Consider the following 1153433-nt stretch of genomic DNA (forward strand, 5'->3'; position numbering starts at 1 on the left):
GAGCGTGCGGGGACTCCAGTAACCAGGAGTCCCTGCGAGACCACGGATACAGCATCCGGTCCGCTCTCCCCGCTGGCCCGCCCCCTGCCCTTCACACTCACCTATATTATCTGACTAGACTCCCGCAGCGCGGGACGCAGCTCGGGGCGAAGACCGGGCTAAGAGCGGGCCGTTTGAGGCCGTTCGAGGACTGAGTGGACTGGACTGGCCCCTCCTCTTTCGCCATTTTTTCACGCTCCCTTCATTAAGTATACATCCGTTAAACAGTTCTTATTATTATTCCACTCTGGCTGTTTGATAGGCGATTATCCCTTGTCCCAAAAGTCATGAGTACCAGGGTAACACGGAGTAAGGCCTCCAAGGTTGGCTCGCAAATCAGTGGCCCCATGGATCACTTTATTACCCGTACTAATATAGCTATCGATCACGAAATATCCAAACTTCAAACTCGGGTCTCTTTAGAATTGGTAGTCGCCAGAAGACTGTCCCAAGTTATAGCACTCTCTAAAAGATCCTCCCTAGGCCACATAGCTGCTTCGGTTACCCCGGAGCGCCCTACCATCCCCCAATGTGTAGTTACACAGGCTGATGTCCCTCGGACTTCGTTTTGCTCCATCCCCGTCTCACTGGTAGAGCACCACTCTAACGCAGACGAAGCAAATCTAGTGGTTGCTTCCTGCGTTCATAATCCAATTCCTAACCCCCAGGCATCCCCGACCATCATTAGTGGCAAACTACCCAAAAGAAAGCGCCGTTCACGTTCTGCCTATTCCCGCAAAAAGGCGAAAATTGCGGTCCCACAACATTTATCCTTGACAAGAGTACTGCCACCTATCGCAAAATTAGAGCAAAACCCAAGGTCGCAGCCCCCAAGTGAGGGAGGGACTGTGGAGTTAGATGCCACTTCCTCTATCACCATCCAAAAGGTTGAGGGCTCACAGGCTGAAGGGCTGGGTAAGAATGAAAGGGAATTTATAGATCTGGTCTGGGAAACCTTAAAAAAACTCCTTTCCCCTCTTGACCTCAGACTCTCAAGAATAGAAAATAATTTGCTCGAGATGGAAAAGAGCATTATTGCCCTGGCCACTCTCGGCTTGAGAAGTCTTGAAAATCAGGGCTATCCTGTAGCAGACCCAATTCCACTAACCCCTACCACCCAAGCCCAGAATGCCCCGCCCTCAGTCCCAGCCACTATACGGCCGATTCCTAAGCCGAGGACTGTGGCCGTGGACCAAATTTCCACTACCACCAAACCTAAGGCTCCCCAACGGGCTCTCAAGCCTCAAACAGGGAAGCCTAAACCTGGTGCGTACCCTAAACCCATCCCGAGCGAAGTACAGGACCCCCCCATAAAGGACAACTTTAGAGGGGGGTACATTGATCTTCCCCCAGAAGCCAAAGACTATGTGGTAGTATTAACGGGTGTCCCCCAGATTGGCGCAGGCCAATACGAGAATCATTGGTCGCTTGAAAACAAGATAATGTATTGGCTTAATGTAAACAGACCTATCCCTAACGGCCGGAGAAGTAGAGTCCGGATGGTTCGAAGAACTCCCTGGGTGGGCCCATCAAAGAAAACCAGTCCTGGGGACTGTATAGTGGTGACCTTTGAGGATCCACATACGGCACAGTTCATCTGCTCCTGGCCTGGTAGTGAAGGGTCCCCGGTTATACCCAGGCCTCTGTCCTTTTTTTATCCACCGCGCCCCCGACATACCCTGGCGGACGATTGGACTTTGGTCCAGCATCAACCATGGAAGAGCCACTCTAATACCCACAACCATACTCTTCCACACTGGAATGGCCTCCCAATTTCAAATAGATATGGTGGCCTGGAAGAGGTAGATTGACTCTCTAGCCAGCATGCCCAATATCAACTGGGAAAACCACTATCACTACTTACGCCAAGGCTAACCGAACACTTACCCTCTGACCCCTTAGTAGGTTCAGTAGGGTTTGCAAACAGTTTAGCTATTGAGGAAGGGATGATGGTTCCAAACACTTCAGACCCTCGAGGTTTGGAAGACCAGCCGGATCCACCCAGCATGACTCCTCGACCACTAACCCAAATGGTCCCAGCAGAGAGGAAGCCGACTTATACTACCACGGATCCCAATCATCAGCAGTCTGAACTTCGTGTAATGATCTCTAGAGGGGCTGTGTCTAATTCTCCCTTACCTACTTTTCCACCTTTTCACCTTACTCCAGGTGCGCCGTTGATTAAGATCTTAAGCTGGAATGTGGCTGGGCTTGCCCGCAACTTTGATAGTCCTGAATGGATTGCCTTCCTAGAACCCTACAGCATCTGCCTCCTACAGGAAACCTGGTGCCAAGATCCCAGATACAGAGTAGGTTTCTCAACCTACTTTGTTCCAGCCGTTCAACAACTTGGCTCTAAAGGTCGCCCGTCCGGCGGTCTTTTGATTTGGGTCAGCATCGCTCTAAGGTTAAGTGTTACCCAAAGGTCCACTAAATCTCCTGACCTTCAATGGATAACAATACATCGTAAAGGAGGGAGGAATCTAGAAGTTTTTAACATTTATTTGAGGGGTTCTAGTGGTGGGACATTACGTTTAACCTCAACAGGCCTAAGCAGCGATTTAGCTTGCTGTAACATTGACTCCTATGTCCTTCTTGCTGGCGATTTTAACTGCTGCTTTGAGCCATTGGCCAGGGAAGATATTCTGGATACCTTTGAAGAGGACTCAAGGAGAGGTATCCCTATCCTAACCCTTGACCCGATTCCCAAATGGACACAAAGCGCGATAGACATTAACGCCCTTTGCCTTGAACACAATCTGAGACCAGCCAATGGTCGCTCTAAATCGGACCTTATGGGAGCTCATACATACAACAGGACGGGGCGATCTTCCAGAATCGATTTCATTATGCTTAATTACAATCTTTGGTCCTTCCATCAAGACATGGAGGTCATTGTGTCTTGTGACAGTGATCATAACCCACTCTCCCTATCCATTACTCTTCCTTGGCAGGATGGGACCCAAAACACTTCAGGCCATAAGTGGAAAACATCACATGAAATCGTTCCCTCAAACTGCGGGAGGCGCCTGAAGTGGGTAAGAGTCTCGGCGGACGAAGCAAGGATGGCACAAGCCGGGTCCATCCTGTTAGAGGTGGATTCTAGGCTTGATGCCTTAAGCCCCACTAGCAAAAAGACCTTACCACTATTTACAGAGACCATAGCGGCTTTGAGTGACTTGTTTATTATTTCCCAATCCAGTACCAGGGTGGGTTTGAAAGGTGTCTCCAGGGCCAGAGACAAGTGGTACTCCTCTAAATGTCGAGCAGCGAAGGGGGCACTTGTCTCTGCAGTAAAGAACCAAGAACCAATCAGAATAAGAGCTGCGAGGAAACTTTACAAAAAAGCTGTGGCAGAAGCAAAAGAGGCTCATGATCTAAACTTCTGGCGGGAGCTAGCGGAAGCAAGCACAAGGAAAAATGCCAAGGAGTTTTGGGATCTGCTAAGAGCCAGGGACAAGCCTATTGATCAGCAGCTAACCTGTAATATCCCCGGTGATGTATGGTTGGAACACTTCTCAAAGCTGTACTCTGCTCCACTGGGGGCATCTCACCATATTCTGGCTCCTTTACCTTGCCCCACAGCTGATCTTACAAGTAGCGATGGCTTATTTTCTAGACAGGAGGTAGAAAGGGCAATTAAGGGCATTGTACCCAATAAGGCTGCAGGCCCTGATGGGATTCCGGGCGACTTGCTAAAGTCCTATCCAGCATGGTGGAGCAGATTGATTGCTTCTCTCCTAAATGAGGTCCTGTTGGGAGGCTCTTTCCCCGATTCTTGGAGGGGTGCGGAAGTGGTCCCTATTTTTAAGAAAGGTTCCAGGGACGATCCGGCAAACTATCGCCCCATTAGTTTGCTGGATTCAACCCAAAAGGTCGCGGGTAAAGTAGTACTGACCAGGATTTTGCAGTGGGCAGAGGAAAACAAGATTTTGTCTGATTTTCAAGCAGGCTTTAGAACGGGGACTGGAACCATCGAGCAGACATTTCGCCTTCTAATAATTTATTGCAAAGTAGTGGTGCTGGGAGGGGGCAGTTTGTACTTGGTCTTTATAGACCTGCGTACAGCCTTCGACCTGGTCCCACAAGCATTATTGTGGAATGTCCTCAATGGGTTAGGCTTACCGCCTTATTTGCTGGCCTTACTTATAAAATTCCACGATAGCAATTTTGCCCAAATTAGATGGGGTTCCCAGGGGGAAAAAACATCTCGCATCCCGGTAAATAGGGGCGTCCGCCAGGGTTGTGTGCTTGCCCCCACTCTGTTCTCTCTTTATGTTAACGGAGTGGTGGAGCATCTCCTTCAACATCAATCGGATGCACCTTCCCTGGCGGGGAAGAAAATCCCGACGCTCCTATTTGCGGATGATACCCTTCTAATTTCTAAGTCACCAGCAGGCATCCAAAAACTGTTCTCTAGCTTCAAGACCTTTTGTGATGACAAAGGTCTGGCTATAAATATAGGTAAGACCAAGTTCCTTGTCCTTAACCCCCCCAAGAAATTTGTTGCTCCCCCCGTTCTAGACTCCGTCCCTTTGGAGAGAGTCAAGGAATTCGATTATTTGGGCATACGACTTTCCGATTCTATGAGCTGGAAGGCACACCACCAAAAGGTGTTTCTTGCTCATAAGAGGGTAGCAGGAGCCCTGCTTAAAGAACAGCGTGCCTCATCATTAAAACCTATTGGGGCACTTCTAGATATTTATAGGGCAAGGGTTGTAAGCGCAGCACTATATGGTGCAGAACTGTGGGGCACTCAGAGAGTTGACACCTTGGCCTCCCTCGATAACAACTTTCATAAAGACCTTATGAGGCTGCCCCACAGTACTCCCACAATCCCCCTTTTGCTAGATGCGGGCTCCCGCCCAATATGTGATCAAGCAAAATTACGTCCCCTTTTATTATGGTCCAGAATATGGAATGTCCCTGAACTCCGCAGTTACGCAGATGCTCTAGAAGATCTCCTGTCTCTTCCGGGCTGCTATAAGATCACCTGGCTTAGGGAAGTCAAGTGCCTCCTTTATAAACTGGGTCTAGGAGATGCTTGGGGCAACAAATCAGCTCCCTCAAAACAACTCCTAAAAAAGGCGTATTGGTCATGGGTGGATAACGAAAGAATGTGCAATCCAAATCACTGCAAATCTGTTGCCCAGTTTTTGTTAATCAAAGAGCTCCCTTTCAGGGAACCCTATTTGGATTTAATTCACAATTCAGGCGACAGATCCCTGTACATTAAATTCAGGGTGGGGGTACTCCCTCTGGGCCAGTTTACCTCGACCTGGAAGCCACCCTTACAAACTGTACCATTTTGTCCCTTTTGCGACACGAGGGTTGAGTCCGTTGCGCACCTGTTGTTTGAGTGCAAAACCTATGCAATGCCTAGAAGGTTATGGTTGAAGCCCCTATGCAGGAGCCTGGGAACGAGATCTCATCTGGAAGCCCTGCGCATACTGCGCACAGATGCAAGACCTTTTTTCGCCTGCTGTATGGCAAAATTCCTAGGCTGGGCTTGGCGTATAAGAACTGCAAAAAAGCTGTTGATCCAGTAACATGCCCTTTCTCTCTTTTTGCCCTCTCTTAAAATTATCATTGATCGCTTTTTAAAATATTCAATGTTGATTTTGTCGGTCATTGTATTGACTGTGCTAAAAATGTCTTTTAATTGATGTGATGTATTGCTTTTATGATATGTTTTTATATCGAAATAAAGCTTAACTAACTAACTATAACAGTTCGAGCGTCAGCCAAGCGGTGAGGCCACATCCAAATGAATCTGAGCAGGAATCCACTGCGACCATGATATATTTATAGTTTCTATCCCTCTGTAAGGGACCGCAGTGGTCCAGGTAAGTACACGCTAATGGTTTATCTGAAATTAGAAGGGGCGTCTGCGCCGGGCGTTTCACTGTTCATACTTTCATTTTCTGACAGATTTCACATTCCAAAACATAGTTTCTGGTCTGTTTCCTCATGCGCGGCCACCAGTATACTTTCTTTAACAATGACACTGTGGCGGAAACCCCTGCGTGTGCAGAGGCAAGCCCTTCATGTGCTGCTAAGATTAGTCCTAATCTGTGTTCAATGTTTGGAATTACTCTTTTACCCACTCCAGGGATTTGAGCAAAAGGAACATTATTTGCATCAGTTATATATGAGTACTTGAGTGGAAAGCCTTTTGGAAGTGTTTTACCACTGTCTTTTACTGAGGCAGTGACAGCTTGCATTATTTTGCTGTCTATTTTTGTTTTTGAATGAGTGATTGCAGCTACGGAAGCCGTTTGCACAGCTGCCTTCGCGGCTTCATCAGCCAATGAATTTCCTTGCAACGTGAACGCCATCACGCTGATGACTCAGTGTATGGATCATGTGAGTCTTTTGTAGTTCTTTCTGTAATAGAACTACTTGTTCCCAAATGCTTGATTGTGCCACCTTTTGCGTCTTTGAAACCGTTTTGAACCCAGTTCTGCAAGTATTCATTGTAAGACTGGACGCAGTAATACGAATCGCACACTATGAGTGTGGGGAATTCGCGATCGGTATTTTCAAGCGCCATCTTGAAAGCCTGTAGTTCAGCTCGTGAGCTGTACAATCTCCTAGTGATTGAGTTTTTGTGACCATAGGTCTGAATTTACCATTGCGCCAGTTAGCTCATTGCATTGGGGCATCTGTGTGTTTATTGCTGGCTGCAGGACCGGAGGTGGACCGCCGTCATTGGCCCTCTGTCCCCCCCCCCGCTGCCGCGTACCAAAATCCCGCGGCCGCCGAGTGGAGGACTACCACTCTCAGGGTGCCTAGCGGCAGAAGCCGCCCACGCCATTTCCCGTGCCTGGAGGCGCTTCAAATCCCGCTGACTCCCGGTGGAGCGGGTGTTAGCTCATTGCATTGGGGCATCTGTGTGTTTATTGCTGGCTGCAGGACCGGAGGTGGACCGCCGTCATTGGCGCTCTGTCTCCCCGCTGCCGCGTACCAAAATCCGGCAGCCGCCGAGTGGAGGACTACTACTCCCAGGGTGCCTAGCGGCAGAAGCCGACCACGCCATTTCCCGCACCTGGAGGCGCTTCAAATCCCGCTGACTCCCGGTGGAGCGGGTGTTAGCTCATTGCATTGGGGCATCTGTGTGTTTATTGCTGGCTGCAGGACCGAGGTGGACCGCCGTCATTGGCCCTCTGTCCCCCCGCCCGCTGCCGCGTACCAAAATCCCGCGGCCGCCGAGTGGAGGACTACCACTCTCAGGGTGCCTAGCGGCAGAAGCCGCCCACGCCATTTCCCGTGCCTGGAGGCGCTTCAAATCCCGCTGACTCCCGGTGGAGCGGGTGTTAGCTCATTGCATTGGGGCATCTGTGTGTTTATTGCTGGCTGCAGGACCGGAGGTGGACCGCCGTCATTGGCGCTCTGTCCCCCCGCTGCCGCGTACCAAAATCCGGCGGCCGCCGAGTGGAGGACTACTACTCCCAGGGTGCCTAGCGGCAGAAGCCGACCACGCCATTTCCCGCACCTGGAGGTGCTTCAAATCCCGCTGACTCCCGGTGGAGCGGGTGTTAGCTCATTGCATTGGGGCATCTGTGTGTTTATTGCTGGCTGCAGGACCGAGGTGGACCGCCGTCATTGGCCCTCTGTCCCCCCGCTGCCGCGTACCAAAATCCCGCGGCCGCCGAGTGGAGGACTACCACTCCCAGGGTGCCTAGCGGCAGAAGCCGACCACGCCATTTCCCGCACCTGGAGGCGCTTCAAATCCCGCTGACTCCCGGTGGAGCGGGTGTTAGCTCATTGCATTGGGGCATCTGTGTGTTTATTGCTGGCTGCAGGACCGAGGTGGACCGCCGTCATTGGCCCTCTGTCCCCCCCCCCGCTGCCGCGTACCAAAATCCCGCGGCCGCCGAGTGGAGGACTACCACTCTCAGGGTGCCTAGCGGCAGAAGCCGCCCACGCCATTTCCCGTGCCTGGAGGCGCTTCAAATCCCGCTGACTCCCGGTGGAGCGGGTGTTAGCTCATTGCATTGGGGCATCTGTGTGTTTATTGCTGGCTGCAGGACCGGAGGTGGACCGCCGTCATTGGCGCTCTGTCCCCCCGCTGCCGCGTACCAAAATCCGGCGGCCGCCGAGTGGAGGACTAATACTCCCAGGGTGCCTAGCGGCAGAAGCCGACCACGCCATTTCCCGCACCTGGAGGCGCTTCAAATCCCGCTGACTCCCGGTGGAGCGGGTGTTAGCTCATTGCATTGGGGCATCTGTGTGTTTATTGCTGGCTGCAGGACCGAGGTGGACCGCCGTCATTGGCCCTCTGTCCCCCCGCTGCCGCGTACCAAAATCCCGCGGCCGCCGAGTGGAGGACTACCACTCCCAGGGTGCCTAGCGGCAGAAGCCGCCCACGCCATTTCCCGCGCCTGGAGGCGCCTCAAATCCCGCTGACTCCCGGTGGAGCGGGTGTTAGCTCATTGCATTGGGGCATCTGTGTGTTTATTGCTGGCTGCAGGACCGGAGGTGGACCGCCGTCATTGGCCCTCTGTCCCCCTGCTGGCGCGTACCAAAATTCCGCGGCCGCAGAGTGGAGGACTACCACTCCCAGGGTGCCTAGCGGCAGAAGCCGCCCACGCCATTTCCCGCGCCTTGAGGCGCCTCAAATCCCGCTGACTCCCCGCGTCGCGGGAACGCGCACGGGACGCGCCGGGAGAAGCCCAGGAAAAGGGCGGGGCTGTCTGTGGCCAGACGAGACCGGTCCGGGGAACCCCCCTAATCTCTCATCTTCTGTTACATATACCCCAAGGTACTGTACTCCATCACGATATTTCTCGGACCTGTGTTGACATCCTATTGCTCCAGTGGGACCTTCATCTACCTGTAACTGATAACATCTCACATATCAATGTCTACTCGGTCAGGGAAGGAAGGTGGGGGGGGGTTATGTCAATGGCACGCTCGATCAGTTCATCACTCGGGCATACTCGGTCCTCGAAAAGGAAATTGCTATCACTGAGCGCCGCCTATCTTTAGAGGCTCTGAACCGTAAGCGTTCCTCCTTGGGGCCGCTGTCGTTGGCAGCTTCTCCTGCCAACATTGATGAGCCCCTACAAGGTGCTAACATTGGAAACATGCCGACTAGCCCAGGCAGTATTGAAGCTAACCTGGAGAGGCCAATTGCGCTAGATTCATCTAATCAGTCGGATTCTCCGACTGTATTGGTCCCGGCAGTTGCTCCTAATAGCGATCACGGGGGTATCAGTAGTCTCACGCCACCTCAGGGAATTTCAGTGCACCCAAAGATGGCGAATATGAGAATAGAACCCACTAAAAGAAAGAGAGTTGGTAGCGGGGTGAGGGGGGGATGTCACAAAACCGCAAAGAAGTTGAAACTAGAAACACAAAGCGCACAGGGAAATGTACTGGGTTCAGGGAGCCCAAAGGAATCTATTTATACACCAGAAAGCAGTGAACTACCTCTCGCTAATTTTCCGCAGTTGCCAACTATTCGCCCGAAGCCACTCTCGACTTCAGGCTCTGTAAATGACACTCCTCTTATTGCTCATATTGAGCATATTGTGAAGTCACTTATACTCCCGGTCCTCGAGAGGGTAAAAGTACTGACAGAGAGATTGGACCGCTTTGAACAAGGGACACTTGACAATTTCTTTTCCCTAAAGGCCCTAATTAAATTACACTCTAAAAATAGCCCGGACACATCAGAACAGAAGCAAGACCTATTGTTAGTTCCCGCACACACAGGCGATTCTGCACCTGTAACTTCAAAATCTCTGGGCCCTGGTGTAGAACTAACCCCCCAGTGATAGCCACCACTACTCAGCAAGGTAGAAAACCTACAAACCCATTACTGGCCAAAGGGGTTAAAGGAGCCTCTGAAAGTGCAAATATACAGAGCCGGGAAGATGATTATAGCCATAGCAAAGCAGCAAAGCAGGGTAATGATCAACTTGTATCACCCCAAAAGCCTGACACAGTGGTCACAAACGATACCAATTTTCCCCATATTAACTTGCCTCCAGAATGTTTGCCTTATGTAGCTGTATTAACTGGAGTTCCACGACTTTAGCCGGGTAAATTGGAATCTTACCAGGAACTCAAAAACAAAACTACAAATTGGTTCAACAACAATAGAGCTCTCCCAAGGCAACTTGATGGCCAGGTTCTTTATGTAAGAAGGGTTAACTGGATAGGTAACAGGACTAAGGATGTTCCCGGTGATTGCATCCTTGTTAATTTCAGGGAGGCTCGGGTCGCAAGTTTCATTTGTAACCAACAGAATGGGCATGATGGCAGTGGAATTGGTACATATGACTTGGGACACTTCCACTTGCAGCCTTCCTATTTGCGATCCAAAAACAATTGGGGAAGTGTAGAGGTAGTGATGATAGAATCACCCTCCGGTCAGGTATACAAAAACAATGGGATTCTATCAGTGAGAAAAGGTGACAGTAGTGTAAATACTTTTTGGTTTTTATATATATAGTGGGCAAACTATGAGAGCAGCTCTCCTTGCGGGTGGCAAGTGGAGAGCACTATGTGTTTTTAAAACAACCCTCACACACTAAGAATCCCTTAGTGTCATGCTTCATCATCGGGGTCTTCCCGTCCCTCTACGGGGCGGGGCGTGCTGCGACCTACGAACTACGCGGGAGCACTTAATTCGTAATGGTAGGCTATGTGTGGTGTGAAGGTACCAGGTATTTAACATAATTTGTTCTACCTCACGCTCCCCTTTTTACTGTTCCCAGCTAGGGAATCCATTAAATCAATTCTTTTCCACTAGCCAGGGAATTTTAAACCCCCCTTTTTGTATTCACTTATCTAGGTCCCTACACCATATCACCCACTACTACCTTCACACCACACATAGCCTACCATCACAAATTAAGTGCTCCCGCGTAGTTCGTAGGTCCCGGGTTGGTATAAAATAAAGTGGCTTAAAGATGTGAAGTTTTTACTTGGTGAATTGGGACTTAAAGAAGCCTGGGCAAGTAGGTCTTCCCCCCCTAAGGCAACACTTAAGAATCTTTATTGGAGTTGGGTTACAACCAGAAATAGCACTGACCCTAAGCTCGGCAGACTAACAGAAGGTTTCCTCAGATTTAAGGACGTGGCTTTCCGGGAACCCTACCTTGATATAGTCCGCAAACCTGCTGACAGGGCTCTGTATTTTAGATTTAGGGTCGGGGTGCTTCCAGTGCGTGAACTAACTGCCCGCTGGAATGGCCCATTTCAAACAACACCCTTCTGCCCAACCTGTAAATCTAGAACAGAATCCATTGCACATATTCTCTTCGCATGTCCTGCATATGCGTCGCCAAGGAAATGTTGGCTTAAACCATTATGCAGATTACTGGGTACTAGGCGCCATAACGAGGCATTGCGTATTTTGATGTCTGATACACGGTCACTATATGTATGTGGTCTTTCCAAATTTTTATCATGGGCTTGGGTTATCAGATCGAAAAGGCTTAAAGAAAATGTTTAATTTTAGATCTTAAAAAAAATGTTTAAATTCTGATTTTAACTTGTAAATTGCGATTTTACTTTTTTTGTACGGTGCTTCGATGTATTCTGTGTATCGAATCCCTATTCCCCAAGTTGTAAATGTATTTTTTCTAATGTGATGCTTTTAAATATGCTTTCTTATCGAATAAAGCCTTATACTACTACTACTACATTGCGCCAGCGACCTTTAACAATCGGGCACGCAGCACTATAAGCTTGTTTACCCCCAATCGCGGGCTGTGCTGATCCGTCTGTATAAATTATACATCCGTAGTGTTCTAGAGACAGAATCTCAATGGGCAGAGGACATTCTTGTTCATATTGTAGAAATTCTTGAGTTTTCAAGTAGGGATCAAAAACGTATTCAACGTCTGTTGCAGCAAGAGAATTAACCCATTGTATCCATCTCGGATGTAAAGCTTTTGCATTCGGAATGCTTGCTTTTGTCACTGTCTCCAAGGCAGGTACATGCGTAACGACCATTGTGCGTTTTCCCTGTGCTAGGGCTCTCTCTTTTGCTACTGCAGTTTGAACCGCTGTCAGAATTTTTTCTGTAGAAGTGAATTTCATTTCAGCTTGTGTGTACAAGTGTGATTTGTAAGCTATTGGTACCTTTTCACCTTCATTAAAGGTTAGGTATGTGAATCCGCATCTCCCTGGGATGATTCGGATTACAAGGTTGTGTAGGTTGCTGTGTGTCTGTAAATGTTTTGTTGCCAACATGTCTGTTTGCACTGAACGCAAAATTTCTGTGTGATTTTGAGTCCAATTGGTTGATTTGAAATCAGGTTTGATTAATTCGTAGAGAGGTTTAACCCTTACTGCGTAGTTTAGAATGTAAGTTCTTCCGAAATTCAGGAAACCTAGAATTGACTGTAGGTTTTTCAGCGTTTTTTGAGGTTGGAGCAGCGCACACTTTTCTAAAAAGTTGGCTGCCAGGCTTTTGCCATCACTTGAAAGTTCATATCCTAAGAATAGGACGTTGAGGTGGGCAATTTGTGATTTCTTAAGGTTGAATTTGTATCCTTCAGAAGCGAACCCAAGTATTATGGTGTTCACTCTTTTCAAGTGCACATCCAAGTCATCGTCAATTAGATAGATGTCATCGACATAAGATAATGCCTCATCATCACACGTATGTAGTAACTCTGTTACTCTGTCTGAAAATAACCCTGGACTATTCTTGAATCCCTCGGGGAGACGACAGAAGTGTTGTTGTGTTCCCATAATTGAGAAAGCAGTCAAATACCTGCTTTCAGGTGCGATAGTCTGGCAGAAGAAACCGTTTGAAATATCTAATGTGGTTTTATATTTTTTGCGCACGATGTTATTCATCAGTGCTGCACTGTGTGTATTTTGTACTGCAAAGGTTTTGCAACAAGAGTTTAAATGTCTGTAATCCAAAACTAGACAATGTGCATTGTCTGGTTTGGAGACAGGAAACAAAGGATTGTTCATGGACGAGGTGCATGTTTCAATCACCCCTTGGTATTCAAGTTGATCGAAGATCTCCCTGACCTGTTATTTAGCTTCTTGCTTAAATGGATACTGCCTCTGAGCAGTAGGTTGATTTTTTAACTGGATCTTATGGTGAGGAGAGTCCTCATCCCATCCCACATGATTTTTATATAATGCTGGAGCCTGGGCCACAGCCCATTTTCTGGCATAGGTGTATTTTTTATGAATAGGAATATGATTTGAGAAGGCTGGCATAATGATTTCTTCGCCGTGTGGGCACTCCCTGACAAATTCTGGTGGCCAGTCTTTTTCAGCTAGAAGGATGTCATAACCCTTAGAGAGCTTCTCCCAAAAGAGCGCTTTTTTTTCTTAGTTATGTCCCCCTCCATCTGGAGCGTTACTTCATATAACTTATGGGGAACACTAACCCTGGTGTGGGCAGTTTAAACTTGAATGCATTCATTCAAGTCCACTGTCTCCAGATGATCCTTCCGGATCCTGCGAGCTATAGTAACTTCTGCTGCGCTGTCCAGCATTGTCTGGGCCCACTCCCAGTTCTTGAGTTTTGTCCTCAAGATCCTCGGCATGTCTGATTTTTAGACCTGCTATCTTTTTCTTGGTGAATTGTTGTTTCTTATTTTTTGGAACGTGCTGATCGTCTTTGGACTTCATGCGTTCTTCTTTGTGTTCTGATCGTCCTCTTCTTTCGGATTTCTGCGAGGAAGTCTGAAAAATATGAGAGGAACGTGTATCAGTATCTTGATATCTATCAGGTTTCCTCAAATTATCGCTATTTCTGAGGTTATATCTCTTTTCAGAGGGCTCCCTTTGAGGAGACCTACCTCTTGATCGAGAATGCTTCTCTTTAGGAAGTGACTGTCCACTTCTTTTTAGGAGTAGTGAGATTGTTTTTGATAAAAACTTTTTCAGGATTTTCTGTCAGCTCAGGTTTTACTGGTTTCCCTCCCAAACTATCTCTACCTAGTTCTTCATAGGATTTTTCTATTATCCTGGCAAGTTCATACGGTTGCTCAGTTATATCAAGTTCTTTTAATTTTCGGCGGATTGCCACGGATGCTGCTTCACCTTTAATGTTAGCTAATAATATAGCCGAGACCTGTTTGTAATCTTTTAGTAATTTCATACCAAGATTCAAGGCAGGATCTGGTCCGTATTAATTTTGAATCTGTTTAAGGATGTCTGGTATTACCGCCATAGACGGAACACCATGTGTTTTTGTGTAGATTGAAGCAAAGACTGTACCCCAAGTGTCACAGTCCTCCACGTGTGGTGCTATCCCCGTTGGTAAACACATTGTTAGAATCCTGTGTTTCTTATGAGGTATACTATCGGGAAATACTGCCTCTATTTTAGTAATTTTTTTAGCTAACCAGAATGAAATTTGTTCCCTTTTTGCGGGCAATTTACCAATGACTGATTGTATAGTCTGAGGTGTAATTTTGTTTCTGTTCCCCTGGTGAAGGGTGGGCTGTGGAATTCTTATAGCAGGTTGGACTGTTAGAGTCCGCATGACATATTGTACCAATTGTCTATGTATTTTTATTATTTGTTTTAGCTGAGCTAACAGTTCTGGACCTGTCATTTGTTCAATGTCAGGATGTAGTGTATAGCTGGCTAGTACCGGCCATGTTGCTCCTGGTCTACCTAATGGACCGAGCCTGGTAATGTGATTTTGATGTTGTAGGGCGCCTTTAAACCAGAGCTGATGCTCTTGGTATGTTAATGGATTTTCAACGTCCTCGAAAGGAACGTATTCCGCTGGATGTTCCTCTATCTTATAGAAGTGGAGCACATGTGTTGCTGGATTTGCTTGTGGAAAGATAATCCATGAATAGAATACCTCCGTCTGCCGATATTCCTCTGCCTCTATGACAAAAATTACCCTACCACCTCTTGGTGATAGGCCATTTTCTATAAGCTTGATAGCTATGATTTTAAGTTTTCCGGGATGATTATAGCATCATCGTCTTCTTCATTAAACCCTGTAACGTCTAAACCCGGTTGGTTTGCATTCACTGCAGCTCCACCGGTTGCATTGTTGTTGCCGTTAACCGACATTGTTTAATGAAAGTTTGCAGAGCGAGTTTCAAGGAAACAAAGATAAGGTGCACAATATTTTGGAACACTGTATCCTTCAACGTTGAACAAAACCAAAAACTAATACATAGGATTTTCGTCCTACTCAGTTATGGCGGATTTTATCCTTTCACCCACTCCAGACGTCTATTGGAGTATTTTACGGGAAAAAGGGGTCTCTGTGAAAAGCACGACTGAGCTACTCTAGTATCTAGCGTTAAATTAGTGCCTTACCAAACGTTGGGCGCCATGTAGTGTAGTTCCTATATTCCCTATAGGCTCTGCGCATTGGAGTAATATAGCCTATAGAATTGACGTAGGACTTATGTCTAGTAGGTCTCTATCGAATATATTAGACTTAATTGTGAGTGCCAGCTAGCTCAGAGGTCACTAGAAACTTTCTCGAATAAACAAGAAGGGATTCGTTTCTGACAACTGCATAAACATGACAACTTTGTTTCCCAAGATAAAAAGTATCTTCAGAGTCATGGAAACAATAGATAGATATTTTACTCAGTCAATCGTGCATGCTTCGTTTCACCAGAGGTGCAGAGAAATAGAGAGACGGGCGTTTTCAATAAAAAGTATTTATTGAACAGTCTTCTTTCTCTTGCAAGTAAAGTGAACTGCTACAATCGTAATACTGGTTGCAAAGTAAACTGCGTACAGCAAGAAGAGTATTATAAAATAATACTGTAAAAGTATGGTATGGTTTCTAAGCCATAAAATACATATAATACATACATTAAATAAATAAGGACTAAAAGTACTCAACTGGTGCTTCTAAAATACGCCTATCCTGGGTGTACCTAGCCTAAGTCTAGTAAGAGGGAAGTAGTAAGTGAGGTGTAGCATAAATCTAGTATTCTTTTGCCAAGAATCTATCCAAGATTTCTCTTGGGGTCTAATCAGCTCCGTACCTTGGTTTAGAATGAAGGAGGTCTGGTATCTCTCGCTCAGGACTCGATTTCCCAACACCCCGCAAGGGGAGCTTGGAAACACTGGAGCTGGATTTCTCGGCAAGAGAAAAGACAGCGTCTCTCTCAGTGCGTCTGCTTGAGGGTCGGCTTCCTTCGGCTCTTGCTGCAGCGAGATGCGTCGGGCAAGTAGATAGTCGAACTGCTCCAAACCACCGTGTGTTTGCTAGGGCAAGTGTTGGCATAGTTATACCTTGAAGGTGCCGAGTTTGACGTAAGGTTGGACATAATAACGTCATCAAAGAGTCTCAGTTCTTTGAAAACTCCATGAGTTCTTGGACAAATCAATATTCAAGCAAGGGGAAGTCCCTGACTGCTGAAGGCGAGTTTTCCAAGAAATCGTTGTGGATTTTCGGAACTAGTGGAAGTAGCCATGTCGTATTCGGACTGCATGAGCTATGTCTAAATATGGTTATGATTTCTATGCCTATATAAGGATATGGTGATTTATACCTATATAAGGGCATGAATCGGCAAAATTACACTAGGGTCCTAAAATGCTATACGACAGAACATCAACTGCTGACGTGGTTTGTACCGTTGGCAGGCCCTAGACTCAGACATGATAGATATGCTATCGTCCTGCCCCATACTGGCCCTATTTTGGAGAGAGGTTACAATACACCTCATACACTGCACAGGAAAAACCTTCCCCTAAACTTGGGAAGTGTGCATATTGGGGCTTTACAGACATACCAAAAAACAGGTCGGTGATGAGATTTGTAGACCTGGCCCTCCTCTTAGTGAAGAGGTTTATCACTCGCAGATGAAAGGTGGCGAGTCCTCCAGTGGCCTCTGCGCATATACTTTCTGTGCTGGCATGGGCTCAAGTTGAAAGCACACTGTTGCATAGGGAAGAAAATAAAAGCCATCCGCAGATACTCCATCTCAGATCTCTGGGAGGCCCTCCTTGGGAGATTCCAGGAGGGACCTCCGGATGCCCAACATTCTCCTTGATCTTATACATTACCCACTGATCTTCACCCCCTCTTCCCTGACCCCCACTCCATAGAACAAATGACCCACCAGCCTATGAACCCCCAACACGGAGTAACTTATGATACATCATCCTTCGCTGTGAACAAGTGCATCCATTGTTTGCAGTACTCTTCCCTACCCACTGTTCTTTCATTCTCTTTTTCTTAAATTTATAGTCATATTGATAGTATCAATTTTTTCTCATAATTTGTTGAAATTCTTATTATTGTGATGTGATATCACTCCGAACAATTTATATAGGGGTAATCTTTTCTCACAAACTCAATTGTATTCATGTTATTGCTCCTCACACACAACAGTGGTTCTTGGAATTATTAACAATCATTTTTTGTAACTTTTTTTGGTTGTTGTTATATATCTTGTAATGGGATGCTGCTGTTACCGGGTAGATATGGATCGCAGGACACCTTATTCGGCTATATGAGCTCTTGAAAAGGACAGGTTTTTCCAACCCCTCCCTCATGACTTGAAACAGGACCGCCCGATCCCCAAATCCGAGGCATCGGTCTGAAGAACAAAAGGAAGGTCAAAATCGGGGGACACCAACACAGGCCCACTGGTGATAGCCCGTTTCATTTCCTTAATGGCGTCAAGTCCCTCGACTGTGATATGTATTTTCGCTTTCTTGTAGGCATCCTTTTTTAACAGGTCAGTTAGGGAGGCTGCAATCGCCGAATACCGGGGAATGAAATGCCTGTAGTATCCCAGGAGTCCCAAGAATGCCTGGATGTCTTTCTTTGTGGTGGGAATGGGGGTGTTTTTTATCACCTTAATCTTCTCTTCTTGAGGTGCGATCCATCCATTCCCGAGTAGGTAGCCTACTAAATACTTCACCCGGTGGAATCCCATGCGAGATTTCTTCGCATTGATGTGGAGGCTGGCGGCTTGCAGCTCCTGCATTATCAGACGACAGTGCTCAAGATGCTCTTCCCAAGTAGGGCTAAAGATCACTATGTCGTCCAGATAAGCTGAGGAAAATGCCTGGTGAGACCGCAGGATCCTGTTCATCAATCTCTGAAAGGTCGCAGGGGCACCTTGCAAACCAAAAGGCAGGATCGTGAACTCAAAGAGGCCTTCTGGGGTTGAGAAAGCGGTCTTCTCTTGGTCACTGTGTTTTAGGGGAATCTGCCAGTATCCCTTAGTTAGGTTTATAGTGGAAATTTACTGGGCGTTTCCTAACTTCTCAATCAGTTCATCTTCCATGGCAACGGATAAGCATCCAGTTTGGATATGGCGTTAACCCTACGGAAGTCAATGCAGAAACGCATAGACCCGTATTTTGGATATCTCCTCTGAGACAGCTGTGCGACAGGCAGCGGGATCCTGTACGGTTTCTGCTTGACTATTTCACCAGGCGTAGTATCTATATGGTGTTCGACCAAGGACGTTTTACCTGGCTCATCTGAAAACAGGGTTTTATATGAGAGAAGGAGGGATAATAGTTTGTTTTGTTTTGTTTTGGACAGGGTGTCTTTGACAACCAAGGGCTCCAGGGTACATAGGTCAGTTTTCCTGGAGTGAGTCAGCTGGATGTTCTGAGGAGGAGGTCCTAGCCATTTCTTTAGGTGATTAATGTGATAGGTTTGGAATTGGTGGGTTCCTAATTGGAGACGGTAGGTGGTTTCTCCAATGGTGCCTACCACTTTAAAGGGCCCTTTCCACTCACTCTTTACTTTGGATAATGAGGACCGCAAAATAACTAGGGCCCAGTCACCTATCTGTAGTCTCCACCACTTTTTTCCTTTGTCATAGAAATACTTCTGACGCTCCTGGGCTTTTTCCAGGTTTGCGTGAGCTAGGTCACGGAGCTTTCCTATCCTAGACTTCAGAGGCTGTGAGTATTCTAGGAGTTCTTGGGTGGTGTTTTCCTCTTTCTCCCAGGTTTCTCTCGTCATATCTAACAGAGTCCATGGCTGACGGCCGTAAAGGAGCTCAAAGGAAAAACATCCCAGGCTGCTCTAGACTTGTCCTCTTATGACAAAGAGGGCCAGGGGTAAGAGACGGTCCCAGTCCCTCCCTTCACTCGACAGCATCTTCTTCAGTGTCAACTTTAGGGATCCATTATACCGTTCCACTAAGCCATTGGTCTGGGGATGGTACAGGGAGGTCTTAATGTGTTTCACATCCAATAACCTGCAGACTTGTGCCATTAGTTTTAATACAAATAGAGTGCCCTGATCGGTTAAAATCAGGTGCGGAAAGCCCACTCGTGAGAAGTATTCCAGCAGCTTATCTGCTATGTTCTGTGTTGTGGGTCCTCTAAGAGGGAAGGCCTCTGGAAAACGGGTGCAGTAATCAACCAATACCAAGGCATACTGAAACCCTCTGGTTGAACGTGGTAGGGGCCCAATGAGATCCATGCAAACCTTCTCAAAGGGTTTCCCAATAACAGGTAGGGTTTGTAGGGGAACAGAAGGCGGACGGTAATGGTTTTTCATTTGGCAATACTTGGCACTCCTGACAATATCATTTGGTTTGGGCAAATATGCCCGGCAAGTAAAAGTGTCGAAGTATACTTTGGCATGTTTTTTCTGCACCGGAATGACCTGCTAGGAGATGGGAGTGGGCAAAGAACAACACTTTTCTCTGACCTCTCTGAGTATTAACAACTGGAAAGGCTGGTTAGGTCCTGCAACCCGGTATAGAATATCGTTGTGTATTTGAAATGTGGAATATGAGATACCAGTGGCGGTTGAGGGAGTTTGGGCTTCCTGCCAGGTGTGGGTTAAGGTGGAATCATTAGATTGAGCCCAGCAAAAACTTTTGTCCATTTGCCAGGTCTCTGGAGACAGCAGAGCCTTGGTATCACTCTGTAAGGGGTTGGCAGGGGCAGGCTCCTGGTTCTGTATGAAACCCAGAAAAAGGGAAAGGAATTCCGGGTTATCAGTACCTATTATTAATTCTTCGGGCAAGGCGTTTAAGACCCCTACAGTAACAGAGGACTGGATTCCCCCTGGACATCGTAAGGACAGCCGAGCCTTTGGGTAAGCACGGACGTCCCCATGAACACACCGTATCACTACTTGTCTACCAGGGATCAATTGGTCAGGTTTTACTAAGCTCCCCTTTATCACAGATTGTCTACACCCTGAGTCCAGAAGGGCGGTAATCCAGGAGCCATTAACAGAAACACTTCCGTAATAACTAGCCCCCATCTCTGCAGTGTACAGAAGATCTCGTGGCACGTAGCTCACATCCATTTGCTCATCAGGTTTTTTCCACGGACAGGCTCAGACGATGTGGAACCACTTGCCACAGTCAAAGTTTTGGGGGCCCCGGTAAAGGGGAGCCTCTGTCTTGTGGGGACTGACTTTTCCTGGCTTTTTAATGGGCTATATCACCCGTTTACCTTTCTCCTGATCCCAAGAGGTTATGCGAGATTGAACCGGGGAAAAGGATGTGACCATTTCTACAGCTTGTTCATCCATGAGATTGGCGTGCTGCTATAACCATCTTTGCGTGGGAAACGGGAGGGATTCCAAAAACTGCTCAAGGTATATGGCATTCATAATTTTCTCCTTGGTTCTGTCGCTGGGCTTCAGCCACTTATCAGCTGCCAATTTTAGTTTATAGAAGAGGGTGTTAGGTGTGTCCCCAGAGAGGCCCTTTTCCTTGCAGAATCTCACCCGGTATGCTTCACTGTCCAGGCCCAGGTGTTCCAGAATGGTAGCTTTTATCTCATCATATGGCGTAACACCCCCGGAGTTAGCCACTTGATAGGCTGCCTGTGCTTCACCCATTAGGAGGGGTGCCAAAAAGAACGGCTACTTCGATACTGGCCATCCAGAAGCCCTGGTAGCCCGTTCAAAATTTATAAGGAAGGCGTCTGGGTCTTCACCGGGGACGTATTTTTGTAGGGAGACCGTCGGGGCGGAGACAGAGGGCTTTGACAGCCTGAGGTGTTTCTTCGGAGACCCGAAGGAGAGTGTCCATCTTTGCCTTCATCATGCCTTCATCATGTCTTTAAAGGTGTCTCTATCTGCCTATGCGGAAGTCATTTGCCGTTCAACGGCCCACTCCAATTTCTTTTGGCTCTCTACCATATGTTGTATTAACGCCTCCATTTTCGTTAGACAATGGAGTCAGTTGCCCGCGTTCTCCACCACTTGTCGCAGGATAAGGAAGCCACAGGAGACAGTAGCTATGCGGTAAGTGCATTTTATTGGGGAATACAGCTCTTGGTGAGGATTAATGAATGTCGGTCTATGTCTGCTTCGGTAGGAATGGGCTGGCCTCCAGCCGAACGATGCTGTATCTTCCCTGCCGAGCTCCAGATAGGTTGCGTGAGAACCGGGGAAGAGAAAATAAATTAAGAAAACAGCCTTCAGAATCAGGCTCCTGAATGTTTTGAGGGGCGGGTGTGTGGGATCACTGGGCTTTAATCATAGGGTGTGCAGATAGGGGAGAGCAGCGCCAACACCGGACGAAAGTAGGGAAGGATTCTATCCCGTACCACCCCCGCTACCTCCACCTGGGTTAAGGAACTCCGCCCTCTTCCTGGACTCCCGTAACCAATCACGCACCTGTTGCAGCCACGGTCCTCCGGGAACGTGGCAGGGCGCTGAAAAAAGCAGGCCTCCTGGCTTCTCGTCCTGTTTTTTTCAACGGCGAGCTGGTACTCCGGATCCTCTCTCCGCAACTCGTCTTCACTCTCCCAATCAATGGCTCCCCGTCAGCTTCCTCTTCCCGCTGGTCAAAGACGACCTCCTCATTGGCTGTCTGGACTTTAAACGCAGCCACAGTGTCAGGAGGGACCAAGCACTCTTACCTGAGTTGAACTCCAACCTTACCTGTAAAGTGCTTGATCGGTTTTGCAGAGACGCTATGGACCAATCTCCCAGAACCCTACCTTACAACCTGGTGTTCCTTTACATACACTAGGGTGATGGATAGCAGTCAGGGAGAGAGGCCGGATCTGACGCTATTTGTGTTCTTGTAGTCGACCTGCAAACAACAAGAAATTCCTTAAAAGGTATCCTAGAATCCTGTCTTTTACTCTCTCTCCCTACCTCCTTTCACTATCTGATAAGTCTTGACGTAATCTCCTACCTGCGATCTACCAGTCTGGGCGTTAGTTGAATAATTGCTGCTTTAATATCGAAGGTGGTTGATCTGTCCGCCCCCAGACTTTTCTAGTTTGTTCTAAAAATAAACAACAACAATTTATTTGCACTTTCCTAAGACTTATTTTCCCTGCAAATAATCTAACTGTTATTTTACTCACTTCTCTTTATGTTCTTGTAGTTCTAATGACTTCTCTGTGGTAGTTTCTAGAGTTAAATTCACTTCCAAAACCTTTTCTTAAAACATTAGGTTTAACATCTTTTTTACATAACATGCATTACAATCTTAACATGAAACAGATCTCTGAAATATTAAGAGTCCGAGTTCTTTTACTCAAAAAATTGTCCAAAAATTGTTCGTAAAGCTAGCGTTGGGCGCCTTTTCTTAATTAAGGTACTTAGCTCTTCATTTCTCTGTCCAGCAGATGATTGCCTGAAGATTTCTAGGAATCGGAACTTTCAGCGTTGATGCAGGAAGTCTTCCGATGCATTCCTCCAGACGCGATGTCTCTGACGAGCATTGAGCCTTGAAGACTAAGCAACTTCCAGAATCCCGGGTGTGGCTTTTATAGACCTGCCACACCCCGGGACGTTCTGAAAGCAACGTGCCACGCCCTGAGCCGTTCTCAGCTCCGTGAGAGGAGCGCTGTTCCTTCACTGTGTTAGTCATCACACAGCGCGCGAGCAAATGCGTGTCCTTTTTAAAAGTGCGTCTTTTTTCCTGTTGCATTAAAGTCTCAGAACACGCTGCCAAAACATTCTACTGAGCACTTTTTCCCGACCCCTTTGCTCCATACAGTATTACAATAGTACAATAGTTTAATAAGTGAAATACCAACACCTCATGAATTAACATTAGCCATTTATTCCTAGATCACTGGAGTGCTGGTTGCACGGGACAGGGGTGGGTTTCTTTGAGAGGTATTTACTTCTAGCAAGGAAGAGAAACCTACGCAACATGTAAAGGGAATTGTGGAATGGTGGTTTCATGACAGTACCCTCCCCTTAGAATCCCCCCTAATACTGTCGGGACTGGCCTTGGTTTTCCTGGATATCTGTTATGGAAGGTTTTCAAGATTTTGGGAGAGTTTCGTAAATTTTCAAGAGGTTCCCAGGAACGATCTTCTGGACCGTAACCTTTCCAATCTACTAAATAGAATAACTTGCCTTTCACTCTTCTGGAATCTAGAACTGCTTTTACCTCATACTCTGGTTCACCATCAATCTCGATTTCCGGAGGATGGATCAGTTTTCGGGTTTCAGGATTACATGGCTTAAGCAGCGAGACATGAAATACTGGGTGGATTCGATATGAGCTTGGTAATTTCAATTTCATACTGACTGGATTAATGACTTTTTCTATGGTGAAAGGTCCTATGAATCGAGGGCGAAAAGCTTTATGACTTTTCAATTTTAGGTTTTTAGTGGCTAACCAAACATTATCACCTACTGAATAGTTTGTTTGCTCAGAACAATGTTTGTCAGCAAATTTCTTTTGTGTTTCTTTTGCGAGAACCAAATGTTGTTGGGAATTTTGTTGAATAGAAACCACATGATTTACATACTCTGCGACTGCTGGCGTATCTGAAACCTTTCTATCAATACCCAACACATCTTTTGGATGGAAACCATGAACACAGAAAAAAGGAGACATTCCAATTGAGGAGTGATCTGAATTGTTGTAAGCAAATTCAGCGGCCCATAGAATTTCCGACCATTCCAGATCATGGGTGGTTAGCAAACATCTTAAAAATAGCTCAATTGTCTGATTCGTTCGTTCAGTTAACCCATTAGTTTGTGGATGATAGCTTGATGACATGTGCACTTCCACGTTTAAGGATTTACCTAGATTTTGCCAAAAATGTGACACAAACTGTGAACCCCTATCCGGGAGTACCACAGAAGGTATCCCATGAAGTTTGACTATTTGCGTGACAAAAATGTGTGCTAATTCAAAAGCTGAGGGGAGTTTTTTTAAGGGAACAAAATGAGCATATCTGGAAAAGTGATCTACAACAGTGAGAATGGTGGTGAAGCCCTGAGTGGTACGAGGTAGCTCCACTATGAAATCAAGGGACACAGTATGCCAAGGCTGAGGTGGAACTGGTAAAGGCATAAGTAAACCATGTGGAGATTTATGAACAGCTTTGTTTCGACTGCAGACAGTGCATGTTTGAACATATTTTTGGATGTCAGTTAACATATTCGGCCACCAAAACCTCCTTTTAATAAGTTGGTACATCTTTGTAACCCCAGGATGGATTGATAAAATTGAATCATGATAAATCTGTAAAACTTTTTCCTGTAAAGATTCATTAGGCACAAATACTTGATCATTCATGAACAATATATTTTCTTTCCATTGCAACAAAGGGTAAAGCTTATTCCATTCTTCTTTTGTTTGTTGTTCTAGGACTTTCTTAATGTCAGACAAAACGTCAGAGTCGATAAGACCTATCTGAAAGCGTTCCTCAGAAATATTAGGATGTAGTGTTTCTTTTTTAACATTCAAATCATCACTTAACCCTATTCTAGACAATGCGTCGGCTTTGTTGTTTTCTTTTCCTGGGCGATAAGTAATGATGAAATCATAATCATTAAAAAACAGAGTCCAACGCAACTGGCGAGGGGTCAAAGCTTTAGCTGATCTGAGTGTCTGTAAATTCCTATGATCTGTGTATATAGTTACAGGATGACGAGCACCTAGCAAGTAGTGTCGCCATTCTTTGAACACAGCTTTTATGGCCAATAATTCTCGGTCAGCTATGGCATAATTCTGTTCTGGAGGGGATAATTTTCTAGAATAGTATGCAATTGGATGTAACTGTCCAGTAATAGTACTTCTTTGAGACAAAATTCCCTCTATAGCAAATTGAGAGGCATCAGCTTCTACTATAAAAGGCTGAGAGGGATCAGGATGTTTTAAAACCGGAGCTGTTACAAATTGATTTTTTAGATCCTGAAAAGCTGATTCCGTTTCTGGGGTCCATTCAAATTTAGTATTTTTACGTAACAATTTTGTGATGGGAGTTATCTTTTGTGAAAAGTCTTTAATGAATCGTCTATAAAAATTTGCAAATCCCCCAAAACTCTGGATTTGTTTCACAGAGGAGGGACTGGGCCATTCAATTATTGCCTGAACCTTTTTTGGGTCCATTTCTATTCCAGCCGGACTAAGGATGTATCCCAAAAAGTCTACTATGGTTACATGGAATAAACTCTTTTCAAGTTTTACAAATAAGGAATTTTGTAAAAGCTGCTGAAGAATGGCTCGTACTTGCTTTACATGTTCAGATTTGTCCTTTGAGTAAATGAGAATATCATCAATGTAGACGATACAGCAAATATCCAAAAAATCCCTTAGCACTTCATTTATAAAAAACTGGAATGCAGCTGGGGCATTGCAAAGTCCGAATGGCATAACCTGATATTCATATAACCCGAATTTTGTTCTGAATGCTGTCTTCCATTCATCTCCCTCTCGGACTCGCACCAGATTATATGCCCCACGCAGATCCAATTTTGTATAAATGGTGGCATCTTTGATTTGATCAAGTAAGGTTGGAATTAAAGGTAAGGGATATCGATTTTTTACAGTCACATTGTTAATGGCACGATAGTCTATGCACGTGCGCAATTCTCCCCCTTTCTTTGGAATAAAGAAAAGAGGAGAAGAGACCGGAGACTTGGAGTGCCTAATAAACCCATTAGCTAAGTATTCGTCCATATAATTGCGTAGATGTTCATTTTCTTTCTCTGTCAGAGCGTAAATTCGACTACAAGGCAATGATGCCCCTGGAACTAAATCTATCTGACAATCAAAATCTCTGTGAGGAGGTAAGGTATTGGCCTTTTTCTTGTCAAACACATCAATCAAATCCTGATACTCATCCGGTACTCCAGCAATTACCAAAACACTTTTAGAATTCTTTGGGAAGTCATAACCTTGTATTAACAGCTCAGAACCTGGGAATTGTTGAAAACATTTGGCATGACAATAATCAGATTTAAATAGTATACTCCTATTAGTCCAATCGATATAAGGATTATGTAGCACTAACCAGGGGATGCCCAGAATCAAACCAAATTGAGGAGCATCAATTATGTCAAAAGTTATGTTTTCTACATGCTTCTCAGCACAAGTCATTTTCAGGATTTCAGTATGATGTTGTATTAGACCTGAGGTAAGTTCCTTTCCGTCCACTGCTCTAACTACTTCTGGAGAGTCTTTTACTACCCGTTGTAAACCCAATTTCTGAAATAACTGAGTATCGATGAAATTGCCAGTAGCCCCAGAATCTATCAAAGCATCTATGGACCAAGACCGATCCTTATTTACTTGAGACTGAAGAAGAATACGCAAGCTGAGATGACAATGAGAGGCAGTTGGAGTCAAGGAGGCCAAGGTGATATGAGAACTCGATAGATCGACCTCTTTATCTACCGAGTTGACTAGTTTTCCGGCTGCTGCATCATTGCTACCTCTGAAGCCCTTGTTTTAGATCTTACAGGTCGTGTTGGACAATCTTTTATAAAATGTCCGGCTTTTCCACAGTACATACACTGATTTAATTTCCTGCGTTTTTCTCTCTCATCCTTAGTGAGAGGACCTCTAACTGTGCCTATCTGCATAGGATCCACCGGATCTAACTTAGCAGGGGAAGACTCTGTTCTTAGATTCCCTCTTTCTTTGAACACCATCATTTTTAAATCAGTTTTTCCTTTTTCTCCTTTTCTTTCTGAAATTCTATGGTTAAGTTTTACTACTAGATCTATAAAGTCTTCACAATCTGTAGGTGGATCCAGAATTTGAGTTATCATATCTTTTAAGTCGTCGCGTAAACCGCGATAAAATAGTGACACACGTATTTCCTCTGGCCACTCTGCTTCAATGACCAACCTATTGAAGGTAGAAATATAATGTAAAAGATCAGAAGACCCCTGCTTTAGATTTAATAGCTCATAATCAGCTGTTTGAACGAAAACATGTTTAGCAAATAATTTCTTCATGGCCCCTTTGAAACGTCTAAAATCACTTAAAATTGGATCATTTCTTTCTACATATGGTACTGACCACAAGGCAGCATCACCTCCTAGATAGGACAAGATAAAAGCGACCTTGGAAGGGTCATCGGGAAATACTGTAGGCTTTGCCACGAAATGCAACTGGCATTGGTTCAAAAATATCGTAAACTTATTACAATCTCCATAGAATCTCTCTGGAGGTGCTAAAGGTACCGCAACTGGAGTGACTACCTGAATTTGAGTATTGGGGGCAGCATTCCCACTATACAAGGTTTGCATTGCAGGCTGAAAGACTGGTGGCTTTAAATGAGATTTTTTATCAGAATTAAAGGTCCAAGTTTGAGGACTAGGTGCTTGTAGTCTATTCTGGATTGCAGTTAAGTCTCTTCTTAAGTCTGCATTTTCTGCCCTAATTTCTAATAACACTGTAGCTAAATCCTGCAAAGTGATCTGCTGAGATTCGTCCATAGCGTCTGGGCAAATCCTTTTTCGTGGGCTTAGTCTTCTGTCAGGAGGGACCAAGCACTCTTACCTGAGTTGAACTCCAACCTTACCTGTAAAGTGCTTGATCGGTTTTGCAGAGACGCTATGGACCAATCTCCCAGAACCCTACCTTACAACCTGTGGTTCCTTTACATACACTAGGGTGATGGATAGCAGTCATGGAGAGAGGCCGGATCTGACGCTATTTGTGTTCTTGTAGTCGACCTGCAAACAACAAGAAATTCCTTAAAAGGTATCCTAGAATCCTGTCTTTTACTCTCTCTCTCTACCTCCTTCCACTATCTGATAAGTCTTGACGTAATCTCCTACCTGCGATCTACCAGTCTGGGCTTCGCGTCCTGGAAGTCGTCGTCTAGGCGTTAGTTGAATAATTGCTGCTTTAATATCGAAGGTGGTTGATCTGTCCGCCCCCAGACTTTTCTAGTTTGTTCTAAAAATAAACAACAACAATTTATTTGCACTTTCCTAAGACTTATTTTCCCTGCAAATAATCTAACTGTTATTTTACTCACTTCTCTTTATGTTCTTGTAGTTCTAACGACTTCTCTGTGGTAGTTTCTAGAGTTAAATTCACTTCCAAAACCTTTTCTTAAAACATTAGGTTTAACATCTTTTTTACATAACATGCATTACAATCTTAACATGAAACAGATCTCTGAAATATTAAGAGTCTGAGTTCTTTTACTCAAAAAATTGTCCAAAAATTGTTCGTAAAGCTAGCGTTGGGCGCCTTTTCTTAATTAAGGTACTTAGCTCTTCATTTCTCTGTCCAGCAGATGATTGCCTGAAGATTTCTAGGAATCGGAACTTTCAGCGTTGATGCAGGAAGTCTTCCGATGCATTCCTCCAGACGCGATGTCTCTGACGAGCCTTGAGCCTTGAAGATTAAGCAACTTCCAGAATCCCGGGTGTGGCTTTTATAGACCTGCCACACCCCGGGACGTTCTGAAAGCAACGTGCCACGCCCTGAGCTGTTCTCAGCTCCGTGAGAGGAGCGCTGTTCCTTCACTGTGTTAGTCATCACACAGCGCGCGAGCAAATGCGTGTCCTTTTTAAAAGTGCGTCTTTTTTCCTGTTGCACTAAAGTCTCAGAACACGCTGCCAAAACATTCTACTGAGCACTTTTTCCCGACCCCTTTGCTCCATACAGTATTACAATAGTACAATAGTTTAATAAGTGAAATACCAACACCTCATGAATTAACATTAACCATTTATTCCTAGATCACTGGAGTGCTGGTTGCACGGGACAGGGGTGGGTTTCTTTGAGAGGTATTTACTTCTAGCAAGGAAGAGAAACCTACGCAACGTGTAAAGGGAATTGTGGAATGGTGGTTTCATGACACACAGTCAGTGAGGAGACCGCCCCGGGGGCGGAGCCGAGCTTTGCATCAGCTCCAGAGTTAAAGGGCCAGAAGCTCGGGGTGTAAGGCAGCTCGTAGTTGCTCAGAGCAATGTCTGCATCAGGGAGCTGTGGGGAAAACAGAGGGGAGTTCACAGGGGACAGGTGCTGATTGGGCTTCATGCTGTCAGAGGAGCCCAAACCCTGAGACTATCTCTCTAGGTACCCCTTGGATTTGTTTCTTACAGGCAAGAAAGTTAGGGAAGGGGGATGTGAGAGAGATTTCAATGTCGACCCTTGAAGACACCTATTTACAGCACATAGATCCATTCTTCTGCAAGGTAGCGCCAAAACCATCGCGGACCTGCAAAGAAAAGAAAGAGTTAAACTATTCCTCCTGGACTCTCCTGTACAGGAAGAAGGAGGGTCCAACTCACAGGAGACCCAATCAGTAACCCAGCAGTATGTAGAAAAGGACATCGTCATAACCGGAAGAGGTGAAGCTGGAGTGGAGGAATGGAGCTGGGAGGGGCCGGAGAACACCACGACGGGAAGCACAAAAGAAACGTCGAACGTAGAAGGTGGAGAACCAGAGAGAGGCATCGAAGATGGAGATGAACCGCCCGAAGACTGGAGCGTGGACTGGTGGACTCCACCATGAGATGTGCAATTGCCGCTGCAACTCAGGAGAGTTGCAGCATCAGCGGTGAGTGATCCCAAACCAGGTTAAAATGAGCTGGAATTTATTTTTAAACAGGGGAGTGTTTGAACTCTGTGGGGAGAGGGGTGGGGAGGATGCTAAAGAGCTGTTGCGTTTTTTTTCATGCTGCATTGCTCCCCATATTTGTTGTAGGAGTTCTTACTACAAGGACTTTATCCCACTGATAAAGTAACAAGTGGGGAGGGGGAGTGTTTGTTTTGGTGTGCTATGTATGCTTCCTTTCTTCTTTACACTTTATTGAGACACTGCCGTATGAACACTGGAACCGGAGTCTAGAAAGCCGGCCAAAGGGGTAAAAAAAGACAAGGTAATAGAAAAAGCCTTAGGAACAGAACAGATTCAAGCAAGCCGGGCTGAAGACGGCTGGAATGCCAGAAACCGGTCCTCGGAAGCTTGTTTGCGGTCCAGGGAAGGCATGGCTTGGCAGTTCGGGCTGGACTGTTCCCATGAGGCACAGGGTCAGACTGATTTGCATATAGCCATGTCTGAACTGGGGTGGCAGAGTGGGCTAAAGAACGGTGATGGATCAAACCCAGATCTTTTGACTGGGTGTAAGTGTTTGATTGGTTCAGATGCTCCGTCCATCACCACCCCCTTTTGTACCGCTAATATTTTTTAGATACCCTGACATATATATAAGGAGCGCTATTCCTAATTGCCTATATATATATTTTTTTTGTTTAGCGCAGGCCCCAAAGTGGTCTCAGTTCTCTTTTAGGAGACTTATGCCAAGGATTGTTTTACTTGGGACAGTGTGCATGAGAGAATAGAGAAGAGACGAGGTTTAGCCTTCCTCTAACGCTTTCGTCTCTCATTTATCAATGACACCAGAGAGTGTGTGAATTATCCTCTCTATGTTCACAGCGGGTGTGGTGAAGGATACTATCTCAGCTCTACCTCATCAAATATTACAGACCCACAAGATACTTACCGTTACCATTTTTCCTCGTTTCTAGCCTCCTGGGGACCACCGCCTGGAGAAGGGTGACCTGAAAGAGAGAAGAAAAGCAAAAGGAGCAATCAATATGTGAAATCAATTTAATCAATAACTACACAAAAATTGAGAAGCATATCAAGCCTCCTAGCTTCGATTTCCGCCCATCACTGACAGCCACTGTCCCTCTTTTTATTGCAGTTGTCTCCAGGAGATGGGGTTCCCGGGCCTAATAAAGCTCGGTGAGGGGAACCACATGCCCCCCCTCCCCTTGATAACAGAATTTGGCCCCAGGGGATGGGGTCCCTGGGCCTAGTAAGGATCAGGGAGGGGTGCTGCATGACTCCTGTCCCCTTAATAGAATTTAGCCCAGGAATGGGGTCCCCAGGGTGTAATTAGTCTTGGGGAGGTGGCCCTGCGTCCCCCTTCCTATTATTAGTGATTGGCCGAAGGGGATGGGGTCCCCTGGACCTTTTAGGGCTAGAGGAAGGGGTTGTGTACCCCCCTCCACTATTATTAGTGGTTGGCCTCAGGGGATGGGGTCACAGGGGCCCATTTGGACTCAGGAGGGTGGTCAAACCATCAATCAATCAGCAAATTTGTAGAGCGCGCTACTCACCCGCTAGGGTCTCAAGGCGCTTGGAGGGGGGGGATTCGCTACTGCTCGAACAGCCAGGTCTTGAGTTGCTTTCTGAAGGAGAGATGGTCCTGGGTCATCCGAAGGTGAGTGGGGAGGGAGTTCCATGTCTTGGCCGCCAGGTAGGAGAAGGATCTTTCTCCGGCGGTGGATTTGCAGATTCGTGGGACGGAGGCGAGGGCGAGGATGGCGGATCGGAGCTGGCGGGTGGGTGTGTAGAATGTGAGGCGGCTGTTGAGGTATTTCGGGCCCATGTCGTGGAGAGCCTTGTGAGCGTGGGTGAGGAGTCTGAAAGTGATCCTCTTGGTGACGGGGAGCCAGTGCAGGTCTTTCAGATGGGCAGAGATGTGGCTGTGGCGAGGGATGTCCAGGATGAGTCGTGCAGAAGCGTTCTGTATGCGCTGGAGTCTTTTCTGGAGTTTGGCTGTGGTTCCGGCATAGAGGGTGTTCCCGTAGTCCAGACGGCTGGTGACAAGGGCCTGGGTGACCGTCTTCCTGGTTTCGGTGGGGATCCACCGGAAGATCTTTCGGAGCATGCGCAGGGTGTTGAAGCAGGAAGACGAGACGGCGTTGACTTGCTTGGTCATCGTGAGGGAGGAGTCCAGGATGAAGCCCAGGTTGCGTGCATGGTCTGTTGGCTTGGGTGCGGTGCCCAGTGCAGGGGGCCACCAGGAGTCGTCCCAGGCGGAAGGGGATGGTCCGAGGATGAGGACTTCCGTCTTGTCTGAGTTCAGTTTCAGACGGCTGATCTTCATCCATTCCGCGACGTCTTTCATTCCTTCCTGGAGGCTGGCTTTGGCGGTGGCGGGGTCGTTGGTGAGGGAGAGGATCAGCTGGGTGTCGTCGGCGTAGGAGATGATGTTAAGGTTGTGTTGGCGTGCGATGGCAGCGAGAGGGCTCATGTAGACGTTGAAGAGGGTGAGGCTGAGTGAGGATCCTTGCGGGACGCCGCAGATGACTTTGGTGGCCGCGGATCGGAACGGGGGGGGCGGACTCTCTGGGTTATTCCGGCGAGGAACGAGATGATCCACTCCAGGGTACGGTGGCATACGGTGTCGAAGGCTGCTGAGAGGTCTAGGAGGATGAGGGCAGCAGTTTCCCCGTTGTCGAGCAGGGATCTGATGCTGTCGGTAGCTGTGATGAGAGCGGTCTCGGTGCTGTAGTTTGCTCGGAAACCGGACTGTGATGGGTCGAGGGATCCGTTGGTCTCGAGGAAGGCGGAGAGTTGTCTGTTGACGGTCTTCTCGATGACTTTGGCAAGAAAAGGGAAGGAGCGAGATGGGGCAGAAGTTCTTGAGGTCCGTGGGGTCCGCGGTGGGTTTCTTCAAGAGGGCGCTCAGCTCAGCATGTTTCCAACTCTCCGAGAGGGTGGCGGATGCGAAGGAGCTGTTGATGATGTTCCGGAGCTGGGGTGCGATGATGGAGTCGGCTTTGTTGAAGATGTGGTGTGGGCAGGGGTCAGTTGGGGAGCCGGAGTGGATGGTGTTCATCAGGTGGGTGGTGTCTTCGGTGCTGACAGGGGTCCAGGTGCAGAGGGTGGTGGTGGGGGGCGTTGGTTCGGTGGTTGGGTGCGTGGTCTGTGCGCCAAAGCTGTTGTGTATGTCGGCGATCTTGCGGTGGAAGAACGAGGCGAGTGAGTCGCAGAGGTCTTGCGAGGGTGTGATATCATTGTTGCAGGCGCTGGGGTTGGAGAGCTCTTTAACGATGCTGAAGAGTTCCTTGCTGCTGTGGGTGTTGTTGTCCAGTCGTTCTTTGAATGTTGTCCTTTTGGTGGTGCGGATCAGCTGGTGGTGTTTACGGGTGGCGTTCTTGAGGGCTGTCATGTTTTCTGTTGTCTGGTCGTGGCGCCAGGCTTTCTCGAGGGTGTGGCAGGTTTTCTTGGAGTTTTTGAGGTCGTTGGTGAACCACGAGGCTTTCCTGCTGCCGGATCTGCTGGGAGGGTTCTTCAGTGGTGCGAGGTTGTCGGCGTAGGTGGTGAGCCACTGTGTGAGGTTGCGGGCTGCTTCACTGGGGTCCGTCGTGTTGGTGGGTGGGTTCTGGCTGAGGGCGGTGGTGAGCTGGTCGGCGGTGATCTTGCTCCAGTTTTTGCGGGGGACCTTCTGCGGTTGGTGGTGGGTCGTGGTTCTCCTGAAGTTGAAGTGGACGCAGCTGTGATCTGTCCAGTGTAGTCCCCGCCCCTCAAAAAACTGTTTTTGGCACCATGGGGTGGGATCATTAGGGCCTCTTATGGTTCAGGGAGGGGGGCCACGTGCCCCTCTCCTATTATTATTCTTTGGCACCGGGCGATGGGGTCCCCATGTCCTATTTAGGCTCGGTGAGGGGGCCGACATGCACCCTCCACTAAAATAGTTGTTTTTGGCCCTGGGGGATAAGGTTCAGGGAGAGGGCCAAGCACCCCTACCCTATTGTTCATTTATGGCCTGGGAACAGGGTCCCTAGGGCCTATTGGGAGTAAAGGAGGTGGGCCTGGTGGATAAGGTCCCCACAACCTCTTAAAGCCGTGGTTCCCAAACTGCGCCGCGGCACCCCAGTGCACCGTAATGAGGAGCCAGGGGCGCCGCGACCACAATGTGGAAAAGTGAAGCCTCTTGCAGCCGCAGCCAAAATATTTTCCACCTGCAAAAACCTGGGTCATGGTTTGTCCCAAGAGCGCACTGCCGCCATACGTGCATACGTATACGCGTCGTATGTGCATTCACAGGCGTCTGAGGTAGTCTCCATTACTGGCATACGCATGCCATACGCAACTCTGGCCGTTTGAGGGTAGTTACTGCTGCTGTGTACTGCCGCCCGCCGTCTTCTGCCGCCCGCCGTCTTCTGCTGTAGGACCCTCTTCCCACATAAGGTAAGTTTAGTTAGAAGGGCCGTTGGTGTTGGGACTGGCATGGTAGGGATTCCTGTGGGGTCCGTTCTGTAACTGTGTTGCACAGCAGCCAAGAAGCCAGAGAGAAGGCCTTGGGTTGGTGTGGGAGGGCAGGTTTGATATACAAGCGAGGAGGCTGAATAAGTGGTTTAAAAGTAGATGGTTTATTATGAACAGAAGGGGTTGTGATTTGTTGAGTTGATTATCCCTTGGGTTCCTCTTCTTCTGATTCCTCTGGTGGTGAGCTGGAGGGGTGGACACAGGTAGAGGGGTGGTCTTGCTCTCTTTGTCACCACGGTGGTCTTCCCGGAGGCTCATAGGAGGATGACAAAAACAAATAAGGGAACCGTAAGTATAGGGCTCTTAATGATACTGGGTTATCTCTTCCTTCACCACACCGTTGTGCTTTAGGTTCGGGTTGTGCAAGAAGGTATAGGGGTAAGAACTGCAGAGCCCAGGTCGAGTTGTAAGAATAGGGAAAGGAGAAAGGGGCGTGCTCAGGGAAAGGTACAAGCGTGCTCGATAGATATACGTGAAGATGTTGACGCTATCAGAGGATCAGGCTATTAAAGGATTAGACTGTCAAAGAATCAGGCTATCAAAGTATTAGGCTGTCAAAGAATCAGGCTATCAAATCATTAAGTTCAGGCTATCAAAGATTCCAGCATTTACACGAACATGTAGGGCGGACCACGAGGATATTAACCAGCGTTCCTCCTGTCTAGTCCCACCCTGTACTCCCTCCCGCTTCCTCCTTGTTTAGTACCCCTGAAACGGTTGTACTCACGGGCTCCGCCGCAACTCTCCAGAGTCGCGGCCGCTCCCCAGCCTCCTCCGGACACCACCAGTCCTCGCACCAGCTCTCCTCTCCATCCTCCTGGTTTCCTGGCGTTCTCGCGTCCGATGTATCGGGTCCCGCGTCTTCTCTCCGCTCTTCGTTTCTTCCTCGTTTCTCTGCTCCTTTCGCGCCACTCCTCCCTTTTTCAGCCCTTTGAACCCCGCCGTCTTTCATTGGTTCCTCCTGAATACTTCCGGACCGCGTGGGAGGTACTTCCGGGTTACACTGATCATTACGTTCCTGTGGAGAAACAGTAGAGGAGTATGGTTGTGGAAGTCCATTGCATCGTTGCTGAGACGGAACCCATGCGTGTGTCTCTCCGCCCGGCGCTAGTCTGGTGAGTCTCTCTTCATTCCCCCGGTCCTCCTCACAGTTGGCTTATATTTTATATCTGATTTCTAACGTGCTCCGTTTTTACAGTAAACATAATGCTTGTGATACGGGTGTAAAACGAAGTTTGGGCATATACACCCGTATCACCAGCATTATTTTCACTGTAAAAACGGACCATGTTAGAAATCATACATAAAATATAAGCCAAGCCAAGGCCTTCTCTCTGCGAGAAGAAGGCCTTGACTTGGCTTGTATTTTATGTCTGATTTCTAACGTGCTGATTTTGGAAAAGGGGGGTGGTGATGGACAGAGTTTCTGAATGATGCAGAATACTCTTACCAAGTCAAGAGATCATGGTTTTACTCCATCACCATTTTTTAGCTCACTGCACCATCCCAGCTCAGAACCTGGCTATATGCAAATTAGTCTGTTCCTGTCCCAGTGCATGATGGGAACAGGGCAAACCAAACTACCAAGCCAATTCTTATACTGGGAAGGAAACAAGCTTCCGGGGACCGGTTTCTGGCATCACAGCCTTCTTCGGCCCGGCTTGCTTGAATCCTGATGGTGCAATGAGCAAGGGACTCACGTCTGAGTATACCCTCCCACACATAGTGTGGATAAAACCGATTTTGGAAAAGGGGGGTGGTGATGGACAGAGTTTCTGAATGATGCAGAATACTCTTACCAAGTCAAGAGATCATGGTTTTAATCCATCACCATTTTTTAGCTCACTGCACCATCCCAGCTCAGAACCTGGCTATATGCAAATTAGTCTGTTCCTGTCCCAGTGCATGATGGAAACAGGGCAAACCAAACTACCAAGCCAATTCTTATACTGGGAAGGAAACAAGCTTCCGGGGACCGGTTTCTGGCATCACAGCCTTCTTCGGCCCGGCTTGCTTGAATCCTGATGGTGCAATGAGCAAGGGACTCACGTCTGAGTATACCCTCCCACACATAGTGTGGATAAAACCGATTTTGGAAAAGGGGGGTGGTGATGGACAGAGTTTCTGAATGATGCAGAATACTCTTACCAAGTCAAGAGATCATGGTTTTACTCCATCACCATTTTTTAGCTCACTGCACCATCCCAGCTCAGAACCTGGCTATATGCAAATTAGTCTGTTCCTGTCCCAGTGCATGATGGGAACAGGGCAAACCAAACTACCAAGCCAATTCTTATACTGGGAAGGAAACAAGCTTCCGGGGACCGGTTTCTGGCATCACAGCCTTCTTTCTTACTAAGTCAAGAGATCTTATTTCTAACGTGCTCCATTTTTACAGTAAACATAATGCTGGTGATACGGGTGTAAAACGAAGGTTGGGCATTTACACCCGTATCATCAGCATTGGGCCTGGAGGCCCATAGGAATGAATGTCAATTACCGAATCGGTAAATACCGATTCGGTAAAATAGGCAAAGAGTCAAGGATGGCAGGGTGTCACTTTGACACCCTGTTGCACCCCTGATTAGTGCTTGTGTGCACATGTGGCACACATACATGCCCTAAGGGCATGTATGTCTGCCACATGGCACAGTGGAAAATGCATTGATTTGCATTTTCTAAGGTATTCCTTATTTACCACCAACTAATAGTTGGTGGTAAATAACGAATCCTTAAAGCACATGAGCACTGTTTAAAGTGCATCCTACATGTCATTTACCGATTCGGTAAATACCGAATCGGTAAATACCGATTCAGTATTTACCGAATCTGTAAATTGGCCCCCTACATAACAAAAGCCTATTACCTGTCGGTTTCAGGCTTTAAGAAGAAAGTGATCCTTTGCAAAAGCAGTGTAAGCAAAGGTGACTATAAATGTTTTCCTTCATTGGACCAGTTTCTGCAGGACAATGAGATGGTGTTAAAGGAGGAACTGAGGACAGTTTTTGTTCTGTATTTGTCTCAATTGAGTTTTTACCTTGCTAAATATTTTCCAGAGGATGAAGTGGAGCCAATAAAATGGGTGAGAGACCCCTTCAATGCTGAAATACCTCAGCATTTCAACAATGAGGAAGAAGAACAGCTTATTGATGTTTCAAGTGACTCAGCATTGAAATTAAGGTTCCAGTCTCAGTCACTGCTTGAGTTCTGGTGCCAAGCTGGAGATGAATATCCAATGATGAGCAAGAGAGTCCTGCATGTTTTAATCCCTTTTGCTACTTCGTACCTTTGTGAAGCTGGTTTCTCAACAGTTGCAGTGATAAAGTCTAAATATAGGGCAAAAATTTACCTTGAAAAAGAAATTTGTGTTGCGATCTCAAAAATAACTCCAAGATTTCAGGAGCTATGTAAGGAAAAACAAGCACATACATCTCACTAGGATTTTAAGGTAAATTTCGGACTCTGTTGTTTTACCTGTTCATTGAAAAGATATTTTATTATACAGAAATGTTTGAACTATTGTTATGTGGTTAAAAAAAGTTGCATGGAAACATATGTGGCTATTAATCTTGTATCGTTTCACACTTAACGAGTTTTTATTAAACAACTGTGATCTTCCTATTTTGTTACAAATATGATTATAATACCTTTGTTGCATCCCAATTAATTTGAGGAAGACAACAGGAAGTACTCCCGAGTCCCGAGGTCGGGCTTGCATCCCGTAAAAAAATGGTGGAGAGCCACGGCGAACTGCCAATTAGGTCAAGGGAGCCATGGGTCAAAAAAGTTTAAGAACCACTGTCTTAAAGGATAGTGGAGGTGTGCCACCCCGACCCCATAATTAATGAATGGCCACGGGGATGAGGTCCCTGAGCCCATTTAAGCTCGGGATGGGAACCACATGTTCCCCTCCCCGAATATAAATATGTTTGGCCCTGGGTGATGGGATTCACTGAGCATCTCAAGGCTTTTGGAGGGAGCCACATGCCCCCCTCCCCTATTAATTAGAATTTGGTCCCATGGAAGGGGTCCCCGAAGGCTCAGGGAGAGGGGCTACATACCCAATCCCCTAAATGAAGTATTTTTGGCACTACGGTATAGGGTCCCCGGGGCCTCTTAAGTCTCTGGGAGGGGGGCCATGCATTCCCCTTCCCTATATTTTGTGTATGACCATGGAGGATAGGGTCCTCAAGCCTATTTAGCCTCAGGAAATGGGCCACAAGCCACTGTCCCCTAGTATAATAATATTTGACTCCAAGTCATGGAGTCCCTGGGGCCTCTTAAGGCTTAATAATGGGGACCACGTGCCCCCTACTCTATAATTAGTCTGTGGCCCCAGGGGATGGGGTCTCTGGGGGGCATTTGGGCTCAGCGCAGGGTGTAGTGTTTCCCCTCTCTTAAAATAAATGTATGTGGCCGCCGGGGATGGGGTCCCCAGGTCCAATAGTTGCTTGGGGACGTGGGGCCTCGTGACCCCCCTCCTCCGGCAGGGAGTTAGCTGACTGCGGGGTATGGATGCGGAGCCTAGACCCAGGCAGCCCTTGAAGGGTCGTTTGCAAGGTCTAACCACACTATAGGCACTGTGGCCATTCACACGCACTGCACAGATCAGTGCTCTGCATGGCTGCCGGCAGAGGATGGTTTGCAGGGCCTGACTGCATACCAGGCCCTGTGATTAATTGCATTCAGTGCACTGCCAAATGCTGTGTCCTGCGTGGGCTTGCTTTCCTTCTAAGGGTTGGCTGCAAGGCCTGGCCAGTTGACTTTATGTATGATAATATAATATTATTTTACGTAAAAAAAATAACTAGAAATTCACTGAAAATCCCAATGGTCAAAGTGATGCTATAGTTAGGAATTGTGATTATATCTTAATTTACATGTTGAAAAAACTTTAGAAATTCAATGAAAAAACATAAGATCATAATGACGTTATAGATAGGTGATTTTTTTTTAAACCTTGGAAATTCACTGGAATTTTTTTCTTCTAAGTGACGTTATAGTTTGGTGAAAAACACAAAAATTCAACCCTTATAGTTAGCAAAGCTTACTATAACTTGCGCCTATGCCATGCACTGTTTATGACCTCACATACTGCTAGGGTGGCCAACTGGCATAGGTGCAAAATCAGGACAGTGAGTGTAAAGATTCAAGATAAAGGGTCAAAATTCAGGACAAAAACTCAGGACAAAAGCACGGGCCAAAAGATACGTTCTACAGACACATCAGAGGAGGTTGCGCAATAGTACATAAGTAAGTAAATAGACAACCAAAAGGAGTAGACATCAAAATAAGTTTATATTAGGTTGAGACAATCGTGCACTTCACTTTCTGTAGCCGCTATTGGCTACTTTGGCACCCTTTAGCCCCCTCCCCACAGCTGCATCACTGTTATTATTCTGCTGTGTTTATTTGTTATTCTGTCTTATGCTGACCTGAGAGCCACAGATCAAAGTCAGAAAGGGCCAAGAAACACTTTTATCTGACCCCGTGACACCCCCACTTAAGCAGATATAGCGGGTGCTTCACTAGGTCTTTGGCCCGTTGTCATTCTTTATGAGATAATCATCCACAGTCAGAATGACAATGGGACAGTCCACAGACTGCAACAAAATACAATTCCCTCATGGCCTAAATACTTTTTTATCTTGTGACATAGTTCATATACTTTTCAAAAAGCCCTTCAAAGCATAGCAAAAGACACTTTATTTATTTGTATTCTCAGTGATTTATTGATTTTTTGTACTGTATCAAAAAGCTTTTTTCTACTTTTTTATATATTTTTATTTTTAAATTCATTAAACTCTTTTGATTATTTCATATAAACATTAAAATAAACAACATCAAATATATATTTTTCTCAAATTGTATATACACATCAAAGAAAACACCCTTCATGCCACACACCTCTACACACTCACATACTACTCATACATACACTTGCACACACTTCACTTCTCATCAAAAACAATCTCTTTTTTCTGTAACTGAGGTGACACAGATTGTAATGTGAATTTCCACGCCAGGTCGACGCGCGTATCGGAGGACTTGTACCACCTTCCTCAGGACCGACAGAGAAAAGTTTGCTTCCTTTTTGTGTGGACACAGGGTATCCTCTAAAGATTATAGTGATGCACCAACGTGTTATCAATGGCTGCGCAACCCCTTTGTTCACTTTTCCGTTCTATTAGCAAAATAGATACAAGATACTTGTTGGACGATGCTTCCTTATCTCTTGTTTAGGACATTCACCAACACAATCTGTATTCGAGATTTCTTATTTTAGTTGGGAAACTTGGCTTTTTATTAATTTCTTCAGATTGTTTGCAATGGACTGATCTTTGTCCTTTCTATATTTTGTATTCGTTTGGAGGTGCTTTTCAGTAAACCATCTTCTTCATTTATTCATGTTTTCGAATTTAGTCCATCCGTGACACAGAGACTGAGCAAGGTCGGGGAGGGGCTGCTGCAGCCTCTAGAGTTCAAAGAGAAGTGCAAGCTGGCTCCGACTATCACAGGGAAACAGCACAGCTTGCTGCTGATGGAGCAGGGTTTTGCAAAAATGAAACCTGCTCGAATCAAGTAACCCCATAATATGTACTAACAGTAAGTAGTAAGTGTATACAACATATATATCTGCCAGAGGGACGGATCAGTCTGAGACTGATTGCGACTTGCCGACCCATGTCCTCACAACACCTGCTGACTGATCCCTATTGTGACATTGTTAGGCGCACACAATGACTGTTGAGTCGAGGTCATACCTGCACATATGTTTCTAATGTTTCGCTCTGGAGATGCTGAAACCGATATTACCACAGTCACCAGTATGGTATACCGTACTTGCTCACACCGACATGTTGATTTGTACTTGAGCTGTTTGTATTATGCCTAATTGTATTCAAATGTACACCATGTGCTCACTTTACAGCAATCCGGATGTTGCATCTTGCTTCTTTTATGTTCTGTAAAAGCTTGATAAATAAAATAAAAATAAAAATAATTAAAAAAAACAGGGAGGAGCTTGGCGGGCATCCGAGATGGCCGCTTGAGCACAGCGCTCTCCGGACCCTCGCCGCCCCCGGCATTTTATCCTGACTGAATCCTGATTTCTTGCAAGAATCCGTGTGGAGGACGTTTGGCTGATCAGCCTGGCACCTTTCAGAAATTGACAACAACGGCAGGAGATCTGGCCTTGTGGGTCCCCCTTCCTAAGTTTCGGTTTCGATTCTGTTCCGACTTGGGCCACGGGTGTGACTATCGAGTTGCGGCTGAGACCTGGAGGCGGATCGGCTGTTGGGTTTACCTGCGGACTATTTGCTGGCTTGGCGACCTCTACCCGAGTTGTGCCCCTCATTTTTGTGTACTTTTGATCCTGTGCTTTGGGTGTCGGGCCCGCCGGCCCTGGTGGCTTGTCCTGTGACGCATCTTCAAAATGGCGGGCAGAGGGGACAGAGAGACGCGCAAGACGAAAGCACCACTGCGCGGAGCCCCGGTTCAATCAAATGTCATGGACCGCTATACTCATTCTAAGGGGTCCCCCGGAGCTGCCCTGCCTGGTTCTAGTACAGCGTCCGAACGAGTTTTGGAAGAGTCGGCGGAGCCCTCCCTACAGGACATCATGGGCGCCATCTCGGGCGTGAGGGAATCCACCGGCCTACAGTACGAGGCCTTGGCCCATAAACTTGACACCGTGGCTATTGAGGTTAATCTTATTCGTGCTGATCTCGGCAAGACGAATGAGAGGGTGCAATCGTTGGACATTAAATCGTCCAGCCTCACAAAGGACGTCTCGGAGCTCCAGACAGAAATCGGCCATCTCCGTCGGGTGCACGACTTCATGACCCGACGTCTGGAGGATTTTGAAAATAGGGCACGTCGCTGCAATGTTCGCCTGGTTGGTGTACCGGAGAACCCTGAACCCCACTCGGTGGATCTCCTGGTTGAGGATCTGGTCTTGAACCATCTTGCCCCTTCCGGCCTTACGAAGTTCTTCACGGTGGAACGCGCACATCGTGTTCCAGGGGGCAAGGTTCGGCCGGGAGCCCCGCCGAGACCCATTGTAGCGAAGCTTTTTCACTATAGAGACCGGGACGCTATCCTGCAGGCCTCACGGGTGAAGGGCCCGGTGGCCTTTGAGAATGCTACGGTGAACTTTTACCCGGACTTTTCCCAACAAGTTCAGAAACAACGGATGGAGTTTCGTGGGGCCAAGAAACGTCTTCGGGATCGGGGCTTACGTTATGCTATGCTCTATCCCACCAGACTTCGGATCGAGTATAATGAGCGTACCCTTTTCTTTGATCGCCCAGATGCTGTTAATGACTGGCTAGACTCCTTGCCTGACCGTGCTCCTGAGACTGAATCCGCCGCTCACCCTGGTGGTGCCGAAGGTGGTGTGGAGATCTGACTGTTTGGCTCACATGTTTTATTTTGAATACATTTTCAGGATTGTTGACCGGCGTTCCTCTGCAGTGTGATTATTTCATCTTTCTTTTGTTACTTTTCGTTCTTGATGTTTGTCAGGGGCGGGTGGAACGGAGACCTTTCCTCCTCCGGGGTCTTTGTGTAGACTAGGGGTTATGGGGCGACAGGCACACTGCAGGTTGGGGTGGCTCTTTAGCTTTTTGCAGGGGTGCAGGGTGGGGGGTGTTTCCTTTCAGTTTGGGGGAGGGGGGCTGGGAAGTTCTTTCTTTTTTGTGTGTTGTTTTCAAGGCGAATTGCTCCTGTGTCTGTTGCTGTTTCTGGTGTCTTGCTCGTGGATGAGGGGTCTTGGCTCGGGTGGTTGGGATGGGGGGTAGAGGGTTGAAATTTGTTTCCTGGAACGTTAATGGCCTGGGAGATCGTATTAAGCGCAGTGTGGTCTTGAATTGTATACGACGTTTGTCGCCAGATATTGTTTTCATGCAGGAAACCCATTTGATTGGTAAAGTTTGTAATGCGATGAATAGATGGGGCTACCGCCTTGTGGCGCACTCGGGGTTTACCTCCGGATCTAGGGGTGTGGGTATCCTTGTTCGAACCTCCCTCCCCCTAGCGATTGACGAGGTGATTCAGGATGACCGTGGGAGGTATACTGTCTTGGTGGGTAGATATGAGGGCCGCACCCTATCTCTCTTTAATGTTTATGTTCCCCCGGGTTTACAGACTTCTACTTTCACTGATTTGGGCCGTGTTTTGTTAGATCTCCCTGAAAGTACTCTCTTCCTGGCCGGAGATTTTAATTCGGTGCTTTCCGGCCTTCACGATCGCCATCCCCCTAGGGATACTCCGCAGGCTCAGCAGTGGTTGGGTGGGTTTCTAGATACCTTTGGCCTTGTGGACTGCTGGCGGCTTTTGCACCCCACTCAGCTCCAATACACTTTCCATTCTGGGGCTCATGGCAGTCTGTCTCGGCTGGATTATTTCCTGATGCCCGCGGCCCAGTCGTCAGCGGTTCGCGAGATTTTGCATTTGCCAAGGGGTATTTCTGACCACTCGCCGCTTTGGCTTCGTTTCGAGGTTGGGGTGGAGACAGCGGGCCGAGTGGCTCCAATTAACCCATGGTATCTTTCCTCTCCTGAGACTCGTACCCTCTTGCTCAAGTCCATAGATGCATATTTCCTGGAGAACGAGGGGTCGGTCCCTTCGGCTGTGTCCCTGTGGGAAGCCTTTAAAACTGTGATTCGTGGACAGGCCCTCTCCTTGATTGTTGAAGCCAAGAAAGCCGGGAGGAGGGAGGTGGTGGACCTTGAGGGGGAGATCTCTGCTTTGGAGGATGAGTTGGAATCTGGTGTCACGCCTGAGAAGCTCCATGCCCTGGGTCTAAAACAGTTTGCATATAAATCCCTGGTCACAGACGCTGCTAAGGTGATGTTTCGTGAGCAACAAGGCAGATTGTACGATGTGGGTGATAAGGCGGGCAAACTCCTAGCGTGGTTGGACAAGAAGGAAAGAGTTAATCGTGTGGTGCCTGTGATTCAGTCTGCGAGTGGTGAGAATGTGACTGATCCGATTGCCATTGTTGATCGTTTTGCGGAATATTTCCGTGTTGTATATGCTCCCGTGTCTGAGAGGGACGTGGCTGACTCCCGCTTACTCTTGCGCGATATCACTTTGCCCTGTGTCACCGACCTGGACCGTATTGCTTTGGACTCCCCTTTTACGAATGATGAGATAGCGACTGCTATCCGTTCGCTCCGTTCGGGCAAAGCGTTGGGCCCGAACGGGTTGCCCATTGAGTTGTACAAGCTACGCCCCGATAAGATGGCGCCGTATCTTCGCGCCATGTTTCTAGAATCTCGTGAACGTAACATCCTTCCCTATGATCAGCGCCTGGCGACAATTGTCGTCATCCCTAAAGATGGTAAACCACGTGACCTCTGTTCCTCATATAGACCCATATCCCTGTTAAATGTTGAACCCAAGGTTTTGGCAAAACTTTTGGCGACTCGTCTCCTTTCGGTTCTCGGGGATTTGGTCCATCCGGATCAGTCTGGCTTTATCCCGCATCGCAACACTGCTTTGAATCTGCGACGCCTTCACGGCGTGATGGCGAGGGCGGGGCTTCTGACTGAGCCGGCCATTTTGGCGTCCCTGGATGCCTCTATGGCCTTTGATACTGTGGAGTGGCCCTATCTATGGGCGACTCTTGAGAAATTCGGATTCGGGTGCGAGTTTATTAGCTGGATTCAGTTGTTGTATGCGGAACCTCTGGCACAAGTTGTGGTAAACGGTAGAGTGTCGGCTCCCTTCTCCTTGGGCAGGGGTACCCGTCAGGGTTGCCCCCTGTCCCCGTTGTTGTTTGCGCTCGCTCTTGAACCATTGGCGGCCTGGCTCCGGTGGGAACCGTCCCTTAAAGGGATTCGCTGGGCCCCGGACTTCGAAGACCGCGTCTCGCTTTATGCGGACGACATCCTTTTGTACCTTACTTCCCCTCGCAAGTCTTTAACTGTTTTATTTGACGTTCTTGTGTCCTTTGGCGCTAACTCAGGCCTCGTCATCAATTGGACTAAATCCTGTGTGTATGTTTTGTCTGGTGTCTTGCCTCCGTTGCCGAGCAGACTTCCTCTTCAGGTGGCCAGGGATGGCTTCAAATACTTGGGGGTTTTTGTTACCTTGGACTCGTCCCTTCGTTTTGATCGTAATCTCCTTCCCCCGTTACTTAGGCTACGTTTGGACGTTGCCCGTTGGCGCAGACTTCCCCTGTCTCCCCTGGGTCGGGCGGCCCTGTTTAAGATGATGTCATTGCCGCGGTTTCTCTATGCTCTCCAGAATTATTTTGATCCTATCCCTAAGTCCTATTTTCGGGAGATTGAGAGCCTTCAGAGGCAGCTTATTTGGGATGGGCGTCCGCGCATTGCTCTCGCGAAACTTTCCATCCCGTGGTATGATGGGGGCATGGCGCTCCCCGATATTAAGAGATATTACTGGGCTTCCCATCTGTCCGCTATCAATCACGCTATGTTTTCGCCAGGTCGTAATCCGGCGTTTGAAATGGATAAACTTCAGCTTCCGGGAGGTGACTTTAACAGAGTGCTTTATTCTCGCTCCGCTGGGCGCCATCTTGTGGGACCTACATTGACTGCTTTGACGGTGTGGCGTGCCGCGAATGTGAGCTTGGGCTGGGAGGATCGCTTGACGTTGGCGACGCCGCTTTATGCTTCAGAACGTCTGGGCGGTCTTTGGTCTTCCAAGGGTTTCGACCGTTGGGACATGATTGGTATTTCCAAGGTGGGGGATGTGTACTCTAAGGGTTCTGTGCGTTCGTTTCAGGCCCTCCAGGCTGACTATGGCCTGAGTGGTCGGGAATTCTTTCGTTATTTACAGCTCAGGCACGCCCTGGCTTCGGTGTTTGCTCCTGGTGAGATTCCACCTGACTCTTCCCCCCTTGAGGACCGTATCCTTGATGGACATCTTCCTGATAGCACTATTTCCCTGATCTATAAAAAGTTGATTAACAATCGGTCCGACTTATTGGCCCGACTTCGGGAATTGTGGATGGGAGATGGGTTGGAACTTGATGATGAGGATTGGCAATCAGCCCTCTCCTCCCCGAAGGAGGTGGCTATTCCGGCTCGTCTCCGTCTGGTTCAATTGAAGATCCTTCATCGGGTGTACGTGACGGGACCGCGACTGGTGGTGATGGGCTTTTCCTCCGATGGACTGTGTAAGCGTGGGTGTGGATTGCGTGCTACTTTCCTACATATTCTCTGGGAGTGCCCGATGGTGGCTGCTTATTGGGCGGCCGTGCTTGAAGTGATGGCTGTGGTGACAGGTGTGTCCTTGTGTCCGGAACCTCGTCGATGTCTTTTGAATGTTTGGGAGCCCACGGACTATTCGGTGGCACAGACTAGATGGGCCACCCTGGGATATATGGTTGCGAAGCGAGACATTGCACAACTCTGGGGGGCCTCCAGGCCCCCTGACCTCTCGAAATGGGAGGATAACATGGATTGGTCCATGTTCCGTGAGAAAACTGTCTATGTGGCCAGGGGCAGACCCAGGGCATGGGTGAAGATGTGGGGTCACTGGAACGACTACCGTGGCGACATTTGTACTCCTCCCCTTGTGGGCACTGTTGGGCTTGCCCTGTCTCCATAGGCAAGCGTTCTTGGAACCTTTCATATAGGGGTTGTGCTGGTGTCTCCGGCCCTCCCCCTCCCCTTTTTTGTACTGACTTCTGGGTCCCTCCCCCCCCCTCCCTCCGAGCTCCTCAGTGCTTAGTGTTTTGCTACTGTACTTCTGTTGCTGTCCCCCCCCTTACATCCATTGAGCTGACCTTCGGTACTATACTTTCGCCTTTTGTGTGTGTTTGTTCTTTCATATAAATAAAATCTGTTTTTGTCCTGTAAATAGAGCTGAGTATTGCATTGTTGATTGACTTTTACCTCTGCGGGCATATATGATATGTGTCTACTCCTCTTTTAGCGGCCGGCCCGTGTGGTTGTAGGCCCATCCTTGTACTTTTTTGCTTACTCAAATAAAGGTTTTTAAAAAAAAAAAATAAAAAAAAAAATAAAGAGTAAAATTAAATAGACTAAATGAAAAAATCAAAAAAAAAAAAAAAAAAAAAAAAAAAACCAGTAAGTAGTAAGTGGACTAATGTACACCTGACACAAACACGTGGGAAATAGCTTTGCGCATGTATGCACTAATATGAAATAATATGTGAAAGAACTAAACGCATTGCAGTATGCTTTGTAGAAAACAAACTAGGCTGTATGTGCTTTTTGTGAATTGCAAGTTGCATATTGCTTTAAACAGTGAATAATGGTGTTTTACGCTCAAAGCTTATGCTAGGTAACTTTAATAAGGAATGGTGCAGGGGAGGGAGGTACACAGTGGAAACCACATTGTCAATTCTATATATATATAAAAACGAATGTATGTCTGTCTGTTTGTCCTTTATGCATTGCTACACCATTCATCCGATCGCCATGAAACTTTGGGATGTTGTTGAGTACACTCCCACGAAGGTTTCTGGCATGATTTCTTTTTAAATATCAGTCCCCCCAGGGCCCTCATAATCTTTTGAATACTGATGTACGCACCAGATGGAAAAACAACAAATCGTGTATCCACAAGCACTCGAATAAATAAATAGAATTAAAACACCATTCATCCGATCGGCATGAAACTTTGGGAAGTTGTTGAGTACACTCCCGCGAAGGTTTCTGGCATAACTTTTTTTAAATATCGGCCCCTCAGGGCCCTCCTAATCTTTCGAATACTGATGTACGCACAAGACGGAAAAACAAAAAATTGTGTATCCACAAGCACTCGAATAAATAAATAGAATTAAAACAGCGTTCATCGGATCGCCAGGAAACTTTGGGAAGTTGTTGAGTACACTCACGCGAAGGTTTCTGGCATACTTTATTTTTTTAAATCGGCCCCCCAGGGCCCTCATAATCTTGCGAATATTGATGTACGCACAAGACGGAAAAACAAAAAATCGTGTATCCACAAGCACTCAAATAAATAAATAGAATTAAAACAGCATTCATCCGATCGGCATGAAACTTTGGGAAGTTGTTGAGTACACTCCCACGAAGGTTTCTGGCATGATTTCTTTTTAAATATCAGTCCCCCCAGGGCCCTCATAATCTTTTGAATACTGATGTACGCACCAGATGGAAAAACAACAAATCGTGTATCCACAAGCACTCGAATAAATAAATAGAATTAAAACACCATTCATCCGATCGGCATGAAACTTTGGGAAGTTGTTGAGTACACTCCCACGAAGGTTTCTGGCATAATTTCTTTTTAAATATCAGTCCCCCCAGGGCCCTCATAATCTTTTGAATACTGATGTACGCACCAGATGGAAAAACAAAAAATTGTGTATCCACAAGCACTCGAATAAATAAATAGAATTAAAACAGCATTCATCGGATCGCCAGGAAACTTTGGGAAGTTGTTGAGTACACTCACGCGAAGGTTTCTGGCATACTTTATTTTTTTTAATCGGCCCCCAGGGCCCTCATAATCTTGCGAATATTGATGTACGCACAAGATGGAAAAACAAAAAATCGTGTATTCACAAGCACTCAAATAAATAAATAGAATTAAAACAGCATTCATCCGATCGCCAGGAAACTTTGGGAAGTTGTTCAGTACACCTCCGCGAAGGTTTCTGGCATATTTATTTTTAAAAACCGCCCCCCAAGGGGCCCTCATAATCTTTCGAATACTGATGTACACACCAGACGGAAAAACAAAAATTGTGTATCCACAAGCACTCGAATAAATAAATAGAATTAAAACAACACTTTGAAATGTTTTCCATGTTAAAATGAATAAGTTCCAATAAAAATGACACAATGTAAATTGAATGTTGTCATAACGAGTTTCCTTGAATTTCCTTTCTTTGGAGATCGCAGCAACGCGCGACGGGTAAGCTAGTAATTAATAAATGTTTGTTTGCATTTACTTAAGTATACAGGATAAGACTCCATCTTGAATTTGAAAACCTAACCCGAGTGGGAGGGGTGTGATGAGGAGCACAACAGAACTAACAGAAGCAAAGCAGACATGATGTGCTCAGCAGAAAGATTGACTGAAGTTGAAGGCCACAAGGATGTACATCTGCCAAGAATGAAGACGACCATGGGACCAGAGGCATGTTCTGCGGATATTGTCAATGTCTGTAAATACAAATATTAAAATTGTATCTTGTGAAAGAACTGTGAACCCCTGTTAAGGATGTGAACTGTGAGAAAGAAAACGAACAATAAAATGACAGAGATGCCAATGAAGTAACCATGGTGTGACAGAGACACCCCCGAAGCCCACCAATCATTTGCTTAGATTTTAGAAATGTTTCAGTTTATGTGGGATGAACATGTACGTTTGAGGGTATAATTGAGGTGCCTGTAGGGGTGTGGTTTACGCTTAGGCTGGCAGGAAAGAAAGAGGGGAGATGCTTTGCTGTCCGTCACTTTGCAGAGAGGCCTAGCTGTACCAGTCCTGTCCTGTTCCTGCCCTTTTAGACTTTGTTCCCTGATCCTTATTCGGGGAACCCCCATCATCACTTAGGCCAAAGGGGTTTTTTTCTACAAACCAATAGATTTGTATTCCTGTCTCTGTTTCATTTGTGCAAATCGTTGCAAATCTATTATATTCCTGAAATCTTTTGTCTCAATACCTATCCACTCCATTTGTTTACTGAAGGTATTATTTAGATGAAACTTTCGTCTCTTCATCTATCTTTCCATCAGGTATTATTCAGGTTTTGCATAATATTTTGCTGAAACTTGTGTCTCTTGAACTATCCACACCTTTATGTCACATGTCATTGAGTTAGTCTGATTGAGATGCATTTCATTTATGTTGCTAATGTGTATCTCATTCTTTGTGGTTTACATTATTTACATTCGTGACTGAATGCATTTTGAGCAAAATGCAATTTGCTAAGATAAAACTACTCAACTTTACCAAGTGTCTGGGGTTATTTAGTCAACTGTAGGGTTAGTTATGGTATGTTAATCATTATCATCAACTATTCAACTAATTTGTCCATCGACCAAGTAGAAGAAAAGTTGATTTAATAATTTGATAGGTATTTAAAGAAGGAAGGAAAAAATAGAACGGAACAAATTGACACCGGCGCATCAGGGGTTCTGGGTGAATGTGTATGGGTCATTGTAGGTGTATGTATTGAGTGTTGATCCCTGATCAGGTATTGACCACATGCTGGATCTGTTTCCTGGTAGCAGAGGATGGTTTAATTATTGATTAGTTTGATAATGATTATTGATTACATGTCATAACATGAAAAGGTAATGTCCTGTTTTATGTTGTCTGGAAGTTCAGGTACGGAGTGACCTGAGGGAATCCCGGGAATGGCATTTAGCTTGAAGTAGGCAGGAGAAGAGTGTGGTTACAAAGCCACACTGCAGAAGTACTTTGTCTGTTGTAATAATACCTAAAATCTCCAGAGGGCTGTAGGTGTTATACTAGGGAAATTTAGTATAAAAGTGAAGTAACTGAAATAGCGAATAGTCCGATTATGAAACTTTAGCCTTATCCCCAGGAGAGCAACATAGCCCATTTTCTCACCAAAAAGTCCTTTTGTGAAATCTTGGTCTTATCGCTAGAGGAGTAATAGGTCCACCTGGAACTTGTGTGAAGAGTAAAATAACGCTGGTCGTTATTAGGACTCGTAGTGAAGGGAACTCTCAGAAAAAGTGAAACTATTTCTTTATTTAGTGGAACAGACAAGGTAGCATTGTTTATGTGTCGTTACTAACAGAGAGTTGATTAAGAAAACATTGCTGTATATTTTGTGAAGAGAGAGTCAGTAGAAGGAGTAATACTGATGCCAGAGAAGGCCGCGCTGGCATTGGTCAGGCAACGGGTGTAACTCGAGCTCTGATTGGTTGATTACTTTGAGTTGCGCTAGCATAGGTTGAGACTTTGCTTACATAGCAGTGCTCTGATTGGTTGTTTGGTGTGAGTGGCGCTAGCATAGGAGGAGAACTGACCAGTAGAATACACAGGATTACAGAAAGTTTCTTTGTTTATTTTGGTGAAGTACGCCAGTGTAAAGCATTCAAAAATGAAGCTGCTAAAGAAAATAAAGAATTTTTTCAAAAAGGAGAAGCCGATTGTGAGTAGAGAGGGAATTCCAATTCCACCCCTAAAAACGCCTGCTTCATACATGATGTTGGAGCGAGTATACCATACGTGTATGTGGTTAGAGAATTGGGTTGAGTATACAAAGGACGATGGTATCATGGCATTTCCACAACATGGTACATTTAATGTAAGGATATTGCAGAATTTGAGATACCAAATGAATGCATTAGAACCAAATACTAGATTGACGCAGTATGAAGCATTAGAAGAATGAGAAGTGGAGGCGTTTGAAAGAGATAAATACAGAGGAGGTAACGGAAGGCACAGGAGTTGGAGACATGGTTATCCTTTCGAAAGTAGGGAAGAAAAATTGAAAAGATGGAGGAGAACTGTAGTAGCTGAAGGGTTTTATCCAGTTTTAGTAGCTGATGAACAGACGGGAGGAAAATGCAAAGAGAAAAGGAAGAATATAGAGACTTCGGGTTTTAGAGATGATCCCAATAATTCTGAGAATGATGATCTGTTGGAGGATATGACAACTAAAAGACCTCTAGGAGAAATAACCCTGCGTGCTCCTCAGATGGGAACCCCACTAACTCCCCAAGTTACCGAGATAGCTAAAGTAGTGAGAGAGAATGAAACAGATTTGTTGAATAAGGCAAGACTGGGGCAGGTTCAGAAAATAAATCAGTTAAACCTCAATGCGGAAGTATTGACAGTATCAGTAACAATTGGTCCCGTAGTTCCTTTATATGGGGAAAGATAGAATTTGACAAAAGTACATTCATTGACAGTTCCAAGTAGTGGAATTAGAGGTGGAATAGTGATAGCACTGAATGAGAATAGACAAATTGACCAGAATACCACGTTGTTAGACCTTCCAGTATGTGAATTGATAACAGAGACCCCTCAAAGAGGCATACAATTAATTAGAACCAAGGAGAATAGGGCAGAATGTCACTCCATTAGCAGAAGAATTCAGTAATTTGATGAAGGAAATGACAAAGCCAAAACCACAGCCCCAGAGTATTAATGTGAGTCAATTGAAAGCAGATTTGGAAGAAATTATTATTGGAACAGTAAGCCCAGATAGGTTGGGGACTTATCGAGATGATGAGTTGCTGTTTTTGTGTAAAAGTATTACTTGGAGAACAAAGAATTTACATGAGAAGATAACTGAAGCTGCTAATGAGTATGAGGTAGACATAGAAAAATCAAAAGTGTTACAGAAGTCATATAGATTGGCTTTCACTGACCTAGAGAGTCTGAATGCGTCTGGAAAAAGATTACAGATAAAGGAATTGATGAACATTTTGGAGAAATGGGGAGATGTAGATCGATGGAAAACTAGATGGGCGAAAAAGGAGGAAGCAGCTAATTAAGGAACATCTATGTTTCCGTTAAAAGAGACGGAACAGGCTGAAAGGGTGTGTCCAATGAGAGAAGTACCTGGTGGTGGATATGTTCATGTGCCATGGTCCCGACAGGACATATTGTCCTTCACAAATGATTTTCCTTGGTTGAGAGAATGGTATAAACAAGTAAAAAGGTTTGTGAAGGTCTCAAAGGTATTGTTAAAAGATCTGGAAGGACTGTTTGAGATTGTAGTTCCACCAGATTTGTGGACAGAGTGTAAGATTACTGTTGTTTGGCCAAAAGATGAATACCCTAGAGATGCTAAAACAGGTACACCATCTGATGAAGTGATGAAAATGTATGATCAGGTAATCACAGTTCTGAAAGGGAAAAATTCCCCAAAGGAAACAGACTGGGTTAAAATTGACAGAACATCCCAGGAACCCAAAGAGTCGGTACATGCCTACTATGAAAGGTTGTTACAGGTATTTAAACAATATAGTGGGTTTGAAAATACCGGAGACAAAGATATGGGACATTTCGTGTATCATTTTGTATTTGGATTGAGACCAGAAATTAGCTATATTATTCAACAGCATATGATTTGCTGGCAAAGCAAAACAATAGATGAAATTCTAAGATATGCTAAGTAGTGATGACATTGAATCAAGACACAAAAAGTTAAAAGAGAAAATGATGTGAGCACAGATGAAAGTGGCGGTGATGGAGCAAGGTGGCAAAACAACATTTTGTGTACCCCTTGTGAAGTCAATGTTCCATAACATTAACATTTACTAATGGTGTGTTGTGGTGTATTAAATCAACAATAAAATAAGATGCACATACATGAACACGAGGGTATACTAATTTTGCTTGCATGAAGCAATATAATTAACTAATTTGTGTCGTTATAGTGTTGTGAACTAATGCATAGTTTAAATATAAATAAATGCAATGTGAATGTGCTTATTGTACACGTTATTGTGTTGAAAAGTCGTCGGATATGTAAGTATGAAATGCATTTATGTGGCTTACCTGCTAGGTAATGACTAATAGGGAAACATTAGTATGGTGGGAGGGAAACAGAAAGGTTTTCAGTACCATAATTAACATGAATTTGTGTTTGTTTCTATGATAGTCCCAAATGTGGCCTTTGAGGCCTACAAAATCCAGTTACTCTGGCTAACTGAGAGCAAGTGCTGGACTGCGCATGCGTGCCCAAAACCTGCCAGCGAGAGTGAGCTGCCTGTGCTCGGATGGGAAGTTCAAGGCTACTTTGCCCTGAAGTTAGGATGATTGCCAAAACATGGATGGTCAAGTGTTCTGAACGTGGGAATAAAGCTCGACGTTGCGAGTCAAGGAAGTGACCAAGCCAAAGACTGTCCTAAACAATAAACGCATTATGATATCGCTGATTCACCGTGAATATGATGTTGTAATGGTGAGGAGATGCTCACCCACCCCACATTGTCCAATCAGAACCCGAATTGGTGGTGATAGATACCTTTTAGATAGATTAAGTTAGGAAATTAGTGTATAAAAACCCCTGATTTTACTTAGAGGGAGTCGCTCTTTCGATTTCCTCTCGAAGTGCTGTCGGATTGCAGATCGATTCCTGGATGTAAGATACTTTAACTATTTTTCTTGTTTGCTTTGCAGGATTGAAGGATAAGATGAGGGCGTTAGTTAGGGATGTTAGGAGAAAATGAATTTGGAACTATCTATCTTTTGCTAAACTTTTAACTGACTTCTAAATAAATGACTGTTTTCTGAGCTCTAAATAAAATGATCATTCTGAAATAAAGTTTAAGATTTTTACTTAATAAAGAAATAATCAATGCCTAAATGTCATACATACTAAAGTTTTGCTTTAATAAAAATGGGAAAATGGAATATTAAAAGCTGGTCTTGTGATTTTCCTACGCCTAATTTTCTTTCTAGCAGATCCATTGCCACTATGGTGGTGTGTCTGAATAAAATTCATGTTTGACTAAAACCATGGTAAAGTGTATAAAACTGTAGTTGTGAATAATAACTGATTAATTAGGGTTAGACATTCCACCAAATGTTACAGCATTACTCCATTGCGTTTCACCAAAGTCCTTGAAGCCAAGTTTAAGTGAATAGAGTAAAAGTGCAGTGTTATGGGCCCCACTGACGAATGAGTGTGTGTTCAGAGGTTTCAGGGAAATGGTAAGTGCTGATTAGAAATGATTTTTGGAGTTCCCCTGTAGCAGTTATATCTTGGTAGCAGAGTAGTGGTTGCTAAGGAAATTTGCTAGGGTTATGTATAAAATATTATATAGAATTTAATGTACAGAATTATGATTAACATCTGTTGAGTCCGTATTATGTTATATGTAGTTCAGAAAAGGCTTCCAAGTGTTGCGTGAAGCTAGTGCCTCTGTCTGCAGGCAGAGGAAGTGTGGCAAGTAAAGCCGCACAGTGCATTGGTCTGTTTCAAAAAGAGGAGTATCGTTGTATACTGCGGTGGTATTGTCGCATATCACTGTTTAGGGACATTAGGTGTGAAAGGATAAATGTATAGTGAGGACAGTCTATGAAATCTTAGCCTTCAAGCACAGGGATCATTGCGTATCCTGATTACAACTTACTGCTGGGAGAGTAGTAGGACTCAACCCGAGCTTGATAGAAGGGTAAAGGAGTGGCGTCTACTTTACTAACAATAGAGGAATTCTGTGGTGGGCTAGAGGTAAGCGCTGCCTACTGGTAATACAGAGTTCATGTGAATATGAACAGGGATTTCTGTTTGAACGTGTGTCAATGAAATTGCAATACGTGTTCTTGTGAAACTCTGGGATTGTCTCTAAGGAGGTGGAAAAGATCTCGGTATGTGCTTTCCTGGAGAAACGAGTTCGTTATTGCCTGATAGAAGGGTAAGGCAGAGGGTAGTGCTGCTTTATCGACGAGTCAAACATTCTGAGGAGATAAGCGTCGTCTTCTCCAGTTACAGAATACTTGTGTGATTGAAAAATTCTATCACTTTATTAGCAAAACAAGCAAATGGTATTGTTTTGTGTAAGTTACTAACGGATTTTGTAAAATATCTTGTAAATACGGCTTCTTGAAAAAACCCTGTAAAGGAGGGGTCAGTTAGCGCTGCAGAAGCCGGAGCGCTGGTGACGTCAAAAGTGTCGCGCTGGGATTGGTCCTCTAGACCAAGACAGAGTAGGAGCTGATTGGTGCATCACGGAAAACAGCGAGAGCTATTGGTTAAGCACTACAGTGACGTATCTTGTTCTAATTGGTGCGTTAGTGCAAACCGCGCTGTGATAGGTTGGTGTTACGGAACAGCAAACAGGGATGTGCACGATCTTTTTTAAAATAGCGAATTATCAGAAAAATGTCTTACTACTATTATGACGAAGACAAGAAGAAACCTTCATGGTTTAAAAAGTTGAAAAACATGTTTGTAAAAGACAAAGAGGTAGTTACGCGAGAGGGAAAAATACTTCCTTCCCCAAAAACACCTGCTTCTCATATGATGTCGAAATATGGTTACCATACGTGTGTTTGGTTGGAGAATTGGGTATGGTATACCAAGGATGATGGTGTGTTAGCTTTTCCAGAAGGAGGATCTTTTGATTTGGCAATTTTGAGAAATCTGAGAGACAGAATGATGAAACTTGAACTGAGACCTACACCAACTCAATTTGAAGCTTTGGTCAAATGGGAAGATGAGATGCATGAACTGGAAAGCGAGAGGTTAAGCAGGCATATCAGACCAAGAGGTAGAGGTCGAGATTTATGGGGAGAAACACATGAGAGTAGAATGCGTAGATGGAGAAATGGTAATATGTGTGATGGCATGTATCCAATCAGACTAGTGGAAGAATATGAAGGACGGAAATGTACAGAAAAGAAAAAGAACGTGGAGACAGAGAACCAGGTGAAAGTGAATCAGAGGATGCTGTATTAGAAGAAATATTAAATAGGAGACATCCACCATATCAACCAGGTTCTTTATGGACTACCCCGAATGCTCCAGTAGCAGATGAGAGATTTAATGAAACTCCAAGACAACCATCAAATTTCCGAGATTTCCCTGAGAGAGTAGAAACAAGATATGTCCCAAGTACACCGATGGGAGAAGTTAGAATTACAGGTACTCCTGTACAAAGTAATAACTCGCTTAAAACTGTGCAAAGTGCTGAAAGGCGAAATGATGTACAGCCTGATATTTCTGATATGAACGTTCTGCACATGAACTGATTCAAAACCTTACGAAAAATATGGAAGCAGTAACTGTCCCAGTAACAATAGGACCTGTGATACCAGTATTCGAAAATCAAAGAATAAAAGAGCCAAGCTTAACAATTCCATTACAACAGAGTCTGCAGAAAGTAAAAGAGAATATTTATCCTGATTTGTCAGAAATAAGGCAGAATGTAACTGTAAATCCACCAGAATTGACTTTTAATCAAAGTTTGTCATGCAGATACCCGACAGGAGCAGAATCTGACTCTGCAACCCCAGAGAGAATTGTAGACAAAATAGATTTAACGCAAACACCTATAGGACCATCAGATAAAGAATTGAGTGATTGTATTAAAACTTTAAAATTAAAGGAGCAAGAATCAAAAGTGTTGGATGTGGTCAAATTAAAAGTAGATATGGAAGAATTAATAATTGGAACTATTTGAACAGACACACTAAAAACATATCAGGATGATGAGCTCATGTTTTTATGTAAAAGCATAACATGGAAGGCCAAAACAATGTATGATCAGCTAGAAGAGGTGGCAAGTGATTGTGGAATAGAATTTTCAAAAATAAAATCATTGCAGAAGACATATCGAGTAGATTTTGCAGAAAAAGACATTGAGAACTTGAATACTGCTGGAAGATTAGCCCAAATAAAAGATTTGATTGTGCTGTTGCGAAAATGGGGTGATGTAAGTAAATGGAGGATTAAGTGGGCAAAGAAAAAAGAAGAAATCAGTGATAAATCCACATTAGCTTTTCCAATCAGGGAAAAAGAGACAGTGGCAATTGAGTTTCCCATGAGAGAGATACCTGGAGGAGGATATGTGCATGTTCCTTGGAGAAGACAAGACATATTGTCATTTACAAACGATTTTCCTAGGTTGAGAGAGAAACCAGTGGAATGGTATCGACAACTAGCTAGATTTGTAAAAGTGTCAAAAGTTTTATGGATCGATTTGGATGGACTGTTTGACAAAGTGGTGCCAGCAGACCTATGGACAGAATGCAAAATATCTGTAGATTGGCCAAGGGAAGAGTATCCCAGAGATAAAGTAACAGGAGCCCCATTACCAGATGTGATGCGAAAGTATGAACAAGTGATAGTTTGGCTGAAAAATAAAATGCCTCCAAAATAAACTGGGTGAAAATAGACAGGACCACACAAGAGCTTAAAAGAAACTGTACATTCATTTTTATGAAATACTGTTGTTAGTTTTCAAACAGTATAGTGGTTATGAGGAGCTGAATGAAAAGGACTTGAGTCACTTCATATATAGATTCGTATATGGTTTGAGACCAGAAATTTCAGACATGATTAGACACAGCATGATAGGACGGCAGTCAAGCTCAGTAGATAAAGTACTGAGACAGGCAAAATATTGCAGTGAAGAAATTGATGCTAAACAGAAAAAGCTGAAAGAAAAAGCCATGTAGGCACAAGTGAAGGTAGCAGAACAGCGAGTGACGCAAATGGAGAATAAAAATACAGGGAATCAAAGTAGCTTTAAAGGCAAACCTAAATTAGTAGGGAATATTGATGAATTGAAAAAGAAATTTCAATTGCGGCAAGTTAGGGCATTGGAAGAAAGAGTGTAAATGTCCGCCTAGACTAAACTGAGAAAATACATAATTGAATCCGCAGGTGCAGTTTGAGGTAAATCAGCAGCAACCGCAACAACAGCAGATAGCAAATCAACAAAGTCAGGTGCCACAACCGCCACTGCCATACAGGGTAAACCAGCAGAGATACAGTGCAGAGACAGGATTCAGCAGAGGTGAACTGGTAAAAAGACCGCAAAGAGTGAATGCGTGTCCTCAGTATTGGTTACAAGAGGATGATGGCAGTGAGCCGGATGAAAGATTCTGACGGTGCCTGAGAGAGGAAGAAGAGTGTGTACTTGGAGCCACTCTTGAGGTAGATCAGTCAGGTCCATTTGTGAGCGGAAAGGTAAATGATGTGGAAATAACCTTCCTAGTGGACACTGGTGCTACCCGTTCTACTGTTAGATCAGTGGAAGTTCAAAATCTTCCTCTCTCGGGAGAGACCATTGAAGTTGTAGGTGTAGCTAACAGACAGATAAAAACTCCCTTGACAAAACCAGTTGAAATAGAGATTGGAACTTTCAAAGATATGCATCGATTTGTGGTGTGTGATAGTAGTCCTGTTAATTTGTTAGGAAGGGATATATTGTGCAAGATGAACTGTGCCATATATTGTTCACCGGATGGCATAGAATTGCAAACTCCAGATGAAGATAGTTTGTATAAAATGACAATGCTCATGATTGAGGCAGAGCAGGATAAGCTATTTCCTGTTTTTGATAAAGAAATGATTCCTGTTGAATTGAAAGAGGCAGTGAAAGATGGAGTATGGGATTTTACTGGAAAAGATATAGGGTTGATGAAAGGTGTTGATCCTGTGAAAGTTACAGTAAAAGAAGGTGCAAGTTACCCAAATATACCTCAGTATAAGATGACTACAAAAGTAATTGAAGGAATAACTCCAGCAATTCACAAAATGATTGAGCCGGGAATACTGAGAAAGATAGAGAGCAGTCCTTGTAATTCACCAATTATGGGATTGGAAAAGCCTAACGGAACATTTAGAATTGTGCAAGACCTTAGAAAGGTTAATAAAATTGTTGTCCCATGTTGTCCGATTGTTCCGAATCCAGCAGTGATTTTGTACCAAATTCCTCATGATGCAGAATGGTATACTGTGATTGACCTGTGCAATGCGTTCTTTACTGTTCCATTGCATCCAGAAAGCCAACCAATTTTTGCGTTCCGTTTCCAAAATCGTATCCTAGCATGGTGTAGCATTCCGCAAGGGTACACTGAGAGTCCATCGATTTTTAATCAGCTGCTAAAGAAATTGTTCGAAAACCTGAGCATGCCTGGAGAGTCTGTGTTAGTACAGTACATTGATGATCTTTTGGTTGCATCGAAAACAAAGGATGCATGTGTAACTGATACTGTAGCATTGTTGAATCATTTGGCCGAAGAGGGACATAAAGTGTATCCATCAAAATTGCAGTTTTGTCAAAATGAAGTACAATACTTAGGTCACAAGATTGCTAAGGGAATCAGACAGGTCACAATCGAAAGAATCAAAATGATACAAGGATTGCAGCCACCTAAAACTCAAAGACAGGTGAGAATGTCCTTAGGAATGGTAGGTTATTGCAGACAGTGGATTAGTGGATTTTCATTTATTGCAAAACCATTACAGAGATTGACAAAAGCAGATATCAGAGACCCTATTGTTCTGACCAAAACAGAGATGGAAGCATTTGAACAGTTGAAAACTAAACTATGTGAAGCACCAGCTTTAGGAATGCCTGTTTATGATAAAAAATTTGAACTGTACTGTAGTGAGCGAGAAGGATGTGCGTTGTCAGTGTTGGTTCAGAGACATGGACAACTGAGAAAGCCAATTGCGTATTTCTCAGCTGTTTTGGACCCTGTTGCAAAAGCTTTGCCAGGTTGTCTGAAAGCAGTAGCAGCAACCAGTATACATCTGGAGCAAAGTGAAGGAACAGTGATGGGATTTCCTGTGAGGGTATATATGCCTCATTCTGTGGAGATTCTCCTCACTAGAGCAAAAACACAGTATATGACCAACAGCAGAATGACCCGTTATGAGATAATAATTTTGGGAGCTGAGAATGTGACCATTACCAGATGTGTGAATGTTAATCCTTCGACATTGTTACCTGATACCATTGAGGCAGAAGTGAAAGGTGAGCTTGATCACAAGTGTTTGGATGTTCTGGAATATTGTACAAAGCCCCGACCAGACATTAGAGATGAACCTTTACCTGAATCAGATTTTGTAATGTTTGTGGATGGATCATGCCTGAGAACAGAGAGTGGTGTTCTAAGTGCTGCATATGCTGTCTGTACGGTGGCAGAAGTGTTGGAAGCATCTTGTTTGAAAGGAATTCATTCTGCTCAAGTAGCGGATTGATTGCTTTGATACGAGCATGTGAATTGGGAAAAGAGGTGAAAGTAACTATAGTGACTGATAGTCAATATGGTTACGGAGTTGTGCATGATTATGGACAGCTCTGGTCCCAAAGAGGTTATTTGACCTCTGCAGCAACACCTATTCGAAATGCTGAATTTGTGAAGACACTAATAGATGTGATTCATCTTCCTGAGAAAATAGCAGTTTTAAAATGTTCAGCCCACAAGAAGAGTGAAGATTACATTACCCGTGCAAACAATTATGCAGATGCAATTGCAAAGCATTGTGCTAAAAGTCAAATTTCAATCAATCGAGAAAAGTTAAAAGAACATGTTCCGAGTCCTTTAATGCTAACCACTGTAGTTGAGACTTGGCAGGAAGTGAAACAGATACAAGAAGAGGCAGAAGCAGAGGAAAAAGATATTTGGCTAAAATCAGGATGCAGACAAAGAGAGGAAGATGAAATTTGGGTTTACAAAGATGAAAGACCAGTAATGCCCGATAGCATGATCTCAGACATGGCCCGAATGTACCATGGTCAGGCTCATATTGGTAGAGATGCTATGATTCGTCTTTTTAGACAAACTTGGTATAATCCCAAATTCAGAATGATTGCTGAAAGCCTGTGTCAAAGATGCTTAGTATGCCAGCAATTTAATCCTAACAGGAGAACCGTTGTAAGTTTGGGAACCATAGGACGGGAGGGTGGTTCATTTACAAGGGTTCCGATGGATTTTGTTGAGCTGCCTCCATGCAACAGACTTAGATTTATTCTTGTAATAATCTGTTTGTTCTCCCGCTGGGTGGAAGCTTTCCCCACGCGAAGAAACGATGGGTTGATTGTTGCTAAACTGTTTTTACGTGAGATAATACCACGTTTCGGGTTCCCGGGGACGATTGAGTCAGACCGAGGCCCTCCTTTCCAAAATGAGCTTATACAGATGATCTGTGAAGCTCTGGACATTCGCCAGAAGCTGCATTGTGCTTACAGGCCTGAGGCTTCAGGAGTAGTGGAACAGGTGAATGGAACAATTAAAAACAGAATTGCAAAAATGTGTCTGGCAACAGGACTTAAATGGCCCGATGCATTGCCACTTGTTTTAAGGACTGTCAGGACCTGAACATTGATGGGTCGCTGATCGGCATTGGCAATGACACGAAGCATTGCAAACTACAGTTCCCGGCATGCCCGGGAAGAACGTCGCGTGCTTGACGCAAGGCACGCAATTCCAGGAAGTAAAGACGGCACCTGAGATGACTGCGGGGCCGATAATTCTTGCAGAAGTCAGAGGCTGCGGTTGGTATATTCCGAACTGCCGGTAAGCGTTGTACCTGTGTACTGTGTTTAGACTCCTGAGAACCCCGTTTCGGATTGGTTTCTGGTACTTTTGGAATACGAGGTGGAGTTCGCCTCGTGCGAGTTACTTTACCCGAGGTGCTCTCTCGGCTGAGAGAGAGAGAGTAGCGGTTCCCCGTTGGGTGAAACAGGCATTCTGCTGTTTCGTTGCGGGGAACATAAAGGCACCAACAGAACTCCCTATAGGTGGAGACCCGTGCCGAATGTTCATTTAAGGATCATATGGTGACCGAGTGAGTAGGATAAGGAACGGTTGGGGCTCCAACCATACTCAATCTCCTACCTGTTGCCTGACATTTGAGAGCGGTCTAGAGAGGTCTAGATCACGAAGCATTTCAGGATTATTTACCTACAGCTGGCAAAGTTAAGAGACGATTAACCCAGGCCTGCTCTTTTATTTTCTTTATCTTCAACGCTGTACATCTTTACATCCTAGCACAGGAGTGACGAACACGGGGGAGATACAGAGGGATTTATCTAACTACAAGACGTGAACACATGTATATATAGGTATGTTGTAAATACGCTGACGGGACTGGAATTGTACTAAGGTTATGAGAGTCCCAACACCTGCCTTATGTTCTTCTATTACAGTTGGTGAATCTCTGGTCTCACCTCATTCTTCACACCTGATTTACAGCTTCAGTATTTTCCTTTACAGGTAGGGATGAGGATAGTACAGGGTTCAGTAGTGGAGTGTTGTTGTTGGTGTTATACTGTGTGTTTACTGGAGCGTATGTTCTAAGTGTATGCTCTTGTCATTTCAGATCTCCCTCCCTGCTGTCCCCTTCCTTTCCTTCCCTCGCCTGACTATCCTAGCAGTCTGTTTATCTCCTCCAGACTCTTGGGGACGTCGTGAGGGGGAAGCCATAGGTAGTTCAGCACAATCCCGAAGAAACGAGAAGGTGGAGCCTGACAGAATTATCGGCCCACGAATACATTTCCATTCTTGGTTGTGCTGAACCAAACAATGGCTACCTTAGACGACGTTATCGCTGCCTTGGCATTGGTTCAAACAGAACTAGCAGCCTCCAACAGGGAGGTTGCTGCTTCAAGAGCAGAAACCGCCCAGTTACGGGCTAGAATAGACAGGATCCAATCAAACCCTTTTGATGCGGGAGGAAGTACTACTCCAACCCCCTCTGTAGTCATAGAAATGCCCACACAAATGCCTTTGGCCCCCCCTGAGAGGTTTTATGGGGATAATAAGAAGGTGCAAGTATTTATGACCCAAGTAATGTTGCACTTTATGTGCAAACCTAAGATGTTCTCCACCAATCAGGCTCGGGTGGCTTTTTTGATTTCCTACTTAGGGGGTGAGGCAGCACAGTGGGCAGTCCCTGTGGTTAGGCGCGAGGACCCTCTGCTATATGATTGGGACGAGTTCCGGACCGAATTCGAGAAATCATTTGACCGAAGGGCTGAAACCTTTACTGCGGATTGAGAGCTGCTGGTTTTGAAACAGGGCAACGCTGACTTGGTGACATACCTTAACAGCTTTCGTCGATTAGTGGCCGAGACCGACTGGCCAGAAGCCAAACAATCCGCTCTGTTTTATCAAGGCTTGAATGATGAACTGAAGGATGTGTTGGCACACATCGATCCACAACCCGCACGTGTTCGGCTCTCATCGAGCTTACGTTACGTCTGGACCATAGGATGAAGGAGCGGAAAGGAGACCACAAAGCAAAAGACCGAGCTGTGGTGCCTTTGGATCGTTGAGGACAAGGGGAGAAATCATCCATGGCACCAGAACCTATGGAAATCGGAGCAGTAAGGGCATCCTTGACCGTGAGTGAGAGGGATCACCGACGAAAGCAGGGCCTCTGTCTTTATTGCGGCAAAAAGGGACACTACCTACGTGACTGTCCGGTAAAACTTAAGCCAGGAAAATTCAGAAACGGACAAGCCGCTGCAGGAACAGCAGACAAGGGGCCGGAAAACAACCAAGCTTGAGGGTGGACGAAGGGGAACCATCAAGCAAACACATTATCCCTTTCATAACTCCAGGTGGTGTTCAGGAGAAGAGCCATTTGTTTCCTAAAATGACTATGGTTATTGCATCTGCAGAAACAAATATTAGTGCCATGGTGGATTCCGGCACAACAGTTTGCTTCATGGACTTTGCAGAAGCTGAACGGCTGGGAGTGAGGCTTGTAACTAAGAGACATCCCGAAACAGTGTATGCAGTGGATGGAAAAGAATTGGAAGCCGGACCTATCAAATACCACACCCTTGAGTACGAACTCATCTATAATGCATACCGTAGGGAAAGCCTGTCCTTCAACATCATTAATGCACCGCAATACGGTATCATCTTGGGACTCCCCTGGCTGCAAAAACACGAACCCTTCATACATTGGTCCTCTGGAACGGTACAGTTCACATCCGCATATTGTATGGAACATTGCATTTCACTGTTTGACGGCCCCTCGAGGGCTTTGGCCTCCATACAACACATAGCCACCGCGGCCGAAAAAGAAGTGTCACTACCGTCTTGTTATCTGGCATACAAAGCGGTGTTCAGCGATACCCAGGCTGAGGCGCTCCCACCCCACAGGGAGTACGACTGCCGAATAGATCTTGTCCCGGGGGCTGTGGTCCCGAATGGAAGAATTTATGCTCTTACGATACCGGAGAACGAAATCCTGCGTACCTACCTGGATAAATACCTAGCGGTGGGATTCATACGATCCTCCAGATCTCCGGCTGCATCTCCGCTGTTTTTTATTCCGAAAGCCAACGGAGAAAAAAGGTGTTGCATAGATTACAGGGCTCTCAACACTATCACTGTGAAGAACCAGTACCCGCTGCCGCTAATCCCTGTATTGTTGGAACAGGTACGATCCGCCAGAATCTATACCAAGCTGGATCTGAGGGGTGCCTACCACCTCGTTTGCATACGCCAGGGGGATGAGTGGAAAACGGCGTTCAAAACGCGGTACGGGCTTTTTGAATATCTGGTGATGCCCTTTGGGCTCTGTAATGCCCCGGCCGCATTCCAATACTTCTTAAATGAAGTATTGAGGGAATATCTCGACCGATATGTCGTGGTTTACATCGACGACATTTTAGTCTATTCAAATACCACAGAAGAACACATAGAACACGTGAGTCTGGTGTTACAAGCCTTGATGACTAACCATCTGTACTGCAAGATCACAAAGTGTGAGTTTCACGTTACCACGGTGGAATTCTTAGGCGTGATGCTCACACCGTCTGGTCAGGTCATGGCTGAAAGGAAGGTCAAAGCTGTGATGGAGTGGCCTCGCCCGTGTAATATCAAGGATATTCAGAGCCTGTTGGGATTCGTCAACTTTTACAGGCGTTACATTCAGGGATTCTCTGCTATGGTAACACCTTTGACCAGACTCACAAGGAAGGATGTACAGTTTATATGGGATAGGGCAGCACAAAACGCTTTAGATTAGATGAAAGCCGCCTTCTCTACGGCTCCGGTCCTGATGCACGCCAATCCTGAACTTCCGTTCACAGTGGAAGCCGACGCGTCTGAAGTTGCGGTAGAAGCTGTGCTGTCCCAAAGAAAGAAAACCACCGGACTCCTGCATCCGATTGCCTTTATGTCACGGAAATTGACTCCAGCAGAAATTAACTACACGATCGCTGAGAAGGAACTACTGGCGATTCGGGATGCATTCCTGGAATGGAGACATTGGCTGCTGGGTTCGAAACACCAAGGGACGGTGTATACAGACCATCGAAATCTGCAGTTTATGCGTGCGGCACGTCATCTGACTCCTCGCCAGTTAAGGTGGATGTTTTTTTTTGAGGAATTCCGGTTCATCATTACTAGGCTTTCCTGTTTTCAGTTTCTACTTTTGGTAAATTCTGGTGGTGTTTTTTCAGTGTTTTCCAGTGATTTCAATACCTCAAAAAAACAGTGCTTCTCAGTGGTTACTCATTTTTGCACCATAAAAAACAACTGAAACTGTGTTTTACCGGTGTTTATGGAACGCTTCGCTTTTATTGTTGCTTGCTTTCTTCATTGATGCATGGTATATAGACAGTCTATGTACAGTGTATATGAGGTCCAAATACATTTTTACAAGTCGAAGATTAAGTCAGCACTTTCGGAAATTTGCCTGAAAAGGGAGACTCTGTGCAAGACACACCTCTTGAACTGCGGGGTACAGAGAGAACTTTTTGGAAATTAGAGATTTCGGGTGGTGTTGGGCGTTGTAGGCAAGGCAGGCAGTTCTCATAGTTCATTTAGAATCAATGTGTTGTCATTTGAAGAAGTGAGAGCTGGGTGACGTTCATGATTTTGGACACTCCTCACAAATCACGTAGCATGATGGCATGGCTCTGAGTAAAGCTAGGCTGGTTTTCACTGCTATCTTTTCCCCCCTCAGATTTATATAGTGCTAACTAGACCTGAAGGTATTGAAGCGCTTCACATGAGCACCTGTTGCGTTAAACAAGGGCACATTCATTTTTGTTAGGGACAGGTAGATTACGTGATTTGCCTAGAATCACAGGATGTTGAGCGTCATTGCTGAGACTCGAACCCCGTTCGCCAGATTTGAGGTCCACCGCCCTAACCATTAGACTACATCCTCTCCTGCTGTTATTTTCAAGGTTTATGGAAGAGTCTATGCTTTAAGTTTTTGAGTTTGTGAAGTTGAAATCTTGTCATTGCAGCATCACACTGATTACAAAAACATGTTTTGTAAAAGAATGATAACTGGTTTGCTATTTCAGCCGTAGGTGCCTATCAATATGATCGGTTAAATACAACCAAAGAGTGCCAACAAAGTGCAAGCAGAAAGAAGCACTACCATAAATCAAACTCCTGCTCACCTCATCTACCCCAACCCCCGCCTGCTAAACATCAGCACCACTCTCCGCTTGAAGGATGGCTGGATGCTCTGCAATAAGCCCAGAGAAAGACAATTTCATCTTTATTAGTGTGAGATTTCTCCTTAGTAATAAGCACACATCAAATAATTAGCGTGCTGTACGTAATAATGAAATTATGGAAATGCCAGACACTTATTCAAACAAGTCACCATTACCGAATTTTAAACTAGATAGACCTGTGGTTTTGGAGCCGTGGGAGAATGCCTTCCTGAACTAACAACATACTTTGAATGGTTACAAGTGAATTAGCTTAAGTAGTAAATAAAGATGGAAACGTACCCCTGTACTTGTTATGTAGACAAAAGGCTCAAAGAAAAGATGCTCTCAAAGAGAGAGTAAGCGGTCAGCTATTTGAAGGGGAGGATGTCTTGACGGATTTTACCAAGGAACAAGACCTAGTTTACAGTTTTATCGAATCTAGATGTCCTGCGTCTGTCGTTGCACCACTTACAGACACTGAACTGGTCTTGGGCAGTCAAAATATTGTCTTTTTTGTTTTGTTTTCGCAAAACAATAATTTTTAGTTTTTTTAGCAAAACAATCATTTTCATAATAAAGTTGGTGACGAATATACTATAGCTTTTGGATTTGACTGAGTGTGTTAGTGACAGTTACGCGGATGTTTTTGTGTAGGGACTTTTAATTGACTAATATTGGCTCTGTGTTCTTTACATGGAGAGGCGCCTGTGGGCAAAAGTAAATGACGGGAGAGGGAGAAAACATGTCGTCTTATTTCTTAATGAAATGTCACGGTCATTTTAGTTTAGTATGTCTATCGCAGAAAGTCTTGTCGTTTCAAAGAGGAATTATTTTCTTTTTATGGGCCTGTATATTAAATGCAACTCTTTTCAACTAGGTGAAGTTTTAAGGGTTTCTTTTTTTTGCATTTTCCACCATTTACTCTTCTTATCAAAAATAGTTGATTCTTCTTGCAAAAACGGAAAGAGGGTGTGGGTAAAGTACAGACTCAACATATACATCACATTGTTATTCTTCCTATGGCTTTAACCCTCCCTCCCACCAGAAACAAAATAAAAGTACCGGACCACATTCACAGAAATGACACCAGGGTATACTACATAACAGAAGGTGGTGCCATACAATCTGTATCCTAATATTCCACCTGCAGTTTATAGAGGACACTAGTACCCATCCATGTACATGCTGTGTGCTAAATGAAAACACTGTTAAGTTCTCAGTGTTCCTGGGCACAGGGAAACAAGTCATTTTCAAAGAGAAAGGGTGGTGGTGCACAGACTCACACATTTTGGGTTCTTAGGTCAGGCGCACTAGAGATCCCAAAAAGACTGTCAACTGCACTTCGAATGATTGAGGCATAGGAACGTATCTTTGGGCATTTGAGAAACTGACCGCTTCCAAATGCATGCATCAAGCATGGAAACTACTACTGCTGCATGGGGCGCCGCCGCCCGGGCTGCCGTCAGGGCCCGGTGCTCTCCGCCTGACTGCATTACTTCTTCCCCTGGATCCCCTCGGTGCCGCGGCGTCTGCAATGAACCCGGTGAATGCCACTGCTCTCTACATTTCCGCGAGCCGCCTGGTGCTCCATTATCAGCCCGGGGACCTGCAGCACTTTTCTGACATCAACAAACTACTTCCCTTCTTCCGCCAGTCTCTAGCCTGCTGTTTGAAGTAGTACTGGAGATGATATCAAAACCGAAGAGCTTTCTGGCATGCAAAGTGTCTGTGATGCAGTCTCAGCCAGTGACGTTTGCACAGAGGATATGGACATTTGTGCTTTTGATGATGATAGAAAATCTGGCGACTCTTTGTTGATTAGTGTGGAGGAAGTGCTCCGTAGTTTGTAAAACGTTTTAAGGGTTTCTTTTAACTTTCCAAAGAAACAAAGTTTGCTTCTCTTTGGGGTTTACCAGCAGCCAGGTCACGGGGGTTTCTGTTGCCCTGCCATTTATTTTGGCACACATGTTGAGTTTTTTGATCCGCAATTATTTACAATGCCACTCCAGAGTGTGTAGGAGACCTGCCAGGGACTTGTAAAAGAATGTTAGGGGGCCGTAAAGACAACCGTGGTGACAGCGCATTGCCACTCATGTAGGGAGGAGTCAAATGGGAATAACACCACCACTTAGAGACTGTGTCGGGAAAAAAAAGGGATTGAAGCCAGATTAGTACACGGTCACGAGGGCCAATGACTTGAAGCCCTTGCTATGGACACTGACACATCCTTACGAATGAGGGCCTTGGCACCCCTCCAGCCACCTCTTGTGGAAAGTCACTGGAGGCTGCGGACAAAGCCTCATTAACAAGTCAATGGTCTTTTAAAGACCTGTGAAGTACTCTGGTGCAGCTGGCAGATCAAAAACGTGTCTTTGTGTGTGCCCTGGAGGCTGCTCAGCCCGGGCTGACACACACAACGGGGGGAGGAGGTGGGAGGGGGGGATGGGACTGAAGCCCCCTGAGCCAAATAGGTGTCTGCTTCCAAGCTCCCTGGTGGAGGGCCGGCTGCCAGACATGACACAAAACCGCAAGCAATGAAGACTGTTTGTGTGCTCAGCCCCGCCCCCAGGGAAGCCAAACGAGGGGTGGCACTATTGACTGCACCCGAGCATCGGACACAATAGTGGATAGCTTTACCAGTCCTGACTCTGACACTCCCACATTACCAGTGGGGTAAGTAACAAACCCCCAGAGAGACCCTCGGATAAATAAGGCTGCTCCAAGACGCTACAGTAACCTAGAGGGACTCAGTCCCTGTAAGGAAACTACACGACCCTGTCTCATCTCACCCGACAGTAGCACACCCAAACAGGGTGCGAGAGGCATCACACAAAGGCAAAGAAGGGGCTCATGGAGGGAGGGGGCTGGGATTGTTTTGTTAGCAGGGGGTGACTGCAAATGACGGTAACTAAATGTTGAACCTTAAACCTTGCTAAGGCAGTAGAGCGCTAGTATCTCACTCATCTGTAGTGTGTAACATCCCATTCAGAAACTCTAGTACAATGGGTGCTAGGGAAGATTCATGCCTGGTCAGCATTTGTAAGGCTGAACACCCGCCCCCTCTTTGCCCGTTTTATAGCCTCCGAGCCAAGGCAATAGCTCTGATAGGTGCTCCGCTTTTCATTCTGAAGTATTTGGAAATGCATATGCATCACGTTATGCAGGTACCTTACAAATACTTTGGACTTTGATAAAAAAAATAAAAAAGTATTCTGGGCTTTCCTATACTAAGGTGGGTTACAATCTTTTAGAGCAGAAGGGTGTCCCAGTCCAGCAGCCCGCTGACGTAAAACACCCCAGGCTGATCTTCAAGGGTGTGCGGGGTTGGAGAGGGTTCAAATGTGCCCTGGCAGCCAATAAAGTAAACGGGCAGGAGGGGGGAGAAACAGCTAAAGATCTACCTTCGAAAATACTCAGCAAATGAACAGCAAAGTCCTTTACCATAATTTCTCACATTTAGATGCACACTCCGGGGCGGGAGAGGGTGCTGGGGGCGCAGTGGGAGAAAAAAGTGTAAGCAGTGCTGTGAGCCGTGGCGGAGATAGGGCAGCCAAAAATAAAAACAAATGTGCTGAAGACAGGTCCGATTGCATATTCAAATTTGGCTCTGGCATCCAGAGACAAATATTTGCACTGCAATAGGGGAGTTTAAGCTATTGTTATTTATAATGGCAATAGATCAAACTCTCGTAAATGAGAGACAAAGAGGTCGCCATTGTCCCGAGCTGCCATCCAACAACAAAGCCTCGTTATGCACATGGTCATATTTAAGACCTGTGAAGTAACTGGGTGCGGCCGCAGGCAGACAAACGGCAGACCACAACAGCTTCTCTCCCCCACGTTCGCCAGGCAGGGGGGCCCTTGCAAAACTATGCACGTTCGGAGCTGCTTCCTTCTCGGGCCAAAATTGCAGTTTGATCTGCAGTGCTTTGGCTCCATCAAGTGCACAAGTGGTGCAACAGCAATGAAAATCAGTGACACTCGGTTTCAACCGAGTCAGCTGATTTTCATTCGGAAGGGTACTATCGGTCAGAGTCGGTTTTAACCGAATTCCGGAAAGCCTAATCATTACATACAGACCTGGTGTTCAGAACAAGAAGGCGGACGCACTAACCAGACAAGAAAACCTGGAGATGCATACCAACAAACCTGTTAGGGCTATCATCGAGCCCTCCAAAGTCCTGTGTGTCACTAGAACAGGGGATTTTTTGTTGGGTGTGAAATCAGGAGCACAGTCTTGTGTATGGAGAACATGGCTGAGGCATCACAAGGAATGGAAAGTGAAGCAAGGCGTGTATATGAAGGGTACACAAGTGCTCGTGCCTACGAACGCTTTGAGGAGAACAGTGTTTTCTTGGTGTCATGAGTCCCCTTGTGCTGGTCACACGGGGTATGCGAAGACTCTTGAAAAGGCATTGAGACAGTTCTGGTGGCCTTCCATTCGTCCAGATCTTTGTCGATGGGTGAAGGAGTGTTCCAAGTGTGCCCGAATGAAGTCAGATCGTCAACAACCGCAGGGACTGTTACAAACTATGCCCACTCCAGAAAACCCTTGGGAGAGATTCTCAGTGGACTTCATTGTTGGCCTCCCCAAAGACCAAGGGAAAACTGCCATCATCGTAGTCATAGATTGCCTTACGAAAATGGGTCACTTCATCACATTTAACCAGGTCCCCACAGCAGGTCAGTTAGCTCACCTCCTTTTGGTTCACATAGTCAAATTGCACGGGCTTCCGAAGGTTATAGTTTCTGACAGAGGGGCCAAGTTTACAGCTCGTTTTTGGAAGACCTGGTGTACGGAGCTACAAATCACGTCATGACTCTCCACCAGTTTTCACCCACAAACAGACGGTCAGACGGAGAGGCTGAACCAGACTCTTAAGCAGTTCTTGCGTTGTTACGTGCAGGAAAACACTGATTCGTGTGTGAAATGGTTGTGGGTAGCGGAAATAGCCTATAATAGCACTCAGCACTCTTCCACGCTTCACTCCCCTTTTTTTTGTTCCTATGGGCACCATCCCAGATTTAACCCCCTATTGTTCCCGAACACCAGCAACAGATTACCCGAGGTCAAGGAAAGGTTGTTGCGTGTGCGCAAAATACTCCTTGCCACGCGCAAGAATCTTTTACAAGCTAAAGCCAGATACAAGACACAGGCAGACAAACATCGCAGGCCTTGTCCTGGGTACAAACAGGGTGACCTGGTGTGGTTGTCCACGAAACACATAAGATTTGAAAGACACAGTGTGTTCAACTGTTAGAACCGGGGTCTCTAGTTGGCAGGGGTATGCACCCTAGTCCAAGTAGGGACCACCGCTTCCGACCTGGTAGCTTGGCGCAGAGCAGCAAAGGCGTAACTTCAGAGGCAATGTGTGAAGTATTTGTGCAACACACAACGGCGATGACACAGTAAAAACACTCACAAAAGGAACACCACACCAGTTTTGTATAAGAATAAGAATTCCGTTATCTAAAAGATATGCGAGAACCAAAAGCAGGTAAATCCAGCTCCAGGCAAGATCAATAATAAAAAGGATTCCAATTTCCAAGCAAGATCAATAATCAATAAAAATGAATCCAGTTCCCAGGCCTGATCAATAATAAAAAGGATTCCAGTTTCCAAGCAAGATCAATAATCAATAAGAATGAATCCAGTTCCCAGGCCTGATCAAATCACCAAAAGCTCATGTGTCCCAAGGGCTCCTGATGGTAATGTCTTTCTCACAGTGTCCTTGAATGGCAAAAGTTCACTTGAGGTAGGTTCTTATGGTCAAAATTCACTGTGGGAAGGTTCGTAGGCTAAAGTTCCCTTGTAGCGTAATAAGTGTGCCTCTCATAGAAATGATGTTACCAGCCAAGCACAAAGCTCACACTCCAGGTACCCGGCCAACCCGCACCCGCCCCCTCACGGCAGCCTGGTTGCACTGAGGCGTTACCTGGGGTGGTGGTTGCGGGCGCGGGTGCGAGGCTCCTCTCCCCCTGGGGCCTTGGGCTCAGCAGGCGCTGCACGGGTGGGGGTCACAGCCACACAGCGCTCCTTTAGCACAGCGCTTAACAGTGCCTCCAAGTCCGGGGCCAACGACGGAGCCTCCTGCCACACAGCGCTTCGCTTCTCAGCGCTACACAGCGTGCTCCGGTCCCAGTGGCGGTGACCTCAGGGCCAGTTTCAGTCGGCTTGCGCCAGAAGCAGAGGCAATCACAGAGCCCTCGGGAGGATCACGGGGCAAGCAGTGCTGAGGGCAGGCACAGCGTTGCAGGGCAAATCTTGAGAGTGTTGTTGCTGTTCCAAAGGGCAGTCTTTAAAAAGCTGTGGTCCAAGGACAGGTAGTTTCCTTTAGCTTAAAAAGGGTGCAGTCCCAAAAAGGCCATCTTTAAAAGGTGGTTCAAAGAAAAGTAGTTCCTTTGGGATGTTGTGGAGACACTCTGGGGGTGATGTTGCAGTCTCCCATGCAGGGCAGGATCAGCAGACAGTAGGGCAGCTCAGCAGGTTGTGGGGCAGCAGTTCCTTGGAGCAGTCAGCCTCCTTCCCAGTGGCAATCCTCTTGCGCAGCAGTCCTCACTCCAGCAGGGATTCTTCCAGGTCCAGCAGTGTAACCAGAATGTGAGGCCAGGACCCTCCCTTATATATCTTTCACTCTAAGGGCTAGAAAGTGGTGGAAGTCTCTGGAAGGGTCTGGGGGCAGGGGCTTCTGGAAGAGTCCAGGGAGTTCTGGTATGTTCCCTGCCTTCCCTGACCTAGCTGTCACAGTGACGAGAGACAGGCCGTTAAGGCTACAGTGGGCAGCCCATCACAGCTCATCCCAGGGAAGAAGGTGTGAATCACCACTCCCACCTCCCAACCCAGGCAGGCTATCAGTGTGCAGAAGGGAGGGGGGAGTCTGCAGACCCTAATCTCAGTGTAGGCAGGAAAAGGTCCCCTTTATAAAAGTGGGATCTCTAGCGTAGTAATGTCCAAACCCTATATATCATTGGAAAGGGTTCCCCGCCCCGAGTCCAACAAGACCAAACATGACAGACTTATTAGGTCCCTGTCAGAAGTTATCCCATAAGGAGAGGTTCCCAATATTAGCCTATGGAGAATTAGCCTTACTGCAGTAGCAGGGGCTTGTGGCAGATATGCCAGCCTCACAATGTTTTAGGGGAGAGCACCTGCACCTCAGCACTGTTTAGCAGTGGTGAGGCGCCCAGAGTCCTAAGTCCAACAAAATGTAAGGTAAAAATGGGAGTCAACAAGGGCAAAAATGTAGGGGAGACCACCCTAAGGCTGACAGGTCTAACACGTGTCCCCCCCAGCTGAAAGTGGGGAGAACTACCCAACCTCCAGGGAGTTCTCATCACTAAGGCGGAAAAACCGAGAGAGACCGTCAGCATTGGCGTGGTCTACTCCGGGTCTGTGTTCCACCCTGAAGTCCATCCCCTGTAGAGAAATGGACCACCTCAACAATTTGGGATTCTCGCCCCTCATTTGCATGAGCCACCTGAGGGGCCGGTGGTCAGTCTGAATCAGGAAGTGGGAGCCAAACAAGTATGGCCTCAGCTGCTTCACAGCCCAGACCACTGCGAAGGCTTCTCTCTCTATCGCACTCCACCGCTGTTCTCGGGGGAGCAGCCTCCTGGAGATGAAGGCTACTGGTTGGTCCCTTCCCTCCTCATTGAGTTGCGAAAGTACTGCCCCTATGCCATGCTCTGAGGCGTCCGTTTGGACAATGAACTCTTGGGAGAAGTCAGGGGCCCTTAGCACAGGAGCTGTGCACATGGCCTGCTTTAGAGAGTCAAAGGCTTTTTGGCAAGCCTCTGTCCAGATCACTTTCCTAGGGTATTTCTTAGAGGTTAGCTCAGTCAAGGGGGCCACAATGGTGCCATAGCCCTTGACAAATCTGCGGTAGTAACCTGTGAGGCCCAGGAATGCCCTGACCTCAGTTTGTGTTTTGGGAGGCTCCCAGGCCAGGATTGTTTCTATCTTGGCCTGTAGGGGCTGCACCTTGCCCCCGCCTACCAAGTGTCCTAGGTAGACTACCGAACCCTGCCCTATCTGGCATTTGCTAGCTTTGATAGTCAGGCCTGCCTGCTGCAGAGCCTGAAGCACTTCCTGGAGGTGACCCAAATGGTCCTCCCAGCTGCTACTGAAGACAGCTATGTCGTCAAGGTAGGCAGCAGAGAAGGCCTCTAAACCGGAGAGGACCCGGTTCACCAGCCGCTGGAAGGTGGCAGGAGCGTTTTTCAGTCCAAAGGGCATCACTCTGAACTGGTAGTGGCCCTCTGGGGTGGAAAAGGCCTCTCTTTAGCTCCATCTGTTAGGGCGATCTGCCAGTACCCTGACGTGAGGTCAAAGGTACTCAGGTATCGGGCAGCCCCCAGCCTGTCAATGAGCTCATCCGCCCTCGGGATAGGATGAGCGTCAGTCTTGGTCACAGAGTTCAGTCCCCTGTAATCCACACAGAACCTGAGTTCTGGTGTGGTGCCCGGTGGGGCAGCTTTTGGTACCAGAACCACCGGACTGGACCAAGGGCTGTTGGAGGGCTCTATCACCCCCAACTCCAGCATCTTAGTGACCTCACTCTGGATGCTGGCCTTCACCTTATCTGACAGCCTGTAAGATTTGGACTTGACAGGGGGGCTGTCTCCTGTGTCCACATCATGGGTACACAGGTGGGTAATCCCAGGGATAAGGGAAAACACTGAGGCGAACTGCCCCAGGACCTGGCGACAGTCCCTCTGTTGCTCAGGAGTTAAGGATGGGGAGAGGACCACTCCCTCCACCGATCCATCCTTCTCTTTGGAAGCAAAGAGGTCCGGGAGAGGTTCACTTTCCTCTTCCTCGGCCCCATCAGTCACCATCAGTAAGGTGAGCTCAGACCTCTCATGGTGGGGTTTGAGGCGGTTGGCGTGTAGCACCCTGTGGGGCTGCCTGGGGGTCTTAAGGTCCACTAGGTAAGTGGCCTTGCCCTTCTTCTCCAATATCTCATAAGGGCCTGTCCAGCGATCCTGGAGGGCACTAAGCTCTCCAGGCTCCATGACCCACACCTTCTGTCCAGGTTTTAGCTCCACAGGGTGAGAATTCTGGTCGTACCATTCCTTCATTACCGCCTGGCTGGCCTCTAAGTTGTCCGAAGCTTGTTTCCACAACTTAGCCATTTGGCTACGGAAGGCCAGCATGTAGCTCACTACATCCTGGGGAAGCCTCCTTGGAGTCTTCTCCCACCCATCCTTCACTAAACTGAGAGGTCCTCTAACAGGGTGACCGTACAAAAGCTCAAATGGGCTGAAGCCCACTCCCTTCTGCGGTACCTCCCTGTAGGAAAACAACAAACAGGGCAAGAGGATGTCCCGCTTTTTCCTCAGGCAGACTCCTGATCATGCCCTTTAGGGTCTTGTTAAATCTCTCCACGAGACCATTGGTCTGTGGGTGGTAAGGGGTGGAGAACTTATAAGTAACCCCACACTCCTTCCACATGGCTTGCATGTAGGCAGACATAAAATTGGTACCCCTGTCGGACACCACCTCTTTGGGAAAACCCACTCTGGTAAAAATCCCCATCAGGGCCCGTGCCACTGCAGGTGCAGTGATGGTTCTCAGAGGAATAGCCTCTGGGTACCGGGTGGCGTGGTCCACCAGAACCAGGATAAACCTGTGACCAGAAGAAGTCGGTGGATCCATAGGCCCAACAATGTCGATGCCCACCCTCTCAAAGGGGGTGCTAACGACAGGTAGTGGTTCCAGGGGAGCCTTCAGCTTAGCCCCTGTTTTCCCACTGGCTTGGCAGGTCAGACAGGTCCTGCAGAAGGTATCTGAGGAAACCCTCATCTGCGGCCAATAAAAATGTGGGACAAGCCTAGCAAAAGTCTTGTCTTGGCCCAAATGTCCTGCCAAAGGGATCTCATGGGCCAGTTCCAAAAGAAAGGCCCTGTAGCACTGGGGGACCACTAAGGCCCTTGATGACCCATGCACAGGAGCCTTGGGCTCACTGTAAAGGAGCCCATCCTCCCAGTAAATATGATACTTCGCGGAGGCATTGCCTGCTGCTTGGGCTTCGGCCTGTTGCCTCATGCCCTCAAGGGTAGGACACTCCTTCTGTGCCCGGCAAAACTCCTCCCTGGTGGGCCCTCCTTCCACCTGCCACCCTGCAGGGGTAGGTAGGTCCCCCAAGGGAGCAACGTCCCCCTCCGTGGACTCCGGTGCCACCTCCTCAGGTGCCCCATCCATCTCACGGGGTGACTGCCCCGGGGCAGGCTTCCCACGCCCTCGGGCTCCTCCCCTCTTAGCAGCTGACTGGGCCTTTTTTCCAGGCTCCAGTCCTGGTTGACTCCCTTTCCGGGCAGCCATAGACCGTGTGGTAGCACAAATCCACTCCGGTAACCCCAGCATCTCCACATGCGCTTTGAGCTCTACCTCCTTCCAGGCAGTATGCTCTAGGTCATTCCCTAACAGACAGTCCACCGGCATGGCAGGGCTCACAGCAACTCTTAAAAGGCCTGAAACCCCTCCCCACTCAAATGGAACCTGTGCTATGGGATAGTGACCCCCCCGGTTGTCAGCCATCACAACTGGATGGACTGCATCGGGAAATATTTGCTCTGGGGACACCAGCTGACTCCTTACCATAGTCATGCTGGCACCTGTGTCCCTCAGGGCCTCCACCCCCGACCATTGAGGGTGACCCACTGCCTATACTTAGTAGTATTGGAGGGCACGTGGACCTTAGGAACCATCTCACTGTCTCCCAGAGACACTAGGACAAGCTCGGCCCCCTCACTCCCATCATCTAGGGACAGCTCCTCCCCAAGCGCTACACTAGCCACCCCGGAGGTTTTACCTCCAGAGGCCTGTGGTGCTCTCTTGCGACACTTGGGATCCCCCTTGTAGTGTCCAAGTTCACCACACTCATAGCACCGGACAATTCTGGGCTGCTGACTTTTGTCAGGATAAGTGGGCTTCTGGTGGCCAGATTGGGGCTGGGACCCAGACCCTTTCCCTTGTGAATTATTTTGGGGGCCTTTGGAGAAATCTTTCTTTTTATCTCCCCCCTCTTTCTTCTGGTGGGAACCCTGACCACCCCTTTGGGAGTCCCCCCCAGAACCCTTGTTGGACACCCTGGTACTGACCCAGGTGTCCGCCTCCTCCGCAAGCTTCCTAGGATTGGTCAACTTGCGGTCAACCAGGTGTTGGCGCAGCTCTGGAAAACATTTCTCTAGAAGGTGCTCTCTCAAAAACAAGTTATACAATCCTTCATAGTCATGCACATTGCTGCCCCGCACCCAGCCCTCTAAAGCTTTACTAGCGTAGTCCAGGAAATCTACCCAGTTCTGTGTGGGAAGTTTGTGGCTATTCCTAAACCTCTGCCTATACCTCTCAGGGGTAAGACCGAACCTCTTAAGCAATGCTTCTTTCATAACAGAATAGTTGGTCTGGTCTTCCTTTTCTAGGCTAAGGAGTGTGTCCCTAACTTCCGGAGGTATGTACTTGTACAGACCACCCCCCCAGTGACTCTCTGGGACCCCATGGGCTCTTAGTGACACCTCATAGGCAGCTAACCACTTATCAATATTATCCCCCACCTTAAAACTGGCCATCACATCTTTAGGCATAAAGACCCTGGACTCACGTGAAGCTTCCGTAGGTATGCTGCCACCACTCTTGATGCTGTTCGTCCCTGCTTGTAGGGCTCGAATTTCCAGTTCCTTCAGGTTGAGCTCATGGGTAAGTTTCCTCTCCTCCATGGTCCACCTTTCTTTCTCACGCTCCCTTTCCAATTTGGCGAGTTCCAATTTAAACTGTCTCTCCTCTCTCCTGTCCTCCAATTCCTCTGAGGACAGGGTCCTTACTGACACACTACTGCCTGCCCTGGAAGGTACCCTTGTACCTGGTAACAAGTTGCCATTTTCCACCAAGGGCAGTAGGTCAAGTTCTCCTGTGGCCCCTTGCTCCGCTCTCTGCCCGTCCCCTTCTCCATCTCCTTCTGGGTGGGCCGTTACCCATGCCCTCAAGGCTTTCTGAAGCTCTGTCTTCTTAGCGCCTCGCTTAAAGGGCACCCCTTTCTCCTCGCAGAATTCCTTGAGTTGTGCCACTGTGTAAACTTCCAGATTGGCCAGCTCGAATTCCATCTTGCTAGGTAGGGCCTCAGGCGTTTGTAGAGAAAACTAAATAGGACTTAGGCAAAAGGACTTTTAAAAAGAGCAGCCAGTCAGGGAGAATTTAAAAAAATTCAAAAATGCCAATTGGAGAGGGTAGACAAAAATTCAGTAGAGTCAGGTGTAGGGTTGCGGTGTACACTGCGTCGCTGCGTGGTGTTACACAAGCACAAGTCCTATCCCACAGATCGATCACCAATGTTAGAACCGGGGTCTCTAGTTGGCAGGGGTATGCACCCTAGTCCAAGTAGGGACCACCGCTTCCGACCTGGTAGCTTGGCGCAGAGCAGCAAAGGCGTAACTTCAGAGGCAATGTGTGAAGTATTTGTGCAACACACAACGGCGATGACACAGTAAAAACACTCACAAAAGGAACACCACACCAGTTTTGTATAAGAATAAGAATTCCTTTATCTAAAAGATATGCGAGAACCAAAAGCAGGTAAATCCAGCTCCAGGCAAGATCAATAATAAAAAGGATTCCAATTTCCAAGCAAGATCAATAATCAATAAAAATGAATCCAGTTCCCAGGCCTGATCAATAATAAAAAGGATTCCAGTTTCCAAGCAAGATCAATAATCAATAAGAATGAATCCAGTTCCCAGGCCTGATCAAATCACCAAAAGCTCATGTGTCCCAAGGGCTCCTGATGGTAATGTCTTTCTCACAGTGTCCTTGAATGGCAAAAGTTCACTTGAGGTAGGTTCTTATGGTCAAAATTCACTGTGGGAAGGTTCGTAGGCTAAAGTTCCCTTGTAGCGTAATAAGTGTGCCTCTCATAGAAATGATGTTACCAGCCAAGCACAAAGCTCACACTCCAGGTACCCGGCCAACCCGCACCCGCCCCCTCACGGCAGCCTGGTTGCACTGAGGCGTTACCTGGGGTGGTGGTTGCGGGCGCGGGTGCGAGGCTCCTCTCCCCCTGGGGCCTTGGGCTCAGCAGGCGCTGCACGGGTGGGGGTCACAGCCACAGGTGGAGAAGTGTGGCTCACTGGTTAGAGGAGGCAGACCTGGAAGCAGAGGTCAGCCTGGGACCAGGGTTCAATTCCCGGCTCGGTGGGGTCTTGAGTCCTAAAATGTCCATGGACTCAACAATTCTCGCTCCGGTGCCTACTCGATTCACGGGTTCACACTCTGCGACTCTAGGCAATAGCTTGCTTAATCTCCACAACGGCCCCTCGCGGCGGGATGCCTGGCTTTCACCTTGCGGATACCCTGCCGGGGTTATCTCACAGGGGAATACCAGGATGGGTTCCCTAAGCAAGCGCTTAGAAACCGCTTGGTGATTTGCGCTATATAAATTCCTGTACATTCACAGCGCTCCTTTAGCACAGCGCTTAACAGTGCCTCCAAGTCCGGGGCCAACGACGGAGCCTCCTGCCACACAGCGCTTCGCTTCTCAGCGCTACACAGCGTGCTCCGGTCCCAGTGGCGGTGACCTCAGGGCCAGTTTCAGTCGGCTTGCGCCAGAAGCAGAGGCAATCACAGAGCCCTCGGGAGGATCACGGGGCAAGCAGTGCTTAGGGCAGGCACAGCGTTGCAGGGCAAATCTTGAGAGTGTTGTTGCTGTTCCAAAGGGCAGTCTTTAAAAAGCTGTGGTCCAAGGACAGGTAGTTTCCTTTAGCTTAAAAAGGGTGGAGTCCCAAAAAGGCCATCTTTAAAAGGTGGTTCAAAGAAAAGTAGTTCCTTTGGGATGTTGTGGAGACACTCTGGGGGTGATGTTGCAGTCTCCCATGCAGGGCAGGATCAGCAGACAGTAGGGCAGCTCAGCAGGTTGTGGGGCAGCAGTTCCTTGGAGCAGTCAGCCTCCTTCCCAGTGGCAATCCTCTTGCACAGCAGTCCTCACTCCAGCAGGGATTCTTCCAGGTCCAGCAGTGTAACCAGAATGTGAGGCCAGGACCCTCCCTTATATATCTTTCACTCTAAGGGCTAGAAAGTGGTGGAAGTCTCTGGAAGGGTCTGGGGGCAGGGGCTTCTGGAAGAGTCCAGGGAGTTCTGGTATGTTCCCTGCCTTCCCTGACCTAGCTGTCACAGTGACGAGAGACAGGCCGTTAAGGCTACAGTGGGCAGCCCATCACAGCTCATCCCAGGGAAGAAGGTGTGAATCACCACTCCCACCTCCCAACCCAGGCAGGCTATCAGTGTGCAGAGGGGAGGGGGGGGAGTCTGCAGACCCTAATCTCAGTGTAGGCAGGAAAAGGTCCCCTTTATAAAAGTGGGATCTCTAGCGTAGTAATGTCCAAACCCTATATATCATTGGAAAGGGTTCCCCACCCCGAGTCCAACAAGACCAAACATGACAGACTTATTAGGTCCCTGTCAGAAGTTATCCCATAAGGAGAGGTTCCCAATATTAGCCTATGGAGAATTAGCCTTACTGCAGTAGCAGGGGCTTGTGGCAGATATGCCAGCCTCACAATGTTTTAGGGGAGAGCACCTGCACCTCAGCACTGTTTAGCAGTGGTGAGGCGCCCAGAGTCCTAAGTCCAACAAAATGTAAGGTAAAAATGGGAGTCAACAAGGGCAAAAATGTAGGGGAGACCACCCTAAGGCTGACAGGTCTAACATCAACCCTAAATTCATTGGGCCTTACAGGGTAGTGAAACACATAAATCCGGTGGCTGTGTGGCTGCGCTTGCCTGCTCAGTTTCGGATCCACCCAGTTTTCCATGTATCCCTCTTGAAACCCTCTCACTGTCCGGTTTGGCGTGCTCCTCTGCCCATCTGGGTACACCATGACAGGGAATACGAGGTTCGGGGGGTTCTTGACTCCAAGTGGGTGAGGGGGCGCTTGCTGTATCTGCTTTCCTGGAAGGGCTATGGCCCGGAGGAGAATTTGTGGGAGCCTGCCAGTGCTGTGCATGCTCCTGGTTTGGTGGCGAGCTTCCACTGTAAGTTTCCGGGCTAGCCTGCTGCCGGTCAGCGCCCCTTGTGAGGGGGGTGTACTGTCAGGACCTGAATGTTGATGGGTCGCTGATCGGCATTGGCAATGACACAAAGCATTGCAAACTACAGTTCCCGGCATGCCCGGGAAGAACGTCGCGTGCTTGACGCAAGGCACGCAATTCCAGGAAGTAAAGACGGCACCTGAGATGACGGCGGGGCCGATAATTCTTGCAGAAGTCAGAGGCTGCGGTTGGTATATTCCGAACTGCCGGTAAGCGTTGTACCTGTGTACTGTGTTTAGACTCCTGAGAACCCCGTTTCGGATTGGGTTCTGGTACGTTTGGAATACGAGGTGGAGTTTGCCTTGTGCGAGTTACTTTACCCGAGGTGCTCTCTCGGCTGAGAGAGAGAGAGTAGCGGTTCCCCGTTGGGTGAAACAGGCATTCTGCTGTTTCGTTGCGGGGAACATAAAGGCACCAACAGAACTCCCTATAGGTGGAGACCCGTGCCGAACGTTCATTTAAGGATCATATGGTGACCGAGTGAGTAGGATAAGGAACGGTTGGGGCTCCAACTATACTCAATCTCCTACCTGGTGCCTGACATTTGAGAGCGGTCTAGAGAGGTCTAGATCACGAAGCATTTCAGGATTATTTACCTACAGCTGGCAAAGTTAAGAGACGATTAACCCAGGCCTGCTCTTTTATTTTCTTTATCTTCAACGCTGTACATCTTTACATCCTAGCACAGGAGTGACGAACACGGGGGAGATACAGAGGAATTTATCTAACTACAAGACGTGAACACATGTATATATAGGTATGTTGTAAATACTCTGACGGGACTGGAATTGTACTAAGGTTATGAGAGTCCCAACACCTGCCTTTTGTTCTTCTATTACAGTTGGTGAATCTCTGGTCTCACCTCATTCTTCACACCTGATTTACAGCTTCAGTATGTTCCTTTACAGGTAGGGATGAGGATAGTACAGGGTTCAGTAGTGGAGTGTTGTTGTTGGTGTTATACTGTGTGTTTACTGGAGCGAATGTTCTAAGTGTATGCTCTTGTCATTTCAGATCTCCCTCCCTGCTGTCCCCTTCCTTTCCTTCCCCCGCCTGACTATCCTAGCAGTCTGTGTATCTCCTCCAGACTCTTGGAGACGTCGTGAGGGGGAAGCCATAGGTAATTCAGCACAATCCCGAATAAACATTTCACGGCCCCCTACGTTTCTGGATGCATCCCTGCAATTTTGAAATTCTTACTAGTACTTGTACCATTACAGTGGTGCAGCAATTCTCTCATCCTCACCGCACTAATAGAGGATTAAAAACATCTATTAAATCTGCCCTGACGAAGCTCCCATGTTTGGGGAGCAAAACGCGTTGGCTGTCCTGTGCACTTTGAAAAAACGAAAATAAAAAGAAAAAATTATTTTTGCAAAATTCTGGTCTTTTGCGATTTACTTCACGATTGGTGCTGCCTCCACACTTTTCAAATTTTCTATCTGGGATTCCAGTGGGACCGAACCACAGCAGGTCTTGGAGGTTGGACAGCACAATAAAACTGAACATTTTATGGGACTTTGGAAATTCGAGGTGCTTGCCATTTGATCCGCTGTGGAGATTCTCTCTTTTTCTATTTATTTATTTATTTATTTATTTAGCATCTTGTATTGCGCAAAACTCAACCCGAAGGCGTCAAGGCGCCTAACAAAAAGATCAAAAATGCAGGGCACAGCTACTCATAAGCTTGAACAAAAAGACGAGTTTTAAGAGCAGATCTAAAACTTTGTAAAGAGGGAAGGGACCTTAGTTCTATCGGGAGATCATTCCACCATTTGGGGGCCAGATGGGAAAAGGCCCTACCACCCCATCTGGTTTTCCGGATCCGCGGGACACGGAGAAAAAGATGATGGGAGGAGCGGAGGTGTCTGCCCGGATGATAGTAAAACAGGGCAGATCCAATCCCTGTAAGGCAATTTCTCGCCAAAGCCTTTAGACCATGCACATGGACTTAAAAACTATCCGCTCCTTGATCGGAAGCCAGTGAAGCTGCTTCCTAGCTAGCGTGGCCGAAGACCGGCTGGGAAGATCTAGGACAAATCTGGCCGCCGCATTCTGGACTACCTGCAGGCACTGCAGCTGGCTCTTATTGAGTCCAGCATACAGCGCATTGCAGTAGTCCAGGCGGGAACCCAAAAGGGCAACAGCAAGTTGCCTTCTTGCCTGCGGGGAGAGGTAGTGCCTAATTTTCCTCATTATGTGGATTATACCCCAACAGGTGGAAACAGTCCTGCTGACCTGTTGGCACATATCGAGGTTGGGATCTATAATGACCCCTAGATTTTTGGCCAAAGAAGTGGGATTAGGGCAGGCACCCAGCGAGTCTGGCCACCACTCCATGGACCAGATCTCCTCCTTTCCACCAAACACCATAACCTCGGTCTTCTCTCCGTTCAATTTCAGTGAATTGTAAATCATCCACTTACTGACAGCCTCCATGCAAGATCTAAAATTGGAGGCTGTCAGCTCGGTAGACTGAGAGAGAGACACGAGGATCTGGGTGTCATCCGCGTAGGAGACTACCTCCATCCCAAAAGATCTAATAAGTCTGGCAAGGGGGGTCACATAGATGTTAAAAAGGGTAGGGCTAAGCGCCGACCCTTGTGGGACCCCACATTGCACAGACAGGGATGGAGATAGAAATTTTCCCAGCATTACCCTCTGCTCTCTGTGATCCAGAAAGGAAGAGAGCAGATCCAAGGCTGCCCCTCGGACCCCAATCTCACCCAGTCGAGATGTAAGAACACGGGGAGAAAGGGTATTGAAGGCAGCCGTGAGGTCAAGAAGGATCAGGAGGGATGTCCGACCCCCATCCACACTCGTACGGATGGAATCGAGCACCAGGGTGAGGGCAGACTCGGTACTATGATCCCTCCTGAACCCATGCTGGGAAGGATCCAGGCAGCCAGAATTCTCCACAAAAGCAGCAAGATGCCTGTTCAGATGGGCCTCAAGCATTTTTGCGGGCGCCGGGAGCAGTGAGATGGGGCGGAAGTTCTTCAGTACCCCTGGATCGAGGGAGGGTTTCTTAAGCAGTGGTTTAACCACCACATTTTTCCACTGCTGAGGAAAGACACCCTCCCTCATTGCCCCATTCATGATGTCAAGCAGAGGGGGCAAAAGGGATCCTCTACACTGCTTCAAGATCTTTAAAGGGCATGCATCCAGCGGGGACCCTGACTTAGTTTTTTTTTTTTTTTTTTAAATTATTTTTATTGTTGCATCAGGCGGAACATGGGTGCAGGAGACAAAAACAATTCGGGGGAGCGTCAACATTCCGCTCTTCCCGATATTCTGCAACTTTTCAATGTCAGATACATAGCTTTCATCGTGACGAACTTGTTTTTCATTTTCACCCCAAACTCCCTCCCCCCCCCCTTAACTCCTGATAAAGTCAGCAACTGAGAAGCCTCTATCAAAAGCCCCTCTTCCCGCCCTCCCACTCCCCTCCCTTTTCTGAAGCATACCCCCCTTTTCCGCCACCCCCCTCGACCCCCGAGTCTCTCGCATCCTCTAAGTCTTGACACAGTATATAGGTAATTCAACGACCCAAACCCTCCAGAAACAACTATGTTGGATTCAGTGACAAACGTGCCTCCCCGGCTGTCTCCCCTGCCACCCGCCCATTCTCCCCGGACAGTCCTACTCCAGTCCATGGTAGCGCCTCCACTTAGTCCATATTTTTCGAAATTTCCGAGGGCACCCTCTAGCTTTGTAGGTCACTCTTTCCGCCGCCATATACATATCTAAGCCCCTCCTCCATTCATCCAGGTTGGGTTTCCCAGGCGCCCCCCACATTCGTGCTATGTCTCTTTTTGCTACTACCAAAGCCAGCAGCAGGAAAATGAGCAGGTATCGTGTGATGTCTACTTCCGTCGACATGCCCAAAAGCGCCAGTTTGGGATCCCTAGGAATCTCCACCTCCAATATCATACTCAGTTCCCTGAATACCTCATCCCAATATTCCTGTATCACTATGCAGCCCCAGATGATGTGGAAGAAATCGCCTGTCTGACGCTGGCATCGTATGCAAGAGGTGTCGGTCACCCTCCCCATCCGGGCAAGCCTCACTCTATCGAAGTAGGCCCTGTGAAGGATCTTAAACTGTATGAGGCGAAGCCTCGATTTACCCTGACTTAGTTTTATCAAGCAGCGTCTCCAGTTCTTGTAAGGAGAGCGGAGGGAATGAGTCCAAACAGCTGGTCGAAGTAGGCTCTACCGATACAGTGTCCGTGATCACTGAACCCGGTGCCTCAGCCGTGAGGAGTCTCTGTGACTCCAAGGAGGTGTAGATGTCCGATATTTTGGACTGAAAAAAGAGCGCTATGTCATTACAGAGCTCTTGGGATGAAATTACAGGATCGGGGACCTGGAGCGATGTAAGAGAGTCCACAATCCTGAAGAGCTCTTCTACTGCAGTTAAGTGTGCTGGACTGAAAAGGTGGGTTCATGCTAGCCACACCATTTGTGTGCCTGAACCTGAATACCCATACGACGAAGGGAAAATATTACAACTGACTCTGATTCTGAAGCTGAACCAGAAAAAACTCCAGATACTGAAGATCGACAGGAACGTCGATATCTGGAAGTATCAGAAGCCAGTTCTGCGTCTGAAGGTGAAGGTGAAAGGGAGGTTGTGGAAATACCAGATTCAGAAGATCAATCTGAAGATCGAGAATTGGTAAAGACAGACACCAGTATAGACGCAAAAGAAAGTGAAGAGAAAGCTGTTGAAAAGAAGAAAACTAGAGAGCAAGCTGAAAACTCTGAAAGCAGGAACAGAAATCCTGAGACAGGGGAAGAGGAAGTAACTCTCGATAAGGATGAGATTCCAAGTACCAGTTATGAAGGTGTTCCTAACAGAGTAACAGAAGAGAAAGCTGCGTCTGATGAAGACAAAGACATTGTGAAAATCATAATCAATGATACAGTTGAAGATACTGAAAGTGAAACTGATGACAGTGCAGATGAGACTCCATTAAGAAAAAGCCCAAGAAAAAGAGCTTGGAGAAGGAGACAATTGGCCTAAAGAAACCGGTGGATTGAGATTTAAAATAGTGATCAAAACAAAAGAACCAGAAGAGCAGGTGAATGAGATCACTAGTCAGAAGGAAACACTGGGAAAGAAAATAGAGACTATTCAAAGGCCAAAAATAGTAAGACGTCCAAACCAAAGGTATAAATCACCTGAGTGGACGTACATCGTCCTACCACCAATTGTTGAAGTTAATATCAGTCAAAAAAACCTGTACAACCCAAAGACGATTGGGAAAAGTGAGTAAAGAAGTCAACTTTAGAGAAAAGAGATAGGTGCTCAAAGTATATGATATTAAAGTAAAAAGTCTGAAGTCCTGTGAGACGGATATTGTAAATATAGAAAAGGTCGGAGTTGACATAAGGTCGAAGAAAATTTGTTAGAAAACCTTAATTATAGTATAATCTAGAGTAGGATTGACACAAGGTCGAAGAAAACTTGTTAGTGAATTGAGTGATATACAACTTGTAGGTGACATAAGGTCGAAGAAACTGTGTTAGAGAAAAATGGCAATAAGTAACCACAAGACAAAATGTTCTATTTTTAGAAAATGGTGTAGATGTTGCTCAATATGTATGGGATTGTTGATCATATTATGGGTAATTTTAGCTATTGTTATTCCTTTCCAAGATAATCTAACAAAATTAAAACCAAATGAAAGTCTAAATAAGCCAAATGAGAAAGAAAAAGTTCATGAGACTCATGTGTATAAACCAGAGTTGCATCAAGATAGGTCAAATAGTGACTGCACGAAAAATACATTTTCAAAGTTGTTACTTGAATATATTAAAACTATGAATGTTGATGACTGTTATGTTTGTGTAAAATTGCCAGCATCAGTGTCAGAAGGGGAGACCTATCACCACCTTCCTCTTCCATATGGAGTGACTTGTAGTGTAATTGCAAGTTTGTTATATCAGACTGGGAAATTGGAATATCATTATTCCAATGTAGATGAAATATTTGCAAAATTAAGAATTGATAGTACATTGAACAAAAGGAAACCTGCAAAAGAGATGGGAGAATATTTCTTAGAATTAGATGAACTGACACATGAGTATGCTTTTAATAATAATTTGACATGTAAAATGAGAGTTGAAGAGAAAGCATTTTAAAATATGTTTGAGGAAAGAAGGATTGCTTACAACCGAAATGAGAAAATGAAACATGCGAAATCTAAATACTTTACATTTGATGATTAGAATATTGAGGATAAAAATGTGAATGTAGCCATAAATATAGATGCTCCAATGTTAGGGAAATTTTGTATTAGAAGAGACAATTCAATGTATGATAATTATTTTGTGAGTGCAAGTCAATGTAAAGACACCTATAGAATTATAGGGGGTTGGGGATTTAAAGGAGGAGATGATCCTGTTTTTCCTGGAATTTATTTTATTTGTGGGAATAGAGCTTACTATAGGTTACCAGACCATTGGTATGGGACCTGTTATGTGGGTTTGGTCTTTCCTAAAAATTTTCATGTAGATAGAGGTACTCATGGAAAGCATGAGATAGGTAAAGTCTTAAGCCAAAAAAAGAGAGAGAGTGTATTAGAAATAATAGGTGATGAATTTGGAGCACTGATACCAGCAGTGTGAATTTCGTTTAATGCAAATAGAATTAGAAAATTGTCCACAATAGTTGATCGATTGTCAACAGATACAGCAGGGGGATTCCTGATGGTTAATACGGAAATGGTTGCCATGAGAGCAATGGTAATGCAAAATCGACTTGCCCTTGATATAATTTTAGCAAAAGAGGGAGGAGTCTGTGGGATTTTAAAAGTGCAACATTGTTGTACTTATATCCCAGATAAAAGTCTGAATATTGAAACGTATATTATAAATATTACAGATTTGCATAAAGAAATTGAACCACTGGAGGTTGAAGGTGTCCTTGATAAGCTAGGCAAAAGTGTCCCAGCAATTAAGCACTGGTTCTAAGAAATAGGTAGTTCAATTATAGGTAAAATACTAATTCCAATAACAATTTTAGTGATAGTGATTTTCTTGATAAGATTATGTTGCATATATAAAGGGAGAAGTGATTTTAGAAAAGCGATAAAGAGAACAAATCAAGAACAAAAAGCAAGGTAAAGAGAAAAGAATGAGATAGAAATGGAGGAAATAAGAGAAAAGATTTTCAAAGATTCAAAGGAGAAAGATACTAGAGTATAGATGGTACTAAAGTGAAGAATTCGAAACATGTTCTGCTAAATTTCCAAAATTTTGAGAGATGTATGGTGATAAAATCCCCAGATTAGGGAATTGATGAAGCAAGGTGGCAAAACAAAATTTTGTGTAACCCTTGTGAAGTCAATGTTCCATAACATTAACATTTAGTAATGGTGTGTTGTGGTGTATTAAATCAACAATAGAATAAGATGCACATAGATGAACACGAGGGTATACTAATTTTGCTTGCATGAAGCAATATAATTAACTAATTTGTGTCGTTATAGTGTTGTGAACTAATGCATAGTTTAAATATAAATAAATGCAATGTGAATGTGCTTATTGTACACGTTATTGTGTTGAAAAGTCGTCGGATATGTAAGTATGAAACGCATTTATGTGGCTCACCTGCTAGGTAATGACTAATAGGGAAACATTAGTATGGTGGGAGGAAAACAGAAAGGTTTTCAGTACCATAATTAACATTAATTTGTGTTTGTTTCTATGATAGTTCCAAAAGTGGCCTTTGAGGCCTACAAAATCCAGTTACTCTGGCTAACTGAGAGCAAGTGCTGGACTGCGCATGCGTGCCCAAAGCCTGCCAGCGAGAGTGAGCTGCCTGTGCTCGGATGGGAAGTTCAAGGCTACTTTGCCCTGAAGTTAGGATGATTGCCAAAACATGGATGGTCAAGTGTTCTGAACGTGGGAATAAAGCTCGACGTTGCGAGTCAAGGAAGTGACCAAGCCAAAGACTGTCCTAAACAATAAACGCATTATGATTTCGCTGATTCACCGTGAATATGATGTTATAATGGTAAGGAGATGCTCACCCACCCCAAAATGTCCAATCAGAACCCGAATTGGTGATGTTAGATACTTTTTAGATAGATTAAGTTAGGAAATTAGTGTATAAAATCCCCTGATTTTACTTAGAGGGAGTCGCTCTTTCGATTTCCTCTCGAAGTGCTGTCGGATTGCAGATCGATTCCTGGATGTAAGATACTTTAACTATTTTTCTTGTTTGCTTTGCAGGATTGAAGGATAAGATGAGGGCGTTAGTTAGGGATGTTAGGAGAGAATGAATTTGGAACTATCTATCTTTTGCTAAACTTTTAACTGACTTCTAAATAAATGACTGTTTTCTGAGCTCTAAATAAAATGATCGTTCTGAAATAAAGTTTAAGATTTTTACTTAATAAAGAAATAATCAATGCCTAAATGTCAGACATACTAAAGTTTTGCTTTAATAAAATTGGGAAAATGGAATATTAAAAGCTGGTCTTGTGATTTTCCTACGCCTAATCTTCTTTCTCGCAGATCCATTGCCACTATGGTGGTGTGTCTGAATAAAATTCATGTTTGAATAAAACCATGGTAAACTGTATAAAACTGTAGTTGTGAATAATAACTGATTAAATAGGGTAAGACATTCCCCCAAATGTTACAGCATTACTCCATTGCGTTTCACCAAATTCCTTGAAGCCAAGTTTAAGTGAATAGAGTAAAAGTGCAGTGTTATGGGCCCCACTGACGAATGAGTGTGTGTTCAGAGGTTTCAGGGAAATGGTAAGTGCTGATTAGAAATGATTTTTGGAGTCCGCTGTAGCAGCGGAGCAACAAGAGGCAATTAAATAGCTCTCAAAATAGTAATCAGATGGGTGGCCAAAATCAAAAGAGGCAAAATACTGGTACAGGGAAAGGAAGAGGAAGGATGAATAAAGAAGAGGCTATGAAGAAATTTCCTTTTCATGCGAGCGGATAGCTTGGCCATTGGAAGAACGGGTGTAGATCTACTAAAAAGATTAACAGGCGTAATCAAAATGTAATTCCACTAATGCAGAATGAGGTGGGTGTAAATTAAGAGCCGCAGCAGCAGATAGTTACTCAGCAGTTACAGGTGCCACAAGCTCCCATGCCAAACAATGCAAATGCTCAAGTGCAGAGAATGTAAGAAAGTGGCTCTATATATACTGGACCAAAGTAAGGTACAGTGTGTATAGAGTCCCCAGTCTCCAGAGGTATGACAGAGGTTAAAGTCAGATATGACCTTACTCTCTAAAGTGATAGCTTGGTCGAGCAGTAAGACAGTATCAGAGGACAATGTAAAGCATTTGTTGTACACACTCAGTCAGCAAAAGGTTTCACACACTCAAGAACTAAACTCTAGGCCAATTGTTTTATATCAAAAGATATAGTTGTTTTATTTTAGAACCAACAGGTATCAAAATATACTTTTCTCAATATGAGTTTTACTTTGCAAAAAGGCAATAGACTTTGTAAGTACAATAGCTACAATGGTTGCAATGAGTAACACAATTTCAAACAATTGAACATTGAGCTCAATGGGTTTTGCTGGATAAATGCAGTTGATTACTTTAGGGATTACTTTTCTAACCCCAGGACTGGATCCTAGATTCAGTCCCGGGACATGTACTGTAAACAGTTAAGTAAAAGCGTTTTAATTACAGTAGTGATTTTTAAAGAATATACATGTATTTTCAAAGTTGACACTGCGAAACTTTTCACTGAAAACCAAGCAATGTTATCTTATGGGAGGAAATTCAAGTCACAGGTAAAGTAGGTTCTCGTTACTTTTGTAATTCAGTACTGGACTCCTAAGTCCAGCACTGGGACCTCTACCTAAGACAAGTAAGTAATGACGTTTTAGTAGTTGGTACGATTTTTATGGAATATTTCTAGTTTGCAAAAGTCGACACAGAAGAAATTTCACAGAAAAACAGTCAATGGTTTCCTATGGAAGAAAATTCAGGTTACTGGTAAGTACAGTTATGATTACTTTTGTGGTTCAGTACTGGGCTGAAAGGTACAGTACTGGCTTCTTCCCTGAACACAGGTGAGTAATTCAGAATTCGTTATTCGGCAGATTTTAGATGAATATTTTAAAGTTTTAAAACTCCACACTTAGAAGAAATTTCAAGTGAAAACCAGTCAATGTTAACCTATGGAAGGAAAGTGAGTTATCAGCTTTTAGGTAAGTACTCGACTGGAAGAATTAAGGTTCTGGGCATAGACTCAGGGGTCTCCCAGGGTTGGTAAGGTACAGTTGTTACACCCTCAGCGGCACAGGGGCAGCCGGGTGCAGAGAGAGTAGGCCCAATGCAATCCAATGGAGGGTAGGGAGCCTGTGGTTGGTGGCTGCAAGCAAGAAGGCCACACGGCTGTGGGCGCTGAGCTCCTGGTCATTTACTCAGGGAAAGTGGGGAAGTTGAGTAGGGTAGTAGTTGCACTTCCAGCGGCACTCTGGCGGCTGGGTGCAGGGTGCTTTTGAGCCGTCTGGCGCTCAATGTTATCCAATGGGAAAGTTAAAAAGTGAACAAAGGCTGCAGGCTCGGGGACGGAGATTCTTCAGGTGCGACCACCACTTCGAGAGGTAAGTTGGGATCTTGGAGAAGAGATAGGTACCCCAAAGGTGGGCACAGGGGGCCGTGGGGCGCCTGGTGCAGGGGTGTCTTTTCGCATCAGGAAATCTTATCCTCAGCTGGTCGCGGTTGGAGGGGTCCCTGGTTCTGAGGCTGCTGGCGTCATCTGGCTCGTCGAGGAGGCTCAATGTACAGGTCAAAGAGGAGCGGGGAGAGTGGGCAGCCCTGTCTAGTTCCCCTTGTGATCTTGAAAGAGCTGGTCAATTTCCCATTGACTAGGAGTCTTGCAGTTGGATCTTGATACATAAGCTGTGTAGCTCGGCAGAATTTTTCTCCTAAATTAAACCTTTCTATTACCGCTGTTAAGTAAGTCCAGTTGACCCTGTCGAATGCCTTGGTGGCATCCAACGTCATTACTGCTAGTGGTAAAGAAAGAGGGGAGGCCAGATCAATTGCTCCTATAAGATCCTGGGTTAGATCAGATAAGTTTCTACCCCTTACGAAACCCTTTTGGTCCGTGTGTAGCACACTACCTGCTACAGCTCCCAGCCACTCAGCCAGAATCCTAGTAAATATTTTATCATCCGTATTGAGAAGGGAAATCGGTCTATAGGACCCACAGCTTGCCGGATTCTTTCCACTTTTCAGGATTAATGAAATGGTAGCTTGACCCCCAAGAGGTAGGGGGTGAAAAGCCCTCAGATAGTATTTTATTGAACAGTTCCGTCATGACGGGTATTATTACATCGCCAAATCAAAGGAGAGAGTGAGGACTAGGTAAGCTAGTCCGAATCCCCAGGATTATATGTCAAAATCAATAAGGACTAGCTATGTTAGGGGGAGGGAGACTCAATGAAGTACGTGTGCTGGCAAACCCATTGGTTTGTTCATGAAGCCCTCACCCATCAACCTAGTTGGTGGCATGCTTCATCATCGGGCCCACCACAGTGACACCGAGTGTGTCCCGGGTGTGCTTCGACGCCAGTGTTACTGCGGAGCTGGTATGTTCGCTGAGTGTGCAGTGTGGTGAGTGAGAAAGTGACGGTTAAAAGCTATACAGTGGGTCCCAGTACCCGAGGGTAAATAGATAAACTTTAATCACTGGGCCCCTGTTAGCAACTAAAAAGGCAGATGGACGTGTTGGAGTGCGAATTATGACCTCCTGCGTCCTGTGTGGTCTACATGTTTCAGCCAGGCCTTTTAATTTAAAACTGGCTTTCCTCAGGACCAAGTGAGTATGTGAAAAAGGTGCAGATAAATAATAAAATTACTAAATTATAGTGATTGTGTTATTTTACTAAGTGTCGCACTCCCTAAGGTGCGTTATATGTTAGAGGGGGATTCCCTCTTGCTTTACTACACATAATATATAAGACATAGACAGACGTACATGGTAGAGTCATGTTAGCATGATATGGTGCTTTTCACATCATTTGCCGACTTGTAAGGTGGGTGCTCGACATTATTACATCCCCCAAAGATCTATACAACTCCGCTGGAAGCCCATCAGGCCCAGCTGCCTTATTCCCCTTGCTGGCGGCGGTAGCCTTCCTAACCTCCTGCTCTGAAATATCCTGCTCCAAGTTGTCTCGTTGGAGGGGGGTTAGGGGAGTTAACATACATTTCCCTAGCCACTCCTGCGCAAGGGCCTTGTCCACCACATTATCTTCCTTATATAGTGCCTGAAAAAAGGCGAGAAAAGCTTCACCGATTTCTTCGTCCGTAGACGCTGAAAAAGAATTATTCTCCCTCTGAATCCGTTTTATTAGATTCCGTGTCTTATCTGACTTGACCTTCCACGCCAAAAGCTTACTGGCTTCCTCCCCATATTCAAAGTGCGCCATCGTGTCTTGGCATGGTGCAGAGTTCCTCAAGGGTACACGGAGAGTCCCTCAATCTTCAACCAGATCTTGAAAAGATATCTAGAGACGTAAGTCATGACCATGAAATTCAGTTTTGGTTCAATACATTGATGACCTACTGGTGGCATCAAAGACACAAGAAGCATGTGTTGCCCTATTGAACCATTTAGGAGAAGTAGGGCACTGTCAAGGCCTTAAATCCTGGGATTCGTACGATGCTCAAGGAGGTCTACCTCCTGAAATCCCCAAGATCTGAGTAAAACAACAGACTTAATAGGGTGATCAAGTGAGGGAAGGGAAGGATGGGATCAGCAGGTAGGGAGATCTGTAACGAGATCAAATAACTATGAGATCACAATACATTCACCAAGATGCACAAGAATACCTTTTTACAATATTTTGTCTGGCACTAATACCTGTAAAGAAAAATAACTGTTCGGATTCCTTAGACAGATGTTTCTTATAGAGTGAAGCCACTAATGATCTATGTATGGAACAATAGAATCAATACCTATTCTCAGCAATGCTCCTCAGTAAAAGCGGGATACGAAATAAGTGCCACATACCAATGGTATTGATCCAGCGGCATACCAACAACAGATACTCCAATACCATATACTCACCTGGGCCCATAAACACACACACACATTTGGGTAAACCGCTGGAGGCAAAGTTTATGTTTTCAAAATTTAAGATTAGTTACCTATTATTCCTAACTAACCTTTCACTGATCAAAAAGTTCTTTCCTCTGGTCGTGGACCATTAGTGAAACTAGTTGATGGTGAAATGACATAAATTAACCCTCTTTTATTATAATGAAATGACCACAGACTCAGGAAAGGTTTAAATCTTTATCTAAATTAATTGCATGTGAACCACTTCAAAGTACAGTACAGTCACCGTCACACATAGGAGAGAAAATTCAGTTAATTAAATCATCAACACATACTTCAAACTTGCAATGACTTATGCTCAGAAAGGGAGAGGACAGAGAGAAAAAAACATCTGTAAATTCACAAAGTTATAATTACCTAGGATGGTGTGAAGACCAACCCCCCTGGCAAAGTGCTGGTAAGGGTCCCCCGGGGTAGATCAGGTGACAAAGGCTTCAGGAGAGGAATCAGGACAGGATAGATGACCTCTCTAGAATATCGACGACTGCGTCGCACCCCTCTCTGATTCTTTCTTCCTCATCTAGATTCTTCCACGATCTTCTTTCTAATCCTAATAATTTTGGATATCAGGCTCAGAATTCAATTCTTTATCAGCATCTCTCAATGCCCCTACAGCACCTACGGCTCACAGCATCTCAGCATCGACGTCTCTCTAACTAACTAAAGGCTACCTCAGTTATACCTTACGCTCTTCATGTACCACCCACTAAAGTTTCAATATTGTAAAAATACTAATTCTGATTGGTCAGGCAAGGGGAGGAAGATCATCACACCATGCTTACATATCACTCTTTTCAGTAAGCCCTTTGTTAACAAAGCCACCCCTTAATTTTTATTCACACTTTATTTTCCCACCCGCATTCACATTTCATTTACAACAAATGTGTTTATTTGATCATTTAGTCTTATTCTTTCAGGTTCTTCACCGCCGGTTCTCAGGCTCAGGCAGGCTGTGTCCTTGTCCTCTTCTTGACCCACACGTCATCCTTCCGGGCTGACTTTCAATTGCCATGCGCAGAACCCATGTGACTCGGCTCACTTCGGACATACCCAAGAGGCCCAAATGTGCACTAGTAATAGAGTCAGAAAGACAGATATTATTTAAAAAAATAAATGGTTTCACTGTATACCACCCATCTCGACTCTAACCCCATTTCTTAATTAATACTTTCCCTGCAGTAGCATTAGTAAAATAGCAGGGTTTCGTTTCAGTTAAGCAGGTGCCATGCACGCGAGTCTTCAAGACTCCATATTAGTACCTTCTGCTCATGTGCAAGAATTTCCCTCCAAGCGACAGCTCATCATACTGCGTAGATGCAGCTGACGCATGCGCAATAAAGATTTCCGGTTTTAAAGTCATTTTAGAAATTCGTTCGAGTTATTCATGTTAGTAAACACATATGCAAGCTTCTCTAATCCTCGTTTTTATGTGGTGCGCATTAGTTTTACACAATACGTAATTAATAACATGTTAGGGAGTTAAATGAGAGGATTGCTTCTGAGCAAGTCTCTTTTCTACGAGTCCTTGCTCCATCAATCCCCTCTCTGATGGCATTTTGCCATAACAAAACGTATTTATTTATTTTAGTGTTTTATAGAGCGCAAACTTGACCCGTGAGAGTATCAGAGCGCTTTACACGGTATACAGAGGTGAACAACCAAAAAGTCTAAAGTGCAGAAATATACAAAAATATACAAAAGGTTGGTGAGGGCAAGGGTGCTGAGAACATCATAGTTAGAGTCAGTAAAACCAAAGGCCCCACGTATTCTCTGCGGGAAGAATTGGTGATCTGGGGAAGAAGCGATAGGCTTAGATTCATCAGGCACATTGTGGTGGATGAGGGTAGGCCTTAGACGAGGAATTTACCCATGAGGAAGGTTTTGGCCTCCTTCTTGAAATGTGCTAGAGAAGAGATACTTCTGATGGCGGGTGGCAAAGAGTTCCAAATTCTTGGTGCTGCCCCGGTGAACGCCCTAGTGTGGGTTCTTTTTTTCCAAAAAAATGCAGGTTGGAGTAAGAGGTTTCTAGCGGACCGGGAGTTCCTGCTTCCTCCAGATATCACTAGTTTCTGTGCCAGATACGCAGGGGAGTTTGCGTAAAAAGCTTTGTGTGTAATGCATGCCAGTTTCAACTGAATTCTGGCCTCTAGGGGGAGTCAGTTCAGCGCTTTCATATGTGGAGAGATGTGGTCGAATTTCCTGGTGCCGGTGAGTAATCTGGCGGCCGCGTTGAGGCAGGCTTTTAGAGGTGCTAAGGAGATCTTGGGTAGTCCTGTAAGGGTGGAACATCCATATTCCAGTCTAGAGATGACTAATGCTTGAACTGCCATTTTTAAGTCAGGAGCATCGATGAAAGGTTTCAGCTTCCATAGGTAGCTCAGGTGGAATCTGGCTGCTTTAGACACTGAGTTAATGTGGTCTTGCATGTTCAGGTTACAGTTAAGAATTATGCCCAGGGATTTGGCAGAGTCCATAATGGTCATCGGGCACTTTAGGGATTGGCTTTTGAAGGGGAGAATCAGAAGAAATTCAGTTTTCTTTGTGTTGAATTTGAGTTGGTTAGCGGCTAGCCATTGGACAGTCAGTTTCAGGGTCTCATTCAGGGAGAGGATATCCTCGAGCGAAGAAATATTGATGTATATTTGGGTATCGCCGCGTACATATGGTAGGAGATGTTGGCGGTACGAAGAACTTCGGTGAGTGGCTCTAAGTAAAGATTAAAGAGGGTTGGGACAGGGTTGAACCTTGGGGGACTCCAACTGTGCTCGGGGTGGGAGCTGATAGGTTGCCATTAATGGGGTATCTCTGAGATCGGTTGTGGAGGAAGGACCTGAACCAATCTAGAACCACACCATCCAGACCCATCCTGAGTTTGAGGCGTTCAAGTAGTCTTTCATGGTTGGCCGTATCAAAGGCAGAGGATAGATCTAAGAGGATTGGAAGGCAGGTTTTGCCTTGGTCTAGGGCTTGGAGGGCATTGTCCACGATGTGGAGCATAGTAGTTTCAGTGCTGTGCCCCGGTCTGAATCCAGATTGGAAGTCATCAAGTAGGTGGAAGTCGTTGATGTGCTGACTTAGTTGCTGTTGTACACACTTCTCCAATACTTTGGCTAATAGCGGGATATTGGAGATAGGTCTGAAATTGTCGGGGGAGGCTGGATCGAGTGATGTTTTTTTTTAAATAGGGAGGACTTGGCTAGCTTTCAAGGAGTCCGGAATCTAACCCTGCTAGAGAGAGGCGTTGATTGTTTCAGTGCTGTGCCCCGGTCTGAATCCAGATTGGAAGTCATCAAGTAGGTCGAAGTTGTTGATGTTCTGACTTAGTTACTGTTGTACACACTTCTCCAATACTTTGGCTAATAGCGGGATATTGGAGATAGGTCTGAAATTGTCAGGGGAGGCTGGATCCATTGATGTTTTTTTTTTTAAATAGGGAGGACTTGGCCGGCTTTCAAGGGGTCCGGAATCAAACCCTGCTGGAGAGAGGCGTTGATTATTGCAGTCCAGCAAGGAACAATGGATTCGGAGGCAGCAGCGAGGCAGTTGGAAGGTAGCGGGTCATTAAAGTGGTTATTTGGGTTAGAGCCACACCCAGGCTCTAGTAATAACCTAGAGCCTGGACGTGACTCTATCAGGGGGCCAGTTAGCAGAGAAGCCCCAGAGGGAAGGCCCCGAGGCACAGTAGTGTCAGTGCTTGTTTGTGGGCCTAATTCCCCCAGCTGCCCCGTTTGACAGAGGGCAGCTGCAACATTGCGCAATTCTTCTACAGTGGGCACAGTAAATGCCCGTGCCCCCCTTGGTGATCCTACAGCTGCCCAGCAATTAGTGGGCAGCTGCCACGTTTAGGCCCCGAACTCTTGGGCACCTTCTCTGTTGCTGCTTTGTGCAGCTTGCCCTGACTGTTGGACAAAGGGTGTTTGAGCCCCATGGAAGGCCAGTTGGCCTGGGGGACAGTCTTCATGTGTTGTGCCCTCGCTTGGGGTACACTGTTTATGCCTAACGTGATTTTGGCGTAATGTATGTATGCACCCTGTGTTAGACCTCTAAGTGTGTTTTATGGTTAGGAGGTTGTTTTACCAGGTATGGTTTATACTAGTAAGTTCATGTTCCACTGCGTGACCTATGCCTATGCTGATTAGTATTGCGTAGTGTGTTCCTACCTTTTACCAGTAGTTACTGGTTGTGCTCTACATTTATTATCTGTGCTACATTTAGAATTGGTGTTTTGTGATTGTTCTGACAGTGGCCCAATTGGCCCTGTCAAGTGTATATAATCTCCTGTAGATACTGCCCAGTGCCAGTTGGAACAGTGCATATGTGTGATTATGATCTAATGTGTTTATGGTAATACAAAGGCTATTTTTACATGTAACCTTGTGTGTAGTTCCTTTTTGTGGTGTGCCTAGTGTGTTGCTGCTGTGTGTGTGTGTGTGTTGTGCAAACGCTTTACACATTGCCTCCGGGATAAGCCTTACTGCTCGTGCCATGCTACCAAGGGGGTGAGCAGGGTTTATCTTGGCGTGTAACTCCCTTGCCCTGACTGGAGTGGTGGTCTCTGCCTGGCTTTGGCACAAGCCTTAGCCAACCAGAGATCCCATTTCTAACGGGCGAATTAACAGATCACTTCCCAGTTAATAGGGGAGTGCGGCAAGGGTGTGTTCTTGCACTTACCCTTTTCTCCCTGTTTATAAATAAGGTTATCTCGTACTACACCAATTTCCCAACTGATGCTCCAACTCTTGCCGGATCAAGGGTTTCTCTTCTAATGTTGGCAGACGACACTTTAATTCTGTCCAAAACTCAATCTGGTCTGCAACGAGCCCTTGATAGATTCATTGATTTCTGCAACAACCATGAACTTGTAGTCAGCGTTGATAAAACCAAGTTCATGGTGTTGCACAAACATAAATCTATAAAAGGCAGAGTAGTAATGAATAGTACACCATTGGAACAACCAGATACCTTTACATATTTGGGAGTAACTATGGGTAGGAGGATGAACTGGAATTCCCAGATAGATCTCTTGGTTCTAAGGCATAATCAGTTAGCAGGAGCCCTTTTAAAATATCGACTTTCATATATTAAACCGGTGGGGCCGGCACTAACGATCTATAATGGGAAAGTCAGAGCATCAATAATCTGTGGAGCAGAGCTTTGGGGATTCGAAAATTTAACCCCACTAGTCATTGCACAAAACAAGTTCCTGAGATATGTAACGGCCCTGCCCCAATCAACCCTTATTAAGCCTCTGCTGTTAGATCTAGGATGCATTTCATTTGATGAGGCTGCAGGGTTTAGACCCCAAGCCTATTGGAGGAGGCTTTGGACGACTCCAGAGCTAACATCCTATGCTAATGCTGTAATGCATATCAGAAAAGCTGATCTGTCTTCCAAGATTAACTGGTTGAAAAAGATTAAGGGCACTTTGTGTGACATGGGGCTGAGCCACCTGTGGGAAGACCCTATAAGGAATCCTTTTCCTAATAAAAAGGAGTATAAAGAACTATACTGGGACATGAGCCTACTGAAACTTTATCACGAGACCTGGTGATAGGTTATTATAACACCAAATTAGAGTGGGCACCCTTCCGTTAAGATCTTTTACGGCACAGTGGAAAACCATTCTAGACCCCTAACTGCCCTACGTGCCCAACTTTGGTAGAGTCAATAGCCCATGTACTGTTCGTGTGCCCAGCATATAAGGGTCCGCGTCACAGGTGGCTTAAGCCTAATCTTGGCACCAGACTATGTAAGTCAGCATTGTGCATTCTGATAACAAACACCCCCAAAGATATAGTTATTGCCATGGCGAAATTCCTTAGCTGGACCTGGGCACTGCGAAGAATAAATTTGGAGGCTGCTTCAGTAATCCCACCTTCTACTTAATTATGTGTATTTGGCCAAGCAGATTGCCCTCAGTTTAGAATTCTAGGAAAATTTCTTTTTATGGAATTTCTCTCAAATTATTAAATTTTATAATTTTATGGCTATGATATCAGCTGCCAGTTAACCGTTAGGAAATCTCTATAATTATGATATTAACATTTTGCATTGAATTGTTGATTTTAGGGTATGACAAGGAACTACACCTCTTTATTTTTAACTGATATTCTATTTGCTCTTATTTGCTAACTAAAATGGTGTATGTTTTCTTACTTACTTCTTGCTTTCATCGGTTTTTATGATACTTTTATCTGTACTGTGTCTTTTATGATTAAAATTATTGAATAAAGACTAACTGAACTCAAAAACAAAATAGGCCGCATGAGCATTTTGTGAATTGCACGTTGTTTATTGCTTTAAACAGTGAATAATGCTGCTTTACGCTCAAAGCTTATTGTAGGTAACTTTAATAAGGAATGGTGCAGAGGATGGGTACACAGTGAAAACTACATTGTCATATAATTAATAAATCTTCGTTTGCATTTACTTTGGTATACGGGATAAGACTCCATCTTGAATTTGAAAACCTAACTCGAGTGGGAGGGGTGTGATGAGGAGCACAACAGAACTAACAGAAGCAAAGCAGACATGCTGTGCTCAGCAGAAAGATTGACTGAAGTTGAAGGCCACAAGGATGTGCAGCTGCCAAGAATGAAGACGACCATGGGACTAGAGTCATGTTCTGCGGATATTGTCAAGGTCTGTAAAATATTAAAATTGTATGGTGAAAGAAATGTGAACACATGTTAAGGATGTGAATTGTGAGAAAGAAAACAAACAATAAAGTGACTTAGATGCCCATGAAGTCATCATGGTTTGATAGATACACCCTCAAAGCCCACCAACCATTTGCTTAGATTTTACAAATGCTTCAATTTTTATGGGATGGACATGTAAGTTTAAGGGTATAATAGAGGGCCTTTAGGGGTGTGGTTTACGCTTAGACTGGCAGGAGACAAAGAGGGGTGATGCGTCAATGTTCGTCGGTTTGCAGAGAGGCCTAGCTGTACCAGTCCAGTCATGTTCCTGTCCTTTTAGACTTTGTTCTCTGATCCTTATTCGGGAAACCCCCATCATCACTTAGGCCAAAGGGGTGATTTTCTACAAACTAATAGGTTTGTATTCCTGTCTCTGTTTCATTTGTGCAAAATGTTGCAAATGTTTTATATTACTGAAATCTTTTGTTTCTCCACCTAACCACTCCATTTGTTTATTGAAGGTATTATTTAGATGAAACTTTTGTCTCTTTTTTTTTCTCATTTAAATTTGTTTATTAAGGGCGTGGCTAGCAGCCACCGAGAATGGCCGCTGCCTAAGTGAGCTCCCGCTTCCCCGCATGACAGCGCACGGCGACGGGCACTATCGGGAGGCCCGTGCGCCATTAAGACGGTGAGCCTGACATCCCGACTGGGCTTGCTAAACATATGGGCAGACACTGACCTGCCTGAAATTGAACAGCAGCTGGTGACATTGGGATACACGTTGGTAAAAAGAGAACTGGCAAGGGGATGGGGTGGAGTGACACCGCCTTCCATATCGGTATGGCTGAAAGAACTAGATAGATGTATGATTGCAGAGAAAGAGGTGTTTATAACCAGGGGGTGCCCGAAGAAATGGGACAAAAAATTTACGAAATGGAACGTTTACAGGGGGGATACCTGTCTAAAACATTTTTTTTTAAATTGTTTATTAGGTTTTAGCATTCCAAATAACAGATTAGCATAGTACAGGCATAGTATATCATCATATATGTGTCCCAATAGGAAGATAGCGACAGATGTTCGAATTTACAAAAGCTTTTCGTACTTTGCTTAATTAACCTTCCTCAATGGTACATTCTGGGTGCTACCTTCTTGGCAGGACCAATTACCCTATTAACACATGCACAATTGCAATGTTGGGTTGAGTTTCCCGTGGTCAAGGAGGGATGTCTATATCCCCATATGAACATGTGGGCACTATAGAGTGTGATATGTGGTGAATGTGTTCCCTTTTTACGATCTCCTGCTTTGGAACTGCCGATGGGGAGCAAGAACTATGAACTGTGGGGGTGAACAGGGGAAGTTATTAGGGGATGGCGGGATTGCGTATCGCTGCGGTCCACTGTGCGTTTGGTTATAATGTGACTTTACCTCATAATTGCGTGTATTTGGAGGGTCCTCTGTGGACAGTCCCGGCTTGGTGTATGGGGTAACTAGCGTGTTCTTTACGGGGCATCCGCTTTAGAAGCCTGAGTCTAGCCTATTACTTACTTCTGCCGGTCCGATTGGGGTAAGTTGTGGCGTCTGGGGCTGAGAGGCCCCTGGTGATTCCACTTGTGCGGTTTCGTGCTTGCATTGATGCAGCATCTGCGCCCATTCCAGAGATATGAGGTGTTTGCGCATTCCTTTCATTCCCAAAAATGTTGTCTCTTCATCTATCCTTTCCATCAGATATTATTCAGGGTTTGCATAACATTTTGCTGAAACTTCTGTCTCTTGAACTGTCATCCCTGCTTGCGAAAGTCGACTGATCCGGAGCTCCGTGAGCACTCGCTGATCCAGAGTGCAGGGTTGGCGGAGGATGGTTGGCAAAAGACGCCAGACTCCTGGGACGCATGCGCGGAAAGACGCACATGCGCAGAGTGATTACCTGGGCATTTAGGTCCGCCTCACGATCCCGGATACGCTTCGCGTTTAGCTAGAGCCCTGTTACTCGTTCCGGGTCACGGTGTGGTGTCGTCCGAGGAGAGAGTGGCGTGTTCGTCGTTTCCGTTGTTTTCAGCATTTACCTTATCGTTTGTGCAGTGAGTGAGAAGCCCTGTGCTTCGTTTTTTGCTTCCTTTGTTTCTTGTGGCTTATTCTCATTATTATGAGAAAATTCTTGTTTGTTTATTCTGATTTGTATCAGATACCAAAAGCAACTCGCTTTTCCTTTTAGTGAAATTATATTGGTGTAGACTCTTAGGTGTTGCTGTATGGTTGTCCTTGTGATATTAAACAAGGTCTTAGTACCAAGTACATGCTGCTGGTGATTATATTAGTTCCTGACTACTTACGAGGTTTATTAGGTGAGCTTATAGACCTAGGTTATTAGTTCAGCCTTTTTGTTAGCCTATAGTCCTCTTATGGTTTCTTCTTCCTTTTTACAGGAACTAAATAAGAAACGCTTTACAGCTCATTTGTACCTTCTCTGCATCCAGATAGTACAGTCTACTGCTTATACCCTGCAATTTGAAAGGTATTCCATTAGGGCATCAACAATCCTTTGATAATAGCTCAGGGAAGGGACGATAATAACCTTCTGCTTTCTCTTACTATAGTTCTGGACAGAGAGAAGTAAAGTCTGAATACTGCTCCCGGAGAAGATTGCAGAGTGTGGTTTCTTTCCCTACTACCCTTGTTTTGTTCCCCTGTTTTCCCCCTCATTACCATTTGGGGGTTAGCGTTATATCCTGACCCCCGGGAGTGATAGAGGTGAAGCAGGGTGTCTAGCATCGAGACTCCACGACACTCCCGAGACAATAAGGTGCGTGCATGACGGAACGCGAAGCCTAATATATTTGTCTCACGAGTGCCATGGATCTCACCTTGCAGGACGTGGCCAATATGGTGGGGAATCTCCAGAGAGAAACTCAGGTTCTCTCAGATAGAGTAGAGGCCCTGCGAACTCAGCGAGAGGAAGGAGCTGGGTCTAGCACTAATGCTCAAGTAGTGCAGGTGGTGACGCCACATACCATACCTTTAGCACCCTCTGAGAGGTTCTATGGTGACCCTTCTAAATGTGCCGCTTTTTTGACTCAATGCCAATTGCATTTCCTCTGTACAGCTCCTTGTTTTCCTAATGATCAGGCTAAGGTAGCCTTCGTTCTTTCCTATTTGGGGGGGTCCGCGGCCAATTGGAATATCCCTTTAATTGATAAAGATGATCCTCTCTTGCTGGATTATGATGCCTTTAGACGAGAACTACGTAAGATGTTTGACAAACATACCTTTACCCATGCAGCAGATACGGAACTGTTGCATCTCAAACAAGGGTCTAAAGATCTTATCACGTATATTTCCACGTTTAATAGACTAGTGGTGGAAGCTGACTAACCTACAGAAAAACGCAGTGCTCTTTTTTACAAGGGTCTGCGTGACGAATTGAAAGATGACCTGCTTATCTATTCCAAGACCCTGAAAGACCACATTGTACATGTTCAGGCAGTATTACATGACCTACAGAAGAATTATTTGTTTTGCAAATTAGACAAGTGCTTTTTTCATCGTCATCAGGTTGCCTTCCTAGGGTATATAGTATCGGTCCATGGTCTGCGAATGGATCCCTAGAAAGTCAACGCGGTGTTACAATGGTCGCCTCCTAGAAATGTAAAGGAAGTGCAACAGTTTATCGGATTTGCCAACTTCTACAGGCGTTTCATCCACCAGTTTTCTGACGTGGTCACCCCTATCACTCGTCTATTGCGTAAGGGTACCCCTTTGTGTGGTCGGAGGACGCAGATAAGGCCTTTCAGACCTTGAAGTCAGCATTCACCCAAGCCCCCATTTTAAAACATCCTGACCCTGGTAGTCCTTTTGTGGTGGAGGTGGATGCCTCACAAGTGGCAGTGGGGGGAATCCTCTCTCAAGCCGATCAGGCTACTGGGGAGCTACATCCTGTGGCATACTATTCACATAAACTCACCCCTACAGAAGTAAACTATGCAGTGGGGGAAAGGGAACTGCTTGCTGTTAAGAAAGTCTTGGAAGAATGGCGACAATACTTATTGGGCACTCTCCACACGGTGACAGTCATAACTGACCATCGTAATTTGCACTATCTAAAGACTGCTAGAGCATTGTCTATGAGACAGTTAAGATGGACCCAGTTCTTCAATGAATACGACTTTGTTATACATTTCCGTGCTGGTAAACAGAATGGAAAGGCGGACGCTCTTTCACGCTTGGGATTTGAGCCTTACCCTCTTGAAGACGAACCTCCTTGTATTATCAGTCCCCTAAAGATCATAGGGCTACTCAATGCTGAGGATAGATTCTTACGACAGGTAAAGGACGCCCAAAAAGATCCCTCATTTCTTCCTTTGTTAGAGCAACATTCGTCACTTGTCAAATCAGGTCTACATTACGTGCAAGGCGGGTTGTTTGTTCCCACAAAACCCCTTCAGACACAGGTGTTGGGCTGGTGTCATTTCCATGGGATTGCAGGACATCCAGGTTACAAAAGAACTCTAGAACTCATCAGAAGGTATTGTTGGTGGCCTCAGCTAGCCAAAGATGTGCAGCAATATGTAAGAACTTGTCACGTCTGTGCCCAAGGAAAGACCTCACATGAAGGGCTGGTAGGGCTGTTACAACCCATTCCCACTCCTCCTGCACCATGGCATACAGTGTCCATGAACTTTATCGTTGAATTGCCATGTACCAAGAGCGGGAACACCACGCTCCTTGTTGTAGTGGATATGTTCACCATGACCGCTCATTTCATACCTTTAAAGAATCCTCCTACGTCTACAATATTGGCTAAGGTCTTTTTACTCAACATAGTAAGATTACATGGTCTGCCTTCTGTTGTGATTACAGACAGGGGAACACAATTTGTATCCAGGTTTTGGAGACAGCTATGTAACACTCTGCAGATTGAAGTACGTCTCTCATCTAGCCATCATCCCCAAACTGACGGACAACCGAAAGAGTGAACCAGAGTCTTGAACAGTTCCTCAGGTGCCAAGTCATACAAAATCAGACTGAATGGGATGATTTGGTTTGGTTGGCGAAATTGTCCTACAATAACAGCCATCATTTTTCCACTTTATTCACTCCCTTTTATGGTTCATATGGGTTCCATCCGAAGGTTCTGCCTTTCTCTCCCTTAAAACCTTGTGACACTCCAGCCGTACAAGATCTAGTCCACCATCTTCAGACTGTGCATTCTACCATACACAACAATCTCGATAAAGCCAAATCCGACTATAAAAATAGGGCAGACGTACGTAGGCATACAGAACCTGTATATCAAAAGGATGATAAAGTATGGCTTTCAACCAAATTTTTGTCCCTGAAAGGAGCTTGCAAGTTCAAACCTAAATATGTAGGCCCTTTTCCTATTGCTCAAGTTATCAACCCTGTGGCTATGAAATTAACCTTACCGCCATCCATGAAGATACATCCCGTTTTTCATGTTAAAGCCTGTTATACCTGGCACTCGCCTTCCGACAGTCCCTGTTCCCACATTGATAGATTCTAATGAGGAATATGAGGTTGGAGCCATAATTGATTCCAGACGAGTGAGACGTCGCCTCCAATATCTTATACATTGGAAGGGCTATGGTGTCGAGGAACGCTCATGGGAACCAGCACACCAAGTACATGCTCCTCGTTTGCTTAGAGCATTTCACCGGAGATACCCTCATAAGCCCAAACCTGTGGGGGGTGTTCTAGGGGGGGTGTTCTGTTATGCCTGCTTGCGAAAGTCGACCGATCCGGAGCTCCGTGAGCACTCGCTGATCCAGAGTGCGGGGTTGGTGGAGGATGGTTGGCAAAAGACGCCAGACTCCTGGGACGCATGCGCGGAAAGACGCACATGCGCAGAGTAATTACCTGGGCATTTAGGTCCGCCTCACGATCCCGGATATGCTTCGCGTTTAGCTAGAGCCCTGTTACTCGTTCCGGGTCACGGTGTGGTGTCGTCCGAGGAGAGAGTGGCGTGTTCGCCGTTTTCGTAGTTTTCAGCGTTTAACTTATCGTATGTGCAGTAAGTCAGAAGCCTTGTGCTTCGTTTTTTGCTTCCTTTGTTTCTTGTGGCTTATTCTCATTATTATGAGAAAATTCTTGTTTGTTTATTCTGATTTGTATCAGATACCAAAAGCAACTCGCTTTTCCTTTTAGTGAAGTTATATTGGTGTAGACTCTTAGGTGTTGCTGTATGGTTGTCCTTGTGATATTAAACAAGGTCTTAGTACCAAGTACATGCTGCTGGTGATTATATTAGTTCCAGATTACTTATGAGGTTTATTAGGTGAGCTTATAGACCTAGGTTATTAGTTCAGCCTTTTTGTTAGCCTATAGTCTTCTTATGATTTCTTCTTCCTTTTTACAGGAACTAAATAAGAAACGCTTTACAGCTCATTTGTACCTTCTCTGCATCCAGATAGTACAGTCTACTGCTTATACCCTGCAATTTGAAAGGTATTCCATTTGGACATCAACAATCCTTTGATAATAGCTCAGGGAAGGGACGATAATACCCTTCTGCTTTCTCTTACTATAGTTCCGGACAGAGAGAAGTAAAGTCTGAATTCTGCTCCCGGAGAAGATTGCAGAGTGTGGTTTCTTTCCCTACTACTCTTGTTTTGTTCCCCTGTTTTCCCCCTCATTACCATTTGGGGGTTAGCGTTATATCCTGACCCCCGGGGGTGATAGGGGTGAAGCAGGGTGTCTAGCATCGAGACTCCACGACACTCCCGAGACAATAAGGTGCGTGCATGACATGAACTATCCACTCCTTCATGTCACGTCATTGAGTTAGTCTGATTGAGATGAATTTCATTTATGTTGCTAATGTGTACATAGCTGCCAAGGTTTCAGATTGCCATGTGTGACGTTTTTATAATTTCAATGAAATTATGAGTGACATTTCAACGACTATGATTGACACTTTCTTGCGGGCAAAAATCATGCAATGAAGACGAGGGAAACTTCTAAATATCAGAAATTACCGCCATTTGAGCAACAAGAAATTCCAGGAAGTTCTTGAAACTGCTGCAGAGCACCAATAATGGAAGGGCACTAACCCCAGTGCTCCCTCCTGTAACCGGACTGTACTGAAAACGAATGCATAACCATGGTATTAAACAAGTCTTTCAGTAGCAGTACTTTATTAAAGTTCAGTGTACATATGCTGACACATGCACAGTTAAATACAAAAATACTTACTGGATGGAACTGATTGTCATTTGCATAAAATAAATAATATTCTTTTAAAGTCTATATGTACAGGAACGAGGGGGATGAGAGGAATGAAGCGAGTCGCATTTACCCCCCCCCCCCCCCCCCCTCCCCCCCAACAGGATGATGAGAGAGAGCAGAGAGTACTGGCAAAACATGCACCACCCCTAGTCTGAAGATAAACCCTCTCAGTTAGTACTGGTGCCCAAGAAGGATGACAAGACCGAGCAGCCCTGTGGCCTGCTGAGATTACACTGTCTGAATTTCAAATGAAATCAGATGTTGCAGATAAACCTCAGAAGGATGACGAGCCCAGAGGTGCCCTGCACCTCAAATTATCAGATATCATCTGCAGAGCGTGTGCTCCGCGCTGTGTGACAAGTTACAACTGATGAGAATACTGAGAGGGGCCTCTGAGGAATGACGCAAGTCCGCCTTACCGGCCCCCCTAACCCCGCCTAGCCCCACAGGATGATGAGAGAGAGCAGAAAGCCCTGGCAAAAGACGCAACCACCCGTAGTCTTAAGATAAACTCTCTCAGTTAGTACTGGTGCCCAATGATAACCTCAGGAGGATGGCGAGACAGAGCAGCCCTGCGGCCTGCAGATCAGCCGTGGTGCGCCCATTGGGGCGTAGGAGCGTAGCCCCACCAGCCCATGGACCCGCGGCTGCAAGTATAATTAATTGTCACTGTATAGTATTTTTAAAATACATCACATTATTTATCCGCCAGGAATCCGGGCAGCACCCGACTGAAACAGGAGTGCGCTGCACAGGGGGCTGGGCTGGGCCGGGCGGCGGGGCTGGTCTGAGTGTGTGAGTGACAGTCGAGTGACGAGTCGAGTCCACGAGACACTGCAGGCATACCTATTGCGCAAGTGCTGCCCGTGGCTGAAACGAGCCCGAGCATGCGCATGAAAGTTCCCCCATTAGTAGAATAGTGACAGGGGGGTGCTGGGGAGCCCCTGCGTTAACAAGGGCGACAGGGCGAGCAGTTAGTGTGCCCCCCAAGCCAATCCTGGCGCTGCATGCAGCGCCAGGATTGGCTGCTCACCGCACAGCAGGGCAGGGCAATCCATTATTGGATGCCGCGCGTGGGTGGCTCAGCCGCACTGCACAATGGCCAATCACTGTGTCTGACTTCATGTAGTCATGCAGTGATTGGCCATTTGCGGCACGCGGCGCTGCTGACGACGTAGGATCTGGTTCTGGACTGGGCCCTGGGACTCGCCTCGTGGTGGAGTGAGTGGTCGTGCGCGCATCACCTGCCAGCAGCCCTCTACTGTCTGCTCTTACAGTGCTTTGTGGCCTGCTCATCGTTACTGTACAAGTACTAGTAGTCGACTCGACTACTCTTCTTTTAGCGAGTATCTTGTTTTTTAGGAGGTTAAAAAAATAAATGTCATGACTCGTCGTCATTAGAGGCCGGGGCCCAGCGGGGTGCTTTTCCTGTTTGCAGGCAGAAGACGACTCTTTTGGTTTCACTTCTTTGGCATCAGGACGCTCCGATTCTTCATTTTGACGGTATGAGAGAGAGAGAGTCTCTCTCTCATACCGTCAAAATGAAGAATGAGAGAGCTTTCCAGATGAGCGAAGATTGGGGTCGGCGGAGGTATGTATACAGCTGCCTCAGTGCCAGTATTGAAGCGGCCCGCGGGTCGTTTTCAAAATGACCCGCTTCGATACTGGCATGAAGCCCTCGATGTTTTCGCCGAGGCTGGATTGTATGTCCACCGATGAGACTTGCTTGGCTTGGAAAAACTTTGTGTTCATGGATTTTCCACGGAGATCCCCCGGCCCGGCCGGATCTTAGTAAAGTGGTCGCTCAGAGACTGTAGGCATTATGTTTAATCCCATACCTCATTGCCTTCTGAGTCCCTAACCTGAAAAGTCAGGAGATCTGTGCTGGGTGGTCCCATAGAAGGCAATGGAGACCGATGTTTTAAAAATGTAAGGTGGGTTTGACCGTTTGTGGAGCGCTGCTTGTCATCCACGAGGGTATCCAGGCGCTGAAAATACCTCATATCATGTGTGACATCTTCAGCAATACTGGATTCTGAGGGCTGTAGTTTCCGATATGTGCTCAATTATCACAACAAGTAAATGCAGCAGGCTGAAAGAAGCCAGGGCTCTCTAAATGTGTCTCAGGTGGCATAAGGTTGCTTGGCAGTTATGTTTTTTCTACAGAATTAATAGGTCTGGAGGGCAGGTGGCCCAATTCGGACTAGTGGGAGGGTGAACTTTTTCCACTGGATGACACCCTCTACTGAGGGTGAATTTTATTTTATTGATTTTTGTAAAGCACTTATGTGACCAATGGAAATTCAGAACACATAAGAAACAGAAAGGGGTGGTGGGGGCTCTTGGGATGTTTGCGGAAGGCCCTGTGGTTGATATCCAGATGGGATTGTGAGTGATGGAAGAGACCTTTCCTGAAATTATTTCAGCTTTGACGGGGCTAGTGAGCGATGGTGTTGGGAAGCTAACCGGAGGTGTCTGGTTAGCCAGTGCGGCATAAAAAGTTTAGAGAGGTGGGTTGGGAAATGGGAATGAGAAATCCAGTCTTGAGTTTGTACTAGGAGTGTCTGATGGAGGTGATGGAATTGTAAGAACAAGCTCTCAAACGAATTGACCTGAATGGAAAAGTAGAATTCATAATTAAAAAATAACTCAGGTTTGTGACGGATCTCGGGTGGGGTGCAGCCAGGCCGGGGACCTAGAGAGTTGCAGTGATAGCGGTCAGACACTCAGGGGCTTCTTTGTATATGCAGTAAGTTCCGTTCTCCTAACTTCGGTCGCAATCTAACTACTGTATGTATCGACAACAACATCGGTGTGCTGTAATGTAATTTGTCTTGTAGTTCTGTAAATTAAGTATTTTTAAATTAACTTAAGATGTCTTGACTCTTTACTAGGTTCAGTTATACATGTTTTTTCTGCTAGCTGACAACCTGTATTTACAGTGCACGTTTAACTGTTGTGGCCATATATCAGAGCCTTTTCAATGTCCTAACCTGCTGCACTTGGAGAGCACCCTACGGCCCCGCGTCTAAATATACGGTCGGTAGATTTGATTAAAAAGGTGGACAGGAGCAAAAGCCACGCGGAGCCGGGACTCGAACAAATTAGTAGTTCCCACTTGTGTAAATTTAGTGCGGCTCGGATTGATTCAGGCTGCCATGGGCTGGGCACGCGCCAATGAAATATGTAATAAATCAGGAGGGGTAGGCAGGTGGGGAGAGGGTTGCCGCCGGAGCCAGGGATCGAAGAAATGCTAGCAGTCACCGAGCCATCATGTTGTCTTGATATTTCTATTGCACATGGCATCCATACGACCATACCCACTATCGAACCTTTCATTGCATCCGGTGCATCATCCTCCCAACTCGCCAAGTGGACAAGGTGGGTACACCATCCCGAAACATACTTTTGCAGCAGTCGAACTCAAGGCAGATAGACAGTGATGAGAAACAGCTTTAACTTTAAAGGAGTATGTGTATGCATTGAACCGAAGACTCAAGGTTCGAGGGGGCCACGCTTGATATGGTGGCAGTAGTGAATTGCAGAGATGGGTGCATCAACGTTAGAGATTCCCTGACTTGAGGTGTGGTTCACTTACAGTGGGGCTAACTGACAACCCACTTGAATTATGTGACTGTGCGGCCACAGCAATTTTAGCATATTTATAGATTTGCTCCATTTGCCTCATAATCCATCATCTGTTACGTAATCGGCAGAATTTGACCAAACATATATTTGTTTCTAGCTAAAACAGTTCCAAAGTTACTAAAACGCATCTCACGTGATTCCTCGCAGTGGTAGGACTTTTGCGCGGTCACCTTTCTGTTGCTTATTGCTATATTTGGGTATTGAACAGTACTACTGAGGTGCACCCAATTCCCAGACAGTGTTAAGAAGTGTAAAAAAGTACAAAAAAACGAAAGTAAATCTATTAAAAATTGTGCAGCAAACCCGCAAAACTATCCTTTTCTTCTGCATAATTTACTCAACCCTGCCGCATAATTTGCCCTCTCCTGACGAATAATTCCAGTGCCCCTGCCTATGGCTCATCTCAGTCAGAGGTGGCACAGTGGGTGAAAAGCGATGGCCTGGAATGCATCTCAGTGGGTTGCCTGTAGCTGATATTCATTCATGCATTCTTTCTACCACTTTGTTAATTGTTCTCTTTTACACCTTTTAAACTGCACAAACTCCATCTAACACTGAAACAATCTCTTAACTCCGTCTACGAGCCCGCTGGAAGCCTGCTCCAGCAGCATACATAAATTATTTGCTTCCATTTAACTCTTGTGACAGACTGCTGAGCAATGTTAAATAAATGCTTGGACTTAGGGGTTCACTTGCCTCTTTCATCTGCCTGTATCTTGCCCCCAGCATGTGCTTTTCATAACTGTACCATTGAATGTCTTGCCTGGTTTAATCTGATTTCTGGTTTTCACGTTCCTGACAATGTTGGGCCACATTAACCCGGCATGGATTTTAAGCTTTATTCTAATGTTTATTTAGGCAATAATGGTGATGTTACGAAACTGGTGCTCATGTAAAGCGCTCTGATGCCCGATGTCTCGGGTCTACTTTGCTATATAAAACAAAAAATAGAAACATCAGTTGTTGGCCTATGGCAGTCTGCCAGACTATGTTTGTGGTCCCAGTAGTGAAATAGCAGCAGGCGGCAGTGCAGAAGCTTAATGTGCCTGCTGCAAAGAACATATACCTGATGCAGATCACAAAATGCATATGATGTAAATAAGTCAGTGAGTCACTGCTTTTGTCAGAGAAATCCTTTTGTTACTTGCAGTTCCTAAGTAAAAATCCTAACATACAACAGCGAGCTATTAACTGTCATGTAAGAGCTGCAGGCAAAGTGCAAGGAAAAAATTGGAGCGTTATCTTTTTTCCCCACAGTCTTTGTTTCATTACCCTACTGTTTCAAAAATAAATTGTTATCTTTTCATTTTCAGCATCTGACAACCTGAAACAATACCGCATTTTGGGGCAATTTTTCAGCAAACAACAAGAGGACCCCAACCTCCTTTGCTGCTCTTTCACCCCGGCTACAACCCAGCAAACACCAGTGTTAAAGGTAAGGAAACTGATGCTATATATTTTTTTACATGGGAGTTAGGGCTATGTATGTGGTCACTCTCCAGGCCCTCAAGCAGTGTCTCAGTGCCTCCAGCAACCACTATGGCACAGAGAGGCAGGAGGCAGTACGGCTGTATTTTAGCAGTCATTTTGTGGAAAGGGGAGCTGTTGGAGATGTATTACGATAATGCACAAGATATATGTATTTATACTGAAATTTGATATTATTGCACTGCACCTTATACGTTGTACTTTGATTATTGACAGGTTTCTTTAATATATATATTGGTAAGGCCAGCAACACACTATCATGAATACAGTACAAGAGCTGATTGCAAGGTCATTCCAGGCACGGCCACTTGAACAAAAACTACAGATAAAGCAATTAGGACCTCATCAGCCTGAAATAAACCTACAGCAAACTACACAGGACAGAGGAAAAATGTCAAAACGTACATTCTCAAATGCCTGGTACACAAAAGCTGATTGGCTTACAGGGTGCCCTATAAAGAATTCTCTGTTCTGCTTCCCCTGCTTGCTGTTTGGTGGTGACTTTTCTTGGACACAACAAGGACTGGTGGACTTAAAGCATATATCTGAAAAAATAAAGAAGCATGCACTCACAAGAAATCATCTGGAAAACCTGACAAGACTGGGAATGTTGAGGGAAGACGCACCAATTGAGCAGCAGATAAATGATGCATATCGCAAATCCATTCAAAAACACATGAAGCTGTTGATAAGAACAGACAAAATCTATCCAAGATCATTGATTGCATTCGTTTCTGTGGTGCTTTCGAACTGGCATTGCGAGGCCATGACGAATCAGAAACTTCCTCAAAACCTGGGATCTTCCTAGGTCTAGTGCATTTAATGTCAACCATAGACAAGGATTTGGAAACACATTTAGCATGTGCTACAGTCTTTAAGGGCACCGCTAATACAATACAAAATGAACTCCTTGACTGTATGCTCGAAATTATAAGAAGCCATATTGTGCAAGAGTTGCAAAACACAGACTTTGTGGCTATTCAGGCTGATGACACCACTGATGTGGCCACTAAAACACAGTCTGTGTTAGTGTTTCGGTACCTTGACAGTGACAGAAACGTTGTGGAGAGGTTCTATGGTTTCACACATTTAAGAGACTCTAGTGCAGCAACCATCACTGAAGCTATACTGTGTCAACTGAACTTAATTTTCCCGGACCTGCCTCAAAAACTTATCGCACAAAGCTATGATGGTGCGTCCGTAATGAGTGGAAGCCTTGGTGGAGTACAGAAACAAATTCGAGATGTGTACCCTAATGATCATTTTGTGCACTGTTACGCCCACCAACTCAATCTAATTATGCAACAGGCGGTATCAAAGATCAGAGAGACACGAGTTTTCTTTCAGGATATCAGAGGCATAGCAGCATTCTTCACACGTTCCCCCAAAAGAACAGAAGCCCTTCATGAGATTGTGGACAAATTCGTACCAAGGGGATCCTCAACTCGTTGGAACTTTCACATTCGTACAGTCAACTTAATCTTTGAACATAGGGAGGGCCTTGAGAAATGTTTTGTCGCCATAGGATCCTGACAAGACTTTGATCACACAAGTCAGAATGAAGCCCATGGCTTTATTAGAACACTACAAGACAAAGAGTTTCAGTTCTTACTGTTTTTATTTCATGAAATAATGCGTGATGTTGATGCGTTATACGATCAGTTACAACGAAAAGACATAGATACTGTCTCTGTGAAAGGCGCTACATCTACATTTGTACAAAAGATAAAGAAAGTGAGAGATGGGGTTGACGATTTAGAGAGCAAACTGCCGGAGCATTCTACTTTTGCAAACCGCAGGCAAAACATCACCTCTCTGGTTCGAATTGGAAAGGAGATATGTGACATTGTAATTGTGCAGGCACAAGAACGTTTTTCATTCACAAAACATTTGGTGAGTGCCACTTTATTGCAAAGTAAAGAGTTTGCACAATATGATGAATCCTTCCCTGAGCGTGCTCTGAATCAGGCTGTGAAAGCATACCTATGCTCTAAAAAGAGCAGCTGAGAACTGAGTTAACTGTACTCTACGGAATGCCTGTGTACCGGAAGGCCACAAGCGCCTTGACTTTGCTGAGTTTAATTCATAAACTGCATATGGAAAACTCACTTACAGAGACAGTGACTTTACTAAAAATTGTGATTACGACTCCAATGACAACAGTAGAAGCTGAACGATGTTTTTCAGCCTTAAAGCGCATAAAGACATTCCTCAGGAACACCATGCTAGAGGAAAGACTCAATGCTTTGGCGATGCTCTCTGTAGAGAGCAAGCTAGTCCAAAAAATACCGGACTTCAACATGAAAGTAATTGACAAGTTTGCTACACTGAAAGACAGACGTGCTGATTTCATTTACAAAAAGTGAATGCTGCTACTTGTTTGTTGAATAAAAAAAAATACTGATTGAGGTACTCAGAAATGCATTGTTATCTCTGTTTATAAAAGTGTTGTAGTGTTTGTTCTATTTGAAGACTACACAGATTTTACTGATCAAATGGCATATTAAGCACATTTTGTTTCACCTTAACACTATCATCTGTGTGGAAAGACATGCGTGATAGTCGCATGCGTTCTAATGGTAAAGGTAAGGCGTGGTTCCCAATGCTTTGTGAAGGCTGTTTCCCAACTGCTGTGCAACTTCTTCTACTCTTAGAGCTGAGATTTCCATGAAAGTCTTACAGTCTGAATTCAGCACCTGAGCATAATAGGACGGAATGTATGAAGCTCTGTGGTTATACTGAATAAGCAGCTACCTATGTTATGCTATCTATTAATGTAATAACTGCACTTTCACAGTTGCTTTATTAACCTTCCTGCTTTCTCAAATTTGCTTGAAAATGCACGATTTTTCTTCTTTTTTTTCAGCCCACCAGCATGGGGCCAGGCACTGGTGATATGTCCTGTTGGTTCCCTGGCGATCCATTTCAAAGAAAGGTGTCACCTTTCTTTGAAATGGAGGGGCCCCCCTCCCCAGGCCTCTCAGGGATGGTATCTGGATACATAAGGGAGGGAGACGCTCCCTTCAATTGAAAGGAGACCCATTCACAGACACTGTGGCCCATTGTCCATAATTTTGGCGTCCCATAGTTTTAACTTTTAGCCCACAAGCAATTCTCACACCTATCGGACTGAAGGTGTGAAAAATTCTTGTGGGCTCAAAGTTAAAACTGTGGGGGGCGACAAAATGCTGGACAATAGGCCTCCCACAGTGTCTGTGAATGGTCTCCTTGCAAGGGGCCTCTTATCTACATTAGAGGGGCCTCGCACATTTTCTTTTAGCCCATGGCCTCGCAAATCCTAGAACCGGCCTCTGGTAACCAATTAAAGCTTGCCTAGATTAGAATACTGATCAGACTGCAGTGCTTGCGCTCCGCGGTGCTGTGTGACAATTTACAACATACACTATAGTCAGTGGCAGCAGGCTGCAGACTGGCGTCAGCGTGGCCAAAGTACTTACTTGAACTTCAGTTCCGGGCTGACTGTGTCTCTGTCTACCGTGTCCTGGTTCGGCGGCGGCGGCAACGGCGGTGAGCTGCACGGGGACCTGAGGCGGCACAGCACACTGATTGCAGTCTCCCACACTCCCCGCGCCCTGGCCGCAGCACGGTCTGCGCCCACGATCATCACGATCATGCCTATCATGATGCGCGGCAGCCATGTAGAGAGTCAAATGAGTCACTGGTTGATGCTGGCCTCGTCTCCTGCTGGTCCAACACAGCCTGGTATAATTTATGCGCAGACATCAGCGCTGCGCACCAGGACTCGACTCTAACATTCGAGTCCCCCACGCTTCTGATCAACCTCACTTCCTTCCTCCTGTGTTCAGGATGTGACGGAGGCAGAGGTCACATCCAGATAATCCCCCCACGGTGTGACAGCCAGTAGCAACCCCTGCTGAGGGCAGGCCCTGCCCTGGGTGAGTATCGGTAATTCGGCAGTGTCAGTCAGTGACTGACAGCTGCGCCGCAGGCGGGATTATGCAGCCAGGCAGCAGGGTAGATATTTATTTTCTAACATTGTAGCACTAGACTCAGCAAACTGTTTATTCAGGATTCTGAGCCTGCTGCTTGCTGGCAAGTCCGGGGAGCAATGCAGAACCGGCACACTGTGTCACAGGTGCCGGCGGCGTGCGCTAGCACAGCGTAGCCAGTTTCAGAGTGGCATTAAAAATCCTGCCTGACAATGCATTTCAGTGCAGTGATGGGGAACACCACACTGAAATGCGTTAGAGTCACACCTGATGATGTGCTGGGATATGTAATTTTTACCGTACAGATTTGTTATTGGCTGAAGTCGGTAAGGAAGTAAATGTAATCCGAACTGTTGTACCACTATGTGTCTATAAAGATATTCAATCACACTTGTTAGCACCATGCAATGTTAAACACTTGCTGGTTCCATTGTGACGTGCAATGGAACCTCCGGAAGGTATTAAGGGGACATCATCGTATGCCTCAGATTCTTTCCCTGTCAGCTGTTCACCTGACAGCCGCGCTCCTTGCCGGCTGCTTGTGGGCCTTTTGTTACTTAAATAAATACACTTTAATACTACTTAAATTTCCAGAGCTTTATTCATTACCTTTCAATACTTTAATTTGGCGACTAGGGTTTTTTCAGAAAAATTACGGAGGATTCTACAGGCCTGCAACAGTCTTCAAGGAGGAATTTACACTACAGAATCTATGTTCACAAGAGAAATCTTTCAGGTGAGTTACTACATTATTTGTTCTTCGAGACAGGCATTCCTATGCTAATTGTCAAATGCATTCTGCATTCAATTTCTTTCTGTCACCAGTTACCTTCGAAGACGTTGACAGTTGATGCTGGCAGTTTGTTTCCGTTGACTGCCTCTTCGCCTCTCAGCTGTAACGGTCAGGTGACGCATTTGCATAGGAGTATATGGATGCAATGCACGCAACGTGATGTGCGTGACTCCATTTTGTTCAAGCACTTGTAAGTATTGCATATGGAGACTGCCTGTGTGGAAACTGTTCGACACAAATCAAATACCGGAATCTCCATAATCGTAAAAAAGGAATTCAGGTATTTGAAGAACAGTTTAACCTGTTTGTTGCTTCGAACGATCTGCGCCAGTGCTGAACGTTCGAAGAAACGGGTACGGGCTCATCGGCCAACGGACGTGCGCAGCACTGGCAAGGTAGTGCTCGTGACAACCGTTGGCCGACGGCAGCACTAAAGGGGTTAATATAGCGATACTATTTTAAACCAAAATGTTGACTGCTTTTATCTTTGGCAAAGCATTCAGCAGTATTTGTGTTTTTCATAACCACCAGAGGGCACACTTTCCTAGCTAATACATTTCAATGCATTTGAGTTTTGTGTTGCCACTTGACTGAGCAATATAAAAGGTTCATAATATTAGATTCAAAATTACGTCCACTATTAAAGTAGAGAGAGACTTTGGTGCAGTTAATATGTCTCAGAACTCAAACATAAGTGCTCCAGTACCATTTTTACAAGAACCTGGCAAACCTTCAATGAAATGGAGGAACTGGTTACGCGCATTTAAAAACTATTTAGTGGCAATTGATGGGAAGAAATACGAACCAAAAAAGAAAAAAAGACATCATGTTCGGGTTACTGGGAGTTGCTGGCCAAGAGATGTTTGATAGTTTACCAGAGTATGAGGTTCCAGCTGGTCAGTTCATTCCTTTAGATGAATTTCAAGAAGCAGTTAAACGTCTTGAAAAACAGATTGATGGGGAACCCAATATTATGATAGGCATGCCAAGTTTGCTATGAGAAAACAACATGAAAACGGGAATATTGAAGAATACATCGCCTGCTTGAGGGTGCTAGCCACATAATGTGGATATAATTATATGGTTGATGTTCACAGTGTCCACACAAGGGGTGGTTGGGGTCCTCCTGATCCTCATGACTGTTATGCAACTGGCTGTTGATAATATTGTAAAGATAAGTTTTTTTTCACGACTAGGGCAATTGCAATGTGTGATTGTACCCTGTTGGACATACTGTGCAGGAGATGAAAAACTGGTGAAACTTGAGAATTAAGGTTATACAACATAAAGAATTAAATGTGTGAGTAACGGGGAGGGGGGTTCTTGTTTATAAAAATCGACTGGTTTCGAAAGTCCTAGAAGTCGCTAGCCTACAGTTATGTTGTCTCCCCAGGGCGAGACGGTGGGTATTGGGGATTGTGTGTAGGTTTACCACATAATTGCTACAATATGATACATGCTTATCCTATACATGTGCTGTCCGACCCGCGGACACCCCCATTTGCCACGCCGCAGGACCACTGGGTTGTCGGCTGAAGAGCTGTGTTATTCTTGACGTGATAAGCTGACTCTATGTTTAACGCAGCCGGCCCCAGGGTTGTAGGCTCATTGCTGTGTTATTACTAGTGTGCACAATAAACATTTTTTGAAATAAAAAAATAATAATAATTAAAAAAAAATTATATGGTTGATGTATATATTAGGGATCAATTTGTCTTCTATTGTTATGAGAAAAAGATTCAGGAAATACTTTTGTCATTAAGAAATCCAACGCTTCAAGAGGTAATTGACATTGCCAAAAGTATTGAGCATTCTTTAGAAAGCTCAAAAGAACTGTCACCTGCTCAGAATCTGAAAACAAATGTATTTTCCCTACAGGATAAAAAGAAATATGGCCAGAAAAATGAGCCAGTAAACAAAACAAGTAATAGCGCAGATTCTATTACCTTTGTCTGTTTCAGATGCGGATCAGAATTTCACAAAACTGATTTCCCGGGATGCCCAGCTATTGGTAAGAAATGTACAAAATGTTACAAGTTTGGTCATTTTGCTGGAGTTTGCAAACATTTTAGACCAGGAAATTTTCAAAAAATAAAACTGAGCAACGTTGAAGAATTTGACGAGGAGATGTGTTCGAACATTGTACTTACTGTTGATGATAAAAATAGTGATGTCAAAGGACCGATTGGAGCTGCCCACATTGTAAATGTAATGTAAATGTGCTGGACTTGTAAAGCGCACAGCTGCCCGTAAGCGTCCCGGCGCTTGCTTAGGGAACCCGTCCTGGTATTCCCCTGTGAGAAACCCCGGCAGGGTGTCCACAAGGTGAAAGCCAGGCATCCCGCCGCGAGGGGCCGTAGCATTGGTGAAGTTGAACTGAATATAATGGCAGACTCCGGGTCTCCCATCACAATTGTTTCGGACACAAAATATGAAAATAACTGGTCACATGTTGGACTTATAGCATCAGATGTCAATCCGAAAGCATATGGTGACTTTGATATAAATATGTTGGGATATTTTCAAGAGTCTTTAAATGTCAAAGGCAGGTCAATTTCTACAAACATGTACGTCGCTCAGCGAGGACGTAATATTGTGGGGTGGAAGGACTTAGCACGTTTAGGAATTATCCTCAAACCTGGTGCAGATGATCCAATAATTTTGAGTGATATCTTGGTTGCCTCTGTCCAGTCTTGTTTCCATTCTTCTTCGCAATATAGTTTAGATGCTGTTCTAGGAAAATATGAATCGTTATTCGAAGATCGCATTGGGTGCGTAAAAGGTTATGAGCATGCTACCAAGATAAAGAAAAATGCCATACCTATCAAACATAAGGTAAGACCAGTACCGTTGTCAATTAGAAAAGATTTTCAAACATTACTTGATAAATTAGTTGAGGAAGAGATCATTGAACCAACGGATTCTTCCAAATGGATTTCGGCTATTGTTATCATTAAGAAATAGAATGGCGAACTCCGCCTATGTGCCGACTTGAGATCGCTTAACAAAAATATTTTGGTGGATTTCCACCCTTTGCCTAAAATTCAAGAGATCTTAGCAGCTACCTCTGGATCCAAATATTTTTCTCTGATCGATCTCAAGTCGGCCTATCATCAAGTTAAACTCTCTGATGATTCCAAAGACTACACTACTTTTGTGACCCCGTTGGGAGCATTCAGATTTATTAGACTTCCCTTCGGATTGGCATCATCCGCCTTTGTTTTCCAAAAATTGATGGAAAATATCCTCAAGGGTGTGAAGGGTGTTGAGAAATTTCAGGACGATATTTTGATTCATGCTTCTACAGTTGATGAACACAACTACATTCTTGATACTGTTCTTAATAAGGTTAATAAGAGAGGTATGACTGTAGCTAAAAATAAGTGCACATTTCTACAACAGGAGATTGAGTATTTAGGCCTTTTTATCAGTGGAGATGGCATCAGGCCCAAACTAGATTTAGTAAAAGCTATCTCTGATGCCCCTAGACCAGAAGATAAGGATTCACTTAGGTTTTTCTTGGGCCTCAGTGAATACTACGCACGATTCATTGAGAATTACGCGGACAAAGTGGAACCGTTAAGGTGCCTACTGCATAAAGGAGTCAGATTTGATTGGTCCTCTGAACAGGATTTACCTTTTTTGGAGATTAAACGTGTCATTGTCAATGCCCCTACTCTACACCCATTTGACTCTGAAGGCACCAATATTGTTACTGTGGATGCAAGTGCCGTGGGTATAGGAGCTATATTCACACAAAAAGTTAAGAATTCCATTCATTCTGTGGCCTTCATTTCCAGGAGGTTGCATGATTCAGAGAAAGCACTACAGCATGATAGAGAGGGAGACTTTGGCCTGTGTGTGGGCAGTTGAGAAACTGAAATTGTACTTGTGGGGTAAGCAATTTGAATTGATCACTGATCACAAGCCTCTTACTTATATAGTAGACAGCTGTGGCAGAGGTAACGGTAAGGCCACTGCCAGGTTGGTTAGACTTATTGCAAGACTCCAAGAGTACAATTTTACCATAAAGCATATAGCAGGAAAAGATAATATTCGTGCAGACTTTTTGTCTAGGTTACCTGTGATGTCTTCAGAACCACAGCTGGAAGAAGACACAAAGTGTGTTGTTTCCGCAGTTGATATTGTAACAAACACTGAACAAAATTGTAATGATTCTGAGTGGTTAGAACTTGTCAGCAAGGATACTGTATTGAATAAAGTTAAAGAGTTTATTGTAGGTAAGGGCCACCAATAAGAAACTTGACCTTTGAGTTGAAAACATGTTTCCAAGTCAAAGATGAACTCAGTCTCGTGAATAATTTTCTCTTTCGGGGCGATATGTTGATTCCTCCATCCAAGTTGAGAAAAAGGTTAATTGAGATAGCACATAGAAGCCATCCTGGGTCTACCATGACAAAAAAAGATGTTAAAAATGTACTATTGGTGGCCAGGAATGGATACTGATGTAGACTTGTTTGTAGATGCTTGTGTAGTATGTTTGAACTCCGATAAACATTGGAAACCCAGGGTAAACGAGATGCAGATTGTATCCAACCCTAGCAAGTCTTGGAACAAAATTGCTATAGATTTTGCCGGTCCATTTAACTTGCTGGAAATTTATTGTATATTTTAAATTTTGATTACTGACTATTACAGCAAGTGGATTCATTTTGACTTTGTTACGACCATTGACACCAGTACAGTTATATCATATTTAGAAGGACGCTTTTCCATTGAAGGACTTCCTTGTACTTTGGTATCCGACAACGGGAAGCAATTGACATCAGACAAAATGGTTTCCTTTCTAAACAGCAATGGCATTGCTCAAGAAAAAACTCCCTTCTATTCTCCTAAATCAAATGGACAAGTCGAGAGGATCAACAGATTTTTGAAAGAAGGCATTCAACTTGCCATTGCATCCAAACTTCCTGTTAAAAATTCTTACAGGAGAAAGTAAACGTACAATTTTACTACAACTAGTGTTACCGGCCATTCTCCTTTTAGGTCTCGCAGAGGCATGGGCGGAGCAGCAAAGCTGCTGCCATGCCTAAGCGAGAGATATTGTTAGAAAAGGGTACTGTAAGGCCGCCCCTCTTTTCCATTGGGTAGCGTCAGCGTTGATGGTAAACGCTGGCTTCCCATTAGAAAAGAGGGGTGTTGGACTTGGCCCTTTTCCCCAAACATTTTTCGCTTTTTGCCCCCCTAATTTCAGGATGTCTCCCCCATGGTAAAGGTCACTGTATAGGCCATGTGAGATATGAGATGCCCTGTTTACTGTGGAAATGTGACGCCATAGTGTGTGCACTTATTTAACCCCCATTGTAAACATGCACCCTGATGAAATGCTGTATTTGAAATGGCTGCCAAGGCTATGTGTTGTGGCACCTGACTGCAGTGGGTTAGCGGTCTAGTCGTTAGGTACCCAGCCACCCCAGCCTTTGGAGGGAAAGCCTGGCACCCAGGGTGCTCTACTCCTCCCCCTGAGCCAGTTTAAACCAGTTCCTCAGAGACTTCCAGAAGCTGCTGGCACTGTCTGGGAGGTGGGGTGAGGAGGGTATAAATAAGGGGGATGTGCCACCATGTGCAGAGAGGCAGAGCTGGGACAGGAATGTGAGAGGACCTGCTGCCAGGGGGTACCACCACTTGGGCCTGTGTGATGGACCCTGCACCCACCTAGAACCCCCCTACTGTCCTCAGGGCTAGTGGAAGCCCCACTTCAGGAGTTCAGGTTGCCGTGTAGGAGGAGGGCCACGCTACAGTGGGAATGGTAAAAGCCTACCGCCCTGTTTTGATTACGTCCCCACTAACTGCTGACCTGGCCCAGTAGTGCCTGATGCTCTGTCCCCCGGGCCCCTGAAGAAGGAGGGCCCCCCTAGGTCCCTGAAGCTTCCGGGACATTGCGCCACGCAAGCGCTGCGCCCAGAAGTGCCTAGAAGGGAAGGAGCACCTTGGACCCACCCCAGGAGGTGAGGAGTGTTACCCTGGGGCTTGCTGGTGGGACTGTCTGGCCCCCTTTCGCTGTGCTGCCTGCCAAGCGCTATAATCTTGAAACTGGGTGCCTAGAAGCGCTGGGCTGCAGAAGTACTGTGTGGCCCAAGAAGGAACTGTGGAGCTGAATAGCGCTGCGGGTGCCTACCCCACGTGTTTGCGCCCTTTCGCAGAGTGGAAACACCGCGGGTGCCTACCCCGCATTTTGGCGCCTCTGTGCAGATCTAATTTAAGGCGGGAGCCTACCCCGCGCTGTGCCCGCAATCACCGCTGCAGCCCAGTACCTGTAAAGCGCTGTGGGGAAAAGAGCGCTAGCTGGGCAATTCACCGCCGCGTCCCCCCCCACTGCTTGCCGAGGCGCAAACCTGCCGACCGCTGCGAAGGTGCTGCATCGGAGCGCGCCTGAGTTCGAGTATCACCACCGCGGCCCCAACGCAAACATCCTCATCCCTGCGGCGGCCCCCGAAGCCAGGAGAGGGCCGCCGCCACATTCCGGTAGGCCGCGCGGGGCCTGAAGCCCACACCGACACCATCACGTGACGGGGGCGCCCGGCCGTGTCATCGGCCGCGTCATCGGCCGCGCCCCCCGCCCCCGCCTTTGCGGCCGGCTGCTGACAGTGAGGCTGACACGCCCCCGAAGCCCGCACTGCTATTGGCGGCCGCGGGCACACCTCCTCAAGCCGCCTGTGATTGGTCCTGGGGCCGGGAAGAGCCGGGAGGCCCGGGACCAGGAGAGAGACCCGCGCGGAGGGGGCTCAGGAGGAGCACGAGAGCCCCCATCAGCCATCTCAATCCCCGGAGGGGCGCCACACCCCCAGGAGACCCAGACACCGCCGGAGGGCGCCAAAGTGATCAGGCCCCCCCCCCCAGGGTGTCACACCAGCCGAGGAAATCACCGCAAGAGCCCGATGAGTGGGGGCCTCATTAGACTGTGTTGGGGGGGTGTGTCGGGGCACAGGGTCGGTGCCCGCCCACGGGATTAGTGTTTCACAGAGGGGAAGGCCTAGAAGGGTTCCGGAGGCCGCCTAGGCTCCTGCTGGAGCCTGTTATTGGGCCCCGTTAGCCCCTGGTAAACTGAAGCAGCCCGAAAGGAACTGAGGCTCCTGAACTGGGCGAGAACATTGCTGAGGCCCTCAGGAACTGTTGTCGAGTTAAGTGTACCCCTGCTTAGAGGAAAGGTTACTGCTAATGGGTTTGTGCAACTAGGCTGTCTGGGTATGATGCTTCTGGGGTCTGCCTATAGTGTGGTGTCCCCATGTTAATTTAGTAGATTAAGCCTGCTCAAGAGGTTGTGGCCCCTGCCAGACGCTAAGTTGAGACCCCGTGTTAAATGTGATTCAGGCCTGGTATATTTGAGGTATACCTCCTGTTGCTAAAGCTGTTGATGCCACTTATATGTGCACAGTGTTACCGGCCTAAGGAGTTATGCACAATGGGCTTTCATGCCTAGTGTTTCTTTCCCTCACATTATACTGCTAATGTTTCATGTCAAATGATAACACTTTGTTTTATTTCAGCCTTGGAAACCAATGGACTCACCTTTTTCTTGCTTGTCCCATTTTCCCTGTAACTAATCCCCCTGGTATCCATTGCCCTGGCGCCAGTTGGCGCCCTACTGTGAGTACTGTGGATTACTGTGTTTTACCTTTGCAGGTTGGATTTAATACAAAGGTTATTCTTTTTCCAACCAGAACTGGCGTCGTGTCTCTTTTGTGGTGTGCCTGGCGTGTCGTCTGTGGGTACTGCGTGGATGCTTCACACATGTCCTCAGAAGTTTGGCCTGCCCACTCTGCTCCATGCTACCCCCCGTGGAATTGGCAACCCGATTTCTAACAAGGGGTTTTGGGTGCCACCCTGTCCGCTTTTCGTACTGCCCCTTCGGACAAGGTAGCCTGTTTTGTGGCTGCCGTAAAGACTATTCTTATCTGCTTGTTTATTTAACAAGCAGATAAGAACATTCTTCACGTCAGCTGTGAAGCAGGCACCGAGCACAGAGGTGCACGGGGTCACGGGGAGGACAGGGGGATCCCGGCAGACTCTGTGTTTTGTACGGGCAGCCTCTCCTCGTTTGGGCCCCCCACCCTCCTCGGAGCACACCTCCACTCAGGGAGCCTCTCCTCGCTGCCCACCCCCTCCCAGCTCGGAGCACATGTAACTTGTTATAATCTGTATATATTTATGCCAACATGCAAGGAATGCGGATTTTCTTTCTTTACTCGGAGAGAAATTATAAATCAAACTAATACATTGTGATGCATGTGCAAAGAAAGTGAAAACTGCGGAGCTCCCGCCTTCTGTTTAAAGAGAGCAACTGTGATATACTTGGGGATTCGAATCTGAGGAGAAGGCGCCAAAGGGACACTGTTTGCAGTCTAGGTGCTCTTTGCTGCGGACAGTTGTGGTGCCCCCCCCCCCCAATTTCTTCCAGGAACATCACCGTTCGGAGGAGCCTGTAGACATTAATGAGACCCCTACAGCCCCCCCCCCCCCTGTAAAGAGAAGGCGCCGAGCAGACACTGTTTGCAGTCTGGGTACTCTTTGCTGCGGGCAGTGGTGGCGGCAGGAGGTAGTGCCCCCCACTCCAGTCGGAGGAGCCTGTGGACATTAATGGGACCCCCCCTGTGAGTAGCAGGTGATGAGGAGACACTGTTTGTAGCAGCCACAGGGCTACAGGCTGGTATACCAAGGCGGCTCGGAGGACCAACAGTGCGAGGAAGGAAGGACTGAACGGTAAAAAAAAAGGGGGGGGGGTGGTGCTGTCTCCGAACACTTCAGTTCACACAGTCGCCTTGACACCTCCCTTGTGAAACCGTTACCTGACTATAAGGGCCTGAGTGCCCAGGTGTAGCCTTGGAGAGCACTGTCTGCAGAACACAGACGGGGCAGGAGGGAGAGGGGCAGACAGGGGATGGGCAGAGAGGAGCAGTTCAAGTTCAAGTTCAAGTTCGTGCATTTGTATAGCGCACTACTCACCCAGAGGGTCTCAAGGCGCTAGGGGAAGGGGTATATTATTTGTCGAATAGCCAGGTTTTCAGTTCTTTTCTGAAGGAGATGTGGTTCTGAGTAAGGCGAAGGCGGGTGGGGAGTGAGTTCCAGGTCTTGGCAGCCAGGAAGGAGAAGGATCTGCCACCCATGGTGGATTTCCGGATGCGCGGGACTGCGGCGAGGGCTTGGTTGGACGATCTTAATTGGCGGGTGGGTTTGTAGAAGGACAGTCGAGTGTTGAGGCATTTGGGTCCTAGATTGTAGAGGGACTTGTGTGCGTGGGTGAGAAGGCGGAACGTAATTCTTTTGTTGACGGGAAGCCAGTGGAGGTCTTTTAGATGTCCGGTGATGTGATCTTGGCGCGGGATGTCTAATAGGAGTCTCGCTGATGCGTTTTGGATGCGCTGGAGTTTATTCTGTAATTTTGTTGTGATTCCGGCGTAAAGTGTGTTACCATAATCCAGCCGACTCGTGACCAGTGCATGGGTGACAGTTTTTCTTGTATCGAGGGGGATCCAGCGGAAGATCTTTTTGAGAATGCGAAGTACGTTGAAGCAGGAAGACGAGACGGCGTTGACTTGTCTGGACATCGAAAGAGAGGAGTCTAGGATGAAGCCAAGGTTACGTGCATGGTCTGTGGGTGTGGGTGCTGTGCCCAGAGCGGGAGGCCACCAAGAGTCGTCCCAGGCTGATGGGGAAGATCCTAGGATGAGCACTTCCGTTTTGTCTGAGTTGAGTTTTAGGCGGCTCTGTTTCATCCAATCGGCAACTTCTTTCATGCCTTCATGAAGATTGGGTTTGGCGGTGCTGGGGTCTTTGGTGAGGGAGAGGATCAGCTGGGTGTCGTCGGCGTAAGAGATGATGTTGAGGTTGTGTTGGCACGCGATGGAGGCGAGAGGACTCAAGTAGACGTTGAAGAGGGTGGGGCTGAGTGAGGATCCTTGAGGTACGCCGCAGATGACTTCGGTGGCCTCTGAGTAGAATGGGGGAAGTCGGACTCTGAGTTCTCCCGGCGAGGAATGAGATGATCCAGTTCAAGGCTTTTCCTTGAATGCCGATGTTGCTGAGACGTTGTATAAGGGTGCTGTGGCAGACTGTGTCGAAGGCGGCGGAGAGGTCGAGTAGAATGAGGGTCACTGTTTCTCCGTTGTCCATGAGTGTTCGGATGTCGTCGGTCGTTGCAATGAGGGCGGTTTCGGTGCTGAGAGGGGATGGGCAGAGAGGGCAGGACAGACCGAGGCAGAGAGGGAATGGGCAGAGAGGAGCAGTACAGGGAGGGCAGAGCGGAGCAGGACAGAGAGGAGCAAGGCGGAGAAGGGCAGGGAGGGTCTGGGCAGAGAGAGGCAGCGGGGGTAGAACAAAAAAGGAGCTGAACCGAGAGGGGCAGGGCAGAGAGGAGCAAAGCAGAGAGGGTCTGGGCAGAGAGAGGCAGCAGGGGTAGAACAGAAAAGGAGCAAGGCAGAGAGGAGCAAGGCAGAGAGGGCCAGGGCAGAGAGGGACCACTGGGGTGGAACAGAGAAGGGCTGGACAGGGGAGGCTTGGGTGGAGCACAGAAAAGCTGGACAGAGAGAGGAGGCTTGGGTGGAGCAGAGAATGGCTGGACAGAGAGAGGAGGCTTGGGTGGAGCAGAGAAGGGCTGGACAGAGGAGGCTTGGGTGGAGCAGAGAAGGGCTGGACAGAGAGAGGAGGCTTGGGTGGAGCAGAGAAGGGCTGGACAGAGAGAGGAGGCTTAGGTGGAGCAGAGAAGGGCTGGACAGAGAGAGGAGGCTTGGGTGGAGCAGAGAAGGGCTGGACAGAGAGAGGAGGCTTGGGTGGAGCAGAGAAGGACTGGACAGAAGAGGCTTGGGTGGAGCAGAGAATGGCTGGACAGAGAAGGCTTGGGTGGAACAGAGAAGGGCTGGACAGAGAAGGCTTGGGTGGAGCAGAGAAGGGCTGGGCAGAGAGAGGAGGCTTGGGTGGAGCAGAAAAGGGCTGGACAGAGAGGAGGCTTGGGTGGAGCAGAGAAGGGCTGGACAGAGAGAGGAGGCTTGGGTGGAGCAATGAAGGGCTGGACAGAGAGAGGATGAGTGGGTGGAGCAGAGAAGGGCTTGACAGAGAGAGGAGGCTTGGGTGGAGCAGAGAAGGGCTGGACAGAGAGAGGAAGCTTGGGTGGAGCAGAGAAGAGCTGGACAGAGGAGGCTTGGGTGGAGCAGAGAAGGGCTGGACAGAGAGAGGGGGTTTAGGTGGAGCAGAGAAGGGCTGGACAGAGAGAGGAGGCGTGGGTGGAGCAGAGAAGGGCTGGACAGAGAGAGGAGGCTTGGGTGGAGCAGAGAAGGGCTGGACAGAGGAGGCTTGGGTGGAGCAGAGAAGGGCTGGACAGAGAGAGGAGGCTTGGGTGGAGCAGAGAAGGGCTGGACAGAGAGAGGAGGCTTGGGTGGAGCAGAGAAGGGCTGGGCAGAGAGAGGAGGCTTGGGTGGAGCGGAGAAGGGCTGGACAGAGGAGGCTTGGGTGGAACAGAGAAGGGCTGGACAGAGAGAGGAGGCTTGGGTGGAGCAGAGAAGGGCTGAACAGAGAGAGGAGGCTTGGGTGGAGCAGAGAAGGGCTGGACAGAGGAGGCTAGGGTGGAGCAGCAAAGGGCTGGACAGAGAGCGGAGGCTTGGGGTGGAGCAGAGAAGGGCTGGACGGTGAGGGGCCACTGGGGTGGAGAAGAGAAGGGCTGGACAGAGAGAGGAGGCTTGGGTGGAGCAGAGAAGGGCTGGACAGAGAGAGGAGGCTTGGATGGAGCAGAGAAGGGCTAGACAGAGAGAGGAGGCTTGGGTGGAGCAGAGAAGGGCTGGACAGAGAGGGGCCGCTGGGGTGGAGCAGAGAAGGGCTGGACAGAGAGAGGAGGCTTGGGTGGAGGAGAGAAGGGCTGGACAGAGAGAGGAGGCTTGGATGGAGCAGAGAAGGGCTGGACAGAGAGAGGAGGCTTGGGTGGAGCAGAGAAGGGCTGGACACAGAGGGGCCGCTGGGGTGGAGCAGAGAAGGGTTGGACAGAGAGAGGAGGCTTGGGTGGAGCAGAGTAGGGCTGACAGAGAGAGGAGGCTTGGGTGGAGCAGAGAAGGGCTTGACAGAGGAGGCGTGGGTGGAGCAGAGAAGGGCTGGACAGAGGAGGCTTGGGTGGAGCAGAGAAGGGCTGGACAAAGAGAGGAGGCTTGGGTGGGGCAGAGAAGGGCTGAACAGAGAGAGGAGGCTTGGGTGGAGCATAGAAGGGCTGGACAGAGGAGGCTAGGGTGGAGCAGAGAAGGGCTGGACAGAGAGCGGAGGCTTGGGTGGAGCAGGGATGGGCTGGACAGTGTGGGGCCACTGGGGTGGAGCAGAGAAGGGCTGGACAGAGAGAGGAGGCTTGGGTGGAGCAGAGAAGGGCTGGACATAGAGAAGCGGCTTGGACGGAGCAGAGAAGGGCTAGACAGAGAGAGGAGGCTTGGGTGGAGCAGAGAAGGGCTGGACAGAGAGAGGAGGCTTGGGTGGAGCAGAGTAGGGCTGGACAGAGAGAGGAGGCTTGGGTGGAGCAGAGAAGAGCTTGACAGAGGAGGCTTGGGTGGAGCAGAGAAGGGCTGGACAGAGGAGGCTTGGGTGGAGCAGAGAAGGGCTGGACAGAGAGAGGAGGCTTGGGTGGAGCAGAGTAGGGCTGGACAGAGAGAGGAGGCTTGGGTGGAGCAGAGAAGAGCTTGACAGAGGAGGCTTGGGTGGAGCAGAGAAGGGCTGGACAGAGGAGGCTTGGGTGGAGCAGAGAAGGGCTGGACAGAGAGAGGAGGCTAGGGTGGAGAAGAGAAGGGCTGGACAGAGGAGGCTTGGGTGGAGCAGAGAAGGGCTGGACAGAGGAGGCTTGGGTGGAACAGAGAAGGGCTGGACAGAGGAGGAGGCTTGGGTGGAGTAGAGAAGGGCTGGACAGAGGAGGCTTGGGTGGAGCAGAGAAGGGCTGGACAGAAAGCAGGCTTGGGTGGAGCAGAGAAGAGTTGGACAGAGGAGGCTTGGGTGGAGCAGAGAAGGGCTGGACAGAGAGAGGAGGTTTGGGTGGAGCAGAGAAGGGCTGGACAGAGAGAGGAGGCTTGGGTTGAGCAGAGAAGGGCTGGACAGAGAGAGGAGGCTTGGGTGGAGCAGAGAAGGGCTGGACAGAGGGGGGCCGCTGGGGTGGAGCAGAGAAGGGCTGGACAGAGATATTGAGGCTTGGGTGGAGCAGAGAAGGGCTGGACATGTGGATGGCGGATGCTTGTTCCCTTATGAGAGGCAGGTCGTGTAAGACAAAGCTTACTCCTAATCTTGCTTGCTGTGAGAGAAATCAACCCAGTGTGGTAGAGGTTGACGACGAATCCTTGAAGGTACAGGCTAGAATTCTACAACATCAGCTCAAGTCCAAAGCCTACCATGACAAAATCCATAGAGCAGTGAGCAAAGAAATATCAAAAGGTGACTGGGTCATTGTAAAAAAACCAGATAAAGTACGAAAAGGTGAATCAAAGTACACTAACCCCTCAGAAGTAATTGAATCCACACATAGTTCTGTTCTTTTGGACATGTTTGGATGGAGAAGTAAAAGTGATGTGGTCAAACTCAAACCTGGTCAAAGAGATCTTATTGCAGATTCCATGAATACCACTTTAGAAACGGAAAATGATTATTTGTGGATGCCATTGGACTCATATGAGCAAGTTAGCAGACGAACACCTACTACTCTCTGTACCTCAGTTCCTGTGCAAGGGAAAATGTCTCTAAGTATGCATTCTCCATCACAGGGTCAATTACCAGACACAGATGTTCAGGACTCTGAGGAACAGTTAGATATTGAGAGTTCACAAGGCATCAATACCCCTATCTCTGCATCTTATGCACCCATAGAAACCGAAGGGTCTGTTCCAAATGTATTTGAGGGAACATGTACCAGTTCTGGAAGAGTTTCACGCATACCCTCCAAGTACAACGAATATGTTACGTTTTAAACTTACCTGTCAATTGTTACTGTTTGGGAAAAGGAAATGTTGTACCACTATGTGTCTATAAAGATATTCAATCACACTTGGTAGCACCACGCAATGTTAAACACATGCTGGTTCCATTGTGACGTGCAATGGAACCTCCGGAAGGTATTAAGGTGACGTCATCGTATGCCTCGGATTCTTACCCTGTCAGCTGTTCACCTGACAGCCGCGCTCCTTGCCGGCTGCTTGTGGGCCTTTTGTTACTTAAATAAATACGCCTTAATACTACTTAAATTTCCAGAGCTTTATTCATTACCCTCCAATACTTCACGAACATCCGCTCCAAACATAAGCTTTTTTTGTCTCGTCCTGTAGCCTGGCTTCCAGCGTGGGGAATTTTTTTAAATTTTATTTTTATTTAATGCGATTTTCTATAGCGCAAACATTACCCGAAGTTGTCAGAGCGCTTTACAAAAGAACCAGTTGCGATACATAAGAACTTAGGATTACATGAGTTACATAAAAGATACAAACAGGAAAAAAAATTGAAAATGTACAAGTTGTAAAGTCACACAGGGAAGAGATACAAACAGAAAAAATTGCAAATGTACAAGTTGTAAAGTCACTCAAGGAACAGATACAAATGGATAAACTAAGAATCACATAGGAATGGTAGTGAGTACAAAGGTCTACAACACAGCTTTCCAAACTGTGTGGCGCCACACGTTACTGTGTCGCGCTCCATCGGTAGGTGTGCCGCGCGATCAGCATGCTGTTTAGATCACCCCCGCGGGCCTTCCAGCAACAGGCAGAGTGGCGCTGCAGGGGCTCCAATATGAATAACAAAGCCTTATTAGCACGTTAAGTGGTCTTTTAAAGACCTGTGAAGTGCTCGGGTGCGGCTGTGTGTGTGTCCGGGAGCCGTCTGAGCCGGGGCTGACACACACGACGGAGGGGGGCTAGGGGATATTACATCCAGCTATTTGGGTGTAAACCGTGTTTTACAATGCGCATTGTGTTAAAAATGTATTTACATACCGAATGATTATAAAAATTGTTCCATTATATAAACACAGCGAATGCTGGTGCAGAAATAATTGCCATAGTACGCATTAATAGCATTTCTACCGGTCAAAATACACGGATACAGTCGGGATATAGTCAAGGAGGAAACTGTTGTTTCTTGTTTGCATAGCATGTGTTATCAATGTGCATTCTGTAACAAACATGATTACATCCAGAATGCTACAAAATAAATTACATCATTGAGTTGTATCCACTCCACGGAGGGAGGCAAAATCATAGCGAATACAAGTGCAGAAATACTTGCTATATTACCCACTATTAGCATTTCAAAATACATGAATACAGTCAGGGAGGAAAACATTGTATCTTGTCTACATATCAGAGTAAAGGTAGGTAAACCACGATGATGTTAATGCACTGTATTATGTGAATATTTGCCAAAATACCAATGCACGTGTGTGTGGCTACTCATTCATGCGCGAGACACGCTAGTTGGGCATGGCTGACTTCAGATTCATTAAGAACATTATTGATGGTGTCAAGAAGTGACATGCATTTGCATTCCCTCACATCTAGTATGCACCCCATATTTCCACACCTTGGGCCCAGAGAGGCCTTTTCCAGGATCATCCAGCAAAGTTCATCAGGGCTATGATCAGCGTTCTGGAAGTGCTCAACCAGGGCATTTGACTTTAAAATGTGTGATTCTGGGCAAATTAGTGGACCTCACTGTGCATAAAATTGTAAATATGTGTGGAATGTAACGTGATTGTAAATATATAAAACTAGCAGCCCGTCCCGACGTTGTCCGGTAATGCTAGTATGCTAATAATTCCATTGTGCATTCAAGGATCCCGGCTTGAGCGGCAGATGGGAGAAGTTGTGGTTTATAACCCCATGCCGTACTCGAGAGGATATCAGTGAAATATCCCGCGCACGTCGCGCTATTTCCCTCAGTACCGCTCATCGAAACTGGACTGAAGGGGCGGAGGAGGCAGCGCGGCTGCGAGCCGGGGGGAGCAGCACGTAGTCAGGGGCCCCTGTGGCTGTTGCTTACATTGCGCTCCGGGAGCGGCACGTACCTGTGGCTGGTGCTGCTCTGGTCTTCTTCGTCGGGAGCAGCAGAGCCGGGCAAGGAGCGGACTGAAGGGGCGGAGGAGGTAGCGCGTCTGCGAGCTGGGGGGAGCGGCACGTACCTGGGGCTGGTGCTGCTCTGGGTTTCCATGTCCCCCAAGGTGACGGAGGAGTCAGGGGCCCCTGTGGCTGTTGCGCACATTACGCCCCGGTTTAATTTACCAAAATGGCCTACCCCATCACACGCCTACTGCATTCAACGTCGTTAACGCACACGCCCACCTCAGACATGGCGCTACATCCAAGGGACTACTTTGGCAAAGAACGTACTTTGCCCTTGTAACGTATATTTTTTGCTGATATATAGCCTATGTCCATCTGCTTACCCTGCCCTTTCCAACGCTGTATTGGGTGTTTTGATTGGCGCTGTGGTTCCTGAGTTTACCCGCCTCAAAGGTTCCCAGTTCTCTCTTTATAATAGTAGTATAGATATAGATATAGATGTAATATCACAAATGTGCAAATCTCCTGTTTATGCTCTGTTACCAACCATGTGGGTTTTCTTCAGATCCATACAAACATATGTACATTATCGGGGGTGGATGTGTGTGGGGCTGTGGGGGTGTGGGTGAGTGTGTGGGGTTGTGTGTGGGGTGGTGTGTGTAGGGGTGTGTGTGTGGGTGTGTGTGGGCATGTGTGTGTAGCTGTGTGTGTGTGTGGGGATGTGTGTGTGTGGGGTTATGTGTGTGTGTGGGGTTGTGTGTGTGTGTGGGGTTGTGTGGGGTGGGTTGTGTGTGTGTGTGTGTGTGTGGAGGGGTGTGTGTGGGTGTGTGTGTGGGGTTGAGGGTGATTCGGGCTAGCTCACGTTACCGTGTCCCTGAAAGAAATTTCACAAAAAGGTGTGACACCAACATGAAAAGTTTGGAAAGCTGTGGTCTACTACATATACTAGTGGTTAGAGATATATATATATACAAATAGTAGATTTTCTCAAGATTCCATTTTACCAACATTTTACTTTGCGTGAGCAAAGACACTGTAGAGAGGGATCCCGGCAGTCTCTGTGGTCTTAAGAGAAGCGAATTCCCTCCCTCCCCATGCTACTCTACCTCCACCCCACTCTACCTCCACCCCACTCTCTCGGCTGTTCCTCCCCCTCCAGCAGCCGGTCAGAGGTGAACAGGGCACTGGAGGCGAACTGAGACCAGGCAGGTATCCGAGTAGAGAGCAGGAAGGAGCGCGGGCTTGGCTGCTAGGTTCCTAAGCACCAGTAAACATTAACCACCAGCTTAGCGCTTTGATCCCTGGAAGGAAGGCTGTCTTCGAGGCACTATCGAGAATGACCCTAGAGTGGTTCCAGGCAGCTCTTTCAATGCAGAGTCCCCCACAGACTGGGACGGGACTGCAAAGGGCACACGATGACGGGCGTATAGGACTGTTTATTGCAATTTTGCGCGTTTTCTAGAGTGGTGTACACCATCCTAAACTGAATAAATATACGAGTTTTAAAAACCACTAGGAAGTTCCTTCTTCGCCAAGGATCAGACCCCTCGTGATTTGTTTTTATACACCTAAGATGGCCGCCGCCTATACATGACTCCGCGCAATAAAAAAAATCCTTGGGTCGTCGCCTAAAGTGACGTGTGTAACGTAATGATACCATGACGCATCTTGTGTGCGCGGCAACGGTGCGGCTGCTCCGGGAGATGGCGGCCTCTGCTGTGTCTCGCGGTAGAGAGATACATTGGTAAAGAGTTCAAAGAGGTTATTCGGCGACAGATCTGAGCGATTCACGGAGGAGAAGCGAAAGTAAAAGTATAGTTTTGAGCCGTGTCTTGAAGCCACCGGGGCCAGGCAGCGGATTCCGTTAAGACCTGTACCTGGAGAGCGGCCTGCTTCCACCCAGGGCGCCTAGGTAAGCGTAATACGGGAGTGACGCTGAACCTCCTCCGCAACTGAGGCTTTCTTTATCAGGGTTCTGTTGATCAGTTAGCTACGAGTCGTCTCACCTACGCTCCTACTTAAGCGAAAACGTTAACCACATCAACAATAATCAGTGCGGTGTGTTCGCATTTCCTCAAATGTCCTATGTTGCGACTAATGAAGCTCCAGTCTCCTTTTTAAGCAGGCCATAAGCCACTGTCCAAGTTACCATTCACCCCTGTCTAATACAGTTCTGCCTTTTGGTTGTGTAGGAGTAAATGGATGTCCGACCTTTTCTTCCATTCGAAGTATTCACCTGTATAAATGAGGCGGTGGTGGTAGTTTACTATTAATTAGGGCAGATGAGGTTCTTGCAGTTTCAAAAGTTCTTATGATACATGGTCATCCTTACCCATCACTTTTTTCCAGGGCTCAAGTCCTAAGCAAGCATTTGCAATGCAGTAGGTCTCGCATTTGCGAGAGTGTAAGTTATTGGCATTGTAAATGACAATGCCTTTTATTCATCTGTTTTGAAAATGAACGCATAAATGAAAGGCATTATCATTTACAATGTCAATAGCTCAAACTCTTTTAAATGCGAGATCTATTTCATTTTAAGGAAGCCACCGCCATTTTCCTGTGCTGCTTGGAAAGTAAAAAGTGTGCATGGTTCGCTGAATGTTGCAGGAAAGCATGTCGTACGGGCAGTATGAGAAATTCAATAAAATAGTGCTTACAGACTAAATAAAACTTACTGTGTAACAGAAGTTAAAGGGCCAGTCATGATGGGAGGTTACAAATGAAGACCAGGTGGTACTAAGGAGGGACTACCAAGACTATTAACGAATTAGAAGTCAGCATTTACAAAGGACATTGATACATGCCAATGACCAATATGGGCAGGGCTTCAAATCTATACTTTAATACAGCATACCTTGCTGAGTAGTGCATATGCTGCCCAGGCTCAACCTAAGGAGAAGGGGGGGGCGGGGGAGGGGAGACTCACCAAGTTAGGCAGAAGCGTGACATCCAGCATGTGACATTGAATGCGGCTTCAAAGGAAGTGACATCAGATCTTAAGACCCCACCTATGTTTAGCTGGCCTTTCATAAGTACATTTGAGCACATTACAACATTTAACAAATTAGATTTTGCATTGGGGCTGTGCCAAAATCTTGATTCAACCCCAACACAAATTTTGCTCTTCAAAACATGCACTTTATTAGGTCTCGCGACCTATCGATGCGCGCATGCGCATCGAGCGGAGCGAGGATTCATGTCGGCAAAATCCTGTTCAAACTAAGGGCTTTCAGCCCGGCGTTTTCTTGCAGTTCACGTGAATCACGTGAGCAAACATGCACGAGCATTCACAGCCAGGGCTTCTCCTCCCCTAGCAGCACTCCTCCCACACCAGCAACTCCCCCCTCCCACACCAGCACCTCCCCTCTCTCTCCCCGCAAACACAGCCTTGCCGTAGCAGCACTCCTCCCACACCAGCACCTCCCCCCTCCCACACCAGCACCTCCCCTCTCTCTCCCCGCAAACACAGCCTTGCCGTAGACAGAACCTCACTCGGCAAGAAAAAAATCTAACTTTAGTAGCCAACACGTTTATTCGAGCGGTCCACTTTGCATGCTCCCACTAGGGTCTATGGAATCCTTGGTACGCCACTGGCCCTGGCAACAATACCTTAACAACGGTTAAAGTAACCGAGCACTGCAATGGCTGCCAACTTCCCTAAATTACACGCAGCTAGTAATGGTGGTCGAACATTCAAAAGCGCCACATCATCAACACTCATTAAATATAACAAAGTACGAGGGTCTGGCTAAGAGCGGCATTGAGATGCAGACACGGAAACGAACACGTTCTCTCATGCTGTGCTCTTCCCTCAGCGCTGCTGCTTTCAGAGCACGTGATGGTTCCCACAAAGGACTCGTGATTAAACACGACAGACGAGGACCTCAGCTTGTGCCAAACAGTTCAGAAGCAAAACACTGACTGGTAGAAAAGGCTGAGATTCGCGTGTGCCGCGAAAACGGCGCTTTTGTTTGCTATAATTGCGTAAGCGGAGGAAAATGGTTGAAACGTGCGCCCCAACGACACAAAAGTCAAGAAAAAAGAATGCCTGATTACTCTTTCAAAAGTTCTTTTTAAGCCTGCATTATAGGTATTAACAGACTTGGGTGGGCTTTCTGCGACAGGGGTGACGCAGGAGAATACTTGCCTGTCCGCATGCGTGCGTGTTGGAGAGGGAGGGGGCGTGCACTCCAAGCAAAGGCGTCGCTTCACAGACTCATCATCATGCGATTGCCTGATATAATCTAGGGCTACACAGCTGCAATAATCCAATCCACGGAGAAATGAATGAATATTGCTAGCAGACTGTCACGCTGGGGGCCAAGCGACGGTAAAGCCTCCTCACACTCAGTCTCCTTTACCACAGCGAACTCGCGCTGAATGTTTTATTGTATTGTAATTGCATTTATATTGCGCTTACTACCCCTGACGAGGCGTTAAAGCGCTTTTTTTTTCGGCGAGTAGCACGCTATGCCGGGACCCATAGAGGATTAGAGTTGAATTATTTTAGTGAAACATGCAAGTACATTTTAAGTGGTGGATAGGTTAGTCAGTTATTTGGAATGATGGCAGAAGGCTAGAGGAGGAAACAAGCATTGGCATAGCCAATAGGTCTCGCTTGTGGGACCTTATAAGTATTTAGTTACAAGGATATTGTGCTGCAAAACAAAATACTACTAAGGTCCCACAAGCGAGACCTATTGGCTATGCCAATGCTTGTTTATTTTAAAACCTGCCACCAAAAAATTGGCTACAAGGAGAAACGTGGCAGTAAATCCATCCTGTTTAATTGGTTGCAATGTCTGTGTTTAAGAATTTCGTTTGGGGTTAAGCCACATCTTTGTGTGCCAGCTAATTCTCAGGGAGTAATAATAATGGTAAAATAACTCTGGAGGATAACGTTTTTGCTGGATAGATCTGTGTTTTGCCTCGTCCTAGTTTTGAATGATAGTAGCATAAAGGGTTAATATGTCTCCGTCAAAGCATTTATGTAATACTCAAGTGACAGATTTTTTTAAATGTAAATGGGTTACTGCTTTTAAGAAAGAGATCCTTTTGTTACTTGCAGTTCATAAATTGTCATCCTTCTAATATAGCACAGTGAGGTATGAAGGAGATGTGGCTCCTGCGCCTTGTGTCCTCACTGTCTTATGCAACACATCCTTTATATTGGTGTACACATGTGATTTATTGTCAATATATAATCTGTATGTGTGATGTAAAGCGCTCTGAAACTTCATTGGGATGATGTTATACCTGCTGCTCAGCCAGTGTGAATGTGCTGTGGAATGTTGGTGTGCATGGTGATGTAATGGAATGTGAGGATGCCTGACTTTGGAGTGTCATTTGGAGTATGGGCTGAGCAGCAGGAAGGCTGCTCATGGTGGAGCTCTATCTGGTAACATCTTACTTGAATAAATATCTGCTTAGTACATGGACTACTTGAGATCCTCATTGCCACATATTTTGGCGATGATTTTTCTGTCAAGAACCTGCTTGTGCCACCTAGTTGGACTCTAACTACTAACCTTTAAGTAACTGGAAATTAAAGTGAAAGAACTCGAAGAAGCTTCTCCTGTACAGCGAGCTGGCACCCGTTAGCCCCACCAGTGACCATAACACCGGTCATCACCAACCCAAGCATGCCAGTTCCTGCTGGAAGAGGTATCTGTGTAGAGGAGTTGATGTTTTCCTCTATTCTGTGTCCCTAACAACTTTGAAGGAGTGTGGGGAAGAGTGTTCTCAGTCCTGGGGATTGTAATGTATTTCAATTTTGCTGTATCAATAACAAAAAAACTGATGGGTTTTACTTTGGAAGAATTCGGAATTTCAGCAAAGCTTGCAACCCTCATGCTGCCGTGAGAGGAGGTAATTTGCAGTGCTAACTCTTACGTTTGTGAACCAGCACTGCTCAGTTTTATACCAGCACTGCTCAAGTTCTTGAATGCGGAATGGTGAACTGTGAATTTATCTGTTGTGGCACACACATCAACTTTTGGGAGCTGCACTGTGCCGTGGACCTTGCCGTGTTGCTTACTGGCAGTTTATTTTTTCGTAATGCGGAATTTAAGTAGGTTGTGAGATTCAGTGCGTTCAGTCTTACCTGCATCATGGACTCCTGGGGTGCCTCCGTGTGACCTTCTGTGACGTCTGTTCTTCTACTGGCAAGGGACGCTCCCCAGCTTGGATGCTCTGAGAGCCTTCCGGCACAGCGTCAAGTATGCTCCGCCATCTTGGGGTCGGCTGCTGCCTCATACTACTGCGCATATTATTGGTGGATCGTGTTCGTTTTCACCCAACCGTGTGTGGTGTGGAGCATTGAGAGCCAGTCGTGAGCATTTGGAGCCGGAGGCCAGTTTTGGGTGCATGGGCAGCATAATGAGTACTCGTCGTGGGATCCTTTGGTCAGATGCTCCTCCCTTTACTTTGAAACAGAACCATTGGGTAATGTCCCGCTTTGCCTAGCTTCCTTCGGGTCTCGTCGGGCCCAGAGACATTTGCATGTGTACCTCTGTTAGCACCATGACAGAATTTGAAGAAGACTGGGCTTGTTGTAAGTTCCAAGGTTTTCTGGCAAGGAAGAGACCTTTTATCAAGTTGTTACCTTCATTTTCCCTTGGAACAATGAAAGTATGGGTACTATGCTGTGCTTTGGGTGAGAGCTCGCTCACCTCATTTACTGCATCTGCTCATTATGGTTTCCTTTCTAATGTTTTTTGCCTTATAGAAACATTTTATTTTGTAGTCTTTGATTTTGCCTGTTTAGTGCCTTACTGTATACTACATGATCTATTGTGACATTTAGTACATATTTTTTTGGTGATATGCTCAGTGTTTTTGTATTTCTTGATCTGTTCTATATGCCATAGCCGTCTGTTAGTGTTGCAGAGATATTCTACAGTGTTGGTGTGCTCTGCGTTCACCGTAATCATTCTTGGTGATACTAATGGTTGATGATAGCATGTGGAGTTATTTTGTGAGTGATTTTTTTTCTTTTACAGCCAGGAGTGGGGCTATTTTACTTGTTTGGTGTGGTTTAGATTCACACTTCCCACTCTTACTTAGGGTAAGGGTGAAGGGTTGTGGTTTTGCCAAAAATTGTTAGTGCTGGGTGGCAGTATGAAGCCATGTTTTGAACAGTGGGTGTTTTTGCTGATGTTTACTATTTTCTCTTATTATTTGATTGATGTAGAGTTGTACACTTTTACATGTTCCGTGTGGAGCTCCTTTTCACACGTACCACCCGTCGTTCAGGTGACGGGCTAAGTAAAAGTCAGATTTGCGAAGGTTGTTTGTTTTTGCTAGTGTGTGCTGTTTTTCCTTACTATTTGATTGGGTGCAGCGTTATGCGCTTTTACATGTTCCGTGTGGAGCGTTTTTCCTCACATACCACCGCAACTTCTGGTTTGGGTGAAAAGCTGAAAGGAAGCCAGATTTATGAAGTGTGAGTGTTTTGGCTGGTGATTACTGTTTTCTCTTACTTCTTGGTTGGTGTAGTTGTACACTTACATGTTCAGTGTGGAGCGTCTTTCCACACATACTACCCTAACTTTAGGTTTGGGTGTTGGGCAATTTTCATGACATATGTTTCGTGTGGAGTTGTGTTCCACACGTACCACTCTTACTATGGATAAGTGTGGAGGGCAGCGTTTATGCTGTTTGTTTGGTGTGGACTGATTTTCCACATAAAAAAAAAATATGTACTTGCTCTTGTTTGCATGGTTCCCTACCGTTCCTCGCAGTTGGTACCTCTTTCTTGTTGGCCTAGCCGGACAGCTTGTTTTTGGTATCTGGGTTTAGTTTGTGTGTTGTGATGTGGTAGGGTGTGCATTTTCTTGGTTTAGGTAAAAAAGGAGATTGTGTGTATATATTTTTTTAATTATCATTTGTTGTACACATGCATGAAATGTTTCCATCTTTTATCTGCATGCTTTGGCATCTGCACTTTGCTACAATGATTATTTGCTTGCATTTGTTCTGATGTCTTTGTGTTGCGTGTAATAGTTTTGTCATCCTTTGCTTGCATCATTTTTAATGTTATTCTTTTTAGAACTTCTTTGTCATTTGTATAAAGAGAAGATGTGTTACACCTGCTGCTCAGCCAGTGTGAATGTGCTGTGGAATGTTGGTGTGCATGGTGATGTAATGGAATGTGAGGATGCCTGAAAGTTTAGTGTCAGTGGGAGTATGGGCTGAGCAGCAGGAAGGCTGCTCCTGGTTGGGCTCTACCTGGTAACATCTTACTTGAATAAACTACCTGCTCAACACATAGACTACTTGACATCCTCATTACCATAGATGTGTAGTGCTAAAGTGCTTTAAAAGAATTAAAGCAAAATAGTGGTAATTAAATTAGTTGTGTAAATACAAGGTACACCAATATATATATATGCACGAATGCAGCTCTCTCACCAAACCAGCGCAGCAGCCGCCACAGCAATGATGGAAAAGAAAGCCACGCCACTCCAACGTCCGTTATGGGCTAAAAACGATTTATTAAGCGCTCAAGGCCACCAGATCTTACGCGTTTCGGGCGTCCGCCCTTGTTCACAGATCATTAGTCAGTAAGTTCACAATGGCTTAAGTACAAAAAGTTTTTCCCGGGCATTTTTTTCTTCACAACCACGTGATAAATTGACATAAAAGACACACTACCTAGCTTAGGCTGAGGCAGTCTTTCCTCTAAATCAGTGCCATGATGGATATATACATAAGTAGAATAACAACATGAATGCGTTTTTTAAAATCACAATCAAAATACAATTCATTTTATAATTAAAAAAATAAATATATTGTAATCTATAAAAATATATATACATTTTTATAAAAAACATGTAATTTGAGACACTGTGCAAATATCGCAATTTTAGTAGTGGTAGCAATTGGTCACTGATACATAAATGGCATGTTATGTACAAAGAGAAAATAATGTCAAATCATTAAAATCTAATGCCAGTATGTGACCCCAATGCAGTCTCAAATCTATCTGACAATAGATTTGTCCGATGTAATATCAGCATAAATGCTTAGTGTATTGATTGTGATAAATTACGTATAACATGGTCACAGGATTAAATCGTGCAATACGAAAGAGTTTAATGACTGCCTATAATCATGCCCCCTTAGTCTGTGTCAAAATAGAAGTAATGGAAAGGTTTTGGAGTGTGTGTGCCCCCCAGAAGGAAGGGAATAAAGTAAAGGGAAAATTAATTTTTTGTATAAAGACATATTTTCAACATGTGAGCCATGATGAATAAAATTGATTCAGTGAATGTGATTCTAAACAGAAACTAAGAAAGAAACAGGAAAGCTAGGCACTGGCAGACTAGCTGAAAGTAAGTGTAAATTGGCCAACAAAAGGACATTACAGAAACACATGAAGATCTTCCGTAGTGTTGAGACCATTTGGGAAACGGCTATCCAGTTCAAGAATGAACTGCGATTCCAATCTCCTGAGCATGAGATCCCTATCTCCCCCCCTGATAGGTTTGGGTACGGAGGCTATGACAAAGTATGTTAAACAGTCAAGATTATTCTGGTGGATGGCTTTGAAATGACGGGCCACAGGGTATGAGCTGTCGTTGTTCACGATGGCTCGAAGGTGTTGTAGAATTCTGACATGCACCTGTTTGCCTGTGCTGCCTACATATCTGAGGCCACAGGTGCATGTCAGAACATATACTGCAAAGTCTGTTTTGCAGTTATGTTTCCCCTTAATTTCCACAGGGTCAGGTCTGAAGGGTGTGGAGTATTTGGTGGTGTTTATCCCAAATTTACATGCTCTACAACTGGAACAACGGGTAAAGCCAGGCCTGGCCATCCAATTATCTTGTTTAGTCAGTTCAGGAAAATCCCGACTGAGTTGGGTTCTCATACTTGATCCTTTCCTATAGGTGATAATAGGTCTATCCGCTATTCTGGGGGCCAGCACCAAGTCAGTTTTTTAAGCTGGCCATCTTTGGTTCATGATAGAACGTATTTTGCGTTCCTGTCTATTGAAAGTCAGAATCAATCTGGGTGGATTGTTACTTGATTCTGTGCTTGCTACAGTGCTAGATTCTGGGCTTGATAGAAGAGATTCCCTGGGTCTACAATTGGCTTTTGCTATGGATTGCTTGAGAATCGATTCTTTGTATCCCCTTTCTCTGAATCTGTCAAGAGCTTCAGTAGCACAGAGTTGATAGTCCTCATCACTACTGCAAATTCGTTTGAGCCTTAACAGTTCTCCAAATGGGATATTATCAATGACGTGACGGGGGTGGGAGCTACTAGCATGGAGTATGCTGTTACCGGCAGTACTCTTACGATGCAGTTTGGTGCACAGCTTGGAATTTCTCACAAAAACTTTAACATCAAGGAACTCTGTCTCTAATTCATCGATGTGTGATGTGAAGTGCAAATTCTCATTATTGTTGTTGATTGATTGTATGAAATTTTCTGCATCGATCCGATCCCCCCTCCAAATAATGAAAACATCATCGATGAAACGCATCCAATGCAATACATTATTGGACATAATGTTACTGAAAGTGACATTGAGTACCCGCTCCTCCCACCAGCCAACGTGTAAACACGCATAGCTGGGGGAGAAGCAGGCGCCCATAGCCACTCCTCTCTGTTGTAAATATATTTCCTTACCAAACATAAAGAAATTATGATGCAAGCACCAATTTGTCAATTCTATTAACATCTTGTTATGATTGTAACAATTAATAGACCTGGTTCCCAAAAAATGTTCAAGTGCTCTAAGCCCATCCTGATGGTTAATGCTGGTATAGAGCGATTCTATATCGAGGGTGATTAGTAATAGATCCTCACTCCAGGGAACATCTTTGATTCTACTTAGGAAATGACCAGTGTCTTTAATATATGATGGCAGTGCTTGCACCAGATTTTGGAGGAAATAGTCAATGTATTCCCCAATGTGCTCAGCCACACTGGAGATTGCAGAAATAATAGGCCTCCCGGGGACAGGGCTCACCATTTTGTGCACTTTAGGCAATAAGTATAGTTTTGGTAATACAGGGTTTTCAACATTAAGAAAGTTAAATTCCTCTTTAGAGAGCATGTTTTCCCTCCTCCATTTAAACAACAGTTTTTTAAGGCTTTCTTTTGATTCAATATAGGATTTCATGTTGGATTTGTTATAACAAGTTCCATTATTAAGTTGTCGCAAGGCTTCGGCATGATAGTCTTTCTGTGGCCAGATGACCACGTTGCCCCCTTTGTCTGCCATGGTCACTATGATGCTCTGATCTTTGTTTAGCTTGTTAACCAGTGTAGTATAAGCTTGTTCTTGGTTACTTCTGTATCTTTTCTTGTGTTTTACTTTATGATACAGTTCTTTTAGATCCTCAATGACCATGTCATGAAATGTGTCTATTGAATCACGGGGCATAACTGGAATGAAGGTAGATTTGGGTTTGAATGGACTTAAATTCATTCCTACCTGAGATATTTGTGCTGCTTGGAGTTCGTCTTGGGTTGCCATTGCCTCAGCAGCCGGTACATCGTTCACCGCCAGTTGATGCAGTGTTAGAAAGGCTCTTGTATCTCCAGCTGGGACATCAAGAGAACTTGCTGCAGTGCCAGACTGTTTGGAAGGGTTGTTCTTATTGCCATCCTTAATGTTAAAAAATTTCATAAGCTTTAATTTTCGAATGTAAAGAAAAATATCCACACGTGTTTTCGTATAGCTGAAGTCTGATACAGGACAATAATTAAGTCCCAAACTCAAGAGTTGGTTTTCTGCCTCAGTTAATACGACGGCGGATAAGTTAATGATCGTGTTCTTTACTGTTTCTTTTTTCGCCAATATTGCTTTTTTTGTTTTTTTGGAGATTTTTTGTTTTTTGCGGCGTTCTCTTCGGCGTTTGTTGCGTCTTGTTTTGTTGCCTTGTTCTGGGGCTGCTGTTTCCGATTCCTGGGTCTCAATGTTTGCAGTCGGTCCGAGCATAAAAAATCGACCTCCTCACCAAGATTTAAGATAGCCATTTCAGTCGAATCTGATTGCTCGCTCCTGTTCTCCCATGATGAGCCACTGGTAAGAGATTCGTTGTCGCTGTTTTCCAGCGTGTTGCCCATGTCAGCTGAGGTGGAAGCCGCTGCTGGGGTTTCAGCGGAGGATACAGGTTTTTTGGATGCCTGTTGTGCCAATCTCGTTTTCTTGGCGTTTTCGTATTTCTTTGCGAATGTAAATATTCGCCCCTGGGCGTAGTCCTCCTTGTCACGGGCGAACTTGTAAATTTTACGAATTTTGATTTTTTCTTCTTGCTGTTTGAGGCGCTCATCGATCTCTTTACGTAGTTTTTCAATTAGATCATTGGGTTCAAACGTGGCAAGGAATTCATTGATGGATTCTATTTCCTTCATTATGGCATCTCTGTCAATTACAGCGTATTTAACAAGTAATTGTATTAGCTTACTGGAAGAGTCAAGGTTGATTTGGCCCCATTCCTTTAGCATCTCCGGATTGGGATTTTCATAACTTGGAGCCAGGAGGATACGAAGGCCACGGGGCACCCGCCCCTCCTCCAGATACTTGGAGAGCGATTTGTGTTCCCACCACTTGGTGAGTTCCTGCCGCATACATTTCTCCAAGCGTTTCATGGCTGCCCTGATTTTCTCTTCATCTGTATTTTCAATAGTAGTCATGGTTGGTTTGTTGGCTCCCTTTTGTTTGTTAGTAATGGTAGGGAGATTTGAATACAACATGTCTGCCGCCGCTTCCCTGCCCGCTTCCCTGTTCTTCAAAGCTTCAGCTGACATAATTACGGCGCCTTGAAATTGCGCAAAATATAGTTGATGCAGTTCAGTGTCGAACGTAGTTAGTTTCCGATCACTGACCGCCCAAGCCCAGGGACTCCTCCCCTCCGTCCGTTCGCTCACAATCACTCACCGCCGGGGTCAGTCACGCGTTGAACGACAACCATACAGGTCCGTTACCGCAGACGCTGGCGAAGTGAACTCCAGAGCCAGATCGGGGGTTGCAGCTTGAAAATTTCCTTGAAAGAAAACAGCACGTTTGGTTGAACAGCTGCAGCCAATCTTGCGGGGAGTGAAGCGGCTTCGGAAGCAACCTCCTTCCGATGTAGAATGCACGAATGCAGCTCTCTCACCAAACCAGCGCAGCAGCCGCCACAGCAATGATGGAAAAGAAAGCCACGCCACTCCAACGTCCGTTATATATATATATATATATATATATTCACTGAAAAAACCATAGGTTATAGACCATATATAGTTAGGAATTAGCATTTACAAAACCTTGAAAATTCACTGAAAAAACCATAGGTTATAGACCATATATAGTTAGGAATTAGCATTTAAAAAACCTTATTTTACTCACACAAAACCATTGAAATTCCATATATAGTTAGTTGCACTAACTATATATCGCGCATCCGCAATCCACTGCTGATGATGTCACATATTACATCATTCATGACATGGTCAGTGACATCACTGATGACATCTCAAATGACATCACTGATGACATCACTGATGACATCACTGATGACATCACTGATGACATCATCCAGTGACTGTGTGTTTCTGTAAAGTTTAAATATGTTTTACATATTGAAGAATGAGTAGATGTATAAGTGTCTGGACGAAGGATTTAGTAGGTGCATGACTGAATGTATGAGTGAGTGATTAAATGTGTCTCACTGAGTGCATGGGTTAGTGACTAAACTGTCTTAATTTGTGCATCATTATGTCTGTTGTTCTGTAAACTGCTGCATGTGTTGATCAGTAGCTATATGATTAACTATATGGGTTATTGATTGATTGTCCAAGTATTTGTATGGGAGACTGAGTGTGTGTGTGGCTGGCTGGGAGGTGTGTGACTCTCTGCAGATCAATGTGTACTTGTATCAATGATTGTATAAGAAAGTAAGTATGTGTTAGTATATGTTTGAAAATGTAAGGTGCTCTATGTTTAACTGTATAGACAAGAAAATGGAAGTGTGATTGATTCTTTACAGGACTGACTAGGTGTGTGAGTAACTCCATGGATGAGTGGCAGAGTGTGAGTGTCTGTATAGGTGTATGAGTGCATATGATAGTGTTGTAAAGATGAGTGATTGTATGTATGAATGATTGTATGGGTGAATGTGTGTGTAGACGTAGGAATCAGTGAGTGCGTATGTAGTAACTAGTATTGGTGTGTCAATGGTTTCAAAAATTATACTCTGTATTTAACACTGGGTGAAACAGAGGTTATATTAAAATGTGAGGAGATGCATTGTATTGTCACATGAATGATATCATCAGTGATGTGGTCATTGATGTCAAATGAGATGTCATCAGTGATGTCATCAGTGATGTCATTTGAGATGTCATCAGTGATGTCATCAGTGATGTCACTGACCATGTCATGAATGATGTAATATGTGACATCATCAGCAGTGGATTGCGGGTGCGCGATATATAGTTAGTGCAACTAACTATATATGGAATTTCAATGGTTTTGTGTGAGTAAAATAAGGTTTTTTAAATGCTAATTCCTAACTATATATGGTCTATAACCTATGGTTTTTTCAGTGAATTTTCAAGGTTTTGTAAATGCTAATTCCTAACTATATATGGTCTATAACCTATGGTTTTTTCAGTGAATTTCAATGGTTTTTTAATAGCAAATATCATAAGCTGTCGAATGTCAAGTACGTGGTAAGTGAAAACATTTTCGTGTTTATGCACACTGATCTGCTTTGAATGGTGCCCCCCCTCATTTCTATTAGGAGTACTCTCTCTTTGCAGATAGTGAAAGGTAGTGAACGCAGGCCTTTGCCCCCGTTGTAATACGTCGTGCCTGCTTCTCTCTCCATTTGATTGATTGTTATCCAAGCATTTACTGTTTTAGAATTGGTTCTCTTTGGTTCATTCTCTATTTACAAACAGACACAGTCGCAATACTCTGTTTAGTCTTTGCAGATAACGAAAAATCGTGTAAAAAAAAAAGAAAAGGAATCGAGCAAAATCAGTAGGCCACTAATGGGATCTCTTTTTGACCTCGCTAAAATAGAAACATTAGGAACAACCCCTCATGACAAATACAAAACTAGTGAGATGAACTGAACTCCACACAATGATGGCTGCAAAACAGCTCGGCTCCGCCACCCACCCCGCCCAAAATAACGATAAAGAGCGGCTGCCATGATTGGTTGCGGAATGGCCACGACGGAGCTACGAAATGGTGGTGCTCTCATGCTAACCCCAGCTTCAGTCTGAAACATCCAGAAACACTGTAGACTACCAATTCGATCAGTTCCGGTAGCGCCCCAATGTAACCCGGTAGAGAAGAACTAGCCCTCCCCTCTTTGACTGATGGTTCTTGTTGCCTGTCCCTTCTGTTGTCATTTAACAGAACTATTTAGCCTGCTGAAAGGGGTTGTGTTCCGACCGCTGGTTGGTGGAGACATTTTGACTATATTCTGGACCTGCGTTGTCGCGTAATGCGTCATATGACGCGCCGCGTTAGCGCATCCGGAAGTCATCCGGGGCGCGACGCGCAGCGCGTAACGTAAGCATAACAAGTCATGTGACTTGTTAATAAAACTTTTCATTGGTTCATTTTACTTTTCTTATTCTAATGATGAAAGGCTTGGTCATATGACCTAAAAATTACGCTTTTTATTACTTCCGAACATTATTTTTTCTTAAATATATGTTATAATGTTCCAGGCTAATGTACTTTCCCGGAAAATTTACAACTGTCCTGCAAGTAAAATATATTCTTTTTTCGAGAAAAAGAGCGTTTCTTCGTCCCATGACGGAGCCGTTGAGCAAAAGAGGGTCGACCTGCTGTCTTAGTCGCCGATACGCCTGAATATGAGATTCTTATCGATCACTTTATGTTGCAGGAGTAGAAAACACAACAGCCCATGACCATTTATCTTTACTGCGTTCCTGCGTATTATACCTTTTACCCTTCATGTAATTGGTCTGCTTTATTTCACTTGCCTTTTAATGATTCTAAAACAGTGACTATTATTAAAAACTTTACCAATGTATATACTACTACCATGTTTTCTTTTAAAAACCTTTATTGTGAAAATTTCATTATACAAATACGAGCCTATAACCACGTGGGCCGGCCACGGAGCAAACTGTAATCGTATATGATGAGTAGACATTTACACTGTAGAGGAACGTAACGGGCGGGCCATTAGGTTGCAAGAACTAAGGTGTCTAACAGTTGCGGAATCGGTGGACGTACATTTTATAATTAAAATACGACAGGGCCAGTTACAATAAAATTATCTAGATATACATTTGCGGGCAAGTACCATGGGTGACGTTAATTCGAACTTTCAATAGTGCAGTAATCAATAACACATCAGAACTTAATATCAATAGGGATGTCGAAATATTCAATCAATTCTCGTCCCCGCCCGCCATATGCTTCAAAACTGCATACGTATCTCGTGATTTCAAGGTTCTGCAACCAGTACACAACAAGGAGTTACGAGTCCCATTTATTCCGGCGCCATTTTGGGCGAGGACGGGCAGGTCCAGGATATAGTCAAAATGTCTCTACCAACCATCGACTATGATGATGTTCATATGCTGTATTTATTAGAGTAACACTCATCTGTCCACATGAAATTAATTTGCCACAATCTAAACATGTCATTTTAATCTTTCCAAAGTTCTAAATATTTGGGACCATTTCCCTTGCCTCTGATGCTGTCAGTGCCACTTCTTTGATGAATGTACTGGCAGGTCGGGGGTTCTCCTCCAAATCTCTCTTTTATGCAGCACTATAATTAATTGGTGCCACCTCTCCATATGACGATGCATGGTATAGTTACCATAACTATATATTTTTTCGGTTCCTCTGGAGAGTACATCGTGGCAGATGAAGCGTGTAACGTACCGGGCATTTACATTTTTTTGCATGTACAGGAAAGGAAAAAAAAAAATCGAGCGTCCGAGTTCTAAAGTGTCCCAGGGCCATTTTAGTAGACCAGGCCCAAATCCAAAGAACAAGCCGCCATTTTGAGAGTCCTGTTGCAGCCGCCTGTCGCTGTAGCATCAAGAGCAGCCGAAACTCAGCTGAATGGCAACTGAAACGGTAAAGGGGCGCCCCACTACAGCAGACGAGCCTCCACCTAGGAAGGCCCGTTCATGCCGCCTCCCCCCCCCCCCCCCTTCGGGCACCCCACGCCGTTATTCGGAGCAGTATTGTAGGATGGCCACACCAGTGCGGCAACTTGCTAGACACCACCTCGGTGCCATCCGGATCTTGGCATCTCAGCGCCTTGTGGTGTCTTCTAGTCAGAAAATATTGTTGCGCTGCCTTTGGCCCCATTCGCACATCGGTCCGCTACTGACGCCATCTCACAGGCCAACAGGGCGCCCCACGCCGACTTTTACCATTGTAGGATGGCCACACCAGTGCCACAACTTGCTAGACACCACCTCGGTGCCATCCGGATCTTGGCATCTCAGCGCCTTGTGGTGTCTTCTATTCAGAAAACATTGTTGCGCTGCCTTTGGCCCCATTCGCACATCGGTCCGCTACTGACGCCATCTCACAGGCCAACAGGGCGCCCCACGCCGACTTTTACCATTGTAGGATGGCCACACCAGTGCACCTTACTAGACACCACCTCGGTGCCATCCGGATCTTGGCGCGTTGTGCTGCCTTCGGCCTATTCGCACATCGGTCCGCTACTGACGCAAACTCACAGGCCAACCGGGCGCCCCACGCCGACTTTCAGCATTGTAGGATGGCCACACCAGTGCTGCAACTTGCTGGACACCACCTCGGTGCCATCCGGATCTTGGCGCGTTGTGTTGCCTTCGGCCTATTCGCACATCGGTCCGCTACTGACGCCGCCTCACGTGCCAACGTATTTTCTCCGCATTTTATACCCTATGCCGCATAACAGGTCATGTGACTTGTTTATAAAACTTTTCATTGGTTCATTTAACTTTTGGTTTCCTAATGATGGAAGGCTTGATCATATGACCTAAAAACAACACTTTTCATTGGATGAAAACTTTTTTTTTTTCCCCAAACGATGAAAGCCCCACCTTGTTTCTGGATGTTTCAGACTGAAGCTGGCGTCACCATGAAAGCAACACCATCTCGTGGCTCCGTCGTAGTCATTCCGCGAGCAATCATGGCAGCCGCTCCCCACCAGAAGCCTGCAGGAGTCGGGGGCCCCCAAAACTTTTGATGAATCCTCAAGGCGGAGGGGACGCTTTCGAGAATGGGGTCCAAGACCTAGCAGACAAGCGTCCGATTTCCAAGGTGTCCCAGGGCCATTTCAGTGGAACAGGCCCAAAAAGGAAACAGCCTGCCGCCATTTTGAGAATCCTGTGACAGCCGCCTATCGCTGCACCGCAAGAGTGGGCGCAACTCAGCTGAATTGCGGCTTTTGACACAGTGGACCAAAAGCGGACGGAATGGCAACTGAAACGGTAAAGGGGCGCCCCACTACAACAGACGAGACTCCACCTGGAGAGGCCCGTTCACGCCGCCTCCCCGGGGCGCCCCACGCCGTTATTCGGAGCAGCATTGTAGGATACCAAAACCAGTGCGGCAACTTACTGGACATCACCTTGGTGCCATCGTTCTGCTGCCTTGGAACTATTCGCACAACAGTTTGCTACTGATGACCCACCCCCCGCGACGCCCCACGCCGGATTCCGAAATCAGTGAAATCTGGACGTTGTGCTGCGTTGGGACTATTCGCACAGCCGACCGCTACTTCGTTGTTTTTCCCTAAAAATGTTTATATGTTATTACTGTTTTTGTTTTCTTGTATATATTTATAAGTTATTAAAGTTTTATAATCTTACTACTTTGTTGGAGTGCTATATATTTTTAATGTGACACATAATTGTAAAAACTTTGATGTACAAAGAGTCATCCCTGGAATCTTCCGCTTCAGGCTCGGTCCCCTCCCCAATCACAATACAGGATGGTTTTCAGATAATAGGAACGCGTCTGCTGTGACGGATCTCATCGAGTGTGGGCCTTGATCTACTAGAACTCCTTTGAAGAGGGGTGATTCTTTACAGCTGGGGCCATAAACTACATCTGCAGGGCTAGCTGATACCCTAGGACCGGCCTGGACAATCGGACACAGAGGAAAAGGAGTGTCAGAGGGTGCGGTAGTGAATAGGGCGAAAGGGAGGTGTCGGGCGGGCACAGGGTGTGATTCTCAGGGAAGAGCAGCGCAGATGGGGGGTGGTTTATTACCCATGCATAAGACAGAGAGCGGGGGTGACCACTGCCTGGGGGAGATGCTTGCGAGGGTGGGGAGCCATGCTAAGGATCGACAGCGTGCAGAGAGTGGGTCTGGTCAAGGCATCTAAAATGACTGCCATGCACGACAAAAGTGTGGCATTTGAAAAAAGGCAAGATGGCGCAGACAATGTTTTTCAACACTTCCTGATTTCCTTCGAATCGAACGTTAACAGACGTTGGGGCATATTACCAAAGTTAAGCGATATTTATCCCTAACGATGCTTAGCAACAAATTTTTTACCGCTAAGCATCTTCAGAAATTATCGCAGATAAACCTTGCTATTATCAAGGTTTATCGCAAATACGATAAAAAACGACCGCAATGCATTAATATTGCTGAAAACTCAGCGATATTCATGCATTACCGAGCTAATGCTCTTAGCCATGTTATCCACCTCCCATTGGATAACATGGCTAAGAACTGCTCAGGGCAGGTGGTAGCTTTTGGAGATATTCGCGCTTATCGCGAATATTTCCAAAAGTTGGTAATAGGAGATAGCGATGTTAGCGACTGTTTCCAGTCGCTAACATCTTGGCATGCCCACTTTGCATGTCATTAGTGATAAATATCACTCACATGCAAAGTGGGGCCCAAGATGGTCGCTATCTCCTACTAGCCGTCGCTAACTGGTGTTAGCAACAGCTAGGTAATACAGAGATAATTTTATCTCCGCGAAGCGGAGCGCTGTTACAGATATATATCTTTTTTTGAACGTTAATTTCTCAAAATCCACTGGAGCACATATATTGAGACCTAGCAAAGGCACATCGGGCTACCAGTCCCTAATATTTTACCAAGTTTCGTGCAAATCCATTCAGCCGTTTTATTATTATTTTTTTTTTTTGCCCCGCGGGGCCCTTTTAAAACCTCCACATCAAACCTAGGGGGTCAGCGAGGATCTACTATGCCCCCTTATGGTCATTTGCCCCTTCGCTTTGGCCTCCTCTTGTCTCTCGATCCTACCGAGAGACAAGATGGCGGCCGCTACGGACTGTTTGGAATGTTTACAGACGCCGGAGAACCAATCAGCTTCGCTTCACAAAGCTCCGTACCGCGAAAAGTCCGCGAACCGGAGCGCTGCCCGGTCCGCTGTTACAGATATATATCTTTTTTTGAACGTTAATTTCTCAAAATCCACTGAAGCACATATATTGAGACCTAGCAAAGGCACATCGGGCTACCAGTCCCTACAATTTTGCCAAGTTTCGTGCAAATCCATTCAGTCGTTCGGGCTAAAAGTGAGGCCAACCGCCCTATGGAAAACTCAATGTTAAAAACACGTTTTGGGACCCCCCTTTTTTCTCGGCCCCCCCTTGACGAACCCCCCCCCCCCCCCCCCCCCCCCCAAAATTTCAAGGGCTGCTCAGAAACAAAATGTGCCATTTTCCTGAAAATTTCAGCCAATTCCGTCCACAAACGCCAAAGTTATTAGACATAGAATTTTCAAAAATCCCATAGAGAAAAAATCCTAACTATATATACCTACTGGCGACCGCCAGTAGGTATAATATAATATATATATATATATATATATATATATATATATATATATATATATATATATATATATATTATTGTGGTACATCCCAACACCCCTTCCCTCTGCTTACATTCTTTTGTTCTTTCGGAATGTGTGCACCAGTTTAACTGGTACTGGTGGTCCTAGGGTTGAGCTACTGGAATGTCGGTAATACATTATCGGTACATTTACCTTGTGTGTACTCTTCACTTCCTTAACTGGCGACGATTGCAGACTTCGAACCAGCTGTGCAGGGGACATCCTCTCCATCTTGCCCCTGTCATCGTTTTACCACCAGGGTTACAGTCCCGATGTGAACACTTGTATGCCGTTTTGTGAGGTACTTTTGCGACCGTCAGTAAGGTGTGTTTAAACTGCGAGGGGGTGACCAACGTTATCAAATTGTTCCGGCGTATTGCATCGTTTGCCACTATTATCATATATTTCTTAAGGAACGTTAGTGGAGAGTTAATTCAAACGCCCTTCGCATCAATGCTTTGATTTGAACCTTTTGTGTACGGCAGTGTTTGTTCAATTACAGCTGCCATGGAGTTCTTCTACAGAATGTTGGTGTGATACGGCAGAATTAAACCTGGTTTTTCGCTTGGGGTGCTCCGCATCTGTTGTACATCGCAATTTCACACCCAATATCGAACAGCACAAGACACGTGTTGGCTGTGTAACACCAAGCCAGGAGATATTTTACATCTAATTTGTTCATGCAGGGAATTGCATCAAGAACGGCTACAGTTCATAAAAGCACCCCTTAAGCAGAAAGGCACCCCCACCAGGAGGCAAGCAGTGCTGGCCTGCCAAAACCCGGAGAACACACAACTGAACTGTAGACTGGTAAATACCTTATGCTGGGCGAAGGCAAAATCCCGAAAATGTAATATATTTAGCATAAGGACAAAGCTCTGGTGTTAAATGGTGGCTTGCAGATGGGAAGAGGATTTTCTTGACCACATCAAGGACAGACCGCTAGTACTTTATTGAATAAACTCAGAACAGGCACAAACAATTGAACATCCTGTACAATACGTCACTGGTCAATGAGCAAGTCCGACTGGGGCTAAAATCAGTGACTGCACTGCACTTAACCGTGCGAACTGACGACTTTCATCATCGCCAGTACTGCTAACTCTGATTTTAAACTGTACAGTATGTTTTATATCTTGGGTTTTAACTGATTTGACTTGAAGACATTTTTAATCTTATTACCTAGATCTCAAAAAGTAAGCAATGATTGATGAAATTATACTGAATATTTGTTTTATGTAATATATATATTTTTTAAGGTTGTGTTGCAATGGTTTTTGGTAACTATGCAAAAATTAAGTAAACCTGTAAACCATATCGAACATTGAGGCTAGATTGATCAACTGCCATTTCACAATCGTTTCAATTCTTTTATGGCGTTGCCTGGATATTTTACCTGTGGGGAAGGCTCCGGAACAGTAGTATACATAGTACCCATGTGCCTGAGTTGATCGCTTACCTGCGTGCAAGTCTGTCGGTTGTGCGGCTGCTTTGCTGTTCATAGCACGACATGAAGTGAAGCTGGTTCCGGGAGCAGGAGGTGCCCATCTTGCGACCACTTCTCCTTGAAGTACGAAAAGCTCACTGGAAGATTCATATTTGATTGGGTTTTGCATTTCTGCAAGCAGGGGGCTTGTTTAATTGGCACGCCTTCTCGAGGTATGAAGAACAGTAGATCCAGTGCAAGTCTGCCTAACGGTATTCGGGTGGAGGAAGAACAAACTGTACATGCCACAATAGAGCTCTGCTTTGTTTGACCTTCTTGGTGTGCTGCTGCTTGTTGTGGGCGCAGGACTCGAATAAGAGCTATTCAAACTGTTTCAGATTTTTTGCGTTGAGGGGTGATTAACTGCCTTCTTTTTCAGGAAAGGTCTCTATTGAGCATTCTTTAAGTTAGGTGAACTGTTATTACGCATGATAATTCTAATTTTAGTCAATCGTGATTAATGTTATCAGTAATATTTTGAACCTTGCATTTAGTGTTACATTTTGAGTTCCACTCACATTTAATTTTCACCATGGCAGTTGCAAATATGGCGCAACTACCACCCCTATTAGATGGAATTGGTGAGCCAAAAGTTCCACGGAAGGAGTGGGAAAAATTATTTCAGTCCTATCTAATTGCAATTCGGGTAGAAAAATGTTCCCCCTTAAGGAAGCAAAATATTCTTTTGCATAACCTGGGGGTAAATTGGAGAAGGGTGAATGAGAATTTAATCATGCCTTCACTGGAAGAGGATGATGATTTGGAGGATGTTTATACCCTGACATTCCGTAAGCTAGAAAGTAATTTTGGAAGAAAAATTATTATTGTATTGGGAAGACCTACATTATTTTGCAGAGTACAGGGGAGAGATGAAAAGGTTTACTAACTACATAGCTTGTTTAAGGGAAATGGCAGGTTTGTGTGGTTTTTAGTCCTCTTATGTGATTCTCTTATCAGAGATCAGCTGGTAAGGTGCACTAATTGTATGAAGGTACAGGAGATGCTTCTGGTGTGTAATCCTGATTTGAAGGAAGCCATTGATTTGGCTAAAAGTGGAGCACACAGCAGAGTGCATTAAAGAAATAAGGCAGAACAGTGTTCAGGATACTGTGCATGTGAGTGTTAAAGATAACAGGGAGGAGGGGGAAAAGGGTAGCCAAAAAGATAAGGGTTGTTATGGCAAGTCTAGTATAAACGAGCATTATGAACAGAAGTAGGAAAGGTGTATATGTTACCGGTGTGGTAATTTTAGTCATTTGGCAAGCAGTCCGGTTTGCCCGGCAAGGTCTAGTGTATGTAGGAAATGTAACAAAAGCGGTCATGTTGCCCGTGTCTGCAAGTATGGGGCACCTGACTAGCAGGTTCATGCTAGAGATCAATCTGTTGAACAGCCTGGAAAATGTGTCTTTCAAATTAAAACTAAGGAGTGTTTGGATTACCAAGTGTGCCAGGTCAAGTTGGATAATACCATGATGTGTTTGCAGACTCTTGTTCTCATTATACTTTTATTGACCGTGTGACATTTCAGAATGGCTTTGGTAAGAAGGAATATGTCCTAATGCTTGCTAACGCAAAACCATGCTGTTAGAACCAGGATCCTACACCCCCTATTAGGGATGTTAGATATGTGCATTTCTGTTTAGGATCGTTTGACTAGAGGCATAGTGTATATGGTTGAACGTGGGTTTAACCTGCTCTGCTGAAAACATCAAAAGGAACTCTGCATTAAATTAGACTCCAAAAGTCCTGATCCCGTGATGACAATTGGTACTATGCATGTTAAGGATGCAGTGCTAAGGAAATTCCCAGAGGTTTTCAGCGAAAACTTAAGGCATGTGAAGAGTTTCTAACATAGAATAATTTTGAAGGATAATGCTGCGCCTCTAACTCCGTTAGTCAGAAACATTACCAATTTAAAGCGTGCACCCTTGGAGAAGGAATTGAACAAACTAGTATCACAAGGAGTGATTGAACCAATTGAAAGTTTGCTTTGGCCCCTATAGTTGCTGCACATAAGACGGGTGGAAATGGCATCCGTTTATGTGTGGACCTCAGAGACTTAAACCACAATGAAAGATATTGATCATGTTCTTTATTTCCAAGATATGTTGATTTTTGGAGATTCTGTTAGTATTCACAATGATACTTTGAATGTGGTGCTTGAAACGCTGAGGGAAGCAGGACTGACCATTGAGGCAGACAAGTGCAGTTTTTGTTTTCAATCTGTGAATTACTTAGATCTCAACATTTCAAGAGATGGAATCAAACCCAAAGATCATCTACTTGTTGCTATTACGGGGGCTCCCCATCCTATGAACAAGGAGGACCATAAATCGTTTTTGGGGTTAGCAGTGTATATGGCGAAATAAGTTGAAGATTTTCCTGACCACATTGCCCCTATGAGAGCTTTTAAAAAAAAAAAAGTGGTTCACTTTGCTTGGGACGAGAGTTGCAGAAAAGCTTTTGATTCAGTTAAACTAGCCATCCTAGGAGATCCCCATATAGGGAATTTTGATACGTCAAGGAAAACCATACTTTCTATTAATTCCAGTGGAAAGGGAATGGGTGCATAGTTGGCACTGGTAGTGGATGGGAATGAGTCGTTGCTTTTGCCTCAAGGTTGTTAAAGGGTGTGAAAGTAAATGACTACACTATTGAGAAGGAAGCCCTGGCATGTTTTTGGGCTATAACCCATTTTAGATTTTTCTTATGGTGGTCTACCTTTCACACTGACCGACCATAAACGACTAATGTACCCCCCGCCCCCCCCCCCTCCCCAAAGGCTGAGAACATGCTACCCCAGGGATTGCTAAATGGATATTAGGCCTAGAGGGGCATAATTTCAAGGTTGACTTCGTGCCAGGAAGAAAATCTTGTAGCGGATTGCCTGTCTCTGCTACCTTGCAAAAGGGAGGATGAGATTGAGAGGTGATTCTGATGATTCATTGTTGCATGTAACTCTTCCAGGTATAACTGTTGAAGAGTGGAAAGAGTTCTCTGGTAAACATGCAGACATTTTGGCTTTGAAAGATAAAATCTTATATGGTTGGCCACCAAACCCAATGGTTTGCAGGAGGATGATCGTGGCTTTTGTAAAGTAAGACATGAGCTTTTCATTCATGATGACATGGTCAGGAGGGGTGACCAGCTTATACCTCCTAGGGATTTGAGGGAAAAATTGTAGATTTAGCTCATGAGGGCCATTTAGGTCAGAGTATCACCAAAGCCAAGGTGAGAGCTACGTACTGGTTCCCTGGCATGGATGAATTGGTGCATCACATGCTCTGTGAGTGACAAGACCAAAGTGGTACCGACCAAACCTTGGGACAAGCTGGGGTTGGATATTATTGGTCATCTCAACAATTTAAGTGGGAGGGAAGAATTCATGGTGGTGTTGGTGGACTACTACACTCACTGGATTGTGGTCAAACCATTGAATCTTATCACTACCCATGATTGATTTTCTCACCGACACCTTTATGATTGAAGGGATACCTAGCTCATTGGTTAGTGACCATGGTGTCCAATTTACCTCAGACAGGTTGCGTGGATTCTTAAGACTTATCCATTATTCATCTTAATACTGCTTTATATTGTCCTAAGACTAACTGCCTTGTTGAAAGGGTGAACCGAATGTTAAAGGAGTGCATCCTGGCAGTACAGGTGTCTGGTGTACCTATGGAATGTGCTATAAAAAAAATTGCTGTGGGCACATCTTACTGCACTCAATCCAGCCACTGGTGTCTATCCTTTTTCCTTGCTCAAGGGAAGAATTCCAGGACCAAATTGTTCCCCATTTGGATGGGTGGTGGTGAAACATTGTGGCTCAATCAGGAGGTTCTGGATGAGAAAATTAAATTGCATCAGGATGCTTACAAAAAAAAGATATTACCAAAAACACTGAGTGAAAGATGGGAGGTGGTGTGTTGGTGAATGGGTGGTTAAGATTCCTGTTCCTGGTAGAAGTGGATCTAGCCAATTCTCTGTGCAAATAACCCAGGAAAAACAAAACGTGGTGGTACTGGAAGATGGCAGAGTTTGGAGTGTGGATTGCTTATCCAGGTGCGATAGTCCTGACAGAATTATCAGTCTTATACATGGGGTGCCCACCACAACTAGTACATATGTGCCCACCACATCTCGTACATATGCATCTGGAAGTAGTTGCTTGGGTCGTATACCTCCGCATCAACAGCCTCCTGCATGGCATAAAGATTATGTATTTCAGTAAGAAAGGATTCCACGTTCTACATATCGAGTGCAGTGCAGGTACCTCTTCTGGTGTAGGGGATCCAAATAACTCCTGGGTTGGATGTAAACTTTTTACCATACAATGGAAATGTGTTGTAATCTTATAATGTTACGTTGACTTTTGTTTTTTCTGTCTTTCCCTTCCTGGTGTGTGTGTGTGTGTGTGTGTGTGTGTGTGTGTGTGTGTGTGTGTGTGTGTACATTATCTATCTATCTATCTATCTATCTATCTATCTATCTATCCACTCAACCAGCGCGATCCTTCCTTCTGTCGCGGAAAAGAACACAGGAGCCGTGGCTTCTATTCGTGGTGCAGTTTATTTCAAACACAATGTCCTACGCGTTTCGGAGTAAACTACTCCTTCATCACAGGCAAAATGTGTGCATTTCAGTGTAGTTAATAAAGTAAAGTAATATGTCACGTGATAAAAAACATAAACAAAATACTTCGCCTACAATCAGTTTGCATCGGGTGATTTACGTAAGTATTTTCATCACTATTGTACAATCCAAGTATTACACATGATGATGGCAAGAGCAGTGTTATAATGCAATTGTCCGTCTTTCGAAACACGGCGACCGGGAACACACAGAGGAGGGATACCATAACACCGTTCGTAATCCACGGAGGGATCAAACCGTCACTAATTTCTAGAAACTGTTGTTTTGGATCCCCTCCCGGTAGGGTCTGGTACACACACGTATCCAGCATTCCTGTGGGACGTGACCAAGCTTGATAGGAATTTTTCGTCACTGAAGATTATCAACTGCTCTATATCCGGAGCGGGAGATTTAAAGATACTAGTGTTCTCAGGGTTACTATTATACCCTCACATATCGAATCCTTCATTAGAAACATCTTTTGAATTGGACCTACGGACCGGTGGGTCTGTCCACTAGCCCTGAAGAGTCGTGTTGACTCAACTTTAACACGACGAAACACGTGTCGGCTGAATGTGGAATAAATAAACAACCCTCCTGAAGGACAAGACCTAAAGACATACGGATTCGCTGTTGCTTATTACCAAATTGTTATTTACCTTTTGAGACATTTATCTTTGTCTATACTAAATTGTGGTTGCGAGAGCTTTGCTTTGGGGATCCAAATAACTCCTGGGTTGGATGTAAACTTTTTACCATACAATGGAAATGTGTTGTAATCTTATAATGTTACGTTGACTTTTGTTTTTTCTGTCTTTCCCTTCCTGGTGTATTTGTGTGTGTGTGTGTATATGTGTGTGTGTGTGTGTGTGTACATATCTATCTATCTATCTATCTATCTATCCACTCAACCAGCGTGATCCTTCCTTCTGTCGCGGAAAAGAACACAGGAGCCGTGGCCTCTATTCATGGTGCAGTTTATTTCAAACACAATGTCCTACGCGTTTCGGAGTAAACTACTCCTTCATCACAGGCAAAATGTGTGCATTTCAGTGTAGTTAATAAAGTAAAGTAATATGTCACGTGATAAAAAACATAAACAAAATACTTCGCCTACAATCAGTTTGCATCGGGTGATTTACGTAAGTATTTTCATCACTATTGTACAATCAAAGTATTACACATGATGATGGCAAGAGCAGTGTTATAATGCAATTGTTAAACTTGAAATAAGATTAAAATTAAAACGTGGCTATGACCAAATCACAGAAACACTCCCGTTTGTGGTTTCAACGTTGCGTGTGAAAAAACAGCGCTTATTATAAGCCTTAACCCGCATTTCACACATTGTCCGCATACATTATAATTCAATGGTTGCACAAAGTTTGGAAAATAAAATAAAACTATGCAACTGCAAGAATTGAACCTCTGGTCTCAAAAGACAGCGTTCGTGTGAACGTACCCTGTCACTTTGTTTCTTGAGCTATGTCAGTAACCATGCTCTACGAGTGAAATATTCAAAGTATCATATTCACTCTTAAATGCGCTTTCAATATTGATCCACACTTGGTGATGCCCCAGTGGGCAAAGACAATCTTAATAGTTACTATTTCGACAACCATTTTCAGACAATCATGTTTTAACTCAAAATACCGCCCAAGTGGGCTAATCATATGTATGCATGGTGATAAAAGTTCATCCCAACAACTTCAAAATTGGTCAGCCAGTCTTGAAGAGGAAATTAAAATGAAGAAGTTATCAAAATTTGAAAGAGACGAAATTGACTACAAAAATGGCCAAATTCTAACTTTTGGAAAAAAGTTTGATAAATTAAGAAAGGAACAAACTACTCAATTAAATTCTAATGAAGGATTGCTACAAGGAGCAGCAGGGGCAGATGTATCTTCAGCCTCTACTAGCAGGATTTCCCAAATAACTGAACAGATTATATAATGTGATTCTGAACCAACACGTGATGTACAAGGAAATGATGCGGACCCACTAAAAGCACGTTTTTTAAGGGAGTACGAGCTACTGGCAAAAGAAAGGTCCAATACAATGGCCAGCAGCGTCAGCCCGGCAAGAGGGCGTGGAAGAGGAGGAAGAGGAGGCAAAAAGCCAAATTACTCTATGCCAACAGACAGCCCAGTGGGAACAAGAACGAGGGGCAAATTTGCGAAGAAACCATGAAGAACAAGACTGTGGTAAATCTTTCTAATTATAAACTGAATGATAATGAATTGGAGGTTCTAATGTTAGGTTTATCCTTTTGTCCGACTTCCAATTTTAACTACACAGAAACGAGAATTGATCTATTCCATTATATACGGAAATTGAAACTGAGAAAGTGGTTTTCGCATAAATCTAAAAAACATGTTGGGGAACAGGCCAGTGATGGTATAAATTTACAAATAGGTGATATTGAGACATTACATACAGTGCATGAACTGGCAGGAGTTGATGGGCTAATTGATGATTCCGTCCTCAATGCAGCTAGTAGTGATTTGACTTTAGATCTGATGGCAGCTACTTCATTTAAACCGAAATCAGTTTTGTTACCCCAGGTAAACTGTGAAGCAATTAATTGTTTTGAAAAGGGAATGATTAACGAGCTGAAGAGACTCAAATCACACAAAATGTTCACTAGAAGTAATTTGACTGAAAATCAACGCAAAGCCCTGAACGATCTGGCATCTAACCGTGAATTTGTTATCAAACAAAGTGACAAAGGGGGCAATGTTGTTATCGGGCCTCTTGATATGTACAAACAAGAAGGGCATTCACAGTTAGCAGACACCAATAGATACTGTTTAACAACCAGAACTTTGTATGACCAAGCAATGCTGGCAGTATCTACACAAATCACTAAATGGAAAGATGATTGCATATTGAGTAATGATGAATTTTCCTATTTGGCGTGTAAATATCCTAAATTGCCTGTGTTATATTTGCTCCCCAAGTTACATAAAAATGCCCAAAGGCCACCAGGGAGACCGATTGTTTCCTCATGTGGTAGAGCCCTCGAAAACACTTCTAAATATGTAGATCATTTTCTGCAGGCCTTGGTTCAATCCCTTCCATCATTTGTTTTAGACACCAGTGATTTTTTACGTAAGATCAGTGACATTGAGTGGTCTCCTAATTATTTGATGCTAGGCCTGGATGTCTGTAGTCTATACACGAGTATCCCGCAAACTTTGGGTCTGGAAGCCTGCAGACAGTTTTTCAAGAACAGACCGCTATGTTTTCTTCAACATACTGAGATGTTACTCAAGATGATTGAGTTATGCTTGAGTAACAATTTTTTCCTCTTCGACAGTAATATTTACAGGCAAATCCAGGGGACGGCGATGGGGACCTGCTTCGCCCCCAGCTTTGCAGGTATTTACCTGGGCTGGTGGGAGGAGCAGGTAGTCCATAACATCGGGCTATTCAAAGACCACGCCGTCCTCTGGTTACGCTATATAGATGACATTTTCTGTGTGTGGAGCGGCACCGAGACACAAGCAATTGAATTTGTGCAAGAATTGAATAACAATCAAATGAACCTCCAATTCACACACCAGATCAGTAAAGACACCATGGAATTTCTAGACCTCAAGTTGGAGGTAGAAACCAACACGATTGTGAGCTCGCTGTTTAGAAAAGTCACGGCGGGCAACCGCCTATTACACCCTCGTAATTTAATACACAGCATACCATTTGGTGAACTGTTACGAGCACGCAGAAACTGCAGTACAGTGGATAAATTTGAACAGGAAAAAGAAACAATGAGGGACAGATTCTTGACAAGAGGTTACAGCTCTAAAATTGTAAAAGAGGCCATTACTAGAGTAGAGGCTCTCAACCGTCATGAATTATTATTCCCCAAACCTGATGAGTCTCAGACCAAACCAAAAGAAACGATAAGATTCATTACCACCTTTAACACACATGCGTGGGAAGTGAAAAAAACGCCTCAACAAATTTTGGGAGGTTTTGAAAATGGATAATGATCTGAAGGACTGCATAGGAGAACACCCATCCTTAACTTTTCGGAAACCAAGGTCATTACGTGACCAATTATGCAGTAATATGATTCCGAACCCCACAAAAACTAATGCAGTAAAAGGCTTTTTTACGTGTAATCAATGTAAAGCCTGCAAATTCAGTAACCGTATTAAATCACTGAAATTCAACAGCAATGAAGCTCCATGGGTCATACAGAAACACCTAAATTGCAATACTGAATATGCAATCTATACTCTGAAATGCCCATGTTCTAAATACTACATTGGTAGTACCATCCACAAGGGTAAAAAGCGGGTACTTGAACATTTGAGAGCTATTGGTAAAAATAAGACCTATCCGGTAGCTCGACACTTTCACGAGCTTCACAAAAGTAATGCCAATCTTGTGAAATTTGCAGTCATTGACAGTGTGCCCTTAAATAAACGAGGGGGGAACAGACTACTTGAGCTCAGGAAATTGGAGTCCAAATTTATCATTAGATTCAACACCATGGTGCCCCATGGTTTGAATATGGACGAGGAACTGTCAGTGCACTTATACTAAATTGTAAATATAACTGTTTAAGAACATTGCTGCTAACAACCTTCTGCTAGTTGGGGCGTGGCCGAAGAGGAGACCAAGATGGCCGCCTCTTGCTGAAGCTCCGCCGGTCCGGGGAATTTAACGCCTGAGAAATGCGGTAACCCCCGATCCTGAAGGGCATCCACACCTACGATCCTGCACAACATCCTATACAGCACGACGGATGCAAATTTGGTGAAGGTGGCGGCAGCGGATCCGAGGATACGGGACCCGACCAGCGGCCGGTGGAGGCGCGGGTGGCCGCGGCGGCGCGGAGCGGAGGTAGGGCGAGCTGCACGTGGGGCGCCCGGGTGGCCGGCGGGGTCCGACCGCGGTAATATCCGCGGGCTGGGGGCTCGTTTCCGCGGCGGGTCTGTTGAGTCCCGGCTCCCTCTTGGGCGGCGCTGTGCGCCGGACTCGCTTTCGGGCCCCACAGCCTTGGAGGCGGGCTTCAGCCGGGGAGCTCTGCTGGGGCTGCGGCGGAGACGTAGACCCGGCACTGGGGGTGGGTTGCTTAGCGGTCGGCCTGCGGGGCTGCTCTGGGTGCTGCCACCGCTGTCGCTGCCCGGCCTCGTGTCTGCGGCGCTGCTGGCCACGGAGCGCTAGTGAGGGGATAGCCGACACGCCGCCTGGCCTGACGGACCGCGTGGGTGCCTGAGAAAAACTACTCCTGGTTCGCTGGCCCACAGCACACCCTCCGCCATTGCTATCTGGGACTCGATCCGAACTGAACCATATCCCGCCTCCATCGAGAGTGTACGATCCGTCGCCCACCACGACAGTACGGCCATTTTGGTAAACGCTGGTACGAGGGTCCAGACTGACTCACGAAGGCCCGGGCCGGGCGACCCTGCAACGCGGCCGCGATGGTGAAACGCGACCTGAATCAGCATAAACTGAACTTTGCGGGAGCCTCCCTTCCCATCGCTGACCCCCCGCCTGAGGCCCGAACGGAGGCGTCAGGGGGTGCAGAAGAAGAGGATGCCACTTCCCTCATGACAGCCATGATGACGGAGATGAGGGCTGGTTTTAAGGCACTAGATGGGAGATTTGACAGTCTGGAGCGCCGCATGGCAGACATGGGCACCAAGATCCAGGCACACGACCGACGACTGGACCTGGTGGAATCCAGGGTCTCTGATGTGGAAGATGGCGCGACGAAATCCCTGAAAAGACTAGAGAGGGTGGAGAGGATCCTCAAAGAAGTGGCCATCAAAAACGAAGACCTAGAGGCCCGGGGACGAAGAAACAACGTTCGTATCACGGGCATGGCGGAGACGACGCAAACTGGCCTGATGGACACGTTTGTCGAAAAGTTGCTTATTGAACTCTTTGGCCGTGACTCCTTCACCCAGGGCTTTGTGGTGGAACGTGCCCACAGATCACTAGGGCCTCGGCCCAGAACGGGTCTCCCGCCACGCCCGATCATAGCTCGCCTCATGAACGTTAGAGACCGTGACACTGTCCTCCGGGCGGCCCGAGAGCGTGGAGAGGTGCAATGGCAGGGAAACACGCTCTCCTTCTTTCCTGATTTCACCTTCACAGTGCAGGAGGCACGCAAAAAGTTTAACGGGGTGAAAGCCACACTACGGAATCTTGGCCTGCGCTACGGAATGCTCTACCCAGCTAGACTCAAAGTAGACATTGAAGGCAGGCCCCGCATTTTTGAAACACCAACGGAAGCTCAGGAATTTTGCCAACATTACAAGCGACGAGAGGAGGACCTGTCCCGGTCTGGGACATTCCCGCCGTCCTCCCCGACCGGGAATGCCTCCCAGGCCAGCAACGATCTCTTTGCCGAGACGGGCAATGGCTGACCTTTACACCTAGACATTACAGGCTGAACCCATAATCTTATTGCTTCTCAGACGCCCGAATTGGTTTGGTTACACAAACTTAGATCCTCCGATACAGTTCACTCCCCGACCGGCGTGGCGTTGCCACACCCCATGGCGGACGCCACTGTTGTCTCTATTCCTTTTCTTACTGCAGCCGAGCTATACTTCGGAAATGTACTTTGCAACCCTGTGTTTTGTTTGGCTCGCTGCATGGTTCATGGGGAACTGCCTCCATGGGTTGTTCGGAGGCTGGGTGGAGGGAGGGGGTGGGGAAAGTTTATTGGTTGGTTTGAATTCATTCTGCATTCAGATTGCGAGCACACACCACAGTCCATTGCACGTCGAAGCAAACCCTGACACACCCTGGATTGGACATATAGACATCAATACTCATGGTTAGACAACCCAGGCAGGATGATTCGTCCCAGATTACCCTGATGACATGGAATGTCAGAGGTCTAAACGACACGAGGAAGTGCAGGCAGGTCCTCCACTATCTAGGCAGGCATACAATCGACATTGCGTTTCTTCAAGAAACGCACTTGACTCCAACGGGGTCCCGGCTCCTGGCTAGGAGCTGGGGTTCGCACCGCTTTTTTTCAGACTTTAGCAGATACTCAAGGGGGGTGGCCATCTTGGTACATAAAAGACTACCCTTCATACCACACTCCACGGTAGTAGACCCGGAGGGCCGTTACTTGCTGGTGACGGGCTCGTTGTTTCATCAGACGGTTACACTGGTGAATGTGTATGGCCCCAATACTGACTCCCCTGTCTTCTTTCAGGGTTTGCAGACGAAACTGACCGCGACGGCCACTGGCCACATACTCGTCGGGGGGGATTTTAATTTGCTCCTTAACCCCGCACGTGACGGGACTTCGGCTGCTGCCGACACCAGGAAACACTCCAGACCAGTCCTGGTGGACATATGTGACGACTTCTCCCTCATAGACATTGAGGCCAGGCTACACGGGGTATCCCCGGAATATACACACCATTCCGGCTTCCATAACACTTGGACACGACTGGATTACTGGCTGCTCTCCCCCGGGGTGGCTACTTGGGTGACGTCCCACGCTACGCTGCCGCGTACACTGTCAGACCACTCCCCGGTGGCGTTACAACTAGACATCCCATGACTTGGCAGCTCTGAACGGCAATGGAGATTCCCCGGTAAGGCCCTTACTGACACGGTGTTCACTGAAACAATCCGCACTGCCATAGTTGATTACTTTGAACTAAACACGGGGTCGGTCGAAACACATGCAACCTTATGGGAGGGATTTAAGGCCACTATCAGGGGGGTTTGCATCGCCACCCATGTGGGAGTTCTGCGCTCCATCAGATCCGCCCTCACACGCATAGAAAATGATATCCGATTTGCGGAAAGTGAACAGCTCCGAAACCCCTCTGAGACACTTGAAACGCGCAGCCTTTCCCTGCTGCTGGAGTTTCGAGAAGCGGCCGACAGAGAACTACGCTTCCTAGCCACACAACACTCAGCGCGACAGTATGGGGAGGGAGACAGACCCGGGAGGCTACTGGCACACCTACTCCACCCACCAAGACAGGCGCATTACATAACGGAAATAACGACCCCGGACGGAACGCTACTGCACACCACCCCCGAAATATCCCACACCTTTTTAACCTACTACACCTCCCTCTACTCCTCATCCATTGCCACCGACCTTCATGCCCAGGGCTCTTACCTTGACGAAATTGCATTGGTCTTTCTAGAACGACACATGCAGGATTTCCTTGCACACCCGATCACAACTGACTCGGTAGTGGAAGCCATAGACGCCCTACGCGGCTCAGCTGCTCCAGGCCTCGACGGCTTCTCGGCCGATTTTTACAAAACCTACAAGGAGGAACTGGTACTGGAGCTAATAGAGGTCTATGCTGAAGCTCTAGAGACGGGTATCCTGCCCCCCACATTCCGGGAGGCGGTGATCATATTGCTCCCGAAACCTGGTAAAGACCCGACTCTTTGTGGCTCCTATAGGCCCCTTTCGCTATTGAACACAGACTATAAAATCTTGGCGAAAATAGTGGCCACACGGTTGGCTCTTTTAATGGAATTTATCATCTCCCCCGCCCAGTCGGGGTTCGTCCCACATCGATCCACCTCGCTGAATTTGCGTACCTTATTCGCGGTACTGCACCGTGTAGACCCCAGCATACCGGCAGCTGCAGTGCTCTTAGACGCTGAAAAAGCGTTTGACTCCCTAGAATGGCCCTTTTTCCTATCGATTATGAGACGGATGGGCATGCTGGAGTGTTTTGTCTCCACCGTGGCGTTGCTGTACACCAAACCCACGGCTCGTATACGCCTGAATGGCACCATCACAAAGGCATTCTCCCTGTCCAGAGGTACGAGGCAAGGGCGTCCATTGTCCCCCTTACTATTCATATTGGCGATGGACCCCTTAGTACGTCACTTCCAGGAAAACCATAGCTTCCGGGGCCTACAATTTCGCACCGGTCCTCTGCTTGCGTCATTGTATGCGGACGATCTAATCCTCTATGTCCGCACACCGGCCGACAACTTGGCACCGCTTTTAGAAGAAATTACGCGGTTTGGTACCTACTCCGGGTTGCGTATGAATTGGCGCAAATCCCTCATTTTCCCACTGACCCCCGCCACTATGCCATGGGACTGCGACTACCCGTTGGAGTGGTGTGGCGATTCAGTGAAATATTTGGGTATACACGTCCACCTTAACACCGTGGACATTATTCGCCTCAATTATGGCAGAGCACTAGATTTTTTAGAAGACAACATTGACAAATGGCTCCGGCTGCCGCTCTCTATGATGGGACGCATTGCTATAGTGAAAATGGTGGTATTGCCCCGGTTTTTGTATTTATTTAATAACATCCCGATACCTCTGACTAAAGTTTTTTTTTGCACAGCTGCGAACACTCCTACTGTGGTTGATATGGGGCAACAAAACCCCTCGAGCTGCATGGCACGTGCTGACCCTGCCCTACGAGAGGGGTGGGCTGGGAGTACCCGATTTTTTCTTGTATTTTTTTGGCAGCACAGTGTTCCTTCGCATACCCATGGTTCCACCCTGATGCGCGCATACTATTCCTGAAACCGGAGGCAGACCTGGTGTTGCCCCACCCATTGGCCACATTGCTCCCGAGGGGATTCCCACGTGACCCCCAAGATATCCAAACGGTCTCTTCCACATGCTGGGCATGGGAAAAACTCCGGAGGCTACTCAAACTGGATATACTATACTCCCCACACCTCCCCCTCCCTAACGCGCACTGGCTTCCGATCACTGGCGAAACGGTGGTACGCACTACACTCTCCAAATTCGGATTAAACACAGTAGGTGACCTATTCCCGGACGGGCATGCCTTTAGTTTGACAGAAGACCCCCGACTTCAGGACCGCACCTTTATGGACTCCCTTGTACTGTCCCGATTGCGCTCCTTATTGCGAGCTACATTTCCCACCTTCCCGCTGGCACCGGAGGAGGCCTCGCCTCTAACTACTGTCATTCAACACCCATCAGGGGCACACATGGTTACTAAACTTTACAGACTCAGCATCGCAGCCACTCCCGCAGCAGATGCGAAGGTCCGCTTGGCATGGGAAACGGATCTGGGGAAACAGATCTCAGATGTAGAATGGGCTCAGTGCTGCGCAGTAACCAAGAAAGTATCACTAAACACCCGGCACAAGCTCATTCATTTTAAGTTCCTGCGGCGTTTGTACCACACCCCTGCTCTGGCCCACAGGATAGACCCCACCCGCTCCCCTAACTGCCCGAAATGTAAAACTGCAGGTGCTGATTTTGCCCATCTCTCATGGACCTGCCCCCGACTGAGGGACTACTGGCTACAGGTGCACACCACATTTGGTAAAATACTAGGTGTCCCCTTGACCCCGACGCCCGAAATTGCTTTGCTAGGCTTCGTAACAAATTTCCCACTAGCAGTTCGGAGACTCGCAACGCTAGGCTTCTTGTTAGCTAAACGAGAGGTGGCCTTGCTTTGGTGCTCCCCAAGAAGCCCGACGGTGCAATCCTGGTTAAAGAGCTTGGCCTCCTGCAATGTTAACTGTATCGAATACTCCTCCACCATCCTGTGGTATATAAATAAATAATACCGGATCTAGGTTTTACTGGACATAGCAATAACAGATAGCTCAATAAATAAGAGTCAAGATTCGAGGTAGTAGGAGTTTGCAGGTTTAATACAGCATAAAGGACAGGAACAGGACAACCTGCACGGGAACAGGATGGCAGGGCCCTGCAGGGGGGACAGGAAATGACTGGCGTGGCCCGGCAGCTGCCGGGGCTGGATCTGGGATGAGCGCGCTAACTTTAATAACAATACACAAGCATATATACTAAAACAGTTGCAATTGCAATACATACAATAGGCGGAGCAGTGGGTGTGGTCAATAGCAGTCGCGAAAGATAAGGGTGAAAGTGGGTGTAACAGGAGGCGTATACATAGACATGTGATGTAGACGTAACAGAATATGTCATAAATGGGGCGGAAACATGGAGGGGGCTACCTAAGGAGCCGGGACCTCTAACCTAATGGTGCGCGCAAACTGACAATGACGTGTTACTAGGAGAAGCTGGGGCTATGAACTCTGTACTAGGAGCAGAGACTGAAGTCTGGAGAGTCAGGGCGACATGTACCTAAACATTATCTAGTATCTGATGTTTAGAGAACATGTTGATATAAACTAAAAGTTATCGGGGTAAAGGCTAACAGACTCTAAGACTGGTGCATGCATTATTCTACATGTAGTGCGTGATGAAGAATATTAAATGACCATAAATACAGTATTTCTCTTGCATGGAGACGTAAAGGCTAGACTGTGACGGAAACTATTGATGCGATTCAGTAGCTTAGGAATGCAGAGAAGGAGGGCTGGACTGATAACTAGAATCATAACATACTCTTGGCAGACTAGCAGGCAGAGCCAGGCCGAGCCGGGCACTGTGAGGCAGGAAGTAAGTGAAGGGTCAGGAATACAGGTGGGGGCTGTATCGCTCCTCAGCGAGGGCTCAGGAGACAGAAGCTGAATCTGGTGTCCAGGCCCTTTTGAGGCCTAGAAACGGGGACTTTACAATGAAATAACGTGCACACTGGGAAACGTGGCAACGTAACTTTATATAGGCCTGATATTCGTAGCTTTCACGAGAACTGGAAACTGGCATACTAGAGATGGACACAACTATAATTGCGTCTTTAATCGATCATGGGGAATACATATGCATATTAATCATGCACATATAACATAAGATGGGGGACACGTAGGGACATAGAACATGGCAAAATTCACTTTTCCACATTCCCTCCTTGTCACTACGTTTCCATCAGGAAACATCAATATTCATGATACCATCTATCATTTCATACAGTATCATTTGCTCGTCTCGAATTGTCTTGGAACGGGATTTAGAACGGGACTTGGGACTAGGAATACAAGAGGTAGCACAAATGCCACAAATCGCAGGGCCACATTGTATACATAGGCAGCAACTGAATATGATCGCTACTGCAATACCTAGAAAGGACAAGACTTTCCATCCCCAGGCGGAAATTATATTCCAGAACCAACCGGACCATGTCCAGGTGCCTGGATCTTGGTGTAACATATGGGCAATTTTATGGAGTCTGGTTATAGCTGAATAAACAGACGGTGCGTTATTAGGAATGAAAATGCAGCAACTAGATCCGATGACTCTACATGCCCCGCCCCTATCGGCCAGTATGACGTCAAGGACGAGACGATTCTGGAGCACGACAATTCTCATAAAGGATTGCTCTTCGGTTAAGTTACCTAGAGCAGAGGTAGTCTCAATCACTACTGCTTCAAGGGTTCTGGTTAATCTACGTATCAGTTTACTATTCACGACTGTACCTAAATAAGGGAAGACACCTTTATTGATATCTATATATTGTTCTAGAGCAGTTTCAGTATAATCGACAATCGGGAGGTTTCTCTTGTGTCTAGTATGTACTAGGTGGGAATTCCTATGATAGTCAGGTGGGGCTAGAAAAACTGGTGGCAGTAGGAATGCAATGTAACAGGTTCCCTCCCAATCGAGGGGCAGACGAACATATGCGGTCTGACCACAAACAAAATAAGAATGACGTGAAGCTTTAAAAATAGATTTCCCACTGTCACTATACTTGACGATAGTAGTACAATCACTATGGCCTACATGTACGGAACCATTCTTTCGGACACATAATTCACCTTTGACTGGTAATACTGACATAGGAGGTAAGTCTGGAGTAGTATCAGACTGAACATTCAGGACCATGAAATTCGAAGAATAATTACCTAAATTATAAACTTCATTTTCTAGATCTAACCCTGTTCTGTGGGGAAGACCTTGCTTGTCTGGAAAACATGTACTGTTAAGAAAAGACATATCTGTTGAGGATGACGTTAACGTGGACCATGCTCCACATGAACCATTATGTGAAAATGGATAAGGAAACAGTGGCAGAACTCCCTTCGGTGTCTGGAAAGGGGGGAGTCGACCACACACCCAACAATTAGTGGCATTGCTGGTCTGGTGTGAATAATGTAACATGCGGATAAAGGAATTATTACGCATAGCAAGACGATAAGAAAGTTCATGAGAAGGCAGATCACTAAACGTGTGCTCTACTGTAGCAATAGAAGACTTATTTACATGAGAAACTGGGAAATACAAATAAAAAGCATAACTGGTGCAGGTAATCATAAGGCTGAAAAACAATATGAAACTTAGAAAAACGATACATCGGATTGAGTTTTGACTAACTCTCTCACTATGGGGGTCTATTTTATACATGTCAGAAACCGGTCTAACCGTTTCACCTAGGGGAGGACTTAGACAATCAAACTGGCTGACTTATTTTACTAGACCTTAATTTTTGCTTATACTCCTGTTGCGGAGTTTTCTCTAACAGGGAGGGTTCAGTATCATTGTCTTTTGCGGGACAGTCCTTAAGAATAGTACTTTGGCAGTCCTTCAAATCCTCGGAAATGTTCTTTAAAACAGGCTTCAATCCATAAAATTTCTTCACATGTGACAAATGGACCCAGCCCTTCCTGCCTTCCAGCTTGACGGCAGTACGGGTGGCCAGGAGGACCTGTCGGGGTTCCTTCCAGCGAGGCTCCAGCGGACTTGAACGATCAAAGTTCCTGACAAGAACCATGCATCCGGGAACGATTTCATGCGGTGCCACCTCGGTATTGTCTGGAAATGCGGCGGCAACCTGTGAACGACAAGAGTGTAGGGCAGACATCAAGGAAGCTAGGTAATCTGTCAGCATATTACTTGAAACATCGGTAATACTTCGGGGTCTAGGTGTACCCCACATATTAGGGGGGCGGCCAAATACGACCTCATACGGGGACAGACCTGATCTGGAATGTGCGACCATGCGCATGTAAAACAAAGCGACTGGCAGAGCTACTAGCCAGTCTACACCTTTCTCTTTACATATTTTAGCAATGCGGATTTTCAGGGTCTGGTTATGTCTCTCTACTAGACCGGCTGCTTCAGGATGGCGTACACAATGGAACTTCCACTGGTACCCTAACAAAAGGGAAACATGTTTCATGAGTTCAGATGAGAATGGCTGGCCGTTATCAGAATATACGACTCTAGGGAGTCCATAACGGGGGAAGAACTCACGAACCAACTGCTTGGCAGTGGTCGCGGCTGTGTAATCTGGAACTGGATATGCCTCTGTCCATCTGGACAAAGCGCATACAACTACAAGGACATACTTGAAACCTCGACATCGCTCCATCTGAATATAATCCATCTGGAGGACTTCAAAAGGGTGGTCAGGGGGCTGGAATCCACCTTGTTCCACCGGGACACTTTTACCTGGATTAAACTGGCAACATATCATACAGGTACGGACTTTCTGCTTGGCTGCAGCTCGTAAATGCTTATTGAACCAAATGTTCTGGATACTGTCTAACATAGCTTTTTCTCCTAAATGTGCTGGACTATGTGCGGTATTGATAATGACTTGAACCATAGAGTCGGGGAGAAACCATGTGGCTCTGCCCTTCGTTACCCATCCCTGATCTGTCTGGACCCCTCCTTGTTCGGACCATTTCTTGATTTCATCGGGAGTAGCATGTAACTGGATATCTATGACATCTTGAGTGGGGTCCTTAACTGTCATGCATGTAGTCGGATCTGGAGTAGGTGTCTGTGTCGGATTAACTGAAATGTCTGGAGTCTGTGCTGTAAGCTTGGCTGTGCGATCTGCTAGATCGTTACCTTGAGAAATAACGTCAGTAACTTTCGTATGTGCTTTGCACTTCATGATAGCAATAGATGTCGGTAAGTGTATGGCATCTAACAGAGCTTGAATAAGGAGACCATGCTGAATCTTGGTTCCATGAGAAGTCATGAAACCTCTCTCCTGCCAGAGCACTCCAAAGTCGTGTACGACTCCGAATGCGTAGCGTGAATCTGTATAAACATTAACTTTCAGGTTCTTGGCGTGTATGCAGGCTTGTGTCAGAGCAACTAGCTCTGCTGCTTGAGCAGACAGGGTGTCAATACGGTGTGTTTCTATAACTTCAGTGTCAGTAGTCACTGCATACGCGGCTACTAGTTCTCCTGTACTTGTTCTCATACATGAACCATCCACATAAAGTGTCAGGTCGGGATCTGGTAATGGAATATCTGTCAGATCTTGTCTTGGCTTGGTCATAATACTAACTACTTCCACACAGTCGTGTGTGGCAGGATTCGAATTAACTGACGGTAACAGTGTAGCAGGATTTAGAACGTTGCAGCGTCTGATTTCTATGTGTGGCTGGAACAGTGTCAGTTCATAACCTGTTAAACGTGCAATTGTCAAGTGCTGAGTCTGTGTTCGGTTTAAAAGAACTTCCACGGAGTGTGGTACTTGTACTGTCAAGGAATGTCCTAATACTATGGAATCACTTTGTCTGATAGCTAGAGCTGTGGCTGCAACTGACTTGAGGCACGCAGGCAGAGCCTGGGCTACAGGATCTAATGTGCTCGAAAAATAAGCACAGGGCTTGTATTGACCTGCTTGATCTTGTGTGAGAACAGATAATGCTGTACCTTCGCGTTCTGTGACGAAAAGTGTAAAAGGCTTACTGTAGTTCGGTGTAGCTAGAACTGGAGCTTGGCATAAAGCTTTCTTTAACTCATTGAAACTAAGTGTATGTTCAGATGTCCAAGGGAGGACAGTCGATACGGCTGCCTCCTGTGTCGTTAACTGTATCAGTGGCTTAGCTAGAAATGCATACTGAGGAATCCATTGTCTGCAATAAGAAGTGAGGCCGATAAAAGCACGTACCTCCTTCTGGGTCTTGGGCTGAGGAAGACTCGCTATTAACTGGATACGGTCTGGTGTCAACTGCCTACCCCACTTGGACAGTAAGTGGCCCAAGTAGATCACTTGCTGGACACAGAATTGAAGCTTCGAAGGGGACACCTTGTGCCCCATCTCGGCAAGGAAATACAAGACTGTAAGTGATGCTCGCTCGCAAGCACGTTCAGAACGGGCTGTGATCAGTAGATCATCGACATACTGGAGCAGGGCAGTGTCAGTTGGCATGTGAATATTGTCTAGTTGTCTCTTAAGTGCTTGACTGTAAATGCTAGGACTTTCTGTGAAACCTTGAGGAGCTCGTGTAAACATATAGCTTCTTCCATTTAAACAAAATCCGAAAAGAAACTGGCTGTCTGGATGAATGGGGACACTGAAAAACGCGTTCTTGAGGTCTATGACTGTGAAGAATGTTGCTTCGGAATCAATGGCTGTCAATAGGGAAGAAATATCTGGAACAACTGGATACTGGGGAATTATACATTTATTGAGTTCTCGTAGGTCAATCACTAATCGATATACTGGGGGTGCATTTGGATCAGTACGTTTCATGACTGGAATGATCGGAGAATTACATACATTGGAGTTAGTTTCTACAACTACTCTTTGAGCCATGAGCTCGTCAATGATTTTGGATAAGGCTGCTACAGCCTCAGGTGGCAGTCTGTACTGTCTGATTCGTGGCAGGACTACACCTGGCTTGAGAGTCACACGATGGGGTGTGATTTGCATATAACCTACATCAGTTGGACCTTGCGCCCATAGATGCTGCGGAACATTAGACAATCTCGGATCAAAATCTCGTAATACATAGTGACCCTTGAAGTCACGTAGAAACAGGCGTATTCACTCTGGGGAGCAGCAAATAACTGCACCTAATTCTTTCAGTGTTTTAATACCTAACAGATTTTCTGGACATGACTTCGTAAGTAACAGATCAGTAGTTCGGGACAATGGACCTACTTCTAGAGTAACTGGCTTAGATATCTCGTTTACAATAGGCTTTCCTGAAAATCCAAGGGAAACCTTTCTAGAGCCTGAGAGCGGAGCCCCTGGAACTTCGGCATGACTGATAGTCGTCCTACTTGCCCCTGTATCAATCAGAAACTTTCTGTCTTTCCCTAGTACCTGACTATGAACATAGGGACCTTCTTGATCTACAGGAATCTCGATGAGAGGCAAGCCTACCTCCCTCTCTAGGCTGTTTCATGAATATGGCTGATACTCTGGATACTCAGACTGTGCATACTGGTACATCTGTTGTGTAACATGCTGTGTTGCAGCAATAGGCTGCGGTGCTGGAACTGTCTGTTGTGCATTCTGTGGCTGAGAAGTCTGTGAAACTTGTTCTTGTCTAGGCGGACGTGGTCTTTCTTTAGTTTTACCAGTGGCTATATTATGTTTCAGAACTGCACACTCGTTTATAAAATGACCTGGCTGTTTACAATAATTACAGGTCCCTTTAACGGGAACTGTAGGATGACTGGCCTGATTCGGACCCCTCTTCTGACTGTCTTGTGGAACAGATTGTGCAACTAGTACTTTCATTTTCGTGTCTTTCATACGTTTTCTCTCGTGTTCTTGCTCTTCTCTGATTCTATTCTGGTGGTACTGGAGCATCTGTAACATCTGGGACGGGGTACTAGCTTGCCACGTACTTTCGACTTTCAAAACTCGATTCTTAACTTGTGGACTTGAATTCTCGACTAATTTAGTAACAAAAAGATGAGGGTATGACTCGCTACTCGTCTTGAGGCCACTGTTTATAATAAAACATTTTTCAAATCTAGAATAAAAATCACTAGTGTCTTCGTCTTGTTTCTGTTTACAGGCTGAGATTGCATCCCAGTCTTCCTTTTTAGTGGCTAATAATCTGGGCAAAACTTGTATTAACAGTTCTGGTAATTCTTTACATTTCTCTCCAAGACCGGTACCTGGTACTCGTATCTTATCTTCAGCTTCTAGAACTGCCCAATCGATCTTTTTCTCTCCCACCTCCCAATCTTTTTCCTTGAGTTTCTCGTAGACCCCTGCGGGCAACAGGACCTTTAGCATTTTAATAATATCTGGATACGTGTATTCTCCCATACGGAGCATGTCCTTTAATTCTCGGTGGAACCCTGCTGGATCTTTGTCATGGCAGGGAATTAATTTCTTCATCTCTAAGAGTTCCATCTTTGTAATCGGGGTGTAAACAAATACTCGTTGCATTTCACCATCTGTTGTCCTGACTGGGTGTACTTCTCGTAGCGGATTCTGTCTGTCTATGTAAAACGGTTTACTTTCTGGAGGTGAGACATGAACAAAATGCGGGTTCAGAAACGTTCTATATTTGTGGCGCTGTTCTAGAATGACACTAATTAAATCGGTACCTAAACCTTTCCATCTATACTGGAGTAACTCGTTCAGGACATCGTGTAACGGACCTGGATCAGAATGTTGACCCTCATATAATGTAATGAGGTGCTGGATCATATACATACCCACCAGTAGCTGCTCGGCTGGGGGCAATTTCAGGAACATTTGTGCCACTATTTCGTCTGGAAAAGTGGTAGAATCAGTAATCCATCGGACTGCTGATCGGACTAGTTCTTGTTCATGCATAGTACTCAACTTACTATAACCGATTCGTGATTTCAGAATGTGATCGGTAGCTTGAAATACTTGTTCTAGAGAACCTTGTTCTGGTGCTGGGTGATGAAAAACTAACTTGTGTTCTAGGCGTAAATGGCGGTCTGGAAATCTAGATTTTCCTACATACGCTATTCTGGCGGGATTCTCGTCCTCTACCTCTTCAGTAGAAGAGTCATTTTCTTTCTCGCTTACTTGTGCTGCTTTACGTTGTTCGTGTAACTTTATTATTTCTTTACGAATTCTCTTGTACATACTCTCTATACTACTGATAGTTCTGTGTTTACCCTCGGCTATATTATCACTCCACCTTGTCAGGATTCTCATTTCGGCCGGATCTTTGGTCGGATAATCTTGTTCCCTTATTAAACAATTAATCAGAAACTTTAATAACATGAGCTGGATCTCAGCTTTCCTTTGAGACATGGCTTCACCAATACTTTCTGGATCATCCCCTGTACGGATGAAACGATATATTCTGTCTAGATCTTCTTTCATATCTGGTAGGGTGTCCAAATACCCGGTCACCCGTCTTACACGGATGGAATATATAACTGTACTATCATCACCTGCAACTGGATCATAGCGGCATTCAGTAAGAGCTCGTCGGATATCTGCAACAGACTTATATTTGGGCGTACGCTGTAACGCACATTCATGTAACTCGACTAACGTTACTCGTTGGTGTGGTGGCGGGGTACCAGGAGGACCTCCTCCTGCGGCCCCTAAACTGGTATCATCGACTGATACTCTTCGTGCTGGCAGAGTGGGAAATTGTAATGTGGGCTGAACCGGGGGTACCGTGGCAGGTACTCCGGTGACTGGAGGAGCAGGAATGGCATTATTTACAGGAACTGGCGGAACAGGATTTGCATATTCTGGAACCGTGTCGTCCAAATAGGACGAGATAAAAATATCAGCTGCGGTCGGTTTGTGACGTAGCTTGGTCGGAACTAATGGTGGCGGAAAATTACTGGATGCCTCCGGGGTCGCTTTTGGCAAGCCCTCGGCAAGAAGAGGATACATACCCTTAATAAGGGCATGCCTCTGTCTGTCTGACTGTTCTGTTTTAACTCGTTCACCTATCTCGATTAATTCCCTTTCTTGGGCTCGTTCTAAGGATTCTCTACTTAATTCTGACTTTCTGATTTCTTTTTCGGTTCTTTTGTGAGATTCTTTGCGCCATAACTCGATGGCATCTTTCTGTGACTGTCTGGCTTTCTTTTTCCATCTTCTACTCGCATGATGCACTCGGCATCCCATGTACCCGATACGGGCCATCTATACTTTTCTTCTAACTGTTTGGTATACTCTACCCATAAATCTAGATATAATATGGCACTTATGCCATGCTTCTGATACATAAAATGACCTGGACTGTCCCTAGGCGGGACAGGAACTGCTTCTTCTAACAGACCTTTTCTAGTTCTTAACTGACGTAGTTTAGAAAACCACGGCATGACTGGACTGTAATCTAGACACAATACAATACACAATGAACACGATAATTACTCCACATTCATACCACGACATTAAAATACATGAAGAACATTTAAAATAACAGTTCGAACAGAATACATGAATTTTCTCGAGAACAGAACTGACTAGAACAGAAACTAGATGCACTGCTGGAACAGTACGAAACTTACTGGTCTCATAAAGAGACACGTCAGGACCCGCATCCACCGAAGTGGACACTTCGTTTTGGGATCTGTGTACCACCAAACCCCACGGACCAGAGACTATTAGATTGACCCTGTCTAGATACTACCCCAGCAACGGTACTCACCGGGCAGCAAGAACGGAATGCCTCGGACTGGACTGGACTGCTTCGACGCCGGACGGACGAACTTCGGACTTCAGTTACGGGTGGGCCTCCGGATACCTCGGACCTTGGACTCTCGGCTTGGGCTCTGGTCGGGACTCGCCGCGTTCCTCCACCGCCTCGTCTGGATGCTGGACCGCCACCTCCGTCTCCTCCGTGGGCCTGAGGGATACTTGAAGCAGAAATATCTGCACGTGCACGGTATGGTTCCGTCACGGCTGCAGAGGGTCAGGGGGCCGGCGTGGCTTCACCGGCGCGTGGGGAAAGGGCAAGTCCCTATTCGGGCGCCATTATGTGGTATATAAATAAATAATACCGGATCTAGGTTTTACTGGACATAGCAATAACAGATAGCTCAATAAATAAGAGTCAAGATTCGAGGTAGTAGGAGTTTGCAGGTTTAATACAGCATAAAGGACAGGAACAGGACAACCTGCACGGGAACAGGATGGCAGGGCCCTGCAGGGGGGACAGGAAATGACTGGCGTGGCCCGGCAGCTGCCGGGGCTGGATCTGGGATGAGCGCGCTAACTTTAATAACAATACACAAGCATATATACTAAAACAGTTGCAATTGCAATACATACAATAGGCGGAGCAGTGGGTGTGGTCAATAGCAGTCGCGAAAGATAAGGGTGAAAGTGGGTGTAACAGGAGGCGTATACATAGACATGTGATGTAGACGTAACAGAATATGTCATAAATGGGGCGGAAACATGGAGGGCGCTACCTAAGGAGCCGGGACCTCTAACCTAATGGTGCGCGCAAACTGACAATGACGTGTTACTAGGAGAAGCTGGGGCTATGAACTCTGTACTAGGAGCAGAGACTGAAGTCTGGAGAGTCAGGGCGACATGTACCTAAACATTATCTAGTATCTGATGTTTAGAGAACATGTTGATATAAACTAAAAGTTATCGGGGTAAAGGCTAACAGACTCTAAGACTGGTGCATGCATTATTCTACATGTAGTGCGTGATGAAGAATATTAAATGACCATAAATACAGTATTTCTCTTGCATGGAGACGTAAAGGCTAGACTGTGACGGAAACTATTGATGCGATTCAGTAGCTTAGGAATGCAGAGAAGGAGGGCTGGACTGATAACTAGAATCATAACATACTCTTGGCAGACTAGCAGGCAGAGCCAGGCCGAGCCGGGCACTGTGAGGCAGGAAGTAAGTGAAGGGTCAGGAATACAGGTGGGGGCTGTATCGCTCCTCAGCGAGGGCTCAGGAGACAGGAGCTGAATCTGGTGTCCAGGCCCTTTTGAGGCCTAGAAACGGGGACTTTACAATGAAATAACGTGCACACTGGGAAACGTGGCAACGTAACTTTACATAGGCCTGATATCCGTAGCTTTCACGAGAACTGGAAACTGGCATACTAGAGATGGACACAACTATAATTGCGTCTTTAATCGATCATGGGGAATACATATGCATATTAATCATGCACATATAACATAAGATGGGGGACACGTAGGGACACAGAACATGGCAAAATTCACTTTTCCACAATCCCTACATCGTCTAGACCCTTGGACATATGGGGGCCGTACCTCACATACATTGCTAAGCTCACAGCAGAAAGACAAGAGCAATTGGACAATCAACTGTACCCTGAAGGATATGCTGCTTGCATGTGCCGGGTGGGACTGTTATCGAATCTGGGGCGATTTTAAGGGACGTGATCACCTGCTGACGATGACACCATTCTTTTTAGACTCTGCATTTGTTTTTTGAGCCGAGAACTGTCAGTCTGAGCGATTTGTACTGCAAGCTGGTGTGTATTATTTTCCATTGCTGATGGTTTATGTGTGATGCTTCTGAAAATGACAAAGTTAAAAAAAAAAAAAAAACCTTCTGCTAGTTGTTTTTAGAGTTTTGTGTGTTTTCTTCGTAAAACGTTTTTTGGATTATGAAGATTTTAATATAACTTTGCCTTCATTATTGTCTTAGGTGGTATCGATTTACATGCCAAAATGAATGATGATGATGATGCTGGCAATCAAGATTGCAATAGCCCACTGGGGCAATAAGACTGGCTGACCATTTTTGAAGTTGTTGGGATGAACTTTTATCACCATGCATACATATGATTAGCCCACTTGGGCGGTATTTTGAGTTAAAACATGATTGTCTGAAAATGGTTGTCGAAATAGTAACTATTAAGATTGTCTTTGCCCACTGGGGCATCACTAAGTGTGGATCAATATTGAAAGCGCATTTAAGAGTGAATATGATACTTTGAATATTTCACTCGTAGAGCATGGTTACTGACATAGCTCAAGAAACAAAGTGACAGGGTACGTTCACACGAACGCTGTCTTTTGAGACCAGAGGTTCAATTCTGGCAGTTGCATAGTTTTATTTTATTTTCCAAACTTTGTGCAACCATTGAATTATAATGTATGCGGACAATATGTGAAATGCGGGGTAAGGCTTATAATAAGCGCTGTTTTTTCACAAGCAACGTTGAAACCACAAACGGGAGTGTTTCTGTGATTTGGTCATAGCCACGTTTTATTTTAATCTTATTTCAAGTTTAACAATTGCATTATAACACTGCTCTTGCCATCATCATGTGTAATACTTGGATTGTACAATAGTGATGAAAATACTTACGTAAATCACCCGATGCAAACTGATTGTAGGTGAAGTATTTTGTTTGTTTTTTATCACGTGACATATTACTTTACTTTAATAACTACACTGAAATGCACAAGTTTTGCCCGTGATGGAGTAGTTTACTCCGAAACGCGTAGGACGTTGTGTTTGAAATAAAATGCACCACGAATAGAGGCCACGGCTCCTGTGTTGTTCTTTTCCGCGACAGAAGGAAGGATCACGCTGGTTGAGTGTGTATATGTTAAAGGGGGTGGCTACCCCTGCCGTGAGCCGGCCGATATAGGCGCTTGGGACCAGCTAAATCTTGTGTATGTATGTATATGTATATGTATATGTATATGTATATGTGTGTATGTGTATATATATATATATATATATATATATATATATATAATTACATTACAACAGTGTCCCCCAAGGAATGTCCAATTCACTCGGAAAACAAATTAAAGCCGCCACTCCAGTCACTCCAAGTTTTGGTGAGAACAACTTAATTTATTCTTAAGTTCATTACAGCTTCGTCACAGCATAAAATGTGCATACATTTATGCTGTGACGAAGCTGTAATGAATTTAAGAATAAATTAAGTTGTTCTCACCAAAACTTGGAGTGACTCGAGTGGCGGCTTTAATTTGTTTTCCGAGTGAATTGGACATTCCTTGGGGGACACTGTTGTAATATTGAGCGGCTTTGGTTCCGCCGCATGAAGCCACGCACCTGCACAAAGCCTGTAATACGGAGGGTAACTTGAACCAACCAGTGTTGAGATATATATATATATATATATATATTACCTATTGGCGGTCGCCAGTAGGTATATATAGTTAGAATTTTCAAAAAACCCATAGAGAAAAAATCCTATGTCTAATAACTTTGGCGTTTGTGGACGGAATTGGCTGAAATTTTCAGGAAAATGGCACATTTTGTTTCTGAGCAGCCCCTGAAAATTTTGGGGGGGTTCGTCAAGGGGGGGCCGAGAAAAAAGGGGGGTCCCAAAACGCGTTTTTCCCATGTTAATTTCCATAGGGCGGTTGGCCTCACTTTTAGCCCGAACGGCTGAATGGATTTGCACGAAACTTGGCAAAATTGTAGGGACTGGTAGCCCGATGTGCCTTTTGTAGGTCTCAATATATGTGCTTCAGTGGATTTTGAGAAATTAATGTTCAAAAAAAGATATATATCTGTAACAGCGGACTGGGCAGCGCTCCGCTACGCGTACTTTTCGCGCAACGGAGCTTTGTGAAGCGAAGCTGATTGGTTCTCCGGCGTCTGTCAACATCCCAAACAGTCCGTAGCGGCCGCCATCTTGTCTCTCGGTAGGATCGAGAGACAAGAGGAGGCCAAAGCGAAGGGGCAAATGACCATAAGGGGGCATAGTACATTGTCGCTCACCCCCTAGGTTTGATGTGGAGGTTTTAAAAGGGCCCCGCGGGGCAAAAAAAAATAAAAATAATAATAATCGAACAGCTGAATGGATTTGCACGAAACTTGGCAAAATTGTAGGGACTGGTAGCCCGATGTGCCTTTGCTAGATCTCAATATATGTGCTCCAGTGGATTTTGAGAAATTAACGTTAAAAAAAAGGTATATATCTGTAACAGCGCACCGCTTCGCGTACTTTTCGCGTTACGGAGCTTTGCGAAGCGAAGCTGATTGGCTCTCCGGTGTCTGTAAACATTCCAAACAGTCCGTAGCGGCCGCCATCTTGTCTCTCGGTAGGATCGAACAGCTGAATGGATTTGCACGAAACTTTGCAAAATTGTAGGGACTGGTAGCCCGATGTGCCTTTGCTAGGTCTCAATATATGTGCTTCAGTGCATTTTGAGAAATTAACGTTCAGAAACAAGATATATATCTGTAACAGCGCTCCGCTTCGCGGAGATAAAATTATATGTGTATTACCTAGCTGTTGCTAACACCAGTTAGCGACGGCTAGTAGAAGATAGCGACCATCTTGGGCCCCACTTTGCATGTGAGTGATATTTATCACTAATGACATGCAAAGTGGGCATGCCAAGATGTTAGCGACTGGAAACAGTCGCTAACATCGCTATCTCCTATTATCAACTTTTGGAAATATTCGAGATAAGGGCGAATATCTCCAAAAGCTACCACCTGCCCTGAGCAGTTCTTAGCCATGTTATCCAATGGGAGGTGGATAACATGGCTAAGAGCATTAGCTCGGTAATGCATGAATATCGCTGAGTTTTCAGCGATATTAATGCATTGCGGTCGTTTTTTATCGTATTTCCGATAAACTTTGATAATAGCAAGGTTTATCTGCGATAATTTCTGACGGTAAAAAAATCGTTGCTAAGCATCGTTAGGGATAAATATCGCTTAACTTTGGTAATATGCCCCAACGTCTGTTAACGTTCGATTCGAAGGAAATCAGGAAGTGTTGAAAAACATTGTCTGCGCCATCTTGTCTTTTTTCAAATGCCACACTTTTGTCGTGCACGGCAGCCATTTTAGATGCCTTGACCAGACCCACTCTGTGCACGCTGTCGATCCTTAGCATGGCTCCCCACCCTCGCAAGCATCTCCCCCAGGCAGTGGTCACCCCCGCTCTCTGTCTTATGCATGGGTAATAAACCTCCCCCATCTGCGCTGCTGTTCCCTGAGAATGACACCCTGTGCCCGCCCGACACCTCCCTTTCGCCCTATTCACTACCGCACCCTCTGACACTCCTTTTCCTCTGTGTCCGATTGTCCAGGCTGGTCCTAGGGTATCAGCTAGCCCTGCAGATGTAGTTTATGGCCACAGCTGTAAAGAATCACCCCTCTTCAAAGGAGTTATAGTAGATCAAGGCCCACACTCGATGAGATCCGTCACAGCAGAAGCGTTGCTATTATCTGAAAACCATCCTGTATTGTGATTGGGGAGGGGACCGAGCCTGAAGCGGAAGATTCCAGGGATGACTGTTTGTACATCAAAGTTTTTACAATTATGTGTCACATTAAAAATATATAGCACTCCGACAAAGTAGTAAGATTATAAAACTTTAATAATTTATAAATATATACAAGAAAACAAAAATAGTAATAACATATAAACATTTTTAGGGAAAAACAACGAAGTAGCGGTCGGCTGTGCGAATAGTCCCAAAGCAGCACAACGTCCAGATTTCCGGCGTGGGGCGTCGCGGGGGGTGGGTCATCAGTAGCAAACTGTTGTGCGAATAGTTCCAAGGCAGCAGAACGCGCCGAAATCTAGATGACACGAAAGTGATGTCTAGTAAGTTGCCACCCAGCAAATAACGGCATGGGGCGTCGCGGGGGGTGGGTCATCAGTAGCAAACTGTTGCGCGAATAGTTCCAAGGCAGCAGAACGATGGCACCAAGGTGATGTCCAGTAAGTTGCCGCACTGGTTTTGGTATCCTACAATGCTGCTCCGAATAACGGCGTGGAGCGCCCCGGGGGAGGCGGCGTGAACGGGCCTCTCCAGGTGGAGTGTCATCTGTTGTAGTGGGGCGCCCCTTTACCGTTTCAGTTGCCATTCCGTCCGTTTTTGGTCCACTGTGTCAAAAGCCGCAATTCAGCTGAGTTGCGCCCACTCTTGCGGTGCAGCGATAGGCGGCTGTCACAGGACTCTCAAAATGGCGGCAGGCTGTTTCCTTTTTGGGCCTGGTCCACTGAAATGGCCCTGGGACACCTTGGAAATCGGACGCTTGTCTGCTAGGTCTTGGACCCCATTCTCGAAAGCGTCCCCTCCGCCTTGAGAATTCATCAAAAGTTTTGGGGGCTCCGACTCCTGCAGGCTTCTGGTGGGGAGCGGCTGCCATGATTGCTCGCGGAATGACCACGACTGAGCTACGAGATGGTGGTGCTTTCATGCTGACGCCAGCTTCAGTCTGAAACATCCAGAAACAAGGTGGGGCTTTCATCGTTTGGGAAAAAAAAAAAGTTTTCATCCTATGAAAAGTGTTGTTTTTAGGTCACATGATCATGCCTTCCATCATTAGGAAACCAAAAGTAAAATGAACCAATGAAAAGTTTTATAAACAAGTCACATGACCTGTTATGCGGCATAGGGTGTAAAATGCGGAGAAAATACGTTGGCACGTGAGGCGGCGTCAATGTGGAGGCTTTAAAAGGGCCCCGCGGGGCAAAAAAACAAAAAAAATTTTTTGTTTTTTTTGCGTGGGTAGCGCCCGGTACGCGTACCGGGAAGCGGTCGGAGGAGCGTACTATGAGGAGAAAAGAAAGACAGGGTATAAACATTTTGGCAATTTTGTTATAAATGGAAGGTAGTTCTGAAAAGAACTGTTTTTTTATTCTTTTTCTTTTTTTTCTTTTTTTTAATGAATTTTCTGAACAATTTTTTGATTTTTTTTTTGGATTTTTGAAAACTATTTTGTGTTTTTTTTGTGCTTTGTAAGGGGGAAATAACAAAAAAGCAGGGTTAGAACATGTCTCAACAGGAGCAAAAAAAAATAAAAAGGATTCATTGTTTTCTCATCTTGTAGCATTTATGATTTTCTCCAGCTCGGTTAATCAAAGTAATACTCTTCTCTCCATAAGCAATAGTTCCTCCACAATATATACAAACTATTTTGTAGTGTGCAAAAGGAGCTTGAATATTGGGGATTATTTCTCGGCCTTCTGGTCCGGCGAATGAGCTTTGACCCCTGTTGGTGCTGGGGATGACATCTGGGGGGTTGGCAGCAAGATCCCTTACTTGTGCTTGGGAAAGATTATTAGGATGCCATCGCTCCATGTGGCGAATCATTGTATGATTGCCAAAGCTGTATTTCTTGTTGGGGTTGCCACGAGAAAGTATATTTTTGCAAATCAAACAAGACACCTGGGGTGCATTGACCTTCTTTTGTCCAGGTGGAATTTTAAAGAATTGCCATATGTAGTGGTCTTTAATATGGCTCTGCCTTGGTGTTTCTGGCAGGAACTGCCTTACTTGCTCTTCCTCCTCCTCCTCCTCTTCGTCCTCATTATCTTCCTCTCTACCAAAGTCCAGTGTTGGTGGTGGTCCTTTTGGTGGTGGTGGTGGTGGTGGTTGCTGAGAAGCACCAGCTGCAGCTATTACAGAAGCCATTGTGAAAAATAGGTCTTGCTCTCTGGAAATAGAAAGTAAGAATGAGGTAAAAAGAAGGAGGGGTTTTCATCATTTGAGAAAAAAAAATAGTTCTAAACCAATGAAAAGTGTTATTTTTAGGTCACATGACCAAGCCTAACAACATTATGAAACCAAAAGTGAAATGAACCAATGAAAAGTGTTATTAACAAGTCACATGACCTCTCACGCTTATGTTACGCGCTGCGGAACGCGCCCCGGATAGCTTCCGGGTCGCTGCGCTTCGCGCCTTGGTCCGCGCCCCGGAGCACTTCCGGGTGCGCTAACGCGGTACGTCATAAGACGCATTACGCGGTAACGCCATACGTCGCGCTTACGCGACGCGCCGCGGATCGCTTCCGGGGAGCTGCGTTTCGCGCCTCGGTCCGCGCCCAGGAGCACTTCCGGGTGCGCTAACGCGGCGCGTCATAAGACGCATTACACGACAACGTGATACGTCACGCTTCCGCGACGCGTCACGATAATGATTTCTAACGTGGCAGTTGCGCTAACGGAACGTTTACCGGTTCGCGGACCGGGTCGCGGCATCAAATTGAGCTAACGGGAAGCTTCTTACATCATTAGGAAACCAAAAGTGAAATGAACCAATGAAAAGTGTTATTACCAAGTCACATGACCTGCTGTGTTTACGTTACGCGCTTTGCAGGGCCTCCCGGTTTGCTTCCAGAAACCTGTGCTTTGCGACTCGGTAAGCGTACCAGTTCGCTAACGTAGCACGTCATATGACGTATCACACGACAACGCGAAACGTCATGCGGACGGGAGGCGTGATGATGTTGTTTTCTAACGCGGCAGTTGCGGTAAAGAAACGTTTATATGCTCGCGGTCTATTTCGCGGCATCAAGGTCCGCTAACGGGAAGCTTCCCGATTCGCGAAGCGGGAACGAAGAAAAAAAAATATTAAAAAAAAAAAGTTATTAATAAACATATAAAATATATTTTTGGATTTAAAGAAGAATACATTTTACAGGTATAGATATTAGCTTTTAAAAAACCAATGAAATTCACTGAAAAAACCATAGGTTATAGACCATATATAGTTAGGAATTAGCATTTACAAAACCTTGAAAATTCACTGAAAAAACCATAGGTTATACACCATATATAGTTAGGAATTAGCATTTAAAAAACCTTATTTTACTCACACAAAACCATTGAAATTCCATATATAGTTAGTTGCACTAACTATATATCGCGCACCCGCAATCCACTGCTGATTATGTCACATATTACATCATTCATGACATGGTCAGTGACATCACTGATGACATCACTACTGCTTGATCTGTCCCTGTGGACTGAAATATATAGGCAGTACCATAAAAGCTACGAAATTGAGGGTCTTGGAGCATATGAGGGCCATCACAACGAAAGACCCCAATTATCCTGTAGCTCGCCATTTCGAGCAGAAACACCATAGCAACAGTAATTTACTGACATATTTTATACTGGATCAGTTGGTCAGAACAGAGAGAGGGGGCAATTGGGTGAAGAAACTGAGGACCTTGGAATCAAGATTCATTATCCAGCTTCAGACCAAGGCCCCGGGTGGGATGAATAATGAGGAGGAGATGTGGACACACATCTAATCACCCCACCCTACTCTAGGTGTTGTTTTCTTGAAATTGTGGATCCTGGATGTGATGCATGTTAAACTGAGGAATGTCTACTTCTCCCCATCACACTGTGAAATGTATTTTTCTGAATGAATTTTTTATGATTTGTAGCCCATTCAGGGCAGGATAACGGTGCAGGTTACGCATGGAGAAACCTCGTGTGTGAACCTTTCCTGATTATACCGATGTATGGTTCTATATAAGCTGAGAAGGCACCTAGGGTGCATTTAATTCACTTATGTGAGACATATAATATAATGCATATCATGAGTCGAAAAGTATTCAAAGAGAATGAATGAATTTAAATTACTTTTTGAATTGACTTGTAAATAAGTGGAATCTACCATATGAATAATTTGATTGTCATAGGATGCTATAATTTGGCTGTATATATTGCTTTGCTTTACCACTATAAGATGGCCGCCGTGAAAATTCCGGCGAACCTGGTGTGCCTTCCTTTGTGTTGTTGATTAATTGACACGTGATAGATGATCACTGTGGTGGTGTTTAAATATGGTGAACTACCAAACGCGCGCTCACACTGACGAAGGCGGGAACGCCGAAACGCGTTTGTGAGCTTATTGTTTTCGCAGAGAAATCCGAATAAATTTGGCTGAACCACGAGATACTGGCTCTGTGTGCTCTCGTTAATGGTGTATCCCGAGGACTGAGGGATTCCGGTGTTCGCAATATATATATATATATATATATATTCGCTCACCCTAATAATAAAGGCTCTGCATTAATGAACCATTAGTACAAGTTTGAACAGCATTAACACATGGACACAAATATTACCTTAACTGCAGACAATGCCCTTTTCTGCTCCATAATATGTTACTGTAAACTGGCAGCCAAAATGTTTGTGCTGTAGTGGGTTGGGCCTACTTGTCCCATCGACAAAATACACATGAAAACTTGTTGCCCTTGACCCTAAACAATATGTCTCAGGCGCGGGCTATAGGAATTCCACATCTCTACAGTAACCTTTTCTTCTTCCTATGATATTCTTGATAATCGTGGTTCTGTCTGATCGGCATTGCCTGTCTTTTGGAGAGGATGTACTTATTTTCTGCATTATTTAATTTGTGAGGAATATGACTGTTGTGATGTCAGTTTATATATCAGAAAAGGGGGTGGTGATGAACAGAGTGTCTGAATTAAGCAGACCACTCTTACCCAGTCCAAAGATCAGGGCTTGATCCATCACCGTTTTTTAGCTCACTGCACCATCCCAGCTCAGAACCTGGCTACATGCAAATTAGTCTGTTCCTGTCCCAGTGCATGATGGGAACAGGGCAAACCAAACTACCAAGCCAATTCTTATACTGGGAAGGAAACAAGCTTCCGGGGACCGGTTTCTGGCATTTCAGCCGTCGTTGGCCCGGCTTGCTTGAATCCTGATGGTGCAATGAGCAAGGGACTCACATCTGAGTATACCCTTCCATGTTTATGGTGGACAAATTGATTCAGAAAAGGGGGTGGTGATGAACAGAGTGTCTGAATTAAACAGACCACTCTTACCCAGTCCAAAGATCAGGGCTTGACCCATCACCGTTTTTTAGCTCACTGCACCATCCCAGCTCAGAACCTGGCTACATGCAAATTAGTCTGTTCCTGTCCCAGTGCATGATGGGAACAGGGCAAACCAAACTACCAAGCCAATTCTTATACTGGGAAGGAAACAAGCTTCCGGGGACCGGTTTCTGGCATTTCAGCCGTCGTCGGCCCGGCTTGCTTGAATCCTGATGGTGCAATGAGCAAGGGACTCACATCTGAGTATACCCTTCCACGCTTATGGTGGACAAATTGATTCAGTCCGATCAGCAGCATCCTGGGCCTGCATATGCTCCTGGTGTCGCGGCCTGAGTCTGCACCGGCGGCGCCGTCTCCGGGGGCCCAGCTTGCAGTGCGGTGCCCGAGTGAGGACGCGCAGGGCTCGAGTGTGGGTCTCCCGGGATTGAAGACATATGCCAGGTGAGGCGAGCGTGCTTGTTTTTTTTCTTGCCTCTGTTCCCTGCTTGACATCGTTTTTGGCGTGCCTCTGTTTTTTGGCGTGCCTCTGTTCCCTGCTTGTCATCGTTTTTGGCGTGCCTCTGTTCCCTGCTTGTCATCGTTTTTGGCGTGCCTCTGTTCCCTGCTTGTCATCGTTTTTGGCGTGCCTCTGTTCCCTGCTTGTCATCGTTTTTGGCTTGCCTCTGTTCCCTGCTTGTCATCGTTTTTTGATGCGTTACTGGGCAGAGAGCTCTGTCTGTGTGTGTGTGTGTGTGTGTCTGTGGCTCTCTTTGTGTGTGTGTGTTGGGCTCTGTGTGTGTGTGTGTGTTGGGCTCTGTGTGTGTGTGTGTGTTGGGCCCTGTGTGTGTTTGTTGGGCTGTGTGTGTGTGTGTGTTGGGCCGCGTGTGTGTGTGTGTTGGGCTGTGTGTGTGTGTGTGTGTGTGTGTGTTTGGCTGTGTGTGTGTGTGTGTTTGGCTGTGTGTGTGTGTGTGTTGGGCTGTGTGTGTGTGTGTGTGTGTTGGGCTCTGTGTGTGTGTGTGTGTGTTGGGCTCTGTGTGTGTGTGTGTGTTGGGCTCTGTGTGTGTGTGTGTGTGTTGGGCTCTGTGTGTGTGGGGCTCTCTGTGTGTGTGTTGGGCTCTCTGTGTGTGTGTTGGGCTCTCTGTGTGTGTGTTGGGCTCTCTGTGTGTGTGTGTTGGGCTCTCTGTGTGTGTGTTGGGCTTTGTGTGTGTGTTGGGCTTTGTGTGTGTGTGTTGGGCTTTGTGTGTGTGTGTTGGGCTTTGTGTGTGTGTGTTGGGCTTTGTGTGTGTGTGTTGGGCTTTGTGTGTGTGTGTTGGGCTTTGTGTGTGTGTGTTGGGCTTTGTGTGTGTGTTGGGCTTTGTGTGTGTGTGTGTTGGGCTTTGTGTGTGTGTGTGTTGGGCTTTGTGTGTGTGTGTTGGGCTTTGTGTGTGTGTGTTGGGCTTTGTGTGTGTGTGTTGGGCTTTGTGTGTGTGTGTTGGGCTTTGTGTGTGTGTGTTGGGCTTTGTGTGTGTGTGTTGGGCTTTGTGTGTGTGTGTTGGGCTCTGTGTGTGTGTGTTGGGCTCTGTGTGTGTGTGTTGGGCTCTGTGTGTGTGTGTTGGGCTCTGTGTGTGTGTGTTGGGCTCTGTGTGTGTGTGTTGGGCTCTGTGTGTGTGTGTGTGTTGGGCTCTGTGTGTGTGTGTGTGTGTTGGGGCTCTGTGTGTGTGTGTGTGTGTGTGTGTTGGGCTCTGTGTGTGTGTGTTGGGCTCTGTGTGTGTGTGTTGGGCTCTGTGTGTGTGTGTTGGGCTCTGTGTGTGTGTTGGGCTCTGTGTGTGTGTGTTGGGCTCTGTGTGTGTGTGTTGGGCTCTGTGTGTGTGTGTTGGGCTCTGTGTGTGTGTGTTGGGCTCTGTGTGTGTGTGTTGGGCTCTGTGTGTGTGTGTTGGGCTCTGTGTGTGTGTGTTGGGCTCTGTGTGTGTGTGTTGGGCTCTGTGTGTGTGTGTTGGGCTCTGTGTGTGTGTGTTGGGCTCTGTGTGTGTGTGTGTGTTGGGCTCTGTGTGTGTGTGTGTGTTGGGCTCTGTGTGTGTGTGTGTGTTGGGCTCTGTGTGTGTGTTGGGCTCTGTGTGTGTGTGTGTGTTGGGCTCTGTGTGTGTGTGTTGGGCTCTGTGTGCGTGTGTGTTGGGCTCTGTGTGCGTGTGTGTTGGGCTCTGTGTGCGTGTGTGTTGGGCTCTGTGTGCGTGTGTGTTGGGCTCTGTGTGTGTGTGTTGGGCTCTGTGTGTGTGTGTTGGGCTCTGTGTGTGTGTGTTGGGCTCTGTGTGTGTGTGTTGGGCTCTGTGTGTGTGTGTTGGGCTCTGTGTGTGTGTGTGTGTGTTGGGCTCTGTGTGTGTGTGTGTGTTGGGCTCTGTGTGTGTGTTTGTGTGTTGGGCTCTGTGTGTGTGTTTGTGTGTTGGGCTCTGTGTGTGTGTTTGTGTGTTGGGCTCTGTGTGTGTGTTTGTGTGTTGGGCTCTGTGTGTGTTGGGCTCTGTGTGTGTTGGGCTCTGTGTGTGTTGGGCTCTGTGTGTGTTGGGCTCTGTGTGTGTTGGGCTCTGTGTGTGTTGGGCTCTGTGTGTGTTGGGCTCTGTGTGTGTTGGGCTCTGTGTGTGTTGGGCTCTGTGTGTGTTGGGCTCTGTGTGTGTTGGGCTCTGTGTGTGTTGGGCTCTGTGTGTGTTGGGCTCTGTGTGTGTTGGGCTCGCTGTGTGTGTGTGTGTGTTGGGCTCGCTGTGTGTGTGTGTGTGTTGGGCTCGCTGTGTGTGTGTGTGTGTTGGGCTCTGTGTGTGTGTGTTGGGCTCTGTGTGTGTGTGTTGGGCTCTGTGTGTGTGTGTTGGGCTCTGTGTGTGTGTGTTGGGCTCTGTGTGTGTGTGTTGGGCTCTGTGTGTGTGTGTTGGGCTCTGTGTGTGTGTGTTGGGCTCTGTGTGTGTGTGTGTGTTGGGCTCTGTGTGTGTGTGTGTGTTGGGCTCTGTGTGTGTGTGTTGGGCTTTGTGTGTGTGTGTGTTGGGCTTTGTGTGTGTGTGTGTTGGGCTTTGTGTGTGTGTGTTGGGCTTTGTGTGTGTGTGTTGGGCTTTGTGTGTGTGTGTTGGGCTTTGTGTGTGTGTGTTGGGCTTTGTGTGTGTGTGTTGGGCTTTGTGTGTGTGTGTTGGGCTTTGTGTGTGTGTGTTGGGCTCTGTGTGTGTGTGTTGGGCTCTGTGTGTGTGTGTTGGGCTCTGTGTGTGTGTGTTGGGCTCTGTGTGTGTGTGTTGGGCTCTGTGTGTGTGTGTTGGGCTCTGTGTGTGTGTGTGTGTTGGGCTCTGTGTGTGTGTGTGTGTGTTGGGGCTCTGTGTGTGTGTGTGTGTGTGTGTGTTGGGCTCTGTGTGTGTGTGTTGGGCTCTGTGTGTGTGTGTTGGGCTCTGTGTGTGTGTGTTGGGCTCTGTGTGTGTGTTGGGCTCTGTGTGTGTGTGTTGGGCTCTGTGTGTGTGTGTTGGGCTCTGTGTGTGTGTGTTGGGCTCTGTGTGTGTGTGTTGGGCTCTGTGTGTGTGTGTTGGGCTCTGTGTGTGTGTGTTGGGCTCTGTGTGTGTGTGTTGGGCTCTGTGTGTGTGTGTTGGGCTCTGTGTGTGTGTGTTGGGCTCTGTGTGTGTGTGTTGGGCTCTGTGTGTGTGTGTTGGGCTCTGTGTGTGTGTGTGTGTTGGGCTCTGTGTGTGTGTGTGTGTTGGGCTCTGTGTGTGTGTGTGTGTTGGGCTCTGTGTGTGTGTTGGGCTCTGTGTGTGTGTGTGTGTTGGGCTCTGTGTGTGTGTGTTGGGCTCTGTGTGCGTGTGTGTTGGGCTCTGTGTGCGTGTGTGTTGGGCTCTGTGTGCGTGTGTGTTGGGCTCTGTGTGCGTGTGTGTTGGGCTCTGTGTGTGTGTGTTGGGCTCTGTGTGTGTGTGTTGGGCTCTGTGTGTGTGTGTTGGGCTCTGTGTGTGTGTGTTGGGCTCTGTGTGTGTGTGTTGGGCTCTGTGTGTGTGTGTGTGTGTTGGGCTCTGTGTGTGTGTGTGTGTTGGGCTCTGTGTGTGTGTGTGTGTTGGGCTCTGTGTGTGTGTTTGTGTGTTGGGCTCTGTGTGTGTGTTTGTGTGTTGGGCTCTGTGTGTGTGTTTGTGTGTTGGGCTCTGTGTGTGTGTTTGTGTGTTGGGCTCTGTGTGTGTTGGGCTCTGTGTGTGTTGGGCTCTGTGTGTGTTGGGCTCTGTGTGTGTTGGGCTCTGTGTGTGTTGGGCTCTGTGTGTGTTGGGCTCTGTGTGTGTTGGGCTCTGTGTGTGTTGGGCTCTGTGTGTGTTGGGCTCTGTGTGTGTTGGGCTCTGTGTGTGTTGGGCTCGCTGTGTGTGTGTGTGTGTTGGGCTCGCTGTGTGTGTGTGTGTGTTGGGCTCGCTGTGTGTGTGTGTGTGTTGGGCTCTGTGTGTGTGTGTTGGGCTCTGTGTGTGTGTGTGTGTTGGGCTCTGTGTGTGTGTGTGTGTTGGGCTCTGTGTGTGTGTGTTGGGCTTTGTGTGTGTGTGTGTTGGGCTTTGTGTGTGTGTGTGTTGGGCTTTGTGTGTGTGTGTTGGGCTTTGTGTGTGTGTGTTGGGCTTTGTGTGTGTGTGTTGGGCTTTGTGTGTGTGTGTTGGGCTTTGTGTGTGTGTGTTGGGCTTTGTGTGTGTGTGTTGGGCTTTGTGTGTGTGTGTTGGGCTCTGTGTGTGTGTGTTGGGCTCTGTGTGTGTGTGTTGGGCTCTGTGTGTGTGTGTTGGGCTCTGTGTGTGTGTGTTGGGCTCTGTGTGTGTGTGTTGGGCTCTGTGTGTGTGTGTGTGTTGGGCTCTGTGTGTGTGTGTGTGTGTTGGGGCTCTGTGTGTGTGTGTGTGTGTGTGTGTTGGGCTCTGTGTGTGTGTGTTGGGCTCTGTGTGTGTGTGTTGGGCTCTGTGTGTGTGTGTTGGGCTCTGTGTGTGTGTGTTGGGCTCTGTGTGTGTGTGTTGGGCTCTGTGTGTGTGTGTTGGGCTCTGTGTGTGTGTGTTGGGCTCTGTGTGTGTGTGTTGGGCTCTGTGTGTGTGTGTTGGGCTCTGTGTGTGTGTGTTGGGCTCTGTGTGTGTGTGTTGGGCTCTGTGTGTGTGTGTTGGGCTCTGTGTGTGTGTGTTGGGCTCTGTGTGTGTGTGTTGGGCTCTGTGTGTGTGTGTTGGGCTCTGTGTGTGTGTGTTGGGCTCTGTGTGTGTGTGTGTGTTGGGCTCTGTGTGTGTGTGTGTGTTGGGCTCTGTGTGTGTGTGTGTGTTGGGCTCTGTGTGTGTGTTGGGCTCTGTGTGTGTGTGTGTGTTGGGCTCTGTGTGTGTGTGTTGGGCTCTGTGTGCGTGTGTGTTGGGCTCTGTGTGCGTGTGTGTTGGGCTCTGTGTGCGTGTGTGTTGGGCTCTGTGTGCGTGTGTGTTGGGCTCTGTGTGTGTGTGTTGGGCTCTGTGTGTGTGTGTTGGGCTCTGTGTGTGTGTGTTGGGCTCTGTGTGTGTGTGTTGGGCTCTGTGTGTGTGTGTTGGGCTCTGTGTGTGTGTGTGTGTGTTGGGCTCTGTGTGTGTGTGTGTGTTGGGCTCTGTGTGTGTGTTTGTGTGTTGGGCTCTGTGTGTGTGTTTGTGTGTTGGGCTCTGTGTGTGTGTTTGTGTGTTGGGCTCTGTGTGTGTGTTTGTGTGTTGGGCTCTGTGTGTGTTGGGCTCTGTGTGTGTTGGGCTCTGTGTGTGTTGGGCTCTGTGTGTGTTGGGCTCTGTGTGTGTTGGGCTCTGTGTGTGTTGGGCTCTGTGTGTGTTGGGCTCTGTGTGTGTTGGGCTCTGTGTGTGTTGGGCTCTGTGTGTGTTGGGCTCTGTGTGTGTTGGGCTCTGTGTGTGTTGGGCTCTGTGTGTGTTGGGCTCTGTGTGTGTTGGGCTCGCTGTGTGTGTGTGTGTGTTGGGCTCGCTGTGTGTGTGTGTGTGTTGGGCTCGCTGTGTGTGTGTGTTGGGCTCTGTGTGTGTGTGTTGGGCTCTGTGTGTGTGTGTTGGGCTCTGTGTGTGTGTGTTGGGCTCTGTGTGTGTGTGTTGGGCTCTGTGTGTGTGTGTTGGGCTCTGTGTGTGTGTGTTGGGCTCTGTGTGTGTGTGTGTGTGTTGGGCTCTGTGTGTGTGTGTGTGTTGGGCTCTGTGTGTGTGTGTGTGTTGGGCTCTGTGTGTGTGTGTTGGGCTCTGTGTGTGTGTGTGTGTTGGGCTCTGTGTGTGTGTGTTGGGCTCTGTGTGCGTGTGTGTTGGGCTCTGTGTGCGTGTGTGTTGGGCTCTGTGTGCGTGTGTGTTGGGCTCTGTGTGCGTGTGTGTTGGGCTCTGTGTGTGTGTGTTGGGCTCTGTGTGTGTGTGTTGGGCTCTGTGTGTGTGTGTTGGGCTCTGTGTGTGTGTGTTGGGCTCTGTGTGTGTGTGTGTGTGTGTTGGGCTCTGTGTGTGTGTGTGTGTGTTGGGCTCTGTGTGTGTGTGTGTGTGTTGGGCTCTGTGTGTGTGTGTGTGTTGGGCTCTGTGTGTGTGTTTGTGTGTTGGGCTCTGTGTGTGTGTTTGTGTGTTGGGCTCTGTGTGTGTGTTTGTGTGTTGGGCTCTGTGTGTGTGTTTGTGTGTTGGGCTCTGTGTGTGTTGGGCTCTGTGTGTGTTGGGCTCTGTGTGTGTTGGGCTCTGTGTGTGTTGGGCTCTGTGTGTGTTGGGCTCTGTGTGTGTTGGGCTCTGTGTGTGTTGGGCTCTGTGTGTGTTGGGCTCTGTGTGTGTTGGGCTCTGTGTGTGTTGGGCTCGCTGTGTGTGTGTGTGTTGGGCTCGCTGTGTGTGTGTGTGTGTTGGGCTCGCTGTGTGTGTGTGTGTGTTGGGCTCGCTGTGTGTGTGTGTGTGTGTGTGTTGGGCTCGCTGTGTGTGTGTGTGTGTGTGTGTTGGGCTCGCTGTGTGTGTGTGTGTGTGTGTTGGGCTCGCTGTGTGTGTGTGTGTGTGTGTTGGGCTCGCTGTGTGTGTGTGTGTGTTGGGCTCGGTGTGTGTGTGTGTGTGTTGGGCTCGGTGTGTGTGTGTGTGTGTGTGTTGGGCTCGGTGTGTGTGTGTGTGTGTGTGTTGGGCTCGGTGTGTGTGTGTGTGTGTGTGTTGGGCTCGGTGTGTGTGTGTGTGTGTTGGGCTCGGTGTGTGTGTGTGTGTGTGTGTGTTGGGCTCGGTGTGTGTGTGTGTGTTGGGCTCGGTGTGTGTGTGTGTGTTGGGCTCGGTGTGTGTGTTGGTGTGTGTGTGTGTTGGGCTCGGTGTGTGTGTGTGTGTGTTGGGCTCGGTGTGTGTGTGTGTGTGTGTGTGTGTGTGTGTGTTGGGCTCGGTGTGTGTGTGTGTGTGTGTGTGTGTGTGTTGGGCTCGGTGTGTGTGTGTGTGTGTGTGTTGGGCTCGGTGTGTGTGTGTGTTGGGCTCGGTGTGTGTGTGTGTGTGTGTTGGGCTCGGTGTGTGTGTGTGTGTGTGTTGGGCTCGGTGTGTGTGTTGGGCTCGGTGTGTGTGTGTGTTGGGCTCGGTGTGCGTGTGTGTGTGTTGGGCTCGCTGTGTGTTGGGCTCGGTGTGTGTGTGTTGGGCTCGGTGTGTGTGTTGGGCTCGGTGTGTGTGTTGGGCTCGGTGTGCGTGTGTGTGTGTTGGGCTCGGTGTGCGTGTGTGTGTGTTGGGCTCGGTGTGCGTGTGTGAGTTGGGCTCGGTGTGCGTGTGTGAGTTGGGCTCGGTGTGCGTGTGTGAGTTGGGCTCGGTGTGTTGGGCAATGCCAATAGCTCTAACTTTAACAATGCAAAGACCATTGCATTGTAAATGCTTGTTGTAATCTAGCTCATTGAGTTGTGAACTGGCATCAAGAAGATGCATGTAAATTGCAATGCATAGGTGTAGAACTTTATATTTTTTTCTTCTACCTTTCTCTGTTCTTAGATTGCTAATTGTGATTCTTTTGTGAAGTAATAATGACTTATTGGAAGTTCTTTAGCTCCTAAGAACTTGAGGTGACCGGCTCTGTGTCCTTGTTTCCTGGATGGTATTTGTATTAAGGTGTTTAGCTTTAGCTAGCTTCCAGCCACATGAGACTCAAACTAAATGTGTAGTGATGGCCCATTACGTGAGGCATTTGTGTTGGAACTGAAAAGAAGAGCACACCCTTTCCCCCTGCAACTGCTCTGAATGAAAGCACACAAAGGTCCTACTTATCAGTGGCCCGAAAATGCTGAGGGGCCCCGTAGGCTAGTTACAAGGACCAGCAAAGGTATGAGTGTGTTAAGAGCAGCTGAACTCTCTCAGTGAAATACCGGGGGAAACATGATGGAATTGGCACAGAAGCACAGATTCCAGCACGTTACTCACAAAAACCTTGCAATCCTTATTATTTCACCCACCTCTGGAGTGACCAGGTCCTTTAGTACTGGTAATTCTAGGGCAAGGAATTAACATGAATTCTGGGCAACTGAAAATGAGGGTCAAGGTGCAGGCACTGCTGAACGTATCCCAGTTTTGGCACATTTGGGGGAATGTCATGATATTTCACTTGGGCTGTCTCGGATCTGATTCAATAATAGTTATTACATCCAGGATTCGGCTGGATCCCCCTCGTTTGCAGCACTTGATGTGTCTCTGCTCATTGTAAAAACTTTTTTTTAAAAAACTTTTATTTATCAGCTTTTAGGTGAACATACAGCATTGCGTAGGATATTCATAATCATTTTACATGAGTTATAGTAACTTCATTTAGTGAACATCAACATAACCAAGCCATGGGATACATTGATACCTGTAAGCAGTAAAGCATCAAGGTAAACATGAGGTACTCACCACGTCAGACATTTGCATTATCGCTAGGCTAACGCACGTCAAAATGGTACATCGGCAGTCAGGCCTTATGCATATCCACCCTTCCATGACCTGTATTGCACTTCAGTTTCAGAGTCTGCGTCGCTGCATGCCAGTTCATATTCCCGGAGTGGGGCCCAAATGTCCCTGGGCTTGGACGAGGTTGGAGGTTCTTCTGCATATGTTTCTAATTGGTCCTTGCAGTACACCATGTCTTTCAACCACTTGTCCGCTTTGGGGCATCTTCTGCTGTCCCATGTAAACAGTGTGCGTCTCTTTGCTGTAAGCAGGGCCACTTGCACAAATCTGCCCGTCACCCCTTTAAGCTGAGGAGCATGTCCCAGAAGGCACAACAATCGGGTATTGGACAGTGTGGAACCAGTCATATCTTTTAGTACGGAGAGTACTGTGTCCCAGTATGCATAAACCGGCCCACAGTGCCACGCCAAATGTATGAACCCAGCTGGCTCGGTCCCGCATCTTTTACGCCCTCTTGTAGCTCTGAGCCCTATCCTCCATAATCTGTAGGGAGTATGGTATGTTTGATGTAAGAATTTTAGGTGTATAATTCGAAGATTGCTATTAGGCGTTAGTCACAGAGCAGATTTGCGCCCACTCCTCCTCCGTGAGAGGGGTGTCTACCTCACTGTTCCACTTAAGTAAACTGATGTCAGTTCTGGGCAGTGTGTCTTTTTGTACAGCTTTGTATATCTTGGAGATGAGCTTTGTTTTCGTAGGAGCTGTAATTATCAACTGTAGAGCAGCTAAAGTCTCCGGCTCTTCCGGGAAGCTAGTGTAATGATCCTTAATTGCCCGCCTCAGTCTATAGCATGTAAACTGAAACACTGGCGTGGGATTGCAAATATAGGAGAGATCCTCCCCTGTAATGTACATGCCCTCAGGGTACAAGTCAGTTAGATGCGTGATACCTGCGCCTCTAAGTGTCTGCACAGAGCCCCTATCTTGGGCCACCGATAGTGCTGCGTGTCCCTCGATGGGTAGAGCAGGAGCGTATAGGGGAAGTTTTTGTACTCGCCGGCCAATTGCCTGCCAGGCTGACTTTGTAACGTCAACCGTGTTGATCTCCCCCCTCGGAGTGTGTCTGTGCGCGTGCGGTATGATACCTCTTAACGGTGTAGGATGTGCGTCGTCCTCCTCCACCGCAACATGTGGAATGAAGTCATGCGGTTTATACCAGTAGTAGGCGTATTGAGCTTGGCAGCATAGATAGTATAAATATGTCTGGTGCCTTGAAACCCCCTCTCTCATAAGGCAGGGTCAGAGTGCGCCAGCTTGTTCTCGGCTGCTTAGCGCCCCATACCAGCCGTAAAAACTGAGTTTGGAAAGTTAGGAAAAACTGTTTTGTTAATGGAATTGGGACATTGCAAAACAGGTATAAAAATCTAGGCAGTACCACCATCTTTATTATGGCGATCCGATCTGCTAAGGACAAAGGCAATCTCAGCCAGGTGTCTACGTGTGAGACTAGTGTAGCGTAGGCCGCGCCGTAGTTTTCAGTGATGACAACCTCTGGGTCTCTGTGCACCCATATCCCTAAGTATTTGACCGGGTCCGCGGACGAGACCAGCGGGTACTCTACCACTGGAGGTGCAGTGATCACAGTGAGTGGGATGATGACGGACTTGTCCCAGTTGATGGTAAGGCCAGAGTATAAGCTAAATTTAACATACTCTCTAAGGACAGGAGACAAGTACTGATTCGGCTCACGGACATATAGGACCATATCGTCCGCATACATGGAGATCCCTACCGGCCTATTATTAAAGTTAAGTGCCGCTGCCCTGTGTATCTGCCTGATCTTACACGCCAGAGGTTCTATAACAATGGCAAATAAAAGCGGGGACAGCGGGCAGCCCTGTCATGTGCCTCACTCTTTGTCAAACGGCTCAGAGGTATCTCCTCCAATACGCACTCTCGCTGTGGGGTCGGTGTACAGTAGTGTAATCCAGTGTACAAACATTGGGGGGAACCCCAGTCTGCTTAGTATATGCAGCATATAGCACCATTCTATCGAATCAAACGCCTTCGCGGCGTCCAGCAGGACTGCCACCGCTGGTAAGTCTGGATTGAGAACGTGCTTCATAGCGAATATAGTTAGTAAATTTAGGGATGTTGATCTATCCAGAATGAATCCAGCCTGATCTGTGAGAGCCAGTAGCGGCATCAAGGGCTGTAGCTTCTTGGCTAAAATTTTCGGGAGTATCTTTGCATCTAGGTTGATAAAAGACAAAGGGCGATATGATTCGCATCTCTCAGGGGGTTTGTCTTTTTTCAATAATGTGATAATCATTGCTTGCCGCAAGGCAGGGGGTAGACGGCTTGTGTCGTACGCCTCCGCATACATAGCTAGAAGATGCAGAGCCAGGAGATCAGCATGCGCCTTTTAAAATTCTGCGGTTAGACCGTCCGGTCCAGGAGCTTTACCGTTTGGGAGTGTCTTTATAGCATCTGTCACATCCTCAACACCCAGCGGGAGACTAAGATACTTTCTGTGCGCGTCAGCCACGCGCAGGCGATGTCATCAAAATAGGACTGCAACGCCTGGACGTTCGTTTCGCCGCTAGAGGTGTAAAGCCTCGCATAAAATTGCCTGAATTGTTCCACTATATCCGCTGGGGCATAATGTTCCTGTCCACTGTCATCAACAATCCGCTCTATTGGGGGTTGAGCAGCTCTGCATTGTAGTCTACGAGCTGGTGTCCTACCCGGGCGGCCGCCCTCACCATAGCACCTGGCTACATGCCGTTTTGATATATACTTCACCTCTGTCTCAGCAAGCTTGTTGTATTCATAGTGTATGCTTGCTAACACACCTTTAGTGGGTGCAGTATCATATTGGGCCTCAAGGTCCCCAAGCTTCTCCTCTAGTGTGCGTAACCTACCACGTATGTCTCTTAATATTCCCGCTGACGTGCTTATGCATACTCCCCTTATCGTGACCTTGAAGGCCTCCCACAATATATCCTGACTATCCATCGTCCCCACATTATTCTCAAAGTACTGCACTATAGCCGTTCTAAGTGTCTCAGCATATATTGGGTCTAAAAGCGCCTCAGCCCTGAATCGCCATGTAAAAGGTTTCTGAGGGTTTGATGGAACGGTCAGTGTGAGCAGCACTGGATTATAGTGTGATAATGTCCGTGGAAGATTGCGGACGTCCGTTACCCACTCATTTGCTCCTTCACTCAGCAGCCAGTAATCTAATCTAGACCAACCATTTGTTGCCGGCGTTATGTGCGTGCCCGCTAAGAGCCCCACATGCCTATGTCTCCAAGCATCTACTAATCCAAATTCTAGCATTCCATCTTTGATGCAGTTAGCGACCTTGACCATCCTGGCTCCCTGTGGATTAGATTTATCTAGTGCGGGGTTTAAGTGTGTGTTTAAATCCCCACCCCCCCCCATATGATTGCTGTGTCAGGCCAGGTACGTAACGTTCCGAACATTTGCAAGTAATCAGCTGTATCATCTACCACTGGCCCATAAAAATTTAATATTGTTACTAACGTATTGCCCAGCTTGCCAAGTACCATCGCCCAACGTCCTTCACGATCAGTACTAGACTCCAGCACCGTGAAGACCACGCCTCGTTTGATTAAGATCAGAACCCCCCTCGCATATGAGGAGTATGAGGACGCTAGTCTATAGGACGCCCACTTTCTAGCTACTTTATCTTCTGTCGTCTTGGTCAGGTGTGTTTCCTGTAACCGTGCTATTGTGGCGTTGTCGGTCTAGCTGATCAATACCTGCCTAATTTTCTGTGGCGTGTTTAATCCTCGTACATTCCACGTAATGATCTTATAAGTGGTCCCTGTCATGGGTGTCTTGCAGGTGTGGTGTAGTACCTAGTGCCTAGTCTAGTTAGTGCATCAATCCATATCGACAATACATTGCATCACTGTGAGAATCAAGTATCCTTGGCCTATAAAAAACAAAAAACACCTACCCACCCCCCTCCCACTTCAGCATACCCCAATCGCTAAAGACATACCCCCCAATTAACTCTCAAAACATCAGCAACTGAAGTAAACATAACACCTATTGGGGATCACCCATCGGGGGTCGTGGCAGCTACATCCACTCCCATAGCTCGTAGGGAGGGCAGCCATCGATGTATCATAATGTCCACCAACCCTGCTGACCCCAGCATATACGCATCCTCACTGTACTTACTGTGTAGAGGTATTGCTATCACCTTTCTGCAGTTCCTGTCAGTATAAGACTACCTTAATCTGCACCCAGCCATACAGCACACCCTGACACATCGACAGTTCAGTAGAGCCCCCGCTTACTGTTCATTCATCAATGTCCGATGTGGGGGATGCGTTGGAACGCTGTCGTTGGTGTCGCAGTTGTCGCGCGTGTTCCATGGCCTGTTTTGGGCTTGTGAATATTTTACCATTTTCCAGTGTCCCAACTCGCAGACGTGCGGGGTATAGCATAGCATATGGGATTTGTTCCTTTTGGAGCAGCTTCTTGACATTCTGAAATTCTTTACGGGCTGCTTGAACAGTGGCTGTGAAATCCGGGTAAAATGATAACGCATTACCTTGGTACGTGATCGACCCCTTCTGCCTGGTAACGCGCAGCACTGTGTCCCGGTCCCTGAAGTTGAGTAGTCGGGCTATTACAGGCCTCGGCGGGGTCCCCGGTGGTGGTCACGCCGCTAGGGATCTGTGCGCTCGCTCAACGGCGAACAGAGGGGAGAGCTCATCTTTACCGCAGATTTCCTGAATCATTGCATCAATGTAGTCTTCAAGTCTACCCACGTTCGTGGATTCAGGCATTCCTAGGGCGCAGATATTGTTACGGCGGGACCTCGCTTCAATGTCCTCGTTCTTTGCTTGTATTACTGCCAGTAGTTTGATGATATCCGTCTTTTCTGCAACTTGTTGTAGCCCATCCTCCGCATCCGTTATTCTCTGTTCTGCCTCATCCAGGCGGGCTGTCTGTTTATCTAGTTTTGACGAGAAGTGGTCCATCCTGCCATTCAACGCTTCGATCTTGCCGTCGATGGCCTGTAGGCTGGCCTGTATAGCGGCAAGCGATTTCTCCAACGCTGTGGCGGGAGGTGTCGCCATCTCCAGCTCTGAGTCCGATGTTGTGGCCTGTCCCGGCCTGCCCCATTTCCGCAACTCGAACGTGAGTCGGGCTGGTTCTTTTCCGGCTTGCCCATGGTTAGTGTCGAGGCACGAAGTCCCGGGATGCGTTCGCTATTTTATACAGGCACTGTCCAGATTGTGTCCTTTACCTCCTTGAAGCCGTGTGCTGGTGTGCGGGAGAAATCTCAAACAGGACCCCAATCTCTCAAGCTAGATATGGCGCACTACTGCTGGGCCGCACCGTTGCCCGTTAAGCCCTCAAAATGGCGCCGTAGGAACAGCCCCAGCGGAGAGTCAAGGTTTGCGTCACTGGCCTGATAGGCCGCAGTTGTATGTGAGGACTGTGCCCAGAGCGCAGCGCGTCAGCAGCCAGACGGTTACATCCACCATAGTTGCTCCCTCTGTGCCCGTGCAATTGCCAATCTCCACAGTAATGCCCCAGTAGTCAGACACCCCAATGCAGTTCAGGCCCAGGCCCAGTCCTCAGGCCGCGCAATTCCAACTATTTTTCCCCCTTGCGGGACGCCGCTCTCCTCAGCAGTGGTGGGGGGGTTGTCCGGAGCTACTCCCTTGCGTGTCCGCAGCGCGTTGTACTAGCGTGGCCCTCAGTAATACCCGATCTCTTTTCTCCTCCGTTGGAGTGTCATTCAGTCACTGAGCGGCAAGTATGTCCATGGGGGGCCTTCCCTCGGGGTCTCGCCGGGGAAATACCAGCCTCCGAGCACGTCTTATCCTCAATCAGCCCCCAGCCGTAAGATCCAGCTGGAGCAGAGCAAGATCTCCCACGATGCCGCGCCGGGCGTGAGGACGGCGGCCGTGGGGGTCGGAAGCAGTCCCCAAGGCAGCGCCAGCAGCGGCGTGCGTCCGGGCGCGCGCTCCGCACCGGGGTCTCACGCAGGTCTCTGCCCGGGCTTCTTCAGTCGCACTCGTGTGCCGCCGCCACGCATCAAGGAGCTCCCGCCCCCACTGGTACCCTGATTGTAGGCGCGCTCGTACCTCAGCAGTCCCGCGACGAAAACCGCAGCTGATTGTCTGATGTCCAAGCGCCCTCGCACCACCAGGCGAATCACTCCGTCACCTGCGCGCCGCCATGATCGCCATGCTTCGGGCGGCCATGCGGTGTCCTGAATTCGCGACTGTGCACCAGCAAGGCGCGATACGGGCAGCAACGAGTGTCCACAGCCCTCAGTGAGTCGGGTACAGCAGGCGAAACCGCCGGATGGCAGGGTTGGGGACAGGATAATGTAGGATTTTAGTCGATGGCTGGCAGAGCTGCACTACAGTGCGGCCATCTTGCCAAGCTCTAGGCCACACCCCCCTGCTCATTGTAAAAACTGTGCTTGCATACGATAATTCCTCACTTCAAAGTATGTGAACCAGATGAACGGCTATAGAAAGAAACATTTTAAAGGGAAAGCAATAGGGACTGAATCAAAAGATTACACTTACTTCCATTACACAACACGTTGTAGAGTAGAGATCAAACAAATACAATTAGTGTAATAGAAATGGGCTATCAAGACTTTAATCACTGACTGGCACATTTCAATTGTACAACTAGGCAAACAACGTTTTTTCTAAAATAACGATAGCGGTTTCATGTACACGTTCAGGGAATCTTGGATATTTCATATGGCCTGGCTGGAGTCTAAAGAAACCAGATAAAGTCTCCATATGTAAACAATAATCAACAAGCAAATTCTTTTTGCTGGTATTATGTCGAGCCTGGTGCAGCTAATGCTCTGCTCTGCGATGCACGCTGCGTTCAGGTAGGGACTTGAAGTTCCACCCACTCTCCGCCTACATTTTCCATTGGCTTGTGCCGTTGTCCACTGTAGACTGTGGCAGTTCATTGGTCAAAAGGCTTAGTAGTACCTCCTTAGTACTGCTTTGTTTCATTTTGTAACCTCCCATAGCGACACCCCCTTAGTGTTGTTGTGCGGTAGGCTTTAATTACAGCCTCCGAGCACTATTTACTCAAATAGCTTTGTCCTGCCTGCTGTTGCAGGCAGGACACAGTCTCCCCTAAAGCTTTTTAAAAAAAATGTATAGCACACATTTGCAATGCAATAGTTTTGCAGCGTGAATCTTTCAGGATTCACTATGCTGTGCATTATTCCGCGGTCTAGTGGTTGGGTCCGGAATCGTAGTCTTTTCTTTGTTTTTTGGGGTTTTTTTGTAGCCCAGGTGGGCGTCGACATTCCACGTCATGAATGTCCGCTTAGCTGTGCCATGTAGTGAGTAAGATGAAAGGAACCGGGACCCCATGTTTGGTATAGTTTTGCACCCAGACTGTAGCATGAGTGTATCATAAGTCAGTAATTGTACACCAGGCTTGGTCATGTTAACTTCCCATCTCCACTGCCCAGGACCATAGATTGGGCCGCTACATTAAGGACCCAATAACGTCTTCGGTAGTGCTTGAGTGTCTAAGTGCCTAGAGCCCCAAGCAATCTGCTCTATGGCCGTGCAAAAGGCGGTGGTCCTCAGCCCAGCATGATGGACGAGGATTTTGCATGCCCAGGCAGGAGCTCGTTCAAGGTGCTGCCGCCATCTTGTGGTGCTAACCCAGGCTTAAATATGAGCCTTCAATGGTCAGATCTGTTCCGAAGTAGAGAAAGTCCCGAGTGAGGGAACACTCAATGAAGAGAGCAAAAGGACCTGGGAGTCGCGATGTCCTTCTTTGACATTTGGAGCCGTGTCCGGTGTACTTCAAGCTGCCAGAGTAGCTGGGGCGACTCATTGAGTGTTCCCTCACTCAGTACTTTCTCTACTTCGGACCACATCTGACCATTGACTCACTTCGCAGAATTATTTAAGATATTACTGTTTATTCTACCGATTCTTGATCTGAAGAAGCCCGTTGACCGGGCGAAATGCATTGGCTGGTTTTGTTCCTGTGCATACTTCAAATACATCATAATAAAAGAAAGATATTTGAATTTTGTCAACTTGAATATGTACATGTAATTTGTTCGTTTTATGTTGCCTCTCATCCACAAAGTGCTATAATTATTTTATGATCTACTGGCAGCAGATCATTTGAGGTGGGCAATATAGGCCAATAAGATTGTGACTCAGTCCGGTAGTGCTGTCCTCTAGAACCCAGCTGCCTATCCTCTACAAATAAAGCTTTGGCCCTATATATATTTTTGATAGCATCCAGTTGTTTGAAACCCAGTTCTTTAATAAAACTAAAAATTGCATTAATACTTTTTTCTAAAAAACAAGCTTCGATTAGCAACCATATGGTTCCACGAGACGGTTTTTGTTAAACAGTATTCCCAAATACGAAAAAGTGTCTACTTCTTCAATTTTGCGTCCATCTATATGAAAGACTTTGCCTGTTGGCCAGCCACCAACACAAAGGATTTCACTTAAACAGTCACACATGTAGTCAGATCACATGTTGAAGATAGTATCACCCATTAGTAGTACAGCTAGTATAGTAATCTAACTTTTCACTGAAAAATCCAAAGGTTACAGGGACGTTGTAGTAAGGAAATAAATTGATAAAAAAGCGTAGACATTCGCAGAAGAAACCAAAGGGTACAGGACTTTATAGTTAGGCTGAGGTTTCCCTCGTACATGATTCATCTGTTAGTGAGCTAACTTTAACTCACACCCCCGCAAAGCACTGTTTATGACCTCGCTTTACATTACTCATGACATCTTAAAAGGCATCACTGATCACATCAGTCAGGTACACTTTATTCGGCCAATATTGACCATAAAAGCACATTTTAAATGCACAGAAAGATAAATGGAAAGAAACTTCACAGTACTTACTAAAAGGGCAGGTCCAATAATTCATATACAATTGCCAATGTGAATCTTTAACAATCTAAAAATGTCAAATCGAAAGACAGAAATACCAAGTTAAAAAAAATACCTAATTAAAGTGCATTTTATACAGTACTACAAAGTTAAAGTGATGCCCAGTAAAATTACTAATTCTAAGACAGATTTTAAGACCAGTTCAGTGCATAAACATCCCATCCAGATCTTGGTTCAACACGGATATTAACCACGAAAGGAGACCACTAAGAGATACGGAAAGACTATGGAGGAGCAACCCCTCCACATAGCTACATGAACAACTCAAAGCAGCCCGAAGGAAATACAAAAAACACACCAGCAGCGAAAAACCCACCTTCTTCTGCGCGGCCCTGGACAACGCAAAAAACAGCCCCAACGACTGATCAAAATCATCAGGCAACAAACCTCCAAGCCCCCGGAATCCTCTCTAGAGGCCTCCAACTTCTTCGAAGAAAAAATAACCAAAATTGAGCTCTCACTGGACATCAACGCCAACACAGTCTGCAAAAGCTTGCCTCCAGTGACAGTAGACAGCATGCTCAAGCACCCCACGAAAACCTGGAAGTCTTTCAACCCCATCCCGGAAACCGAGATCCTCAAACTGATCTCCACCTCCAAACCTGCCGCTCATGTCCTTGACTCGATTCCCACCCAATTGACCAAAATACTGAAACACTCCATAGCCCAGTTCTGGTGCAAGATCATAAACAGCTCCCTGAGAACCGGCATCATACCTGAATGTCTCCAAGTTGGCCAAGTCATGCCACTACTAAACAAGCATTTGCAATGCAATAGGTCTCGCATTAGGAAAGTTTGAGCTAATGGTATTGTAAATGACAAAATTATTATTTATGTGTTGGTTTTTAATAATTAATACTTAAATAAAAGTTATTGTAATTTATAATGGCAATAGCTTAAAGTTTTGTAAATAACTTTTGAGAAGATTATATTCAGTGTATTTTATTGTGATGAAAATCCAAGAACAGAAGTGAAATATTAACATCTTTTTGTGACATTTGTAATAAAACTTGAAACATTGAGAGAACATTTTAGAACCAGTTGTTGTTGAATGGTTGCACAGAGTGATGCTGTGGCGTTGAGTGGTGCTGTGGCGTTGAGTGGTGCTGTGGCGTTGAGTGGTGCTGTGGCGTTGAAGGGTGCTGTGGCGTTGAGGGGTGCTGTGGCGTTGAGGGGTGCTGTGGCGTTGAGGGGTGCTGTGGCATTCAGTGGTGCTGAGTGATTCTGTGGCATTACATGCTGTTGAATTTTTGGAACTATTTTCAACTAACAAACATTACCAAAAATACAGCCTGAAGAGCGTCTTTGAAAAGAGTCGTTTAAATGTGCAGTGTTAAAAAAAAAAAAAAAGCATTTCAGATCTGGAGAGCATTTCTCGCCCATCATGCGTCTGCTGTCTGCTTGCAGCATGTTTCTAAAAAAGAATCAGCAGAGTCCGAAAGATATTCATGGGCAATGTCAAAAGTCACAGCAAGTGGAAGCAAGCCTGTATTTCAAGAGCTGTTAGATACTGTATTCTTGGCAAGACTAAGACTGAGCAGACGGTATTCATGTTCCTGGACAGGTCCTGTCAGAGCAGCTTTTAAATATGGCGCGCTCTGTTTCATGCGCGAGCGCCAGGCGGCTCAGTGATACACAGTGTAGGTTCAACATATGGAAATAGCACTAGACAGTAAACCTCTTGACATCTAATGGCATCCATTGGCAAAAGGTAACAGGCGCTTGGGTAATGTGCTTAAGAGTGTGGGATAGTGCACCGCTTTATCCAATTTGTGAAAAGTTTTCTGTGCAACCAGGGTATCGTTCCCCACCTGGAACGTGCTTAATGAACCTTGTAGCAACGATACTAGGATAGTATGGTTGTCACCCTGAGCACAAGTTTTTTGCTGAAGCTTCAGCTAGTTATTAATGATGATAAATGTTCAACAAAAAAGGTTTTCTTATGGTTAGTTCATGAGTGTTTTTATTCACACTTTTCCATTAATCAATATTCAAATATTCCCAATTCAGATTGTCCAATGCATTTCGGCAGTGATTTCTGCCTTCATCAGGGAATGGTTTCTGTAAATTCAAAATAACTTACAATCAGTATCCCAACTTGTTATACTCAAAACGTTCAAATTAAAACATTTTCTGTTACATGATGTGGCTACATAAATCCATTCTTAACTCATGCTCAATGATGTGCTTTAACAATGCGTTATAACCGAGTTACCAAGCATAGAGTTCCCAACACTGTTTCTCTGTTAAATTAATCTCCACACTTTTATCGCTATCTGTAACACCGTGTCACTGTCGGTAATTTAATGTGTAATCCCAATTACATGAGCCCTCGTGATTACTCCTATATGCTGCTCGCTAGTTGCTCTAGGCTTACTCTATGTCTGAGTTGTTGCCACAGGGCCGTTCTTACCTCTCTTAGTTTCTCGCGTACGGCATCACTCCATGTGTGGGCTCTACCAGCGTCTACTTCCGTGTTGTTACAAACGCGCTGAATCGCGCATGCGTTAATGTGTTCTGCTAGCGCGCGCTGTTGTTAAAGGAACAGTGTTCTATATTAGATAACGGTGATCTAATGTCTGTGAGATCGTTGTAGGTTCGATCCCCAGCGGGGGTGGATATTCAATCATGTGAATGGGCCTAATGCGTGTATGCAGATACTATAGTATGATAAATAATTCTAATAACACATAAATAAATGTAAATATCCAATCAACATATTTCTTCCTGTATGACTCAAAATAGATTACAAATAGCACAAACTCTGTGCGTTCATTAAGCCCTTTTGGCTTGAGGCTATTCAAGTAATAAATCCAATGGTTTTCTTGTTTTAACAGATTATTTTTGTTGGCCATTCCTTCCTTTTTCTCCACCATTTCCAACACACAGACTCTCAATTGGCTTATGTGGTGGTGTTTTTCTGTGAAATGTTCTGCCACTGACGATTTGGAAGATTTAGTCCGTATGTTGCTTTTATGTTCATTTGCTCTTACTTTCAGTTTTCTTTCCGTATGTCCCACATAAACATCTCCACAAGGACACTTAAGCATGTAAATTAGGTTCGTTGAGTCGCAAGTGGCATTCACTTTCAGATGGATAGAAAATCCTTTCCTAGGATGTGTTATAGTAGTTCCTTTTATTATATTGTGACACGTGTTACAATTGAGGCATGGTATCGTGCCTCTATATGTGGGTTTAGTTTGTGGTTCTTTGCTTGGTTTAAGGAAATCCGCTAAATTCTTAGCTCTAGTGTGAGCGAATACTGGTTCTTGGGTGAAAGCTCCTCTAAAGTCAAGTTCCATTGATAAAATTGGCCAATGTCGTTTTATGATTTTTTTTAATTGTGTGGTAAGTGTGGAGTATTTGCTGACACAAGTGATTCGTTGTTCTTGTGTTTTTTGTTTGCTCTTCAAAAGGTCTTGTCTAGGTTTTGAGTCAACTCTGATTCTAGCTTCTTGCAATATTTCTTCTGGATATTCTCTGTTTCGAAACCTCTGTGTCATACTGTCTATTTGCGATGTGCATTGCGGGGCCTCTGAAACCACTCGTTTTACCCTCAAAAATTGTGAGTAGGGGAGGTGTCTTTTTAATGCTTGCGGATGGTGGCTTCCATATTGCAATAGGTTGTTCCTATCTGTGGTCTTTCGGAACAGGTTAGTGGTGAGTATGTTCCCTCTTTTTTTGATTTCTACATCCAAATATTGGATTAGTGCTTCATCAATGTTCCAGGTAAATCCAATTCGGTCCTCTTTCGTATCAAGAATTTCCATCTGTTCATGTAGCGATTGTTTGGTGCCCCTCCAAATTACAAAAATATCGTCAATAAACCGTACATACATTGACGTGTTCTGGTGCCATGTTTGGTTCGAATAGATATGTTCCTCTTCAAATGCTGCCATGTATAGATTGGCATACGCCGGTGCGGCGCAGTTGCCCATAGATGTCCCACTACATTGCATGTACCATCTTTTGTCATGTTCAAAATAGCTGTGCATGAGCGTGAATTGCATTAATTCTAGTAGGAAAATCTGCATTTCTCTCTGATATTTGCTGTCCAATAAGGCTCTTTCTATAGCTTCCAATCCCTGTTGATGCGGGATTGACGTGTATAACGCCTTAACGTCTATGGTTGCCATCACCCATTCTTCTTCAATTTGTGCTGTAGATAATTTTGTCAAGAAATCGGTGGTGTCTTTCAAGTATGACTTGGTTTTCAATACTAGCGGCTGTAGATATTTGTCTAAAAATTTTCCCACCGGTTCGTGTAGACTGTGTTTGGTGGATACGATGGGTCTGCATGGGGGCCTTAGTAGGTTCTTGTGCACCTTGGGTACCAGATACATCGTTGGGCATTTAGGATTCTCTTGGATCAGATATTTTTTGGTCCTTTCCGTTATGATGCCTTGTTCATATGCTTTAATGATTATGGTTTGTAGTGTTTTCTTGATGATTGCTGTAGGGTTACTTTCCACCTCCATGTATGTTTGCTTGTCATTGAGATGTTCCATGACTTGTTCATCGTAAAAAGATCTGTTCATTATTACCAGCGCTCCTCCCTTATCTGCCTTTTGGCAGATTACCTTCTCATTGGTTGCTATGCTTTTGAGAGTACCGAATTCTTTTTTAGATATGTTCATTCTTGATGATTTTTTCTGTGTATTTAATTGCTGTAGATCTTTTCGACACAACTGTTCATATAAATCTATGGTTTTGTGGCTGGTTGGAGGCATATATGTACTATGTACTTTGAGTCCTCTCAGTTCGTCCGTTTCTATTGTTCTTTTTTCAACCACATTATCAAAAAAATGTCTGAGTCGTAATTTTCTCGTGAGCTTAAATAAACTCACTTCCAGTTCCAGTAAGTTCGTGTGGGCTGTGGGTACAAATGATAGACCCTTTTGTAAGGTTGCAATTTGCATTGGGTTCAATCCTACATCTGATATGTTGATCACCAAATTATCTTCATCTTTCAATGTTTTTTGTGTTTGTCTTTTTTGGAAGTTGCTGTGCGCGTTTGCGGTTGGCTCTTTTCTTTTGTTTTTTCTGAGTCCCCTCCTGGGTCTTCCATTCCTTGTCGGCCTCCCTCTAAAAAAGGAACCGCAGTTGGAGTACCAGCTTGTTCTTGTGGTTGTGATGTTGTCCTATTTTTTGGGGTCCTGTTCTCTCACTGTCCGTAGATGAAGTATCTGTGTGGGATGTGTATCCCTTCGATTGTCTTTTCCTCGCGTATACTTCTGCCCATGTGTAAACTTCTTGGAGCTTGTAATCCAAGGTATCACGTCTATATTTATGTAATTTCCGTTCATTTATTTCTTGAGTGTGTTTAGTAAGTTGCTTGTTGATATCTTCTATGGTTGTTGCCAATTCTTCCGGTGTAATCATTTTGCCAAGTGCTTCTTTGGTCGTATCCATTTCTTCCTTCAGTTCTACTAAAATTCGTGATAATTCCTCAATAATCAACAATATTAGATCCAGGCTACACTTATTAAGGATAGCAAACCACTTTTCTGTGAAAGGTTTCGAATTCTTACATCTGGAGGGTCTCGGAGATATATGTAGGCCCCGTGGTATTCGCTGTGCTTTGTGGTATTTTATCACGGTTGAAGCATGCATCCGCTGGTTGATTTCTTTGCGCGTTAGGTATAGTAAATGTTTAATTTGTTGTTCTTTGTTCTTAGTATAAGTTGGTTCCACAGCGAATACCACGACCAAAGAAGCACTTGGCAAAATGATTACACCGGAAGAATTGGCAACAACCATAGAAGATATCAACAAGCAACTTACTAAACACACTCAAGAAATAAATGAACGGAAATTACGTAAATATAGACGTGATACCTTGGATTACAAGCTCCAAGAAGTTTACACATGGGCAGAAGTATACGCGAGGAAAAGACAATCGAAGGGATACACATCCCACACAGATACTTCATCTACGGACAGTGAGAGAACAGGACCCCCAAAAAATAGGACAACATCACAACCACAAGAACAAGCTGGTACTTCAACTGCGGTTCCTTTTTTAGAGGGAGGCCGACAAGGAATGGAAGACCCAGGAGGGGACTCAGAAAAAACAAAAGAAAAGAGCCAACCGCAAACACGCACAGCAACTTCCAAAAAAGACAAACGCAAAAAACATTGAAAGATGAAGATAATTTGGTGATCAACATATCAGATGTAGAACTGAACCCAATGCAAATTGCAACCTTACAAAAGGGTCTATCATTTGTACCCACAGCCCACACGAACTTACTGGAACTGGAAGTGAGTTTATTTAAGCTCACGAGAAAATTACGACTCAGACATTTTTTTGATAATGTGGTTGAAAAAAGAACAATAGAAACAGACGAACTGAGAGGACTCAAAGTACATAGTACATATATGCCTCCAACCAGCCACAAAACCATAGATTTATATGAACAGTTGTGTCGAAAAGATCTACAGCAATTACATACACAGGAAAAATCATCAAGAATGAACATATCTAAAAAAGAATTCGGTACTCTCAAAAGCATAGCAACCAATGAGAAGGTAATCTGCCAAAAGGCAGATAAGGGAGGAGCGCTGGTAATAATGAACAGATCTTTTTACGATGAACAAGTCATGGAACATCTCAATGACAAGCAAACATACATGGAGGTGGAAAGTAACCCTACAGCAATCATCAAGAAAACACTACAAACCATAATCATTAAAGCATATGAACAAGGCATCATAACAGAAAGGACCAAAAAATATCTGATCCAAGAGAATCCTAAATGCCCAACGATGTATCTGGTACCCAAGATGCACAAGAACCTACTACGGCCCCCATGCAGACCCATCGTATCCACCAAACACAGTCTACACGAACCGGTGGGAACATTTTTAGACCAATATCTACAGCCGCTAGAATTGAAAACCAAGTCATACTTGAAAGACACCACCGATTTCTTGACAAAATTATCTACAGCACAAATTGAAGAAGAATGGGTGATGGCAACCATAGACGTTAAGGCGTTATACACGTCAATCCCGCATCAACAGGGATTGGAAGCTATAGAAAGAGCCTTATTGGACAGCAAATATCAGAGAGAAATGCAGATTTTCCTACTAGAATTAATGCAATTCACGCTCATGCACAGCTATTTTGAACATGACAAAAGATGGTACATGCAATGTAGTGGGACATCTATGGGCAACTGCGCCGCACCGGCGTATGCCAATCTATACATGGCAGCATTTGAAGAGGAACATATCTATTCGAACCAAACATGGCACCAGAACACGTCAATGTATGTACGGTTTATTGACGACATTTTTGTAATTTGGAGGGGCACCAAACAATCGCTACATGAACAGATGGAAATTCTTGATACGAAAGAGGACCGAATTGGATTTACCTGGAACATTGATGAAGCACTAATCCAATATTTGGATGTAGAAATCAAAAAAAGAGGGAACATACTCACCACTAACCTGTTCCGAAAGACCACAGATAGGAACAACCTATTGCAATATGGAAGCCACCATCCGCAAGCATTAAAAAGACACCTCCCCTACTCACAATTTTTGAGGGTAAAACGAGTGGTTTCAGAGGCCCCGCAATGCACATCGCAAATAGACAGTATGACACAGAGGTTTCGAAACAGAGAATATCCAGAAGAAATATTGCAAGAAGCTAGAATCAGAGTTGACTCAAAACCTAGACAAGACCTTTTGAAGAGCAAACAAAAAACACAAGAACAACGAATCACTTGTGTCAGCAAATACTCCACACTTACCACACAATTAAAAAAAATCATAAAACGACATTGGCCAATTTTATCAATGGAACCTGACTTTAGAGGAGCTTTCACCCAAGAACCAGTATTCGCTCACACTAGAGCTAAGAATTTAGCGGATTTCCTTAAACCAAGCAAAGAACCACAAACTAAACCCACATATAGAGGCACGATACCATGCCTCAATTGTAACACGTGTCACAATATAATAAAAGGAACTACTATAACACATCCTAGGAAAGGATTTTCTATCCATCTGAAAGTGAATGCCACTTGCAACTCAACGAACCTAATTTACATGCTTAAGTGTCCTTGTGGAGATGTTTATGTGGGACATACGGAAAGAAAACTGAAAGTAAGAGTAAATGAACATAAAAGCAACATACGCACTAAATCTTCCAAATCGTCAGTGGCAGAATATTTCACAGAAAAACAACACCACATAAGCCAATTGAGAGTCTGTGTGTTGGAAATGGTGGAGAAAAAGGAAGGAATGGCCAACAAAAATAATCTGTTAAAACAAGAAAACCATTGGATTTATTACTTGAATAGCCTCAAGCCAAAAGGGCTTAATGAACGCACAGAGTTTCTGTGCTATTTGTAATCTATTTTGAGTCATACAGGAAGAAATATGTTGATTGGATATTTACATTTATTTATGTGTTATTAGAATTATTTATCATACTATAGTATCTGCATACACGCATTAGGCCCATTCACATGATTGAATATCCACCCCCGCTGGGGATCGAACCTACAACGATCTCACAGACATTAGATCACCGTTATCTAATATAGAACACTGTTCCTTTAACAACAGCGCGCGCTAGCAGAACACATTAACGCATGCGCGATTCAGCGCGTTTGTAACAACACGGAAGTAGACGCTGGTAGAGCCCACACATGGAGTGATGCCGTACGCGAGAAACTAAGAGAGGTAAGAACGGCCCTGTGGCAACAACTCAGACATAGAGTAAGCCTAGAGCAACTAGCGAGCAGCATATATGAGTAATCACGAGGGCTCATGTAATTGGGATTACACATTAAATTACCGACAGTGACACGGTGTTACAGATAGCGATAAAAGTGTGGAGATTAATTTAACAGAGAAACAGTGTTGGGAACTCTATGCTTGGTAACTCGGTTATAACGCATTGTTAAAGCACATCATTGAGCATGAGTTAAGAATGGATTTATGTAGCCACATCATGTAACAGAAAATGTTTTAATTTGAACGTTTTGAGTATAACAAGTTGGGATACTGATTGTAAGTTATTTTGAATTTACAGAAACCATTCCCTGATGAAGGCAGAAATCACTGCCGAAATGCATTGGACAATCTGAATTGGGAATATTTGAATATTGATTAATGGAAAAGTGTGAATAAAAACACTCATGAACTAACCATAAGAAAACCTTTTTTGTTGAACATTTATCATCATTAATAACTAGCTGAAGCTTCAGCAAAAAACTTGTGCTCAGGGTGACAACCATACTATCCTAGTATCGTTGCTACAAGCTTGGGTAATGTGAACATAATATAGCGACCTTAAACTCAGACAAGTTGTGAAAATTGAAAAAAAGAACTAAGCACTGTAGGCAGTAAATGCGACAGTGTAACTGACATCAAATCTGAACCCCCTGCTGTGAACCATGCCAATTAGACTGTTCGCGAGAGAGAGAAATGAGAGCGAGCTCAACTCTGGCAGAAAAAATATCCCACTCTCGTGGTGACTGAGAGCCCGGGGCTATTAACACCTCTTAGTTTACGATTAGAGGCCAAATGGGCGCGGGAGGGGTTGAGATGTACCATAGAACCAGGTGGATTTTAAAGTGGGAGCTGTGCTGCAGCATCAAGTTTCATTAACTTTATGCTTCAGCACGGCTACCGCTTCCGTATTATCAGTACAGATGCCGCCCTTGTTTGTAATACGAAAAGATGCGCCTTCATTGTAAGTGGCCTGACAATGCGTTTCCATATGCTACACCTGCCACATCAGAAAAGATAAACCCTGCAATAACGTCTAATACATCTTTGTTCATGTCCACGATGCCTAAGTTTCCATGGCAAAAATAAAATACCTCAAGACATCGATCAATGCTTTTGTAGTGCTTGAATTTATCAGCTAGTAGCAGAGCACACATTTGTGTTTCTTCTGAGAACTGTTGTGCAGAATTCAGTGCCCAAGGTCAAGGTAAGTGCAAAACAGAAAGAGTAAATGGGTCAGTGTGTGAGAGTGTGGAAAGGAGAGGCAGAGAAGAGTGTGAAAAGAAGAGACAGAAGAGTGTGGACAGAGGGGGGGAAAGTGTGGAAAGAAGAGGCAAGCAGGGGGAGACGAAAAAGGGAGGAAGAGGAGGAAGGCAATTTGAGGGGAATGGCAACGGAGAGAAGCACGGAGTGGGAGCTTAACACTGAAACAAGGGTGAGAAGCATGGAGAGGGAGCCCTAAAGTGCAGTAGGGGAGAATAGCACAGAGCGGGAGACAGAGTACAGCAAGGGAGAGAGGAACGGAGAAGGAGCCTGAGAGTGCAGCAGGGGAGAGAAGCACGGAGAGGGAGCCTGAGAGTGCAATAGCGGAGAGAAGCACGGAGCGGGAGCCCAAGAGTGCAGCAGGGGAGAGAAACACAGAGAGGGAGCCCGAGAGTTCTGTTAGGGAGAGAGGCACGGAGAGGAAGCCCGAGAGTGCTGTTAGGGAGAGAGGCACGGAGACGGAGCACGAGAGTGCTGTTAGGGAGAGAGGGAGCCCAAGAGTGCTGTTGGGGAGAGAGGCACGGAGACGGAGCACGAGAGTGCAGCAGGGGAGAGAAGCACAGAGAGGGAGCAGAGAGTGCAGCAAGGAAGAGAAGCACGGAGAGGGAGTCCAAGAGTGTATCAGGGGCGAGAAGTACGGACAGGGAGCCCAAGAGCGAAGTAAGAGAGAGAAGCTAGAGAGGTAGTCTGAGAGTATAGAAAGGGAGAGAGTTGAGTATAGAAAGGGAGAAGATGAGTTGGGGAGAGAGGCATGAGAGGTGGAAGGTAGAGCAATGGATATAGACCTGGGAAAGGAGTAACCATGGGGGAAATGAAGATGAGAACAGGGCAAAAAAAGGAGCGGGAGGGGAAGGAAAGAGGACATGGAAAGGGGAGAGAGGAGTGGAGGCTGGGGTGAGGAGTGAGAGAGGCAGAGAGAGGGCCATGGCATTGAGGGGCACAGAGGAGATACAGAAGTGGAAGTGAGGCATATTGTGGCGGCTACAGAGGCAGAGAGATTAACCAGGAGCAATGACACATGCCGCTCAATGTAAACCAGCTGAAAGACAAGCAGTTCAGAAGTGAACAGGCAGCAGCTGTTTTCAAGCACACTCGCGTTGACATAAAATAACTTCCATGCCAACAATTGTCGTAGAACACAAAAAGTGGGAGCATTAAACAAGTACTGACGAGTAGTGGCGACGGCGAGCAGAAAATGCTAAAAGAAGTTGAGCTGGGCCACTATTGTTAAAGAGGATGCGCATCGGGCTACTTTACATAAACGAATACTAATTAATTAAAAATAGGGCAAATAAGGCATAAAGAAAGGTGCGTGGCCGATGGTTTAAACAAGCTCTGACTGCAGGCAGAAAATGCTTGACGGCCGGCGGCGATGGAGGGTAGCATTGCTGTGGCGGGTCTGAACAACAGCAGGGGTGAATAATTAGAGAACAGGGAAAACAAGCTGGGCAACAGAAAAGAAGACACGGCCTGGCGGCCGTGAAACTGAAAGCCCGGCAGGTCGGCCGTGAAAGCCTTTGATGCAGCAGGGGGTGGAGCGGGAAGAGCTACTGGCGGCACCAAGCTGGGCAACAGATGGCTGGCGATTTGATGCTGTGTACGCGCATTTTAACTCATTGCGCTTGCGCATTGAGCTAAAAGCGCACATGCACTGCATCAAATCGCCAGTCTAGTTAAACTCTGTTTAAGCCCCTATAGTCTTGCAAGCTCAATGCGCATGCGCATTGACAGGCGAGACCTAAAAACAGGCCTTAACTCCAAGGAACTGAATAACTTCAGACCCGTCTCCAATCTCTCCCTCGTCGTCCAAAATCCTTGAAAAATGCGTCTTCCAACAACTGACTCAGCACATGGAGAGCATCACCCTTCTTGATCCCCACCAATCGGGTTTCAGAAAAGGCTATAGCACCGAGACAGCAATCCTTAACATCAGACGACATCCACAAATCCCTCGATGCCGAGCAATGTTGCCTCCTCATTCTCCTGGGCCTATCAGCAGCCTTTGACACGGTTGATCACCAACTTCTCATCAAGGCTTTACAAGAAAGTGTAGGTGCTGATGAGGTGGTCCTATGCTTGTGCTCCTCCTTTTTAACAGCCACTCACAAAGGATAAAAAAAACCTTTGCCTCTGACCTACACCCTGTCAGCAGGGGCATCCCCCAAGGTTCAGTGCTCTCACCTCAACTGTTCAACATATACATGGAACCCCTCACCACCTTACTTAAATAAACCAACATCCCTTTCCACCTTTATGCAGATGACACCCAGATATATCTAGAAACCTCCTCCATAGATGACATTCACAGACTAAATGACACTCTAAAAGAAATCCAACATTGGCTGTCTCTTAACGACTTAAAACTCAACCAAGACAAAACTGAGACCCTCCTCATCTCCAACAAAGAAGAAAACCCTCAAAATTCAGAATGACTAAAAGCTTTGGATGCTCTCAACGGCATTCACACTGACCAACTCTGTAAAATCATTAGGAATCGCCCTAGACTCAAACCTCGACATGACCAAACACATCAAGAACTTCCCAAAGAGTGCCTTCATCAATCTGAAGCTACTCAACTAAGTAAAACCATTCATCCTAACCAAAGTCCTCAAACAAGCCACCTACTCACTGGTGCTATCCAGACTTGACTATTGGAATGCCACCCTCACTGGTACAACAAAATATCACCTAGCTCCCCTCAAAACTGCTCTCAACACAGCATCCAGAATGGTCATTGGAATTAGGAAATACTATCACATTTCACCAGCACTTGGAGAACTAAAATGGCTACCAGTCGAATTGCGTGCCAGCTTCAGAACTGCCTGCCTCACGCACAAAGCCCTGCACACAGGAAAACCTGAGTATCTGTCTGCTAAACTCAAGAGGGCTGGTCAGGCAAGGAACCTCAGGAGCTCTATCACCTCACTACTCATCTCTATGAAAACACGCAAACAAAAAACGGCCGCACGGTCCTGCGCCGGCAGCGCACCTGAAATATGGAACTCCATCCCAGTCTGCATCATGACTATCTCGTCCTTCACAAAATTCCCAAAATACCTGAAAGTCCTCTTCCTCAACTGCTCCCTCCTGAATGGATAGCTGCCGCCTAAACGCAAATTTCTGATCGCCGTTACTCCCAGACATTGTATCACTGAGACCTACCTCATCCTTGCTATTCGACACCTACCTGCCCCCCCCCCCCCCCCCAAAAGGGGTTCAACCCAAGACAACGTGCACTCAGTGAGGTTATCTCAGGACTCACTTACTACCTCAATGCTGCTCAGCACACTTGGACTTCCGAACCAATATGTATAATACTGCTCTACTGTATGACACTTGCACAAAAACTGTTGTAAAGCGCTCCGATACCCTTGGGTCAGGCCAGCGCTATATAAAACTCCTAAATAAATATAAAGTTTCCTTTGCCCTAAAGCTCCTGATAAAAAATGTGCAGCCCCAAAACATATCAAGGGTGAGGACAACATTTGCAAATATATCAAAGCTGGCCTCACTTGTCGCGCCTGAAAGAAAATCAGATACGAACATGTAGACAGGCGGTGAATGCTAGCTTCGAGGGGGGCGATGTCCGGTTAGCCTGCAAATTTGTTTGTTTCATGGACATAGTAAAAAAAAATTTATCTTGCCAGCCTCCCAACAAACTGGCTAGCAATCCAGGCTGCTGTTAATTTACTGGTATTTACTCACTGGGAATGATCAATTTTAGATTTACCACTAATCTGGTAAGGATTTTACACCTAATTTCATAGACATCTGAACTGAGGCGAACTTCAAGGAGGTTGGTCTCCCAGCAGCCATTGTGTGCCTAACTTAATACATATAATAATAATTTTATCTTTCGTACTGTATGTAAGTTTTATACTTCTGTATTTTATGAAATTACTGTAACTTTTATCGGAACAAGTGCTGTCTTACTTTATATGTGTTTTATTGCGCAGCTGCTTGCTAAGATTTTTATTAATCAAGCAATAAAGAGTTACTTACCTCCTGGTGACATCGTCTGGAGGCAATCTTGCGGGCAGGAAGGAGTTTAACCTTTTGTCCCAGTCTTAGCTTGGGGCAGTTCAACAACTGGAATTTTTTGTGCAAGGCGGAGATCTGCCTCATCGCTTTAGCCCATGGGGTGCTTAACAACCTGCAGCGTCTCACAGGGTTTTTGCTGCATGGCACAGCAGTGAATATAGCCTTTTACAATGCATGCGATTACAACGCGGTCATTACAGCGACCGCGTAGTTCGCAGTACCATTACAACGCAAGTCGTTACAACGACTTGCTCTAGGGGGCGCGCTGGTTTATGCCGAATATGGGCAGGATGATGCCAGATGCAATGGCCTCGCTGGGATCTCTGTGGTGTGGCTGCTTACTCCATCTGTTTGCCAACGCCCCCTCCGTCTGAGTCTTTTTTCAGGAGACCAAATGCAAGATTAAAAACTGTTAAACACTTGCAGAACATGTTTATTTTTTATTATAGGTTTATTAAACATTTTCATAATAATCGCTATTCAACATTACATTGTGTGAATTAATGAAATGTACACTAGATTGAAAATATGGGTGATTTCTTTTGAGAAAGGTGATTATAGGGTCACTATTAGGTTGAACCTAGGAATCTCATGTGCTGCTCTGCGAAGCATGCTATGTATGGTATGTGGGTTTTAATTCCGCCACTCGCTGGCGATTAGTTCATGTGTAGTTAGTTAAAGTTTGCTTTTGTTTAGTTTATGGCCTTTATTTGCCCCACAATTTTTGGTCTCTCTCCTACCCTGGTGTATTGGCCTACTACGTGTATCCTTTCTTTAACGGTTTTTACCTTCAGATCTTTAGTTACATATCTCTATGCACGATGTATTGTCACTGTTTTGACTGACCTATAGTATAGTGTTCACTTTTTGTAGATACAGTTTGTAAGAAAGTATCTCTATATATACTGGACCAAAGTAAGGTATAGTGTGAATAGAGTCCCCAGTCTCCAGAGGTATAACAGAGGCTAAAGTCAGATATGACCTTACTCTCCAAAGTGTTAGCTTGGTCGAGCAGTAAGGCAGTATCGGAGGACAGTGTAAAGCATTTGTTGTACACACTCAGTCAGCAAAAGGTTTCACACACTCAAGAACTGAACTCTAGGCCAATTGTTTTTATATCAAAAGATAGAATTGTTTTATTTTTAGAACCAACAGGTATCAAAATATACTTTCCTCAATATGAGTGTCTTTAGGTAAATACTTTGCAGAAGGCAATAGACTTTGTAAGTACAATAGCTACAATTCTAAACACAATTTAACATTGAGCTCAATGGGTTTTTCTACATAAATGCAGTTGATTACTTTTCTAACCACAGGACTGGATCCTAGATTCAGTCCTGGGACCTAAGCTGGAAACAGTTAAGTAAAAGCGTTTTGGTTACAGTTGTGATTTTTAAAGAATATAAAGGTATTTTCAAAGTTGACACAAAAACTTTTCAGTGAAAAACTAGCAATGTTATCCTATGGTAGGAAATTAAAGTCAAGGTAAAGTAGGTTCTCGTTACTTTTATAATCCAGTACTGGACTCCTAGGTTCAGCACTGAGACCTCTACCTAAGACAGGTTATTATTTACATTTTAGTAGTTGGTACGATTTTTAAGGAATATTTCTAGTTTGCAAAAATCGACAGAAGACGTTTCAGACAAAAACAGTCAATGGTTTCCTATGGAAGAAAATTCAAGTTACTGGTAAGTACAGTTAAGATTACTTTTGTGGTTCAGTACTGGGCTAAAAGGTGCAGGACTGGCTTCTCTCCTGATCCCAGGTGAGTATTTCGGAATTCGTTATTCAGCTGATTTTAGGTGAACATTTTAAAGTTTCAAAAGTCCACACTTAGAAGAAATTTCAAGTGAAAACCAGTCAATGTTAACCTATGGAAGGAAAGTGAGTTATCGCCTTTTAGGTAAGTACTCAACTGGCAGAGTTACGGTTCTGGGCATAGACTCAGGGGTCTCCCAGGGTCGGAAAGGTGCAGTTTTTACACCCTCAGCGGCACAGGGGTGGCTGGGTGCAGAGAGTAGGCCCAGTGCAATCCAATGGAGGGTAGGGGGCCTGTGGTTGGTGGCTGCAAGCAAGCAGACCACGCGGCTGTGGGAGCTGAGCTCCTGGTCACTTACTCAGGGCAAGTGGGATAGTATAGTAGGGTAGTCGTTGCACTTCCAGCGGCACTCGGGCGGGTGGGTGCAGGGTGCTTTTAAACTGTGGGGCGCTCAATGTTATCCAATGGGAAAGTTAAAAAGTGAACAAAGGCTGCAGGCTCGGGAACGGAGATTCTTCAGGTGCGACCACCACTTCGAGAGGTAAGTTGGGATCTTGGAGAAGAGGTAGGTACCCCAAAGGAAGACACAGGGGACCGTGGGGCGCCCGGGTGCAGGGGTGTCTGTTGGTGTCAGAAAATCTTACCCTCAGCTGGTCGTGGTTGGAGGGGTCCCTGGTTCTGAGTCCCTGGTTCTTAGGCTGATCCAGTGTCTTTGGGCACTGGACTTCGGGTCCCAGTCGCCGGGGGGCGTCTTCGTGGTCTTGGTTCACTCTGGCACAGGCCGGGCTCGGCGGGTGCAGAAGGGGCTGGGTTCGTGGTTCCTGGCTGGCACCAGGGGTATTGTTGTTGGAGCAGATCCTCTGCTTTTGGGAGTCCCAGCCTCTAAGATGGTCAAGGCAGCCAGGTCCTCCGGGGTTCTTGAGGTTGCTGTCCGCAGGAGACACCGGGATTGAGCAGGTTCAAGGATCAACCGGCCGGTAGGGCTGGAGCCAAGTCAGTTGTCGTCGTCCTTTTGTTAGCAGCTGCACGGCAGGTCCTTCTTGTTCTTCTTTTTCAAAACGGGGATCTTAGGAAGGAAGGTTCGGGGTGCCCCTAAATTTAGGGGCGTTACAGGTAGGGTAAAGGCAGGGACCAATAGGTCCCTGTCCTGGGGGTTGGGTACACCCCCTAGTCTGCTCCTCTCCTATGGGAGGGGGCCAGGAGCCTAGCTGTGATTGGGCAGGGCTCCCCATCTTCAAGATGGCCGGAGCCCGGGTCGTGCTTCACCTCGCCTCTCCCACCTGAGGGGTGGGGTTGGCACAGGCTGGCATATCCCCCATCCTGACGTAGGGTTTCCTGCCAGTCTTCCCACCAGAGTGGGGGTCAGAACTGGTGGGGGCCAGTTGCTGAGCACAGCAAGTGGTCTGGAGAAGCTCACAAAGGCAGTATGCCTTAGAAGCTTCCCATTGCCCATCCTTGGGGAGGAGACCTAGCACCTCGCCCAGGATGTGCCTTGTTGCAGGCCCAGGAGGGCGGAGTCTCCACCCAGGGGTCCAGCAACATGTCTGCTGTATGGCAGCCTAGGCAGCCTCTCCGACCAGACGTGGATTGTAGGTTAGGTTTCAGGGGTCATCTCTAAGATGCCCTCTGGTGCGTTTTACATTAAATTCCACACTGGCATCAGTGCTTGTTTAATGTGCTGACAAGTTTGATATCAAACTTGTCAGTCTTCAGTGAAGCCATCATGGTGCGGTGGAGTTCGTAATGACAACCTCCCAGCACCATATACTCTTAATGGCAGCACTGCACTTACAGTACCCAGGAATGGCTCTGGGCACTGTAGGGGCACAAGGCTCATGCACCTGTGCCCACACCACTGGCATAGGGCACCCAGCTAGAGGGGTGGCTGATGGTTGCCAGTGAGCTTTTGGGCATGGCAAACAGGGATGTGTGCCATGTCGACTCTTTGTTTAGTTCTGCACCTAGACACTCAGCCTGCAAAGGCAGTATGTGGCTGTCAGGGCACAGGGCCCCTAAGGGTGGCAAAATAAGTGCTGCTGCCTTCAGGGGTCTTCTCTGGTCACCATGCCTTGGGTACCTAAGGTACCATTTACATGGGGCTGACAGGTGGCCAGAGATGCCAATTGGGTTTTAGTTTCAACACAGTTTTAGGGAAGGAGCACAGGCCTTGAACACCTGGTTGGCAGGAGCCCAGGGCACACTCAGTCAAAGCACATCAGCAATTCAGCAAAAAGTGGGGGCATACCTATGCAAGAAAGATGGCACTTTCTCACACAGTTTATTTCTATATTTTATTTAAAACCACCTTCACGTGCTAATTCAAAGTCTAGTAGCTGATGACAAACATTATTTGTTAACTTCACATTTTTGTAAACATGGTCACTTTGTGTCATGTTTTCATTGCAGACTCTTGTTTATGTAATGTTCCTTTATTTTTGTGTTTATTTAAAGTGTATGCAAAACCCTTATTCCAGAGGCAAGATTTAGTTTAATTAGGAGTTGATTATATTTTTTGCTTTGTCTGTGCACTCCTATTTATCTGCAGGCTTGTCTAATTTTGCACGCCATTTCTAATAAGCTCCATTCTGTATTCCTTCTATATAATGTCACAAAAACACTGGTATTTGCGCCTATTGGGGTAGGAAATGCTCTCCTACATGGGTCGGGACATTCAAAGTCCTCTAGAAAGGGCTGCTAGCTGCTTCTCTGGTCCCATTGGTAAATCCTCATTCTAAGTCCTCTAGGCAGTGCTGCAGCTGTATTTCTGGTCACAGTGGTGATGCCTCATTCTTAGTCCTCTATGCGGGGCTGCTAGCTGGTCCTGTGGTCAAGTCGGTAATTCCTCACTGTAAGTCGTCAAGGCAGTGCTGTACCTGTGTCTCTGGTCACAGTGGTAATTCCTTATTCTAAGTCTAGACTGTGCAGCTAGCTGCATGTCTGGTCGTCAGTAATTCCTCATTCAAAGTCCTCTGGACAGTGCTGCTAGTTGCTTCTCTGGTCCCATAGGTAATTACTCATTCTATGTCCTTTAGGCAGTGCTGCAGCTGTATTTCTGTTCAGTGGTAATTCCTCATTCTTACTCCTCTAGACAGTGCTGCAGCTGGTTCCGTTATCACATCAGTAATTCCCACATTTTAAGACCTGTAGGCAGTGCTGCAGCTGCTTCTTTGCAAAAAGAACAATTGATGGAAAGAATGCAGAACGATGTCCTACATTCACACCAGTAATGAGATCTTGGCCTAAATCCATCGTTTTGTTGATCCCCATGCCATTCCAGTTTGAACCAAGCCATCTGCAAATCTGTCTTGACTCTGCGCCCAATGGGAACAGTCCAGCCCAAACTGCCAGGCCAGGTTCTCCCTGGACTGGTAACAAGCATCCTAGGACCAGTTTCGGGGTTTCACTCCTCATGAGCCAGGATAGCTTGACTCCAGTGGCATGGAGAGCACGGGACCCATGTCTGGGCATACCCGTCCCACTCTGGGTGACACATGCAAAAAGAACAATTGATGGACAGAATACAGGACAGTGTCATACATTCACCCCAGTACAGAGATCTGGGCCTAAATCAATCGTTTTTTTTCTCCCCATTCGATTCCAGTTTGAACCCAGCCATATGCAAAACAGTCTTGACCCTGCACCCGATGGGAACAGTCCAGCCCGAACTTCCAGGCCAGGTTCTTTAGTCCGGTTGTTAATTCCTCATTCAAAGTCCTCTAGACAGTGCTGCTAGTTACTTCTCTTGTCAGTCGGAAATTCCTCATTCTTTGGTGTTGTCACTATGTGTGATTCCTTGGCAAAGTCAGTAAGTTAATGCAAGTGCAGCCAGGATCTGCAAGACCAACCGCACGCTGCACATGCTAGAAGGCTGTGCGTGGTGTAGACTTTACTGCTTGCAAGTGGTTGAATATGGAACCAAAATGGCGGGGTGTTGGCTTCACATATCGTAAATAATTTTACTCTACGTTTACAAAAAAAATAAAAATGTGTAATTCAGTGAAAAAAAACGAGGTTACATTGACGTTAATTAGGTTAGTCGTCCAAAAGACCTTTGATTTTCCTTGCCATGCCTACCTGGGCCTCACTGGGACAGATACAGGATCTAGTGTCGAGGAAAGCAAACTGGTGACTAGTTTATAGCAGAATGAAGCTAGTATTAAAATTCCTGTGATGTGTGATGTAACAGGAGGACTCTCCAAAGTACCACAGGGGGAGAGCAGCAGCTGCTTCTGATGGGATGTAGGTCCATGAGTCTGGGGTTTAGGAGAATTTGTACCAAGTTGATGGCTGAAGCTGTTAAGTGGTGTGCTGTAAGTAATCTGCTCTGTCCCCTGTTGACCAGTTGACAATGTGAAAATGTTTGCTCTTCTGTTTTTACACAAAGTGATGTACATTATGATTGTAGCTGAGTGGTGCTGTCATTTTTTGTAAGGTTGTAAAACTTTAAAATGAATTAAAAAAATAAAGCATGGTAAACTGATTGCCTACAGCTTTCTGTGTGTAGTATTCCTGAATTTTCTTAAACGCCTCAATCTATTTCCCCTTTCATCTCTCCTGTTGTGTTACTCTGCAAAAAGTCTGATTTAAAGTTCGTTGGAAATGTCCTTGGATTTTGTTATTTTTTTTGATCTCTCTACTTTTTGTTTTTAGTACACCTGCATTGCAGTTGAAACAATGGCGATGGAAATTGGCTCCCCGCCTCGGTTCTTTCACATGCCTAAGTTTCAGCATCAGGCTCCACGTCAGCTCTTTTATAAGAGACCGGACTTTGCCCAACAACAGGCCATGCAACAGCTCACCTTTGATGGGAAACGAATGAGGAAGGCAGTCAATCGGAAGACTATTGATTATAACCCATCAATCATCAAGTATCTAGAGGTGAGTTCTAATGTAGGGTTTCATTTTTTGTGGTTGTAGTCGTTCTGGCTCTCAGAATGTATGTTAACTGTCTACTGTGAATCTGTTAGGTCAATACAGCCTTCCTGAATGATGTCCTGTAATTCACCTTGGCTTCTGCAAGTTATCTGGGGGCCGAAGACAAGTTCACATATTTGGGTATATTGTGTAAATGAGGGTGGGGTTGGTTAGGTGGTGAGATGACGGTAGGAGTGGAGCATCAGGTGGAGAGAGAGGATTGTCATTTATATGCGTACAAAGTTGTATATTTACGTTTGGTATATATAGGCTTTCCTGTTTTCAGTTTCTATTTTTGGTAAATTCTGGTGGGGTTTTATCAGTGATTTCAATACCTTAAAAAGTGGTTATTAGTGGTTACGAATTTCCACACCATTTTTTTTTTTTTTTTTTTGAAATAATTTTTATTGTAGACATACCTGTACAGGTCATTACACATAGAAGTATCATCATAAATGTAGCAGACTTTCAACTTGCTTCGTCAATCTGTACACAGCCTACCTGCCCACAACCCTGGGGTCTGGCGGCAATGATGTCTCTGCTCGTCCACACCTGACGTTCCATAGGAAGGAGTAATCAGTGACCGGATTACCGTGTATGCCTACTTTTATAGTCCTACCCAACTACGCGCTAATCCCCAACTCCCTTCCCCTGCGCAAAGCCCCGAACTCCCCCCCCAACCCACCCCACCCACCACCACCTGCCTGAGGTTCCATTGCGACCATTCCTGGATTGCTAGTGTCATCCCCCCTGCATACCTGCTGCGCCTAGGGCCTCAGTCCACCTCCTCCGTCCCATCCGCCCCGGGGGCCTCCCCCTCATCATCAGCCTCGCTGTCCCTAAGTGCCTGCACCATTACTTCCCACGAGGTAGCAGTGTCAGCTGCTGTTGGGCTAGGGGTCCTACGCGCAAGCTGGTACCTATGTGTGCTGTCTGCCGCGGCCCATTTCAGAAATTCCTGCCGCCACCTCCGCGGAGTTGGCCCCACTCTCGCCTTCCAGTTCTTCGTGATCTCCCTCTTGGCCACCATCAGTCCCATGTCTATAAACTTACTGGTGAGTTTATTCTTGGGGGTGTGGGGGAACCAGTGCAAGAGACATTCCGCTGGACCGTATTCTATGGATCTGTCAGTCACCTCATTCAACACCTCTCCTATGTCCTGCCAATATTCCCGCAGGGCCGGGCATGCCCACAGCATGTGCACCAGTTCGGCCCCCTCTTCCGGGCACCTAGGGCAGGCCGCTGTCTCATCTCCAAAATACCGCCTGATTCTGCCCGGGGTCATGTACGCCCTGTGCAGCACATAGTAGTGGATTAGCTGGAACCTAGCGTTCCTTGTGCTGTTGCGAGCCCTGCGGACAAGTTGCTCCCACGTTGTGTCAGGTATTCCCCTTCCTAGGTCCGCTTCCCATTTGGCTTTGAGGGATGCGAGTGGAGGGGTATTCTCTCTGAGCATCCGATTATAGAGGCACGTCACCGCCTTGATCGTGCCTGCCGCCATCATGGTGTATTGGCACGCCGCTGCCGTCCCAGGTTCCTCCAATCCCGTGCCCCAGTGAGCCTGCATCGCCCTGGTTACGGCTGCGTGCAGCAGAAATCCCCCTCTCGGGATGCCAAAGCGATCTGTCAGCTCCTGGAATGGGAGCAGTGCGCCATTTTCAAACGGGTCCCCAACCACCTGTATTCCCGCTTCCTCCCATTCCTGTAGGTGCGACCAGTCGCCGCCATGTGGTAGGGCCGTAAGCATGCCCAGGGGGATCTCGGGCGCATATGGGCGCTGGATACCCGCTCTCTTTTGGGCCCGGTTCCAGCATTGTCGGTACGTGCGCTGTTCCAGTGACAAATCCCGACTGTCCAGCCGCTGTTGGAGGGTTACATATGCTAGGACATGTCTGGGCGTCCCCCGTAAGCTTTCATCCTCTGGGCCCCGGAACACCCGCGCTACTTCCTGCGTGAAGACTTGCAGTTGGGCTGCTAGGTAATATAGCTCAAAGTCCGGTACCGCAAGCCCCCCCTCATCCTTCGGACGAGAAAGCGTGGCCAGCGCTACTCTGCACCGACCCGTTCCCCAGATGAACGCCGTAATCTGAGACTTAAGTTGTCTAAAGAAAGAGCCGGGTAGCCAGATTGGGAGCGTCCGGAAATAATACAGTAATCTCGGCAGGGCGACCATCTTAAGCAGTGATATCCGGCCCGCTACCGACAGTGGTAACGTGGTCCAAAAGGCCATACAGCCCTTCAGTCCACGTATGCAGCGCCCCAGGTTGCCCTCAAGCAAGTCTCCTGGTTTGTGGTAAACGTGGACCCCCAGATATTTTATACAGGTAGGGCTCCAGACCGCCTCGGATCGGTGCTGTGGCTGGGCAGTGCCCTCCAGGAGCGGGAACAAGCTCGTTTTGGGCCAGTTAACCCTTAGGCCCGACATCTCTCCGAAGCTCTCCAGCAGGGCTTCCGCTCTCTGCAGGTCCGCCACACCGTCGCTGAGGAACAGCAGTAGGTCATCGGCATATAGCGAGATGAAATGGTGTCCGTCTCGGGCCCGCACTCCGCGAGTATGCTGCCCTGTCCGGGCCGCAGCCGCCAGCGGCTCAATAGCCAGCGCAAATAACAGCGGCGAGAGGGAGCAGCCCTGACGTGTGCCCCGCTCCACTGGGTAGCGGAGGGATACAGTCGAACCCACCTTCACTCTTGCCATCGCCCCCGCATAAAGGACCTTCGTCCAGTGAATGTAACCGGCACCCAGCCCGAGGCGCTCCATAACAGCATACAGGTAGTCCCACTCGAGGCTATCGAAGGCCTTTTCGATGTCGACTGAGAGGACCAGCTCCGTCCCTGCCCCGCCGTCGAGCCCATCCATGATACGGACAAGCCTTCTGATATTCAGTGAGGTATTGCGCTGTGGTATAAATCCGTTCTGGTCACAGTGTACAAGCCCCGTCATATGAGGCAGGAGCCTCGCCGCTAGTATGGAGCTCAGGATTTTATAATCTGCTGTGAGCATGGAGAGTGGTCGGTAGGACGCAGGGTCAGCGCCCTCCCTGCCGGGTTTCAATAGTGGGACCACTAACGCCTCCCGCATCGACTGCGGCAGCCGGCCCGTCGCCTTGGCCTCTCCATAGACAGTCAGGAGCCGTGGTGCCAGCGCGTCCAGGTACTTGCTATAGAACTCTATAGGGAGTCCATCAATTCCCGGCGACTTGTTCCTTGCCATGCGCCGCACCGCCGCCCGTATCTCCCCCACGTCTATATCAGACCCTAAATCTTTCGCCTGGTCCGCCTCCAGCCGGTGTAGGGGCAGGTCAGCCAGGAAGGGGTCCACCAGCCCCGTCCTGTCTCCCGGGGTACTCCGGTATAGACCCTCGTAATATTGCTGAAAGCCGGTGACTATGCCCAGCTGTGTGTGTTGCACCACGCCCGCTGTGTCCCTCAGTTGGAGTATGGGAGCGCACCGTCTTGTGGGGTTCGAGAGCCATGCCAGGAGCGTGCCCGCCTTATCGCCTTCAACATGGGAGCGCAGTACATATCGCTTGTAGTCGAAGGCTCGAAGTCTCCCCACTTCAACGGCCACCGCCTCCTTGGCCGCACATAGAGCCTCCTGGAGGTCCGGGTGTCCGGGCCGCCTCTTCTCTACCTCTCTAAGCGTAGTGTCCGCCTTAGTCAAGTCGCCCAGCAGTACTTTCCGCACACCTACATAATCCTTAATACAAATACCCCTCACCACTACCTTCAAGGCGTCCCATTCCGTCGCTCTAGAGGTCGCCGTCCCTGCATTCTCTGCGAAATATAGGTCCACTCCCTCCGCCAGGGCCTCCCCGAAGAGGGGGTCCTCTAGGGTCTCCGGCCTCAGTTTCCAGAGCGGAATCCTGGGCTTCTCCGCTATCCATGCTAGCCGGATTAGGAGCGGGTTATGGTCCGAAATTGTTCTCGAGAGATACTCCGAACCGGTGACGCTCGGCAGCACCCCCCGGGAGCAGAGCATCGTGTCCAGACGGACATGCAAGTCATGGAGCCCGGAGAAAAACGAATAATCCCGGTCAGTCGGGTGTTGCCCTCTCCAAATATCTATTAGCTCCCAGCTCTCCTGCCATTCCCTCCTCCCTCTAGATAGCCTATGAACTGGGGAGTCACGCAGGGGGGGGTGGGACCTATCCAGCAAGGGGTCGGCAATGGAATTAAAGTCGCCTCCCAGCAGGACCGGGCCCGCCAAGGAGTGGGCCAGCGTCCCTGACAGTGTCGCCAGGAAAGCCAGTTGGTCCGTGTTCGGGGCGTATATACTAGCCAGCACAATATCCTTACCTTCTAGCTTCCCCTCCACCACCACGTACCTCCCGTCCTGGTCCACCCATTGGCGCGTTAGTTGGAAAGGGGTGCCCGCTCTAACCCATATAAGCACTCCCCGCGCATAGGCCGAGTAGCTGGTGTGGAAAACCTGTCCCCGCCATCTCCTCTGTAACGCCACCCCCTCTTGTCGTGCGAGATGCGTCTCCTGCAGCATTGCAATGTGTACTCCCCTCCGCACTAAATAGGCATGCACTTTGTGTCTACGCTGCATGGTGTGTAGGCCCCGGACATTCCAGGTAATACAGTTCAATCCATTCACATTAGCCATTGTCCCGGTGGTCTAGTCGTAACCCTCTCCCCAGATCCTGCCCTTCGGCGGTGGTGGTGCCCCCCCCGAACAAAACAAAACATTGCATCTGCCCTCCCCATGGTGCCCCCAGGGTCAACAATCTCAAGAAAGTAACCAGTCCCCAACTGTGGTACCCCTCCCCCCCCTCCCCCAGAACAGGCCCCAATATTGATATATCAGTCCCCATCCAAACTCCCAAACCTGATGACCCAGGTCTCAACTACACAGCCGTAGCCGTGGGTGCCTTAAGGGCTTACGGAGCGCGGCCTCGTCCAGAGGGGGGCTGCGCCGCCTCGCTCCCCGTCTCCTCCCCCGTTCCACATGGTCGTCCTGCCCCGAGCCCTGCGGTGTGCCCCGGCCCCCACTGTGTGCTCAGGCAATGGTTCCCCTCCCAGCCATTTCAAACATTACCCATGCTGCATCAACGGAAGTTCATATGTTCAGGATCTCATCCGCCGTTTGCGGTGTCACCCGCGGCCCCTCTGCGCGGTGAATCCCCGGAAGGTCCGACTCCGATCCAGAGGCCGATACGTGAGTGTCCGAGTCCATGGCCCCCCTGGATTCAGGGCCCTCCGCTCGACCAATCTTCTCGACTTCCAGTAGCGCGGCCTGCCGTTCCACCTCAGTCTGGGAGGCCGTGGGTCCCAGCTTCCCCCGCCCTCGTTTCCATAGTCTCCTCGATTTCCGCAGCCGCTTGGGCGAGCGCTCTCGTTCCTTTTCCCGCTCTTCTCGTGCCTTGGCGCCATCAGTCCCGGCCTTGTACGTCTCCCACCACTCCCAGGCTTCCGCTGACGTCGCGAAGAAGATCGCCTTGTCGTCCACTACTATTCTGAGCCTAGCTGGGAAAAGCAAGGAGTAGGCAATCCCTTCAGCCCGCAGCTCCTTCTTGATCGTGAAGAAGGAGGCCCGTTGCTTCTGCGTTTCAAAGGTGAAATCTGGGAAAAGCGTGACTGCGCTGTTCGCTATCTGGAAAGGGCCATCCTCTCGAGCTTTCCGTAGGAGCAGATCTCTGTCCTTGTGGTGCAGCAACTTGGCTATAATCGGTCTAGGTGGGAGCCCCGGCTTGGGCGGTCCCGAGGGGACCCTGTGCGCTCGCTCCAGAGTGAAGAACGGCGAGAGCCCCTCCGGCGCCACCACTGTCTTCAGCCATCCCTCCATGTAGGCAACCAAGTTCCCCGACCCCTCCGTCTCTGGCACGCCTACGATCCGCACATTGCTGCGCCGGCTTCGATTTTCCGCGTCCTCGGCTCGCCGTTCCAGGGTGCGTATGCGGTCCAGGGCGTCCGTTAGTTTAGTTTCCATCGCCTTATGAGCCGGTGCCAGGTCACTCAGCGCCACTTCGGTATCCTTGACCCTGTCTCTTAGTTTGTCGTGGTCCGCTCGAAGCAGGCCCAGCCCCGACGCCACCTGCGCAATGTCATTATGAAGCGCGTCCCTGGTGGCCGAAATGGCGTCCAAGATCCGATCCTGCAGTCTCTGCAGGTCCGTCTGCTCAGCGGGGCCCCCTTCTGCCATACTCGACGCCGCCGCCTCCTCCGCCTTGGTTCTCGGTTTCCCCATAGCCGCCGGCCTCCTCGCTCCCGCCTGCCACGTCCGCCTGTTATCCGTGCGGTCAGCCCCTGCGCGCTGTGGGGTCTTGCTGTTCAGTCACCTCCCCAGTGGGTGCGTCCACCGTGGTGTCCGAACCCCGGGTGCTGTGGGGGATCGCTCTCACTACCCTGGAGCGGCGCGTTAGGCTGGTCGCGCCCTCGGTCGTCTGGCGTTGTTAGAGATCCCTCAGTGGCCCATGGGCACCTCCGTTATGTCCCCACTCGCTCGCTCACCGGGCTCCCGCTGCGGGGGGAAGGGGGGGGGCGTCAAGGTGGGCAGCGCCGTGCCCCGTCTCCCCGGGATCCCCTCTCCAGGCGGCACTCCGCTCACCTGATGGGTTGGCTGGCAATCAGGGCCGGGCCGATGCTCCAGGTCCCGCTCTCCCCGCCAAGGAGTCTGTCTGGAAGTCGCGCCTGCAGCGGCGCGTCCGGGTGGCTCTCCCCGTCCCCACACGTCCTCGCTGCACTCCGCGGCCGCGGACCTAGGATCGCCTCCCTCTGTGCGGGGGATCGGCGCTGCCGTCTATCGCGTCTCTTCAGTGCCCGCCGGCGTTGCGACCTGCTGTGCAGCCCTCGGTGCTCCGGGGCGCCGTCGCGGCAGCCATCTTGTGTGGCGCAGGTCGCCTCTCCGCATCAGCGATCGGCGGTCTGCCTCGGCGCTGCGGGTCCGCCGGCCGCCCAAGCCTCGCCCAGCTGGCCTCCGATGATCTCTCTGCCGGCGCCGGGGCACCCACGGGCTCTCCGGCCCCTGTGTCAGGATTTTCGCGGGGAAGAGGCACGGAGCTTCGAGCTCACGCCGCCATCTCCCTCGGCGCTCAAGCCACGCCCCCCGAATTTCCACACCATGAAAAAGAACAGACACCGTGTTTGTCTGATATTTATTAAACATTTTGCTTTTATTATTGCTTGCTTTCTGCACTGATAGTGTGTAGTATATAGACAGTGTATGTGAGGTCCAAATGTTTACAAATCAAAATCCTTGTACTTCACAATACAATGCTTCTTCAGTGAGTCTTTGGTCATGCTCGCTCTTTCCTTCCCAAGTAAACTTTTATCTGTGAAAGGTCCTCTCAACATTGGCGCTTGAGACAAGCAATGTCAAAACAGCCAGGACACAATTTGCTAACTCTGGCCACCTACATAGCTTTCCATGCCAATACTGGTACACCCGAAGATTGTGATTCTCTTCGACAGGTTCTGCAACATTTGCATTGAACTGGGGGCATATGCCCTCCGAGTTATTGAAGAGATCAAAAATGAAGCAGTACTTTATACAATGCAGAGAAAATTCCTTTTTACTGAAGAGATCTTGAACTTGTGTTAGTACCACAGTGAGGCTTCATTGACTTCAAATGCCATGGCTGATGAAGGGAATTTTTTATGCATCATTTCAAGCCATTTCTGAATTAATGAAATAAATGATTTTATGTGTGAATACCCAGAGTTGTCTTAGCGCTATAGGTAGAGCATCAGAAACTAGTTCAGTACCCAAAACTCCATAGATTGTACAGCGAAATGAATTGTCCTCTTCAGTAAATAGCCAGGTCTTCAGCTGCTTTCTAAATTGCATCAGGGGTGGTTGGCAGAGCAGCTTAAAAGGTAATGAGGTCCAGCATTTTCCTGCCCCTGTGGAAAAGCCCTATCCCCACGGCATTTCATGATCTGGGAATGGTGACACTTCGTGAGGATCTAGATCTAAGATGTCTGCTTAGCCTGTACCCAGAAAAGGGATCCTGAAAGTACTTGGGGCCTGTCTGATGTAGGGCCTTGTAGACTATACACAGAGTCTTTTTCACAGGGAGCCAAGGTAGATCCAGCAGAGATTGTGCTACTGAGTTAAATTTCGGGATTCAAAGCAACAATCTTGCTGCCGTATTTTGCAATGCCTGTAATTGCTTTATCACTCATTTTTGAGCCCCGAATACAGTGCATTGCAAGAATCCAATTTTGTTATCACTGTTTTTTGCAGTTGAGTGGGAACATATGGAAAGATTTTTTTCAAAACCTTCAGTACAAAGAAACCTGAAGAGGTGATTGAATTTGTTTGCCCCGAAAAAGTTAGCTTTGAGTCAAAAATAACTCCTAGGTTTCTTACTTTCTGGACCGGAACAGGTGACGTGCCTAGGCTTGCCGGACACCATTCCAGAAGTTTATCTCTTTACCGAAGAGCATCACCTCGGTTTTTCCGATTTCAATTTCTGACACTTATTTTGCATCCATAGTCCGACTTGAGACATGCCTTTACAAACATTTCTTGCTTCTTTGTCTACGTCACATGAAATAGATACTGCTATATGAGTATCATCCGCATAGGAAGGGACAACCAAGCCAATGCTACGAATCAGGTTAACAAGAGGGCTAACTGATATTAAACAGCGTGGGACAGGGAGAGGACACTTGTGGAACACCAGAGGCTAAAGAGAAAGACATTGAATTCGCATTCTCCATCTCCACCCGCTGTTGTCTGTTACTCAAAAATTAGCTCAACAGAGCTAGGGCCTAATCTCTTAAACCTAATAGGCGGCCGATAAATCCAATAGGATCAGTGGCGCTCTCTAACCCCCTCCCCCAACCCCACTCCCTTGTCGACTGCCCTTCTAACTGCCTCTGAGGTCGCTACCAAGGCAGATTCTCCCCCCCCCCCCCCCCCCCCCAATTTGCTCTGAAGCCATACTCTGAGGAATCAAGCAGCAAGTTTGCATCCAAAAAGGCTAGCATCTACTCATTTGTTGCTTTCTCTGATATTTTTGCAGGGAAAGGTAGGCGAGATATGTGGCTATCATTTTCCACCTTTCCTGGATCCACAGTGGGTTTTTTCACCAATGGTAGGATAGATGCCTTCTTCCATAAAATTGGGAAATGCCCTGTACTCAATATTTCATTGAGTAATTTAATAAGTGGATCAGCCACTACACTTGCTACCTGCTTAATAACCTGTGGTGGTACAAAAGGGGGTGGTGATGGACGGAGCATCTGAATCAATCAAACACTCACACCCAGTCAAAAGATCTGGGTTTAATCCATCACCGTTCTTTAGCCCACTCTGCCAGCCCAGTTCAGACATGGCTATATGCAAATCAGTCTGACCCTGTGCCTCTTGGGAACAGTCCAGCCCGAACTGCCAAGCCATGTCTTCCCTGGACCGGAAACAAGCATCCTGGGACCGGTTTCGGATTCATAATCCTCATCAGCCAGGCTATCTTGAATCCAGGGGCCAAGGTTGCGAACTAGGGCTGGGCATATGTTGGTGAGTGTGTCCCTCAGATTCTCAACATTTAGATTGTTCCAGGACCGATATTTGATATTTCTAAATGTATTATTATCTGTGTTATTATGTGACGAAATCCTGACTGAGAAAAAGATGGCCTAATGGTCCGATCATACTGCGGGCAGGACCTTCTCTGCTGTTAGCTATTGAAGGTTAGTAAACCCGTCAACCGTGGGATTTGCAAGATGTGGGGATTCACTTATTAATTGATTTAAGTTAAAACTTTTAAAAATGACAGGTTATTGGTATCGGAGTTTTGCAGCGTGAATCTTTCTGGATTCACTATGCTGTGCATTATTCCGCGGTCTTGTGGTTGGGTCCGGAATCGTAGTCTTTTCTTTGTTTTTTTTTTTTTTTTTTGTAGCCCAGGTGGGCGTCGACGTCCCACCTTTTGGTGTATTTCCGGTGACGTCGGCGCGTTTCTTGCGGAAGCACCCACTCTTGGGCACCATCTTCAGATTCTTTTTTCCGCGGTTGGGTCTGGATCGTTCCAGAGAGGGCTCCAGACATTTTTTTGGGAAAGAAGAAGAAAACACGCAGTTTTTGGTCGAAAAACATTGGAAAAGACTTCAGGAGACTACATCATCGAGAAGATCGACGAAGGAGTGAAGGAAGTTCAAGAACTTCGAATTTCCATCGAGGAATGCGAGCACAGGGGGCCCCCATAACGCGTGAGATGTCCAAGACTCCTTTCAAGTTCTGCGCAAATTGCCACCACAAGTACGCGCAGAAGGACCAGCACCCGGTTTGCAACCTCTGCCTACCGGTAGACCACGAGAGCAGCGACTGCAACGCCTGCTCCGCCTTTACGCCGAAGACTCTTCCAGTTCGAGCGAGACAGAGGGTAGCCAACGCCACGATGCAGGGCAAGGGCCAACCCTTCGAGACCTGGGGCTACCTTCAGACGAAGAAGACAACCACGCTGCCGAAGACGACAGCTACACGGCCGTAGAGACCGATATTACTAAGACTCCAAAGAAGGTAGGAGACTCTACGGCCCCGAGAGACCCGTAGTCTCGAAAGATCCCCGAAAGCGCCGACGCCGAAAGCTTCGGCGTCCGCACCTAAACCCAGGCCCAGTGGATCCTCTGAGAAGGAGTCCCCGGCGCCGAGAGCTGAAGAACAGCAAAAGCCATCGAAAAACTTCTCCGAAAAGGAACGTCCGACGCCGAGGGAGAAGGACCCGAAAAGGGCTCCAGGGCCGACGCCGAAAATAAGCTCGGCGCCGAAACCTTTGACGCCGAAAATAGGTTCGGCGCCGAATTTACCGCCAAAAAGACCGGCCGAACCATTGGACGCAGATCTTGCTGCCGAAATGGAGAAGAAGAAGAGGCGTCTCGAAGCCGAGATGGAAAACATCCTGCAACGAAAGAAGGATTTCGACGCAAGGATGAAAGACTTCATAATCCCGACGAAGCCCAAGCCACAGGTGCTCGAGGAGGAAGAGGATGAAGTCGAGCAACAGTCGGAGAATGTCGAAGCATTCGACGAACCGGACGAGGCCGCCTCCGACTACTATGAGGAGGACGACGCCCGCAGGACGCTCCTGGGTTCGGCGACCTCGGAAACTCAGGAGACAGACTGGCAAGAAGTAGACACAGAGTCCTGAAGAATGCGTCGACCCGTATCCTTCGAGGCCTTCGCCGCCAGATGACATTGGGGTGTACAACACAGTCATCAGGAATGCAGGAGCCGTCTTTAAGGTGAAACTCGACGAAGAGCAGCAGAAGGCTGACTTCCTTCTCGAGACATTGCTCCCCACACAGACCAGGAGCCAGTGCCTGCCAATGCTGGAAAGTGTCATGGCACAAGGGAAAGAAGCCTTCAAAGAGCCGGCAACATGCAAGGCAGTCACCCCAAGGACTGAAAAGAAGTATAAACATTCATCCAAGGACCCACCCTATATCCAGGGCACGGTCTCAGCTGACTCAATCATTGCTGCCACAGCAAGGAAAAGGGCTAATGTGCGTACTACCTCAGGGCCACCTCCAGACAAGGAGAGCAAGAGGATGGACTTGGTAGGGAGAAGAATTGAAAGGAATGCCGCGATGCACTGGCGAATGGCCAATTCCAACGCACTACTAAACAGACATCAGTACCAGATCCTTGAGGAACTGGGCCAGTTGATCAAGAATATGCCTCAGGAATTCAGGGACGGAGCTGAAAACCTGGTCGAAGAGGGGGAAAATGTGGCAAACTCTTGCATCAAGACAGCTCTGGACGGAGCTGACACCTCCAGTAGGCTCATGATGATGGGCATCACAGAAAGAAGACAAGCCTGGCTCAGGGTGTCAGGCTTCAAACCAGAAGTACAACACAGCATCCTGAACACCCCGTTCAGCGGACAGACCTTGTTCGGGGCCCCAGTAGACGAAAAGCTCAGTCAACTAAAGAAAGACAATGAGACGGCAAGGTCCATGGGGGCATTGCAGTTCAGAGGGTCGAAAAGGGGCACCCCATCAAGAAGCCCCAACGGCAGAGGGGGGGGGGGGGGTAACCAGCCAGGAACATCGCACCAGGCCTTCCAACAATCCCACCAGGCGGAGAGCCAAACACAGCAAGGACAACAGAAGCAGTCCTGGCAATACCAGCAGAGGGGCCAGTCCTTTCGCGGGAGAGGCAATGGACGTGGCCAGAATAGGAGGGGAGGACAGCAGCCCCCGCCAAGTGACTTGGTCAGGCAACGTGTGCCCACCCAAATAAGAACTCCCAGGGTGAGGCACAAGGACAACACGCAGGGGTCAAGCGCACTAAACACCTGCGTACATGTGAGACCAGTGGGAGGAAGACTAAAGCATTACTTCCAGGAGTGGAAGGCAATAACTTCGGACAAATGGGTTCTAAACATCATGCAGTTCGGATACTGCATAGAACTGGAAAAGACACCAACAAGCAAAAAGCCAAAAAGAAGGAAACTAGCAAGGAAAGAGCTGCAGCGACTTCAAGAGGAAGCGAGAGAGCTCCTGCAAAAAAAGCCATAGAACCAGTACCTTACAGAGAAAGGAACAAGGGTGTGTATTCAACGTACTTCCTGGTGCCAAAGGTAGACGAAACAATGAGACACATACTGGACCTAAGGTTCTTAAACAAATTCATAAGAACGCAAAAATTCAAAATGACCTCCCTACAAGAGGTGCTTCCTCAATTGCAAAGAGGAGACTTCATGGTCACCATAGACCTAAAGGATGCCTACCTACACATACCAATGAACAGAAGTCACAAACATCTGCTCAGATTCGCCATAGGGGAACACCACTATCTGTTCACAACCCTAGCGTTCGGTCTAAAGTCAGTGCCAAGGGTCTTCACAAAGTGCCTAGCAACAGTCGCAGCACACCTAAGAAGGGAGGGAATACACGTATACCCTTACCTGGACGACTGGCTACTAAAAGCAAGGTCATACCAGATATGCAAGGAGCATGCAGAGAGAGTGACAGGAACACTGATGGACCCAGGATTCTCCATACACTGGGGGAAATCCTCAATGGAACCAGAACAAATAAAAATCTTCCTGGGAGCTCAGATCGACACCGTACAGATCAAGGTGTTCCCAAGCGAGAAGAGGTCAGTTGCGCTGGTGAAGGAGACTAAGCTCTACCAGAGGGGTCAAGCTCGGACAGTGAGAACAGCGAGCAAGATCCTGGGCATGATGGCATCATGCATACACCTAGTGCCAAATGTGCGGCTGCACATGAGACCCTTACAGGAGTGGTTACAAGAGCAATGGTCACAAGCAACAGGTCGTTGGGAGGTTCTAGTGGTTGTAACGCACGCAGTGCAGAAAGAAATGGCATGGTGGAACATGGAGAACTTGACATGGGGAAAGACTCTAACGCCGCCAACGCCAACGGTGACCATCACCACAGATGCATCCCAGAAGGGATGGGGAGCTCACATGAAGAGACTCAGAGTGAGGGGTCTGTGGACACCAGCAGATGCGGTCATACACATCTATTCCCTGGAGTTGAAGACAGTTTTCCTCGCTATAAAAGCCTTCCAGACAAAACTGTACAACCAGAGAGTGTTGATCCAGACGGACAACACGACAGCGATGTTCCACATCAACAAGCAGGGTGGAACACAATCGGCCACGCTTTCGAGGCTGGCGCAGGAGATATGGTCATGGGCCATCCCTCTCAACATAGACCTGCTAGCCATACATCTGCCAGGGAAGGACAACGTAAAAGCAGATTGGCTCAGCAGACAAACATCGGCAACCCACGAATGGGAGCTCAATGCACAGGAGACGAGAAGGCTGTTCGACAGGTGGGGGGACACCATCGTTGGACCTATTTGCAACACTGCAAAATGCCAAAACTTCGCATCCAGGCAGCCCGGGGAGGGGTCCCTGGGGAATGCCCTATGGATAGACTGTTCGAGGACATTTGCCTACTCTTTTCCCCCGATACCGCTGATGCACAAAGTCCTCCGCAAGTGCAGAGCGAGCAATATGACACTGATACTGGTCGCACCACAGTGGGCCAGGCAGACATGGTATTCGCAGATCATGGAGATGGCACAGAGCGCACCCCACAGATTCGGAAGGAGAAGGGACCTGCTCTCCATGCAAAACGGGCAGGTGCTACACCCAGAGCCAGAGAGCCTGAGCCTGGTAGCTTGGCTCCTGAGGACATAGAATTTGCGCATCTGAAACTACCAGAGAGCACCCTGAGGGTACTTCGGGAGGCACGAAGGCCCAGCACACGAAAGTGCTATGTATCGAAATGGAAGAGATTCACTCTATGGTGCAGGAGAGAGAAGCTGCACAATAAGATTCAAAGGGACTCAACGGTGCTAAGATACCTCACGCACCTACTAGACAAGAAACTAAGCTCATCCTCCTTGAGAGTTCACTTGGCAGCAATAGTCGCTTACACAAGAGGGGAAACGTGTACAAGTTTTTTCATCTCATAAGTGGTTTAAAGATTCCTGGTAGGAGCTAAGAGGATTGCGCCTCCAAAGAGAGTGCCACCACCTGCATGGAACCTAAACCTGGTCCTAACAGAACTGATGAAACATCCTTTCGAACCAATTCACAAAGCATCCCTAGAGAAGCTAACTATGAAAACAGCTTTCCTGGTAGCAATCACCTCGCGGCGCAGGGTAAGCGAACTACAGGCTCTAACGTTACAGGAACCCTACATCCAAATTCACAATGATAGGGTGGTAATGAGAACGGACCCACACTTCATGCCGAAGGTGGGGTCAGGGTTCCACATGAATCAATCAATACAAATACCAAGTTTCTTCCAGAAACCGACAACAAGCGCTGAACGAGCTCTTCACACCCTAGACTCCAGAAGGGCAGTCATGCACTACATTGAAAGGACGAAGGAACACAGGAAAACAAAGCAATTCTTTGTTTCCTTCTCATAGAGTTTTATGGGAAAACCAGTAACTAAAGGAACAATTGTGAGATGGATCGCACAGACAATACAATTCTGCCACAATCAGGCAGGGCAAGAACTGGCAGGAGGGACACTGGCCCACTCTACCAGGAAAAAGGGAGCTACAATAGCTTTCCTAGCCAACACACCCATTCAGGACATATGCCTGGCGGCAACATGGTCTTCAGTGCACACGTTCACAAAGCACTACTGTGTGGATATACAGATGAACAAGGAAGCACAAGTCGGACAAAAGGTGCTTCAACACATATTCAATAACCAACGCTCATCTTCCACCCAGCCGCCACAAACATGAGAAACCGCTACAAAGTCTATGCACAGCGTAGTGAATCCAGAAAGATTCACGCTGCAAAACTAAGTTTCTTACCTGTCTGTGTAGTTTTGCAGCTTGAAGATCTTTCTGGATTCACTAGCGAACCCACCCACCTCCGCCAGAAAGATGAGGCTGGAGAGGAAGGGGGTTGAAAACATGGACAATTACTTGAACAAACAAACCTTGAAGGTTAAAACGGTGAATGACTTACTAGAACATTGCCATTGCTTCGATAACCGAACAAACACGAGAAAAAAGAATCCGAAGATGACGCCCAAGAGTGGGTGCTTCTGCAGGAAGCGTGCCGACGTCACCGGAAATACACCAAAAAGTGAGATGTCGACGCCCACCTGGGCTACAAAAAAAGCCAAAGAAAAGACTACGATTCCAGACCCAACCACAAGGCCGCGGAATAATGCCCAGCATAGTGAATCCAGAAAGATCTTCAAGCTGCAAAACTACACCGACAGGTAAACTATTAGTTATTCAGCAACTCCAAATGAAAATTAAAATCACCTACTAATATAAAATTGGGATAGCTTATTGCCGATTTCCATAAATTCCTGGATTTTACAAATAAAATTAGCCCTCGGCCGGGTGGACAATAATTCAGCAACCCTTGAAAGATGAATCTATTATTCAGATTCAAAGCGAAGCCAATGCAATGTAAAAATAAATAAATCCTGAATTGCTTCTCAACATTACGTTGCTTACCAAGTGACAGGCATTCTAACATGGACCATCTTTCAATGCCAAAGTCACTAAAAGTGTCATTCAGCCTACTCTCTAGGAGATGTTTCACATCCACACCAATTACGCGGAACACTTGGTAGACCAGGGTGTTTTCAGACTCTAGTTTATTTTATGTCCACTCTAGTAGTCGTGTTTTCGTGTAAAAATGTAAGAATGCAGTACCGTGTCCTTTTTTCACATCCCTACTATTATGTGACTGAAGATCCTCATGTTTCTTGCTTTTGGTCTAATCACTATGCAAAAATACTGTAAACGGTCGCCTCAAAACAATGGAATTCACAACATCTAGGACTGAGAACCACTGGTTAAATAACACAGTTGGGATGAATCTTTCTTTGATGTGACACAAAGCACAACATGATCAATGTTGGTGTTTAAGTTCCTGTGCATAACGAAACAGTGCACTAGAATGGACTACAAAGTCAATAGCATTCTTTATTAACTCTGCAGATTGTAAATATGCTCTCAGCATACAATATAGCAAGTGGCAAGCATCTCTTACTGGGAAGCACTTCTAGCTCAAGTATAGATTTTGACAGGTCATCACACTTTTCATATACATAACTGAATCACTGCAAATACAAAAAATATCACTCTGTTGAATGCAGTAAGAACCTTTTGTAGCAGAATTCAAATTGACACTGTGTTCCATGTTTTCCAAAAGTCTGGTAGCATGTTTCCACCACTTTTTCACCACTATCCCAGATGCTTGGTGACAGCAATCCTTTCATTTATACCTATTACTGCACCTTGCTTTGAATGGAGTGTTTGGCAATTTACCTATCGATACTGACTAGCTTGAAGAAGGGGGCTTATGTATCTAAGGCTTTCACCCATTCTCTGTGGGTAAATGTGATGGGACAAATTGAGAATATTCCTATTAAGCCAGCCATTTTATCTATCAGTGAAAGAATGAAACTTAGCCAAAATATCAAATATCATTTTGATATTTCCTGATTCCTTAGTTTATAAAATAATCAAATATGACCTAAAACATGCTTCTAAATAAACCCTGCAACTTTAAACCTAAGACCACAAAACTGAAAAAAGCAAATATGACCTCACTAAAAAGGAAAACTCAAGCAGAAAATTGTTAGCCCAGCTTTTTTTGCTGCTACTTTCTATAACAAAGCTACATTGTATTGGCCCTCTTTGAAGAAATTCAAATCAAAGAAAGCTTTATTCGATTGTGAACAAACAATCATAAAAGCATAATAACATGGTTTCATTTATGAACATTCATATAAAATACATATATGCAAATATTTAAAATTCATTGAAAAAGTAAAAAAAAATTATTAAACACAACAGGCTTTTCTTGGATTAAACAACAATTTAAGAAAGAATCATACATTTCCTTAAACACAGAACTGTTTTAAATAAAATTACCACCCTGTAGGCACTAGGCACATCATCTAATTGTTGTAATGCCAAAAAGGCAGGTCGACATTGCCGGAGCCCAAACCATTTTAACACAGGGACTAAGCACATTTTCCTGGCATCAGAATAAAATCTACAAAAAAGTAGACATGGATCGTGGTTTGCTTCGAAATATTATCACATGGACACAGCTGGAGGTTTTGTGACCAGTCATTCACTTAAGGAAATGTGACTAGTCTATGAAAACCCCCCAATCTAAAGCGAACTAGTAGGAATCTATCATATTCACTCGTCACAAGGGTGAGGTAGGGTTCAATGTTAAAAGTAATTAAAATCATCCGATTGTGTAGGACAGTGGGTTTTACAATTTCAGAAGACAGTCAGGAAGTATCTAACAATGACCAACCCTTTGCTTTCAGTTCCTTCCTAGATATTTCCTGACTACTGCTAGGATTAGTAAAGTACTCTAGATGGTCAAGATCTAGTAGGAAGTTGCGCACATAGCTCAGCCATGGGATCCTCCGGGCCTCATCTAGTTTCAGAACATCCAAAATAAATTTCTCTGTTTAGTTTTGTCTCTTTTGTCCAAAGTCTGTGCCATAACATCACAAGCGCGAGCTTAATTAAATCTGAAATAAAGGTGAGGCCCAACTCCGCATGACAGATACTTGCGGAAGTGCAACTTGGGACAGACCAGATCAATTTCAGGAAAGCATTTTCTTCTCTTTGGATGGGAAGCAAATCAACTGGCCCCCATACCCCAGTCCCATAAACTGCAGCTGTGACACATTTTGCTTTATAAATCTTGATAATCTCATCAGGTGGTCTTTTTCCTAATTTCCTCGCAAGAGCTCTAAGGGCAGATGTAGTGCGCAATAATGTCAGTTTTTAGGTCTCGCGACCTATCGATGCGCGCATACGCATCGAGCGGAGCGAGAATTCAAGTGGCGAAAACATCATGAAACCACCAGCTTTTTGCTGGCGTTTTCATGCAGTTCATGTGAACCACGTGTTCAAACATGAACGCGCATCAGCCTCCCTCCATTTGCCGCACAGCACATCAAAGGGCTTCGCCCAGCGTGCGCTCTGCGGCTTCTCCTCCCCTAATTGAATCATGGCCGGCCGCCGGCCGGCCGTACTTTCAGTTTCCCGCTCTGCATTTTTTTTGTTGTTGCTCTCTCGTGTCAGCTTTTAATTGCGTTTTTGTGGGGACTGCCAAAGTGTGCATATATTTATTTTCTTACTTGCGTGTTCTTTCTCCTGTTTCCATATTCCCAGATTCTTCTTTTTCATCGCTTCCACCTTTTTCTTCTCCTCCTCCCCTTTTAGTTTCATTCTTCTTATTTCAATTTTCCATTTCCTTGCTTCTTGGTCTCCTTTTCTTAGTCTCCATGCTTCCCCATGTATTCAATATTCCACCCATCTCTTCTGATTTCTCTAGTTATTCATGTTTGTACTTTATCGTCTATAACACTCTTATTTTCCTTAACACCAGTACTCCCTTTGGTGTATTTTCTCCTTTTCCGTCTGTCTAGATATGTTGTCGTTCCCATGCCTCTTGTTCTCTAACTCTTCACTCTGGCTCGTTTGTATGTTAATCTGCGTTCTACCCTCTCACTTACTTGCTCATCCCACACTTTTATCTGGCACCCCCTCTTTACCTCACATCTGTTGCTTTTATTGTCCCCGGTTCTACTTCTCTCTGTGCCATCTTCGTTTCTCCCGCGCGCCTCCTCTTCAGTGTCCTGTCCTGCAGCTGTGTCCTGGTGACGTAACGCTTCGCCGCGCGGAGGAAGTGTCAGCACGAGACCTGTGAGCACATTGTGAAACAGCGCGGTATCCGTAAAAAAGATTTATGCCACCAAGTCCAGGCTGCCTGGGGCGGCTGCCATGGCGAAAAGTCCATAGCCGTAGATGCCTCTCAAAGGCTGTTTTGTAGAGCTTTTTATGTATTTAATTGTTATGTAGCGCGGTCTTAGCCTAAACCTCCACGGCGTGAGAGCACTTAATGTATTGGATAAATAACAAGCATTGGCATTGCCAATAGGTCTCGCTTGTGGGACCTTATAAGTATTTAGTTTTGCAGCACAATATCCTTGTTGCATAATCGGATATTGTGCTGCAAAACTAAATACTTATAAGGTCCCACAAGCGAGACCTATTGGCAATGCCAATGCTTGTTTTCGCAGACACTGCCTGAGACAAAGAAGCATTGTGGGCAAAAAGAATTCCCGGATATGAAAATGTATTGGTGACCCCCATCTTCTGTCCTGCCCCAAACATATCTTTAGTTCTTTTAATGCCAGTACCGCAACGCATAACAAAAGTCTTAGAAAGCCTAACTCATTCATAAAATAAGTAAAACTATTCAAAACCCTCTGAAGTCCCACTTGTGTGTGGGACGTCAGCACCGCATCGTCGGCATATAAAAGGGCTGGGATAGGATGCCCCGCTACATGAGGGAAGTCATGGTTATCTTTTAAAAGGGCCTCCCCGAAACAGTTTGTGTACAAGTTGAAGAGAAACGGAGCCAAGACACAACCTTGCCTGACTCCACTTCTAATCCAGAAGGGAAGCGGAGCGTTCGCCCTGCAGACCACAGTGGACGGGTGCGTTGGCATCGCTATAAAAACGCCTAAGAAAATAATCTGTGGATCAACCCCCATCACCTCTAAAAGTGACCAAAGTTTTGAATAAATCACGCAATCAAATGTGGCTGTATGGTCAACGAAGACTAAAAATAGGTTCCCCACCTTAGCCCTAGTGTTGCCCACTAAAAGAGACCAATTCAAACCCTGTTCTTCGGTCCCTACTCCGACTCGAAAGCCGTATTGCAGGTCCGATAGAATCAGGGGTGTGGAATTGAATAAAATATCCACTTGTCCATGGGGCAGGTTGCTTCATAAAATCTACTTGTCCTATAACAAAATCCACTTTTCCCTTTGGTGCCATGTAGTGTGGCGACCACGTATGGCCGCAATCTCATTATAAAAGAGCTCTGATATAGCCTCGCTGGTTATGCCAGGGTTCATACCATAGTCGTGTTTGAATACTTGCAATCCTCTCATGTTGTCATGTTTCCGCAGATCTACATACTGGGTCTGAAGGCGGTGTTATGCAAAAGTTCCAGGGTTAGAATGCCATTTTGAGTCTGAAAATCTACTAACTTGCATGTTTTAAGTTTTCAACAACTTTTCTCTAATCTTTTCCCATACTGAGAAATGTTGGAAATTTACTCCTGACGAGGGCAGACGTAAACCTTCTTCCAGAGTTGGGGAAAAAAGTGGTTGGATGGGAAGTGAACTTGTATGCACTCAGATTTTCTCATGAGCAAATCTACACATGCACATTTGCTCATGCTAAAATGCAGTTCACAAATATTTTTTAGGAGAACTATTTCTTGTCCTATTTCTGTAAATTCTTGGGATTTCACGGAAGCCGTATAGTTGCACTTAATGCAAGGGCGTATACCATTGGTGCACTTTTGAGACTTTCTTAAATAATTAGGCTCCTAATTTGGTCTAGCAGTGACAATAACCTTTTGCTTTTAATTAAAATTGTGTCTCTCCTTGTATCGGCTGGCTTCACGGAGTGTGAGAGCATTCTGCTCTTTCACAAGAAGCATATCGGCACACAGTCCTTTTATTCAGTGCCAGTAACTACTGTGGGAGAGTGTGCTTTTTGAGACTAAAAACAATATTTGCTTTTGCCAATGTTTGTTATAATGGTGAGGGCCTGGCAGCTCTCACACCAATAAGGTTTTACAAAAGCCATGAGAAAACAAGTCACATATTGACAAAATGAAAAAGCTGACCACCAATTTCAGACCTACTGGCTTTGACAATGCTTTTTTATTGTTGTTTCCCGTAATCTTATTGAAACTGGTTACACTGATTTTCCGTTACGAATATTTTTGGGAAATACTAGCATGCATCAACATGTTACTAAACGATGCTGCATAGAAATGGTACCTGAAATATTACTGTAGTTAAGCAAAAAAATTTTTTTCCTGCTTTCATTTTTTTCTGAACATTTTATATTGAAAGCCAAGAATCGTCAATCTTGCTTTTAAGCTTCTGCAAATATTTGCATCAAATCAGAGCATTCTATGAGCATTATACATAGCCTCATATTGCTAAACTTTGAAAACGTGTGTACACATTTATACTGGAACCACTGTCAGTAGTGCGGTCAGAGCTTACAACATTTACTTGCAGCGCTCACCCTAGTAATAAACGCTTCCAATTAACGAACCATCAATACAAGTTTGAACAGCATTAATAGATGGACAAAAGTAACTGCAGACAGTGCCCTTGCCTGATCCATAATGTGGTACTGCAAAACGGCAGCCAAAGGGTTTGTGCTGCGGGGTTGGGCCTACTTGTCCCAAGGACAAAATACACATGAAAACTTGTTGCCCTTAACCTCAAACAATATGACCTGGGTGTCGGGCTATAGGAATTCCACATTCCTGTAGAATGGAATTCTCCTCTGCCCAAACCTGAAGACGTTCCAATATTATTATACCCACTACTTTAGTTATGGCACCAAGTAATGAAAAAGGCCTGTAACATGCAGGGTCATGCCTGTCTCCTTTTTAGGTCTCGCACCTGGCGATACAGCGCGAAGCGCTGTCGCCAGCGAGACCTATTGTAGTCGACTATGCTTTCAAGGGTTGCAAGGGAGACCGGAGATGGGCACGCACAGGCTGCAGGCCGGCTGGACTGGATCGGTGAACGCACGTACAGTCACGCGCTGTTCATCTCCTGTCTCCCCTGTAAGCCTCATGCAGTTACTTTCCCCCCTCTCCGCCGTCGGCTCCACGGCCCGTCAACGCGCACCAAAGTGTACCTTCAAGTTGTTTTTCTGCGGCTGATTAAACATGAAAACAATGGTCTAATTATTCTAATGTTTTAAAGAGCCCTTAGTGAATAAGCTCGCTCTGCGGCTAGAAAGTAATCACAGGCACGGCAGTGCCGTCACTCACCCGCCTTGGTCGCCTCCTGGAAGCTCTTCTCGGGCAGGCAGGGGCTGCTTTTTTTCTGTTGCTTTGGCGGCCCCCTCCCAGGGCCGCGCAGCACTCCTCAAGGACAGCGACGAAGACCGTAGGCGCTGCCACTGGGCACGAGCCGCAAGACACGCTGATGTGCATGCTCACGGCGGAGACAGGCGGAGACAGTTTGTTTGCTGACTCGCTGTTTTGTCGCGCATCATGCTGCAGGAAGCCGGTCTCTGCTGGATAATGTTTCTGAAACTGTAAAAACACTGAGCTGCGCTAATGGGATTGTATCGTAAATGTCACGCTGTGGTCTCTGCATTCCTTTGGTAACGGCACCGTGGGTGGCAGTGTCGGATTCTCACTTCTGCCACCTGCTGCAGGGGACGGAGGGACCACTCTTGGCGCGTTGGGTTTGCGCAAAAGGCTGCTTTATTGAAAGAAAGCGAAGCCCAGAAACACTGCAACCCAGCCTTGAGTCGCCGGCGCCGCATGCTGTAAATAACCCTAAACAAGGTTCTAACAGTAACCTCTAACCATTTGCCCCTGACTCTCTGCTGACGCGTGGTGGCGCTGAAAGTGGCTAAACTAAAGCCAGGGTTCTGCTAGCGTGCGCTGCCTGGATGGTGGTGGGGCCTCTGACCTGTGTGCGCGGGAGGGTGGGGTGGAGGGGGCGGCTGCTCTGCTGAGTGCACACTGACAGCTCTCGCTCCCCGCAGACTCAGTAATTGACATCGGATGCTGCTCTGTTTTGCAAAACTACAGTCAGCAGAGTGCAGGCTGATTCCCGCCGCGGGGCTAACCACACGCATCATGTGACATCTTCCATCTCTTTACCAACGGTAAATCAGGGGAGCTTGAGCTTTGCTGGGTGCTACGGTTATCGTAAAACAGACCGTATCGCTGCCTCTTGAAAGAAACTCCGTACCTTTCACGCTCCCCACTGACCACTGCTGTGCTCTTCAGCGCTTAAGCTTGAATTCTAGAAAGACCAATTTAGCTATCTATTGTTTTGAATTGAGGAAGTAGAGGACTATTTAGATGGGTGAAAGTAATGTGAGTGTTCGCATACAAAAGACACAGAAGCACATTCAATTTTTCAGTCCCCTGAAACCCCAGGTCATTGACCTCTTCTGCTTCTTACTGCTGCCAATGCCCCCCTCACCCGCATCATTGGCCGTGTTCATCAAGACTCACCCCTGCCCAGTTAAAATTATCAGGACCCTGGGGCCTGCCCTCTCAGATAAAAGTTGTGTGTTAACTGGCTGCCGGTGCGGCTGGCAGTGCTGCACCTGGCGCAATTACCTCACATCCTGCCCAACACTGTGCAAGTGCCGTAAACAGTGCTCTGACGGCCCCCCACCACCTCTCCCAAAGGTGCTGTGCCACTTACTGTGTGATCTGAGGCATTGGTGAGTCTCCGTTCTACTACCGTTGAGTAGGGGCCGCTGAAGTCAGTCAGGAGAGAAGGCATTTAACATCCTGATGATTTCGTTGGCAGCTGAAGAGATGTGTGCTGGGGCCTCTCACATCCTGTTTGGGAGAATCGGCCCAGGTGCACGTGGGACAGAGAGGCCCTGGACTCCAGACGGCACAACAGGATATGTTTGTCTGTGGTGCTGCCACTTACTTACAACCACAATGTCTGAGTCCTGAACAGCACGGGCCGGGCCGAGATACGCACAGCACTCCCGTGACAGTCTAAAGGCAGGTCAGTTGCCTGGCACCATCCGGGCACAGGGTCAGGTGAGTGCACCAATAAATGAATTTATTCCCTCAAATAGCAAAATATGAAAGTGGTTCACTGCTATCAAACTGTATTGGTACTAATTCGCTTCTTAACTGTGTGACAGACGGCTTGCATCAATAAGCATGATCTGGGCCCATGTCATAGAGGTGACCAGTTGCTATGGAGACCGACCTGTGCCCGGCGAAGTTGTTTTGTGTGTTTCTGTTTTCAGTAACATAGAGCTTTATCCTGGTCCAGCAAGCACTCTGCGCTTTACTCATCTGAAGTGTTTGCTCCTCTGAAGTGTATCAGCCTAACAGCCCTGTGGTTCAAAACTTTATTTCGATTTCATATAGAAACCATAAAAGTATGCATAGACCATTTTAAAAGGGCAATAAAATTAATCAACCATAAAATCACAATACATGTTTACATAATTTTTCTTTAAACCAAATTCCATCAATATCTATTTCTAATCACCAAAGCTGGTCTAATAAAGTTTAAAACGGCATTACATATACGTGCAGTTAACAGGGATAACAAGCAATCATACGCTTCTTTATAATAACGCGTTTCAAACGATAACCCAAAATACTCAGATTCCCCCTTGTTCACCCGCTGTTATGGTGATTCGATGCTCGGGGACAAGGATAAAAGTCATGCAGGTCCCAGATACGGATGGAACCATCGCCACGTTTGGGCTGGGTAGATCGCAAGTAGGGGGCAATGTTCCTGTGTTTAAACTTAACCAAAATCAAGTCCCCTGGAACATTTTTGGGCAGAAGACCAAGCCACCCCACCCTTCTTACGCTCAGTATCCCACCGTCTAGCGCAGAAGATAATGGTCTATTGTTTTTGAGCCAAAAGATGGCTTTGTTCAGTAGGTCCTGATGCAGTTCACGTTTTCCTGGTCTGAGTGCGGGGACCCCAGAGAGAACAGTGATGTATGGGGCTGCTTCGGGGGGTAAATCAATGCGATGCTTTCTTTTTAGTGCGATCACAGGAGCTCTATGTGGGGGATGATCGAGATTAAGGATATCATTGCGACCACTTTGGATAGGTGGTATAACAGGGGAGTCACAAGTTTGCAGTATCGTCGGGGCATTGATCATAGACCTTTCCTGAGTGTTGGTGGGGGTAGGGCTTATAGGATTAACAGGGTTTCCGGTTTGTGGGTATGACGAACAATAGTTTTCTCGATCCTGCTCAGTCTGTCCCCCAAATCATTTATTTTGACTACCAGTGGAGATAGAGCAGTGTATAGCAGTCGCTCGATTTGGGCCAGTAGGGTCGATTGTAGAGGGGATCGAGTCTCAGCCTTATCCGATGGTAATGAGGCAGGGTTCGGGCCAGATACAGAGGGGCTGCAGTTGTTAGATGGAGAGAGAGTTGTATTGGGGGTTGCCTGGGGAGTACAAATTACTTGATCAGTGACTCTGGTCACTATGGGAGTGATTGGTGCATCCGGGATATAGTTTGTGCCACAGAGGGCATTCAGCTCTTCCCAGATGGACATTATAATTTGGAGATAAAATCCTGGTGGCAAAGGTAGACCACTCCAAGCGGTAGAGAAATAAGATAGAACCTGGCTTTACCTTCTCCAATGATGATGCCAAGTGTGGTGGCCCGTCCCGTCCTCCTCGTGCCTCTGAGGGCCACAGAGGGCCCGCCCTTTGCCCGGGCTTAGCCCCGGGCGCTCTCCCGCGTGCGATCCCGCGACGCGGGGGCTCGCGCTGTCCTTTAGCGCACCTCCGGGGGGCGGGACCGGAAGCACGCCTTCCAAGGCGCTAGGGGTATTGGGGGATGAAGTCCCCGATCTGCCGTCTCGTCGCGTCCAGCAGGGAGCCTGGGAGCCTGGGAAGTGCTGGAAGAGGGCAGCGCTGAGGCTGCGGAAGTCTGGAGCCCTGCCTGAATGGCCCCCACAGGTCAGTGAGCGTCTGGCCAAAGTTCCCCCAGCCCTGTGATTTTAGACACAAAGGCTCGCCTTCACTCTGATCAGCGCTCAGCCCAGTGCAGATGAATTGGGACAAAACGTTTTCTGGGTGACATGTTTTCCTTTTACAATTTTATATAGCGTCACCTCAATCCAAAGCACTAGTTACATTACATAGGCCCAGATTCACATTTTTTCCCCCAACATTAAATTAAATTGGAAAGAAACCTCGACTGTAAACAGTGACAGGCTGCAAAACTACCTGATCAGGGGGGAAAGTTAAGAGGCACAATTTAACAGAGACTTTAATTCTCCAATCTGTAGGTCAAGCAAGCACAACCAATCCCTTAAAGAACCCTTCTGGTTCTTACTAATCACACAACTCTATAGATGCAATGCTTCTGGGATTTGGTGTCTGACCTAGCAGTCCTGAGTAACAAAATCATCAAAGCAACATGCCAGCATCTACTTTTCTAGAGGCTTGACTCGAGCTCAGTGATGACAGCTGGTGCAGCAGGCACCATTTGCTTGAGGGACAGTCCGGCCCCCAAAGAGTCACATTCAAGCCTGCCTGAGGTATATCTGGCTACTAGCCATTTGAAACAGTTTAAAGTCTCAGCAATATAGTGAGTAATTCTGTATTCATTACTGTAAAAATCACGTTAGAAATGCAAAATTTGTTAGTGGCCTTCCATTACAGGGAATTTACAACATTTTCTAGGTCTTTTGTAAGTCTTCTCACTGCTCAGAAGTGGGTAGTTGCAGATATTATCTCTTTACATGGACTTTATTCCTCTGTTACATTTGTGAGAAACTGTTACTCAAGGTGTCACACATTTGGAATTACAATTTCACTCATAATTGCAATTATTCATTGTTTATGTGTGATGTTTCCAATCTTAAAACTTGTTTTATTTGTAGTAGCATCAAGGCTGTATTAAAGTAAATAATAAACGTTCCCATACAGTCCTAATGTGACCGATTGAAGAACATGTTGCATCTCCTGTTTGTGTTTTAACCCCTTCGCTGCTCATGACGAGCTCAGCTCGTCATGCAGTACACTGGTCGTGTGCTCATGACGAGCTGAGCTCGTCATGAACAATGGTAAATCTGGAGTAACAGCACAGGAGGGGAAAATCCATAGCAGCCAAGGTGTTAATGAAGACAGGGACAGCGCACAAAGGGGAGAGGTTTTGAATGCTAATGTCCTGCCTGACCTGTGAATTTAAAAACGTGGGTTCTAATCCCGACTTCGACAATGGACCGACCCATGACGATTCTGGATGAGTCATGTTATTTACCAGTGTGCCAAGATGTCGTACGGTTTTGCCTCGCCCCCTCCCGCAAGAAATGATTTTTGCAGCTCTTATGCGTTGGGTGCTTTTGCTACATGACTTGGGTTTAGCCGCATGACCATAGGTTTCACACCAGTTATAGTTAGCTGAACATTTTACTCCTACAAAACCATTGAAATTCCCACGTTATAGTTAGTTGGACTCACTATAACTCGCGCGCCCGCAATCCACTGCTGATGATGTCACATATTACATCATTCATGACATGGTCAGTGACATCACTGATGACATCTCAAATGACATCATCCAGTAAATGTGTGTTCCTGTAAATTAAAAATTAAATGTGTTTAACATATTGTAGAATGAGTGTATGTAGGAGTGTTTGGATAATGGATTTAGTAGGTGCGTGACTGACTGTATGAGTGGGAGAGTAAATGTGTCTTACTGAATGCATGGGTTAGTGACTAAACTGTTAGAATGTGTGCATCATTATGTCTGTTGTTGTGTAAGCTGCTGCATGTGTTGATCAGTAGCTATATGAGTGGCTATATGGGTTATTGATTGGTTGCCCAAGTATTTGTATGTGAGGCTGAGTGTGTGTGTTGGTGGCTGGGAGGTGTGTGACTCTGTGCATAGATGTGTGAGCAGTTGATTCACTTGGTGTATGGGTTCAAGAGTGCATGAGGAAACAGCTGTATAGGCGGTTTACTGTGTGCATGGGTGTGTTGGTGACTGAATGGATATCTCAGTGCTACATGTCCAAGTAAGTACATATGTAAAACACAGTGCATGTGAGAGTTGTCCTATATAAATGACTATATATAACAGCCTGTGATTGCTTAAGTGACTGTATCTATCAACATGTACTTGTATCAGTGATTGTAAAAAACAGTAAGTATGTGTTAGTCTATGTTTAAATAAGCAAGGTTTTGTGTGTATAACTGTAGTTGTGGAAATGGAAGTGTGATTGATTCTTTACATGACTGACTAGGTGTCAGTAACTCCATGGATGAGTGGCAGTGTGTGAGTCTCTGTATAGGTGTATGAGTGCATATGTTGGTCTTGTATTGATGAGTGACTATGCATGAAAGATTGTATGGGTGAATGAGTGGATGTGTGTGTAGACCTAGAAATCAGTGAAGTGCGTATGTGGTAAGTGGTTTTACTGTGTCAATGGTTTCAGGAATGGTAGTTTGTATTTAACACTGGGTGTATCATAGGTTAGATTAGAGTGTGAGGAGCTGTATTGTATTATCACATGGATGATGTCATCAGTGATGTCATTTGAGATATCATCAGTGATGTCATCAGTGATGTCACTGACCATGTCATGAATGATGTAATATGTGACATCATCAGCAGTGGATTGCGGGTGCGTGAAATATAGTTAGTGCAACTAACTATATAGGAGCAATTTCAATGGTTTTTAAAATGCTAATTCCTAACTATATAAGGCCTGAAACCTATGATTTTTTAAGTGAATTTGCAAGGTTTTTTAAATGCTAATTCCTAACTATATAAGGCCTGAAACCTATGATTTTTTAAGTGAATTTGCAAGGTTTTTTAAATGCTAATTCCTAACTATATAAGGCCTGAAACCTATGTTTATTTCAGTGAATTTGCAAGGTTTTTTAAATTCTAATTCCTAACTATATAAGGCCTGAAACCTATATTTTTTTTCAATAAATTTCAAAGGTTTTGTAAATGCTAATTCTATTAGCGGATAACGTTTATAAATGTTATTATCCTTCTGGGACCACCTGAGCAGCCCTCTTGTTTCTCAGGAGAAGTGAGGCACAAGAGAGCACAAAACAAGAGTGGAAAACGCGAAAAGGGGGCAGGGTAGAGACCCCCTGACCCCCTAGCCCTTCTCAGGGGTCCCAGAAGGACCACCAAGTGCAAATTTTTTTTTTAAATCGCGGGGTACGCGCACGGTACGCGTACCGTGCGTATACCTCGCGATTTTTTTGAATCTTTTTTTTTTTTTGCCCTTGGGGGTCCTTTTGGGACCCCCTGAGAAGGGCTAGAGGGTTGGGGGGTCTCTACCCTGCCCCCTTTTCGTGTTTTCCACTCTTGTTTTGGGCTCTCTTGTGCCTCAGTTCTCCTGAAAAACAAGATGGTGGCCAACACTTCCTGGTTTGGACAGTTTAGAATGTTGACAGTCGACTGCCAGCCAATCAGAAACTCGCTTGCGCACGTAAGGGTACACGCACGTACGCGTACGGTGCGCGTACGGTGAGTGCATATAGATATATAATTTGCTCAAATTCAATTTTCTCAACAACTACTGGAAGGATTTTCACCAAATATAGAAAAGACACTACTGCATACCTGTCCCTACCATTTTGCCAAGTTTGGTGTAAAAACGCGTTTTGGGACCCCCCTTTCGGCCCCCGCTTGACGAAACCCCCTGAAACTTTCAGGAAAGGAGCGGAGCTGGCCAAAATTCTTGAAAATTACACGCAGATTCCTCAATCGGCGCCAAAGTTATTCCCAATAGAATGTTGATCGCATATAGATATATAATTTGCTCAAATTCAATTTTCTCAACAACTACTGGAGGGATTTTCACCAAATATAGAAAAGGCACTACTGCATACCTGTCCCTACCGTTTTGCCAAGTTTGGTGTAATTCCGTTCAGCCGTTCGAGCTGTAGCCGTGTCAGAATGTCCCTACGAAATTAACATGGGGAAAACACGTTTTGGGACCCCCCCTTTTTTTTCTCTGCCCCCGCTTGACGAATCCCCCCCGAAACTTTCAGGGAAGGAGCAGAGCGGAGCGAGGCAAATTTAAGGAAAATTACCAACAGATCCCTCAATCGGCGCCAAAGTTATTCCCAATAGAATGTTCGGAATTTCCTATGGTAACTAGGTCCTAAATAAATATATAAATATATATATATATATATATATATATATATATATATATATATATATATATATATATATATATATATACACATACATACATATTTTTTTTTAAATGGGCACAATCGTTGATTCCACCCAAGTTGGTGGGAAGGGTGCACTGCAGCCAGACGTCCTGGGTAGAATTGTCCATCATGGGTGGGTTTCCGTTCCCCTGATATACTTTTGTAAAATGCTCTATCCACTGCTCCTCGGTTATTTCTATTTCGATAGTTGGTCCGCCCTCTCTGGAAAAGAAAGGGGCCCAAATAACTTTCCAAAAAGCCACACTATAATTAAGTACTGAGGCAGAATGTAATGCTTCCCACACCCCCTTCTTTAAAGGGGCTTTCAGATCCCTAATTGCTTGTTTGCAAGCATCTCTAGCCATCTTTACATAAGTTGTATTCCTTGGCATTATATGCAACTCCTTTTTCAAATGGGAATAAGCTTGAGTGCACCTAGAGTCAAACCATCCATTGTGAGGGCCCTTAGTACTTTTACGTTTGGTAAGAGACTCTCCAACAGCGTGGGTAACGGTCTCGAATGAAGACAAAATATCTTCTGGAGTGGCTGTCTCACTCAGACAGGTCTCTATCGCTAGTTTGCAGTTGCCCAACACAGTTTTGACCAGTGCAGTTTGGTCCACCGATGTCCAACGCAAGGAATACCCATTAGTGCTCCCCAAAACTAGGTTTCCTTGCAAATGATTATGCTATTTAGAAATTTAAATCAAGGTGGACGGTAGTGGGAACGCCAAACAAAGCAGGAAATTGTCACTAAGAGTTATCCGCTACATAAAAAGAATGGAGGGTTTACGCATGACTATTGGAAACTAAAACCTAATCAGTAATAGAAAAAAGGCCCCTGCCATTAAATGTCCAAGGCATGGAAACAGGAACTGGACACATTTCATTTGCAAAGCCCAAATCAAGGGAGAAGACTAGCTCATTAAATTCTTCCCCCAGGACCGAATGTCGAAAATGGGACACGCATGTGCCGCCATCATTTAGCGCATCACATAGTTTGTCCCCAGCATTCATACATAAAGTACAGTTAAAATCTCCAGCCAATATCAACATTAAATCTTTACTCCTACTAACGTTATTCAGCATTTTTACCATATTTTGAGTAAGCGGGAATATTATTATAAAAATTAATGACAACAATGGAGTGCGTGGGATCTAAGTCCAATGTAACTAATTGGTAATAGTTATCCTGCACAGGGTTGTCTTTTTAGTATTAACGGTGAATGTAAAAAAGCCGAAAGGGCTTGGCGTCGCCTGTATGATCCTAGTGATAAAAACAAATACAGGGAATTAACTAGGCTCTATCATCGCCATATTTTGGCTGAGAAAAAAGTCTACTTTGATAAAAGAATAGAGGATGCGGCGAATAAGAGTAAAGAAATATTCCGCATCATAAAAGACTTTATTTCCCCTACCTCGATTTTGCCTTCTCATTCCCATTCGGAAGCATGGGTTTGCCAACTCGCAATCTTTTTTGCTACAAAAATTAAAGCCATTCAAGATACTTTTTCCCCTACTAATTTAGTATCTGTATCGGAGCTCAGGCTTCCTTGTCTACCATCTTCTGTTATGAAGGGCCCCTCCTTTTCTGAGTTTCCATCCCTGTCTCTCTCTGCCTCACTTGACCTCCTTACTCAGCTCAAGTCCGGCTCTCCGCAAGATCCCTGCCCCGCAAAATGTCTTGGAAGAGTAGCTTCTGCCATAAATTCCGTGATCAACCCGGTGCTGAACATGTCCTTAAACACTGGAGTGGTCCCCCAGACCTGGAAGCATGCATTGATCCTGCCACTTGTCAAGAAGCCCAATTTGGACCCTTTGGTCCATGCGAACTATAGGCCGATTTCCCTTCTCCCGGCTTTGGCTAAGGTGGTGGAGAAGCATGTGCATATCTCCCTATCGAACTTCATTGAGAGTAATGACATTCTACACGACACTCAGTCGGGCTTTCGTGCCAATATGAGCACGGAGACCGCTCTTCTTGAAGTTACCGATGCCATTAGGGAAGTATTAGACACTGGAGGAAAGGCCATATTAGTTATGTTGGATTTGTCGGCGGCTTTCGACACCGTTCCTCACGGCGGTCTCCTTTCAAGACTCCGGGAGATCGGACTACGGGGAACGGTGTTGAATTGGTTTGAATCATTCTTGGCCGGCCGCCGGCAAACGGTCTGGGCGCCTCCTTTCTCTGCCGACATGCCGCCACTGGAGGTGGGGGTCCTTCAGGGTTCCATCTTAAGCCCCACCCTTTTCAACATCTATATGGCCCCTCTGGCGGCAGTGGCGGAGTCGTTCGGTGCCCAGATCGTATCCTACGCTGATGACACCCAGCTCCTCTTTACTTGCACAAAGGGCTCTGACTTTGACGGTATGCGGATCAGAGGCTGTCTGGGGGCGGTCTTTGACTGGTTTAAACAGCACAGTCTGAAATGTAATTCCGACAAATCGGAACTGCTTTTCTTTGGCTGCTCCCCCGATCCTAGATGGAAGGCCTGGTGGGCCCCTGACATGTATCCCCTGGCAGAAGCCTCTTCCAAGGCAAAGAACCTCAGGTTCCAGATAGATGATGGCCTCTCCTTTGGGCCTCAGATTCGCGAGCTCGCAGGGAAATGCTTTGCCATTTTGAAAATGCTAAGAAAATTCCTTCCGATTCTGTCCCTGGAGCATAGAAAGACTACTGTGCAGGCCTTGATAGGCTCACGCCTGGATTATGCGAATGTGCTCTACCTTGGACTGCCGAAATTGCTTCTTGCGCGCCTTCAGCTAGTGCAGAACTTCGCCGCAAGGGCCATTTATGGCCTTCAGCGTAGGGCGAGTGCATCGGAGCTGCTTAAAAAGCTTCACTGGCTTCCTGTCTCAAGACGGATTACTTTTAAGGCACTGACTCTTGCCTTTAAGGCGCTCCATCATGTTGGGACCAGATATATTAGGAGGCGTCTGGCCTTCTATGTACCTTCTAGAGCTTTGAGATCTGCTTCTTTGGCTATGGCTTCCGTTCCTTCCATCAGGCGGGCTAGGATTGGAGGTCGCTCTTTTCGATGCTTGGCACCTCGATGTTGGAACTCTTTGCCCGTCTCTCTAAGGAAAATCAGTAATCTACTGGTTTTTAGGAAGGAGCTGAAGTCATGGCTTTTCACTCAGTAATCTTCTTGTTTGCCCTGCATCTGCCCTGGACTTTCTTTCTCGGGTTTTTCTGTTCAAGCGCCGGGACACACCTAGGAGTAGCCGTGCGCTATAAAAGACCGGGTTTAACATAACATAACATAACATAACATATGTAAATTCAGAGACCACCCTTAGCCCTACCACTCAGACTACTAGCCGCTGGGGTATGGTAAGTCCTGAAACCATTCAAGTGAACCGCCTCCTTGACCCAGGTTTCCTGAAGGCACAGCATCTCAAACTGGCTAATAAAATCACTCCACAGATGGTTGTTTAACTTAGAGGAAATACCAGCAACGTTCCAGGAGAGAACATTGCATAAACCGGGTTTACCACTCTTGGAGCAATTAGCCGTGGCTGTCCCAGTTGAGCCCCCCACAATGCGATTGGGTGAAAGAGAAGCGTTTAACAAATCCGTGTGTTCATCTAGTATTATAATCTCCGCCTCTGGCTCTCTTTGAACCTCATTAGTATCCCAGATATGATTACAATTAGAGGAGGGGCCGACTATTCCTGATCTAGAATAACCAGGGTTTCGCAAAACACCAGACCCTTCCACTACACAGGTTGGGAGAGCCAACAGTCCTGCACCCAGTCAGTCTATATCCTCCAACGAACACAAAGCATTGAAGCGATTGGACATCAGGATCGAGAATCAGGGCTCCCCGAAACCCCTGGAGTTGCCCCCCATAAAGGTGGTACCTCGAGGTTCATGGAAATTCGGTGGTTTGTAAAAGTAACCTAGTGGTAACGTATGTATATCACGGATGTTAAAGAGCCCAGTATTTTCCTTCTCCAGAATTGTACGTACTAGGAGAGGTGACCTCAATGTTAACACAACACAGTCCCCTTGGAACGACTTGACTGAGACGCCCACCCATCCTATTCTTCAAACCATTTTAAATTCCTGGAAGAGAGAATGCTCTAAACCCGTTCTCTGACCCAATAAATGAATGGCCTTGTAAAATTGGGTTCTCTCTCTGGGCTGTGTGGAAGTGTCTGTCGTTATTTCATGGGTACTCCACTGGTATAGTAGGAAAACCACCTGTAGTTTGTCCTTTTTCTTTCTGTCTTTGAGAAAAGAGAGCACTGCCTCACCACTCCTCCTCCTCCTCCTTCGGTGTTGCTTCAAGCAGCAATTCCGGCAGATGCGGGTACTCGTTCCCTAGTATGACTTGTTCTGGTAGTCGAGGGATGAGACTGACCTTCAACTCAGACCCTGGATCCGTGGTGTGTTGTATGCGAACATGGGTAGTGGGATACGTCTTCGTATCCCCATGGACGCATTGGATGTTTACCGTACCATCAACTGTGCCAAGCTTGGTACCCAGGTCCTGGGGGCGCATCGCGCTTTGTCGGCAGCCAGTGTCAGCCAGAGCTGTCATGGGATATCCATTCACAGTCCCGCCATAACGATAAGGGGGTTGTTGTTTAGACTGGGTGAGACCACAATAATTCCTTGCGAGGCCTATCTCCATCGGTTCCTCTTTCTGAAGACAAAAGCGGGCTATGTCCCCTAGTCCCCCGCAGTTATAGCACTGTGGTCCAGGTGTAGCGCCTCTCAACATTGGAGGTCCCGGGGCTCTGAACACAGGTGGCCCTGGGATGACTGTTACGGGGTCAGGTTTTCTGACCAGCAGAGGTCGGGAAGGACAATGACCCCCACCGTTACCTGTTCTCCATGGGGTTTCTTCACGTCCCTTTTTAGGTCTCGCTACCGATGCAGCGCATGCGCTGCTCGCAAAGCGAGACTTCTTGTCACCGTGTAGCTCGCGAAGTGGAAACAGGAGAGGTACACGAGCTTACCAAAGCCATTGCAGTCAATGACTGGGACCGCGCGCCTTAGGAGACACGCGCTATGAACGCGCGTGCTTTAGGAGACACGTGCTGTGAACGCGCATGTCTCTTCTCGCGCTCTCCCACACTTTCACTTTCACAGTGCTTTTCTCCTAAGGCGTGCCATCACAGCCATTGCTGCAATTTGTTTGGTGAGCTCGTCAGCAGGGCCGCGTGCGCAGCAAGGCAATCTCGGCTTTTACGAGGACGGGCAGGCGGGGGCCTTACTGGCCGGTTAATGGGTGCTCGGGCAGACGTTTCATTCCATGGTCGTGCAAGGCCTTCTGCAGCTCCGGAGGAAGAGCCGGGAACCACTGGCATTGTTTCACCCGGATCAGCGATAAAGTAAGTTACCATGTTGAGTATGCTAATGAAACCCATGCAGCTATTTCTGTAAATTCATTTGAACTGAATCTCTTGGTGCCTTTCAATGTAATGTATGTTCCCTGTTGGATACACAAAAATTTGGGTATATCTATCATTTGTTGATATCTTCCCTGTGGTGTTATTTGATTGTCGGTGAACATTGGACATCATACTTTTCTTTCTAGTGGACTCCGTGGCCGGGAAACACTTTCAGTACACAGCCTCATGATTTGAACCATGGGATGCCACTTCATTAACCAACCATTGCAAATGCTTCTTTGTCTCTCAACGAGAGTCTATTTACTACATTTCTGCAAACTCAAAACACGGAAGACAGCGAGGACAGTACACGGTAAATGAAGAGTAAATGAGCAAGGGGGTTCCCTCTGGGTGAGGGTACGCAACATGCGGTCCCACCACAAACAAAGTGTTAAAGAGCTTCTGCAGTAACCCAACAGCATCACGTTGTTACTTACTGTGTCGCTTCTGGAGTTGAAATGCTGGACCGCGAAGGCGCCAAACACGAACCCGGAGACCCAGCGCCGGTGGTCTCCCCTTCCGTCATCCTTCAGCGGCTATGGAAGACCTGGGTGGTCTGCCTGTTTCTACGGTTACCCCCATTCGGCTATCTTTCGGGGTCCCCTGTCCGGCTGTGGAAGAGGTGCGCTGGCACTCGCAGGTCGCACCAGTCCTCCTAGGGGCGGGCAAGTCAGAGCAGCAGGGCGGCATCTAACAGACAAATGGCAGCAGAAGCGCTCACCAGGACACTTGCAATACGGAAGGCTCAGGGCTTTAAGTGGGATGAAAAAACTGGGGGGTCTCTCAAAGGGGCGTTGTCAGTGTAATTAGGGGCGTGGCTTTAAACACGCTAAAAATCTATGTTTAGCATAGTGTGCCGCCCGATTTGTATTTGACTGTTTCTGTCATTTCATCCAGATATGTGATACAAGTAACATCATACCTACAACAAGTGAGGACTATTGGCTTTGTCAATGGTTATTAATTGCATAAGATAACAAGCATTTGCAATGCAATAGGTCTCGCTTTTGCGAGAGTTTAAGCTATTGGCATTGTAAATGACAATGCCTTTCATTTATGTTTTAAAAACCAACACGTAATTAAAAGGCATTGCCATTTACAATGCCAACAGCTCAAACTCACAACTGCGAGACCTATTGCATTGCAAATGCTTGTATACTTCTTGGGCTCTACTGTATGTGTTAGCAATTTCCACTCCTGTCTCTAGTGTGAGATGCGCATGTTGTCTAACCTATTTCTGAATGGGGGGATGGAGGCTTCAGTGGTTGTTCCTAGAATGTTGGCCGCTTGATATGAGTCCGGCAGTTCTCCAGACAGCAAAGTCCCCAGGTATTGGCCCCACGTGTCTGCTGGCCATGCTGTGGCCAGGGCCATCCGTTAGAAATTATTAAAGAAGTATTCCGGGTATTCTCCATTTACATATTTTTGTAGGATCACTGATGGTAGGGTACTCTGGCCCCTTTGTTATCCCAGGGCATCTGCAAGCTTTCCTATTGTGGTGTCACGAGTCTGGCCTTGCTCTGTGATAACCTGCTGTAGCTTTCCCTGGTCTTCTTCTACTACTGTGAGGAATTTTTCCATAGCCTTCTCTAGGCTTTCTTGGTTTTCGGCCATCCATGCAATTACAGCCTCCTTGTCTCCGGCAGATCCCACTTCTGACTCCACTTGTGGGAGGGTGGGCCGGATAAACAGACGAGGAGGCTAAATATAGTGGGCCTGTTTTATTCAAAACTTTGGGGTAAATGCCTTTAGATATTGTCTTTGGGGTTTTGCGGCCGATCTTCCTGGTCTCCTCTTTCTTTGGTGGTTCCTGATCGTCTCCGGATTCTGATAGGTCTTCTGGGGGCTGGTTGGTCTTCCCAGGGAGGCGGCTTCGCGCCAACTCTCCTGAGTTGCGGCCGCTCTCCAGCCTCCTCCTATGGGGACCACCAGTCTTCATACCACGTCTTGTCTTCTTCTCTGAAATAGTCTTCCTCGTTCCGTTCTCCGACGACCTCTTCCATGTCTCCGCTCTCTTGAAACTCCTCCTTCGCTCCGGCTTGTTCGCGCCCCTTGTCTGTCTCTCCGGCCCTTTTCACTTCCTGTGCGGAACTGCTTCCAGGGTTAGTCCCTCCTATTTCAGCCTCCGATGCGTAGGAGTTGTGACCCTGTACGGGAAGAGGACACAGGGGAGGAGTTATCTTTAGGGAAGCTGCTGTTCCGTATCTTTGTTTTGACGATGTGGCTACCACGGGTAAGCCATATCTGTGATATGTACATGTTGCCCGCGATATCAGGAATGTTGTGTAGGGCACCCCCTCACAGTAACTCAATAGGTTATTTGACTGGGTAAGTGGGAGGCCAGAGGTTCCACTCCTAGGGACTAGTTGACTGGGTCTGCGCCTGCCTGTAAACATTTTCTTCGGCATCTCCTAAGCAAGGTTTGAATCCATGCAGTTTAGGAATTTAACGTGGCCCCCACCCTCCACAAAACCTGACTTTGCTTTCAGCCCCGCTGTTTGAAGACCACTGTCAAATATGTATGAAAATGTAGTACCACAAATTACTGGTTGTCTGCACTGTAATCTTATGTAGTAGTGAAATCCTACAATACTACCAGACGCTCAGCAAGGTAAATACATGACTCATTGTCTTATTTAATCTACCTGCAGTTTTCTGCACTCGTGATTATGCTATCTTTCTTCAAATCCTTGATCACAGAATGGGTGTCAAATGCCAAGTTTTTAATTTGTTCCAACCCTTCCTCTCACGTCGCTTGCACCTAGTCACGTTAGGCAACTTAACAACCAGACTTGACCTCATATCCTGCGGTGTCTCCCACAAGGCTTCACCTTATCTCCAGTTCTTTTTCATTTGAGCATTAAATCCCTATGCCTCTTATTGGAAGAATCTTGGAGGGTCGTACATCTAATTCAATGAAAGAAGCCAACATAATCGTCATACCTAAGGAAGGGAAGGACCACCCCCCTCCATTACCTGAAAATTATAGGCCAATTTCATTTATCAATGTGGATTGTAAAATCTATGCAAAGATTCTTGTCTTAAGACTGAACGGGGTACTTCCCCTCTTTTATTAACCGAAGACTTCCATCGTGAGTTAGACGTTCACTTATCCAAATTTTTATGGCAAGGGAAAAAGGCCAGGATTGGGTTGAAGAAACTTAGATTAGACAAATTTCTTGGAGGGGTCAACCTCGCAGACTTCAAATTGTACCAATCTGCATTTTTAGCTAAACAAGGCTCGTACTGGCTGATACTGCCCGTGCAAGATACACCCGTCTGGCTAGATATTGAAGAATCCATGATTAACAATCTTGCACCAGCAGCCCTTCTTACATCCAACTGCTCGAACGTCAAATGCTCAAAATCCATATTTAAACATACAGAGGCTACCTATTGAAATTAGATAAAATATTAGACTTCCGCATAAGACCCTCTAATCTGGAGTCACTATGGGACAACCATCATATCTTCGGTAAAGGAAAAAACCCTATATAATGATGCCTGGATCGCTAGAGGGATCTTTTAATCCACACATTTTTGATTTAGCATACCCCTTTACATTCAAAGATTTACAGTCTAAATATAATCTGGAATCTTTGGAGTTTTACAACTTTTTAAAAATAAAGACTGCGATATCGAAAGCTAACTTATTGCCCTCACCTCCTTCCCTTCCACAGTACGTAGAAAAGATAAGCAAGTTAGGTCACCAAGTTTCTTGGATTTACAAATTACTCCGTCCACAACAATCTACCCTCAATAAGAAACTCATTTCTTTTTGGGACTCACGCTCTTCCTCCCCGATCTCCGATGCTGACTGGACCAAAACATGGACCTCTGTCTCCAGGAATAAAATATCACCAGCCCTCTCACAGACAAAATACTGGTTACTGCATAAAGGTTATTGGACTCCAGCCCGCCTACATTTGCACAAGATACGTGAAGACCCTAGTTGCTGGAACTGTAAGGAAGAGACTGGAGACCTCGCACCTCTGTTACTATTTGGTAAATGTGTGGAACCATTTTATGTCTGGGTATTCAACTTTATCTCTAATCTCTTTTCATGCTCCCTTAAAAGGACACTCTCTACTCTGGTTGGCTTCCACTGAACGATAAGGACAGTGCCCTCCTGGACCTGCTACTGATGGCGGCGGTTAAGGTTGTCTTGAGTAATTGGAAGGATACACGGAATGTGTCTTTTTAAATGTTGGTTAAATTGGGTCTCTAATCTCACATAAACCACCTTGAATCGCGAATTTTAGAGTGGGAGATATGCCCTCCGTCTGTATAAAACGTGGAACACAGGTTGGCTATTCATTCTCCGAAGGGGTTGTACCTTAAAAAGGATGTTGTAGTATTAGTAAATGCATACCTTTATTGTCTTGTTACATAGTTTGTATTATTATTTTTTATTTCCTTATGCTTTATTTGCTTTTGGTTCATTAATTCATTATGAGGTCAATAACTTTATGATGGCTATAGAGCCCTATTAGTATCCTATCAAGGGAATGTTAGATTTTAGAATGCAATGTATAGAATACCAGTATGCCATGCCATCTTATTTTCAAATATCAATGTATTTTCTTTATTTATTAATGTTGTGTGAGTAATTTGGTAATGTGTAAAATTGTTAATGGAAACTACCAAACACAAAAAAATTACACTAATATGCGAATAACATGTAACTCCAAGACTCTACTTTTTGTGCGACACAGCCGCACTTTGAAGAGGCAATGACTGGTTACCTCCTTGAAATTAAATCTTCAAGAGACTGAATTTGTACTTGTGCTTGTTTTTTGATCATGACAACACATAGTTGTGTAGTTGTATTTTTATAGTGGATGATGAAGTAAAGGTGATGGCTAGTTATATTGATGAACATATGGGTGGATGGATGTTAGCAGAAATGAGTGCATAGGTGTTTCAGTAGCTGGATGTTTAGCTAGACAGGTATGGTGGAAAATTAGTGCTGCAATAAGAATGTTGCATGGTAGAGTGGCCGTAAGACGGGACCAAGCCAAAAAGGTTATGAGATGGTACAGAGCACCAGCAACCATTCCATTACCATGTGACAGATGACAGCAACCTTTAGTTATATGGGCACCAATGAAGCAGCTCTTTCACAGACACAAATGTTGTATGGACGGTACCTTGTGGCTCCATTGGAGTGAATAGGTGTTTTGCCCTAAATATCTTGTACGTGAAGTATTTCTTTTTGATGACTGATGTATGGGTGTATATCAATACAAACGTAGTACTTTGTAAGTTATGACTCATCCAACAGCCAGTTGCTGGATTGTGAACTAATAAACTATGAGTAAAACCTAAAAAACTGATTATTGAGAGCTGTTCTACTGCACCTCTGTGCATTGATGGTGTGCCTCATAAGTGCCATTTTTATTTTTGGGGTAATCACCATTTTTCCCCAGTCCTTCCATCGCTCAAACTATTCTTTTTTGCCCTCCTGCAATATATTGTTGAGCTATTGTAGTGTAGATGGCAAATTTGCAAATCTCTGTAGTGACCTGAGAATACTATTATTATTCCAGAACAGAGTGTGGCAGAGAGATCAGCGAGATATGCGTGCTATCCAGCCGGATGCTGGTTACTACAACGATGTAAGTATATGTGCAGTTTTGACATTTGTTTGTTATCGTTGCCACTATCTCCAGGCTTTTTGGCTTAGTTATGATGTAGTGTTCACTTTATCTTCTTTTTCTCCGTTTGCATAATGGAATAACATTTCTACATGTGCCTTCCTGTGCCTGCTTGAGGTTCAAATTCTTTAGTATTCATGTTATAGTTACATGTATCTGTTCTCAATGTTGGAGTACACAATTGCCCTAGATTTTGTGCAAATAAAACTTATCATTCTTGCAATAATTTCAGTATCGTCAGTCCTTTAGCTTCTTCAACCTTAATGGGAAATCTCTTTGAATAGTAGCAGAGGGTGGAGACCTGTAAAATTTTAACAGCTCATGCTTACACGTTAATCGGCTAGGATTCTGATTTGTTGACTCTCCTATGTTCCATCACCTTACTCCTGAGATAGCTGGTTAATCTTGGCACTATTTGTTTTGCAGCCTTGAGGAAAAACTAAGGTAGCCAGGATGATGTAGAAAGAATAGCCTAGATAAACTGACTTATAGGTACTGAAAGATTACCAGGTATTGTACATCTAGGTACTTTTAAGGTCCTAACCCTATCACATCTGTGAATGGGAAAATTCTTGACCGTGACATATAGAATATATATTTTTTTTATTACACTATCGCTTAACCAAGCTGAGCATCTGCCACCGAGTTAGTACCCAGTGCATATTTTTTTGCTGAACACTTGTGCATCCACCTTTGCAGTTCACCTTAGTGGAAATTTGTCTGGGGTGAGTATGTTGGTTTGAATGTGTTGCCCTCTCATGATGATGATAAATGGAAACAAACATGAGTGACCTTTTAAATTTGCTGTGAATGAGGCGCTGAACGAGGTATGATGGAGTATATTTTACTGTGCAGATATGATAGGGCTAATGGGCTATTTTTTAATAAAAACGATGGGCCATTATGTTGTCATTTTCTATGTTGCTATGCAAGTATACAATTAATTTCTTTTGTGGTGTATATTTGGTCCTTGTACCTTTTTGATTAGGTTTTCATGTAACCGTGATTACAACTATGTAATCGGACTAAAGAACATAAACAAAGACAAAGATTACTATATTAGTCTGCTGGTTTCGTTATTTATAAGACAAAACAGATGTGTCATTATTTGGACAAAAGAGTATTGGCCCGTGGGTCTCACACCAATATAGCACAGTGCTGCAGAAAGATTCTGAATGACTTTGGGAGCACTGTTTTACTAATCACCTCAAAGGACCATGCTGATGGCAAGTAAGGAGGTAGCCTCTATTTACACTGCTTGATTATGTAGACCACAAAAGAAGGATTACCCAAAGAAAATAAAAAGGAAAAATGGATAATTAATTCGGAAAAATTCATACTTTTCAGGCATCAGACTGATCTGGGACAAATGGTCCCCAACGTAATGGTTGGAGCGCTGACAGGTGGCATCTATTGCCTCAACTCCACCTCCGGACATGACAGCACAAGAGCATGTATCTACCATCTGGCATGACATGTTTTTCTCCACTATTCAGTCTTTCATAGAGGAACATAATTGAATCTTTCCCATCATCATGGTGGGAGTCGCACAGTTATAATTACAAGCAATTCATAGATGAGCATTAAAAAACAATAAAAACAAATGCCATCATTAACCAAATGACATTGCTTTAGAAGAACCAAAGTTCAACCAGTCAGAGAGCAGCCCATGAAGCGCTGCCTCCCGCGACCCCATACCTCAGATTTCTTGCTGCATATTGTGGGAGAGGGAGGCTCCCTGAGCTATGTTTGCTTCTTTAGTGCTCTCAGTCAAATTTTGACTTCTACAAGGACATTTAATGTCTTTGCTCTTAATTCGGGCGTAAGGTGACATATTGGCTATGATTTTACTAAATAGCTGTAAATCTTGTGGTAAACCAATATTCTTTTGAGAGTATCCCCATAAGGAATGCTTATATTGCATGTATTCGCACCACAAGCCTAATCAGTGTAAACATTGCCATAACATTTAGACCAATACCTTAAAGGATAAGGAGACCAGGATTCTTTTGCGGCTCCAAAAGTTAAACGCTTTTAAAGATTAAACATTTGGTAATGAGGGGCAGGGACCATCCTTGCCCTACAAAATAGAGATGAGGAGAGCCTTGAAATATCTTTAAAAAATTGACTGACACTGAAAAGTTGTCTTGTAACATAAAAAGCCCTATAAAAAAATCAAATCCAGTCTGAACCTTTAACTCCTTTAAAAGACACTTCTTCTGATAAGAGGCAGACGATGGGCCCATTTTCGGCGAGTAAACTGTTGACTAGCAAAACGTCACCTGAAATAATTTGGTGTACCATATGTATAGTTGATCGTAGTGTCGAAAAATGTGCGTTCAGTGGGCTGGAGTCGTTCAGGAAGATGGCAAACACACAGATTTTGTCCCAAGTGACTCCATACATTTATAGGAAAAGACAACCACAAGGACTGCTTCCTCTGAAATTCAGCGTGTCCCAGCCTTCGATACTGAAATCTCAGCAAGGAGACACCCCAAACCATTGAAAATAGGCCGATTGCGCCCCCATGAAGGTGCAGAAAAAATATCAATCTTTGCTCGGTGACTTTGGTCTTTTGAGCAGTGACTACAACATTGAAGGCCAGGTAGCACAATGAGAAGGTTCTGATGTTAAGGAAGCTACAAAAAAAGGTATCCAAAGAAGAATATAAAGTTAGTGTAAGTAAATCTTCCAAAAAGATATTGTGTCCGACCTAAAACATTGTCTACAGGACACCGAAGACACCCTAGAGTCCTAAATAGTTCTCTACTGGTTTCCAACACAAGGACGCTTGGACAGTGCCCCGTAGATGCAGTCTCCATACTGGGAGGGAGAACGAGTTCAAGCAAGATGCTGGTTCTTAACCTTGAGGTGAAAAAAAGACACCTTGCGGGCGAAAAGGACGCATTACTCCAAAAGAAGAGGGATTTCGGTGAATCCCATAAAGTTTTGAATCCCTTCGAAGCCAGCGAGGGACAATAGCTAACAGGGAGAGGCAGTGGCACAGCAACCACAAACTGTGCCTGAACCAGAGCAAAAGGGACAAAGTCTTTTTTGGGGAGGAAGTAATGTATGAATGGGATGGGTTTCAGGATATAGAGAGCAGAGGAAAAGTGGCAAGACACATTCAGCATATTTGGGCATATGGTGCTATTTTTCAAGGCCTTCACCACCATATGTGACTGTGATGTACAACGCAGTGATAAAGAGCCTACAAGTACAGCTGGTGGAAGAACAGTGAAAGGCTTATTTTCTCCTGCTAACCCTTTTCCCGTCAAAAAGGAAGAGCCAACATCTTCCTATGTGCCCAAGCTTTTTTAAGCATTGAAGGTAGAGCCAGCAACGTGCAAGCCTGTACCTCCAATGGTGAAGAAATAAAAGCAATCCTCTAACAACTCCTACAGTGAGTGCATTTCAGTGGCCTGCTGAATAATTGTGGTCACAACCAGGGAGAGGGCTGGTTTTGCACCGGATTCAGACGCGCGCCTTGGGATTGGGTCGCGCGCGTCGGAATCCGACTCTGCCATGCGCCGTATGTTTCAGTTTTGTTTTGACTTGTTTTTCTTCTCGTTTCTCCTCTTTTGCTCCTCTCCGGCGTCGCACAGCGTAAAGCGGGGAAGTCCGCACAGTCGTCGCCGCTCAGCCCATTTACGTCGCCAGTTTCTTCTCAGACCTTCATTCGGTGAGTTGTGACCGAGTCCTCGTGTTGCCCAGTGGCATCTTAAGAGATGTTGGGGGGGCTCTGGAAAGTCATATTTCAACTGTTGATGTGTGAACCAGTTTCTGGAAGTTTGACACGGATGGCGCCATCCGCAAGACAGGCGACCCCGGCAGCTACTTCGGATTTCTCTGGCCATGCACCGGCAGTTGAAGCCGCAGGACCGGCGAATGCGATTCCGCCGGCTTGATTTATTATGCTGCTAAGTTGCCTGCGTTTTTTTTGCCAAGTGGTTTTAAGGAAAGCTGATGCTGAATATTCTTCTCCGGATGTGCTGTGTGTGCCAACACTGGGCGAACCTTTCTGGTAGTTAGTGTTATTTTTTTATTTTTATTTTTTTTAACCTCTTGCCCCGTTGCAGGGCTCCCCCGGCGGGGCGAATGAGCACAGAGGTTGGCGATGCCAGCGCAAAAGGTTGTAAAAGAACTGGACCCTGATTTGAGTTATGTATTCCTTCTTTTCGAGCGGGTTGAGTGAGGGTAGCGGGAAGTCAGCTATCTGGTTCTTAAGTGCATTCCGATTAATACTTGGTTGCAGACTGTGCATCTGCGCCCCACATAGTTGTAAGCACCATATAAATGTTACAGTGCGCAGGCACGCCAGCTGCTGTAGATGGCACGGGTCCTCGCTGTACAGGTTGTTGTTGTGGGGGGTCGGACTGGGGTATGCAAAACCCTGCACAAGGCGGGGGCAGGGCGATGGCAGCCAACAGACTCCCACTGGGCGAGATATGCATGACAACAAAAGGCCGAGGGCTCCCTTCACCCCCGGGCAAGGCTGCATTGTCTTCGGACCAGGAAAGGCCCAGTCTTTCGGAAACCAAACTCCATGCAAGGCCCTTCCACAGGGATTTCATCGTGAGCTAGAGAAGCGTCTGAGAGGCTCCGAGCACGTGCCTCCCTCCCTCCCCACCGGTGAGATCTGCTCACAGTGCGTGAAAGCATCCACGGCTGAAAGTGTCTTTTCCGTGTGAGGAAGAGTTTACTATCACACCGGACCTCCAATCATGTGGAGGCTGTAGTGCAAATGTCCTAACTGTAGGAGGCAGCGTGCACAACCCCAACCAGTGCAAAGCAAAATCATGTTGAGTAGGTTCAGTAATTCTTGTCAACAACTTAACCTTAAGCGTGCAAAAACCTCCTCTCGTACTGACTGTGCAGTTGTAGTTTTCTGTCTGGTTCTGCAGCGTGAGAGCCCATCGCCTGACAGAACCGACAGGCCACTAGCTGGAGACTGTCAGCAGTTTTGGGTGGGTGTTCGTATGTAGTTATTGGTGAGCTGGCGCGCGTGCCTTGGTGACAGGAACCCACTCTGTGAAGTAACACTGACTTTGGAAGGGTGAAGGCCGCATCTTGTTTTTTATTGTTTTTGGAGACGAGTGTTGTCATTCTCACATTTTCCTTGACAGGTGCTGCCCGGCACCTTTTGTTTAATTGTTTTAGCGTAAACATTTTGACCACTGATGTGGAATGCTTAGAATGTCTATGGGACAGGTGTGACATCTCAGCAGGGAAGAAAACGGTGTCTCTGCCATTCCATTCACAAGTAGTCAACCGGGTGCCCTGCACTACGGTAAAGGACAGCATAAGATTCCATCCACAGGCGATTAATAGGCAAAGACACTGCTACAACAGAAGCATTTTGCTTCTGAAAGACGTTTGTATGAAGTTAGAACAAACCTGTTAATAGTAGTTTGTTTAATTTTCTTAGTGTTTGGAGTTCTTGCATTGTGTGCAGTTGTATATAAAAATACACTGAACAAAATAAATGTTTGTGTTGAACGAAATGTATATAAATACTGTTTAATATACATGATGTATAACTGCATATTGGTGCTATTATTGTCAGGCAAACACTTTTGTTTGGTCACTAGGACCATAAAAGCGGTATGCATAAAAGACATATTTATAAATCGACAACAACTCTAAACTTGCAAGGTTAAAACTGCGAGAATTATGAATAAAAACCACAGCACGACCCTCTCCAAGGCAGTGTACAGCAAGTTACTTACAAGCCTCCCCATACAATGTAAGTGCATACCCACCGAAATGTCCCCGGTCAGCCGTATTATTGAAGTACAAAATAAATAAGCATGGGACCAGGCAGATATGATCACAACAGTTTGCAGCAAGTCGGGAAACGTACGTACATAAATACTAAAACCAATTCTCCTGGCTGCATCCAGACTTCCCAGCCTAGGATGAGAAAGGGCTGCAGGTCCACTAAATGCTGCGTGTCCTGGGCACAAATCTGCTAAAGCGGAAGGCCTATATGTTTCCTTATCACTTCTACTGCTAACAAAATCTGCTCAAGCAAAACAAGCATTTACAATGCAATAGGTCTCGCAGTTACGCAAGTTTAAGCTATTGGCATTGTAAATGACAATGCCTTTTATTTATGTTTTTAAAAAGAAAGCAAGAATAAAAGGCATTGTTATTGGCAATGCCAATAGCTCAAACTCGCGTCAATGCGAGACCTATTGCATTGTAAATGCTTGTTTTACTACTTGTGATGTAAAGAAGCTCTTTCCTGTCTCTCCTCTTGTGTAGGCTACTATCGCTGCTAGGTGTACTCGCACGATGGATCGCACAAACGATACAATTCTGCCACAAACAGAGGGGGCACAAGCCCACTCGACCAGGAAAAAGGGAGCAACAATAGCCTTCCTGGCTAACGCACCCATTCAGGACATATGCCTGGCGGCAACATGGGCTTCAGTGCACACGTCCACTAAGCACTACTGCATGGATATACAAAAGAACAAGGAGGCACAAGTAGGACAAAAATTGCTTCAACATATATTCAAAAACCAATGCTCATCTTCCACCAAGCCGCCACAAACATAACAAACCACTACAAAGTCTATGCACAGCATAGCGAATCCAGAAAGATTCACGCTGCAAAATGAATAGTTTCTTACCTGTCAGTGTAGTTTTGCACCTTGAAGATCTTTCTGGATTCACTAGCGATCCCACCCACCTCCACCGGATAGATGAGGCAGGAGGAGGAGGAAATACAAGGACTATATACAATCAGCGGAAATTCCTTTACTTTAAGAAAGAACTTGAAAACATTGCCAAAGGATTAAAGAAGATAAAACAAAAAGCAAGAAAAACAAAATCCCAAGATGGCGCTCAAAGGTGGGAGCTTCCGCAGGAAGCGTGCCGACGTCACAGGAAGGACACCAAGACGTGGGACGTCAACGCCCACCTGGGCTACGAAAAAAGAGAGAAAAGACTACGATTCCGGACCCAACCACTAGACCACGGAATAATGCACAGCATAGTGAATCCAGAAAGATCTTCAAGTTGCAAAACTACACTACGACAGGTAAGAAACTACTTGTTTTCCCTGAGCCAGGGCTCTTTCTCATTACAGTAGTCAGAACAGCTGTGAGAATGTTTTCAGTGGGTGCAAAACCCATTTCAGCATTTGTGTAAGGCTGTGATTTGTATGCTATAAGTACTGTATCACTTTCCCTTTCATTGAAGGTGATGTAGGTGTACCCAGTTGGTCCAGCAACTATGGGGATCACCAGGTTAGTTGTGTTGACACATGTGTAAATGACTGGAAGCTAGCATGCCAGCTTGTACGGCACGTAAAATATCAGTGTGTTTCTGTGTCCAGTGTTGCACTGAAAATTCTGGTCAAATTAAGTCGTAGAATGGTTTTACCCTTTCTGCATAATTCAAAATGTAAGTTCTTCCAAAATGTAAAAACCCTAAAATGGATTGTAGTCTCTTAAGAGTTGTTGGCGGTTGAAGCAAAGCACATTTCTCCCCCAAAAAAATTCGCCAGGCGTTTGCATTCACTTAATATTTCATATCCCAAAAACAGGACACTGAGGTGGGCTATATTAGATTTTTTTTAATTCAATTTGTAGCCCAGGTAAGCAAACCCCACTATTATGATATTTACTCTAGCCAAATGATCCAATTATCTATTGTCTGTCAGCTAAATGTGTTCTACACAGGACATCGCCAACTCATCAATACTTTAAAGTAACTATTAATCTGGCGGAAAACAGCCCAGGGCTATTCTTATACCCTTGAAAGGAGCTATCGCAACAAAGCCAAAAACGTCTTGCACTGTCAATGGGCCTGTCGACATGGCAAAATAACACTATTTAGATTGATGTGCAAGGGATTCCAGAGACTGAGGGTTTGGGTCAGACCTCACCAAACAAATTGTCACCAAAGAGTCAGCTGAAGATGATGGGGCCTTTGGACCAGCTTATAGCCCCACACACCTTCAAGTTAGGCACCACAATCTGGATGTTACTATAATGGTTTCCAGAGGCTGTTGCACCAGCTGTACAGAGCAGACAGTCTAATCTACTGTGCCCTCACTTAGAGAAAATTCATTTGGGCCTTCAAACACTTTAGGAAATTCATGTATTGCTTATGATCTTGGTACATGATGACTACATAGACAGTGAAGCGGATGAAGAGCTTGATGAATGCAAGATACCATAGGATCAGTCTGAGCCAGGACAGGATGGGACTATTATCTAGCTCCATTATCTGCTTCTCTCATGCCTTCTGCTGCTAATTCTTTTCAGAAGACATGGGAGGTTTTTACAAGCTCATGGAACCAGCCTACAGGCGATTCAACCTACCTGCACAATGTAATAAACAGATTTTTTTTTGTATAATTTCAAAGAATCACTATGGAAGTCGATCAGGTCAATTCCCATTGTCCAACACATTTGGGAAGAAGGTACGAATAAATGAAAACCTGCTTCAGTGTCTACAGTCATCCTTCAACCCAATATAAAATACAGAGCTCCATGCATGTGTATAATCCACTTTAAGTATGTCCAAGTTTAACATACACCATTCAATCTATTTAAATATGGTCTTAGAGATAATGATGAATGCAAAAGGTGTGGTAACACAGGTGCAGATTTTTGGCATCTGCCTGGGAATGTGGAAGGGTGACGGCTTTCTGAGCTACGGTCATCAAAACAATGCAAGAAATGACTCCTCTCGAGCTAAACTGCTCTCCTCAGGTATGTTTACTAGGCCTGGTGCTGTTCCTGAAGGGAAATGTGGGTAAACTGGTAAGAATAGTGATGTTATTAGCAAAGCGTAGCGTGGCAATGACCTGGAAGTGTAAAGCTAACCCCTACCTCAAACAGTGGATAAAGGACATGGTGTACTGTCGCAACACTTTGGCCTTGTATGTGGAAGAGCTACCCTCTACCTCTAGGCCTAAGGATATTTGGGAACAGTTGCTGCAGTATCTACGATCACATGTGCATGACACACTAACTGACCCTGATGTATAGTTCAGATGTATAGGATTGATCTTTATATGCCAAGACACTGCACTCTAGGTACGTGATCTCGGGGGAATATGTGGAAAACTGTAAAATTATTGCCATGGGTTGTTTATGTTGTTATATAGACTGACGTGATTTGCGATGCTGTGTATGTAAGATGCATGAGTCTAAACAAAAAACTTTAACCAAGAAAAAAGAAGAAATATCGGGCTCTAGAGAGTTTTGCCTACATGTCTAATTGGAGATCTGCAACAAGATTCAGTAGTGATGCGAGCGGCCCAGAGGAGATCCAATTATCTTTGCACCCCAAGCTTTGTGCCACCAGACAAAGAGGGTTGTTGTCTGGATAACATGAGTAAGTGGTTCTCTGCTATGGGGGCAACAACCATCGGGTCGTCCTACGCTTTGGCTATTTTAGGACGATGCCACCAGTGGATGTGGTCGGAAATTACACCTTTTCTAGAATTCCTGCTGAAAGATAAGAGAAAGGAGGCTAAAGAAGTTCTGCACAAGGGTGAAAGGGCTTCAGCAGAGATAATTAACACAGCTATGGATATTGCATCAACAGCCTTTAGACAGATGACGGACGCAGTAATTTTGCTTTGACAAGGGTAGTCGAAAGCAACTTCTTTCCATCTGAAGTATGGGAAAGGTATTATACAAGAGAGAACCTCTTTGGCAAGTACAGTGATTATGCCCGGCAGTCTATAAAGACTGATAGAAATACAGCTAGCTTGTTGGTAACTACTGCTGCTTTTAGTTTTTTTTGTGGCAACCTAAGAAGTCAATTCCTACATAGAGGCTCTTACCAGTCATACCGATATGAGCCTTAGCCACAATTCCAACAGGATTTCGCCAGCAGTATATGCCACAGCATCAAGGCAGGACATCTCAAGCGCCAGCCTACGCAAGGAACCCTGCTCTTAAAAGGTTTTCAGCGTGGGAAAAGGTGACAAAACATCTACACACCAGTGGCAATTTTCAGGCACTTACTGCCTCATCCGTTCAATAACAGTATTGCGCTTTATCCAATTATCAACGAACGTTGGAAGGATATTTCCTCAGTCAAGTGGGTGTTGGATATAATTCATCAATGCCACACCCTGGCATGTGTTCAAAAGCCTTCTAGAAATTCTCCTTGGAAGAGATCTCATTAATATCTAGATCTGGTGATCAAGACAATCAGATGACTTCTTTCCAAGGGAGCGATAGGGGGAAGCTCAGTTGATGCATCACAAAGTTTTCTATTCAGATTTCTTTGTAATCAAAAAGAAATCCGGAAAATGGAGACTGGTTATGGATTGAAGACTTCTGAACAAATCCAGAAAAAATCCATTCAGAATGGTATCCTTACAAGAGATACAGCAGGTTCTACGCTCTTGGTTATTTATAGGACTTTCCTGGATGTCGTAGCTGCGAACTTCCACATTCCTGTACGTATAAAACATTGAAGTACGTAAGGTCTGATGTGCCATTACCAATTCAAAGTTCTTAATTTTGGTCTGCGGCCAGGTCCCAGAATTTTTACAATATGTATGGTGCCGGCTTTCTTGAAACAAATGGTTATCTGGTATTTTCGTACTTAGACAACTGGCTCAACAAAAACCAGTCATTCCACTTGGCAAAACAATCTTCGATGGCCTGTTTTTGACTGTGTAAGAACTTAGGTTTTAAGTTATACAGGCTCAAGTCTTCTATTATACTGTCCATATTGTTTACGTTCCTGGGAGCAATTTTGGACACAACCACTTGCAAAGCCTATCCTACAAAAGAAAGGGTCCAATGGATAATAAAACGGATGTCAACCTTGTCAAAAAGAAAGTCCGGTTCTGTCAGGATATTAAAGTTAATGTTGGGCATTATCTCTTCTTGTATTCAGTTTATTCCAAATTTCAGCTATGAATAAGGCTGCTTCAGGGGCAATTGTACGCTCAATGGGTTCAAGCTTACTGCACTTTTGAAGACCTAATCCTCCTAACTACAACCATGAAGTCCACTATGGCACAGCAGGAAAAAGAAGACCGCATTTCACCATGCCTATGATTCATTCCTACCCAGCCTAACTTTACAATGGTTACAGATGCTTCCTTAGTCGGATGTGGGCACAACTTCAACATCTAGAGATTAATGGCAAAGGGGCGTCTAGTGAAGGAAGAATGCACATCAACCTTTTGGAACTGAAAGCATTTTTTTAGGTCTTCAGTTCTTTCTACCCAGAACAAAAAAGCTCAACAGCTTTGATATGTACAGACAAAACAACTAGCATGTTTCATCCAAACAAACAAGGGGGACACAACTAAAGAATACTGTTGCTGCACGCTCAGAAAATTTGGGCATGAATTCTTCACCACATAACCCCGCAAGTAAAACGAGTCCAGTGAGTAGAGAACAAATGGGCAGATTCACTCAGTAGAACCACAAAAGAAAACCAAATCAACAGCAAGTATTGCAAATCTTCGGACAGTGAAGAACACCGAATATATTTCATAACCTTCACTGGTCTAACCCTAATGTCAAGCTGTAATTGGTCTAAAATCCTTCCTAATGGATCACAAGCGGACTCAATTCTGGGACAGGCCAATTCATAACGGGAGAAATTCCGGACCTCATCATATCAAAAGGAAATACCATCACATAGGATTCCATTAGCCCATATGATTGGTCTGACCATTAGAGCCTCTTCTTTATTAAAAGGGAGGTGTCCCCGAGGAGGGATCCACCTAAGAAAATGAAGCAATGAAAAGGGACCTTAGGAATATTAATACTGAAGAACTAGCAACCCACTGTAAATATGCCTCGTCTTACCAAGCAGACATGAGATTTTATGTACTCACTGGCTTCTATAATTGTACTGTCTCTAGTATCCTGGATTCCATAGCTCTGCTCCAACAAAAAAATGCCTCTTCCAAAATCTCCAAACGCCGCAACTTAAGGGCAGCTGAAAGATCCTGGAGATCCAAACCGCCCATGGATCATCTACTTTTCCTTAGATCGGTAAGGAGCGCTTCCAATAAAATAATCAAGAGTGCAAAGGCTAATATCTTCAGAACCCAACTTAAAAATCGCCCCAAGAAACTTTTTGAAATTGTTAAACAATCGGTCAAAGCACCCACTGCCACTGCCCTGACCCCAGTGACGGCTTTCCATCATGTGACTAACTGGCTATCTTCTTCACTGAGTGAACTAAAATGATCAGTATTGACCTGGAATTAAAGAGGGCTCATCTTCCATCCTACAGGATTGCTTCTTCTCCAGTCACCGTGACAGGCTTGATCCCCTTAGACTTAGCACTAAGAAATATGCCTCTTGGATTATCTTTACTCCCCTCAGCAAAAGACATCTACAATACTCTTATTACCAACCCATCTGACCAGTTCAGCTGCCTGTTGCCACTGCCCATCTACTAAGAAATCAGGGATGCCTTCACCCCCCTTTGGACAAAGATTGTCAGTGCTTCACGGTCACAAGGCACGAACCCCCTAGTGCTTAAAAGCAGCTCAGGTTTCCTCCATTATAAAAAAAAGAAAACACTAATGCAGACAGATCTGATCTTAACAACGTCCATCCTATCTCCAACATCCCCACCCTGGCTAACCTTCTAGAAAAATGCGTGCAATTGCATCTTTGCGCACACATTGAGAATTTCCAACTACTGGATCGACATATCCATCTGGTTTTCGGAGTGGTCACAGCACGGAATCTGCGCTCACTCACATTATGGATGACATTCTAAAAATGCTAGACGAAAACAAATTTTGCCTCCTAATATTCCTTGGCCTTTCTTCTGCGTTTGACACTGTTAATCACGACAGCCTCTTATCCATATTCGAACACAGGATGGACATTTCAGGACTGGTATTGCAATGGTTTACTTCTTCCTACACAACAGATCCCAGGTAAATCAATTCCTATAAGCCCTCTACAGTATCCATGGGGGTTCCACAATGGTCTGCCTTATCACCTATACTCCAACTTATCCTTGGAACCGTTAGCAAATGCACTAAACTCCACAAACATTCATTTTCATATGTATGTGGATTACACTCCACTTTATCTGGAAAATCACCTCCCCCCGAAGACTTCACATTCAACTCTACCTTGACAGATACTCTAAACTGGTTATCTGAGAACCATCTCTTGCTCAACACCTCCAAAACAGAGTTCCTTCTCATTTCGCCTCCTAATCGCACCCCCAAGATAGACCTCTGAGGAAACACCTCACAGCCTTCAACTGCTCTCCCCACATTATTGAATTCGCTAATTCCCTCGGAATCACCCTTGACTCGCACTTGAACATGCAGCATCATGTTAGTAATGTATGCATAGGTGCTAAACACCAGATGAGTATACTTGGGAATCTCAAACCATTCCTTCCACAAGATGACTTCAAGCAGGTGGTTTAGGTGCTTGTATTGCCGAGGTTAGACTATGGCAACGCTACGCTCTGTGGCCTTCCCAAATTTACCTTGGCCCCACTAAGGGCCTCCTTGAATGCCTCAGCCAGATTGATTACCTGTACAAAAAGAAATTATCATATATCCCCACCCCTAAAATCCCATAAATTAGTTGGCTTACGAAGCAAGAATACAGCTAAAGATTGCCTGCATGACTCTCGAAGCCCTCCATTTTGAAAAACCCTTTTATCTGGCTCAAAAACTAGAATTTTCTCGAGGGGGTAGAAGTGCAAGTTCATTGCTCTTGGAACCACAGATTTTCCACAAAAAGAGAACAAGTCACAGAGATTTCTCAGGCTCTGCCCCGAAGATCTGACACTATCCCACCGGAAGTGGGCCGAATCTCATCCATGGCTTCTTTCAACAAGCCTTGGCAAAGCCAATCGGTCTCGCCTTTGGGACCTTAGAATTGTTTAGCCATGCAACCGTTGATGTTGTTGTACCAAGGATATTGTGCTGCATAACTAAATACTTATAAGGTCCCAAAAACGAGACCTATTGGCATGCTTTTTGTTTGTGCGACTTGAAGTTGTTGCATGGGAGTGCTGTTCAACTGCTCGGAAATATTTCTGAAGTTTGTTTTTGGTTCTGGCATGCTGTGCCGTATATGAAGGATAAAGGGAGAGGCAGAGACTGGCGCTTGAGAGAGAGGTAGGGACGGTCTGTGGAAGAGAGAGGGGGGAAGAGCAGACAAGAGGCAGAGACAGGCACATTGTAAAAGTCCGAGAAACTGGGGCACAGAGAAAGGCTGAGGCAAGTTGTGGAAAAGCTAGAGATGCAGAGTCAGTGGAAAAGATAGAGACAGACATCAGAAAAGGCAAACCGGTAAAGATAGAAAGACGCCCTGGAAAACAGAGAGAGGCAGCGACTGAGGCTTGTGGAGAGACGGACCGACCGTTGAAAAAGGCAGCAACAGACAGTTCCAGTGTTTTTCCACATGTTGACTTAGGGTGCTCCGTGTGTGTAAGAACGCCTTCTTCCTGTTTCAGTGACACGGCGTCAGACTGTAATGTAAGTAAGCAGACAGGCCTCTTCATGTTGACAAAACAACACAGGGCACTCATTTCCATTCCATGCCGTCCAAAGTTATTGCCTTTCTATGTGCAACGGGGAAAAGCGCCAGACATTTCTAATCTTTCTAAAAAACCAAGGAATGTTCTAGAAGTTTGTGCTTTAAATTAATGACGCGTTTTAGCAAGACCAAGTTCACAAGGGCCCACTCTACAAAGAGCCATATATTTTATCCTGGCAGGAGTTGTGTGTTTGAGTGTATGCATATGTCCCCTTTTGTCTGCAGCAACAGGTGGCACTTTTACAACTCGTTATGCCTGAGAAGGTATGCATAAAACGTGCAGAGAAGCCCCCTTCAGCCCCTCGCCATACTGAAGACATTACAGCGCCAAGTTGCGTTGTTGCATGTTTGGCACTGACACAAACCGAATTCGCACATTAGAAGTTCCCGGGCCACACAATATATATATCCGGCTGCCGTCTCACTTCCTTCTAGTGGTTCTGCCTCCCAAGTGCTTGTGGTATTTAAAAAGTTCATTCAATTATTTCATTGAACCACGAACTTCAGCAAAAGCAAAGCGTTTGCTTTATAAATGTCACCAACCCCTGTCTGAGTGTCAGGCGGCACAGAGTGAGCTGAAAGCATGATTGATAAACAAGAGCATGGCTGTATATTGTACCGGTCATACCGAACATACATGTGCAGGGTTGAACCGAGACATCCCTGTGCTATATACACACACACTGAAATACCTCCTAAGTGATAAGCATGATTGCATATGACACACATCACACAATGCCCTGGTGTGGTAAGCGATTACTTATGGGTATTATTATACAACTCAGAAACACACACCGTAAAATACATGTGTAGAATAATCTGAAAGAGACACGTTAGTGATAGATTCCTTACCATAGAATATCCCCAGGCGTCAGACTGGATCCGGAAGTTTTTGCGTAGCAGTACCCTTGCGCGTCAGTAGGCGTCTTCTGCGGCTCCGCGTCCGGCGTCGTGGGTGCCGTGATGACGTCGTCGGAGTACTTAGACGCCGCCTCCACGTGCTGACGTCAGTTCTTCTTTTTTCCGCGCCAGCAGCGCAGATCTGGAAAAAGTGGTACCGTAGTCTTTTTTGACTAAACTTTTTGGTCTCTTTTGATCATTCTTTTTCGAAGTCTTTGACTCCGAACGGTGCCGGTAGGGATGCCAGGTTTTAAGCCCTGTGAGGATTGCGACCGACTGATGTTGGTCACCGACCCTCACCGTCGGTGTCTCCACTGTCTCGGTGTGGACCAGAACGACAAGACCTGTTCCGACTGCCGGGCCTTGACTTCGAAGGCTACGCAGGCGGCTCGAACTCCGGCAGTCGGCCCGCGCCAGGAGCGGTCCCGGTCCGGACAGAGGTCGAGGGACCGGTCGCGGGAGAGGAGCAAACGGAGCTCCGAGAGTCGACATCACTCCTCAGGGTCGAAGTCGTCCGGTAAGCACAAGAAGTCGTAATCGCTCTTCCGTCTCAGGGGTGGGGTGGGTGGACAGGAAACAAGGGTCGCCCGGTGGATTCTGGCCACGTTCCTGTCTACAGGCGAACCTGTAGCGGGCCTGGATAAAGTGCTCAAAAGAACGTCAGTTAAGGTCTCATTAAACGGCAGCAGAGGCTCGGCCGAGCATGACTGCGGTTTAAGGACCTCAGTGAGGAGGTTAGTCCTCACGGCCGCGACGGGGAGCTCAAGACCTTGGCCGCCCTCATCAACACCACACTGTAGGTTGCCCCCTCCTCCGTAGCCACGGTAGGAGGTGAGACACAGCCAGTGTCCGGCATTGTGTCCAGACCACTGGAATCCCCAAGTCCGCCTGTCCAGTCCTCCCGGGACTGACATGCACGTGTCAGAGGGTCCTCAGACCCCTCCCAATCCTCCTCATCACCCATCTCCTGGTACTCAGGGTTAATAAAGGATGGGGCCGGTTCATGGAAAGAGAAATCTCCGAACGGCGTCGAAAGCGGCGCCGGAACCGGGTCGAGGGAAGCATCGGGTACGGCGCCGCCTGAAGACCGCGCTGGGGTGACACCTGAGGGACTGGCGCCGGGGAGGTCATCAAGTCCACCGGCGACGACCCGGAACCGGATCCAGTGGGGGCCTGCGGCGCCGGGCCCGAAGGCACCGCCGGGGCCGAAGCACCAGACGGCGTCCGGGCCGAAGCCCCCGACCCGCTAGGGCCCCCAGACTGGTCCGCAAGGCCCGAAGGCGTCGCGGAGCCCGTCGGGGGAGTGAGGGACCTCATGGCCATGAGGGACCTCATGGCCATGAGGAACCGCTCGCGGCACGTTATTCTATCCGGTGTGGACTGGATACCACCGACTCTCTGGGCAGAGCGATGGCAACGACGGTGGCGATTCGTCGCCACGCCTGGTTGAGATCCGCCAACTTCTCGGCTGATGTCCAGAACACACTCATGGACATGCCGTTTGATGGCCGTCGCCTTTTTGGCGACAAGGCAGACCATGCGCTTGAGCGCTTTAAGGACTCCAGGGCTACAGCCAAGTCCTTGGGCCTCTCGGCCCGCGCCAGCAATCGGCTGCCTTTCACTCCTTTCGTGGCCACGGAAGGGGTGTACCCACACGTGCTGCCAGCCACGCTCCGCAGGGTAATACCCAACGCGGTGGCGGACGTGGAAACCGCCGTGGCCGCGGTCGGGGACAACGGCGAGGTCAGTCCACACCTTCCCCCGCAGCGTCTGCCTCAAAACCCTCCTAGTCTGTGTTTTCAGGCCCATGTGAAGCCAGTAGTGGGCAGGGATCGCCATCACCTCCTCCACTGGCGCACAGTCACGTCGGACAGGTTGGTGCCGCAAATCGTCCTAAGGGGCTACTCCCTCCCCTTCCAGACGACCCCTCCAGCCATGCCACCGCAGAACCACTGCGTATCGGGGGATCTTTTGCGGCTTCTGCAGGACGAAGTTATGGCCCTCTTGGCCAAGGGGGCCATCGAGCGCGTTCCTGGGCCAGAAGTAGGGTGTGGTTGCTACTCCCACTACTTTCTGGTACCCAAGAAGGGCAAAGGGGGCCTGCACCCTATCTTGGATCTAAGGAACGTCAACGGCTTCCTCCGGAAGGAGAAGTTTAAGATGCTGACACTGGCTCCGGTCTTAGCTGCCCTAGACCCAGGAGACTGGATGGTAGCGTTGGACTTGCGGGACGCTTATTTCCACATCCCCGTCCTGCCGGCCCACCGACGCTACCTGCGGTTCACGGTAGGCCACGAGCACTTTCAGTTTACCGTGCTCCCCTTCGGCCTTACCAGCGCCCCACGGGTGTTCACGAAAGTGATGGCGGTGGTCGCAGATTATCTGCGCAGGTTAGGTGTTTCAGTCTTCCCCTACCTCGACGACTGGTTGTTGAAAGCGGGCTCGCCCCAGACAGTAGTAAGCCACCTCCAGACTACGGCCCATCTCCTGCACCTGCTGGGGTTCTCCATCAATGTGCCGAAGTCACACCTGTGCCCCTCTCGGAAGCTCCTCTTCATCGGAGCGGTTCTCGACTCGGCGCGGTTTCGGGTCTATCCTCCCAAACAGCGGGTCTGGGATATTCAGGCTCTGATTCCACTCTTTCAGCCTTTATCCCGGGTCTCGGTCAGGTTGACGCTGCGGCTTCTGGGGCTGATGGCCTCTTGCATTCTTCTGGTGCATCACGCCAGGTGGCGGATGCGGGCTCTGCAGTGGGACCTGAAGTTTGTGGGCCCAGCATCAGGTCAACCTGTCAGACCACGTCCTGATCTCGGAGGGCACTGTGAGACCGCTACAGTGGTGGCTCACGGACCGCGATTGGGTCAGCGGCAGATCCCTCTCCCTTCCCCAACCGGAGCACGTAGTTGTGACGGGCGCGTCCCTCCAGGGCTGGGGAGGCCACATGGGAGAGGCGGAGATCAGAGGCCTCTGGTCTCCGGCGGAGTCCCGGCTCCATATCAATCTTTTGGAGCGGAGGGCGATTCGTCTAGCACTGAAGGCATTCCTCCCCTCTGTCCGGGGGAGTGTAGTGCAGGTGTTCACGGACAACACTACCACCATGTGGTACTGCAACAAACAGGGCGGGGATGGGGTCATTGACCCTTTGCCAGGAGGCGCTGCGCCTCTGGCAGTGGCTGGAACGTCTGGGCGTGACCCAGGTGGCTCAACACCTGGCAGGTTCTCTGAACGCCAGGGCGTACGAGCTCAGCCGTCGGTGCATGATGGATCACGAATGGCGTCTGAACTCGGACGTGGTGCAAGGCCTCTTTCGGCAGTGGGGAGAGCCTTGGTTAGATCTATTCGCCACCGAAGAGAACGCGCAATGTCATCTGTTATGCGCGTTGGAATTTCCAAGGCGGCACTCGCTCGGAGCCGCTTTTCGTTGCGAACTGAGTTGCGGTCTGTTGTACGCCTTTCCGCCTATACCACTTCTGCCCAGAGTGCTGAAGAAGATCAAGCGCGACCGGGCCCAAGTCATCCTTGTGGCTCCGTACTGTACACGAAGGTACTGGTATCCAGAGCTACTCAGTATGTCTGTCGATCCCCCGGTTCGTCTGCCTCTTCGGGAAGACCTTCTGTCGCAGCAGCAGGGGACGGTCCTCCAGTCTTCCCCTCCATGCTTGGAGATTGAGCGGCGACAGTTGAGGCCATTTGACTTCCCTCTTGAAGTCTGTAATGTCATTCTGGCAGCCAGGCGTCCCTCCACAAAGTCGGTATACGCCTGCAGGTGGAACAGATTTGTGGCATGGTGCACAGCAAAGGCTGTGGATCCTCTTGTTGCCCCTCTCTGAGGTTCTTCTCTTCCTTCTTTCTCTTGCCCAGCAGGGCTCTGCTCTGGGCACTATCAATGGCTACCTTTCTGCCCTTTCAGCCTTTCTGAGGCTGCTTGATTAACCTTCTTTGTTCAAGTCCTCTATTGTAAATCGATTTCTGAAGGGTATCACACACACGTTCCCTCCTGTTCAGTTTGTGATGCCTCAGTGGGACTTGAACCTTGTTCTTACATTTCTGATGTGCGCTCCCTTTGAGCCTCTTCACAACTGTCCTCTCCGTCTTCTCACTTTGAAGACTGCTTTCCTGGTTGCCATCACCTCTGCCAGGAGAGTGAGTGAGCTCCAGGCCCTTTCATGTACTCCTCCTTTCCTTTCTGTCCATCCGGACAAGGTTGTGTTGCGTACTAAGCCATCCTTCCTGCCCAAGGTTGTCACGGACTTCCACATCGGGCAGTCTATCACCTTGCCCACCTTCTTTCTGCCACCGCATCCCTCTAAAGAGGAAGAGCGGCTCCACCGTCTGGACCCAAAACGTGCGCTTTCATTCTATTTGGATCGCACACGCCAGTTCCCGGTGGATGACCAACTCTTTGTTGGTTACGTGGGTGCTAAGAAGGGGAAAGCGGTGCACAAGAGGACCATCTCTCGGTGGATCATCTTGTGTATCCAGGCATGTTACTCCTTGGCTAAAAAGGAGCCCCCTGTTGGATTGCGGTCTCATTCCACCGAGCCATGGCGACTACAACTGCCCTGGGCCGGGGAATGCCCTTGCAGGACATCTGTCAGGCAGCTACGTGGGCATCGCTGCACACGTTTGCAAGACACTACTGCCTGGACAGCCAAGTCCGGAGGGATAGCTTCTTTGGCCGTTCTGTCCTCCAGGACTTTCTGGTGTGATTGTTACGCAGACCCACCACCGGGGTTGGTATTGCTGGGGTATCTATTCTAAGGTAAGGAATCTATCTCTAACGTGTCTCTTTCAGATGCACAAGTTACTACTTGTGTAACGATATATCTGTAAGAGACATTAGTTAGTGATAGATTCCTTACCGACCCACCCATCCTCCCCGTTCTGCGAACCGATATCTAGGGTTAGGATTATCCCCTTTCAGGGCCCTAGTTTCAATGGCACCAGTGTTGGTTTTTAACATGGCTCGGCGCTTCTGGCACGGAAAAGCTGTGTCTAAGAACTGACGTCAGCACGCGGAGGTGGCGCCGACGACGCCTGACGCGGAGCCGCAGACGACACCTACCGACGCGCAAGGGTACTGCTACGCAAAAATTTCCGGATCCAGTCTGACGCCTGGGGATATTCTAAGGTAAGGAAATATCACTAACTAATGTCTCTTACAGATATATCGTTACACAAGTAGTAACTTGTGCAACAGGGGCCTAGCTCCATTTTACATCCACCAAACAGTACTGTGTAATGCTAAACGGGAGAATGGCACCATATGTAGGCAGATCAGACAGATGATTCAGGATACGTGCAGTGATAAACAAGCGCGACCGCAGGGTCGCAAAAGTGAAAGCAACATATCAACAGGGGGCACTTTTACAACTCGTTATGCCTGAGGAGGTATACATGAAACGTGCAGAGAAGCCCCCTCCATCTCCTAGCCATACTGAAGACATTACAGCACCAAGTTGCGTTGTTGCGTGTTTGGCACAAACCGAATTCGCACGTTTGAAGTTCCCGTTCCACACTAAATATATCCGGCTGCCGTCTCACTTCCTTCTAGTGGTTCTGCCTCCCAAGTGTGTGTGGTATTTAAAAAATTCATTTAACGTACTTCAGCAAAAGCAAAGTCTGCTGTATTAATGTCACCAATCCCTGTCGGAGTGTCAGGTGGCACCGAGTGAGCTGAAAGGATGATTGATAAACAAGAGCATGGCTGTATATTGCTCGAAAAAGCACGTAAGTGAAATGTAATTAGAAAAACAGATGACCCGTGCGCGCGCCGCTGCTCGCTCCCGCAAGGTGGATGCCAGCACGAGTGTTTCAAAAGGGCTGAGGGAGTCCAGCAGGTCATCTCCTAGAGCAGCGCTACACGCTGTCTAGGCTCGACCTATAAAGGAAGTAAAAATAATCCTAATGAACAAGTTCTTGCCTTAACCGGCCATGGCTCCACTGCGTACTCTCCGCCCCCTGATTGTTTACTATATTGGTTTATTCCTGTGAATCCCAGCGTTGCCTGTTATGCTCATATAAGTAGTGTTTGTTCTTCTCCTAGTACGGTATTGTCTTCTCTAATTATGATGTACTTTTGTACACCCTTGGACCTTGTTTGTGTTTGCATATTTAAGTGACGCTGGTCCTTTCCCACTATTATCTCCTTCTCATTCAAATTGTGAAGCGCTCGGATACCGGATTCGGTCATGTTCGCTCTATACAAAACTTTATAAATAAATTAAATACAAATATTTCAACCCTTCAGACAAAGAAATATTGCATGTTTGCAATCCGATTTCATCAGAGGCACTCATGGGGGGTAAGGCATTCCTGATTACTTAGAGAGGAATGATCATGTATGCCTTTGTTTTCCTATAATTCCCAGGGTCCTTCGTAAAATGAGATCAGAACCGTGCTGCCTAATACGAATAGCTCCTGCATGGCCAAGGTAGTTTTGATTCACAGAGCTTTTTCGCCTATCAGTATGTCCATATATTCTCATAAACCTGATTGAAAATCTCCTCTGAAAAACGAACAAATTATTAATCTGAAGATTCAGTCAGTTAACTTATAATCATGGCTCCTCACAGCCATGAATTCGGCTCTTTGAGCATTCCTCAAAAGTGCGAACAATTTTGGATAAATCGAGGGCAGCTACAGGGAAATCATACCAGGCAAAGTGGAACAGATTGTTACAGGTGTGAAACTGAAAACCTACATCCTCTCAGAACTAATTGGTCTGTCTTACTCCACTTGGCAGGTCTGGCTTGCAGTCTGATTAAGGTTTACCTGGCGGCAGTCTCTAGGTTTCGTAGGGTGAGGGGTCTGACAGACTGTGTAAGGAAATTATGAAGAGTCTTGTCAGGGTTTTCCCTCTGGTAAAATCATCTCCTGTAACCTGGCAACTGAACGCAGTTCTTTCTCAGCAAAAAGAAGTCGGTTTGAACCTCTCCGTAAACCGGAGATAAAATATATACAAAGAGAAAGTCCTGAGCAGTTAGTCATCAAACTTCTGGAGTGCCAAAGGTTCAAGGATTCTTTATTCTCATATGTTCTTATACCAAATCTATTCTGTAGTTCATTTGGCGTTGATACAAGAACAAGAAACCAACACGTGTTTCGTTGTATGGCGAATATGCAGATCGGCTTCCTCAAGGCTACAATATGAAATCAAAATAACCTGTATAAGAACTACTATCTTATTGTGTTGAGAACACACCATCACCTACCAGAGTGTGAGTTAATCCAGAAAGTGTACAGAAGTTTTTTTTATTTCATTTTACAGGTACATCAGCACAATGCAGTAAATTGGTGTACACAATAAGATGGGGTCAACCATCCTTATCAGCATGGTCGACCACCTACATTACCCCTGTACATCTTCGTGATTGAGTAGTGTGTGCCAGTAGTCTGATCACATAGTTCCCTGAACAATGTCCTGCATAGTGGCAGGGTAATCGAAAAGGAGGGGGTAGGAGAGAATATCCAGGAAATTAGGGGGGGGGGGGGGGGCTAGGGGGTGCTGGCCTCCAAGGAGGTTTGAAGTTGTGAGCCCACTAAATGTCATTCGATCTGTGTACAAGGGAATGGTTTCTTACATATTACATTAATTTTGATCAGGGAGTCTTGTTAGAGACCAGTGGGTGAGAACTAAGATACCTCTGCAATGGTTCGCAGATGTCCCTGGGGCAGGTCTGTGTAGGCTCAGCTCCCAGTAGTCAGTCACCTGCATAGGGGCTGCGCCGCCTGCCCCAACACATACCAAGCCACCTCTTGGCCAGAAGCAAGAGCAGAGCCGCCAACTTCCTGAGTGGTGCCGTCATAGGTCGCACATATCCCAGAAGCGCTGTCAGAGGGGTGCGCTCCAACTCATACTCAAGCATTTCATCCAGCACATGAAAAATTATCTCCCAATAGCATGCCACCTCTGGGCAGGTCCAAGCCAGATGCAGAAAAACCGCTTCCGAAGCCCAGCATCGCAAACAGCCATACAGAAGTCATGTAAATTCTGTGGAGGAACTGAGTGGATTAACCTCAATCTATAGCTCTTCCTTCATTGGGGCAACCAGTAACTCCTCCCGGCCTTTTTGCACAGCCATTACACATATTGGTGCCTCTTGCTGCATACCCGCGTACAGACGGGTGATGAGTTTACGTGGTGATGGGTTATTTAGGAAATCCTCGAGGACCTGAAAAGTGTGGGGTGCCGTCGGGAATGTGGTAGATCTCGCTCGCAACACATCGTGGATCTGGAAATATGTCATTCTGTCAAGCAGTCCGCTCATCTTCTGCTAGAACGTTACCAGGCGATGTAAAGCTTCCCTCGGGGAGTGCGTCTCCCATTGTGTGAATACGGAGATTGTCCAGTCTCCGACACACTCATGTGTCCTCCAGAAACTGCAGATCCTGGTGACGCGGCAAGGGCCCAGAGTAAGCATACATCTCGTCCCGATGTGCCCTTCGGCACAGTTCTTGCCAAGCCCATACCGTGCAGCCAACAGTTTCCACCTCCGAGCTCGGCCAAGGCTTTGATTTGTATAGCACCATTTGCAGCGATGTGGGGGATGCTTGGTCATGCTCCAGCACACTGTGTGCCATGAATTGGATGGGAAACATCCAGTGAAACCCGTCCCGGGCTTGGGCACAGTTATAATAAAGCTCCATGTCTGGGGCTCCCAATCCCTCTTGTTCGATGGGCTGTGTTAAGGTCTCCCATGATACTCTGAGTTGTTTACCCACACAAGCGAGCGATATCAAGTTGAAACCCAATCGTCGCTTGAATGCCGCAGTGAGAGGGACTGGGAGATTAATGAATACATACAGAAATGTAGGGAGAACCATCATTTTAGCTATTGCCAAATGTCCTGCAAGGGACAGCGGTAGGGAGATCCATCACCCCACCCAGCACTCAAGTAAGTCCATGAGTCTCCTATAGTTGCATTGCCATCATTCTTCAATATTTCGGCTGAGCCAGTTCCCTAGATATTTCACTGGATTCTCGGCCTTTCCCAGAGGTATTACGACTGAAACAGTTCAGTGGCTGCCGTTAGCGGGAAGATAGTCTCTTTCTCCCAATTGATGGTTACCCCTGAGAGGCCACCAAATCGTATAATTTCCCTGATCAGGGGTTCTAATTTTTCCGCTGGGCGCTTGACGTAAAGAGTCACGTCATCAGCAAACAGACACCAGAGCCATCCTGGGTACAAATGCCAGGCCTTGTTGTGCATGTTTCAACTGGGCAGCCAGCGGCTCCATGGCGAAAGCGTAAAGTAGCGGGTAAAGGGGCGTGGGGACTATGCCATCTATTCGGAGCCGTGCTGTAAGAGGAGGAATACAGGAGGGCAATCAGTTTCAGAAATGTAGAGCTGATTCCCCATCAAGTTAGTAGGGTGAACGTATACGGCCACTCCAAGGTATCAAATGCCTAGGTGGCATCAATGAATACTGCCACCACTGGGATTGAGGGGTCTATTTCTTGCATAGTTGCATAGCTGAAAAAAAGGTGCGCAAGTTCTGTGACATGGCTCTACCAGGGACAAAGCCTCACTGGTCGGGTCTCAGCAGGAGTGGGAGCAGCCACGTCGCAATGAGTTTAGCCAGGATTTTAATATCCAGGTTGATCATTGACCAACAGTCTGTAGGAGTTGCATATTAATGGGTCTATGGCTTCCGAATTGTGACAATAAGCGCCTCCCGGAGCATAGGGAGAAGGACCCTTCGCTGAAGGGATTAATCATACATGTTAATGGGATGTGGTGCCAGTAGTGGTGCAAATTCTTTGTAAGAAGAGGCCGTCAAATCCCGGAGCCATGTCCCGTGGTAAAACACGGATGGTCTCCCTCTTCATACTGCCTGGCTCGAGTATCTTTTCCTAGATAATAAGTCTCTCTCAAGGCCGCTTCCTCAAACTCTGCAACCTTTTCCTTAATCGTTCCTAAAATCTAATGTTCGAGACATGTGAGCTGTAGATTTTGTTATTTTTCTTCGAAGAAGTCTTTCCAGTTAAGAGGTAGGTGTCTTTTCCTTACGATGATAGTGCGCATGGGCATCAACTCCATTGTTTTTTTTTTCTTAGCCATCTGGTTCGAAAGTGAAGTGCTGCGCTTCGGTTAAAAACCATACTTCGGGTTCCCCTCGGTGCGCAATCCACTCTACCCTCGACGGTATTGCTTTTGTATGCGTATCCCACTTCTCCACGTACCATATAGGTCGACAAAACTTCTATTTCGTTAGAAAAACTCGGGGAAGGCTGTCTGGCCTAACTGCGTTGGTCCTCCTTGCTGTCGATGGAATGGAGTCAATTTGAAGTCTGTCCTCGGTGCCACACGAAGTACTCGCACACCGACTCACATGAACTGTGCAACTTGTGCTTATCTATGGAGCACAACGAACAGAGCGGCAACACATGCAAATCTTTTCGACGGGTTCTTTGCAATCATCGCGCTAGACATCATGAAATGCAGAGCCAAAACATTGAATCGATGGCGGACATCTTCGGAGAAGATTCAGAGCAAGAAGATTACAACACTCAAGGGGCCGAGGAAGAACCTGTATCCAATTCGGACTCTATGAAGGAATACCCGCAAGGCCAACGTATTTTGAGTGCCAAACACTCCTTGCCCTCTGCCTTCGGGCCATGGGCGGCACTGAGAGGATGTTTCCAATGCCTAGCCTTTAGGCTCGGCCCCGAAACAAGCACCAGTACCTATCTTGAGGTGTGGAACGTAATAAAATGTCGGGAGGACATCCAAGCCGGACTCCCCACTCGCGTTGAGCAGTTGGGCTAATTAGCCAAAGGTACATCTGCCAATCCATGACAGATGCGAAGAATGCTCTATCCTCTGTGGGTTTCTCTGATGAATATACTGAACTACAGGACCACTGGTTCAGTAGGAATAACCTTTGTTTTTATTACGTTCCACACCTCTAGATAGGTACTGATTGTAGTAGCTACTTGTTGATCCTGATGAAGGCCACAATACTCTGATAGGTCCAAAGGCTGAAACATGTTGATCATCCACTAATGCAGTTGTCTCTAATGTCGGCAGTTGCATTACTGTTCTTTTTGTTTTTAATACTGTCACAGTGTAGCTGAATAAAGTTTGTCATATAGCTAACCTTGTAGCCAGTTTTAACCACTCTAACTCCAGCCAGCACTGCACCTCACTCAACACACACCATGCTCACACAGGGTTTTAGAATTATACTCCTTGTCAATCAAATACATCCCTGTGCTCCTCCCTCGCAGCGAGGGGGTCGTAGCCTGCGTGCAGACTAGTTTCTTGACGCGAGGAGGCTCCCCTGTGATGAAGCATGACACTTCTGGTGTATGAGGGGAACCGTCCTTAAAAGGGATCTCTTCCAGTACATGGTTGACACAGTGCACTTGCTCCTTAGACTCTTCCCTTGGACCTGTGGGCTCATTTTGTGATACATTAAGAGTGGGGAGTTTGCCCACGCAGTTCCTTAAATCTCCTGCTAGCCTTCCTGGTGTGTATAATTTACAATTCCCACCAGACTATATGCATATCCTAAAAGAGGCTAGGAGACCTACTACTAGGGCATGTTATGCAGCAAAGTGGAAACATTTTGTTATATATAATAATACCCTTGATGCTTCGCTGCAAAACATCTGTTATCTTACACTTCCAGCAAACTGGTTTAGCTTATACATCCATTCGATTGCATTTAGCAGCAGTAGCTGCCTACTTGCAAAACAGACAACACTTATCTCTATTCAGAGTACCAGTGACTGAAGCCTTTATGGAAGGACTGAAAAGAGTAATATTGTTGTAAACTTATCTAGGACCCTATTTAAATATTCCTAATTTATTCCCTTATGTGGTTATATCAAATCATATCCTTATAAAGGCATAAGAATCATACCCATATTAAGTCATAGCCAATGCAGTCCAAATACGGCAAGGCTAGTCCCATAGACTCCTAGAAAGTACAACGCGTTCTTAAACCAAGTCTCCAGCAGCCCGGGAATCCCCCCTGCTTCTGTATTGATTTGTCCTAGAACTCCTGGAGTCCTGAAAGAACTGCGAGTTCTTAGTGACGTCTTATGTCCAACCTTTCGTCAAACTCTGCACCTTCCAGGTATAAATATACCAGCATCTGCCTTAGCAAAACACACAGTGGTTTGGAGCAGATCGGATATCTACTTGCCCGACGCCCAGCTGAAGCGAGTGCCGAAGGAAGCCGACCCTCCCATTGACGCACTGAGAGAGACGCTGTCTTTTCTCCTGCCGAGAAATCCAGCTCCAGTGTTTCCCTGTCACCCTCGCGGGTTGCTGGGAGATTGAGTCCTGAGAGAGAGATACAAGACCTTCATTCTATAACCAAGGTACGGAGCTGATTAGACCCTTAGAGAATTCTTGATTCAGATTCTTGTCAAAAACTATCTTAACTCAAACTACATCTCACTTACTCCTTCCCATGTACTAGGCTTAGGTTAGGTACACCGGGGTAGGCGTATTTTAGAAGCACCAGTTGAGTACGTTTAGTCAACTTTTATCATTGTATGTATTTTATCCGTTTTAAGTTTCTTATGGGTTAGAAACCATATAAATGCTTTTACAGTATTATTTCATAATACTCCTTTTACTGTACGCACTTTACTTTATAACAAGTATTGCAATTGCGGCAATTCACTTCTCTTGCATGAGAAAGTAGACTGCTCAATAAATAACCACTTTTATTGAAAACGCCCGTCTCTCTATTTCTCTGCACTCCGGGTGAAACTAAGGATGCACGATTGACTGAGTGAAATAGCTATCTCTTGTTTCCGCGACTCTGGAGATATACTCCTTGTTCTAGGGTAGCAAAGTTGTCATGTTTATGTGGTTGTCAGAAACTAATCCCTTCTTGTGAATTCGAGAAAGCTTCTAGTGACCTCTGAGCTAGCTGGCATTCAGAGTTAAGTCTAACATATTCAATAGAGACCTAGTAGACCTCAGTCCTACGTCTAAACTATCGTTTGTTATTCCAATGCGCAGAGCCTATTGGGAATATAGGAACTACACTACAATATCACCAAGAGCTCCACCTGCACCAATATGGAACTTGAACATAGTCCTTACAAGGCTAATGGGGCCACCTTTTGAACCAATGCACAGGTGTAAACTACAATCTCTCATGGAAGATTGCTTTTCTTATTGCAATCACTTCCTTAAGGAGAGTTGATGAACTGCAGGCACTGTGATGTATTTCTATAGGTACTGTATCGATTCCCCTATTCCTGACCCTGGTTTGGTTAATAATTAACTAGCAGCCATCCAACGGTGCAAAAACCGTTATCTGATTAAGCCACACCACGGCACAGAAGCGCGTTATCTGATTAGGTCATAACGCATGCCATCTAATTAGACAAGCGATATTCCTCCAGCCCCTGATAAGGAATACGGAGTTCTCAAAACAAATCAAACCTACAGCGACCTGGGAAATTCCCGTAGCCATTGTTTTGATTTCACCGAGAACTTCAGTAAAAGAATGTGCGAACGAACCCGTTCGTATGACATCCTTATTGACGTATATATGTCCATCCTTACGTCAATCTCGGCACCTTTAAGGTATAAATATTACCGACATTGCCTTAAGCAAACACGCGGTGGTGACGAGATTGGAGCAGCGAGACTTGCCGAGGAGCCCAGCAGAGAGCGAAGCCCACAGGCGCTGCCCCGCCTTCCTGACGCGCTGAGAACGAGACGCTGCCTTTCTCCTGCCGAGAAATCCAGCTCCGGCGCTTCCAAGCAGCCCTCGCAGGCAGCTGGAATATCAAGACCTGGGATAAGAGATACCAGCCCTCCACCATTCTAGATCTCAGGTACAGAACTGAATAACCCCTTGCAGAGAATTCTTGAGTCAGTCCCTTGGAAAAACAAACTTAACTTAAACTGCTACTTATCTACTCCCGCCCACGTATTAGGCTTAGGTCAGGTACACTGGGGTAGGCGTGGTTAGAAGCACCAGTTGAGTACGATTAGTCAAATGTATATATGTATATCTATTTTATCCATTTTAAAGTATCATATGGCTCAGAAACCATATCAATGCTTTTTCAGTATTATTTTATAATTCTGTCTTTACTGTATGCACTTTACTTAACTATAAGTATTGCAATAATAGCGATTCATTTCTCTTGTACGAGAAAAGAGACTGATCAATAAATACCATCTTTTATTGAACACGCCCGTCTCTTCCTTTTCTCTACAATCTGGTGAAACTAAGAATGCACTGAACTGACTGAGTAAAATAAGTTGTCTTTTGTTTTCACACGACTCTAGAGATACACTCTTGATTAGGGGAGAGCAAAGTTGTCATGTTCTATGGTTGTCAGAAACTAAATCCCTTCTTGTCTATCCAGGGAAGTTAAAATCCTCCTTGCCTATTCGAGAAAGTTTCTAGTGAACTCTGAGCTAGCTGGCAAACACAAAACTTTAAGTCTAATATCGTCAGTAGAAGACCTAGTTAACCTCTGCCCTAGGTCTATACTATTGAAGATATTATTCCAATGCGCAGAGCCTATTGGGATGATAGGAACTACACTACATGGCGCCCAACGGTTTGGATAGGCGATAAAACTAACGCAAGACATTAGAGTAACTCAGTCGTGCTTTTTCACACAGAGCCCCTTTTTTCCCATAATACTCCAAAGACGTCTGGAGTGGGTGAAAGGTCATATCCGCCAAACTTCGCAGGAGGAGACTCCTATGTATGATTCTTGGTTTATTCAACGTTGATGGATACACTGTTCCAAAATACTGTGCATCTAATCTTTGTTTCCTTAGAAACCTGATCTGTAAACAAACAGAAGAACCTTCCTGTCGGTAAAATGACAGACAGTGAAGAAGAAAGAGAGACAGTTAGAATAGCATCTGAACTACTAGCAGCTGATACTACTATGCAGGGAAATGACCGGGATATAATACTCATCCCGGTCAACATAAGAAAATCTATAACTTTAAAACTTATAGAAAATGGACTGACATCGAGAGGTGGTACAGTCATATTCGTAATTGAGGCACACGAATATCGGCAGACAGAGGTATTCTATTCATGGATAAATTTTCCAGCAGCAAACGCTGTAACAAAGGTCTTCCACTATTACAAAACAGAGGAACCTCCTAATGAGTACATTCCTTTTGAGGAGGTGGAAATACCACTCAAATTCCAAGAGCACCTGCTCTTGTTTAATGGCGCCCTAAAACATAATAATCACATCACCAGGCTCGGTCCACTAGGTAGACCAGGAGCAACGTGGCCGGTCCTAGCCGGATACACACCACATCCAGACATTGAAGAAATGCCTGCAGCAGACCTTTTAGCACAGCTAAAACAATTAATAAAAATACATAGACAGTTAGTCCAATATGTAATGCGAACTTCAACAGTCCAACCAGCAATTAAAATTCCACAGCTGACCCCTCATCAGGGGAACACAAATAAAATTACACCACAGAACATACAGTCCTGTCTAGGTAAAGTACCCGCAAAACGGGAACAAATACCTTTCTGGCTAGCACAAAAAATCACTCAAATAGAGGCTGTGTTCCCAGATACCACCTCTGTTGAGAAACACAGGATTCTGACTATCTGTCTTCCAATGGGAATCGCACCACACGTGGAGGACTGTGACACTTGGGGAACAGTCTTTGCTTCCATTTACACAAAACCACATGGTGTACCATCCATGTCAGTAATACCAGATGTGCTAAAACAAATTCAAGATGAATACGGTCCAGAACCCGCTTTAACTCTCGGTATGAAATTACTGAAAGACTTCAAGCAGGTCTCGGCAATATTATTAGCCAACATAAAGGGAGAAGCAGCAAATGTGGCGATCCGCCAGAGGTTAAAAGAGACATATATAGCAGACCAACCATCTGAAATTGCCAGAATCATAGAAAAATCCTATGAAGAACTAGGAAGAGATAGTTTGGGTGGAATACCAGTGAAACCCCAACTAGTTGAAAGTCCCGAAAAGGTATTTATCAAAAATAATATGAACACTCAAAAAAGAGCTGGGATGGAAATAAACAATCCAATCCTAAAGAAAAAAGATTCCAGTCCAGAGGAAGGTCTCCTCGGCGGAGAGAAAGATCTCCGGACCAAGGACGCAAGTCTCCCCAGAGGGAGCCCTCTGTGAAAAAATACAACCTTAGAAATAGGGATAATATAAAAAAACCTGATAGATATCAAGATATTGATACACGTCCCTCTCAATCTTTTCAGACTTCCTCGCAGAAATCGGAAAGAAAAGGACGATCAGAACACAGGGAAGAGCACGTCAAGTCCAAGGACAAGGAACCTGCTCATCTGAATAAAAAATTACAATTTCCAAAAAAGGAAGGTAGCCAGTATTAAAGTAATTAACAATGCCGAGAATACTGAGGACACAGCTGAAAAATGGAGAATGGGCTCAGACAATGCTAGACAGCGCAGCAGAAGTGAGCATAGCTCGCAAAGTCCTTATGAATCATCTGGAGACAGTGGACACGAATGAATACATTCAGGTGGAAACTGCCGATACCAGAGTTAGCAAACCTCATAAAATATATGAAATAACATTACGTATAGAGGGGGATAAGACTAGAAAAATAAGGGGTCTATTTTGGGATAATCTCTCCGAGGGCTATGACATCCTTCTAGCTGAACGAGACTGGCCACCCGAGTTTGTCAGGGAGTGCCCACATGGCGAAGAAATAATTATGCCTGCCTTCTCAAATCATATCCCAATTCATAAAAAATATACACTTGCAAGAAAGTGGGCAGTAGCTCAAGCTCCTGCTTTATATAAAAATCATGTGGGATGGGATGAGGACTCTCCTCCTCACAAAATCCAGTTAAATCACAACCTACTGCACAGAGGCAGTACCCGATTAAGCAAGAAGCTAAAAAACAGGTAAAAGAGATCCTAGATCAACTTGAATACCAGGGGGTGAATGAAACTTGCACCTCACAAATGAACTACCCTTTGTTTCCTGTCTCCAAACCAGACAATTCATATCGTCTTGTTTTGGACTACAGACACCTGAACTCATGTTGCAAAACCTTTGCAGTACAAAACTCGCATAGTGCTGCACTAATGAATAACATAGTGCGCAAAAAATACAAAACAACATTAGACATCTCTAATGGATTCTTTTGTCAGAATATAGCACCAGAAAGCAGATATTTGACCGCGTTCTCAATAAATGGCGCGCAAAAAAATTTGTCGTTTGCCCCAGGGGTTCAAGAACAGCCCAGGATTATTTTCAGCGAGAGTAACAGAATTACTACAAACATATGATGACGAGGCATTATCTTATGTCGACGACATCTATCTAACAGACGATGACTTGGATACTCACTTGAAGAGAGTGAACACCATAATACTTGGGTTCGCAGCAGAGGGTTACAAATTCAACTTTAAAAAGTCAAGAATTGCCCATCTAACAGTCCTGTTTTTAGGATATGAACTATCAAGTGAAGGCAAAAGCCTGGCTGACAATTTCCTAGAGAAATGTGCTGTAATCCAAGCACCTAGAACACTAAAAAACCTACAATCAATTCTAGGCTTCCTAAATTTCGGAAGAACTTACATTATAAATTACGCAGAAAGGGTCAAACCCCTTTATGATCTAATAAAACCAGATTTTAAAAGAATCAATTGGACTCAAAAACACACAGAAATTTTGAGATCTTTACAAACAGACATGTTAATTAAAACAAAATTACAAACACGTGATAACACACGCAACCTTGTGATTCGAGTCATCCCAGGAAGATGCGGATTCACATACCTGACCTCTAATGAGGGAGAAAAGGTACCAATTGCATACAAATCACACTTGTACACAGAAGCTGAAAAAACGTTCAGTGTTAAAGAAAACATTGTTCATGCAGTTCAAACAGCTATAGCAAGAGAAAAAAACAAAGCTGACGGTAGACGTATTAGTCAGAACAGCAGAATCAGCCTTTGAGGCATTAAACAACCCCATGTAATTTACCGACTACAGCATTGAATCCAGAATGGATACAATGGGTAAATTCAATTGCTACGGACAAAATAAAATACTATTTTGATCCAGAATTGAAAGAATTAAAATATCTAGACTATGAGAGAGAATACCCTCTGCCAATCGACATTCTGCCTTTACGACAGTACGCCTGTGTAATTTATACAGACGGCCATGCTCAACCACCTGGGTGGGGAGAACAAGCGTACAACCCCACATGTGAAATTACAAAAGAAGTATGGCACGGAGGTAAACTAAGACCTCTATTGACAAAAACACACTCAGTGGAGAATAATTCAGAACAACAAACTGAAATTATAGCGTTAAAAATGGCGCTAGATAATGCCGATCGCGAATTCCCGACACTTATAGTGTGCGATTCGCATTACTGTGTCAAATCATACAATAACGATTTACAGAAATGGATTCAGAATGGTTACAAAGATGACACCGGTGCCACAATAAAGCAGAAAGCGCTTTGGGAACAAGTAGTTCTTTTAAAGAAAAACTACCAAAAACTCACGTGATACATTCAGTGAGTCATCAGCGTGATGGCGTTCACGTTGCAGGGAATTCATTGGCTGAGACAGCCACAGCGGGAGCAACTAAACCGGCTTCCGTAGCTACAAAAAAGCGTACAGTAAAAAACATTGACGGTGAAACAGTGCTGGCGGTGAAAACGTCATCAAAGGGCGACTGCTCAGCGCTACCGATCAATTACCCACTCAACTATACATACATAATCGATGCAAACTCCGTTCCTTTTGCTCGAATCCCTGGAGTGGGGGATAGAGTAATTCCAAACACAGAAAGGAGAAGCTTGTTAATAGCGGACGCACACATGGGTGAGGGTCTTAGTCACCTCAAGCTTAAAGATTCTCTGGAAGAATTACAATCAGTGTACTGGTGGCCAGGCATGAGCCTGCATCACCACATTTTTGTAAAAAACTGCCCAGACTGCAACAGAGATCGCAGCGGCGAGAGAAACGGTGTATTACCATGGCGTTTCACTCCAGACGGGCTAGACAATAGTCAATAAAACCAACAAAAAAGAATATATATAAAAAAAAAAAGCGACAGATTAACATAAAAAGACTAACTTTCACTTATAATGTAGACCCCAGCGCTCGGCTGACGTCTGGACTGTTATAAAAAGATTTGCGAGTCTATAATGGCATATACGCTAGGAGCATGCTACGTTTTGACTAATAAATTTCCCTTTAGCCCTGAAGCTTATGGGGAAGCATGGCCAAATGAGCATTGCATAGCGGGACTCTTCTCACTTCCTTCCTGAGGGATACGGGATGGTGTAAAGAAAAAACCAAGACATAAAGCTATCTATAATGGAAAAGGTATTAGGTTCGGGAGCTGGGTGGGTCAAACATTTAATAAGTGTCCAACGTAGTCTAAATAACTTGCCAAGAAATTCTCTGAGGGGATTCAGTCCGTACGAACTACTGTTCGGGACTAGAATGATGATCCAAGATCTTGACAGTCAGACTTCAGTGGTTAAAGATAAATGCTTTGACATCAAAGATCGTTTGGCTATTTTGCAGGACTTAAATGAAACAAGAAAAGACCTGAGCAACATAAAGTTGAAACAACAGCCAACAACCACTGAAGAGAAACCACCTGTCCCAGCAAGACCTATCTGGATTCCAAAAGTCGGGGATCTAGTCAGAGAGAAGATCGCGGTAAAGAAGGAATTTGGGCCTTCTTACAGGAAAGCAGTTCCTGTCTTGTCTATCAACGGGACAAGATCAGTAGTACTACCGCCCCTTGCTGGTAAAAAGGAGAACAGAGTTGTATCCATCGACTTTGTAAAACCACAATCATGTGGCCGATAACAAACAGTAGGCCAAGTGGACTCCCAAGAAGTAGTAGAACACCGATGTTTGCTACAAATCCAGAGGTTCAAACTAAGAGGCTAATCACATTCGAAATGCCCACAGAACATCAACAAGGAATATGCAACAACAAGGAATATGCAACAAAGCAATGGAACTTGAACCTCTAAAAACCCAAATAAAAACATTTAGTCGAGACACACCAACCTACAATGAAGTAACATATGAGTATGCTGATAAAACAAAGGAAACTTCTAGAACAAAAAGTAATCCAGAAGCAATTGGAACAATTGACAGAACAGCATCCGGCTACTTCATCAACTTCGATGATTCATCTGAAGATCTGAGTGAATCTAAGAAACAGCCATCAACAAAAACTTTTAAAGATAAAGCTAAGGAACTTTTTCAACAGCTGAAAGAAACCTATCTGATTTCCCCATGGATTGAATTTTGGGTGGCCTTAGGTGCATTTATCCTCATACTTTGGCTCATCATGGTACTATGCTTGGGACATTTCATTGAAGGAAAATATGCTAAAATGGACACAGCAAGCCAGAAAATCAACTTGGTCCTTAAACCACAGACATCTTCACACGTCGAGAAAAGAGAACTTTCTTCAGTGAACTTCACAGCCAATCCTATACCAGGCGGTGTAGCATGGGACAAAACTGATTATGAAATCTATGGTCCGGTTGAAATCCTGAAGTATCCACACCAATTCAAGATCTCATTGAGTGACTTTGTAAAACCAAGCACATTTGCTGATGATTGGGACTTTGAAAGTATTAATGATATGATGTCTGATCTTGTGATGTCTGCTAAATTTACAGAACATGATTATTTGCAGGGTTCGTCTAATTATGATCAAATGTTCTGCTACAACCACTATGGTAACCATTATCTACACAAATCTGCACAACCTAGAAATGTTTTAAATTATAACCAATGGGAACATTGTGCTACTCCTCCAAAAGGTAGCTCGAAAACATTTTGATAAATATTCATACTTTCCAGGGTTTAACACAAGTAATGCAGACACATTTTATTTCAAATTGTCAAATAAGACAGGTATGAAGAGCATGCTTACAAACACAAAATTGATATATTCAGATTCATTTTTTGAGCGAATGAATACATTTGGTTTTGATTTCTGGAACAATAATATTGAAGCAAAAACTGTTTGGGGTACAAGAGATTGGCAAGTACAAGGTATAGAATCATTGTTTAGAGCCTGTATGATCCCAGAACAAATTCTATTTTTGAATGACACTATTCAACAAACTACCTGTCTTGGCTTAGCCAAAATCAAAGATTTAAACAAACCGTCTATTCCAAAGCCAACAGTGAACGATAATAGCTCTATAGATGTTGAGATAGACGTAAACCATATACTAAACCAAAACAGAACACATCCTGAATGGAAACAATGGTTGATCTGGCCCACAGATACAAATAACTGTCAAGACAGATTCCTGAACAAAATACAGGGGTTCACATTGACCAGGCCAGACCCTAGATATTCCCAAAGACAACATCCAGGGATAGTAACCACCTACAGCGTGGGCAAGCTCTGCCTTCAATGGCTGCAAACGTCCACACTGGCAGAAATTAAGCAACACCTAACTTTACTTACAGAAGGTGCTGACTTGCGTGATTTCATTATGGGACCACGCAAACAGCGTCAAAAACGTTTCATAGCGGCCTCTATATATGCAGCTTATAACGAAGTCTTGAAAGAAACTCAAATTGAGACAGCAGAGAAAATACGGGAAATTGACCATATTAATTTGGAAAAATCACTTTCTGTGGTGGACAATGGGTTAATGACACTGTCCTCCAGAATATATTCTCTGGACAGCATTGTGTCTTCAGCAATCGATATAATATCGCAAGACTTACTGTTGTTACAACACGGTCAGTCCCAGTTGCGTTCTATTGTACAGCTTGGCTGGACGTTACAAAATCTGCGTTCAGGCTATGTGCCTTGGCGTTTAATCAACGCAACGTCATTATTTTACATCTTTAACCTTACTGATAAACAAATCAGTTTGGCACAGAAGGGTGCTGACAATACAATTCTGAGCATTGAAAAACTTGAGAGATTACCATTGACAATGTCAGAACGACCTGTCATTGAATGGATAATACATGGAATAATAAATATTCCGATAACTACTTTCCAGTTTCAATACTGCCAAAAATATATACAGGCAGGCCAGTATGAAAGGTTGGGTAAAGGGTACATTAAGTCAACATGGAACTTGCCCTATACACACGAATGTGTCAGTAATAAAGGCCAGAAAGTGTTTCTTAGTGGCGATAATTGTGCAAGATCACTAAGCGGTACACTTCTGTGTCAGGGTATTAGCTTGCATGGAGCCTGTGAAGGGACTTCAAATAACCTTTCATGTTACCAGCTAGGCACACCTGCAACACAAATAGAACCATTCTTTAGGAGACTCTCGAACGGGAGTTACATTCTAATAGTAGATCGCAGATGTTGTAGTTTGCTGCCCGGAAAACCTTATCTCATAACCGTGACTAGGAAGGTCATGTGCTGTGAACGGGTATTGTTCCCGAACGATTCCCCAGACAGGGAGGCAAGGTTATGGCCCGATTTGAAAATTGCTTCTATTCGAATTGATACTTTAAGCAGAATGAAGACAGTGATCCTACAGACGCCGGCCAGGCTAACGTCATCAAAAGAAACGTATGATCTCCAAGTTGCAAGGACAACGGCAGAGATTCATTTATTGTTATCAACAAATTCCCCCATACATTTTGCAGAAATACTGAACGAAATCTTAAATATTTCTGATACCAGTGGTGTCTCAAATGTATTTAAGACAGTGTTTTCAGGAATTTTGACACCATTCAAAGCCATCCTGGGTATTTTTCCAGACTTTGTCCATTCCATCTTTGGCGGACTTCCTCTCCTTTTGGGACTAGTGGCAGGCATCCTATTTTTGATCCTGTTATTTCGCTATGGCAAACCATGTCACAGACAAAACACCTGCGACAAGGGAAGAAACGATCCTAGCCATGGGCTACCGGGACCGCATAACTAGAGTCCTTGGACTAGCACGGCTACGGGACTTGAACATGACTTGGTTTCTTTCATTTAGACCAATGTGGCAACGTTGTGTTATGCCTGTATTAAGGTGCTTGCTATGCGGCGAAGAATGCGTGTTGGACACCTGTTTGACACTACAATCGGATGTGCCATTGGACGCAGAAACCTTGTTGGGTCCGGTAACGGCTCATGCATTGTGCTGCCCCCAGCGGCTACCTATCCTGATGACGGCATTCGTGGAGACTTCACCACTACGATTGAGGGGTAGTGAAGTACGAGATGAAAGCAGCATCGATCAGGTACGACCTTCAGTCAGCTATGCTGATCAAAACATCAATGAAGGCAATCATGCTCATGAATGCATGGTAACAACTTTTTCAGACTTAGTGGAACTTTCGCAAGAAGCTGTTGACAGTTTTTTCAACAGTCTAAATGATATGATGTTTTCACCAGAGCAGAAGGAATGACTTTGAGCGAGCTAGCACACGGAGTTCCCTGCAGACTTGAATTTGGCCTTCAACTTTAAAAGTAGAGCAATGAAATGGAACAATTTTTTTTCCTCTCACCTCCCTCAATTCCAAAATATTTACAATTTTTTGGGACACTTATCTTCTGCTTAAAGTAGACCTTATTCTTAGAGAACTGAATTTCTATTTTAGGTAGTCAAGAGACATTAGCTACCCTCTAGCATTTTCATACAAAACTTTATGATTGTGATGAAATGGTCTCGCACTTTTCTTCTGTATTAAGAGCCATTTCATGTGTAGTTTTCGCATTTATTCATGCTGAGTTTGAAATATGCGTTATATGTTTAGCATTATTATACTGCTTATGCATACAGTACGTGTTTCGTATATTTCATAATTCCAAATTTTCAGAATGCATATGAATGTATTTTGGGGTGGTACGGTATACACAAACGCTACTAGTTTCACTATGCCTAGATTTGTAAATATGGACATAGTCTACGTGGAGTGGGTGTGATGTATTTCTATAGGTACTGTATCGATTCCCCTATTCCTGACCCTGGTTTGGTTAATAATTAACTAGCAGCCATCCAACGGTGCAAAAACCGTTATCTGATTAAGCCACACCACGGCACAGAAGCGCGTTATCTGATTAGGTCATAACGCATGCCATCTAATTAGACAAGCGATATTCCTCCAGCCCCTGATAAGGAATACGGAGTTCTCAAAACAAATCAAACCTACAGCGACCTGGGAAATTCCCGTAGCCATTGTTTTGATTTCACCGAGAACTTCAGTAAAAGAATGTGCGAACGAACCCGTTCGTATGACATCCTTATTGACGTATATATGTCCATCCTTACGTCAATCTCGGCACCTTTAAGGTATAAATATTACCGACATTGCCTTAAGCAAACACACGCGGTGGTGACGAGATTGGAGCAGCGAGACTTGCCGAGGAGCCCAGCAGAGAGCGAAGCCCACAGGCGCTGCCCCGCCTTCCTGACGCGCTGAGAACGAGACGCTGCCTTTCTCCTGCCGAGAAATCCAGCTCCGGCGCTTCCAAGCAGCCCTCGCAGGCAGCTGGAATATCAAGACCTGGGATAAGAGATACCAGCCCTCCACCATTCTAGATCTCAGGTACAGAACTGAATAACCCCTTGCAGAGAATTCTTGAGTCAGTCCCTTGGAAAAACAAACTTAACTTAAACTGCTACTTATCTACTCCCGCCCACGTATTAGGCTTAGGTCAGGTACACTGGGGTAGGCGTGGTTAGAAGCACCAGTTGAGTACGATTAGTCAAATGTATATATGTATGTATCTATTTTATCCATTTTAAAGTATCATATGGCTCAGAAACCATATCAATGCTTTTTCAGTATTATTTTATAATTCTGTCTTTACTGTATGCACTTTACTTAACTATAAGTATTGCAATAATAGCGATTCATTTCTCTTGTACGAGAAAAGAGACTGATCAATAAATACCATCTTTTATTGAACACGCCCGTCTCTTCCTTTTCTCTACAATCTGGTGAAACTAAGAATGCACTGAACTGACTGAGTAAAATAAGTTGTCTTTTGTTTTCACACGACTCTAGAGATACACTCTTGAATAGGGGAGAGCAAAGTTGTCATGTTCTATGGTTGTCAGAAACGAAATCCCTTCTTGTCTATCCAGGGAGGTTAAAATCCTCCTTGCCTATTCGAGAAAGTTTCTAGTGAACTCTGAGCTAGCTGGCAAACCCAAAACTTTAAGTCTAATATCGTCAGTAGAAGACCTAGTTAACCTCTGCCCTAGGTCTATACTATTGAAGATATTATTAGTTGATGGACATGTTCTACATTCTGTCCATCAACTGTGTTTTTTGCAATTTTCACCCCGAGTGTGCTGGGGATGCTCAGACGTGAGTCCCAGGCTCTCCACACCACTGGAGTCAAGCTATCCAGGCTGATGAAGGCTGATAGCCAGAAACCGGTCCTTGGATGCTTGATTCCGTTCTGGGAAAGACATGGCTTGGTAGTTCGGACTGGACTGTTCCCATGAGGCACAGGGTCAGAGCTGATTTGCATATAGCCAGTGTCTAACCCAGGGTGGTGTGGAGTGCAAAAAAACGATGGATTTAGGCCCAGATCCTTGTACTGCGGTGAATGTATGACATTGTTCTACATTCTGTCCATCAACTGTGTTTTTTGCAATTAGTACCCCCTAGAGCACATTCCACTCGCAAAATAGGGGCTACTGTGGCTTTCTTAGGGAATATTCCCCTAGCTGACATCTGTAAGGCAGCAACATGGTCTACACCGCACACATTCACCAAAGACTATTGTGTAGATGTGTTTACGAGGCAACAAGCTAATGTTGGCCAGGCAGTACTTAAAACACTTTTTCAAACAACGGCAACAGTTACAGCTTAGCCACCACTTTTGGAGTTTACTGCTGTATAGTCTATACAAAGCATGTTATCTACAGCTCACAGCCCTCGAAACTGATAGTTACTTACCCAGTAAGCATCTGTTCTTGGCATGTAGAGCTGTAGATTCACATGCGCCCACCCACCTCCACGGGTACCTATACCTGTTGCAGTTTTCTTACTTTACTCACAAACGCATGGACATCTCTTCATTCTACCTTTACTAACTCCACTTTCACCCTCTGCCGAAAATAATCTATGAATGGAGTCAATGCCCATGCGCACTATCACCGAAAGGAGGAGTTGCCTACCTTGTGACTGGAGGTGTGGAACGTAATAAAACGTCAGGCGGACATCCAAGCCGGTGCTCACTGTCCTGTGCCCTCCGCCTCTCTCCTCACCTGATGCGCTGGTGGGGGTTACGGTTTTTGCAGCCCCCAACAGGGTCCTCTGCCGCCCTGACTAAGTTGCTCTCTTTGCGTGGGCACTGCTGGCTAGCAGGCCCACCTCGTGGGTCCACTGCTTCGAGCCAACTGCTCTTTCTCCCCAGATCGATACAAAAGGGGATGATGGACGGAGCGCTTGAGCAAATCAAACACTCACCCCCAGTCAACTGATCTGGGTTTAATCCATCACCATTCTTTAGCCCACTCAGCCACCCCAGTTCAGACATGGCTATATGCAAATCAGTCTGACCCTGTGCCTCATGGGAACAGTCCAGCCCGAACTGCCAAGCCATGAGGCACAGGGTCAGGTTGATTTGCATATAGCCATGTCTGAACTGGGCTGGCAGAGTGGGCTGACGAATGGTGATGGATTAAACCCAGATCTTTTGATTGGGTGTGAGTGTTTGATTGATTCGGATGCTCCGTCCATCACCACCCCCTTTTGTATCGCTTTTGGCCGCCATAAGTGTGGCAGGGTATGCTCGGACGTGAGTCCCTTGCTCACTTTGCCACTGGATTCAAGCAAGCCGGGCTGAGGACGGCTGGAGTGCCAGAAGCCGGTCCTCGGGGGCTTGTTTCCGGTCCAGGGAAGACATGGCTTGGCGGTTCGGGCTGAACTGTTCCCCTGAGGCACAGGGTCAGACTGATTTGCATATAGCCATGTCTGAACTGGGGTGGCAGAGTGGGCTGAAGAACGGTGATGGATTAAACCCAGATCTTTTGATTGGGTGTGAGTGTTTGATTCGGATGCTTCGTCCATCACCACCCCTTTTTGTATCTCTTTTGGCCGCCATAAGTGTGGCAGGGTATGCTCGGACGTGAGTCCCTTGCTCACTTTGCCACTGGATTCAAGCAAGCCGGGCTGAGGACGGCTGGAGTGCCTGAAGCCGGTCCTCAGGGGCTTGTTTCCGGTCCAGGGAAGACATGGCTTGGCGGTTCGGGCTGAACTGTTCCCATGAGGCACAGGGTCAGACTGATTTGCATATAGCCATGTCTGAACTGGCTGGCAGAGTGGGCTGAAGAACGGTGATGGATTAAACTCAGATCTTTTGATTGGGTGTGAGTGTTTGATTGATTCGGATGCTCCGTCCATCACCACCTCCTTTTGTATCGCTTTCTCCCCAGATGGCACATCATCCGCTCCACTTAGAGCCGCGTGGCCTGCTGCAGGCCCATTTATGAACTGCAGGCCATCTCAACGCAACGCAAAGCTCAACATGCAACAGCACATTAGCAAAGCAACGAAAGGAGCCAATTTCCAAATCAACACATTGAGGAAGCTGAAACCCTTCCTCCCAGCCAAAAACTTCCAAAATGCAGTACAAGCCCTCGTCATCCCCCGCATAGACTATGGAATTGTGACCCTCAGTGGTCTCCCTCTAGCAACAACTGCACCCCTAAGAGCCTCCTTGAACGCTGCCGCGAGACTCATTACGGGCTCAAGAAAAAACTCTCATATAACCCCTGACTTGAAATCTCTGAAATGGCTGCCCTTTGAAGCCAGAATACAACTGAAAATTGCTGTGATGACACACACAGCCGTACACCACAAGGCACCGGACTACCTCACTCAAAAGCTGACTATATCAGGAGGTTCGAGATCCAATAGAAGTACAAACAATCTACTCTTGAAACCTCGCAGATTCCGGAAGGAAAAAACATACAATACCTCCTTCTCAGGAATGGCACCGAGGATCTGGAACGCACTCCCTCCTGAAACCAGGCTTATCTCCTCCACAGCCGTCTTTAAGAAAGAGGTGAAAGCCATCCTCATGGCTAAGCTCACCTGAACTTTAATGCTTGTTGCTCAGAGACTTCGCACCGCTTGGGTATTACTGGTTACCTGTTTGTCTAATGTCAAATAATGTCATATTATTCAGGATCTAGATTCGTTTATTCTTCTTGTTTGCCATAATTCCATGATGGTTAGTCGATCCTTTTATGCTACTCACTAAATATCTATTATTAGACTATTCACGTTAGCCTACTGAATCTCGATGCCCGTTCCCCTTGCTCCCTGTAACTTTTAGATACTGGCATAAGCCATCCCTTTAGCATAAGTTCTCCTGATTTTTATCGTAGTTGTATGAAAGACTCAGTATCGTCTTATATTATCGCTTACTTGATTGTTTATGGATCTTTTATTAGAACATGACTGCTATAAGATCATGCTACTGAATTTTATATTGCACCCAATATTATGTTGCGTCACCCTCATGCTATCCTCACCCCTTGTTTCTGTGAAGCGCTCTGATATCTGTAAAGATCTTGTTCGCGCTATATAAAACTCTGAATAAATAAATAAATCTCCTCCACCCCTGCAGTGCTATGGGGCTGCAGGTCAGCCTTTACCGTGCCTCTCCTTGCTTACCAGTGCTGGCAGCCAGCCTGCTGCTTCAAGGGCTGTCTCAGGGGCACGGGAGCAGCCATCTACTGCGCCACATTGCGGCTTTCCACACCGCTCCAAGGAAATCGTAGCTAGGCAGGCCAGGAGGGGAGCTGCAGTCTTAGTTCCATGTTTCACTGGGCCGCTATCTTGTCCGCGGCCTGGTCTTCGTCCGCCACACTCAGCCCTGAGCAATGTCTCGCCTCCCAGGCTTGCAGGTGTATGCCTTGATGACAACAAAGCACTCTTCTGTCGGTTTGGGCTTGCGTTGGCCACTACAGCCGTCTGAGTATGACCGATTTTCCAACTGTCCTGCAGAGCCTCACAGAGTGGCGCCATCTTGCTGCTGGGCTCTAACCCCCCCTCCCCCCCCCCCCAATGTGCAGAAGTTACCCAAGGAATAGGATAACCACCTGAAAACCCATGCAATATAATGTGCTAATGTGTATAATTAGATCAGAGTACACAATTTAAAAGATAATGTGCTAAATGGAGAAACTTTGACAATAAACTCATAGTGCCAAAAGGTAATTAACAGGAAGTCCACCTTGAAGTTTAAGCCACACAACCAAGTAAAGAAAAGGTATATGTATATTATGCAAGAAAAAAGTAACCTGCAAAATTGAACTGCCGACAGTAGGTTTGTGCAAGGCCAGTAATGCCAATTGTAATTCCAGTCATAGATCTGTTCCTAAAGAAGAAACAAATAGTCTGCAAATAGATTTGTACCATATTACCTAGTTTTCTTGAAGGACTTAGCTATTTATATTAGATTACTTCCTCCAAGTGTCTTGGTTAATCTCTACCAGCCCCATCCAAAAAAGCACCACTGGAAGGAAATTAATCCTGCTCTTTGGATAATGGAAACCCCGGAACTGGAGCCACCTGAAACTCTTGATTGCTGATGTCATTACTCTTGCTTCATTCTTATTTTGGGATGCATATAACAGATTGAGTATTTGTTTGGTTGGACTATTTCATTTTATGACCATGGTCAATACCTGGTAATTTGATAATTAATATTGGACTGGTTAACCAAATGTGAATATTCACTTATAATTTGTCTGTGAAATTGGTGATGGTTTCCAATCCTGAATTTGTAGATCTATTCTAATATTTAATCTGTCTTATCCTTGCAAACGGAGAGTACTTGTATAGCGAAAACGTTAGACTTGTATGAAGTACTTAAAACAAAGGTAGCCACTCAAAGTAGAAGTAATAAACCCTGATCAGAAGAACTTTTGTGATGGTTAGATATGGAAAGTAGTAAAGCAAAAACTGTTTGTTACACCATGCTAGCTGAACCACTTCCTCTAAATCATTCATTGTTGGCATGCTTGTAAAATGTTAATTAGCCTGAGGCAACCAAGCCGTAGTAATCAACATAGCCAAAGGTTTTTATCCTGAGAGCTCTTTTGATATGAGCATTCCCTCAGCCATATACAGCTGCTCTGGCAACGTATACCGGAACATGTTAGCATGTGAAGTAAATGCATGTCCTCCACCTTTCACACAACAAACTGGAAGGGGAGGTGGGGATGGGGTTGGTGCAGTCCATGTTTTACTGGTGTAGTGCCCTAGTGTGTTACATCACTATCTACATTTTCAGTAGTAGTGGAGCTGATTCAGTCATTTCTGGGTGAGCATGAGGAGTTCAAACTATGTTTTTGTGCAGGTTTGGACCCTTTGGAAAGACTTTAAAGTTGGTAAAATAGGAGTACAATATTGGATGCTCCACACAACTCTACTGCTGTGGTCTGCTTTTCAAGGCACTTTCAAGTAACTTCTAAAGATGGTCAAAGGCAGCTACTACTGTTAGTTTTGCTGCCCATAGACATCCTTCAGTTGAACCAGACCCCTGGAATTACAACTTTAAAATGTTATCTTTTTTTAGAATTTTGTTTTCCGCTGAACACTATTTTTCATTTCAAATGTTTTTGCCATCATAATAGAATCTCCTGATGCCTTCTTGGAACATAGGAGAGTAATCTATAGTTGTGTGCATATTTTAGAAAAAAGATCCTAGTTTTCAGAGTAAATTGTGGGGCACCTAGACATAAATATTGAAAGGCGGAGGAGGCAAAGACCCTGTGGCACTGTGCATGATCAGGCCAGCTGGGTAGCGGCCTCAAAGAAGATGATCTATAGGCTCTAATACCACCCTGCATAATCCAATCTTCATAGTAAAGTGTAATTTTTTAGATCGAGTAAGCAAATATTCCTTCATCCATAATCTTCAGCAATGTTTGGACATTTTAAAAAGCAGTCCTATTCTCCATATTAGAGTAAAATCAGGATTGTCAATATTACTGCTAATTAATAATTCTCAAGATGGCAATATTTGCTGGATGTCGGTGGGCTTTTCAGTTGCTCTTAACAAAAATGGAATATTGGAGGTTCCTTTATAGTCCTATCAGTCTAGAATGCCTGGAGAAAAAGTTTTCATGAACTATTTTTGTGACTACTGCATGCTACATATTTTACCCTTGTGAGATATACGAAGGCATGACAATTTACATTGTTTCCCTTTTAAATGAGGCTTCAAGCTAGGAGATTCTTCTGCCTTGCCTACCTCACTAGTTAATCATTATGTGAAAAATGTTAGTTTAACCATAAAGGCAAACACACACACATATATAAAGAAAGAACACAATTACAAGAAAAGAATGTTAGTCGAGTAAATCTTAATTCGGATTTATAAACCAATTCATAAAAGATGCATTACTATAAAAAAGTATGAAACCCTTCCTAAATATCTACAAAAGGCATATTTCAATACATTTCCTACAGTAAAAAGGCACAATCTAAAACATTTTTAAATAATAAAATCTTAAAATGTACTAGTTTAGTGATTCATAAATGGAGGTATCTCAACTAACAATATAGTCCCACTATCTTGTCATTTTCATCCTATCTGAGATCATCTAGAGAAATCAAAAATGTTCTTACGCGTGAAGCCATTTTAATAAAAGCAACAATGGCAAAACCTGCAAAAAAGCATAAAATGCAGAGTTGATTGTATTGCATTACCATTGTATGGGCATCTAAGTAGGTTATGAGGCCATGAACCAGTTCTTGAGAAAACCACAAAAATATTAATTGTCTGGATGCGTAATTTGGTGAGCAGAAATCTATCGTACACATTCTGTACTCTAAAAAGATAACTTTGAATCCCCTGTGCCCTATGTCCAAGGAGATATATGTTAACTGTTTTGAACTTTTCTTGATACTTTCCTCGGATATTCCTTTTATCCAAAAAGATTAATTTTGATTTTTTTAAAACTATATTTGAGTATACCATGGGGCTCCAAGGGATTCAGGTTTTCCCCTAGTTACTGTAATAAGGATCTCACATTTGTAAGCCTGGGGATTTTTTCAGAATGATCCAAACCTAAACGATCCTTGATAACCTCGCTAGAAAACTTAGTGCCCTTCTGTGACCAAATGCCATACCATTTTTTCAAAATTCTGAATTGAATGGTCCCCAATATAGTCCATCCTCAATTCTAAATGTACTATTGAAGTAGAAGTTGAGCTGGGCACACCCAAAAGTCTTTGTAAAAATGAATTTTCTTGGGCTTGTAACAGAGTACCCTTTTATCCGCCGGACATCAGTGAGCCAAACAGAGCTACATTTACTCCTTTACAACTTCACCATTTCTCTCACTGATTTATTCCCTATCTTCTTAGAATATCTAAAAACTACAGAAATGGCTCCCATAAAATGTAATTTGGCTACCTCCATATGAGAAGACCAGTTACTTTTTTGAGAAAATGTAATACCAAATAATTTAAAGTTTTGACCTCTTGTAGTTTATTTCCTTGTACATAGAAACTTTTTACAGGTCTCTTCTTAAGAGATTTAATTTAAGGGCTCTATTTTTAATAAATAATTAACAAAGTGATGGATGAGCCAATCTAGACCTTTTGCAGTCCTAGAAATTATAGCAGCGTCATCCTTGTAAAACAAGATAGAGGTTGGACGTATGCCTACCCCAGGGGCATTGACATTAACTTATTTCAGGGAACGATCCACCCCATTAATATACAATGAAATTAAGAGGGCCAAGCACACAACCCTGTCTAATCGCGTGGAACTTCTCAGTGCATTCTCCATTTCTGCCATATCACACGTAAAATGTTGTGGTAGCATATAATCTGGAAAGGAAGCAAACAATGTCGCTAAGGTCACTCGTGTGCATTAATATTTAACAAAGTTTGGCGTGGTTTAGAAGATTGAAGGCACTGGATAGATCAACAAAACATAAATATGGGGCGTGGGTAGTAACATGATTGAGACGCGCTTTCGCCGAGCTCCGGCAGAAAGCAACATCCGACACCTAATCCGGCAATCCTCCGGCCCGGAGAACACCTGTATGTGCCTCTTAGGAGTTGAGGGGTACCCTGGTGACGTCCATTAGGGACTTGGAGGGCCCTACGACCGCTTATCTGGCTGGTTTGAGCCTTGGGCGGTGACCGAGCAGGCGCACTCAAATGGCGCCGGCCCGGTGAGGCCCCAGACTCTGCACTGAGCCACGAGATCGCGGACACCCGGCACACGCCTTGGGAGGTTTATCGAACTCCGTCACCCTTCCAAGTCAGATGAGGGTGTGCCGTGGGCGGAAGGCTTGCCCAGGACGGAGCAGCCCTCCCGCCCTGCCCCGTCATACCAGCTGCGGAGGCTCCGAACCCTAAGGAGACCAAGCGGAGACAGCCGGTCGCTCGGAGGACTCCAGGACTGCGCCGGGTGGTATGAAGCCGCGGTGGGAGCAGCGACCCCAGGTGAACCAGGTAGTGGGGGGGTGATGCCCCGCCCGGCAGTGAGGCCAGGGAGCCGAGATCCCGTTAATCAGAGGATCGCGCTGGTCCATCTGACCTGCGGAGCTGCGGGCAGAGCGCGACCCTCTGGGCCCAGCGGGGGTGCCTCAGCGCTTGGACTCGCCTGGGCTCAGTCTTGCTGCTGTTATTGCTCCCCCGTGCCAGAGAACAAACTTGCTGGGGTGCTGGACGGCCCGACGGAGGCCTCGAGACCTGTGTGGGCAACCCTTGTCGACTTCTGCGCAGGGACTGATGATTGGCCAATGCCTGGTGAGGTTTCTGCCTATCCACTCGTGGCTTCTGACTGTGTTGAACCTGTTGGGGGAGACCCCCGATGAAACCCTGCCGCCCTTGACCGGCCCTGACCCGGAGGTCTTGACTCAAGATCGCTCCTGCTTCCCACACCAGCTGCTGGGGATTGCTCTCCAGCGGGCTTTAGGAGGGCCTTGAAGGTATTTCTGGGAGCCTATCTACGTCTGGACACCCAGCCAGAGCGCCTTGCCACTAGAAGTAGTGCAGGGGGAGCACTTGGGACAGAGGAGGTAGGTCCCTCAACCCCCCCCTCCCCCCCCCCCCCCTTCTGCTGATCTGGTCTGTTCCCCCCAATATTGCGCATCTCCCCTACGCTCTCTCCTATAGCCATACCAACCATGGGTAAGGACGGGGACCGAAACCACTGCGGCAAGGGAATGTGGACCACTACACCAAGGTAATCCCCCCCTTGGGGGAACAACCGGCCGCACGCACCAACACGGATACTCCTTCAAGCGATCCACTCTTCCAGGGCGGCGCTCGAGGGGAAAATAGGTGCAGTGGACACGGAAGTGACGGTCCTGAGACAGGATTTGCGGAACCCAGCTGCCAGGGTCTCGGAATCGGAGACCAGACTGGGGGAAGCGGAAGATACCCTGCAAGATCTGTGTAAGGGAATGACCGACTTAGTCATAGCATAAAGACTTGCAGTGATGCGTTGTTGATGCGGAAAACAGGGCGAGACAAAATAACCTCCGATTTGTGGGCTTCAGAGAAGGAATTGAGGGGTCAACCATGTCGGACTTTCTTCACTCTTGGCTCCTGCGCATATTCCCAAAGGACAAATTCTTTGCCTGCTTAGTCATAGAAAGAGCGCATCGGGCGTTGATGGCCCAGCCACCACCGGGGGCACAACCACGTCCCGTTATAGCCCGCTTCTTAAACTTTCTTGATAGAGACATGATCCTTAGAGAAGCCATGAGACTCGGAGATCTGCCATGAAAATGCATGTATAATGATCTTCCCAGATTACAGCAGAGAGGTACAGAAGCAGAGGCTTTCGACTCGGTGAAGGCAAACCTACGAGAACACAAGATTCAATACATGCTCCTCTTCCCTGCAAAGTTGAAAGTGATATTCTTGGGGAAGTCTCACTTCTTCCAGACACTGGAGGAAGCATGTCAGTGGCTTGAACGGCCTGCGCTGGAGCGGCAGAAAATCCATAGTGCCGTAACCAGTCATCTGGAAATGCGCTACGGTCCCCTGCCCCTCAAAGATCGCGGAGACCCCTAGGTTTCTGGATGGGTGTGTGGGGTTCCAAAAAGTTCTAAGATTCAAGACAGCGTGATCTATCAGAGCCCATGTTCGGGTGCCTTTGTTGAAGGCTGATGTAGTCTGGGCGTTCAGTTTCGTGGCGCTTGTCAGCGTCCAGCTGCGACCGCCTGCTCTTCTGGTCTACGCCCAGGGGCCTTGGCATGGGGCCTAGCTCCCCTGCTACTTGTTTTGCGGGAGCCTTGTGAGACTAGGTTTTTCTTCTTCCGCCTGCTTTATTGCTAAGTCGCTTTCCTGTCTGGCCTATTGACTTCCAGCTGTGAAGGATTAGGCTGCCCTCTTTACTGGGTGTTTTTTCAGTGGAGGGCTCTGGTCTTCGTTTCTACCCTTTCTCCTTGGGGTCTCTGGGTTGCTCTTCTCGGTACTCCTCTGCGTTGTCTGTACCTCTGGGGGTTCCGATGGAGGTCCCTGGTACATTGACTGGGCTTATGGTGTACTGGCCTCCTTTTGTATTGCCCTTGCTTTCTCCTGTTTGGTGAGGACTGGGCTGCCTCTTTTGTCGTTATAACACATACCCTGTGGGGCCGGTGTTCTTCCACGATGCTGAGGTTCTCTTCTGCTTGGGGCGGGGAACTGGGCTCTTTCCCCTGTCCCTGTGACTCATCCCCTGTTGGGGAAGACTGTGTTATTTTCCCTGTCCCAGAGATTGTCCCCTGTTGGGGTCTCGTGTTTGCCTGAGCTGGAGAGGTCCTCTCGCAGACCCTCCTTCCCCTTCGGTATGGCTAGTCTATTCTACGTTAAGGAATCTGCGGCTAGTAGTCTCTACCAGATGTACTACTTACTTCCCTTCGGTAACTATTTATCTGGTAAAGACTATCCTAGCCGCAGATTCCTTCATAACCCGCCCTTCCTTCCCGTTCTGCGAGGACCCTTCTTTGGTCGTCAGCACTCGCCTGCCTCCGGGTGATTGTCTTCTGCGAGTGCCTTTTCTTGCTCCCTCCCTAGGGGGTTGCTAGTCTTGTTGTTCCATTTCTTCACTTCTGGTGCTTGGTTGATGATTTCATGGGTGCTTCTGCGCCCCTGTACCCTGGTCTCCAGGTTGGGGGGTGGGGGAGGTCGGCTCGTGCTCTTCTTTTCGCGGATTGCACTTATGATTCCTTTGCAGTGCTTGGGGTTGAGGTGTCTTGGCTGGATCTCGACCCTTACCTCTTTTCAGGAGAAGTCTCTCCATACTGGTGTTGTCTGGGGGTGAATTGTTGTTCCTCTTCCGTTCCGGCATTGATGCCCTTCTTGGTTCTGGGCTGTGGTTGCAGACTTCGTCTGCTGTGCAATTTTTCACATATTTTCTGCCCCCAGGGAGGCTGTTGTGTTTGTTTGCAGGCTTGCTTGCAGTAGCTACGCTCTGTTCTTTCCTTCCATGACTTTTAGTGCCTTAGTGCCTGGCACTATTCTAGATGGTGCTGTTCCTCACCATTCGTTTCTTCCCTTTCTGTTTAGCTGATTTTTTCCAGTATTCTCACAGTTTTTGTTTGTGACAGCTCCGCGTTGTGGCGAGGAAAAGTTCTCTGAAGAAAACTGACGTAGGCGCGCCGGGGTGAGACTTAAGTATCCTCGCTGACGTCACGGAACGCGGACGACGTCAGGGCAGAGTCACGTGGTGCCGTCCCCCCAGCGCGCAGTGATGCTGTGGCAAAAATGTTTTCCGGATCCAGTCTCACGCCTGGGGATAATTCTACGTTCAGGAATCTGCGGCTAAAATCGTCTCTACCAGATACATCATTACCGAAGATAAGTAACTCGTACCTCTGCCCCGCTTCCTATATGCCCTCCAGAGTGAGTACTTCCCCCCCCCCCCCCCCCCCCCCCCCCTCTCCAGGCAGACCTTCCAGACAATAGATGTGGTATTACGCTCCTGTTATGGCTCTGGAAGCAGCCGAGGATTGCACTGACTACACTACAGCGGAACCAATATAATTGGGGGGATTTCCTTACCGGATATTGAAGCTTATTACTGGGCGGAGCATCTGACTCCGGTGAACGAATGGATACATGCCACGGCAGACCACCACGCCTATGTTAGAAAGAGATAGAATGACACCCCGTACAGGTCTGTTTTCTCAATGGGGGCGGGGCAGGGGACACCTACCCCCGGCCACACAAGTCACATTAGAAGTCTGGGACAGAGCGTTGAAGGCACTGGGCTGGGCACACAAACCAACAAAACAGACGACCCTCTGGCACTGCTGCTTGTTAAAGGAGCTCCGCAAACGTAGGGGTTTTGAGGGATGGGACGCCATAGGCATCTCCACCATTGGGAATATCGTGGCCAAGGGAGAACTCAAAGGTTTCCGAGCGTCGGCAGCAGACTTTGGAGTCCACTCCTCCCAGTTTTTTAAATATGCGCAGCTGCGACATGCCTGGTTAGCAGAAAGTTCACTTTCCTCCTCACTACCAGAATATGCACCACTAGAGGGACGTGTAAACACACTCACTGAGGCAGTATCGACTAACATACCAGACCCTGAATAATAATACACCCGGACAGCCTGGGAAAATTGAGGGAATCGTGGAAACTGAACCTGGATGCGCTAGAAAACATTTGACTGGGAGGTGGCCCTGATGCATCACAGAGAAGTGGCCATTAAATCCCTCCTCGACTCATTCAATACAAGATGCTACACGGGGTGTATTATGACAGGGCGCGACTCCATCATATGGGCAGAGCCAGCGACCCAAATTGTTTGAGATGCGGAGAGCCGTAGAGGGACTTCTACCATACCATTTTGGACTGCCCGGTCATACAGTCCTATTGGGAATTGGTATTGGGGGAGCTGAGCAAGGTTTTAGACGAGACGCTACCCTTAGACCCCAAATTCCTATTACTGGGAATACCCGGGGATGTAGATCTGGGCCATCCACAGCTTATTTTTGCAATGTTTATATAAAACCTTTATTATATTTCTGCATAATACACAGCTGTCAGCCTACAACCCAATGGGCCGGCCGCTATGACATTGGACAGTACACAATTCACGCAAGCGAGATTCCCCGGCTGCCTACTCAGGGGTAGGCGGCGTAGCAATGGAACCGCGCACATGGCGTAAAATCAAGAATCGGATATTGTAGGTTTTGATTTTGGATTTTCGTTGAAATTAAACTAACAACATAAAACACATTCACATGGCGAATAAACATGTACAGGGAGTCAAAGGGACAGAGTGGAGGGATCCAAAAAGCATAGTATGATAGAACATATGTCTCGGGATGAAGGGCGATGAGGAGACAGCTCAGTATACACTAATAGCAAATAGGAGCCTGGAACGCCAACTAAGGAGACAACTGGACGTCAAAGGTGTATTCTAGTGGGGGAGTGCAAACATTCCCTCTGTAAGTGTTCCACTGGGACCAAATTCTACCCCATTTCTTGGGTTTGCCCCGGGCCACATACACCGTCTTTTCTCTGAACATACACCAGTCCATGTTCTCCTTCCAAGCCGCTATAGTAGGTGGTCTGTGGGAGCCCCAGAGCTGTGCAATGTCCCTCTTGGCCACCATGTTACCAAGAGTCGCCCAAAGAGTCTGGGCCGTGTTGTAGTCCGTAGGTTCCCAGACATTGAGAAGACATTGTCTGGCCTCAGGCAAAAGAGAGACCCCGGTGACTCGTTCCATTATAGTATGCACTCTAGACCAGAAAGCAGCCACGTCCGGACACTCCCAAATAACATGCAAAAAGGTTCCACTCATACCACAGCCACGCTTACATAACCCATCAAGAGAGTAACCCATTTGCACCAGGCGCGGACCAGTGACATATATACGATGGAGGATCTTCAGCTGGACGAAACGGAGGCGGGCTGGGATGGCCACCTCCTTTAGGGAGGAGACGGCCAGCTGCCAATCCTCATCATCCAGCTCCAAGCCGTCTGCGGTCCACGAGGCTCTGAGGCGCTCAAGCAAGTCAACTCTGTTATTGATAAGCTTTTTATAAAGCAAAGATATGGTACTATCTGGCACGTGGCCATCGAGGATGCGGTCTTCTAGGGGCGAGGATTCTGGGATCTCCCTCCCCGTAGGGAAGACAGAGGTCAAGGCATGTCGCACCTGAATGTACCTGAAATATTCCTTGTCTTCTAGCTCATATTCAATCTTGAGCGCCTCAAAAGTCTTAACACTACCCTTGGACCAGAGATCCTCCACCTTGCTAATACCAATCGTGTCCCATTTATCAAATCCTTTCGTTCTCCACAGATTACCCAAACGGTCAGAATCGTACAGCGGGGTTGCCCGCGTTAACCGATCACTCCAACCCATGGCAGCATTCGCGTCACGCCAGACTCGCACAGCAATTTTCGTGGGACCAGTCAGGGCACCAAGTGGCTTCCTGGAATACAGTGCCCTATTAAAATTCCCACCCGGAAGGAGATGTTTATCCATTGCAAAAGCAGGAGAATGATCAGGGGCGTATGTCACGTGATTGACAGCACTAAGCTGCGAGGCCCAATAGTAGCGTTTAATATCTGGGAGGGCAATGCCACCATCATACCATGGCAGGGTAAGCTTAGGCAAAGAGATTCGAGCAAGCCCATCCCAAATTAGTTGCCTCTGAAGGCCCTCAACTTCACGGAAATACCCCGGAGGTATAGGATCAAAGAAATTCTGAAGTGTGTGTATAAGAACCTGGGGAGCGACATCATCTTAAAGAGAGCCGCACGTCCCAATGGGGAAAGGGGCAGACGACGCCACCGCAGGACGTCAAGTTTGAGCCGCTGGAGGGGGGCTCAGAGGTTACGTTCGTAACGGATGGCAGAGTCCAGCGAGACATAAACCCCCAGGTACTTAAAACCAGTCTCAGCCACCTGAATCGGAAATCTACGGGGCAGCGGGGGGAGAACCCCAGCCAAAACGTAGACACATGACTTGGACCAATTGATGACAAGACCCGAGTTCTTTCTGAAGGAGGTCAGAACATCGAAAAGCACACTCAGAGACTTCCGATGGGAGGTGAGGTAGAGGAGAATGTCATCCGCATAGAGCGAGACGCGATCCTCAAAGTCGGGAGTCCACTGAATACCTCTGATCGAGGGTTCCCAATGAAGCCACTCGGCCAGCGGCTCCAGAGCGAGGGCAAACAGCAACGAGACAATGGACAACCCTGACGTGTGCCACGTCCGAGCGTGAAAGTGCCAGAGACCCTGCCATTCACAACCACCTGGGCCAGCGGTCGTTCATAAAGGAGCTGAACCCAGGCGATGAATTTAGAGCCAAACCCAAACTTAGCGAGAGCTGCCCAAAGATACGGCCATTCTATCGTATCAAAAGCCATGGTAGCAGTGAGGGAAGCCAAAATGGCCGGCTCCGTCAGAGTTCCAGCTCTCGCGAGAACTCCGTGGAGTCTCCTGAGATTAAGGGCGGTATTCCGGTGGGGGATGAAGCCGGACTGATCCGGATGGATCAAGTCGCCTACAACCTTAATCAGCCGATTAGCTAGCAATTTAGCGAGTATCTTGGGTTCAGCATTGAGTAATGAAATGGGCCTGTATGAAGCACAGCGGTCGCGTGGCTTACCCTCCTTGTGAATCACAACAATGGTGGCCAGGCGCTGATCAACAGGAAGGAGACCAGTTTCGAGTGCTTCGAGAAACATATCTCTCAGATAGGGTGCCATCTTGCCGGGTCGCAGTTTGTAAAGCTCAATGGGCAGGCCATTGGCCCCAAAGCCTTACCAGATCGAAGGGAGCGAATGGCTCCAGCGACCTCATCCACTGTAAGGGGCGCATCCATCAGGGTCCTATCCTCCTCAGAAAGGCAGGGCAACGCGATATCGCGCAGGAACAAACGGGAATCACACTCATCCCTGTCGCTCACCGAAGCATAGACTGTCTGGAAATGGTCTACAAAACAATCCACAATCCCAATCGGGTCAGACACACGTTCACCACTCAACCGTTCGATCACCGGCACAACCCGATTCGCTCTCTTCTTACTATCCAACCACGCAATGAGCTTACCCGCCACATCATATATTCGACCCTGTTGCTCGTTATTCATAACTTTAGCAGCATCAGTCACTAGGGCTCTGTAATCGGCCTGCTTCAAAGCAAGGGAGTGTAAAGTTGCAGGGGTGTCATTTCCACCCAGGTCACTCAAGTACTGATATCTCATCTTCGAGACGCGCCAGTTGTACATGTTTGGCCTTCTTAGCCGCAGTAATCAATGACAGTGAATAACCACGAACAACAGTCTTGAAAGCCTCCCACAATGAAACGGAGGAAGAAACCGACCCCACATTTTCAGCAAAGTAACAATCAATGGCCTTGATCAGTTCTGAGCGCGTCTTGGGGTTTCGCAAATGCCATGGATTTATAGGAGCAACTCTCCCCACACAACCGACCCCAGCCTCAACACTTAGCCACAATGGGGAATGATCCGAAATGCCCCTAGGGAGATGACGGACCTCTCGCACAGAGGAAGACTGGGCAAACGGCAATAAGAAATAATCAATTCTAGAGAGACTACCATGGGCCCCAGAATGGAACGTGTATTGTAGTTGGACGGGATGTAGCATTCTCCAACTATCAACAAGCCCGAAGGTTTCAAGGAGCTCAGCAAACCACATCTGGGAGTTCGGTAAATCTCTGGGCGGGTATCGATCGAAGTTGCCAGAGACCACGGAATTAAAATCCCCCCCAAGGCTAAGGAGACCATCAGGGAGCCCTAGCAAAAGTCGCCCAAGGTCAGCGTAGGTAGTAGCTTGTAGACCCGGGGGACATATATACTAACTACTGAAATCATCTTACCCTCCCATCTCCCCGAAACTGCGACATATCGTCCCGTGTTATCTCGTCAATCTCAAGGGGCAGAGAGGACCGAATCAGAATGCCCACCCCTCTAGAACCGGAGGTGAACCCGGCGTGAGCGACCAGTCGGTACCCACGTCTATTCAGAGCCTGGCAAGCATTCTCTATCAAATGGGTCTCCTGCAATAAAACAATATCAGGGGAATGGCGTCAGAGGAACTGAGACACTACTCCGCGTTTTATCCTGTCACCCAATCCATTAACGTTCCAGGACCACAATCGCAACTCACCCCCCCATCCCAAAAGAGGACCGCTGCCCTCCCCCCCCCCCCCCCCCGGAAACCCAGTCACAGCAGGATGAGCGCAAAGAATACAGTGCCATGTGAAAGAAACAAATACATTTAACAATAACAATCCCCCCCCACCCCCCAACAACCCCCCCCCACCCTGCACCCCTGCTTGAATCTTCCCACCCGGGAAGCGATAAGCGTGTTCAACAGCAAAGAATTTGCTGAGTCCAGCGGTGGCAAGATGTTTGAGGATCAAGTCCTCCAAGGGAAGGTCGACAGTAGTGCCCTCGGGATTGTCTGGCACCCCCACCAGGCGTATGTTTCGCCGGGCCCTATTTTCATACTCGTCCAGCCGTCGGGCCAGCAAACCGTGCGATGATCTTAGGTTACCGATCTCAGACTGTGCATCCGCCATATCAGTAACAAGGCTGGAGGTCTTCAAATCCAAGGCCTTGACCCTCTCATTAGTTTTAGCCAAGTCGGCCCTGATAAGCGTGACATCAACAGCCACGATATCAATTTTGGCGGCGAGGGCCTCATATTGTTGTCCCATATCAGCTTTCATTCCAGTAATGGCACTCATGAGGTCCTGGAGAGAAACCTCCGCTGGCGCAGTAAAGGCCGTCACGGGGTCCGCAAGAGTACGGCCAGTACCGCCGGGGGACCCCTTCGGTTGCGTATAACGGTCCATAACATTAGACTGAGTAGGTCCCCCGCGGACCGGTGTCTTTGTCTTGCGCTTCTCGAGCTCAGGTTTAAAGGCCATGTTGGGAGCTGCGCCCCGAAGGGGCCCTCGGGGCCTGGTGAAAATGGCCGACGTTGGTGGGATCCAGAATTCAAAAGTTAGGGCCAAAACAGTACAAAGTCAGTTGAGGGGTAGGCCAAGGATAAACAGATGTGGCAGGACACTGCAGCGGGTCAAATTCGCACCGTCTTGGGAGCCGATCCGCTCGTTAAATAGTTACTCAAGAGTCCGAGGAGAAATCGAAACCGAAAGCGAGACTGAGGCCGACTGGGGAGATGTCCCTCCGGCCGTTGTTGTTGACTTATTCCCCGGCCCAAGAAGCAGCAGAGTGCCCGGTCCCGTCAGGGGCGGGCCCAGAAAGTAGAAGTCGGCACAGAATCGGTTTCCGACGTCCAAACTCGAATTTTAAAAGGAGGATAAAATCAGCGAGAGTAGGTCTTCAAAAGCCCATAATCATAAACAGGATATCTTGAGGATATTCGCAAGAGGGCGGCGTGGGTCTCGGGAGCTCTCTGCTCACGCGACCATCTTGGACGCCCGCGTAGCTCCTCCTCTATTTTTGCAATTTTGGTGTTAGTAGTAGCGAAACGTAGCCTGCACATGGGGGGTGGTGTTACCTCCCCAGCTTTGAGAATGGAAGATGGGGATGGATATGTACATGGCGGCGGAGTGGGTCACATACAAAGCGAGAGGGTGCCCGCAAAAGTTCCGTAGGGTATGGAGTAAATGGAGAAAATATTATGGTATGTATGGATGGAGTACTGGGTGACGACTAGTCTGCCAATGAGAGGAGCCGTACTGCACCTTTGCCAAGATAGCTGGCCGGCCTGTTTTTCTGACCCTTTGGGAGACTCACAGCGTGGGGATGTCACTGCAGGGATCAATGATTGAATGGAACTTACAGATTCATACTGCCCGCAGAGGGGAGGGGGTGGGAGTTCCAGGCATGTGGGCTGCTAAATTCAGATCTATAGCATAGATCGCCGCCTAGTGTTGGGTCCGGATGATTGCACATTGTTGTCCTGGAAGAGTCTTCGAAGTATCACGAGATAGGTGGCTCCTCCCCTGGACTACAGTGCGCATGGGCATCGACTCCATCCCCAGATTGTTTTTTTCCGCCATTGGGTTTGGATGTGATTTCGACATCTCCTGTTCGGCATCGATAAAACAACTCTTTTTCAAGGCCAAAAGGCCTTCCTTACTTCGTCGGTATTGTTCGCGTTCGGTCTCGTGTATACTCCAACTCGTCGAGTTGGATATCTGAGGAGTCTGGTGACTCTTCGGTCATCGAGGCCCTGTCGACGAAGCAAGACCTTGACGATACGACGATGGACCGGAGTCCGTTCAAGAACTGTCCCGTGTGCGGTTCTAAGTACCCACACATCGACGTACACCCTGTGTGCAACAAGTGCCTGTCGCCGGACCACGACGAAGCCAACTGTATGGCCTGTTCGAGATTCAGATAGAAGAAGACGATCAAGCTTCGGCGCGTGGCGCGCCTCGAGGCCCAGCGATCGGCCCCGGAGCCGGTGGACATCTTCGAAGACCCCGAGGCAGACGAGCAAGAGCTTTACCTGCAAATTTCACCACCATCGGCGGAGGTCGAGGCCGACTACGGAGCAGACGTCGAAGGCCAAGACCTAGAAGAATACGTCGAGGAGGTAGGGGACGTCGAAGAAATATATGGGGCCATGGAAGATAGCTCAGAGGAAGAGCTATGCCCCGTTCGTACTCTCACAAAGGCTCAGGTCACGGGATCGCCACTCGGCCTTACCCAAGACCTTACACCTTGATCCACGGCCCCGCCTTCTGGCCCGGCTACGGACACCTCAGCGGAGCCGCCATTACCTAAATCGAAACCGAAACTAAAGTCTTCGGGGTCGACGAAAACAAAGATGGACGACGCGCCATCGAAACCGAAGACGTCTGCTCCACCATCGACGCCGTCGTCTTCGGAGGCCTCGAAGCCAAAGAAGGCTGTCGTAAAGGCAAGGGCGAAGAAGGTCGTCGAGCAGGGGTCGAGCACAGTGGTCGAGTCGAAGTCAAAGACGACTGTCGGACCGACTTCAGGCAAGACTGCCGCGCCAACAGGCAAAAGGCCCGTCGAGACGAAGTCGGCGAAGGGCACCGAGCCGAAGTCTGGAGTCCTGGCGCAAAAGGCTAAGGCTGCCGATCCGAAGAGAGCGGTGTCCACGCCTGTGGCCGTGGAAGGCGGCCGAAGCGCAGTTGTCGAGGATACGCCTGCGTCTCCGGCGGCTCAACAGAAGTCATCGACGCTCGGGTCTTCCCCTGGGAGTGGACCGAGATCATCGGTCGGGTCGACAAAGCCATCCGCTTCTTTTACGAAGCAAGTCTCGGACTCCCTCAAACGGATACGGGAGAAGGAGTTAACATCTGAGCCAAAAACGCCCTCGGTACCGAAGTCGATGGCCCCACCGAAGAAGACTTCGATGCCGATCCTCTATACTCTACCACCAAAGGTGGCGCCAAGGCCTTTGCACCTCGATCGGTGCCCAAGGAGTCGGAAGGGTCGGGGCAAACTCAACTGAGTGGAGGGTTTGGTCGACAACCTTTATTAGAGGAACAGTCGGAACGTTTTATCGACGCCGACACAGGAAAACTAACGCTCTACAAGAGGAAAATTACATCGCAGCCTTTGGAGTCGTTTGTAATCCCTCTAAAGAAGAAAAGACCAGCACCAGAGACACCAGAACTTGTTGAACGCATTCCTCCACAACCTAGGAGAAGTCCAACACCTTCACCCACTTGCTCAGAGGGAGATGAGGGTGCACAGGATGAAGAGTATAATTTTCCTCAAAACACAGACCCTGATGAGCAACAGGATTTGTGGATAGACTCTGGTGATCATGGGGACCAGCAAGCTGTCCATGACCCACAGGTTTATGGTGTAAAAACTTCTCCAACTGAAGACTCTGCGGCATTTAATGCCTTGATTGAAAGGGCAGCTACAAACCATAAAGTGGAAATGCATGCAGACCCTGTGGAAGTTGACTTTTTATTTGACACTTTCTCTACTGCCGAAAAGACTGTGAAAACACTTCCAATGCTCAAGGGGGTCCTCAAGTATGCCACGGACATTTTCAAGGAACCCACGAGGGCAAGGGTTGTAAACCCCAGAATAGAGAAAACATACAGACCGGCACCTGGCGACCCAACTTACATAAGGGGACAGTTGCCTTTGGACTCTTTGGTGGTCTCTAATGCCCGCAAGAGGGCGAACTCCCAAACAACGGGTGAAGCTCCTCCCCCAGACAGAGTCAAAAGTGCTGGAGGCATCTGGGAAAAGGGTGGCAGCACAGGCAGCCAACATCTGGCGCATATCTAACACACAAGCTCTGTTGGCCAGATATGATAGGGCACACTATGACACCTTAGAGCAGCTATTACAACACCTTCCAGACCAGTTTAAAGAGGGAGCTGAGATGCTTATACAGGAGGGCAAGCTCATCTCCAACGCTGCAATTAAATGTGCGCTCGACGTTGCAGATACGGCAGCGAGAGCGATTAACACTAGTGTGATGTTGAGGCGTCAAGCATGGCTCCGCATCTCAGGGTTCAAGCCAGAGATACAGACTACTATCCTCAACCAGCCAGTTAATCCAGACAGACTATTTGGCCCAGAGGTTGACACCACCCTCGAAAAAATCAAAAAGGATACTGAGACGGCTAAATCCATGGGTGCACTTCAGTCTCAGCAATTCAGAGGGAACACTTTTCGTCGCTCAAGCAATCGAGGTGTTAACAGAGGACACTTGGCACAGCAGACCCAATTCAGTAAAGGTGGGGCGCAGTCCTCGTACCCCAAACAGGGTAGAGGAGGTTACAGAGGAAACAGCGCCAAGGGCAGGGGCAGAGGCAACAACAGTTCCCGTTCCTCTGCCGCCAACAAACAGTGACTTCCTGTCACTGCCCCCCGACCATCCAACACCTGTCGGGGGGAGACTCTAACAGTTCCTGCCAGTCTGGAAGTCCATCACCACAGACAGGTGGGTAAGGAAACTTATCCAGTTCGGTTATTGTTTGGAGTTAACGTCCACTTCACCCAACATACCCCCCAGACAACGTCCTATGTCAGCAGAGCACTTGCACTTATTGCAGCAGGAGGTTCTGTGATGCTGCAAAAAGGCGCAATAGAGCTCGTGCCACTGGAGGAAGAAGGCACAGGGGTGTACTCCCTGTACTTCTTAATCCCCAAAAAGGACGGCTCACTCAGACCGATCCTGGACCTCAGGCCTCTGAACCACTACATTCTTTCAGAACACTTCCACATGTTGACACTGCAGCAGGTTCTTCCATTGCTAAATCAGGGAGACTTCCTCGCAACCTTGGACCTCAAGGATGCTTATTTTCACATACCACTCCATCCATCTCACAGGAAATACCTCAGGTTCACCATACAAAACAGGCATTACCAGTTCAAGGTCCTGCCCTTCGGGGTGACCACTGCCCCCAGAGTGTTCACCAAGTGTCTGGCGACAGTAGCAGCGCACCTCAGGAGACAGAACATACATGTCTACCCTTACCTAGACGACTGGCTCGTTCAAGCCAAGTCGGCACAGCAGTGCGCCGCAAACATGTCCCACACCATTCACCTCCTTCACAGTCTGGGGTTTTCGTTAAACTATCCAAAGTCGCACCTTCAGCCAGCCCATGTGCGGCAGTATTTGGGCGCGACAATAAATACTCTGGCTGCTACAGCTAAGCCAAACCCAGCGAGGATCGACAACATCCAGTCGCTCATCCAAAGGTTCAGACCGCAACACTCCCTTCCAGCGAGAGTGTTCATGCAGTTGATAGGCATGATGGCCTCCTGCATCTTCATAGTCCCGCACGCACGGTTGCATATGCGTCCGCTCCAGGAATGCTTGGCACATCAGTGGACTCAGGCTCAAGAACAGTTGAGAGACCTAGTGTTGGTGACCAGTCGGGCATACAACTCTCTGCATTGGTGGAATCCACACAACCTTTGCAAGGGCCGACCGTTCCAAGAGCCTGTGCCACAGATCGTCCTGACGACGGACGCATCTCTCCAGGGATGGGGAGCTCATGTGCTCCACTACACGGTGCAGGGACTATGGACAACGCAGCAAAGGAAGATGCACATCAACTACCTAGAACTGATGGCAATCTTCATGGCACTCAAGTCCTTCAAAGTACATCTGTGCAACAAAGTCGTGTTGATCCGGACGGACAACATGACAGCCATGTACTACATCCAAAAGCAGGGAGGTACACACACTCCACAGTTGTCTCATCTGGCTCAGAGCATGTGGAAGTGGGCCATTCAGAGGAACATCTTCCTCATGGCGGAACACCTCCCGGGCAAGGACAATCAGATGGCGGACCTGCTCAGCAGGTACAGCCACCAAATGCACGAGTGGGAGATACATCCATCAGTACTCTACCCGTACTTCCAGCAATGGGGTCATCCACAGATAGACCTGTTTGCCACAAAGGAAAACGCAAAATGCCAAAGCTTTGCCGCCAGGTTCCCTCACCCACAGTCGCAGGGCAATGCGATATGGATGAACTGGTCAGGCAGATTTGCGTACGCTTTTCCCCCAGCGCCTCTCATTCCGCTGGTGGCAAGAAAGCTAAAGCAACACTCGATGACGCTCATCCTGGTTGCTCCAACGTGGGCACGCCAACCGTGGTACACCACGTTTCTAGAACTCTCCGTGGTACCGCATCAAAGGCTGCACCTCACGCCCAGGCTCTTGACGCAGAACCATGGCGACATTCAGCATCCAGATCCGCAACAGCTCAATCTGGCGATCTGGCTCCTGAGGTCTTAGAGTTTGGCTACCTTAACTTGCCTCCTGAATGCATGGACATCATCCGGGAGGCACGAAAGCCCACTACCAGAGCTTGCTATGCAGCGAAATGGAAGCGGTTTGTAGTTTATTGTACAGAACACAATATCAACCCGCTAGATGCATCCATTCCTAACATCATCTGCTACTTCTTACATCTTTACAAATGCAATCTAGCATATGCTTCCATTCGGATACACTTATCCGCCATAGCGGCTTATCTTCAGAACAGGCAGCATCTCTCTGTTTTCAGGGTGCCTGCCATTAAAGCCTTCCTGGAAGGACTGAAACTAGTCATTCCTCCCAGAACCCCACCAGCTCCAGTGTGGAATCTCAATGTGGTCCTCACTAGGTTGATGGGCCCACCTTTTGAGCCTCTACATTCATGTGAGATTCAGTTCTTAACATGGAAAGTGGCTTTTCTCATTGCCATCACGTCTCTACGACGTGTTGGTGAGCTACAGGCGCTCACAATACAAGAGCCATTTATACAAATTCACTCAAACAGGGTGGTGCTCCGCACTAACCCCAAGTTCCTTCCAAAGGTGGTGTCACAGTTTCATGTCAATCAAACAATTGAACTGCCCGCATTCTTTCCAAACCCAGAAACAGTAGCAGAAAGAATGCTCCATACGCTGGACGTCAAAAGGGCGTTAATGTACTATATTGACAGGACACAACCATTTAGAAAGACACAGCAACTCTTTGTTGCCTTCTCAGCCCAGCACAAAGGCAACCCCATTTCCAAAGCAGGAGTAGCCAGGTGGATCGTTAAGTGTATTCAGATTTGCTATCAGAAAGCTAAGCGCACTTTAACGGTCCCCCCAAGAGCACACTCCACACGCAAGTTGGGAGCCTCTATGGCGTTCCTGGGGAAGATTCCTTTGGAAGACATTTGTAGAGCAGCCACATGGTCTACACCACATACGTTTACCAAACATTACTGTGTAGATGTGCATTCCAAGCAGCAGGCAGCTGTAGGACAGGCTGTTCTTAAAACACTTTTTCAGACTTCTGCAGCTGGCACGGGCGGCCGCCGTTAATGGAGGGACTGCTATGTATTCTATGCTATAGATATGAATTTAGCAGCCCACATGCCTCGAACTGAATATGCTACTTACCAGTATGCATCTGTTGGCATGTAGGGCTGCTAACATTCATATCACCCGCCCTCCTCCCTGGCGCCCGTAGCGGCTGCAGTTATTTCTTGCATTCAATCATTAGCATGGACATCACTTACACTATTTCACTCCATCTCTACCACAATGGCTAAAAACAATCTGGGGATGGAGTCGATGCCGATGCGCACTGTAGTCCAGGGGAGGAGCCACCTATCTCGTGATACTTCGAAGACTCTTCCAGGACAACAATGTGCAATCATCCGGACCCAACACTAGGCGGCGATCTATGCTATAGATATGAATGTTAGCAGCCCTACATGCCAAGAACAGATGCATACTGGTAAGTAGCATATTCATTTTACATGATGTGGATTATATATGTACATCTTTGCATGAATGTAACCAAAATTGACTAAAATGAAAATAAAAAAATAAAAAAAAAATATATATATATATAGTTTTTTTTGTTACAAGTCTGTTTTATTTTGGAACAAAAACCCCTGACAGGGGCACATAGACACAGCGTTAAGCCTACAACCTCTATCCGAGGCCGGCCGCGGAGAATATGCAATAAGGTTATACTTTGTGCATAGACAAACTAGTTAACACAGCGCCTTGCCTACAACCCCAAGGGGGCCGGCCGCGTGGCTTAGGAGAAGCTGTTAGTTATTCAGCGCTCATAGAGCCCCAATGACAGATCAGTGAGAGTAGGTGGGCAGGCAACAAGCCCAACACTTAGAAGTGACCCAACAGAGGTCAGTAAACATATATATTTTTTATATATATATATATATATATATATATATATATATATATATATATATATATATATATATATATATATATATTACCTACTGGCGGTCGCCAGTAGGTATATATAGTTAGGATTTTTTCCCTATGGGTTTTTTGAAAATTCTATGTCTAATAACTTTGACGTTTGTGGACGGAATTGGCTGAAATTTTCAGGAAAATGGCACATTTTGTTTCTGAGCAGCCTTTGAAAATTTGGGGGGGGGTTCGTCAAGGGGGGGCCGAGAAAAAAGGGGGGTCCCAAAACGCGTTTTTCCCATGTTAATTTCCATAGGGCGGTTGGCCTCACTTTTAGCCCGAACGGCTGAATGGATTTGCACGAAACTTGGCAAAATTGTAGGGACTGGTAGCCCGATGTGCCTTTTGTAGGTCTCAATATATGTGCTCCAGTGGATTTTGAGAAATTAACGTTTAAAAAAAGATATATATCTGTAACAGCGGACCGGGCAGCGGCCCAGGACGCGTACTTTTCGCGCAACGGAGCTTTGTGAAGCGAAGCTGATTGGTTCTCCGGCGTCTGTCAACATTCCAAACAGTCCGTAGCGGCCGCCATCTTGTCTCTCGGTAGGATCGAGAGACAAGAGGAGGCCAAAGCGAAGGGGCAAATGACCATAAGGGGGAATAGTAGATCCTCGCTGACCTCCTAGGTTTGATGTGGAGGTTTTAAAAGGGCCCCGCGGGGCAAAAAAAATAATAATAATAATAATCGAACGGCTGAATGGATTTGCACGAAACTTGGCAAAATTGTAGGGACTGGTAGCCCGATGTGCCTTTGCTAGGTCTCAATATATGTGCTCCAGTGGATTTTGAGAAATTAACGTTCAAAAAAAGATATATATCTGTAACAGCGCTCCGCTTTGCGTACTTTTCGCGTTACGGAGGTTTGCGAAGCTGATTGGTTTTTCGGCGTCTGTAAACATTCCAAACAGTCCGTAGCGGCCGCCATCTTGTCTCTCGGTAGGATCGAGAGACAAGAGGAGGCCAAAGCGAAGGGGCAAATGACCATAAGGGGGCATAGTAGATCGTCCCTGACCCCCTAGGTTTGATGTGGAGGCTTTGAAAGGTTCTCGCAGGGCAAAAAAATATATACAGTTTTTTTTTTTTTTTGCGTGGGTAGCGCCCGGTCCGGGAACCGGGAAGCTTTCTGGGCAGCGTACTGCAATGAAAAATGAATGATAGACTTTTCAAATACTGTATGTTAATTGATTGTTGGTTTTGTTGATTATTTTTTATTTTTTTTTATTTTTTAAGGATTGTTTATTGTGTTTCATAATTTATTAAACTTTCTAACGCGGCGCGTCATATGACGCATTACGCGACAACGCAGGTCCAGAATATAGTCAAAATGTCTCCACCAACCAGCGGACGGCACACAACCCCTTTCAGCAGGCTAAATAGTTCTGTTAAATGACAACAGAAGGGACAGGCAACAAGAACCATCAGTCAAAGAGGGGAGGGCAAGTTCTTCTCTACCGGGTCACGTTGGAGCGCTACCGGAACTGATCGAATTGGTAGTCTACAGTGTTTCTGGATGTTTCAGACTGAAGCTGGCGTTAGCATGAGAGCACCACCATTTCGTAGCTCCGTCGTGGCCATTCCACGAGCAATCATGCTAGGCGCTCCCCACCAGAAGCCTGCGGGAGTCGGGGGCCCCCAAGACTTTTGTAGAATCTTCAAGGATGAGGGGACGCTTTCGCGAATGGAGCCCAAGCTCTAGCAGACAAGCGTCCGAGTTCCAAGGTGTCGCAGGCCCATTTTAGTGGACCACGCCCAAATCTGAAGAGATGGCCGCCATTTTGAGAGTCCTGTGGCAGCCGCCTATCGCTGCGCCGCAAGAGCGGGAGCAACTCAAGTACATGGTGAGCGAGACGCTGTAGTCGAAAGAGCGGGCGGTAAACAGCTGAATAGCGGAAGAGGCACAGTGTAGCAAAAGCGGGCTGAATGGCAAATGAAACGGAAAAGGGGTGCCCCACTACAGCGTGTCTTTAGGTGAAACGGATTGTGGGACAAGGTGAAGAATGGAAGAGTCACCAAAAGGAAAAAAGTTCCGCTTGACCCCGGGAGCCGGCCACCTATGTCGGGGGCGATCTCAGGCCACACCAGGGCAACACGACTTGGGGAGGGGGCCGGAGCCAAGCGCCCCCTCCGAGTCCGCGACATGACACCGTCCCTCGGGGGCCTCCGTCAAGCGGTTCAGGGTGGCACCGCATCACAACAGCCCCCACTTACTTTAAGAATAGTGAAGATGAAGCAATTGCAAATAGGCTTCAGACAATGTTACAAGCACTCCTCAAAACTTTGAACTTTTCAGAGTGCATGAGTTGGGACAGCGAGGGGTGATTTGGTTTCTCGGACTGTTTTTCTGGTCTCTCACCACTGGCATACTTTAACGTTTTCTTGTTTCTAGGACATTAATAGGTTTTATCATTACGTTATGTTATCGTTTCTTTGTTTGTTGTTTAATAAAAGTTCATGTTCATCAGTGGCCTACTGATTTTCGTTTTCCTATTTTTTTCTTTCCAGGTTGTTTCATGGTAAAGTTTCTGTTAACAGGATACAGTGATCACTTCGTTATTATTGCATATGTCCTTTTCACTAGGGGTGCTCTCTGGTCGGGCCAGATGACGTATCTCTAGTAAATGGTCCGGGTGAAAAAGGTGCATCAATCAGTGGGGAGTAGATAGGCATGACAGATTACAACGGGGGTGAAAGGTCCGCATTACGTACCCTTTCACTACTTGCAAAGATTTTCCTACGTTTATTTGCAAACAGGGAATACCTCCAAACAGAACTAATTCCCAAACAGTCAATGTTCGGACAATCAATCAATCAATGAGGAATGAAATAGGTACGACGTGTTAAAGGCTTGCGTTACCTACCCTTCACTATCTGCAAAGGGAGAGAGAATATTCCTATTCTTCCTCGTTTGCAGGTAGAGAAGATCCTTAAGAGAATTAACTTCGAACAATTCAATGCTCGATTGAAACAATCAACAAGGGGTACTGTGAACACAAATGAACGCCGCTTATGTACATACGCATTGCTATTTTCAACAGTTTGTTCCTAATGTTTCTATTTTAGCGAGGTCAAAAAGAGATCCCATTAGTGGCCTACTGATTTTGCTCGATTCCTTTTGTTTTTTTACACGATTTTTCGCTATCTGCAAAGACTAAACAGAGTATTGCGACTCTGTGCTTGTTTGTAAATAGAGAATGAACCAAAGAGAACAATCAATCAAATGGAGAGAGAAGCAGGCACGACGTATTACAAAGGGGGCAAAGGGCTGCGTTAACTACCCTTCACTATCTGCAAAGAGAGAGTACTCCTAATAGAAATGAGGGGTGGGGGGCAGTATTCAAAGCAGATCAGTGTGCATAAACACGAAAATGTTTTTACTTACCACGTACTTGACATTCGACAGCTTATGATATTTGCTATTAAAAAACCATTGAAATTCACTGAAAAAACCATAGGTTATAGACCATATATAGTTGGAATTAGCATTTACAAAACCTTGAAAATTCACTGAAAAAACCATAGGTTATACACCATATATAGTTAGGAATTAGCATTTAAAAAACCTTATTTTACTCACACAAAACCATTGAAATTCCATATATAGTTAGTTGCACTAACTATATATCGCGCACCCGCAATCCACTGCTGATCATGTCACATATTACATCATTCATGACATGGTCAGTGACATCACTGATGACATCACTGATGACATCTCAAATGACATCACTGATGACATCACTGATGACATCTCATTTGACATCATTCTTGTGCTAATACGATAAACCTCTTCAGACTCTAATATAACCTTAGATACACTCAGTGTATACAGACACTCACACACTGCCACTCATCCATGGAGTTACTCACACACCCAGTCAGTCATGCAAAGAAACAATCTCACCTCCATTTCTTCAACTATACAGTTAAACACACCTTACTTATTGAAACATATACTAACACATATTTACTCTCTTATACAATCCCTGATACAAGTTCACAATGATCGATACAACCACTCACTCATTCAGTGGCTCTCATGCACAGTTATTTATATATGCCAACTCTCACATGTACTGTGTTTTACATATGTACTTACTATGACATGTAGCATTGAGATATCCATTCACTCATCAATACACTCATGCACACAGTCAACTGCCCATGTAGCTGTTTCCACATGCACTCTTGAACTCATACACCTAGTGAATAAACTGCTCACACATCTATGCATAGAGTCACACACCTTCCAGCCACCCCCACACAAACTCAATCTCCCATAGAAATACTTGGGCAACCAATTAATAACACATATAGCCTCTCGTATAGCTAATGATCAACACATGCAGCAGTTTACAGAACAACAGACATAATGATGCACAAATTAAGACAGTTTAGTCACTAACCCATGCATTCAGTGAGACACATTTAATCACTCACTCATACAGTCAGTCATGCACCTACTAAATCCTTCATCCAGACACTTATACATCCACTCAAGACATATTTTAACTTTACAGAAAAATACAGTCACTGGATGTTGTCATCAGTGATGTCATCAGTGATGTCATTTGAGATGTCATCAGTGATGTCATCAGTGATGTCACTGACCATGTCATGAATGATGTAATATGTGACATGATCAGCAGTGGATTGCGGGTGCGCGATATATAGTTAGTGCAACTAACTATATATGGAATTTCAATGGTTTTGTGTGAGTAAAATAAGGTTTTTTAAATGCTAATTCCTAACTATATATGGTGTATAACCTATGGTTTTTTCAGTGAATATATATATATATATATATATATATATATACCCTCTCTTGCCAAAGTATATTTACTAATAAGGTGTAGGTTAATACCCTGTTCCACAGTGCCTACTTCTTTCCTGAAGCCAAATTGTATATCTGCAATTATCTGATATTCGTGGGCCCCACCTACCAGCCTTGCCAACTTCAAAGAGAAATCTAAGAGTGATAAAGGCCCCGTAGTATCTAGCGTCCCCTCTATCCCCTACCTTAAAGATCGGCACAATCATACTTTCCGACCAAGTTGATGGATAGTGTCCACAAGCAGCAGCATTGGGAATTTGGGGTAAGAATTAGGACCCATAATAATGGGTATAGCTTTAAGGCCTCGACAGGCAAGCCATCGTGCCCTGGCGCATTGCCTAAGGTGCTATTCCTTAAGTCAATATTAACTTTCTTCAAAACAAAATCCAATGGAATATAATTTATATTGTTAGTATTATTCCTTAGTTCGTTCACATTGGAACTCTATATTAACAAGCATTTGCAATGCAATAGGTCTCACATTAGGAAAGTTTGAGCTATTGGTCTTGTAAATGACAATTTTTTTATTTATGTGTTGGTTTTGAAAATAGCTAATTTAATAGCTTTGTCATTTACAATGCCAATAATTTTAACTTTTGCAAATGTGACACCTATAGCATTTGTAATGCAACCTGTTTTGTATTTACGTGACTTAGATGTATTGATATTACAAATAACAATGGCTTTTATTTTTTTTAAATAATTAATACTGAAATAAGTTACTGTAATTTATAATGGCAATAGCTTAAACTTTTGTAAATAACTTTTGTGAAGATTATGTATAGTGTATTTTATTGTGACGAAAATCCAAGAACTGAAGTGAAATATTAACATCTTTTGTGATATTTGTAATAAAGCTTGAAACATTGAGAGAACATATTTGAACCAGTTGTTGAATGGTTGCACAGATTGATGTTGTGATGACGACGAGGGATGATGTGACGTTCAGTGATGCTGTGGTAGCGCATAGTGATGCTGTGGTACCCCTGAGTGATGCTGTGGTGCCCCTGAGTGATGCTGTGGTGCCCCTGAGTGATGCTGTGGTGCCCCTGAGTGATGCTGTGGTGCCCCTGAGTGATGCTGTGGTGGTGCGATAAAGTGAGGGCGATAGATAGCTAGAGGGAGGGCAAAAGATAGAGTGAGGTAGATGGATAAATAGATAGAGTGAGGGCGATAGATAGAGTGAGGGCGATAGATAGAGTGAGGGCGATAGATAGAGTGAGGGCGATAGATAGAGTGAGGGCGATAGATAGAGTGAGGGCGATAGATAGAGTGAGGGCGATAGATAGTGTGAGGGCGATAGATAGTGTGAGGGCGATAGATAGAGTGAGGGCGATAGAGTGAGGGCGATAGATAGAGTGAGGGCGATAGATAGAGTGAGGGCGATAGATAGAGTGAGGGCGATAGGCAAAGGGCGGCGGAGGGAAGGAGGGGGCGGGGTGGTAGAGCGGTAGAGGGAGCGGGGTAGAGGGAGGGGGCGGTAGAGCGGTAGAGGGAGGGGGGTAGAGGGAGGGGGCGGTAGAGCGGTAGAGTTTCACAGATTGCTACTTTATCACACAAGGAAGCTCTGTCCCCAGAAAAAATAATGGCTATCCTCTGTTATTGGCACCGCCCCTCATGACTAAGCCCCTTTTTTGCCACACCAAATTTATGGGCGCTTAGAGTACATTTTTCATTTAAAACACTGCATTTAAAAGCATCTGTGTGGAGGGTGCTCTCCCAATCATTACAGTGAAATGTGCCCTGCCCTAACCCCCCACTCTTCTTTGCTCCATATGCGCACAAGCCCCCGTTGTTGTAGGACGTTCCCACCAAACAAATGGGGCGCTTGTGTTTTATTTACGTATTACTTTGTTTTTCCCTCTTTGAGATTTAATCCTGCAACGTTGTGAGCGATATTGAAGGTCACTGCATCTGTTAAAGTCACTTTATAACAAAATTCCGTTGCAAACATAATGTGAATTTCAGGCTAATAGATTTTCTGGAACGTTCAACTTGTTTATCTTGGGTCATTTTGTGAGGGTTAACTGGCTTTAGCAGCCTCCCATGTCTCTGCTGCGGGTGAAGAAGTGTTTTAAACTCAACGGCTCCACTATGATTGTAACCTTTCTTGCAGCGTTTGCAAGGTTTAGAGAAACAATCGTGATCTGATTTTGGACAGATATCAAAGCTACATCGAAAGTATTTAAAACATAAGTAGACCACACTAGTTTCAGTAGCTCTGTTATGACTCTGTCGAGGTATATTTCCATCCACCCTCTTGACTAGCGGAGTCTCGTGGGAGCTTTAGAGGACCGGGGGAGGGCGTCGTCGTGTGTGTGCGTACGTGCGTGCACATGCGTGTATACTTAATAAGCAGCACTGATGGGGTCAGTGTGAGTTCTGCAAGATCTACAAATAACTTGCGAGGTAAATTAATGGGTTTTGTGAAACACAGGGGGCACTGGAGGCACTGTTTGAACATGATCACCGATGCAGCTGTCGGGAAAGTAAGGTTGAGACTGTTTGCTGTGGCGGGGGAGCGGGAGCGAATTCCTTTGAAGTTTGATGGGGGCGGGGGAGCGGCTTGGGAGCGGATTCCTTTGAAGTCTGATGCCAAAGCTCAGACAAATGGTTGTGTGCGAGTGGCTTCCTTTGAAGTGTGATGCAGAGGCATGGTGTGGGATGTGGCTGGCGATGATGTGGCCGCGCCTGCCTCACACGCCTGCCTCACACGAATTGTACGAGATCCGCAGCTTGGTAGACTTTTTGAACCGCTTACTATAATCTTGCCTATTCAATCCCTAACGGGATAGAATAGGCGAGACCTAAAAATGGCACCTAAATGGGAAATCCAGGCATCAGAAGGAACTGATGTATTCAAAGTTGGGCTGGAGCTTTTCTTCAGAAAGGCTGAATTTAAATTCCCAAGGACAATGTATCATCGCCAATATCAGCTGCTCGCTCCAAGTCCGCCCAGGCCCGCTCTTGGAGTTTCTTTATAGGTCTCGCCTAAGCAGTGCTCGCGCTGTCTCTTCGAGACATACTGTTTTCAGGTATAGAATTGAAGCTCCACCTACTGGCTCTGCCCATATTTTTCATTGGCTTGTGTCCTTGTGCTTTGTAAATGTTGGTTTCTGATTTGTTAATAGGCTTATTAGTAGTCCCTTTTTAGTACCCCTCTTTACTCTGTTTACTCTCATGAGGACTGGACCCTTTACATGTGTCCTAACCAGGGAGCTTTTATTAGCAGTTCAGAGCACTATTTACATAATTAATGTACACAGCACTCCCAGGATGCCAGCTTTAGTAATGGCAGCCTCTTCCTAACAGACTTTGCATTTGCATTTCTTGTTTTATATGTGGCTCACCTCACAATTTTTCTTTTTACAATTTATTTTTATTTAAGAAGTACCAATAGCGGCCGCGCCGGTGTGCGCAGCTTGCAAAGTCTTTGCTCCATCGTGTTTTAGTAACTCAACGTTGCGTCAGCTTAATGGGGGTCGCGCTATAACTTGTAAATATGCTCTGTTCCACCTCCCTCCCCTGTTACACGGACGCTCGTGATGCAGACGCTGTCTTAAGGCGCCCGCTTTTATAAAATACAGCAGCATGCCTCCTAATTAACAATGGCAAGCATTATTATTTTTTTCTTTCTCTTCAGGCCGGCCTGCACAACTTTGTATGCCCGTCCTCCGGTGCCTCTCTCCATATCTGAATGAAATCCGTGAAAGGGATTGCTCCTGCCTGGGGCCTATGCTTGGTGGTATCACCAGTGCAAAAAGCGGGCGCCGCCTTTCTTTAGTTTTGTACACCGCGGCATGCTCTTTAACCCCTTGGCTGCGGCGCTGGGGGGTTGAGCGCGGCGCCGCCATGCTCGTGACGGAACCACACAGTTATTAGTCACGGGCGAGCTGTGCTCATGACGGTGTGGTTCCGTCACAACTCCGCCCACTCACTAATTCGCCCGCACAGGCGGGGAATCAGTGCCGCGTGGGTGTAGTGGCCGCAACATGACGGAACCATGCCGTCATGAGAACACGCCGCCCGTTGCTCATGACGGCGTGGTTCCGTCATGCGCAGAGAAGGGGCTTTCCCCCTCCCGCGTTGCAAAACGCAACCTTTCCCATAAAGAGGCGGCAACGCCTCTTCAATACTCATTTGCATTGCTGCTCTGTCTCCTCTATTGCTGTACTTACAGGTCTTTGGACGCGCCAAATAAAGAGGGCATTACTAATATCCTTCAATGATTTAGTGGAGAAAATAGTCTAGGCGAGTCATGACACAAATGTCATAAGAATCTCCCTATGCCATAGTTTTGAAGTTAGGCTCAGGTATTGGGTAGGAGTTCTCCTCTGTAACACAGTTGAGGTTTGGGATGTCTTTGGAGAGTCATCGGAAAGGTCAAGGCACAGTTCCGTTGATTCTCTTCTGCCTCTTAGTGAAGACCTTCATCCTTTCTTTTGTGGGCTACTTGGGCTATGCAGTAGCTTTCATTATTGGTTTGATCGTCCACAGGCTACACCTACACTCTTCAGGTGTTTCAGCGAGGCTGTGGGGCTCATGGGTCCATAGTAAGCAGGGATCTCAAGCCGGCCGAGTGAACTGTGTGATTAGTTAGCATTTAAAGTTCGGGCCAAGTAGTATGGGATTGCCATCTACTGCACTGGGGCAGTGTGCATGTGAACTCGGGCATTGCCAGCACTATCAAGGACGCTATGGTGGTCACAGTGCTTGTGCCTCAGTGTACCTTGCGGCTGAGGGATCTTCATCTGGCCCAGACAAAGCCCACCACCTAAACAAGCTGGGTGCCCACTGATAGTGAGCTTTTAGATCCTTCTTGTCAATGTGATTGTCTTCCAACATTGTGGCTTCTCTTATGGGAATCATCATATAACTTTTAGAGGCTCCTAGCTTTGTGGTACTCAAGTGTCGTATCAAAACTCTGTTAATCTTAAGTGCCTTACTAACGGCATGCCCCAGCTTTGTTTTGAAGACTCCTGGTCCTCACCAACACAAAATGTTACAGGAAGTCCTCTTATGCATAATAGTTCACACCTTGTTATGCCTTGGTTTTGTTGCACCTTCTCTTCTGAGCAGCGCTTCTCATGGCAAGCCTTCTCCAATGTCCCAGAGCAGTTGGTCAGCTCTCTCCCTTGAAGCAGGGTCCAGGCAACCTCTTGGCAATCTTAATCTAAGATGTCAAGTTTCTAGTCCCCAACAAAGCAAGGGAAGTTAACAGTTACTATCTCTTCTCTGAAGCACAGTTTCTTGTCGCCACTGGTGTGGAGACCTTGTTTTTCAGTAGATGAATCTTGGCACACTAGCTGGAAGTTTCCACCCCCATCTTTATGCTAAACATGCAAATAGTATGTGTGCCAACAGTCCACTATGAGAACTGTTTTGGGCAATTCTGCCCCTTTTGCTTATTTCAGTAAGGCTGGTCCTGCCATGTCTTTGTCACAAAGTGTGACCAAGAAGGTTATATGGCGATTGGAGCCTCCCGGCAGGAAAACCCTAACGCAAGGGATGTTCCACTTAAACTGTAAACCTGTGAAGAGATAGCCCTTCTAGTGAAATATGGGCCAGGAAAGGGCAAAGGGAGAATTCCTTGGCTTTTATCATCTTTCATACACATCCAAAAGTCAAACCCACTTTAGAGGATCCCAGGAATAGCCCTGTAGTTCCCTTCTGCTATCTGGATTTGTTTGTTCTTCTAAAATATCTACTTGATCATGGGGCAGGTTGCTTCATAAATCTCTTTGTATTGTAACAAAATCTACTTGGCCCTTTGGTGCCATGTAGTGCAGTGAAAATCTTATGGCAACAATTTCATAAGAGCTTGTATATAGCCTCTTTAATTGTGCCAGGGTTCATACTACAGTAGTGTTTGAATACTTGCACTCCCCTTATGTTGCCATGTTTCTCCAGATATACTGGGGCTGAAGGTAGTGATGAGCAATAGTTCCAGGGTTAGAATGCTCTTTTGAGTCTGTGCAATCCAACTGACATGCATGTTTTAAGGGCGTTCAACAACTCTCCTCTAATCTTTTCGCATACTGAAAAATGTTGGAACTATACTCCTGACAATGGCAGATGTAAGCCTTCTATTTTGGAAAAGGTGATGGACAGAGTTTCTGAATGATGCAGAATACTCTTACCAAGTCAATAGATCATGGTTTTAATCCATCACTGTTTTTTAGCTCACTGCACCATCCCAGCTCAGAACCTGGCTATATGCAAATTAGTCTGTTCCTGTCCCAGTGCATGATGGGAACAGGGCAAACCAAACTACCAAGCCAATTCTTATACTGGGAAGGAAACAAGCTTCCGGGGACCGGTTTCTGGCATCACAGCCTTCTTCGGCCCGGCTTGCTTGAATCCTGATGGTGCAATGGGCAAGGGACTCACGTCTGAGTATACCCTCCCACACATAGTGTGGATAAAATCGATTTTGGAAAAGGTGATGGACAGAGTTTCTGAATGATGCAGAATACTCTTACCAAGTCAATAGATCATGGTTTTAATCCATCACTGTTTTTTAGCTCACTGCACCATCCCAGCTCAGAACCTGGCTATATGCAAATTAGTCTGTTCCTGTCCCAGTGCATGATGGGAACAGGGCAAACCAAACTACCAAGCCAATTCTTATGCTGGGAAGGAAACAAGCTTCCGGGGACCGGTTTCTGGCATCACAGCCTTCTTCGGCCCGGCTTGCTTGAATCCTGATGGTGCAATGGGCAAGGGACTCACGTCTGAGTATACCCTCCCACACATAGTGTGGATAAAATCGATTTTGGAAAAGGTGATGGACAGAGTTTCTGAATGATGCAGAATACTCTTACCAAGTCAATAGATCATGGTTTTAATCCATCACTGTTTTTTAGCTCACTGCACCATCCCAGCTCAGAACCTGGCTATATGCAAATTAGTCAAGTCAAGAGATCATGGTTTTAATCCATCACCGTTTTTTAGCTCAATGCACCATCCCAGCTCAGAACCTGGCTATATGCAAATTAGTCTGTTCCTGTCCCAGTGCATGATGGGAACAGGGCAAACCAAACTACCAAGCCAATTCTTATACTGGGAAGGAAACAAGCTTCCGGGGATTAAAACCATGATCTCTTGACTTGGTAAGAGTATTCTGCATCATTCAGAAACTCTGTCCATCACCAGCCCCCTTTGCCAAAATCGGTTTATCCACACTGTGTGTGGGAGGGTATGCTCAGACGTGAGTCCCTTGCTCATTGCACCATCAGGATTCAAGCAAGCCGGGCCGAAGAAGGCTGTGATGCCAGAAACCGGTCCCCGGAAGCTTGTTTCCTTACCAGTATAAGAATTGGCTTGGTAGTTTGGTTTGCCCTGTTCCCATCATGCACTGGGACAGGAACAGACTAATTTGCATATAGCCAGGTTCTGAGCTGGGATGGTGCATTGAGCTAAAAAACGGTGATGGATTAAAACCATGATCTCTTGACTTGGTAAGAGTATTCTGCATTGTTCAGAAACTCTGTCCATCACCAGCCCCCTTTTCCAAAATCGGTTTATCCACACTATGTGTGGGAGGGTATGCTCAGACGTGAGTCCCTTGCTCATTGCACCATCAGGATTCAAGCAAGCCCGGCCGAAGAAGGCGGTGATGCCAGAAACCGGTCCCCGGAAGCTTGTTTCCTTACCAGTATAAGAATTGGCTTGGTAGTTTGGTTTGCCCTGTTCCCATCATGCACTGGGACAGGAACAGACTAATTTGCATATAGCCAGGTTCTGAGCTGGGATGGTGCATTGAGCTAAAAAACGGTGATGGATTAAAACCATGATCTCTTGACTTGGTAAGAGTATTCTGCATCATTCAGAAACTCTGTCCATCACCAGACCCCTTTTCCAAAATAGATGTAAGCCTTCTTCCAGAGTTGGGAAAACAAGTGGTTGGAAGGAAAGTAAACTTGCAAAAACTCAGATTTTCACATGAGCAAATCTACACATGCACATTTGCTCATGCTAAAATGCATTTCACAAATATTTTCTAGGAGTACTATTTCTTGTGCTACTTCTGTAAATTCTTGGGAATTCAAGAAAGCTGTGTAGCTGCACTTAATGCAAGGACATGTACCATGGTTGCACTTTTGAGACTTTATTTAATAATCGGGCCACTAATTTGGTCCGGCGTTGACCATGACCTTTTGCGTTTAATAAAATTATTTCTTTTTCCCTCTCCCTCTCCCTCTCCCTCTCCCCTCTCTCCTCTCTCCTCTCTCCTCTCTCCTCTCTCCTCTCTCTCCTCTCTCTCCTCTCTCTCCTCTCCTCTCTCTCCTCTCTCTCCTCTCTCTCCTCTCTCTCCTCTCTCTCCTCTCTCTCCTCTCTCTCCTCTCTCCTCTCTCTCTCCTCTCTCTCTCCTCTCTCTCTCCTCTCTCTCTCCTCTCTCTCCTCTCTCTCTCCTCTCTCTCTCCTCTCTCTCTCCTCTCTCTCTCCTCTCTCTCTCCTCTCTCTCTCCTCTCTCTCTCCTCTCTCTCTTCTCTTCTCTCTTCTCTTCTCTCTTCTCTTCTCTCTCTCTTCTCTCTCTCTTCTCTCTCTCTTCTCTCTCTCTTCTTCTCTCTCTCTTCTCTCTCTCTTCTCTCCTCTCTCCGGCACAGAAGGTTGTTTTGTTCAGTGCCAGTCACTACTGTAGCAGTGTGTGCTTTTTGACACCAAAAACTATTTTAGCTTTTGCCAATGTTTGTTATGATGGTGTGGGCCCTGCAGCTCCCACACCAGTAAGGTTTTACAAACACCATGCCAAAACAGTTCACACATTGACAAAACTAAAATGCTGACCACCAATTTCAGACCTTCTAGCGTTGCCGACGCTTGTTTACTTTTGTTTCCCATAATCTAATTGAAACTAGGTATACTGATCTTCCATTGTTAATATTTATGGGTAAATTTAAGCATGTATCAATATGTTACTAAATGATCATTTTTTTAACCATATTTTATTGGCATTTATACATTGACAGTGCATACAATTCTATGTATCTTGGTTCACGCTTTGATGTACCTTCATCATTAACCCTTTCCCAACAAAACTATCCCCCTCCCCCCTTGAGTTGCTTGTTAAGAAGTGAAATGTGGAAGGTGTGTGCGAAGAGGTTGCATGTTACTAAATGATACCTGACATTTTACAGTAGTTTAGCAAAATGTTTTTTTCCTGCTTTCATTTTTTAATGAACATTTCATTTTGAAAGCAAAGGCTCCTCAATCTTGCTTTCAAGCTTCTGCAAATATTTGCATGCAATCAGAGAGCATTCTGGGAGCATTATACATAGCCTCATATTGCTAAAATTTAAAAACGTGTGTACACATTTTTATACTGGAACCACTGCCAGTAGTGCAGTCAGAGCTCACATCATTTACTTAGATGACTTACCCTAATAATAAAGTCTTTCAATTAATGACCCATAAATACAAGTTTGAACCGCATTAACATGGACAAAAATATTACCTTAAGTCCAGACAGTGCCCTTCCCTGATCCATAATGTGGTACTGCAAACTGGCAGCCAAATGGTTTTTGCTGCAGGGGGTTGGGCCTACTTGTCCCAAGGACAAAATACATATGAAAACTTGTTGCCCTCGACCCCAAACAATATGTCTTGGGCGTCGGGCTATAGGATTTCCACATCCCTTAAAATGGTTTCCTATGTGGCTAGGACTACTTGTATTGCATGCTCCATACATACGTTCTCTATCCATGCAGAAAGGTTGGCACATACAAACCCAGATTCAAAGAAGCTGGTTGCAGTGGACTAGCACACCAATTGATACAAAGGCGGTAAAGGATAGTAGCAGACTCACCCTGGCATAATGAGGTTGCTTACACTTACCACTATAAACATGGTACAATGGTACATGATCAATTCTTTAGAACCCAGAGAGTTGATGGTAATCATGCTTGGTAAGGAGGGGAGCCCTGCTCTGTGTCTCAGAAAATATCACCTGGGCGTCTAAAATACATGTATGATCATCATGCACCCTGATGAGGAGGTGGTATTGGTGGGGGGTAATACATCTACAGGTTGCTATTGTGAACGCTAAGTAATGGTATACCATCTCCTGAGCCATGTATGGGACTTTTCTCCCTCCCAGTACTACATTCTCTGCATAATTCTTGTGAGGTATACAATTTTTATATGCACTACCTATGAGAGAAGATAGGAAAGTGAAAGAAAACCAGCATTTGTAATGCAATAGGTCTTGCATTTGCGTGAGTTTGAACTATTGGCATTATGCTGACATTGCCTTTTATTCATGTATTTTAAAACCTGCAAGCGGTAGGTAAACACCCACTTTGTACTTGTACTTATAGTCCTTGCTTACGAGAAGGAAGGCTGGCAGTAAAAGAGGTGCAGTTAATGCCAGCCTTGCTTTTGCGTAAGCAACAACTATAAGTGCATCTTTACGCTGTAGGTTTTCAAAACACAAATAAAAAGCATTGTACTTTATAATGTCAATAGCTTAAACTTTCGCAAATGTGAGACCTATTGCAATGTAAGTTATTGTTTCTATAATCTATTTCGGCCTTATAATTAGCTCTTAATGTCATGAATATTAGCCAGATAAGGAAGAGATAGAAATAGACTCCTATAGTCCGTTGTCTCTGATTAATGTTGTTGTCAAGATTTATGCGAAATTGTTGGCGAATCGTCTGCAGCCAATGTTGCCTATGATTGTGCTCCCTGATCAATTGGGTTTTATTCCAGGGAGGTCGACGTCTCACAATTTGCGTATGTTGTTCTCAGTTATACATTATCTGCATCCGAGTGTTCAGGCAGCGGCAATATTTTTCTTCGCTACTAAGGCGTTTGACTCCTTGGAGTGGCCTTACTTGTTCTTGGTATTGCAGCGCATGGGGCTCAGCCCTTTTATTTATAAAGAGAACAAAGTTGCTATATGAGGCTCCTAAAACCCGTGTCAGAGTGAATGGCATGGCGTCGGACTCTTTAAAAATCTCGAGGGGTACAAGGCCGGGATGTCCGCTTTCGCCGTTATTATTTATACTTCAACAAGAAGAGAGGTAGGGAGAGTAGTATGACACTCTTATTCCCCGGTTATTCATCAATAAACAAAACAAGAGTGTCTTAAGGAGTAGGCTTGACCACAGTAGGGAGCAACAAACTTAAGGTACAGGAACGACCTCACTGGGACGTTAAAGAAAGCCCTCACTCACCACCTAGTGATGACATGCTTCATCATCGGGCTCCACCAAAGAGACAGTGTCTCTTTGGTGTGCTACAACGCCAGATCTACTGCGTAGCGGGATAATGAGTTCAGGACGTGTTGTGCAAAGATAAACTAATGAGTGGTGAGGGTATTAAAATAGTCAGTAGTGTATCAAAAAGTAATTTTTATTCTATGATCACTAAAGACAGTATTTAAAATTTTATGTGTATGGAAGCAGTCCACATTAAGTTGAGTGGTAGATTCCTATGTATCAGTCGACATGTTTCTTGCCATAGAAACGGTGTAATTTTACCCAGCAATTCTTCAGGACTATAAGTGTTCTATACCCTGGCGGTATGGACGCGCTAAGGCCCACCCTTACCTAGGGGCGTGAAAGTGAAAATGAACAAAAAAGTGATAAAGTGCAAAAAATTAGGAAGAATAAATGTCTTCCTAATAATTCCTGGTTTAGGAGGCTTCAACTTTGCGGTTTCTGCACCTGGAATGGAAAAGGGGGACATAGACATACATATAGGACAGAACAGACATTTAGTACTGATACTGGTTGCTACTGTAGGTCTATGGTGCTCCATTTAGTGGCATAGAGACGAATGTGGTTGAATAGCGCTATTGTTATCACCACCTTTTGTCCCTGGGTTCATAGCTGCTAATACGTGGTAAGTGCTGTGCACTATATGTGATATGAGCTAAGTGTGACTGAGGATTTTAAAAGCAAGAAGTAAATCTTCAGATTAGCGATCAAGTTAACGGTCAGAGTTCGATCGCAAAAAGTAAATTAAAATGTCTCACTTTTCTGGTATTTAAATAAATCACCATGGGTCTCAGGAGGGGGGTGGGAGCGTATTCGGCACACCCTGCTCCGTGTCGGAACCAAGGGATAGAGAAAACATGACATAACTGTAAATACAAGCAGTCAGTAGCAGGATCGGTACTTAGCTTAGCGGTCTTGTTCACATGGATTGGAAGGATTTACTCACGCCCTTGACGCTTGGCACCCTCAGTCTACCTGCATAGCCCTCGGACTGGACCCTGAAGATGTTGGCGCGGGGTCCGGAAGCCGTTTATGTAAGTAAAGCGGCGTTTGCTTCCGGGTGGGCGTGGCCTGGAACAGTGCCTCGTCATCGGACTGTCGCAGCCAATCGGAATGCCCGGAGGTTAGTGACGTTATGGTCACATGAGCGGGACTCTATGGAAGTTGGTTGCTAGGTGACAAGAGGTAAACGAGATAATCGCGCTTCATAACGCAGACAGAAATTACTCGCATAGAACCTCAGGAGATGGATTCGGGTGGTATATTGATACAGCGCGGTTATATTAATGGCTCAAAAGAGTCTGACTTGGTCAGTACTCCAAAAGAGCTCGTAGCTGATGCTGGGTGACAGTTTACATGCCTGGAACTATTACAGGACGGCTGATAAATAGTTATATGGACATGGAGACAATAAGTGAGTAATTTCTGTCTGCGTTATGAAGCGCGATTATCTCGTTTACCTCTGGTCACCTAGCAACCAACTTCCATAGAGTCCCGCTCATGTGACCATAACGTCACTAACCTCCGGGCATTCCGATTGGCTGGCAAAACTTTGACTGTTTTTAAATATTTTCATTGTATGACCACATTATGTGGTTTTTTAACTATATGGATGTCATAGAATTTTTTTTAGATTGTAACCCAAGTGGGAGGGTAATAATAAATCCTATGTTTTTTAACATGACTAAAATTGTTTGAGTACTATATTCAGTTGTGTGTTTCATTGTAACAAGTTGTAGCCAAGCAATTCAACTCTGCCTAGTGTTTGATAGTTGTAATCCATATGAAGATATAGAGATTCATCTCTGCGAAACTAGACCTTGTCCATAAATATCTATTGGGCTATTTCAAACCCGCCAATCTAAAGAGTCAGGGATACGTTACTTTTTCTGTTGTCAAGATCCCCCTCCCTGCTATAAACCATAGGGGAACCTCCTATTTGTTTAATACAAGGACCACACCCAACCAGAATTTAATTGTAACCAGTGAACTGATTTATTCACAGGGATTCATAATCCTCCTTGCCCTTCTTTTGGAGCCTTGGCACACCCATAAGAATAATGGTGTATGGGGTACATTCGGGGGGATATGAGGCTATCTCTTTTTAGATTGATCATCATGCCTACTCTTTTTCCTCCCAGGGTCCAAACCACTTTTATCCCTTACTGGTTCCATGGAGAGAATTGGAATTACAGGGGGGATAAGTGCTTTACTTGTTTTTTGGTTATGTTGTCCCTTTGCATCTAGCTCCCCACCCCACTCCACACCAATTCATTATTAGTCACATCCATTCTGGTGTCCGATGATGTAGGCACCGGATTTCCATTTCCCCATCCTATTCTTTCACTTATGATGTTATTGAAGGCCGAGAGTTGCAAAGACATAACATCTAATCTTAACAAAAGGTGGGCAACTTCCAGCTTAATTAGCTCTCCTTTACAGCCATAAGCTGGCCCGGGCATGCTTTTGTGCGTCCTGCACTGCAGGAAGGGCAACGTGCTTTTCAGGGTGTGCGACTGACGTGTTGCAGGTTGGTAGTTAGGGTCCTCAGGGGTGCTGTGATCTCCTCTGTGCAGCCCCCACTCAAAATGTCACCAAATGTGTCCCACTCTGTGGGAAATTCAAGGCATTTTTTTTAGTGCATGCTCACTGTGGACCCTGCCCCCTCAGGATGACTGTTAGCAAGTGTGCTTCTTTACTTGTTGCAGGCCAGTAGTTGGAGTCCTGGGGAGTGCTGTGATCTCCTCTGTGTAGCCCCCACTAAGAGTTACCAAATAGTCATTTGTGAACTCCTTTGAAGTTGTCCTGCGCAAGGTTGATGTTCCAGACTTCATCTGCATGAATATCTGATATTGTTCTCCTTTCTCAAAAGGAGCAAGTACCCGCTTGCTAATTGACTTAGGCTACTGTTTATTAAACACAAATATAACCTGAACATTGCGAAGTCGATAAAAAATGTGAAAGCCAAACCGCATAATGGGTGTAATAAATTGTCTGTGCCAAAGATTTTCTGCCACTTTCACTTAGCGAACACACCTGGACTGAAGTGGCTGTTTTACTTTTTGATAAGTTTTGCAAGCATGTTGTTCTCGTGCAGTTGAGGTTAATAGAGCCAGTCATTGAGAAGAGTGACTTGTGTTTCCCCAAATCTAGTGAGATATTTGGTAGATCCATAGTGTCCTGCCTGTCACTGAACTGAATTTGGTATTAGAAGCATTGTCTAAAGGGGTACTAAATAAGGTGTTGATTAACGTCCATTTATTTTCAAAGAGCTTTCCTTTGTCTCCTGGATAATAACTGAAGATTGTACTAGTAGTATAGGTGTCCTAAAGACGTATTCTTGGAAAGATGCACTGAAGTTAGTATTTTTCTGAATGTCAGATCAGTGGTGCTAATTATGGGTGGGGGCTATCTTCTGGCTGCTGGTATTTAAGGGGGTGGGCTTTTTGTTTTTGCTGGTCAAGTGGAGAAATGTTTTCAATAGTCTCTTGCTTTTTTGCAGCTTGTCCCACCAATTGGAATGTTGAACAACCCGATGAATGCCGTCACTACCAAATTTGTCAGAACCTCTACAAATAAGATGAAGTGTCCTGTATTTGTTGTCAGGGTGAGTATACAATATGGTTTGGTGCTAGATCACCTCAAAATTTTGTAAATCGGCCAAACATCTGAAAGAAACAGGTTAGTATTAGATTCCTTACCTTAGAATATCCCCAGGCGTCAGTCTGGATCCGGAAACTTTTGCGTAGCAGTACCCCTGCGCGTCGGTAGGCGTCGTCTGCAGGCGTCCCCTGCGGCTCCGCGTCGTCGGCGTCGTGCGCCGTGATGACGTCGCTGGAGTATATAGACGCCGCCTCCGCGCGCTGACGTCAGTTCTTCTTTTTTCCGCGCCAGTTAGCGCAGATCCGAAGAGCAGTACTCCGGTCTTTTGACCAAGTTTTTTGTTAACTGATTGATCTTTACGGTGCCGGTAGGATGCCCGGTTTCAAGAGTTGTGACGAGTGCGACCGCATGATGTCGGTCACCGACCACCATCGACTCTGCCTCCGGTGTCTGGGCGCGGACCACGACGTGGAGTCCTGCGTCGACTGTCGGGCCTTGACTGGAAAAGCTAGGCGGGAGCGGTCCCGCAAGCTTCTCGAACTCCGGTTGTCGGCCCCGCGTCGAGAGCGGTCCCGGTCCGGTCGGAGGTCGAGGGAGCGGTCGAGGGAGCGGTCGCGGAGCCGCCATGGGCGCTCCGGGAGTCGCCACCATTCCTCCGGCTCGTCAGGTAAGCACAAGAAGTCGGGGCGTCGCCATCGCACCCCCGACTCCCCCCGACGCCCGCGTGCTGCGGCCGGGGGCTCGGGTGACCCCACCCCCGCGGTCCCGCATGGGTCGCCGACGCCGTCTGCCCCACACCTGTCGGTCCCTGGGGAAGGCGCGTCGCGTGAGGAGATCGAGGCCTTCCTCATTGCTATGAGGGCGAGGTCTTCTCCGGCGGGGCCTTCGGCGCCTGCGGGCCCGTCGGTCCCGTCTGGGGGCCCGAGCGGTTCGGGTGCTCCTGCCCCGGCGCCGCCGGTGGCTCCGGCCCCGGCGCCGCTGGTTCCCTCTGGTTCGTCGCCGGCTGGTCTCCCGGCCTCTCCGGCGTCGGTTCCTGTGGGCCAGCCCAGGGTACCGCCCCCGCGTGGTGCAGCGACTCCGCCGTCGGCTCCGGCCGGCGTCGGGTCCCCGGCACCGACGCCGCGCGGCGCCACCCCCCTTTCCTCCCCGACTCCGGACTCGGAGCCGGACCGGCGTCGGCCGACGCCGGACCCGACGCCGATGGGGCCTGTTGACCCCGATGTCTATATCGTCGACCCAGAATATGGGTATGACGAGGAGGAGTATGGTGAGGGTTGGGAGGGGTCTGAGGACCCTCTATCCCGTGCCTGCCAGTACGATGTGGACTGGGTAGGTGATCTGGGTGATGCCAGTGGCCTGGACGAGTCGCCCAACCCTGGGTTTGTCTCTCCGTCCCCTGTGGCGTCCGAGGCGGGTGCTGCCTATTCGGTGGTCCTGATGAGGGCTGCCAAGGCCTTACACCTTGAGCTCCCCGTCGCGAAGGTCAAACCGAATATCCTGACGGAAGTTTTTAAACCGCAGTCATGCCCCCAGGAGCCTCTGCTGCCGTTTAATGAGGCCCTGACGGATGTCCTTCTGGGCACCTGGTCCAGGCCCGCCTCTGGTGCGCCGGTTGACCGGAACGTTGCCAGGCGTCACCGTCCCTGCGCGGACGACCCTGCCTTCCTGTCCACCCATCCCTCCCCGGAGAGTCTGGTGATCCAGGCCTCCACTTCGCAGTCCGCATTTCCGTCGGCTCCGCCCGACCGGGAATCAAAGAGGTACGACCAATTCGGAAAGAAAGTGTTTTCCTCTTTGAGTGCTGGACTGCGGTCTTGTAACACCGCGTGCCTCTTGGGCCGCTACACCCACTCCCTGTGGGATACGGTCGAGGAGTGTTTGCCGCAATGCCCCCAGGAAGTGCGGGACAAGCTCACCCGGGCCTTTGTTGAAGGCCGGGATGCGGCGCGGTACTCGATCCGTTGTGGTCTGGACACCACGGACTCCCTGGGACGGGCCATGTCCACTACGGTGGCGATTCGTCGCCATGCCTGGCTGAGATCTGCCAACTTCTCACCAGACGTCCAAAATACGCTTATGGACATGCCATTTGATGGCAGTCGCCTATTTGGTGACAAAGCGGACCACGCGCTGGAGCGCTTCAAGGACTCCAGGGTCACGGCCAAGTCCTTGGGTCTCTCGACCCAGACCCAGCGCCAGCAGACGGGTTCGTTTCGGCCCTTTCGTGGCCAAGGGAGAGGAGGTCCCACACGTGCTGCCAGCCACGCGGCGCAGAGCGCTCCCCAGCGCGGTGGCGCCCGTGGTTTCCGCCGTGGTGGCGGTAGAGGCCAGCGTCGTGGTCAGTCCACGCCTCCCTCCGCTGCGGCATCCAAGCCTTCCTAGTCCGAGCTTTCGGGCTCACGTGACGCCAGTGGGTGGCAGGGTTCGCCATCACCACTCCCGCTGGCGCGCGATAACATCGGACAGGTGGGTGCTGCAGCTTGTCCGAAGGGGCTATGCCCTCCCCTTCGAGTCCACTCCTCCAGCCATGCCACCGCAGAACCACCGTGTGTCGGGGGACCACTTGACACTTCTGCAGGAGGAAGTTGCGGCCCTCTTGGCCAAGGGGGCCATCGAGCGCGTTCCTGGGCCAGAAGTAGGGTGTGGTTGCTACTCCCACTACTTTCTGGTACCCAAGAAGGACAAGGGAGGCCTGCGTCCTATCTTGGATCTACGGAACGTCAACGGCTTCCTCCGGAAGGAGAAGTTCAAGATGTTGACTTTGGCTCAGGTCTTGGCTGCTCTAGACCCACAAGACTGGATGGTAGCGTTGGACTTGCAGGATGCGTACTTTCACATCCCCGTCCTGCCGGCCCACCGGCGTTACCTGCGGTTCACGGTAGGCCACGAGCATTTTCAGTTTATCGTGCTCCCATTCGGCCTTACCAGCGCCCCACGGGTGTTCACGAAAGTGATGGCGGTGGTCGCAGCTCATCTGCGCCGGTTAGGGGTTTCAGTCTTCCCCTACCTCGACGACTGGCTGTTGAAGGCGGGCTCGCCCCAGACAGTCGTCCACCACCTTCAGATGACGGCAGACCTCCTGCACGAGTTGGGGTTTTCCATCAATGTGCCGAAATCACACCTGTGTCCCTCTCAAAAGCTCCTTTTCATCGGAGCGGTTCTCGACTCGGCGCAGTTTCGGGTTTATCCCCCGGAACGGCGGGTCCGGGATATTCAGGCTCTGATTCCCATCTTTCAGCCGTTATCCCGGGTTTCGGTCAGGTTGACGCTGCGGCTTCTGGGGCTGATGGCCTCCTGCATCCTTCTGGTGCATCACGCCAGATGGCGGATGCGGGCTCTGCAGTGGGACCTGAAGTTTCAGTGGGCCCAGCATCAGGGCAACCTATCCGACCATGTCCTGATCTCGGAGGGCACTGCGAGACAGTTGCAGTGGTGGCTTACAGACCGCGATTGGGTCAGGGGCAGATCCCTCTCCCTTCCCCAGCCGGAGCACGTGGTTGTGACGGACGCGTCCCTCCAAGGCTGGGGTGGCCACTTGGGAGAGGCGGAGATCAGAGGCCTCTGGTCTCCGGCGGAGTCCCGGCTCCATATCAACATGTTGGAGCTGCGGGCGATTCGCCTGGCACTGAAGGCATTCCTCCCCTTTGTCAACGGGAGTGTAGTGCAGGTGTTCACGGACAACACCACCGCCATGTGGTACTGCAACAAACAGGGCGGTGTGGGGTCGTGGACCCTTTGCCAAGAGGCTCTGCGCCTCTGGCAATGGCTGGAACGTCAGGGCGTGACTCTGACGGTTCAACACCTGGCAGGTTCTCTGAACGCCAGGGCGGACGAACTCAGCCGTCGGTGCTCGGTGGATCACGAATGGCGTCTGAACTCGGATGTGGCGAGAGGCCTCTTTCAGCAATGGGGAGAGCCTTGGTTAGATCTATTCGCCACAGAAGAGAACGCGCAATGTCATCAGTTCTGCGCGTTGGAGTTTCCAAGACGGCACTCGCTCGGCGACGCCTTTCGGCGCGAGTGGAGTTGCGGTCTGTTGTACGCCTTTCCGCCTATACCACTTCTGCCCAGAGTGCTGAAGAAGATCAGGCGCGACCGGGCCCAAGTTATCCTTGTGGCTCCGGACTGGGCTCGAAGGTACTGGTATCCCGAGCTACTCAGCATGACAGTCGGTCCCTCGATCCGCCTGCCCCTTCAGGAGGACCTTCTGTCGCAGCAGCAGGGGACGGTCCTCCACCCGAACCTGTCCAGTCTCCACCTCCATGCGTGGAGATTGAGCGGCGACAGTTGAGGCCATTTGACTTGCCTCCTGAAGTCTGTGATGTCATTCTGGCAGCCAGGCGTCCCTCCACAAAGTCGGTATACGCCTGCCGGTGGAACAGATTTGTGGCATGGTGCACAGCGAAGGCTGTGGATCCCCTTTCTGCCCCTCTATCTGAGGTTCTCCTCTTCCTCCTTTCCCTTGCCCAGCAGGGCTCTGCTCTGGGCACTATCAAGGGCTATCTTTCTGCCCTTTCCGCCTTCTTGAGGCTACCTGATCAGCCATCTTTGTTCAAGTCCCCTATTGTGTTAAGATTCTTAAAGGGCATCACGCACATGTATCCTCCAGCTCCGTTCGTGATGCCTCAGTGGGACTTGAACCTGGTTTTGACTTTCCTGATGTGCGCTCCCTTTGAGCCCCTTCATTCCTGTCCTCTCCGTCTTCTCACCTTAAAGACGGCCTTCCTGGTAGCCATCACCTCTGCCAGGAGAGTGAGTGAGCTCCAGGCTCTTTCTATTCAACCTCCTTTCTTGTCTGTTCATCCTGATAAGGTGGTTCTTCGGACTAGACCTTCTTTCCTGCCCAAGGTAGTCTCTGCTTTTCACATTGGGCAGTCCATCACCTTGCCCTCCTTCTTCCCGCCTCCGCATCCTTCAAAGGATGAAGAGCGGCTCCATCGTCTGGACCCAAAACGTGCGCTTTCATTCTATATGGATCGCACACGCCAGTTCCGGGTGGATGACCAACTGTTTGTTGGCTACGTGGGTGAGAAGAAGGGAAGGGCGGTACAGAAACGGACCATCTCTCGGTGGGTCGTCCTGTGCATCAAAGCATGCTACTCTTTGGCTCGGAAGGAGCCTCCTGTTGGGCTGAGGGCCCATTCCACTCGGGCCACGGCGGCTACTACTGCCCTGGGCCGGGGAGTCCCTTTGCAGGACATTTGCCAGGCGGCCACGTGGGCCTCGCTGCACACCTTTGCGAGGCACTACTGCCTGGACAGTCAAGTCCGGAGGGATGGCTTCTTTGGCCGTTCGGTCCTCCAGGACTTTCTGGTGTAGGTTGTATTGGTTCGCAGACCCACCACCGGGGTTGGTATTGCTGGGGTATCTATTCTAAGGTAAGGAATCTAATACTAACCTGTTTCTTTCAGATGAACAAGTTACTTACCTTCGGTAACGATATATCTGTAAGAAACAGTAGTTAGTATTAGATTCCTTACCGCCCCGCCCATCCTCCCCGTTCTGCGAACTGATACCTAGGGTTAGGGACATCCCTTTCAGGGCCCTAGTTTCAAATGGCACCAGTGTTGGTTCTCACATGGCTCTGCGTGTTCTGGCGCGGAAAAGCTGTGTGCAAAGAACTGACGTCAGCGCGCGGAGGCGGCGTCTATATACTCCAGCGACGTCATCACGGCGCACGACGCCGACGACGCGGAGCCGCAGGGGACGCCTGCAGACGACGCCTACCGACGCGCAGGGGTACTGCTACGCAAAAGTTTCCGGATCCAGACTGACGCCTGGGGATATTCTAAGGTAAGGAATCTAATACTAACTACTGTTTCTTACAGATATATCGTTACCGAAGGTAAGTAACTTGTTCATATGGCTGGTCACTTAAATGCAAGCAATCTAGACCTCATAACTCTGAACAAATAACCACTGACTTTTTTTTACTTCCACTCTTATGTGTTCCTCCACCCAAAGAGGGACAACGGGCACATGTAACATAGGATTCCTTTGAAAGTAACTAAAAGGCAGAGTGAGAGAATGTCAGTTTTGATTTATTATAAAGGGTCAGCACAGTGTGGCTTTATTATTGATGGCATCAGCTGGAAAGAATGTTCTGAATGTTGGTCTTTCAGACTACCACTAATGTTTCTCTTATTATGTTTCACCAAACCTCGATAAAGCAATTGGGTTTGAGAGCCTTCATTTTACATTGTGGAGAATGTGAAAGAATTAAAATATTTGATCTTTTAACATCCTTCTTTTTTTTTTTTTTAAGTACTGCCACTGGTTTTAATACTTCCACTGATTGGCCAAGCAAGATGTTCATAAAAATCCCCGCTCACGAATTAGTCTAAAGCAGGGCACACTCCATAGCTCCAGCCATTTAAATCATTCAGTGCAAAGGTCAAGTCGCAGGCAATCTTGGTCAATGTTTTGGCACCCTCTGCATAAATGGTGGTTAAACAACAAAACAGCATATTAACGCTACTCCTAGTTGTCAAGTGACCCCATATTATGCGACCGAATTCAGCTAGCTGCGCATTGCAAGCCCATATTTACTCCTGTATTGGAGCTTTCATAGATTCACATGCTTGAAGCAATCCCTATCGAGATGGGAGTCTCACGGTACCTTAGCAATGCAATAATAAGTATAGACTAGAAAAAGCCCTAGGTCCTTTAGTTTAGTAACCAATCAGTCATTTTTAAAAATGAGACCAAACTTAAGTCTTAACCAGTCAGACTATTCCACCCTCAAGACCACTCTTGTGAGAAGCTCCAGTCACTTAGATTTTAGAGCAAAAGTGTATAAATGCAAACACCCACTGAGAGTGAGAGAGAAAGGTGAGCACCCAGGGGATGAGGGTGGGTTGCGTGATATTCTATGAAAGATTCCCATACTGGGTAAATACATATAAGCAACATAATGTTTTACTGCAGTCTTAAAACTCTCATAGATTAACATGCTTGAATCAATTTCTGGGTGGGACACACTGGCAAAAAACGCCATAGAAGTAGACCAAGTTCTTGTAGAACGATCACGCACCATTGTGCCCAGTAGTTTGCCAGCTTTCTGGTGACAGAATTGAATGGTGTTGGATATCCATCTAGAGATGCTTTGCGAGAGGAGATCCTTTTGTTGGAGCGCTGTACACTACAAATAGTTGAGTGGATTTGCGAAGACTCCCATCTCGACAATTGGGATTTAAGCATGTTAATCTATGAAAGAATCCAATACTGGAGAGCTACAGTTACATGTCGGTAATTACATTTTTTGCACCGTGAATCTTTCCGGATTCACTATGCTGTGCATTATTCTGCGGTTTAGTGGTTGGGTCCGGAATCGTAGTCTTTTTTCATTTTTTTTTTCCGTAGCCCAGGTGGGCGCGACGTCCCACCTTTTGGTGTCCTTCCTGTGACGTCGGCACGCTTCCTGCGAAAGCTCCCACCTTTGGGCGCCATCTTCAGATTCTTTTTTCTGCCGTTATTTATTTATTTATATCATTTAAAGAGTTTTATATAGCGCTGGCTAGACCCGAAGGTATCAGAGCGCTTTACATGAGAATCAAGAATGTAACAGAACAAATTGAACAAATTACACAGTACATCAAAAAATAAGCAATACAATTAGGATGGGAGAGAAAGGACAGAGAAGTAGTGGAGGGGGCAGGGGAGGTGAGGTGAGAAAGGGAGGATAATGGAAGAGAAAATAAGGAGAGCCGAAAAAAAAGCCTGTCTACAGACCGACTGTGAGAAAGAGAGGATAAGGGAAGAGACAGCCGTAGAGACAAAAGGAAGTCTGTCTAAAGACCGACTGGGTAGGTGACGACCAAGGAGGGAATCCATGGCCCATCTCCCCTATAGCTAAACAAGGTAGCTCCATCGGGCGTTAGACAAAATAGTTCCGTCTCAAGTGTCGAGGGAAGAGGTTCACTCAGAAACAGGGTGGGGACAAGGGGCAGTGGCAAGTGATGGCTGAGGACAGAAGCTGGAAAGAGTAGGAGCGGAGAGAGGAGATGGTAAGGGAAGAGAGGGGGAAGATAAGGTCAGGAGAGACGCGGGAGCGTTTGCCCGAAGTCCGTCTAGGTAGGTGATAGTTCTCCGGGTAAATGTCCTGAATGGAGTGCAGGATCCAGGTTGGATGACGGCTAAGATCCAGTTCAGATCGATGACCAGTTTTATGATTGACCAGGGTTCGCAGTACATCGTGATGAGGTAAACTGTGGCGGCCATCTTGTGGATCGTCACCGAGAGGTTCCAGAGTTTTGGGGAGAAAAGAAGAAGATAAAGACTGAAATCTACCGAAAAGGATTGGATAATACATCAAGAAAAGAAGACCACTGAGCCGGGACGACGACGAAGAAGGAGGAGAACACCGAAAACTTCGACGTCCAATGGAGAATGCGCACACAGGGGGCCCCCTGAGTGCAGGAATGGACAAAACACCTTTTAAATTCTGCCGCAATTGCCACCACAAGTACGCACAGAAGGGCCAGCATCCGGTTTGCAACCTCTGCCTACCGGCCGACCACGAGAGCAAGGATTGCAACGCCTGTTCCGTCTTTACCCCGAAGACGCTCAGCGTGAAAGAAAGACAGAGGAGAGCCAACTACAACATGCAAGGCCAAGTCAACCTCCATCGCTTCGGGACTTGGGCCGCCCCAGTGAGGAAGAGGACAACATCGCTGAGGGACCAGATGACTACATGGTCGTAGAGACAGAAAAGAAAACATCAAAGGAGGTAGGAGAAACGTCGACCCCGAAGACCCTGACAGACTCTCGGAAGTCAGAGTCTGACTCTCGAAAAGGAGTCTAAGTCCTCGAAAGGAGCACTGGTGCCGAAAATTTCGACAACCGCAGCTGCATCCAAGAACAAACAGCCCAGCGGATCCTTCTAAAAGGACTCCCAGTTGGCGAAAACACAAGAAAAGCCTAGGTTGTCGAAGAACGTCCCCGAAAAGGCGTGGTCGACACCGAAAGAAAAGGACCCGAAGGCGACTTCGACTTCGAAGAGCTCGTCCGAAACATTCGACGCCGAACAGGCTGCCGAGATGGACAGAAAGAAGAGAAGGCTCGAGGCCGAAATGGACAACATCCTGCAAAAGAAAAGAATTCGACGAGCGGATGAAAAGGTTCACCATCCCGTCGAAGCAGACGACTATCGTCGAGGTCGAGGACGAAGAGGAGTTAGACGCCGAAGAGCCGCCGAAAACTCCGGAGCCCCAAGAACACCAAGAGGAAGAGGGCCTATACTACTACGAGGAAGGTGACGAAGACCAACACACAAGTTTGGGCTCGGCATCCTCGGTGGCGCAGGACCTGGATTAGCTGGACCTCGACGCCGAAAGCACGGAAGACGCCATGGAAACGTACCCTTTGAGGCCTTCACATGACATTGGCATCTACAATATGGTCATCCGGAACGCGGCAACCGCATATGGAGTGAAGCTGGAAGAAGAAAAACCAAAAGCCTGCTTCCTCTTAGAGACACTGCTTCCCACTCAAACTAGGAGTCAATTCCTCCCCATGCTACCAAGTGTCCTGGACCAGAGGAGGGAAGCATTCAAGGAAGCCAGCAAGCTGCAGGTCTGTCACACCTTGGCCAGAGAAAAAGTACAAACACTCCTCTAAAGATCATCCATAAATCCAAGGATCCGTCACGGCTGACTCCATCATTGCAGCGACAGCCAGGAAAAGGGCCAATGTTCCCACAAACTCAGGCCCACCACCAGACAAGGAAAGTAAGAGGATAGACCTCACTGGAAGAAAGATAGAGAGGAATGCAGCAGTCTACTGGCGCATTGCCAACTCCAATGCCCTACTCAACAGGCATACGTACCAGCATTGGGAGGAGGTCGGGCAGCTACTCAAAACACCTCCCTGAGCAATTCCAACAGAAAGCAACACACCTGGTGGAGGAAGGCAAGAACATGGCAAACTCATGCTTGAAATCAGCCCTGGACGCAGCAGACATATCCAGCAGACTCATGATGATTGGGGTCACAGAGAGAAGGCATGCCTGGCTAAGGATCACGGGTTTCAAGCCGGAAGTCCAGAATAATATTCTGAACACCCCCTTCAATGGAGAAACCCTGTTCGGAGCGCCAGTGGATGAAAAACTGACGTAACTCAAAAAGGAAAAAAACTGCAAGGTCCAAGGGGGCCTTACAATTCAGAGGAATGAGAAGGGGCACCACGACACGGAGACCAAACGGAAGGGGGAGGAATCCAGCCGGGAACGTCACATCAGACATTCCAGCAGGGCTACCAGGGTAACAACCAAGCGCAGCAGGGTCAGCAGCAGCAAACCTGGCAATTACCAGCCCAGGGGCCAGTCCTTTCGCGGGAGGTCGAATGGACGAGGACAAACAAGAAGAGGGGGCCTGCAACCCACCTCAAAGTGACTCCACTCCACCAAATTTGCCCACCCACACACCACCTATAGGGGAGAGGCATAACAAAGTAAGCAAAAAAGTTTTACACAGTCGAATCAGGAATCAACAAACATGTAACACCAGTAGGAGGCAGACTAAAACACTTCTTCCAGGAGTGGAAGAAAATAACAGACAAATGGATACTGAACATCATACAGTTTGGATACTGCATAGAACTGGAAAAGAAGCCTCCAAACAGAAAACCAAAAAGAAAGGCGCGCTCAGCAAAAGAACTTGCACTACTCCTACAGGAAGCACAAGAACTCCTCCACAAGGAGGCAATAGAGACAGTACCATTCAAAGAAAGAAACAAGGGGGTGTACTCAAACTACTTCCTCGTACCAAAGGTGGACGAAACGTTAAGACCCATCCTGGATCTACGGTTCCTAAACCAATACATAAAAACTCAAAAATTCAAAATGACATCCCTACAAGAGTCATCCCTCATATAAGGGATGGGGATTTCATGGCCACCATAGACCTAAAAGATGCCTACCTACACATTCCCATGAACAGACAACACAAACATCTACTGAGATTTGCCATAGACAAAGCACACTACCAGTTCACAGCCCTAGCCTTCGGAATCCGCACCAAGGGTCTTCACCAAGTGTCTCGCAGCAGTGGCAGCGCACCTACGGAGGGAAGGGATTCATGAATACCCCTACCTCGAAGACTGGCTAGTAAAAGCAAGTTCCTACAAACAATGCCAAAGACATGCACAGTGGGTCACACAGACGCTGATAGAACTAGGGTTCTCAATACACTGGGGGAAATCCTCAATGGAACCAGAACAAGTGAAGATCTTCCTAGGCGCACAGATCAACACCATACAGAGCAAGGTGTTCCCCAGCGACAAGAGAACACTTGCCCTGCTGAAGGAGACACGTCAATACCAGAAGCGGCGAGCTCTGACCGTGAGGACAGCGAGCAAGATCATGGGGATGATGGCGTCCTGCATACACCTAGTACCCAATATACAGCTCCACATGAGACCATTCCAGGAATGGCTGCAACAACAATGGGCACAAGCTACAGGGAGTTGGGAAGATCTAGTGGTTGTAACGCACGCAGTGCAAGAGGAGATAGCGTGGTGGAACAAGGAGAACATAACCAAGGGGAAGCCTTTAACACCACCAAACCCAACAGTGACCATCACCACAGACATCCCAGAAGGGATAGGGAGCACACATGAACCAGCTCAAGGTGCAGGGTGTATGGACTCCAACAGATGCTATTAAGCACATCAACTACCTGGAACTAAAGACCGTGTTCCTTGCCCTAAAAGCCTTCCAGAAACAATTCTACAAGCAGATTGTGTTGAGACAAACCAACAACACGACAATGTTCTATATCAACAAACGGGGAGGAACACAAACAGTCGCACTATCCAACCTAGCGCAAGAGATAAGGAGATGGGCCATCCCACTACAAATAGACCTCCTGGCAATACACCTACTAGGAAAGGACAACGAGGAGGCAGACAGGCTCGGCAGACCGACATCAGCGTCACACGAGTGGGAGCTCATGCACAAGAAACGCAAAAGCTATTCAAGAAGTAGGGGACTCCAAAAATAGACCTATTTGCAACACACCAGAATGCAAAATACCAATACTTCGCATCCAGACAACCAGGGGAACAGTCCCAGGGGCATGCCCTATGGATAAGCTGGTCGAAAACATTTGCCTACTCTTTTCCCCCGATACCACCGATACACAGGGTACTCAGCAAATGCAGAACCAGCAACATGACACTGATTCTGGTTGCACCACAGTGGGCCAGGCAGTCCTGGTTCTCACAAATAATGGAGAGGGCGCAGGGACCACCTCACAACTTTGCAAAAAGAAAAGACTTGCTCACCATGCAAAACGGGGAGGTACTTCACCCAGAGCCTGAGAGCCTCTGCCTGGCGGCATGGCTCCTGAAGACGTAGAGTTTGCACACCTGAAACTCCCAGAGAGCACACTGTGGGTGCTATGGGAGGCAAGGAGACCTACCACACGGAAGTACTATGTGGCAAAATGGAAAAGATATACACAATGGTGCATCAGGAATAAGCTACACAAGAAAATGACCAAGGAATTAACCGTGCTAAAATATTTAACACCTGCTAAAAGCAAACCTAAGCTCTACCTCGCTGAGAGTACACCTAGCAGCGATAATAGCCTACACAAGAGGAGAGACGTGAAAGAGCTTCTTTACATCCCAGGTAGTAAAGAGATTCCTGCTGGTAAGGTGTCCACTGTTGAGACTGCAACTGATTGCTGCTGGGTCGCGTAATCGCGCCGCCAGCAGCCGACTTTTTAAATCTCCCGTTTTGTCTTTTTTCGTTTCTTTTATTTTGCATTTAGCAGCTTACCTTGTTTTTAAAATTGCCGCGCTGCGCCTGGCCCTCATTCCCACACTCTAATTTTGTTAGAGCACCGCTACTTTGGCGGGTCCGGTTCTGGGGTGGTGGTGTCCATCCTGGGTAGGTTGGGAAGCGCGCCGCCGCCATCTTGGTGCAGGTACTCAGGAGAGTTATTTCCTCCGAGATTCAGCCGGCCTATTTAAGGCGGAACTTCGGTTGGGGCAGCCTGGTAAGGTGTCCACTGTTGAGACTGCAACTGATTGCTGCTGGGTCGCGTAATCGCGCCGCCAGCAGCCGACTTTTTAAATCTCCCGTTTTGTCTTTTTTCGTTTCTTTTATTTTGCATTTAGCAGCTTACCTTGTTTTTAAAATTGCCGCGCTGCGCCTGGCCCTCATTCCCACACTCTAATTTTGTTAGAGCACCGCTACTTTGGCGGGTCCGGTTCTGGGGTGGTGGTGTCCATCCTGGGTAGGTTGGGAAGGGCGCCGCCGCCATCTTGGTGCAGGTACTCAGGAGAGTTATTTCCTCCGAGATTCAGCCGGCCTATTTAAGGCGGAACTTCGGTTGGGGCAGCCTGGTAAGGTGTCCACTGTTGAGACTGCAACTGATTGCTGCTGGGTCGCGTAATCGCGCCGCCAGCAGCCGACTTTTTAAATCTCCCGTTTTGTCTTTTTTCGTTTCTTTTATTTTGCATTTAGCAGCTTACCTTGTTTTTAAAATTGCCGCGCTGCGCCTGGCCCTCATTCCCACACTCTAATTTTGTTAGAGCACCGCTACTTTGGCGGGTCCGGTTCTGAGGTGGTGGTGTCCATCCTGGGTAGGTTGGGAAGCGCGCCGCCGCCATCTTGGTGCAGGTACTCAGGAGAGTTATTTCCTCCGAGATTCAGCCGGCCTATTTAAAGCTCCACCTTTTTTCAACGCGCAGCGGTGACGCGCAGGTGTGGCGCCCTCTCTGCGCCTGAGTCGCGCCAGAGTCCTGCCCGTCTGCGCCCGTCAGCGGCACGTAGGCGGACGGGGCAGGACGGCTGGCTTCTTGACCGCTTTTTGGTCTATTTTCACACTGCGACTCATTATGCTTATTTATTCCAGTTCTGAGCTATGCTCCCTCCGTCCTCCGTATAGTCTCTGCCATCATGTCTTTCCCGGAGGAAGGGCTTTAAGGAAAGGCTGTAGCGACTGTGGCTGGCGCCTTCCTGAACGCAACCAATCATCTAAGGTTAGTACACCCCTGAACTATCAATGTCTACTGCTTAATACCAGATCGCTACCTTGCCATGTTATGGATATCTGGAATCTACTACAGGATTCTAAGATTTCCTGTTTTATTCCTGACAGAGACTTGGCTGTCTGATATGTCTGCCCCCGATTTGGCAAATGCCATACCCCCCGCCTATAATATATTTCGGAAAGACAGATCGTCTGGTAGAGGTGGTGGAGTGGCGATTATAGTTAAGAAGAGCATAGCATGTCGAACTTTTCCGGTTGATAATATCCAGGGCAGCGAAGCCCTCGGCTTCACCCTTCAGCTCTCGTCCTCCCAGGCTTGTACAGGGATTCTTGTCTACAGACCACCAGGCTCGGTGGGGCCGTTTTTAGAAGAATTACAGGCAGCCCTTTCGACTCCTTGCCTCAGATCTAATCACTGCCTCCTGTTAGGTGATCTAAACATTCATATGGATGTCAGCTCAGACCCGGATACCCAAAAACTACTGGATATTACTTCTGTGCTCGGATTAGCCCCATACGTGGTAGGACCGTCCCATGAGAAGGGCCACACGCTGGATCAGATCTTTTCTACTCTCCCTATTGGGGTAGATCTTCCCGTGCCAGTTTTGTGGTCGGACCACTTTCTTATTTCCTTTTCCCTCCCTAATATGGTTTCAACACGGTCCAAATTTGTGGGGTCGTCAAAGCATCTGTCTAAATCTTTCCATCTGTTTACTAGAGAGATGCTATCAAACACCCTAATCAACTTTCCTTGTCCTACATCTGACAATGTAGAGGACTATACTGCTTTTTTCCACAAATGGCTCTTAGAGTGTCTTGAGAGTTCGATCCCGACCAAGACACAGAACTCTGCCAATAAAAGGACATCTGCCCCATGGTTTACTCCGCAGCTAAAAAAAAGCTAGACAAGATCTTAAAAAAGCTGAAAGAGCTTGGAGACGATCTTACGATCATTCTGAAAGGCAGAATTTTAAGACACTGACTAGAGCCTACCATAAATCAATCTGGGCTGGGAAAAAAGCTTACTTGGAATCTAGAATAAATGAGGCGGAGCATTCCAGTAAAGAACTTTTTAGGGTGGTTAAAGATTTTACTTCTTCCTCTGCTTACACCCCTATTCATACGCACTCTGAATCCTGGTGGAGGGATCTGGCTGTATACTTTGTACAGAAAATTACTACTATTCAAGATTCCCTCTCTTCCACTTTCCAGCAGCAACCTGTGAGCCTGGGGTGTCCCATGCCTGATCATGGTCCTCTGTTGTGTGATTTTCCCCCACTGGACCATGCAAGCTCTTTTGACATCCTGTCCAACCTTAAATCTGGATCTCCACAGGATCCGTGCCCGGCCAAGTGTTTAGCGAACTTGGCACCTGTGCTAAATGACTTGGTCAACCCCATTTTAAATATGTCACTCTCAGCCGGGGTAGTTCCAAAGGCCTGGAAGAGCGCCATGATCCTGCCACTCCTGAAAAAACCAGCACTCGACCCTCTAGTCCATGCCAACTACAGACCTATTTCCTTACTCCCGGCTCTAGCGAAAGTGACTGAGAGGTTTGTTCACAGATCAATATCTAATTTCATCGAGGAAAATGATCTGTTGCATAACACCCAATCCGGTTTCCGTGCGAATTTCAGCACGGAAACTGCGCTCCTCGAAGTCACAGACGCCATCCGGGAGGAGTTGGATGCTGGAAGAAAGGCGGTATTGGTCATGCTTGACCTGTCGGCGGCATTCGACACCGTTCCCCATGCGCTTCTCCTCGCTAGACTCTGGGACTTTGGCCTGCAGGGAACGGTGTGGAGGTGGCTTAAATCCTTCTTAGCCGACCGCCGGCAGACAATCTGGGCTCCTCCTTACTCCGCCGAGATGCCGCTGCTAGAAGTGGGGGTTCCCCAAGGATCCATCTTGAGCCCCCTCCTGTTTAACATCTTTATGGCTCCTCTGGCAGCGGTCGCGGAGTCTTTCGGCGCCCGGATTGTCACCTATGCCGACGACACCCAGCTCCTGTTTGTGAGCAACAGGAATGGTCTGTTTAACGACGATCAGGTCAGAGGTTGTCTGAGTGCGGTTTTCGAGTGGTTTGGACACCATGGACTGAAATGCAACTCCGACAAGTCGGAGCTGCCCTTTTTTGGGTGCACCTCTGAGCCGGACTGGAAACCCTGGTGGCCGCAGGATATGTTTCCCCCCGTTAGTTCATCCCGGAAGGCCAAAAATTTGGGAGTGATCATTGACAGCGACCTATCTTTTGGACCACATATTTCCTCTCTCACTGGGAAATGTTTTGGCATCCTTCGGATGCTACGTAAATTTTTACCTTTAGTATCCATCGAGCACAGGAAAATTATCGTCCAGGCACTGGTTGGCTCCAGACTGGATTACGCCAATGTTTTATTTCTGGGGCTTCCCAAATACCTGGTCAGGCGTCTTCAAGTTGCTCAGAACTCTGCAGCCCGAGCGGTCTTCGGCCTCCCAAGAAGAGCCAGAGCCACTGCTCTTCTCTCTACCTTACATTGGCTCCCGATTGATAAAAGGATTCTTTTTAAAACTCTGACTACGACCTTCAAGGCCTTACATGGTATTGGTCCTAAATATATCTCCAAACGTCTGTCTTGGTATCAGCCCTCTAGATCTCTTAGATCTGCTGCGCTATCCAAAGTGAAGGTTCCCATTATCAAGCGCGCCAGAGCAGGAGGTCGGTCCTTCCGTTATCTAGCTCCTCGTGCTTGGAATGACCTCCCGATTTCTCTAAGACAGGCTTCTAGCCTGCTGTCCTTCCGAAAGGCCCTTAAAACATGGCTTTTCCCTTAGACCGCTGCTGTTTTTTATGTGTGTGTTGCATGTCCCTTCAGTGTTATGTTTCTCCCTCATCTGGTGGGTACCTTCGAAAAAGCGCCGGGATGCTCCAAATGGAGTGGCCGTGCGCTATAGAAGCATAAATATAACATAACATAACAGGGGCTAAAAGGATAGCCACACCAAAGAGGATGCCGCCACCAGCATGAAACCTTAATTTAGTCCTAACAGCGCTTATGAAGGCGCCTTTTAAACCTATCCATAAAGCCTCACTACAAATGCTCACAATGAAGACAGCCTTTCTAGTGGCAATCACCTCGCTGTGCAGGGTAAGCGAGCTGCAAGCGCTAACACTACAAGAACCCTACATTAAAATGCACAATGACAGGGTGGTAATGAGACCGGACCCACACTTTATGCCAAAGGTGGTGTCAAGGTTTCACATGAACCAAACAATAACGATACCAAGCTTCTGTCAGAAACCATCCACAAGCGCAGAGAGGGCACTGCGCACTCTGGACGCTAGAAGGGCAGTAATGCATTACATTGAAAGAACTAAAGAGCACTGGAAAACAAAGCAGTTCTTTGTGTCCTTCGCAAGCAGTTTCATGGGAAGACCAGTAACAAAGGGCACCATTGCACGATGGATCGCACAAACTATACAATTCAGCCACAAGCAGGCAGGGCAAGAACTACTAGGAGGGGCACAAGCCCACTCTACTAGGAAAAAGGGAGCAACAATAGCCTTCCTGGCTAACACACCGATTCAAGAAATATTCCTGGAGGCAACATGGGCTTCAGTGCACACGTTCACTAAGCACTACTGCGTGGATATACAAATGAACAAGGAAGCACAAGTGGGACAGAAAGTGCTTCAACATATATTAAACAACTTCATCTTCCACCCAGCTGTCACAAACATAACAAAATGCTACAAAGTCTATGCACAGCATAGTGAATCCAGATAGATTCACGCTGCAAAATGAATAGTTTCTTAACTGTCAGTGTTTTGCAGCTTGAAGATCTTTCTGGATTCACTAGTGAACCCACCCACCTCCGCCTTAAAGATGAGACCGGAGGAGAAGGGAATACAAGGACGATATACAGTCAAACTCTTTAAAAGAGACACATCTGGAGTTCCTTGAAAAGGAGGAGGAACCTGAAATGATTGGAGAAGATGGATAAACAGTGACCGAAGATGGCGCCCAAAGGTGCGAGCTTCCGCAGGAAGCGTGCCGATGTCACAGGAAGGACACCAAAAGGTGGACGTCGACGCCCACCTGGGCTACGGGAAAAAAAAAAAGAATACGATTCCGGACCCAACCACTAGACCGCGGAATAATGCACAGCATAGTGAATCCAGAAAGATCTTCAATCTGTAAAACAACACCGACAGGTAAGAAACTATTTGTTCGTACTTGGCTAAAAGGGGAAATTAAACGCCTCAAAATGCCATGTTCTATTTGATGAAAATTAATGACTGGCTAAAACAGCAGCAACGGAATGTGTTTACATGTTAAGCACAGCTTATGTCTTAAGACAATGTGTTGACTTCTGTTTGTGTATTAACAAATATGTACTGACAATGCAATTTTAGACATCGCTTCTGTCTGCTTATGACCCAGAGCATATGTTGTCATTGTACTCTGCGATGCTTCCATCATCCATCGCAGGCTCAGCAGATTTTAGACACAGCTACATCAAAGATAAATCTCTGTTAAAAGTAGCAATGACCCACCAGGTTCCCCCCATTTTTATGAAGGTGCCCTTCAAGAGAATATAGGACGGTTTTGGTTCTATTTCGGACATAGTCGAGATGACGCACAGAACAAGAGACACAGAAGATGACAGAAGGGAGGCAGACAATTCCTGCTTCAACTGGATACCAACGCCCCACTCTTGATGGTGGTTCTACAGGATCTTAGTGCACCATGTAAGTCTGCAGAAATCCAATTTTCCCAGTCTCACATTGATAGAATGACTCTGGTATGGGACCAACCACAAGCCACTCTTGCTACCAGGAATACAGCCTGCAAATACAGACCTATACCTACAAATACAGCCTAACTTGCACATCATCTTTTGCCTGAAACTTTGTTTTAAGCTTGTTCCTCCATAATATAGGTCAGCACTATTCTTTCAGTACCCCCAGGATACAGAGTCTAAACAACTGAATAAAATGGGCTAGAAAATGTAGGCATCTGCAGTAAATTGAGTAGTAGCACTCTACTGAGAGCCTGTAGCACTGAGCCCTTAGGTGTCTCCTCACTTTATTATCTAGTGTCCTACAAAGTTGTCGCTGTGCATAGATAGTCTTCCTTGAGAGGGGTCTCCTCTGAGGATGCAGCATGGTAGAAATCACAAAGATTGAATAGGTGTTCCATGTCCTTTATGAAGCTATCCAGTGTAGTGCGCTTTTTCTCTAAACTTTGACCCTTGTACCTCCCCTATCCCCCTCATACTGATTCCATTCTCTTGTCATTGTTGGTCCCCCTCCAACTCTCTGCAGGAATATTTCTCATCGTCATAATCTGCAGTGAAAGATGCATCGTTTTTGAGGCGCTCCTTAATTTAAACTGGGGCCTGGCCATGGATGGCTTTGTGGACAATACAAAGACCTTTAAACCTGGCTCTGTTTGATAGGGAGCCAGTGCAGGTGCTGCAATAGGGGGGTGGCATGTGCGCCTGAAAATTAGTCTAGCTGTATCGTTCATGGCAGCTTGGAGTTTGGTTAGCAACTTCTCAGGAAGGCCAATGTACAGGGTGTTGCTGTAGTCCAATTCTGACACGATCATTGCCGACACGGCCATTCGTAGTGCAGTAAATGAGAGGAGGGGGGCAAGTCTCCGCAGCTGTCTCAGTAAGCCTACAAATGTCCCCGTCACGGTGGACACCTGGTTCGTCATTGAGAGCTTGGCATCTATTTTTATGCCAAGGCTTTTTACGGCCGGGACTGGCGTGGGGGTTGCACCTAACTCTCGTGGCCAAAAAAGGTTGCTCCACAGGTTGTTTCTGGTAGTAATGGCCAGTACCTTGGTTTTGTCAGGATTCATTTTAAGTGAGTTGGCTATCATCCAGTTGACCGTGTACCAGAGTATGTTTTGCATGCGTGCGTGGGCCAGGGAGGAGTTGTCGATCTGGATGATTATTTGTGTGTCATCGGCGTAATTGAGTACTTGGCACTCCATGCTGGCCAGCGCAGCCACCAGTGGCTGGAGATAAATGTTGAAGAGAAGGGGGGACAGCGCTGAACCCCGCGGACTCCGCACGTTAATGTGCCAATGTTGGCCCCCCGATCAGCCAGCTGGATCCTTTGGGATCGGCCTGACAGGAAGGATGAAATCCAGTGATGTGCCAGCCCATGGATGCCCAGCTCTAGAATCCCCGACAATAGTTGGTCATGAATGACCGTATCGAATGCCGCGGATAGGTCTAGTAGGCCCAGGGTGCATGGCTTCCTGCTGTCTGCCGTAAGTCTGAGTTCGTCCATCACTGCCAGCATTAGCAGCTCTGTGCTGCGTTGAGCTCTGAAACCTGCCCGTCGTACCTGGAGCAGCTGTTGTTCCTCGATGAAGTTTGAAAGGGTTTTCAGAACATGCTGTGCCAATACTTTACCCAGAAAGGGGATTTGGGAGATGGGCTTGTAATACTTAAGGTTGGCTACATCAGCCCCTGTTTTTTTCAGTAGGGGAGTAACCCTGGCTTCTTTGAAGTTGTCCGGGACATAACCCATTTCCAGTGACCAGTTGAGCAGGCTGAGGACCTCTCTCTACCCCTGCTAGAGCCATTCGGAACACCCTTGGTGGACAGGGGTCTGCTGGTGAGCTAGACTTGACAATGACCATTAGAAGGATCAGAGAGTCATGGTCAAGCCTTGGAAAGATGGTTAGGGGCATAAGATGTTGGGTCCACAGCCAGGGGGCAGAAGATTTCTGTTCTTGTCTGCCCAAGATCTTTTAAAATACGGAAGGTTTTTCCTGCTTGTTATCGGCGTCCAAGATCTTGGCCTCATAATATTCATCCTTCCATGTCATAATGGATTTTTTATATGTCGCAAACACGGCTTTATATTCAGTGAGAGCCACTGGGTCATACGATTTGCGCTAGCCTGTTTCATATTGGCGCAGTGTTTTTCTTTCCCCTCAGGTCCTCGTTGAACCAGGGGGCCCCTTTGCCTTTGTTCCCAACTCTTTCCCTCTGCGCAGGTGCCACCTTGTCTATGGCTTCTCTTAGCCTGCCTGTGAGGGACTCGCTTTCCTGGTCAAGGTTTTCCAACATGTGCCTTTTTGGGGAAGTTTTAAGCAGAGTACCCACTAAGTCTCTTTCCTTGATTTTGTTCCACCCCCGCAGCACATTCCAATGCTGGGGGTGGTTGTGCCGGTCGACCAGCGAGTGGGACCAGGCACCTGATCAGATAGTGGTCCGACCAGGCGCAAGGGCTGATATCAGTCAGGCTGGCTGGTGGCTGGGTGGTCCAGACAAGGTTGAAAGACATCTTGGTGACATTCAGAATGCTTCCTTGGGAATGCATTCTACATGTTGCTTACCATTGGCTTTGTGGTTTGTTACTCACATTTTCTGGCTTTATTTGTTTTAGGCTGCCCAGTTTGAGTTTGTCCGTCCCAGGGAGTAAAGCCTTTTCGCAATACCACCCTTTGTTTTCTTCCACAGGTGCTACTTTCTGTAAACAGGCCTGCAAGTCTTGTTCTTATCTTATCACATTTGCTGTTCTTTTAACTGCAGAGGTCAAATGTCCGGTTCTGTCGAGGGAGCTTGGTGTTTACTTTTCTTTCTCTGACTTCAAAGTGATGGGATTTAGGGCAATCTTGCTGGATACGGGGGGGGGGGGTAGGCAATTGCTTTTTTCTAGCACACCACAGCATTTATGGTTTAAATCTTTTATACATTTTCAGTTAAACAACAAAAAGACCCCCAGCTCCCTGAAAACAGTGCAGTAATGACATCTAATGATGCAAAAAATAACATTACAAAAGTAAGATGCTCGGAGTGGGTCTACAGAGAAAGACAATAAATGGAGGTAGGGGACATAGAACAAACATAACACAACACCCCCCCATCCTCCCCCCCCCCCCCCCCCCCGTCCACGAACGGGTGAAAGGAAGGAAAGAAAGGAAAGGAGGAAAAGCACCCCTGCAATCAATGCGCCTCCTTGGGATTGTTGGGATTGCGTGAGGAGCCTATTGGAGGGATTTGCGTGTCAGCAAGTCAGAGAAGTCTGAGATGTCGGGGGCATGTCAGCTTTCTGAATTCAGCTGTAAGCAATTTCAAGAATGGTCGCCACAACTCCGGAAATTCAGACCCTCTGCCTGCGAGAGTAAGGGTGAGCTTTTCCATACCCAGTACCTGCCAAAGCCTCTGCAACCATCCAGAGTGAGTTGGTGGGTGAGTGGAGCGCCAGTGCGCGAGAATATTCTGAGTGGCCGCCCCCAGAGTGATAGATATCAGCCGGCCCCTCCTGGATTTTAGGGGATATGTGATGGGATTGGGTAAGCCCAGGAGGACGTACGCGGGGAATCGCGGGATCTGTTTATCAAAGTGGCTGTCCACCTAGTCTAGTATTTGAGACCAGTAGTCCTGAATGTGGTCGCAGCTCCATAAAAGGTGTGTGAAGGTACCCACCTCCCCTCCAGCACAAGGCACTTTGTCGTGTGTCAAATTGATGTAGGCGTTCTGGCGTGTAGTACCAGTAGATGGCTACCTTAGTCAATGTCTCCGTAAGGCCCATGTGGTATGCAGAGTGCCGTGCCCTATGCTAGATGCCATCCCATTCTTTATGGCTAAGGGTGCGACCCAGTTCCCGCTCCCAGCGCAGTCGACCTGTGTTGTAGCTAAATGCAGAAGTGCGGGTGATGAGCCATATTTCGTACAGGGTTAGTAGGCGTTGGGCATTGGGTTTGATGTGTGGGTGGAGCGCCCATGCCTGAGTGGTAAGTAAGGCAGTCGTTCCGATTCAGCGATGCCATAATGTGTCTTAAACCGTGGGAATGGGATAATCCCTTCCAAATCAAAAAGATGACAGAGGGATCAACATTCTGTGGACTGCCATACTGCAAAAACCCTAGGGTCAGTTCCTGGGTGAAATTCAGTATTATTCAAAAGGGGCGTCAGTGGGGAGGGAACAGAGGTCAGACAGTGAGCGGTGTTGATGCGGTCCCACACCTCCATGACCGTTCCTGTGACCTATGATGCATAAAGATTGGGTGGCCTGTCTGTTTTGCGAAGAAAGGGGACGCCCTGTAGGGGCTCAGCGGCCACCGCCTGGTCCTGAAACAGCCAATTTTTCTCCGACTCTAGACGATACCATTCCACCAGGTAGCGGAATTGCGCAGCGTTAAAATAAAGCTGTAAGTCCGGAATACCAACTCCATCCCCCCCCCGGTGGGAGTACCGCGACTGCATGCTTGAACCGAGGCTTACGGCCCTGCCAAATGAAATTCGCTAAGTCAGCCTGTGTCTGCCGAATCCAACCATTGGAGGCCGAAGGGGAAGGGTCTGGAAAATATACAGGATTTGGGGGAGGATGGTCATTTTGGTGGCTGCTATTCTGCCTAACTAGGATAAAGTGTGGTGCTTCCATTTACCCAGTTCCTTGTGGATGTGTGAGCGGAGGTTGGAGTAGTTAACGGCAATAGTGGCTGGTATGGTGGGCCCCAATTGAATTCCCAGATATGGGATCAAAGGGGTCGATCACTGGAGAGTGTGTTCCTCTTGCAGGTGGGCCAGCGTGGCAGTGGAGAGGGAAATATCGAACGGTATGGATTTATCGATGTTGACCTTAAAGCCTGAGGCCTGTGCGAAGCAGTACAGTTCTATAAAAAGAGCGCGCACTGCAGGGATCGGGCTAGAGACGGAGAGCAAAATATCATCCGCGTAAAGGCTGATGGTATGGATGTCCCTTCCAAATTTAATGCCTGTGATAAGGGGGTGGCTACGAACCCTCAACGCCAGCGGCTCCATATAGAGTGCGAACAGGAGGGGTGATAGTTGACACCCCTGCTTTGTGCCTCTGCCTATGGAGAAGCGCGAGGACGTCTGTCCATTTACCCGAACGGTCGCTTTGGGCAGACGATAACAGTTGAGTATCCTGGAGCGTAGTTTGTCCCCGAAGCCAAACCGGATCAGGACCTGCTCTAGATAGGGCCAGTGGACCCTGTCAAAGGCTTTTTCGGCGTCTATAGCCAACATGTATTCCCCGGTGGTGCGGGACGCCTTCTCTATCAGGTGGAGGATTCTCTTGGTGTTATCGCTCGTTTGCCGTTGTGGGATAAAGCCGGCCTTGTCTGGCTCTTATCAGTTGGGTCAAGTATGGCGCCAGTCGGGTGGCGAGGATACTAGTTTACAACTTGATGTCAACATTCAAAAGGTAAATCGGCCTATACACGCTGCATTGCGTTCTGTCTTTCCCAGGTTCCGGTATAACCACTAGCTATTCAGCTCCTTGCAAAGCCGAACCCTAGTCAGTTGAATTCCAGCCCTGGTTTTTGCAACACCCCGCGGCAGCCGAGCACGAAGCTGTGCGAGAAAAACTTTACGCTACATGCCTTGCAGCTCCAGCTCCCGGTTCCCTGCCCGCGGCACTCAGCCGGCTCCAGCCCCCTGGCCACACCCGCTACCTCTGCTCCCGCACCTGTGTGAGATGCTGCCCGAATCGATCGGACTGATTCTGTCTGGTCTGCCGGCCCACGCGGGCGGAGTGGACAGGGCAAGCAGGAGTGGGAGCAGGCGGGTGAGCGGGCAGATTCGGAGGCGGACTGTTTCAACTGGAACCACGCTTGTAACTATGGGAGTGAGACGTGTCTCGGGGTAGGAGCCCGCAACCTCCGCAGGCGCTCGAGCGGCGACAGAGGCGGCTGGGGGACGCTGCCGGAAGACAGAACGGCGGGACCACTGCGGACGACAGAACTTTCAACAGATCTCCGTGAGTACCTATAGGGGCCGCAGGGACAGGTCTGCTAGCGCTGCCTCAAAAGCCCCCTAAGAATTAAAGGCTCTAAGGGACTCTAAGGGGGCCTCAAAAGACTTTATAAGACGCGAAAAAGTGCTCAATGAGAGTGTGCATCCACAGGAGCTTCTATGTGGCAGTGCAGCTGTGACTCTCTTCCTCCCCATCACAGCAACACCGAGCTCCCAGCTCCAAACGCTCCTCTCCTAAGACCTAATGGGAGTAGCGAAATTTTGACTGAGCAAATTAGCGGATCTGACCAAAGGGGATCCTTCTAGCAGCTCTTGCTGATAGCTGCTTACTGCTGCTTACTGCCCTCTCTGCCTACTTTAGCCCGGCCCTTCGGTCCACCTCTTGGCTTAAGCCTCCAGCTAGGAGACGTCTCAGGGGGAAGTAGGGTACCAGGAACCAAAGTCAAGCGGTCAAACACCTGGCTCACAGCATCCCTAAACACAGCAGGTGCTGCAAACAAATACAGCAGACAGGATCCTAGACTCGCTCATCCATCCAGGCATCCGGAACGCCTGATCTACAGAAGGCAAAGGACGGCTTGGGCGGTAAGACGGCCAAATCGAGTCAACAACCATCGTGTCTTTGGCATTCAGGCGGTCCTCAGGCGATCTTCAGGCGTCTACAGGTGAAATCATGAGGACGGGAAGGACTAGGGCGCCCCTTGCGTCTAAACCAAGGGGAAATAAGGGAAGAATTCAAACCCTAGCGGAAAAAACACCATCGAGCCAAATCTCATTACAATCGATCACGATATGGCTGAGGATCAGAGCACGGCAGCAGCAAAACGGCAGGCTGTAAGTGTGAGAAGTTGGCCTGATATATGATGCTCACTAGTTCTAGTGATCACCTTGTATCAGTCCAAACAACCCTTATGGTGATTGGTTGTAAGTCAACCTTATAGACCAGCTATCCTAATGGTAGCATGGACAAAGCAGTCTTAGGCTAAACTCTTTTGGCATGTGAAGCCAGCTGTTTTACCACAATATAACCCCTTGAATACCAGATGAAAGGACACCACACAGGTTGTTATGAAAATAAACAGTATATTTATTAATAACAAACGCCTCTGAACTCTTTGAGCTCAGAGGGCTAAGCACATGCCAATCTCTTAGGAAAAATACGTTTAAGTTGCACGAATTACAATGGTGCCCTAGGGGCACGACAAACCATATACTAAGTAAGTGGAATGTGAAAGTCAATAGAAGAAATGGAGCTGTCCAGAGGCTGTAGGATTGATGGGACCACGCTACACTAACACTAGGTAAGTAATAGGAGGCCCACGGAACGCGTGTGCAGAGTGTGAACTCACACGCGAGATGCGTAACAACGTCTATGGACAGTACAGTTAAAGTAAAAGGTAAGTACGGACAATCCTGACTAGTTAGGACTAAAATGAATGTGGAACTGGACACTAGGACAGTTAAACTACCCTTGAGCACCGAAATGCTCTTGTTACCTCACCCACGGGCTGCGGGTGCATAGGTGTCGAAGTGCGTCGGGTTCTTGCATTGAAGTTAATGGAGCCTGAAAGAAAAGATGCTGTAGGCGACCAGGAGAAAGATGTCCGGTGCGATCCACGGGTGGATCGGTGAAGAAGACCTGAAAGCAGAGGGGACAATGTTCACAGTCACTAGCCAGTGACTGGAGTGGAACCAGGAAGGAACCAGATGTCGTCGTCGCGATCAGGTGAAGAGTGGACGCTTGACTCTGCAGCCAAGTGGACCAGGAGGTGTCTTCGATGACCAGGATGGAGGCAAGAGCTGTCCCACGCAGGCACGAGCTGTCCCACGCAGGCTCTCGCTGTCGGCGGTGTTGGATCCGGAATCTGCGTCAACAGGCCTTGGCAAAGGCAACCCACGCGGTGAGTGGAGGAAGCGTCTGGTGCGGACTAGGAGAGTCCGGGGTGCCCCTCTTTTGGAAGGGAGCAAGGGCCAGTCTGGAGCAACCAGACCAGCAGCAAAGATTCAAAGGTTCGTCGTCTAGGAGGCCACTAGCCAGCCAGCAAGTGACCAGACAACGCGTCGAGCAGCAAACAAGCAGAAGGGCCCCACGCAGATCTCGTGGATGCTGGAGGGCTGATCTTCGGTGCAGGGGCTGCTCGGGCTGGGGCTTCTCAATCCCCAAAGCACTTGGTCGAGTTTACCTCGGGAGTCGTGCTGGAAGCGAAGTGCAGTTTCTTCCAAGATGGCCGGTCCCACGTGTCTCGTTGCACCCACGGGTCTCAGCTTTGCTACAGATGTGGGTTGAGGTCGGAGAGGTCTGGGAATCCGGGTCTCGTCGGGCTCTGAAGTCTGGATCCTGGAAGGAAGACGACAAATGGAAGCAGCTGGACGCTTGATGGTGCCTGCAGTTGCAGGGTGGACACTCCTTGCCCACAAGGGAGATTTCTTCAGTCTTCTGTGGAGCAGAACGTCGAAGTCCAGAGTTTCTTCTTGTAGAGTAGTTCAGGATTAATCTAATTTGGAATGGGACCAGCTCCTGCCTTTATCCTGCTAAAGGGGGCTGCGCTACTGACTAGGTCCCTCCCCTGGGTGGGACCAGGAAGGGGGGTGGTTACACCCCCTATCCTTTGTCCGGTTTCCCGCCAGAGCTGGGGCTGGAGTGCCCCAGCAACTGGTTTGAACCGGTGTATGCACAGGGCACCTTGTGTGCCCCAAGCATGTCTCGTTCCTTTCAAGCCTACCCTACCCAATACACAAAATCCTGTCTGGGGTGGTGCTAGCACCTCCCAAGGCAGGAAACCCTTTGTCCAAGCCGCCCTCGCTGGAAGGACTCCCAGCAGCAGGAGGTCAGACTTGTGTCTGTGGTGGCAGCATCCATTTTGTGATGCCAAGGCTCGAGTTGACTTTAACCGGGGTTCTCAGTTATATACATGTCGTGTCCCTCTAGAAGGGTGGGATGCTCCCCCCGTCGCCAGAATTGGCGAGGGGGTAGTATTCCAATTCGTATGACACCTTACTCGACATGTTTTGATAATGTTATACCAGAGTTAGCATTTAACCGCGAGGTTGATAATGCACTTAAGAGTATATGGTATAGTGTTATCATGGAACAGCTATTAGGACTTGGTTCCGCAAGCTGCAGACGGGCTCAGCTCATGCCAGAGCACCATCTCACATAATTCCAAGCACTCTGCCTTCAGGATTGTTAAGGCCTGCCATAGGAGTGACTGATAGGAATATATGTGTCCATTTTAGGGTTAGATATAGGTATACTATATCTACAGCAAAGGGTGATTACACCACCTTGCCCCAGCTGTCGTGCAGCCAGTTGTGTCAGTTTTAGGTGGCCAGCCAGGGGTGGCATAATACATGCTTCAGCCCCTGGTAGGCCCTGGGTACACCTATGCCCTTGGCACCTAAGGTACACTATACAGGGACTGCTAAGGTGGCCCAGTACCAATTGGTAAATGCACCTAGGGTACATGGAGTCCATTTTACAGAGAGAGCAGGAAGCCTGGGGTCCTGAATAGCAGGATCCCAGGCCAACTAAGTCAAAAACCAGCAAAACACTAGGCAAAAAGTTGGGGGTAACCATAGTCAGGTATCCACCTTCCTACAGTAAGCACAACACACTGTACCCAACCAAAGATATATACAAAATTCAGCTTTCTAAGGGATGCGGGCTCGGCTATCTTATCCAGCAATAAATCTCTGCAAGGCCTGCAAACCCCATTGCTACCAGCATTATCATTATCGCCTTCACAAAAGCTGGCAGCAAACACAAACCTTTTACCTCTAGACAAATCAAAGACACTACAGCATCATAGCGAGGCTATGACGCGCAGTAACAAGAGCACCCTCCAGAAGTCTCCGACTAAAGGAGAGAAGTCTCACGAGTCAGCAGACGACCCGCCAGCACCCCCATCACAACCCACAAATAGTGTGGAAAACGCCTGCCTGGGCACCAGCCTGAGGTTCACAACGGCAGGACAAAAAGAGAATGAAGAAGCTACTTTAATATCACAACTAGAGGACAAACCGGGAACTTGGCTCCCCGAAAGGAAAGATGCCAGGCAGGCGTCCGGGGCCGATCCAAGGTCAGCAGCAGAGGAACAAATCGGGGGAAATAAACTTCAGCCCCTCTGCAAACAGGCTGACCAGAAGTCATAGTACGCTGATCAAGCAAATAGATTTAACGACCAAAAGTCCTCCAATAATTACAGACCTGCACGGAAACGACCAAGGCAGTGCCCCATCTAAACTGGGAGGACTAGAGGTAGGCTCTAAGGACCGAAGCCAGAAAGAAGACGCCAGGTGTCTTACCTAAACACACTTGAATGGGAAGACATGATTGCTACCTACAACCCAGACCAGAGGGAGTACCCTCACCAAAATTCTCTACAAGAGTCCTCCAGGGCCACTAACCATGCAGTCTACAACGCCGATAACACTAATGAAAGCAAAAGCAAAAATGTGGAGGAAATCAGGAAAGAACAAAATTCTGGCACCTGGACCTCTCTTCTAAATACAATCCAACTAGCCGTCGAAGCCCTACAAATTTAATCCGGTAAAATGGAGCTACAACTCACACTTCTGAATACTCTGGCAGTATTCACAGCCGGAATTGATGAGAAACTGGGCAACCTGAACAGCTTGATAATGAGAGCACAGACAAACACCTACCTCACTTGCAACTGCAACCAGGTAGTCTACAAACTAGCTACACTGCCCTCCATGCTAACTGGTCTTATAAGTGATATAAAAAACTCCACAGCAGAAAATGCAACGAAAAACTCTGGCACCATTGAAAGCTAAGAGGGAATACCCAGCAGTAAAAGCCCGGCAAAGGCCTAAAGGTCAACCTCGAGGCTCAAAACGACAAGACTGCTCAAAGTGAAAACGGAAATCTGCAAAAACTTAATGCCAAACAACGTCGCCAACAAAAAAGGAAAGGGCGTAACCAAAAAATGTAACCAAATACAACAAAATACTTTTCCATTTTTACAGGCCCTCAGGAAAACCAAGTAACAAACGCCAGGGACGCAGGAAAACCAAGTAACAAACGCCAGGGACGCAGAGCAAACCTATCAGGCAACCCTGGCATCAAACAATCCCGAACAACAAAAATTAAATAGAAAAAGTTCGGACCATGACAAATAAAAGGTTCAAATCTCGCCAACAAGAGCAAAAAATAATCAAAACGAAGGACAAAACCCGGAAACACTTAAGAATTGCTTACTTCCAAAAGCTGACCGCGGAAAGACGAGCCAGGGGCAACACCGTCAAATTTTAAGGAGTGATTTAAGATCCCCAATTAACGAACCTATCTCTTCAAAGCAAGCAGGAGGTCAGACACGCAACTCACAGACAAGCTCACGTGAAACTAAGCAAACATCCTCATTACCAAATCCCTATATAGGGGATAGAAGGGGAAATAGCGGTCCAATAACAGGGCCAAATCAGGAAGCACCACCAAGAGAGACAGAAACAAAGAGCACACACACAACGTCTAGACCAATGGAGAACGAACTGGCAAAATGCACATACGATAAGGGGATAGAACTAAAACAATCGTCTCCAAAACGCACATTAACAATATCAAATGCAAACATCCCCCAGCACCTGGAGCTAGCAAGTGTCTAGATACCAAAGAAAGAAACTCGTACAAAGAGCTAACTGCAACAAAACACTCATTACCAATGAAACAACAAAAATTTGAAATCAGTCGCCAGTCCACAGAGATTCTGTTTTTTTACCCTGAATACACGTCATAGGGACAACAGGACCTGTTAAATCGCGGTAATATCCTCAGACTAATGAAACTCATTCCAAAGTTAGAGGGCATAAGCTCAAAGGACTTAGCCTCTGTAGAATTCCTACCTGCAGACCATCTCCAATGCTCAGAGGCAACCAAGACAACCTGGACGTCAAGCAACATAGCGGACTCGATCTTAGCAGAACAGGAGTTATTCTACACCTGGAGCATCAGGATTACCCCTTTTCAAAAACCAGCTTACCCGCTTCCATTTCTGAGTATGCCAAAATCTGCATCGAAAACAGTTCGGGTACACCCTATCAGTGTACTCAGAGGCACCTGGGGAAGCTCACTCAAAAGGAGCGTAAGCAGCCCATGGGATCGACCATACTCGCGGTCGGTGGCAACAGTCGAGCTACCTCAAAGTCCAAAAAGGGAAATAGTGTCCCGTACCATCATAACACGCTCCGAAGAGGTCTGACGCAACCTACAAGATAGCGATCGTAGTGGGGGAAGGGAACCAATCATAGGCTTATGTTCTTGGAATATTAACGGTTTAAACACAAAAATAAACAACCCAGATTTTCTTGAAGCGCTATTATGTCAAAAAGAGAGACATAATCCAGAAACTTTGCTCAAGGATCCACAGCACATCAAGGGTTATACATGCTTCGCCACACCAGCCTCAAGGACCAGCAGGTTTGGCCATCACTCAGGTGGATTGGCTACCTATGTCTCCACCACAACAATATCAGCAACCATTATGGTCTCAACTTCAAACACAACACTAACAGTTAAAATATAAATTGTCCTTGATGGGAAAGACGAAGAGATATGCATAATCAATTCATATGTACATTAAAAAAATAAAGCGAAAGATTCAATTAAAATAACAAATCAACTGGCCGAGTACGCCGCTCAGATGGAAAACCCACTCTTCTTTCTGATAGGGGACTTAAACCAAGACCTAATGGGCTCGGCAGAAGGGGAGCAGGTACTGGCTCTAAACAGAATACATAATGTCGCACCGCAAAGCGTCCTCTCAGACAGGAAAAAACGCCATAATAACCGATTTCTTAATGACTTAGAACACCAAAATCTCCGTGCACTGAATGGAAGATTTCCGGCAGACTCCCCTCCAGTCAACTCCTTCTACACGACAAAAACAAGTTCCATACTGGATTACACGTTCGCAAGCCTCGCGCCGTTTACTCACACCTTGGGGTTCAGAATGGGGGAGATTGACTTTAGGCTCCCTCCGTTGACTATCACCTACCCAGCCGGACTTCGGGCTAACGCTCCCGCGTCTCTCCTGACCTTACCTTCCCCAACACTCCCCCCTCTCCGCTCCTACTCTTTCCAGCTTCTGTACTCTGCCCTCGCATGCCCTTGCCCTTTGTCCCCACCCTGTTTCTCTGTGAACCTCTTCCCTCGCCTCTTGAGACTGAACTATTTTGTCTGATGCCCGATGGAGCTACCTGGTTTAGCTATAGGGGAGATGGGCTGTGGATTCCCTCCTTGGTCGTCACCTACCCAGTCGGTCTTTAGACAGACTTCCTTTCGTCTCTACGGTTGTCTCTTCCCTTATCCTCACTCTCTCTCCTCCCCTACCCCCCACTACTTTCTCTATCCTTTCTCTCCTCCCTTAATGTATCGCTGATTGTTTGATTTAATGTTTATTTGTTTGATCCTTTTCTGGTATATTGTTGAACCACATTGTTGCACTTCCTTTCTTCTCTCCTGTCGTCTCCTACCGCATCCTCCCTCTATTTATGTCTCTCCTTCCCTCCTCTCTCAATGTATTGAGACTGAACTATTTTGCCTGATTCCCGATGGAGCTACTTGGTTTAGCTATAGGGGAGATGGGCCGTGGATTGCCTCCTTGGTCGTCACCTACCCAGTCTGTCTTTAGACAGGCTTCTTTTCGTCTCTCCTTATTGTCTCTTCCCTAGCTCCTATCCCCTCTCACCTGAATCTCTCCCCTTGCCTGCTACTCCGCCTACCCCCCTGTCCTTTGTGCCCTTTGACTAAGCACTCCTTCTCCCCTTGTTGGGGAAAGATCCAAGATTTATACTCTGGAGTCTCAGCGAACCCGCTGAGTGAGTCCACTGCGCCAAGGGAGCCACTCGCAGCTGAGATATGGTATGGCACCCCTTGCCAAAGCACTCCCTCTCCCCTTTTTGGGCGAAGGATCCAGTATGTAGGCCTTGGAGTCTCAGAGACCCCTCTGAGAGAGTCCACATGCGTAAAGGGAGCCTCTCGCAACAGAGATAGGGAAGTGATACCACTTTCCCTGGGATCACAGCTTACTGGACTTTGGACGTTGCCTTGACTCGTCTACCGGTTTGTGTCCCCGTCACCCTTCCCCTCCTCTTCCCATGCTGTGTCTCTGTAGACGTGGGGGGTGTGCGGGCCGGAATAACAGGCGTGGAGGCCGTATATAGTGTGCTATGACTTAGCAGTCTTTATTACAGTACACAGTTATGGTCGTGGGAGGAAAAGAAGCAGAGGGTAGGGATGAAGGTGGTGTTCAGGGTTCTCGTCTTCGGGTGAGGGATGGTTCTGGAAGGGTCTTGAGCGACGCCTCTGGGTGTAGGGTTGATCCTTCTTCTCCTTGCCGGTCCGGTGGTCCTCGGAGTGAAGGGGAGAGAGAACAGGGCGGTTAGTCCTTAAGCACGGGACTAGCAGAGTGCTGTCACCAATCACCAGAGGTGTGTGGAGGTCAAAGCGAGAGTGAGGAAGGGGACGGTAGGGAAGAAGATGGGAGGGTATCCGAGCGAGAAGGAAGGACTAAATGAGGGTTCCAGAGTGGGGTTCCTTGCTTTACGTGACTCAGGCCGTGGTATATACATATATATAGTGCTCTTAGGGGTGCTACACAGTGAGGGGGTACTCTAATTACAAAATATACAGGTCCACCTGGGAACCAGGAGACAGGGTACTCACATGCCCCGCCGTAACTCTCCCTTGAGTTACGACCGCTCTCCAGCGTCCTCCACCTGACTCCACCAGTCCTCGGTCCAGACCTCGTCGTCTTCTCCGTTTTCTCCGTTCTGCTTTCCAGGGGCGCTGCTGTCCGTCTTCTGCCACGAGCCGGGCTCACCACGCACCTCGCCGTCTTCTCTTCCTGCTTTTTCTTCTTCCGTCGTCGGGTAGGGGGCGGGACTTCCGGGGTCACTCGGGAGTCCTTCCGGTTTCACGTCCTTCCGGGTCGGGTCCTGCAATGAGGGAGAAGAACATGGAGTCCGGGTTGCCAGGGACGCCGGCGGATCGGTCCGCGAGGCTCGGGACCTCGAGGGGAGCGACGGGTCACCCGAGGTAGGAACCGCATCCCGTTCACAGTCTCTCACCCTTCCCATCTTCTTTCTCGCCTTCATTATCTGTCTACTTACCCTGCTCCAACCCCCTCCCCTGAATCTCTCACCTTGCCTGCTTTTCCCCTTACGTGTTTGTGCTTAATGTTTATCTCGACCTTACAAGTATCTATGTTGCCATGCTCTAAGAACTATGTAACCTTTGTAACAATGTAACCTGTAACTATGATCTGATGCTCATGTAAAGCGCTCTAATACCTCCGGGTCTAGCCAGCGCTATATAAAACTTTTTAAATAAATAAATTGGGGCCGATTCATCTCTTGAACCAAAAGAGGATCAAATGCACGATCACTAATTCGAGCCATCTGAAAGAGACACGTTAGTGATAGATTCCTTACCTTCGAATATCCCCAGGCGTCCGACTGGATCCGGAAAATTTTGCGTAGCAATACCCCTGCACGCCGGTAGGCGTCGTCCGCGGCTCCGCGTCCGTCGTCAGCGTCGTTAGCGCCGGAATGACGTCGTCTGAGTACTTAGACGCCGCCCATGCGCGCTGACGTCAGTTCTTCTTTTTTCCGCGCCAGCTAGCACAGATCCGGAGAAGCTCTACCCCTTAGTCATTTTTTGATTAAACTTTTTGATCTTTTGATCATTTCTTTTCTCGAGTCTTCGTCTCCTAACGGTGCCGGTAGGGATGCCCGGGTTCAAACCCTGTTCGAAGTGCGACCGACTGATGTCGGTTACGGACCCCCATCGCCGGTGCCTGAAGTGTTTAGGCCTCGACCACGACGACCGCACCTGCTCCGACTGCCGGGCCCTGACATCTAAAGCTAGGCGGGAGCGGTCCTGCAAGCGACTCGAGCTCTGGCAGTCGGCCCGCGCCGTTCCAAGTCCCGGTCCCACGGGAGGTCGAGGGACCGGTCGCGGGGTCTGAGTCATCGCAGCTCCGGGAGTGGACACCGGTCGTCAGGATCCAAGTCCTCAGGTAAGAGGCATGAGAGGTCGGAGCGACGTCATCGTTCCTCCGACCCACCCCGACGCTCGCATGATGCGGCCTGGGGTTCGGGTGACACCACCCACGCGGCTCCGATGGAGTCGCAAGCGTCGCCGCCTGCCCCACACCTTCGGGTCCCTGGGCATGGCGCGACGCCAGAGGAGGTCGAGCGGTACCTCATGGCCATGAGGTCCCTCCCTTCTCAGCCAGGTCCTGTGGCGCCTCCGGGCCCGACGGTCCCGGCTGGAGGCCCTAGCGGGTCGGGCGCTTCGGCCCCGACACCGTCAGGTGCTTCGGTCCCGGCGCCGCAGGACCTCACCGGATCCGCTTCCGGATCCGGGTCGTCGCCAGTCGACCTCACGACCTCGCCGGCGCCGGCCCCGCGGGTGTCACCCCCGACGCCCACTGTGGACGCCGTCCCCACTGTGGACGCCGTCCCCAGTCTTCCCTTCGGTCCGACTCTGGCGCCGGAACGGCGCCGCCTCCGACGGCTTTTGGAGATTTTTATTTCCATGAGGAGGCCCCGTCTGTTGACCCTGTTGTACAGGGGACGGGTGACGAGGGTGACTGGGAGGGGTCCGAGGACCCTCTGGCACAGGAGTGCCAGTTTTAAGAGGACTGGACATATGAGCTTGGGGAGGTCAGTGGCATTGACACTTCGCCAGACACTGGATTTGTCTCCCCTCCCACCGTGGCTACGGAGGAGGGGGCTGCTTACAGCGTAGTGTTGACGAGGGCGGCCAAGGCCTTAAACCTTGAGGTCCCCGTCGCGCCGTGAGGACTAACCTCCTCACTGAGGTCCTTAGACCGCAGGCAAGCTCCAATGAGCCTCTGCTGCCGTTTAACGAGGCCTTGTGTGACGTTCTTGTGGGCACTTGGTCCAAGCCCGCCACAGTTCCGCCTGTGGATAGGAACGTGGCCAGACGCTACCGCCCGGCCCCGGGCGACCCTTGCTTTTTGTCCTCCCATCCCACCCCGAGAGTCTGGTCATCCAGGCCTCCACTTCCCAGACCGCATTCCCGACGGCTCCGCCCGATCGGGAATCCAAGAGATATGAACAATTCGGGAAGAAGGTGTTCTCGTCCCTGAGTTTGGGCTGCGGTCTGTCAATACCGCTTGTCTCTTGGGCTGCTATACCCACACTCTGTGGGACACGGTCGCGGACGTGCTGCCACAGTGTCCGGAGGAGGTCCGGGCAAAACTCGCCCAAGCCCTTGCGGAGGGTCGAGATGCAGCGCGATATTCCATCCAGTGTGGGCTGGAAAACCACGGACTCACTGGGCAGGGCGATGGCAACGACGGTGGCGGTTCGACGCCACGCCTGGTTGAGGTCCGTCAACTTTTCGGCCGATGTCCAGGCCACTCTTCTGGAAATGCCGTTCGATGGCCGTCGCCTCTTTGGCGACAAGGCAGACCATTCGCTTGAGCGTTTTAAGGACTCCAGGGCTACGGCCAAGTCCTTGGGTCTTGCGGCCCCACGCCAGCAAACGGCTGCCTTTCGTTCCTTTCGTAGCCATGGAAGGGGCGCCCCCACACGTGCTGCCAGCCACGCACCGCCGAATGTTCAACAGCGCGGCGGCGGCTGTGGAAACCGCCGCAACGGCGGTCGGGGACAACGACGAGGCCAGTCCACACCTCCCTCCGCAGCACCTGCCTCAAAACCTTCCTCGTCCGTGTTTTCAGGCCTATGTGACGCCAGTGGGGGGCAGGGTTCGCCATCACCTCTTCCACTGGCGCACTGTCACGTCGGACAGGTGGGTGCTGCAAATCGTCCGATGGGGCTACTCCCTCCCCTACGAGGCGACCCCTCCAGCCATGCCACCGAAATTCCACTGCGTGTCCGGGGATCACTTGCAAATTCTGCAAGAGGAAGTCACGGCCCTCTTGGCCAAGGGGGCCATCGAGTGCGTTCCTGGGCCAGAAGTAGGGTGTGGTTGTTACTCCCACTACTTTCTGGTACCCAAGAAGGGCAAAGGGGGCCTACGCCCTATCTTGGACCTGCGGAACGTCAACGGCCTCCTCCGGAAGGAGAAGTTCAAGATGCTGACTTTGGCTCTGGTCTTAGCTGCCCTAGACCCTGGAGACTGGATGGTAGCGTTGCACTTGCAGGACGCTTATTTTCACATCCCCGTCCTGCCGGCCCACCGGCGTTACCTGCGGTTCACGGTAGGCCACGAGCACTTTCAGTTTACCGTGCTCCCCTTCGGCCTTACCAGCGCCCCACGGGTGTTCACTAAGGTGATGGCGGTGGTCGCAGCTCATCTGCGCAGGTTAGGGGTCTCAGTCTTCCCTACCTCGACGACTGGTTGTTGAAGGCAGGCTTGCCCCAGACAGTCGTCAGCCACCTCCAGACTACGGCCGACCTCCTCCACTTGCTGGGGTTCTCCATCAACGTGCCGAAGTCGCACCTTTGTCCCTCTCAGAAGCTCCTCTTCATCGGAGCGGTTCTAGACTCGGCGCAGTTTCGGGTGTATCCTCCCGAACAGCGGGTTCTGGATATTCAGGCTCTGATTCCGATCTTGCAGCCTTCATCCCGAGTCTCGGTCAGGTTGATGCTGCGGCTTCTGGGGCTGATGGCCTCCTGCATCCTTCTGGTGCATCACGCCCGGTGGCGGATGCGGGCTCTGCAGTGGGACCTGAAGTTTCAGTGGGCCCAGCATCAGGGCAACCTGTCCGATCATGTCTTGATCTCGGAGGGCACTGCAAGACAGTTGCAGTGGTGGCTCACGGACTGCGATTGGGTCAGTGGCAGATCCCTCTCCCTACCCCACCCGGAGCACGTGGTTGTGACGGACGCGTCCCTCCTGGGCTGGGGAGGCCACATGGGAGAGGCGGAGATCAGAGGCCTCCGGCGGAGTCCCGGCTCCACATCAACTTTTTGGAGCTGCGGGCGATCTGACTAGCACTGAAGGCATTCCTCCCCTCTGTCCAGGGGAGTGTAGTGCAGGTGTTCACGGACAACACCACCGCCATGTGGTACTGCAACAAACAGGGCGGGGTGGGGTCGTGGACCCTATGCCACGAGGCTATACGCCTCTGGCAGTGGCTGGAACATCAGGGCGTGACCCTGGTGGTTCAACACCTGGCAGGTTCTCTGAATGCCAGGGCGGACTAACTCAGCCGTCGGTGCATGATGGATCACGAATGGGGTCTGAACTCGGACGTGGCGCAAGGCCTCTTTCAGCAATGGGGAGAGCCTTGGTTAGATCTATTCGCCACAGAAGAGAACGCGCAATGTCATCAGTTCTGCGTGTTGGAATTTCCAAGGCGGCACTCGCTCGGAGACGCTTTTCGTCGCGAGTGGAGTTGCGGTCTATTGTACGCCTTTCCGCCTATACCACTTCTGCCCAGAGTGCTGAAGAAGATCAGGCGCGACCGGGCACAGGTTATCTTTGTGGCTCCGTACTGGGCAAGAAGATACTGGTATCCCGAGCTACTCAGCATGTCAGTCGATCCCCCGATTCGTCTGCCTCTTCGGGAGGACCTTCTGTCGCAGCAGCAGGGGATGGTTCTGCACCCGAACCTGTCAGGTCTCCACCTACAAGCTTGGAGATTAGGCGGCGGCAGTTGAGGCCATTTGAATTGCCTCCTGAAGTCTGTAATGTCATTCTGGCAGCCAGGCGTCCCTCCACAAAGTCGGTATACGCCTGCAGGTGGAACAGATTTGTGGCATGGTGCACAGCAAAGGCTGTGGACCCACTCTCTGCACCCCTTTCTGAGGTTCTCCTCTTTCTTCTTTCTCTTGCCCAGCAAGGCTCTGCTCTGGGCACTATCAAGGGGTACCTTCCTGCCCTTTCCGCCTTCTTAAAGCTACCTGATCAGCCTTCCTTGTTCAAGTCCCCCATTGTAAATAGATTTTTGAAGGGCATCACACACATGTTTCCTCCTGTTCCTTTCGTGATGCCCCAGTGGGATTTGAATCTTGAACTTACTTACCTAATGTGTGCTCCCTTTGAGCTGCTCCATAACTGTCCTCTCCGTCTTCTTACTTTGAAGACTGCTTTCCTGGTTGACATCACCTCTGCCAGGAGAGTGAGTGAGCTCCAGGCTCTTTCTTCCACACCTCCTTTCCTCTGTCCATCCGGACAAGGTTGTGTTGCGGACGAGACCATCTTTCCTGGCCAAGGTTGTCACGGCCTTCCACATCGGGCAGTCCATTACCTTGCCCACCTTCTTTCCGCCTCCGCATCCCTTGAAAGAGGAAGAGAGGCTCCACCGTCTGGACCCAAAACGTGCGCTCTCTTATTATCTGGATCGCACACGCCAGTTCCGGGTGAATGACCAACTCTTTGTTGGTTACGTGGGCGCTAAGAAGGGAAAGGCGGTGCACAAGCGGACCATCTCGCGGTGGATCATCTTGTGTATCCAGGCATGTTACTCCTTGGCTAAGAAGGAGGCCCCTGTTGGATTGCGGGCTCATTCCACTCGGGCCACGGCGACTACCACCGCCCTGGGCCGAGGAGTGTCCTTGCAGGACATTTGCCAGGCAGCTACGTGGGCTTCGCTGCACATGTTTGCACGACACTACTGCCTGGACAGCCAAGTCAGGAGGGATGGCTTCTTTGGCCGTTCCCGTCCTCCAGGACTGTCTGGTGTGATTATTGGTTCGCAGACCCACCACCGGGGTTGGTATTGCTGGGGTATCTATTCTAAGGTAAGGAATCTATCACTAACGTGTCTCTTTCAGATGCGCAAGTTACTACTTGTGTAACGATATATCTGTAAGAGACATTAGTTAGTGATGGATTCCTTACCGACCCACGCATCCTCCCCGTTCTGCAAACCGATATCTAGGGTAAAGGTCATCCCCTTTCAAGGCCCTAGTTTCATGGCACCAGTGTTGGTTCGATCATGGCTCTGCCTATCTGGCGCGGAAAAGCTGTGTATCAGAACTGACGTCAGCGCGCATGGGCGGCGTCTAAGTACTCCGATGACGTCATTCCGGCGCTAACGCCGCCGACTGACGCGGAGCCTTCGGACGACGCCTACCGGCGCGCAGGGGTATTGCTACGCAAAATTTTCTGGATCCAGTCTGACGCCTGGGGATATTCTAAGGTAAGGAATCTATCACTAACTAATGTCTCTTACAGATATATCGTTACACAAGTAGTAACTTGTGCGTCAAGCCAAAACTGCTCTTCAACCCTTCGATGCCCAAGCATCCACTGCAGCCGGGCACATTACCTACTGGGCTCAGTATACCGCAACACTGTTACAGAAGCTCGCAGTCAACTACCCCCCAAAAGACAACTTTTGCACAGTGGGCAGCAAACAAAATCTAAACAAAGATCAGAGAGCACAACTAAGGAACCTCAAAAGATCAGCAAACATGACTCCACGCAAACTGAGAAAAGCTCCCAAAAACACCAGCTTATGAGTAATGCTAAAACAACAAAGAGATACAAAAGGGGGTGGTGGATGGATTAAACCCAGATCTGTTGACTGGGTGTGAGTGTTTGATTGGTTCAGATGCTCCGTCCATCACCACCCCCTTTTGTACCACTTTGTTCGCCATAAGTTGGCAAGGTATGCTCAGACGTGAGTCCCTTGCTTACTTTGCCACTGGATTCAAGCAAGCCGGGCTGAAGACGGCTGAAATGCCAGAAACTGGTCCTCGGAAGCTTGTTTCCGGTCCAGGGAAGGCATGGCTTGGCAGTTCGGGCTGGACTGTTCCCATGAGGCACAGGGTCAGACTGATTTGCATATGGCCATGTCTGAACTGGGGTGGCAGAGTGGGCTAAAGAACGGTGATGGATTAAACCCAGATCTGTTGACTGGGTGCGAGTGTTTGATTGGTTCAGATGTGTCCATCACCACCCCCTCTAGAAACAACAAAGAGCAGCGCTTAAACGATTCAAATGGAACACCAAAAGAGAGGGCGAAAACGAAGCATGGGCCAAACTCCTACACGACATCAACAGCAACAACAGCGTCCGTTTCTGGGAAACAGTAAATGGCTTTATGCGCCCGCAGCACAAAGAAATAGGATCCCATATCTCTGAAGAGACCTGGACAAAGTATCTCCAGCAATTTCAACGATGACTTAGAGCACCCAGGAGCTCATATGGGGATTAGTAAGAGTCCAGAGAGAAATTGGAAAATGGGCACGCTAGAGTCCAGGGACCGGCCTTCCCAGGCATCAACATCACCCACTCAGAGATATTGAGGCGCCAGCAGTCAGACTTAATCAAAAAACAGATAGCGAAAGGCAGAAAAGAAGGCGCCCGAGCCCAAACTGCATACCACCTGCCCTTTATAAATCAAAGAACAAAGAGTGGTCCGACATTATGCAACCACTATTTTTGGAAATCAGATTATTAAACAAAATTCCAGAATCCTGGCAGGGTTCGACGATTGTCCCTATCTACAAAAAGGGAGACAAGGCTGCACCAAACAACTATCGCTTAATTGCCCTTCTTGACAACGAGGCGAAACATTTTGCTGGCACCATATTAGAGGAGCCTACACTTTGGCCTGAGTCAAATCAGATAATTCCGCTGAATCAGACCGGCTTTAGAAAAACAACTGGAACATCAACAAACATTCTTGCCATGTCAGTAATTATTGATGCAGCAAAAACATCCAAGATTCCCTTACTTCTGTGCTATATTGACTTCAGCGCCGCATTTGATAACATCGAGAGAGGCATGCTTTGGGGGAAACGTGCGCAATGGGGCCTACCACAGCAAACCCTAAATGTCCTAATGCTCCTCCAGACGGACTGGGTGCAGGTGAAATTATGAAGCGGCACTCCCCTTTTCTCAAAAGTACCAACTACTAAAGGCTTGAAACAAGGGTGCGTGCTTGCACCAACCTTGTTCAATCTTTTTATGGCGGACCTATCGAAGTGCTCGATGCCTGCAATTCTCACTCCCCAAGGACGGACGGAAAAACCATGAGCAACCTTCTGTATGCAGACGACGACGTGCTACTCAGTCACACTTACATTGGTCTTCAACGTCTTCTTACTGAAATGCAGAATTACGTCAAGGAAAACAACTTAAAAATAAATCTTAGCAAGACACATACAATGTCAATTAACGCTAACAAAAAACAATGCAAGAGCTGGCTGCTCGGTGACACAAAAATTGACCCAGCTTGCGAGTATAAATACCTGGGAGTCATATTTGATAAATAAGGCTTTCGCGTACCAGAAGCAGGAAATAAGAAGGAGAGGCGCACTGATTGCCTGGACGATGAAAATTCTGGCAACCAAACTGATGAGTCCGACCATGACCCGGTTTCTGAAGGTAATCCAGGCAAAACTGCTACCCTCGATCACTTATGGCAGCGAGGCAATGCTGGGAAGGGACTCCAAGGATCTGGACAGCATACAGGGGAAGGCCTACAGAACAATGTTCTCGCTTCCGACTTAAAGGTAGAGAATAGCGCACTACCAAGTTGTACTAAGTGTTTTGAGGTTGTTGGATGCTCCCAGGTATCACTCTCTGAGCAAGAGTGTAAGAATGATCACATATGCTGCATTCCCTTTAGACATGGGGTATGTCCCTCGGGCATCGCTTGGTCCTTATAATTTAAGGTTTCTTGTTTGAATGAAAATCACTTTAAGATGAATGATAAGTAGATTTCAGTGAAGATTTAATTTATAATTGAACTTGTTGTAATCACAAATACAATTGAATATCCATTGAAGTTAATCACTCATTGTCTGTAATATCCACGAACATATTCTTAATTATCCTACTGCATTTCGGCAGGTATACTGCCTTCATCCGGGCATACTCTATGGCAAAGGAGAAATAACGCTCGCTGTAATGTAATATCACTAATAGGTGAGAAGTCACACTGTGAAATTAATATGTGCAGTGACAGTAAAGTGTTAAAAACATAAAATTACAGTTGAAAAACGAGACATAACAAAGGCTGACATTAAATAAACGGAAAGGCTGTGTTGTGAATAAAGATGAGTGTTTATTAATCGTACCGATGTGGAGCTAATGGTTGGAATGACAGGTTATTGTAAACTACGAAAAGGGAATGTGCTTCGAAGGTTATTAATAAAGTGCCCAGTGCATACAGGTAGAGATTAACCTCACTGGTTGTGAAGCTGCCGGTGAATGTTACGAAAATGGCAAACCGCATCGAAAGAGTGCGTGAATTGAAATTAGAGCTCGAGCTCTAATTTCTTGAGTGGCCGAACAGAAAATGCCAAAACTGGCGGAGAATACTACAGAAGCAGGCCGATCAGCAGATGGGCACGGAATGTCATCTTACTGAACATGTATGTCTAGCACTAGTGCTACATCGTTGAGCAAGCAGAGCCCATGGGGCAATTACAGCAACTGGCTGAACAGGACTAGAGCTTAATACAGAGTCGTGGACTGCAGATAGTGTAAAAAAAAAAAAAAGGAAAAAAAAGCGCTCTATCCAGCTTCGCTGAGGTTCTTCATAACCCAAATGAATCTTCTATTTTATGACCTATTTTAAGTGTTTTATAAGGATGTTTTAAGAATTTTTGTTACCTGTTTTGCAATGGTTTTAATTAACTACGCAAATAAATTTTTTTGAACCTTTTTGAACGCTAGCGATGCTTCCAACAACTCCTCTGGTATAGCCCCGACATTTGCGAAAGTGTTAAACAAGTCGCGCAGTATGGGAGCAATTTGTGTGCCAAAAGTTTTATAAAAGGCTGCCTTGTAGCCATCCGGCCCGGGCGACTTGCCCGGCTTAAGGCGAGCAATCGCTGCGAGGACCTCCTCCTTGCCTATGTTCCTATCTAGTTTGTCAGCCTGCACTTGGGTGAGAGAGGGTATTGTTGCCGTCTCCAGATAATCACTGCAGTGTTGTGCATCTGAGGTGTCGCCAGAGTACAGTGTTGCAAAGAAGTCACAAAAGGCTTCTGCAATGGCTGTCATCAGTAGTGAGCTCTTCCCCCCCCGAAGTACGGATAGTCTGCACTCCCTGTCGCTGCCTGGTTTCCCGTAACTTGTACGCTAGGAGGCGACCACATTCATCGCCCCGGTATAATAGGAGTGACTGAGTCGGAGAGCCGCATACTCTGCTCGGTCCTGATCAAGCGGCGCCAGCTGCTTCTGCTCCACGCAAAGTTGACGGCCAGCCCAGGCCGCTCCCGTGCTTTTGTGCATCTGTTCAAGTTCGGCCGCCCGTTGGGTGAGCTCAGCTTGTTTGCGAATACGCTCTAAGTTTTCTGCAGTGGAAATGGCTATAAATTCCCCTCGCAACACCGCCTTAAGGGCCACCCATTGTCGCCAAGGAGGTGTCTGGAGTGCTATTGAGAGCAATGTAATTTATGATCGCAGCCTTAATTTGATCAACGTTGGCGACCCGGTGCAGTAGTATCGCGTAGTCACCATTGTCTCAGCGATCGGCGTGTAGGGGGGAAACTGGAAAGAGGCAATGACCTGGGAGTGGTCTGATAGAGACGCTGTAAGGATCTCTAGAGTCACACGCAAGTGCTTGTAACGGGGTAGTGCCAAGGAGATAGTCTAGTCTGGCGTATGTCTTGTGTGCCCCTGAGTAAAAAGTGTAGGCTCGGCTATTGGGGTGGAAATGGCGCCATATGTCAACTATGCCCAGATCTCGGAGGCGGGCCGACACTGCCGGTGAGAGAGCCCCAACTTGACTCTATTGCGGACATCAGCGGTTGTGAATGTTATCAAATACCATATTCAAATCCTCGTGTCCGCCCCCCAACAGTAGGCGCCTCTCCGAGTTAGCCGTCGCCTCTGTGAGTGTACAAACAAAGGTAACAGTTACAAACAGAGCGCACAGCAAATCCTGGTCCAGAGTTCTATGATAGTTCGTTTGGTGGTGCTCAGGAAGAGCGGGGATGGTTACCACACCTCCAGCAATAAACCACAAATGTGGTTTAATCAACAATACAAATCTCCTCCGAGCACTCAAAAATAATGTTCAGTCTTGGATATGTTTCCGTCCAAATTTATTTTCCACAGTATTTACCTTCAATCCATCTGTTAAACAGTTCGACGCAGCCAACACGTGTTTCGTCAAGTCAAATCAGACACTTGACTTCTTCAGGGCAAAACTTCCCATGGTATCACACTTTGGTTTGCGGTTACCTTGAACAGGCTCCGTATATACGGTCTAGTAATATCTTCTAATATCCATGAATCACAAGTAAGAATAAGGGGCAGGTGGCGACCTTAAAAAATATTCGACTGTTGTAGGTCGCCCCTTCTCTCCACAAGTTAACGCAATAAGATCACCCGAGTACGGGATCTTGTATCTGCGAACTTTCGTAAGTGGATGGCGTTCACCTCTGTGAGTGCATTGCGGAAGAATGGTTCCTGCCCTTTGTTGGGAGCGTAGAAGGATCCCGCTATAAAAGAAACACCCGCCACCTGAAACTGATATGTGAGCAGATTCGATGGCTCTCCTATGTGCAGGACTTTCTTACAGACATAGGGTGCCAAGAATTCTATAATTTACCCTCATCAATGTCCTCAATTTCACGAAAAGCTCTAAAGGAATCCTGTCTTGCCTTCTTGGAAGAACAACGCTGGTGCCTAGAGGGAAAGAAGGCCTCTGTTATTTACCACCAACTTCTGTTGCAGGGCCCTGGCCTACAACTTTATTTGTCACCTGATCAGACAAGCTACAGTAGAATACTTATAGCTCGTCTGATTCCTCAAATCAAGCTACAATTCATTGTGTCTTGTTCTGTAGATTTTATGAGTGGGGGCGGAAGAGATATCTATTACCTCTTTTGAGGCTTTGGAATTTGAGACACTGTAGACCTGCTCTACTCAAACTACTCATATTACCTGACGACATGACCATTATTGCTGTGTCTAAGTACCTGAAATTCGCAATTAGATGTAGATCCACTATGCAATAAGTGCAATGATGTTTTTTAAAACTGTTTTTAGAAGGGATACCACCATGACTAATGTATCATTGTATGTACTTTTTATGTGAGTTCAATGCGAGTCTTTTATTGAATGTATATATCTTTTATATGTGATTTTATGATTTTATTTTAAAATCGAATAAAGCTATCTTTGACTGATTGACTGATATGTGAGCAAACAACCCTTGATTTCCGCCTCTTTCTGGAGGACCTTGCCCTGGAAGGAGCAGGAGACTAGGATGGCGACTCCTGACGATTTAGTAGAGTTGGAAGAAAACTGCTGTGTGGGAAAGGTGCGTGACTTCATCCTGTGATGGTCCTTGGGAATAAGATGCGTCTCTTGTAGGAGACATATGTCAGCTTTGGAGTGCTCCAGGTAGTGAAGTATGGCCCTGTGCTTAATGGGGTTGTTTAGGCCGCGTACGTTAAATGTCAAGATACTAACTGAATTATGTGGCATGGAGATTAGCAGAGAGCAGAAGCTGTGTCACCCCATGGGCAATTGTGTGGGCAGAGGGTTGAAGACGTATGAGGGGGCAACCCACCCCGTGTGATAACTGAGCCGCATAGCTCAGGGGGGGAAGGGGTGGACGAGGGGACCCAACCAAGAAAAAGAAAAAAGAAAACCCCCAAAAAAACCTGAAACTCTGCCCCAAAACAATATCCAGGTGGGGAGAGTTTGATCATGCAAAGTCAGCTAACATTGTCTGCCATCACGAGATGACTGGTCAGAGAAATGAGGGGGCTCCACGTCGTGACCAAGGGGGACGAGTACAACTCCGCCCGCCTACTTACCATGAGGGCACATGCTAGAAATCCAAGACAAAATTAAAAAACAAAAACCCCCCAGGTGTCACTTAGTGCTGGGACCCTCCCCAGTGAGGGCCTCTGAAACAGCTGTGATGGCCGCCTGCTGACTTCTGGCAATTTCAAGACCCAGCAGCCGGCAAGTGTCTATCAGTGAGTGAAGTTGGTGGAGTTTGCCGTTGTATCAGAAGATTAGGTGGAATGGGTGACCCCAGGAATATGGGATTCACTGCTGTCGAAGGTGCTCAGTTACAGGGCGGAATTGGCGGCGTTGAAGGGAGATTAGAGCGAAGTCCTGGTACAGCACCGGGGAGTGGCCACGGAAGGAAATAGGGTGCAAAGATCGTGCCTTAGTGAGAATGGCTTCCTTAATCTTGAAGTCCTGGACGCAGACCAATATGTCCACTGGAGGGGTGTTGGGTGCCCTAGGCTGTCCGACCCTGTGCGCTCTGTCAAGGATAATGTCAGATGCATGAGAGTCGCCGAGGATGTGTCGGAAAAGGCTGTTGGAGAAGGCAAACAGATCCTTGGTGTCTTCTGTGGATTTCACCCCGAATCCTAATGTTATGCCTACGGGACCTATTTTCCATGTCCTCCAGGTGCGAATGGATGTCCACATGTTGGTCCTGCACCCTGATCACCTCCTGCTGGAGCATTGTAATCAGTTGCAAAAGCATCGCTTTTCTCCTCCAGAGGGGCCACTCGCTGTCCGATAGCGTCCACGTCTCTCATCTCCTTGACCTCTGCTGCGAATTCGGTTTTAACAGACTGTATGTCTTCCCGAAGGGTAAGGAACATAGATTCCAGAAAGGCCTCTATTATCGGTTTGTCTCACGGGGGCTTAGCGGTCTAGTTCACTGGTGCTGCCGCCGCCATGCTGGGGTTGCACAACCAGTGGCCAAAGATATCTTTCAAAGGCTTCCCCTTCCTTGACCTAGACGAGGACATACCCCTGCATCGTCCCTGAGCCCCGACAAGAAAGAGGCCCGTGCTAGGGGGGTCCCCGCCTGTCCCATAGGGTGTCCAGTGGGTGACACTTCCGTTGCATGGTGCAAGCCACTGCTATTCTCCTGGGTATATCCCGATCTCTCACCTCCACCGCAGAGGGAACGCTCCCAAACCATGGCAGAACGCACCACCCCCACGCCGTTTATTCAGAACTCTCGGGTCCCGCGTAGCTCTCTCCGAGGGGAAGTGGTCAAGTGGCCGTGACCGAAGGTGAGGGCCTGGCGGCCGGATAACCAGCTGAAGCCATAGAAGGTGTTAAACGCTGATACCAATTGGGCAGACAGAACCCCCAAAGTCCCCTCCAACTGCGCAGTCTTCTCGCCGTGTGAGCAGTGTATACCGGCATGCAGGGATCGCCTCTATGCCATGGAGGGCCACCCTTCCCCCAGTCCCTAGCTGGGCCTTCCTACCGTAAGATCCTCCAGAAACGGGTACCCGCGGGTTACTGCCACCGGTCAGGGCGGCTAGGCAAATGGGCGATGCAACCCGTTGTCATGACAAAGGTGCACCTGCACCAGTCCAAAGGTCAGCGTCCTAAAGTCCAGGGAATTTCCGCCTTGAAGACCCGTGTAGGGGCCAGTAGCCCCAGCGCAGCTTCGCAGCCGCCCTTAAAATTGCGGCCGGGGGTTCTCGAGTCCTATTACAGGGAAGGCCTCGGCAGTTGCGCAGGCAAGGACCAGATCTAGGCGTGCCCAAGCCGTGGCCGAGGTCGTCCGGCGTGGTCCCTGGGGCTCAAGTCCCCTCACGGACAGTTGGAGGGTCGCCCCGTGGCCTCGGATCTCAGGGTCAATAATGTTTGCTGCCTGTCACTGCAAGGCTGGGATCGCCCCAGGACCAGCCCGTCCCTCGATGGCGCGCACAAGCGCAAATTGCCTCACCAGCTAAGCCGACCCCTGGCGCGGCAGCAAATCGTCAAGTCGGCAGCTCCCCCTGCTGTCTGAAGTGCTTCACAGATTTCCCCCTCCCCGCTGGAGGTGCAGGGAAGGCTCAGATTGCTTCCGGCTCGCCAGCTCTAGTCCTGGGGCCTCTCGCTGGCCTCGCCCGGGATGCTTCTCTGTTGTGGGCTGCACCAAAATTTAGGCCGAGGATGTTACACGTCCCCACTGTCTGCTTGGCAGCGTCGTATGTAACCCGCGTGTCCTCCGGGTTACCGACTTGACGGCCGGGTGAATAGAAGCTGGCCTGGTGGTCCGGGACACCAGACCACCGCCTTGGCAAAGCTGTCTACTGCTGTACTGCGGGGTATGGCCCTCGGCGGTGCCGCAGCTCTCGGTCCCCGCAGCGGGGCTTAGGGGTCCGCTCTAGAGGCCCCGCACTAGGAAAACCCTCCGGCAGTCCTGTAAGCTAATTTCGTCACCCAGGGGGATCCGCTGGTGTTATTTTCGGCAGGCGGCAGGTAGGAGCTCTAAACTACATGTCCTGCTACGCCGCCATCTTGCCTGCGCCCACCACATTTAAATTAAATGTGCAAATAGTTAAGAATATATTATTTATTTATTTATTTCGGCCAAATGGCTATAAAAGACACACGTATATACATACATAAACAAAAAATCATAACAGTGAACATGCATCAATTCATTTAAAACAATCGTTTCTAAAAAATAAGGTGCAGAATTAATTCTCACCAATCAATTTGAAACATCATTCGTTTAGCAGCAAAATTCATTTTTTAGAATTAGTCCAACTTAGAGCATCTGTCCCAGTTTCTTTCGGACAATGTACACAGAGTAGAGAAACCTACTAATGCTGAATACAATAAACTGAGCAGTGTTAGTTTTTAAGATCCTGTATGCTGTTAAGCACGATCTGGTTCCTAAAAGAACACACATGGGTTTGAGCCATCTTTTGCGAGCTTTCAGATACGCTTTACATATAAACAACATATGGACCTCATTCTCTTTACACAAATCTGAACACATGGGACATCTCTCGGTTATGCTATTCAGAGAATCAAGTTTATTCTTTGACCAACGCTCCATGTTGGAATTCAGCATGAGATTCCCATACCTAAATTTCAAAAAAAGAGTCTTGGCAACAGGGGGCTCTATTTCGTCCAAAAAGGATTCAAAACAAGGTTCACTTTTAAAGGATAAAAAGTTTTGGGTTAAGGTGCCAATTCTGCTTTCGTGGGCATGCCTATTATTCATAAAATACCAATAGGCTCTTTTTACCATGCGTTTAGCGAAGGGAGGTAGGTTTTCTGGGTTCTCCCAGAACGAATGCAAGCCCAGATTAACGAGCCATTTTTTAATATGCCCGAGCCACCGAAGGGAGTTGAAGGAGTCTAAGTTCATTACTTCTCGGAGACCGTTCCTATAGTCTGTCAATTCTGGCGTGGACCAAATCCTTATCCAGAACATTAACGGTCTAATAGTAATTAGATGGTCGGTTCGTTTGAAATTCAAATCGAGCTGAAGAGGAATCAATGGTGTACTAGTTGGGACCCTTGTAATTGTTCTCATAAATTTATTATCCAGGCCTTGAAAACTCTCCCGGGCCCAGGGTCCCCATATCTCAGCCCCATATAGGGCAGCAGATTGAATTTTAAATTTAAAAAGTTCAAGTACAGGAGTTACGCTTTTACTTGTACTAGCATTCAATCTACAGATTATTGGTTTCGCATTATGAGCATATGACACCTTACTTTTCTCGATTTGGGCCTTCCATGTTAACTTAGAATCAAGAACTACCCCAAATAGGTGAAGTTCTCCACGATACCTAAGGTTTCCCCATTCAAGGTCAGGTTCCCTCTGTCCGGCCTACTAGGATTCAAAGCCATACATTTGGTTTTATCAACGTTTATTTCTAGCCCTTTGGTCACACAGTAGCTACTAAAGGAGTTTAAGAGTGCCTGGAGGCCCTTCTTGGTTTGGGATATTAAGATGGTATCATCCGCGAAGAGCAACGCAGGCACTCTCTCTCCATTGAGCTGAGGTGAATCGTTGCTACAAGCATTAAGATAATCAGGAACATCGTTAACAAAAATAGAAAACAGGGTGGGGGCCAGGACGCATCCCTGACGGACACCACGCTTAATCGGGATGTCACGCGTCAGTTCGCCATTCGGACCCCATCTGATGTTTGCATGATTTCTATCGTGTAGCTCTATGATGTGGGCCAAGAGGCTTCCCGGTAGGCCAGCTTTGTTTAGAGATCTCCAGAGCAGGTTGCGAGGAACAAGGTCAAATGCCGCTCTCAGGCCAATAAAGGCTACGTACAAATGACCTTTCCTAATGAGAACGTACTTCCAAAACAGACAGCAAAATCTAAAGATCTGGTCTATGGTGCTGGTCTTGGACCTAAAGCCTGCCTGGAATTTGGAAAGTATAGCTGACTCCTCCAACCAATCATTTATCCTAAATAGCAAATGTTTGGCGTAAAGTTTTTGCAGAATGTCCATTAAACTAATAGGTCTATAATTCGAGGGGACAGATCTTTTCCCCTTTTTGAAAATCGGGACAACTTCTGCTGCACGCCAACTATCAGGAAATTTGCAACTTGCAGACAGAGCATTAAACAAGCGATTTATATAGGGGGCCCAGACTTCAGATTCATGTTTATATAGGTCACCTGGTATTTTATCAGGGCCGGGAGCTTTGTTATTTTTTAATTCGTTAATTGCCCTATTTGTTTCTTCCAAGGTAAAATCAAGGCATACAGGAAGTGGAAGTGAGCCTGGGAACTCCTCATCATCACTATCATATTGTTTATACAAGTTGGTAAAATGTGACACCCATGTCATTTCATCAATGAAAGTGTCCTTCACAGGTCTTCCAGCATGCCCCCCATTTGCAATCAACCTCCAAAAGCCAACATTATCATTCTGTTTTGCAGCAGTCAACAAGTCAGCCCAAATTGACTCTTCCCATGTTTTTTTCGAAACTTTTTGGACACGCTTATACTCATCCCTGGCGAGTCTAACATCATCTTGGGATTTGTTTTTAATAGCATTTAAGAGTTTCCTCTTAGCATTTTTACATGTATGGTCATACCAAAGTTTCCCGTGACATCCCACTCGTACATTTTGCTGGTTCTTCCTTGGCATTTTGGACATATAAGTTCTTAATTCATTAAAAAAGACCTTGTGTAGTTCAACAAAATGATAGCAGCTATCAGTTGACAAGGATTGTCCTACTAAAGGTGCGAAAGTCTTATCAAACAATGAGTAGACTGCAGCCAAGGTCTTGCCTTCACTTAAAAGGTGCGGCCATTTTAGAGCACGTCTATTATTATTAATTGTATGTGGATGTTGGCATAAATCATCAGTAACTATCTCAGTTGACATATCTCTAATTATCTGTGCATCAATATAAAGTTCCAGAGGATAATGATCACTCTCGGCCCTTGTTGATACTTTAAAATCGATCATAAAATGCCAAATAGTTAAAGAAACAAAAATAAAATCTAGCCTGCTTTTTGATTTCCCAAAGGTAGGTTGCTTGGTTAAATCTGAGGGAAAACGACCATTACACGCTCTAAGACCATGGTCAACTGTTAGCCTTAGTAATTGAACCGCCAGAGTAGTACACGGGACATAATTCAAGGTTTCAAGCTGAGGAATATTATAAGCTTGGTCTTCATCTTGAAGAACATCAGTAATCCCGAGGATCGGTTCGAAATTACAATTTAAATCACCTCCCAATATCACAGGGACTTCGCCCACCACCTTTTTTAAGAAAGAGTCCAAGATTTCCAAAGTGGGCGAGACCTTGGAATGCCCTGTAGGTCTATTGTAGACATTAACAATGTAGTATTCACCCCCTTGTGCGGATACAATTTTTAAAGCCAAAATATCAGGGGTTCCTGTTTATATGAGTTCAACCTTTATGGCTAGAGTAATTTTAAGCCATATAATCAGTCCCCCAGATGGCCTTCCCCTATCAGACTGAACGGCCTCAATGCCAAAGGTTTTATATCCCATCCTGTGCGGGATATCCAATGCCCAGGTCTCTTGTAGTAGGCAGAAATCACTACAATCTACATAATCTGCCCATTCTGGATCTTTCAGATTTTTGCCTACTCCTGCAATATTCCATGACAGAAAAACCAACTGTGGGATAGGCCCACTGCCAGAAGGATCACATTCGGCAGTAGGCGGCATTGGTGCCATAGGGGGAACTACTCTATCTTGGTATAGGTCATCTATTTTGGTCTCTACGTTAGTAGTCAAACCCCCTGGTGAAGTGCTAATTTTTACACCGGTACAATCCTCTGCTGTATCAGTGCCTACCAAAGTTGAAACCAAATAACTTTCCATATGTCTGAGACTACAATCAGACGCTACGGGGAGACTATCAATGAGCCCTACAATCTGGGGTGAGGAGGCCGTTGCCACTGCATCAACAGTAGGTTGCCCTGCAAGTCAGTCTACCTCCTCAAGGCTACCGAACCTGTTCATGGTGGATAGACCATTCCAGCTCACAAAAGGATCTTGGTAATTGGAGGGATGGATCCTCCATGCGTGGCGCTGTACCACGGACCAATCATCTTCCCGTGATTTTTTGGGGGGTGGCGGGTAGAAGAAAGGCAAACGCCTAGGTATGACACAGGAACCTTCACCAGTGGGACAAGAGCAGATATAGCGTGCTGTATGTGGGTCCTCAAAGGTCACCACTATACAGTCCCCAACCATAGATTTCTTTGTGGGACCCACCCAGGGAACACGACGCACCATCAGGACTCTGCTCTTCCGACCATTGGGAATTGGACGGTTCGCATTAAGCCAGTGCATTGTCTTGTTCTTCAAAGACCAGTGGTTCTCATAATGGCCGTTCTCAATCTGAGAAACGCCCGTCAGGACAACCACATATTCATTGGCCTCTGGGGGAAGATCGATGTAGCCCCCTCTAAAGTTGTTCTTAGCAGAGGTGCCCTGGGAATTTTGCTGGCGAGTTTCACTGGGGGGGAAGTTTGACAGGAGGGCCTGTAGTAGGCTTTAGGATAGGTAGGGGAGTAGGACGGGTGGAAACCTCAGGTTTAAAGGTAGCAGTAATTTGGTTCACACCCATAGTTGGCGGCTTCGGAACCGGGCGTTCTAATGATGGTGTAGGGGGAGGAAGATGTGATGGTTGTGAAGTTGAGTCCTCTACCCCGAAGCCCTGGTTTTCTAGACTTCTCAAGCCAAGAGTGGCCAAAGCAATAATGCTTTTCTCCATCTCCAGCAAGCTGTTTTCGATGCATGAGAGTCTAAGAGCAAGAGGGGAAAGGAGTTTCTTGAGTGTTTCCCAAACTATACCTATAAAATCCCCATCCTTCCCTTCCTGACCATCAGCAAATAAGCCCCCCTCTTGTACTGTGGTGGTGGTAAGAGCGGGAATTGTCCCCACAGAGACCCCCTCATGATGTAACTGATCCCTAGGGGTAATCTCTTCTATTATATTGGGTAGTGGTACATTGGGCAATTTTGGTTTCTGTGTCACCGCTACTCTTGCCTTCTTGCGGTAATAAGTATGCCGGGAGGTCTTTTTTCTTTTGGATAAATTACCCGGATTTGTTTTGATTCTAGATGAATTAAAAATTACTGGGGCGGGGAAATTAGAGCTGGGGTCCTGCTTACCAGTAAGTGATTTTAAAATTGTCGGGGTTGAAAAATTAAAATTAGCCTTCTTCATGGGAGACAGCACAGGCGGGATCATGTTACCTGCATCAACAACTAACCCTGGGGCTGGGGAGGGAAGTTGTGAAGTCGGAACCTGATGGACTTCTGCCTGCATGACTAAAGAACTGAGATTGGCAGGTCGCTCCGGGGTAACAGCAGTAGCTATATGCCCCAGTGAAGATTTTTTAGAAACTGCAATTACCTCCGATAATCTTCTAGCGGCAGCCAACTCAAGTGAGACACGAGTCTGTAGTTTAGAAATTTCCTCGTCAATCGCCAGATTAGTACGAGTGATAAAATCATCCATCGGACCACTAATAGATGTGCCTCCCTTGCCGGCCTTGCTACGAGTTAACCTGATAGACATGTTTATACAAGGACAAGAGCCCGGGTAAGGCCTCCTAGGTTATGCAAGTAATTAGAACATCAAACCCAATTAATCAGTAACGAAAAGATGGGCGAAAAGGGGTAGGCCAGTCCAGTCCTCGGCCGTCCTCGAACGGCCTCAAACGGCCCAGTCTTTGCCCTGTCTTCGCCCGGGCTGCGTCCCGCGCTGCGGGAGGCGGAGGTTTGATTATAGGGGGCGTGGGGGGCGGGCCAGCAGGGAGAGCGGACCGGAAGCTCTCCGTCGGTCTTGCAGGGACTTCTGGGAAATGAAGTCCCCGCACACTCGCAGCCCCGCTGTCGCCACGCGCCCACAGCCGCCTTACCGCCACAAAGATTGCCCCGCTGTGTTGGTGTCCGCCGCTCTCGTCGATGCGGCACCCGCGGAGCGGGTGCGGCGAGATGTGGGCTTGGAGCGCTGGTGTGGTGATAAAAGAATGCCGCTATGCCTCTGGAATTGGAGCAGGAACTGCCGCTAAAACAAAGTGAGTGTCCCACACGTTGGAGGTCAGGGTCGCCTCTTAAAAGCCTCGTGGGGGGGGGCGGGGGGCGGGCCAGCAGGGAGAGCGGACCGGAAGCTCTCCGTCGGTCTTGCAGGGACTTCTGGGAAATGAAGTCCCCGCACACTCGCAGCCCCGCTGTCGCCACGCGCCCACAGCCGCCTTACCGCCACAAAGATTGCCCCGCTGTGTTGGTGTCCGCCGCTCTCGTCGATGCGGCACCCGCGGAGCGGGTGCGGCGAGATGTGGGCTTGGAGCGCTGGTGTGGTGATAAAAGAATGCCGCTATGCCTCTGGAATTGGAGCAGGAACTGCCGCTAAAACAAAGTGAGTGTCCCACACGTTGGAGGTCAGGGTCGCCTCTTAAAAGCCTCGTGGGGGGGGCGGGGGGCGGGCCAGCAGGGAGAGCGGACCGGAAGTTCTCCGTCGGTCTTGCAGGGACTTCTGGGAAATGAAGTCCCCGCACACTCGCAGCCCCGCTGTCGCCACGCGCCCACAGCCGCCTTACCGCCACAAAGATTGCCCCGCTGTGTTGGTGTCCGCCGCTCTCGTCGATGCGGCACCCGCGGAGCGGGTGCGGCGAGATGTGGGCTGGAGCGCTGGTGTGGTGATAAAAGAATGCCGCTATAACTCTGGAATTGGAGCAGGAACTGCCGCTAAAACAAAGTGAGTGTCCCACACGTTGGAGGTCAGGGTCGCCTCTTAAAAGCCTCGTGGGGGGGGCGGGGGGCGGGCCAGCAGGGAGAGCGGACCGGAAGCTCTCCGTGGGTCTTGCAGGGACTTCTGGGAAAGGAAGTCCCCGCACACTCGCAGCCCCGCTGTCGCCACGCGCCCACAGCCGCCTTACCGCCACAAAGATTGCCCCGCTGTGTCGGTGTCCGCCGCTCTCGTCGATGCGGCACCCGCGGAGCGGGTGCGGCGAGATGTGGGCTTGGAGCGCTGGTGTGGTGATAAAAGAATGCCGCTATGCCTCTGGAATTGGAGCAGGAACTGCCGCTAAAACAAAGTGAGTGTCCCACACGTTGGAGGTCAGGGTCGCCTCTTAAAAGCCTCGGTGGGGGGGGGCGGGGGGCGGGCCAGCAGGGAGAGCGGACCGGAAGCTCTCCGTCGGTCTTGCAGGGACTTCTGGGAAATGAAGTCCCCGCACACTCGCAGCCCCGCTGTCGCCACGCGCCCACAGCCGCCTTACCGCCACAAAGATTGCCCCGCTGTGTTGGTGTCCGCCGCTCTCGTCGATGCGGCACCCGCGGAGCGGGTGCGGCGAGATGTGGGCTTGGAGCGCTGGTGTGGTGATAAAAGAATGCCGCTATGCCTCTGGAATTGGAGCAGGAACTGCCGCTAAAACAAAGTGAGTGTCCCACACGTTGGAGGTCAGGGTCGCCTCTTAAAAGCCTCGTGGGGGGGGCGGGGGGCGGGCCAGCAGGGAGAGCGGACCGGAAGTTCTCCGTCGGTCTTGCAGGGACTTCTGGGAAATGAAGTCCCCGCACACTCGCAGCCCCGCTGTCGCCACGCGCCCACAGCCGCCTTACCGCCACAAAGATTGCCCCGCTGTGTTGGTGTCCGCCGCTCTCGTCGATGCGGCACCCGCGGAGCGGGTGCGGCGAGATGTGGGCTGGAGCGCTGGTGTGGTGATAAAAGAATGCCGCTATAGCTCTGGAATTGGAGCAGGAACTGCCGCTAAAACAAAGTGAGTGTCCCACACGTTGGAGGTCAGGGTCGCCTCTTAAAAGCCTCGTGGGGGGGGCGGGGGGCGGGCCAGCAGGGAGAGCGGACCGGAAGCTCTCCGTGGGTCTTGCAGGGACTTCTGGGAAAGGAAGTCCCCGCACACTCGCAGCCCCGCTGTCGCCACGCGCCCACAGCCGCCTTACCGCCACAAAGATTGCCCCGCTGTGTTGGTGTCCGCCGCTCTCGTCGATGCGGCACCCGCGGAGCGGGTGCGGCGAGATGTGGGCTTGGAGCGCTGGTGTGGTGATAAAAGAATGCCGCTATGCCTCTGGAATTGGAGCAGGAACTGCCGCTAAAACAAAGTGAGTGTCCCACACGTTGGAGGTCAGGGTCGCCTCTTAAAAGCCTCGTGGGGGGGGCGGGGGGCGGGCCAGCAGGGAGAGCGGACCGGAAGCTCTCCGTCGGTCTTGCAGGGACTTCTGGGAAATGAAGTCCCCGCACACTCGCAGCCCCGCTGTCGCCACGCGCCCACAGCCGCCTTACCGCCACAAAGATTGCCCCGCTGTGTTGGTGTCCGCCGCTCTCGTCGATGCGGCACCCGCGGAGCGGGTGCGGCGAGATGTGGACTTGGAGCGCTGGTGTGGTGATAAAAGAATGCCGCTATGCCTCTGGAATTGGAGCAGGAACTGCCGCTAAAACAAAGTGAGTGAATATATCAATTTGAAAAAGCAAAAACGAAGCACATTTTTTCCAAATTTCGAAGTTTTGGAGAAAAAAATGATTTATTATGATCAAAACAAATCGGTAAACTAGGAAATGCCATTCCCACACATGTATATTTTATTATTAAAACTGTCTGTTCCAATGTAATGGTCATTTTAGTAGAAAATGTTTTCTGTAATAGCAGTGCACTACCACACCACACCATACATACTCCATTCCACTGCACTCTTCTATGCACAACACCACGCCACTACTCTACGCCACACAACTCTACACCACTGCACTCTATGCCTTTCTACTCTGCACCACTCTATGCCAGTACACTCTATGCCACTCTACATCACTGCTCTAATTGGCCAAGATGACCGCTGGGTGGGAGCTCTGGGAAGTGGCTCCGGGGCTGGGGATCACTACTTTGTGAATATCCCCATTCGTGCCACCATTTGCTCAACATCTGCAGAGATAATTTTTGCCGCATTGATGTGGTCTGCCTCACGGCCTGCAGGGAAGAGTTGGCTGTGGTTGCAGCCCTATTCTCTGGCAATCCGCCCAGTTGCCGACTGTGACACCGGGGCTCCCCCTGAGCTACTTCGGACCAGGGAGCGGATCCTCATCGTCGCGGGGAGGCTCGGGACGTTCTTGCAGCCACTTTCCCTGAGGCTGACCCGGATGCTTGTCAAAGATGCTGATTATCCCCTGGGACTGCCTCTGTCCGGCGAGTGGATGGGAGAGGTCAGAGTCCAGACGCGTGGATGCTGGTGAGTTCCGGATGCTGGTGAGTTCCGCGGATGCATTGAGGCAGTCTAGGTTTACTGATACTGGTTGAATTCAGGACACCGGCAGCCTGTCTCTGCTGGCAGTCCTCAGAGAAGTTGTTCCCTTGGGTCCCCCTATGGTACAGGAGCTGTGCTGCGCCCTCATGGTCCCGACCCCGTAGCCACTGAATGAGTCTATTTCCCCTGCAGCACACCCCAGACTCGGAGTGCTCCAGAGGCTGATCGCTGGGCTTTCAGGGTGTCCCCCCCACGCCACTGCCTGATCCTGGATGAGGGACTGTGCATGAAGGTTTGGTCCGCCTCCAAGCGTGCCCCGCTATTGTGGCTGTAGTCTACTCTGCACCACTGTACTTGGCACCACTACACACTACTCCACTTTGCGCCACTGCACTCTATGCCACTCCACAACACTGCACTCTGCGCCACTCCTTGCTCTGCACTACTGCATTCTATGCCAGTGCACTTTACACCACTGCACTCTGTCACTCTTCTCCGCATCCCTCACTGCACTCTGTGCCACTACACTCTAGGGCACTATAGTCTACTCTGCACCACTACGCCACTGAACTCTATACCGCTCTGCTCTGCACCACTGCACTCTCCCCATTGTACTGTATGGCACTCTACTCTGAACCACTGCTCTGTGATCTATGCTGCTGAATTCTTTATCGCTACGAGCAATGCCACTATACTCTGCAACACTCTGTGCCAATGCATTCCAAACCAATCCACTCTACGCCACAACTGTATATGCCACTTTACACAACTCCTCTGTTGCTCCACTCTATGGCACTCTACTCTTCACCGTTCAACACTCACACTCCATGCCGCTCTCCTCAACTAACTTTTAGCCTTGCTGAACAGCAACCACTCTGGTGTACAATATGCCTAAAGCATATTTCTAAAGGTGATTTCTCTTGCCTAGGCAAGACCTATGTGCTGTGCCAGTGCTTTTTTCTGTCTAGATTACTTCTTCGGTTAGGCTAATTAAAATCAGATGCAGAAACCTCACACCTTTTTTTTCCTTTGTTGTGGCTGCTCCAGATTGGAGTGGTGAGCAGCCTGAGGAGAAAACTTGAAAGGAGAACCATCCCAAAGCTGTTTCACGGTTTGAGACAGTGGATCGCACATCCCTAGTGTAGAAGTTGTGTATAAAAGTCAGTCAAAGTTAGTCAAAGTTTCAAGTCTCTTATGACCCGAGAAGGGATTGCTCTGCAGGTTATTCAAGGGACTGCTTTGCAGCCTGTTCTGGTGGCTGCATGACAGGCGGTCTTCCAAAGATGATGGGGCACCACCTGAAATATGCATTTTCTTCCAGAGGAGCTGTAGATGTATGCTGCATCACCTAGAAGCTGTCAGCTGAAAGCGAGAATAAAACTTCCTGGCCTTGCAGAGACTTCCAGGAGGAAAGCAGTCCAGCATGTCCCTGGTGCCTGTGGGACATCCAGAGAAAGTGGTCTGCATGAGAGTGAGCTAGGGAGGACCCATTTGTCAAGTTGGACCCCCCTAGTCTTTCAATCTGGTTCCATGGTAGCTGCAACTGCTGTGATAGTCATGAGTCCATTATTCATGCAGCTGCATGCCTGTCATAGACCCATTCAGAGCTAAGCTATGTGGTCATCAAAGGTCCGGTCAGTGCCTCACCTACCGGTCCAGTTGGGGCAGCAGCTGCTGTGACCACCCGTGCCGGAGACTACACTAGGCCCCGGTGGGACCGCATCCATCAGAGACCCCTGAGGCCGGCAGCCGTGCTGACGTTACAGACATTCAAAGAACTGAGGCTGTGTGGACATGCGGATGAACACAGCCGGTATCCGGTTTACCCCAAGATTCAGTGAACTTGCTTCTCACCATGGTCCCTGCAGTAGATGCACTGGAGGGTCACATGAACTTTCAAGGGCAGATCGGTGACTTGAACCTGCCATGCCAGTACCGCAAGAGACTGGACTGAACACTGAATATTTGACTGTGCGAACAAAAAGCTAAACCTATTTTTGCCTCTCTGTATACCTATTTCGCAAAGATTGGGGGCCACCTGTAAAGGAGTAGTAGAGAGGGATTGTGGCGTATGTAGTGCCATTAAGAGGAATCCACTTGGGGATACTAACGTGTAAAACGTATTGTATCTTGTAGTATTTAGTACTAGTGTGTGATGAAAAGTATTTTATTTTTCTGTACAGAAGCACTGAGCTGGACATTTTCATTTTTGTCTATGTTGGTTAATTGTTGAATGCTGAGCTCGAGCATACCACACTGCCTCCCTGAGACACTGGTGACTGATCACCCTCGGTATCCTAAAAGTCCGCTGCGGAAGGGGTTGTACTTGGCCCAGTTTGAACAGCCATAATATGACTGGCCCCAAGACACGAGTGACAAGTGATCTACAGCTCACAGGGCTGGGTCCTAGTATCCCCTGTCTACCTTGTGACCCTCCAGAAATGGGATTTGAGCCTGTCATTACAATTTGTACAATGTACCGCATACCAGGTACATCTTGACTAATAGCTGCCAATAAGATGAAATTACTAGAAAGAAAACTTTGACGTGGGCATTTTTTATGAATCTAGCTTAAGACGTATGTGAAGCACTATAATGTTTCTGAATTTTCACATTTTGGCATTGCACCGATGAATATAAAATTCAAGAATCTGTGATTGGACATTCATTGCCATGTTATGTTTTTGGTTTAATGCTCCTATGAATGTCACCTTGAAGTGAAGCTGATTCTTGCTTAAAGCTAGTCCGATTTGCCTACAAAAAGACCTCTTTACTGTAACTTCAATCTTTTTGATGGTTGCATAATATGAGTCTATGACCCACCAGGTTTCACTGAGAAGTAATGGAGGAACAAGCAGCATTTTCAAATGCAGCCACATCCTTAATGTGCATGTGTATACCTCATAAAGTACCTTAAAACCAAAAATTAAATCCAGAGTTTCTGTTGAGGTGAGTGGCATAATAGGCTTAAGGTGTTGCAAGTAGAATTTTGCACAGCTTGTGAAATTTTAATCTAAATTCATGCCATATCTATTGTTAAGTATTGACTTTTATTGTAAGACCTGATCCGTTTGCTATTTCTCATCGGCTGAGTATTCAATTTCTTCACCCTCTGCAGTGGACTCCTGAAGGACGACGCTTAGTCACTGGAGCATCAAGTGGAGAGTTCACTTTGTGGAATGGGCTGACATTTAACTTTGAAACCATTTTACAGGTTAGTGTCATTATCTGACCATAGATGTGCTTCAAGCGCTCCGTTGAGTGTGTTTAAATGATTGTGCCTGCCAGTTGTGCTGATTGTTGGCATGTTGTCCAAATCACTGTGCAGATTTCTTTCCTTTGTTCTTTTGGTAGTCCCCTACATTCCCTCCTCTTACTAGTGAATTTCATACATGAACCATTTTTGCAACGATGGTGTGGCTTTTTAATGTTCCCATGTATTGTCATGTACCCCAAATTTCTTTTGAACCAGATGATGAGACTCCTAGTGTATGCCTTTGCTAGTGAGAATGTTCTGTATCCTGCTGTGCAGCAGTGCAAATGGTGTTTTTTCCGTCCTGATTCGAGACTGTAATTCTTTTTTTAAATCTCCTACAAATGTTGAGTATTAACATCCTTGATTATGGAAAACTATTTTCTCTTCCTCACAATATGTACTCTCATTCTGTTAATTTCCATCCTACTTTACCTCTGTCACAGGCTCATGACAGTCCAGTGAGAGCCATGACCTGGTCGCACAACGACATGTGGATGCTGACAGCAGATCATGGTGGTTATGTGAAATATTGGCAGTCCAACATGAATAATGTGAAGATGTTCCAGGCACACAAGGAGCCGATTAGAGAGGCCAGGTTTCTACCAAATCTACCATTTTATGTAGTGTATATAGGCCTTTCTGGCCTCTGCTCCATGTGTATTTTGGGGGACGGCACACTATTTGGTCATAGACAAGCCTGTCTCTGTAGCAGTCTAGGCATTGCCTCTTTTTTTGTACTGGTTTTGCCTCTGTTGTGTGCCTGTCATGTACTTTTCTTCCGGATTTCATGCTGGTTTAATTCTTTTGTAGTGACCTTGTGTATGATCCATTTTCTGCATTCTGTAAGCCGAGAATATTTCATTCCAAATAAAAGATTTAGTTTGATGGTAACTATCCAAACTCTGAATAAAATATACAGCATGAAAATAAAAAATCTTTTTCCAGAATAAAAATCTTGCAGCATTCTCACAAAATAAAAGCTAAATAAAGTGAAGTCCTGCATTGCAGCACAGGTTGGTGATTGAGGACGATCTCCCCATACTGCTTTGGAATGCACCAGGATCTGACCCAATTCATGCGAATCAATGAATTACAGTTGAACAGAGTATACCAACGCATCAGCATGCCACCATTTGTGATGATTCCAATAATTGGCAATCCTTACACCAAAGAGGTTACTCAAATTTTTGGGGGAATTTAGTTATTGCATGTGAATCGACACAACTGCATAGGCCTTCATATGAGAATGAAGAATTTATTCTATCGCCTTGCAGCTTTCCACTCAAGTAGAACATTGGCTGGGAAACCATGCAAGATTACACCTTGATAGATGAGGACATTGCAGTTTCTCTAGTGGTCAATTCAGCAGAAGAAAGGGAAAAAGGACTACTTCAAATCCGCACTACAATTCCTAATCTGTTTTCACCATCTTAGGTCGTGGAACACCTGACTCATACTGATAGCTTCGGTTCTTTAATTGTCTCCTGTTGACCTCCAATGTTTGTTCTTTATCTGTTGCGCAGTCCTCTTGAGACGTCAACATGTGGTTGTATTCATGACCTGGAGCAGGCTGAGTGAAGACTGATGTCCAAGAGCATGGTTTTAATTTTGTCTCCTTTAATGCTGAGGTACATGTGGACCATCAGTTGTTGTACATCGTTGGAACCTTCCATCAAATTGTAGCAGTTTTCCAGGTTGTTTGCTATCCTGAGCTAAATGTGGGCGTTCGGCGATATGGGGAGGCTCTTCAGAGTGATTGTGCGTGAAGCCATAGAGTGGATGAGGGCTGGTGAAAGAGTAGTAGTAGTAATTGTTTATTTCACATTTTCAATTCATAAAAGATACATGCGCAAGAAAAAACACATATATCATAAATACAGTGGTCAAATTAAATGAACATTCTTATAAAATCCAGTTAAAATATTCTGATAGACTTAATTATACTACAATTCAACAGTTGAACTTCAACAACAATTCAACTTTTAGTGGACTTGCTCCTTTCACAGCGCAGCTTCGTCTGGTAGCTGCTGCTGTCCCCGTTGCTGCTGCTGACCCGAAGGGCAGGAGTTTGAGACCCTCCTTCACCTGCAGGTTCCCTGCGTACAACTAATCACTGGTGGTCTAGTGGCAGAGCGTCTTTACTGTGTTTCTAGGACTGCCCTTCTGACTCTTTCTGCTTTTTCTGTCTCTTTCTAAAATTTTCTGCCTCTGCCTTTTGGCTTTGCCTTTCTTTCCTCACCTTCGTCGCCCCTGCGGCACAGCTCCCTCAAGTGTCCCACCCGTCTCTCCTGTTTTCCTGCCTCCCAGCTGTCCAGTCCCCCACAGCACTAATTAATGGCAGCCGCTGTGCGGTTAAAGTGCAGTCCACTATCCTTTTAGTCGACTAGCTCCTTTCAGAGCCAGCACCATCTGGTAGCTTGTGCTATTACCGTTGCTGCTGACCCCGAGGTCAGGAGTTTGTGGCCCTCCACCTGTGGGCTTCTGCCTGCACCTCATCCCTGGTGGTCTAGAGGTAGAGCGTCTGCTCTGCTGCTAGGGCTGCCCTTCTGTCTTTCTGCTTTTTCTGTCTCTTTCTGCGTTTCCTGTCATTCTGCTATTTATGTCTCTTTATGCGTTTTCTGTCTTTCTGCTTTTCTCTCTTTTAACAATTTGCTGCCTCTGCCGTTTGGCTTTGCCTTTCTTTCCTTTTCCTGCCTGTTTTCCCCTTCGTCACCCCTGCGATCCACCAGTGTCCAGTATTTTCCTACCTCCCAGTTGTCCAACAGCCCCTCACACAGCACTACTTAATGGCGGTAGAGAGTGCGCCGCTGGTGCGCAAAATGCAAGCATGTCTGTGCCCGTTCGTGCCTTGAATGTGCCCAGCGCCTGGGACCCTGGTTCTCAGATCTTTCAGCGCTATGACACCTGTACACTCGCTCCCTCAATCCTGAATACCAATCTGCCTGCCACCTAGCGTTACAGAACACCCTTCGCCTGCTGTAACTGCAACTATGACTTCACCCACACCAACATGCCAGCCTCTCCTGCCACCCAGCTCACCAACAGTTCACCCAACCGGCTCAACTGCATCGTCCTCAAAGTGCGATCCCTCCACAAACACGCCACAGAAATATGGGACCTCCTCAGCGCTATCTCTCCTGACATCGCTTTCCTCACCTAAACCTTGACTACCCCTGCTCTGGACCAACCATTGCCATCCACGAAAGCTAAAAAAATCACCTGCAAGGACCGCCCAGGAGGACACATTGTCATCGTCCACAAGAACACCCTCCGACTGACCACGCACTCTAACGACCCAACGACTACCATGGAACACCTCCACTTCCAGATCCAGACCAACACCGTAGTCCGCGGCACCCTTGTCTCCAGGCCCTCTGTCCCGACCGCCCTTCAATGATGCCATCATAGACTTCATTACACGCCAGGCTCTCCCACCCACAGACTACATCTTACTCTGAGACCTCCACTCCAGAAACCCACCTCCCTACTGTAGAACCTCGCCAACATCCGACTCAAGCAGCTAGTCACTGCACTGACCAAACAGCCAGACAGACATATGCTCGATCATGTCTTCTCCTCCAGCTGGAACATTAGATGCAGTCACACCACCAAACTCTCCTGGACCAACTACCACTGCGTGCATGTTGCCTTCGCCACAGCCACCGTACACCACTGTCGTCCTTGCACCCTACCATCGCAGCTGCACGAATGCTACCAAAGAACTTCTCCTCGACTCCCTCAGCACAACCACTCTGCCAACGGACTCCAACACCTCAGCATGCAACCTCCACCTATTGATCTCCACTTGCTTTGAAACTCTGGCACCCCTCAAGAGGAGACCAGGCAAGCAACACTCCAAGAAAGCCAGCTGGTTTACTCCCGCCCTGCACGAGTCCAGACGCACCTGCAGACTACTTGAAAAGAGATGGATTAACAACAAAACCCCGAAACCCACGCAATCTTCAAATCCGCCGTCACTGCCCACCACTTCCTCCTCAAAACCATACAAAAACTGCATAAGACAGAATCCACGCCAACATGCACAACAGCAGAAAACTCTTCGCCATCGTCAAGTAGTTTGGCAAGCCCAACAGCGAGACCAGACGTACCACTCTCCCAAGACCTCTGCGACAAACTCTGCACATTTTACCACCTCAAGAACAGGTAGATTTAACACTGCTTTGACACCCTAGACCCTGCCACTGTGCTGGCCACCACTGCATGCAACCCCTCCGCACCCCAACAGACCGTGCTCAGCTGGACCTTGCTCACAACCGAGGACACACGCAACCATGAACAGCATCCTCTCCGAAGCCCCGTCCAATCCTTGCCAGTACCACATCTTCCACAGAGCAGCCGCCTCCATCGAACCCCTTCTGTGCCGCACCATCAACTGCTCCATCAACACCACCACCTTTCTTGACGACTGGGAATAGGCAGAGATCACCCCCTGCTGAAGAAGCTGTCCTCATACCCAACAGACCACAAGAACTTCCGACCCATCTCCTTTCTCTCTTTCCCAGCCAAGATCATTGAGAAGGCCATCAACACCCAACTCTCAGACGTCATCGAAGTTGAGCACGTCATGGACACCTCCCACTCTGGCTTTCACGGCTACAACAGCATGGAGACCGCACTCTTCACCGCCACCAACAACAGCTACGTTCTCCTCGACTGGGGCGAGACCGCAGCCCTCATCCTACTTGGACCTCTTGACCACCTAAGTTACTTTCCAGACCAAGTAGGGGGTGGAGTGATTTCCTTATGGGTCCACTTTGGTTCTCTCTCAGTTTCGTGTATTAGATGATTTAGGCTGCCTAGGCTTTGTACAGTTATGATGTAATGTTATTTAGTAACTCTTCTTGGGATTCAGCCTGAAACTTTTGTACAAGGTCGAACAACCAAGTGTACTGATTTCCTGTGCCCGGTCAGCAACATCCCTTAAAGTTTTTTTTAGACCTATCCCGGGAGCATAGCTGCAGTGTTTCAACACAGAAGTTCTTATCATATGAACTGTGCCTTGCCCCCTTGAGGGGCAGAGAGGAGAATTCCAGCAGAGATGCTGGTCCCTGGAATGGATGCAGAAGCCTTGCATAAATTGAGTTTACATGTATGATGCGGACCAACTAACTACACACACCAGGTATGGGGTCTGTTGCTAATCTCAGATCACTAATCTATCCATGTGCTCACATAGTGAGGGTAGGCGTAGCCAATTATATCCAATAGAGACATCTAGCAGCAGATTCCTTAACTTTGAACTCCCAGGCGTCAGGCTGGATCCAGAAGATTTATGAAAGCAGTACCTCTGCTCTCCAGTAAATGGTGTCGGTTGGCTCTGTGTGCCGCTCGCGCCATCAATATAACCGCCACTCAGGTGCGCTGACGTGTTTTTTCTTTCCGCGTCCGCCAGCACAGATCCGTCGGAGAGTTAACCCACTCATTATTTGCCAGACTTTTTTTTTTACTCCTTTTGTTGTGTAGGGATGCCTAGCAAGAAGACCTCTGGGTTCAAGACCGTGAAATGTCTGGCACTGTGCCATGCCGGTTACGTACCCCCACCTGATGTGTCTGTGGTGCCTAGAGTGCGACCACAACACGTTTGTTCTCCATTTGCCAGACCAAGGCACCGAGGGCTTTGAGGGAGCCGTGGGAGCCTAAAGCAGATCGTGGCCCGGCACCTGGCACCACGGAGGTTGCCTTGTTCCCGCTTGAGTGGAAGGGCTTAGCACCGCTCCGGAGAGTCGAAGTCCTCTTCCTCAAAGTCATCGCGGTCAGGTAAGAGGCACCACAAGAAGTTGAAGCGCGCTTCGACTTCACCCAGTCTGTTGCGTGACGAGACAGAGGAGCTGTGGCGTTCGAGGCCCGCTTTGCGAAGCGGGTGCCTGGGTTGGCTTTGCGTTTCCCTTCCTTTCGGGGCAGGGAGCGACCTCCGTCGAACTAAAAGAATTTTATGACGCCATGTGCACCCTATTTGGGCGGCCTGATCCTGCTATTGCTCCCTTATGCCCTGCAGGTTCCAATGGAGACCCCCTGGGTACGGCACCTCCGGCTCCTGTTACAGCCTCCGACCGGTGTCAGTCGTACCTCAGCGACTTTACCTGGCGCTGCGTCCGACACAGAGGTCCTCGGCCTTGCCTCCCCAATTGTCATTCTGGATAACACGGAGCTGTACGGTTCCATGCTGTTCGATCTGCCCTATTCTGAAGGGTTAGGAAGGGTTCTGTTTCGGAAACCTTGCTGCCTTTCAACAAGACCTTTATGGACTTTCTTCTGGGGACCTCGTCCAAGTCCAGCTCAGGGGCTCCTGTGAACAGAACGATTGCCCCCTGCCATCCCCTTGCACGGGGTCCCCCAGCTATCTTCACCACCCACCCCACCTCACAAAGCTTGGTGGTCAAAGCTTCCACTTCCTGTGAAGCACCCCAGACAGGGAATCCAAACGGATGTAAAGCATCGGGGAGAAAATGTTCTTTTTTGCTAGCCTAGTCTTGCAGTCTTTGAACACTGCTTCTGTAGTAGGGGATCTCTGTGTATAGTCATAATCTAGTGAATAGTCCCGCTCATGTGCGTGGACCCCGGCAATCAAAAATAATCTCTTAAATTGTCAGAAAATTGCAGAACTGCAAAGACACTTAAGAGAAAATTAAAGACAGATAATGCAGCCTTTATCCACAGGCTACACTGTCCAGTACTTCAACTAGACATTCCACCAAAAATCCACAAACAGCAAAGCCTGTCCAGATTTCCCTTGCTTTAACAGCAAAATCCCTCTGGAATGATAGAGAGGAAGGCATGGACAGACAAGCCCCATAGGCTGCCATTATGTGGCTTAAATAGGATACTGTGCCTTTAAGAGAACCTTCCAGAACTTCTGCCAGTATCCCAGAATGCATAACAGGTCCCTCTTACTTTCAGTTCTTTTTTCCGGCTCCTGCTAACAGGACCCTGGTGCATTGAGCTCTCCCTTTTCAAGGGTTTATTGGAATTTTGTGCACTTTTTGCTTTAAAAGTATTTTCAGTTTGTGTACTTGGTGTTTCCCTTAACTCCTGTGTATTTGTTCAGGCCTTTTAGGGCTCAAAAATGCCTGCTCTCTTCGACAAGTGCCCAGCATGTGGAAGGAAGAAGGCCAAGACTGATCCACACGACGTCTGCATACTCTGCCTTCTTGTAGCACATGTCCCTGAAGAATGTGACATCTGTCAGACCTTTTCATCAAGGACCCTGAGGGACAGGCTGAAGATTAGGCTCCAAGGCCTAGAGGAGAGACGGCTGCAGGCGGGTCTGGGCAGGCTGGGAAGGCTCCCTCTGCTGAGGCCTCTGGGGGGCTCCCCAGAGGCAGGAAGCCCAGCAAACGGTCCCGGTCTCCATCGACGTCGATTGCATCGACGACGACGTCGAGAGGGATGACGACGGTGTGTTCTCCATCTCCCCGGGGCTCCAGGTCGAGACAGCGTGGAAGTTCGACGTCGAAAGGCCGGGGTAGGCCGCTGTCGAGATCACCGTCGACGGCGTCTTCGTCGTCGACGTCAGCGTCGAGCCATCGACGTCGAAGAAGGACCGACAGGCATCGGCGCTCGCCGTCGAAGCGACACCGCCGGTCGCCGTCAAGCAGACGGTCGGCGTCGAGGGGCTCCTCGACGTCGAGGACCTCGGACAAGCGGTCGGCGCCGAGGAGTCGTCGACGCTCACCGTCGAGGACTGCACGTTCGACGTCTCTGAAGTGGCGTTCGGCGTCGAGGACGAAGCGCTCGACGTCGCGGAGGCGGCGTTCGATGCCGGAGTCGCGGAGGCGGCGTTCGACGCCGGAAAAGCGACGTCGAGAAGAAACAGATCGGCGTCTGAGACTTTCCAGCTCTCCTAAGCAGCGCAGAAGCAGTTCTGGCGCCAGAAGTCACGCTGGGTCCGGTGGAGGGCGCCGGAGACGGCGATCACCTATTGGAGGGGCTGATTCGCAATCGCCTCCCCCGAAGAAGTCACCGGGCTTGGTGTACTCGGAGGTTTATACACCACCTCGGCCTAAGACGCCCCCGCCTCCTTTACCTAGAGGGGTTCCTCCCATCAATCCTCCTCTCCCACCACTTCCTCCCGCGGGGCAACCACCACCATCACCTCCTCCACATGGTCCTGCTCCTCGGCCGGAGACACCTCCTGTTCCTCCACCAAGGTCGGTGTCACTGCCTCCACTCCCTACACCGCCTAAGGTGACTCCGAAACCACTACCCCAGGATAGGCCAAGGAAGACGCCTCCACAAAGGCCTGCGGAGCGTCCACGGACTGGGAGATCGCGCTCTCGCTCCAGGAGGAGGGAACGATCGCGCAACAGGTCGTCCACGCGGTCGAGACGACGCCACAGGAGGCGCAGGTCTCGTTCCCAGACGAGGTCCTCGGGGACCAGGGAATATTCTCCGACTTTGTCGGAGTCACCGGAGACAAGGGTGTCGCCGGTTGACTATCTGGTGTCCTTTCATGATGTCCTTTTAAGAGGCGCAGCAAAATTGGGCATCTTGTTGACGGTGCCCACGCCCAAGACATCGGTGATCTTCGAGGCGCTTCACCAGAAACATATGTCTCGGCCATTACTGCCACTGGTACCGGGCCTGGTGGAGCCGGCCATGGACCTTTTCCTCACCCAGGTGGTGACTAAGGCGGCCCCCTCGAGACTGCAGAAAAAATACCGGGCTCCCGACTCGGATCCGGCTTTTCTAAGGGTGGATCCCCCTCCAGACTCTGTGATAGTGACGGCGGATCGTAAACAGCATGCCACCACTCCGTCATCCACTGTTCCACCGGATAAGGAATCTAGGTGGCTGGATTCGTCTGGGAGAAAGGTTTGTGGGATGTCGGCGACTTCCATGAAGGCTGCGAGTGCCACGGCCTTGTTGGGACGGTATGACCGGGCCCTCTGGGAATCCCTCCAGCAGTTTGTAGAACATCTGCCGCGTGAGAAGAGAGAAGATTTCCAAGAGGTGTTGAATGAGGGGATGTTGGTGGCGAATCAGGTCATCAGTGCTGCAGCCGATTCTTCCCTGCTGGCGGGGCATGGTTTCTGCCATGGGATTAACCAGTGGAGACACGCCTGGCTCCACCTCACGTCACTAAAACCTGACGCACAACAAAGGGTTGCCAATCTACCTTTCTCTGGCGAAACCCTATTTGGAAAAGATGCGGATGACGAAATGGCCCGCATGAAGACGGAGGCCGAAACGCTCACGGCTGTGGGTCTGGAAAAACCCAAGGATAACAAGAAGTCGTACCGTCCGTTCTAGAGACGGTTCGGTGGACAGGGCAGAGGGCGTGGCCAGTCTTCGGGACAGCAGCAGCAGCAACAGTTCCGGAGACCGTTCCAGAAGCGACAGAGAGGCAGAGGCGGCCAACAGTCGGCAGCAGCGACTAAAGGCCCGGCCGGGTCTAGGCCCTGAGCGCTTACTTCCCCTACATCTGTTCAATTTTTTCTGGCAGAGTGGAGAAAAATTGCTCAAGACAAGTGGGTGCTGAATATTGTTTGCAATGGATACAGTCTTCGGTTCACCAGCCCGCCTCCATCAATCCCTCCGGTCAGCTCGCAGTTTCAGCTGCGCGAGCTCCCTTGTTAAGGAAAAGGGCGATAGAAGACGTACCTCTGTCTCAGAGAAGAAGAGGTCTGTACTCCCGGTTCTTCCTGGTTCGCAAAAAGGACAAGAACGAGTTCAGGCCCATTCTGGATTTGCGACAAGCAAACAAGTGGATTCGCAGAGAAGAGTTTTGCATGCTGTTGTTGCATCAGATTTATCCTCAGCTGCAATGGGGGGGACTGGCTGTGTGCCATAGACCTACAGGATGCATACTTCCATGTGCCCATTGCACACAAACACAGGAAGTTCCTGTGATTCCAAGTCGGCGCCAATCATTATCAGTACACAGTACTGCCATTTGGGCTGAAGTCTGCGCCCAGAACATTCTCGAAGTGCATGGCAGTGGTAGCCGCACACCTAAGGAAGAACAAGGTGTTTGTCTACCCTTACCTGGACGATTGGTTGATCAAAGCCTCCTCCTTCTCGGAAGCTCAAGCGCACTTCCAGAAGACGTGCGTTCTCTTGAACAAGCTGGGGTTGCACATCAACATGTCCAAGTCTGTCCCGACTCCGGTCCAGTGCATACAGTACTTGGGAGCCACCATCAATACGCTGTCAGCAAGCGTGTCTCCTTCGGAGGAGCGACGATTATCATTCCTTCGGAAGGCTCAGGCTCTTATGACCACTCCATCTGCAACAGTGAGGACGGTGTCTTCTCTACTGGGATCGATGGCCTCTTGTATCTTCCTCACTCCTCACGCACGGCTGCACATGAGACCATTGCAGGAGTGCTTGGAGGATCAGTGGGATCAGAGGAGAGGATCTTGGGACGACAAGATACGACTGTCTTTGCGTGCTCTTCAGTCTCTGAGGTGGTGGTGTTCGGCGGAGAATCTCCTGAGAGGGGTTCCCTTCCACAAGGACATTCCCACGCAGACTATCGTGACGGATGCATCTCTCCACGGCTGGGGGGCGCACTCCGGAGACTTACAGATTCAAGGGACGTGGTCCCCGACGGAGTCCATGTACCACATCAATTTCCTGGAACTCGGAGCTGTTCACTTGGCGCTGAAGGCCTTTCTTCCGTCCTTCCAGACCAACTTTCTGCTTTTGCAAACGGACAATACGACCACGATGTATTACCTCAACAAGCAGGGGGGGCTCGAGATCGCGCACCCTGTGACATAATGCGTTATGGATCAAGTGGTCGAACAGCTTTCTGTACGCTTTTCCACCCATTCCCCTGATTCCGACGGTTCTCATCAAGCTGTCCCAGTCCAGGGCGCGGATGATCCGGATTGCCCCGGAATGGCCCAGACAGTGGTGGTTCACAGACCTGCTTCACCGGTCTCTCCTTCCTCACATGCGGCTGCCGTGCAGGCCGGACCTTCTCACGAAGTTCGGGGGACAGATGTTGCATCCCAACCTCTCGTCTTTGAGTTTGGCGGCATGGCTCCTGAGATAGTGCAATATGGCCATCTTAATCATAAGAAGATTGCATGGACATACTGAAGGAGGCTAAGCGACCTTCCACTAGGACTTCTTACATTATGCTTATAAGGGGAAGAGGTTTTGCATCTGGTGCAAGTCCAAGGACTATGACCCGACGACATGGAAGGAAGATGTCATCCTTCCATATCTTCTACATCTGGCGCAGTCTGTCCTTAATGTCCATTCCATTAAGGTTCATCTGGCTGCATTGACTGCCTACAGGAAATGCCCTTCACAGACTTCCTTCTTTCAGATCCCTGTGATCAAAGATTTTTTGGAAGGCTTGAAGAAAGTGTTCCCTCCTGTCCGGCTTCCTTCGCCTTCATGGGAATTGAATGTGGTGCTGTCCAGATTGATGAAGGAGCCTTTTGAACCTATTCATAAGGCTTCGTTGCAGCACCTGTCCTGGAAGGCGGCGTTCCTCGTGGCCATTACATCGGCCCGCAGGGTGAGTGAAATTCAGGCGTTGTGTTGCCAAGAACCTTATACTGTATTTCATGCTGCTAAGGTTGTTATGCGTACTCACCCTAAATTTCTTCCCAAGGTTATTTCTGATTTTCATGTCAACCAGACCATAACTTTGCCTACGTTTTTTCAAAATCCTTCAGCTCCAGCGGAAAGGTCTTTACATTCTCTGGATGTTCGGAGGGTGTTGAAATTGTATCTGGATAAAACCAAAGATATTCGTAGGTCTGACCAATTGTTTATCAATTATGGATCGGTCAGGACGGGTCTTGCGACCTCTAAGCAGTCTATCTCTAGATGGATTGTGTCCTGCATACAGCTATGTTACCTAAAAGCTAATAAGACCTTAGGGGGTAAACCTAAGGCTCATTCCACCAGGGGCAAAGCTGCCACGACTGCTTTGCTCCGTAATGTTCCAATTGCAGAAATCTGCAAGGCGGCCACTTGGAAGTCGGTCCATACCTTTGCTAAGCATTACTTTCTGGACACTGATGCCAGGGCAGACACTCAGGTTGGGCAGGCTTCGCTGCGAAATCTATTCGCACAGTAGTGGTGTTGTTTTCTCTTTTTTCCACCGCCGCTTTGGTGTGGGGATGGGCTTGCCTTTCTATTCACAAGATTGACTATACACAGAGATCCCCTACTACAGAAAGAGTAGTTTCTGTCCTGTAACTCCAGTTCTGTAGTAGGGGTATCTCTGTTATAGTCCTAAGCGCCCTCCCGCCTCCCCGGTGGAGAGAGATATTCATGTAAGGAATGCTACAGGTCTGGCGTGCTACGCCTTCAAAGAAAACTGAAAGTAAGAGGGACCTGCTGTGCATTCTGGGATACTGGGAGAAGTTCTGGAAGGTTCTCTTAAAGGCACAGTATCCTATTTAAGCCACATAATGGCAGCCTATGGGGCTTGTCTGTCCATGGCTTCCTCTCTATCATTCCAGAGGGGTTTTGCTGTTAAAGCAAGGGAAATCTGGACAGGCTTTGCTGTTTGTGGATTTTAGTTGGAATTTCTAGTTGAAGTACTGGACAGTGTACCCTGTGGATATAGGCTGCATTATCTGTCTTTAATTTTCTCTTAAGTGTCTTTGCAGTTCTGCAATTTTCTGACAACTTAAGAGATTATTTTTGATTGCCGGGCTCCACGCACTTGAGCGGCACTATTCACTAGATTATGACTATAACAGAGATACCCCTACTACAGAACTGGAGTTACAGGACAGAAACTACTCCATCTCTTTTGGGCTGTTATTCCCATTCTATATGGGATACGGTTGCGCAGGTGCTGCCCAGACTGTTGAAGAATTCTGTATTCTGCTCTCCCAAGCTATTTCAGACAGAAGAGATGCAGCCAAGTTCTCCAGCCTCTGTGGCTTTGACATGACAGACTCGCTAGGCAGAGAGATTGCCTTGGAAATGGGCATCTGCACCTCACCTGGCTGAGGGCTTATGGATTTTCTGGGGATGTCCAGGCTAATCTTATGGACATACCCTTTGATGGTTTCAGTCTCTTCGGAGACCATGCAGATGCAGCGCTTGACTGCCTTAAGGACTCGTGGGCTATGGCCAAGTCCTTAGGCCACACCACCAAAACCCGGCATGTCTTTTGGCTCCTTTCGTGGCTATGAAAGGGGCTTCCAACCACGCCAACACTACTCCAGCTAGAGTCCTGCAAATTTAGCAACCTGTGCGGAGCGTAGACTCAGTTCACCCTGACGTTCAGTGGCTAGAAGTCGAGCCAAGCCACAATCCCCTCTTCCACCACAAAACCTTCCTAACCCTGGATCATGCACATCCCGTTGGTGGCAGAATACGTCCTCATCTCCACCACTGGCGGTACATCACCTCAAACAGGTGGGTGTTGAAAATAGTTCGAAGCGGCTACTCCCTACCCTTCGAGACTACCCCTTCATCCATGCCTCTAGCTTCCGATCGGCTGACGGAGGATCACCTTGTCCTACTCTGCGAGGACGTCCGCACTGTTGGCCAAGGGAGCTATAGAGAGAGTTCCCGGGCCACAAATAGGCTGCAATTGTTGTTACTGCTATTTTCTGGTTCTAAAGAAGGTTGGAGGCCTTAATCTTGTCCTCGATCTCCGAGCCCTCTACTACTACCTCAAAAAAGATAGGTTCAAGATGCTCAGCCTTTCTCATTTCCTGTCTGTCCTGGACCTGGGAGACTGGATGGTAGCGCTGGACTTGCAGGACAAACATGATGGTGATGGTTGCTGCCCCTCTGCGAAGATAAGGGGTTCCAGTCTTCCCCATATATCGACGACTGGCTGTTGAAGGCGGGCTTGTACCAGGCAGTTGTCTCGCACCTCCAGACTACAGCAAACCACCTGCACTCGCTGGAGTTCACTATCAACGTGCCGAAGTCACACCTGACCCCCTCTCGGGCACACCCTTTCATCGTAGCGATTCTGGTCTCGCTGCAGTTTGGGGCTTATCCTCCTGAGCAGGGAGTCCAGGATATTACATAACATAACGTGTACATGTAAAGCGCATGTTCACCTGTAGGCATCTTGACGCTGAATAACAGATGTTTCTTATTACCCAACTCAATGGTACTCATTTTACCGACCTCCGATGGATGAGAGGCTGAGTGGATCTGCCGGGATTGGAACCTGTGACCATAAGGTCGAACACAGGCCTCTGCAGTGGACACATTAGTTCGCTGATCCACCAGACCCGGCTTTGATACAGATATTTCAGCCTCTATCCTGGATTTCGGTGAGAATGACTGAGGCTGTTGGGACTCATGGCCTTGTGCATCTTGCTTGTGGGCCATGCCAGATGGCACTTGGGCTCTGCAGTGGGCCCTGAAGTTTCAATGTCCACAGCATGGGGGAAATCTCACTGACCTGGTTCAGATATTGAAAGGCACCGCAAAAGACCTTCAGTGGTGGCTAAAAAACCACAGTTGGGTCAGAGGCAGACCCCTCTCTCTTGCCCACTCAGATCGCACAGTAGTGGCAGATGCGTCTCTTCTGGTGTGGGGCTGCCATCTGGGAGAGGTGGAGATCAAAGAACTCCAGTCTCCTGCAGAAACCAGTCTCTATATCAACCTGTTTGAGCTGGGCGATCCGATTGGCACTGAAAGCCTTTTTACCATCACTTAAGGGAAGGCTAGTTCAGACGTTCATGGACAACACTACCGCCATGTGATACTGTAACAAACAGGGATGTGTGGGGTTGTGGATCCTCTGTCAAGCAGCCCTGCATCTCTGGACTTGGCTTGAACAGCTGGGCAGTTTCCTGGCGGTTCAGCATCTGACTAGTTCTCTGAACACCAGAGCGGACTAACTCAGTTGCCGGTGCCTTGCGGATCACGAGCGGCGTCTCCATCCAGAGGTGGTAAAAGGACTCTTTCAACTGTGGGGTGCGCCTTGGATAGATCGGATTAGCTCCGAAGAGAACACGCAATGTCAGCTGTTTTGCGTGTTGGAGTTTCCAAGGTGGCTCTCGCTCGGGACTCTGTGCGTCACGAGTGAAGCTCAGGCCTCCTGTATGCCTTTCCGCCCATAGCACTCCTGCCCAGAGTGCGCAAGAAGGTCAGGAGCGATTGGGCTTATGTCGTTCTTGTGGCTCTGGACTGTGTACAGAGAATCTGGTATCCCGAGCTTCTGCCAGTGAGCATCGATCCTCCAGTCAGGCTGCCCCTTCGGGAGGATCTTCTTTTCCAGCAGCAGGGGAGGGTTCTCTCCCGAACCTGTCCACTCTCCGCCTCCTTGCACGGAGATTGAGCGGCAAAAATTGACAGCTTGTGACCTTCCTGCTGAAATCTGCAAAGTTATTCTGGCAGCCAGGCATCTCTCCACGAAGTCGGTATATGCCTGTTGATAGAACACATTTTGTAAATATTGTACATAAAGGTCGTTTGACCCCTTATCTGCCTCTGTCAGCTGTTCTTCTATTAATTCTGTCCTTGGCCCTGCAGGTCTCTGCTCTGGGCACTCCCAAGGATTACTTTTCGGACTGATCTGCCTTTCTTTGGCTGCATGATCAGACTTCATTTTTTGAATCCCCTCTTGTGCAGACATGTTTGAAGGAGTTAAGCGATTGTTTTTCCCCTTCCCCATTTATTATGCCACAGTGGGGCCCTTAATGTTGTCCTTACCTCCTTGATGTGCGAACCGTTTGAGCCGCTGCACAACTACCCTCTGCGACTGCTCACTATCAAAAGTCTTTTTGGTGGCAATCACCTCTGCCAGGAGAGTGAGCGAACTGCAGGCAGTGTTATCACAGCCTCCTTACCTGACCGTCTTTCTGTACAAAGTGAACTCCAGTCTAGGGCTTCTTTTCTGCCTAAGGTGAGAACACCCTTCCATCTGAGACTGTATGTTACTCTGCCGACTTTCTGTGCACCTCCGCGTCCTCCTAGGAAAGAGAAGCGTCTCCACCGTCTGGACCCACTTTCTACCTTGATCGCTCCGAAGAGTTCTGGGTGGATGACCAACTCTTTATAGGGTACTTGGGAGCAAAGAAGGGGCATGCTGTCCAAAAGAGTACCATATCATGCTGGGTTATCCTTAGGAAAGAAAGAACCTCCTGAAGATGAAGACGGCCACCACGGCCCTCAAGCTCAGTGTCCCTATTGCTGATGTCTGCTGAGCTGCCTCATGGGGGCATCTCTACACACGTTCGCCAGACACTATTGGCTGGATTCTCAGGTTCGCAGGGAGGGCCTGTTTGGCCGTTATCTCGTGCAGGATTTACTCATTTATACCTTTTCCACAGTCCCACCTCCGGGGAAGGTATTGCTTGGGTGTCTGTTCAAAGATAAGGAACCTACGGCTAGATGTCTCAGTCAGATGTACAAGTTACTTACCTTCATTATTGCCTTATCTGGTAGCGACATAATCTAGCTGCTGATTCCTTACCGTCCCACCCATCCTTTGTGCACTGTGGAATTGCTTTTAGTGACCGTGTTGTTCCCCTTCAGGGCCCTAGTTATCTTTTTAACACACCACAGTCAGTCACTTCATGGCTCTGCGCTTCTGGCGTGGACAGTTGTGAAAAGTACTGACGTCCGCGCGCCGTATTTGCGGTTATGTTGTCACGGACATCACGATGAACAGAACGTCGACTATGTCACGCCATCTACCAGCGCTCAGGGGGTACTGCTATCAAAACAATTTCTGAATCCAGCCTGACGCCTGGGAGTTCAAAGGTATGGCTAGATCATGTCTCTACCAGATAAGTTGCTACCGAAGGTCAGTAAATTGTCCATTAGTTGCCATGGTAGGGTTGTTGTAGGAAGGTGGCTGTCTATGTACTATACCAAAATGATGTATAATGTTCAGAGTCCAGTGGAACCCCAAAGGTAGGTAGAGGTAAAAATAGATAGCACCTTACTCTCGATTTGTGGTAGTGTAGACGAGCAGTATCAGAGGCTAGTGATAAGCATTTGTTGTACACTCCGGCAGCAAATGATGTCACGCACTCAAAGACTGAAGTCAGACCAATTTGTTTGTATAAAAATATTATGTTCGAGGCGTATGAGCTGCAGTACACTATGCATTAGATCGCCACCTGGTGTTGGGCTCGGATGATTGCAGGTTGTTGTCTTCTTGGAAGAAGTCTTTGTAGTCGCGAGATAGGTGACTCCTCCCTTGGACAATACGGCACATGGGCATTGGCTCCATCCTTAGATTACTTTTTTCTGCCACTGGGTTCGGATGAAAGTTTCTCCGCTCCGACCAGAAAAAGACTTTTCAGCAACTTCGAAGCGCAGAACTTACACAAACTTCCAATAACTACCTTCGATATCGAATATAACACTTTTCAACGCCATAGTTTCCATTCCGGTCATCTAAGTGGGCCGTTGGGCCTATCGATGCCGTGCGGCCTACACCACATGGAAAGAACTCCGTTAAAGAGATGCCCGGTATGTCAAGCAAAGTTTCCACATAGCGACCACCACGTGGTCTGCAACCTCTGACTATCGCCGAAACACGACGTGTCGACCTGCACAGCTTGTGCATCCTTCCGATAGAAGAACAACATCCGGGATCAGAGAGCACGTCGACACGAAATGAGATCCGCTCCAGTACCGGAAGACATCTTCGACGAAGAGGTTCCCCTCGTTCCCGAAGAAGACTCACCTGATCTCCAGATCGTATCAGAGGCAGATGACTCCATTTCATCGGGTCAGTGCGTGAGTACTCCTGCCCTGCAGCACATATTCTGCCCAAACCGAAGGCAAAGGCCAGCACTCCTCCCAAAGGGCCCAGTCGAGACCGAATACCTGCTTCGAAAGCCCCGCTTTCCAGCCCGCCCCGAAGAAACCAACTAAGCCTTCGAGTGCCTCCACACCGAGCAAGCCTCTGCCATGGGCACCAAAAAATAGACGCCTCGGCGCCGAAGCCAAAAGACCCTTCCGCACCGAAGCCAAAAGACCCGTCGGCATCGAAGCCTAAACCAGTACCGGCACCGAAACATAAAGACGTACCGGAACTGAAAGAAGCACCGGCTCCAAAGCCGTCTACTTCTACACCTTCGGCGCTGAAGAACACAAAGCCTGATTCCGAGGTGCCCAAATCCTCGAACATGTCTACGAAGCCGAAAAAAACACTTCGGCACCAGAAAATATGCCACAAGACGTTATAACACCTCCCAAGGTAAAAGACACACGGCAACCTCCTCTGGAACGGAAAAAATCGACGCCCAAGAAGGTTGTAGAGCAGGAATAACTTTTTAAACCAGATCCTCGACAAAAGAAGATCTACATAGACCCATAAACAGGTCATGTAGGTGCTACACCTCACAAGAAGAGACCAGCAGATGCACCACCCACACCTGTGGTCCCTGCCAAAAAGGACTGTGCAACATCTCCTATGCACCCTTCCTCTCCTACACCTTTCTTTCCTCCTTCTCCTGATCCTCCTCACATATCACCTCAAATCTCTCCTGTAAATTCTCCATTATCATCACATTCCCCACAGCAGAATGATGATGAATATAATTTGGGTGGAGGGGAGGACATGCAAGACCCTGATTCATACCAGGTAGATGAGGGTGTATGGGATTTTTCAAACCCTAAAAGTGTACCTACATGGGATTTTACAAACCCACAAAATGTGCCTGACATCCCGAACCTCAGTCATACCCATCAAAGCCTTCCCCTCCAGAAGATACCATTGGTTTTGGTCAGCTGTTAAACAGAGCTGCTGTTTACCATGGAGTCTCTATGCATTCCGCTAGCATAGAAGATTTTCTCCTAGATACCTTTGAGCAGTCTCAGTGGTCTGCTCAAATTCTTCCCATGATCAAGGGGGTTATAAAACACGCTCCAGAGGTTTTAAAGACCCTGTACGTTCTAGAATATTAAACCCTAGAGTCGAGAAGAAATATAGACCAGCTCCCACAGATCCCATCTACATAAAAGGACATCTGCCACTAGACTCATTAGTTGTGGCCAATGCTAGGAAGAGGGCAAACTCACAAATTTCTGACGAAGCACCCCCACCTGACAAAGAATCAAAAGTAATTGACGCGTCAGGTAAGAGAATAGCTGCACAAGCTACAAACATCTGGCGTATAGAAAATACACAAGCCCTCCTCTCTCGTTACGATAAGCCTCATTATGACCAATTAGAAAAACTACTTGACCACCTACCAGATCAGTACAAAGATCATGCAAATGACCTTATACAAGAAGGCAAGTTAATATCCAATGCCTCAATAAAATGTGCGCTAGATGTCGCAGACACAGCATCTAGAGCTGTAAGCACTAGTGTCATACTCAGGAGACATGTGTGGTTACGCATTTCAGGGGTTAAACAAGAAGTGCAAACCACCATTTTAAACCAGCCATTCAATCAGAACCAGTTATTTGGCTCAGAAGTAGACACTACGTTGGAAAAAATGAAGAAAGATACGTACACCGCAAAGTCTATGGGAACTTTACAGTTCACACCAGCTAGAAGCTCCTTTTGTCGCTCCTCGTACAGAGGAGGCTCCAAACAAACTGGAGCAGACACTACATCTTTTAAATCCCAAACATCCTCTAATAAGGGATACTTTAGAGGAGGATACAGAGGCAATAATAACAAAGGAAGAGGTCGCGGTAACAATAACAACCGCTCCTCTTCCGCCACAAAACAGTGACTTCCCTCTGCTCCCCCAACAGCATTCCACTCCTGCAGGGGGCAGATTAACATAGTTCCTACCTGTCTTGAACTCCATTACAACAGACAAGTGGGTAAGACAAACTATCCAACAAGGCTACTGCCTGGAACTTACAGCAACCCCTCCACACATACCTCCCAGGCAGCGTCCAATGTCTACAGACCATCTGACTCTGCTTCAACAGGAGGTTCTAGCACTTCTACAAAAATATGCTATTCAGATAGTTCCTTTAGAAGAACAAGGAACAGGGGTTTACTCGCTGTACTTTCTAATTCCCAAAAAGGACGGAACACTAAGGCCATTTCTAGACCTCAGGCCCCTCAACCATTACATACAATCAGATCATTTTTATATGATCACTCTGCAACAAGTGCTTTCACTGCTGCAACAAGGCGACTTCCTTACAACACTAGATATAAAGGACACCTACTTCCGTATTCCCATACATCCTGCCCACAGAAAGTATCTAAGGTTTGTACTGGAAGGACAACACTACCAGTTCAAAGTCCTCCCATTCGGAGTGACAACCGCTCCAAGAGTATTCACAAAAGGTCCAGCAGTGGTAGCAGCACATCTCAGAAGACAGCAAATACATCCCTTATCTAGACGACTGGCTCATGAAAGCCAAGTCATTTAATCAGTGTGTCCAACACACACATCAGACAATTCAAACATTGCTAGACTTCGGGTTCACAATAAACTACACCAAGTCGTACCTGCAGCCTTCGAATGTACATCAGTATCTAGGGGCTACAATAAACACGTCTACAGCTCTAGCATATCCCACTCCAGCAAGGATACAGAGCATTCAAGCCTTAGTCACAGCTTTTCAACACCAACAATCTCTGCAAGCCAGGGTGTTTATGAGATTAATAGCCATGATGGCATCTTGCATCTTCATAGTACCACACGCAAGATTGCAAATGCGCCCATTACAAGAATGCCTAGCACAACAGTGGAACCAAGCTCAAGGTCAGCTAACAGCCCTGGTGTTGGTAGACAGCCGCACGCATCGCTCTCTGCAGCGGTGGAACACCAAAAACTTGACAAAGGGGCGGCCGTTACTCGAGTCTGTTCCACAAGTAGTGCTCACAACAGACACATCCCTCACAGGGTGGGGAGCCCATCTCTTACATCACACAACTCGGCCAATGGACCAATCAACAAAAGCTGCTCCATATCAACCATCTAGAGCTGCTAGCAATATTCTTAGCACTCAAGACTTTTCAACTTCAAGTACAAAACAAAGCTGTCCTAATCCGGACGGACAATATGATAGCCATGTACTATATACAAAAACAGGGGGGGACACACTCTCTGCAATTGTCCCAACTTGTACAGAACATTTGGAGATGGGCCATTCCTCAAAACATTTATCTGTGAGCGGAACACCTTCCAGGAGTTCACAATCAGATAGCAGATCTGTTAAGTCGGCAGTCACAACCGATTCACGAATGGGAACTACATCCACAAGTTCTTCAGCCATTCTTCCAAAGGTGGGGGCACCCACACATAGATCTGTTTGCCACACACAAAAACGCAAAATGCCCAGCCTTCGCCACCAGGTTTCGACACCCACTGTCCGAAGGCAATGCGATATGGATGAACTGGTCGGGCAGATTGCGTACGCCTTTCCGCCTCTCCCACTCATTCCATTAGTAGTGTGCAAGCTCAGACGCCAGTCTCTCACACTGATCCTAGTAGCTCCCACATGGGCACGCCAACCGTGGTTCACCACACTACTAGATCTTTCTCTACTTCCACATCATAAGCTACGGCTCACACCCTCCCTGTTAACACAGAACCATGGAGAAATCAAACACCCAGACCCAAACCAACTGAATTTGGCGATCTGGCTCCTGAAGTGTTTGGTTATCTAAACCTACCACCAGACTGTATGAATATCATTAAAGAGGCTAGAAGACCCACGACCAGAGCGTGTTATGCCGCTAAATGGAAAAGATTTGCCATTTATTGCAAAAATAATCAAATTGATCCCCTGGATGCTTCCACCCAAAATATCATTTGCTACCTTTTACATTTACAAAGGTCTAATTTGGCATATTCTTCCATACGCCTGCACCGTGCAGCAATTGCAGCCTATTTACAAAACCGGCAACACCTGTCTCTCTTCAGAGTACCTGCAATCAAAGCATTCATGGAAGGATTAAAAAGAATAATCCCACCTAGATTGCTACCTTCTCCTGTGTGGAACCTCAATCTTGTCCTTACAAGACTCATGGGGCCCGCTTTCGAGCCGCTACATAAATGTGAACTGCAATTCCTAACATGGAAAACAGCTTTCCTTGTTGCCATTACTTCTCTCAGAAGAGTAAGTGAGATACAAGCTTTCACTATACAAGAACCATTTTTTCAAATACATCCCAACAAAGTGGTTCTTAGATCTAATCCAAAATTTCTTCCAAAGGTTCTCACTCCTTTTCACCTTAATAAAGCCGTAGAGTTACCGGTGTTTTTCCAAAACCCAGACTCGGTAGCGGAAAGGGTTATACACACATTAGATGTTAAGAGGGCTCTCTTATACTATATACTTTCGAAACACAAAACAACTGTTTGTATCTTTTTCTCCTCCACACAAAGACAACCCCATCTCAAAGGTTGGAATTGAAAGGTGGATTTTAAAGCGTATACAAATATGCTATATTAAAGCTAAACGTACATTAGCAGTCCCTCCTAGAGCGCACTCTACTCGCAAACTTGGAGCCTCTATGGCCTTCTTAGAAAACCTACCCCTAGTGGACATATGCAAAGCAGCAACATGGTCTACACCACACACATTCACCAAACACTATTGTGTGGATGTGCAAGCCAAGCAGCAAGCTTCCCTAGGCCAAGCTGTCCTTAGAACTCTTTCAAACTACTGCAACAGATACAGGTGACCACCGCTAAGGGAGACACTGCTGCACAATCAATGCATAGTGTACAATGTGCAGCTCATATGCCTCGAACGGAAAATGCTACTTACCAGTATGCATCTGTTCTTGGCATGTGGTGCTGCAGAGTTGTACACGCCCTCCCACCTCCCTGGGACTTGTATCCGTTCCAGTTTTTCATCTTACTTAGATCCACACGCATGGACATCCTTCTTTCTTTACTTCTACTACGTCCATCATTTCCCATCATGGCGAAAACAATCTAAGGATGGAGCCGATGCCCATGCGCAGTATTGTCCAAGGGAGGAGTCACCTGTCTCGTGACTACAAAGACTTCTTCCAAGAAGACAACAACCTGCAATCATCCAAGCCCAACACCAGGTGGCGATCTAATGCATAGTGTACAACTCTGCAGCTCTACATGCCAAGAACAGATGCATACTGGCAAGTAGCATTTTCCCTAGTTATATTTATTTTCTAGAACCAAGCAAGCCTGGTACAGGTAAGTGTAAATGGTACTTTTCAAGACAGGTTGAACAATACAAGCAAGCTGAATAGAAATGTCTTTATTACAGGTTTGTAAATTGTTTTAATACAGTGGAAATTACTGGTGGATTATTTTTGACTACTTTACAGATTACTTTTTTCTACTCTCACATTGAGACATTTCCTAGAGATTAGGTAAGTAAAGAGGTTTTTAGTTATTTGCAGTTTTTCAAGTTCTTATACAAAACCAACTCCACACTTAGAACAGTTTTCAAGGAAAAATTATGCCTACCGAGGAAAATGTGGTTATCGGTTAACAGGTAAGTACTTGGTTGTGGGAGTTGGTTTTCAGGGTCAAGGATACACTATCAAAACACCTTCAGCGGGACTAGGGCGGACAGGTGCAGAGTGCTGAGGCCCAATGTTATCCAATGGGGGGTAGGGGGCCTCTGGTTGGTGGCTATTTACGAGCAGGCCACAAAGTTGTGGGAGCAAAGCTCCTGATTTTAGGCTCAGGGCAAAAGGGGATCCAAATTAGTGCCCAAAGTACACCTGCAGGGGCGGCTGGGTGCCGGGTGCTGTTTTGGCGTCTGGTACCCTGTGGATTTCAATGGGGATTCTCCGTTTGCAACAAAGACTGCAGGCTCGGGGACGAGGATCTTCTGGAGGTGACTACTGGTTGGGGAGGTAAGTTAGGATGCCTGAGGATGCTGGATCACGGTCGGTTTAGCTACCCAAGGTCATGGGACGTCTGGTGCAGGGGTGTCTTTAGGCGTCTTATTTTCTTACCAGCTCCGGTCAGGGGGATCCTCCAAGAAGAGGCTGCAGGCTTCTCTTGGAGATTGGAGGAAGGACAGAGATCACCCGATCTCCGGTCACAATCGCCGGGGAGACCTCCTCCGAGTGATGCAGACTCGCAGATTTGGCCAGAGCTTGAGTCTGTGGGCAAGCAAATCCGGTGGTCACAGGAAACCAATTCTTTGACTTGGAAGGCAGGGCAGGTCCTCGGGGTTCTTGAGGCTGCTGGCTGCAGGACACACAGGAATTTTGCTGGAGCAGGTTCAAGGTGGGGACAGGCCGATATTAATAGGGCCTAGTCAGTGACCTTCCTCCTCTACTTAGTTTAGCACGGGTTCTTCGTTCCTTCTTCTCTTCTTGTCGATTCTTGTCTGAGAAGGCAAGGTTCAGGGTTGCCCCTAAATACTAGTCTTAGGGGCTTTACAGATAGGTAAAGGTTGGGGCCAAGAGGTCCCTTACTTGGGGTGGGTTCAACCCCTATTATGCCACCCTCCAGTGGGAAGGGGGCATATTCTTCACTCTGGTTGGCTGGGTCCCCCCATCTGCAAGATGGCGGGGACAGAGTTGTGCTTTACCTTGCCTCCCCCTCCTGAGGGGTGTGTTTGGCAAAGGTGGGCACACCTCCCGTCCTCACCTGGTTTTTCCGCCGATTCTCCCCCCCCCCCCCAAAGTGGGGGTCAGAACCAGTGGGGGCCAGTTGAGGGAAGCAGCAAAGGCCTGGGGTAGCTCACAAAGGCGGCAAGCCTTTGAAGCTTCCCATTGTGGACCCTGCCCATCATGGGGAAGGAGGCTTGGCACCTTCTCCCAGGTTGTACATTGTTTTAGTCCCCCTAGAGCAGCAGGCTCTCGACCCAGGGGTTCAGAAACATGCCTGGTGGTGGCAGCTTGCGAGCAGCCACTCAGCCAGGACACTAGTTAGGTCGTTTTTTTGGGGGGCATCTCTAAGATGCTCTCTGAGTGCATTTTTTATTAAATCCCACAAAGGGCATCAGTGTGGGTTAAATGTGCTGAGAAGTTTCATACCAAACTGCCCAATTTTCAGTAAAGCCATTTTGATGCTGTGGAGTTTGTAATGACCAACAACCAGCACCATATACTCTAAGCGGCGTTACCGCACTTAAAATGTCTAAGAATCGGCTTAGACACTGTAGGGGTACAGGGCGCATGCATCTGTCCCCTTACCACTGGTATAGTGCACCCAGCTAGAGGGGTGACTGATCTATGCCAGGGCAGTGAGTTGTAGGCATGGCCCACAGAGATGTTTGCCATGTGGACTCTTCACTTTGTTCTGCACAAAACCACGCAGCCTGCAAAGGCAGTGTGAGAGTCTAATGGTACAGGCCCTCTAAGGGTGTCACAATAAGTGCTGCAGCCCTTAGAGGACTTCCCTGGCCACAGTGCCCTTTGTGCCCGTGGTACCTTTGGTACTATTTACAAGGGACTATCCTGTGGCCAAAGGGTGCCAATTGGGTGTTGTTTTTAATGCAGTTTAGGGAAAGAACATAGGCCCTGGGTACCTGTTTGGCAGGAACCCAGGGCACGCTAAAATTACATCAGCAGTTTAGCAAAAAGTGGGGGCAGCTATACAAAAAGAGGGCACTTTCTTACAGTATTTCATTATTATATACAACCTTCTAGTAATGCTGATTATGTTGCTTAGTTTTGTCTACTTATCCCAGCACAGCTGCTTCAAAATAGACTGATACCTTGAAAAAATATTTTGTAAACTTTCATCATGCCTTTCTTTTTTTACTATGGACCTGCATGAGTGAGAAACGAAAGGAGTTGATCTGTTTCCACGGTTCCTTTGTGGATTAGAGGTCCATGTTTTGGGTTTGACAAAACCACCTGCTACTCTGAGAAGTTTAGGAATTCAGGTGAGGCATTGTGAGCTAGTCCAATTTGGGCCTACCAGTAGTGACTAGATTGAGACTCTGTCCCTGCATTCTGACGTTCTGTTATCCCAAGCCACAGTGTTCTTTCCCTCTGAAATCATGCAACAGTCCCCCGTTCAATTCCCCCAACTGCTCAAGACACACCCTTCCATGGGCGCAGCTGTACGCTGCAAATATAGCCGGGCTGCTCTCTGCAAAAACGTGGCCCCACATCCCATCCGCCTAAGGACCTCCATCTTTTAACCCTAATACACCGTATGAAATGCCTTTTCCATGTCTAATACCACTAGAGCACCTTAAGACTCTGAGCCTTGAAGCATATGCATAACGTGGGTTAGTTGTGTGATATTCATCATGGTACTCCTGGCGGACATAAACCCACATTGGTCCTCATGCACCAGAGCCACTATTGTGGGTTTAACCCCATTGGCAATAGTTTTGCTAATATTTTCACATCTGCATTTATCATTGACAATTGACTATACGACCCAGGTAATAAAAGGTCTCTATCAAGCTTGGGCAACATAATTATGACTACCTTCCTCATGTACTGCTGGAGCTGGCCCCATCTGCGGGCCTCACTGAATACTTCCAGCAGATTCACCGACAGCGGGGCAGCAAACGCACAGTAGAACAACGACGGGAGCCCATCTGTTCCAGGGTTTGTTATATGGCATATCATGATTTACTACACACATTTCTTCCACCATAATGTCTGCCTCCAAATCGTTATGGCCTTCATTCAAGAACCTGGGAATGTCGATCCCATTAAGAATTTTTGGATTGGTTATTCTCAATCATGCCTCAGGTTTTTATAGGTTTCTGCCAAGTAAGAGCTCAGGTTTTGACTTCTCGTTTTCTGCGTGATCATCCTGCCATTAACTCCAGAAAGTGCCAATATCATGGGCTGGGTGAGTCTCTCTTAAGCAACCAGGCATGGAGATGACCCGGCTTATCTGAGTCTGTATTTAGCCACTGCCGTAATCCCTCGGTGTGAGTATCCAATGCTGCCCATGTCTCCCTTGTGCTCTTCTTTAGCTCCAAAGTGTCATTGCTCGGCTGCCCTGCATCCCCCTCATTTGTCTGAAATCTAGCCAATTTCGATTTTTGGTACTGGAGCTCTCTCTGCAGGTGGGCTTTTATCTCATATACTTTACTAAAACACTCCCCTCGGAGCAGCAGCTTAAGATCATCCCATTCAATAGCGCAGATCTTCGCTGTCCCCCAGTTGGTGGCACAATTCTCCTCCAGGACCATGGCTATGTCTTCCTGGAAACCACCCTCTTGAAGTGCCTCACATGGTAAATGCCACATGTGAATAGCAGTGGTGTGCCACCCCCCAGGTGTACATAGACATTAGCTGGGGATGATTCAATAGAAATCTATTCAGGTGTTCTACACTAGGCAGCCGATACCCTATTTCCCGGGATACAAGGAGCCTGTCCAGCCTACTGTATGTCCTGTGTACCGAGGAATGGTATGTGTATTTTCTCTGCCCCAGGACTGGGAAAAGTCCGGGATAATACTCTCCTCCTGGATATGTACTGAGTGCATGACCTAGTCTGTGGTAATGAAATATTCAGGCCATGCAAAATGAGATCTGTCCGGATTAGAAAACAACCCAACCAACTCAAGGCGTAGCAAGCATCCGTTGGGAAACTCAACAGAATCATCTCAAACCTCTGGAGCCACATTAATATCACCCACATACTCTATCTTTGGTTCCATAAACCCCAGTGGAAATTTCCTGTTCCTAAAGGATCCAACAGCAGCAATTTATTCTACACCAGGCAAAATCACAGGTCTCCCTAAACCTCTGATGCCATATAAATTAAAATACATACAGGATGAGGTTTCAATGGTTAATGCAGGCACAATATGGATAGCAAAGGAGGAGAGAGAAGACTCAAGCCACCACCTCCAGCTAAATCCAACGACCAGTGTGGAATATAAAATGAATCATTGTTACGGCAATATACACATCATTCAGGCACAAGTGCATTTGTCCAGCATAGCCCAGTCTATGCCTAGGTTTGAATCCGCAATAGATCAAACCTTGGAAGTTTCCGGCAATACCTGCGACAGTGGTAAACCCAATGGCCACTCTACCCCAGGACATCAATCAGCTAAAATAAACAGCCAAGCCGCCAACAATTCTGCACAAAATCATAGTAATTCTTGGATTGAGTCTATCTCAATAACAAACAATACAGATTTAATGCAGGCAATTGGAAACATTACTATGAACCAATGTCCGATGCAATCTACGCCCCAATTGGGAGAGCAACAGCAATCAGTGGAAATATCAAGCTTCAATGAGCTCACAGAAAATGTAATAATCTTATCACATATAAAACAAATAATGAGCAACTGCAAAATCGGGAGGACACATCTGACAATGATCAAAGGTGTCATTAGTCCAGTAAATAGAAGGAATGAAATAAAAAAAACACTAGTCATGAAGACACCCCTGTCATTCATTGTATACCCAAGCCGGCTGGGTTCACATCAGAGCCTAATGTTCAAAAATATTCCAATAGTAGTTAAGAGGTAATGGAAAGGAGTAACACAATTGTTGGAAAAGATAGACGATCTCGCACTCCTTCACACCTCGCAAATAAAAATGTTGCAAATGTCAATAAACATACAACATGTAGTCAGACAAGCTGGATATTCAAATTAATCTGATGAACATCATAGCTGATTATATTGCTGGTATAAACATTAAACTGGGTTCACTATCAAGCCAAATCATCGCTAAAAATAGCATTCCCATACCAGCCCCCGTAACTTACTGTGTTTGCTGCAACATCGTCAAAAAATTAAGTGAACTTCCAAACATCCTAAAGAACATTCTAATGGAATGCAAACAGCCCGCCCAGCCATCAGTTACAATGCATAGTTGATACAGACTCATCAAATGGGAAAAAGTTACATTCATCGATAATGCATAACATAGCTATGGCAGCTCCACTGAATGGGCAAACAATGACCACATTTTCATTTTTGCCCAAAACTCATAATACCTACCGATGGATAAAGGTATTCAAAAGCAAGGAATGGATGACAAAGTCTTAATCATAGATCAACAACCATTACCATCTGCTGCCTTTGACACTTTGCACAGGAAGCTGGTGGATGGGACAACAAACTCCCCAACGGACCATTCGAACACTCCCAGCCGCTCTAACGAAAAGGCGGAAGAAGCGCGCTTGGAAGGCCAGAAAGCACCTCTACAATTACAAGGAATCAGGCAAATGGCCTTATCCCATTTTCAACTTTAAAGAGAGAAAAAAATCAGTCGACAGCTGATATTGTAACAGATGGCGGATATAAGGAAATAGAGGTGGAGCATCATGTAGATAAGCGGGTGGCGTTGGAAACATCTTGACTAATAGTTGGAGAATCATTTTTTTCAAAAAAATCAGCCAATCCAATAAAGGCACATGAAAACTGCCTGGGTGATTGACCTGAATCATACGCAGCTCATTTAGCAATAAGGGACTCATATGTTAGCAAAATGTTGCCGTCTACTAATAACACCAGAGCTATTGATGCCATGTTAAACCGGAACAGCAGTGGTGGTACCAATCTACACCGGTCAATTGCCATAAGAAAAGTAGAAGAGGCCAGCCCTAAATCTAACAATTTAGTTAAAGATTTATGTCCTCATCAGGAGACAAGTAGTCCTTGTGTGGGAGTTCGAGAAATCATACCACAGAAAGGGACCCCACCCCGCCTGGTAGTAAATCGAGCGACCGAGTGTTGATACAAATTAATTCTCAGCACGCTAAAAAGAGAGGCCATGACCCGAAAGGGAACTGTATCCCAGCCCTTGCGTCTCAATCAAGAACCGATGATCAGATACAAAATTCAAATAAACCGGTATTATGAACTACATACTATACTTCACGAGGTTCACAAGACTACTTGAACAAAGGAAATGTTGTGACCCTAACAGGACCTATCCCAGCATTAAAGCATATAACTTCAAATGACCGGCTGTCAATAGAGTTTATTTAACAGGAGGCCAATAAAGGAAGGGAAAAAACCTTCTCTTCTTGGAAGTCCGAAAAGATCGCCTCAGTCCTCTTAAATCACGCTTCTCAGTTTGAGGCCTGGGGTGTCTTTGTCTATTCCGATAAAGGGTACCCACTACATCTGCGACAGCAGCAAAGAATCTCGGCTCACGATTCCAATATAAGATCTGTTCATTCGGTGCTACGGGGTGCAAGAGGCAAAGGGGACTATAGGGACATTCGACCACAAACACGAAGAGAATGACCTCGACTAATGAACAGATGAGAATTGGCCGATGAATATCTTGTCCTGGAATATTGCAGGGGCAAAGCGGGACCTGCAGGAGAATGTACCCCCAGATTACTGGAATAACTACGAAATAGTAGTGCTGCAAGAAACATGGCTAATCGCTCCAGCCGAGTTACCGGGGCGTATTCTACATCACGTAAAGGCTACACGGACTCAGAGATATGGGAGACCAAAGGGTGGCCTAGCAGTCTACATCTCGACAATTTTAAATATTACTTATACCCAATTACTGATAACAACAGACATGCAAGTTTGAAACTAGATCTGGGACTCAACAAAAATGCAAGAGCAATCATTTTTATCAACCTGTATGCACATCCGAAGCATAAGATCAAAAAAGAACTATTCAAAACCCTACTTGCAACTATATCGGAACTACCGTTCAAGCATCCCGCATGGGAAATAATTTTAACAGGAGATTTTAATTCAAACTTGAATATACTCCTGAGAAAGACGACCAGTTAACTACAGCTAATGCAATATGGTCAGTACAAAATCAAGTGCACTCCATTTTCTCACGGATGGATTGGATTGGGCAACAACTAAAGACAGAACTCGAGCATCTAGGAATGCGAGTATTAATGGCAGAATGGCTCAGAATAGACCGCCAACCTGTACTTACTACGGTACCAATGTTTGTTCCATTTTAGACTACACAATTGTCACATTACCACTGCTAGCACAAACATAGGTATTTTCAATTATATACTCCACAGAAAACGATCATTCTAGTATTGAATTGCTAACCTCATTCCTAAGTCACGTGGATGCAGTACCTGAGTCGTACACTTCCCAAAATCGCAGACTAGGCAAAGGAACTGTGGACATAACAAGGCTCACTAAATGGCTCAATGATCGATGCCTGGGTTACTTTTCTAACAAATCTCCCCAAGGAGGCTAAATCAACAAATTTACATCAAAGCACGACGCACAGTGAACGCAGAACATTGAGTTTGACAGCTAAACATTTAAGGAAAAATCTTCAAGCTGCATCAGATCCACAAGGGGTAACAATGCATCAAAAATTAAATGGGAGAATTTACAACAACTTAAAAAGAGGTTAAAAAAACAAATCAAGGAGGATAATAAAATGCTCTCTTCAAAAGAGTTTCCCAGAAAACCAGAAAGGACTGGGTATACAACAATAGCAAAAGGGGGTTCCTTTCTGTGTTATTTTACCTTTGAGAACTGACCTACAGGTCTAGATACTAATTTAACTTTTAGTATTACAATATGAAACGGATTCTTATATCTGCACACAACCAGGGTACTTTTCAACTCTCAAAGTTTATTTAGTGTTATTTTAAAAACAGTTAAAATCATTTATTTCATAACATTTTCAAAAATCCTATACAGATTAACTGTCTAGTACACATGAATATCCTTATATTCATTTCTCAATCAACATTGCACTTGATCAATACACAAAAAATGTTAAAATTATATAACAATATGACAACAAAAATTTTTTATATAAAAAACTACAGAAAGTCCTTTGTCGACGCGTTTCGGTGTATAGAGACTGCTGTAACACCTTCTTCAGGACAGACTTTGAATTAAAAGCGAGATTTCTTCATTCTAGAATAAATACGTACAATTAGTGTCATATTCTAATGAGAGTGAGATACATTGACCTAGTGTGCATGGGTATTCTCGTGACATATTGACCAAAATGATTCTTACTTTCATATCATGGGTCTCAATTTATTTAGTGAGTCCACGCCCTTGGTAATGGGGGTCATCAGTTCCTCATCACAGGTGGTAATACTAGTGAGTATATATTCAATTTATCTAGAGAATGGAAATTTGCCAATTAGAGGTTGATCTCAAATGGACTTATGAGGCTACAATTTGGGCTATAGCGTTATTACTTACTTAACACAGAGAGAGATGTAACTCTTGTGTCTCCGGGCCGAGTCTTGTTAACTTTTGATTCTGGTCCGGGTCCCTTCAGTATTTTTCTTTAAACCTAGTTTTGAAGAGGAACATCTAAATCTATGTGGCCTTAGATTTACACCAAATTTTATGCCTACGCTTTAAATTTCACATCACCTACCTTTGGGTTATGTATCCCTTCTTTGGTGTTTTAAAACGGGTTAATCTCTCGTTTCAGAGGGGCTTCTTTTCTTTTTCATCCCTTTTTGTTGAGGCCGCAGGTTTTCCTTTTGTTTAACCTGGATTTTAAAGATTTTAATTTATTACACTTTTTGCTGTCATAGCCTACTATCATTAAGCAGACTATATTTCTTAAATTCAGAGAAACAGCGTGTTAACATTTATCGCTGTTAAAGCTCGTTTCATTACCCTAGTAGAAACCATGAACAATTCACCGATACAGGGGCGGATTAAAGTGTATTCGCGCTTCTGAAAAGACATCTATAATGCTGTTTTCTATCAGTTAAATCTACCAAACTCGCTAACTAATCGAAGCGCCGTTATTCCAGTCCCCGCACTTGCACTATTTGTCTGTTGCTAAGTATACAACATAAAAATAAACCGCTTAGCATCTCAACCGCTCATCTGTTTATCTGCAATATTTTCAATCTCACAATAAAGAGCTATTGCTATTCAATCATGTGCCACACTGAAAGAAAGAGCCCTGATCAGCTCTATCCTGTTCTTCATAAAATGAAATATGGGCGAAAACTAATTGTTGGAGTGCTCAAGTATATTTTATAATTTAGTTTGTTATGCTTTGGAGAAATACCATCCTGCTGTACTTTGTCCCTGGGGTTCCATCTGTCTCTCTGCATGCCCCGTCAACGTCTTTCCTCCGAGCCCTTCCATCTACTACGGCTTCTACGATCTTCTCTCCTAGAGTTTTCAGGCTGTCCTCCAAGTTCCAGGCCCTCCTTCCAGTCTCATACTTTTTCTTGCTGATGGAACAAAAATGTGTGGAGCCCTCACCTTAAATCTGGAAGGTAAGACAGCATATATTTGAGACCAATTTGGTGTAGACACTGTTTGGCTGCCAGAAGACTTGCATTGGGACTGTACCTTTTGTGTATAATCCACTCAAAGTGGACAAGGTGTCTCGCAGGATCACATCGCCTGCTTACCCATCACCAGTCTCCTCACCGTAACTTCCGGGCGCCACAGGGATCCACTCCGGAGCAGGGCAGGCCTAACAGCCCTACTCCTCCACAGTGCGGTCCCCTACCCGCTCTGCAGCCTAGACAGTTGGGCAATGCGGTGGACCAATGGTTCCAGATTTAAGCCACACCCACACCTATGCAACCTTGGGGCTCTGCTCCGTGTGCGTTACTCACCCTGCAGGGTCGGTCCAGAAGCCACACTCTGAACTTCTCAGGGCTAAGTCCAGGCCCTAGCACCCCCGGTCACCATTTTGCCTGTTCCACACTCGTCAGGACTTAATGGGCCTCGCCTGTCTAAGTCAGCACCAAATCGCTATAGAACGCTCCAGTGGGGACCTCTGCCTTTGTGGGCCCCAGGCAACTAGAGGTTCTACTACAGGGACAGAGTCACCGGATGCTTCGGGATTACTCAAGGGGTCTGAAGCCTCAGTTTAAGACTTGTTGTCAGACATCTTGGTTGGCCATGTCCCTGTGGATTGGGTTGGAACTTGTTTTTGCTGTCGAGTGAGGCACTTGTTCTGTGTGTCTTCAAATGGTCATCTGTAAGATGACTTCTGCCAACACCAAGAGCTTGCACATAATATTTGAACCAGAGAACCCAGATTCTTCAATTGACTAGTTGTAATGCCTTGGAAGCCAGCGCCTCGTCATTGAAGATCACCTCAACAGTTTAGTATGATTTTCAGTGTGCAGTTGAAGGAATTTTGTGTTTGTGTCCTTCGGAAGAACCGGATACATAATGCTGGTGGCGGGCATTTTTTTTTTAGCTTCTACTGATGAAATCAACATGGGTTCTGATGTGATCTCAGTACCAATTGTGAGTGGGGATTACATATACCACGATTTCCTTTTTTTAATTCGGTCAGGAGACCTGCATGGTTGGTGATGGATAGGTTAGCAACAAGTTCTCTGGGGTTGGGTTTGTTTGGGAAATTGGTGTAGATATTTGCGATTTTACTGTGGAAGAAGTTGGATAGGTTTCAGCAGAGTTGCTGGGAGGCAGCAATGTTAGTGATAGTTGCTTAGGGGGCGTGAAATCCTTAAAGATTGAGAAAATCTCCTTGCAGCTGTTTGAGCTCCCTTCGATTGATCCGCTAGTGATTTTTTTCTTGGTGTCTCTTATTTACTGTTAGGGTCTGAGTGCAGCCTTGTAGGTAGTTCTGTCGGTAGTGTATTGGCTGGCTCTTCGATACCTTTATAGCTGTTTTCAGTGTTGTTTGGCAACTCTGATGTCTTCTGTGTATCAGCTGGTCTGCTTGTTTGATCTATGTGTGTTGTGTGAAAGGGAGTCCGCACAGTTCTTGATATTGTGGTTTCTTCAGTTTTGGTTGCACTGAATTTTCATGCAATCTCTGCAAGAAGACTTTTGTTAACCAGGTTATCTGATAACATTGACTTTTTTTTTTAAGTGCTTAAGACCTGTAGGAATATCCTAATGACTAAATCGGTTGTGAAGATACTGTTGGTGAGGTCTTTTCGAACACCCCACATTTTTTTCATCCCGCTATGCTGATCTATCAATAAATGTAGACTTAGGAATGTATGCTTCCACAAAGAAAATTTACAAATTTTGCTTATAACTCTAGTTGAATGAATAGTCGCCAACAGTAGGTATTTTTTCTGCACATGTCCTTTTTCACAACCGATTTCAATTGACTTTTTCTGGGAGAACTACTATGTAAAAGTCACTTGTGCAGGCGTATGACCCTTGGCTATTCCTGACACCTGGTGGTACTATCCGTTTTGTGAAACTACTCTTTTTGACCCTCTTTTTTTCTGCCTCTTCAAGTATATCTTAACAGCGGCATATAGATGGAGATTTCAGTACTATCCTTTTTCGTTTGGACCAGGTTTTAACTAAATTAAACTAGATTTCACTCTGTATTTTCTTTAGTAGAGAAATCACCCTTTCAGTGCCATTATGTGTTGTGTATGGGAGCCACATTACTTTTACCTGGAGCCTACTCTACTATTGAGAAATAAATTTGCCCTGCTTGTGAATTATAGCCTGCACATAGATTTTTGTGTCTGGTTAACCATATTATGGATTTCGTTTGAGGTAGGTTCTCTCATTGAGAGGAGCCTCCCTTTTAACTCTCTCCCTGCCCCCCAAAAACTGTAAAGCACGTTTGTAGCTTCATAGTTGATGCCTTTGTTAATGGAGTGCTTCCTGTAGTTTCAGGACTTCTTTAAAATTCTCAAGACATGCTGGTAAGTCTCCCACCCCTCCCCACGACTATGTACGCTTCCAGATCTAATCCTTCCATTTATCACTGTGATCAGCATTTTGTATGCACTGCAATCCTTTTCAAAGCAGGGCAAGAGAGGTAAAAAAAAAGCAAATTTTATGCTTGTGCCTGAAATATGAGTTCTACTACAGGATCTGGCATGTTCAAGTCTGTGTGCATCCCTCACTGATATAGCAACCTTAAGAAAACCCTCATTAAAGTGTGCACCTCTCCACCCCCCAAAAAAACTTGAGTCGCCAAACCTCACAGGTCTGTTGTGACCAGCAAAACTACAGCTTCATGCTAAATCCCACCGTCCTTTTCACAAATGGAAAAGTCTCTCAATATGGTAAAAAAAGGGATACTTTCTGAACAGGTAAAATTTGAACCCCTAGTGGATTCTAAGCCACATGGCTTTATTCCACAGATACCTAGACCATTTTCTCTGCTCATCGAAATTGAACATTTGCGTACTATATATGGTTCTCACTGCACATTTTTTACATAACCGTTAAATTCCTAATTTTTCACCTACAAGCCAAATCTTGCTAGCATTAAATCATGTGGTTCGTTCCAATCCCTTTTCTCAATGGTTTCGGTTCACTTATACACCTATGTTCTGTGTTATTTCCGTTATTCCAGGACTCACAATTGATCATGCTGAGACAGCAGTACTTGTGAAAACTTGAACTTCTAGAATTCCTGCGATATGTAACACTACCATAGATTCTCCTAAATGGTATTGTATTTTAGTCTTTAGTGAGCCTTTCCTACTTGAGGTTGTGTCCAAGAAAATCAGTCGTATCAAGACTGGTTGCTAGGATCCTCCTAGAAATCTGAGTATACTGCCTTTTGCTGTTAGGCTGCCCACAGTTTCTCTGCTATTCAATAACTTCCCACCCTCCCCTGTAGACTGTCTAAACAGGTTTGTCTATTAGAGACTTCTAGCTGCAGATTCCTTACCTTTTGAACATTCCTTAGGCATCAGACTGGATCCTGAACCTTTTCAGCAGTAGCTCTGTATGCTGGAAGATTACGCTGTCCCGCTTTGCAAATGACGTGCAGGACCTATATAGATGCCACTTCAGTGCACGGACGGCAGTTCCTTTCTTTTAATGGGGATCTGGAGCTCTCTTCATGTCTGAGACATTACCTCAACAAACATTTTTCACTGTGCACAGGCTGTCACCTCAAAAAACAGCCGGTTTCTAGCCTAGTAAGGACTATGGCAAACAAATGTCTTTGACGGATCCCCATCAGGTTTACCTGTGGTGCCTGGGGTCTGACCACGACTCCCAGGCCGGCAGTGACTGTGCGTTGATGAACCAGAAAGCCTACCAGGAACGTTAGGCGAAACTCTGTCACCAAGTATAAGACTACTCCTCACCAGGACAATTCCAAGTCATGCTCTGTGTCCAAGGTTTGATCTTGGTCCTGTTCCCGGTGTGGACCGCTCTGCTCCAGAGGCCAGTCTACATTGTGCTCCAAGTCCTCAGGTAAGCGAAAGAAACACAAGAAATTGAAGCGGGATTCCATGTCCATGCTCCATTCCCATTTGTCTGAGCAGGCGTGGTTCCAGCACAACCCAAGATTCCAGGATCTTCAGCTATGCTACTTCAAATCGAAGATTTTTGATCTCCAATGCTTCAGCTCTTTGGATCCCTACTGACTCGTTCTGTTGCGACTTCTGGCCCCATGGAGCCGAGAGGCTTTCCACCAGGGAAACCGCTGGCAGGCTCGCCCTGAACTCCAGCTGGACCATCCGACCCTACCTTTGCTGTGGCTCTTGTTCCCACCCTGCCTCAACCCATGCCGGACCCTGGCACGTTGACACCAATTCCAACTTCACTGATGCAAGAGGTGGCGGCCCGATAGTTCTTTCTCAGTGGAAGTCTTATCCAATTCCAGCCAAGGCATCACTTCCCCTATTTGATTTGTTACAGGGTTTACAACACTGCATTCCCGTTTTGGGACAGGTTTGGATATCAAATGTGACCCAAGTGATAAGTGTGCTCAGCCCTACCAGGAGGACAGTTGGTACAAGGACTTACAGGAGGCTTTTTTTCCGATCCTTGGACTAGCCTCAGAGGAATCCACTTCCTACGGCATGTTGATGCGCGTGGAGGCCGAAGTTCTTCACGTCCAACTCCCCACCTTGCAGGTTAAGATGAATGTTTTGACTCCGGTCCTTCAACCCTTGGCAGACATCTTCTGAGCCCCTTCTTCCTTTCAACGAAGCGTTGATGGATACTTTATTGAGGGCTTGAGTAAAACCATATTCTGGCTCACCATTCAAATGACTAGGTGCTTTTGCCCTGCTCCAGGTGACTCCGCTTTTCTTCTGAGCCACTCTTCACCAAAAAGCTTAGTGGTGCAAGCTTCCACCAGCTACTCTAATCTCATCACATTTCCTAACACCCCAATCACGCCAATCTTAAGCGAGTGAAAATGTTTGCCAAACGTTTCTTTTCTTGTACTAGTTTCGCCTGCTAATCTGTTAATGTCAGCTGTATGTCCAGATTCTACTTGCATGTCCTTTGGGATTTGGTGGCACAAATCTTCCCTCGTTCTGCCTGAAGATCTTTGCCTTGAGCTCTCTAAGGTGATTCAAGATGCTTCATGATGGACATGCCCTTTAATTGGACTCATCTGTTCGGGGCTAAAGCGGATTCCATTCTCTAGTGTAATAAGGAGAGTTTGGATGCGGTTTCCACCTTGCCCATTGGCAGCAGTTCCATAGCTACTTTTGTAGCTTTGGTCAAGGCATCCCATACTGCCAGCCTGTCCAGTCCCCACAGGAACCTAGCAGTTTCAGAGAAGCAGCCAAGGTGCCCACTAACCAAGCAGGGAAGGTCAGCGCACTGCCCACTCTACAACCCCACCTGCCACACCTCCTTTAGCTTGCCCTTGCAGAGACTTAGCATCCTGGTGGGAGGCTGATCCACCAACTCTTTGGACACATCAGACAGGTTTGCAGAGGTACGCCTTACCCTTATTTTCATCCTCTTTCACTACCCTATCCCCCTCCAAAATAACTGACGGAGGACCATCTCTCCATTTTGTGACAGGAAGTGCAAGCCCTTTTGACCAAAGGGGCTGTCGAGAGGGTGCCAACGCTAAAAGTAAGATATGGTTCTTATTCCCACCTCTTTCTGATGCCAAAGAAAGCCAATGATTTAGACCTATTCTAGATCTGCTGTCTATCAGCGCCTTTCTCCTGAAGGAGAAATCCAAGATGCCCACTCTGGCCCAGATGTTGTCTGCCCTCAACCAGGAAGACTGATATCCTCCTTCATCCTGCTAGTCTAGCTGCCAGGTGGCATATGTGTGCTCTCCAGTAGAATCTGAAATCCAAGTGGGCCCAACATCAACAGGACCTCTCAAACCACATTCAAATTTGACAGGAGACTGCAAAAGATCTGCGGTGGTGGTTGCTGGACGGCCATTGGGTCAGTAGCAGATCCTTCTCCTTTCCCAACCCAGAACGAACCGTGTTCACAAGTGCATCAGTTCTGTGTTGGGGTGGCAATCTGTGAAAGGTGGAGATCAGAGGCCTCTGGTCTTCGGCGGAGTTACAGCTCCACATCAACCTTTGGGAGCTGTACTGTAGGCCATCTGTTTAACACTGAAAGTCTTCCTTTTGTCCATCAAGAGTCGACTGGTACAGGTGCTCATGGATAACACCACCCCCATGATGTACTGCAACAATGAGGTTGGGATGGGGACGCAGCCGCTATGCTAGGCCTTACGCATCTGGAAATTGCTGGTCCACCAAGAAAGTTGGCTGGTGATAAACCTCCTGGCAGGATCATAGACCGCTATAGTGGAAACATTCCACCACTGACGCCAAGCGAATCACAATTGACCGGTATACCAGGAGATGGCAAAAATTCTAGTCCGCAGATGGGGAAAACTTGGTGCGATCTATTCGCCACCGCCGAGATGGCGCTATATCAGAACTTCTGTGCATTGTAGTTTCCAAGGCATCTTGCATTCGGTCTCTAGTGGAACTCACGAATCCTGTATTTACTTTTCCACTGATACCACTCCTGCCCAGAGCCCTGAAGAATAGGCCCAACTGGGCCCAAGTCACCTTGGCCGCTCCAGATTGGGCACAGAGAGTACGGTATCCAGAACTCCTGGGCTTGAGCACATGTCATCCAATCAGGTTGTCCCTCCAGGAGGACCTGCTGTCGAACAACATGGCAGGGTTCTGCAACCGGGCCTTCACAATCTCCACCTTCACTTTTGGATATTGAGCAGCAACAGCTGAACTACTTTGACCTTCCTCTGGAGGTGTTTTCTGTCATCTTGGCAGCTAGGTGTCCTTGGACAAAAACCGTACACGTCTATAGTTGGGCGTAATGTGTTAGTTTGGCACACATGCCAGATTCTCTCCCCCCCCCAACCCACTAAGTTATGACTTTCTTTAAGTTATAGGACTTTCTTTTGTTTGTGCTCTTGTCTGGCATGTTTTTGCTTGGGCACAAGGGTTGTCTTTTGGCTCTTAAACTTGCCAGATCAGCCCTCATTGTTTAAGTCACTGGTTGTGTTGCGATTTTTGAAAGGGCTGCATCACATTTTACCCCTCTTCCTTTGTAATACCCCAATGGGACCTTAATCTGGTTCTCACTTTTCTGATGTGTGTGAGGAAAACTCCTTTTTGCAGGTTCACTCCCAACTTTTGCCACATTTTGACTACTAGTAAGTAATTTAGTGGCTCAGAAATACCCTGAGCCCTGCTAATCAGGACTCACTGCATGCGCTCTCACCCTTAAAGCAGTGTACATTTGATTAGCTTACACCTACTAGGCATAGCTCAGCTTGCTTGAAATTCCCTAGCATATTGTTCTAAGGGTACCTAGAGCCTATAAGTTGCAGTCTCTCTCGTGGATTGCAGCAGTAGCTGTGCCACCACAATTCCGATTAGGTAAATCCGGTCTCCCAGAATGTCACTGCTAACTCAAATTTGCCATTTAAGCTAAAGGCAAAGTCCATTCCTTCCTTTTTTAGATGTCACCCCATACATAGGCCAAGCTACCCCTAAGGCAGGGTGCTGTGTGTTAAAAGGTGGAATATGTACATTTACTTGTTCTAGCAGTACAAACCCTAAATTGTAGTTTTTACTGTAGAAATAGCTATTAGCACCATTGTTGAGTGCAGAGTTAGAGGCTGACACCTTAGCCCTGCCAACTTCTTACTGGTACTACTGAAGCTGGAACTCTAAGTTATCAAAAGAATTAGTGCATTAAATTTGATTTAAAGGATAAACCTAATTTAATGTCACTGGTGGGTAAAGTACAACGTTAGAAGTTGCCACTTTAGATGTCCAAGGTATCTAGTGCCTGTTTACGGTTGTACACAAACTGTCTTAACAGCCCGCTTCTACCCTATTGGGGAGACGTATGAATGAGTCCCAGGAAAGGAAACCTGAGTGGGTAGAGAAATTACCTCTACCTGTGAGAAGGCCACATGGGTGTTATCCCATAAAGGTAAGTTTCAAGGAGAAGGTCTGAAGGGCAAATGGGAATCACTTGTGAGAGGAGCTGCTCTATTGTTAAGGCAGAAAGATTTGCACTAGGGACAGAAAGGGGAAACCAGCCGCCAACCGGTTTCCCAGGGGCATGAAGCCACATCTCTGGGTGTGGCTAGGGTGCTCTGCATGCTGAGAGAGGAGTTCTGCCATTTTGGCAGTGGGCAGAATAGAGACTTCCGGTATAGTTAGATGCCACACTTCACAGGTAAGATTCATCAGGAGGGAAGAAGCCTCGTAGCCCATTGGCTAGTGGCAGTTACCTCCTTGAGGGCATTTTCTGGGCATAAAAAGGCCACCAAGAACTCTGATCTCATTGGACTGAAGAGGAGGACTGAAGGAGCACTTTCCCGGTGCACCAAGTACCTGGCAAAGAGACTGCATTCACGTGGACTGCAAGGGCTGTACCTGGTGGCTAGCAAAGGATAAGAAACCGTGCCTGCTGTGTCCTGCTCATAGAGAAGTGTTCTCTTAAGCCTAGCTGAAGCTAGAGAACTCCAGGGCTAACCTGTTGGCTGACCGTATGCTTCCAGCACAGCGCCACAACAGCTGAAGAAGCCAGGTGGTGCGTGTTGGTAACCTAGATTCCCAGGTTGCCGCTTCTTGTTGCTGTACAGCCCAAAGGGCAAGAAGCAGACTTTTAAACATTGCTCCCCGCTTCTGCCGGACCCGGGAGAGTACAGCCAAGCCACACAGAAGGCAAGTTACTGGTAAAAGAAGAGAACTGCAGTACTAGGTGACTGGACTTCAGCCAAGCTCGAGAGGACTTTGAGGGACGTCAACCCCTGTGGCCAGGATTGCTCAATTCTCCAAGACCGAGTAGCTCCAGAAAGACCCCAATCAACCTCACAACAACTTCAGCATCCTTAAGTATCTTCAGCACCCTCAGGCATCTTCAGCATCCTCTGTCCGCGTGGATGACTTTGAATAACTACACGATCTTAGCCCCTCTAAAATATTTTAACTTGGGATAATCCAAAAACTCGGAATCTAGAACTAATACATGTCTCTTAATGATATATCGTTACCGAAGGTAAGTAACTTGTTCATTCATTCAGGTGCACCCTAGATGCTGTGGACACTGCACCGGAGCTGTCAACAGCAGCATTCTTTTAAGAAGGTATGCCTGGTTACGCGTTTCAGGTTTTAAACCGGAGGTTAAAACTTCTATCCTGAACACCCTATTTGATTAGGAACACCTCTTTGGCCCTGTGGTAGATTCATCATTAGGAAAAATGGAAAAGGATACAGAGGTGGACAAATCTATGGGAGCCCTCGAATTACTGCAGGACGTGGTTCCTTTCGGCGCTCCTATCGTGGAGGGTCCAGAAATACCTCCGCAGACACTGCCTCTACCACCTGTAAAGGCAACAATCAACCCAATGCCTCGAAGGGTTTCTTCAGAGGGGGTTATGGAGGCAACAATGTCAAGGCTAGAGGTAGAGGTTCCAACACACAGGCCTCCCCCTCAATTACCAAACAGTGACTTGCCTACATTCCCCTGACCATTTGACACCTGTCTTTCATATTTCCTTCCGGTCTGGTTATTGCCAAGAGTTTACCAACAATCCTACATACATTCCTCCATGTTCACACAAACTGTCACAGGATCACTTGCACCTCCTCAAACAACAGGTTCAGTCTCTCCTTTTAAAAGGGGCAATAGAGCCCGTACCACTACAGTACCATGTCGGGCGCATACTCCTTTTATTTTCTCATACCCAAAAAGGACGGTTCTCTCAGGCCGATCTTGACCGCAGAGAATTAAACCTTTACATACAGTCAGACCATTTTCACATGGTAACACTTCAACAAGTGCTCCCACTCCTGCAACAGGGCGACTTTCTGTCTACTCTAGACTTAATGGATGCCTAGTTCCATATTCCAATACATCCTGCTCATCGCAAATTTCTAAGATTTGTGATAGCAGGCCAACATTAGCAGTTCAAGGTACTCCCCTTCAGAGTCACCACTGCTCCCAGTCTTTACAAAGTGTCTGGTAGTAGTCGCTGCTCATCTGAGAAGACAACACATTCATGTCTTCCCCTACTTGGATGACCTATCCAAAGTGTCTGCAACATACTCACTGGACACTACAGTTACTGTACCGACTGGGGTTCACAGTCAATGTGTTGAAATCCCATCTCCAACCTTCCAACGCTCAGCCACTTTAGATACTCAAAAGGCTCTGACCTTTCCCAATGCAGCCAGAATTTGCAAGATTCAGGCTCTAGTTCGCCAGTTTGTCTAATCACTTGCTTCCAGCTCGAATGTATATGCAACTACTGGGGATGATGGCATGTTGCATCATGATTGTTCTCCATGCCAAGCATCACATGCGTCCCTTACAGGACCGCTTAGCAAGTTAGTGGAACCAATCGCAGGGTCTGTTAACCGATCTAGTGTTGGTAAGTCGCCATATTCATCGCACTCTGCAGTGGTGAACACACAAAATGTATCAAAAGGACGGCCCTTCATAGACCCGGTTCCACAGACAATGCTAACAGCGGACGCGTCCCAAACTGGTTGGGGGGGGGGGGCTCCTCTTCAACACCACACAGTGCAAGGCCGGTGGCGTCAACAGCAAGCAACTCTCCACCTCAACCATTTAGAGCTGCTTGCAGTGTTTCTAGCGCTCAAAGCATTTCAGACTCACCTGGTCGGCAAAGCTGTCCTAGTGCATACTGACAACATGACAGCTATGCATTACAGATAACAACAGGGGAGGGGCACACTTGTCCCAAGACATTTGGAGGAGGGCATTCACCACAAAATCTATCTCCTAGTGGAACACCTTCCAGAAGTGAACAATCAGATTGCCCATCTTCTCACCAGACCGAGACCGCAACAGGGGTGTGGAATTTAATAAAATATCTACTTGTCCATGGGGTAGGTTGCTTCATAAATCTACTTGTCCTGTAACAAACTCCACTTGTCCCTTTGGTGCCATGTAGTGCGGCGACAAATTATGGCAGCGGTCTCATTATATAAGAGTTCTGATATAGCCTCTTTGATTATGCCAGGGCTCATACCATAGTAGCGTTTGAATACTTCTTATGTTCCCACGTTTCCGCAGATCTACATACTGGGTCTGAAGGTAGTGGTAAGCAATAGTTCCAGGGTTAGAATGCCCTTTGAGTCTGTGCAAACCTATTAACTTGCACATTTTAAAGGTTTTCAACAACTGCATGTTTGCTCATGCTAAAATGCAGTTCACAAATATTTTCTAGGAGTATGATTTCTTGTCCAACTTCTGTAAATTCTTGGGAATTCATGAAAGCCATATAGCTGCACTTTAAATGCAAGGACATATACCATGGGTGCACGTTTGAGACTTTCTTTAATAATTAGGCCCCTAATCTGGTCTGGCGATGACCATGACTTTTTGCGTTTATTAAACTTCTGTCTCTATATTGACTGGCTTCATTGTGACTAGACAGCATTCTGCTCGTTCACAAGGAGTATATTGGCACGCAAAGTAGTTTTGTTCAGTTCCAGTAACTACTGTGGCAGTGTGTGTTTTTGGAGACCAAAAGCAATTTTTGCTTTTGCCAATGTTTGTTATAATGGTTAGGGCCCTGCAGCTCCCTCACCAGTAAGGTTTTACAAAAACCATGCCAAAACAAGTCGCACATTGACCAAACTAAAAGGCTGACCACCAATTTCAGACCTACTGACTTTGCCAATGCTTGTTTATTTTTGTTTCCCATAATCTTATTGAAACTGGTTAGACTGATTGTCTATTATGAATATTTTCGGGAAATACTAGAATGCATCAGCACAGGTTACTAAATGATACTGCAAAGAAATGGTACCTGCAATTTTACAGTAGTTTAGCTAAATGTTTTCTTTCATGCTTTTTTTTATCAACATTTTATTTTGAAAGCAAAGAATCCTCAATCTTGCTTTCAAGCTGCTGCTAATATTTGCATCAAATCAGAGAGCATTCTAGGAGCATTATACATAGCCTCATATTGCTAAACTTTGAAAACGTGTGTATACATTTTTATACTGGGCCCACTGCTAGTAGTGCAGTCAGAACTTACAACATTCACTTAGAGCGCACACCCTAATAATAAAGGCTTTCAATTAATGAACCATAAATACAAGTTTGAACAGCATTAACATGGACAAAAATATTACCTCAACTGCTGACAGTGCCCTTCCCTGATCCATAATGTGGTGCTGCAAACTGGCAGCCAAAGGGTTTGGGCTGCAGGGGGTTGGGCCTACTTGTCCCAAGGACAAACTACACATGAAAACTTCTTGCCCTTGACCCCAAACAATATGTCCTGGGCGTCGGGCTATAGGAATTCCACATCCCTGCAGCAAATACACAAATGTAAACTTCACCATCAAGTTCTCCTCCCATACTTTCAAAGTTGGGGAGCCCTCAAATACATTTTTGCCACACACCAAAACGTCCAAACTTTGCCTCCAGGTACCCACACCCACCCTCCAAAGTCAAAGCACTATGGATGAACTGGTCACGGATATTTGCCTACGCTTTTCCGCTTCTCCCACACATTCCATTAGTGGTTTTGAAACGCAGACATACATTGTGAGAAAGTGCCCTCTTTCTGCATGGTTGTCCCCACTTTTTAATGAATTGCTGATGTGCTTTGACTGAGTGTGCCATTGGCTCCTGCTCATCAGGTACCCAGTTCCTATGTTATTTCCCTAAAACTACATTGAAGCCTAAACCCAATTGGCAACTCTGGCCACAGGTCAGCCCCTGGTAAATGGTACCACAGGTACCCAGGGCACTGTGACCAGAGAAGGCTTCTAAGGGCTGCAGGTCTTATTGTGCCACCCTTATTATTTGCAGAGTTTTATATTAATCCTTTAGAGATCCTGTACCATTAGACTCACACACTGCCTTTGCAGGCTGCGTGTTTTGGTGCAGAACAAATTGAAGAGTTGACATGGCACACATCTCTGTGTGCCATCCCTACATACCACTGCCCTGGCATAGATCAGTCACCCTTCTAGCTGGGTGCACTACACCAGTGGTGAGGGTACAGGTGCATGAACCCTGTAGCTCTACAGTGTCTAAGTCCATTCTTAGACGTTGTAAGTGCAGTGCTGCCATTAAGAGTAAATGGTGCTGGGAGTTTGTCATTACGAACTCCACAGCACAATATTGGCTACACTGAAAACTGAGAAGTTTGGTACCAAACTTCTCAGCACATTAAACCCACACTGATTCCAGTGTGGGATTTAATGGAAAATCCACACACAGAGGTCATCTTAGAGATGCCCGCTGAACACTAACATACCACTAGTGTCCAGGCTGAGTGACTGCTTTCAGCTGCCACCACCAGACATGTTTCTGTACTCCTGAGTCGAGAGCTTGCTGCTCTCTTGGACCTGAAACAATGCACATCCTCGGACAAGGTGCCAAGCCTCCTCCTCCAGGATGGGCAGGGTTCACAAAGGAGAAGCTCCTAGGCTTTGCAGCCTTTTTGAGCTTCCCCAGGCCACTTGCTGCTTTCAGCAACTGTTCCCCACTGGTTCTGGCCCCGAATTTGGGCTGGAGAACCGACAGTAAAAACAAGTGAGGAAGAGAGGTGTGCCCACCTCTGCCAACTCCAGAGGCGAAGTGAAGTACAACTCTGTCCCGCCATCATGCAGGTGGGGCACTCAGCCAACCAGGGAAAGGATTATGCCCCTCTCCCACCGGAGGGTGGCATAATAGGGGGGTGTACCCACCCCAGGAAAGTGACCCACTGGGCCCAACCTTTTTACCTACCTGTTACGCCCCTAAATATAGTACTTAGGGCACCCCTGAACCTTGCTTCCTCAAACCAGAAGAAATTACAAGAGAAGGACCGAACAGCCGTGCAGAAGCTAACAAGAGGAAGACGCCCACTGACTTGGCCCCAGCCCTGCCGGCCTGTCTCCACCTCAAACCTGCTCCTGCGAAATCCCGGTGTGTCCTGCAGCTAGCAACCTCGAAAACCACGGAGGACCTGCCTGCCTTCAACCACAAAGACTGTGTCACCTGTGAACACCAGATTTGTTCATCTGCTACCTCTGGCCAGACACAGCAAATCCACACCACTCTGCACTTGCCGTCCACGGCCCGCGCTTGAGTGGGCAAACACCACAAGGGGAGCCCCCCGGCGACCCCTGACCTGCCTCAAACCTCCAGCCGACGTCTGCAGCCTAAATCCGGAAGGTCCCCCCACGACCAGGAGCTGCACCTGACGCTCCATGGCTGTGGGTGGCCAACCCAACGGTGCCTAACCAACTCCCAACTTCCTAACTTCTCTCCAAGTGGTGGTTGCACCCAGAAGACCGTTGTCCCCAAGCCTGCAGTGCCTCTACAAACTTGAGGCTCCCCATTGCAAACAGGGCGCCCTACTTCGAAACAGCACCGTGCACCCGGCCGCCCTAGTGGCTCTGAGGGTGCACCTTTGGTGCTACTTTATTTCCCCATTTGCTCTGAGCTAAATTCCAGGAGCTTTGCTCCCACAAACAAGTGGCCTGCTCGTCGGCAGCCACAAACTGGAGGCCCCCTACCCCCCATTTGATAACAATGGGCCTCAGCGCTCTGCATCCGGCCGCCCTAGTGACACTGAGGGTGTAACAAGAGTTCATCCCTGACACAGGGTGGACCCCTGAGTCTACCCCTAAAACACCAACTCCCACTACCAAATACCTCAAAACAGAATACACTATTTTACTTACCTGTTTACAGGAAATGTCCCAGTGCAGTATCAAGCTATACTACACTGAGTAAGAAAAGTAATCGAACAAGTAACTTACCTGGTATTTTACTGAAAAGCCCATTCAAGTCTATGTACTGTATTTACAAACTATTGCATTTCTCTGCAACCATACTGTAAGTCAAAACAAATGTCATATACAATTACAATTCAAACTGTTTACAAACTGCTTTACTGCTGTAAAATATGGATTGCTTACCTGTGCCAGACTTGCTTGGTCCTAGAAAATAAATTCGCTAAAAGAATATTTTCATACAAAAACAATTGGTCTGAAGTTCAGTCTTTGAGTGTGTGAATCAATTTGTTGACTGAGTATGTACAACAAATGCTTAACACTGTCCTATGATACTGCCTTACTGCTCGACCACGCAACCACAAATAGAGAGTGAGGTGCTATCTAACTTTACCTCTGCCTAACTTCGGGGGTCTTCTGAACTCTGTGCACACTATACCTCAATTTGGTATAGTATATACAGAGCCAGCTTCCTACAAACATACCTCACACTGATGCTAGCAGCTCGTACATGGGCCCTTCAACTGTGGTTCACAACCCTGTTTGAGCTGTCAATAGTTCCACATCAAAAGCTACACCTCACATCCAGGCTCCTCACACACAGCCATGGAGAAATCAGACACCCAGATCCCAAACAGCCTTGCGATCTGGCTCCTGAAATCATAGAGATTGGTTATCTAATTCTCCCACCAGACTGTTTGAACATTATCAGAGGCGCCTGAAGGTCTACTACAAGAGCCTGTATGTAGCTAAATGGAAACGTTTAGTTATCTATTGCAATACCAACATCATCAATCCTCTTGATTCAATCTGAAATATCATTTGTTATCTGTTAGTCTTGCAGCAGTCGGGTTTAACTTACACTTCTATCTGACTACATCTCGCTGCAATAGCTGCATATTAACAAAATAGGCAACATTTATCGCTTTTCAGAGTGCCAGTAATCAAAACTTTTCTGGAATGTCTTAAGAGTTAGACCACCAAGACTTCCACCAGCCCCAGTGTGGAATCTTAACATAGTCCCCACATGATTAATGGACCCACCTTTTGAACCCATGCATAAATGTGAGCCACGGTTTCTCTCCTGGAAGACTGATTTCCTCATTGTAATCACTTCACCGAGGAAACTGGATGAACTACAGGCACTAACCATAGAAGAACCTTTTTTCCAACTTCACAGAGACAAAGTGGTTCTTTGTACTAACCCCAAGTTTCTACCCAAGGTAGTTCCTTCCTTTCATATCAATCAGTCGGTTAAATTACCAGTATTCTTTCCTCAACCTGATTCAGTGACAGAGCGAACTCTACACACCTCAGATGTCAGAAGAGCCCTTTTATATTACATTGAAAGGACAAAATCATTTCGTAAAACCAAACAAATTTTTGTTGCTTTTGCATCACCTCACAAGGGCAGTCCCCTATCTAAGTCAGGTATTGTCAGGTGGATTGTTAAATGCATCGATGGACACTATAGACCAGTAAGGTGAGTACTTTATTATCTTAGTCACAAAGTACCATTACAAAATCTTGGGTTTTACGGTTGGAAACAGTTGCTAGCAATACAAAAATCCTTCCTTTTACACTCAAGTCAGGGTCACAAGCAGAACGATGCTGGCAGCTGCACACCTTGGGAAGAAAGATATTTGTTTAATATTATCTGTCCATCTCTCAAGAGGCAACAGCACTTCACTTGAAGGTATCCACTCTAAAGCGCCTAAGAATAAATTGCTCAAAGTCCACATCTATTGCTGCCCATCCATTGCCCCGGAGGACTTTTTAGATACCCAGCTACTAAAAGCATATCCTTCATTGGAAAAATGTTGTCTGTCTTGTGCTGGAATCATCTTAGGATCTGGTACCCTACAGCTTGTCAGATCTTTTCTTTACTGGGATCCATAGTATTGTGTATTTTCCTAATACCCTATGCAGCACCATAGATGAGACCTTTGCAACAGTGTCAGGGGGATTACTTTCAGTTCTGAGGCAGACTAACTCCCTCAAAGGCTGCAAACCTGTCTGTCCCTGGTTGATGCTGAGCTGGAAATTTTCCAAAAGGTATTTGGTATCCTCAAGACCTTCTTTACCAGTCTGCAGTAGCAGGTGCCTCCGTTATGGGTTGGGGAGCATGTGTTGATCACCTGAAAATGAAGGGCACATGTTCAGTGAAGGACAGATCATATCACACCCGGCCCCTAGAACTAGGGGCACTCTTATCAGGCTCTTAGGGTCCTGTTTTTCCAGCTGTCAAATCAGACTGTTTTAATTCAGTGCACTATTTAAGAAAGGAAGGAGGAACGTGACACAGAATTGTTTCTCAAAGCTGAGACTATATGGAACTGGCTCATTGTCAGGGATTTCCATACTAGTTGTTTCTCTCAGGAGTTTAAAACTTGGAAGCAGACTGCCTCTGTAGGATTTTTCTAGAAAATCACTATTTTAAGTGCTATACAATGTCTTCTGCAAACGGTCATTTCCTGACATCTATTTGCAAATACAGAAAACAAATGCCCAAGATACCCCTCCATTTCTATCAAATGTGGAATGCCCTTTTGCTAAGTTGACCGAGACAGTTTATCCCTTTCCACTGCTAACTCCTGTTTCATCCATCTTTACAGTAATCAAAGTCTATGTTCAAATTAATCTAATAGCCATGGAATGGTCACCTCAGTGGTTCACACAAGAGTCTGCTGTTCAACCAGATGTCCTGTTCAAGGTCAGTTGTCAGATCCTGCAACCCACCTGTCATCGTGAGCTTGGCTCCTGACTTTTTCCAATAAGGGGTACAAAAGGGGGTGGTGATGGACGGAGCATCAGAACCAATCAAACACTCACACCCAGTCAAAAGATCTGGGTTTGATCCATCACCGTTCTTTAGCCCACTCTGCCACCCCAGAACGGTGATGGATTAAACACAGATCTTTTGACTGGGTGTGAGTGTTTGATTGGTTCAGATGCTCCGTCCATCACCACCCCCCTTTTGTGCCGCTTTTCCAATAAGGGCATTTAAATCGTCCACATAAGTATGGACATCTTAAAAGAGGCTAATCGTTCATCTCCCAGGTTAAGGGCTTTCTAAATAGAAGAGGCTGTGCATCGGTTTCATTCAAAAGAACATAAATCCAATTAGATGCCAGGAAGATGGTACTCCCTTATCTTCTCTGGGACGAAGGCGGGCCGTCAGTTTAACTCTATAAAACGGTCTTCCAGCCATTACAGTTTACAGAAAAAGTCTCCCAAACATTTTTTTCCAGAGGATCAGTAAAAAAATATTTTCTAGAACAGAATTTAGTTTTTCCTTCTGCAAGAAGACCCTCTCCTCTAGAGGAGCTTAACATAGTTCTCTCCAAATAAACTCACTTTGATCCAGTTCACAAGGCAACCCGGCAGCATTTATCCTGGAGCGCTACTTTCCTTGTATGTATGACATCTGCATGCAGTGTTCGTGAGATTTAGGTACTTTGCTGTTATGTACCTTAAACAGTTTCTCACATAGATAAAGTTGTCATGCGGACTCATCTAAGATTCCTTCAAAAAGTACTGTCAGACTTTCAACCTTTTCCGATAATCCGTCCTCTCCTGCTGAGAAGTCATTAGCTGTCTGCCGGGCTCTTGTAATAAATAAAAATCATAAAAACATGCATAGAGTCCATTCATGGGCCGTTCACATGAATGGACTCTAGCATGAACAGTATTTAGCAAGTGGTAGTGTCAGACCAGTTCAGTCATTTCATGTTATGACCCTGTGAGTGATTGCACTTTGCCTCTTCCCATGTGCACATTCAACTGAAATGAGTGGTAGGCCAGTGCTTTAGTTTTCCATTTTCTCGATAGATCCCCCAGCTATTTCATTGTTTTACAGTTCCAGAATTGCCCCGATATTTAGAATCAATATTTCTGCCAGTGTGAGACTGATTCAGTAGGCACCAATACCATTCCAAGATAGCTGATCCATGTCATGATTACAAAGCTGCTTTCTTAAAAGGGTTGTATTCATGTTGTCTCCTGAACAAGGACGAGGGGTGGGAGAAGAGATTAGTGGAATTCATCTGGTATGGCCCCCTGAGGTGTGGAAGGTTCAATAAGAGCGCCCAAGGAAAAGGTGTGGGTGAACAGTTTAATTTTATTGAAATGATATGTAAGTAGGGGAAATGTTCTTCTTCCTTGGCCTTCTCCAAATATTTATTTTAAAAGAGCAGTTACCCTCTACCACTTCAGTGGCAAGCTTCGTCATTGGGTACCTCCTCGCTAATACCAATGATTTAGGTATGTAGTGGGCTCTTTTGGAAGGTCACATATATATATCTTTTTTATGAAGAGACAGTCACAATGTCCGATTAACTGTTTATTCCTGCTCCGTGTTTTAAGAGAGGAGCCATAACGTGTGTGAGTCTTTCGTAGAATGGGCCACCAAAGCTTACAATGCATATGAGGTTGTCAGTGGCAGAGTCTTTTTTATTTAAGGCTTTTTCTTTGCCTTGTTAAAACATTTCTAAAAGGTCTGTAATACACAAGCTCTTAGGGAATTAATCTGTATTCAAGGCATGTGTGCTGTAGATACACATGTTTTGCATACTCCTGTCATCTAGTGTTGGGTCTGGTTGTTTTTCTTCAAAGAAGTCTTTTCCAGTCACAAGGTAAGGTGACTCCTCCTTTCGTGATAGTGGACACGGGTATCGATTCCATTGTTAGATTGTTTTCTTTCTGCCATCAGACGTGGTTTGCAGTGTTCCGGTTCAAAACCATTCTCCGGGTTCCCCTCGGTGCGCAACCTACTGTACCCTCATAGGTATTGTGTTGTACACATTCCATCATTCTGCGCGTGTCGAAAAAGTAAGGAAACTTCCTATCTTCGATTGAGAAGAAGTCGTTGGCGGCTTTCGGGCCTAGCCCTGTCGGTTGGCTTCCACTCAGTTATAATTATAGAGTGTTCTGCCAATGGAACGGACTCAGTTTCAGGTCTGTCCTCTATGCCACTCCAAGTGTCTACGCACCCACCTGCATAAAGTCTGCAACTTGAACCTCTCACTGGAGCACAAGGAAGAAGATTGCAATGCTTGTTGATCATTCCAATCGAAAAGGACTGAGAGACTGTCGGGCTCGACGAAGGGGCATGCAGGTGCAAATCATAGAACACACCCTGGATATCCTCAGAGAAGGTTCTGGGCAGGAGGAAATAAAAGTGTCGGCAGCAGAAGAGGAGGAGGCCTTCTCTATCCAAGAATCGGACTTGGAACTGGAGATTGACCTAAATTCCGAAGAACTTCCAGCTGGACAGGATGTTGTGAGTAACAAAACCCTTTTGCCCAACAAACTTCTTTCCAACAAACAAAAGGCTTCTGGGCCACCACTGCTTTTTGGCCATTGTCAGCACCGGGAGATTGCATCTAATGCCCACCTTCGAGCTCTGCACCGAAGCAGCACACCAAGCCTTCTGGCTCAAGTTGAGAAAAGTCAGCTTTGGAATCGAAACCTTCGGCTCCAAAGGATAAAAATTACAGGACCAGCTCGGCAGGATAAAAAATTGGCACTGCTAACAAAAGATGCCCATCAAAAACCTCCGGAACCTATCCTGGAAAGTATGAAGGAGAAACTGGACCCTAAACAAAAGAAAATTTACATTAATCCAGACACAGGACATATTCAATCAATCAATCATAACATTTGTACAGCGCACTACTCACCCGGAAGGGTCTCAAGGTGCTTGGGGAGGGGGTCCGCTACTGCTCGAACAGCCAGGTCTTGAGTTGTCTCCTGAAGGCGAGATGGTCCTGGGTCAGCCGAAGGTGGATGGGGAGGGAGTTCCATGTCTTGGCGGCCAGGTAGGAGAAGGATCTGCCTCCGGCGGTTGCTCTTCGGATGCGTGGTACGGCGGCGAGGGCGAGGCTAGTAGACCGTAGCTGGCGGGTGGGCGTGTAGAAGGTCAGGCGGTCGTTGAGGTACTTGGGGCCCAGGTCGTGGAGAGACTTGTGTGCGTGGGTGAGGAGCCTGAACGTGATCCTCTTGTTGACGGGGAGCCAGTGCAGGTCTCTCAGGTGGCCGGAGATGTGGCTGCGTAGGAGGAAGTCCAGGATGAGTCGGGCGGAGGAGTTCTGGATGCATTGGAGTCTTTTCTGTAGCTTGGCTGTGGTTCCGGCGTAGAGGGTGTTTCCGTAGTCCAATCGGCTGGTGACGAGGGCCTGGGTGACCGTCTTCCTGGTTTCGGTTGGGATCCATCGGAAGATCTTGCGAAGCATGCGTAGGGTGTGAAAGCATGATGAGGAGACGGCGTTGACTTGTCTGGTCATCGAGAGGGAGGAGTCCAGGATGAAGCCCAGGTTGCATGCGTGGTCTGTTGGCTTGGGAGCGATGCCCAGGGCTGGGGGCCAACAGGAGTCGTCCCAGGCGGAGGGCGATGGTCCCAGGATGAGGACTTCCGTCTTGTCTGAGTTCAGTTTCAGGCGGCTGTTCTTCATCCACTCGGCGACGTCTTTCATCCTTTCGTGTAGGCTGGTTCTGGCGGTGTCGGGGTCTCTGGTGAGGGAGAGGATCAGCTGGGTGTCGTCGGCGTAGGAGATGATGTTGAGGTTGTGTTGGCGTGCGATGGCGGCAAGAGGTCTCATGTAGACGTTGAAGAGGGTGGGGCTGAGTGATGATCCTTGCGGAACGCCGCAGATGACTTCGGTGGCCTCGGATCGAAATGGGGGAGGCGGACTCTGTGTTCTTCCGGCGAGGTACGAGACGATCCACTCTAGTGCCTTCTCTTGGATGCCGATGTTGCTGAGGCTCTGTATTAGGGTGCGGTGGCAGACAGTGTCGAACGCTGCGGAGAGGTCCAGGAGGATGAGTGCCGCTGTTTCCCCGTTGTCGAGCAGGGTTCGGATGTCGTCAGTTGCTGCGATGAGGGCGGTCTCGGTGCTGTGGTTGGCTCTGAAACCAGACTGCGAGGGGTCGAGGGATCCGTTCGTCTCGAGGAAGGCGGCAAGCTGTCTGTTGACGATCTTCTCGATGACTTTGGCAGGAAAAGGAAGGAGCGAGATGGGGCGGAAGTTTTTGAGGTCGGTGGGGTCCGCTGTTGGTTTCTTCAGTAGGGCGCTGAGCTCGGCACGCTTCCAGCTCTCCGGGAAGGTGGCGGTGTCGAGGGAGGTGTTGATGACGTCTCGGAGTTGGGGTGCGATGGTGGAGTTGGCCTTGTTTTTTTTTTTTTTTTTTTTTTTTTACAACCTTTATTCGGAGAAATAAGGAGATACATGCGCAGGCCCACAACCATCATGGCCGGCCGCAAAGACAGTCAATTAAAAACAGGAGAAATGCAAACCAATCGGCAAATAGGATATGTTATAGTACATCAGACGCGGTAGTGGGGACTGTAGCAAAGGATATGAGGTTTTCATTTTTAAATTTTGAAGAAGAGTAGGGGCTGCAGCGACAAGGACATAGCACCTCACAGAAAGACCAGAAGAGACAAGGGGGACATACCCCATTAGCAAGCGGAGGCAGGCAATGACTGTCGCAACTAAATAATCAAGGCAACCATGGCGGTAATACTAAACAACAGGCCATAATACAATAAACAACATCCCTAAATAAAACCCCAGAAATCCCACCCCAAAGAAGTGAGAAACAGGGGCTTGTGGAGACGCCCGAAAAGGAAATAAGGTGCAAGACCAAGAGACAGCCAACCCCACTAAAGAGGGAGAACCCTCCCAAAGCTAGGAAAGAGCGATAGAGACCACAGAACAAAACAAACTAAAATAACAAACCCCCCCCACACCCGCCACCCTGCACCCCTGTAATGGCTACGGCCTAACCCATTAACAGCGTGCCTGTCGCCCCGGAACTGCCCCAAAGAAGGGAAAAAGTACAAAAAGTACAAGAAGTGGAGGAGGAGAGAAATAAACAACAAAGGTGGTAAGGATCAGCAGAGGAGGAGGACAATCAACAGATATATTCCCGTCCGCCCGCTCCCGGACCCCGCAACCGATATGATACCAACGGTCGATTCAGTCAATGTCCCGCTCATCCCACACAGTCACAGCAATGCAAGGAATAGTGATCCAAAAAACGGCCTCAACCTTGCCCCCTGCGATCAAGTTGGTAAATGGAGTCCAACAGTCCGGCCGGCGCCGTGGATGAGAGAGGCGCCCGGGACGGCCAACACAGAATGGGGGGTCGTCCACAAAAGTCCACGAAAACCACTGTTGCGAGTCCGAGAGTGATACAAAAAGGATCAAGGCAGCGCAACAATCCATCGGAAGCAGCAGGCCAGAGCGACAACAACAGTTCCAGGAAGGGACGAAAAGTCACGCAACCAGAACACAAAGGAGATGGCAAACATGGCGCCCGGGGACGATACACCAACCAATGTATGAAACCACGAACTCCAGACCTCTTCCGAACCACTGCAATCAGCACCTCAGCAGAATCAGAACCGGGAGCCGCCAACACCTCCATAGGCACCTCGGCGAGGCGTTCACTGCGATCTGGTGTAGAGTGTGGCGCAGTGTGCAGCACTTGGGGGCAACCACGGCCCACAGGAGAAATAGCATCAAGCCGGCTCTCCAGATCTCGGGCGTTGACATGAAGAGCAACTTTTACAGCCCCCAGAGCGAACAAGACTGCACCGATCCCCAGCGGTGTCTCAGGAAGAGAGGATGCAGCAGTGTCCTCCACTCCAGGCTCACGGACGTGTGGCCGCTCCGGAAGCCGGTCGCCATTGTCACTCGCCACCCACAGACCACTCCGCCGACGTTCCGCCAAGTACAACTGGGCCAGAGATAAGGGGGCAACTGATGGCATCGCAGTACCGGCTGATGCGCTTTCAACAAGCGTCTGGACCCCCAAGCGCACTCCGAGGATTCCACCGCAGGTGCTGAAGTGCGGTGCATAAAATGGCTTCCGTTACAGGCAGGAGTAACAAAGAAACTGTTCAGACCACTTCCAAGCCGGGCAATGATACAGAATATTTCCAGCAGGCACAATGTATCCAGGCGTGCAAAATCGCTGGGCGGAATGAAGCGCTGCACCGACGAGCACAACGCGACAGCCTCTCACCAGCCGATCGGCTCCTCCTTCTCCGCGATGGCCGCTGCTGTTGTGGCCGTACCCGGCCGACCCCCACAGACAAAGACCCGGTCCCACTGCCGCGTAGGGCCGGGAAAGGAGCGAGGACGGTTCACCACCGAAATTGCCCGGAATGAGCAGGGAGACACGCCGTTATGTTCAGGAACGTTTCCCCATTCCACTCGCTGGGTGTAAAAGCAGGATAAAAGACAGGATGATGGGGGAAAGCGCGAGGGTCGGCGGAGCCGAGAATCTAGGCGGCCATCAAGGTTGCAGGCTAGGCTCCTCTCCCGGAGTTGGCCTTGTTGAAGACGTGGTGGGGGCAGGGGTCAGTCGGAGATCCGGAGTGGATGGTGTTCATCGTGCGGGCTGTGTCTTCGGTGGTCACCGTGGTCCAGGTGCGGAGGGTGGCGGTGGGGGGCGTTGGTTCGACGGTTGGGTGCGTGGGTGGTGCGCCGAAACTGTTGTGGATGTCGGCAATCTTGCGGTGGAAGAACGAGGCGAGAGAGTCTCAGAGAACTTGTGAGGGAGTGATGTCGTTGTTGCCGGTGCTGGGGTTGGAGAACTCCTTGACGATGGTGAAGAGTTCCTTGCTGTCGTGGGCATTGTTGTCCAGTCATTCCTTCAGTGATTTCTTCTTGGTGGTGCGGATGAGCTGGTGGTGCTTGCGGGTGGCGTGTTTGAGGGCGGTCATGTGGTCTGGTCGAGGAGCCAGGCTTTCTCGAGGGTGCGGCAGGTCTTCTTGGAGTCCTTGAGTTCGTCGGTGAACCAGGGGGCCTTCTTGCTTCTGGGTCTGCTGGGAGGGTTCTTCAGTGGTGCGAGTTCGTCGGCGCAGGCGGTCAGCCACTGGGTGAAGTTGAGGGCTGCTTTGTTGGGGTCTGTTGTGCTGGTGGGTGGGTTCTGGCTGAGGGAGGTGGTGAGCTGGTCGGCGATGATCTTGCTCCAGCTTCTGTGAGGAACCTGTTGCGGGTGGTGGTGGGTTGTGGTTTTTTTGAAGCTGAAGTGGACACAGCTGTGGTCGGTCCAGTGGAGTCCGGTGGAGTGGCTGAAGGTGATGTGCTTGCTGGATGAGAAGACGGGATCAAGCGTGTGGCCGGCGTAGTGGGTGGGGGTGTTGACCAGTTGCTTGAGTCCAAGGTTGGCGAGGTTGTCCAGCAGGGCGGCGGTGTTGCGGTCCTTGTTGTTCTCCAGGTGGAAGTTGAGGTCCCCTAGGAGGATGTAGTCGGCGGAGGGGAGGGCGTGTGGGCTGATTAAGTCCGTGATGTCTTCGCTGAATTGTGTGCGTGGTCCCGGGGGTCTGTAGATGAAAGTGCCTCTGAGGGTCATCTTTGGGTCGGTGTGAATCTGGAAGTGGAGGTGCTCGGCGGCGGCAAAGGTGTCGTTGGAGTCGGTCGTGATGCGGATGGTGTTCTTGTGGACGAATGCGATGCCTCCTCCGGTCTGGTTGACGCGGTCCCTCCTGATGATCTTGTACCCGTCCGGGATGGCGATGGCGATGTCGGGGGCTGAGGAGGCGTTCATCCAGGTTTCCGTGAGGAACGCGAGGAAGGCGACGTCTGGTGATGTTGTGTCGAGCAGCTTCCAGAGTTCCACGGCGTGTCTGTGGACGGAGCGGGTGTTGAGCAGGATGCACTTGAGGTTGCTGCTGGTGTTTGGCTTGGCGGGTGCGGTGCAGGTTCGGAGGCAGGTGAACTTGCAGGTTCTGCAGGTGAAGGGTCCGTGAATGCGTTTCGGGGCGGCCCGGCAGCAGGCGGGGTTCCTGCCGGCGGTGAGGGCGGTGGCGTCGTAGGTCTGTCGGGTCGTCTTGTGTCAGTGGGGGCCAGGGGTCCTGGCACTGGGCGCGGTCCAGGCGCGGACGGGCGCAGACGGGCTTGCCTTTGGCGCGCCTTCGTCGCACAATCGGCGCGCTCGCTGCGCGTACGCATGCACTCTGCCATAATGGAGAGTGGGTGGGCGGAGCGAGGGAGGGGCAGCTGGGAGGCGGGAGCGGGGTGGCGAGTGGGGGGGGAGCGGTGAGGAGATGCGGAGGGAGCGTGGGTGGGGCCGCGGGGGAGCAGCGGCAGGGAGCGGGGTGGGTCAGGGGAATAGGGCAAGTACAGTGAGTACAGTGAAAGACAAAATACAATAGGAACAGCAACAGAGTTTAGGGCACAAAATTCAAAAGGCGGAGCTAAATTACAAGGGGCCGGGGAGCGACGGAACAGTGAATACAGTGATCAGATAAAATACAATAGGAGCAGCAACAGAGTTAAAGGCACAGAATACAAATGCGGAGCTAATTTACGAGGGGCAGGGGAGCGACGGAACAGACAGCAACACGAGGCAAAGCAGCAAAAGCAGGACACGAGTCCAGACGGCAAACCTTAGCGGCCCGAGAGAGCGGGCAAGAGCAGGGGGCCACTCCACACAGGGGCAGAGAACTCTGCCTGGCAGCGGTGGCGGGGGGAGCGATCGGGTCTGACCAGGGCAGGTCGCTCGGTCATATTTTGGCCAAGGATGTAACACCTTCCAAAAGAAAATCTATTCCAGAAGATACAAGCTATAAAATTCCTCTAAAAAAGAAAAAGGACATGGCTACAAGTCCTCTCTGCCCTAACCCTCAATCCCCTCCACCTTCTAAATCACTACCAGGCTCAAACTCTTTAGACATCTCTACAGGGTTCTCCACACACATAACTTAATATGGGGGATGGGGATGATAATAATCCACCACCAATAGATCGATGGAATGACTATAAATATTGATCCACCAATGGATAAGTATCCTGATTAATACCCTGCAAAACCATCACCTCCTGATGACAACACATTGTTCCAGGAGTTAATTATGAAGGGCAGAATCTTACCATCGAGTTACACTATACAAGGACTCTTTAGAAGACGATTTTGTTTATTTGAAAAACTAGAACAACTCAGAGTTTAACCATGTTAATAGGCATGATGCTACATGGCAATGAACTTTTTAAAGACCCCGTACGTGCCTGTATATTGACACTTGGGGTTGACAAAAAAATACAAACATTCACCATCTGACCCAATTTTATTAAGGGCAGTTACCTTTAGATTCCTTAGTAGTATCCAATGCTCACAAAAGAGCAAATTCACAAACTACAGCAGATTCACCTCCCCCAGGCAAGGAGTCTAAGTTAATACATGTATCAGGCAAAATGGTAGCTGCCTCACGCAAGACTACACATGCGTCCTCTAAAGGAATTGAAGGCCCATGTCTGCCATTTGTTTATACGTCAACATTTTTCTACTTATCTTATTTTTTTGTATTTTGTTCATGCTTGACTGTGTTTTATTAGGGATAGGTACATTGGTGAATGCAAGTATCGGTCAGTGGGGGGATGAATGCATGCGAGACAAACTACTGAACTTTTTCTTGTGCGAAGGGGGAACTCTTCTGACTGACAGTTTATTGGTGACTGTTCACCTCATAGTGGTTGTTGCAAGCTTTTCCACATAAGCACAGGAGGGAGTTTAAGAATATTGACAAATATGTTTATCCCTGATAAAGACCTCTTGGTGGGACAAAATGTGTTGGCTGGGCTGGATTTTTGTATGTGAAGAATAATTATTTTGAAGATTCAAGATTATGGCTCTTGTGTATTTGTAGATTGAATAAAGAACTTTCCATCTTGATGGACTGTTGATTAAATGACCATATAATTGAATCACTCAAGTGCTCTATAGATATTTAGTGTATTGCTACCTGCATTGTTGAGAATTACTTGTCACGAGAGCAAGAATGAGTCCCAGAGTCCTTGTATGATGAGTTAGGTGCTGAAGCTAACCAGTGACTTAAGAAGTACTTTAAGATTTCAGCGCAGCAATGACCTTGCCAATCCTTGTTTAATCTTTATTGGTTTTCGGCCTGACCTCATATCTTGTATTGTTCTATGTACTGTCCCTAGAATTTGAGATGCCTCCGAAATAAAAATGTGCTTTTGAATTTTGAAAAGAAGTTTTTGGGAAGATAACACCTGTGCAACCTGTATAGAGGAAATGCATCTAAAACCCCATCTCCTCAAGAATCTGTTGTTGCCAACTACCCTACCGCACCCAAAAGAAATGCCTCCAGTTGAAGAACTCCTCTTCACGTTCCTGAAAAACGAAATTTGTTTTACAGTAACACAAGATAATCTGAAATACTGTTTTATTAAAATGTGCAAATGTTTTTATGAGCACCAATAAATCCTGCAGTTAGTGGTTTCTGGTATTGGTTATACTTCAGGTACAACAAGCCACACATAAAATACCACTAAAACTCCCACATAGCCTCTTCTCATGTAATATACCCCAGCCTCACCAGAGTTCATCAATAATCTATCTGGCCGTTTCATAGCTGACATGGCTGCGAGCACAAGTGCTGGGATTCTGATTTTTACCTTCTCCATAGGGCTTGGAGGTCAGACACAAGAGGGTTTCCACATTGTAGATCAACTACTCTAGAGCCAACCCATTCCCCTCTGAACACCACCCAGGTGGGAGTTTCCAAGACAGAGCTTCCCTGTGTCCCTATGTATCTTGGAATATGGCTCTACATGATTCCAATCTAGTCTCCATCAAGAGAGCTTGCATATAGCCAAAATGTTGACTCCTTGGATTAAACAGGAGCAGGAATCCTTGTTTTATCCTTTCTTTCTCAGCCACACTGAAGAGGACTGTCTTGGACTGGAAAAGGCAGTCAGGTTTGAGAATATCTGACTGGTAGAAACTTAAAACCGAGTTAGATAATCCCTCTCCCTGTTGCCCATGAGGAAACAAATGCCATTTTGATCATTGGTAGTTTTCCATCTATGTATACGTTTGGCAGTACGGGTGCCTGGTTTCAGACACTAAAAGACAAAAACTTTAAATCACCAGGCAACCAGCTATGCTGTGCTACGTCAATGTAGGTACTAATTTTAGGCCTGGGATTTCACATCACAGTTCTCAAATAGGACTGATTGCTTACAGGAAACATGGAGTGAGCTTTAGTTTTACCTCTGTCAGTCAGTTGTTTTCTTTACCCAGCTTCTTTGAGTCAGTGGCTTAAGACTTTGGCAATAAGTCTGATAGATACAACTAACTGCAAATTCCTCACCTTTAGCATTATCCCTCCACGCCAGCACAGACGTTGTTTCGCTCCTGAAGTAACTGGAGCTGCATATAAGCACCACCCATGAGTGCCGACATCTGTGCCTTTCTTTCCATGCCACCAGATGCAGATCCAGAGCTATTGCTTGTCTCTTCAAGACATTTACCTCACATACTTTGGTTTCTAAAACCCAGTATGAAAATGTCACTTCCTAAGACTACTGGATTTAAACCTTCTAGTGATTTGTCAAAGACAGATGCCTGTGATGGATCCCCATAAGGTTTGCCGCCTTGGGTCGAAATATGATGCCAAAGCCTGTTGTGACTGCGCCTTTAATCCCAAAGCCATCTAAGGTCGTGAAGCTGTTGCCAAGCACTGAAAGACTCCACTCCGTGACTGGCCGAAGTTGAAGGAAAGGTCACTTTCCTGCTTCTGAATTTAATCCTGTGGCTGATCATTGTTAGGGTTTTACTCTTTGAAAAAGTTTAAGAAAACACATAAGTCCAAGTGGGACTCTGCCCCTTCCTGCAACTCTTCAACGCCAGAGGAGACGCGAGAGCATCAGTGTGGCTTGCTGTCTCCCCCCAGAAATCCATGCCTCTTTCGAGCAGATTTTGATCCTCTTCCTGAGGCAACCCGAATGTCCAGGTCAGTGAGTGAACAAAGCAAATTGAAAAGTTCTGCAAGGTCATTCTGCGACTCTTAAGCATGCTACTAATTCTCCCTGGTGCACCCTTGAATGCCAAGAAACTGTAAGGGCCTCCACCTGGGACACCGCTGGTGGGTCCGCCCTTGGCGGCAGCTGGACCTGCTTTGGTCTCCGCATTGGCTTCAATACAGACTTCCCTACTGTTGCCACTCTCCGCACCAGAACCTGGAGCACCAACTCAGATTACGACTCCAGATGACCCAGCTAACACATTGTGGTTTCTTATTCTGAGTGCGTGCTACATCAACCTCAACCAAGGTTGTGCCCTGATCCACTTGGGACACAGTCCTGGGGTAATCCGTCAGATGCAGATACTCTTCCCATGCCTCATGGCAGTGCCGAAACTCTTTACACTCTTTGGAAGAGAGACTGATAACTATGGTTATGATGCTGGGGATAATTTGCCCTCTCATACATTTGACAACAATTGTTATTAGAACCTTCAGGACGCCAAAGGCCTGGACATATTGCCAGACACTGGGATACTTTCACTCCTGGGCCGTACCACTGAAGAAGAATCTTCCTTCCCCTATAGTTATGTGAAGGGCTGTCAAGGTTCTCGACCTCCTGTTACCCACATGGGTGGTAAAGACTAATGTACTTACTCACGTGCTTCAACCTGGTTAAATAAATACTGAACGCCTACTTCCAGTCACACAGGTGCTCGACTTGGGTGAGAACCTGTTCTGGATCTCTGGTACAAAGGCAGATAGCACAGCACCATCGCCCTTGGTAATTGGGGTTTCTTGACTCCGCGTCCTATGCCTGAAAGCATAGCCGTGCTTTCAACGAGCAAGGTCAACCCGAACCTATTCTGGACAGGAAAACAAAGTGCATGAAATTCTTAGGTAAACGTATGTTTTCGGCCTCTACTTTAATACAACATTCAGTCAGTGTCTGCTTCCTCTTGGTTCTCTATACTCATGCCCTTTGGGGCTCTGTCACAAAGGTCTTGCCTGGTGTCCCTAACGAGTTGCTTCCCACCCTTATACAAGCTATTCAGGATCCAGTCCGCTGTGGCTTGGGCACTGCAGATTTCTTAGGCAGGGCAATTGACGCTAGTGTGGCTCTCATGAAGGATGGTTGGATGAGGTCCACTCGCTTCTCCATCGATGTCTAATTCTCGTGAATCAACTTGCCTTTCAATTGTTTTACCTTTGTGATAAGAAGGCACGTGCTGCTCTGGAGCACTTTAAAGACAGTAGAGCCATGGCATGCTCCTTGAACCTCTCTGCCCTGCCACATTAGCCACACCACGAGTATCGCCCTGTCTGTGGCTATAGTAAGGGCTAACAAGATCACCAATTGCAACCTGCCTTGCAACCCCCCTTAAGCCCCCCACCTGCCCATGCCCTTTGGTTATTGAGGCTGCAGCACCCATAGACCACATAGACAACAGGGATATTTATTGTTCAGCTCCTCCTGCTGCTGCAGCCACAAAATCTCTTCAGCATGTCTTACGAGAGACACAACCACCTTGTTGGAGGTAGGATCTGGCATTTTCTGCCCAGGTTGCTGATTGGCTGGTGGTAACTTTGGACTAGTGGGTGCTAGAAATTGTTTGCTGGGTTACGCCCTGTCATTTATTGTCACCCGCTGTACCTTCCACAATCCTCAGAAGGGCTGACTGAGGACCATCTATTCCTTTTGTAGCAGGCGGTGCACACAGTTCTACCTAAAATAGCCATAGAGAGGGTGTCGGTATCAGAAGTAGTCTTGGTTGTTTTTCCTGCTACTTTCTGGTGCTAAAAAAGAACAGAGGGTTTAGTTCTATTTCAGATCTTCGCCCTCTTAATGCTTTTCTGCAGAACAACAAGTTCAAGATGCTCACCCTGGGCCATTTCTTGTCTGCCCTCGACGCTGGAGACTCTATGGTTGTGTTTGTCTGCAAGATGCGCATTTCCAAATTCCCGTCCTGCAGGTCCACGGACGCGATCTGTGGTTCCAGTTTTTCCCTATCTCAATAACTGGTGGCTAAGGTTGGGCTCCCTCCGATCATTTATCCCCCACCTCCAGACGACGACAAACCTAACATTGTTGCTGCAGACTATTAATGACCTGAAGTCACACGTCTCCTTCGTAGACTTTCCCTTTCAACAGAGACATTCAAGACATGGTGCAGTTCCACATGAGTGTGTGGAATCCAGAACTCCTGGGCATGGGCATCTGTCCTCCGATCAGGCTGCTGCTTCAATAGGCTCTTCTGTAGCAGCAGGACAGGGTTGTGCACCTGATCTTGCCCAATCTCGGCCTCTGTGCTTTGAGATGGAGCGGTGGCAGTTGATTGCATTTGATCTCCCTCCTGGGGTTGTCAATATTATCTTGGCCGCAAGATATCCTGCCACCAAATCTGTATACACCTGGAGTTTGGGACAAGTTTGTAGCTTGGTGAATGACTCTGCAGATTGACCTGCTTCAAGCCCAACTATCTGAAGTGTTGGTTATTGCATGGTCCCTAGCCCACCAAGGACTTGCCCTGGGTACAATTAAAGGATAGTTGTTGGTTCTTTCAGCTTTTCTGCGGGTGCCGGATCTGCCATCTCTGTTCAAATCATCCTTTGTGGTGCTTTTTTGAAAAGTTAGTAACACAAATTTCCACCCCCTCTGGGATCTCAAAGTTGGTCTTCATATTCCTAATGTGTACTTCCTTTGAACCGCTTTGTAGTGGCGCATTGCTGCTGTTTATCCTCAAGACAATTTTTGTCATCGCTATAACATCAGCAGGGTGGTTGAACACAACGTTCTTCCCAGATAAACTGGTTAAGAACCCAGCCTCCTTTTTCCCGAAAGTAATGACTCCTTTCTATGCCTTCTGACTTTCTTTTCTCCAGCGCACCCCTCTAAAGTGGAGAACAGACTCTATTGATTGGATCCTTAAAGAGGTCTTAGTGTTTATATTGATTGTACCAGGGAACATTGTGTGAACGATCAACTCTTCATGTGTTCTCTGGGGCAAAAAAGGTAAGGCAGTGCAAAAGAAGATATTTTCTTGTTGATCAAGCTAAGCATTAAATTCTGCTATGCATTGGCCAAGAAACCACCTTTTTAAGGCTTTATTCACCCAGAGCCAAGGCTTCTGCCACTGTGTTGGCATGTTGCATGGGCGACACGCCACATGTTCACAAAGGACTTTTCTTTGGACAGCCAGGTCATCAAAACTGCCATTTTGCCAGATCATTCCTGCAGGACATTGCGGACTTATTGCTTTGATATGTACTCATGAGGTGAGGTATCTGCTGTTAGAAGTATCTTTTAGAACAAGTTACCTAACTTTAACACTCTTTCTGGTGGATACTTCTCAGAATACTTTATTCGATTTAACACAGTAAATCATAAAAGTACATTTCATGACTTTATTCGGATAAAACGTATCCATAAAAAACAAATGGTATAATCAGAGACCTACAGAAACACAACAGTTAGAAAGCTCCTAAAATAAGGCTTACCAAATCATTAACATGCAATCATACAGTGTTCGAGTTACGAGCTTGGATAGCAGTTGTCAAAGAAACCATAAAAGTACATAAGTCACAAAAAACGGAAATCAATAGAATCACCCTAAAACAGTACCACCAATGTCACAAGGTGGAGTTAAACACCCCTGCTAAGAACCAGGATACATAAAATCAAACATTCGAACTAGATAAAAATAGCTATAATAAAGCAGGCCGTACTTGTGCAAAGTCCATAGACAAAAATAGGGGGTGTATGTACTAATGATGTAGATTGCCAAATTTAGGTCAAATGAAAAATATATAAGCGTCCAGTGCAGCAGCCATTTCACATGTGCAAATTGGAGCCTCCAAGGGTCTTTGCCATCCTACTAACAGCTGAGGGAACAGATTCAAACCAAAATAGTACAGTAGACGTCTGTGCAAAACTGGCATATCTAAAGTCAAATGCAGCTCTAATATGCTCATTGAATGTACCATGGCATAATGGATACAGGATTTTTTTTTTAACATACATTCGGCCGTTTTTTTATTTGCATTAGCACAGAATTCCGCCTTGGCCCACACATCTGTTTTATTAATTTACTTTAGGTCAGAAAAAAGATTTGGTCTACCAAAATCACTCAATACTTTTCACATAATGCAACCATAGAATATGATTACTAAAATTCAGGCTCAAACAGTCTTTCAGGATCTCTCCATTAAACTCCAGATCACCATTCAGCCGAACAGAAAAACCACAGAAGTATGGGGTGAATTTGTATATAATCAAAAATAAATCCGTCCCAAATTCTTGCACTATCTCCATTGGTATGCTCTGGGTTATCCTCCGAATCCTCCTAAAAATTTGTTTTCTGCAGCTTGAATAGGATGACAAAGCCCCAGATTTCTACCCAAAATTAAAATGTCGGGAGATACTTTGCTCTACCAAGATCCAATATAGATTTCATATATATATATATGGCCAAGGTGCCTGGCAAAGGCATCAATTATGTGAGCAACCCTTTTGAGGACTGGACATGGGTACTCTTCAATAGGTCCCAATTAATTTTTCTGTACTGCCAAATGCCTAGGTAACAAAATGTATTGGTGTTACCAATATGGTGTCGATTAATTGTGAAAGTTTCATTTTTAACATGTTATCGACCTAGAACCACAGTATATGACTTTGAATTTTTTTGTTACACCCGGTCCATCCAGAAATTCATAAAAACAATTTAGCAGTAGTTGCAAGCCATCGGCTGCATGTGCAATAAGTACAGTGTCATATGCAAATTGTCATAAAAATGTTGACGTCTAGATGTTTATACGTACTGTCTGATCAACTTGTGCCTTGATTATAATTACTATAATAAAAAGATTTTTAAAAAAAATAATAATGCTGGAACTGCCCTATTGTCAACCATCAGGACATCCTTGCACTTGGCCACTAAAAATCTCTCAAGCGGATTCATATATAGCATAAAAAGCAAAGGGTCAAAAATACATCCCTGGCGTGTTCCAATCACCAGTTGAAAGTGCATAGTGCATTCCCCATTTGGGCCGAATCTTTCCAGCCCAGCATGAAATTGCACAGAAAAGATACAAGGGCATCTTCGACCCCCATGGCCCCCATCACAGCCCACTGTTTTGATCTGTCCACTCTTATCAAAGGCTGTGTTGAAGTCCATGAAGGCCGAGTGGACAGACTCCTTCCTAGACACAGTATACTTGGTGATCAATAAATAAAGATTCAAATTCTGTTCGATACTCCCCCGTCCAGGTCTAAAACCATATTGTATATCTGACTGAATGTTCCAGTTTTCTGACGATTCAGCACTACTCTACCAATGATCTTCACTTCAATATCTACTAAAGAGATAGCCCGGTAGCAGGCTGGGTACCTTTTTTAAAGATCAGAATTATTACCGATTTTTTGCTAGAATGGTGGACATATGACCTTTCACTGCTGGTGGATGCAGAATCCACATCAACCAAGCCCCACTCTGTGAATAGGGCTCTTCGTCCATCTAAAAAGGTTCCAGGTATAGAGATTTGCACACTGGTTAAAGCCAATACTGTGTGCTCAGCATCTTGGTTCCCGGATCACCTAGAAAGTAACTGAAGTAAGCTCTTATGGGTGGTGCTTATATACAGTTTCGGAGCAAAACAACGTTGGTGCAGAGCCTCATGATGTCACCTACCAGCATGCAGGTGTACTGCTAAAGATAGTCCTGGTCCAGTGTGACACCTGGGAAATATTTAAAAGGTGAGGAATTTGAGGCAGAATGAGTAAGCGTAGGCTAGTAACTTGCTCGTCTTGGCTCAGCTCAAAGATGTATTCATCTTATGTCAAATGCCGATAGATGTTTGGGTATAGCCTTTCATCTCCACTTAAGATTTCGCTTTGATCTGCACGAGGAACTACTTTACAATTGGGTCTTCTCTGTCAGTGCCTTCTGTCTCCCTTTTAAGTCTTGCTCTTATGTGTCAGTGCAGTATGTGGTAACTCATTAAACCGAACTTTTTGACTTTACTAATACTTGTTGTTTTGGAGTGGTCAGCACATTGAACCTTAGGTTTGCCAAGGATGAGCTATTGCTCTGTTGGGATGTATGAATGGGATTCTATGACAGTTGTGAATATGATAATTTTGGTAGCTGAATTCCCATACTTATAAAGTTTGGACATTTATGTCTTGGATTGATAATATTCAAATTTAGTATCGCCCTTACCTAGAACATGATGTTCAGTAACATGTAAGAGGTTCATGATTTTGTGCAGAAGGCGATTATTTCTTAGTTTCACTCCTACAGCACCTTCTATCGAAAATTTCTGCATTTTGCAGAAAGAGTTGTTCTGCCCTTCCATCAGATTGATGGGTGCAGTCTGCCTGTAGAGAAGTCCAGACACGTAGCACTACTTAAGCCACAAATAGTCCATGCATTCCTGGAACTTGTGAAGAGAATGATTCTTAATAAGACAGCCAGGTGCAGTCTTAAAGTTAATTGTGGACCACTCACCTGGACACCTGTATTAACTTGATTACAATCTTTGTTGTGGAAGGCAGTTTTCATTGCAGCATTTCCCTCGGGTCTTAGAGAAAGGCTATTGATATATGAGCTGTTGTCTTTCACATGGACAGTGTAGTACTTGAAGCCACATTCTTTATTCTTAGCCTGACCGTTATTTCTACCTTAGCAGAGCACCTAAAATGCTGGTTTTCGCAACAACCTCCGATATTGGCTCAAACAACTTTACATACACTGTTGAAGACCAGAAATATGTTACTCTATTAACCAGTTAAGGCTGCCATTATTTTTTTTTTTAAAAATCCTTTTTTACATTTGTAATGATGCGATGGTAAGGTTCATCTCTATGGGACAATTAGTGAAATGTTGTGTTCCAGATATTTGCACATCACATAATTTAAAAGGCAAACATCTGATTGGCTGGAGGGAGGATGGAAAGAAAGGAGGTAATACAATGGAAATGTACCACCAAAGAAGGTATGTAAAGCCTACCACAGTGTTCGTTTCACTCTTTCACAAAATAAATATCAGGATTCTGATGCCAGAATGATATCCATGTGTGAGGCAAGCAGTATTTACAGATGTATTTACAACTCTGCCAACTTCTGACCCCCATCTTTATACAATAGTTTACAACTTACTGTTCTGTGCGCAACTTGTCAAGTTTTATGTTGCATAATAAAATGTTACCTGCAACTGTGGTTTTACATCTCGATCTGTTAGAGGTTCCCGTACCAGTTAGTGGTCTTCCCCATGAAGAAAAGGGATGTGAAGGCTGAACTACTGCTCCAGGAGGGCCGTGCACATGTTCTGGAAATGATGACTTGTGGGACTTCGATTGGTATCACATGGAAATTGTGGTTCCAGCTAAAGCACATCTTCAAGCCTACATCCGCAGGGCTGCTTTACATGTCACAATTATGTACTACACTAACATCTATGATCGACATGAAACATTAAATCCAGTTTTGCACACAATTAATATTTTCTTCCATGTGTTATCCAATTTCCTGAGATTCACATTGGTTTTTTGGCATGTATTAGATGATCCATATGTCTGTTTTAGTTCAAGGTGTTGTGCATCTACTTGCCTATTTCTCACAATTCATGGTTCTGTTTGTCATCTACTACATTTCAGACTCTAGTATGAAACCGTCTCAGTGGGACATACACCCAGGTTTGTGGTTCATCAGCCACGTTATTTTGTTCCTTAGGAAACACAATGGGATGCATGTAGTAAGATCTCCATGGGCAAGCTTCAATCTGAATGAGCCCTGGGACTAATACTCCAATGCATTGTATCATCACAATGAAGCTACTCCTGCATCAGCTTTTATTCAGGTGCTGTGCACCCATGTTAAACCTCAGTGCTGCGGTTCTGACACAGTAGCCATGCCGTCATGCCTTGCATGCTAATAACGTATCTCCGTCTTACTGAGAAGCCACACAATAGTTTGCATACATGATCAGATTTATATTCACCCAAGTGGCAGTCTTTTTTTTTTGTGCTACTCTTTAATGCTTTCCCATGTCTTCATTCTCATATTTTAGAAATCTATATGCCTTTGTTAGTTCTTACCCCAGTAGTATCTCTGTGTGTATATCCTGTGTTTCATGTTCATTTTTTGAAACTCGTTTAGTGCCCCATGTCCTTAGAAGCAACCAAGTTTGATTGTTTGCTAGTGTCTCTCCTTTAAATCAGGCAATTTCCTAGAAATCGCTAAAGATGCATATCTGGGATTTTTTCAGATGCCACATTGGGTGCGACATATTGAACTATGCATAACACTACATGCATGTCTATTAATGAATACACTTGTGTGCATGTGTCCTGTCCCTGAAGCGGCACATTAGGTCTGTGAAGTCTGCCACCATTTGTTTCTAATTTTAAAATGTGCATTTTCAACTTGTATTCTGTTTCTTAATTTGTGCTATGGGTTATTGTAATGGTGTGCTTTTGAGATTGTGTATGTTCGAGATATATCTATTAATATTTTCTTGTAACTGAAAAAGTAATTGGAACTAAAGACAGTTGGTAATGTGATGCAAGGCTTAAAATACAGATACCCACCTACCTCTTTTATCAAAGTTAACCCTGCGTGTTTTCCTCTGATTTTCAACTGGCAACTTCAGCTTTATCAATAAGCAGTGCCAAAAATTGCCATGTGGGTGTGCAGCTTAGCCTTACCCTTTCCAGACACCACACCCCCAACAAATAGCTCTGCCGATCTCGTGTCTGACCAGTGTTTCCTTTGTAACAATGTTTAACAGCGTATAACCTTTCTCAGCTCCTGCACTTATTTCTCAACCTAGTCACTTATTTCTGACAGCCACATACTGGCGCTATGTCTCAAAACTCAACATACATGGAAATTAAAACAACAAACAGTACCTTGCCCAAGCCATTCTTACTGATATGGTGACCTGAAATAATCCAAATGGTCACATTTATGTGAGTGTTAATGTTATTGGGTAATGGTGGCACAGGCATTTGGCAGCGCCGTCAGGGTGCATATGCTGTTTGCTGTGAAATATGTTTTACACACAAAATAAACTGCGTCTGACATAAGAACCAGAATTGTCCCTAATTGGGTTGGGGGATTCTTAGTTGTCAGTTTGTGACACAATGTTTTCCTTAGCAAAGAAACTTCCTTTCTGCGTCATCTAATATCAAAAGAAAATAATGTTTGTTTTCTCGTACTAGTTCTCAGTCGTTCTATTAAGATTGCAATGTTTAGCTTCCAAGTATTGGGCTTTTTCAATATCACAATGTTGAGGAGTGCTCAAAGAATTTTCCAAATACATTGTTCGAGGCATGCGAGCTGTAGATCATATGCACTGCATCGATCGCCATCTAGTTTTGAATCCGGATGTCAGCACTTTGTTTTTCTTCGAAGAAGTCTTTCCCTTCACAAGGTAGGTGACGCCTCCTTTCTGCAATAGTGCGCATGGGCATCAACTCCATTGTTGAATTGTTTTTTTCCGCCATCTGGTTCAGATGTGTATTGCTGTGCTTAGGTTTGGCACAGTTTCTCGGTTCCCTCCACGCAATCATCCACCCTCGACGGTATAATCGAACACGGTTCTCCATTTGTCGCATATCGTCTCACCTCGAAAAACCTTCGATCGGAAAACTCGTGGCAGGCCGTGAGGCCTACCCTTGCCTACCGCACTAGCAATCAATGGAACGGACTCTCTTCAAGTTCTGTCCCGGGTGTCATGCTAAATTTCCACATACCGACTTGCACAAAGTGTGCAACCTCTGCCTGTCCCCAGAACACAACGAGAACGACTGCAATGTGGGTCGATCGGTTACATCAAAAAAGACACTTTGTGGCTTTCTGGCTCGACGTCACAAGATGCAACATCAGAGCAGCTCCGCATCGGACATCTTCGGGGAAGATTTCGACACAGACAGCAAGCTCCAAGAGCCGAAGAGGAAGAACATTTCGCCGTGTCCAAAGTCGATTCCGACATGGAAGAAGAGGAGCAACTTATTCCGGGTCAACGTACTGGGAGTAAAGACACCCCTTTGCCCTCTCAACAACCAAAGACAAAGGCTCCGCTCCCTCCTCTGCCTTTGGGCCAAGGTCGGCGCCAACAAAAGGTTTCTGATGCCCCGCCCCCGCCCTCGGGCCTGGGCCACGAAACACAAAAAGAAGCCTTCTGGGTCGAGTCGACACCACTCCGTTGTCGAAAAAACACCTTTGGTGCAGAAATTCAAATCTAAGCATGTAACGGTCACAATTCCACTGTTGACGAAGGCTCTACCTTCGACACTAAAAAGCTCGGAGCCAAAAGCTCCGGCTCAAAAAGGCTGGAAGCCGAAACCTTCGACGCCGGAACCACCAAATAAAGATAGAGACACTGCCTAAAAAGCCTCGACCCGATGCCCCGCCTTCGGTTTCGAAGCAGAAAAAACTTGTGATCAACCCTGATACAGGGCATATCCATGCCACTGTTCCCAAAAAAACGGAAGATAGACCAGCCAGTAGACTACCACATTCATCTAAAAAGTGTGGGCACTAACCCTTCTTCACCTTACATTCCTCCTCCTTCCCCCACTGATCCCAATTTACTTATTACACCATCAAATTCACGACCACTTACACCTGACCCACAGGATGTCTGGGATGAGTATGAAGATCACGATAGGCCACAGGACATTGACCCTATGGAGGATTATCATACTGACCCAAGCCCACATAATGACCCTGATTTGTATCCTTCTAGACCCTCCCCACCTCCATCGATCCAGCTATATACATTTATAGAGCGCTCGGCTACCACCAACGGCTGTGTCCCGGCGCTATAAATAGCAGCATAGTCAGACAAGGGAACGGGTACAAGCTAGGGCAAATCAAATAGCCATGTTTTCAGTACCTACCTGAAAATGGATTCAGATTCTGCTTTACGCAGGTGGTCCGGCATAGAGTTCCAAAGAGCGGCCGTTCTCACTGTGAAGGCTCGCCCACCAATCCTGGCTTTGGCGAAGCGAGGAGTATGGAGTCTCACCTGAGAGTTGGATCGCACGGTCCTGTTCTGGTGATATTTCTGAAGTCTCTGTTTCAAGTATCCTGGACCTCTATCTTTTAAGGCTCTAAAGGCAAGGAACAGTGCCTTGAAGTCTATTCTCCTTTTTACTGGGAGCCAATGAAGGCTGCGCAGATGAGGAGAAATGTGATGGCGAAGGGGCACATTTCTGATGAACCTCGCTGTAGCGTTCTGGACTGTCTGCAATCTCTGGGTGAGGTAAATAGAGAGACCCAGGTACAAGCAGTTAGCATAGTCCAGCTGAGACGTAATAAGGGCATGGCCTATTGTAGCCCCCAACAGTCCATTAGCAGCAGGTGGAGGAATCTGCGCAAGGCTTTAAGTTTCCAGAAACAGGCTCTGAAGACTTGACCAATCAGCCTTGCCCGAAAAATTTAGAATCGAATTTCAAGCCTAAATTTCTAACTGAGGTGACAGGAATGGGAGGAGGGGGCAACTGCGCTAGCCACCAGAGATCCGCCCGTGGCGGTGAAGGTTGTTTAAAAAATATTTGTCAGCATTTCATTTCAGGCAATTGTCTGTCATCCAGGAGGCAATCTTGGTGAGACAATTCCTGAAGCTGTCAAACGCAGCCATTGCAATGTCTTTGAATGAGAACACCAGCTGCATATCAGCAGCGTATGAAATCATTTGCACTCCACAGTGTTCCACTTCAGATGCCAAAGGAGCAAGATACATATTAAACAGGGTGGGGCTCAGCGCCGAGCCCTGGGGAACTCCACATACCAAAGGGCTAGAAGAGGAGACCTGTGGGAGCAGAAAGACCTGCTGAGACTGAGCATTCAGGAGTAAGCGAAACCAGTTCAGGATAGTCCCCGAGATACCCAGCTGTGCCAGCCGGTCTATAAGGATCAGATGGGAGACCGTATCAAAAGCTGAGGACAAATCCAACAGCAGAAGCATGGCACAGCTACCTTGGTCAAGGGATTCTCTGATGGTTTCCGCCACTTCTAACAGAGCAGTCTCCGTACTATTGCCCGTCCTAAAGCCCGGCTGGGAGTCATGAAGAAGGTTATTGGACTCCAGGAAGTCAGATAACTGTCTCTGAACTTCCTTCTCCAGAATTTTAGCAGGAGCAGGATGGGCCAAAAGTTCTTAAGTATGCCAGGGTCTGTGTCTTCTTTCTTAAGAATAGGCAAAACATACACTTTTATCCATATAGAGGGATAGCTTCCCGAAGTCAGAGAAGCATTCCAGATAAAAATTTAAGTTGGGGTTAAAAAAAGGGGCCAGCAATTTCAAGAATCTAGCTAGACAAGGATCAAGTGGCGAACCTGAATATGTTCTTTCCAGGTCTAAAAGGGACGATTTCAGGCAAAAAGGCCTAAATTCGGCCAAAGAGCTAGGACAATCGGGAGACGAAAGTGGTAGTATGAGCCTCTGGCATGGAAAAGGAAGAGTATATAGTTGTTGTATAAGCTTTATTCGAAACAATTTTCATAAAAGCACATGACATTTAAAACAATTACACAATAATACATGTTAACATTAAAAAGACATTAAACTTACAGTGCAGCTCATACAATATTGCATATAAAAACCATTGATAAAATATATTACATTAACCGTTATTAAAAGGGATCCCTAATTACATGATTTTCCCCAGAGCCCGTCGTCTGATTGCCCAGGCCCAGCCTAGATATTTGGCCACCCCTATGACTATCGAATCCTGGGTAGTTGTACATAAGATTCTTAAGGCCACAGTACTATCGCGTGTCCCCAGGTTTTTGCATACCGGCGTAAGCCATTTAGCCCTTGGTTTAATATAGGCTTGACATACGAATAGGAAATGGCCTATGCTCTCTTCGGCATTTTCACATGCAGGGCATAAATTATTGGTCGATTTATTCCAGCCAGCTGTCATTTTCTTCAGGGGGATAGATCCTGACCTTAGCTGGAAAACCAATTTCCTGTCCATTGGTACCGTGATGTTATCCCAGTAGGTTTCTAGGGCAGGTAAAATTTTTGACTCCAGAAAGCGGCCAGACATAGAGTCGGTCCTTGTGTCTTTCAGCAGTTTAACACCCACCCAATCCCAGTACTGTTTTTTTAGGTTTTCCTTGCTAGGGAAGATCTCTCCCACAGGATTGTTCCAAAGATTTGAGAACCCTAGGTTAACTAGCATAGACTTCAGTTGTTTTAACTATTTTATTTTGTGGAAGGTATCTTCCTGGATTATCCACAGAAAGCCCTCCGCATATTGTCTGATTTCTGGAGTCGTCCAGAGGCGCCTCCAGTAAAGGACTGGGCGCAATCGGGCTCTATCTATGATAGAGCGCCTACCCAGTTCCAAAAACAGTGGAGTTAGCGGGGTGCTCTGTGGAAGTCCTGTGATCCCTCGCAGAAACTTATTCTCTGAAGTCTGTAATGCCGCAATACTTTCCCAGGCCCATACCTCTGCGCCGTATAATGTAGCACCCAAGACCTTTACATCATACACCGTGAGTGCGGGTTTTATGGGCTTTGTCTTAGATTTACGGTGCTCGCCCCTAAGGGCACCTGAGAGCTGCTGGTGTCTAAGGACCACTTTGTCCACGTGATGTGCCCAACCGGTGCCCTCTGCAATCTGAACCCCCAGATACGTGAATTCTGCAACAGTATCCAACCTGCTGTTATTCAAGGTTACTTTGGGGTGATTCCTACGGCCAGATGAAAAGGCCATTAATTTTGTTTTTCCCACGTTCACCTCTAGGCCATGTTCAACGCAAAAAGCATCGAAAATGTTCAATGCACGCTGCAGCCCCATAGGGGTCTTAGATAAAATAAGAGTATCGTCAGCGAACATCAGGATAGGAACCCTGGTGTCCGCTAACGATGGGGCATCAACGCTTGCCTCCAACATTCTCTCAACAATCCCGTTGATGAATAACGAGAACAATAGGGGGGCCATGGAGCAGCCCTGCCGGACGCCCCTTTCCACTGGGAAGTCCATAGTTGTTTCCCCACTTCCACCCCACTGGACTCTTGCAAAGTTGGACTCGTGCAGTCGCATGATTAATGTAAGCAGATCTGCAGGAATCCCCATCTTTTGCAGAACCGACCATAGCTTGCACCGGGGGACTAGGTCGAATGCCGCCCGTAGGTCGACAAACGCGACGTACAGGCAGCCCCTTCCCAGTACAACAGTCTTCCACCGCAGTATGGTGAACCGAAAGACCTGGTCAATGGTACTGGTTGCTCGCCTAAATCCAGCTTGATATGGGGAAAGGGCGTTGTTGTTATCAACCCAGTCCATAAGCTGGTTTGTTATCATCCTCCCAACTACTTTCTGCATAGTAGCTATTAAGCTTATAGGCCTATAATTAGCAGGCAGCGAACGGTCGCCCTTCTTGTGAATAGGGATAATAGTTGCACCTTTCCAGAGGTCTGGGACCACTTCCCCCTTTGCCAGGGCATTTGCTACGAGGAAGGTGTACCTCGCCCATCTTGTCACATCATATTTAAAAATGTCAGAGGGAATCCCATCTGGGCCTGGGGCCCTCCCACACTTCACAGTCTTGATGGCAATTTCCGCCTCTCTAAGAGAAAACAGATTATCAGTTGCGTAAACAGGTATTATACTGCTCGCCACCGTAGGATGATTAACATTGGCATACTGTGGTCTAAAGTAATCGACCCAAGCATCTTCTGCCACGTTATTATCAGGCTTTCCGGGACCAGCTCCTCTACCCCACTTGATGATTTCCCAGAACCTTTTAGAGTCTTTATTGCCCGAGGCCTCTTTCAGTTCTGCCCAATGGTCTTCATCCCATTTCTTTTTCGCTAAATGGATGGCCCTCTTGTACAGTTTCCTTTGCTCTATTACTGCTTCACGGTCCCTACTCCTTATGGCTTGTCCCAATTCAAGTCGTGCCAATCTACACTGACTATCAAACCACCTTCCCACCTCTTTTACTTTCTTCACTTTCCTGCTTTTGGTGAAGAAGCACGGTCTAAGGAGGGAGAACAACTCGTTATGAATTTCCGTGATACCGCTATCTCCTGGTACCACTGGGGCCGTTGCTTCCATTGCAGAAATTGCACTGTCGACCACATTGTTAATAAAGATCATAGTAACCTCATTTGCCACTACTTTTGGCCATTTTAACCTACGTTCGTCATTACTCATGGCCGGGATGTCATCATTGGTTTCGGAAGAGTTTCCCGCCCCTGCATTCCACCACCTGTGAATCACACAGAGGGGGTTGTGATCACTTTCGACCCTGGGCCTAATAGTCATATCAACAACTCCCTCCCACAGCTGGAGACTACACAATATGTAGTCAATTCTACTCCTGTAAATACCATTATCATAGGTATACCCACCCTCCTTGTCCCCTTGTGTCCTCCCATTGAGTGCTCTTAAACCATGTTCCATACAAATACCATTTAGGATTAAAATCTCTTTAGTCCATCTCTTAACAGGTTTTAAACATAGAGAGGGTACTCCCCATAGGTTATCCTCTTCGCTCCCTAAAGGATCGTTTGTACAATCCAACGGCTCAAAAGTCCTGTTCAGGTCTCCTGCTATTATCAACTTACTTTCTTGTGACGTAGCCTCTATGGCAGCAGATAACAGCTCTATGGTGGGTGCATTAATTTCATTATTACCTCTCGCATAGACATTATACAAATCTATTGGGGGACCCTTACCTGTGGAGATTCTTAGTAATTGTAAATCACAACTACCCAGATCCAACATTTTGATATTAATATGCAAATCTTGTTTAACCCATACAGTAAGGCCTCCCTTTGGCCGCCCTCTTCCACCTTTTTGGGCTGGTATGCAATAGTTTAAATAACCAAAACAGAAAAGAGAATCGCAAGCCCAGGTTTCTTGGAAACAGCAGATATCATACCCATTTATAAAATTCACCCAAGATTGGGAATCCATCTTACTGCCCAACCCTGCAATATTCCAGGATAAAAGGGTACCAATACTAGCCACAGAACCATCAAAGTTGTTGGTATTAATGGATACTCGAAGTGGCGTTAAACTTCCAATAGGATTGATCGGCCTTTCCCCTACATCCATGCGATCTACAATCATGTTGTCATTCTTTGGCGGTGGTACATTTTCATTAGAGTTTGGAATTTCTAAACTAAAACCACTTTCTTCAACCAAATTCCCTATCAGCATATTATCAGACATTTCGTTTACACTTATAGTATCAACATTACCGTCCCCAGCCATTGTTGGCACATTATGACTCTCCCACTTCCCAACTGTACTGGTTTGTCAATATCCCCATCCGAGGTCCTGCCATCCTACACAAGAGTTGTGATTTGTGTATTTGTTATGGTTGTAACCAACTAAAGGAGGTAATGGGCAATTGGCTGACCGTGGTACAGTTGGGGGTATTAGGGGTTCGCTAAGCAGGCTAGTTGTTACGCTACTGGATCGGGGGTAAAAAAAGGTAAGGTCTACAATTCCAATACCTCCCTTATTTATTCCCCATCCCTGCCTAGTTATCCATCCCGCCACCCTAGGGTCTTGGAAATTGACCACTATACAGTCTCCACCCAAGGTTTTCGCTGTGTATCCCATCCAGTCTATTCTCCTTACCCCTATGATTAGCCCATCGATATCACCAGGGAGAGGACGATTGTCCTTTAACCAGTGCATGGTCTTGTTTTTAAGCGTCTGGAAAGTTTCTCTCTGCCCTGGCGCTAATGATGGTACATTTATTAGGACTGCTACATAGGGGAAGGAATCAGGAGTGAGATTAATCGGGGGTTTTCTGTAAGTTGGCTTTACTAAGGGAGGCGGGATAGATGTAGGAAGTTGAGGGACTGGTTGGGAGGAGAGCCTCAACGCCTGTTGGTTATTATTTTGTTGAATTGGTACTAAATTCTTATCTACCACAGGGCGGGCATGAGCCCTATTCCCTCCCACCTGAGTGTTTGGGGCAACTTGCATGCTAGTGGTTACTTCTGCAGTTGGCAGTACTTTGTCCACACTCATATCAATTGGGGGATTTACCTGCTGTGGTGGGGACTGTATATGATGTATTATAGTCGGCTGGATTAAAACAGAGCCCATTTTCGATTTGTCCGATTTTTCTGAGGGTTTTGTAGCTACTGCAACTAAGGATTTACCTTGCTTTGGGGGTAAAGGAGAATTATTCTGAGGCCTTCTTCCCTTTTCCTGGTTAGCAGGGTTATTAGAAACCTGACGATTTATACTTGCGTCCACCCCAACATTCGCTTTAATCAGCAATTTTGTGGAATAGAAATTGTCTAATGTAGACTGTTCAAAATGGTTAAGCCTTTCTGAGAGCTTATTAATTCTATCCTCTATAGGGTTAAGCAAGGATCTTAATAATTTTTCCAACTCAGGGAGCACATTTACAAATGAGAACACATTATCATTGTTTTGTACGGTGGAATCAGTACCAGAGTTGACTTCAATGTCCTGTCTGTCCAAAAGGGCAGGATTGGTGTGTAGAACATTTTCTACACTCTCTGTTTCTTTTGTAACTACCTCTCCAGTGTTCACGATTTTATGTAACTTCCTATGCTTTTGCGGTGGTTTCGCCGCCGTTTTGCATCTCCTTGCTGGGGCTGATCTTTTCCTTTTAGACCCCAGCTTAGATTGGGCCAATATTGCCTGAGCACCAGAGTCAGGGAGCATAGTAGATTGAATGTTACTCCCGCAAGAGTTATTTGATTCTGTTTCAACATCCTTATTTCTTATTTGAGCTTGACCCTCAAAATATTCGGTTGCTATAGGAAGGTTCAATGATGACAAGGGGGTCACCAGGGTGGGGTACACCAGATTTGGGAGTTTGTCAACAGAATTCTTAAGTAACTCTATGGACAATCTGCGCTCTGCGCGCTTCTCAGCCAGAGACAGCTCCTTGTCAATTGATAATGAACGGCTAAAAAAGAATCTGTCTAGAGGGCCAATTGCTGATGGGGCATCCTCGACCGAGTTAGTTATCAAGTGGCTAGATACAGGACTTATCGATGTAGACGTGGCCATAGTCAGCATCAGGCTCAACCACAATGTCACTTACTGTGGAAACTACGGTCCAGCAGGAATTAGGGGTGTAGCCCGGCCCGGCCTCCTGCGGCCACAGACGGTCCCGCCCTTGTCCCGGGCTTCTCCCGGCGCCCTCCCGCGCGCTCCCGCGCAGCGGAAGTAGCCCCTGTTCTTAAAAGGGTGTGATGAGCGCAGGGGGCGTGGCTAGCAGGGAGAGCGGGGCCAGGTGTTCCAAATTGGCCAAGCAGGGACTCCTGGTCAATGGAGTCCCTGCACTCGCGCTCGCAGCCCTGCCCTGCCCCTACGCTCACCGGTAACAGTACCACCAAACAGGGACACACCTCCTCACGAAGCGGGACCCGCGAAGCGGGTTCCGCGAGCAGTAGGCAGTCAAATGGCACAAGGCACACACAGCGGGCAGCCCAGCAGGGACGTCGGTTATCCAGCAAACAGGTTGTAGGAGTCCCGCCGGTCAGCAGATAAAAGCGAGTTTTAAAGACCTCCTCACAGCAGCGCAGGGGGCGTGGCTAGCAGGGAGAGCGGGGCCAGGTGTTCCAAATTGGCCAAGCAGGGACTCCTGGTCAATGGAGTCCCTGCACTCGCGCTCGCAGCCCTGCCCTGCCCCTACGCTCACCGGTAACAGTACCACCAAACAGGGACACACCTCCTCACGAAGCGGGACCCGCGAAGCGGGTTCCGCGAGCAGTAGGCAGTCAAATGGCACAAGGCACACACAGCGGGCAGCCCAGCAGGGACGTCGGTTATCCAGCAAACAGGTTGTAGGAGTCCCGCCGGTCAACAGATAAAAGCGAGTTTTAAAGACCTCCTCACAGCAGCGCAGGGGGCGTGGCTAGCAGGGAAGAGTATATAGATTGAACCTTCTCCTGGAAAAAGTTTGTCAGATCTTTACGTAAATCAGCCGATGGCATAATAATGCTCTTTGTAGTTTGAGGTTTCATAAAATCTTGCACAATCTTAAAAACTTCCTTGGAGGGGTTGTCAGACTGTTTAATTTGGATAGCTAAGTAGTTCCTGATAACCATTTTTTTAGTGCTGTTTTATAAACACACTTCGCATCCAGGTTATACGTTTTTCGCCAGACACGCTCCAACTTTTTGCAAGCGCTTTTCTCTAAGCGAAGTTCTGAAGAGAACCAGGGAGCGGAAGGTTTCTTCCTAGCGGTTTTTTACAGTTTTAATAGGAGCAATAATATCAAGGGAGGTAGTGACCCACTAATTGAAGGTGGAAGCATCCACGCTGGGATCCCCGGTCAGCACCTGACGATAACGTTGGGTACATTGAACTCCTTAACAGGGCTGCTCAATATCACGGGGTGGAGTTGCATAAAGAGCCTTTACAAAACGATTTCCTCTTTGAGACACTTAGTTCCTCTCAGAGAGCAACTCATACCTAACTTATGCTAAAAGGTATGTTGAAACACAGACAAGATATTTAAAGATACTGTGAGGGCAAGAATAATTACACCTAGAGTGGAGAAAAAATATAAACCTTCACCCACTGACCCTGTTCACATCAGAGGTCAGTTGCCCCTACACTCTCTGGTGGTATCCAAAGCTCGTAAGAGAACTAACTCCTAAACCACAAGTGAGGCTGCTCCTCCTGATAACGGTACAAAAGGGGGTGGTGATGGACGGAGCATCTGAATCAATCAAACACTCGCACCCAGTCAAAAGATCTGGGTTTAGCCATCACCGTTCTTTAGCCCACTCTGCCACCCCAGTTCAGACATGGCTATATGCAAATCAGTCTGACCCTGTGCCTCATGGGAACAGTCCAGCCCGAACTGCCAAGCCATGCCTTCCCTGGACCGGAAACAAGCTTCCGAGGACCGGTTTCTGGCATTCCAGCCGTCTTCAGCCCGGCTTGCTTGAATCCAGTGGCAAAGTGAGCAAGGGACTCACGTCTGAGCATACCCTGCCACAGGAGGGAGTTTGAGAATATTGACAAATATGTTTATCCCTGATAACCACATACACATTCATTGTCCCATCAAATACTCACTTAACTAATTAAAAAACAATCCAAGGGTTCAGTCCCTCTAGAAACCCCCGTAATAACTAATGCGGATGTTCACGCCCATAGACAGTTTGCCTGGTACGGTCGACCGATCAGTGTCCCATCTTTCATTAGATTCACAACTAAGTGCAGACCTGGAAAAAAACCCGGACTTAGCCGCTATCACCACACCCGCCGCCTTGACTGCCAGCCAGCTGAAGGGTAAGAGGGAGGGCGCCATCCCCAAAAAACTAAAGCCAAAAAAAGTAAGACAGGAGGGTAAACGATTGAGAAAGGCTCCTGGGGCTCCTGTTCCAAACCAGACTACAGTCCTTCTCCCCCCTAGTAACGTCCCCACAAATGAGGCATCATGTAGTGTGAATGTAGAGGCCCCGGACATTCTAGATAGGATTAGTGTTAGGGATGATGAGGTTAACATTTCACTCCTACCTAGGATTGCTGAACTCTTTAAACTTTAAAACCCCGAGAGGGGAATATTCCAACCAGGGAACATACGACGCAGCTAAATAAGACTAACAATGACGGAGGATCACATAGGAGACGAGCGGTAACCTTGCTCCCTGAGGCAAGCCCCTATGTGGTGGTCATGACAGGGGTCCCTGAACTGGGTGAGGCCGATGAGGAAGCCAACTGGTCTTTAAAAAACAAAGTACAACATTGGCTCAATATAAATCGGCCTCTACCATCCAACCAAACAAGTAAGATTCTGACGGTGCGTAGGGTAACATGGGTGGGTCATGAGAGGAAATCAGTCCAGGGTGATTGCATCCTGGTTAATTTCGCGGATCCCCACACAGCTGATTATGTATGTACTTGGAATGTACAGGATAGATATGAGGGGATCTCCACTAGACGCCTTTCCTTCTTCTATCCTCCTAGGAGTGGATCGACACGTGACTGGAACAATGATAGTGATTCGCACACAGTAGGGCATCGCGTAAGGACTGGAGACTGGGGGACTTGGGGGGCACCGGGCTTCAGAGACCACGTACATAGGGACAACTGGGGTGGCTTCGCGACTACTAATAGATTTAGTTGCGCAGAGATGGTCGACTGACAGCTAAATCCCATTAGCCGACCAGAGGGTGAGAGGATGGATCTTGTAGTCCCAAGGGGGGGGAGCAAACGGGCATGGTGAGCAGTCCTCAAATGTTGGTCCGCCTACCACACCCCGGTCAAGTAAGACATCTTCCCCTCAAACTAACGAGAGGATTCCCTGCACCCGTGACCGGTATTGTCTGCAGGCCACTCGGGACCTCGCGGTTCCGGCTGCAAATGGGCCAAACAACTCTTCCAACGTAGACCCGCGTGGTAGGGGTTATATCTCCGTTGTTTCCTGGAATTTGGCAGGGCTGGTTAACAAACTTGACTCCCCAGACTGGGGGGCATTCATTGACTTACAGGACGTCTGCCTCTTCCAGGAGACATGGGCTAGAATAGACCATCGACGTGTAGGGTTCGATACATTTTCAATCTGGACGAACTGGAAGGGGAAGGGACGCCCGTCTGGCGGACTACTCATTTGGGTGGCCTCCCATCTGGGCTGTAAAGTGAGGGCTCTCGCAACTAATTCCCCATACGTCCAATGTGTACTCCTGGAATGGCCTAACGCCGTAAAATTGGCTCTGATCAATGTTTACTCAAGACCCGTGGGCATAGCAAAAGTTTCTAGCACCATCGAGGAATTAGCACTGTTTCTGAGCACCATCCCCAAGGTACCCCGTACGTGGTGGGGGGAGACTTCAATTGTCAATTTGAGCCTCTCCCATTATTTCTAGAAGGTGCGACTAGTGAGGAGGATGACCAATGGGGAATTCCTAAACCGGCTGGCCCACCAGTGAAGTCCTGGTCTCCACTAGCAACACAAATTATGTGCCTGACTGTAGCAAATTCTCTAAGGGCCTGTAATGGCCGGCTAAGTGGAGATATCCCTCCCAAAGCAACCTTTAACAGACCGGGGCATAATTCTCGCCTTGTGGAAATGTCTGAATGGTCCAGAATCGTTGACTTTAATGTAAGCCCGCGAGACGACAGCGACCATAACGCGCTGATTCTAAAAATTTCGGTCCCTGGCGTTACCTTGTCTACGCAGGGGGGTGATGATCCCACGGACCAGAGTATGATTTTAACTAGCAACCGGCGCAGAGTTCGATGGCCCAAAATTATAGGAAATCCAAAGGATATCCAGAGGCTGTATGTAAAGACTGTTCCAGTCTTGAAAAAAGTCGATAATCTTTTATATCCATTCCCGTCTGAGGAGAGCCACAGAGAACTTGGCGCAATTCACTTGGAGTTGTGCGGCACACTAGCAGAGGTCCTGAACCCTGTGCAGAGGGCAAAGAATGGGAGAGGGAAGGGGATGCGTGCCTCGTGGTACAATGCTGCCTGTAGAAAGGCTAAAGCCGACCTACTGGAGGCCATGAAGCAACATGATAACATCTGATTGGTTAGGGCCAAGAGGTTGGAGTACAAACATCTTATTTGTAATGCCAAGATGGATTGGGATAGCGACAAATGGACAGATATGACGGACGCTCTCCAGTTTCGAGACGCCCGGAAATTCTGGCAGATTGTCAAAAATGGCTCAGCCGATCCCACTCCGGCAGTAGAGGCTAATATTGCATCTAGTGTCTGGGAGGATCATTTTAGATCTTTGTATGCCCAAGCCAATGTAGTTCTCACAGGGGACCAAGAAGATCTGGTGGCTGGTCTGACCCCTGCGCCATTTCTGGAAACGGAAAAATTTACCGTGGCAGAAGTTGGGGCAGCTATTGCCAGACTTGCTCCAGAAAAAGCCCCAGGGTTGGATAAACTCCCCGGTGACTTATTTAAAAATGAACCCACGGTTTGGGCTCCTTACCTACAGGTCTTATTTAATGCAATTCTTGGTGGGATGTCGGTGCCTACTACTTGGCTGGGGGCGGAGATTGTTCCCATCTTCAAGAATGGTTCGCCTCTGCTCCCAGTCAACTATAGGCCTATCAGCCTAATCGACGTCCCCCAAAAGATTTTTGCTAGGCTGATCTTGGATCGCCTACTAGAATGGATGCTAGACAATTCAGTCCTGAGCCCATATCAAGCTGGGTTCAGGAACAAAGTATCCACTATAGATCAAGTCTTTCGTCTTGCCATCTTATATTGGAAAACGGTACAGTTGGAGGGTGGCAGCCTCTATACTGTATTCGTTGACCTACGAGCGGCTTTTGATCTCGTACCTCGTAGGAAACTTTGGTCCGTCCTCTCCGGCCTGGGGGTCCCGCAACATCTCTTAGACATGGTCGTCCGATCACACACTGATAACTACGCTCTGGCTCCATTCCCCCTAATATGCTGGCGGCTGAGGTGATCGTCCTGCCCAAACCGGGCAAGAAACTGACACATTGCTCAGCATTCCGCCCGATCTCCTTGCTGAATTTAGATCTAAAGATCTTCACCGGAGTTCTAGCAGCACGACTGGGCCCGCTCCTACCCGGAATCCTGGAACTTGACCAATCAGGCTTCGTGCCCAATCGCCAATGCAGTGATAACACCAAACGAATGTTACATCTAATAGATAAGGCACACTTCCAGGAGTCCGATGCTGTGCTCGTGGCCATAGACGCGGAGAAAGCTTTTGACCGCGTTGACTGGGCATACTTACAGCAGGTGTTGCTGCGCTTTGGACTTGGCGACCGCTTCCGTTCCTGGATCGCCAGCTGTTAACATCAACCCCAGGCCCGGGTCCGGTTGGGCGGTGTGCGCTCGGACCCCTTCCACATTCAACGTGGGACGAGACAGGGTTGCCCCTTGTCTCCCCTTCTGTTTGCCCTCTATATTGAACCTTTGGCGCAGAAAATTCGAGACAACCCCGACATTGCTGGTGTCACCTTCGGTGGTGAACCCCATACCATCAGTCTGTACTCAGACGACATCATAGTCGCTCTTGACCGACCTAACCACTCGGTACCCGCCTTCTTAGCGGAGTTGGAAGCGTTCGGCACGGTTGCAGGCTTCAAGATCAACAGGGGGAAATCCCTAATACTACCGTTAGGGGGAAACGCCCGCCCTCGCGCACCAGCCTCCACCTATGGCTGTGACCTCCCAATCACCACGGAACTCCCATACCTGGGGATTACCCTTACCTCTTCGACAGAATCGACAGTTGCTCTCAACTATAAATCTCTCACCACTCAGATCCGAGCAGACCTAGCGCGCTGGTCCAAACAGCCTCTGTCCCTCCTGGGTAGAGTCGCGGCTGTAAAGATGTCGACCCTGCCTAAAATCCTGTATATCTTCCAGACCCTCCCAGTAGCCCCCCCGAAGGGCACCATTTCGGATCTTCAGGCAGCACTACATCACTTTGTCTGGGAGGGTAAACGGGCGCGCCTTCACAAACAACTAGTCCACAGGGGTATGGATGAAGGGGGCCTGGGGGTCCCCAACCTATTACAATACTTCCAGGCCGCACAGCTCAGATACCTGGTGGAGTGGTATAGACCCGAGTCGGAGAAAAGGTGGCTCTTTCAGGACAGAACCATGGCCCAACGATCCCTCTGGGAAATCCCCTTTTTACCCAGAAAACATCGACCGACTTACCTCACCAACTCACCCATAACACGCACAGTCACTAAAGTCTGGGACACAGTGGCAGTCAAACGCGGCCTAGCCACATTTCCCTCTCCATTCACCCCACTCTTAGACAACCCAGAATTCCCGCCAGGCAACGACCCCCGCGCCTTTACACAATGGCGGGGCACCGCATGCAAGCGCGCAGGGGACCTCTTTGACTTACAAGTCTTTCTCACCCTTTCAGACATCAAGCAAGGCTATGACATCACAGACCCTCACCTTTTTCAATATTTTCAATTACGTCATTGGCTCACTGACCCTGCAACTGTCACCTTGGTGGGGCGCCCACTGACCTCTTTTGAGAAGTGGCTCCTGACCAAAGACACTGATCGCCACTTGATATCTGATTTATATAAAATGCTTACACCCCCCATGGCGCTGAGCAAAACAGCGGGTCAGAAAAGGTGGGAAGCTGAACTGGGTAGAACACTATCACCTAAGGAATGGAGCCAGATATATTACAGGGCATCACATACTACGCGCAACACAGCAGGCAGGGAAACAGCCGTGAAATTAGCGATTTATTGGCACCTTACACCAGCCCGGCTTCATCGGGGTAATCCGTCACGGAGCAACTTATGTTGGAGAGGGTGCGGGGAGCAGGGCACTTTGACACATATCCTCTGGGACTGTAAGGAGGTTCGAGGCTATTGGGATACTGTTTTGAATGATATCGATACCACCTTTGACACCGAGATCCCGCGATTTCCCGCGTATGCCAACCTGGGGCTTCCTAATGCACTTACCTTTCCCCTGAAATCTGTCCGAGGTCGCCAGATGGGTATTGCCATGCAGGCGGCTACACAACATATTTTATCGCTCTGGGGATCACCAACCAAACCCACACACACGGGGTGGCTACACAAAATCTGGTTCACCTTGGGCATGGAACGAATCCAGGCTACCCTCACGCAAACTGCGGATGCATTCCAAAAGACTTGGCAGCCATTTATATCTCTCCTATCTAAGGAGTTCAACGAAATCACCTGCCCGAAATACCTCCGACTGCTACGCCTTACAGATACGACTACTGGGACTCAGGAACGCCAGGGGGTAATCAGGACAGCTCTTTTCTGACCGATGAACGATGGATCTCCTACATACGGCACACTGGTGGGGGAGGGGGGCGGGGGGTAGGTTGGGGGGGGCGGAGGGGTTTTGTGGGTTTGGTTTGTTCAAACTTGTTTGCTAACATTGCCTGCCATTTGCCTTCTGAGCATCACACCGCTCTTCTCGGGAGGCCATCTCCTTTGCCATCTCTCACAGCGCTGAACGGACGCATGCTTGTCGTTTTCGATTGGTCTACCTGTTACATGTACTTTGTAATGCGATGCTTTACTACGCTTCTTGGCTCAATAAAATACATTTAACGCTAAAAATATACGCTGAGAGAATGTGCAAGAAAAAGTCTGTAATTCAAAGATGCACCTTTCCTCTAGGCCAAATGGTATTACTGAAATCCTTTATATTGAAATTGTCCCATAGTAATCTTATTAATACATATTAATAAATTCCTCAGAGGCTGAATTATGTTTCTAGAACTTTGACTTTAAAAATTTTAGGTAGGAATTTGGTAATTGAGCATCATTACAATGTGTCCATCCTTTATCACATTTTAAAAAGGTAGTGTAATGTCCAGATGTTGTGGAAGGACCATCATGGAAATAATTGCTACTGCTACAAAAGTTCTTCCTGATATTGATATTTGAGTTGCTACAAAATGTTTTATTAAAGTTTACAATTTTCTTCCATCAGCTGTACAACGTTGCATCATTAAAATTATATGTTGTCCATGTCTTTCTATAAATAATGTTGATAACATTTCTGATTTGCATCGGCTACACTCTTTTGAGTTGCTGCTTTAATTAGTTTGTTGAAAGACACTGATTTACAGTCTGGTAATGTCAAATATATAAATCTTTCAGTGTCTGTTAGTGCTACATGTAAACAAGCAATTTTCACATTGATGTTCCCATTTATAACAAAGGCCAAAAAGATTTTCAATATCTATGCCTTCATTTTCCAATATGGTAAGCATATACATTAGAAATTCCTGAGCATCTTGTTGGATATTTTGCGTAAATTGTGTAGAACCAGAACATATATCCAATAGATTACGAATATCAAACGCTTGGCATTTTACTTTTATCAGTACTCAATTTTTCATAAACAGAATGCAACAAGGAACCCAATCTTTTTTCCCGATTCTCCATAATTTGCTGCAGCAAAGTTTCAAGAAAAAAAACATTGACCAGTACATTAGCATAGCAGTGGATACCTGAACTATTTTCAAAGTGATAACCAACAATCTCTTAAACAGTGTCCTTTTTCTTTTTGCTTGCAATTACAACATTATCTTTTTTTTCCTTCTCTATACCTTCACTACAGATATTCTCATACCTTCTTTATTGACCTACCACACGCTTTTCAAATACAGGATATTGACCTAAATTGAGAGCATACGCTCTTCTAAACCTATTATACTCTTTTACACAGTTTGCATCTGCAGTAATCTTTGTCTCATCAAATACATTCCATATAAAGTTCTGACTCGGGACAAAGAAAACTATGCCATACCCTCTTTAAACACTGTACTTCCAATGTTCACAAAAGCACGGTCTATACTTGAACCTTGAGAGTTATGAATAGTCACTGCATATGCCAAAGAAACTGGAAACTGTTTTCCATGGACATATAAATCTTTAACAAGCAAAAAATGAACTGAACAACGACCAATTTGTTTCACTTCTTCAATATGATCAAATTTAATTTTTTATAATTCAATTCCATCTTTATTCTGATAATTCACAAAATCCACAACTTTGCCCATTGCTCCATAAACTAAACCTTTTTCTACATCCAAATTACGCCTTAAAATTAACTGACAGTTTATAAATGCATGTAGATTCTTTTCTAAACCAGCAGTTTTAGATATACATTTTTCTAAAGAAACCAATTGTGTTTTCAATTTTTCTGTCAAAATAATAGTGATTCCTTTATGCTCTATTTTATCAATGGCTCCCATTTTTATTATTTCTTCATTTTCCAGCTTCAAAAGTTGTTCTTTGAATATAGAACACTCACGCAGTGTTGGCATTAAGCAGATTACATATTTGTTTTCTGAAATTTTCATATATATTTTCTCAGGAACTATATTTTCATTTGGAAATTAATTGGAAAGTAATCGTGTCTGCAAAGCTTGTTTGCCATGTTCTGTCAGTACTCCAATTCTTATATCTTGCAGAATAGTTCGATAATCAACATCTTTTGCCTGTCGCATATTTGTAATGAGTTCTTTGTAGTCAAAATATGACCAAATATTAATGTTTCCAACACTACCCAAAGACTTTCTGGTGTCTTCATGTGCAAGTGTTTTAAATACTGGTTGTCCTTTTACGGGAGTAAGTTGCAGTAGATCTCTAAAAACTATGATATGTTTTCCTCCAAATAAGACATCATACTCTGTTTTAAGAATGTGATGCATTCTTAAATGCACAAAAGCAAGCATTAACTTTGAGACCATGCTTACCTCCTAAATAATCAAAGTTTCATTATTTTCTTAAGCACTCTTGAAACTTCACAACAAGCTTCTCCAGATAGCTTGTGATATTCCAATTTGTTTTCATGCTCCACAGGTAGCATAAGTAAACAATGCAATGTAATTCCTTTAAAGACAAATGTGAGTCAGTTCTTTTTGTAGATAACTAGTGATTACTTTAATTAAGAAACTTTTTCCTGTTCCAGCTTGTCCACTCACATACATTCGGATAGGTTGAAATGATGTGCATTCTTTATTTTCATGAAGTAATCCATGGTCAATCTGTTGTCTCACTTGCTGATATATTTCTTTCTGTTCAACATTTAGTTGTTCTTCCAAGTTTGCTAAGTCCATTATATCTTATTGAGCGTGATGCATTGCTCTTTCCACCTCATTCATGGTGATTGCTGCTTCATTTTCAACAATTGGTTGTCCTAATGGATCTTGACTCAGCGGAGCAGAAGTTTGACTGTCTTGAGAACTGTCTCTAGCAATCTCTGCTGCAATAGTAGCTTCTTGATCAATTTCATCATTCAACATTTTCCCATAATTTGCAAAAACAGTATATTCTATGGTATCTTTACAAGCATTGAAGGAATCTTCATAGCTCTGAAAATCTCCAAGTAATTCCAATTCTGAACGCCATGGTTTGAACAGTTGCAAGAGTGCTAAATAGTAAAATTCTGTTATCAGCAGTGTCGCACCGGTTTCCTGTGATTAATTAAATTTCCTTTCCTTTGTTTCACCAAATATCCTTCGGAACCAATGAATGCATATTATATCTGTACTTTCTGGATCTTTTTCTGATAAATATTAGATTTCTTGAACAGATTTAAGTACTCGATTTCGGTTTGCAGCAAGACCTAAACTCACCCAAATAATTCTTCTAGATTTTGAGTATAGACTTACAGATGATTACCGATCAGAGCATTCATACGCTCCGATTTTTCGATGCGACAACATCTTCAAACTGAAACTGTAGAATTTCTTTCTTACTCTTCTCATGAGAAATCTCGTCCCACATTTCTTTCAATTCCGTCTTTTCTGATTTTGTAATGTAGGACGTTACATATCGAGCAACAGCAATGGAATTGTCCGCAACGTACTGAATATCCATGTTAGCATTCCACATGGACAGAATAACTGGATTGTAATCATTTATCTATTTTGATTTTTCGCTTCTTCTCAAATTGTAGGTATTTTTTGGAGACTTTCTTGTGATGGTATGTCGCATAGCTGACATACAGGACGTGGAAAACCAAAATGACATTTGGTATAAAACTTTTCCTTAGACTTGTACTTTCGTCAACAGTATTTTCCACAACAATGGCTTTGGAATCGTAAGACTTGTTGTCTTAAGTTATTTTCTTCTGTGCTTTTGGGTATAGCCCATGTGGCATATTCTTCAATAAAAGACAAAACAGTATCATCCGAATCTGTTCCGAATTTGGGGGCTTCCTTGATCCATATCAGCATATGTATATGAGGAGCACCTCTTGCTTGATGCTCCTTTCTCCAAAAGAAATCCACAACTTCTCCAAGAGGAGGATTTTTTTTATTGCAGATAAAAGACATCACAGCTTCAAATCTATGATTGAAATACCTGCATACATTAACTGGATCCAAAGAGCTCAATTCTCTAGGTGTCTTGTATTCAATATTTTTCATATTCGAATTTGCCTCTCGAAGAAATTCAAGTAAATCATCCCAAGCGTATTCAGCACAGCTTAGGGTATGGAACAATGTAGGAGTTCCTAAGTTCCTTAGAATGCATTTAAGTTCTCCATGACGACGGTGGTGCCACGCTGACATGCCATCAGATTAATCAGCTGAGATTAAAATGATCATCTCTCTGGTGCACTTCATCTATAAAGTCCTTTGCAGAAACATTTTGCAGATGTACTCCTGTTTTCAATATGTGATTGACTGCATTTGAAAGTCCAGACAAGTAATGATCATCAAAATTATTTTATTCGATTAATACAAGTTAATCATAAAAGTATGTATACATCACTGTTAAAAATGTTAAAAGAAGCAATTCATCAGTATCATTCAATAAATGATTTCCTGGATTTGAGACGCATACATAAAAAAGAGGCAACACTAACAGGTTAATGGATCAGGCAGCATACGTAAAAAATACAGAGCCACACGACATTGTCTAAAATTGTGCTTACGTAAAAGTGGAATTAAACACCTTTTCTGTTGGTTACAATAAAATTTACAGAAAAAAAGATGTGCAAATCAGACTGTCGTGAAGTGTCATCACATGGGCAATAAGGGAGGTCGTTGGAAGAAAAGATACCAGCAGGGTGGCCCAACATGCAAGGGATGTAATTGAGCCGAAACCTTAGCAAAATAAACCTGTGCTGTGGGATTGTTACAAAGTCCTGATAGGGGGATATCCCCTCAATCTGCAATGGCCCTTCAATATATTCTCTAACGGTAGGTTTATTACACTGTACATTCAATCTTCCTTCTTTAGCAGCGATCATAAAACAGGACTTTAGTACTTGTTTCAAGAGTGCCACATTTTTCTGGCGATTCAAATAAGCTACCTTAAATCAAGAGTGTATAAAGTATCTTTCACATACTTTAGCCATAAAATGTTCTCCTTGTACTCAAGGGAGATAGGCAATCCTGTATTTGTTGGGTCAATGACACTGTCTCTAAGCCAAACTGAGTGCCATAAGAGGATGGTAGCAACCTTTATCCAATCAGTTATATAAGGGATTCTTAGTTCTTCATGTAAATTAAAATTGGGACAATTGGTGGGGAGACTCGTCATTGATTTCCAGAACAAATCCTATATTGTTTGGATCCTCTTTGCGTCAATATGGCCCCACACCCCTGCACCATACGTGGCTACTGCTCTTGATTTAGCCCCATAGACCTTTCTTAAAATGTTTGGGTTTCTTGTTCCCAACGAGCGAATAACATTAGTGCTCTTTTCTAACATAATCCCACGGTTCTCTACGATACTCCTCCAAGATTCCTTATAATCTAAAGTGATTCCTAGGTATGGGAAAGACTCAGTCTGTGCCACTTTACGATTTGAGATAAAAAAGGATGGTGGTTTACTCAATTTTTGCCCTGCAATTAAACAAATGACTTGGATTTATTTGTACGGAGATTCATACCTTTCATAAAATCCACATAAGTGTTTAACATTGTCTGGAGGGACCCTCCCGTTCGCGCAATTAAAACTGCATCATCTGCATATAATAAAATTGGGATGTGCAACTTCCTTATTCTGGGCACATCTTTTGCTGTTTCTAGTAGTTTGGACTCCACCCCATTAGTATACAGCGAAAATAAAAAAGGTGCGAGAATGCACCCTTGGCGAACTCCTCTTGTTACTGGAAACCACCTAGTGCATTCTCCCTGTGATCCATACCTAACACATGCTTCAGCCCGTGAATACAGTTGTCTAGTAAAGGTAATCACTACCTGGTCTACCCCCATTTCCCTCCTAATTCTCCAAAGCTGTGGGTGAGCTACACAATCAAAGGCCGCACTGAGGTCCATAAAGGCCAGGTATAAATTGCCTTGCTTCAGCTGAGTATACTTTGCTATGAGCAGGCTCAAAGCCGGGCCTTGATCTTGTGTGCCTCTCCCTTTTTGAAACCCATATTGTGCAGGGATCAGGATATTATTTGTTGATGCCCATGTCTCCAATCTATTTAATGGCACTCTGCCCATTAGTTTTTCCGTGCTATCTAGAAGGGAAATAGGTCTATAATTCCTGGGGTGTTGCTTGTCACCTTTTTAGGTCTAGCTGGAGAAAGCAATGCGAAGCATTGCGTCCAGCAAAGTATCTAATGTTGCCCGTCTCCTGGGAATCTGAGACCGGGGATGTGCACGCGGCGATTTCACTTCGTGGGCGCGCACGCCCAGGCCGGCGCCGTGCACATCTCCTGTGTCAGATTCACAGCCTGCTATCCTCTCGCCGCTCTCAATCGCGCGCACACATAGCCAAACTCACGCATGCGCGCACACACACACATATACCCACGCAGGCACAATGCATCAGGGTGCACGCACACAGACCCACATATACACACGCACAGCTATCAGACACACAGTCACACATATACATACACACGCACAGCTACACACACAGCTACACCCATACACGCACACACCCCCACCCCCTGCCGCCACCCCCACTACAACTAAGCCCCACTTTCCGCATCGGCGCAACTCCGGACTTCAGCCGCCACCGCGGGGCTCTCCCTCGGGCATGGGAGCCCCGCGTCACCACTGCTCCTCTCCTAGCCAGCCACTCCGTGGGCGCGAGCTTCCAGCAGGAAACTGAAGTCCCGCCCTACGGCAGTTTTCGTCACTCGCACGTCTTGTTCTGATTGGTCGTCCGATCTTTTGTGATGGTCTATTAATGTAATCCAGGTTGTGGAATTTTGGACTGGATGTTTCCTTCTAATGTACTCCGTAGGAAAAGTACAAATTCAGCATTATGGAAAATGGAGCTATATTTATGTGCACACATTTTCTTAACTATCGTCCGATTTTGGGAGTTTAAGAACCTCGTGCATATTTGTTCACCAAATACGAATGCTCCTCTCTGATTGAGCATTTCCAGCTGAACGATAGCATGCCAAAACAATCGAAAGGAAGAGGGGATGGCTGGACCAAGAAAGAGTTGCAGCAGCGGTCTCCAGCAACATGGGTAAGTTATGAGTCGCGGCCGGCCCCCTGGCTATGTTGACCAGCATGGCTGTCTGCGAGCGCCACCTCTCGGCAGGAGTTGAGAGAGCAGGCTCCGGTGCCAGGCCACTCTGTGCACACGATGTCTATGGATCAGAGACCCGCATGAGCTGCTCACCCAGTGATGCATTTTGGTACTTTTCGCTTTCTTTTACAAAATACAGGAGTGCGCGTCACATGACGCAGACAAAAAACAGGTCCAGTGGGGCTGCTCAAACCTGAGGTTTACAAAATACTACTTGAGGATTTTGTGGGATCGGCTGTGTGAAGCGAGCTAGTGCTTCAGAGTCTTGACAGGGGTAGTAAGCACTATATAAATACCCATACAATACCACTCGGCATCCCACAGGGCACTGATGTGAAAGAAGTCCCAGTCTGGCGGAACTCAGACTTCACTGGTATGGGGTCAGGGAGGCGAGAGGAAGCGCTCACAGAGCCTGCCCGCTGCTGGGAGCACTGCAGTCAGCGCCGACCGGCACGTGTGTGAGACTTGAAATGCAGTGCACAGACACTGACGCCTGGGCTGCACCACCGCTGACACTGCCGCCCAGACACACGTGTAAGCCACAGCGATCCTTGATATACACTGCACCATCACAGGCACTGCCAGCTGCACTGCAGCGCAAAATAGGTGCAGTTGCACAGTAGCTGCCTAAACTGTTTCTCCCCCGTGCATGCTGGTAAATGCAGTCATTTGTCCTGCCCCTCAGGGTAAATGTTGTGTTTTGAAAATAGTCATTCATTCCCCAACCACACACTCCAAGCTTCACTGTGAGGCATAGCACGTATATTAAGAGCACAGAACAGCCAATGCACAAAGAGCAGCAGTGCAATTTAAACTAGCACCGAACAAGTGCATCCAGACTCCGACCCACGGGCTAAGATCGTCCTGCAGACAGAACGGGAAGAACCCCTTCTGTAAGAGTGCACATCTCATACGCACGCACGCACATATGTTTTGATATTCTCCATTCTGTGCAACCATTCAACAACAACTGGTTCAAATATGTTCTCTCAATGTTTCAAGCTTTATTTCAAATGTGACAAAAAGATGTTAATATTTCACTTCTGTTCTTGGATTTACGTCACAATGAAATACACTGAACATAATCTTCACAAAAGTTATTTATAAAAGTTTATGCTATTGCCATTATAAATTACAATAACTTTTATTTAAGTATTAATTATTACAAAAAATAAAAGCCATTGTTATTTGTAATATCAATACATCTAAGTCAAGTAAATACAACACATATTGCATTACAAATGCTATAGGTGTCACATTTGCGAAAGGTGTAACTATTGACACTGTAAATGAAAAAGCTATTAATTTCACACATAAATAACAAAATTGTCATTTACAATACCAATAGCTCAAACTTTCCTAATGCGAGACCTATTGCATTGCAAATGCTTGTTTAAAAATTTGAACTAAAATGGCTTTAAGCTAAGAGGCGGGAGGTCCCTCTCTTGCTATTGCATTAAAGGTGTTAGTGTGCAGTGGACTCCAAAGGTCAGGGCAGTCTGTGAAAAAATCTATTGGAGCACCATCAAAACCGGGCGCCTTATTGCTGGAACTTTGGATCAGGGCTATACGTACCTCCCAGTTATCAAAAGCGAGGGTATTATTAGAAGATGGGACAGACTCTACATCCATAGGCCCTGGGGTCGCTGGAGGTACATTATAGATGTTAGTGAAGTGCGCCACCCAAGAGTCTTCATCCACATGCGTATCCAAACTAGGCTCTGCATTAGATTTTAAAAATGGGGCGTTAATCGTTCGCCAAAAATCCCTTACATTATTTGTGACCGATGCAGCCAAGAATTTCTCACAGGCTTCTACTTTCAGATTCTTTAATCTATTCTTCCTTGCCATCAAATAACTTATACGGGCCTGTTTCACAAGTAGGTGATCTTTTGGTACAAGCCTGAGTGCACGGTGTAAGTCAGAAAGTGCTTTAGTGCACTCATGGTAGAACCATTTCGGTCCCCTAGATTTACGAGGCCCGTTCCTCTTAGAGAGGTTCCTTTTTACCTCTTGCAGGATAGTTTTGAAGGCGTCAATAGTGGACCCTGAATCTGATTTGGGTCAAGACATATTTCTATTTAATTCATTGTGTTTGAAATTACCTGGGGAATAAGTACAATCTTATCAGTGCTCTCCCACTTCAGTGTTATCCCATTCTTTCTTCCTGTTGTGGGTTTTGAATGCGAAAAGGTAGCGACATGAATACCTGGCCAGTTCATATGCCAGCTTATAGCTGCGTGATCACTAAAACCCAGGAATTCAACTTGCCTCTTGTTGAGATTTTCACCCAGTCAGTCTGGCTGATACATCTGTTATTTCTTTTTCAATTGAGTCTAGACGCTGAATAATGGGCACTAAAAGTTCCTTACGTTTTTCCATCAGCGCATCCATTTCTGTAGCCATACATGGGGTGACTGGCTCTTCGTGAGTTTTTTCTGGGCAAATATCTGTTACCCTTTCTTATGTGTTTTGACTTTTTCTAGGTCTCTTTGAGATATTTGGTGGTGGGTTATTCAAAGGGACCCTTTTTCTCTTTAAGAGAAGTGCGGCATGCAATGTAGTTAGCGCCTCTGGTGTAAGGATGCAAACATTTGATGCCGGGTGTGGTGCTTCTGCCATAAGTGGGGATAAAGAGGGACTCGCCATAGCCGCGCCTGCCCCCAACACATTTGGCTCCTGGCTCTTAGCAATCGAGCTAGTGGAGATAACCTTGTTTAATACGTTGTCTGTACCCAGGGACAGTCTCCTCTCTGTGCGGTCAATTTCTATAGAAATCGCAGAGGAGGCTTTTGCTAAAAAAAAAAACTATCCAAATGTGAAATTTACCTCCTCAGTCGATTTTTGTGTTTTCCTTCTCCCCAAACTGGCAGGGTTCTTTTTTTACCATTTTGGAGCCTTTACCAGCTGTATGACGTTATAGGGGGGCCCAACCCAACCTCCTCTGGGCTTGGTCAGGCCCGGCCTTTGCCCGGGCTGAAAAATAAAGCACCTCTGGGCGCATACAGGTAATGCAGGCGGCTCCTGCTGCAAGTACTAGTGGGTTCTGTAGTGCCCCAAAGTTTGTCGGCTGCGAGGGGCTGGATCTCAGACTAGACGCAGGACCTGTGCTGGATTATAAAGCTTGCAGGTGAGACAGGTGGCTCCTGCCACGAGTACTGGCGGGATCGTAATGTCCCAAAGTTCTAGCGCATTAAAAGCAATGAAGCAGTTAATTTGCGGTACATAAAGGATGCCCCGTGGGCCCTCTATCTGCTGGCCTATTCCTTCTGCACCGGGCCGTAAACTGCCCTCCTCCCAGAGACCACCGATAAACCCTGCAATGTTGGCAGCTACCTGCGTCTGCCTCCCTGCTGCCCCAAACTCTCACCGGCAAAGCCCCAATCTTCTGATTTTCCTCAACGTATGGCCCCAGCTCACTCCTCATGAGGCTTTCGCCTCAAATCCACCTCCCGCTGGTTTAGGATGACTGTCTCGTAGGGCCCAACGGCCGCGTCACTAGGCCACAAACCCCCGGGCACAGGAGCCTGTGTGAGCCCACTTATCTCCCGCTGGGGTGCTACACAGGTATCAAGCACTCGCCACCACTGGCCCAGGTACTGGCCGCACCTCCGCCAGCCCGGATCTGCAACCCGTCCACCAGACCACAGAGGGGGCTCGATCCAGCCGCCGGAACACACGGCCACCAACGGGGGATGAAAGGGGTGAGGGGGACAGGCCACAGGAATCGCTCACCAGGCAGTCTCCAGGACCTTTCTATTCCGCTTTCTCTGCAGTTAGCAGACGGCTGCCCGGGGCTCCCTCAAAGACCAGGTGCTCCTCCACATTCGGAATGCTACTGCACTCACCTAACTCAATTGCGATCGCCGCCCAGGAGGCCCCGCCTCGGTATCTCCGGCAGGTCCGAGCGAGTGCAGCTGTCGATTGCCACGTTGACCGCTTACAGACAAGTCACTTTCAAACAAAAGATGACATATATATGGGATACATTGTCGAATTCTTGGATCTTTTGCATACAATCTTGTCCGACATTCAGATGCAGGAATCTGCACAGGTCGTTCATCATATCGTCCTCCTTTTCCTGTTGGGATTAACTGCGGAAAACAACGAACTACCAAGCTTTCTTCCCGTACACTCATGGGACTTCCCTTCACTTTTTTTATTTGGAATAACTCAATGGTATGCCCCATCACTTCTTTTGAATGAAGTGGATGTACACTGTAATGTTCATGGATTTTTTTTTTTAATCCTTTATTTTCAAGTTTTCTTACAAACAAGCATTCCATACAGTACAGTGAGCATTTCACTACAGATAGATAGCATTCAGTGGGAAGTTCGTGAGGTAGTATCTTGTGAAGCGATTATATGATAGTTCAAAAAGCAATATCGTGTCCTAGGCCTATACAGTCCTCCAATCCAGATACATAGGCATATCAGATGTATGTACATAGCATAATTACATCATCCTCACCACACTTTACATTAGCTTACACTATTTTTTCCATTCCTGGTGACTCTCAGATTTAAAACATTATACAAGCACATCCTTACCATTGTTGAACAGTCATACCCCAGTGTCTGCATCCTGGTAAGTGTCTGCCATCTCCCTCTCAGGACTAGCCATGCCTGTGTATAGAAGATAAGTCTGAAGGGGCCCCCAGATATCTTTGGGTCTAGATGCAAGCGGCTGAGTCTCTGCGTAGATGGCGGATTGGTCCTGACAATATACAATATCCTGTAGCCATTCCTTAAACTTTGGGGCTCTCCCTCTCCCCCAGCGGCATGCCAGCCTTCGTTTAGCCAATAGTAGAGTTATGTTAAGAAGTTGTCTACAGCCCTTAGGGATAAACGCAGTATGTCCCAGTAGCATAATCAGGGGATCCCTATCAAATGTGATATCCAGCATGGCCTCCAAGGCTGCATGTATCTGTGACCAGTATTGCCATACAGTAGGGCATTCCCAAGCCAGGTGATAGAAACCAGCACCAGGATGCCGACATCTTTCACATCGATCAGTATCGGAGAGCTAGAACCTAAACTTTCTCTCAGGAGTATAATAGATCCTTTGTAGAAATTTATAATGGATAACTTTAAATCTGCAACTAGCTGATATATTGTGTGTTAGTTCACAACAGTATCCCCATTGCTCGTCCGTAATTTCTATCCCCAAGTCTGTACCCCAGCATTGACGAGCTAAACTTGCTATTTCTGTACGTTGTGTCCTTATACTATTATATAAATCAGACACCAAGTGTGTGCCGGCAGTGGATTGTAAAAGGACTAGTAACGGAGCCAGACTTTCAGGTTCTTGAGGGAAATCTGGCAAGATGGCTCGCATACTGTGTCTCAGTCGCGCGTAATAGAAAACTTCCAAAGGCGTGGGACTAGTGGCTTTAGAAAAAGACTCCATGGAGCAAAACGCCCCGTCTGAGAACAGATCTCCCCATGTGGCAATTTGGATAAGTTTGCACATGTTTCGGAATCCAGTTTCCTGCAGGAGCTCTAGATTCGGGTGGTATGTAAGTGGCATACGTGGGGCATATAGTAGTGGAACCTGTAGGATACGAGTAACCCACCGCCAGGCATCAATCGTACAGGACACCGTTGTAGGCGGCGTCTCCAATATACCATCAGGCCCGTGTATAATCCCGCTCAGGGGATATGGTCTAGCGATCCAATCCTCTACAGCAATTTGCGGCATAAATGGCCAACCAATGGTAGGTGTAATGCGCCTGTGCACTCACATTATGGACTTCAAAGTCAGGAATGTCGAATCCCCCCTTGTCGTAGGGTTGCGCCAGTACCTCCCATTTTAACCTCGGCTGTTTCCCGCCCCAGACCAGCCGTATCCGCTCCGATCGCAGCGTTTTGAAAAAAAAAGCCCCTGGGTAGTACGGGATGTTAAGAAAGAAATACGAAGCGAGGTAGTATTACCATTTTGATGAGTGAAGCTCTGCCAGCCATTGACAGTGGTAAGGATATCCAACGAGTTATGGTTGCTGCCAGCTTCGTAATAGCGGTGCCATAATTCAATCTCAGCGTTTCCTTCCGGTCTCGAGACACCAGGATGCCCAAATACCGCAAATCTGACTGACACCACTGTAAGGGAAAATCCTATGGAAACTCTGTAACAGCAGGAGTGAGTGGGAAGAATTGTGACTTTCCCCAATTGATGTTAATCCCAGATAGTCTGCCAAAAACTAAACTCTCGCAGTAAGGCATTCAAATTTCGTTTAGGATCTGTGACCTATAATGTCACGTCATCGGCATATAGTGAGATGGAGATCTGGCGTTGGAGGCACTGAAAGGCACTCTCTCGATGTAACTGACGCAATCTACAAGCCAGTGGCTCTATCTCAATCGCGAAAAAGAGCGGGGATAGAGGACACCCCTGCCGGGTGCCCCGAGTTATGGATATTGAAGACGAGAGACAACCATTTATCAGTACTTTAGCAGTAGGCTGGTTGTATAGCAGTTTCAACCAAGAAAGATAAACGCTCGGGAACCCCATTTTTTTGCAATACAGTAAATAAAAAACTCCATTCCACAGAATCAAATGCTTTTGAGGCGTTGAGGAACAAAGCAGCTACTGGGAACTCTGGAGCCACCGTTTGGATAAGGGAAAAGAGAGTACGCAGGTTATAGGAGGTGGCCCTACCTGGGACAAAGCCCGATTGATCTGGAAGAATTATTTTCATCATCAGCAACGATAGCCGATTCGCCAATACTTTAGCCAAGATCTTCACATCACAATTCATCAAGGATAAAGGGCGGTATGAATCACAGACCTCGGGGGGGTTTGCCTGGTTTAAGCAATAAGGTGATCAGAACTTCGCGCATGGAAGGAGGTAGTATCCCCACCTCTAATGATTCTTCGAATACCTCACGTAACACCGGGGCCATAATGTCTTTGTAACACTTATAAAATTCTGCTGGTAGCCCATCGAGCCTCGGCGCCTTACCATTTTTGAGTGACATTATCGCTTCATGTATCTCATCGAGCTCTAAGGGTGCACTCAGGAAGGACCTATGAACATCACTTAACCAGCATAAAGCAATCTTCCCTAGAAACCCTTCTGGATCTGTGTCGCCAGAACTACGTGAGGTGTAGAGGTGTGTATAGTGTGAGGTGAAAACATCAAGTATGCAAGCATTATCTCGGCATATCCCACCCTCTTGACTGCTGATTTCCAATATGTTGGTGCTACCGTGGAGATGTTGTGTGACCTCCGAGAGGGCCTTCCCAGGCCTTTCGCCTTCACCATATTTACGAGCAACCCAATACCGTCCACGGAATTTGGTTGCCCGGGCAGCCTCCTGTACGTACTCAGATAATTTTATCCTAAAATCCCTCTGTGCATGTCCCATATCTCCACGCTGCATACGTGTCTCTAACGCCCGTAAGTCTTTTTCCAGGTTATGCAGTGTCTGTTGTATGTTTCTTAAAACCCCACCACTCTTAGCCATACAGCATCCTCTAACGGTGACCTTAAAGGGCTTCCAAACAACCTCAACACTGTCTACTGAACACTTGTTGCGCGGGAAGAAATCCTTGATCTCTTGTCCGAGCTCGTCCCTAAATACTGTATCTAGAAGAGCAGTAGGTTGAAGGCGCCAAGACTGCCGGGGTCTACCATATCCAGGTACCTGTAGGCTGACCAGCACAGGGCAATTATCAGAGTATGTTCTGGCCAAGTGTGCCACTCCGCCGAGTCCCGTAACCAACCCTCTAGACCAGTGGTTCCCAAACTTTTGACTCCCGAGGACCCCCATTGAGTCACCACTGGAAGCCGGGGACCCCCAAGCAATTTGTATAAGTAAAATTTCAAATATTAAAACAGTAATTAAAAAAAACACACACATGTGCACACAAAACAAATACTCAAAGTACTAAGGATTTTGGGGCCAGATGTACGACCATGTCATTTAGCGCCTTGCAATTGGCGACACAATGCGAGTTGCAAATTGCGAGTCGCTAAATGAAATGTACAACAGTGTGTTTAACACTGTTTGGGATTCCTAATGGGGTCACAAATTGCGGGGCTCATTAATATTAATGAGCCTCTCGCAATTTGCGAGCCCATTGGGAATGCCTGCCCTCCCAGGGATGGTGGCCTGCTGGGCTCAGCAGGCCACCATGTCTGGGACTGCTTTTAAATAAAGCAGTTTTTTAACAGAATGCAGCACGTTTACCATGCATTTAAAAAAAAAAAAAGAAAATGAAACGTTTTAGTTTCATTTTTTAAAGGCAGGCAGAGGTCCCTGGGACCTCTGCCTGCCCTTAAAAAATTATTTTGCATGCATTTGCAAAGGGGAAGGGGTCCCCTTCCCATTTGTGAATGCATTACCATCTACTTGAAGTAGGTGGTAATTGCAAGTGTTTTGCGACCGAAAATCATTTGTACATGGTTTTGAGACTCGCTATTTGGAAGGGAATGCCCCTTCCAAATAGCAAGTTGCAAAACCTATTTAGCGAGTCGCAAACAAATTGTGACTCGAGAAATAGGCTATGTACAGGGCCCAATAGGTTTTTGCATGCGCAAATGGGTTCACGAACCCATTCGCGCATATAAAAACGGATCGTACATCTGGCCTTTAGTATTTTATATTAAAGGAACAGCCCCTCTGTCACATGTATTTCATTTGTTTTATAGCATCTCTCATACCATTGTAGGATGTCAGGGAACTTTACATCACACACATATAGAGACATTGAATCATACATGTAAATCAGTGTGTATATAAAATGTTACATAAGGTAAAGGGGACTACAAGGTTCACATGTCATTCATACTGGTAGGCATTTTTAAAGAGTGCTTGGTCTGGAAAAGCACAAACTCAGGATTCAGAACATAACACAGTTCCTAGTAACATTAAAAATGTATTTCCGCCCAAACAAATCTTTTTTGCAGCATCAGGATAATGAATAACTGGGAAAAAACATGTTACTAACTGGTACCATGCAGTTTGCAAGCAGCTCTTTGATGACAGTTTATAGGTCCCTCTGCTAGATTACGATTGTCACTTATGAAGTGCACAGTAACAAAATAATCTCTGTGACAAAAGCAGTAACCATGAACCTATGAACATAAAATACTGCTTTTCTAAAATGCATGTTACATGTTCTTAGCAGTAGGCACATTAACCCTCTGTGCTACATTAGTTAAGATAAAGCTGCCACTGAACAAAACTCGCCTCACTCTCCAGCAGGTACATTAATCACTGGCATTATCTTGACACTTTTATTGTTGCTGGAAAGCTGCTAATTACACAAGAAACTTTTCTGTGCTTTTAAAACTGCTGTCTACGGACCCCCTGGGAATGTGTCACGGACCCCTGGGGGTCCGCGGACCCCAGTTTGGGAAACACTGCTCTAGACAATAAGAAGTAATCAAGCCTTGCCCATGTACCTGTGTAAGATGTAAAGTGGGTGCGTTCCCGCTGCGTGGGATGTAAGTGTCTCCAGCTATCCACCAGATTCCCCTCCTCCATGATATCAAGTACCATCTCCCTCACCTTCCTATTATATTGGGTTCCTCCATCTGCCCTGTCTAGGGCAGGCGTCAGTGTCACATTAATATCCCCTCCCCAAATGATATGCGAGGACCCAATATCCACAATCTTACCCCACAATACTGTGAAGAATTCTGGCGTGTCTACATTCAGGCCATAGCAGTTGACAATGGTGGCAGTTTCGTGACCCAATCTACCCTATAGGATAACATACCTCCCAGAAGGATCCAACAGTTGTCAAAGTATTGTAAATGGTACATTCTTTTTAATCGGTATCACCGTCCCCCTAGCATATGACGAGATAGAGGAAAATAATCCGAAAGTCGCCCATCTGCCTGCAAATGTAGTATGAGTGTGCGGGTGTATATGCGTTTCTTGTAAAAGTAGAATCTGTATACATTGCCTATCCGCATATGCCAGTATCTGTCTACACTTTCTAGCATCTCCAAGCCCTCTGACATTCCAAGACAATATCCTAAGATTCGTTTCAAACTCTTGCACTGCCATGATCATATAGGAAACCTGTAGAACACTGCTGCAGTATAGTAGACATTGCTCACTACCTCCCTCACTGTGACTCTCATTGACACCGCAAAACGCGTGTCTCCGTATTTCTTGTATACTCCGACCCTCAATCCCACCCACCCCCACCCACTGAAGCATCCCAAACATGCCAGTAAAATTCCATCCCGCCCCCCCTCCCTTCCAAAACTCAAACAGTGCATAATGCAATAGGGGTATTCCCATTGGGGTGTTAATTTCCAGATGGCACACTTAAACCCTATCTCCAGTTAGGAAACCAGCTACAAGAGCCAGCCTCCAGTAAGAGACAGGGGTGTCCGGTATGGTTCAGTCATGTGTTGCTCAAGTTCTCATGTTAGACGGTGAACAGGTAACTAGTACCCTGCATGACAAATCAAGACAACAGAAGCAAACGGGACCATATAGGAGGTCAATATAAAGGTAGAGAAAAATAAAGCACTACTAGTCAAGCAAGGCCCCTCATTTGAATGCATGGTGCGGCGCCAGTTGATTTCGCAACACTCCACATCAGAGAGAGACGCCTCCTCGACACCCTCCTGTGCCATAGCCTGTGCATTTCTCCGCCGTATTGTCTTTAGAAATTTCTCAACAGATTGAGGTGAGGTACGTATGGTCTGCTTCCCCTGATGTCACTCGAAACCGCGCAGGATATAGCAAGGAGTAGTTCACCTGCTCCTGCCTGAGCTTTTGCTTAACACCATTGAATTTCCTCCTCTCCTCCTGCACCCGCATAGTGAAGTCAGGGAAGACCGTGAATGAAACTCCCTCGTAGGTGAGCTGCCTCTTCTCTCTGGCCACCTTCAAGACCACATCCCTATCACGATAGTTGAGGAGACGGGCAATAATGGGCCTGGGGTTGGCCCCAGGAGGCGGTCTCTGACCCAATTACCTATGTGCCCGTTCCACTATAAATTGAGGAGATAGCATCCCTTCTCCGGTGTTCGCCAATAGCATCCTCTCGACGTAGTGCTCCATCCGGCCCGTGTTGGTACTCTCCGGCACGCCCAGTATTCGCACATTATTGCGCCTGCTACGGGCTTCGATGTCCTCATTCTTGGCATCTATAACGCGCATTTGTTTATCCATTTGCGTCATAGCATTTTTTAGTTGTTCCGTAACATCTTCCGTATCGGATATTCTTTGTTCTGCTTCTTTAAGCCGAGTGTCATGAGTATCTAGCCTACAGGGGATGGCATCTATATGACTGGTAAGCGTGCCCACTTTGTCAACGATTGTGGCAAATCCCTGTCGCATTTCTGTGAGGATAGTTTGCATATTAGTACTGCCCTCCACCACAGCTGGCTCTCCTCTCTCCGTCTCCGCAGGCCCTTGCTTAGCGCTTCTCTTGGACTCAAACGTGAGTCGCGGTTGTCGGGCGTCCGGCTTGCCCATATTGTGTTGTACTGCACCGCGCCAGAGGCAGGTACTAATTCTAGAACAGGAATGCCCCGCAGAAAATGACACCTCAGGAGGTCGTGTTGCAGCGTACCAGGGCCCCTGGGTACATCCACCAAGTAGTTTGCTAGGAGTATGGCGCTCAAAGGTCGTTCATATTGCCAATATGTTCCCGTCAGGTGCGTGGGCTCCTGCAGTGTCCCTCACCCACACAGAACCGGCAAAGTAATCCTCAAGAAGCAGGAAACAGCAAATTACGGGGTGCACAAGTCCTGCACTATTGAAGTATATGCGTTTCAGGGCGCAGCAGCGCTGCGATATCGAGAAGTAGTGGCTGCCGGTAATGCAAGTGCAAGCGCCCTGAGAGTATTCGTCATCGGACCACCCAAACCACTCGGGGTAGAGCACACCGCTTCCCAGTCTGTGCGAGGCCAAACAGAGGCTCCTCACACTTATCCACCGCCAGGCAGTCCGCAGGCAACAAGGGCGCTATCAATGTTCAGAGGGATTCAGTGCCTCAACATGGCCGCCGCCATTTTGTGGGGCGATCGGAATGTGTAAGCAGAGCCGCCCCGTACCTGTCAAGCCGCGTGGCGCCGGGGTAAACACCAACCTTCTGCCCTCTTAATCACATCGTCAGGGCGCCGTCTAATGTCACCGCTGCATTCACCGCTGAACTTCCCCCTGCAGCGTCGGCAAACACAGCGGCGCGGCCCGGTCACCACGTGGGAGCCACTGGTCCTTCGTAGCACTCGTATCCGGCCACAAGCTCCACACCTCCTGGTAGCTCTCCTCGCAGGATCCTGTCGGCAGCCGGACAAGTCGCGGCCCAAGCAGGAGAGAAGTCAGACTCGCACCGCTCCCATCAGCAGGTCTACAGCAATCGGCAGCAGTAAATAAAAGTTGGTTTGAAGCTTGGTAACACAGGATAAATGTAGGATAGTATACCGGACTACGGGAGCCTCACATTGCCGTGGCCATTCCGCAAGTGCGCCACCTAGCGCCCCCCAATGTTCATAGATTTCTTCACTTCTGGACATGTCCACTTTTCAATTTGTCCACTTGAGGTTTCAGTATCTTCTGCTAAAAGTATTTCTTCTTATCTCATATACACATTTGTATAGTACTCATTGTTTTTATCAGATACAAAGTTGCCTTTTGCACTTTCCATCCACTAATTCCTGACAGATTTTCTTACTCTTAGTAGGCACGCCGTTAACTAGAATAATTAGTGGTTCATTTTCTACACACACTACACCAATAGTTTCAAAATGTTTCTTTAAATCTAGAGGTAAATATACAACTCTTCCTTTTAATCCTCTGTAAATCTGAAAGAGGCAATTTACCTGTTTTAGGCTCCATACGAACAATAGCCTGAAATGGGTGCACACATTGGATGAGAATAGACTCCTAGGTATTTAAATCGATCAGTTCTGGAGGAATAATTACCAGCTCTAGGTTATTATGGACAGCTTTAGAAGGCATTTTGTTCTCATCTAATATATTACAACAGTATTTACAAATACGCTGATCAGAACCCAAATCAAAACAATTCTCTACCAACAAATAAGTTGCAAATTCCTTCCACTTATCATTATTTTCTCTTTCAATTTTTAAATACAGATCAACAGTCCTAGTCTTATTTTTATAGTGAGTTCGTCGACAACAAATACAAGAATAATTTGGCCTTTCACCTGAAGTCACCTTAAACTTTGTAATTTGTTCCTCAAAAGTTTTTGGTACTAGTATGTTGCACATTCTCCAACATTTTCTTCTGTTAATGTCTCAGTTTCTGCACTCTTGTTCAGGACCAAAGTAACAAAACTCAATTTCATCACAAACCTTCTTCACATCTGATACTGACCCATGTAAAAGAGCACTGTTCAGCTCATTTAATTTTAGTGCTGGACTTTTTGTATAATACAATCTTCTGACTAACTTCCGCATTTGAGAATGATGTACTGCTAACATCCTGGAATGGTGAAAAACACTTTGACATACTTTTCTAGAAAGACAACCCAGAGAATGACCTTGCAAAACAGTATTTTTCCTCACTCTGCAAGGGTCTAGTCCTTGCAATATCTTAATCTTTTCTTTAACACTTTTTTTAGTATATGCTCGTAAGAAATTGCGTAAAATATCAATAGATTCTTGTCGTACACTAAAAATACTACTGCAATTCCAAGTGTAGACTGGGACTTTAGGACGTCTCTCTAGAACTTCATCAGCTAACACTTCTGCATTTCTGGGAACCCTTTTCTCTTTCTCAATTGGACAACCACTTCTAACCTCCTAAGCTCGACCACTGGTATCCAGCGCATGCAATAAATCATTGGTCTGAAAATAACTCTTCATTAAAGAAAGTTCTGAACTTGAACTGTGTTTTCATTCACCCCAAAAAAATCACAAAAATTAGTTCTATTAATTACTATTTTCCTTTTACGTTTGGCCTTCATTAAATGGATTGGTTTGTCTAGTGATCGACTTCTGTTTAAAACTAAAATGAATAATTTCCTTTCTAATTCAAAAGCCTTTTGAACAATGGATTCAATAAGCTTCTTTTTTTTATAAAATAGTGCTCTTTTTCTATAATTTTTCACCTCTTTCAGCAAGTTAAGAACCACTCTATTATAATTTTTTTTTACAGATTTCTTTATACTGATTTTGCCTTTTTTACCATTCATCGAATCTTTAAACTGTAAATGTACTTTTTATCCTTTCCTGTTACTCATTTTATTTTTTCTGGTTGACTTACTCTCAGTAGTTTGTACATTCTGCACAGTATTTGTAGGCTTTGAAAGTTTTTTAATGAATTCCAGAAATGTTTTTCTTTCTACCCACATGATGTTGGTCATCAAATACTTGTTGAGTGTTTTTCAAATAATTGTCCTTTAGCTGTCTTTTTCTCTTTCTTGATTTTTCAGAGATAGTAACTTTATTTTAATGATGATGAACAATATCTGTAAAAAATATACATAAATAAATGTATTTTAGTAAATATATAAATTATACTTTTCTATTACTATACAAACACATTCTATATAAAAACCATTTAACCACTTTCTTGTGTCATCATTAATTGAAATTGTAATTCAAAGTGTATACATCACTGTATAGGAATACAAGGTGTTTGCAGCAGTGTATGGATACTAACAGGAGAATTATAGGCCTGAAACACAAGTGTGTAGGTATTTAGATGACATGCATAGTGCATAGGAGTTTCAAGCAGTCCATGTGCTAAAGCCTGGCTCGCTATATGAGTAGTTGGATACCAACTGAATGATTAGAATAACATAAGGAGAGACACTAGGTAAATGTATAATTGTTTGTATTTTACTGGATTAGTACATGGTACCGAATAGGTCACTATAGGATTGCAAGAGCAGTGACAGGGTGTTTGCTGGAGTGTATGGATACTGACTGGCATTGTAGGCCTGAAACAGAAGTGTGTAGGTGATTAGAGGATTACATGCATAGTGCATATGACTTTGTACCAGTCCAAGTGCTATGGCCCTGGATCACTGCATGAGTACTTATGTACTGATTTAAAGATTGCAGTACTACATGGAGAGACACTGGGTGAATTTATAATTGGTTGTATTTTACTGCAGTGAATGGATTTAAACATGATGCTGAAAGGGTCACTGAAAGAGTGCAAAAGGAATAACAGAGTGTTTGCAGAAGTGTATGGATACTGATTGGAAAATTCTAGACCTGAAAAACAAGTGTGTAGGTGGTTAGGGCACTACATACATAGTGCATAGGAGTTTGAAGCAGTCCATGTCCTAAGGACTGGCTCACTGCATGAGTACATGGATACTGACTGAATGATTAGAGTAGTAGGAGAGACACTGGGTGAATTTATAATTGGTTGAGTTTTACTGCAGTGAATTAATTAGTACGTGGTGCTTAAAGGGTCACTGAAGGAGTGCAAAGGGAGTAACAGAGTGTTTGCAGGAGTGTATGCATAGTGACTGAGAAATTATAGGACTGAAAGACAAGTATGTAGGTGGCTAGAAGACTGCATGCATAGTGCATAGGGGTTTCAAGCAGTCCATGTGATGGGGCCCTGAGTCGCTGCATGAGTACTTGGATACAGACTGAATACTTTTTTGGGCCTTCGGGGGCCCAAATGCACAATGACTCATTGTGATTCTAGACAAGCAACACTATCCTTTGGACTTTACCAAAACACATTTACTAGTCTGGAAGAGGTAAGGTGACTGCACACATTCAACATATTTTAGTACTGCACTTTAGTATTGAAGCCTGACTCATTTTGCAAATACATAACCAATGACAGGTATCGTATTCTACCAAAACTTGATAACAGGATAGGTTTTTAAGCAGTTATGTGTCTGCAAAGACATGAAGTACCCAAATGCGTCTCTGATAATAGTTCCCAGATGCACACAGACTCACTGTGTGATTCTAGACAAGCAACACTATTCTTTGGACTTTACTAAAACACATTTACTAGTCTGGAAGGGGTCAGGTGACTGCACACATTCCACATATTTCAATACTACACTTTAGTCTAAAAGCCTCACTAATTTTGCGAAAGCATAACCAAAGACTAGCTTCAAATGCTACTAAAACTTCACAACATGACAGGTTTTAAAGCAGTTATCTGTTCGCAACACATGAAGGGGCATATTAACAAGAATTTGTGATAATGCCAGCTAAGCGCTGTTTATCCTATCGCCAGCTATCGCTGGATTTCATCGTCGAGCCAGCGCAGTATTACCAATGCGTTTTCCAAAGGCGATAAGAAATCCAACTATACCGGAGATAGGCACCAATATCGCAGGAAGTACAGAGATAATTCATGTTCACAATTGAAAAGCTTGTTAATATGAGAGTGTGAACTTAACATGTCAATCTACCTCCCATATTAAGTATGCTTAAGTCAACTTCAGAGCAGACGTTAGGATCCTTCATAAACCGCAGTTAGCAGGAGTTTTGCTATCGCTCCTCAAGTCCATGGCCACTTTGTAAATACAACGCTGTTGTGGTAGCGCCCTATTCAAAGTTCTATTGTCCTAGGAACACCTACCTTGCCTCTGGGAACACCTACATTGCAACTCATTGGAGATGTGAGGCGAGGCGTTAGCAAACCGGCTGCTAACATACGTTAATGCATGTTAGCGCCGCCTAGTAAATAGGGCAATGTAATTTTAGCCGCATTTTTTGCTTTTGAAGCCAAAAATGCAGCGAAATGACCCTTGTTAATATGCCCCAATGTGATTCTAGACGAGCAAGACTACTCCCTGCACAGGATAGGTTTTTAAGCAGTTATGTGTCTGCAAAGACATGAAGGGGCATATTAACAAGAATTTGCAATAATGCCAGCAAAGCGCGCTTAGCGCTGTTTATACTATCGCCAGCTATCGCTGAATTTCATCGCCGAGCCAGCGCGGTATTACCAACGCGTTTTCCAAAGGCGATAAGAGATCAAGCTATACCGGCGATAAGCACCAATATCGCAGGAAATACAGCGATAATTAATGTTCATAAGTGAAAAGCTTGTTAATATGAGAGAGTGAACTTAACATGTCAATCTACCTCCCATATTAAGTATGCTTAAGTCAACTTCAGAGCAGACGTTAGGATCCTTCATAAACCGCAGTTAGCAGGAGTTTTGCTATCGCTCCTCAAGTCCATGGCCACCTTGTAAATACAACGCTGTTGTGGTAGCGCCCTATTCCAAGTTCTATTGTCATAGGAACACCTACCTTGCCTCTGGGAACACCTACATTGCATCTCATTGGAGATGCGAGGCGTTACCAAACTGGCTGCTAACATGCGTTAATGCCGCCTAGTAAATAGGGCAATGTAATTTTCGCCGCATTTTTGGCTTTTAAAGCCAAAAATGCAGTGACATGGTCCTTGTTAGTATGCCCCTCGGTGATTCTAGACAAGCAAGACTACTCCCTGCACTTTATCAGGAGAAACACATTATTCTTATTAAAAACAAAGGCACCACATACAACCCCTCTCAAATTAAGAACTCCCCTTTCAAATTGATTTGTAGATTAAGAAGTATGTCAGTCACACCAGATTTTCTTAATCAGAATCTCTGTGCTGCACTGCTCTTAGCAAAACCAAAAAATGGCAAACGTTCCCTCTCATTCTGCGACATATACATGTGAATATCAAATCACATTGCTTCCTCCATTAATTCAAAAGCTAATACACATTTCTATTGGTTACACATTTTACCACTTTCAGATTGACATTAGTTTGAACCCTACCCCCAATCTGCTTACTGCCTGTTGCCATAGTAACAGTTCATGGAACACTCAACTGAGCACACGTCACAAGTTCAGCACACAATGTAGTTAATCCAAACAGCAAGTGTGCTTGACTTTTCAAAATATCAGCTTATCCTATGTAATGTTCCTTTCAAACAGTTTTTATTAACCAATAAGAAACATCCTTTTAAAAAAACAAACATGCACCTTACTTTCAGTGTACAATGTTCTCAAACAGCCAATCATTTCTTTTCTTTTTTCAAAACTGCATCTCTTCCACCATTTTAGAAAAATCTTACTTATCAAACTGCCATTTCACATACAGACACCTCCTGAGTGCATCCAGACCTCCCTTCAAGATGCTTAGAGTGTGGATTGTGGGACACAGCTATGTTTTCTGGAACCAAAGGTATGCAGAAAACAGAGGCATTGACAAAGACCTAGCTTTGGCAAATGTAGACATTAAATGGATTGGACAGAGAGGGTTAAAGTGGCATCAATTGATGCCATTGGTTAAATCCTTTTTGCATCTCCAACATCCTGACCTCATAATTCTGCACTTTGGTGGCAATGACCTAGGCACTTTGACTGGGGTAGGTCTGGAAATGCTTATGAAGGACACCTTTGGAGAATTGATGTCACTTTTCCCCCAAACTGCCTTTGTCTATTCTAACATATGCTAAAGACAGAAATGGAACTGGTCCATTCAATTTTGTCCACAGATTGAGAAAGCTGAGAAACATGTCAATACATCTGTTTCTGCATTTCTCTGAGATTATAGGATGGGGTCTATTTACCACAACAATCTGCGTTTAAATATGGATTGTATCTATAGGAGAGATGGTGTACATTTTACATACGAGGGTAACAGTCTTCCTCATCAACTTTAGACTATGCATCGGTACTTACTTGTAGGTACCAAAATCTCTCAATGCACAGAGCCACCCAAGATCTAAACACATAAGCTTGATATATATCTCTATCTCTCAAAAATATTACTTTTTTTTTGCTTGGAGTAGCGCACCCAACGCGGTCACACCAGGAGACACCGTTGGGAGTCGCGTACCCAGCGCGTGCACACCAGAGGGGCCGCGCTGGGTGTGCGACTCCTAATTAGCCTGTAAAAAAATTCTCCCCTGGGACCCCATCCCTCGGGACCTATATACAACGTTGGGAACCTTGAGGAGAACCCAATGACCCACGATCCCAGACGGCTCCCCGCGTCCTTCGGGAGCCGGCATTGCTTTTCCACACGGGGAGCTGCTAAAATGTAGCTCCCCATGTGGAAAAGCAATATGGTTTGCATTTTGAAACAGAGAGCAGGTTTTCCTTCTCTCTCTCTTTCTAAATCTAAACAAAGTTTGTTATGACAGGGCAGGGACCTCCGCTCCCGCCCTGCCGTAGCAAACAGCAGTGTCCCGGGGGTGAGCACCCCGAGACACTGCAGGAGCCGGCCCTGGCAGGTGGCGGTCCCCAGGGCCCTCGACAGCTCCAGGAGGGGGCCCACGCGGCCCCCCTCCCACAATATAAAAAGCCCCGTGGGGTGGTGGTCCCCGGGGCTTAGGGGGCCCTTTGATCCCCCCCACCTATTTTTTCAAAGCCCTGGGGAGTAGCGGTCCCCAGGCCTTTGAGCCCCCCCCATCCATGTATTTTGCTGGCAGGGGGGCCTTTCATACCCCCCACCCATTTATTTTATAGCTCCGGGGGTGGCGGTCCCCGGGGCTGGGGGGCACCCCCTGAGCCCCCAATTAAATAAAATATTTTTTGCCCCCGGGTGCTAATTTCCTTTTTACGGCAGATCCGCGCACCTTGCGAGCATTTTGCTGTCCCTGAGTGTCCTTGTGGGACCCCCTATGCAGTTCTAGAGGGTCAGGGTATTTGTACCCTGCCCCTTTATACGTTTTGCACACTTGTTCCACTGATTTCTTCCGCCTCGCTTCTACCGAGGCACAAAATGGCTGCCAACACTTCCTGGTTTGGAATGTTGACAACCAGTTGACAGCCAATTAGCATGCAGCGCGTGATTGGGAGGGTGCGCGCAGGGTGCGCATAGGGTGCACGGATCCACCGCGGCTATAGATATAGCTATGATTTTACTTTTGATTTTCTTAGCAACTACTGAACGGATTTACACCATTTAACCAAAAGGCACGATTCTGAACCAAGGGCTACTTCTTTGCCAAATTTAGTGTAATTCCCTTCAGCTGTTCGGGCTGTAGCTGTGATTAACGGTTCCTATGGAAAATTGCATGGGGAAAACATGTTTTGGGACCCCCCTTTTTTGTCAGCCCCCGCTTAACAAATCACCCGAGTCTTTCAGGATAGGAACGAACCGGAGCAGGCCACCAGTTTTAAAAAGTTCGCGAAGATTCGTCAACCGACGCCAAAGTTATTCCAAATAGAATGTTGCGGATTTCCTATGGATAATAGGTCCTAACTATAACTACCTACTGGCGACCGCCAGTAGGTTATTTATATATATATATATATATATATATATATATATATATATATATATATTAAACAAACCCCAAATCCAACAGCTGGGCCGAGTGGAATGTCCTCTATGGAAGATGAAACTGATGCAGTGACTCTTAATTCACTAACATCAAACAGTGATTCTGATAACAGACCTGGAGTACCATTACCGGGTTTAGCAGGTCTTGCAAACTTTTCACTGATAGATGAATTAAATTTTGTCAGCGAGGACCGGAGGTATTCCCTGCGCCCCCGCAAACCTCAGTTCAAGCAAGAAAATCCGACAGCCAATGTAGGCGCACAAGGAAACTCAAACACCAACAAAAATTCTACGCAAAGCAAAACAAAGAAGAATTAGAGAATGTAACGTCGGCTATGGAAAATACAGTTGTAAATCTGACTGACATAACACTCTCCAAAGCAGAAGAGCAACTACTATCACTAGGGTTAACTTTTTGTCCTAGTAACAGATTCTCGTATAACCAAACTCACATTGATGTTTTTAAATTAATTCGCAAAATAAACTTATTAAGTATTTTCAACTTAATTCTTCACGGAAGAAAGTATCAAATGATGCTGCAATAGAAGAGGTAACAACATCCATGCGTGTAAAGGACATCACTGGTCTTCAGAATCTTTATGATCTTGCTTGTGAAGATGAATCACAACCTGCTCCCACAGTCAGTCAGATTATAAATCTTAACTCACCAGCTCCTAGCCCATTTCATCCAAAGTCAACTTTCCTTCCACTCATGCCCAGGGATGCGGTGGACATTTTCAGTGACCGGGTCATTGTAGAGCTCAAGGAACTTAATAGAAAAGTTCTCAACAAAACCAAGAAAACCAACTACAACAAAAGCCAATACTACCAATTGGTTAGAAAACTACAAAGCAACCATGATGTTATAATCAAAAATTCGGACAAAGGAGGCAATACGGTATTATGGTCACAGTCCGATTATTTGACTGAGGCGGAAAGACATTTGTCTGACTCTTCATGCTATGCTATATCAACACAATTTGCGATGCACAAGAGTGAGGAAATCACACGCAAAAAAATCAACAACTGGCATAGAACGGGCCTACTTTCTAAGTCTGAATCCAAATGTCTGAATGTGGAACATCCAATAACCCCAATCCTGTATTTCCTCCCGAAAGTTCATAAGTTGGTTGCCCCTGTCCCGGGACGTCCTATCATCTCTGCTCAAGGTAGCATGAACGAAAATATCTCAAAATATGTGGATTTCTACCTCCAGCCACACATGACAAGTTTACCCTCATATTTGAAGGACACTACTGATTTCCTAGTTAAGATCAAGAATGTTAATCGGTGTTCAAATTATCTATTTTTGGTGATGGATATAGAATCTTTGTACACTTCCATTAATCATCATAAAGGCATTAGAGCTGTAGAATATTTTCTGATTTACCTTTCCGGGGTCACAATGAGATGTTGATTGAAATGATTAGAATCTGTCTCACCTCAAACTTCTTCAGATTTCAGAGTAACATCTACCAGCAGTTGCGTGGGGGCGCAGTGGGCTCGTGCTTCTCCCCCAGTTTTTCATGCTTGCATGTGGGCTCGTGGGAGAAGCGCGTGCTCAGTGTCACACACCAGCACTGGTGGCAATATATTGTCCACTACTGGCGGTACATCGATGATGTCTGTATAATCTGGGGAGGGTCTACTGATGATGCATTTGTATGTGACATCAATAACAATGAACTCTCTCAAATTTACTGCCACCATCAATAACAAGTTGGCTGAGTTCTTAGATGTACAGCTTTATGTGGACAATGATGAGCTTAACACCAGGCTCTATCGTAAATCCACAGCGAGCAATTCAATTCTTCATGCCCGGAGTGCTCACCCTATCCACACCATCAACAGTATCCCCTATGGCGAGTTTATCCGAATTCGTCGAATATGTAGTGATAGGGTAACATCTGACATTTTTCTAGCTGAATCAGTACAGCGATTCCGGAATAGGGGTTATACTAAAAAAAATCCTGGATCAAGCTTTAATTAAAGCGAAGTCACTTGATCGGGAAGTTCTATTAGCTCCTAAAGAATCTACTTCTAACACCACTAAATGCTCAGTAAGATTATTTACTACCTTTTGCATGCAAGAAAGGACCATCCGCCGTATCATCTGTGCGGAGTAGCCCATTGTTCTAACTGACAACATCTTGGGACCAATTATACCTAGCTTACCAGCAATTACGTTCAGGAGGGCACCTTCCATGCGTGATGCCCTAGATAGGTCCATGCCTGAGGTCCTACCCAAGAAGTCCTGGCTCAGTAAAATTGGATTCTTTAAATGTACATCATGCCGTGCCTGCACTTTTGCGAAAAACAGTACCCACTATATAACAGCTTTCAGTGAGGACAAAATACCTATTCAAGAATACCTAACGTGCAGGTCTGAGTTTGTTATTTATAAACTGAAGTGTACCTGCAATCTTGAATACATAGGGAGCACTAAACTCCCTGTACATAAGCGCATTTTGCAGCACATAAGGGCCATCGTGAATTCTGACATCAATTACCCGGTGGCGAGACATTTCAAGGCCATCCACAATAACCAACTGAAGGACCTTGAATATACAGTCTTATGTTCTGTTCCACACCCCTGACGGGGTGGGAACCGCGAAAAGCTTCTAAGACAGAAATAATCTCACTTTATCTTATCTCTCGACACCAGGGCTCCTAATGGGTTAAATCTAACGGAGGATTTACATAATTTCCTTTGAAAATTATGCATAGGCTTCACTGTATCCTTCAAGCCGTTTCTTAGGCCACACATAAATAACTAATCTTTCCCTCATTTGGTAGATGACTGATTTGTGGCTATAAAATTGGGGTATCTGATTTACTTTCATAGCAGCTGTTTGACTCGTGGCGTGGTCCTCCCTGACCCATAGTGACCCCTCCTGACCCGTGCATCCCCCCATGGTCCTGATTCCCCCAACCATTCCCTCCATGGCCCCCATCCCAGACACTGGGATTCCCCGTCCTCGCCCCCCATCCTCCTGGTACCCGAGGCCGATGCCCCTGTCCCTGCACCTAAGATGGCTGCCACGGCCCCAGCCCGACCTTAGCCTTCGGCGCGCCATACCTGGCTGGGGGGTAGAACGTTCCCCGTGAGCGAGAAAGGGAGAAGTAGCTCGATCACACCTCCCACCTCCCCTTGAGAGATGAGTTTCGATCACCCATCCGGCCTCCCTGAGGGCTGGCTCCAGGCCTGCTGAGTGTCTGGGATCCCTCCAGACACGACTTGAAAGGATGAAAGGAGCCGCCAAGGCGGACCCCACAACAACCGGCTCCCAGGTGCTAAGACCTCCACCTGCGAGGACTCCGGACATCAAAGGAGGGCAGTCCTATATCAAGGGCTGCTCTGGGACGATCAACAGTTGTATCCTGGAACCACGAGAGCCCTGCTGACGTCGTCGCGGCTCCTACCTAGCAGAGAAGGACTTCTGCTCGAAACCATCTGAGCCCTGCTGACTTCGTCGCGGCTCCCACCGGCAGAGAAGGACTTCTGCCCGAATCCATCTGAGCCCTGCTGACATCGTCGCGGCTCCCTTGCAACCTTGAGAACTCCTGAGCCCTGCTGATTCGATCGCGGCTCAGAGACTATCCTGGTCCGGCTGGACCTAAGATCTACCGGTATCCCCCAGCTCGAGGATTGAGAGCTGTGCGCCGGATACGCACCCGCAGTGACTTTGAACCTTAAGACCGTCCCGCTACCCTAACCCCTACCGAGACTCTTTGAGCCTGTGCTCTGTTTGTACATAAGAATCTGCGGATCATAAAGATCCATTTTTATTGAAGAGATAAAGAATACGTTCGCTTGAATCCTACAGTGTGGTGTCCCTTTGTCGAGTGGTGCTAGCTCAGCGCGTGCGATTCTAGATTCGAGAACCTCTCCCGCCAGTGCTCGGCAGTGTTCCTAGGAGAGGTAGGTCACAGGGTGGTCAGGTGCATTCTGACCTCCCCTGGGATCGCCCCTTCTAACAGCAGCAATTCCGTTTTACATCAATTAGGCAATATTTAATTGTATATTGACTGAGGTTTTTTTTCCCTCTTAATGATTAGCAGCAATAATGTAAATACATTTTCCATGCATATAATCATGCTGTGACATAACATCAAGTGGATTTAGTTCTCTCTTCAGTCGCTTCTTAAGCTGCAAATACTTAAATTTTTTTTTTTGCACTTTTAAAACCTTCGAATTGTATAGCTCTTTGCACTTTTTTGGACTGTACATACACCTCCTTTTGGAGACTATTTATGCAAATCTGGTACATTTGACCGATGAATTTTATTAACCACATTTGTCTGATCAATTAATAATCGCAATTGAATTTGATTAAAGGAAAAAAGTTTTTGGGGGTTCGCCCTTGATATGTGCTGTTTTACAGAGGACATTTAAACTATGAATTATGTAGTTAATATAGGACACTTGTCATTTTTCTTGAATGTTTATATCTGTTCCTGGTAGTCAGAAATGTATACTTTTTTTTTCAATTTTGATTGTTTTGACACTTGTCTTAATTGTTATTGTCACTTTGTGGTTTTTTGCATAATAATTGGTCAAATGTAATTTTTCTAGTTTTCATATCTGATTTAACATTATTTACTTCGAGTGACGATGTTTGTAAGTCTGTTATTTATTTTTATCACTTGAGGTGCATGTTACTTTCTTTTCCTATTTTTATGTTTACTATAAATTGCAATGCACTCTGGGGCGCATCATGTGACCAAGCTCCTTCGTGTAGCGAAACGCGTCATGGATCGACATTAGTCTTGGTAATTAGTGAATACATTTTCACTCTGCTCATTCTTTGAAACTGCCTGATTGCTGCAATTGTGGGGAGGCTTTGCTGAGGTCTGCACCTGATCTTCCTCGCCGTGTATTGGCGACCAGGAACATTTCACGATATATATATATATATGTTGGAATAAATACTTTTTCTTGAGTTAAATTCATGGAGTCAGTGCCTTCCTTATATCGTTTTGGAATTGGATTGGTAAATCATATGAAGGATTCGTGTTCCTAGGAATCCCTACACTGACCCTCCTCGATCTGGCTGCGCTGTGCTACTGGGACATTTCTTTGGTTCAACTCTCGAGGAGAGAGAAACGCAGCGCCCCCCGAAACCGGCAATTGTGAAAAGACTGATTTTCCTGGACTCGGACTAGTAGCTGACTAACCGAATACCTGTGAAGGCTGGAGGGCAATTGTGGGTTTTCAGGTAAGACGGTGAAAGTCTGTGATACCAGAGTCAGTAAATACCGCAAAGGTTTATGGGAGAGGTAGTCCCGTTTTTGTGAAACTACTTATAACGGGCAGTGAATTTCACAAGCAACAGATAAATTCCTGAAACTGTTAACATGTCTGCGGAATGGGATAGAGAGCGGGAGGAGGCCGCACTGGATGTATTTGTAGATGCAGATACAAGTACGTCAACGAAAGGCAAGAAACCAGCCACAATAACAGTACCTGACAAAGATAACAGCATTAAAAACTTGTGTGCAGAATTAGAAAAACTACGGAAGAAAGAAATGTCTAAATGGTGGGAGATTAAATCCCTACAACGTTATTTGGATGTAGGCAGGGTGCCACGAGGACTGAGAATATTAGTAGCCCCGACCTACGAGAACCCAGACCCGGCAATGCTGCAAGATTGGGCTGACAACAATGCCCAAGCATCACAAAATATGCTTAAGATACTGATTAAGTACGCGGCCAGTGACCGGGACAAATTAATAGCCAGAATCGAAGAAATTTTAAAAGACCTTGATGCAAGGGAAAATAAAGAAGAAATTGCCACTGCGCTAAAAGAAATAAAAAATAGACTATTAAAACTGGAAGAAGAAATAAAAGAACGAAAGGCAATAAAATTCCAGCGAGACCGCAATGATTATATAAACGGGCGGATATACACGTTTGCTAGGAAGTTCGACAACATAAAGAGGCAACAATTATCAGCAACAGCTAGCGGGTTAGAGACAACACCCGCCACCAGTGGTACAGATCTTAGCACCTCGGTGGAATCAGACCTAGAAAGTAACAGCTCTTTGGGAGTGACAGGCCCTATTCCAAATCCAGCACAGGAATTGGCTTTTTTTCGTTTACAGCGCCTCAAATCCTTAAGGCCTCGGACAACCTCACGATCAGAATGGAACAAGGGAAATACGGAACAAATAAAAAAACAAAAAGCAGAAATAGAAAGGACAGACGCTGGGGGTGGCGACACCACAAAACAAACCAAGCCAAAATACAGAAAGAACAAGAAACGATGATGGATGACGAATCTAAAATTAATCTGGACAATACGGTTATCAACTTAACCGATCTAGAACTGACACCGAGTGAAACAAAAATACTTTCATTAGGATTAACGTACTGTACAGCCACCAATTTTGACTATGCCCAAACCAGAATAGACCTGTTTCAATTCACACGAAAACTAAAATTACAGAAATATTTTATAAACTGTGCAAACAAAAAAAACGAATATTTTGGAACCTGCCCAAGAAATTGGGAATATTTTAAGCATTGCGGACATGGCGACCCTGGGAGATTTGAATGCCCTAGAATATGAGGAATCATTAAGCCAATTGACACCGGGTGAGATAGCAAACCAAGCAAATTTAAGTACGTATCAATTGACACAAACACATTTTAAACCTAAATCTGTGTTTATGCCAGTTTTGTTAAAAGATGGTCTGGATCTTTTTTCTGAAAATGTGATAAAAGATTTGAAAGAATTGTCGTTTCTGAGCACAAGAAAGTTTTGCACTAAAAACTCCAACCAGAGACTGGAATATAATGCACTGATTGCAAAAATACAAGCCAGATCTGATATTGTGGTACGGTGGTCGGATAAAGGTGGGAACATAGTGTTGTGGCCACTCAAAATGTATAATGAAGAAGCAATGTTACAACTGCAGGATCAGGAATGCTATTGCAGAGTGAGCCCCAATCTAAATGTGGGAATACAAGAACGGTATCATGCAGAACTATACAGGTGGAGGAATATGGGCCTAATTAACAAGCTGGAATTTAACTTTTTGAAAAATGACTATCCCACCACACCTCAACTATATCTGATACCCAAGATACATAAAAATCCGACTCGACCGCCAGGGAGACCAATTATATCCGCCATTGGCAGTTTGTTCGAAAATACCAGTACCTATGTGGACTATTTCCTGCAGCCTTTTGTAAAAGATCTACCCTCTTATATACAAGACAGTGGGGATTTTCTCAAACAATTGTATGATTTTAATTGGAATGATGAGTATTTTTTATGACGTTAGATGTTCAATCACTATACACGAGCATCTGACATAGAGACGGTCTAAGAGCATTGGAATACTATCTAAACAAAAGACCCATAGCTTTGTACCAACACTCAATGATGATAATACAAATGGTGGAATGGTGTTTGAACAATAACACATTCCTTTTTGACAAATTGCATTACAAACAACTACAAGGTTCAGCGATGGGTACTTGCTTCTCCCCCAGCTATGCAAATCTGCATATGGGCTGGTGGGAGGAGCAAGTACTTGGGACAACCCATGCTGAAAGTTTGTCAAAAAATGTGGTGTTATACAAACGCTATATATATGATATTTTCATCTTATGGAGAGGGTCAACAGAGAGTGCCCAGGCTTTTGCTAAAGATCTAAACGAAAATGCTCTAAACCTGAGATTCACGTGCTCCACTAGTAAAGAGATGATACAATTCTTAGATATAGAACTCTATGTAGAGTACGATAAAATACAGAAAAGAACCTACAGAAAAGAGACAGCGGACAACGCAGTGCTTCACGCACTAAGTTTTCACCCAGTAAAACTCAGAGTCCATCCCATATGCAGAATGCCTGCGCATGACTAGAAATTGCAGCACAGAAGCAGGCGCAGAAAAAGCTAAAACTGACCTGTTTGAGAGACTAAGAAAGAGGGGTTACAAATCGCGAACATTAGCAATAGCAGAACAAAAATGTAAAACTAAGGACAGGAAGGATCTGCTATTTGCAAAAGAATTGGATAACAAAGACAAACAATCTAAGCCCACATCTAACATCCCTAGGATGATAACGGGATACAATACTTACCATAATCATGTGAGGAAAATCTTACAAAAACACTGGCCACTAATAAGAAATGACCCAGTGATAGGACACCTGAATGGCAATAAACCTTCTATAACATTTAGGAAGGCGAAGTCAATGCGCAGCCAATTAGTATGTAATGCACCGACATTGGCAAAACCTGCGACGTGGCCCCCGCCCCAAAAAGGTTTCAAGAAATGCACAAAGTGCAAAGCCTGTAAACAGGGTATGAACATGAAAGAGGTCACAGTGCCATTCAGGAACAAACCCTATATCATCAGGGATGGCTACTCGTGCAAGACCGAGTATGCCGTATATGTTCTGGTTTGTAGTTGTGGTAAGCGCTATGTGGGCAGTACAATCCATCAAGCCCACATTAGGATTCTTCAACATTTGCGCGCCATCACCAATAATGACCCCACATATCCAGTGGCCAGGCATGTGAACACACTACGTGAAGGCAATATCAAACATATTTCCTACTATGTAATAGACAGTGTCCCCAAAAATCCAAGAGGAGGGAATCGGAGACTGGCTTTAAGACGCCTTGAATCAAGATACATTATCTTGTTAGATTCAAAGATTCCCAATGGTCTTAATTCGGACGAAGCTCTAACAGTACATCTATAATCCAGTGGTTAGACTTCTCCCGCTCAACAATTCCATTCCATGAAAAACTCTGTCCAATAATTATTGTATATACATTTGTATTATATATGTTATTAATTGAATTTTTTCTGATGCATAGCCAATAATAATATGTCATGAATATATGTGAGAAACATTGCAACAGTAAGTGAATACGAGAGTATTGCTAAGAAAAATTAGATCACCTACTCCACTGGGAGACGATGTATAGTTGTACATAAATGATGGTGGTGATTATATATCCATAGAAAGTGTATATTAATTATGATATCTGAGTAAATACAACTCAGATTAACTATCGAGAGTAGTACAGTAACTACGCTTTCTTTTGAGTATGTTGCAGCCTGCACAATGAACATAATTGTGTAGTCAGTTGCGAGACAATACTGTGTTTATATAAATTTTGAGATACGGATAATAGAATGAAATGCTTTTCGCAACCATATACGTAATGCAGAAAGATTTATCTGAATGCATTTCTCTTTTCTTTTATTACTTTACACATAATTTAACATGGTATTTGTAGCAATATGGAAATGTTAAAAAACTCTTCTATGTCTATCTCTTTTATATGCTATGACTCATGGTAACGATGGCAACGGACAACCAGTCAAGTTACAGCTTTTGCTTAGATGTGTCAGCATGTGATGTAGTATATATACAGGCGTCACTATCAGCAGAGTAAGTGAGCAAGGCGGAGGCTTCCGCCGAAACGCGTCTGGGCAGCATGTTGGAATAAATACTTTTTCTTGAGTTAAATTCATCGAGTCAGTGCCTTCCTTATATCGTTTTGGAATTGGATTGGTAAATCATATATATATATATATATATATATATATATATATATATATATATATATATATATATATATACTGCTAGCACTCACAGGAGCTTATGATCCAAAATTTATTGGAATTAAATACACAAAATACTTGTTTCTGCGACTGCCTTTCTCAATATCAACCAGCAGCGCGAGACAGCGTCACTAAAGTACATGATTTAAAGTTCAAATTCATTGGTGAACTATGGGTGTAAACATTGAAAACATACTTTTTTCCTTTCTGCCTAACATATCGGCCACTTTAAAACATGCAAGGTGCCTACACTGTTGTATGTGAAATCACTCACATAGATATAATCCTACAAAACTTTCAGCCCTGAATGGCGTTTACTATACACGTTTATGATTTATCTATATATCTTTTTAAATCTTTATAAACAATTATATGCTTTTGGATTCATTTCTGATTGAGCCCTGAATGGGCATGTCCTAAACACAAAATACGTGTATAAACAGAAAAAAAAACATTCTCGCATGATTAATGTTATTGCTTTCTATAATCACTGACACCAAAGAAAAAAAAAAGAGAAGAAAAAGAAATAAGAAGGTCTTCCTCCACTTCCTCAAATATATGTGAATGGACCGGATGCTTGTGCTGAAACTTTACAGATGTATGGCTAAATCTTCCCCACTATTCAACCCGTGGGGCATTTTTGTTTGTATATCCAAGATATATCTTGATTCTAATCTCCACAGTTTTAACTGTTTGTCCCCACCTCTTAAATATTTAGACACATGGTCCAGACAGAAAAAGCGCAACTGATCTCTATGCAATGATGGTGGCTGGCAAAATGTCTTGCCACCAGGTAAGTTGCATCGTTGGTGCAATTGCTCTAAGTTGTTCTAAAATCCTTATTTTTGTTGGATAGATGGTGCTTCCGATGTATTTAAGCTCACACCGACAAACTAAACAGTATACCGTGTGGCTGGTTTGCAATTCATGAATTTCCCTATAACTTGACAGGCCTTACATCTCTCGTAAGGGAAGAAGCCCTTTAATAAGCTGAAACTTGACTGCCTGCTCTCCTTCACATAGTGGCCTTGTACCAAATGGTCTTTTAGTGACCGTGCCTTCCTGAATGGGAGTAAGGGGGATCTATCCAAATCCTCCCCTATAATTTGATCTGCTTTTAGAATGTGCTAACTTTTCCGTAATGAACTTCTTATCTCATTGGTGTTGTCGGAATGAGCTGTATCCCGGGTGTTTTGGTTGCTTTCTTCTTCTTGGTGGCAGATATTCCACTAACTAGTTCTGTTTTTGATCTAGTATCCACCATCTTTTTAGCACTCAATAGAACCTCCCTTGAGTATCCTCGTATTTGGAATCTGGCTGCACTCTCAGCAGCTGCCACCTGGAAATCACATTCCCTTGTGCAGCTCCTTTTGATCCACAACAGTTCCCCGTACGGAATGCGCAGCTGTCTTACGGAATGCGCAGCTGTCTTGCAGTACGGAGTGTATCTATATCTATATATATATATCTATATATATATATATATATATATGTGTGTGTGTGTTTCAGTAGGACTCTCCCTTCCTAGCTCATTTAGGGCCCTGGGGACCTCATCTCCCTGGTCTTCATTCTATGTTTAACAGAAGGGAGCCCACCCCCCCGAGCAGTTTCCACCCCAGGTATCCCATGCCACAGGGCCCAATCCATTTATTAAGTGAAAGGGTGCGCGCAGGCCTCTACCGGAGATGTTTTTCAACCTTGGACACCCCATCATTCGGGTACATTGTGTTTAATGAGAGGAGGGGACCAGCCCCCAGGGCCATCATGTTAATTGAATAGGAGAGGGTTCTGCAGCACTCGTCCCTGAGCCCTTAGTGGCCCCAGGGACCACATCCCCTGGATCGGTCTTACTTACTGTGTCTTGGGGAACCACCCTGGAACACAGTATTTTCCCTGCGAACACTGGCGCAGGCAGGAAAAAGTGTTTGCTCGCCTGGCGGGAGCATTTTCAAATCTCCTGCCGAACAGAGCAAACACTAAGTATATTCCCGCCGGCTTGAGCAGGCATGTTCTGTTTCCCTGCTCACACTGATGCAGGTAGGAAAACAGAGCAACATATTGCTGGTGGGAGCAGCATAATTAGCAGCTTCCTCCTGGTAGGAGCAATGCCGGCTCTAGCACCATGCAACAAGCCATCTGAGGGCGAGGGAGCCGCTCCCCTCTTGCACCCAACATGAGTGGTCACCGGAGCACCCACCTATAATTAAGGCAGGCCCCAGAGGATGGCGTCTCCTGAGCCATAATAGGCTTGGGTGGCCATGTCCCCTGTCCCATTTCAAACAAATACAGCCCTGGGAGATGGGATCCGCAGGGACCGAGAAGGCCTGGGGAGGAAAGCTGCATGGCCCCTCCCCTTATAAAATTGATGCAGCCCTCGGGTATGGATCCCCAGGGCCTGATGAGGCTCGGGGGAGTGGGGGGTTGGGGGGGATACACCGCCACTCCCCAGCTAAAAAACAAAAAACATGCCTGTGGGTTTGCAGAGAGGGGCCAAGGAGCCCCTCCTTTGTAAAATGTTTTTTTTATTTGGTTTGGGTCCTGGAGACTTGGTCACCAGGGCCTTTATATTTGGCCCCAGGGGATGGGGTTAAATGAGGGCCACGTGGCCTTAGTCCCCTTTTTATTATAGGTATCCCTGGGGAATGGAGTCCCCAGGATCTAATAAAGCTTCCTTTTTAGGTTTCGCTTGGCGAAAGCAGCGCATACACTGCTCTCGCCATGCAGAGCACCTTTTGTAATTGATTCAGCGTGCTGAATGCACGCGTGTCCAAATGGCCAAAAATGGCTCCTCTCACCAATGCATCAACATATCAAAGGGACCCCCTCTAAAGATACTTTCGGCCAAGGAAAAGAGAGGAAAAAGCAATATCACAACAAAAGAGATTCCCTCACGGCCTTACTAAATTTTAATTATGACATATAGTTCCTACTTTCAAACATAGTCCTTCAAAACATAACAGATGCAATGATTTCTTTCATATTTTTTATTTAGTATTCATTTTTTACTTTTAGAAAAATTCTTTTATATATATTTTTTATATTTTTTGTTCTAAATCCAATTAAAAACATATTTATACCTGGGATACCCTACAGAAAACACCAAATAACATTCTCACAAACACACATTCATTCAAAATTCACTCTCTATTCTGTGGAAAATCACCTCCACTGTCCCGGATACCAACTACGCCCAGTAACTTGGACCAAGTTACTGGGCGTAGTTGGTATCCGGGACGTAGAAAGCGTGAACTCAGCAACAATGGATGCATTAAAAATTGTGAAAAAACGATGAAATCTGGTCCCCGATTTGAATAGGGATACTACTACTAACAAACGTGCATAAGACTTTGATGACAAGCAATACAAACTGATTAAAGGGAACAACCAAAAAGAAATTACAAGTTAAATAAGACAAGTCGGATTCGATTTAGTGTTGAGGACGTACTGCCTATCCCATCAGTGGAGGTGATTTTTCACAGAAGTCATCGCCTTGCACTATTGCTAGGATATCCCTACAGAGTGCACAATTTGCTGTGAAGAACTTTGTTCTGTTAAAGGTCCTGAGGAAGGTGGTCCTAATCCACCGAAACGCGTCGACCTAGCGTGACAGTTCACATAAAAGATCTGTGACTCCTTAGACACAGAATAAAGAGTGAATTTTGAATGAATGTTAGAGGATGTGTGTTGAGTTTGTGAGAATGTTATTTGGTGTTTTCTGTAGGGTATCCCAGGTATAAATGTTTTTAATTGCTTAGATGTACAAATGTAAACGATATTCATGTACTGATTTAAAATCTTGTTTATAATATGAATTTAGAACAAAAAATATAAAAAATATATTTAAAATAATTTTTCTAAAAGTAAAAAATGAATACTAAATAAAAAATATGAAATAAATCATTGCATCTGTTATGTTTTGAAGGACTATGTTTGAAAGTAGGAACTATATGTCATAATTAAAATTTAGTTAGGCCGTGAGGGAATCTCTTTTGTTGTGATATTGCTTTTTCCTCTCACCAATGCAAACTTAAACATGCACGTGTGGGACGAAAAAATACATGCGCATGTGGACAGCCCGACGCCATCTTTGTGCGCTAGCGTGCATGGCGGCGTGCTTTAGCTTTCCAGGCAGTGCTGAGGAATCCGCTGAGGCGCACACTTGTTTTACTGGTTCGTCTACCGTGGGTCTTTCTCTGACCTCCGACCCCTCTTTTTTTTCAGCTTAAGTCTGCACTTCGCAGTCCTCTGCCCCGCCGTTCCTCCTACTTCATACTTTTTTCACCCCAACCTTTCCTTCCTTTCCTTCCTCTGTGACGGGTGAGCGACACGGCCAGGGCTGTGTTCCATCCACCAGGGTTACAGGTCAGCGCTGCTCTAACTCCCGTGTTTCCCTCATAGGGTGAGTCACTCTTTAGGTGGCCAGTCCGGCTCATACCATTCCGATGCGTGGGGTCCGTGGATGGTGCCTCTTTGACATAGATCTCCAGTTAGTGGCAATACAAACCTGCGACTCTGGCAAATATTGCAAGTGATTTGGAGGCCCATGAGATAATCAGAAAGAGGCCGCTCGGTAGGTATATATGCGGCAGCCTCCCCTGCCGAGCTTGGATTTGTCCAAACACTTGTGTCTCTGTGCACCTGCGTTCCCAGCTCCCTGATCTCACTTCCTTGACAGACACAGCTCGTACCATTCCGATGCGTGGAGTCCTTGGATCGTGCTACTTTGACATAGATATCTATTTAGTGGCAATACAAACCTGCGACTTTGGCAAATATTGTAAGTGATTTGGATAATCAGATAATGGATTCGTCCAAACACTTGTGTCTCTGTGTACCGGCGTTCCCAGCTCGCCGATCTCACTTCCTTGACAGACACAAAACCACGTGCCGCCACCAACACAACCTTTTGAACTTCAGAAATAGAAATGCCACATACCGAGCTGAGCAAAGAAGAAAATCGCAGGGAGTAGAGGTACCCTTACTGTCCTGTGAAACCAAGAAGTGGTGTCCGAGTGTTGTGTGCCTAGGGGCGTAATGTATGCAGGGTCACTGGAATTATGCGGCAACGTTAATTAAATTATGCAACAAGAAAAGGCACATTATTCAGCATAATGCAGCACATTTTGTGATAGTATTGCTGAATTATTTCTATACATGCTAAAACTGTCAGATTATTTTTACAAATGCTAACACTTTCTGAGCCAACCTTTCATTCCCGAGTACCAGTTTAACACCCAGATCCTAGAATAGTCAACGGAAGGAGATCAGTCAACGTTTTCAAAGGGCCCTGCACTTTGTGACAACCGAGGTAGCCACATTTTTATGAACTTTTGATACGTTTGAGCTTAAAATATTTTTGGGGTTTCAAATCTGCAGATAATGGATTGTGCGTCAAATGTGGCAAGTCCATAACTATGTGGTAAACACCACAGGCGCAAAATCTCATAATTCCACTGGCTTTGGAAATAGTGCCACGAAGCCTCCTCACCACAGGAGCGATTCGTTTTACAAAAAACATGCGCGTGCAGGGTGTCAACCCCTTACTTAGGAGACCCCTAGTGGTGTCGCTAGAAATTTTTGTTTTAAGGGCGTACACGAGGAGACCTAGCTACTACTGATGGGTTCACTTCACCAATATCATGAGAATTCGTGAAGCGCGTCAGCATGCGTGGGTCCGTAATGCTGTAATTGACACATGCTCACAGTAAGAGTTGGTTCATGGACATATCCTCAGGCCAGGAGTCTGCTTTGCACCCTTGCTCTGCACGCGCTGTTATTGTTTACATCGTTTCGTACACAGATACCGATGGCGCTCAAGGCTCGCCTCTGGTCGGATCTGCCCATCTTCCTGCCTCCTGTGATCTCCGAGACCCAGAAGAATGTCACCCGAGCCATAACTCCAGGGAAACTTACACCACCTGCAGTTCCGAGTGTCTCTGGAGGGTAAACATACCAGGTCCATAAACTCTGGTCCCAGTAATAGCAGGGGCAGACATCAATGCATATGTACACTGCTGCAGTGACTGGGGGTCCCCATTCGACCCCGGCAGCAGAACGAGGGGACCAGATGGTGCTCCCCCAGGCAGACACCAGCTTCCCTTCCTGATGCTTTAAAGTGGTCACTGTGCTCTGTGTTTATTGAGGAACCAAGAAACAAACAAGCATCTGCAATGCAATTGGTCTCGCATTTATGCAAATTTGAGCTATTGGTATTGTAAATCACAATGCCTTTCATTTATGTTTTGGTTTTTAAAACATAAATAAAAGGCATTGTCATTTACAGTGCCAATAGATTAAGCTTGTGTCAATGCGAAACCTATTGCATTGCAAATGCTTGTTTTTATTGTGTTTGGCCCCGGGAATGATCTCCCCTTGCCTATTAAGACTCTGGAAGGGAGGCTGCAAGCCCCTCTCTCCTTAGATTTTGGCCTTGCTGAACTCTCCCCACCATCTTTTGTATTTGGCCTAGCAGGATGAGGTAACAGAGGCCTCTTAAGACTGGCGGAGGTAGGCTCCACTCCCTCCTCCCTTGTTTAATAAGGGTCAAGGAGTGAGTCTGCATACCACTTTCCCTTAATATATGTTTTGGCCCCAGGGGATGAGGGCCCACAGGCAAACTCTACGCAGAACACATCAAAAGCTGTGTCCGATGTGGGGCCGACAGCCTGCTTGTGGTTCAGCCATAGTGGCCAAGCCTCCTCTACGTACGCCAAAGGTTGTACGCAGCGTGGGTTTTGGCTGCCTGTGGAGAGTTGGACGCTGGGCCTGGAAAGACGGGCCCTGCGGCCACCCTCACGCAATAAAAGGCCGTGCGCAGTGTGTAGTCGGCTGCCTGATTCGGTAGGGGAAGGATTTGCTGCAGGGCCTGCCATACATGGCTGAAGGCCATGCACAGCAGGGTGTTGGCTTTCCCATGTGGTATTAAACAATTATTTTGCGTTAAAAAAAATCACTGAAAAAAACGAAGGTTAAAGTAACTTGATAGTTGGGATGTGATAAAAATCTGTTTTTGTTTGGAAAAAAATGTAAAAATTCACTGGAAAAAAACAAAAGGTAAAGTGACGTTCTAGTTAGGTGAATATGCCTGTGACAACAGTAACGTTTTGAACTAAAAATAAAATACAGAAATTCACTAGTTATAGTTGGCAGGGCTAACTATAACTTGCACCCCGCCATGCATTGTTTATGAACTCATAACCTGTTCTATGACATCATTTATGACATCTCAAATGACATCATCCAAGCTTTTTTACACAGTGCTCTATAAACTAGTATGGCTTTAGAGGCCTGAAAGTAAGTGCAAAATAGCTCAAGAATAATAGAAGCATAATTAATGCCATCGCACCTACAACTCCCTTAGGTGTAGCAAGCATGTGTTATATGCATCATTGACCCATTACCATACACTTACTTCACGGGTAGCCTAGTTCCCATTAACAATGAACAGACATATGGGAAATTTCTCATTGCACACCGTATTCTATATGTATACAAATGTTCAGAGAAAGCCAAGTTCTCCTACTTAACGCCTGTTCCAAAATTAATGCCCTAGTATAGACCCCTTCTGTCTGCATCAAACCCCTCAGTCACCAAATCTACATTGAGAAATTAAATTGACATGAGTAGAAAGAGGTGTACTGTGAACAGTGTTTACTCAAAGATGAGAGTTTACCTAGTACCAAACTATTTGCAAACAGTGAAACTTGCATTTGAAATAAACCAGAGTATTTAAAAAGTTCCTACTTTTAGGTACTCTGTGCAGCACTTCTCAAAAAAGAAACTATTTGCTTAAAATAACCAAGGGCTGAAGGTGCTAAAGATCATAGTCTGTAGCTATCATACTGTGATGAAAACTTTACAGATAGCCCATCTTCTGAAGCAAAAGAAGCACACGTGCCTAGGCTAGCAGCTGGTGCACACAGTTTTCTGTCTTATGTAGAAAGTGTTATGTTAAGACAATTCTGCTAATAACTCAAGGCTGCTTAAAATGCTTAATATATATACTATGTAGAGTCTTTGTCCTAGTGAAAACTTTTTCTTCCGAACCAAAAAACCTATGTGGAACATACTGGACACACGTCAGCTGTCATCTGTACACAGAGTTATTCTTCAATACAAAGATTTATAATGTCTTCAATACCTCTACACACCCCTGATGCATTAGGAGCACTTGCATTTTGCAAACACTTAAACCCATTAGCTGGACACAGGCTGTACAAAATAAGAAAAGGAATTTGGCATCTACCTGCCAGTATGTAAACTATTTAACAAACTAGCACTCTCATTGGATGATGCAATCAGTGTTTGAGATGTCATCAGTAATGTCATAAATTATGTCATTGAACATGTCATGAGTGATGTAATATGTGAGGTCATAAGCAGTGCATGGCAGCACGCAAGTTATAGTTGGCTCTCATAACTATAATTGGTGAATTCTTAAAATATTTTTAGTTCAAAAAGTGAATGTTGTAACTGACATATTCCCCTAACTATAACATCGCTTTTAAACTTTTTTTCTTTTTTTTGTCAATCAATCAGGGCATTTGTAAAGCGCATTACTCACCCGTGAGGGTCTCAAAGCACTGGAGGGGGGGGGGGGAGGGGAGGAGCTGCTACTGCTCGATAAGCCAGGTATTGAGACGTCTCCTGAAGGTTAGCAGGTCCTGGGTCTGCCGTAGGAGGATGGGGAAGGCGTTCCAGGTCTTGGCGGCGAGGTAAGAGAATGATCTGCCGCCGGAGGTCGCTCTTCGGATGCGGGGGGCGGTGGCGTGGGCGAGGTCGGCGGGGCGGAGCTGGCTGTTGGGGGTGTAGAAGGTGAGTCGTCTGTTGAGGTATGCCGGTCCTGTGTTGTGGAGTGCCTTGTGTGCGTGGCTGAGGAACTTGAAGGTGATCCTTTTGTTGACTGGAAGCCACTGCAGGTCCCTCAGGTAGGGTGTGATGGGGATCAAGCGTGCTGAGGCGTTCTGTATGCGTTGGAGTCGTTGCAGCAGCTTGGCTGAGGCTCCTGCGTTGAGGGCGTTTCCGTAGTCCATCCTGCTGCTAAGGGCCTCGGTGACAGTTTCTTGTTTCGGTGGGGATCCACCTGTAAATCTTGCAGAGCATGCGGAGCGTGTTGAAGCAGGAGGACGAGAAGGCATTGACTTGCTTTGTCATGGAGAGCGTAGAGTCGAGGATGAACCCCAGATTGCGTGCGTGGTCGGTGGGTGGTGTTGCTGTTCCCAGTGCGGTTGGCTACCAGGAGTCATCCCTGGCCGAGCTGGTGGAGCCCAGGATGAGGACTTCGGTCTTGTCCGAGTTCAGCTTCAGACGTCTGTTTGTCATCCAGTCGGCGACAGCTTTTATTCCTTCCGGGAGGTTGGTTTTGGCGATGAGGGGGTCCTTGGTGATGGAGAGGATCAGCTGGGTGTCGTCAGCGTAGGAGATGATGTTGAGGTAGTGTAGTCAGGCGACGTGGCGAGTGGTGCCATGTAGATGTTGATCAGGGTCGGGCAGAGGGATGAGCCTTGGGGTACGCCGCAGGTGATCTTGGTGGCTACGAAACAGAAAGGGGGAGGTGGAAGCTCTGGGTTCTGTCGGAGAGGAAGGAGGTGGTCCATTTCAGAAGCCACGTCTCGGATCCCAGCATCGTGGAGGCACGTGCGTAGGGTGCGGGGCAGACAGTGTTGAAGGCGGCTGACAGGCCCAGGAGGATGAGGGCCGTGGTTTCGCCATTGTCCAGCAGGGCCCTGATGTCGTCTGTGCCGGCATTGAGGGCAGTTTCGGTGCTGTGGTTGCTTCTGAACCCGACCTGGGATGGGTCCAGGATGCAGTTCTCTTTGAGGTAGCGAGTCAGCTGTCTGTTAACTGTCTTCTCGATAACTTTCGCCGGGAAAGGGAGCAGGGAGATGGGTCGGAAGTTCTTGAGGTATTAAGGGTCGGCCTTGTGTTTTTTGAGTAAGGTGTTGATCTCGGGTTGCTTCCATCTCACTGGGAAGGTCTTGTCTCGAAGGAGATGTTGATGGCTTTGCGGAGGTGAGGAGCGATGGTGGCGCTGGCTTTGTTGAAGATGTGTGGGCATGGGTTCATGGTTTTGATAGTCGTCATCAATACGTTTGTGTGTGTATATATGTATGTATATATGTATGTATGTGTGTATGTGTATATATATATATTCCACAAATTGCCCTAAGCATTAAGAAGGCACACACCATGCTCGGCCCTCCAGCCTATACGTGCCACTTGCATTTCCAATCTCCGGCATGCGGTTACCTCTGCCGACGCGTTTCGGGGCTCAAGGCCCCTTCTTCCTGGGCTAGAAAAGCACACTTGATGCCTGCATTTGTTTGTTACTGGCTTTATTGCACAACATCCCCGCCTCTCGTGGTCATGTGATGGTTCAATTGTTCCTCGGGGTGTTGTGGGGCATGAAGTTTCCCATGCAGGTAAGCATTCTCCTTTAAGTAAGTTCGAGTGTGCTTTTACCATTAAAATTCCATTCTTTCCTCTTAGTGAGTTCCAGAGAGAGATATATGCAAGCCAATTATGCACTTTTGAGCATGTCGCTGATTTAAGTCCGGACACGTTCCGAACTAAAGCTTCGTGCAGCTGGTGAGTGAAGTCTTCCCCGGCTACCGATGGTGCTCTTCTCCACGGCCGGGCCGCCGTGTGCAGTCATGTATTCCACAAATTGCCCTAAGCATTAAGAAGGCACACACCATGCTCGGCCCTCCAGCCTATACGTGCCACTTGCATTTCCAATCTCCGGCATGCGGTTACCTCTGCCGACGCGTTTCCGGGCTCAAGGCCCCTTCTTCCTGGGCTAGAAAAACACACTTGATGCCTGCATTTGTTTGTTACTGGCTTTATTGCACAACATCCCCGCCTCTCGTGGTCATGTGATGGTTCAATTGTTCCTCGGGGTGTTGTGGGGCATGAAGTTTCCCATGCAGGTAAGCATTCTCCTTTAAGTAAGTTCGAGTGTGCTTTTACCATTAAAATTCCATTCTTTCCTCTTAGTGAGTTCCAGAGAGAGATATATGCAAGCCAATTATGCACTTTTGAGCATGTCGCTGATTCAAGTCCGGACACGTTCCGAACTAAAGCTTCGTGCAGCTGGTGAGTGAAGTCTTCCCCGGCTACCGATGGTGCTCTTCTCCACGGCCGGGCCGCCGTGTGCAGTCATGTATTCCACAAATTGCCCTAAGCATTAAGAAGGCACACACCATGCTCGGCCCTCCAGCCTATACGTGCCACTTGCATTTCCAATCTCCGGCATGCGGTTACCTCTGCCGACTCGTTTCGGGGCTCAAGGCCCCTTCTTCCTGGGCTAGAAAAACACACTTGATGCCTGCATTTGTTTGTTACTGGCTTTATTGCACAACATCCCCGCCTCTCGTGGTCATGTGATGGTTCAATTGTTCCTCGGGTGTTGTGGGGCATGAAGTTTCCCATGCAGGTAAGCATTCTCCTTTAAGTAAGTTCGAGCAATTTGTGGAATACATGACTGCACACGGCGGCCCGGCCGTGGAGAAGAGCACCATCGGTAGCCGGGGAAGACTTCACTCACCAGCTGCACGAAGCTTTAGTTCGGAACGTGTCCGGACTTGAATCAGCGACATGCTCAAAAGTGCATAATTGGCTTGCATATATCTCTCTCTGGAACTCACTAAGAGGAAAGAATGGAATTTTAATGGTAAAAGCACACTCGAACTTACTTAAAGGAGAATGCTTACCTGCATGGGAAACTTCATGCCCCACAACACCCCGAGGAACAATTGAACCATCACATGACCACGAGAGGCGGGGATGTTGTGCAATAAAGCCAGTAACAAACAAATGCAGGCATCAAGTGTGTTTTTCTAGCCCAGGAAGAAGGGGCCTTGAGCCCCGAAACGCGTCGGCAGAGGTAACTGCATGCCGGAGATTGGAAATGCAAGTGGCACGTATAGGCTGGAGGGCCGAGCATGGTGTGTGCCTTCTTAATGCTTAGGGCAATTTGTGGAATACATGACTGCACACGGCGGCCCGGCCGTGGAGAAGAGCACCATCGGTAGCCGGGGAAGACTTCACTCACCAGCTGCACGAAGCTTTAGTTCGGAACGTGTCCGGACTTGAATCAGCGACATGCTCAAAAGTGCATAATTGGCTTGCATATATCTCTCTCTGGAACTCACTAAGAGGAAAGAATGGAATTTTAATGGTAAAAGCACACTCGAACTTACGTAAAGGAGAATGCTTACCTGCATGGGAAACTTCATGCCCCACAACACCCCGAGGAACAATTGAACCATCACATGACCACGAGAGGCGGGGATGTTGTGCAATAAAGCCAGTAACAAACAAATGCAGGCATCAAGTGTGTTTTTCTAGCCCAGGAAGAAGGGGCCTTGAGCCCCGAAACGCGTCGGCAGAGGTAACCGCATGCCGGAGATTGGAAATGCAAGTGGCACGTATAGGCTGGAGGGCCGAGCATGGTGTGTTCCTTCTTAATGCTTAGGGCAATTTGTGGAATATATATATATATATATATATATATATATATATATATATATATATATATATATATATATACGAGGAGGCAGAAGCATTCTCTTCTGTCTCACGGCTTGGCAGGCACACGCATTTCTGGGTTCGAACGTCAAAAGGGGACCCGAGGGAAATCTTCTATTCTCAACAAGGACTTTATCATTTTAACACCCCGTGCCTTTGCCAGCAGGATTTCGACACCTACAATGTCTATCCAACAGTCTTTTCCAGCAACACTTACCCGGAAATACAGCACTCTGGGAGCTGTAGTTTGGGTCCAGACTGCAGCAGAGTTGTCATCATGTGACCACGGTCGGTGGACTACCGCCAATGGGAGAGACACTGGCTTAATTAAAGGTGGGGTGTAAAGTAATTCCTGTTACTCAGCAGCATCTGAAGAAGGCCGGATGGCCGAAATGCATTATGCAGAGCTGATATTTTAAAGAATTAAAGAATTCCTGACGTTTCCCCTGAAGTGGCCTCCACCTGTTCTTTCGAGATTGGGATGCTGTGGATATATATATATATATATAAGGTGCCTCTTAACACAAGGACGCCACTCCGCTGGTGCAGTTTAACAACACTATTTATTTTCAAAGGCTGCAAGATGTGTCCGGTTTCTTTACATCTCCCCCGACGCGTTTCAAAGCTCCTGCTTCTTCCTCATGGGGTCCTAGGCAGCACGTGACAGAATTAACTACAGCTGTCACTTTTAACCAATACTTGCATACTCTCCCCGGTGAGGTATGCTGGGGGCTGTAGTCCGATTTTTACCCTTCAGTGGGGTCCGTGATGTGCCATAATTTAAATGCCTTTTTAAAATTCGTTTCACAGCCCTCCAGTGGGCTCCAGGCACACAATGCAGCCCCTCAATTATGAAGCACCAGCGCTGATTTCAGGCAGAGAGATCCCCGCCATCCAGTCCCGTTTTAGAGAGTCCTGCCAGGTGGTACATCCTCCGCGGCTGAGGCCGCCGCGTAAATCATCATTCCAAGGTGCCTCTGAACACAAGGACGCCACTCCGCTGGTGCAGTTTAACACTATTTATTTTCAAAGGCTGCAAGATGTGTCCGGTTTCTTTACATCTCCCCCGACGCGTTTCAAAGCTCCTGCTTCTTCCTCATGGGGTCCTAGGCAGCACGTGACGGAATTAACTACAGCTGTCACTTTTAACCAATACTAGCATACTCTCCCCGGTGAGGTATGCTGGGGGCTGTAGTCCGATTTTTACCCTTCAGTGGGGTCTGTGATGTGCCATAATTTAAATGCCTTTTAAAATTCGTTTCACAGCCCTCTAGTGGGCTCCAGGCACACAATGCAGCCCCTCAATTATGAAGCACCAGCGCTGATTTCAGGCAGAGAGATCCCCGCCATTCAGTCCCGTTTTAGAGAGTCCTGCCAGGTGGTGCATCCTCCGCGGCTGAGGCCGCCGCGTAAATCATCATTCCAAGGTGCCTCTGAACACAAGGACGCCACTCCGCTGGTGCAGTTTAACAACACTATTTATTTTCAAAGGCTGCAAGATGTGTCCGGTTTCTTTACATCTCCCCCGACGCGTTTCAAAGCTCCTGCTTCTTCCTCATGGGGTCCTAGGCAGCACGTGACGGAATTAACTACAGCTGTCACTTTTAACCAATACTTGCATACTCTCCCCGGTGAGGTATGCTGGGGGCTGTAGTCCAACCCAGAGGTAAGAGAGAGATGCGTTTCGGCTTACTAGAAGCATATATATATATATATATATATATATATATATATATATATATATATATATATATATATATATATATATATATATATATATATATATATATATATATATATATATATATATATATATATATATATATATATATATATATACATATATATATATATACATATATACATATATACATACACACAATCCTCAGGAATCCACCGGGGCAAGAGATGAAAGGTGACCCAGGTTGCAGGTGAGAAATTTATTTATTTATATCATCCGCCAGCAGTATATATGTGTGTGTGTGTGTATATATATATATATATATATATAAATATATATATATAAATATATATATATATCTAACAAAGTTCCAAAATAGCAGCGCTCTCAGAAACACACGCCACGCCAGAAATCTCAATCCAAGGGTGTTTATTCACACCTACAACATGTTTCGGCTTGAGACAAGCCTTGCTCACTCATATCATGTAATATGTGACGTCATCAGCAGTGCATTGCGGGGGCGCGAGTTACAGTTAGCTGAACTAACTATAACAGCGGAATTTCTGTGGTTTTGTACGTGTGAAATGTCTAACTAACTATAATGACAATGAAACCTACGTTTTTTCAGTGAATGTGTATATATATATATTTATATGCGATGGACCCCTTCGTCCGGGCAACTAGAAGAGCAGCATATGCACCGAAGACTTAAAGTATTACATGGTCCGTTCTTAATATCGCTTCACGCTAATGATATATTATTATTTGTCCTGCACCCCGCTGATAATATCCGCTCGCTGATTTGAGAGATCATACTCTTTGGCAATCTCTCGGAGATGCACATAAACTGGACAAAGTCTGAACTTTTCCCAATGACTAAAAGCACATACTCTACTGATGTAGAATATCCCTTGTCTGAGCCACAGAGTCCACTAAATAACTAGGTATTCATCTACATCTTTTAATCTAAAAGGAGCAAATGCTGCAACTCAATTATGGCCCGGCCATTGACATTTTCATCTCAAGTGGACCACCGGATAGGCCCTCTGCTGTCAGGAACTCCCTCGTTTTCTATACTTGTTTTTTTTTTTTTTTTGGAAACTTTTTATTGATTTTATAACACAAACACAAACAACTTGCAAGGAGTGAAGAAAAAGAGACATCAGTATACACAACATTGCAGTACATGGTGTTGGAGCGGGAAGGACAATCCAATGAGCGTTTGTTCTATCGAGAAAGAGTCTCACAGGGGGGGGGGGGGCCAGAAGAAACAAATTGCAAACAATTTACAATATTATGTGGAGGAACCCTTGGGCTACGGGGACGTAGGTGCAACGTCTGGGTCAGGAAGAGGAGGGGCACATATATCGCCACGGTAAGTGTTCCACTGAGTCCATATCTTCCCCCATTTTCGGGGGTTACCTCGAGAAACATATACAGTTTTTTCTCTAAACATGCACCAGTCCATGTTTTGTTTCCATTTCCGAATTCCGGGCGGGCCCTGAGCGCCCCACAATTGCGCAATGTCTCTCTTGGCAATCATGTTGCCCAAGGTCATCTATACTTGTTTTTAAACATCCCTAGTCTGCTCACACAACACTTCATTACGCTGCACGATCTTCTTGTTAAATGGGAGACCCTGACTCTCCCTTACGAGCGTGGCATTACTGGTGTCCCTCACTCTGATCCCTACTATTTTGCCACCCAATGCCAGTACTCACATCGCTGGTACGACCCAGACCCCTGCATACCCAATCACAAACCTTACCGGGATCAGTCTGGGCAACAGCCACTCTCCTCCTTATTACCAAAGGGTATCCCATCAATCCATCCAATATCCAGCCCCTATCCACCACCTGCTGGACCCGGAGAAGACTTGATTGCTCTTTAGGGGTGCAGCATTCTTTTCTCCCCTGTCTTTCCACTCTCCGTTAATCCATGGTTGCCCCTCACGCAAGAAAAACTTGCCCACCGTACTCTCCTACGTCTCAATTTTCATACAATAGGCAATGTTTTCCTTGATGACCACATCCTTGCTCATGCCTCAGACACCTGCTTCCAGCACGCTACATATATGGATAATTTCATATTGTGAAGAATTGATAATAGCCTACGTTCTTGCATATCCTCATATCACATTGCTCTGAATGAGTTCCCACCACTCTCACTTTTTCAGATGACAACAGCAGTCACTTGACTTCCAGATTATATCATTCATGCCTGGCTACAAAACCTGATTCCACTAATCGTATGAGAGGCCTGGAGCATGGATTTTTGCTATTCCATACCTGACAACTTCTCAATTTAGGTTTCTAGATCAACTTGTTCCTGCTCCCTAAGCTGGCGATTCTCCTGCACAAAAACTAATATCTACTGCTCCAATAGTAGGCTTTGGAGCTTCCCACTGGACCACTTTCGTGGAGGCTGTAGATTTGTTAAGTGTAAGGCGTTCCATGATCGCTTTTTGTAGAACCATTCTGATAGATTGGGTTCTGGAGATGCCATAACGATATCCGCAAAAGAAACCTAGGGCGATTGGCACCAAATGTGGTTCCCTAGAGACAGGTTAGTGATTGTTGAGTTCCCTTGGATGACTATGGGGCGAAGATGTTCTTTGGAGATATGTGGCTGGGATAAATAGATAATCTAGACGGGAAAAGGACCCATGGACCGTTGAGTAATATGTATATCTATTTTCACTCGGGTGGTAGGCCCTTCATGTGTCTGCCACCCTAGGATGGTCATCATAGTTGATAGCCTATTTATTTATTTATTTAATGAGTTTTATATAGCGCTGGCTAGACCCGAAGGTATCGGAGCGCTTTACATGAGGTTCCACAAACGTACAAAAATTACATCAGGTAACAGGTTACATCAGTTACTAGTAAAACATTTAAAGAGTATAGAAAATGAGATAAATGGAGCGTAGAAGGGTAAGGGGGTAGGGTGAAGGGGTAGGAGGGAGATACGAAGGCGAGACGAGGGAAAGTCTGCCCCAAGTCCGGCTGGGTAGGTGATGGCCTAGGGGGAAGTCCATGGCCCATCTCCTCTTTAGCTATCAGGTAGCTCCACCGGGCATCGGCCAAATAGCAAGGTCTCGGCTAAAACACATAGAAGGAGCATAGGAAGGCGAAATAAATGGAGCGTAGAAGGGTAGGAGGGAAGGGTAAAGTGGTAGGGGGAGATACGACGGAGAGACAAAGAAAAGTCTGCCCAAAGTCCGGCTGGGTAGGTGACGGCCGAGGGGGGAAGGGAACAACCCATCTCCTCTTTAGCTAACGGGTAGCTTCACCGGGCATCGGTCAGCTAGCTAGGTCTTAACAATCAGAGGAAGATCACATAGTTTGTCATGATGGGAGAGCCGGGTGGGGGAGCACCCCTAGCCTCGCTGGTGTAAGATCGATGAGCCAGTCCATGGAGTCCGGTGTGGTTGGAGGGGCTTCTCTATTTGCTGGAGACTGGTGGAGCGAGAAGGGGGTGGGTGGTGTAAGGGCTTTGAGAGTTAAGAATTGTAGTTAGGAGCCTAGTTCTTTAGTCCGTTTGTTTGGTGGCCATGACGAGGTCAAGCACCCGGGTATTTTGAGATCCCTCATCTTCTGCCTCCTGATGATTAGGGCTTGCACAGCCACCATGTTGGAGTCAGGCATCCTCCTCCATGAGTGTATTCTCGCCTGACCCCCTTGTGAGAAAGTGCCATCTTTCTTGCATGGTATGCCCCCACTTTTTACTGAATTGCTGATGTACTTTGACTAAGTGTGCCCTGGGCTCCTGCCAACCAGGTGCCCAGGGCCTGTGTTCCTTCCCTAAAACTGTTGAAACTAAAACACAATTGGCATCTCTGGCCACGTGTCAGCCCCTGGTAAATGGTACCCAAGGTATTGTGACCAGAGAAGACCCCTAAGGGCTGCAGCACTTATTGTACCACCCTTAGGGGCCCTGTACCCTGACACACACACACACTGCCTTGGCAGGCTGAGTGTCCTGGTACAGAACTAAACAAAGAGTCGACATGGCACACAACCCTGTGTGCCATGCCCACAAACACACTGCCCTGGCATACATCAGTCACCCCTCTAGCTGGGTGCACTATGCCAGTGGTGTGGGCACAGGTGCATGAGCCCTGTGCCCCTACAGGTACCCAGGGCCATTCCTGGGCACTTTAAGTGCAGTGCTGCCATTAAGAGTACATGGTGCTGGGAGGTTGTCATTATGAACTCCACAGCACCATGATGGCTTCACTGAAGACTGAGAAGTTTGATATCCATTTTCTCAGCGCATTAAACCCACACTGATGCCAGTGTGGGATTTAATGCCAAATGCACAACAGAGGGCAACTTAGAGTTGCCCCCTGAACCTAACCTACAATCCACGTCTTGTCTGAGAGGCTGCCTAGGCTGCCACACAGCAGACATGTTGCTGGACCCCTGGGTAGAGAGCCATCCGCTCTCCTCGGCCTGCAACAATGCACGTCCTGGGAGAGGTGCTAGGTCTCCTCCCCCAGGATGGGAAGGGGGAAGCTTCAAAGGCATGCCGCCTTTGTGAGCTTCTCCAGACCACTTGCTGTGCCCAGCAACCGGCCCCCACCGGTTCCGACCCCCACTCTGGTGGGAGGATTGGCGGAAAACCCTACGTGAGGAAAGGGGGTGTGCCAGCCTGTGCCAACTCCACTCCTCAGGTGGGAGAGGCGAGTTGAAGCACAACGCCGGGCTCCGGCCATCTTGAAGATGGGGAGCCCTGCCCAATCAGAGATAGGCTCCTGCCCCCGACCCACAGGAGAGGAGCAGGATAGGGGGTGTACTCACCCCGGGACAGGGACCCATTGGTCCCTGCCCTTACACTACCTGTAATGCCCTTAAATTTTATATTTAGGGGCACCCGAACCTTCCTTCCTCAGATCCAGATTTGAAACCAAGAAAGAAGATCAAGAAGAAGACGACCTGCAGTGCAGCTGCTAACAAGAGGACGACACCAACTGACTTGGCCCCAGCCCTACAGGCCTGTTGATCTTGAACCTGATCCTGCTAAATCCCGGCATCTCCTGCGGGCAGCAACCTTGAAAATCCCGGAGGACCTGCCTGCCTTGAACATCTTAAAGACTGGGACTCTCAGGAGCGGTGGTTCTGCTCAAACTGCAATACCCCTGGTGCCAGCCAGGAACCACGAATCCAGCACACACTGCACCCAGCGAGCCCGGCCTGTGTCCGAGTGGACAAAAACCCTGAGGACGTCCCCCCGGCGATATTGACCTGAAATCCAGAGCCCAAGGACCCTCCTCGACGACCCAGACAACGCCTGCAGCCTCACAACCAGGGACCCCACCAACCGCGACCAGCAGATTTCCCGACGTCAAAAGATACCCCTGCACCCGGCGCCCCATGCCCCCTGTGCCCGACTCGGGGGTGCCTACCTATCCTCCAAGATCCCAACTTACCCTGGAAGTGTTGGTCGCTCCTGAAGAATCTCCGTCCCCGAGCCTGCAGCCTTTGTTCATCTTCCAAGACTCCCATTGAATAACATTAAGCGCATGATGGCTCAAAAGCACCCTGCACCCAGCCGCCTGAGTGCCCCTGGCAGTGCAACCTTTGTCCTAATCTACTTCCCCATTTGCCCTGAGCATGTGACCAGGAGCCCAGCTCCCGCAGCCGCGTGGCCTGCTTGCCAGCAGCCACCAACCAAAGGCCCCCTGCCTCTCATTGGATAACATTAGGCCTAACTACCTCCCCACCCTGTGCCGCTGAGGGTGTACCACTTGTACCTACCTGACCCTGGGAGACACCTGAGTCTGTGCCCAGAACCTTAACTCTGCCAGTCGAGTACTTACCCAAAAGCTGATAACTTCCACTTTTCTTCCATAGGGTAACATGGACTTGTGTCACTTGAAAATTTGTGTGGAGTATTGGAACTTTTAAAAATTAATCTAAAATGAGCCGAACAACGAATTCCGATTTACTCACCTGTTATCAGGAGAGAACCCAGTGCTGCATCTTTTAGCCCAGCAGAAAAGTAATTTTAACTGTACTTACCAGTAACTTGTATTTCCTTCCATAGGATTCCATTGTCTGGTTTCACCAGAAAAGTTTCTAAGTGTCGATTTTCACAAACAACAAATATTCCTTAAAAATCGCCTGTATGACTTAAACGCATTCTTTCAATTGTTTACAGGAGATGCACCAATGCTGGATCCAGGATCCACCACTGAGTAAGAAAAAGTAACGATAACACTACTTACCTGCTAAGTGAATTTCCTCCCGTAGGATAACATTGGTGATTCTATGTGAAAAAGTCAACTTTTAAAATACAATAATATTCCTTAAAAATTATTTCTGTAACCAAAACGCTTTTACTCAACTGTTTACAGGAGATGTCCCAGGACGGAATCTAGGATCCAGTCCTGTGGTTAGAAAAGTAATCCATACAGTAACTAATTGCATTTAACCAGAAATTCCCATTGAGCTCAATGTTGCATTGGGTTTGAAATTGTGTTGCCCATTGCAACAACTGTAACAACTGTACTTAAGTCTAGTGCCTATTTGCAAAGTATTTAAACTTAAGTAATTAATTCTGAGAAAGTATATTTTGATACCTTGTTGGTTCTAAAATAAAACAACTATGTATTTTGATACAAAACAATTGGCCTAGAGTTCAGGTTTTGAGTGTGTGAGACTATTGCTGACTGAGTGTGTACAACAAATACTTTGCACTGTCCTCTGACACTGCCTTACTGCTCAACCAAGCTACCACTTGCAGAGTATGGTTATATCTAATTTTAGCCTCTGCCAAACCTCTGGGGACTCTGTACACACTGTATCTTACTTTGGTCCAGTATATACAGAGCCACTTTCTTACACCCCTTCACCCCCACACGGTTTCTCCGAGGGGTCAGGGGCGGGGTGGGGGGGGGGTCCAGGTGTAGACAGTCGCACTCTTTTGCCATCCTGAATGCACCGCACAACTAAGACAGGGGGTGTGGGGGGGGACTGCTCACCTCTGCTTTGAGTTACAAGTGTTTGTGACAACATGTCCGGTATCCCCGCTGCGGCTTCTTTTTACACGCAGCGGCCGGGTCTCATCACAAGCGGATGGAGGGTTAAAAGGAACTCTGCGTTGCAGCAACTACAGACGGCTGTATTGCTGATTGATTTTGCCGACAACTAAATCAAAGGCACCATCTTAGGGTCAGGCCCGCTCTGAGGAAGATCATCATGCTGATGTGGTCGGATTCATGTAGAAACGTTCTATTTACCCAGCGCGCACAGCTTCTGTAATATTTAATTGTCTACAACTCAAGCAATTCGCATCGCGCTCCGCAGGAGAAGGTGTAACAGCCTCCATCTTAGGGTCAGGCCGCTTTCTTTAAAAGAAATCGCACCAAAGTAAAAGTTGTTCTGTATGTCACAAAGGCAACTGTACCCCATTAAAAGGTGAGGCCGTTCAAGTGCTCATGAAACGAGGGGCTCATGTGGGCAATCCAGTTAGATTCTGTACCTTTAACAGCGGCTTCATCAATGTTTCGCTTCATCCTCTATTTAGATTTCCCTTGTCACTGCAGACGACAGAGTTGTGGCAGCAGTTCAGCTCCAACCCCACGGGCTGTTGTTTTTCAACTGCTCGGCTGTCGGGTCGCAGTGCCCGGACCCTGTGCTCCCCTGAGCTGAAAAATTAGTTACGGTTTTTCCTGCCTAACTCGGCTCTCTCTGCACGTCCCTCTGCCTGCAGTTATTTGAGCCCTTAGGTTCGATCCCGCCACGCCTGACTCCAAGATGGCGGGCCGGCCGCTCTGTTGTCGGATCTCTGCTCCCCAGCCACAAACTCAGCTCCAGAGTGTCCCTTGCGCTGGTAGATCAGGTCTGCCTGTAAGCATGGATGTTATAGCAGCAGTGGCATCCGAATTACGGGTCCCGATGCCAATGGATACTCTAGGGCTGGCTGGGGGAGAGTGGAGGCTCTGCATGGAGCGTCCTACTCCCTCGGCAGCCTTTCACTGTCTAGAGTCCTTTTGAGCTACGCTCACTCCCATTGGCCTCCATCTGTCCACCGCGGGGTGGACGATGTTCAAGTCTCCCCTTATCAAACAAAGGCCATCTGACATTTCCCCCCACCCCCCAATAGGCAAAGGAAGCTCTTGATAATTCTGGCCCACAGCAGAGGGGGGGGGAGCATAAACACTCGAGCATGATCCGTTCACCATGGAGGGTGCCTGTTACAGCAACAAGACCATGTGTGTCTGCCCACACCCTCCGAGTGGTAGGTAAATGGGACTCTTTGATGTATTAGAATGGCTGTGCCTTGGGAGCCCCTTATGGATCAGGAATGAAAGACCTGGGTATAACCAAGATTGCCTAGGCAGGGTTTTATTGTCCCCGTAAGAAGGGTCTCTTGTAGGAGGTGGAAATCCTCCCCCAAGTGTTTGGCCTGATGAGGACTGCTCCTCGTTTAATTTTATCGAGGACTCCCCTCACATTCCTAGTTACTATGCAGAGTTGACCCCGCCACATGTCTTGCGGTTAGTCATATGTATCGTGAATAGGGAAGGATCAGCCCTGAGTAAATGTCTGCGGTAGTGTGAGCAAAAAAACTGTCTGTTCAATTACCAGAAAAACAGCAATGTAGCAACCCCCCCCCCCCACCCCCCCCCTCCAGTTAACAGAACAGGAAGTATCTGTTGCGGCATGCGCCCCTACTGTACCCCAACTGAGGGAACACGGTGGGACACCACCAAAGGATCCCAGGAACCCAACCCCAAAAAAACAACCACTAGAAAGGAATCTCAGAAATGTAGCTCATTGGAATTAGCACCCATCAAAAGTGTAACATTTGATAATTATCACAACAGCAAGTGTCCAAAAGGAAAAGATTTGAAAGAGCAAGTCCCAAGTCAGCTTTGAGTAGAAAAAATGTTCCTTATTGATAAGCATGCACAACGTCTTTTAAAATCCAAATCATTGGAAATTTTTAGCCAACGCGTTTAGTCTCTGTCGAGACTTCTTCAGGGCTCAAGACGAGATGTGAAAAATTTAAGTGGATTCTGCTAGTATCTATGGACCTAATCACACGATAGTAGTCACTCAGGTAGTAAAGAAAAGGGCAATCTGACAGCGATGTTCAGCTTATTCTCAAAAGTATAATGAATATTAATGGAGATCGATTGAATCTCAGAAATGACTCTAGTGTGGCGCGTTAAGATAGAAAATCTGCTCAGCCGAGCAGAATTTCTAATAATCAATTCCCTGCCTCCATATAATTACCCCACACATTGAATGCTGCATGCACATGCAATAATCATATACAAAAGAGGAGAGAGTCTGCGAACTCAGTACAAAATCGAGAGGAGAGTTGGAAAGGGATTCAGTAATCATTGTATTAGTCTCACATTCTACTCGGTTCAGCCCCTGTCTTGTGGTCAATACACGCTCCATCAGTAAGACCACTCCACTTAATAAACAGTGCATTCACGTCCAATAATGATATACTGAAGAGAAGAGAACCTGTAATCCCAGTACAACATTTGAAATGGGGAAGAAGAGAGTTGGAAGGGGATATAGTATTCATTGTGTCTGTCTCACATGGGTTGACGGTCCTTCAGTAGCTTCAGTGATAGTCATCTGTGTGAGAACTCCTCCAGGATAATCAAGATCTGTTGTGGCGTTTGGACATGGACTTCTTGGGGCAGTTGCTCCCGTCACTTTCCAATGAATCTTATTCAGTTTGAGGCTGGGTATGTGGTTTGAAAACCACGATTCATCTATCCACCGGAAAGCGGCTTCTGGTGTATCAAAAAACAATGTTATGCCAGCCTCAGCCGTGCTGGGTATAACAGCATATATTGAATTTTAAGATTTCACCTTTTTCTTTTAGCCACAAGGAAGGAGTGTCTCTGTTGCTGTACCATTCTTGTATAGTCAGGGAAAACCATAATGTGGGCTGACTCAAACACAATTCTTTCCTGACTGCTGGCATAGCGCAGGAATGCGTTCTGATTCAGGTAGTTTAAGAGTTTCACAATAATTGGTTGTCGTCGCGTGCCGTTTAGGTGCTTCTTCACTAGACCTCGTGGGCTTGTTCCAACACTAAACATGAAGAGAGGCTCTGGTGGAACCATGGATCTCAGCCATTTCGTCAGGAACTGTTCCCCCGAGGAGCCTTCACATTCCTTCAGGAAGCCCACAAATCACGTGGTTGCGTTGAGCGTGACCCTCTGCATCCTCCACTCTTATGGTAAACTCCTTGGTTGTCTCGGTTAGAGCGGTGACTTTATGTTGTAGGGTTATTACTGAATCCTCGACCTTGGAAACTCTTGCCTCGTCTTCGATAATTTGGTCAACTGCTTTTCTCAGTCCTGGCGCAGTAAATTCACCTTGGTTCCCACAGAGCCATTCTTGACCTCCAGAGCGTCCCGCAAATAGTTAATGGCAGCTAACAGCGTAGTGTTGTCAGGACCACCCTGGGGGAAATCTTGCATGTTATGTGCCATGACAGTGTGACTGCGTAACTGAAGGTAGATCATCTATTCCCTTTTAGGTACTCATTATTTGATAATTAAGTCAGCACAAAGTTATTAAACTATTTAAATTATTCATATCAGATTTTAAGATGTTGCTTTATTATGTATATACATTTATTTAATAATACATAGTGATACTTGGTGTAAGAAATTTGTACAATATTTCCCAACCAACTCATGATGTAGTTTTATGTTAATTTTAAATTTGGATGTACCTGTCTACTATGATGAATAATCGAATAAAGACTCTTTGAACTGACTGCGTATATTGGTCTAATGTACTTTGCTTAGCTGTGGACAGGGTTGTTTGTCCTCAGACGTCTTGATGCCCTGTGTTTTATTCTGGTTGACTTGGGGATGATGAATTCACCTTGCGCAGTATCAATTGACCGTAGCTATGGCAGTTATCTAGGTGATCTTTTTTAACTCTAGTAGCCCCAGCCGCAAACTACACCAGAGCCTGGCCTTGCCGCTTTTGCAACTAGGGGGCACCTGCTGCACTGCGCCACCTAACGCAGCACAGCACTGTTTCTACTGAGGAGTTGGCAATCCAGACTCCGGTGTCCCAAGGATATGGCCATGGGTGAAGAACAGGGGTCACAGCAGCCCATGCGTGGAGGCCTGGCAACTCTTCACTGTGTGACTACTGGCCTCTACAGCATCACGCACACCCTGGTCTGCACGGTCTGTTGCTCCAAACCATTGAAGGGTGAGGGAGGGGGCTGTATGGAGGCCAATGAAGCTCACACCACCCTCCACGTAGGTCGGTGGGAATCTCCTCCTCTCAGGCACACAAACTAGGTCGTTTCTAGGGGGCCGGAGGGAACATGAGCCAGGCACGTCCAGTTGAGCAGCTATGCAGATCGGCACACTGCAGCAGCAACCCCCTCCGCCTGCCCTCATTCCCCCGACCCTGACCGCAGCCCGCTTGCGTCCGTTGATTGTGGCCTGGCCTGCCCCTCTGTCCACTGCCGACTCTGGTCAGGAACGCAGTTTGTGCCCTGGTGTGGTCCGCCCCACCCCCCGGGTATCCGCCGTGCCCAGTAGATCACCAGATGCCTGGGCAGGGAAAACCGCAAGACTGGCCCAACCAGGCAGCCCCCACAGCACTCCCCGGGCAGCACCCAGGCCGCAAACACCGCACCATCCGTTCAGCGGCTATGAGTATTGTCTGACTATTATCACGGGCCCAGCCAGCTCTGCACACCGAAGCGATGTCGTGCTTCCATTGTGCTGAACACCCCAACTTTAAGCGGGCTGTCTTCACCATGACAGGGGAGTCACGACTGGAAGGATTGTCCTCCCAATGAGCCTGGTGGGTAGGATTATTGTCTGAGTCGGTTATTGCTGCCGAGAGCTCTCTCAAAGCGCGTCAGCCATCTTGCGCACTTGGTCACACCCCCATCAATACTTTTTTTAACCAGTATCTTGTTAGAGACCAGCTTTACTGCCGTCTCTACCCTCTGCCCATTTTCCTCCTAAAACATTTACTGCACATTTACCTCCTTACTTTATCAACTTATAAATCCCACCTTCTGCACTTTACCATTTTGATCTTCCCTGAATCTTGAGCAGACAGTCTTTCTAACCTTTTCATCCTGGTAATTATTCCTATGTAAAATTCTATGAGCATCAGCCCAATTCAATTTCGTTTGTGAGTCTCAGTCAACATTACATATATCGGGTAAATATGAAGTAAAAATGTAAAAGATTTTGTACACAGCATTTATTCAGAAGGTTGGGGAGTTCAAATGGAGTTGCATTTGTTTTTTAGTGCCTTTTTTGTAGTGTCTGTTGTAAGATATTAGTGCATTACTTCAAAAGTATTGGACATTAAGTATGGATGGATGAATGTTGATTATCACTAGACTAAAAAATACCTGCTTAGCAAAATGTCTGTGCCACTGCCAGAGGTACCCCACCTGAGCATGTGCCTCTTGAAAATTGTTGGCTCTTTCAGTACTTCAGAGTACAATCTCTACATTTTTACAGCAATAACGAGGTTACTTTAGTATTTAACTTAAGCGTCATGGGCATGGTCAACTTGGTGTTCTCGGTGTGTTTTCAGTCGAAAGGCATGAATAATAAATACCCTTCCTGTCAAACTAATAGTTAAGTACGTGAATTATAAAAAACTTGCACACAAAGTTTAACATGAAAAATTCCAGATTTTGATATGCAAAAAATTATGTCTAGAAGTGTGTATATTTGTTACAGGCTTTGTGCTACACATGCAAATGTTGGTGTGGCACCTTTCAAATACCTCTATTGGGCCATTCCCCTCGGTTTTAAGTACTTGTTAATGTGCAAGCCGTAGATGCACAATATGCCTGAGAGAGTTAATGTACTACGCATTGTGATGGATACATCTGCCTGTGGATTCCTCACCTTTTCAATTACCCCTGCATTCCATGGAAATTCTTTTCTAACCTCTCCCACGTCGCAAGGACGTCAAAATAGCACTGCATTTTGTGACTCTGTATAATGTCACCGGAGCCATCAGTAGACCTCGTCGGTGTGCTGACGTCAGTCCCCTTTTTTCCGCGATGTTGACGCGTAACAGTTTTTTCTAGGACTCAATATTTTACATGGTATAACTTTGTTTCTATCTATACTTAGTGTTGCACTGAGAATGGCTACTTTGAAGAAGTCAGGTTTTAAGCCCTGCAGGAAGTGTGAGGGTCATAAGTCCATCACAGATCCCCTCGATGAATGTCTGTGGTGTCTTTCTTCGGACCACGGCGTCGTAGGGTGTTTGTGCTGTCTGAAGATGAACCCGAAGGTGCTGAAAGAGCGTGAGGCGAAACTCTTCTTGGCACGGGCGGTCGCAAGAGATTGAAGTAGTCGACCTCGCATTCTTCGAAGTCGAGCAAGCATAAGAAGAGAAGACATGGGTCTAGACGTTAGTCTTCAAAGGGCAGTACATCAAGGTCGTACTCCCCTGTGAAGCGGCATCTTGAGAAGGATGCCGTCTCGCCGTCACCTACTCCTTCTCCACAGGTGACTCTGGCCCACTCTCTGGCGTCGGGGGATTTGCTGGTGCCCAGAGATTCTCAGGCGCCCAAAGTTTTCTCTGGTTCCCGCGGCTTCGCCTGTACCAGCTCCAGTGTCTCTGTTGCTGCAGCCTCAGCCCCCTGTAAGGCCTCAAATGGATCAGGACCAAAGGGCTTTGGATCCTTATCCTCCTTTTCCAGGACCACAAGTGGATCCGTCACATTTCCTTAATGTGATGTTTGGCATGTTTGCTAGGGCATCTTACCCTACCGGTGCACTGTCCGGCCCGTGGGTCTACTTGCCTTTAATTTGGGCATCCCCAGCAGTATGCCCGGGCGCCTTTTGTGCCCTTCATGCCGACGGCTCAATCATGGCAGTTCCGGCGTTGAGGTTACCAGCTCTGATACCTCAATCTCCGGTTCTGTCTGGTGTTGGACCGACGTCACCCCGGATTCGAGCAAGGCTATTGCCCGCTTGGGATGGTCCCTCTTCGATGCTAGCACTGTTGTCACCGGCGCCGCCGACAACAACCCCAAAGCGGCGTTTCAGGAGGGAAGCGCAGAGATTGCTGTAGGAAGAGGAGTACCAGCAAGAACATAAGGAAGGGGAGATCATCGACTCCGTGGGCGACTTTGAGGGTCTACAGGAGGCCAGTGGCCTGGATACTTCCCCGCAGTGGGAGCTTTCTTCTCCGAAGGCCTTGCCTTAACAGGACATTGCCCCTTATCACATAGTCATCAGGAAGGCTGCTGATCTGTTGGACCTTCAGTTACCCTCAGCTGAGGTCAAATATATTGACTGAAGTGTTGTATTTTCCCTCCCCTACTGTTGAACCTATGCTGCCTTTTAATGAGGCGTTGACGGTGCCGATTATGAAGGTGTGGCGGAAGCCTTTGTCTGCACCTGCGGATTCTAGGTCAGTGGCAAGACGCTACAAGCCTGCTCCTGGTGATCTAGCTTTCCTCTCTGCCCATCCTTCTCTGGAAAGCTTGGTGGTTCAGGCGTCTTGTTCCATGCCGTCAACTTGGTCTTGCTCTACTACTTCCGGGGATAGAGACTCGAAAAAACTTGGAACCATCTGCCAAAAAGGTGTTCTCCTCAGCAAGTATGGCTCTAAAGTCAACAAATGCCACATGTTTGCTAGGGAGGTACATTCATGCACTAATGGACACAATCAAGCAAGTAGCTCCTAAGTTGCCTGAAGATGGTCGTGTTTACTTTTTGGAAGCGCTGTTAGACAAGTGGCAGCCCATCAGGTCATTCAGTCTGGTCTGGACACGGCGAACTTGGTCGCCAGGCTAATGGCCTCCTCAGTGGCTACCAGGAGGCATGCCTGGCTTAGGTCTTCAGGTTTCTCTCCAGATGTACAAGCTACTTTGCTCGATCTACCTATCGATGGATCCAGATTGTTTTGTAGCGAAGGCGGATTCTGCGCTGCAGCTCATCAAGGACAGTAGGGCTACTGCAAGATCGTTGGGCCTGCAGTCCCAGCCCAGCGGCCATGGATATAATAGGTATTGAGATTTTGGGAAGGCGGCTTCCTTTCGAGGCCGTCGACAGCCACAGCAGAACCCTCTGTACAGGTTGTACAGAGGAAAAGGTAGAGGCCGTCTGCAAGGAGCTTCTCGACTTCAGTCTTCCTCCTCCTCCTTCTGTCCCCACCACTGTTACCATGGGAAAGCAGCTCTAGATCGCCTATCTTGGAGCATACTGGTCCTCTAGGGTGCCGGGTGTCCCATTTTCTACAGGTTTTGAACTGGATTACTTCAGACTGTTGGGTTTTTAATTTTGTGGAAAATGGGTACGCCCTACCTTTTCAAGAGTTTCCACCTCCTTACCCTCCTCGCCAGGGCTGGTGTTCAGAGGACCATTTGCTGCTTTTGCAGCAGAATGTTCTTGCCATGCTGCAGAAAGGTGCAATAGAGGTGGTTCCAGAGCAGGAAAGTGGTCAGGGTTGCTACTCCCGTTATTTCCTGATCCCCAAGGATGGCAGCTGCTCCTGGACCTCAGGAATTTGAATTTTTACCTCAGGCAGGAAAAGTTCAAGATGTTGACCCTGGCTCAGGTTGTTTTGGCGATGCAGCAGGAAGACTGTATTGTGTCGATTGACTTGCAGGATGCGTATTTTCACATCCCTATTCTGAAGTTGCATCGGAAGTATCTCCGGTAGGTTCTCAACACTACTAGTTTGCGGTCCCTCTGTTGGGTCTCACTTCCGCACCTTGAGTCTTCACAAAAGTGATGGCGGTGGTGGCTGCATATCTCAGAACGTCAGGGATTCCTGTTTAGAGGTGTAATACTGGACACGACTGTGTGTTGAGCTTTCCCGCCGCCGCAGAGGATTCTCAACATTCAGGAGATCATTCCTTTGTTTCACGATTCAGCTGTTCTAGTCCTGAACATCCTACGCCTGCTCGGTCTGTTTGCTTCCTGCATACTGTTGGTCAACCATGCACGCTGGCACATGAGGGCACTCCAGTGGTGCCTCCGCAGACAGTGGTATCAGCCCAATGGAGATCTCGTGAAGGTCAGAATCTCCAGGGACACTACAGCGAAGCTGTCTGGGTGGACTATGCTGGACAACCTGTCTCAAGTAAAGCCTTTTCAACCTCCTCCACCGGTGGCCACAGTAATCAGGGATGCATCCACTCTAGCGTGGGATCCTCTTCTGGGGGATCTGGAGATCAAGGGTCTTTGGTCTCCAGAGGAAAGGTTCCTTCACATCAACCTTCTGGAATTCCGGGCAATACGTTTGGCTCTCAAGGTCTTTCTTCCCTCCCTTCGAGGTCAGTCGATTCAAGTCCTGACGGACTGCACAATCGCAATGCGGTACATAAACAAACAGGGAGGGGTAGGCTTGTATCACCTGCTGAGAGACTCTGCGACTATGGTCCTGGGCTCAGGCCATCACATTTGTGTGTTTGCAAATCATCTGGCCACGTTGCTAAATGTATGTGCGGACAGTCTGTCTGCAATACTCTGCCGATTATGAGTGACGGCTTCATCAGGAGGTGGTCCATCACATCTTCCGGATGCAGGGGGTTTCCTCGGTAGGACCTGTTTGCCACTCACGAGAACATGCACTTCCCGTTGTTCTGCAGTCTTCAGTATCAGCTGCAGGGAACATTGGAGGACGTATTTCTATTGGATTGGAGCTCACAACTCCTTTACGCGTTGCCTCCCATACCCTTGATTCCTCGAGTTCTGAGGAAGATTCACCAAGACTGAGCCCAAGTCATATTGATCGCTTCGGATTGGCCAAGAAGGGTGTGGTACACAGATCTTCACCTCTCTGCGCACCCACTGCCTCCCTCTTAGGGCATACAACCTCTCGCAGTCGGAGGGGCAGGTCTACACCCCCACCTCCAGAGCTTGCACCTAAATGCCTGGAGATTGAACAGGGCAACCTGAGTTCTTTCGGTCTCCCACCGGATGTGGTGGATGTTATTTTATCATCCAGGAAACACTCCACCAAATCTATTTATTCTTCTAGGTGGTCCAAGTTTGGGAAATGGTGTGGAGAGGTCCATTGATCTTTTGGAGGCCCATTTATCGGATGTACTTGTCTTTTTGCTTTCCTTGGCTCAGCAAGGATGTGCTGTGGCTACTGTTAAGGGTTACTTGTCGGCTTTCCTCTGTTTGCCAGACCAGCAGTCTTTATTTAAGTCCCCCATTGTTATGAGGTTCATTAAGGGCCTCACCAATAGGTTTCCTCCCACTCCCTTCATTATGCCCCCTTCATTATGCTTCAGTGGGATTTGAATTTAGTACTTGCTTTCCTGATGGGGTCTCCTTTTGAGCCTCTTCATAGTTATCCGTTGAGATTAATTATTTTCAAGGCGGTTTTTCTGGTCGCTATTACCTCAGGCAGGAGGATAAGTGAGCTTCAGGCTCTTAGTTCTAAACCTCAGTTTTTAACCATACATGCAGAAAAGATGGTTCTCTGGACCAGGGCTGCTTTCCTGCGTTAGATCGTCACTCCCTTCCATCTAGGGTATTCTTTTACCTTACCTACCTTCAATCCTCCCCCTCACCCTTCTAAGGAGGAAGAGATACTTCACCGCCTGGACCCTAAAAGGGCTGTCAGCATCTACCTGGACAGAACCCGGGGCCTAAGACTGGATGACCAGCTGTTTGTAGGCTAAGTTGGAAGGATGAAGGGCAAAGCTGTCCACAAACAAACACTTTCCAGGTGGATCATCTTGTGCATCAAGATCTGCTACGCCCTGGCAAAAAGAGCTCATTCCACCAGAGCGAAGTCCTCTTCTTCTGCTTTGGGTAGAGGTGTTCCTGTTGTAGACATTTGCAAGACTGCAACTTGGGCCTCCCTCCACACCACACCTTTGCGAAGCATTACCGCTTGGATTCGGAGGTTTAGAGGGAGGGCCATTTTGCACTCTGTGCTGCAAGATATTTTCATATAGGCGGTTGGACACCCTCCGACGAGAGAGGAACAGCTTGGGCATTCAATTAAAAAGGTGAGGAATCCACAGGCAGATTTATCCATCAGAAGAACAAGTTACTTACCTTCAGTCCAGCTTTTTCTGGTGGATACATTATCTGCCTGTGGATTCCTCACTAACCCACCCGCCTCCCCGTTGTCCACCTGCTTATACCGAAAAACTTCTGACTGTGTGACATTGTTATTTTTCATATGTCATTTATATACCATACAGTTTATTGCTAGGAAATACATTGTTTTTTGGCTTTTCCTTTTTGTGTGTGTGTGTGTGTGTGTATATGTGAGTGTATGTGAGCTAGCACACTGGGGTAATAAGTAACGGCGCACTACAAGAGCCAGGATGCCTTGCTGGTAACCACGCCTTGGGGCGGGTTTACTTATGAAGGTGCGCGTGTTTGAACTTTGCTCACACTACCTGCCACCATACGCTGCAGAAGAAGGGAGAAGGCTCCCGAAACGCGTCCAACGTGAAAAACTTTGATGTGAGAGCCTGTTGAAATCTCTGCATGCAGGCTGCCAATAAATTTTGAAAAACATTTTTCCTCGAGTGGTGTCCTCCAATTGGTGCAACCCTACAAGGTTTGGATTTGTTGCGGCTGGTCACGGTCGCGGAGTGAAGCCCACCGCCGATTATTGTTAGCGGTTCCCATTTGACACAGGAGTGTTTAGGGTGGGATCGAGGAGCGGACAGGGTTTTGCAGGACACGCCTGCCCATTTTTCATTGACAGCCACAAAGCGGAGCATTGATTCGCAGGGGTCCTGCATCTACCCACATGGGATTGACTGAGGCACGATTGCGACTGTGAAGCTAGCCCACTGGGGTAATAAGTAACGGCGCACTACAAGAGCCAGGATGCCTTGCTGGTAACCACGCCTTGGGGTGGGTTTACTTATGAAGGTGCGCGTGTTTGAACTTTGCTCACACTACCTGCCACCATACGCTGCAGAAGAAGGAAGAAGGCTCCCGAAACGCGTCCAGCGTGAAAAACTTTGATGTGAGAGCCTGTTGAAATCTTTGCATGCAGGCTGCCAATACATTTTGAAAAACATTTTTCCTCAAGTGGTGTCCTCGGATTGGTGCAACCCTGCAAGGTTTGGAGATATATATATATATTCTCGCTGCACAATCCAATCACAATCCTGTGAAATTAGAAACGGCACTCACAGGGGGGTATAAAGCCAACACTTCTTTATTTGGCTACCAGCACAGACAACAGCACAGACAAGACGCGTTTCGGCGATGAGCCTTCGTCAATTGCAAATGTGAACGCGCCACCATTGCGTTTAAAACACACAGTGCAATCGTCACAATGAGTCATGGCATCAATATGGACAAAGGACTAACTGATGGCTAAAATCGCGCCATCTTGAAAGTACTTAACATATACAGAAAACGAGAAAATATATATCATTTCATTTTCATGTGTAGTTCGAAGTCCGGGTACAGAGAGTACAATTCATTATTGACTCAATTGGCTATATTCATATGCCAAGAAATCTACCCACGCATTCAATATAGCCCTGGATGGGCACATTGTCTCACCAATTTATCTTGCCCTCAGATGGGCTCTGTCATGACAATGTTCATTGTGACATGATTACATAGTACAACTTTAAAAAGCGGTTCATGAAGCAGATATTTGATATAATCAGCAAAAAAAAATCTAAAGTAAAAAGAAAAGAAAAGAAAAGAAAAAGGAAAAGAAACGCAAACCAATTCATACAGCATATGTTGATCAAAGATACAGCACGGTGGAATATCTGCAGCATATTAATATCCCAAGTGGACTGCTAAGTCTTCATGTATATTGAGTCCCAAAGGACTCTTGCTCTGTAAGTCTATGATGTAGCGTGACTCAAGCCGCCGTAGTTTTTGTAAGCGGTCACCACCACGTGGTAAAGGTGGCACACTATCCAGACAAAAATAGGCCAACAGATCCCTGTTGTGTCCATGAAATTTGTCGAAGTGTCTCGCCACAGGGTACGATTCATCTCTATTGCTGATGGCACGCATGTGCTCCAAAATACGTAATTTGACGGGATTGATGGTACTCCCGACGTATTTTAGTCCACAAGGACATATCAGACAATAGATGACATAAGGTGTTGTACACGTCAGAAACTTTTTTATGCTTTTAGGGATTTTTAGAGCTGGAATATCATAGGTAAGGGTCCTTTTGCTGATTTTACAGGCCTTACAACGACCACATGGGAAGAAGCCATTTAGGGGAATTTTATTGGATACACTGGATTTCACCGTGAGATGACTATGAACTAGATCCCGGCGTCCCGGAGGGTTTGTGCTGTCTTTGACAGGAATGCTATGTGGAATTGTAAAATCAAATCCTGGCATCGTTACATTGACGATCTGTTAATTATCTTTGAAGGGACAGTAGAGGAAGCTACAACATATGTGGGTGTGTTAAATGACAATAACATGAATCTGAGATTTAGCGGTGAAATAAGCGACTCTGTGGTAAACTTTTTAGATCTCACCATATTTGTGGAAAAGGGGCAATTGCACACAAAATTATATCGAAAAGCCACAGCGGGTAATTGCACATTACACGCAACGAGCAATCACCCCAAGAAACTTATTAGGAGTATTCCATACGGGGAACTCTTAAGACTTAAAAGAAATAGCTCCACCGATGAAGAATTTGATAAAGCAGCTAAACTGTGTGTGAACAGATTCAAGGTGAGGGGATACAAAGAGGGAGTGCTGGAACAAGCCCTGAATAAAGTCAGTAAAAGACCTAGACTGGAATTGTTGAAATCTAAAGAGACGAAGGGACAGAATCAGAAAACTTTCAGATTGATTACGACCTTTTCTGACAATTCAGAACAGGTCCGTAAAATTCTGAAAAAGAATTGGAACATATTATTAACGGATAATGTCATCAAGGAAGATTTACCTTCCAATCCGTTGATAACTTACCGAAAAGCGAGAGCTTTGAAAGATGATCTAGTTCATAGTCATCTCACGGTGAAATCCAGTGTATCCAATAAAATTCCCCTAAATGGCTTCTTCCCATGTGGTCGTTGTAAGGCCTGTAAAATCAGCAAAAGGACCCTTACCTATGATATTCCAGGTCTAAAAATCCCTAAAAGCATAAAAAAGTTTCTGACGTGTACAACACCTTATGTCATCTATTGTCTGATATGTCCTTGTGGACTAAAATACGTCGGGAGTACCATCAATCCTGTCAAATTACGTATTTTGGAGCACATGCGTGCCATCAGCAATAGAGATGAATCGTACCCTGTGGCGAGACACTTCGACAAATTTCATGGACACAACAGGGATCTGTTGGCCTATTTTTGTCTGGATAGTGTGCCACCTTTACCACGTGGTGGTGACCGCTTACAAAAACTACGGCGGCTTGAGTCACGCTACATCATAGACTTACAGAGCAAGAGTCCTTTGGGACTCAATATACATGAAGACTTAGCAGTCCACTTGGGATATTAATATGCTGCAGATATTCCACCGTGCTGTATCTTTGATCAACATATGCTGTATGAATTGGTTTGCGTTTCTTTTTTCTTTTTCTTTTCTTTTCTCTTTACTTTACTTTTGAATTTTTTTTGCTGATTATATCAAATATCTGCTTCATGAACCGCTTTTTAAAGTTGTACTATGTAATCATGTCACAATGAACATTGTCATGACAGAGCCCATCTGAGGGCAAGATAAATTGGTGAGACAATGTGCCCATCCAGGGCTATATTGAATGCGTGGGTAGATTTCTTGGCATATGAATATAGCCAATTGAGTCAATAATGAATTGTACTCTCTGTACCCGGACTTCGAACTACACATGAAAATGAAATGATATATATTTTCTCGTTTTCTGTATATGTTAAGTACTTTCAAGATGGCGCGATTTTAGCCATCAGTTAGTCCTTTGTCCATGTTGATGCCATGACTCATTGTGACGATTGCACTGTGTGTTTTAAATGCAATGGCGGCGCGTTCACATTTGCAATTGACGAAGGCTCATCGCCGAAACGCGTCTTGTCTGTGCTGTTGTCTGTGCTGGTAGCCAAATAAAGAAGTGTTGGCTTTATACCCCCCTGTGAGTGCCGTTTCTAATTTCACAGGATTGTGATTGGATTGTGCAGCGAGAATCTATTAGGTGGGTACACCCCCCCCCTGGAAGAGCACCCGCTCGCGAGTGCAGCAGGCTGGTGTATTCCTGGGAGCAACTATATATATATATATATATATATATATATATATATATATATATATATATATATATATATATATATATTGCATGTATTTGTGTATATATTTGGTGTACTGTGTATACTTGTATTATGTTGTCGGTCCACCCGTTCGCCTAGAGGGCACAGAAAAAAATGGGTGGAACTGACGAGAAGCACGCCGACGAGATAGTCTTATGGCTCCGATGACATCATACGGAGTCGCGAGCGAAGCCGTGCTATTGTGACGTCCTCGTCGACGTGGGAGAGCTAAGAAAAGAAGTTCAGTGGAATGCTGGCGCTGGGGTAACCAAAAGGTGAGGAAACCACAGGCAGATACTGCATCCACCAGCAACAGCATTACCCAAGGTAAGTAACTTGTTCGTCTGTTTCCAAGAAGATGTAAATTGTTTCCTGGAGTTACATCCCAGTCATTCAGTGCCATGCATCTCTTTTTTCATGTCCCAGGTTTACCAGAGCAGTGGTAGCTCATGGCCCTTTATGTGACCCTCCCACTTGTGACATCTATGATGAAGAGCCACCCAACTATATGACAGCCTTTGTTCTTGGAGATAAATGATTGTGGCCCTTCCTTGTATCAGCAGTTTTCCATAGTGCTTCATACCCATTTTGCAAGCCCTAACAGAACAGTGGCTTGATGGGTAATCCACATTTGTGTAAACCTGTGTCACTGGCTTTGCCCACAAATGTTTTAACTAGCCTAAGCCCAGAGTTACACACGCTGTTATATTTAAGAGTTCTATAGTATGCAACCTTTTTAGTCTGCACCTGAGACACCTGTTTGGACTTTGAGCCTCAGCCTTTCCCCCTGTCTGGAGGGGTGGGGGGGAGACACACACACACTTGAGTGTTTTAATTTATATATCTGAGACCGTAAACCTACTCATAAATTTGACCCAAATATGTTCATCTTAAGCAGTCTCATTCTTCTGTCCACGAGTGTTAAAGCTGTCTCCGCTCATCAACATGTGCTCCAGAAGTTCCACACTAGTGTTAGTCTTGTTCCCATTGTCGCACATTGTGTACAAGTACTGCCCCTAAATAATCTACCTCTGGTTTGGGGGTTGCATGCATGTCGCACTCATTGGATGTTGCAGGAACTAAATATCCAGGTGCGAGTCCATTCCCCTAGAAGATCCGTATCCTAGTTTTGGCCTTAAACCTCCGACAGATATCTCAGTGACATCTTCGACTTTTGTTGTTAGCCCCCCTTAGTTGCCTTTCTGTTCCTCGACAGGCCCTAATTCATAGTTGTCTTTCTGTTCCTCGGCAGGCCCTCCTTCATGCCCTAAAAGTCGTGCATCACTTATATCCTGTGTACTGGTCCCAGGTGCTTTTATGCAATTGGGTGCTTGTGCAATTAGTGAATTTATTTGCCTGTTTTGAGCTGGAGGGGTTATATGTTGAATGCTGACTTCTTTCCCTGCTGTGTGTCTTCATATAACAGCTTTTCACCTACGGATAATAAATTTGCGACATGCTCTGATGACGGCACTGTTAGGATCTGGGACTTTATGCGGTGTCACGAGGAGAGGATTCTTCGAGGTATGTGGAAAAACAAACATTGACAACTGTTTGGAGGGGATTGTATATTTTCATAGTGGTAGCAGCAGTCAGTCTGTTTTTATGATTTTTTTTGGGCTGCGTAGATGCTTTTATCATGCATTTTGGGAGATGCTTCATAAAATCGGATGCATCAAAACTCATCCTTTAACCAGTCAGTATATATTTTCCCTCAAAATATGCATGAACAATAGTAACATTTGTTTTTATTTAAATTCTATTGTAGTCTCTACCTGAATGTTTAAAGTAGCTCTGTACATAAGTTTGACATCGCAATTGTTTGCCCACATCTTGTACACTCAAGGGAGAACCGTGTTGCTGGATTAAATGCGTTATCACAAATATCTCAGCGGTAAAACGTTTTAGTTATCACTATTCGGTTCCCATTTGTTTTAAATTTAAATACTGCGTTTTTTTTATCATCCTGAGAGTTATATGTAATGTGAATTGCTGAGAGCAGTTCTGAATAAGCAAAGATTCTAATTTTTCACAGCTTGGCTTAAAATGATTACAGAATTCACTGAGTACATGAAAAGTAGTTATGTAAACCAGTAGCTGCACAGACGTGGTTGTCTACTGACAACATAAAAGTAGCAGTGTTATTCCCATACAACATGCACATTCATGTCTGTCTTGGGACTTCTTAGTATTTAAACTGTTTAGGAGATGGCTAAAAATGCAAACACTGCATTAGTCTCTAACCAAAACTGCAGTGGATACTGTCTTATTTATTTTATTTTAAAGGTTGTATATAGCGCTGGCTAGACCCGGAGGTATCAGAGTGCTTTACATGAGTATCAGACCATAATTGCAGGTTACATTGTTAAAAAGGTTACACAGTTATTAGAGCCTGGCAACATAGAGACAAGTAAGGTCGAGACAAACAAAAAGGACATATACGTAAGGGAAAAAGAAGGCAAGGGGAGATATTCAGGAGAGGAAGGGGTAAGAGCAGGGGAAGAAGAGAGAATGGAGGAGGGGAGGGTGATAGAACACAGCAGTTCCGACTACATCAGTTCAACCTGATATTCTCTCAGTAGCTCTCAGCCTTCAGATGTTAACCTACCATTTGACTACTTAGTATAGAGAAAGCACAAAGGATTCTTGAATCAAATACTTTTTGTAGTTAACAGCTATGTTGATTGATGGTATGTATGATGCATCAGTGTTGCTTAGATTTACTATTAAGGTTTGGGGTGTCTATTTTTTTGTTTCTTTGTGGTTTCAGTTCTGCGTGGTTGAAACAGCACCAGGAATTACAATTTTCCTAGCTTTCGTAACAAAGTTTCAATTCCAATAAGGCCGCGGAGGTGAGGATTAGGCATATTCTTTCTTATTTTATTCAACCAGCAGCGTTTTAATAATGTATAAACAACACGAGGACTACACATCCAATGAGTCCTCGGTAAAAAAAACATTAAGTTCATGAACAACAGGTGGTTCCTGCTTCCTTATCGGGGAATGACCCTCACTGGACTCCCTCTTTCTTTCTGTGACAAGGCCAACAGTGTAAGTTCAACCCTCTTGCTTTGAGGACTCCGAACCTATGAACAGAGAAAAAGGAGCCATAAACACTGTCCGTGGTGAACAGCCACAACAGAGCAACACAAAACATTAGATAGCCTGTTATTACAATTGCATAGACAACCTATCATCCTTACAAGAAACAGTCGAAAGACAGGACAAAAAATCTTTAATGCATCCCAACGTAGAAATTCACCAACCCGGTTGGGCAAGAGTCAATCAGGAGGGGGGCTAATCCTCGCCTCCGTGTCCTTAATAGAATTGAAACTTTCTGTTACGAAAGCTAGGAAATTTTACATTCTATATCAGGACCCGGAGGCGAGAATTAGGCTAGTTCAAAGCTTGTCCACTACTAGGGCCCCTATGGAGGAGACTGGCTTAAAGTAAAACCTCTTAAAGGTTGAGTCAGAAGACCAGTCAGCCGTGTTTAGAACATCGTCCAAGCGGGGCTCCTAGAGTGAAAGCCTTAGAAGCCATTGCACCTCTTGCTGAGTGTGCTCCAAAAACCGTTGTCGATGCCTGCTTTCTGCATCCTACATCGGACCCTTCTTGCAGTTGTTGGGGCTGAGACTGCCCTGAAGGGTTCCCTCAGTGCGATAAGCAACTGTCGCTCCCCATGAGGACGCAGTTCTGCTGTCATGGCCTCATAGGCTTTGATACAGCGGACCACACAGAGTTTGGGCACCTCCCGAAACGCTGGATAATAGAGAACCCGAGAGTGGCATTTGGTATGTCTGGTAACAAAGAAGGTGACTCCCTCTGGAGTAAACAGTGTCCCGAAATATCTAGGGCTCTGACATCTCAGACTCGTCCACAGGATATCAGGCATAAAAGCATGGCTAATTTAGAGGAACGCTGCTTCTGTGACAAATATTTGTTGCGCCCTCATTCGGACAATAAATTCAAGACTTTATTGACGTCCCAGAGCACTGAGTATCTAGGTTCTGGGGGAAGAGATAAACTAATGCCCAGCAGCAGCTTTCTTACCACAGGATGTTCTCCCACTGGGAGATGTGCCACTGACGCATGACCTGCTGAGATTGCCGACCGGAAGGTATTGACTGTTCTATACGCTAGACCCTCTGAGGCTAGAGCGGCTAGAAAATTCAAGACGTGGACAATGTCTGATCCAGACTCTGTTGGAGGCACCAACCCATCCAACGTGACCAAGCTGATCTGTACCGTTTAACAGTTCCATTCAACCAGGCTCAAGAGAGGTCTGCAGAGCTTCTCGAAAGAACTGGGATTTGCCTTGGAGACCGGTAATCCTCCATGCCATGAGCGGGAGAGAGTCGATCGCTATCGGAGGGGGAGGATTGCCCGTCGGGTCGCTCTGGAGAAGATGTGATGGGTTTAGACGGATTGGAGAAGCCCTGGAAAGTCCCATCAGAACTGGGAGCCAGACTTGCGATCTACAATAAAAACATATGTAAAAGAATATTTTGTTTAAAAATCAATACAACCTGCATTAAAACCCACAATAATAAATCTGGAAGTCAAGAGTGCAAAAATCATTAAGCAACTTGTTTCCCTGGAACGGAATATAGTGAGACAATAAAATTTGTCATTGTTAATGTCAATTCAGGTCAAATAGACAGCACCCCCAGGGGAATGAACTTCCTGTGTTGGTCGTGTTGCTGTCTTTTCCCAATTTGACAAAATAACATGCGTCAACGCGTTTCGGTAGCATAAGTAAATCAGGCCACCTTCTTCAGGACAAAGGCTTTCATTTATTCCTTTCCATGTTTGTGTCCCACAAGTGTTTTAACCTTTTCCATGCTCATATGAGGCACGGTGCTCCGGTACTCGTGGAACGCTCACATGCGGGGATAATTCCCCTGCTGTGCTGAGCGTTCTACGGAAACGGGTGTGGTCATAGCTCAGCTCGTCATGAGCACACGAGCACTGTGCCTCATGACGAGCTGAGCTCGTCATGAGCCCCGGGGCGCTGTGCGCGCCCCCGCCCCCCAGCACAGCGGGGGAATATGCCCCGCACGGAAGGGGTTAAATCTTTATATACCGGTTCAAAATAACTCTGTTGCTTGTTGCTCCAACTCAACTCTTTAGGTGATTAACCAATTGTGCCTTATATTCTATAGATCTTGTTTCTGATCCAAGAAAGGAGTAGGCCACTTGTCAATCGTTGGTACAATGTTAATCAGATTCCCCCTTAAGTTGACTTGATTCAGGTGATCTAATGTGATCCTGGAGCGCGTTCCCGTGACTTTTAGGCTCCGATCGGTCGCTTATTCCGGTTTCTTGTCTCCTTTGCGGTTTAATCGAAAACCTCTTTAGAAGGACACAGGATTAAGCTCGATCTTTGGTCCAACATCGAACCGCGAAGGCTCCTGCCATCAACTCCAGACAGTTAATATGCAGAGATCGTTCCTCTGCGGACCAGACGCCACCTCTGCTGAACTCACCCCAGCCAGAACCTCTGGCATCCGATTCAATTATCAGGTCTGGCTGGGAACCAAAAATGGCTCGACCGTTCCAGGCCTCCATGTGGGAAAGCCACCACTGCAATAATTTCTTTGCTTTCTCGTAAAGGGGAACCCGCTGAGAGTACGTTAACCCCTGTCTCCAGTGGGACGCTTTGAACCTCTGAAGGGCCTGAAAATGCAGGGGGCCCGGGAAGATGGCTTGGATTGAGGCCGACAAGAGGCCCACTTGTGCAATGCTGCAGAGCAAAGTCTGGGGTTTCCGCAAAATTTGCAGCACCTCGTGGCGGATCTTCGCCATTTTTTCTGGAAGGGAGACTTAGGGTGGCCTTCACCGAATCGATCACAAAGCCTAGGAAGGTGATCAACTGCGATGGAAGGAGTCTGGACTTCACCTGGTTGATTACGAACCCTAGAGACTGGAGAAGTGTCACTGCTGACCGTTGCTGTTGTGACCACAATCGGGGTTATTGGTTCATAAACAGCATGTCGTCGAGACATACTATCATATTCATCCCCGGAGACCACAATCTCTCCACTACCGGATGCAGGACCTTTGTGAAACACCAAGGTGTTGATGACAGGCCAAAAGGAAGAGCGGTGAACTCTAAAGTCTGGCCTTGCCATTGAAATTGAAGGAAGCGACGATGTGGCGGAAAAATAGCTCAGCTCGTCATGAGCGTATGAGAGGTGTACTTCATGACGAGTTGAACTCGTCATCAGCATCGAAGGGGTTAAGGAGACAAGGACGGAGGCGCTCGGCCCAGTAAAGCAACTGACGCGCTTACCGTTCGTGCTCGCGAGGAGCCAGAACGTCCAGAAAGGACCAAGGAGGCGCGCCCTCTAGTGACCGGCGGACCAACAAGCATTCTACCCGGTTCGTCAGACGTGAAGTCTGACACGAGAATAACGACTGCGTAGAAGCAACAAACCGCTCCCGCGGTCAACAATCATGAAGTGGAAGCTTCGCCTATAAGAGAACGTCAAGTTAGGCTAAAACAAACAAACATGCTATGCCATTATTAGGGAAAGACAAAGAGTCAGAGAGGCACTTAACGGACACTGGCTGCCAGCAGCGAAGAAAGGGGGAGTCCTGCGAGGGTCATTCCCAGATAAGGAAGCAGGAGCCACCTGATTGGACAGTTGCTTTTATTCATGAACTTGTTGCGTTTTTTACCGAGGACTCATGGGATGTGCAGTCCTCGTGTTTATACATTATTAAAAGGCTGCTGGTTGAATAAAAAGAAAGAATATGCCTAATCCTCGCCTCCTGGTCCTGGCATAGAATTTGCCTTTACCCTCCCTATTATCCCAGAATTTCTTAACCTACAAACGGAAACTGTAATATCACACTCAGTGCACATATTATTGTGCCAATTGTAGGATTGGTTTGTAGGTCTCGTCAGTAATGACCTTTTGATTCTACTAAAATTACATGTACAATATACTCTTTAGGGCTATTAGCCTTCCCTCTTCGTCCTTTGGTCTGTTGTTTCATCATTCACATTTTTCATCTGTCTGTTACAGAAAACAGCTGGTCAGCCCTAGTCAGCCATTGGCTAATTTCACTGTGAGTGACAGTGTTCTGCTCTTTCACAAGGAGCACAAGTACACGCAAAGGAGTTCATGCGAGTGCCAGAGACGTCCATGGTAATGTGTTTTTTTTCTCAGACCCAAAAAATTGGCTTCTAGTCAGTATTCATATTAGTGAATATCTGGCAGCCCAATCGTAACGTTTTATAAAACCCATGCCAAAACAATAGAAGCATTGAAAAAGTCAAAAGGCTGACACTCAATGCCAAACCTTTTGGTTTTGCCAATGGTTGTTGACTTTAACTATTAACAGAAACCTCAGATTAGGCACGGACACAGCTTATAAAGTTTTGGCTACCAACACTCAAAATTCTGACCCGTCCTTGGCTGAAAAAGGACTATTCTCTTCCAGCTCGCTTCGCAGAAGTCAGTTTTGAAAAACACTTTCAAACATCAAAGATTACTCATGGTCTATTACCCCATGTTTCAAATAGAACCCCCTCCCCCGGATCTTGTGGCATTGATTTGCAAATTCTGCAGCACAAAAAAATTTGAAATTTTACTGCTTTATTGCAGCACTTTATTTTGCGCTGATATACATCACAAAATCTGTTTTTATCTGACTTCCATCTACTGCCATTGCTTCTTCCTTCCTCCTTGGTACTGAACCTGTCCCCCTCTCCACCACCTACACTTCTTCGTTGATCCAAACACCACAATAGGCATGTGGAAAAACACAATTTTATTGTTTACAATACCAAGTATTTAGGAGTTAGCTAGAGAGCCTGTATAGTGGGAGAGAATTACATAAAACCTCCATGTGGCTGCGCTCAAAACAAGACTGGCACTTGCCAGTAGCTTTCTACTGTAGGTTTGAGGTAGCTCAGTAACTCTCTCAGTGCATTCTGGTCAATGTGGTCTATCTATGCAACGTTGCAGTTTTCGAGTGAGGCAGACTGCGATAACTATTAATTTCTTCCAATATGTCATTATTTTTCTTGGCTGCAGACAGGTACTCTGGTGTGAGGAGAAAAAATATAGTCTTCAGGGCAGGGCATTTCGAGTGCTTTTGCTTTATCCCTTTGTATGTGCTCAGATGTTAGGTTTTAATTTGGGGCTAGAATCAAGAAGTTTGGTTTCAGATGGACCTGGGTTTGTCTGGGTCTTGGGAAAAGAGACACGAAAACTCTTCTAGAGTGAAGATGATGAAAGTTGGATCTTTAACTTGTCCGGCCCTTGCTCCAATAGTGCCCTGGGCCGAAAAGATAGCAGACCTGTTATCACCTTATATAAAAGGCGGTTTAGTCACTGAGGCATCCTAGCTACAACATAGACTTTTAGGTCTGGCTTGCATTCACAAGCCAGGCCTAGTGGCAATACTTGTTTTCAAGGAAACTGTGCCGCAATCTTGCTGGCCTACAAGTAGTTTGAATGAAAAGCTGTAGGGTGTTATTTTTTTCTCTTCAAACGCACAAAATATTAATACCTGTAAATGATATATCCGCAATTATGAAAGCACAAGTGAGGCACATTTTTCTTGTAAGTCTGAAGTCTAATGAAAAAAAGTTTAGTAGGTTTAAAACAAACCTAGCCACATTGCTTCGGGATGCGCAAATGATAAATATTTACTGTTACCCAATTTCCACCACATCATTGTTTGTGCACTATATAGTTTATTAGTAAAACTGTATGTGTGTTTATATTTGGTGGGTGTTTCAAAGAAAAATGTGCTGTCTATAAATGACAGTGCGCTACCACACCAAGCTGCAGTAATATATTTGCAGCAGTGGGCTCCTAAATGTACCACCAGCTACACACCACACACTACCAGACTCCTGCTGAATAGGCATAGCTCATTTGTAAACCTTTGTCTGATAGAGATATATTGCAGCAGATTCCTGAACTTAGAATTATCCCCAGGCGTCCGACTGTATCTGGAATTTTTTTGCAGCAGCACCTCTGCACGCCGGGGACGGCACCACACGACTCAGCCCTGATGTCGTCCACGGATGCGACGTCAGCTAGGTCATATAAGTTCCTCCCAGCGCGCTGACGTCAGTTTCCTTCTTTTCCGCGTGCAACGCGGATCCGGAGTAAGCGGTTCCTCTGGCCTGTTTTCAGGCTCCTTTTGACGCTTTTGCGTCTAGACCAGTGTGCGATGCCTTCAGGCTTTGACATGTGCTCCTGTTCACAGCAAATGTCCACGATGGACCCACACCTTATCTGCATGTGGTGCCTGAGCGAACACCATGACTCGACGGATTGCGATACCTGCCGACAACTCAAGCTGAAGTCCCGGCGGGAGTGCCGGATGAAGCTACTTTCGGCTCGCCTGTCCCGGTCGGAGTCGTCACGGCCCCCGGCCTCCTCTTCGGCAGCAGGTCCCAGTAGCAGAGGGTTCCGTTTGCAGCGTCTGTCTCCATCTGGTTACCGTGTGCGTCGCTCGCCCGTCCCTGGTAAGTCCTGTCGCCCCTCCTGTTGGAAGGGGCACTAGTTCCCGGACTTCTCCGAACGTGCGCCCGAGGGTCTGCCCCTCCCTATCCACCATTTCCTGGCGCTGGGTCGACTCGAACCCAGATGGTGGCTTATGCTGCAGACCTCCCTTGGGTCCCCTCCTCTCCCTGGGGCGTCCTCGGACCCCATGCTGCGTGCGGGGTCGCCGGCGGGTTCTCCTCCCGGCGCAGACTGAGCACCTTGCCTCAAGTGATGGAGGTATGGCGTCGTCAGGGCGCGGTGTGGCTGGGTCCCCCTCTTCGGCCCATAGCACCCCTAATGCGATTCATAGTCCAGTGGTCGCTGATCCTCTTAACTCGTCTGAGTCCCCTCGGCCCTCCGGACGGGCGGCTGTCTTTTCGGAGGCCGGGCCGGCGCCGATTCGGCGCTGTAGACTTGTCTCCCTGGCTCCGTTTACTACTTCGAACCAGAGCCTGTTGTGGTCGAGGCTGAGTCGGCAGCGGACGAGGCCGCCCTGGCGCCGCCTCAGCCCCAGGTCGTCTACTCCTCTCTGGGAGGTCGGCGCTGGATCATGGACTCCTTTCCGGAGGAAGTTCGGCGTCACCCCGTCGTCTCTCGCCACCAGATCCGTCCTTGCGCCTCTCCCCCCCCCCCCCTGGAGTTTGTGGACTGTCCACCTCCTCAAGAGTCCCTTCAGGACCCTCTTTCGTCCATGGGGCTTCCTCCATTTGGACATTGGTCTGCTCCTCCTTTCATCAGACAATCCCCTTGGAGTGGGCGGCTCAGCTTACAGCCCTCACTCACGGATGAGTTACTGTCCCCTCCTCGGAGGGCTGCCGAGGCTGGTGCGGCCTTTGCGTAGGTTGTTTCCATGGCCGGCCGCATTCTGCGTATGCAGCCCCCTTCAGTTCCCCTGCCTGTAGACCCCCTGTTGGATGTTCTCGATCACGGTTCGGGGATTGTAGAGCCGCTTTTGCCTTTCGAAGCCTCTTTATGATGCCCTTCTGGGGACCTGGGCTCTGCCGGCGTCGGGTGATCCGGTGGCTCATTCCATCATGCACCGCAACCGCCCTGTCCCGAACGATCCGGTTTGCTTGTTTGTTCACCAGGACGTTCAGGCGCTCGTTCTGCAAACTGCCTTTCCATCCTTGTCTCCGCTGTTGCTTCCTCCCTCCCGGGAGTCTAGATGGCTGGAATTGTGTGGTCATAATATTTTCGCCTCCACTAGCGCGGCTCTTCGCTCCCTCAATACAGTGTGTGTGTTGGCTCGGGCTACTTCTGCCCTTTGGGACCTCTGAGGGTGCTTGTGCCGACCTCCTCTATCATATCTGTGACGGACGTGACCTGGTAGAATTTACTATCTGGCCGGCCCTGGATACCTCAGACTCCTTAGGTCGGGCTATGGCCGGTTCTGTTGCACTACGCGGGTTGCATGGCAGCGTTTTTCTTTTGCGCGTTTTATAGTACACTTTGGTGCCTTTTCATGCTGCTTCGGCAACCAGGGTTCCCAGGGTTCCGCTCCCCGGGGTGAGCCTCCTCTTCTGGATGCTCTTCTTGGGGGTCTGCCCGTTCATGTACTAAACAGTCCCTCTCTTTTGTGGGTGTGCGTTTCTCCTCCCAGTCGGGGGTTGCGGTTTGCGGAGTTCTGAGGTTGTTCTCCACAGCTCTGCATGCACTTATTCACAATGCCTATAGGCACCTTCAGTATATATATATATATATATATATATATATATATATATATATATATATATATATATATATATATATATATATATATATATATATATGTATATATATATATATATATATATATATATATATATTTATTTATTTCTTTATTTCGGCCAACGGCCATAAAAGACACACATATATACATTCGTTAACTCATATATCACAACAATATACGTGCATCAAATCATTTAGAACAATAATTTCAATAATAAGGTGCAAAATTAATTTTCACCAATTGAATCATATATATATATACACACACTCTCACACACACACTCTCACACACTCTCACACACTCTCACACACGCACACTCTCACACACACACACACACTCTCACACACACACACACTCTCACACACACTCTTTGCGGTTACCCCACATCCCACCAGCCCAGGTATGCAGGTTTCTGGGAGTTGTAGTTTGCTACCATACTACAGCGCGGTGGATGATCACATGGTTGGGGGTGGCGCCTATTCCTTATCAGGGGAGTGGTGCAGGACTATTTAAAGCTGGACTTTACTCACCTCAGTTTGGCAGCGGCATCTGAAGAAGGCGTTCCATAGCCGAAATGCATTATGCCACATCTGCTGTCTCTAATAAAGAAAGCCTCATCTGTAATTCCTGCCTGTGGCCTCTTCCTTCTGCGCTGCTGGAGGTTCTTGTTGCATATATATATATATATATATATATATATATATATATATATATATATATCACTAAAAAAACATAGGTTTTAAGGGTGTTATAGTTAGCTGGACATTTCACACATACAAAACCATTGAAATTCCTCCGTTATAGTTAGTTGTACTAAGTATAACTCGCGCGCCCGCAATCCACTGATGATGATGATGATGATGATGTCACATATTACATCATTCATGACATGGTCTGTGACAACACTGATAACATCTCAAATGACATCACTGATGACATCATCCAGTGATTGTGGTTTGGTTCGATATTTAAATGTATTATATATATATATAGCAATCTGCATTGAAGAATGAGTGGATGTATAAGTGTCTGGATGGAGGATTTAGTAACAGCATGATTGACTGTTTAAGTGACTCATTTAAAGTGTCTCACTAAATATATGGGTTAGTGACTAAACTGTGTGAATGTCTATCACTGTCTGTTGTGTAAACGGCTGGTTCAGTTGGTTACTAGCTATGTGAAAGTCTATATTAGTTATTAATTAGTTAAGTGAGTATTTGTATGGGATAGTGTGGTTGGGTGGGAGGTGTGTGACTGCCCAAAGATGTGTACATAGTTGATTTAATAGGTATATGAGGATAAGACTGTATGTAAAAACAGTTGTTTAGGTGAGTGAGTGTGGTGATGAGTAAATATATTTCTCAATGATACATGCCCAACAAACTAGAAATATAAAATGCTTTGTACGTGACAGTTGTATATAAATAAGTATACATAAGACTCAGTGATTGTATGAGTGACTGTATCGGAAACTGTATACTTGTAATAGTGATTTTATAACACCATAAGAATGAGTTACTATCTGTATGAATAAAAAAAGTAGTGTTTGTATAAGTGTGTAGCTTAGTAAATGTAAGTATGATCAATTGTTTGCATAAGTGAGTAGGATGACTGCATGAGTGAATAGGATGTGGCGGCGGGGCGCCACATCCTATTCGCGTTTGCAGAGTGATGAAAGGAGGGGGCGTGGCTTTAGTTATATATTTTTTTTTTTTAAGAAGGGGGGCTGTGTAGCTTTAGTATTTGGAAGAGAGAGCAGGTTTCCTGCTCTTTCTTCCAAATAGCAAAGCAGTTTGCTATGGCAGGGTGAGAGCCGCGAGGCTCCCGCCCTGGCATAGCAAACTACAGTGCCCCAGGGGTTGGCACCTGGGGGTACTGCAGGAACCGGCCCTGGGTGGTAGCGGGCCCCAGGGCCCTCGGGGGCTCCAGGAGGGGTTCCGCGTGGCCCCCTCTCACCTTTTTTAAAGCCCTGGGGGTAGTGGTCCCCGGGGCTGGGGGGTCCGTCACAGACCCCCCAATTTACATATTTAGAGCTCCGGGGAGGTGGCGGTCCCCGGAGCGAGTGTGGGGGTTGGTTCAAGCCCCCCCTCATACAGGTTTAAAAAAAAAAAAAAAATAAGCCCTGGGGAGTGGCGGGCTGCGGGGGATCAGTGTTCCCCCCGCAATGTCAATGTTGTCGAGCCCTGGGGGTGGCGGTCCCTGGGGCTAAGGCCCGCTCATAATTAAACTTTTAAGCCCTTGGGGTGGCGGAACCCTGGGCTGTGAAGGGCCGTGTGCCCCCTGCAATTACACATGCTTTTGCCCCGGGCGTGGCGGTCCCCGGCGCAGTGTGGGGGGTATTGAGCCCCCACACTTTATTTTTTATAAACATGCCGGGATTTGGCCCCCCCTTCCCCCGGGGGCTAATTATCATAGTTCGTTTTTTTATTTTTTTATCGGCTGGATCCGCGCATCCTGTGCCGATTTTGCCCATTTAAAAAAAAAAAAAAGTTTTGGGGGTGCTTGTGGGACACCCTGAACAGGCCTAGGGGGTCAGGGTGTTTCTACCCTGCCCCCTTTTCACGTTTTGCGCCTTTGTTTTATAGGTTTCTTGTGCCTCGGTTCTATCGAGGCACAAGATGGCTGCCAACACTTCCTGATTTGGAGTGTTGACAGGCAATTAGAATACAGCTCGTGCACGGCAGGGTGCGCGGATCTTGCGCGGCCACAGACATATATGTACTTTTAAATCTAATTTTCTCAGGAACTACTAAACAGATTTACACCATTTAAGCAAAAGGCACGAGTCTGAACCAAGGACTACCTCTTTGCCAAAGTTGGTGTAATTCTGTTCAGCAGTTCGGGCTGTAGCCGCGATGAACGGTTCCTATAAAGAATTGCATGGGGAAAACACGTTTTGCCACTCCCCTTTTTTCTCTGCCCTGCTTGACGAATCACCCCGAGACTTTCAGAATAGGACCGGAGCTGGCCATTAGTTTTGAAAATTTCGTGAAGATTCGTCAACAGGCGCTAAAGTTATTAGGAATAGAACGTTGCGGATTTCCTATGGAAAATAGGTCCTAACTATAACTACCTACTGGCAACCGCCAGTAGGTAAAATATATATATGAAGCCCTGAGACCTAATAGGACATGTAGTCCTATTTCCATGTGTGTGCCTGTCCCCGTTTTTCATTCTGTAAATTTGGTCACCCTATCTTCCGAGCTGCTTGGTCTGGTGATTGGCTGCTCCGCAACAACTTTCCCCATAGTCAGTCACCCTGTTGCTGGCTCGGTGCTCTCAGGCACTTTCTGTTGTTCTGTGCAGACCCACCTCTCCCTTGGGGTATGGCTGTGGTATCTATTCTAAGTTAGGGAATCTGCGGCTAGATGTCTCTATCAGATGTACGAGTTACTTACCTTCGGTAATGATGTATCTGGTAAAGACGTCTGCCCGCAGATTCCTTAACACCCATCCATCCTTCCCGTTCTTTGAGGACCTTTCCAGATGCAGTTCTCCACCTTGCCTCCTTTCAGTTGGCACTAGTCTTCATTCAGGGGGCTCAAGTTGGTGCGACCCTTTCAGACTTTGCCTTCTGCAGCCGTCTCCCTCTGGGTGGGTTATCTTACTGTGGAATGGTGCTTTTCGCTTTCGCCTTCAACAGGCGATTCATTTTTTCCCTTTCTCTGCATTCCTCCACTATGGTCCTTCCAGTGTGGGTTCTTCTTCTGTTCTTTTCCCTCCCTCCCGCCTCCTCCATTGGTTTAGGGTTTCTTGTCTCCTCTGCAGTCACTTCTTTTGGGGTCTTTTCGGCTGTGCCTCGGCCCTTCGATCTCTACCGGGGGATGCGCTATTCCTTGTAATGTCACCTCGCAGTGGATTGTTGTTCTTCCTGTGCTCCGCCTTTGTTCTGTGTTGTAGTGGCAGCCTTTCTGTTGTCTATCAAGACATTCTTCCCTTGTTACTCAGCCTCTGGGGAGGGTCTTCACTTTGCTTTGCGGGGTTGTTTCTCAGAGCGGTGCTCTGCCTTACTTCTTGGTTTTTTGGTATACGGTGTCTAACACTGTCCTTTATGATGGTGTTCTGCATCATCCGATTTCTTTGCTTTACAGATTTTTCCTCCTTCGCACACTGTTACCATACTTTCACAGTTTTGTTGGTGACTCCGTGTTGTGCCGTGCAAAAGTTTCTCAGAAGAAAACTGACGTCGGCGCACCGAGAGGGATTTGTTAGGACCTCGCTGACGTCACATCCGTGGATGACGTCAGGGCGGGGTCATGTGGCGCTGTCTCCCGGCGCACAGAGGTGCTGCTGCAAAAATGTTCCGGATCCAGTTTGACGCCTGGGGATAATTCTAAGTTAAGGAATCTGCAGCTAGACAACGTATCTACCAGATACATTGTTACCGAAGGTAAGTAACTCGTACGCCTCGCTTGTATTTTCACAACCCCTAGGACTTCAGTGATGTAACTTAGATGGCAGCACCTCCACTCTGAAAATTGTTCCTGCACCAGTTGTCAGAGAGGTCAATGTGTGAGCTGTTTTTTGCTGTTCATTTCCCTGATATTACCTCATACACTGCCTGCAGCATGGACAAATTCATGCAGTGTCCCATCCTTTGCAAAACACCGATATAGTGTGTGTTTACAAGTTCAAAGCTTCCCCGATTTGCAAATGCAAGACACTTTCCTTGCTATCTGATTTGCTAATGGAGGGGCTATTTATGTTATGGTGCCCAGACCAAATTTGTGTCCCAGTCCCTTCCTGGTAGTCATAAATGCCAAGTGTCTCGCCGTCATGCATGACATTTCTGCCAGTGCTAGCTTCTTAGCAAAAAAAACTTTACATTCTCTGACCTGTAGCTTAATTTTTCACATCCTAAACAGTCTTAAAAATTGCAGTATGCAAAGAGTTTGCGGCATTCAACAGCTTACGTTCAGCCCGAGATGGTTGCAGCGCTGCATGGTCAGGCGAGGTACATCGTGGCACACTCTACAGGATCAGCACTTTAAAAAAACAAATAGACACACACTATGCGGCAAGCGCAGACACAAATGAAAGATCTGCGACAGCATCTAATGGCCATGTGAAAGCATAACCATGGACACATGAAGGTATCCTGCCCTGTGTTACACAACTGTATGGTCACAAGACCTTAATCGGGAGACACATGTACCACTGGCCAACGTCAGAAGCAGGCAACGAGATGTAGCACACTGTCTTCACCAGGAAAGGAGAGACCGCAGTATCTGTGTCGACGTAGTGGGGCGAGATTCTGGTTAATTCACTATTGAGCGAGGGACAGCAATGTGATGAGAGATAAATACACAGCGTAAACATCAAACCCTTCCACACTAACCTAGCTAGGGTGTCTCCGTTACTAGTCCACCTTTTACAGAAGGTGATAACAGCCCGCTATCCTTTTTGCTCGACATTGAGCACGTGTACACTCTTGTACCATGGAGCACTGACACCAATGTGCTGGAGGGAAAATCTATTAATAAAGTAAGACAAAACAATTTTACACAATATGGTATTAATCAGTTAGGAAAATCAAAAGAGACCAAAGTCTGAAGTTCAGAGTTCTGGATTATAGGCAGTAGTATATGTACTGAAAAAGCCACACCAAAAATACAGGTTTCAAATTTTTCAGTGACGCAAATAGCAAGCTGGACAGATAGGATACTGCCAAAACACGAAATTGTGTATGTGTCTTTGTTTAGCAGAAGCCTCCTCTGGTGGGTTTTTCTTTTAGTTCTCAGAATAAGGGTGTGATAATCATAGAAACACATTATTGTTCTTCTGCATAGCGAGTGATTATCTCTTGTTTGACGTCATTGTGCCCAACCCAGCATATCTGACTTTAACATATTCTCAACAGGCTTGCGTTTAGGCAGAATCCACCCTTGTTAACACGCTGTGCTTGATGCTCAATGATAGTGCAAAAAACGTTTCTACTATCGGTCTCTCATTGTTTAACAGATAGAAATGAGGTGGCCATTTCGGTAATGTCTGTACTAATTGTCTGAATCTGCAAAGGAATATCAATTTATGTTTCAGCGCAGCTAAATTGACCATGCTAATTCTTTTGTGTATTTCCTAAAACTAATGTGCACTGTGGCCTGTGTATTTCTGTGCAACCCACAGTTATATTTTTCAGCATGTCCTTGTATTAGCCTAGGCCAGTTCACTACTTGCATAGATTAGAAACTATCCCTTACCTGAAATGTTTGTATTGGGGTTTGGAATGTTTATACTTGTGTTTGTGTGTCTATAAAGTGTATTTCTATTATTTCCCTACATCATTACCCCCTGTAGTTGATTCTTCAACTATCTTCTCCACCTTCCCATCTTCTAGGGGGATCACCTTATACTCGCTACTCTAACCCTTAATGTTTTTCCTAACCAAAAAAACTTTTGCCCATTGTAGCTATTATCCTTTTTAGGTCTCGTGGCGTTAACCGCGCGAAAGCGCGGTCTCGCCAGAGAGCTATTGTGAGCGACTCAGCTTTCCAGGAGACAAGAGCTGGCCACGCGCATGGGATCAGAGCAGGCCACGCGCGCGCGAACGTGCTCGCTGTGGCCATCTCCTGTCTCCTGGGAAGCGCAAACATACACAGGCACACCTCCCCCTGCTTACGCATGCGCACACACAGAGACACACACACGAGCGCACATACACGCACGCACACATACAGAGACACCCCCCGCCGTCGCACACACACATACACGCGCGCGCGCACACACACAAACGCACCAAGACCCAACCCCCCCACAGCCGCCCCCCATAACTAAGGCCTACTTACCGCAACTCTGGACATCTGCAGCCTCCGCGGGGCTCTCCCTCGGGCATGGGAGCCCCGTGTCACCACTGCTCCTCTGGCCAGGCACTCCGTGGGCGCGGGCTTCACAAGACGGAAGTTCCGCCCCACGATAGGTTTAGTTTTTAGGTTTCGCCCTGGCGTTGCAACTGCGTAGCAGTTGCTCCGCCCAAGGGCGAAATCTAATGTTAGCTCTATAGTGGCGACTTGAAACCGCCCCTTCTTCCATTGGCTAGCTCCATAAATGGAGGCTAGCCATTGGAAGAGATTGGCCGTCAATCACGTTTTCCAGAGAAAACGCGATTCGGGGGCGTTTCTGGGTCTTTTTTTAAGCCCCACCCCTTGTTGCCGTGTGTCCCGGGCCGCGCTGTGATTGGCTGCCGGCCCGGGACACCCCTGTGACGTCAGCCAATCACAGCACGGCCCGGGACCTGACTTGTTTTTTTCTGTCACCCTCTCTGCGACATCCTGTTTTCAAGCATTATTTTTTCTTTTTCATTTGCCGCATCAGGGATATGGGTTCAGATTTCAAAACGGCAAAATTACGCCTCAAGGGAACACGGGGAGGTGTTTATTTAGAGTTCTATCGGGGGTCGGGTCGAGGCAGTGGGCCTGGAAACAGACTGACCGGTGGACCAGAGAGAAACTGCTCTAGGTGGCCCAAGCGTGCCTTAATTAGCCATGAAGCTTGCAACATTATTGGATTAGGTAGAGCTGCCTTCACTTCTTAAGCACTTCCGAATCTGCATAATTATTCCTATTGAGTCGGTATTTTATTTAGTGCTGTACCTGTTAAATCTGTATTGATCTGCAGCCTCAGGAGATACATGCACCTGATAGGAGACTTCTGTCATTGTAAGCCTTTGATACCTGGGACTTCATTCTACCTGCTCCTGGGGTTGAACTCCACCTCTTGTCTGGCCAGACATGCTGCTTAACACTTCGGCAGAGGATTAACACAACAAAGCCACTTCATTGGTTTTCAAGTGACTCAATGTCTTTGATAAGGAGAACCTGACCATCTCCATACTTAACTTCATCTGAAGGTGCACCTCTACCTCCAGCTATGGCCCATACCTTTCCTAAGCCAGAGCTCAAACCTGTTTGTGTGTTTGAGCCAACAAGTCACGAGACATCACTTTAGGATTGCCGTTTCGCTGATCAGCTGAGAGCGGAGCGGAGACGGAGGACGAGAAACGCCGCCCCTGAGAACGCAGAGGGCGCCGCAGTTGGGGGTTGGTCCGCCCCAGCGTTGGCCCTTTGTCCCGGTTGCCTTTCTGGTGGGGCCTGATGCGGGTGGGGCGTGGTGGAGATAAGCTCGGCTGTGCACGGCTGAGGCTGAGTCCCAGGGGTTCTCCTGAGTTTCTTGCCTGCCTACGGCTTTACTGGCTGCCTGGTGCATGGAATATATCATATGACTGCTGTTTTTTCAGAGGAGTGCACCTTAACACCTTTTACTAAATCAATGAATATGTCCCTCATTTCCTTCCACCTGACCAGAATTCTTGGTTGAGAGAGGCATTGCGAGGCACTGCGAGTGCCGTGTTTTCGTTGTGCTTGGGACACGAGTGCGGAGTCGGGAGCAAGGGAGTGAACATGAGCTGTGGTGCTACGGCAGCGATCCAAGGCTGCGAGGTTGGCCATGAGACTCGCGAGGGCCGCAAGGAAGAGCCGCGGCTGGCATGCTGTGACCGACAGCAATACCACAGCTACGCACCTGTGTAGGAGGCCCCTGCTCAAGCCGTGAGCCGCAAATCCTGAGCTGCGGCCATCTGAGACTGCGGAGCTGAGCCGAGTGCCGGTCCCTGAGGTGCGGAGCCGGCTCACGGCCGCAGAGGAGCAGGTAAGTCAGCACACAACAATGCGATCAGGACAGTCAAGGCAGCAGACGGTAGTAAATCCTACCAAAAGAACGAGGAGGACAGTTAAGAAGACACTCAACAAGAGAAGTGACGAAATACAGGATAGGACAAAGGAGGAAGACTTCCATCTGATTTCTCCACTTATCGCTAGCCCACAGTCCCTGCCAAACAGCGTGGCTAGCAGCGCAAGCAAAGAGCCTATTTTGCCCAAACCAAGTCACCAACCTAAAATATACACAGAATTTTCATTTATAAAGGACGCCGGGCTGGGATTGTGTCTAAATGGCAACAAAGTAACCAATAGCTCAAACTTTTCAAAAGGCGAAACCATTGCATTGTAAATGCTTGTTGTCAGTGCGCGCGCACGTCTTGTTTTGTTCAGCTAGCGGGCAGCAGTGTCTATTTGCAAAGCAGGTAGGCCACTGAACACAAAGGAACGCTTGGGTCGCTATGTGTCGCTGAAGAATGCTCCTTAGTGAGCTCTACCTGAGTATGGTTTGCCTCATGCCCATACAACCTTTAGCCGGCACCTGAGTTGCTTGAAACACTCCTTGGTCTAAGACCTGTTGGGCCAGTTAAGTGCCGTATTAACTGTATACTCATTTGTTGGGCGAGGGCAACAGCGTCTAATGACGTAAATAGTCCAGTGACCTGTGACTTTTTTTTTTTTATTAAAGAGGTACAACTTTTTGATGACGTTAATAAGACTTTTTGAAACAATTAACTCTACGACGAAATTCGGTCTTCTGCTGCGTCATGCTTTATTCTGCAGCGCATGTACAGATGAGCTGTACCCTGCATTGGTGTTTACAAACTGCGTTGTACTATGGGACATAATAATCTCAGGGACTTCCCAGAGCAGTAATGTATTTAAAAAAATAATAATTTAAGCGATTCCGCGAAGTGTATCAAATTCTCTTTTGGACATCATTCCAAGCATGGGCTTCCTGTGTGATTTGCTAGTGTTTAAAAAAAAAAAAACATCCTAGATTAACTGTGTGAATCTTTTGTAATTCTTTAAACACATAACAGGTTGTTCTTCGCTCCTTGCATTCTGTTTGAAGCACGGCACTGGAAGTACTGCCTTTATGCCGAATACCGTATTGTCCCTAGAGTTCTTTGAATCGCAGCAACTTAAACCTGCCTAGACCACAGTTGATGTATTGTCATTGCTTATCTATAGCCTTCTTACATCTGACTAGGCGCCGAAGCACTGTAGCGAAAGGATATTATTGAATTACATTGATAGCACTCAGTGATCTGTTTTAGTATGTTGTGTTTTATCGATAGGATACACCCTACTGTATTATTTTTGGGAGGAGAGCGAGCCTACTGGTTATGTTAGTCGTTCTTTACCTTCCACATCAAGCACTGAACGTATTGTGTAGTTTTAAGAGGTTACTTGGGACGTACTGTGGAGTGGCACTGAATGTTGGGAAGGGTTTCTCCACACTCATTTGGAGCTGCCACCCTACTCCATACTAATCGTGCAATAAAATATTCTCTCCCATTGCCGTGCCCTGACTTGTGCAGCATGGTGTCGCAACGGGCCGCACTGCCCTGTGTAAGTGCTCTTTGCAGTCCCCGGGCACCCAGAGGAGGGAGGGAGGGAGGGAGGTAGCTGGTGAGAGGCAGGGTGTGGGTGCCTTTAAGTATCTATTTGAGGCTGGCATCCTTCCCAGCTCCGTCCCTCCCTCTCCGACTCCTGCTGCTCCCTAGAGGCGCTTCCTGAAACCCTACCTAGTGCGTTGTGCTGTAACTTGTTCTTACAGCCTGGCGCATGCCTTGCTTTCCCCATCTGCGAGCAGCAGCATCTTTTGGCCGCTGTGCCGAGTGGACCAGGCCACGGGCAGCGTTTGCGGAGGGGGTGGTGGAAGGCTGTTTTTCCGACACTTTGCTGCCTTGTACAAGAAGATAAATGGTTACGTTAAGGAAAGAAGAAAAAACCGCGGAAGGATCCTGAACTGCCAGATAAAGCCGTCCTCTGCCGAAAGAGCGTGGCTGCTTTGCTACACATTCCCTGTATTGAGCTCTTCAGGCGCACCGTGGTGCCAGACTTATGCCTCCTGAGAGGTGCACTGGAAAAAGAAAACAAAAGAAAACTTGACGTTTTTGGACGATGATCCTGGAATCGCCGCCTTCCCTCTTTGTTCTCAGGATCCACCTTCATATCGGGTTAACAGGAGCCCTGTTGTTCGGCAACGTTTCCAGCCTTCCTCTGCCAGCTGCTTAAAAAAGTTAGAACAAAGGTTAGTGTTTGTTCCCCAAACACAATCTGCTCGCAACTTGTTTTCCACGACAAGGAAAGGGCTGCACCAAAGGTCGAAGCAGTGAAAACAAAACTCTTTAAGGCCTTGGGGGCTGTTGTTGCCGAAAGAGGGTCACCACTTCTGTGTGATGTTATTGGGAGTACTTGTGGAGGCCCTGCCAGCCTTGCCTACAGCCCTTTTTGGGTATTGAGTGGATGGTGATTTATTTAGTTAGTCTTATTGCTTTGCTAAGGGTGTCATTTCATTTCATTTCATTTGCTAAGGGTATCAATTTAGAACAAGTATAAGGGAAACAGTGGGGGTACCATAGACATTTTAGCTTATTTTATTTTTATGCATTTTACACTCTGGGACACCACCACATCACTCGGGACACCACCACATCACTCGGGGACACGACCCACTTCACCCTTCCACCGACTCAATTACAATAACTTTTATTTAAGTATTAACTATTAAAAAAAAAACGCCATTGTTATTTGTAATATCAATACATCTAAGTCACGTAAATACAACTCATATTGCATTACAAATGCTATAGGTGTCACATTTGCAAAAGTTATAACTATTGGCATTGTCATACACAATGCCAATAACTCAAACTTTAATGCTGTGAGACCTATTGCATTGTAAATGCTTGTTACAACATGCTATTATCACCTGAATAATAAGACCAGTCAAGAGGAATAATGCCATCAAAGGCAACACGGCCTTAAACAACCCTGACATCCAAGATGGCACCCGCTCAAACCAACCCATGAACCACTCTTAAGGGACAACACCCTTCTTGACCATTTTTTTGGGGAAGCCATGCAATGTCCAAATGGCCTCAGCCAAAGTCCCTTTGTCCACCTGCACACACTCCCCCTTCATGGCTGTCTTTATCAACTTTAATTAAAGTTTGTCTTTAAAATTAAGTACGGGGGAGCTCACAAGGGGGTTGCAAACCTTGCCAGACTTGTCTGCCCTTCCGCCCCCTGCTCATCCCTCTAGTTGCCACTCTAACCTCTGCCACCACACGACTCAGAACCACTTGTGCCATTAAATAGTCTGTGTTCCTGTGGGACTTCTTTCGTAACTGCAGTGCCATAGTATTCCACAGTTCTTTTTGGGTGGTGCTGATGAGGCACGGTCGTTGGACGGCCAATGGGAAGTCATGTAAGTGGGAGATGTCCACACCCGGTATCACCAGGGAGGTGGTGTGTAGAGTCACAAGCAAACATGGGCAATTCCAATTCGGAGGTAGTTGCATGTGGAGCCGGACCCCACACATCCAACAGTGATCCATCTGGCTGGAGGTGCTGCCCTGCATGTCAGTGCTGTAGATGGTGATCTTGCAGTTGAGGTTGCTTCCCAGCCTTACTGTCCCATTTCCTCTGAAACAAAAAGAAAGCTATGTTACTTTCATTGCTATTCTAGGGTGATTAGTAATTCCTGTCCATGTATATCCATGTATGTTTGCATCCATATTACTTAACATTGGCCTATTATCTTATCAAATCTTAGGTGACCGTTTCTCTTGGTACCATCCCATAATGATATTGCGCAACATGTGAACTTGGCTCCAGTGTTCCATTTGCCATGAGCAAATACTGAACCCGTAATGCTAAGACCTGATCTGTTTTAACAATCAGGGGGTAGAGTGTTAACCAAGTAGTTGTTACATTCATATGATGGATAAGACCTTTAAAAAATGCCTCGGTGTAATACCCCATTTTCCTACTTTGCATGAGCCCTGTTTTGCCCTGCCATTCTTGATGTCTCTTCATTATCTCTTCTTTTTCTGTTAGGACTTTAGGGGTGGTGTTACATCTTGTTGTAATAACTCGTGCAGTTACAGGGCTAACATGAGTTGGTTGTAGCTGCATTTTTAATCTGCATAAAAAGAGATGCTGGAGACTGCATGTAATATTTGAATACACCTCTTTAGGGAGATGCCATCTGTCCATTGCAGCAGCATGGGATATGAGAGCTCCTACATAACAATTGATGTTGGACGTTGATGTGCCTATACTATGCATGTGCTAGTACCACATATTCTCAAATAAGGCAGTATGGAGAAGGTGATGTTCAGTATCATCTACAGTTCTACGCATGTGTGTAATAGTTGATGTAGGATCAAAGGAATGAAAATGCACTAGGGCTAAGAATAGCAGTATTAGTGCACCGATAAGAAAAACAAACAAGAAATACACAACTTGGAAGAAGTATTGTCTATTGTTGGAATGATAGAGGGAGGCTTTACTCCTACTGCTTCTACGTCCCCCCCCTTTTTCCTGCTCAGTGTCTGGAGCAATGGATGGTACAGCTGGGCACAGGCAAATTGTGCTGAGGTGAATCCGTGGTTTGAGGCCGTGCCTTTCACTACAGTAGTGGTGCTGTCTGTTACAGGAAAGGGTCCTTGGAACTTAGGGGCCTTTAACTTGCAAAAGTTTCTCAGTGTTAATTGTAATTCCCAGTGGCAAGGGTGCTTGTGCGTTAGCGTGCGACAGCTACACTTGTAACCTGTTTAGAGAAGAACTTTGCAGCTTTATTAGATTCGACACGCAGACCAACATTTCAGTTTGTACTACTTCAGGCGCACCCTCAATCTACAACTTCTCCAGTATTAGGGGTGTCTTTCAAAGATTCACATGCCTGAATCATTCCCCGTCGTCGGAGTGGGAGTCCCACGGTACATAAAAAAGCAATAATATGCCATAAATATGTAGTAATACTAATAGAAAATGAACCAGGAAGTAAAGCAGCCAATGCTACAGTAGGCAAAAAACTTCCACATCTATGACTCTCCTAGTCATTATGTATAGTCCAAACTACAGCCAATCAGGCGCCAGCACCCACCTGAATGTTCTCCCCAGAGGCTCAGGCTCTCAGATTTTCTACCGCACGTCGTGTGAAAGGGAGTCTCCCTGAGCTCTGCTCAGTTTCTTACTTTTAACTTCATTTGTTTCTACTTTTAAGGATGTCTTCTAAGAAATCTCTCTTTAGAGCCTGTGATTGCTGTGGTAAGCTTCGGCTTTTTGAAAAAGATCCACATAAAAAGTGTATCTATTGTCTCTACCCAGATCACCAGGCCTCTGACTGTAAGATCTGCAGAACCATGCCTCAAAAGACTCTCAGGGATAGAGAGGGTCGTTTACTTCTGTGGTTGAAAAGGCTAAAGGATTCTTCTAATCCTGTTTCTGAGGTAGGAAGCGTTACCTCTGGTTCTACTTCAGCCTCCAGGAAGAGGCCTGCGCCTGAAGGAATGTCATCTCCTAAGGCTAAGCTGACTAAAAAACAACCACCTGCTAAGGGACTGGATAAGCCTTCAACATCTAAGACTGTCCCCACAACCAAGGGCACGGAAAGCGCTTCTGTTTCCAAAAAAGGGACAAACCTCAAGTTTCCCCAATCTTCTGAGAGGATTTTACCACAGACCTCGTCTCCACCTACTGCGATGTCCTCTTCAGCTTCCTCGTCGACGAGAACGACGACTACAGTGACATCGACGGTAACATTTTCCTCTCCTAAACCTGGTATGGTTATGTCATCGTCGACGGCGTCTCCAACTATGGTATTTGTTTCTGTGAGGCCTGTATCGTCGACGTCCGTCGTCGACGCCTCGTCGTCGACACCTCTAAAGGCTTTACCGCCGACAAAAAATACTCCGTCGACGAGCTCGTCGTCGGGCTCCACGCCGTCGGCGAAAATAACACCGTCGACGAAGAGTGACTCGTCGACGAAGAGTGACTCGTCGACGAAGAGTGTCCCGTCGACGCAGAGTTACCCGTCGACGCAGAGTTACCCGTCGACGCAGGGTGTCCCGTCGACGCAGGGTGTCCCGTCGACGCAGGGTGTCCCGTCGACGCAGGGTGTCCCGTCGACGAAGAGTGTCCCGTCGACGAAGAGTGTCCCGTCGACGAAGAGTGTCCCGTCGACGAAGAGTGTCCCGTCGACAAAGAGTGTCCCGTCGACGAGAGGTGTTCCGTCGACGACAAAACCATCGGGAGGGAATCCTCCGACAACGCCGCAGTTGTCATCATGCACGGCACTACAAGTGTGGTCTCCGTCGACGGTGTTTTTAACACCACGACAAGCATCGGGGCAAATGCGCGACACAGCAATGCAGCTTTCACCCCTTTGTATTTCACCTCAAAAGGTGTCCTCTGAAGTGCCAGACCAACTTTTGGACTCTGAAAGTGAGGATGAGATGGTCCAGAATACTTTTGGACAAGCTACTAGTCCAACGGAGTTGCATATTAAACTTCAAGAGGAGGAATGTGATGATTCTCAATCTCCTGTTAATGTATCGATACCAGTGAGTAACCCTGTTGCTCAAGTGCCTTTGGATTTAATATCCAACTTACAATTTATGCTGGACGATTACTATCGGAGGTTCCCACCATCAGAATCAGCAGGTTCTGGACCGGCAACTCCAACTTCGGAAACACCTCCAACCGTGCTCCCACCGGTGTGTCCGCCTTCACACCCACAACCTACTCACGAAGGAGATCCGCAATCTTCGGAAGATGAAGATCAACGGGAAGAGGGAGAAGTGGATGATTTATCGGAGTGGGATGACTATCAGGTACAATCTCCTTCAACATCTCCTCAGACTGCGTCGGCCTCCCCTCCGGTGGATGTAGCGAATTTTCACTTATTGATGGAGCGTGCAACCGAACGCTTTCATATAAAGATGGAACATACGCAACAAGAATGTTTCTTATACGATTTCAAGGATCAGCCCAGACGACAAATAAGAACAATACCCATCGTGGATTTCATCTGGAAGGAAGGTGTTAAGGTGATGTCAACGCCGGCTTCCATTCCTCCGGTCTTGCCACGAATTGATAAAAAGTATAAAGCTCCCGAAAAGACGCCTGCATGTCTAATTGGACAGGCAAAACTTGACTCAGTAATTGTCCAGGCTGCTCAGAAAAGAGCCAGAAATCCGTCCTCTGCAGTTACGGCGCCGCCGGATAGAGATGGCAGACGCCTAGACTCAATTGGAAAACGCGTTTCCACCATGGCTGCAACAACTGTTCGTGCTGCCAATGCATTGGCCATCTTAGGTCGGTACGACCGCCAAATGTGGTCTGACATCGCACCATTTATCGATCTCCTCCCTGAGCAATCCAAGGCTGAAGCACTCCAAATTCTTCAAGAAGGTCAAAGGATCTCTGAAGAGATTATCGATTCAGCTGTTGATGTTGCATCTACGGGATTTCGTCAATTAGCAGGAGCTGCTGTTCTGCGTAGACAGGGATGGTTACGTTCCACTGCTTTCAGGCAAGAGGTCCAAAACAGAGTTTTAGACATGCCATTTGATGGCGAATATTTATTCGGCCCCAAGGTGGAGGAAGCTTTACAAACGATAAAAAAGGATACTGAAACAGCCAGATCCTTGGGCACTCTACAATTCCACAAGCCGCCCTTTCGAGGAGCGATAGGACGAGGAACGTCCTTCAATAGAGGTGGATACCAACAACAATCCACATACCGACAAGGTAATCAGCGCTATCAGACACAGCGCTACCAGTCTTATGGACAGAAAAGATCTCAATACACCCCAAACAGGGGTAAGACTAATTACCGCGGCAAAGACAAGCGACAATGAAACTTTTCACCTGCCACCACCATCTTTCCACCCTCACAAAAGACTTGGCGGAAGAATATCGAAATTTTACTCCAACTGGCAGTCTATAACAACAGACAAATGGGTCCTGGATATTGTGGCCAGGGGCCATGCCCTAGAATTCGAAAAATTCCCTCCAAATGTACCGCCAAAAGGACCGCCTCCAGCTCACCTGAAGGAGCTGCTTACCCAAATCAAAATGATGATACAAAAAGGAGCGATCGAGAGCGTTCCTCAGAGGATGAGAGGAATAGGATTTTACTCCAGGTTCTTCCTGATAAGGAAGAAGAACGGGGAGTGGCGCCCGATCCTCGATCTTCGCGCTTTAAACAAATATCTAAGGAAATTGACATTCCGGATGCTATCTCTTCAGAAAATATTGCATCTTCTAGCAGCAGGAGATTGCATGGTCACTTTAGATCTCCAGGATGCATATTTCCACATCCCCATCCTACCTCGCCACAGGAAATTCCTTCGCTTCAGGGTGGCTGGCAGGGACTACCAGTTCAAGGTCCTTCCTTTTGGACTGCGGTCAGCTCCAAGAGTATTTACAAAAGTGTTAGCTCCAGTGGCTGCGCACCTCCGGCTGGAGGGAATACAAATTTTCCCATATCTGGACGACTGCCTTATAAAGGCCAGTTCTCACGAAACCGTTCAACGTCACCTTCAACAGTGTCTGCACCTGTTTCAATCTCTAGGCCTGACAATCAATTTCAGCAAATCCCAAATGCAATCGTCTCAAAGAAGAGCATTCTTAGGAGCGATTTTGGACACTCAAAAACTCAGAGCTTTCGTCTCCAAGGAGAGACAAATGAAAATAAGTCGGCTAGCACAAGATCTCATGCAAAGAAAGTCAGTTTCAGTCCGACTATACAAATCTTTTCTAGGGATGACATCGGCTTGTATTCCATTACTTCCAAATTGCCGACTTCGAATGAGGCCGCTTCAGGAGGAACTAACCTTGCAGTGGCAGCAGGTTTCGGGCACTTTCGAGGACCTCATTCAAATCACGCCACTCATGAAGAAGTCTCTTCTTTGGTGGACACAGAGGTGTCATCTGAGTCAGGGTTGTGCGTTCCTTCAAGAAGCACCAAGTCTGACCATCACTACAGATGCATCCCTCGAGGGCTGGGGGGCTCATCTACAAGGCCTCACGATCAGCGGCAAATGGACTGCGCAACAGAAACTGTGGCACATCAACCGTTTGGAACTGAGAGCCATTTTTCTTGCACTCAAGGCGTTTTGTGCCATCATTCAGGACACCAATGTGTTGATACGAACAGACAACACAACAAGCATGCACTACGTCAACAAGCAGGGGGGAACTCGATCTCTTCTCCTGTCTCAAGAGGCGCAGGATTTATGGACATGGGCTCTTCACCACAATGTACATTTGCAAGCAGTGCATGTTCCGGGGACGGAAAACGTCCTAGCGGACGGACTCAGCGGAACAACGATCACCACCCACGAATGGGAGCTTCACCAGGAGACAGTGGACCACATATTTCATCAGTGGGGTTGGCCAGACCTAGATCTATTTGCGACAAGTACCAACAGCAAATGCCAGAGCTTCGCAAGCTGGCACCCCCACAAGAATTCTCTGGGGAATGCGTTCTCCATCAATTGGTCTCTGACGTTTGCGTACGCTTTCCCTCCGATTCCACTAGTCCCCAAGGTTCTGCGGAAGATGAAGACGGAACCTTGCCGACTCATCCTGATTGCGCCCAGATGGCCGCGCCAGTATTGGTTTACAGAGCTCCTCCTACTGTCAAAGAGCAAGCCAATTCAGTTACATCCAATCCCGAACTTGCTCAGTATTCAGGAAGGTCAAGTCTTCCATCCGGATCCTGCATCGCTGAGATTAGCGGCCTGGCTCCTGAACACCGTGAGTTCGCACACCTGAACATCCCGGAAGACTGTTGGCCAAGGCTAGAGCGCCCGCTACCATCAAGACATACAGTCTGAAATGGAAACGCTTCTGTATCTGGTGCCGTTCAGCAGGGGTTCACCCTTTTTTAGCAAAACCTGAGGAAATTCTTCCTTTTTTCTTGCAGTTAGCACGAACAGGTCTGTCTCATGCTACTTTAAAGGTGTTTCTGGCTGCAATATCCAGATATCGACAGGATGGGTCCAATTCTCTGTACTCAGCAAGAATTATCCAACAGTTCTTTAAAGGCCTCTTTAGAATGTTCCCTCCTGTACGCCGTCCGCCTCCTTCGTGGCATCTGAATGTGGTCCTAGGTCAACTCATGCGTCACCCATTCGAGCCCATCCATAAAGCCGACTTGAAGTATCTTTTGTGGAAAGTATCACTGCTCTTAGCCTTAACATCCGCCAGGAGGGTTAGTGATATCCAAGCTTTCACTGTGCATCATCCTTTCCTGCAATTCACAAGCGATTCTGTGATACTTCGCACAAATCCTAAATACATTCCGAAAGTACCTTCGGATTTCCATCTGAACGAACCTGTTGTTCTTAAATCGTTCTTTCCAGACCCGCAAACACCTGCGGAAAGAGCTTTACACTCGCTTGACATTAGAAGATGTCTTAAATTCTATCTACAAAGAACGTCTACTGTACGCACTTCTGACCAGTTGTTCATTACATACGGTGCGATTCGTAAGGGGCAGGCAGTATCAAAACAGACTATTGCAAGATGGATATCTGCTGCCATTGCCTTTTGCCATGCACAGGCTGGGAGACCTTTACCATCTGCGCCCCGAGCGCACTCTACAAGAGCGGTCTCCTCATCTACGGCCTTATTTGCTGGAGTCCCTCTTCAGCAGATCTGCAAAGCGGCTACTTGGGCGAGTCGCCATACCTTTACCAGACATTACTGTCTAGAGTCAATCAGCGAGGCTGATACTTCTGTGGGCCGAGCTGTTCTACGGAATCTGTTTCATTAAGGTGAGCCTCTGTTTCCCACCTCCTTGTTGTCTGCTGTCAGACGCTTCTTATGTTATGTTTTCACATATTTCCATGATTGCATTATGTTATGCTTTATACGATATATGTATTTTCACTTTGCATTGTTATTTGCATTACTAACTGACAAGCTTGGCGTTATGGGCGTCTGTTCAGCAAAGATATGTACTGCTAGCTACTCTGATTCAGGCATGTGAATCTATGAAAGACACCCCTAATACTGGAGAAGAACAATAGTTACTTACCTGTAATCTGTGGTTCTCCAGTATTGGTGTCTTTCATAGATTCACATGCAACCCGCCCACCTCCCCTCAGAGGCTTTTTAGGCTATTATGGGGTTTCACTCCTGTGCGAGAAAATCTGAGAGCCTGAGCCTCTGGGGAGAACATTCTGGTGGGTGCTGGCGCCTGATTGGCTGTAGTTCGGACTATACATAATGACTAGGAGAGTCATAGATGTCGAAGTTTTTTGCCTACTGTAGCATTGGCTGCTTTACTTCCTGGTTCATTTTCTATTAGTATTACTACATATTTATGGCATATTATTGCTTTTTTATGTACCGTGGGACTCCCACTCCGACGACTGGGAATGATTCAGGCATGTGAATCTATGAAAGACACCAATACTGGAGAACCACAGATTACAGGTAAGTAACTATTGTTCTTATGTATACTTAGTGGCACAGATATATTCATTACTCTCCCTTTCACAGTCTGATGTGAAGTCAAATGATAATCTGGTTTTGGTGTTTCTTAAGGTGAACCGCGCTAGAAAGATTGTTTTTTTAGGAGGCTGCCTTGGAAATGATAGGTTGACAAAGTTTGTGCTTTATTCCTAACAAGGTGGTGAGGTGGGAGGATATATTGAGAATGCGTGTGCCAAAGTCAGATTTGGTCTTCCTCAGGAAAATCCCACTGGGGTATTTACCTCGCAGACCAGAAAATTTGCAGCAGACTTGACATCACAATGGACACAATGTTCGTCTTCTCAAGAATGGGCAGACTACAACTATCAGATAGCGATAATGGTTGCATTTGTCAATCATATCAATGTAGTCGATGTGCAGTTCCTTAAAGGGTCCTTGTAGTAGAGGCATTATGGAAGCTATTATCTTAAAGGTGGGTCTTGATGAATGCTGCTGGCACATGGTAGAGGTGTGTATGTACATAACGTAAATTAATCTTGGCATATTTAGATGAGCATGTCTCTGGCAGTGTGTAAAAGATGATGTAGCTGGTTTACGGCTATCAGTAGCAATGCTTAGGGCATGACCGGTTTCCCTGTAGCTATCTATATATTAAATCTGTTCCTATCTGTGCGCCCTCTGACTTCCCACAACTGTTTCTCATGCTCTGGGGCACGTTCTTGTATCTTTCCAAGTTTCAGGTAAGCTGTCTCATTGTGATGTCTTGATGCATCCAAAAGGGTTTGATGGTGTCGATGTCGCAGATATACTACCTATGAAAAATGGTGGTGTCTGTGTGTCACAGGGGTGTTTTGCTGCATCTTTGCCTTCCCAATCAGCCAAGGCGTTTCCACAGGATACAAAATCCTGAGCACTATTGTTGGTTGTGCACTTCACCAGTGCAACTGTTGAGGCTTTTAACAAGTCCTCAAGAGGGGACAGTGCATGACAGGACTTCCATCAGACTTAAGGAGTCCATGTCTGCTCCACCTCATGATGCTAAAGTGCACTGTTGTAGTAAAAAAGGTTGAATCAGAGTATACTGTTATTGTTTCTCATGCCTTTGTTTGAGGGCTGCCACTAAAGTTACTAGTTCAGTAGCCTGGACTAAGTAGTGAAGTGGCAAAGTTATTTCCTCTGTTATTTACAATACATCTGTTATCTACAATACATCTGAAGAGTCCCGTTACATGACTTTGACAACTGCTGCACCTGCGTGTCTAAATCCCATGTCCTTATCAATTATAGAAAACCCATCTACAAAGATATGCAACACTACCTGGAATGGGATGTGCAAAGAAGGTAGCAAGGTGGACTATATGGCACTTAACTATTATGAGGGATGGTGATGCTAATATTTCATAGCCTGATACTCTGTGTTAATTTTGTTAATAATCACAAATACTGCATTTTCAGCTTACAGTGTCAGAGGGGCACCTATAACAATGGGAGCACTCTTCTTCACTGCAAAGGCTACCATTGCTAGTGATTGTTCACAAGGGTAATGTCCTTTCATGACACAAGTACGCCACTAAAATACGCAATTGGTGTGTGGCCTGAAGTACACTTTTTGAGTGAGGACTGCTGTCATCACCTCGCAGTTAGGGGCAAAAAAAGAAAATACTCTTTATTGTCATCTGGTGTTCTTAACCCTGGTGCATTTATTTCTGTTTTTAACTTGCTAAATGTTTGTTTCATCACTTTAGTCCATGGTATCCTGTCTTTCTTTGTTTTATCCTGTTTTATAAATGCAAGCAGTGGGGATATTAAACTACTGTTATCAAAAAACCCATTGTAAAATGCAATTACATTAGTCCCGATCTTCTGCATTCCTTTCACACTCTGGGGCTGTATCATCTGTCTAATGGATGCTGCTCTGTTAATTGTTGGCAATTTGTTGCCCTTGTCTGGCCATTACATTCATCATTCTTTTTAGACCTGCATTCTCGATTACAATTTCCTGGCTTCCTGCAATAATAGCATGTTTGTCTGCTCTGGAATATATTTGATCTAATTCCCCCAAAAGTCCTTGCCATCCTCTTCTGTAGATCCTAGGAATGTTGCGCCATAGTTGTTCCTTTTGATCCAGGGAGATGTCCTCTGGGAAGTCTGCATGCCATTGTGTTTGATAGGAGTGAGTGGGTATGGGGTGGAATGCTGTAGAACCATACATGTGCTGGAAATCTGTCCCCGTGTGCCATAGAAGGAGTGCACCAGCGTCTCGAAGTGGGTGAGTGGTCGCATTGCCCCTTGCATGGTAGTTGACGTAAGTAACCAGTGTCAGAGCTGATAGTATTGCAGTCTTGATGTGCCAGGGAGGTGAAAGTTCTTTTTGCATTGGTCAAAGGTCTTAAATACCTCAACTTTGAAGATGTCCCGGATCGTGCAACACTCCCCCTCGCCCCAGGCTAGAAAGGAGTGGGGTTGTAATGCAGGAAGGAAGCTAGGCTTACGGGCCAGTGAGGTATTTGGCGAGGGAAAGGATGTGAGTAAGCATGGGCGGATTTTGCGAATTGGCAATCCGCGAAATTGCGTATTTACGGATTCGCAATCCGCGAACTCTCGCGAATTTTGCGGATTCCTTTTTTTGTGTGTTCGCAAGTGTTTCTGCCATTTCGCAAGGGTTTTTTACCAGTTCGCAAACGCGAACTTACTTGTCGGGTAGCAACGTTCGCGACCATGTTGTTTCTACGTCTGGTTCATCACAGCACCCTCTGTTTCACCACTGCCTCCCTCTGTTTCACCACTGCCACCCTCTGGCTCACCCATGCCACCCTCTGGCTCACCCATGCCACCCTCTGGCTCACCCATGCCACCCTCTGGCTCATCACTGTAGATTATGGGGGGGAAAAGCACACCTGCCCTGCCTCAACTGACATGAATGAATTAGGGGCTGATTAATATGGCACTGAATTTGAACTTCCAGGCTGGCACCTGCTTCCTTATCTGTAATTGCTTTCTGTTGCAGTGTAATTTTTTTAACAGGACCTTTGTTGTATACTTTTAGCTATTTTCTGAGCCTGCTGTGAGGGTCAGAGCAGGGTCATAGAATAGTTGCAAGTAGGCAACTGAACTCTGAAGGGGCCCCTCAGGAAGCACTACAGGGAATGGTTACTAATGATAAGATTGAACTTTTGCACCTGCTGAGTGCTTTCAGTTTTGCAAAAATCCAAATATCCAGCAGCATCCACAAAAAGTAATCCTTCCAGGTCAACATCCAAATCAAAGTGACCAGCACATGAAGAAAGCACTGGGAGGAGCCTGCTGGACAGGAACAGGAAGTTGGAGACTGTGGGGCACTTCCTTCCTCCCCCCCCCCCCCCAAAATGGACTCCTTGCAAAAAAAAAAGTGCAGGCAAATGTCAACCTGAGGAGTTATTCTGATAAAAATCATAATTTTCAATGTTTATGCTGCCTGCTGGTGGATTTCCTGTGCGAAATTGCAAATTTTGCAATCTCGCAATTGCGAGATTGTCGCTGTCCGCTGCATCTACATGTTCACAAGTGTTTACTCCCGCGATGCGTGATCATGGGCCTTTATGACGTACTCGCGTTGAAAAACTCTCGCTGTGCAAGGTGGCAAGCCGCGATGACGTCGACAAACTCCCGCGGGATCCCGCAGCAAGATCCAAAATGGCGCAGCACACGCAAACCTGGAGAAAAACAACTCTGCAAACGCTGAATGACGGTAAGTGAACGCTTCGCGCCGCAAAATTGTATAGTATTCTAGTAGTGCGACCAAGCAAAAAATCCGCTTCGCACGGATTTACGAATTTTTGGCAAATTCGCGAGAGTTCGCGGATTGCGAATTTGCCGAAAATCCGCGAGCGGAACGGATTTTACGCCCATGCTTAGATGTGACGCCCTTGGGGGTATATGTCATCTTCTGCCCAAGCTTGATGAGGCATCGGGCACCTCACTCTTGTATTACAGGTACAGGTATGGAAATCAGCATATAGTGTACACAACTGTGAGCTGCTTGATGCTTCTATGTAAATATGCTGGTAAGAGTCCACAGGGAACATTATGCCATCACTGCACTCTCATGACATCCAGGTCAGTGTTCACAGCATTTACCCCAGCCGGCATGGTAGTGGTCAGTCATGTGCAGGAAATGGCTGCAGGTGCCATGAGGCATCCAGCAACAGGTGATGGAAAGAAGGCCCCACATTTTGTAGTAGACTCAATGGTGGCAAGCAGGAGGTCCACAAGCTAGGCATAGGGAGGAGGCCCTCTGACTCCTGGCCCACCTGCAGAACATGTGAAAAACAACAGTGTGCCTGACCATCGCTAGCCCACACAAAGCCACAAATGCTGCAAGGCCTCCAAGGTGCTACTAGATTACCTCGTGGGTCCCCTTAAGTGGGCCCCAGTTCAATCAGGTACCGCGCTCCAAGCCTGTCGGCTGGGAGCAGTCCATGCCCCTGGGGGCCCCTGTCAACAGAACAGAGCAATGTGTGGTGCAGGCACGCAGCCCAGCCAGGCTTAGTAGCCGCGGCCTCAGGCTTTCCCTGTCGTTGTGGGCTCTCCAAGGCATGTGCTAGGCCGTGCTGAGCTGACCGCCTCTCCCACCTTTCTTTGGAGTCGCAGCTCGACGGCTGAAACCACACATCTGGGGCTACTGTGTCCTGTGGTCTCCATATTAGCCGCACTGACCATTTTGGGCTATCTGATGGGGATGGATCCCGGCCATTAAGGGCAGCTGGTGGCGTAGCTGCACAGCTAGGTGGCCATCTTGCTCGCTGCGTAGCCATGCCTCAGGTATCCACCCTTAAGATCTTTAGCTTTAAGGTTTTAAAGTAGGTTGGTCACACCAGGGGACACTCAGTCAGCTTTTCCCATACAGGGTGTAGTTTAGAATAAGGCAGCCAGTGGCTGGACCAGAGGCATTCAGTTGCCTTCTTCCCTGCAAGAGGTACAGCAGGCTGTAACATTGACTTCAGAGGTGCATATACATGTTTCTCCAGAAATTACACAGGCAGTTTTGGCAGGAGTCTCTAATTTATTTTTCTGAGTAAAGTTAGAGTAAGTGGCTGATTCAGTTCAGGTGCCAGTCGTGCATCTAGACCCGGAGATCCCTGGGTGCTGCAGAGGGTGACAGGAGTTCATATGGAACATTGTGGGACTCTGGTGCCAGACCCAAAAACCAAACCATTAGTTTATTCAGTGGTATAAATGCCATAGTGAAGTAAAGGAGTTGGAAATGCACACTAATTTGCACAAACACAGAAATTATTGCCATTTACTAGGAGGCCAAGGGAAAGATCCCCTGGTGGCTAGACCACATGGAGGCTTGGAACTGCTGGGTAATCTTTGAGATAGCCCTGAGCCTGCTGATTGAATTACATGCCAACAAGCTAGATTAGGGTGAGCGATATGGTGATATTTATATTTACATAAGGTGACCAGAAGAGAGACTGAACCTTCAAATGAATAGCTTAGAGTTTGTATTGGGCTCATTTGTTGTGCCAAGTGAAATCTATCCTTCCGTGAACAAAGGCAACATGTCAATGATGCGTTACATCAACCACTTTGGTTGACCAGACTCCAGACCTCTGATAGAGATCGCCAAGGAGTTAAGGCATAATTTCCCAGACAAGGGAGTAACTTCAGTTCAACCCAAATTGATGGAACACTGGAATTTCAATGCCTTTGGAATTCCATATACTAGTCAAAGATGTTGCAGAAGCAGATGCTCGAGTGCGGGCCCGTATGCAGTGGATCTTTTTGCTACAAGACTGTAGGAGAGTAGGGTCTGCACTCCTATGATCACCCAGATTTTTGCTTTTTGCTGCACTGGTTTACGACTTTCCCTGGCTGTGGGCCTGCTAATCAGACCCACAGCCTAGCTGTTCTCTCTATCCAAATTGTACTCAGGTACTGAATTGGCACTGGGCCCTCTCCAAGTCCCTGTACCCAGGGCTGAGGTGTACCCAGAAGTCTCCCAGGGACTGAAGCATGTATTATGCCACCCCTGGGCTGACTAACTAAACTGACACAACTGGCTGCACGACAGCTGGGGCAAGGTGGTGTACTCACCCTTTGCTTTAGATATAGTATACCTATATCTAACCCTAAAATGGACACACAGATCTCCTATCAGTCACTCCTATGGCAGGCCTTAACAATCCTGAAGGCAGAGTGCTTGGAATCGTGTGAGATGGTGCTCTGGCATGAGCTGAGCCTGTCTGCGGCTTTCGGGATCCATCCCTTAGCCGTTTCCATGATATCGCATACCATATACTCTTAAGTGCATTATAATCCTCGCGGTTATATGCCAACTCTGGTATCGCTTTATCAAAACATGTCGAGTAAGGTGTCATACGAATTGGAATACTAACCCCTCGCCAATTCTGGCGACGGGGTTAGCATTCCACCCTTCTAGAGGGACACGACATGTATGTAACCCCTAACCCCGGTTAAAGTCAGACAGAGCCTTAGCATCCACAAAATGGATGCTGCCACCGAGACACAAGTCTGCCCTCCTGCTGCTGGGAGTCCTCCCAGAGCAGGAGATAAGGACAAAGGGTTTCCTGCCAGGGGCGGTGCCAGCACCGTCCCAGACAGGATTTTGTGTATTGTAGGTAGGCAGGGCTTCAGAGGAAGGTGACTGCACGTGGCACCCCGGTGCTCACTGTGCATAGGCTGGCTTGAACCAGTTCCAGGGACACTCCAGACCCTGTGCTGGGGAAAAGACCGCCAAGGAAGTGGGTGTAACCACCCCCCTCCTGGTCCCACCCCTAGGGCAGGACTTAGTCGCGTGCCAGCCCCCTTTTCCCAGATAAAGGTAGGGACTGGCCCCCTTCCAAATCAGATCATCTTTGGGTTTAAAGTATTTTATTCAGCACGACACATAAAGACAGACAGATGATACAAAAGACATAGCAGGGCGCAGTGCCAGAGTTCAAAAGCGGCAGCAACAAGTAACACCCTGTGAAGTCCGATCACTCAGTAGCATAGTACAAATGTCGCCTCAATGTGCCATGACATTTCCAACAAAAACCCCCCCCTCCCAACTGCCCCCCCAACTCCCAACCACCCCCCCCCCCCACCCCTCGTCCAGTGCACAGTTCCTAAATCGTGACACACATCAAAGCCTCAGTATCAACGACGACCAGTCCATAGGGAGATCATGAAACAGAGCCCTCCGGAATCGGGAGCCTGAGAAGGCGGAGATACTTGGGACAGGTGAGCTCCCGAAATTCAGTAAGCAACAGGGAGTGAAAGGGCTGCCAGAGTTCTCTAAACTGATCCACATCCCCCGCCACTGTAAGAGACATTTTCTCCATACCCAACACGTGCCACAATCTGTGAAGCCAGCCAGTGATAGACGGGATCGTGGCCGTGTGCCAGTGTATTAAAATGTTCTGGACTGCGGAACCCAGGGCTATCGCAATCTGTCTGCCCCTGCGAGATCGAAGGGGGTACATTAGATCGTTCGGAAGCCCCAACAGAGTGTAGGCAGGGAAGCGGGGCAATTCAATTTCGAAGCTAGAATCAATTTCATCCAGCACTTCCCTCCAGTAAGGCTCCAGAAGCGGGCAGTCCCAAAGTATGTGAGTGAGAGTACCTCGGAGCCCACATCCTCTCCAGCATGCATCATCCTTACTGCGATCAAACTCTCGCACTCGTTCAGGCGTGTAATACCAGTAGGTAGAAACTTTCGTTAGTGTATCCGTGAGCCCCATGTGATAAGCGGAATGCCTCGCTCTGTATGATATGTGTTCCCATTCTTTATGGCTTAGTGTCCTCCCCAACTCCCGTTCCCATCGCTCCCTCCCGGGGTGATAAAGGTGTGTCGCTGGTGGCTGCAGTAGTTTATACAAATCAGAGATCAGTTTGGAGTCCGAAGTCCGCGTCATGAGCCAATGTTCATAGGGGAGAAAAGGCCGGTCGGCCGCTCCTCTCACCTGCGGGTGAAGAGCCCAGTGGCGAGCCTGCAGATAATGAAGTCGCTCCGTCTCCGGAAGCGAAAACTCCTGACGGAGTTGGAGGAAGGGGTGAACCCCTTCCGGGCCATATAGATGACATAAGGCCCTACATCCCGCCTGACGCCATTCCGTAAAAGCCCCCTTTTCCATCCCCGGGGTAAAGTCCGGGTTGTCCACCAGCGGGGTGAGTGGAGACGGAAACGTGGTAAGACCGCGCAGAACGCCAGTAGCGTCCCATACCCGCAGAGGCACTCTCGTGACAAAGGAGGCGTAGAGGTTTTTAGGCCGGTGTGGGCGACGCAGGAAAGGGATCTCCTGCAAGGGCCTCCCCGCTACCGACTGATCCTGAAAAAGCCAATGCTTATCAGAATCCCATTTACTCCACTCTACAAGGTAGCGCAATTGAGCAGCTTGAAAGTATTTGCGGAAGTCAGGGATACCCAACCCACCAGCCTCTGGGGCCAGCAACGAGAGGGCTCGACGCATCCTAGGCTTCTTACCCTGCCAGACAAACCGAGATACGTCCGCCTGGAGCTGCGAGATCCATCCCACCGGTGGCTGGAGCGGCAGAGCCCGAAAAAGGTATAGTACCTGAGGCAACACCGTCATCTTGACAGCAGCTATCCTGCCAAGCCAGGAAAGAATGCCTCGGTTCCACCGGCTCAACTCCTCCCTAATCTTAGCACCTAGAATCCGGTAGTTTGCTGAGACCATGGCCGGCAAGGTAGGGGCAATCTGGATCCCCAGATACGGCACCGCTCCCGAGGACCAGAGCATAGGGAACCGTTGCTGCAGATACAACCTAGTGTCCGGTTCGAGGGAGACATCCAGCGTCACCGATTTCCCCATGTTCATCTTGAACCCGGACACGATGCCAAAAGAGGCCAGTTCCTCCATACTCGCAGGCAGGGCCACGCGAGGCCGGTCAATGGTCAAAATAACATCGTTAGCGTAGAGGCTAATAGCGTGGTCAAAGCCCCCCATTCGTATGCCAGTCACCATTGGGTTATCCCGCATCCGCTGGGCTAATGGCTCCATGTACAGCGCGAAAAGCAGAGGCGAGAGCGGGCAGCCCTGCCTGGTGCCCCGTTCAATGCTAAAGGAGGCTGAGGCACACCCATTGACCCGGACCACCGCTGACGGGCGATTGTAGCAATTGAGAATCATGGAGCGGAATTTCTCTCCGATACCTGCTTTGAGCAGCACCCGTTCCAAGTAAGGCCAGTGGACGCGGTCAAATGCCTTCTCCGCATCCACTGCTAACAGCATCCGCTCCCCAGGAAGCCGAGATGCTTTCTCCAGCAAATGTACTACATGTTTCGTATTGTCCACCGTTTGTCGTCCGGGGACAAAACCCGCTTGATCGGGATCGACCAGTCCGGGTAGGTGGAGTGCCAGTCTAGCTGCTAGAATCCCTGTATATAACTTCAGGTCAATATCCAAAAGGGAGATCGGCCTATACGATCCGCACTTTGTCGGATCCTTACCGGGCTTAGGGATTACCGAGATGGTGGCTCGGAGCAGATCAGGTGGAATGGCCCCATGTTCCGCAAAGGAGTTGAACAGACGTGTCAGGACGGGAGCCAGCGTAGTGCAGAACGTTTTGTAAAATAGTGCAATGTAGCCGTCCGGCCCTGGTGCCTTACCATGCTTGAGCCTGGCAATAGCGGAGATCACCTCCTCAACCCGGATATCTCTGTCTAAGTGGTCCGCCTGTACCGGCTCTAGGGAGGGCAAGGCAACCGAGCCCAAATATGCATCCAGGGCCTCCTCACTCGGGGGAGTCCCTGAATAAAGATCTTCATAAAACCCGCGGAAGACAGCCGCAATCTGCGCGTCATCAGTCTCCAGTCGCCCCGATGGGTCAGTGATGCCTTTGACAAGCTGAGATTGCCTCGCCGCTCGGAGCCTATTTGCCAATAACCGGCCACACCGGTCCCCACCGGTGTAAAAGGTGTGCCGCAGCCGTAACGCTGCATACTCGGCCCGGTCGAAATCCAGGGCTGTCAGAAGCTTTCAGGCCTCCTTGAGCTGCCGCCAAATTCGGGGAGCCCCCGTCCTGCGGTGGATCTGTTCCAGCTCTCTCACCCGATCTGTAAGTTCCTCCCGTTTGGCCTGCCGCGCCCTATTCTCCGCCGATGAGATCGCAATGAATTCCCCTCTGACAACCGCCTTCAAGGCCGCCCACTGCGTAGCCCGACTAGTGTCAGTGTTGTCATTATGAGACTGAAATTCTTTAATCACCGTCTCAATGCGAGCCACTACCTCTTTCCTGTGCAACAGCGTGTCACGAAGGCGCCATGTCCGAGGGCGAGGGGCCGTCGGAGGCATATCAAGCAGAACCTCAACCGGAGCATGGTCCGAAAGGGAGATCACCCCCATCTCCGCTCCCGAGACCAGCGTCTTTACTGGGGATGTAACCAAAAGGTAGTCCAACCGTGCATACGTCTTGTGCGCGTGGGAGAAATATGAATAATCCCTATCATTCGGGTGTAGCTGTCTCCATAAGTCAAGGAGGTCCACCTCCGCGAGCTGGGCTCTGCGGTCCGCAGAGAGTTCCCCGACCTGGGGGGAGCGCTGCGCCGACCTATCTAGTGCGGAGTCAAAGACAATATTAAAGTCCCCCCCGAGTATGATATGCCTATCTTGCGTAGCAGAGACCTCTTCGATCGCAGCCTGCAGAAAGCGGTCCTGCCGCTCATTGGGACCGTATAAGGACCCGATCGTAAACGGAAGACCCCCTATCCCAAACCGATAAGCCAGCAGTCGACCCTTTTGTTCAGTGAATTTGTGAAGAATTTCCCCTTTGAAGTGGCGCGCCACCAGAATCGCCACCCCGGCCGTTTTAGTGGTGCAAGAGGAAAAAAATTGTGTAGGAAACTTGTGGGACTTGAGTCTGTGTGTGTCCTGTGAAAGCAAGTGCGTCTCCTGTAAGAGACAAATGTCTGCCTGTGTGTTCTCTAAGAGCGAGAGGACTGCCCGCCTCTTGACAGGATTATTCAAACCCCGAACATTCAGGGTCACCACCTTACATGTGGTGGGAGGCATGGACAACAGCGGAGCAAAAAGCAGCAAGGGCCCCCGTCAGCCAAAGTGGGAGGACAAAGGCCAAGCACGGCACAGGGCGCCGTAGAGCATAAAGCAACACACAGGGGCATGAGAAGCAGTCCGCGCCATGCAAACCAGTGAGCACACCATCCTGCCACCTACCCACCGCCCGAAATGCATCGCACCAAATGCCCCCCGCCCCTCCAAGTCACACAGAAGCCACGAGGACAAGCCAAGCCATAGGCGCTGTAGCTCAGAGGAAGCAACCCAAAAAGTACGGACACTGCCAGAGCAACCAGAAACCTCAGGGTGCACTGGACGACCCCCCTTCCCCATTGCCAACACCCGGATCCCCCCCTCCTTCCCCAACCCCCCCAACTCCCCTGAACCCCCTCAACTGAACCCCGGTCTCCCCACCCATCCTCCTTCATCCTGTCCCCTCCCACAACTGAGACCAGATCAACAACTTCAAACACCCCTCCCTCCTCCCCCCCAAAAAACTGTAGATCCATTGTCCCAGTCCGGTCCTTATCGGACAAGCCTGCGGAAAGTCAGAAAAAGTGGACGTCCAGCCACCTCGCACCCCTCCGCTCCCCCCACCCCCCCCAGAACCCTCAAACCTGCAGCTCCATCATATCGATGTCGATCTCCCCCCGGAGTTCACTTAAGCTGTGAGCGCCACCTCCGATGCATTGGCAGTTCCATGTTCGTCCTGCACTGCAAGGCCCGACTCTGCCCGGGCCGTGGGAGAACCCGGCTCCGTCATGGGAGCAGTCGATCGTCGGCCGGGGATTGTCTGCCATCCGTCCCTGGTGATACGGCTCCTGTGCGGCGTGTGAGCTCTGTCCTCAGTGGCAGTAATCCCCAACACACCACACGTATCCTGAAGCGAACGCAGCTGGTGCAAGGTCCCATTCCACCTAAAGATGAGCCGGAAGGGATGTCCCCAGGAATACTGAATGCCATGCTCCCTGAGAAAGTCGGTCGCAATTTTAAAAGCTTTGCGCTTCTGCAGAGTGGATGCCGCCAGGTCCTGATAGAGCGCTACCCGGTGGCCTCTGAACTCCAGGGATGGTCTCCTCCGAGCTTCCCTCAGGATTCGTTCCTTCAAGGGGTAGTCCGGCAAGAAAGCCAAGATGTCGGGCGGAGGCGCAGAGGTCCGGCGTTGCGGGCCCACCCTGTGTGCTCTGTCAATTCGGATAGTGAAATCAGCCGGTTCCCCCAGCACCTCTCTGAACAGCTCGCCGAGGTAGGCCGCCACATCCTCCCCCTCTTCTCGGGACGGAATGCCCCGAACGCGGATGTTGTTTCTCCTGGAGCGATTTTCGAGGTCCTCCGTGTGCGATTGCAGGTCAAGGTGCTGTTCCCGGAGTTGGATGACCTCCTGCTGCAATTGCGTGATTTCCTCGTCCCTGGCACGGCCTGCGTCTTCCACCGTGGATACTCTGTCCCCCAAACCGTCCACTTCCCTCCGTATCTCTCGGACCTCACCTGCGACCTCCTGTTTGAGCGTCTGAAAGTCGTCCCTCAATGAGCTGAAGAGGGACTCCAGGAAGGACCTCGTGACCGGGGGTTCTCCTCCATTCGCTCCCTGGGCGGTACTCGGGTGGGGTGGGGACGGCTGACCACGGTCTTGTCTCGCTGCGTTCCGGTGCAACATCTCCGGCAACGTGCGATCTCCCTTCCGATTCCCTTTGTTATTCGACATGCTAGCCACCGCAACGTCCCTCTTGGAAGCTCTGCAATTCACCCTGGAAGCAACGTAGGAGCCGGGCTGATGATCTGCCACTCCGTCCCCAAATGGCCTATGGGGCCGGGATGCCCCACTGATCAGCGATCTGCTGGCCACTGTCCAGTCCCCTAGCTCCACTCCGTCTGGCAGCGCACCCTCCTCACACGCCACAAGCCCCGCGGCCTCGGGCTCGGCGTCACCAGTGCCAATGTGGGATCTCCCTCCAGGCTGGGTCTCAACGGGCCTTCGGGGACCACGTGGGGGCTGCGACAACGCCCAGTCTATCTCCACCTTGTCCCACAGTCAGACCCAAGATGCCACCAAGGGGGTCCGGTCCAGTGCCAGGCCGGTGGTCAGGTGCAGTGGAAGCCCGAGACCCGATAGCCCTGCCCCCAGGCCCCCGCGGTTCCAGGGGATGTCGATTGTAACTCTCCTCCCCAGGGGCCCTCCGTCGCCGGACTCACCGCAGGGTCTCCGTCGGTCAGGGGATCCGCTCCAAGCCCCACAGTCTCGACCGGCAGGCCGGCAGCACACTGCTACGCAGCGCCCTCGAGGCCCGGGGCACAGGCCAAAGCCCCGACCTCGCGTAGCAGGGGGCCCCCCGAGACCGGCTCCTCCTTTCCGGCACCTCCGCTCCAGCTGATCCACGCTCCGGGAGGGCGCCGCTGGGCTAGGCAGGACCATCCAGGCCCGGCCGGTAAAACCCACAGTCCGTCACCGCTCGCCTAGAGTCCGCTAGGGTAGGCGAGGCCCAGGACTCAGGCCCGAGCCCCGGCCCTGCGTGAAGACCGATGCCGGCCCGACGTCGGACTCTCTGCGGCCCCGGATCAGGCAACCCCGGTGCCGACCCCCACAGCAACGAGGAGCGCAGCGGTCCGGGATAGGCGGGCAATGCAGGAACGCAGCTGCTATCACCAGGGCCGGGCGGGGTCCGCCTCTCCGCCGGGCCGTGTGCTGGGCCCCACTCGGTCTCCACAGCGGTGCCGCCTCCGGAGTCCGTCCCACGTTCCGGGGTCCGCCAGCAAACGTTTGATTGCTCCTCCGTGGCACCACTCCCCTGCACCCTGAATCGCGGTGTCCCGGGGGGAGAATCCGTGCCTTCAGAGCAGGATCAGGGTTCAGGGACGGCGGAGCTCACGGTGAGTGCGACCACTCAGTCCGCCATCTTGGCCACGCCCCCTCAGATCATCTTTGGAATCAAGATACCACTTTCCACGAAAGGACTTCACGATTTCTTCTTCAAGATTCTCCCTTGTGGCTAAGGAGTAGTCACCCTGCATCCGCAGGCACCATCTAAGAACACTGCGGTCTGCTGCACGTCCTTCCTCCGGAATCCGACTGCCCAGCTCGACGAGACCCGGCTTCCCTGGCACCTCTGACCTCTACCCACCTCTACAGCACAGCTGAGAACCGTGGGTGCGACGAGACCTCGAGGGACCGGCCATCGCCAAGACTGCACGACTTCTGCACAGCAAGCCCACCGAGTAATTTCCTGGTGAGTGCTTTGGGGTCCGAGAAGCCCCCACCCTGAGCAGCTCCAGCACCGAAGAGCAGCCCCCCAGCATCTCCACGATCGGCGTGGGGCCCTTCTGCTTTTTGCAGCTCACCGCGTTGTTTGGCTACTAGCCCGCTGGCTTGTGGCCTTCCGAACGACGCCCGACGACAATACTGCTGCTAGTCTGGTTGCTCCAGACTGGCCCTTGCTTCCCTCCATCGGAGAAGTACCCTGGACCCTCCTGGTCCGGCTAAGACGCCATTTTAGGTCCACCGCGTGGGCCTTGCATTTGCCAAGACTTGTTGCCCAATCCTGGGTCCAGCGACGTCGACAGCAAGAACCTTCGTGGGACAGCTCGCACCTCCATCCTGGTCGCCGACAACGCCTCCTGGTCCGAGAGACTGCAGAGCCCAGCAGCGCCTACTCACCTGACTGCGGTGACTTCGCCCGGTGCCATCCTGGTGCCCACTTAATCACTGGCTAGTGATTCAAGAACTTGGTCCCCTCTGCTTTCAGGTTTTCTTCTTCCTTGATCCAGGCTTGGATCCATCGAACTTTTCTTCACTGGTCGCCTGCCAGCAACTTCCTTCTTCCAGGCTCCTGGTCCGGCACGAGGATTCCCGACGTCTTTTCAGACCTATGCAGCTGCAGCCCCTGGGCTAGGTAACTTCGGCATTTCGGTGCCCCAGCATAGCCTCACTATCCAAGGGTCAGGATCCACTGTCGTTTTCTCCCTACCAGGTCGGGTTCGCCCGTGAACACTAACTTTGTGAATTCTAGCTTCCATAGACTTTGTCCCGCATCCCGCGTGAGAGTGCACACTCTGCACCCGAGTTCCCTAGGCCTCCTGCTAGTAATCTAAAGGTTCAGTAGTCCAGTCCTAGCGATCCCAAAGCCTCTGAGAATCGTTACTTACCTGCTAGTAATTCGCATTCCACTTTTAGAGTATATGGTTTTTCGTGCCCCTCGGGCATTTGTGTATAACGTGCTAACTTAAGTATTTTTATAAGAGTTTTGTTGTGTGCTTAGCACCCTGTCCTCATAAAGAGTACAGGGTTGTTGTGATTCTAATAAATACATTGTTTATTTTCATAACACTTGTGTGGTGTCCTTTCACTGGGTGTTCAAGGGGTAATGTGATGGTAAAACAGCTGGCTTAACACGCCCTCTAGAGTCTTAGCCTTAGACTGCTCGTATCCATGCTACTAGGATAGCTGGTCTATAAGGTTGACTTACAACCAATCATCAATAAGGGTTGTTTGGACTGATATATAGTGATCACTAGAATAGTGAACACTGCACATCAGGCCAACTTCTCACATTGGTGAGCAGCGGTTGGGATTTGAGCTTGCTGTTGTTTTACCACACATGCCCTAAGAATATCTTGTGAAAGATCACATAAGTACTAAAGGTACATATAACTTAGCTTAGAATACTCTGAGTTCTACTGAACCAGCTGTTGTAGCTCCTAGGGCCTAGCACACCCTAAACTACAACTCTAGCAGGGGATCAGTAGGCAAACATATAGTGTAGGTAAGTGCACCACTTACACCTCACTAGAAAAGCATGTCTACCCAGGGAGAATCTACTGAGACTCCCCTGGTCAGTGTTGACCCTCCACAGGTCACTTCAAGATATGCAGCTCTCAGTTTTCAGGAGATGAGACAAATCTGTGTCTCCAGGAAACTGAAGCAGGGGTCTAACCCCACCACTCCCTTTCTGATAGGTCTCTTAGAGACATATGATGCCAGAAAGCTTTCTCAGTTACATGAGAACATGCCAGCCTTAGAGGGAACCTCTGAGGATCCAGACCTCCCCAACATTGCCAATGCAGTTGAGGAGGAGGATCAGGGGGAACTCTCTGGGGACGAGGTAGACAAAGGTCTTGAGGTAGTCAGAAGGCTAACTAGGGCCAACTTAGACTTGCTTGGGCTAGGATCTGGGGGACCCCCAGTACTGACCCTAAGTAGGCCTAACCTTGGAGTTAGGAGAGATAGATCTCTTTCTAGGGACTCCAATAGATCTCTGCACTCTAATGCCTCTTCTCAGAGGAGAAGGAACTCTCCCCAGAGGAGATTGACTTCCCCTCAGAGAATGGAGCATGAAGCTAGGATGAGACAGGCTACTCTGAGGATTGAAAGGGAAGAAATTGCCCTGGCCAAAGAGAAGCTTGCCCTGGCAAGAGAGCAGCAGATGAGTGGGTTAGCTCCCACTGGTGGCAGCAATCTCCCAAGAGATAGAGAGAAGGGTTTAGATACTAAACACCTAACTAAAATAGTGCCCCCCTTTAAGCAAGGGGATGATATCCAGAAATGGATGGCTGCTTTGGAGAGGGCCTGCACTGTGCAGTGCATTCCCCGAAGTCAGTGGGCAGCTATACTGTGGCTCTCCTTTGATGGCAAAGGTAGAGATAAGCTCCTCACTACAAGAGTGGAGGATGCTAATGATTACCAGGTCCTGAAAAATGCACTGATTGATGGGTTTGGTTTAACCACTGAGCAGTACAGGTTGCTGTTCAGAGACACCCAGAAAACTCAGTCTCAGGACTGGTCTGACTTTGTGGATAGTGCCACTAAGGCTTTGGAGGGCTGGTTGCTGGGTAGCAAGGTTACAGATTACACAGGATTGTATAATCTCATGATGAGAGAACAAATTTTAAACAATTGTCAGAACCAGTTGTTGCACCAGCACCTTGTTGATTCAGATCTGACCTCTCCCCAAGAATTGGGAAAGAAGGCAGACAAATGGTCAGGACAAGGATCAAGCAGAACCAGAACCAGAACCAGGGTGGTCAGAAGAAAGCAGACCAGAAGGGTAATGCAAAGAGTGAACAAAATGACCAGAAGTCTTCACCAGGTCCCCAACAAACCAAAGAGGGTGGGGGTCAGGCTTCCCAGAAGAAGAAGACTCAAGAAGGCCAGTCAAAAAGGTGGTGCCAGTACTGCAAAAGTAAATCTCACTGGTTTAGTGAGTGCACCAAAAGAGGAGGACAAACTCCTGCCACTACAGCCCCTAAGGCAACTGCACCCCCTAGTACAGTCAGTAGTGGTAGTGTACCTCCCAAGGCATTAGTTGGGTTAACCTTGGGAACTGAGGGGTCTGACAACTTAGTTGGCACACTCACTCAGGCTGTCCTTGTCTGTACAGGGGATATGGATATAACCCCTGAGATAAGTCCCAATACTTTGGGCAAATACAGGCAGACGCCTTTGATTAATGGCAAGATGGCTCAGGCCTATAGGGACACTTGTGCCAGTTAACTTTGTGGACCCTGGACAGATCATGCCAGGTACTGATTTCCTGGTGACCAATGCCAGCAATGTCACTACTAGTCATAGTGTGGCAATTGTGGCTTTCTCCTGGGGTGGAGTGAAGGGACAAAAGAAAGTTGTAGTCAGTTCAGACCTCCCAGTTGATTGTTTGTTGGGCAATGATTTGGAGTCATCACAATGGTCAGAAGTGGAGCAGAGGACTCACATGGAAATGTTAGGCTTGCCAGCACATGTGCTTGCTGTGACTAGGTCACAGGCCAGAAAATGCCCCACTGAACAGGTGCTGGATCCTGAAATGATGGACCAGACACCTTCCAAGAAGAAGAGCAGTAAGGGTAAGGCTTTGCCTTCCCCCTTGCCCCAGGTTGAGGATCAAGTCTCTGAGGAGGCTGATCTGAGAGAACTTAGGGAAACTGAGCCTAAAGAGCTTGAACTTGATCAAGTTGAGTTTCTGGGCTCAGGGGGACCCACCAGAGCAGACCTGGGGAAGGCACAGTTAGACTGCCCTTCCCTTGAACCCCTCAGACAGCAGGCTGCTGCTGAGGCTGCAGGGAATGCCACAGGTGCCCACAGGGTATACTGGGAAGATGGACTCGTGTACTCTGAGTCAAGAGACCCCAAGCCTGGTGCAACCAGGAGGCTGGTCATCCCCTTGTCTCTGAGAGGTTTCCTTCTCACCTTGGCCCATGAGATTCCCCTTGCAGGTCATTTAGGTCAGACAAAGACTTGGGACAGGCTTGTCTCACACTTTCACTGGCCCCATATGAATGAGAATACCAAGGAGTTTTGTCGCTCCTGTGTCACTTGCCAAGCCAGTGGTAAGTCAGGTGGCACAACAAAGGCCCCCCTCATACCACTACCTGTGGTGGGGGTTCCCTTTGAAAGAGTGGGGATTGACATTGTTGGTCCAATGGAACCCCAGACAGCATCAGGGCACAAGTTTATACTGGTGGTAGTGGATCATGCCACCAGGTACCCTGAAGCTATTCCACTTAGGACCACTACAGCACCTGTAGTGGCAAGGGCCCTAGTTGGAGTGTTCTCCAGAGTGGGCTTCCCTAAGGAGGTTGTTTCTGACAGAGGTACAAATTTCATGTCAGGATATCTGACTGCAATGTGGAAGGAGTGTGGTGTGAACTACAAGTTCACCACACCCTACCACCCACAATGCAATGGGCTTGTTGAGAGATTCAACAGGACCCTCAAAGGGATGATTCATGGACTACCTGAAACTCTTAGGAGAAGATGGGATGTCCTGATCCCCTGCCTCTTGTTTGCTTACAGAGAGGTCCCACAGAAGGGGGTTGGCTACAGCCCTTTTGAGCTTCTGTATGGGCATCCTGTAAGAGGACCCCTGTGTTTGGTGAAGGAAGGATGGGAGAGACCTCTCAAAAAGCCTGCAACCAACATAGTGGACTATGTACTTGGTCTCCGCTCCAGGATGGCTGAGTATATGGAGAAGGCATCTAAAAACCTGGAGGCCAGCCAAGAACTCCAAAAAGCTTGGCATGACCAAAAGGCTGTTCTGACTGTGTACCAGCCAGGACAGAAGGTGTGGGTGCTGGAGCCAGTAGCCCCAGCAGCTCTGAAAGACAAATGGTCTGGGCCCCACACCATCATTGAGCAAAAGGGAGAGGTTACCTACTTGGTGGACCTTGGAACTCCCAGGAGCCCTCTCAGAGTGCTCCATGTTAACAGGCTCAAAGCATATGTTGACAGGAAGGACATGAGCTTGCTCATGGCCACAGATGAGGGACAGGAGGAAGAGAGTGACCCTCTCCCAGACCTGCTCACTCAGAATCCTGATGATGGATCAGTTGATAGTGTTGTCTTTTGTGGCAGCCTCACTGAACATCAGCAACAGGATTGCAGGCAAGTCCTGCAATCCTTCAGACATATGTTCTCTCTGACACCCAGCCAAACTGATTGGTGTACCCATGATGTTGACACTGGGGACAGTCTGCCTGTCAAGAGTAAAATCTACAGACAGCCTGATCATGTTAGAGACTGCATCAAAACTGAAGTGCAGAAAATGTTGGAGCTGGGAGTCATTGAGCCCTCAGATAGCCCTTGGGCTAGCCCAGTAGTTCTAGTGCCAAAGCCTCACACCCAGGGTGGTAAGAAAGAGATGAGGTTTTGCGTAGACTACAGAGGCCTCAATGCAGTCACTAAGACTGATGCCCACCCAATACCAAGAGCAGATGAACTTATAGATAAATTGGCTTCTGCCAACTTCTTAAGTACATTTGATTTGACAGCTGGGTATTGGCAAATCAGGTTAGCTGAGGAGGCCAAACCCAAGACAGCATTTTCTACCCCTGGAGGGCATTATCAATTTGTGGTAATGCCCTTTGGACTGAAAAATGCACCTGCCACCTTCCAAAGGTTGGTGAATCAAGTCCTCACTGGGCTGGATGACTTCTGTGCAGCATATCTAGACGATATTGCTGTCTTTAGCTCCACCTGGGAGGATCACCTGGTCCACCTGAGGAAAGTGTTAGAGGCCCTGCAAAAGGCAGGCCTCACTATCAAGGCCACAAAGTGCCAGATAGGGCAGACACAGGTTGTATACCTGGGCCACCTTGTAGGTGGAGGCCAGGTTCAGCCACTGGAGAGTAAGATACAGGCCATCAAGGACTGGACTCCTCCAATCACCCAGACTCAGGTTCGAGCTTTCTTGGGCCTGACTGGGTACTATAGGAAGTTTGTCAGAAATTATGGGTCCATAGTGACCCCTCTTAATGACCTGACAAGCAAAAAGATGCCAAAGAAAGTTCAGTGGACAGCAAGCTGTCAGAAAGCATTCAATGACCTAAAGCAGGCCATGTGCACAGCACCTATCCTAAAGAGTCCAGATTACTCCAAGCCATTCATTGTCCAAACAGATGCTTCTGAGTTGGGTGTGGGGGCTGTTCTGTCTCAACTGAATTTTGATGGTAATGATCAGCCTATTGCTTTCATTAGTAGGAGGTTGACACCCAGAGAGAAAAATTGGTCAGCTATTGAGAGGGAGGCCTTTGCTGTGGTCTGGGCCCTGAAGAAGCTGAGGGCCTACTTGTTTGGCACTCACTTCACCATTCAGACAGACCATAAGCCCCTCTTGTGGCTAAATCAGATGAAGGGTGAAAACCCCAAACTGCTTAGGTGGTCCATTTCCCTACAGGGGATGGATTTTACAGTGGAGCATAGACCTGGTACTGATCACAGCAATGCTGATGGGCTCTCCAGGTATTTCCACTTAGAGCAAGAAGACTCACCTGGTCAAGGTTAGTTTATTGTCCCAAAGTTTGGGGGGGGGTCATGTAGGAGAGTAGGGTCTGCACTCCTATGATCACCCAGATTTTTGCTTTTTGCTGCACTGGTTTACGACTTTCCCTGGCTGTGGGCCTGCTAATCAGACCCACAGCCTAGCTGTTCTCTCTATCCAAATTGTACTCAGGTACTGAATTGGCACTGGGCCCTCTCCAAGTCCCTGTACCCAGGGCTGAGGTGTACCCAGAAGTCTCCCAGGGGCTGAAGCATGTATTATGCCACCCCTGGGCTGACTAACTAAACTGACACAACTGGCTGCACGACAGCTGGGGCAAGGTGGTGTACTCACCCTTTGCTTTAGATATAGTATACCTATATCTAACCCTAAAATGGACACACAGATCTCCTATCAGTCACTCCTATGGCAGGCCTTAACAATCCTGAAGGCAGAGTGCTTGGAATCGTGTGAGATGGTGCTCTGGCATGAGCTGAGCCTGTCTGCGGCTTTCGGGATCCATCCCTTAGCCGTTTCCATGATATCGCATACCATATACTCTTAAGTGCATTATAATCCTCGCGGTTATATGCCAACTCTGGTATCGCTTTATCAAAACATGTCGAGTAAGGTGTCATACGAATTGGAATACTAACCCCTCGCCAATTCTGGCGACGGGGTTAGCATTCCACCCTTCTAGAGGGACACGACATGTATGTAACCCCTAACCCCGGTTAAAGTCAGACAGAGCCTTAGCATCCACAAAATGGATGCTGCCACCGAGACACAAGTCTGCCCTCCTGCTGCTGGGAGTCCTCCCAGAGCAGGAGATAAGGACAAAGGGTTTCCTGCCAGGGGCGGTGCCAGCACCGTCCCAGACAGGATTTTGTGTATTGTAGGTAGGCAGGGCTTCAGAGGAAGGTGACTGCACGTGGCACCCCGGTGCTCACTGTGCATAGGTCGGCTTGAACCAGTTCCAGGGACACTCCAGACCCTGTGCTGGGGAAAAGCCCGCCAAGGAAGTGGGTGTAACCACCCCCCTCCTGGTCCCACCCCTAGGGCAGGACTTAGTCGCGTGCCAGCCCCCTTTTCCCAGATAAAGGTAGGGACTGGCCCCCTTCCAAATCAGATCATCTTTGGAATCAAGATACCACTTTCCACGAAAGGACTTCACGATTTCTTCTTCAAGATTCTCCCTTGTGGCTAAGGAGTAGTCACCCTGCATCCGCAGGCACCATCTAAGAACACTGCGGTCTGCTGCACGTCCTTCCTCCGGAATCCGACTGCCCAGCTCGACGAGACCCGGCTTCCCTGGCACCTCTGACCTCTACCCACCTCTACAGCACAGCTGAGAACCGTGGGTGCGACGAGACCTCGAGGGACCGGCCATCGCCAAGACTGCACGTTTTCTGCACAGCAAGCCCACCGAGTAATTTCCTGGTGAGTGCTTTGGGGTCCGAGAAGCCCCCACCCTGAGCAGCTCCAGCACCGAAGAGCAGCCCCCCAGCATCTCCACGATCGGCGTGGGGCCCTTCTGCTTTTTGTAGCTCACCGCGTTGTTTGGCTACTAGCCCGCTGGCTTGTGGCCTTCCGAACGACGCCCGACGACAATACTGCTGCTAGTCTGGTTGCTCCAGACTGGCCCTTGCTTCCCTCCATCGGAGAAGTACCCTGGACCCTCCTGGTCCGGCTAAGACGCCATTTTAGGTCCACCGCGTGGGCCTTGCATTTGCCAAGACTTGTTGCCCAATCCTGGGTCCAGCGACGTCGACAGCAAGAACCTTCGTGGGACAGCTCGCACCTCCTTCCTGGTCGCCGACAACGCCTCCTGGTCCGAGAGACTGCAGAGCCCAGCAGCGCCCACTCACCTGACTGCGGTGACTTCGCCCGGTGCCATCCTGGTGCCCACTTAATCACTGGCTAGTGATTCAAGAACTTGGTCCCCTCTGCTTTCAGGTTTTCTTCTTCCTTGATCCAGGCTTGGATCCATCGAACTTTTCTTCACTGGTCGCCTGCCAGCAACTTCCTTCTTCCAGGCTCCTGGTCCGGCACGAGGATTCCCGACGTCTTTTCAGACCTATGCAGCTGCAGCCCCTGGGCTAGGTAACTTCGGCATTTCGGTGCCCCAGCATAGCCTCACTATCCAAGGGTCAGGATCCACTGTCGTTTTCTCCCTACCAGGTCGGGTTCGCCCGTGAACACTAACTTTGTGAATTCTAGCTTCCATAGACTTTGTCCCGCATCCCGCGTGAGAGTGCACACTCTGCACCCGAGTTCCCTAGGCCTCCTGCTAGTAATCTAAAGGTTCAGTAGTCCAGTCCTAGCGATCCCAAAGCCTCTGAGAATCGTTACTTACCTGCTAGTAATTCGCATTCCACTTTTAGAGTATATGGTTTTTCGTGCCCCTCGGGCATTTGTGTATAACGTGCTAACTTAAGTATTTTTATAAGAGTTTTGTTGTGTGCTTAGCACCCTGTCCTCATAAAGAGTACAGGGTTGTTGTGATTCTAATAAATACATTGTTTATTTTCATAACACTTGTGTGGTGTCCTTTCACTGGGTGTTCAAGGGGTAATGTGATGGTAAAACAGCTGGCTTAACACGCCCTCTAGAGTCTTAGCCTTAGACTGCTCGTATCCATGCTACTAGGATAGCTGGTCTATAAGGTTGACTTACAACCAATCATCAATAAGGGTTGTTTGGACTGATATATAGTGATCACTAGAATAGTGAACACTGCACATCAGGCCAACTTCTCACAAAGACTTAAAACCCACCGTCTGAAATTCTTCATTTGGAGATAGGGCCCGGAAGCAGAGGTGGTAAACGCTTTCCCACTTGAGTTTCCGAACATTGTGAACTAGGCATTAGCCATGTTTATCATAAGCTCAAGTGCTTTAACAAGGAGTGCTTTTGATCACACTGTTGTGGAAATCCAGGTGTGGTTTCAGGTCTTGTTGAAGCTGTCTTGAGACTCTTTATTTTGGTGCCACCGTTTATAGTGTTTCTGTTGGATCCCTCTGGCTGTCCTACTCTGTACCTCTTGTATGGTTCTCTACTCCTAGTGTAGTGTAGAATTACTAAAGACAACTGCAAATCCCAGGCCTTTTACCAGATGTTTCCCTTATCTGACGGACATGATCAGCTGGATTAGCTAAGAACTAATGGGCATCTTGTGTCCACAATTCAGTTTGTGCTGAGAATTGGGTCTTGTCCTGTGGGGTCAAACTTAGTCTATGTATTGAATTTTCTGCCTGAGCTAATGTAGAAAGGTTCAGTCAAGTATCCGAATGCCTTTTGAAACCGATTTGGACATCCCAAAAGATTTCCGTGCATCGTAATCAGTCGGTTGATAATGTGTACGATTCAGTCGGAAACATAGGTTCGGAATCGGATTCTGAGATTCCTAATCCCATTCGGAGCCATTCTGAACGACTTCGCAATCGGTCCCTCAGTGTTGAAGGCACGACAGCTATGGGCTTTACCGTATGTATAACCCCCACCATAATGGAATTAATATTTTGTTTCAATTTTGGAGTTCCATTTTAATACACCTTTATGCTTCCCTTACTATAATGCATTTTATTAACAGTTACGAGTTTATACACTATTAAACCTAATTTTGCTTTGTGTATTTTAAAGGCACATTACCGTACCAAACTGTGGCTATTCATGTAAACTAGGTCTGTTTCCTCCAGCTTGGTTTGTATTTATCCGAGCCACGGGCTGAAAGCTACACTAGCCTTACCCACAAATCAGCGCCAAGGTCGTCGGTTACAAGCATAAGATGGCATTAAGTGAAAGGCCCGCTGATGCCTCTGCCCCATGGTCCATCCTCAACAAGCAAGTAACGTATTACCGATCACACTTAGGGGTGTGTTCCTTTTTTAGAGTGTAAGCCTACCCTCTGGGACCGCCTCCAAAATGTGTGTGAGCGTATATCTCACAGCCCAAAAATCTGCAGGTTTTGAGCAGCTGCTGTCATCAGGTGTGAATGTATGGTTATGGCACTTAATTCTGAGACCAACTCACCCTGCTATCCTTATGCAATCGGTACATGGTGAGCCCTTTGTTGGGAAACTGTTAAGGCCAGAGGTTACAACAGTAATACAGCCTGAACCCCAGCGTCATTTACAGCCACCAAAAGCACCCTGACCACACCCACTCCTGCCCAGTCTCCCTATGAACAGGCTATGTGGCAATTACTCCTCAGAGGGAGCACACAACTGCCTGCAGCATCTAGATGCTGTGCAAGCTGCTCACTTTTCTCTTGGAAAAAAGAGTTGACCTCTTAAAACATTAACCAGTGTACAGTGAAAGTGGAACCTGTCAGAGTTCCTCGCGAAAATCAACGGTGTGCAGACCAGTAGGGGAAACCTGTATGATAACTATTGGTTCTGGTGGTGGTTCAAAATCTCTTCCATCTCATACCTCATTGCGAAGACAGATCAGAGAGTTTTGTGCTCTCTGCTAACATCAGGTGTGATGGCATGGTTGCTCTGAGTTCCTCCCAAAGAACAAAAGTGTGCAGACCAGTAGCACACTCCTGTATGATAAGTCTTGGTTCTGGTGCTGGTCCAAAATCTGTTTCGTAGCATATCTCACTGCCAACACAGATCAGCTGGTTTTGCGCTCGCTGCTGACATCGGGTGTGATGTTATGGTTACGTCTTTTAATTCTGAGACCAACTAGCCCCTCTATCCTTCTGAGGTCGTTGCATGGTGTGCCCTTCATTGGGTATTTGTAACATCAGTGGTTACAACAGTAAAACAGCCTGAAACCTAGCATCGCTCACAGCTCCCAACACCATCCTTACCACATCCACTCATGTCCAATGACCCTAGGAACAGGCCATGCAGCAATTACTCCTCAGACAGATGGCGCATCCAGCTGCCTGCAGCACCTAGATGCTGCACAGGTTGCTCACTTTTCACTTAAAAAAAGAGATGACCTCTTAAAACATTAACCAGTGTGCCGTGAAAGTGGAACCTGTCAGAGTTCCTTGTGAAAATCAACGGTGTGCAGACTAGTTGTGGACTCCTGTATGATGAGTCTTGGTTCTGGTCCAAAATTTGTTCCGTAGCATATCTTAACGCCAAGACCGATCAGCAAGTTTTGAGCTCGCTGATATCAGGTGTGATGGCATGGTTGCTGTCAGAGTTCCTCTCGAAGAACAATGGTGTGCAGACTACTGTAGGATTAGTCTTGGTTCTGGTGCTGTGCGTGAACACAGATGTGAGAAGTTGGCCTGGTATATGATGTTCACTATTCTAGTGAGCACCTGCACCAGTACAAACAACCCTTATGGTGATGGTTGTAAAGTCAACCTTATAGACCAGCTATCCTGGAGGTAGCATGCACAAGCAGTCTTAGGCTAAAACTTCACAGAGCATGTGAAGCAAGCTGTTTCACCATATGTAACCCCTTGAATACCAAATGAAAGGACACCACACAGGTTATATATAAAATATATATGTATTTATTACTAACACAACCCTCTGAACTCTTTATGAGGTCAGAGGCACAAGCACATAACAAGATACTTAATTATCATACAATAAGTTGCACCAAATACAGTTGGGCCCTAGGGGCACGTAAAACCATATAATAAAATAGTTGTATAAGAACCACGTCACCAACAGGGAGTAGGCCTAGGGAATCGCTGGCGCTACGCTGTACTACCAATAGTTGGGAAGCAGGAGGCCCACGGGAGGCGTGTGCAGTGTCTACACACACGCGAGTTACCATAGGGATACAATGGGAACGAAAGAATTGGAAACTAGATCTTTTAGGACACTTCCGGATGGACTAGGAGAAAGCTACTTAAAACTAGGACACTAGGATAGTCAATACCCACAGGAGCACCGAAGTACTCGCGTTACCTCACCCACAGGAGCCGGGTGCATGGGTGTCAAAGTGTGTCTGGTTTCGTCGCTGATTCCTATGGAGACCTGTAAAAAGATGCTGCAGGCGACCAGGAGAAAAGTGTCCGGTTGGATCCAAGGGCGGATCGAGGATGAAGAGTACCTGAAAGCAGAGGGGACAGAGTCTGGGTCACTAGCCAGTGACCAGGATGGAACCAGGCGATGTCGCAAAGCAATCCGGTGATGTTGTGAAGCTTGACTCTGCAGCCACGTGGACCAGGAGGTGTCGACGACGACCTGGAGCTGGATACGGACTGTCCCACTAGGGCTCTCGCTGTCGGCGGTGTCGGCTTCTGGATTGGAGTCAACAAGCCTTGGCAAAGGCAACCCACGCAGGAAACGAAGATGGCTTCTGTTGCAGACTAGCAAGGTCTGAGGGGGTTCTCCTTTTCAGGGAAGCAGGGGCCAGCCTGGAGCAACCAGGCCAGTGGTGTAGATTCAAAGGTTCGTCGTCACAGAGACCACTAGCCAATGGGCAAGTAACCGGACAGACGCATCGAGCACAAAAACACTGGCAGGCCCCACGCGGCACTCGTGGCGTGTGGAGGGCTGTGCGTCGGTGCAGAAGGTGCTCTGGGCTGGGGCTTCTTAATCCTCCAATGCACAACTTCGAGGATGCCTCAGTAGCTGCACAAGTAGCAAAGAGCAGGCTTTTCAAGATGGCCGGTCCCACGTCTCTCGTCGCCTCCACGGGTCTCAGCTTTGCTGTGGCTGTGGATCGGGGTCTAAGAAGTCTGGAAGTCTGGCTCTTGTCGGACTCTGTGCTCGGGCTCCGGCAGGAGTGTCGACAAAGTAAACCGCAGATCGCTGGATGGTGCCTGTAGGTACAGGGTGGTCACTCCTTGACCACAAGGGAGATTCTTCAGTCTTCTATGTTCAGTACAATGTCGAAGGTCCAGAGTTTCGTTTCAAGTTTCAGTTCAGGATAAATCTAAAGTCTCTTGACTCCGCTCCTACCTTTATACCAATCAAAGGGGCTGGATTACCTGCTAAGTCCCTCCTATGTGTGGGACCAGGGAAGGGGGTGGTTACACCCCTTTCCCTTTGTCCAGTTCCGTGCCAGAGCTGGGGTTGGAGTGCCCCAGCAACTGGTTTGAACCGGGCTATGCATGGGACACCTTGTGTGCCCCAGGCAGTGTCTCATTTCATTCAGCCTTCCCTGCCCCAATACACTATGGCCTGTCTGGGGTGGTGCTAGCACCTCCCAAGACAGGAAACCTATTGTCCAAGCCTCCCTCGCTGGAAGGACTCCCAGCAGCAGGAGGTCAGACTTGTGTCTGTGGCAGCAGCATCCAATTTGTGATGCTGAGGCTCTGGTTAACTTTAACCGGGATTAACAGGAACAACATGTCTTCTCCCTTTAGAAGCGTGGAATGCTACCCCCGTCACCAAAACTGGCGAGGGGGTAGTATTCCAAAGCTTATGACACCTTACACTACATGTTTTATCTGAAAGAAACAGGTTAGTATTAGATTCCTTACCTTAGAATATCCCCAAGCGTCAGACTGGATCCGGAAATTTTTGCGTAGCAGTACCCTTGCGCGTCGGTAGGCGTCGTCTGCGGCTCCGCGTCAGTCGTCGGCGTCGTGGGCGCCGTGATGATGTCGCCAGAGTACTTAGACGCCGCCTCCGCGTGCTGACGTCAGTTCTTCTTTTTTCCCCGCCAGCAAGCGCAGATCCGGAAAAAGTGGTACCTTAGTCATTTTTTTTTTTTTTCACAACAAATTTTTATTGATTGATCAGGTAAAAGCATATAAGCGGCTCTCCACAGTCAGGAGATCACCACCAAATATCATGACACGTTTCAGTATTGTTGCATAGCCCAATCAATGAAAAGAAGAACCACCCCCCCCCCACCTCCACCCCCTCACCCCAGCCACCCAACTTCCCGTCTACCCACCCCTTATCCCTCCCTAACCCCATGCACGTGATCACATTAAGCCATACAGCACTTGGTCGTATTGTGCCCGGCATGGCGCACCTCTCTAGGCCCGAGGGTCCTCCTCCACCTGTAGTCCATCCTCCTGATCTGCCGGAGGGTCAAGAAACAACCCCCTATATTCCGCCCCCCTTTTCCAGATTCTATAATGCTTACGGGGGCATCCTCTTGCCTCAAACACCGGGCGCTCCAGCCCCATAAAGTAGTCCAGGCCTGCCTTCCACGCACACAGTGGGGGGGGGGCTCGCACTCCCTTCCATGCTCGTGCCAGGTCCCTCTTACCTTAGTCATTTTTTGACTAAACTTTTTTGGAGATCTTTTTGATCATTTTTCGAGTCTTCGACTCCGAACGGTGCCGGTAGGGATGCCAGGTTTTAAGCCTTCTGAGGATTGCGACCGACTGATGTCGGTCACCGACCCTCACCGTCGGTGTCTCCACTGTCTCGGCGTCGATCACGACGATAAGACCTGCTCCGACTGCCGGGCCCTGACTTCGAAAGCTAGGCGGGAGCGGTCCCGCAAGCGACTCTAACTCCGGCAGTCGGCCCGTGCCGTGAGAGGTCCCGGTCCGGACGGAGGTCGAGGGACCGGTCGCGGGGTCGGAGCCAACACAGCTCCGGGAGTCAACATCACTCACAGCTTCGAAGTCGTCAGGTAAGCACAAGAAGTCGAAGAGACGTCATCGCTCTTTCGACTCCCCCCCCCCCCCCCCCCCCCCCCGACGCTCGCACGACGCGACCGGGGGTTCGGGTGACACCGCCCACGCGGCTCCGTCAGAGTCGCGGGCGTCGCGGCTTGACCCATACCCTCCGGTCCCTGGGCAGCACGCGACGCCGGGGGATATTGAGCGCTTCCTCATGGCCATGAGGTCCCTCACTCCTCCTGCGGGCTCCGCGGCGCCTTCGGGCCAAGCGGACCCGTCTGGGGGTCCTAGCGGGTCGGCGACTTCGGCCCCGACGCCGGTGGGTGCTTCGGCCCCGACGCCGCCAGCGCCTTCGGGCTCGGCGCCGCTGGATCCGCTTCTGGATCCGGGTCGTCGCCGTTTGACCTGACGACCTCACCGGGGCCGGTCCCACAGGTGTCACCTCCGGCGCCGTCTTCGGGCGGCGCCGTCCCCGATGCCTCCCTCGATCCGGTTGCGATCTACTTCAACTAACCGGCCCCATCCGTTACCAACCGTGAGTATCAGGAGATGGGTGGTGAGTATTGGGAGGAGTCCGAGGACCCTCTGACACAGGAGTGTCAGTCCCAGGAGGACTGGACAGGTGGACTTGGGGATGCCAGTGGTCTGGATACCTCGCCAGACACTGGTTTTGTCTCACCTCCTACCGTGGCTACGGAGGAGGGGGCAACCTACAGTGTGGTGTTGACGCGGGCGGCCAAGGCCTTGGGCCTTGAGCTCCCCGTCGCGGCCGTGAGGGCTAACCTCCTCACTGAGGTCCTTAAACCGCAGTCATGCTCAGCTGAGCCTCTGCTGCCGTTTAATGAGGCCTTGACCGACGTTCTTTTGGGCACCTGGTCCAGGCCCGCTACAGGTTCGCCTGTAGATAGGAACGTGGCCAGACGCCCGGCCCCGGGCGACCCTTGTTTCCTGTCCACCCACCCCACCCCCGAGAGCCTGGTCATCCAGGCCTCAAATTCCCAGACCGCATTCCCGTCGGCTCCGCCTGACAGAGAATCCAAGAGGTATGAGCAATACGGCAAGAAGGTATTCTCCTCCCTGAGTCTGGGACTGCGGTCTTCCAACACCGCATGCCTCTTGGGCCGCTACACCCACTCTCTGTGAGACACGGTCGCAGAAGTGCTGCCAGAATGCCCGTTGAAGGTGCGGGCTAAACTCGGCCAGGCCCTTGTGGAGGGCCGGGATGCAGCAGGATATTCTATCTGGTGTGGACTGAATACCACCGACTCACTGGGCAGAGCGATGGCAACGACGGTGGCGATTCGTCGCCACGCCTGGTTGAGGTCCGCCAACTTCTCGGCTGATGTCCAGAATACTCTCATGGACATGCCGTTTGATGGCCGTCGCCTTTTTGGCGACAAGGCAGACCATGCGCTTGAGCGCTTTAAGGACTCCAGGGGTACGGCCAGGTCCTTGGGCCTCTCGGCCCCGCGCCAGCAATCGGGTGCCTTTCGCTCCTTTCGTGTCCAAGGAAGGGGCGCCCCCACACGTGCCGCCAGCCACGTGCCGCAGACTAACATCCAACGTGGTGGCGGCCATGGAAACCGCCGTGGAGGCGGTCGGGGACAGCGGTGAGGTCAGTCCACAACTTCCCCCGCAGCATCCGCCTCAAAACCCTCCTAGTCCGTGCTTTCAGGCCCATGTGACGCCAGTGGGGGGCAGGGTTCGCCATCACCTCTTCCACTGGCGCACTGTCACATCGGACAGGTGGGTGCTGCAAATCGTCCGAAAGGGCTACTCCCTCCCCTTCGAGGCAACCCCTCCAGCCATGCCACCGCAATACCACAGCGTATCGGGGGATCATTTGCGACTTCTGCAGGAGGAAGTTTCGGCCCTCTTGGCCAAGGGGGCTATCGAGCGCGTTCCTGGGCCAGAAGTAGGGTGTGGTTGCTACTCCCACTACTTCCTGGTACCCAAGAAGGGCAAAGGGGGCCTACGCCCTATCTTGGACCTACGGAACGTCAACGGCTTCCTCCGGAAGGAGAAGTTAAAAATGCTGACACTGGCTCAGGTCTTAGCTGCTCTGGACCCAGGAGACTGGATGGTAGCGTTGGACTTGCAGGACGCTTATTTCCACATCCCCGTCCTGCCGGCCCACCGGCGTTACCTGCGGTTCACGGTTGGCCACAAGCATTTTCAGTTTACCGTGCTCCCCTTCGGCCTTACTAGCGCCCCACGCGTGTTCACGAAGGTGATGGCGGTGGTCGCAGCTCATCTGCGCAGGTTAGGTGTTTCAGTCTTCCCCTACCTCGACGACTGGTTGTTGAAGGCGGGCTCGCCCCAAACGGTCGTCAGCCACCTCCAGACGACGGCAGACCTCCTGCATCAGCTGGGGTTTTCTATCAATGTGCCGAAGTCACACCTGTGTCCCTCTCAGAAGCTCCTCTTCATCGGAGCGGTTCTCGACTCGGCGCAGTTTCGGGTTTATCCTCCCGAACAGCGGGTTCGGGACATTCAGGCTCTGATTCCACTCTTTCAGCCTTTGTCCCGGCACTCGGTCAGGTTGACGCTGCGGCTTCTGGGGCTGATGGCCTCCTGCATCCTTCTGGTGCATCACGCCCGGTGGCGGATGCGGGCTCTGCAGTGGGACCTGAAGTTTCAGTGGGCCCTGCATCAGGGCAACCTCTCCGACCATGTCCTGATCTTGGAGGGCACTGCGAGACAGCTGCAGTGGTGGCTCACGGACCGCGATTGGGTCAGCGGCAGATCCCTCTCCCTTCCCCAACCGGAGCACGTAGTTGTGACGGACGCGTCCCTCCAGAGCTTGGGGAGGCCACATGGGAGAGGCGGAGATCAGAGGCCTCTGGTCTCCGGCGGAGTCCCGGCTCCATATCAACCTTTTGGAGCTGCGGGCGATTCGTCTAGCACTGAAGGCATTCCTCCCCTCTGTCCGGGGGAGTGTAGTGCAGGTGTTCACGGACAACACCACCGCCATGTGGTACTGCAACAAACAGGGCGGTGTGGGGTCGTGGACCCTTTGCCAGGAGGCTCAGCCTCTGGCAGTGGCTGGAACATCAGGGCGTGACCCTGGTGGTTCAACACCTGGCAGGTTCTCTGAACGCCAGGGCGGACTAACTCAGCCGTCGGTGCATGATGGATCACGAATGGCGTCTGAACTCGGACTTGGCGCAAGGCCTCTTTCAGCAGTGGGAAGAGCCTTGGTTAGATCTATTCGCCACTGAAGAGAACGCGCAATGTCATCAGTTATGCGCGTTGGAATTTCCAAGGTGGCACTCGCTCGGAGACGCTTTTCGTCGCGAGTGGAGTTGCGGTCTGTTGTACGCCTTTCCGCCTTTACCACTTCTGCCCAGAGTGCTGAAGACGATCAAACGCGACCGGGCCCAAGTCATCCTTGTGGCTCCGGACTGGGCACGAAGGTACTGGTATCCAGAGCTACTCAGTATGTCAGTCGATCCCCCGGTTCGTCTGCCTCTTCAGGAGGACCTTTTGTCGCAGCAGCAGGGGACGGTCCTCCACCCGAACCTGTCCAGTCTCCACCTCCATGCTTGGAGATTGAGCGGCGACAGTTGAGGCCATTTGACTTGCCTCCTGAAGTCTGTGAAATCATTCTGGCAGCCAGGCGTCCCTCCACAAAGTCGGTATACGCCTGCAGGTGGAACACATTTCTGGCATGGTGCACAGCAAAGGCTGTGGATCCTCTTTCTGCCCCTCTTTCTGAGGTTCTTCTCTTCCTTCTTTCTCTTGCCTAGCAGGGCTCCGCTCTGGGCACTATCAAGGGCTACCTTTCTGCCCTTTCAGCCTTTCTAAGGCTGCCTGATCAACCTTCTTTGTTCAGGTCCCCTATTGTAACTCGCTTTCTGAAGGGCATCACACACATGTTTGTGATGCCTCAGTGGGACTTGAACCTTGTTCTTACGTTTCTGATGTGCACTCCCTTTGAGCCACTTCACAACTGTCCTCTTCGCCTTCTTACCCTGAAGACTGCTTTCCTGGCTGCCATCACCTCTGCCAGGAGAGTGAGTGAGCTCCAGGCTCTTTCATGTACACCCCCTTTCCTTTCTGTCCATCCGGACAAGGTTGTGTTGCGGATTAAGCCATCTTTCCTGCCCAAGGTTGTCACGGCCTTCCATATCGGGCAGTCTATCACCTTGCCCACCTTCTTTCCGCCACCGCATCCCTCTAAAGAGGAAGAGCGGCTCCACCGTCTGGACCCAAAACGTGCGATTTCATTCTATTTAGATCGCACACGCCAGTTCCGGGTGGATGACCAACTCTTTGTTGGTTACGTGGGCGCTAAGAAGGGACGGGCAGTGCACAAGAGGACCATCTCTCGGCGGGTCGTCTTGTGTATCAAGGCATGTTACTCCTTGGCGAGGAAGGAACCTCCTGTTGGGCTGAGGGCCCATTCCATTCGGGCCACGGCGGCTAGCACTGCCCTGGGCCGGGGAGTTACCTTACAGGACATCTGTCAGGCAGCTACGTGGGCATCGCTGCACACGTTTGCAAGACACTACTGCCAGGACAGCCAAGTCCGGAGGGATGGCTTCTTTGGCCGTTCCGTCCTCCAGGACTTTCTGGTGTGATTATTGGTTCGCCGACCCACCACCGGGGTTGGTATTGCTGGGGTATCTATTCTAAGGTAAGGAATCTAATACTAACCTGTTTCTTTCAGATGAACAAGTTACTTGCCTCCGGTAACGATATATCTGTAAGAAACAGTAGTTAGTATTCGATTCCTTACCGCCCCACCCATCCTCCCCGTTCTGCGAACTGATATCTAGGGTTAAGGTCATCCCCTTTCAGGGCCCTAGTTTCAGTGGCACCAGTGTTGGTTTTTACCATCGCTCTGCGTTTCTGCGCGGAAAAGCTGTGTCTAAGAACTGACATCAGCACGCAGAGGCGGCATCTAAGTACTCCGACGATGTCATCACGGCGCCGACGGCGGACGCGGAGCCGCAGACGACGCCTATCGACGCGCAAGGGTACTGCTACGCAAAAATTTCCGGATCCAGTCTGATGCCAGGGGATATTCTAAGGTAAGGAATCTAATACTAACTACTGTTTCTTACAGATATATCGTTACCGAAGGTAAGTAACTTGTTCGATAAAGCCAAACCAGAGTTAGCATTTAACTGCAAGGTTCATAATGCACTTAAGAGTATATGGTATGGCTATATCCTAGAACAGCTATAAGGACATGGTTCTGAAAGCTGCAGACAGGCTCAGCTCATGCTAGAGCCTCATCTCACATAAAACCAAGCACTCTGCCTCCAGGATTGTTAAGGTCTGCCATAGGAGTGACGTATAGGTGTGTATGTGTCTAGATATAAGGTTAGATATAGGAATGCTATATCTAAGCAAGGGGTGATTACACGACCTTGCCCCAGCTGAGTGATCAGCCAGTTGTGTCAGTTTGGATGGCCAGCCAGGGGTGGCATAATACATGCTGCAGCCCCTGGTAGGCCTTGGATGCACCTATGCCCTGGGTACCTATAGTACACTATACAGGGGCTCACAAGGTGACCCAATTCCCAATTCTTAATGTACCTAAAGTACATTGTATGAATTTAGAGAGAGAACAGCTGGGCTTGTGGGTCTGATTAGCAGGCCCACAGCCACATTAAGTCGAAAACCAGTAAAGCAAAAAGTGGGGTGACCATAGGAAAGCAGACCCTACTCTCCTACAACAGATGCAGTGCTTCATTTGGTAGCATGTACAAGTGTGTAAGAAGAGGGCTGACTGGACATCCTCCACTGCAGTCTGTGGTGCAGAATGGACGATGCGGCTTGGTACTTACGGCCATCTCTTCTCCTTTTGTACCCAGTTACCTATAACTGATGCATGTTAAGTACATTAAAGCTAATTGTGTGTTCATTATCTTGATTTAGGACCCTTGCTCTTGGTCCTCGCCCTCTCATCGCAGGGCCCTTATACACCCGTGGAAGGGGTTCTTTTCCCATCTCGGTTGGAGACTTTACACCTATTACATTTCATGGGGGCCGTTAAAGTGAAGTCATTCAAATGTTATGCTTTATCGAAGATTTTAAGTTACCGTCTCATTGGGTTTACATTTTTGCTGACAGCACTCTGTAATTCAACGCAGTCAAAGGTGGCAGTCCATGAACCCATAATTCATATAATGCTCAAGCAATTGGGTTTTTGTAAAATAAGTGCTTAGTTTTCAGCAGGAGGTGTGTTAAATCTATCACCCTATTGTTTTAACTATAACTTGTCCCTGATTCTTCAAGGTCGCACCCAACATGTTATTGTGCTGTTAACTTGTTTTTCTAAATTATCACTCCACTGCAAGCAAAACAAGCATTTGCAATGCGATAGGTTTCGCATTTACGCAAGTTTGAGCTATTGACATTGGAAAGCACATACCAGCGGCACGGAGCGGGAGCAATTAGGTTTTAGGTTGATTGGAGTGGTGAACCTTTTAATGCAGTTTTCTATGAGAATTCTTTAAAAAGAACCAGGTGGGACTCTCTTGTGTGAGTGAGGAGTCAGCGTCTTGTGAACGTCCACGAGAGTGGGAGTGAGCAGCAGCGGGGTGTGAGCTACAGAAACTGGAGCGGGTGTTTTGTTGGACCCCCCGCTGACACCAGTAACTGCGCTAACTACAGCCTCACCCCACGCTAGCTCCCCCCACCCCCTTCAGCATTGAGGACAATCGGAGATTGGAGGTCGAATTTCGGAGCGGAGAGACGGAGCGTTGAAAGTGGACTGAGGGAAGAACAAAGGCACAACCTTGGAGGACGAGGTACGAGGCGGCAAGGAGGGGGGTAGCAGGGAGTTCTTTTGTTAGAGTCCGAGTGCAGCAGAGAGTGGGCCGGGTGTTTCTGCAGAAGCGGCCCGGCAGGGTCAGGTGCGGCTCGCTCCTGAGAGCTCTTGCTCACTGTCCTCTGCCCTCACTATTGCCCTTATTGTTGCCTCTGCAGTCCCCCAGCCTGCCCCGCCCTACACTGGGAGGTTCGGATCTGGCCTCTGACTCAGCCTCTTGCAGCACGAGATAGAGGTGGTCTATAATTTGTCATTATCTCTTGAACTCCTGTTGTTTATTATGCCACAATCTGTAAATAAGCATGATCCTATTTCAAGTACTATTCTATTATTGCAGAGAATAATGGACTCTATACTATTACTCCTAGAAAAGAACTTGGAAAACACAGACCAGATATTGGAAACTCAAACAGGAATTCTACAATACCTTGTAGATAAAAAAAGGAAAATGGCTCAATCGCAGTCGTCCAATTGATCGCCTGACCAGGAAAGAGAAGATAAGTGTCGGCCAAAATCCCCAGTTTCTAGCAACTCTTCAACGCAAAAAAAACCAGAAGGCGACTCAGACGGAGGGATCCCAAGCCAAACGTAATCAAAAACGTAATCACGCCGCTGGCGATAACTTATTCTCTCAGAAAATTCTTCAAATACCCTTGTCCAGAAAATTTTAAGGGAAATGTCATTCAAAATTCTATCCCTTTATTTCCAATTTTTCAACAAGAAGGTCCTTGACCCTTAGAATAAAGGTTGGAAGAGAGACGGAGGGAGTTTCCACCTCGAAACTGATAACACAATCTGAGTCGACGACTATACCATATAAAAAGGGGAAACATAATTATGGGCTATTTAGCAAAAAGAAAATAACTAAACGAAGGATAACGAAAAGATCTTCTTGAAAAGTAAAGTTTCTTCAAACGAGCTCTACAGAGCAAGAAGCGGAAGAAATTAACCATGACAAGGAAAGTAGCAATGGGTCTTTAAACGCATGCCACCAGTCGGCTTTAATGGGTTCTCAAGTCGACACAAAAGGTACAAATGATTTCAACCCTCATGCACAAAATTTGCACACCAAAATTCTTAAAATGTATTCCACGTAATTCAGAAGATCAACTCGTCAATTAGGATCTCCAGGGCAGTAACGATGACTTAGTCTCAAGTATCTTAGAATTAACAGATCTATTTCCCAGCGGACATGTCCATTAAACCGCGGGAGAATAGTTGAACTATTATGTAAAATTCGACCACTTCGATTACTAACCACAGAAGAGATAAAATTAGTTTCTTTTCCAAACAAATCACTTCGCTCGGTGTCTCACCCGGAGTTCTGGTCAAATGTAGTTCCAGCTATTATAATGAAAGAGCGCAAAATTCTCCATAAAAATGGCTTTGATATCGTTATAGCCAAATAAATCAGTCCTGCATTTAAAATATGTTGAAGGAGTTATGGACTCTACTAAAAATAACAACCAGCAGTTTGCGGACTGTAAAACAAGGAAGTGTGGGCAAGACTGCACTTTGTTGCTCTCCATTAGGGATGGAGTACGTCTAATTGAGAATTGTTCTGACTCATAAGTAGCGCCCCAATTGGATGAAAATTCTTGGGTGTGGATTGTGGGATCACTAAACTGGAATAAGTCGGGCAAGGACCTATAACTGCCTTTTCAGCGATAATCAAAAATTAGTGTCCTGGATTGTCCCAGGAAAGACTCCCAAAAACATGCTTCTTATATTGGAAAATTCACAGTCTATTGTGTTCTTGTAAGAAATGTGGTGCTTGGCGACTTTTTCTCAAAATTATTTTCTGTTTCTCATCGCAGCAGAGTCCTCTAGAAGAGGCCATTTAAAAGGAGGCCTAGCAATTCTTTCTAAGAGAGGAAATTGATTGGGACCCGGAAGAAATGAAGCTCTCTCTCCCAAATGTGCAATGCATCAGTATCAAGTGCCGGAAAGAAAGAACAGGGCCCATTTCAAGTTTTTTACTCTTTAATACTTACTTTCTGCCTGGAACCTCAAATGACCTTCTCTTGATGAAAGCATTTGAGAACATTGAATTAATCCTAGAAGCTAGAGGGCATAGCCTGATGATAATAGTGGGAGATTTCAATGGGAAAATCTCCAATGCTCTATTCAATAATAGGGGGAAATCTCCTCCAGAAATAGCATGCTCAGTTTCAACTTCTATTTTCCCCTATACAATAAAAGCAGATAAATGGGAGGAAATGCTTCTGTCATACATTGGCGCAATTAATGGTATTATCTTAAACGGGAGAATTGATGGACATACTCCGGCAGTATATACAAGATTGGGTACCTTTTAAGTCCTCAATTTTAGATTATTTTATCTGTAGTTTAGACTTGCTTGCGAAGGTCCAATCACTGTCCATTCAGTACACACGAGTGACCACGCATATCCAACTACAGTAATAGATGTTTTCACACAGTCTACACCTCTGTGGTCCTTGTGCACCCTAGAAGGACGGGAGTTATAAATCAAAAAACAGGAAGGATCCACTCGAATTCTAAAGAAATAAGCAAAATAAACTATACAATCTCCCAGTCACTGCTAGCTTCCGTAAATAGAGAAGGTAATCTCATAACCAGATTTGAAGAGACTACACAGTCTGTAGTTGCCTCTGTTTGGGTAAATATATTAAGGCGAGAAAATGTCAACATCTTTCAAACCGAAATACAAGCTAATTATTCTCGACAATTAAATACATTGATCGGGACTCAATTTCGATCTTTTAATGCTGCAAGACAAGGAGAAATAAAGAAATTGAAAAAACTCCGGAAAAAAGAGAGAAGTGAGCGCAAAGAGAGAAAATCTGGGTTGACATCCAAACTGCAGTATAACACAGAAATAATATAACATTCTGGAATATAATATCCATTTCCATTTATTTAACTTTCTTTTGGCCACTATGGCCTTAAAAGTACAAACAATAAAACAGATGATATACACTTATAATTAACAGTTGGGGCAACAAACAAGCATCTTCTTATACAATGATCGTCCCACAAATGAGGGGAAAAACACACAATGCATGGGAGTACGTAAGGGATGTAAAAATTATACATAGTGCTATCAAATACTAATTTAAAAACAGAATACAAGCAGCCATCCTCTGATGGAATGCAATCTAAAATTTTTACAAAGATAAAAATACAGGACTACGATAAAATGCCCAGAGCATGGGTACAAAATTGTTTGTTCTTCTTAAATTCCTGGATTTTGATCTTCCCCCTGGAATCTACTTTAAATATGACCGCTGGATGTGCCACATATAGTTTAACATTCGTGATACAGCAAAGACAATTGGTGGGTGAGTATCATACTTTAAAACTCTATAAGCCTCTATGCAGTGCACAAAGCCCAAGTTCTTGCATAGTTGGATTAACCAATGCTTGCGCGGCAGCCGATAGGCAGGACAGAGGAGCAGGACTGGTAGTTCAGACTCCTCCTTGTATTTACATGCAGGACATTCACCCGTTTGTTCTCTCGCCCATTTACTAGTGTGCACTGATGGTGGGAGAGTCTCTAGTCTAAATTGCACATACAATTTCCTGGCCAATGGAGGTTGGATAAGGTTCAGAAAATTTTCCTTGCTGTATACATCTTTTACTAGCAGAAATTCTGCTGTTAAACGACCACACAAGGCACTTTCTCGGATAGACTTTAGATTGGCTATTCTATAGCAGTTGACTAGATCCAGCCTAGAGATCGTGGCACATGATGCTCCAAGTGATCTCCAGAGGTCTGGCTTGCCTAGCTTAAAGGCAAGCTCCCTTATATGACACAGCCATGGAATTTTCTTGATGGTGCAGATGGATAAGAGCTCGATGGACTTGCCCCTGTAGACAGACAACTCTGGGATCACCCGCATCCTCCGCCAGAAAGTTAGAGGTCTCAGGGCGATTTCATTGTCTAGGGGCCTCATACCCAGGTCCATGCGAAGGGGTGTAAGGGGGGTGCTACGGGCTAGGCCTATAAGCTGACGCATGAAGTTGTTCTCCACCTTCATCAGGTTAGTGGTAGGACAGTGCCCCCACAGCCCCACCCCAAATAGTGTGGCGCCCCTTGCTTGTGCTTTGTAAGTAAGTAAGTAAAAGTTTATTTGTTGATTAATTAAAATCATTACAAACAAAAAAAAACAGTACCTATCCATAACAAAATCGGATTATACATATACAGATACAGTGTATTTTAAAAACCACGGAAAGATCCACCTATCATAAATTGATCAATGGCGATTTTAGCAATATTGCAATAACCTTTAGCAGCAGAAAAGAAAGTGCATTGTGCTTGCTGCTTCAAATCTAAAGTGCCTTATGCTAGCAGCAAATATTAACAATTTCAACATTTTGCCAATAACAATTAGCAGCAAAGGATATAGTGCATTGTGCTTTCAGTACCAAAGGTGAAGTGCTAATAGCAAAAATTACAAATGTGCTTTGTAGATTCCACCACAGGTGCGGCTAGTTCAAAAACTGAAGTTGTGTGCAATTTCATTATACCGCCCACTGTCTGGATTAGCCTGAGTCTTGCCTTGTCAACTGTGGACCCCATTCAAAATGCTCTGACAGGGTAACTCCCAGATAGTGAAATATCTTAACTCTTTCCAAAGGAATGCCGTGTAGGGAAGGGTTTGGACGGGCCGTGTGAGGAATGTTGAAGATCATATATTTGGTTTTTGTTAGGTTGATCTCCAGCCCTCGTAGCTTGCAGAAATTTGCGAAACCATCTTGAGTACGTTGGATACCCATGGTGATTTTGAAAGTAGCAGGGTATCGTCTGCAAACATCAGCGCAGGGACCTTCCCCGAAGCTAGCTTGGGGGCATCGTTGGCCTCTATTAATTTAAGATGGTCGATAAGACCATTGATAAAAAGGCAAATTAAAGTAAGGGCTAAAACACATCCCTGACGTACCCCCTTTTGGACAGGAAAACGGGAAGCAAGTTCCCCATGTTTTCCGCATCGTACTTGTGCAAAATTCTCCTAGTGGAGCCTCTCTAACATTTAAGAGATAGGGAGGGATCCCGAGGTCACTCAGCACCTTCCAGAGTTTCTCCCTCGGTACGAGGTCGAAAGCCGACTTCAAATCAGCAAATATTAAATAGAAACTGCCACACTCTACAGTCACCGTTTTCCAGAAAAGTAGTTGTATTCTGCATATCTGGTCTACGGTTGACATGTTTGATCTGAAGCCGACCTGGAAGGGGCTTAATATTTGTTCTTCTTCCAGCAAACCCTGAAGGCGATCCAGGAGTACCCGGCTGAAGAGTTTTTGGGAAATATCAATTAAACTGATCGGCCTGTAGTTAGAGGGTGAGAGGGGACAGTCTTTTTTAACACCTTGGCTGCTATGACTTTTCCCCTCCTGTGCTGACCTTTGCATGATCCCATTGTTCAGGACGAGCTCAGCTCGTCATAAGCACAGCTCCAGTGTGCCTCATGACGAGCTGAGCTCGTCATGAGCAGCGAAGGGGTTAATGTGGGCACAATCTCTGCCCCGTGCCAAGTGTCGGGGGATCCATATCCATCAGTACGGCATTGAATAGGGCACACAAGTATGGGACCCATATTGTGGGTTCTTCACGGTAGAGGTCCTCTGGTAGTTTGTCTAGACCTGGGGCTTTGTTACAGTGAAGCTTGTTTATAATAATAATAATAATGTTAATAGCGTTTCCCACTTTGGTATTGGTGATCTCCATTTCTCCCACCGGGTGGAACTCTGATACCATGCTTGACCTAGCTAGATTAACAAGACCGCCGTCCCTGGAGGCGTACAGTGACCCATAGTGAGTCTCCCATGCTTCAGGCGCTATGTTGGGGTCGATGGCCGGTCTCCCTTCCCTATCGGCCGAGCTCACTATTGCCCAGAAGGTTTTCAGATCTTTATCATTCAGGGCAATCCTAAGCGTTTCCCACCTCTCTAGTTACCAGTTTTTTTTTCCTGCTGGGTGGTTCGTTTGTACCTGGCCCTAGCAAGTTTAATTTGCGGCCTATCCTTGGCCTTACCCGCATCCAGGAGGTCCCGCTTGGTCTTACGACACTTGTCGTTGAACCAGGGGCATTTATTTCGACTGTTTTCTCTAATAAGCACCGCCGGGAAAAATAAGTGCCAATTTCGAGATAAGCTCTATGTGTATTTTCCCTGCCTTTTCTGGATCCAAGGTGGGACCCTCCACCTTTGCTGCCTCCAACATTTTAGTTATAGATGGAATAGCTAGCTGATAGACTTTAGCCAGCTTAGAGGGGGACTGTTGAATATGGCACTATCTGACATTTCTTCTAATGTTTCTCACTGCTTGTGCACTAGTCAAAATTGAGGAGACAGAGGAAGATTTGGAAATGCCAAGGTCCCATGGTTTTAGCATCAAAATCAGAGCATTATAATCACTATCCTGCCTTTGCGTGATCTAAAAGTCAAGAACTTTTTCCCAAAGTCATGTTTCCACCATGATGTAGTCGATTAGGGAGGCTTGGCCTGCTCTATTGAATGTGGTCTGCCCTGGCTGGTCAGATGTGGTCCGACCATTGCATGTCCTTAGTGATAAAGCTAGGGTAAGTGACTTTAGCTGCATAGCCAGTGGGAACCGTACTTTGATGGGATCAGGTATAGACCAATAAAGATCTTCCGTTGGGACAGAGTGAGATGGGTCGGTAAGGGTTTCAAAGTGGCAATTAAAATAGCCCCCTACAATCAGCGTATCCCTGGGCCCAAGGTGGGAATAAAATGTCCCAAGTGGGCAATGGTGGCAGATTCTTGGCTGTTATTAACAGGGCGGGAATACACATTGATAAGGCGATTTGCGTCTTTGTGGGAAAGGAGAGCAGGACACACTGGATGTCAATTTTGGGTGTGGTCATCTGCTCCACTCTACAGCCAAGGTGGGTGCCCACCCAGATAGATAAGCCGCCAGAGGGTCTCCCGCTCCCCCCGTGGTTGCTGAGTTGTTGAACGAAGCATAACCCACCCTCTGAAGGTCTTCCCTTGCCCACGTCTCCTGAAAGATACAGATGTCATGAGTATTTACAAAATCGCCCCATTCGAGGCAGGGCAGTTTATTTTTAAGGCCTTCCACATTCCATGAAAGTATCCTCATCCCATTGGCATGCCCACTTTCCCCGCTCACCACCTCTAGCGCTCTGTACTAAGGGGGTACCTGGGTCGTCCCCACAACACACATCTAGTTCCCTCCTCATTACACTTTCACTGTTTGTGTCACCCAGTAAGGCAGGGGATAGGACATCAGGGACCCCCGATAATTTAGTTCTGCCTCCTTCCTCGACATTCTACTGGTGTCAGGTACCTTAGCTTGCGAAGGAATCCCGCAGAGACGACAAGAGCAATCGCCCCTGTACCCACCTTACCCAGTGGAGAAGCTGCACCAAGCTGGAATGAGATGGGACCAGGGAAGGAAGCTAAAGATGAAGGGAAGGAGCCCCGTGGTTCCAGGAGAGGATGTTCACTTGGCTCGGGAGGATTGGGAACACCAGCTGGCAGAGAGACAAAGGAAGACCCAGTCAGAAAAATTGCTCTCCCACCCAACCCTACGTGCACCTCTACACACATATAGAACAATAGCTACCTGGCAGTGTTATCATGACTCAGGAAGACATCTTTAGCAGGGAAAGGAATTGATGCTCCAGCGTGTTCTGGCAGAAGAAAGCAAAGGCGCATCCTCAGGATGCGGAAACAAGACCAAAGACAAGCGCTCCAGCGCGATGTGGGGCAAACAGGTAAGCGCTCCAGTGCGGTGTGAGGGTTCAACAAGAAAGGCGCTACAGCGCGATGTCAAGGCACGGCTTCCCCAACAGGGAAAACAATGCTAGGCGCTCCAGCGTGGTGTGGGGGTTCAACAAGAAAGGCGCTACAGCGCGATGTCAAGGCACGGCTTCCCCAGAAGAGAAAACAATGCTAGGCGCTCCAGCGCGGTATGGGGGTTCAACAAGAAAGGCGCTACAGCGCGATGTCAAGGCACGGCTTCCCCAGCAGGGAAAACAATGCCAAGCACTCCAGCGCGGTGCAGGGATTCAAACAGAAGACGCCACAGCGCAATGTCGCAGCACAGCTTCCCCAGCAAGGAAAACAATGCAAGCGCTCCAGCGCGATATGAGGCTTTTAAACAGGAAGCGCGTTCAGCGCGATATTGCTGCGCAGCCTCCAGCAAGGAAAACAGGCAGCGTCAGGGGTAAGCGAGGCGGCGCAACAGCGTGTCCTCGTATTACCTGAATCTCCGTCAGGTCCGTAGTAGGCAGTGTCGGGACAGGTTCATGCCAGGATTCGAAGCGCCGACCAGGCGGGAATCGCGGCAATTATGCGGAGTCCCCCGGAAGTGCTGGTTGAGTGGAGGCGGTACGTTTGCGGACTAGACCGCAACCTAACCTTCACCCAGAAGTGAGGGTTCCCAGACCTCCGTATGTGTGCAAAGGTTTCCGTAGTGCAGCTAAACGCCGCAAACATGACAACTGGGAGGGGCTAGAACTGCTACCCACGATAGTTCGTTTCCGACCACACCCGCTGTACCCGTGGGGTCGTTTCTTCCGTTGGAAGTTCCCAACCTTGGGTGGTCCCTCCTACAGTCAGTCTACCTCCTCCAGAGCATCATATCTATTTGCCACTGGGATGTTGAATGGGGGAAGCCTTTTGTGGACAACCCAGCTTCCCTCAAGTAAGGGCCCTGGGCCTGCTGCTGGAATTAAGGGGGGCACACAGCTTCTTTGGAATGTTTGTTGATGTGGATGGAAAAAGTCCAGGGGGCGCAGACTCATAACTGTTGGATTGTTATGACAGAGGGAGTTTTGAATAAGTTAATCACAGTGTTCGGGTTTTTGAAGTTGATGACTACACATTTCCCCAGGTCGCCCTTTCTACAGCTTCCCACGCACCCTACTCTTCGAACTATTATAATACCCTCTGCTCTGGCTCAGTCAGTCATTTAGCTTTATTCGATTTTGTAATACAAATCATTAAAGCGTACAATATTAGAAACATACGATAGAAACAAACTTAACAAGGGCTACAAAATATTGACAAAATTAAAAGTGAGGATTTGAATAATTGTTCAAAAGAAAAGAGTCCCTGTCCTAAAATGTGCATACCTAATTCATTCTAAAAACAACTTTACACAATATGTCGGGATTTAAATATTCTGGCAGTCCTGCTTTTACATAGATGTCGCCCTCCCCATGGGCTACTAATAGAAGCCACTGTAGTATTCCATATCGCGACGATTAGGAGCAGGGAAGTTGCTATTGATCGGTCTCCACACAGATTTACCGATAGCATGGGTGTAGCCTGCCCCTGGTCTAAGTGCGTGGAAATGAGGGTAAAAGTCAAAGAGGTCCCCAGTATGTATCGGTCCATCTTCTCCTTGGCAATACCAAGATTGGAGGAATGAAACAATGTTGCTTTTACAAAATTTCACTAAGACCAGATCCCCAGCGATGTCCTTTTGTAGGGGACCGAACCAGCCCACCCTTCTGACAGCTAGTATTTTGCCATTAAGTTCAGCAGGCAGGGGTCTATTCCTAGATAACCAGTGGGTAACCTTGATTTGTAGTTCGTGTTGGGTTTCAGTTTTTCCCCGTGTGATTGGTGGTACTCCTGATAGAACATAAACAAAGGGGACAGCCTCTGGTGGTAAGTGAATATGAGGTGCTATATTTGACCCCGAACTGGCGGTGTTACGCTGTGGAAATACGCGATTTGGCAGAGGATAAGGAACCTTTGGATCTAGTATATTAGGCCCTGAGGCTGGGCATTGGTGCTTAGTTCAGTTCATTTCAGGGTTCCAGAAACAGCTGATAAAGGGGATTGTCTGGTATATACCTGATTTTTTAAGGAGGCCAGGTTTGTGTTGACCGTCGTCTCTAATTCTGTAAGTCTATCTCCCAGAAGGTCTATTTTTGCCATCAATGGTGAAATGGCGAAGTTAATTAGCCGTTCAATGAGAGTCAGTAAGGATGACTGTGAGGGCGATGTTGAAAGATCTATTTCGCCCACAGTTTCACCCGGTTCTAAAGTTGGTGGGGAAGTAGTCGCAGACAACAAGGAGTTTGAAGAGAATTTAGGATGTTTAGATTGATTCCCATTTTGTAAGACTGTGTCGCACTTCCTTTTGCCAGATGAAGGCCATACAGTTGCTGTACTCTGGGCATCTGCTGGATTGGTGTGGGGTTGTTCGCACGGACTGTTATTCAAGTTTTGTGGATCAGTTGGGGTGCTAATGTAATCAGGACTACTTACAGCATTGGTGTAGTTAGTTCCACACAGTCTGTTTAGTTCGTCTAGCCCTGTTAAGCTATTTCCATAGCCAAAGACAGATGCTCGAGGTTGATTAGTAATTAAACACTCAGGTGACAGTGTAGCGTTGTTTATCCCTAGATTTAAGGGAGGTTGCTGAGTGGGCTTATTACCTTGTGCGTCTTGTGTCCCTTTTGGCAAGCCCCTATGTGGGATAGCTGTATTAATTGCCCTCCTTCGTGTCATCGTGATAACAGGGGTATGGTAAATCAGTTATTGGGAATACTCAAACGGATGATGAAAAGTACCTTGTTGGTGAGTTCCAGTAGACGATTATACCCTCTTTCTGTTGGAGGTAAGGGGGGTGGCCCGTCCCGTCCTTCTCGGTCCTCTGAGGGCCACGGAGGGCCCGCCCTTTGCCCGGCGTCCCGCGAGGGAGGGCTATCGCAGTTTTAATGCGCCTCCTGGCGCTTGTGGCAGATCACGTGGTTTTCCCTGGGCTGCTGGGGATTGCAGTCCCTTAACCTGCCCTCCTCGCGATGGCCGGCGCTTCCCCAGATGGAAGTGGGGGCGGGCAGCGGGAGGCAGGCAGCAACCCCAGCAGTTGTAAGGGTCAATGAAGTCAGCAGCCCTCCGCCCGGGCTCCCCAACGGCGATTTCTGGCAGTTCCCGGTAGCGCTGGCAGGTTCGTTTATGTTCCCCCCCGCTCTGCAGGGCTGTCGCAGTTTTAATGCGCCTCCTGGCGCTTGTGGCAGGTCACGTGGTTTTCCCTGGGCTGCTGGGGATGCAGTCCCTTAACCTGCCCTCCTCGCGATGGCCGGCGCTTCCCCAGATGGAAGTGGGGGCGGGCAGCGGGAGGCAGGCAGCAACCCCAGCAGTTGTAAGGGTCAATGAAGTCAGCAGCCCTCCGCCCGGGCTCCCCAACGGCGATTTCTGGCAGTTCCCGGTAGCGCTGGCAGGTTCGTTTATGTTCCCCCCCGCTCTGCAGGGCTGTCGCAGTTTTAATGCGCCTCCTGGCGCTTGTGGCAGGTCATGTGGTTTTCCCTGGGCTGCTGGGGATTGCAGTCCCTTAACCTACCCTCCTCGCGATGGCCGGCGCTTCCCCAGATGGAAGTGGGGGCGGGCAGCGGGAGGCAGGCAGCAACCCCAGCAGTTGTAAGGGTCAATGAAGTCAGCAGCCCTCCGCCCGGGCTCCCCAACGGCGATTTCTGGCAGTTCCCGGTAGCGCTGGCAGGTTCGTTTATGTTCCCCCCCCGCTCTGCAGGGCTGTCGCAGTTTTAATGCGCCTCCTGGCGCTTGTGGCAGGTCACGTGGTTTTCCCTGGGCTGCTGGGGATTGCAGTCCCTTAACCTGCCCTCCTCGCGATGGCCGGGGCTTCCCCAGATGGAAGTGGGGGCGGGCAGCGGGAGGCAGGCAGCAACCCCAGCAGTTGTAAGGGTCAATGAAGTCAGCAGCCCTCCGCCCGGGCTCCCCAACGGCGATTTCTGGCAGTTCCCGGTAGCGCTGGCAGGTTCGTTTATGTTCTGGCATAGTCAAAATACTTATGCCTTACAAGCCAGAACAGACATTTGTTTCTCCGCTCTAGTTGATTTTCTTTTGTATTGGGTTCGGTGGGCGGGACACCTGTCAGGATCGCTACATACGGGATGCAAGCAGGAGGGAGGTTTATATTGGACAGGTTAGAGCTTCGACAAACATTCCTCCCCTCGCTGGGTTCCTGTACTGATTGTCTGCCTGCTTTTCGATTAGTGTCTAGGGCTTTGGGGCGGAGTGTGTCTTGGTCGGGGAGACCTGTTTATAGCTCTTTTCTCGAGGCCAACACTCCTGTCTCTCTGATGCCTGTGTTCACTCTGGTTCCCTATCTCACGGCTAGTCGAGGGACCCTTGTGTGCAAGCCCCTCCAACCCACGCGGAGGTATTAGACCCACACTGTCCGCCTGGCAGCCTATGTCCATCCCTCTTGCAGGTGGGGTGGTTAGATGGGTTGGTTGAAGTAGCCTCCCCTGCTGCCAGTGCTTTATCTAGACGGCTCACCAGGGGTTCTATAATGGTAGCCCTCAGGTTGTTCTGCAAATCTACCATTAGGTTCCGAGCCCACAGCGGATTGGTTTTGTCTTTGCTGGCTGGTGGCAATTTACCCACACTGTGTTCTCGCTCTCCATCCCCCTCTGCGCTAACTGTATTGCCCTCGCAAAATTTCATTTTTTTAGGTCCAACGTTCAGGTGTTGGTTTGCGCTTTCCGTTTTTAGGGATGCTCGTGATATTTCTGCTTTTACACTGTACTTTTTATGAGTTACTACCACAGGAGAGGGCAGAGAATTAGCATCTAACTGGGTGTGAGGCGTGTTAGGCTGCGTAATCAGGTTAGATGGGGGAATAAACAGATCAAGTGTAAGTGATAACCGCCTTTCCGTTGGCTCGATTTCGTAGTCCACCACCCCTATTGCCTATTGATGTTGGTGGGAGTACTTGCAGTTTTGGCTCGAGCTTGACCTGCCCTCCTCCCCATTTTGTTATCCAGTGGCACTTTAGCACCCTGTCTCACTCCACACTAGATTACAACGTCGCTCGTCTATCGTGTTGCACCTAAGATCTGCTAGCAACTGGGAAGAAAGCCACATGTTATGATGCCAAGGGTGACCCAGATAAATGTTCATCCAATTTATTTAATTAGCTACCTGTCAAGAGAGTGTCGGGTGGGTTGTTCGAGGGTGGTGGGAGGGTTTGATCTGACCGGGGTTTGTTCAATTGCGACAGTTACGATCGCCACAAAATGTAAAATCAAAATGATAATGCATATATATGTTTTAAGCAGGCACATACATGTTTTACTCTGCTTCACTAGTCTTGGACATTTCTGTAACTGCTTTACTTACTATTCTAATAAACAGATTTTCAAAAAAAAACTGGGAAGAAAGCCAGGGATTATAAACTAAGACAATGTGCTAGCCACCTCTTGGTTACCCCCACTATAACACAGCCAACCCTTTTTCTGATTCATGAGGGTGTCACTTCAGTCTGCAATTTCTTAGAGCTCCACAGGTTGCGGGGTGGGGGCAGTCTGGTGGCAAAAATGTCTCGGTGGGATGAGCTGGGTACTGTAACAATGGAAAAGGGGCACATAAGATGTTGAAAGTCTTACCCGCTGGTACCTCTGGGACACAGACAAGGAGGGTGGCCCTGCCCTGCGATGACGGGCGCAGGACGGGCCCGCCCTTGGCCCGCGCGCTTCCTGCGCCGCGGAGGAGAGGCAGCGCTAAAAGCCGCATTCACCAGCGCCTCCCCCTCATGCGCAGCACCTGTGGCAAAAGCAGGGGATGCTGGGACTCGTAGTCCCCTGTCGCGATGTGCACCTCTTCTGTGGGCTGCTGGCGAGGAGGCTGGAAGCGCTGTGCTGAGGGTGCCTGGGACTCCTGTCCCACCAGGGCGAGGTTGTAGTTGCGGCCAAGACTGTTTCCCGCGCCGTGGGGCGAGAGGCAGCCCTATAAGAGCATTCACCAGCGCCTCCCCCTCACGGGTAGCACCTGTGGCAAAAGCAGGGGATGCTGGGACTCGTAGTCCCCTGTCGCAATGTGCACCACTTCTGGGGGCTGCTGGCGCTGGCGAGGAGGCTGGTAGCGCTGCGCTGAGGGTACCCTGGGACTCCTGTCCCGCAAGGGCGAGGTTGTAGTTGCGGCCAAGACTGTTTCCCTGCACACCTAGCAGTTTAATAGATATTACCCAAAAGGTCTATTCCAAACAGATATTGGACAAGCTAAATGAATGGTTTGTCGAAAATGAAATATCTCCGTGCCATGCAGGGTTCAGAAAAAGAACCAGCACCATAGATCAGGTGTTTAGGCTATTAACCATTGCCTGGAAATACACCAAACTAAGATCTGGCAATCTGTACGTGGCCTTTATTGATTTAAAGGCCGCATTCGACTCAATCCTAAGAGATCTTTTGTGGGTAAATCTGTTGAAACAAGGGGTTCCCAAAAATATATTGGTCGAACTCATTAGACTTCACGAAGATAATTTCACAAAAGTGCGTTGGGGAAAAGGAGGGGAGCTCACAGAAGAAATACCAGTCAAGAGAGGGGTGCGCCAGGGCTGTGTCCTGGTGCCCACCTTGTTTCTTCTCTATGTCAATGATATGGTTTAGTTCCTACAAAAGGCAAATCATGACTCCCCAAAGCTAGGTGGTACCCACGTATGTGCTTTGACATTCGCAGATGACACTATTTTGCTCTCAGACACCCAGGGGATTGCAAAACCTTTTGAATAAACTTGATGAGCACTGCAAATTAAAAGGTTTGGAAATAAATCCTGTGAAAACAAAATACATGTCTATTAGGCCCCATAAAAGCTTTAAGAATAATATAATGTTGAATGGCGCAGTTTTAGAAAGGGTCCATACTTTTGTTTATTTGGGGGTAACTATAGATTCTAAACTTTCATGGTACCCACACACAAAAAAATCCAAAACCATTTTAATGCAAAACTCAGTACCCGTTTTGAAAAAACTCCATGCTACTGGAACAAAGGCTATTACACCTGCACTGGAGGTGTACAAATCCAGGGCCCAAACTGCTGCTCTGTACGGCTCTGAGTTGTGGAGTGGGGAACAACTTTCTGCCCTAATTGTGGGAGAAAATAAGGCTTTAAGGGCGATGGCCCCCCTCCCCCAAAATACTTCGGTGATTCCTTACAGGTATGATTTGGGGTTAAAACACATTGAGCATAGGGCAGTTTGGATGACATTGTCATATTGGATAAGGATATGGTTTTCTGAGGAACTTTCCACCTACAGGCAGGCATTGGGCGAACTAATTGTACTAGACACTCATGCCACATTTCCCTGGTTGGCAAATATTCGCAAATGGCTTTTAGATCTGGGCCTAAGCAAATTTTGGAACCACCCTAACATGCTGACTGTTGAATCAAAAAGGGAAATTAAAAAGTCTATTGGAATTTTATCATGCATAAAGATACCCTAAATTGTGGATCTACTACCATTACAACCGAATTTCTAATGTTAAAGCCAACTCCCCGTTTTGAATTATTTTTAGATCAAATAGAAACCCAACTCGCGAAGATACTCTACCTGAAATTCAGATATGGTATTCTCAGAGTTAAAGCTTTAACAACTAAATGGGAAAAGCCGCAGAACGGGGGGGGGGGGCGGGGGGGACAGAAAGTGTAAAATGTGTCAGCCGGTTAAACAGGAGGAGGATGTAGGACACGTCCTATTTTTCTGCCGCACCTACCTTAATGCTAGAAGAAAGTGGATAAAACCGTTGGGCAGGAAGTTGGGCGTTAGGAAGTATAATGGTATGCTACGTATCCTAAAAACAGATAATACACAGCTTATTGTATTTGGTATTAGTAGAATTTTATGAGAATGAAGAAAGGTTTCAAGTTTTAACCATTACTTTCACTAGAGCACATTAGCATATTAACTGTGTACTGTAGGAATAATTTGCTGAATATTTTGTTATATTTTGCGCTTTGCATTTTATATTCACCTACTTGATGAAAGTAGATTCTTATTTGTTTAACTGATTTTATGATCAATGTAAAAGGGGATTAAGCATTTCTGTGAAATTATAACATGGCACCCTAGCACTTTATCATCCTAATTGTGTACTGTATGCTGACTTTGATGAATACGTCCTGCGCACTCTGCACTTTAGTCAAGAACTACATACTTGTGCAAAACGATTTGTAAATCTACTCCGGGCATTTTAACATTTTTAGAGGATTAACGTATTAGTTTGATATGATGCAACTAAAGTATTGTATTGTTTGTTCTTTTATGATTCTATGAATCTAATAAAGATGTTTTTGAAGTTTCCCCGCACATATGCACACATGGGAATTCGAAAGTCAGTTCAAGCTACACCAGTACCATCATCTGGAGAAGTGTGGCTCAATGGTTAGAGCGGCAGACCCTGATGCAGAGGTCTAGCCCGGGTCCAGGGTTCAATTCCCCGCCTCGGCGGGTCTTGGGCTCAAAAATTCCACGGACCTGATCATTCTCGCCTCGGTGCCTATTCCAATCATGGAGTCCCACTCTGCAACTCTGGGCAATAGCTTGCTTAATCTCCACAACGGCCCCCACAACGCTAAGGATGCCTGGCCTCCACCTTGGGGGTGCCCAGGAGTGGACACCTCACAGGGAAAGCCAGGATGGGTTCCACAGCGGTATTCGTAGAAGCGCCTTGAGACCCTTGCGGGTGAGTAGTGCGCTATACAAGTATCAATTTACATTTACATCTGACTGGGAAAAGCATATTCTTAGGCTTTATAAATCAAACCCCCAAAATCAGTTTTTTTCTAAACTGTGTCCCACGCCGAAGAGTCAATTTTTGTGGTACCTGATGAAAATCTCAGCTTCACAAATCCCAGCTTTTATAATCGCTGCTAGGTCATCTGCAGCGATGGGCCCGGACAAAATCCCAATTAAAGCTTTACGAAAAAATGCAGACGATTGGAGTAAATTTCTAGCCCCACTCTTCCAATATTGTTTGGAGAGTGGGGAAATACCAACATCTTGGCGGGGGAGCGTAGTGGTCCCTCTCCTCAAAAAGGGTTTAAGAACGAACCCAGCTAATTATAGACAAGTAGCCCTCCCTGACCCCTCCGGGAAGATTTTTGCAGCCTGCTTTCTGGAGCATCTAAAAGACTGGGCTTTTTCGAATAATGTGATCCCCATGGCACAGGCCGGATTTCGCCCAAAACATTCAACGTTGGATAACATCGCAGTTCTTAATAAATGTTACGTTAAATGCTCAAATTCTATATTGTGCTTTTATTGACTTTTCAACCGCTTTTGATAGCGTAGATAGACGCACTTTATGGAGAAAATTGGAGGGAATGGAGATTCTTGTAGATCTTCTTATAATAATGTATAGTAGAGTCCAAATGGAGGGAGAAATGGGTTTAACTAAACAAATCCCCACAGAGAACGGTCTGAAATAGGGATGCTTATTAGCTCCCTTACTTTTTTCTATCTATATTAGTGATTTACTGAGGTGTTTTTCCCAAATTAAGAACTACTCTCCGAAATTAGCACAAGTCGACATACACTGTTTAATGTATGCTGATGATATTGTAATACTCGACTGTACCCCAATTGGCACGCAAAGAAATTTAAATAAACTAAATCAGTATGCAATAGAACATTTTTGGGTTCCAAATAGATCTAAAAGTAAAGCTCTTCCTTTTAGCGGGGATACAGCCCATCTCTAACATCTAGGGTGAAAGGCAGAATCCCATTTCGGGGCTTTACAGAGATTTTACAGCTCTACAGGAAATAGACATTTTAAATCTCTATTGGAGGTTTTTGGTATGAAAATCCCACCAATTTTATCTAATGCCATCGAATGTACACAAATTAAAACATGGCAACAAATAAAAAATAAAAGAAGGAATTATCTTCGAAAATTGGTAAAAAAATATCTCATTCCGTCCCAGTTCAAGCTCTTCGTCTTGAGTTATCTCTTATGGGAATATTCGCCTGAGTAATTTCCAACATTATAAGGTGGGTGTATAACCTTTTACTCGTAGCTCCAGATACTTTAAGACATATGCTAAAACTGGATACTTTAAGTACGGAAGCGCCTCGGTATACTTTTAATAGGAATCTGCTAAAAGCCATTGAGGTATCACAGTGCACTGTAGCACTTTTACAGGTTTGGTCTCCAGCGCATCTGAAGCTCTTTCTAAAACATATGGCCCAGAGAATCAGCTATGAAAGGGATCAAGAATACTGTATCCAACCAAAGCACTCTAAAACTTTAGCAGAAAACATAGCATTTAAAACCCTGCTCCTTACTTACGGTTTCAGTTAGAGCATGGGGTAAGGTGTTGTATCCTTCTATTACGCCTGGGTATTCTCCCATTAACAACATTCACATCTAGATGGGATGGCACAAATAACTCTAAAGGCATATGTGATCTGTGCAAAGGTGGACAACAAGATTTGCATCATGTTTTATTATTTTGTCCTAACCAGAGATTGGCAGAGGCCCGACGACGATATACATTACCAATTCGCTTAAGACCTAATGCTATTTTAGCTCAAGATTTAATCATGTTGTGTATCTCTCCCGCTAATGAATTTGTTTGTCATAACTTGTATAGGTTTTTAAAAAGTTTCTTGAAGTTATTTTAAAGGAAAAGTGTACAATCTTAATATTTTTATTAAGTGTATGTTGTACATGTGTATCAGACAACATTACTACTTATTCATCTTATAAAGCATTTTAAAAGTTTTATTATTATAGTCTAACTATACTAATTTTATGTATCTGTATTTGTTGACCTCAGGCGAGGTCTGAATCAAATAAATAGTTGAGTAAAGGACATTACCTTTTATTTATGTGTTGAATTTTAAAACATAAATAAAAGGCATTGTCATTTACAATGCCATTAGCTTAAACCCTCATATATGCGAGACCTATTGCATTGCAAATGTTCGCTTTAGGCTTGTGCCCTGAGGAAAAGGTACCCTTCGGGCCCCTGACCATCAGCGGATACAAGAGTGCCAAAAAGCAGCTTCCATGCTTTCTACTTTGTTTAGTTCTTTGAAATGTCACACTCTTTTGCTCCTTCATAAGAGCTTCACCTACTCAGTAAATTTGTAGCTGGTACAATCTACAAAGTCTGGATAGCCTGGAAATCTTATATAAGGAAAAAGCAATTGCCCTTGAGGCTGTTGTCATATATTGTGATTCTCTGAAAGGAAGCGTATTCAGATCTGCACAGAAAATAGTGTTGATAATTCTTAAATGATAAAAAAGGGCAGCACTTGCTCTTCCCCTCGTTTGATGACTGACTATTTTGGGATTGGGTCATTTTAAGACACAGCATTCACATTCAAGAATACTCACTTTGGAGATGGAGAAGCAGGATAATGTTTAAGAGGAATTCTTGGTGCTCCTAGTATTGCTCATTGTGGAGGAAGAGGTTCAGTCTCTCTAATAAATACGTTCCTACAGCTGGTTAAGAAATAACTTTTTATGTGTTTCCTTTAGTTCTAGTGATTCACAAAACACAAAAAATTTACAAGGTGTCCCCATGCATCGATAATTCTGATTGCTTTAGTATTACTTTAATCAAAACCAGTTCTCAGACCTTCTCTTGGTGAGCACATTCCTGGATCATTTTCCGTGATCCTGATCAGCTTTCTCATGAAGAAAGTAGTTTCATATTTTTCTTTAATGATATTGAGAGAATGGAGCTCAGATAAACCAGACTGCTTCCATGTCACTAGAGAAAAATCCTTTGCACTGCCCCGAGGGACTCTACTTGAAAACAGTGAAAACGGCTAAGGGTCTGTATTTGTGGCTTACGTAAGAGAGGGCCCTTAGACTTTTGTTTTAAATTATATCCTATTCTTAATTCTAAGTTCCATTGGCTTCCGGTCAGGGAGCGAATTAAATTTAAAGCCCTTTGCTACGCGCATCGCATAGCCCAGGACAAAGGTCCGGATTACCTTAAGAACCTCCTGACCATACATCGCCCTATTCGCAATTTAAGATCCTCTGGCGCGATGCTGTTTAAAACACCCCGTATTCTCAGGGCCAGAATGGGCGGACGCTCATTTAGGTACTTAGCCCCCAAATACTGGAATGCTCTACCACTGCATCTTAGGATGGAGCCATCTGAAATAGGATTCCGGAGGAAATTAAAAACACTCATTTTCCCCATTTCATAAACCCCCTGCCCGATAACATCGGCCCTCTGTAGATTTTATCAGTGATTAGCGCGGGGACACACTTCTTTGTGTAGCCAGGCGCTCTATAAATGATTTATTATTATTATTATTATTATTATATGTAGTTTGCAATAACCATTGTTATTTTTCCGCTATTGCTGCATGTGATAATAGACTTGATTTAAAAAATAAAAACACTCTAATCTTTAAAATAACATTAATACACACCACTTTGACGGTTTGTTGCACATGATACCCAGTTGGGAGACCTGCACCCAGAAGAACTTTTTTCGTTTTCAGGTTTCATCATACATTAACCCTTTCAAGTTGAGACACTTTTCTGTTATACGTTTTATGTTGACTTCCTAGTGACAGATGCAAAGGTCAAGAAGTTCAGTGGACTTCAAGCTTTATTTAAAGAATCGTTCATGTTTTTATATGCATACTGCAGTATTCGTATTGCCACTCTGTAATTGACACCTGAATCAACAAATGTATTTAATTTTTGAGACTAGGTTCTACTGATAGTTTTTGCTTAATCATGAAGTAGCAAGAACTGGTTCCTCTTTGGAAGGGCTAACATTTTTCGGACGTTGGAGACCTTTGTTACTCAAGGTGATTGAAAATATTTCAGGGAAGCTACTGTTAGATGGATAGGTTTCTGTGTTTCTCAGTGTCGCAAACTTAAAGCTAAGGCATTTTCTGAAGTCTTCCAAATGCATACACGTGTCTCAGAAATTTGTAGGAAAGGTGAGTGAGTTAACCATATGTTCTGCAGTTATGACCCTGATTAGGCTAAATTATATTCCTTGTCTTCCCTACTAAATTCAAATCAGATGGGCTTTTTATAACCGCTAAAAGTGTTTGAGGGGAGCAAAACAATGTAAGGTTATACTTTCAATTGACTCATGCTTTAAAAGGACCATAGACTCCAAATTTCAGTTTTGTGGATTTATTATAAGGCAAAAAATAATTGAATATAAACACACCGCAATATCAGAGTATACAGATATATAAAAATCGGGACAGAGCTAAATCTACGACTATAATTCATTCGGCACAAAAGTCATAGTATGATGAACTTCAAAATCAAAATGCAACAAAGAATAGAAGCGGAGTCCAATTCTCTTTTCATTAGAGAAGAAAAGAAAAGTATTTTTCCCTACACTGCTCTACATGGAAATCCTACCTATTTCCCCGATTCTATCCTAACGTTGTCAGCACGTGTTGACTTCCTAAGAAGTACTCACGTCAAATGGGTTTGATAGCTTAAAGCTATGGAGCTCATTCTAAGATGCTCCTTCTCCTCCGAAAATAAGCAGAAGTCTCTAGAATCTGTCCCTGTGCATAGTACAAAAAGGCAATGTTCAACCTACAATACGTCATAGGATAAACTTTTCCATTTGCAACATTTTTCAGTAAGTTTCCACAGATGCTCTAACTAAATTTGTTGAATGGCCTTGCTTCTCAGATCTGCCAGACACAAAAGGCGTCCTCCCTTTTTGGCTTTCCAGCCTTCTTCAAAGACATTCCGGGTAAGTCCTTAAATCTAAGAATAACGAGGTTGAATTCCTGCACCTGCAGTAGGATGAGAACATACTGTCTTCGGACACAAAGATGGATTCAATTAATTATAATTCTTGAGCAACCAAGGAGAAAAGAAACTCAAAACAACCAGCAGTTTGGGCCTACAATTCAGGCAACTTGAACTAGACACAAATTTTACATTGCATGAATAATATTTCATCCTGCAACTTGTACATACAGGAATTATAGGTTTCTTTAATACATACAAGTCCTACTTAAATGTGCACACTACATTTCAATGCTACTATAACTGAATAAATGCATCTTAATAATCGCGAAACACTGCAAACGATAAAAATACATGTGAGTGCGTTTAAACCATGAGTATAGTGCACCTATACAATTTAGAGTGCTGTAAGGGCTCTATCAAACCCTTAGACATATCTTCCAGACTGATTCTAATGTTGTCCAAATTATTCTTTCCAATATCGTTACCTATCTCCAGGTTTCATGTTTTGTTTCTGATTTGAACTCTGTCCAAAGCAGTTGGGGAGAGAGGGAGTGATGGACAACAGAGTAATTCTTCACTCACAATCTGTCCAACCAGAGTTTACATTTTGCCATTTGTTCCCAGCAGTGGGTCCTGACACTCATTTTTAGGTCGAGCCTAGAGCACCGCATGCGCGGTTCTCTGGCGAGACTTTTAGTAAGGGCTTCAGAAAATGCAACCACTGTGGCCTAGAGCTTGCGTGCATGTGCGCAGGCACGCGCTTACGAGCAGAGGCGCCATATGGCTTTCCTCTCTCGTCATGGGTCACAGGCCCTGGCTGTTCTGTCCTCCTTTTGCATTCCATTCTCCTTATCGCCAAAGTTGAAAACAGCCCAGCGCGGACCTTCTCCAGCCTGCTCTTTCCCCTCTCGAGCCCTCACTTTGGACAGGGTGGAGGGAAACTGCTTCTGTTTACAAGCCTCACCACTATTCATGCTGTGAACAGAGCATTTCATTTCTTGAAAACAAGTGTCCCTGTCTCCCATTCTACTGTGGGCTGCTCACTCCTCCGGCCCCCACTTCTAGGCTTCAAGGTCAGTCTGCCAGCAGCTTCGCTCTGCAGCTCTTCCCTCCTCCTTCTTCCCCCCCCCCCCCCACCTTTTTCAGTTGGGAGGGGAAGGGAGGCTGGGTCCATTGCAAGCTTCTCAACCAGCAGCTTTAGGTATGTCATATAAGCTGCCACATTACCCTTAATACATAGTGCTTACCCCCTCTGCCCCCTGCTCTGTCCTAACACTTATCATCACGTTCAAAGCTCGCCGTGCTTACCCCCCTGCCCCCGCTCTGTCCTAACACTTATCAGGTTCAAAGCTCGCCTTGCTTATCCCCTCTGCCCCCGCGCTGTCCTAACACTTATCATCAGGTTCAAAGCTCGCCGTGCTTACCCCCTCCGACCCCGCTCTGTCCTAACACTTATCATCAGGTTCAAAGCTCGCCGGGCTTGCCCCCGCTCTGTCCTAACACTTATCATCGGGTTCAAAGCTCGCTGTGCTTGCCCCCGCTCTGTCCTAACACTTATCATCCGGTTCAAAGCTCGCCGTGCTTACCCCCTCTTCCCCCACTCTGTCCTAACACTTATCATCAGGTTCAAAGCTCACTGCGGTTACCCCCCTGACCCCCCCCACTCTGTACTAACACTGATGATCAAGTTCAAAGCTCGCCGTGCTTACCCCCCTGCCCCCGCTCTGTCCTAGCACTTATCAGGTTCAAAGCTCGCCGTGCCTACCCCCCTGCCCCCGCTCTGTCCTAAAACTGATCATCCGGTTTAAAGCTCGCCCCTGCTCTGTCCTAGCACTCATCAGGTTCAAAGCTCGCCTTGCTTACCCCCTCCGCCCCCGCTCTGTCCTAACACTTATCATCAGGTTCAAAGCTCGCCGGGCTTGCCCCCGCTCTGTCCTAACACTTATCATCGGGTTCAAAGCTCGCTGTGCTTGCCCCCGCTCTGTCCTAACACTTATCATCCGGTTCAAAGCTCGCCGTGCTTACCCCCTCTTCCCCCACTCTGTCCTAACACTTATCATCAGGTTCAAAGCTCACTGCGGTTACCCCCCTGCCCCCCCCCACTCTGTCCTAACACTGATGATCAAGTTCAAAGCTCGCCGTGCTTACCCCACTGCCCCCGCTCTGTCCTAACACTGATCAGGTTCAAAGCTCACCGTGCCAGCCCCCCACTCTGTCCTAACACTTATCATCTGGTTCAAAGCTTGCCGCGCTTACCCCCCTGCCCCCCGCTCTGTCCTAACACTGATCATCCGGTTCAAAGCTCGTCGTGCTTACCCCCCTCTTTGTCCTAACACTTACCATCAGGTTCAAAGCTCGCCGTGCTTACCTCCCTGCCCCTGCTCTGTTCTAATTGATTGATTGATTGATTGATTGATCATCAGGTTCAAAGCTCGCCGTGCTCACCCCCCTGCCCCCGCTCTGTCCTAACACTTATCATCAGGCTCAAAGCTTGCTGTGCTTACACCCCTCCCTGTCCTAACACTTATCATCAGGTTTAAAGCTCGCCGTGCTTACCCCACTGCCCCTGCTCTGTCCTAACACTGATCAGCAGGTTCAAAGCTCGCCGTGCTTACCCCACTGCCCCTGCTCTGTCCTAACACTGATCATCAGGTTCAAAGCTCGCCATGCTTGCCCCCTGCTCTGTTCTAACACTTATCAGGTTCAAAGCTCGCCGTGCTTACCCCCCTGCCCCTGCTCTGTCCTAACACTGATCATCCGGTTCAAAGCTCGCCGTGCTTATCCCCCTGCCTCCGCTCTGTCCTAAATCTAATCAGGTTCAAAGCTCGCCGAGCTTACCCCCTGCCCCCGCTCTGTCCTAAAACTGATCATCAGGTTCAAAGCTCGCCGTGCTTACCCCCCTCTCTGTCCTAACACTTATCAGGTTCAAAGCTCGCTGTGCTTACCCCCCTGCCCCCCACTCTGTCCTAAAACTGATCCTCATTTTCAAAGCTCGCCGTCCCTCCCCCCCCCGCCCCCGCTCTGTCCTTACACTTACCAGGTTTAAAGCTTGCTGTGCTTTTCCCCCCACCCGCCCCCGTTCTGTCCTAACACTTATCAGATTGAAAGCTCGCCGTGCTTACCCCCCTGCCCCTCGCTCTGTCCTAGCACTTCTCATCAGGGTCAAAGCTGGCCGTGCTTACCCACCTGCCCCACGCACTGTCCCAACCCTTTTCAGGTTCACAGCTCGCCGTTTGCAGCACAATATACTTGGTGCAATATGAACTGTTGCACGGCTAAACACTTATAAGGTCCCAAAAGCGAGACCTATTGGCTATGCCAATGTTGGTTGGGGACTGGAACTTAGTTTTCATCATCGAGATTTACGAAGAGAAAAACAGAAAACACAAAGTAGGAAATAAAATGTGCACAGCAGGAGAAAGGGATGAAAGATAACTGGCTAGAGTGAGTTCACGAGGTAGGTATTCTACAGTGGTGGAAAAAAACGTCATGAACTGTAGTCAAAATTTGGCGACCTTGGCATTCAGATCCATCAACATGTGTTTGTGCAGGTGACTGGCTCCTAAACAAACATCACCATTGCTCCTGAAATTTATTTTCTTATTTACTGATTAGGCATTTCTCGCCAGCCTTAGTGTTGCGTAAAACCTAGGGGAATCCAAGTGAAAGTTAAATAGACAGGCCATGGCCAGAGCTGTTTTCAAGTCTGGACTGTTGACCGTGAGATCCCACCCAAGTTGTGAAGAAGAAACAGCATAGATTAAGCTGATGTGAACGGTCAAGATGTTAATATGTACAATTCTTTTTCTGAGTGTGAGCTTGTGTTGCACTTATATTTATTCTATTTCCAGCCACATAAATATGATTGGTATATTACCATTATAGCTAGACCATTTGCTTATTTGTTTCATGTTTAAAAATCTAGTGGAACGGGGGCGTGGCTAGAAGCCAAGCAAGATGGCCGCAGCATAAAGGGGCTCCGAGGGTGAGACTGTCTCCCCAGTAATCCGCCCAATTATCCGCATTTAAAATTGTATCCAGAGACCGAATTTGGGTGGCTGAGGAGGAGCGGAGCGGATGGATCCGGCGCCGGTGACTATCAGTGGTCGGCAGCGCGAGTTACTGGGGGCGGAAGATGGAGGCCTGCACGCCTGGCGGAAGCCGGGGACTACATTTTGAAGCCCGGCTCACGCAACTGCCGCCCAACCGGCTGAGAGGGTCGGAGAGGAGGCGGCACATACCTGCGGAAAGTACGTCGGCAGGCGGAGGCAGTGGCGGCGCTGACGGCTACTTCCAGACCTGGGGCAGACGGGCGGCGGAGTCCCCCTGAGTAGACGGGGGCTGTGGCCTAGATCGGGCGCGGAGTCCTGTCGGGCACAGAGAGGAGGAGCCGCCACGTGAATTCGAGCAGGTACTGCAGCGAGGGCCTGAGCTGCAGTATCAGGGAACGTGCCGGGACACACGTGGTGCACCCGTGGGGGTGCCTAAGAAAACCGCTATAATTAGCCTGGCCGGGCTGGAGGCCCTATTGCTGGAGGTTCCCACCTGTGGGCTAGGAGGCAGTGTCTGGGAGCAGTGAGGGGAAAACGGGTGCGAGGCACTGCAGTCGGCGGCAGACTTGAGCACATAAAGCCAGCCCCAAATTTCGTGGACACTGTCTGGAGGCGGAAAGCTGCAGGACGGCTGCGAGCTGCAGCCCTACGCGGCGTACATGAGGCACGGATCCAATTGGGAGCGAAATAGCAGCGCCAGAGCACTACTGAGGGTACATTACGGTACCCCCCAAGGCAGTGCTGGAGTGACGCAGAACAAGGGTATACACGATAGCGAGGCAGTGTCGGGTGTGGGGCCTCCCAGTCGGTACCTATTGATTGCCCCCAACACAACAGTCACACAATCCGTGCAGGAGAGCAGCAGCGGAAGGGTGCTGCTGCGAAGCGGACAATGAGTGGCAAGGGGTCCCGCACGAACCAGCAGGGTAAGCTGGATAAGTTTGCCTACACTAAAGACTTTACTCCATTACCGGAACGTAAAGGGAAAGCTAAAAAAGACAAGGAAGAGGAGGGTGGCACCAAGGTGACGCTGGAAGATATCATGGCGACCCTCCACAATGTGCAAACCACGGTGGGCTCCATTTCGACAGATGTCACGTTCCTACGAGCGGACTTTCAGAAAATGTCCACCAGAGTCACAGAGGTGGAACAGGTGACGACGGCTCTCACTAAAGACACTACGCTCCTGATCAAGAAGGTAACGCAATTGCCGGCTGATAACCAGCGTATGGCGGCAAAGCTGGATGACCAGGAAGCGCGCTTCCGCCATAATAATGTTCGAATTACGGGGCTTTCGGAGACTGAAGGGGGCCCCGCCATGGACCTCTACATTAAAGACCTCATAAAAACACTACTACAGCCTAAAGGACTCTCTGCCTTCTTTTTAGTGGAACGGGCACATAGGGTACCAGGTGGCAGACCAAAACCCAGAGCCCCCCCCCCAGACCGGTGCTGGCCCGCATCTTCAACTTCCGAGACAGAGACGCCATTCTTCAAACGGCCTGGGTGGCACCGCACATCCGAGTGCAGAACTCTGTAATCTCTTTCTTCCCGGACTATACGGCGGCGGTCTCCGCACGCCGCAGGAGTTTCTTTGAGGTCAAAAAGGCGCTGAGGACCCGTGAGCTACCATATTCCAAGCTCTTCCCGGCAAAGCTCTGTGTAGTGGCAGAAGGCAAAACCTGGTTTTTTGAAACGCCGGAGGAGGCCCACGACTGGCTTTTGAAGGGTGGCGACCGGCGGAGAGGTCCGGAAAAGCGCAAAGGAGACGACGACTTCCTGGGAGAGAAGGAGATCCGGAGGACATTGAACAAGGAGGTGAAGAGGCAGAACAACTACATAAGGACTCCGGAGAGTGAGACCCTCGGGGGCTACCCACCTCCACGTAAGGAGGGTACAGACTGGTGTATGTTCCGGCCCACCTCGGTACTATGACTACGACGAATAAACCGATGGATAAGGACTCTGGGGCAAGGGGAAGATGCAGTCTTCCTCGGTCTACCCGCTCCCGTACATGCAAGTAAAGTTTCAGGGATTGGGTTCCAAGCACTCTGCTGAGTTGGGTTGGCGGGTAGTTTTGGATCCGCATGTCAGGGAGGCAGGGAGGGGGGTAGGGGGGTCGGGACTGTTTCTAGGTTCTTGGTATAATGGTTCTTTCACAGTTATGTACAAAGTTAGTTATGCAGTAATAGCGCACATGGTGAAGCGCTCCAGTTCAATACCGGGAAAAGTCACTAGCATTAATGGGCCCGTTGGGTATGGTAATGGGTGACGCAGCACAGGTTAAATTAGCTGAAGGCCCCATCCACACGGTGCCGACTCTTTCCCTACTCACGCGGAATGTGCGTGGCCTCGGAGATAAAATAAAACGTGGCCTGGTACTGCAATGCATCAAAAGGGGTGGCCCGGCAGTGGTACTATTGCAAGAGACACATCTTAGGGGCACGTCCAGCAAAGCAATGGACAGATGGGGATACAAAATGGTGGTACATTCAGAATTCACGTCTGGATCCAGGGGGGTGGGTATATTGGTTAGGAAGCAATTCCCATTGATAATAAAAGATGTTAAATTGATGGATCAGGGAGATTCGCCGCCATTGTTACACAGTGGGAGGGGCGGCCCCTAAACATAGTGACTGTTTACATCCCCCCAGTGCTGCACGCAGTGACCCTCCCGGATCTCAGTGTGTTCTTACTTGGGTTGCTGGAGGGGGAGCTACTTATTGGCGGGGACTTTAACGCTATTTTGAATGAATCCTTGGATAGGTTTCCTTTGAGAGCGGGAACCCCCGGAGTATCGCGCCTGGGGAGCTTCATGGATGCAATAGGTCTTATAGATATATGGAGAAGGCACCACCCAACAGAACGCCACTTCACATATCACTCAAGTGTCCATAATAGCCTAACAAGAATAGACTATTTCCTAGGTTTGCTGTGAAGTCTTAAAAATATAGATACTATAGAGATTAAGCCCCGGGGCATCTCTGATCATTCCCCACTGCTGCTCAGATACTTATTATCACCAGAAGCGACGCCGCATCTACCCGATATGCCCTGGCTATCTACAAGTTCCCAAGATCAGGAGGGCGCTCAAAAAGGTAACGAGCCACTAATTTCAAGACAATGCAGGGTCCGTTGCTTCTTCAACCACCCTCTGGGAGGCGTTTAAAACAGTCATCAGGGTACAGGCCATAGCTTCCATCATAGCACATAAACGGGAGGGGCAACTGGAACTGCGGAATCTAGAGTCCGAATTACACACTGCAGAGATCCAACATGCTAATGACCCAACTCCTGACACATCCCACATCTTGCGCCTTAAACAGCAACAACGTAGAGAACGCTAACAGAATTGACTAGACAGCAGCTGGAAGCCACACGCCACAAAGTGTATGACATCGGCGATAAGGCCGGGAAGTTACTGGCGTGGCTAGATAGACGGGAGAAAAGTGATAGATGGATTGCACAGCTTTGCACGGAGGAAGTACAGGCAACAACTAACCCGCATACAACAGTGCGCACGCTGGCACGCCACTTTCAGGCAATCTATTTGTCGGACTCTGAGATGTCCCTAAAGGAGGCGCTGACATACGTACAAGACCTCGCAATGCCCAAACTAACCCCAGAGGAGGCACGAGAGTTGGAGGGTGATCTTACGGTAGACGAGCTGCAGGCAGTCATTGGGACGCTGCAATCGGGTAAAGCTGTAGGGCCAAATGGCATACCTGTCGAACTCTATAAGAGGCGGGCAGACTCCATTACACCTTATTTGCTGAATATGTTCACTGATAGTCTGAGGGTGTGCGAACTCCCGTCGGACCAACGTACGTCCACCATAGTGGCTGTTCTGAAAGCAGGGAAACCTGCAGATAAATGTACCTCATACCAGCCTATCTCCTTAATAAATGCAGAGGCTAAAATCCTTGCAAAGCTGCTGGCAAATCGGCTCACACCGCATCTATCGAAACTCGTACACCCAGATCAATTGGGCTTTATGCCAGGCAGGAACACGGCTCTTAACCTGAGGAGACTACATGGTGGTCTTGCACGCGCAATATACGTGCAGGAAATGGCAGTGGTGCTCACGCTGGACGCAAATATGGCATTTGACATGGTCAAATGGCCCTTTCCTTTCGCAGTGTTACATCATTTGGGGTTTGGTCCAAAATTCTGTTCCTGGGTTAAACTCTTGCACACCAAGCCAATGGCCCATGTTACAGCCAATGGTCACATTTCCGATGACTTTCCCTTAGCAAGAGGCATGCATCAGGGCTGCCCATTGTCACCGCTACCTTTTGCTCTGGTGTTAGAGCACTGGCGGCGTGGATATGATGGGACCCAATGATAGGGGGCCTTAAATGGACAGATAGCTGGGAAGATCGAGTGTCCCTATACACCGACGATATTTTGTTATATCTGGCCTCGCCGAGACGCTCCATATTGGCCATCCTAGATGTTTGTACGGCTTACGGCAAGGCGTCGGGGTACACCATAAATTGGTCTAAGTCAATACTGTATGTGCTGCACGGCCCACCGCCACATCTTCCTGAAAGTTGCCCGCTTAAGATTGCAGGAAGTACGTTTAAATATTTAGGTCTATGTCACTGTCGAATCTGGTGAATTTTTTCATAAGAATTTGCAACCGCTGCTGGAACGTCTCAAAAGAGACTTACAACACTGGGGGACACTGCCACAGACCTTATTAGGGAAGGCAGCACTTTTTAAAATGATGGCCCTACCCCGATTCCTATATGTTTTGGAGAATACCCCATACCCAGTGCTGCCAACTTACTTTAAGGCTATTTCGGCACAGGTCTCTAACCTTCTGTGGGGTAATAAACCTGCAAGTATTGCGCAAGCCAAGTTATTGCGCGGATGGTACAACGGTGGGATAGCACTCCCCAACATACAACTTTATTACTGGGCAGCGCAACTGAAAGTGATTAATCAATGGGTGCATGTCTCACAGTCGGATCCGGCATTTAAGGCAGACAGGGCGCAACTTGGCATGAGGGACATGCTGACTCCCCTATATGACAAAAAAATAACCTTAGCAATGTTCGGTCCACTGCGTCATACACTTCCGTTGTGGCATACGGCACAGGCCAAACTAGGATGGCGAGGGGTACTGACCGTGCTAACTCCACTATGGGACACGAAACGGCTAGGCAGACTTAGGAACAGTAAGGGATTTGATAGATTGGGTGATATTGGGATATCCACGGTGGGAGATATGTGGCAGGGAGGGGCGATAGTCTCCTGTGAGCATCTTCAGCAGCAATACGAATTGGCCCTCTCGGAATTGTTCAGGTACACACAGATAAGACACACCCTAATAGCAGCGCTACCTCCCGGCACAGAAGTTCTGGAGGCATCCCCTATGGATGATAGGTTATTGACTGATTACGTGCCGAAGAAGGCCACCTCTTATGTACCGTAAATTAGTGAATAACATGCCCGACCCGACGGGATCCTTGAGAGAAAAATGTTCTCAAGACATTGGTGATATTGATGATTCAGAGTGGCAGGAAGCATTGGCATTCCCAAGGGAGGTGGGCATACCCTCACGCCTCAGACTAGTGCAGCTCCGCATCCTACACAGGTCATACTAAACTAGACACACCTTACACAGGATGGGAAGGGCAGAACACCCTTTCTGCATGCGTGGTTGCGGGGAAGAGGGAACCTTTTTTCATACCATATGGGATTGTCCTAGAATAACGGAATACTGGGCACAGGTAATGGGAACTATATCGCAATCGGAGGTGGTATCGCTTATACTGGAGCCAAGACGATGTTTATTGAATATATGGCAGCCGAATGACTTCACGCGATCTGGGCAGATTTGGGTAACACTGGGAATTATGGTTTCCAAAAGGAATATAGCACAAAAGTTGGGAGTGGTGGAGGTGCCATCTCTTGCAGCTTGGGGGAAGGGTCATGGATGCGGCCATGATAGCCGAGAGGGTGGTGTTCAGTAGTAGAGGATGCCCTAAAAAGTGGAGTAAAATCTAGGGGCGTGGAATAAATATAGGGGTGATATTTGTGATCCACCTCCGGACCGAGATGATGGTGACTCACTCAGATGAGATATGAAGTGGGTGGATGGACGGGGCCCGGTTTCAGATGCTGAGCAAAAGCAAAATTGTGACTTTATGAAATGAAATGAAATGAAATGAAATGAAATGAAATGAAAATTGCATTTGTATAGCGCATAACTGCCCTAGGGCCTCGCAGCGCTTGAAGATAAAATGGTTTAGCGCAGGCTCGGGGCAGATCAGCAGGATTTAGCAAACAAATGCGTTTTCAAGGCCTTTCTGAATGAGAGGAGGTTGCTATTTCCTCGGATGGCAAAGGGGAGGGCATTCCAAAGTCTGGTCGCCGAATGGGAAAAAGAGCGGCCACCCCAACGGGCTTTGTTAATTTTAGAGGAGGTGGCCAGCTGCAAGGTACCAGACCGAAGGGGGCGTGCTGGGACATAAGGCGTGACCAAAGGGTGCAGAATCGCTGGGCCTACACGGTGAAAGGATTTGTGCATAATGCACAAAGCTTTAAACTGCACTCTGGCAGCCATTGGGAGCCAGTGGAGGTCTTTCAGAGCCTTCCTCGCCGACTGCCGACGGGAGAGATTGAACAGTAGGCGGGCCGCACTGTTTTGTGTGACCTGAAGCCTCTGCAGTACCGAAGCCGGTGCTCCTAGGTAGAGAGCATTCCCATAATCCAGGCGAGAGAGAATCAGGGCCTGGACCATGGTCCTCCTCGCCTGGAAAGGGAGCAAAGGGAGCACCCGCCGGAGCATCCTCATTAGTCCAAAGCAAGTGGCGGCAGTCTTAGTAGCCTGGACCGAGAAATCAAGGGCGGTGTCAAGCCAGATCCCGAGGCTCTTTATCTGGGACTTGGGGGCAGGAGGAGCGCCAAGACATGGTGGCCAGACGGGTGCAAGAGCAGACGGGGAGGGATTTCCGAGTAGAATGATGTCTGTCTTCTCCCCGTTAAGCTTCAAACAGGAGGCTTGCATCCATCTGGCAACAGCCTCTAGACAGGGGCCTAAGGTGTCGGATGATCCATCTGCGTGGTCTAACGAGACCACAAGCTGCGTGTCATCCGCGTAGGTGACTATACGCACACCAAAGGGATGGACTATCCTGTCCAGAGGTTCCATGTAGGCGTTAAAGAGGGTCGGGCTCAGGGAGGAGCCCTGAGGGACCCCACACCTGAGAGGGTGTTTGGGAGAGACTATCTCACCCTCGAAGACCTGGAAAAAGCGCTCACTCAGAAAGGAGGTAAGCCAGTCTAGAGCCGCGCCCGACACGCCCATGCCCGCCAGTCGGAGTAATAGCGTGGCATGGTTCACCGTGTCGAACGCGGCGCTAAGGTCTAACAGGATAATGGCCACCTTTCCTCCCCGATCCAAAGTCGTTCTTGCTTCCTCTGTAACCGCTAACATAGCGGTTTCTGTGCCATGTTGAGGGCGAAAACCTGTCTGGGAGGCACGCAACAGACAGTTGGACTCCAAATAGTCTGTTAAGATATTGTTGGCGTGCCTCTCCAGCAGTTTACTCAGCCAGGGGAGCAACGAAATGGGGCGATAGTTGGACAAGTTGCTCTGGTCCAGGGAGGGCTTCTTGAGAAGCGCCCTCACCATGGCGCACTTCCAGGGGAGTGGGACCGACCTGGCCACGATGGAGGTGTTTAAGGCTTCCAGGATGACAGGACGAATAACGTCCAGTGCCTTGACAAGGATCCGGGGGGGTGCCGGGTCATTGGGAGACCCGGAAGAAACTTTAGAAATTAATCTATCCAGGCTGCCGGCATCAAGAAGCGGAATTATATCCAGTTTGCAGAGAGCCGGAGAATCAGCTGGCTTAGATGGGACGGAGGGGGCGTTGACCGTAGGATTACTAAAAGAAGAGTATATGGTCGAAATTTTCTTGGAGAAGAAGGCAGCTAGCTCATTACAGCGGTCTTGTGCCCCTTCAGCAGTAGGACGCTCAGCCGGGGGTGAAATAAGGGACTTGGCTATCCTAAAGATTTCCCTAGGCGCGTTGGCTGCAGCACTAATTTTCCCTTCGTAGAAGGAGGTTTGCGCCAATTTAATCTCTGATTTATAGAGCCTTATTGCGGACCTATAATCATCTTTCCTAGACAGAGAATGGTCCTTCCTCCACGCTCTCTCTAGTTTGCGGCAGTCAAGCTTTAATAACCTCAGAGCAGGAGTGTACCAGGGTGCAACTTTAGGTCTTCTGATGAGTTTACAGGGGCGTTTGGGAAGAACTCGGTCTAGGGTGCTGGAGATCCAGTGATCAAAGTTGCTAGAAGCAGAGGCAGGGGTCAAGGCCCTTCTCGGGGGGTCTTGAGTGAGAGCCAATGTCCAGTCGGTGAGGGGAAGTGAGGACCATTTCCTGCCCATGTACTTGGTAGAGGCCTCACGGGGGGAACAGGAGTTAGAAAGCCAGGTGAACGGTATCAAAAAATGATCAGTCCAAGGCAGTGGAACAGGGGACTCTACATTAAGGTTGGTATTACTGTATATGTGATCAAGGAGATGTCCCTTCTTGTGGGTCGCCTGATGGCCTCTCTGGCAGAGGTCTAACGCTTGCATGTTGGCACGCAAGTTATTAGCTGCCATATCCTGGGGGTCATCTGAATGGATGTTAAAATCCCCAAGCAGGGTGAGGTTAGATGAGGTCAAGACTGCGTTGGCAGTGAGATCAGTAATTTGAGTGATAAAATTATTCAGGGAACCCGGTGGGCGGTAGAGTAAAATACCAGAAAAAGTGGTGGTAGGGGAGAGATCAAGTGCAAAGTGTAAGCTCTCGCAAGTCAGCAGGGAATTAGGAGTGACCCGACACTTAAAGCTGTCCCTGTATATAATTGCTAGGCCTCCGCCTCTCCCCGATTGGCGGTCGAGGCGCTTAAGTGTGTAGCCTGGAGGTGTGGCCCATATTAAGGACGGGTCGTTGTCAATCTGAAGCCAAGTTTCCGTTAAAAATAGGGCGTCAGGATTAAGCTCATCGATCAACAGATGCAGCTCTGTGAAATGTTTGGGTAGCGACCGGCAATTAAGGAGATACATTCTCCAAGTCTCTCCCAAAGGGAGGGAGTCGCTATATGGGCGGGAGGTGCTCCATGTACAATGTTTACAGTGATGGTCGATATTAGCTGGGGAGACAGAATGGCAACAGGAAAGACTGACGGGGGGACGTAAGGAGTGTAACCTCGTGGAGTTATAGGCAATTCGAGTACCCACCATGGTGCCGGTCACCACCCCAGACCCGGGCCAGCGAGAAGCGTCTGGACGCGGACTGGCGCAGACTGGCTTCTCTTTGGCGCCTCTTCGGCGCGTATACGGCGCTACCGCTGCGCGTCACCGCTGCGCGGGGTGGGAAGAGGTCATATAGATTAGGCGAGGGTGGAGACTAGCCCGTCAACCTCCCCAAGATGGCTGCCCAGGATGGGACAACCAGGAAGTGGTGTCGCTTAAGCCTCCCTCCACACAATCAGCACAGGCTGTGGTGGACCGGGGAGTAGCGACCAGAAAACAAGTAAGAGCACAGAAATGTAATTTTAAAAACACATATTCTCACAGCAATAGGTTTTTAAAATTGTTAAAACGAAATAGCAGCTTGCAGAAGTGTAATTTTAAAAACACATATTCTCACATCAATAGGTTTTTAAAATTGTTAAAAACGAAATAGCAGCTTGCAGAAATCCTGGTCACATTCAAGCGCTAGCGCTATGATCTTCGTTTGGTAGGTGATCGTGCGCGCAATATTCCCGCCCTAAAATAGTGAGGGCGAGGGGGGAGACTAGCCCGTCAACCTCCCCAAGATGGCTGCCCAGGATGGGACAACCAGGAAGTGGTGTCGCTTAAGCCTCCCTCCACACAATCAGCACAGGCTGTGGTGGACCGGGGAGTAGCGACCAGAAAACAAGTAAGAGCACAGAAATGTAATTTTAAAAACACATATTCTCACATCAATAGGTTTTTTAAATTGTTAAAAACGAAATAGCAGCTTGCAGAAATCCTGGTCACATTCAAGCGCTAGCGCTATGATCTTCGTTTGGTAGTCGGTAATTATGGTGATGAAGTGATGTGCTACACTGCTTTTTTTATGTACAAGAATGTTTTCCTGTTTTGTTGGAATAGAAATAAATAAAAATCTTTTAAAAAAAATAAAGAAATCTACTGGAACAAAAAACAAGGGGTGTACTGATGTCTCAATATTTTTTGGGCATGTCCGAAGTCATTGTATAAGGATCAAACTCTGCACATCATTTGATATGCTCCATTGAGAATCGGGGAAAGGTATGATCCAATGTTCTTATGGATGTGACATTTCAAGTTTGTAAGGCTGATACAGGGTCAGTGACAAGCACCTATCCTACATCAACGAAGCTTACTGCAAATATTGACACTGATGGTATTAGACTTTGCTTTTTGATGTAAATGTGTGAAATGGTACACACACTCCAATGGTTGAGAAATTAATGATACCTGCATGTCATTGCCGTTATGATGAAATTCCACAGTGTGCAGTCCAAGCAAAAATATTTACCGTTTCTATCTAGGCCACGGAGCAGATGTTAAATGTGTGGACTGGCATCCAACAAAGGGTTTAATTGTGTCTGGAAGCAAAGACAGTCAACAACCAATCAAGTTTTGGGATCCGAAGACTGGGCTCAGCCTTGCTACATTGTAAGTTATGGTTCTTGCTCTGTTTTTTGGGGGATGAGGATCGGGAAAGCTTATTTAATAGTATTACCCATCATGTTTCTGAGAGCTTTACAAAGGATTTTGTTAAAAAAATGAGTGGGAGTTCGTAAAAATTGGAGAGTGGTACTGATATGCATATGTAGTATAAATGCACATCGGGCAAGCCAAAGTGAAGGCGAGATACCGGAACAAAAGTAAAGACATAGTTCAAAGTATTTCGTTTTGTATTTTTTTTTTTTTTACATTTGAGGCACATATTTGAATCACTTAATATGAATATAGTTATGAGAGCTTGTGTTTTTCTATTTTTTCTGTCTCTAACCACATTACTATTTACAACTTATTGCTATATTAGGCAGTCAATTAAGTTAATTATTGTGCATTTTTTTATATTTAAAAATCTGTTTTCACCCTGAAATAAAAATGGTCCTGCTTGTGTCCCAGTGTTTGTTGGGCGTTACGATATCCACATCGCCGTTTATTACAGCGCTCCTGTGGAAAAAATAAACAGATCAAAAGCCATCAATCCCCCTGTGTGATCATTTACTTTTTGTATTTTAGTTTGATGTCTTTGTAGGTAACAAATTCACTGCTACATATCTCCACTTGAGTACACATGTTATCATACTGCTACGTGATTTTAAAATACACCTGTCTCCAGCATCTTTAGCACTTGTAGACGTGGTCTTTTTATATCTGTTTCCATATTGATATGGTAATGCCACAAAGTAAATGCTTACTTCTTTAATTTAAACACTCGCTAACGCAACCGAAATTCAGTTTGCCTGTAGATATTGAACACATTACCTTATTTGTAGATTTCTTGGTGCGTTTTACATAGGGTTTCACAAAATTCGAGTACATTTTAAAAAAACGAACCTATGGGGGAAGTAGGATTCAACGAAAGTTTGTCATAATCACTTTACTAGAAAACAATACTCTTTTTCTAGAGACCCCTCACCCACCAGGGTTTTCCTTAGGTGGCATGCTTCATCTGTCTTTTTCAATCTAGATTCAGTCTCTCTTTTCTAGTAAGGTGATTACAACGAACCTTAGTTGAATCCTAGTTCCCCCATAGTTTCGTTTTGTTTTCCGATATACTCGAAGTTTGTGAAACTATATACAGTAAGGAGGGTAAACCTAGCCTTAACCTCTACCACCCCTGTTTTTAGGTCTCGCGCCTAGTGTTGCAGTGCGAGACTTCATGTAGGGGCTTCTGAAAGCTGACCACACAAATGTGCGTGTGCTTTTGTTTTCGTCGGCTGCAATTGGCCTTTGCATGCGTCTTTTTAAAAAAGACAGCACACAATTGGTGACAGGCGGGTGCATGTCCCAGCTTCCTTTAGAAATGTAACCGCCCATGGCCTATTGGTGTCTGTTACGCGCAGCAGAGGCATATGGTTTTAATTATAAATATGTGTTTATAATTAGCGCACGTTTGATTTGCTGCCGCGCGTCCCTGCTCCTCTGTGTGCGTGCGCACCACTGGTTTCGATTCTGTGCTTGTTGTTTTGGAGGCCGTGTTGCTGGCCCCGCCCCCTCAGGACACAAACACAGTTGCCCTAGTGATTTTTTTATGCTTTTTGATCGCTGCTGTGTTAGAAGGACCTACCCCAGGAAGCTATCAAAGCAATGTGTCTCTTCAGGCCTCTGAGACAGGACTAACAATTCTATTGTATTTAAGGGAGCCTGACAAAACTGCTGAAATCGAAACCATTTAGATTAGACCTTGGAGCTTCTCTTGTAGGAAACGTGGAGACTTTTGCGAAAACCTCCTATGTCTGTAACACGCTTGGACGCTCACCATCCTGTGATTCTGGGCAAATCATTTAATGTCCCCGTCTGTGTCTGACAAAATTAATGTGTTTGTAGCGCAACTGGTGCTGATGTAAAGCGCTCTGATATCTTCGGGTCGAGTTTGCGCTATATAATACTCCTCAATCACTGTCCATCAGTTAACAAATCAGGTTCTTAGAAAGGTTTGGGCTAGTGTCACGTCAGCAACAATAAAAGTATACAAACACTCGTACGTGCAAAGTGGGCAATTGCCAACATCAGCGCCTTCCGAGGGGCGCCACTTTAAAAATGTTCAGAGCGGTGCTAAGAGTTTCACTGTAGCGGCAAGAATGCCAGCTGTGATGTGGGGTTTATTTCTGAGTTCTCCGGCCTGACTGCACACACAAAAAGATGCCGGCCGCGCCTTTTTATTTCTCTCAAGTGCTAGGAGCGTCTGGGAGGGGCGAGGAGCAAAGCTTCAAGGCAGCTGACTGGGTGGATTGTACAGCATCCACACTAACTGCAGCGTCTGCAGAAACTGAGCCTTGTTTTGGTTGTGTTTTACATAAGCACATCCTGTTCAGTTGATTTAAGACGTTAAAAATTAAATGTTTCTGACCGAAATTTCTCTCTTTTTAGATACTTCAGATACCTATGTGTAATGGTTTATGTGCATAGAATAATAAAACTACAGTTTTGTGGCATTATTTATTAAACTGTAAAACTACTGATGTTGTTGGGGTGGTGTTAAACCATCATTATCCTTCCCTAAACGCACTCCTCATGATGCACTAGTCTCATCACAATATGTTAATGTGGCTTGGAAAATGGTCTTCCAAAAAAAAAGGCTGCAGTTCTACTGATAACAAAAAGATGACCTCATAGAGGCTTGCATGGAGATGACAACTGTAGTTACATGGCCATTCAAATGAGGTATTGTTTGGCAGTTCATGGAAATAAAATGCTTAATTTTGGCTACTATCCAGCTGAGATACTAGATACTGTCTGGGCATATTATGTAGCCCTGCCCAGTAGGTAACCGCATAAACACAGACTAGCTTATATCTTCTGGAGATGGCAGGCCCTGTAAAGTTGTTGTTTTTTCTCCCACAGAGCACTGCAGATGCCTGTTGGTGCTGTTCTGATTCTGCTACCAACTCCAGTTTGCAGATTACAGATCTTCCCCTGTATTTTTATCAGGAGGCTCTCATTCGAATATTTCCAAGATGATTCTGTAGATTTGTTTCGGTAGTATTCTATAAGTATATAAGCGCGAGCCCTGTGAACTGATATCAGTTGCCTTCTTTACCCACCCTTCAACATGGATCCACTCTCAATGTTGTGGTTTTCCAACAACTCCAAATTAGTCACATACTGTGTGTCTCATTATATGTATCTATGGTGCTTGGGCTCCAGTATTAACTCAGTCATGTAGTAAGTGCGCCCACATGCACCTGAAGTCAATCGGGAGGCGGGAGGCAAAGCTTTGTCACCAAGCATAAGAAGTCGTCCTGTTTAAAACAGGGGTTCTGCTCCCGTTCCAAATCACAGAACTGTTCTGGGTTTGTCACACAGTTCCCGCCTGAATTCCCTGTACCTCTTGAAGTCTTCCAGTAAGTTGAAGTTGAAAATTCGTCATAAGTGGAAGAAACCCATGGGGCATTCTCCCATTCCCTCCGCTCAATGGTGAGATTGAGAAGTTGCGAAGGCATCAATTGAATGGTTCAGTATCTTCTGACTACCAGCCAGTCCTACATTCTGTCCTGGCAGCCCTGAATTTCCTGGACCTTGGAAGAAATAGCCGCTTTCAAGAAGGCCATGCTGCAAATCTCCAGCTCTCTATGGTGCGCCTCAAACTCCATGAAGCTGCAGGAGCCACCAGTTGGTTTTTCACTGGCAGCCTCTTTCTTGGTACAGTTTGCCCTCTTGACTTCCTTTCCCAAACCATTTCTGAAGCTGTTCTAGACTTTCACTCTGGCACCAGGGTCCACACGAGTTCCTATTGTGCTGGTGTCCAGATTGCCGGTTTTGAATCCAGTCGTAACTATTTTCTTACGACGAGCTATGGCAGGCCTGTGTCATGCTACAAAATAAGGTGCAATCAGTTACTGTACAGCAAGACCTTGATCCCCCTCGACACCAGTACTATCAGAAGATAGAGTCCCTCTTCGAGTCTGACTCTGATGCAGTTCATGACATACTTAATGCCTCCCAGTACACTGATGATGAGGAGGCAAACAGTCTGCTTACCACCCCTGACCCCCCCACCCACACCATGTTGTATGTAGACTTGCAAAATGCCTTTGGGCTAAATCCTCACCTGGGATATGGTTGTATTGGTGTGACAACTGAAAAAAGTGCCTCTTTCGCTGTAGTAGTGCCAAAAACAGGAAAAATTCTATTCTGGCAATTGCTCACTCTGGAATCCAAATCCAATTTATTGACTGAAATTCTACAATCTGGTGCGTTTAGCAAGGCATTTACCATTTAACAAGGCTCTTACAGACACTCTAATGGCTACTTATTCTGATAGAGACTTCGAGCTGCAGATTCCTCACCTTTTGAATGTTCCCCAAGCTTCAGACTTGAGACAGAATCTTTTCCAGTAGTGCTTCTGCATGCCATAAGATGGCGCTTTGCAGCTCTGCACGGACGCCGTTCCGCTCTGGAAATGACGTGAGGACCTAAATAGTCACCACTCCTACGTACCATCAGTTTCTTTCTTTCTGCGCCATCAGACGTTGGTCAGGAGCTTTATCTAGTCTTTCAGAGACACTTTACCATGAGTTTGTTTCTCCAAATTACCTGTGTGCACGGAGTTTTACCCCCTAAAACAACAGGTTTCAAGCCCTGTAGCAAAAAGAGGTCTGTGATAGATCCCCACCAGGTGTGCCTATGGTGTCTGGGGTGAGGCCACATCTCGGAAACTTGCAGAGACTGTGTGCCAGTCAACCCGGAGGCCATCAGGGAATACAATGTGGAACTTTATCACCAAACATAAGAACACTCAGCGTCCCATTCAGTGTTTATAATCTGAATCTGCTCCTGGAGTCGGTGGAGCCGCTCCAGAGGCCCGTCTTCGTCATGCTTCAAGTCTTCAGGTAAGCACAAAAACATAATCGAAGGAGAGTCCAGCTCCTTTGCACTGCTCGCACTCCCCTAAGCAAGCGCGTAGGCACCGCAAGCAGTCTCTCATGCTCTCGAAGTTGGCTGACTTCTGAGATGATTCTGCAGATGGTTCCGGCACAACCCGAATTTCCAGATCCTTCACCCACACTTCACTGAACTGAAGAGTTCAGCGCAGCCATGCTTCGGTTCTTCAGTTCCTTACCGACTCGTGGCATGCCTTCGGGCCCAAAGGAGCCACAGGATGCTCTCCACTTGGAATACCGCTGGTGGCTTCGCCGTCGACGCCATCTAGTTGTTTTGTGCCAATCTTGCCTTTGGCTCCTGTTCAGAAGCTGCTTCTGGCACCCACACCAATGCCGCTTCCGGATAGGTCAACACTGATGCTGAACTCTCTGCCCGGAAAGTGGCTTTGATTGGCCTCTTCTGCGCCGGTCCGACTTCAACCGACGTCATACACTATTTCACCTGAGGGCCCATTTCATCACTTGAATTACCACAAGCAGGCAACATTTTTTGCATTCTCTTTTTAAATCCGACTCTGAGCACGATTATGACACAGGGGGGATACGTTTGCTCAGCCATACCAGGATCACAACTGGTAGAGTTCTTGCCGGAGTTCAGTGGGCTAGACACCTCCCCAGAGACAGCTCTTTTCTCTGGCGTCACGGATCCTGTGCCACGAAGCCTTGCACCTCTGGAAATGGCTGGATTTCCAGGGAATTTTCCTATTGGAGAACCACCTTGCAGAATCCTTGAATGTCAGGGCGGGTGAGCTCCGTAGTTAGCACCCAGCTGATGTTGAGTGGTAGTTACATCCAGAGATGGTGCAAGGTCTCTTCCACAAATGGGGATAACCTTGGCTAGATCGATCGCCAGTGCAGAGAACACGCAATGTCAGCACTTCTGCTTGTTAGAGATTCCAAGGTGTCTCTCATTCGGCGACACATTTCACCTCAAGTGGAAGTCTGGACTCCTGAATGTCTTTCCACCAATACCGCTGCTTACTTGAGTTCTCAAGAAAATCAGAAGAGATCAGGCCCAAGTTATCCTAGTGGCTCTGGATTAGGAATAAAAAGTATGGTACTCAGAACTCCTGGGCTTGAGAATATGTCCTCCAATCTAGCTGCTCCATGGGGAGGACCTGCTGTTGCAGCAACAGGGCAGGGTTCTGCACTCAGGCTTTCTCAATCTCCACCTTCATGCAAGGAGATTGAGCACTGACCACTCAACACCTTCGAACTTCTACAGGAGGAGGTTAACATCATCTTGACAGCCAGGCATCGCTTGACAAAAACTGTATACTCCTGTTGATGGGACAAGTTTATGGCTTGGTGCAGAACTCACCATATTGATCCTCTTCAGGCCAAGCTGCATGACATTTAATTTATTTCTCTTGCCTGGCAAGTCTTTTCTTTGGGCATGAACTAACTGGTTCTGCGGACATGGACATCCTTCCTGTCAAAAATTGTGATACCATTCGATGCTAGTCGAACCATTGCCCTGCCAGCACTCCGCCTCGCCCGCCACTCCTCACCCCTCTGAGGAGAAGAAGAAACTTAATTGCTTAGACCCTAAGAAGGCGCCAATCTTTTACATAGATTACACAAAAAACCGCTAAGTAGATGATCATCTTTTTGTGGGGTTCTCTGGAGCGTAAGAAGGCAAGGCAGTGCAAAAGAGAGGCGTCTCCCGCTAGATCTGCTGCGCATTGCCTAAAAAGCAGCTTGCATAGGACTTAATTTTCATTCTGCCTGGGCCAAAGCTGCTACCACTGCATTAGTACAGAGTCCCTGTCCTAGTCATTTGCCGTGGATATCCCTCCTTACTTTCACAAAGCATTATTGCCTGGACAGTCAGATTAGCTGGGAGTGGCATTTTCTTCGATTGGTCATGGAGGAGTTTCTGCTTTGAGTCCTTTTAAAGACCCACCTCCAAATAGATATTGCTTTTGTATCTATTCAAAAGGTGAGGAATCTGGGGCGAGAAATTTCTATCGGAATAACAAGTTATTTCCCTTCCGTAATGCTTTTTCTGGTAGAGACTCTATCTAGCAACAGATTCCTCACCGATCCTCCACATTCTGTGATTAGACTCTATCCATTAATAAGATCCCTCGTCTAGGAATCTGCGCACACTAATTTGCTTTTGGACCTGTGACTCTTAGGATGCGGACAGTCTCAAAAGCAGCTAACATCGGTGCGTGAGTGCCACCTATGTAGCCTCGCACATCATTTCCAGAGCGGAGTGTTGCCAATGAGGAGCCACAGGGCACCACCTGCTGGCGTGCATAATTACTGTTAAAAACATTTCCGGATCCAGTCTGATGCCTGAGTAATCTTCGAAAGTGAGGAATCTGTGTCTAGAGAAAGTCTACCAGAAAGAGCATTACTGAAGGTAATTAACTTGTTTATTTAATCCGTGCTTGGTCCCTCTGGTTAGTCGATCCGTGGCCAGCACACAGTGACTGACTTTTCTGACGAGATACCCATAGCCTGGGAGCCTGGGGAGACAACCCCCCTCCCCCAATTAGGCAGACAAAACCTCTTTCGGGCTTTGACAAGAACATATTTTCCTCAGATAGCTTGGCTTTGTTATTTGAATGTGGTGTGCTTTCTTGTAATGTACACCCATTCATTATCGGACATGGCCAATGACATTTTGCCGGCCCAAACATTCCAAAACGGGCAGCACACAGTAAAAATGTTTTCTGGCCAGATACCACCAAAATGCATAGTCTTTAGCTATTGGCAACAGTGCATGCTTAGACATATCAAGGGATGTCCAAGCCTTTGGACAGAAGGCTGACTGCACTCGAGCAGTTCAAAGATTGTCTTATATCAGGTTGAACCTTGGGGTTATTGTACCCAGCTAGACAATTCCACTAGCAGTGGAGAAAGTTCAGGGACCTTGCTTACCAGCAATGTTAACCTTCCCAGCAATGTTAACCTTCCTAGCAGGAGCAACTTCAGACCTATACCCTTTTGGGGCAGAGGGCATGGTGGAGGCTGAGGTTGTTCACTCCAGGAGGAACAGCAATCCTCCTGCTCTTCCTTCTCTGCTGAAGCAGCCAGCAAGCCATTTTGACTTGCCTTCTTGGGCCCTTGGTTAGTCAGTGAAAGGCAATGTTTTTTCCCCCCAGCTAGAAATCCAACACGTCAGACCAACAAGGTTTACAAATTGTCCAAAGGGATAGCTTCTGCCTTTCATTTTGTCCCTTCTTACTCCGCTCAATACCAGAGCAATTTTCTGCAGACAACACTTCTATCTTGATTCTAGAAGTCAATCTCCTTCTTGCCAAAGGTGACATTGAGCCATTAAATGCTTTTACATGAGACGACAATTTCAACATGCTCACGTTGACATCCTCTGCGCTCTGGATCATGGGGAGTTGATGGTGTCATTGGACTTGCAGAACACATGTTACTTGTCTGACCTTCAGTCCAACAGACACCACTACGGTTCACAGTGGTATTGGAACACTTCCAATTTGTATGCTGCCTTCCCTGGACTCCTTCGGATCCACTCTGATGTCTGGGAATATTTTAAAGGCAACTGTTGTAAAATGATTCTGCAATTATCGACCAATAAGAAGACATAAGCCAAAATATGTTTGCATGTGTCATATTAATCTGATTAGATTGTGTGAAGCGGCGCCTCTAACTACAATTACTCGTTAGACCTGTCTGTTAATATTGTGTGTTTGCACAATAGGAGCTGTGTTTCATGCTCCGTGTGGGTGGCAATTTTTAACTGAATTTAAACTGGGATTTTAATACTGTGACTTTTAAACATAATTGTATACTGCTAATTTTACCTTGCACAGAAGGGGCTGTGTTTAATGCTCCGGTGGCCTGGGCTTAACGAACAGCAGAACCTTAGGTCAGCGCTCTAGATTTCCAATGCTAACGCTCTCCCCTAGCCTTCAAAAGCAGCCGATGACGCGACTGTGCAGCGGCGCCTCTAACCACAATTAGTTACACGTTAGACTTGTCTGTTGATACTGCGTGTTTGCACAATAGGAGCTGTGTTCAATGCTCCGTGTGGGTGGCAATTTTTAACTGAATTTAAACTGGGATTGTAATACTGTGACTTTTAAACATGATTGTATACTGCTAATTTTACCTTGCACAGAAGGAGCTGTGTTTAATGCTCCGGTGGCCTGAGCTTACTGAACAGCAGAACCATAGGTCAGCCCTCTAGATATCCAACGCTAACGCGCTCCCCTAACCTTCAAAAGCAGCCGGGCGCGCCTAAGGCAAGCCCGACCGGGCCCAGGGGCTACAACCCCTGTCGGTTTTACCAGCAAAATCAAGGTTTATACCAAAGACCAACTCACCTCATTCAGAGGAACGCCAAAAAGTAAGTGCCTTCACACAATGCCCCTAAACACTCTCAATATGCACTGTCACACCTGTGGATTTAAATGTCGCCTTTCGCTCAAAACACCTACAGAACCTATTAAAATGTTTTTAGTAAACTGCCGCTCATTATCTAAACATTCATTGGAAATCTACCACCTACTTGAAGAGGAAAGCCCGGATGTGCTTTTTTTTTTTTTAACAGAGACCTGGTTGAATAAGGAGGCTGACCCCATGATTGTCCAAGTACTCCCCTCCTGGCTACGCAGTACTGAGATTGGATCGAGTCATAGGTAGAGGAGGTGGACTACCCATTATATATAAAAATAAATTTGCCTGTCACTCTACGAACAATCCTCTACCATATTGCTAAAGTATTTTACCTCCAGTATCTCTCACACCAGGACCTTCTCGGACATTTTAATATACCGACCTCCAGGTGCCCGAGGCAATTTTTGCAAAGATCTCCCCGATACTCTAGTTAATTTAGCCAGCTTCCTCCCCAACCTAACACTCTTAGGGGACTTTAATCTCCACTTCGATGACACTTTATCCTCACCTAGAGTGGAACTAGTAGAAGGACTGGAGATACTTCAATTTACCCAACTAGTCAAAGGCCCCACTCATTCTAAAGGCCATCTACTGGACCCTACTTTTTCAAATAGTTGGCCTGATCATTTTTTTTTTTTTTTTTTTTTTTTTTAGTTCAAAAGTTTTTTATTAGGAGTTTTATGAGATGAACAGCTGTATGTACATTCTTACAGATAAATGAAAAAGGGGGGGTAAGGGTAAAGGAACAATAAAGAAAACAAAATAAAACATGTGAAAAATACGCATAAAGAGTAAACGTATGCAAATAAATGTACATCAGAGAAATAAAGGTACACATGGAATATACATGCGAAATATACATACGAAATATACAAAGGAGAGTTGCATCAGGTCACTGACATGAGACCAAGTGTGCGGAAGCGTGTCTAAACACCATAAACATAACACACGTCAACTAGCTTTAACGTACCAAGGACACCCCTGAAATGGGGTTGGATGGATGAGAGGCATGCTGCTCCCTCGGGTGATCATGGTGGTTTGTGTAAGTTGAAGTAGACATCTAGTGAGGACCAGAGTTTTCTGTATGGGGGACGCCAAGGGGTGGAGGCGAGGGCTATATTGTCGGCTCCTCTGAGGTTGGTAACCCAGTTAAGCCAATGGGGGAAAGATGCCTTGCTCGTGTCTTTCCAATTATTCAGTATGATTTTAACCGTCGCCGTCAACATTAGGTCAAGTAGGGCTTTATCGTTCTCATTGAGTGTGACGGCTTTGGTAAATCCCAGTACGAGCGTCGAGAATTCTCTCGGGAGCGAGATGTGTAAGGCTTTGGAAATGAGATCAAAGATTCGGTCCCAATAGGATGTGACACATGGGCATTTGAATATCAAGTGTTCAAGGTCTCCACCCTCTGCTTTGCAATTCCAGCAGGCGTCATCGTCTCTGATATTGTGTAGGAATAGTCTCTTAGGTGTCCAGAAGTCTTTGTGGAGTAGCCAGAATTTAGTTTGGGAGAGAGTGGGGCTTATTTTGTGTCGTGTGGTGGATTTCCATGTTCTGGCCCACTCTGTTTGAGGTTGCTGTGGAAGAGAAAGATTCCCAATAGAGTTGGAGAGCCTTGGTTAAGGTAGTTGATTGAGGCCGAATTCGTTTGTAAATTCTCGAGACCTGATGGCCACGTTTGTTTAGTGAAGTGAGGAAGCCAGGGAGGGAGGGGGTGGCGTCCTTTAGGTCCGCTTTCGCAAGTGCTACCTTGACGTGCAAAAATGGTAGAATTCTATGTGATGTAGGTGATATCTGTTCTGCAACTCACTGAAGGAGAGCGGTGACGACCCCTCAGAGAGATGGTGGGGGAAATGTATACCTTTTTCTACCCAAGGGATGTAATGAAGTGGTTTCCCTTTGTATGTCAAAGTGTTATTGGGCCAGAGTGACTCCCAGTTTGATTTCCGAAATTGGTGTGGTAAGTGTTTGCTTACTTGAAGTAGAGCTGTTTTGGTGTTCTAAAAGATGGGGCCCGAGCCTAAGTTGGGCCGAAGTTTGATGGTGAGCAGGGCGGAGGGGTCGAGGCCATGGAGGATGGATCTTTCCACGGATAGCCACACCGGGGTGTAGTCCGACTGTGGCGTTATCCAGTACGAGCCCTGTTTTGCTAAAAAGGCGGTTTGATATATTCTGAAATCCGCCAAGTTTACTCCCCCCAGGCTTTTATCTAACCGTAGTTTTTTCAAACTGGCTTTCTTGCCCTGCCATAGGAAGGACGAAATCGTTTTATCTAATTTACTATGGAAATCTTTGGAAAGGATAAGGAAGCATTGTGCTGAGGTAGTTAACCAAAGGAGATATCATCATTTTATGGTTTCTATTCGACCCCACCATGTGATGAAATGGGGGGACCAACCATCGAGTAATCGTTTGATTTTGGCAAGGGTCGTGGTCTCATTGTGCCTGAGGGTGCTCAGGAGTTCGTCAGTAAATTCTATCCCCAAATACTTAATTGCATCGGTTTGCCAAGTTAGTCCCGAGTCACCTAAGACTTCCCTAGTGGTGTGGATGTTAAGGGGTTTGACCTCGGATTTATCCCTATTTAACTTCTAGCCAGACAGGGAGGAGTATTTGTCAATTGAGGACATGAGCCCAGCAATGGAATTTGTAGGGTCCTCTGTAGCGATTAAAATGTCATCAGCGTACGCTGCTAACTTTACTCGTGTGTCCCCGAAAGAAACTCCCGCTATGTCTTTGCTGCTTTTGATGTCCGTCAGGAGGGGTTCAAGGGCCAGGAGGAAAAGCACTGGGGAAAGTGGACAACCCTGTCTGGTTCCCTGGTAGAGTCGGAACGGTTGTGAGAGGGTACCATTTATAGCTATTCTGGCAGATGGGGCGGAGTATAGGGCCATCACCATTTTGGCAAAGGAGTTGCCGAGGTTGAAGGCGTGCATATATTGCTGGAGAAAAGACCATGAGACCTTATCGAAGGCCTTTTCCGCGTCCAAGGTTATCGCTACCATTGGAGAGGAAGAGGCCGTTGCTTTCTCCAGGAGGTGGCACAGTAACCTTGTGTTGTCGTTTGACATCCTATGTTTCAAGAAACCAACCTGTGCAGGGCTAATTATTTTAGGGAGAACGGAATTTAGTCTGTTCGCCAAGATTTTTGCGTAGATCTTGCAGTCGAGGTTTATTAAAGAAATGGGACGGTAGTTTTTAGTGTGGAGAGGGTCTTTCCCTTCTTTGGGAATAACTATGATCGTAGCTTCGCTCATTGATGGGGAAATGCTTCCACTGGTCGCTGTGGAGTGAAAAGGGTTAGGAGTGGGGAGTTGAGTTGGTCTGTGAAGGCTTTATAGAATGTCGCTGAGAAGCCGTCTGGTCCGGGGGCCTTATTGTTCTTCAGTGTTTTGATGGCTGTTGTGATCTCTGTGCTAGTAATGGGGGAACCTAGTTGAGTCTTGTCTATTTCTGACAGTTTGGGGAGTTGTAATGAATCAAGGTAATCGGTGCAGGCTGTCAAGTCTAATGGTTTGTCGTTTTTGTAGAGGTCTTCGTAGAAAGTCTTAAATGTGTCAAGGATATTAGATTGTTTGGTGTGGGTATTATTTGCGGAGTCTTTTATGGAGGATATGGTAGATAATTTCTGTTTATGCTTAAGATAGGAAGCAAGGAGTTTATCTGCTTTGTTACCCTCACAAAGTTTCAGGGCATTGAATCGGTTAATCCACACCCCCGCTCTTCTACTGGCAATGGTATTGTATTCGTATTTCTTTTTGGTTAGTAAATCCAGCGATTTTGCATCGAGTGGGTTGGATTTGTGTTGGGATTCTAAGGTTCCGATCTGGTGTTCCAATGTCTCTAGTTCTTTATTTAAGGCTTTGTTTGTTTTCGCTCTGATATTGATAATGACCCCCCGGATTGTGGCTTTGAGTGCGTCCCATAGGGTGTTGGGTGTGGTATCTTGGGTGTCATGTAAAGCTAGATATTCGTCAATGGCGTTTGCTATTAGCAATTTGTTTGCGGGGTCGGACAACATTTCATCGTTGAAACGCCACCTTCTCGAGGGAAGGACTGACCTGGAACCAGCAAGCTTGGTACGTATACAGGCGTGATCAGATACTAATTTAGGGGCTATTTCAGTTTCCTCTATCAGGTGCGTGAAGGGGCTCGAGATTAAGATAAAGTCAATACGTGAGTATGATTTGTGTGGGGCGGAATAGAAAGTGTAGTCCCTCCCATCTGGGTTCTGGAGGCGCCAGGAGTCTTTTAGGCAGTATCGGTCGCAAAAGCGAAGGAGGGCTTCATGTGAGCGGGAGGGGTGGAATGAGCATTTGGATTGTCTGTCTAATAGTGGGTCCATGGGAAGGTTGAAGTCGCCCCCCACTATCAAAAGATCGTCTTGTGGGATGGGTTCTAAAGAGCGAGAGACCGAGTCCCAGAATTCCGGGTCATCAGAGTTGGGGCCGTAGATGTTTATTACATGTATGGGATCGTCTTCCCTTAGTAAGTGGGTCACTGACAGTCTACCCTCCTTGTCGTGAGAGTGTGAGACTAGCGTCAGGTTGGATTTTTTCTCTAGTAAGGTGATTACACCTCCTTTTTTGTGTTTCACTGGTGAGTTCAGTACATGTGACGACCAATGTACGTTTAGAAATTTCAAATCTTCTTCTGACAGTTTGGTTTCCTGGAGCAAGACAATGTCCCCCTTTGATTTGCCAAGGTAGTCAAAAACCTTCCGCCTTTTTATCGGATGGTTGAGGCCCTTGACATTGAGGGAGATTATGTTAAGGTCGTCGGCTAGTAATTTGGTGTTAGACATCGGTGCGGGTCTTTGTCGCTTGGTAGTGTTCTGGCGGGAGGACGCTAGTGATGCGTGGTGTCATGGCTCGTACGTGCCAGCAAGGCGGTTGGCGTAGGATTTGAGACCTTGTGATTAACTTGCATGGATCAATGTGAGGAGATGCAACTCTGAGTACAAGATGTAAGGTACAGCAGTTAAGTAAGATTTGAGGGTGCAGTGAGAGGCGGATTCTGTACCTGTAAGAAACAAACATAAGCAAAAAGCAATACAAAATATAGGAAAAAACTCTTAATCTCTGAATTCTTTTAACTCCGGTCCCCCCCCCCCCTTCCCAATTCTACCCAGTGTCCCTCCCCTCCCCCCAAAATCGTACATAGGGAGTACGACGACAGTACCGTGCTAGGCAGAACAGGAGTAATACGATGGTAGCAAGTAGCAATCCCAAACTATTAAACAGGAAAGTGGTAAGTAACGGGGAACAGACCCAATATAGAGAACATTTGGGGGTGAATAATTCCACTTTAAGAATCTGGTTTATGCAACATTTGAAGCTAAGTTATTATCAGTCGAACACTAATGTGCCTCAATAGAGAAACATGAGACCTACGGAGTCAAAAGTGGCGTAGTCTTGTAGACTATAGAAATTATAAACTCGCGATAAACTCCTGACACAACTTAAGTCTATAAACTCACGATATAGGAGAGTGAACAGGTGGGATGATGGGCTTGGAAGTTGAATGAGCGACATCAAACTAGAAAATTTGATGAGGGACTTATTTCAAGCCCGGTGAGAACAGTCAAAGGCTGGTTAGTATGAGGTACAGACAGACAATACGGTGTCGCATGAGTAGTTGGAGATCATGTTTTCCTTTTGTTGGAGAGGCCGGTCGATTGATCCATTTCTTGTTCGCGACGATCTTCGAGCAGGTCCGCAAGGGCTCTGGGGTCCGTGAAGAATCTTGGGTGGCCATTTAATGTGATTCTGAACTTTGTAGGACCTGCGAAAGAGAAGGCAATGTTTTTGGATCTGAGCTTGTCTCGAAGGTCTAGGAAACCCTTACGGACTTCTACCGTGTCCTTGGAAAAGTCCTGCGTGAAGATGATTCTTTGGCCTTCCCACATGATGGAGTGGTTTCTTATTGCGAATTGGAGGATCATCTCGACGTGTTGAAATCTGAGTGGTTTGCATATCATCGGTCTGGGGCCTTTAGTGCCTTTAGTAGTGAAGATGGGGATCCTGTGTGCCCTATCCAGTTCGAGGCCGTGCGGAAATTCTATTTTGGTGATCATGGGTATCCATGTCTCCAGGAATGCCACGCAGGAATCTGCGTCTTTCTCGGAGTTCTCTGGCACGCCAAAGATTCTGATGTTCCCCCTTCTGTTCCGATCCTCTAACTCCGCGTTTTGGCGTCTGAGAGTGTCCGTAGTGGTCTCTAGGCGTTGGATCTTTGTCGCGGACTGCTGAGTTAGGTCTTCCACGTCGCTAATACGTTGTTCGGCCGCCCCCAAACCTGTGCTTATTGTGTTTATGTCGGCTCTGATAGCTGTGAGCTCTAGCTGCATAGAATCAGTATTGGCCTTGGTAGATTTTGAGATGTCATGGAGGTCTGCCAGTTTTTTAAGGATCATTTCCATTGTGGCTGCCATGTCTGATTTGCTCTTAATGGGGGAGTCCGAGATCAGTGGGTCTGGCTTCACTTTCTTGATAATGTTCCTGTCTTCTCTGTTCGACATTGTGACGTGCTGAAGAGGCGGTGTCTATTTTACCCAGGTGGAGATATTACCCAGGTGGAGTCGAAGAAGGTTGTAGTCGTTGCTCGAGACCCCAAACTTGTTGTTCACAGTTCGGCTCCGGAGTGGAGTTGTTCGCTATGGGGTGCAGGACGGCTTTGTAGAAATCCGGTAGGAGGACACTGTAGGAGAGTGTTACCTCTTTGGCAGTAACTAGCGGCTCGTGAGTGATGCCCAGTAGTGAATACGGCTCAGTGACTGGAGCCGGTGAAGTGTAGAGCAGCGCTCTTTTCACATAGAACTCAGGACCGAGGGCTAGCTTCTTCCCTTGGAGGCCTCGTGGGGAGCAGGGGCACAGCTATTGTGGCAGCAGGCACACAGCTATTGTGGCAGCAGGCACGAGGTGCAGGTAGGTCAGTAGCTGCTAGTCGTGCTAAAATGCCAAACACATACGTAAGTGCATAGCCTGTGCTCTCTCTCACCACAATGTGGGACCAGCGGCACGGTTTTGGTGGGCGGTGGTTCTGACCATAGGGAGAAGCACGAAGATGTGGGCGGGTCTTGGAGCCCGAGTGACTGGCAGCGCTGAGCGTAGGGCAGCTACTCCCGTGTTTGGCAGATCAAGGTGGAGCGCTCTAATAGAGAGAATACCCCGCACGGTGTTAAAATTGTGCACTTTACAGGTGGCAGGAGTTCATAGCGTGTTCATGGCGCGAAGTTTCGGTGGAACAGCCGCCATTTTGGAGTCAGGCACTTCGGGCGGTTATAGGGCTGCTGCGAAGGGTACATAGGCGCTTCTCACCTCGTAGTGGTTCCGTATGCCGCTTTGGGTGGTCCGCATCTCTGGTCGGGCATGTGGTGAGTAGATGCTGGCAGTGGAGAACTTTTCCAGTGTTCGGCGTCAGGCGCGGGTTTCGCGACTGGGCGCCGCCATTTTGCCCGCTTCGGATGTCGGAACACGATCGATCAGCAGACCTGGAGAATGAGCTCAAGCAGGCAGCAGCGGTCGCCTCTCAAGTCACCGGAGTGTGCCTCATAACTTCAGGTCGCCTGATCATTTTTTAATACCATTTTCCAGGATAATACAGGATGTAGGCATTCCGACCAAAAAAAACAGCAAGTTTGTACGGACCTGGTCGAAACTGCCCATAAAACCCTGGGTGACTATCTTGGAAGATTTTGTTCCCAATTTGGAAACTGATCCAGTCACAGCGAATGAAAACTTAGTGAATTGGCTTGAGTAATCACTTGACAAGATTGTACCATAAAATTGACTCCTAGCAAACCCTAATCTAATCAAAATGCCTGGTATACGCCCAAACTTAGGGAGCTTAGACAATCCAGCAAAAAGCTGGAAAGAATGTGCAGGAAACATCCCTCTGCAGTCAATAAAACAAGTATCGTGTGGCTATAAAAATGTATACAATGGAAATAAAGGCAGCCAAAGTGCTGTATTATGATGAAAAAAATCACGTGCCGACAAATTTTCCGCATTGTAAAATCTCTCCTTATCCCCCCGCGCCTCACATCACCTTTGCAAACGCCTCCAACTGGTGTAATGATATGGCAGAATTCTTTTTTAATAAAATACAAATGATCTAAAACTCTTTCCCCCAAGTGATGGCTCCACAGACATCACCGTTACTTGATGAGACAGTCCAAGATGGAGACCAGCTGCTGGAGATCATTCATCCTTTGAACCTGTCCTCCCTCCAAGGACTGCTCAGCCAACTTAAGTCTGGAGCACCATCAGACTTGGCTCCCCCAAATATTTTAAATCTAATCACTGATACGGTATCCCCGGTTGTTCTAAATGTGATAAATGCTTCCCTAGCAACGGGAATAGTGCTGTTTCAATGGAAACAGGCCGTGGTTAGAGCACTTCTAAAACAAAAATAATAATAATAACTTTGACTCTGATATATTGGCCAACTATCGTCCTATCTCTTTACTACCAGGAATTGGTAAACTAGCGGAAAAGCATGTACATTTGACTCTATCCTCCTTTCTTGAAGACAACTCTCGTCTCCATCCGTCACAGAATGGATTTAGACCACAACATGGTACAGAAGCTGCACTCCTGATAGCAGTGGAAGAACTAAGGAAAATTCTAGACGGAGGGGGCTGCGCTGCACTTATTTTGTTAGACCTCAGCACAGCCTTCGACACGGTGAACCACCAGTTGCTGGTTCAAAGACTGAGGAGGATAGGAGTGGCTGGTACGGCACTAAAATGGCTGCAATCATTCCTGGAGGATAGATCTTTTGCCGTCCTCGAAGAAGCAATCACTTCCAAGCGAATGCCTCTTAGGTGTGGGGTCCCCATGGTTCTTCCCTGAGCCCACCCTATTTAATGTCTACCTGAGCTCGCTAGCAGACAGTCACGCCTTTTTGTATTCAGATTATTGTCTACGCTGATGACACCCAATTGGTGGTTGCACTTAATCAGAAAGAGAACACAGGCTCGAAACTAGCTTTATGCCTCGAAAAGGTGTCAAGCTGGATGGACGACTCTTATCTCAAGTTAAATGGAGCTAAGACTGAGCTCATGTTCCTGGGTAACTTCACCTCGCTGACTATAGGATCCTTTTGGCCTAGTTGTTTGGGGACACCTCTCCCCCCCAAAGGACTGCACTAAGAATCTAGGTGTATGGTTAGACCATAAGCTAGATTTAAAAAAAAAAAAAACAGGTAAGGTGGCAGCTTGTTGTTTTGGGATCTTGAGAATGTTAAGGAAGATCCTTCCCCTGCTCCCTTTCTCAGCCAGGAGGCTTTTGGTTCAAGCTATAATTTTATCACGCCTGAACTACGCTAATGCCCTATATCTAGGAGTACCACTTACAACCATAAAGATTATACAGATAGTGCAAAACTGTGCTGCACGTCTGCTCCTAAACACTCCCAAATGCCTTTCAGCAAAACCTACAATGTCAACACTACACTAACTACCCATCCAAGAAAGAGTCCAATTTAAGACTCTGTGATTCATGCACAAGGCACTCTCAGGCAAAGGCCTATCACTATCAAGAGACATTATTCACCCTTATCGTCCCACGAGATCTCTCCGGTCAGACAATCAATCAATCAATGCATGCATTTGTAGAGCGCGCTACATACCCGTGAGGGTCTCAAGGCGCTTGGGGGGTGGGGGGGCTGCTACTGATCGAAGAGCCAGGTCTTGAGAAGTCTTCTGAAGGCCAGCAGGTCCTGGGTCTGTCGTAGGCTGGTAGGGAGAGCGTTCCAGGTCTTGGCGGCGAGGTATGAGAAGGATCTGCCGCCGCCGTTGGTTTTCCAGATACGAGGAACAGTGGCGAGGGCGAGGGTGGCAGACCAGAGGTTGCGGGTGGGGGTGTGGAAGCTGAGTCGGTTGTTGAGGTATGTTGGTCCGGTGTTGTGTAGCGCCTTGTGTGTGTGGGTGAGGAGTTTGAAGGTGATTCTTTTGTTGATGGGTAGCCAGTGAAGGCCGCTCATGTGGGGTGTGATGTGGCTGCGTCGGGGGACGTCGACGATCAGTCGTGCCGAGGCGTTCTGGATTCGTTGTAGTTGTTCCTGAGTAGAGGGCGTTCCCGTAGTCGAGTCTGCGGGTGATGAGGGCCTGGGTGACGTTTTTTCTCGTGTTGGGAAGGATCCATTTGAAGATCCTGCGGAGCATCCGGAGGGTGTTGAAGCAGGACGCGGACTGGTCATGGAGAGGGTGGAGTCGAGGATGAACCCCAGGTTGCGTGCGTTCCGGGGCTGTGCCTAGCGATGTGGGCCACCAGGAGTCGTCCCAGGCTGATAGGGTGGGCCCGAGGATGAGGACCTCCGTCTTGTCTGAATTCAGCTTCAGTCTGCTGTCCTTCATCCAGTCGGCGACGGCCTTCATTCCTCTGTGGAGGTTGGCTTTGGCGGTGTGGGGGTCTTTGGTGAGGGATATGATCAGCTGGGTGTTGTCGGCGTAGGAGATGATGTTGAGGTTGTGCTGTCGTGCGATGTGGGCGAGAGGTGCCATGTAGATGTTGAACAGCGTCGGGCGGAAGGGTGGGAGGCAGACGCTCTGGGTTATGCCGGAGAGGAAGGATGTGGTCCAGGCCAGGGCCTTCTCTTGAATTCCGGCGTCATGGAGGCGAGCTGATAGGGTGCGGTGGCAGACCGCGTCGAAGGCAGCTGACAGGTCCAGGAGGATGTCCATCAGGATCCTGATGTCGGTGGCGGCGATGGGGGCGGTCTCGGTGCTGTGGTTGCTGCGGAAGCCGGATAGGGAAGGGTCCAGGATGTTGTTGTCTTCGATGTAGCGGGTTAGCTGTTTGTTGACAATCTTCTCTGTCACTTTTGCCGGGAACGGGAGCAGGGAGATGGGCCGGAAGTTCTTGAGGGCCTTGGGGTTCGCCTTGGGTTTCTTCAGAATGGCGTTGATCTCGGCGTGTTTCCAGCTTTCCGGGAAGTATGCTGTCTCGAAGGAGATGTTGATTGTTTTCCGGAGTTGGGGTGCGATGGTTGTGCTGGCTATGTTGAAAATGTGGTGAGGGCACGGATCGGATAGGGATCCGGAGTGGATAGAGTTCATGGTTTTGATGGTGTCTTCGTCGCTGACGTTGGATCAGGTGGTCAGGCGACTGGTCTGGGTGGAGGTCGCGGAGATGGTGGTCTTGGTGGTGGGTGCAGGGGTGTCGCAGTTAAAGCTGTCGTGGATGTCGGTGATCTTGCGGTGAAAGAAGGTGGCCAGGGAGTCGCACAGGTCTTTCACGATGCTGAAAAGCTCTTTGGTGTTGTGTGCGTTGTTGTCTAGGTGGTCCTTGAAGGCGGTCCTTTTGGCCATCCTGGTGAGTTGGTGGTGTCTGCGGGTGGCGTTCTTGTGGGCTGTGAGGCTGTCTGGTGATCGGTCGCGGAGCCATTTCTTCTCCAGCTTCCGACAGGTGTGCTTCGAGGTCCGGAGGCCTTCGGTAAACCAGGTGGCTTTCTTGTTGGTGTGGTTGGTTGTGGGGATCTTGAGAGGGGCGAGGGTGAGGCGCAGTCGTTGATCCACTGTTTGAGGTTGGTAGCGGTGGGGTCGATGGGGTCGGGGGTTGGTCTCAGGGCGAGGGTGGTGGTCAGTTGATTCTTAGTGACCTTGCCCCAGCAGCGGCATTGCAGCTGTTGGGTGCGGTGGTGTAAACAACTGGCTGTAGTCCCAAAAATAAGAAGAACACGAAGCGGGGGATGTCGCTTTTCATTCAACGCTGCAAAGCTGTGGGATCACCTACCCACTAATATTCGCCTGGAAACCAACCCCTTGACCTTCTGAATGCAACTTAAAACTTTTCTATTTCCTTAAACTGCTTGTAATTGGAACTTACGTTACCAGCGCAGGTATTCTCTCGAGTAGCCATGCGCTTTAGAAATGCCATTCCATTCCATTAATAATATTTCACTCGGGCAGCGTTTAGGAACAGAATTAGCACAGTGGGCCATGTGTTCAGACTGAGAAATATGTAACACTCACAAAAGTCACCCTGTTTGTTTTGTTTGTAAACCTGCCGCTTATCTTTCATAATATTCCAGGACATCATCTTTGGAACTTATTGTGGGATATTGAAATTCCACCTGCCTTCATAGCATCCTCGTAAGATTACATCATGGAAACTGCGCCACTGTGCACTAGGGTCCATATCAGGAAAAATAAGTAAATTCCTTGTCATCAAGGGTGTTCGCTTGCCCCCTTGTATATAAACCAAGTGGTAGTGTTAAGAAGCACTAGTACCAATAAAAACTCCTAGGTGGTTCCAAAATCTCAACATTGTTTTCAGATAATGCACTACTGATATTGAAGATGCACAGACGCCTCCAGAACCTGTCAGAGAAAATCAATGAGTTCTGTTTATTTAAAGGGCTGGCCAACATCACTTCCAAAACCAAACTGATGACCTTCAGTCCACATAAGGGATTGAGGAATATCTTCATTGTGGATAATTCACCTCCACGGCAATTGGCGCTCCAGCAAAGGTTTTCTCAGCGACTGCTACTACCCCTACAGTCAAGAGGATGGTAGTGGTTGTGTCACCATCATTGGCTGCGGTCAGACCGTCTCCATCAGCGAGAGCTTATCTGTCAACCACTGAGCAGGTTCGGTCACCGTCGAGTGCTCTTCAACCGCCAAAATTGGTTCGGCCATAGACTATCCCATCAACGACCCCGTCGATTAGGGAAAAAGTGAGTCTGCTTCTGAAGCCGATGCCTTCCCTTCTGCAGGACTTTAAAAAAATATCTCCAGTGCCACCTACTCGTCTTCTGGATTTCCAGGAGCCTGCTGATGATCGTCCTTATGATCCGGCCTTCTCAACTCTGAGTTAAGTTTCAGGACTCAGAGGAAGAAGGGACAATAGATGATCCGTCTACTTATTTGGAGGGGGACTGTTCTTTCTCAGATATGGGGCGTCCCAGTTCTGAGCGATTGGACACATTTCAAGAGCACTACCCATATGAGGAACAAGAAGAACAAGCTCAAAAAGCCTCCATTAATATCCCTGTGTCATTGGTTACTGATCTTCAGTTAATGCTGAACGATTATTATGAAAGATTCCCTGAAACAATTTCTGCTCCACAGCCTCCTCCCCTTCAGGAGGCTTCTGCTCCTGTGTCGCTTACCGTACCCCCGTTGCAGAAGAGCAAGACCGTTCCACCACCTGTGGAAATTCCTCCACAATAGCAGGACGGCGACGACCAGCAACTAGAGGAACGGAAACTGCAGTTTGACCTGGAAGTCCATGATGAGTGGGACGAGTATGTGGCTCCTATTCCACCTTCTCCTACTCTGCCTCTTGCTGACTCTGCCTGCTGATATCGGCGGAGTCCACGATTTGCTGGAACACGCTTCTAGGTGCTTTGACCTTCCTATGCCTGCCAATCAGACAGTGTTTTTAATACGATAGTAAGCCCACAATGCAGCACTCCTCTCAATCCATTCCTATTATTGACATTTTATGGCAAGAGGGCCTGAAGTTGATGAAGACGCCAGCTTCTATTCCTGCAGTGGTGCCGAATTGGACAAAAAGTACAGGGCATCCGAGGACTCTCCTGCGTGCCTGATTGGTCACCCCGGACCTGATTCGGTCATTATGCAGGCGGCTCAAAGGAGATCAAAGAACCCTTATTATCAGTGTGCGGCTCCACCTAACAAAGGGCGTCAATTTTACAACATCGGAAAAAGGTTCTCCGCTTTGTCAGCCACTGCCATCAGGGCCTCCAATGCCAAGGCTATCCTCGGGAGGTTAGACAGCCAGATATGGTCCGACATCGCAGCCTTGCCCAGAGTTCCTTCCTGAGGATAAGAAGAAAGAAACCAAGGAAATGCTGTCGGAAGGAGAGAGAGCCTCTTCTGAAACGATTGATGTGGCTCTGGACATTTCATCGACAGCCTTCAGGCAAATGGTGGAAGCGGCGGTACTGAGACGGCAGTGGTGGCTGAAAGCTACAACGTTCCTATCTGGCAGTCCAGGCCAAAGTATAAGACATGCCATTCGATGGCAAATTTCGCCTTGGTAAGCATGTGGATGAAGCTCTGGAGTCTATCAAATCGGATACTGAGATGGCTAAGTCTTTAACTAATCTGCCGCAGAAAAAGTTTGCTTCCTTCCGGGACAGAGGAAGAGGTCAATCTCTCTCTTACCCCCAACTTCAGCAGCATTTCCAGCCATTCTATCAGCAAGGGTTTTGTTCTCAGTATGCTTCGCTGCCCTTTCGGCAAACTTCAACACCAGCCTACCCTAGAGCTGTAGCACGTCGACGCCCACCATCAGGTGGAAGGGCTCAAACTCTAATAAGAGACAATGACTGTTGTGTTGATAAAGGTGCTTTAGCCAGTAGTGACCCCTCTCAGAACCGCTTCTCCCATTGCCCTCATGGACGTCCTGCTGCGGAACTTGCGTCAGTCATGTACGCACAGCCCTTGGCATGACTTCACTCGAAAAGCGCATATTACACTAGAAGAACGTTCCTTCAAGTATTAGATAACTCCTTTTCTTTTGCTTTTATTTTATCCCCCTTTTTTATCATTTGGTTGTGGTTAGAATGTTAAAAATGAAGATATCTTGCAAAACAGTTGTGACATTCGCTTCCCATCGCCCATGCACTACTGTCTACTGTGATCCTAATGATGAAACTATATATGGGCCTTGCATCTCTGTAACACGTCATGTCCGCATATGGTTAATCACTGATGAAGAGTCACATGCGATAAACATGCCCTGCTCCTCAATTAGAGGTAACAGTGTGCGTGGGTTGCGGATACCTATGCTAATATGCAATAGCACGTCAACTCCTGAGATGCAGATGCTGCTTGTGTTGTAAATATGGGATGTTAATACCTAGAACTGTGGATATGGCAACATAGTAACGTTGATGTTGTAAAAAGTGCATGATGTACAAATGCTTAGTTTGTATCACAAAATGAATAAAAAATGTAATAAAGATATTCAACAACAAAAAAATGGACGTCCTGCTGCGGACTTCATCCAAGCCCTTAACAGGGGCTCCTGTAAAGAGTAAGATTGCCTGCTGCCACGGCCTGCCCCAGTGGACCCCAACTTCCCCACGCAGCACCCTACCCTAGAGAGCTTGGTGGTCTAAGTGTCCACCTCCTGTGTAATTCCTGGCACATTTCGTACCACTCCACCAGATAAGGAATCTAATAGGCTGGAATCCTTAGGAAACAAAATGTTTTCTTCCATCAGTCTGGCACTGCGGTCCGTGAACACTGCGTGCCTTATGGGCCGTTACGCCCATGCCCTATGGGATTCTGTGCGCAGTTGCTGCCCATGGTCCCGGGGGGGGGAGGCCCTGGGCATACTCTCCCAAGCTATGTCTGATGGGAGAGATGCAGCAAAGTTCACATTTCAATGTGGACTGGAGACGACCGACTCGCTAGCCAGAGCAGTTTCCTTGTCGTTGGCCCTACTGTGCCACACCTGGCTGAGAACAGCTGGCTTTTCCGGGGATGTCCAAATGCTGCTTATTAACATGCCCTTTGATGGCTTGCGTCTCTTCGAAACCAAGGTGGACTCACCGCTGGAGTACCTCAAGGATAGCAGCACTACGGCTGGGTCCTTGGGCCTCTCCATGGCCCCTCGCCAACCCCAGTCCAGCTTTCACTCCTTTCTTGGCCACGAAAGGGACGTCCAGCTGCGTCTTGCCCAGCCACCACGGCATGCAAACATCCCAGCCACTGCGAGGCCAAGGACGTAGTACCCACAGACCGCGTGGTGTGGGCAGCCAGAGGTCGGGCCAGTCCACCACTCCCCCACAGAGACGTTTTAAGGCATGGGCAAAGGGGGCGTTGACCCAGGGCCCAATCCTTTCAGGGGCCTCCTGGTAGAGCCAGCTATGTTCTGCAGAGAGTCTTGCCCTGATGCCCTTTAATAATTTTTAAACAGATAGTTGTCAACAGCATTTTTCTGTCTATTACAGACATTTTGCAGACAAAATGTGTTTGTTTCATGCAACATTCATATAGATCAATATAGGACCTCACATGAGAAATGGGGCATGACAGATTATTGTAGTAATATTAGTGAGCTGCTGTTACAATAATGAAAACACACCACTATCCCTGAATATCAGATGTACTCACATTTAGAATTTTATTTGACCAAAGAGGACAAGAAAGAGCTAAAACTATATCATAAAATCAAATCTGTTCCGATCAGGAGCGCCCAGTATCCTTAAAACATCCCTGCTTCTCCGGCAGCTGCAGGCTCCTAACCTGTTTGTTTTGCCCTCACCTGCCCCAGTGGTATTCTATAACATCAGACCACTGGGTTCTTCAGATTGTCCCAAGGGGCTACTCCCTCCTCTTCGTGGCTACCCCATCCCCTTTGTAACGACCCCTCCACACATGCCACCCATTCGGATAGGCTGACGGAGGACCATCTCTCCTTGCTCCACCAGGAAGTGACAGCTCTATTGGCTAAGGAAGCCATAGAGAGGGTGCTGACGCCGGAAGTAGAACTACTTTTGGTGGCCAAGAAGGCTCAAGACCGTCGTCCTATCCTAGACCTGCCCACTTTCGATTTCTTCTTCAAGTGGTTGTTTGGCTGTCTGTGGCAGAGACAGTTGGCTCCGTGTGCGAATTCCGGGGAAAGCCTCAGCACGAGGGGTTCTAGGGGTGAAGCGCGGTGCGATTTAGCCGGTGTATTTTTTTAAAACTTGATGGGTGATCATAGTTAGTTTTAAAAAGCACTTTAAAGTGTTTACACTGGTCGTTATTCTGCACCGTTTAGCCTGTTAATTTAGACCCTACCTGCTCCTTGATCCCGCCCCGGTCCGCCGCGTCCATTGTGGGCGTTTGAGCGGAGGGTGAGGAATCTATAATTTCTGGCATCTCCAGCGCTCGGGTTAGCGCTCTAGTTCTTACGTACCCTCCTCTATTTTTGGAGGATGGGTCGGCGTCCGCGCAGCGGACTCGCGCAGCGGACTCGCGCAGCGGGCGCGCCGAGTGCGCACCGATGGCGCGCACAAGGCAAGCCCGTCTGCGCCCGTCCGCGACCTGCCGCGGCCAGGGGCCATACCCCCTGTGTCAGCACCCTTGGAACGGTTAAGAACATTGCGATATTCGAGGGAAGAACTAGTCGTACTCCGCCCTTTGCCCAAAGCTGATTGTATATCGTGTATGCTACCTGATTGTATGCCCTATAGGTGTAGAGGCTGCCACTTTCTCCCTATTACAGATCTGACGGGGACGAAGGGGGAAGACCAACTCTCTATGTACTTATTGAATTGCCACTCTTTCAAAAAACATTGCCTGAATATTTATGACCTTCTCATCGACTATCACCCTGACGTGTTGTTTCTTACGGAAACCTGGCTTGATGAGGCCGCCGCCCCTGACATCCGGGAAGCCCTCCCACTTCATATGGTCTCATTAGAATTGACAGAGATTTTCAAGAAGGTGGGGGCATAGCGATTGTGTACAAAACCGACCTTGAGTGCTCTTTACAGCATGTATCGATTAGCTCCTGTGAGGCGGGCCTTTTTTCCATCAAAGTATCCTCAGAGTGTACTATTATGGGCTACCTTAATTACCGCCCTCCAGGGGGGTCTTCACAATTTGTGGATAATCTCCTTAAAACGGTGATACAGCCTGCACTAAAGTATAATAGATTCCTCATAGTAGGGGATCTCAATTTACATTTTGAAGACCTTGACTGCGCTGAAGCACAATCTGTAATCAGCTCTCTTAAAGCCCTGACGTTGAAGTTATTGGACGCAAGGCCTACCCATCAAGCGGGGCATCTGCTTGATCCCATCTTTGCGAACTGGGAAGATATCAAAGTATCTCCCCCAGTTAAGATACTATGGTCAGACCATTACCTTGTCCCGTTTAGTGTGCAGGGCTTGTACAGAAGGGATAAACCTAAGCGTCTACCTTTTCCTAGACGTAGGAATTGAAGGAAATTTAACCAGGAGACATTTGATGCTGCCCTTAATCAGGAAATCCCTCCACTGAGTCAAACTCTCAGGGGAGCCTGGAAGGAGTTTGAGGATTGGATAACTAAGGCCCTAGATAAGGCTGCTCCTTGGACCCAAAAAGCTCCTGCACGTGGGTCTAGATCTGCCCCGTGGTACAACGAGGAGTTGTGCGCAGCTAAGGTCAAATGTAAGGTTCTTGAACACCAATGGCGGAAAAGCTATGCTATAACTCACAAAGAATCTTACAGGAATGGCCTCAGGGCGTATCATAAACTGATCAGAAAGGCGAAAAGGGACATATTAAAGAGAGGATTGAGAATTCGGACAACTCATCCAAAGAGCTCTTTCTAATATATAAGAAACTTACATCCCTCTCGGCGACTATGACTGAAGACCCCCCCCCCCCCTCTGTTGAGATCTGCGAAAATATAGCGGATTACTTTGTATGTAAAGTGGAAAAGATCTATGAATCTTTTCAACAGAGTACTACAGCAGCCACCCCAGCTAGGGTCGCCTATGATGGACCCAGGGAGAGTTGCGCCCTTGAGGAATTCAGGGTTCCTCCGTGGGAGGAACTGATAAATACCATCTCAAGTATCCAATCAGGTTCTCCAATAGATGTCGCCCCGGCCAAGATCCTTAGAAACCATCTACAGCTACTGGGCGACCATATAGGCAATCTGGCCACTTTATCATTTCAAGAAAGTCGGGTGCCTGAGGAATGGAAGTTGGCGCAGGTCGTTCCAATTAAAAAGAAAGCTAGTATGAGTATGACCCAGCTAGATAACCTCCGTCCCATATCTCTTCTGCCTTTCTGTGCTAAGGTAGTTGAGAAAGTGGTGAACAACCAATTGGTCAGCTTTGTGGAGGATAACCTCCTTCTCCACTCCTCCCAATCGGGTTTTAGGTCGAAGTATTCTACGGAGACTGCTCTCCTATTTTCCCCTGAATTGCTTTGCCGTAAAGCTGATGATGGTCACACTGCAGCGCTAATTTTATTGGACCTGAGTGCCGCTTTTGACACCGTGTCGCACTCGGGTCTTCTTGCACGCCTTAGTGAGATGGGAGTAGTGGGCCTGGCCCACGAGTGGATTAGCTCTTTTCTGGCAGACAGGAAATTTCAAGTTCACTGCCCCCCATATAAATCCAGACCGAGATCTTAGACAAGGGGTTCCGCAGGGCTCTATATTGAGCCCTACACTGTTCAATGTATACATGGAACCCCTTGCAAGATTAGTGGAGTCCTATGGGGTGGATATTGTCTCGTACGCAGATGATACCCAACTGGTGATTACGCTATCTCATGACCCAGTTGGGGCAGCAGAGAATTTCTCTTCCTGTCTTGTAGCGCTCGCTGTCTGGATGAAGGGCAATTGTTTGCGCCTCAATGGCAACAAGACGGAACTTCTTATCATCGGTCCGTCTCCGTCCGTATGGACCTCAGCTTGGTGGCCAGCTGATTTGGGTACTATGCCCTCTCCATCCGCCACGGTGAAAAATCTGGGGGTTATTTTAGATTCTAATCTCTCTTATACCCAACATGTGAGGAGTGTAGTTGGGAAATGCTATGGCACACTCAAAGTGCTCCGCAAGATCTTAGACCTTCTCCCGTTCAAAGCTAGGAAATCCCTAGTTCATGCCCTAGTCACCCCTCACCTTGACTATGGGAACTCGCTGATATGTGGGCTTAGTAAAAAGGGCCTGAGCCAATTGCAATGTGTCCAGAATGCGGCGGCCAGGCTAGTATTGAAAATGCCTAGGAGGTTATCTGGTAAGCGGGCACTTCACACCTTACACTGGCTTCCCGTGCAAGAACGCATTCGGTTTAAAACTCTGTATTCCTCACCGCATTGCTCACGGCCGTGGTCCCTCTTATCTCCAGAAGATGATGACCATATACCGTCCTAGACGGTCGCTGAGATCTTTGGGGAGCATGCAGATGGTGGTCCCCCGCATCCGTCGTGCTCGGATGGGAGGGAGATCCTTTAGGTTCCTCGCCAGCAAATACTGGAACGAACTTCCGCTCGATTTCCGGATGGAACCTTCAGAATCTCGTTTCAGGCTGAAACTGAAAACTCACTTATTTCCCAAGGTCTAGTTGCCTGTTGTTTGTGTCCTCCCCCCTCTGGGCTGTTGGACTTTCATTTCGGAGTTCTGTTCGGTATGCATCCACAGCGCGGTGACGCACTGTTTTTCAGTGTAACCAGGCGCTTAATAAATGTTTTTATTATTATTATTATTCATAATGCTCAGGCTCGCTCAAGTCCTCTTTGCCCTGGACCAAGGAGCCTTGATGGTAGCGTTGGACTTGCAGGACTTCTACTTCCATATGCGTGTCCTGTCCGCCCACATGCGTTGCCTATGATTAATGGGGGGCCACGAGCACTTTCAGTATGCCGTGCTTTCTTTTGGCCTTACCTGTACCCCTTAGGTGTTCGCTTAAGTGCTGGCAGTGGTTGCAGAATACCTGTGGAGATCAGGGGACCCAGTCTTCCCCTATCTCGATGACTGACTGCTGAAGGTGGGCTCGCTCCAGTCTGTTGTCTCCCGCCTCCAGACTATGGCGGACCTCCTGCACTCGCTGGGGTTCATTATCAATGTGCCAAAGTCTCATCTGACTCCCTCTCAGATGCTCCCTTTCATGGGGGCAGTTCTTGAGACAGTGCAGCATCGGGCTTATCCTCCCAAACATGCTATGGTACAGATGTGTTAGCCTCGGTCCTGGATTTCATTGAAACTGACTCTAAAGCTGCTGGGCCTCATGGCCTCCTGCATCCTGCTTGTGACATATGCAGGCTTCGTAGTGGTATCTGAAGTTCCGGTGAGCGCAGCATCAGGGGAATCTCTCCACCATTGTCCAGATCTCAGAGGGGACTGCAAAAGATCTGCTGTGGTGTTAAAATGAAGAGAGATTGCGTCAGTGCAGACCCCTCTCCCTTCCTCAACCAGATCTGACAGTGGTGACTAACAGATGTCATTCCTGGGATGGTGCAGGCATCCGGAAGAAGTGGAGATTAGAGGCCTCAGGTCTCCAGTGGATCCTGGATTCCACATGAATCTGCTGGAGCTCTGGGCGATCCAAAGGGCATTTAAAATATTTCTGCCCTCCATCATGGGAGGGCCTAGTGCAAGTTTTTGTGGACAGCACTGCCCTCTATATGGTATTACAACAAACAGGATGGAGTGGGGCCGTGGACCCTCTGCCAATGAGGCCCTGCATCTCTGGACATCGCTAGAATTTCAGGGCATTTCCCTGGTGGCTCAACACCTGGCAATGCTAGAACAGACAAACTCAGCTGAAGATGCCTAGCGGATCACTAATGTCGTCTCCATCTAGAGGTTGTGCAAGGTCTCTTTCAGCTGTGGGGAGAGCTTTGGTTACATCGGCACGCTAATGCACAGAAGGCATAATGTCGGCAGTTCTGTGCACTTGAGTTTGAAATATGGCTTGCACTCAAAGGCGCTTTTTGTCTCCAGTGGAGCTCAGGCCTTCTGTACGCCTTTTTGCCCATACCAATCCTGCCCAGAGTTCAAGAATATCGGGAATCACTGGGCCCAAGTCATCCATTTGGCTCTGGACTGGGCTCAGAGTTTGGTATACCGAGCTGTTGAGCATGGAAATCAATCCTCCGCTCAGGCTGCCTCTTCGGGAGGATCTTATGTCGCCACAGCTAGGGAGGGTTTTCAACTTGAACCTGTCAATGCTCTGTCTTCATGAGTGGAGATTGAGTGGTGACAGTTGACAGCTTTTGCCCTTCTGCCCGAAGTCTGCACTGTTATCTTGGCAACCAGGCATCCTTCCACCAAAACTGCATACGCCTGCCTTTGTGTGGCCCGTTTGTGGCATGGTGTGTAGAGAAACAGAATTACAGATAACACGCTCAGATGGTTTGCATCCTTTCTCACGGAAGCTCCAAGAGAGTCTGCCTCCCTCCCTTCACCCTGCAACCCAAGCACAGCATCTGCTGTGTACCTCAAGGCTCATCTTGTCCTCTTGCTCTCTGCGAACCCCACCTCGATGAAGACCAACATCCACAACTGCCTGAAGCTCAACATGGGCAAAACTGAAGTCCTGATCTTCGGCAGACACACCGCACTCTGGAATGACTCCTGGTGTCCAGTGGAGCTCATACCCACCCCAAGCCGAAGGGCCATGCCTGCATCATCCTGGACAGCGAACTCTCCATGAAACGTCCGGGTCAATGCCATTTCCTTAGCCCTGCTTCCGCACGCTCCGTAAAGTCTAGAGGTGGCTCCCCATCAACACCACAAAACCAGTGAGGCAGTACCTCATCACCTGCCGACTGGACTGCGGCAATGCACTGTATGCAGGCACCATCACAGAATTCATGTGAAGACTCCAAATGATCCAGTACGCAGCTGCCAGACTGATCCTTAACCTGACGAAGAGGACACACATTACCCTGCACCTGAAAGACCTCCACTGGCTCCCTGCTCAAAAAAGATGGCATTTCAAGCTTTAGACAGACGCTTACAAAGCCCTCCACAATCAAGGACCCGCCTACTTGAACCACTGCCTGCATTTCCACCGGCCAACCAGGAATGTCTGCTCCGCACACGTCACCCTCGCACATATACCACGCACAGGCTGCTCCTGTGGACTCACCTTCTTCCACTTCACTGTCAAAGCTTGGAACGTCCTCCTCCTTCACCTCCGCACCGCACCCTCGCTGACCCATTCCAGGAAAGGACTCAAGACCTGGCTTTTCGACTGATACCTGCAGCACAGCGCCTGAATTACCTCTAGGGTGATAGGCCGCGCTATACAAGTACTGATTGATACTTTAAGTTTATAATTTACGCACCACCTTCACATTAGTATAGCTTGTGCACTTCTCTACACACACTAGTCAACTCTCTAGCCACACTACATGGCCTATAACTCCCCACTATACCAAGCACAGTGTTAGAATTGCTCTGATTTAACATGCTATTAGTGATGTAATAAGAAAGGGTGTAAGCAGTGCATGGAGAAGGCGCACGTTACAGTTAATGTACTTTCTCTAGCAAGTTGACAACAAAGTGAATGTAGGTGCACGAACTACAGTAATTTGAAGATGGTGCGTACATTATAAATGCATGGTACAACTGTATCTTTAGAATTTCTGATGTTTGTGTAGTTTGTTTGGTTTGTATAGAAAGAATAAATAAAGTTTCCCAAACTAATCTTTAATCTTTGTTTTTTACATAAGAGACACACCACACACGCACTCAACACCACCCCTGACAGATGCCCCAGCTTTTTTTAAATCACTTAGGTAGCCACCTTGGAATAGTGCACACTTTAACAAAACCATGCTGTCTGGAATGGTGCAGATTTGGCTTAGCAGTTTTTCAAACAGGTTTCTCTGGACTCCAGTTTACACAATTTGCTGTGAGACTACCTTCAGAGAGGGACTGTGGACTAAATGTCCCTTATCTCTTTCTGAACATCCCTGAGCATGAGGAGTACACACTTTAAAACAATTTTTTCATCATGCACTCCCTGCCAGCTGCACTCGCAGTTCTACCTATATGTTATTAACCAGTATGTGGTAAATTAAATTACCTGATATCTAATTTCTATGTGGTAAAAATAGCTCAATCAAAATAAGAGACACAGAGTCCGTGGCGTCTGGGTTTTAAGGGGTTTTATTCCATAAAATGGAATTGGTTCGAACCAGGTAGCATGATCCATCACCACGAGGGTTCAGGAAGGGAATCATGGACATGTACAATGATTTATTAACAGTACGCAGTATATATAATATCATTACAGTGGTGATGGGTTCAGAAGGCGTAACGGCTGAAAGAAACAAGATAAGAAACATGTGCGTAACAATATGTAATCAGAAGGCGTGCACAAGGGTGTACACGGAGGTGGGTGCCAGAAACGTCACATAGAAGAAGAAATATTTCAGCATTTCAGTCATAGAAGTGGGTGGATCCCTAGAAGAATCCTGCAGTGTCAGCAGAAATATATGGCAGAGATGCGCGCGCAGCAGCATGACGTGTGACTGACGTGGAACTGGAGGGTGAAGGGGACTTGACATTTAACGCTAGGATTAGAGACAGAAGTCTGGTGGGTCAGATCAACTTGTTCCTAAATCATATCTGGTATTTTGTGTTTGGAGAACGGTATTATCTAAAGAAAAGGTCTCTCGGGCAGAGGCTATTCTATACTGACTGCTAATGCGTGCATGTGTGTCTACGTGTAATGCGAGGGCTATGGGCCTACCATGGCAACAGGAGCTATGAATTACGTACATGGAGATAGAAAAGCCGGGCCCTTTACTCTGCAGCTGGGGGGATGTTTACCTAAACTACTAGACAGGAATGTATTTTCGAGGAGCGGAGCAGATAACTTGAAGGCTGAATACAGTTTTGGCAGGCAGTCAAGCAGAGCCGGGCACCACTTGCCGCGTAGAGAGTAAGTCAAAGTTCAGGGATGCAGATGCAGGTCCTCGCTGCAGTTTTCAGAGGCAGAAGTCAGGAAAAAGGCTCGATGGCAGAAATCAGGGCCTTCGCCAGAGCCATGAAAACATGAAAGTGCACCATGTAAAGACGGTGGCACGGCACACTTAGGAACTGAATTATCGATCCATTCATGGCGGATTAGAAAGAGGACATGTTAACGTTGGACGCAAATGTATTTGCGTCTTCATAGCGGGTTATGGAGGGAACTTACATGCGCTTTAGGCACATACATTGAGCCGTTGGGGTACGTAGTAGGGGACACAATTGAGCATAAAAATTCATATTACCTCATTCCCTCCTTGTCCCCTACGGACCCTTCATGATATATCAATCTTCATTAATCCATCTATGTGTTCATATAACATCATTTGCTCTTCCTTTTTCTGACGGGAATTTGAACTTGAACTTGAATGGGGAATACATGATGTGGCGCACAAACCGCATATCGTCGGCCCACATTGTAGACATAGGCAACAACTGAATACTATGAGAAGGGCTATCCCTAGGAAGGATAGGACTTTCCATCCCCAAGTGGATAACACGCTCCAGAACCAACCGGACCAAGTCCAGGTGCCTGGATTCTGGTGTATCTGACTAGCAATTTTGTGAAGACGGGTAATGGCTTTATATACTGAAGGTGCGTTTTGTGGAATGAAAATACAGCAACTCGATCCGATGACTCTACAAGCTCCGCCCCTATCGGCCAAGATGACGTCAAGAACAAGACGATTTTGAAGGACAACAAGTCTCATAGCAGACTGTTCCTCTGTTAAATTGCCTAGGGCGGAAGTAGTTTCATTCACTACTGCTTCAAGGGTTCTGGTCAATCTACGTATCAGTTTACTATTCGAGACAGTACCTAAGTAGGGAAAGAAACCTTTATTGAAATCTGTATATTGCTCCCATGCCGTTTCAGTATAATCGACAATCGGGAGTTCTCTCTTGTGTCTAGTATGTACTAGGTGGGAGTTCCTATGATAGTCAGGTGGAGCTAGAAAAACAGGTGGCAGAAGGAATGCAATGTAACAAGTACCATCCCAATCTAGGGGTAAACGTATGTATGCTGTATGACCACAAACAAAATAGGAATGACGGGAAGCTTTGAATGTAGACTTGCCTTTATCACTGAATTTGACTACAGTGGTACATTCGCTATGACCTAGGTGTACTGAACCATTCTTTCTGACACATAATTCACCTTTAACAGGTAATACTGACATAGAGGGTAAGTCTGGCTTGGTTTCGGACTCGACATTCAGAATCATGAGGTTAAGTGTAAAATTACCTAATCCATATACTTCGTTTTCTAGATCGGTCCCTGTCCTTTTGGGAAGACCCTCCTTGTCAGGGAAACATACTTTGTGCAGAACAGTGTTCAGATTTCCCCATACCCAATTGCCTTGGTAAACTACAGAATCAGAATCTAAGGAATTTATTAAACTAAACCATGCACCACAGGAACCATTGTGTGTGAACGGGTATGGAAAGAGGGGCAGAACTCCCTTGTATTTCTGATAGGGGGGGAGTCGGCCACATATCCAACAATTGGTAGCATTGCTGGTCTGATGGGAATGTTGTAACATACTAATGAATGTATTGTTGCGCAGCGCAAGTCTGTATGCCAATTCATGCGGGGGTAATTCACTGAAAGTGTGCTCGATAGTAACATTTGAAGAAGAATGTGTATGCTTGAAAATAGGGTAGTACAAGTTTAACAGTATACTTGCAGCAATAATCATAAGACTCAGAAAAAACATAATCAATAATGTCACTATGCAGTGACTGTGGAGAGATTTACAATATTCACGTTTCTTGAGCTGTTTCTGTCTATCTCTCTCTCTATCGGGGTCTAGCGGGAACATGTCAGAATCAGGTCTAACCGATTCACCTAGGGGAGGACTTAAACAATTAAACTGTCTGACTTGCTAGACCTCAGTTTGGATTTATACTCCTCGGACGGAGTTTTCTCTATCAGGGGAAGTTTAGAGTCACTGAAATCTGGGCAGTCCTTAGAGGGGGAGGGCTGAGAGTCTGTAACTGGAAGCAGTCCATGAAATATCTTGACGTGGCTGGAGTGGAGCCACCCTTTGCGGCCCTCGACCTTGATTGCAGTCCTCGTGGTTAGCAGGACAAGTTTCGGCTCCTGCCAACGGGGCTCCAGCGGACTCCTCCGATCAAAGTTCCTAATGAGGACAAGATTCCCCGGAATGATCCCATGTGGCTTTACATCGGTGTTGTCGGGAAAGGCTGCAGCAACCTGTGAACAACATGATTGTAGTGCAGACATCAAGGAGGCAAGGTAATCTGTCAGCATATTACAGTCAACATCTGTGATTTTTCTAGGCAGAGGAGTCCCCCACATATTCGGTGGCCTGCCAAAGACCACCTCATACGGGGATAGCCCTGTTCTCGAATGCGCTACCATCCTCATGTAGAAGAGGGCAACGGGTAATGCAACTATCCAGTCTACGCCCTTTTCTTTGCAAATCTTGGCGAGACGAATTTTCAGAGTCTGATTGTGACGTTCCACGAGACCTGCTGCCTCGGGATGTCGGACACAGTGAAACTTCCATTGATAGCCGAGCAGGAGTGATACCTGTTTCATTAACTCGGACGAGAATGGCTGACCGTTATCTGAGTACACGACACGGGGCAAACCGTACCGTGGGAAAAATTCACGTACCAGCTGCTTGGCAGTGGTCGGAGCAGTGTAATCTGGGACTGGATATGCTTCTGTCCAACGGGAAAGTGCACAGACAACTACGAGGACATATTTAAATCCTCGACAACGTTCCATCTGGATATAATCCATCTGGAGGACTTCAAAAGGGTGATCGGGAGGATGAAATCCACCTTGCTCTACGGGAATGCTTTTACCTGGGTTGAACTGACAACAGATCATGCAAGTACGCACTTTCTGCTTTGCTGCTGCTCGTAAATGTTTATTGAACCAAAGGTTTTGAATACTGTCTAACATGGCTTTCTCTCCTAAATGTGCAGGACTATGTGCTGTGGTAATAATAACCTGAACCATAGAGTCGGGGAGAAACCATGTGGCCTTTCCCTTCGTCATCCATCCCTGTTCTGTCTGGATCCCTCCCAGTTCAGTCCATTTCCTGATTTCGTCTGGTGTAGCATGTGTCTGTATGTCAATTACATCTAGGGCGGGATCCTTAACTGTCATGCAATGAGTAGGCGTCGGGATTATTGTCTTTGTCAAGTCAGGTGTGTGAGTCTGTGCTGTGAGCTTGGCGGTTCGGTCTGCCATATCGTTGCCCTGGGAAATGTTGTCAGTGACTTTAATATGTGCTTTACACTTCATGATGGCTATTGCTGTAGGCAAATGTATTGCTTCTAACAGAGCTTGAATGAGGGGACCATGCTGGATCTTGGCACCGTGTGAAGTTAAAAAACCTCGTTCTTGCCAGAGGACTCCGAAGTCGTGTACAACTCCGAATGCATAACGGGAATCTGTGTATATGTTAACTTTCTTGTTCTTGGCTAGAATACAAGCTTGGGTCAGAGCAATGAGCTCTGCCGCTTGGGCTGACAGGGTGTCAATACGATGTGTTTCTATGACATCAGTTTCTGTTGTTACTGCATATGCAGCCACTAACTCTCCTGTGCTTGTTCTCATACATGAACCATCCACATAAAGTGTCAGGTCTGGATCTGGTAATGCGGTGTCTGTCAAGTCTTGTCTGGGTTTCGTCATGATGGTAATGACTTCGACACAGTCATGTGCCAAAGGGTCTGTCATATTTAATGGCAAAAGTGTAGCTGGATTCAATGTGTTACAGCGTCTGATTTCTATGTGTGGCTGAAATAATGTCAATTCATAACCTGTTAGTCGTGCTATAGTCAAGTGCTGAGTCTGTGTACGGTTTAAAAGAACTACCACGGAATGTGGAACTTGTACTGTCAATTGGTGTCCTAACACTATAGAATCACTTTGTCTGATTGCTAGAGCTGTTGCTGCTACTGATTTCAAGCACGCAGGCAAAGCCTGGGCTACTGGATCTAATGTGCTGGAGAAATAGGCACACGGTTTGTGTGACCCTGCTTGGTCTTGAGTGAGGACTGACAATGCAGTACCTTCACGTTCTGTGACAAATAGTGTAAAAGGTTTGCTGTAACTTGGTGTCGCTAAGACTGGTGCTTGACATAAAGCTTTCTTTAATTCGTCAAAAGCCTGTGTATGTTCCTGAGTCCAAGGGAGGACAGTCGATGACGCTGCCTCCTGTGTTGTCAACTGTATAAGTGGCTTGGCTAGAAATGCATACTGAGGGATCCATTGTCTACAATAAGAAGTGAGGCCTATAAAGGCCCGCACCTCCTTCTGTGTTCTGGGCTGTGTCATATTTACAATTAACTGGATACGGTCGGGTGTTAGCTGTCTCCCCCATTTGGACAGCAAGTGCCCAAGGTAAACCACTTGCTGAACACAGAATTGCAACTTCGAAGGGGACACCTTGTGTCCCTTGTCAGCCAGAAATTGTAAGACTGTCAGTGAGGCATGTTCACATTCGTGTTCACTTCGAGCGGTGATCAACAGATCATCGACGTACTGGAGTAGGGCAGTATTGTCAGGCATGTGGATACTGTCGAGCTGTCTTTTCAATGCTTGGCTATAGATGCTGGGGCTTTCTGTGAATCCTTGAGGTGCGCGTGCGAATTTAAAGCTTCGACCATTTAAACAGAATCCGAAAAGGTATTGGCTATCCGGATTAATGGGGACACTAAAGAAGGCGTTCTTCAGATCAATTACAGTAAAGAACGTGGCTTCAGAATCAATTGCAGTCAATAAAGACGATATGTCTGGGACCACAGGATACTGTGGCACAATGCATTTATTCAATTCGCGCAAATCGATCACTAATCGATAAACTGGTGGTGCACTTGGATCAGTGCGTTTAAGAATCGGAATGATAGGGGAATTACAGATATTGGAGTCGGTCTCTACAACCACTCCTTGGGCAATGAGTTCGTCAATGATTTTCAGTAAAGCCACTACAGCATCTGGTGGTAACTTGTATTGTCGAATTCGGGGTAAGACAACTCCTGGCTTGAGTGTAACTCGATATGGTGTAATGTGCATACAACCTACATCAGTTGGGCTTTGTGCCCATAACTGTGCAGGAACATTCTGTAACCTGGGATCAATATCTCTCAACACATAGTGACCTTTAAAGTCACGTAAAAATAATCTAACTCCTTCCGGAGAACAACATATGACTGCTCCTAGAGCCTTCAGTGTCTTGATACCTAACAAGTTTTCTGGACATGATTTCGTAAGCAATAAGTCTGTAGTTTGTGATAACGGACCAATTGCTAGAGGAACTGGTTTTGATACTTCATTAATAATAGGTTTTCCTGAAAAACCAAGGGAAACATTCTGTGAGCCTGAGAGGGGTGCCCCTGGAACCTCGTCGTGACTTATCGTTGTTCTGCTTGCCCCTGTATCAATCAAAAACTTTCAATCTTTCCCTAATACCTGACTATGTACATAAGGACCCTCTTGATCTACAGGAATCTCAATGAGAGGCAAGCCAACTTCCCTCTCTAGGCTGTTTCATGTGTATCGCTGATACTCGGGATAGTCAGTTTGTGCATACTGGTACATCTGCTGAGTTGCGTGTTGTGTTGAGGCAATTGGCTGTGGCTGGGGTACCGCTATGGTCTGTACTGTCTGTTGTGGAGCATGCATAGGCTGTACATTCTGGGGTACGTGTTGGTGAACCTGATCCTGTCTAGGAGGACGCGGTCTCTCCTTAGTTTTGCCTGTTGCTATATTGTATTTTAAAACAGTGCATTCATTTATATAATGGCCTGGCTGTTTGCAGTAGTTGCATGTCCCTTTAACGGGAACTGCTGACTTATTGGACTGTGTCATGCCGTTTTTCTGACTGTCAGCTGGAACTGACTGAGCAACTAACATTTTCATTTTTGTGTCTTTCATACGTCTTTGTTCATGATCATGTTCTTCCCTGACTCTGTTCTGGTGGTACTGTAACATTTGTAACATCTGGGAAGGCGTGTTTGCTTGCCATGTGCTCTCGACTTTTAATACACGATTCTTAACTTGAGGCAAGGAATTCTCAACTAGTTTCATTACAAAAAGATGTGGGTATGACTCACTACTTGGTTTCAGGCCACTATTAATATTAAAACATTTCTCAAACCTAGAATAAAAATCACTAGTGTCTTCATCGGGTTTCTGTTTGCAGGCTGAGATTGCACCCCAGTCTTCCTTTTTAGTTGACAATAATCTTGGCAGAACCTGTACTAACAATCCTGGTAATGCTTTAGTTTTGTCCCCAAGCCCTAGACCTGGGGTTCGAGCCGTTTCTTCATTCTCTAATGCAGCCCAATCAATCTTTTGCTCTCCCACCTCCCAGTCTTTTTCTTTGAGTTTCTCGTAAATACCGGCAGGCAGTAATACTTTCAATATTTTCATAATGTCGGGATAGGTATAGTCTCCCATAAGTAACATGTCTTTTATTTCACGGTGAAAACCTGCTGGATCTTTATCATGACTAGGTACTATCTTCTTCATTTCTAATAATTCCATTTTAGATAACGGTGTGTACACGAAAACACGTCTAAGGGTGTCATCGGCATTCTGGACTGGATGTACTTCTCGTAAGGGATTCTGTCGGTCGAAGTAAAACATTTTCCTTTCTGGGGGTGGGGTTGAAACAAACTGTGGGTTCAAGAAAGCACTATATCTGTGTCGCTGTTCTAGAATTACTTTAATTAGATGGGTACCTAGACCTCTCCATTTATTCATGAGTAGTTCTATTAGTACATCAGATAAGGGACCTGGATCAGAACGTTGGCATTTATACAATAAAAGAAGGTGTTGTATCATGTACATACCAGCCAGTCGCTGTTCGTCTGGGGACAGATTCAAAAAGGTTTGTGCTACTGTGTCATCATTATACTTACTAGAATTGTCAGCCCATTGCACTGCTGACCTGGCTAATTCTTGTTCATCCATAGAATTGAGTACATGGTACCCCATCCGATGTTGAAGTACCTTATCGGCAGCCTGAAATAGATGTTCAGGCGTTTTCGGATTTGACATAGCAGAGTGAAAAAGTCGCTTGCTTTCTGGGCGTAACGTTTTATCAAAGGCTCTACCCTTACCTACATAGGCTATCGTGTCTTGACTTATTTGCTGCGATGTTTCTACTGTTTTCTCTGATTCATCCTCCTCCTGGGAGGAGGCTAGATCGTCTGATTCGAGTGGCTCCTCAGTTTCTCGACGAGCATGTATATCTATGATTTCTTTACGGACCTTTCTAACCATAGCATGTATACTTTTCTCTCTATCATGTTTACCCTCAGCCATGTTCTGACTCCATCTGTTCAATTTATCCATCTCACTTTGTGGAAATCCTGCCTGATCTTGTTCTCTTATCAAACAATTTACCAAAAATCGCATAATTAAACCTTTGTTCTCAATTTTCTGACGTGACATGGCGTCACCAACACTCTCGGGTCCTTCTCCTGTTCTAATAAAGTGATACATTTTGTCTAGATGTTCTGGCATTTCTGGTAACATTATCAGATAATCTGTAACTCGTCTTAAGCGTAAGGACGCTAACAACATGGGTCCTGACGTACCAGGCACAGTGTCGTATCTACAATCTGTAAGCTGTTGTCTGAGCTGTTCTGCTGCGGCACCTTTAGGTGTCCGCGCCATTGCGAAATCTCTCATTGTCACTCGATGTAACTGCGGCGGGGTTCGAAAACCTCCAGATGCGCCTCCTGAGCCGGAGGCTTGACCATAACCTGGCTGCGTTGGGACCTGAACTATGCCAATCCCAAAAGGATTAAGGGTATTTATAGGGGGTGCAAGATTCGGGACCAAAGCTGCAGCGAGGACCTGCTGTTGCGGACCCGGGGGCTGCTGATTATGGGGTGCAGGTACATGTGGGACGGGTACATGGGCAGGTGCATGAGTATAAGCTGGGGCTGCATCATCCAAATAGGAAGAAAGAAAAATCTCTGCTGCAGTCTTGTGACGTAATTTAGTCGGAACCAATGGAAGGGGCAGATTCTTTGGTACTTCTGGGGTCGCCTTGGGCAGGCCCTCGGCCCGAACTGGATACATGCCATTATTAAGCGTACTTAATTGTCGGTCTACTTGTTCTGTTCGAACTCGTATACCTTCCTTGACTAATTCGTTTTCTCGAGTCTTTTCTGAATCTTCTCTATGTTTCTCTGCTTTTCTGAATTCTTTTTCTGTGCGTCTATGTGATTCTTTACGCCATAATTCTATGGCGTCTTTCTGTGACTGTCGGGCTTTCTTTTTCAATAATGCTTCCTCTACTCTCATGATGCACTCGGCATCCCATGTTCCTGAAACAGGCCATTTATATTTCTCCTCTAAGTGTTTGGTATAATCGACCCACAAGTCTAAGTACAGTATGGCATCTAAACCATGCTTGTGGTACATAAAGTGCCTTGGAGTGTCCCTAGGTGGAACAGGTACTGCTTCTTCTAGAATCCCCTTCTTAGTTCCTAACCGTCGTAACTTACTGAACAGCGGCATTTTTGAACCTTGATACTTGATACTTATTCGAACTCGAACACCATAAATACAATATACACAGTAATGTAGATCAAACAATCACTCATACCACGACATTAAAACCACATATTAACTAGTAACATTTACTGGATGTACTGCTAAACAGCACAGATACACTGCTAAACAGTGCAGACCGGGTCTATGTACCCAAACCCGTCTCGACCGGGGCAAACTAATGCACCCGTCTAGATGCGTCCTCAGCAAAGGTACTCACCGGGAAGCACGGAACAGAAGGCCTCGGAAAACTCGAGACTGGACTCGACTCGACTCGTGACGTAGGTACTTCGGAACTTCGGAACTGGTGGGCCGCAAGACACCTCGGACCTTGCACTCTCAGCTGGACTCGGGTCGGGATCCTCCGCACTCCTCACCGCCTCGTCTGGGTATCAATCGCAGTCTCAGTCACCTCCGTTGGCCTGAGGGAGATACAGGAAATCCTGTGGATGCGCATGAGTGTCCGTCCGGCTGTGGCAGGGGACTAGGGCTGCAACGCACCGCCGGCGCGTAAGGTGGGGGAGTGTCCCATCTGGGGTGCCAATTTCTGTGGTAAATTAAATTACCTGATATCTAATTTCTATGTGGTAAAGTTCAATAAAATAGCTCAATCAAAATAAGAGACACAGAGTCCGTGGCGTCTGGGTTTTAAGGGGTTTTATTCCATAAAATGGAATTGGTTCGAACCAGGTAGCATGATCCATCACCACGAGGGTTCAGGAAGGGAATCATGGACATGTACAATGATTTATTAACAGTACGCAGTATATATAATATCATTACAGTGGTGATGGGTTCAGAAGGCGTAACGGCTGAAAGAAACAAGATAAGAAACATGTGCGTAACAATATGTAATCAGAAGGCGTGCACAAGGGTGTACACGGAGGTGGGTGCCAGAAACGTCACATAGAAGAAGAAATATTTCAGTCATAGAAGTGGGTGGATCCCTAGAAGAATCCTGCAGTGTCAGCAGAAATATATGGCAGAGATGCGCGCGCAGCAGCATGACGTGTGACTGACGTGGAACTGGAGGGTGAAGGGGACTTGACATTTAACGCTAGGATTAGAGACAGAAGTCTGGTGGGTCAGATCAACTTGTTCCTAAATCATATCTGGTATTTTGTGTTTGGAGAACGGTATTATCTAAAGAAAAGGTCTCTCGGGCAGAGGCTATTCTATACTGACTGCTAATGCGTGCATGTGTGTCTACGTGTAATGCGAGGGCTATGGGCCTACCATGGCAACAGGAGCTATGAATTACGTACATGGAGATAGAAAAGCCGGGCCCTTTACTCTGCAGCTGGGGGGATGTTTACCTAAACTACTAGACAGGAATGTATTTTCGAGGAGCGGAGCAGATAACTTGAAGGCTGAATACAGTTTTGGCAGGCAGTCAAGCAGAGCCGGGCACCACTTGCCGCGTAGAGAGTAAGTCAAAGTTCAGGGATGCAGATGCAGGTCCTCGCTGCAGTTTTCAGAGGCAGAAGTCAGGAAAAAGGCTCGATGGCAGAAATCAGGGCCTTCGCCAGAGCCATGAAAACATGAAAGTGCACCATGTAAAGACGGTGGCACGGCACACTTAGGAACTGAATTATCGATCCATTCATGGCGGATTAGAAAGAGGACATGTTAACGTTGGACGCAAATGTATTTGCGTCTTCATAGCGGGTTATGGAGGGAACTTACATGCACTTTAGGCACATACATGGAGCCGTTGGGGTACGTAGTAGGGGACACAATTGAGCATAAAAATTCATATTACCTCAAGTAAACAAGGGCAGCTTAACTTGATGAATAAGGACTTCAGCTATAAATGTATTAAGACGCATTTTACATGGTTTGAGTTTCAGAGAATGGTGTGGTGGAATGGCTGACAATAAAAAATACAAGGCCCAAGTATTTATTTTTAGATAACACATGTGCTCTAATAATTGCATATTGAAGTTTTTCTGCCATTTAAATGTAACATTTCTTTTTGACAGACATGCACATAAGAACACAGTTATGGAAGTGAAATGGAATCTAAATGGTAATTGGTTGCTCACTGCTTCACGAGATCACCTGTGCAAACTCTTTGACATTAGAAACCTGAAGGAGGAGCTCCAAGTTTTTAGAGGTCACAAGAAAGAAGCCACAGGTGAGAGAAAAGCTTGATCCACTGGTAAGATAGACTATTAAACTCAGTCATAAGTTTATAATTGTTAGCATAGTCAGGCGAACCACAAGTAATTATTGTCCTCTGGTTTAGTTGTTGAGATAAGTTCAGTCTTGTCTGTAGGTGCTGTTGCCAGCTGTGGATTAAAAAACTATGTTTTGATTTTGGAGTGTGTTATTCTTATGCTAGTCGTGATCTAAAAAAGCTAATTTGTTAGAGGCCGGCCAGAGGTGAAATAGCCAAACTGTTGACATCATAATGGCATTTCCAGAGGTGGACAACTTTGGCGTCGTTTGACGAATCTTCGCGACATTTTCAAAACTAGTGGCCTGCTCCGGTCAGCTTCTGTATTGAAAGTTTTGCGGTGATTCATCAAGCGGGGGCCGAGAAAAAAGGGGTGGTCCCAAAACACGTTTTCCCCATGTTAATTTCCATAGGAAACTTTGGACCAAGCTACAGCCTGAACTGCTGAACTGAATTACACAAAATTTGGCAGAAAAGTACGTCTTGATTCAGCAAGAGCCCTTTTTGTTAAACAGTGTTAATCTATTCAGTAGTTCGGAGAAATTAGAAAAAGAAAAAATATCAATATCTGAGCACCGAGGAGGAGTCGCGAACCCTCCCGAGCACGAGCTTCATTCTAATTTGCTGCCAACACTCCAAACCAGGAACTGTTGGCAGCCATTTAGTGACTTGGTTACTGAGTCAGAAGAAAACTGTGCAAAAAAGGATGAAAAACATGAAAAGGGGACAGAGTAGGAACACCCTGACCCCCTAGGCCTGCTCAGGGGGTCCCACAAGGACCACCAGGGCCCCCAAAAAATAATTAAATTTTTTTTTAAATCGAAGTTGTGATGTGTGAGGGAAAAAAATAAGATTTGTTCCCGGAACGATGTTGGTACTAGGAGTTGTTTGGGATCTTCAGGGCTACCTTGTCTATAAAGCAAATCTTTTTTTATAAGAAAACGAGAAAAAACCTGGATAGGGGCGTCCATGGTCGCGTGGGCTACTTCACATGCATTAAAAAGGGTGGGGTCGTTGGATTGGGCAAACCTAAAGCTTTTATCTAGAACCCATGCCTCAGTGGTGGTCAAGTCAGAAGGGGTTTGGTTGCGTTCCCTCCCTTTGGTTGGTTTCTTAGATTCCCTTCTAATGGTGAGAGTGAACAGCTGTAGGAAGTCAGGATTGTCTGTTCCAAGGATGAGTTCTTCTGGAAGCACCTCTAGTGCCCCAACCCGTACTGTACAAGGAGGACCCTGGGAAGGAATGAGGGTAATGATAGCCAATGGATAAGGTTTTATATCCCCATGTTCGCATTTAATATGGAACACAGCATCCGGGACATATTGTTGTGCTCTTACCAGGGACTTGGGTATTACAGATTGTTTACATCCGGAGTCTAACAATGCTTTAACCCTCTTTCCAATCACGTGTACACTTGCATGAAATGCCGGTCCCATCTCAGCAGTGTAAAGTATTGACCTTGGGATGTTGCCCACCTCCATAGGTTTGTCACTCATTTTCCGTTTAGGGCCCATCCGAGCTATGTGACCCCAGTCACCGCACTCAAAGCACTGGGGCCCGTGGAACGACGGGATCTCGGTTTTGCCGATCTTATGTCGACGAGGTTCTATCACCGTGTAGGGTTTCTTCTCAGGTTTTGTGGAGAGGGTCTTGCCCTGCTTGTCGCTCTCCCATGGTGAGGTGCAAGCCTGTGCCCTCGAAAAGGTCGTGGCTATCTCTATAGCTTCTTCGGGGGTGCGGTGGGGATGCTGCCTTAGCCACCTTTGAGTGCCATATGGTAAGCCTCCAGGAACTGTTCCAAGTATATTCTATTCATGATCTCTTCCTTAGTACTGGAGTGGGGCTTTAACCATTTATCGGCTGCCATTTTGAGGCGAAAATACAGAGTTTTGGGATTCTCACTGGGTTGTCCGCGTTCCTTCCTGAAGCGGACACGGTAGGCTTCCGCGTCTAACCCGAGGTGATCTAGGATCACATCTTTGATTTCGGGGGTGTTGCCCGTGGCGTTGGCCACCTGGTATGCTGACTGTGCCTCCCCTGTTAATAGGGGCGCTAGGAAAAATGGCCGCCTGTCCTTAGGCCATCCGCATGCTCTCTCAGCACGCTCAAAATGTAACAAAAAAGCGTCTAGGTCCTCGCCCGGGACATATTTTTGCAAGGCTATGCCGGCATGTCCATGTGGCATACTACGGGGCTCTCTCGGGGTTGGTATCTGAGGTGTTCCAAACATTTGTTGTAGTCCTTCCATCTGTGCAGCAAAAGAGTCCTTAAAGACGTCTCTATCCGCTTGCGCGTAAGTCATTTGCCTTTCTACGGCCCATTCAAGTTTCTCTTGCCCCTTCCCAAGTTGTTGAATGAGGGCGTCCATCATTGAGGTACTGATGGATTCGGTAGGAGATCCCACTTCTGACACCAGTTGTAGCGTGGGTAAAGGATCGGGACAGACACCAAGTTGGGGCAAAGAGGTTTTTATTTACCATAACAGATGTTTTCTCCTCGTTGCCAGTCTTTCAGGGGAATATAGGGCACTATCGGCTTTGTAGATAGAGCTTTGTTCTCTCCCAGTCTCTCTTCTTAACTGCTTTCTCCTGGACTGGCGGCGGCTTCCCAAGGGCTCCGGGTCCATATGGCAGGAAACATAAAGATAAGAAGGCTGGGGTAAGGCTTCCTTTCAGATATGCTCAAAGTGCAAGGGAGGGTTGTGTTGGGGCACCCGACCACGCGTGGTTCACTCCTAGTCAGATTGGCTTTATGAAGTGCTCAAGTGAACGTGCCCGTTAACCAAAAGAAAAAAAGAAAAGAGGACGCGGCTTCAAGAGCTATGGGAGTACGCTATCCCGCCTCCCCATCCAGCCCGTGAAGCGTTTGCATACCTGTAGAAGCCACGTTCCTCCAGGAGCGTGGCTGGGCGACTCGCTGGGACGTTGGCCTCCTTGCTCCACCAGAGTTCCTGGTGTCACAGTCTCTTTCCTTCCTGGCGGCTCAGAGTCCTCCCTACAGCACGGGCTTCTCTTACTCTGTCTCATCATCTTCCACGGTGTGGCGCCACACCCACTTCCTGGATTCCCTCTTGCTTAAAACTCCATAGGAGGTGACATCAAGGGTCGGAGTCACGTCTTTCGGGATTCCCCATTCGCCGATGCCTTCCTCCAGAGAGTGCAGTAGGGGCTTCTGGGATCAGTAGTCCACGGGTCCTGTCGGGGGAAAAAACAAGAGCTGCAGAGGGGGGTTAGCGACCCACGATTCGACATCGAGCCCGCACTTCTCTTGGGTGGACCCACGATGTCACACACTCCTATGAAGAAAGTCTACCAGCATATTACAGAACCGTATTGTATGTGGATAGCTCAGTGAGTTGCTGCTTTTGTCACAGAAATCCATTTTTTCCTTGTGGTTCAGCCGCACCTGGAGCTGAGATTGGGGTAGAGGGTGCTGATTATTTAGAAATTAAATAGCTTTAAAAGCACCCGCTGCAGAGTTTGACTTTCTTGTTGCACAACCGGATATTTGTCTGTTTCCATGGACCTCCTTGTATGATTTTGGTTGGAAGAAAGTGTTGGTTTAAGTGTCACTCAGTCGCTGAATGTCTCTCATAAATCCACTGAATCTATGAAAATGTCACACATTAGCATTCAAAAACATTAGCAGCTATGCTCAAATGGGTGTGATTTCTGATATTTGTTTCCCTTGCCTTCATTACTTGATTTGCTTGCGAGAAAGCGTCACTCATATTTGTGGAAAGGTCACTCATAATTGCACTGATATTATGAAAATGTCACACATTGCAATCTGAAACCTTGGCAGCTATGTTGCTTTAGAGCAAGGGGAGCTGAATGTCTGCAGCTCCCCTTGTTCAAAAGCAATGCCAGCTCCCGCAGGAGGCGGGTAGCCAGCAGGACTGTGGGGGCATTGGGGCTCCCCCCACGGTCCCCAATGAGAGGCCATGCCCCAGTGGATGGGGTCCCCGGGGCCAAAAATGGCCCGGGGGGAGGGCCACTCGGCCCCTCTCCGTATTAAAAAAAATAAACATTTGGGCATGCCCCAGGGGATGGGGTCCTTGGGGCAAAAAATGGCCCGGGAGGGGGGCTACGTGGCCCTTCTCCCTTAAAAAATAAATAAATAAAAGAATTTGTAATATCCCGGGGGTGGGTTACCCGGGGCTAAAAATGGCCCGGAAAGGGGGCACTCTGCCCCTCTCCATTATTTAACATTTGGACATGCCTGGGGGATGGGGTCCCGGGCCAAAAATGGCCTGGGGGAGGGGGGCTTGCAGCCACCCCCCTTAAAAAAAAACAATAATAAAAGAATTGGGCATTTCCCGGCGGGTTGGGGTCCCCCGGGTGAATATAAATTAATAGAAGTGGACAGATTTTTTTTCGACAAAGTTTGAAGTCTCGACCCTACCGCGGTGCTCAGTGCGGCCTCCTAGTTTGAACGCGATGGGTGCGCGGCCACCTAGTGTGAATGCGATGGGTGCGCGGCTCTCAGTGTGGCCCCTTAGTGTGAATGCGATGGGTGCGCGGCTCTCAGCACGACCCCTAATGTGAACACAATGGGTGCGCGACTCTCCGTGCTGCCCCCTAGTGTGAACGCAATGGGTGCACGGTTTCTTAAGTCACGATGGGTGCGCGACTTCAATCAAAAACAGTTCATCTTTTTTTTCTAAAGCTTGGTTATATTAGAAATTAGCATTTTAAAAACCTTTGAAATTCACTGAAAAAGCCATCGGTTTCAGGGACGTTCTAGTTAGACCTTAGCATTTAAAAAACCTTTGAAATTCACTGAAAAAACAATTGGGTTCAGGGACGTTATACTTAGAAATTAGCATTTAAAAAACCTTTGAAATTTATGGAAAAAAACATAGGTTTCAGGGATGTTATAGTTCGAAATTAGGATTTAAAAAACCTTTGAAATTCACTTAAAAAACCATAGGTTTCAGGCACGTTAGTCATTTGGACATTTCACTCATATAAAACCAGTGAAATTTGGCCATTATAGTTAGTTCAGCTAACTTTAACTCGCGACCACACAATGCACTGCTGATGACGTCACATATTACATCATTCATGACCAGGTCAGTGACATCACTGATGACATCTCAGATGGCATCATCCAGTGACTGTGGATTTCTATAAAGTTTAAATAGGTTTATTTATATATATGCCAAGGTGTATTGAAGAATGAGTGGGTGTATAAGTGTCTGGATGGAGGATTTAGTAGGTGTGTGACTGTATAAGTGAGTGATTAAATGTGTCTTAGTGAATGCATGGGTTAGTGACTAAACTGTGTGAATGTCTGTATCAGTGCGTCTGTTGTGTAAGCTGATGCATGGGTTGGTGAGTAGCTACATGAGTGTCTATATGGGTTATTGATTGGTTGCCTGAGTATCTATTTGGGTGCCTGAGTGTTTGGGTGGGTGACTTTGTGCATAGATGTGTGAGTGGGTGATACACTGGGTGTTTGGGTTCAAGAGTGTGTCTGTGAAGGGCTGTATGGGTGAGTGAGTATGCATATGACTATGTTGGTGAGTGAATGGATGTCTCAGTGGTATATGTGTGCGTAACTACATATGTGAAAGGCAGTATATGTCAGTGTTGGAGTATATAAATGACAGAGTGAGTGATAGTGAGAGTGGCTGTATGGATGAGTGTGTGCTTGTCAGTGAATATGTGAGAGTATGTGTGAGTATCTGTAGGAATAGGTGAGGTGGTGTGTGTGAATAACTGTATAGGTGAGTAAATGGGAGTGTGATTTTTTACATGACTGACTAGGTGTGCAAGTAACTGGGTGAGTGGCGGTGTGTGACTGTATAGGTGTATGAGTGCATATGATAGTGTGGATTGATGAGTGACTGCATGTATGAGTGACTGTATGGGTGAATGAGTGGATGTGTGTGTAGACCTAGAAATCAATGAGTGAGTATGTAGTAACTGGTGTTGGTGTGTCCTTGGTTTCGAAAATGGTAGTCTGTGTTTTAGAGTGGGTATATGGAAGGTTATGTTAGGGTGTGAGGAGGTGCATCAGATTATCATGTGCATGATGTCAATAGTGATGTCATTTGAGAAGTCATCAGTGATGTCACTGACCAGGTCATGAATTATGTAATATGTGACATCATCAGCAGTGCATTGCAGGGGCGCGAGTTATCTGAACTAACTATAACGGCCGAATTTCACTGGTTTTGTACGAGTGAAATGTCCAACTAACTATAACGTCCCTGAAACCTGTGTTTTTTCAGTGAATATATATTCCTGTGTTGTTGTAGCATTAACATAAGTCCACTACCAGAAATAAATCAGTTTGCAACAAATTGCCTAAGTGAGCTTGCAGGTTATTAAACTTACATTATACACATAACATTTAGACTATGTGTACCTATTCCAGAGCTTGCCCATGTTGGGCTTGATACATCTCTTCACGCTACTACCAGTGCTAGTGTACAAAATATTATAGCTTCTGTCTTGGCAAATCTGACATTTGGGGTCCCAAGTATCACAAATAGGGGACAGCCCTTAGTCCAGGACTTTTCCCAACTCCTGTAATCTATTTTGCTAATAGTCCTGCGTTTTACTGCAGATCTAGACAGTATGTATGATGTTTCCGATCAATGGATTTGCCAGGCCAACCCCCTTTCAATTGTAATGGTCAGCTTGGCATATCTTGTGTGGAAATGCCACGTATGAAAAGTGGACATTCTTAGGCATCAAACTCTGTGTACCATGGTGCTTGCCACCAGTCAACAACAAAGGCCAAACCAGAACATCTGGGCATTCCCCAGCAATAGTTATAAGCAATTGGCATGCACTTGAGATAGGCGACCTCTGCAATGTGTGGGCCTGGCCGAATATATAGGGGCAGAAATTGACACCTGGCCTCTGGGGCCAGATAAAGTCTCCCATAAAGATAGAAATCTGCATTCCACGGCCTCAGGACAGACAAGATGGAGAATTTAGGAGGCACATCTGCGTTTCAAAGGAATACCCGTTAAACCTTTCACCCCAACTTCAAAGGCTTAACGGACATACCGACCCAGTGCCAACCTACTGCCCAGGGACATCCGCTAGTAGAGGAGCAGAACCAGAGAAATGGCACTGTGTGGTGCACATTGCCAGAGGACTCAGTTGTGCATATGGGGGATAACTGCCCATGGAAAGGACTGCGTGCCTTCCTGAATAGTGACTGGCCTGGGCCGACTACCTGCTGATATGTGGCACCCTAAACTGTCTCCCAAGGACCAGTTGGCTGGTCTTCCGTTCTGTCGGAGGTCTCAGGGGCATCAAAGATTTCCTACGAGGGGCCCACACCATCTACTGCTGACATCTGGAGAGCGGTGCCATCTAAGTGCCCACATCGTCTGCTAAATGCTGGACAGCGCTGGTGTGAGCTTGGAACTACAGACTTGTGCCTGATGCAGAGTGCTTAATGCAGAGCTCGGGACGTTGCCAGGATCTACGGCAAAGTAGTTCCTGCACTGCAGGGACCCAGGCAGGCATAAGCGTCTTGTTGGTGAGCAGATTCACCAGTTGCAGGATTCAAGGTGGTCCACTTCATCGAATGTGCCGCATTTCTCTTGTCGCCTGGCGACTGCATGCTCATTGCGTGCAGTGTCTAATTCACAACGTGCGATCCTCAGAGGTGGTGGTTGCACCCATTGCAGAGTCTCATTATACCTCGTAAGGCACTGCTTAACTTGCGCTATTTCCACATGGATTGTACCGGAGGGCAAAAGAAGGAATGCAGTATCTTCGCCTCAATTTTTCAAGCTGTACATTCAGTGCATCCTATGTTCCTTTATTATTATTATGTTTAGTGAACTTTATATTGTCAGTTTTGTGATAGAACAGTCATCCAGCAGTGACTTTTCTAGAAATATTTTAACTATGTTAGAGAGACTGGTAATGGTATTACTAAAGATGGGTGTTTGAGTAGTCTGCCAGCTCAGCATTTGGAGGTTACTGTAGTTATTGATCGATAACTGAAATAGTAAATCTTCTTAAGATGTGACTTTTACATTGAATGATGAGTACTATAGTCGTTCTGACTTGCAGTATATTCTCTTTCAGCTGTTGCCTGGCACCCTGTGCACGAAGGCCTTTTTGCAAGTGGTGGTTCAGATGGCTCATTGCTTTTCTGGCATGTTGGGTATGTACTCGCCTTTTATTTATGCATGTTGCTTTCTATATCATTGTACTGCACATATGTATTAGATCAGCTTTCTTACAGAACTGGATGAGCTGTTTGAACAAATATCTTACCTTTTAAACACTTTCCTGTTATCAACTGCTTTTTTATAGCCTAAGTTCATAATAAACTATAGATAGTAAATCACTTGTAAATCACTTGATTATTAATTTGTTTGATTTCCAGGTACAACTACACACACATCCTTCAAGAATATGGATTATTTCATCAAGACAGCTAATGTCTGCAGCTGTCAGGTTCTAGCATTAAGAACATGTACCTCATTTACCTACTATGTGTGAGGCTTTTCATGGGTTTCCATGATTGCGAGGTAGTATGCTGTGCCAGCGCTTATTGCTGGTGCTAAGAGGGCCCTGATATTATTGCATAAGTTACTCCCTTGGGCACATATCGATCTTGTGATAGAAAAGTGTGTAGTTTAGAAATTAACAGGGAGGAAAACCCAAATACAGCATGTCACTTCACATAAACCTCAATAAACAAAATGTCCAGCAAGTGCTGTATAACTAAACAAGAACATGACTATTTACATGTAAGGTCCCAGCGATTTCGACCGTTGGGAGGCCAAGTGTTTCGGTTTCGGTTTCGTTGCCGGGCCCGAAGGCGGGGCGTCTGAAACTTTTTTCGGTTGTCTGGCCGGGCTCGAAGGCGGGGTCGACACCGTGCGGGGTCTGTTCTTTGGTGAAGGGACGTCGTCACTCACGGTTTGTTGAGCGTCGATTTCCTCGACGTCGGACTCGTCCGCTTCTGACCCCGCCTCGTCCTCCTCTTCTTCCTCCTCTTCGGGGTGCTGGTCCTCGAACAGCTCCGGGATTGTCTGCGACTGCATTCTCGATACCTCGTGTCTTCGGGCTCGACGGTTTCTAATCGTCGACTTGGAGGAGAATGCCGCGCAGGCTTCACAGTCCCTGGATTCGTGTTCAGGGGACAAGCAGAGGTTGCACACCTCGTGTAGGTCCTTGTGTGGAAACTTAGCACCACACGTTGGGCATTTTTTGAATGGAGTCCTTTCCATGGACTCCGGGCTGGACTACGTCGAGATGGGCCTTTTGGTCTCGTCGACGTAGCAGTTGGAAATCTTGTTGTTGACGTCGAAACGCGGCGAAATGGAAGTGTAGCCGCGTTCGATAGCAATACCGTCGAATTGGAAAGGGAATACGCGCCGAATATAACGTTCTTTGTCGAAGTCGATCCGGAGCGCTTCGATCCTCATCCGAACCCGATGGCGGAAAAAAACTATCTATTCATAAATGTACCACTCTGCAGCCCTCTATGCCAAGAACAGATGCATACTGGTAAGTAGCATATTCCTTATAGCATTTACCCTCTAGGTATTAACTTTTTTTTTTCTTTCAACTGTTGCCTTTTGGCAGGGCCCCTGTGATTATTTCACATTAATTACTCTAAGATTTTTGATCCTCTTAGTTTTTTCTGTTTATATCATATTATTGATTTGTTGAATCCAATATTGATTTTTAATCTGTAGTAGCATTATTTCGTCTATTGAGGTGTAATGCTTAATACATTTTTAAGTATGTTACCAATAAGTTAGTGTGTGTATGTTTGTACATGTTCAGTCCTCAATCTCTGTAGAGGGGCTGCAAACTAAGAGGAGGACCCATTGTATAACCATGAATTTTATATTTGCGGGGAACTCTGTACAGAGTCCACTAACTCCTAGCTGAATTTGGAGACCCAGTGCATCATACAAATTTGTATCTACTACTATTCTTTTTTTAACTCTGAGGGACTCTTTAGGGCACACCCACCTAAGCCTGAGTTCCGCATGTGCCCACTTTGCCCCATATGTAATATTTTTTTTTTTTTTTTTTTTTTTTTTTTTGCAGAACACTGAGCCCCACTATCTGTATTGGCGACTGTAACAGAAATTTCTCTTTTGAAGCCAGCATACAAAATTAATTGCATCCTTGGACCTGAATAATTTTAGGCACATGCAGGTTTGATTTTTCAGACCTGAAAACGGCCACAGGAGAAAACCCTTCTTCGTTCAGTGGGAGTGCCTGTATTGTTTAAGTTTGTATTTGCAAACAGTCACAATCACACGTTCGAGGACGGTCTACAAACTGCTGATCCAGTTATCGCTATAATTTATCTCTGTGTAGCCACAGATGTTACACGGTTCCCACTAGAAAATTTGGCACTGTGAATTAGGATGACAGAACTTCAGAATGCAGGGACTAAGTCCATCTACTCCGTCAAACTGTCTGCCCCATTTCTGACTAGCTCACAGTACCTCACCTGAATCCCTAGTCAAACAAGGGAATCAGATGATTTTGGCAACCTCAAACATGTCACACTGATCCCTTAGGGAACTGAGGAAACCGAAGAGTGTTTTTAATGAATTCATTGAAACTATCAAAATTTTGCATAGAAAGAATGCACTGCGATTATTAGGCAGATAAAACAAAGCAAGGTAACCAGCATTATGAACATGGTCAATAAGAATGAACATTCCAACCACAGCACTATTAGTGCCATCTTGAATTACTATTTATCACTACCCTTACTCTGAGAGCATAGTGGGCGTACTATCTGCACGATCTCTGAAACTGGTCCGAGCCCCATACCTGGATAACGTCACCAGGGGATCGTCCTGAAGTGAATTGGCAATCCTACTCTGAAGGATGGCAGCTCAGTGTTTGCACAGCTGCATGCCAAACACAGCAATGTGTCCTCAGATGGTGTCGACGGGAATGCTCCTCTGACCTTCAATAGGCCAGGGCACAGTATATACTAAACTGTTTTAGAGATAAAATTCTGATGTAATAAGTCTAAATGTTAAAAGCTGTCGCCGAGTGGACAACACAAGCACCTTGATGTAGTTTTGTGTTCTAGCCTTGTACTGATTGTACAGATTAAAACTAATAGAACGGCTTCCTAAAAACAAGAATGTACAGCGTATTCTCAGAATAATATTGTGCACGTAAGAACATGTAAAACATAACCTTGTAAAACGATGTCGGGCTAAAAAGACTAAAATGTAAAAACTAAGTGGGGAACTAGAGTGAGTTCAGGAGTAAAATCACCACACCCTCCGCTTGGCCATTACACGACTCAGCTTCTACATAGTGAAAAGGAGCAAACTATTTGGTCATAAATGGTCCCGTTCACAAGCTAAGCAAACAGAAATCATTTTTAAAAAGCCAACTAAAATTTAAAACCACTATACTTTAAAAACTATTTATAATAACAATGGCATAATAAAAATTCCAAGAATGCTCCCAAGATGTCTTCCAAAATCAGTGTTAAAAGAATCCAAGATGGATTCAGCATCCGCCGACGATATTTTTACAGTGGCCTGATTGATCAGTTCCAAAGAATCAATTTTATCATCAGTCATGCTGAAAGCGTGTTCTCCTTCAGTGCACCTGTCTTTAGAGCGCCCAGGTCCATGAACTCAGGAGCCTAAGCATCCATATCCAAGGAGAGAGATGGCTTATAGAATGCATCCTGAAGCGGTCATTCCCATGGGACCACCACAGAAATTGGTCCTCATCAGACTCCCTAGCAGATTTATATCCGTAGGTGGCCCTGATTGCATTGCATGTTTAATTAACAACGGAACCCAATTGTAATGGTCAGGGACCTTGGGTAGTGGTACGTTACAATTACAAAATAGTCCCTGACAGTGGAGATTCACACAGAAAACAACAAATATAGGCCTGAAATCAGTGCTATTTTAAAGCTGTCCAGCCGGACAGAAAATGTACTAATGTATCAAATCACATAAAACACAAGAATAAAGTGGGCCACAATCCTGCGTCCAACGCAGCATATATAACAGAGACATAGATGAACTGAAATTCACAAATTCAGAAAAAGGCTCTGGCAGGACAAAACATGCTTGTAACTTGTATAAAGAAATGCAACAAGCAAACCATATGTAGGGACACCGTTACGCATCAGTAATTAATTCAATTGCATTTTCCGGTGCATATTGGGTCGACAACGTTTCAATACCGTAGATACAATATTGGGATCATCATCAAAATGTAAAAATCACATGCCTGAGGGAATTTTAGCCAAGCGTTGTAGCAGGGGGTAAGCAATGAGGCAATTGTGAAAATTCCAGGACGGGATTACTGCGGTCGCACAGAGATACGTTAGATCACTTGACCATTAAAGAGACATTCTTTTTTTTTTTTTTTTTTTTTTTTTTTTTTTTTAGAGTTTTATATAGCGCGAACTAAACACGAACCGAATCAGGTATCAGAGCGCTTTACATAGCACAAGTTAGGTTTTTTACATGAGGACACACACTTTCATTTTTAGGCACGGGGAGATTAAGTGATTTGCCCAGAATCACAGGAGGTTTGGCGTCGTTACCGAGACTCGAACCAGATCCCGTTAGGCTAACTCCTCTCCCCTTCTTTACATCTCAATCATCAGAAACAAACTCCGGTGTAATTATATCACCCATTCCTACCTTAAATACATAAGGAATCTGCAGAGAACTCTGTAGGACCAAATATATCATATGGGACCTTATCCCTAAAAATTCCATCGAGTTCCAGAAAAGCTGGAATGTTCATACGGGACAGGTCTTGTCGTACTTTGTGTGAAGACTAATGAGGTTTGAGCACCTTGACCACCAGTGAAGCAGGAGAGGGTTCTTGATGGTAATATTCATTTATCAGAAATAAGAAAACAGTCACATATCCAATCCAAAAGAAGCTGAAAAAACAATGAAATGGCTTTCCACAGGTAAAGCCAAGGAGAGGCACCAGATAAGTGTGTTCCAGCCAAAGAAAAAGTTATGTCTGCGATGTATGTAAGTGTTAGAGGAATCAGAAGAAAGGTCACCAACAGCCAAAAGCATAAATAGAATGCCTCTTCTTAAGATATACTGTGCCCACTTCATGAAGTGTTTTAAATTGAATCATCTTTTTCACGGGCAGCCAGTGAAGTGCATAAAGATGTGGGGACAGACGGGTTCTAGGGTCTGGCCTCCTCTTTTTGAACAATTTGTAACCTGTTAAAGAGATCTTCTGGCAGACCCATGGTTGCGGTTTCAAATTTGTTCAGCCCATTTTGATTCACAAGATGTTCAGCAAGTTTATTGTAATGGGCATAAGTATCACGTTGTTAATCATTTATGTTATAGAACATCAATAAGCTCACATGAAAAGACGCTTTTAAGAGAATAGTTAACACTATTGTGGAATGTTCCTTGTTTATTATTATTTGGCTAGCGCGCACTAAGGGTTTTGATTTAGTTTATTGGTTCAGTGGAGATAAGGGGTTTTATCAAGAACCAGTTTCTTTGATACAGAAAAACTACCTTCTGAGTAACAGCTGTTAACAAGTAGTTTTCATTTTGTAGAGTTGCCCCTGACGAAGGGCAAGATAAAGCCCCTCTGGAAGAGAAGGCAAAGAATAATGCACAGTTACGGCAAGGGTTGCCATTGTATTCCTGGAAGCCTTGGAAGCAAAAGCAGGGCCCTGGTGCGAGTGGAATGCAGCTGCAGTATATGTCCCAATGAAGACTTGCATATCTTTAATAACGATACAAGTATCAGCTGATCGTTGTGACCACACCCAGAGGAAACTAGAGCAAGAAACTACAGAAAGTAGAATACATTTAAACGCATAATCAGAATTTAGAGGATCACAGTGATCTAGGTACACGCATTGGAGCATTTTTTAATTAAGAGGGATGTGTGTGGTGGGTGAGCAATAGTGGATCCTTTAATTTGTTGGCAAATATCACAACTAAGGACACACTGCTCCGCCTGCGTATACAGGCCATGCCTCCAAGGGTGTTTCTGTAGTAATTAAATTGTTGCCGCCACACCAGCATAGGCAGATTCTGTACCCTCATGGGCAGCTATAACTTGTTCTAGCTTGCGGTCTTGGTTGGGAATCACACCAAGCCAGGGATAGTTGCAAAAGGAAAATTTTGGTCACTTAAGTGATTGATACCTTTTGCTTTATATTTTTTAGTTAAAGGGATGTCGTTCCAGGAGGCATTGATGGCAGCCATTATTTCTTTACCCTCGTTTGAGAATGAGTAATCACAGCTTCTGTTACAATCTTAACTGCAGATTTCCAGCATCATCTGCTAAAGAATTTCCAACTGGTATTCCAACACGCTGATGACTCAATGTATGTATTACATGAGTCTTTGACAAACAGTCTTTACGGTCTGCCACTATTCCCCAAAGCAGTGTATGCATTATAGTATTTCCCTTCGAGTCTCTGAATCCATTTTGGCGGCAGTAGTGAAAGTAAGTGTTTACTTTAAGAATGGGCACAATAATACGAATTACACACTAGAAGTGTGGGGGATTCAGAATTTGTATTTTCTAGTGTCAGTATCAAAGCTTTCAGTTCAGCAACTTGTGCAGTGCAGTCTCCTAAGGACTGCTTGTAAGCTTTTTGAGGATGGAATTGTCCATCGATCATGGACACTGTGTACTGCGGTACAAGCCGATGAGTATTGGTGTTTTGTGCCTGAGGCAGTCTAAGCTGAACCATCAGTATATATACATGTTTATACTGTTGTAAGGAAATATCTACTGGGCACAAGGTATTCATGTTCATATTGGAGACATTTTTAAGTCCGTAAATATGGGGCCAACGACATAATCTACCTCAGTTGCCGTCAGGGAAGTGGCCCATTGTATCCGACAAGGGTGCAAGGCTTTCGCGTTAGGAACTCAGGCCTTGGTTACAGCCTCTAAGGCTGGGACAGGAGTAATGACATTTTTTGTTTCCCTAGAGCCAGTGGTATTTCCTTTATGACCGACATCTGAACTGCAGTCAGTATTTTTGTGAGTGAACGCAAAACTTATTTCTACATTAGAATATAAGTGAATTTATATGCACTGTCACCTTTATTACATGTGACATATGTAAAGTCAATGTTCCCCTCTAATATATGAATGACAATGTTTGTTTTGTTGACAAGCATGTAAGCGTCATGATGCAAGCATGTCCGTCTTTAGTGATCTAAGTATTTGTGTATGTTCGGATGTCCATTATGTGTTGGAAACATAGGGGAAAATTGTGTAATCTCATATTTAAGGTCTGTCAAATTTTTCAGAACTACCTTTGCCAACCTGTTGCTTATTTGGTCTGGCTCCCAGATTATCTCGACCTATGGATGTAAAGGTGTACTCATTTGTTTTTGATAGCTCGATCTTTTGGTCTTCGACTGCAGCTTGTGTGACCCATTGACGTATAGCCAGTGCTGCTGCTTCTCCTTTAATATTGGCTAATATAATTGAGGAAACTGTGGCAAAGTTGTCAATTAATTTAATCCCCAAATCCAGGGGAAGGGCAATCATGTACTCATTTGCGATTAGTTTTAGTACCTCAGTAAAATCTGCCAGAGATGGTGTATTAAGGTATAAAGTGCAGCAAAGACTGTACCCTGTGTGGCACAGTTTCCAATTTGTGGTACCATCCCAAGTGACAAGCACATGGTGAGAATTCTATGTTTATCCTTGGGTCCCTTCTGGAACACTGCCTCAAGCTGATTGGTCTATTGTGCTATCCAGAACAGAATTTCCTCCAGTCTGTTGGAAATCTTATTCATAATTGCATTAAAAGTTACAGGACTATTTGCTTGCACAGCTAACTGTGGCTGGACAGCTTACACAGCCCTTGCTGGGGCAGTAGTTATTTTTCGCATAACATACTGAGTTAGTCGTCTATTGAATATCATGAGACTCTTATGGAGGGTGCGTAGTTCACCCGCATTTAGCAGGCCCAATGTTGGGTATGGTGTGTATCCAGCTTAAGCTGGCCATGTGCCCATTAATTGCTGAGAGAACCTATTTGTATTTTGTTTAGTACATGTAGTAGGGTGCCATGAAATCAGTTTTGATCCTGACATGTTAATGGTATTCCTAACAGTTGGTATGGTCTGTAAGCACCTGGTAGGGCTGCTTCAGCGCATTTGTGATATGTACATGTGTTAGCACCATTTGCTAGAAAAGTGACCCATGAATAGACCGCTTCAGTTCTATAGGCTGTGTGGGCCTTCACCACGAAGGTGACATCTCTACCCATATTGTCTAACCCATGTAAATTTAAATGTGCTGTAACAGCAGGTCTGCAATTTGCAGGAATATTAATTGCTAGTGCAATTTAAAAAATGGAATTCACAGAGGGAATTACTAAAGTGGGGTATCCTTTGCAAGTTCAAGCTTGAACAGCCATCAGACAAAAGGGAGGTGCTTTCTAAAATGCTAGGTAGGATTTAATCCTAACACAGACCTCTCCGTATGAAGGTGAATAGGGTACCTTGGGCACTAACAAGTACTACTCAGGAGACCCGTTAAATAAGTACCTGACCTAAGAACGTTGGTGGCGTCATGTTATATAGTTCCTACTTTAAAATGTAGGGCTGCATATTTAGACAACAGAACTTCAGAATGCAGGGACTGAGTCCCTCTACACCATCAGAAACTGTCTACCCAATTCCTGACCAGCTCACAGTGCCTCACATGAACCCCTTAGCAAACCAGGGTATCAGATATCAGCAACCTCAAACATGATACTCTGATCCCCTAGGAAATTGTGGAATCAGATCATACCCCTTTTGTTGTTCACTTATGCATGCCTATGGTAAAACACAAAGATACAAAGGGTTTTCAAAACATTTATTGAAACTATCGTAATCTTGCATAGAAAGTATACGCTGTGATTATTAGGCAGATAAACAAAGCAAAGTAACCAGCATAATGAACATGATAAAAAAAATGAACATTTCAACCATTGCACTATTAGTGCTAAAGCTGTATTTCTACCTATCTCTACCCTTACTCTGAGAGCATAGATGGTGTACCCCTTTGCATTATCTCTTAGGCTAGTCCGAGCCCCCATATCTGGATAACTTGGACAGGCGATTGGCTTGAAGTGATTTGACAATTCCTCTCTGCAGGATGGAAGATCAGTGTTCACAGGGCTGAATGCCCAACACAGCACTTGGTCCCTGGACAGTGTAGACCAGAATGCTTCTACCTGACCTCCAATAGGACAGGGCACAGGTTATATAATATACCACTGTGTTAGAGATACAGCTCTGATGTAATGATATGTCTAGATGTTAGAAGCTGCCGATGAGCGGACAACATAAGCACCATCAATCAATCAGTTTTTTTATAAAGTGCGACTACTCACCCGTAAGGGTCTCAATGCGCTGACCATGATATCTTGTTCTGTCTTCTAGCCTTGTAATGATTATAACGGAAAGAAAAACTTCTTAAAAACAAGCAGCATGAACAGCTTATTCTGAGAATAATATCGTGCATTATAACCTTGCTAAACCAATGTCAGCCTATTATATCTAAAATGTCTGGCATTTTGTTCTGTAGTCTGAGTTAAACACTGAATAACTCAGTGGGCTGAAGCAACAGCTTCTTCGTCTCAAATTAAAAGAAGCATTATCCTAGCTCCCAAAACCCTTAATACATGGAAGATTCCTGACATTGTAGTCAATGCTGGTGATTTCAGTGTGATAAGAGACTTGTAGTCCATTGTATTTGCTATTAGGGGCCACATAACCAGTGTCCTTAGTGGATTATTGTTCCAACTTATCTCTAGGTTTTGTGATGTATGAAAGATTTTGCAGCAGGTCAATACCTGTATGACTTCCCCTAATGATACCTATCTTGGCTGGCTCGTATTCAGAAGCTAGTGGTCACCAACATAAACTTTCAGTAGATTGGGTCAATCGCAAGGGAAGGGGAATCTAGTGGCACTAAAGCTTCACCGATCTCCATTGGGAAGTGCACTTCAGGGCTAGGGACCAACTGCAAATTCAAATAGTATCTTGAGCACCATAAAGTGGTTCAGACATTTCCAGATTAAGGTTTGGAATACATCAAGGTAAAAGAGCTCCATCAAAGGACTCCAGATGTCATTCCGGGGGTTTGAAGTTTCCAGACCTCCAGGTCTCACTAGGTAGAGGTGGCACTTTAATAGTATGAGCTGGTGTTGTTGGGATTTACATTCACCATTGAAGTCTGCAGTACTGTAACCGGGAAATGCTCAGCAAGGAGCACCAGAAATACAGACTTGTATACAATTTGAAGGAGAAAAACAACCAGCAAATGCCTGTGTTCTGGCAATGTGTCTGTTCAGTGCTGATTTACTGTGTCTTCTCCATGTCTAAATTATTTGGAAGTTGATGGCTCTAGGGAGCTGTGGACAGAGCAAGAAGGCCGAGCCAACCAAGGCTTATGCTTTTTTTAAATTGAAAGGTTTTTTTTCATTCTGTGAGCAGTGCATCTTCCCAAGGTCTGACTAGTTTAATCTCTCCCTGGTGTTGTATTGCACCAATCCAGTTAGAGCCCAAACAGAAAGCCACTGGTACTAGATGGCAAACAAACGCACTAAGAGGCTGAGTTCACTCTATCAGAGGAATCTAGAGTGCATAAAGAAGTACGGTCGGAATGCATCTCCACATTTCACGTTTTGAGGATGGCCCCCTAAGCACTGTAACGTACTAGGTTACATACAGGGGACAGCATCATTTTTAGGTTTCGACCTGGCCGTAGCACCTGCGAAGCCGGTGCTCTGCCCAGGGCGAAATCTTATGTCCTACATATGGGGCTTTGGTCCCGCCTCTGTCTTCCATTGGCTAGCTCCATAAATGGAGGCTAGCCATTGGAAGACATCAGTGTCAATCACTTTCTCCCGGTCAGAACGCGAATCGTGGGCGTTTCTGACTCTTTTTTTAAGTCCCGCCCCTTGATGCCGTGTGTCCCGGGCTGCGCTGTGATTGGCTGCCGGCCCGGGACACCCCCATGACGTCATTCCCCGGGCCGCGCTGTGATTGGCTGCCGGCCCGGGACCTGACTTGTTTAATATTTTTTTGCTGTTTTATATAACACGAACAACTGGACCCGAAGGTTTTGGAGCGCTTTAGGAGTACCAGTTACATTAAACAAGGACACATTCCGATTTTATTGCCCTTCCTCCATTCAGAACGGTAGGAGTCCTGTCCGGCATAGCCTTCTCGAGACAGACTGTTGTCACCACCCGGTCCCTGTCTATCTTCCTTCAACTAATGCAGCGGCCAAATTCCACGCTCGCCAAGCTAATCTAGCACCCGTCGACTGTCAGAAGGAGCGGACAATGGGGAGTTCGGACTCCACAGCCAATCCGTACTTCAGAATTCTGTATGGCGCACTAGGATTGGTTGGGGTGCCCACTGTGTCATTGAAGTCGTCTTACACTTTAGCTGCACCTCACACTCACAAACCACGCCCAGAATGTGTTCAGGCTTGCGATTGGTTGTTATGCGACCCGGAAGTGATAAAATTACGGACAAATGATATGAGTTAAATACATAGGCAGTCGGGCTATGGACGTGAGGGTGGATTCATGGACTGTCAGTGTAAGTAGTGGATAGCTAGGTAGTCACCGTAGTATGCATGCCGTTAGTACAGAATGTCAGTACTGCTACCCCTTTGTGTCTTGTCCCAGCTCTACCATCAGTCATCCGATATGAATCTTGCTCTTAGGAGCGCGCTTTGTGACTCTTAACCCCAATCTTCATCCTTCTTGTGTAGCCTAGTCGGTCTGCCATACTTGTAGCTTATTAACACTACTCGTGCCTTTAACCGCTCTTCGACTGCGTCAGTTCTTCTTTTTTCATTATCCATAACACATGGCATAGGGCGAATGTTTGTGTTGTTTTTTTTATATTGTATTGCAACCATTATGGAACATTTTCTCATGGGAGTTTTGATTAGGTTTGGAGAAGACATGATCCGTAGCGGTCTTTTCTTAGGTGTGTCTAGCAGCATTAGGGAATTATAATAAAGCCTACATAAACTACCTCTTCCCGACTGCTGTTATGGTTTGAGTTTGGGCCATGAGGGTAATATATTGTATTATGTAATTGCACGTGTACAACGCTTCTACTCTAGTATAGCAATTCAACTATTTTATGCCAAGTAGCATGGTGCTTCGGATCCCAAGCGAGTGCTCTTTCAGTGGTTATAGTTCGGTATTTGGATTAGTTTGGTGCTCTAATGGAAACAATTATTTTGCATTTGCTCCGGTCTACGTAATGGATTAAATTAATAGGAGTTAAGTGTGCTCTTCGGTAGGAGGAGGGTATGTGAATTTTTGCAAGTGGGTGGCAGACGAACTTCAGGAGTTTAGGTATTGTTAGGTTTCAGAGGTATGACGTTTGAAATAGAGGTTGTGATATTTGCAAAAAGGTGTGTGCAATCTGCAGGGAAAAAATCTGGATTAAGGCAACTTTTCAAGCAAGTCCAGGTCAGTTCTCATCGGATACAGAGGAGGCTTTTGTTTTTTTAGATTGCATGCAACAATCTGAGATTGCAAAACTACAGTAAGAAACAACCTTATTTGCACATGAGGTGGTGCTATATTGGGTACCTTCTGATAATTGCTAGAATCGGGCAAACAGGCTAGCCCCCTCAAAAGACTACAGCTTAGTAGACCATTACTTTAGCTAGAACAGTTGATCAGTTCATGGGCTGGAAGTGTAAAGTAGTGACTGGGAGCATAGGTAGTGTCCAGCAGTGGCACGCTGACTCTCACTCACAGCCTGTGGTGTGCTTGGGCATTTTACAAGCCTGATGCCCTTTGTACACAGCTGCACTGTTTCCTTTAACATAAATCAACTGATTCTCAGTGGATATGGGGCCTCCTCTCCCTGGACACACACCTGCACCAGCCTCCCTTCACAAGTCAGGGAGGGGTGATTTAGAGCCATCCCTACCTAGCCTAATTGTGTGTATGCTTTTATATTGCACAATATTTCAAACAAAAGCCACTACCTACTCCTGAACAGTTAATTTCTGTGCAGACCGTTCCACATCAGCTTCTCAAGTGTGTATACTTCAATAATGTTACGCTGAACCAACAACAAAGCCACATGTTCGAGGCATGTGGGCTGCTAAATTCATATCTATTGCATAGATCGCCGCCTAGTGTTGGGTCCGGATGATTGCACATTGTTGTCCTGGAAGAGTCTTCGAAGTATCACGAGATAGGTGGCTCCTCCCCTGGACTACAGTGCGCATGGGCATCGACTCCATCCCCAGATTGATTTTTTCCGCCATTGGGTTCGGATGTGATTTCGACGTCTCCTGTCGGAATCGGTAAAAAACTGTTCTCTAAAGGCCAAAAGGCTTTCTAACCTCGTCGTTATTGTTGGCGTTCGGTTCTCGTGTTACTCCAACTCTTCGAGTCGGTTTTCTGGGGAGTCGCGTGACTCTTCAGTCATCGAGGCCCTTCGGCGCAGCAAGACCCCGACGAAACTACAATGGAACGAAGTCCGTTCAAAAAGTGTCCCGTGTGCGGTTCGAAGTACCCACACATCGACGTGCACCCTGTATGCAACAAGTGCCTGTCGCCGGACCACAACGAGGCCAACTGTATGGCCTGTTCGAAGTTCAGGTCGAAGAAGACGCTCAAGATTCGGCGCGTGGCGCGCCTCGAGGCCCAGCGATCGGCACCGGCACCTGTGGACATCTTCAACGACCCCGAAGCAGACGAGCAAGAGCTTCAGCTTCAGATCTCGCCTCCATCGGCGGAGGTCGAGGCCGACTACGGTGAAGCCGTTGAGGACCTGGACCTAGACGAATACGTCGAGGAGATAGGGGACGACGAGGAAGTTTATGGGGCCGCGGAAGATAGCTCAGAGGAAGAGCTATGCCCCGTCCGTACAATAACTAAGGCTCAGGTCACGGGATCGCCACTCAGCCTTACCCACGACCCTCAACCTAAGTCCTCGGCCCCGCCTTCTGGCCCGGCTACAGACATTTCGGCGGAGCCTCCGTTACAGAAAACGAAACCGAAGCCGAAACCATCGGCTTCAACTTCTTCTAAAATGGCCGACACGCCATCGAAACCGAAGACGGCAGAGACAACTTCGACACCGTCGTCTTCGGAGGCTTCGAAGCCAAAAAAGGCGGTCGAACACGAAAAGGGGCCAAGGAGGCCGGCTCTAAGAAGGTCGTCGAGCATGTGTCGAGTACGGTGGTGGAGTCGACGTCAAAGAAGACTGTCGAGAAACCTTCACCCAAGACTACCGCGCCTACAGGCAAACGGCCAGTCGAAGTGGCGTCGGCGAAGGCCGCCGAGCCGAAGTCTGGAACCACGTCGCAAAGAGAAAAATCTGCCGATCCGAAGCCGGCGGCGTCGACGCCTAAGGCCAAGACAGGGGACCGAACCCTTGCCGTCGAGGGTGCGTCCGCGCCCAAACAGCAGTCGTTGACGCTCGGATCATCACCTGGTGGTGGATCAAGGCCCTCGGTCGGATCGACGAAGCCGTCCGCTTCTTTTACTAAGCAGGTCGCGGACTCCCTGAAGAGGATACCGGACAAGTCGTCGGAGCCGAAAACGCCCTCAGTACCGGCGACGACAGCTCCGCCGAAGAAGACTTCGGCGCCGATCCTCTATACTCTGCCGCCGAAGGTGGCGCCGAAGGCTTTCGCACCTCGTGCAGTGCCCGATGACTCGGAGGGGCTGCGGCAGACTCAGCGTAGTGGAAGCTCTGCTCGACCACTTTCGCAGGACGACGAATCGGAGCATTTTATCGACGCCGACACGGGCAAATTAATGCTCTACAAGAGGAAAATTACATCCCAGCCGGTGGACTCCTATGTAATCCCTCTCAAAAAGAAAAGGCCTGCACCAGATACTCCAGAGCTTGTGGAACCCATTCCTCAACAGCCTAGGAGGAGTCCAACACCTTCACCCACTTACTCAGATGGGGATGGCAATGAACAGAATGAGGAGTATAACTTCCCTGCCAATAATGACCCTGATGAGCAGCAGGACTCATGGATAGACACTGGTGACCAGGGTGACCAACAGGTGGTTAGTGACTCACAGCTTTATGGAATAAAGGCTTCTCCTACTGAAGACTCAGCGGCATTTAATGCCTTAATTGAACGGGCGGCTGCAAATCACAAGGTGGAGATGCATGCCGACCCTGTGGAAGTTGACTTTTTGTTTGATACATTCTCTGCATCGGAAAAGACTGTAAAAACACTGCCAATGCTTAAAGGGGTTCTCAAACATGCTACTGACATTTTCAAGGAACCCACCAGGGCACGGGTGGTCAACCCACGGATAGAAAAGAAATACAGACCGGCACCTGGGGACCCTGCTTATATACGAGGCCAGTTGCCTCTAGACTTTTTGGTCGTCTCCAATGCCCGCAAGAGGGCAAATTCACAGACAACGGGTGAAGCTCCTCCCCCGGACAAAGAGTCGAAAGTGCTGGAGGCAGGGGGCAAAAGGGTAGCAGCGCAGGCAGCAAACATATGGCGCATATCCAATACACAAGCCCTATTAGTCAGGTATGATAGGGCGCACTATGACACCTTAGAGCAGCTCTTACAACACCTTCCAGACCAGTTTAAAGAAGGAGCTGAGTTGCTGATACAAGAGGGCAAGCTCATTTCTAACGCTGCAATTAAATGTGCGCTAGACGTGGCAGATACAGCAGCAAGAGCAGTCAACACACGTGTTATGTTAAGGCGTCAAGCATGGCTCCGCATCTCAGGGTTCAAACCAGAAATACAGACAACTATCCTCAACCAGCCCATCAATCCAGACAGACTGTTTGGGCCGGAGGTTGACACCACACTCGAGAAGATCAAAAAAGATACTGAGACGGCTAAGTCCATGGGGGCGCTTCAGTCTCAGCAATTCAGAGGGAACACTTTTCGTCGCTCAAGTGCGCGGGGTACTACCAGAGGCCACTTGGCACAGCAGTCACATTTCGGCAGAGGAGGCGCCCAAGCCTCGTACCCGAAACAGAACAGAGGTGGTTACAGAGGCAACAGCGCCAAAGGCAGAGGCAACAATAGTTCCCGCTCCTCTGCTGCCAACAAACAGTGACTCTCTGTCCCTACCCCCCGACCATCCAACACCTGTCGGGGGGAGACTCCAGCAGTTCCTGCCAGTCTGGACGTCCATCACCACAGACAGGTGGGTGAGGAAACGTATCCAGTTCGGTTATTGTTTAGAGTTAACGTCCACTCCACCCAACATACCCCCAAGACAACGACCTATGTCAGCAGAGCACTTGCACTTATTGCAGCAAGAGGTTCTTGTAATGCTGCAAAAAGGCGCAATACAGCTCGTGCCGGTGGAGGAAGAAGGCACAGGGGTTTATTCCCTGTACTTCTTAATCCCAAAGAAGGACGGCTCGCTCAGGCCCATTCTGGACCTACGCCCCCTCAACCTGTACATCCTCTCAGAACACTTCCACATGCTAACACTGCAGCAGGTTCTTCCACTGTTAAACCAGGGAGACTTCCTCGCAACCTTGGACCTCAAGGATGCTTACTTTCACATACCACTCCACCCATCCCACAGAAAGTACCTCAGGTTCACCATACAAAACAAGCATTACCAGTTCAAGGTCCTACCCTTCGGAGTGACCACTGCCCCCAGGGTGTTCACAAAGTGTCTGGCGACTGTAGCGGCGCACCTCAGGAGACAGAACATACATGTCTACCCTTACCTAGACGACTGGCTCGTTCAAGCAAAGTCGGAACGGCAGTGCGCCGTGGACATGTCCCACACAATTCACCTCCTTCACAGTCTGGGGTTCTCACTGAACTATCCCAAGTCGCACCTTCAGCCAGCCCATGTGCGGCAGTATCTAGGCGCGACAATAAATACTTTGACTGCTACAGCTCAGCCGAACCAGGTGAGGATCGACAACATCCAGTCGCTCATCCAAAGGTTCAGACCGCAACAATCACTCCCAGCGAGAGTGTTTATGCAGTTGATAGGCATGATGGCCTCCTGCATATTCATAGTCCCGCACGCGAGGTTGCATATGCGTCCGCTCCAAGAATGCTTGGCGCATCAGTGGACACAGGCTCAAGGACAATTGAAAGATCTAGTGTTGGTAACTGGTCGGGCATACAGCTCTCTGCATTGGTGGAATCCACACAACCTTTGCAAGGGCCGACCGTTCCAGGAGCCTGTGCCGCAGATCATCATGACGACGGACGCCTCTCTCCAGGGATGGGGAGCTCATGTGCTCCACTACACGGTGCAGGGACTATGGACGACACAGCAAAAGAAGATGCACATCAACTATCTAGAGTTGATGGCAATCTTCATGGCACTCAAGTCCTTCAAGGTACATCTGTGCAACAAAGTCGTGTTGATCCGGACGGACAACATGACTGCCATGTACTATATCCAGAAGCAAGGGGGTACGCACTCTCCACAGCTGTCTCATCTGGCTCAGAGCATGTGGAAGTGGGCCATTCACAGGAACATTTTCCTCATGGCGGAACACCTCCCGGGCAAGGACAATCAGATGGCAGATCTGCTCAGCAGGTACAGCCATCAAATGCACGAGTGGGAGATACATCCATCAGTACTCCGCCCGTACTTCCAGCAGTGGGGTCATCCAGAGATAGACCTGTTTGCCACAAGGGAAAAGGCAAAATGCCAAAGCTTTGCCGCCAGGTTCCCTCACCCACAATCGCAGGGCAATGCGATATGGATGAACTGGTCAGGCAGATTTGCGTACGCTTTCCCCCCAGCACCTCTAATACCGCTGGTGGCAAGAAAGATAAAGCAACACTCGATGACACTCATCCTGGTTGCTCCAACGTGGGCACGCCAACCATGGTACACCACGTTTCTAGAACTCTCCGTGGTACCGCACCAAAGGCTGCACCTCACACCCAGACTTTTGACGCAGAACCATGGCGACATTCAGCATCCAGATCCGCACCAGCTCAATCTGGCGATCTGGCTCCTGAGGTCTTAGAGTTTGGCTACCTTAACCTGCCTCCAGAATGCATGGACATCATCAGGGAGGCACGGAAGCCCACTACAAGAGCTTGCTATGCAGCAAAATGGAAGCGGTTTGTCATTTATTGTACAGCACATAACATAAACCCGCTAGATGCATCCATTCCTAACATCATCTGCTATTTGTTGCATCTTTACAAATGCAATCTAGCGTACGCTTCCATTAGGATACATTTATCCGCCATAGCGGCTTATCTTCAGAACAGGCAGCATCTCTCTGTTTTCAGGGTGCCTGCCATTAAAGCTTTCCTAGAAAGGCTGAAGTGGGTCATTCCTCCCAGGACCCCACCCGCTCCAGTATGGAATCTCAACGTGGTCCTCACTAGGTTGATGGGCCCACCTTTTGAGCCTCTACATTCGTGTGAGGTCCAGTTCTTGACATGGAAAGTGGCTTTCCTCATTGCTATCACGTCTCTAAGACGTGTTAGTGAGCTACAAGCGCTCACAATACAAGAGCCATTTATTCAAGTCCATTCAAACAGGGTAGTGCTTCGCACTAACCCCAAGTTCCTTCCAAAGGTGGTGTCACAGTTTCATGTCAATCAGACAATTGAACTGCCCGCATTCTTTCCAAACCCAGAAACAGTAGCGGAAAGAATGCTCCACACGCTAGACGTTAAAAGGGCATTAATGTACTACATTGACAGAACACAACACTTTAGAAAGACACAGCAACTGTTCGTTGCCTTCTCGGCACCGCACAAAGGCAACCCTATTTCCAAAGCTGGAATAGCCAGGTGGATCGTTAAATGTATTCAGATCTGTTATCAGAAGGCTAAACGCACTTTAACAGTCCCCCCCAGGGCGCACTCCACACGCAAGTTGGGGGCCTCCATGGCATTCCTAGGTAACATTCCTTTGGAAGACATTTGTAGAGCAGCCACGTGGGCTACACCACATACATTTACCAAACATTACTGTGTAGATGTGTGGTATATAAATAAATAATACCGGATCTATTTTTGAATGTATGAATGAATAACAGATAGCTCAATAAAATAAGAGTCAAGATTCGAGGTAGTAGGAGTTTCTGCAGGTTTATTACAGCATAAGGACAGGATCGGGACAACCTGCATAGGATGACCCAGCAGGGCAATAGGGGGGCCCAGCAGCTGCTGGGGCTGGATCTGGGATGAGCGCGCTAACTTTTAATAACAATACATCAACTTATATACATAGCGCAAACACATAGCATTACATTGCAGTAGGCGTAACAGTGGGTGGAGCAGAAGGCGTGACGCGTAGCAGTCGCGAGAGATAACAGTAAAAGTAGGTGGGAGTATACATGGACATGTGATGCAAACGTAACAGAATATGTCATGAATGGGCGGAATCATTGGAGGGGGCTACCTAAGGAGCCGGGACCTCTAACCTGGTGGTGCGCGTAAACTGACAATGACGTGTTACTAGGAGAAGCTGGGGGCTACGAACTCTGTGCTAGGAGCAGAGACTTGAGTCTGGAGGGTCGGAGCGACATGTACCTAAACCCTATCTGGTATCTGAGGTTTAGGGAACATGTTGATATAAACTAGAAGTCATGAGGGGAAAAGCTAACTTGATTCTAAGACTGGACCATGCATTATTCTACATGTAGTGCGTGATGAAGAATATTAAATGACCATTAATACAGTATTTCTCTAACGTGGAGCCGAATAGGCTAGACAATGACGGAAACTATTGATGCAGTTCAGTAGCTTAGGAATGCAGAGAAGAAGGACTGAACTGATAGCTGGAATCATAACATACTCTTGGCAGACTCAGAGGCAGAGCCAAGCTGCACCGGGCACTGCGAGGCAGGAAGTAAGTGAAGGGTCGAGGATACAGGTGGGGGCTGTATCGCTCCTCAGCGAGGCTTTCAGGAGACAGGAGCTGAATCTGTTGTCCGGGCCCTTTTGAGGCCTGGAAACGGGGACTTTATAATGAAATAACGTGCACACTGAGAAACGTGGCAATATAACTTTACATAGGCCTGATATTCGTAGTATTCACGAGGACTGGAAACTGACATACCAGAGGTGGACACAACTGTAATTGCGTCATTAATCAGACATGGGGAATAACATATGCATATTGGTCATGCACACATAACATATGATGGATGAGGCGTAGGGACACAGAACATGGCAAAATTTACTTTTCCACATTCCCTCCTTGTCACTACGTTTCCATCAGGAAACATCAATATTCATGATACCATCTATCATTTCATACAGTACCATTTGCTCGTCTCGAATTGTCTTGGAACGGGATTTAGAACGGGGCTTGGGACTAGGAATACAAGAGGTAGCACACATGCTGCAAATCGCAGGGCCACATTGTATACAGAGGCAGCAGCTGAATATGATCGCTACTGCAATACCTAGAAAGGACAGGACTTTCCATCCCCATGCGGAAATTATATTCCAGAACCAACCGGACCATGTCCAGGTGCCTGGATCTTGGTGTAACAGATGGGCAATTTTATGGAGTCTGGTTATAGCTGAATAAACAGACGGCGCGTTATTTGGAATGAAAATGCAGCAACTAGATCCGATGACTCTACAGGCCCCGCCCCTATCGGCCAGTATGACGTCAAGGACGAGACGATTTTGCAAAACGACAAATCTCATAGCAGATTGTTCTTCGGTTAGGTTACCTAGAGCAGAGGCAGTCTCATTTACTACAGCTTCAAGGGTTCTTGTTAACCTACGGATCAGTTTACTATTCTGGACAGGTCCTACAAAGAAGAAGAAACCTTTATTAAAATCTGTATACTGTTCTAGAGTAGTTTCAGTATAATCGACAATTGGGGACTCCCTTCTATGTCTAATGTGTACTAGATGTGTGTTTCTGTGATAATCAGATGGGGCTAGGAAAACAGGTGGCAGTAGGAAGGCAATGTAACAGGTTCCCTCCCAATCGAGGGGCAGACGGACATATGCGGTCTGACCACAAATAAAATAAGAATGACGTGAAGCTTTGAAAACAGATTTCCCACTGTCACTATACTGGATAACAGTAGTACATTCACTATGTCCTACATGTACAGAACCATGACTACGGACACATAATTCGCCTTTGACAGGTAGTACTGAAATAGCAGGTAAGCCTGGAGTAGTATCAGACTGAACATTCAGGACCATAAAATTCGACGAATAATTACCTAAATTATATACTTCATTTTCTAGATCTAAACCTGTTCTGTGGAGGAAACCTTGCTTGTCTGAAAAACATGTACTGTTAAGAAAAGACATATCTGTTGAGGATGGCGTTAACGTGGACCATGCTCCACACGAACCATTATGTGAGAATGGATAAGGAAAGAGTGGCAGAACTCCCTTCGGTGTCTGGAAAGGGGGGAGTCGACCACACACCCAACAATTAGTGGCATTGCTGGTCTGGTGTGAGTAATGTAACATACGGATAAATGTGTTGTTGCGCATAGCGAGGCGGTATGAATATTCGTGAGGAGGCAGATCACTAAACGTGTGCTCTACTGTAGTATTAGCAGACATATTTACATGAGGAACTGGAAAATACAGATAGAACGCATAGCTGGTGCAGGAAATCAAGATGCTGATGAATAATACGAAACTCAGAAAAACGATACATTGAATTGAACTTCGACTGACTCTCTCACTATGGGGGTCTATTTTATACATGTCAGAAACAGTCTAACCGTTTCACCTAGGGGAGGACTTATACAATCAAACTGACTGACTTATTAGACCTGAGCTTTTGCTTATACTCCTGCTGCGGAGTTTTCTCTAACCAGGGAGGGGTTGTAGTAATGTCTTTTGCGGGACAGTCCTTTAAAACAATGTTCTGGCAATCTTTCGAATCCTGGGAAATGTTTTTAGAAACGGATTTCAATCCTTTAAAAAGTTTAATATGAGAAAGGTGGATCCATCCTTTTCTGCCTTCCAACTTGACGGCTGTACGGGTGGTGAGGAGGACCTGACGGGGCTCCTTCCAACGAGGCTCCAGCGGACTTGATCGGTCAAAATTCCGGACCATCACTAGGGAACCTGGAACAATTTCATGCGGTGCCACCTCGGTATTGTCTGGAAATGCGGCAGCAACCTGTGAACGACATGAGTTGAGGGCAGACATCAAGGAAGCTAGGTAATCTGTCAGCATATTACATGAAACATCGGTAATACTTCGGGGTCTAGGAGTACCCCACATATTAGGGGGGCGGCCGAATACGACCTCATACGGGGACAGACCTGATCTGGAATGTGCGACCATGCGCATATAAAACAAAGCAACTGGCAGAGCTACTAGCCAGTCCACACCTTTTTCTTTACAAACTTTGGCAATACGGATTTTCAGGGTTTGATTATGTCTCTCGACTAGACCGGCTGCTTCAGGATGGCGTACACAATGAAACTTCCACTGGTACCCTAACAACAGGGAAACGTGCTTCATCAGTTCAGAGGAGAATGGCTGGCCGTTATCAGAATATACGACTCTAGGGAGTCCGTATCTAGGGAAGAATTCACGAACCAACTGCTTGGCAGTGGTCGCGGCTGTGTAATCTGGGACTGGATATGCTTCTGTCCATCTGGACAAAGCGCATACAACTACAAGGACATACTTGAAACCTCGACATCGCTCCATTTGAATATAATCCATCTGGAGGACCTCAAAAGGGTGGTCAGGGGGCTGGAAACCACCTTGTTCCACCGGGACACTTTTACCTGGATTAAACTGACAACATATCATACAGGTACGGACTTTCTGCTTGGCTGCAGCTCGTAAATGCTTGTTGAACCAAATGTTCTGGATACTGTCTAACATAGCTTTTTCTCCTAAATGTGCTGGACTATGTGCGGTATTGATAATGACTTGAACCATAGAATCGGGGAGAAACCATGTGGCTCTACCCTTCGTTAACCATCCTTGATCTGTCTGGACCCCTCCTTGTTCAGACCATTTCTTGATTTCGTCGGGAGTAGCATGTAACTGGATATCTATGACATCTTGTGTAGGGTCCTTAACTGTCATACATGTAATCGGATCTGGAGTATGTATTATGTTAACTGGAATGTCTGGATTCTGTGCTGTAAGCTTGGCTGTGCGATCTGCTAGATCATTACCTTGGGAAATAATGTCAGTAACTTTCGTATGTGCTTTGCATTTCATGATGGCAATGGATGTCGGTAAATGTATGGCATCTAACAGGGCTTGAATAAGGAGACCATGCTGAATCTTGGTTCCATGAGAAGTCATGAAACCTCTCTCCTGCCAGAGCACTCCGAAGTCGTGTACAACTCCGAATGCGTAACGTGAATCTGTGTAAACATTAACTTTCAGGTTCTTGGCATGTATACAGGCTTGTGTCAGAGCGACTAGCTCTGCTGCTTGAGCGGACAGGGTATCAATACGGTGTGTCTCGATAACTTCAGTGTCAGTAGTCACTGCATACGCGGCGACTAGTTCTCCTGTACTAGTTCTCATACATGAACCATCCACATAAAGTGTCAGGTCGGGGTCTGGTAACGGAATGTCTGTCAGGTCTTGTCTTGGCTTTGTCGTAATGTTAACTACTTCCACACAGTCATGTGTGGCTGGATTTGAATTAACTGATGGTAACAGTGTAGCAGGATTCAGGACGTTGCAGCGTCTAATTTCTATGTGTGGCTGGAACAGTGTCAATTCATAACCTGTTAAACGTGCAATTGTCAAGTGCTGAGTTTGTGTTCGGTTTAAAAGAACTTCTACTGAATGTGGAACTTGTACTGTCAGGGAATGTCCTAAGACTATGGAATCACTTTGTCTGATAGCTAGTGCTGTGGCTGCAACTGACTTGAGGCACGCAGGCAACGCCTGGGCGACTGGATCTAATGTGCTCGAAAAATAAGCACAGGGCTTGTATTGTCCTGCTTGATCTTGTGTGAGAACAGATAATGCTGTACCTTCGCGTTCAGTAACAAAAAGTGTAAAAGGCTTACTGTAGTTCGGTGTAGCTAGAACTGGAGCTTGGCATAAAGCTTTCTTTAACTCGTTGAAACTCAGTGTATGTTCAGATGTCCAAGGGAGGACAGTCGATACGGCTGCCTCCTGTGTCGTTAACTGTATCAGTGGCTTGGCTAGAAATGCATACTGGGGGATCCATTGTCTACAATAAGAAGTAAGGCCAATAAAGGCACGTACCTCCTTCTGGGTTCTGGGCTGGGGAAGACTCGCTATTAACTGGATACGGTCTGGTGTCAACTGCCTACCCCTCTTGGACAGTAAGTGTCCTAAGTATACCACTTGCTGGACACAGAATTGAAGCTTAGAAGGGGACACCTTGTGCCCCATCTCGGCTAGAAAATACAAAACTGTAAGTGATGCTAGCTCGCAGTCACGTTCAGAACGGGCTGTGATCAGTAGATCATCGACATACTGGAGTAGGGCAGTGTCAGTTGGCATGTGAATGTTGTCTAGTTGTCTCTTGAGTGCTTGACTGTAAATACTAGGGCTTTCTGTGAAACCTTGAGGAGCGCGTGTGAACATATAGCTCCTTCCATTTAAACAAAATCCGAAAAGAAACTGGCTGTCTGGATGAATTGGAACACTGAAAAATGCATTCTTGAGGTCTATGACAGTGAAAAACGTGGCTTCGGAATCAATAGCTGTTAACAGGGAAGAAATGTCTGGGACAACTGGGTACTGAGGAATAATACATTTGTTAAGCTCTCGTAAATCAATCACTAATCGATATACTGGAGGTGCATTTGGATCAGTACGTTTCATGACTGGAATGATCGGAGAATTGCATACATTGGAGTCAGTTTCTACAACTACTCCTTGAGCCATGAGCTCGTCAATAATTTTGGATAAGGCTGCTACAGCCTCAGGTGGCAATCTGTACTGTCTGATTCGGGGTAACACTACACCTGGTTTGAGAGTCACACGATGGGGTGTGATTTGCATGTAACCTACATCAGTTGGACCTTGCGCCCATAAATGCTGCGGAACTTTAGACAATCTTGAATCAAAATCTCGTAATACATAGTGACCCTTGAAGTCACGTAGGAACAGACGTATTCCCTCTGGGGAACAGCAAATAACTGCACCTAATTCTTTCAGTGTCTTAATGCCTAATAGATTTTCTGGACATGACTTAGTAAGTAACAGATCAGTAGTGCGGGACAATGGACCTACTTCTAGAGTGACTGGCTTTGAAATCTCGTTAACTATTGGCTTTCCTGAAAATCCAAGGGAAACATTTCTTGAGCCTGAGAGCGGAGCCCCTGGAACTTCGGCGTGACTGATTGTGGTCCTACTTGCCCCTGTATCGATCAAAAACTTTCTGTCTTTCCCTAATACTTGACTGTGAACATAGGGACCTTCTTGATCTACAGGTATCTCGATGAGAGGCAAGCCTACCTCCCTCTCTAGGCTGTTTCATGAATATGGCTGGTACTCTGGATACTCTGTCTGAGCATACTGGTACATCTGCGATGTAACGTGCTGTGTTGCAGCAATGGGCTGCGGTGCGGGAACTGTCTGTTGTGCATTCTGTGGCTGAGGAGACTGTGAAACTTGTTCTTGTCTAGGCGGACGTGGTCTTTCTTTAGTCTTACCAGTAGCTATGTTATGTTTCAGAACTGCACACTCGTTTATAAAATGACCTGGCTGTTTACAATAATTGCAGTTCCCTTTAACGGGAGCTGCAGGATGACTGGCTTGATTCGGACCCCTCTTCTGACTGTCTTGAGGAATAGATTGTGCAACTAGCACTTTCATTTTCGTGTCTTTCATACGTTTTCTTTCGTGTTCTTGCTCTTCCCTGATTCTATTCTGGTGATACTGGAGCATCTGGAGCATCTGGGACGGGGTGTTTGCTTGCCAGGTGCTTTCGACTTTCAGAACTCGGTTTTTAATTTGTGGACTTGAATTCTCGACTAATTTAGTAACGAAAAGGTGAGGGTATGACTCACTACTTGTCTTGAGACCACTGTTAATACTGAAACATTTCTCAAATCTAGAATAAAAATCACTAATATCTTCATCTTGTTTCTGTTTACAGGCTGAGATTGCATCCCAGTCTTCTTTTCTCGTTGTCAATAATCTGGGTAAAACTTGAATCAGTAATTCTGGTAATTCCTTACATTTATCTCCAAGACCGGTACCTGGTACCCGTGCCTTGTCTTCTGCTTCTAGGACTGCCCAATCGATCTTTTTCTCTCCCACCTCCCATTCTTTTTCCTTTAGCTTTTCATACACCCCTGCGGGTAGCAGGACCTTTAACATTTTAATGATATCTGGGTAAGTGTATTCTCCCATACGGAGCATGTCTTTTAATTCTCTATGGAACCCTGCTGGATCTTTGTCATGACAGGGAATTAATTTCTTCATTTCAAGAAGTTCCATCTTTGAAATCGGAGTGTATACAAACACTCGTTGCATTTCGCCACCCGCCCCTTGGACTGGGTGGACTTCTCGTAACGGATTCTGTCTGTCTATGTAGAATGATTTGCTTTCTGGGGGTGAAACATGAACAAAATGCGGATTCAGAAACGTTCTATACTTGTGACGCTGTTCTAGAATGACACTAACTAAATCGGTACCTAGACCTCTCCATCTATACTGGAGTATCTCGTTCAGGATATCGTGTAACGGACCTGGATCAGAGTGTTGACCCTCATACAGAGTAATGAGGTACTGGATCATATACATACCCACCAGTCGTTGCTCGGCTGGGGGCAGTTTCAGAAACATTTGTGCCACTATTTCGTCTGGAAAAGTGGTAGAATCAGTAATCCATCGGACTGCTGATCGGGCTAGTTCTTGTTCGTGCATAGTACTTAATTCACTGTAACCGACTCGTGATTTCAGAATGTGATCGGTAGCTTGGAATACTTGTTCTAGAGAACCTTGTTCTGGTGCTGGATGATGAACAATAGACTTGTGTTCTAGACGTAAATGGCGATCTGGAAATCTAGATTTTCCTACATACGCTATTCTGGCGGGATTCTCGTTCTCTTCCTCTTCAGGATCAGAGATACTTTCTTTCTCGCTTACTAGTGCTGCTTTACGCTGTTCGTGTATCTTTATTATTTCTTTACGGATTTTCTTGTACATACTCTCCATAGCACTGACGGTCTTGTGCTTACCCTCGGCTATATTATCACTCCACCTTGTCAGAATTTTCATCTCGGCGGAATCTTTAGACGGGTAATCTTGTTCTCTTATTAGACAATTGATCAGGAACTTTAATATCATGAGCTGGATCTCGGCTTTCCTTTGAGACATAATCTCGCCAATACTTTCTGGATCATCCCCTGTACGGATGAAACGATATATTCTGTCTAGATCTTCTTTCATATTCGGTAAGGTGACTAGATACTCGGCCACTCTCCTTACACGTAAGGAATATAAAACCATATTATATTCGCCTGGAACTGGATCATAGACACATTCGTTAAGGGTTTGCCTGATTTCTGTAACCGACTGATGTTTAGGCGTGCGCTGTAACGCTTGAGCATGTAATTCGAGTAATGTTAAACGCTTGTGTGGCGGCGGGGTTTGAGGAAGACCTCCTCCTGCGGCCCCTTGACTAGAATCGTCGACTGACATTCTTCGTCCTGGCAGGGTCGGTAATTGTAACGTGGGCTGGACTTGTATGGCGGGCTGGACCGGGGAAGCTGTTAAGGGCACCCCGGTGTCTGGAGGAGCATGAACTACCTGGTTTACAGGGACTGGCGGAGCGCGAACAGGATTTGCATATTCGGGGACTGTGTCGTCCAGATAGGACGAAATAAAAATATCAGCTGCGGTCGGTTTGTGACGTAGCTTGGTCGGAACTAATGGTGGCGGGAAATTACTAGATGCCTCTGGGGTCGCTTTTGGCAAACCTTCGGCAAGAAGAGGATACATACCCTTAATGAGGGCATGCCTCTGTCTGTCTGACTGTTCGGCTTTGACTTGTTCACCTGTCTCGATTAATTCTCTTTCTTGGGCTCGTTCCTGGGATTCTCTACTTAACTCTGACTTTCTGACTTCTTTCTCGGTCCTTCTATGGGCTTCCTTACGCCATAACTCGATGGCATCTTTCTGTGACTGTCTGGCTTTCTTTTTCCATAATGCTTCTTCTACTCGCATGATACATTCGGCATCCCATGTACCCGATACGGGCCATCTATACTTTTCGTCTAACTGTTTGGTATACTCTACCCATAAATCTAGATACAATATGGCGCTTATGCCATGTTTCTGATACATAAAATGACCTGGACTGTCCCTGGGCGGGACAGGAACTGCTTCCTCTAATAAACCCTTTCTAGTTTTTAACTGACGTAACTTGGAAAAGAGCGGCATTGTAAACTTGAATCGGAACACAATACAATACACGAAAAACAATAACAATTGGGAAAACAATTCAGGCATACCACGACATTGGAAATACATTGAACAACATTATAAATGACAGGTCGAACAGAATATTACCTGGAATACTGAGAACAGAAACAGAACAGAATTTCTCGAGAACGGAACAGACTAGAGTTACTGGATGCACTGCTATAACAGTACGGAACATACCGGTCCCATAAAGGGACGCATCAAGACCCGTATCCACCTAGGTGAACACTTCGTTTGTGAGTCTGGGCACCACCAACCCACGGACCAGGAGTCAATTTAGATTGGTCCTGTCTAGATACTACCCCAGCAATGGTACTCACCGGGCAGCAAGAACGGAAAGGCCTCGGACTGGACTGGACGACGGACGACAAACTTCGGACTTCAGTTACGGGTGGGCCTCCGGATACCTCGGACCTTGGACTCTTGGCTTGGGCTCTGGTCGGGACTCGCCGCGTTCCTCCACCGTCTCGTTCGGATGCTGGACCGCCTCCTCCGTCTCCTCCGTGGGCCTGAGGGATACTTGAGGCAGAAATATCTGCACGTGGCCGGTATGGTTCCGTCACGGCTGCAGAGGGTCAGGGGGTCGGCGTGGCTTCACCGACGCGTGGGGAAAGGGCAAGTCCCTGTTCGGGCGCCATTATGTGGTATATAAATAAATAATACCGGATCTATTTTTGAATGTATGAATGAATAACAGATAGCTCAATAAAATAAGAGTCAAGATTCGAGGTAGTAGGAGTTTCTGCAGGTTTATTACAGCATAAGGACAGGATCGGGACAACCTGCATAGGATGACCCAGCAGGGCAATAGGGGGGCCCAGCAGCTGCTGGGGCTGGATCTGGGATGAGCGCGCTAACTTTTAATAACAATACATCAACTTATATACATAGCGCAAACACATAGCATTACATTGCAGTAGGCGTAACAGTGGGTGGAGCAGAAGGCGTGGCGCGTAGCAGTCGCGAGAGATAACAGTAAAAGTAGGTGTAACTGGGAGTATACATGGACATGTGATGCAAACGTAACAGAATATGTCATGAATGGGCGGAATCATTGGAGGGGGCTACCTAAGGAGCCGGGACCTCTAACCTGGTGGTGCGCGTAAACTGACAATGACGTGTTACTAGGAGAAGCTGGGGGCTACGAACTCTGTGCTAGGAGCAGAGACTTGAGTCTGGAGGGTCGGAGCGACATGTACCTAAACCCTATCTGGTATCTGAGGTTTAGGGAACATGTTGATATAAACTAGAAGTCATGAGGGGAAAAGCTAACTTGATTCTAAGACTGGACCATGCATTATTCTACATGTAGTGCGTGATGAAGAATATTAAATGACCATTAATACAGTATTTCTCTAACGTGGAGCCGAATAGGCTAGACAATGACGGAAACTATTGATGCAGTTCAGTAGCTTAGGAATGCAGAGAAGAAGGACTGAACTGATAGCTGGAATCATAACATACTCTTGGCAGACTCAGAGGCAGAGCCAAGCTGCACCGGGCACTGCGAGGCAGGAAGTAAGTGAAGGGTGAGGATACAGGTGGGGGCTGTATCGCTCCTCAGCGAGGCTTTCAGGAGACAGGAGCTGAATCTGTTGTCCGGGCCCTTTTGAGGCCTGGAAACGGGGACTTTATAATGAAATAACGTGCACACTGAGAAACGTGGCAATATAACTTTACATAGGCCTGATATTCGTAGTATTCACGAGGACTGGAAACTGACATACCAGAGGTGGACACAACTGTAATTGCGTCATTAATCAGACATGGGGAATAACATATGCATATTGGTCATGCACACATAACATATGATGGATGAGGCGTAGGGACACAGAACATGGCAAAATTTACTTTTCCACAGATGTGCACTCCAAACAGCAGGCAGCTGTAGGACAGGCTGTTCTCAAAACTCTTTTTCAGACTTCTGCAGCTGGCACGGGCGGCCGCCGCTAAATGAGGGGACTGCTATGTATTCTATGCAATAGATATGAATTTAGCAGCCCACATGCCTCGAACTGAATATGCTACTTACCAGTATGCATCTGTTCTTGGCATGTAGGGCTGCTAACATTCATATCGCCCACCCTCCTCCCCGGCGCCTGTAGCAGCTGCAGATTACTTCTTGCATTTCATCACTAGCGTGGACATCATTTCTACTATCACACTCCATCTTTGCCACAATGGCTAAAAACAATCTGGGGATGGAGTCGATGCCCATGCGCACTGTAGTCCAGGGGAGGAGCCACCTATCTCGTGATACTTCGAAGACTCTTCCAGGACAACAATGTGCAATCATCCGGACCCAACACTAGGCGGCGATCTATGCAATAGATATGAATGTTAGCAGCCCTACATGCCAAGAACAGATGCATACTGGTAAGTAGCATATTCATTATGTTGGTTTCAGAACTCGTTCTAACCCATGGACATTTGCATTATCATTCACAGATGAGAGTAAAACACAGAGGAACGTGTCGTCTCGTCTTCCAGTCAGGAATTTGCTTTAATCCAAACTGATATTGCATCAAATCATGGTTTTCCTTCCCTGCCAATTTTTAGAAAGAAAACATGTTAGGCATGTGATCAATTAAAAGTAACTTTCTATTTACATTGCCTAGAAACAAAAACAATACACTAAATTAAAGAACTACGTGTGGCTCTGCAGGTATGTATGTGTGTGGGACTCTGTGGGTCTGTGTGTTTGTGTGTGGCATTTGCGAGAGATTAAGCTATTGGCATTGTAAATGACAGTGCCATTTATTTATCTGTTTTGAAAACCAATACATAAATAAAAATGTTGTCATTTACAATGCCAATAGCTCTAACTTTTTCAAAGGCGAAACCGTTGCATTGTGAATGCTTGTTTTCTTTGGCGTCAGTGATTATGTTATTATAAATTGACTTACGTTTTACCCGTGCCAATCCATAACAAATTGATGTCAGAGAGTACGGACTCACTGCCTTGCACGTTTGGATTTTATGCAACATTTAGCACTTCCCACATAACATATAGAGTACACATAGAATGTAGTTAAGGCATAAAATCTGAGCCCCACTAACTTGGCTATTTATCTTTTTACATGGGCTGACCTATCTCCCTTTTCACAATGCATAGAGAGCCTGATGAGAGAAAAAGAGCTGTACAAAGCACATATTGAAATCTTTCATAAAACCGAGGAAGTCAGCCACTGAGCGGCCTATTACTGGAGCAAGGCAAAAATAGCCTCCAAAGGTTCTAGAGTCCTCGTTCAGGCTCTTCCCTGCTGTTCAGAAATTGCCCAGGGACTGTCTTCTTCTCTCCACACTAACGGAAACCAAGTATGCCAAATAAGGAACAAATTGTTAAACTGCTAAACTATGTGTTTGGCTAAAGTGTCTGATTCTTTCTAACACACAACTAACCTTATTCTTCCTTTATTCATTTTACTTTGTATCACACAGGAGGTACTATAAAAACAAAATAAAGCCTACCATGTACCCATACAAGCCAGCATGTGGTTGGGCATTGTCCTCCTTTCCACTAACATTTGCACAATTTATGACGAATTTTACCAAGTAGCTGCAACAATTTTCCTCCTTTAAATGTGCAGCTATGGGGGGCGTGACCAAGATGGCAGTTGGGTGAAACATGCTTTTGAGTCTCTCTGACTCTGCCGAGCATTTGCAGTGTAAGCCTCCTTCCTGCCGGGCTCCCAGCACAAAGGGGACACACCGGAGCCGTGGGGGAGTCCGCCACTCCCCCTCCACTGCAGAAGTGGGCTCAGTGATGCGGAGAAGCGCTGTTCTGAGTACCCGGGACAGAGGCATGTGGACCGAGTGGCTGGCCGGCGGCTGCGGTGGAGGTGGGAGACCACCGAGAGCAGAGGATTGCCCGGCTGACCGCTGGGTGGTGGCAAGGCTCTATACAACTGAAGAGAGGAGCCCTGTACCAAGGCCTGCCGGAGCGCAGAAGGTGGCCGAGCTGAGGGAAGCTGCTGACTGCCAGCGACCGGGACCAGCTGACGCTGCAAAGGTTTCGATTGAGGACGCAGGCAATTAACCCATTACCAGTGCCTGCATAGGGTGAGTTAAGATTGACAAGGGAAGAGTCACCCTCCTCCCCACCCCCTCTTCCCGCGCCCCCCTGGGATCTGATGATCCCAAGCTGACCACCGTAGTGTGGGACTCCAAGCAGCTGCCTCACTTGGACTCAACCCGGAGGCATCCCGAGAGTAGGTCCAGGACAGAGGCTGCGACCCACCTGGTTAAAAGATGGGGCCAGGCTGCCGAGCTGTGAAGGGTAGCCGGCTGCATGCGACTGGGGCGGGCCGACGAGGTAAAAGTGCAGGGCATAAACAAAGGTAGGCCGCTCTCAATTGTACCTCGACAGCTGCAGGGGGTGGGGGAGTGTCGAGAAACTGAGGGCCCTCCCCTGATTCTGGAGGTCCTGTAGCCGGCCACTGAGGAGCGGGACTTGGAGCAGCTGTCCCCTACCGTGCCCATGAGAAGAGCGTCGAGGCGCACACATCCGTGACTGCTGGCATACTCTGCTTGTGCTGGAGGCGTTAGGACAGGAGTCCTGGAGCAGAGGTTGCTGGCCACATGCTCGACCAGCAGTGGCTTCTGGGAGAGGGTGGCTGCAGGGAGCGCAGGAAAACACGATGAAGCAGATGGGCAGTGCACGTGGTGCTGCGTGCTACAGAGGTGGCCATGAACGGTTTTGTAGGCAGTCAAGAGCAGTGGTGAGAGGAAAAAGAGCCTGGCTATAGGCCCTCACAGTGCCTAAGTCGCGGCTGCATGGGGAGGTATCAGCTGCCAGAGGACAGAAGAGGGGCACCCAGGATGGGATGAAAAGGTTTGTATGCGGACCAAGGCTCCTGGCGTGCAGGAGGCAGGAAAGGCTGAACAGCAGTGACACTGGCACAGCCTAAAGGGGGCCCACCCGCTCCTGAAGGACTTGAAGTCAGCCAGAGTTTTGTGGGGCTTTGGTTGGCCCAAGGAGGTATCTTGCTTGCGGGGACCGGAATCCAAAGGAGAATAGCCAGACTATCAAAGGGAGACCCCACTGGGGGTGCTAGTCTGTGACGGTGTGCGACTGAGGTGACCACACAGCACTGCCCTACTCCCTTCTTGGATGAGCAAGAGGACCCGAGTTATGGCTGCTGTGTGTTCCAAGAAGGATCAGTCTCTGAAGACATGCTTACGAAACAGACGACCGCTTGGACACCCTCTGGGCCCCCACCGAACCACGTTGGCCAACAGGAGGGGGAGGAGGACGTGTGGCATGACATTCATAACTTCGCTTTTCTCCTCTCTGCGAGAGAACCTGCAGGCAATGCTGGCGCAGCTCTGCAGATTTGAAAGAGGTACGAAGGGATCTGGAGGAGGTTGTAGACCAAGTCGCTGCATTGGAGGATAGTAAATCTGGTAGGGAGGAATTGATGGAGCTGCTGGGGCTTCAGGAGCAACAAATATAGTTAGACGCATAGGCAAAAGACTTTGAAAATCGGTCCCGGGGAAATAACGTACTAATTAGAGGAATACAGGCTCTGGTGAAAAGACTTCCAGGGTTATGTCCTAGCATTGTTTCGTCACATCCTGGTGTACGATGATGGAACAAATATCCAAATTGACCACGTCTACCGAGTTGGGCTGCACAGAGGAGGGAATGTGCCCCTGGCGGACATCTTAGCCTGTGTGCATGACTTTCAGATCAAAGAATCACTTTCCCAGCGTGCCAGGGAGACCCAGCCGGTTCAGTTTTGATGTCATACTCCAACGATAAATACCAGGACTTGTTGGTGACTACTCTCCACAGGCGTATGGAATTCCACCCTATCACAACACATCTCTTTGAGAAAGCAATAGTGTACTTCTGGGGCCCCCCTTTCACATCATCTTGCCCTATGAGGGTAAGCTGCGACAACTGAGATCCTTAAGAGGCGCTAGAGGTCTTGCGCTTCCAGGAGGAGAAGACAAGGGAGGTGAGGCCTGATTTCCCAGAGGGTACCTGTCAGAAGTGACACCGCTGGCGTAAAACTGTGAAACCCTCCATGAATCACAAACCAGATACTGCTACAAGGGCTAAGGAATAGCAGGTGGTGCTCACCAAGGTATCTGGCTCACCGGGGTCTCATGATCCCACCTGAACTGGGAGGCTCCGAAGCGGCGGAGTCGGAGAGATGATCTCCTTCTGCAAACGCTCATTCGCTTTATCTGCTTCTGAGAGACGGTTCACAAAATGGAGAAGTTAGCGACACTTGTCCTATTTTGACGGACCGATGTCATTGTTTATTTCAAAAATTGTTCTCATGAGTTGTTTATTCTGGGGTTCAAGGTTTTTTTTCCCTTCCTTTTTCTCCTCTGCACCAGTTTTGTAGAGAGCATTGCAGCAGAGACGCGTATGCCTGCCCCCGCGGTTCGGCCAGCTCTTACTTTCACTGTGCCCATATTCAATGCGCCAGACGAATAGCCCATCACATGAGCCATACTTAGAGCTAGAAAGTCCTCAGCCTCAATGTTCGGGGTCTCAATCACCCCGTGAAGCGTGCAGCGGTTCTGTCCCTTCTAGAGCGATGGGGGAGATATATGCTTAGTGTGAGAAACTGGCATGCTTGCTAAAGTCACTGCCTGCATGTGCTCCCTTTGGTTTCCCCGTCTGCTTTGGTCTTCAGTCCCAGTGAAAAAGAATGGAGTAGCTATTCTATTGGCCCGGATGTTTAATGGCAAAATAACCTTAGCAGAAACAAAGGGGCGTTTCTTGGTGGTGAGGATACAATGGGGCTCAGTTTCTTTACCCTGACAAATATTTACGCCCCAAATGTACGACAGGAATCTTTTATTCTTAATGTCTGGCAGCTGTGCTTGCGACTCTGCAGTGCAAGTGGTGGGGGGACTTTACCGTGGTCATGGATGCCGCCCTCTTTAGCTCCTGTCAGCACTCTACCCAAACAGGGGCCTTTATGCTCGATAGACTACGCTGGTTGGCAGAGGGTAGCCTTTGCGACATCTGGTGCCATCGGCATACAGTAACAAGGGACCATACCTTTTATTCGGCAGCACATAAATCTTATGCTCATATTGACCACTTTCTCACATCCCCGTCGCTTACGACTAGAGTTAGTGATGTAAGGAAATACCAAGATCTCTCTCGCCATGATCACGCTGATGCTCCAAGCGTGCGACTTTCGGCCTAATGCCTCCCGATGACGACTTAAACCATTTCTTCAGCTGGCTCAACAACAGATCATGTGACATACAATTCACGATCGAATTCGACAAATACAAGGTCAATTTTCTCGACCTGGTAATAATTGCAGAAGATGGGGCACTACATACCAATCTGTTTCGAAAACCAACAGAACGAAACTCTTTGCTGCAATACACTAGCCAACACCCGAGGAGCCTGAGGGACAACTTACCCTTTGGGCAATTTCTCAGAATTCAACGCAACTGTAGCAGGAAGGAAAATTATATGGAGGAGTCACAGAAATTGATGGATCGTTTAATCGAACGAGGCTACCCTAAAAGACTTACTAAAAAGGCTCGTAAGAGAGCATGGTTTAACCCACGAGAGATGCTACTCCAATCCAATGAACGTACGAATAACAATGATCAAAAACTCATTTGCGTTACAACTTTTTCCACGAAGAGCAATGAGATTAAAAAAGTGGTCAACAGTCATTGGCCAATGATATCGAATGACCTGGGGTGCCAAGATCTACCCCTACACTCCTTCAGGAAAGGCAAGAATATACGTGACCATGTGGTATGTTCACTTTTGGGTACCACCCCCAATCCGACCATCACGTCCCTCTGGAACCTTCCTCCAATCTTGGGACATTTCAAGTGTGGCAATTGCAAGGCCTGCCCATCAACTATCCAAACCAAGGAGTTCACCTTCAAACACCATCGTGTGAAACTCAAATCACACACGAATTGCAACACGGAGGATGTAATATACTGCATCATTTGTCCATGTAATTTAATATATGTGGGCCAAACACAACAGCGCATGAAATCGCGCTTCTTGCAACATTGCAGTAGAATACGATGTGCGGTGGAAGGGGCTCCCCTTGTGGAACACTGTCTCAAAAACAATCACGTACCGGAAAGCCTGAGATGGGTTATTTTGGAACAGGTGAAATTGGGACCTAGGGGTGGTAATATTGCTCCAATACTAAACCTGAGAGAACTAAAATGGATGCACATTTTTGATTCAGTACGGAATGGCCTGAACGAATCTGATAGCAGTTTCGCGCAACTAGCGATCCTATGAGTAGCCTCTTAATACCCCTTGAACAATGCCCCTCATATGTATTTTAGTACAGTCTTATTATCTAAACGCTAGTACAGTCTTATTATCTAAACGCAATTGCATTTTACCACCCTGCGTGGTAGGTACATGCACGCATCTTGCATGTTTTCATTCATCTTTCCCTGAATTGTACCATATCCATGCATAATTGTGGACTGTGCCACTCAATTGTAATTGTAATAAGATGAAATCATATGGTATCAGCTCCCGTATGCATACACTCTGAGAGCGACCGAGTGATTCTCACCCTGCTAATTTCTCTTGAATAGTATCATATGCTTTTTCCTAAATGGTATCATATGTACACATGAATGGAGTGTCTTTTACCGCCGTGGGGCAGGTACAGACACACCAATGTAATAATGTGCAATTATATGTGAGAAGCCCCGTGTCTGGGATAAGTTCATGTATACTATCTGATGAGCGCCCCCCATTTTAGAAGCTTCCTGCTAGCCCGGGCTTTTTTAACTTTTTTCATCAATTTTTTCATTAATTTGTTCATTCTTTTTCAAGTCTTTTTTGCTCTTAATCAGTACTGGGTTAAATACTCTGCGACCGAGTCATCGCGGAACTTTTTCCCTAAGCGTCCTTCATTGCCTAGCAACTACACAGTCCGTTCACTGTGTCTGCACTCGACGTTATAAACGTAACCACGCCCCCTCGCAGCTACTTCCTGGTTACGCGAGTCGTTTGCATTGAGTGCCTCGAGACCACGCCAGTATTTTGTCCGACCAGGTAAACGAACCCCTCTAACCTGGGCCCTTCGTTATTAAATGCAATTTGGAATTTTTCCAATCTGTGTGAATGCCCACTGAGGCCACGCTCTCATTTATTTTTTCCAGCGACGCAGAATAAGTTTGGTTACACGAGTCCTTCGCAATTGACTGCCTAGAGACCACGCCTGTAATTTATATTGACAAGGTAAACGATCGCCTCCACCTTGGGTATTTCAAAACTCAATGCCATTTGCACTAATCTTTGTGAATGCCTACTGAGGCCACCGGTCTCTTACTTAGTTTTTGTACTTATTTTCTCTAGTGATGCAGATTAATTCTATTTGACATCGCACGTGACGATTTACAAGGGACTGAAGGTACGATTTCCCTCCCGCTCTTTGTAGCACAACTTGCCTTGATTAATTTTTCTTGTAATGCCTGGTATTAAATCCTGGGGTTCGCCTTTTTTTCGTTTAGAATACCTGGCTGTGGTAACGACCTATGGTGAAGGCCACTGCTTCGCACCTCCCCTTCCTAAGGTAATAGCTCTTGTACATATGATAGTCCTCCTAAGATCACTGTATTTTTTAATGTATTGCCCTGCGGACCACACACGCAGAGGTATTCGGGGAATCACTACCCTATTAAGTAGTATTTTTCTTTTCTTTTCACCCTAGGAGGTCTGCCCACCTCTCCAATGTCCTGATGAAGACCCGCCTGTAAGGGCTATTCAACCTACCGCTCAGGGTCGAAACGTAGACGTTTTTTCTTGATATGTACTCCTTTGGTTATATATGATTTATACAGCCCTATATAGGAGATACTGTCTTTTTTGACTTTGGATTGTGATACGCTCCTTTGTACGTGGCTCCGAATTTAGGAGACCGGTGTATATATATATGTTAAAGAATCTTTATTCAATGATGTATAATTGAGTATTGATGTATTATGTCACTATTTTCACTTTCATCCCTCACCTCACTTCCTACCCCCCTTTTTCTATGTGGGCACGCAAATGCTTATGAATTGCAAATGAATTTTTCACTATTTGCTTGAACCATTTATTGATTCTTTGGGTTACATTGTGAAATAAATTCAACGTAACCACTGACTTATATGTTGAAATTTTCCTTCTTGAATATTATAATCAACGTATGAATAAGTGTCTGGCTGTCTGGGACCCCTCTTCCTTCATTATAACGTACTACCCAGGTCCCGAAGACTATATGGGTTTGACCCTGTTTTTTGCTAACGTGCTCCCGATGGCGACTGGGCAAGGGGCTGCTGCAGTCCTCTGCTACACTGTCAGCAATGCGTACGGTGTGGACATAGTACTCCGCACGAGCGACATGGGAGGCACCTCACTGGCTTGGGTATGGGCAGCTCCGAAATTAGTTGCGCGGGGTGAATTTATCGCAATATTTGCGGCTGAGAACTTAGTGTAGGCAGCTGGAGCAAGCAGTCATGTAGATTAAGCCCATCCATAAACGTACGGGGACTCCCAGAGTCTGGCAAGAGCTGGAGCGGAAGAGGCTTTTGTTAAAGCGCCTGGACTTGGACAGGGCGGAGTATGCCCTCCTTTGGCTTTTCATAAGTTCTACCTGAGCCGTGACCGATGCGGGCGCATGCTCGCCCATAGGCTCCATGCCACTACCGTGGTGGCCTCTATTGGCTCGATAAGACAGGACTCTGGGGAGGAAGTACATTTGGACAAGGTCATTATAGCGGCTTTTAAAGAGTTCTACCAGATCCTATACTCTAACTCTGATGGCTTCCCCAGCTACCCGAGTTCATACCTGCAGGGGATCCCAGTCACTCACATTTGCCGGCTGCACTCCTATCCCAAAGACACTGGCATCCCATCTAGATCTGCCGATACAGGTAGGAAGTGGTCACTCCGATTGCGTTCCTTAAGCCCCATAAAGCTCCAGGACCGGACGGCTTCACGGCACAATTTTATAAATCCTTCTGTCCGGAATTAGCCCCTCTCCTTGCCCAACTCTTTAATTCCTTTCTTGAGATGGGTGCGCTGTCGGACTCGATGAGGGAGGCATCAATATCATTGATTCTCAAACAATTGAAGGACCCCAGGATTGTGGGCCATATAGACCCATTTTCCTACTAAATATTGACGCCAAACTCTTCAACAGAATCCTGGCTTCCTGCTTGATCCCGCTTATGCCTGGCTTGGTCGATCGCGACAAGACCGGCTTTATCCAAATGAGACTGGGAGACAATACCAAGAGGCTCCTGTATACTTTTTCGAAACGCTATGACATTTTGGGTTTGGGGAAACATTTATAAGGTGGATAGGCTGTATCTATAGCGCCTCTATAGTCGCCATCTAGGTCAATGGAACATCATCGGCTTCTTGCCTTGATAATTCTGGGCACCAACCATGGTGGCTCGTTGCGGTCTACATGGAGCCAATGGCGTAGCATATTCGGGACAATCTGCAGATCGTGGGCATCCGATTTGGAGCTGGTACTATCAGCTTATATGCTGCTGATGTCATTCTCTCTCTTGCGAACCCAATGATGCATTTACCATCCCTACTTGACGAAATGCAGATCTTCGGAGAGGTCTCGGGATTTAATGTTAATCTCAGATCTTAAATCTGTCAGTTGGGTGACCTCTCCAGAGAACAAGAAGGCTGCCCCCTTACTGTATACGAGAAATGGCTGGTCCGCAAGGGAAATGACAAGCGCCTCATCTGTGAACTCTATGCTATGCTGTCAAAAGAGAGCGACGGGCGCAAAACTAAGGGCCACCTGCGCTGGGAGGAGAAACTGTGGCGCTCTATCTCCGATAAGGAACGGGCCGATATTTATTAAAGAGCACCTCGCACAGCATAGCAGGAACAGAGACAGCTTTCAAATTAGCCTCTTACTGGTACCTTACGCCTGCACGCATCATCAGATGGGACAAGGGGCGCTCAGAGAAATGCTGGAGGGGATGCGGGCAAACAGGCTCTCTTGTTCACCTGCTATGGCATTGCCCCCAAGCTGTCCTGATTTTGGGAGCAGATACTAGAGGAGATTGTCTCCCATTCAATACCTCTCTCCCGCGCTTCCCTGTGTTTACCATCCTAGGTCTTCCAAATCCCCAGGGAAAGGGAAAATGGTGTTTAGTTAGCGGTTTCATTTCAGCAGTCTGCTATATATATATATATATATTTAACAGTGGTCCTTCTGTCACTGCCAGCCTCCGGGTTGTGGACGGGCACATAGCTGTGTATTGTTCACCTTCATGACATACACTGCCGGCCAATGGTTGTAGGCAATGAGCTTTAACTGCCCTATGGATCCTCATTCATAAACAAAATTGTTTTATAAATATGCAGCTATAACCCTTTTGCAAAATTTTTTTAGAGACTACACAGTCTTAGTTCTGGGCATTACGTTTGAGTAAGCTCACCAAGACGGTAGATGCTTCTTAACTTGTATTTCTTTATGGGCCTTCTGTGTATAACTGGCAATACTACAGTGCTTAATTTGGAACGGAATAAGTGCCAGACCCAATGTTTTGCTTACAAGCCTGTGGCTGGTGCTATAGGATGACAGGGGTGCCAAATACAAAACCTCCCTAGTCTTGATTCCGCCTTGTGCCTCTTTTATCTACCACCAGATGCTCTATGCCCCTTTATTTCACTTTTTCAGGTTCTTGTTTATCCCTGCTTTCTCGCTTTGTCACTGTTCCTTGTTTCCCTTCCACCATCTAGTTCCTTTTTGTGTTCTCTCTCTTCTCTGGGTTAAAGTCAGGTGACGATAAATAAGTACTGGTCGCCAAAAATAAATGCCAGTGAGCCCTATCTGAAACCACTGACTCACATTATGCACTGCAATGTCAAGCAAATCTTGGACAAAGGTTACACAGCTCTGTTAATCCTCCTGTATCTATCTGTGTTCGGCTCTGTTCACCATTTATACATATTGAAGTTAGCTCTCAGTGGTTGAGATATAGACAGCTGTGCGCTTAATTTTTTTCAAAGTCCTTTCTGAAGAACATGGTGCACAGCAGTAAATAAACGACTCATTCTTCGCAACTCTGCCTTTTTGTATGACCTAACCCAGCTGTCTCCCTTTGTTCACCATGCCTTATCAGGATGTGTATCTGTCCACCCTATTAGCACTCTGGAATGGAATGTGAGGTTGGAAAGTGAAGCATACTTTATCCAGATAGTAGTGGAAGTGGACTGATCAGACGACTATTTGGGTGCCTACAATCCTGTCTACAGGATATTAAAGTGTCGCTTTTAGGACAGATGGTTCAGGCTAAGCTGCTAAATAACCAGATCTTCATACCTGGTGTACTGAGGCAACTAAAACACTCTAGACAATTCTCTTGTTTCCACCTCAACTTAGGCAGGTCTTTCAATCCACCAAAAAGGTAAAAAATAAACATGCAATGATTTTAGATTCATAAAACGCTAGACTTGTAAAAGGATTAATAAAATCTGGTCATGTTTTCAGGAAGCTGCATTGGCTGCAAGTAAAACGGTAAGATTTAATCTGAAAGCATATGTGTCGTATACCACTGTATCAATGACACAGCCCCTTTAGCTTATTTTGACCCAATTCTGATTACATTGTCCAATTGAGTATTGTGGTCTGAGAAAGAGTGGATCCGGCTTCCAGAACATCCTCTCTCTTCTCCGATGCTGTAACCTTTCAAACCGGGAGTAGTGCGCTGTAAATATCTGTCAACTGTCTCGTTAAAAGTATCTTGGAAAAATTCAACACCGCTCAGAAATTCCTCCTGAACACCTTTCTCTGGTTGGCCCACTTGCCTAGTTAGTGAGATGTTGAAGAGTTCCTACAGACTTGTATGTGTATAGAATGTTATACAAATGTTCTCAACTCTTCACAGCATACTTTTGCCTTTAATACCTTCATGGCTGCCAAACATAATTTCACCAAGCATATTCTCAGATTGCTTCTGCATGAGAATGAAACTGTATGCAAATGGGTGCACCAACTAGTAATAGTGTACTTCCATTTTAGTAGTGTGTGCTCCGAATAGCTACTCATGCCATCAAGCATTTGCAATGCAATAGGTCTCGCATTTGCAAAAGATTGAGCTATTGGCATTGTAAATGACAAACCTTTTATCTATGTGTTGGTTTTGAAAACAAATAAATAAATGACGTTGTCATTTCCAATGCCAATAGCTTAAACTCTCTCAAATGCGAGACCTATTGCATTGCGTCGCAACTCTTCTGGCACATCTCTGCTGATTAGCAGAGATGTGCCAGAAGTTGTAAATCTGCCCCATAGTGTCTGCTATATTAAGGAAATTTAAAGCTAATCATGCAGTGGAATCTCTCCTGTGGTCGAAGTTTACAGGAGCCTCTATGGCTTTCTTAGGAAATATTCCTCTAGAAGACATATGCAAAGAAGCAATATGGTCTACAATACATACCTTCACTAAACACTATTGTGTTGATGTGCAACCAAAGCAGCAAGCTGCTGTAGGCCAAGCTGTCCTCAAAACTCTTTCAAACTACTGCAACAGATACAGGCGACCACCGCTAAGGGAGATACTGCTGTATAATCAATGCTCGGTGTGAGATCTGCAGCTCATATGCCTCGATCGGAAAATGCTACTTACCAGTATGCATCTGTTCTTGGCATGTAGAGCTGCAGTGTCTCACATGCCCATCCGCCTCCCCGGGACCTGTATCTGTTCCAGTTCTATCTTAATTAGATATACACACATAGACTTCATTTTTTCTCTTTCTACTAACTCCATCATTTCCCATCTTGGCGAAAAACAATCTAAGGACGGAGTAGATGCCCATGCGCACTATTGTCCAAGGAAGGAGTCACCTATCTCGTGACTACAAAGACTTCTTCCAAGAAGACAACAACATGCAATCATCCGAGCCCAACACCAGGTGGCGATCTAATGCTCAGTGTGAGACTCTGCAGCTCTACATGCCAAGAACAGATGCATACTGGTAAGTAGCATTTTCCTTTTGAATCATTAAATCAACAATATAAACATACCAGCAAACAGAACCAAAAAAGACACTGTCCTATTGCAATACTATTTAAAGGTAACATGCATACTCTATGCATTTGTTAAGTCCATGTGGTTTGCATGAATGCAACTTCATAATCCAAAAGTTTTCTCGTCGCAGAAGGTATTTGTTGTTGTCTCTTCCTTCATTCTTCTATACAGTTTCCAAAATTAAACATTTGAGTTGCGATATGTTATGTTGGTGTTCCATGAAGTGTGTGGCAACTACTGATTTCATGTTCTTCGTTCTGATGTTAGATTTATGTTCATTAATCCGCGTCTTGATTTTGCGCTCAGTCTTTCCCACATAGACTTTGCCACAAGGGCATTTCAACAGGTATATCACGTTTGCCGTATCACAAGTAGCAGAGGCACGTAATTTGATGTTATATCCCTTCATCGGGTGAGGTATGCTGGTTCATTTTATGATATTATTGCAATTGTTGCAATTCATGCATGGTCTTGTTCCTCTAGCTTTTTGCAAATCAATTCGCTTTTGATTAAGGATTTCTCCCATATTTTTATTCCTGGTGTATGCGAACAAAGGTGGTTGTGAGACCATCAATTTGAAATCTCATTCCATTCCCAACATTGGCCAATGATGGTTAAATATTCTCTTGAAACTATTATATTTATTTATTTTATTTATTATAAGTTTTGTATAGCGCTAGCTGGACCCAAGGGTATCAGAGCGCTTCACAACAAGTACAACAGTTAGCCTTATTGGCGATGGAAGATTCCACATCTGGACAACTTAAGGGCATTGCAAATAACATAATCATACAGATCATAAGGTCTACAAGGGTGAGGGGTACTATGATCTTCCCCATACAGTTCAGGTGGCCTCAAGGAAGAGGGCTTTGAGTAAAGTCTTACATTTCGGGAATTAGGAGGTCATTCTGATGTGGGGAGGGATGGCGTTTCATATCCTGGGTGCATTGCCCGCAAAGGATTTACTTATAGTTTTGCGTTTCCGCGATTTCAAAGGAATGAGAAGAAGCGTGTTGAAGCTTCTGAGGTTCCTGGACTGGCCAGCCCTTTTGAGTTTAGCGGCCAGGTATTCAGGTTTGCCTGTGTGAAGGGCTTTGTGTGTAAGACATGCTGTTCGAAAGTTGGCTCGTTGTTCAATAGGGAGCCATTTCAGATCCGTGAGCGCGGGGGAAATGTGGTTGAATTTCTTGGTTCCTGTGACCATTCTGGCCGCGGCATTGAGGGTGGTTTTCAAGGGGTCTAGGTGTGATTTGGCTGAGCCGGTCAGGGCTGCGATTCCATAGTAAATTCTGGAAAGCACCAGTGCTTGAGTGGCCTGTTGAAGGTCCTTTGGAGGCAGGAAGGGTTTTATTTTGTAGAGAAGTTTCAGATTGAGGAAAGCGCTTTTGGCGGAGTTCGCGATGTGTTTTTTCATGTCTAGTTTGGGGTCTAAGGTGATACCTAGGGACTTGACCGAATCTTTCGGCTTGAGGGTGCCATTGAGGGCGTCGATGGCTTTGAGCCATTCTTCAATTTGGGGGTTTTCGTCTCTGTTGGAGATTAGTAGAACTTCGTTTTTTTCTTGATTAAGCTTCAAGTGGTTTTGTGAGAGCCATTGTTGAACTTCTTTGAGCGTGACATTGAGTTTGAGAATGTCGTCCATAGAGGTGGTTTCCAGATAGAGCTGCGTGTCATCAGCGTAGAGGTGGAAGGGGATGTTGGAATTCCTGAGTATTGTGGTGAGGGGTTCCATGTAGATATTGAAGAGTTGGGGGGAGAGTACTGACCCTTGTGGGACTCCTCTACTGACGGGTAGGGGGTCGGATTCAAAGTTTTTGAATTTTTACTCCAAGCCTGCTCTTTCTTGAAGGACTTTTAGGAGCAGTGTGTGATCAACAGTATCAAATGCGGCCGATAGGTCAAGGAGAATGAGAAGGCAGCATTGGTCTGAGTCAAGTCATTTGTGTAGATCGTCAATGACGTTTAGGATGGCTGTTTCAGTGCTGCATCCCTTTCTGAAACCCGATTGGTGGGGGTCAAGAGCTTGATGTTCTCTAAGTGTTGGGTTAACTGTGGGAGAACCGATTTTTCCAGTGTTTTGGATTGGAGAGGAAGGTTTGACACGGGTCTAAAGTTGTTCATATCTTCCGTGTCCAATCCTGTTTTTTTTAGTAATGGCGTGACTTGGCCGACCTTGAGGCAGTCTGGGATAATTCCCGAGCTCAGCGAGCTGTTGATGATTTTGCACCAAGTTGGGGCTAAAGTGTGTTTCAGGACTTTGGCCAAAAATATAGGAAGCTGATCCAGGGAGTGGGATGATGGTTTGGATTTCTCCTCCAGATTCATGCAAGGGATCTGAGAAGTCTTCTTTCGTCATTAATGTCTGTGGTGAACCACGATCTCGATGGAATGTTTCTGGGTTTTTTTAGTTTCAAGGGCGCTAGGTGGTCAAGGGTGGCCGTCATGTTGGAGTGGTAGAGAGAGGTGAGATCTATGGTTGAGAGGTGCTCCTTCGTGTTCGGAAGAAGAGTGCTTAATTCTTCTTCTAGGATGATCTGTGGGACTTGGGCAATATTCCTTATCCATTTGGAAGGAACTTGTTTTATGTGTCGAGTTGGCGCTGGTTGGTTGATATGGAAAATAATTAAGTGGGGGCCTGACCAGTCAACTGGAATGATATAGTCGATGGTGATTGTGTAATTGTCCGCAATGATTGCGTCGAGTATCGCTCCTCTGTAGTGTGTTTCTTCAGAGCAGTGTTGTCAGATCATTTTCTAGCAGAAGGTTGTTGAGGGATTGGATGAGCGGGTTATTTGTTTCGTTCCATCTAATGTTGAGATCGCCCAGGATTATGTTATTGGCGTTGTTGAGCGCGCATTTGGTGATTAGGTCAGATAGTTGCATTCCGAATTCCTTTGAATTGCCTGGTGGGTGGTAGAGGAGATGGCAAAGTATTGAGCTCTTTGCGCAGGATTTGATGTTGATAGAGAGGCATTCGAAGGAACTGTACAGGCATGATGAGCTTTCCGTGATAGCGAGGTTAGTCTTCTGAATGATAGCTACCCCTCCACCTTCCTGCTTGTGGCGGTCTTTGTGAGTGATTGAACATCCTGGTGGTACCAGCATGTCCATGATGGGGGCTGACAGGGAGTTGAGCCAGGTTTCTGTGATAAAGGCTACATCAATATCATGTGAGAGGATAGCTTCTGCCAATTCTGTTGCGTGTTTGGAGGCGGATCTGCTGTTGATGAACATGCATCTGATGCGGGGTTCTTCAACAGGCAACGACTTGCTGGGTTGGGCTCTAGTTAGAGAGGTTAGGTGTGTCAGGGGTCTGGTGAGTCTAGAGGGGGGATGTTCCCTGCCCACTCCTGTAATTACTTGAATAGAGGACTTGGGTGAGGAGATCAGCCTGGGGACCAGTGTAAGGGTAGGGGGAGTCCCTCTCTGAATGCTGTGAGGTGCTCTGGTCCGGGGTCGCGGGGTGGGCGTAGGAAGAGGCGAGTGTGATCACTTCCTGAGGGGAGAGGGAGGGTTTCACTCTGCTCAGTCTGTCTGTTCGCTTCTCTGCCTTTGGAATAGTGACATGTGGGAGCGAGGGTCGGGATGGGAGGAGGCGATTTGGGCAGTCTGGGGAGTGCGGGGGTGGGCGGGTTGTTGGGTGGAGACTTCGAGTTTGGCTAGGGAAGAAAGGGTATCGTTAATGCCTCGGACCAGCGTTTCGAGCTGAGCTTCCAGAAGGGTGAGACGGGGCGATATATTATTTGTGTGAGTAGAAGGGGGAAGGAGGATGCTGTTCTGTGTTGGGGGTGGGAGTCGCATGGAGCGGTGTTACTGGTATGGAACGGAGGGCGTGGGTGAATAGACTCTGTGGTTTCGGTATGAGCTACCAGAAAGCTGTCTCGATGTGTCTGATAGTTGGAGTGGGTGGGAGGGGGAGGGAGGATGTAGTTCATCGTAGGGGTGGAGTGTGTCGACTCCTCATGAGGGATATGTGAGGGTGAACCACGGGTGAAGATATTTCTAGGGGGGATAGAGGTGGGAGGAGGCGCTCTTTCTAGTTGGGAGGTAGGCTGCACTGTGGGGGGTGGGTGTGAGGGCCAGGGAGCCTTTGGAGATGGGAATGTGAGTGGGGCTCTTCTCTAGTGATCTGACTATCATTGTTGGGGGTGTGTGGTGTAGCGGTAGTGGGAGGACTCTCTAGTTGGGGATGTGAAAAGGGCTCTACTCTGGAGTGATGATTATGATTGGTGGTGGGGTGGGATTGCACGGTGTTAGGAGTTATCTCAAGGAGGGTGGTAGGTTGCGCTGTCGGAGTATATGGGGGCGGGTTTTGGGGCCGTTGTGGGTGGAGAAGGGAGTTGGGCTCTACTGTTGTGTGTTGAGTGAGTGGAGGGTGGGTAGAGTAGGGCGGCAGTTGGCACTCTCATGGCGGTGGACGGTTGGTGCAGGTTGGCATTAGTAGGCGGGGGTGGCATGGAGGGGGTGTTCGAGCTGGGTCCTGTGACTTCCTAGGGGTTGGAGTTTAGCCAGACAAGCGTTCCGAGCTTGAGGTGGGGTAAGAGCTGAGGTCTTCTTTAACTTGAGGAAAAGGGAGTCAAAGAACTCGAGGTTCTCATTTTTTGCCTGAATCAGGATGGTGCCATTATCGAAAATGGTTGTGGAAATGGAGCCGGTGAGGGACTGGTGTTTTTGCAGGGAGATGGTAAGTTTGCGACTGAGTGCTGTGATGGTGGTTTTGGCGACTAGGAGGTGGGCATTGAGGCTGTTGATCCAATGGTCCGGTCGGACCGTGTAAAAGATGAAGTCCATTTTAAGCTGACCTCTAGATGGGCAGTGGTACATGTCTATGATGAGTGCTTCTGGGAATTGTCTGATAATTTTGAGTTTAAGGAGTTTTTTTGCTTTGTTAGATAGTCTATGGGGGCAAGAAATGGCGAAAGCGTTTTGACCGTGGGGAGTAAGGTAGTTCGTGGTTAGGCATGGGAATTCGTCGGAATGTGTGGCTGAGGCATCTTGGTTTGGTTGAGGAAAGAAGAGGGACTATCGAATGTAAGGGGGGGTAGAAAGTTGCAAAGCAGGGGGTTGAAGTTCTAGGCAAGGGCTCTCCAGAGGAGAGTGCAGTCCAGTGGGATTCAATTTAGAGTGAGGTCTGCTAGTTCGGACCATCCGGGAAATAGACCATCTGCCGGGGGGTGTGTAGATCTATTGGGGGGGGAGGGGGGTGTGCGGGTGCCGGGCGGAGGTGCTGTGTTCTTTAACTAGTAGTAAGGGCTGTTTGTTGTCTGGGAAACAATATGCCAGTAGCCAGCATAACTGTGAGGACTGTAATGTCAGCAAAGAGGCCAAGCTGCCCTAGAGGAATAATGTGGGTTGGAGGCTTTGTAGCGGGAGTGGTTGTGCTGCAGTCGTCTACTTTGCTAATGATCACCTTGGTGATCTGGGGCACTTCACTTATGCCTGGGGCTGTGTTGGTATGGTTGGCAAATGCAGGGTGTGGTAGTCTGATCCTCTCCTGCTGCTATCTTCTCCTGCAGCTATGCAGGGGGTGGTAGTCTGATCCTCAACTTCTGCTTAGGAGATCCTGAGTGGACTATAACCATTCTGGTGTTTTCCGGTTTGGTGATATTCTTCAAGAGATCCATTCTTGGAGTTGAGTGAGAACGCTGTTTTGCCCTCTCTATGATGGGTTCTGGATATCCTCTATCTCTGAATTTTCTTGCCATTTCTTCTATTCTTTCACTTGATTTTAATGGGTCTGATGTTATCCGTTTTACTCTTAGCATCTGAGACACTGGTAAATGCTCTTTTAGAGAGATTTGGTGAAAGCTAGTATAATGTAGCATGGTGTTTTTATCTGTTGGCTTTCAAAATATGTCCGTTTCCAATCCTTTATTGGTTACCGTGATTTCCACATCTAGGAAAGTAATCTTACTTTCTGACATTTCCCAGGTGACTTGTATGTGATCTATGTTGTTCAGTGTCAGCCGTGCCATTCTTAAATCATTTTGTGTGCCTTTCCATAGGTTGAAAATGTCATCAATATATCGCACAAATAATTTGATGTTGTTTTGCCATTCTGGTTTGGATAGTATGTGGTCTTCCTCAGACTTTTGCATGAAATAATTTGCATATACAGGCGCGGCGCAATTGCCCATGGAAGTGCCCGCTAGTTGGAGATACCAATCCTCCTTCCATTTAAAATAACTCCGGTACAGGGTAAAATACATGAGCTCCATCAAAAATACTTTCATCGATAATTCCAGATCTGTTCACATTAGAGCTTGTTCCACGGCTTCAATGCCTTGGAGGTGCGGAATTGAGGTATATGGAGATTTCAGTATGAAGTCAGTAGTGTCCTTTATGTACGTTCTCATGTTTCTTACTCTTGGTTGCAGATATTTATCCAAAAATTGCCTACTGGCTCGTGGAGGCTTCCATGTGTCGGCACTATGGGTCTAAGTGGTGGGTCTTTTAAGTCTTTATGGACCTTTGGGACCATATATAGTGTAGGAATTCTAGGATTTGGTTTCAGAAGAAAGGTCTTTGTCTTCTCTCTGATTACTCCTGTGTCATATGCTTTTTGAACGATATCCTTTAGTATACTGATAAACTGTGTTGTTGGATTTTTGTTTAATTTCATGTATGTTGTACTGTCTGAGACATGTTCCATTACTTTGGCCTCCTACATTGATGAGTTCATTATTACTAAAGCTCCCCCTTTATCAGCCTTTACACATTTGATTGCTGCATTATTGGCTATCCTCCTCAATGTGTCCTGGTCCTTCTGCGTGATGTTCTTAGTACATTTTTTGTTATAATTGAGTTTGGATAAATCTTGTTTGACCAAATGTTCAAACAGATCTAAAGTTTTGTGACTGATCGGAGCTTGGTATGTACTCTTGGTTCTTAACCCCGTAGTTGGTCCGGTTCTATTGGTCCTTGGTCAGGTAAAATGTTTTCGAAAAAAATGCCTTAAGCGTAACTTCCTCATCAATTTGAAAAGGCTTACTTCAAGTTCTAGATGATCCGTTCGAGTAGTTGGAACACAAGACGTCCCTTTGTGTAAGAGTTTGAGCTCATGTGTAGTCAGTGCATGGTCTGAAATATTTATAACTAGTTGTCCTTCGGTTTTGTTTTCTTCTTGTCCTTCTTGTTGCTTCTCGTGTTCGGATGGTCTTTCCTTTTCCCCTCCTGGGTCACCTTTTTCTTGATGGCCTTGTTCTAAAAAATAACCTGTTGTTGTAATGGGTGTCGTCAATTGTTGTTTATTTGGTGCTATTACTGGACCCTTATGAGTAGTTTGTGGTCTACCGGTTTGTGGTCTGATCTGCAGCACTTTGTGGTCAGAAGCGCTGCAGATCGCAAGATTGGGTAAACGTTCAGGAAGGAGACGCCAATAATTAATGTGCTACGGAGTAAGAAGTAAGTTGAACTCTAACGAGTACAAAGTTTTGAAGTAACGTATCGGGACCCATTCCACAGCTTGCCTAATCTGAGATTATCATCGCTTTTAAACAGGGCAGGATAGCACGCCGAACTCCGTGAGTAAACGAAATTGACAATATTTTATTGCGGAAGTTTAAACACGGTCACTTTTTCACAAGTCTATATATCACCAATAAAGAACGTAATAGACATCTTATTACATCACAAATGCTCACAATCACTATATTCACGGGTGCAATGACTCAGGAAGAGATTGTTTACAAACGCGAGTTTATTACAAGTTGCGAAAGGCATGCCAATACACTATGATTGTACACTGCTGGTTCATTGAAAGATATGTGATAGGGATAGAGATGTATTTGTTGATGTCTTATGAAAATTATGTGTGCTATAATATTTTTGTAGTGATGGTCCCTGAAGAAGGGCGAGTAGCCCGAAATGCATAGGAGCTACAAAGGCGAGATGATATAAAAAATGAATCTAAAAGCTTGATGGATGAATTGAAATGAAGATCATTTCAAAGAATTGATATTGAAAATAATATGCTGTTGTGAAGTATTTGGGACTCCTATTAGTAGGAACATAGGAGTGCCCATGGGGATGCAACCAAGTTAGTTTGGAAACACGATGTAGTATTTACAACCCCAGTAAGTGCATCCATGACAGTAGGGCCTGGGACAAATCCCTACAGCTGGGAGTGGGGGTGTTGGGGGGGGCAGTGACAATGTCAGGTTGGATTGGAAGCCCCCCCTCCCTCCCCCCACGCACACAAATGAGCAGTGCCCCATATGGCAATGCAGTAATAGTCTCAGTGAGGTCTTGAAAAGTTTGGTAATGCAGGTGGGGAGGAATATACTGTCTTGCTTTACACTCCCAAATAAAAGAAATTTAGCACTCCCAAACAGAGGCATGCAGAAAAGCAAGAAAACACATGTAAAGAGGCTCTACCCGCCCAAATAAGGCACATCAAGAGACAGTTTTCAGAATAAAGCGTGAGGTTTTATTAGTGCAACACTCTCTAACAGAAAGGCATTTCTAGATGTAAAATGAAAACAACATGCAAATATATGTATCAAGTTCAAATGCATGAGATAAAACACAAGCAGAGCGTTATGGTAAAATACACGCATGTAATGAACACTTACAAGTCAAATAATGGAGCAAAACATCAGATTATAATAAAGGAATACTCCTAAGTCAAATGCAAGAGAGCAAATATAATACTCAAAGTCCGATGTAAGTAATCAAATACAAGAAAGAAACACTATCAAATGAAAGACTCAAATATAAAGAGTATGTATACACAGAATGAAAGTATATAACATGTATACACAGAATACATCAGATAATGACAATTAACAAGACCAATGAATAAAAATACTTCACAGGCTGGTCACTCAGCACACAGTTAAAAACACATGTAGCAATAACTATGGGCCGGATGTAGGTCGGTCGGTAACGGCTGAAAATCGGTATTTTCGGCCGTTACCGACCGGTATTGCAGGAATGGTATGTAGGGCCACATATTTTACAGATTCGGTAAATTTACCGATCGGTAAATTTACCGAATCTGTAAAATACCGATTCGCTATTTTTACCTATTCGTTTAATTTGATATGTAGGTGGGACTCTTCTGAGTCCCACAACCCTTACCGAATCTGTATTTTACCATCAAATATATTTGATGGTAAAATACCGATTCCAGTGTGCATGCACACCTGTGCCATATGACAGGCAGACCTGCCCTTAGGGCAGGTATGCCTGCCACATGGCACCCGAGCCTCTTTTGGGGGTGCCAGAGGGTGTCAAAGTGACACCCCCTGCACCCTTGTGGAATTCGGTATTTACCGATTCGGTAAATACCGAATCGGTAATGCCCTTTCATTCCTATGGGCTGCAAAGCCCATAGGAATGAATGGGCATTACCGGTCGGTAAATACAGATTTTTACCGATTCGGTAAAAGGAACATCTGGATGTTCCTACATGTCCCCCCTTCTTATTTACCGATTTTTAATTACTGATTCGGTAACATTCGGTAATTAAAAATCGGTAAATAAGTCCTACCTACATCTGGCCCAAAATCCCTACATATATCTCAATACCAATGATCATAGAAAATACGTCACCGGCTGCAATATCTTCATCTTAGCCCGCACAATACTGGGGGATTCCAAATCACAGTCCTGGGGTCAAGAGACTCCTCAAGCCGGGAAATGCAGCACTGAGCAGACACGTCCATCTCTCAGGAGAAATCCGACTTTCGAGCTAAGAAACCCCAGTTTTATAATATTTTCAATAAATGAGAAGACATCCTCTACAGCACGGAAACTTACTGGTGCTGGCCTAACTTCCGCAAGCATTCCAAGGCAAAGGATTTCTCACCTATTCTCCTCAACATGTTCCAGACCCTTATCTTAGTGAAGCTTGTGAAAGTAGAAAACATCTCCAAAAGTACAAAAACACCCTCAAAAGAGGAAAGAAATCTTAAACATGAATAAATTAAATAACCGTGAGTAACCTGGGGGGCCTGCTTGTGTGTGCAGAGCTCAAGCTAGACAGAGTCAGAATTCGAGATGGAGTTTAGGACATGTTAAAGCCCATAGGTAAAACTCAATTTCACAATGTACAACATAATGCATATATTTGCGCACCACTGCCTACAGCACTATACTCTGAGACGGAAATGTACATTCCACACATTTCTCACTCATGCTTTCAAACAATCATCCCACTCGTTCTGTTCCTGGCAAGGCTAAGGCTGACCTACTCTGTGAACTATTCCCACTCTGAAGCTGCAAGGAGACACGAAATTAAATCACAAGGCAAAATGCAAGTGCAGAAAAAATGTTCAGTCAATTAAAACAGTGAATTAAAATAATAGAAGTCAAAGGTCATCATGTGGTCCCAGTAGACAGGAGGGCATATAGCAATACATATACATTGAGAATGTTGTAGGTTTTCCCTTCCAGTGTCCCAACCACCTCCACATATCGGCCGTGAGCATCCTGAATGACATGGGCCACTGCGAAGGGAAAGTACTTGTGAAGAAGTATCGCTGCACCCCTTGACCTCTACCAAAACCTAAATATAAGGCATGATTGTATCCAAACCTGCGCATGAGGTGAGCACGACCCTGGTTGGTGACACTTAAAAAATCCAAGAGCAGCTGTGCTTTAAGTAAGGTCCAGGCGACCATTGACCTTCCATGACAGGCTGATTTCAGCCATTAGGTATGTGTATGTAGTTGAGAAAGGACAGGTTGGTCTGCCACTCAGAGCGCGACCGAGTGCAAGGCAGGCAAGGAAGCATTCAAAACTAAAAGATGAAAAAAGAAAACCCCAGAGCTGCTCCTCCCTCCATCAGCAGCAACTCCTCCCCACTCCACACTTCCACCCCAGAACAAGTAAAACACAAAACTGGGTATTTCAGATGGACCTCTTCCTGTTCAGGACCTACTAGACCCCTGCAGGTTCCAGCACTCTTTACCGCATAGTGGGACCCCTAACAGCAAGAGGCGTTTGCATCATCTGCTCCGGATACTGAAGGTCCCTGGGCAGCAGCCCTCCGCAGTGCAGCTGGGTCTCCAGAGGCTGGGAAGCCGTCCCCAGTAGATTGCACAGGCTCTGATTCACCTCTCATTACAAGAGGCTCCAGCAGTACTGGTAGGCTCAGGACCACCGACAGTGTAGGGCGCCATCTTGAGGTCGTGGGCTCGTCCAGCGCCATTTCACCAGCCTCGGCTCAGTGTAGACACCCTCCCCCTCCACCCCCTCTGCATCTTTGGAGCATCGTTAATACGTGTCCACCATCTTGGCTGCTGCCCCCTGTGTTATTATAGGATGCCAGTCTCCCACATCTTAAGCCTACTCCTCTTTAGGTATAGGATAATCACCTTTTGAAGAATGGTCATGTGCAGATTCCGTAATGCTTTTAGTAGTGAAATGACTCATTATTTTTCTACAAGACCATTAATTGTAGGTGTTTCCAGTGAGTCTTTGTAGTTGATTACGAAGGGGCATTGTTTGATGGAAATAAACCATGGGTAATATGTCAGAACTGATAACAAATGTTTGAGTGTTGATTATGAGGATGGCTTTATAGTCAGAGTTGTCATCTTCAAGAGCTTTTCATTAGGAGTTAACTTCGCTGATAGCTACAGCTCTTTTCTCCAGGTTTTCCTATGCACACAAACATATTCATACTTTTTGGGGATGGCTACATTGTGTATCTTGTTTAGAAATTCCAATTCATAGTGATTTCAGTCGAATCTAGTTTTCAGATGGATTTTCCATGTTCATCTGTTGTAAAAGAAAATCTTATAATGCCAGTGTGTGTGTAAATTCTAAACTAACCTTTACTGTCCACGTTGCCTTGTTTACAGGGTTGAGAAGGAAGTGGGTGGTATGGAAATTGCCCATGAAGGTATGATCTGGAGTCTAGCATGGCACCCTTTAGGACATATCCTCTGCTCTGGATCTAATGATCACACCAGGTACAGTCACAGTGAAGAGCAGGTGACTGGGGTGGAGGGGGGGTGTGTGTGTAGTAAACAATGTGATTGACAAAGGAAAGGGTGGGTTTACAGAGTGGTGCAATATGAACTTGCTAAGGTAGGTGAACCAAAACATGTTTTATGAAGTTTCTTCTTCAGCTGTCTCTTGTCATGTACTACAACACTTATATGTAATCAGGACACAAACAAGGCCTCTACTTAATTTTATTTTCTGCAGTAACTACAGTAGCCACCAGAAATAAACCATTCAACTTATAACATAACATATCTCAAGCTAGTTTGTTCCTCATTAACACCTCCCAAACTCCACTAATAAATAGAAGCATAGGGAATCGTGAGCAATTTGCTTCAACTTATCGGACCACAATAATCCTCTCTGCTGGTCTTGTCATAGAATTGCATGTTCGCCGTCACTTTTAGCCTCATGACAATGTGGAGCATCATATTAATGCATGTTTGTGATTCGTCTGGAGATGAAACGTCTAAGCTGAGCTGTCTGCTCCTTGTGTATATTCTGCATTATTCTTTTAAAAAAACATGGCGTGGCTTGCTGAGCCAAGATGGTAGACGCACTCTAAGAGTGCTCCGGGACCCCTCTACCATCCGCCCGTAATCCTAGTCCAAGCAGGCCATCGGGACCCGTCTTTGCATCCCTACCTGGCACGGTGTCCTGGTGGTGTGTCCGGGGGCGTGGATCCCTGCACCGAGCCCCCTGAGGCGGCGGACCTGCCCGCCGAGTGCCGATGATAAGCTGGAGGCTCCCGGTTTGTGAATACAGCGCTGGCTGCTCCTAGCCATCCTCCCTGGGAAGCGGTGCCCGGCCTCAGAGCTGAGGAGCTCTCTGACGCTGACTCTCGGGTCCGAGTGATCGGTGGCCCGATTTGCTGGACTTTGCATAGTGCCCCCTCCCTGACTCCCGTGTGTGGCTGCCGGCGCCTGGCCCTCCGGTGGCGTGACAGCTTCAGTACATGCAGTGTTGGGCAGTCAGGGAGAGGAGGAGACGGACGCTGCCTCCCTCCCCCCATGCATACTGGCGTGATCTGTGGAAGCCACGGGGGTGTGGATCCTTACGCCGAGACCCCCTGAGGTGGCGGACCGGCCCGCCGAATGCCATAGACAAAATGGCGGCTCCCGGTTTGTGAGCACAACTCAGGCCGACCCTCGCCATCCTCCTTAGGAAGCGGCGCCTGGCCCCAGGGCCGACTGGTTCCCCGACGCCGTCCCCGGGGCCTGCTGTTGTTGGTGGCCGGATTTATTGGGGGTGCTTTTTGTTGCATCCTGTGTGTGGCTGCTGGGAGGAAGAGGAGACGGATGTTGTTCCCCCCCCCTCCCCCCCTGCACAACGGTGTGGTTCTGGAGGCTTGGAGCCGCGCTGCTGTGGGCGGCACGACGGGTAGCGCCCGGGGCTGGCGAGCCCGCCCGCGCCTCAGCCCTCTGGTGGAGGGCCCGGGAAAGCGGCCGCCGTGTCGGGCGGCGACGGGCCTCGGGCGCCCTGAGGAGCTGCGGGAGTCCGTGGACCTGGAGAGAGGCGCGCCCTGGAGTGGGTAAGTCCTGGCGGCGGTGGGGTCCAGGGACAATTGATTGGGGCCGCGCAGGCAGTCGGTCACTGTTGGGTGGGGCCGGCCCTGAGTGGTCCCCCTCGTGGCCTGGCTGGTCCTCACCCCCCCCCCCCACCACCACCCCGGAGGGTGAATAGCTGGAACCACCTCCCCTTCTGAGTTGGCAGGGCCCTGTTACAGCGCTTTGGCCATGTGGCGGCCATTGGGTTGAGGTTGGCCCGACGCTCCATATCGGCCGCAAAACCAAGCTGCGGAGAGGGTCGGCCCGGGGGTACTGCGTTGGAGTGAGATGGGGGGGGGGGGGGAGGGCCCTTCCTGCGCTACTGCTACATCATGACTCTCCCCTCCCTCCCGCATCACCACCTGAGGACCTACTGTTGGGGCTTTCGGCCGCAAGCACCGAGCGGCACCTGTTTGGCCATCCGGGAGGGCTAGTTGGCCCACATTTGGGGCGCTGGGCAGCGGCCTTGTGCGGTGACCCCCCTCCCTCTCGCCGCTGCACCTGGGAATCTAGACTCTGTCAACTGGGCGACCTATCGCCGGAATTGCAGGGCCCGCAGCCTCGTCCAGAGGGACCCTGCCGGCTGGCCTGGGGCTTGGCCTCTAGTCATCTTGCCACCTTCACCCTGAGCTACGAATATAGCCACGCGCAGTGGGACTGGTGGGGCCCCCGGTTGCCCCTTGGACTTCCGCCGCATTTCTGGGGGTACCTGCGCGCATCGATTCCCCTGTCCAGTGCCTGGTGCCTTTCTTGTCTCCCCTCATCTGCTGTGTTTCCCGGCCTGGTGGCCTGTCTGGGGCTCTACAGAGGGGGTATAGCCTGTGGCCAGTGATCGTGACCCTCCCGTCTGGCTCCTCTAAGCTGGCTGCGCCTTGGGGGCGGTCTGGGCTGTCGCGGGTCACCGCATCAGCTGCCTGCACTTCTCGACTCCCTGGGTCAACACCGTTATTTCTCCGGCCTTCCAGCGTGGGGTCCGTCCGGGGAGTCCCTGAGGAGCCATCCCTTCCGGGGGCCGGACATGGGTAGATCGGACTGATCAACGAAGGCCCCTGCCACCCAGACGAAAATGGACCGCTTCACCTCCTCAGAGGGGGGCTACTGGGGGAGTGGCTGGACAGGAGGCTCCTCAGTCTGCTGAACTGGCCGCCATCCTCCAGGCCATCCACACGTCCCAGACCTCGGTGGAGGGCAAAATTGTAGAGGTGAAAGTGGACATGACTCTCATCAGGCAGGACCTTCGCAACGCGAACGACCGGATTAAAGAAACTGAATCCAGGATCTCCTCGGTAGAAAATGACATGCGGCAACTTAGGGGGCAGGTGGCCCGTCTTCAGTCTCATACTCAGGAGTTGCACCGCCAGGCGGAAGACGCTGAAAAACGGTACAGACGCAACAACCTCCGCCTGGTGGACTTTCCGGAGGGAGTGGAACAGGGTCGTACAGTGAACTTCCTGGAGAAGTGGCTGAAGTCGTGGGTCCCCGGGCGATTCCTATCCCCTTGGTTTGCAATCGAGCGGGCTCACCGGTCCCTGTCCCCCAAGCCAGTGGCGGGTGCTCCTCTCCGCCCGATCATAATGCGGGTTCTTAACTTCAAGGATCGAGATATCATCTTGTCTAAAGCATCGAGATATCATCTTGTCTGAAGCCCGCAAACAACAACGGCTCCTCCACGAAAATTGCGCCATTATGATCTTCCCAGACTACACCCGTGAGGTCCAGGTCCAGCGTCGCTCTTTTGGCTCACCTGCCGGTGGTTTTTGCGAACAGGACCCTGTTCTTTGACAGCCCGGCAGAGGCTTGGACTTGGGCGACGGAGGAACGCCCTCTGCGGCCTGAAGGTGGTGCCGTGGGCGGGCTCGGCCGCTCTTCTCCCTCTGCTCTTCAGCCTCCTCGTAATCGATCCCGCAGGTGCCGTGACCGGAGGCGGGCCCGCTCGGATTCCCCACCGGGTCACTCCCTACAGCTACCCCAGGTCGGAGAGGGGGTGTTGACTGGGAGGCGCTCTGGGTCCTCCGGCCGATTGGACGACGGAGGGGCTGAGTCCCGGCCATCTGTGATTGACCTCCCAGACACGGACCTCTCCTGTAGCCCGATGCTTTTGAAGGACCCTGCTTGAGCCGGTCTTTGCCCACTGGGCTTTGCTCCATGGCCGGAGACGGTGCTCTGACCCAGATCTGTTTCTAACTTCCCGATGGTCTTGGTAAACCTGCATTCAATCATGAAGAAGGGTTCCTCCACGCTTCCCTATTCCCAGGTTGTTCGCCCAGAGTACTGGGGTGTTGTTTAATGTTGGGAACACTTTTCCCTGAACGTTGTTATGCCCTTTGTTGAATGCGTTGTTTTCTGTTTCAGCAATCACGAAATGCCGCTACTCACCAGTGGTAGGGGTGGGCGTGTCCCCGCAGTGCGTGATCGCATGCATCACCTTAGGCTCCCAGGCGTGACCATACACTCCAAACCACGCGCTCCGCCTAGACCAAGAGCAGTCTATCATGACGAATAACACCTTCCCTATGGGATCTCTCCACGTGTTGTCGTGGAATGTCAACGGGCTGCTGGACCGTCACAAACTTACAGCGGTTTTAAGGTACGCGCAGCGTCTCCACATAGACATCCTCATGCTTCAGGATAAGCACCTTCCGGGTAACTGCTGCCCCTTCTTGGCTCGGTACGGTTATGACAAGGTATGGCACTCTGGCTTTTCCAGGGGCTCGCGCGTGGTTGTAATCCTCCAAAGGCGTACATTGCCCTTTGTCCTCTCCCAAGTTGTGCACGATCCCCAGGGTTCATTTGTGGCAGTTTGTGGGTCGTTGGCCGGCACACCTCTCAATCTCATGTCAATATATGCCCCTCCCTCCTTGCTTGCGCCTACCTTGGCACACACAGCTTGCTTACTACACGACATGCCGGTAGGCAACATGGTCGTTGCGGGAGACTTCAATGCAGTATTAGCCCCTGCCCTCGACACATCGGGAACCCCTTCGGCAGCTCGGGCGGGGAATGCAAAACAACTGAGGAGTTGGGCTGAGTCTCTGGGGCTTTGTGATGCATGGCACACTTGGCACCTGCGCAGCACCCAATTCACGCACACATCGTGCAGCCCACCACACTCAAGCGCGCATAGATGCGATTTTTGTCCCTGCGCCTGATTGTTCACTGATTGTCGATGTCCGAATCCTCCCTAGAGGCATTTCCGACCACTCCCTGATACTCCTCAGTTCGGGGGCCCCCCCTTCTGCGGCCCGTCAAACATGGAGGATGAACGCCTGGTTTCTCCAAGATAAAGATTTCAAAAAGGAGATAGGGAAAGAGCTTACACATTACTTTGATTCCAATGAGGGTTTGGTGGCATCCACTGGGGATTACGGACATCCAAGCCATGTTATATGGGGAACCCATTCCGAACCGACTACCTGATGTGACGCTCTCTGTGTTGCTGGCATGGCGGGCCTTGCTCCAACACACGGAGTGGTTGGGGAAGCTAACCCAGTGTACTCCCCTTTGGCAGGGTGCTTGGCTTCGGGAGGTTAGTGGGTTGCGGGGATTTAGAACTTGGGACCTTATTGGTATCTCCCAGTTAGGGGACGTGTGGGCAAGGGGTCAGATGTTATCCTTCCAGGAGCTCCAAACTCGATACTCCCTACATCTATAAATATCTGCAGTTGAGGCATGCCCTCCTCAAACACATCACGGGCGACACAAGACTTCCCGAATACAGTCCCACTGAGGCTCAGACACTGCTGGGAGAACTGGGTAAGGGGGGGTCTCCCGTATCTACCGCACCCTAGTTAATAACACTCCCACATTCCTGGATAAGTTGAGGGACCAATGGGTCTAGTGGATGGGCCCCCTTGATGATGTAGACTGGCGCGACGCCCTTATGGCCCCCAGAATAGTTATTGTCTCTGCCAAACTCAAGCTGATTCAATTGTACTATCTGCACGCTGCGTACCTCACTCCCCTGCGACTGCTGCGAGCAGGTCTGCGCCCAGTGCATCGTGTGCAAGATGTAAGCATGCCCCGGCTGATTTCTTCCACATGGTTTGGTCATGTTCCAGTTTGGAGCAGTTTTGGGGATCCATTGAAGTGGAGCTAACGGAGGTATTGGGCTGGGAGGTTCCTCACGATCCATGCCACTCCTTGTTGGGGATCACTAACGGGCTGGACGGGTCCAGGAATGATAAGCGGTTTTGCAGCATAGCTATGATGGTGGCCAAGCGGGACATTGCGGCGGCTTGGATAAGCCCTGATCCTCCTACCCTGGAGAGGTGGCGCAGAGGGGTGGACTGGTGTGCGACCCAAGAAAAAGCCACGTATAAAGCTAAAGGGCGGGTTAAGATCTATCAGGGGCGGCCTTAGGCATGTGCAAGCTGTGCCCCCGCACAGGGCCGCCAAACCCCAGGGGCCGCCACACCAATATATATCCTTAATATAATAATCCTCGGAGGATGGATACATATTTGCATGGCAGCCCCTGGCAGGGATTTGGCGGCCTCCAGCTCTGTTCCACTGCCAAACACCCTGACCCCCCCCCCCCCTGTCTTCATTGGCCTCCGCGCCTGAGATCCAGGGGCTCCGCCCCGCCCGGACCCCCTCTTCCGGGGCCGCCTACCTATGCTCCCTGCCCAGGGCTGCCATGAGCTTCCCCTGGAGCTATTGTAAAGTGTGGGGGAAATGGCTGGGGGCTGTGGAGGGTCCGGATTAATTGGACTTGTGTTTCATCTGGGTTATTTTATGGGGATGGTGATTGGGGTGTATGGTGATGGTGTGAATGAACTTGTATCTGTGATTTCCGTGCATTGGCTGACTTGTTTCTATGTTTTTTAAATCAATAAAATTTGCTTATAAAAAAAAAAAACATTTTTGGCATCTCGGGAAGGGATTTTAGTTAGATTAATATTTCTTTATTGTGTGTACTATTATGTTGACAGCAAATTCTGGACCCGTAATAGACCCGGAGATAAAATGAGAGACCGTTACAACCTCAATCTGCTTCCAGGGATGTCGGAGGATGGTGTAGAGTATGGTGAGTTTTCTCTACCTTCTCTACAGTTGGAGACCTAGAGGTGGCTGTCGGGGATTTGGAGGTTAAAGTACCTGGAACTTTATTTTAGGCCTGTCTTATTGGTTGCAGGACACAGCTGTATTGTATCTGCCCTTTCATCAGTACTGGGAACTAGTAAACTACTTTCAGGGACTTTAGACTGTCTTTTAGCATATGATGGGTATCGCTAAAATTCGTAAAACCAGTTTCCACATTGCAGACCCGCTGCAAAACAATTTAAATGTAACTTCTTTATTTGTTTCTATTTTGATATCAGGAGTGGACTTGGAGGTTTGTTTCAGGGATGTCAGATTGTTAAAGATTCAAGTGGTTACCTGTTGTCTTTCCATTGAGTTCCTTTTAAAAGCTCCTTGCTTGTGATTTTTCAAGGAGCATTTTACCAGTATGTTGTATATAGTCTCCTTTCCTGGCTATTCTAAAAGTTGCTAAACAAGTTAAACCTCCGTATAGAACCCGTTGCAATGTTTTCTTAAAACCGCTTTAATAGTCATGACAGATTTTTGAGTTTTATAAATTTCTGTGTGTATATAAGTATAAGTATTCCTGTTTGGATTTACGTACTCGTCAAAGCGATCTTCCAATCTATCTTGATAGGTGTGAAACCCAGCATTTAAACACTAAATTCCAAGTGTACTTTGCTATACTTCTAGGGACAATTAGGAAGTAAACTGTGGGAAAATATTGGAAACTGACAGGGTGAGAGTTGACACATATACAACAATTAACAGACCACAATTCTTATTTGATTTTGTGATCTCTCTCACCAGATGACATGGAGCCCAACAACTTAGCATCGATTCCAGGAATGGGGATTCCAGAACAGCTGAAGATTGCCATGGAGCTGGAGCAATTGGGTAAGACGGAAAGTGCGTGCTGTTTGAAGTGATGTCCATGTGTGCTCACGGAGTCTTCTCCGTCACCTCTTTGTCTTGGAGGATATGTCAAATAATGCAGCGCATATCTCGCTGCACAGTCACCTTTTTAAATCTCTTCTAGTATCTCCACAACAAATAAACAATTGCAAGCTGTTAACACAGCTAACCACGCATCTTTTTCACACACTGTGTGAATCTTTGTCCCCAGCCATTTGTTTCTATCGCTTTTTTGTTCTGTGGTTGTTTTACAAAGAATGAACACTGAAATATCTTTTCACTGACTAGTCACGTTTTTATAAAGCAAAATCTGTTTTCTTTGAGAGACCCTTTAATTGAGCTTGAATCCGGATTCAGACTCAAGCACGCTTATATCAAAATCTGTACTGTGATCATTTGATAAACCGGACACTCAAGGATGCATTAGTCTTAAAGAGCGAGCATTGTCTGTTACTCGAAAAATGGTGATGAACAGTTAACCTTTTTGAAGTGTGTATCCAAAACCCTGAAATACCTGGGCATACTAGTCCGCCAGGATGTAAAAAACATGGTAAAAGACAATATGAACCCTCTTATTCAAATACATCAACAAACGTACGATGATAGTCGTGCCCCTTGCTGTCATGTCCAAGTGGTGAAAATGATTATATCTGAAAGAAACAAGTAGTTATAGATTCCTTACCTTAGAATTAACGCCAGGCGTCAGACTGGATCCTGAAAGTTTTTCATCAGCATTACCTCTGCGCGTCGGAAGGTGGCGTCTGTAGGCTCTGCATCATTCGTTGGCCTCGTTTTTGCTGTAATGATGGCGCGGTAGCTACTTAGACGCTGCGTTCGCGCACTGACGTCAGTTCTTTCTTTTTCTGCGCCAGCCAGCGCAGATCCAGAGAGAGCAGTACCTCCAGTCACTTTTTGACTGAATTTTTGGAGTGACTTTTTTTTACATCTTTTTGAGTCCTACCGACACCTGGTGCACATAGGGATGCCCGCCTTCAAGGCTTGCGGTTCCTTTACCCGACTGATGTTGGTGACTGATCAGCACAGCGTGTGCCTCTTTTGCTTGGAGCGCGACCACAACACCAAGTCGTGCTCCGACTGCCGGACCATGGCTCCAAAGTCTTTGCGGGAGCAGCCCCGAAAGCTTCTTAAGCGCAGACAGTCAGCTTTGTGCTGTTCGAGGTCCCGGTTGCGAGGGAGGTCGGGGGACCGGTCACAAAGCCTTTCCCACTCATCATCCAAGTCTTTGCACTCGGGGTCAGGTAAGTGGAAGTACTAGAAGAAGTCGAAGAAAGATAGTCTCTCTTCGACTTTTCCCCGTCGGTTGGTTGACGCGACGAGGGATGCAGGCGGTGCCCCTGTCGCAGCCCTACGTGCGGAACCTTAAAGGCAGACTCAGTTTCCCTCCCTTCCTGGGACCTGGAGCGACCCCTGCCCAGCTTCGTCGGTTTTACGAGGGGATGCATGCCATTTTTGGGCAGCCCGACTCCTCCTTCGGGCCCCGCGGACTCGGTTGGGGGTCCTAGGCCTTCTCTGCTGGCAGCTCCTGCCCTGGCGCCGATTGACCTCATTATACCTCCAACCTTCGTTGCTTCCTTCGGCACGCACCCGCACTCTACACCGATCGTGCTCCCGGCCAGCGTCGATTCTGGCCTCCATCCTGATATGGACACAGCCGGACCGGAATCCAAGAAGCTGGATCGTCTTGGAAAAAGGCCTTTTTCTTCCGCCAGCTTGGGATGTCTATTGGGGCGTTATTCCCACTATGTGTGGGACATGGTGGCGCAAGTGCTGCCTCAGTGTCCAGGGGAGGACCGGACGGTACTCTCCTAGGCTGTTGCCGGACGCAGCAGAGTTTACCATCCGTTGTGGGCTGGATACCGCAGACTCTCTAGGCAGGGCGATTTCCGCGTCGGTAGCCCTTCGACGCTACGCCTGGATAAAATAGACACGGTTTTCTGGGGATGTCCCGAACACCCTCATAGACATGCCCTTTGATGGCCCTCGCCTTTTTGGTGACAAGGCAGACAATGCTCTAGAGCGTTTCAAGGATTCATGGGCTATGGCCAGGTTCTTGGGCCTCTCCAACCGTCCTGCGCATTCTGCTTTTCGGCCCTTTCATGGCTACGGAAGGGGTGCCTCACTACGTCCAGCCCAGAGCCACAGGCTGACACAAGTTCCCCAACCTTTGCGTGGCCTGGGACGTGGGAACCACCGCCATGTATCTGGGGGCCAGCGGGCGGGCCTGTCCATCGACCCCCCCACCCCCCCCTTCTGCTTCCGCCTCCAAATCTTCCTGGCCTGACATTTCAGGCCCATCAATCGCCAGTGGGCAGCAGGATCTGCCATCACCTCCCCCACTGGCGCACCATCACGTCGGACAGGTGGGTGTTGTAGATAGTCCGAAGGGGCTACTCCTCCCCTTCGAGGCTACCCTTCCAGCCATGCCAGCTCAGTACCATTGTATGTCGGAGGATCACCTGGATCTGGGCCTTCTCCAAAAGGAAGTCATGGCTCTCTTGGCCAAGGGAGCCATCAAGCGAGTCCCTGCCCCAGAAGTAGGTTGTGGTGGCTATTCCCACTACTTTCTGGTACCCAAGAAGTACAAGGGCCTGCGTCCTATCTTGGATCTCAGGAACGTCAACCGCTTCCTCCGGAAGAAGTTCAAGAAGTTGACGCTCGCTCAGGTCTTGTCTGCCCTCGACTCCGGAGACTGGATGGTAGCGTTGGGCTTGCAGGACGCTTATATTCACATCCCTGTTCTTCCGGCCCACCTGTGTTACCTGCGGTTCACTGTAGGCCACAACCGTGCTCTTCTTTGGCCTTACCAGCACCCCTTGGGTGTTCACGAAAGTGATTGCTGTGGTCGCAGCTCATCTGCGCCGATCAGGGGTTCCAGTCTTCCCCTATCTCGACAACTGGCTTTTGATGGTGGGCTCACCCCAGGCTGTCCACTCCACCTCCAGACTATGGCCGACCTCCTCCTATTGCTGGGGTTCTCCAGCAACATGCCAAAGTCACAACGGACCCCCTCTCAGAAGCTTCTCTTCATCAGAGCGGTTCTAGACACGGCACAGTTTCGGGTTTATCCTCCCGAACAGCGAGTCCGGGATATTCGGGCTATGATTCCGATTTTTCACCTTTATTCCAGGTTTTGGTCAGGATGGCCTTGAGGATGCTGGGCCTCATGGCCTCCTCCATCCTGCTGCTGGATCATGCCAGGTGGCATATGCGGGCTCTGCAGTGGGACCTGCAGTTCCAGTGGGCGCAGCATATGGGGAATCTGTCAGATTGTGTCCAGATCTCGGAGGGCACTGCACGACAATTGCAGTGGTGGCTCACGAACCAGGATTGGGGCAACGGCTGGTCCCTCTCCCTTCCCCAACCAGAACACACAATGGTCACAGACACATCCCTTCTGGGATAGGGCGGCCACATGGGAGAGGCGGAGATCAGAGGCCTCTGGTCTCTGGCGGAGTCCGGGCTCCATATCAACCTTCTGGAGCTTCGGGCGATCCTTCTTGCACTCAGACTTCCTTCCCTCTGTTCGGGAAGAGTAGTGCAGGTGTTCACAGACAAACCCTTCGCCTCTGGACAAGGCTAGAAGATCAGGGCATATCCCTGGTGGTTGAACACCTGGCAGTTTCACTGAATGCCAGAGCGGACGAACTCAGCCGCGGGTGCATGATGGATCCCGAATAGCGTCTTCACTTGGATGTGGTGCAAGGTCTCTTTCACCAGTGGGGAGAGCCTTGGTTAGATCTATTCACCACGGAAGAGAACGCGCAATGTCGGCAATTCTGCGCGTTGGAATTTCCAAGGCGGCACTGGCTAGGCGATGCTTTTCGTCACAAGTGGGGTTGCGGTCTTCTATACTACTTTCCGCCTATACTACTTCTGCCCAGAGTGCTGAAGAAGATCAAGCGTGACCGGGCCCAAGTCATTCTCGTGGCTCCGGATTGTGCGCGAAGAGTCGGGTATCCCGAGCGGCTCAACATGGCCATTGATCCTCCGATCAGACTGCCTCTTTGGGAGGATCTTCTGTTGCAGCAGCAGGGGACTTTCCTCCACTCAAACCTGTCCAGCCTCCACCTCTTTGCGTGGAGATAGAGTGGTGGCAGCTGACATCGTTTGACTTGCCTCCCTAAGTCTGTGATGTAATCTTGGCTGCCAGGCGTCCCTCCACTAAGACTGTATACGCCTGCCGATGGAACAAATTTGGGGCATGGTGCGCAGGAAAGGCTGTGGATCCCCTTTCAGCCCCTCTTTCTGAGGTTCTCTTGTTCCTCCTTTCTTTGTCCCAGCAGGGCTCTGCTCTGGACACTATCAAGGGCTATCTCTCACCCATTTCTTCCTTTCTAAGGCTTCCTGATCAGCCTTCTCTCTTCAAGTCCCCGGTTGTAAATCATTTCTGAAAAAGCATTACTCATCTCTTTCCTCCTATCCCCTTCGTAATGCCCCAGTGGGACTTGAATTTGGTCTTGACCTTTGATGTGTGCTCCCTTTGAGCCACTTCACAGCTGTCCTCTACGACTCTTAACTCTTAAGACTGCACTCCTGGTAGCCATCACATCTGCCAGAAGAGTGAGTGAGCTCCAAGCTCTTTTATCCAAACCTCCTTTTCTGGCTGTACATCCGGACAAGGTTGTCCTATGAACTTGTCTATTCTTTCTTCCCAAGGTGGTCACCTCCTTTCACATGGGGCACACCATCACTTTGCCCACCTTCTTTCCACCTCCGCATCCTTCTAAAGAGGAAGAGCGGCTCCACCATCTGGACCCAAAACGTGCGCTTTCCTTCTATCTGGATCGCACCAAACCGTTCCGAGTGGATGACCAACTGTTTGTTGGCTAGGTGGGCGCTAAGAAAGGTCTGGCCGTTTACAAGCGGACCCTCTCTAGATGAGTCGTTTTGTGTATTAAAGCCTGCTATTCTTTAGCAAAAAAGGAGCCTCCAGTGGGGCTACGCGCCCATTCCACCAGGGCGAACGCAGCCACTACTGCGTTGGGACGAGGAGTCCCTCTGCATGACATCTGTCAGGCAGCTACGAGGGCATCGCTGCACACGTTCACAAAACACTACTGCCTGGACAGCCAAGTCCGGAGGGACGGCTTCTTTGGCTGTTGTGTTCTTCAGGACTTTCTGGTGTGAACTTGCATCGCAGAACCACCTCCGGGGTTGGTATTGCTTGGGGTATCTAATCTAAGGTAAGGAATGTATAACTAACTGTTTCTCTCAGATGAACAAGTTACTTACCTTCTGTACCGATATATCTGTAAGAAACATAGGTTAGTTATGAATTCCTTACCGCTCGTCCCATCCTCCCCATTCTGCTAACTGGTTTCTAGGGTTCAAGACATCCTTTCAGGGCCCTAGTTTTGTGCATCAATGGTCAGTGTCTAGCATGGCTCTGCAGTTCTGGCACGTAAAGTCGTGTACAAAACTGATGTCAGCTCGCAAGGGCAGCATCTAAGTAGCTACTGCAACGTTATCCTGGTGACCACGGTGCCAACGACAGACACGGAGCCGACCGACACCACTTTCCGACGCGCAGAGGCACTGCTGACGAAACTTTCCGGATCCCGTCTAAGGCCTGGGGGTCATTCTAAGATAAGGAATTCATAACTAACCTATGTTTCTTACAGATATATCCTTACTGAATGTAAGTAACTTGTCCTTTAACAAGACTTGGACAAATATTAGCTTTTGTGCTACCAAATTGGTAAGCTGTCGTGTTTTTAGTGATCATCTTTCTTTCACATTTTCCATTGTTAAGCACACAAAGGTTGAATCAAAATTTGGTTTGATTTGAGTCTTGCTAAGACCTGTGCTACAATCACCTTCTAAATTCAGCACAGGAGTTAATTCTAAGTATTTATGAGTTTGATTGTTTTGCTATGGATAAACAAGTAGAAGAGAACTATGCCTCACTCTGCGTTAATATAACTGCATCGTTAGACTCCTATGCCCCCCTGAAAGTACGCAGCCAGGAGGGGAAATCCTCTGCTCCTTGGTTCAATGATTCATTAAGGATCCTAAGGCGGGGTTGTAAGCTCTTCATGGATTGGGCCCTTTGTCCCTGCAATCCAAGTTTGCCTGGCACGCTCCGATTAGACTGCTCCGTTCTTCATCGGCTAGACTGGTGAACGTGCCTCGGTTTAAGAAGGTCCGTTCGGGAGGCAGATCCTTTGAGGTAGCGGCGGCCAAATTATGGAATCTGCTCCCGCACGAGATCAGGCACACTGCGGAGCTTCTTCCCTTTCAGAGGAAAGTTAAAACCTGGATGTTTCCTAAGTAACGTAGTCTGACCGTCCTTTTCTGTCACTCTTCTTCCCTCTCGAGTTATCAGCGCCAGGATGCCTGTTAGGTGATAGTGCGCTTTATAAGACCAACAAATAAATAAATAAATAAATAAATGAGTGTGTAGGAGCCAGATTTGAAAAATAAGGAGGTTTTCACCTTGTGGTAAATTTTTACTTCAAGGTAAATGTAAGCCATGTAATTTTAAAATTGGGGCGGTCACAAGTCTTATTTGACTGGGGGTGGATACAGGAGGGTTGAGGCAAAGGTCAGGACCATACTACCCCCCCCCCCACCCCCCCTCCTACAGGTTCGATAATTTGCTGGGAATGCCCTCTACTATGGATAATATTGCTATTATAAAGCAGACCGTTGAAATGTTGGGTCTAACTTACAATAATTTTTGTGAGATTTGTTTTTCATTGCTTCCAAAAGAGGACGCACATTTGAGCTCACTGTTGACTTTACACTTTTTGGGACAAAGCAGACTCCTAATATCTCCACAAATGTTAATGAAATAAAATATGCATTTTAAGTTGTCAATTAGTGTTTATTCAATTGTGCCTAGATCATAGAAATATTTAAATAAAAAAAGCATCTGTCTTTTGTTTCATAGTCGATGACTGTTTCTTTGGGCAATAACCTGTGCAGATAATCACATTTGTACATTCTCCTTTATAATTTAAATGATATATATTATAGCCAGTGTATTAGTATATATTCATGCAGCATGATAAGCGTACCGGACATCCAAGCAAATGTTTTATGGATTGGCACATTCGATCAGCTAGTTAGCATCTAGATCTTTGTTAGAATTATAAAGACTGTCACAGTAATTAGGCTTGTGCCACCTTTTAGCTATTTTTCATGGTAGTTTTGACCTATTAGAAACTCATTTAAACACAGAAAGTTGTGTATTGTGCGGTTGCCAGATTAATATATCACATTATTAAAACACACTGATCAGTTTTGGACCTAGTTTTTAAAACCAGCCAGGTAAAAATAGATTTGGGCTTGTAAGAGAAACGAAGTCTAAAACAGGTCTGCTGTTTTCTCCCGAGTACTGGTGTTGTGGGTCTCCGTATGCTAGAGTTACTTTTTTTAAGGGACCCACCTAATGTCCTGCATGTAAATCACATGCAGACGGACACTGGCAATACTTTAGTTTACACTGCCTCCCTTACACAAGACATTTACAAAACACAGTGATTTTCATGGAAATTAACTACCAGAATCTAGACTCTCAAATACCAATTTCAGTGAAGGATGTGCATGAATGTATTGTTTTTTTGTGTAATACTTGCAGGGAAAGACGACGCGATTGAGTCAGAAATGACTATTCCAGGCCTAGACTGGGGAATTGAAGAGGTCCTGTTAAAAGACCAAAAGAAAGTGCCACAAAAGAAAGTGCCATATGCAAAGCCTATCCCACCCCAGTTCCAGCAGGTTGGTGCCAAAATTAAATTAATGTATTTATCAAACACTGTTAGAGCACATAGTATACAGACTGTAGGAATCGGTGAAATGGATTTGACTCTCAAAGAGAGATAAGTTTATAAGTGACAAACATGTCCATCACAGTTTTTAGCATCTCACCGTTGCTCATTTTCAGTGGTGTTATACATTAGGATACTGAGTCTTGCCCAGTCTATTTTTTTCAATTGTCTTGTATGAGGTTTTAGCAGTACATTTCCTTTTATTGTGTATGTCAGGTGCTCTTTTCCTTACATGTCTGACATTCTGCCACCTTCACTGGATACGTATCCCTCTGCCCTGTCTCAGTCAGAAAGCAGCCTCATTATATTATTCTCTTGCAGTGGTATTCTTGTCTTTTGCCTCAGGTCCTTCTTTCACTCACAAACACTTCTTATTGTTTCTATCAGTCATTCACAAATGTTTCCCTATATCTTTTAAAGTTTGTATATAGTGGTGCATAAGCACTTCTGGGATGGAAAATATTGTAGTTTATCTTTCAATAAATTGGGTACTGCACAAGAGGTAGCTGGTGAATTCCTCATCCTTAACTTACATCATATTGCCTGCTTCCATTGCAGTGCATTGATGGTGAAGCACATTTCATTCCAGTAGAGCTCACTTGGGTACACTTTATGCAAATATTTTTTTAACCATTTTGTAGCAGTAGCTGGGCCAAACACGTAATTTGAATGTTGCTATGGCTGAAAGTGAGGCTGCATCTAGAACCATGTGAACATGATCTGCACTGGTGGGAATATTGCAGATTGTTGCTGTGCAGTACTACTTCAGTTAAAGAAGGGGCTATTTGTATTGCTGTTCCACCCTGAACTCTTGTTCTACAAGGAAGGGAGGCTTGAACTGCTGCTGGCGTGGCTGCTTCTTTGTAGGGCTCACAGGCTAGAGAAGAGCTAGGTGAATACTCAACAGTATAAGAACTACTAAACCTGTGTCAATGCTTCTATCATAGCTGAAAAAAATGTAACAGGGTAAATTTTCATTTACTACATTACCTCTGTTACCCTGAAATGTTATTCACTACTAATAGTGGAAGTTGCCTGGGAAGAATTCCTAGAAGTTCAAGAGGATGCACACTTATGTAAACTAGAAAGAGTAAGAGTCTCCTGGATCTAAGAAAAGTATTGGGATTGCACGGAGGGGTGAGGAAAGAAGAATAACATGAAGCTCGATGATCCGCTCATGCGCTATCAGGGCACCAACTGCACAAGCTCTGTCTCTCACCTTCGCATGTGCAAGATTGCAGTCTGGTTCAGCTCTGAACCACGACCTATGGCTCACCTGATGGTGGTTTTCATCCTTTGGGAGCCTTCAGGAGCTTGAGTGGGGCTTGAGGCAAGATGTTTGACTACTTCCGCGTAGGTGGAATCTGGGACTTTTAAAGTGTTCAGGTTGCTTGTCTCAATTACTCTACCATTACCTTCCTTGTTCATGGTTTGTATTGGTTCAATAGGAGGTAGTATCAAAAGTGAATGACTACTATATATGTCACCAGTTCCAATTGTTGCCCTTTTGTCATCCTTTTACTCATTTAGTGCCATCTCTTTCTGGTGTATGTTGCCAAATGATTTGCTAGGCTTTCTCTTCTTTTGCGTACACACACTGATCACCATGCTACCCTTGGGACCAGGCTCGTGCTGTGTAGCTGCCTATGTGCTTTAGTACTTATTATTGGTGTAATTTGCCCATCTGTTTCTGACTACACCAACTTCCTTATGTAAATTTCTTCTCCTTTACAGACCACCACCTAGCAATGCAACATTCCCAGAAAAAATTCTAAACATAGTTTCAAACCTTATCACACTACACTCTAGCCTATGCTTTCTTGGTGACCTAATAATTTTGTTTGGCTATCCTAATGTGACCCATCCAAAAAACATCATCACTGGCCTTGACACACTGAACCTACTTATACAAACCCACACACATCGCTGGGCCCATCCTAGATATAAATATTGCAAATACAGAACTAGTTACCTTTCAAATAACTCCTGTCACATGGCTAGACCCCCATTTGCTAACTTTCCATCATAAAAGACAACAAAGCAGCCCACCTAAAACTACCTTACGTTTATCCATCTATCGACTCTGGAACAAACCCAATTTTGAATACCTAGAAACACAACTAGCATTCAACACTGATCTAGATACAATAAATTCCCTTCAAGAACTAGAAGTGGCTACAAAAAGCATTTGATATCCTAATACCACTCTGAACAACAGCACAGGATAAAAGACATCAGGCACCTTGGAGAAATAAAGAACTAAGAGAGAAAAATGCAAATTAAAAAGCTGCAACGCACCTGCCTCAAAACAAACTGCAACAAAGACGAACTTCACCTAAAGAAACCTCACCGATCATACAAGTCAGCAATCAAAATAGCTAAGAAAAAGGACTATTCAAACAGAATTCACGATGCTAAATGTGCAAATTAAAGTTTGTTTTTTTAATTCACCGAATTTCGTAAACCTAAATGCACAGAAGGAACTCATCCTATTACTCAAGAATTCATGAACAAACTGGCTATATCGCTACACAACCAAAGACGACACGCTGGACTCCTATGTAAAATAAAGGAAAACCACCAACCCATTTTCAAAAATGCCCCCCAACAGTAGGATAACCCTGCGTCTGCATTCCTTCAAACAGATATCACAAATTGAATTTATGAATCTGGTCAAAGCAAGCAGGCCTGCAGGCAGCGCTTCTGATTCTTTTCCACCACATATTTAAAAAACATTCTTCTAACTACCCTTGCTGCCACATCAGAAAGAAGAATCGTCAATAATTACTTAACTACTGGAAGGTTTCCAGGAAGATAAAAAACGGCTTATATAGATATGCACATTATTAAAGAAAACTAACCTAGACCCACTTGGCCTGACAACTATAATTTTAAATGGATCTTTCCTGGGAAAACTGATAGAGTAGCATTCGCTCAAATGTCACAATTTATTGAAGGTAACTCCATACTTTCCTACTTCCAAACAGGATTCCATCCAGGAAGAGACACAGAATCAACCCTCATCGCCATCTGGGAAGACCTTAACTGTTTGGTGCTGAGGACCGACTGGTTCTGTCCTTAGCCACGGTGGTTGTGTGCGGACGACGAAACAGTGCCGTTCTCTGCACACAACCAGGACATTTCCCAACAGAGGGGTTTCCTTTTTAATTGTTCAGCCTTGGAGCTGAGGAAGAGCTTTCCTAGCTGCCAGAGGCATTTTTCCCCAGTGTAATGACGATCGCATGCATGGCGCACTGGCATTGACGTCATTGCAAGTGAAATTTTACTTTTTACTGTTTCTGTGCTTTCACCCCCCCCCCCCCCCCCCCCCCCCGCGCACTGAAACACACAGAAGAGGTATCATTGGGAACGGGATACCAAAAACACTGGTGACCCCCTTGCATCACCAGGTCGTTTTGTGATAGATCATTTGGATCTCTCCATGATACGTTTTTGGCCCTTCCCTGTAACGCGCACTTGGCCCACCTACACAAGTGCGGTACCATTTATATCAGAAGACCCGCGGGAACACTGGGTGGTAGGAAATTTGTGTTGTCTCAGTGATTCCATCCCTTTGCCACACAGAAATGTGAGGAAAATGTGAGTTGTTTTTAGCTAAAGTTAAGATTTGCAGGGGTAAAAAAACATTGAGGGATCCACACAAGCCACACCTCCCTGGACGCACCGGCTTTCTAGTTTTGAAATATCTGGGTTTGGTAGGTTTCGCTAAATGGCCTCTGAACCTAGTACCGTAAACTCAGGCTACGCCCTTGTAAAACCAGGCTGTTTTGTGATAGATCATTTTGATGTTCCCACAATACATTTTGGGCCGTTCACTGGCACTAGGCCTACCCACACATGTAAGGTAACAATTTATTAGAAGAATTGGGGGAATGCTGGGTGGGAGGAAAGTTTGTGGCTCTCTGCAGATTCCAGAACTTTCCATCTCAGAAATGTGAGGAAAAGGTTTTTTCATTATTATTTTTATTTTTTTGTTTTACCACTTTTATTAGGAGACTTGGGGAACACAGAATTGTACAACAAATGTTACCAATTGTCTTTCTATACTTAGTATGGCCTAGCAACAAATGGGTTAAAAACACACAAGACCGGAACGGGGTTGCTGCACTACTTCTCTTAGACCTCTCAGCTGCCTTTGACCATGATACCCTAATATAAAGACTCTCCGAAGCAGGTATAGAGGGGACTGCTATCGACTGTATCATATCTTCCCTTCAAAACAGAACAAAAACATCCATTCTCCCCCTTTTTCATCCAAACCGTACTTCACAATAGGAGGGTCCGCTCATGCATGTCAACATCTACAAGAAGTCATTACTGGCAATGATCAATTAATTTCAGCTCACTATGCAGATGACACACAAATGCTCTCTAAACTGGAAATCCCCAAAGACATTGGAAACTCTGAAATGTTCAGTTGCCTCAAAAGCGTTGATCAATGGATGACATTAAGCTATCTCAAATGGAATGCCTAAGAACCGTTGATCAGTGGATGACCTAGAGCTATCTCACATGGAATGCTTCTAAAACTGAAATACTAACAAGTAGCCATTGGAAATTCTATGACCCCCCTGGACTGACAATTTGGGACTACCTCCTAAAGTATCTAAGGAGGTAAGAAACCTTGGAATTACCATGGACGCCAAGCTTTAAATGGAATGCCCAAGTGGACAAATTAGAAAGATCAAGCTTCATTACTATGAAAAGTCTGCAACGCATCTTCCCCTACCTGGTATTTCCTCACAAGGTCCAGGCTACTATCTCTCTTGTACTGTCTAAACTTGATTGCGCCAATGGTCTCTACCATGGATCATCTTTATCAACTATGAAAAGACTACAAAGGTTTCAAAACTCTGCTGCCAGACTACTCCTATATGTAAAGCTGCAAGCCCGCATCTCCCCTGCCTTGAGGGGCCCTACATTGGTTGCCAGAAGATCTACATTCAAACTGCTTTGTATCACTCACAAATGCAAACACAACAGTTGATGGACAGAATGCAGAACAATGTCATATATTCACCCCAGTACAGAGATCTGAACAGCCAGGGAAGACATGGCTTGGCAGTTCGGGCTAGACTGTTCCCATGAGGCACAGGGTCAAGACTGATTTGCATATGGCCATGTCTGAACTGGGGTGGCTTGGAGAGCAAAATAACGATGGATTAAACCCAGATCTGTGACTTGTGGTGAATGTTTTGCCATTGTGCAACATTCCGTCCATCATCTTGTGTGTTTTGTATCACTCACAAAGCAATACACGGAACAAGGCTGCTTTTCATCAGGAATAAAATCACCAAATACTTTCAACAAAGGAACCTCCGCTCCAGAATGGCACCTCGCCTCAAAATCCCACCTTACAAGATAAAAACCATGGGTGGTACATCCTTCTCTTTTCAAGCAGCCAAACTATGGAACTCACTACCCCCAAACATAAGATCCATGAATAACTATCCTATCTTCAGAAGACTACTCAAGAGTTGGCTCTTCCCTACATAACCACTATACTTAAACACAAATGTACAGCATATCCCTGTGTATTTAAGCACTTAATTTGATTAAATGTCTGTATCTAGATGTGTATTTCTTTATATAAATATGTATAATAGTTTTTAAATATAGATATTCCTACGGTCTGCTTAACAAATGTACATATTACGTTTGGTTATATCAGTCTACGTTTCATATGTTATTCGATTAGATACTTGCGTTCTCCATGTATTTATGTATTAAAATATGTATATTTTATCATAACTAATTATCTAAAATTGCTACACTATTGGATTATTGCAAATAGAGCACACAAATAAATTAGTTTAAAATACAGCAACACTTGGAAGTCTGAGTCTATTAAATACAACTTAAATCTTGATATATTACCTTCTCCAGTATTGTATCTTTTATAGATTCACATGCTTGAATCGTCCCCCGTCTTCATGGTGGGAGTCTCACGGTAACAGTATAATAGCAGTACAAAGCTAAAAAGACAGTATCCCTTGAGAATAAACAGTATTTAGTAACCAGTTAACCTCATTAAGGAACATCCAAACTCTAGCCAATCATATCGCAGACCCCTGAGTATCCATCCCCTGCAGAGCCACTATACCTCCGATTTCTTCCCACACGCTGTGTTAGGGAGTGTTTCTACTTTGAACTCTTTACTTTCAACTGGTAGTAGTTTTTCCTCAACCTTCCCTTCAACTGAGGTGCTGCTAGAAAGTGAGTGTTCGAGGCATATGAGCTGCAGATTGTACACTTAGCAATAGATCGCCACCTGGTGTTGGGCTCGGATGATTGCAGGTTGTTGTCTTCTTGGAAGAAGTCTTTGTAGTCACGAGATAGGTGACTCCTCCCTTGGACAATACTGTGCATGGTCATCGACTCCATCCTCAGATTGTTTTTTTCCGCCACTGGGTTCGGATGAAAGTTTTCCGCTCCGGCTAGAAAACACTTTTTCTGCATTTTCGAAGCGTGAAACTTTAGATAAACTTTTTTCGACATTGAATAGACTTTTCGACATCACCAGCTACATTCCGGTGCGTCGACGCGAGCCGTTGGGCCTATCGGCGCCGTACGGCCTACGCCTCATGGACAGAACTCCATTCAAGAGATGCCCGGTATGTCGAGTGAAATTCCCTCATAGCGACCATCACGAGGTTTGCAACCTCTGTCTCTCGCCAGAACACTACGAGTTGACCTGCACAGCCTGTGCCTCCTTCCGATCGAAGAAGACCATTCGGGATCGGAGGGCCCGTCGACACGAGATGAGGAGATCAGCGCCAGCACCGGAGGCCATCTTTGAGGAGGAGATCGTCGAAGAAGACGCCTCCGAGAACGAAGATCCACTCGAAGACATCTCCGAGGACGAGGCTCCACTCGTCGCCGAGGAAGACTCGCCTGATCTCCAGATCATATCGGGAGCCGAGGACTCGGACAATTTGATTCCATCTCGACAACCCGTGAGTACCTCTGCCCCTGCACAACATACACTACCCAAGCCAAAGGCAGCGGTCAGCACGCCGCCCATGGGGCCCAGTCAAAACCGAAATTTACCCTCCGACGCCCCGCCTTCGGGCTCGGCTCCGAGGAAAAAGACTACGCCTTCCGGTGCCTCGGCCCCGAAAAAAACACATATGCCAATTCCACCTCCTCCATTGGCACCGAAACATCCTTCAACACCGAAGGACTCTTCGACACTGAAGCCAAAACGCCCTTCGGTGCCCAAAGACGCTTCAGCATCCGAACCAAAAGACACATCGGTGCCGAAGCCAGGAACCGTACCGACCCGAAAGCATCGACTCCAAAACCCTCGGGTTCCAAAAATAAGGAAGGGAAGCTAGATTCCGGCGCCGCAGGCCCAACGAAACCTGTCTCCACGGCAAAATCTCCAATATCGGCACCAAAAACTCCAAGGCCTGATACAAACAAGCCTAAAATTCCTTCGGCACCGAAGAAATTGCCACAGGACTCAATCACTCCTCTTAAGGCAAAAAACACTAAGCAACCCCTATCGGCACAGAAAAAATCGACGCCGAAGAAGATTATAGAAGATTATAGAAGAGGAAGAACTGTTTAGACCAGATCCTAGACAGAAAAAAGTCCATATTAATCCAAAAACAGGACATGTGGAAGCAGTTCCTTATAAGAAAAGACCAGCAGACACACCACTTCCACTTGTGGTTCCTGCCAAAAAGAAGGATTGTGCAACTTCTCCAATGCACCCTTCCTCTCCTTCACCTTCTTCCTCTCCTATCCCTCCTCACATTGAACCTATAACTTCTCCTGTTCAATCTCCTGCATCATCACACCACACTGACGAGGAGTATGATTTAGGTGGGGGGGTGACGTACCAGAGCCACATACATACCCTTTAGATGAGGATGTCAATCCAGAATATCCCAAGGATGACGATGCATATAATTTTCCACCAAACAATGTGCCAGACATCCCTGATCCTCAGTACTACCCAACAAAACCTTCCCCTCCAGAGGATAGTATTGGGTTTAATCATCTATTAAACAGAGCTGCCCTTTACCATGGAGTTTCAATGCACTCTGATGCCATTGAGGAGGATTTCTTATTAGACACATTTGAGCAGTCACAAAGGTCCACTCAAATATTACCCATGATCAAAGGAGTCATTAAACATGCTCCAGACATTTTTAAAGATCCAGTACAATGTAGGGTGCTAAATCCCAGAATAGAAAAAAAGTATAGACCAGCACCCGCTGATCCAGTCTACATTAAGGGACATCTGCAACTAGACTCTTTGGGAGTGTCAAATGCACGTAAAAGAGCCAATTCCCAAACTTCTGGTGACACACCCCCGCCTGACAAAGAATCTAAAATTGATGCGTCAGGGAAACAGATTGCTGCGCAAGCAACAAACATATGGCGCATAGCAAACACACAAGCCTTACTTTCACGCTACGACAGGGCTCACTACGACCAACTAGAAAAATTAATGGAACACCTACCAGATCAATACAAGGATCAGGCAGCAGAGCTCCTCCAAGAAGGCAAATTAATATCTAATGCCTCAATTAAATGCTCACTAGATGTAGCTGACACAGCATCCAGAGCAGTTAATACTAGTGTTATTCTCAGACGTCATGCATGGTTACGCATTTCAGGTTTCAAACCAGAAGTACAGACTACCATCCTGAACCAGCCCTTCAATCAGAACCAGTTGTTCGGGCCGGAAGTAGACAACACACTGGAGAAGATGAAGAAAGACACGGACACTGCTAAGTCTATGGGTGCATTACAATCCACAAAAAAACAGCAGAGGAAGTGTAGAGGCAATGGCGATAGAATCACCCTCCTAAACGGTATATGTAAACAAAAAGGCACTATCAATGTGTATGAGTGAAAATATTTTTTATTGTTATTTCTTATTATTGTTGTGAGTTTTCTATCTATACTAAGTGAGGTGGGCTCTCTCTGCCAGTGGCAAAGAGAGGGCACTATGTGCTTTTAAAATACCCCTTACACACTAAGAATCCCTTAGTGTCATGCTTCATCATGGGGGTCTTCCCGTCACTCTACGGGGCGGGGCGTGCTACGACCTACGAGTTACGTGGGAGCACTTGATATTGTGATGATAGGCTATGTGTGGTGACAGTGTAAGTGATAATAGTGAAGTGTAGGGACCTAAATATGTGACTGCAAAAAATTAAAAATTCCCTGGCTAGTAGAAAAAATATATTTATTGGCTCCTCTAGCTGGGAACGTTAAAAAGGGGGTGGTAGGTAGAGCGTAAAATGCTTCTTACCTGGTCAACATGTTTCGTAAGTAGTCCCCTTCTACTTACTCATCAGGACCTCAGATGGTCCCTACTAAAAAGTACTCTACTAACCAGGCAATTTTTAATTTTTAATTTTTTGCATTCACGTATTTAGGTCCCTACACTTCACTATTATCACTTACACTGTCACCACACATAGCCTATCATCACAATATCAAGTGCTCCCACGTAACTCGTAGGTTGTAGCACGCCCCGCCCCGTAGAGGGACGGGAAGACCCCCATGATGAAGCATGACACTAAGGGATTCTTAGTGTGTGAGGGGTATTTTAAAAGCACATAGTGCCCTCTCTTTGCCACTGGCAGAGAGTGCCCACCTCACTTATTATAGATAGAAAACTCACAACAATAATAATAAATAACAATAAAAAATATTTTCACTCATACACATTGATAGTGCCTTTTTGTTTACATATACCGTTGTTTGCATTACAATCCACCCAAACTAGAAGTTCTTTTCGCCGCTCCTTTTATAGAGGAGGCTCCAAGCAGACCGGCACAGATACCACATCATCTTTTAAGACACACACACAAACCTCCTCTAATAAAGGATACTTTAGAGGAGGATACAGAGGCAATAACAATAAGGGAAGAGGTAGAGGTAATAACAACAACCGCTCCTCTTCCACTCCCAAACAGTGACTTCCCTCTGCCTCCCCTACAGTATTACACTCCTGTGGGGGGCACACTATCACAGTTCCTACCTGTCTGGAATTCCATCACAACAGACAGGTGGGTAAGACAGATTATCCCACATGGCTACTGCCTAGAACTCACAGCACCCGCCCCCCCCAACATACCACCCAGGCAGCGTCCAATGTCCGCAGAACACATAACTCTGCTTCAACAGGAAGTTCTAGCACTTCTAGCACTTCTACAAAAAGATGCTATTCAAGTAGTTCCTTTAGAGGAACAGGGAACAGGAGTGTACTCCCTGTACTTCTTAATCCCCAAGAAGGACGGGACATTAAGACCAATTCTCGACCTCAGGCCCCTCAACCACTACATACAATCTGATCATTTTCACATGATCACTTTACAACAAGTACTCCCATTACTACAGCAGGGAGATTTTCTTTCGACACTAGACCTAAAGGATGCCTATTTTCATGTTCCTATACATCCTGCGCACAGGAAGTATCTAAGGTTTGTCATACAAGGACAACACTATCAGTTCAAAGTCCTTCCATTCGGGGTCACAACAGCACCACGAGTGTTTAGAAAGTGCTTAGCAGTAGTAGCAGTACAACATCTCAGAAGACAACAGATACATGTCTTCCCTTACCTCGACGACTGGCTCATAAAAGCAAGATCATTCAACCAGTGTGTACAACACACAAAACAAACAATTCAAACATTGCACAACTTAGGGTTTACAATAAACTACACCAAGTTGCACCTAGAGCCTTCGCACGCTCATCAATATCTAGGAGCTACCATAGACACATCGGCAGCTCTAGCGTATCCCAGTCAAGCCAGGATTCAAAGCATTCAGAACTTAGTCTCCCTTTTTCAATGCCAACACTCTCTTCAAGCCAGAGTGTTCATGAAACTAATAGGCATGATGGCGTCTTGCATCTTCATAGTTCCTCACGCAAGACTGCAAATGCGCCCACTACAAGAATGTCTAGCACAACAGTGGAATCAGGCTCAAGGTCAGCTCACAGACCTGGTGTTGGTAGACAGCCATACATATCGCTCTCTGCAATGGTGGAACACCAAAAACTTAACAAAGGTACGGCCATTCCTAGACCCTGTTCCGCAAATAGTGCTCACGACAGATGCTTCCCTCACAGGATGGGGGGCCCATCTCTTGCATTATACCACACAAGGCCAATGGAACAATCAACAGAAACAGTTCCATATCAACCATTTAGAGTTGCTAGCAATTTTCCTAGCACTCAAAACTTTTAAAGTACAAGTACAAAACAAAGCTGTTCTAATCCGGACGGACAATATGACAGCCATGTATTATATACAAAAACAGGGGGGGGCACTCTCTGCAACTGTCCCAGATTGCACAGAACATTTGGAGATGGGCCATCCCTCAAAACATACACCTGACAGTAGAACACCTTCCAGGAATTCACAATCAGATAGCAGATCTGTTGAGTCGTCAGTCACAACAGATTCACGAATGGGAGCTGCACCCACAAGTTCTCCAACCATTCTTCCAAAGGTGGGGCATCCACAGATAGATCTGTTCGCCACCCACGAAAATGCAAAATGCCCAACCTTCGCCGCCAGGTTTCCACACCCATGGTCGGAGCGAAATGCGATATGGATAAACTGGTCAGGCAGATTTGCGTGCGCTTTTCTGCCTCTCCCACTCATTCCACTAGTAGTACGCAAGCTCAGACAACAGTCTCTCAAACTAATACTAGTGGCCCCCACATGGGCACGTCAACCGTGGTTCACCACGCTACTAGATCTCTCACTGGTTCCACATCAGAAACTACGGCTCACGCCATCCCTGTTAACACCACAGAACCATGGAGAAATAAGGCACCCAGAACCCAGATCCAAACCAACTGAATTTGGCGATCTGGCTCCTGAGGTCTTAGAGTTTGGCTACTTAAACTTACCACCAGACTGTATGGACATAATTAAAGAAGCTAGAAGACCCACTATACTGTAACAACAATCACATTGATCCACTGGATGTTTCCATCCAAAATATTATTTGCTACCTTCTACACCTACAAAGGTCCAATTTGGCTTATTCTTCCCTACGCCTGCATCTAGCAGCAATTGCAGCCTATTTACAAAATAGACAGCATCTGTCTCTCTTTAGAGTACCTGCAATAAAAGCATTTATGGAAGGATTGAAACGAATAATCCCACCTAGGTTACCACCTGCGCCAGTATGGAACCTAAACGTGGTCCTTACAAGACTTATGGGTCCCCCTTTTGAGCCTTTACATAAGTGTGAACTGCAATTCCTAACATGGAAGACTGCCTTCCTTGTTGCCATCACCTCTCTAAGAAGAGTTAGTGAAATACAAGCATTCACAATAGAAGAACCATTTTTTCAAATACACCCTAACAAAGTGGTTCTTAGACCCAATCCAAAATTCCTGCCAAAAGTTATTATTCCTTTTCACCTTAACCAATCAGTAGAGTTACCAGTGTTTTTTCAAAAACCGGACTCTGTTGCAGAAAGGGCTTTACACACCTTTGATGTTAGAAGAGCTCTATTATACTACAAAGACAGGACTAAATCCTTCAGAAAGACAAAACAACTATTTGTATCTTTCTCTCACCCACACAAAGGCAATCCCATCTCTAAAGGAGGAATTGCCAGATGGATTGTAAAGTGCATCCAGATATGCGATCAAAAAGCTAAACGTACACTAACAGTTCCTCCTAGAGCGCACTCCACTCGCAAACTAGGAGCCTCTATGGCTTTCTTAGGAAACATACCATTAGAGGACATATGCAAGGCAGCAACATGGTCTACAATACACACCTTCACTAAACACTATTGTGTTGATGTGCAAGCCAAGCAGCAAGCTGCAGTAGGCCAAGCTGTCCTTAAAACACTATTTCAGTATGCTGCAACGGATACAAACGGCCACCGCTAGGGGAGACACTGCTGCACAATCGTTGCTACGTGTACAATCTGCAGCTCATATGCCTCGAACGGAATATGCTACTTACCAGTATGCATCTGTTCTTGGCATGTAGAGCTGCAGAGTTGTACACGCCCTCCTGCCTCCCCGGGACTTGTATCCGTTCCAGTACTCATCTTACTTAGATGCACACGCATGGACATCCTTTCTCTTTACTTCTACTAACTCCATCATTTCCCATCATGGCGAAAAACAATCTGAGGATGGAGTCGATGACCATGCGCAGTATTGTCCAAGGGAGGAGTCACCTATCTCGTGACTACAAAGACTTCTTCCAAAAGGACAACAACCTGCAATCATCCGAGCCCAACACCAGATGGCGATCTATTGCTAAGTGTACAACTCTGCAGCTCTACATGCCAAAAACAGATGCATACTGGTAAGTAGCATATTCCTTTCTGCTTATTTTCCGTATTTTCTACAGAATGTCAGAGTGTAAAAAAAGGCTGTTCAGGCCCTGCAAGACTTGTGGAAAGTCCAGGCTGTTCTCAGAGGATCCTCATAAGGAGTGCTTATATTGCCTTTATCGAGAGCACAAGCCTAAAGACTGTAAGTTCTGCCTGACCTTTTCTTCAAAAACCGTGTGGGAAGACTTCTTATTTGACTTCAGAAGAAAAGATCTATGAGGGATTCTGACTCCGAGAGTGAGGAGAGGCCTCATTCCTCCACAAAGAAAAGAAAGGAAGAAGATCCTTCTTCTGGTCAGAAATATGCGAACAAAACCAAGATCAATGAGCAAGGAGTCTTCAGTGGAGAAGAGGTAAAAAAGAGCAACCGGGCTCTTCTCACACCCAAAAAAGATCTGGCTCTGTTGCTCCTGCTCCACTTACTCCCTCACAAAAAATCCACCCGTGGGATCAGTCGACGAGGCATTCTCCGCCTACGACTGTCGAGAGAAAGACTAAGTCGACGGTTTTGTCCGCGACATATACGACTTCAACGGTAAAGACGATGACGGCTGTCTCGTCGACGAAGATGGAAGTAGGGATGTCGACGCCTTCGGTGGGGTGTTCGTCGTCGACGAGAGCTTCACGGTCGACAGTCCAATTGTATGCTCCACCATCGACGAGCGTTTTCCCCCCTGTCGACGGAAACCTCTACCCCCATTGTCACAGTCCCTGGTGACAATCCCGTAGATGAGGAAAATGGACATACCAGGAATCTGATTAGGAGGATCAGACAGATAATCCTTCAACTTACTTTGAGGGTGACTATTCCTTTTCAGAGAGGCGCTTGGGTGCGCAACGCCTGGATACCTTCCAGGAGCACTACCCATATTATGAACAGGAGGAGGAAGATTGTCAAGAACCCTCCATTAATGTGCCAATGTCACTAGTCACGGACATGCGTTTCATGCTAGATGAATACTACAAACGATTCCCTGAAGCCAATGTGGCCCAAAAATCTGTTTCTCGCCAGGAGCAGCCTGCCATGACTCCAGTTCAGGAATCGCTACTGACTCCACTGAAACAGAAGTCATTACCTCCTCTGCAAATCTCAACTAGGGCTTGGGACAGTGGTGACTATCATTTGGAAGAGGGAGAGATCCAAGTGGACGCTGATGTCCATGACAAGTGGTTGGACTACGTAGCACATACGCCACCTTCTCCCACGTTACCTGTTACTGACTCTCCACCTGCAGACATTTGCGGCTTCCACGATCAAGCAAGCGGCATGCTTCTTGTACGATTTTAAGGCTTCCAGTCAAGGTACGATTAGGGCAATCCCTATTATCGACTTCTTGTGGCAGGAAGGCATCAAGTTGATGTAGACTCCGTCTGTGCCAGCAGTCATTCCAAAGCTGGCTAAGAAATACTGAGCGCCAGAAGACTCGCCGACATGTCTCACTGGCCATCGAAGCCTCATTCGATAATAATGCAGGCTGATCAGAGAAGATAAAAAAAAACTGCTTCTGCATGTACAACCCTACCGGACAAAGAAGGGCGTAGTTTGGACAATATTGGAAAGAGATTCTCTGTGCTGGTTGCTACAGCCATCAGAGCCTCCAATGCAATGGCTATTCTTGGAAGATACGATAGGCAGATGTGGTCAGACATCGCTCCTTTTTTTGAATTACTGCCGGACTATATGAAAAAGGAGGCAAAGGAAATCCTTGCAAAGAATGAGAGAGCTTCATCTGAAGCAATTGATGTGGCTATGGACATTGCCTCCACCGCCTTTAGGCAGATGGCTGGTGCCACGGTGTTGCGCAGGCAGGGTTGGCTGAAAGCTACTACTGCCTTTTGATCAGAAGTCCAGGTGAAGGTGTTGGACCTGCCATTTGATGGCAAAAATTTGTTTGGTAAGCATGTTGATGAGGCACTCCAGGCTATCAAATCCGACATGGATGCAGCAAAATCCTTAGCCAATTTACAACAGAGAAGGTTCTCTTCCTTTCGAGGAAGAGGAAAGAGGCGAGTTGCTGCCCGGTCCGAGCCCTAACAGCGTTTTACAACCTTTTACCAACAGGGTTTCCGTCCTCGGTACTCCGCTCAATCCTTTCAGCAGACTCCTGAACCAACTTACTCCAGAGCTCCAACTCGAAGAAGTCCCGTTTCAGGAGGTAAATCCAATGACAGGCAGGAGACAATGAGGCTCACCAGGCACCCGCCACCCCAGTCCCACTTCATTTGGTTCAAGACTACTCCAAATTTTTTCTTCAGTGGAAGTCCATTTCATCCAACAGATGGGTGTTAGACGTTTTCAATCATGGTCACACCATAGAATTTCTTCAACAACCTCCATATTACACCCCAAAAACAACTGCTCACTGCCACCTGGCGCTTCTCAAAGAGGAAATAAAACTTCTCGAGTTAGTGGGCAATCGAGTTAGTGCTGTGCAGTCAGCGCAACTTGGGATTCTCCTCCCACTTTTTTCTCATAAAGAAATGGAGGCAGGTCATGGACCTCAGGTTGTTAAACAAGTTTGTTTTTTTAGATTTTTATTTATAAAATTTTCAGTGAAAACACAGGGGAAAAAAAGGTACAAGATAGCAGTAGGCAGATTTCATTCTTAAGAGTGCAGTACATAATATACAGCAGCATTGTATGATAACAATATTACAATCAGACAGTTCCCAAGTTTATACGGTGAGATGATATATACATAAACCACATCTGAGTAAACCGCATACAAGAATATTAGTCACTGGTAGAATGAGCCATTACATACTCATTAAACGGTCCCCAGAAATCCCGAGGCCTAGAGGCTTGTGGCAGTTCTTCCGCATAGCATATCAATTGGTCGCGACTATAGGCAACATCTTTCAACCATTGCGTCAGCTGGGGCGACGATCTACCATCCCAATGAATGGACACTCTACGCCTTGCCAATAGCAAACCCATCGCAACCAGCTTTCGATTAGTGGCCTTATGCTTCAACACATTACCCAGAAGGCAGACCATCCTATCACATGGTACAGGCTCACCAATCATCTCCCCTAGAGCCCCTGTAACTTTGACCCAAAAGTCTGATATCCGTGGACAATGCCATGCCAGATGACAAAAATCAGCTCCCTCCACCCCGCAGCGTCTGCAGCATGACGAGGTCCTAAGTCCATACTTATGTAGCTGCAAAGGCGTATAATACATTTGATGAAGGTATTTATAATGTATTAATCGCAAATTGCCATTTGATGCATATAGACCTGTTAACTTACAGCAAGATTCCCATTCATCCTCTGTGAGCGGTTGTGGTAACACAGCAGTCCATCTACTCATCGATTCTGAGGCGACTTGTTTCTCATCAGCCTGTGAAGCATTGAATGGTCGAGTAACTAATTTAGTTTGAAGGGGTGAGGAATACAGGATCTGCAACGCTGACAAAGTGGGAGGCTCAGCAGGAAATCGAGGATTTAACGCCCTAATCACAGCTCTCAAGCGACTGTAAACAAACATCGCCATCGCCGGCTTAGCATTCCCTCCTATAAACGACGGTAGGCTAATAAACTTACCAGCGTCATAAACATCCCCCATATGGCATATCCCTGCTTCATGTTATACCGCGAGAGAGCCAGGTTCTCTGGTCACTGAGATCTCGTCATGATGAAGCAGCGGCATGGACGGTGCATCTAATGGCACGTCTCCCAAGCCCACGCCATACATTGTACTGTCTATTTCGCCTTTCTCAAATACAGATATACTGTTAACAATCATTGCTTGCAATGGTATCGGCCGCACTGCTCCAGCCTCAACCGCCACATGCGGCGTATAGAAAGGGGCATTTTGCGAATAAAAAGCATACTGTGCCTGTGCACATAAATAATACAGATGCGTGTCCAGCACCTTAAAACCACCTCTTTCATGATGGGCGCGTAAGGACATCCCATCGGATACGCGGTTTCTCCCCCCCCCGACCAGTGTAATCAGTAAGCCACGCAGTGTAATAAAGAAATGAGACTTCAGCACTATGGGTATAGTATTGAAGTAGTATAAAAATTTGGGCAGCACAACGATTTTAAGCAAGGCTACGCGGTCCGAAAATGTCAGTGGCAGGCGTATCCAACGCTCAACTTGTTCCTCCAACCGAGTAATCGCAGTGCCATAGTTTTCGCTGAAGACACATTGTGGCTCCCTGTGGAGCCACAGACCCAAATACTTAACAGGCTTCTCACTCCACAATAAAGGGAATTCAAGCACAAAGCGCTGTGTGGCCGCCGTCAAAGAGAACACCACTGACTTATCCCAGTTGATCCCTAAACCGGAATGCCATTCAAATCTGAGGTATTTCCTAATTAGCTGTTCTAAGTAAACCCCTGGCTCCCGCACATATAAAACCACATCGTCCGCGTACATAGACACCACTAATGGTCGTTGGTGAAAGCGCAACACCGCCTTGGCATGTCGATGCCGCAATATACAGGCCAAGGGCTCCAGAACGAGTGCAAAAAGTATAGGCGACAGCGGACATCCCTGCCGCCTCCCACGCTGAATGGGGAATGGTTCAGACCTCCTACCATTCACCCTCACCCTAGCCACAGGTTGTTCATACAGTAACTTAATCCAATCGGTGTAAATATAGGGAACACCCATGCGATGTAGGACCGCTATCATATACCGCCAGGAGATAGAATCAAAAGGGGAAGAGGAGTTGGCCTAACGGCTAGGGCGCTCGACCTCGGACCTGGGGAACTGGGTTCGAGTCTCGGTAACGACGCTAAACATCCTGTGATTCTGGGCAAATCACTTAATCTCCCCGTGCCTAACAAAAATGAATGTGTGTCCTCATGTAACGTAACTGGCGCTCTGATACCCGATTCGGTTGCGGGTCAAGTTCGCGCTATATAAAACTGCAAAAAAAAAAAAAAGCCTTTGCGGCGTCCAAGAGAACCGCCGCAGCCGGCAGGGTAGGTTCTAGAAGATGTAGGACAGCAAAGAGCGTACGCAGGTTGTGGGCCTCAGATTTGAATGGCATTCCGGTTTAGGGATCAACTGGGATAAGTCAGTGGCAGAACAAAACCCAACTGGTCCGGCAAGACCATGACGGGCATCAACAACTGCAACCTCATGGCCAGAACCTTAGCAAGAATTTTGACATCTGTATTCATTAAAGATAAAGGACGATATGACTCACAGTTGTCAGAGTCCTTGCCTGGCTTCAAGAAAGCTACTATCAAAGCCTCCCGAAGGGTACCCAGCAACAGCCGTTGCTCATAAGCATCTTCAAACATGGCATGCAATTGTGGCACCAACAACTCCGCATATTCTTTATAAAACTCCGCAGGGAGTCCATCCGTTCCCGTAGCTTTTCCATTAGGCAAAGCATTAATCGCATCTTGGATTTCTCCAATCGTAATAGGATGCATTAAAATTTCCTGCTGCCCCTTGGAAAGCCACACCAAGGCTATGTTGTCAAGATATTGAGCTATCTCCTCTTCTTCTGCGGTCGGTCTAGCTTGATACATGGCCGTATAGTATCTCACAAAAGCAGTAAGGATACCCGCAGTATCACAAAGCCTATCATCCCCATCCACAATGGAGTGTATCATTTTGTGTTTAGCCCCAGGCCCCTTGATCTTCTCCGCTAAAGCCCTGGCAGGTCGTCCACCTTCACCATAATATCTAGCTGCCCATCGACGCGATAAGTGCTTTATTTCTGAGTCTGCTAGATCATTATATTCAGAAACTTTTGGTCTGATGGACGCCAAAATCTGAGGATACAGTGTTTCTTCATATTCACGTTCAAGAATTAGCAAGTCTTGCTCTAAGCGCTTCACAGATCCCCTTATCGATTTCAGGACTCCCGCCTGCAATCCTATACATACCCCTCTAATAGTAACTTTGAACGCTTCCTATATTGTGCCTAAGCTATCAACTGAGCCAATATTGTCTTCAAAAAAGTGAGCAATGGATTCGCGCACCCCCTCCCGAAATACCTGATCTTGCAGCGCCGTGGCCTGCAGCCTCCACTGAAACAGGGGCGGCGTGTAAGTAGGGATAAGCATTTGAATTAGAACTGGGGAGTGATCTGACAGCGTTCTAGGCAAGTGGTGGGCTTTAGTGATCAGTGAGTTCACCTCGTCTGTAAATCACCAATAGTCCAGCCGGGACCATGAATTCTGTACATAGGAATGACACGTACCCTCCCTCTGCCCTGGATGCCTCAGCCTCCAAACATCTGTAAGAGACAGCACTTGCATACCATCATAAACCGCCTGCGAAGCTTTTTTGATTACCGGGTCCACCCTGGATTGCCGATCCATTTGTATATCTAGGACCACATTTAGATCCCCTCCACAGAGAATCGGAGCTAGGGGCAAATGGCAAACCTTACTTCAGACCTCCTCATAAAACCCTGGGTCATCAATATTCGGACCGTACAGGTTACTCCTAGTCCGTGTCATGCCACACTATTTCCCCTGCACAATAAGAAACCTGCCCGCATCATCTATATCCACAGAAGTCGTCTGGAAGGGGCAGCCTTTCTTTATTAAAATCATGACACCCCTTGCATATGAGGAGTAACTGGAGGCCCACTTAAACTCTGCCCACTTCGTGGCTACCTTCTCAGCCGCCTGCCTAGTAAGATGGGTCTCTTGCAGAAAATCCACTTACACGTTATGCCTATCCACGTAGGCCTGCACCTGCCTTGTTTTCTTTGGGCTGTTGAGGCCCCTGACGTTCCACGTTATCCATGTAAGGTTACCCACCTCAGCCACCATAGACATTAGTTTCAACCATCATATCCCACTGTAGTGTTGCATGCTGTCTACAGAAATCGTTCTGACTGGCATGTTGCAATTTGTACCGCATAACAATACAAATAAACAAACCCTCTTTCAAGCCCCCCTCCCACACAGGCATCCCAATCATGCCCCGCAGCCCCATCAGAAAAAACACAATGCAACAAACCCCATACCCCAAGAACAAAAGCAAAACTGCATGGGGAGTTCCCTTTTGGAGACCGCTAGTAGCCCAAGTGCCCCTACTATGATAAGCAGGGGGGTCAGAGCCATCCTTAGAGCCCCTACAAGCTAACAAGCTGTAGTACACTGCAGCAAAACTGTAATATATTGTAAAGACTCTACAACAGTCAATGGCAGTCCAGAGGCCACCACATTGCAGTTATACACCTTCAATTCCCACCCACCATATCATTGATAACAACTGCTATTCTTTCGGCAATGTAATCATTGTAGGATCAATAACCAAGGGAGACAGTAAGGAGCAAAGGACAGTAGTCAAAACTGCACAGTTGTACCACTAGCAGAAAAAAGGAAGAGACACAGATGAAAGTGGGAGCAAGCCCAATTCTGACAAAACATCTCAAAACCATAGGTGCAGGTACCAACCAGCCTAAGGCAGCAAGCCGTAGGCCCTGTCACTGCCATACATCTACAACAGCAGACAACAGAGAAGAGTCAAATATCAAAGCTGCAGTCTCTGCCCGCGATCCATCATATCGCACAGCTAGACTATGGAGGTAGTCCGCAGCACCCCCATCGCCTCATCAGTCCTCTGCATCAGCTTCTCCACCCTCCGTCATCGTCGAGGCTTGACGCTCAAGTTGTTTGAGGAACTGCATTGCGTCTTTAGGAGTCGTGAAGATCCTCGGTTTGCTGCCATGTTGGACCTTGAGCCGTGCCGGGTAGAGCAGCGTGTACTGGAATTCCAAGTGTCTGCAGTTTCTTTTTGACCTGTTGAAATTCCCGCCGGCTTGTTGAACTGCTGTCGTGAAATCCGGATACAGCTGTATCCCTGTGCCCTGATACCGCGTAGTGCCAATTTCTCTCGCCAGCCAGAGCGCCACATCCCGATCCCTATAATTAAGGAGTCTAGCTATAATCGGACGTGGAGGCACCCCTGGGACTGGTCGCGGCACAAGGGACCGATGCACCCGCTCCACCACCAGCATGCCGGAGAAGCTTTCCGCACCAAATAGCGTCTTTAACAGTTCCTCCACATACAGCTCCATTTTCACTATATTTGTGAACTGCCAAGAATGCGTAGATTGTTGCGCCGCGATCTGGCTTCCAAGTCCTCGTTCTTGGCATTGATCACGGCAAGAAGCTTCTCCATCTGTGCGCATGACTTTGTAATGACCTCCACCTTATCGTTAGATTCGTTGCTCCGCTTCGGTGAGGCGCGCCGCATGCTTGTTGAGCTTGGGCACAATATTGCCCATATGCAAATTGAGTGTCTATTTTGCCATCGATGGTCTGCAAATTTTGCTGCATCGCCACCATCATCCGCTCAAGTTTGCTGGTTCCAGAGGCCTCCGCATCAGTCTCGGTGTCAGACATGACCTGCAGGGCAGCTTTTTTGAGGCGTTTTGATTCAAATGTAAATTTGGGCGGCACCTGCTTATAAGGTTTACCCATTGGTGCAGGGCAGTGTGATATAGATGGCCAGAAACAGCTGTGCGTAGCGCCAGGACACAAGATCCAAGCCGCTGTTAAGACACACACAGTGGCGCCAAGAAGCACGAAATGCAGCGCCGTTATCCGCTATGGGAGATGAGAAAAATAAACTGTCCCACTAGCAAAGGCAGTACACAGGGCTGCTGGTACTATTAATAAGTACAAGGATATTGACAGATACCGTGCAGCCCTATAGTCCCTTACCAGGGGTATATCTGAGCCCTATGGAGGGCTCCTTGCGCCTCTACAGTAGTCCCCAGAGTCAAAATGGCGCCCACAGCCTCAGGAATTCAAAGTGCTGAACAAATCCTGCCCAAATATTGCACAATAGTGATGTTAAGTTTAAAAGCGCAATAAATGCTGCCTCCGCACAGCAGATGGACATGAAAGGGCGATTACCACGCTCCCCTGTGCCGGGCTGCGCTCGAAATACAAAATGGCGGGCTCACCGCCACCGCGCGAGCCACCAACGTATCCTCCAGAGTGCCCCGTTATGCCCGTCCACTTCTTTGTCGGCAGGCATCCGCATAGCACAGAGGGGAAGGCCCGCAGCCAGCGCCAATCCCCTGCACCGCCCCAGACATACAGGGGTAGCGCGGCAGACCAGGAGCCAGCGCTGTCCGCAGCCACTAGGAATGTCCGCGCCTGGTCCGCCCAGGCGCACACTCATCGGCCGCGCACGCCCGCAACAGACGCCGGGGCCGCTCCCGCCAGCGTTGCTGAAGAGCGGGCTGACAGCAGGCCCCGCGTCCGTCCAGGCACCCCACAGCGAGCTGTAAACACCGGCTCGCCCTTCCAGAAGAAGCGCAATTCCCCGGGGCTCCGATGCGGGCAGAATCCTCACGCCGCAATTACCGGTCACCACGAAGGGCCAGGCCCGATCGCTGCAAGGCCAGCAGCAGCATCCAGAGTGCAGCAGAAATCAAAGGAGGCACATCAAAAAAACGCCCACAGGTAGGTCTGTTGCTGCCACCGTAGGAGATCACAGAAGTTACTCGTAGAAGGCAGGATTATGGGCCCTGACCAGCAGAGCTGCACTAATGTGCGGCCATTTTGCTCCGGGCTCTCCATCGCCCCCCAGGTTGTTAAACAAGTTCATCCAAACTCAACCGTTTTGGATGCTGTCGCTCCAGGGAATTCTCCTTCTCTTGGATTCAGGGGATTACATGACCTCACTGGATCTTCTGGATGCGTACTTTCACATTCCTATTCACCCAAAGCACTGTTGGTTTCTCAGGTTCCAAGTGGCAGGGTGCCACTACCAGTTCAAGATGCTGCCCTTCGGGCTAAAGTTTGCGCCCAGGGTATTAACCAAATTCTTAACGCCAGGAGCAGCATTTCTCGGGCATTCCGGTCACTTGGTCTTTCTCCTGTATGACTGGTTAATCAAGGCTCTGACATTTCATGTTGCGAAAAAGTCCACGTGCACAACTCTTCGCCTTTTTCGCACTCTGGGTCTCAATCTCAATGAAGAGAAATCTTCGCTCCTTCCGTCCAGGTCTCTGGTGTGTCTGGGAGCAAGATTAGACACCGACCTCTCAATGGCCTTTCCCACAGAAGAAAGAATTTCTCGTCTTCAAAAATGGCTGAGTCCCTTTCATCATAAAAGTTAGTTTCTGTGAGGACTTACTTACAAATCGATGTTAGGGATGATGTCATCTTGCATCCCGCTGATTCCTCCCTGTTGGTTGCAGATGAGACCTCTCCAGGAGCAGCTCGACGCCCAATCGGTTTAAGCCCGAGGCTCCTTCGAGGACATCATTTTAGTCACACCTCAGATGATCAGGGTGATGTCCTGGTGGACAGTCAAAAGCAATTTCTCGCAAGGCCTACCCTTCCTTCCTCCAGAGCCTCTGATAGTCGTGACAGCAGATGCCTCCATGAAGGGTTTGGGGTGCTCACCTTCAGGAGCTTCAAGTCCAAGGGAAGTGGTCGGATCAGGAATCTCTTTGCCACATCAACCTGTTGGAGCTGAAGGCAGTATTTCTAGGGCTACGTTCCTTCCTTCCATGGATAAAAGGTTCTTCAATCCTTGTCCGCACGGACAAGACAACCACAATGTTTTACCTACAGAAACAAGGAGGGACGAGATCGCCAGCCCTCTCAAATCTGGCGCATATGAATTTGGAATTGGTTGATTCACCACAATATCTCATTCCAGGGGTGGTCAACGAATGGGCCAATTTACTCAGCAGAGATTCAAAGGAGTGTCACAAATGGGAATTGGGCACCGTCCAGCCCTTGATCTGTTCGCTACATTTCTCAACAAAAAATGTGAGTTTTACGCCAGCAGATTCCCTCAACCAGGTTCCCTAGGGAATGCCTTCCATTTCTCCTGGGAAGGGTCATTTGCCTATGCATTCCCACTGATACCCGGAGTCCTACAAAAAATGAAACGAGAACCTAGCTGTACATTCTCATTGCCCCGGTGTTTGCAAGGCAATACTGGTTCACAGAGCTGTTTCGCCTATCCGAAGTCTCTCCAGTTTGCCTTCACCCCTCAGAATGTTTACTTTCTATGGACCAAGGCCAGGTTATTCAGCCGCAAATTCAATCTCTTCACTTGTCGGCCTGGCTCCTCACCACACTGAGTTTGAGGACATAGATATTTCGGAGGAGTGCGGTTCCATTCTTAATAAGGCCCGTGCTCCTTCCACGGTCAAATGTTCCTCAGCCAAATGAAGAAGATTCTGCTCCTGGTGTGAAAGTCACTCATGCCATCCGCTCTCTTCATCTCCGGTGGAGATCTTGCCATAGCTCTTGTCGCTAGCAAAACCTGGCCACTCTCATTCCTCGCTGAAAGTCCATTTGGCCCCAATTTCAAGTTATACGAGACGGTCGAACCAATCATCCTTATGGTCCTGCAGGTTGGTGAAGGAATTCATGATAGGCCTTTTCAGAGCCTACCCGCCATTTTGGCCTGCTACGGTGCTCTGGCAATTGAACATTGTGTTGTCTCATCTCATGAAAACGCCATTCGAGCGATTCACAAATACAACATAACATTTCTATCTTGGAAGGTGGCTCTTCTGTTAGCCATCATGTCTGCTAGAAGTATTCGTGAAATTCAAGACTTCTCAACTACGGAATTGATTGCGCATCTTTACATTTCTAGTCTTACTGCCCACATATATTTTGTTACAAAGTCATTTGATTATATAAATTACATAACCTAGTTCTTTCTTCTTAAGAAAGATCTGCACGGATGTAGTTAAGAGATGATAGAAAGCAAACCGAAACCTTGCTGGATGAACCGTGAGGCTTCTACACATGCAGCAATCACGCCACCTGAAAACCGGGTGAGTAGACAGTTAAGGAATTTATCTCTACCAATGACTACAAACAAAAAATCCAAGACTGGATTAACTGCAACAATACACATCAAATATATAATCAAATGCCATTGTAACAAAATACATATGGGCAGTACGACCAGACAGGCAAAGACATCATTCAGTAAAGCTACGGAAACACCTTCAAATCAGATTCCAAGTTACCACTGGTCGAGCTTTTTCTGCAACACCAAGAACAAGACCAAAATGTCAAGGTCCTTGGCACGGAGCTCAAACTGAAAAGAAGTGATTATGATACTTCTATACAGAAGTGCACCAACCCTTCTGGTCCAATCTCCCTAATTTCATTATGTACAGTGAGAGGACCACATATCCCCTCTCTGCTCATGCCCTTTTCTATTCTCATTAAGTGGGCAGATGACAGCTCGCTCAATATTGGCTCCAATATCTAGATAGATATCCTCCAGTAGCTCATCTATGAAGCTCTCGAACAGTTCCTGTGCCTTAAGACTTTTGGTTAAAAAGCATACACCTTAAACCTCTTTTCCTTTTTCCGTGCATGGATGAGCATATATCAAGTGCTTAAAGTTACAAGTTGAGTATTTTTCTATGAAATTAGTGCATTTTTCAAATTTTTAATCACAAATCCTTTCACCAGTGTCACGTTACCCTAGTTCTAACTAGAAATGCAAGTGCAGTGAAACAGTCGAGGGTCACCCACCTCACAAATGTTATTGTACATAGTACATTTCAGAGCTGGCGTAAGCCTAGTCAATCTATAAAATCATTCCAAAAATGTGACATTAAACCACTCTGTGGAATAAGTCTAATTTGCTTTATTTGTCATAAGAGCTGTGTGACATTTAAAATTCCTGAAACACCAAGCCCTTCTCCTCAAAACAATTGCACATCTATGGCCTCTCATAGCAATACAGGCAAATTGGTCTGTCTTGCAAACCCATCACTTAATATATTAAACTATTTTACTAAGTTCGTCACCAAGACACCGCCCTTCAGTTTTTATTTTGGCTCCAACTCCATCTGACATCCTGTATGCTCCTCACAGTCTAAAATAAAACACGACCTCTAATTATTCACAGTTCTACTCCTCTGATCTCTATTGTCGTAACCCCGAGCTGCCTAAACGCCTGCAGTTCTACTGTCCGTTTCTTGACGACAGTGCCATTTCTAGTACGACCTTTCCTTGTGTACACTGATAATCCAGTTAGGCCTCTTTTTTGGGCTCAATTTTTCTAATCATGATTCTTTGCAGCCTCGTTCAGCTACAACAGATTCTCTTTTCTAATAGTTTTTATTCGTCTGATTCCAGGCTTGGATGATGAATAAAGTTCCCCTCTTGCCTCCATCCGAAACAGTAAGCAGAAAAGAAGAGGTTAACCTTGATGACAAGAAAAGAACACAGGCTGAGATTGAGCAAGAAATGGCAGCCCTGCAGTACACCAACCCTCTGCTCTTGGAGGTACATGGGCCCTGTTGTTAAATACATTTGGGGGATTTAAGGAGCTAATTACGCCAGTTAGGGCAAACTGTTATGGTGTCATGTTTAACAATAGTGTGCATAAACTAGGTTGTTGCATTGGCAAAGGCCTTCATTATTTGTCATAGTATATCGTGGAGCCGTTCTACTTTTTTAATCAAACTAAGCTTTCTCTTTTTTTCATAGCAACTGAAAATTGAGAGACTAGCCCAGAAGCAGGTTGAGCAAACTCAGCCGACATCATCGCAGCCTCCACCTCAAGCTGGTCCTGTGCTTGGAACCCAGACATTCACAGGACAGGGGCCTCACCCTCAAGGATTTCAGCAGCCTCCTCCACCTCAGCAAATGCCAATGAATATGTCTCAGATGGGGCCGCCTCCTAGACCTCAAGGACAGTTTATACCACCAGGCCCCCCTGGCTCTATGGGTCCCCCCCCTCAGATGGTACCCCCAAATCAAATGGGACAGCCAGGGCTAAGACCACCTGGCCCATTGGGGCCTCAGGGGCAGATGGGGCCTCAGGGGCAGATGGGGCCTCAGGGGCAGATGGGGCCTCCGGGGCAGATGGGGCCTCCGGGACAGATGGGGCCTCAGGTGCAGATGGGGCCTCCGGGACAGATGGGGCCTCCGGGACAGATGGGGCCTCCGGGGCAGATGGGGCATCAGGGGCAGATGGGGCCTCAGGGGCAGATGGGGCCTCAGGGGCAGCAGATGGGACCTCAGGGGCAGCAGATGGGACCTCAGGGGCAGCAGATGGGACCTCAGGGGCAGCAGATGGGACCTCAGGGGCAGCAGATGGGACCTCAGGGGCAGCAGATGGGACCTCAGGGGCAGCAGATGGGACCTCAGGGGCAGCAGATGGGACCTCAGGGGCAGCAGATGGGACCTCAGGGGCAGCAGATGGGACCTCAGGGGCAGCAGATGGGACCTCAGGGGCAGCAGATGGGACCTCAGGGGCAGATGGGACCTCAGGGGCAGATGGGGCCTCAGGGACACATGGTACCCCATGGACACATAAGACCCCAGGGACACATAAGACCTCAGGGACACCTAGGCCCCCAAGGGCCGATGGGATCTCAGGGTCCACCATCACTTCAAGGGAGTGGAGGTCCACAGCCGTTCATGGGCCCAGGTCCTCAAGGAATGCCTCGGCATCAGGATCTCCATGGACATCAAGGAATGCAGAGACACCATGGGCCAGTGGGCCCCCAAGGAAATGCCATTTTACAGGGTCATTTAGGACCTCCGGGTCCCTCTAGCACCCAGGGATTGCAGGCTGGTCTAGGTCCCAGAGGAATGCCCGGTCCTCCTCCCCCTCTTGCATTACAGGGCTCTCAGGGGCAGGTGCGTGGATTGACTCCTAGAGGTTTACCAGGACCCTCGGGGCCTCAGGATATGCAAGGATCATGTCCTCAGCCAGTTATGCCTGGTCATCCTGTGCAGGACATAAGAGGCCCTCACCCCCAGGGTTCAATGCTGATACATGGCACACAAGACATGAGAAATCCTCAGGAAATGCGGCCACCTCAGGACATGCGGGGTTCCCAAGAGATGAGAGGTCCACAGGACATGCATGGGCTCCAAGAGATGAGGGGACCCCAGGACATGAGAGGATCCCAGGAAATGAGAGGCCTGCAAGAAATGAGGGGACACCAAGATTTGAGAAATCAGCAGGACATGCGGGGTCTTTCAGATTTGAGAAACCTACAAGACACGAGGGGCCCACCAGATTTAAGAGGCCCCCAAGATAATAGGGGACAGCAGGATTTGAGAGGCCCACAAGATATAAGGGGAAATCAAGATGTTAGAGGCCCATTAGAAGCGAGGTCACCTCAAGACGTGAGAGGTCCATCAGACATGAGGGCACCTGGCAATCTGAGGGGCCCACCTGATATGAGGGGATCCCAAGATTTAAGAAGCCCTCACGAAATGCGGGGACCCCAGGATTTGAGAAACCAACAAGAAATGCGGGGTCCACTAGACATGCGGGGAACCCAAGACTCAAGACCGCCTTCTGACATCAGGGTGCAACCAGATTTCAGAGGGCCACAGGAGATGAGGGTACCTCAAGATTTAAGAGGACCTCCGGAGCTAAGGGGTCCGCAAGATTTAAGAGGCCCTCAGGAGACCCATGGTCTGCAAGATGTGCGAGGCTTGCAGGAAATGAGAGGATCCCAAGATTTGAGAGGGCCTACTGAGATAAGGGGACCTCAAGAATTAAGAGGACAACAAGTGATTGCTGGACACCAAAATATGAGAGGTTCCCAGGATGTGAGGGGGCCACTAGATGCTAGAGGCCTACAGGATATGAAAGGACCCCAAGATTTAAGAGGCCAGCATGAGTTAAGGGGTCCGCAAGATGGACGAGGCTTACAGGAAATGAGGGGACACCAAGATGGATGTGGCACTCAAGAAGCAAGAGGTCTGCCGGAGTTGAGGGGAGTCCAAGATGCAAGAGGCCTCCCAGAATTCAGGGGTCCTCAAGATGCAAGAGTTTCACTGGATTTGAGAGGATCCAAAGAATCAAGAGGCCAGCAGGAGTTAAGAATACCCCAAGATGCAAAACCGCTTCCAGAATTGCGGGGGGTCCAAGATTTGAGAAACCCTCAAGAAATGCGAGGGCCACAAGAGATGAGGGGACAGAAGGGACCACAGCAAGGAATAGGACCTACTCAAGAAGTCCGGGTTCCATCAGGTTCCCAAGGAGCTATTGGTAACCCACATGGAGGGTTACAAGGGCCGCTAAATCCACAGAGAGGGTTGCAGACCTCTCACGATCTTGGACCTTTCCAACAACAGAAAGGAGCACTGCTTGGTGAAGGACCAAGAACAAATTTCAGCCAGGTACGTTTGTTTATGGAGACAGTATGTCACAGAATGAATTCTAAGATAAGTCAATGCAGTGTTGAAAAGGGATAAGTAACATATCACATAAGACCCGTAAGGCACACTGTTGTCGTAACACAGGAAATGATATCAATGAGCAGTCACTGTGAAAAAGAGGTGTGTTTTATGAGTAGCAGGTGTATGAAGTATAGTGTGTGTACTGTCATTATAGTAGATATGCTGTACTCATTGACGTTACTAATCCAGCAGTAAAATGAGGTTCAATACTTAAGTGACTTAAGGTAGTTAAATAACATTTGACACTTGCAATTGTTGGGGTAGTCACTGAATTCCTAAGCATAGGGCCACAATTTCATTCACGTTGTGAGATTGCACAAACGTTTATTGGGGCATTCCGAAAATGTGTTGTGTGTGAAATAAGGCACGCAGGAGGTAGCAAACAAACCAACATTTCTAAAATGGTCAGCATGTTCTTTATTTTCAAGCGATCATTTTTTAATGAATTGTTTATTACTTTTTGTGTGTAGAAACAGCATCTCCGTGAGGCACCGTATTTACAATTTCCTGAAGTATCACTTGAGGTCATTTCTATAACCATAAAAACAATCAACAACACATAACACTGCCATGCCATCACACAGCTGCGAATTTACACTGGATGGTCACTCTTAATATAATGAATGCATTAACAGTGATATCAAATGTTGTATGTTAAATTCTGGGCAGCATCTTCCCTCTTTTCTAAAAGTACTCTGAATTAGGTAAGAGACTGTTCCCTCCAGATGTGACCTCGCTGCACGATTCTTATTGGTTAATCATGTCTTTTTGCTGTTTATAATCTTTCATGAGCTTTAAGTTTGCGCCATCCAGCATTTTATGCTTTCCTTTAACTTGACTCGTTCTTAAAATGCACACTTTGGGTGCTAATGAGAGTGTTAGTCCACATTCCTCTTTAGTTCATAGTAAGATACTTCAATGTGAGGCAGCTTCTCATGATGTGCTTTGATGTTGTTAATTTCCTTTGAAATGTGGGGCACTTTGGTTCAATCTCCAAGATCTACCTGAACATCAAAAATGCTCAATTTAATTTTAAATACATTTTTGGAAAAATGCTACAGTTAGAAATTAATTCAGGTTTTCATACAGCCTCACTGAGCCAACTGTACAATTGACAAGCTCCCCCGTTGGATCCATTTCTTGTGACTTGGTCGATGAGCTTGTTACTTGGAAGAATCGCACATTCTCCTCCAAATAAAAGAACGTTTCAAAGTAGAAGCTCAGAGATGCTTTTTGGAATACATTTGAGGCATGGATGTAGCGGTAACTCATCAAAGATGTAAGCCCCTCCTTGAACCTAAGGAAGCCATTTTATGGGATATCTTTTATCATCTCCTGATGTGCCTCTTGTCTCTAATTTGTATGAAGTCTTGTGTCCAGAAAATTGACTGAGACTTAGCCTACTTTAAATCCTCCACCCACAATGTCCAAATCATTTCTACATTGCAGCAGGAAATGTACATGGGAGCCTCATGCGTGACACGTAAGGGACAGCGCTAAAGCTTGGTAAAACCCTCCGAAATGGGCGTTTCATATTGCTTGAATGTCCCTTTTGTTAGTTTCTTCCGCCTCCCAAAAAAACGAATTTATCATAAAAGTAAAGCAAGGGTTGAATTATTATCTTAGGAGTAACAAACTCATTTATCAGTGAGGAAAGAATAAGACTGATTAAACCGAGATTAAAATGAAAACCCAAAGAAGACTTTAAATTAATCTTTAGATAAATTCCCTATGGATTTGCAATTGAAAGAGATGTCTTTTCCTTACCAGCCTAGCCCTTATTATTTGCTCTTTCGTATACTACTTTCATCTTTCAGGAGTACCTTTGGTTTTCAAACAAAGAAAGACTAGTCCCAGTACTTCCTACTTCCAGTATGCCCTACCCATCCACATCGGACAAACCACCTTCCTCCCCAGCTTCACGAAGGAATTGAAGACTTGGCTTTTTTAATCCACCTCTCCCGCACACGCTACACTTCCCCCCCCCCCCCCACCCCCCCCCACCCCCCCTTCCCCAGCGACTTGAGGCCCTAACGGGTGAGTAGCTGCACACATTATAAACTTCGATTGATTGATTGATTACTTGTATGTTATCTAATTGTTTCCTGAATGTGTTATTAGTCTCATTTTTACTTTTATTGCAGTACAGTTGCATTTTCAAAGATCAAATGCTGCGGAATGCTAATTAAAACTGCAACACTAAAACTGAAAATGTGTGCCTTCCACTTCTATTGATTAGTCTCTTAGCACCACCATACCCAGTTCTAGGAATCTAGAAGTTACTTTATTATTTGAGTGTCTACGATATAGATGTAAAATGTTAAGTGTGCTATTAAAATAGGACTGTGCATGCGGCCAGTGTGTTCGCAATTACCTTCCAGTATGTGTATAGCTGGGTACATCCCCAGAGCATGTATAATAAGTTTGCATCAGTAAGGGTGCAGCGTGAGCAGCTGGCATCTGCGCGATTGAAGTAGCAGTTGATTTTAGCGGGTGTGAAATATGCTCTCTGCCTGATGTAATACTGTATTTGGCGGAATCACACGTTCTGGGGATATGCACTGGGCTTTCTAGTACTGAGGTCATTCTGTGTCTGTGAGTGGGCGATCCATGTCTTGTTTCTCGTGGCATTGGAGAGATGTTAAATTAGTTGCTGTGTGCTGCCTCAACGAAGCTGAGAGTCACCGCGTGAGATGTCCACCTTGCCCCATAACATGCATGTATTGTACGGTGAGGTGTGTTTGAGGCTCATTTGTTAAGTCACCCCATCTAGACATGTGGGTGTTTATTAGTGATCAGCGTAGCAGGAATTGGCCTGGTGGTAACTCGTCTTCTATTAATGTTGTGTATAGAATTAGTGTGCCGTTTCTGTATAAATCTCCCATGCATTGAATACTCGCCTCACCCCAGTTTTGTAGTTCAGCTTCTGTAACTGTTGTTTGACCCCTGAGTGTACCTTCTAACAGTAATGCTGGTGCATACGGTGTGATATGTCGGGTTATGTTTAGGCTAAACATTATAAATGTATATGCTATTTGTATTTGTTAGATCTACAACATGCCAATTTAGCATACACGTCCATACGTTTACATCTAGCTGATATAGCTGCATACATCCAAAATAGACAGCATCTATCTCTTTTTAGAGTACCTGTCATTAAAGCGTTTATGGAGGGACTCTAAAGAGTTACTCCCCCGAGACATCCACCAGCTCCAGTGTGGGATCTCATCATTGTTCTCACCAGACTAATGGGTCCACCCTTTGAACCATTACACAGATGTGAACTGCAATTTCTCACATGGAGAGTTGCTTTCCTAGTTGCCATCACATCACTCAGAAGAGTGGGTGAACTCCAGGCATTGACTAGACTATAGAAGAACCTTTTTTACAAATGCACCAAAATAAAGTGGGTCTTTGAACTAATCCCAAGTCATTTCTGCTTTTCACACCAATCAATTTGTTGAGTTACCCGTGTTCTTCCCTCAACCAGATTCAATGGCAGAATGTGCACTACACACATTAGATAGATGTGAAAAGAGCATTGCTCTATTACATTGAAATTATGAAACTTTTCCATAACACAAATCAGCTTTTTGTCGCTCTTACTCCACCACACAGGCAATCCTGTATCAAAATCGGGTATTGCAAGGTGGATAGTCAAATGCATTCAAATATGCTATGCAAAAGCTAAAAAGAAATTAACAGTTTCCCCCAGAGCACACTACACGCAAACTGGGGGCTTCTATGGCATTCTTAGGAAATATACCCATAGATGATGATATGCAAAGCTGCAACATGGTCTATACCTCACACATTCACAAAACACTATTATGTGGATGTGTTGGCAGCACAGCAAGCTAGAGTAAGCCAAGCAGTTTTACGTACACTATTTCTGACCACTGCACCAGCTACAGGTTAGCCACCACTTTGGGAGATAGCTGCTATGTAGTGTATGCAAAAGCTATGATCTACAGCTCATATGCCTGGAAAGTAAAATGCTACTTATCCAGTATGCATCTGTTCTCTTCCAGGGGATCCTCATCAATAGTCATAAGCATTAGAATATTCCCGCCCATGTGCGGGACCCCGGAAACACTATATTATATGTGCCCCACATATATATATACTCATATATATATAAATACATATATATATATAACATGCAATAGCAGCCAATAGAATCAGAGCTGAAATATGCTGTGTAGAATTTCCACCATACATGTAATAATAATAAGCATTAGAAACATGAGAAACAACAAAAACGTTTGTTTAGAAACTGTTTTAATGCTCAGAAAGCAGTAGAAATTCTTATAACTCACTGGAAGCATAGAAAGCTCCCAGGCTGCATTGCAAACACACAGTCTAAAAAGACTGAAAAGCTAACCTGTAGCTGCATAGCAATAAACTGACACCATGCCTTTAAGGCACTCATGACCCCCAGTATCCCATCATGCCTCAGGGGTGACAGTTAGGTCAGTTGTTCTTTCCGGCTCCTTCAGAGAAGGACCCTGGTTACACAGCTCCACTAATTTTCCTGTTTTTTGACAGAAAAACTCTTCACTTTTGACAATTTTTTGTTCTTACTCGACATTTAACATCTAGTCAAGTAAGATACTGTCTTTTTCAGTCAATTTGGTGAGCATTTTCTCCTGAAAATGCCGGTACTCTTTGACAAATGCCCTTCTTGTGGCAACAAGAAGGCCAAGTCAGACAACCACGACGTCTGTATCCTGTGTCTGCCTGAGGAACATGATCCAGGCACCTGTCCTCATTGTGAACACCTGTCAGGAAGAACTTTAAAAGACAGGGAGAGGATTCGCATTTATGGCCTAGCGCATAGGTCGTCAAGAGGAAGATCTCCGGTGAGGAAGGGCTCCAAGAAGACTCATTCATCTTCCAGAAAGAAGTCTTCACACCCCTCACCCTCAGCGTCGGGCTCGGCGCTGAGAAAAGAACCACCGGTGGATCATTTATCGTCTAAACTACCGTCGAAGAGAAGACCAGGTACGTCGACGACGTCGAAGGATCCAGTTCCATCGTCGAAATCCCCTCCGCCGGCGTCAACCGGGCGACATCCGACGTCGAGGAAGGGAACTTCGCCGCCGTCAACCGGGCGACGGTCGGCGTCGAGATCCAGGACCCCTCCGCCGTCGTCAACCAGGCGACGACCGGCGTCGAGGGAGGTCACCCCTCCGCCGTCGTCATCCAGACGTCGACCGGCGTCGAGAAGTGTGACACCTCCGCCGTCGTCGAAGAAGCGACGTTCGGCGTCGAGGACCAAGACCCCTCCGCCGTCGACAGGGAAAAGTCGATCGGCGTCGAGGAGGCAGTCTTCGTCAGTGTCTTGTCAGCTCTCGGCGTCGAGGGTGTCCAATACCCCTCCGCCGTCGTCGCACAGACATTCGACGTCGAGGCAGAAAACTCCGTCGACGTCTGATCATCACCGTTCGACGTCGAGAGAAGGACCTCCGTCGACGACTGGACATCGTCACTCGACGTCGAGGCAGGGTGCTTTGTCGACGACAGGACATCGTCGTTCGACTTCGAGACTTCCGTCGACGACTGGGCATCGTCGTTCGACGTCGAGAGAGAGGGCTCCGTCGACGGCAGGTACTCGCCGTTTGACGTCGAGACATGGAACTCCGTCGGCGGCTGCTCATCGCCGCTCGACGTCGAGAGACCATACATCCTCGCATAGACAATCAAAAACAAGATTGTTTGATCCGCCGACTCCTCGAAAGCACTCGACCACGAGGGAACATCGCTCGACGTCGAGATGTTCAGATGTGGTGATGGTAACGGAGTCAGCTTCCCGTCATTCCACCTCAAGGTCCTCTGGCTCCTCAACTGCATCTTCGAAGTCCAGAAGTCCGGTACGCAAATCTCCTGAGCGTCGGACGGACCCTTGGGCGGATAAAGTCAGACTGTCACCTAGATGATACAGGTCTTTGGACCATTGGAGAGATTCTGGGGCTGCAAAACGTATGCAAGACTATGCAAGCTCGCAGCACAGGTCTCCTCTTCAGGATCTGGTGGAGGAGATGGACAAGCATAGCCCTCCCAGGCGCAAATCTCCTGTGAGAACACCAACCAGATCTCCCAGAAGGCCCCGATCTCCCAGAAAAGAACCAGAGGAGCGGGTCAGGTCTCGCTCTCCCAGACGAGAAGAGCGTTCGAAACGATCAAAAGAGAGGAGGCACAGTGTTCACCGTAGACGTCGACGAACTCCGTCTACTTCATCTACTTCTTCTACCAGGTCTTCCAAGAGGGACTACTCCCCTACTTTGACGGACAGTCCTACGTCCCGATCCTCCCCAGTGGATGACATTGGCACGTATCTGGATGTCTTGCAAAGAGGTGCTCAGAAGCTGAGCATTGAAATGTCTGTCCCTCAGGTTACAACGACAGTCATTTTTGAGACTTTACACAAAAAAGCGATCACCCGTCCTCTACTACCATTAGTCCCGGGGATTATGGATCCTGTCAAGGAGGTATTCCTAACTCCGGCAGCTATCAGAGCTGTGCCAGCCCGCATTCAGAAGAAATACAAACCGGCCTCTTCTGACCCGGTTTTTGTAAGATCTGGCCCTCCAGCAGACTCTGTTATTGTGGCGGCAGCGAGGAAGACACACGCAGTTGCCGGTTCTTCTTCAGTCCCACCAGACAACGACAGCAAGACTCAAGACTCCTGGGGTCGCAAAGTTTGCAGCTCAGCTGCGTCGACTCTTAAGGTTTCTAGTGCGGCTGCACTTCTGGGTCGATACGACAGAGCCTTATGGGACTCTATGGAAAGGTTCAAAGCCAAGCTGCCAAAAGAAGACCAGCAGGACTTTGAAGAGACCGTGACTGAAGGATGTCTGGTGGCGAATCAGATGATAAGCACGGCTGCGGATGGTGCTGTCCTGGCGGCGCACTCCTATTCGCATGGGGTTTGTGCCAGGAGATCGGCATGGTTGCGCCTGACAGGCCTGAAGCCGGATGCTCAACATCGCATCCTTAATCTCCCTTTTTCGGGTTCCGCTCTCTTCGGGGAGCATGCTGATGAAGAAATGACCCGAATGAAGACGGAACTGGACACAGTGAAAGCGGTGGGCTTGGAAAAGAAGAAAGAGTTCAAGCGCCGTTTCAAGCCCAACAGGGGGAGAGGGGCTCAACAGAGGGTTCAAACCCCTCAATGGTCCCAAAGTAAAACCCAAGGGAAACCCCAGTTTCGAGGTAAACCTGGCAGAGGTAGAGGAGGTCATCAGCAATCCTCTAACACCACAAGAGGAGGAAAAGCCTGATCAGTGGCTTCCTCTGGCGCCGTTGCCCACTCCAGTGGGAGGAAGTGCTTCACAACACCTGGCAGAGTGGGTCAGCATCACCAAGGATCAGTGGGTGCTGAATATACTGCACAATGGATACAGGCTACGTTTCCGTTCCCCTCCAAAGAGCATTCCTCCAAAGAGCGCTTACCCTCATCAACTAAGCTTGCTCCGAAGAGAGTTAAAAGTCCTTCTACAAAAAAGAGCGATAGAGGAGGTTCCTCTCGCTCAAAGAGGAAAGGGAGTTTACTCCAGGTACTTTCTTGTCCCCAAAAAAGATCAGGAGGACAAGTTCAGACCAATACTCGATCTACGACTTCTAAACAAGGTCATCGTCAGAGAAAAGTTTCGCATGTTGGCACTTCACCAAATATGCCCACATCTTCAAGTCGGAGATTGGATGTGTTCGGTGGACCTACAAGATGCGTACTTTCACATCCCTATTGCTCTACAACATCGCAAGTACTTAAGGTTTGTCGTAGGGAACAAACACTATCCGTACACAGTGCTACCCTTCGGTCTCAAGTCCGCACCACGAGTCTTCACCAAATGCATGGCAGTGGTGGCGGCTTTTCTTCACAAGAAGGGGCTCTTCATCTACCCGTACCTGGACGACTGGCTCCTGAAAGGTCCATCTCCAGTGCAGGTAAAGCACGATCTACATCTGTGTCTACTCCAGTTGCACAGGCTCGGCCTCCATGTGAACCTGGAGAAGTCAGTCCAGCGGCCTACTCAATCAATCCACTACCTAGGCTCCGTTCTGGACACAAAAGTGGGAAAAGCGTTTCCTTCGGAGGAGAGAATTTTTTCCATGAGCCAGAAATGTGGAATCCTGCTGAAATCTCGGCTTCCAACAGCCCGACAAGTAGCATCCCTGCTAGGTTCCATGGCGTCCTGCATCTTTCTCATCCCAAACGCCAGGCTGAGAATGCGTCCTCTACAGCAGGCTCTGGAGGATCAATGGGACCAGGCGACAGATCTTTGGGAGGATCGCATCAAACTCTCCCAAGCGACAAAAGATGCCATCAAGTGGTGGACACGGAGAAAGAATCTGCTGGTGGGGGTTCGGTTTCACCAGCCTCTTCCAACCCAGTCGATAGTGACGGATGCCTCTCTGCAAGGTTGGGGAGCACATATGGGTCCGCTTCAGATTCGAGGCCTGTGGTCTGCGCAGGAGCAGACATACCACATCAATATGCTGGAACTCAGAGCGGTATTCCTGGCTCTCAAAGCTTTTTTACCAGCGATAGAGTCCAACTCAGTCCTAGTTCAGACGGACAACACGACCACCATGTTCTATCTGAACAAACAAGGAGGCTCAAGGTCTCGCCCTCTGTCTCGAGAGGCTCAGGCAATCTGGCATTGGCTCCTCTCTCGAGGCCTCACGATAGTGGCTGTGCACCTTCCAGGCGAGTTGAACGTAAAAGCAGACGCACTCAGCAGGCACTTCGAAGATCAGCCAGACTGGGTGCTAAACGACGAAGTAGTGGAAGAGCTTTTTTGTTGCTGGGGTCGTCCAACCATAGATTTGTTTGCAGACGACGAAAACTCCAAATGCCACGCCTTCGCGTCCAGGTTCCACCGGCCAGGGACTCAGGGGAATGCTCTGCTGATGGATTGGTCAGGGACGTTCGCTTACGCGTTTCCTCCCCTGGCTCTGATTCCGAGAGTAGTGTCCAAGCTCTGCAGGTCGAACATGGAAATGATCTGATAGCTCCGGATTGGCCGCGGCAGTGGTGGTACCCGGACCTTCTACATCTGTCTGTATGTCCACACAGACGACTCCCTTGCAGGCCGGACCTGTTGAGCAAAATGAACGGGAGGATAATGCATCCCAACCTCCCATCATTGAACCTAACAGCATGGCTCCTGAGGTCCTGCAATATGGACATTTGAACTTGCCTCCTGATTGCATGAACATTTTAAAGGAGGCTAAGAGACCTTCCACGAGAACGTCCTATGCGTTTAAGTAGAAGCGGTTTTTCCTATGGTGTAGGGATCATCACCTTGATCCGACTAAAGGACAGGAGGACGTCATCTTGCCATACCTCCTTTCCCTAGCTACTGCTGGTTTAAAATACGCTTCTATTAGGGTGCATTTGTCAGCCATAGTAGCATACAGAAAATCACCAGATCAGGTTTCTTTTTTTCAGGTTCCAGTGGTTAAGGACTTCCTCCAGGGGTTGAAGAAAGTGTATCCCCCTGTGCGAAATCCTTCTCCTCCATGGGAATTGAACCTGGTGCTATCCAGGTTAATGTCACCACCTTTTGAGCCCATACACAAGGCCTCTTTGCAACATCTCTCTTGGAAGGCGGCCTTTTTGGTGGCGATTACCTCTGCTCGCAGAGTCAGCGAGATTCAAGCTCTCTGTGCGAAAGAACCATACACTATCTTTCATCACAATAGGGTAGTCCTAAGGGCTCATCCAGCTTTCTTACCTAAAGTCATCTCTGATTTTCATATAAATCAGTCCATTTCCCTCCCTTCATTTTTTCCAAATCCTACGACCCCAGCCGAGCGGTCACTTCACTCCTTAGATCTTAAATGAGTGCTCAAGTTCTATTTGGAAATGACCAAAGGGATTAGGAAAACGGATCAACTGTTTGTGAACTATGGTTCAATGCGAACAGGTTTTCCAGCGGCCAAGAGGTCCATCGCGAGATGGATTGTCTCTTGCATTAAATTGGCTTATCAGCTTGCAGGCAAGCCTTTGTTGCAGTCACCCAAAGCGCATTCCACTAGAGGGAAGGCCGCTACATTAGCCTTCTTGCACGACATTCCAATGTCGGAGATATGCAAGGCTGCGACTTGGAAATCAGTTCATACCTTTACGAGACATTACTGTCTCGAGTCTGATTCCAGGGCCGATACTCAAGTAGGACAAGCCTCTTTGAGGAATCTATTTGGGTAACCTACGGCCTGTACAAGCTTAGTGAATACTAGGCTTAATATGGTTTATTACTGTATTGTTACTCCTTTGCCCGCAGGGAGATGAGGTGAGGCTCGCTATTCTATTCTAATGCTTATGACTATTGATGAGGATCCCCTGGAAGAGAAGAGTTAGTTACTTACCTGTAATCCTAGTTCTCTTCCAGGGGTATTCTCATCAAAGTCATAAGCAACCCTCCCGCCTCCCCGGGCAAAGGACATTCTTTAATAAGGAGATATGGTTAACCTATTTGTTATTGGGTTTATTTTCAGTCTCCGAAAAGAACAACTGACCTAACTGTCACCCCTGAGGCATGATGGGATACTGGGGGTCATGAGTGCCTTAAAGGCACGGTGTCAGTTTATTGCTATGCAGCTACAGGTTAGCTTTTCAGTCTTTTTAGACTGTGTGTTTGCAATGCAGCCTGGGAGCTTTCTATGCTTCCAGTGAGTTATAAGAATTTCTACTGCTTTCTGAGCATTAAAACCGTTTCTAAACAAACTTTTTTGTTGTTTCTCATGTTTCTAATGCTTATTATTATTACATGTATGGTGGAAATTCTACACAGCATATTTCAGCTCTGATTCTATTGGCTGCTATTGCATGTTATATATATATATATATGTGTATTTATATATATATGAGTATATATATATGTGGGGCACATATAATATAGTGTTTCCGGGGTCCCGCACATGGGCGGGAATATTCTAATGCTTATGACTTTGATGAGGATACCCCTGGAAGAGAACTAGGATTACAGGTAAGTAACTAATCCTTCTTGGCATATAAAGCTGTAGAGTGATATGCGCCCGCCCCCCTCCACGGGCATCTATACCTGTTGCAGTAACATCTTACTTCGATACATGCATTCATGGACATCTCCTTCTTACTACTCTTACTAACTCCATTATCACCCTCTGAGAGGAAAAAAATCAACAATGGAGTTGATGCCCATGCGCACTATCACCGAAAGGAGGAGTCACCTATCTCGTGACTGGAAAGACTTGGTCGAAGAAAAACAAAGTGCAAACTTCCAGACCCAACACTAGATGGCGATCTATGCAAAAGCATATGACTCTACAGCTCTATATACCAATAACAGATGCATTCTGGATAAGTAGCATTTTCCTTCTTATCTGGGGTACTAAAATTGGGGGGGGCGTGGCCGACCAGGCAACATGGCGGACGCAACTGGTTAGTGCTCCCGTACCTTGATCCCCTATTATCCGGAATAATTCTCTTGGCGGTGCTGGCTGTGTTGCTGATGCCCACGCCTGGATTCTGGAGGGCGTGCTGAGTCCGCAGGGAGCTAAATTGTGAAGTTTGGCCAGCTGGTTGTGTGGTGCTGGGGCAGACAAGCGCTCGGCCCTGCTGGTGATCGGGCTGCGCGCGGGCATTTTGAATGATGAAATGGTGGCGGAGCCCCCGGCGTTGGTGAGCCCTGGCAGCGGAAGCGATCCCTTGCCCCGGAAGTCCTGGTGTCCTGCTGCGGAGCCCCTCGAGATCACAGCAACAAGTGAGTGGGCGCCGCTGCGTGCATGAGGGTGCTCGCGTGGAGCAGTGGTGACTGAGCGACGGGTCAGACCTCCAAGTTGGCTCCCGGGCGCTTGAGCACAGCAGAGGCGGCAGTGGGCTCTCGCCCCGTCCAACAGCTGCGGTAATTGTAATAATCTGCGGGTGCGCTACCCGCGATTCCTGGAGCTGCGGACTGTGTGGGGATCATGACAGCATGGCATGGACACTGTGAGGGGCTGAGGAGTTGCTGTCAGGAGAGACTTGGTGGCCCCGTGAGGCGGGACGAAGGGAGGCCTGAGGTATGGTGAGGGCCAGCGAAGCCCAGGTGGCTATTGACGTGACCTGCAGGCAAGAGGGAGTTTGCCCCCCTCATGCTTTGAAGAGCTGGTGCCCTGCTTTGGTGTCCCCTGTGTCTACCGTGGTGGAGGGGAGACGAGCAGAAGACAGCATGCAATTGCCTGCGTTGGGGGCTTTAGAAGGAGTGCAAGCCTTGTGCTGGAAGGTGAAACGCCCAAGGGTACGGGCGCAGTGGCTGTGGAACTTGCATCTCTGTTTGCGCCCATCTCATGCAGGCGCTAGAAATCGCTACAGGTACCCCATCTATGGACCCCGATATTGTGGCCTTGTGAAGAGGCGCTATGAGTAAAATTGCCCAGAACTGCGGCGGCCGCAGTGAGAAGGGGTTTAGGATCGCTTGGGGGTCCCGTAGGACATTGAGGACCATTCCCAGTAAGGCTGCACTGGCCCTGTGAGCGGAGTATCTGAAAGAGACACGTTAGTATTAGATTCCTTACCTTAGAATATCCCCAGGCGTCAGACTGGATCTGGAAATTTTTGCGTAGCAGTACCCTTGCGCGTCGTTAGGCGTCGTCTGCGGCTCCGCGTCCGTCGTGGGCGCCGTGATGACGTCGTCGGAGTACTTAGACGCCGCCTCCACGTGCTGACGTCAGTTCTTCTTTTTTCCGCGCCAGCAGCGGAGATCCGGAAAAAGTGGTACCTTGGTCACTTTTTGACTAACTCTTTTTGATCTCATTTTTCGAGTCTTCGACTCCTACTCGGTGCCGGTAGGGATGCCTGGTTTCAAGCCCTGTGAGGATTGCGACCGACTGATGTCGGTAACGGACCCTCACCGTCGCTGTCTCCATTGTCTCGGCGTCGACCACGACGACAAGGCCTGTGCCGACTGCCAGGCCCTCACTTCGAAAGCTAGACGGGAGCAGTCCCGTAAGCGACTCGAACTCCAGCAGTCGGCCCCGCGCCAAGAGAGGTTCCGGTTCGGACGGAGGTCGGGGGACCGGTTGCGGGAGCGGAGCCATCATAGCTCCGGGAGTCGACATCACTCCTCAGGGTCGAAGTCGTCAGGTAAGCACAAGAAGTCGAAGAGACGTCATCGCTCTTCCGACTCCCCCCGACGCTCGCGCGACGCGGCCGGGGGTTCGGGTGGCACCGTCCACGCGGCTCCGTCTGAGTCGCAGGCGCCGCGTCCGGCTTCATACCCTTCGGTCCCTGGGCCTAACGCGACGCCGCAGGAGATCGAGCGGGTCCTCATGGCCATGAGGTCCATCTCTCCTCCGACGGGCTCCGCGGCGCCTTCGGGCTCAGCGGAACCGTCTGGGGGTCCTCGCGGGTCGGGCCCCGTGGGTGCTTCGGCTCCAACGCACCCGGCGCCGCAGGGCCCCGCTGGATCCGGTTCTGGATCCGGGTCGCCGCCGGTGGACTTAACGACCTCCCCGGCGCCGTCCCCTCAGGTGTCACCACCGGCGCCGTCGTCCCCGACGCCTCCCTCGACCCGGTTCGGCGCCGCTTCAGACGCCGTTCGGAGAGTTTACTTTCCATGAACCGGCCCCATCTTTTGATAACCCTTAGTACCAGGGGATGGGTGATGAGGAGGATTGGGAGGGGTCTGAAGACCCTCTGGCACGTGAATGCCAGTCTCATGAGGACTGGGCAGGTGAACTTGGGGAGGCCAGTGGTATAGACACTTCGCCTGACACGGGATTTGTCTCACCTCCTACCGTGGCTACGGAGGAGGGGGCAACCTATAGTGTGGTGTTGATGAGAGAAGCCAAGGCCTTGAGCTCCCCGTCGCGGCCGTGAGGACTAACCTCCTCACTGAGGTCCTTAAGCCGCAGTCATGCTCAGCCAAGCCTCTGCTGCCGTTTAACGAGGCCTTAACCGACGTTCTTTTGGGCACTTGGTCCAAGCCAGACGCCACCGCCCGGCCCCGGGTGACCCATGTTTCCTGTCCACCCACCCCACCCCGAGAGCCTGGTCATCCAGGCCTCCAATTCCCAGACCGCCTTCCCGTCGGCGCCGCCGGACAGGGAATCCAAGAGGTACGAGCAGTATGGTAAAAAGATCTTCTCGTCCCTTAGTCTGGGACTGCGGTCTTCAAATAACGCATGCCTCTTGGGCCGCTACACCCACTCTCTGTGGGATACGGTTGCGGGAGTGCTGCCAGAGTGTCCGTTGGAGGTACGGGCCAAACTCGGCCAAGACCTTGTGGAGGGCCGGGATGCAGCCAAATATTCTATCCGGTGTGGGCTGGATACCACCGACTCACTAGGTAGAGCGATGGCAACGACGGTGTCGGTCAGACACCACGCCTGGTTGAGGTCCGCCAACTTTTCGGCCGATGTCCAAAACACACTGATGGACATGCCGTTTGATGGCCGTCGCCTCTTTGGCGACAAGGCAGACCATGCGCTTGAGCGCTTTAAGGACTCCAGGGCTACGGCCAAGTCCTTGGACCTCTCGGCCCCGCGCCAGCAATCGGCTGCCTTTCACTCCTTTCGTGGCCACGGAAGGGGTGTACCCCCACGTGCTGCCAGCCATGCTCCGCAAGGTAATGCCCAACGCGGTGGCGGCCGTGGGAACCGGCGGTCGGGGACAATGGCGAGGTCAGTCTACACCTTCCCCCGCAGCATCCGCCTCAAAACCCTCCTAGTCTGTGCTTTCAGGCCCATGTGACGCCAGTGGGGGGCAGGGTTCGCCATCACCACCTCCACTGGCGCACTGTCACATCGGACAGGTGGGTGCTGAAAATCGTCCGAAGGGGCTACCCCCTCCCCTTCGAGGCGACTCCTCCAGCCATGCCACCGCAGAACCACCGTGTATCGGGGGATCATTTGCGACTTCTGCAGGAGGAAGTTACGGCCCTCTTGGCCAAGGGGGCCATCGAGCGCGTTCCTGGGCCAGAAGTAGGGTGTGGTTGCTACTCCCACTACTTTCTGGTACCCAAGAAGGGCGAAGGGGGCCTGCGCCCTATCTTGGACCTAAGGAACATCAACGGCTTCCTCCGGAAGAAGAAGTTCAAAATGCTGACACTGGCTCAGGTCCTAGCTGCCCTGGACCCACGAGACTGGATGGTAGCGTTGGACTTGCAGGACGCTTATTTCCACATCCCCGTCCTGCCGGCCCACCGGCGCTACCTGCGGTTCACAATTGGCCACGAGCACTTTCAGTATACCGTGCTCCCCTTCGGCCTTACCAGCGCCCCACGTGTGTTCACAAAGGTAATGGCGGTGGTCGCAGCTCATCTGCGCAGGTTAGGGGTTTCAGTCTTCCCCTACCTCGACGACTGGTTGTTGAAGGCGGGTTCGCCCCAGACAGTCGTCAGCCACCTCCAGACTACGGCAGATCTCCTGCACCGGCTGGGGTTCTCCATCAATGTGCCAAAGTCACACCTGTGCCCCTCTCAGAAGCTCCTCTTCATCGGAGCGGTTCTAGACTCGGCGCGGTTCTGGGTTTATCCACCCGAGCAGCGGGTCCGGGATATTCAGGCTCTGATTCCCATCTTTCAGCCGTTATCCCGGAGTCTCGGTCAGGTTGACGCTGCGGCTTCTGGGGCTGATGGCCTCCTGCATCCTACTGGTGCATCACGCCAGGTGGCGGATGCGGGCTCTACAGTGGGACCTGAAGTTTCAGTGGGCCCAGCATCAGGGAAACCTGCAGTGGTGGCTCACGGACCGCGATTGGGTCAGCGGCAGATCCCTCTCCCTTCCCGAACCGGAGCACATAGTTGTGACGGACGCGCCCCTCCAGGGCTGGGGTGGCCACATGGGAGAGGCGGAGATCAGAGGCCTCTGGTCTCCGGCGGAGGCCCGGCTCCACATCAACCTGTTGGAGTTACGGGCGATTCGTCTAGCACTGAAGGCATTCCTCCCCTCTGTCCGGGGGAGTGTAGTGCAGGTGTTCACGGACAACACCACCGTCATGTGGTACTGCAACAAACAGGGCGGGGTGGGGTCGTGGACCCTTTGCCAGGAGGCTCTGCGCCTCTGGCAATGGCTGGAATGCCAGGGCGTGACCCTGGTGGCTCAACACCTGGCAGGTTCTCTGAACGCCAGGGCGGACGAGCTCAGCCGTCGGTGCATGATGGATCACGAATGGCGTCTGAGCTCGGACGTGACGCAAGGCCTCTTTCAGCAATGGGTAGAGCCTTGGTTAGATCTATTCGCCACCGAAGAGAACGCGCAATGTCTTCAGTCTGCGCGTTGGAATTTCCAAGGCGGCACTAGCTCGGCGACGCTTTTCGTCACGTGTGGAGTTGCGGTCTGTTATAGGCCTTTCCACCTATACCACTTCTGCCCAGAGTGCTGAAGAAGATCAAGCGCAACCGGGCCCAAGTCATCCTTATGGCTCCGGACTGGGCATGAAGGTACTGGTATCCAGAGCTACTCAGTATGTCAGTCGATCCCCCGATTCGTCTGCCTCTTCAGGAGGACCTTCTGTCGCAGCAACAGGGGACGGTCCTCCACCCGAGCCTGTCCAGTCTCCACCTCCATGCTTGGAGATTGAGCGGCGACAGTTGAGGCCATTTGACTTGCCTCCTGAAGTCTGTAACGTCATTCTGGCAGCCAGGCGTCCCTCCACAAAAACGGTATACGCCTGCAGGTGGAACAGATTTGTGGCATGGTGCACAGCAAAGGCTGTGGATCCTCTTGCTGCCCCTCTTTCTGAGGTTCTTCTCTTCCTTCTTTTTCTTTCCCAGCAGGGCTCTGCTCTGGGCACTATCAAGGGCTTCCTTTTTGCCCTTTCAGCCTTTTTAAGGCTGCCTGATCAACCTTCTTTGTTGAAGTTCCCTATTGTAAATCGATTTCAGAAGGGCATCACACACACATTCCCTCCTGTTCCGTTTGTGATGCCTCAGTGGGACTTTTCTGATGTGCGCTCCCTTTGAGCCACTTCACAACTGTCCTCTCCATCTTCTTACTCTGAAGACTGCTTTCCTGGTTGCCATCACCTCTGCCAGGAGGGTGAGTGAGCTCCAGGCTCTTTCTTGTACTCCACCTTTCCTTTCTGTCCATCCGGACAAAGTGGTGTTGCGTACTAAGCCATCTTTCCTGCCCAAGGTTGTCACGGCCTTCCACATCGGGCAGTCTATCACCTTGCAAACCTTCTTTCCACCTCCGCATCCCTCTAAAGAGGAAGAGCGGCTCCACCGTCTGGACCCAAAACGTGCGCTCTCATTCTATTTGGATCGCACACGCCAGTTCCGGGTGGATGACAAACTCTTTGTTGGTTACGTGGGCTCTAAGAAGGGGAAAGCGGTGCACAAGAGGACCATCTCCCGGTGGATCATCTTGTGTATCCAGGCATGTTACTCCTTGGCGAAGAAGGAGCCTCCTGTTGGATTGCGGGCTCATTCCACCCGAGCCACGGCGACTACAACTGCCCTGGGCCGGGGAGTGCCCTTACAAGACATCTGTCAGGCAGCTACGTGGGCATCGCTGCACACGTTTGCAAGACACTACTGCCTGGACAGCCAAGTCCGGAGGGATGGCTTCTTTGGCCGTTCCGTCCTCCAGGACTTTCTGGTGTGATTATTGGTTCCCAGACCCACCACCGGGGTTGGTATTGCTGGGGTATCTATTCTAAGGTAAGGAATCTAATACTAACGTGTCTCTTTCAGATGCACAAGTTACTACTTGTGTAACGATATATCTGTAAGAGACATTAATTAGTATTAGATTCCTTACCGACCCACCCATCCTCCCCGTTCTGCGAACCGATATCTAGGGTTAGGGTTTTCCCCTTTCAGGGCCCTAGTTTCAATGGCACCAGTGTTGGTTTTTAACATGGCTCAGCACTTCTGGTGCGGAAAAGCTGTGTCTAAGAACTGACGTCAGCACACGGAGGCGGCGTCTAAGTACTCCGACGACGTCATCACGGCGCCGACGACGGACGCGAAGCCGCAGACGACGCCTACCGACGCACAAGGGTACTGCTACGCAAAAATTTCCGGATCCAGTCTGACGCCTGGGGATATTCTAAGGTAAGGAATCTAATACTAACTAATGTCTCTTACAGATATATCGTTACACAAGTAGTAACTTGTGCGACATGAGGATTATCCTGGAGACAGCCCTCTGAGCAGTTATAGGCGGACTCGTGGGAGCATGTGGGAGCACAACAGGGGGAGACGAGTGGCAGGAGGAGCAGTTGGCCCTGGTGGGAACACCTGAGAAGCGGCTGAAACTGCAGTAGTGTGGCGGCGTGATCAAGGAAGTGGTGGTGAGACACGGTTAGGCTCGAGGGCGCGAATGCCACGAGACTGAGTGTGCCACCGCTTCTGGCAGGCATGATCTATTCTTCTGCTGGTGGGCTGAGCTGGCAAAAGCGATACACGTGCCCCAGGGACTAGTGCTTCAGTTATGACGCACCGGAGGCGCAGAGAGTAGTCGGCTAATGCCCACATCGCAGCAACTGGTGATGGGCCCGATACGGGCCAAAACACAGCAGGGACACCTGAGAGCCGCCAGCCTTGACCCTATGCAGGGAACTACGGAAGAGATGTCGGAACAAGCGACCACAGGCCGAGTGGTCAAGATGGACTCGCAGCGGTGGAGCGAATTGGTGCCGCACTGGACGATACTAGGACCTATACTCTGGAGACCAGAATCGACAGTCACCTCGGACTTCACTTTACTTCACGTAGATCACCGGAAGCTCACTGATAAAGTGGCTGCACACGACCAAAACTTAAAAGAGCTCCAACCTGTGGCGCAAAATCATACGGCCGCAGTGCAGGACTTGATAGACCGTGTCCACATACTGGAAGATCGGGCAGAGGATGCGGAAGGGCACTCACGCCGTAACAACATCTGTGTGGTGGGAAGGTAGGAACCCGGACCAATTCACAGAATGCTGGCTGCGAGATCTGCTGCCCCAGGGTTCCTTGTCTGTGCAGTTCGTGGTGGATCGGGCTCACCGTATCCCGGCGCAGAAGCCACAGCCCGGTGCTAGACCGCGTCCATTTATTTTCAAACTACTCAACTACAGGGACAGGGACGTGGTGCTTCGTGAAACAAGGAAAATGGACCCTGTGCAGGTGAATGGAAGTAGTTATGTTTTTCCCAGACTACACTGCTCTCTTACAGAGGCTTAGGAACAACTACACAGCCATGAAACGTCCGCTCCGAGCCCTGTAGCTCCCTTAATCGCTACTGTTCCCTGCCCGGCTACGAGTGGTCACTAAAGATGGGGCCCGCTTCTTTGACTCCCCTGAGGAGGCATGGGACTGGTAGAGGAGTCGGGATTGTGGACAGGTGTGCGGCCCACGGGCCCGGATGGTGACAGTATGTTGAGCAGGAGACCGAGGCGACGAAGACGGAGGGGGCTAATGAAGTCGGCCAACCCAGGGGCCTCGGCTCCTACCCTAGACAATATGAGGAAGGAGCGACGGGATGTGCTGGAGGCAGTCGCGACCCTTGGATCCCCACAACCTCGTGAACGGTCTGACTGTTACAGACAAACTGTGTTGGTGTCCAGGGGCTCCTCGTCACCATCCACAGAAATCTCGGAAGAGCTTGGTCTCCCAGTGGTCACCCCGCAAACAGCTGACGGCATTATCGGATGAAATGACGGACTGATGTACTTTAATGCGAACTGTTCACGCAAGTAGAATGCTATTTACTGTACTGCATAACCTGGCTAGCTGATACAATTTTGGGGGGGGCAGGGGAGGGTAGGCTCATTTGGGTTGCGTGTCACACGTCCCTCACATTGCAACGATGCCTTAGCGGGATACCTATCGCCGAGCGAACATGGCCCCACTAGAGTCCCGTACATAAATATCTGGGTTCACGGTTTAACGAGCCACTGACCCCACGAGATATGTCTGAAGCTCAGATAGTTGGCACGCTAAGCATATTGACATCAAAGGGGAAGGTTATACCATAGCATCACTAGCGTGCAACCCCATAGGCAACACATTGCCTTAGTTTAGGACTTGTCCGTGTTTCAGAAGTTTGGACGGCCTTCACGAAATGACTGCCCCAGATGTTCAATTAGTTATGGTTAGTTTTCTATTGTTCTATCAGATGTAGCAGTTTGACACACTCATGCAGTCCATGAGTCTCCGCACCCCGTGAGATGCCCCTCCCGATGCCTCACCCCTGGTCTCCCTATCGATCATTACAAGCAGAAATGGCGCGAGCTGATATCATCACATGGAATATACTTGGTATGTACACACCTGGGCGCAGTTACTCCATATTTGCATATTTACAGCGACACTCGGCCGCCATTGCGCTGCTGCAAGAAACGCACATGACTCAGCCAGAGCTAGATCGGCTGCGTAGGCGCTGGAGGAGGCACATTTATGGCACCACATACTCGGCGCATGCGAGGGGCACGCTAATTTGGGTGAGGGCAGGTACTCCATTCGTCTGCAAGGATATGGTGACAGACCCTGATGGTCGATACACCTTAGTGTCGGGGACGCTTAATGGTAAGCGGGCACTTTTAGGATCTATATATGCCCAAAAACACAGACCAACCCTCGTTCTTGGCACGAATGTCTGCAGTGCTATCTCCCTACGCGGGGTTGCCCTGGCTGTTGGGTGGGGAATTCAATGCGGTTCTTGATGTGCACATGGACAGATCCTTCCCGCCCCTTCGGGCAACGACTGCAACTTCTAGTGCACAGGGGCTTGCGGACTGGTTGTCACACTGGGCAATACAGGATATATATGGGGTATATTGCACCCCACAGACCGCATTCATTCTTATTTTTCTGCAGCTCACGGGTTACATGCGAGGTTGGATCGGGTTGTGGATTCGCAGGATCTGGTCCCCTTGGTTGAGGTAGCAGAATACCTAGGTAGGACACACTCTTATCATAATTCTTTACGGCTTCGACTGAACTGGGATCCTGGCCGCCCCCCATATACACCTGGCGCCTCCAGCCTGCTGCGCTGGAGGACCCGAAATTCCAAGCGTCATTGGGATCAGCTGCCCTGGAATATTTCGAGCACAATGAGGGGACGGCGAGCTCCGCACTGGTGGAGTGGGACAACCACAATGTAGTCATTAGGGGGCACTGTCTTGGGGCCTCGTGGAATCTCCGTAAGCAACTGTCCTTGGCGCTCACGAAGTTAGAAACGCAGCTGCTCCAATACGAAAGTGACGGAGAGGGTGGGGATGGGCAGTCAGGACGCGTAGAAGCCCTAAGAACACAGCATGCGGACCTTATGGAGAGATTGCCCTGCCATAATTACGCTGCCCACACGGCTCGCACACATGCCAAAGCAGACCGGGCAGGCCGACTTCTGGCCTGGCTGTTGCAACAAGGGGATAAACATGCACCGATCGGGCCCAACGCACGCTGGAGAGCTCACTGGTATACACACAAAGGGGACTTACACAGGGTGATGACGGAACATTACACACGGCTGTACCGATCCAGGGGGCGCTGCTCCGAGCCTGACCTGGAAAGATTTTTCGCGTCGCTTCAATTACGGACTGCCTCTAGGGCACATCGGGAGGTTCTTGATGGTCCTCTTACTTTGGAGGAAATCGGGGAGGCGATTGGGTCCATGGCGTCTGGGAAGGCGCCGGGTCCCGATGGCCTGCCCACTGAGTATTACAAAGCTTACCGGGACATCCTGACGCAGCGTCTACACACTATCTACTCCACGGCCTTGACGGACAACGGGTTGCCTCCGTCAATGCGGGAGGCTTATCTGGTGTCCCTTCTCAAACCGGGCAGGGACCCCGTAAGCCTGGGGTCATACAGGCCCTTGGCGCTCCTGAATGCGGACTATAAAAAATGTCGCTAAGCTGCTGGCGGAACGCTTGGCGCCACTGGTCCCCGAGTTGGGTCACACCGACCAAAATGGGTTTGTACCCAAGCGCAGTACGTCGTTGAACCTGCGGAGGTTCTTTTGAGTGGCGGCAGACAGTGGGAAGGAGTGGCCCAGGGCGGGGTGCCTGGTGTTGGATCTTGAGAAGGCATTTGACTGCATGGAGTGGAGCTATCTTGCGGCAGTGTTGTCGCGCTATGATCTAGGCTTTGGATTTCTACAAATGGTGGGCCTGTTCTACCACAAACCACAGTCCGGGTGTGGCTAGGGCCATACATTTCCTATAGCATCCCGATCTGTAGGGGAACCAGGCAGGGGTGCCCACTATCACCCCTCCTGTTCGTGCTGGCATTCGAGCCTTTGGAAGTGGCCCTGCAAGCAGAATTGGGAGTGGGAATACTGCTGTGAGATGCAACACATCAGGTCTTGCTGTACGCGGATGACCTTCTAGTCTTTGTGAGGGATGTTGGGGCTATGCCAGCCTGCCTAGAAGATATTTTACGTGACTTTGCTGCTCTCTCTGGACTCCTGGTAAATACCAATAAATCCTGTTTATATGCGTTTGGAGAGGACGTCCGGGATATGGGCAAATATTCTGGCTAGTGGGCAGGTGCAGTGGAATGCTGACACGTTCTGCTATCTGGGAATACAGATATACCGTCAACCAGCTGACCTCTTTTGCGGTAATCTGGGTCGTGCGGTGACAGCCATCAAGTCGCAAATGAACTTCTGGAAGACGCTCAGTCACAGGCAGGGTGGCGTTATCTAAAATGGTGATCCTTCCACGCCTCCTATATTACTTCGCCAAGCTGCCGCTGTATGTCCCGGTGGCCTTCTTTAACAAACTCGCTGCCCTCCTCCGAGACTTCCTTTGGGGTAATGCGCTCCATAGGATTGCGCTAGCGAAGTTATACTTGCCCACGGACGAAGGGGGGTCTAGCTGCCCCCTGTTTTGAGCACTACTATTTGGCTGCTCAGTTGCAGTGGCTAGCCCGATGGCTCGCGGACAGAGGTTGAGCGGATACGACTACAGCCCCTCCCCTCTCCTTGGATTACATTACTGGGCTTTTTCATCCGGCTGCTAAATTACCCACACCGGCTCCCCTCCTCTTGACGGTGGCTTACAAATGCTTCGGCCGCTGCCTGTATGTCACTAAAGATCTAATTCCTTATGCGCCTGCCGTACCGCTAGTGGGCTCCCCCGGCGGGCCTGGGGTACTCACGTCCCTGGAGCTTCTGGAGTGGCACGATGCCAACGTACAGACTCTGAGAGACCTGTATCAGGATGGCATGCTTCTGCCATTTGAATCACTTGCTGAATAGCTCCTTGATCACTACACTGGCCTCTAGATGGGGGACATGACGGAGGAGCCGAGTTAACACCTCACCATACAATATCTCCACGTAGTGGGGCGCGGCCGTCTTTAATCCGGTGGTTTGCGGCTTCCCTCTGCACGCATGCGGCGATAAAGTTAGACTCAATTCGACGCAGGTGGGAAGAAGGCTTGGGGAGGCAGCCGGAGGATAGGGATTGGGGAAAGCTATTGAAAAGTCCTAAGAGAATCCCCGGAAACATGCGGTTCCGTCAAATTCAATTATTTATAGTCCATAGGGCGTTCCCACTCCTGAATAGATCAATAGGTACTTTCACCATGCGGATGCAGCCTGTCCCCGCTGTACAGAGGTGGGGCTGGCCTAGTGCACATGCTGTGGGGCTGTCACACGCTGCACATTTATTGGCGGGCTATTAGTGAGACATTGGGAGCATGTACTAGCCGCAGCATACCTTTCGAGTGGCCCACTTACTTATTACACCAATTTAGTAGGCCGCCGACTACAAAGCTCACTTCTCGTTTTCTCGACCTGGGCTAGTCGTTGCCAAGCGCCTTTTAACGAAGAGATGGAAGTCGCAATCCCCACCACACATAAGGGCGTGAAGGTATTCCCTCATAGCATGGGCTAAAGCAGAAGGAATTGCTATCACACAGGAGGAAACACTGGGCTTGCGTAAGCCGCTGATATCAGCGCGATGGGAGGGTCTGCTCCAGAGTCTTATGCGCATAGAGGAGGATACCCTAGAGCAGCTGCCGCTTGTTGAGGGAGGCATCCCTGCAATTTGAGATGGGCGATATGTCGGGTACGCTCTTATCCCGCCACACAGGCGCATTTATACTGCCCACCGACTAAGCAGAGATGACACTGTGTGTTGGCGGGCGAAGTAACTCTGTGGAGTGCTGCGAGCCGGGAACGAGGGATGGGGCAGAGAGGGGGTGACGGATGTTATCATGGGGGGGGGGGGGGCTAAAGGATAAGTGTATAGTGGAAAAGAAGTCGAACTTAGCTGCTGTGGTTGGTTTCTTTCCTTAGTTACTGTTTGTTACTCTGTAACACCTGTGCACTCACACAAGATGTATGATCTGTAACACTCTGCATAATATGCACCCAGACCCGCAATATGACGGCATTGTGGACTTTCTCTGCTGCAGCGACGCATATGTTGTAATTGGAACTGTGGCTAAAGAGTCACCAGAATACACGGTGGCCATCCTAAGCTAGTGTGTACGAACTGAGCGTCACTGTCTAAAAATTCTGCCTGTGACAGTACTGCAATGCTGGAGATTGTCTTGCATAAACATGTAAATGTTGTGGGAAAATTATAATAAAACAGATTAAAAAAATAAATAAAATAAAGGGGTACTAAAATTTTGTCCCAATAGGAATCCAAATAAAATGTAGATTTAAAATCATAAAAGCTTCCAATCAAAGGATGCCCAATGCTTGCTGTAACTGCATTATCGTCACCTCATTGCCAGTAAGGTTCCTTCAGCAGCCTTGCTGTCAAGGGTGGGCTAGAGAGCCGGAATCCCCAAGACCGATGGCTGATACGTTTTTCAATTTGTCTTAGCAACGGTATTTTGTGGAATCTATCATCCTCCATCACGTCCCTAAATGCTATACTATATCATGCCAATTCAGGTTGAAGCCACAACCTCCTCCAAAATAACAAGGGACGCAATGCAGCTCTATCTCCCATTGCACGTTGACCTATATCCATCATCAAAGGCTTAAGAGGGGTGTTTTTAGGTAAGTGGACCAGATTCAGCGGGGAGATTGGAGAAGCCACACAACTCTGAGCCATAGAGAAATGCACTGACAGCTTTAGCGTCCTAAATTTGCAAAATAAAAGCAATCCGTTTTGTAAGGGACCTGCTGTGTTCTGTTGCTATGACTCCTGTGATTTGCCTGTGTTTGAGAGTCAATAAATACATCTGGGGTTTCCAGGAGAGATTCAAAGATACAGTAAATCCCAGGAAACTAAATACATCTACCCTATTAATAGGACTCATACTAGCTCAAGCTTTTCTTTGCAAGACCTATGTTTGTGGGAAAAAAACATTAACTTTGTCTTCGTGGAGTTGATTTCCTTCTGGCACGCCTTTGCGCCCCAAGGAACTACAAGGATCGCCAGCTGGTACTTACTGGCAGGTCCACCCTTGGCGCTATCTGAAACCCCTGGATCCATTACTTGCCCCAAACTGGCTTTGTTGCGGACATTGGGCGCCACAACCCATGCCACATCCCGTTGGTGCCGGACAACAAAGTGCAACCGATGATGCTCTCTGATTCTGGGCTGACTCCACTTCGACTGAGGCTGCACCTAAATTCCACTTAGCTGCAGCCTCCCGGCAAACCCCTAGACTCTGAAATCAAGCCCTTGCTTCTAGTAAGGGCCAAGATCATCCATAATCTTTTTCAAACATATCCCCATAATGACCGGTGTGGTGAAGGGAATTAATTTGCTCAGCCATATACTGAGGACAACTGGTATGATGATCTGCATGATGCCAGTGGCCTGGATAATTCTTCAGTCACTGGTTTGGTCTCTTCACCTGTTTTTGCATCTGAAGAAATTTCTCATTGGAAGTAGTGATGCGAAGGGCAGCTGAGGTCTTGACCTCCAATTGGCCTCTGTAGAGGTGAAAAACAATGTTATCACAAAGTTCTCCCACCTCATTTACTTATGTATTTGAGGAGGTTTATATAGCGCAAACATGATCTGTCAGGGTATCAGAGCTGTGTACATACAGCAGTCAAGTCAAGTCATACATACAGGTAAAATGCAAGTAGGCATAAGCAAGAAGCAATACAGATACAATATACTAATTACTCTGGCAGATCCAAGATCCAGGGGTGTTCACAGTAAAATTGTCAAGCTGAGTGGTATCAGGACTACTGTTGAAGTACTCTATTCATCAGCAGCATTTGTACTTCTTTTTTTGAAGGAGATAATTGATGAGTTTGTCCTGGTTTTAGGAGGCTATACGTTCCATATTCTTAGGGCTAGACCTCAGAAGGATCAGTTGTACGTTCTTTCTTTTGTAGAACTTCTGTGGTTACAAGAGGGAGTTTGCACTTCTTGAAGAACGACTACTACCAAATAGTCCGTTTTTTTGGCCAGGTAGATTTAAGTAGTATGGTGAAGGGCTTTGTGTGTCATGCAAGCTATCTTCAACAGAATTATTGCTTCAAAAGGGAGCCACTTGAGATGTTTTAGGTCTGGTGTAATGTGGTAGAATCTTATGGATCCTGTGATGAGCCTAGCAGCTGAGTTCAATGTGGCCCTTATTGGAACTAGCTTACTTTACTTTGGATAAGACTGCAAGAGTAGCATTCCTGTATTCTAATCAGGAGATGACTAGGGATCGAGGGAAGATCTTTTAAATCTGGCTGATGTAGACCAATCTCCAGCTGTTTTTAATGTCACTCAAAGCATCACTCTTCTGGTGTTAACTTCTCCTCATCCCTCGAAGTATGAGGAGAGGCTCCTTCAGTTGGATCCTAAAATCGCTCTCAACCTTTGATCGCTTGTACCAAACCCCATCATATGGAAGGTCAGCTGTTTATTGAATTCACTGGAACAAAAACGTGTTTGACCATGCAGAAGAGAACCAAATCTCTTTGGCTCATCCACTGTATTAAGTTCTGCTACACACTGGCCAAGAAGTAAACCCCAGAAGGTTTAAAGAATTGCAATTTGAAGATTACACACTTTTTAAATAAACCTGCACTTTATCTGTACCCTCTTTATTTCTATACCTGCTCTTTCTCCTCCTAACCTTAAACCTGGGCTAGGGCCATCTACCCATGCTAAAGCTCCCACTACTAATAAAGAAATGGAAATTTCTAACCACCCTTTCTTGTACAGCAATTGTTTTTCCGTGTTAGAAAAACCTCGAGGACACCCAATTCAATTCAATTTTTTTTTGTTATGGAACTCATACGGAGGTCTACAAAAATACACCAATACAATACAAGCATTTACAATGCAATAGGTTTCGCAGCATTAAAGTTTGAGTTATTGGCATTGTGTCGGACAATGCGTTGCATACATTTTTTAGCAAACTTTGAATTGGTGAGCAGGGAGAGTGTGTGCAAGAGTATGCTGTTGCTCACAGCTGTTATTATTCACACAGCTCTGATGATGCAACTCACACACGGGGCTGACGCAGTTATTATTCACACAGCTCTGATGATGCACCTCAGACACGGGCTCACAGCTGTTATTATTCACACAGCTCTGATGATGCACCTGAGCACGGGGCTGACGCAGTTATTATTCACACAGCTCTGATGATGCACTTCAACACGGGCCGCCTGTCAAGTTTGCACTCTGCAGGATCCTCATGCAGTAACAATGCTCCACCTCCGGACCCTCCGAACACCCCGAATGTAATACACAGGGTGTTCAGACGATACGGTGAGGGGAAAAAAAACCAAAAAGGGGAAAAAACCCAAGAGAAAAGGAGGGAAGGAGCAGCAAGGGAACAGAAGCTGTAATAAAGAACATACAAAGGTTAACACAAGTCAAAAATAAACCCTACTCTCATTACATTCTCACTAATAAACACTACGCATGATTCACCTGTAAGAATGACTTGCACCAGCCCTTCCTACTGAGTCTTCTGACTTCCCATGTATTCTGTACAAACACAATGACAACAGGTTAACACATGGAATCGAACCCTCCCTTCTGAATTAACAGTGTTCTCATTAAACCTACCCATTCTCTCTGCAACTGATGCTCTAAAAAGGGGGATCCGTAAGAAAACATAAAGCGCAATAGCGCAGGATGTTAATGTTCAATTCCTTTGTATTCAAGCAAATGCTCCTTTGCAAACACAATGTTTCCCAAATCAAAATGAAAGAACCCAAATACGGCAAGGCGTAGTTGATTCACTACTACCATCCGCTTTGGTATTTGTAATCCTCTGAAGAAATGAAAACCAAGTACTCGTCATGTATTCATGACGGTAATGCGGAGGTACGTGACTCCACCCCCTGCATTCCGCCACACCAAGAAGAACAAAACAACCCAACGAAGGAAGTAACCAAGTAATTAGACGCCAAGCGCCAGAAACGAAAATAGGATTCAAGTTCTTAGACAACTCCTCGCAGCCGCGAGGCAAAAGGACTCTCCGGAAACAAACGATAGTCAGAATGTACACAGAAGACACAGAGAACACACGCGCTGTAGAGCGCTCGCTCCTTTACCCAATGGCGTCTTCCTCTCTGCACAGGACACCATGATCCTCCGACCGGGCAGGGTAACCAGCGGGAACGCCAGAAACTCAGGACAGCAGTCCTGACAACAACCACGGAATAACGAGCCCCGAACACCGGAACCCGCCCTGCATATCACCACTACCGCTGGGGCACCTGGGTAGTGTAGTCCTAAGCCTAAGCTTCATGGGAATTGAAGTCTTTAGGCAGGCGCGCTCGCTCAGATCCTGACACCGCCGGCAGTTATTATTCACACAGCTCTGATGATGCACCTTAGGCACTGGCTCACAGCTGTTATTATTCACACAGCTCTGACTATGCACCTCACGCACGGGGCTGACGCAGTTATTATTCACACAGCTCTGATGATGCACCTCAGGCACGGGCTCACAGCTGTTAGGTCGACGAGTGCATGCGAGGTGGGCGAGTAGTACCGCGGGTCTCGCACTATAGGAGGCACGGTTAGAGGGTAAAGAGGCTGGAAAAGACAGTGGCGTGGAATGAAAGTGGGAGGGCTCGGTAGGTGCGAAGAGAGGCTGTGGCTTGAGGGAGATGCGTTGTTGAAGTATGCGCACCGTGCAGAAGGAGGCTGGCATAATGTGTGAGAGATGGGCTGTCGGTGCCAGTTATATTCGGGGGGTGGTGAATGGCTTGCGATGCATTTGCGGAGGGTGGAGCTCGTAGTGTGGGTGGAATAGCAGAGGAGGCGGGCTATGCTGTGGCTTGGGGGCAGGCATTTTTAGGAATATGTGAAGCACTGTGGTTAGAGGAGGGGCGGTTTGGTTTGTTGATGTGTGAGCGCTAAGGAGATGGGTGTCTTGTGTAAGGAGGTGAACAACGCAGATAGCTTGCAGCTTCCGTGTGAGAATGCCTGTCACGCCATGGAAAGGGAGAGAGGGCGGGAAAAGACAAGGAGTGATGGAGTACTAGTAAGACGCCCCTAGAGGAGTCCTCTGGGAAGCCGTGAGTTTTGAGAAGGTAAACAGCCACTCCCCTTACAGTCCCCATCGAAGCGTGCAGCCAGTGCCTGCTGGTGTTGTACATTTCCACTGTCCATCCTACGCAGCACCCGTACCGCGCCCCCTGGATCACCAACCATATTACCGGCGCAGCTGTAGCAGTGCACCCTTAGCGCGAACGTATAAGTTATGCCTGATTCACGTAACATAATTCTATTGAGAGGGGTGGTTCCCCGGTGTAGTGCTTTACTTTAACAAAAATAATGTTTGGGGCGAGATGCGGAGGTATACCGGCATTAACCCCTCAGCAACACTTGCTAAAAAGTCCACTTTTAAGACCCAAGCATGGTGCATGCAGGCAGGAATGCTATTTTTAATGGGAAGGAGGAAACAAGGTGGCGACTATTATATAATACGTCATTACTTTTTCAATAGCGCGGCGAACTCTTCATCCACTACCTTTCCGACCAGTAGAGTCCCAAAGTGTCCAAGGATGTTCTCAAAAAGCAAGGATAAATCGAAGTGCGCTCTCTGTCATCTTGCACAGGCACGCCCCTCTCCAGCGTTATGCTGCTCAGCATGGTTTTCTCTTTTGGGGAGGGGGCGTGAACCACTGCCCCGCCCCCCTCCCAAACGTAGAGTCCCCCATGGCACCCTGCATACTTTCAAAGTGCATGAAAGGGCGACCACTAGCCTGAATGCCGCAGTCATTAATGACGTCCCCCCAGCAAACCTTGAAAAAGTTGTTTACCTCCCCTGTCCCATCCCGCTGCAGCTGCCCCGGCCAACATATGCCATCCCTCAGCCTGCACGCCGCACTCTCCCCATTCCCCAACACCCTGTGCGAACAATCCAAAGAGACGGAGACCCCCCGAGCTCACGGCGGGGTTATTTGTGCCTTACCGTGCCGCCCTCACTAAAGGCTCGAGGAGTGACGATGTCCCAGAGTTCAATCAAAATGCCAGGGAGACGATGCAACGGAAATGCAAAAAAATAAAACAAGTGCCGGTTGGCGGTAGTACAGCCAATGGCAAGGTTAGGGCGCGAAACCGAAACCACGGTTGTAGCGCAGGAGACGCCGTCGCCGTGCGTGTGCATGTTGGCTGTCCCTGCGCAAGCTGCGATGAGAAGACACGCCGAGACGAGGTAAGGGATGTGTGTGTGTAAGCGCCGGGGTGTTCTGTATGTATGTATGTGTGTGTGTGTGCATGCGTGTGTGTATGCGCGGCTGCGGGGGGGTTCTCTATGTGTGCGTGTGTATGCGCGGCGGGGGGGTTCTCTGTGTGTGTGCGTGTGTGCGCATGCGCGGCGGGGGGGTTGGGGGGGTTCTCTATGTGTTTGTATGCGCGGCGGGGGGGGGGTCTGTATGTGTGTGTGCATGCGTTTCTGCTTCCAAGGAGCCATGGGAGACAGGAAGCGCGCGTGACCTGATCCATTAACGCGCGCGTGCACATCACTTGTCTCCTGTTTCCCTTGACTCCTTGAAAACCGAAACGATTGCAATAGGTTGAAACGATTGCAATAGGTTTCGCTGCGACGATCGCTTCGCGATCAGTTCACAGGTACGAAACCTAAAAAGGACATACTTTAAATACATACAAAAACATTTTTTTTTGTTTAAATACACCAGTAAATTACAAAAGGAGGAAAGAGGGAAAGACATACTTTGCATATAGTGCAAAATTCTACAATGTTCCGTGACTGGTATTTTTTGCGGCCTTGGGGGTCCTTGTGGGACCACCTGAGCAGGCCCAGGGGGTCAGGGTGCTTCTACCCTGCCTCTTTTTGAGTTCTAAACCTTTCCGAGCACGAGCTGCAAGCTCATTGGCTTTCAACACTTCAAACCCGGAAGTGTTGGCAGCCATCTTGTGCTCGGTAGACCGAGGCACAAGGAATCAGAAAAACAAACGTGTAGAACACAAAAAGGGGGCAGGGTAGAAACACCCTGACCCCCAAGGCCTGCCCAGGCGGTCTCACAAGGACACCCAAGGCCCAAAAAAGGTTTTTTTAAAACCCGGTCGCGGGGGCATATTGATAAAGAAGTGTGGGGGGGCCCAATCCCCCCCCCCACACTGCCCCGGGGACCGCCGCCCCCGGGGCAAAGCAACGCAGCGCACTGGCGCATACTGGAGGCTCCTGTTGGGCTAGTTGGCCCCCAGGGACCCCCAGTATGCACGGGGAATTAGTTCCCCCTCTGCAAACGCGCCAGGGGGCTGCGTTGCAGAGAGGTGTAAAAAGGGGCATTGCCTCATTACACCTCTCTGCAATGCAGCCCCCTGGCGCATACTGGAGGTTTCAGGTGGGCTAGTTGGCCCCCAGGGATCCCGAGTATGCAAGGGGAATTAATTCCCCCTCTGCAAACGCGCCAGGGGGCTGCGTTGCAGAGAGGTGTAAAAAGGGGCATAGCCTCATTACACCTCTCTGCAATGCAGCCCCCTGGCGCATACTGGAGGTTCCTGGTGGGCTAGTTGGCCCCCAGGGACCCCCAGTATGCAAGGGGAATTAGTTCCCCCTCTGCAAACGCGCCAGGGGGCTGCGTTGCAGAGAGGTGTAAAAACATTTTTTTTTCAATTTAAATTAAAAATATGTAATGTAATTTAAAAAATAAAATATCTAAAAATAAATCATTTAAAATTATGTAGTAAATCAGTATAAAAATTTAAAGATTATCATTTACAAAACCATTGAAATTCACTGAAAAAAACCATAGGTTTCAGCCACGTTATAGTTAGGAATTAGCATTTAAAAAACCTTGCAAATTCACTGAAAAAAACATAGGTTTCACACACGTTATAGTTAGCTGGTCATTTTACTCATACAAAAACCTTTGAAATTCCCCCGTTATAGTTAGTTGTACTCACTATAACTCGCGCGCCCGCAATCCACTGCTGATGATGTCACATATTACATAGAGGAAGGCGTACGCCGAAACGCGTCTGGTGCGTTTGAAAGTCGAGATAAAATCTACGACTTTCCCCCCGCGAGTGCTGTGTCTCTTTGAAAGGGAAAGGGACGAGGAGCGTTATATGTTGCGGCAGCACTTTCCGCAAATACGGCACCCGTGCATGAGTGCGTGAACCAAGTGCAGTAGGAGCTAGGAGATATATATATATATATATATATATATATATATATATATATATATATATATATATATATATATATATATATATATATATATATATTCACTGAAAAAACCATAGGTTATAGACCATATATAGTTAGGAATTAGCATTTAGAAAACCTTATTTTACTCACACAAAACCATTGAAATTCCATATATAGTTAGTTGCACTAACTATATATCGCGCACCCGCAATCCACTGCTGATGATGTCACATATTACATCATTCATGACATGGTCAGTGACATCACTGATGACATCACTGATGACATCTCAAATGACATCACTGATGACATCACTGATGACATCTCATTTGACATTACTGATCACATCACTGATGACATCATTCATGTGATGATACAATGAACCTCTTCAGACTCTAATATAACCTTAGATACACTCAGTGTAAACAGACACTCACAGACTGTCACTCATCCATGGAGTTACTCACACACCTAGTCAGTCTTGCAAAGAATCAATCACACCTCGATTTCCTCAACTATATAGTTATACACACCTTACTTATTGGAACATATAATAACACATATTTACTCTGTTATACAATCCCTGATACAAGTTCACAATAATCCATACAGCCACTCGCACATTCACTGGCTCTTATGCACAGTTATTTATATATGTCAACTATCACATGTACTGTGTTTTACATATGTACTTACTTTGACATGTAGCACTGAGATATCCATTCACTCACCAATACACTCATGCACACAGTCAACCGCCCATACAGATGTTTCCACATGCACTTTTGAACCCATACATCTAGTGAATCAACTGCTCACACATCTATGCACAGAGTCATACACCTCCCAGACACCCACACACACACTCAGTCTCCCATACAAATACTTGGGCAACTAATCAATAACCCATATAGTTAGTCATATAGCTAATGATCAACACATGCATCAGATTACAAAACAACAGACACAATGATGCACAATTTAAAACAGTTTAGTCACTAACCCATGCACTCAGTGAGACACATTTAATCACTCACTTATACAGTCAGTCATGCACCTACTAAATCCTTCATCCAGACACTTATACATCCACTCATTCTTCAATATGTAAGACATATTTTAACTTTACAGAAGCATACAGTCACTGGATGTTGTCATCAGTGATGTCATCAGTGATGTCATTTGAGATGTCATCAGTGATGTCATCAGTGATGTCACTGACCATGTCATGAATGATGTAATATGTGACATCATCAGCAGTGGATTGCGGGTGCGCGATATATAGTTAGTGCAACTAACTATATATGGAATTTCAATGGTTTTGTGTGAGTAAAATAAGGTTTTCTAAATGCTAATTCCTAACTATATATGGTCTATAACCTATGGTTTTTTCAGTGAATGTTCAAGGTTTTGTAAATGCTAATTCCTAACTATATATGGTCTATAACCTATGGTTTTTTCTGTGAATTTCATTGGTTTTTTAACAGCTAATATCTGTAGCTGTAAAATGTATTCTTCTTTAAATCCCAAAATATATTTTATATGTTTATGAATAATTTTTTTTTTAATATTTTTTTTTCTTCGTTCCCGCTTCGCGAATCGGGAAGCTTCCCGTTAGCTGACCTTGATGCCGCGAAATAGACCGCGAGCCGGTAAACGTTTCTTTACCGCAAGTGCCGCGTTAGAAAACAACATCGTGACGCCTCCCGTCCGCATGACGTTCCACGTTGTCGCGTGATACGTCATATGACGTGCTACGTTAGCGAACTGGTACGCGAAGCGAGTGCCAAAGCGCAGGTTTCTGGAAGCAAACCGGGAGGCCCTGCAAAGCGCTTAACGTAAACACAGCAAGACATGTGACTTGGTAATAACACTTTTCATTGGTTCATTTCACTTTTGGTTTCCTAATGATGTAAGACTAGGTCATATAATCTAAAATGAACACTTTTGATTGGTTGAGAACTCTTGTTTTTCCCAAATGATGAAAATCCCTCCTTCTTTCCTCACTCTGACTTTCATCATTGTGAGAGAAAGACCCTTTGTGATCACTGAGCAATGGCTTCTTTAGTAGCTTCAGCTGGTGCTTCCCCACCACCTCCACCACATCCAAGGAAGAGTGGACCACCTGCTCAAGTTGTAATTCAACAAGAAGAAGAAGAAGAGGAACAGGAGGACGAGCACGAAGAGAGGCAGTTTTTGCCTGAGCAGCCCAAGACGTCTCACCGGAAAGAAAACTTCATTTGGCAATTTTTTAAAATTCCCAAAGGTCAGAAAAAAGTAAATGCAAGATACGTAACTTGCCTTATATGTCAAGATAGACTGTCCAGAGGGACCGACAAAAAATACAGTTTCGGAAACTACACAATGCATCGCCATATGACTAGGTGGCATCCTAACAACTACAGTGCTGCACAGTTTCGGAACGACCTAGATAATCTCCCTATTATGGCCAGAAGATCTGTTGTACCGGAAGTAACGGGACCAGAGGGCAGGGAGATGGTGCCAAATATACAAATGAGATTTGGTGAAGTAAAACACACCTGCGTATTTTGCGATGGATTCATTTCCTACGGAGAAAGAAGCATCACTCTGATCAACAGAGCTATTGACTATCATATGCAAGTTTGTCCGAAACGCCCAAAATAATAAATACTTCTTTTTTTTGTTTTGTTGCTCCTGTTGAGCCCTTTACAATGAATCGTTTTCATTGCCCCCTCCAAGAAAAACCCAAAAAAATATAAAACTGTTCCGAAAAATTCAAAAACAGTAAAAAAATGTTCAGAAAAATAAAAAAAAAAGTTCTTTTCAGAACTACCTCCCCGTTATTAAAAAATTGGTACAATATTTGGAACTGTGCCAACCTCTATTTCTCTTAGTTCGCTTCCTAGTTCGCTCGCTGGTACGCGAACTGGAAGCGAACCAAAAACAGTAAGTATAAGGGAAGGAAACACACACTTATGTTAAAAGAAAGACAGCTATAGGGGAGTAAACTAGAGATACTATTACCCATAATCCACTACTGATGATGTCACATATTACATAATTCATGACATGCTCAGTGACATCATCAGCAGAGGATTGCGGGTTTTTTGGCAACATGCCTTATCCACGGTTTAATAACGCTGCCTTTTGCTTTATATAAGTTTTCAAATTGTATGAAATATATACCAATAGGTCTTTATGAACCTTTAGGTAGTGCTTTTGTTCATGAGGTCTGGTCGCTTCCATACACATACAGATGCTTCAAAGATGATCAAGAAGTTTATCTGAATGGAGAGGAATGCACTGAGACGCCAGATCATTCACTAATGTGTAGGCACATACAGTTACACGATTCATGCAACAAACACCGACCAAATATGGCTTGCGTGTTGCAAGGCACGCCAGTTCCTGCTATCATCCCCACGTTCAAGTTGTTGGAAAATGGTAGTTATTTGATGCTCAATAATGAAGATTGTTCTGAGTTAATTAAAAGTATTCCTTTTATCGTAACAGTAAGTGAACGGGTTATTTGCTGCAGAAATGTTCTATTTCCTCCCACACATGAACATAGGGAGTTTTCAATCTGGCCACAAATACCAACCTTGGGACACGTTTCAACGGCATGACAAGAATAAGAGCTCTTTTGTCTCAGAGAGAGGTGGCCTTGAGTTCGGCCCGTGAAACTTTCGTACTTCACATAGCGAACACCCGTACACAGGTTTGCCTTTCAATTTCAGCAACATGTTTCCGACTATCTTTAACGCATCCTCCACAAAATCCCTGGCACACTTTTTTAAAGTTGTTACCAGTGGTCTCGTGACTTCATTTGAGAAAATCTTTGGAGTCATCCCTGCTCCCTTTCATTGTATTTTCTGCACTCTGGTTCGTGGATTGGCATTTTTACTTGCATTACCAGCGGACGCTCTTGTGCTTTTTTACATTTTTAAATATGGATGTCCCTCCTATGCAACTTCCGACCCTGCAGCTGCTGACACTGTTCCGCAATCGCATGCTAGAATATTATGGCACAATGCCGTTGGCGATATTAAGCACGGCATATGGATTATCTTTTCGGTTCTCCTACTTCACCTGTGTCCAGCCTGTATTTCACTGCCTGACCTGTGATTTCGATTGGGCCATTGATTTGTGTCTCTGCGGACCGGTTTCTCCTGACGTCGACTTTAATCAGCTGATGACTCCTATCATTACTCACGAGTTGATTTGTCCTGGCGAAAGGATTATGGCTGTGGCATTGATGCATGGACTACTTGGTCCCTGGAATTTACTGGCGGCAGCACAGTCTTTCTTGGAACACAGCTTTCTTGAAAACCCACCGAGCTGTCCTCTGATGGTGATAGAGGATCCGGTGCTGGGAGAGCACGTATGTTCTTTTCCGCTTTTAAATTGGATGGCTGAACTGTTTTCGGATGAAGACGGTGACTTCCTATTGGAGGCTGTTGCAGCTTATTTTGCATACACAGTTATGTCATAGACCTTTTTCATGTTTGATATGCTGAGTACTAGCATTTCATTGACAATTCATTGACTTATTTGTCAAGTTTTTATTATTTACCTTGCCTATTGGCTTAAGACTCGATAAAGTACTTGGCTGTTTTATTTTTCTTTAGCATTGAATTTTCCTAGTTTTTAATGCTTTACCTTGCGGACCGTCCACATATAAACTTGCAATCTGCTCTCATGAGATGGCACTTCTATTATCTTATTCAGTTCGTTTCTGGATCATGAGGAGGTGTCATCTAGGTCCTGGATATCTTTACACCGTGTTAAGTTAGCATGGGCTCATTACCGGTTTAAACGCCATTTTTCCTTTTTTGCAACTTCTGCACACGACACTTAGTTGTTGCTTTAGCTTTCCACCTAGTAGTTCATCGTGGTTTACATGAGAATAATATGTTATTGGTCTACTATCTGCTTTACTTGTTAAACTATATCTGTACAGCGAGTGCTAAAGTTTCAAGAACAACACGATACAGAATTTTTATGAGGTCTGATCTCCACGACTTCATACTCATAACATAAGTGCAACTTCTGCCAATTCTGGGCATGAGGCGGGTTTTATATTGCTTTGCCGAACACACATACACAACAGTTGATGCGGTTCACATGAAGAGAGAGCTGGTGTATGCTGATGTGATTTCTTCAAATCTAAGACACTAAAGTATGGACACGCCCTAAACCAACACAAAGAGACCTTCTTAGCAAATAATATAATATGTGTATTAGGGAGGGTGAGATATAAGCAGCCGCGGGCCGTGGAGGGAGTTACGATGGGGCAGGGAGGCGGGGAGGGGGAGAAGCAGGGTGGAGCCCTCTCTACCTTGCCCCTCCCCCTCCCTGCCCCACCGTAACTCCCTCCACGGCCCGCGGCTGCTTATAAGTGTTGCTAACTCTTATTCATTTACAGCATGTTAACATACTGTCACCATTCGCTTTTTATGTACTAGTAACTATGCTGGTAATTTTGCTACTGATAATATGTGTACTTTTATTATCTAAGGTACTACGCCTGAGAAGACGGCATTAGTAAATAAACATTTCAAATACACATCTGTTCTTCTTAACTCCATGTTCTGGTTTCTAAGAAATCTATAACGACCGACTGTTCATGAGTTCCACGTATCCTGAGGTACTATAAGTTCATATTCTGGATTGTCTAAACATTGAGAGTTTGTTATATCCAATGTGACACTGTACCTAGCTTGCTAAATAGTTTTTGATTACTAACGTGAGTTTTGGGACACCCTAATTCGCCGAGGTTCCAATCCTCTGTCCACAGTTCTGTGTGAGAACAGAAACCCTGCGACAGGGGCACCCCCGACCCTTGCTGGAGCTTCATCACACTTGCGATACAACTCCAGCAATGCGCCACCTTTACGGCACAGATACATCACGCATCTGTGCTGTTTTTGCCCCATGATGCGCCGCATTGTAAATGCAGCACACCATAGGTGACGGAACAGCGGCACAGAATGACTAACACATCCCTGGTGATGCGCCAGTCATCATAAATCTATCCCTATGCTTCTTATCTTGTTAGAGATGAACCGCCATATGTATCATCAAAGTTATTTGCATTTCCTAAATAGCGAACTTTAAGGAATAAATAGCGATTCTTTACCATTCCTAGTTTGCGATGAGCTATTTGCTAATTAGCCGAATGTAGCCCAATGAAGCCCAATGTAGCCCAATGTAGCCCAAAGATGGCCGCCAGACACACAAAAAAACAAATGTAGCCCAAATATCAGCCAGATGTAGCCCAACTATAGCCCAGTGACAGAATGACCAATCAGCTTCGCAAACCTCCGTTACGCGAAGCGGAGCGCTGTTACAGATATATATCTTTTTTTGAACGTTAATTTCTCAAAATCCACTGGAGCACATATATTGAGACCTAGCAAAGGCACATCGGGCTACCAGTCCCTAATATTTTGCCAAGTTTCGTGCAAATCCATTCAGCCGTTCAATTATTATTTTTATTATTTTTTTTTGCCCCGCGGGGCCCTTTTAAAACCTCCACATCAAACCTAGGGAGTCAGCGAGGATCTACTATGCCCCCTTATAGTTATTTCCCCCTTTGTTTTGACCTCCTCTTGTCTCTCGATCCTACCGAGAGACAAGATGGCGGCCGCTACGGACTGTTTGGAATGTTGACAGACGCCGGAGAACCAATCCGCTTCGCTTCACAAAGCTCCGTTGCGCGAAAAGTCCGCGAACCAGAGCGCTAACCGGTCCGCTGTTACAGATATATATCTTTTTTTAAACGTTAATTTCTCAAAATCCACTGGAGCACATATATTGAGACCTACAAAAGGCACATCGGGCTACCAGTCCCTACAATTTTGCCAAGTTTCGTGCAAATCCATTCAGCCGTTCGGGCTAAAAGTGAGGCCAACCGCCCTATGGAAAACTCAATGTTAAAAACACGTTTTGGGACCCCCCTTTTTTCTCGGCCCCCACTGGACGAACCCCCCCCAAATTTTCAAGGGCTGCTCAGAAACAAAATGTGCCATTTTCCTGAAAATTTCAGCCAATTCCGTCCACAAACGCCAAAGTTATTAGACATAGAATTTTCAAAAAACCCATAGAGAAAAAATCCTAACTATATATACCTACTGGCGACCGCCAGTAGGTAATATATATATATATATACATATATATATATATATATATACATACTCTCCGCAGCTCGTTTCAGGGGGAACCGCCCGTAGTCTGGTGGTGCGTCGTGCTGGCAGAGCCCCGCCAGATATTCAAATTCCAATAGTATCCAGGTTATAACGCACTCTCAGAAGCCAGGATTTGTACACAGTGTTGCTTTATTGCTGTTACGCGTTTCGGAAGCCTTAGCTCCCTTGCTGTGAGCAAGGGAGCTAAGGCTTCCGAAACGCGTAACAGCAATAAAGCAACACTGTGTACAAATCCTGGCTTCTGAGAGTGCGTTATAACCTGGATACTATTGGAATGAATATATATATATATATATATATATATATATAAAAAAATAATCAGGCCTTAACAATCCTGGAGGCAGAGTGCTTGGTTTTATGTGAGAGGGGACCCGAGCATGAGCTGAGCCCCTCTGCAGCTTTCGGAACCATCTCCTTATAGCTGTTCTATGATATAGCCATACCATATACTCCTAAGTGCATTATAATCCTCGCAGGTAATGCTAACTTTGGTTTGGCTTTATCAAAACATGTTGTGTAAGGTGTCAAACACTTTGGAATACTACCCCCCAGCCAGTCCTGGCGGCGGGGGTAGCATTCCACCCTTCTAGAGGGAGAAGACATGTAGTTACTGGTAAACCCGGTTAAAGTTAAACAGAGCCCCAGCATCACAAAATGGATGCTCCTGCCACAGACACGAGTCTGCCCTCCTGCTACTGGACGAAACTACGGCAGGGGAGGCCTGGACAATATGTTTCCTGTCCAGGGAGGTGCTAACTCCTCCCCAGACAGGATTTAGTGTATTGGGGCAGAAGAGTGAGTGAGCTCCAGGCTCTTTCTTCTAAACCTCCTTTCCTTTCTGTTCATCCGGACAAGGTGGTTTTAAGGACCCGTCCTCCTTTCTTGCCAAAGGTTGTTACGCCCTTCCACATCGGGCAGACCATCACTTTTCCCGCCTTCTTTCCGCCTCGCATCCTTCAAAAGAGGAAAAGAGGCTCCACCGTCTTGACCCAAAACGTGCGCTCTCATTCTATCTGAAACGCACACAACCGTTCCCGGTGGATGACCAGCTCTTTGTTAGCTACGCGGGCGCCATAAAAGGTCAGGCCATGCACAAACGGACCGTCTCTAGATGGGTCGTTCTTGCATCAAAGCCTGTTATTCGGTGGCTAAAAAGGAGCCTCCTGTGCCCATTCCACCATGGCAACGGCAGCCACTACTGCCTTGGGACGCGGCGTTCCCTTGCTGAACATTTGTCAGCCAGCTACGTGGGCCTCGTTACACACGTTTACCAAGCATTACTGCCTTGACAGTCAAGTCCGGAGAGACGGCTTCTTTGGCCGTTCTGTTCTCCGCCACTTTCTGGTGAAATGTTGTTTGCAGACCCAAAACCGGGGTTGGTATTGCTGGGGTATCTATTCTAAGGTAAGGAATCTATCACTAACATGTCTCTTTCAGATGCACAAGTTACTACTTGTGTAACGATATATCTGTAAGAGACATTAGTTAGTGATAGATTCCTTACCGCCCCGCCCGTCCTCCCCGTTCTGCGACCTGATTTAGAGGGTTAAGGTCATCCCTTTCAGGGCCCTAGTTTCATGGCACCAGTGATCAGTATCTTGCATGGCTCTGCGTTCCTGGTGCGGAAAGTCGTGTACAGAACTGACGTCAGCGCGCATGGATGATGCCTAAGTAGTCTCCGTGACGTCATCTCGGCGCATACGACATCCGCGACGGATGCGGAGCCACACAACGCTACCTACTGATGTGCAGAAGTACTGCTAGCGAAAACTTTCCGGATCCAGTCTGACGCCTGGGGATATTCTAAGGTAAGGAATCTACCACTAACTAATGTCTTTTACAGATATATCATTACACAAGTAGTAACTTGTGCACCAAGCACTACTACCTGGGCAGTCATGTCCACAAGGATGGGCACTTTGCGCATTAGGTCCTGCAAGACCCTTTAGTGTGAAATTGTTTCGCAGGCCTTCCTCTGGGGATGTGTTGTTTGGGTATCTACTCTAAGGTAAGGGATCTGCACCTAGAAGTCTTTATCAAATAGACAAGTTACTTAACTTCGGTAAAGACTTGTATGGTAGAGGCTCTATCTAGCTGCAGATTTCTTACTGACACACCCATCCTTCTCTCTCTGCATACCGATTTGTAGACTTAGGGCAGATACCCCTTCAGGGCCCTAGTTTTCATACAATAGTGGTCAGTTTCTTCGAAATCTCCCCTCTTCTGATGTTTCAAGTTGCAAAAATAAAATCTGACGGCACACTAGGATGGTGCCTATATAGGAACTGCGCAAGTCAAGTTATCAGTGTTTATCAATAAGTGGTTGATCAAGGCAAGTGTTACTTAAACCTTGAATTAATCTAATAGCGAGAACGCAAAATGCTAGTACTTTAGTCACAAGTACTAGCATTTGCAGACTGAGAATTTTACTTTGGATACATTTGTAAGTGCCATTTGCTTAAAGTCCCTTATCTGTCCCTTACTCCATATCTTATACACATAATGTTTTAGTATTCCATAACAATGTTCCTCCTTGTTCCAACCGTCATTCTCTCCTCTGCTCAAGATATGGTAATACTATAGCCTGTGAGGGTGCTGTACTGGTTGTTAAAGGCCCTGAACCCACGTTATAGGCCCTTACTGCAGGCGAGGGCCTCTAACAAATGGTATAGCCTGAGGAAGAAGGGGCTGTTTGGCTATTAAACATTCAATCGGTAAGGTTAGAATGTTCTAAATTAAAAAGGAAGAAACATGAAGACAAACATTGGAATGTTTGAGCTCCGGGCTTGTACCAGCCATTATAAGCCCAAAGCTACTCCATTGTCTTCAGTGGAGCTCTCAACATGCCAGTGTTCTAATAATTAATCGAGTTAAAACATTTATTAGATTTGTTAAGCCAATAATTCAGAAGCTCGTACAGCCTACCTCAGTGAGTTAATTCAGTGATTTGGTATCCGAGAGCGACAAGTTTGATTACCTGTAACTCACTAAAGAATCCTTGCACATCCTTAAACAAGACAATTTTCCAACCAGAAGGATTTATTATGCGACTAATCCAGAACGCTTTTCCTACTAGTGTAGTACACAGAATTTTAAGCTAATTGTTGATCCTCTTTAAGTGTTGCTGTGAAACAATATTGAATGCCTTTTTAGTTTGGAAGCTCAAGTATTGCCAACCTACAAATACAGACTCCCTTGCTTCAATTTATTTGGTGTCCTAGTAATTAATTCCTTATTGAAAGGTCTGAAGAGTAATTCTTCCTGAGACACTACTAATGCCAGTCTGGGACATAGTGTTACACTTTGGACTGGTGTGCCCCTCACTTGAATAATCGCATTATTTCTCACTTCAAAAACTATCATGGACGGTGGTCTTCCTTGTTCCTAATACCTCATTTAAAAAATATATATATTTTATTGTTTTTGTTTGATTGCGACAGTAACAGCAACAAGCAGCATTACATAAACTGCATAGAAAGTCCTTAGATCTCATACAGTAGGCGCATTCTGGTGACAAGAACATTGCAATAACGTATTCAATGGACATGCAGATGTGACAGCTCCGATTATAGCATACTAGGTCGATGCCAGTGTTTAGTGTCCAAACCTTTTAAATAGTTTACACAAGCATTGCCTTCAGAAGGTTACATTGGGAACCTAGAGCTGAATGGATAACCATGATAAGCTGCACATTTAACAGGGGGGAGGGGCAGGGGGGTGTAGAACTTGGAGCCGAGTTGGAGCACCTCCATCTGCCAGTGTGTATATTATGGGGTGTTGCCTGCTCCCCTTACTTTAACCGTATTCTCCCCATAAATATATACGTCCGCGGTATCAGTGTACCAATGTCTGGTGTAGAAGTGATGGTTCTAGATATTGCAGGGTTTCCATGCACATGCGCGGTGCTACTCATCCGGGCCAGTGTCGATGTAGTCTGGATTGGCAGGTTTGCATGTTGTTGTAGTGCTAAAAGGATGGCTTCCCAATTTGTGGTGATTTCTTCACGGCAAATTGCAATGCATTCTGCTCTAGCCCATGAGAGTGCGGAATGCCTCCAAGCTTAGAAGTGCGGGGGGTCAGGCTCTTTCCATCATTTCATAATTAGCCGTTTGCCCAGGTCTAAGAATCTGGATGTACCCTTGGTGTTGCGTGTCCTGCGGAATGTATTTAGCAAGTACGCCGGCCATTCAAAGGGGATCTCCCTTTCAGTGCAGTGATGCAGCGCTTCCGCTACCTCTCTCCAGTATGTACTAAGGCTGGTGCAGCTCCACAACGTGTGTATCCGATCTGCTTCTAAAACAGAGCATCTAGGTCGAGCAGAATCGGTACGATGAAAATATCTGTTGATTTTGGCTGGCGTGTAGTACACTTTGTGTGTAATGTAAAATTGTATCTGCCTGAACCTCATATTCCTGGGGATCTGAACTGGGATGACCAGACCAGCACTTGCCCCCATTCTTAGTCCGAGAATTGCCTTCCCAGGTCTCCCTCCCATTTATGTCTGAAGGGGTCGAAATTGACTGCTGCATGTTGGCGCAGCGGGGCTGCCAACCAACGCGTCAGGTGCCTGTCTTGCCCCATTACATGCAAGTATTGTATAGTAAGGTGTGTGGGCAGTTCAGTAGCTAGGTCGCCCCATAGCGCCGTGAATGTGGCTAGTAAGGACCGATGGAGGAGAAACTGTTCCCTAGGGAGTCCGTCCCCTTCTATTAGCGTCGCATAGGGAAGCAGAGCACCTTCACGGTAGAGGTCTCCCAGGGTCGTTACCCCCGCTGCATGCCACTGTTGTAATTCTGTAGCGGTAGAGGTTCCCTGTCCTTTAAGAGCGCACTCTAGGAGGAGAGCAGGGGCCCTTGGGCGTTGTGTTCTGAGTTATGAAAAGGCTCCTTTTGTAGCATCTATGTGCTATACTCCGATTCTGGAGGCCATACGCGCGCACCGGATGAAAGAGCTGGACAATCCAGGACAGCGTGAACGGTGGGAGCGTAGTCGCAGTATCTTCGCATTGGCAACCTGCACTCCACCTGGCAACCAATTAGAATTGTGCTGCCAAGAAGTAGTGCTCAAGACACGTTGCCACCAGATCCCCTTGGTCAGTTGGCAGATACAATTTTTTAAATGCCACTCTGTGTCGACTGGAGCTCCATATGAAATCTCTGACCGTCCTCTCCAATGCAGCAACAAAGGGGCCATATGTGGTCTGGTAGGCTGGTGAAATAGTTCAAGAATCTTGGTACGGCCACCATATTCACGAGTGCCACCCTGCCCGTCACCGCGAGAGGAAGTGTATTCCAGAACTGCATCTGGGATTTGATGGCAGTTAACGTCCTACCTTGTAAGAATGGCACTACAGTGGCACTCCAGGAAAATATTCCTTTAGCTGACATTTGCAGGGTAGCTGCTTGGACTTTTGTCCATGCCGTTACGAAGTATTAAGGTGTTGACCTAGAAGCTACAGAAAGAGTTTTAAAAACATTTTTGCTACCTCTCCCACTGCTTTATACCAATTACGCCTTCTGTAAAAAGAAGTGGGTACTACTTTGCAGTTTAGCTACTCTATGTGAATATATAAAATGATTGCTACAAATTGAAAAATACTTGGGTATGTAGCTGAGGTTATAGATTCATATTTGACCCCCCTATGCACCTCCCCAGAGCAGAAAGCAGCTCATGGATTTAAATGAATTAGTCATTAAGCACAGGCCTATTTTATAATGGAGGAGGTGGGGGCTGTACATGACATTAGGATGGGTCTGTGCCTGGAAGATGAACACCGGTCATTTAATGCACATCTCAAACTGAAGCTAAGAGATTTCCAAAGAAAAACAGGTTGTAATATTCTGAACAAAACACTTGTTAGAAGAGTGTACTTCATGTTAATTTATATCATAGCAAACTTGTGATTAGGGGGCATAGTGAAGATGGCAACGGAGTAGAAGCGTTTCTCTTCCGCTCCGTGCCCAGCCTCCTGGTTTATAACTTCAGTCACCCCTTCTGACACCCTCGAAACAGCCGATGGAGTGACCCCTGCATCGCTGCATCAGATCTCCCATTGAAGCACAGCAGCTGGACCATGAGACATGGGTTTCCAACTGGGGGACACGTGCGCTGCCGGGAGGCAGCTCTCCTGCTGCTTGGTGAACGTGACAACTCTCTCCCTTCCCAAGACTCGGTCAACAATCTCCCAGCGGTGCGATTCTGAGTGGTAGCAGCCCGAGCAAGTATGGCGCAACCATTGGAAGTGCTGGCAGGGCCCACCGATAATACAATCGCTTTGAAGACCCCAAACCAACGCCTGCTTCTAGAAGAGCCAGACCCCGGGGAGAGTGAATTGATCTCCCCCACTCCTGCTTATCATCTGGGCTGCCCAAATTTTGACCGTGGGATTGCAATTCTAGTGAGGCCCTGGGAGGCCTAGGCCTTTGGATACTGGCCTGGCTATGAGGATTGAGGAATACCCTGATAAACCCTAGAGTGTGGGGCTCCAAGAGAGTGCGGACCGAGCACTACAGGGACATCTGGGCAGCAGTCTACACCTGGCGAACCCCGAGACTAGAGGAGACTGAATTCTGCCCTACTCGGGCTTGTGCTGACCCTGCCAGTCAGGTGAGATAGGAGGAGCCGAGAACCAGCAGCTGCCTGACTGTTAGATGATCGGTTGTCCCCGAGTTGAGGCTGGCACCGACCATGACCCTGACTCAAGCACCAGATGGGTAATATGCTGCCTAAAAGTGAGTCTGCAAGCTTCTAATATCTTCCTCTCTTCCCTGTCTTCTCTCCCTCCTGCAGCAGAGAAGAGCAGAGAACCTTCAACACGTAGCACCTGATCAGCATGTCAGAACCCCACTTACTAGGGCCTTCATGGAGAAGCACTTTCATAAGCTTCTCCAAGATATTACCCTCCTCTGTGCAGAAGTCTCAAAAGACATCAGGGACATGCAACATAACATGAGGGACCTACGACACAGTATTTCCACCCTAGAAGTCACCAGCAACGCACAGGAAGAGAACCTAGACACCTAGAGATAGGAACTGGTTGACTTGTGAGATAAAACTCTCACGCTACAGGCTTGTGTAGAAGACCTGGAGAATACACCCTGAAAATGCAACATCCACCTCTGTGGGGTCCCCCAGGCGGCCGAGAAAGGGGACATTGATATGTATGTGAAACGCCCATTTTATTAGATTCTCCACGAGCTTGCATTAGCTGACATACAACTGGACAAGACCCATAGGGTCAACAGAGCCTCGTGCGCCTGCCGTGCCTCGCCAGCATTTTGACCTGCCTGCATTACTACCGCCAGTTGGAAGCAATAATAAAACCTCACACCAAATGACCATCATCTAATTTGAGAGCGCTACGGCACTCCTGTACCAAGACTTGGCTCTGGGCACCCTGCAGTGTCATCGGCAACTCAAGCCACTCACTAACTTCCTTTATAGTAAATCAGTGAAGTATCACTGGGTGCACCCCTTCCAAGTGCTTTTCCCCTTTGCAGAAGTGGCCTCAATTATCAGCCTCCCGTTGCTGACAGACTCAACCACTCAAAACAGGCACCCTTCCCAGGATCGAATGCCTGCCGCGGTGAGCAGTGGATCAAAATGTCATGGAAGGCAGTGATGGCAAATCCGTCAAAGGATGAGATGCAGCAAGAATGGTAAGTGATCCTGCACTAGCTGCAGACTTACAACCCAGAGGCTGGACAATAAGTGCATGATCACCAGCCTGGTGCCCTCCGACTGGGGGGAGGGGCACTAAATATTCATATGCAACGCTACAGCTCACTGGGGGCCGAGCTGGATGGGGTTCAGGCTACTAATTGATTATTGGTAAAATGGACCTGGGACCATTTGAGCATACTACTGACCAATACAATCCATGTGGATTACTCCAGTAGGGCGGAAGGGGGGAGTGCATGTTTGTTAATGCTTGATGTTATGTTAACAGGGGAACTCTGGGGGGGCAACACCAACACACCACATCACGACTCCCATGATGTACCCACCCATGACCACGCAGCCATCGCAACACGTAGTGGCACCCCCACCCACCGACCGGGACATAAAACCTAAGTGGCAAAAAGAATAATGAAAGGGTCTAACATTTTTGAGGTGAAAGGTGTACGATTTAAAGCAAGCCATTGTGTGTTTTTTTTGTTTGTTTGTTTTTTAGTGCAGTCCCACTTTTTGCAGCATGTGTCTGTCAAATTGCAAGGATCAAGAGGACTAATATCACCACAGTGCTAAGCTATTTTCATATTTGGAATGTTCATGTTGTGAAAATTAATTAATAATTAAGTATACTTTTAAGGGTTTATGGAGTGTTATATACACTTATACACATTTAGGTGCCACACCTTTCTTTGTAAATGCTGTGTTAATGGCTTTGGAAGGTGACACATCTAAATAATCAATTGGAGAGCTGTAAACATATCTTGGTGAATGTGTGATATGAACAGTAGAAAAGTGATGAAATAAAAACATCAAATGCTGAAAATATTGACTGTTACAATTGTTTATTAACAGGGAGTACAGAATCCGGTGGTTCCACCTCTGATGTCAGGCTTGGGGCAGCAAGGTCCACAGGGCCGTATACCTCCTCTTAGCCAAGTGCATTTAGGACCCAGTCAGAATAAAGGTAATTCAGCAGCATTCCTAATATTCCTTGGGTCGAGACTCGGCATATCAAAACTTCTGTAATACATCGGCAAATGCTTTGGAAGGAAAGAAATTATTCACCTGCCCCTCCAGATATTTACAGACAGCTTTGAGTCCCTTGTAACGTGTCCTCAATATATTTTTGCCTCCTCTTAGGCTTGTTACACCAGAATTGGTAGTTAGTATATCTGTCAGACCAGCTGTTGATTTCTTTCAAATGGCAGTAAAGTACACGCTCATTGTTAAATGTAGTTAGAAATAACCATAGACGAAGGATCCATGATCCTGTTTTGAACCAAGATGCTAACATAGTCATCAATTATTTAAGACAAGCAGCAAATAATTAAAGCAAGTAGAGATGGGAGGACTGTATTCAACTGTGCATAGTACATTATGAAAAAGGCGTGGATGTACGATTAGCGGTTGCAAATGGGGGAAATTAGGCCGTTTGCGACCCGTAAAAATAGTTGTAGCATGCACAAACCCTGTTTAGCGAGGCTGTAACCTATGACTGTCTGGCAAAATAGGGTTTGCGGGTTGCTATTAGGAAGGGGCGTGCCAAGGGCGTCACTTCGTTATAGCGTGTCGCAGGGGTATTTATGATTGATTTGCAACCAACAAACGTAGTTACCACCAACTTTAAGTAATCCATTCGCACACTGGAAGGGGTCCCCTAGGGAACCCTTCTCCTTTGTATGTATGTGAAAATATTTTTTAAGAGCAGCCAGTTGTCCCACAGACCACTGCCTGCCCTCAAAGAATGAAAAGAAAACGTTTTTTTTCTTTTAAACGCATCCTGTTTTCCTTTAAGGAAAACGGGCTGCATTTGATATAAAAAAAAAAGTTGCTTTGTTTAAAAAGCAAACGGACATGGTGGACTTCCCCCCCAGCAGGCCACCATCCCTGTGATATGTAGGATTCTTAGGGGGTCACATAATGCAACCTACCTCATCAATATTAATGAGGTAGGTCTTAACCCCATTAGGGATCACAAACAGTGTTTGAGACGTTGTTGTACTTTCCATTTTGCAACTCGCAAAATGTTACAATTTGCAAAATGGAATGGTTGTACATCTTGCCCTATGTTACTGACATACAAGGACAACTAAGAGATAACAGTGTTGAACTTTAATTTCGATTTGGATAGAGACAAACACAGGTTGAATACTGCGAGAAATTGTTCAGAGCAGTTGACTACTTGAATAGCCTTGCATGTGCGCACCCAAATGTACAAATGGGAAAGTAATATGCTCAGCAGAATGGCATTAACACCTGAGTGGTGGGGCAGATACACTACACTTAGTAAGCTCCCTTCCAAGTATTTGCTAACCATATGCAAGGACGCAGTCGGCAGAGTAACCAGTGCACATGTATCCCAAGACGTATGAAAAGACATTGAATCATATTATGTGTGCTTCCATCTCCCCTTCAGAGCAGTTAATGCACAAAGATGGGTATTTCAAACCTTATTCTGCACTGCAGGTCTTGTGCCGTGAAATGCGCTGGTCATGCTTTTGGTTCATATGTACTAAACTCACTAACAAAACAATGTGTATATGTGTGTGTGTATATATATATATATATGTATGTACATATAAAAAACTGTTTTTTACATGTAGGTTATCTAAATCTTCCCCACAGACTAGGCCGTTCTTCAAGCTTTGCTGCATCCTTGGAAACCCAAAAATAGAAACAATATTGTAACTACCTTCTGTATCCCTATATTTTTACCAGTGGTCTGTTCCTTAGAACTTTTTGTATTTTTCTCGATAAAATTTGATTAAATTAAATTTGGTAGTGTATATACTTTTGATTTGCTGTTACACAGCAGTCAAGCTAAAATTTCCCCAAACACCATCATGGGATGAGATGTTGCCAGTTTAAATAAAAAAAATCCAGAGATATAATTTTCTTCTTCCCCGCTCAGCCTGCAGTCACTTATGTTGCTACATTTTCCTTCAGGTGACTCTCGTGCTCCTCCAAACCATTTGTTGGGGCCCTCTTCTGAGCACCGCCATGACCAAAGCCTCGGAGTTTCTGATCATAGTTCTGAGAGGGCCCCATTCAGGTCCAGCCAGGAGTGGGTAGACTCAAGAGACAGCCGGGGCCCTCCGGATAGACGTTTGCACTCCTCTGATTTTCAAGAGAACTTTGAACGACCAGAAGATTTTCTTCCAGATGAACGTTTTAGTCACCGCTTAATGGAATTTGAAGGTCACGGTGGCCCATCAACACAAGAAGAAAAATGGAGGCGTGGTGGACTAAGATCCTCTTTTAGTCCTGAACAGAGAGACTTAAATGAGGGGGAGAGTCGAGGTACATCCCATTGGGAAGGCCGAATGCACTCTGAAGAGAGGTATCCTAGAGAGGCAGAGGACTCGAGGTACAGAGGAAGACAAAAAGAGAAGTAAGTCCAATTCCTTTTGTTTTCTAGTACTTGTCCTTAACCATTCATAATCTTGGAAAACGTTATTGCATGCTTTGGTTGAATAAAGATTTGTGTAGCTAAGATCCTATTGGTCTAGTGCATATAATGTCTTTACCTTTGTAGCCACACAACTAATGAATGGGTGACACCCCAGCCCTGGGGACATCATAAGCTACTGTCACTGCATAGGAAGGGCAAATTTTAATTGAAAGGTTTTGCTGTGCAACTAAAATGTCTTGTGTTCATCCCCTGCTCCAATGTCAGTAAACCAGACAATTTGTGTGTGATTTGTTATACTCTGTATGCTCATTCTCCTTCTAAATCAGCTGGTACACCACGGATATTTAAGCAATCCAGGAAGGATAATGCAATGCCATAACAATATTCACTTAGAATATCTAAATAAAACATTTTACCTGCTTTTTAAGAAAACGTTTTTAAATTTAAAATGAAAGCTCAACTATTTTATTTGTACTGTTTTGAGACACTTACTTTTAAAAGAGGAAAAACAAAACCAAAGGAAATGTACGGTTAGGCAACCCTCAACGTGGTATAGGACTGTCAATTAAAGAGGACAGCCAGGCTGTACCAGAATCTTTCAGTGGATTATAGTAGCAGTTAAAGTTAATATTTAATGTTTCTATTAGTAACAATTTGTTTGTTAATATATAATGTTTACAATTTCTGTTGCACAAAGATATCTGAAGACTAGGCAATGGCCTGTCCGTTTTTAAGGTTGTTTTTGAAGCCTTTTGTTTTTTCCTTTGCTCATTTTGGGGGGTAGATTGATTTTGAAACTGTGTGTTTTGTGAATGTATGACATGGTTTCTACAGTCATTTTTCCTCCAAAGCAAATGGTTCAGTCTCACAGAGAGAGGGGACCCCCAGATGGGAACTGTAACATTGTTTGGCCAAAAACATTTGTTATCAGTAAGGTTGTAGGAGCTAGATAAAATCTTTCTGCACTGCCAAACTATTTTCTACTTCGAATGACTGCTTAGCTAGAAAGTGTCCTCCTTGGTCAACTTACCCCTATGAGAACGTCTGTGAGTGAAACCAACTGGAGTTTTTAGTATACTCATACAAAGAGTTTGAAAGGTCCATTATCAGTGTGAGAAGCATCCTGTAGAATGTCTTTCACTCTTCTTACCTATTTGATCCATCTCTTGTGCGGCTTTGATTTGGGGGCACCTGATTTTGCTTATCTGCTACAAGGGCCTTATTGATTATGGTTCTACTTAGCTGTTGACAGTATGTAATTGTGTGACATTTGGTCTGTTGTTGTCCTGTAGGCCTATGGAAACATTGTCTGACCTTAGTTATTCGACTAATCCATTAGGAAAAAGCTTAAATGGTGTCATATTCAAGTTTATTTTTATTTTGTTTAATTAAAATCTTACAAAAAAAGTCAAAAATTATAAAAACGATCCATCATTCCAATTTGTGCCCAAAGGCTTTATTATATATCATACATGCTAAGTTATAAAACAATTGATCGTATAGCATTTTTCTCTTTTAACTTGCACATAGTGGCTCAATCCATACATCACTCAGATAAAAGCCTGCAATTTAATTACCACAGTTCGTAAAAATTTCACAAACGCAGAGTTTATCTGTAAGTCTTCAGGATTTAAACATGCGATCAGTGCTTGCCTACATGTCCTTACACCTCGTATATTAAACAGTCTCTTGAGAGTATCTTTTCTTTCATTGTCCAGATCCTGGCAGAGACACAGTAAATGCATAATATTTTCTTACCCTAATTTACAAAGCCGGCATAGGTTTTCTACTTCTGATCTCTTCCATGGTAGTAAGTGACATAGCCCTGGCAAACAACCGAATCTAGCTTTAATAAAAATCTGTTTGTTTTTCTTGGTCCACGATGTTTCTAAATATTTTTGTACCTTTTTTATCTTGAATCCTTTTACGGTTGGCCATGCATGATTTCTTTTTACTAATATTTCTTTATCCTTTATCAGGGAAAGATGGTTGGTAAGCTTATTTATCGTTTTTTGAAGCTTTCTTGTATAATAGTGGTATTCCAAATTGATGTTCTACCAAATTAGTCTATCGATTTATTTGAATAGAAGCAAACATATACATTTCTGTTGTTTTTTACTTGCCACAGTAAGCGCGAAATTTGATTATCCGGATCATTTTTTATTCTGTTCCAAGTTTTCAGTAGATGAACTTTCCATGCATATAGTTGATTATTTAGCCCAAATTCCAGCCGGACCTGTGCTTGTGAGGCATTCTTTGGCAGTGAAAATAAAATTCTGTATACCTTGGCGCGACAGCAATGTTAATGATCTCCGCATCTTTTCCATTCATTGCCTCACTACCGTATGTTAAGGTAGGGAGTAGTTTTGCAGCAATTATTTTTAGGAGACGGTGATAGGACAGGTCTCCTATGGTTTTCTGAATGGTTCTAAATGCCGCAACAAGGGTATTTGCTTTCCTTTTAATGTCCTGTTTTTGTGGCAGAAAGTTTCCATTATCATTAAAAATAACGCCAAGATATTTATAAATAACAACTTGTTCCAGTTCTTTGTCTTCCAAAAACCATTTGTGTTTAAATTTGAGTCGCACATCTTTTGTAATGACCATTACCTTGGTCTTGGCTTCGTTTATTACCAACCCGTTTCCTTTTATTATTAAAACGTATAAACAGGCTCTTGAGATCCAATCCACTACCACTGTGAAATGCCATATAACTGCTGTAGGCAGGAAGGGACCTATTAGCAAACTCAGTGTTGAAAACTTGCCAGTAGTATCTACGTCTGGGCGTACCCTACGCACGTAGGGTGTTGCAGTGAGGAATGAAATTTCATGGGTGGATTGATTTAATTAATCTTAGCCTCTGGGCTGCATTCCACTGCATCTTTTTTGTAAAATGTTTATTTTATTTTAAGGTACAGAAGAAATAAACACAGGGCTGCGGGAGACCGCACAGTATCCAAAAGCAAGGTAAAAGCCTTGTAAGCACAACAGCAATGACCCAAGCATTTTAAACGCATACCCAGTCCAGGCTCAGGACAACAGAACATTGAAGATCACTGAACATAGTGTGCTATCAGCTCATCAGTAGGCCGGGCCAACTAAGGTGACCAGTGCCGCAATGTGCCGGACCCCAGACCACCAGATTCTATACATGCGATGTAAACAGTCAATTTGCGAGTCCTCCACAGCCCAAAAACCCCAAACAACCAACATTCCCTACCCACCCCCACCCTCCCCCCCGGTGGTGACGCCATTCACTCAACACTCATACAGATCCACTTCACACTTGAAAGAGGTGCATCGATCTCACAGAGGCCGGACACACGGCCGAGGGCAATCCCTTAGAGAGAAACGTAACCAGAGGCCCCCACTGATATCGGAAATTCTTATACTGTCCCAAGAAGATGTCCGCCACTCTCTCCAGACTGAGTAACCTCCACAGCCGCGCATGCCACAACGAGATCGCCGGAGCCTCCCTCTTCTTCCAGGCCGCAGCCAGCGTAAGCTTCGCTGCGCCGAGGCACAGCCACAAAATCTTTTTATCCGCTCTGGTCTGATAGATGAGGCCAGGGTCACGCAGCCCTAGCAGGACACAAGCCATAGATTCATCAATGGGATAAGTCAATATGTCCTTCATATGGGAAAGGATTTCCTCCCAATACGGACGGATCACCGGGCAGTCCCACCAGATATGGCGGAAATCCCCCAGAAGTCCGCAACCCCTCCAGCACTTATCTGAGGTCCCCGGGAAAATGCGGTGAAGCCTAGCCGGGCACATATACCATTGCATGACCGTTTTGAGGTGGGCTTCCCTCAAGAGCAAGGAATGGTTAAAGGACGTCAAGTCGCGCCACAGCGCCGACCACTCCGTGTCCGAGACATCCCGCCCCAACATTTCCTCCCATTGCCCCATGTAGCGAGGTCGAGGAGTTATTGTCGATTGAAGTAACAGCTGGTAAATGAAGGAGATAGCCCCTTTCATGGCAGACGTCCGCAAAATAAAGGCTTCAAACGGCGTCGGCGGTCTCGTAGCCGCCTCCACCACTCCAGGTGACGTAGCCCAGTGCAGCAGCTGAACATGCCGGAATCGCTCAGTCTGGGGGACCCCATAATCTCTCATGCAATTAGCGAAAGTAAGGGTATCCCGGCCGTGGAACAAATGGGTCAACGCCCGACACCCCCCCTCCCTCCACACCGCAAACGGACCCTCGTGTAGTGCCGGCGGGAAAGCTGGGTTGTAATGCAAGGGCGTAAACGGCGAAGGGAATGTGGTCCAACGGTCATCTCCCGCCAGGGAGTCCCATACCTTCAACACCGTGCCGGTGGGGGTGCTGATATATGCATTGAGGGGGCGGTCCTTCTTTGGTTTCCAGGCCAGGTCCCAAAGCGACCTACCGGCAACGCATCGGTCCATATGGAGCCAGTGTTTCTCGGAGGTCTGTTGCGACCACTCTACCAAAACTCTCAATTGCGCCGCTTTGTAATATAACTGCAGGTCTGGGAGCCCAACCCCACCCTCTGATCTCGGTCGACGGAGAACTGCATATGACACCCGCGCCTGACCCCCCTGCCACACGAAACGCAGTAAGGAAGTCTTGAGATGCCGAAAGAAATCGTTGCCCATGGGGATAGGCAAGGCTTGGAACAAATATAAGAATTTAGGGAGGAGGACCATCTTCACGGCATGGATTCTGCCCAGCCACGACAGAAATTTCGGCTTCCACCTGTCCAATTCGGCCCGAGATTTCGCCAGCAAGGATGGGAAATTGGCCTGGAACAGCCCGCCCACCGTCGGAGTCAAATGGACCCCCAGGTAGACAATCGAACCCGCGGCCCAGGCCAACGGTGTCAGTGGCCGCACCCGGTCCACCTCAGCCTGCGACAGGGTAAGATTCAGGATGTGCGACTTGCTATAGTTGACCTTAAAGCCCGCCACTCCCTCAAATTCCAGCAAGGCCTCCCTAACGCAAGGAAGCGAGCTCTCCGGATCAGCAATAGAGAGCAAGACATCGTCCGCAAAGAGCGAAATCTTATGCTGCTCCCCTGCAAATGGTAAACCTCGGATCCCCCCATGCTCCCGCACCGCCACCGCCAGCGGCTCGATGCTCAGTGCGAAAAGCAGGGGGGACAGAGGGCAGCCCTGTCTAGTGCCGCGAGTGTGAGCAAAGAACGCTGATAAATGACCATTCACTGCAACTCGAGACCGGGGGCAGCAGTAATTAGCCCTTACCATAGTGATGAAGGTCTCCGAGAAACCAAAGGCAGTCAAGGTATTGAATAGGAACCCCCAATCCACCCTATCGAAGGCCTTCTCGGCGTCCAGGCCCACTAGGACCGCCGGTATACGGAATCGTTCCGCCTTTTCTATCAGATGCACCACCCGCCGTGTGTTATCATGCGTCTGGCGACCCTTAATAAAGCCAGACTGGTCCGGGTGGATCAGTGCCGGCATAAGGTCTTGTAGCCGACACGCCAAGATCGCCGAATACAGTTTAGCGTCCAAATTAAGAAGCGCTATCGGGCGAAATGAGGCGCATTGTGCCGGATCCTTCCCCGGTTTCGGCAAGACCGTAATCATCGCCTCCGCTAAGGAGCCAGTGGAAGAACCAGAGGTGGCCATGTCATTAAAAAGGGTGACCAAGAAATCACAGAGGTCGGAGGCGTAAGATTTATAAAACACAGCAGTGTACCCGTCCGGGCCAGGTGCCTTGTGAAGCTTCAAGTTCTTAATAGCCGCCAGCACCTCGTCCCTGGTAATCGGCGCCCCCAAGAGCTCATTCCATTCCTTAGACACCTGCGGAAGGGGTAGACGCCCCAAGTAGTCTTCCTGAGCAGCCGTTCCCAATCGGTCCCCCTTGTAGAGGTCTGAGTAAAAGCGACCAAAGACGGCCGCCTTCGTCTCGTCCCGATGCTGCAATTGTCCAGCAGAATCACGGATCCCTCCAACGCACTCCCGCTCCCGCCTGTCACGAAGCTGTCGAGCCAAGTGCCTCCCCACCTTGTTACCACAAGAGTAGGACTGACGGCCCAGCCTCAGTAGGGTGAACTCCGCCCTGTTGCTATAGTGGGCTCTCAGCTTCCCCCGTACCGCCGTGAGGGGCCGGAGGGTCACCCTCGAGGGGTTGAGTTTGTGCGCCTGCTCGAGAGCAGCCAGTTCAGCCTCCAGGGCCTCCCTCTCCTTGCGTCGCATCCTATTGAGTTGTGCGTTAAGGCCCAAACAGGTGCCCCGGATGGACGCCTTAAAGGCATCCCACGTGTTGGACACCGAGGTATCAGACGGTGGGTTGAGGGCAAAGAACTCCCTAATGGCCACCCGCAACGCCTTGTCAGACGTCTCGTCCCGAAGCACCGAGGCCGGGAAATACCACTTCCGTTGCCCGGAACCTGTCGACGACCAGCGCAGTGTAAGCACCAGCATGCTGTGATCCGAGACCGAGAGGGGCAGTATGGTGGAGTCAAGGACATCTCCTCGAAGAGCCTGGCCTATGAATATATGGTCCAATCGAGAATACGAGCGGTGCACATGTGAAAAAAATGTGTAATCCCTGGACGTTGGATGTAGAAACCGCCACCCATCCACCAACCCCATGCCCTCAACTGCTTGCCGCGACACCTCTGAGAACACACCAGCATCCGCCCTGCGGGAGCCAGAACAGTCCAGCGCTCCGTCCCACACCAAATTACAGTCCCCCAGGATGAACAACTGCCCTTCAACAAAATCACCCGCTTTACGCAGTAAGCCCTGCAGAAACTTATTCTGGCCAGTATTAGGAGCATACAACACAACAAAGGTACAGAGCCGCCCCTGAACCAGCCCCCTCACCATCAACCAGCGGCCCTCCTTGTCCGTGCGGATCGCCTCAGGTTGGAAACGCAGCGAAGCATGGAAGAGGAGGGCCACCCCCTTGTGTTTGGTGAACGCAGAGGATCTGTATATCAGAGGATACGCCTTATGCTTGAGACGTAGTTCATCTGCGCGTGTAAGGTGAGTTTCCTGCAGACCCACTATGTCTAAATGGTGATCCGTTATATATTTCCATACCCTTTGCCGTTTCTGCGGCGAGTTCAGTCCCTTGACATTCCAGGTTCCTATGCTAACAGGCATCGGGAGACAAAAACCAGAATCCTGCATAACTCAGGGGCAAGCCCACCACCCCCTGCCACAAAAAACCATGGTTACAGCCCACGTGAAGAACAGTGTCCCGCCAGCCCCCCTCCCCATTGTCCCAACCTCGAGTCCAAGGCCCTCCCGCCTCGCCTCCCCCATACCAACAACACCACACATTCTCCCTCTCAACACTACACAGCACTATCCACAGCACGCCCGCGTCACCACCATCTCCCCCCCCCCCCCAACCCCAACACCCCAAACAGCCCCCCCAAGACCCTCCCCCCCCCCGAAAACCCCCTCACAAACCATCAGAAGTCCAAAAGAGTCCTCCTTGGTAGGGCTAGGAGACATCGGCCGATGTCCCCCTCGAATCTCGTACCTGGGCGTCTTCTCACAAAGTACATATGAACCCACGGTACCCGCAGGGGTGCGCCCCTCCGGCGCCTGCCAGCTCACTCTTCAGAAATCACGCCGCCCCGGAACCAAGCTGAGAGGCTGACAGCGTGACAGTGGCAACCGAGGCCACCGCGTCGACCCGTTCTTGCATGCTGGTGGGCCTATCAGGCACCCTCCTCCCCCCCTCCCCGCCCACCCTGTGCCAGGAGGGGGATCTTCGCCGGCTCCTTGCAGAAGGACTCCCACCGCCAGGTGAAGCATCCGGACCGCCGATCCCCAGTAGTTCCATGGCCACTTGAAGGGACCTGATCTGTTCAAGCCTGTTGTTCCAACGAAATATGATGCGGAACGGGTGGCCCCATGAGTAAGCAATGTTGCGGTCCCGCAGGAAGGCAGTCACTGGTCTAAACTCACGCCGTTTCTGCAGAGTAGAAGCCGCCAAATCCTGGTACAACTGCGGATGGTGCCCACGAAACTGGATAGATGCAGCCTCCCGGGCCTTCTTCAGAATGCGCTCTTTCAACTGAAAATCGTGGACGCAAACGAGGATGTCAGGCGGAGGGCCCCCTCCGCGCCTAGGAAGACCAACCCTATGCGCCCTGTCCATCTGAACATCCGGTAGTTCTTCGTCACCCAGGATCTGCCGGAACAGCTCCAGGACATAGCCTCTCAGATCTCCGGACTCCCCGTCCCACGGCACCGATTTAATACGGATGTTGTTCCGTCTGGAGCGGTTCTCCAGGTCCTCAGCGTGGGACTGCAGATCCAGATTCTGTTCCCTAAGACGCAGCACATCCTGTTGCAGCTGATGGACATCATTAGCCAGGGTAAGATCATGGTCCTCCAGGGTGGCTACCCTCTCGCCAACACCATCCAGGTCTCTCCTCACCTCTCTAAGGTCCGATGCGAGCTGGGACCGCAGCTCTGAGATATCATCCTTAATGGAAGCAAACAGCTCAGTCATGAACGCTTTCGTGACCGGCGCCTCTCCGTCCCCTGATGCGGAGGAGGAGCTCCCCCCAGGCGATGGCGGAAGTTGGGAGCCCCTGGACAGGCCATCCTTGTTAGTCTTCCCCCTCCTCTGGTTGTTCGTCATCTCAAGACCGGTCGTGTGCGATTTCCCAGGTCACAAATCTCCGGCGACCACAACCCACGGCATCAATTGCCGGCCACGCGACGGGGCAACCGAGGCGGGCCTCCCTGGAACCTTTTTCGAAGCGTCAGTGCTGCTAAGGCAGGGCCGCTCCTCTGCACTGCCAGTCCTTCGGATCTTGCAGTCCCCACCAGGTCACAGGGCAATGGTGCGCGTGCCCCCAAAGACCAGAGAGCGTCTCACTAGCCCGGGTCACTGCTCCGTGGGGAAAATGGCGCCCTGGGTCGCCGCGCGACCAGGCCCTCCAGAACAAGCGTCACTCAGGGTGTAGGCCTCAGCTGGGGCTCCAGGCGTCTCGCCCCCCCCTCAATTAGAGGCCGCCGCCGATCACGGAGCCTTGTAGGCGTAGGCTACTTGTGGCCGCAATCCTCAGTAGACCCACTCAGGTGGCCGCCCAGCCCGCACTAGGCCGACGTCGCAGCCGGCCAGAGCCCAGTGTCGACTCTTCGCAAGGCCAGCCCAGCAGTCCGGCTCAGCCAGTGCCCCTCACAAGCCAGATCGCAGCCCTGAGCCCCTCGGCCACCTCCAGGCGCTCACCTCCCGCCGGTCTGCAGGGACTGCAGGGGGTCGCGTAACTACTGCTCCGTCTGGCCGCACTCAGTCTTCGGCTCCGCCACCGCACACACAGCTCTACATACGTGCGGGGGGCAGGGGGGCAGACGCTGACCTCCGGGAATCCCGCCGGTCGCTGATTCTATCGAGGCGCCGCTCCAGCTACCGGCCGACCTCCAGTTCAGCACGGCGACCGCTCCGCCTGCACTTCCGGTCGGCCTCCCTTCTTACTCGAGGCCGGCGTCGGACAGGCCCTCCGTCGCCTCCGCTCCAGAAGTGCGCTTCTCCTCGTGGGACGCCCCGAGGGACTAGCGCCGCCACCAGCACTCAGCCACTATGCTCCGGTGCCCCTTGACAGCAGAACCGCCGGTCAAAGCACGGTTCCGGGGGAGCTTTTCGGTGCTTTGCGAAAATCGGCGCCGGAGGGGACGCAGAGAACGTCTCACTCCGTCGCCATCTTGGCCACGCCCTCCCACTGCATCTTTTTTGCTTGTGTTCCCATTCAGAGGGGCCTGGCTGTCTAAGATGGAGTCTTCCTAGTGGACCAGGTTCACCCTCGATATGGCTGGTTCCTGTCTGAGGTTGCATGGTGGGTACAAAAACAATTAACTTGGATGCAGCCTTGAGTAATTACCAGCGGCTGAGATTAACCATCACTTTTTTGCATTCCTCAGTGCAACCCCCTGACAGAGTACAATTCAAGTGCTAACAAAAATAAAATGCCTGGACCACTTGCAGTTTGGGCGGGGGTTGCAGGTTTATCAGGCGCAGTGAAGGAAAAATGCAATGCTGTCCAGAAAATAAAATACTAGGGCATGATAGCACAGCTTTGTAGGGCCACGTAGAAGACTATGGTCCCAAGAGTGGTCACTCAATCAGTATTAATTGTGGCTTTGTTTGTGTAACCTCAATTAAGTGCCAAATCTGAACAATTTACATTTCTGAAATTGTCTTGACTTCATGTGGTTAGATTCTGGTATTTGATTTGAATTCTGGGTGTTCCAGAATTAGGGGACATGACCGGTCAGTGCAGGAGTAGTAATGTTAAAATTACCTGTATAAAGATGCATTTCATTTTCCTTACAATAACACACAAATTATCTTAAAACATATTTATTTTTTGTTATAGTACTCTTTATTCTGACAAGGCAATGGAGTTGAAATACATGAAAAGAATTGACGTGGTCTATTGTAGAGAAGGGGTTGTATGTATTCACTTGTGTTAATGCTTGTGCAAATTCTCTTTTGAGTATGAAGCTATTTCAGTGCATTTAGCCCTAGATTTGTATAAACCATGTCAGAAAAGGTGGAGTGTCTGCATTTACTGAAGTTGAGCTGCTTGGAGCTTATTTTCAGATTTTTCCCAAGGATGATGATCTTTCTATTTTTACAGCCTACGGAGAGGAGGACAGCAGAGGCATGACAGTCATGGCCCCAGGGGGAAAGACAACTTCTCCAGTCCTGAAAAATGTGGCTCTGATGAAACATATGATCAAAAAGATGAGCATCCTAGAGGAAGAGAAGGTGGTGGACGGTCGAGAACCCGTGGAACTCCTAGAGGTTAGTGACCCTGTATGCATAGGGTTGCACAGTATGTTAAGGTATTCTCATCTGAGTTTTCTCCATTAAACTGTGTGTTTGTCATGCAGGGGGCAGGAAGGGACTCCTTCCAACCCCAGATGAATATCCTCGGGTCGAATGCGGGCGGAAACCAGATTCCTGGGATGGAGGGAGAGAACCAGGTAAGAACCCAAATGTTTATGATATATGGCTGTCTATTATTATTATGAGATTTGTAAAGCACAACAGGTACTCGGAGTGTCCCAGCGCTAGATACCCGAGTCTGATCCCCAAATGACAGAGGTGGTAGAAGACAGAACCAACGAGCTAGGTCATGAGGAGTCAATTAACAGCTTATTAGATGCCATATTATGTTGTGTGCATATAGTCAGATGTAAGTAACCCTTGTTGGCCACAGAATAGTTAAATGCACTGCCTTCTGATCTTCAAAGTATAGGTTGTTTGGCAATTCTTTTTCAGAAATATTAAATCGTTGCAACATTAGCCAGTAGGTTATTGGTCAAATTGTAGAAATCCTGGTTGTTTTCTGGCATAGACTTATAGTGCGATTGCTTTGGGTCAATTTTCCTACAGATGTGTTAAAAGCTAGGGAGGGTTTTTACTCAGCCTTTTATCAATTTGGAACTCCATGGAATTAATGTACTTGCAAATCATTTTAACCAATATTTAAAAATATCCTTGATGCCATGAGTTTATAAAGCTACTTGCTCTAGCAATATGTTTTAACCCAAGCATGGGAGCCTGCAAACAGCGTGACCGAAGCGCTCTCCATGCACACGATCCTCATTCCATTATCCTTTTTAAATGCAGATGTAGAAAACCTGTCCATTGCTGCTGAAGGCTGCCCTGTGTGCTATGTGATATCGGAGGAGAGTGGTGGCCGCTATGGCGGGTTCTTAATAACGCCTGCTGCCCCCTCCCCCCCAGAGTTGCAGCAACTCTGGCCTTGCTTTTAGGAGGGCATTTGACAATCTGGTGACTCTGCATGAGAGAAGTGATGTCTCTTCTCCACGGTGGTTCTGTAAGGGGTGGGGTAGTGGACCAGTCCTGTGTGAGGAGCCCCTGGTTGGGCTCCTTTGGAAACTAATTTACAGCCTGTGGGCGCAGCTGACCCCTCACATCAGCATGGTATGTGGTGATGTGTAGGGACTTCAGTTAGGTGACACAGCTTATACCCTGCAGCGGTTGTGTCGCTGGTTACTGAGGGAGTGTGGATTTAACAGACGCTCTACGGAGTTTTGCCTCCTGAGCACCTAGCAGAGCCTTAAGGTCTTGCAAATGTATCCGTGACTCTCCTACAGATGGGCAACCTTTGGCTGAAGCATCAAGTTTCCCCCACAGGACTGAATTACTTCTGCAGCCAGAAACTAACCAAAGATCTCCTCCCAAGTGGAGTAGCCAGTCAACCTGCTCCGCTTCTGAGGACTCTTGTTGTCTGGTGTAATGGCGTTCATTGGACATATTCCTTTTGCCAGCCCACTGCCAGTGCCTCTGGCCCTTTCCGGGGTACCACACATCTTGCCCAAGGCCTTTGTCATCTACAATTCACACACAGTGATGAAGAGGACACTGTTTCAGTACTACCTCCAGTGTCACTCCAAATTTCTGTGGACTGACCACTATTGGGTCTTCAATCTCTGCCTCTCTCTCAACCACCACACCACCACATACAATATCTGTCTCACCTTTCAGTCAAAGTAGACTGTTTGGTAACAACGCAAGGGGAGGTGGACACACAGGAGGATGCCGAGGCAGGAGTCCGACGACAACCCTGGCATCTTCGGTGAAGACAGCGTCGACATGGCAAAAGAAGCTGGCCCCTTCGAGGCACTGAAAGCATCCATTTCATCTGAGTCAGAAGGAAGAACAGGAACTAGGTGCCTCACAGCCACAGATGAAGAATCCAGCTGTAAGTATAGTTGTCACACATAACTTAGTCTAGCAAAACGGCCTTGAGTTGAGGCAGAGCACTGCTTCCAAAGGGGTGTGGTGTCGGACCTTTGCCTAAAAAACAACCAGCCGGGCAGCCACAGACTTCGGGCTATAGACCTCACTGACCAAAGCCTTCAGAGTCAATGACGTGCCATCCTCCAGGCATTGTCCAGCTTGTCTATCAAGCCCAAAGATCTACAGAAAGAGCATGTCCCAACAAAGCTGAGGGCCCTCTAGGACCTGCTCAGAGGCGTCGGAAGACGCCATTCTCCAGGAGGAGCTGGATGCTTGGCAGAAATGCCTATTTGTCCATGCACCAAGCTAACCCCTAAGCTAAAAGAGACTTTGGCACAAAAGAAGAAGCTCTCCTTTGAGGAGAACATTGCTTTGGAGTCTCCTTCTGCTCCTAAGCCAAGAGACCCAGGACAGGGGTACCAGCCTCTCTCTGTTGCTCCTCCACCCCCTCCTCCACTGCCACCTTCACCACCAATGCATTCCTCTCCTCATCCATATTCATCAGTGCTCCCACTCCACTTACCTTATGAGGATAGCAGAAAACAAATATATCCTGAGCTTTAACCCGCACAAATAAATGTCCTTGTTAAATCAGAACAAAACAGACGATCTTCTTTTCAGTCTTTAATTTATTCTTCACAGTTATATACCAAACTTGGTCCTAGCCAACACGTGTTTCGTCTTTCTTGGTGTCAACCACACACTTCGTCAGGGCTAGAATGTTACAAAACAGGTAAAAATTACCTCAAGTTCAAAAATGAATTTGAACTCAAATACATAGTCAAAATCCACCAAATCCAAACCTGACACCCTAATGATAGAGGGTGTGAATATACAAAGGAAAACTAAAGAGTGCAAACAGCTTAACTAAGAAGAAAAGAAAAGATGACGTGGCAGATGCAAATAGAAGTGAAACCGTCAACCGAGTGCAAAAATAGTAGCACGCCACCATTGTTTAATGTGATATCCTACTGCATTTATGACGCAAGTGGGAATAAAGATGAGTGTATCAGATATAAAAAGAAAAGAAGCTTTTGCACCAGTGAGCACCAGAAACCGGAAGAGGTTACGAGTATTCCACATGCGACTGGGAGAAAGGCTACTGAAACCAAAAAACTCACCTATTAAGAAATGGGACTCTGTATCTAACAAAAAGCGAGCAAATCGTATATAGCGATGGAAAAAGTTCCCAAAATCAACGTATCTGTCGGAAAAGTGATAATAAAGTGGTCAACAAGATTCTATCCTCTTTATAGCGAAGGGACTGTGTCAAAGAACCAGATATATACAGTCTTATAACTCACTTGCTGGAGCACAGTATTCAGGAGGTAAAGTGTAACCTCTCCATTATTATCTTCAATACCCAAGCAAACAGCAATTCTCAGAAAATATAAATGTGTGATCATGTACAAACTCAAATTATAATAAGGGAAAATTATTACTGGGTCCTCACTCCTTAAAAGGAGACTCACGCAAAAACGTTAATAAAGCACATTCAAGGTATTCTCTAACGAAACCCTCTATGGTGCGGACATGTCGCAGTGTGTCTAACTCGCATATGTTTAAGTCCAAAATCATTATTTACACTTGAGCGGTAATCCAGAATGTAAACATTCATAATCGCAACACCAAAAACCGTTATGGACACAACGTCCCTCACTCAATATTAATTAGGGCATGTCCAAAATATGTCCCGTAATGTCAATATGAGTCGGACATTAAAACTTATCTATTAACGCCAAAGGTACTGGGTTGAAAGTGTACTCATCAAAAAATGCATCATAGATCGCAAAGTTAAAAAGGCACAACGTTACATGGGGAAGCTGTAATCCAATGCTCACCTCTATCATTATCGATGTTTCCTCATGTGAAAAACCGGCGTGTTGCACCGGCGCCATCTTTTAACACCCTTATATAGCGAGTGCAATGCACCACTTAGAAAGAGGACTAGCTACGCATTTGGAACACGGGCGCCATATTGCAAATGACAATTCATAAAAAAGAAGTATAAAACCATAAATAATGTGGCTGGAAACTAAGATACACATCTAACACAGTTTCTTCATGTATCCACAGAAAATTTACTCTGTGGGTACAAATTCCGTATCGCCAGTACCCCGCCAGGTTTTAATAATAACAAAAATTATTAAAATTTTCGTTTCGTCAAGAATCGAGTAGCGAGACATATTTAATGCAAGAGACACGTAACTGTCCATGATATCACCCCTCATTAATCCGAGCAAAAAATGCATGCACCCTCTAGTTGTAATAAGCTTGCTTAGAAAAGGGACTATAGGTTAAAACCAATGCGTCCACCATATTGGTAAAGAGTTTAGTCCGAAAAACAAACCATCGAGCCTTCAAAGGAAATATATTATCTTAATATCAGAAAATCTGAGGGTAATGTGAAAAGCCCCATTTACAATCAGGAAAGCTGTGCAGAAGTGAGAGAAAAAAAGAATAAGGAGTAATTGAACAGTGTTTATAACGTGACAATTAGAAAGGAGGTCATGCGATTAAAGGGTACAAAATCATCCTATAATTTTCTTTGTGTTCTTATTTGGATTTGGTTCACAATATGCAAAAACAATACACAATAGTATATATTGATCAGAAACTATCGTTAGATGTAATGCTTATATGAATCCCACATCGACAAAATTCATCAATCTTTAAAGATACAAGCATAAGTACTCTATTCAACATCTCAATGAGAGGACACATGTCATATTTCTATGTAGACAGGACAAAAACATTGGTGCAGTCAGGCATGACCACATATTAAATCCATTCCTATACAGAAACTTGCCAGGCTCATTAGAAACAAAGAGAGAAGAGGACATCTCTTATTGTAAAGGTTCATTATTTACCGTATTTAATCATAGGACAGAGGAGATGGGGGGGGGGGGGGCTTATATCTTGTCACCTAGATCAGGATTTTCTTCCCATCCTAACGTTCAAACAATACCATGTTATCAAAGGAGAGGGAGCAAGAAGGAAATATCAGTTGAAATTCTGTACAAATGACCAAGTCAGACAATTCAGATTAAGATTCTTACACCGGGTACTGTCGTAGCATCAAGGGATTTGGACAAAGTCCATCTACTGTACAATCATTTGCCCAAAAAGTACTGAAGTTCATTATCAATATTAAGTCCCTTGTCTACCGCATGTACTTCCATAATCCAGCATGCCTCTTTTTGTCTCAATCTAAGCTCACGATTGCCTCCTCTCACGTCAGGCAGAATGTTTTCAATTCCATGAAAGGAGAAAGTCAAATGTGTTCCTTGTGAGTCTCATTCGGAAGCATGTACCGCTATTGGGTATCTCATGTCCCTATTCTTCAGAGCCCTGAAGTGTTCAGCAATACGTACTTTTAGTTTCCTATAGTGCACCCTATATACACTTTGTTACATCTGCAGATCACCGCATACACAACATAAGTGGTATTACAGTCTATGTGTGTCTTTATATCAAATTTCCTAGAACCATTATAGCTAAAATTCTTTAAACCATGTTGTGATAGCCTACACATGCTACAGCCTCTGTAGCCATGAAGGTTTGTGTTCCTGTTCTCTCAGATAACTTGGGCTAATGATATTCCTGATTGTCATGCCTCTTCGATATGTGATCGATTGGTGACTTTCCACAAAAGGCCGCAGGGCAGGATCAGAGGTAAGCATAAACCAATATCTCTTAAGGATTTGGTATACTTTAGATGACCAAGGGTGATAGTTAGTAATCATTCTAACTGGCTTCTTACATTTCACACTGGCTTCGTTCTCAACTTGTAATGTCTCTTTTCTAGCCAATTTAAGTGACCTCTTCTTAGCTTTTCTTACCACTTCTGGCCCATAACCCCTTGACAAAAATCTGTTCTCTATATCCTTCACATACACTTTAAAATCTGAGTCCTTACTGCAGTTACGCCGAGCTCTGTAGAATTCTCCAAATGGTGTAGCATTCACTTGTGATCTAGGGTGTGCACTGTCTGAATGTAATATAGAATTACAAGATGTACTCTTCCTATATACTTTACTGCAGAGTCTGTCTTTTTCCACATATAGTTCTAAATCAAGGAATACAATCCTCTCATGACTATAGGTGATCGTGAAGGACATATTATACGCATTGTCAATCATGTGCGTGAAAAAATGTAACAGTTGTTCTTCCCCTCCTGTCCAAATAAATAGCAGATCATCAATATATCGTCCATAATAGTGAATAAACTGATGCCAGTGTGATCCACCAGGGCCCCAGGTGTGCTTCGCCTCCATCCACCCCATGAAAAGGCAGGCGAAGGACGGAGCAAATCTGGAACCCATGGCAGTCCCACACTTTTGTCTATACCATTGTCCGTTAAACAGAAATACATTGTGTTCAAGAACCAATTTTGACATTGCCAACAGCATTTCAGTGTGCTCAAATAATTCAACAGGCCTCTTGTAAAGGAAATACTTCAAAGCATTTAGGCCATGTTCATGACTAATATTCGTGTACAATGAGACTGCGTCCATTGTAACTAGCATCATTTCTGTTTCCCATACAAAATCTTCAAGAATATTCAAAACATGCTTGGTGTCCTTTATATTGGATGGTAAATTTATCACGTAAGGCTGTAAAAAAACATCAATGAATTCAGCTAATCTTTCTGTTGGGCCGCCTATACCCGATACGATGGGTCTACCGGGGGGTGATAAAGCATCTTTGTGGACCTTTGGTAAGGTGTATAGACAGGAAAAACGGGGGCGGTCAATGGTTAGGTATTTAAACTCTTCTTCACTAAGAATAGTTTGAAAATGCCAATCCTTTATTTGGCTATTGATAATATTAAAGATGTTATATATAGGGTTGTTAGGTAGTTTAGCATACCAATCTGTGTTGTTGAGTTGGCTTAGTGCCTCCGCATCATAGTAAACTTTGTCCATCAGGACGACATTCCCTCCCTTATCAGCTTCTTTTATTATAAGGGAGGAGTCAGATCCAAGGGTCATAAGTGCCGACCTCTCTTTATAGGTCAAGTTATTGATGTGTGGTGATAGTTTGGTGTTCCTAATCCTAGTTTCCAAGATATCGAATTCCCTGCTCACACTTGTGTAAAAGCTATCTATATTATTGCCACTTGACAATTGTGGGGTCCATCTGGACTTATCTTTAAGTCAGCTTTTCGCACTCTTATCCGTGCAACATTCCAGATCTTGTAACATCTGGTGTGAAGTAATGGGATTGTTGTCATCCTCCGTAATAGCTAACAACATTCTCGTATCATGTATATCTTGGATAGTAACATCACCAAACACTGTCATTGGATTTTTCTTTATTTCCAATATTTGCTCCAATTTTTTTTTAAATTTTCAGTTGTCTTACCATCAATATGGCGCCCGTTTTCCAAACGCGTAGCAAAGTCCTCTTTCTAAGTGGTGCATTACACTCGCTATATATGGGTGGTAAAAGATGGCGCCGGTGCAACACGCCAGTTTTTCTCATGAGGAAACATCGATAATGATAGAGGTGAGCATTGGATTACAGCTTCCCCTGGCAACGTTGTGCCTTTTTAACTTTGCGATCTCTGATGTATTTTTTGATGAGAGTACACTTTCAACCCAGTACCTTTGGCGTTAATAGATAAGTTTTAATGTCCGACTCGTATTGACATTACGGGACGTATTTAGGACATGCCTTAATTAATATTGAGTGAGGGACATTGTGTCCATAATGGTTTTTGGTGTTGCGATTATGAATGTTTACTTTCTGGATTACCGCTCGAGTGTTAATAATGATTTTGGACTCTAACATATGCGAGTTAGACACACTGCGACATGTCCACGCCATAGAGGGTTTCGTTAGGGAATACCTAGAATGTGGTTTATTAACGTTTTTGCGTGAGTCTCCTTTTAAGGAGTGAGGACCCAGTAATAATTTTCCATTATTATAATTTGAGTTTGTACATGATCACACATTTATATTTTCTGGGAATTGCTGTTTGCTTATCCCGTACAGATTGTTTACAGAGGACTTTGGTATTGATTATAATAATGGAGAGGTTACACTTTACCTCCTGAATACTGTGCCCCAACAAGTGAGTTATAAGACTGTATATATCTGGTTCTTTGACACAGTGCCTTCGCTGTAGAGAGGATAGAATCTTGTTGACTACTTTATTATCACTTTTCCGACACATACGTTGATTTTGGGAACTTTTTCCATCGCTGTATACGATTTGCTCACTTTTTGTTAGATACAGAGTCCCATTTCTTAATATTTGAGTTTTTTGGTTTCAGTAGCCTTTCTCCCAGTCGCATGTGGAATGCTCATAACCTCTTCCAGTTTCTGGTGCTCACTAGTGCACAAGCTTCTTTTCTTTTTATATCTGATACACTTATCTTTATTCCCACTTGCGTCATAAATGCAGTAGGATATCACATTAAACAATTGTGGCGTGCTACTATTTTTGCACTCGGTTGACGGTTTCACTTCTATTTGCATCTGCCACTTCATCTTTTCTTCTCTTCTTAGTTAAGCTGTTTGCACTCTTTAGTTTTCCTTTGTATATTCACACCCTCTATCATTAGGGTGTCCGGTTTGGATTTGGTGGATTTTGACTATTTTTTTTTGTTCAAATTCATTTTTGAACTTGAGATAGTTTTTACCTGTTTTGTAACATTCTAGCCCTGACGAAGTCTGTGGTTGACACCAAGAAAGACGAAACAAGTTTGGAATATAACTGTGAAGAATAAATGAAGGACTGAAAAGAAGATAGTCTGTTTTGTTCTGATTTAACAAGGACATTTATTTGTGCGGATTAAAGCTCGGGATATATTTGTTTTTTGTCTATAAGGTAGAGAATTTTCCCTACTGGTTGGTTAATGGTGAATGACCATTACCTTATCCTTTGAGCTATTCTTTTTGGAGTACTATCTTACTGTTTTTCAACTCAGCGCAATTGTCACCCAGTCATCTGGCCATTATTGTATTGTTATGAGGATAGCAGCCCACTCCACCCTACCAGCCCTTACCACGCACTTTATGACCCGGTGCCTACTGACCCATGGGACTACTACAGCGTTTATTCTCTGGGTGATACAGACCCAGACCTACCAAGCTAGAGCATACCCCAGATGATACTACAGCGTATCACAAGTGATACAGAAGCCATTTTGCATTGCGTGTAGTTCCTAATAATTCATAGGATTTGCGCATTTAGACAACATAAACTAAGGGATTGGTGTTCAGACTGATTCCAGACACCCCCAAAGGATATGTTTGCCTTTAGACCAGCTAGCTCACGGTGCCACCATAAGCCCCTTAACTTTACCGAAGAGAATATAGTCTCTGGCAACTATCGAACATGACAACCCTTGATCCTTCAGGGATCGTGGAAACAGTGCAGTACTTTTCGCTCCGTCACTCGTGCTCACTTAGTCTCAGAGAGATATACGGAATAAACAATGGGGAGGTTTTCAATAAGCATTTATTGAACCAACATCATTCTAGTATAAAACATGTTTACTGTAACCATCATTAGACAGAAACAGATATATAAGATATCTCCAATAAAGAATTATGACCGAACAAATTACAAGCACCAACAGAGTAAATAAAACGTAGAACCTACCATGGTGCTAAAACAGTAAATATATGCAGGCATATCGATACATGGCAGTATTTAAGCGTGCTCCTGCGATGCAAACCCTATCTAAGTGTACCCAACATGTATATGGGTGTAAAGCAAGAATCACCTAGGAAAGAGCCAACTCCATTACCTGATGGGAGAGAACAAAGGACCCTGTGTTGGGTCTAGGTAGACACCCCTCAAGGAATGTCAGGCCACTGCGTGCTGGATCTTCTGCAGGCCGGGACCTCAGCGTCTAGTGTCAGCGTGGAAGCATCTCCTCTAGTTCCCCAGCAAAGATGTGGTTCTTTTAAACCCACAAAATACCCTCCGGGGTTCCACCTAGATATGTAATGGCTTGCCATTATGTATAATGGACCTGTAGTCTAAGGAGGACTTTAGCTGTGACTTTTGTACAGAGTCATTATACAGAAGATGGTAATCCTGCTGTGTACGTCCTTGGTAGGGGCTTAAGATATGATACTAGGAATCCTCATGCATAATAAATTAGGCCAGTTTCATAGAAAACTGATCGACATTTATTCAGCACATAACTGGGTGAAAGGTCAGTGCCAGAACCATTATCTAGAGCAATGTAGGACGAATCAAGGTAAAAGGTCGTATTGCTACCTATACCTATATTCGGGTACATTAGGGTCCATAACAGCATGTCCTTCAGGAAGAGAAGTTCCTGGTGGAGATGGTGTCTTAAGACCCAATGCACATTGCAGTTCCTCTGTATTCTCAAGTGTATGGGTAAGGGTACCACAGACCCCCTTAAAGAGCCCCTGAAGGCAAGAGGTGTCACACCCCAGGTTGACAAAAATATAAGCCCTCTCCCAGTGCCCCACCTTACATACGTGGCAACATGCCTCCTAATTCCTTCGTTTCATTCTGATCATAAGTGCCCAGTCCTCAATAGATGCTCCCCCTTCAGACAAGAAGATTAAGAAAATAGAAGCAGAGGGGAAAAGAGTATTGGTGCACGCAGCCTTGCCATGCACTGGAGGATTGCCAACTCCTTTGATGTGCTCTCCTGATAAGACAAGGGCATTGGGACCTACTCCTCCCAGAGGAGTACAGGCAAAGAGGAGAGGAATTGATAGCAAAAGGAAAGACCATCTCCAACACCACCATCCACTGCTACCTGAAAGTAGCAAGCACTGTGGCTGGAGGGCTTAGCACCAGCATCCCAGTAAGATGTTACACCTAGCTCTTTGTCTCTGGTTTCAAATTGGAGATGCAACAGCATCTGTTCAATCTGCCCTGAGCAGGCAAACACCTCTTGGGCCCACACGTTGACCAGATGCTGGAAAAAATGAAAAGGTACATGAGCAAGGCCATGGGGGCCCTCTAAACATCCACCCTAAGCTTGTCCTATCATAGGTAGCAAAACCATCTCCCCAGACCCTCCTTCCGTCTATCAGTAGCAACAGGAGTTCTACCACCAGCAGTCACCAGGGGGAGGCTTCAAAAGAAACAATAACAGGGTGAGGGGCAAATGAGGCTCTGGCAAAGGTGCCTTCAACTCCTAACAGTGACTTCCCTACCCCTGATCACACAACACCTGTTAGGGGAGGGCTACAGGATTTCCTCCCCTGATACCAGGAAATTACAATAAGCAAGTGGGTATTTTCAGTGGTTAAACAAGATCTTCCAAGCACCCCCCACCCGTCCAACATTCTTCCCTGCAGGCAGGACAGACCCGTCTCATAGAGGAAGAGGTCCAAGCCTTCCTTCAAAAGGGTGTCATTGAGCTGGTGCCCATTGCACATATAGGGCAGAGGGGTGTATTACTTCCACATACCCGTCCATCCTCCCCATGATTCTTCCTGCCTGCTGGCTCAGACAATCTGGCATTGGTACTCTCCTCCACCACATTCACTTAATTGTGGAGTACCTCCTGGGGTGTAAAATGACCTGGCTGGCCTGAGTGAGATCTTCACCCGCATGTCCTGCACCAGTACTTTCAACATTGAGGAACTCCCACTGTAGATCTGTGCTCCGACCAGAGAACGCTAAATGTCAAACATTGCCTCTAGGAACCCACGCCGGGGTGCCTGGGCAATGCACACGGGTCAACTGGTCATGCATCTTTGCTTAATCTTTACTCCTCTCCCGCTCCTTCCGGTGGTGGTGCAGAAGATGCAGCAAACTTCAAAAACACTCTTACTGGTGGCTTACACCTTGCCAAGCAGCCCTGATTTTCAGCCTTGCTAGAGATGTCAATCAGCCCACATGAGAAAATCTCCAACAGGCTAGACTTTCTCACCAGGAACCAAGGGCAGATAAGGCATTCAGATCCCAAGCAACTGAGTCTAAAGATCTGGCACATGAGGTCTTAAAATGTGATTACCCAGAAATGACTAGGCATTCTGCGGCATGCTACTCAGCGAGGTGGAAAAAATTGAACACTGTCTGCTCCACCTCCAGACGTCGGGACTAGCCTAGACTTCGATATGGCTTCATTTAGCAACTATTGCTGTATATGTACAAATCAGGTACCATTCCTTCCTCTTCCGCATACCTGTAATCGAGGCATTCCTGGAAGGCCTCAAGAGTCATTCCTCTCATGGGTCCGCCACCATCAGAGTAGACATCTAATATTGTTCTTACTATACTCATAGGCCCCCAATTGTGCCCTTACTTTCTTGCCCGCTGCAGTACCTTACCTGGAAAGTAGCCATCCTGGAGGTGATCACATATTTATGCCACATAAGTGAGCTGCAAGCCCTCACACTTTGAGAACCCTTCATTCAAGTTCACAAGGACCGGGTAGTGCTCAGGACAAACCTCAAGTTCCCTTCTAAGGTTGTTTCCCCTTTGCTTCTCAACCAGACAATAGAGCTCCCAGTCCTTTTTTCCTTAACAAGGCTCGGTAGCAGATAGAGTACTTCATACCCTAGATATAAAGCACACTCTCACGTACTGCGTAAATAGAACCAAAATCTTTTACAAGGCAGACCAGTTATTGATGGCCTCTGCAAAGCCTCACAAGGGACAAGAATTGTTAGATGGATAGTCTACTGTAAATAGAATTGCTATCAAAAGGCAAAGAGCCCTCCCTCTTACCCCTAGGGCTCACTTTACTTGCTGGAAGGCTGCATCCAGTGCCTCCTCAGGGAGGGAACAGTCCCATAGCCATCATATGTATGGTAGCTACATGATCAGCTCCACACACATTTGCTAAACACTATTTTGTTGATGCCCTGGCCAGAAAGCAGAATTTGGTTGGGCAATCTTAAAGATCTTACCCTCCTACCTGGACGCATGTGGCTCTGATCACTGATCTCTTCACTCTTTCAGTCATTATCATCATCATCATCATCAAAATTACTTTATTCGGTATACAACAATACCATAAAAGTACAATACAATTAAAACAAAAACAAAACCACAAAGATTAGGGCCTAATACAAAATACCTGTACAATCAATGCGAGAGTATTAACAAATATCTGTAAAATTCATCAGATCATAAAATAGATCTGGGATTCCTGAGCGGATTACATTTGAAATCTGTCGGGATTGGTACAAAAATATGTAAGTCAAACATGCTGGAAGGGAAACCCACCTCCAGCATAATTCATTATTTAAAACTTCATAGGTGCTAGTGCGAGGGATTAACATCAAATACCATCATCCATCGTCTTTTGTGTTTCTAAGTCTCGCGGCCATCCTTAAAAAGTTAACAGTACAAAAAAGTGTTAAGGGCTATACGGACAGTTTTAGAAACAACAGGGCCACCTTTGCGTGTTTGAACCTAGCGTTCTTTAAAATGCATTTTAAAAATAACTTCCTCGGGTAAGCATAGTAGGGACACAACAAAACATTTGGAGCATGTCCTGCGGAGACTTTTGGTCGCAGCCGCAGGGACCCCTCAACTCTATGGATGTTATGTACCCCGAGGGATTCCCCCAGTGTGTAATGAAGTAGGTTCAACCTAAATCAAGTCATTATAAATCTGTCCTGTGCATTATAAAAATAGGACCGATATGGTTCCATGCCCATGCTAGATTTGGCCAAAAGGTAGACTCTCACCGAGGGTTTAGCCAGCTCCCTATATTCCCTATTGGAGGCCATTTTCTGTAGGAATTCTGACTTAATGAGGGCCTTATCCCGAACTAACAGTTTTGTCGGGTGGTTAAAATAATCCGCGTGACCCAAGCCTGACAGTGTCTCCCTCACATATTTAAGCCAGGGGATGTTCTGCCCACGCTCCCGGGCAATGCAATCCATTATTATCTGCTGACTTAAAACCGCTTCGGGATTAGTCCATATTTTAAACCAACAAGTGAAAGGTTTTAATTGGATCCTATCTCTAATGTAAGTGAGGCCGAATTCCTCATGAAACGCATGGGAGGGTGTACTCTGGGGAACTCCGAGTAACCGCCGTAGGAATTTGTTTTCTTCCGTTTGGATCTTCTGAGGGTCAATGAAGCCCCAAACCTCGCTGCCATATAATGTTTTGGCATTACAAATGGCATTAAACAGTTTCAGAATTTGCTCAGGTGACCAGTGACCCAGCCTATGTGCAAAATTCATGATTGCCCTGGAAGAGCTAGTTAAAGTTCTGCATTTCTCATCTGACAGTGTTTTAAACATATGCGACTATCAAATAAAACTCCCAGATAAGAAAATGCCTGCCCTTTTTCCAGACAATGGGTACCAATCCTATAATTGAATTTCCTGCATGGCCTTTTCCCCATCTCCATAATATTTGTATTGGAGAGATTAGCAGACAAGTCCAAGTTCTCCATAAAGTTGGCAAAGCCATCTATGAGGTGCTGAAGGCCCAGTGCAGTGCGTGCCAAAAGCACTGCGTCATCAACATAAAGCAAGACAGCAATCCCTCTTCTTCCTATCCTCGGGCAGTCCACCCCTAGTGCTCCAAGCGCCTTATCTAGACCATTAATGTATAAAGTAAATTAAAAAGGCACCAGGATACAGCCCTGTCTCACACCCCTGGAGCATGGGAAGGGATCGTTGGTATCTCCCTCCTCGTTGTTTCTGACTTGGGCTGAGGTGTGCTGGTGCAAGGATCTTAAAATATTGACCAGACCTGTATCAACACCCAGGGCCCCCATTAACTCCCACAGTTTCTTGCGATTAACCCGGTCGAAAGCTGGCGTGAGGTCCATAAATGCCAAGTATATTGTCATCACTAGCGACGGTGTACTTGGCTACCAAAAGGTAAAGATCAAGGCATTGGTCTGAAGTTGAATGACCCGGCCTAAAACCATACTGGGTATCCGAGATTGTCATGTTCATCCTCCCAGTCCATTAGCCGATTAAGAATGGCCCTCCCAGAACTTTCACTATTACACGATGAGAGAGATAGGCCTGTAACATTGTGGGTTGTCCCTATTGCCCTTTTTAAAAATCACTCATCTCTTTTGGGCAATATGCATGTGCATCATATATTTTTTACATATTATTCAGTCATTGTGTGGAAATCAGTCTAACATGTAGTCCATGCCCATGTGCAGCACCAGCTAAGGGAGTAGTCACTATACCTTGTGACTCTAAGACTTCTTGAAACACAAATAACTTACAAACATCCAAACCCCACACTAGATGACATCCACAAATAGACACTTATAGGGTAAGTAACATTTTCCATACTTGAGATCTCAAAAAGTAGGTCTAATAATACTTTCATTTGAATTATGGTCCCATTAGCTTGCCTAGCGTGCTCTAAGAAGCTTTTAATGTAGTCCGCTGGGGGGGAAAAGAAAGCTTATATTCATTGGCAGCAGGAGTGTCACAGGAAACAATGGTCTCTACACTAAAGTCAAAACTGCCCTACATGGAGCCCGAATTCAGGCAACTCTGTTTCACCACTTTGGATGTTTCGCTTCTCACTCTTAAGCAGATTGTGATGGATGCAGACTGTACGTCCTGGTTTGCATTGCGCAATCTGTGATCCTTAAGCTCTAGAAGACCTGGTTAGTGGTCTCCCCTGGTAGCAGGGTTAGCAGAAGAGATCCCAAACTACTGTTTACTCAGGATCAATTCTTTAAGGCACTGCCTCCTTTAAAGGTTCCCCATGAGCAGAAGGGGTTCAGTGAGGTAGTGAAAAGGCTTCTTTTTGTGATATCTGCACGTTCCTGAACCCAGCTGTTCTCCATACCACCCAGTTTCCATCTTTAACGCAGAACTCTATGGTCCTTGCTAAGTTCCTTCTACCAGGCTGTTGAATGTACTACACTTCTTGATTCACCTAGACAGAAATGGTATTGCTCCAAGCTGTGCCTCTAGACACAATTTTAGGCTTCTACACTTGCATCGGTTCAGGAGCTCCTAGGCCCATGTCTTATCCTAGTTATTCTGTGGATTTCGAGAAGGCTTGTGAATTGAAATGATGATTTTTTTCACTAAAATGTAAATGTATCCCTCCATCTTTTGGCATACATGGACGTTTAGCATTGTAGTGCTGTAGCCTAAGTTAACTGGGGCCTTCTCCACCGCGTTTCACATCGAGCAGGGCACCCGGCAATCATGGTCCCTCTCTCCCTTGGCTATAGAGGCATTGGCAGCTTAGATCACACAGGGTGTTCTAGTAGTTCAATTCTTTGATAGGAATTACGTAGTAGACTGCAAACTATCCTTTAAGTTTACACAAACAAAGTCCGGGATCCACGTTTGTCATGTCTGAAACATAGAAATAGAAATAAATTCAGGCAGATCTCCAGCTTAGTGGTTAATTGGGGTTCATTTGTTATTTTCCTTCCAGAGAATGGGGCCATGCTGCTCAACTTGAAGTGGTAAACGACTGGTGCTTTGGAAATCTGGATGGTCTCACTCAGTGCCTTGAATTAGACTTATTTTTAGGCGTTAATTTCTTAAGAGTATTCTTTGGTAGTTCCATCCCTTTTTACTCTGTTGCCAGGATGATGGTAGATTTTGTTGGGGCAAGGCCCTCTCATGGATAGGGTGGTATCACAAGAAACCCAGTGAAACTCCCCGGTGTTGTGGAGAGACCACAGTTTCTGCCCCGTGACAACTAATAGGTAAGGCAAAGGTAGGGGGGTGTTTGAGAATGGAACCAAATGCTGTCATTTAACAACCTAACCACTCAGTTTGAACTTCTTAAGTCCCTGTTATACAGTTTCCTGCAGTCAAGTCATGCCCTTGAATTCATCATTCAGATCAGAGGCCTTTATCTGAATTTAATCCACTAGAGGCAATGCTGGTGGGGGACAGGTTGTGCAAAAGAACTATCATCCCTTTATAGGCTCTTGATATGTAGCACTCCAACTTCTTCAGACAGTTGAGGCAGCACTAGGAAAATGATATGGGCAACTTGATAAAGATGAATGGAGGAAGGCTTAAATGGTCCATCATTACTAGTTCAGTTCAAATATCTTCATAGACCATATCGTACACTGCAGCGACTCAGGAAGATGAATAGAAGCCAATCTCCAATATCTCAATTGACACTCAAAGATTGGGGCTTTCTTTCATATGGTTTTGAAGTTTGACGTGATTCAAGGCTCTTTGGTTAAAGGTTGCTTGCATACCTGTCCCTGGGCCTTGATATGACAGGTGGAACTTATTTCAAAGCTGGCGCTCTTGGGCATCATGTGGTGAAAAACTGAGGATAGGCTAAGGGGCACACTAATTTTTATGGGTCTTCCCTTGGTTCAAATGGATGCTGACTAAATCCAACATTCAGAAGCTGCCTCTTCTTTAGAGGATTGGGTATGAGGGCTTGATAAATTTTCAAGATTGGAAGCACCAGTCTACTAGGCAAGTGTTTGTCTTCTGAGGCATACCATGATTCGTGGCCCATGGTGGAGCCTTTTTCATGTTTCTATATGATGTTTATTTGCTGTTATATTGTTCACCTAGATTGTAGTTGCCTTCGAGGTGCTCAGAGAAGGTGCAGCTTCTGAGTGTCAGTTCCAATTGTCCTTACTGACACATTCGGCGCCTGTCCGACTTCGACGAAGGCCACACCCTGCCACCATTGAAGCATTGCTGCCGCCACTTGAATTTGCCTTCATAACAGCAAGCACATACCTTGCATTCAGTGGTCGGCACAGATTTGGACAATGACTTTGCTATGGGTGATGAGATAGGCCTACCATATCACTCAGAGAATTGGTATGATGACCTGCAGAAGGCTAGTGGCCATGATACTTTCCCCTGAAACAGGGTTCCTCTCTTTAGGAAAGTGGGTTTCTGTTGCAGTAAACCCCCCCCCCCCCCAAACACACTTTTTGCCAGACTATTGATGCTTCTTTTGACTTGATGTGCCCTGGGTCCCGGCCAATGAGGTTCCCAAGGCCTGTGTTCTGTCCCCAAAACTAACCCAAACCCAATTGGCATCCCTGTCCACAGGTCAGCCCCTGGTAAATGGTACCACGGGTACCCAGGGAACTGTGACCGGGGAAGACCTCTAAGGGCTGCAGCACTTTTGTGCCACCCTTAGAGGCCTTTACCCACACACACTGTCTTTGCAGGCTGCGTGTCTTGGTGCAGAACAAAGTGAAGAGTCGGCATGGCACACATCCCTGTGTGCCATGCCTACAACCCACTGCCCTGGCTTAGATCAGTCACCTCTCTAGCTGGGTGCACTATGCCAGTTGTGAGGGTACAGGTGCATGAGCCCTGTACCCCTACAGTGTCTAAGTCCATTCTTATGGTGCTGGGAGTTTGTCATTACGAACTCCACAGCACCATAATGGCTACACTGAAAACTGAGAAGTTTGGTATCAAACTTCTCAGCACATTAAACCTCCACGAATGCCAGTGTGGGATTTAATGAAAAAGGCACTCAGAGGGCATCTTAAAGATGCCCCCTGAAAATCGAACAGCCTCTAGTGGCTTCCCTGACTGGTACACACCAGCCTGCCACCACAAGACATGTTTCTGGACCCCTAGGGTGAGTCCCTTTTCTCCCTGAGCCCAGAAACAAAGCCTTTCCTGGGCGGTGGTGTCCACACCTCCCCCAGGCCAGGAAGAGCCATCTGTGGCAGGGGAGCTTCAAAGGCCTGACAGCCTTTGTAATGCAACCCCAGCCATTTATGCTATCAGGCGCAGGCCCCCTTCCTGTCTCCCCTCCTTTTCAGTGGGAAGACAGGCGGGAAAAACTAGCCAGCCCAGAAGGTGTGCTCATCTCTGCCAACTCCACCCTTCAGGTGGGGGAGGCGAAGTGAAGCCCACTCTTCAGTGCCCGCCATCTTGAGATGGCAGGCACTCCCCAGTCAGGATTAGGGATTGTGCTCACTCCCCCACGTGGGGTGAGCACACCAAGGGTGTAGTCACTCTAAGGTCATCCCATTGGCTACTGACCAGAGACCCCTAAAATGCCCCCTAAATACAGTATTTAGGGGGCAACCCTGCACCAAGAAGACAGACCAGAAGAACTACAAGAAAAGAAGAACCGAACAGCCGTGCCAGAGCGAACGAGGAAGACGCCCACTGACTTGCCTTGAGCCCTAATGGCCTGTCTCCACCTCGAACCTGCTCCTGCAAAATCCCAGTACCCCCTGAGTCTACACCCTGAACTTCATCTCCCACTACCAAATACTTACCTCAAAACCAATAACACTATGATCTAGGTATATGAGCTGCGGATTACAAACTGCATAGATGTCCACCTAGTGTTGGGCCCGGATGTTTGCAGTTCTTTTTTGTTCTAGAAAGTCTTTGGAAGTCACAGGATAGGCGACTCCTCCTTTGTATCATACTGCGCATGGGCATCGGCTCCATCCCCAGATTGTTTTTTCCGCCACCGGGCTCGGATGTGTTTCCAGCGCTCCGTGTTGGAACCGATTTCTTCGGCTCGCAATCATCACCAGCTTTGACAGTATTGTTTCGAACGCGTTTTCCAGTCGACGATACTCTTCAACTCCGAAGTCTTCGATTCCGGTCGTCGACGAAGGCCTTCGGGCCTACCTAGGCCTCCACTTCCAGCTCATGGAAAGGACGCCATTTTAGAGGTGTCCTCAATGTGGGTCGAAGTTTCCCCACACCGATCTACATAAGGTGTGTAACCTTTGTCTCTCACCGGAGCACGAGGCCAGAGACTGTCCGGCTTGTGCCTCTTTCCGCTCCAAGAAGACGATCCGGGACCGAAGAGCTAGGAGAACAATGGCTCGTTCATCAGCTCCGATTCCGGACGACATCTTCCAAGAGGACGTCGACGTCCCGGAACAACAACGTGGCGTCGACAGCAACTCCGAGGCAGATGATTCCGAAGTCGAGGACATCACTCCAGCACAAAGGGTCGTAAGTAAGAACGTCGACCCCTGACCCTTCCTCGACACACCCCAAAAAGGCTTCGGTCACACCCTCACCCTCGGGTGCACACCGAGACACTGCTTCCAGTGCCCCGCCTTCGGGCTTGGCTAAGAAGCCCAATAAGCCTTCAGGTGACTCAGGCTCGAGTCAGCCTGCCCACGGTGCCGGCGCACATCTACCGGCACCGAAAAAGATACCATCGTCAGCATCGAAACAATCGGCGCCGAAAACTAGTGGTAGCTCCTCAGCACCCAAACCACACTCGGACCCAAGCAGATCCGCTTCGGAGTCGAAAACCCCATCGGAGTCGAAAACCCCATCGGAGTCGAAAACCCCATCAGAGTCGAAAAAGGCACATACTTCCCCGGCTGAAGACACTGCCAAACAACAAGCTCCAAAGCCAAAAGAAGCTCACAGCTCGGTGCCACAAAAATACTCGGCACAAAAAGATCTGCCTCCTGCAGAGGACTTATTTCATCAAGATGATTGTCCTTGGTGCATCTTGGTGTCTTTTAATCAATGTAACTTTCAACTATCATATTAAATAATGTAGACTGTCGCGATTTTCCTTCTGTCAAAAATAAGTTTTGGGTACATCACAATTTGTTTACAATTTCAGGTACCCTGTATATGCACAGAAAGGAAGAAATAAAACTTTGTACCCTGGTCCTGAGGAAGGCGGTTTTACACTGCCGAAACGCGCGTAGACCTGGCGCATAATTACATACAAGCAACAACTGTACTACCTCAATTGTAGGATCTGGTCTGAGTAGGGGAAGACTGTTAGTAGTATGAGTGTGAACTGGTATGACTGAGTGAGTATGACTGGTAATTCGTGTGTATATATCAGAGTATTGCCTTGTATTTACTTAATAGATGTTGTGAATGTTTTTTATGATGCAATGCACTTTTTATAAATTAATCAAATTCATACTATCAATGATGTTATTGATGTATATGAAAGAAATGATCTAAAATTTAACAAAAAACTAAAAATATATTTTTGATATACGAAAGAAATAAAAACAAATAAAATGAAAAATTGAAAATTATGGATTGTGTTGTACCTATATGATTAGGAGGCTAATACAATTATTTGATGAGACAAATCACATGTTAAAGTAAATAGTGACCACGGGGGAATTTCTTATATGTTGTGTTTCTACTTTCCTCTCTTTTCCCTGGTCGTATAAGTATATTTAGAGGGGGTCCTGTAACTTATGCTTCTTATTTCATCAAGACCCTGCACAAAAGACCTGGTTAAAGATCCAAAGACTGGTAAACTAACTCTTAGTTCAAAGAAACGACCACTGCACACGCCTACACCGGCTCCTCATCCAAAGAAGGACATTGCTACCTCTCCTTCTCCTCTTCCTCCCTCTCCTACTCCACATATACCACCCCCCCTTCCTACCCTACCACATCACTCCCCTCCACCTTCTCCCATAGCAGATGATAACAGAGATGATAGCTTTGATGACACAGGAGGTGGTGCAGATAGCGAGCCACCAGGTCAGTCTACTCCTCGGGGCTCACCTGACCCTTGGAATGATTATAACACTCCAGACGTCCCTAATGTCCCCCAAGACGACATATATATCCCTCTAGGCCTTCCCCACCAGAAGACACAATGGGATTTACTCAACTAGTACATAGGGCTGCACAATACCATGGGGTTGACCTACATACTGACCCTGTGGAAGAAGACTTCCTAATGGATACCTTTAACAATGCACAAAGGTCTGCATCAAGTGTACCCATGCTTAAGGGAGTTATTAAGCATGCTCCAGAAGTCTTTAAAGACCCAGCTAGAACTCGGGTCATCAACCCACGAATAGAGAAGAAATATAAAGCTGCCCCTTCAGATCCAGCATATATTAAAGGCCCAGCACCATTAGACTCTCTTGTGGTCTCTAATGCACGCAAAAGAGCCAATTCACAAACATCAGGTGAAGCTCCCCCGCCAGTTAAAGAGTCTAAGCTCCTTGACGTATCCTGTAAAAGAACTGCGTCACAGGCAGAAAACATGTGGCGTATTGCCAATACACAAGCATTACTGGCAAGATACCACAGGGCCCATTATGATGAATTAGAATCATTAATGCAGCACCTCCCCAATAAGTACAAAACCAGGGCAAATGAGCTTATACAGGAGGGGAAAAATATCACAAACACATCTATTCGTTGTGCACTAGATGCAGCAGACACTGCCTCCTGAGCAATTAATACCAGTGTTCTGTTGCGTAGACACGCATGGTTACGTATTTCAGAGTTCAAACCTGAAGTTCAAAGGGCCATACTCAACCAGCCCTTTGATGAGCGACACCTATTCGGACCTAATGTGGACGTATCCCTTGAAAAGATGAAAAAGGATACCGATACAGCCAAATCTATGGGAGCCTTGCAGTCGCAGTCTCCCAGATGCTCTTTTCGCCGCTCATCTTACAGCCGCACCACCAGGGGATACTCTTCAGACAACCCTCCATTTCTTACAAAGCCCCCTCACAATCCACCTATAGTACTGGCTACCAAAGAGGTGGTTACAGTAGTAACAACAATAAAAGCAGAGGTAAAAACAACAACTCACGCTCTGCCTCCACCCCTGCCCAATGACTTCCCTCCCCTTCCCCCGCCACATTCCGCTCCAGTCGGGGGAAGGCTACAACAATACCTGCCAGCCTGGGAAAACATCACGTCAGACAGGTGGGTGCAACAAATAATTCAGTCAGGTTACTGTCTCGAACTAACATCTCTTCCCCCCCCCCCCCCCCCCCAAACATACCACCCAAACAGCGTCCAATGTCACAAGAACATTTGATACTGCTCAGACAGGAGGTAATATCCCTCCTGCAGAAAAATGCAATAGAAATAGTTCCACTGCATCAGCAGAACAAAGGAGTATACTCCCTCCATTTTCTAATTCCAAATAAGGACGGATCTCTGAGGCCTATTCTAGACCTCAGACCCCTAAACCTACACATACAATCAGACCACTTTCATATGGTCACACTCAAGCAGGTCCTTCCACTCCTGTTACAAAACTACTTCCTTGCCACTATAGATCTCAAAGACGCCTACTTCCACATTCCTATCCACACAGCGCACAGAAAATATCTCAGATTTGTACTAGACGGGCAGCACTACCAATTCAAAGTACTCCCATTCGGAGTCACAACAGCACCAAGAGTGTTTACCAAGTGCCTAGCGATAGTAGCAGCACATCTAAGAAGGCAGCATATTCACGTCTTCCCATATCTAGACGACTGGCTCATAAAAGCCAGCTCATACAGCCAGTGTGTAAAACACAATCACTCTACAATCCAGTTACTCCACAACTTGGGATTTACCGTAAATCACACCAAATCCCATCTGCAACCGTCCCATGTACAACAATATCTCAGTGCCACAATAAACACCGAATTAGCACTAGCCTATCCCTCTCCAGCCAGGATAACAAGTGTACAAACTCTCCTAACAAAGTTCAAACCGCAACACTCTTCCAGCTCGAGTGTACATGCAGCTCATAGGAATGATGGCATCTTGCATATTCATAGTACCTCACGCAAGACTACAAATGCGTCCACTCTAAGAGTGCTTAGCACGCCAATGGAAACAGGCCCACGGTCAACTAACAGACCTAGTGTTGGTAGACAGTCGGCCTTGTCGCTCTCTGCAATGGTGGAGCACCAAAAACCTTTCAAAAGGCCGACCGTTCCTAGAGCCAGTTCCTCAAATAGTCATAACAGCGGACGCATCGCTCTCCGGCTGGGGAGCTCACCTACTACATCACACCATGCAAGGCAGGTGGACACCACAACAAAAGTCACTCCACATCAACCATCTGGAGTTACTGGCTGTATTTCTAGCCCTAAAAGCATTCCAAAAGCAAGTATCAGGCAAAGTTGTCTTAGGCCGCACAGACAACATGACAGCCATGTACTACATAAACAAACAAGGGGGAACACACTCTCTACAGCTCTCTGTTAGCGCAGCAGATATAGAGATGGGCAATACCACTAAAAATCTTTCTCTTAGCCCAACATGTTCCAGGAGTACAAAACACCATAGCAGATCTGCTAAGTCGACAGACACAGCAGATCCACGAATGGGAACTTCATCCACAAGTTCTTCAACCGTTCTTTCAACTGTGGGGACAACCTCAAATTGACCTCTTTGCTACCCACGAAAACGCAAAATGCCCAAGCTTCGCCGCCAGATACCCACACCCGCTGTCCAAAGGCAATGCGATATGGATGAACTGGTCCGGCAAATTTGCGTACGCTTTTCCACCTCTCACACTACTTCCATTAGTGGTACGCAAACTACAACAACATTCCCTAACACTCATTCTAGTTGCTCCAACTTGGGCCAGACAACCGTGGTACACCACGCTGCTGCAACTTTCTGTGGCACCACACCAAAAACTATACCTATCTCCACGCCTATTAATGCAGAACCATGGAGAGATCAGACACCCGGACCCAGCTCAGCTCAACCTAGCGATCTGGCTCCTGAAGTCATAGAGTTTGGTTACCTTAACCTCCCTCCAGACTGTATGAACGTTATTAAAGAAGCTAGACGTCCCACCACTAGATCATGTTATGCAGCTAAGTGGAAACGGTTTGTAATATACTGTCAAAACAAACACATCGATCCTTTAGATGTGTCTCATCATAGGATACCTATTACACCTTCAAAAATTTTATTTAGCGTACACGTCTATCAGACTGCACCTTGCTGCCATTGTAGCATACCTACAAAATAGACAACATCGATCTCTCTTTAGAGTGCCTTCCATAAAGGCTTTTATGGAAGGACTCAAAAGAATAATCCCTCCCAGAACACCACCTTCACCAGTGTGGAACTTAAACATTGTTCTCACACGGTTAATGGGACATCCCTTTGAACCGTTACATAAATGTGAATTGCAATTCCTAACTTGGAAAGTAGCTTTCCTAGTAGCTATTACTTCTCTCAGAAGAGTTAGTGAATTACAAGCATTCACCATTCAAGAACCCTTTCTGCAAATGCACATAATAAAGTGGTTCTCCGTACTAATCCTAAATTCCTTCCAAAAGTCATTTCCACCTTCCATCTAAATCAATCTGTTGAGCTGCCCGTATGTTAATCGCAGCCACAAACAGCCGCAGATAGAGCTCTTCACACCTTAGATGTCAAAAGAGCATTGCTTTACTACATTGAAAGGACAGAAACTTTTCGTAAGACAAAACAACTTTTTGTCTTCTTCACCACCACATAAAGGTAACCCCATATCAAAATCTGGGATAGCTAGGTAGATTGTCAAATGCATACAAATGTGTTACCACAAAGCTAAACGTACCTTATCTATTCCACCTAAAGCTCATTCTACTAGAAAGATAGGGGCTTCAATGGCATTTTTAGGGAACATTCCCCTAGACGACATATACAAAGCAGCTACATGGTCTACACCGCACACATTCACAAAACACTATTATGTAGATGTGCAAACTAAACAACAAGCTACTGTGGGCCTCGCTGTACTAAAAACATTGTTTCAAATCACTGCAACAGATACTGGTGGTTGCCGCTAAATGTGGGTACTGCTGAACAATCTATGCACAGTGTGTAATCTGCAGCTCATATGCCTCGAACGGAAAATGCTACTTACCAGAATGCATCTGTTCTTGGCATGTAGAGCTGCAGAGTTAATCACGCCTCCCCGGCTACCTTTATCTGTTCCAGTATTATCTTAATTAGATACAAATTACATGGACATCCTTACTTTTCTTGCAAAACTCCATCACTTCCCTAATGGAGAAAAACAATCTGGGGATGGAGCCGGTGCCCATGCGCAGTATGATACAAAGGAGGAGTCACCTATCCTGTGACTTCCAAAGACTTTCTAGAAAGAAAAAAAACTGCAAACATCCGGGCCCAACACTAGGTGGCCATCTATGCACAGTGTGTAACTCTGCAGCTCTACATGCCAAGAACAGATGCATACTGGTAAGTAGCATTTTCCTTTCCTCCATAGAGTACATTGTTTCTAAGGGTGGAGTTTGAAAAACTAAAGAAATTCTTTAAAATTGTACTATTTAACACAAATGAGTTTACTTACCTGTTTACAGGAAATGTCCCTGAGTAGTATCCAGGTATACTACTCTGAGTAAGACCAGTAATCTAAAAGGTAACTTGCCTGGTATTTTACTGAAAAGCCTATTCAAGTCTATGTACTGTATTTACAAAGTATTGCATTTTCTGCAACCATAATGTAAGTCAAAACAAAGTGCATATACATTTACAATTCTAACTGTTTACAAACTGCATTGCTACTATAAAGTATGTATTGCTTACCTGTGCCAGGCTTGCTTGGTTCTAGAAAAAAAGAATATTTTTTTACAAAACATTTGTCTGAAGTTCAGTCTTTGAGTGTGTGAATTCATTTGCTGACTGTGTACCACACATGCTTAACACTGCCCTCTGATACTGCCTTACTGCTCAACCACACTAACGCAAATAGATAGTGAGGTGCTATCTAACTACCTCTGCCTACCTTTGGGGTTCGACTATACCTCACTTTGGTATAGTATATACAGAGCCAGCTTCCTACACTCAGCCCCTGAACCAGCGACTGAAGAAAGTGCTTCTTATGCAATGGTTATGCGCAGAGTGGCCAGATTCCTGGACCTTCATCTCCCCACCTTGGACATCAAGAATAATCTTCTTATGGAAGTCCTCAAGCTGGACAAATGTCTAGTCCGCCTGTGTTACCTTTTAGCGAGGCCCTTATAAATATTTTGTTGGGGGCATGGCCCAAACCTTGTTCCATCCCCCGGTCAACTGCCAGATTGCATGACTCCACTGCCCTGCCCCAGCAGACCCAACATTTTTATCTCAGCACAGCTCTCCTGAAAGCTCGGTGGTCCCGACGTCTGTTAGCAAAATAAATCCCACCACATTCACAACTACCCAATGTTCTGCCCAGTCAACTACATTCCTCCCTGCTGCAGCTCCACATGCCAAACCCCCTTAACGTTCCCATAGTGGAGCACATCCACCCAGTGGGAGTCAGGCCATACCATCCTCCCCTCCAGAACCCACAGTCCTGTTACGCTATCCCCTCTGTGCACTGATTCCACTGGTTCCATCAACCCCCAGCACAGCCCATCTCATCCAGTTCAGTTTTCAGAATGTAGTAAGTCTCCTCACTTTCACAATGAAGACACACCTCCCCCTGAGCACTCTAGGGACTCGGACTCATTCACACTCCCCTCACCCCACCCCACCCGTCTACTTCCTCAGTTCAGCCGTCCACACACACAACTCCTCCAGCTACATACTCCTGCCCCAATTCAGTTCATCTCCCTCTGCTCTGCTTGCAAGCCAACCATCCATTTCCACTAACCACCCATATATACCCGCAACACCCCCATCCACTCCTCTCATACCGGCTCCAGACCACAAGCTTGACCAGGTCACAATGCACCCATCTATTGCTTCACCACAGCCGACAGCTTTTTTCACGTCCGCATCCGACCCCAGACTTGATGAGATCATGATCTCACTACATCATATCAAGGAAGAAATCCTTGCATTTAAGGAGCTGGTATCGAAACAACCATGGTTCACTAGAACCATAAGGCAGCCTAAAGCAAGCGGGCTCCGGAAGCACCCAACAGCCACCTCAAAACCTATGTTACCCAGTTGGAAATCTATTCCCTCTCGTAATAATTCAACCCGCCCAATCCGAAGCACCAATCAGCTCTCATAGAACGATCTACTTGCTTTACTTCACTCATATGAACCCGCCCTCCTGAACCCTATCCCGCCCCCCATGACGTCTCAAATGTATCCTCTTAAACTGTAGATCGGCCGTTAGACACTCCGCTGACAGAGCTGACCTCATTTTCACGCAAGAACCAGACCTGATAATGTTAACCAAAAGCTGGTTAAATGAATCCTCATCGCCGATCATTGACATTCAAGTACCCCTAATTACAACTTCATCAGACTGGACAGAACTGACAAGACAGGGGGTAGCATCGCCTGTATACACCGGAGCAATATTTCAGTTAACAGATCAATCTCACCTGTTTCCTTCCTGCGAATACATTTGTCTCAACATCACCAGTAATGGCAACCCATTATGCTCCTTACACACCATATATCATCCGCCAGGCGATAACCTAGCCTTTTCTGAGCACCTCATGGACATGATATCAACAAACGCCGGCCGCCAAAATATCCAAATATCACTTGGAGACTTCAATCTTCACTGGGACGACCATAATGACGCAGTGGTCAATAGTCTCAAAAACTTCATAGATGACCTAGACCTAACCCAAATGTGCAACAGCCCTACACACAACAAAGGTGCAATCTTGGATTCAATAATCTCTAAAAGAGATAGCATTCTGATAGTCAATCCAACCCTGTGATTGGTCAGACCACCACATCATTACCTTCCTTATCAAAGAATCTGTGAAATTGAACCAGGTCCCATCCACAAGACCTAAAGTCTGGAAAAGAGACCTGCAAAAAATTAACCCTCACACCTTACCCTTACCCAGTTACAATCTACTTCTTCCCCGTGCAGGAACTTCCGAAGTCAATGACCTCACTAATCACTACCTTAGCTCCATGACCACGATAATAAACGAGGTAGCCCTGCTGCAACTAAAGAGAGCCTCCATAAAAGACTAAACCTTGGTATAATGGCATACTCAACGAAGATAGACGCTCTCCCTGAGCCTCAGAATGCACCTGGAGATCAGCTCCGTCCACCAAGTACTGAAACATCCTAAGGAAAAATAGAAATGCATACTTCAGAAAAATCAAGCATACCAAAGCAGACTTCTTCAGCCAACAACTTGATCAAGCAAGAAATCGCCCAAAAAAACTCTTCAATCTGATCAAATCCCAATCTAAGGATGCTCCCCAATGTCCACAACTCATAGCGAGCCCGCAACCGAACGCTGAAGAATTCTCGTCCTCCTTCACCCTGAAGACATACACGTTCAAGAATGACCTCCTCTATGACCTTATCTTACACGCGGGACCGCACACGAAGACCTCCCACGTAAGCCCATCTGCTCCATAACATTCCCAGTCAAAGCCCCACCGAAAAAACAATGGAAATTGGTCTTCCTTTTCCACATATTCTGAAGAAGCCATATGCAAAATTCTCGTTGCCCTGAACCCAGCCAATCACTTCACCGATCCTCTCCCTGCTAACGCAGTTAAAGATTTAACTCCTCTGCTCCTACCTCTCTGGACTGAGATCATAAACAGCTCCCTTCAACAAGGTTGCATACCAGACACCCTCAAAGTTGGACACGTCTCGCCCATTCTAAAGAAACCCACGGCCGACCCTACAGACCCTCCAAACTGCCGCCCTATTTCCAACATCCCCACCCTGGCCAAACTATTGGAAAAATGTGTTCACCTCCAGTTAACAAGGCATATTTACCACTTTGACCTCCTCAACAAACACCAATCTGGTTTCCGAGCGAGTCACAGCAATGAGTCTGCTATGACTCATATAATTGATAACGCATTACAAATCCTTGATCAGAATAGATAGATCCTGCCTGCTCATTCTGCTAGATCTCTCCTCAGCCTTTGACAGTCAAACACGAAAATTTGATAGATCTTCTGAAGCACAGAATGGGATTATCAGGATCAGTAATAAATTGGTTTATCTCATTTCTCCAGAATCAAACTCAACAAGTCAAGGTTAACAACGCCATGTCTACACCTGTCCCAGTAATGATAGGAGTACCGCAAGGATCCCCTTTATCCCCGACACTATTTAACCTTTTCATGGAACCACTCACCGAAATGCTTCAAGCATCTAATGTGCAATACCACATGTATGCGGATGACACACAACTATACCTTAAGATCCACACCTTAGATGACATCAAACTACTGAACACTACGCTCAGGAACACCCAGACATGGCTGGCAGAAAACCATCTCAAACTGAATGCCCTAAAAACCGAATTCTTGCTAATAGCCCCACCCGCCCAAGTCCCCACAATGCAAGTCTGGATTAAACACATCACGGCGCTCAACGTTCAACCAACCATCGTGGACTCGGCTAAATTGTTGGGAATAACGCTGGGCAGCAACCTTAATATGCAAAAACACATCAGCAATGCTACTAAGGGAGCAAAGTTCCAGATAAATACATTGAGGAAGCTTAAACCCTTCCTGCCACACAATGACTTTAAGCTGGCAGTGCAAGCGCTAGTTATCCTATTGAATCGATTACGGAAGCATCTCTCTTTGCGGCCTACCCAAAACCACAACGGCACCGCTAAGAGCCTCCATCAATGCCGCAACAAGACTCATCACTGGTTCTAAAAGAAATTCCCACATCTCCCCGGACCTAAATTCCTTGAACTGGCTACCACTGGAAGCCAGAATCCATTGGAAGATAGCATGTTTGACACATAAAGCCCTACATCACAAAACGCCAAGCTATCTAGCACAGAAACTGACGATCTCCTGTGGGATCAGACCTTCAAGAAGTGCAGAGGCCCTACTGCTGAAACCACAAAGGTTCAAGAAGAAGAAAACATATAACCGAACTTTCTCAGGGATGGCACCCAGAATTTGGAATGCTTTACCCCCGGAAACCAGACCGAACCCCTGGACTGCTTCCTTTAAAAAGGAGGTAAAATCAATTCTCATGGCCAAATTCACCTGAGCTTAGGTCAAAGACATTTCACGCCCTTATTTTCCCTCACCATTCCGCACGAGGACAAGGACCTACTAAGCCATCTAGACATTTTATATTCCTTTTAACCGACGCGAGGAGATAACACCCAGTTGTACCATACCACTGTGCCTTTGCAAATGATCCTTATACGTGTTTTAACAAGCCTGTTAACTGTTGTCAAGATATCTGTATTTAAGGATAGGATGTTAATTACCTCACCTCTGTGCCTTACAAACTGTACATACATATATATATATATATATATATATATATCTTATCTAGCCTGGTTTAATGTCATAAGAACTGTATTTACTGTAAAGCGCTCTGATATCCACAAGGGTCTTGTTCGCACTCTATAAAATGTTCAAATAAATAATAAAATAAATAGATAGGTGGGTCTTGTAAATTTTTTAGTGAAGAAATGCCTTACCCTATATTCTGTCGCAGCCACACCTTCCATCAGCCCCACAGCGACTGATGGAGGGCCATATTTCTATTATACGGCAGCTAGTGCAAGGCCTTTTGGCCAAAGGGTCTATCAGGAGGGTGCCTGCTCCAGAATTAGGCCAAGGTTATTCCCATTAATTTCTATTGCCCAAGAAGGACGGAGGCCTTTATCCTATTTTAGACCTGCGTCCTCATGTCTTCCTCTGAAAGGAGAAATTCAGAAGGCTCGCCCTGACCTAGGTTTTGTCTGCTCTTGATCCTGGAGACTGGATGGGGGCGGTGGAACTGCACGAAGCTGATTTTCATGTACCCATCCTGCAGACCCTTCAGCGCTACCTATGGTTCATGGTGGGACAGGAGCATTTTCAGTTCGCTCTGCTCCCCTTTGGTCTCACCAGCGCCAAGTTACTTTTTGCCTTTAAACTTTAAACAGTCCTATATCTTGTTTCCATAGTCCAACTCTAATTTTCTAATTAATACTTCTAACTGCAGATTTCTCATCCTATGAATACTTCTGAGCAAAGCCTTGTAGTCACATGCAGTTAAATAGACAATTGGCTAGACGCAACAGACCTTCCCCTAGAGATCCTGCCTTCCTAACTCAGAATTTTACGCAAGAGCTTGTTCTCCTAGGCATCTAAGAGCAGGCTGAACGCACAATCTGTTCCTACAACAACTCCTGACAGGGAATCTAAACAAATGGCGGCATTTTGAAAATGGATGTTTTCTTCTGACAATCTCACTCTTCAGTCAGCCTGACAAATTTTCTACCAATTTAAAGCAGATCATCAAGGATGCCAAGCTGCAGTGAACTATTCAATTTGTTTGGGACAGGACACTACTGACTGCTTAGGCAGGGGAGTCTGTACCAGTGTGATGCTTCAGCAATAGGTGTGGATTAGATCTACATGTTTATGGCACAGATCTGACAGATATCTAGCCGCAGATTCTTTACCTCAGTATATTCCCCAGGCATCAGAGTGGATCTGGAAACTTTTGATGAGCAGTGCCCTTGCACACCTGTGGATGACGTCGTTCATGTGCCTTTGGATTGTCAGTGTCACACACGCCGGAAGTGACATGCCAGGTGCCTATATAGACGCCACTCCAGCACGCTGACCTCAGTTCTTTTCTTTTCACATAAGTCAACGCAGATCCAGAGAGAGCTCTCCCCAGTCACTTTTTGACTGACCATTATTCTGCCTTTTTCTCAAATAAGTTTTGGTTTGCCTGTGGTGTTTAAAATGCGATCAAACACCAAAGTGTGCAAGGATTGCCGCTCCAAGCATCCCAAGGCGCTGAGGGAATGGTCCCTCAACCTGCATGGCGCACAACTACTGACACTGTGATGTTCCTCATCATGCCCGTGAGGAAGGTCCAGTGATCACTTGCAGGGTCCTACCAGGCAGTCGCCAACCCACTCCATGTCGTCGAGTAAGTCCTACAAGAAAAAGTGATCATCGAAGAGGTCTTCGATTTTGTCACGCACGTCTTAAGATGAGTCACGGTGCCGTCTACACTTCATGCCTGGCTCTGTGGTGGAGCCTGGGACGTCTCCGCGCCTCTTTAAGTTTCCAGGAGCCAGAGTGACCATTGGCAAGCTAAAATAATTTTATGAGCCCATGTGCCTCCTTTTTGGGAGGCCCAACCCCTCTGTGATGCTCTTGTGCCCCACTACCTGGGAGGGGACCCTACTGGTCATCTGCTGACAGGTTCGCCTTCAGCCTTAGCCGGGATTCAGTGATGGATCCAGAGCAGCACCAGTCGAGCGACCTCAACCTTCCCTAGCGCCACCGACGCCCAGCAGCAACACCGTCTCCGTCATCATTCCCAACTCTATACAGAGCCGCTTTATCCTGCTCTGGTGCCAACAGGAGGCAGACTCCACATATCTGAGTCAGTGCCTTATTCCTATGGCAGACCTGGATTGGGTGATGATTGGGAGAGATTTACTGCCCCTTCTGATTACCAGCCCTTAGAAGATCCAGAGGACACCTGGTATTGCGGTCTGGCAGATGCCAGTGGACTTGATACCCCACCAGACACTGGCCTGGTCTCTCTCCCTGCCCTGGCTACGGAGGAGGGTGCCTCATTCGCGATAGTGGTGCGGAGGGTGGCTGAGGTCTTGGGCCTCACCCTCAGTGACAGTAAAGTCAAACCTCTTGACTGCGGTCCTTCACCCAGGAGTTGCCCCACCAAACTATTGCTCCCACTTAATGAAGCCCTTACTGACATCCTATTCTGGGCCTGCCTCAAGCCCTGCACAGGGGCTACTGTGCATAGGACAATTGCCCACTTCCACCGCACCACCCCAGAGGACCTCAGTTTTGTCACCCAGCACCGCACCCCATAGAGCTTGGTGGTTCATGCCTACACCTCCAAAATCAACCCTGGCACATTCCCTACCACTCCACGGGATGGTGAATCCAAAAGGGTGGATACCCTCAGGAAGAGAATATTCTCTTCTGGCAACATGGCACTGTAGTCTGTAAACACCGTTTGCTCTTGGGATTATATTCCCATATGAACTGGGACTTGCTTGTGCAATTGTTGTTCATGGTCTCGTAGGAGGCCGGAGCCATACACTCTCAAGCAATTGCTGATGGGATAGATGCAGCCAAGTTCACTATAAGATGTCGGCTAGACAATCGACTCACTGGGTAATTGTCAGTGGCCCATATGCGCCATGCCTGTTTGAGAACTACTGACTGTTTTGGGGACATCCAGGCCTTTCTCATGGACTCCTCTGCTGTTTGGAGAGAAGGTGGACTCAGGGCTAGAACGCTTTGCGGACAGTAGGGCTACAGCAGGGCCTTGGGCCTTTCGATGGCCCTTCGCCAACCCCAGTCTGGCATCTGCCCATTTTGTGGTCACGGAAGGGACTTCCAACCTCCTCTCTCCACTTCCAACTACCACAGAGCTAGTTTTAAAGTCTATTCGTGGCTAAGGACGTGGTCCCCGTGGCCCATGTGGGGCAAGCATCCAGAAATCAGGGCAGTCCACTACTCCCCCAGGAACCACAGCATCCAAAATCCATTAGTTTGCCCTCTGACCATAAGGGGCACCCATTGGAAGGCAGGATACACTATCACCTGCATCACTGGAGATCAATAACATCCGACAGTTGGGTTTTTTAGCTTGTTCAAATGGGCTACTCCCTCCCTTTTGTGACCACCCCTCCACCCATGCCGCCCACTTGCGACATGCTAACAGAGGACCACCTCTCCTTACTCTATCAAGATCTGCTGGCTCTCTTTGCCAAGAAAGCAATATAGAGGGTGCTGGCATCAGAAATAAGTTGTGGTTGCTATTCCCACTACTTTCTGGTGCCCAAGAATGTTGGAGACCTTCATCATATCCTTGAACTACTCATTCTCAACCACATCTTTAAAAAAGGAGTAATTCAAAATGCTCACGCTCGAGCAAGTCCTGGCTGCCCTGCAACCAAGAGACAGGATGGTAGCATTAGACTTACAGAACACATACTTTCACATCCCTGTCCTGCCTGCCCACAGATGCTACCTGAGGTTCATAATGGGTCAAGAGCACTTTGAGTTTTCTGTGCTTCCCTTCTGCCTTACCAGCACCCCTCGGGTGTTCCTGAAATTGATGGCGGTGGTTACAGCTCATCTGCGGAGGTTAGGGGTTCCAGTCTTTCCCTACCTGACAATTGGCTGTTGAAAGCGGGCTCGCCACAGGCAGTCGTCTCCCATCACAATACAGCAAACCTTAAGCCTTCTCTGGGGTTCACTTTCAAAATGCCTAAGTCCCACCCTACTCCCTCTGTTGCTCCCTTTCATCGGAGATGCTCCAGACACTGTGCAGTTTCGGGCTTGGCCTCCTGAGTGGCGAGTCCAAGATACTCAGGTTATGGTACCAATGTTTTAGCCTCTTTCCTGGATTCAGTGAGTCTGACTCTAAGGCTGCTGGACCTCATTGTCTCCTGCATCCTGCTTGTGAGGGCTCTGCAGTGGGACCGGAGTTCCAGTGGGCACAGCATCAGGGAAATATCTCCCACATTGTCCAGAACTCTGGGTGTAGAAGGTGTGGAGAAGTGTGGCTCAGGGGTTAGAGGCGGCAGACCCGGAAGCTGAGATCGATCCTGGACCAGGGTTCAATTCCCCGCCTCGCGGGTCTTGGGCTCAAAAATTCCATGGACTTGATAATTCTCATTCCGGTGCCTACTCGACTCACGGGTTCACACTCTGCGACTCTGGGCAATAGCTTGCTTAATCTCCATTACGGCCCCTCGCGGCGGGATGCCTGGCTTTCACCTTGTGGATACCCTGCTGGGGCTATCTCACAGGGGAATACCAGGACGGGTTCCCAAGGCAAGCGCCTTGATGCCTACGGGTGATACGTGCGCTATATAAATCGCAATACATACATACTGCAAAAGTCCTAAAGTAGTGGCAAACAAACTGCTATTGGGTCAGTGGCAGATCCCTCTCTTTTCCCAACCAGAGCTTATTGTAGAGATAGAGGCATCACTCCTGAGCTGGGGCTGCCACCTGGGAAAGGTGGAGATCAGAGGAGTCTTGTTTCCGGTGAAATCCGGGCTTCACATCAATCTGTTGGAGCTTCGGGTGATCTGATTAACATTGAAAGCATTTTCTCCTTCAGTTAGGGGAAGGCTGTTCAGGTGTTCACGGACAACACCACCGCCATGTGTTACTGCAACAAGCAAGGCGAGGTGGGGGTTGTGGACCCTTTGTCAAGAGGCCCTTAGCCTCAGGACATGGCTGGAACACCAGGGCCTTTCCCTAGTGGTTTAAAACCTGGCGGGCTCTCTGAATGCGTTGATGCCTAGCAAATCATGAATGCGTCTCCATCCGGAGGTATCACAAAGGTCACTTCCAGGAGAGGGGAGATCCTGGCTTAGATTTGTTTGCCTTCATTGAGAACATGCAATTTCAGCAGTTTAGTGTGCTGGACATTTGAAGGCTGCTGTCGCTAGGAGAGGCTTTTCATCTCGGGTGGAGCTCCGGCCTCCTGTACACCTTTCCACTAATACCTTTCCTGTCCAGAGTTCTCAAGAAGATCAGGAACAACCAGGCCCAAGTTGGAGCAAGTTTGTGACATGGTGTACAGATAGGCATGTTGACCCTTTGTCTGCATCCCTTTCCCAAGTCTGTTTGTTTATTCTTACTTTGGCCCAGCAGGGCTTTTCTTTGGGCATTTTTAAGGATTATCTTTCTGCCATTTCAGGATTTTTTAGGCTGTCTGGCCGGCCATCCCTCTTTATTTCCCCTATTGTACATAGGTTTTTAAAAGACCTCTGTGACGGGGGTGATGCGAACGACGACATAAGAGACAATGACCTTTTGCCTTTCTCCAAACAGCACCCGGAACACTGGAAGGTAGACGAGGTTGTCACACCAGGACTCGAGTACCACCACCCTGAGGAACACTGTTACTTTAATTGGGCGGATCCTGGGGCAAGCCCCACCCACCAACACAAGGTAAAAACCTGCGAGACCCACGCACAGAGGTGTTCATCACCCGGAGGCGGAGGAGGTGTGTGGAGAAGCGAGGAGAGCGACGGCGTGGAGTGGAGGACTGGAGATCGGAAAGGCGAGGAGTGGAAAGGCGAGGAGAGGAGAAGAGGACATCGGAGGCGAGCCAGGAGACACGGCAGGAGGAGGAAGATCGGAGGCCGAGAACGGGGACGGCAGAGGCGTCAGGACCATCGAGGAGAAGGAGGAGCGGACCGAAGGAGAGACTGGAGGGAGAGCAGACGACTGCAGCGACAAGCCAGGAGGCCAACGAGAAGGCGCTTCGCCCAGCCATACTTCCAGGGAAGTGTGGCTCTCGCAGGTACGGTCACGCTTTGCGGGCTGGGCGGGTCGTAAGTGGGCTAAGCCTCCTTGAGGCGTTCACACGGCTATCCAGTGCACTACCCCCTCCCCATCACGGCATTGCCATTCACCGTCGCATAGAGGGTTGTTGCTGCGCACGTGTGTCCCTCACTCCCTTTCCCTAAGTCACCGTACAAACTGTCAACACCCATACTAAGACTTGTCCCGTTTTCCCCCTCACTTCCCCCTCTGGATATCAAGCTGGAAGAAGACGAGCCTACCGTCCGGACTGCAGGTCCCAGAAGACACCGGGATAGAAGAGGAACCGGAGCGGAATCGGACAGTGACCTCCCCCTTCCGTATTACTGAAGAGTAATACAGCGAAGAAAAGTGTTCAAATCAATAAAACCCTCGTTACCCTCAGTTCCTGTTTCAGTGAGTCTGTTCCTATCCCCACAAGTGGTGGAGAATGCGGGTAAACCTATAGCCGTCTGCAAAACAAAGATGGAGGAGCTACTGCAAGCACTGATTAAAGGGCAAGAGAGGCTGGGATGGGCAGTGGAACAACAACTCGCCTCTGCACAAGCCGATAGGTAGACGTACCGAACTTCTGTCTCCACCCAAATCGAGGGGCTACAGAAGGCAATCATTGACCCCGCCAGTAATCCCCCAAGAGAAGTCAGACCGCCCAATCCCACCCCATCAGGCATCTCGTTACAGAAGTACATAGCGGGAGAAGATCCAGATGCCTTTCTGGTCAACTTCGAGAGGGTAGCCCTGGCCTGTGGATGGCCACTGGAGAAATGGCCGTTTTTTCTTGCCCCTCTCTTGATGGGCGAAGCCCAAGCGGCTTATCAGGTGGCCAATAGCACAGGACACACGCCCTATGGTCAGATCAAGACTGTCATTCTGGACCACCTGGGCCTGGACGCCGAAGCATACCGCGTTCGCTTTCGGAAGGAGAGGGGAACCCAGGGCGAGAACCCCAAGACATTGTTCTTTCGACTAAAATCGGCCGCAGACAAATGGCTCACCCCAACCACCAGCACCAAGGAGGAAATAATGGACAAAGTGTACCTGGAGCAGTTCCTCGAGGCGCTACCTTACGGGACTCAAAAATGGTTAAGGCAGCACTCAAACCTGACCACCACCCAAGCCATGGAGATGGCTTCTACGTTCGCCCGTGCCCAACCTCGGGTACATCCCGGTGAAAACGACAGGTTAAGCAAGCCTGTGCCCCGAATGGAACGCAAACCACGACCCCCCCCCCCCTCCCCCGGGTTTTCTGTGCCACACCTTATGAATCCTACAGCTCCTGTGTCCAGGGGCCCTCAATGCTTCGGCTGGGGCCCAAAAACGGAACCAAGAAGAGCCCATGGATGTTGGTTATGTTCCAAAGGCCATCATGTATACAGCAGAACTGGGAGGGGCCTACCACGTAAGTGTATGGGTGAATGGGGCTAAAATCAGGGCTCTCCTAGATTCGGGCTGTAAACAGTCAGTGGTACAGGGCGGCTTTGTAAAATCCCACCAGGTAATGCCAGGAACCGTGGTCCACATAAAATGCGTCCACGGAGACGTAAATAGGTATCCCGTAGCATACGTTCCTCTTGAGTTGGAGGGGGAGAGGAGGCTTGTGGTGAAAGTAGGGGTGCTCGACACGCTTCCCGAGGACATAATAGGGACTGACAACCCCCATTTTCTTGACCTGTTCACCATGACCTTACAAAGGGGATGCTTCCTCAGTCCCGCTCGGCCTTGGCCTCCCCTGACCCATGGGAGGGTGACCGTAGCTTCAGGTTTGCGCAGTCAAACGACGCTACCTTGTTTAACGCTTGGGAGCAAGCCCACGCAGACAAGGACAACCCCTCACCCAAATATCCCGCTTTGTGATAAAGGACGATTTATTGTATAGACAGGGAAACGACGAACCCCTCCAACTGCTTGTTCCGACCTGTTTCAGAGAGCAGATCATGTTCTACTCACACACGCACCTTTTGGCCGGTCATACAGGCAGCGAAAAGACCACCCAGAATGTACTACGGTGTTTTTACTGGCCAGGAGTCTACAAAGATATAAAAACTCACTGCCAGACCTGTGATGTTTGCCAGCGGGAAAATACGCACAGACCCCCTGGTGTGCCGCTACAACCGCTCCCGATAATAGGGACACCGTTCGAAAGAGTGGCCATGGATCTCATAGGCCCCCTTCCCAAAACAAGACAAGGGAATCAGTACGCCCTAGTAATCGTTGACTACGCCACCCGATTCCCGGAGGCATTTCCACTGAAGGCCCCTACGTCCAAGACCATCGCCGAAAACTTCATGGAATTGTTTTCAAGGGTAGGATTCCCTAAAGAAGTCCTGACTGACCAGGGCACCCCCTTTATGTCCAGGGTCATGAGGGAGGTCTGCCAGCTCTTGAACCTCCACCAGATCCGGACCTCTGTGTACCATCCCCAGACGGACGGACTGGTGGAGCGGTATAATGGGACTCTGAAGTCAACATTAAAGAAAATGCTCACAGTAAATGGGAAGGATTGGGATTCACTCCTTCCTCTGGCCCTATACGTCATTCGGGGCCAAAGACAGAGCAGCCTGGGCTGTTCGTCGTTTGAAATGCTTTATGGACGACAGCCAAGAAGCCTGCTGGAAATGACAAAGGAAGTATGGGAGGCGGAACAGCAAGGAGAAACCAAAACACTATTGGAATATACCCAAAACCTGAAGAACCAATTGGGGAAGATACGGGACCTGGCATATTCTCAGCTAGAAAACAGCCAGAAGAAGCAGAAAGCCCACTATGACAAAGGAAAGAAGTGGAGACGTCTCGCCGTAGACGACTGGGCCCTGGTGTTACTGCCATCTCCCACGAAGAAATTTCACAACGAATGGCAGGGTCCCTACCGAGTGAAGGAAACCATAGGGAAGACCACTTACCGACTGCAGCTAGCCGGGAGGAAGACTCAGATCTTCCACATTAATCTTTTAAAGAAATGGCTGGGAGCAACCCCAACAAACAACCATCTTGTCCTCCCCACGGGACACCCCGACGAGACTACCCTGGACGAGCTCGTGATCAAGGAGGAGCTCTTCCAGTCGGAACATGAGGGGTTACAGAAGGTCCTTCACCCCTTCTCACAGATATTTTCCAACCTCCCTGGGAAGACAAGACTGACGGAGTACCGGATAGAAACCCCGGTCGGGACCACCGTTAAACAACGTCCCGATCGGATACCAGTAGCAAAAAGAGAAGCCATACGCAAAGAGGTACAAGAAATGATCAGACTCGGAGTGATTCGACCCTCGCGGAGTGAGTGGTCCTCCCCCATCGTGATGGTACCCAAGCCTGATGGGAGTAGCAGATTCTGCATGGACTTCAGGGCCCTGAACGCAGTGTCGTCCTTTGATGCCTACCCCATACCAAGAATCGATGAGCTAATCGAAAAGCTCGGAGAAATCCGCTACATCAGCACCCTTGATCTCACCAAAGGATATTGGCAGGTCCCATTAAGAGAGAGACAGAAAAAAGACGGCTTTCGCCACTCCTGACGGATTATACGAGTTCAACGTCCTACCTTTTGGACTGCATGGAGCGCCTGCCACCTTCCAAAGGCTCATGAACGAGGTTCTGAAAAATCATCAAAGGTACCGCTCGGCGTATCTAGATGACATAATAATATTCAGCCCTACATGGGAAAGTCACTTACAACACCTACAGACCATCCTCCATCAGCTACAATCGGCTGGTCTACACATCAACTCCAAAAAGTCCCGCATAGGGTATCAGAAAGTGAAATATCTGGGATATGAGCTGGGACATGGCGTCATAGAGCCCCAAATCGAGAAGGTGAGAGCCATAGCTGACACCCCTTTCCCCAAAACCGCAAAGGATATGAGAGCATTCCTGGGACTGGTCGGTTACTACCGGCGTTTCATCCCCTCATTCTCAAACATCGCAGCCCCGCTCACCGACACCTTAAAAAAACGCTTGCCTACACCTGACTTACGTGTACCCACCCCCGACATGTGGAAGGCTTTCAACATGCTGAAAAAAATAATCACAACCAGTCCGGTCTTGTCCTCCCCCGACTTCTCCAAGCCGTTCATACTTCACACTGACGCTTCGGACTTTGGAATAGGAGCCGTGTTCTCCCAGTTACAAGATGCAGGGATTGAGCACCCTATACTTTATATCAGCCGCAAACTGTTCCCTAGAGAGGTGAAATACCCAACAATCGAAAAAGAATGCCTCGCCATTAAGTGGGCCTTTGATAAGCTGCGCTATTACCTGGAAGGGCACCCATTCACCTTGTTCACTGACCACGCCCCCCTGCAGTGGATGAGCCGCAACATCTCCAACAATCCGAGGGTTCTGCGTTGGTTTCTTTCCCTGCAGCCCTTCTCCTTCCAAGTGCGTCACAGAAAAGGGAGGGATAACGCAAATGCTGATTTCCTGTCTCGATTTCCTCTCCCCGATCGGGATATTCCTAGGGGGGAGGTGTGTGACAGGGGTGATGCGGACGACGACATAAGAGACAATGACCTTTTGCCTTTCTCCAAACAGCACCCGGAACACTGGAAGGTAGACGAGTTTGTCACACCAGGACTCGAGTACCACCACCCTGAGGAACACTGTTACTTTAATTGGGCGTATCAGGGAAGTGTGGCTCTCGCAGGTATGGTCACGCTTTGCGGGCTGGGCGGGTAGTAAGTGGGCTAAGCCTCCTTGAGGCGTTCACACGGCTATCCAGTGCACTACCCCCTCCCCATCACGGCATTGCCATTCACCGTCGGTTAGAGGGTTGTTGCTGCGCACGTGTGTCCCTCACTCCCTTTCCCTAAGTCACCGTACAAACTGTCGACACCCATACTAAGACTTGTCCCGTTTTCCCCCCTCACTTCCCCGTCTGGATATCGAGCTGGAAGAAGACGAGCCTACCGTCCGGACTGCAGGTCCCAGAAGACACCGGGATAGAAGAGGGAGCGGAATCGGACAGTGACCTCCCCCTTCCGTATTACCGAAGAGTAATACAGCGAAGAAAAGTGTTCAAATCAATAAAACCCTTGTTACCCTCAGTTCCTGTTTCAGTGAGTCTGTTCCCATCCCCACAACCTCCAACCTATGTTTCCACCAGCTCCTTTTATTATATCCCAGAGGGTCCAGAATTTGGTTGTTACTTTCCTGTTGTGCGTTCCCTTTGAGCCGCTCCACAACTGCCCACTCAGACTCCAAAGACTTCAAGACGGCCTTTCTGTTGGCGATAACAGCTGCCCTGACGGTCCACGAGTCACAGGCATTGTCTACAAATCCTCCGATCTTACCATCTACCCGGACAAGCTGTTCCATTGGACTGTAGCATTCTTGTTTACAAAAGGTGGTTTTAGTTTCACGTAGGCCAGTCCATCACTCTGCTTACTTTCTATACTCTACCTCACCCTTCTAAAGAGAGCATTGTTGTTCTACCTAGACCGCACAAAAGAGTTATGGGTGAGCGATCACCTCTTCGCGGTCTGCGTCAGAGCCAGAGAGTGCAGGCGGTCCAGAAGCTGACCATCTTATGATGGATAGTACTCTGCACCAAGATTTGCTATGCATGGACCAAAAAGCAACCTTCCGAAGACTTGCAAGCGCTTTCTACCAAAGTTGAGACCACTGTGTTAGCTCACAGAGCTCCTGTGCTAGATATCTTTCAGGCAGGAACCTGGGCTTCCTTGCACACGTTTACGAATCACTACTGCTTAGACAGTTAGGTCTGGAGTGACAGTCACTCTGCCTGTTCTGTCATACAGGACTTTTTTTTCTAATCTGTATCGCACCCCCACTTCCGGGTGAGTGTTACTTGTGTATCTATTCTAAGGTAAGGAATCTTTAGTAAGAAGTTCCTCTCAGATGAACAAGTTACTTACTTTCAGTAACATATCATCTGGTAGAGACTCTATCTAGCCGCAAATTCTTTACCGATCCTCATCACACTGCGATTTGATTTTAGATTAAAGGGTTGTCCCCCTTCAAAGGGCCCTAGCAGTAGTCAGTAATCCTCATGGCTCTGTGCTTCTAGCGTGGAAAGTCGGTAAAAGAAATTGTCAGCACGCTGGGGTGGCACCTATGTAGACCTGGCGCACGTCACTTCCGGCGTAGATGACGTTGACAACGGCATGCGGAGCTTAACGAAGCCACCAACCGGTGCGCAGGGGTGCGGCTTATCAAAAGTTTCTGGATCCAGTCTGACGTCTGGGGAATATTCTAAGGTAAGGAGCCTGTGGCTATATAGTCTCAACTAGATGAGGCATTACCAAAGGTAAGTAACTTGTTCTGCAGGTGACTACCAAGTGTCATCAGTGACAATGCCATTTGACAATCCCTTCACTTCGGGGATAAGGCAGACTTGACACCTGAGTGCTTCAAAGAAAGCAGGGCCACAGCGCACTCCCTATGCCTTTATGCTCTGATGTGGCAGGATCCCCAGCAATTTCAGCCCTTTTGAGGCTTCAGAAGGGGTTTGGCTGAAAGACCACATCAAGGCTCATCACCCCAGGAACAGACATTCGCCCAGTCCTTTCAAGAACATAGATCCAGCTGGCAATGTCCAGGCTATCAGGGGCAGCAAACTGCCCAGTCCCCATTACTCCTGCTTAAATTCAACCTGCTTCAGTTTGCCCTCTGGCTCCCCTAGAAGGAGCAATACATTACATCGAAGGGTAGCAGGGCATTACATCTGACAAGTGGGTTCTCCAAATGGTTGAACAGTGTAGTGGTCTGAAATTCCTATTTGACCTGCTGCACATTCTGCCTTCATCAAAGTGACTTGCGGGGGACCATTTGTCCGTTCTACTGGCGAATATCCAGGGTCTTATGGACAGAGGCTTTAGAAAAGGTTCCTGCATTCAAAATAGGGGCTAACTCTGTTATTTACTAGTGCCAGGAGATGAAGTAGGCCTTCATCCTATTTTAGATCTTCACCCTATTTTAGATCTTCACCCTTTCAACTTATTCCTGCAAAAGGACTCATCCAAGATGATTATGGTGGCCCAGGTTCTATCAGGGCTGGATCTAGGATGTGAGAAGTTAACCTGGCATATGATGTCTACTAGTTCTAGTGGGCACCTTGCACCAGTCTAATTGACCCTTATTGATGGTGGTTGTAAAGTCAACCTTATAGAAAGCTATCTTAGTGATAGCATGGACCAGCAGTCTTCAGGCTAAGACTTCTTAGGCGATGTTAAGCAAGTTGTTTTACCAATTATAATCCCTTGAGTACCAAATGAAAGGACACCACACAAGGTATATATAAAATATATATGAATTTATTTTAAACACAACCCCTCTGCACTCTTTATGAGGTCAGAGGTAAAAGTACAATACAAGTTACTTAATTAGCATACGATAAGTTGCACAGTATACGTTTTGCCCCAGGGGCCTCAGAAACCGTATACTAAAATAGTGGTATAAGAACCACGTCTGGAATAGAAAGTAGGCCTAGGGAATCGCTGGGGCTACTCTAAACAACAAATGGTTAGGAAGAAGGAGGCCCACAGGAGACGTGTGCAGTGTCTAAACACAGCCGCGAGTTACCATTGACTTTCTATGGGAAACTAAGAAGTTAAAAAGTTACAATTTAAGGACACTTCCGGATGGACTACGTTTTCAATGGAGAGCTGCAAAGAAGTGCTGCAGGTGACCAGAGGAAAAGTGTCAAGGTGGATCCATGGGTGGATCGAAGATCTGGGGAACCTGAAAGCAGAAGGGACAGAGTCTGGGTCACTAGCCAGTTACCTGGAAGGAACCAGGCGATGTCTGTTGATTTCAGGTGAAGAGGTGAAGCTTGTCTCTGCAGCCACGAGGTCCAAGAGGTGTCGACGACGACCAGGAGCTGGATTCGAGCTGTCCCATGAAGGATCTAGTTGACTGCGGTGTCGGTATCCGGATTGGAACCAACAAGCCTTGGCAAACGGAATCCACGCAGGAGATGAAGATTGGCTTCAGTGCAGACCATCAAGGTCTGTGGCGCGTCTCCTTTGTAGGGAAGCTGGAGCAAGCCTGGAGCAACCAGGAACGCAAGTTAGATGTAAAAGAAAGTCTTCAGGGGGCTCACTAGCCAACGCACTAGGAACCGGGAAGATGCGTCGAGCTGAAATGCAAGAGCGGGACACTCGTGGAGTGTGGAGGCCTGAGCTTCGGTGCAAATGGTGCTCGGGTCTGTGGCTTCTCCTACCTCAATGCACAACTGCGAGATACCTCGGGAGTCGATGCAGTTAGCAAAATGCAGGATGTCCAGGAGTTCCGGTCTCTCGTGTCCGCCACGGGTCTCAGCTTTGCTGTGGATGTGGGTCGGGGTCAGAGATGTCTGGAAGTCCGTGTCCTGTGTCGCAGATTCTTCAGGATCCGGCGGGAGCCTTGAAAATGCAGACCAAAGTTGCTGTTGGTGCCTGTTTGCACATGGTGGTCACTCCTTGACCACAAGGGAGATGTCTTCCGTCTTCCAGTCGAAATGGATTGTCGAAGGTCCAGGATATGTCTTTCAAAGATTAGTCCAGGGTAATCTAAAGTCCTAGGGACACAGCTCCTCTACTTATACTCAGTTTAGGGGTTGGACTACCTGGCAGGTCCCTCTTATGGGTGGACCAAGGAAGGGGGTGGTTACACCCCTTTCCCTTTGTCCAGTTTTACGCCAGAGCTGGGGCTGAGTGCCCCAGCAACTGGTTTGAACCGGGCTATGCATGAAGCACCTTGTGTGCCCCAGGCAGTGTCTGGAAAAGCATTTGCTGAATGCAGCCCTCCCTGCCCCAATAAACTGCAGCCTGTCTGGGGAGGTGCTAGCACCTCCCTGGACAGGAAACCTATTGTCCAGGCCTCCCCTGCCGGAGTTTCGCCCAGCAGCAGGAAGTCAGAATCGTGTCTGTGGCAGCAGCATCCATGTTGTGATGCTGAGGCTCTGTTTAACTTTAACCGGGTTTACCAGGGTTTACCAGTAACTACATGTCTTCTCCCTCTAGAGGGGTGGAATGCTACAGCCGCCGCCAGGACTGGCAGGGGGGTAGTATTCCAAAGGGTTTGACACCTTACACGACATGTTTTGATAAAGCCAAACCAACGTTAGCATTAACCGTGAGGATTATAATGCACTTAAGAGTATATGGTATGGCTATATCATAGAGCCGCTATAAGGAGATGGTTCCGAAAGCTGCAGAGGAGCTCAGCTCATGCTAGGGTACCCTCTCACATAAAACCAAGCACTCTGCCTCCAGGATTGTCGAGGCTGACCATAGGAGTGGCTTACAGGTGCATATATATATATATATCATCTAAGTAAGGGGTGATTACACCACCTTACCCAGGCTGTGTGAACAGACCCGTGGTGTCAGTTTGGAAGGCAAACCAGGGGTGGCATAATACATGCTGCAGCCCCTGGTAGGCCTACGGTGCACCTATGCCCTGGGTACCTAGGGTACACTATACAGGGGCTCACAAGGGTGACCCAGTAACCAATCTGGTATGTGCCTAAAGTACATGGAGTCCATTTTATAGAGAAAGCAGATAGACTGGGGTCCTGAATAGCAGGGTCCCAGGCCAACTAAGTCGAAAACCAGCAAAACACCAGGAAAAAGTGGGGGTAACCATATAGTCAGATATCCACCTTCCTACATAGGAGACTGGTTGGTAGAGCTGGATTTGCAGGACACTTGATTTCAAGTCTTTTCCAGTCATGAGGGAGGTGACTCCTCCTTTCAGTGATAGTGTGCATAGGAATCAACTCCATTATTAGATTGTTTTTTCCGCCATCTGGTTCGGATGTGAATTGCTGCGCTCTGATTCGGCACTGTCTCTCAGGTTCCCTTTGACGCTCAATCCACTACCCTCGACCTTATTGTTTTCCAATTACCCCATTCTCCGTATATCGTTTCAACTCGAAGGTCGTAAAACTCGTCGAGGGCCGTTGGGCCTACACACGTCGGGCTCGCTAGCAGTCGATGGAACGGACTCCATTCAAGCACTGTCCCGGGTGTCGCGCTGAGTTTCGGCGCACCGACTTGCATGAAGTGTGTAACCTCTGTCTATCCCTTGAACACGACAAAGAAGACTGCGAAGCGTGAAAATTCTTTCAATCCAAGAAGCTGCTCCGTGACCATCACGAAATGCAACATCAAAGCGGCTCTGCACCAGACCTCTTCGGTGAAGATTCTGACAGAGAAGAAAGCCACGCTCAAGAGCCGAAGAAGAAGCAGAGCATATCTTCGTGTCCAAAGCCGACTCCAACATAGAAGAACAAGAGCAAGTTACATCGAGTCAGCATACTAAGGGTACAGAAACCTCCTTGCCCCAGTACTACAAGAAGAAAAGGGCTCCGGTCCATCCTCTGCCCAATCAGGGTCACCAGAGTCATTAAAATAGTGCTGCGAATGGTAACTTGCATAGAACAATACATATTCAACACAGAGAAAACAGCGCAGGCCCAGCGCCAAAACACAAGGAAAAGCCTTCCGGCTTTGAGTCGAGTCAGCCCCATGCCAGAGCCGAGCCGAACTCGGCATCGAAAACGAAACATGCCTTGGTGACCATTTCCTTGCTTACTAAATCTTAAGAGTCTAAACTTTCTTTGCAGAAAATGGCGCCCAAAGAGAAACAGACTCCATCAAAAGAGCCTCGTTTAGACGTTCCGTCTCCGGATCCAAAACAAAAAGAATTGGTTATAAATCCAGACACTGAACATATTCATACCAAATTGCCAGAGAAAAGGAAAATAGGCCTACCAGAGGACTGCAAGAGATGAATATAACCTGCACTGCCTCGTATGTACAACTCTCCACTAGTAAACAATTTAAACAACCTGTACTAGCTGCTGTCAGGTAATGTAAACTAAGTTAAATGTGTACAGATCCTGTCACATCTGAACAAGGTACACTTTTCCTGCGCCCTAGCGGTGCTTTACATTGAATACGATTCAAAAAGAGGGGGTGGTGATGGACAGAGTATCTGAATTAAACAGAGCACTCGTACCCAGTCAAAAGATCAGGGCTTGATCCATCACCGTTTTTTAGCTCACTGCACCATCCCAGCTCAGAACCTGGCTATATGCAAATTAGTCTGTCCCTGGCCCAGTGCATCATGGGAACAAGGCAGACCAAACTACCAAGCCAATTCTTTACTGGAAAGGAAACAAGCTTCCGGGGACCGGTTTCTGGCATTACAGCCGTCTTCGGCCCGGCTTGCTTGAATCCTGATGGTGCAGTGAGCAAGGGACTCACATCTGAGTATTCCCAGCCACACTTGTGGTGGCTAAAACGATTCAAAAAGAGGGGGTGGTGATGGACAGAGTATCTGAATTAAACAGAACACTCGTACCCAGTCAAAAGATCAGGGCTTGATCCATCACCGTTTTTTAGCTCACTGCACCATCCCAGCTCAGAACCTGGCTATATGCAAATTAGTCTGTCCCTGGCCCAGTGCATCATGGGAACAGGGCAGACCAAACTACCAATCCAATTCTTTACTGGAAAGGAAACAAGCTTCCGGGGACCGGTTTCTGGCATTACAGCCATCTTCAGCCCGGCTTGCTTGAATCCTGATGGTGCAGTGAGCAAGGGACTCAAATCTGAGTATTCCCTGCAACACTTGTGGTGGCTAAAACGATTCAAAAAGAGGGGGTGGTGATGGACAGAGTATCTGAATTAAACAGAACACTCGTACCCAGTCAAAAGATCAGGGCTTGATCCATCACCGTTTTTTAGCTCACTGCACCATCCCAGCTCAGAACCTGGCTATATGCAAATTAGTCTGTCCCTGGCCCAGTGCATCATGGGAACAGGGCAGACCAAACTACCAAGCCAATTCTTTACTGGAAAGGAAACAAGCTTCCGGGGACCGGTTTCTGGCATTACAGCCGTCTTCGGCCCGGCTTGCTTGAATCCTGATGGTGCAGTGAGCAAGGGACTCACATCTGAGTATTCCCTGCCACACTTGTGGTGGCTAAAACGATTCAAAAAGAGGGGGTGGTGATGGACTGCAATGCCAGAAACCGGTCCCCGTAAGCTTGTTTCCTTTCCAGTAAAGAATTGGCTTGGTAGTTTGGTCTGCCCTGTTCCCATGATGCACTGGGCCAGGGACAGACTAATTTGCATGTAGCCAGGTTCTGAACTGGGATGGTGCAGTGAGCTAAAAAACGGTGATGGATCAAGCCCTGATCTTTTGACTGGGTATGAGTGTTCTGCTTAATTCAGATGCTCTGTCCATCACCACCCCCTTTTGTGAATCGTTTTGGCCACTATAGGAGTGGCAGGGTATGCTCAGACATGAGTCCCTTGCTCACTGCACAATCAGGATTCAAGCAAGCCGGGCGGAAGACGGCTGCAATGCCAGAAATCGGTCCCCGGAAGCTTGTTTCCTTTCCAGTAAAGAATTGGCTTGGTAGTTTGGTCTGTCCTGTTCCCATGATGCACTGGGCCAGGGACAGACTAATTTGCATGTAGCCAGGTTCTGAACTGGGATGGTGCAGTGAGCTAAAAAACGGTGATTGATCAAGCCCTGATCTTTTGACTGGGTATGAGTGTTCTGCTTAATTCAGATGCTCTGTCCATCACCACCCCCTTTTGTGAATCGTTTTGGCCACTATAGGAGTGGCAGGGTATGCTCAGACATGAGTCCCTTGCTCACTGCACCATCAGGATTCAAGCAAGCCGGGCCGAAGACTGCTGCAATGCCAGAAACCGGTCCCCGGAAGCTTGTTCCCTTTCCAGTAAAGAATTGGCTTGGTAGTTTGGTCTGCCCTGTTCCCATGATGTACTGGGCCAGGGACAGACTAATTTGCATGTAGCCAGGTTATGAACTGGGATGGTGCAGTGAGCTAAAAAACGGTGATGGATCAAGCCCTGATCTTTTGACTGGGTAGGAGTGTTCTGCTTAATTCAGATGCTCTGTCCATCACCACCCCCTTTTGTGAATCGTTTTGGCCACTATAGGAGTGGCAGGGTTTGCTCAGACATGAGTCCCTTGCTCACTGCACCATCAGGATTCAAGCAAGCCGGGCCGAAGACGGCTGCAATGCCAGAAACCGGTCCCCGGAAGCTTGTTTCCTTTCCAGTAAAGAATTGGCTTGGTAGTTTGGTCTGCCCTGTTCCCATGATGCACTGGGCCAGGGACAGACTAATTTGCATGTAGCCAGGTTCTGAACTGGGATGGTGCAGTGAGCTAAAAAACGGTGATGGATCAAGCCCTGATCTTTTGACTGGGTATGAGTGTTCTGCTTAATTCAGATGCTCTGTCCATCACCACCCCCTTTTGTGAATCATTACATTGAATACAACCTTTTTAATTTTTCTTCAAAATTAATAATTATACAAACTTTTTCTCTTTTTATAACATGATTCCTGACAATTAAATAGCCATTGAGACAAAATTATGCCAAATGAAAAGATTGTCAATATTCAGTTACTAATCAATATTCCTTTATCACATTTATTGTACAGTTCAATTAAATATCAAATTCCATGATTCTTGTGCAGTGTTGCTGTTCCCAATGCATTTCGGTAGACCCTTCGTCGGGAATACTATGAATGCAAATGATACAACATTTCAAAATCAGAATGAAATACTAATTTAAAATACATTTTTCAGCTTTTTAGGACAAGGACCCGCGTCCTAAAACAGTGTAGCATTGCATACTGTCTATTCAAGCTTGTTACCTACAAGATAGTGTGAACCAAGAATGTTTGCGTGTATATTGAGTGATCCACGACCTGCTGGTTGTGCTACAAAAACACCAGTAAATAGTGACCCAATTGATGACTCCCTTACACCTAAAAAGTGATATGCCACATATATTGAATTAACCCCAAAACACCTCCTAAACAGTACTACCATGCTCACCTATCCGGTCCATAACACAGTTAGAATATTGCAGAATAAGCTGAAAAATATAATTTTACTTTTCTTTTAAAATAGTGCATATTGCTGCTGTCACTGCTAACTGTGAATATTCATGCTACCGCATTTCACCTAAATGCCAGAGCCGAAGCTCCACTTACTGTCAATGTATAGTAACACACAAGGTCTTGAATAGTGTCACATCAGGTTCGTGAAACGCTCTATGAATGAAACAGATCCTGTTTACTTTACGTTAAGCAACAATCTTGTGCCTCCCTCTGTCCTCACCCGTAAGACCTTTCTGAGTGCATACCCTTCCACTTACTTGGCTTGAGCCACCAACCGGCTGTGTAGATCTCCAAACTGTGCCAGCAGTCAACAACCTTTCCAGAGACACCGTTGATAAAACGTGCAGTGTACGTAAAACATGTATATGGGGTGTTAGAATGGACAAAGAAGATAGACTTCCCGGAGGACTACCGCGTTCCTTTAAAGAAAAAAAATGTGGGTATTAACCCTTCTCTACTTTACATTCCACCTCCATCACCCACTGGTCCAAATTTTCTTATCACACCCACAAATTCTCCCCCACCACTATCAGCTTACCCACAGGATGAAGGGGATCAGGCTAGGCCACAGGACATTAATGACCCGTGGGAGGACTATGACACTGATCCGAACACTGATTATAATCCGGCTCTATATCCTTCCAAACCCTCACCACCCGACGACAACATAGGATACATAGAGCTACTTAACAGGGCTGCTCATTATCATGGGGTAGAGTTATTTATATATAAATAAACAATCTTTATTCAGCAGTGATATTGCCATAAAAGGAATAATACATTAAAACAATATTAAATTAATTATAAGATATTTCATCCTACAGTAATCAAACTGATATTATCATCCTACTAAGAAATAAGACAAACCTTGACCTAAAATGACTCTTTAAAAAAACAAATCCTGAAAGACGGCACTATTCTTAACATAACTTCCACGTGACATAAATACACTCATATGATCTAACCTGTACATTTAATTCTTCTATCATCCCAGCCTAGTCCCACACTCCTGAGCACAATCATGTCTAGATTTTCTTGATCTCATCATTGCTCTTAGTGAATTAATAACCATACCCCAAATCTTTCAAGTACGGTTTAAGAAATTGACGCCTAGGCAGCGTAAAATATTTACATAGAAAGATAAACTGTAAAATATCCTGTGGATACCTATTATTGCAGCCACAGGGCCCTTTGTCCTCGATCTGTACTACAAGACCTGGAGGTGAGGCAACTAAATGGTGAAACAAATTCAGTCTAAAACAAGTAATTAAAAAACGCTCATGGGGACTAGTTAATAAACCGAGATAATGCTCCATACCCTGGCCGCGATTACTGCTTGGTTAAAAGAAGCCTCTTCATTGGACCAAACATTCACCCAGCAAAGCATTGGCCTGACTGCCACTAGGTCTGTAATGCATTTGACCCCCAATTCCTCATTTACTGTGTATACAGAGGTTTCCTGAGTCACTTTTAAAATCCGCTTTAGAAATGTATTTTGTGTCATTTGTAATTCATCAGCTACCATATAGCCCCAAATCTCACCCCGTACAAGGCCTTGGAAATACAAAACGATTGGTATAATTTTAAGATCACCCCCGGGATCATGTACCTAACCTGTGTGCATAATTTGCGATGGCTCCCAGGGCTTTGTTCAACGCCTTTGTCTTTTCCTCCTTCAGGGTATTCTATTTAAATGATCATCAAATAAAACACCAAGCTATGTAAAGGTCGGGACTTTGGCTACGCTAGCAGTGCCTGCCTTATAGGCTTTTGAACTAGTCCCCCAACGCCCACTTCTATAACAAAAGATTTAGTAGAATTGGTGGATAAGTCTAGCGTAATCATGTAGGAGACAAACCTGTCAATTAACACTTGTAATTGTCTAGGTGTTCGTGCCATAAGCACAGCGTCGTCCACATATAGCAAGACTGGGACTGATCTAGTTCCTATCCTCGGGGTATCAGCGTGCAGTGAAATCAAATAGGATTCCAGCCCATTAATATATTATGTAAATAAAAGAGGGGCAAGAATGCACCCTTGATGCACTCCTCTTGAACATCCAAAATTATCAGTAAGTCCCCCTCCTGTGTAAAACGAACAGCACGTCCAGACGTCTATATTGTTCCGAAACCGGTCCAGGGGATCCCATCCGGTCCTGAGGCCTTCTTCCATGACAGTCCCTCGATAGCAGTTTGAACCTCATCCGATAGGAAGTTGATCTGCACAACACCTGTGCGTAACCCCAGGTCATCACCATCTTGTTCTCCTTCCCCGTAATTATAGTCCCCCTGGAAATGTACCTTCCATTGATCCTGGGTTATATGATGTATCATGCTTGGTTTATCGGGTTCAGAGAAACCAGGACTATTAATGACTTGCCAAAAAAGAGTACTGTCCTTTAATTCACTGGCTTGAACCAGCTCTTCCCATGCCTGGTTCTGTAATAGTGACCCTCTCTCTTTTAGCGCACATTTATCATTTTTACAGGCACTAGCTACCCTGTCTTTATTACACAGGGTCTCTTTCAGGGCTGCTTTTAGCTTCTTTAGTGCCTTGGAGCACCCACTGTCAAACCATCTTGAGGTATCCGAGCAGCGCTGGACTGCCGGCACTGTTAATAAGCCAGCCACTGCCTGTGCAATGGCAACAAAGAAGCTCAGTACATCTTCATCTAAGGGCTCTGATTCGAGGCATTTCATAATCTCATTTTGCCTTGCTTTGAATTGGGAGTTATTGAGAGCGCTAGTATCCACTTGCAGCCACTGTAATAGCCTCCCCTGGTTAATTGAGATTATTGCCCCCATCCTCCCATTGACCTGAACTCCCCTCCAATCTGGTGCCTCTGACCCCAGGATGACCGTATGTTGGTCACTAAAAGGGCTCTCCAAAATCTTAGAAAACTGTGTAAGATGATCCATAGATGATGAAACAAAAATAAAGTCAATAATAATGACGTGACCCCTGCCTTTATGAGAAGGTAGTTGGAAACTCTTAGGGTTCTTCGGTGCATTTTGCGAATGTGAAGATTAAATCATAAGTGTTTAAAGGGCATTTAATTCAGATCCATCTGAGGAATGCTCCATATGCCTCTGAGGCTTGGTAATTGGGGTGTCACTTGAGCTTTGACCAATATGTAGGCACAGAAGACAATTAAAGTCCCCAAGCATCACAAGATTGTCCTGTGCGAATTCGTCACCCCTTGACGATTCCAGAAGCCCAAATTATTCCTTCAGACTTGAGGGGCCCTGGGTCTTTTTTGCATTATAGAAATCTACCAGTAAAAACCGCAAAGTTCTCCCCACCACTATCTTAACGCTCTGTGCTACTCTAGAGTTCCACTTCAGCGATACCATAGCTGCACCTATGTCAAGTGTTATCAAAATAATTAGACCCCCTTTTGCACGTCCAGAGGGGCAACCCTTCTGCTGGGAGAAAAAATGTCTTAGAACCCTCTAAGAAGAATTGTTTTTACCTCCCAAGTCTCCTGTGAGCATATAATATTGTATGAGGTTATACAATTAACCCATCTCTCATCACCAAATTTGGAAGCGAAACCTGCCACATTCCAAGATAACAAACTAATATTTCCCCCACAGTGGACGTTATAACCTGTAGCCGGAGCTGTCTCTCCCCTGCGGCAAATCAATTGTTGGCAGGCCTACACTGTTTGTGATGCTACGATTGGTCCTGGCATGCTCTGTCTCAACCTCATTGGGATGTTGCTCCCCCCTTGCTCTAGCCCTCCTCCAGAAATCCCCCATATCTATCATACTGGTCAAACTAGTTTGTATCACTGGCACCTCTCCTCTCCATGTGGGCTTGTTTCTCTTTCTTGTTTTACGTAGTCTTTTAGGTGCTGGTGAAACATCTGGCTCTGTCCTTATAGTTACAGGCGAATTGGTACGCTCTGCTCCCCCCTCTTGCAATATATCACTACTGGCCGAGGCTTGTGATTTGTCAGAGCCAGTGGCCCGGGGGTTCCTATCTGTCGTATCAGCTGCTTCTTCTGACGTAAGTAGTGGTGCAGGAGGGCCTATAGAGCCCATCGATATTCTCCTCTCCACTTTATCTATCTCTTTTGAGATAGCCCCCACCGCTTTTGCCAACAAGGAGTCTATAGTAGCCCTCTTGTTACTAATGGAATGATCAGTATGTGTAGCCTTTCTCTTTCCCATATTTAGATATAACAGGGGATTTCTGTTGTTATAATGTGATAATTAGCCTCCGCCTTAAAAACAAAATTCACATTGATTACGGGGACCAAAATTACACTTACCATGGACGTCGCTGAGAGAACTTATCCGCAATGCACTCCTCAGGTACGGTGTCCCTCCAGATGAAATCACCTCACTGATGACCAACCAAGAGAGCAGGCCCGGGGACGCACGACTGCGCAACAGGCGCCCAAATCCACCTTTATGCGCCCCTCAGTGCAGATGACATGGGGTTGGCGCCTCCTGGCGCGTGGAAATCCGGGAAATGCAGTCCCCGGTAGTGCGGCAGTGAGGGCAAGGCGGCAGGCAGGTAAAAAATAAAATAAAATACGGCTCCCGCACTGCGGGCGACCCAATCCGCCTTTATGCGCCCCTCGGCGTAAATGATGTGGCGTTGGCGCTTCCTGGCGCGTGGGAATCTGGGGAATGCAGTCTCTGGTAGTGCAGCAGTGAAGGCAAGGCGGCGGGCAGGTAAAAAAAAAACAAATCTGGGCTGCTCATTATCATGGGTGCAGTTACAGTTGAAGAGGGTTTCTTGTTTGAAACCTTAAGTTTCTCTCAAAGAGCTATTCCAACATTACCAAAGCTTAAAGGGATGCTTAAGCATACAGACGAGATTTTAAACAATCCTTTGCAGGCAAGAATTTATTACACCCTCTACTGACCCCACTTATATCAAGGGTCAGCTTCCTTTAGACTCTCTTGTAGTTTCCAGCGCTCGCAAAAGAGCAAATTCACAAACCACAGGTGAGGCCCCTCCTCCTGATAAGGAGTCAAAATTAATTGATGCCTCGCGTAAAAGGGTAGCGTCACAAGCAGCCAATCATTTGTACATTGCTAAGGCGCAAGTTTATTAACTCGCTACGACAGGGCTCATTATGATGAACTAGAGAACCTGATGCAATTTCTGCCTGATGAGCTCAAATCAAAGGCCAATGACCTTATTCAGGAGGGTAAATTAATCACTAATACCTCCATCAGGGGCGCCTTAGACGCAGCAGACCCGGCAACCCGTGCAGTGAACACCAGTGTACTGCTACGCAGGCATGCTTGGTTGATAAATTCAGGGTTGAAACCGGAGGTTCAAGCCTGTATTCTCAACCAACCATTCGACAAAGAACACCTCTTTGGCCCAACAGTGGACACTTTGCTAGAAAAAATGAAGGACACTGAGGTCGACAAGTCCATGAGGGCTTTGCAATCACCATCTAATAGGGGATCCTTTTGTTGCTCTATTTACAGGGGTGGCTCCAAAAATATTTCCACAGAGAATCCCTCCTCCTCTTACAAGGGCAACAACCAATCGCCCTCATCAAGAGGTTATTTTTTAGGTGGATTTAGAGGTAACCACGGTAAAGGAAGAGGCAGAGGTAACTCAACACGCATTTCCCCTGCAACAACAAAACTTCCGCTACCCCCGATCATTCCACTCCTTTCGGGGAACATCCCTCCCAATTTCTACCCATCTGGAATACAATCACCTCAGACAGATGGGTTCTACAAGTTATCCAATATGGTTACTGCCTGTAACTTACAGACACCCCCCCAAACATTCCTGCAATATCACAAGCAATGTCACAAGAACATCTCAACCTACTCAAGCAAGAAGTTCTCTTTCTGTTAGAAAATGGAGCTATAGAACCAGTCCCATTACAATATCACCGGGCCAGGTTACACTCCCTGTACATCTTAATTCCCAAGAAGGACGGCTCTCAGGCCTATACTAGACCTCAGAAACCTAAATCTATACGTTCAATAAGACCACATTCATATGGTAACACTCCAACAAGTGCTCCCGCTCCTTCAGCAAGGTGACTTTCTGTCCACTCTGAACTTAAAGGACGCCTATTTCCACATCTCAATACACGCCGTTCACCGTTGGTGGTAGCGGGCCAACATTATCAATTCAAGGTGCTCCCGTTCGGAGTCCCCACCGTGCCCAGGGTTTTCACCGAATGCTAGGCAGTATTCACAGCTCATCTACGAAGACAACACATTCATGTCTTCCCATATTTAGACGACTGGCTCATTAAAGCCAGCTCGCAACAAAGCCGTCTACATCACACTCACAAAACAGTGCAGCTGCTCCACAATCTTGGATTCACAGTAAATCTGTCCCAAGTCCCATTTCCAACCATCCAACACTCGAGTATTTGGGAGCCACTATAGATACGCAAAGGGCTCTGGCCTACCCCAAACCGGCCAGAATCCACAACATGGCGGACTCTCTATCTCAGTTTTAGCCTCAACACTCATTGCCAGCTCTGGTGTTCATGCAGTTACTCGGGATGATGGCTTCTTGCATCCTAATAGTCCCTTACGCAAGATTTCAAATGCGTCCCCTTCAGGAATGTTGAGCACAGCAGTGGAACCAGGATCAGTTATCATATCTAGTGTTGGTGGACGCCCGTACTCCTCGCTTTCTGCAGTGGTGGAATCCGCAAAACCATTCAAGAGGGCGGCCCTTCATCGACCTGGTTCCACAGACAGTGCTATCAGCAGACACATCACTCACTGGTTGGGGAGCTCATCTCCAAACACACACAATTCAGGGCATGTGGAGCTTGCAGCGAAAGCAGCTTCACGTAAATTATCTAGAGCTTCTAGCGATTTTTCTAGCGCTCAAAACCGTTCAAGTTCATCTAGTAGGGCAAAGCTTTCCTGATACGTACAGACAACATGACCGCAATGTACTACTTACGAAAACGCAGGGGGACACTATCCAGCTGTCACAATTAGAACAGACCATCTGGAGTCGGTCCATACGCCACAAAATGTATCTCCTCGCAGAACACCTTCCACGAGTAGACCATCAAATAGCAGATCTGCTGAGTCGTCAAAGACAACCGATCCTTGGTTGGGAACTCCACCCTCGAGTTCTCCTCCCATTCTTTCAGATGTGGGGCTTCCCAGACATAGATCTGTTCGCCACACACCTAAATGCGAAATGCTCAAGCTTCGCATCCAAACATCCACACCCATTGTCCAAAGGCAGCGCACTATGGATGAATTGGTCAGGGATATTTGCCTATGCTTTTCCCCCTCTCCCACTCATTCATGGGTGGTTCGGGAGCTCAGACAGGTGTCCCTGACACTAATCCTAGTTGCTCCCACATGTGCCCGCCAACCCTGGTTCACCACCCTGTTTGAGCTCTCAGTAGTTCCTCACCAAATACGACATCTTACGCCCAATCTACTCACATAGAGCCGTGGTGAGATATTGCATCCGGATCCCAGTCATCTCAACCTTGCAATCTGGCACCTGAAGTCTTAGAGTTTGGCTACCTCAATCTCCCGCCAGACTGCATGAACATTATCAAAGAGGCTAGACGTCCTACCACAATGGCTTGCTATGCAACAAAGTGGAAGCAGTTTGTCATATATTATAATAACAATCAAATCAGCCCGCTTGAGTTCAAAATATTATATGCTATTTATTACATTTACAAAATACAAACTTAGCGTACACGTCCATATGCTTACATCTTGCTGCAATAGCTGCATACCTTCAAAATATAATCTGTCTCTCTTCAGAGTGCCTGTCATTAAAGCATTTATGGAAGGACTTAAGAGTCATTCCCCAAGACTTCTAACTGTTCCAGTGTGGAATCTCAACATTGACCTCACCAGACAGACGAGTCCACCTTTTGAACCATTGCACAGATGTGAGCTGCAATTTCTCACTTGGAAGGTAACTTTCCTCATTGCTATCACATCACATCACATCACTGAGGAGAGTAGGTGAGCTTCAGGCACTAACTATAGAAGAACCATTGGGTGAGATGTATCAACGCTTTTTGCGATCGCAAACGGGCCGATTCACAGAATCAGCCCGTTTGCGAACGCAAAAATGCGTTTTGCAATGTATCAAACTTTTTTAATTTGCAATATGGGTAATCGCAATTATTTACGATTACCTACTTTGCAAATGCATTTAAGGAATCACAATTTGCGATACCTTAAATGCAATGCAAGAAGCAATAAAAAAATTGCGATCTTGCTTTTACGAATCGCAGATTAATTTGCATATTCCTAGAAAAATGAAAATGTTTGCATTTTTCTATGTGCACATGTGGCGCACACACTTGCCCTTAGGGTATGTATGTGCACACTTTTTTGGGGGTGATTCTGGGTGGCCTTTTGGCCCCCATCACCCTTCAAATTGTAGGAATCACAATTTTATTTGTGAAACCTACATACATTGCATTTTGCGAGTCCATAATGGCGAATCAGTAAAATTCGCAATTAAGGCCTCCAAAATACAATGTTGATACATCTGACCCATTTTTACAAGTACATTAAAACAATGTGTTTCTTTGGCCCAACCCTATATTTCTACCAAAGGTCCATCTGCCTTTCATATCAACCAATCTGTTGAGTTGCCTGTGTTCTTTACTCAACCAGATTCTGTGGCAGAACGTGCTCTACACACCTTAGATCTTAAAAGAGCAATATCTATTACATAGAAAGAAAAAAAACAAAGTGCAAACATCCGGTCCCTACACTAGATGGAAGGCTATGCAAAGCACTCAATGCTAAGAACAGATGCTGGGTAAGTAGTATTTTCCTTCCGTACCTCAGCGACTGACAGTTGGAGACAAACTTGATGCAGTCAATCGTAGACAACCTGCAGACAATAGTGAACCTGCTAACATCTGTGAATGTTCTTAATCAGTGAGCGGAAGTCACACCTGACTCTGCAGATGCTTCTGTTCATTAAAGACATTTTTGATACGGTGCAGTTTCGAGCTGTCCCTCCGGGTCAGCGGGTCCAAGACATTTGGTCTATTATCCAGATGTTTCAACAGAAGTCCTGGTTTTCAGTGAGAGTGGCTCTGAGTTTTCTTGGCCGTCTGCATCCTGCTTTTCGACCACACCAGGTGGCACATGTTGTCTCCTCAAAGGGATCAAAAATGTCAGTGGGCTTAGCAGCAAGGGAATTTGCATTCTGAACAGGTTTTGGAGACTGCAAAAGACCTGCAGCTGTGGCTGCTCGACTACAATTGGACTTGTGGCAGACCCCTACTCTCCCTCACCCAGAGCAGATGAAGGTGACATATGCATCATTGCTGGTCTGGTCTACAGCGGACGCCTGGCTCCTACTCAACCTGTTGGAGTTGCAGGCCATTTGCTTGCTGTTAAAGGCATTCCTACTGTTTATTAAACAATGGTGGTTTATGTCCTCACAGGCAACACAACTCCTTTTCATGTCAGACAATCCATTACTTTTCTTGAATTCTTTGCCCAACTTCAATCTTCAAAAGAGGAAGAAAGACTCCATTGTTTGAATGGCAAGAGAGCTTTGAGCTTTTACATCGATCGTACCAAGAATCAGTGGGTGGACAGTCAGCTGTTTGTTGAGTTTTCTGGGGCAAATAAAGGCTAGGCAGTGTAGAAACCGACCATATATATATTCATTGTCCTCTGTATTGAGATATGCTACACATTGGCCAAGAAGAAGCTTTGAAAAGGTCTAAGGGCTCATTCCACCAGAACCCATACTACTACCACTACGTTGGTACGCAGAGTGCCTGTGCAGGTTATCTGTCAGGCGAATATGTGGGCATCAGTGCACATGTTAAAGCACAACTGACTTGACCGTCTGGGTGGGCATTTTGACCATTTAGTGTTGCAAGACTTCTTGGTCTGAGCCATTCCAAAGACCCACAACCTTGGGAACTACTGCGTTTTTATCTGTTCACAAGGTGAGGAATCTGCAGTTGTAAAGATTAATCAGAACAAGTTACTTACCTTCAGTAACGTTCCTGTGGTGGATACTCTAACTACAGATTTCTCACTGATCGCCCGATTCTGTGGAATACTCTGCTTTTTCTATACTTAAAAAGATCCCCATCTAGATTTCTGCACACTGCCACATCTGATGAGTTATTGAGCTCCGCATCTGAAGATGTGGGGATGCGGGCAGAGTCAGGAAAGAAACCGACATCAGCATGCAGGGGTTGTTCTTATATGTGACTCTGATTTCACTTCTGGGGCAGGAATTATGCATTTTTCCCAAATAACCCAGTTTCTAAAAGAAATTTTGTCTACTGTCCACTGACTTCAATTAGAGGGGGCTAAGAAGCACTCATGGATCCCTCTGCCATGATGTGGTGGATTATGTTTTGGACTTCAGGAAGTTGCCTGCTCAACTGATGAATAAAGTGAACATTTATCTCAGGCTTGCTCGGAGCTCATGGTGCTCAAATCAATTTGCCATCAAGCTTTGAAGCACAAATGGAGTGTTCCCTAAAATTTGGTAAAACAGATTCGCCTAGTTGTTGCAGGTACCACTCAGGACCCCAAAAGGGTGTTCCTTAGGAGAGGATACATTGTTAGCAGCACAGCAAAGGCTGAAAAGGTCAAGCTGAAGAGTGAGCCCTTCCCAGGCCTTCTGCAAGGTGATGAGAAAGATGGCTAAGTGGATGAGTTACATCTTGACCCTTTACCTTACTCTGAACAATAGCTGGTGTGCAGATGCAAGTTAAGATTGTTAGCCTATGTCTTCTTATTCACCCCTGGGTTGACCCATGTCTGACACAGACACTGGGGATAGTTTGTGCGTAAAAAACAAGCCAAACAGAATGTCAGTCTGGGTACAGGAGTGCATTAAGCAAGGACTTGTACTTCTGTAGTCCCTGGGCTGGTGGGTGATAGCAATTCTTTAACCTGTGTGCAGAAAAAGCAGCTGAGTGACCAAAACAAAGTTAAACTTTCGAGCATGTTTTCCTCTGATTTGTTGTTGGAAGTTCAAACGGTAGTTTCACTGAGAAATTAGAAATTACAAAAAAGTAAAGCAATAACGACGAAAAACACCATTAATGTGGGAACTTTGTGTTTTGGTGCAGTCAGGGGTTACTGTGCTCATATTTTATCAATCTGAGCGTTTACCACTTGTTCCTTGGGCCTATCCTCACTACCATTGTGCCCAGACTGAGCACAAAGTACAGCCGTTTAGGTCTCAACCCTCAGGGTAGTGAAGTAGAGCAGTCTATGGGAGGTGGTGTAGAGGATAGCGATTTAGAACTCAAAGAATTAATACCAGTTATTAATTCAATGTCTAACCAATGATTCTTTTGGAAAATAAGAACTATTTTAGTCAAATCACACATCATAATTCTGTACATAATGTTTAAAAAACAACAAAGTTTACTGGGTAGTACTAATACATTTAAAAAACTGCTGGAGAGCTGCTTATATGGGACAGCCTCCTCGTGTACTATGTGTGCAATATGTCAAGTCTGGGGCCTCCGTTGTAGGGGCAAACTATCTGGATGTGTCTTTCTGGACCAATGACCAGTATGTCTGAATGTTCATCTCCCCTGTTGGTAGCAGTTCTGTTTCACCCCTCCTGGACTTCTGATGTAGTCAAAGTAATTGTTCTCTTGTCTCACTCACCAGTGCAGGGCGTGCCTGCTTTCTGCTGAATTGGCACACCACTTCATATGGTGTGCACTGCATATCTCACAGACGCGAGGAGCAATGATCATGCCCTGTTGACTTGTGAGCTGCGTTATTGGTGCTGGCACAAACAGTGGAGGCAACACCAACTCTAGTGAGGTGGTTGTGGTAGATTCTTAGTGTTTGTGGCTCCTCTGATCCTGTGGCTTGTTTCTTACTCAAATGAAAGGCTATGGCTTACCAGCCAGAGCTGCTGACTTTAGTGCTGGGGATCCAGGTTTGAGTCTTAGCATCAGCTCAACAGCCTGTGATTCTGGGCGAATAACGAAATCTCCCCGTGCCTAGGAACATCACTTTCAAACCCTCTTGGGTACTTAGCGGTGCTCTACAAATCCTTAGACCTAAACACCTTGGGATCTTGTTGAGATTTTTGTCCTGTATGCAAGCCTCTTAGTCTAGATTGTTCTCCTTCTACACTCTTAATTCTTCTTTGCATGGACCAAGGACAGCTTTCCGGTTTTCATTAGCACTGCATCACCTCTTGGTGTTTAGTTCTATAAAGGGTCTCAAGTTGAAACAAATTCCTCGGTACGCTCCGTTCTTGGTTCTGCTCACACTGTGGGGACCATTCCGGGCCCCTGTGCCTCATTCTTGCAGAGAGGTGCAGGTCTTTCTCTGATGCAGCAGTTTGTAAGCTTTCCCAAATAAATGTCTTTATTAAAATGAATCCATTCAGAATGCAAGTTACAGGGAATAAGGAGAACCTCTGTTATTAGGCTGCCAGTGCTTCCAAAGATCATAAATGTTCCCTCTATACATCCACTCTTTAAAATCATGTGACACATTGACTACTGGCTGTCCTGGGGAAAGAGTAAAAGGCCCGTATAGTCTTACGTCAATAACACAGTTAAAGTCACCTCCATATATATCCTGGGGCTTATCTGGTCGAAGCCCAAATGTTAGCATAACTTTGGTCAGCGTAGTTAACCGGTGTGGCATTTGGTGCATAAACACACACTAGGAAGAGTTGGTCCACATCCAGTCCTCCTTGTATCATAATGTGTCTACCATATTGGTCCATGAGTGCAATGGTGCAGCAAAATGACAACCCAGACTTAAACTATATAAGTGCCCGTCGAACATCAGGATATTTCTTTTTTGCTATGTAATGGGGCCCCTCCTTCTTCTGTTGAGTTTTTGTGGTATCCACTTTCCAAGTGTCTCCTGTAGGAGTGCGAAGTGTGCCCATTTGTGTCGTATGTAGGCAGGCATTTTGTGACATTTAGCCAGGCTTCCATTACCTCTCACTTCATGTAAGGAATTTACATTGGAATGTGTGTTATGATGTTGCTGTTCTAATCATAGTAGAGTTTTAAAGTTTAGTATAAAAATTTGGGCCATTGGGCCATTGCAGTCTTGGCATACCATGAACAAGCCCCACATTCTGTTCAGTCACCATACCTTCATCAATAGAAGGCATTTCAAACATATATCACAGGTAGGAGAGTAATCAGAGTCCGGGTCTAGTAATGCAAAAAGGTTCAAATATATGTGATTCATAGAGGTACATTGCGATTACTCAGGACATTTTAACATCTCTGCTTTATGGCCTGGTTTTCCATTTGATGTCATCAGTATGATATAAGGTGAGAGGGGTGGTTCTGCCATGAACTCCTCCATACTGGAATCAGGTTGTGGAAATTCCATATTAGTGTCTCAATTTGACTGGTTGGTGTTTGTGACTGTGTTCTAAACTGTGCACCTGTAGATTCAGCAGCATGTTGTGGTGACCTTTCAGGTAATTTTCGCCATTTGGTGTTTCTCATTATGCGCCATTGCCACATACGCTACTGTTGCTCTTCTTCCTTTTGAGATCAGCTTTTCACTCGCCCCCACTCCCAGGCAGCAGCATCCACAAAGTTAGTCTTTGTCTGCCATGATCTTCAGCTTGGAAGGAAGGAGCAGCATGTATTTGTAGCATCTCATAGTTGGCTAAATAGTGTTAGGTATACAATACCGTTGGATTGAATGGCAGTTATCCTGAAAGATCATCTGAGTTTGTCTCTAATTCTGTGAAGCCAAGATGTCTTGCTCAATGAGGAACTAGATCTCGGTCTCTATAATTTAATAAGCTGCCAATACTGGACTTTGTCAGTGTTTGGCTGGAGGAATCTGGTCCATGTGTGCATGTTAAAAGAAAAAGAAGGGCAAAATATTCCCTACGGGGCTACAATTTTAGTGACCCAGTCTTCTAAGAACAGCACCAGGTTGGTGCCCTCTGTTGTTTCAGGCACATCCACAATTATTCTATTATTGTTGCACCTGCTTGAGCAATGGTATTACCTCAGGCATGAGAGGTGCAACAAACATTTCAGTTTCCTTGACTGTGTCTTTCAGTTTGTGCTGGTTTGTCCTCAAAAAATAATCATGGCTTTTCATTACCACTCTGGATTCTTGGATGTAGGATTTAGTCAAACTCATTGTCAACTTAGGCCGTTGGCTGCTATAGCAGAGGCATTTAGCCATCAGCCTCCATTCCAGTGTAAAATGTCTGGGCTTAAAACAGGTGCCTGAACTTTGGCCGCTTTGGGCTTGTCCATTATCACTTGGAAATCAATCAATAGGAGTGTAGGGGGAAATAAGGTAAGGCCGCCCCCGCTCAATCAAATGTAAACCAAAAAGCGCCTTACCTATTCAACAGAACATCAAACTACACGACCACTGGAGGGGGTCTGATATATTATACTTAATCTAGACCCCTCGAATGTGTAAGATAACACTAATCCCATAGGTCAAGGATGTGTATTTATAAAGAAGAACAGACACAGGCCCCACGAGACACAGAAAATAATGTGAAAACAAAGAGAGTGCCTCACGGTCGTAACACCCGAGGGGGTTCCTGGCTAGCAATTACCAGTATACCCGCTTCTCATCATCGGTCACTCTCTCTGTGTGTAGTGTGTAAGAAAGAAACAGAAACTTTTCGTATGTGCATAAATGATAATAGTGAATTGTAAAAATAATGAACAGATACCAATGTGCACTATTACAAACCGTGTACTAATGCACCTAGAGCCCCAAGAAAACAAACCGTGTTTGATTCAACAAAGATTCTAAAAATATATGTGCACTATATAAATAAGGATGGTATATAAGTAATCACTTTTAATTGGGAGGTTTGCAGCACCAGAATAAAGATAGATAGCCAGCAACCCTCACCATATATTTTTAGAATCTTTGTTGAATCAAACACCTCCAGTGGTCGTGTAGTTTGATGTTCTGTTGAATAGGTAAGGCGCTTTTTGGTTTTACATTATCACTTGGAGACAATTAGTGGTCTCCGTTTGTTTGTGGGTCCTGCCCAGTAACAGGGAGTGACCCAAACTTTGGAAAGGTTCACTGTTCAAAAGTAGCTTAGTGTAGGATTCAATGAATGCCTTCGTCTACTACATAGTTGATGAGGCACTGTGTAGATCTAACTCACTGATGGGAAGGGTCTGATTCCTCCCTGGGATCTGTCACTTGTTTTGGCAACCTTAGAATAGACACTTTGAGTTGTTTAGGGCATTTGTCATTCAAGATAATCTTTCATGTGTTCAGTATACTGGTAAACTGTATTGGTGACCTGGCTTTGTCACCAAGGTCACATCCAGGTTCTACCTTGAATCTAAATGTTTTCCCCATTTTTCATCCCATCCATGCTTTCACTACCAAAGCTGTGTTACATTCTTTGGATACAAATAGAGTGACCAGTGTTAACCTGTAACATACTTTTAGTCTTTGAGATAATTTGTGATGTTTGATGCTATCTGGGCTGGCCCTAAGCCTGGTTCATTTTTCACACATATGAATTGTGTTGTCTACAATCTTGAGTTGCTGAATTCTGCATTTGAAGGGGTCTTGAAGCCAATTGTCTTTTGGCTGTAGTGCATCTTGTCACACAGTGACGGGGACAAGAAAGGGGGCTAAGTTAATGCCTAGATTATTTTCTAGCAATCCCATTATTCTATTGTCACTTTTTGCTTAGATCTTAGGACCCTCCCTCCTTTTTGGAGGCAAATGTAAATGCGTTTGGAGACATTGTAGTCAGCCAACCTTTTTTATGGGGCTTAAAAAAATTAGTTTTGAGGCACTTCAATGGCAGTCATTTCTCGTCAAACTCTTAGTTTGACATTGTCCTACATGATCCTCTGTTTATTGTACTGGGTTTTCATAGATTTAGGTGTGTCGGTGAGGCATACAATGTTTAAATATAACCCTTTTTCTAACTGTTTGCTCTGTTCTTGACGAACAAATTACTTCTCTTCGGTAAAGCGCTTTCTGGTGGATTCTCTAACCACACATTTCTCACCTTCTGAATTTCCCAAAGTGCCAGACTGCAACTGGAATTTTTCCAGCAATTGCTCTGCGCCAAGTTGCACCATCAGATTCCACCCTGGAATCACATCACCTCCAGAAGTGACGACAAAAAACTGTAACTAGGGACCATCCTAAAAATTACCAGGAACAATATATTTTTCACTCCCTCCCAAGGACAGTCTCTCAACGGCCTCTTTGACTATCGGTAATTGAACTTTGTGGCCAAGGATAGAGGCATGATCTGCCTGAACTGAACAGATGTAAAGAGGAGCGTGTTGAAGAACCTACAGCACTCAAACTAATTGTACTCTCTATCGGCTATTCATGATGATAGGAGGATGGTTTAAAGTGGTTTGGCTGCAGTTGCAGCTCTCGCAGAAGCAGCGCTTCCCTTACTGCTGGCCACGTGGTCTGCCACTGTCAGCAGAAGCCACGAATAGGCTGTATGGGTTCTTGCATAGGCAGTAAGGACTGCCTATAGCTATAGACAAGAGGACACGCATAGCTTCTTAATTTTCTTATGATCGAGTTAATAGGCTGGTGATAATGAGCCTAAGAAATGGGCCAGAGTCCGGCTATCTTTGAAGCTCTCCAATGCAGCTTTTTTTTCTCCAAAAAGCCAGGAACCAACAAATTGCATGCCTATAAGGGATGTCTGCCTGTTGCCTGAATAGCCTGTGGCACTCATCCAGGCATCTCACCGAAGCACCACATGGATGCCTATGGCACAATCTACACAATCTGTTGCACCTAGTCCCGCTCTCAACACACACTAAGCTGCATCAGTCTGCCTTATATTGTCTGAGCAAAAGCATTTTTTAATTCCTCAGGAATGTTAGGCAAGATCTTTCTGGTCATATCCCAAAGGGCATGGATATAGCTCCCCAGCATCCAGGCAGCCAAACCAAACCAAACCTAGACTAGCAGATAAGAAGACCCTCTTCCAGAATACATCTGTGTACTTCAATTCACTATCTGGAGCGGGTGTTGAGGGGTGCACAGTGGGGTTTGCGTTGAGGTTTTCTGGTGGAAACCTGAGCCTACAAGCTTGCAAGAGTTGGATGCTGGGTCAGAAAGGGCAGGTCCCCATGGCAGGCCAGGGGAGACTTGCTAAAGGAGCAAAATGGGGCTTAGACCAGTTTCCAATCAGTGTCTTTGTCAAAGTTTTGTTCAAGAGAAAGATGGGTTTTGAAGTGGCAGGTCAGTGCTGCACAATCTCAGTCAATAGATTTGACTTGGTTTCTGCTGTAGAAAGCAGAAGTTTCAACACTTCTGCAGCTTTGTGGAGGACCCCCATAAAAGTGGTGCACTCTTCTTTAGAGGCCTCCAGCAGGGAATTCAGCTATTTTTAGGAGAAGCGTCCAGGCACCTGGCATTCTGTAAGTCGAGAAATAGGCCAGTGTTAGTGTAATGAGGTGAAAGTAAACTATCAGTCTCCTGGTCTGGCAACGTGCAATGTTTTGGAGGCCCTCGACAGCATCTGAATCTGATCCAGTGTCCCTCTCAGTAGTACTGTCCTAAAGGAGTGGAACTGCCTGGGAATCCTTCAAAATGTGGTCTTAATTGATTATCTCCATAAGCTTATCGGCTGACTATGGGCCAACATCATCTTCAAATCCAAAACAGGCTGCAGGGTAGGATCCAGAGCAGCAGCCAGTAGTTTTCTGCATGTATATGGTGGTATGGGTTGCCACTTCCAATGGGCCAAGTGAGGAAAAGTTGCAGCATGGCCTCCTTGAAGGCATTTACTTGCTGCAGAGTCAAGAAGTGTGGTAACATAAGGTGTGCCAGGACCAACCTGCGGATAGCGTCCAAGTCAGACTAGGGCAGCAGAGTTGGTTCCTTCGAATACTGACTGTGTGACTTCTCCTTAGAGCACGATTAACAGGATTGGGAAGTGTTACTCTTGAACTTCTTGTCTTTATAGATTATAGATTTCTTGTTCAAATTATTTGAGATCAGTGACTTTAAGGGGGACCAGGATCTGGCCCAGTAGGGAACATGCATTTGGGCATAGCAGTGAGTCTATGGTTCGGAGTGCAACCTACCCTTTTATTTGTGCTTGGATTATGTATAGTTTCGGCTTCTGCTCCCTCATGGCCTTTAAGTACATCAGGAATCATTTGTAACAGACTTTGAGTCATGCTTAGACCCTAGACAACACATGCAGATGTAGTGCAGATCCGTAGCCAACATCTGCTGTCCGCAGGCATGGTTTGAATCCTTTGGACTTCGGGGTAGACCTTTCTCCTAACATTCTGTCTTGAGATAATATTTGGATTTGGTAAAACGCGGACTAAGTTTGAAGTGGAGCTCTTACTCAAATTTGCACGGCGTAAAGAGGAACTGATAGCGTGCAAGGGTGGGGCTATATACATGTCTGTGCTGTCACTTCCATAGGTGGTGTGATGGTGCCACTTTTTGGTGGCCTGGAACAATTGCTTAAACATTTCTGGATCCAATATGGCACCTGTGGGGAATTTAGAAGGTGAGGAATCTGCGGATAGATCCATCATAAAAAATGGTTTGCTGTGCAAACTTAGGGCAGCATGTATGTTTCTAGAAGAAACCGCAGTTCTCAATAAAAGCATCCGCCACCTTGGTTTATAATATGATATGAGCATTCTTCCTAGATTTAGTCTCGAGTCACAAATGAGAACACTCTTCTGTTTGTAGAAATTGTGGGTGTTGGCAGATTCTTAGTCCTGAATGTTGGGAATTATGTTGGCTAACATCTATGCTGAAAAGGCTTACATTTTCCCTTCTTTTTTTCATTAGGGACAGAGCATTTCCGAGACTGCCCACGTCCTGATCATCCTGTTCCATCTTCTCCCAATGACCCTGATTCTCCTGGAAGCGAGCGCACTGCATCTTTGCAGGGAATGGACACTACATCCTTGCCGCCCCGAAAGCGACCCTGGCATGATGGACCTGGGACCCCCGACAGCAGAGATGCAGAAACCCCTGGGTGTTCAGCTGAGGAGAGAGGGAAAGGTAAAATAACAATGGCACAAACTGTCTGAAGATGATGCTGAAATTTCCTTGTGTGATACCTATAACATAATTTGTGACAAGAATTGATGTAGTGTATGTAATGTGTAGGCACTTATCAACTGAAGCATGCTCATCCCTTTTTTTCCTTCTTATTTTTATTAGGTCGAGGAACCACAGTTTCGTCACAGAGAGTGAGGAAGTCCAGTCGCTCTAGGTCTCAAGATAGGGATCCCCTTCGCGAGGAAGGATTTGGGGGACCTCCAGGCAACAGCAACCCATCCAGAGGAGGAAGAAGTGGAAACTGGAGAGGAGGCAGCAATATTAGCTCAGGCCCCACTCGGCGAGGTGGTTCTAGGGGATCTACACGTGGAGGTGGCAGGGGTCGATAAAAGTTGAGATCCTTGGGTGAACTGCTTAGTTCATACTTCACAGTATTTGAATAGATACTTTGTGTGAACTCATAATGAGAAAACATGCCCTTGAGAACCTAAAGGTGCTGCAGAGCCCGAAAATCCCAGATGAAGGGAAAAGGCCTCAGGGCAAAATCACTTCCTAGATCGTGCAATGATCTCTTAGATCAAGAGAACTTAAAAGCAAGAACAACCCCACAGTGACTCATCTTTGCCTCTCGAATTTGCTTCATCTGTCTTGCTCCACCTTCCTCATGCAGTGTGGGGTACTTACAATTATTCACTCTGTTTGCCATCTCTTGACTCACCATGTCATGTTTGTGGACATAATTCCAAATTTAAATTTGTTTTATCATGATGAGTTTTGGGGTCCTCTTTTATTTCCTCCCCCTGTGCTTAATCAGCGTCGAGGGGAAATGGAGTTCTTTTCTTATCGCACTCCATTTCCAACGATGTCACCTCTCATCACAGAGAAAGTTAATTTTTCTCTGTACAGATTATCAGATGTTAAGTTGTTTTTTGTATGAAATACATAACGTAATTTGCGCAAGAATTGAGAAAAAGAAATCTGTTTGGTCTAAGTTATTGTCTATATTTTGGAATGATATGCAAAATGTTATAAACTAGAATATTCTAGTGTACATAATCGCCCCAAACCTTTTGCAATTCGCGCTTCGACCTACATCCTAAGGAAAAGTTAAACGCCTGCGACCTAGCTGACTCCCATTGTTATGAAGTAATTATCAGAACCTTCCCCTATATACCAGATGCCCAATCCCATATCAACAGATGAAAAATGTTATATTTTCTAGAAAATGTGCCTGTATGAGTCAATATTTTCTACCATTTAAAAAATATCAACATATGTCAAGGGCTGAAACTATTTAGTTATTCACCTATTCCCCATGCAAAAAGCAGGGAATTGTTGCATAGGTATTACTGCTTAGTCAGTATAAATGTTTCTGATGGATACTTCTAACTGCAGATCCCACACCTTAATGTACTTCCATGGTGCCAATCTGGATCTCGAAATCGTTGCCAAGTAATGCTACCCCGTGCCACCAGGTGGCGCCATGCAGCTCTGTGTTGATTACATACTGTCTGGAAGTGACTGAGTTGGAGTGACCTAAAGCTACCACCCTGAGCCATGAATATCACATCTTTTCCTTCCACACCTTCTGGTGCAGGTCCAGAGCTCTGCTCCCAATTTAGTCAGCGTTCTTATGACTCCTGAAAACAGAATGAAATTCAGTGTGCTAGGAACAGTGTCCCCTCTGAAGACTACAGTTTCAGACCATGCCACAACTGTAGAAAACCAATGTCAGTTACAGACCAGCACAAGATGTCTCTCTGGTGGTTGGGCTCTGGGCATGTCTGACAAGTGTGTCCTAATGTTCCTAAAGAAGATCTGGGGCCTAGAATCAAAGCAGTACATCAATGAATACAAGAAGAATCAGTAGTCTCTTTTTTGCCCACTTCCCCTCCAAGTCGAGGGTCTGAACTCAATTCCATTTCTGTGGTCGCTCTCACAAGAGGTCAACTTTGCAGTCAAAGTCCTCCAGTAAGTCAAAATCGAAGTACACATGCAAACACAAGAAAGCGAAGCAGGACTCTGCCCCACCCCTGATGCACTCTATCCAAGGGTAAGGTGCATAGGTGTCACAATGTTAGTCTGTCACATTCCGGAGCTCCGAATACGAAGGGAATTCCACAGTTGGTCCTGGTGGGCCACAATTTCTCCAAGCCATTAGTTCTACTGCAGCAAATTGATGCTTTTAAAGATGCGATGCTGAAGGTATTTAGGGATGTAAGATTGAACTACTACTACCTAAACCACGAATTCCTAAACCACGTAGGCTAAACAATGAGCAATGCCAAACCACTACATTTTTTACGACTCGTAAGCCACGAAAAAGCCACCTCGTGACTGACCAATAGATCTATTGTAATAACAATAAGTCCACGAAATATTTTTATATTGCTCATTACCCATTTTCACCACTGTTCTTTTTAATTCCCATATTTGTTATTTTCAATAAAATAAATATAATAGATGATTTGAATAATAATCAATTGTCATTTGATGATACTTAAATCAACGTATATTTTAACACCCGTCATTCCTGCTCCAATGAGACGCTGACAGCGTAAACACTGCTAGTGAATTAGCACTTAGATTTGTTTTCATTTTCACTTCCCCCATAATTCTAGGGAATTCCATGCCTTGAGAACTCCCCTCCTAATAACATACTTAAAGCCCCCAGTAATCTGTTCAAATAATCACTGGCGGAGAAGCTGTTGAAGATATGTCAACAATACGTGCCTGTTTTTTTCTGGTGGTTTAGTACAGAAAGCGCAGCTGCAATGCCCACATTGTGTTCTCAGCAAGAAAGATCTGACTCAAAGGAAAATAAATAGAAGATACTAGCAGGTTACTACTCACTGGGATGATCTGTTCGCACACTCCAATGGCTTTGTGCCTCATGAAGGTCCTCGGATGTGGATGTGTTGCCCAAGCTGTCCTTAGCAGAGGAGTTGCTGGCAATGCTGTAACCATAAATATTGGTTTTGCATTGGTAAACCCTGCCATTTCCTTGGCCATGTGCGCAACTGGGAGGATGTCCTGGTGTAAATTCCCTTTGTGTGTATGTGCACAGATGCTGGGTGCCGTGGCTGGAGCAGCAGCGATTTGATTGGAATTTATTATGTCACTGCCATTTTCATAGTTTCCTAAAGGGGTAGGGGGTGGAGAAGAGTGAGGTGCAACAAATTGTACCAGGGCCATTGCAGTCCGGGAATCCTTGTTAAGAAAAGTCATGGTTTAGGACTTCGTTGTTCAGGTAATTCGTAATTAAAACTTCGTTGTTTAGGATGTTTCCCTGTAATTAGTGTTCTTCCGCTCCCTCTGGTGTGCCTTTGAGCCCTAAGGATCCACAGGGACCCTCAGTGATGATACTGCAGACAGGTACACCTTCTGGGCCATCTGAGCCCCTTGGACCGATTCGAAGCTCCAGACCGACTCCAGTACAGATTACCACTGTGGCTCCTCAATCTTCATCGGTCTGTCCCAAGTCGATGCTGGTGCCAACACCACCAGCACTCATAGAGGATCTGGTTGTGGTTTCTGACCCTGGACCAACTCAAGCCTAATCACATCTGATGTTGCACTGCAAAGTTACTAAAGAGCTATCAGTCGCCATACAGCCTGACTCTGAACATATGCGCCTACTAGGGAAGACGTACCATCAGATTCTACATTCTTTTTAGCTTCAATTCTGACCAAAGCTTGTCACCACCCAGAGAGGCTAACAATTTTTGCATGGGCTTTATACCTCCCCTGATACAGGGTTGAACTTGCCATTTGGATGACCAGAGGAAGACTGTGCATCACTTACACTGGTAAACAGACTAGCAGCTGCGGTCTTGGACCTACAGCTGTCCTGTATTAAGATTCAGACACACAGCTTTACAGAAATCTTACAGCCTGTACCAGCCTCATCTGAGCCCTTGCTCCATGCTCAATGAGGCCCTCACTGATCTCTTAATGGGCTTTCAATCAGAGCCCTGTTCTTGCCCACCAGTTAGTAGGCAGGTGGCCAGACCTCAGATTCCCTCGAGGTGATCATTTTTTTCTCACTGAACATTCCCTCTGAGACATGGCCAGCAAGATCTTGCTGGCAGTTTCGGAAGACCTTACAGCCTCACTGTCTCAAACCATTCAGGGTTGTCAAGATGCAGCCAAATAGATCATTTGTGCTAGCCTTGATACTGCTGGTTGTCTGGGAAGTATGTTTGACACCAATGTGATGCTTTCCTGCTATGAGTGGATGTTCTCCACAGTCTTTTCTAAAGACGTACCTCTCTCATGGATATGCCTTTCAATGGTTGACATCTGTTTGGGGCAATAGCCAATTCCGCCTTGGAACATTTCAACAAAAGTAGAGGCACAGTACACTCTCTGGGTCTTTTGACCCCTGCCTAACAGTTTCTTCACCAGTTATAAAATTATAGGGGGTTGACTTGTAGGTAACGTCAGATTCCTCACCACAGTTCTTTTAAGGCCAGAGATGTGGGCCTCACAGGCAATGTGTGCAGGCATACAAGGGCATCAGTTCTCCCAGATCCCTTCACCCTGCGGTAGCAGCCACCAAGCTGCTTTAGCTTTCCATTAGTAGAACACAATCAACCTGTGGGAGGCAGAACCCCACATTTTCTTTCAGGGTGGCGATCCCTCATGTCCTTCAAATTGTTCTGCATGCCCCCCTACCCATTCTTATTGCTCTGCCCAACCTACCACCCCCACATCAAAGTGAATCTCAGCAGAACACCTGTCCATTCTGTTGTAAGAGCTCCTAGTATTACATTTCAAAGGAGCTATTGAGAGGATTCCAGACTCAGAAATAAGAGGGGATGGCAACTTTCACTATTGCATCATTTAAAGGAAGGATGTTGGCCTTCGGCCCATTTTCGACCTTTACCTCTAAATTACTTGCCTAGGGTGGGCAAATTAGGAATGCTCATGCTGACCCAGATTCTGTATTCCCTGCACCAGAGTGATTAAATGGTGTCCTTGGACCTTCAGGATGCATATTTTCATATAACAATCTTGCAGACCCACAGGCACAACCTGCAGTTTATGGTAGACCAGGAGCATTTTTAGTGCCCCTCAGGTGTTTCTGAAAGTGATGGCAGTAGTCTTGAGGCATGTTTGAGGTTGAGCATACCAGTCTTTCCCTACCTTATCGACTGGCTGTGGAAGGTAAGCTCACCGCAGTCAGTCGTAATCCACATGTAGACAATGGTAAACCTAACATCTTTTGGGGTTCTCGATGAACTTGCTGCAGTCACACCTGACTCCTTCAAAGAGGCTTCCATTCATCAATGCCATTCTGGATACAGTGCACTTTTGGATCTTTGTTCCAGGTCAGTGAGTCTAGCACATGCAAGCTAAGTTCCCGATATTTCTACCACCATCCTGGTGACAGTGTCTCTAAGACTTCTTGACCTACTGAATTCTGCTTTTCAACCACGCCAGTTGGCATCTGTGGGCTGTGTAGTGGGACCAAAAGTCTGTGAGCTAAGCACCAATGGAAACCATCAGATGCCATCCAGGATTCAGAGAAGACTGCAAAGACCTACAGTGCTGGCTGCTCAACTGCAATTGGACAGGTGCCAGACCACTCTCCCTATCCTACCCAGAGCTAACAATGGTGACACTCATTACTGCTGAGTTTGGTATGTCATCTGGGAGAGGTGGAGATTAGAAGATGAAGACCCGCCTCCATATCACCCTTTTGGAGTTGCAAGCCATTCACTTGTCAATGAAGCCCTTCCTACCATCCATCAAAGGGAGGCTGATTCAGGAGATTGGGGATACCAGTTTTCTCCTACCTCAATGGTTTACTGTTGAAGGCAGGCTCCCCACAATTGTTGACCGTCTCCTGATCATGCTGAACCTCATGACATTGTAGGGTTTCACAATCAATGAGCCAAAGTCACATCTGACTCCTTAGCAGATGCTTTTTTTCATTGGAGCTCTCCTGGGTATGATCCATTTTAGGACCTTCCCTCCACCCAGGACATTTTGGTTGTGCTCCCATATTTCACATTGGTCCTGGCACTTGGTGGGAGAGGTTCTGATGCTTCTTGGATTTTGGCCTTCTGCAGACTCCTTGTTAACTGCACTAGGTGGCAAATGCAGGCTTTTCACTGGATTTTAAAGTTGCGGTGGGACGAACCAAGGAAGCCTGTCGGGGACCATTCAGATCTCGAAGGATACTACATACGATCTGCTGAGGTGGCTACTTGACTGCAGTTGGACCACGGACAAGCCCCTCTCCCTTCTACTCTCTGAGCTGACAGTGGTGACTGACATGTCACTGTGGACATTAGGACTCTGGTCTCCGATGGAAGCTCGACTCCATATCTATTTGCTGGAGTTACAGCCATTCTCTTGGCCTTGAAGACCTTCCCAAAAATCTTCAAAGGGATACTGGTAAAGGTTCTTATGGACAATAACACTGCCATGTGTTGTTGCAGTAAACAGGAAAATTGTATCCTGGGCCCTGTAACTAGCATAACCAATATTTCTTCCCACTTCTATTTAAATCGGACAAAAGTCACTGACCCCATACACGTCTACATGTATTTAGTTCATTTTATAGTATTTTTATAACATTTTCATTTAAAGTGCATTGCTTGTTCACAACATTGATAATTTAATCATCTAAAGTGCATGGTTACATCCAAGTGTCAAATCTTCCATATTTCTCTAACTACATTACAACACATATTAAAGACAGAATAGAAAGCAATACTTTATTATCACAAACCCCTCTTCAAACACTTCTCATACAAACTATTAAATCACACTCAAACAACCTCAGACACAACAGTCCCCAAATCATGTCCTCCTTGATCCACCACAGAAATAGTTATTCCTTCTAATGCTGTTGCATCAGTCAACAGATGTCAGATCAATGTAGCGATCTCCCCAGGAACAGATGTCTACTCCCAAAGTCAGTGACAGATAAAACAACGGTCTCTGAATTCAGCTGGGGGAAAGGGGAAGTGGAAGACAAAACAAGAGAGACTGCCTCTGGCTACTGCTGCTTCTTTTGGAATTCCATTCTTGTAAGAATCCTGAAATATTTAAACAACAATTAAGTGTTCCCTACTAAACGCTGCAATTTAATCTTTTCCTTCTAGCTAATTTTTTACCCTTTTTATACTAGAGATCTAGCCCCTCTCTAAGATGCTCTGTCTTTAGATGATTTGATCGTTTTTAGAATCTCAGTTTGACTCTCCGAGGGAGATTGATGAATGAGAGTCTGACATTTCTTTTGTAGACCAGTTTAGAGAACCTCAATTGAAAAGCTGTTGTAAATAGAAGAATAAATTAACTCAGCTCACAACATGTTCTAGGAAAAGTCTTTTAGTCCATTGCGTGTAATGACTGACAAACAACACCTTTAAACCAGTACTTGGATTACACAATGAAGTGCTGCCCATAAGTCCATCACTGCTGCATCTCAAGTCGCTGCTTCTAAACTTGCAGGTTTACAGAAGAAATATGCGCGTATCAAGAGAGAGAGGATTAGAAAGCTAGTCCGGGTCCCCGTAGTTTATATGTGTTATCAAAAGAGACTAGCTTAAATATGACCAATATTGTTAGGACTCTGATTAGATTTGTCTTGTTCGTTTTTATATGCTTGCTAATTGGATTAACTATCTGCATGTGCTAGAGACTAGTGTCTTTCCACCAACTAGTGTCTCACCCCCACTCATGCGCAATAGACACAAACAGCACCGCACATGTGCTAGAGACTAGTGTCTTTCCACCGCCCATGAGCAGACAGCTAGGAACACGCCCGGGGTAGTCTTTCTACTCTTACTCCCAGCTACAGGTGCTGATAGTTAATCCAATTAGCAAGCATATAAAAACGAACAAGAAACTCCAGCTCTTTCTACCGGAGTACGAGGACGGTGCAACAGGTACAAGGCAGGCTCTGACCAGAAAAGCTGTGAGTATGACAACCTCCAAGCAACAATCTCTGGGTAAGCGCTTTTCCCTCCTTACAGGTCTCTAACTCCCAGTGGCCAACATTATTTCCCTGCAGGGTCAACCCCTTACCGCTTCACTCCTGGAAGCATTGGCTGCAAAATCTAAGCGTAAGAGTGTTTACTTGCGCCCCATCACACTTTGTATCTCATGCATATGTGTGATACCCGTGTTTTAGCGACACCACCCCCAGTTATTTGCGATAATCACAATAATGGTACCACCAGTGCCATTACACTTTTGCCGACTGTAGTCTACCCACTGAGCACTGTAGATTCGGCATTCTATGTATCTGAAAGAAACAGGTTAGTATTAGATTCCTTACCTTAGAATATCACCAGGCGTCAGTCTGGATCCGGAAACTTTTGCGTAGCAGTACCCCTGCGCGTCGGTAGGCGTCGTCTGCAGGCGTCTCCTGCGGCTCCGCGTCCGTCGTCTGCGTCGTGCGCCGTGATGACGTCGCTGGAGTATATAGACGCCGCCTCCGCGCGCTGACGTCAGTTCTTCTTTTTTCCGCGCCAGTTAGCGCAGATCCGAAGAGCAGTACTCCGGTCTTTTGACCAAAGTTTTGAATCTATCTTTATTACTTAAGGTGCCGGTAGGATGCCAGGTTTTAAGAATTGTGACGGGTGTGACCGCACGATGTCGGTCACGGACCATCACCGACTCTGCCTCCGGTGCCTGGGCCCAGACCACGGCGTGGACGACTGCGTCGATTGCCGGGCCTTGACGAGTAAAGCTAGACGGGAGCGGTCCCGCAAGCTACTCGAGCTCCAGGTGTCGGCCCCACGTCGGGAGCGATCGAGGGAGCGGTCGCGGAGCCGTCACGAGCGCTCCGAGAGTCGTCACCATTCATCTGGTTCCTCCGGTAGGAAGCACAAGAAGTCGGGGCGTCGTCATCGTACCCCCGACTCCCCCCGACGCGCCCGGGGGTTCGGGTGGCCCCACCCCCGCGGCTCCGCGTGAGTCGCTGGCGCGGCCTGCTCCATACCCTACGGTCCCTGGGCAAGGCGCGTCGCCCGAGGAGACGGGGCCCTCATGGCCATGAGGAACTCCTCTGTCTCCTCCGGCGGGGCCTACGGCGCCTGCGGGCCCGGTGGTCCCGTCCGGGGGCCCTGGCGGTTCGGGTGCTCCTGCCCCGACGCAGTCGGGTGCTCCGGCCCCGACGTCGCAGGGGCCTTCAGGGTCGACGCCGGCTGGTCAACCGGCCTCTCCGGCGCCGATTCCATCGGGGCAACCCACGGCGCCGCCCCCGCGCGGCGTCGGGGCTCCGGCGCCAGCTCCGGCCGTCGCCGGCTCCGGGCGGCGCCGCCCCCATTCCCTCTCCGACTCCGGACGCGGAGTCGGACCGGCGTCGCCCGACGCCGAGTCTGGCGCCGAGGGGGTCTGTTGACCCCGGGGAGCCGGTCTACATTGTTGACTCCAAATATGGTGAGGAGGTAGATTACGGAGAGGAATGGGAGGGGTCTGAGGACGCTCTGACCCGCGAGTGTCAGTACGATGTGGACTGGACAGGTGACTTGGGTGACGCCAGTGGTCTGGATGACTCCCCCAACCCTGGCTTTGTCTCGCCTCCTACCGTGGCTACGGAGGAGGGGGCTGCTTATTCAGTGGTGTTGATGAGGGCTGCCTATTCAGTGGTGTTGATGAGGGCTGCCAAGGCCTTACACCTTGAGCTCCCCGTCGCGGCCGTGAGGACTAACATCCTCACTGAGGTACTCAAACCGCAGTCATGCCCACAGGAGCCACTGCTGCCGTTCAATGAGGCCTTAACTGACGTTCTTTTGGGCACGTGGTCCAGGCCCGCTTCAGGTTCGCCTGTTGATAGGAACGTGGCCAGACGCCACCGTCCGTGTACGGATGACCCAAAGTTCTTGTCCACCCATCCCACCCCTGAGAGCCTGGTGATCCAGGCCTCGACTTCCCAGTCCGCATTCCCGTCGGCCCCGTCCGACCGGGAATCTAAGAGGTACGACCAGTATGGTAAGAAGGTCTTCTCGTCCCTGAGTCTGGGACTGCGGTCTTGCAACACCACATGCCTCTTAGGCCGCTACACCCACTCTCTGTGGGATACGGTCGCGGAACTGCTGCCTGAATGCCCGCTGGAGGTACGGGCTAGGCTCGGCAAGGCTATGATTGAAGACCGAGACGCAGCGAGATACTCCATAAGGTGTGGTCTTGATACGACCGACTCACTGGGCAGAGCGATGTCCACGACGGTGGCGATTCGTCGCCACGCCTGGCTGAGGTCCGCCAATTTCTCGGCTGATGTCCAGAATGCATTGATGGACATGCCGTTTGATGGCAGTCGCCTGTTTGGCGACAAAGCGGACCACGCGCTGGAACGCTTCAAGGACTCCAGGGTCACGGCCAAGTCCTTGGGTCTCTCGACCCAGCGCCAGCAAGCGGGTTCGTTTCGCTCCTTTCGTGGCCACGGAAGGGGCGGTCCCACACGTGCTGCCAGCCACGCGCCGCAACAGACTTCTCAACGCGGCGGCGGCCGTGGGAACCGCCGTGGTGGCGGTCGGGGACAGCGGCGAGGTCAGTCCACACCTCCCCCCGCAGCTTCCGCCTCTAAATCCTCCTAGTCCGTGCTTTCAGGCCCATGTGACGCCGGTGGGCGGCAGGGTTCGCCATCACCTCTCCCACTGGCGCACAATAACATCGGACAGGTGGGTGCTGCAGCTCGTCCGAAGGGGCTACTCCCTCCCCTTCGAGACCACTCCTCCAGCCATGCCACCGCAGAACCACCGTGTGTTGGGGGACCACTTGACACTTCTGCAGGAGGAAGTTACGGCCCTCTTGGCCAAGAGGACCATCGAGCGCGTTCCTGGGCCAGAAGTAGGATGTGGTTGCTATTCCCACTACTTTCTGGTGCCCAAGAAGGACAAAGGGGGTCTACGTCCTATCTTGGACCTAAGGGACGTCAACTGCTTCCTCCGGAAGGAGAAGTTCAAGATGTTGACATTGGCTCAGGTCTTGGCTGCTCTAGACCCGCAAGACTGGATGGTAGCGTTGGACTTGCAGGATGCGTATTTTCACATCCCCGTCCTGCCGGTCCACCGGCGTTACCTGCGGTTCACGGTCGGCCAGGAGCATTTTCAGTTTATCGTTCTCCCCTTCGGCCTTACCAGCGCCCCACGGGTGTTCACAAAGGTGATGGCGGTGGTCGCAGCCCATCTGCGCAGATCAGGGGTGTCAGTCTTCCCCTATCTAGACGACTGGTTGTTGAAGGCGGGCTCGCCCCAGACAGTCGTCCACCACCTTCAGATGACGGCAGACCTCCTGCATGGGCTGGGGTTTTCCATCAATTTGCCGAAATCACACCTGTGTCCCTCCCAAAAGCTCCTTTTCATCGGAGCGGTTCTCGACTCGGCGCAGTTTCGGGTCTATCCACCGGAACGGCGGGTCCGGGATATACAGGCTTTGATTCCCGTCTTCCAGCCGTTATCCCGGGTTTCGGTCAGGTTGACGCTGCGGCTACTGGGGCTGATGGCTTCCTGCATCCTTCTGGTGCATCACGCCCGGTGGCGGATGCGGGCTCTGCAGTGGGACCTGAAGTTTCAGTGGGCCCAGCATCAGGGCAACTTGTCCGACCATGTCTTGATCTCGGAGGGCACTGCGAGACAACTGCAGTGGTGGCTTACGGACCGCGATTGGGTCAGAGGCAGACCCCTCTCCCTTCCCCAGCCGGAGCACGTTGTTGTGACGGACGCGTCCCTCCAGGGCTGGGGAGGCCACTTGGGAGAGGCGGAGATCAGAGGCATCTGGTCTCCGGCGGAGTCCCGGCTCCATATAAACCTGTTGGAGCTACGGGCGATTAGTCTAGCACTGAAGGCATTCCTCCCCTTTGTCAACGGGAGTGTAGTGCAGGTGTTCACGGACACCACCGCCATGTGGTACTGCAACAAACAAGGCGGGGTGGGGTCGTGGACCCTTTGCCAGGAGGCCCTGCGTCTCTGGCAATGGCTGGAACGTCAGGGCGTGACTCTGTCGGTTCAACACCTGGCCGGTTCTTTGAACGCCAGGGCGGACGAACTCAGCCGTCGGTGCTCGATGGATCACGAATGGCGTCTGAACTCGGACGTGGCACAAGGCCTCTTTCTGCGATGGGGAGAGCCTTGGTTAGATCTATTCGCCACAGAAGAGAACGTGCAATGTCATCAGTTCTGCTCGTTGGAGTTTCCAAGACGGCACTCGCACGGCGACGCCTTTCGGCGCGAGTGGAGTTGCGGTCTGTTATACGCCTTTCCGCCTATACCACTTCTGCCCAGAGTGCTGAAGAAGATCAGGCGCGACCGGGCCCAAGTCATACTTGTGGCTCCGGACTGGGCTCGAAGGTACTGGTATCCCGAGCTACTCAGCATGTCAGTCGGTCCCCCGATCCGCCTGCCCCTTCAGGAGGACCTTCTGTCGCAGCAGCAGGGGACGGTCCTCCACCCGAACCTGTCCAGCCTCCACCTCCATGCGTGGAGATTGAGCGGCGGCAGTTGAGGCCATTCGACTTGCCTCCTGAAGTCTGTGATGTGATTCTGGCAGCCAGGCGTCCCTCCACGAAGTCGGTATACGCCTGCCGGTGGAACAGATTTGTGGCATGGTGCACGGCAAAGGCTGTGGATCCTCTTTCTGCCCCTCTTTCCGAGGTTCTCCTCTTTCTTCTCTCTCTGGCCCAGCAGGGCTCTGCTCTGGGCACTATCAAGGGCTACCTTTCTGCCCTTTCGGCCTTTCTGAGGCTGCCTGATCAACCTTCTTTCTTCAAGTCCCCGGTTGTAACAAGATTCTTGAAGGGCATCACACACATGTATCCACCTGTCCCGTTTGTGATGCCTCAGTGGGACTTGAACCTGGTTCTGACCTTCTTGATGTGTGCTCCCTTCGAGCCACTTCATTCCTGTCCTCTCCGTCTCCTGACTTTAAAGACGGCCTTCCTGGTTGCCATCACCTCTGCCAGGAGAGTGAGTGAGCTCCAGGCTCTTTCTGTCAAACCTCCTTTCATGTCCATTCATCCAGACAAGGTGGTTCTGAGAACTAGACCCTCTTTCCTGCCCAAAGTAGTCTCTGCTTTTCACATCGGGCAGTCCATCACCTTACCCTCCTTCCCACCTCCGCATCCTTCAGCGGATGAAGAGCGGCTCCATCGTCTGGACCCAAAACGTGCGCTTTCATTTTACATGGATCGCACACGCCAGTTCCGGGTGGATGACCAACTGTTTGTTGGCTACGTGGGTGCGAAGAAGGGACGGGCGGTACATAAACGGACCATCTCTCGGTGGGTCGTTCTGTGCATCAAAGCGTGCTACTCTTTGGCTCGGAAGGAGCCTCCTGTTGGGCTGAGGGCCCATTCCACTCGGGCCACGGCGGCTACTACTGCCCTGGGCCGGGGAGTCCCTTTGCAGGACATTTGCCAGGTGGCTACGTGGGCCTCGCTGCACACCTTTGCGAGGCACTACTGCCTGGACAGTCAAGTCCGGAGGGATGGCTTCTTTGGCCGTTCGGTCCTCCAGGACTTTCTGGTGTAGGATTGTATCGGTTCGCAGACCCACCACCGGGGTTGGTATTGCTGGGGTATCTATTCTAAGGTAAGGAATCTAATACTAACCTGTTTCTTTCAGATGAACAAGTTACTTACCTTCGGTAACGATATATCTGTAAGAAACAGTAGTTAGTATTAGATTCCTTACCGCCCCGCCCATCCTCCCCGTTCTGCGAACTGATACCTAGGGTTATGGACATCCCTTTCAGGGCCCTAGTTTCAAATGGCACCAGTGTTGGTTCTCGCATGGCTCTGCGTGTTCTGGCGCGGAAAAGCTATGTACAAAGAACTGACGTCAGCGCGCGGAGGCGGCGTCTATATACTCCAGCGACGTCATCACGGCGCACGACGCCGACGACGGACGCGGAGCCGCAGGAGACGCCTGCAGACGACGCCTACCGACGCGCAGGGGTACTGCTACGCAAAAGTTTCCGGATCCAGACTGACGCCTGGGGATATTCTAAGGTAAGGAATTTAATACTAACTACTGTTTCTTACAGATATATCGTTACCGAAGGTAAGTAACTTGTTCATATGACTATGTGGCGAAGACACCTATTTGACTCTCCTCTTCTTACATGTTTTTTCTTTGTCTTCAATGTTGTCGGTACAGGCATATATGAGAAGGGAATCCCCCCCTCTCACACTTAGAGAAACACCTTAGTGAGTGTAACACATAGCCTGGATTACACTCCTTTTTAACCTGCACTACACTCTATTTTAAAAAGGTCCTGAGGAAAGCCAGATTTAGTTTAAGGCACTGGCTGAAACATGTCGACCAACTGATGGATGTAGGAGGTAGTAACTCGCCTCCCTTAAACATCCCCAAGCCTTATTTTAACTGCTGACGGGCGCCCAGTTATTAAAATTTAATTTACCCTCGGGTACTGGGACCCTCGCCCAGCCGTTTTAACTCACACTTCATTTTACACCTCACTCTGCACTCTCAGTAAAATACCAGCTCCGCTGTAATCAGGCGTCGCAGCACACCCGGGACACATTAGGTGTCACTGGGTGGGCCCGATGATGAAGCATGCCACCAACCAGATTGGTGGGTGAGGGCTTCATGAACTCACCAACGAGGTGCCCATAACAAATCTAATCAGAGTCCTAACAATATTGGTCATATTTAAGCTAGTCTCTTTTGATAACACACTTACAGAAGAAATAAGCACTTTTAAGGACAAGGATGATGCACCAAAGATAGGTCCAGAGAGCTTCAGATTTTGTCAAAATTAAGTCCTTTATTTTTCAATTTCTAAAAAGCCTCAGCCAGCGCGTTTCGCTCCTTGCGGAACTTCCTCAGGGCTCAAAGGTCTCTAGAGGTTCCAACACAGCGATCAGAGGGATAGAATAATCCAAGTGCCTTTCTCAAGGAAAATACACGATCTCATATAGGTGTCATGTTCTTCATCTAGAATCAGTATATACAACTGTATGTAAAAGCAACCTTCTTTCTCCAGATTCAGAAAGAATTCCAATAGAACATGGACTAAATATATTAACCTCTGTGTTTTGGTTCGCACTTGGGGGTATTGAGACGTTCTCCTTAAAATTCAAACAATTCTCCCCTCAAAAGCGTATTAGGCCCAATATCCTATTTATTCCCAAGTAATGGGACATACGTAGCTCAATTTAGAAGATGAGTGACTTTATGCAGAACCCCAAGCAAATAATGCCTCCATTCCAAAAAGGCACTCTTAACGGCTAACAACTCCTTGTCTGAGATTGAATAATTGCATTCTGGAGGAGTTAACTTTCTGGAATAATATGCCACTGGGTGAAGCTGGCCAGTATTCTTGTGGCGTTGTGATAAAATTCCTCCTATGGCAACATCTGAGGCGACTGCTTCTACAAACAAGCATTGGCATAGCCAATAGGTCTTGCTTTTGGGACCGTATAAGTATTTAGTTATGCTGCACAATATCCTTGGTGCATTCTCATCAACCGTGTATGGCTAAACACTTATAAGGTCCCAAAGGTGAGGCCTATTGGCTATGCCAATGCTTGTTTATCCCTGCCTTCCGTTATCTAACTCCTTTTCGCTCCTTATTCTGTATTTCGGTCTGTCACGTTGGGTCAATGTCTGTTGCTTAAAATGATTCTCAATTCCTCAAATGAGTGGAGTGCCGGTCCAAGAGCCATAGAAGTTAAAGCACTTGGGACTGAAGACCATTTCATCACTTTGCATCTGTTCAATCAGTTGTCAAGGCCCATGCCTGTCACTGCCTTTGAGCAAGAGCACCTGCTGATCAAACACTACATGAGCCTTCCCTTAAAACCCACCACTGCTTGGAAGCATAACCATGATTTAGTCAATTCAGCCCAGGTCTATAGAGAAGGGAGCATGACGAGGGTGTCACAGACCTTCTAGAATCCAGCACAGTAGCTGCCTACCTCACAGGTACTTTAAGGCAGGAACGCACATAAATTAAGGAATTTTGCAAAGTAGCACATTATTTGTGAAACATTCATGCATTTTTTAATAGCAGTTATCATAACATCAAGAACTAACAGGAATGGGTTTTGCATTAGGAGATTGTTAAAATCCAAGTCCGCCACAAACTCACTTTAAACCGGCAAATATGAATTTAAAGTTACGACACCGTAAACTGGGAAAGCTCCAGAATTAATAGGTAACGCAGTAAATACCTCCTCAATGACTGGGATGACAAAATACCCAGGTAAACACAGAGGTAGGCATAAGTCGAGCACTGCAGCCGCTGGTGTCATGGTTCAAAGGGCACAGTCTTGCACAGGGCTGCCAACTATACAGATCAATACAGTCAGGAGCGCAGCCAATGAATGTCATATGATGGGGGATACATATAAGGAATGGATAACATAGGTTGGATTGACAAGCACGCATAGGTAGGCTCCCTCCCCGCATAAATAATAATTTCCGATGTACGTATAATTGATTTTATGAGCCTATGTAATAAAGCACATACATCATAAAATAAGGCGGCGAGCTAGGCAAACTTTGGACTCCTTCCGTTCACTGACCTTCGAAGTGCCAATCCCGATGCACAGAGTTCGGTTAATTACAAACATATGGTGTCAAGCTCGCTCCCGCAAGGGAATCGCCAAATGTGCATGCGTTGCCATTGAAGGCAATGGAACGCGTGCACGTTTTTGGGACAAAAACCGAAGCTGCGTAGGCAAAACCCTAAAATGATTCACCAGTTCTGGGATGCAATAAGATGGGCGATTGTGAAAAAGATTTCTTCAAAAATTGAAAGGTTTCCTCATCTACATCGTCCCAGACAAACTTGACTCCCTTTCTTAACAATCGTGTGATTAGGCTTACTTTGTTGGAAAAATCCGAAATGAACCTTCTGTGAAAATCCGATGAAGCTTTGGATCTCTTTTACACTTTTAGGCGTAGGCCATTCTTGTACTGCTTTGACCTTTGCATAATCCATGCTTACTCCTTCTGTGGACAACACAATTCCAAAAAATTCCACCTTTTCAACATGAAAAGCACACTTCTCCAGTTTCACATATACATGATTCTCAAGCAATATAGTTAAAATCTACCTTACATGAGCTACATGCTCTTACATGCTGTCAGAAAAGATCAAAATGTTGTCTATATAGACTACAGCAATTCTGTCAAAGAATTCTCTGAGAATGTCGTTTACAAAGTGTTGGAACGCTGCAGGAGCGTTTCATAACCCGTACGGCTTTACTCAATATTCAAACAAACCATAGCGGGTTCTAAATGCGGTCTTCCATTCATCTCCTGGGGCAATTCGGATCAAATGATAAGCCTCTCGCAAATCCAGTTTTGTGTAAACCTTTGCATTTTCACTTGATCCAATAATACAGAGATCAAACGGAGTGGATATTGATGCTAACATGTAACTTGATTCAATGCTCTATAATCGATGCAAGTTCGAAGATCTCCATCCTTCTTAGGAATGAAAAATAAAGGTGACGAGACCAGAGACTTGGAGGGGCATATAAATCCATTTGCCAAATGTGTGTCCAAATAAGTCTTGAGATATTTGTTTTCTGTTTCAGTCAATGCATATATTAAGCTGCATGGCAAAACCGCTACGGGTTTCGATGTCAATCTTGCAGTCGTAGGGACGATCAGGGGGAAGCTTTTCTGCCTCTCTTTTGTTGAATATTGAGGACAAATCCTTGTATTCCACTGGAATCTCTTTAGTTTCCAAAGAGCAAATCAAAGCTGGATGACAAGCTAGTTCCCTGACTGGAGACTCTTCTGACAACTTGAATTGTTCACAAAAGCAATTCTCCTTACAAAAGGTTGAATCCATAGTTATCGTTCTCTTTTCCCAGTCAATACGCGGATTGTGCTCTGTTAACCAAGAAAGACCAAGAATCAACTGAAACTGAGGAGCATCAATCAAGTTGAATGCTAATATTTCCGAATGACCATTCAAACCCATTAATTGAATCAATTCAGTTTCATGGGTGATAGGCCCCAAGGATATATTTGTTTCATCCACTGCTCTGACTGCTTCCATAACCTGTTTCGCCACAAACTTAATTCCAATTCGCTGGGCATATTTGATGTCACAAAAGTTCCCAGTTACCCCTGAATCAATCATCACAGAGACTCCACTAATTTATTGGTCACGAAATTTTACAGTTAAAGAAACCACCAGATGGGGTGCAGAAGATTGGCGAGTATTTACAACTTGCTGAGATAATGGAGCTGACTTTAAGTTTGCTTCCACCTATGCAACTCCTTTTACAAGTAAAGCCGATCTTTTTTCCTGCTGTGAAGATTCAATCTTTTACAAAATGACCTGAGAGTCCACAGTACAGACACAGATGCCCAGTCCTTCGCCTTTCCTTTTCTTCTTTAGACAAAGGACCTCTATTTGATCCTATCTGCATAGGCTCATCCAAAGATGCATTTTCTGTGGTCTTGTGGTCTTCAACCTTCATACGGTCAAAACAAGGAGGAGGTGGACGAATGTCTCTTCTTTTCGCATTTCGACGCTTGCTCAATCGATGATCGATCTGCAAAACCAAGTCTATCAATTCTGAAACCTTTGTGGGTCTCTTTGGGATTTGTGCCAAGGCATCCTTAAGTTTGTCTTTTAAGCCCCTATAAAAAATTGCTGCCCTCTTGGCTCCCGGCCACTTAGATCCCACAATTAATTTATTAAAGTGGGCAAGATATGCAACCAAATCTCGATTGCCCTGCTTGAGCTCCAATAACTCATTGTCAGTTGCTTTTGAAGCAGAACCTCGATTAAAAATTCGTAAAAATTCTAACTTAAAGTCGTCAAAATTGTACAACATTGGATCATTTTGCGTGACTAGTGACATCAACCATGCTGCTGCATCACCATTCAAACACTACAGTATGAAAGCCACCTTTGATTGATCTTCGGCAAAAATGACTCGCCGACACAAAAAATGCAATGAACACTGTTTGTTTTTTTTGTTTGTTTTTTTAAACCTTTATTTTTGGGATTTTATGCTTTGAACCATACAACATCAGAATATCAGATTCATCCATCACATTGCGTTGCGCACATAGTAATTGAACATTAGAGAGAAAGGCACATTGCATGTAATAATAATAAGGCAGTGGAACAAGATCAAGTCCAGTTAGCAACTTTTGTAGAGAGGGCAGTTCAACCTGCGAGGGGGGGTCTCGATAACCCATTATCAATGATGCTAGACGATCCACAGGTATCAGCACAGTACATCAAAACTCGAATGTGTAATGTCATCATTCTCAAAAACAATATATGATAAGTCAACATCATAGTAGGGTCAACCTCAAATTAACATTTGCATAATACTGTAATAGTGGCAACCTCCAGGCAAGCACCCCTTCTAATCCTAAAGGAGCTTTACATAGGTAGGGCATCCGATCCCAGGGCTCCCCGCTCTGTGACCTCTACGTCCGTTCCTTCCTCATCATTCATCAAATACATCTGCAAAGGGTCCCATACATCCCTTGGCTTAGAGGACATTGGCAACAGCTCCGCATACACAGCAGATTGCTCCTGGCAGTATATAAGATCATGCAGCCAATCCTTGAACTTCGGAGCTCTCCCTCTTCCCCACCTACAAGCAATTCTACGTTTCGCCATCAGAAGAACAATATCAACACATTTCCTTGTCTGTTTGGGAATGTGCATAGTGTAACCCAACAGCATCATCAAGGGGTCCATTTCAAGGGTAGTGCCCATCATGTGTTCAAGTGCCTTATGCACTTGGGACCAATACTCTTGCACACCCGGGCATTCCCACGCCAGATGCATGAAACCCGCCCCAGGCCTCTGGCACCTCGCACACCTGTCATTGTCCGATAAGTGAAAACGGTATTTCTTGGCGGGAGTATAATATATACTTTGTAGGAACTTATAGTGTATGACTAAATCTGCAGCTAACTGTTATATTTTCCGTGATGCTGCAGCAATATCTCCATGGTTCATCAGGTATCTCCTGCCCCAGGTCTGCCGACCACTGGGTACGAGCGGAGCTATCAATGCCTGTCCTGCACTCCCTGATTGTTTTGTATAATTTTGACACTAAGTGTTTCCCATCAGGGGAGCTTAGAAGTAGGTTTTAATGGCGCAAAGGTATCTGGCTCCGAAGGGAACTCTGGAAGTACCATCCGCATCCCCTGTCGGAGACGGACGTACAAAAAAATCTACAGGGGGATGGGGTGAATATTATGAAAGAGATGCTCCCGCGTCCGAAACTGGCCACCAACAAAGAGGTCTCCCCACATAGTAAACCGCAGTCGCTTACACAGGTTCCGAAATCCCGCCTCGTGCAGTAAGATCATGCTGGGGTGATATGCGAGGGGCAACCGTGGCGAATACAGTAGATGCACTCCCAGAATGCGCGCTATACGCCTCCAAGCGTCCACCGTACAGGTGACCATCGTGAAGGGGGTCTCCACAGCATCCAGTGGTCCATGGACCGCTCCGCCAAGGGGCAGCGGGCGGGCCACCCAATCCTCAACAGCCAACTGGGGCATGAACAGTGTAGGCGCCATCCAGTGGTACGCGTAGTGAGCCTGGGCACTCAAGTAATAAATCAGGAATATCGAATCCACCTTTATCATACGGTTGTGTGATAATTGCCCACCGAAGACGGGGTTGTCTGCCACCCCACACCAGCCTGAGCAACGTAGAGCGTAATGTCTTAAAAAAGTAGGCACCAGGATAGTAAGGGATATTCAGGAACAAATATAAAAATTGGGGTAGTACCACCATTTTCACAAGCGACGCCCTTCCCGCCAGTGATTGCGGTAATGATAGCCATCGGGTGACTTTAGCCTCTAATTTGGTGATTGCCGTGCCATAATTCAAACGCAGCGTCTCCTCTCGATCTCTGGACACCTGTATTCCTAAGTACCGCAGATCTCCTTTAGACCATTCTAAAGGGAAGTCTAAGGGAAATTTAGTGACTGCAGTCGTAAGAGGGAAGAATTGTGATTTTCCCCAGTTGATATTAACCCTCGAGAGTCGCCTGAACACCGAGAACTCTCTAAGTAAAGGGTTTAGATTCTGCTCTGGGTCCCTCACATACAGCGTTATGTCATCCGCATAAAGCGATATTAACAGTTGTCGCTGATAACACCGGAATGCTTTATCATGATGAATATGTCGCAATCTGGCCGCTAGTGGCTCTATCGCGATAGCGAAAAGTAATGGTGAGAGGGGGCATCCTTGACGTGTGCCCCTAGTAAGTTCCATAGCCGAGGACATATGCCCATTGATCACTATTTTAGCTGTGTCACATAAATGGGCGGGAACCCCATCCGCTGCAGCACTTTGAATAAATAGCTCCATTCCACAGAGTCGAATGCCTTTGTGGCATCCCCAAAAACTGCCGCTACCGGGAAGTCGGGCGCGATCGTCTGTATCAAGGAAATTAGGGTGCGTAACTTGTGTGTCGTAGCGCACCCTGGGACGAATCCTGATTGATCCTGGAGGACTATCTTATCCATCAATAAGGTTAACCGGGTGGCCAAGAATTTTAGTGTCACAGTTAATAAGCGATAGAGGCCTATACGAGTCCGCTTTCTGGGGGGTTTCCCAGGTTTCAACAGCGATATAATCACTTCTCTCATCGAGGAGGGCAGAACCCCTACCTCCATAGATTCCTCGAATAGCTTGCGCGTAGTACCGGCGCCATGACATCCACATAGCATTTATAGAATTCAGCTGGCATGCCATCTAGCCCCGGCGCTTTCCCATTCTGCAAGGACATTATCGCCTCCCGGATCTCATCCGTCTCTAATGGGGCGCCTAGGAACTGCCTGTGTACGTCGCTTAACTAGCAGAGTGCCACATCTCCTAGAAAATCCTCTAAGTCCGTCTCACCTGTCTCTTGTGTAGTATACAAAGTCTCATAATGCGCCTTGAAAACCACTAATATCTCCTCCGTGTCGTGCTTCATCCCACCCTCTTATGTTTCTATCTCCAGAACAGTATTGGTGAATCTGGGGCATCTGGTAATTTCTGCGAGCGCTTTCCCCGGGTGTTCCCCTTCTCCATACCTGCGTGCCACCCAATGTCGCCCTCTATATTTAGCTTCCCTGGCGGCGGCCTCCTCATATGCAGACAACTTATCTCTGAATTCACTCCGCAGTGTCCCCCCACCATACGATCCTCGTGTGCATTCAAATCGCGTTCCAAAGCATTCAATGTACTTCTGCTATCCCGAAGGACCCCAAAACTTTTAGAGATGCAGAAGCCGCGAATAGTGACCTTAAATGCCTCCCAAATAACTTCAATGCTATCCACAGACCCCTTGTTCCTTGCGAAAAAATCCTTAATCTCTTCTTCTAGCACCGTTCGAAACACCAAATCCAATAGTGCTCTCGGTTGTAACCTCCATGCTTGCCTCGGCCTATCAAGCCCAGGCACCTTAAGTGGGAGTTTCACTGGACAGTGGTCAGAATACGTGCGGGGAAGATGCACAACCGGTACCACCCCCACCATCAACCCCCTAGACAGCAAACAATAATCTAGTCGTGCCCATGATCCGGTGTAAGATGTAAAGTGTGTTCCTTCCCTATCGTGTGGGTGCAGCCTCCTCCAGGCATCCACCAGGTCACCTTCTGCAATTAAGTCAACCAGCACCTCCCGGGATCTATGATGGTAAGGCGCAGTACCCTCCATCCTATCCATTGCAGGGGCCAGACTGACATTAAAATCACACCCCCATATTACGTGCTGAGATCCTATGTGAACTATTTTCCCCCACACCATAACAAAGAAATCTGGGGTGTCTACATTGGGAGCATAGCAATTGGCAAGCGTAATCGTGTCTCTACCCAACCTCCCCCAGACAATGACGTATCTTCCCTGTGGATCCGATAACGACCCCACCTGCGCAAACGGAACACCCTGTTTAATCAGTATAGCAGCCCCTCTAGCGTAGGAGGAATAAGAGGAGAATACACGAGTCGATGCCCACAGAGCAGCAAAAGTACTCTGTGGCTGAGGATGAAGGTGCGTCTCCTGCAACAGCGCTATCTGAGTCTGCTGTCTATTTAAATACGCCAGCACCTGCCTGCATTTGCGTGCATCATTAAGCCCCCTCACATTCCAAGACAGGATATTCAAATCCGAGTCCTTGTCCTGTCCCGCCATACCACCTCTCCACATCACATGCCCGAAACTGCCTCCGAAATAGACGCATCTCATTCTGAAACCATACATGCACTATCTCTCCATCTGCATTACCTTTCACCATTTCTCCATACCACATGCAACACAGCAATAATAACCAGTGATATCTAAAACTATACAACTGTTCAGCGAACATTTCCAACCCCCAACCTACCCCGCATGCCCCCTCGTCCTCCCCGTCCCCCCCCTTATTCATCCCCCCTTCGAATAGGCAAACCTTCTCTGCCCAATCAGTACACCTCCAGACCAATCTGTGACCCGTCATCCCTTCCCCCTCCCACTGAAGCAACCCAATTTTGCCAGTACTCTCTCCCCACCCACCCTCCATCTCCCCACTAACAACACCCCAAACAACCAATATATATAGTCCAACGTTAGGGAACAACCCTCTGGGGGACATCTCTAGTCAGCAACACAACCACTCCTCCCCCCCGTAAGTCCTTCACTATACAACCACTGGGCTCTGTCAGGTGAGAGGAGCGGGCCTGGAGTACATTACCACCGGTGCAACCGTTTCTGTCTTTAGTGTTCTGTCAGTTGGTCGCCTGCAATCACTCCGCCTCTCCAAGTGAAACCTCATTAGCAGCTTCGAGTGTACAGATCTGCCCCCTCAAGGCCACACATCACAATTCTTCAACAGTTTCCTGTGCTTTGGCTTGTTGCGCAGGTCCCCGTCCGCCACCGCTTCGAGGTGCCCGCTTCACTGTACGAAGGAAGTCCTCAACTTGTTGTGGATTCGTAAAAAATCGCTGCTTTCCCTGATGTGTCACCCTGAGTTTTGCGGGGTACAGCAGTGCATAGTCAATCTGTGCCGCGCTGAGTTTTTTCTTTACATCTAGAAATTTGCGCCGTTCCTCCTGCACAATCGGGGTGAAGTCCGGATAAATCGAGAATGGGACTCCGTCGTATGTTAAGTTCTGCTTGGTTCTCGCCGCGCGCAAGGCCACATCGCGATCACAATAGTTCAATAAGCACGCTATTATGGGTCGTGGCGGGTTCCCCGGCGGCGACCTAGGTCCCAGCGATCTGTGGGCCCTTTCCACAATAAATTGCGTTGAGAAGGCTTCAGCTCCGATGGCAGACAAGAGTAATTTTTCCACATATTCCTCCATGCGTCCAGTATTTGTAGACTCCGGAACCCCTGTCACGCGGATGTTATTACCTCTACTACGGGCTTCCAAGTCCTCATTCTTAGCTGCTATAACTCTGAGGAGTTTGTCCATCCTCGCGAGCTACGTCGTGTGACTAGCAGTGGTATCGTCATTTTCCGAAATTCGCCTCTCCGTTTGGGTGATGCGCTCTTCATGTACGTCCATTTTATGCGCACAATTGCGTCCATTCTGGACGACATCCGGTCCACCTTGTCCACTACTGTGGCGAACCCCTGCCTCATCTCCTGCAACAGTTGATGCATGTCCATTTCCCTGGAGGGCGTGTCCTCGCCCGCCGCACCAGCTTTGCTCTGTTCGCCGTCCTCCGTGGCAGGCCTGGTCGCCTTCTTCGCGGCTTCGAAACTGAGTTTTGGTTGACGAGTGTCTGGTTTTCCCATGGTGACAACAAGTCAGAGTCCCGGATCTATCGCTGCTTCTCTAGGACTACTGGACTCTGGGTCCGCGCCGTATCCTCCACTCACTGCTCCGTGCCAGTTCAAATAATGCCTCCCTCTCTCAATGGTACAAGATCATCCAGCTCATAGCACACAGGGCCCTCTTCTCTGCTAGTTAGTATCGGGAGGCCCATCAAGCATGTACACTCAGTGCCCAGTGAGTCTCACTCATCTGCATTCGCGGAACCGGCCAACACCAGCTCAACGAGGGATAAATCACTCGTCGGGTACTCACGTCGTTCTCCACCGCCCTTGCCAGGACCCTCGCAGCCCAGAGCCTCTCCACAGCACTCAGCCGATCAGCAGCACACCTCCTGTGTACGGCCTATGCCCTCCATGGCGGGACACCTATATATGTCCCTTATCAGTATTGCGCCATTAATCGCCCTCTGGCCCTATTTGCACCAGGCCTCCACACTATATATGCCCAGCACAGCAGTCCTGTAATGCAGATCGCGCCTCAAGTGCCCACCTCAGTGCGCCCCTTCGGGGGGTCGAATACTCCTCTCCCATTTGCAAGTGGTCTTCTCCTTGCTAGATCCTGGCTGCCGCGGAGCAACCATGAGCGTGACCCTCCGTGCATACAGTGTACACCGACCGTCCGGGGACCGCAGCTCTCCCTTGCACCACCCATGGGCACCGCAGTGTTTCCTCTCTCCCTGCCGTCTGCACTAGCGCTCTGTCCGCGCCGCACCACCCCGCGGTCCCAGGCAGGCCAGTACCTTACTTCCAACACCGGCAGCCGCCGCGTCTATCTCCGTACAGCAGACGCAGCCTACCTCCCTCGTGGCAAGCCGCGGCCTTTCCTGCGTCACACTGCCGCGTCTCACTCTTCCAGCGTCAGTCTCGGGCAGTGCATTCAGGCGCCAATTCTGGGGTGTACGGCATCGGATCACCTCAGGATTTTTACCGAGGCAGGAGCAAAGGTCCCTCCACACTTTGGCTCACTTTATTTTCATAAAACGCTCAGGTTGACCAGGATTAATGTAGGATCTTTGGTCCAGGCAGCGGGAGCCTCACCGAAGCTCGGCCATTCCGCTTGCGCGCCCTCTAGCGCCCCATGAACACTGTGTTAAAAATATTTGCACCTTCTGAGGATCACCACTAAATCTCTCTGGAGGTGCCAAGAGAATAATGGGCGAGACTGCATGGATCACCTGAGTGAAGATATCCGAAGCAGACAAACTACTTGGCAGACCTAGTGTACTCTTAAAAGTCGGACCTGCTGCAACTAACTCATCTAACTTGTGCCTAGTTTGTATGGATTCTTAACTTGACCTCCTAACTTCCTCTCTCAATGACTTATTTTCTTCTAAGTATGTCTAAATCAATAAGAGCTAGCTACTTGGAGAAGATATGTGTATTAGGTCAAGAACAACTGTTCTAGGGGGGTAACAAAACTATTTGTTTTTTAAGAAAGCCCTCACCCACCAACCTAGTTGGTGGCATGCTTCATCATCGGGCCCCACCCGAGGTACCGAGTGTGTCTCAGGTGTGCTGCGACGCCTAATTACAGCGGAGCTGGTTTTGTCAAGTGAGTGTGCAGTGAAGTGTTTTGAGTGAGGTTAAAAAACTGTCCTAGAGGTCCCAGTCGGTTAATTTATTAGTGGGTCCTAGGCAGAATTAAAAAAAAAGGCTTTTGGACGTGGTTGGAGAGACTTATGGTCTCCCACGTCCTGTGTTGTCAACTAGTTTCAGCCAGGCCTTAAATTGAAAACTGGCTATCGTTACGACCTATGTGTGAAAGGGTGGCAATAAAGGGGCGGACGTGTCGTGAGCACCCTATGTAAAGCACTCGCTAAGGTGCTGTATATGTGAGAGGAGGTTTTCCCCTCGGTTTGTACTTCCTAGATACAAAGGACAAACATGAGTCTCAGGCGGAGGGTCCGCGATACTCGACCATTTTGGTGTTATCGCTGCATCTGCTGCTTCACCTGTAGCGTCCCGCCTTGGGCTCCGTCGAGAGGAAGTACAAACTGAGGGGAAAGCCTCCTCTCGCATATACAGCACCTTAGCGAGTGCTTCACATAGGGTGCTCACGACACGTCAGCCCCTTTATTTCCACCCTTTCGCACATAGGTCCTGACGAAATCCAGTTTTCAATCTAAGGCCTGGCTGAAACTAGTTGACTACACGGGACATGGGAGACCATAAGTCTCTCCAACCACATCCAAAAGCCTGTTTTTAATTCTGCCTAGGGCCCACTAATAAATTAACCGACTGGGACCTCTAGGACAGTTTTTTAACCTCACTCAAAACACTTCACTGCACACTCACTTGACAAAACCAGCTCCGCTGTAATCAGGCGTCGCAGCACACCTAAGGCACACTCGGTGCCTTGGTTGGGGCCCGATGATGAAGCATGCAACCAACTAGGTTGGTGGGTGAGGGCTTTCTTACAAAACAAATAGTTTTGTTACCCCCTAGAACAGTTGTTCTTGACCCAATAGACACATAGCTTCTCCAAGTAGCTAGCTCCTATTGATTTATACATATCCCCTGGGGAAACGAACTAGCTACTCTAGTTCCTCACTCTCTACCTTGAATACAAATATTTTCTTCTAAGGCACAATTTAGTTGCTTCTGCATTCCCTCTAAAATGGAAGCCAGGTTTTTGAATTAAAACCTTCCGCCATTCTGCTCTGGGGAGATCTATACTCCTCAGTAAAGAGGGGGGCACGTCAATCTATCAGATCAATGTAGCGATCTCCCCAGGAACAGACGTCTAGTCCCAAAACCCTCTCACCAAAGTCAGTGACAGATGAAAACAACTGTCTCTGAATTTAGCTGGGGGGAAGGGGAAGTGTAAGACAAAACAAGAGACTGCTTCTGGATATTGGTGCTTCTTCTGGAATTCTATTCTTGTAAGATTCCTGAAATATATAAACAACAATTAAGTCTTCCCTACCTAAACTCTGCAATGTAATCTCTTCCTTATAACTAATCTAATTTGTTACCCTTTTTATACCAGAGATCTAGCCCCTCTCTAAAATGTTCTGTCTTCAGATTATTTGATCAGTTTTTAGAATCTCAGTTCGACTCTCCGAGGGAGATTGATGAATGAGAGTCTGACATTGCCTTTGTAGACCAGTCTAGAGAACCTCAATTGAAAAGCTGTCGTAAATAGAAGATTAAATTAACTTAGCTCTCAACATGTTCTAGGAAAAATCTTTAGTCCATTGCGTGTAATGACTGGCAATCAAACAACACCTTTAAACCACTACTTGGATTACACAATGAAGTTCTGCCCATAATTCCATCACTGCTGCATCTCAGGTCGCTGCTTCTAAACTCGCAGGTTTACAGAAGAAATAAACATGCTTACTTCACAGGTAGAAAAGGCTTTTCTTCACAGAAACCCGTCTCTTTCACTCCGTAGCCTCAATTGTCCTTTCTGTGCTGCCTTCAGAAAACTACACACTAGCAACAGGAAGTCTTGCAGACTGGAACGTGTGCTGAAAATTAAATGGAGCGATTCCAAAGGGAATGATGGACGGAACGTTTGAGCAGATCAAACACTCACCCCCAGTCAACTGATCTGGGTATAATCCATCATCATTCTTTAGGTCACTCCACCACGCCAGCTCAGACATGGCCATATGCAAATCAGTCTGATCCTGTGCCTCATGGGAACAGTCCAGCCCGAACTGCCAACCCATGTCTTCCCTGGACCGGAAACAAGCATCCTGGGACCGGTTTCGGGTTCATAACCCTCATCATCCAGGCTATCTTGAATCCAGTGGCAAAGTGAGTAAGGGACCCACGTCTGGGCATAACTTGCCAACTTAGGGCGTACAAAGCGATAACAAAGGGGATGATGGACGGAGCGTTTGAGCAAATCTAACACTCACCCCCAGTCAACTGATCTGGGTTTAATCCATCATCATTCTTTAGCTCACTCCACCACCCCAGTTCAGACATGTCCATATGCAAATCAGTCTGATCCTGTGCCTCATGGGAACAGTCCAGCCTGAACTGCCAAGCCATGTCTTCCCTGGACTGGAAACAAGCATCCTGGGACCGGTTTCGGGTTCATAACCCTCATCAGCCAGGCTATCTTGAATCCGGTGGCAAAGTGAGCAAGGAACCCACGTCTGGGCATACCCTGCCAACTTAGGGCGAACAAAGCGATACCAAAGGGTATGATGGACGGAGCATTTGAGCAAATCAAACACTCACCCCCAGTCAACTGATCTGGGTTTAATCCATCATCATTCTTTAGCTCACTCCACCACCCCAGTTCAGACTCGAGTAAACGGAGGTGGCACGTTAAGAAATACTCCGAACAAGGTTACGAAAATAAGCCTCAAGGACTTCCCTAAAGAAGTCAAAAATTATAGCTCCAAGGTACGCGTTTCAAGAAAATTCTCTCCAGACAAGATATGAGGGCGTGGCTGAAAACGTCCATTCTGAAGGTTTTCTACAGTTGAAGTGCGCCGTGCGAAACTCGTGCAGGCTCGTTAAACACTAAGAGAGCCTCGAGTCTGAAAACAACTACACCAGGAACTCTCTTAGGGAAGTGTGGAATCAGGCCTACTACGAAACAGTGGAGGCTCAGTCCAAGTAAAATGGACTTGAGAGTAGTCTACCAAGCAGGGCCCAATTTGATCCATCGCTGCTATTTCAATGGAGACAGCCTTTCAGGATGGCCTCGTGTTTCTTCAGTCACTATGTAGAGTTGTAGACGGAAGACCATGGCGTCATGACAACAGATGGTCATAGCCAATGCAAGCTTCAGTGGTGAAAATGGTTTACAACCACCTTCCTCGAGGGCTAATACAGATTATCTTCCTTACAGAAATATTTAGGGGCTTTGTACTTCACTAGAGATACCTTTGAGCCTCCACCCTTTAGGACAATTGTCCAAGGTTGACTAAAAGTTTTATCTAATTATACACTGTCAGCGAAGAACATCGGAGGTTGGTCCCATATCTCCAACAAGACTAACTCTTCAGAAGTTTACTGTTATGGTATCGTATGCGTATTATTCAGCCATCGTCAGTAACCTGCCCTCTCCACAGTTCTATTTATTTACTCTTTCCAGATCCTTGGTCCAAAACTTTCCTGGTAAATTCTTATTCATATACATAAAGCCTTGCAAAGTCACTAGAAAGGTATAGAAGGGACATTGTTAAAACATCCTTTTAAAGTGAATGATAGAGAAGAACAGAGCATTGTAGCTGGATGGCCTACAGCTGTGTTGGAATGACAATGGACAACGTGCCCAAAAGGGAATCTAGCCTTCCAATATCCCATCATTCCCTGCTGTAGGTGGCAGTTAACTCAGTTATTGTTTCTGACTCCTGCTGACCGAATCTTGGAGCATGGATCTAGGCTATTTTACTCACAAAAACTGTTCAGAGCCTCTTTAAAATTGGTTCACTTTACTTCCTTTAGTTTCTCTTTTTTACAGACTGAAATGCCATCTCTGTTTGTGAAAGGCCCAGAATGATGCAGAAAAATGGCTCATACAGACCTCCACCAGGTCTTTATCCTATGCCTGCCAGAATCTCATAATCCCCGAAGATATAATCACCGCAGCTACCTCTCCAGACACATCTTGAGAGAGTATGAGGAGATTTGCCTGCATGACCAGCAAGACAGGTGAAAAGGCAGGAATTCTTTTCTGGGGAAAGATCTGAGGGACGAGGAGAATCTGCTCCCTCCACCAGTGCTTCTGTCTCATTCTCTGAGAACTCTGGGAGGGGAAGATCCAAAACAAGAAGTTAAGTTGAGAAACGACATCCCAGTTAAACGACCATTGACATTAAGACATTCTTATGCTGTGTTAGAGAAAATGGCATAGTGGCTTTCAGGAACTAAGAGAATCAGCCTTCTCTCTAAGTCTGTCTGAGTATTCCAGTGCACATTCACCCTCTAGCCTGCCTTCTCCAGTCCTCATTCTGTCTCTCTGCCATCAGTGCCATCTCCTCCAACCCCACAGGCAACTATGATTCCACCACCGCCTCCACTAGTAATTCCTACAGAACTTCACCCACAGCTCCTCCAAGGGGTCCACAAGGCACTCACCCTGCTTCTGCTCCTGTGAGAACCCCACCAAGATGTTCCAGATCTCCACCATGGCAGTCCAGATCATGTCATACGTAGGTTAAAATTGAGATCTTACCATTGCCCATATTGTACTAGATCAACCAGACGTTCAGATGGAATTCCACATTATGATCACATTCATCAAGGACTGAGCACTTGTCCACATCTACACAAAGTTTTGCAGCGTGAATCTTTCTGAATTCACTATGCTGTGCATTATTCCGCGGTCTAGTGGTTGGGTCCGGAATTGTAGTCTTTTCTCTTTTTTTTTTTTTTTTTTTTTTCGTAGCCAAGGTGGGAGTCGACGTCCCACCTTTTGGTGTACTTCCTGTGACGTCGGCACGCTTCCTGCAGAAGCTCCCACCTTTGGGCGCCACCTTCTTTTTTCCGCCATTGGGTCTGGATCATCACCGAGAGGTTCCAGAGTTTTTGGAGAAAAGAAGAAGGAAAAGACTGAAATCTACTGAAAAAGATTGGAGAATACATCCAGGAACAAGACCACTGAGCCGGGACGACGAAGAAGGAGGGTAACATCAAAGACTTTGACGTCCAACGGAGAATGTGCACACAGGGGGCCCCCTGAGCGCAGGAATGGACAAAACTCAGTTCAAATTCTGCCACAATTGCCACCACAAATAAGCGCAGAAGGACCAGCACCCGGTTTGCAACCTCTGCCTGCCGGTCGACCACGAAAGCAAGGATTGCAACGCCTGCTCCGTCTTCACCCCGAAGACTCTCCGGATTAGAGAGAGGCAGAGGATAGCCAACCACAGCATGCAAGGCAAAGGCCAACCTCCGTCTCTTCGGGACTTGGGCCTCTCCAGTGATGAAGAGGACAACATCGCCGAGGGACGAGATGCCTGCAGTCGTAGAGACCGATAAGAAAACTACAAAAGAGGTAGGAGAGACGCCGACCCCTAAAACCCCGACAGACGCTCGAAAGCCTGAGTCAGACTCTCGAAAAACAGAGTCTAGGACCACGAAAGGAGCACTGGTGCCGAAAATTTTCGACAGCCGCAGCTGCATCCAGGGAAAAACAGCCCAGCGGATCCTTCGAAAAGGACTCCCAGAAGGCGAAAACTTAAGAAAAGCCTAGGTCGTCTAAGCACGACCCCAAAAAGGAGCGCTCGACGCCAAAGGAAAAGGACCCGAAGGCTACTTCGACGTCTACGTCGAAGAGATCGTCCGAAACACTCTACGCCGAACAGGCCGCCCAGATGGAAAGGAAAAAGAGAAGGCTCGAAGCCGAAGTGAATAACATCCTGCAAAGGAAAAGAGAATTTGACGAGCGGATGAAAAGGTTCACCATCCCGTCGAAGCCGGCGACACAGATCGTCGAAGTCGAGGACGAAGAGGAGTTCGACGCCGAAGAGCCGCCAAACTCCCGAGCCCCAAGAACACCAAGAGGAAGAGGGCCTATACTATGACGAGGAAGGCGAGGAAGACCAGCGCACGAGTTTGGGCTCGGCATCCTTGGTGGCGCAGGACCTGGATTGGCAGGCCCTCGATGCCGAAAGTCCAGAAGAGGCCGTGGAGATGTATCCTTCGAGGCCTTCGCCGCCAGATGACATTGGGATCTACAACATGGTCATCAGGAGCGCGTCAACAGTTTATGGAGTGAACTGGAGAAAGAAAAAACAAAGGCCTGCTTCCTCTTAGAGACCCTGTTCCCCACTTGAACAAGGAATCAGTTCCTCCCCATGCTACCAAGTGTCCTGGACCAAGTGAGGGAGGCATTCAAAGAACCAGCAAGCTGCAGATCTGTCACACCTAGGACAGAGAAGAAATAGAAACACTCCTCTAAAGATCCTACCTACATCCAGGGATCCGTTACGGCTGACTCCATCATTGCAGCACCAGCCAGGAAAAGGGCCAACGTTCCCACAAACTCAGGCCCACCACCAGACAAAATCGAGATCTTACCATTGCCCATATTGTACCAGATCAACCAGACGTTCAGATGGAATTCCAGACTATGATCACATTCATCAAGGACTGAGCACTTGTCCACATCTACACAAAGTTTTGCAGCGTGAATCTTTCTGGATTCACTATGCTGTGCATTATTCCGCGGTCTAGTGGTTGGGTCCGGAATCGTAGTCTTTTCTCTTTTTTTTTTCCAGTGATGAAGAGGACAACATCACCAAGGGACCAGATGACTACTGTCGTAGAGACCGATAAGAAAACTACAAAAGAGGTAGGAGAGACGTCGACCCCTAAAACCCCGACAGACTCTCGAAAGCCTGAGTCAGACTCTCTAAAAACAGAGTCTAGGTCCACGAAAGGAGCACTGGTGCCGAAAATGTAGACAGCCGCAGCTGCATCCAGGGAAAAACAGCCCAGCGGATCCTTCAAAAAGGACTCCCAGAGAGCGAAAACTTAAGAAAAGCCTTGATCGTCGAAGCACGTCCCCGAAAAGGAGCGCTCGACACCGAAGGAAAAGGACCCGAAGGCTACTTCTACGTCGAAGAGATCGTCCGAAACACTCGATGCCGAACAGGCCGTCGAGATGGAAAGGAAAAACAGAAGGCTCGAAGCTGAAATGGATAACATCCTGCAAAGGAAAAGAGAATTCGACGAACGGATGAAAAGGTTCACCATCCCGTCGAAGCCGGCGACACCGATCGTCAAAGTCGAGGACGAAGAGGAGTTCGATGCCGAAGAGCCGCCGAAAACTCCCGAGCCCCAAGAACACCAAGAGGAAGAGGGTCTATACTATGACGAGGAAGGCCAGCGCACAAGTTTGGGCTCGGCATCCTCGGTGGCACAGGACCCGGATTGGCAGGCCCTCAACACCGAAAGCCCAGAAGAGGCCGTGGAGACTTATCCTTCAAAGCCTTTGCCGCCAGATGACATTGGGATCTACAACATGGTCATCAGGAGCGCGGCAACAGCTTATGGAGTGAACTGGAGGAAGAAAAACCAAAGGCCTGCTTCCTCTTAGAGACCCTGCTCCCCACTCGAACAAGGAATCAGTTCCTCCCCATGCTACCAAGTGTCCTGGACCAAGGGAGGGAGGCATTCAAAGAACCAGCAAGCTGCAGATCTGTCACACCTAGGATAGAGAAGAAATAGAAACACTCCTCTAAAGATCCTACCTACATCCAGGGATCCATTACGGCTGATTCCATCATTGCAGCAACAGCCAGGAAAAGGGCCAACGTTCCCACAAACTCAGGCCCACCACCAGACAAAGAAAGTACGAGGATAGACCTCACTGGAAGGAAAATAGAGAGGAATGCAGCAGTACACTGGTGCATTGCAAACTCTAATGCCCTACTCAGCAGACATACATACCAGCACTGGGACGAGGTCGGACAGCTGCTCAAACCCCTCCCTGAGCAATACCAACAAAGAGCAGCACACCTGATGGAAGAAGACAAGAATATAGCAAATTCATGCCTAAAATCAGCCTTGGATGCGGCAGACACATGCAGCAGGCTCATGATGATCGGGGTCACAGAAAGAAGGCATGCCTGGCTGAGGATCTCAGGCTTCAAGCCGGAAGTACAGAATAACATTCTGAACACACCCTTCAATGGAGAAACCCTGTTCGGAGCACCAGTGGATGAGAAACTCACCCAACTCCAAAAAGAAAATTAAACTTCAAGGTCCATGGGGGCCTTGCAATTCAGAGGAATGAGAAGAGGTACCACGACACGGAGACCAAACGGAAGGGGGGGAAACCAGCCGGGAACGTCACATCAGACATTCCAGCAGACCTACCAGGGCGACAATCAAGAGCAGCAGGGCCAGCAAAAACAAACCTGGCAATACCAGCCTCGGGCCAGTCCTTTCGCGGGAGGGCGAATGGACGAGGGCAATCAAGAAGAGGGGGCCAGCAACCCACCTCAAAGTGACTCTGCACCACCAAGCGTGCCCACCCATGTGACACCTCTATGGGAGGGGCACAACAAAGTCAACAAAAAAGGGTTACACGGACTAAAGATCAACGAACATTCAACACCATTAGGAGGCAGACTAAAGCACTTCATCCAGAAATGGAAGAAAATAACAACAGACAAATGGATACTGAACATCAGTTCGGATACTGCATAGAACTGGAAAAGAAACCGCCAAACAGGAAACCAAAAGGAAGGGTGCGCTCAGCAAAAGAACTAACGCTACTCATTGAGGAAGCACAAGAACTACTCTGCAAAGGGGCCATATAAACAGTACCATTCAAAGAAAGAAACAAAGGAGTGTACTCTAACTACTTCCTCGTACCAAAGGTGGACGAAATGTTAAGGCCCATCCTGGACCTCAGGTTCCTAAACCAATACATAAAAACACAAAAATTCAAAATTACATCTCTACAAGAAGTCATTCCTCAGATAAGTGACGGAGACTTTATGTCCACCATAGACCTAAAGGACGCCTACCTACACATTCCCATGAACAGGCAGCACAAACATCTACTGAGATTTGCCATCAACAAAGCATACTACCAGGGACGTGGCTTAACAAGATGGCCGGCTAGACGTGATTTCGTTCAGCTCCTGACCCAATGGTAGAAAACCCTCAATAATCCTGGCGTAGTGGTGCCTCTAACTTTGATCCTGTGCTGCGGTGCAGGAGTTGAGCTCATACCTTTGCCCGCAGCCGCAGGATTCCTCGCGGCCCGCGGCGGGCCCGCCGGAGCCTTAAACCAAAAGAAGGCGGCCGCCGGGTTGCGGAGTCAGTGAGGCGCGCCGCCGCGACTGGGGGCCCCGGAGGTTGGTGGTGATCCCGCACTGGAAGGTGGGACGGGGTGCGGACCCCGGCGGGGGAGTGCAGGCAATCGGCGGCGGCGGTGAGCGGCCGGCTGGCTGACCGCCGCGGACCCCGACGTCGGAATCTACGTGAGGCCGGTGAGGTGAGGCCTGCTCACACCCCGGCTGCAACTGCCTGGGGGCGACTAGGAGGCCCGACGACTGTTCAGTGCCCGCAGGGACCGGACTGCCTGGGGAACGTCCCCCCTCCCCCTCCGGAAGAATATTGGGCCCTGTGGAGCTTCGAGGTGGGAGAAAGGAGGAATGCTGGTGCGCCTGACCGGGCCTCTGATGCCGAGGTGAGGTCGTGAACGGGCCCACGGAGATTAGCTCCTGGTGACTGGGGGTCTAAGCCCAAGCAAAGCTGGTGCGGCCTGCTTGCGCCCCAGATACCGGTGCCTGGAGGCGGCGCAGAGGTCCGTGTGCTAGACTGGGCCTAGAGGGGCCTGACAGGCGGCCCAGAGGACCCCCCCTGCAGTGAAATAGTGTGCCTTGTGAGCCCCGATTCTGTGACGGGGTGGAGCGGCGGCGTGCATGCGCATGGTTGTCCCATGGACGAGACTCTGAGGCCTAGAGGTGAGGTCCCTGCAGGGCCGGTGTGTGGAGGGCAGAATCCACTCCGGCTATAACATCCTGACAGCGACGTGGGGAACCGCGCAGATACCCGTGCCGAAGGTGGCCTTGCTGAACTACCCCAGGGCCGCAGGTGTGTGGGGGTGCGGCTTTGACTGATGGGGCCCAGGGGTGGCGCGAGAGTCGGCCCGGACTACATCAACAGCAACTAGCTGCCTGGCTTAGAACAACTGGCTTCTCTGGGCATGCCCAAGCTAATCTGATGGACATGCCTTTTGATGGAACCAGTCTTTTTGGGGAAAGGGCAGACTGCCCTGGTCAGGTTCTCTCGAGTTACGGCCAGATCCTTGGGCCTCTCCGCCACTCCTTGTGGCCAGTCTTCCTTTTGCAGCAACGGAAGGGGTTTCTAACCGAGTCAGCCCTGTTCCAGCCACAATCCTGCACAAGCTGCCCAAGCCATGCGAGGAAGTGGACGCAGGTCATTCTGATCAGGAATGGAGGCCCGAAGTCGTCGGACACACTGCCCCCAACAGCCGCAGCCTCCAAGCACTTCTAGGCTGAGTCTGCAGGACCACACTACTCCAGTTGAACGTAGAATGCGTCATCTCCCCCCACTGGAGATCCACAGCATCGGAAAAGTGGGTCTTGCAGATTGTCCACAGGGGATATTCTCTGCCTTTCCTCTCATTTCCTCCTCTCATTCTGCCAAATAAGAAAAGGATGACATAGGATCATATAAGGTTGCTCCAAGAGGAAGTTGCAGCTCTCTTGGCCAAGGAAGCTATAGAAAGGGTCCCGGTTTCAGAAGTAGACAGTGGTTGTTATTCCCGCTACTTTACTGATTCAGAAGAAGAACAAAGGGTTGCAGCCCAATTTGGATCTTCGAACCGTCAATATCTTCCTCAAGAAGAAGTTCAAGATGGTCACTCTGGCTCGGGTCTTGTCTGCCCTAGACCAAGAAGACTGGTGGACGCGTATTTTCACATCCCCATGCTGCCGGGCCACAGGCATTACCTGCGGTTCAAGGTAGGCCACAAACACTTTCAGTTTACCATGCTCCTCTTCGGCCTTACTAGGGCCCCTTGGGTGTTCACTGAGGTGATGGCGGTGGTCACAGCTCATCTGCGCAGGTTAGGGGTGTCCGTCTTCCCCTACCTCAACGACAGGCTGTTGAAGGTGTCCTTGCCCCAGGTAGTGGCCTCCCACCTTCGGACTAAGGCGAACTTCCTGCATTTGCTGGGGTTCTCTATAAACGTGCCAAAGTCACACCTGACTCCTTCTCAGATGCTCCCTTTCATTAGAGCTGTTCTTGACACAGTGCAGTTTCGGGCCTATCCTCCTGAGCAGCAATTCCAGTATATTCAGGTTATGGTTCCGATGTTTCAGCCTCTATCCTGGATTTCGGTGAGACTGACTCTGAGGCTGTTGTCCCTCATGGCCTCCTGCATCCTTTTGGTAAAGCATGCCAGGTGGTGTATTCTGTCTCTGCAGTGGGACCTGAAATTCTAGTGGACGCAACATTGAGGAAATCTCACTGACCTGGTCCAGATCTCGGAAGGAACTGCGAGAGATCTGCAGTGGTGGTTGGAAAACCGAGATTGGGTCAATGGCAGACCCCCCCCCCCCCCCCCCCCCCCCCCCCCCAAAACCAGATTTCACAGTCATGACGGATGCATCACTTCTGGGATGGTACGGCCATTTGGGAGAGGTGGAGATCAGGGAACACTTGTCTCCGGCGGAGACTGGGCTCTGATTCGTCTGGCATTGAAAGCATTCCTTCCCTCTGTTGACGGGAAGTTAGTGCAGGTGTTCACGGATAACACCACCTCCTTGTGGTACTGCAACAAGCAGGGCAGGGTGGGGCATGTGGGGTGGGATGGAGTCGTGGACCATTTTTCGGGAGGCCATGCGTCTCTGGACAGGGCTGGAACAGCAGGGAATAAACCTGGTAGTTCTGCACCTGGCAGGTGCTCTGAACTCCAGGGCGGATGAACTCAACCATCGATGCCCAGCGGAATACGAATGGCGTCTCTAGTCTAAGGTGGCACATGTCTCTTTCAGCAATGGGGAGAACCTTGATTAGATTTGGTTCGCCTCCGAAGAGAACGTGCAGTGTCAGTATTGCGTGCTGGAGTATCCAAGACGGCTATCACGATGCCTTTCGTCGCAAGTGGAGTACAGGCTTGCTATACACCTTTCGGCCCATACCACTCCTGCCCAGGGTTCTGAAGAAGATCGGGAGCGACCAGGTCCTCCTTGTGACTCCAGACCGGGCGACGAGAGACTATTATCCAGAACCTCTGAGAATAAGCATCGATCCTCTAATGATGCTGCCCCTTCGGGAGGCTCTTCTGTCGCAGCAGCAGGGGAGGGTTCTTTAACTTAACCTGTCAACTCTGCGGCTCCATGCATGGAGACTGAACAGCGACAGTTAATAGCTTTTGACCTTCCTCCTGAAGTCTGTAACCTTATTCTGACAGCCCTCCACTAAGACGGTATACGCCTGCTGTTGGCAGAAGTTTGTATTATACTGTGCAGAAAGGTCTATTGACCCTCTTTCTGCTTATCTTTCTACTGTCTTTTTTTCATTCTGACCCTTGCCCAACAGGGCTCTGCATTGGGAACTCTCAAGAGTTACTTTTCTTCTCTATCTTCTTTTATGTGGCTGCCAGACCAACCCTGTATCTTCAAAAAGAACTGACGTCAGCGTGGCGGAGTGGCGCTTATCTTGAAGATGCTGGCGTCACAACGATGCTGACGACGTCACGCAGAGTCGACTGACACCATCTACTGGTGCGTAGGGATACCGCTATCAAAAAGTTTCCGGATCCAGCCTGATGCCTGTAAGTTCAAAGGTAAGGAATATGCCTAGATGTGTCTATTAGATAGTATCCATTTTACATAGATTTCTGAAAGAGCTGGCTCACCTGTTTCCACCTACCCCCTTTGTTATGCCAGAGTGGGACCTTAATTTGGGCCTGACCTATTTGATGTGTGTTCCTTTTGAGCCTTTACACAGTTGTTCCCTCCGGCTGTTGACCATCAAAGCAGCCTTCTTGGTGGTGATTACATCGGCCTGGAGGGTGAGTGAGCTGCAGGGGTTATCTTGCTCACCTTCTTATCTTATGTCCTTTCATGAAAAGGTGGTGCTTTACACCTGGGCATCCTTTTTACCAAAGATTGTGACTCCTTTCCATCTGGGTCAGTCTATCACGTTGGCCAACTTCTTTGCTCTCCCGCATCCTTCTAAAGAAGAGAAGCATCTCCACCGACTGGACACAAAAAGAGCGTCTTTGTTCTACCTTGATCACACAAAATAGTTCTGGGTGGACGACCCACTTTGTGGGGTACGTGGGACTGAAGAAGGGAAGGGCATTACAGAAAAAGACCATCTCTCGCTAGGTCGTTCTCTGCATCAAGATCTGCTGTGCCTTGACAAAGAAGCAGCCCCCTGAGGAAGTAAGGGCCCCTTCCACCAGGGGAAAGGCTGGGACCACTGCCTTGGCTCGGTGTGTCCCAATACAAGACATCTGTCAGGCGGCAACATGGGCATCATTTCACATGTTTGTAAAACACTATTGCCTGGATGGTCGGGTTCGCAGAGACGGGCATTTTGCCCGCTTGGTCCTACAGGACTTTCTAGTTTAAGAGATTGGTTCACACCCACCGCCGGAATGGTATGGCTTGGGTATCTAATTAAAATGTAAGGAATCTGCAGCTAGAAGTCTCTATTAGATGAGAAGTTACTTACCATCGGTAACGCATTATCTGGTAGAGACTTGCTGCAGATTTCTTACAGCCCCACCCATGCCTCACCACTTTGCATACTAATGTTGTAGGGCTAGGGTTATTTCCCTTTCAGGGCCCTAGTTTTGCACACGACTACTTCAGTTACTTTGTGGCTCTGTGCTTCTAGCATGGAAAAAACAAAGTATTGACACCCCCACACCTCGGTGGCACCTATATAGGCACCGCAGTGTCCTAACCGACGCTGCCGAGGATGTCACGCGGAGCTGAATGTAGACACCTGACGCTGCGCGCAAGGGGTATTGCTCAGAAAAAGTTTACGGATCCAGCCTGACGCCTGAGAAAGTCAAAGGTAAGGAATCTGCAGCTAGATAGTCTCTACCAGATAATGCGTTACCGAAGGTAAGTAATTTGTTCATTTAGGACATGCCAGTTCCCAGAATTCTTGAGATAGTAGAGATAGGTATGGCTTCCAGAGGTCCCAATGGGTAATGCCCAGTTATTTGCAGTGGAGAGTATAATCTTCTCCATCCAGAGAACATACCACCGGTGGTGGAACCATCCCAGATGAGTATGTGTCTAAGTATTTTTTGTATAGCTGCCCCTGGGCAGTTCCAAGTTGTCGACCCCCTAATGATTTTAGGGGATAAGTGAAAGGGTTAGGTAGACCTAATAAAATACACGAGGGGAATCTGGGAAACTGAGTATCTAGATGGCAGTCTATGTTGTCTAGTGTTTGTGTCCAGTATGTTTATATCTATGGACATTGCCAGAGGAGGTGCACAAAGGACCCGACTCTTGCAATCTTGGCTTTTGGTGGGGTCAATCTTGTGTAGCCGCCATGGGGTGAGGTACTAATATGTCTCCACATTAGTAAATGTTTCAGTGAGGGCCATGTGACGAGTGGTGTGGTGAGCCCTTTAATAGATGTTCTCCCAATCCTTCATAGACAGTTGGCTCCCCAGTTCCTTCTCCCACCGTGTTTGGTTAGGCTTATGTGTATATCCCATGGGCTGAATCAAAAAGGTGTACAGTTCAGAGATCAATCTTTTGTCTGAGGCTTTCGTGATCAGCCACTTTTCATTGGCAGTGAGATGTCTCTGGATGGTGGTCTTATTGTCTGGGTGAAGTAGCCAGTGTCGGATTTGTAAATTCTGTAATCGTTCCGTCTCAGGAAGATCAAAGTCCACCCATAGTTGTGAAAATGGAATTACCCCCTCCTCATCTATCAAATATCCCATGGAGCGGCATTTAGTCTGGCGCCACTTAGGGAAAGCCCATGGGTAGTACCCATGCGTCAAGTCCCTACTCTCAAATGTGTAAGTGGGGAGGGACAGGACGACAACCAGCAGCGAGTGCTGCATCAGTCCCATGTGTTAATGGTCGCCTTGGTAATAGGTGAGATGTATAAGCTTGACGTCTGTGTGTCCACTTTAGGAAGGGGATCTACCATAGAAAGGTTCCTGCTACTGCTCTGTCTTGAAAGAGCCAATGTCGCTCTGATTCTTCCTTGTGCCATGCAACCAGATATCGTAGTTTGGCAGATTGGAAATAAAGTTGGAAGTTCAGGACATCCAATCTCCCAGCGTTTGGGGGAAGATAGCTAACTTCTCTCCGCATTCAAGGTTTCTTCCCGGCCCACACAAAGCAATGAAGTTTGTTTTGTAACCTATGTATCATCCCTGCCAGGGGCATCAGGGGAAGCGTTTCAAATAAGTAGAGGATTTTGGGTAAAATAGTTATTTTGATACCCGCAACTCTTCCAAGCCACAATATTGGGAAGCGCCCCCACCGCACCAGTTCTAGTTCGGCATGTCTGTATAGAGATCGGTAATTGATAGCAGTCTAATGTAGAGAGGGGGCTAAACGAATCACCAGATAGGGGACTGTATCTTTCAACCATTGTATTGTGTAGCGAGGTGGGAAACTATCTTGGGGGTAGAGAAAGTCTCAGAGCCTGGGACTTAACATTTATTCGGAAGCCCGAGGCGAGGCCATACGCCTCTATCTCGGAAAGGCAAGCTGGTAGGGCTGAGATCAGTTTGTCCGGGGTCATAAGCACATAGTCGGCATATAGGCTGATCGTATGTTCTCTGCCGAATGTGGTGCTAGTGATCGCAGGATTGTCCCAAACTCTCTGGGCAAGGGGTTCCATATATAGAGTGAACAGAAGTGGGGACAACTGGCACGCCTGCTGTGTGCCTCTATTAATGGGGAAGGGAGTTGATATATGGCCATTCACCCTCACCAATGCCGAGGGAAGATAATTCAATACCCAAGTGCAAAATCACTCGGACACCCCAAAGTGGGTTAGCACTTGTTCTAGAAAGGGCCAATAGACCTTGTTGAAGGCTTTCTCTGCGTCAATGTCTAAGAGCATGAACTCATCCGACATACACTGGGAGATAAAGCCTGTTAGGTCCAGGTCTACAATAGATGACATGTGTGAGCCAAATCTAGCTGCTAAAATACTAGTGAAAAGCTTTGAGATCCGCATTTAAAAGGGATATATTTTGCGATATGATCTGCACTGCTGTTTATCTTTACCGGGCTTGGGACTAACCATTACGAGGGCTGTCCACATCGAGGGAGGGATCGTTCCCAGAACCAAGAAGGAGTTGTATAGTCAAGTGAAGGTCAGCGCAAGCTATCAACAGATCGCTGCAATGACCTCCTCTAATCTAATGTCTTGCTCCAGAGCCCCTGACTGGTCTAGAGTGGAGAGCTATGTAAGACGAACTAGCTTCCGAATCTAGTTGCTGGATAAAGTCTACATAGAAGTCTCTAAATGATTCGGCGACTGAGACATCATCAGTGATATTTGCCCCGTTAGTGTCCTGGAGTGAGTGTACTCCTAGGTTGTGTTGTCTCTTCCACAGTTTATTGGCTAGAATCCGGCAACCCTTATCTCCTCCTACGAAAAAGACATGGTGCGTGGCTCTGTCCAGGGTTGTGCTTGCTAACTGTGCTCATGCAGCGGTCATCACTACCTTGGTGCCCCTTTGCGTTTGTGGATGCCCTCTAGTTCTTTCACCCATCTAATCAAGAGGTCCCTCTCTGCTTTGCAAGCCTTATTGCCTGCTGCTGAGATGGCAATGAATTGCCCTCGAATGACTGCCTTTAAAGCCTCCCAGAGTGTTGCTTTAGAAGCTTTGGGGGTGTCATTCAGTTCCAAATAGTCAGAGATAGCCTGTCCAATCTGTTTCACCACCTCAGGGCGCTGCAGTTGCGTATCCCGCAGCCGATAGGACCATGCGGGGCATTGTGTGGGTGGGAGGCTAAATGTCTTTAGGACTGCTAAATGGTCTGACGATGCAGCCGGAAGAATCTCTGCATCTGAGGTGAGGTTAAGATTATCCTTTGTACCTAAGAAAAGATCCAGTTGAGCGTATGTTTTGTGTACATGCGAAAGGTAAGAGTATTCGCGGGCCTGAGCGTGACTTGTTCTATAGATGTCTTGGAGGCCCATATCTCGAAGTCCCCCATGTCCCTCCCTTGATAATGCTCCTCCCTGCCCATATCTGGATGTGGACCTATCGAGGTTGTTGCATGTTCAAGTCCCCACCTATAAGGTTTCTTCGTTCTTGGTAAGACAATTCCTCTGCAAGGGTGGTCTGTATGAATGCCTCTTGCCCCTTGTTCCAAACATAGATAGATGCCACCACCAAAGACCAAGGGTCAGGTTGAATCCAAGGAGACAACCCTTCACCTCTGCCACTTTAGAGCCAATGTTACTTTTAAAGGTATGTGAAAAGAGGAGTGCCACGCAAGCTGCCTTGGTACGTGCGTACGAGAAGAATTGGTGTTGGAATATATGCGATCGAAGCCTGTGATAATCTTGTGGAAGGAGGTGTCTCCACTAAAGTAAGCAGATGTCAGCCCCCCTTTACTTTCCAATTGACAATTTAGAGTAATGACCTTTAGTGGGTTACCCATCTAGAGTATTCTGAGATAGCTGAGCCCTTCCTGACATTATTGCGACAGAACCTATTTTCGAGGTCTTCGACGTGTGCATGTAAGTGTGCTTGTAAGTCTAGTTGGTGATAAGCGCCGTAAGATTTCTTGCTGTAGCTCCTCAACGTCTTCTGCGTGGCCATTGCCGTGATCCTCCAGCAATGGAGACTGTCTCCCAGCAAGTCCTTATCCCGCCTAAAGTTCCCGTATGTCGCTAGAGAGGTTTTTCCTAACTTGCTGGAGATCATCTCTAAGGGCTGTGAACAAGGACTCTAGAAACGTGTGGGTCACTGGTTCTTTCGATCCTTCTACGTGTGTTGTGTGACTGGTACCGGGGGCCGATCCCCAGGTGGGCAATCTGTCGGCCTGGAAAGCATTTCTAGGAGGTTATGATCTTTTTGGCTCTAGCCACAGTCATCTCGGTGGATTAGTATATGTCCCACAAGGCCGTGTTCCGTAGAACACACTCAGTTACAACAGAGGGAGGTCTGGCCCGCTTCTAGCAAGGGGGGGCAAGGAGGGGCAAGGTGCCTGCTCTGGAATATCTTGCTTTGTCTGGGGTTTCTGCCCCCTCTGGGGTTGAGTGTCCAGAACAGGAGCCTCTGCCAGGCTCCGCTTCAAGATTAATCCCCCACTCATTGGAATTATACACTGGAACCCAGACACAGGGGGGCGTGGAAGGCTGTTATGGGCCAGCGTGCATTGGCTTCAGTGGGGTCCTTCGGTTAAGTTGCTGAGGATAAGGTGTCTGGTCACCTTCGTTCCTCCCATTTATGCAAATGCGTCTCTGGTGTGTCGCCTGAGGTGAAATGAGAAATCCTGTTTGTGCCAACCCATTTTCCAGGGATGGGTGCGGGCCCAGCCACAAACGAGAGCTATCCCTGATAATCCGGTTTGTCACGCGCTGATGGGCCAGTGTCAATATTCACGTTGCCTGTTGGGGGTGGAGTGTCCAGCCTCTCCCACCCCCCTCTCCCGAGCTCCACTGGTACTAAAGTGGTGTGCCCCATTTAAAGGGAGCCCCCTGGAATCCTCTGCACTTCTAGCTGCAAAGGGTGGGCCCAGGAGCCTATGGGTCCCATTGTACTCAGGCAGGGCCTCCTCTGGTATGTGCTCCGGCTCCCTTCTATCGCTGTGGCACTACAGAGCCCCCATCGCGTTTTGGTCTCACCTCTCTGTTGGGCTGTGTGCGCCCAGATCCAGTGCCGCCTCGGGAGCTCCACCAGCTGATGTTGGTCCTGCAAGGATTTTCTCTCTGGAACGATGCTCCGGCCTGAGTGCATCAGTGCATGAGTCCTTGGCACCGCGTCCTCCACAGCCTCCCGGCAGCACCGCTCTGAGTCCCGATGCCAGGACTCCTCTTAGCCAATGCCCACATTGCAACCTGGACTTTCGCTCACCTCTGTGGTGGCGTCAGAGCTATAATAAGCCCCAGGCAGGTTCCGCTCCGCCGTTGTCCAGTCATCACAGGTGTGCACTGCTGCAACGGGACAGCCTGCATGGCTGGGCCGCTTCAGTACGATTTGCCTACAGCTCCAAGATAATCGGGCTCCAGGTGCCCGCCCGAGCATGGAATACAGGCCCGGAACTTGGTGTGTTGATCCCCGGTCTCCGATGGTTGAAGGAAAGCGATGGGCAGGCAGATAAGCATGATATGGCGGCAAAATTTGGTGGCGGCACCAGAGAAACTAGGAGAGACGTCTCACTCTTTCGCCATCTTGGCCATGTCCCTCAGTTGACAGCTTTTAACCTACCTGCCATGGTCTGAGAAGTTATTCTGGCAGCCAGGCGTCCCTCCACAAAGTCAGTTTATGCCTGCTGATGGAACACATTTTGTAAATATTGTGCAGAAAGGTCTATTGACCTCTTATCTGCCTTACTGTCAGATGTTCTTCTGTTTAATCTTTCCTTGACCCAGCAGGGCTCTGCTCTGGGCACACTACCAGGCTATATCTCTGCCCTGTCTGCTTTTCTTCGGCTGTGAAATCAGCCTCCACTTCTTAAATCTCCTCTTGTGCATTGATCTTGGAAGGGGTTAACCCATTTGTTTTCCCCTTCCCTTTTATTAGGCCACAGTAGTACCTTCATTTGGTACTCAACCTTCTTAATGTGGGCACCGTTTGAGCTGTTTCAAACCTGTCCTCTATGGCTGCTCAAAACAGCCTTTTTGGTGGCAATCACCTCTGCTAGGAAGGTGAGCGAACTGCAGGCTCTGTCTTCACAGCCTCCTTACCTGACAGTCTTCCTTGAGAAAGTAGCACTCCGGACTAGAGAATTCTTTTCTACCTAAGGTGGTAATACATTTCCATCTGGGACAGTCTGTTGCTCTTCCCACTTTCTATGCCCCTTGGAATCCTTATAGGAAGAGGAACATCTCCACGGTCTAGACCCAATAAGAGCGTTATTCTACTTTGGTCACACCAAAGAGTTCCGGTTGGATGACCAACTCTTTATAGGGTAAGTGGGAGTAAAGAAGAGGCGCCCTGTCCAAAAAGGACCATATCACGCAGTTATCCTCTGTATCAAAATATGCTACGCCTTAGCAAAGAAACAGCCTCCTTAAGGTCTTAGGGCCCATTCCACCAGAGCAAAGGCATCCACTAAAGCCCTCCAGCGTGGTGTTCAAATTTCTGACATCTGACAAGTGGCCAAGTGGGCATCTCTGCACACATTCGCCAGACACTATTGGCTGGATTCTCAGGTTCGCAGGGAGGGCATGTTTGGCTGCTCTGTCTTGCAGGACTTTCTGGTCTAAAGCTTTTCCGCAGTCCCACCTCCAAGAAAGGTATTGCTTTGGGTATCTGTTCGTAAGGAATCTGCGGCTAGATGTGTGTATCAGATGGACTTGTTACTTACCTTTGGTAACGCCTTATCTGATAGAGACATAATCTAGCCGCAGATTCCTTACCGAGCCTCCCCACACTGCGGAATTGATTTTGTGTCAGGGTTGTTCCCCTTCAAGTCCCTCATTCTCTTTCTTAACAAACCATGGTCAGTCACTTCATGGCTCCGTGCTTCTTGAGTGGAAAGTCGTGAAATGTACTAACATCAGGACGCCGTAGTGGCAGTTACACTTCGTGTCTCAATGTTTAGTAGTCAAATATGTCTGAGGTTTAGGTCTCTCTCACCTAGGGATTCCTATTATTTTCTAGTCAAAGAAAACCGGGGCAGAAAACAAATTCTGATTTATTCAAGACGAGAAAAAAGTGGATTTGAAAAGAGAGGTTCACGATTTTGATGTGCATCTGATCTGCCCTCATCTCCAACAGGGGGATTGGCTATGATGTATAGATTTTCGAGATGCCTATTTTCATATACCAATAGCTAAAATAAAACAATTCCGGAGGTTTATAACAAGAAGCAACCATTACCAGTAGAAAGTCTTACATTTTGGCCTGAAGTCCGTCTCCAGGACCTTTTAAAAAATGCATGGCAGTCATTGCAGTACATCTCAGGAAGTTGAAGATTTTAGTGTATCCCACCTAGACGATTGCCAGATCAAGGCTTCAACATATCGGCAAGCGTGCCGTCATCACGAGATTGCTGTCATTACCCTCAACCGATTGGGCTTTCCTGTCAATCATGAAAAATCAGTTTCCACCCTATGAAAATCCCTTCATTACCAGGGTGCAGTTTTGGATAATGTAAACACAAAAGTATTTAATTCAGAAGGGAGACGGTTATCTATCCTTCAGAAATGGTGCAATCAAAAGAAAACAGCCTATCTAACAAGGGACAAAGAAACTCAACGCCTGGAACCACTACTGCACCCGTCGCCAATGGCCCAAGTCCAGGTGGCCCGCTGCTCCCAGCGAGGTCCCACCGCGCTCCAGAGTCTGAGTCCACAGTGGGTTGCCCCTCCAGGACTCCCCAACTTCGCCTGCAGCCTCAGCACTGTGATCTCTCTCCCCCCCCCCCCAAACACAAGTGATCCATTAGGGGTAAAAACGACCTCAAAAGGCACCCCTGTATCTGGCCACCGTGCTCCCTGGGGAAGAGGACCTGAGGTGCACCAAAGTCGCCGAGCCCTGCAACTTACTTGCCTTTCCGGACACTTCCTGGACCGAGCCTGCAGCCAAAATCCAGCACCACCAACCTACATGGGATTGCATTGGGCTCCCGACCCCTCCTCAGCACTCTACACCCGGCCGCCCTTGCGCCACTGGTGGTGTGGACTTGATGCCAACTTGGGAGCTCCTGTGCCCTGACCTTAACCCTAGGAGTTTGGTTCCCGAGACTGAGTGATCTGCTCATGAGCATCCCCCAACTGAGGTGCCTCTTAGCCTCATCGGCCAACATTGGCATCCTGGACTCTGCACCCGGCCACCCTAGAGCCACTGGTGGTGCACTTTGAGTGCCTACCTGGACCTTGGGAAACCTTGGTCCTAACCCCCTAAATGCTCGCTTGTAAGTGATGTATTTACCTGAGAAACCACAAACACTTTTTCTCCCATAGGCACCCATGTTAAGAGATTTTGGCCCAAAATGTTCTAAATGTTGAACTGATGTATGTATGAAAAAAAGAGAACTAAACCTCAAAGTATAAAAAGTCTTATTTACCTTGCATTGTGAGATCCTAGGATGTGGTATCTAGGCATACCACCCCCAGTACTCAAAGTATTCCAAAAGTAACTAGAAGTTAACCTGAAAGTAATTACTCTGTCATTCAAACTGCATTTTAAAGTGATACAAACCTGTAGCAATTGCAAATTCATCCTCAATTGCATTTCTGTAAAGGTCTACAGTTGAAAGTATATTTTACCTACCTGCAACAAGTCCTGATTGGTTCTAGAAATAAAAGTATACCTTTTGTATTCTTACCTAATTGGCTTGGATTCAGTCTATGAGTGTGTGCACCAACCTTGATTGAGTGAATACAATAAATGCTTAACACACTGTAGGAAGCTAGGATCTTTTTTAGCAGGGTAACCCACCCCTTTCCCCTAGTGTCAGTGTGTTTTGAACTAGTCTGACTGGGATCCTGCTAATCAGGACCCCAGTTTCTGTGATTTCTCCCTACATTTAACAATGGTAAGTACTTTGGTAACTTCCTAATTGGCTACTGGTGTACCCTTGCAGGTCTTAGTATATGGTACTAAGGTACCCAGTGCAAAGGAACACCAGGGTTCTCCCATGGGCTGCAGCATGTATTATGCCACCAATGAGAGACCACTCAAACTGTGTCTACAGGCCTGCCATTGCAGCCTGTGTGAGCTGGTGCTGGCACCACTCACAACAGATAAGTTTCCTTATATCTGAGGTCACTGCACTTAAAACTTATAAGTCACCCCTAAGGCAGGACTTTCAATCCTAAAGGCAGGGTGCTTGTTTATAAGTGTGAAGGTGCTCTGCATGAGCAGGGCATACATTACAAATCCAGGAGTCGATTCTCATGGCTTTGTAATTGCGGTCAGCCATGTTATACATATAGTGGACGTCAAGTCAATTAAGAGATGTCTAACTATATGCTGAACCAAAAAAAAACATGTTTGGTATCAAACATGTTGGAATCCTACCCCCAACACCGATTCCAATGTTGAATATAGGATCCCCTGCACTGGGGGTCTCCCCTAGGGAGACCTCCTGTATTCCCTTGACCAACCTTTCAGGGTCGAACAGCAAGCTAGGGCTGCTGCCGCCGACCACAGACCAAATTCTAGGTACCCAGGGCATAGGTACACCAGGGGTCTCCTATGGGCTGAAGCATGTATTATACCAGCTATGAGAGACCACTCAACTTGTGACTACAGTCCTGCCATTGCAGCCTGTGTAAGCTGGTGTTAGCACCACTTACGACAGTAAGTTTCCTTTTATCTAAGGTCACTGCTCTTAAAACCTTTGTCACCCTTAAGGGCGGCCTTTTAATCCTTAAAGCAGGGTTTTCGGTTTTAAGTGTGAGGGTGCCCCTGAAGGAGCAGGACATCCCTACAACCTTGGAAGTCCATTCTCTTGGTTGTAACGATCCCTGTCGTGTTTTGGTATCAAACATGTTGGAATCATACCCACACACTGTAAACCGTGTGAAAGGTATGATTCTAAGCACTGTAAAGCTCCTCCGGGAGGTCTCAGTGCTCCCACTACCAGTCTTCTAGACCTGGACAGCAAACTATGGCTGCTGCTGACCAGAGGCACGATTCTGATCTCCTGCTGCTGAGCCAAGCTCAAGCAGGGGAAGGTAGAACAATAGGTATCCTGTCACAAGGAGGTGTGATCACCTTCCAGACAAGACTTAGTGAAATTGGGACAGGGTGGGTGCACTTGCCAGACCCACTCAGGCCGCTTAAAGCACACATTTGGTGCCTTCCTTGCATAATCCAGTCCACACCAGTTCAGGGAGCCGTTGGCTCCCGCTCTGGTGTGAAATTGGACAAAGGACATGGGAGTATCCTCCCCACTGCCCAGCCCCTCCTCTGGGTGGGACCCCTGAATTGTATTGTATTGTAGTTGAATTTATAGGGCGCACAGCTACCCACAGGGGGTCTCCCGGCGCCAGTAAAGTAATGATTACACATCGCAGTTGTTATTGAGAAAAGAGCCTGGTTTTAAGGTCTCTGCGGAATTTCAACAAAGATGGTTCGAGTTTCAATGTAGCCGGAAGAGAGTTCCACAGCCTGGGGGCAACACAGGAGAAAGAGCGTCCGCCCATTCTCGTCAATTTAAAGCGCGGAATCAGAAAGTTGCCATGAGCTGATGATCTAAGGAGGCGGGGTGGAGAATATTGTTGGACAAGGGCCTGGAGGTAAGCTTGGGCCGACCCTTGCTTGATTTTATGCATAAAGCAGAGGGCCTTGAATTTGACTCGGTTTGCGATGCGGAGCCAGTGAAGGTCTCTAAGAAAGGGGGAGATTGGAGATCTCTATGGGACCTTACAGAGGAGACGAGCAGCTGAATTCTGGACAAGCTGAAGTCTCCTCTGAAGCTCCAAGGTGGCTCCAAGGTAGAGTACATTGCCGTAGTCCAGGCGAGAGGTGATTAAAGCCTGGACCACCGAGCGTCTGGTCCATACTGGGAGCATCCATAAGATTTTTCGAAGCCACCCCAGGATGGAAAAGCAAGTGGCTGCCACCTTGACCACTTGATGCCTCATGGAGAGCGACTCATGCGGCGCTTCAGTCTAAGAGAATAAGCGCCGAGGTCTCACCATGATCGAGACGAGTGTGTAGGTTCTCAATAACCCACAGGAGGGTTGTTTCGGTGGAGAAGTGGGAGCGGAATCCCGACTGGGACGGATGTAGAAAACCTGTAGTCTCCACATGAGAGGTGAGATGGATGTGAACATGCCTCTCCAGGATTTTTGAGAACATAGGCAGCAAGGTGATGGGCCGAAAGTTGGCAAGCATCTTGGGGTCTGCACCGGCTTTTTTTTAAAGTGGCACTACCATGGCTCTTTTCCATTCATCCGGGACTATGGATTCCCGCAATGATGAATTCAGGAGCTCTTGAATGACTAGTAGAGCGTCAGGAGAGAGCTGGCGGAGGATGTTCATAGGAATTGGCTCCAGGGGGGAACCTGAGTTGACCTTCGTCATGCAGGCGAGCAGCGAGTTGGAGTCTAACAGGGGCCATTCTGAGATCTGTGTTTCCTGAGATAGCAGGCTCAGAGAGTCCAGGGTGGGGGGGTCGGGAGGGGGTTTAGGGGATACTAGAGACAGGGCATTGTAGATGGTTTCGACTTTAGATATGAAAAAGTCCGCAATTTCATTGCATTCCACTTCCCAAAGCGCGGGTGGAATGTGGACAGTGTTTGAGCCTGCTAGCTTTTTGACCATAGAGAAGAGGGCTTTCGGCCGATTGATGGCCTTTTCGATAGACTCTGAGACAAAAAGGGCTTTTGCCTTTCTACAGGCTCGATGGTATTGCCCGAGTGCTGAACGATAGGTTAATTTGTCATTCAGGGCGTAAGTTTTTCGCCAAGATCTCTCCAGATGTTTGCATTCATATTTAATTGCTTTCAGATCGTCCGTGAACCATGGGGCTGGGGCAAGATGAGGGATCGGTCGTCTGGGACGCGGCGGCAGGTGGTGATTAATGTTAGAAGTTAACCAGTAAGATACTTCCTGAGCCAGGGAAGTGCACCCAAGTTTGGTATCGGGGCAGGTGGCAATAAGTGAGGCGTTGAATGCCGAGATGTTCAGCTTAGACCAGGCCCTATGGTTGCCCATAGTGCCAGGAAGGGGCATGCACTTTGTAGTATCAGCAGGCAGGGTGAAGTAAATGGCATAATGATCGGACCAATCGAGGGGGAGGGCAGGGGAGGTACAGTCAAACAAGATATTGGAGATGATAGGATCAAGTAAATGGCCTGCCTGGTAGGTGGGGCCTCGGTTGCGCAGTATTAGATTGATGGCCTCGCAGTCGGATAAAAACTTTCTGCTTAAGCCGTTCTGCGTGTCCTCTAGATGGAGATTTAGGTCTCCCAGGATCGTGAAATTAGCTGCCTTCATAGCGTGGGTAGCAACGCGCTCAGCGAATGAAGTTAGCCACTGCGTAGGCTTGTCAGGGGGGCGATAAATTAGAATGCCCGATAGCGTCAGTCGAGGGGAGACCGCTATCTTGAATAGTGCAGCTTCACAGTTTGGAAAAGGAACAGTGCCAGAGAGCAGGAATAGGTGTCCTTAAAAATGATCGCTGTCCCCCCCACCTTTCCCCGTGGCTCTGTCCAGCCTAACTATGACATATCCAGGTGGCAGGGCACTAGCCACGTCAGGCCCGGAGCTCGCATGGAGCCAGGTTTCCGTTAGGAACAGGGCATCCCAACCTTTCCCTTAAGTTGCTTAGAGGGTTCTCCAGTATTGAATCTTTTATAGATCCACATGCTTGAATCTTCCCCGTCATCCTGGTGGGAGTCTCACGGTAACAATAGAAATAGCAGTAACACAACATCTCCATAGACCTCCATAGAACAGAAAACTCACTTAAGTAACTTTTCAGCCTCATTTTAAAACATCCAAACTTCAGCCAATCACAGCTCAGACCTCAGTTGCTCAGTTACAGTATTTTCTTCTCAACTTTTGACCTCCAGTTTCCGCTTTAGCTACTCTCAAGGTATTTCTTAGACTTTATATTTTGACTTTCCTGCTTTTGAGATGCCAGAGCCTAAAAAGGGCTGTTTGAGCCCTGTAAGACCTATGGGAGGAGTAGACTATTCTCTGAGGACTGCCACAAACAGTGCCTATATTGCTTCTACCCTGACTACAAACCCAGGGAATGCAAGTATTGCTGCACTTTTTCAGCTAAAACCCTCAAAGATAGGGAGGGTAGGCTGTTACTCTGGCTACAGAAGAGAAAGGCTGCTTCAGATTTAATCTGAACCTGAGGAAAAGGCCCATTCTTCCTCAAAGAAAAGAAAGGAGGGCATTCCCTCTCCACAACATCGGGACTCCAAGAGACCTAAGTCCAAGGATAAATCTGAGCCTAAACACCCCAAGAAACCTCAGTCAAAGGCTTCAAACCCCTGCGTCTGCTCCTATGACTACGACAATGAAGGTCAAGACATCAGCGGCAGGAGCTTAGACGAAAGTAACATTGTTGATGAGGCCTTCACCGTCAACCACAGGTTCTTTGACGGTTCAGCAGGGACGTCCTCGCAGACTAAGGCCATCCACGCACCGTCGATGGTACCACAGACATTCACATCGGTGGTTGCACCATCGAGTCCGTCGGCGGAGGGAAAAATAAGTCTCCTTCAGCCCAGGCAACTTCAGGATTTCTCAAAAATATCTCTTTTGCCTCCTGCTTGCCTTCTGGACTTCCAAGAGGCAGAGAATGAAAGTATGTTTCGCCCTGCATACAGTCCATTGCAGTAAATGGTCAAGTGCCAAGATTCTGATGATGAGGACATTGAGGGTAATGATCCATCTTGTCAGGCAGGGGAATTTTCTTTTGCGGAAAAAGACACACCTTTAATGCAGAGGCAGGATTCCTTCCAGGAACGTTATCCATACGATGACGGAGGAGAAGCGTCATCAGTTCAGGGAAGCATCAATGAACGTCTGTGTCTCTGGTGTCTGATCTCAGGTACAGCTTAATTACTATTACAGCAAAAGACACAACATTGAAGGACAGAATGCAGAACAAATCAAAACATTCCCTCCCAGTCAAGAGATATGGGTTAAATCCATCATTCTTTTGCTGACCATGCCACCCCAGTTTAGACCTGGCCATATGCAAATCAGTCTTGACCCCGGTCCTAGGATGCTTGTTTCCGGTCCAGGGAGGACCTGGCTTGCCAGTTCGGGCTGAACTGTTCCCATGAGATACAGGGTCAAGACTGATTTGCATATGGCCAGGTCTAAACTGGGGTGGCATGGTGAGCAAAAGAATGATGGATTTAACCCAGATCTCTTGACTGGGGGTGTATGTTTTGATTTGTTCTGCATTCCGTCCATCAATTGTGTGTGATTTTGCTTTTTCGCCCTAAGTGCGCCAGGTATGCACAGATGTGGGTCCTGGGCTCACTGTGCCACTGGAATCAAGCTATCCTGGCTGAAGAAGGGTGAAAGCCCGAAACCGGTCCTAGGATGCTTGTTTCCGGGCCAGGGAGGACCTGGCTTGGCAGTTCGGGCTGGACTGTTCCCATGAGGCACAGGGTCAAGACTGATTTGCATATGGCCAGGTCTAAACTGGGGTGGCATGATGAGCAAAAGAATGATGGATTGTGTGTCTTTTGCTTGATTACTATTACAAGCGTTTTCTGAACACAAATGCTCCTCAGAGGCCTTTACCTCCCCAAGAGGTACCCACAATTGTTCTGGTTCAAAGTACTCTCAAATCCACAAGGGAAAAGACCCTTCCTCCTCCTATAATCATCTGGATGCTCAGACAGGAGAAGGTGAGATACAAACAGACACTGATGCCCATGATGAATGGGATGACTACATAGGAAAAAAAACATTACAACACAGATGTTACAACGTGTTGCCATTACAATGCGGTCGTTACAACACAACTACCATTACATCGCAATGCCATTATAAGGCATGGCATTACAATGCATAAGCTTTTACCACGCATGCCTTTACAACGAATTTCATTGTAAAGGCACGAATGGTAAAGGCATATTTGTTTTACCCGTAAGTATATGGTTTAGGGTGGGTTGGGTTATAGGTTTTGGGGTACAAATAATAATTTTAGGGTTCAAGGTGGGTTTGGGAATTGGGGCGCTAGAGGTAATTTTAGGGTTCAGGGTGGGTTTGGATTTTGGGGTGCCAAGAGTAATTTAAGGGTTCAGGGTGGGTTTGGGTTTTAGGGTACCAAGGGTAATGTTAGGGTCCAGGGTGGATATGGGTAATTTCTGATAGATACATCTGCCGTGTGGATTCCTCACCTTGTGAATACCCCTTGCGTCAGCAACATTCGGAAATTCTTTTTTTTTTTTTTTTTCGTAGCCTCGCGCCGACGTGGACTCCTGACGTCATAGAGACACGACCTCGCTCGCGACTCCGCTGACGTCACCGACGCCTATAACAGGCCCACGCCGGCGTGATGACATCAGTTCCCTTTTTTCCGCGTCGTCGACGCTAACGGTTTCGGGATACTCTGTAGCCATTAATACATTGTTACTTCGTTTCTTCGATTCTCCATTCTCAAATATTTCTGTTCTGTTGTCATGTCGACAAAGAAGACCGGGTTTAAGCCTTGCAGAGAATGCGGGAAGATGATGTCCGTTACGGACCCTCACCAAGACTGTATCTGGTGTTTAAGCTCGGATCATGACGTCGAGGATTGTTCATCTTGTCAAAAGATGAATCCGAAGGCTCTTCGTGAGAGGGAATCTAAACTTCTTGTTGCCAAACTTAAAGCAAGTAAGGTTAAAAAATCCTCAAAGCGTCCGAAGAAGTCGAGGTCGAGATCCAGATCAAGGTCTCGAGAGGCGTCGGCCTCGAAGTCATCGTCCGGTCATGCTTCTGGTTCCCACAAGAAGCATAAGAAGAGGAGACACGGATCACGTCATCATTCCAGATCAAAGTCTCCCAAAAGGATGAAGTCGAAGGTTATTCCTACTCATGAGCCGGTAGGTGAGGCTTCACCTTCGGAGTCGGTGGTCCATTCTCCGACTCCTGTTCCAGATCCGACTCCGGCTCCATCTCCGGCTCCGGAAGACGCCGATGGAGTTCCTGTTGAGGAAGGGACTTCGAATCCTGTTGAGGAAACAGATTCTAATGTGCCTCGTGGTCAGCCTGAGCATCCACCATTCCCGACTCCAGGTCAGGACCCTTCTGCGTTTTTAAACGCGATGTATGGTGTTTTCTCGAGGTCGTGGTACCCCTCTGGAGCACCTTCAGGTCCCATGGGTCCGATGGCTTTCAATTTGGGTGTTCCACACTTGTATGCTCCGGCACCCTTCATGCCGTATATGCCGGCTCCGACTCCGTTGTGGCAGTACCAAGCTCCACCGAGGTCGACGCCGGTGTCGACGCCGGCTCGGCCGAAGTCGACGACTCCGGTCCCGGCGTCACCAACTCCCTTGGATTCTATGGGGCAGCCTTCTAAGCCCTCGGATTCGATTCCGAAGTCGGCTCCGGCGCCGGCGAATTCGGCGTTGGATTCGGCTGCACTTCGAGTCAAAATGAGGTCTCGTAGAGAGGCTCAACGGCTTCTGGAGGAGCGTAGAGTTACTGATTCATCTTCTGAGGTGGAAGAAGGTGAATTGGAAGGGGATTGTTTCGAGGACCTGGCGGATGCTAGTGGTCTTGAGTTTTCACCGGAGTGGTCTTTGCCTTCTGGATCTGATGCTCCCTCCAGAGATGTCCAACCTTATCATGTTGTCATGAAGAAGGCAGCAGGACTTTTAGGTCTGACTTTGCCCTCTGTCGAGTTTAAATCGAATTTGTTGACAGAGGTTCTCCATTCTCCTAGTTCATCAGTGGAACCTTTGCTCCCATTTAACGATGCCTTAAAGGATCCTATAATGGAGGTTTGGAAAAAGCCTTTTTCTGCTCCTGCAGTTGCAAAGAGTGTGGCTAGGAGGTATAGAGTGGCTCCTGAGGATCCTGCTTTCTTATCTTCGCATCCTTCACCTGAAAGTTTGGTGATTCAGGCCGCTTGCTCTAAGAAGTCTGTTGGGGCTTTTCCGCAGGTGCCTGGAGACAAAGAGGCAAAGAAACAAGATCAGGTCGCGAAGAAGATTTTTTCTTCGTCCAGCATGGCTTTGAAGTCTTCTAACGCCACTTGCCTCATGGGAAGGTACATCCATGCTCTTATGGACTCTATAAGATCTTTGGTCCCTAAGGTTCCTGAAGCTAGTAGAAAGGACTTTGAAGAGGCTTTATCTGACAGGCAGCGGCTCGTCAGGTCATCCAAAGTGGACTTGATACAACAGATTCTGTGGCAAGAATTATGGGCACGGCGGTTGCCACGAGGCGTTCAGCCTGGTTGAAGTCATCTGACTTCTCAGCGGATGTGCAGTCTGCATTATTGGATTTGCCTTTCGATGGCGAGGGGCTTTTTGGAAAGAAGGCAGACGCGGCCTTGGAGAGATTCAAGGACAGCAGGGCAACTGCTAGATCTCTGGGCCTTCAGGTCAGGGGTTCTACGACCAGGAAGTTTAGAGGGTTTGGTCGCTCTTCCTTTCGGTCGTATAGACCAGCTCAGCAGCAGCAGCAACAACAGCAGCAGCAGAATACCTTGTATAGGTCTTACAGAGGGAAACAGAGATCACGTCCTCGAGGTCGTCAGGTCTCTTCCTCCTCCACCTCCTCCAACCCCCCAGCCACAGAAAAGCAGCCCTAGATCCGCCATTCAGGATCATGTGGGTCCAGTGGGGGGCCGGCTTACCTACTTTCTACGAGATTGGGAATCGGTTCCATCAGATCTTTGGGTTCTCAATCCCGTAGAGAATGGGTATGCCCTTCCCTTTCGGGAATTCCCTCCCAATTACCCTCCTTGCCAGGGATATTGCTCAGAGGAACATCTGTTACTCCTACAGGAGGAAGTCCAAACACTTTTGAGAAAAGGTGCGATAGAGGTGGTTCCAGAGCAGGAAAGGGGTCAGGGATGCTACTCCCGGTATTTCCTGATTCCCAAAAAGGATGGCAGGCTTCGTCCGATCCTAGATCTCAGGATCTTGAATTTTTATCTGAAGCAGGAGAAAATTCAAGATGCTCACCCTTGCTCAGGTTCTTCAGGCTCTGCTGGAAGAAGACTGGATGGTGTCACTCGACTTGCAGGATGCGTACTTTCACATCCCAATCCTGAAGTCGCACAGGAGGTATCTCCGTTTTACGGTTGGGTCACAACACTACCAGTTTGCGGTCCTTCCGTTTGGACTTACTACTGCACCTCGGGTCTTCACCAAGGTGATGGCAGTGGTGGCGGCGCATCTCAGAAGATCGGGGATTCCGGTATTCCCGTATCTGGACGATTGGCTGATCAAAGCAGAGTCGTCAGAGGTTGTGCTTCATCATCTGCAGGAGACAACCCAGTTGTTGTACAGGTTGGGTTTTTCAATAAATTTACCCAAGTCTCACCTGGTGCCCTCCCAGCGCAACCTGTTCATAGGTGCAGTACTGGACACAACCGTATGTCGTGCATTCCCTCCCCCTCAAAGGATTCGCGACATACGGGAGATGATTCCTTTATTTTACAATGGAGCGGTTGTTCCAGTCCTGAAGGTCCTTCGCCTGCTCGGTCTGATGGCTTCATGCATACTGTTGGTCAACCATGCACGCTGGCACATGAGGGCGCTCCAGTGGTGCCTCCGCAAGCAGTGGTATCAGCACAGCGGAGATCTCAGGGAGTCAGTGAGGATCTCCGGAGAAGCTGCAGCGGATCTGTCTTGGTGGGGCGTGAAAGGCAATCTGTCCCAAGGAAAGCCTTTTCAACTTCCCCCATCGGTGGCCACGGTGATATCGGATGCATCCACTCTCGGGTGGGGTGCTCATCTGGGGGATCTGGAGGTCAAGGGCCTTTGGTCTCCAGAGGAAAGGTTGCTTCACATCAACCTTCTAGAATTGCGGGCGATACGTTTGGCGCTCAAGGCCTTCCTCCCTTCCCTTCGCGGTCAGTCGGTTCAGGTCCTAACGGACAACACGACCGCGATGTGGTATATCAACAAGCAGGGAGGAGTGGGGTCGCAGTGTCTCTGCAGAGAGGCTCTGCGTCTCTGGTCCTGGGCTCAGGACCATCAGATTTGTCTAATGGCGAATCATTTGGCCGGAGTGTTGAACGTTCGTGCAGACAGTCTCAGTCGGCAGTTCTCTGCCGACCACGAGTGGAGGCTTCACCCGGAGGTGGTTCACGACATCTTTCGGATGTGGGGGACTCCTCGGGTGGACCTGTTCGCCACTCACGAGAATGCGCACTGTCTGTCTTTCTGCAGTCTCCAGTATCCGATGCAAGGAGCCTTGGGGGATGCGTTTCAGTTGAGTTGGAAAGGTCAACTCCTTTACGCGTTTCCCCCCATACCCTTGATTCCTCGGGTTCTGAGGAAGATTCGCCTAGACCGGGCCCAAGTCATATTGGTCGCCCCGGATTGGCCAAGAAGGGTGTGGTATACAGATCTTCTCCACCTCTCCTCTCACCCGCCGCTCCGTCTCCCTCACAGGGCAGACCTCCTCTCTCAGATGGAGGGGCAGGTTCTACACCCCCACCTCCAGACATTGCACCTTCATGCCTGGAGATTGAGCGGGGCAACCTGATTTCTTTTTCCCTCCCGCCTGACGTTGTGGATGTCATCTTGTCAGCCAGGCGTGACTCCACTAAGTCAGTCTATTCTTATAGATGGGCGAAATTTGTCTCGTGGTGTGGGGAAAGGTCTATTGATCCTTTGAAGGCCCGTTTATCTCATGTTCTTCAGTTTGCCCTTTCTCTGGCGCAACAGGGTCTTGCCGTTGCTACAGTGAAGGGCTATCTTTCTGCGCTGTCAGCTTTTCTCTGTCTGCCTGACCAGCCTTCTCTTTTTAAGTCACCTGTGGTTTTAAGGTTCTTAAAGGGCCTTATTAATAAGTTTCCTCCTGCCCCTTTTATTGTGCCTCAGTGGGACTTGAATCTGGTCTTGACCTTCTTGATGGGTGCTCCTTTCGAGCCTCTCCACAAATGTCCCTTGAGGCTTCTTACCCGTAAAACGGTTTTCCTCGTGGCAATAACCTCGGCAAGGAGGGTAAGCGAGCTTCAAGCTCTTTGTCACAAGCCCCCTTTCTTGTCCATACATGCTGATCGAATGGTTCTCAGGACCAGGGCTGCTTTTCTGCCTAAGGTGGTAACTCCCTTCCACCTAGGACAATCCATTACTTTACCTTCCTTCTATCCTCCCCCTCACCCTTCTAAGGAGGAAGAGAGACTGCACCGTCTGGACCCTAAGAGGGCGGTGTCCTTTTACTTGGACAGATCCAAGGACTTTCGTTTGGAGGACCAGCTCTTCGTTGGATTTGCTGGCTGCAAGAAAGGGAGAGCGGTCCATAAAAGAACTTTATCGAGATGGATCGTCCTCTGCATAAAGATCTGCTACTCTTTGGCCGGTAAGGAACCACCAGAGGGTATAAGGGCTCATTCAACTAGAGCTAAATCTTCGACCTCTGCATTGGCTAGAGGTGTGCCTGTTGAGGATATTTGTAGGGCGGCAACTTGGTCTTCCCTCCACACTTTCGCGAAGCATTACTGCTTAGACTCCGAAGTGAGGAGGGACGGTCACTTTGCGCGCTCTGTCCTTCAGGATTTCCTGGTCTAGAAGAGTGGACGCCCTCCTCCGGGAGTGGGGACTGCTGTGGGACTCTATTCACAAGGTGAGGAATCCACACGGCAGATGTATCTATCAGAAGAACAAGTTACTTACCTTCGGTAACGCTTTTTCTGGTAGATACTATATCTGCCTGTGGATTCCTCACTGACCCACCCGCCTCCCCGTTGTCCACTCTTCTTTGCCAGAGTTACTGTATTGTAATGTATATATATATATATTTTGTTGTCAAGGAAATGTTCCAATTGCTTTCCTGCTTTTGCTTAACACTGTGTGTTTTGCCTTGATTATTGTGTACTATGTATACTTGTATATTTCTACTGTCATTGGTCCGTCCGTGTGCCTCGATGGCACGGAAAAAAGGGCGGAACTGATGTCATCACGCCGGCGTGGGCCTGTTATAGGCGTCGGTGACGTCAGCGGAGTCGCGAGCGAGGTCGTGTCTCTATGACGTCAGGAGTCCACGTCGGCGCGAGGCTACGAAAAAAAAAAAAAAAAGAATTTCCGAATGTTGCTGACGCAAGGGGTATTCACAAGGTGAGGAATCCACAGGCATATATAGTATCTACCAGAAAAAGCGTTACCGAAGGTAAGTAACTTGTTCGTTAGGGTTCATGGCGGGTTTGTGTTTTGAGATGCCAGGGGTAAGTTTACGGTTCAGAGTGGGTATGGATTTGGGGTGCCAGGGGTGATATTAGGATTCAAGGTGGGTTTGGGGCTCCAGGGGCAATTTTGTGGTTTAGGGTGGGTTTTGGGGTGCCAAGGTTAATTTTAGGGATCAGGGTGGGTTTGGGTTTTGGGGAGCCAGGGGTGATTTTAGGGTTCAGGGTGAGTATGGGTTTTGGGGTGCCAAGGGTAATTTTATGGTTCAGGATGAGTTTGGGTTGCCAGGGGTAATTTAAGGGTTCAGGGTGGGTATGGGTTTTTGGGTAGAAGGGGGAATTTTAGGGCTTAGGCGTAAGATTAGGATTTTAGGGGGATATGGTTACTGGGAATGTAAGGGTAATTTTAGGGGGTATGGGTGTTTGGATGGTAAGGGTAATTTTAGTGTTTTAGGGAGAAAAATATATATAGATATATTTACTTACCTTAAGCACTTTTACCAAGTGTATGCCTTTACCATACATTCCTTTGCGTTGTAATGTTATGCGTGGTAAAATGTTGCGATGTAATAGGAATGCGTTGTAACAACACATGAGTTGTTACAACCGCTTTGTAATTGCATGCGATGTAATGGGATACGATGTAGCGTCATATATTTCACTAAATAGCCTGTAGTGTAGTTCCTATATCCCTGATAGCCTCTGCGCATTGGAATAATATACACTATAGTTTTGACATAGGACTGAGGTCAGTATGTCTCTATCGAGTATATTAAACGTAATTACTTGTGTGTGCCGGCGAACTCGGAGGTCATTAGAAACTTCTCGATTAAACAAGAAGGGATTAGTTTCTGACAACCACATAAACATGACAACTTTGTTTCCCTTAGAATCTGAACAATCTCAGAATTGTGGAAACAATAGATAACAGTTTCACTCAGTCAATCGTGCATGCTTTGTTTCTACAGAGTTGCATAGAAATAGAGAGACGGGCGTTTCAGTAAAAAGGGTTTATTGAACAGTCTTATTTCTCATGCAAGAGATATGAACTGCTACAATCGTAAGACAGAATGCGAAGTATAATACGTACAGCGTTAGCAGTAAGATAAAATAATACTGCAATAGCATGGTCTGTAGCTATGACATATATTCATTAAAATACATTCATAAATAACATAGGCTAAAATGTGAATACTCATCTGATGCCTCTAGCTAGTTCTACCCCAGTGTACCTAACATAAGTATAGTACGAGGTAAGAAGTAGGTGCTGTTTGTCTATAGTCTAGTTGGGCTATAGTTTAGATTGGTGTTGCCAAGATTTGCCAAAAGTCCCTCTCGGTTCTAGTCTGCTCCATACCTTAGAATGAGTGAGGTTGGAATCTCTTTCCGAATCTCGATCTCTAACACCCCGCAAGGGGAGTCAGAAACCCTGGAGCTGGATTCTCTGCGAGTAGGATGACAGCGTCTGGTCAGTGCGTCAGGCGGGTACTTGACTTCCTTCCGAACTTGCCGTGGCAAGCCGCGTCGTGCAAGTAGGCAGCCGAACCGTGGTTTGCCATGGTAAGTGAAGGTATATTTATACCTTGAAGGTGTTTAGGAATGCCAGTATTGACGTACAAGTCGGGCATAAGAACGTCGTGAATGAACCCCTAAGGAATAGATGTTCATGCATAATAAATTAGTTCTTGGAGAAATCAATAAGGGGAAGTCCTAAAGGCTTAAGAGTCTGGTTTTCCGTTTGATGCTGTCCATTGGCCCTTTTTGGTGGGAGTACTAGAACGTATGGGATTTGGACCCAAGTACAGACACAAAATTAGTCTATTATACACATGCCCTTGTGCTAGAGTTAGAGTTAACGGGACACTGTCGAAAGCCTTCCCTTTACAACCGGGTACCAGACAGGGATGCCCCCTGTCGCCCCTGCTGTTTGCCTTATCCATCGAGGTGATGGCCTGCGCGGTTAGACAGAATGTAGGGATTACGGGTAGGACAGGCGGAGGTAAGGTCCTACCTGTGGCTGGGAAAACACCCTAGAGTAGCGCTGGCGACCCTTCAGAGACATCAATATGATGGGGGGATTTCGCTCCCGGATCTAGAAGCCTACTATTGGGCGGAACACCTGGCCCCTATCAATGAATGGATACATGCACCTGCCGCACACCCCACCTATGCATTAGAAAGGCACATTATGGGCACGCACACATGTCTCCACTACATTTACGGGGGGAAGGGGCAGGTCAGATTATTGCCGGCTGCTAAAATCACTCTGGGGGCATGGAAAAGAGCGACGAAAGCCATTCAGTGGGAACATAGACCAACGAAGCAGACACCGCTATGGGACTGCTCCTGGCTGAAGGAACTCAGCAAGTTAAGAGGGTTTCAGGGATGGGACGCTATTGGCATCTCGACTTTAGGAGATGTGATCAAAGGCGGGACCTTAAAGTCATTTCCCTCACTACAGACAGAATTTGGGCTCCACCGCTCCCAGTTTTTTAAATACATGCAATTGAGACATGCGTGGCGGGCAGAAGATACATTACGAGAGGCGCTCCCCGAATACGCTCCTCTGGAGGGTCGCCTACTGCAGGAAAGGATCCCTGAAAAGGCCGTCTCTCTAACATATAAAACTATTATGAATAATAGGCCAAACAGACTGGAAGGCCTCCGGGCCACGTGGGAACTAGAAGTAGGGGAAATGGATGACGTGGACTGGGGTGTGGTACTGATGCACCCCAGGGAGGTAGCAATTAAATCACGTCTTCGCCTAATTCAGTTTAAGATCCTGCACAGGGCTTACTTCGATAGAATGCGGCTGTATAAAATGGGGAGAGTGTCCGACCCCTGCTGCCTACGCTGCGGACATGACAGCGGAGATTTCCTGCACATAATATGGTCCTGCCCGCGCATACAAACGTACTGGGGAGAGGTTATTGCAGAATTAGGTGAGGTACTGGAGACGGACATTCCATTAGTCCCGAAGCTCATACTCTTGGGAATGACCAATGATGTGGATTTAGCCCGCCCACTGCTGATATTCTTAGTGCTAGCCTTGGTAGTGGCCAAAAGGGACATAGCTAGGAAATGGGGGGCACAAGATATTCCACAGCTAGGGGAATGGAGGAGGGGTATGGACCTTTACATGGCGGCCGAAAGGGTCACATACAAAGCAAGAGGTGCCCGAAGAAGTTCCGCAGAGTATGGGGTAAATGGAGACACTATCATGGACTGGATGGAGGACTTTAGGGAGGCACGAACATTTGCACCTTGGATTGTCGTGAAGGGGAAGGGCGTTTGGGGCTGGAAGATCATGCTGAAAAAGACTTGGAGGACTGCAATGGTTGGACGCCCGGACTCTGGCACTGGGGAACTGGAAAATGAGGGACGTGGGGGGGATAAGGGGTGGGGGACGCGGGGATGTTGCTCGATATTGACATGCTTGTAATATGTGTTTTCCTTGCTGCAAAACAATAAAAATGTTAACAAAAAAAAAAGTCTGGTTTTCCAAGAACTCGTTGTGACGTAGATGAACGGATGTAGGTGGCCATTCCTATATTTGGTTAGCATGGATAATGCCTAAATAAGGGTAGGATTTCTATGCCTAAATATGGGCAATGCGAATTGTGCCTATGTAAGGGCATAAATCGGGAAACCTATATACGGTATCTAAATCGACACACTACTAGCCCCTATGCGATCATCTCCTAACCCTCCTGCTGCAGATATCTGGAGACTTCATGATCTTATAGAGCGTGCCTCCAAACATTTTGATTTGCCAATGCCAACTAAACAGACTCAGTGATTTCTATATGATTTTAAACCAGACACTCAAAGTTCAGTGAGAGCCATTCCTGTAATTTACTTTCTATGGCAAGAAGGGCTAAAGTTAATGAAAACACCTGTTTCCATTCCGGCTGTTATTCCAAAACTGTACAAAAAATACAAGGCTCCTGATGACCTCCTGCATGCCTCGCTGGTCACCCGAGGCCGGACTCTGTGGTCGTGCAAGCAGCACAGAGTAGGGCCAAAACTCCATGCACTGCCCCACTGGACAAGAGGGTCGTCGCCTCAACAATATTGGAAAGAGGTTCTCTGCTCTGGCGGCTTCCTCCATTAGAGATTCTAATGCCATGGCCATTATGGGGAGATATGACCCGTAGATATGGTCAGACATCTCTACTCTGTTGGAGTATCTCCCAGAGGATGAAAAGAAAGAGGCAGAAGATATTCTTTTGTAGGGAGACAGAGCATCTTCGGAGCTCATTGAGCAAGCTACGGATGTTTCATCCACAGCGTTTCAGCATATGGCAGGAGCGGCGTTTCTGCGTTGCCAGGGATGGCTAAAAGCAGCCACCTTTCGTCCAGAGGTCCAAGCCAAGGTTTTGGACATGCCTTTTGGTGGCGAGTGCTTTTTTGGTAAGCACATATACGAGGAGCTGCAATTTATCAAGAAGGACACAGACACAGTCAAAGCCTTAGGCAATGCGCCACTTTCCGTCCTTTCGGGCTAGAGGTTGAGGTAAATTCTTATCCCGTCTGTAGTTTTTAGAAGCGGTACCAGCCATATCCACAGAGTATCTACCAGCCATACAACCGGTCCTTCCAGTCTAACACCGCTCAGACTTATTCAAGACCGTCAGAATGCAAGAGGCAGAAATCTGCTCGAAAGTACCAAGACTCCAATAGGAGACAATAAAGCTCATCAGGCCCCTGCTACCACAGTCCCACACCACAATCATGTCTTCTCCGCTTCCTTACAGGAATGGAACTCCATTTCTTCAGACAGATGGGTTCTAGATATCTTCCAACATGGCCACACGCTAGAATCCATTCAGCATCCTCCAAATGTTACACCGCACAAAATTCTCCCTCACCTTCCAGATCTCAAGAAGGAAATACATTTGCTTCTTCTCAAGCAGGCCATAGAGGAAGTATCCCTCAACCAGTAAAACCGGGGTTTTATTCCCACTTTTTCTGCCTCAATAAGAAAAATGGGAAATGGAGGCAGGTCATAGACCTCAGAATGCTGAACAAATTCATCAAGAGTCAATCTTTCAGGATGCTCTCTCTTCAGGAGATCCTTCTTATGGAAAAGGGGATTTCCTGTCTTCTCTCGATCTCCTTGACGCCTATTTTCATATTCCCATTCACCCGCAACTTCAAAAATATCTAAGGTTCAAGGTGGCAGGGCGCCATTAATAATTTAAAGTGCTTCTTTTTGGTGTTAAGCCAGCTCCCAGGGTGTTCACAAAATGCATGGCATCGATGGCTGCCTTCATAAGGCGTTCAGGTCACCAGGTGTTCTCTTGTAGGGGATTTCCGTGATAGTCATAATCATGTGAATAGTCAAGCCCATGTATGTGGACCCCGGAGCACTGCATTAGATATATCTTCTTAAGTTGTCATCTTCTGCCTTTGTTCATGAAGGCCTGTATGGACACTTAAGAGATAAAAAGACAATAATGCAGCCTAAGCAACTAGGCTATACCGGCCATTACTTCATCCTGAACTGAAAAAAGATAGCCAGTTTAACTTTAAATGTAGTAATTTGCTGAGTTTTACACGTAGAAAACTCTCCTTCACAACGCTCCTTTTTTCATGATAGAGATGAAAAGGAATGGATAGAGAAGCCCCCATAGGCTGCCATTATGTGTCTGCAAATGGGTACTGTGCCTTTAAGAGTCTCAAGAGACCCCCGGTATCCCATGAGGCACAGCCAGAGGATTTACTTTCAGTTCTTTTTTCCGGCTCCTGCTAGCAGGACACTGGAGCATTGAGTTCTACCTTTTTTGGTATTTCTTCAAAATTAGTAATTATATTTGGATTTTTGCAGTTTCACTCGACGTCTTTGACCTTTATCTAACTTCTGCTGTACTTTTTTTGGCAAAATTTCTGCAGTTTTCTTGTCAAAGTGCCATCCCTATTTGACAAGTGCCCTCACTGCGGTAGGAAGAAGTCCAAGTCCGATTCTCACAGAGTCTGTATTCTGTGTTTGCCTGTGTCTCATGTGCCTGACACCTGTTCCATCTGTAAAACTTTTTCCGGGCGCACCCTGCGTGACAGTGAGAAGATTTGGCTCCAAGGGATGGAGCAAAGGAGACACAAGGCAGTTTCTTCAGCCTCTGGGAGAGGAGAGGGTAAGTCCTCTACCAAGTCCCATGCTTCGACCTCCTGGGGGGCTCCCCAGCAGAAAAACGACAGGAAAACTACGCTGGTCCCGGTCAATATCGAGGATGGCGATGACGACGTCGAGAGAAGGTATGACCACAATATGCTCTCAGTCGACCCAGGGCTCTGGGTCGAAGCAACGTCAAGGAGAAGAATGGCGAGATCGCCATCGCGGGTTTCCCCGCGTTCTATGTCGACGCAACGAACATCGCCATCAAGGCATTATCGGCGTCGATCTGAGTCTCCCAAGCGGCGGCCGCCGCTGAAGCGTTGTCGCCGATCACCATCGACGTCAACACGAAGTTCGACGTCGAGGAGGAAATTGGCGTTTGCAAGACTGGCGACATTGAGGAGAGGATCGAAGAGAAGGTCGACGTCGAGGGGTCAATACGACGTTCGACGTTGAGGTCCTGTTCCGGGCCTCGCTCTGTTGTGAGCCTATGGTCGTCGACAGGGACTTCGCGTACTAGACGCCGTTGACATGCGACGGTGAGCAGTGGATCGACGTTGAGGGGGACTGATGGGGAGTCCAGGGTTCCTTCCTCACGGCCCTCTCGTAAGAGAAGGAGGTTGGTCTCTTCACCAAGTTCGGAGTATTCGCATACCTACTCACCATCTAGGTCGCCACCTGCTCCTCCTCCACCGGGGGCCCCACCAGGAATTCCTCAGCCGCCACTGAATCCTCCACCTCCGGCTACTCCTCCTCCGCTTCTTGCACCGATTTCTCCACCACATGCTCCTCAGCCTGGCCCCGTGGCTCCTCAGCCTACGCACCCTGTGGAACCTCAACGACCAAGAACATGGTCTTGTTCGAGACATCGTTCACATAGACGCCACCGGTCTTCCACAAGATCACGTTGTCACCATTAAGAAAGGTCTCGGTCCCGGCATACCAGGGATACATCCTCCACTAGTACGGGGAGGTACTTTCCTACTCTCATGGACTCTCCCCCGCAGAGGGTTTTACCAATTGATGATATTTCCACCTTCCAGGATGTTCTGGTCAGGGGGGCTGCAAAACTGAACATTCCCCTGTCTACTCCTGTACAGTCGACCTCTGTGATATTTGAAACTCTACAGAAGAGTCAAACATCACATCCGTTGCTTCCGTTGGTGCCGGGTTTGGAGAAACCGGCTGTGGACGCCATCTTCTATCAAATCTGCACTTTCCAGGTTACAGAAGAAGTATCGTCCACCAGAGTCGGACCCTGCCTTCCTCCGGCTGGACCTTACTCCGGACTCTGTCATAGTAGTGGCGGCACAGAAACAACATGCTACTGCTCAGACTTCCACAGTGCCACCGGATAAGGAGAGCCGTAAGCTGGACTCGGTGGGTAGAAAGTCTTGTAACACCGCGGCGACTTCCATGAAGGCAGCCAGCTCTACTGCCTTGATGGGCCATTATGATAGATCATTGTGAGAGTCCCTTCAAAAATTTGTGGATCTTCTACCCAGAGACAAAAGGAAAGACTTTCAGGAGATTGTGAATGAGGGCCTGATGGTCTCTAATCAAGTCATCAGCGCTGTGGCAGATACTTCGCTCCTGGCAGCCCAGGGGTATTGCCATGGTATTGCTCTACAGCGACATGCTTGGCTTCGTCTCACATCTCTGAAGCCTGAGGCGCAACAACAAATTTCCAATCTCCCATTCTCTGGCACGACTCTCTTTGGCTCCCATGCGGACAACGAGATGGCCCGCATGAAGACCGAAATGGAGACTTTGAAGGCTCTAGGTTTGGAGAAACCTAAAGAACAACAAAAGACCTTCCGCCCTTTTCAGCGGTGTTATGTCTCTCAGAGGTTTCAATGTTCTCAAGGTCGCCAGACCAACCAACAGCAACAGTTTCAGCGGTCTTTTCAGCCGTTTCAGAAACGCCAACAGTGAGGATGATCTAACCAGCAGTCTGGACAGGGGAACGAGGGTCCTGCTGGTTCCAAGCCCTGATGGGTTTCTTCCCCCTCATCCGTTGTCCACTCCAGTGCGGGGAAGTATCCAAGAACATCTGACAGAGTGGCAGAAAATACCTCCGGACAATCGAGTGCTGAATATTGTTTGCAGTGGATACTCAATACATTTTACAAGCCCTCCTCCACACCTTCCTACAGAAAAGGGTGATAGAACCAGTTCCTCTGGGACAGAAAGGAACAAGGCTGTATTCACAGTTCTTTCTAGTTCGGCAAGAACGAGTTCAGACCCATTCTCAACTTACGACAAGCCAACAAATGGGTTCGAAGAGAAATAATTCAGATATTGTTCTTGCATCAGATCTACCCTCAACTTCATCAGGGAGACTGGCTATGCGCAATAGATCTGCAGCGCCCATACTTTCATGTGCCCATAGCAAGGAAACATCGCAAGTTCCTGCGTTTCACAGTGGGTAACAACCATTATAAAAACTCTGTGCTGCCTTTTGGCCTGAAGTCAGCGCCTCAGACATTTTCAAAATGCATGGCAGTGGTGGCTGTGCATCTGAGGAGGAACAAAATATTCGTCTACCTCTATCTGGACGATTGGTTGATCAAGGCAGCTACGTTTCAGGAAGCGCAGCTGCATTTCAATCGGTCTTCCAAACTCTTACTTTGTTTGGGACTACACATCAACCTCACGAAGTCTGTCTCGACTCCTGTACAATGTCTTAAGTACCTCGGAGCTACTATCGACACACGCTCAGCAAACGTGTGTCCTTCGGAGGAGAGACGCTTATCAATCCTTCGGAAGGCTCAAGCTCTCATGATCATGACATACATCACCAACGGTGAGGAAAGTATTGTCTCTCCTGGCCTCGATGGCTTCCTGCATCTTTCTCACTCCGAATGCATGCCTCCAAATGAGACCTCTGCAGGAATGTCTGGAGGATGAGTGGGACCAGACACTGGGGGATTGGGAAGACAGGATTCAACTGTCGCAGCAGGCTCATCAGTCCATCCGCTGGTGGTGTTCTCCACGCAATCTCCTCCGGTGGATTCCCTTCCACAAAGAGATACCCACGCAAACAATAGTGCTGGATGCTTCTCTCCGTGGATGGGGTGCACATTCCGACCACCTTCAGATACAGGGCACATGGTCCCCTAACGAGACCAAGTACCACATCAACTTCCTGGAGCTTTGAGCAGGGTATTTGGCGCTGAAAGCATTCCAGCTGTCGTTTCACACCAGCTCCCTGCTTGTCCAGACGGACAATACAACAATATTCTACCTCAACGAGCAGGGGGGCTCCAGATCTCGAGTGTTGTCTCAGGAAGCCCAGGCCATCTGGCACTGGCTATTAGCCAGGAACCGGACCATCACAGCAACTCACCTTCCCATTGTTCAGAATGCTCAAGCAGACCCGCTCAGCAGACTCATTCACGAAAACCACGAATGGGTCTTAAACGACAGTGGTGCAAGACACCTTCGAAAGATGGGGTACTCCAGAAGTCGATCTGTTCACTACCGCAGAAAACAGCAAATGCTATGACTTTGCCTCCAGGTTTTACCAACCAGGGACTCTGGGGAATGCCCTTTGGATCAATTGGTCAGGCGGCTTTCTCTTTGCTTTTCCGCCAATTCCCCTGATTCCGACAGTGCTGATCAAGCTCTCCCAATCACCGGCCAAGGTGATCCTCATTGCTCTGAGGTGGCCCGTCAGTGGTGGTTCACATACCTACTCCACCGGTTTCTCCTGCCACATCTCCGTCTGCCGTGCAGGCCGGACCTTCTGATGAAGTTCGGCGGACAGATGGTGCACCCCAACCTCTTGTCGTTGAATTTGGCGGCATGGCTCCTGAGCTAGTACAGTACGGACATTTGAATCCCCCTCAGGACTGTATGTAGATCTTGAAAGAGGCCAAAAGAACATCTACACGCACGTCCTATGCGTATAAATGGAAGAGATTTTGCATCTGGTGTGCTTCTAAGGACTTGGATCCTACCTCCTGTAAGGAAGATGTCATCTTTTATTATTTATTACACTTGGCACAATCTGGCCTTCAGTTCCATTCAATCAAAGTTCATCTGGCAGCTTTGACTGCTTATAGGAAATGTCCTTCACAAACTTCCTTTTTTCAAATCCCAGTCATCAGAGATTTTCTTGAAGGATTGAAGAAAGTGTTTCCTCCCATTAGGCGTCCTTTGCCTCCCTGGGAGCTGAATGTAGTCCTTTCACGACTGATGAAGGAACATTTTTAACCCATTCATAAGGCTTCTCTTCAGCATCTGTCCTGGAAGACAGCTTTCCTTGCGGCCATTAAGTCTGCCTACAGAGTTAGCGAACTTCAGGCTTTATGTTGTAAAGAACCTTATACAGTCTTTCATTCCTCTAAGGTAGTTATGAGGACGCAACTTAAGTTCCTTCCTAAAGTTGTTTTGGAGTTTCATGTAAACCAAACTATTACACTGCCTACATTTTTTTAGAATCCATCTTCTCCTGCGGAGAGATCGCTGCATTCTCTTGATGTTAGGAGGGTCTTGAAATTCTATTTTGACAAGACTAAGGATATCTGTAGATAAGACCAGCTATTTGTAAACTATGGCTCGGTCAGAACTGGTCTAGCTACCTCCAAACAATCCATTTCTAGGTGGATTGTTTCATGTATTCAGCTGTGTTATCAAAAAGCTAACACGTCTTTGATTAGTAAGCCTAGGGCTCACTCTACCAGAGGTGAAGCAGCTACTGCGGCTTTACTTTGTAATGTACCTATCTGATAGAGACTACTAGCCGCAGATTCCTTACCCCAAAGCGTGAGACTGGATCCGGAAAAGTTTTCTGCCACAGCATCCCTGTGCGCCGGGGAGACGGCACCACGTGACTTCGCCCTGACGTCGTCCGCATTCGTGACATCAGCGAGGATACAGAAGTACCACCCCAGCGCACCTATTTCAGTTTTTTCTCTTTTCGTGTGCAACGCGGATCCGGATTACTGACCTGGCCTGTTTTCAGGCCTTCCATTCTCTTTTTACGCTTTGGCGATTAGTGGAACAGTGTGTGAATGCCTTCGGGCTTCAGGACGTGTATCTCCTCGTGCACGTCCCATGTCGGCAATGGACCCTCACCCGATTTGCATGTGGTGCCTGGGTGGGCACCACGGCTCGGAGAGTTGCGACGCCTGCCAACACCTTAAGCCTAAATCATGGCAGGAGCGCCGGATGAAGTTGCTGTCAGCACGCTTGTCCATGTCGGTGTCGTCCCAGCGTCCGTCCCCTACCACGGAGGCAAGGAACCACCGGTTTAGTCTGCGGAATCGCCTTTCGCTGCGGCCCTTTGGGCGTGGCTCACCAGCTGGTAGGTCTTTCAGTATGTCTCCGAGGCCTTGTCCTCCTTCCGCTGTGGGTGCCCCCGCCTGTCGCCTCCATAGCCGACATTTCCCAGCACGGAGGCGACTAGGGCCCATATGACAGCCTACGCTGCAGTGCTGCAGGCTTCTTTGGCCCTTCCTCCACCTCCTGTGACGTCTGCGGATCCCTTGCCTTGCACAGGGACTTCGGCAGCGTCGCCGGCGACTCAAGCGCTGAAGGTTTCGGCTTCAGGTTGTAGGAGGGTGGCGGCGTCCGGGTGTAGTCCTTCGGGGCTTCCCTCGTCGGCGCCTAGCGTCCCTGTCTCGCTGCAAATCCCTACGGGGCTCCTTGTGGTGTCGCAGGCGATCGCTGGGACTCCGGGCTTGTCCCTGAGTCCCTCTTGATTCTCTGAGCAGCCGGCGGCCCCACCTGAAGTCGAGCCGGAGCCGTTTCGGCACTGGGAGACTTCCTTCCCGGTTCCGGTGGAGGCCAGGGCCGGGGACGCCTTCCCGAGTCCCTCTCGGTCCTCGGGGCGGGCGGCTGCCCCTTCTGAAGTCGAGCCAGTGCCGTTTTGGCGCCGCGCCTTTGCTGATTCGGCGTCGGCTTCGCCCCATTCTGCTGGAGAGTACGTGGTGGTAGGAGTCGGCCCGGCACCAAGTGGGCCCACTCCGGCGCCGGTCGACGCTGATCAGGTGCCGATGGCAGACTCCGCGGAGCCGCACCGGCGCCAGGTTCTGGATTAGTCTCCTGAGGTCCCTTCTTTTCCTGAGGTCCATCACCTGCTGGTGTGTTCCTCTCTGGAGACAGGGCGCCGTGTAGTTGCCTTTTCACCTGCATCTTCCAGGGAAGACTCTTCGCCGTCCCCACAGGCTAAATCCTCGAACCCTTCTTTCCGTGGCTCGGGGCGGGCTTCTCCCCTGGCATCTCCACCCTCCCCTGGGGGCCCTCAGGTTCCCCATTCCTCTGTGGATCCTCCTATATGCCGGGGGTGGCCGCTTCCCCCGGGACTTGGGGATGGGCGGCTCAGTCTGCAACCGTCACCCACGGAGGAATTACTTTCACTACCGCTGCGCCCTATTGAGGCCGGTGTTGCCTTTGTTTGGGCTATTTCCACAGCTGCTGGTATTCTGAGGATGGGTGAACCTGTCACTCAATTTCCTACAGACAACCTCTTGGAGATTCTCCAACAGAGCTCTGGTGGACGGGAGTTGTTCCTTCCCTTTGAAGTGTCACTCCATAATTCTCTTATGGGGGTTTGGGGGAGCCCTGCCACATGCGATCCGGTGCCTCAGGCACTACTGCACCGTCATCGTCCTGCTCCGCACGACCCGGTCTGTCTTTCTTTCCACCCTTCTACTCAAGGCGCTCTACTGCACAATGCCTTTCCATGTTTGCCTGTGGTGTTGTTCCCGCCGTCTCAGGAGGCCCGGTGGTTAGATTCATGGTGACGTAATGTCTTTGCTTCTTCTAGTGCTGCCTTGAGGGCGCTTAACACTTTGTGTGTGCTGACCAGGGCTACTGCTAGCCTGTGGGATTATGTGGAGTCCCTTCTTTCTCATGTCTCTCATGAGGGAGCCCATGCTGATCTATGGGGCCATGTGTTGGATGGTAGAGAGTTGCTGCGTTTATTCTTCGTGCAGCTTTGGATGTTGCCGATGATGTTGGTCGTGCTATGGCCACTCCTGTGGCTCTCTGTCGCCATGCTTGGCTACGCGATGCTGTTTTCCCTGAAAATATTAGAGAGCGTCTGGTCGACCTCCCTTTTGACGGGGTCCGGTTGTTTAATACTCATTCAGACTTTGCCATTCAGCGTCTTTTTGCGGGATACCGTCCTCCTCCTCCTCCGTAGGTTAGTTTGCTGATCCTCCGGGGCTTGGTGGGAGACGTTATCCCACTTGCTCCTGATATTTAGTTTTTGGAGGGCTGTTACACTTTCTGTGAGGGATACTATGCCCTCGGGGTTGGCCCCGCTCTTCAGTTGGCTGCTGCTTCAGCCCCTTCTTTGGTACAAATGTGTTTTCTGGCTGAATACTAAGCCTTTTCTGGTTTCTGCTACAGGTCTATGATTTTGTCCTCTGATGCGGGATTGTTTTTACCCTAAGAGTGGTTCCCATGCTTTCTTGGGATGTGTGCTACCCTATGTGGGGTATATGTAGCTATCGTATAGCTATGTCTTATGCGGGCAGGGTGTGGACTCCCCCTGGGAGGTTCATCGCCCTTCCTGGTGTTGCTGTATTACGATGGTGCGGTTTTTGGTCCTTACTGGGGCGTGGCTTGGCCATCTACGGTGTTGTGCCGCAGAGTTTTGCCCTTTGCCTGCCGTTTGGTCTGGGCCTCCGTCTGGTGTTTCTGAGGGTATAGTTTCCTGTGTTGACTGTAGGAGAGTAGGGTCTGCTTCCTATGGTTACACCCACTTTTTGCTGTGATTCTCTGGTTTTTTGACTTTAGTCTGGCTGTGGCCCTGCAAATCAGGCCCACAGCCTAGCTGTTCTCTCTCTAAATTGATACCATGTACTTTAGGTACATACCAGATTGGTTACTGGGTCACACTTGTGAGCCCCTGTATAGTGTACCCTAGGTACCCAGGGCATAGGTGCACCCTAGGCCTACCAGGGGCTGCAGCATGTATTGAGCCACCCCTGGTTTGCCTTCCACACTAACACCACAGGTGTGTTCTTACAGCCTGGTTAAGGTGGTGTAATCACCCCTTACTTCGATATAGTATACCTATATCTATATTACTATATATAGACACATAAACACCTATAAGTCACTCCTATGGCAGGCCTTGAAAATCCTGGAGGTAGAGTGCTTTGTTTTATGTGAGAGGGTGCCCTAGCATGAGCTGAGCCCTTCTGCAGCTTTCGGAACCATCTCCTTATAGCTGTTTTATGATATAGCCATACCATATACTCTTAAGTGCATTATAATCCTCACGGTTAATGCTAACTTTGGTTTGGCTTTATCAAAACATGTTGTGTAAGGTGTCAAACACTTTGGAATACCACCCCCCCCGTCCTGGCGGTGGGGGTAGCATTCAGGTCTGCCCTCCTGCTGCTGGATGAAACTCCGGCAGGGGAGGCCTGGACAATAGGTTTCCTGTCCAGGGAGGTGCTGGCACCTCCCCAGACAGGCTTTTGTGTATTGTGGCAGGGAGGGCTGCATTCAGTGAATGCTTTCCAGACACTGCCTGGGGCACACTAGGTGCTTCATGCATTTCCCAGTTCAAACCGGTTGCTGGGGCACACTGCCCCAGCTCTGGCATGAAACTGGACATAGGGAAAGGGGTGTAACCACCCCCTTCCCAGGTCCACCCATAGGAGGGACCTTAAAGGTAGTCCAGCCCCTAAACTTAGTATGAGTATAGGATCCCAGTCCCTAGGACTTTAGATTACGCTGGACGAAACTCTGAAACATAAATCCTGGACTTTCGACATTCCATTTCGACTGGAAGATGGAAGACATCTCCGTTGTGGTCAAGGAGTGACCATCCTGTTCAAACAGGCACCAACAGCAACTTTGCCGGTCTGCATTTTCGAGGCTCCCGCCGGATCTCGAAGAATCTGCGACACAGGACATGGACTTCCAGTCCTCTCTGACCTCGACCTTCGCTCACAGCGAAGCTGAGGCCCATGGCGGACACGAGAGACGTGGGACTGGAACTCATGGACATCCTGCATTTTGCAAGCTGCACTCACTTCCCGAGGTATCCCAAAGTTGTGCATTGGGGTGCTTGAAGCCCCAGCCCCGAGCACCATTTGCACTGAAGCTTAGAGGCCCACACTCCACGAGTGTCCCATGGGCCCCGCTTTTGCATTTCAGCTCGACGCGTCTTCCAGGTTCCTAGTCAGTTGGCTAGTGAGCCCCCCGAAGACTTACTTTTGAATCTAACTTGCTTTCTTGGTTGCTCCAGGCTTGCTCCAGCTTCCCTACAAAGGAGAAGTGCCCCAGACCTTGCTGGTCTGCAACGAAGCCAATCTCGACATCTTGCATTGATTGTGTTTGCCAAGGCTTGTTGGGTCCAATCCGGATACCGACACCGCAGTCAACTAGATCCTAAGAGGGACAGCTTGAATCCAGCTCCTGGTTGTCATCGACGCCTCCTGGACCTCATGGCTGAAGAGACAGGCTTCACCTTTTCACCTGAAATCACTCGACATTGGCTGGCAGCTTTGCATCGCCATCTTGGTCACTGGCAAGTGACCCAGACTCTGTCCCTTCTGCTTTAAAGTTCTTCAAATCTTGGATCCACCCGGACACTTCATCTGGTCGCCTGCAGCACTTATTTGCAGCTCTACATTGAAATCGACGTCGAAACCCGACATCAAAAGACACCTATTCATCGCCTTCCGTGGGAGAGGTAACATGAGTACTCTGGTAGTCTCGAGGGTATTTGCCCTCCTAGTGTCCAAGTCTAAAAGGGTTTCATTGTAGTCCATCCGGAAGTATCCTTAAATTGTAAATTTGTAACTTGTTTGTTGCCCATAGAAAGTCAATGGTAACCTGCGGCTGTGTTTAGACACTGCATGCGTCTCCCGTGGGCCTCCTACTTCCTAACCTTTTGTTGTTTAGAGTAGCCCCAGCGATTCCACAGGCCCCAGGCCTGCTTTCTAACTCTCTTGTGGTTCTTATACCACTATTTTAGTATACGGTTTGTGAGGCCCCTAGCGCAAAACGTATACTGTGCAACTTATCGTATGCTAATTAAGTTCCTTGTATTGTACTTTTTCCTCTGACCTCATAAAGAGTGCATAAGGGTTGTGTTTAGAATAAATACATATATATTTGATATATACCTTGTGTGGTGTCCTTTCATTTGGTACTCAATGGATTATAAATGGTAAAACAACTAGCTTAATTCTGTCTCTGAAGTCTTAGCCTGAAGACTGCCCGTCACAGCTACCCCTAGGATAGCTTTCTATAAGGTTGACTTTACAACCACCATCAATAAGGGTCGATAAGACTGGTGCAAGGTGCCCACTAGAACTAGTGGACATCATGTGCCAGGCCAACTTCTCACATTGACGGCCTGGTCCATCCTACTTGTTACTCCTCATCTTCTAGCTGCTCTCACTACTTAGTGGATCAGTTCTGTCCGGGGCGGTCCCCTTTAGGAGTCATTCGGGACGGTTTACTAGCCTTGCTCTTGTTCTGAGCCCGACGTAGTCCGGGCGTTGAGTTTGTGATGGATACATCTGCCTGTGGATTCCTCCCCTTGTGAATATCCCCTGCGCCAGCATTCAGAAATTTTTCGTGCCGATGAGGACGATGTCATAATAGCATGGCTCCGCTCGCTGCTCTGCTCACGTTACCGGAGCCATAAGAGAGCCTCGTCGGCGTGATGACGTCAGTTCCCTTTTTTCCGCTAACGGTTTTCTGGGATTCTCCGTACTTGCGTAGTTACATTGTATTTTTGGCTTGTTCTTCTTGTTGCCTTTTTGGAAGATGTCTTTGAGGAAGTCTGGTTTCAAGCCCTGAGTGTGGGGGTCATATGTCGATCACTGACACACACGTAGACTGTGTCTGGTGTTTATCATTGGACCATGATGTCGAGGGTTGTACTTGCTGTCGCAAGATGAAGGGGAGTAAGTATGAGAGGTACCCCTTAACAGCAATCAAGGGAAATAGGGTTAGTCAACCAGTGGAACGAGGAAATTCCCTTGAGAAGAACTCAATAAAATACACTTAAAAATCAAAACCAATAACAAGATATACGTATAAAAAATGAATTCATACAATTTATTGAAAATACAAGCATTAAAAAACATTAAAAAAACATTAAAACGAGTGGACCCGTGTGAGGCCACTCAACACAATTGAAAATATAAGGAAAAAGAATTTTTAGACATTCAATATTGACCAGCAAAATTGAAATACAGAGACAGGAAGGCTGTAAGACATAGAATTTGTACAATACTGGTTGTATATTCAGACTCTATTTCTGACACCTGGGTTATGTACACCAAAATACAGTATATCAACAAAGAAGTCTGGGTCATGAATTATACTGACGCAAGATGAAACCTAAAGCTTTAAAGGAAAGAGAGGCCAAACTCTTTATGGCGTAGATGAGAAAGGAAAAGAGGGGTCGGAGGAGATCAATGTCCAGGTCGAGGTCGAAGTCGTCGTCTGGTCATGCTTCGAAGTTGAAGAAGCACAAGAAAAAGAAGCGACATGTCTCTGCGCAGTTCTGACAAGGATGCGGCTCCGAAGTCGACATCACCAGCTACTCAACATTGTAAGGACTTTGTTTCACCATCTTCTTCAGGCTCAAAATTGGTATCTCCAGTTCGTTCGGCTTCGCCTGAAAGATCTCCGGCTCACTCTCCGACGCCGGTTCAGTCTCCTGTCCCGGTAGATGAAGCTCCAGTTCCTAAAGAATCTGCGGCTCCATTGACTCCACTCTCGGAGCCAGTTGGCCCAAGTCCGGTAATGCCTCAATCGGAGACTGTTCCGGGGCCTACCCACCTTTCCCTGGCCCGGGTACAGATCCATCACATTACTTAAATGCAATGTATGGAGTCTTCACTAGAGCCATGTACCCCTCTGGAGCGCCTTCGGGTATCATGGGTCCAATGGCCTTTAACCTGGGAGTTCCTCAGGCTTATGCTAAGGCTCCATTTATGCCGTTTTTACCTGCGGCTCCGTCCTGGCATTTTGCAGCGCCGAGGACATTGACGCCGTATCCTTCCTCTCCGGCGCCTTCAGTTCGACCTCGTTCTACTCCGATTGTGCCTCCAGTTTCAAGTTCGACGCCGGCTCCGGAATCCGTCGGAGTCGCGTCTGGTGCCGCCGACCCCGAGGATGAGGCCGAGGCGCAGAGAATTTTGGAGGAACAACGTTATCAGGCAGAAGAGGAAATGGAGGAAGGTTAGCTTGATGAGTCAGAAGACTTGTTTGAGGGGCTGAAGGAAGCTAGTGGACTGAATACGTCCTTGGAGTGGGAACTTTCTCCTACTTTAGATGCTCCTTCTAAGGATGTGGCTCCTTAGCACACAGTGATTAGAAAAGCAGCAGAGCTTTTAGATCTGCAACTTCCAATGGCTGAGTTTAAATCTAACATTTTAACTGAGGTCCTACATTCTCCTTCTACTGTGATGAAGCAATTATTGCCCTTTAATGATGCTATCTGGAAGTCTGGCGTAAACCCTTTTCAGCTCCAGCAGTATAAAAGTCTGTTGCTTGGAGGTACAGGATGGCTCCAGGAGACCCAGATTTCCTTACATCTCATCCTTCTCCTTAGAGCCTGGTGGTACAAGCTGCTTGTTCTGAAAAATCTTCTGGGGGTTTTCCTCAAGTCCTTGGAGACCGAGATTCTAAGAGACTTGAACAATCTGCTAAAAAGGTCTTTTTGTCAGCAAGTATGGCCTTGAAGTCCACGAATGCAACTTGTCTATTGGGCCGTTACATACATGCTCTTATGGATTCCGCAAAGCAGCTTGTTCTGAAATTGTCTGAAGAGGACAGACTGAATTTTAATGAAGCCTTGGCGGATACTCAGGCGGCTGCACGCCAAGTTCTACTGAGTGGTCTGGACACTGCGGACTCGGTTGCTAGAATCATGGGCTCTTCTATTGCCACAAGGAGAAGTGCTTGGCTCCGGTCATCGGAGTTCTCTCCTGATGTGCAGGCTACTCTTCTTGACCTCCCTTTTGATGGCTCCAGGCTGTTTGGTGGGCAGGCAGATTCAGCCTTGCAGAGGTTCAAGGACAGCAAAGCCACTGCAAAGTCTTTGGGTCTGCAGGCGCAGCCTAGAGGCTCCGGCTACAGAACATTTTGAGGCTTTGGAAGGTCGTCCTATCGGACCTACAGGCAATCTCAGCTGCAGCAACAGCAGCAGAATCCACTGTATAAGACCTACAGAGGCAAGAACAGAGGTTGTCCACGAGGTAGTCAGCCCACCTCCTCCTCCTCCTCTACCTCCCCTCCTATTGCCGGTTCAGCAAAGCAACCCTAGATCCACCATCCTGGATCATGTGTGTCCTGTGTGGGGTCTGCTTACCCATTTTCTTCAAGATTGGGAATCGTTCACTACGGACCTCTGGGTTCTAAATCTTGTGGAAAATGGGTATGCCCTTCCCTTTCGGGAATTTCCTCCAAATTACCCTCCTTGCCAAGGGGCATGTTCAAAGGAATTTCTTCTACTTCTGCAGGAGGAAGTCCTTACATTGCTTAAGAAAGGTGCGATGGAAGTGGTCCCGGAGCAAGAGAGGGGTCAGGGATGCTACTCCCTGTATTTACTGATTCCCAAGAAGGATGGCAGATTACGTCCAATCCTGGATCTCAGGATCTAGAACCTTTTTCTGAAGCAGGAGAAATTCAAGATGCTCACCCTTGCGCAGGTTTTTCAAGCGCTGCAAATGGAGGACTGGATGGTGTCCATCGAATTTTCATATTCCTATCCTGAAGTCGCACAGGAAGTATCTCCGTTTTACGGTAGGGTCGCAACACTATCAGTTTGCGGTTCTCCCATTTGGACTTACTACTGCACCTCGAGTCTTCACCAAGGTGATGGCAGTGGTGGCAGCCCATCTCAGGAGATTGGGGATTCCAGTTTTCCCCTATCTGCAGGTGACAACCCAGCTGTTGTACAAATTGGGTTCCTCGATAAACGTGCCCAAATCTCACATGGTGCCCTCTCAGCGCAACCTGTTCATAGGGGAGGTACTGGACACTACTGTGTGTCGAGCATTCCCACCTCCACAAAGGATTCTCAACAATCAGGAAATGTTCCCTTTATTCTACAATGGAGCGGTCGTTCCAGTCCTGAAGGTCCTTCTCCTGCTCGGTCTGTTTGCTTCCTGCATTCTGCTGGTCAACCATGCATGCTGGCACATTAGGGCCCTCCAGTGGTGCCTCCGCAGGCAGTGGTTTCAACACAATGGGGATCTCAGGGAGTTGATCAAGATCTCCGTAGACACTGCAGAGGATGTGTCTTGGTGGAGCGTGGAGGGCAGTCTGTCTCAGGAAGGCCTTTCCATCTTCCTCCTTCGGTGGCCACAGTGATAACGGATGCATCCACTCTAGGGTGGGGTGCTCATCTGGGGGACCTGGAGATCAAGGGTCTTTGATCACCAGAGGAAAGGTTGCTTCACATCAACCTTCTAGAGTTGCTGGCGATACGTTTAGTGCTCAAGGCCTTCCTCCCCTCCCTTCGCGGTCAGTCAGTTCAGGTCCTGACGGACAACACTGCCGCGATGTGGTATGTCAACAAGCGGGGAGGAGTAGGGTTGCATCGTCTCTGCAGAGAGGCTCTGCGTCGCTGGTCCTGGGTTCAGGACCACCAGATTTGTCTGATGGCAAATCATCTGGCCGGAGTTCTGAACGTGCGTACAGACAGTCTCAGTTGGCAGTTCTCTGCCGACCACAAGTGGAGGCTTCAGCCAGAGGTGGTTCGACGAGAACGCTCACTGTCCATCATTCTGCAGTCTCCAGTCTCCAATGCAGGGAGCTTTGGGGCATGCGTTTCAGCTGAGTTGGGGCTCACAACTCCTTTAGGCGTTTCCTCCCATACCCATGATTCCTCGGGTTCTGAGAAAGATTCGCCAACACCGGGCCCAAGTCATATTGATCGCCCCGGATTGGCCAAGAAGGGTGTGGTACACAGATCTACTTCACCTCTCTTCGTACCCTCCGCTCCATCTCCTCTCAGGGCAGACCTCCTCTCGCAGTCGCAGGGGCAGGTTCTACACCCCCATCTCCAGGCACCTTCGTGCCTGGAGATTGAAAGGGGCAACCTGAACTCTTTCTCTCTCCCACCTGACATGGTGGACATTATTTTATCGGTCAGCCAACACTCCACCAAGTCTAGCTATTCCTACAGGTGGTCCGAATTTGTTGAATGGTGTGGAGAGAAATCTATTGACCCTTTGAGGGCTCGTTTATCCGATATCCTTCAGTTTGCTCTCTCTCTAGCCCGGCAGGGCTTTGCTGTAGCTACTGTGCAGGGCTATTAATCGGCTTTGTCGGCGTTCCTTTGCTTGCCGTATCAGCCGTCCTTGTTCAAATCACCCATTGTGTTACGGTTCATTAAGGGCCTTACTAACAAGTTTACACCTACTCCCTTTATTGTGCCTCAATGGGACTTAAATCTTGTCTTAACCTACTTGATGGGTTCTCCCTTTGAGCCCTTGCACAAGTGTCCCTTGAGATTGTTGTCCTTTAAGACAGTTTTTCTTGTAGCTATCACCTCAGGAAGGAGGGTAAGTAAGCATCAAGCTCTGAGTTCGAAACCCCAGTTCTTGACCATTCATGCTGAAAGGATGGTACTCAGGACCAGGGCTGCTTTTCTGCCTAAGGTGGTAACTCCCTTCCATCTGCGGCAGTCCATTACCCTTCCTACCTTCTATCCTCCCCCTCACCCTTCCAAGGAGGAGGACCGACTTCACCACCTGGACCCTAAAAGGGCGGTGAGTTTTTACCTCAATAGGACTAGGGACTTTCATGTGGATGACCAGCTCTTAGTGGGCTTCATTGGTCGCAGGAAAGGCAGAGCGGTGCACAAGCGCACTCTTTACAGGTGGATTATCTTGTGCCTCAAGATCTGTTACTCTTTGGCGGGTAAGGAACCTCCAGAGGGTATTAGGGCTCACTCTACCAGAGCAAAGTCTTCTACTTCTGCCTTATCTAGGGGTGTTCCTGTGGAGGACATTTCTAGAGCGGGAACTTGGGCCTCCCTCCACACTTTCGCAAAGCATTACTGCTTAGATACCGAAGTGAGGAGGAACGGACACTTTGCACGCTCCGTCCTGCAGGACTTTTTGGTATAGAAGGGTGGACGAGCTCCTCTGGGAGTGGGGACTGCTGTGGGACTCTATTCACAAGGTGAGGAATCCACAGGCAGATGTATCCATCAGAAGAACAAGTTACTTACCTTCGCTAACGCTTTTTCTGGTGGATACAGTATCTGCCTGTGGATTCCTCACTGACCCACCCGCCTCCCCGATGTCCACTCTTGTATACTTTCAAAAGTGACAATGTTATCATGTTTATCTGTTACTTTCATGGAAAATGTATTATTCTATTTGCTTTCCTGCATTTATTTCACACTATGTGTATTGGTTTAAATGCTGTGTACTGTGTATACTTTATATTTGTGGTCGATCCACCCGTATGCCTCGAAGGCACAGAAAAAAAGGGCGGAACTGACGTCATCACGCCGACGAAGCTCTCTTATGGCTCCGTGACGTCAGTGGAGCCATGCTATTGTGACCTCGTCCTCGTCGGCGTGGGGAGCTACGAAACATTTCGGAATGCTGCTGGCGCAGGGGATATTCACAAGGTGAGGAATCCACTGGCAGATACATATCCACCAGAAAAAGCATCACCGAAGGTAAGTAACTTGTTCTTCGTGGCGTTGTCAGCAGCTGGCTGCCCCGCCTGCTCTTCTGTTCTGTGGCCGGCGACCTTGGCTTGGGCCCTGGAACTCCTGCTTTTTGTCCTGTTGGGCCATTGTGAGCTTCTGTTCTTATTCTTTTGCCTGCTTTATTGCTGAGGCGTCGTTCAGTCTTTTGGCTTCAAGCTGTGATGGGCTGTGCAGCCCTCTTCACTGGGTATGTTTCCTGGTGGAGGGCTTGCCGTATTTCAGCCTCTTCTCCTTGGAGTCTGTAGGTGGCTCTTCTTCCCCTGCGCTCCCTGTACCTGGGGCTTTGTATTGCTTTCTCCTGTTGGTGAAGGCTGGGTTGCCTCTTTTGTCGTTCTAATACATCCCCTGTGGGGCAGGTGTTCCTCCACGATGTTGAGGTTCTCTTCAGCTTAGGGCCTGTGACTCATCCCTGCTGCGATGGACGGGCTATGTTGGGGGGTCTTGGGGCTCATCTGAGCTGGAGAGGTCTTCTCGCAGAACCCTCCTTCCCGTTGGGGTATGGCTATGGTATCTATTCTACGTTAAGGAATCTGTGGCTAGTAGTCTCTATCAGATGTACGAGTTACTTACCTTTGGTAACGATGTATCTGGTAGAGACGATTCTAGCCGCAGATTCCCTCACGACCCGCCCATCCTCCCCGTTTCTGCAAGGACCCTTCTCGGTCTTCTACACTCGCTTGCTTCAGGGCAGCGGTCCTCTGCGAGTTCCCTTTTCTTACTCCCTCTCTGGGTGATGCTTGCCTTGTTGTCGTTGCTCAGTTCCTTACTTTCTGGTGATTGGTGGGTGAATGCCTGGGTGCTTCTGCGCCATGCATTTGGTCTCCAATGTAGGGTTCATTGTGCCCTGCTTCTCTGTGTTGCTTGCACTTCAGACTTTTACAGTCCTTGGGGTTGAGGTCCCCTGGTTGGGTCTCGACCTCTGTTTTTTTTAGGAGCTCCCCCTGCTGGTGTTGGGGTATGAATTGTCATTGTGCTTCCATTCTGTCCTTGGACCCCTTCTTGGCTCCGGGTGGTGGTTGCAGACTTCTTCGTCTGCTGTGCCCTTTTTTCGCTTCTGTTTCCAGGGAAACCACACAAAATGATGGACGAAATATTGCACAATGGCAAAACATTCACCCCCAGTCACAGATCTGGGTTTAATCCATCGTTATTTTGCTCACCATGCCACCCCAGTTCAGACATGGCCATATGCAAATCAGTCTTGACCCTGTGCCTCATGGGAACAGTCCAGACCGAACTGCCAAGCCATGTCTTCCCTGGACAGGAATCAAGCATCCTAGGACCGGTTTCTGGCTATCAGCCGTCTTCAGCCAGGATAGCTTGACTCCAGTGGCTTAGTGAGCACGGGACCCACGTCTGGGCATACCCTTCCCACATAGGGTGAACAGCAAAACACACAAGATGATGGACGGAATGTTGCACAATGGCAAAACATTCACCCCCAGTCACAGATCTGGGTTTAATCCATCGTTATTTGCTCACCAAGCCACCCCAGTTCAGACATGGCCATATGCAAATCAGTCTTGACCCTGTGCCTCATGGGAACAGTCCAGACCGAACTGCCAAGCCATGTCTTCCCTGGACAGGAATCAAGCATCCTAGGACCGGTTTCTGGCTATCAGCCGTCTTCAGCCAGGATAGCTTGACTCCAGTGGCTTAGTGAGCACGGGACCCACGTCTGGGCATACCCTTCCCACATAGGGTGAACAGCAAAACACACAAGATGATGGACGGAATGTTGCACAATGGCAAAACATTCACCCCCAGTCACAGATCTGGGTTTAATCCATCGTTATTTGCTCACCAAGCCACCCCAGTTCAGACATGGCCATATGCAAATCAGTCTTGACCCTGTGCCTCATGGGAACAGTCCAGACCGAACTGCCAAGCCATGTCTTCCCTGGACAGGAATCAAGCATCCTAGGACCGGTTTCTGGCTATCAGCCGTCTTCAGCCAGGATAGATTGACTCCAGTGGCTTAGTGAGCAGGGGACCCACGTCTGGGCATACCCTTCCCACATAGGGTGAACAGCAAAACAGGGAGGCTGTTCTGTTAGTTGCAGGCTTGTTTACAGTTGCTGCGCCCTATTCTTTCATTCCATGACTTAGTGCCTTAGTGCCTGGAACTATTCTGTATATGCTGTTTTTGCCTTTCGTTTCTTTCCCTTCTGTATACCTGGGTTTTTGCACACTGTTCCAGTATTCTCACAGTTTTGGTTGTGATGGCTCCGCGTTGTCGCGTGGAAAAATTCTCCGAAGAAAACTGATGTAGGCGAAGCTGGGTTGGGACTTATGTATCCTCCCTGACGTCATAAACTCGTGCGACGTCAGGGCGGAGTCACGTGGGCAAGAAAGTTTTCCGGATCCAGTCTCACGCCTGGGGTAATTCTACGTGAAGGAATCTGTTGCTAGAATCATCTCTACCAGATATATCGTTACTGAAGGTAAGTAACTCGTACATTTCGGAAATCTGTAAGGCTACCACTTGGAAGTCAGTCCACACATTTACTTAGCACTACTGCCTAGACACTGATGCTAGGGCAGATGCTCAGGTTGGGCAGGCTTCACTTTGAAATCTATTTGCACAATAGTTCGGTTGTTCTCTGTTCTGCCACCGCTGGTGAGTTGTTTTGGGGATGGGCTTGCTAGTCTGTTCACTTGATTATGACTATACACGGAAATTCCCTACAAGAGAAGGAGTAGTTTCTTACCTGTAACTCCAGTTCTCTTGTAGGGGTATTTCCGTGATAGTCATAAGCAACCGGCCCTCCTCCCAAGTGGCAGACACAGATGTCTCCAAGACTCAGCAGGCTCTGCTTCTTTATACCTTCAAAAAGAATTGAAAGTAAATGCCTCTGGCTGTGCCTCATACGATATCGTGGGTCTCTGGGTACCCATTTGCAGCCACATAATGGCAGCCTATGGGGGCTTCTCTATCCATTCCTTTTCATCTCTATCATGAAAAAAGGAGTTTTGTGAAGGAGAGTTTTCTACGTGTAAAACTCAGCAAATTACTAAATTTAAAGTTAAACTGTCTATCTTTTTTCACTTCAGGATGAAGTAATGGCCAGTGTAGCCTAGTTGCTTAGGCTGCATTATTGTCTTTTTATCTTTTAAGTGTCCATACAGGCCTTCATGAAGAAAGGCAGAAGATGACAACTTAAGAAGATATATCTAATGATGTGCTCCCCGGTCCACTCACATGGGCGGGACTATTCACATGATTATGACTATCTCGGAAATACCCCTACAAGAGAACTGGAATTACAGGTAAGAAACTATTCCTTCCCATACCTGGACGATTGGCTCACAAAGGTTCATCTTTTCAAGCGGCATACATTTCAACAAGAGCCTGTCTGGTTCTCTTCTAGTCTCCAGGTGTTCGCATCAATCTGGAAAAATAGTCAGTTTTCCCAGCCAATCATTGATCTTTCTGGATGCACGTCTTGACACAGAGCTGGGCAAAACCTTTCCCACTCAGGAAAGAATAATAAGGGATTATAGATATGACAAAGCTTCTTCCAACAAAAAGGTTAGTTTCTGTAAGGCAGTACAAGTCCATGCTAGGGATGATGTCCTCTCGCATCCCGCTCATTCCCAATTGTCGACTTCGCATGCGACCACTGCAGGAACAGCTCGATGGGCAGTGGGTTCAGTCTCAAGGCTCATTCAACGACAATGTTTGCATTTCATCATCAATGATGGCCGCTATGGCCTGGTGGATAGTGAAGGACAACCTGTCGCAAGGTCTCTTATTCACACTGTACCACAACGGGTGATGACCTCGGATGGTTCGATGTACGAATGAGGGGCTCACCTTCAAGAATTACAGGTTCACTGCAAGTGGTCCAAACAGAAATTGGAGTGTCATATAAACATTCTGGAGCTCAGAGCATTGTTTTTAGGTCTGAAGGCATTCCTGCCTAGGATGAAAGGTGTGTCAGTGCTCGTCAAGACTGATAATACTACGACTATGTTTTACCTCCAAAAGCAAGGCAAATCGTGATCTTGAGGGCTCTCCCTTCTTGCTCAGCAGATATGGGAATGGCGCCTTGTCATCCACTTCTGTGGAGCACGTGCCAGGGGTTCACAATGAGAAAGCTGCGTCTCTCAACAGGGCCTCCAAACAGTGCCTTGAATAGGAACTCAACGACCAACATTTGAAAGAGGTTTTTCAATCCTGGGTTTACCCAACATTAGATCTGTTTGTTACGTTCCTCAACAAAAAGTGTGCTCTATCTGCAAGCAGGCGTCTTCATCAGATTTCATGGGAGATGCCTTCCAGTTTTCTTGGACGGGGATGTTCGCCTGCGCTTTCCCCCGTTTCCACTCATTCCTCAAGTACTACAAAAAATGAAGCAAGAGCCGTGTCAGATTATTTTTATTGCTCCAGGTTGGGCAAGACAGTTCTGGTACCCTCTCTTCATTTGTTGGCTTGGCTCCTCACCATGCTGAATTTGGGGATTTGAGGATTTTCAAGGAGTATACTGAGATACTACAGAAGTCTCGAGCTCCGTCTACATTGAAATGTTACACAGCTAAATGGAAGAGATTCTGTGCTTGGTGTATCTCGCAAGCATTGCATCCATTTCTCTGGAGCAGGTGCTACCTTATCTCTTGCACTTAGCAAAATAAGGACTTTCTTCCATAAGAGTACACCTTGCTTCAATTTCTAGGTATAGAAGATGCTCAAATCAAACTTCTTTGTGGTCTAACCAACTTGTCAAAGAATTTATGAAAAGACAATTTAAAGTTTTTCCGCCTGTTCAGCCTCCTACAGTGTTGTGGCAATTAAACACAGTTCTCTCGCAACTGATGCATCACCCCTTTGAGCCAATACACACATGCAAATTAAATTTCCTTTCCAGGAAAGTGGCTTTCCTCTTGGCCATTACGTCAGCCAGACATATCCGTGAAATCCAGACTCTCAATATAAAGGAACCGTAGCTGTTGTTTTTGCCAGACAGGGTTATCCTATGCACTCACCCTTCTTTTATACCTAAGGTGCCTTCAACTTACCACCTCACTGACCGATTGTTTTAACTACGTTCTTTCCTAATCCATCCTCAGCAGTGAAAAGGGCATTGCATTCCCTGTACATCAAACAATGTTTAAAGTTTTATCTGCAAAGAACAGAGATCTTCAATAAATACTCTCAGCTACTGATCTCTTTTTCAGCAGCCAGGAAATAACAAGCCTTTAGCCTTCTATGTTCTTTACATGCTGTTTGTAAATTTGTATGCTTATTATTCTCTTCTTGGTTTTCTGATACTACAAATTTACATCATGTTGGGTTGGTTCGCCTACCCACCACCTCTCCTTTTCTCTTATTGTGTTTTATATTGCTTACTAGTCACATTTAAGCGTGTGAATCTATAAAAGATTCAATTCTGGAGAAAAAACAAGTTACTTACCTGTACACTAAGGTTCTCCAATATTGATATCTTTTATAGATTCACCTGCGACCCTCCCTCCTCCCCAATTAAGCTCACCTATGACCTAAGAGTTTTTTGTATACCTATACACTTGTGCTTGAAATCTGAGGTAGGATGGCTTTGTGGGAGAGGGAACTCTGCGGTCTGAGCTGGGATTGGCTGAAGTTTGGATGTTTTAAAATGAGCCTGAAAAGTTACTTAAGTGAGTTTTATGTTCTATGGAAGTTTTTAGTGATGTTGTTTTATTGCTATTTCTTATGTTACCGTGGTACTCCCACCATGACAACGGGAAAGATTCAATCATGTGAATTTATAAAAGATATGAATACTGGAGAACCACAGGGTGCAGGTACAGGTTCTTCCCAAGGCTTGTGGACATCCAAGACACCTGAAGAAATCTCCCTTGGAGTGAAGAAGCCACTCTCTTCCATCTACAGGCACCACAACGCAGCTGACTGGTCTGCTGATCCTGGGCTCCCATATGCTCCGAAAGGCTCAGCAACACAGGTGGTGGTCCTGCAGTTCCCTCAAGGCCTGCAGTGAATTCACACCAAGTTTGAGGCCAGTATCCCTCGTCGGAACTGCTGGAACAGAACCCCTCTGGAGTGCTTCGACTTTGCCATAGCCAAGGCTAGTTGACTCAGGAAACGGCCACTACAACGTGGCCGTTTCCACGCATAACTTAACCACGTGTTGGGATCGAAATTCGATAATATGTATCATTGGCCTAATATATTCAAAATAACCTCGTAATTAAATAATCATGTAGTTAGAATTTACTATGGTCACCCATCGACCAACGATTCACTTTTGATTTGTTTACTCCTATTGGTATAACCGGAACCATTTTGTTTCGTTTCTCTATGAACAATGGTGTTTCCCAGAAATCACGTGGCTACACGTTCTGCTCGAAACCACGGCGGCAGCCAAACTGCCTTTGATGGTTGGTAGCTGGTAGCTCAAGGAAACTCAAGGTCACAACTGCCCTTCTTGTGGGATGCGCACATTCTAGCCGAGCCCGTTCCTGTACTCCCCGGGCTCCAGATAGACAGGGAGGCACCTTACTGACCTGCCCCCGGAATAGCTTAGGACTAGGCTACAAGCAATCAATTGTGCCTTATATGGGTATTCCTCTTGGCTTACTGACAACTTGTATCTTTCCTTGTAGGGTGTCATCTTGAACACATGAAACGTATATATGCTTTGTATTTTGAACATGTAATCAGTCTCCTCTGCGCACCTCCGAGGGTCGTGTAGACTGAGGCTCCCCTGTCAGGGCTTGTATTTTGAAGAATAAACGATTGAACCCTCTCCATTGCCGACTGAATTATTGTAACGACTATTGGTATTTGGGCTATTGGTAAGTATAGCCCGATAGAATTAATTTTGAATCCTTCAGTTGGCGACTCCGCCGGGACTCCGCGATAGGGTTGTCCCCTCCTGTAAACAGGGGTAGCAGGACAAGGAGGAGTTCTGGCCGAGTGGGTGGACAGAAAGAGGATCCTGATTTGAGACACCCATTTGTGGTATAAAAAAAGCCATTCCACTCTCGAGCCCAGTATCCCTCCCAGCTACTGAAGTCCCTACGCCGGAGTCCTACGGGCTTAACCCGAGAGAAGAACAGACTGTGCCTGTCTGTTTAGGTGTCGGCAGTGGAGAACTCTCAATCGACCTGAGTGCACCAGGTGAGTGACATTTGTGACTGAATTGGATAAGGATCACTCAGAGGGAGTGTTTCCTTTTTGGATAACAGTTAACTGTTTTTGTTGGAAGGTGGCTGGAGAAGCCGGACCACGAGGGAATCCGGGGATCTACAGTTGCGGCGAAGGGGCTGCACGGGTAGAGACCCCGCAGACTTGTTTGGTGAATAATTTAGATTACGTCTGATGCCTTAGCAGAGTACGGCGTTGCTCGCTCGGCCGAATTCTCTCCGGGAAAGCCCTGGGAGCAACTGGGTAAGCTAGGGTTTGGAGACGTGCCCAGATGCCCAGCCAGAACAGGACCATGGGATGACCTGTGAGAGAGTTCGTGGTTCGCCTATCAGATGTTCTGTTCCCTTTTGGTGAGATTTTGTTGGTCTGGAATTCTTTTGAATCGATTCCCCGAACAGGAGTCGACGGGCTCTGTTTGTATTTGAAGACGTCATTTGCATTGAATAGGTTTTGAGAAGTGTTTGCCTTGCACTGTTTTACAGCACTTTATTGTGACGATTGAATGAAGAGTGTATGAGTAACCGGTGAGAAGGGACGCGTCCAAATGGGTATGTGTTTTGTAATTTTGTATAGACAGAACGAGTAAAATAAGCATAATGTCTTGTTTTAGTAAAATATGTTTTGGGTGCTGCTGTCGGCGAGGTACACGGCTTGAAGAAAGACAGCCGGCCCCTCCTGAGGGCAGTCCCAGTTATGATATGTATGTCAAACATGGTCTACAACCGATTTTGTTTAATACCCTTTGGAACAAATATACAAAAGATAATTCGAGTTTACAATGGCCTCTTACGGGGTCTTTTGATGAGCAAAAGATCAATTATATACAGAATAAATTATTTATGAAGAAAAGCCGTCAGTCCATGTTTGATTCCTTGAACTTAAGGTTGAAGGAAGCAAAGAGACGACGGATTAGGGAAGAGAAGTTGGGGAAGCTGAAAAGTGGGCAGACGATTACTCAGAAGGCAGTAGCATACTATAAGGGAAAGGTGGAAGAGAATATTGAAAGAATGGATGGGCAGTTTCGATTAGAAACTAATAAAAGCTATGTGGCTAGACCAGAGACAGGAGATGAATTAGAGGAATTACTGGAAGCCCGACCACCTCCCCCTTATGCCCCACAAGACTTATGTCCAGCCATACCTGTGGTACGAGCTGACCAGACGAGAGCCGTTCCGGCTGCCAAACCACAGATAGGGGTGGTCGCTACGGTCCCCGCTGGCAGATCGGGACATGATGATCAATTTTCCCCTCCTTCTCTTCGACTAACTACCTCACCCCTAATATCCCTTCGGACGGACGCGGCTGTCCCTTCTCCCTTGCATCCTGTGTTTCTCTCCCCTCCGACTCAGACAACCTCAGATCTCCGGAATACAATTAGTCCGGGTGACATGCCCAAACGACCGTTGTCTGACTTGAGTGATCAACGAGCTTTCACTCGGGCGCTGTTGGGACAGGAGGAGAGAAGAGCTATTATAATTCAGGCATCCCAGTGGATGCGGAATCCTATTTATAGTTTGGAGGATATTTGGAGTACTATGAAGGATTTTGAACCCGTTGCACAACAGCTGGCTTTAGAAAGCATAGCGATTCGATTGATTTCCTTATGGGAACAACATTTTGAGGAAGGAATTCTGCCTCAAATATTGCGCGATATAAGGGATCACGCTCATAAATTCCATCTCGAAATTGAGGAAGTCTATCAAAATGTGACTACGCTTTTGAATTATCAGGAACGGATGCACCGAAAGAGTGCCGAATGGGGAGCTCAGCACCCCATATGAGAGGTGCATCCTCTCTTTTTCCCGGAAGTGCCCGAGATAAAAGACAATGGGGGTAATGTCACTAGAGCACGTGTGGATGCTAGGCTTCAGGAACCATGGGTTTACACCCCTTGGAAATGAAGCGAGGTCCTTACGCTAAAAGCCGTAAAAATCCTACAGCCTATTACAAAGAATTGGCCGAAGCCGCCAATTCCGCCATCATGACTATAGCTGATATCGAGCTATTTTTTGGTCTCCTGATTCCGGTGGATATCTGGAGACAGATACATGATACGGACCACCTCCCCGAATTAGGAGGAACGTGGGATCAATTAAAAAATTGGGATAAGGAACGGAAACCCGGCGAGAAACCCAGGGACGAAATATTAGCAGTACCGGATAAAATTATCACGTACATGAAGACTCTTCTCCCTCCTAGGAAAGTAGATTGGGATAAATTGGCAGCGTGTAAACAGAAAAAGGATGAAAGCGTGTCCGATTTCTTTACTCGGTTTGAGAAAGTTTTCATAGATTTCAGTGGTCAGGACCTCTCGACAGAAGGGGGAATTCGATTATTTGTAAACAGATTTGTCACGAATTTACTCCCGGAGGTTATGTCCCGTCTTCAGTCAACTGAAAGTACATGGACTACAGCTGCCCCATCCGTTATCCTTAGCATGGCCCAATATTATGAACATCGTGAAAATGAGAGTAAGGAAAAATCTGACAAAAAGACTAAAGACTTAAAAACGAGAGTGCTCCTGCAGCAAGTCAGTAGAGGGCAAAATTCAGGACGAGGAGTGCGAGGCTCATTTCAAAGAGGCCAGATGGCAGGAAGGGGTAGAGGAGGCCCTCCGAATATTGGGATAAACCAATGTTCCTATTGTAAGGAGGAAGGACATTTGGAGGGTGGATTGCCCCCTGTTGCAAGGAAGGAACGGACCTAGTAGAGGACAAGGAAGGGGTCGAGGGAACATAGATCCAAATAGTATGAGAAGGGAGGAGTCACAACATGAGGGTTCTCGTAAGAATCATTTTGATGACCCTCACAATAGACAATACTACAATGAGACTTATCAGGATGACCGGTATGATGAACGAGATTACGCATGAGACAGCCATGGACAGAGCGGGGGCCATATTACAGTACCAGTTGACCAAGAGGGACCTTATGTATCGGGAAAGTTTTTAGTGGATACTGGGGCGATGAGTAGTTCAGTCGCCCATACACTGGTCCCAGGGGCAGCTCTGTCTAGCCAAAATAATGTATCAGTAGGATTCTCTGGAATACCGGTGGTGAGCCCCGTTTCAAAACCACTGCCTTTTACGATAGGTCCCATCTCCATGCATACACCCTTTCTTCTGACTTCTAATTGTGGTGAAAACCTCTTAGGGTTGGATATATTGAAGAGATTACATGCACGTATTTACTGTTCCCCTGATGGTGTTTTTCTAACGATGCAGAAACCATCTGTGGAAATGACCCAATACTTCGCTAAGAATGAGACTTTGCCTCCTGAATTCTCCACCATTCCTCAGACATTATGGGCAACAGGGGACACCGATGTTGCTCTGTTAAGAATAGCCCCTGTGTCAATAACAGTGAAACCGAATGCACAGATGCCACGCATCCCTCAGTATAAGATTTCACCAGAAGGTGAACAAGCCTTGTTGCATATCATTCGTGACCTCGTTGACAAGGGGGTAGTGGAAGAAACAGCTGCTAATGTTTGCAATAGTCCAATTTTGCCGATTTTGAAGAAGACACCAATTGATGGTGCCCCTGATTATAAATCTGCATATCGTTTTGTAATTGACCTTCGAGCGGTCAATAAAATAGTAGTCCCTCAATACCCAGTGGTACCAGATATTACAGCAATTCTTACAATGATTCCCCCTACTGCACAATATTTTTCTGTAATAGATTTAAAGAACGCTTTCTGTAGCATCCCAATTCATCCTGATAGACATATCTTCGTATTCTCATTAGGAGGCCAAAGCTTTAGATTTACACGTGCACCCCAAGGCTATACAGAAAGTCTCAGCACATATAGCCAGGCTTTGAAAGCAGTACTAGATGAATTAATTTTGCCCACAGGTAATGCGATCATCCACTATGTGGATGCTATTTTGGTGGCTTCCGATACAGAGGAAGGCTGTAAGGAAGCGACTGTGAAATTATTACATCATTTGGCTGATAACGGAAATAAAGTCTCCCTCTCCAAATTTCAATATTGTCGACAGGAAGTGACCTACCTTGGCCACTTACTGTCAAAAGCGGGGAGACGACTAACACCAGAACGAATATCTGTAATTACTAACATGTCTGTACCTCGTACTCAACGTGATGTCCGTGCTTTTCTTGGCATAACCTCTTACTGTCGCCAATGGATTCATAACTCTTCACTCCTCTCTAAACCCTTGTTGTATTTGACTACCAAAGATGTGCATGAACCCCTACCCTGGACGGATGAATGTCAAGAAGCCTTTGAATCTTTGAAATCTGCTTTATGTTCTGCACCTGTCTTGGGTACCCCGGATTACCGGAAGCCTTTTTCACTTTATGTGCACGAGGTGGACGGTTGTTCTCTTTCAGTATTAACTCAGGATTTTGGCGGAAAACAGAGACCCTGTGCTTTCTTTTCATCAGTACTAGACATGGTCGCACAAGCCCTTCCAAGTTGTCTGAGGGCCACTGCGGCGGTAGCGGTGGCCATCCGGCAATCAGAAGGTATAGTTTTGAATACAGATCTCACAGTCATGGTACCGCATGCTGTGGATATTCTGTTAAATAGAACTAAAACCCAACACCTCACGAGTGCTCGTTTAACAGGATACGAACTGACATTGTTTGCACCCCACATTACAATCAAAAGATGTGCTACATTGAATCCAGCAACATTATTGCCTCTCCCTTCCAGTGATAAAAAGGACGATATTCATGATTGTATATTTAGGACTGAGGAGGAAACAAAAGGGCGTGTAGATCTTACTGACACCCCTTTACCAGAACCCCAAGGAGAGTTGTATGTTGATGATTCCTGTTTTAAATTACCAGATGGTACTGCCACAGGTGCGTATGCTATTACGACCCTGAAAACGGTGGTGGAAACTGCTAGGATTTCACATCACTCAGCCCAGGCAGCTGAACTAATAGCTTTGTTACGAGCAGGTGAAATCAGTAAAGGCCTGAGAGTAAATATTTACACAGACAGCCAGTACGCCTTCGGCGTTGCCCATAGTTTTGGGAGGCTGTGGAGGGAAAGGGGTTTCTTTACCACGCATGGACAGAAAATTCAACATGGTCCTTTAATTGACCGATTGTTATTTGCCCTGACATTACCAGATAAATTTGCCATCATCAAATGCAGTGCTCACAAGAAAATCATTAATTCCACAGGAAAGGGAAATGCTTATGCTGATTCAGTAGCAAAGGAAACAGCACAAACTAAGATGACTCCCGTGTTTCCTAGTGCTTCAGCCCGGTGGGTGGCGGAAACGTCTGTGTTCGACAATACCATTGAAAGTGTAAAAGAGTTGCAGAAAGAAGCTACCATAGACGAAGCAAAAATGTGGGAACAGGAAGTGGGACAATTGGACAAGAATGAGTGTTGGGTAGATCGAACTGAGAAGCAGCGTTGGTTACTTCCTAATGCATTGGTATATGCTGTAGTGACCATGGCCCATGGTCCAGCACATATAGGAGCAAAGGGTATTTGTGCAGTGTTAGACCCAGTCTGGAATAACCCAAATATTCCCAAAACTGAAGTACATGTGGTTAAGTATTGTCCTGTGTGTTTGCGTTATAACTCAGGGGGCAGAGAATCTGTTCTGAGTGGAAATTTTGCCCACCAGCTTTGCCATTTGAAGTTATACAGATCGATTACATACAGATGGAGAGAGTGAACAACTTGAAATATGTACTGGTGTTGGTTTGCGCTTTCAGTAAATGGGTTGAAGCCTACCCCACCAAGGAAGCCACTGCGGTTGCAACTGCCAAGGCCCTGGTGCAGGAATATTTCCCACGTTATTGCATGCCCCGGATTATCTGGTCTGATAACGGAACTCATTTCAATTCCCTACTGGTTCAGAGTGTTTGTGAGGGTTTACAAATTAGACAGAAATTTCATGCAGCCAGGCACCCCCAGTCAGCTGGTCTAGTTGAAAAATACAACGGTATATTAAAACTGAAGATGGCCAAGATTTGTGCCAGTACTGGATTAAAATGGCCCGATGCCCTCGCTTTAGCATTATTATCTCTGAGAACAACACCACACACAAGAACGGGGTTATCGCCATATGAGGTCATTTTTGGCCGTCCTGCAAATGTGTGGGGAGTCCCTAGGCCCAGGTCCTTTAGAGATATTGATTATCCTTTGATGACAGATTACTTGTATGCCTTGACTAAAGATCTGCGTTCTATTCATCAATAGGTATCCCAGACATTGCGTCCGCTACCAGAGGGTCCTGGACATCGGTTGGAACCAGGCCAGTGAGTTCTGGTGAAGAACTATCAACGGAAATCGAGTTTGGAACCAAAGTGGTCCGAACCCTACCAAATCATACTTCCCACAAGGTCGGCCGTGAAGGTGCATGGGCGCAAGCACTGGATCCATGCGAGCCACCTGAAGCGCCTCCCGCTCCCTTTGCCCTTTGCTTTGCAAAACCGCAAAGGAATTCCAAGCCAAGAAGGAGAGACGCTTCAGAGCTTTGTACCTTTTTCAGAAGCCCGAGAGGAGGGGCAGACAAGTGAAGCGGTGCCCCCAGTTGACAGGGCAGCGGCTCAAACAGCGGAGACCAGTGTTTCTGGTGCATCACAAGGTTCGAATGCATCTGATGGATACCGGAGTTGGGAGCACACCACTGACCTCTTCCGCTGTATCGCCCCACTGCATCATGGTCTGTGCTGTTCAAGTAATTTTCAGGAACAGTTCAAAGTTCAAATTTCCGAAGTATTTCACCTCAATCGGTGCAAGTAAGTACTTGTATTATGATCATCTCTAGACACGAGCCTAGCTCGTGTTTCGGGATTGATTCCCTCATCAGTAGAGATAGTTTTGGGGTAGCCGAACAGGTCGCCAAACACCCGTCACGGGCCTCGTTGCCCCTCTGGCGCGCAGGTGCATCTCCAACGAGCTCGTCAGCTATCTGGCTACCGGGAGCCAACACAAAGGGATACCGGAGTTGGGAGCACACCACTGACCTCTTCCGCTGTATCGCCCCACTGCATCATGGTCTGTGCTGTTCAAGTAATTTTCAGGAACAGTTCAAAGTTCAAATTTCCGAAGTATTTCACCTCAATCGGTGCAAGTAAGTACTTGTATTATGATCATCTCTAGACACGAGCCTAGCTCGTGTTTCGGGATTGATTCCCTCATCAGTAGAGATAGTTTTGGGGTAGCCGAACAGGTTGCCAAACACCCGTCACGGGCCTCGTTGCCCCTCTGGTGCGCAGGTGCATCTCCAACGAGCTCGTCAGCTATCTGGCTACCGGGAGCCAACACAAAGGGATACCGGAGTTGGGAGCACACCACTGACCTCTTCCGCTGTATCGCCCCACTGCATCATGGTCTGTGCTGTTCAAGTGATTTTCAGGAACAGTTCAAAGTTCAAATTTCCGAAGTATTACACCTCAATCGGTGCAAGTAAGTACTTGTATTATGATCATCTCTAGACACGAGCCTAGCTCGTGTTTCGGGATTGATTCCCTCATCAGTAGAGATAGTTTCGGGGTAGCCGAACAGGTCGCCAAACACCCGTCACGGGCCTCGTTGCCCCTCTGGCGCGCAGGTGCATCTCCAACGAGCTCGTCAGCTATCTGGCTACCGGGAGCCAACACAAAGGGATACCGGAGTTGGGAGCACACCACTAACCTCTTCCACTGTATCGCCCCACTGCATCATGGTCTGTGCTGATCAAGTCATTTTCAGGAACAGTTCAAAGTTCAAATTTCCGAAGTATTTCACCTCAATCGGTGCAAGTAAGTACTTGTATTATGATCATCTCTAGACACGAGCCTAGCTCGTGTTTCGGGATTGATTCCCTCATCAGTAGAGATAGTTTTGGGGTAGCCGAACAGGTCGCCAAACACCCGTCACGGGCCTCGTTGCCCCTCTGGCGCGCAGGTGCATCTCCAACGAGCTCGTCAGCTATCTGGCTACCGGGAGCCAACACAAAGGGATACCGGAGTTGGGAGCACACCACTTACCTCTTCCGCTGTTTCGCCCCACTGCATCATGGTCTGTGCTGTTCAAGTAATTTTCAGGAACAGTTCAAAGTTCAAATTTCCGAAGTATTACACCTCAATCGGTGCAAGTAAGTACTTGTATTATGATCATCTCTAGACACGAGCCTAGCTCGTGTTTCGGGATTGATTCCCTCATCAGTAGAGATAGTTTCGGGGTAGCCGAACAGGTCGCCAAACACCCGTCACGGGCCTCGTTGCCCCTCTGGTGCGCAGGTGCATCTCCAACGAGCTCGTCAGCTATCTGGCTACCGGGAGCCAACACAACGGAATCCTGGAGTTGGGAGCACACCACTGACTTCTTCCGCTGTATCGCCCCACTGCATCATGGTCTGTGCTGTTCAAGTAATTTTCAGGAACAGTTCAAAGTTCCGAAGTATTTTACCTCAATCGGTGCAAGTAAGTACTTGTATTATGATCATCTCTAGACACGAGCCTAGCTCGTGTTTCGGGATTGATTCCCTCATCAGTAGAGATAGTTTCGGGGTAACCGAACAGGTCGCCAAACACCCGTCACGGGCCTCGTTGCCCCTCTGGCGCGCAGGTGCATCTCCAACGAGCTCGTCAGCTATCTGGCTACTGGGAGCCAACACAAACGGATACCGGAGTTGGGAGCACACCACTGACCTCTTCCGCTGTATCGCCACACTGCATCATGGTCTGTGCTGTTCCAGTAATTTTCAGGAACAGTTCAAAGTTCAAATTTCCGAAGTATTTCACCTCAATCAGTGCAAGTAAGTACTTGTATTATGACCATCTCTAGACACGAGCCTAGCTCGTGTTTCGGCATTGATTCCCTCATCAGTAGAGATAGTTTCGGGGTAGCCGAACAGGTCGCCAAACACCCGTCACGGGCCTCGTTGCCCCTCTGGCGCGCAGGTGCATCTCCAACGAGCTCGTCAGCTATCCGGCTACCAGGAGCCAACACAAAGGTATACCGGACTTGGGAGCACACCACTGACCTCTTCCGCTGTATTGCCCCACTGCATCATGGTCTGTGCTGTTCAAGCTAGGCTCGTGTCTAGAGATGATCATAATACAAGTACTTACTTGCACCGATTGAGGTGAAATACTTCGGAAATTTGAACTTTGAACTGTTCCTGAAAATACTTGAACTGCACAGACCATGATGCAGTGGGGCGATACAGCGGAAGAGGTCAGTGGTGTGCTCCCAACTCCGGTATCCCTTTGTGTTGGCTCCCGGTAGCCAGATAGCTGACGAGCTAGTTGGAGATGCACCTGCGCGCCAGAGGGGCAACGAGGCCCGTGACGGGTGTTTGGCGACCTGTTCTGCAACCCCGAAACTATCTCTACTGATGAGGGAATCAATCCCGAAACACGAGCTAGGCTCGTGTCTAGAGATGATCATAATACAAGTACTTACTTGCACCGATTGAGGTGAAATACTTCGGAAATTTGAACTTTGAACTGTTCCTGAAAATACTTGAACTGCACAGACCATGATGCAGTGGGGCGATACAGCGGAAGAGGTCAGTGGTGTGCTCCCAACTCCAGTATCCCTTTGTGTTGGCTCCCGGTAGCCAGATAGCTGACGGGCTCGTTGGAGATGCACCTGCGCGCCAGAGGGGCAACAAGGCCCGTGACGGGTGTTTGGCGACCTATTCTGCAACCCCAAAACTATCTCTACTGATGAGGGAATCAATCCCAAAACACGAGCTAGGCTCGTGTCTAGAGATGATCATAATACAAGTACTTACTTGCACAGATTGAGGTGAAATACTTCGGAAATTTGAACTTTGAACTGTTCCTGAAAATACTTGAACTGCACAGACCATTATGCAGTGGGGCGATACAGCGGAAGAGGTCAGTGGTGTGCTCCCAACTCCGGTATCCCTCGAATGCATCTGATGCCCGTGCAAACAAGTTGTTTTCTGATCAAGAGCGACCTGGTCGCTGTAATTACGACCTGCGGCCCCGAAAACAGCACGGTACCCAGATTCTTATGATAGGAGCTAGGGAAAGACTTGAGCTGAGAAACGTCGGATAGACACTGGGGTACTGAGCGAGACACTGGACTGAACCTGCTGAGAGCTTGGAACATTGTGCTTAGTAGCTCTGTTCAGAAAGAAAGACTGAGTTGAGGGCCGGGGTTGTTCTGCAAGACGACGGAAGTTGTTTGCCATCTTTTCTATTGGATGGATGATAAGTGTCTGCCTGTGAGGCTCTATAACGGACACAGGAAAGAAGATCCTCTCTGGTGGCGTGCGTGCTTTGTGGATACAAAGATAGTTTTTGAACTTATAGAGAGGGACCGAGTTAGATCTGGACTTATAGAGAGCATGTTTACTTTTGCTCGATTTGCAATGGAGGATGAAAGGCCACTAGCCCCTCGGCGATATGTGGATAATATGCATTTGTTTTCCGGATGGTCCACCAGAGTGAAGGTCGCATTCGTTGCTTTTATCGTTATCATTACAGTGATTATGATGTGTGTATTTGCATATTTAGAGTTTCAGCATCCTGTACAGAAACTGTTAGGAACTACTGTTGCCCCGGAAGAGCATATCTTCTATTCTTTGCCCCCTCATAAGGCAAGACATAGAGAAACGTATATGAAAAACGCTTTTATTGAAATGTTGCATCAGACTCACAGCACCACAAACAAAACAAATTGCTGGGTATGTGGGTTACTTCCCTCAGTCATGCATCAGCATGAACTATTCATTTCTTTGCCAATGTCTTACTTAGCTAGCTGTGAAGCCTGGTTCCAATTATTGTCTTTGATGTATTCACATTATGTAGCCGAACCAAACATTTATACTGAAAAGGATTATGAGGCCATTTTGAAGTATATAGAACAACATCAAGGATTTGATGCAGAAGGAAATGGCGGAGAGGGTTCTTTAGATCCCAATGCTTGCATGAATGTATATACAGAATACAAGAATATTATGTGGTTAATGGAAGAAATGCAGGATTTTGAACTTTTTAATGACACTATGTATTTCCAGCATTTTAAAGAGCGAAATGTTACGAATGACAAAGCATTGCCGATTCCCATTATCAATACTACCTCTCCCTTCTGCATACAGGGACGAGGTCATGTTAAGGTAGGGAAGAGCAGATGTAATTATACCTACACTCTGCAGGTATATAGTACCCCACCTATGATTACTCCTCCGGATGTGTATTTAGTCTGTGGTGAGAATGCATATACGTGGCTCCCACGGGGATGGGCAGGGAGCTGCTATCTCTCGTTCCTCTACCCTCCTGTGTATATTGCTCCACCCGATTATCACCGAACTCATCAGCTAGTTCAAAAAGGGGTAGTGGTTAGCCAAAATATTAGGAGCTTTGACACCGACAGTACTGATCAGACAGACACTTCCCTGCAGCAATTCGAGGATTTTGCCAAAGGTCTCACCCCTTTTTGGGGACCTATATTCAATAGCCGCAGTATACGACGTTTGTCCAGAATAGTTGAGAACGTGGTCCAGACCACCACTGGGATCTTAACTAACATTACCGTGGAGCTTCAGGCGACGCGGCTTGTTTCGCTTCAGAACCGGATGGTTCTTGACGTCATCCTCGCAGATAGGGGTGGAGCTTGTCGTGTGATCGGCAGCTCTTGCTGTGTGTTTATTCCTGATTCAGCCCCTACCATTCACCTTGCTATACAGAAACTGCATCGACTAGCCAGCGAAGCGCATGTAGATAACGGCATCTGGTCCCTTAGCAGCTGATTTTGGGGTCTTCTAGCTACTTGGGGTTGGAAGATATTTTTGGTGCTTGCTGGAGCTTTTGGAGTAATATTTACGTGTTGCCTGTGTCTCCAGTGTGGTCCGGCCTGCTGCTCATTCTGTGCAGCAAGGATAACATCTGCTTTGCAATTTTCTCGTCAAGCACAGGCCGAAAAGCAGATGATCCAGAAGGAGGTGTCAGACCTCATGCAGATCGATGAAAGAGTTTTTGTAGAGTGAATGTAGTTATATTGGCTATAGTAGGCCAAAAGGGCCGTCTGTTGGGATCGAAATTCGATAATATGTATCATTGGCCCAATATATTCAATATAACCTCGTAATTAAATAATCATGTATTTAGAATTTACTATGGTCACCCATCGACCAACGATTCACTTTTGATTTGTTTACTCCTATTGGTATAACCGGAACCATTTTGTTTCGTTTCTCTATGAACAATGGTGTTTCCCAGAAATCACGTGACTACACGTTCTGCTCGAAACCACAGCGGCAGCCAAACTGCCTTCGATGGTTGGTAGCTGGTAGCTCAAGGAAACTCAAGGCCACACCTGCCCTTCTTGTGGGATGCGCACATTCTAGCCGAGCCTGTTCCTGTACTCCCCGGGCTCCAGATAGACAGGGAGGCACCTTACTGACCTGCCCCCGGAATAGCTTAGGCCTAGGCTACAAGCAATCAATTGTGCCTTATATGGGTATTCCTCTTGGCTTACTGACAACTTGTATCTTTCCTTGTAGGGTGTCATCTTGAACACATGAAACGTAGATATGCTTTGTATTTTGAACATGTAATCAGTCTCCTCTGCGCACCTCCGAGGGTCGTGTAGACTGAGGCTCCCCTGTCAGGGCTTGTATTTTGAAGAATAAACGATTGAACCTTCTCCATTGCCGACTGAATTATTGTAACGGCTATTGGTATTTGGGCTATTGGTAAGTATAGCCCGATAGAATTAATTTTGAATCCTTCACACGCATGCATTATAACACACGCGTGGTTACCACGAAAGCCTTTACCACGCATACCTTTACCACGAAATACGTAGTAAAGGCATGTGTGATAAAGGCAAAAAATAAAAAAGGGGGGGTCTCAACCCCCCCCCCCCCAAAAGTGTGAAAAACACAGGGGGCTTGGGGGGAACCCAATAGAAAATGCACCTGTTGCAGTTTCTATGTGGAGGCAATCCGTGTCGTTAGAGGGAACGGAAAGACACTTCAGTTTCCTCTTAACGACGTGCGACGTCAACAGGAAGAACATTGAGAAGAGCCAACGTGGAGAGGTAAGGGGAATATTCGATTTTTTTAAAAAGGGGTCAGAATTAAGGGTTAAGGGCAGGGGAGGGGTATTTGTAAGAAGGGTTTAGGGGTGGGGGAATAACCTTTACCAAGAGTATGCCCTTACCAAGCATGAATTTACAACGAAAATCGACCTTTCTGGTCTAGACACTGCACCTTTTTCTTCACCTACGTTGGTTGGCATTGCCAAGGCTTGCTAGTGCCCCTGCCAGACACTGACCCCTTTGCTCTTGACATCAGATGTGGGACAGCTCATGCAACGGCTCCTGGTCCTCCTCTGCATCGCCTGGTAGGTACAGCTGAAACTTCAAGGGCACCGTCAACTCTCCTGCATTTCCAACATCGGTGGGCATTTGTCTTCCATGCCTCCTGGCCACTCCTGAGTGGCATAGATTCTGTCCTCTCTGCTTACAGGTACTTCTCACCTTGAATCAACTTTTGGGTACCACCGGACACTTTCACCTTCTTCACCAGCGGCATTTTTCCGAAGTCCTCTATTGTGGTATATGGTGGTTTCCAACGTCACTTCACACCTATGCACCCGGCTTCCCTGCTATAAGTATCCTGGTTCCTGGGGTATCCACGGGTGGGGTGACTCTCCAATCGTCCATCTTTCACAGGGTTTCGTTGAGCACCGCTGGGAGGGGTCCTTCTTCTTTAGAATTGCAACTGCGACTTACCGATTGACTAACATTGAGCGTGCAGTCGTGTTCCCACTCAGCACATGACCTCCGTGGAATTCCTAGATACTCACCTTGGGTCGTTCCTTGGGTTCCCGGCTCTTCTACGTCTTCTGGGTCCATTCTCGACGGTTGTGGTTCGTATTCCACTATTTGAGTATATGGTTTGGTCTCCCCTTGGGGACCACTGTGTATTCTGTGCTATTTACAAATTCTATTGACAAAGTACTGTGTGTTTTGTATTGTGTCTCCGGGTAGGAGATTATACAGTGTGTTAGTGAGTGTTACTGATAAATACATATTTTTATAACTACACTGTGTGGTTCTTTTTCACTTAACCGATACCATAAGATTAAGTACTGGTAAAACAAGCTGCTTTACACTCCTGGACTTAGCCTGAAGGCTGCTCTCCACAACTACCACTTAGAGAACTTTCTAAGGTTGTCTAAGACCACTAAAATCATCATAAGGGTTGTCTGGATTAGTGCATGATGCTACACTTACATAAGTGGGCACCATATTCTAAGCCAGCCTCTCATAGGAGTATCCTCCCCTCTGTTCAGCCCCTCCTCTGGGAGGGACCCCTGAATCGTCCCAATCCTTTCCTTTGGGTACTTAAGGACTTACCTATGGGTGGCTCTTCAGTTTCATCGTGGAATAAGATTCAGATCTGAAATCACTTATACTTAAACCACCTGGGCACTTTGGACTTTGTTGAACTTAGCTGGGGGAACTGAGACTGCACCTGAAAGACTCTTGCAGCATCTGGTCTTGTCGTCCTGCCAGTCTTCTGCGTAGTATGTGCCTGTGCTCTATCCAGGTTCTTTTGCAGGCCTGTGGGAATCGAAGACTCCAGACTAAATCTCCCTTGGAGTGAAGAAATCACTCCTCTGCATCTGCAGGCACCGCAACCCAGCTGCCCGGTCTGCTGCTTCTGATATCTCTGGACTTCGCAAGGCCCAGCAACACAGGTGGTGGTTTGGCAACTCCCTTGTGGTCTGCCCTGTCTCCTCACTGAGTTTGAGGCCAGTATCCCCTGTCGGAACCACAGGAACAGCACTGTGTTGATTTGCCATTGCCAAGACTTGTTGAGTCTCTTCCTGAGATCTTCAGGCTAAAAGAAGCTCCCTCCTCCACATCTTGTGCTACCAAGCTCTTCGCCCTCACCTCATCCTCTGCACTGTGGGCCTGCATCATTGGTGAGCTGCTAGAGGTCCTCTTGCGACTCCTGTGCCTTCGGCCTGTGGGTCTTCTTGAGGTACTTCTTTGGCTCCAGTGGGCTCCCCTACTTGCTCAGGGCCTGCTCTCACTCTCCTGCACTTGGTGAGTCCCTTGGACCTTGCTTAATTTTCCACATCTATTGCTGCTGTTGTCTTGTTGGTGCCCCGACACAGACCCCCTGGTTCTTGACTTCTGACGTGGGACAGCTCGTGAACGGCTCCTGGTCTTCCACAGCATCATCTGGTCCTCACAGCTGCAGCGACAAGGTCACCGTCAACTCCTGCATCTTCGGTCATCGTGGTCATTAGTCTTCCGTACCTCCTGGTCACTCCTGAGTGGCATAGACTCTGTCCTCTCTGCTTGCAGGTACTCCTCTTCAAGAATCCACCCTTGGATTCCACCAGACTCTTTCACCTTCTTCGACAGCAGCATCTTCACTGAAGTCCTCCATTTTGGTCTATGGCGGTTTCCAACGTCACTTCACACCTATGCACCTGGCTTCTCTGATGTGGGTACTCTGGTTCCTGGGGTGTCCACGGGTGACTCTCCTACTTCCATCTTCTACGGGGTTTCTTCAGGATCCTCTGAAAAGGGTCTTTCTTCTGCAAAACTGCAACCACGACTTCCCCATTTACTTGCATTGAGAACGTGGCTGTGTTTCCACTCTTCACAAGGCCTCCGTGGGGTTCCTGGGTACTGACCTTGGGTGGTTCCTTGGGTCCCCAGCTCTTTTAAGTCTTCTTGGTTGAGTCTCGACTTCGGTCGTGGTTCGCATTCCACTTTAGTAGTATATGATTTAGTTTCCCCCTGGAGACCACTGCGTATTTGTGCTACTTACCTGTTCTCCTTTTAAAATATTGTGTGTATTGTGTTTATACCTCCGGGTAGGAGATATACCAATGTTGGCGATTGTGTATAAAAATATTACTATCTTTATAACTACACTGTGATAAGAACTGGTAAAACAAGCGGCTTAACACTCCTACTGGCCTAAGCCTGAAGGCTGCTCTCCACATCTACCACTTAGAGAGCTTTCTAAATTTGTGTAAGACCACCACAAGGGTTGTCTAGATTAGTGCAGGGTGCTTCACTTAAATAAGTGTAAACCATATACCAAGGCAGCCTCCTACACACACTCTCTAGTTAAGCCTAACTGTTCGCTCACACTACCACAAAAAGAGCTTTTAGTACTTACCTAATTTAGCCTCTGCTATACTTCTGGGGACTCTCTGGACTCTGTGCAAACTATACCTTACTTTGGTATTGTATATACAGAGCCAGATTCCTACAGTTTCATCACTACAAACCATAGTAATGGATGCCTCCCTGTCAGGTTGGGGTCCTCACATGCATCATATTCAGATTCAAGTCAGTTGGTCTCCAAATGAACAGACCTATCACAGAAACCTCTTGTATTGAGAGTGGTGCATTTAACAATGAAGGTTTTTCTTCTATCTTCCAAGACAAACACCAGAGTTGTCCAGATGAACAATACAGTCACCAAGTGTTATCTGAACAAGCAGGAAGCGACTAGATCCATAAACTTGTCCCTGAAGATTCCGGAAATACCTAATATCCATAAATGGGTGCAGTAAGATTGACTGGGGGCATTTCGTTTTTCCTACCTGCTGCTTTGTTTGGACCCTGGACCTCCAATCCTCCGGTGCCTGTGTGGTCCTGCTGTGTACCCCTCCTGCCGCTGCAGCTCACTATCCTGTGGCCGCCGAGCGGAGGGAGACCACATCTCCCAGGCTCCCCAGCTCCCCAGCACTGGAAGTGACTCTGCCTGGTTGGCGCCCGGAGGCGCTTTAAAATCACTGCAGCCCCGGTGAGCGGGTGGTGCAGTAAGATTGACTGGGGGCATTTCGTTTTTCCTACCTGCTGCTTTGCTTTGGACCCTGGACCTCCAATCCTCCGGTGCCTGTGTGGTCCTGCTGTGTCCCCCTCCCGCCGCCGCAGCTCACTATCCTGTGGCCGCCGAGCGGAGGGAGACCACATCTCCCAGGCTCCCCAGCTCCCCAGCACCGGAAGTGACTCTGCCTGGTTGGCGACCGGAGGCGCTTTAAAATCATTGCAGCCCCCGCGTCGCGGGACCGTGTACGGGCATCGCCGGGCTAAGCCCGGGCAAAGGGCGGGCCATCTGTGGCCGTCCGAGGCTGGGCTGGGCCATCTCCCTTTCGCCCAATACTCCCACCAGCCTCAGTTCGTGTCTAAGCCAGAAGTAACTATTTACTCTTCATTGTAATGTTTTATTATTGTTTTGATTTTGTAAATATCTATTCGATGCAATCATAGTAGTAATCTGCTCTTTCTTTGTTTAAGGTTTTAGATATAATCTTCTTAGTGTATTGCTTTTGTATATAAATTAAGATCAATTACCCGAAAATATGGGGAAAAATACCCCTATTATTGGAAAGAACAAAGCTATTGTCAACCCCCCTTTACCGACACTTACAGCAATTGATCGAATGTTGCAGCAGACAATTGGGGTGGTCGCTTCAGCTATTGAAAGCACAGAAAGACGTTTGTCTTTGCCATCTGGCCTCCATCCCCACCCCTTTTTACCTAACCCTAATATGTCTATGTTAACTACTAATTCCCAGGAATCATTGTTAGCTCCCTCTTTTGTTGCTTTGCCCAGGAGAAATAGTATAACATCTACGGTAACACCGATGATAGACAGGCCTAACAGTGACTCAACAGATATCAATACTTTATTGCCCTTAATTACTCGATTATCTGTAACTCCTTCTTTATATCCTAGTACCCATAACAATGATGATTCTATTCCCTTGAATGAGGAGAACTTAGAAAATGAGGGTCACAGCATTATAGAGAGTCCAACTTCTATTCTAAATATTAGTGATAGTCCATGTGTAGGAACGAGAGGACAGAAGGCCAGATCTAAGCAAAAACACTCTGCTAGAGTAAGGCAACATAGTAAATCTAACAAAACTCCTAAAAAGAACACCAAAGCGAAAGAGAGCAAAGACCTGGGAAATCTAAACGGGATTAGTGTAAGTGAAGATAACGGTCAGTCAGTGACTGTCCCCCACTTAGACGCTAATAGGGACCTAATTAATGAATCTTTTTGGCAAAGAATGGAAACTCTTCTAATGACTTTCCTGGAACCAATTACCTCAAAGGTTACAAATATAGAATTGAGGTTAACCAATATTGAGGGTAAGTTTGTTAAACAGTTGTCACCAAGCAATACAAACCCCCAATCTCACCTTAGTGCTACTTGCTCCAAAACCGGCACCTCAGCTACAGCTAAGGTGCCAGTCCCACCAAAAGTGGCTGTTCCGGCTAAAACATCAGTTCCATCTAAAGCGTTAGCCAAAACTAAAAACATTAATTTAAAAATCATTGATCGACCTGATCACAGTATTTTAAGAGGAGATAACGTTACTCACGAAAAGGGGCCTGTTGATTCACCTTCTGTAGCCCCGAATGTATCTTCCCTTATTCCATCTCATAAACATAGAACATCAGAAGATCATTTTGAGGAATGAGTAACGCCGAACCTCTTTAATTTAAATCTTCCACCAGAAGCAACACCGTATACTGTGGTCTTGGCAAACGTACCTCCACTTTCATCTAATACTGATGAAAACTGGACAAATCTGAAAAATAAATCCCTTCACTTTTTGTCAACTAGGGTAGGACTTAAAAGCCATCTCTTCACAGAGTTTAAAATGGTTAGACGAGCAAGATAGATAGGCACCTCAACTAAAACACTGAGAGGTGACTGTGTAGTCTTATCATTTCGTTCCCCTCAATTGGTTAATACTGTGATGGAGAGAGCGGCCATGTCGATTTATGACCCACATCTTGTCACTATTCTTTCCCTTGGCTACTTTTACCCTTCTCTTCGACCAAACAGATGCATTGCCCCTGTCGGCTACCCGATTAGGAACTCTGAAGAGCCATGGGCTAGAAGTTATGGGATGCCTACATTCAATTATTTCGACACACTTAGTGGTTTGGAAAACATTGACTGACTGAGGTCAACTACTGTTAATCCTACTGCTAATCCCACTGTCAAAGGTATAGATGAAGATCCCTATTATGAACCTTGTATGAGGGAAAGCATAGCTATATCTGGGGAGAATACACCGCTATTAATGTCAAATATGTGCAAAGATGGGGAGCTTGGGGGCGGAGGTCTGGCGACAGAGGAGTATATGGGGTGGGAGGACAATCAGTTAGCCCCCCCTTTACACGCTACCCATATGATCCTGTCCCCAACAGTTCTGTCTACCACAGTAGCCCTGTCTACCCCCTTGAAAGATCTACCGGTTCTCAACATTTCATCTTGGAACATTGCTGGAATTAGATCTAAAATTGATCACCCTGTTTGGAGGGATTTTATTGAATCACAAGACTTGCTATGCCTTCAAGAAACATGGACCTTGGACCCAGTGCACTTGAACGGCTATAGAACATTTTGTGCCCCAGCTGTAGCCGTCGCCCATGGGAGACCTAAAGGCGGTCTGTGTATCTATTTATCCAACAAACTAAAGTGTGGGAAAATTATTGAACCTGTTAAAGATATATATTTTCAAATGCTGGTTCTTGACATGGGTTGTGACTTTCCGATTGCTGTGGTTAATATATATAACAACATTCCTGTTGATGATGTTACGAGTATTCTGAGGAAAATGACCAAGGTTTTACTAAAGCAAGAAAAAATCTTTAAACAGAAATTGATGGTAATCATGTTGGGAGATTTTAATTGCAACTTGTGTGAATCAACTATGGATAACATGTGTGGCCTAGCTCAGGATGAAGGTGAGGGACAGCTTCATTTTAAGCATAACTCTTTAGGGGATCAATTGAATAATTTGCTAACAACTTTTGATTTAGGCTTTGCTAATGAAATATGCACATCTGCTCCAATAGTAGTCCCAACATTTCATGGTAGAGGTTGCTCCACAACGATAGATTTTATTACTATTTCTAATAATAGTAGGAACAGAATTAACAGTTTTAATGTTCTTGATATAACGTTGAGTGACCATTTCCCATTATGCCTGTCTATTTTCCTACCCACTGCCCCATCATTAACTAATAATAGAGAATGCAACAGCTTAGATGCTGATTTGACAATTAGTAAAACCAATGGTTATTCTCTAAAATGGGCAATGATAAATGAGGCTGAGATAATTAAATCAGTGGTTGATAAATGCTCCCGGGAAATTAAAAAGTGTCTAGAGACAGACTTATCACCTAATACTTGCCTCGCATCCTTCCTAGTGTGATAAATTAAATTACCTGATATCTAATTTCTATGTGGTAAAGTTCAATAAAATAGCTCAATCAAAATAAGAGACACAGAGTCCGTGGCGTCTGGGTTTTAAGGGGTTTTATTCCATAAAATGGAATTGGTTCGAACCAGGTAGCATGATCCATCACCACGAGGGTTCAGGAAGGGAATCATGGACATGTACAATGATTTATTAACAGTACGCAGTATATATAATATCATTACAGTGGTGATGGGTTCAGAAGGCGTAACGGCTGAAAGAAACAAGATAAGAAACATGTGCGTAACAATATGTAATCAGAAGGCGTGCACAAGGGTGTACACGGAGGTGGGTGCCAGAAACGTCACATAGAAGAAGAAATATTTCAGCATTTCAGTCATAGAAGTGGGTGGATCCCTAGAAGAATCCTGCAGTGTCAGCAGAAATATATGGCAGAGAAGCGCGCGCAGCAGCATGACGTGTGACTGACGTGGAACTGGAGGGTGAAGGGGACTTGACATTTAACGCTAGGATTAGAGACAGAAGTCTGGTGGGTCAGATCAACTTGTTCCTAAATCATATCTGGTATTTTGTGTTTGGAGAACGGTATTATCTAAAGAAAAGGTCTCTCGGGCAGAGGCTATTCTATACTGACTGCTAATGCGTGCATGTGTGTCCACGTGTAATGCGAGGGCTATGGGCCTACCATGGCAACAGGAGCTATGAATTACGTACATGGAGATAGAAAAGCCGGGCCCTTTACTCTGCAGCTGGGGGGATGTTTACCTAAACTACTAGACAGGAATGTATTTTCGAGGAGCGGAGCAGATAACTTGAAGGCTGAATACAGTTTTGGCAGGCAGTCAAGCAGAGCCGGGCACCACTTGCCGCGTAGAGAGTAAGTCAAAGTTCAGGGATGCAGATGCAGGTCCTCGCTGCAGTTTTCAGAGGCAGAAGTCAGGAAAAAGGCTCGATGGCAGAAATCAGGGCCTTCGCCAGAGCCATGAAAACATGAAAGTGCACCATGTAAAGACGGTGGCACGGCACACTTAGGAACTGAATTATCGATCCATTCATGGCGGATTAGAAAGAGGACATGTTAACGTTGGACGCAAATGTATTTGCGTCTTCATAGCGGGTTATGGAGGGAACTTACATGCGCTTTAGGCACATACATGGAGCCGTTGGGGTACGTAGTAGGGGACACAATTGAGCATAAAAATTCATATTACCTCATTCCCTCCTTGTCCCCTACGGACCCTTCATGATATATCAATCTTCATTAATCCATCTATGTGTTCATATAACATCATTTGCTCTTCCTTTTTCTGACGGGAATTTGAACTTGAACTTGAATGGGGAATACATGATGTGGCGCACAAACCGCATATCGTCGGCCCACATTGTAGACATAGGCAACAACTGAATACTATGAGAAGGGCTATCCCTAGGAAGGATAGGACTTTCCATCCCCAAGTGGATAACACGCTCCAGAACCAACCGGACCAAGTCCAGGTGCCTGGATTCTGGTGTATCTGACTAGCAATTTTGTGAAGACGGGTAATGGCTTTATATACTGAAGGTGCGTTTTGTGGAATGAAAATACAGCAACTCGATCCGATGACTCTACAAGCTCCGCCCCTATCGGCCAAGATGACGTCAAGAACAAGACGATTTTGAAGGACAACAAGTCTCATAGCAGACTGTTCCTCTGTTAAATTGCCTAGGGCGGAAGTAGTTTCATTCACTACTGCTTCAAGGGTTCTGGTCAATCTACGTATCAGTTTACTATTCGAGACAGTACCTAAGTAGGGAAAGAAACCTTTATTGAAATCTGTATATTGCTCCCATGCCGTTTCAGTATAATCGACAATCGGGAGTTCTCTCTTGTGTCTAGTATGTACTAGGTGGGAGTTCCTATGATAGTCAGGTGGGGCTAGAAAAACAGGTGGCAGAAGGAATGCAATGTAACAAGTACCATCCCAATCTAGGGGTAAACGTATGTATGCTGTATGGCCACAAACAAAATAGGAATGACGGGAAGCTTTGAATGTAGACTTGCCTTTATCACTGAATTTGACTACAGTGGTACATTCGCTATGACCTAGGTGTACTGAACCATTCTTTCTGACACATAATTCACCTTTAACAGGTAATACTGACATAGAGGGTAAGTCTGGCTTGGTTTCGGTCTCGACATTCAGAATCATGAGGTTAAGTGTAAAATTACCTAATCCATATACTTCGTTTTCTAGATCGGTCCCTGTCCTTTTGGGAAGACCCTCCTTGTCAGGGAAACATACTTTGTGCAGAACAGTGTTCAGATTTCCCCATACCCAATTGCCTTGGTAAACTACGGAATCAGAATCTAAGGAATTTATTAAACTAAACCATGCACCACAGGAACCATTGTGTGTGAACGGGTATGGAAAGAGGGGCAGAACTCCCTTGTATTTCTGATAGGGGGGGAGTCGGCCACATATCCAACAATTGGTAGCATTGCTGGTCTGATGGGAATGTTGTAACATACTAATGAATGTATTGTTGCGCAGCGCAAGTCTGTATGCCAATTCATGCGGGGGTAATTCACTGAAAGTGTGCTCGATAGTAACATTTGAAGAAGAATGTGTATGCTTGAAAATAGGGTAGTACAAGTTTAACAGTATACTTGCAGCAATAATCATAAGACTCAGAAAAAACATAATCAATAATGTCACTATGCAGTGACTGTGGAGAGATTTACAATATTCACGTTTCTTGAGCTGTTTCTGTCTATCTCTCTCTCCATCGGGGTCTAGCGGGAACATGTCAGAATCAGGTCTAACCGATTCACCTAGGGGAGGACTTAAACAATTAAACTGTCTGACTTGCTAGACCTCAGTTTGGATTTATACTCCTCGGACGGAGTTTTCTCTATCAGGGGAAGTTTAGAGTCACTGAAATCTGGGCAGTCCTTAGAGGGGGAGGGCTGAGAGTCTGTAACTGGAAGCAGTCCATGAAATATCTTGACGTGGCTGGAGTGGAGCCACCCTTTGCGGCCCTCGACCTTGATTGCAGTCCTCGTGGTTAGCAGGACAAGTTTCGGCTCCTGCCAACGGGGCTCCAGCGGACTCCTCCGATCAAAGTTCCTAATGAGGACAAGATTCCCCGGAATGATCCCATGTGGCTTTACATCGGTGTTGTCGGGAAAGGCTGCAGCAACCTGTGAACGACATGATTGTAGTGCAGACATCAAGGAGGCAAGGTAATCTGTCAGCATATTACAGTCAACATCTGTGATTTTTCTAGGCAGAGGAGTCCCCCACATATTCGGTGGCCTGCCAAAGACCAGCTCATACGGGGATAGCCCTGTTCTCGAATGCGCTACCATCCTCATGTAGAAGAGGGCAACGGGTAATGCAACTATCCAGTCTACGCCCTTTTCTTTGCAAATCTTGGCGAGACGAATTTTCAGAGTCTGATTGTGACGTTCCACGAGACCTGCTGCCTCGGGATGTCGGACACAGTGAAACTTCCATTGATAGCCGAGCAGGAGTGATACCTGTTTCATTAACTCAGACGAGAATGGCTGACCGTTATCTGAGTACACGACAGGGGGGAAACCGTACCGTGGGAAAAATTCACGTACCAGCTGCTTGGCAGTGGTCGGAGCAGTGTAATCTGGGACTGGATATGCTTCTGTCCAACGGGAAAGTGCACAGACAACTACGAGGACATATTTAAATCCTCGACAACGTTCCATCTGGATATAATCCATCTGGAGGACTTCAAAAGGGTGATCGGGAGGATGAAATCCACCTTGCTCTACGGGAATGCTTTTACCTGGGTTGAACTGACAACAGATCATGCAAGTACGCACTTTCTGCTTTGCTGCTGCTCGTAAATGTTTATTGAACCAAAGGTTTTGAATACTGTCTAACATGGCTTTCTCTCCTAAATGTGCAGGACTATGTGCTGTGGTAATAATAACCTGAACCATAGAGTCGGGGAGAAACCATGTGGCCTTTCCCTTCGTCATCCATCCCTGTTCTGTCTGGATCCCTCCCAGTTCAGTCCATTTCCTGATTTCGTCTGGTGTAGCATGTGTCTGTATGTCAATTACATCTAGGGCGGGATCCTTAACTGTCATGCAATGAGTAGGTGTCGGGATTATTGTCTTTGTCAAGTCAGGTGTGTGAGTCTGTGCTGTGAGCTTGGCGGTTCGGTCTGCCAGGTCGTTGCCCTGGGAAATGTTGTCAGTGACTTTAATATGTGCTTTACACTTCATGATGGCTATTGCTGTAGGCAAATGTATTGCTTCTAACAGAGCTTGAATGAGGGGACCGTGCTGGATCTTGGCACCGTGTGAAGTTAAAAAACCTCGTTCTTGCCAGAGGACTCCGAAGTCGTGTACAACTCCGAATGCATAACAGGAATCTGTGTATATGTTAACTTTCTTGTTCTTGGCTAGAATACAAGCTTGGGTCAGAGCAATGAGCTCTGCCGCTTGGGCTGACAGGGTGTCAATACGATGTGTTTCTATGACATCAGTTTCTGTTGTTACTGCATATGCAGCCACTAACTCTCCTGTGCTTGTTCTCATACATGAACCATCCACATAAAGTGTCAGGTCTGGATCTGGTAATGCGGTGTCTGTCAAGTCTTGTCTGGGTTTCGTCATGATGGTAATGACTTCGACACAGTCATGTGCCAAAGGGTCTGTCATATTTAATGGCAAAAGTGTAGCTGGATTCAATGTGTTACAGCGTCTGATTTCTATGTGTGGCTGAAATAATGTCAATTCATAACCTGTTAGTCGTGCTATAGTCAAGTGCTGAGTCTGTGTACGGTTTAAAAGAACTTCCACGGAATGTGGAACTTGTACTGTCAATTGGTGTCCTAACACTATAGAATCACTTTGTCTGATTGCTAGAGCTGTTGCTGCTACTGATTTCAAGCACGCAGGCAAAGCCTGGGCTACTGGATCTAATGTGCTGGAGAAATAGGCACACGGTTTGTGTGACCCTGCTTGGTCTTGAGTGAGGACTGACAATGCAGTACCTTCACGTTCTGTGACAAATAGTGTAAAAGGTTTGCTGTAACTTGGTGTCGCTAAGACTGGTGCTTGACATAAAGCTTTCTTTAATTCGTCAAAAGCCTGTGTATGTTCCTGAGTCCAAGGGAGGACAGTCGATGACGCTGCCTCCTGTGTTGTCAACTGTATAAGTGGCTTGGCTAGAAATGCATACTGAGGGATCCATTGTCTACAATAAGAAGTGAGGCCTATAAAGGCCCGCACCTCCTTCTGTGTTCTGGGCTGTGTCATATTTACAATTAACTGGATACGGTCGGGTGTTAGCTGTCTCCCCCATTTGGACAGCAAGTGCCCAAGGTAAACCACTTGCTGAACACAGAATTGCAACTTCGAAGGGGACACCTTGTGTCCCTTGTCAGCCAGAAATTGTAAGACTGTCAGTGAGGCATGTTCACATTCGTGTTCACTTCGAGCGGTGATCAACAGATCATCGACGTACTGGAGTAGGGCAGTATTGTCAGGCATGTGGATACTGTCGAGCTGTCTTTTCAATGCTTGGCTATAGATGCTGGGGCTTTCTGTGAATCCTTGAGGTGCGCGTGCGAATTTAAAGCTTCGACCATTTAAACAGAATCCGAAAAGGTATTGGCTATCCGGATTAATGGGGACACTAAAGAAGGCGTTCTTCAGATCAATTACAGTAAAGAACGTGGCTTCAGAATCAATTGCAGTCAATAAAGACGATATGTCTGGGACCACAGGATACTGTGGCACAATGCATTTATTCAATTCGCGCAAATCGATCACTAATCGATAAACTGGTGGTGCACTTGGATCAGTGCGTTTAAGAATCGGAATGATAGGGGAATTACAGATATTGGAGTCGGTCTCTACAACCACTCCTTGGGCAATGAGTTCGTCAATGATTTTCAGTAAAGCCACTACAGCATCTGGTGGTAACTTGTATTGTCGAATTCGGGGTAAGACAACTCCTGGCTTGAGTGTAACTCGATATGGTGTAATGTGCATACAACCTACATCAGTTGGGCTTTGTGCCCATAACTGTGCAGGAACATTCTGTAACCTGGGATCAATATCTCTCAACACATAGTGACCTTTAAAGTCACGTAAAAATAATCTAACTCCTTCCGGAGAACAACATATGACTGCTCCTAGAGCCTTCAGTGTCTTGATACCTAACAAGTTTTCTGGACATGATTTCGTAAGCAATAAGTCTGTAGTTTGTGATAACGGACCAATTGCTAGAGGAACTGGTTTTGATACTTCATTAATAATAGGTTATCCTGAAAAACCAAGGGAAACATTCTGTGAGCCTGAGAGGGGTGCCCCTGGAACCTCGTCGTGACTTATCGTTGTTCTGCTTGCCCCTGTATCAATCAAAAACTTTCTATCTTTCCCTAATACCTGACTATGTACATAAGGACCCTCTTGATCTACAGGAATCTCAATGAGAGGCAAGCCAACTTCCCTCTCTAGGCTGTTTCATGTGTATCGCTGATACTCGGGATAGTCAGTTTGGGCATACTGGTACATCTGCTGAGTTGCGTGTTGTGTTGAGGCAATTGGCTGTGGCTGGGGTACCGCTATGGTCTGTACTGTCTGTTGTGGAGCATGCATAGGCTGTACATTCTGGGGTACGTGTTGGTGGACCTGATCCTGTCTAGGAGGACGCGGTCTCTCCTTAGTTTTGCCTGTTGCTATATTGTATTTTAAAACAGTGCATTCATTTATATAATGGCCTGGCTGTTTGCAGTAGTTGCATGTCCCTTTAACGGGAACTGCTGACTTATTGGACTGTGTCATGCCGTTTTTCTGACTGTCAGCTGGAACTGACTGAGCAACTAACATTTTCATTTTTGTGTCTTTCATACGTCTTTGTTCATGATCATGTTCTTCCCTGACTCTGTTCTGGTGGTACTGTAACATTTGTAACATCTGGGAAGGCGTGTTTGCTTGCCATGTGCTCTCGACTTTTAATACACGATTCTTAACTTGAGGCAAGGAATTCTCAACTAGTTTCATTACAAAAAGATGTGGGTATGACTCACTACTTGGTTTCAGGCCACTATTAATATTAAAACATTTCTCAAACCTAGAATAAAAATCACTAGTGTCTTCATCGGGTTTCTGTTTGCAGGCTGAGATTGCACCCCAGTCTTCCTTTTTAGTTGACAATAATCTTGGCAGAACCTGTACTAACAATCCTGGTAATGCTTTAGTTTTGTCCCCAAGCCCTAGACCTGGGGTTCGAGCCGTTTCTTCATTCTCTAATGCAGCCCAATCAATCTTTTGCTCTCCCACCTCCCAGTCTTTATCTTTGAGTTTCTCGTAAATACCGGCAGGCAGTAATACTTTCAATATTTTCATAATGTCGGGATAGGTATAGTCTCCCATAAGTAACATGTCTTTTATTTCACGGTGAAAACCTGCTGGATCTTTATCATGACTAGGTACTATCTTCTTCATTTCTAATAATTCCATTTTAGATAACGGTGTGTACACGAAAACACGTCTAAGGGTGTCATCGGCATTCTGGACTGGATGTACTTCTCGTAAGGGATTCTGTCGGTCGAAGTAAAACATTTTCCTTTCTGGGGGTGGGGTTGAAACAAACTGTGGGTTCAAGAAAGCACAATATCTGTGTCGCTGTTCTAGAATTACTTTAATTAGATCGGTACCTAGACCTCTCCATTTATTCATGAGTAGTTCTATTAGTACATCAGATAAGGGACCTGGGTCAGAACGTTGGCATTTATACAATAAAAGAAGGTGTTGTATCATGTACATACCAGCCAGTCGCTGTTCGTCTGGGGACAGATTCAAAAAGGTTTGTGCTACTGTGTCATCATTATACTTACTAGAATTGTCAGCCCATTGCACTGCTGACCTGGCTAATTCTTGTTCATCCATAGAATTGAGTACATGGTACCCCATCCGATGTTGAAGTACCTTATCGGCAGCCTGAAATAGATGTTGAGGCGTTTTCGGATTTGACATAGCAGAGTGAAAAAGTCGCTTGCTTTCTGGGCGTAACGTTTTATCAAAGGATCTACCCTTACCTACATAGGCTATCGTGTCTTGACTTATTTGCTGCGATGTTTCTACTGTTTTCTCTGATTCATCCTCCTCCTGGGAGGAGGCTAGATCGTCTGATTCGAGTGGCTCCTCAGTTTCTCGACGAGCATGTATATCTATGATTTCTTTACGGACCTTTCTAACCATAGCATGTATACTTTTCTCTCTATCATGTTTACCCTCAGCCATGTTCTGACTCCATCTGTTCAATTTATCCATCTCACTTTGTGGAAATCCTGCCTGATCTTGTTCTCTTATCAGACAATTTACCAAAAATCGCATAATTAAACCTTTGTTCTCAATTTTCTGACGTGACATGGCGTCACCAACACTCTCGGGTCCTTCTCCTGTTCTAATAAAGTGATACATTTTGTCTAGATGTTCTGGCATTTCTGGTAACATTATCAGATAATCTGTAACTCGTCTTAAGCGTAAGGACGCTAACAACATGGGTCCTGACGTACCAGGCACAGTGTCGTATCTACAATCTGTAAGCTGTTGTCTGAGCTGTTCTGCTGCGGCACCTTTAGGTGTCCGCGCCATTGCGAAATCTCTCATTGTCACTCGATGTAACTGCGGCGGGGTTCGAAAACCTCCAGATGCGCCTCCTGAGCCGGAGGCTTGACCATAACCTGGCTGCGTTGGGACCTGAACTATGCCAATCCCAAAAGGATTAAGGGTATTTATAGGGGGTGCAAGATTCGGGACCAAAGCTGCAGCGAGGACCTGCTGTTGCGGACCCGGGGGCTGCTGATTATGGGGTGCAGGTACATGTGGGACGGGTACATGGGCAGGTGCATGAGTATAAGCTGGGGCTGCATCATCCAAATAGGAAGAAAGAAAAATCTCTGCTGCGGTCTTGTGACGTGATTTAGTCGGAACCAATGGAAGGGGCAGATTCTTTGGTACTTCTGGGGTCGCCTTGGGCAGGCCCTTGGCCCGAACTGGATACATACCATTATTAAGCGTACTTAATTGTCGGTCTACTTGTTCTGTTCGAACTCGTATACCTTCCTTGACTAATTCGTTTTCTCGAGTCTTTTCTGAATCTTCTCTATGTTTCTCTGCTTTTCTGAATTCTTTTTCTGTGCGTCTGTGATTCTTTACGCCATAATTCTATGGCGTCTTTCTGTGACTGTCGGGCTTTCTTTTTCAATAATGCTTCCTCTACTCTCATGATGCACTCGGCATCCCATGTTCCTGAAACAGGCCATTTATATTTCTCCTCTAAGTGTTTGGTATAATCGACCCACAAGTCTAAGTACAGTATGGCATCTAAGCCATGCTTGTGGTACATAAAGTGCCCTGGAGTGTCCCTAGGTGGAACAGGTACTGCTTCTTCTAGAATCCCCTTCTTAGTTCCTAACCGTCGTAACTTACTGAACAGCGGCATTTTTGAACCTTGATACTTGATACTTATTCGAACTCGAACACCATAAATACAATATACACAGTAATGTAGATCAAACAATCACTCATACCACGACATTAAAACCACATATTAACTAGTAACATTTACTGGATGTACTGCTAAACAGCACAGATACACTGCTAAACAGTGCAGACCGGGTCTATGTACCCAAACCCGTCTCGACCGGGGCAAACTAATGCACCCGTCTAGATGCGTCCTCAGCAAAGGTACTCACCGGGAAGCACGGAACAGAAGGCCTCGGAAAACTCGACACTGGACTCGACTCGACTCGTGACGTAGGTACTTCGGAACTTCGGAACTGGTGGGCCTCAAGACACCTCGGACCTTGCACTCTCGGCTGGACTCGGGTCGGGATCCTCCGCACTCCTCACCGCCTCGTCTGGGTATCAATCGCAGTCTCAGTCACCTCCGTTGGCCTGAGGGAGATACAGGAAATCCTGTGGATGCGCATGAGTGTCCGTCCGGCTGTGGCAGGGGACTAGGGCTGCAACGCACCGCCGGCGCGTAAGGTGGGGGAGTGTCCAATCTGGGGTGCCAATTTCTGTGGTAAATTAAATTACCTGATATCTAATTTCTATGTGGTAAAGTTCAATAAAATAGCTCAATCAAAATAAGAGACACAGAGTCAGTGGCGTCTGGGTTTTAAGGGGTTTTATTCCGTAAAATGGAATTGGTTCGAACCAGGTAGCATGATCCATCACCACGAGGGTTCAGGAAGGGAATCATGGACATGTACAATGATTTGTTAACAGTATGCAGTATATATAATATCATTACAGTGGTGATGGGTTCAGAAGGCGTAACGGCTGAAAGAAACAAGATAAGAAACATGTGCGTAACAATATGTAATCAGAAGGCGTGCACAAGGGTGTACACGGAGGTGGGTGCCAGAAACGTCACATAGAAGAAGAAATATTTCAGCATTTCAGTCATAGAAGTGGGTGGATCCCTAGAAGAATCCTGCAGTGTCAGCAGAAGTATATGGCAGAGATGCGCGCGCAGCAGCATGACGTGTGACTGACGTGGAACTGGAGGGTGAAGGGGACTTGACATTTAACGCTAGGATTAGAGACAGAAGTCTGGTGGGTCAGATCAACTTGTTCCTAAATCATATCTGGTATTTTGTGTTTGGAGAACGGTATTATCTAAAGAAAAGGTCTCTCGGGCAGAGGCTATTCTATACTGACTGCTAATGCGTGCATGTGTGTCTACGTGTAATGCGAGGGCTATGGGCCTACCATGGCAACAGGAGCTATGAATTACGTACATGGAGATAGAAAAGCCGGGCCCTTTACTCTGCAGCTGGGGGGATGTTTACCTAAACTACTAGACAGGAATGTATTTTCGAGGAGCGGAGCAGATAACTTGAAGGCTGAATACAGTTTTGGCAGGCAGTCAAGCAGAGCCGGGCACCACTTGCCGCGTAGAGAGTAAGTCAAAGTTCAGGGATGCAGATGCAGGTCCTCGCTGCAGTTTTCAGAGGCAGAAGTCAGGAAAAAGGCTCGATGGCAGAAATCAGGGCCTTCGCCAGAGCCATGAAAACATGAAAGTGCACCATGTAAAGACGGTGGCACGGCACACTTAGGAACTGAATTATCGATCCATTCATGGCGGATTAGAAAGAGGACATGTTAACGTTGGACGCAAATGTATTTGCGTCTTCATAGCGGGTTATGGAGGGAACTTACATGCGCTTTAGGCACATACATGGAGCCGTTGGGGTACGTAGTAGGGGACACAATTGAGCATAAAAATTCATATTACCTCACTAGTAATATCAAATGAAATTAAAAACTCCCTAACTAGACAACTTAAGAATAGGAAGAAGGAGGGAGGATGGTTTGATACTAGATGCACTAAGGCTTATGCTACGCTGAAAAAGGCTCTGCATAATAACCCAAGATCAGCGGAGGAAATCCGCAGACTTAGGAAAGATTATGCAGAGGCAATGAAAGCTAGGAAAGACACTCTGAAAGCCGAAGCTTGGGAAGCTCTTCATACAGCCTCAATAACTAACGACAGTGTGAATTTCTGGAAAATTGTGAGAACTCCTTTCCTCACCGAAGAGACTGGTCCAAAAATAGATATTGCTATTTGCAATTCAGACTGGGTCAGACACTTCGAAAGAGTTTACAAAGGAGAAGAATATAAAGAAGGTCAAATGGAGTCACTGATCTCCCTTGACAACTATCCTTTTAATAGTAACTTGTACTTTACATTGGAGGAGGTGGAAAAGGCGCTGAGTAAAAGCAAGGGCGCAAAAGCGCCTGGGCCAGACGGGGTCCCCATAGACCTTTTTAAGAGTATCTCATCCCTCTGGGCGCCCCTTCTGGTTCAGGTGCTTAATGCTAGTTGCGTTGCCGAATTCTTGCCCACATGGGTGGAACCCGTAATTGTCCCGATTTTCAAAAAGGGAAATAGACAGGACCCTGCCTGTTATAGGCCTATTTCCCTGCTGGATTCCTTTACTAAAATAGCGGGCAGGATTATTCTAGACCGACTTCTGGAATGGGCCGAGGAAAACTCTGTCCTATCCGATCTCCAGTATGGCTTTCGCTCAGGTCTGGGGACAGTAGAGCAGGGTCTGAACTTGCTCTTGTTGATCGGGAAATACACGAGGGCAAAACAGGGAAACTTGTTTTTGACCTTCGTGGATCTCTCGTCCGCTTTTGATTGCGTGGTACATTCCAAACTGTGGTCTATACTGGAACATCTTGGGGTTGAATCCAATATTATTTATTATCTTAAACGTTTTTATAGTAATGCGACGGCCCGCGTACGCTTTGGTCTAAACGGAGAACGCACTGACACAATACCCATCAGGAGCGGGGTCAGGCAGGGTTGTGTCCTGGCCCCCTTCCTTTTTAACCTATACATTAATGGGTTGGAAGGTGTCTTGTGCAAAGAGAGTTCGGATCCCCCCTTCGTAGGTGGTCGCCCAATACCAGCACTTCTGTACGCTGACGATGCTGTACTTATGTCACATACTCAGGTGGGCCTACAGCGTGTGGTTGACAACTTCTGCTGCTTTATGAATGAGTTGGGCCTGAAAGTTAACACATCAAAAACTTTTACTATGTATTGTGGTAAGCAAAACAAATCCAAGAGACCAATTTTTATAGCAGGGCAAAAATTGGAATTTGCTAAACATTTTTCCTATCTGGGGATACATTTTGCTCAAAACGAGACGTGGTCTCAAGCTATTTCTGTTAAAAAGCTTGAGCATTCAAGATCTACTGCTGTCCCCAAAATTTTTTCGAGCAAGTTAGGAACAAGACCCCCTGTGGAATTGATTAAAATCTACAGAGCTAAGTGTGTAACCGGCACCATCTATGGCAGTGGGGTCTGGGGTCTTGCTAACCCCGCACCCATCCAGGTGCCTGAAAATTCCTTTTTAAAATACATACTGGCACTTCCTAAAAGCTCTTCCAATTTCAATTGTCACTCAGAACTTGGCCTATCTTATATTACTGATCTTATTAAAATAGAGCCAGTTCTACTATGGCATAGAGTCTGGACTCAAGAAGCGACACACTTAAATAGAGATGTCTTGACAGACATTTTGAAATTGATTGGTGCTATAAAAATCCCATGGGTGAAGTATGTTTACAACTTTCTTAAAGATATCGGGAGAGCAGAATACTTACAGTATCCCTCGGATATCTCAGCAATTTCCCGAAAAGACTTGAAGAAAGAGTGTTTAGCTTTTCTGGATTCCAAAAGGACTGCTGTGGAGGTCCTAAAATCCTCTATACAGCAGCATCAACTGGTTTTAGCAACTTTTAAGATTCAGCCCTATTTAATTTATGTAACAAGTACCTATGAGCGATTTCTGCTCACACGTTTCAGATTCAACATCTTCCACAGACTGGTTAGCTTTCCCACGATCAACAACTGGACACACGAGCTACCTCTCTGTCCCTGTGACAACACCTCCCCCCAGAGTACGATACATGTATTTCTTTTTTGTAAATTTTATGATGAAATGAGGAAAATCGTTTTATTACCTTTATTAAGAGAGCTAGGACTTCGTCATTGTCGTGCGGCGATGATTAGCATTCAAGCTCTAGATAATCATGTATCTGTATCAAGAACAATACTGTTCCTAAAAAATGTCCTAACTATCAGGAAACGTAGGGACACTTAATTTGCACTTCATATATGAAACTGTTTTTATCTTCTTAATTAACTGGTTTTAAATGAAAATAATGAAATTCTGTATTTTATGTAATAATGTATTTATGAAATTCTATCTGTACTTTTATGATTGCACCAAACAATCGAATAAAGATATTTTGAATTGAATTGAACAATTAAGGTTTTTCTTCTATCTTCCAAGACAAACACCAGAGTTGTCCAGATGAACAATACAGTCACCAAGTGTTATCTGAACAAGCAGGAAGCGACTAGATCCATAACCTTGTCCCTGAAGACTCAGACATTCCGGAAAGACCTAATATCCATAAATCTCAGGTTAACGACTGTTAATTTGACAGGTATTTAGAATCTTCAAATAGACTCTCTAAGCAGAACCATTCTCAAGAATCGATAAGGGGTCTTAAAAAAGCGCTCTCTTGAAATACAAATTTTCCGATTGGCGTTTCCTTCAAATGGACCTCTTTGGAAATGGAAAAAACAAGAAGTGCCCAAACTTCGGCCCGAGGTTTTGCCAACAAGGCACATTGAGGAATGCCCCATGGTCAGCTGGTGAGACATTTCTCTCTGCCTGTCCTCCTGTTCACCAGCAGCAAGCATCAAGCTGACTTATTAGAAGGCCAGAGTGATGCTTAGTGCTCCAAAGTGGCCCTGTCAGTGGTGGTTCACAGATGTTCTCCATCTATCAGAATTAGTCCATAGGCAGCTGCCTGGCTCCTGATTTCATAATAAATCACTTATATCTTCCTCAGGAGATCATAAATGTATTGAAGAAAGCCAAAAGGGCATCTGCAAGAGTTACCCACTCCTTTAAATTGAGAGAGTGCTTCCACATCAACTTCATTTGGCCAAGGTTAAGCTGCAGTTTTCCTCTGCTAAAATCCACTTTACTGCAATTATTGCCTACAGAAAATGTCCGTCACACATTTCCATTCTTAAAATTCCTGTAGTTAGGTATTTTTGAGAAGCATCAAGAAAGTTGTGTTCCTATCTGAAGCCCTCCTCCATAAGAATTGAATATTGTCTCATGACTCCTCCTGTTAACCCCTATGCATGAGGTTTCCTTAAAACATCTTTCCTGTAACATTTCTTTCCTGGTGGATATAACTTCTGCATGCAGGGTTAACAATTCACAAGCCACAAGCTCTAGCTCTAGCATGGACCTCAGATAGGTTTTCATAGTGATAGGCTGCTAATAAAAGCTCCCCTCAAATTTCTCCCAAACAGGTTCTCAAATTTTCATATTAATCGGTTCATTACTTTACAAATTTCAGAATACTTAGTCTCTGGCAAAGAGGCCCCTCTACACATTTGCAGTGAGAAGTGTGATAAATCTTTATCTAGACGAAACCAACGAGTTAAACTGGTGTTTATCAGCTATGGTCCGATATGGACAGGATTTGCCGCATTGAACCCATCTCTATCTAGGATAGTCTCTTGCATCCTTCTGTGCTGTCAGAAAGCTAACAGAGCTTTGTGACAGACCAAAAGGCCATTCAACCAGAGGTGAAGTGGCTACTGCATTATTACTTAAAAACGTTGCATTCTCTGAGATCAGCAAGGCAGCAACCTTGAGACCTGCCCACACCTTTACAAGAAGCTGTTGTCTTGATTCAGATTCTAGAGCAGATGCCCAATTAGGGCAAGGCTCTTTAAGATAATGTCTTTGCTTAGGTATATTCCTTTTATCTCTTTCATTGTGGCTAATGGGATGAGGTAGCTTTTCTATTCAATGCCTGTGATTGTCAATGGACACCCCCTGAAGAAGGAATGGTTTCTTACCAGTAATCCTAGTCTTCCTTCTTCTGTATCAACTTTGAATTAAAAGGGCACCCCTCCTGCCTCCCCAATGGAAGAGATAAAATTCAATCTATACTTCATTTTGCACTTGCCGCATCAAAAAAACATGAGTTAACTGGCACCTATAGGGCATAATGGGGAACTAGAGGCCTAGGTGCCCCTAAAGTTGCAGTGCCCTTTGTCATCCTAACATAGCTGCATCTTACAGCGCTAATGTGTCCTGCCCTTCCCTTTTGTTCAATTTAAAAGAAAAGAAAAAGGGTTTGGGAAGGATGTTTTGAATGAGTCTCTTTTCTTTTCTAGTGAGTTTTCAAGACTTAAAGTATTTTCCTTGCTTTTAACATAAATGGGACTTTGGCGAAAGTGCTCGGAGTTTCCTGCAAGTGAGCAGGACTATTCAGTGCTTATGATTTCAGCGGATTCCCCTGAAGGAGAACTAGGATTGTAGACAAGAAACCATTCCTTCTGGTCACTCACTACTGCCTTCCCACCTCCTAATCTTTGGAGAGGCTACTTTTCAACATCTAAAAAAAAGTCCCAAGTTAATCATCTGCACACTGGTACTACTAATTGCTTCCGCTCTGCGGCTGAGGGCTTGGAAAGAGACGGGCACAAAACTGAAGTCAGGGCGCAGAGGTGGCGCTTATGCATCTCAGCTCAATCACTTCTGGGTGGTACAGAATAATGTGGAACTGCAAGGCACTACCTGGCATCACTCCGGAACATTGCTGGAGAAGGTTTTCTGGATATCGTCTGGTGCCTGGGGAGAGTCTGCGGTTAGCCTACCCACCAGAAAGAGCATTATCAGAGGTATGAAACTTGTTCAACTCTGCTTCTTTAAGAAATAAACGTGTTCCACTGTCCCAGAATTTATAATATTGTCATTTTGATGTGACGATCTTTATAAGATCAAAATAAACTACATTCTTAACTATATTCTCAGTTTAATGGGAATCCACTTAGATTGGGTGCCACTCGCAGCCGTCTTGTGGAAAGACACTTTGCCTAATTGCCGATTTGAAAGCGGAGAATCCTTGGAGGGCGTGGGCTGGTTTGCTATCGCCCAAACTTACGGGAGAGACCTGTTCCTGACTGGTTAGTGGGTGCGGGACTGCGAGTCCCAGCAGGCAAAGCGCTCAAACCAACAGCGCACATGCGACTCTTCCCACCCCACCCTCCTCTGTAGCTGATAACGGCTCGTGGCCCCCGCTCCGCGGGAGCCACACGCAGCCGTCTTGTGGAAAGACACTTTGCCTCATTGCCGATTTGAAAGCGGAGAATCCTTGGAGGACGTGGGCTGGTTTGCTATCGCCCAAACTTACCGAAGAGACCTGTTCCTGACTGGTTAGTGGGTGCGGGACTGCGAGTCCCAGCAGGCAGAGCGCTCGAACCAACAGCGCACCTGCGACTCTTCCCGCCCCACTCTCCTCTGTAGCTGATAACGGCTCGTGGCCCCCGCTCCGCGGGAGCCACTCGCAGCCGTCTTGTGGAAAGACACTTTGCCTAATTGCCGATTTGAAAGCGGAGAATCCTTGGAGGACGTGGGCTGGTTTGCTATCGCCCAAACTTACCGGAGAGACCTGTTCCTGACTGGTTAGTGGGTGCGGGACTGCGGGTCCCAACAGGCAGAGCGCTCGAACCAACAGCGCACCTGCGACTCTTCCCGCCCCACCCTCCTCTGTAGCTGATAACGGCTCGTGGCCCCCGCTCCGTGGGCGCCACTCGCAGCCGTCTTGTGGAAAGACACTTTGCCTAATTGCCAATTTGAAAGCGGAGAATCCTTGGAGGACGTGGGCTGGTTTGCTATCACCCAAACTTACCGGAGAGACCTGTTCCTGACTGGTTAGTGGGTGCGGGACTGCGAGTCCCAGCAGGCAGAGCGCTCGAACCAACAGCGCACCTGCGACTCTTCCCGCCCCACCCTCCTCAGTAGCTGTTAACGGCTCATGGCCCCCGCTCCACGGGAGCCACTCGCAGCCGTCTTGTGGAAAGACACTTTGCCTAATTGCCGATTTGAAAGCGGAGAATCCTTGGAGGACGTGGGCTGGTTTGCTATCGCCCAAACTTACCGAAGAGACCTGTTCCTGACTGGTTAGTGGGTGCGGGACTGCGAGTCCCAGCAGGCAGAGCGCTCGAACCAACAGCGCACCTGCGACTCTTCCCGCCCCACTCTCCTCTGTAGCTGATAACGGCTCGTGGCCCCCGCTCCGCGGGAGCCACTCGCAGCCGTCTTGTGGAAAGACACTTTGCCTAATTGCCGATTTGAAAGCGGAGAATCCTTGGAGGACGTGGGCTGGTTTGCTATCGCCCAAACTTACCGGAGAGACCTGTTCCTGACTGGTTAGTGGGTGCGGGACTGCGGGTCCCAACAGGCAGAGCGCTCGAACCAACAGCGCACCTGCGACTCTTCCCGCCCCACCCTCCTCTGTAGCTGATAACGGCTCGTGGCCCCCGCTCCGTGGGCGCCACTCGCAGCCGTCTTGTAGAAAGACACTTTGCCTAATTGCCAATTTGAAAGCGGAGAATCCTTGGAGGACGTGGGCTGGTTTGCTATCACCCAAACTTACCGGAGAGACCTGTTCCTGACTGGTTAGTGGGTGCGGGACTGCGAGTCCCAGCAGGCAGAGCGCACGAACCAACAGCGCACCTGCGACTCTGCCCGCCCCACCCTCCTCTGTAGGTGATAACGGCTCGTGGCCCCCGCTCTGCGGGAGCCACTCGCAGCCGTCTTGTGGAAAGACACTTTGCCTAATTGCTGATTTGAAAGCGGAGAATCCTTGGAGGACGTGGGCTGGTTTGCTATCGCCCAAACTTACCGGAGAGACCTGTTACTGACTGGTTAGTGGGTGCGGGACTGCGAGTCCCAGCAGGCAGAGCGCTCGAACCAACAGCGCACCTGCGACTCTTCCCGCCCCACCCTCCTCAGTAGCTGTTAACGGCTCATGGCCCCCGCTCCACGGGAGCCACTCGCAGCCGTCTTGTGGAAAGACACTTTGCCTAATTGCCGATTTGAAAGCGGAGAATCCTTGGAGGACGTGGGCTGGTTTGCTATCGCCCAAACTTACCGGAGAGACCTGTTCCTGACTGGTTAGTGGGTGCGGGACTGCGAGTCCCAGCAGGCAGAGCGCTCGAACCAACAGCGCACCTGCGACTCTTCCCGCCCCACCCTCCTCTATATACAGGACAGCACCCAAACGCGCACGTGGGACGCGCGCGGGACGGAGCACGGCGCGAAGCCCGGGCAAAGGGCGGGCCCTCAGAGGCTGAAAAGGCTGTTGCTGTGCGGACCCCTATACTATTCTTAGTATAATTTATTGCATTTCTAGTGTTAGTATTATTGTGGCTAAACTGTCTGTTTTTTGGATATTTGTATTAAGCTATGACTGCCAAGAAATTGAGGTCTGGGAGACTTTTGGTAGGTAGGTCTTGCTCAAAAACTAAATCTAACCCTCTACGTAATAAGGATGGCCAAGCTTCTCTATTAAAGGGAAAATCTCAGCTTTTTAGCTTATGGGAAAGGGGTAAGGATAAAATCCTCACTGGGATACCCACGCCATACAATAGTTCACAGGTCGGAGATGATGTGGTCCAATACGTAGAGAATAGGGATACCATTCCTTCTTTCTCTATTTTTGTACCTACGAGGGTGCAGAGTATTGGCGCCCTCAAGAGGAGTTGGGGAGTCCTCCCGTTACATCAAAAAGTCCTACTTCATCCCGGCTAATTGTTGACTCCACAAACAAACTTGGTCTTTCCCCCTCCCATAGATTATCTGCACCAAGTTTTAAAACTGTGGATGTCATAGCACATAGTAAAATGTTTAACACCGGTGAATCCTCAACTCCTCTAGAGATTGCTCTTGGTACCTCTCTACAAGGGGCAGCGCAAAATATCGATCCCCTTTGTCTTGATATAGATATGGATCTCTGTAAAAGGTATATAGAGGATGAAACTGATATGACATTAGATCCAAGAAAAACCCCGACAGTTCCTGCTCCAACTGGGCTTCTATTATATAGCAGTACTCCTTCTAATAATTCGCTCCTCTCTCTGCCCCAGTTAAACATTTCTTCTAGTCCCCAATTTAATATCTCCAATACTGACCCAAATGGGCCTGCTAGACATGATAACCCAGTTTCAGAATCATCGATATGTCTTGAACATTTGCTTTCTTCTATTCTTTCCCTGCTGGAAAGATTTGGTGGCGGCTCCGATTGTGTCTTGGAAACTGTGACCCAGATATTAAAGGCTCTGCTAGATAGAAAGGGAGGGAAGGATTCTAGCCAACTTTCTGCGACTGCTCAATCCTGCTCTGATGCACCAAAGGTTTTATCGGAAGAGAATGTGATTATTATTTCAGGCCAAACCGATTTAGTGGAGAATTCTCCGTCTTTAGATAAAAAGAAGGTACTAACAGTTCGGAAGATTTCTCCAACAAATCAGGCGGAAGTTCTCAGGAATAACTGTGTGGTGAAGGGTGATTTGGAAATTGAATCTATAGGTGTACCGGGAAAAGGAACTTGTCAAGATTTATTTCCCATCTTTAACCCTCCTGTTAAAGTTGGAAAGGAGGAGGCATCGGTGTTATCCGATGAGGGAAAGATAACGCATTTAAAAAAGAAGGGTGGGAAAAGGAGGAAACAGTTACGTAGATTTGCCAAAAAGAGGCGGAGGAAAATTAACTTCGAAAACCACCTCAACATTACAGTTAATAATTCCCCTGAGGAAATTCGGGAGGATAAGATGTCCTATGAGATACCGGGTCCATCAGATACGGGTGTTCCTCCCTCTTCCTAAAGAATTTTCCAACAGGAAAGGATTACTTTGTTTTAGAAGGTAGAGCAAGTCCCTCAAGGAGAGGCCATGCTAAAGGGGGAATAGCATGCCTCTTGTCTACCAAAATACAATGGAATTTTTCCCATTTTTTAGACTCTAGTAACCTTTTCCAAGTAGTTACGTTACTTAATTCTGCAAATTCTGAAAGCAAGCCTATTATTTTAATAAATGTCTATATTCCACCAGGTGCTTGTTATAATTAAATTTTACACAGGGTTTTTTCTTATATTAAAACACTTTTGGTAAATGATGCTTTTCCCCATATCATCCTACTAGGGGATTTTAATTGTAAAGTCTCCAACTTAAGTTTGGAGATTTTTCGAAATGAATACAAAGAGGATTCCCTACAGATACCCCAATCTCTTTTTCCCGGGAACATTAAAACAACAAAGAGAGGGAAAATGTTACTTGAAGAACTCTCTGAAAGTGATGGTAATTATAGTAAATGGTAAGCTTCCCTCTGATACTCCTGCAAATTTTACGCACAAGTCTATTACTGGTGAATCTATTTTAGACTACGTGGCGGTAGATATTCCAACTTTCCCCCTCCTTAAGGACCTTACGGTCACTCATACCGACTTTAGCGACCATAAAATAATAACTCTTTCACTAGATTTAGATATTCCTCCTACGGATCCTTGGTCCTTGGATGGTAATTTGGTCAATTTTGGAGTTCAAAGCGGAAGATGTTTTTGGAATTTTAAAGCAATTAAGGGTATCAAGAGCCTGCTAGATATTGCAGTGAAAGATTTGATCAATTGGAAGGGTTCTGAATTAACTTGCTTCGCCAACTTCTTGAATAAGGTGTTATGGGTCGCAAAAAAAACACCAAAAAAAGAACATACTAAAAAACTTGCCATCTCTCTGAAGTTATTTAATCTAGAAATAAATAAACTAGTAAGAGAACAATATCTGAGTCACTGCCCTTTAAGACATCATAGATTGGCTCTATTAAAAAGAAAGAGGAAAAGGCTGAAAATTAAGCTAAAAAAAGAAAGTGAGGATTCGGTATGGATTAAACTGCGGGAGGCTGTTTTTAGCGGCCAATCTAGACTATTCTGGTCACTCATTGGGGAAGGTTGTGGTCTTAGATCCAGATCCTTACCAGTCCCGATTGAAGAACAAAAATGGGTAGAATACATCTTGAACTTGTATGCCGGAAATGGAATAGTAGCTGTTCACAATAGAACAAAAGAGAACAAATCCGGCCTTCTCCCACCCTCTGAAAGGATTATTGAATTAGCTATCAAGGGTATGCGTTCGTTGGGAGCAATGGGCCCGGACGAGCTTCCCATTTCTGTATTAAACCAGAATAGTATCATCTGGAGTAAGATTCTCTTCCCGGTATTTACATTTTGTTTTTTGCATAACAAGATTCCCCCCTCCTGGAAAAGCAGCATACTGGTCCCCCTGTATAAGAAGGGAGACAGAAATGCTCCTCAAAATTACCGACAAATTGCCCTTCTCGATGCTATTGGCAAAGTTTTTGCTAAATGCCTCCTGCAATTAATCAATGAGTGGGTAGTGGAGAATAATGTATTGCCTTTTGAGCAGACGGGGTTTCGACAAAATCACGGCACTATGGATAATTTGACCGCTCTACAAGTCTTATCAGAGAAATATATCAAGCTCCGGGGAGGGAGAATATATGCAGCATTTAAAGATTTCTCCACAGCCTTTGACAAGGCAGATCGTCCTATGCTGTGGAGAAAACTATCGGATCTGGGTATGCCAATTGAGCTCTTGGACTTGGTCCGGGAGCTCCACTCCGATACATGGTGCCGAGTGCTTCTGGGAGGGGAAAGATGCCTCTCTCAAGCTATCCCGTCGGCCAACGGGTTAAAACAAGGTTGCCTGCTGGCCCCATTATTGTTTTCTTTATACCTAGCAGATCTTCCTCAAATTTTATTGTCAAGTGTTGGTATTGCCCCAGTCTTGGGGGGCAAACCGATAGTATGTCTGCTATATGCAGATGATATACTAATTCTGGACTTGACCCCCACTGGATTGAATAATCGGTTGCGAGCGCTCCACGGATTTGCAGAGACTTATCACCTAAGGATAAATGTATCCAAGAGTAAAGTCATGTGCATGGTAGGAAGGAAAACGCCAAAATATGGGAGTTTTTTCTGGAATATAGGGGGCCTTGGACTGGAAGTTGTTCAATCCTATATTTTTTTGGGGAAAATAATTTCCAACACACTAAGTGATAAGGCCCACACAGATAATAATATCCGGAAGGCAATGGCTCATGGGAGGGGTCTGAACACCCTCTATAGATCTACTGGCCAGAGACATTTTATTTATCTTTTGGAGGTTTTTAGAGCTAAAGTCCCGGCCTCCTTACTATACAGCATAGAATTACTCGAAGTGGGGAAATGGGGTTTCTTGAACACCACAGAAGGAAAAATCTTACGGAAATTGTGTACGGTTAATACCGCTTGTAATGTAGCGGCTCTTAGGCTGGAATTTGGCATACGAAGCGCTTGGGTCCAGGGCCTTGCCGGGGTAGTACGGTGGGTTTCCAGCTTAGCGAAGGGTGAACCCGGCACCTTAAGATATTTGATTCAAAAAGAACTTCTCGGAAGCCTAAAAGAGTACTCCTCAATTGTAAAGAATTTTAGACGAGCAGTTAAACTTTTAAAATTAGATGAATTGACTCTTTTTTCTTTATCTGCTTATCAGTTAAAACTGACTCTAAAATTGGCCTCATGGAACCTAAGCTTTGAAATAGATAAGGAGGCCCTCATTGTAGAAAGAGGCCCCCTACCAGTCATTAATTCCTATCAAATTAGGATTCCTCAACCTTATGTCTCCTGGAATCTCCCCCATGGGGTACGTCGTTTTTTGTTTCTTCTGAGGCAGGACTTACTCCCTTTGAATAACCTATTTTCAAAATAGTATGGCTCATCAGGGATGTGCAAATTTTGTAACAATTATAGACAGGATGTTAAACATGTGTTATTTGTATGTCCGGCCTTAAAACAATACCGTCTTAAATGGTTGAGACCTACTTGCCTAGGACTAAATATCTTTTCTGCCTCTGCTTTCTTAGACGCTATCTGTAATCCGCCAAATGAGAGGTTTTGTTGTACAATTTTTAACTTTTTAAAAAGTTTTGGGGATATATATTGGATTTGTTTTTTGTAAGTTGTTGAAAAATTGTATAAATATCATTGTTTGATGACTTTATGTGGACCTCTGTCATGAATTCCAAAACATAACTAAAATAAACTTGAAACTTGAAACTCCACGTAGATTGGTTGTTAATTTCAAGAAAATCCACGTGCTGGAAAGATAGGGTTAAAATTAGATTTACCTTCTTGTTCAAGTTATCACCTTTGATGTTCATTAACATTAGAAATAGAAAGCTAGGTCATAACTCTACTCCAGAGTAGGGTAAACTAGGATACAGTGGACACCTGATTTATAAAAATAGGTGCTCCAGAGAGGATTCACATATTATAGTGTTAGCTTTCAAGACCACGTTGGTGCAGAAATTTTTTCCAGTGGTGTAAACTCCCTTCTAAGTGACCGTTCTGCATATTGCAGACATGGAGACATTCGCAAGAGGCCAACAGAGGTAATTTTGTGATGAATCGCCTTATTATTTTCACCAAGGATTTTATTTGTCTTTATTTAGTGTCAGTGCCCCTTTCAGAGGGCCAAGGGGCACTCAGGGGTTACTGGGCCCAACCGTGGTGGTTGAGGCTTTTCACTCCTCGAGTCCCAGGACCCAACCTACAATGGATCCTGAGCAACTGGGCCAAATGCCTCTTCTGCACTTGACTCTGTGGTAGCTGTGGACGAGCAGTCACAGGCTCCCTTGTGCGAGGTGGGGGGAGGAGATACAATTTAGTGAGTGCAACTCATTACTTAAAAAGCACAGAGCACTATAAATAAATCAATGTCAAGTTAAATCCTTAATTTTATAATGAAAATAGTATTTTTTATTTTTTACTCTATGCATCCAAATCAATGTTACGATATATATCTAAAGATTAACACATTTTCCCTGGAGGTATAAGCTCTAGTGTCTCGCTGGCAAATCCTTGTCCCACCTACTCTTCATAATGTGGTTGGGGTTATTCCCCATTCACCGGTGGCCGCATCCAGGGAATGTTCACTGGTAGGCCTTGAATCAAGAGTCCACTCTGACTCTTAGAAAGGCAGTCAAAAGTCTTGTGGTGCTGCAGCATTCTAAGCAGCAAGCCACTCAGGCCTGATAGGCCTGTAACCAGTGTTACCTGTTCCAGGAGCAAGGAAGCTTGCATTCTCTCGGAGGGTGCCCAGTTCACAGGCACTCTAAATGCTCAGTTACTATTCCTGAGAGTTGGCTGCATTCAGGATGCACAGCAGCATATTGCAAGTGGACTCTCCTCTGAGTTTAGGTGGCCGGCTCCAGCAGCATTTAGGAGGTGCTCCGGTGCTCTTTCTGCATGGTAAGTTTTGCGCTCCCCATTAAGTGGAGTGCTGGGTTGGATTCTGATTCTCCCAGTTGGGGAACCAGTGATTGAGTTATATCTGGAGGGTTTTTAGTGACTCAGGAAATTAAGGCGCACTGCTACATAAACGGTTTGTGTAAACTGATTCTGAGTATACAGTGCTACCAGGCAAGGGCATAATTCCCTAAAACCCCTAAATGTATGTAAGGTAAACCCTACACAATGTCAATCCAATGCAAGTCTTGGGCATACGTGAACAAGGCGGCAATCATATGATAGCTTTAAAAGTTGCAAAAAGTCTCAATGTTCAATCTCCAGTGTATTCATTCTTGTTTATTATTCAATGGAACACACAAAAACTAGCTGACACGTGTTTCGTCGCCAATGAGAGTTATCCCGCGACTTCTTCAGGGTGCTCTGCCAGTGATAATTCCGACCCGGCTGGTGACGATGTTTCAGATGTGAGAAAGACAAATGTCTGAGATCATGTAATAACTTGCAAGAAGTGATGCAATCTTCGTGTGAACTAGCTGCCGGTGATAATTCCAACCCGGCTAATGTTGTTCTAATTAAAGGTGAAAAGGTCCAAGAAATGTAACAGGTACAGTATCACTTCAGCGGTTACGCTGAGGTTGTTCCTGAACTTATCGTGGAGTGCGCCCGCACTGCCAAAAGAGTGCTGTGAGCCTCTGATGGCACGGAGAGTCGTCCGGGTCTCTACAAGCGGGTGCGCTGTAGCGCTGCACTGCCGGGGTGTGCAGAGCGATTTCCGGATCTCACATCTGAAACATCGTCATCAGCCGGGTTGGAATTATCACCGGAAGAGCACCCTGAGGAAGTCGCGGGATAACTCCCATTGGCGAGGAAAGACGTGTCGGCTGGTTTTCGTGTGTTCCATTGAATAATAAAACAAGAATGAATACACTGGAGATTGAACATTGAGACTTTATGCAACTTTTGAAGCTATCATATGATTGACACCTTGTTCACGTGTGCCCGGGACTTACATTGCATTGGGGAATCAGTGATGTGGCAATGCACCCACTGTGGTGTCCTCAGTTCACGGGGGCAATTAGGGTACAATCCTTTATGCTGACTTGTGACCTACAGGTCACTCGACTTTACAGTTTGTGGGCGACGGGCCAATCCTCACAGCAATCTTGGTACCGGCAGTCCCTACTGACACACGGGGATATGGCAACATAACCGAACAAGGCAACGGTCCTCATTGCACAATCGTCAGTACCACAGCGTCACCTTCTGGCATATGGGGTCACCACTATGTTCTGCACCGGCTTTGTGCCCTCTATATCCAGCAACGACTTTTACGGCGGCCCCTCTTGGCAAACGTGGTTGCCCCACAGGCATTACTCTGCCTACAAGGCACTCTGTTCACAACTGTCTTCACAGCTGCCCTCTCCTGGCATACAAGGGTTGCCGACTTGAACATGCAAATGATTAGTGCTGCAGCTGTCTCCTCACTCCTCTCACTGGGAGTCCACTCGACTGGACCTTGATCCCTCCAACCTGCTTTGGTCTTGGCAAGCAGGCAGGTACCGGTACTCCAGAGCAGGTGGTCTTGGTTTCCGTGGGTGATGCTCCTCACCCAGCAGAGAGAATAGCAGCCCCCTAAGTCCTGGTTACAGGCAGAAGTATTGCAAAACTACCACTCCTCACAGCCATCTGGCTGTTTGGCATATGGCAAATTTTGGGGGTCTTAACCTCCCTTTCTTATAGTCTATTTCCAGACGCAAAATGTGATTTAGGGTCTGAGTCTTTTGAAGTTTTATGTTAGGGTTCTGTTTCTTTTAAAGTGCACCCTTCTCTCCCTCTTGAAAGACTGTCTATCTCAGCAGGAGAGACTCCAAAGCTGATAGTCCCACAACTCAGGATCTGGGAGTTACTAGAATTCACACTTGTATGTCAGCTACATTGCTATGTACATCAAAAGATTTATCTCTGGCACTTAGCCCCACTCTTTAAAATTCTTTATTAGGTGCATCTCCTTCCTGAGATGTGTCAGTCCTTTTCCTAGTGATCTCTCACTGATTCAAAGAGCACCTTTTGAAGTGTACATTGATAGGGAGTCTCTCCTTTCTAAAGTGCATCCCACCCAGCTCACATTAATGCAACAATACACAACTCTGTCTGGGGATGATTCCTCTACCACCTCCAAGTCTTTACCACGCAGGCCTATGCTTCTCAAGATGGAACCCATTGTCCTCCATGTAAGGTACTATTACAGACACACTTGCACTCAGTGTATGCACACAGTGCACCCACTGACCAGTACTGCTATCTCCATGCATTGTGCCACACCAGGCACACATACATTCAGCACAACCATTCAACCTGTGTGCACTGCTAAGTACTGTAGCCTCTCTGTACTGTGCCATGGAGAACCACTTGCAAGCACATACACTTCCAGCGCACACATTCACGATGTGTGTGTTGCACAAGACTACACCGTTTATGTATTGCATTTCTTACAGATACACATACATGCAGTACTTGTATTTACCACACACACATGGCATAGCACTCTCTCAAAATGTACACCTCAATGGTATACACAAACCTACTAAATGCACTCACCATGCACGCCCTGCACAGCTCTGCTCTATCTCTGTATTATTCCCTTCTAAGGCACCTACAAACAACCAGCGCAGAGTCACTACTCCTGCACCGTGCAGCACTTAACATCTAATTGATGTAGGCCAAGGGTAAGTTAAGAACACAGCAGCACAAATTTAAAAAGATGAGTAAGGTGGAAGGCCTCACTCCACTGACACAGGTTAAAAAAGACACATTTGCTCCTACTGGTCACTACCCAGTATGCTGCCACCACAGTACTCCTGCTTCTTAACTCCTCGTGAACGCACTAGCCTTCTACCACTACGAGGTGAGCGCTTTGGTTGCCCTCCCAGTCCAACAAGACAAAACCTCCATCTGTAAGACAGGTCCACGTCATGACTCGCACACTTAAATGTATTTGCCTATGACAACAAAAACTAGCATTAAAGATGCAGACAACAGTACAGTTGGGCACTTAACACAGGGTTATACGTCTATTACTCCAGTATTGGAACTTTCATAGATTTACATGCTTGGATCCTTCCTCGTCGTCGATGGAAGTCCCCCTGTACCTTAATAAAGCAATACACTGATCGGTATAGACTAGAAAAGGCCTAGGCCTCTGGCTTTAGTACACTTTCATAGTCATTTTAAAAAAGAGACCAAACGTTAGGTTTTAACAAATCAGAATTAATCATCCTTTAGAACACTCCTGTGAGCAGATCCAGGCCCCAAGACTATCTACCACACACCATGCTAGGGAGTCTCCACTGAGCTCTGCTCAGTTTTTCCTGTTCTACAATTCTTCACAACAAATTTTTCAAGGATTGGTATGTGTGTATGTATTATATTTATATAATATATACACACACACATGGATAGCACAATGTCTGAAGAGAGCCTTTTTTGCCTTCTCTGACATGATTGTCAGATTTAGTGGCAAGACAAAAGTACAGATATACAGGTGGAAGATATATCTGGAAATATATATTACCCACTGGCGGTCGCCAGTAGGTAGTTATATTTAGGACCTAGTTTCCATAGGAAAAGCGTTTTTTCTTTTGACAATATCTTTGGCGCCATTTGATAAATCACAGCGAAATTTTAAAAACGAATTGTTCACTCAGATCAGCTCCTGTCTTGAACGTTTCGGGGTGATTCGTCGAGTGGGGGCCGAGAAAAAAGGGGGTCCCCAAAAATGTGTTTTCTCCATTTTAATTTCCATAGGAAACTTTAGATACGGCTACAGCCCGAAATGCTGAATGGTATTACACCAAATTTGGCAGAGAGATAACTCTTGGTCCAGAAAGCAAGCTTTTTATAAATGGTGTAAATCCGTTCAGTAGTTTTTGAGATATTTAAAGATTTACAGATATCGATATTTTAGAATTGTGAGATCTGATTGGTTGAGCCGTTCTGAGCACGAGCTTGTCTGTGTTTGGCTGCCAACACTTCAGACTAGGAAGCTTTGGCAGCCATCTTGTGACTCAGTTGAAACGAGTAGGGGGAAAGGAGGGGGTTCGAAGAGGGCAGGTTAGAACACTGTGAGCTCCCTAGGGTGCTCAAGGGGTGGCACAGGGAGTCCGAAGGTAAAAAAAACACATTTTTATATGTTTTCGGCGGGATTTGCGTAGGACTTGGAAATCACGGCGGGAAAAAGAAAAACGAACCACAGTGTCGCGCACTTCGTTTAATTAAACCCGCGGGATGTTTAGTTATGATGCAGGGTTTTCTTCTGTCACGGGGACTCCCACTTCCTCTGAGCAAATATAATGATATGAAGGGGGTACGCGTCTTCCCTCCCCCTTCGCTCCGAAGAGGAACAAGTCTTTGGAGGTATACATAAAATGTAAGTGTGGAGGGATGAAGCTTCCCCCATTCTGTCTTAGGGGCACTACTTTCCCAGGTATTTATGAATTCAAATGCGAGGGGGTGTTGTGGACTGCCAGCCACGGGGAGTGCGATGTTACCGGGCCTTTAAATTGGATGGCGGTGTATCGTCCAATTTCCCTTGAGGAGCTTTCCATGGCCCTGGGTATCGTTATCTCCGAGAGCCGGTTTCAACAATGACCCAATGGTGGTTAACCCTGGGACATTGTAGTTTGCTATGGCAGGGCGGGATCTATGCAGAGTTCCTGCTCTGTCATAGCAAACTTCTGGTTTGCTTTATGGAAGCAAGAGGAGGAAATTTGCTCTCGCTTTTATGAAGTGAAGCAGATTTGCTTTTAGGCAAAGGGAGCTTGTATGGAGCAGCTGGCTTTGTCCAAAAGGAATGCCGGCTGCCGCAGGAGGCGGGGAGGTGGCAGTGAGTCCAGTGGATTGGGGCTCCTTGCGCAGTTTCCAAACATTGTGGCCAGGCTCTGAGGGATATGGTTCCCTGGGCCTAAAATGGCCGGGCTGAGTTTTAAGTTCTAGGGTGGCTCTAAAAAGAGCCCTTATTTTCATTATGAGTTTGTTGGAGCTACATGTAAGTGTGGATACACAGCTTCAGGTTGTTGAGAAAAACTCTGTTTCCTTGATCTGTGAAATTAACTCCATCACTTCTGTATATGTCATCCATATCAAAACGTAGATTGTTGTTGTAGATGGACCCCATCTGAGGTATGCAGACACTGTTGTGTACACAGGAACTCCTCAGAATCCGGGCGATGTTCAAAGAGGTCCACCTCTCGACTTCCTCAACTCTAACATATATTGTACAGAGTATTGAGGTCATCAAGTGATGGAAAGGAATTAGGGTTGGAACAGCAGGGAAAGGGATACCAGAAAACACAATGATTAATACAGTTCAACTTTCTAGCTACTCTCATATGATCTCACTAGGTTGTCTAGTACCTGTCAGACAAGTTCCACCTGCAGCTGTGTTCCGCTATCCAACTTACTACTCAGTGATGATACTTCTCACACTTGAGGAGGATATACCTACAACATAGACCACAATGTTTAATACCGCGCACAGCCCACCTTTACTTGTTAAACCGCCTCCCCATCTCATATGTACCCTTGTGTTTGTCTTTCCCTTCAGTAGGAAACCAAGAGCAAAGATAAATGCAGAAAGGAAGAGACTCCAGGCTAGAAGGTAGGTAGTACGGAGCCCGTAGCCAAAGTTCTGTTCCTTGCTCCCTGGAGCTTTCTTCAAAATAAGAAATTATAATGACAGGCTTTAGTCAATATAGTTTTTCTCGAGTCCATGAATCAATGAATAGCTCATACTCTTCCACAAGATAACACAAATGCTCCTTGGTAAAAATAACTAAAGGAAAACAAAAATAGGACACACTGGCGTTTTACTTTCAAACCCCGGATAAAACAATCCCAAAGTTAACTTTAGAACCTAGAGTGCCTGCCACAGTACCTTTAAGGGCAGCGTCGCTCTGCAAATCATGTTGTGTCCAGCGCTGAGTTCCCCACAATCGAGCGGCCACACGAGCGCGTGCAGCTTCAGGACTCCAACGGCCGTTGGAACCAACCTTTGCAGAAATCAAGAACAGCTAGGCACCGATGCGTCTCGCATGACGAGAACGCCTCTCCATGTGCACGGTGCGGAGATCTCTCCCACTGACTCCGGTTTGAGAACCACCGTGAGTCGGAGACAGGACGAAGAACGGCACGCCCTGCGAACCAGCAGACGGTCATGGGAAAGGAAACCTGAAGGAATCGTTCTTCCTTCCAATACGGAAGAACGATGGATCCTGTAGCCGCGAGGAAACACCGTTCCTCACAATTGGAATTTACGCACGCCGGCTGACGTGTAACAACGCCTGAAATACTGGGAGGCCCCTCCTCCCTAGGCATTCTGGGAACTGTAGTTCATGGCACATCATCACGCAACTGAATACGGCAAGCGCAAGGGTCAGACCCTGACAGACACAGCTTTATTGACATTCTTTCTAGTTTTCTCAATCTGAGGAGATAATTGATTTAACCATTTCCACTTCTGTCTTTGGCATATATTGGAGTATACAAAGACAGTTTGAGGCAAAAGCAACAACAATTGTGCAAAGGTATCCTTCATGAGCATTTCCAGACCTACCCCAGTCAATGTGCCTAAGTCATTTCCACCACAGTGCACAATCATGAGGTCAGGGTGTTGGAGATGCAAAGAGGTTTTAACCAATGGCAACAATTTGTGCCACTTTAATCCTCTCTGTGTAAACCAGTTAATGTCCACATTTTGTAAACCTAGATCTTTGTCAATACGTCTGTGTTCAGCATACCTTTTGCACCAGAAAACATAGCTATGTCCTATGATCCATACTAGCATTTTGAAGGTATGGCTGAAAATAATCAAACGATGTCTGTAACTCATGTAGTCTGTTGGTAGAATGAGAGATATGTTGAAAAGTGGAGAAGAAGCTTTTTTTTGTTGAAAAAACGATAACTGATAACGTTGTGCACTGAAAACTAGGGTGCATGTAAGTTTCGTGAAAAAGTATGTTTCTTATTGGTTAATAAAAAATGTTTGAAAGGTACACTACATAGGATGCGATCAGACATGCACAAGTCAACCACACCTGTTACTTGCAGGTACTGTTCTGAACTTCAAAAAATGGTTAACTTGTGACCTGCGCCTGCCGTTGAATGTTGCAAAAACTGTTCGGATGAAATATGGTGAACTTGTGACCTGCACTTGTGGTTGAATGTTGCAGGAACTGTTGGTATGGAAACTGGCAATAAGGTGGTTGGGGGAGGAGTAGAAATAACTGTGGTATTAAAATATGAAATGCAAAATTAATTACAGCTGATATACTATTAAAGTTGTGTTGTCAAAATGAGTAGTATGTTTAGAAGAAGTGTTGAAGTACCGGGTTATTTAGAACCCAGCGGTGCCAGGGAACGCAGCCAAAGACTTCGAGTTCTCCTGTCTCAGACTACAGAAACGCATAGACTTATTGATGACGTCAAAGATCAAATTTATTGGCTGCAGCCAGTAACAGGTATCCTAGAAGTACAACACGGTGTATATTCTCAGGAGACTGCTCACTTTTACAAAGCTTGTCATCCCTTTTATACTGAATATTATGCTTCAGGCAAACATTCCTTACTTACAGTTGACCATTCACATATTTTCACGCCATTCACATATTTTCACGACAAAGAAAAAGCAGAATCATGATGACAAGCCCATATTTCAGTTTGTCCAGCCCACAATCAACTACCCGGCAAGGCCTAACACTTTTCATCAGATATCGGGTGAACCCCTAATAAAAACGGGCACCTCCTCATCGTAAAGCAGGCCATAAAGAAAGGAACAGAGGCAGGTGTGTGTGAGATTAGACATAGTTGTGTATAATAAAGAGTTTATGGCATGTTGTGGCTTGATCCTTAATCTCGCTCGGCCACTGGGAAAGAAACAGGCTGAGCAGGTTTGGCTTTAGGCAACGGAGCCAGCTTGCCCAGGTCACACAGGAGTCAGCAAAAGGTGTACGTGTCCGTGGACCCGGTCGGCCTTAGTCATCGGCCTATGTGAGGGCAACCACAAAATGGCTGCCGTACACAAAATGGAACCTGAGGGTTCAGAACGGAATCCTTGATTTCAGGGTGATCGCGTTACTTGAATATGACGAAAAGACTTGTATATAGTATACTCGTCATTCTCGGTCTGCTGATACCAAAATCGTCATGATACGACGATGTTTATGACACGGGTCTGAAATTTCAGTACCACAGAACCTCCTTTTGCCCTTACATAGGCAATTAACCTACACTCACGCTAATCTGACTCCAGGTCTATATTCATAAAATCATTGAGATGTTGCTGTAGCATCATCCTATTACTTAGCTCGTTTCTCGATACAGGTTTCCTTACACATGATGTAGCACAGAGGCCACATATAGTAGGAGCACACTGTACTCACAGACAGAACAGGAAAAGAATGGCAAAGATCATCCCATTGACCATCAGAATCTTCCATCCCCAGGCGGATATTAGTTCCCAGAACCACCCCATCAACGACCAATCTCCTTTATCCACATGAATAGATTCGGAGAACTTATGCAGTTTGGAAATGGCCTGGTACACTGTTGGAGCATTATCTGGAATGAAAACACAGCAACTTGATTGGATCACTTTACATACCCCACCTCGGTCTGCAAGTATGACATCTAATGCAACTCTGTTCTGAAGAGTCTTAAGGCGATCCGACTGGAGCTCAGCAGTCAGGTTACTAAGGGCACCAGCAGTTTTGACTACGGTGGACTCAACCACCCTCGTCAATTGCCTTATGTTCCTGCTGTTAACCATAGGTCCCCAAAACGGCAGAAAACCCTTCAGGAAATCTCCCAATTCTTGTCCTGCAGTGTCTTCTTTACTGAAGACACCTCTAACTACCCTTGTCTTGTGGTAATCTGCCGCAGCGGTGTAGGTGGGAGGCAACAGGAACGAAACAAAACATGTACCCGAGAAGTCAGGGGGCAACCATGTGTATGCTTTATCATAACAGATGAAATAGGTACCCTTAGCTGCGATGGGGAAGTCTGGGACGCAAAAACATACGTCTCAGTGCAGATACTCTTTCCTAACTGAGCTCTTGGATTCTTGCCAGTACCTTGCAGACATAGAAGACCCTGATGGGGTACAATCCAAATCGGAGAGGATCTTTTTGCTCGCTGGTTCTCACTCAGACTGCTCCATATCCAGTCACGTTCCATCCAATATATGCTAGTGTCTCATCTCTCGGGATAGTCTCATAGGAAGTAGCTCCTCTTACCATATCTACTATACCCTTAACTAGAGCACTATTCTTTGGATTATCTTTTACAGAACGTAGGGGGTGGACTTCACGGGCGTAGATGAACATTGTTCTGTATGCCCATACAGAACCATTGTAGCTGAATGGTAGGACCAGATAAGGGATACCTTTATCAGTAGTATGAGGCATAAGACCACACACCCAACAGTTAGTCGTGTTTACTACTAATTGGTGTTGGTGCAAGAGCTGAACGAAGGAGTTATTGACAAACTCTAATCTTCTAACGGACTCATGTTCAGGTAGAGGGTAAAAAGAATGCGAGGAAACAGTAGAAGGAGGTATGGGCTGTACAGTGGGTGCAAATGTCACTCGAAAATAAAAAAAAACATCCTACTAAAACATCATTACACTAAGCAACATGAAAATGCAAAATATCAGAAAACGTTTCTTGGTCATTATTATACACATTTTGGCTTTAAAGTTCATCTCTTTAGCAGGTCTCTCCATCTCGAAAAACTCCATCCTCTAACCTTGCTGCTCGCGGAGGTAGGGTGTTCCATGCTAAGGAATGCGCCTGTCGGTCCAAGGGAAACGCCCAAGAACCAACCAGAACCGTCGACCTTGTGTCTTCGGCTTGCACTCCAAAGACTTGTCGCCCGCGACCCTACAGCTGAACCCGGATGGTTGTTCGAAAAACAAAAATAAAAAAGTTTCTCAGATGAGAGAGCTGCACTTTCAAAAATAACAAAGAAAGGAATGTTTTTATTTGTCCATAGTTCTCGGCCTCAGATTACAACGGCTTTTCCCTGGTAGTGTCTGATCACGAAACAATAGGTCAGGTTCAGTAGTGTCCAGTCGAACTGACGGTGGCACGGCTCCTTGCAGAAAATCGTCGCTTTCACGCTCAGAATTTGTCCCTTTTACACGTGCATCGCTGAAAGGCAGAAAACGAGGCACAATCTCAGTTTCAGAGTCAGCAATACCCTCCTGGACCCACCGGTCGTACGGCAGAGGCAAAGGGACCCTCTTACAATGTACGCCGTGGATCCAGTTCTTCCTTCCTTCCACTCGCACTGTGGATCTCGTTGACAAAAGGACTAGGTAGGGGCCGGTCCAACGGGGCTGATCATTCTTTGTCCGCTGGAAGTTCTTAACTAGGACCCACGATCCAGGATCGATGATGTGCCCTGGATCTTCAGAAACCTGAGGCAAAGTATTGTGAACCTGTTGGTGTAAGACACGCAATTTAGCCGTGAAATCATACAAGTAATCAAGAAGTACAGGGAGTTCAATCTCACTGAATTTTGTCGGCCTTGGCACTCCCCATATGTTGGCCGGGCGGCCGAACACAATCTCATACGGACTAAGTCCCACTCGTGAATGCACAGTCATTCTTGTCGATAAAAGTGCCAATGGCAATGCATCAGGCCATTTAAGACCAGAGCTTGCTTGTTTCTTGGCCAGTTTAAGTTTTAGGGTGCCATTGTAGCATTCTACTAGTCCAGCTGATTGGGGGTGATTTGCAGCGTGAAACTTTTGGCGTATACCTAGCCCTTCACATACTCTCTTCATCACTTGACCCACAAATTCACTCCCATTATCACTCCAGACCATTCTCGGCAAACCAAACCTCGGGAAAAATTCTTTGACAAGGGCTTTAGCTGTGGATAAGGCAGTATTGTCTTTCAGGGGATATGCTTCTACCCATCTTGAAAAGGCACAAACAACAACGAGTACGTATTTCAAGTTGTTGCACCTCTCCATGTGGATGAAATCTAGCTGCAAAACCTCGAACGGATATGTTGGAGGCGCAAAATGACCATCTGGAGTTGGAGTTCCCCTACCAGGGTTGTATTTCAGACAAACCATACAATTCTTGACCACATTCTCTGCACACTTAGGAATTCCAGCATTTTGCCATACTGGAGCCAACGACTTACAGATCCCTTTCACACTGATGTGAGCCATTCCATGTGCCATTGTAACCACTGCAAGCACGTATGCATCGGGTAACAACCATCGCTGATGCTCTGACAATTCAACCCAACAACCATTTGCGTCTAATTTACCCGTACTCTCTCTCCACACTCTCAGCTCTTTCTCTGTAGCTTCAGCTTCAATAGACTTGACACTCTCTATCGTATCTTCACACATTCCAACGTCACCAATCCATCTTGCAGGGCCCGCAACATACATTCGACTCATCACATCTCTTGCCGTTTCTTTCGCAACTTCATCAGCAAACGCATTACCGCGACCAACGTCGTCAGTAACCTTCTTATGTGCACTGAATTTCACAATCGCGACTTGCAACGGCAAAGTAAGTGACTCAAGAAGCTCATTCACCAACTGACCATGCTGAATCTTAGTTCCATGAGACGTGAGGAACCCACGTTCCTTCCACAATCGTCCAAAACTATGCGCCACACCAAACGCATACTGGCTGTCAGTATATATGGTCACTTTCATTCCTTTTGATAATACACACGCTCTCGTAAGTGCAATCAGCTCTACTGCTTGGGCTGAATTGTGTGGGATGCGTGCAGCTTCAACAATCGTGTGCAAAGTCGTAACAGCATATGCTGCAGTCGTATCACCATTCGGAAGCTCGAAGCATGAACCATCCACCCATAAGGTACCATCACACTTCACAAGAGGAGTGTCCCTAAGATCTACTCTCCCTTTCGTTTCCGCTTCTGTCCTAAGAAAGCAATCATGCTGTTCAGAAACATCTGTCTCTGCTACCATTGGCAACAACGTAGCTGGATTCAACGTGTTGCATCTCTTTATGTGCACATGACTCGCTAAAAGTGTCAGCTCATAACCTGACAATCGATCACTAGTTAAGTGCTGTGTCTTGGTTCTGTTTAGCAAAGTATCCACTGCATGTGGAACCATTCCAATCAACGTATTATTGATCACCAAACCAGCAGACTGTCGAATAGAAACAGCTGCTGCCACTGTAGCTCTCAAACAACTTGGCAACGCTCTAGCTACCGGATCCAAAGTCGACAAGAAATACGCGCATGGACGCTGCTTGTCCCCAAAAGACTGTGTCAGCACTGATAACGCACAACCTTCTTTCTCATGGAAATACAGTGTAAAGGGCTTACTGTAGTCGGGGGTACCCAACACAGGAGCTGAAAACAATGCATCACGCAATTCGGAAAAACTTTTCTGACAATCTTCAGACCACGGAAGGGGATTCGGTGTATCTTTACAGGTCAATGCCACTAGCGGTTTGGCCAGCAGTGAAAAATGTGGTATCCATTGTCTGCAATATGATGTAATACCCAAGAAAGCACGCACTTCTCTCTGTGTAACTGGCACACTCAGTTTTGCAATCGCTTGAATTCGTTCTGGGGTCAATCTTCTTCCCTCCTTCGATAAGAGATGACCTAAGTAGGTCACCTCTTGTCGACAATACTGTAACTTCGAAAGCGACACCTTGTGATGAAAATCAGACCAATGACGCAACAATGATAAGGTAGCTTTCTTACAAATTTCCTCTGTATCGACGGCCACTAACAAATCGTCAACGTACTGAAGAAGAGTAGCACCATCAGGTAAAACAATCGTATCAAGCTGTGTTTTCAAAGCCGACTATATATTGATGGACTCTCACAATAGCCTTGGGGAGCGCCTTTGAACCGGAAGCTTCGTCCTCCTAAACAGAATCCAAAAATATCCCTGCTCTCCTTCGCAATAGGGATGCTGAAGAAAGCATTCTTCAAGTCAATCACCGAGAACCAAGTGGCTGAAGCTGGAATCATAGTTAGTAAGGCAGTGATATCAGGAACAACTGGAAACTGTGGCACTACAATCTTATTTACTTCTCTAAGATTAATCACAAACCTGTAAACAGGTGGCTGAGAAGGGTCAGTTTGTTTTAAGACAGGCAAAACAGGGCTATTGCAAACATTACCTCTTGTTTCCTCAATCACATCCTTTTCAATCAAATCATAAATGATCGCTAGTAACGCTTTTTCACCTTCATTAGAAATCTTGTATTGGGGAATGCGTGGCATTTTAACATTCACTTTCAACGTCACAACATATGGCGGTATTTCCAAAAGGCCCACATCATTGGGACCAGTAGCCCAAAGAATATCAGGAAGAGACGACAATTCTGTCGGAAGTTTATCCTTCGACAAATACATATGAGAGACCACTTTCTTACCAAGTGTAAGTTGCACTCCCGAGGGAGAACAATACAACGTCGCATACAATCTTTTCAACAGATCCAATCCCAACAGGTTCTCACCACAACCTGTCGTCAGAATAAGGGGTGCTTCGAATTCACAGGGTCCAACAGAAAGGGACATAGGACTAGAAATCGGGTTCCTAACCGGGGCACCAGAAAAACCTACTGAAACATTCGTCTCGCCAGACAAAGGTGCGCCAGGGAGTTTAGAGTGCAAATTAGAACTCTTCGTAGCACCAGTATCCAACAGAAAAGGCTTTGACACACCTGATGTAATCACCTCAACATAAGGTTTACTCTGATCTACTGGAACTGAAACAACTCCCTCTCTTCGTCTATGGCTGTCCTAGCAATCATCACCTTCCATATTCTCACCTTCTGCATAATAGTCATCAGCATAGTACTGAGTCGTCCTACCAGACACGTTATTCTGTTGATCAAAACCAATCATTGAATTTTGTGGAGGGAAGGAACGTGCATTCTGGGGGAATCCTCCACGTCCTCTACCTCTAGGTGCTTGTGGAACACCTCGACCTCTTGCGCTAGAAACACCATTCATACGCTGTAACAAAACAGGGCAGCTACTTTTAAAATGACCCTCTTCTTTGCAATATGCACATTGATTAGGGCCTACAGGAAAACGTGGTTGAGAAAACTCGAACCTTTGCGAAGTTCTCTGAAACTGCTGAGGCTGCTGATAATCACGCTGGTTATTACGGGGCGGATACGCTTGCTGTAAAAGCACTTTCGTCTTCAATTCTTTAGTTTTCTTGCCTGCCCTATCTTTCTCATCCTTATCCCTATTTTCGTAGTACTGCGCAGTGGCCAATATCTGTGTTGAAGAGGAAACGGCCCACAAACTTTCTGAATCTTTCAATTTCTTACACAGCTCGGGAAGTAAATTGCGCACAAACTTGTCAACGAACAATCGTTGTCCACCTTCTGTACTCATGTCTTGACCACTGTGGTCGATAAACGTCTCTTCAAACCTAGTGAAGAAATCAGACACGGTTTCCTCTTTCTTCTGCTTACATGCTGACAATTTATCCCAATTTACACGCATCGCAGGCATCAAAGTCTTCATGTAAGTAACAATCTTACCAGGGAGTTCCGCTACTAAAGGCTCAGGTTTAGCACCGCCTACTTGTCTGTCATTCGCAGCACTAATATTAGTCCATGTGTCGCCTAGCTCTTGCGCATGATCTGTATGGCGAATCAAACCCCATAAAGGTTGTGGAACCACATTTCCAAACAACATGTCAATATCAGCTAAATTCATAATACATGAGTCTGCAGTCTGTGATAATTCCTTATAGTACCCTGCAGGATTTTTACGGGGGTCAGGCAAGGTCTGCTTAAGGGCCAAAACTTCAGCTCGCTTCCATGGAACATGTACCCAAACACGCTGAAAATGTGCTGGCACAGCTGGGGGGTTATTATTTGAACCAGCAGGTACTTCTTCCTTCCATACCGGAGGAACCTCTCTCATTGGATATTGTCGCGCTTTTCTCCTAGCAGAGGGATCAGGCTCAAACAACGATCGAGAAATACCCTTATTCCGAAATGACAACAATGTCGCAACTGCTTTCTCAACATCGGAACCCACAATTGTGCCTTTCGCAAATTCGAATCGTACACGGCACAACTCAGGTGGATTGGGCTCCAAATCATTATCCTCCAAATCCTCACAAAGAAAGGCACACATTTTCTCAAAAACGTATCTCTGCTTCGGTGCTTCCCACTGATGGAAGACATCCATAATAGACTCTAGCTCATAGCTTGTGGGGTCGGTAACCCATTTATGCGCCAAATAATCCAATGTTTCCCGCTCTCTAGAGTCGGGCAGTTGACTACGCAACTGTTTGCGCGTTGAAACAGGGGTCATACTTGCTGCCCCAAAGAGAGGAGATAGGAGACTGGCAACAGTATCAGTCATTCTCTGTCGAACAGAAGGAGAAGTCGATGAAAGAACAGGAGGAAAAACAGAGTGAGGCAAGGCAGACGCAGAGGCAGACGCAGAGGCAGTGTCAGAAGGAATATCAGAAGGGGCAATCGATACAGTAGGTAAAGTCGTAGGAAGTAAAGGCGGAGCAGGTAGCAAAGTCGGCGGCCCTTGAGGAGGCTGCGCCATAGCAGTAGGAGCCAACTGAAGAGCAGCTGGCGGTTGTGGAAGAACCTGAGGCAAAACAACCGGAGGTTGTACAACTAAAGGTTGTGGAGGTGCTGTAGCACTCTGCGCATAAGGGGGTGGTGAACTCAACAAATGCGACATTAAAGGATCTTTCTCGAGTTCCTCTGCTGCATTTTGTTGAAGAGGTGGAAAAACTGGATAGCATTTATCGATCGCCATTTTACGTTGCCTGTGCAACTGCTCACTCGCTTGTTCTTCTTCATTATCTTTATACTGCATAGCAGCTTGCATTATCAAGATACCCTTTTCTCTTTTATTTCTCTTTGCTAATTTAATTTCTTTCTGTTTGGCTTCCTTTCGCCATAGGCGGAAAGAGTCAAACATCGCTGGCCGGGCTTTCTTCTTAAAGAGTTTAACCTCTAAATTATCTAGAACTTCCGTATAAAAACTACCCTATTGGGGCCATTTGAGGACACCGTCCTTCCTTGTGTACCTAATCCATACTTCATTATACGCAATAGGGCCCACGCCGTGCTTCACGTACAGCTCATAGGTTGGAGTTCCAATCGGAGGAACTGGACACGAGTCCTCCAATCGGGAATCCCTATTTCGACCACAACAAAACAAATTTCCAAGTCTACTAAAACCAGGCATCTTTGCTCACTAGTCTAGCTTCAAACTTCAAAGGATTATCGAATACGATAGTCTCGTGAATACACGAGTCCCTCGGCTTTGGTACTTGCAAGTTCCAAATCAAAGATCCCAAGGGGATACCCAAAACTAAAAAAAACAATACTAAGGACTGGGAGACGCTCCACTCATACTTAACTGAGGTATCGATGACGTCACCAGAAGACTCGTCTATCGTCTCGCTCTACAAATCATCAAAGGGTCCAAGACAGGGCGATAGTCAGGGCAGCAGTCCTTCGTAGCCGTCGGAAAGCGGGGAACCTCGCAGCAAAGACTTTCGGACCACGACGACATACAGGGGTCGATGAAGTGGTTGGCCTTCCTCCAGAATTTTCACACGAAGCTCCTCACGAACCTCAGGCTTGGACCGGTACCGCTGAAATGGCCCCACATGGGCGCCAAATGAAGTACCGGGTTATTTAGAACCCACCGGTGCCAGAGAACACACCCAAAGACTTCGAGTTCTCCTGTCTCAGACTACAGAAACGCAGAGACTTCTTGATGACGTCAAAGATCAAATTTATTGGCTGCAGCCAGTAACAGGTATCCTAGAAGTACAACACGGTGTATATTCTCAGGAGACTGCTCACTTTTACAAAGCTGGTCATCCCTTTTATACAGAATATTATGCTTCAGGCAAACATTCCTTATTTACAGTTGACCATTCACATATTTTCACGCCATTCACATATTTTCACGACAAAGAAAAAGCAGAATCATGATGACAAGCCCATATTTCAGTTTGTCCAGCCCACAATCAACTACCCGGCAAGGCCTAACACTTTTCATCAGATATCGGATGGACCCCTAATAAAAACGGGCACCTCCTCATCGTAAAGCAGGCCATAAAGAAAGGAACAGAGGCAGGTGTGTGTGAGATTAGACATAGTTGTGTATAATAAAGAGTTTATGGCATGTTGTGGCTTGATCCCTAATCTCGCTCGGCCACTGGGAAAGAAACAGGCTGAGCAGGTTTGGCTTTAGGCAACGGAGCCAGCTTGCCCAGGTCAAACATGAGTCAGCAAAAGGTGTACGTGTCCGTGGACCCGGTCGGCCTTAGTCATCGGCCTATGTGAGGGCAACCACAAAATGGCTGCAGTACACAAAATGGAACCTGAGGGTTCAGAACGGAATCCTTGATTTTAGGGTGATCGCGTTACTTGAATATGACGAAAAGACTTGTATATAGTATACTCGTCATTCTCGGTCTGCTGATACCACAATTGTCATGATACGACGATGTTTATGACACGGGTCTGAAATTTCAGTACCACAGTGTGTTGTTCAAACTTTGCAGCAGTATTATTAGAAATAGGCTTCTGACTTGTGGTAAGGGTTCAGTGTTGTATGGCAATGCAGCAATGTGGGGGGAGTCTCCAAACCACAAAATAAGAGAACCAGTTTGGGGCATTTTAGAAGAGAGTTTAAGAGGGTTAATATGAGTAACCAATAGAAATGTGTTTTGCACTGTGAAATAATGAAGGAAGGATTTTGATTTGCTATTTACATCTATTTCTGTGCGGAACGAGAGGGAAATTTTGCCATTACTGGTTCTATTCTTGATGAGGTCTTGAATTACATTTATTGTGTGAGAAAGAAAATGTTGCATGCGTTTGTGAAATTTGAAATCTGCATACCAACTACAGAGGTGAGTTACAAATTAATAAGGTGTGTTACATAATGTGTAGCAGTGGTTAAGTCTTTGCAGCAATATTTTTAAGTTTGAAAATATTATTTTTAAAATGATAGTGTTGCTGAAGTGTGCTGTTTCACATTTGTTAGAAAATATGCATAGAGTGTGAGTAGTTGCTGAACAAGTACTCCATGTGTATTTAGGTGTCTTTGAGAAAGAAGTGTAGTTTGTCATGTTCAAAGGAGTGTGTGGTTTTTGAAAGTGTGGTACAGGGTTAATTTGGGTTCCAAAATCAAAATAGAAATGTTGCATGCAGACGTGCTCGGACTTTTGATATTTCAATATAAGAGAAGGCAACTGTCACACTCCCTCGCAGACATCAGAAGGCCGGCAGATCGAGAGACTTAGAATGACACATCCCTTTCTACATGTATTTTCACACGTGTTATGCATCGGAATATCCAAAACCTATATAACACTGGTATATATCTATTTGTATTTTTTTTAAGCATGTGCTACTAGGAAAAGGAACAGCAAGATGTACGCATGCTTTCAGTAATGTGGTGAGACTTTCAACTGTGATATCGGAAGGATTCCTGCTTTGCATTTGCTAGAGTGAACACTGTTAGTAGTTGCATTAAACAACCAGAAAGGTGCACCACACAATCGTTTTAAGTACAATTTTTAGTTAATAAAACAAGCGAAGATGATGTCTTTTCTTGTGTTTTCAATCTTTATTTTCCAACATAAGCAGCAAACAGCCGACGCGTTTCGTCCCTAAGGGACTTCTTCAGGGCTTATAAGTTGAAAACTAATCCTTCCAACTAGTGTCTTCAATGTTGGGAATCCGTATGGCACCTTTCCAAAGGCGATGACCCCAGAAGAGATAAGTGCATGTATTTGTTGGTGCCTGGGCTGAATCTTCTTATTTTGTATGTTTAGAAGTAGAGATTAGAAGAATTTGAAGATTTCCACATAATGGGAACCAATATCTGTTACGGATTTTTACTAATTCCTGGCCATATACGGTGTAGGGACCACACGGACTTTTATGTGGGCACTGGAATACCAGCAGATCGATCGTGATAAGTCGACCTGCGCACATCCACATGGAATTAGTCTCCGCCGAGATCCGAGCAGCCCAGTGCTGTGCTACTAGGAAAAGGAACAGCAAGATGTACGCATGCTTTCAGTAATGTGGTGAGACTTTCAACTGTGATATCGGAAGGATTCCTGCTTTGCATTTGCTAGAGTGAACACTGTTAGTAGTTGCTGAGTAGTGAAGATGCAAATGACAGATGAGGTCAAAGACATGCTGGTAAAGGGAATCGTGATTATGGTACTTCGTATGAGTCTTTGGGAAGGTATTATTGAAGTACACTGTATATTAATTAAGTGTCTTTGTGAAATTAGAATGCAGTCTCTTATGCTGAAAGGACTGCATGGTGTTGTGACTAAGGTACAGGGTTGAATTAAGATCGAAAATCGGACAGGTAAATGTAAGAGAAATAGGGATGTTTGTAGATTTGCCTTGTCGGAAAATACAGGGGGGGCGCTCCTTTACAAGAGATATGTTTTATGAATATCTGGGAGATAAAATAATAAATGGAAATGTTTCCTGCATATTTTGTATACGGATTTGTTCACACTGGTGAATAACATGTGAATATAAGTGAAGGTAATTGTCAGGCTCTCTTACTGTGCTGAATCTGCATATATTAGAGGGCCGATACAGAAAAGGGGGTGGTTCTGAAACTGGGATGGTGCAATGAGCTAAAAAACGGTGTTGGATCTAGCCCTGATCTCTTGACTGGGTGAGAGTACTCTGCTTAATTCAGAGACTCTGTCCATCACCACCCCTTATTGTAAATTATTTTGTCCACCCTAAGCGTGGAAGGGTATACTCAGATGTGAGTCCCTTGCTCATTGCACCATCAGGATTCAAGCAAGCCGGGCCGAAGACGCCTGAAATGGCAGAAACCGGTCCCCGGAAGCTTGTTTCCTTCCCAGTGTAAGAATTGGCTTTTGTAGTCTGGTCTGCCCTGTTCCCATGATGCACTGGGCCAGGGACAGACTAATTTGCATACAGCCAGGTTCTGAAACTGGGATGGTGCAATGAGCTAAAAAACGGTGTTGGATCTAGCCCTGATCTCTTGACTGGGTGAGAGTACTCTGCTTAATTCAGAGACTCTGTCCATCACCACCCCTTATTGTAAATTATATTAGAGGGCCAGCAGATCAAGAGTAGGGGAATGACACGTCCTTTTACTCCCCCTCTCCCTATTTCTCACTCCCAATGGTTCCTCCCTCTTCTCTTTCTAAAAAGAAAGTAACAGAGGCCCATCTACTGTGAAAAATAGCACTTAGACCTTCACTGGCCTGCTGGTGGCTTCTGTAGAGCAGAGAGAAAGTCACAAGTACAGGAGTGCAGTGTGTTATGTTGCAAGGACTACATGGTCTTGTGACTAAGGTACAGGGATGAATTGGGGTCGAAAATCGGACAAGGAAATGTAAAAGGAATGACCTTCTGCAGATGTAAATGTAGTTGAGCTTATATAGCGCACAGCTACCCGCAGTGGGTTTCCCGGCGCTTGCTTAGGGAACCCGTCCTGGTATTCCCCTGTGAGATAGCAGGGTATCCACAAGGTGAAAGTCAGGCATCCCGCCGCGAGGGGCCGTTGTGGAGATTAAGCAAGCTATTGCACAGAGTCGCAGAGTGTGAACCCGTGAGTCGAGGAGGCACCGGGGTGAGAATTATCGAGTCCGTGGAATTTTTAGCCCAAGACCCGCCGAGGCGGGGAATTGAACCCTGGTCCAGGACCGATCTCAGCTTCCGGGTCTGCTGCCTCTAACCCCTGAGCCACACTTCTCCACAACAGATTGAACCTTGCGGGAAAATACTGGTGGGGGGGGGCGCTTTATCAAGGACATGCTTTATTAACTTCAGGGAGATGAAAAAAATGAAATGTTGCATGCACACTTGGTGCATGGGTTTGTGCACACTCATGAAGCATACGTGAATATAAGTTAAGGTAATTGTCAGGCTTCCTGCTCGTTCTGGGTCTTTGTACATCACAGGGGCAGCCGATCAAGAGACTAGGAATGACACGTCCCTTGACCTCCCCCCATCCTTCTTCCTGCTCTCTAACAGTTCCTCTCCCCTCGTTTGTAAAAGGAAGGTAACAGAGGCCCATCTGCGATGACCATCACTGGGCTGCTTGGGGCATCTGAGGACAACAGAGAAAGTTTTTTTGTATTTAATTTTCCATTAGGCAAACAAAGGACATCACAATACATCCCCCTCCAACATAAATTCACATTCAACGTATGACAAATAATCATAAATACTCAAAAACAGCAATGTCCCTACAAATCCAACAAAAAAAGACAAATAACTCCAAATTAAAAGTTAAAACAATAAAAAGGAAAAAAACATCCTCACATCCTCCCTAGACGTTAGTTACAAAGTCGTGCTGGAATAATGACACTCCGCCCAGTGAACATTTTTGACACCCTTCCTGGCCTCTCGCCACCCCCCTCACAACCTCTAATGTGCATCCCCTTACTCAGCAGCAGCCACCCTATTCAAAAGAAACAGACGTAACGGCTCCCAAATGTTATCGGTCACGAAATTGTTGGTAATTCTTCCGCGTACGTTACCAAGTTACCTTTGCAGTAGACCAAGTCCTTTATCCAATGTTCCACTTTCGGAATGCGTTTTCCCCCCCACGTAACTGCCACCCTTCTCGCAGCCAGAAGCAGGGCCAATCTTACAAATCTCCCACTCGCTCCCCTGACGTGTGGCACACAGCATAGCAGACAGACAAGCGGAGTGCACTGGAGCTCCATTGTTACCATAATCTTTAAGTCTCTCACCACCGATTCCCAGAACTCATACACCGGTCTGCGTCCCCAAGCTAGATGCAATCAGATTTAGGCAGTCCAAAGCTATGCAACCGTGCAGGAGTGTAATACACCTGATGTATATATTTAAAATGTATGATGCGTAAATTTCCATTCTTAATAAGTGTACCTGTTAATTTGCATACATACTTCCAATCCTTCTCTGAAATCAGCTCAGGTAGACAGGTGTTCCATCTCTCCCATCCTAGAAATCCGTTTTTTGTTAGTGGGAGTGGTAAGAGCAAACTGTAGTGACAACAGTGTGGGAGGTTCCAGAGGCTAAGTAGTGTAATGCATTCTGATTGCATATTGCAGTCTGTGCATCGCAAATCTGAATAACAGTGATGGGTTACTAATGTATTGGAGAGTGTCCGGTGTAATAAACGACCCTTCTGGATATACATCTTGCATCCGTTGAAAGCCTGCCATATTAAGCAATGGCATCGACGGCGCTTCGTGGGTCACTGACAGTACAGCGTGGTGCTCTATGTACATGGCTGGTGCGTATAGCGGCAACGTGTGCGCCAGACACCCAATCACCTGCCAGGCAGCTATGGTAGCATCCACTGCATTTATTTCCGTTCTCGGGGTTCCACGTGCCCGGTGTGTGACCACGCTGTGCAAGGGCACCGGATAGACATCCCCCTCTTCCACCGCAACATGTGGAATAAATGCATGCGGTCTCAGCCAATAGTACACGTACTGGGCCTGCACGCTCAAATAGTAAGCATAAAAGTCCGGCGCTCCGAACCCTCCCCTGTCATACCTACTGGCGAGCATCGACCATTTTACGCGAGCATGTTTGCCACCCCAGACCAGCCGCAGCAAGACCCCTCGGAGATTATTGAAAACCCCTTCGTTAACACCATCGGGATGTTGAAAAGCAAGTACAAAAACTGCGGCAAAACCACCATCTTAATTAGTGCAATGCGGTCCGCCAGGGAAAGCGGCAGTGACACCCATACATCTACCTGCTGCTCCAGCCTGGTGTATGCTCTCACATAGTTTTCCCGTATCACTGTACTCTGGTTTCTGTGGATCCAGACTCCAAGATATTTTACCGGGCCTGCAGGCCACACCAGCAGGAAATCCATATCCGGTTGTTCAGTGGACTCCGTCAGAGGAATCATAATGGATCCATCCAAATTGACAAAGAGGCCCAATAAGCAGCTGAATCCGACATATTCCCGGAGCAGCTGTGCCAGGTACCGGGAGGGTTCCCAAACAAAAAGCACCATATCATCCCGTATAGCGAGATAGCTACTGGACGATAGTTAAAATTTAGTGCTGTTTCCCTATGCCTCTGCCTGATGACACACGCCAGTGGTTCCAGTATAATTGCAAATAGCAGTGGGGATAGCAGGCATCCCTGGCGTGTGCCCCTCTCTATATTAAACGGTTCGGAAGTCAGCCCTCCAACGCGCACCCTGGCCGAAGGATATGCATAAAGCATCGCTATCCACTGTATAAAAAGGGGGGGGGAATCCCATACGCAGCAACACAAAAAGCATGTAGTTCCATTCAACCGAATCAAACCCTTTTGCTGCGTCCAGTAGTACAGCCGCAGCCGACATGCTCGGCTCGAGTATATGGAGCATGGAAAATATAGTCCAAAGGTTATGAGACGTGGATCTATCGGGTATGAAGCCCGACTGATCAGGCAACACCAGACACCTCATCAGGGGTTGCAACTTAGCTGCCAAGATCTTGCCAGTATTTTAGCATCTATATTAATCAGTGACAGATGACGGTAAGAGTCACATCTGTACGGGGGCTTATCTTTTTTGAGCAGGGTTATAATCAATGCCTGCCCCAATGACGGCGGCAGCTTCCCGGACTCTTGTGCCTCAGCATACACCTCCAATAAATATGGAGCAAGCAGGTCTGCATACACCTTATAGAATTCCACCGTAAGGCCATCAGCACCGGGTGCCTTTCTATTAGGAAGCGCTGATATGGCCACCTTAATATCCTGCTCATCTATAGGCAAGCATAGAAACTCCCTGTGTGCATCAGATAGCCAGGCGCACGCCACATCCTCTAGGTATTCCTCTAACTCAGCCACTGTTGCACCCCCTTGGACGTGTATAAATCAGCATAAAATTCTCGAAATTGTTCTGTAATGGCAAGTGGGTGATAATGTTCCTCCCCATGTGAGTCCGTGATCATATCTATATGTGGTTGCTCCATGCGATCCTTAATCTTATTAGCTAATGTGCGCCCCGGCCTCCCTCCTCTCCATACCATCGCGCCATGTGTCTGCGTGATAAATATTTTATTTCAGTTTCAGCCAATGCGTCATATTCTTTAATCAACTCATGTACACGAGCCAAGGTGTCAGCCGCCGGGGTCGCTGCGTAACTACGCTCCAATTCACGAAGAGCGTTCTCGGTGCTGGCAAGCTGCGTTGTAATATCCTTCAATATGCCTGCTGCGGTACAGATGCACACACCCCTGATAGTGACCTTCAAAGCCTCCCATAACGTTGAGACCTCTACCACCGTGCCCTTGTTAATTGCAAAATATTGTTCAATAGCCTCCCTCACTGTGTTCTCATATACCGGGTCAAGCAGTGTCTCTGAGCGCAGCCGCCACGTGAAAGGGAGATGCAAGGCCATCGGGATTTCTAAGTCTAACTGCACGGGATTGTGATCTGACAATATGCGCGGTAAGTTTGCCACCTCCCGCACCCAGTCTATGGCCTCCCCTCCCAACAACCAGTGATCTAGTCACGACCAGCTGTTGTGCGAAGGTGTCGCAGGTGTCCCTTCTTTCGCCAGGGGGTTCCTCACTCTCCACACATCGCTTGACCCAAATTCCTCCATGGCACAGTCAACACATCTGGCTACTTTGGGAGTGCAATGGGACAATGGATTAGACTTATCCAGATCAGGATTTAAATAGGTGTTCAAGTCCCCCCCACAGCACAGCAGCCTCAGGCCAATCTCTCAATGCAGCATACATCCGCATAAAACACACTGGGTCATCCGTAATAGGTCCATACATATTAATTATAGTCACCAATGACCCACCCAGTTTCCCTTGCACCATTGCACATCTCCCCTCCTCATCAACAGACGTAGGAACGGGCTTAAATGCTACACCCTGTTTAACCAGTATCATCGTGCCTCTGGCATATGATGAAAACTAAGCCACCAGCTTGAAACTCGCCCATCTTCCTGCAATGCCACGTTCAGTATTTTTTGTCAAATGTGTTTCCTGCAGCAAGGCTATATGTACGGAATGCCGATTCAAATATGCTAATACCTGTCTCACTTTTTTAGGTGAGTTGAGGCCCCTCACATTCCAGGTCAACAGTCGAAATCTCTCACCCATGACAGCCCCGAGCGACACCTATCCACCTCATCATTGACTCAAGCGGCTGTGGAAGGGCACCGCAAATACCACATTGAGGTATCTCATCATATTTTCCAGCTCTCACTCCAATCGACTTCTGTGCAACATTTACGAGAAAAAAAAACAACACATACCACACTCTTCCCGCCCCCGCCCCCTCCAAACTCCCAATTAGGTCGAGACCGAAACCTACCCCCCACCCGCACATCAAACCCATTTTCCCATTGTCCATTCAACTCAACAATTGGGGAACACCCGCTAGGGGGAGAGGATCGGCAACGAATACTCACACCGAGGTGTGGCCGCCAGATTAGAACTATGTAGCACACCTGTGCGCATTAAACAATGAATGTGGCCAGCATCTGTGATGCTGACCAGGTACAAATTAACAAAACCTCATGAGATCATATTCCACATATTTAGGGAAGCATCCCCTGTCCACCACAGGTACAACATATAAGATCAAATCAGCATTTGTTTGTGTCCCGTATCAAAAAACCTGCCCATGACCAACAAAGGGTATACAATATCACCAAAATCAGTCCCTTTCCTCCAAGTTGGATGACGCTGCTGAGCTCTCCGTCCCACCCTGTTGAGGCCTGGATTTACAGATGTGTTTTGAGAATTTTAGGGCCGACTTTGAGTCTGTGAAGAAGTGCGCCTGTCCATCGTGCGTTATTTTCAGTTTGGCCGGGTACAACATAGCGTAAGGCACCGAGGCAGCCTGCAAGAATTTTTTCGCTGGCACAAATTCCCTTCTAGCTGCCTGCACCACTGGGGTGTAATTGGGAAAAAAGGATAAAGTATCCCCCTTATATGTAACAGGGGCCCTGGCCCTATCCTCCCTCTGGATAGCGTCCCTATCAGCATAGTTCAGGAGGCGCACAATTATCGGGTGGGGTGGCGCACGCGGTTGAGGTCTGGGGCCCAAGGAACGGTGTGCCCCCTCAACTATCATAACTGTGGAAAACACCTAACCAAACAGTTCACGCAACAGCCCATCTATGAATGTCTCCATTTTGGAAATGGCGGTGGATTCAGGCAGGCCAATAATGTGAAGGTTGTTGCGCTTAGAGCGCGCTTCCAAATCCTCATTCTTTGCCCTTATAATCTCCAGTACCTTCTCCATTTGTAGAATTTGAGTCCGAGATTCCGCCTGCGAGTCCTGCGTGTCTGATAATCTATTTTCTAGGACGTCTAGTCTGTGCTCATGTTTATCCACCTTCTTCTTCACAACATCCAGTCCAGTCGCCAGGGCGTCTATTTTACTATCAATTGATTTCATGCCAGCTCGTAGCTCCAAAAGGATAGTTCTGGTGTCATCCTCTGTGTCTTCCATCATCCCCGACACACCCTGGGACCCGGCCTGATCACCCATGACTTCGCTGGCACACGTGCTGTGTTTATTCTCGAATTGCAGCTTGGACTGTTTGGGGTCAGACTTTCCCATAGTGGTGGTGATACAAGCAGAGTACTGTGCGATATCCAGCCTCACCACTCTGATCGTGCATAAACCCAGTGGTTCCTTCCGTCGTGAATGCTGGCTAGGTCGACGCCCACTCAGCAATCTCGCAACACCCCCCGGCCAACAGAGAACCTTGGAGACCCCTACTGGCAAGCTCCGCTGCAATCCAGAGGAGTCAGCATGGTCAGAGGCGCATATAGTCCCCACTGCTCCTGTCACTCCCAGGCAGGTCCCAAGTAGCACCTCCACTCTGGGCAAGCTAAAACTGACACCCAGTCATACCTGGTCACTTCTTGTAGTAGTCTAGTGTTCCCTGCCGTGGGGCATCACTTCTGCCACATGTTAATATGCGCACTTCCACTATACAAAGTGCCCAGCACCGATGAGTCAATCCCTCAGGAGGCTTATAGGGCACACCGGGATCTCCTTGCGCCCATAAGGCGTCACTGCAACCTTCCGCCCAGGAGCCCCGCAGCACCCGTGCCCGCCAACCTGTAAGCGCAGGCCAGCTTCTGCACCAGGACGCTTCGACCAGAACTCCCGCGCCGCAGAGCGTCAGGCCCGCGCAGACACCCGATATCAGCCGTGGGAGTGCTGCACCCCTGCGACCCAGAGTGTCAGACAGCCCCGACCCAGCCAGACACCGCCATGCAATTACACCGGGGCATCCAAACGGGGCCGCATGTCCGACCAACCCCAGGCCTAGCCCCGACTCACACCCCTCTCACTGTGCCTCCTTTCGATCTCCGGTCACACCAGGCTCCGCGCTGGATGGGTCAGTTCGCAACTCGCCGCCCGGTTCTACATGCCGCACTGCAGCGGCTTCGGGTTTACAAAGCTCCCGCTGGTCCGGCCACCATGTCTGCCACGCTGGGGGCAGCTGAACTTCCACCGTCCACAGCTCTCTTTCCCTTTTGTGTAGGCAGCCCTTCTTACAGGAGTCAGGTCTACGTGGACTCGTACACCGCCCTCAGTTCCTCTCAGACGCATTCCTCGGCAGCCGAGAGACAGGCAGGCGCCATTTTCTTTCCGATCGAGTCAGTACACAATCGTCTATGCCGGGCAATTTCGTAGCAGCTCCAGGGATGCAAACTTCCCCGCTTCGCCTTCCGAAGTTCTTAATCATCGTCCCATGTGTTTCTTAAACCGCACAGGCGTCTATGACGCGTGGTATTAATGGGATGCTGAATCTGGCTTGCGAAGCTCCCTCAAGAGGCAGCCATGCCGCCTCGCGCCGAAGCCACGTTCCCCGACTACAGAGAAAGTTGTAATCATATTTTATGCTATAGAAAGAAGCTTCACACAGTTGCAAATTGCATACTGCCCCAATTTAGATTGCTCGACAATTTGTCTTAACAGTTCAACTTTGCTGAGGTATGTCTATGCTTCAACATGTATATCTGAAAGAAACAGGTTAGTATTAGATTCCTTACCTTAAAATACCCCCAGGCGTCAGACTGGATCCAGAAACTTTTGCGTAGCAGTACCCTTGCGTGTCGGTAGGCGTCGTCTGCGGCTCCGCGTCCGTCGTCGGCGTCGTTGGCGCCGGGATGACGTCGCCGGTGTACTTAGACGCCGCCCTCGCGCGCTGACGTCCGTTCCTATTTTTCCGCGCCAGGAAGCGCCGATCTGGGAACAGTGGTACCCTTTAGTCTTTTTTTGTCTAAACCTATTGATCTTTTTGATCGTCTTTTTTGAAGTCGAACGACTCCGACTGTGCCGGTAGGGATGCCAGGGTTTAAACCCTCCGTTGACTGCAACCGACTGATGTCGGTTACCGAACCCCATCGCCGGTGTCTTCATTGCCTGGGGCCCGACCACGATGACAAGTCGTGCCCGACTGCCGGGCCTTGACGTCGAAGGCTAGGCGGGAGCGGTCCCGCAAGCGCCTTGAGCTCCGGCAGTCGGCCCCGCGCCGTTCGAGGTCTCGGTCCAGAAGGAGGTCGAGAGACCAGTCGCGGGGCCGGAGTCATCACAGTTCGGAGGATCGACACCACTCCTCGAGCTCCAAGTCCTCAGGTAAGAGGCACAAGAAGTCGAAGAGGCGACATCGCTCTTCCGACTCCCCCGACGCTCGCGCGATGCGGCCAGGGGTTCGTGTGACACCGCCCATGTGGCTCCGTCGGAGCCGCAGGCGTCTCGGCCTGCTCCATACCCGCCGGTCCCTGGCCAGAACGCGACTCTGGAGGAGATTGACGCCTTCCTCTTGGCCATGAGGTCGCTCACTCCTCCGTCGGGTTCCGCGGCGCCTTCGGGCCCCGGGGCCCTGACTGGGAGCCCAAGCTGGCTGAGTTGCTTCGGCCCCAGCGCCGTCGGGTGCTTCGGCCCCGACGCCGTCGGGTGCTTCGGGCCCGGCGCCGTCGGCGACTTAGGTCCCGACGCCGCATGTCGACCTTACGACCTTGCCGGCGCCGACTGCTATGTTGTCGCCCCCGGCGCCGACCCGGTCGACGCCGTCCCCAGTTCCCCCCTCGGTCCGGGTCCGGCGCCGGAGTGGCGTCGCTCAACGTCGCTTTCGACACCGATGGGAGATTTTTATCTCTATGATCCGGCCCCATCTTTTGACTCTGAATACCAGGAGATGGGTGGCGAGGCGGATTGGGAGGGGTCTGAGGACCCTCTGGCCCGTGAGTGCCAGCCTTATCAGGACTGGGCAGGTGAGCTAGGGGACACCAGTGGTCTGGACACCTCGCCAGACACTGGTTTGTTGTCCCCTCCTACCGTGGCTACGGAGGAGGGGGCAGCCTAAAGTGTGGTATTGACACGGGCGGCCAAGGCCTTATCCCTTGAGCTCCCCATCGTGGCCGTGAGGACTAACCTCCTCACTGAGGTACTTAAACCGCAAGCAAGCTCTTCGGAGCCTCTGTTGCCGTTTAATGAGGCCTTGCCTGATGTTCTTCTGGGCACCTGGTCCAGGCCCGCTACATGTCCTCCTGTAGATAGGAATGTGGCCAGATGCCACCGCCCGGCTCCAGGCAACCCTTGCTTCCTGTCCTCCCACCCCACCCCGAGAGCCTGGTCATCCAGGCCTCTAACTCCCAGACCGCATTCCCGACGGCTCCCCCCGATCGGGAATCCAAGAGGTTCGAGCAATATGGCAAAAAGATGTTCTCTTCCCTGAGTGTGGGATTGCGGTCAGTTAACACCACGTGCCTCTTGGGCCGTTATACCCACTTTCTGTGGGACAGGGTCGCGGACGTGCTGCCACAATGTCCGGAGGAGGCCCGGACTAAACTCGCCCAAGCCCTTGCGGAGGGTCGAGATGCGGCACGGTACTCCATCAAATGTGGACTGGACACCACGGACTCGCTAGGTAGAGCGATGGCAACGACGGTGGCGATTCGTCGCCACGCCTGGCTGAGGTCCGCCAACTTTTCGGCTGATGTCCAAAACACCCTTATGGACATGCAGTTTGATGGCCGTCGCCTCTTTGGCGACAAGGCAGACAGTGCGCTTGAGCGCTTTAAGGACTCCAGGGCTACGGCCAAGTCCTTGGGCCTGTCGGCCCTGCACCAGCAATCTGCTGCCTTTTGCCCCTTTCGTGGTGAAGGAAGGGGCGCCCCCACATGTCCTGCCAGCCACGGGCCACAGACTAACATCCAGGGCGGTGGCGGACGTGGTAACCGCCGTGGCGGTGCCCGGGGACAACGGCACGGCCAGTCCACATCCACCCCCGCAGCATCCGCCTCAAAGCCCTCCTAGTCCGAGCTTTCAGGCCCACGAGACGCCAGTGGGGGTCAGGGTTCGCCATCACCTCCTCCACTGGCGCGACATCACATCGGACAGGTGGGTGCTGCAAATCGTCCAAAGGGGCTACTCCCTCCCCTTCGAGGCGACCCCTCCAGCCATGCCACCGCAGTACCACCGCGTGTCAGGGGATCACTTGAATCTTCTGCAAGAGGAAGTTGCGGTCCTCTTGACCAAGGGGGCCATGGAGCGCGTTCCTGGGCCAGAAGTAGGGTGTGGTTGTTACTCGCACTACTTTCTAGTTCCCAAGAAGGGCAAAGGGGGCCTACGCCCTATCTTGGACCTGCGGAACGTCAACGGCTTCCTCCAGAAGGAGAGGTTCAAGATGCTGACACTGGCTCAAGTCTTAGCTGCCCTGGACCCAGGAGACTGGATGGTAGCGTTGGACTTGCAGGACGCTTATTTCCACATCCCCGTCCTGCCGGCCCACCGGCGCTACCTGCGGTTCACGGTAGGCCACGAGCACTTTCGTTTACCGTGCTCCCCTTCGGCCTTACCAGTGCCCCACGGGTGTTCAGGAAAGTGATGGCGGTAGTCGCAGCTCATCTGCGCAGGTTAGGGGTTTCAGTCTTCCCCTACCTCGACGACTGGTTGCTGGAGGCGGGCTCGCCCCAGACAGTCGTCAACCACCTCCAGACTACGGGCGACCTCCTGCACCTGCTGGGGTTCTCCATCAATGTGCCGAAGTCGCACCTGTGTCCCTCTCAGAAGCTCCTCTTCATTGGAGCGGTTCCAGACTCGGCGCAATTTCGGGTTTATCCTCCCGAACAGCGGGTTTGGGATATTCAGGCTCTGATTTCGATCTTTCAGCCTTTATCCCCAGTCTCGTCAGGTTGACGCTGCGGCTTCTGGGGCTGATGGCCTCCTGCATCCTTCTGGTGCATCACGCCAGGTGGCGGATGCGGGCTCTGCAGTGGGACCTGAAGTTTCAGTGGACCCAGCATCAGGGCAACTTGTCCGACCATGTCTTGATCTCAGAGGGCACTGCAAGACAGTTGCAGTGGTGGCTCACGGACCGCGATTGGGTCAGCTGCAGATCCCTCTCCCTACCCCAATCGGAGCACGTAGTTATGACGGACGCGTCTCTCCAGGGCTGGGGAGGCCACATGGGAAAGGCGGAGATTAGAGGCCTCTGGTCTCCGGCGGAGTTTCCAGCTCCATATCAACCTTCTGGAGCTGCGGGTGATCCGACTTGCGCTGAAGGTATTCCTCCCCTCTGTCCGGGGGAGTGTAGTGCAGGTGTTCACGGACAACACCACGGCCATGTGGTACTGCAACAAACAGGGCGGGGTGGGGTTGTGGACCCTATGCCAAGAGGCTCTGCTCTAGCAGTGGCTGGAACATCAGGGCGCGACCTTGGTGGTTCAACACCTGGCAGTTTCCCTGAACGCCAGGGTGGACGAACTCAGCCGTCGGTGCATGATGGATCACGAATGGCGTCTGAACTCGGATGTGGCGCAAGGCCTCTTTCAGCAGTGGGGAGAGCCTTGGTTAGATCTATTCGCCACAGAAGAGAACGCGCAATGTCATCAGTTCCGCGCATTGGAATTTCCAAGGCGGCACTCGCTCGGAGACGCTTTTCGTCGCGAGTGGAGTTGCGGTCTATTGTACGCCTTTCCGCCTATACCACTTCTGCTCAGAGTGCTGAAGAAGATTAGGCGCGCCCGGGCCCAAGTCATCCTTGTGGCTCCGGACTGGGCACGGAGGTTCTGGTATCCCGAGCTACTCAGCCTGTCTGTCGATCCCCCGATTAGTCTGCCTCTTCAGGAGGACCTTCTGTCGCAGCAGCAGGGGACGGTCCTCCACCCGAACCTGCCCAGTCTCCACTTACATGCGTGGAGATTGAGCGGCGGCAGTTGAGGCCATTTGACTTGCCACCTGAAGTTTGTCATGTCATTCTGGCAGCCAGGCGTCCCTCCACAAAATCGGTATACGCCTGCACGTTTGTGGCATGGTGCACAGAAAAGGCTGTGGATCCCCTTTCTGCCCCTCTTTCAGAGGTTCTCCTCTTTCTTCTTTCTCTTGCCCAGCAGGGCTCTGCTCTGGGCACTCTGAAGGGCTACCTCTCGGCCATTTCCGCCTTCTTAAGGCTACCTGATCAGCCCTCTTTGTTCAAGTCCCCTATTGTAAATAGGTTTTTGAAGGGCATCACTCATATGTTTCCTCCTGTTCCTTTCGTGATGCCTCAGTTGGACTTGAACCTTGTTCTCACTTTTCTGATGTGCGCTCCCTTTGAGCCACTTCATAACTGTCCTCTTCGAACCTTACTCTGAAAACCACTTTCCTGGTTGCCATCACCTCTGCCAGGAGAGTGAGTGAGCTCCAGGCCCTTTCCTCTAAGCCTCCTTTCCTTTTAGTCCATCTGGACAAAGTTATGTTGCGGACGCGACCCTCTTTCCTGCCCAAGGTAGTCACAGCCTTCCGCATCAGGCAGTCCATCATTTTGCCCACCTTATTTCCGCCTCCGCATCCCTCGAAAGAGGAAGAGAGGCTCCACCGTCTGGACCCCAAACGTGTGCTCTCATTCTATCTGGATCGCACACGCAGTTCCGGGTGGATGACCAACTCTTCGTTGGTTACGTGGGCGCTAAGAAGGGACGGGCGGTGCACAAACAAACCATTTCTCGATGGGTCGTCTTGTGCATCAAGGCTTGTTACTCTTTGGCTCGAAAGGAGCCTCCTGTGGGGCTATGTGCTTATTCCACACGGGCCACGGCGGCTACTTCTGCCCTGGGCCGGGGAGTCCCCTTGCAGGACATCTGTCAGGCAGCTACGTGGGCCTCGCTGCACACGTTCGCAAGACACTACTGCCTGGACAGCCAAGTCCGGAGAGATGGCTTTTTCGGCCGTTCCGTTCTCCAGGACTTTCTGATGTGATCATTGGTTCGCAGACCCACCACCGGGGTTGGTATTCCTGGGGTATCTATTCTATGGTAAGGAATCTAATACTAACCTGTTTCTTTCAGATGCACAAGTTACTTACCTTTGGTAACGATATATCTGTAAGAAACAGAAGTTAGCATTAGATTCCTTACCGCCCCACCCATCCTCCCCGTTCTGTGAACCGATATCTAGGGTTAAGGTAATCCCCTTTCAGGGCCCTAGTTTTTATGGCACCAGTGTTGGTTTTATCATGGCTCTGCGTTTTCTGGCGTGGAAAAGCTGTGTATAAGAACTGACGTCAGCGCGCGAGGGCGGCGTCTAAGTACTCCGGCGACGTCATCCCGGCGCCAACGACGCCGACGACGGACGCGGAGCCGCAGACGACGCCTACCGACGCGCAAGGGTACTGCTACGCAAAAGTTTCCGGATCCAGTCTGACGCCTGGGAGTATTCTAAGGTAAGGAATCTAATACTAACTACTGTTTCTTACAGATATATCGTTACCGAAGGTAAGTAACTAGTGCTTTCACATCAGTTATGTATCGGAAGATCCAATACCTATAAAACACAGGTATAGATCCATTTGTATGTTTGTTTTAAGTATGAAGCCACTAGGAAAAGGGACAGGGAGATGCATGCATCCTTTCTTTAATATGGTGAGACTTTCAACTGGACATGGAAAGGGTTTCTGGTTTGCATTTGGGTAGTCCCAACATTGTTAGTAGTTGCTGAGTAGTGAAGATGCAACAAGCAAATGAGGTTAAAGACATGGTGGTAAAGGAACTAACTGTCAGTATTGTATTTGTAACATATGACACAGACAAACATTTTAAAAAATGTATTTCAAATAACATGGCGTAATGTGCAGTATTTGTGTCACAACAAAAATTAAACTGTATGATAGAATTATAATCAGTATAGTACTGGATCGATATCTGATAAAGGGAGATGTCATTAGAAAAAGAGAATAGAGAACAAAATATCTTGAGTAACGTTTCTCTCCCTGCAAAAAAGAAGTATTATAAAATAGTACATCTCAGAGGTTTGTCTACAGACTAAATAACTTTTAATATAGATAGTAATGTCCCCAACAGGTAAGTTGCCCGTTTCGTGGGCCAGCTCTGGAACACCCAGACAAACAGAGCGCAAACATACATAAAGATAGTGTAACCAAGTCTGTAAAGGAGAATTTGTAAAGAAAGTCAATATCTGAAAATTCAAAAAGGAAGGAAAAGCGAAATGAGAAAAAGGAATAAAAACAGTGTTTTTGAAGTGTACAAATAAGAGGATGTCAAATCGGGTGACCATGCGCACTTATGGAGATCAACATCCATTCCAGTCGCCTGGGTGTCTATTGTACTATCAATTGATTTCATGCCAGCTCGTAGCTCCTGGTGTCATTCTCTGTGTCTTCCACCATCCCCCATTGCACCCTGGGACCCGGCCTGATCACCCATGACTTCGGTGGCACACTCTGCTGCGTTTATTCTCGAATTGCAGCTTGGACTGTTTGGGGTCAGACTTTCCCATAGTGGTGGTGATACAAGCAGAGTACTGTGCGATATCCAGCCTCACCACTCTGATCGTGCATAAACCCAGTGGTTCCTTCCGTCGTGAATGCGGGCTAGGTCGACGCCCACTCAGCAATCTCGCAACACCCCCGGCCAACAGAGAACCTTGGAGACCCCCACGGGCAAGCTCCGCTGCAATCCAGAGGAGTCAGCATGGTCAGAGGCGTATATAAATTTAGGCTGCAGTCCCCAGTGCTCCTATCACTCCCAGGCAGGTCTCAAGTGGCACCTCCACAAGCTAAAACTGACACCCAGTCATACCTAGTCACTTCTTGTAGTAGTCTAGTTTTCCCTGCCGTGGGGCATCACTTCTGCCACATGTTAATATGCGCACTTCCACTATACAAAGTGCCCAGCACCGACGAGTGTTCAATCCCTCAGGAGGCTTATAGGGCACACCGGGATCTCCTTGCGCCCATAAGGCGTCACTGCAACCTTCCTCCCAGCAGCCCTGGAGCCCCGCAGCACCCCGTGCCCGCCAACCTGTAAGCGCAGGCCAGCTTCTGCACCAGGACGCTTCGACCAGAACTCCCGCGCCGCAGAGCGTCAGGTCCGCGCAGACACCCGATATCAGCCATGGGAGTGCTGCACCCCTGCGACCCAGAGAGTCAGACAGCCCCGACCCCACCAGACACCGCCATGCAATTACACCGGGGCATCCAAACGGGACCTCATGTCCGACTAACCCTAGGCCCAGCCCGCGACTCACAACCCCTCTCACTGTGCCTCCTTTCGATCTCTGGTCACACCAGGCTCCGCGCTGGATGGGTCCGTTCGCCACTCTCCGCCCGGTTCTACATGCCGCACTGCAGCGGCTTCGGGTTTACAAAGCTCCCGCTGGTCCGGCCACCATGTCTGCCACGCTGGGTGCAGCTGAAGTGCAGCGAGCTTCCACCGTCCACAGTTCTCTTTCCCTTTTGTGTAGGCAGCCCTTCTTACAGGAGTAAGTAAGTAAGTAAAATAAGCTTTATTCGATTTATCCAGAAAATCATAAAAGCGTACAAGTACAGTTTATACAATAAATCTAAAAACAGTTTAAACGTAAACAGGAAGTATATAAAACATTTTTCCAAAAATTAAGAAACTGTTGTAAACATTTGAACAGCGGGCCTCATTTTACAGTATTCAGTTAATTTGAGCGTGTAAAGGTTAAATCATAGAGTTTCTATACTTCATCACTGACATTAAAAAGCGAGAAACAACAAAGATGACGTGCTCCTCATCCAGCAAGAGTAATTTCAGATATGCAGATTTACATGTTCTTATCCCCCAGTGTTTAAGTAGTGGTAAAAGAAACAATTTCCTCGGGGTGGCGTACAGGTTACAAAAGAACATGATATGGATGTTGCTCTGTGCTGAATGATCATCGCATGGGCAGATTAAATTCAAAGAGGCCCAATCATTCTGTTTTGGGAAGGTGACCATGCGAAAGAAAATCCCTAAGCGCAACCTAGTAAGGAGCATGCGAGGATAGGGTGCAGTTTCAGTCCTGAGATAAAGTTGAAGGCCTTCAGTGGGAGTAATTTGCTGGTAGCTCAGGGTGGTATTTTTAAGTTTCTCATTGTTCCATCTAGCACTTTCTAGGTGTATAATTAAAAGTTTTTTAAGAGCCGGCCTAGACAAGGTTACTAAGGACTCTGGATCATCATAAAATTCGGGGTGTCCAATATTAGAGAACATTATCTGGACGTATCGTAACCATTTAACCTTTGATACACCATCCAAAGTCAAGCAGTCTTTGATAAGCTCTCTATTTAATTGGCATTCCACGGTAGTCCAAATTTTATGCCAAAGCAGACAGGGTGATATCTTTATAATGTCACTGAGGTAGTTAAGGCCAGCCTCAATGTGGATCTTAAAAGTCGAAGTGGTTTTGTGCACGCCTAGTAAGTAGCAGATAAAAATGTTCTCGGAAGTTTGTAGTGAGGAGACATTCTCGAAACCCCATAGACCCGCTCCGTAGGTGGCCGTCGCTATACACTTTGCCCGGTAGATCTGTAACATCTCAGCGATAGGTTTACCCCCAATTTTGGCTGCAAAGGTTCGTAGGGCCCCTATAGCTCGGGTGAAAGCAAGTTTCCTAGCGGATACTGCATGTTTCCACCTTCCTCTCCTATTGAAAACAATGCCCAGGTAGCAGAAGGTGTCCGTGATCGCAATTTTTTTCTGCTCCAAATATATTGAGCATTGTGGTGTCTTGTTTTTTTGGGAGCAGGACATGGAGAAAGTCTTAGAGATATTCACCCTCAGGTTTCTTTTATCCATGTAGGATGAAAATTCAGTTACAGCTCTCTGCAAACCCACCTTTGTCCTAGACATGATTGCCGCGTCATCGGCATATAAAAGAATGGGTACAGGCCTACCATTGACAGCTGGGTAATCACTTGGCAAGTTTATTAAGTTCTCTGCGATGGAGTTTATATAAAAACTAAACAGCAGGGGCGCAAGTATGCAGCCTTGCCTGACCCCTCTGTTTATGGCAAATTTTTTAGTGCATTGCCCCTGGGTCCCGAACCTCACTCTTGCCCCGGCATCTCTGTATAATTCTTTTATGAATATGATAATGATTGGATCCACCCCGATGTGTTCCAATGTTGACCAGAGCTGCGCATGATCCACACAATCAAATGCGGAGCTAAGGTCAACAAAGGTAACAAACAGGTCCCCTTTCTTGGCCTCAGTGTATTTAGAGACCAATAAAGACAGGTTTAAGCATTGTTCCTGTGTCCCCAATCCCTTTCGGAACCCATATTGGAACTCCGAGATGACCTTTTTCTCTTCTTCCCAGTACTGAATCCTCTTAAGGACGATCCTTCCTGCAATTTTCATGAGTCCGTCCAATAACGATATTGGACGGTAGCAAGCAGGATCGTCCCTGTTCCCCTTTTTAAAGATGGGCACTACGATTGCATCTGACCAGGTATTAATAAAGCCACATTTGTTTCCCATATTTAAAACATTGGTTAACAATGGAACCCAGAAAACCAGATTTGATTTATAAACATCCACTGGTGTCTGATCAGGGCCAGGAGCTTTCCCTGACGGGCTTTCCCTGAGGGCATCTTCCACTTCAAGAGTGGTTACCATGCGCACTTATGGAGATCAACATCCATTCCAGTCGCCTGGGTGTCTATTGTACTATCAATTGATTTCATGCCAGCTCGTAGCTCCTGGTGTCATTCTCTGTGTCTTCCACCATCCCCCATTACACCCTGGGACCCGGCCTGATCACCCATGACTTCGGTGGCACACTCTGCTGCGTTTATTCTCGAATTGCAGCTTGGACTGTTTGGGGTCAGACTTTCCCATAGTGGTGGTGATACAAGCAGAGTACTGTGCGATATCCAGCCTCACCACTCTGATCGTGCATAAACCCAGTGGTTCCTTCCGTCGTGAATGCGGGCTAGGTCGACGCCCACTCAGCAATCTCGCAACACCCCCGGCCAACAGAGAACCTTGGTGACCCCCACGGGCAAGCTCCGCTGCAATCCAGAGGAGTCAGCATGGTCAGAGGCGTATATAAATTTAGGCTGCAGTCCCCAGTGCTCCTATCACTCCCAGGCAGGTCTCAAGTGGCACCTCCACAAGCTAAAACTGACACCCAGTCATACCTAGTCACTTCTTGTAGTAGTCTAGTTTTCCCTGCCGTGGGGCATCACTTCTGCCACATGTTATTATGCGCACTTCCACTATACAAAGTGCCCAGCACCGACGAGTGTTCAATCCCTCAGGAGGCTTATAGGGCACACCGGGATCTCCTTGCGCCCATAAGGCGTCACTGCAACCTTCCTCCCAGCAGCCCTGGAGCCCCGCAGCACCCCGTGCCCGCCAACCTGTAAGCGCAGGCCAGCTTCTGCACCAGGACGCTTCGACCAGAACTCCCGCGCCGCAGAGCGTCAGGTCCGCGCAGACACCCGATATCAGCCATGGGAGTGCTGCACCCCTGCGACCCGGAGAGTCAGACAGCCCCGACCCCACCAGACACCGCCAGCAATTACACCGGGGCATCCAAACGGGACCGCATGTCCGACTAACCCCAGGCCCAGCCCGCGACTCACAACCCCTCTCACTGTGCCTCCTTTCGATCTCTGGTCACACCAGGCTCCGCGCTGGATGGGTCCGTTCGCCACTCTCCGCCCGGTTCTACATGCCGCACTGCAGCGGCTTCGGGTTTACAAAGCTCCCGCTGGTCCGGCCACCATGTCTGCCACGCTGGGTGCAGCTGAAGTGCAGCGAGCTTCCACCGTCCACAGTTCTCTTTCCCTTTTGTGTAGGCAGCCCTTCTTACAGGAGTCAGGTCTACGAGGACTCGCACAACGCCCTCAGTTCCTCTCAGACGCACTCCTCGGCAGCCGAGAGACGGGCAGGCGCCATTTTCTTTCTGATCGAGTCAGCGCACGATCGTCTATGCAGGGCAATTTCGTAGCAGCTCCAGGGATGCAAACTTCCCCGCTTCGCCTTCCGAAGTTCTTAATCACCGTCCCATGTGTTTCTTAAACTGCACAGGCGTCTATGATGCGTGGTATTAATCGGATGCTGAATCTGGCTTGCGGAGCTCCCTCAAGAGGCAGCCATGCCGCCTCATGCCGAAGCCACGTCCCCTGACCACAGAGAAAGTTGTAATCAACTTTTATGCTATAGAAAGAAGCTTCACACAGTTGCAAATTACATACTGCCCCAATTTAGATTGCTCGACGATTTGTCTTAACAGTTTAACTTTGCTGAGGTATTTCTGTGCTTCAACATGTATTTTCATACCAGTTATGTATCGGAAGATCCAATACCTATAAAATACAGGTATAGATCCATTTGTATGTTTGTATGAAGCCACTAGGAAAAGGGACAGGGAGATGCATGCATCCTTTCATTAATATATTGAGACTTTCAACTGGACATGGAAAGGGTTTCTGGTTTGCATTTGGGTAGTCCCAACATTGTTAGTAGTTGCTGAGTAGTGAAGATGCAACAAGCAAATGAGGTTAAAGACATGGTGGTAAAGGAACTAACTGTCAGTATTGTATTTGTAACATATGACACAGACAAACATTTTAAAAAATGTATTTCAAATAACATGGCGTAATGTGCAGTATTTGTGTCACAACAAAAATTAAACTGTATGATAGAATTATAATCAGTATAGTACTGAATCGATATCTGATAAAGGGAGATGTCATTAGAAAAAGAGAATAGAGAACAAAATACCTTGAGTAACGCTTCTCTCCCTGCAAAAAAGAAGTAATATTATAAAATAGTACATCTCAGAGGTTTGTCTACAGACTAAATAACTTTTAATATAGATAGTAATGTCCCCAACGGGTAAGTCGCCCGTTTCGTGGGACACCTCTGAAGCACCCAGACAAACAGAGCGCAAACATACATAAAGATAGTCTAACCAAGTCTGTAAAGGAGAATTTGTAAAGAAAGTCTATATCTGAAAATCCAAAAAGGAAGGAAAAGCGAATTGAGAAAAAGGAATAAAAACAGTGTTCTTGAAGTGTACAAATAAGAGGCCGTCAAATTGGGTTACCATGCGCACTTATCAGAAGCACCGTGAAATGCAATCAGCTCCAAAAGGTCATCTGCACCTCTCCAAGCAAAGAGGGTCGCCATCCAATTGAGCAAGTCGAAAGAACAGACATGGGCATCGTAATCTTCTACGAGCAGGAGCCTTTCAGGGCAACTTGCATCATATTTGATGATAGTCTGCTGCAAGAGACGCTGCGCATGAGCGCATGTACTCCATCTTCCCCTTATTTCATTATTAAACGCATCTATGAAGCGTCTTTCTCCGGAACAGTCCTAATCATGAACCAACAATGGTCGCAGCAACAGTTCATAATCCTGGGGATCGTGTGAAGTATTAGAGAGGCAGACATGCAGATCGCATTCATAGGGACTCCGAATACAGTAGAACACAGGTTGCATGCAGGTGAAATAACACGTAGCGGAAATTCAGTCAATTTCTGATGCCAAATATCGCCAATGGCAAGCATTCAAAAAGTTGTAGCATCCGATCACGGTACAACTGCAATTGACGTGGATGGGGTTGAAGAACAGGACGGGCAGCCATTTCGTAGTAGGAGCTGAAGGCGAGCACTGCACAAGCCATCTAGAGCAGCAAGGGAACCCACCAAATGCGCTTGCAAAATTAGAATGAATGAAATCCGGTTTTACTATAAAAATAGTCTGAAAAGAGATAACAAGGCGGGAGTCCACTAGTTTAAAAAAATGTGGTAGTCCTTCGGTTTTAGAGTGATTAAATATTAGGCTATAAATCGTGCAAAATGTAGTGGAATATTGGCACAGAGGAGTGACTCAATGTCACTTGGTGGTTTACCCACCTGCTACTTGAAGGTCTCACTTGCTGATGTGTGAGCCACTTGTTGTTGAAACAGTAGCCGTTTATGTTAGTGTTTAAAATTAAAATCTGTTTTCAATGTAGGAATGGAAGGCCAGAGCAAACTATCTCCAAACGCATGTGGGGGAGGATAGAAGACGTTGGTGCAACACGTTACACGTTGTGAAAGTGTTGGTATGTACGTCACGCCTGCTTGTAGGTTATAGGACTTGCGGTTATTTGGAATAAGATAACTGCTTTTGAAAAGCACACTGAGCGTGTTAATAACAACAGCTACTGGAGTTTGTTTAAAAAAATGTTTAAATTAGGGGCTTAAAGTAACAATTTTCGTTTAATTTAACTTGTGTACAAACTAAAGAATATTGAACGGAACAAACAGTGTGGTTCTCTGTTAGGAAAAATTACTTGTCTTCATTCTGACAGCAAAATGCAAAACCAAGGAATCTAAAACATGAATAAAAGTAGTTTCAAGGGGTCCCCTTGCTAGAATTGTGGTGAATAACCGTAGGTCCGCTGACTTTTCTCTGGGTAGAGGCACAGCCAGGGGTGTCCCCTGTCCCCGCTCCTTTTTGCTTTGGCCCTCGAGCCGTTGGCGGCGTGGGTCCGTTGGGACCAATTGGGATAAGATTTCGCTCTATATGGACGATATTTTGCTTTACCTCACCACTCCTAGGTAGTCTCTGATTTGTTTCCTTGATGTTCTGGCGATATTTGGGAGGTTCTCTGGCTTTGCCATTAATTGGTCAAAATCCGTGCTCTTTGTCCTTAGCCGAGATCCCCCGGTAATTCCGAGGGACTGCCCGTTACAGATTGAGCCAGTGGGATTCCGTTATCTCGGCATTTATGTGACATTGGATCCGAAGCTGAGATTCGATAATAATCTGGGTCCTCCGTTGACCAGATTTAGGAAAGATGTGACGAGGTGGAGAGCATTACCGCTCTCCCTTCTCAGTCGGGCGGTGCTATTTAAGATGATAGCCCTCCCCCGCTTTTTATACGTGTTGCAAAACACAATGGATCCGGTGCCATCCTCTTACTTTAAAGAAATCGAGTCCCTCTAGAGACAACTTCTCTGGGAGGGCAAACCTTGCATTGCCTTCACAAAACTTACCCTCCCCTGGTATGACGGAGAATTGGATTGCCGGACCTGCGGAAGTACTACTGGGCCTCCCAGCTAGCGGTGGTGAACCACGCTATTTACGGGTCTTTAGCGGACCCGGGATATGCTATGGATCATGGTTCAGGTGCCGGGGAGAGACTTTACAAGGGCCTTATATGCTAGGGCCGGCCGTTTTCCCCTTGCCGGTCCATCGGCTCACGCAGTACAGGTGTGGCATGCGCCACTCGGCATCTTAAGTGGGACGGAAGACTCACCCTTGCAACCCCGCTGTGGAATTCTGAGAATTTGGGCAGCCTGTGGAAAACTAAAGGCTTCGACAAATGGGACCTAATTGGAATCTCGCATATCAAGGACATGTGGGGCAAGGACGCAGTCCTAGAGTTCGACGCTCTCCAAAAAAAGTATCATCTACAGGAGAGTGAGCGTTATCGATATCTTCAGGTTAGGCACGCCCTTCTTGCGCACATCCCCAGCGGTACCATGCCCCCCGATGCCTCCCCTCTGGAGGATCGAATCTTAGACGGTCATCTTCCCAAAAAGACTATTTCATTAATATATAAAAAACTTATCAATGATATGGATGATCCACTGGTTATTATCAGGGAGCAGTGGGGTGCCGATGGCTTGGAATTAGATGATGCGGACTGGAGAGAGCCAGCATCCTCCCCGAAAGTGGTGGCTATCCAAATGAGACTCAGGCTAGTGCAATTGAAGATTCTACACCGGTCATATGTTACGGGACCTCGGCTGGTACACATGGGCCTGGCAGAGAATGGGGATTGTCGGAGGGGTTGCGGAGAGACTGGATCCTTCATGCATATTCTGTGGCATTGTGCAGAAATACAGACTTACTGGGTTACAATCCACGAAAGAATGAGAGAGGTGTTGGGGGTAGAGATTGCGCTGGAAGCTAAAAGATGTGTCCTGAATGTTTGGGAGCCCACGGACCTAAGTGCGTGTGGGAGGCAGTGGGTGACCCCGGCGTGCATGATTGCTAAGCGTAACATCGCTCAGTTGTGGGGCGCCAGTCAAGCGCCCCGGATCGAGAGGTGGGTAGAGGACCTGGATTGGTGCATGCACAGAGAGAAGTCGGTCTATGTTGCTAGGGGCTGCCCCGCGAAGTGGGGGAAGATTTGGGGAGCTTGGAATAGCTACCGAGGGGATATCTGTTTTCCTCCGGTCGCCCGAGATGCTCCAGTTGCTTTGGAGAAACTAACTGTTATTCTGTGTGTATTATTCTGTAATACGGAAATGTATATTTGACAAATGTGGAAGCGCTACATGTCACCTGATGCTTTTTCTTTTGATTTTGTTAATAAAAAGATCTTTAAAAAATAAAAGTAGTTTCAAGGTAGTTAAATGGATGAACATGGTAATGTTTTATGCAATCATGAAGGCTGTGCTATACAACACAATTATGCAAACTCCTCGTTTGTATTCTTGTACTTAATTATTGACTCCTCAGGCAGTATGGCAAATATGTGCACATGAAAGGTGGCAATCTGTTTTTAGTTTTTGTTGATTTATCTTCTGCTTTTAATTTGGTAGCTCACGGTGAGTTATCGGCAATCACGGCCAACATGGGCGTGGATGCTACAATCATGAACTTCCTCAGAGATATGTACGCCCAAGGCAGAGGCAGAGTACATTATGGCCTCAATGGCACTTGTACTGAGCCATTTAAAATAGGAAGAGGGGTGCGCCAGGGATGTGTAATGGCCCCCTCCTTTTTAACCTCTATATTAACAGCATAGGTGACACACTGGCAAGTTACTGTGCAGATCTACCCCAGGTGGGACATCGGCCTATACCAACATTACTTTATGCCGACGATGTGGTGTTAATGGCCCGCACTCCCACTGCCCTGCAGCATCTGGTGGACGAGTTCGCTCAGTAAATGCGAAACCTTGGGCTAAAAATCAACATAGGTAAAACTTTCGCCATGAAGTTTGGGAAGAAGACCACTTGCTGTCATGACATTTTTATTGAGGGTTCCACCATTCAGTTTACACGGTCTTTTTCATATTTGGGCATTGCTTTTAATCAATGAGGGTATTGGCAAGGGGCAATTAAATCAAGGCAACTCCATTTTATGAAAACTACAATGGCCCTATTAAGTTTTGCCAGACAGCTTGGCTTTAAACACCCAAAGGAGATGATAACAATCTATAATGCAAATTGTTGATCCTCTGCCATGTATGGGGTTGAACTATGGGGGCATGGAAAGATTGATGTATTACAGCTTGAAGGAAATGCCTTTCTCAGGTCTCTCCTTGCGCTCCTGAAAAGTAGCCAAACTTTTGTGTGTCATTCTGAACTAGGTGCCCCCTACATAGCAGACCTGATTAGGATCCAGCCAGTGCTACTATGGCACAAAATATGGTCATCTGAACATACTATTTTAAATCGAGCCATAATTGCCGACTGCCAAAAATCTCCAAATGTTTTTAACATCCCATGGCTCAAATATGTGCATAACTTTTGATAAACCTCAGCCATCTTGAATATTTTACTCTTCCGGAGAGCCTGGCCAATGTGCAGAGGAAAGCCTTGAAACTGAAATGCATTTCATTATTGGAAGAAATCAGATTAGCATCTGAAATCTGTAAACCAACTGTGTTGAGGAACCAAATGATCTAGACGAGTTTTCACATGCAACCATACCTAGTCAATGTCTATAACCCTCATCACAGGTTTGTGCTTACCCGTTTCAGGCTAGATATCTTCCACCACTTAATTAGCTTTCCTACCGCTAACAACTGGTAACCTGACCTGGGGAATTGCACGTGTGATATTTCACCTCAGAACACCATGCATACTGTGCTTTTCTGTAAACACTTCTCAAGGTTGAGACAGAAACTCATAAAACCCTTGCTATTACAGTTGGGTTTCATACATTGTCGCCCTGCGTATATTTATCTGCAAATGCTACCTGTAAGAAGTTGGCCTGGTATATGCTGTCCACTATTCTAGTGGGCACCTTGCACCAGTCCAATCGACCATTAATGATGGTGGTTGTAAAGTCAACCTTATAGAAAGCTATCCTAGGGGTAGCAATGGCGAGCAGTCTTCAGGCTAAGACTTCAGAGAGCTAATGAAGCTAGTTGTTTTACCAATTATAATCTCTTGAGTACCAAATGAAAGCACACCACACAAGGTATATAGCAAATATATATGTATTTATTCTAAACACAACCCCTCTGCACTCTTTATGAGGTCAGAGGTAAAAGTACAGTACAAGGAACTTAATTAGCATACGATAAGTTGCACAGTCTACGTTATGCCGTAGGGGCCTCACAAACCATATACTAAAATAGTGGTATAAGAACCACGTGTGGAATAGAAAGCAGGCCTAGGGCCTGTGGAATCGCTGGGGCTTCTAGGAACAACCAAGGGTTAGGAAGTAGGAGGCCCACGGGAGACGTGTGCAGTGTCTAAACACAGCCACGGGTTACCATTGACTTTCTATGGGAAACGAAAAAGTTGCAAATTTTACAATTTAAGGACACTTCTGGGATAACTACGATGGAACCCTTTTAGTCTTAGACACTTGGAGGGTCAATACCCTCGAGACTACCAGAGTACTCGTGTTACCTCACCCACGGAAGCCGGGTGCATAGGTGTCTTCTGGTGTCGGGTTTCATCGTCGATTCCGGGAGCCTCGAAAATGCAGACTGGCAAAGTTGCTGTTGGTGTCTGTGTGGTCACTCCTTGACCACAAGGGAGATGTCTTCCGTCTTCCAGTCGAAATGGAATGTCAAAGGTCCAGGATATATATTTCTGAGTTTCATCCAGGGTAATCTAAAGTCCTAGGGACTGGGGTTCTATACTTATGGTAAGTTTAGGGGTTGGACTAACTCCAAGGTCCCTCCTAGGGGTGGACCTGGGGAAGGGGTGGTTACACTCCCGTCCCTATGTCCAGTTTCGCGCCAGAGCTGAGGCTGAGTGCCCCAGCAACCGGTTCAAACTGGGAAATGCATGGAGCACCTTGTGTGCCCCAGGCAGTGTCTGGAAAGCATTCACTGAATGCAGCCCTCCCTGCCCCAATACACTAAAGCCTGTTTAGGGAGGTGCCAGCACCTCCCTGGACAGGAAACCTATTTCCCAGACCTCCCCTGCCGGAGTTTCATCCAGCAGCAGGAGGGCAGACTCGTGTATGTGGCAGCAGCATCCATTTTGTGATGCTGAGACTCTGTTTAACTTTAACTGGGTTTACCAGTAACTACATGTCTTCTCCCTCGAGAAGGGTGGAATTCTACCCCCTGGCGGGTGGGGGGGGGGGGGGTGGAAGTATTCCAAAGTGTTTGACACCTTACACGGCATGTTTTGATAAAACCAAACCAAAGTTAGCATTAACCGCGAGGATTATAATGCACTTAAGAGTATATGGTATGGCTATATCATAGAACAGCTTTAAGGAGATGGTTCCAAAAGCTGCAGTGGGGCTCAGCTCATGCTAGGGCACCCTCGCACATGAAACCAAGCACTCTGCCTCCAGGATTGTCAAGGCCTGCCATAGGAGTGACTTATAGGTTACTATGTGTCTATATATAAGGTAGATATAGATATACTATATCTAAGTAAGGGGTGATTACACCACCTTACCCAGGCTGTAAGTACAGACCTGTGGTGTCCGTTTGGAAGGCTAACCAGGGGAGGCACAATACATGCTGCAGCCCCTGGTAGGCTTAGGGTGCACCTATGCCCTGGGTACCTAGGGTACACTATACAGGGGCTCACAAGGGTGACCCAGTAACCAATCTGGTTGTACCTAAAGTACATGGTATCAATTTAGAGAGAGAACAGCTAGGCTATGGGCCTGATTAGCAGGACCACAGCCATACTAAAGTCGAAAAACCAGAGAATCACAGCAAAAAGTGGGGGTAACCATTGGAAGCAGACCCTACTCTCCTATACTACCAAACATTTGTATCTGTTTAGTAATGTCACATTTCTTGTTGGCTGTCATCAACTACAGGAAGTAGTTGTAAATAGAAAACATATGATTGTGCTGTGACGACAGTCTTTTTAAAACTTTGAGTTTTCTTACTTTTTATACAGAAGAATTTTGTATCTTGTTTTAAACTGTATTTTGGTTATTTTAAAGTACTGTCATGGATGTATTATGTAGCTTTTATGACTCACTTTGTGATTTCGAATAAAGCTTACTTTGATTGATTGACTCTGGAAGTATGAAAGCAGTCATCGATTCCCTCAGGTACTACCCATGCACTCCCACAATGACCCTGAAATTACTCTTGAAGTCATCTTTTTACTCAGGCAGTATCCAAGCAGTGTTTTTTTTCTCTTTTTTTTTGTCCTCATTTGCCTTAGCCCTCTTAGGAAAAGTGCCGACCACCTTGCTTGTCCTCTCTGAACAAGTTCAGGGGTCTTTGTATAAATGTTAACCCGGACCAAGACACGATTGGATGACTGGCGGAAGGAACATCCAGAATTAGAGGGTAAAAGAATTTACTCCACCAAGGTATTTTTCAACCTGTTGGACCATACTTGTTGCCTTAGAGACCTGTAGCACTGGTCCATGGAGCTAAGAAAGGCATAATCATAGGACCCGGGGGGGAAAAGAAAAAAAAACGGACATCCTATTTCCAACGTACCAAGAGATCCAAAATGCAAGCTTTTTCTTACTACAGGATCTAGCCAAGTCCACCCTAGATACATCATAAAGCGAGGTCAGCCAACCTGAGTGGGATGGAGCAGAAGGGTCTACCCAGAATTTGCAGATTTCTCTTCTGGCCATGAGGATTGCGTAGATCAGGAAAGAGCTGGCTTGGCCTATGATGTTATCGAGGCCAAAAATGATTAAAGGGAGAGTGATAGTCACTGAGACCTTCAAAATGGAGTCCAGAGTCTTCTTCACCTCATCCCAGAAGGGACGGATTGCAGGGCAGTCTTTGAACATATGGACGTCCGATGCTTCTGGGAGGCCACATTTGTTGCATACTTTCCCAGACTGGAATTTCGATAGTTTTAGATGAGAAAAATACGCCCTATGGGCTGTAAAAAGATGGTTTCGCTTCAGCCAGGCAGGTTTTTACTATTTCATGCAACAGAATAAATGAATCCATCCAGACCTGCATACACTGAGAATTTAACTGATCACCCCATAACTCATCGGCAAGTTTGAAATCGCCATCCGCCTCTTCCTT

The 1153433-nt window shown here is 47.1% G+C and overlaps 1 protein-coding gene across 1 annotated transcript; it reads left to right on the forward strand.

The window, feature by feature from the left end:
- The first annotated feature begins 136689 nt into the window (after positions 1 to 136689).
- WDR33 (WD repeat domain 33) lies at positions 136690 to 969927 on the forward strand. Its single transcript, XM_078665596.1, has 22 exons — positions 136690 to 136963; positions 231304 to 231531; positions 272747 to 272815; positions 358422 to 358526; positions 419733 to 419828; positions 420314 to 420465; positions 582915 to 583012; positions 685002 to 685128; positions 729450 to 729604; positions 737710 to 737788; positions 792826 to 792936; positions 799449 to 799543; positions 800350 to 800436; positions 808058 to 808197; positions 834684 to 834833; positions 835038 to 837695; positions 885940 to 886051; positions 888034 to 888478; positions 899105 to 899271; positions 899361 to 899453; positions 968735 to 968950; positions 969113 to 969927. Exons 2-22 carry the CDS (start codon positions 231328 to 231330, stop codon positions 969337 to 969339), a joined length of 5586 nt encoding a protein of 1861 aa, XP_078521722.1. The 5' UTR covers positions 136690 to 136963; positions 231304 to 231327; the 3' UTR covers positions 969340 to 969927.
- Positions 969928 to 1153433: the final 183506 nt, after the last annotated feature.

This window comes from Lissotriton helveticus, chromosome 11 (genome assembly GCF_964261635.1).
Source record: "Lissotriton helveticus chromosome 11, aLisHel1.1, whole genome shotgun sequence".
NCBI classification, from domain to species: domain Eukaryota; kingdom Metazoa; phylum Chordata; class Amphibia; order Caudata; family Salamandridae; genus Lissotriton; species Lissotriton helveticus.

Excerpts from the sequence above, each read along its gene's own strand:
- WDR33 (XM_078665596.1), top strand. The coding sequence starts at position 231,328 with ATGGCGATGGAAATTGGCTCCCCGCCTCGGTTCTTTCACATGCCTAAG. Across the intron at positions 737,789-792,825 it reads TTGCTTTTCTGGCATGTTGG|GGTTGAGAAGGAAGTGGGTG; the intron begins GTATGTACTCGC and ends CCTTGTTTACAG. Across the intron at positions 899,272-899,360 it reads AACCCGTGGAACTCCTAGAG|GGGGCAGGAAGGGACTCCTT; the intron begins GTTAGTGACCCT and ends TTTGTCATGCAG.